Below are 1,013,894 nucleotides of genomic sequence, written 5' to 3'. Positions count from 1 at the left end.
TGCTTCTATATACGAGTTCTTAGCCTCCTGACAATAAGATACCCTTTAATTGAATAAAATCCCTTTTAATTATATAACTTACCCTTTACTATCTACTATATTAATTATTAGGTTAACTAAAAATATCTAATCTAACTAATAAGGAATTATACACTCTAATCGCTAAAGTAAATACTATTAGGTATTATATCCCTATTTACTTTATTTTTAAGACCGACTTAATAAAAGAGTTTATTAATAACAAACTTCCTAGTAATATACGCTTTGCAAAATTACCAATTAACTTTTCGAATATAGAGTTTACCTTCGATTAATTAAAGTACTTTAATCTATATAGCTTTAAAGTATTACCGACCTTTAAGAAGATAGAGTATAGCTTTATAAATTAATTCAGTTATAATTAGTATAAGTATAATACTAATAGTCGTTAATTAAAGGATTATACTACTAGTATTAACAAAAGACGGTTCCCTAATATAAACCCTATTAATACGGGACTATTGCATTACATATATAATTAGATCAATTGATTAAGTAGATAGCCTAGGCATAGTTATTACTATACCTATCCCTATCAGAGGCTCTAGCAGGCACGTACCTTGCGCAAGCCTATTAGGTCGTATAACTCTATATTAAGTAGGCCAGCGATAAGATAAGGAATTCCTATAAAGGGATTCCTTTTTAGGCTAGCCTTCGGCTCGGCCTTTCTTCTTACAACATCTTCTTCTTTTCTTCTTTTAATACTACACTTGCATTTATATTATAGTATTCTAAAAAACCCATATTACCCTATCAAGTGGTAGCTGCAACTAAACGTTCAATAACTATCGCGAGTAGTGTATTCGCATCCTCTAGTAAGTTCGCTAACTTCCTTTATTACGAAACTAACTAGTCCAATCGAACGATCTTCTATTATATAGGACGTCGATCCTACAATTATAACCCCCTAATTTTAACAATTTATTTTTCGCGAAATAGTAATTATAGTTACTTCTATATTATATTATTATATTTACATTAATTTATATCGAACGAATATATAAAAGCTTTTGCACTACCCCGATCCGAGCCTCTTAGGACTTCGATATAAAGGGTAACCCTACGATTTTGCTCGTTGTAAAATAGCTATCGCTCCCTTTTTCTTCCCCCTTTTAGAATTATTAATCATTTATTTAAAATACCCTTAGTAATAGCCTCCTATTTATCTCCCTTACTTTTACCCTAATCCTTTTACTTAAATATACTTATAATTGTAAGTAGACGAATTTACATTAACTTTTATCGCCTAGTAATTATTTACTATTATTATAGCCGGTAAAAACCCTCCTCCCCCCAACCCCGCGATTATACATTATTCGCCTTATAAAATTTTAATTCCCCCGACGTATAACGAAAATTATTTAAGTAGCTAATCTATTATTCTACGCCCTACTAATTTAATACGCGAAGCCCCGATTTGTAATATTATTTAAATTTATATAAATTAGTTAAAATTAAATAACGTTAGTAATACTATTAAATAAATCTAAATAAAGTTAAGTATTGTTAGTAGTATTATTTTTATAATTGTAAATATATTATCCCCCTCTAGAAAATCTTCGGTTATTAACCCTCTTAAGAACCTAGCGCTTTTTAAAGCTTCCCTTTAAAAGTATACCTCTCCTTATAATAATTGCAATACTACTACGCTCGGTTGTAACGATAATTCGGATAATATTAATTCTAATAAAAGTAATAACAGATTTAAATATATTAATAATAAAAAGATTTAGAAATATTTAAATTATATAGACGCTTTAATTAAGAGCGTAAATTCAAATATAAAATAATTTAAGGATTAAATATAAATTTAATTCGAGAAGAATACCGCCGCTATTTATAAGAGGGATAATTATATCAACTTTTTTAAATCTAATATAATAATTAATTATTATAAACTCTTAACCGCTATTATTAAATTTACTAAATTTAAGGGTAAGAAGAAGGTAATTAACCTACTCGGATATATCCCTAGCGCCTAGTCCGATAATTTTAATGTTACTATTATTTATTGCAGTTTAATTTTTAATTTTCCTAATTTAATTAAATTCGTTCATTATAATTATAATAATAGCGAAGGTTCTTCGTATTTTAAGCCTAATAATTATTATAAACCTTCTATCGAAGATTTTAACGAAGTAAATAAGGTAAATAGTACTACTTATACCGAAGTTCCGCTATATTTATATTAGAACCTAAAGGTTTGTAAAATTATTTTTATTAATAATATATTAATCCCTAGACTATATTTTTATTACTACCCTACTATTGCCTATAACGGTAATCTATTAATTCGTACGCGTAATTACATTCGTACCGCCTCCCTCTCCTATAAAAATTCTAATATTCGTCCCAACCTACATTTAACTAACCTATTCAATAATAATACTAAAGTTAATAAAAAGAATTTCTTTAAATTTATTAACGGTATTAAAGACTATAATTTTAGTTTTTATAACCTATTAAAGAAGTAAACCGAAATATATAAAAGGTACTTTTAATAAATATATAATTTCTATACAAAGTATATTTACTTAGCGGCTTACTCCAATCTTTCTCCTTTTAAAACTAGTAAAATTACTATAAATAAAATTATTAAAAATATTACTATTTATAATAAAATTAATAAAATTAAAAGTATTACCCTTATTTTTACTAACTCCGCTAGTAAGGTTGGAGGCGGAAGTCCCCCTATTCCCCCTATTAGTATTTATATTATAGCGGCTTTAGGTAATCCTAATAAGGATCCTAATAATAACAATAATAATAATAGTAATAACAATAGTTTCGATTTCGAGTACTTTAATATTTATACCCCTTATTGTACCCCCCTTCGCTATTATACTATTCTTACCTATATAAATAAGGAGGATAATAGCGATAATAGTAAGGTTAAATTTAAGTATAACAATATTAGTATTTTTAATTTATTTATAAATAACCCTAAAGATATAGGTATAATTAAGTCCGGTACGTAGACTATTTATACGAATACTATTATATTTATTAATTACTTTAATACTTTAATTAAAATTAATTCTAAATATTTAATTAAGAAGTAGTTAATCTATATATAGCTATTATTCTTGTAGGGTACTGCCTACCTTTAGTAGAATAACTAATTGACCCCTAATAAACATAAGAAGTTCCGTATTTCCCTAGCCTCCCTTATTACTACTTTAATAGAGAGGTTTATATTTAATTCAGCTACTATTATTCGTAAGTTTAATAAAGGAAAATTTACTTTATATAATATTTATAAGGATAAGAACATTACAATTATATATATTTTAAAGTAGTTCCGATTCGCTTAAATTATAAGTATATTATTTAGGAGTAGTAATAATTAGTATAGTATAATAGTATAGATTTAGAATAGTTTTAGTATTAATATTAAAATTATCCTTCTTACCCCCCCCTCCTTCGGTTATATTGAGAAGTACCTTCGCTAAATTAAGAAAATTAAGGCTATTCTCCTCGTAGTTGCTAGGAGTAAGTATAATAATTATAATTATAATAATTGCTATAATAATATTTATACTAATAATAGATAAAATTATAATTAAAATTGTAGCTACAATTATAATAGCAGTAATTGCAATAATAATTATACTCCTAACTGCAATTGTAGTTCTAACCGCAATTATAATTAGAATTGCAATTATAATTATAATTGGGATTATAATTATAACTATAATTGTAATTACAATTATAATAATAAAGATAAAAGTAAGGAGCGCGCTTACTATATTAAGGAAGAGGCTAGCGCTAAGGATTCTAATTTTATTAATTTTATTAGAAATGATTCTAAGGGATACGGCTCTAATAATTCGGTTTACTATATATATAATAGCGAATTAACCTATTTTAAGTGCCTAATAGGATTCGATTTAATAAAAATAAAGGTTAGCTACATCCCTACTTACAATATAAAAACTTATTACAATAATAAAATCCCTTCAATCTATTTCGACGATACTTTCTATTAATATAAGAAGTATACTACCACCTTCCCTTTTAGAAATTACCTTTTTATATATTTTAATACCTATAGTATAATTACCCTAATTAATTCAGTTTACTATACTAATTTAAACGTTACTCTACTAATCCATATTGCAGCCCTCTAAACCGACGAATTATTAAAGTAAAGACCCTTATTAGGATTTATTTACTTCTATATTATAGTAAGATCGTTCCTAGAAGTTAAGGAAATTAAGATTTATATAGATCTGGGAGCTAGAAAAACTATTATTAGCCGATTTTTTTTAGAAATATTAAACTATTCAATTTTAAGGAAGTACATAATAAGGGTAAAAGGAATTGGCGGTAAATTTACTAAATTAAATAAGTAGGCGATATTTATATTCTATCTTCTTAATAAAGATTTTAAAGACGAGGCCATTCTATTGAAGGTTATAATAGTTAGTTAGGTAATTAATAAATTAGAATTAAACTTCCTTTTAGTTAACTCTTTTTTCTACTTTAGGTAAATGTATATTAATTATTATAAAGTTGAAGTTTATTTCTTACGAAATAGTTTTAATATAGTGTTCGAAGTATTTAAATTACCTAACCGCTATTTAAAGAAGGTTATTACTAAAAAAAAAATTACTTTCTACTTTAGTGAAGAATATATAATATTTATTTATTATATTTCTTTACTTAAGGATAGGAGTTTTATATTTAATTCTTCCTACCCCGCTACGGTTAATATAGTCGTTAATATTCACTCACCCAAAGTCGCCTTAATTAAGAATATAATATACAAAACTATTACGGTACCTTGTAAATAGAAAATCGGTATAATTATTAAGTATATTACGGACGGCTATTTTTCGGCCTCTTAAATAAATATTTGCAAGACTGCCTTAATTACGCAAATTCTAAATATTTTAGAGTTAGACTAAAGTTTTACTATTATGTAGGTAACTAAGACCGTATACTAAACCTATTCTATATTAATTAATATAGATCTCAATATTAACCTTAATATCTTTACTCTTATAATTAAAGTTAATATAGCGATTAAACCCCGTATAACTATTCTATTAACCGATCCTTCGATTAATTAACCGACTAACCCCTCGATTGACCGACTACTATTTAATAAATAGTTTACCTTTAGTATTTATACGAATAATAAGGCGTTTGAAGTTATTATTGTAAAAGGTATTTATATATTCGTTGGGAGTAAATACGTCTTTCGATTCTTAATAAAGTTAGTATAACGTTTTCCCGAATTCTAGAAGGAGGGAGGGTTGGTAGATATACTTAGAAAGAATATAATAAAAGTTCCGTTGGTTAAAGGATAGTAGAATTATAAGGTTGCCGCCCGGATATACCCTATTAATTAGAAAGATTAGGTTATAATTAATAAGGTTTTTAATTCTCTTTATAAGTAGGGTAAAATGGATTGGGTAAAGTACGTTACACCGTTCGCTTACCCGGTTTTTATTATATAGCGGGAAATTAAGAATAGTCCTAAGGGTAGACCTATTATCGATTTTTGTATTTTAAATAATTTTATAATCCTAGATAATTACCTACTTCTTCTATAAGGGGAAATTATTATTTTTATACGCGGGAAGAGTATTATTACTATTATTAATATAATTTTATTTTTTTATTAGTTTAGCATTTGGTAGAAGTATTGAGACTGCTTTACCTTTATTACTTATAGGGGTTTGGAATAACCTACCATTACTTAAATAAGATTTAAAAATACCCTAACCTACGTCTAACGCTTTATAAATATATTGCTTTGTAAGTATTAAAATTATTATTACGCTTATATTAATAATATTATTATTACCTCTAATTTGGTTAATAATTATTTAAAGTATCTCAATGCAATTTTCTTATTATTTATATCGAAAAATATTGTTCTATCGCCGAAGAAGTCCTATTTCGGCTACCCGAGTATTAAATTCCTAGGATTCTATATTAATAGATTTAGACTATTAATTATTAATAAGTATATTAAAATATTTAAGAATTTAATCTTCCTTAATACTTTAAAGGTACTTAAATAATATATTGGTAGTACCGGCTTCCTACGGTATTTAATACCCTACTATACTTAATTTATTAAACCCTTATAAAATAGAAAGATTGCCCTATTAACTGAAGGTTATAAATTAGGTTGTATTAAAGTAGGAAAACTAATTAAGTGCGTTGCGTATTGTGCGAAGACTTCCTATAAGCCTACCTTAATTAAAAAAGTAGCTTTTAAGGCCCTTTAACGTACTATTTATAATAATAGTACTATTTTATATTACTTTAACCTAGACCGATTTGTATTTTTATAGGTTAATAGCTCGCTTAAGCGAAAGTTTGGAGTAATAGTTTTTTATTTAAAGGAAGGCTACGCTTAAAACGAAGGTACTATAATTCTATTCTTTTAAATACTCCCTATTATATTCCTCAATAAAGTCCTTATTAAAGTTGAAATTCAATATAGGCCGTTAGAATTGGAAGTCGCTTACTTCGTATAGGCTATAAAGAAACTTCGAATTTAATTCTACTTATATAATTTATTTATAATAATCCTTATTAACTATTCGGCTATAAAGGGTATTATATAGCAAATATCGTTGCGAATAATTTCGATGGATTACGCTAATTAGAGGTTAATTAACGCTTTAATCTATTTATTTAAATATAAACTATAAGTTTTCTATATCCCTAGTAAGTTTAATTTTATTCCGGACGTTCTAAATTAATTAAAAGTATTAAACAATAAGGTAGGCAATTTAGAGGGTATTCCAATCCTTAATAATATTTAGACGGAAGATAGGGCTTGCTTTTTCGATAATATATAATATACGTTCTTAGAGGTATAAATAGATCCTAAATTATACGAATTATATATAGTAATTTATATAATTAATAAGAAGTTCGTTAAGGTATTAGAATATTTAAAATAATTAGAATGTAAAAGGGTCTTTAAGGACGGAGATATTGTCTTTTCTAAGCCCGGCTACCTATTTTTTATAAGGGATAGTTTAATTTATAATTAGTAGGTAAACGGTATTAAGAATCTCTATATTCTTAACAAATTTATTAAAAATATACTAAAAGCTACTTACAACAATAAGTACTACTTTAGCTACAATTAAATAATATATAATTTATAAAGTCTTTCTTTTTTTAATAAAATTAATTAAGTTCGGAAATACTTCGAATATTACCCGGCTTACTAATTTAATTAGACCGACTATAATCCTTTTATTAAGGACTATTAACTAATTAAATTAGAAGAAACTCTCCCAATACGCATTATCTCTCTCAACTTTATTGTAGGGCTACCTAAAATATCCTTAATAAATACCCTATAGTAAATACCCAATTATAATACTTTTAATACTATAATACTTATTATTAATAAAATATCTAAACGATCCCTCTTAATTCCCAGATATAAAACGTATATAATTAAAGAATAGGGTATTATTATAATTAGAATATTCTTACTATACAATTAGGGATTTCCGATTAGTATTATCTTTAATTGCAATTACAAATTTACTTTTATATATTAGCGAGGGATATGGATAGCGATAGGTATTAAACTATTAATAATTACTATTTACTATCCTCCCAGTAATAGGGCTACTAAATATAAGAATTAGATTATTAAAATCGCTATTCGCTTTTATACTTTTTATTATAAATTAGGTTATAATTAGTTGCTAATTATTTTGTTACTATAATAGTATTTTAATAGTACTTTTATTAAAAATATTAAAACCTCTTTATATAAATATCTATTTAGATATAAATTATTAGGATTATTGAATGTCGTTATTAACTCTAACGCTAATATTTAGGCTTTCGAAATTAACCCTGCAATTAGAAATTATATCCGTTAAAAAGTATAATTCGCTATAGACTTTATAATTACTAATACTAAACTTCGCTATAATACTAGCTACCAGCAAATAGATTTCGAGATCGGTAATAAGGTATTCTTAAAACTTTATTACGGATACTATTTACCCAGCCGCCTATTATACAAAGTATCTTAATAACACTCTAACCCTTTTGAAATTACTTAGAAGGTCGGACGTTTAGCGTATAAGCTAACTCTACCCCCGAATATAAAAATTTATTTTGTAATTTCTATTATATATTTAATTCCTACTTTGAAGGGCGAGGACCCGTTTAATCGCTCTACTCCCCCTCTTAGGCTTATTGAGGACTCCTAGAGCAATTTGGACGACGACGAACGCCCTCGTTACGAAGTAAATAAAATCACTATTTATAAATAAGTTAATAGTAAGATTTTCTATTATATTAAATAGAAGGGGTATGGATATTATAATAACGAATAGTAAAATACGGAAGATTTGAAGAATGTGAAAAACATTGTAAACGATTATTAGAAGTATTATTATAATAAACGCCTATTTGGAGCATTATATTCGTATATCGATAGATAGCGCCGAATTCGCTTTGTAGATAAAAAGGATCGCCGGGCTATAGAGCCCCGGAGGAGGTCACCTAAATAGAAGAAATAAAGGTATTTCTATTAAGGATAATAGTATTTTCTTTATAGTACCGGGACCTAATACGGGACTATTACATCACATATATAATTAGATTAATTAATTAAGTAAATAGCCTAAGTATAGTCATTACTATACCTATCCCTATTAGAGGTTCTAGCAGGCACGTGCCTTGCGTAAGCCTGTCAGGTCGTATGACTCCACATTAAGTGGGCCAGCGATAAGATAAGGAATTCCTATAAAGGGATTCCTTTCTAGGCCAGCCTTCGGCTCGGCCTTTCTTCCTACAATATCTTCTTCTTTTCTTCTTTTAATACTACACTTGCATTTGCATCGTAGTATTCTGAAGAACCCGTATTACCCTATCACCTATATATTAATTATTTATAATTAATAGGTTTAATAGCTATTGCAATATAGTAGTTAAATAGTATATTAAAGCATTTGATATTTAAATCCTTACTTTACTATTATACTCTACCTATATTATATAGCTACTTAATGTAGGAGTCTTCTTCTTATTTAAATCCTATTACTAGAAAGCTCTTCGTGAATTTGTATAGTAAGGGGAATATAATTTCAACCGTACAACGTTTATTAGAGAATTTAATAAAATTATTATTAATAGTTTTATAATTTATAATATTATAAATAGATTTAAGGATACTAGTTTTTAGCTAATTAATAGATAAAGGGTGTTATTATAAATTAAAGCTAAGTAGTACTCTTTTAAATTTAACCCTACTTATCCCTCTATAATACCGTATAAGGACTACTTTAAGAAAGCTATTGAAGTTACTAACTATATTATTAACCGTTACTCTTATACGTTTAGCTCCCTAATACGGATCAATTACCCTTATATACTCTAAATTATTCGAGAGGCGATTCTTAATTATAATAAGATTTAAAAATATTACTAGTATAATTACGAAAGAGAAGCCAACTTTGATTGTCGAATAAGGAGGAAAATATATAAAATTTTTAATAGTAATTTATTTTTATTACTTTTAAAAGACGAATTTAATACTAAGGTAATAGAGAGAGCTTAATAAGAAATATAAAACGAAATAAAACGTTAAGAGTAAGCTATAAAGAGGATTAATAGCGTTATATAAAAATAATTTAAAAATTAATAGAGGAAGGATATAGAGGGTGGTAAGCTAAAGAAGGTTATATAGATTGTATAGTTTGAGAAATATAAGAAGGATAATTAATAGGAGTATATCCCCGTTTATAATAATAATATATTTAATATAAAGGAGAGTCTCCTTTATTAAGTCGATAAGGAGGGTAAACCATTAGTATACTAGTAAGCTTAGTATTATATAGAGTACCTTCTACTAATTATTTTTAATAATAAGGATATTGAGATTATTACTAGCCGCTAGCTAGCCGCTTAGTTAGTAATATAGCCCGCTACCCAACTAAAAACCTTCTTTTAAATCGTTAGAAATCTATATATATAAATACAATTCGAGGAGGAGATAGATAAAACTTTCATTAAAGATTTCTATAAGGATGATATTACTATAGTAATAGGAGAGAAAGTTAATAATAAGGAGGAGGAGGATAACAATAATAGGGATGAAGAGAATAGGGAGTTTTTACTTGGCGAGAGGAGGAGTGAATTAGCTAGTTAGTTAATTGGTTAATTAATTAAACCCCTAGTTATACTAGCTCCTAAGAAGAAGTTTGAATAGCGTATACCCCCTACTATTAATATAACTTTACTACTTAAATTTAGTCCCTCTTTAGTAGTTACCCCTATAATTCCCCTCCTCTTACGAGAATATAGATTTGAGGATACTATATAGGGAAGTATAATAAAGCTATTAATCGAAGGTATAGTCCAACTTAGAATAAGGTATTTAAGTAGGTAATGGCCGGGGTAAGTTTTGTTAAAGTAGGAGGAGGAAGTTTGAAGTATATATAAGTAAGGAGGGAGTTTAATTGGTTATATATATAATACTATAACGTATTCAAATAAATTAAATAAATTATTAGATTTCTCATTATATGTATACTCTTCCTATTTAGGTAGTCTACTAAGCTTCCTAACGACGTTGTATTAATAAATTTCAATATATAATATAGGTATTGAGTATGTAGATGGGTTACTTTGCTAGTAAATTTCTATGTGGAGTGTCCCATATTTAATTGCTGTCCCAAATTTTCCGCGCCCCCTCTTTAGAGGGTAAAAAGAGGGGGGAAAGGAAGCCTTGGCGCCCAGAACCCCCCAAGTACTATACACTTGTGTTCGCGTACTGTATGTAAAATACCTTGGCCGTACTGAGCTGCACCTGTGCTGTAACCGCGCAGTAGTACACTAGCGCAGGTAGGATGGATTGAGCAGGAACGCCAGGAACAGGAAACGTCAAAGTGGAATTGAGTCCCAGACAGCCTAGCGAAAAGCGGAGACTGCCCTGAGACTGCGGCTGGAAGGTGGCCCGCCCGACCCCAGGCAGCGCCGACTGGCATCCCCGGGTCGAGAACGCTTTGAAGCTGAACATTGAACTTCTAGAATGAATGGACATCTTTCCCTCCCCTTGACATCTAAATCCTCAACCAGGCGGACCTCGTCAGGACATCATCCCCGCAAACAGCCGCAAAACAGAACCACGGACCCTATCGTCGCAAGCATTGCTTTGACCTTGTCTTCGCCCATACCTTTTTATTCAGTTCCGTTCTCTTCAACAATCAAGACCCACGTTCAACAACCGGGACGTACAAGCCACCTTAGTTGCAGATAAATACAGAGAAGCAAAGAAAGAGCGCCGCGCTTCCCGTCCATCTGTCGTCCTACTCGCTCGTTACCTTACTTTATATTTGCCGGTCTACACCTCCGCTTCCCTGCGAATCCTGCGATTCCGATCACCACATCCAGCTGGTGCCCCCTGACTGCGCCCCTCGTTGCCCTGCTTGCCGCGATATCCAATTCATGGAGCCCAGCGCATATCTTCTTGACCTACGCCTCAACTAGCCTATGACCGACCGACCGATCGATCGACCGAGAAATCGAGGATTCCCACCGAGCCGTCGAGCAATTCACAAGACAATCCTACCATCAAGCCGATCCTTCGAGACATACGGCGGTTGTCGGGAGACTGTAGCATTACTACGTTTGACATCACTCCAGCTCGTGTGTCTTACCATTGCCACATAGCTGTCTGCTTCGTCCGACTTCGAGCGCGCAGATCTATGGCTGTGACGCTAGCTCAAGGTCCCTTGGTGCCCATATAATGCTGGCTTGCAAATCCTGACATTATATGTTCCAAGTGCTGTGGCACGTTGCGCTGAGCCTTAAAACTAGTGTTGCTTGCCTCGGAGGCTGCCCAGAAACAACACAAAAACTGTTGATCTGTCAAAATGAGCGATCATCCAGCACCTTCGCCCCGACGGGCCTCGGTATCCTCTCCTTCTCACCAGCAGTCCATTCCATTGCGCGATCTACGACCGGTTTCGGAGGAGCAAGAGGGCGGCGGTGGGAGGACTAGCGGAACCGATAATAACGTCCGCAACTCGGGAGCCGGACTTCAGATGCCCTCGCCTTTGGCTGCTCCCATGTCCGCCAACCTTCCCGGGCTCTCTACGTACTGGGAACATCCATATGCGCCCGGCCACGACCACCGAAGCGCCGCTGGTTCGCTCAACGACCACATGGCGCTTCAGTTCGCCTTGCCTCCGAATATTCCTGGCCATGGTCATGAACCGCTCCCTTCAGCCTCCTATATGCCTGCCGCAAGTGACCCCTACAGTGTGCCGCATCCCTATTACGAGGAGCGTACCGATACGGACTCTGTGGAGTCGGATAGAGTCCCTCTGAAGCCCGCAGCCCAGCCCATCGGTCGATTGGACGCGCCAGAAGGAGAGGCTGTACCAAGAGATAGTTTCCAGACCGTCTCTGATCTTGGCAGTGGCTCCTCGCGACCCCGCAACACCATGCTTGGTTTTGATCTGGAAAACAACTTTACCGCGGACCGTTACCGGAGTTATGGAGGTAGTCTGGTTCCTAGTGATGGACGCCGCTCTCGGTCGCTATCAACGAGTGGCGCTTTGTCAAGGGCAGGTTCCATTATGAGGGCCATGTCTCAGCGTGTTGTCATGATCAGTGGAGAGGGTGATTTGATTGACCAGCAAACGCAACGAGACCGCTCACGCTCGCCGAGCATGGATCGCCCGCGGACGGGCCACGCATCGGGCCCCATGCTGGTTGACACCTCCTATCCGTCACAAATGGAACAAAACCCCACGGAAAAGCGACCTGAATCGCATCATGTCTTTCCACAGCACCCGGCCTTCAGGCCCCGGTCACGCAATCCTAGGAACAATCCGCTCAAGGGCAAGTCGTTGGGGATATTTTCCCCTGACAATCCACTGCGCTTGTGGCTTTGCGATTTGTTGGTCAACCCATGGGCTGAGCCACTCATTCTCATCTTAATCGTTCTTCAAGCCGTCCTCCTAGCTGTTGAGGCTGCGCCAGATGTGCTGGCTGATGGAAACGGTCGGCCTGAGCGTTGGGGTAGCACCAGGATAGACTGGGCCATATTTGTCCTGTTTGTCATCTTTACTATCGAACTCATAGCGAGAATTATTGTGTCTGGCTTCATCATCAACGCCCCCGAATACGAAGAAGCCAAGAACAAACGGCGCTTCCGTGAAAGGCTGGCCGAACAGTATCGGGTTATATTCCGACCGCAGCGTCAGAGATCGGTTCGTCAAACCCGGCAAGAGCCCTTCGAGCCTGCTCCGTTCACGAGATCCTTTACCATGGCCCACAGTCAAATTCAAACGCTCGAGGATCAACAGCGACGTCACCTGGCTCGCCGCGCCTTTCTCCGCCATGGCTTTAATAGGTTAGACTTCGTAGCCGTTGTCTCCTTCTGGATATCCTTCGTATTAGGCGTCACTGGTCTTGAGAGCAAGCACCATATGTACGTCTTCCGCATGCTAAGCTGCTTGCGCATCATTCGATTACTCGCCCTTACAAAGGGAAATCTGATCATCTTACGAAGTCTGAAGAAGGCCGCGCCGTTGCTCGTCCGAGTTTCCTTCTTGATGGGTTTCTTCTGGCTTCTCTTTGCCATCATTGGCGTGCAGAGCTTTAAGTCAAGTCTGAGTCGTCAATGTCTTTGGATAGATCCCGATGATCCCACCAACTTCCAAGCAGCTTATACGCCGGATATGACCTTTTGTGGAGGGCATATTGACAACGTGACGGGTGAAACCATGCCCTGGGTTTATAGTCACGAAAAGGAATCCCTAATTGATTTGAAGAACGGAACTTCGCGTGCCAAGGGCTTCATCTGCCCGAGAGGTTCAATATGCATCCGGCAAGAAAACCCCTTCAATGGAACGGTCAATTTCGACGATATCGGCCATTCTTTGGAGCTCGTGTTTGTCATCATGAGCGCCAACACCTGGTCGGACTTGATGTATCACACTATCCGCTCAGATTTCCTCCCGTCGGCCCTCTTCTATGGTGCTGGCATTCTTATAATGTTGCTCTGGATGACCAACTTGTTGATTGCCGTCATCACGTCGTCGTTTCAGGTCATCCGAGAAGAGTCCAAGGCTAGCGCTTTTACTGCGGATGAACCTCCTGGCATGACTTCATCTCGAGTTGATGATACCATGCGTAGGCCGACATTGCTGCAAAGAATATATAACAGGACAAAACCTTTGTGGATCTTGATCATCGCTTTTGGACTTTTGGCACAGTCTCTCCGCAGCGCCAGGATGAAGTCAGACCGAGAGCGTTTCGTCAATATAGCAGAGCCTGTGGTCACTCTTCTGCTCGATGTCGAAATCATCATCCGCTTGGCTGCAGACATCCGAGGTTTTCACCGTAGGAAACGGAACCTTGTCGACTTGGGGCTTGCTGTAGCCACCTCAATCATCCTCGTCCCTCCTATACGGAATTCTGGCCAAGTTTACAATTGGCTTACCGCGTTCCAAATCCTGCGAGTTTACCGTTTAGTCATGGTTATTCCCATGACAAGGAAATTAATCCGGCTTGTGCTCGGAAACGTCACTGGTATCGGTAATCTAATGTCGTTTGTCTTCCTCATCACTTTTCTGATGGCCATCTTCGCAGCGCAATTATTCCGTGGCGAACTACCGAGAGAAGATGATGGTGGAGAGGAAATTAGAATCCCGTTCAACACCATTTATAATTCCTTCTTAGGGATGTATCAAGTTATGTCGACTGAGAACTGGACCGACATCCTCTACAGCGTCACTGCCAGCACTCACCACCTGCACACTGCTTGGATTGGCGCCATTTTTCTCGTCGGCTGGTTCATTCTCGCTTATTTTATCTTGATCAACATGTTCATTGCCGTCATCCAAGAAAATTTTGATGTTGGAGAGGATGTCAAGCGTCTTGAACAGGTTAAGGCATTCCTCCAGCGCAAGGAACTAGGACATTCTTCTTCGAGCAACCTGGCATTATCCAAAGTTTTCAATTTTGGCCGGTCAAGAAAACAGAGGGATCCGCTCGACTATGGCCCTGCTATGATGGAGATGCTTCTGAAAGAGGCCGTGGTACACGACTTCCTTGACGACGATATGGACCCTCTCCAGCAAAGCTCTCCCGATGGTCAGCCAACTTCCCATCTGGGTAGTAGTGCAGCCATGCAACATGACGGTGTCACTCCCGGGGTACTCTCCTCTTTTTGGGGAAAACTCGTGTCAGTGTTTACTAGCCGTGAACCCAACCCTTTCTATTCGAACGTCAATTTGCACGGGCTGGGTGAGAATCTCGATCCACGAACTATGGCCGCCCAGGCGATGAATGCCACGAGACGCCGCCAGAGGCAACAGAGAGAGTATTTGATGCGCCACCCCAACTACAACAATTCCCTGTTCATTTTCAAACCCAGAAATCCCATACGACGTCTTTGTCAAAGTCTGGTCGGCCCTGGTCGGGGAACTGAGCGCTTCGAGGGGGCGCAGCCCAATAAATATGCATGGTACACCTTCTCGACTCTGATTTATGCAGCCATCGTGATCATGGTGGTGCTTGCTTGCATTACTACACCCTTGTACCAAAAGGAATACTTCGAAAAGTATGGCGAGAATGCGTTTGACTGGTTCCGCTGGGTAGACACGGGGTTTGCCATTGTCTTCACCCTTGAAGCTCTCATCAAGGTTATAGCAGACGGCTTTCTTTGGACACCAAATGCATACTTCCGCAGCACCTGGGGTGTGATTGATGCCATTGTGCTCATAACTCTTTGGATCAACGTCATCACTCTATTTACCCGAAACGGAGCCGTGTCTAGAGCTGTGGGTGCCTTCAAAGCATTAAGGGCCCTGCGCCTGCTCAACATCAGCGAAAGTGCGATGGACACTTTCCACTCGCTCCTCATCGTGGGTGGGTGGAAGATCTTGAGCGCTGCTTTCGTTTCTATATCCCTCCTTATTCCCTTTGCTATTTATGGGGTCAACCTTTTCCACGGTAAACTGCTTGCATGCAACGACAGCTCGGAGGGAATAGTCAGCCTGGATGACTGCTTTGGTGAATGGAACAGCACCCCTTACAACAACAATTGGCCCGTTCTTGCTCCGAGATCAGTAGCGAACCCATACTTCAGCTTTGACGATTTTGGCTCGTCTCTCTTCATTCTTTTCCAGATTGTGAGCCAAGAGGGCTGGGTTGACGTGTCTTTTGCTCTTCAAGCCATTACCGGTAGGGGTTTGCAGCCGCAGTCGGGGGCTCCCTACAGCGGCCAAGGAAATGCGTTGTTCTTGGTCGTCTTCAACCTATTGGCGACAGTCTTTGTGTTGACGCTCTTTATCTCTGTGTTCATGAGGAACTATACTGAACAAACAGGTGTTGCTTTCCTGACTGCCGAGCAAAGATCCTGGCTCGAGCTGCGGAAGCTTCTCCGCCAAATCTCGCCGTCCAAAAGCTCATATGACGAGAGTAAGAACAAGTGGAAGATATGGTGCCATAAACGTGCCATTGAGAAGCGAGGGAAATGGTATATGGCCATCACCAGCGTTCTGGTCTTGCATCTTATACTCCTTCTCTCCGAGTTCTACAGCGAGCCAGATTGGTGGACAAACACCAGGGACGCTTTGTTCTTACTCTTCACACTCATCTACATCGCCAACATCGTGATTCGGATTGTGGGGCTTGGCTGGAGCCGCTTTCGCAAGAGTTCTTGGGACATGTTCTCCCTCATCACTGTTACTGGTGCATTCGCCACGACGATCCTTTTCATGACGAACACGAAGCTGGACACGTACATTCAATTACACAAGTTCTTTCTGGTGGCGATCGTCCTAATGCTCATTCCCCGCAATGATGCGCTTGATCAACTGTTCAAGACAGCTGCCGCCAGTCTGACAACTATCGGAAGCCTGTTGGCCACATGGCTCGTTTTCTTTCTGGTGTTTGCGATTGCACTTACACAGACATTTAGTCTCACCCGTTTCGGAAATAGCACTGATTACTATGTCAATCTCCGTACGGTGCCGAATGCCCTGATCCTACTCTTCCGGTTCAGTTGCGGAGAGGGCTGGAATCAGGTTATGGAAGACTTTGCTAAGATCAAACCGCCGCTTTGTGTGGAGAGCACCAATTTCTCTGACAGCGATTGCGGCAGCACCGCATGGGCGCGTGCTCTTTTCATCGCGTGGAACATCATCAGCATGTACATTTTTGTTAACTTGTTTGTTTCGCTGATTTACGAAAGTTTTTCGTACGTATACCAGCGGACAAGCGGACTTGCCATGGTGGATCGGGACGAGCTCCGGCGCTTCAAGGAAGCATGGCGCAGTGTTGACCCTTCAGGGACTGGATTTATCAGCAAGGAGGCTTTCCCGCGCCTCTTGGGTGAACTGTCGGGCGTGTTCGAGATGCGCATTTATGAAAGCCATGACTCGGTGCGCCAGATCCTCGAAGATGTTCGTGGTGAAGACACGTCAAGCATCAGACATGCCTCGATCATTAGTACCACGCAGTTTCAAACTAGCTTGGATCTCAAAAAGTTAAACGAACGGATATCACAAATTGATGTCGCTAAGGTGCGCGAACGCAGACGGCGGTTCAACATCTTCTTCGAGGAGGTGATGGTGTCTGCGGATCCAGAAAGAGGCATTTCCTTTACCACTGTTCTTATGATTCTGGCACATTATAAGATTATTAACGACAGCAAGAGCTTACGGTGCGTACTGAAACCCATAAGCCGAGCAAAGACGCAACTGATTGCTGACATTATTTCACAGTCTCGAGGAATTCCTTCGTCGCCGCTCACGTCTTCAACGCGTTGAGGAGGAAATACACCGTCGCGTCGTCCTCGGGTTCTTCGACATGATTTACTACTCTCGCAAGTTTCAGCGCCACATGGAGCTCAAGCGGTCTGCTCGGCTCACGGCGATTCCACAGCTGGGCGTACCTGAAATTTACGTGGATAACGATCATGAAAATCAAACAGACAATGAACAGCAAAACAAGGACAGCAACAGCAAAAACAGTGCGAGAGCTAGCGGAAGCGGCAGCAGTACTGCTGCTGGTACAAATTTTTTCGAATCCACACTCACGAATCCGTTCGGCTCTGGTTCCAGTACAGTCAATCCCGGCGGTGGCGCATCCTTTCTATCAGCAGACGATGCTCGCACAGCTCATCACCGCAGCTGGTCTGGGGCGAGCGCCGACCTTTCGTCGTTTGATACTTCATACGGCCATCCACTCGCCGGCCCTCGCATGAACAAGTCGTCCAACTCTGTGTCGCATCGCAACACGCATGCCTACAGCTTCGAATTGCACGATTCCTCAGGAATTGGAGGAGGAAACGCCCCTTCGCCCGGTGGCTGGGGCGGCGGGTCAGGGACGATGGATAGCATGGGCTTGGGTGGCGGGAGTGCTCTGGATGATAATAATGGCGGAAGAAGCCCCGGCGGCGAGGGTACCAAGCGCGGAAGCTCCGTCAGTCCCTCGAAACTCAGCTCGATGCTGGATGATTCCGTGTGGGTGGCCAGTATCAGGAGGAGCGCGACGATGAGACGGAGCCAGAATGATACGGATTGGGGAGGAGGGTCAAGAGCTTCCGGGGGAGGATACTCGGGGGCTTACTAAATCAATTGGAGATGCGAAGATGACGAGAACTTATGGCGAAATAATCTTGTACTATAATCATTTCATTTGTGCATACATATTGCGTTTTTGGTGTACAAGCTGAGGCGTCATGTTGGTGTTTCCGCATTCAGTGCAGCTGTGGTGGTTCTTCGCTTGGTCAATCCCACCAGATTCGCCACCGAACCGTGATGATTAAAGGACTGGATACAGAAGGATCATCCATTTATGTCTCTTTTGCCATTGACGACTTTGTCTCGTCTGCCTCTGTTTGTGATCTGGGCTTGGAGGAGACAAGGGAAAGCTCAATACGGAATATTCGACATGGATGGGGAGGGAGCTAGGGAGTCATTGGTAGTCAGATAAACAATGTCCAGTAATGCGAAGAATGGTCCTTGAGGCTACTTAAGCTGTCATGATGTTATGCAGTAATGCAGGCACACGAGGAGGTGGCTTAGGTTTTGCCTAGGAATCATGTCCGGCAGTGATGGTTACTATTCCACCGGCAACTCATCATATAGCGACAACCAACTGAGGGCAAAAGGGCGTTGATGGGTAACATTGACAGAGGCGAGGATAACCTCAAGGTTTGTGATGTTCCTTGTGAAACACATGCAACTAGGTGTCGCTTTTTCCAATACCCCTGAGACCGCTCCAACGTGCGCCCTCCCCCTGGATGTGTGGGGGATACTAACAACATCCAGTGCATTTCTCGCATCAATCTGTTAATGTATGTCATGTCATGTCTACACTAAGTGCCCCTTGGCGATTTGAATCCACCATCCCATCGAGCCTGTGCTGGTTTCAAAAGGGCCCGCTTAACCAGGGCAAAAAGCGAAGATTCGGAACTTGTTTCACCACTTGGATGGTCTGGCCAGACTCCCATTGCATGATGGCACCTGTCCTTTTCAAGGCTGTCCCCGTCCCCGTCCTTGTCCACGGTCTTCCCCATATCTGTGCATGGCTCCCCACAGGCACTGCATCGCAATAAGCAAGAGAGCTGGAAAAACCCCAATGATGATCAACGATTCGCAAACCTAAGAGAACCGATTGTCGGTATCATGGCCTAGGTTGGTAATTTGTGCTCTCGTAGTGAGTCGAGTCTGGGCTGTTGGCTTGGTTGACGGTTGGCGTCTCCTTGCATCACAATCACCTTCTTTTCCGGAACCGTTGGTCCTGTTTCATGAAATGGAATGCATGACCGATTTAACCTTTCCATTATCCCCTTGCGACTTACTTAGGTAGTCCCTCGAATGGACGACAGTCAGGCAGGGTAGTAGTGGTTTCCATTTTCCCTTGGCATTCCCGGACCCTTTCTCTCTTTCTGCCACTCATCTCTGTGCAATGTTTCAACGGGGGGAGCAATTGCACGTCGACGACACCGGACCACCCTCACCCCCCTTTGGGAGCGACTTCCCGGCTCCAGGTGACGGATCGAAAGTCTAGGTACCCTTGCACTTCCATCAAGACGGTCATCAATAGTGCTGATGTCTATTTTAAAGAGACGTTCGCCCACTTCTCTGCTCCAAGTCCGGCTTTTGCCCTTTTACTTCGTCAGCTCAAGCTCGCCGTCCAGTTCTCAACCTTCCCGTCTCCCGTACATTGACTGAAAAAAAAAGAACGAACCAAGAGCCGGCTTCTTGTTCATTCGAATCTGTCTCTGTCACATCACTCTCTTTTTATTATTATTTGGGTTTCAAATCTATCTGCGGCCCAGCCCAGTATAACAAGCCAGTCATTTTCAGCAGCAAGAAACCCAGCTTCATAAGACTTCCGAACACTTGAGAGAGACGATTTTGCTCAGTCTCATCATACCTATCGCTCGCTCTACACATCACCGTCCTTAGACGCTGCCACTCACCGTACCCACCGGGGTTACTCCACATTCTTTGACGACAACGACAGCAACAACCTGAACCAAAAGAAGAAAAAAGAAACATCCGCACATCTCAGCCAACCACTCAAAATGCACAACTCACGCTTCCACTCCCTTGCCGCTCGTCTCACCCCCCACGGTCTCCGTACCTCGTTACGAAGCCGCCGGTCCCGCTCATCGTCGTCCTCGTCCCGGACTAGCAGCTCAGACGGCGAGGTGGAAAGACTCGTATCGCCAACCAGCTCGACGGCCAGCCGCAGCACGCTCAACCGCGCCGGCAGCAACATGAGCTCTTTGTTCGGCATTCGATTGGTGCCTTCAGAACCCGAGGACGAGGAAGAAAAGGTCGGCCCCCAGGAGCTCACAAATGTCTTGGAGCCAAGACCGACGGACGATATGTACTTTTGCAGTCTGGAGGAGAAGATGCAGATGCCGTCCTTTTGAGAAGGGCGGTGAAGCAGGCATGCATCAACCTACTACTGGGACATAGGCGGCCAAGAAAGGAACGATGTGACGTTAATGGGAAAAGAAAGAAAGAAAGAACCCCGACCCTCGCGAGCTCTGGCAGACAGAAGGAAGGAAAACGAGGACATGTCAAATTGGGGGAGTAATGGGAATAAGGATGGGAAAGGAAAATAGGTATTGGGAACTTGACGTCGGCGGCTGATGTCCGACTGACTTGACAGGGATACTGACCCGGCGTTGAGGTTATATATTCTTGTCGTGGCTTTGTTTCGAGTCTCTCGCTGCAAATATTGAAAATGGCCTGGAATCAGCAGGCTTCTTTATTGTCGGAACTAGGGGCGTTTTATTTTTATTCCGAGCGGCGTCTTGTCTTTACGGACTTTGAACTCGTCTACTTTTTGTTTCTTTTTATTTGGTCCGTCTTGTGGTGACGATATTTTTGATGAGTTGATGTCGTTTGGTAGACTACGTATGATAGTCATGCTGTCAAATAATTCTGACAACTTACAATAACTTGTCTCGAATGAAAGTCGACACATAAAACACCCCCCAAAAAATGCCTCATTGCCATGCTGAGAACCTTTGTACTGCTTCTGCCAACTCACTACAGGGTGCTTGTTTTATGCTTGGGATGTCTCAGGCTGTTTCAGATATCTTGTCCTGACTCTTGATGAACAGAAGGAGTGGGATTGATAACCGGGATTGCGTTCCCGTGGGTCCGTCGACTGTGGGGCAGCGGGGCTGATCTACCGGTATGGGGCCCGATGTGGGTCTCGGATCGTAGTACCGATGTCCGGCTTGCTAGACCAATTCTTCGGTCCCGATCTCTGCTTCGTGCTCCGGTGTCTCTTGGCTTTGCCCGGGAAAGTACGGAGCAGCAAGAATTGGAAGGGTCGGTCTGTCTCCATTGCACGATCACGATGAGCCACATGATAGACATCCGCAGTCAATACGCACGCGGGTTTGCTGACTACTGGGGTGCTACTTTGCAAGCTAGCAATTTCCCCCAGATACATGTGGCCGTCTTGGATTCGCTACAGAGTTGCCCAGCCTTGGGGGGCCAGCGACGGGAAGGCGGTGACGCGAAAGGCCCGGCCCGTGATTACACCTCACAGTCCATCAAAGCTGTTCTTACAACTTTGCAACTTCCTGAGCGCCTTTGCCGCCTCTGTGTGGTCCGCCTCCCGCTTGTTGCTGGGGGTGCTTTCAAGAGTGGTCACTTTGTTTGGTAGTATGTCGGTCGGGCACCAAGCTCAACATGGTTCGTGTCATTCCACTTTTTGGTCCTTACTCGGACGTTTTACTCACCAGCGCAACATACCTACCTACCCACCCACACCCTCCTCGGCATCAGGTGAACCTGTGTTCCAGCATGTCAGCTTGTCCAGGCTAATAAGAGCGTCGTACACTGGTCCAGACGTTCCCATGTGGGGGCACGAGTGGTTACAGGTGCCCCCATGTCGCCTTGTTATTTAAAGAGAGACGCGTGTCAGCACGAAGCAAGCCGCATGCCCCATGGGATGTAGACATCATGTCCCGAAAGCTTCTGTGCAGCTTCACCTTCCGCCTCAAGCTCTTTTCCCGCCTGCCTTCCATTTGACTTCCGTCTTCCGTCGCACGGAGCTTGCTGGGAGACAGCTGCCACCAGTCGAACGTTTCGTCTGACGCTCCATGACGTCGGGTCGCCCGGCCTAACGAAAGAGCGAGTGATCGGGAACAACAAAGTCGACAGTTGCACTTGCACTTTTGTGGTCACCGCTTCATCCGGAAGCCTCCACTCTCACTCCCTCTCCATCATCCACCCACCAAGCCTCTCGGCTGAAGGAAGGAACATAGCTTCAAGTCCTGCACTTTAGAGCTCTGGTCCTCTACGCACAAGGAGCGCTGGTCGCACACCGGGCGTTGGTCACTTCTCTTAACGGCATAAACCTTACTGCATCACAAGGCAGCTGGAGACGTACGGTTACGCTAGGCACATAGCTGTGCTTGCTGAGCCACGCCTGCCGCCAGGAGCCTGGATTCGACGATGCGCAGAGCCAAACAGTCCCTCATTCAAATTAGGTACCTCTAGACAGTTACGCAACAAGCAAACACCAGAACGACAGCAGCTCCAAAGTAGAGGTGCCGGCACCTTTCAGCACGTCTCCAGCACCCTTTCAAGCCTTTGAGTAATGCAATATACCCCTTCTTGCAGCCAGCAGAATCAAGAATAACACCTCGGCGGACATCATTCGGTCACGTCGGCCCACCAACATCACCTTCTCAGCGGAACAAATTCACAAGATCCTTAGCTCAGTCTAGGATCGCATTCATCCATCTTCAAGCAAACATGGCGCTCCCTTTCACCACCTCCCAAGACCCCGATAGCATCAATGGCAGACTTAGGCGCCTCATGTCCCGGAAACGGGTCCGAAGCAAGAAGGAAGACAAGAGAAGGGCAGTAGAGTCGCCGGTACCAACTACCCCCATCGTGGCTCTCGCCAAAAGATATGATCCCTGCTCTTTCAGGACCCGACTCGCCGACGCAGGAATCGCTCCCGAGCTTGGTCAATTTATGGCCAACCATCTGGTAGCAACCACAACAACAACAACCCCCAAGGCATCCAATGGATGCGTGGCGGTTGAGCGATCCCTGGGAAGGCCCGACGAAGTGCCGCCCACACCCCTTCGCGCTACTCTGAGAGTCAGTTCGCGGACGCTACGGTCCCGCAAGCGAAGCCGACAAGAAGATGATGACGGCTACACACCGTCCGCGTCTACCAAGATCATCACGGTACCCAGCAGCATCTTGATAGTTCCCTCAGACGAAGATGGCAGCGACAGTTTGGCGCCAACACCCCTCTCCCCTGGCTTTGACTTGGTCGACATTGCCTTTTCGACCGTGGAAGAGTTCGAGGACACGGAAATGGTTTCTTGGAACGACCGGCGACGGGATAGCGGGCCCATCAACTTCGACGCCAACATGTCGACAATGCGCATGCCCTTTTCCTATCAGCACCCGCGAGGGACGAGGAGAAGTGTGGTAGACATGGTGGTGACCACCGACTCAGCAGGATTCGCGTCAGATGAGTGGTCTGTCATTGCAGACGCATCCATGATCCCAACCTTCGGACCCAGCGATGTCATGAAGCAACCGATTCATCAGGCCATCGTTAGGAGCTTTGTCTCTAGGTGTAGGGCAGCCAAGCGGAGAATGATGACTTCTCGACGGCACGTATCATGTCGACACAGCTCGACGGACATGACTGCTGGCCAGCGTGCCTCGGTTGGTGCGGTGCACTGATGATGGGAAGGGGGGTGTGGGGGTCCCTCAGGATGACGAAATGAGCTCTGGGATGGTGGCATGTGTGGATTGTAGAGATGCAAATGCTCCGGCGGCCGGTTGATGAAAAAAACCAGTTATAGGTCAAGATATTGGCCTCGAGGGAGATGTATCGCTTTTCTTTTTTCCTTCTTTCTTTCTTTTTTTTTTTTTCTTTTCTTTTCCAGGATAGAGAACTGCATATGGCATGAAGTATGTAGCAGGTAACACCGTGCTGCTATCGAGGAATTGTCTTGTCGACTCCACTGCCTTACAGCAAACGATGTCCAGAAAACTGACAATTGAATCGCTTCGTCATATCTGTACATTCTATGTCCATGTCATGAGCCCCATGCATTGGACTCACTTCGTACTTCCATAAAGTGTTTTAACAACATCACCAGTTGACCTTGTATAATCACCTTGTAACAGAGGTCACAATGGTCAGCGTCGGAACACAAGAAGGTCGAAATTGAGGCTACAGAGCCCCCCAGACACCAAGCCCGAAGGTGAACCTGGCACTGTTCAACCAGACGGAATTAAGGCCACAGATGCCATAGCCCAGGATCGTTCAGTTGGACATACTGTTAACAGCCCACGAAAGCTCGTCTATAGTATAATTGAGCCGGAGACTCGGCTCAAGCTCCGAATGACCAATTTTCAAACCAGGAATCTACAAAACCAAGAGGTCACAGATAACAACGTAGATAGCCAAGAGGTGGAACACCAAGAAGTCTTAGAGTAGGAAGTCAAAGACCGGGAGGTTGAAGATCAGGAAACTCAAAAGCCATGAAACTGAAAAGCCAAGCGCCTTGGAGAATGATACCAAGCCAACACGAAGAACCTGGCCGGAGCGTTAAGGAGGGCCGGTTGGATTTGGAGGGTTGGAGTCGAGTGTTCCTCAAAATAGTCCCCAAAACTCTGTACTTTAACCTGCCCAGTAGTCTTCAAGCAATAATAGAAGCATTTTCATTGCACTGGAATGAGACAATCTCCGAACCGGCCAGAATAGTTTCAGTTTAGAGCCTGCTTGGCTTTGGAATGCCACCCCCCCCCCCCCCCCCCCCCCCCCAACTGGTAAGGACACTCACAACTACAGCCTCGACTGGACATCTGGCCTTCTCCTCCGTTTGACTAATTACGAATACGCTAACATTATTGTTCAATCATCATCATCTGTCCTCGATAAAGTCTGGGGTATCGCTACTGTATACACTAGAACCTTGATCCATTCCATCCTGAGAACACCTCACATTCATCATCAATACAGCCACAAGGAAGAATCACATTTGCTCAGGCACTTGCTTCATGCATATGCTTCCCATTCCGTGTGCCTCGAACTGAAAATCAGTCCATTCAGATGAGGACTTTGTAATCCGTCAGAATGTATGTATGTACAGTAGTACTTTTCCCCAACCTTCCCACGACATGCGTTCATTGCCTCCCAGTGGATCACCGTTTTTGTTGTTTTCTCTTTCGCTAAAGCCGTTTCTTCATAACGACCACACAGTAACTGACATACATCTTCTCTCCTTGTATCATTCACACCATGCACCGAGCTTGATTGTGCGCAGAATCCGATATCTGGAGAGAGCAGCAGCAATAGAACAGTAATGATAAATTCCGTGCCGAACCGTGGGGGGGGGTAAACAATGAGAAACCGCAACCTAACCATACCTTTGAGGCCCTCTGCACGGAGGAACATGAAATAAAGAGATACCTCTACGCCTCTCTCCCTGATTTCCCTTGACACCTGGCGCCACCGCAAAGAAAAGTTTGAGCGTGTAAATAAGGAGCAGTGCAAAACAAAAACCTGCCATGCCGGAAAGATGAAGGAAAAACAAAAGCCAGCCCGTCGGCGCGGACCAGGTGATTAACCCTCGCCGTGTTTCCTAGAGCCGGTTCCCTGTGCATCAAGCAGGTAATAGGATGCTTTTTTTTTTGAGAGAGAGAATAGGAAAATTGGACGAACGCGGTCTCCATTGGGTTCAGAGACAAAAGGCATACCGTCATCTATAACTTCATGATATGTCGTCAAGCGCTAGCGAGATCCAACCGCATCGTAGCCTCTTTTGAGAACATTGTATGGGCCAGAACCCAAATGCTAGCCCGTGAACGCAGCTGCACCCAAACAAGCTTAAGGCAGCTGGTCAACGGGGCGGTCCTTGAGCTTGTCAAGTGGGATCTCGGCGTCAACAACGCCATAGAGAACAGCGTTCTTCTTGGCCCACTGCCGAGTAAGGATGGAGGCTGAGAAGATGTCAGAATAAGATTACGAGACAAGCAAGGCCGGTTGTTTGACATACCTTTGAGGAACTTCTTGCTGCCATACTTCTTGAAGAATGCTTCATGAATAACGGGACGGGCCAGATAGTCAACCATGAGATGGAATACAGGCTCGATCTCCTCCTCGGTATAGCCAGCATAGTAGGCGATAGTCTTGTCCTGTTATTATGAGTATTAGCCACAGGATGATATGGCGAGTATTATAAATCCATCTGTATAACTTACCCATTCTCCGCGGCCAAGGATCAATCGTGCCAAGTACATAGCAGCAGCAGCGACATGGCTGGGACGGTAAGGCATGAAGCGATGGTCCAGCAAGCTGATCTCCATCAGGTACTTGCCAAGGGTACGGGATTGAATATCGTAGTTGTCTGCCTTGGAGATGCGGCGGAGAAAGTTCATAGGGTTGGGGTAGCTAAGGTCGTAGTTGAGGGTCGATAGAATGAAACGCTCAGCACTGAGGATCTCAGCTTCAGTAAAGCCGTCATCTGCAACGTGGCGAAAGTTGGCAATATGGGGGGAGAGGACCTCCTCGTACTTGGAGGCAACAAACATTGCAGTGATACCCACGAGCTGAAGACGATCGAGCTGGACGACCTTTTCGCTCAAAAAACGATCGATGATGTTAACGGCAAGGAACAGCGTCTCGGGCAGCAGATGAAACCGAGTATGAACTTCAATGAGCCAGTCGATGAGAATGCCACGAGTCTTCCACTCGAGGTCGTCCTGGTGGCTCATGTACTGAGGGTTCGGCACTGATTTGCACTCGAGGTCGCGGAGGTACTCGAAAATTTCCGTCGCATACTCGGCAACCATAAGAGGATCCTCGAGGTCTTCAGTGTCAAGGTCCTTAACACCTGGCGGATACACTGACTGAACAGGGACGACATCGCGGACGACGGGAGCGGGGGGCTCGGCCATCGGCTTCACAGCCTTGGAGGGAGCATCGTTCTCCTTGGCCTCAGTCCTGGAAACCTTCTTCTTCTCGGGCTCTTCGACGTGGATCTTCTTGCGGGCCGGTTCATTTTCAACAGGTGCTGATTCCTTGATAGGGGCGAGCTTGGATGTGGACGGAGGAGGCTTGCGCTTGGCGGGAATGGTGCCAGCACCAGCACTGGGGCCGACCGTCTTGTTGGGCTCTTTGTTGGATAACGCACGGCGGGCAGTAGTCGCAGTACGGCTCGTAGCAGTTGTGGTCTTCTTCTGGATGCCACTCGGCTGGGCCGCCTTCGAAACTAGGCCGGGCTTCGCAATCGCTTTCTTCGTTCCCGCAACTTCAACCTTGGTGACATTGCTGACGTCGCCCAGTGCATTCCGCTTACCGACAGTGCGAGCGGCAGTGGCGGCGGTGGTTGTCGAAATCGTCGTCTTTTTGGTCTGCATGGTTTTCGCGGGCATGGACAATTCGTCGACATGGAGAGTGGCCGCCTTGGCCCTCGTCATACGTGTCGTGGTTGCTGTACTGTTCTCGTCATTTTCGTTCGCGAGTGAACGCGGGTTCCTCGTCCGCTGCAGGGTTGGGGTTGAGTTAGTACAAACATAGCATGGCTGTGGACAACCAATTGCATGATTGAACGACAATGCCAACTGTGCAGTAAAACTTACAAGATTCGGCATTCTCGCCTAAACCTATGCTGGCACAGAAATTGATGTGAAATGTGTCTACTGACGGGGAGGTCAGCTAGCTATTTGGATGTTTCGTTTTTGGCGAAGTTCGAGGTGGAGAGACTGGTTCTTATTGAAAGACCGATCCCTGTCACGGAGGGAGGGTTGACGCGAACGACGAGCGAACGACGAGGGAATTGTGAACACGGACAGTCAATGAGACTAGACGCACCGACTACAGAGCCCAAAGATGTCGGGAAGAATGAACACCGGCGGTCGGCAGTGATGTCGCTGTCGGCACGTTGTTGAAGCCGGAGATCAACCCTGGGTCCCGCAACAGAAGGTTGGCTGAGACCGTGAAGGATGTGCTGTTGTTGATCGGGAATGTTGCCCAATTGGTGACGACGGTCGGGGCAAAGCACGCAATGGCGACGTCCGGAAAGATTGACTGATCGAGGCCAAGGGTTGCCGTCGTGATGGCAAGGCCTTGCGAGTCCAGGTGATGCGGAGTGGGAATGCTAGTTGGCGGACGGGAAAGGGAGGTATGATGTTTACGAGGCAGAGAAGAATGGGAGTCTTGTTTTTGCGAGGTCTTGGTGGAGGTGCCAGTGCCAGTGCAGCCCAGTGGATGGGGCTGGAGTGCCAGTGGACGGAGCGGGCGTGTGGACACCCACCCAGGTACCGGATCGGACGTGCTGGGACTGGGGCAAAGTACCTCTAGTGCCCTTCGAGGTCACTAGTGCAGCGAGGCTTTGAAGCTTTGAAGTCCAAGACACCGGAAAGGGAACAAAATTACCACAACAAGTGATGACGCGCCGTGCAATATGGGCTTCTGTCAGACGCACGTCTTGCTGTTCCCTGCCTTGCTAAGTTGTCGAATGATGAGGATGCCGTTGTCGAATAAGCAAGTCGAAAAGGTTGTACTGCCGAAGAAATGCAGGCTTCAATGGCCGGAGTCGAAAGTTGCTGTTGTTGCTGTAGCTGAAAGTCGATTGTCGTGCGTCCAGGGAAATGGTTGTTAGTCGGATGGTGAGTGTCGAGTTGCAGAATCCGGAGTCGAGAAAGCGGCCAGGAAATTGTACTTGGGCCGGGCGCTGTTATGGAGCACTGCAAGCAGAAGGGACAAAGAAGGGTCGCACCTCAAACACGCAGTGAAGGAACTGAAGGCGGCAAGGCCACCACAGGCCACGTCCCTCCCTTGCTGTCATCCGCCCGCCGTCAGGGCAACACTGGCAACCGCAGGGCAATTCGGTCAAATCAGCTTCTGATTGGTTTAAACTGTCCAACAGGCTGCGCGTGTCCAGCAGCTGTCAACACTAAGGTACCTTACCTATCCTGGGTCAGACGCGACTGGAACCTTGGGCGGGCAGGAATGGAGCACGATGCACGCTCTTTCCCCGCGCCGCACTGCACCTTCACGCGGTGATGACTTGGTGCCTTCCTCCCGCGCCCGCGTTTTGGAGCGCTGTTTGCAGCACTTGTCCCCTGGAAAGAAACAAGGCTCTTCACCAAAGGGCAGTGGCTGCACCACACAAGCCACACTATTAGCAGCCACAATCGTCAGGGATCGCAAACCAATGCACGGCTGTGATTGGCGCATCAGCCGAGCAATTTTCCACAAGCAGTTATCGACGACAAGCCGGCGACGAGAACCTCGACGAGCAGCCTGCGAGGACGTCGCATTCCGGTTGCTGGAAATCGCAGCAACTGTCCCCTCCAGCACCCTCACCTCCCCAGAGCTCACCGCCAGGAGCTTGGGATATCCGACAGCGATCGAGCAGCCATGCTGCAGCCTCAATTCCGACCCCTCCTTGCGGGGACAGCTTCCTTTGCCCAAACCGTGCTGGGCCGCACCGTCGCCAGATGCTATGCCACCAAGGCCGCCACACAATCAGCAAGCAGCACCAGCACCAGCAACACCAGCAAAGATGCCAAAGCCAAGATCGTCACTCCCTACGTCCGGGACGCCGGCATGATGAGAACCTACAAGCCGCACACGCCCGGTATCCGTCACTTGAAGCGCCCGATCAACGACCACCTGTGGAAGGGCCGGCCGTATCTTCCTCTTACCTTTCCCAAGAAGGGTCAATCTAAGGGTGGCCGTAATCACAGTGGTCGCGTCACCGTCAGACATCGCGGTGGTGGTCACAAGCGAAGAATCCGCATGGTCGACTTTGAACGATGGATCCCCGGTCCGCACACAGTCCTGCGCATTGAGTACGATCCCGGTCGCAGCGCGCACATTGCGCTGGTGAAGGAAGAGGCCACAGGGAGGAAGAGCTATATTGTTGCGGCGGATGGTATGAGGGCTGGAGACGTTGTGCAGAGCTACCGGTCCGGTCTTCCCCAGGACCTGCTCGATTCTATGGGTGGTGTCGTTGATCCTGGTATTCTGGCTGCGAGGACATGCTGGAGAGGCAACTGCTTGCCTGTGTCCATGATTCCGGTTGGAACCCAGATCTATTGCGTTGGCTCCCGTCCGGATGGCAAGGCTGTTTTCTGCCGCAGTGCCGGAACATATGCAACCATTATTTCCAAAGAGGAGGAGACCCGTGAGGATGGTACAAAGGTTATGACGGGCAAGTTCGTCAACGTAAGACTGCAGAGCGGAGAAATCAGAAGGGTCAGCAAGGACGCTTGCGCCACCGTTGGTATTGCCAGCAACATTATGCATCACTACAGACAACTGGGCAAGGCCGGTAGAAGCCGTTGGCTCAACATTAGGCCTACTGTGAGAGGTTTGGCGATGAACGCAAGTGAGTAGACTCCCAGAACAATCCGTTTGTCAAGCGAGCAAAACCAACTAACGGCCTGGTAGATGACCATCCTCACGGTGGTGGTCGTGGTAAGTCGAAGGGTAATAGGCACCCTGTTTCTCCTTGGGGTACACCTGTAAGTCATGCCCCTTTATTTCCTTCCTTCCTCTGAACAGACGCCTTACCCTCTTTTTCTGTAGGCCAAAGGTGGTTACAAGACTCGCAGAAAGTCCAACGTCAACAAGTGGGTGGTTACCCCCCGGGTCCGCAACATGGGAGTCCGGAGGAACAAGAAGACTACATGAATAAAATAACCCACTGTGCTCAACTTGGGCTATATACCCACCATCTTGTACAATATGTAGTGAAACTTATTCATTTGCTCGCAGGCCGGCAGTTCGAGGGCTCAGTATATCACCGGAAGGATGCCATGTGTGGGTATTGGGCCCAATAACATCGTCTGTTGGAGATCTGCCGTGTTTGTCTTTGTTTTCCACTTTCAACTGAGCAACTCTACGGCGATGTGGTTCAGGGCCCGGCCAAGGCCGTGACTGTGCCTATAAATCGGCATACGACTTCAGGAATGTACCAAAGACTACACATGGGGTTTGTTAGACTCCGTTGTCATATACCGACCCCAACTTAACAAATTTTTTATTGATTTATTTACTTATAAAATTTGTTTAATTTTCCTAAAAAAATTAAAAAATTTTTTTTTCCCTTTTTTTTTTTTTTTTTTTTTTTTTTTTTTTTTTTTTTTTTTTTTTTTTTGCGTTGATTATAGACAACAGACTACAATGAAAGAAACTGAAGGCGTTTGGTCATTGGAGTCGGTCGAGTTGTCCAATCACATTTTGCGTTCATCTCTTCTGCAAGGAGCAGAATAACAATGCCGTCCCCCTTCGCCCTTTCAGATCTGCTACCGGTTCTGTGAACGCCATCCTGAAAAAAAAAAAAAAATAGGGGCGTAAATAGCCGCGTGGGTAGACCTGAGCGCAGCGAGATTTATATGCATTCCAGCGGTGGTATCTTTACAGTGGTTGACTGTGTAAGGGCATATCACGACAGCGTCTCGGTATGCGCCCGCAATTCGGCCATACATACAACGCCATGAAGGAACGAGGGTCGACAAAAGGCAAGCATAGTCTCATCTCCATAGAGGTATACCACAAGATCAACGGGGGTGATGAGTACACTATTTGAAGCGTCTCTTCGGTGGTTTGGGCAGAGTTTAAGGTTTACGCCATTCTTTTAGTGTACATACTATTTCACAACGTTTCGCTCGTTCAGGGCAGTCCCCTTTGTACTTCTGGAGATTGAATGGGATCGATGGAATCGGTAGTTGTACATTAACTAGTAAGGAAAACTGAGTGCGCCACCATGTCTGGTACCTCACGACCCCGACAGGTCGGCACAATAAATATATACCTAGGTACCTAGGGTACATCGTACTTCTCTGCGGTGCTTCTCACCCTACACTAAATGAGTTAAGATGCACTAACATGGAAAAGCTGGGGAGTAGGTAGGTACCTATGGTTGCCCCCATACATACCTCATCCATGTCGGGTAGCGTTAGAGGTACGCGGGACTGGGGTTCCACTTGGCTAGGGGCCACTGCCTAAACCACCCCCCTGAATGATCTAGATTTCCAGGTTGTTACAAGATCGTTGGTTTCGGTTGTAACCTCAACCGGCATGCCACCGAGGAAGCTGCCATTCTCTTGTTTCCCATCCGCTCTTGACCGAATAACTCGTTCACCCTCGATAATCTCGTTTTCACATTGGTTTTCTTCTCTTCGCTTCATTTAAACTTGGTTATAACTGTTCTCATTCTTTCTGAGCCGCCGTTACGGGACTCACTGCATCGCCGCTGGGAGTACTTATTGTCGACCTGTCAACTGACTTCAAGCAGATGGGAGGAGTGCGGACTGCGGGGACCAAGCAAAAATGTATGTAGTGTACCTAGTGCAGAAACAGGCATGGGGAATCTATGTTAGCGTTACACGTGCGGTCTTAGAAAGAGGCTTAGACGTCTTGGGTAGGAAATCGTGGACGCTGATCGCTGGGTGAAACTCATTTTCTGTCAGACCGACAGGTTCGATACAAGAATGAACTGTTCAACCTCTGCCGTGCTCTGCACACTCATTACATGCACGCGCCAGGTCTCCGGCTTCACGTACATACTGCGTACTCCCGTCACGACATCTTTGTGCTAGTCCGGCTAGGTTGTAGGCTAGGTACTAGTACTTAGTTTCCCCAAAATATCATCTCGGTTCCCAACCACTGCAGCCCATAGGTTTGTATTAGCCTGGTCACACCTCTTGTCGCTTCACCCTTACATTCAGCTGCGGCTTGCGCCTATTGAAACATCCTCCTATTACCTACCCACGCTACTCTTTCCGGCTGGCAAACGCGACCAGGCGGACTGCTAAACGGACTGGACGCAATCTGACCCAAACTTGCGCTTCCGATCTCTCATCTTGCCGTCCCTTTTTTGCTCGAGGTTCTCTCTCCCATCCGACCACCCCTCGGATTCTCCTTAGGTCCTCATGCCCGACGATTCAGAAGACCTCCTCATCCCTCCAGCACATGCTCGCTCGATTTCACCATCGCATACCGGCTATACACCACCAACTTCGACGACGCTGATGATGGACAATCTCAGGCACACCCGAGCTGGTGGGCTAAAGAGGAAGAGAGGAGGATGGGTGGTGGTAGTCTCGTATGTCTTTGACTGGGTCATTATTGCTGTTGCCGGAGTCATTGGCTATATTTTTGGGGCTAAAACCCCAAACAAGAGACCTTTCTCACTTTACGATCCCAATATCTCGTATGTGAAATCAAACAGTTTTTCCTGACAGTTTCTGCTTGATCCATTCAATGGATGTGATGCTAAGAGGTACAAACTCTCCAGATTCCCCTTTACAGTAAAGGAAACTGTGCCCGTCTGGCTGGCAACATGCATCAGCGTGATCGCCCCCATCTTCTTCATTGCCGTCATCTCGCTGATATTCGTCCCTGGCGCTACCGTACCTCGGGGCACGCCGAAGGCCTTGATTTGGAAGCGAAAGCTATGGGAACTGCATATCGGCTGGCTGGGGTTGGCTCTGTCGATAGCGTCAGCCTGGCTGATCACGAATGGCATGAAGAACCTTTACGGAAAGCCGCGACCGGATCTTCTTTCGAGATGCCAGCCCGATCTCGCCAATGTCGCCAAGTATATCGTTGGAGGTTATGCTAATACCAGCATGAATGGGCACCTGGTCAGCGCAAATATCTGCATGAATCCAGACAAGGCCAAGCTGGATGATGGGTTCAGGAGTTACCCCAGCGGTCACTCCAGCTCCGCAGCAGCTGGTGAGGACCGACCAGTTCCTACCTAAAGCAGACACTGCTTGGTAGTTGAGAACATGATTTACTGATTAACTGACATTCCACCAGGTCTCATCTATCTCTCACTTTTCATCGCCAGCAAGTTCGCCATCACAATTCCCTTCCTCGCCTCCGGCACGAATGTCGATGCCGCCTCTTTCTCCGCCTTTCCCTCGCGGACTCGCCACAACACCGCCATGTCCGCGATGGGTGGGCCCGAATCGTACGAGATGGCCCCGCGGGGCCCCGCAAGCTCGGGGGGCGGACGGACCTACACGGGCGGCAGCATCGGCGCGGCCGAGGAGAAGCGTCTTGCGCGACACACGCGCGCCGTGGCCGCCGTACGCCTTCAGGCTGCCGCGCCGCCGCTCTACCTGCTGCTGATCTGTATCATCCCGTGGTTCGCGTCCATCTTTATCGCCAGTTCGCGCTGGTTCGACTTCCGCCACCACGGCTTCGACATCCTGTTCGGCTACCTCATCGGCTTGATCTGTGCCTTCTTCTCGTTCCGCTACTACCATCTGCCCATTTCGCAAGGTGCTGGGTGGGCTTGGGGTCCGCGCAGTCGCGACAAGGCGTTCTGGGCAGGTGTCGGCAGTTACAGCTACTCAACTGATCACAACGTCGGCGAGTATTATCGCGCGGGAGACGAGGAGGAGGCGCTGAGTCCGGATTCTTTAGATCACGGCAGCAGCTATGGGCACCCCGTGGTACGGGCCAATGGCACCGGTTTGGAAAGCAATGTGGGACCGGACCAGCCCGGTGGGATCATCACGGGGAGGAAACCACCGTCGCTTGACGTTGATCAATGAGAACAGGTTGACACAGCTTACAGAGACGGGTAAATGACGATCAGATATGAAAGGCAAATTTCGACGCATTGTCGGATCAGAAGAGTCAAGGTGCATTTTCCGGAAGTAGGGACTTGGCCCGGATGGGTGGGCTTGATGACAAAAGCGATTATTTCTCTAAACGAGGAAATATGAGGAACAACAAATGGTTTTATGTCACCAACATGGGTTTTGGTACAGTCTCTCTTATGTTCAGGAGGCGTTTTGAGATAGGGAAATGAGGAACCTATCCATATGTACACATATCTACCTGGTAACTCTTCAAGGGAAGTTTGAGCACACTGGTCTTCGGCATTAATCAACGTGTTTATGCTGTGGTAACAGTTCATGTATTTGAAAGGTTCGTGTTGCCGCATGACACCGCTTGTGAATCTTTCCTCAGTAGACGCTTGGATATATGGTCTGGTCGTTTTGAATTTTCACGCTCCAAGAGACTGCCTTTCAAGCGTTAAGTTCAACTTCCCGTCGATTTGACGATTGGTTTTTAGGAGGCTTGAAACAGAGAAGGGTGCAGTTCAGCACAGACGAAGAGAAGCAAAGCCGGCAAGGTGAGAAGAAATCGTCTGGTAAGAACCGAAAAGACGTATAGCTAGACCAAAGAACATAAACACTCTATCAATGGCTCTCTCTCCCTTATTCGCATCGATCCCGACGTCCGCTGTGTAGAGGCTTATGGGGTGCGGGAATAGAAACAAAAAAACAAAGAGAAGAGAGGCACCTGTACTCATACTTTGTTACTCGATACTGTATGGTATATGCATTCCACCACCTCAAAAGTCAAAAGATCCCGTACCTCGCCTGTTCCATCCACTCATCGAACTCCACTTCAGCCTGCTCTTCATAGTCCTCCCCTAGCCTGAGACTCCGTCGCAGCCTTGCAGCAGCAGACATGAGAGGTGTCAACCAATGGTTCGGCTCGTTTGGCTCGTTTGGTAGCTCAGCTTCATCGTCAGCTTCGTCGGCGGCTCCAATCGTGGCTTCTGAATTCCAATACTCTTCATCCGCTTCTCCACCAGTAGCAGCAGGCCCTTTCTAATGAACGCCTTCACCGCCGGCAGCAACGCCTCCCGTTGCTGTACCTGCCGCCGCCGCCGCATGTTGCTGTTGGGCACCTTCAGCCTCATCCATAGCAGCCAGCTCCTCCTCTTCCTCCTCTTCCTCCTCCTCCTCCTCGTCATCATCGTCAAGCTCAGCCTCGTCCTCGGCGTCCTTGAACCCGCTCTCGACCTCGAGCTTCCTCAGCCGCCTACGCATCTCGTCCCGCTGGCTGTTCTGCCAGCGCACCAGAGCGGCAGCGGCGTGCACCTTGAAGCCGTAGCAGCGCGGAATGTAGCGCTCGACGCTCTTGGCGGGCACCAGGGTCGGGTATACCTGAAAGAAGATGTTGTGGAACGAGGTGCCGAAGTAGGCGCCGTCAATGGCGGCGTGGCGCGACGACTTGGGGTTGTAAATATCCTCGCAACGCGCGCAGTACAGCTTCACCGGCTTGGAGTTGGGCACGTCCGAGAGACCCATGGGCAGCAGAGGGTGCGAGGAACACATGACGCGCGGGCACTTGCCAAAGTCGGCTTTTTTGTACTTTTCGAACTGTTGGTGGGAAGTGCGTTAGTCACGGATGAAGACGAGGAGACGCTGGATGAAGATGGAATGCTGAGAGTTGATTACTGACCATTTTTTGAAGACCCCGCGTTGTGACAATGTATCGAGCATGGACAAGACCGTACAGGTGCCTAGCAGACTTCTCTATTGTTTCCCGCATGTCGTCATCGCAGTCGAGGTCGAAGACATCGGTGATGAGATCGAGAGCATATTGGTAGTACTGGACCTCAGTGTTGAGACCAGTTAGATTGAACCTATCAGTGATGTAGTCCTCGTCAATTTCGCAAAAGTACTCATTGCCTCGCGAGGAAATAAACTGCAGGCGGACGCGCAAATGTCAGCATGATTGGGGAACCTTTACTGTAGTAAACAATAACAACAATTGCAAGAGAAGCATACCCAGTCGCGCCAATAGCTGGCATAGTCGCTCTCAGACTCGCTCACAAAGTCATCCATGGCCGGCGACACCACGTCTATACTCGGCGCATAAAAGGAAGGGAGGAAGGTGGTGGTGGGAGGAAAGTGGGCGCGAACGACCGTCGGCTGGCGCTTCGCATCAACGAGGCCAAAATCCCGGGTGCCGGGGTCAAGTACGGCGTTTGAACCTTTTGTTGGGCCGAACTAATGCGCGCCGGGCCGTAGATGGGGAGTGGGAGGTCCGAGTCGGATGAGATTGAGCTGGCACAAGGCACAATGACGACAAGACGTTGGAGAGGATTGTGATGCTTTTTTGCGACGGTTTGATGGGAGTTCAGGTGGAAGAGGGTTCAAAGCCGTCCCTGGTGCAGGGCAACGGCAGGGCAGGCGAGGGGGTCTGGACTCTAGACCGGGAGCCAAACAGGCTGACAGTCCATGACAAGGGACTTTTTTTTTTGGTGGGGGGTTCATCGCCGTTGCAGTGGTCCCCGCAGGGCAGGTTGCAGTGCCCCCCCGCCCCTGGCTCATCGCAGTCTGTTTATCAGCAGTCCCGACCTACCCAGGGCACTACACAGAGGTAGGTTATCAGGTCTGCAAAATCGACCATCTGACTACCTAAGTACCTACCTAGGTAGGTAGGTAGGTAGCGGGCGGGTACCTTTCGTCGGCCTTCAGTCAGCCCAACGGCCCAGCGTATGACTTTAATTGTACGTTCACAGGTACTGGGGATGGAAGCATGTACTCTGTCATTAAGGTAGGTATTCTATTGGGCGTCATGACGTTCAGTGCTACAGTTTGTGCCTTATTTTTGAGCAGGTATATTGTTGGAGACGGAAAACCCAAAAAAAATATATATAAATAAATAAAAATGGGGGATAAGAACGCCAGTCGCCTGTGATTATAGCTGTTCTAGATTATCTTGAAACATCCCGGCTTCTATAACATCTGTGTTGCCCTACAGCATGTGTCTAGAGCTCAAGACCCCCGCTTCATCATAAAGTGACGTTCTGGTAGGATCGTGAGCGCCACGGCTATGGATATCCAACAATCCTACAACCAACTATCCGCTTTCCAATTTCCATCCACTTCATTAACCTTCGTACCGATTAGCACTGACAACGCTGCCGGCGTCGCTGATTGTGCGCCTGTCAGCATCCCAGTCACTACCTATGATCCCCTTGGTATTGGAAATCAATGAGCTGGTAGTGCTGGAAGCACCGTTAGCACCACCACCCTGAGGAACTCCAAGCATTGTGCCCAGCCCGCTGCCTACGCTGCCATGGCCATCCTCCAGCTCACTTTCCTGCTTCACTCGCATCTTGGCCAGCTCCATTGCTTCACGCAGCGTGTCCCCCGTTTCATCGAGCGCTGCTAAAAACCGCGCCAGCTCTTTGCATAGCTCCCAGTCGCCCTCGCGCATTGCTCTGCTTAAGAGACGCACACTCTGCTCGCTTGCTGTTGCGAGTTCGTCAAAGGTATGGAGGATGAGTAAGTAGCCGCCAGCAGTCTTGAGGCTCCCACGCTGCAAGCTCTCCTCAAACAGCTCCTGAGGTGGAGGGAGATAGGCGAACAGAGTACGCCAGGAACGCACTTCCGTCTTGCGGGTACACTGCACCACAATGTCCAAGTACTGCTTGAACGATGAGAGAAGTGACAGCACGCGTGGGAGGATGGCATGTTCTGGAGCAGGCGGAGGATGGGCATCCACCTCTTCGTCCAGGACATGGTGCAGAAGTATTTCCAGTCCATGCGCAAAGTACTCAAGGTGCTCATATTGCTGAGCTAACCGCAACGCCTCAATCGGTCTGTTATTACTAAGGTAGAACCGCAGTATATCGGGTAGAAAGAGGTGCGTCTGGGATTGTTAGCAGGAAATTCTTGTAACTGCCACGCATTCTGATCGAGGGGCTTACCCGTATCGAGAAACGGAAGAAGGAGAAGCTGACATCGCGGCGCTGGATAAGATCGGACTCCACGCCAAGTACTATGGCTTTGCTGAGAAGAGCGGATAGGGGATAAAAGTCGATAGGGATTGATGTCATGGGTGGAAGCTCTCTCGTGGCTTCTCCAGAGGTGGCCCTCAAAACTGGCTCGACATCCGTCCAGGTCTTGATTTCACTACCATCAAAGATCCATAGCGAATTACGTAAACTGTCGTCAGCCGCAGCCGTAAAGACCTGCTTTTCGGAAGGTGTCAGGACGCCGCCCACAAATGGCTGGTCCCTCATGCTAACGTAGAATTCGAGGTTGTTCGCAATAACGCGCATATCGTATTTGAGACCGCCTTCATTGTATGAGGGCCGAAGGAGGACCAGCTTGCCATCAACCAAGAACAAGACAGAAGCATGAGCCACGTCTTGGGATGGGTCTCCGTCTAAGAGCTGGCTCTCGGGCAAAATCCAGCTTAAACCTCGAACTCGTGCGGGTGATCGAATGATGCCATGGAAAGCTATGTGACCAACTTCCACCAGCCTAACGGTGCCACCAAATGGTGCAAATATGAAATGGTAAAGGAGGTTGTCGTAAGTATAAACGAGCAGCGAGTCTTCGCCAGAGGGAGTAACTAGGACAACGGGTGCCGACATCTCTTGGGTATGTAGCACGTTCGAGCTATCGAGGGATGCCTCCCGCGAGTAGAGACGGAGTTCGAAGCTTCTATTAGCCTCCACGGCAGCAACCAGGATGTTCTGGTACCAACACATGCCACCCTTTACCATAAATTGGTTCTCCGCGTCCCCATCCGCAAACGTCTTCCAGCGACTGCTGTTCACGCTATAGTGAGCCAAGCCTCTCCTGCCCGCAACTGCAACATATCGACCATCGCTGGAGATGGCAGTACACCTGATTGGCCAATGGTTCATAAGATAGCTGGCTGGTATTCTAGCTGTGTGCCACAGCCCAGGTTCGGCCGAGATCGAAGTAAGATCGGGAAGGTCATATCCCCTATAGACCATGACGCTGGAAGTGCTCTGAAGCACGGTCCTGAAGAGATTTGCAGAGTTGTAGCATCCGGTCACTGCGCTTCGTGCCATCTCTAGCAGCCATATCGATTCATGGGCTCGCCCGACAAGCAACAGTTCACAGCCACCTCCGATCCAGGCTGCATCCAGGACACCGGATATCCACTCTTCCCCGGTTGTGCTAGCAATGGTTTGATCGGCCCCAAAGCTGTTACTCAGTGGCTTGCCGTATACACTCCATGTTGCCCATCCCTTTTCGTAGCCAGCAAAAAGACAATAGCCATCGGGAGAGTAGCTAAGTGTTGTAAGTCTGCCACAAGTGTTATTTGAAGCTGGGAGGTTGTGGACGTGAGAAGCTGGAATGTTTCCAGAGTAATCTTTTGCAGAAAACACGCGAATGTTGCCATCTGCGCAGCCCACAGCAATGAGAGAGAAGACCGCGTTGACGATGCAACGTATGGCTTGTTCACCAGGTGTCTGCGGCGTATAAAAGCAATAGCCCTTGAAAAGCTTCTTTGGGTCGGGCGGCTGGTTGGTATCGGGTTCTAGTTGGCTGCCAGAGATGCGCTGGACAGCGTACGCTTTGCCGTCACTGGTCACCCATGTGGACAGGTTCATGCGCCTGTCGTGAGTCATCTCGCGAACCATGACCTTCTTGTCAACCCAGCCCATGCGGCTCAATAGCTCTGTGCTGGTCTGACTTCCGGAGCTGTCTGGGGTCCATCGGATGCATTGAACTGCCGCAGGTTTCCGCGTAGCCACCACCAACTCGTCGTCCAAAGCCAGAGCACTCTCAATGCCGGCGTCCACTTTGATAACCATGCGGAAACGAACGCTGACATCCCTAACTCCCGATCCCTCACCGGGGCCCCATAGTATTTGGTCGGGGGCTATGGCTCCCGGGCCGCCTGCGTGGGTTTGCCGCCGTTTCTGGACGTTGGTATGACTGGAAAAATGGGGTTTGTAGACTCGGGAGTCGGCATCGGTAGCCAGAGAGTAGGTGATCAGATAGCCCAGGCTTGTGCGCACGACAAATATGGCGGCGTCCGGACGCAGCATCAAGCTCGTGTTGGTACCGTAGGACTTGAGTGACGCCTCGGATCGAACAACAACAGCCAACACAACCGTTGGCTAACACATGAGTAAGCAGGGCGGAAATCCAAGGGGAGGGAGAAGGGAGTCATGCTGAGAGTCTACCTTTGTCTGCCAAATGGTCATTGATGTCGAGGTGATGACGGCGAACAAGTGGCCAGCTCTGGCAACTCGAAGAGCCAGTATTGGTTCCCTGGGCGGAGCATTGGAACGCGAGGGTTCTGGAGGAGGTGGAGATGGTGGTTCAGACTGCCCGTCATCGTAGTAGTCGTGCTCGACGGACTTGATGGCCGGTGTGAAAGGTGCTACCGGAGTGATCGGCGTAGGGGGGACACTCGAGGCATCGTGACCGTCGGCGGTGGGACCTGGGGACAGCAGAGAGGCCCTGGTAGGTCTTTGATCGGGGGCCGGTAACCCATCGTGAGAGTAAAGGTGAGGATAGGATGGCGGGCAGCTGGCGCTTGTCGCATATATCCGAGGAGTTCCAATAGGCCAGTACATGGCTTTCCGCAGCCGATGCCTTCACGGCGGCCTCATGCGCATCAACAGCCTCAATACTTGTTGTCGATCGTAGAGTCAAATCATGTCGAGCCTGGAGTGGCACTCTAGGCGGGACAGGGGGTAGTCGTGGGCTCCGAGTCCCGTAGTGGTGGTGATGGTGCCGAGTGAGGTCGTCGGGTGTTGATGGGGCCGTGTTCTGGTAGATGGATATTCAACCATGGACGTTGGGAGCAGACGGTAGGTGTCGAATTGGATGCCCGGGGAAGTACGTCTACGCTGTAGAGTACAGACTACATGCTGTAAACGGCGCCGGTTATGGGCGCCGCGCTAGTGTCTGTCAGTCGAAGGCCCCAGCGTCCGATCCAACTCCTTGCGAGCAGCCACCTCCACCTACACACCTGGCAGTAGGTCTCGGATGTACCTTGCGTTAGTGCACAGACGACAACCGCAATGCGATCCATTGAACGAACGACTTAGGTAACGACTGGACAAATAACAAAGCATCTCGAGCTCTTCCCCAAATCTATCTACCTTACCGGGTAGGCATGAAAGACCTTTCGATCCTCACTTTCTTCCCGCATTCCTCTCATTTTTTGACGCCCTTGTTCTCATCCTCAAGGCACCTTGACATCCCGTCTTCACGTTCCACTGACGACGGAATCATCATTCATCCAGCTACCCAATTGGACTTGAAATACGTTGACTTCAGCCTCACTGCGTACGGAGTTAGCTAACCATACGAACAGCCACCTCTACCACCTCACCCTTTTCACACGGTTTCCGAATCCCCAGGCTGAACTGACAGGTCGGCTTGGAAAGAACTTGTGAAGACGGCAGCATGGCTCCACTTCTACGCCCCAGATATAGCTTGCCCAAGGAGAAGTTTTCGGCGTACTTTGGACCCCTCAAGAGTCAGTCTTACAACGACACCACCTCCGGGCCTCGGGGGGGTGGTGGAAGCCATCACAGGTACCTCGCCCATCATTGCCAGAGCTTTTCCATGTCGCCATAATCCAAAACGGTCGTATATCGTTCCTCACTAACGGCGGTCACTTGCTAGCCTAAGCACAATAGCCTGGAACCCCTTGGGAACTCTTATTGCCACTGGTGCTGTTGACAAGACACTTCGTGTCTGGAATCCCGAGAAGCCCAATGTCAAATTTTCAACCGAACTCAAAGGTCATGCTTCTCCGATTGAAAAAGTCGCCTTCAACCCTGTCAAGGATGCTGAACTCTGCAGCGTCAGTAGCGATGGCGCTGTCAAGATCTGGGACGTAAGGACAAAGGCATGTGTCAACGAGGTCAAGGTTTCTGGACACGCCACGTCCCTGGCCTGGGCACCCGATGGATCGTCCTTACTCGTTGGTAGCAAGGTAGGTGTTCTGCAAGTTCCAAATTCTAGAATCCACAGGCTGACCGTCGCTAAGAATGGTGATTTGTTCCACATTCTGCCCTCCCAGTCTTCCATCATTTCGACCCACCATCAACCGGTCGGCACAAATCAGATGGCTTTCTGTTGGAGTGGTGACAAGGTGTTTCTGCCCACCAACGAAGGAAGGATACGCATTTTGTCCTACCCCGACTTTGAACCTGTCCTGCATGTGAACTACGCCGTCCCCGAGGGCGAATCGACTGAATTCACCCTCAAAGGCCATACAGCGTCTTGCCTAACGGCTGAGCTCTCTCCCACGGGCAAATACCTGGCAACGGGAGGCGCCGATTCCATCATTTCCTTGTTTGACACCAAAGACTGGATTTGCCAGCGGACAGTAACCCGCATGGTTGGGCCGGTCAAAAGCATAAGTACCTCACCCCGTTTGCTCACCGGAGTCGTTTCGTTACTAAACACATCACCAGGTTTCACATTTGATGGTAGTTATGTGGTCGGTGGCTGTGAAGAAGGTACGTCATCTACTCTTTGGTCATGCACTTGTGATGGAGAATGCTAACTCGCTCGATAGGTGGTAGCTTGGAAGTTACTCATACCGAGACAGGCGAGCATGTCCACACCTTCAAGACAGCTGGTACTTGTGAAGCAGTGGCATGGGCACCTACCAGATACTGCCTTGCTTACAGTGATCTAGGCGTACTCCGCATCATCGGCGTGGACACGGATAGAAAGTGAGCAGACTGTAGAGAGAGTGATGCTCAGAAAGTTTTCCGCTGCTCAACAGTAGAATGAGCGTGCTATGGCACTGTGCAACAGCAAAAGGTCAAAGGTGGTCGTATTGGCAGCATACAGCTGATGGACTATGCCATACCCCACGTATGCAACGAGAAGGGTCAATAGGTGCCCCTTGATGGATCCAGCCGGTCTCGGCTGAGTTAAACTAAAGCAGGCTTTGTTGGGAGGCATACCGCAATAGGCAATCACAACGAGGTCCTTCCTACCAAGCGGGGGCTATGATAGAAAACCACCGGACCGCCAAATCTCATCGATGGAAGAGTCAAGGCAGTTCCGTCAGTAGGAACCAGGGAGATATGCACATGGGGTTTATGTTCACACCTAGCAAGGCAAGGGAGAACAAAGACAGATACCCAAACTACGCCGTGGTTACAGGCCCACTGGGCTTTGGTGAGTTTCGTGATTCAGATAGCTGAACAAACTTCGTTTCCCTGATTTGATTTTCTGTTTTCATCAGCGATCGTGATTCATTCCAGTGTCTTCAGAGAAGGCTGTGGGTAGCAGAAAGGGCAGGTCATAGCGGATCCAAGTCCCGACTTCGATATATACGTAGTACATAGTATATATTAGGTGGGGTGGGGGGGGGGGGAGTGGCATTCGACTAACTGGATTGGACAGAGCTACTGATAATCTAGCCACAACAGGGATGACCAGAAGGGGTACGCGGCTGCGCTAATATCAAGGGTCAGGTACACAATTCTCGAGATAGCTCCAGCGAAGCACGCCCTCAAGCTACCCGTGGAGATAGGGTGACTGTCTTACACGCGACGAGTGTCCCACATATACAGTATCTCCGAGTTTCGCAAGACTACTAAAGAAGTTGTTGGACAAATTCATTCTTCTAGCCTCTAATTTTCCAGTCCAAAAACATAGTTGTACCTCTAGTCATTAACAGTTGCAGAGCCTCAACGTTACACCTTTCGGGCCACTGTTCATATCTGTTAGGGACCAAATTCGGCTTCTGTGGTCAACCGGCCTAAATGAGCAGTGTCACTGACCAGCTGAGCCAATTCTATACTTTGTACGACACTCTGTGAGAACAACGCTGACCGGCATGAAGACCACAGACTACCTCACTTTGTTGTAGTAGCTAAAAGTGCATCCAGCTTGACATGGCTTCGAGGACTGGTGTTAACGTATTGCCAAGCTTCTGGGTCCCGTTCCCTAACAGTCATCCACGTTTTAGTATGTAGACAGGGTAGCAGTTGAGGTACTACCCATTCACATCAGCTAGAGCGTTCCAGAGGTCCAGCAAATAAGGTATTCTATACAAGCAAACGGAAGTACCCAGATTAATACCACTCACTATCTAGCTCTACATTGGGCCATGATGTGCCTGGGTCTACTCTAGGTGGCCGAGGTGGCCTAGGAGGCTCGGGAGGTTACGCGCCCTTATAGTCAACGGCTGCGACCAATTATCAACTCGAACGACAGGACGTTTGGTTTATGGGTGAGGTCAGTGGGGAAACTTCCTTTCTCTGTTAAACCAGCATTCACAAGCCATTCGACAAGCGTATCAACCCGGACACACAACAGGTAGCCTCAAAGTAGCTACTCAAGGTAGGTACCTAAGCTTATCGTTCTCCAGACCCCCTAAACCCTACCTTTTCAACCCACATCAGCCGTTCACCTGCCAACCTATATCTTCGTTTGCTTACTTTCCCATAGCTCCACACCTTCCCATTCAGATGAAGGGTCATCGAGTGTGACCGAAACTTCTATGCCTCAGAAGCTGGCTAAAGGACAGAAGCAACAGTGTCAATCGTTTGAATCTTTTTGAACCTTTGCCTTGTCGAATCAATCTTGACTCCATTCTCCTCATTGCGTATTCGTTTAGCTGCCTAGATTGGAGCAGGTGCACTTGCTGTACATCTTCAACAGTCAGCAACGGGTTACCCTTACCCGCTTGACAGAACGTTGAGAAACTCGTTGCTCCTCCGACGACTCAAGTCCTGTTCGCCTCATAGCAAAACAGTTTGGACATGGCGCCCTCCTCCGCCAACCCTCCGGATACGATGATGGTCTCGGAGACCCAAAACAACAAGCCCACTAACGCCGAAGAGACTGCAGGGGGTGCGACTGCTGGGGTGAACTCGAGTACCCCAAAGCAAAAACGACTGGCATGCGAGATATGTCGAAGGAGGAAACTCAAGTGCGATGGCACCAAGCCAAGTTGCAGCACTTGCTCGCGTCTCGGCCATGTATGCGCCTACGATGAGAGGAGAAAGAAGAGTGGTCCCAAGAAGGGTCATCTCAAGGCCTTGGCGGAACGATTAAGTGCGCTGTTTTACAAACTGTGTCCGGTCCCCTGGCTTCGGTGATGAAAGCAGTTTGCTGACACTCCTCTTTTTGCTCGCAGAGCAAGTTGAGACTTTGCTGAAGACGCAGGAAGCACCGAGACTGAGTGCAGACGGTAACCCAATAGCACCGAATATCGTCTTTGGTAGTGGACTCAGCCAACCAAGTCAACATGCTGCTGCCGCGGCCGCCAACTTCAACGTTCCGGGCCCTTCCCGTGGAATGGCAACAGAGGGGAGCATGGATCAGTGGCAGTTCCAAGGCGATCCGAGCAGCACAGGATTGGATGACTTCAACTTGGGCAACAACTTGGGACTAGGCATGAGTAGTATTGGCGGCGACTTTACCTGGGAAATGATAGGCCTGGGACTGGAGGAGCCATTACCGCCCCAGGAGACCATCGACGAGCTGCAAGTCCATTCCACCATGTTCACAAGGAGTAAGTGACTTGTTAACTTGTTACGTTTACTAACGAACCTAATTGTAGGCACCAAGTATACTTTGACAAAATACACCCTTCCCTCCCAATGATACACCGCGCCCGCTACTTCCATGCGATGAATCTGTAAGACAGCTTACCCAATGTCCTCTCTGGCTAATCATCATGGGCGTTCAAAAGCTTCAATCTGTTTCTCTGCAATGTATAAGTCTACGTAGGCATGAGTTTGCTGACATTTGTATATGACAGAGCCCCAAATCAGCGGCCACCGGTGTGTCTACGCTATGCTATGTGGACACTGGCCTGCTCGGTGTCAGACCGGTTCCTCGATTTGAAAGAGCTGTTCTATCAGAGGGCCAGGAGGTATCTGGAGTTGGATACCATCAAAGGCTTTGGAGAACACATGATAACGGTGTCACATTGCCAGACCTATGTGCTCCTGGCATCCTACGAGTTCAAATGGATGTATTTTCCGCGAGCATGGATGAGTATAGGCTCGGCCGTACGCTTATGCCAGATGTAGGTCAAGTCCCTACAGAAGCCCTCACTTCAAGCTGTATCACGTACTCACACTTTTTTAGGATGGGCCTCTATCGAGTTGATGGTGGTGACTTGGAGGTAAAACAGTGCTTACCGCCCCCACGAGATTGGACAGAAAAGGAAGAGCGCCGACGAACCTTTTGGATGGCCTTCTGTCAGGACCGTTACGCCAGCATCGGGACGGGTTGGCCGATGATCATTGATGAGAAAGACATTCTCACCGACCTTCCTGCCTCCGACGAGGCCTACGACTTGAGTCACCCCCAGGAGACCCAAAGCCTGAATGATGTGACGCTCCATACGGGTCCTAGTAAGTTGTCGTCTTTTGGCGGTGTCATCCTTCTTGCGTACCTCTTTGGCAGAAACCTTATCCACCTCCACCGGCCGACTGAGGACGACCGAGATGACGACCTCAATGGCGAATTTTGGAAGAGGCATAGACAGATGGATAACATCCTTCTCAATGTTTCGCTTTGTATACCATCTGCCCTCAAGCTGCCACAGGGTCTGGCCAATCCAAACGTCGTCTTCACAAATATGTGCATTCACACGTCGACTATATGCTTGCACCAGGCAGCGATATTCAAAGCAGACACGAACAACTTACCTGCCAGCGTTAGTACTGAGTGTAAGATGCGATGTATTACCTCGGCTCACGAGATTGCAAGTATCATGAGGATGGCCTCTCACCTTGACTTGGATAGGGTAAGTTACATCCTGTGGGAGCATCACCAACGGGTTGACTGACTTGATGAACAGCTGAATCCAAATATGTCGTTCTGTCTCTATGTTGCAGCAAGAGTATTTGTGCAGTTCCTCAAAAGCCGTCCAGACGATGGCCAGGTAGCCGACTCTCTTCGGTTCCTACTGTCAGCCATGAACGCACTGAAGCGGAAGAATCCTCTTACTGAATCCTTCGTAGTACAGCTTGATGTAGACCTTGAAGCTCTTGGTGCCAAGGTTCCCAAGCTCAAAAACGCCTTCTCAAGAAGTAACGATGGTGTAAGTCTCGTGCTTCTCTTCTCTACATGTCCTCAGGCAGTCAATACTAAGTAACGAAACCCGTAACTTCAGCACACATCACGAGCCCACATGAAACCTGGGACCGGACTCGGAGCATCCACACAACATGGGAACATGTACCACCAGGAATGCCAGTTCCTCCGAACCGTCGAAGACGACGGCAACCCCGTCAACGCCCCCAACCTAGTCAAGCCCGTTGATTTCGACGATCCTCTTGTTCAGCTCCCTGGCTCGAGCAGGAACACCGCACCAGACTGGTCATCATCAGTCGAGCAGCGAAGTCCCATTCTATCCGCCGGCGGGCAACACGGCGGCGACTCTGCCAGGACCGACGGTTTAGCCTTTGACACGTTTATTCATGGCAGGATGTCGAACAACATCTCGCTCCCTCCGAATTATCAGACTCGCCCTCATCACGATCCCGACGCCGGGGGAAATAGCGACGGCGTCCCGCTGTCCACTCCTTCACCAAACTCTAACCAGCCCACGCCCAATTCTGGCACATCATCTTCGAACCATCACCACCATCTGTGTCACCAAATGCATCAGCATCAGCATCAACATCCACACCATCATCCTCATCCTCAGCCTCACCCCCACGCTCATCACCAGCAAGAACATGGACAAGGGCAAGTACAAGGACTAGCACCCACCAACGATGGCCGACATATGAGCGGATCCGGCGGATCTTCATCTTCCATGTCCTTTGACAATCGCAATAAGAATCACAGCACCAGCCCCATAACCCCCGGCTCCTCTACAAATCCTACCATAACCACGGCTGCCACAGCTCTTGCAACTACTGCCACCGCCACCACTACTACTAGCACTGCTCTGGACATCAATCCAAGCCCTGCCGCAGCCGTCGGTTTTTTTCTCGATCCAACTGCCTTTGGTATGCCGGGCGTTGAGATAGCTCCGGAAAATACGACTAATTCGGGGTTAGCGAGGACGGCGTCCGACCCTCACGCCACCACCATTGTTGGCAACCCCAATAATGGCAACAACCTCGGGATGGGTTCCGGCGTCGGGATGGGCATGAATATCGGCGTCGGCAGGGATGGTGGCGGTGGTGGCATGACGCCGGATAGTGTGCTGCGATCGCTCATGGCAATGGGGAACATGGAAGGTATGGACGGCATGGAGGGGTGTGGAATGGATTTGGGGTGGGGTAACGGCGGTACCAGTCACGAACTGGACAGTCATGGGAATAGGCATGGTGATGGTGGGAGTTTTTAGCCCGGTACTTACCTATTTACTTTGGTAGGTAGAGGTAGTTGGAATTGTTTGATGGAGGCTGGCGTGACGGGACGTCGGGACGGGAAGGAGGAAGGGGAAGGGAAACGGGCAAGTGGGGAAACGGGAAACTAAGGGGTTGAAGCACTCACTGGAGAGGAGAGGACGGAAGGTCCGTCATTTTTCGGAGAAGGGGTTGGAGTATAATCTGAAGCAGGTACCAAGGCAGACTCTTCAGGCAGTAACTACTGACTCGAATGTTGCCTGCAGCAGGTCTTGTTAAAACCCCACGGAGGTGACAATGGTTGTTGGCGATTTCATTTCTGTTGGTATTTCATGCATTCCCTTTTCGACTTATCTTTGTGTTATTTCATCAATTAGATTAAGCTGTTGAGAGCAACTCCATCATGGTGTCCAAGCAGCGGTCGGTTACGGGTCTTGATTCGGTGTGTTTCACCTCATGTTATATTAGTAGTAAGTCTTCTTCCTATAACCGTGTATGCATACGAGCACCACTTCTCTTACTGGTTAGTTTGTAAGTGAGTTTAGACAAGAACAAAAGAAAAACGGTTACCGACGACTGACTGACTAGATCAAAGGCATAACCTCTCCACTTCAAACCAACAAGGAACAAAGATAAATAAATGAATAAAGATAGATAAATAAGAATCAGGGGAAAACGACAGCAATTGGTCTTATATAGAAGTGGTGAACCATTTGAAGCCTCAATCGTGACACGTACTACTTTCCGCAGAATGGAGTGTCCCCAGGTAAAGGTACCACATAGGTAGGACGGCCACTAGCTAGTGTAAAGGCCCCTTATATGGTCATCAGGGGCTGGGGACTTGGCTCAACGTTGAACGAAGAAGTAGGTGGAATGACACGTCTGTGGCAAGTAGGAAAAACATGAATAGTCCGATAGCTGGCCAGGCGCAAGTCGCTAGGATTCAGAGTTCGAGTGGTCTACTTGGGAAATAGGTGGTGATGGATCGTATGTACCTACATATTGCATGGGTTGCGATTCACAACTACCTGGGGCATGGAAATGCTCGTATCGCATTATATATTATTCAGGAGGGAGGATGGCGGTAAAGATATCTGCTCACTCCTAACTGTCACTCATACATAGTATTTCGATTCGGTATGTGCGCTTCTGCCAATCCTGCAAAGTGATTTTGTCATTCTCGCTATCTGTCATGCTCCCGCTCCGAAAGACGAAGTTATAAGTGTAGCAGGATATGAAGTCAAGGCGTCGGTAGCTTCACAGGCCAGCAACAGAAGGGGTGGAAGGTAATGATAGGTGGGGCACAAATCTAAACTTCGTGGCATCTTTTCCCATCCCTAAACCCACGGTCACCTTTCTATATCCAAAAGAAAAGAAGAAGAAGAAAAGATGTTACAAAAAAGACCAAAAAAAAAAAAAAAAAAAAAAAAAAAACAGAAAATCACAAGAACTTCAGTCAGATGCGAAGATCTGACCAGGACTGCCGCGAGGACTGCCGCGAGCCGGAATGAGAGCTACTAAATGAAGAATAGCTTCCACCATACCTAGCTTGCTTCGCCGCTTTAACCTGTCTCTCAAAGTTTCGCGACAACCTTTGCTCCCACTTGATGCGCGCCTTACGCTCGTCGCAATCCGCCGAATCCTCTGGGTACATCTCGTGGACCTGTAAAAACTTCTTGATACTCTTCTCGGCCTTGACGCACATCTTATCGAGCTTCTCAGCTACCTGTTCGCTCACCAATTCTGGCGTTCTGTGTACGGAGGACTCTCGGCTTGATTGACTGCCGCCCCAGCTGCATTCAAAGACGAACTCGATCTTGTTGAGGGTGCCATCGTCGTTGGGATCATTCCAGACAATAATCCTGTCGCCGTTGTATAGTCGCATCCAATTCTTGCAGCTGCTCTGTCGATCAACGGGATCATTCGAAGGTAAGGGTCGGCCGTTGACATAAATTCCGTCGGCGGCCTTGGTGGCGATGTAAAAGTAGAAGTCCTTGTTATCACCCCAGTATTGAAGCCAGGGCACAGAACGGATTGAGGGGTCAAAATTATTTTCCCTCCAGACCATGATCTTCAACGCGCATTCTGGTATCCTATTTTCAGGCTTGTCGGGATAACCTTCGTTGTTCTCATAGCGTTGGGTGTTCTCGGGTGAACTGCCCCAGGTGACTATCGACGTGCTGAGTCTAATCGAAATGCCAGGTAGTATGGACTCGTCTGACGACCGTAAGTAGGCCCACGCTGCAATTTCCTTGGTTCTTCGTTTAAGTGTCCCTGTCTCGACCCCGCTCTCCTTTGCCAAAGTCCACAGAAGGGGTAGATCTGTCTTGATCTTGCTCATGGGCGGAAAATATTTCTCCGCCAGAGCCCATAATGGGCTTTTGCCTGGTGCAAACTTTTCGTTTGACTTATCTCTTTTATTTCTGTCCTCAGCCGCTAAACGGAAGGCGTTCCATTGTGCCACTGTCATCTCAGGATAGTTTAGATGACTGCTAGATGGGTCCAGGCTGTCCCAGTACGCTGACTTGATCTGTGGTTCCGGATTAGGTGATGTGACCTTTTCTGAATAGGTCTTGATCGGGGGCACCTGGATGAGTAACTCGTCTTCGTTCTCGATGGGTGCTATCTCCCGGTTCAGAATATCACCGACCCTGTTAGATCGGCGCTTCTTAGAAACAGGCTCATTGTCAGTCGACGACCTTGGATTGGTGTTTATTGCAAAGGAAGATTTCCGTTTGCTCCTCATCGAGTCAGCTCCAACCGATGGTGTAACAAAGCCACGGCAGGACTGCATCTCGAGTTGGCCCATTATGCTCGCAGCACCCTCCAGGCTTTGTAAATTACCCTTGGGAGGCACGTCGACTGACGCGTTCGGGTCAGACGAAGCAGAATAATCCTGTGAATCACCCAGAAGTATCTGTGGCCACTGCCCGGCTAGAACATCTTGACCAAGAATGTCTCCCTCCTCCTCAGAATTATCTTGACTATCTGGAATCTCAGCTTTGGACCTGAACAGCCTGGAAGTTCCTCCGCTTTTTGGCGTGGCGGGCAGATTTATGCGTTCTGCAATCACATCCCCCTGGCTTCCCAGCGCCGATTGGCCAACCTCACCAAACAAATGCTTGGTCTGAGTGGCCGGCCTGAAGGCGTAGTTCTCTTTATCCTCCTCCGAGCCACTGACATGCTCTGCGTCATTGATATGCTCTTTTGGTAGCAAATTGTCATCACTCGCAACGGTGACATCTCCTTCCTCCTCTCGTACCGGTGTCGCTGCCGGTCTGTCTGTTAAACTCAGCTGGGACGCTTCGGCTTCCAGCAGTTCGTCTACTCCGCCATTTTGTGAGCAAGACGGTGCGACATTTGGAGAATAGTGGGGAGTGCGGATCCATTCATGGCTCAGCAACATCTTTGCCGTTGGTCGATGTTCGGGTCTTCGACTGAGCATTTGCTTCAAGAAATCGCGGCACTCGAGTGAAACAGGGGGATCCGCCTTGATGAGCTGGTCGAAGTCGGGAAAAGTTGTCATAATCTGGTGCAGGAACTCAGTATGACCGACACCATTTCGGGCAGGGAACGGTGGCTGGGTGGTCAAGGCGAAGTACAGAACACCGCCCAAGGACCAGATATCGACGTTGTGATCGTATCTCTGGCTCCGGCGAGGTTGACGCGGGTAACTGCGACGCGTCTTTCGCTCGCAAAGTTCATCGTACTCTTCGAACTCTGCATAAACTTCGGGCGCACAGTAGAGCAAGGTACCGCAGAACGTCCTAAGAAATGTTGCATCGTGATCGATCATTTTAGAAAGCCCAAAATCTGAGAGCTTGACAACTAGCGGGAACCGGGATTGAATGAGGATGTTGTCGGGCTTAACATCGCGGTGAGTAATGTTCATATCATGCAGATACGCAAGGGCGTCCACCAACTGCCTCGCTATCGTCTTGGTATCTGGTTCGGAAAAGGGACCGTTTGTGCCGATATACTTTCCCAAATCACCGTCACCGACACCGACAAACTCCATGATTATGTAAAGGTGTTTATCATCAGGATCCAGGTGCTCCTTGAACTGAACGATGTTCGGCTGTAGGTAACACGTTAGCCGTGTTGAGTCGGGTTGATGCAAGTAATGTATCAACTCTGGCCTTTGGATGATATAGTGACTTACATGTGATACTCGTTGCATGATCTTCATCTCATTCTCGACCTTTAGGTCAAGCACTCCATTTTTCATGAACCTCCGTTTTTCGAGCTCTTTGGCCGCATACGGACGTCCATTCATTTTGTCGGTAACCATATACACCGTAGCGAAGGCGCCCTGCCCGATTTTGCCTTTGAAGTTGTACTTATCAGACCCCTTCCAAGTACTCACGCCGTTAGATCCAAGCATGGGTAATGGTGACAGCTGACGCGTGGCAATCACAGGAGCGCGGGCTGCGAACTCCTGCGGAGAGTCTCTGAAAAGATCAACCTGTATTGTGAAGTGTCAGTGGATGCATGTTAACATGGACGTGGACATTGTCTTACCCGCCCCCCTGGTCCAGGCACGATCGTCTTGTTTACATCCACCTCCGTTCGTTGCAACAAGTATTTGATTAGGTTTTCTCGATAGGCCTCGGCGTGCCTACCATGACGGTTTGGAACCCTAACCAGGAAGACAATGTCGTTCTTGCGCTTTTCCTCTTCATTCGTCGCTCGCTGGCTATTGAGAATCCTTATCACCGATCCGCTCCCTAGTGTCCACATTTTGGGTTTTGGGTTCGCCTGAGGTTCGGGTGGTGGGTTATCCTGATGTCTTTTTCTTCCTGAGTGTAACCATTGCCCGTTTACTAATGTGCCGATCAACGACAGATCTTCGATCATCAAGCTACCATGCTCGTTGAAGTAAATCTTGAATTGCTTCCTGCTGATGGTTGTCTCTTCCTGGCCGACCATGACATCACATTCGTGATTTCGACCAAAAACGAAGCCATCGCGAGGGTTTTTGAGCTCGGACGAAAATCGAAAGGCGAGGTGATGTTCCGAAGGGTCTGTAGGCGCAAGATTGAACGTGTACTCATCGTCGTTGCCAAAGTCCATATGGATTCGGCTTGTATCATTCCGCCCCATGACGAATGCGGGGGCGACATCGACCATCCTTCTCACCACCTTCCTTGCACCCTCGGTGTACGGGATAAGGATGCATATGATATCAGCTAGGTCCTGGTCAGAAAAGCCGGTGTGTTGCTCCCCAAGCCGGCGAGGGTCGAGCATCTCTTGAGTAGCTGCCATAACGAGTCCCAATGGTTAGATCAAGGTTATACAGCATCAAACATGCTAGAGGGAACATGGGAACGAGCCTACCTTGGGTAGCCTCTAGCTCGGAGTCTGATATGTCACTCATGATGGCAGCTTTCGGGAAGCATCCAAAACCTGTCCAGGGCCAATGTTTCGGCACACTTGAGCGTGGTGGGCAACCCAGCTGGTTACCAACAAATCGGCAACGGCCGCGAGACGTTGGTGATCTCTGAACAGGGGGAAGCTCAATGGCGGGCTTGTATTGGGAAGACGACTGCCGCTATCGCGAAGGCATATATTCGGTACAGCGTGAAGGTGGTGTGGTTGTTGTTTTTTCTTTTCTTTTCTATTTTTCGTCTGATTGTGAGGAGTGTACGTGGTTGGAAAGCTCGTGACAAGTCGTGTGGGGCAGAGGTAGAGTGAAGTTTCCGATGAAGAAGCTGTGCAGAGCACACGACGAGAACACTGGGAGGGGTCGCGAAAGCCGTGGTGCGTAAGAAATGCGAAGGATTCGGGGGTCGAGGGAGCTCGAAGTGTCTGGGAACGGGACGAGGAGTGGGCGTAAGTTTCGGTTCTCCCGATGTGCTTTCGCTGCGGAACCGTCGAGGGCGTCGGGTGGTGCGGCAGTAACGCGGACAGCTTCCACGGTCAACGGCGATAACAATGGCTTGGCCAAACGGCTTTCTGACTGGGCGCGTCTAGGAGAAGAAAAGAGATTGTGAGGAAAAGCAGAGGGGACCCCGTCGCGACGACGACGGTTGCTGGGTGGGCATGGAAGCATAGAGGTACTAGAGCAGGCGGCAATACAGAGATTGTACTAGATGTGGTGCAATATTGACTAGCGCAAACGTGAAAGTGTACACCTAGGTACCTAACAACTGGAATCCATGCGTCGTGCAGTGCAGGCAATCACAAATGCGGTGCACTGCGGTGCAAGGGAAAAGAACATGCCTACGTACATACGTAACAAAACGCGTTAACCATGAAAAGCGTACGGACGGCTCGTAGCGGACGGGGAGATGTACCTACCTACTAAGAGTACATACCTAGGTACCTACACTTACTTACAAGTACTAGCGTACCTACACGGTACGTAGTTATGCTGTGCTTGTGGAGTTCGTCACGGGCGGGTCCACTTCAGACTGCAGTGGACGGCGGGGGGGGGGGGGGGGGGAAACGCGGGACGGGATACATACTGGACTGGACCTCTGAACGACTCGAATCGGGGTGGTCCTACCGGGGGGTTCACCCCACGCTCCGGCCCGCGGCGAACAAACACTTTCAACCTCCTCGTGTAAAAGGTTCTGTTTCGCCCAATTCGCCCAGGGCAAAGATCACAAAGATGCACGCATCCGAATCTGACAGACACACCAGCTCAAGAAACAAACGGAAACCCTTGTGAGCCTACCATCTCTACTCTGAGGATGAAGCCGCTGCTACAACGCCCGCATTGACTTGATTAGGTCTGCTGCGAGGTTTTGATTGTACATAAACACACAGTGACAATCGTCTGCTTGGCCTGCCACCACCACCAAGAGGGCGAGAAGCTGGGGGCGAGAAGGGGGGGGGAGAAGGGGGGGGGAGAAAGGTCGGGGAAGAGAGCAAGAGGGGCACGCAGCAGGCATCGAGAAATGGAACCTTGAGGAAAAAGAATGGAGCGGATCTGCTAAGGGGGCTGGGGGAGTCTTGAAACCTTTCAAAAAGGACTCGATACAGTCGCCTTTTTTTTCTTTTTCTTTTTTTTCTGTCTTTCCCACGGTAGCGAGAAACCGCAAAAGTCGTTTGCAATGATCGCGTGAGAACCGTCTTCGCGGCACCGGGGGAAGGGGGAGGGGTTCCAGACTAGAGTATTTCACCTGTCTCACTTTATGCCTGCTGACCACTACTGTTAGGACCCGATAAACCCAGACCTAGTTTTTGACCAGTCTCCGAATGCCTTCTTCTATGTAAGCCCTCCAACAAGAAGCACCGAAACACACGGCCACCCATTGCTTCCTTTGATATCACTTACTACTGGATAATGACTCCGTCATCTACATCTGATTGCGCTTTTTGAGGCGATTTGCTCCCCAATGGTGATCAGTCAGTGAAGAGGGTACGTAGTCGGCAGAGAACAAAACACCATATCGAGACTAGCACAAAGGTCGCCATCATCCCTTGCTTAACTGCACGCTTGGCCTCTGCTTCTCATGGCAGGCCCGGTTATACGCGACTACACCGCCCTTGGCTTTCTCAAAGAGAAACGGCCCTTTGGTTCCTGGAGTCGTGGTCGTTTCGGCTGCGGGTTTAGAAATAGCCCATAAGAAAAAGGGCGTGGAGGCACTGCCATCAGTCCTGTGGCGATGGCTCGGCTTGTCACTCGTGACGGGTTCTGGGTTTCTTCATCCACCTTACGCCAATTTTCAGAGGAACAACATCAACGGCCTGCCTCCCTGTCAATATACTACTCATAGCCGTTGGGCTCGCCATGGGAGAAGACAAATCCTGCAAGTGCAGAATTTCATCCCAACAGTCCTTGGACATCGACGAGCGAAAACGTGGGTTTGTCTGCGCCACGTCAATGGTAGGGAGTTTAACCCTAGAAAGCCTCTTGCTAATGAATCAAGGGATGAAGAACCGTTTGCAGTACTGCATCCACTGCTGCTCAGAGAGCTTAGTATGTCGAATGAGTGAAACCGCATCATTTATGGAACAAGCGGCCTCCGCACAAGCTCTTCACTGTGAGTATTGATGCTGTGTTAATACACCATACTAGTCTTCATCTTACTGTGAGAACACAGCCGCTCTCTCTCCATTTCACTTACTGTGTGTGCCGCTTGCCTAGCTTTCCATGTTCAGCTCACACGTGATTGACCGACGCCTAAAAGATACTATAAGCTTTGAGGTAGCTCGTCTCGAGCAAGTGGCCTGATTCGAGTTTTGTAGACTCGAATTCAGTAAGGCTTTGTGTGTCATCATACCTGCTCTCCAAATTAGGTTCTTACAAGCCTTTCATGTGCTGGGCAATCCCAGGTTTGACCCGTAGTGGCACTGCTGATGGATACGGCTCTTATCAAGCCTTTGACGTCGACGAAAGGCAGAAGCTGCATGAGTAGGTAACTTCCAGGCTCATGTTGCACAATACACACAACATCTTCTAACTTCGGTACCTACCTATAGCCTCTAGAGTGCTACCTCATTCTGAATCGGCTTGATGGACGGGTATGCATATTACAGGCAAAGATGTTAGTTTCATCCGCTTTGAGTGCACGTGTGTGAAGAGTGAGCAAGTACCTCTGTAAACCATGTGCGGATCACCCGTTCCTCTAGTAGGTGAATGTACCGACTTGTTGTGTCATCGAACCATTCGCAATGGATTCGACCAAAGTGTTTTTGGCTCATAATTGACTAGGTGTTCGGAATCAGACTTTGGCCAGTTTGCAATCCAAACGGCGTGAGTGTCATCGTGATGAATGAAGCTTGCCATGACTGGCCACTTGCTGGCTATGGACTGTGACAGCAACCACACCCAGATCAAGAAGTAATCTAGAAATGTTTGTGTAGCATGCATTAGCCTTGTCTCTGGATATCACCCATGGAAATAGCACTGATAAGTTCGTCGAGCTTCAAGTTATAGATGACTTACGTACTTGGGTTCGTGAGAGTCCTACGTATGTGTACATATAGTGCCATAGTACTACTGGTAGGAGCGTCAGCTTGGTAGCACTCTCACTGAAACCCATCTAACCTTCCCTTAAACACAACAAAGACACCGCCCTGAAAGCCCAAGTATGAACCGAACAACATCAAAAATATCGACATCGGTCTACTCGCGTCGGGGCCACGCTTTATCATCGAACAAAACACATTGAATTGATGTGAGGACCACTTAGTTGATGTTGACGGGTTACTAAGGCTAGAACGACGTCTCCTTATCAAAGCAAAAGCTTCTCTGCGTACACATAGGTTCTGTTCACGCCTGCGAAACCAGACAGTTGACTGCTGAATCTCACTGCCGAGTTATAGCCACACTGTCGAGCTGTGTAGCACTGTTATAGAATCGTATTCATGTCTTATACACATGACTTTGTCGTTATGGAGATGGTAGTGTTGCGACCTACCTTGATAAACCCTAACATGCGTTGACTACCACCTGTCTCATCGAAGCCTCGTATTCTCTCTAGTGTCCGTTGGCCACATTACATACCTACGAAACGGAAACCTCCAGGAACTCCAACCCGCGTAATGATAGATGTTGAGAGGGTTACACAGCCACACTCAAGTCTCTCGGGCTATTTCAATTATGGTGAGTCAAGAAGACGTCTAGACGGTGTGCTTCGAAGCGCCATGCGCCTCAAACACAAAAGTTTGCTTGTCAGTTTTTGGCCTCGCAACCGTCCGTGGATGTCTGATTGTGTCTTTCAGACCCTGACGTTCAACTCTGGCCTTCGACCATTCTCTATCTTGAAGATACGGCCAAATAGTCAATACACTATACCAGTGAGTCAGCCAGAAAGATCCGTAATCAGATTCTGTAGCTGTGGTCCGTGAATTCTTGTTAAAGAGCTCCATTGTCCGGGAACAGCACATATGTGGCCTGCAGGACGGCGCACTTGGCAATATCAGCAGACTTGAGGCTCCCGCCAAAATCTAGATGGGGTAAAGCCAACATATTGGATTCCGATGTGCAACCTATCCACGTGTATCGCATTCGATCTCTTGGGCTTCGTTGAGAGAACGGTAGGTAGTTATATTATCCAGATGAAAAAGGGCTTACCTTGTGAAGGATCTCCAGACTTTGGATCGAACCGTACAAAGAAAGACACATGCAATTGCTGCAAAGTGCCTGCATGATTGCGTGCTTGAGCGCATGTCACTCGGGCCTTGGAAGTTTACCGAGAAGGAAGGTTTGGCTAGAGGCTTGGAAGTCTGTCCATGAGATTTTGGGTGCCTTTGTCGTTGTCTGTGGTGTAGAGGTAGAGGTAGGCAGGTCCTTGCTCCGTTCATTCTTGCCTGGCCAGACCTCTTCGGTACATTCCGATTTGTGAGTGACACAGCCAGGCACTAGACTACTGCGTAACGTATAGTCCAAGAAGGTAGCATCCTTTTTACACCAGCCAAGCAACCCTGACTATCCTTTTGATCACGAACTGTTCTCCGTGACCCTCGGTTTCCTTTTTTCCCCCGGTTTTTTGTTCTTTCCTCTTTCAAAAAAGAGATCTAAGAGCCTTATCTTTACTGTACCGCAGTAAAATCAGCAGGACGAAGGTCGAGGACGAAGAGTGTCACTGTCTGTTATCAACTCTGATCACCTAGGTAGACACCAACCGAACTCAAGCATTCCCTGCAAGGCAGGTACGTACCCCGCTGCGAGAGAGCTGGCCAGACTTGGCTGGTCCTTATCCACTTCGCATCGCCAAGCTGCCATGTGACGACGACGAACATCATCCACCAGATCCCAGAGAACGAATTTGAGGCATTGCTTGCTGACCGTCGGTGGTTGAATCGAGCCATACAAGGACGCAGTGGGAGGAGACTGGCCACTCCGAGGCAAGAACCAACTCTATGCTGACTTGAGCTGATCGAAGCGCCGAACGTTTCGGAGTCAAAGCCGAGCAAGCAGCGCGTCAACACGAATCTTAACACCCGGACGGTCGGGTCCTGCAGTACTCGAGCGTGGTCAATCGATACGCAATCAAGCTGTCAAAGTAGCCGCCGGCGAGCTTTACACCCTGCACACGAGCCAGGGTTCTCCATATCAGTGCTCCCAAACTCGGAGAAGGGCCTGTGAGGCCGAAGCAGACCAGACGGGGGCACAGAAAAAGACACCGTTGACGGAAGACCTCCCGCTCTCGTTGCTGACAGGCACCCAAGTCTAGGTGTCACAAAGGTCAGGGCGACAGGACGGACTAGGTAAACGGGAGTGCCACAGCTGGTGGTAGAGTGCATACCAAGCACAAGACAAGTACCCAGAGTGCGCGGCGTACGCAATTAGAGCAAGCACCATCTCCATCCGACGCTCCCGCATCCCCACTCGCCAACATTACCTACCAATGGAGTTATAGTGCAAGCAGAACAAACAATAACCAAGAACACCGAGCCTCCTCCTCCATCCCCAAGCATTGAATCCCTCCGTATATTGGACCCTTGGCGCACCACGCCTCTCTTTTGTGATTTTTGGTCTTTTTTATTTTTTGTTCTCTCGATACGCTGCTCACAAAGCATCCATCCATACAACTTTCAGCAAGCTGGGCCGCCAAAACAACCCAAGAGACCCCGTTCCGCCTCTGCTCCTCCAACTTCCGTCTCAGGTTGTCAACGTTTCTCCTCTCGTTGCGTTTTTGTGGCCGCGCGTCCTTCCCGATCACCCCGAGATCACCATCTGCTCAGCTGGCCAGCGTATTCCCGACTTTCAATTACCACATCATTTTGCTCGCCGAATCGGCTTGACGACGACCCCGGGATATTCTTATTTTATTCTTTCCATAATCTTTTTTTCTATTTTCTTCTTTTTTGGAATAAAACTCCATATTGCACTCTTACTCTTTGGAGGCCCGTGTTGCACGAGCATCGCAATCGGAAGTTTTTAAAATTATACGACGGAGCAACCACACCAAGCTTTGAAGTTGTCTTAGGTACTAGCTTCCTCCCGAGGCCACAAGATGGGCCGAAATCGAGGTGTGTACATACGTTCCCCAAATTGTCCTGATTCAGCACCACCCAACAGCAGCCCCTCAGCTGCTGTCCCTTCATCTGCTGCGGCCTCCACCACCACCATCACCACCACAACACCACCTCGAGGGCAATGAATGATACCCGTCACCCGCTCGCTAGAGGTACCTCTGCGCAGCTCCCGGACCTCCTGTTGTCCATCTAGCCCATCCCATTCCTTATCCTCCCACTCTTACCACCACCTACAACTACCTAGCTCCTTCGGCCTCCGGCACCACTGTTCGTGTCGTTCTTAGCGGTCTCACACGCTCCATCAAATGTCTCGTCGTTAGCCCCCTACCACTTGCACCTACGGTGGAAGAGAAGCGGGAGTACACGAGTGCATGTGTCCACGTTGGCCCAGCGCCAATCTAGAACCCGGTCACCCGCAACAAGAGTGCTGGGCGGGCATCTGGCTTAGACTTGGCTACAGTTCTTTTCCCTCTTCGCCCTACCTATCACCCGAGCTCGCTGGATCGCCGCTGTGACTCCGTACATCCCACGGCGTTTGCGTCAGGGCTGATTTCCGCTCCCCAGCCATTGCTTCGACTGTACATGGGTGTCCGGATGCGCAAATCTCGTACGTTATTAATACTGACTACTGGCACGTCATACAAAGTCTTCTCGTTTATATCCCAATTCTCGGCACTCCACAGGGATTCAAAGACCCCGACGCCTGCGCCGTCACCCCCTAACGATCTTCGTGTCCGTGACGACTCTGACCCCAAACCATATTCCCCGACCGTTTCCCTTCCAACTCCCGCTCCATCACCACCTCAACTTCGAGACTCCCGCGAGCCCTCACCCGACAGACCGTCGCCTATCTTTGATAAAGTACCAGAGCCCGCCGTCGCCAGCTCTACCACGCCTGTTAACGATCCATTCGCACAAAGTGTTACGGGGAAACGACGGAGCAATTCACGACCCTTGTCTATGGCATTGTCCTCGCAGCAGCCCCTCATGGAAAGCAACGAGGAAATCATTCCCGAGCTCCAGCCCATCTTTGCTTTACTCAGCAGTCATGCGAACAAGTTGTATCAGGAAGGATATTTCCTGAAGTTGGATGACCAGGATATAAGTGCGTTTGCTCTACCTTCGCTCCATACTCTGTATAATTCCAGCTAACCCCGATCAGAGGGGAGACCAAATCCGGACCGAACATGGACAGAGTGCTTTGCCCAATTGGTGGGCACAGTTCTGTCTCTTTGGGATGCTGCCGAGCTTGATGCCGCCGGAGAAGACGGTGAAGTCCTCCCCAAGTTCATCAACCTCACAGACGCTTCCATCAAAATGGTACGTGGTAATTTTGCTGATGCGTCCTGGCCTTACTTTCATCTTAACTAAGTATGTAGATTGAATCGCTTCCGACAAGATCAAGCGACGAACAGCCCCTCCAGAACATTCTCAGCATCAGCACTGCTGGGAGGAACCGATACCTGCTGCATTTCAACTCGCATCATTCTTTAATCCAATGGACGTCCGGCATACGGTTGGCCATCTTTGAGCAATCCACCCTCCAGGAGGCTTATACGGGGGCCCTGATAGCTGGAAAGGGGAAATCCCTAAACAACATCGGCGTCATCATGGAACGAGCGAGAACACCTGTCCAAGAATGGGTGCGGGTCAGATTTGGAGCCGGTGTCCCTTGGCGACGCTGCTGGTGTGTCATTGAGCCTCCGAGCGAGAAAGAAGTTCAAAAGGCCCAGAAGGAGTTTAAGAAGCGCTCCCCTTATGATCGCTCTCACGGTCCAGTACTGAAGGGCCAAATCAAGTTCTACGACTCGAAAAAGGACGCAGAGAAGAAGAAGAAGCACTCGAAGCCCATTGCATCTATCACCGACGCCTACGCAGCGTATGCCATTTACCCGCAGGCAAAGGCGTTGATCGATGGATCGGCACTCGTCAAGATCGAGGGAAGCATCACCATCCACTCGGAACCGCCATCGTCGACAGAGGGCTTCGTCTTCATCATGCCTGAGGTCCACCCCGCCGTCTCCGGTTTCGAGATGTTACTCCGATTTTTGTTTCCCACGTGGGATACTTTTGCACTATACGGCCGCCCTGGCCGCCTAGTTGCTAGCGTGCTAGACCCACGTTCTCTGATGTTTGCCATGCCCAAGCACAAACGATATGGGTATTTGGAACTTCTCGATGTCAGCGGTCTCATTCTGACTGACGGGAGCTCGGCGTGGACCGAGCAGCAGTGGAAGAAGAAAATGAAGGAACTGACAGGGCAACGTATGAATGCCGTCGAAGATGCACCTACGAGTCACAGTCGAAGCGCGAGTCGCAGTAGCAAGCGCTTAAGCTTTGGCCAGAATCCAGCGTCCTCTTCTAAGCCACGTGTAGGTTTTTCGGAGGAGGCCGGTCCCGTTAGATCATCTCGGTCTCTCTCGCTGTCCAGGCCCTCCCAGAGAACGGACTCGGCGCCGCCGGATCCCAATCGGGAGCCCGTACCATCGACAATGGCCGGGCATCCTCGTCATTCCCGCAACATCTCTGATACACAACTTGCTCATGCCGCATCGGCTCATGAATTGGATGGTCCCGGAGCCCCGCAGCCCAGTATGCGAGGCCCTGAGCGCGCCAGAACCTTTGCTAGTGATTTGGCATCTACTCCCGAAAGAGTCAGCTCAGAGGATGAGAGTGCCGTGAGGAGCCAATTGACCAACGACCTCCAGGAGATCCAACGGATGCAGGCACCAGAGCCGGTTAACGCGCCACCGGCCTTTTCGCATGGTGCAGGCTCTCGACCGCAACAAAAGCCGTACCATTCACCCGAGATGCGCAGAGCACACAATCGTTTGTCAAACACCACGTTATCGCAGATAGCCACAGCAGGCGGGTTGCCTTCGGATGCGGTCCCAAACGAATTTGACAGATACCCTGAACAAGGCAGAGGCCAATCACAAGGGCAACCAGCGGTACAGCCACAAGCCAGCGTCAAACCAATGAGGATGAATGCTAATTTTATTGGAACTCGTGAAGCTCTAACATCACCTTCGCCGACGAACAACGGCCCCTCCGGTCCCTCCCCAGGGCTTACATCGCCGCACATGAAATCGCCTCAAAACCCCTCGACGGCTTCGCTTACCCATTCTCCCGATAATCCAGCCAGCGGCCGCGGCACTCCCCTAATGACGAGTTACCCGGGATCAACAACTGAGGGCCGACGTACCCCACCTCTTAGCCAAGGATCGCCGCGATCCAATATGCCAGGAAGATCCCCACCGGTAACCAGGAAACCTCTTCCTCCAGGATCGCCAGCCTTCCGTCGCTTATCTGAAGACTCTGTCTCGTCACTGCCCGTTCGGTCGGGGTGCAGTTCCGGAGGCCTTCACCAGCAAGTCGAAGACGCCAATCTGTGGTTAACTATGCTTGAACGAAAAAATAGCGTGCAAAGTTTTTCGGACAGCCGTTCCATTGACGCTGCATCTACAGCGAGCCCGGACTACGCAAGCACCCACAGATCCACGGACACACAGGAATCAGCAGACCGAGAACGACCACGTGCTGGAATTCTGAAAGTCGTTGGTGATACCTCCGTTTCCCCACATGACGCAAACGGCAGCAGCAGTGGGAAGACTGACCTTGGGATTAACATCAATTTTGGACCAACTTTCAACTATTCGGCCATGAAAAGTTCTTCCGCCAAGCCCACTGAATCCAACGCACAACCAAGCCGGTTCTTTCCTCCCAACACCGGCAGAAAGTCACCGGGACCAGGCACTTCGTATTCTCACTTCCGACAAGACTTGGATGACACTATCCGTCGAACTGTTCCCTGGCAGCCTGGCTCTGGTGTGAAGGCTACTGCAGCTCACAATGCTGTTTCTCCCGAACAGTTTGTACAACAACGCGCGGCTGCTCCTCCCATTCCCGTATTCGTACATCAACGCAGCCCGTCGTCCCAAACAATCACCGACCTGAGAGCAACAGCCCCTTCCTCGCCCCTAAAACGACCCGGCGTCCACGGCGGTGCGCATTCAAGACACAATTCTGCCGAACTACTCTCGTCAGGGCGCCCTGTAAGCCGTGGCCTGGTAGCCGTTCTGTCGAGTGCTGAGGTCTCGTCTCATCTATCTGCTCGTGAGCAAGAATATGTTGCTCGGGCCACTGGAACCCCATTGATTGCGATGGCTAGCAATAAAAGTGAGCCCCAACCCAAAAGCGGCCTCGTAGGTGCGATACAACAAAGGGAAAGAGAAAGAGCGCACATGAGGCAAGGAGTAAGTGGTCAAGCTGTTGCGCACGCCATTGACCAGAGACAACGAGAGCAAAACCAACAAGCACAACGGGTAGCGCAGCAGGCTCCATTTGCCCAACAGCAGGCACATCGGTTTTCTGGGCATTTGAGCAACGGTGCCGCTTCAGTGTACAAATTCGGTACGAGTGGCTTGGATAACGTGTACAGGGTTCATACGGGGCGTAGTCAGCCTCTACAGCCTGACAACGGCTACGAATCCCGACAGGCTAGACCTCGCTCCGAGCTCCTGGCGCAGCGCAGCTCATATGCCCTCGGTGACCCCACTGCCGCAGGACACGGAGGAGGCAGCGCTGTCGGGGTAGGTCCTCCCATGGATAGTCCACATGGTTCGTACCCTCTTCAGTCTCCTTCAAGCTACAATGTTGGTGGTCAGAATGGCCAGGCTCAGTTTGCGTTCTTCGGTCGACATTGAATGGTCAGCATGTGCCAGGTGTAGTGCCCGACAGGCCGATAACACCAGGTTACCTACAATATTATGGTTAAGCATTTTAGGCTTGGAGGACAGTTGAGGTTTTGGGCGAGACGATATGTGGGTTAGAATTAAACGGAGGCGAGTACTTGTTCGAACTTGCAATATTTCTTTTTTCTTTTTTTTTTTTTTAGTACATTGTTTGGCGTAAGGTTTTTTGGAATGGCTACTACTCATATGGGCGTGGGGTTTGGGGGTTAGTAATAGATGACCTGGGAATTGTACAAGTCACCTGGTTTATTAGCAGGTTGGGAAATCCTCGGCTGTTGGTATCATTGTCAGATTTGCATAAGTCATGGCGTGTTGGTTAGGATGGGTTTGAAAACCTTGCTACAGTTGTGTCGAATACTAATAATTTGTTCTTGTTATCTGTCATACGCTTGTCTGTTCCCACTGGCTCTGGAGAGTTTTGGGTTATATCATCAGGAAGCCTTGGAGCAGCCTTGGAGCATTGCAAGGTACACGTCTTTGGATAGTCTTAGGTCATCTTGCAGGGGGTGATCAGGGAACCCAATCTTTGACCTTTGGATCCCATAAGACGCGTCCGTCATCCGGGAATTGGAACTACTTAGCCTATTTGAAATTTAGTCGGGAAAAGTCGTGAATATGCCTTTGGTCTAATGTCGATCAAAGCGAGTCAGGTCAGGTTAACAGGCGTTCCTAATCCCAACGTTAAATAAATGGTCATTCCATCTCGTATAACGGCTGCACTTATAAAACATCATCACACACGAGATGCCGACCCTGATTAAACTGTTTCAAGGCATGCTTCAATGATGATGGATAGTATTTATATATCGGACGATATTGCACGACAACATTTTAGCTTATATTGCCCGAGTTCCAACCTTGCTGAGCATAGGTAATCATTGCACCAGGTAACGTTAACAGTGGGGTCTCCCGTCAGAAACGAGGGGATCTGCTTGAACTACAGACCTACATGCTACGCGGTACACGGCGACGGGTCACGTACCGTACAGATTTGGACTATGGTTACGCACCATAGAACACCTGGAAGGATTCCCGATGTTCCGGTGAATAATCCCGTTCGGTGGTATTATTAGCATGGCGAGAATCTTACATACCTCTACATAGTAAGCTTTTGGCTACATGTGCTCGCGCAGTAGCGCAGAAGCCCCAGGTGAGGGAGGCTTCATGTACGATAAGATAAGGACCCTTGTACGGGCTGTTGCAGTACCACCTCTAGGTAACGGAAGGGAATGCAGAGTCCTGCCTGCCGAGCCTGTAATCGTCCCTCCAGGCGCCCCAAAAGGGCAAGAAATCTGGGAACCACCAGTGCTCACCAACCTGAAGTTTCCATGCCTTCTGGCTCAGCCGCTCTTTCCCTTGTCTTTCGACTTATCAGCTGCTCTTCATCGGTTCCTTGACAGTGAGAGAATCAACACCGTGCGCACTTTGCTTGGAACCCTCATTCTTTTTCCTCTTTCTTCACACCCCTCCTCCTCGGGGCCTCTTCCTCTCTCCTCGGATGCTGCTCCTCAGCATCACCATAAATCAGTTCGACCGCGCGCCACTGGGATGAGGAGACTACCTCCCCGACTGCTGGCCTCGATACCACACGCAAGCCCGTCGGGCGCTGTGCCCCTCTTACTCTCGTCTTCTGTCGCAAACCACACACTTCAAAACCTAAGGGCGGGACCACGATTACGAGTCGTTGCGCAATGGCAATGCCACCCTCAATGGCAACAACAGCGTGCCGGCTTCTTGACAGGGCCGGCATCGTGTCATCCCGCCGACAACGACACAAGCCGCGCCAGTCCCTCTCCCACGATTGCCCGTGAAGCCTCTACTTCGCCCACGCCAACGCTTCCTGGCCTCGAAGAAGCTGGTCATGATGAACAGTCACCTGCTGGACTCCACGAGGACGGAATCACCGAGGAAGAGCTTCCTAAGCTTCCCTTCCGCTTCGACACGGGTATTGGTCTATACGCAAAGCGCCCGCCTCGCCCTTTCCCACCACCATTCCTCTCGCCACCCTCCGGTTCTTTCAGCGACCCTCTCAGTACGCATGATCGCAGTCGAGATCGCCGTGCGGCTTATGTCAACGGGAAGTTGATACGAGGTTACACCAACGGCGACGATGCTGTATTTGCCAGCAAATACTTTGTTTGCGCAAACGACGGCGTGGGCGCATGGAGTACACGACCCCGAGGGCATGCTGGGTGAGTTCTATTCCTCAAATCATGCCCTTTTCCTCTTGTCAAACTTTTTCTTTCGGCCCTTCTCCGTTACAGTGCTGGGAATTCTCTTACGTCACTTGCCGTCCCGGTCGCTCGGGGATGGGAGAGTCACTTACAGATTGCTAACCGACATCTTGCGCATGCAGCCTCTGGTCCCGACTAATATTGCACTTTTGGGCCAGCGCAGTGTTCGAGGACGCCGTACGACAAGGCGACACTTACCGCCCCGACCCGATCGCATATCTGCAACAAGCGTACGAACAAACAATGGAAGCGACGGCATCACCGAACGACTGGCAAGGCACGACGACAGTTGCGGGCGCACAGCTACATTACCGTCGCAAGCTGGGAGAACCTGGTCAGGACGTTGCTGAGTCTGACAAGGGTTCCGCAAGTGGAGGTGCCACGAACCTGACAGATGGGGATCGGCCACCTTATCAGAGCACCGATAGCGCTGGCCATGCTAAAGTACAGGGCGAGACCGAGAAGCTGGACAACAGCGGAAGGAGCGATGTGGAGCCGCTGCTTTACGTCACCAACCTTGGCGACTCGCAGGTGATGGTTGTGCGGCCGTCGACACGCGAAATCGTGTACAAGTCGACTGAGCAGTGGCATTGGTTCGATTGCCCGCGTCAACTGGGCACCAACAGTCCCGACACACCCCGTACAATCGCAGTGGTGGACGAGGTACCAATACAGGAGGGAGATGTTGTACTAGCCATGTCGGATGGTGTTATTGACAACCTTTGGTCGCATGAGATCTCGGAGAAGGTCTGTGAGTGCATAGAAAAATGGCGGGCGGGCGAAGTAAAAGTGAGCAAGGGCGTTCTACGGGGGACCGTGCTGGACAATGATGCTGGCATGATGGGATTCGTGGCGGAGGAACTGATGGAAGCCGCAAAAGCCATCGCTTTGGATCCGTACGCGGAGAGTCCATTCATGGAACATGCTATTGAAGAAGGTCTTGCCAGTGAAGGCGGTAAGTCTCACCTCCTTCCCAACTCTACTCACTCGGCAGACATAACTGACATGGAATACGCGACAGGCAAGCCAGACGATATCAGCGTCGTTGCAGCCATTTGCAAAAGGAACGACTGATGATCATTACTGTTTGCACATTTCTAGTTGCTTTTCTTCGCTGTCGAAGTAGAATTATAGATATGGGTTTCTTTTGTTGGGTTCTTTGGAGCGGCGGGACAAAAGGGGAATGGTAAGGAATGGCTGTTTTACCGGAGACGCATGGAGTTTCCAGACAGTCCCAGGTTTACTTAGTTACCTTTGAGCGGCTTCTCTTGGGTTGTATGTTCATCATGTTGCAATCTTTACATACACATTGGTGTTCTGAGGATACATCTCCGGGTGTTGAGTCTCCAAGCGAGAAACCTCATGGTGGGCGGAGTGGAGGAAGGCAAGCGACATCGAGGATGGGTTAGGAGCTTTATGAAGGCGGCGTCCGGTGTGGGTTAACATGGGCACTTAAACTTTATTAGCCGCATTATAGTTCCAGTTCCTGCTTTTCTGGGGATGGTGGTATTACACAGACTCCAAAGGAGAAACATTTGGTCCTTTTGTGTTCATCTACCACATTTACAACGGTTAGTTGATCATAAACGGCACAATCCATCCCGGATCCAAGGTCTCTGTAACTTTAGCGCAACCCAACGATCCATCGTGCTTCCGGTGACGGGAACGGGGTGTGGTGTTTCGCACGTGGGATACCAGATCAGTGCGGCTGACAATAGATCAACCCCCAGAGGTTTGTTAGCGCGAAACTTGCAACGGGCATGAACCAAAACTCGACTCCGTTTACAGTAGGTAATAGTAGGTAGCGCCCACCGGGCATATCCATCATTCCATCTGGCCTTCAGCCCACGTAGGGGTACTGTCAACTCAGGTTTGGGGCTGCAGCTAGGTTGGAGCAGGTTGAGGTTGTGGGGCTTTTCGATGCTTTTCCACAATGGGGGCCGCACTAGGTATGCTCGGACCAGCTAAATCTTTCTGAATACCCTGGGCCAATTGCCTGCCTGGAAATTTTTCGAGGAAGTCGGTTTAAAAGTCTATGAGCTTGCAGTGAAGGGCAGATTGGACCAGACACAGACAACTGGACCGATCTTTCGTGCCCTTCTGTAAAGAAGGTTTCAAGGTTCGACACGAACGAGCTTGGCATCCTTTTTTGTTGTTTCCTGTGGGATTCTGACAATTTTTAGGTCTCCCCTTGTCGCCTCTTGGTTTTGCTTTCCACATCAAACCGAACCGACAGACGAGGGTGGGCCTTCATCGAGGAAAAGCATCCTATCTCACCTCACTACCATCATAACATCTTACTTTTTCTTTTCTCTCTCTCTCTTTCAGTCTCCCTATAAGTCGATTCGGCTGATCATCCTTCTCGGCGACAACCACACTCTCACCGTCCAATCCAAAATACCTAACCCGACCACAATCACGCCAACAGTCTCACAATGGGCAAGAGCAGGAAGGCCTACAAGAAGCTGATGCGCTCGTTCGAGCAGCTCGGCTTCCGCCAGCCCTACCAGCTGCTCCTGACCAGCGACATCGTGCTCGACACGGTCAAGCTCGACATCATGAACTTGTTCCAGAAGACGCTCAACACCAAGGACATCAAGCCCATGATCACCCAATGCTGCATCCGCGCCCTCTACGCAAAGAACAAGCCCGGCCCCGACCGGGACCCGAACGTCCCAGCCGCCATCGAGCGCGCCAAGACCTTCGAGAGGAGACGCTGCGGCCATCTGATGGACCAGGACCCCCTTACTGAGCGCGAGTGCATGCTCTCAGTCGTGGACCCCAAGGGCAAAGGGCAGAATAAATTTCGTTATGTGGTGGCGACCAATGACGAGTGGTTGGTAAGTAATTGTGCTTAGTGGAACAGGATGTTCTTGGTGGAACGGAGCTCTTTGATGGGTAAACAGGGCGTTTGCTAATTTGCTTTGGTTCAACAGCGGCACAGGTTGAGGTCGGTGGTGTCTACGCCACTGATGTATTGCCGCAGGAGTGTCATGATCCTCGAGCCCATGTCCGAGGCATCACAGCAAATCAGAGACAGGGAGGAACGTCAAAAGTAAGCATCAATCACCAGTCAACCAACCATCAAACATTCGTTCGCGAATCCCCCCCTCGGCAATACTAACGCACTTCCACAGGTTCAAGGATGGTATTATCAGAAGGTCGCTGAAGAGAAAGAGAGAAGATGGCGACGAAAAAGAAGACTCCGAAGGCGATTCTGACAGCGAAGGCGAGGGTGGCCAGGGTCAGGAAGTCAACAAGGAGAAATCAACAGATGCAGCTGGTTCCGCGGAACAGGAACAGAAGGAGAAGAAAAAGAAAAAGAAGAACTATGGTCCCAAACAGCCAAATCCCCTGGCGATGAAGAAAGCCAAGAAGGAAGACGACAAGAAGAAGAAATCGCCCTCAGATCCACAAAGGCCGAAGAAACCCTCGGAGACGACTACGGATTCGACAGCTGAGGGCAAGGCCAAGCGGAAGCGTCGTAGGAAAACCGCCGGCGGCGCCGCGGAGGGTGGGGGTGGTGCCGGGGAGCAGTCAGCGGAGACGACAGTGGCTGGGGTCAAGGAGGAGTGAAACAAGGGTTCAATGAACTGTTGACAAAACGGTTTACATAGAGTCCATGATCTCACGGTTTATGGCTGGAGGTGACTCAGCTACGACAAAGACCCTTGGAATTGACTCCCGTCAACCCGAGCACCACCATCATTACCTACTCATACGATACTAGCATGCAGATATCTATCTATTGACGCACAGGCTTGTCTTGTTCACTACCGTTCGGATTACGGATTGCCGATCATACAACCGTTGAACAAGGACGGGAGATCTGACATTGCCCATAGCGGGCCAGAAACAGGAAGAGGGATGGCGGAGACGGAGAGCTTCCTGTTGGTAAGGATGTGTGACATAAATGTCGCCAAGATAGGTGAATGGTGAGAAACCTCAGGTCCAAGGGTTGAGAGGGTCTACCTATGATATATGGATCGTCATGTCTACATACATACGTGTATCTCGAAGGCGCTCTTCTCAGGTAGGGCTGGATCGAATAGAATATTCCTACTAATGTTCACAAGGTCAATGCAGGCTGGTTCTGGGCTGTTACACTAGCTGTGAACGCAAGGGTCGATTTTTAACCCTGCTGGCGCTCGCTTTGTATACCAGAGGAGGTCAAGCTCTGCTTGCTATACCTACCAGATTGTGGGCGTACATTAACACTGAGACAAAAAAAAAAAAAAAAAAAAAAAAAAATCCAAGGTAGTGAATGAGGATGCGGTAGCCAGAAGTGGACCGTATCTTTTCCTCGTAAACAAGCGATGATTTCCGTAATCCCACGAACCTGATCCTGCAAACCGACCATACTGAGATCTTTCAGGCTGTTATGGTACGTCCACCAACCTCGAAGTACTGACTCGCTCGCATCGAGCACTGCAAGTATGGTGGGAGGACCACTGACTAACTTTGTCACTTTCCCCTTCTCATAGGCAAACAATGTTGTCGACTAAATTGCAGTTGTCCTCGGAGTTCGAACACGGCGAATGGTTGCTCGTAAGAATATCACGGCCAGTAACTTGGTAGGTACCATACACCTGGGGAATACTCTTATCATGCATCCAAGCGTCTTTGTTATGTCTTTGAACCTGACTTCAAGGCAGTTCCTGAACGCAAGAATCCCTCACGGAATCTGGCCGATGCCCTCTAAATTATGGTATCACAGTTCTGTAACAGCCTTTCCTAGCCAAAGCGAGCTGCATTGGACTGTCCATCTTCGCTTTATTTTTGCGACCACTTCGCCCGGCTATCGTCTCTGCAGGACCGGAACGATGGATGGACGACAGTCCGGATTGAACTTTCCCCTGAGAGCCGTAAGGAAGCCCTGATTGCGAGAAGCTGGTCATTTCAACATTACGTAAATCCGATGGATGCTTCTACATCTCGGTATATCTCGTCCGAGGTTGGCGTTCGTGTTCTCGGGTTGAATGGACACACCCATCGACGACGCGTATTAACTGCTTGGGGAAACATTTCAACGCCCCCCCTGCCCCGCCGCACTGACTTGAACCTGAGACAGGGGTATACGCAGTACACTAGAGGTACACTACGTACCTCCTCCAAGCGGAAGTGACAGGCCAAAATGTCAATGTGTTGTTGCGCCCAGTTGCTGCTCATTCCGTCCTTCAAAACCCGGTCTCAACTTTCCCCTCCCATCTTCCGACATATTGAGCCCGTCAAAGGCTGCTCCCAATTCCATCCGACTTTCGTCTTTGGACCCCACCCAAAGTGACAGCCTAACAAGCGCCGAATCCATCACAGTAACCGAGTACGTTCAAGACACACGCCATGCCGGGACTCGGTGCAGGCCCGGCTGGCGACGACCACCAACAAGCCTCGGCAACCGGGGTCAACAAGCAAGAACAAAAGAATACCGTAGCCGTATCACAACCCGGTAGCATCCAAGAGCCGCCGGAGCTCGACGACTTCGGCTTGCCCATCCGGAAGTACCATGCCCCTACGATTGCCACGACAACAACAACAACAACAACAACAACAACAACCACAACAACACCACAACCACACGCGATCCCGAAAGCGACGGCCTCAGTCAAGGATGCGACGTCCACAGACGACGACGCCCAAGATGCCGGGAAGACGACGGCGACAGAACGAAATATGACATTAAGCAGCAACCACGATGACCAGAAATCCGACAAGCCCGGTCCGGGCCGCGAGAACAGAAACAGCGATGCGCAGGCGCCGCAACTCTCTTCAGGTGCTCGACACGAACATTGTAAACAACAAGGCGAATCCTCGACAGCCCTACCGGCGTCCCGGAATCCGAGTATATCCACTCCGAAAGCTCTGGAGATGCCGTCCGAGCCTCCGTCAAAAAAGGCCAAGTCACCAGGCACCCAAGAACATACAGTCACGTCGGAGACAAAGCCGGTAGCAGTGAAGGAGCCCCCCAAGTACCAAGATATGGCCATAGCCGAAGTCAAGAAAGATCAAGAGCTTTCTCCGGGCCATAAGCGCGAAAATAGCACTGCCGCCATGGGAGGCGCCGGAGCTCTTGGCGTAGCCGGCACGTCTGGCTTTTCCCATCAACAGCTGACACTGAGCCAGCCCTCGGAGGAGAAGAAGAAAGACGAGGATGACGAATGGCAGGAAATGCCGGCATATGCGCCGTATGACATTTATGATGACGACAACAAGCTGATCGCTCGAGAACACGACGAGTCAGAGGAAGAGAAGGTCCAGTACGCGGGACTAGGTGGCGCAGGCAAGGGATATACTAGGGTCCTCCTCGACGACGACGCCGAGTCCCAGACTAGCATGGATGAGAACACCCAGTACCTCTTCAAAGACCCGGGAGGAGGCACAGGCGTGGCAGAGGAGGACGATGTACAGCGCGATGCCGTCAGTCAACTGCAAGCCACCAAGGAGTTACTCACAGAGGGCCAAAGGATTGCCTATGTCGGCTTGACGAGGCTGGAACTGTCGGTCATGGTGAGGGAGGTTGACAATCTTCAGCAGGGGAGGAGCAAGCCACAGAAGGAAGTCACATTCGCCGCCGAAAGCATGAAGATGTGGAGTCAGAAGATGATGATGCGCTTGTACTCGCACATGGACATCAGCCCGGCCGAGCAGATCATGATCGAGCAGCTTGCTGCGCATGGCGTCATGCCCCAAGACCTGACTCCGGTGCTAATGGCAAACGCGAGGGTCAGGAACCCCATGGCAGACGAAGCGAACAAAAGAGATTCGACGTCGTCTGCTTCGAAATCTTCACGTCCCAACTCGACACCCCCATCCCCAGACTCGGAGTCACCTGCCGAACCTCCGCCGCCGTACTCAATCGATGACAAGTCAGAACTGGACGAGGCGGTCAGGATGCCCTCGCAGATGCCGACCTCGCAAAAGATCGACATCGATCTGAGGTGGACGGTACTCTGCGACTTGTTCCTCGTCCTCGTTGCGGATTCTATCTACGACGCCAGGTCAAGAACCCTACTCGAGAGAGTCGCCAAGGATCTTGAGATTCCCTGGGTTGACATCTGCCGGTTTGAGAAGAAAGTGACAGATGCCCTGGAGATGCAGCAGGCCGTTGAGAAGGAGAATTGGAACGAGGAAGAGCACAAAGAGAACCGGCGCAAGATGGCCCTCAAGAAACGTTACATCATGATGGGCCTAGCAACTGTTGGCGGCGGCTTGGTTATCGGCTTGTCTGCCGGCCTGCTTGCTCCGGTGATTGGTGCCGGCCTGGCTGCAGGCTTCACAACGATTGGTGTTGGCGGTACAACCGGCTTTTTAGCTGGCGCCGGAGGTGCTGCCATTATCACATCCTCGGCCGCGGCATCTGGTAGCATCATTGGTGTCCGTGCGGCCAACAGGCGAACGGGCGCCGTAAAGACATTCGAGTATAGACCGCTACACAACAATAAGAGGGTAAATTTAATCGTAACAGTGTCTGGGTGGATGACAGGCAAGGTGGATGACGTCCGGTTGCCTTTCAGTACAGTGGATCCATTGATGGGTGATATCTACTCGGTCCTATGGGAGCCGGAAATGCTGACCAGTATGGGAGATACCATTAACATTTTGGCCACAGAGGTAAGCGCTCAATTCTACGCAGTCGAGTTATGAAGGAGGCATGTAATATTAACTTATCTCCAGGCCCTCACGCAAGGTCTTCAACAGCTCCTAGGCAGTACCATCCTGATGAGCTTAATGTCTGCTATCCAGCTACCGGTTGTGCTTACCAAGCTCTCATATCTCATCGACAACCCCTGGGCTGTCTCTCTCGACCGTGCCACTGCAGCTGGTCTCATTCTCGCAGATTCGCTTATTGACCGTAACCTGGGAACCCGCCCCGTCACCCTTGTGGGATATTCCCTGGGTAGTCGCGTGATCTATTCCTGCCTCCAGGAACTCGCCAGGAAGGGCGCTTTTGGCCTCGTCCAGAACGTCTATCTGTTTGGCAGTCCCATCGTTGTGAAGACGGATGAATATCTCCGCGCGTGCGCCGTGGTTTCTGGGCGCTTTGTCAACGGATACAACCGCAATGACTGGATCTTGGGATACCTTTTCCGCTTGACCAACGGCGGTATCAGGCGCATTGGGGGTCTTGCCCCCATCGAGGGGATTGCCGGGATAGAAAACTTTGACGTCACCGAGTTTGTGGTGGGTCACATGGATTACCGTACGGCGATGCCACGGCTCCTTCGTGAATGCGGTTGGATGGTCGAGAACGACGAGTTTGACGAAATCGAGGAGCCAGATCCAGAGAATCATCAGGAAAGACAACGCGAACTCATTAATGAAATCGAAGAGGCAAGAAAGGAGCTCGAAAGAGAGGGGAGGGAAAGGTCGGGGAGCAAGAGCGGTGGTGCATTCAGTTTCTTCAAGAAGAAGAAGCCAAAGAGGCAGGAATGGGAAGTTTACGAAGACTCGGCCAAAGCGGGTGGCGGCGCCTCCGGGAGCGGTGGGAAGACGGAGGACAAGGACGGTAATAATCATGGCGTACTCTTCGATGTCGACGCCATCCGCGCCGAGCTGGCCAAGGAAGCCAAAGAACAACAAAAGAAGAGGGTTGTCTCACAGAACGGTAGCGGGGGCATTAATGAGGATGTCCTCCAGGTCAAAGAAATCAAGAGTACGCTGCCGCCCATGCAGCTGAAGGTGCCGCCTCCTCTCGGCCCGCCAGCGCCTGTAATAAAAGGCTCGCGAGACCACCTGAGAGAGACTAGGAGCGCCAGCCTCGGAGCAGTTCCTCCCTATCGCGGATTCTCGAGCGTCGAGTACAACCACAGGCACCAGTCCACCGTTTCGTTATCGAACGATCGCAAAGAGGAGAACGTCTGGAACTCACCACCACTACCACAATCAACAACAAGCTCCTCTCATCGATACGATTACAGTGCCAGCCATGCAAAGAGTGGATTTGGAGCGGATGATTATGGCTACAGTGGTGGTGGTCGCCAGCACGACGATGACGGTGAGATTCAAATGACGTTTGACACGGCGTTTGAAGCGTCTCCTCCTCCTCCTCCTCCTCCTCTTTCCAAGCCAAGTACTTCTTCATACGGAAAGTTGAGCTCATCGGGCTACGGGACTTCTTCCACCTCCGCCTCAACCCCGGCGAGACCGGACATCAAGTCGGTGCAGACGGTACCGGTTCTTCCGGCAGCTAATAACCCGTGGGCTGACTTTGATGATGACGACGACTTTGGAAAGGAGAAGGAGATTTCGATGACGTTCGCTTAGAGACAAAGACAAGGACAGCGCTTCAGACCCAGACAGGAAAAGCACAATATCCACGCACAGTACGTATCATTAGCCCTGCTTTACACAGGCAAGGGGGATAGAAGAAGAGGAAAAAGCAAGAAGTCACAGGCACAAGCGAGCAGCTTGCAGAAATAGAGAAAGTATTAAAAAAGTAATAATGGTGGAGGGAATTCTTTGGTAACTATGGTGTCAATGGGGTTGTTGCTAAAATGTGCGATGATGAGCGAAGGGTTTGCGGATGGTTGGACGGGTGAATTATTTCAGCTTGGATCACATTGGGTGCGGTGTGGTGTTGTGGATAGTATATGAAGCATATTGATATTTGTTTGTATCTTTCTTTTCTTTTGGTATAGCAAGGTAGAATCAACTAACTGGTCATGAAGAACTGTTCAAGCTACCCCTGTATCGTTTTCACTTAGGTTTCCAGGAGCCTAGGTCTATTTTATTACGTCTAGACCAGGATGGCTGATATTTTCCCGTGACACAACCACCGGTCGAAAATCTTTCTTCCATAATGCTGTTATACCTTTCAATTCATCACAGAGTTGAACTTCAAGACATCTTCCAGGCCATCACCTCTCCAACATCTGAGACTGCCATCACCCCTCCTCCTCCTCTTCCTCCTCATCATCAAATCAGCCCCTTCTAACCTGAAACCCCGACTCCCCATCCACCAACTCTCTATCCTCCACATCGAGTTTGGAAACAAGCGCGTGCGTCGGTCCCTTCTTCAAGTCCTTTATGAGCTGGGCAACAGAGGTTTCGTCTCCTTGGGCTTCTCCTTCGACCTGAAAATTGGAACAAAATGAGAGGTGTTAGTCGGTCAGTGGGATATGATGGAGGGGGGGTTTCAAGCTTCGTGAGTGATCAGGGGTGACTTGATGATGGATCCAAGTAGAAGAAACTGTGGCAGTGTACAAGGGGAGATGTAACTGTAAATGTAAATGTAAATGTGAAAGTACTTTGATGTCTAGGTAGATTTCTGATGCAACTTGCCTTTTCGTCGGATCGGTTACGAACCCAGCCTGTTAGGTTGAGCTCTTGGGCTCGGTTGGCTGTGAACTTTCTTGTATGTATGTATATGTTAGTTTTCTTTATGACAAGATTACTTGTTTGGTCGAAAACGACAGATGAGTGATAAGTACATAGAGGAGGGAATATTAATGGGGAAATAAAGTTAGGTAATTGTCAAAAAAGATCATATGTGTGATTTAATTACACCGCACCTAAGAAGGGAAGAAAAGACCTGAGAAGAAATACAGCAATATATATATATATAGAGAGAGAGAGAGAGAGAGAGAGAGAGAGAGAAATACACCACTAGACGTAAAGGGAACTTGAGATCTGAATGGTAATTCTCTCATCACTTACCGGTAGAAAACACCTTCATCATACGCATCAAGTCAGGAACATCAACGAGATTCAAGTTGTCAAGCAGAGACTTTAAATCCCGAGCCTCAAACCAATTACTGTGGCTCGAGTGGCCGAGACGCATGGTAATCTGGGTGTCTTACCTTGAACCCTGCCATGGGCAAGAAAGTAAACCTTTTTATTTGAAAAGTCCAGAAAGTCAGCAAAAGCTCAGTAACAGACCGTCGTTCGCGATCATAAAGTTCGAGACTTCATTCATGTATACAAACAGCCGCCGCGAGCTTGGGACAAGTTCAGGAGTGGAGCTGAGCTAGTACAGTTGCCAGCCTTTCAATGCAATGTGAAAAGCCTATAAGTTGGTAACGGAGATGGAAGAAGACTTACTCTCCTAGTTCCCATTTGAAATGTTTCTGATATACCGATCTCTGATTTGTTTGCGTTGGTCGTCGCGCGTTGCTGGCTCTTCTTGCGTGTTCGCGCCTTAGAAACTCAGCATGCTCAGCTAGGGATGTGATGTCAGAGGGCCCCGTGTTCTGATAAGATAAGGAAAGGTGTACATATGGACATGTGTACATATGGACATGTGTACATAGTGGGGTAGCTCATGCCTTACGGCGGTTACGTAATTAGGTTGTAGGCCCGGTCTGGAAGCTATAGATAGCATCGTGTCTTGACAAGTGACGAACTCGATGGCTGTATATCTGGTAACAATACTCATCTAACACCGCAAGTATGAAGACTGGAGAGAGATCTCATGACATGGACAATTTCAGGCCATGTTAAATTGGGAGCGACCCGAAGGTTACGGTCAGTAACCGTCGTGATGGCCGTTCTCACTACCACCCCAACTTTATGTGGCTGGGTATGGTTCAGACGAACCACCATCGGTCATTGAACGCATCGTGAAACCATTCTTGCACTAATAGGAATGCGGTAGTCGTAGTAAACATAAAGCTATCATCCAATGCATCCATTTAATCAATCCCCGAAACATGCCCGTCCATCACTTGGTGTCAAAGCTGTACTGCAACCATCCACCAAGAGCACGCAGGCTCTCCCACCGGACATTTTCATCAGCTTCGCCCATTAACTCCATGATTCGTCTTTTGAGACCATATCTCTCCAGCTGGCTCCGCTTCTCGGGTACTTCGCGAACTAAGCAGCCGACGTCGTTGCATGCAATCGCCAGCACCGCCTTGTCGTTCTCCCAAGGTTTCTGCATGATTTCGGCCAGCTTGCGCACAATCTCGCCATTTTCGTAGTCCAGAATCTTGCGAGCATTTTCCGCCCAAAAGACAGAGCTGCGATGAGGAGGTGACCATCTGAGATGACCCGAGTTGACTTCGGCGACGTACTCGTCAAACGTCGTTTTGGTCTTGGTGTACTCTTCAACAAGCTCCCGCAGCTTGTCTCGGTCTTCAACTAGATCTGGATCCGTAAACTGCCGGCTCGAAAGGTTCTGCAGCAACTGGGGGAGGCGAGCCAGCACGGCGGTAGGGAGGAGAGAGTTCTGATTATTCGACAGCAAATTGTAAAGCGTTGCGATGACGAGTCGCGTCGTCTTTTCCTTTGGCGAAAGTCGGAGAAGGTGGGTATAGAGCAGCACAATGTCGTATTCACTGTGTTAGAGTTTGGGTTAGCTGTTGTCCACTCCTTCTTCTCAGACGGGTCTTCGTACTTGTTCAAATCATCACCGATATCCGCAGCCTCGAAACTCAACTGCCACAGGACAAGAAGCACATGGTAGAGGAGCTGTAGACCGACTCCGCCACCAACTGAGGCTTCGAAACCGCTCCTTGGGGGGGCGGTAGTCCCACTCCACAGATTTGCTGAGGCATCGCCGCCGGAAATACCAGCAGCAGCACGTAGAATGTCGATCAGCGGCCCGACCGTCTCGCTGCGTTGCTTCCAGAATTGCTGCCTGCAGACACGGCTGTAGAGAAGTTGCGAGTACTCTTGAACGCCAATATCCTGCAGTCCGGCATCCGAGTTCTTGGTTAGGGAACCAAGATAGCTAAATAGCATGGGCAATGCCTTCTCTGCGGTAGCTGTGGATTCATCTCTGGAGCCAGCCATGAGACGGACGAGAACTATAGAGGTCAGAAGAGGAATTGGGTCTTCGGTGTTGGTCGAATGCGCAAGAAGCGGCAGGATGTTCTTGTAGGGATTAGAATCTTCAGACTGGAAAAAAGCTTTCGATAGAGCGGGAACATCTGTGGCATGACACGTTAGATGAGGGTTGCCAACTCGTAATTCAGTGAACTCGATTAACGGGTATACATCGATATGCGATGTCACTGCCAAGGTGATTCTTCACAGTGGCAGCTGCTACGGGAAACGATGAAAGGAGGTGAACAAGTGGAAGGAGCATAGTAATGTACGAGCATCACAGGTAGCAGGAAACAAAGAGAACCAACCGTCTAGCAAGTCGCTGAGCAAGACGAGGAGGTACTGGCACACGTCTGGTCGCTTGGATGCCAATTCCAGTACGCTCCTCTGTCCATTATTGCCAGCAAAGAGTGTCTTGTATCCATCCAGGTTGGCCTCGATGACTTGTCTGCGCACATCCCGTTTAACTTTGTCGACAGCCCGGATCTTTGCTAGCTGCTCCTCCGTCAGAGTGCCTGCGCGGACGGCGCCATCCCACGGGATTGGCCGTTGACGGATATTGCTTTGCAGCGACGCAAGATAGGTTGGCGGATCAAGGGACATGGTGAACAGGTGTCGAAGCTGATGCGCTCAGTGGGAGAGCTCGAGGCAGCTTCTGTGTGTTTGAAGACTGTCGGTTCGGCGCGGGGTGTTGTTAGGTGATGGTGCGTAGTTAGGTGATGATGGAGCAGCTTCCTTGGCAAGGCGGGCGAGACCGTCGGCTGCCCGGTCTGAGGAGGTGTAAAGTGCACTGATGTTGGCAGGTATTCCAGGTCCAGCGGGCATGTAGTGTAAGGTGCCCGTTGGGAATACGCAGTGGACGCGTTGGCAGGGCAGCCGCAGCGGGCCCCTCCTTCCAGCGGGCAAGCTCGCTGGAAGATACCCTCGATGATGCACAACAAGGAGAGCTCCCTGTAGCTTTCCCCATCAGCCCCAGCTTTATGATTGTATGCAGTGTGTGTAGTTGCAACCTGAACCCGCTCTCTGGGCAGCTCGCAACGAAACTGGAAGCAATCACTTCCAGTCGTCCATCCCGGTCTTGCACCACGCTCTCGTCAGACTGAGCGGATGGTGACACCTCAGTTTCGAGTACATATCTTGTATATATATTGTGTATTGCTCGTCTGTTCGCTGTTCAACTTTCTCTTTCTCTGCTTCAACCATCCGGTACTCCTCAGCCGCCCGAACCTAATATAAGGCCGTGTTATCTACCATTCTTCATATGCGTACCTGTTAGCCAGCCTTACAAACGGTGATTAGCTATACCTGCCTCTATACAGCCAGGTGAAGATTGCTACCACGCATTCGATACACAGCTGTCAGCTTCATCTGGGCCAGCCATGAGGGAAGGAGGAAAGCTCCCATCATAAATGATGCCAAGACGCATGTCTTGGCACCAATGGCACCTGTGGTACCGCCTTAGGTAGCTGCCGGTTGATAATGCCATGTTTCTTTTTGCATATTTGACGCTTGGACGAATCAGCTTATGCCATATTCACACATAGCTCGATATGCTGCACATCGCCGCCCATGCTTCGAACAATGTCCCGTCAGTAAATCGAACAAGAGACGATGCTGAGAAGGTCCAGGGTACTTCCAGACAGCAGAATAAGCGGTACTGCTGAAACAGGCACAGGTTGGCAGGGCAAAGACGCCGTCGGTGATCGAGTGTGTGATGGGACCTTGGACTTCCGTGGAGTGGAATCGAACGTGTGCCAACAAGTCGAAACATGACCGCCGGAAAAAGACCGCGATTCCACCCATATGCACGAGGCAGAGGCCCTACAGCTTCCCATATCCACTTGCCATGCAAGAAGGATACTTGCGACATCTCAATGCGAACAAGACCCGATCAATCGGGACGACCGATGTTTTTTTTTTAGTTTGGTCTTTTTTGGACTTCATCCAGGTATGCCCTTGCGAACCCTTAAATGTCGAGGGCGGGAGCAGCGTCAGTGAGGGCATTCACTAGCGCTGATTGATGGATGGGCTTGAAAGTGAAAGAAAGAACTAAGGGATTGTGACGAATGGCAGTTGCGTTTCCAGGGAATTGGCCGTCGGTCCAAAAAAACCGAGGGGTTGGGTGCTACGGTGCTGAGAAGTGGAAGTCTAGGTCAGCCCTCTCAGCGCGGGATTGAGAGAGAGAATGTGTGTGCCTGGCTGGAGAGTGGTGCCGTCGACACTCTTTTTTTGCGAGGAGGTTGGGAAGCCAAAAACGATGGCACCGCACCTTTGCACCGACCCGGACCCTCCCTGGCCGCCCACAACTGCTTGGCCCTACACTTAGTGTACTTACCCGGCCACCTGCACCACCACCCTGACACCCTTCTCCGTCCGACCACTCCGAACAGGCCCTCCGTGAACCTTGCTTGACCAAGGCTAAGGTAGGTATTAAAATCTGCAGTGACAAAGGTTGCATCCTGCTGCATTCTCTCGTTTTCCCTCTTCCCTCTTTTTTCTTCCTTTTCCTTCTCCTAGTCGTCACTGGAGTCAGGAACTGATCTTCGAGTTTCGGTCTCAGTCAGTCTGTTGCCCGTCGCTGAACCCTTACCACCAAGCTACTACCTACTCAGTCGCGGCTCACTTAAGCTTACACTGATTTTAGGGCGCACCCCGCGCAACCCAGCAGGACAAGGCAACGAGAACGAAAGATCTGGCAATCAGTGGTATCGTTTGGTTCATCCAGGAGAGACGCGATAGGCCCGACGAGCAACAAATCAGTTGAGAAGCGCAAAACAACTTCGCTCGGATCAGAAGCAGCTCTGGAGTTACCGCATCCGACACAGGCACATTCTGAGATTTACACCAGACGACGGGACCTAGCGACCGCTGCACCGCTGTACCTGCACATTAGTATACTGCTGTAGCTCCACCCCGCTCACCGCCGTACCAACAGTCCTACACGCGATAGAAGCAGCCTTCGAAGCTAGCACGATCCGATCGGCAGGAACTTTGCACGGTCCACCCGCACCCAGCCCCGGCCCGGACCTTCCAAAGCGGGTCCCGGGCATACTTGCACCGACCGACAATCGGGAACGGCGCATCTCCACCGGCACTCTGATATTCTGCGGTTTTGGGAACTTGACACTACACAGCAATCTCACCATGGCATCCCAGAAATCGCCGATGAGTTGGCTCTCAGCTCTGTTGCTGGCCTGCGCGACGTTACCACAGTATGCGACTGCAGCTCCTTACCCGCAGCCAGAGCCACAGGCAAATGTTCAATGGGTGACCTCCATCTGGACCGACACGTTGACGCAAACCCACACTAGCATCTACAGCACCGTTGTTGCAGCTGTGCCCACGGGCGGTCCCGATTGCGTTCCCAACACCAGTCTTGGCGAGTCAGCATGCGGCAGCATCTGCTGTGCGGCATCGCAGAAGTGTCAATACGCCGGCCAGTGCATGGCGAAGGGTGCCAACGACCCCCCATTCTTGGGCAGCACCTTGGTCGGCCACACTTACACCACCCAATACAGTGCCCCTTACCGTCCTACCAGCGGCGCGACAGGAACCGCAGCCAGTGCTACAGCCAGCAGCACGGGCGGTGCGGGCGGTGGTGCGGGTGGTGGTACGGGCGGTGGTGCGGCCGGTGGTGAAGCCGGTGGCGGCACGGCTGATACCGGTCTGAGCGGAGGAGCGATCGCGGGTATCGTTATCGGCACACTCGCCGGTGTTGTTCTGCTTCTGTTGCTGTGCGCATGCTGCATCGTGCGCGGCCTGTGGCACGGTTTCCTGGCCATCTTCGGCATCGGAGCCGGCAACAAGAGGAGCAAGGAGACCGTCGTCGAGGAGGAGCGTTACGCTCGTCACAGCGGCCGGAGAGACTCTCACGGCTCTTGGTATGCTGGCGCCGGTGGCGGTCGTCCCAGCGGGGCCGCTGCGCGCAAGGAAAGCAGCGGAAAGGGCCTGATGGGCGCCGGAGCCGCTCTCGGTACGCTCTGGCTCTTGCTCGGAATGAAGAAGGATAAGAAGAAGGAGTCGTCGAGACGCAAGTCCAGGAGCGAGAACAGCAGCTATTACTATTCTGACTATACCTCCAGCGGAAGCCCTAGTAAGTTTTTCTAACCGACCGGCAAGCCGAATCATGAATGAGACGATTGCTCAGATGCTAATCTTGGAACCACAACAGGCTCGTTCAGTAGCGATAGACGAACTCGGCGCTCTGCACGCTCTGCCTCCGCTCACGGCGGTGCTGGTAGGACCAGAACAGCCAGCAGAGTGACCAGGACGACGACCCGCGTGTCGCGCGTTAGCTCCGTGCCTCCGCCTCCTCCTGGTCAACGCCGCATTTCGAGATCTCCCGGCCCTATGAGGGGATGAAGACCTCAGGTCCTAATGCTGAACTGATGCCTTGCAGCCGCATGCACTTCATCTGTCAGGGCAGGCATGCTGCGCTGCATGAGCCCCTATACAGATGACAAAGCGATAGCAAACAGCTATTTTGCGATTCCTCGTTTCTGTGTACATGTCTTTTCTGAGTTTTCCCCCCTCCCTGCGGATTCTCACTATATAACACCCATCCCAATCCACCCACACAGAGGCGCTGAGCACTTATGGGTTTCCTCTTTATCTTTTTAAGTTTCTCATGCACGCAACTATCTCCTCATGAATTTTTATTCTGTCACGGCGTTATAACCTCGAATTTAGGCGAGGTTGAGGAGGATTTTCCCAAGGGGTTTCACTTTCCAGGGCTCGTTCGTATATATGATGGCTTCAGCGACGCGGGATGATTGGTCCGGTGGATGATGTGGAGGATGAATATGGAGTTTAGCGAGCGAGTTCCTTTGAGCGAACAAAGGCTGATTCGAGAGCGAAATGGAGAAAGGGAAGAAGAGGAATGGGCGGTAGCAGTGGCAAGGATGATAACGATGACGATGAGGATCAGGATGCTGGATTCTGGACGGACATGTGTAATGAATGACCTGATTGATGTATGTACGTATGTATGTATCCATGTGATGCCAATGGCGAGTTGGCAAGAGCGGGAAGTCGCAAAGTTCCCAAAGTGAAGACACACTCATCAGAGCTACAAAATCGCCGTGTGACTAGCGAGAGAATGTGTTGCTTTGCTATTGATGCATGGATAGTATCAACGGCGCGTGAGAATTTGTTCAACCTTTTGAGAAGCGGGCTTAGTTCAAGGTTAGGTGCAACTACCCCTGAATCGTGCAGGAGTGGTCAATAACAAGTCATATGCTTATATGACATTTTCTCTCGGCGTAAATCCACACGATGGGCTCTCGATCAGAGTAAAGACTCGTTTTAGATTTGGTCTCTGGAGACTCTTCGACTCGCTCATCTACTGAGTTAGTCTGGGTATAATATGACCATCAGCCTAACAGACAGAATTATCCCTAACATCTTCTCTGGCGCTCTCGTGATGCCCATTTTCCCAGACATGTACGGTCGTCACACGCTCGATGCTCGGTTTGTGTTGTTTGGGTATTCTCTCGTTATGTTCTGCTGTTGCGTTTTCCTGGTCCAAAGAGAACACATGTGACATGCCCGTCTCTCCCCCCCCCAGTCACCCACTGGAAGAGGAGGACGCCTCCCAGGACATTGATGCTAGGTAGTTGGCGAGACCCCGAGAAAGGGGGGGTGATTCTTCAAAAGATTTGCCCATTTTGCCCGTAGCGAATTTTTTTCCCTTACGCTACAAAACATGCAAATGCCAAAGACCCTTGCCACTCCGGTGAGACCCATAAAGCACAAAGAAACCCATGCCGAGCTGCACGTTTACTGGTCCTCGACAATGTTGCCCTTCTCGGAGACGTAGATACCGTCAAGGAACTGCAAGCCGTATTAGCAAAACAAGCCATCGTTTGCTGGCTCTCCAACCAGCCCATAATAGTTCCCTGAGAGCATGGATTTTCGCAACGTACCTTACGGATATCCTTGTTGCGCACCCGGCAGATCTGCTGGATATCAGCAGCGGACTGGGAGACACCCTCGAGGGAGTTGCCAGAGAGGACAAGCTCATCCTTCTGGGCCTTGGAGATCTCGACATCGACACCGGGCTGCATAACGACGCGGCGGACGATCTTCTCGCCAATGAAGTTGCTGCACACACGCCTCTAGTCAGCATATCTGGTCCACCTCGGTGCATACGCCGCCTTGCATCCCGAATTATCCTAGAGCGGGACTCGTTTCCAAACGTACCGGATCTCGACCTCGAAGTTGCCAGTCTCGGCGTTCTTCTCAACGTTGACGTTGATGGGGAAATGGGCATAGACGTAGCGCATCTTGTACTTGAAGCCCTTGGTGACACCGATGATCAAGTTGTTGATGATGGTGCGGACGGTACGGAGAGCGGCAACGTTCTTGCGGTTGCCATGGTGAATCTCGAGACCGATGACGCCCTTCTTGATGACGGAGAAGTTGACGGCGATGTGGCTGAGGTCCTTAACGAGCTTGCCACGGGGGCCCTCGACGGTAACGATCCTGGACTTGATCGAGACCTTGACTGCAAACCGAAAGTGGCGTTAGTGATACGCATCTTATACGCGACAAGCCCAAACACAGCCGTTTCGATTTCCAAGCTCGGCCGGCCTGCAAAAAAGAACGACCATCCCCCGTATAGCAGCTATCCAGCCCAGATTCGTTGTCCCAATCAACCCATTTCCATGCCAATTCCTCTCTGCCTGGTGGTTGCCGTCGGTCGGTCGGTCGCTTTCGCCTGGCCAAGGCCGCACCTCGGCCGTCTTCTCTCGCTCGGGCCGTAGATATCGCAGAATAACGTCAATCAAGCGCAAACGTACCGTTCTCAGGGACCTCCAGGGTCTCCTCACTGTGGATGTAGCGCATTTTGGCGTCGGTCGGAGGGTGAGGAGATGAGGGTGGTCAATTCGTCGTCGAGGTGGACTGGAGGTTGCAAAACCCAAAGAAAAATGTCGATTTTGGGGCGCCCGGAATAATTCAACTTGTGTGTGCCGACCGCCCGCGCTGCCTGCCTTAGGGCAGAGGGGCTGGTGAATGCTATCATTGGCTCATCCCGCGACGGAACATGGCAAAGTGGAGTAAACCTGGTCCGTGCAGGGACTGGTCAGCCTCCCGGGTTTGGCTCCAGCCTCAACTTTCCACCTACACTGTCGGTCCTCACTGTGTTCGCGTGCATCTCGTCTAGCAACGCGTTTCTCAAGGGGTCGTCATGGTCAAGTTGTGCCATTCATCACCATGGGCCGGAAGCTAACAACGGGTTCATAAGGCTATTCGCAAGCTGCGCGTAGGGTCTTGGTATAATTGCTTTTTGGCCTCGTCTACTGGGCATGGACATACTATCATCGTTATTACATCACCAGGCAATTGGGAGCACGGACAAAGGTCCCATGAGTGTAGTTGTCCTTCATGGCTCAAGTTCACTGCGGTTCTTGAACCAGAGTTCTTATGCAACCCCCGGCCCCTGCTGATGGTTGATCGCCAAGGTGGGTTTAAAGCCAGCGGCCGACTGGTGCAAGCTTGCATAGCTCCAGTTGCCGGCCCAGAAGTTGCTCACTCGACGCCCAGCCGGCAATCACACCCCCACTTTAGCCCAGCTCGCTCAATGGGCAAACAGACACCGCCCCGGACAAGGAGGGGCCGACCAAGCTGTGCTGCGCGCTGACGACGACCTAGGGAAAGCTGGCGCCGCTTCGTCTGAACCACTGCATCAGTAACAGCCGAGCTACTTGCCAGATCTATACAATCGACATACCGACACTATACCGGACATCGCAAGTGAGCTTCAGTTTACCGTCAGCCTTTGTACGTGAGAAATTTAGTGAAAGGGAAAGAAAGAAAAATAAAAATAAAAACCGAGGGCTGAAGCTACAACATTCTCGTGCGAGTCCTGTTGCTAATTACTCGGATTGTCTCTATAGTTGCCTGTCCAACCCAGAAGCTACCCACCACTTGGTCCAACTTACAGGGCCATTGGCGTCGCGCCCATCCGCTTCCAGATCAAGACGTCCCCTTCCTATCCGCAACACCGCGCGCCAGAATCTACAACAACCCGATCATAATCAAGAACCATCGCAGCCTACCATGTCGTACTTCTTTGCAACGCCGGTCGATATCGACATAGTCCTCGACGATGCTGACGAGCGATCTATGGTGGATGTCAAGCTAGACAAGAACCGGCGCGAGAAGGCTCCGCTGTATATGGACGGCGAGTCGGTCAAGGGCGCCGTGACTGTGCGGCCCAAGGATGGCAAGAGGCTGGAGCACACGGGCATCAAGGTCCAGTTTATCGGCACAATAGAGATGTTCTTCGATCGCGGGAACCACTACGAGTTCCTGTCGCTAGTGCAGGAGCTCGCGGCCCCGGGCGAGCTGCAGCACCCCCAGACATTCGACTTCAACTTCAGGAACGTGGAGAAGCAATACGAGTCGTACAACGGCATCAATGTCAAGCTGCGCTACTTTGTGCGCGTTACCGTCTCGCGCCGCATGGCCGATGTCATCCGCGAGAAGGACATCTGGGTCTACAGCTACCGCATCCCGCCCGAGATGAACAGCAGTATCAAGATGGACGTCGGCATCGAGGACTGTCTGCACATAGAATTCGAGTACAGCAAGAGCAAGTACCACCTCAAGGATGTCATCGTGGGCCGCATCTACTTCTTGCTTGTACGGCTCAAGATTAAGCACATGGAGCTCAGCATCATTCGCCGTGAAACAACGGGTGTTGCCCCGAACCAGTACAATGAGAGCGAGACCTTGGTGCGGTTTGAGGTTGGTCCCCACCCATTGGCTCACCTGCTTATCAATGGCATCCGGTTTCCTCAACAGAGTGCTGACTTCTTGGCTGCATAGATCATGGACGGCTCACCATCAAGAGGAGAGACCATTCCCATCCGACTGTTCCTAGGCGGCTTCGATCTGACACCCACGTTCCGTGACGTCAACAAGAAGTTTTCCACAAGATACTACCTCAGTTTGGTTCTCATAGATGAAGGTACGTTTCAAACAGGATCAATTATCACGCCATCCCCCCCCCCCTCCCTTTTCCTCCTCCCCTTCCTGCGGCCCTCTTCATAGTTACTCAAAGCCATTTCATCAAACACAGATGCCCGTCGGTACTTTAAACAGTCAGAGATCATCCTCTACCGACAAGCCCCTGAAATCGCAGCTGCGGCGGCTGCTGCCCCACCCGGTCAAAACGCCCTACCAGCGCCGCCTCCCAACGATAACAGGCTTGCGGGGATACCTGCTGCTTGAGCAGCTGATCTCGATGAATCACCAAGTGAAAGTGGAGCAAGCGAGCGAAAGCAAGCTGTATGAATGTCCGGAGGATGGCTTAGATATACAGCCCATGATTATATCATAATGATTTTGAGACGAATGGGTGAAGAATGGATGGGTGGATGAATGGAACGAACAGACAAAGAATAATGAATTGGTATTAAGAGAAAAGCGAATGCGCGCCTGTAAAACGGTAGCGGTTTATCTGTTAGTTACTTGGTTGGAGGAAGGGCGGCTCTAGCGGGACTTGATAAAACTCCCATGTGTGAGAATGAGTCAAGTTTTCCCTAAATATTTCCCAACTCAGCATGGCATGGCGTTGGCTTTTTAAACGACAAGAATTTCTATCATAATTCCAGATGGAACGGCTGCGGCGGTGTCGCGATCGTTGTTTCCTCTCTTCTCTTCGTACGACTGGATCTCGCCCTTGAGTTGACGATAAGCGAATCAAGATTTAGAAAACACACTCAACGGCGACTTGTTGATCGAAACTATAGTGTACGTGCTGGCATATGCTAGGATCATTGTTATGCGAATAAGACACAACTTCAGGACAATCAAGCAGCCCAACATCAATCACCATACACTCACTCATTGTACCACAGAAAACCCGGTACTCCCACCAACGATCGAGACATAACAAAGGCTTCAAATTCGTAACCCCCTGTTCCTAATCCCGCAAGTAGACCGTTTCTGTCCTTTTTCTTTTTATCCATGATTTCTCATCCTAGCATCGCAACAGAAGCAAATTAGCAATCAGACAAGCCAAGACATGCAGACCAGCTCACTCGACCCATTAAAAAGCCACCCAACTACACTCACGACATGAGGATGTCCCCATCGTCACCACCAAATCCATCCGAAAATCCAAACTGGTTGTTCTGGATGGCCACGATCCTGTCAAGCTCCTGCTGGTACTGCTTCCGGATGTCGGCCAGCGTAAGCAGCCTCCTGCGCGGCGCGTCAGAGAACAATTCGGAGGCGGTGGAAAACTGCCTCAACTTCTCTGCAAGGACACGATCCTCCTCCTGCTGAGCTTCGGATGAAGAAGCAGCCGCTGCCGAAGCCCTGGTGGTCCTTCCTGCTGTCTTCTTCTTTAAGGGTTGCTGCTGCTGCTGTTGTTGTTGCTGTTGTTGGGCGGGGTCTTCAACGGTTTCGAGGCGCTCTAGAAGATCGTCGAGATGGTCTTCCAGGTTATCACCACCGCCCTTGCCGTTGAGCTTCACGTCTTGGTCTTCATCGTCTACGTCGGAGAGAATCTCCGTGAAGATGTACGCCTCCCCCTTTGCCTGAACACAACTCAGCGCGTTGATGAGCAACAGGTATTGTCTCGTCACCTGCGTATCCAGCGCGTCCTCCCCACTGACACCGACCTTGTCGCCTTCACCTATCTGTCTAAGCTTCTGCAGCCGGTCGAGCAGGGTGGAAGCGGCGCCGCGGTAGTCGTTATGGCTGATGCGCCAGGCGTACAAGATCTGGTGGTACGGCACGCCATTGAGTACGTCGCGGACTTGTCGGCATTTCTCGACCAGGATCTCGTCGACCGTGGCTTGCAGTCCGGAAAAGGGCAAATTGACCAGCTCAGTGTTCTGGCCGGCTTCGCACATCTTCTCGACGAGCTTGCGGAGGTATGACTTTTGCAGCACCTCATCGTCGACCATGGCGAGCAGAGTGGAATGCGCGACGTCGAACTGGGAGATGGCCGTGGAGGCGGTGAAGAGGCGGGAAAGCATTTCCGTCTTGACATCGTTGTGCTTGGTCCGCTGGCTGCTGGAGTTCTCGTCGTCCTGGTTGTCCTGGATGAACTGCAGAGCAAGCTTGGAGAACTCAACAACGTAGGAATAAGCCCTTTGTCGTTCGAAAAGGTTCACAACGTGAGCGTAGTAGTTGGGAAGTCCGCTGTAGAGCAGCTTCCACTCGGTATCGTCGAGAAGACCGGCGCTATGCCGTTGCACAGTCGTACGCTCTGTGCTTAGGCCAACTGATGCCTTCTTGAAGCACTGAGCGGCAGTGCTGTGCTCGTTGAGGGCAAGGAACACACGGCCCTGGATGTAAGTAGAAAACGGATCTTGCTGGGCAAATGGGTTGAGTTCCTTCGCGAGGTCTGGACGGCCCTGCTTCAGAAGCCAACATTGCATAACTCCATTGTCGAGCTCAGTGGAGCTAGTCGGAGCACAGATGTCAAGAACAACATCAGTGATGCTAGACAAAAGAGGTTTGCCATGGCTTTCTGGCAACCCCAAGAGGTTTCCAATGAGTCCTTCTAAGGCAGTGGTTGCATAAGTCTCCTCCTTGCCACGGGTGGCCACAGATGTTGCGGAGTTGGAGTGATCGGCCTTTGGCACAGGGATAGTAAGCTCTGTCTTAACCATCCACCTGAGATGCTCGAGCCGCTTAAGAGCATCAACAAGTTTGCGGTAGACTAGGCCGACGTCGAACCTCGCGTGTAGTGCACTCTTCTCGTCTTCGATCTCATCCTCCATGTGAACCAGAAGAATGAGCTGGCTGAAGAGTATCTTCCAGTGAAGCTCGATCGTCTCCTGCACTGTTCGGATGACCAGTTTCCGGCCAAATCCTGTGAACGGCGCTCGCACTTCCTGAGAGTTCCTATCACCTGCCGCTGTGATTAGCTCGAACAAATCTTCGTACAATCTAGGAGTAACCATTTGGAAGTTCTGCCCCAGGGTTTCCACCGCTTGAGCCACATCCTCTTCGGTGACTTGACGCCAGAACCCTGCCTTATCGTAGAACTGCTGCATGCGCTCGGCATCTGATAGCGATGACTCTTCGAATAGCTCTGCGCGTAAAGCCGCTCTGCTCAACTCCAACATGCTGTCCGAGAAAACGTCGACAAAGTTCAGGCCGGCCGAGACCAAGGCGGCAACGTCCTGATCCTTCTGGCTGGGGGTTTCGATGTTGTGATAGATTCGGTCAAGGTCGCTACAATGCCTGATAGCAGACAAGAGATCGGCACAGGCAACCCAGATCATGCCATCCACAGGATCAAGAACCAAGGATAGTGCTTCACCCCTTTGCTTATCCAACTCTAGTAGCAGCCGCCAAAACCGTGTCCACTGAGTCTCGCTCGTACCCCTGAACTGTTCATAGTCCGGCCCTCCAACCGAGCTTCGATCAAGTGTCGTGGTAGCTCCAAGGACGGAGCAAATTGACTCCGCGATGCTCTTGTTGGATTTCGAATTGCTCTCTTGGTACGTTCCAAGGCCCTTTTCGTACATGACCAGTGCTGTCTCGAGCGTCGACTTGGTAAACCTGCCCGGGAAGAAGACAAGGTCCAACCACTTTTCGGTTGAATCCACGGGATCACAAGGGCCCGAAGTCTGCGCAGATGCTGCCGAAGAATCGACATTCACCATTTTCCAACTATCATCAAAAGGACCGCTGGCGCTCCCTGGGCGTACCTGGAGCTTCTGAACCCGGTAGGTGATATTGTTCTTCCACAGTGTCCACAATTCAGGCCCCTCCGCTTGTTGCGCGACAGCAAAGTCGGCCAGGGTCCAGATATCCAAAGAAGACGGGCTAGCCGGGACCAGCTTCTGTTCCGGGAAGCAGTCGGCGACATGGATTGATCCTTGGGCGTTGGCCTTCACTTTCCAGAACTTGAACTCGCCTGACCCTATTGGAGAGTAGGTGACGACCAAACATTGGCCGGGGCCATTGTCTACGATGCGGATTAGGTTGGTTTGGGAGGGGTCGATAGTCCATCGGGCAATATCTTGGGGATCGCGCTTAGCGTTCAGGATGTCGCCCGTATACATGATCTGGCCCGTTCGCACATCCCACACCCGCATACGATGATCTAGGCAAATGGTGAACAAAAAGGCGGCGCCATCAATGCCCGCATTCGTAATGGCAGTCGACGTAGCTGCTGTTAGCTCCATGTTGGTGTTGCCATACCGCACCGTCGGGTCTCGCTTAAAAGGAACCAGCTTTTGTAAGCTTTGTCCCCATCCGGCAACGTTATAGATCGTCTCCTTCCACTGGGCGCCGTTTGCTGTAAGAGTTTGTCAGCAGGTTCTTCCGGCAACAACGCGGACGCAGCAGTGCTCACCGTTCGCTCTACTATGCCTGTCGAACCTGAGTATCCCCCCATCGTGCATTGTGACGATAAGCTGTTCGTGGTTCACAACCACGAGCCGGTGTGGTTGTTTGAAGCCAAACCCAGGCGGCGAGTACGACTTGCAAAGCTCACCCAGCCCGCCATCGGTTGCTGGCCTCTTCCTGAAGTGATCTGGGCGAAGAGTGATGGTGTGAAGCTGGTTGGACTGGTCCACGACATGGACGCAAAGGGCATCATGGGCCTCTGGGTCGGAAAAGCCAATGCAAGAGGTTCGTATCGGCGAGGGGAAGCGCAGGTTCAAGACCAAGGGCGCGTCGGTATCGTTGTGTTGTTGGTGGGGGTTTGGTTTGCAGACATCGGCCGCGCGGATGCTCAGGACGGTGTCATTCTCGAGGACCCGCCAATGGAAAGCACGGGGCGAGGCATGGTGCTTTCGGTAGTATACTGATGAGGCAGTGGCTATGTTACGGGTTCGGTAGGCCTTCTCGTCGTCGGCGGCGTTGATGGCACGCGCGCTTGCTGTTGTCGACCTGCTGAAGGAGCTCTGGTTGTGCGATCCGACGCGGATCTGGACAATCGACGACGACGTGGACGGCTCGAGGTTAAGGCGCGTCTCTTTGTAGAGAATCTCAAAATCCCGTGCGCTCATTTTGTTCCCATGGGTATCTTCCGGTGCGGTATAGGAAATGTTGAGAGTTTGCTGTCGCGCTTTTTGGAGATGCAAACGCGGTTGTTGCTTTTGGCTTCAGAATTTCTGGCCGCCCACTGCAGCAGAAGTTCAACTGTTCAAGTTCCCAAGCACAGCGCAACGCTGCAAGCGTCGGTAGCAGTTGCAGCGGGTCAGTCAATCGCTGGCGTGGTTGGTGGGGAAACTCGGTGCTAAGCCCAAGTATCCCGCGCTAGTGAGAGACTATGCGAATAGGACACACTGCAAGGTGGTACGTCACATCAAGAAGGAAGCAATAGCCTTTGAAATCCGCGATTTTATTAACAACGCTAGATGGATGATAGCCCTTAATCTGTAACTTCAAGTCACAGAGCGTACCTTTTGTCCTGACACATTCCCTCGAAGATTATGTGGTGCATGGCCTGTTGCATCACGAGTATGGACGACAGCAACTTGGATTTCAATGAAATTTCCTTCACGTTAACGAGAGCTTCAGCTTCGGTGGTGAGGTCTTTGGATGATCAAACCTGTGACACTTGCCCTCAGCATCGAGACGCTGCTTCTGCACAGGTCAAATGATCAGTTGGCGAGATGACTTTGACGGCTTCACTTCGTCGATTGTATTAGAAAAAAAAAACAGTGTACCGTAGTTATTGATAACTCTACCAACTCCCAAGTTTTACCAGTCATACCAGACAAGTGTGACGCCAGGCTGCCCTCCCATGCTAACAATAAAAACGCGCTATGCCCATCAAAAACACACATTATCCTTATACCGTCAAATCAGCAGCCCCTTGCGTCCCTAGATTGTTGTATGAATTTCGTGTTGATTTGCTGTCGCCATCCCCACTGCAAACTACTGATTCATCTTCTCCATATCCTTCGGGCTAGGATCACCAATGCCGTCCTCGTTGATGGCAAACAAGCAGTCGCTCTCTGGTAAACATGGGCTGTCGTAGATCTTTGCGATTCTGGTCTCTCCGCGACCCTTCTTCAGGCTGATGCGAGTAGTACTGGCGTGCGCAATGATGTTGCCACCAATTGGTTTTTTGGGGTCTGGATTAAACATGGCAGACGGACCACCATCAACCTGCGCCACGACCTGATTGGTGATCACCACCGCAATACCAAACTCGTCGGCAAGGCGCTGGAGTGTGCGCATAAACTTTGCGAGATGGGTTTGGCGGGAACTGAGTTCGCCACGACCCAAGAAGTCCGTTCTGTAGAGCGAGGTCGCGGAGTCGACAATCAACAGACTGAAGCGGGTCTCGCACATCATGGCTGCGGCCTGGTTCAAGAGCTGCAGCTGATGGTCCGAATTGTAGGCTCTTGCGTACGCAACGTTGTCAAGAACTTCTTCGCCTGAGAGACCGTATCGGTTGGCCACTGCTAGGAGACGCACAGGCCGGAAGGTACCTTCAGTGTCGATGTAGAGACATTTTCCCTCACCACCCCCCATGTCAAATGGGAGCTGGCATGTTACCGCAAGAGTATGGCAGATCTGCGACTTTCCTGTTCTGAACTCTCCAAAGATTTCGGTGACACTGCCGGTCTCGATACCACCAGCCAATAGTGTATCCAGATTTTTGGAGCCTGTCGTGATGGAAATCAGTTCGCTGCGGCGCTGGTGCATCTCCGTCGCAGTAGTAAAACCCATAGGCACAAGTTTAGAGGCTTGATGATAGTGTCAGTAATCATGCACTCCCAAAATGGAACCTCTAGGAATGTCAAATGCTGGCTACTGACCTTCTGCCAGGATTTTCCCTGCCTTTTGCTCCGAAATACCTTTGATCTGCTCCAGTACCCTCCGGGGGGTATAGGCAACAGATTCAACGGTGTTGAAGCCTCCATCAACAATCAGCTGAATGTCTCGCTTGGTAAGTCCGGCAACACCCTAGGCAAGTCAGTTGGTTGTTTGCAATCCGGATGGATCCATCAAAGAAAGTGATCCGTACCTCTAGAGCAGAAAGTGGTGTTGGGGCGCCTGGGTTTGGTATCCCGCTGTCGTCCTCCATGTTGGCAGACTCATCGTACTCCTCGTTGTTCGACATCGTGCTATTTGTTGTGCTCTTCGGTGCAACAATTTCGGGGTTTCTTTACGTTTAGTGATGGTATGTATGACCAGCAGCGAGCGAAAACGTCTTGGATATGGCCACAGAAAAGCAAGACAGAAAGGCGCAAGAAGAAAAAAAAGCGAGCGGGACTGGAGCCAAGGATACGCAAATGTTGACAGAGGCGAAAACAGCAGGCAAGAGCGCGACCCGCGTCCTACAAATTGGGGAAGTGCGACACGTTAACATGTGACCTGGATGACCAATCCAGCCCAGCATGCGGGATACTAATAAGGTACCTACTAGACACCATTGGCCCCGCCGGATGCCTAGATTCAGTGGAGCCCAGACGGGAATGACGGAGGCGACAGGATGGTTCCCCTGTGGGGTCCGCTACAACGAACCGAACGGTCACCCCTGGGGGTTTGTCACTTCATGCCAATTCCGTACACCACAAACACTATGGTACTCCCCGTCAACATTGTCACAGGCGTCTTCGTATTTACGGCGTACACCGATACAGAGATACAGTTTTCATGCTATTTTATTCCTACTGCCCTCTGTCCGAGAACACCCTATCCAAAGAGGAGACAACAACTCTTGCTCATTAGGTTCTCGACGCGGCCGCCTCTTCCGAGTTTTTGCCACCTCGGTTTCTAGGACCAAGTATCACAGTCATTTAACGACGTCTGCCGCCTGTGTCCCATTTGAACAAATCTCAGGGAACACCCACAAAAGAAAACCGCAAGAATGGCCCAACAATGCAACTTTTGGAGAGGCCGATGTATGCTCCTCACTCACTACCTCCATCCATACCCAGACACACGACTACCCTGGCTAATTACCTCACCATCTTCCCTCCCCCCCCTTGCGGACTGTTAAGATGCGTCATGGTTTATCCTGGGCTCTATACCCGGTGTTCCAAGCCTTCCCACAGGTAGGATGTCAAAACCCGTCATCGACTCTCCGAGCAGCAGATCTGTTGTTAGGTGTAAAATGCAAATTCCTAGGCCCCAAGGTCGGCTCAGGGGCAGTGATTATCATGGGCTTCGTATCCTCCTGCTGTGCTGCTGATATATCACCTGCAAGGAGGGAGTGCCAAAGGGATCACCGACGGCGACATCTCTTCTTTCAGCTCCTCTTGGCTCATACAGTCTTTCCCCTCCTTCGCCGCCGCTGGATGAGTTATAGGATCTTCCACTGTCGCTTCTCGGTAACCGCTGATGGGCAGAATCAGCGTAGGAGTCGCCTGATTTAGAATCAGTGATTTGCTGGTCTCGCCTGGTAGGACCACCAATGTGCCCATCCCGGGCCTCTTGTTGTCGTTGGGAGTTTCTGGTCGGCACATAGATGTCATGGACTGCTGGTCTTTGTGGCGGCTGTGCTCCTCCGTCTTGGCCTTCGAGTCTGCGGAGGGTATCTTCGTTCAAAGCATGGGGAACCCGCAAGCCGTGGCGACGAGGGTAATCATGCCTCTGGTCTCGTGGGATGGGTGGGGGGATTGCCCCTGATGAGGCACTCTCCAACGACTCGGAATCCGTCAGTCCTTGCAAGAGTGAGCCGTCGGGGGTGACAGGGCTTCTTGCCGTTGCCGTGACACCTGCCGCCCCCTTTATCTTCTCCCTCCTCTGCTGCTCCGCGCCCAGATACACCAGCGTCACCGCCGAGGTAGGTTTTGTTTCGGTGGGAGTCGCCGGTCTCGAAATCCAAATGCCGTCAACTTGGACGCCGCTCTGGATCGCCCGGACCCCAAAAGGAATGGTGCTGGCTGCTGCGCGCTTGGAAGAGGTAGGTTGGAGCCCCGTGCTGCGCATGTTATTGATCCGCGCCTTCTTTTCCTCGTCCAAGATCTCCTGTTTTCGTACGATGCGGTTCGTCCACCACAGCTTGACCAAACCGGCGCAGAAGACGGCTACTATCGCTACGGCAAGCGCCTTGGGATAATAGTATCAGCGAACTGCCATCTTCTATACGGGGATTCCGGGCAAAGATGAAGGGTTTAGTATTGGCGTCGTGACTTACAAAGGTCATCTGCTGCCATAGCTCCCATGACATGAATAAAGTTTCCTTGGCCATTTTTGTGTCTCGACTAACTTTCTGCGACGTCATTGAAGTTTGGAAGCTTCACTCAACCCCGTGTTATCTTAAGTCTTTAAAGATGAAAAGAGCTGTGATCTGATGAAGGCTGATACCAGCCTCCTGATCAACCAAAAAGACGAGCAAACGGTCGTTGCCACGTCAGTTGGGTGAATTTCAAAATTCGGTAGGGAAAACTGCCGTTTTTCGGGAGTGAACTTGACCGCACTTTGTTCGGTTTCGGGTGCTTGCAGTGCTGTCTTGAAGTTTCAGGCGAGTGTTGCCGCTCCAATGACCAAGCAAGACTGGAAGAATTCGCTATGGATAATAATTTGGTTTGGATAGAGAGATGAAACTTCCGGCCCGGTTTTTGGCTTTCAAAAGCCAAATGAATGGCTCGTAAAGTGTGGTCGAATTCTGTCGAGTGATCCACGTCCTCGCTCGCTCCCTGTGCGGATAGTAGATGGGACCAAAGATCGTCTTAGGGCTCTTCACCTTGGATTGTTCTGGCGCCTTAGAGATAATCAGCTGATAAAAGTGAAGTCTCCGAGATGGAATTCAGGACTCTTGTAAAAGAAGGGAGCGCTTTCCGTAGGAGGATGGGAACGGATGCCTTGTTATCCTCTCTGAATTTCTTAACTATCGGCAACTCCTTTTCCCTTTCCAAGAGTTCAGAACCAATCCGTCAAGAAAAGGAACCTGATCTCTCGGGATACACAGGGTGGAAGCCCAGCAATAGGGTTCTCGAAGAGCTAGTCGGGGCAAATACGAAGAGCGTGTAACGGGTGACGGCGCTTCAGTCCCAACATGACTTTCCTAAAGCCCCTGTTCGGGTCGGGTGCCTGCATTAGCAAGGCTGATGTTATCACCAACGCATGGCGTACAACGGGATCCAGGCTTAATGAAGCTTCAAGGGCTTGTCGTTAACGTGGTCGATGCGTGTCAGTAGGTCCCAAAGACCAAACATCTACCGGGTCGTACACTAGAAGTGTGGGCAGTCTCGTTACAGCAACCGCGAGTGATGTGGAGCGAACTTTATCGAGGCTTTTGACAAGTGGTAGGCAATGAAAGTGAGAAGTGGACTGAAGTAAAAAGTAAATGGAATGAGCAATGTTCTACCATTTTCAGTTTCCGTTCGGGACGAGCCCAGAGGCTTTTTGTACGAGCGTACACCCAGGGATAATAACAGCATGACACGCCAGGTCTGGAGGAATTGACCCTACCGACATTGAAGGCGAGCAAGTTAGGCTGAATAGTACTTTCAATTTATTATTATCGTTATTATCCTTGGGTTGGAATTACTAATAACATCATGAGATCTGTAGCGAGCAAACGATAGCCAGCGCTAAACCGCAGAGCTTGATCTCCAGCCATGATAGACCCCGGCATAGCTTGTGCAATGGAATCTTGCTCACATCTTAGCGTCGTAGGGCACGCTGAGCCTTGCAGACAATGGTGAAAAACTGTCCAGACCAAATGACTGAGCTGACGACGCAATTAGGGAATGGTTAGAGAGTGTTAAAGGGAGAAGAATAACAATAAGAGTATGGTGGTCTGGGCAGTATGTACGTGATCTTCGGACCCTGATCGACCGAAACGCAGGTCGATGGACACTGCAACCAGGGCAACAGGTCCTTGGGCTAGAACACATGATGAGCAATAGCAATCAACGAGTGAAAGTCTATACATCAGCTTTGGACTTGAACAAAGGGATCTTCAAGTCCGTGGTGTCAAGATTTGGCTGTATGCAGTAGTGAAGAGGTGGGATGGATGGGTGGATAACGCGGCACAGCTGATAGCTAAACTTGAAATTAACCAGAGAAACGACGAACAGAACACATGATGATACTCATGAAGCATTGTGCATTTACAAAGACGTCAAAGCTACTTGAAGTGGTAGAGGTAGTCTGACGGAACCTTGACCCAATTTCAGCGTGGTATTTTGCCTGGAATTCATCCATATTATGGTTAACTTTGTCTGCCTCAGATCCTCGCGTTGTGCTAGCCGGCAGATTGCTCCAAGAAACAGAGAATAGATGCCGCAGCATACCATTCCCGCGTGGTATTTATCCAGCGAGGTGGATAGAACATATGTAATTTGTGCAACGGTACGCCAAGGATATCTGCGACGAGAACACGGTCGAACACAAGTCTTGACGACTCAAAGTTGTTACTGTCGTTTTCATTATGTTTGCTGGTGTAGCGACACTGGGTGTTTCAGATAAGTAAAATCAGGCATTGCCAGTATCTTGTGTCTTCGGAAATATAGTGGGTGATAGAGATTTTGGTGGTGTTAAGGTCTTGACCTGGAATGGAACTAATAGGGAAAGAGAAAAGCCGCGAAAGTACAAACGGAAAGTTCAAGGGCAGAAACACGGTGAGTGAGGCAGTTACGGCAAAACGCAAGGACTCAACTACACTCCTTCCCTAGGCTGCTCTTCCCTTCCTCTTGGCTTGTAGGGCATCATAGAGATAGGGAAAGACATATCTTACGGAAGAGGCCATTAACAACGAAATGGGAACACCAAAGATGAAACCGTCAGCTCAAGATAGAGAACATACAACAGTGCTGCCCTTCCCTTCCACAACCAGGCACATGAGTCGAGCAGAGACAAAGGCGGAGAAAATGGTTCGGCGAACCAGGGATAGGCAAGGGGAAGGGAAGGGGAAGGGGAAAAGGATAATTACCCGCTTGAAGTGAGGATAGAACCCATGTTCTCCCGGACTACAAGTGGTATGAACCATTACGTACAGCTGCAACCTATTTGGGAGCCCATGATTTCCTCGGAAGGAAGGAGTGGGAGGTATAATATGTACGAGTTGACAATTGCAGTGAATATTCATGGGGGAGTGTGGTCGTCACGGTACTACTCCAGCTCGAAGTAGGTTGGTGGAGTGGTAATTCACCTATGTCTCAATCACACGGACTAGACTGGCGTTGTGAATGCAGCATCGTAGACGCTTCTTCTTTCATAGAAGTTTGAGATGCTCTTTCAAGAACATATCTACAGATGGGTCGGTCAACTCAGTCATTTACTGCTCTTGCACCAAAGACAAGAGGCGGTGGAACCATTGCAGCTTTCTCGATTCTTGAAACTGACTGACCAAGGGTCAGAAAGGAACGTTACCGTTCGTATTTTCGACGATAAAAGGGCTGCAGTTTACATATAAAGTGGCTGAGACGCACTGGTTTCTCATGTATATAGCTCAGGAAGCTGTTTGATTGAAAAATTGCGTTGGGCTACCAGGAACAACAATTAAAAAGAGATAATAGTATCTTGTACCATACATGTGGCATCAAAATGAAGGTGGAGAGCAATACCCAAACTAAACCAAGCTAACTGATATTCTTTCAGTAACCTACAAGGAAACAAAGAGGTCATCAAAAGCATGAAGCAGCAAATACATTCGGCCAGGTCCCCGAATGTACCACTGACAATCGTCTCCTCGATCTTAGAGACACAGAAGCCCTGATATACCGCATTTAGACCAACGGCAGTATTCATGCCAAAATAGCGTTCAAACTTGTCCTGTGCTACCGTAAAAAAAGCAACCCCCAAAGCGACCGAGTGCAACGAAATCCCACTAAGAAAAGCACGAATGAAAACAAAAGCATGACAAAGACGCGCCTTATAACTACCCCAGGAACTCCTAGAAAGTATCCCCCTTTTACTCCATGTGGTGAATGCGTGTGTGAGAAGCCTCGTGGTGATCCATATGTAAGGCTGTGCGGAACAGAACGTCCGTTGGGTATCCTGAGAGAAAGTATAGAAGTGAAGTCTGGGGAGCGTCTGGCGACGCGACCATTATATGTTGCGCTAAGAGGTCGATGATTACTTCTTCTCGAAGGATGGATGCTAAATCAAAACTCTTACCGTTTAGAAAATTTCCGGATGTTTTCGATCCAATTAGGCGTTGGCGTCGAACTCGAAATAAGCTTCCCCGCATGACGCCGAATTTGTACAATCCGGGAAAGGATTTGGAATGGGAAGGTGGCAATCGGGCCTGGTCGCCGACTGAGCGTCTAGATGTATTCACCTGATATCAAGTTGGAACGGCTTGAAACGCCCCCCTATCGTAGCGCAGTTCGGACACTTCCGACGGGCTCCTTGCTCAAGCATCAGAACATCGACACATGCCCGGCACAAGCCGCATATGCATTCGGTGCATGCATAAGATTCCCGAAGCAAAGAAACTTCCCGGCACGCAGCGCAGTAAATTTGCGTGTTCTGCGAAGAGTAGCTCGGAGATGAATCCGACAGTCCCCGTGATCCAATATGAAAGTTCTCTCCGCTTTCACCACTCTCGACCGATGGGAAGGCATCCGTAGCCTCAGGATTGTACGACGGCGGAGTGAGCGCCTGTTGCAGCGGCGATGCTTGATAACTCGTATAGTTGTAGTGCTGCTGGAGAGGGGGCAAAGATGATCGATGAATCGATACAGGTGAACGGGGAATCTGACTGGTCAGACGTGGATTGAATTTTGCAGGGCCTTGCGAACTCACTGGCGTCCTATCCTCGTCTATGTCTTCCGTTGCTGAAGTGGCTGCATCGATAAGATCCTCCCAGCGCTTTCCAAAATCAGCCGAAGGCTCGGCGGATGAGGCTTTCCTGTCGCTGCCTCCGGGCCGCAGAAGCTCATGCTGGCTATCATTTTGTAACCGACGAAGCCATTCAGATGTAGCACCTTTGGATCTCTTGCCTTGGTGGCCTCGTTTGGATATCGACTGCCTACGAGTGCGAGTGGGGCCTAATGTCCGATGCAGTGGCGGAAGAGTTGATGATCGGCCAGGGGGCGAGTTTGATAAGATGGAAGGTAAAATTTCTCTTGGTCTTCCCGAGTCATAACCGGAGTAGGGTGCGCTCGTCACGTCGGCGTTTGTGAGGTGTATTGGGGGCAACTCAATCGATGACCTTGGCCTTCTCTTCCCTTCGTGATCTGAATGCCAGTCCTGTGGTAAAACAAAAAAAACATCGCTTAGCAGAGCGAAAAGGACGTGGAAGAAGTCCCTGATACGAAGGACAAACCCGGATTATCCACTTACATTATCGGATTCCCAGCCTTGCTCCAGTTTGTGATTGTGTAGCTGCGCAAGGGCGGTTGCGGCAGGGAGCAGTGCAGCTCCTGTATACTGCTCCTCGCCATTTCGAGGTGTCCCTGGAGCACTCGAGCCGTCTCTATGATAAGCATGCGAAAGCCCCTTAGCCTGACCTGCATGTGCAGAAGGCCCTGGAGTTGACTGGTTTTGAGGTCGTTCGTTTGGCTGCGTCTTGATCATGAGCAAGAAGCTCTCCTCGGTGGCAGGGAGCTTGGAAATGTAGTGCTCTGGGTGCGCTCGACGGATGTGCTCCTGCATGGAGCGATATCTCTTCTCCTAGATGTGAGGATTACCATCAGCTGATCCTATCCATGACATGTCAGGTGCAACGATAACGACCGAAAGGGCTGTAAGTGACGGCTGATGTTTTGATTGACAGTGGTGTAGGCGGTGTAAGCTAGGATATGCTGAAAGTGAGCAACTTACACCTATGCAGCGCTTGCGACAACTTGAGCCATCTTGGTTGCGCAACGGACAGACAACCTCATTATTGGCGTCGGTGATCGAGAACGAGGAAGTGAGGGATGTCCTAGGCGGCATATTGAATACCGTGGTACCCCACCATACAATGTCGTCGAATGTGTTATGAAGGTCGGAGAGATGAGCGATAGCTGCTGATAAGGCTTATACGTATGTATCGCGGCGTATTGTATCGTATCGTAGTAATGCTACTCAATCGATGTTTTGAATCCGAAGTCTATGATGTGACTCTCTTTTGCAACTGTCGCCCACGAAATCGACGGTGTTCTTGGATGGAATTCTCTCAAGTACTGATTACGGCAGCAAAAGGATTCAAGCTATCAGTCGTTGCAGGTGTGTAACAAGAAGATGTTCGAGGAAAGGTAGGATACGGTGAGGTGTGGTGGTGGCGGTGGTAGTAAAGGGCCTTTAACAATGAAGGAATGAAACCAAAGCAGGGCAAGCGGGATCGACTCGAATGGATGGGCACGGGATGGGGTCTAGCAGCAACCGCCGTCCATATAACGAGAACAGAAACCCAGGTCCAGTATGGAAAAGGTATGGAAACGACTCAATCCTGACAGGCAGCGTGGATTGAAGGGATGGGGGGGTGTGCGAAAAAGGATCAGGAGGTAGGTATTTGGAGCTCCAGGTTTGATCAGGTAAGGGTATGCGTGTATGAGAGAGAGGTGGACGAGTCTGATATGGGAGCGAAAAGAGGCTTGAGAGGCCAACGGGGGCAACAAGGAAACAGCACTGAAGGGTACTTGTTAGGTTTGGCCGGAAGCAGCCTACACCCCATTCGCATCTACCTATCTTGGGGATACATTGGCTTGTCGCTACCGCAAAGCTGTCGACGGCAAGTATCTTGACTGATCGAGATGGGGTCTCAGACGGAGGAAACGGGGAGACGGGGCAACGAGAGAACAATGGAGCACTTGGGCGCTTTTCTATCAGGAAACGGTGCTGTATGTACTGTAGTTGCGGTACTTGGCCCCGTTCTCACCAAACGCTATACCGCCAGCTACCGACCTCACCGATACCCCGAATGCGATGCCCAGCTGGCAACTGAGAAAGACGGGGCAGCCAGAGGGCGCCTCGCTCCGTTGTCATTGTCCTACTGCCAAAGTGTGCCGGAGCAGGATCGCCCCCGATGGTTCGCCTTGCTACCGACAGCACCCCATCGAGTCCATCAAGTTCCAAGTGGAAGAGTCCTGATGTATTGTAATGCTCAGAATGCTGTAACGACAAGTGGGAGAGGGCCGGGATAGCGCCAGAGTCGAAGGGAAAAGGGACATGGGGTGTCAGCTTTGGCATGTCGTCAGGGACAACAGGGGCCAGGGGGGGAGGGGGAAACAGAAGAAAGCGTCAGTGGGCACTTGCTCGACTGGACGAGGGACAAAGGAGACCAATGACTTAGGCCAGACCTCGAGCTGGAGTGGGGCTTTCATGGGTGTTGCCTCGACCAGTTGGGGGACTTGAACGATCATGGCGAACCCTCCTGTTTGTGACTTCCAACCCACGTTGGCAAGGTAGGATGGGCATCCGGCGTTTCCTAGCGACTTGTAAGCTGCCTTGGTGCCACGGGTGCCTGGCTGAGCGCCCGAATGCTGTGTCAGGACTGGTTCGACAGTCCTTGATTTCCCAGCGGCCAGAATGTGCCAAAGGCTCGCGAGACAGTACATGGCAGGTAGATCCAAGCATCCCGACTTCAACCATGAGCCGATTAAGCGTGAGCTCGTTGCAGGAAACGATGCTACCGTACCTTGAGCTGCCTTCAAAGGGGTCTGCGCCGAGTCAGTGACTGTGGCTGTTTCCCACCCACACAGAGCTATCGAAGTAGTGGCTGATACCTCTAGCACCTGGCCGACCGGATGTCGCGAAGTGCCTTGGCCGCCATGAAAATAGATGGCCCCAGCGGTGGCTACGTATAGCGCGGATATGCGCTGAAAAGGTGATGCAGTGATGTCGCTGGAACTGAGTGAGGAATGGCCTGCCAGACGATAGCTGGGGCATGTCCCGAGTTGCTTGACTCGACTGAGCGTCGGATGGGCAAAGTCCCGGTCGAGGGAGGGGGGTATCTGGGGGTGTCTGTCAGAAGCATTGCCAGAAGGGGAATCGGTCAATCGGGAGGGACAGTTGACGATGATTGGGTGCCGGGTTCTGGAGAGTACCTAGTTGGAGCTGATGGAACCAGAGCTCTGGGGGTAGCTGGGAACTTGAGCTTCCCTTGCTCGTCAATGCTATCCCATTCCTTCCATGTCGACAACCTGAACAAATGCATTATTGACCCGGGGCTGAGATCAAGCAACACTCCTCAGAGCTTTGGGAAGACTCAGTGAAGTATGAAGACCTCAAGTATTGTCAGGGCCCATGATAAAGCACCTCTCGACTGATGTATTGGAACTTGGCTGATTTGAGTTCGATGGAACAATCGGATGTACGTACTACTTACACTCGGAGCAGGTGCAAGGTCGACAGATTTGACACACCATGTTCCAAGCTCGTCCCCTTGACAGAAAAAAAAAACCTTTTCGGGTACTATTCACATGGACGATCAGCGCAACTAGAGGTGCCAGCTTTTCTGTCACCGGCGAGCCAAGCAGCGAGATCTGAGAAGCTGCACGCACTTTGGCACCTTACACGGCTCTTACCTCAAGCTGGAGCAATTGAGGGGTGGATCCTTCCTCGACAGTGGGTTTGTGGGGTCAAGGGTTCCCGCGAACGATGTCATGGCAAAAGCGGCAGTTCCAATCCAGGCGAGTCCACTTTCTCCTCCGTCGTCCACTCAGCGATCCTCGTCCCTTGCAAACACAGAGATTACCACCTAGCGTCCCGCTCCCGAACTGACAGGAAGCTATCAGCGAGCCGTTTTTGCGATATGGCAGCTCAGTTTTCGCTTCAGGTTGGGAAGCAGTTGCTCTTCCGAAGTTGACAAAAATGATAGAACCAAAACTAGACACGTTTTTCTTTGTCTTTCTGGGTTTGAGTCCAGCTTTCTCCTCCTTCGGTTTGCCACGATCCGCTCGCTCGTCCTCCATTTCGACATCCCATTCTAGAATGTTTCGTTCTGCCGCCGAGGTGGAGTACCGTGATGGAAACCTAGGACATGGGCAGCAGCCAGAAAGAGGTTTGGAAGCACATCACCACAACCAGAGAAAGTTGCGTCTCTCAGATGAGACCTTCCACGGCACCAGCTGACCCAGGCTTTTCTTCATTTCCAGACAACCTCGTTTTCCAGACAAGTAGGCATCCCTAATGAACGCAGTGAAAAGTGCTGTGACGACCACCGATAGTTCCTCTTTCAGTCTGCATGAGGTGTGGTACTCCCATCTACATTTCGACATATCTAGGCCTAAAGGGCTCAACGTACAATGTCAAGCTTCAAGAGAGCCAACTTCGTGTGTGCCGTTGTGCCCTCTTATTTGCCTATCTACAGTGGGTACCTAATTTATACAGTTTCGTACTGTATGTGTCAGAGACACTACCTGATCACAGAAGGCTTATGACAAGCCAGTTCCAGGCACATGACTTGAGATCTATGACACACCCCGCTCCAGCATACCTCTCGCATGACGAGTACAGGACATATATCCCGGCTGTTACAACCTGTCACAACCTGACTCGAGTATAACAAAAGGCGCGCGGGTTCGCTACCTAGGCAATCCTGCTTCTAGACAACGAAAGGACATGTACCTTATGGTACAATTGTGTCTGTTCGCGTATCGTTTGAAGGGATGATACATATACGCGGCGGGACTTCCGAAACAATTTCATAAAATGACACGAAACTCGAACTTCAGAAGCTAAGATCAGCTACCTAGTGTACATTATCTGCCTGCCTACACGTGTACATAGTATCTGTCGTCGAACACTTCCCTTGGATCTTGGATATCGACAACCTCCAGTCTCGATCAAATACCTGGGGGCTTCTTCGCGCCAAGCTTTCTTCCCCTCAGACACTCTGATAATGTAGTGGGTAATAAACATCTAGGTAAGTTCTTTATTATAGGGGACATTAGAAGTCCTAATATAAACTATAGTAAATCACTAGGTAGGATAGTAGAATAAGATTGTTATACAGTATATTTCGAACGTTTATGAAAATTTGAATATTGAATTTAGACATAAAGAAAATTATTCTAAGAAACTTGACATAAGTACATCCTAACAAAATGAAATGCTGTGTAGGGGGGAACAAATGCTTGACGCCTACTACGTAGTACAATTCTCCAAGCACCTAGACTGCGCAGCTCTTTAGCGGTAGCACAGTAGCATTCATTGCTAGCTATTCAGATTTCCACGTCAAATGGAACCCGCTATCAACCCACCACAGCATGTACACTACAGCACGGCCATGTGCGTATGATAGTGCACTAATTAGTAAGGTGTAGGTACCTTACCTTAGACTACGGTTTGTCAATCTTGCCTGCCCGCCCGGCGGCCCCATATAACTTGCCGTTGCATTCCATCGTGCTTCGCGCAGCCCCGCTTGGTCGGATGACGCATTACAGCAAGCAGAGTAGCAATGCATGGAAGCATCTTCGATAAACTTTCTATCGCTTCAGGTTGCTCTTGATGTTCTTTTGACCGTGGGTATTCCTTTGCACATGTACCCTCTTTTCAAGAACTGCAACCTGCTATGGTAGTATGAGCCGTCAGGTCCTTCTAGTGTATCGCAGTAGTGTAAATGATGAGTTCGTTCATCTATCGCGTAGTGGGGAAAATATATCGTGTGCGGAGGAAAGCTTCTGGAAGTAATCCAATTTGACAGGTTAAAACCGAATATAGGTACTCATTCTAATGCGATATCACATCAAAGCTTAAACAATGACCACAAGCTCAACAGCAAGCAGAACAATTCGCCAGTCAAAAGACTTATATAAGTCCTGTCATCAAAAGCTTTGGCACTGGGCAGCGTAAGGGTAGAATGTATGCATATATCTCAGCTATACGTTATGAAGAATATGCCCCAGCCTACCCAAGACCTTGACAAAATTACCCTCTCAAAGCCTTCTACCTATGTGCATTTGTTGTCCCTCTGTGGCGGCTATCTCACCTCAATAAGCTCAGCCGACCTTCATGTCCGGTCCTTCGGTCGTGTTCAAGGCTAAAGAAGTGCGCTACTAGGCAGCTTCCATCTGCCCGTCTGCCTGTCGCTTTGTCTACTTTCATCACATCTCGTCTATTCGATTTTCACAGAAAAAGTTCTCTCGGCCTGCCAAAATAATATCAAAACCAAAAAAGATAAACTCCTGTATTTTTGTTAGACCTCGGTCCAAGTCGCAACGATAATGAAAAGGTGATGAGAGCTACTACCCTTGTACCCTTTACTGTCCATTCTCGGATCGGACTCGGATCGGTCTCGGGGCCATCCCATGTATGTAGCTAGCTAGTGTAGTGTAGTTGACGGCAGGTTCATTACACGGGTAACTTACCCGGTACGGTTTTGTACATTTCCGGCTTGGTGTTACTCTGAACTCATGTTAGTTGTTCTAGCTTTATTGTCGCTATATACGTACTCGTGGGCTGAAATCGATTCCTCGTATCACTGTCTAAAATGTCGTAGACAGCATACTGTGGAAGGGCGCTTACTGCATAGACTTGGAAGGAAGTTCGATGATGGACATTTTGTGAAATAATCCATGATAATTCCACTGGCATGAACCATGGGATAATGCGATCTTCATGCCAGCTATGAACATGTTGAGCGCCTTGTGCAAGTAAAGCTATATTGTAGGGTATCGTAATCCACAGACTTAGCTGCGCACCATTAGGCTGTGATCACGTCCTCTCCTGCTATGCCAAGTAATTCTGAACAGAGGACAATAAAGCGGCGCAACAACGACGCAAAGCGGTCGACATCTCGACTTCATCAACAACGGGGCTGATAAAACGCCGAAGACAACAATCGTAACGCAGAGGGTAATCATTATACAAGATGGCTTTACCAAATGCATTAGAGTAATCCAACCAATCAACCAGATCGCCCGTTCACTTCAACTGGCGCAGAATTTCCGTCAAGAAGTCCTCAAAGCTCAGCGTGATGTACCCATCGCGATCATCATCGTACTTCTTGAACACATCCGTCATGCGCTTCAGGCTGATGCAAGCCTGCACAAAGAGATCGAAGCTCATGACGCCGTCGCCGCGCTTGTCGTACGTGCGAAAGAGAAGCTCGACAAAGCGCGGGCTAAGCCGGTAGCGAAACGCCACCAGTGCGTTGTTGAACTCGTCCAAGCTGATGTTGCCAGACTTGTCCATGTCGAAACGATCGAACAGCGTCCGCCACGAGGCCAAGAAGGACCAGAGCCCGCAAAACTCCTCAAACCCGATGGTACCGCTGCGGTCGCTGTCGAACATGCGGATCATCATGCGGACGGTGTGCGGATCAAAGGCAGTCCAGTCCCCGTTGACGAGCGCCGCGGAGAGTTCTCGTTCGGAGAGCTGGCCGGTACCTGGAGAGAAAGGGACGCGGGGCGATTAGAATGCGAGTATGTACGGGAGGGGGAGGGGGGGATGCCAGCGGAGCACTCACCATCCTTATCGACGGCCCTGAATAGGGGAAGAAGAGTCGGGTCGGCGCCATCGCGGGTCGTCGGGCTCGGGGGCGGTCGCGAAGAGACCGGGGGGAGGTTATGATGAGCGGGCCGGCTGCCGGTCGCCGAGGGAGGCGGGCTCATGCCGTAGCGGTCTGGTGGTGGTCCTTGCTGCATTCTCGGCGATAGTCGGTGCGGGTCTGCTGAGCCGGAAGCGTAGTGGTTCTGAGTGTATGCGTTTTGATGATATGCGTTTTGATTATATGTGTTTTGACGCTGGGGATCGTACGAGTTCTGACGCTGTTCGAAGCCGGTGTTGCGATGTTCGACGGGGCGGGGAGGTGGTGGTTTCGTCTCGTAGCGCGCTGTGGTAGGAGCCTGCTGAGGCGGAGCCGGTGAAGTGCCTTGCTGTAAACCGGAGATGGGATATTAGCATGCGACCCAGCCAGGCGCCATCTCGTCGCGTTGAAGCTGGAGAGAATTAGGTTGCTCACTCGGGGTTCCGGCTCGGCGAATCTGGGGAGCAGAATGTCAGCAGGCGATCAGTTTACACGTTTACAGGCTAAGAAGGAGCTGTATGATTTGGCGACGGGTGCGGGGCTCTCCGTGCTTCTCCAGGGGATATGCAGTGTAGGGGGAGGTATACGCGGGATAGGTCGCAAGAAAGAGGGCATACACACCTGGGGAGCTCGTCCGGGTTGTAGGATCTGTTGTAGGCCATGGCTGTGTCAATTAAGAGCTTGCAAGTTGTTGCCTTCAATATCGCCGGTCGCCGTCGCAAACAAGGTCAGGATGAGTTGTCGGGCCAAGGCGGGGGAGTCGGGATGCGGAGATGGTGAAGGGAGGATTGACGGGACAGCAAAGGAGAGCGTCGAGGAGAGAGACACCAGCCGGTGAGGGTATCTATTGTAATGTAGGTTGGTAGCAGGGAAAAGAACTGGAAAGGAGTAAAGGAGTCGGTGATGGGTAGAGTAGGTCGCTGGATCAGACCCCGTTTCTAGGTTACAGAAAAGCAGTGAGATTAACTTATTTTCCTAGACACCTACCTACCTTATCCACGTATGAGGTATGGGGATGTACTGGGCAATCCGTAATTTAGGTAGTTACGTGCCCAATTGCCTCAGCCGCAACGCCAGACCGCAACCGCAATGTTGGTTCAGAGACTAGAGTGCTTCAACGGTTCAGGGTACAAAGTATCAGAATCCGAGAGGGAAGGAAGAGCGGAAGGATCTCGGATTCGTTCTGGAGGATCCGAGTCTGTCGGTCGGGAAAAGGCACGAGCTTCTAAGAGCTCAACTTTCCCCTTCTCAAATCCTCCAATTTAGTTCCATTCCACAATTCCACATGGGTCCGTTGACCCGTTCAACGTGGTCCAACGCTATCGTGCCTCATCGGGCTAGTTGAGGGTCCTCTGTGGAGTTTGCTCGTTGTGCGGTGTATTCCGTCCGTATTGTGTGTGATCCGCACTAGAATTCGTAACATCGAGGAGGCCAAGACGACTGGGCGTTGCTTGGAGCGTCTTGTCTTGGGTGTCGGTAGCAGTCTCGTCTGTCTGTATGGTGGCCAGATGTTCCTATAGGCATGATGCGGTGAAATGTTACTCTCAGTTGACTATGAGAATCGTATCGGAGCTGAATTTGCTATCGGGCATGAAGCTATGATGTTTCAAGGACATAAACTCTATTGTGGTTGTTCACGCATTGTAGTCTAAACGCTCTTTTTACCACCAGCCCAGCAGGGCGGTGCTACACCCGAACCGCGAGTTTTGGCCGGAAGATTGTTGTTTACAGGCGTCGAGGTGTTCGGAGCTGTGCAACTTCCGAACTCTACGTTTCGTGAAGCGGGTGCCTGCCCATCAAGACACAGAAATACCTCACTGAAGTGCTGGCGGTGGGAATGATATCAATGCATGCCGCGCGAGCCGGTGTTAATTGCGTAGGTATGGACAGTATCCTTCAAACACTACAGTAACGAGCCTAATTTATCGCTGGCTCCGCATGGGTGACATCTGAAGATGCGATATTCGAAAGTGCATAGAATTGTTAGTGACGGAGCTTCAAATGCATGCATTTGGGCGCGGAACACTGTAGCGGCTTTCATCTCGCTAACACACTCTGTGGGCTATCTGTCTAGAATGTCCTGAAACACTGCTATTCCCCTAACCCTCAGAATTCATTTTGTCTGGTCTGCGAAACACACAACTCCGAAGGTTCCCTTCACTTGTGGACTGGCTCTCCTACAAATACCTAACCATATGTTAACACCCAAGAGTTTGATAACGGAAACTTCTGAGGGCTGGGTATAGACTGTTCGTCTCGTTAACCCTTTTGTAAATCTAGCTTCCCTACCTTACAACTTGCTTCAAAGCGGAGAGCAAAGAAATGTCGGCCCAAAAACCTCCAAGCAAGCAAGATGAATTCTGGATATTTGGTTACGGGTAAACCGCCTCATTGACCATACCGCCTATACACTCCGGAAGTCTCATTCTAGTCACGGCAGCTAACCGACCCTTACAGAAGTTTGATCTGGAAGCCGCCGCCGCATTTTGGTACATACCTCTACACCTTTCCCCTTGTCGTTTCACAAGACGGAGGCGCTGTTCTGTTCGAACATGTCCGGTCCCCATCTCGAAACCCCCAACTTACATAGGTCTTATTCGTCGACCTCGGCGTTCTGATGGCGTCTAGATACAGACTGACCGAGTATCAAACATTGTCTAGATAGAAGAATCCCGGGCTGGGTCGAAGGCTACGTACGCCGGTTCTGGCAGGTATGTCCCGGCTGGAGTATTTCCACTTCATAGTTTCTCTCGGTGCCTATGAGTAACTTTCTCTTGTGTGTTCACACGTGCTTCGAATGCTAACTGCCCGTCTGTAGGCGAGGTAAATATTCTCATTAGTGCTCGGACAACTAGAATCTCTAATTGTATCCTTGAAAGTGCAATTCTCCCCTCTCTTCCCGCTCAAGTGATAAGACATATCCCGGAGCACTTACCCTACACAAACCTCGCCTTCAACCCTTTGATCTCCATCTCGTCACAAGCCCGTTTTTGATGTTCCAAAACCATTTCATCTGACCGCTGACCCTTCCTCTCTGTTCCCCCCGAGCAGTGAAGACCACCGTGGCACGCCCTCCGCACCCGGCCGCGTCGTCACCCTGATCGAGCGCTCCTACTGGGCCTCGCTCGCCGATCGCCACGACTCGGCGCCCGCCAAGGTCTGGGGCGTGGCCTACCGAATCAAGGCCGACCGCGTCGCCGAAGTCAAGGAGTACCTCGACATCCGGGAGATTAACGGGTACACGATTCACTGGACCCCGTTCCATCCAGCCTCCGACGTAGACCCTGCCTTGCTCCCTCCAGCGCAAAAGGGTCCCATCCAAACTCTGGTTTATATCGGTACGCCCGACAACGCCCAGTTTACGGGACCGCAGGACCCGCAGGAGCTTTCCGAACACATCTATCGGAGCAAAGGGCCGAGCGGTCTGAACCGCGATTATCTGTGGGGGTTAGAGAAGGCCTTAGATGAGCTAAGTCCTGAGAGCAGCGATGAGCATGTGAAGGACCTGTCAAACCGGGTGAGGGCGGTGGCCGCGCGGTATAAGAGTGAAGGGAAGGCCGACCCGACCGAGGAGACTGATGCCGCGACCGAGGTGATCGAGGTAAACGGAACAACAGGAGAGACACACGACGAGCACCACCACCAGTTCAGAAGAGCTGGCAGCGTAGATGAGCAGGAGGAAACCGAGAAAACATCATAGACGGAAAGAAGTCCGAAGAAGACCCCATGGGGAAGTCCGCAAACCTCCTATTTTCAAAGGACAACATGGGAGGATGCTTCCTCCTCCACCAACCACTCTAGCTTTTTCTCCAGCGCATATCCCCGTTGGCAAGTTTGGCTCTATTAGCCCGCAAATTGCTGTCTTTCGATACCTCGCTCATGCCCATGCCTTACGAGATCATTCAATCATATCGTCGTTACCAGCCACACACAATTTCCTATCCACCCGGTGATTCAGCCTCCATCTCCATCTCGTCCACTTGCTCTTGCGCTTCGTCCTCGCCGTCTATGGGAATCAGGATTACAAGCTCCCACGTTTGTCGGGAACGAAGAAGGGGTATTAATCAATGCCAAAGGAAAGTAAAATCGGACGGTATCGGCGGTTCGAGAAGTCGCTCAGCAGCTCTCTGATCCTGGAAAAAGACATGCTGTAGGGTATCGGTTTCTGTTCGTCGGGAGTGACGCACGAGGTGTTCTTCAATGTAACACAAGCTCTGATCGCTGACCTTTGGTCAAGTATCCGCAACGTTGCGTCATGTGCCGCCTGTTAATTCAGGTCGCCGCACTCTCCCATCAAGCTAGCACGAGGTTTGGCGCGAATCGCCGCTTAGTACTGACCCTGGGGAGGGTACTGCTGGCCCTGCTGGGAGGGGTCGGCAGGGTAGCCGCCATAGGGAGCTGCGTATCCTTTACCTCATCAGTATCAAATTCCCGTTTGGTTTTCTTAAGAGATCGAGGTGTCTTGCTTACCCTGCTGCTGACCACCGTTGTAGCCCTGCTGGGGGTTCTGGCCGTAGCTACGCTGACCGTAGGAGGACTGCTGGTAGCCGCCCTGGCCGCCGTACTGCTGGCCGCCGTAACCACCACCGCCGCCCTGGTAGCCGCCGCCCTGGTAGCCGCCGCCGCCTTGGTAGCCACCACCACCCTGGTAGCCACCGCCGCCCTGGTAACCGCCGCGACCACCATAGCCGCCACCGCCGCCGCCCTGACGGAAGCCGCCGCCACCGCCGCCGGCGGCACGGTCAGAGGCCTTGTCAACACGAACTCTGCGACCGTCAAATCTAGTTTAGAGTGTCAGCGCCCGCTCAATGTTGATCTTCCAACTCGGAGAACTTACTCCTGACCGTCCATGTTGGCAATGGCGTTCTCGGCATCAGCATCGTTGCCGTAGCGGACGAAGCCGAAGCCACGGCTGCGACCGGTGTCACGGTCCTTCACGACAACCTGATAAGAGCGAAAGAGGCAGATTAGCACTGGGGCATTCTTACTTATTGTGTCACTGGCAAGGGCTGACTTGCATGCCGAAGTCGGCAAGCAGGTCTTGTAGTCTGGACGTGGTGATAGAACTTACAGCTTCCTCAACAGCACCGAACTCCTCGAACTTGGCACGGAGCATGTTATCGTCCGTGTTCCACGAGAGGCCTCTGCGAATTGTTAGCTGTGAATGGGATGTGAATGATGTGCCATGAAGACGCGGCGCATGGTATACACACCCAACGAAGAGTTTAGCCATTTTTGCTGAGGTGATGTAGTATCAAGATTGGTCTGAAAGTCTGCGAAAATAGTTAGACGTCATAATCGTGCTGAATGCTTGTGACCAGCAGGGGGGCGCCAATGAGATGCACTCCGCGGTCAAGGCTTCTGCTGCCTCGAGCGCAGCTGCCGCACGACTTCATTTGAATGAAGCGCGGTTCCTGCTGAGGCAGTCGTGATCGCGACATGAAGCCACCAGCTGAGGTCAGGTCTTCGCGACTGATTTGAACAATAGCCCTTGACTTGTGCTCGTGACGATGATGCGATAGAAGTAAAGGTGGGAGTCGCGACTTACGAATGATCGATACAGGTATGCTTGAATGAGGCACAGATGGGTGAAGATGAGGATGTAGAAGTTTGAGAGAAAGTGCAGGATTGAGCGAGACTCGTGTTCACTTTGGAAACTGAAATAAGTAGGTGAAGAAAAAGAAAACCAACAACGCCCCGTAAACAGCGGGGCAAGGTAAATCTGCTGGTCGGTCAAGGCTGGTAGTATTGGAAGATTGCTTGGTAAGGGTGCGCTGGTTGGCGGGATATCCACATCGTCTTATATTGCAGGAGGAACCAAGCAGATCGAAGGAAGGTTCCCCAGCACACAGCCCGCAGGAATTTGCGTCACTCGTCTCTTTATTCAGACTAAAAAGTTCCCTATCTGAAGAGGCAGGATAACGTCACGTTGATCGCCTCTTCTTCGTCCCGTGTTTTGGGATGGCGAACATGCTTTCTCCGCCATTCCATCCCCACGAGCCCCAGATAGGCACCTGAAGCCCCGAGAGTCCCAAAAGGCGCCGGGTTCTTGACGCTAAAAGGACATGTTTCGGCCAGCATGGTTGAGGGTAGGCGACCATGGTAACCCGTTTAGGCGCCCAAACAACCATCAAACAGAGAAACGTCAACTTCAGCAATATGCTCGTGTTTTGGACTGGGGGGCTTGGGGGGGTTGGCTGCGCTGAATACGGCTACCTGCCGGCTTGCTCTGTTGAATCCAGATCCTAATCTTGCTGGGGTACGTAGAATAATTTTCGAAAGCCCTACATGCCCTTCTTCCCTTGTCTTGCAATCTCACCATTTTGCCCTCTCTGCCTCTTTTTTCTCCCTCTCGAGTTGATGGGATTCACCAATGTTGCAATCTGCATGGGTTCCTGTAGGAACAGCGCGTCCCTGGCAGCCTGTCGTGGGCACATTTCGTCATCTTTGGCCCCCGCCCTCCCCCTCGATTTTACAATGGGAATGGCGCCCTGCAAGCCTGTCTCGACGGTGTTTGATCCGAATCGGAATCCAACAATGATTAAAACATGTTTCCTATCGCTTTGGACTGGCCCCAACCGGCTCAGCTCCCTCCCAATATCCCTTGGTTTGTTTTCATCTCAATTCACGAAGCCATCTTGCCGACTGGCAATGACAGATGGCAACCTTTATGGCTATGGCTAGGTCATGCAGGTAGGTATCCACCCAACAAAATCGAGGGGCAAGCACAACCTCACCCCGTCACCAAGGCAGCCTGATTCTGCGGGCCGCGATCCACCAAAAGGGTGGGGAGATCTTATCGATAAAGATTGATGGTTCAACAAAGGGGCCCGGCCCTTGTTTAATCCCTGAACATCGCCAGGTTCCCCCGCTAAACCACATTCAGCCTCAGCACACAAAAGAGGGGTTTCGCAAATGGGACTTTGAACTGCTGCGGTACACGGCAATTCTGCTGCCCCGATTTCTTGTGATGCAACATGTAGGTATCGCAAAAAGGCCCCCGAGGTTGAGGCCGTGACCGCTCTTGAAGCTAAACAGTAACATCAGTTGTGACGAGGGGGTTCCGAGTCTTTCATCTGATGTAGATGAAGAGTGAGGTAAGCTGTTTTATGCCAGCTCTGGTAGGAAAAACAACGGTGAAGCTGGATGTAGATGGTGTGTTTAGGTAGCGTAGCAGATCGGGACTGCTGGTACGTACGTGGCATCGGATGAGATCTGGTAAACTGCACTCGTTTGAAGAGAAGATCAACAGGCCATGGCTGTGCCAACGAACACCCTCGAGGCGCTTGTTTTCTTACTAGTCATGAGATGGAAGATGGCCAGATCATTGCGGTTCGGTCGTCTACAAAACATGGAAGGAGAAAGGAGATGGTGTTTGAACGTAAGTGATTTCCTGAGGCTATTAGTGCGGTGACGAAGCAATGAATGCTTCAGTCTTTCCAATTGCCTAGTCTGACTCATCTCATCCACCGACTCGTTGCAGTTGTCATTGGCAGACAGGACATATGAAAAGGCAGAGAGCGGACGAACATGATCCCAACCTGCAACACAGACAGATAGGTAGACAGACAGACAGGCCTCGAACGAGCTGGTCATCTGGCTATGTCATGTATTCTCGACCTTGCGGGATCACAAGATGCGGTTGTGATCTTTCCGCGTCTCGATTGTGGCATCCTTTCCGGCTGGATCCGGGCGATATGCGAGGAGTTACAATGGCAAAGTGGTTTTTTTTTTTGGGTGAATTTTTGTTTTGATCGTGATTTATCCATTTTTCTGTTTTTTTCTATTCTGTTTTATGCCGCAGAGGAGGCTCGCTCCAAGCTGTTGATTCTCCGCGTCTGTCACCTTCAGGTCTTGAGGTTCTTCTGTTTGCCGATTTCCTGCAACCTCGCCTCAACGAACGTGGGTCCACAACTGTCGAGTTCCTCAAGTCAAGATACTGTACTACGGTACTATGTTAAATATGTGCTGATTTTGAGACAACTATGATGGTCCGCGGGTCCTCGTTTATTCCCTTTGTCCGTGGGATGTGGCCACACTGACGCTACGTATCATGAGGAACCTCGATGGCGCGGTGGGAAATAACATCAACGTCAACATCAACATCACCAACGGACCCGCCAGAGAGATCTGGAGGTGGAGGCCTGGAGCCAAAGCCAAGATTTCCTTCCCCGGGCTGTTGCTGGCTGTAAAACCCACTTCGGTCTTGTATCCTACTGGCTTATCTGATCCAAAACTGGGGTCCAACTGTCCTGCATGTGGATGGTTCGTCTCGTGGAGTCACAGATACCCTGCCGTCTCCACCAACAACGTCAACGCCGTTGAGGCGGCAAACATTGTACTGTGCGTATGATACTATCCAGATCTTGCACGCTTCGATAGCGTCGGCTTCCAGTCAAATCAGTCGACGAATCTTGTAAAGAGATTGTACCTGCAGGATGCGACTGTAGTGTACCAGGATTCACGAGGCGTGAAAAGGAACCTTGTCTGTGAACAAGTGACTGTGATTGGTTTCAGCTAGAGATGTGGACTGCGCATTACATATACTATTAAGTAGTGTTCGGGGAGGCTGGCTTCAGCAAAGCTGCCTTCCCTAACCCGGGCGACGAAAGGCTGGATCGTGGGTTCGGGTTGTGGCTCGTGTAGAAGTTGAGTACTGGGTTGCACCATAGCCGATAGGTAGGGAGCGACCTTTAATTGAAATTCGGTGTACTTAGTCCAGATGAAGGTGTAATTGCATAAGAACGGAGAAAAGGGAGTGATAGGCCTTTGGGTGTTTGAACTGAGGTATAGACTTGGAGGAGCTGCAAGTACATTAACGAAGTGGGAAGTAAGCTTTGGTACTAATGACATCAGATTCAACGTAATGTTTTCATTGAAGCCCAAAAATCCGTACAATAACAAATGGAATCAGTTAGTGTAAGCGGGACTCCGTATGGGGACTGCCCGCGAAAGCACCAAAACCCCTACCTAGAACTCTCACCGTCAACCAAAATGTAAGTATACAATAGGCATGTGACATCTCATTTTACAAATTGTCTAACACTCTAATCTCCATAAGTCATCGCCATCGCGATGATTCCAAGTTTACGGTACAAGGAGAATGCTCGGAGAGTTGGCTCGCAAGACGCGAATCATCGTTGGCCCACTTTTAGACGCGGATAAAGGTTCCTTCCTCCAGACCTGTACGCCATGGCCAGGCAAGCACCTTCTCAATCACTATTACCATCCAGTCAGGATGGCGTCTTGATCGGATAAACCTGCAACTTGGTGTTACAGTAACGACTGAAAGATACCCGTACGGGCTTCATTCGTCCCGCCAGTGTCACTGTCACGAAGAGTCGAACGTGAAGTAAAATACGACATCCACGTACAGACCGCTTGAAAATATCAAGAACAGGAAAGAACCATTTGGTGAGACTGGTCATAGTTACGTCGTGAGCAGTTCGGCTTCAGAGGGTACAGAGGGCATAGATCGGGCACGGTTCTGGATCGTGCTCGCCGCTTTTCTCTGGACTTCTACTTGGGGGATAGGTATGTACACTAACACAGGCTTTTCCAACTCTTCTGTTTACCAACTACAGTAGGATTACAGTCGCCATATTTCATCATCACTCGAGCCTACGGGCGTCTTCTCTAATTGTGGTCAATCTGTGACTTATGGATTCCCGTAAATACCATTATCGAAGCAAATATCCATACGAATCAGGTCATCCATCGGATCATGACCATCATCGACATGAACGAAGAAGCAATGAATACCATCACACATCTGCCAGATTGCGTACCCGGGAAGCTCGGCACAATCACCAAGGTGCGTTCGAGGTGCCCGCTAGCCAGCCTGAGAAGGCGGATTATGTCCACACATGGCTGCAGCGATCACAAGCGAATCGTGCCTGTTCCCCAGAGCCGGTTCCGGGGGACAGACCTCGAAAGGTCTCGCCGCGCGCGCACATGGTCAAGCAGACTAGTCAAAAGAAGAAGAGAGCACGGTCAGAATCGCCCGAGCTAGTACACCCAAGAGAGACCCATAGCCCAAATGCTCTTCGGTTTGAAAAGAAATCCCGACACAACACGAGGCTTGACAAATACGAATACAGGCCAGAGGTAGATCGTCACAAGAGACGGACCCAGACTACAGAACATCGCCGGGAGGACAGTCACGGGTCTTTGGAGGATGTTAAAAGACATACCCGAAGTAAATATCAACATGCGGTGGGTAACTGTCACTAACGTCATTAATAGCAATTTGCTAATGTAGTTCAAATTACAGCAACGAATGAACGAGCATGCCCAACGAACCGACCACGGTACTGCCCGTCGCCAGAGCTCCAAAGCCAGGGAGGTCGAAACTATATCAAGACGCCCTGATCATAGATCAAGAGCGGTGGAGCCAGGACGAAGAAGCCGAAGACAGCAGGCGGAAGCTAAGGAAATGAAAGAGCTGTCTGCATTCTTTACGGGGAGAGCTGACGGTGAAAAAGCGGAAGCTGAGAAAATACACTACCGACCTCATCGAGAACAACGATACGACACTGCTACTGCTAGACATCCGGCTTCAGATATCCGCCAGCAACGAACACATGATTCACCCAGCCCTTCGCTTCTTCCAAGTAGAAGCACTGGCTCTACCAGACAGCCTTCGCCTGCTTCTCTCCGGCCAGACTCTCTTTTCTCTTCGCGTGGTGATGATTCAATACTTGTCCTACCAAATCGTCCGAGTAGCAGATCAACTACATATTTCACATGGTCAACAAGTGACAGGGATCCGGCGCCAGTGTCCAACGTTTCCATTTCAGAGAAACCCCGGAAGAGCATTCAAAGTTCTGCTCGGAAGCTTGTCCTGCAGGAGCGGGAAATAAAGGGCCCACATGTGGTTTCGGAGGATTTCAAGATTAGACCAGCTTCGAGAGCAAAGCGTCATCCACGGAAATCGATAGTGTACCAGGATGCTCAAGTCCAGACATCGTTTGATGCAGATCGGAATCAAAATCGCCAATACCCAAAAAATTCTATACCCCAGTATCAAGATTCCGCAGTCATGACAGCAGACGAAAACAGTAACCTCAAACAACGTGTCTCCATGCTGCCTGCAGAAGCATTGCCAACTATGGACAAGAGAACTGTATATGAGCAGCCCTCATCCAATACAACAGCAACAACGCTACTAGATGTACCACCGCAGCCACAGTTCCAACCTCAACCACAAGCCTGGGTTACCTCTAATGCCAGGGATAGACTCTTTTCTCAGCCGTTTGTAGCAGCGCGTAACTTGTTTGCCCAAGAAGGCTGGCAAACATATCAGGAGCCTTCTCCTAAGCAAGCATCCGGTCGCTATACGAAACTCGTTCCGCCTGAAAGAGTTCGGGCTGTAATGCCTTCTCACCAACCAACCTCTTTGCGCCCTGCAGTTGATCAAATTTCAAGGTCTATTTCATGTCCTCCAGCTCAGCTTTTGTATGCTCATACGCAGGATCCGCCTCGTGAAAGTATGGAAGATTACATCCGCAGAATCGAGCAAGAAGCTCTGCAGAGTTCCACCAACAACGAAGAAATGGATGGATCACAGCCCCATGGTCCAGACCTGACTGAAGGTATAGGGCGGCAGCAGCTCGGCCATGGTTTATATCCCGAAGGCAATGATACATTTCTTCGGGACACTGCGTGGTACAATCAGCATCAACTTCCAACAGACACAGCACATATCCAGGTACAGGATCCCGAATATTTCGACCTAGAGCATTACGGGCAGGGCATAGGGGGTCAAGATACCCGGTTACCGAGACTGTGGGAAGATCCTCGCGAGTTCTGAGATGTGACCTGATCCAGCAGAGAAGCCATCACTCCGGCTTTTGATCTTTCCACTTTGCTTTAATGTTTTCGATATCCATTCCACATTTTGCGGCTTTGGCGACTACCGCCCGAGCCTTTCCAACCACAGGAGCATCAATCATCTTTCCGTCCAAGGTCCAAGCACCTCGACCAGCTGCAGAGGCCTGAGCATCGGCAACGAGGATACGAACGTACCACTCAACCTCGGCCTCTGCTGGAGCAAACATTCGCTGAGTCACTTCGACCTGACTGGGGTGGATACACTCTGTTTGAATGCCAAGTATTAGTGAAGAGCACAGTTCCCATAAGAAAGGCACCGTCGGTACAAGGAATGGAAATTCAGGAATAGGTAACTCACGCTTTCCGTTGAAGCCCATCTCCTTGCCGTTTTGACACTCCTCCTCTAGCTGCTTTACCCCCTCTGGACCCTTGTATGAGGTACAAACAAGGTCAATGGAGCTAGGGAGATCGAATGCTCTGGCAGCAGTTACAATAGCACTTCTGGCGTACAAAAACTCGGCCAAACCTGGCGTTCGCGTAATAGACAGGTCCAACGCAAAATCCTCAGCAGCAAAGATCAGACCACTCAGATACGGTGACGCAGCACATATCGAGCGCAAATCCATGACTGCTCGGGCCGATTCAATCAAGGCAAGTAGCTTGAGAGGGCTTGCCGTGGGGTTAGAAGAATGTCGCTGTGGTGCAGCATGGCGAATGACATCTGTAACGAAGGACAGATCACTAGCACTGTTGACCTTTGGGATGACAATGGCGTCAAGGTTTGGGGCGCTTGCGAGAGTGGTCAGATCATCAAGCGCATAGGGCGTCGAGACAGCATTGATGCGTACAGCAAGCTCTCCAATGGAGGCCGGCTTGTCCGAAAGTGAGGACAGGTGGTCGCGCAATTGTGTGCGAGCGGTCTGCTTGTTTGCTGGAGTCACCGAGTCCTCAAGGTCATAGGTGATATTATCACTAGCCAAGGAGAGTGACTTGGTCATGAACTTCTGAGAAGACGCAGGAACTGGGTCATGCTGAGTTAGCAACTATTGCAGCCATATGACAGGAGGGTTATATCTTGGATAGACCGCACCATATAGGAGCGCCCGACGGAGGACGGAAGAGGTAGCCATGATGTTCAGTTTCAAGTCAACAGGTGGGCTCTGCGGTATGTCTGGATGTTGACGGGATGGAAACTATCTGGGCTCACAAGTATGACCGACCCAGCCACTCATCCACTGCATACACTGCTAACAAAGGCCCGAGAGCATCCTAAACCACTCAGTGACTACTGTCTGTAAATCGGGAAGAGGGGAGAAAGTCAACAGAAGGATGTTGCTGAGCTCAATGGGGAATCGAATGGCATGTGACGTAGCACCAGCGCGGAGCTGTAGCTTCGGGCCGCTGTCGGCTGGGGCGCTATGTCCACTAGATTTTACTGTCCTCCGACCTCCGTTCTCTGGCTCAATATGCATGGTAACTTTGTCCCCGGAGAACCTCATTTTTAAGCAACAATAGGATAAGAAACCGGGAAGCACGGGGATTGCTTTGACGCAAAAAGACATTGAGTTCCATATCGAAGTAAAGCCTGGTTATTTCAGTTCGTAGGGAGGCTTTGTACGGAAGACCAGCATGGTGTTCATGCCCAAGGGGAAACGTGGTTGTAGGTAACGATAGTGCATTAACAGCAATGCTGAGTTGTGTGGGGAAAAGGTACCTCCCAGGTCCTGCCAATTACCTGCAAAAACTGGGTATTTCGATACCTTGAAGTCCTCCCCACCGGATATTCAGCCGTTAATACACCCTAGCTTGTGTTCGAGACGGTCTGTCAGCGCGGAGCTTAGGTGTTCTGACCTGCGCAGTTGCGCATCGTGCAAACGGCTTGGCTTCACCTCTCTCCAACTTCACGACGACACCATTGTGACAAAGTACCTTCGAACCCGGTAACAGGTCACCTTCTGATCCTGATGATGGAAGCAACACCGACGCCCGGCTCTTTGAGCTGGCGCTTGAGCTCGCATCCTATTACGCTCCTGACATTCCTCGCTTTTCGATCATGTAGGTGCTCGCAGTCCCTCTTCCTAGCTCCCTTTGTCAGTGTCTCGAGGATTGGATGTAGCCCATTACGGCCATGATGGGGAGGAGAATGCATTCCGGCAGGATGATGGGTAGAAGGTCACGAAGAGAAGACGGGGGAGGATGGAGCACCCGATACCTGCTACCAAGACACGCTTGCTAAAACCCGATCGCGAACTACAGCCAGTCTCCTTGTCTACCTTTTTGGCCTCTTATTTACCGACAACCTGTAAGGCGACCCCGTCAGCCCCCTTAAACCACACCATATCAGATGCTCGACTTGCCCACTTGCTCGTCTATACAGTCGCAAGCGAACGCGAACCCGAGAGTGTTCCCAGCCTTCCACAGCTTTCATCCATCAGAAGAAATCAAGGGATTAGATTGCTAACCACCCCCCCAACCGACCGGCAGTGTCATGATCTTCATCATAACCATCCTTCTCCTCGCCGGCGACTTTTACTACCTCAAGAACATTGCTGGCCGCCGACTCGTGGGCCTGCGTTGGTGGAACGAGGTCGATCCTAACTCGGGCGACTCGCACTGGGTGTTTGAAAGCAGCGAGCCGGGGACCAAGATCATCAACGCGACCGACAGCCGCTTCTTTTGGCTGGCAATCTATGCGCAGCCGCTGCTGTGGGTTGTGCTGGCTATTGTGGCCTTGTTCAGTTTGAAGTTTATTTGGTTGCCTCTTGTTGGTATGTGCCCCTTTCCCCTCTATCCATCGTACTAGCGCTTGCCAGTTCCCTTGGCTTGCTTGTTGTGCTGCGTGGTTTTTGGGTTGTCAAAAAAGGCATTATATGCTAATCGGAGGTTAATGGGCGTGTTGTATAGCTATTGCGTTGGTTCTTACCATCACCAACTCGCTTGCCTTCTCCAGGTGCGACAAGTTCAGCCAGGCTTCCAACATTGCTGGAACCGCGTTCAGCTCGGGCAACATCGCTGGTAACATTGCGAGCAACATGGTTGGCAGGTTCTTCTCGAGGTAGAGAGCAAGCAGGACGAGATTCCCCGAGGTCAGGGAAAAAGTTGTGGCTTTGGATTAGTATCCGAAGGGACTGTTCTCGTCAGATATCGATAGAGAATTCAGCCCCGAAGATACTTGATGGCCATCTTAGGATTCTCATGTTTTCATGATGTGCATTATGGGTCGGGCTCGAAATTGGTGACAGTATAAGGAACTTTTGCACGACAAATTGCCGATGGTTACCTTCTAGATTCATTGCCAGCAAAAATAGTATCTGAGCAAGACAAGATGTGTGAATTTCAGGGTCCGTTATATGGTGTCCGGCTCAAGTACTAGTAGTCCATGATTTTCTTGTTTCATGCGGATCCTTCGGACATGACATAGGCCATGGCTCTGAGACCACCATTCGGTACGTTCACTCCGTTTCCTCGATGCATTCACATTCTCTGAATCGCTCCATAACTGTTCGCAGAATAAAACAGAAAATGGAAATAGAGTTGCTGATCAAAGATTTTTCGATTTATAACCATCAGATATTGTAGCATCGCCCCTACTGATACGGACATACGTAACTTCCCAAAGATCAACAATGAAAAAGGAAATACTCATATCATCACCCTCTTCCTTAACTACTTTGCTCGGTTATCTTCACTTTCCAAAGCATTCGTCATAGGTGCCTGGAGCCCCTCTGCCCTCCCGCGTGCTGTTCAATGGCCACATCAAGCTGTCGCTCTTCCTCCTCCAACCTCCTGATTTCCTCCTCTGTCATGCCTTCCTCGACCAAATGAGCATACGGCGTTGACAAGCTCCTACCCTGTTGCTGCTGCTGGCTGATCAGACTACCCCGGTTGCTATCAGTGCCTGCTCCCCCATGTGTGAACGATGGTGCGCCGCCACCGCCGCTGTGCAGAGTGGTAGGCGACCCTCCTCCTTCTCCCCCTCCGGACTGATGATCAGAGTACATGGTAAAAGACCTTCCAGACTGATGATCGTGCGGTGTCTGCTGCTGCTGCTGCTGCTGCTGCTGCATCATGTGGTAGGACGGGGCGTTCGAAGCCGGGCTGTCTCCATCTCCTTCTAGTCTCCCATCTGCTCCGGGAAGAACCACCTGAGGGGGAACGCCAGAATCAATGTTAGGAACAACGACACTACCGCTATTCCTGTTGGCACCGGCGTCACCCATTCGCACGAGGTTGTCAGAGTAAGGCGAGTGAGGCGCGCTCGTCACGTCGTGGATGACGCCCGCGTTGGCTTCCTTCTCGGCTATGAGCTCGTCACCGCCGTTCCGACCGCCGCCGCTGGCGAAGCCCCCGTAAGGCCCACCGCGACTGGTGCCGTCTCGAAGGGCGTTTTGCTTGTGGCGCCGCCGGAGGCAGAAAAAGACGATGCCGCTGATGAGAGCGAGGCCGAGGAGGCCGCAGGCTATGGCGATTCCAACGATGGCGCCAATGGAGATACCTTTCTTGCTCTTGAGGTTGGAAGGCTCTCCGGTGCCGCTGCTGACTAGGCCGCCGCCGTTGGTCGGGGTGGCCAAGGTTGCCCCTGGAGTGGGAGAAGGTGATTCGGTTGGCTTTCCGACTCCAGCTGACTGGCCGCCCCCATCGGAGTCGTCCCTGATCGGATGTTCTTCCGGAAAGACCGGGTCAGGGTTGTTGAGCAAAGGATTTAAACCATAACCCTCAAGTATGGTATGGTCTGGCGCAATGTTCCCGATTGTTGTGAAGAGCCGGCTGTAGCTCCTGCCCGTTTTGCCGCCGTTCTTCCAGACAACATCAAAGTACAGCAGCTTCAGCGGGGCTGGCTGGGCTGGCTGGGCTGAGGTATTGTTGAGGTTGAGGATAGTCCAGATATTGTCAATTGTCACCGAGCCTCCTGTAGCATTTGTCTCAACTGTTGGCTCGTTGCCTTCAGTTAGCACGAACGTTCCAGTCATCACGTCACGCCACGGCGAAGAGAGGTTAGGCTTTTAGACAATTTGTGATGCACTTCCTGTTGACTTACCGGTGAGGTTGATGGGATACGACGTAGATGTTGGCAAGGTGATGATATCGCCCTGAGGCGCCATACCTAAGGTTAGATCTGGCCAGCTCCCAATTTTCTGCGAGGTTTTTGCAAGGCTTTGAAGCGAGGCAGGCTCGACTATCGTAGTGTTGCTGTAAAGGTTGACGGTGTTGACAGTGGTACCGCTCGTGTTTGTGATATTCCATCTGAACGTAGTCGCCTCCCAGATTACGGCCGGCTTGCCTGGTATTTCTTTTGTCCCCTGGGTAAATCCGTCACTGTCGCTGAACATAACGATGTCCGTATGAGAATTAAGTGAGGCTGCGCAACCTGCCAATGGCAGACCGGCTAGCAGCCAGCTCCTTTGCGTGGCTATTCGCATGATGAATCGACTCCCGCTTTCCTAGGCCTCCCCCTGTATCCGGCCGTCGACTTCCGAAATGTGTCGTGTAGATTCTCACTTCCTCAAGCAAAATGCCTTGTAGTTCTAGATATACGCATCTCCTCTTATAATCGGCTTCGTTTTCGTTGGTGCCGGTTCGAATCCAGAGCAGATGTGCTGACACCGGTAAGGGACCAGCTGCTAAGAGTGTGCCAGATGAACAAAGGTGTGAGAAAATGGACAACCCAAATGGAACCGGGCACGATGAAATGCGAAGCGTGTGTAGGTAAGACGGCCAGGGTCTGTGGAGTAACAGAGCGAACGAGGCTCGGGAGTAAGCACCAATACCAACTCGGGATAGGAGCAACTATCCGTATGGAAGATTGGATGGATTAGACGCACAATACCCCCATCCGCAGACAGATGAAGGGTGGGACAGGCAGAGGGCGAGGAGTAAAGAAAAGGATCAGATAGGATGGGAGAGCGGGAACTCCTAAGCAAAAAGAAACACCAGGCCAGGCCACAAACGGGCGGGGGGGCCAAGGTCGGGGTGAGCTGGGTTGTTGCTTATGTAGAGCCTGTTGGTGCAGTGGCTTGGGTTGTATGTCAAGCACACTCTGACGCTCGCAAGGGAAGGGGGAAAGGAGAAAACAGAATGGTACAAAAAGGGTAGGATGGAAGGCCGCTCAGCTGAATCAATGGGACCAACAAGTGTCAGATCGGTTCACCCAAGGCCAGTCTGTTCTAGATACGAAAAGATTTCCAGAGATAATATTTCATGGGTACCATCTCCTCTGTCTTGTCTTCTCTTCCTCGGTCACTTTAAACCAGCGAGCTACCCATTCAGCTCGCTCTTATCTCCTTGTGCCACTTGCCTTCCATGTTTGTTTTAGCCTGCTTGTGAGAGGAGGACTCGATTCCCGGTACACTGCATCAGAACTCTTTGCGATGAGTGCCATACGTGTACCACCAGATAGACGATGACCTTTGGCCTTGCCAGGATGCCTTTTCCCCCCCCTTTCTTCATTCGCTCCTTTCTTTACCGTGTGGGCGCAGCAACAATCAGATTACCCCAGCAAGCATGTATGTTTTCTGAATTTTAATTTGAAATATATATATAAAATTTTTTTTCCCTTTTGGGCACTCTTTCGTGTCTTTCTCTACACTATCTTATCAAATAAACCAAAAAAAAAAATTTAAAAATAAAAAAAAATTGCAGAGTGTCACTTATATATCCATAACCAAGAAACGCTGTTTCCTGTGATCTACAACATCCCCTCCCCGTGACTTAGCTTGATTGGGAATTCACTGCGACTTAAGCCTTGGTGGGCTGAATATTGTTTATGTATACTCAAGGGGGGAGAAATGCATTGTAAGGTACTGTGTCAACGGTCTACGTGAACGGTTCTTAGTTTTAAGAAGATAGCCGACCCTTACATGTCCTGTCTGACAGAACCACCTCAAAAGTAATCTCGCACAAACGCCTGCTACCCTCTCGCTTCGTGGCAGCCGACACAGCAGAGAGGGGGGAAGAGGAACAGGCAAACTTTATCTGTGTCGTGTCTCCCCCGTGCATATCCACCCATAGAAAGCCAAAAAGAAGTCAAAAGAGTACTAACAACACCACCCACATTCCTCAATCAGGGGTCCAGTCCGTCCCCGCCTATCCAGCGCATCAACAGACAACGGACAATGGTCACCCAACACCCGATTTAGTATCCTTTCCCGCCGTTCAATTCGGCTGTGCCCCTCCATTCGCAAAGCGGGAACTCGCAAGTTGCAACCTTAACCTTAACCGCCACAGTAGACGCAGCAGCAGGACTGGCGCCAAGAGCGAAAGCGATTCGCTGTCCGATTCCATTCGACGGCATGTTCATGTTCTGGTGCCACAGCCGGAGCACCCAATAGACTATAAGACTGCGTGTCTGCATCTTAAAACTTATTACACTACTTTACTTTCTACAGCAGACGGACAGATTGACAAACTAATGTATATCATAACATTCGTGCTACTGTCAGATACCCAGGGAGAAAGAACACGAGGGCAGAGCAGAAGTGAAAAGACCAGTTTTGAGCTTCGTCAACCTACACCTCGAGCCTACTCAGCACTTCCACAAGCAGCACAGATGGACACGCCGTACACTAGACCAGGCAGACCGGAACACAGCTCTGAAGAACAACCACAATTTACACTGTGGTGAGACGGGTGCGTGACAGCTTTTGAAGCCAGTGCAAGATGAATGGTGTGAAGCACCGTGAAAGCGGCTTGTTGTAAGCACTACCAACTCCTGCAACTGTGCCAAAGGTGCGGCTGACTGGTCGTCGGTTGGATTTTGTGTTTGGGTGTAGAGGTGGAGTTTGATTTGCTGTTTCCCGTTCATTTCATTCCATGGACTGTGTGAGTGTGGTGCACCTTCACCACTTGTCATTATTCCTATAGATGACTAAGTAATACCCTTGATTTGATTTTTTAGCTTCAATAAACCAACACGTGGAATGCGTGAAATTCGTGGCCGAGATACTGCCGCTCCCTTCTCTGGAAAGAGGGGGAGAAAAAAAGAAAAGAAAAAGAAAAAAGAAAAAAGATCCCAGTCGCCGAGCTGGTAATTGTGTTACAGAAGAGACGTGACTGGATCATTGTCCAGCCAAAAGTCCATCAGGTCGCCGCCGCCGTCTTGCTACACATCATGTCAATCTATTGTAATGTGCAGTCATCGAGTAAGTCAACTCCTGCAGAACGATAACTGAGATGCCGCGAGTGTGAAACCATCAAAAAGAGCTATTCAACCGAACCTCCAAGCGCTGGGCGCTGGTGCTGACGTTGCTTGCTTATAATCGCTGCCGATGCTTTTCACGATCGACAAAGCATACCTGAAGGACCCTAAAGTTACAAATACACAGAGTGCCATAGCACGCTCTTTCTCGGCAGTGCTCTCCAGCTATCAATCCTATTCAAGCCTCTTGTTTCTCAGGTAATGAATGGTGAATAGATAATTTCATCACCTCTCAAACTCGTTGAGGACATTCGCGATACCACTCGTGAAGGAAATGATCAGCGCCTTTTCTGCTGCTCCTGCTCCCTGAGTAACTTCTCCCGCATAGCCGCTCTGGCATTGCGGCTACCGCCCAGCTTGGGACCCCTGAGGATCTCGGCGTCCTGGTTCCTGGCCGAAGGCCTGGCGGTGGCGTTCACAGCCGGTCTCCTGCGCCGGTGTCGCTGCGACATGGCGTCCATGAAGTCGCGTCGGAACTCTTCGGCAATGCGGTCGTCGGCGGCCATCTCGTCGTCCTCTAGGCCCGCGGCGTACTCGGGCTGGTCGGAGGGCACGTCGTAAACGTCCACTAGAGCACACACCATCATGGTTAGCATTTTTGAATAAAAAAAATATAAGTGAGAAAAGTTTGGTTGACAAATAGCACAGGAAGGGTATAAAGTAAAACTCACATCTGTTCTCCCGTAAGAACTCCTCCACTTGCTGATCCCGCTTCAGGGCGTCGCTATCTCTGCGATTCCTCGACCGCCACGGCTTCCCGTCAGGGCCAAGGCGCACCTTCTTGCGACGCCCATCCGCGTCCTCTTCCTCCTCCAGGATCTGGCCTTCGAGTCGGCGTCTCGCGCGCTCCGTCTCCGCAATGTTGCGAGCGCGCGCTTCCTCGCCCAGATCAATCTCCATAAGCTTGCCATGGAGAGCTCGCTGAGACTCGACCTTTCCGCCGCCCACGCTCAGCGTCGGATCGGCCTGGAGGAGATTCGTCATACCACTCGTTGTTGTTGTCGCCATCGCATTACTGCTGCCGTTCTGTCCTCCTCCTTCTTGCTGTGCCCGGTGTTCTGCGGCGAGCCGCTTTCGTCTAGCCAGCTCGGATTCTATGTATTCCTCCCTTGCTTGATCAGCCGCTGCCTTTAGAAAACAAACCTAGTTCCCCCAACCCACCCAAGCCTCATAATGGTAGTACTCACATGTGCCTGTTGACCAGCTCGCCGACCATACCGGTCTGCGGCGCAAAGCGCTTGGCTACTCCGCCGAGAATAGCAGCTTCCTGCACTTGGCCTCCTCCGCTTCCGCCTCCGACGCCGTCGTGCAGGACTATTGCTTGCTCAGCATTCTGCACTGTCGGGCTGAACTCGTCACCAGCTCGGAAGGCGACGCCGCCTAGTCTGTGTTTCTTCGCGTTTCGCAGCCGTAGCACCTCCGCGACAGAGAGACCGCCTTCGCCTTTGTCATTTCCACCATCGCGTTTTCCTGCTGTCGTTGCTGTCGCTGTCGCTACTGTCGCAGAAACTGCTGGCTCGGTTGTTGAAGCTGCAGCCTGGCCTGTTGGCGTCGCATCGTTGCCAATATTGATAGTCGTCGCTGATTCTGTCTGTGCTGTTGGCTCTATGCTCGTTTCCTCGGCTCGCTGACGGAAGGCTCTCTTCTTTTTGCCAGCACGAAAGAAAACTGGAGGTGCAACGGCGGCGGCAGGTTCTGGTGTTGGCACGGTGGTCAATTCGGATGTAGGCGCTGAGGCGTCCATGGTGCTATCGCTAATGTTTCGTGGTTCCGCTGTCATTTGCAAGGGCGAGGCGCGAAGGCCGATCTGAATGAAGGTTTGCACAACGTCGTGTTGTTGGATGGAGATAGAAGAACTTCCTGGTCAATTCCAATTGAAAGTGGCGAGGGTGCTGTATGTAGTATAGTGTACACAGTACGCAGTGAACGTCAAGGCGGGGCTAGACATATAACCCTAACCCCTCACAAAAGCGCGCATCCACATGCAACTTTCTTTTCAACAACTGCGATACTCTACTCCAGAGTCGAATGATACGTCGAACTGTTGACCTCAACTCTTCACAAACCATAACAAACTATCATTAAAGTCTCTAGGCTGAGAACTCTCAACCCCATCGGTCGAGATATAGAATACGTAGCAGAAATAGTGTACTATGCATAGACCAATAGTCAAGAAACGTGGCCACTAACGGGCACCACCACGAGATCGGCATGCATGAACGGGTCCCGTGCAGACACTGATGACGCAAATCCTGTTATTTCGGGCCCGGACCCGCCCTCCGGCGTCCTGTGGCCCTCTTCCGCTCCGGAGGCTTTGGAAGCTTACATGGCCGTCACCGGACTGGCTACATATGGCTATCTGGCTAGTAGCTGTGAAACAGTTGTCGCTCAACCGACTCAGACCAGGACTTTTGTTATGCATAAGAGTTTACTATTAAAACATCTGAAGTACAATATGACGCAAAGAGCAGTAGATAACGGTCTGTGAATTAGAGTGCAGTATATGCGTGTGTATCTCCCGTGCTTTCGATTCCACACGTTACACCCATACATAGTATAGTGTGACATTGGTTCGGTAACCAAGATAACAAAAATTTGGAAAGAAGAAGAAAAAACAAAGAAAGAATAGAACATTCCCCACGCCTCAAGATCAACTGTATGGCGCACGAGCAAAGAGGTATCAAACATCAAACCAAACTGAACCACCGAACCGCCAACCCATCCCCCAACATAATGTAAACCAAAGGAAAAAAAATACAACAACAAAAAAAAAAGAAAAGAAAAAAGAGAAAGGAATAATAGCATAACATAGCATCTTCCCTTCCATGGCCATTTCGCCGTTTTCCATGCATACATCCATCGTCGCCTTCAGAAGCCCTCGTGGGTAACGGTTGTTGACAGAGTAACAACAAGTTTGATGAACAATCCCTCGTATTTCAGGCTCAAGGGACACTGTTCAAAGGTATATGAGGCTGATCCGAGACCCGACCCAGGCAATAGCTGGGGACGTCCATCGTTGTTCGACGCCTCTTTTCTGGTTCAGGTCGACCTCGTGATAACACCCCAGAATCGTACATGTCCAGTGGAAGGCTGCCCTATACCAAGTAGCTTGGACAGTCGTAAAATCGCAAGCTGAAATCGATCGACGTGCTTCAATAAGCACATCAAATCCACGCACTAGCCGGGGTCGCAGCCGGAGGACAAGGCTCAACAGGCTCGACGCCGTAGAAAGTAACAAAGAATCCCCGAATCTCCTTTAGGTAATCCTCGGCGATGAACTTGCACAGTCCCGTGGCCGCCATCTCCTGTTCCTCCGCAGCGGACTCGTTCAGCTTCTCCTTCACACCGTACTCCTCAGCGATCTCCGTTACCTGGGCCAATTCCTGCCCGAAGGGGTGGTGAGAATGCGAGAACTCTGTCCTGTGACTGCGGGCTGGTGACTCGGTTTCGTGTCTTTGCCTCGGCGGAGAAGCAGGGGAAGCTGTAGCAGAGGGAATCGAGTGGCTGACCGAGGGAGGGACCGAGACTTGCGGCCTCTTCTTTTGGTAGGACGAAGGAGACGAGGGGGTGCTGACTGATGATACAGAGGTGCTCCTTGACCGCGGTTGAGAAAAATTGAAGCTGGCCTTTGTCGAAATGGTGCGTTGCGATTGTGCTGAGCTACGTCCGGCGACTGACTGTTCACGTACTCGAGAATCGTAGGACTTCTTGGTGTGGGAAGGCGCGCGCGTGGGAACGAGAGGAGCCTCAGCCAGCGGTGACGGCTGGTGAGTGGTAACGGGAGATGTCGTCAACTTGTCGGCAGTGAAGTAGCAGGAAAGGTGGTTCGGCTCTAGAGACAGGCCCCGATCGGGGGCCTCGTCGATATCGGGGCTGGTGGGGGGAGATGAAGTGCGAGTATGCGCGCTGTCGGACAAGTCATCGTCGGATTTCAGGAATGACGATTTGGTTGAAGTGGCAGACTGGGGGTGAAGATCCGGCGCATTGTATGCCAACACGTTGGTGGTGTGTACGAGCTTGACAGGGGCCGAAATCTTGTGGCGCAAGGAAGTCATCGACACTTTCTGGAGGTTGCTCCGTGGCTGGATCGGGTGGTCGGGCTCCGACGACTGCGAAAACTGCCTGATCCGCCGGGTCGTGAATGCCCGTGAGAGGGACGAAGACATGTCGAATACTGGTTGAAATTGCAGACGTGAAAACGTAAGAGGTGGTGCTGAGATGCGGGTGAATATCGAGTCCTTCTTTCACGGAATCTCTGCAGTAGCAAGTTCCCGAGGGGAGGGTGAGATATTGGGTGATGTATCTCGGACGTTGGAGAGGTCTTCGTGGAAAACGGAAGGCAAGGTCAAACCAAATAAAGATTAAGTTGTTAACACTGAAGGAAGAAGAACTCCAGTGTAGCTTATCCGACAGGTGGTGGGCGAAAGGTGTGACGTTTGCCTCTCTGGGGTGTCGGTCTCTGTTCAAGCTCAGATGACTGCCTGGAACCGCGTGAAGGGTACCGGTGATCGAAAAGTGAAGCCGGATACAACGATGCCTGATCGAGAGTGCAGAAATAGGTGAAAATGAGACGGAAGGTTCCAAATCTGGTGTCCGCGACCTCTGATATGATGTCAAGCAATCACAAGGAAGATCGGGATTTGCGAAAGAAATGCAAACACGGAATCAATCCGGGAGAACGGGTCGTTGTATGTGTGTGATGCAAAATGCTGCTAGGTAGAGTGTATTGTTCTGTACAGCCTGGGGTGCGTCGTGGATCCAGTCCTTTATCGTCTTTGTGGATATGTTTGGAAACTCGAGTTCTTTATGCGTCCAACTCGTCCCTTTTCGATGTACTGTTGTAAGCAAGGAGTGTCTTCCTCCCTAGACAGGCTGCTGTTGCTGTTGCTGTTGGAAAAGAAGGACTGGAGTGATGGTGCATAACCAAATGAGGGAAATGAATGTGGTGGGATGAAATCCGCTTCTCGAGTCCAGACAGGGGCACCTGATCTAAGATGAGGCTCTCACTCTCGAAGGATATCCCGTCAACGAAGGAGCGTGATGGGGACACAAGTTCAAAGGAAGGAAGTTGCGTGGAGAGAAGAGGAAGCGGAAGGGGAAGGGGAAGGGGAGGAAAGCAAGGAGCGGACAGACGTCTTTCCAAGCGGATTGCAACCAGAACTGGCGAGACGGGGAGAAAGGCCAGGAAAAGAACAAACTGCGGGGGCCAGACGCCGTCGAGTGTAACGTCAAGTTACCTGGACCTGGCCCCCAGAGAAGATGAGTTGGTAGTTTGTGGAAGTATCGCCTACTCGGGTATGAGCCGTTCACGAGCACGGTTGACCATGTCACTTTTACACAAGATACACATGGCGTTCCTGCATGATGATACCTCCACACTGCGTACACCACTGGCGGATGCGTTACCACGACGGGCGTCGCAGTGATCGGCCATTTTGGACGATTCGTTCGTCTCTCTTTTTCTTTTCCAAGATGCAGTCTCGATATGTACCGGCGAAAAGGCACATCCAGCGACATGGAAGGTGTCCATCCAGGAACCATGCCCGTGCCTGCTTCGGTGGGTCAACAAACTTTATTTACGGTTTCTTGTTGGCCGTCTGGTCATTGCTCCCTGTAACCCACCAATGGGAAAACGGAAGGTCGCTTCAGCTACTACCAGTAGTAGTACCTGGTACCTGTGCCACCTCCAAAGTGCCGCCGACGAACAACCCCCTCCCCCCCTTTTTTTTCTTTTTCTTCTTCCCAACTCATATTTTGATTGGTGGACGAAAGATGCGAATATCGACGATAACAACTGCTCGAGCAAATCAAAAACAATCAATCTGATTTACAGGTGATGAAGACTCACGTTGACGGACTATCTGAATTTGACAGCTCCGTTGCAGCAACCGCGTGCTCGTCGGAGGGTTGTATGAGGCCGCTGTCGCTTCTCGCGGTTACATACGCCATCCCGACCGAGCCTACTAGTGTAGACCCTTCACCATCAAGGTATCTGTCCGTCATCCTCCATCTCCATCAGACCAAGCTAGCCCCCGCCCAGAAAGGGACCATACCCTAGATCGAAATTTTAATCTGACCCTAGCGTCGTTATGCATTTGCTGGGAGAGGTTGTCATGATTGCGTATTGATGTCTGGAATCACTTCAGGTCTGATGGATTTCGTGTTCATGCAATGCACTGCCGCATGTTTCAAACACTCGTGCCGTATCCATATGAAAGATGCGATTCCATTCATCACCACTCATCCGCCGGCCGTTCTCCCCAGAACAGAAAACGGAAAAATCCTCACCACACCCCGCGGACATTGCGGATGATCCACCAAGGACCCCAGGTCCATGCAACGCCCCACGCGCCTCTGTCCAGTCAGCAATGCCGTTGACGAGTTCAGTGGAAACATTTGAGCCACGCCAATGTTCCTTGCATCTGAAACGACGCTATGATTGCTGGACATGGGTCTTGGATTGGTTTGGTGTTGAACTCTTGTTTCTGAACGGCCCGTTTCGCCAGTTTCGGGGTTTGTCTTTCGAGCTGCAAATCCTGAACATATGAGTTTACTTTTCCATGAGTAGTGCTTGGGATACAGAGGGCATTTGATGACGATGACCTCGAACGTGGGTTTAGAAAGCACCCTAATCGTACAAGAATTCGCTATCTACCTAGGTAGGTACCTCAGGTACTTGACAACGAACTAAGAAAGTCCATGGCAGCGTGGTCGAGCAGTGCCCTGCCCCTGTGGTGCGCAGCCCAGAGCTCTAGCAAGCACGGGCATGCCGTGTAGGCAATCCAACGGGCATGACGGCCGGGGATGAGGAGACGAAAGTTACCAAACCTAAGGTACCTTTAGGTAGAGGGGAGGTAGGTACGGTAGCGGAACAGCCTGCCAGTTCAGAAGTCCCCGCTGCGGGCTGAAGGTGTCCGCCAGTATGTAACAAGTGCTCGGCGGAGCACTCCTCTGAAGTCGCTTAGTGGCGTCTTTGCCCTACGCAAGTGGATCTACTCTAGGTACCCAGAGGTAGAGATCAGGTAGTGCAAGCCTTTTCTCCCTTCGGTTCCGTCCCCGCCTTTTACGCGACGTGCTCTCGGCCTCTAGGTAGGTATTTCTGTAATCTTTTTTTTCTCGTGCGGTCTTTGTTTTGCTTCGGTAATGTGTTGCTTGATAGTGTTTTTTTTTTTTTTTTTTTTTTTTTTTTTTTTTTTTTTTTTTTTTTTTTTTTTTTTTCCTGTACAAAATCGGACGAGAGACATGGGATAGCTGTGTATATAGCATCATCCACGGCGCAATGCAAGATGCCTCCCGGTTTTGTGTCACATACCGCACACTCAGCTCAGCTTGCGCCCAGCTGAAGTGAGTTCTGACTTGTGCTACCTCCTTCAGTCTCGAAAAAGCGAGAGCACAAAAGTGCCAAACAGCTCTTCATGTCGAGCCATAACATGTATTTGAAGAGCTGTTACCGGAAACAGTAAAACATCGTGACATCATACGTGCTTGCGAATCTGCTAGGAGCTGGAAGGAATGGAATATTGTGCTTCGACGGCGAGGAGGACCAACACGGAACAAGTGCCGCTACCGACTCGGTGATCCTGGCTGGTCGAACCAATTAAATCCAACGGTGAGACCAACTGCTGCGGGTTGCTGGAAGTTGGTCAAGTAGCATTAGCTATCTCGGGTTACCCGTTTACAATTTGTGGGAGAAATGCCGACTGACTCGGGTTGGCACGGTTGGGGGCGGAATAGAAATTCAATGTTGGCGGCCTTCTTGCTGAGGTGGTTATGGTTTGTTGGGACACGAACTCCCAACGGGTCTCCATGATCGAAGGAAATCTCGAGCACATGACGGGCGTTGTTCTGCGAAATCGTATCCCCCGAGAAGGGTGGAACAATGCCCGGTGCATGAGATTGAGGAACTCAGCTTCCAGCAGGTTGTTAAGAATAACATGCTGTTTGCAGCCAATATCGAGTTGTTCAACAGCTCCCTCCTGTACCTCACTAGGCCATTACAGATTTTTGAAGTCACACATGGCCGACATATGAGTAGCTCCGCGCACAATCATGATCCTAGGAAAATTGAGCTTCAAACCTTCTTGTATATAGTAACCAGTACGCCGCCAAGATCCAATAACCGCTAAAAAAAAAAAGAAAGTCAACAGACAGTGAGAAAGCAGCTGATAATTTGAGACATGTATCCTTTTCATATCCCGTTGAATCATTTTTTCCCCGACCTAAGCTACACACATCCCGCGCTTACTCATCATCTTCATCCATTGAGTCCTGGTCAGATCCGGACTCGTCCTCGTCATCATCATCATCCTCGCCGTCCTCACTGCTGCTGTCCTCAACGTCATTGACCGCGACAAGCTTATCCTCAACATCCTCATCAGTGGCCTTGGTAGGCACCTTTTGAGCGAAGAACTTGCGGACGCCAGCGTTGGTAGAGGTATCCCAAACGGAAACGGTTCCCTTGCTGCCCGCAACCGCAAGTCTGAAGGCAACCTCTGGATCAGGACCAAATGTTGTCGAGAAGACCTTGCCGACGTCAAAGTCGCGGGACACCACGAGTGAGGGACCCTCGGCAGTGATGTTCCACAATTTGACGGTCTTGTCAGTAGATCCCGTGGCCATGTATCCGGGAATGACGGGGTTGAGATCGAAAGAAGACACCGACTCGTCGTGCGCCTGGAGCTTCCAGACGGACTTACTGATCGCAGGATCCTTGGTAGTGTTCCGGGCATCAAAGTAATGGATGATGCCGTTCTCGGTCGAGACGTAGAAGAAGTTGGGGTCGTGAGGATCCCATCTGACGTTCTCGACATCGCTCTCCACGCCCACACGCATGGGCTGCTCATTGGGCGCGCGCATATCGGCGATGGCAACGGTGCGATCGTAAGAACCGGACAACAGCACTGTCGACTCAACCGCGTGCCAGGCTAGCGAGCACACCTTGTCGGTATGGTAGCTATACGACTTGGCGCACTTGGTGGTGTGAAGATCCCACAGCTTGACCGTCTTGTCGGCAGAGGCGGACGCTAGCAAGTTGCGGTGCTTCCTGTTGGCGGCGAGGGCCAAGACAGCATCGACGTGGTACTCGTCGTTGGCCTTCTTGGACTTCTTCTTCTTCTTCTTCTTTTTCTCGTCCTCGGGATTGCCGCCCTGTCCCAGAATAGCGTTGGGGTACATGCAATCCACCGTGTCGAGGTCCCAAATCTCAATATCAGGGTCGAACGTGCCGATGGCGACAAAGTTACCAATAGAGTCCTTGTCGACGCCCGGCTTGCTGACGGGGATATCGAGCCATTCGAGGCATAGTGGTATCGCGGGAAGCATAATGTCGTGGTGGACGTAAAGGTTGTCGGCGGCATCTTCGTAAACATAGACCTCGAGATGTGCAAGTTCGTCTTCGATCTTGGCGGCCAGCAAAAGGTTGTCGGTGGCCAGAATTTGGAGATCTTCGCGGTCCTCATCGTCGTCTTCCTCCTCCTTCAGCGTGATATACGGATCCTCCTGGTTTGACTCGTAATAGGCGAGCGACTTCACGTTGCCGAACATGCCCATTTGTTGCGCCTCACCCACGTTGTCATCATCGTCGTCGTAGTGTTCCAGGTCGTACTCCTTGAGGTCGTCATCAATCTCAATCCTACGAGGGATCAGTTAGCAATGGTAGTTCCAATGTCGAAACTGTCAGCCGGAACATACTCATCGCGCGTATCAACCTTCATGGCCGTGTCGTCGTCCTCCTTGTCGGAAACGTTGCCATTGGCCTCCTTCTCCTTGGCCTCATCCAAGTCGTCCTGGGCATCATCGAGCTGGAGCTTGGCCAAAGCAGCAATGCGCTCGAACTCCTTCTCGTCGAAGGTGTACTTGGTAGGGAAAGGCGCCGCAAAGCCTCGCGGCACCCAGGCGGTGGTCGTGATCATGGACATTGTCGCAACGTAATGGCGATGTATCGATCACGGGTTGCGGGAGAAAGCCGGCAATATTCTGCCGGATAAAAAAGAAGGGAAGGTTGTAAGGAGTAAAAGAAAAAGACAAAAAGGTGCTGCTGGCCACACGTCGAACTCTCCAGGTGCTGTGTGAGTGTTGCGACGGAACGGCAGTACAGGACGGAACAGCGTAAGTTACGGGCAAATTTTGGTTACGCGACCTGACCGATTTTGCCAGTGGAAAATGGACTTTTTAGTGGGGACGCATGGCGGGGCTTATCTTATCGTAGAGACAGCGTCCACCGTTGCATCATTGGACGGGACCTCAATGGCCAGTCGCTACCTAGGCATGTACCTTGGCATGTACCTCCTCCTCTGAGCTCCTTTAATTAGCCCACTGCAGTGTACGGTTCACAGTCGCAGTTAGTGTCCATGCCAGGTGCTGCAGTGCTGTCTGGTCGCTGTCTCGACCCTCGTCACTCCGTCCTGGGGAAGTTAAATTTCCATTGTCAACAAACCATTGCCAACCAAGTCTTTCACGCGACTCTGGTCTGGCTAACTCAAGTTCCCACGCACATAGCTATCCTTCAACCAAAATGGGTCGCGACGATAATGAAGACCGGTCCTTCAAACGAAGAAAGATCGATTTCAACCCACTTCGCTCCGATGACCGCTTCTCAGATCTCCCGTCGCGCACGCCACACAAGGGCCCCAGAGGTGCCAATGGCAACAATGGGTCCTTCAACTCCCGAGCTTCAACTCCACGAGTCGGATCCAGGTATAGTGGCGGGGAGACACCTCGGCAGAAAGAGTTTGACGGCCCCGAACCCGGCGTAAACGACGACGACGCAACCAATGCCCTCGATCGGGACTGGTACGGCGGTGACGATGACCTTGGCGGCCACACGTTTGGCGATGACAGCCACAATCCCTTCGGCGATGAGGGCGCATGGGCAGCCCAGGAGAGGGAGGCGGCCCTGGCGGAGAAGAAAATTGGGCAGATGGCGCGCGGTATGAGCGTCCGGCAGATTCAGAAACAAAAGGATGCCGACGCCTGGGAGACAAACCGGATGCTCACCTCAGGCGTGGCGCAAAGGAGAGACTTGGGACAGGACTTTGAGGATGACCAGGAAGGCACCAGAGTGCATCTTCTAGTGCACGACTTACGACCTCCTTTTCTGGATGGACGAACCATCTTCACAAAGCAGTTGGATCCGGTCCCCGCTGTGCGAGATTCTCAAAGCGATATGGCTATCTTCGCTCGAAAAGGAAGCAAGGTGGTCAGGGAAAGGAGGACACAACGGGAGCGCCAAAGACAGGCGCAGGAGGCTACCAAGGTGGCAGGAACTGCACTAGGCAACCTGATGGGAGTCAAGGAGGAAGATACCGACAGCGCCTTGCCTATCGCTGTGGAGGAGGAGGCCGGCAAAAGCAAAAACATGAACAAGTTCAGTGAACACATGAAGGAGAACGAGGGTGCCAGCAATTTCAGCCAAAGCAAGTCCCTCAAGGAACAACGCGAATTTCTTCCTGCCTTTGCTGTACGGGAGGACCTGCTGCGTGTGATCCGTGACAATCAGGTTGTCATTGTGATTGGAGAAACAGGCTCTGGTAAGACGACACAGCTCACCCAGTTTCTCTACGAGGACGGCTACGGCAAGACGGGCATGATCGGTTGCACCCAGCCCAGGAGAGTCGCGGCCATGAGTGTAGCGAAGCGTGTTGCTGAGGAGATGGAGGTGAAACTTGGCAGCACGGTAGGCTACGCCATCCGCTTCGAGGATTGCACGAGCAAGGATACGGTCATCAAGTACATGACGGATGGTGTTCTTCTACGAGAATCGCTGAATGAACCAGACCTGGACCGCTACTCATGCGTTATCATGGACGAAGCTCACGAAAGAGCCCTCAACACTGATGTCTTGATGGGCTTGTTTAAGAAAATCCTTCAAAGACGCCGCGACTTGAAGCTGATTGTCACGTCTGCGACGATGAATGCAAAGCGGTTTTCAGACTTCTATGGTGGTGCACCCGAGTTTACCATTCCCGGAAGAACCTTCCCTGTCGACATCATGTTCCATCGGTCACCTGTCGAAGATTACGTGGACCAGGCTGTGCAGCAAGTTCTGGCGATTCACGTAGGAAAACCAGCAGGCGATATCCTCGTTTTCATGACCGGCCAGGAAGATATTGAGGTGACCTGCGAACTCATCCGCGAGCGGCTCGATGCCCTCAACGACCCACCGAAACTCAGTATCCTTCCCATCTACAGTCAGATGCCCGCAGACTTGCAGGCCAAGATTTTCGACAGGGCTGCTCCGGGTGTCCGAAAGGTCATCGTGGCCACGAATATCGCGGAAACCAGTTTGACGGTGGATGGTATCATGTACGTGGTTGATGCAGGCTATTCAAAGCTCAAGGTATACAATCCACGAATGGGTATGGATACCCTTCAAATTACGCCTATTTCGCAAGCAAACGCCATGCAGCGCGCTGGTCGTGCGGGTCGCACTGGGCCTGGCCAAGCATATCATCTCTTCACCGAGAAGGCCTTCAAAGAGGAGATGTACATGCAAACCATTCCGGAGATTCAGAGAACGAATCTTAGCAATACCGTTCTACTCCTCAAGTCACTCGGTGTTAAAGACCTCCTTGATTTCGACTTTATGGATCCACCACCTCAGGATACCATCAGTACATCTCTCTTCGATTTGTGGGCGTTGGGAGCACTGGACAACCTAGGTGAGCTCACCGACTTGGGGCGGAAGATGAATGCGTTCCCGATGGACCCACCCCTTGCAAAACTGCTCATCACCTCGGAGGAGTATGGGTGCAGCGAGGAAATGGTCACCATCGTTTCGATGCTTTCCGTTCCCAACGTATTCTACCGGCCCAAAGAACGACAAGAGGAGTCAGATGCGGCTCGCGAGAAGTTCTTTGTACCAGAATCAGACCACTTGACCTATCTGCACGTTTACACACAATGGAAGGCCAACGGGTATAACGACGGTTGGTGCGTGCGACACTTTTTGCATTCCAAGTCTCTCCGTCGTGCCAAGGAAGTCCGCGAGCAGCTCCTGGACATCATGAAGATGCAGAATATGAAGATGACGAGTTGTGGCACCGACTGGGATGTTATTCGCAAGTGCATTTGCTCTGGCTACTATCACCAGGCAGCAAAGGTCAAGGGCATTGGGGAGTATATCAACTTGAGGACCAGTGTCACCGTCCAATTGCATCCGACAAGTGCGCTTTATGGACTGGGCTTCTTGCCAGACTACGTGGTGTACCACGAGCTGATCCTCACAAGTAAAGAGTACATGTCGACGGTGACCTCGGTAGACCCCCACTGGTTGGCGGATCTCGGTGGTGTATTTTATTCGGTCAAGGAGAAAGGATATTCGGCGCGGGAGAAGAGGATCACAGAGACGGAGTTCAACAGGAGAATGGAGATTGAGGCGCGGATGGCAGCGGACAAGAAGCGGCAAGAGGATCAGCTGCACGAAGAAGAGCTTCAGCTTGAGAAGAAGGCGGCCCCGTCCAAGGACAAGAAGGTGGTTAAAGCGGGTGCCGTGGTGAAGCCAGTCAGGAAACGTGCTGGAAGGGGATTCTAGACGAACATTTTGGATATTGAAGCCCTCAAGTTCAAGCTCGAGTCATTCCCGGGAGCAGCACGTAATGAATAGGTAAAATAAACAGGGCGTGCCCCAGGAAAAGGGCCCAACCCGCATGAGTAAACAAATGGGAACCCCATAGCAACGATAGCCGGGCTGTTAGCAAAGTGGGGAATGGGAATGTTCGGGTATCTGACCCCTGGTCTCGGCCAGGATCGGCAGTGATGACAGATGATAATGCAATTCAATGACTGAACTTTATATGACTCTACTTACTTTCCCTTCTTTATATCGCAACTTTTTTTCCTTCCTGGAGATTGTGTTACGCTCCGGTGTTTTCTCTGCGTTCATTACATAGTAGCTTGGTTGTGTACAACCCCCCCCAAGATCCAAATTCTGACGTCGCCAGATAAACGACGACAGCAGTGGAGGGAACAACAGCACTGCCAACAAGAACATCAGTCTTAAGCAAGGCACCAACCAATTCATTAAAGATGCAGAGCTTGAAGTCGGCGTCGGTGACTAACGCCGTCCGAAGCGCTCCCCGCATCTCCCAGCGTTCAGTATCGCGCACGACCCGCCCTCTCAGCACCCTCAACAGCTCCGCCATCACCACCACCCTTCGTCCCCAAACCAGTCGCACCGTCTCCCGCAACCCAGCCATTGGGCTTAGCACGACCCTCCTCACGTCCAGGACGCAGCACGCCCGCCATGGCTCCTCGTCCGCCTCGTCGTCTGAGGCCCTCCAGAAGACTCCCCTCTACGACCTCCACCTCGCCCACGGCGCCCAGATGGTTCCCTTCGGCGGCTTCCACATGCCGGTGCAGTACAAGGGTCTTTCAGTAAGTGCTTCGCACGCCTTCACGCGCGAACACTCGTCCATCTTCGACGTCAGCCACATGGTGCAGCGCATCTTCTCCGGCTCAGGAGCCCGCGAGTTTCTCGAGCGCGTCACGCCCTCCGACTTGGCCTCGCTGGGCGTCCACCGCAGCACCCTGTCGGTGCTGCTCAAGGCCGACGGGTCCGGCGGCATTGTGGACGACACTATCCTTACCAAGCTGGCCGAGGACAAATTCTACGTCGTCACCAACGCTGGCTGCCGTGAGAAGGATAATGAGTACTTTGACCAGGAGCTCGCCAAGGCCAAAGCATCCGGGCTGGAAGTGAACCAGGAGCAGCTGGATGGCTGGGGACTGGTGGCCTTGCAAGGACCCGAGGCTGAGGCGGTGCTGGCTGATGCGCTCGACGGCAACACCGATCTGAAGCAGCTCTACTTTGGCCAGTCGGTGTACGGCAAGGTGAAGCTTGATGGTGGTAAAACCAGCGCGCCCTTGTTGATCAGCCGCGGCGGCTACACGGGCGAGGACGGGTTCGAGATTTCCATCCCGCCATCCGAGACCGTCGAGGTCACAGAGAAGCTACTCCAGGTAGGCGGTGTCGAGAAGGTCCAGCTCGCCGGTCTCGGCGCGCGCGACTCCCTCCGCCTGGAAGCGGGCATGTGCCTGTACGGGCACGACCTGGACGAGACGGTGTCTCCCGTCGAGGCCGCTTTGAGCTGGATCATTCCCCCGAACCGCCGCAAGGCGGATGCCGGGTACTACGGAGCCGAGACCATCAACTCGCAGCTGACTCCCAAGAGCAAAGGAGGAAACGGCGTCGTCCGCCGTCGCGTCGGCTTTATTGTGACTGGTGCCCCCGCCAGAGAAGGCGCGGAGATCGTGGCCAAGGGGGACCCGACTACGAAGCTTGGTAGGATCACGAGCGGGTGTCCGAGCCCCAGTCTAGGGAAGAACATTGCGATGGGGTATATCAAGGATGGCCAGCACAAGAGCGGGACGGAGGTGGAGGTGCTGGTGAGAGGAAAGCCCAGGCCGGCGGTGGTAACCAAGATGCCGTTTGTGCCTAGCAAGTACTACAAGTCTGCTTAGAGCACTTGAAGGAGGATAGTATACAAGGCTTTACCCACGGGAGGGCAAGGGGGTGAAAGCTACAATTTGACTAACTACATACGAGAGTGGGACAAAGGAGAGTCATTTCATTCAACAACTATGAATTTCTGCGACAAGGTAACAAGGGGTATCATAGGATCACGAATGGCGTCAAACCGGGCACGGCGATGTTATATATTGTTTTCAACAACTGGGCACAACAGAACAGCTGATGGGCGTATGGTAGCTACTGCTGTTTTGCCAACGATCAGTCTTGGCGTAGATAAGTGGAATATTGGTCTCGTCAACCCAATGCCGCTCTTGTGTGATAACTTCTCACAGATATGTTAGCGGACGTCCTGTCTGTCTGATTACTATAATTATGTTCAATGCGCCAACTCGAGCTACTAGCCGACTGTTGAGATGAGGTATCTAATCTATACTAAACAAAAACAACTCCGTAAGTGAGGCCAATGTTGAATGCTCGCCCATATTCCCATGCAGAGCCTCCCGTGGTGAAGAAGTACATCAAAGAAAGAAATTTGATATAGAACCGAAAGAATACATGCATCATATATAGGTCATGTAATCAACCCGACTCCTGACACGCCATGCCCATCGACGCTATTTTCCTCTTTGTGTGTGTGTGTGTGTGTGCGCGCTCGAACAAACGTAGTGAGATCTTTTTTTTGGTTTATGTTCTTCCAACCCGATGCGCTCACTGTTCCTGAGCCCACCTCTTCTCCCTCAACGGGATCTCCTTTCCAGCGCGCTGGCGATCACCCGAGATCTCATCTCGCCAGGCCCAGTACTCGCCCAGTCTTGTTTCTGCATAGGAGGCGTAGTCAAAGTCGATCTGGGAGATGGTCGCCTGAATCAGCGCCCAGATGCCCCAGTAGAATCCAGGCAGGCCCCGGAAGACGTCCACCTCGTTTAGTAGGCGATCGACCTCAGCTGCTTCATTATAATCGGCCGTGGTTCCGTTCTTCTTGCCTTGGTAAGCATAGTAGGCGCGGATGTACGCGGTGATGAACTCGCGACGCTGGACGCGCGTGGGAAGGACGCTGAAGTCGCAGTCGAAGCCACCCCATTCGGCAAAGTGGTTGGCAATATCAAAGGCGGCTGGTGAGGGGGTCGCGTATTCATAATCGATGAAGGTCACGTCGATGGTCGTGTCTTTGGCGGTGACGCCGTTGCTGTCGTCGGCGGGTGTCTGCTGGGGTTTGGGAAGGACGATGACGTTGCCGCTGAGGAGATCGCAGTGTGCAAACACGAGCTGTTGTGTGAGGTGATCAGCAAAATTATCCCCCGTCATGCCGAAAACGCGGGAAACAGATAGAAGGCAGTACTCACCCCATTGGTACCCAAGCCTGGCCGCTGGCTCAGCTCGGCAACAGTCCTGGTAAGCTCCTTCTGCAACTGGGCCTGACGCTCTCTTTGCGCTTCCGTATCTGTTGGCAGGGCAAAAATCCACTTCTGCATGACCGTCCAGACGTTCGGCGGGGGCTTTCCAGGCGCGACACTGTCAATGATTTGCTGAAACTCGGCATCACCAAGGGCTTCAGACGGTACAATGAAGTCGGTGTTCTTGGAGTTTCTGCGGCTGTGTCCCGTGCGAGCAGTGATGCAAGGTACCACGGCGTGCCACTGGGCAAGCCTCTTGGCCACGGCCTTGTAGATGACGGGCTTGCGCAGATCCTCGGGGTGGGTCATGGAGCCCTGAACGAAGCGGTACATCATGCCGTTCTCGAAGCGGGCGAGCAGTTCGGGAGCGAGGCCGTATCGCATGAGCAGCTCGTGGTTCTGGGTTTCGCGGTGGCGGTCGATGATCAAGTCGGTGCCGTTGCCGTAGGCGCGGAGCAAGATGGCCTCCTTGTCCACCTCATCCTTGGAAAGGCCGGCCTTTTTGTTGACTGCTTTGAGGAGTGTGTTGGTGATACCATCGGTGAAGCGCACGAACTCGACCTTGGAATCGGCGCTCTCCCAGGCGGGGCGGATGGCGAGAACGAGACGGCGGGCGGTGGCTTCGGAGTCCTCGCTCGAGTAAGCGAAAGGGATGTAGCGAATGTGAGGCTCAACGGGCCCGTTGCCGTTCAAGTGGCCGTTGGACTGGCCGTTGGACTGGCCGTTGGCGGTTTGGGTGCCGTTCTCTGTTCCGACAGCCATGGTGGGCGGTAGGAATCGCAAGGCCGACTCGGTTTCTTTGCTAGGGACTGTAGTATACGTGTGCCCTGTGGGGGAGGGGAGATGACGGCAGAGCTTCGTGATGGAATTCGCGATTTTGCTCAATGGGCAAGTCTGCTCATGAGTTATGTTTTTTTTTCTCTTTTACTTTGGATTATGTAGCACTGCAGTGCAAGACATTGACAGACGTTATGCGCGGAGAGGTATGCAGAAGCAAGTGAAGTTGGATGTCGAGGAAAGGAGACCACGGACATTAAAAAAAGGGGGGGTGGGAGGAGGGGGTTCAGTTGTTTACAGTACAGTATCTGTCTTCGCACCTATGGTACTGTATCTCACTCTCTAGGCCGATTCAGCACAGCCAAGATGAAGGATGCGCGGCCTGCAGATGGGACAAGGAGGAATCTGAAGAGGCATAAGCTTCGTCAATGGCGTTGGATGATGGCGCGGTGAGGCCAGTTGGATAGACGCAACCCAAGTGGAAACAGAAGCCGATTGGTAAAGACGATGATCAAGTCGTCCCGCTGCGCCTTTCTCACACGATCACTTGCCCTTTGGTAGGTACCTCATCAACGAAAGTCGCCATCCCCACTGACAAACACATGCTTCTCTTTTTGCGCCTGGGGTCGCTTGCCGCCCCAATTAGGTAAGTAGTGTACACTACGACGGCCCAACCTTGCCAACCACGCCGACCCAACGCCAAAACCCCCGTGGTCCCTTGTGTGCCTGGTGGTCCCTTGGCCTCTTGTCTTGTTCTTTCCAAGGTCGCCCCTGACTGGACGAGTCTGGATCGAGTAACCGTGTTTGGCTAGTCCTGTCAAAGGTCCCCTACGTAAGGGTACGTACCTACCTACCTTCTTTCAATGTCCCGCCTTGTTTCTCCGTCGCCAGCCTGCGCCGCGCTGTCCACCCAACTGCACGGGCGTGACGGGGATTGCTCAGCACGTGAAATCGTCGCGAACGATTCAACGAAAAAAAGTGGAATGCGGTTGGCCAACTGAAGCCCAACAACAACCACCGCCACCCTGTACTCTAGCGTAGACCCCATCACCACGCATCACCGCAAGTCGAATCTTTCGAGGTTTCAACCCTGATTGCATCCGTCTCGAATTGCCGTTTGCGCCCCTCGCCTCATTTGCAGGTTTGGTACCAATAACCGTTTCGCCTTTCCGTCTGACGTCGTCGCTTTTGGCCGCCATTCCACTGATCTGGCCCCCCTTCCCCCGCCTTCCCCCACTCCCCTTCACTCGAGTCACCTTGCCCACCATTTCGGTCCAGTCAAGAGTCGAAAAAGTCGGAGCCTGAGCTGGGGTAGCCACTGTATTCAGCCGTCATTACCAAACAGGTGCGATTACGGTCAGCTGTAACACGCTGTTTGTGTTATGGTTTCGCAACTCACCCGCACCCGGCAGTAAGAGACATTCCAGATACCGTTCAGCAGCCATGGTATGAGAAAGACAAAACAAAAGATATCAACTAGCCCTGAGTTGGACAGCAGCAAGGCACGATATATACATGAGCATGTCAGGTTGATGTAGCTTCGGATGGACAGATAATTGCACGAGGTGTTCAGCTGCGTGCGTTCAGTGCTATAGGCTGTAATCAAGTAGAAATCACCGGGCCAGCACTGCCAAAAATCCAAAGGACAACGAGAGAAGAAACAGCCTCCTCAAACCTTTCAAAATGGCATACCCCGTCTTGCCTAGCCCAGACAACTTCCTCGCTGTTGCTCTCGTCATCAACCGTTCTCGGGACGGCCCGCGATTTGTCTTCCACTATCCCCCCCATGTCTTGCCACCGCAGGCTACAGCAGCCGCAAGAGATGGCGACGATCTGGACGATCTGGACGAGGAAGACGAGGCCCTTCTGCATCGAGTCACCCATGCCGTTGGCCTCGATGCCAGCTCTTCATCCCCGTTGAAGGAGTCCGAGCTGTCGCAGTGGAACCACGACGACCATCTCATCACCGAGAGCGGCACACAGATTGTTCCTTGGGAGCACGTTGCTGGCTTCCCGACCAAGGATCTGGAAAACATTCTGACTCCGGCCAGGGCCTATCACAAACGCTTGTTCCAGGTTTCCCTGGATTCTCTCTACTGCGTTTCATATCCCATCTATGTGCCCGAGAACGGGGTCTGGCGGAAGAAGAGCAAGAAGCAGCAAAAGCACCGGGATCACGATGACACCGCCCCTGCAGACACAGATGGTCCCGCCAGGACCAGTGATAAAGGCCCCTCGGATGTAGACCAGCTTGCTGCCAAACCCGCCGAAGAGGCCGAAGACAAGAAAAGCTCCATGACCATGTTCAACCTTGTCTTCATCTTGAACCCCCGAAGGCATGAGGTTGCCGACCTTGTCGACATACTCTACACGCATATCATCAAGAAAGTCAACAAGGCATACAAATACTGCCAGCAGAGGGGTGATTTCATCTGGAAGGAATCTAAGAAGATTCTAGCCTTGAAGGACAAGGGCCGGGAAGACAGTGAGTGTATCCATCAACTCCATCGCTGCGGGCTCCTGCTAATGTGCCTGTTTGTGAACCAGAGAGGAAGATGAGTCAGCTGTGGGAGGAAATCCTATCAAACTCTTCACTGGCAGCGTCTATGCAGGACATATACGACGCCATATCACGAAACAGAATCGCTGCCATTCAGCTGGAGACCATTGAGGGTGTGGTCACTCACTCCGTGCAGATTCCTGTACCATTCCATGTGCCCGACCTGCCACAGGACGGCCAAGCGGAGGAGCAGCTTGGCCTGTGGTTGACGACGGCAAACTCACTGCAAGCCGACGAGAACGTAGAGGAGCCCGAATATCTGGACAAGACCTTTGCGCTCCTCCTGATGGCAGAAGAGAAGAAAGTTATCAACGAATTATTGGGCCCCGAATCCGACCCTACTACGCAGGCCATGATCGAGTTTGTACGCAGATGCAAGCCCAATCTCTCCTTCCACCAGGTGCAACAACAGGCAAGTAGTATCCTTTCGCCTGCCCAGGTGAGGAGGTTCGCCGAACACTTCATATTCTGGCGACGAGCCATCGCCATACCGCCTTTGCACGGCCGCGATATGTACATCGTGAGTCCTAACTGCGATCTGCGCAGACTTCCTCAAGCAGCTGCGCAGTGGGCGAGACAGTTCCCACTTTCACCACCGTTGCCCAATTTCCTGGCCGAGCTGGGCGTTGCCCCACGGCCGTATAAACTGCACTGTCCGAGTAAGGCTCACCGGCCTCTTTATATGGCTATGCTGGCGTGGTTGATGCGCGGCGGTTGGGTTACCCAGCTCTGCACCTTTGCGTACGTTGTGGTCTGGCCGGAGATCATATACGAAGTTGAATATGAACTAGAGGCAGAAGAGATTGCGCACGAGAAGGCGAAAGCACAGAATAGGGGCCGGGAGGACCAAGACCACAAACACGACGATATGCTGTCTCCAACAACGGCGGCGGACAACAGTGGTGACATTGGAGGACCCGGCAACAACGTGTTGGCAGCGGCACTCAGCGAGGGTCCCTTGGCCGGCTTCGCCGGATCTGGATTCCTTTCACTCGCAGCCGAGTCGACATCGGCCTCAGATCTGGATTCCTCGGCAGCAACTCTTCGTGACCTGTCCAATTCACAGTCACCAACCCTTTCCCGCGCCCAACCAGCTTCTACCCCCATCAGCGAGTTCCTCCCCACCCTAACTTCGCCCATGTCAACCACTTCCCTCTCCACCCTCATCCTTGGAACCAGCGACTACATGACCAACTCTCACAAAGACAACTACAATAACAATGGCTCCTCCTCTCCCACAGCTTCCTACGCCTCCGCCAACACTCTCAACATGCTCAACCCACCCCGCCCTACCCTCCAACTCACCCGCACCATATCCGAAGATACCAACGCCTCAGCCGGTACTTCCTCCACGCACCATCAGCCCACCCCCGCCGAACAGGCCGCAGAAAAAGCCCGACTGGAGCGCATAGCCGACAAAGCGGCGCGCGAGCTCGCGGAGCGGGCTATGGCGCACGCGCGAAAGGCTGTGCCGCAGGCGACGAGACACCCGAGCGTAAATCATGCTAAACACCTGCTAGGCATGAGCCCGCATATTATACTGGATGCGAAGAAGGCGACAGGGAAGGAGAGTTTGTACTTGAGTGCTATTGAAAGAAGGTTGAGGGGGCGGGGCGGGGAGGTGGCTACGACGACGGCGGCGACTGTTGCTGCTGCTGGTGCATCTGAGGCCGGCACGGGTAGTGACGCTGCAGCCACGGACGGTGCTGGTGTGGAAGCATCGGGGACGGGGTCGGAGGATGCTGCTGCTGCTGGAGCTGGTAACGGCAACAACAACAACAACAACAACAAAAACAGCAGCAGTGCCAATGCTTCCTCAAACACCGCTACAAGCAATGATGCCACAAACATCGCATCCTCCTCCGCGACCGGTACCCACACCACCGGCGCCAGCGCGAAAACAGCCGGCGGAACCGGAACGTCAGGAGGAGGGCGTACTGTCTCCGGATCAGCCAGCGCTCAACGAGGGACTAAGGACTGGGACGAGCGGGTGGCTAACACGTGGCCTCAGTTCTGGAAGTACTTCAATGGGCGGTCGGCGCTGGAGCGGATTGCTTTGCAAGAGGATATGAAGCGGAAGGAGGCGTGGTCGTTATTGACGGCTATGAGCGAGTATTTGTTGTGTACCAGACATTGGTGAAGCGGTCGATGGGCAAGGGGCTGTGTATATACATAGAGGTAGTATTTCCATTGTCATGCCGGTAAACACAATAGTTGACTGCGGGTACTAATATTGGACAATCAAAGTACTTCGGGGGAGAAGGCTTTTCGCTATTGGCCCATGGCCTACATTGTCGTTAATCACGATGGACAGTCGGCGCGCCAGTGAACCTTCCCTCACCTGTCACCTAGTGAAATCGCTCAACAATCGAAGTCACGGGGCAACCGTGGAGGTTCTTGCCTTCCACTTATTAGACAGTGGCGTTCCTTTCTTGAGTTTGGTGTCTCCAGGAAGGAACAGCCACAGCCCATCCGAATACAGACAAAAAAGGACAGCTTCCCTTGGTCGATACACTAGGTGCCTCTAGCCGGAGGGCTGACACGAGTTAGTCCATGAATGCGCCGCCCAACAGCCCTGAATACCTATGGCCTACACGGGTTTGTCGGATTGAGGGCACATTGATCGATATCATAGGGAGTCACCAAGCTTGGGTACGAGTATGGTGTGGTGCAAGTAATCGATCGAATAGAGCGGTGATTGTCATGCTTCTTAGATAGAATCGACGAGAAACAAAGCCAACTCCTCCTTCATGCTACCCCGATGGAATCCTCCAAAGCGCCTGAGGTATAATCGTCATGAGCAGGAGAAACCCACGTAATACGCCATAGTGACCGGCACCATAAAACAAAACAAGGACAGATGTAACACCGAAGAAACCGAGCCAGCAGAGTTACGCTAAGAATGATACTTCCAAAACAAGAAGAAAAGAAAAAAAACAAAAAACACCATCCCTCTGCACTATCACGCAAGCGCCGTACCGAGGAAGTAAGCCGTCATGCCTTCCGTGTACACATGATGCTCGGTCAGAAAACAAGATCGACAGCTAAAAAAGAAAGAATAGAAAGGAAACCCGAAACAGAATAAAAAAAAACAAGACCCAGTCTGTACGCCCATGTGCCAAATCACATTTGTGCTCAATCCCTGAACGACCAGTGAAATGCTAAGTACCTAGACCCCGTTCCCAATGTGCCGCTGCGATGAAAATGCAGATCAGGGATATGAAAGCCTGTCAAGTGATGATCATGGCCGAGATAATAGATGATATGTCCATAGGGTTCCAAGCGATGGTTAAGAGATGAGAAAGCCCCCCGGCCCTGCGTTCGTAAAAAAAGAAAAGAGAAGATAAACTATAATCCACACTAGCATCGCGATCCACCAAATCCGATTCCTACGATCATTGAGTCAAGTCCATTCCATACTCGTCCTCCTCTTTGAACTCCATGTCAGCGCCGTCATCCTCATATTCAAGGAAGTCGCCGGCATCGAGGCCATCGTTGAACTTCCCGTCGGCGCCACCATGGGCAGGACTGGTGGAGAGGTGTTCGCCATTGACACCGTTGGTGTTCAAGGGCTCACCCTTGTAGTCCGTATGATGGGGAACGCGAAGGCCAGTGCCAGCCGTGCGAGAGTACGAGAAACCCCGGGTCTTCCCGCTACCGTCCTCTCCTCTGGCAATGGCCTCCATAAGCTCTGTCTGCATCCGCTTCTCATCATCGGTGATCTCAAAGGGTACCGTACCCCCGCGCTCCAACAAGGCATTGATGAGCTCTTCTTGTTGTTGAATCTTGAGGTAGGCCATCCACATAAGATCTCGAGTCCAGCTCACCGCACCATTCAAAATGTCGCCCTTGTTGGGACCCTTATCCTTCTCCTCAATCGGCAGGCCTGTCGTAATGTTTCCAGCCGTGCTGCCAGCCGCTCGTCTGGCTCCAGGTCCAGCTAGGGCTGATGTGGCTTGGGAAGGACTTGAAATGCCCGCAAGCGTGGGTGAAAGGGGCGTTCCGTTTTGAATTGCCTTGCGAATTTTTTCATCCTCTAGACGATGGGCAGGGACAAGCTTGCTAAGATCTTGAATGCGCTCGTTGATATTATCACGTCTCCGTCTTTCAACGAGGTTATGTGACTCGCGCCTCCTCTTCCTCTTTGCTTCTTGTGTCGACACAGAGGAGGTCGCGGTGCCAAGCTTGGCGGGCATGGATGTGCCGCCCTTCAACAGAATGTCATTGATCTGAGCATGGGGGCCATGAAGGCCTGCCTGAAGAGGTGATGAGAAACCAGACCCAGGAAACGAGGAGAGACTCTGTGGGGTTTGCATCCATTGCGCGGAATGGGACTTCTCATGGTGGGGGCCTGATGTTCTGATAGGCTGAGGGCCAAATGATCCCGAGTTCACCGACAGTCCGGCCATGTCTATCGCCTTGGGGGTAAGAGGGCTTCGTGTGGTGGACGACTTGCGCTGCATGGTTTGCGGTATCCTGGTATGTGCCTTTGCGCTCAAGAAATTTGGGTCAGTCCCGTCACTGTTTATGTCGGTATTCGCTAATGGTGACCCAGCGTATGACATGGGCGACTGAAGCGATGTTCCAAAGGATTGAGGGTGCTGCATTTGCCGAAAATGCGAAAAGTTATGGACAAATGGCGATGCTATCGGGTCGCCGTCGGGAGTGCTCGAATAGCCGTTTGTATGAGCTTGGTTGATGGGCAGGCTTTGATGGTAAGAATCCGGAAAGTTCATGCCAACATCGTTCATTCCGCCAAAGTCTTGCCCATGACCCTGCATTCCGACATGAGGGTCACTGGGACTGTTCAAACCATCGAGAAGTTCATCGTCTCCAAACAAAGCTGAGCCGCTAGAAAACCCATTCGACGAGTTGTTGGTGTGGTTGAGGTAGTTGTTTTGGAAGGAGCCATGAAAATTGGCCCCCATGGCCAGGTCGTTCGGGTCAATGCCTCCTCCACTGTGCCCGCCCATTGGGAATCCGTGTTGTGCCATGTTGTTGGGAATCGTATTGGTGGATCCTTCGGTGTCTGCTTGCGTGTCCTTGTTCTTCCAAAGCCAACGATGTGGCGCCTAGACGAGTTTATTGAATAAGGAGGGCCCTAGAGTGCCACCAAGCGTCAGCAAAAGAAATCCCAGCCTCGTACCAAGTGATGTGGGTATGTATGGGGGGGCTTACCCTCGCAAACAGCCAGCCATAAAATGGAAGTATAAAGCAATCGAACAACAGCGAGGTCGAGTATGACTCGGTGCCGCGGTTGGAGTGGTGGGTTTGCTTGGAGCGATGCGGGAAGATGTCAGGAGAGAGCAAACTGCAAGGCTGACGTGTCGCTGAGTCGCGGTGGTCTGAGGACAAGATATTCGGTGGGAACTGGGGATCAATGGCATCCAATTCCTTCGCAAGCACTTGCAAGGTTTGCGCAGGAACTCAGGACCGTGTCGTCGAGGGATGTCGAAGTCGGCGGTTGGTGAACGGTTTAATGTGGGCAATTGTGGTGAATGTCGGGTTGGGGTGTGTAGCCGCCTAACTGCCCTTGGCAATGTTCGGGGACGTTTGTAACGAGTGCCCGTGAAGGCAAGGGAGCCAAGTCGCCGGAGAGGACAACAAAGGCAATGCACTGCAATGAAAGAAGAAGAAAGGGGCAAGCGATTGCCCAAACCGCAGCCTTCTTTTTTTTTTATGTCGGATCTTGCCTACGCTTCAGTCGCCGAATAGGAACGGAGAGCGAAAGCGACAAGGGGTGTGAAGTGGTTGCAGGTTGCAGTGGTTGCAGTGGTTCGCGGTTGAGATCCAAGGCTTCAGTTCAATCGGCCTTTTCTGTTGGGCAATGACTGGGATGAGTCAGCAGAACGTCCCGTTTGAATGCACTGCACCGCACCAAGCAGGACAGCGGTAGGTTGCTACCTCGTTGTGGATGTTTTGAAGCAGGTGCGAGGCATCACAGCAGACAGCGGGCAGGGAGAGGCGAGGTGCAGGGAGCAGAATGAGGTGGGAGAGGAAGGAGTCAACTTTGCCAGGTTGTTGTGCGATGTGCGGAGAAAGCGCCGCTGACTCTGAGAGGGAAACTTTTGGGGTGGAAGGTGGAGACTAACAGAAAGGCGGTAAAGCGGAGGCACTGGATGTCCTAGTGAATTACAGATTGTGTGATGGCGACCGGCCTATATATGGTACGTACAGCCACAAGGAAGGAATGTACTCGTATCGGTATCGTAATCCGTCCTCTGCCGTGGTATTGGTTTTGCACCACCCTAGCACTCCAAGAGCCCCGGGAGGCAATAAGTGCTGACGCGCCGTGTAAGACCCAAGAGAAGGGTGGGGGGGTAGAGGGGCTGAAGTATTTAGAATTCGCAACCAGACGAGAAGGTTTGCGCGTTGAGATTTCCCTCGGTTCGGGAGGCGTTGTAAAAATGACTTGTTGTCTGTGCACACAGTGCTAGGTGGAAGGCGTTAGAACTTGAGAGCCAACTGAGTAAAAGGTCAAGCGCATCGGCCTCGAAATAGAAGCCCTGTTCTCTTCGAGCACCCGACAATATGTATGCGCTCCGAGCGGTAACTTGGCTGGCTGGCTGGCTGCGGGCTGTATGAGCGGAATGCAGCGCGGAAGCGGCGGCTGGGAGGCAGGCTGAGTTGTACGTGCTATTGCGTGAGTCAACTTCCGACGATCAGAGAAGTGCCCAAGAATAATGTTTGCCTCGCTGTTGGGAGAAAGCGAGTCAAGATGCCTATACAGTCTGGAGATCGTGGTGTTATAGCAAGAGGTGAAAACCGTCCCACCTCGAGCGCACTGCAAGATGATGTCTTAAGCAGAAAGAGAGAGGCGGGGTACGGAGTGGGGAGGAGTAGGCGATGGGGACCTAACGGAGGAGAAAGATCTGAGATGTGATGAGAACGGGGAAAATACCAGAGCTAATTTGCAGTACCTGGTATGCACAGGAAAAGATGGTCGTTGCCTGCGTTTCGCCAAAGGGTGCCAAACTGTGCTATGCCAGTGTTATTGAGGTGAGAGAGTGCGGTGGTAACTCTTCCGGATGTGTAAGAGATGCCGGCGTGTCGCCGATGAATAACTAGCACGCAGCCGATGCGCTGGGGTTTGTGCTTGACTATCTCGTTTCGTCTTTCCGACCGTCTTGTTCTTGTGAATGCGCTGTAATGAGGAATTCTCAAAGTGTGCGCCGTAACTGATCCATCAACCGTCAACCTCTAAGCAATCATGCCTTGGGGTACTTGCTTGGATCCGGATGCTGCCATCCCCAGACTCGGACTTACACTACCGATCCAAAGTGGGGCCTGGTCAAGCTGATCCCCGCGGGTCCCTAATCTCCTTTCACAGTCTGGACACCGTCCGCTGTCGGCTGCTGTCGACCGCTACCTCACCGCAGGTGACGGTCGCTAACGGTTTTCTCGTTGATTAATGAACCTTCAGGACCATTTGGCGTTGAGCTCAACAAGGCTGACCCCCAAGATGATGATGATGGATGTAAGTCTCTGTAAGCTGACTGCTCAGCCCAGGTCCGATCACTGATTGGGGCAATCCACGGAACCTTGTATAAGCGAGATAGCCTGCTGGCTTTTGAGTTGAACCTGGGGTGAGTTGCGTGGCCTTGTGTCCTGTCTTTGCGATTCCAGTTTGTCCTACTTCTTAGATTTTTCAGATCCGCAATGGTCTTTGAGACACCACGTCCTTTTTGTCCCGCATGTAAACTGGCCAAATGGATGCCGGTCCCGGTTGGCTAATTGCCCGATGTCTGATGTCTCTGGTTTCTTGTAGTTGTGGAAGGCGTACAGTGAAGCACTGATGTTTGCCTGGCTGAATCTGAACGAGGCTCGTGCAACTTGAGATATGGGAGAATGAAGGTGGCGTTTGAAGTAACTGGACAGTGACAAGGTGAGCGCTGCCTGGTGGTTAGAGATTGATGTTCAGAGTTTATGCAACTTCGCAACAAAAGGTCAAGAATCACAGAGGAAGAATAGTTCGGGTTTCAGTGAAGTTTTACAAAAGCCCATGATAGCCAAGCGGCTCATCAGTATCTTATATACTGATACTTACCGAGGAAAGGGTAAAGATGTGTATACGAGGCCACCCACACATTCCACTACTGATGACTTATCAACAATGTCTTCTGATCTTATCGGTCAGAAAGGGTGGGCAGGAATCATGGCAGGAATCAATATGCAATCGCTACAACACTGCTTGATACCCTTGCGGATTTCCTTCGACATCTTTCGGGCTGATGATTTAGCTGATCGGGAACATCGGAGGAGATGTGAAATTTTTGTAAAAAGGTATGATGGGCGAGGAGCATCCTGGAATCATGGAGGGCACCTGTCTATCAGCGTGACTCGGCGGGTGAGACACCAAGGCACACCAATCCGAAAACGTTGATCATGGCAACCTCACACCCAGTTCAGGGCCCATGCTCACACAGTCCAAATCAACCCTACTCCAGACCTTCCTTAGTGGTGCGGACTGCTTTATCCGATCTGAGTTATCTACGCAGCAGTCTGGGTTGTAGTCACGCTTGATAGAGACACAAAGACTCCCTAGTGCATAATGCTGCGCTTAGAGCTACCATATACGAACGTACTTGAAAGCTCTGGCAATATGCATGCCGATAAATCTTCAACATGCCATGCACGACGCCTCTCTGTCGAAGAGACTTCGGCCGTAACCATTCACTCATCCAACAAGATGCCCTCCATCAGGCGAACAACAGCCGGCACGATGATTCCGAGGCAGAAAGGGCCACTCACCGAGAAGTTGGGGGTTTGACCGGCATCCAGCACTGCAGTTGAGGAGCCGGCCGATGTAGGACTCTCAGACAACAGCAAGAGGAAGGATGTTGGCAGATCCTAGCCATCGCCATCTACATCCCCATCGCCGTCTTATCGCGCCAAGTGTCATCTAAGACGTTGAGCCCTCGTCGCTATCGGGATTAGAGCCTGCCCTGTCTGATTCTCCAGTTTCAATAGTAAGACCCCGCGCTACGCAAGCGAGGCGTGTTGGTGAAGCTGCACATACGTACTGTGGTCCTCAGAGGCCCATGGACCCCGCACCATCGCTGACGTTGAAGGACAAGACCGTCAAGGAGACGCCCCATGCTATTCATACTATGATTTCCATGCTTCCTTCCCTTTGCCGTTTATCGAGTACGGTTGATTGCCGCAAAGCACATTGGAAGTCATTCCTCGCCGCGTCGTCTGTTGAGGGTTGTCTCTCTGGAGCTACATAGTAGTAGTTGTGCAACATTCGACAATGGTTGCCCCTCAGCTGTAGGACTGTTTCCCCTCATGGCGGAGGACTGACAGCCCCTCTAGACGAATGGGTTCAGGTTTGGAGAGGATGCCAGAGGGCGCCCGGCGTGAGGTGAGTGGATGCCTTCCCACGTCGCTTTGGATGCCACCCTGCGAGCTGGGTCCGTGATCACCTTGTGGACCAAGGATGGTATAGACTGGCCAATCAGATGACAGACGGCAAAGCCTGTGGTTGCGTCCGATCAGGCCGTTGCATGCGCATTCAGTCCCACCTCACTGCCGCCGCTAGCTGGCCGAGCTGGCCACTCAGTGCAGTGTAGTGTAAGGTGGCTAGAGCCAGGAAGCTTCAGTCATTCAACTCCGAGCAGCCCATGAACCTCACTCGGTTGTTGTGTGCAGGGCAGGGCAGCAACCTGTCACCACCAGTGCGACACGCCCCAACACGCGCATCTGAGCTGCGTACCCCATCCATCACCCTAACGCGATCAACCTATGTACTAGTCCGGTAGGTATCTACCTAGGTTCTATCATTTGCACCTTCACATAACCACGCACACTAGTCGGCCACCCAGCTATTCAAGATACCCGAGTTGCCGATATCGTGTGCCAGACATCCCTACGTAACGACACTGTTGAGCACGCACACCGCGTCGGAAGGCGGCGACAAACACGGAACTCTCCCCAGACGACCCCCAAGCGTTAGGTTCCAACAATTGGAAGACAGGGGCTTGAACTAGATCGCCAAAACCTGCTAATTTTGCAGCCGATAGCCTCCCGAGCTTGTCGCGTACTTGACTGCCGTATCATCTGAACACCAAACGTGGGTCTTATTCCTGTCGACCTCTGGCCGTCTGGTGGTCGCATGATTGCCTCTTCCCTGATATCAAACATTCAAGACTAATTCTCCCTCTTCGGATACAGTCTGTGGTCGCTTCTGCCGTCAGTCGCCCTACCCGCTGCGAGCGTATCTCACCTTACCGCACCACCCACTCCGGCACCGCTACCCAATAACACCGCTTGCTCGACCATCTACACACCCCTTTTCCATCCGATCTATCACAAGTCAGCTCCGGCCTTGTTTGTCCGTAATCGTCCTCCTAGAGACGGTCACTGGACACTCCATCTTTACATAGTTCCAAAGTACTGGCCAATTTGTGGTCCTGAAGGAAACGAGACCGGAACTCTCCCATTTCACCAAGGCTCCACCCCCACGGTCTCATACTCCCGACACCCGACCCTAGACATCCCCGTCGCTCCATCATGGCTTCGGCGTCTTTCCGAGACTCGCTGAGCTCTCTAGGGTGGTCCCGCCGAGAAGCGGACATTCCTGTCAACACGTCCCAACAGCGCGGCCTACTATCATCCATCAAGTCTCTCAACCCCTTCGGCAATGGTGGCTATGTTCAACTACCAACGACTGAAGGCCCCGGTGCTGCTCTTCCAGCCCCTACCCGTCGAGAAGAGGAAGAAGGCTGGTTTGTTTGTGAGTCAACTCCCATTGTGCTTGCTTCAGTTGCTCGTCTTTCCATGTTGCCTGCTGTGCTTTGCAGCATTTTCCCTTCGTACCCCTGCAGAGGAGATTCGCGGTGCAGGACATGTGCCGCTTTCGCGTTTCCGTGTCTCAGTCACCGGGTTGCTGAGCATGTAGATGGTGGGGGGAGGGGAGGGTATAGCGGTTTCATCCTACTTTCTATTCACGTCCACTTTGGAGATCATGGACGCTACAGCACGGCTAATGAGTACTCTACAGTGAGCCGGTGGGACCGCATGCTGATTTTCGCTGCTTGCAATCTGGGCGCGCTGGCCTGCTTCGTCCTGGCCTTCGCCTTGTTCCCAGTGTTGTCACTAAAGCCGCGCAAGCTCGTAATCCTGTGAGCGCCTCCTTGTTATTCACAACCTTCCCCCTTCCCTCCACCACCAAGTTGCTTTCCCAAGCCCAGCCCTTACTCCCCATCTCGGGAATCCCGCCCCCCAAATCCCCCATTTCTTGACTTGACTCACCATTATGCACTGGAACCTGTCGTTATATTTGTTTCGATGGTGCATATGCACAACATTCGCATGACAGTCTAGCCATGTTGGCGGCCCGATGACTCTACGAGGCCGATCATCCGGCGCTTGGATGACTTGTCGGTATCATCGACATTCTAAGGGGCAGATCGGATAGTCAACCATGGATGTCTTGCTAACGCATGCGGTCCCTGACCCATAGGTGGACACTCGGCTCGATACTCTTCATCACGTCCTTTGCGGCTATGATGGGACCTTGGGCGTACTTGAAGCACCTGACCTCTGGTACAAGGTTGCCTTTTACATCGGCATACTTTGGCTCCTTGATTCTGACCATGTACTTTGCTCTTAGCGTGAGTTCGTTCTAGCCCTTGTCTGGCGTATCATAGTTGACTAACATGATAGGAAAAAGCTACACAGCACCATCCTCACCCTCCTCTCCGCCCTCGTCCAGATGGCGGCTCTGATCTGGTACCTAGTCAGCTACTTCCCTATGGGGGCGGATGGTCTTCGCGTTGCGACGTCCTTCGGGGCCCGCAGAGCCGCCGCCTGGATGTCTGGGTGAATAAATGGATGATTTCAGATGGGTGTACGCTTGTGGTAGGCGGCTTGGCAGTGCGCTTGTCTGCTGCAGGGCATCTTTGACACGTTCGTGCTCCGACAATGCGTCTTTCGGATTGCGTGTATACTTGAAGCAGGCTTTGTCAAGTATGGGTTATGGATAGTGCCGTAAATAATACAAGTCAATCTTATCAGAAAGACTCGCGGTTGTTATTCACAATACCATGACTTGTTTCAACGCCACTGCAGTACGTATACTTTCAACAAGCCTACCTCTTCCGCCTCCGCCTCTCCCTCTTCCCAGACCAGTTCATGCATTCCGTCACAGGTCATCACCTCGAGTCACTTGACAATCCATGCTCTCGAGTCCGTTGGAGTTGCTCAGCATGGTGACGGACGGCTTAAGGGCAAGGCAACCCGAATCCAAGTGGAACGTACTTTACTTACGCTGGCGATCTCTCGTCATGGGAACTGTGCTTGCTGGCACCGAACGAACCAAACCAACCGAGTGGGAACCTCGAGCAGAACTTGATGAGCCATATCCCATCTGACTGGAAGCTATCTTCACATCCACACCCACACACTCACAGTCATTGGCACCACAACCGCAAGACAAACCTGTGGAGGCTGGAGCGAACTTGGTTAACACGATCTACGACGCAGCGGATGGCTATCCCATGCCTATTAGGTGCATGTCCATCACCGAACCAAGTTCACCGCCCTCGCCCAGACGTGGAAACTTCATCAAGGATGGACGATGATTTGACAAGGACTTGTATCACGCCTGCTGCTACTGCTGCCAATATCTTGCAGCCGCCATAGAGAGAGATATCCCGTGCCATATCTGTCTCATTGTCTCCAGTCACTTCCCCTTCCATGATGCCCACATCACCCTGCTGTCAGTTGTCATAGCCAAGGCACGATTTGCATGCAGGCAGGGGGAAAACAAGGTGAGAAGAGCCATTCTATTCGTCTGCACTATCTATCATTCTACCAAGCCAAATCCCACCGCACAACGCCCAAGTTCCCCGACTCCCAGACACCCATCCATCATCCAATCCTTCCAAAATGACATTCTTCCCAGCCCCCCTCCCCCGCCCACCAAGTCTCACGATGCGTCGTCTATTTGGCCCTAGGCAGCAAAGCTACCTAGGTTTCCAGGTAGTGCCACGTGGAGGCATAGACGTCCGACTTCACTACCCTTTTTACCCCACACTTGTGATTGGGAGGGAAAAATGAGCGCGACTTCGCGACTCATAACCCAGCTAGGTTAGTACGCCAAAACTCCAAACGCCCCCAACTCCGTCTCCTATCTATTAAGTCTACATGTTCTTTTTTTTTTTTTTTTTTTTTTTTTTTTTTTTGTTTTTTTTTTTTCCAGAATATCAATGTACTTGCCTGGTCGTCTTGTCGATCGCTTGATCGTGCTTCCCGGCTTCGCGCCTCACGGTGTAAGTCCTCCGCCCCGCCCCCCAACTCCTCCGATGCGGTCCGATCGTGCTTCCCGGCTTCGCGCCTCACAGTGTAAGTCCTCCACCCCGCCCCCCAACTCCTCCGATGCGGTCCGTCGTGTGAATCTGTTGTCGTCCACTGAGCTGAAAGACTGTTAGTAATTTGTTACAACCAGATTGGGGGTTTGGAAGAACTCACTCCTTGCGCCTCAGATAGTCGCCAGGTACTCTCCTCCGCACTCTTACCCCTTCATAGCGCACACAATCTGCACCCGGTGTGCGCGATCATGTTACACTCCCCGCAGAAGACTACACTAGTTGGCTAGTTTGTGTAGACCCGGCCCGAAATAGGGTCCCGGATAACTCTAGGGCCCCGAGGAGCCTTTCGAGCTTCTTCTTGACGACGCCAGTGGGCCTCCAAAGCGACCCGAGCCTGACGTTGCCTCTCCTCCTGAGCAAGACGATTCGCCGCGTACTCTCGCACACGCTCATCATTTGCCCTGCGCCATTGCTGACGCCTCTCTCTCTCCGAAAGCGTGGAGGTGTCCGAGTCCGAACCAGATCCGCGCCTTGCGACGCGCGCTTTCTGCTCCTTCTTGACAGCTGGAATTGGGCTGTCGAAGAAAGAGTGATCTGATAACCAGTCCGATTCGCCCGATGGATGGAACGATGAACAGACGGAAAAGTTGTCGAGATCGGGACCTTTAGAATCAGCAGGGCTCTAGGCCGCGTCATCGTCGGAACCGTAAAACGAGGGACTCGTGCTCTTGGTCTTGTTGGCGAGCGAGCTTTGCTGTCTCACAGGGGTGCGCGGGACAGCGACGAGAGAGGAAGTCGAGGACTTGGGAGTGTTGCCGTCGAAGGGTGACGCAACGGACTTCAGACCAGTGGCGAAGAACTCGGTGAGGTAGTCGAGACCAGAACCGAAGAACTCCAGCATGGCTGAGATGTTGGGATCGTCCGTTGTCGTCTGAGTGGACCAACTGCGATAGTTGGAACCACACCTCTGCTCTGGGAACGATGGAACCTCGGGGAACCAGTCGCTGATTTTGTACAGCAGAGATGCGGCGAGTCTGGCCAGCATACCGAACGGCGTGATTGTCGAAAGTGAGTGTGTGCCTGTGACGGCGTCGACAATGCTGATGATTGTACCGATGGTGTGGTGGTCCAGCCACATGACCGATGCCTTCCAAGCCGGCCACAAGGTGGCGTCGAGAAGCTGGAGGCAGCTGGCGGTCGATGTGAAGAGAAACCAAAGGATTCTCAAGAGGAAGGCTCCGATGGGAGACAACTCGTTCAAGCTTGTTTGTTGCATTTTGTTGATGGTGGTTGCTGAGTGATTGATGAGATGAAAAGCGTTGTTGCAGTTTGCAGAAAGTGAAGACAGAATGTTGTTGTTGATGTTGTTGAAAGCTTTGGTTGCGATCGTTGAAGAAGAGGAAAGAGGAGAAGAACGAGAGAGGGCCGGGACGGGCGGGAGATTTGCTTTAGTCCCAGGCTCAGCCCTACAAAAACAACAGCCGATTTGGGAAGGCGCGCCCTATTGGCTACTGATGGACACGTTTTGGGAAGGCGCGCCTTACTGGTGGACCTGGGCACTCTTTGTCCGGAGCGTGTCAGGGGGTGTTTCGAATCTGCCCGAGGGTCTGCGGGGGAGTACACAGGCAACTAAGCACCTGAAGAGAGAAGGAAATACAGGAGGTAAGGGACCCCTAGGGCAAGTTAGTTAGCGAGAGGTAGGCAAGAATAAAGCTTCAGCGGGGAAGTCTCAGGGCCTGAAATGATTAGAGGTATCGCTAGACGCAGGTAAGTGGTACCTGTAGCAGAGCTGTTCAACAACTTTTATAGAAGGTGGTCTGGGCCTTGCATCAGTGGAGATGGGGGTGCCCCTGGAGGGTCTTGAGGTTGCCTGAACGGTCGTATGAAGCCATCGCGGTCGCCAATGAATGAGGTTTGGGAGCGACCACCACGTTCATTGCTTTGGAGTTTTATCTGAGAATCTGCATTTATATGCCGTGAGGTTGAACTTGGCGATTGTATAATATGTCATTGGTCAGCCCTATTTGTGGATCCGCGCACCGGTGTCTCGGTTCCTGGTTCCTGCTTGCTGAAGTGGCGTCCAACCCTTGTCATGTACTTGTCCCCCCCCGGTCCTCCCACCCAAACATCCCATAAGGGATCATCGTTTCGCCATGAGCAGGCGCATGCAGGATATCCGACAAGCCTTTGATGGTTGATGGTAGAAGCATGCTGTGGCATTATACTACTCGTGGGTCAATACTTCCCTTGTGATTGGCATTGTCTACAGGCACAGACTATCTCCTTCTGCAGGGCAGTCAAGGGTGTTACCCGAGCTACGGCCGAAGACCCTGAATCTGCTTGCATGTGCAAAACGGCGGTGCACATGCAGATATTCCAAGGTACGTTTTCTTCAATGGAATGCTTTTACACCATTACGGCACCAGAGACACTGCCTCATGTGACCAGTCGCTTGACGTACAGGTAGTTTCCGAACAATTAGCCAACGCAGACCCACATCCCGCTCCGATGGACGACGACAAGTTCATCACGACGACAAGTCCATATTCAGTTCTCGGCGCGGCCAAGCCTTTCGAATGTTGATTCTCCCTCGAAGCAAAAGAAGCGTGCGTTTTCACTCTCAACCCCTGACGCTCGATGAGGGAATGTACCTCCATCAAATTATCTGACAACAACACTAGGCTACCCACTGGCTCTTTCGCCGATACAGCAGCTCCTCATCTTTAAGATCTTGAACAAGGAGGCTAAAGAAGGCCATGTAGACGATATAAAACAATTTTTCGTCAACCAGCTGTATGCCGCAGTCAGTTCTGTCCATACTCGAAAAAGCGACGCAAGAACACACCAAGAGACCATGGCCCAATAGAACCACGAGTCTCATCGAATCTCGACCTGTAAGGACAACAACCAGATGCCAAGGGACTCTATCTGATGAACAAAGAAAAAGCCAGCGTTGCGCCAAACAATCTTACTCGACTTACTGACAACTATTGATGCTGCCAGCACATATTCTACCATACTCTATATCATTTTCGCCCATTGTTGGTATACGCCCTTCCTCGACCCTATCCCAACTATCGCGACACGGCGCAGATGAGCGACCTAAAATCAAGCCAGAAGCGACCCCGACGGCCAAACCGATGAACGACTCCATAAACGCGCGTAGAACAAAGCTTTGCCATGATGTTTCGGGTTTGGTGTTTGTTCTATGCCTGGAAATATTTGTTACGACAGCCAATGATCACATACCGGAAACACCTATCAAACGTTTCGGGTATCCACGAGGACTTGTTCCAACAGCAATACTTCATTTCAAACTCGGAAAAACACACCGTACTGCCTGTTATTCCCCGGCGAGTGGTTGAAGATTTCCAAGGATGATCGCGGCCACTAGTTGAGGATGTCGCAGAATTGGGGGCGTTGGATCTACGATCATTTGCACCCTCCCCGCGAACCAAGTGCATTCGGGAAATGGTCAAATCCGAGCGCCAGTCTCAGTGCCCTCATGAGCTCACACATTTCAAGTTGTTCATATACTCCGTTGCAAGTTTTATGCCATCGACGTTCTCGTCAAGGTTGATGCGAACCATTGCGCCCAAGTAATTCCGTGCTCCGCTCACCACTTATCAAATTACCTTTACCTAGGACGCAGGTAGACGGACGTTGTTCCGCCGACATGCCCTCTTAGCGAATGACCGAACGATGATCTCCCCATCCAGTCAGTCTCCAATTCACCGGGTCCCACCGTTGCCGCCAATGGACGTTCCTTGGCTCCTTGGGTACACTATGTACACTACGCAGTCCATGACGAATCTGGCAGATCTGATCTACTGCGCAGTACACTATACTACATACTCCGACATCCCATCCAATCCGGTCCAACTAATTTAATCTGATCGCATTTTCCCAGTCCGCCCTCGTCCCTTCTGCTCCCCTTTCGGCCAATCGCTTCGCGTAGGTGCGGTGCACATGGCATCTTATCACATGCACATGTGCACATGCACACTGTTCCATGCTGACCCGACAATGATGTCTCGCTCTCCATGGTCCAAAGACTTGAGTTTGAAACAGACTTGGGGCGGTCAACAAGACGCGGCACCACGGCGCGGCGACAAGCAAACTGGAATCTACCTCTACACAATAGTGTAGCAAGGCGTTATGGCGGGACTGCTGTCCTGGCTGGCAGGGCGATGAAGAAGCGAGCTAAGCGGGGCGGGGCGGGTTCCATGCGGGGGCCGGGGTCGGGTCGCACATCCGTCATTGGATCCACGTGGAGTCCGGGGGAAGACGGGCATCCAGTCAGCGACTATGTATTTTACCTAAAGATCCAATGGCAGAGTTATGCGGCTTGCAAACAGGGCGGCAATGTGTCTTGGGTAAGGAATCAAATGTTCGAGTTACCTTTGTCATGGGGGGGGCGGACATCATCGACAAGTTTGCGAGCAACACACCCAGCAGGGCGCGCTCCGAAAGCGAATAGGAAAAGGACCGGGGGGCGGTCGGGGGCGGTCGGGAATTGGAGATTGTTATTGCTTCTGGTCGGGTTTTCCTCGCTTTTGTCCTCGCCGGCTCCACCCGCTCCGCTTTCCATGTTCGGCGCACCCGCACGTGTCACACCAAATACATATGTACGTAGAGAACTCCGTCTCGGGCGCTGAGATGGGCTGCTTGAAAATATGAAACTACAAGACTAGATTTTTTTTATTCTATCACCTCTTTTATAGCATGGGGCAACATCATTGTACGGACCACTCTGAACTCGTATCACGATACCAATCACTTTATGCTCAAATTGGGGGTAAATCCGTCTCAAAATGAGGTAACATTCACCGGTCCGTATGTTGTGCGTATTTACAGTTCCTAAAATAATATATAGCGACGTCGAGTGCCCGTAATGCTGATCTTTGGTCGGGAGTGGGCAATTGGGGAGGGGGCGGCGGCGGCGGCACGGAAAATAGAACCCTAACCCACCTCCCAATCTTGGAAGATCCGACATCCCGCTATGCTTCCGAGTTCCCACAGACCGCTTTACCACCGCATGGAAGCAAACCATAGCAGAGTTCCATATGGCATATCCAGGTCATATCATACATCAGAACTTCGGTGTTTTCTATATCAGTTGTCTGGTTTACCGTTTCAAGAAGTCCCGCGAGTCATCCAGCTGCTGTAGGTGTTTGATTTGTCCCCTAATCACATGCTGAAGATCTTGACATGTTCTTAGTCAGCCGCTTTACTTTAGTTTTGTCTGTTTGTATTTGTTTTCTGATGAACTTCGGATCCTCGGCCAGAAGGAGCCATGTCGCACCAAGCTCTTGAATGCTATCGACATGTCACAAGCGGAGGTATTGGGTACAAATCCCATGCTTACATGTGAGATGGACGGATGTTGACAGAATTGGCGGGCTTCACTCACCCACTTGGCGTTGGCATGGAGATTGTATATAGTGTACATGGCTTACCAAAGTATACTGTCGATTTGGAAGCACCATCCGTTCTAGGACTTTAGGGGCTATCAGGATATGTGAAGTGACCACCAGCTCTACTCGCTCTATCAGTTGACATTACCGCACCTAAACTGTCAGCCGAACACTCCCTTTTTCACTTCCAGCTGTCGGTACGTTGCGTTTGTGAAGGCGTTGATGCAAGGACAGTGGGTGCCACCCGCCCGGTTCAGCCATGTTTCCCTTCACAAAAGTCAAAGCCCTTCGGCGAGAATGGGGCTGAAACGAGCGGCTTTTGGTGCCCAAAACTTCGGCAGCCATTTGATTAGCAAAAGCGGCGGCCAGGGGACGGGAAGTCTTGCGTTTGCAACCGCCCGCGAGCGATTCGTGCACGTTTCTGCACCAAGTTCTAGAAACTGCGGTGACCGAAACCGCTACCTGCTCAAAGTAGACTCGCTAGTTCGCATAGCACATGGAAGTAGAGGGTCGGTCTTATGGGTTGTTGGACTCGGGTCTTGTTAGAAGTTGTTTGAGTGCTTAACTCGTCAGCCTCAAAAAGGTACTCATTTGTGTTATTGTATACATATACTGCGCGAGACAAGCGTCACCTATTCGGGGGTCCAACTGCGGCGATATGTCCATTGATGTGGCTCATCGGATCTCGACCAGCGTCAATGACTCGAAAAAGGAACCTGGGAGTTTGGAATAAAAGTTTGATCGAATGGAGGCGGAGAGACCTGGGCCCTTCACACTTTGTTCCATGCTACTGTAAGAACCTACCTAGATACCCCTCTACAGTGCGGCTGCCCGTGCTTGGGTGGCTCACATCGCTTCAATTGTTGCCGGTGGCTGATACTTACACGGGCCTGCATTAACCGTGGCAACCTGAACGCCTCCCCTCCAATTCCCCTCCGTCCCGTCCCTTCCCCTCCCCGCACAAACCCTCCCGTCCGTTATTTTGTACAGGGCAAGCACCGGGCAGGCATGAATCAGATTCTCCTCGTTCTTGTTCAGGCAACACACTCAGTAATCGAAAACCGCCTAATCAATTAGGATTCCCACGATAACGTGAGTGAATAGATTGGCACCTCAATCGCAGCATTCCTGCTTGTGGGTTAACGGTAGAGGTACGGATACGCGGCGGACCTTCCTTGTCCATCCCCACTACTGCGGCAGAACTTCACCCAGGAGCCGAAGAAAAATTTATTCCACACAAATCTGAGTTGCTGGATCCGATCCAATTTGGGAAGGACCACTGTCCCCTCCAATAACTTTTTTTTTCTTCCCTTTTGTTTTTTTTTCCCTTAACCAACCCTCCCCCCACCCGCGCAACCCAACCCCATTTCTTACCACTTTACCTACAGACTGCATCCCGAGGCTGCCATCTTTAGGGTTAAATCTCGACCTCTCTGTGGACCCAGCAACTTGTTATTGGACACCCACAGGACTCCAGGCATTTACTTACGCATTCGACGCCAGGCGTGCCATCATCTGCTCTCCTCCGCTCTCCTCCGCTCTGCTCCGCTCTCCTCAGCTCTCTCCCCCCTCCCGGTTGATTCGTTTGCATCCTTGGTCGTCATCGACAACAGCCTGCACCTTCGATTCAATCTTCTCGAGGCCCAGACAGCTCTGACACCTGGTGGACGCCCCGCAAGCGAGATCTTTCCCGACGGTGTACCCGTGCGCATCGGCAAGAATTTTTGCTGTCGAGTCACCAAACACCTTCTCCAAAGATCGTGCTCCTTGTTTCGGCAACGTCTACGTTCTCTCAGACTTCGACCGAGACAAAACCGTGCAACCGAGTCCAGCTGCAGCAACAGTCTGCCCCGCAGTACCCGACATCGAGTCGTCACTCAAGATCGTCAAAGGCCTTAGTGCCGTCAGCAGATTGTCAGAGAGGAGAGGTAATTCTCGCTCTTCTCCGGACATCCGATCATCACCGGCGGCCTTCGTGAGCAGTTTAGCCGAGGCGACCTAGACCTAGTCTGCACGACCGACCGAGCTTCTCCTCGATCAACCTATCGTCTTGCAACTTGCTTAACACCCGCACTACCCAAAACAAAATGTCGGGCACAACGTTTTCCTACGCACAAGCCGCGAAGGGCCAGGCTGCTACTCAGCCGAGCACCAAGGACGATGTGTCATCAGCCACTGCAGTACCGTCAGCGACCCCCAATGAGGCCGAGGTCACCGAGACCTCCGAAGCCGGCAAGACCACCCAACTCCCTGCCGAACAATCGAAGCAGAATGCCGAGTCCTTGTCCGTTATCGCGCCAGCAACGGAAGAGAGCAACAAGACAACTCGCGAGAATGAAGCGGCACCAGCACAGCCTCAGCAGCAGTCAGAGGACAAGATTTCCAGGTCCGTGAGCCGTACCTCCCGGTCGAATGAGAGCACAGACGGCAGGAAAGGCCGGAAGGGCAAGAAGGCTCGGGGCAGTGAGAAAGAGCCCCAGAATGAACAACAAGCTGAGGAGGAGAAGGAGAAGGTCAAGGAGGCACCCAAGGTTATTCTCTCTGAAGCCCCACTGCCCACAGTCAATATTTGGGCTCAAAGACAGGAAGCACAGGCCGCCAAGTTGAAGACTTCTCCTGCTCCTACCTCCGATGCTGTTTCCGCCGAGGCCAAGAACCAAGACAGCGAGAGCCAAAGCACATCCTTGAATGGCGCGAACGGAGACAAGCCTCACCGGAAGGCCACCGACCTCTCAAGAGCTGCCGATCAACATCAGCGCAGGAACGGCCCCCGGGGCGCGCGTGTGGACAAGGAGGAAAAGAATGCGGTGGCTTTGCCTCCAGTGGCCGATGCCGCCTCGTGGCCGGACCCGAAGTCCGCGGCCAGCGCTAGCACCGAGGCTCCCAAGGAAAAGGCTCAAGAAAAGACTACCGAGAAGGAACCTCAGGAGGATTCTGGATCTTCCAAGAAGAAGACGTGGGTTGCTGTTGACATTCAGCCTACCGTTGTTTTCAACACGCCGCTGCCACCGCGCGGTTCTAAGACCCGAGGCGGAGCTCGGGGTGGTCGTGAGCAAGGGTCTACAAGGCCACACAACACCAACGCCACCAATGCTTCAAATGTCACTTCCCAGAACGAGAGGGCGCCAACAACCGGCGGTCCTAACGGGCATAAGCGTGCCGGATCTCGCCCCCGTGAGACCAACATGCCTACGCGCGCGAACACCCAAGCTCACATTTCCAAGCGTACCTCTGTCGACGCAGCCCCCTCGAAGGATGCACGTAAACTGTCGGTTTCCGGGAACAACGAGCAAGCTCGCGACTCAGGAGCTGAGACATCCATTGTAAGTCGAAGTTGTCCCCATCCCGCTGTTTATCGCATATCGCAGTCCCGTTATGGTAGTCAGAACCTAATACCCCTTCAGAATGCAACCAAAAAGGGATCGTCCGTCAAGGAAGGACATAATGAGGCTGGAACAACCTCCGAGGCAGGACCATCGTTGTCTTCCCGCTCCCATGAGCGTCATCACAAGGGAACTGACTCCACTAAAGACGGAGCACACCACGGTGTAAACGGCCAGCAGTACTCTGGCCGCGAGGGTCGACCTGAGCGTGGTCGTGGTGGATATCGTGGTCGCGGCGGCCACAATGGCACCTCTGGCTCTCACCAGTCTGGCTATACCGGCAACGGTCAGTATGGCCACTCGTCTTACCAATCACGCCAGCACAACTCCCCGCCCCAGCATGCCGGTCAGTCCTCCGGCTCTTACAATCAGTCAACTAGGGGCAGAGGCAAGTGGACTGGCTCCAACCAAAATGCTGGCCGCAACGGATCCGCCCCTGCTTTTGCACCGAGGATGGCTCAACCCCACGAATACTCTGTGCCCCAGTACCCCGTGCCATATGTCTACTACCCGGCCTACGATCCCATGGTGCCGGTTATCAAGGCCCAGGTCGAGTACTATCTCTCGCTTGAGAACCTTTGCAAGGATACCTTCCTTCGTAGACACATGGATGGCTCCGGCTGGGTGTTTCTGGACGTGATCGCTAGCTTCAGGCGCATGCGCGAGCTCAGCAAGGATCGGGAGACCATTCGCTTCGCTTGCTCCCTTTCCGACAAGATCGAGTTTGTCATTGGCGAAGACGGTCAGGAAAGACTACGCAGCAAGGAATCATGGTCTAAGTTTGTGCTGCGGGAAGAAGACCGCCTCGAGCACCTCCGCCACAACGGACCGACGAACTATGCTCCTTACCAGAGCCCATTTCATCAGATGACCCCTTACGGTGCCCCAGTAATTCCCCAGAACTACCCTGTGGCAGCCACGTACGCCGGTTTCCCCGAGGACCAGATGTTCCAGGCCGGATACGTGAATCCCGCTCACTACGACCCTGCCTCCAATGGCTCTGCCGTTAATGGTTATTCGCAGTTGTCAGCAGGTGTTCCTGACTACGCGCCCCCGGTAGCTGAGCTCACACTCGAGAGCTTGACAAACCTTTCTGATACCGCCGTCGAACAGATGGTCGTCGTTCTTGCATATGACGACAGGGAAGGCCAGAGCTCTTCCCAAGCCACTGCCGTGGCCGGTTATGAGTCCAATGATTCAGGTCACGAGCAAAGTAACGGTGTCAATGGCGCCGCCGTTGAGAATGGCGCGAGTGTCGTGGTCTGGCTAGATCAATACAGCTCCGACTCTGCCAATGTTCGTATGGATCGCCAGCCTTACACCGCCATCCGTCAAGCGGCCCTCAACCAGCGTCAAAAGGCCACCGCTGGCGAGACTCCCAAAGAGATGCTGACTCTTTACAAGTTCTGGTCGAAGCTGCTACTCAAGAACTTTAATGACAAGGTGTACTCCGAGTTCCGTACTCTGGCGCTGGAGGATGCGTCAAAGGAGGCCCCAAACAAGCAGGGTCTTAAGTGTCTCCTCGATTACTACAACAACGCTCTGCTCAACAACGATATCACGAAGGTGTGGCCCCAAGACCGTGCCGCCCCCGAGCTTCTCCAACATCATTTCCAGGACGCACTGAGGGCTGATCGCGCTGGGTCTGCCTAAATTTGCTCCTGTTTGGAACAAGACCGATACGTTATGTGATCCCTTGTCACGTACGGGGCTGAGGGGTATTCTAAATCGTGGCGTCTCCCTGTGCTGAGAGAGTACGGCTCTCTACCAGTCTTCGTCTACCTTTGACCGCCGACAGAATCACCCATACATTGCCTACCATCTGCCTCTCACGAAGAAGATATTAGGCCTTTCCCGTTTCGACTATCTCCAATTGGTTCATCTTACAATCGAATGATACACTCGTCGCTACATACGTGTTTCGACATTGGGAATTGGCGTTTTGTTCGCTTTTTGTTTTGTTTCAAGTATCAACAGCGGAAGAGAGGGGTGGAACATTCTATACGGTAGAAGACACAAGACAAACAACATAAGAAGCGAGTTTCTGTCAACCGTTTTGGGGGTGCATCTTTGGAAGTCGCCTAATTGGCGATGAAGCGTCGACAAAGGAAAATGCTGCCACTGGTTCTTCCAGTCTCGCTGTCTACGCGATGCCAATATGACCTCTGAAGCAGGTTGGGTAGTCGGCTGTCTACACCCCTTCTCGGTCACGAAGAACCCTTCACATCTGTTTGACTGGGGTCCAGCTGGTGTTTCCTCGGGCGGATTCACTTCATGGGTCTGCATCACCAGCCTGGGAATAGGGTCCAAAAAGACGTTAGCGATACTTGCACGCGGGTACAACGAAAAAAAAAAAGGGGGGGAATGACGGGTTCTTTATTTTCTGCATTTCTTTTACTTGTTCAAGACGGGAAAAGTTTCGTTTCACGTCACATATCCCTGTACTGTGATCGACCGACGTTACTCTGCTAAATCGTTGTTGACATGCTTGAGCGAAGCAGACAATGATTTTCTTTTCGTTCTTGAACAATGGTGGTGCTGGAGAAGTTGGCATGGAATCACAGATGATACGACGAGAGAGTAAAATAGGGATATTGACATTTTTCATGCTGCATTTGGAGGGAACAAACGGCGATGGGTATCTTCAACTTGGACTCTCTGCTTACATTACTTTTTTTTTTTTCTGTTAGGGCGGTATGCTGAACATTGTATGATTAGAATTTTAAAGCCTACTCCAGGTATTTCCCTGAAGCAATATGAGAATGTATTTGTAAATTGTATTGTTTGATTGGTGTGATGTTCATGTTCAACACTCTCATAACTACGTACTGTATGAAGCATCGCCAATTCTTTTTTTTTTTTTTTCTTGCGCTATGTTCATATATGTGCTATCACAGTAATTACCGAGGCTTTATTATCGCTGTTCGGTCACTTGGGGCGACAATTGCTGGTGTGAAATTTCAGACTACGTCTACTTAGTTTTCTAACGTGCAGCGGAAAGTCTGTACTAAGTAAGTACAGTGCCGTAACCCTTGGTCTGAGCAATACGATCACCTGCAGCCGGGGTTAGGATAGTACTGTACAACTGCATGGAAAATATGGGGGTTGAAGAGCCGTGGTTCACCTGCAGTGCGCTTCGTGTAAAATCCCACGACGCCCATCTCCCGCTCCTATCTGTGCTTGTCAACCTTGCTGGCGGATTCCGTACTTTTGGCTGTTGTTGCTCACTCAGGAATCTCCCACTCCAGCCCACGGGCAATCCACGTCATGGCACAAAGCATTCCCCTGGTTGCCGATTTTCCAGGAGCTAGGTACCTTGAACGTGATCACATGTCACAAAATTATCTACGCTAGCCATGCATTGTCTTTCCTCGACCGAACAACACGACCACGACTACGTGCACTACATACTTATCTCCTTCCATGTAGTGTGCGTTCGACCGTCAGCTCGTTCAGTGTATTATCGACAGCGCATTCTCAATCAACCGAAACATCCCCGTCGAGGCGCGGCTAGAAGAGTCTACGGGGGAAAAAAAAATTAAAGAAAAAAAAATACAAAGTTTGGCTTGTGGAAGACAGCAGCATCGTCGATATCGAAACCACACTCCGACAACTATCATGGTTACAGTGGATGATAGACCCCGATTGACGGAGGAGGAAAAGAAGCAGAATCATATTCAATCTGGTACGTTTGACATTCGGAAGGAGAGCAACTTGGGAATCCTGAACAAGCCAAAACTCCATACAAACAATCAAACTCCATACCCCCCCTTTACTACCGCAGGCCATATCACATCCCATCTCTTCACAACATTCTCGGAATATGGCTTGGCTTTCATATCTTCATTGGCGGAAAAGTCTCAGCAGTAGACTGACAAGATCAACAAAACAGAGCACAAGCGACGAACGCAAATCCGCAACGGCCTTGAAGCCGTCAGCAAGATAGTCCCCGGCTGCGAAAACCTGCAACGGTCCGAAGGCGTTCTGCTCCACAAGTTGGTTGAATTCATGGCGGTCCACATGGAGGAGAGACAGAAGATGATTGAGGAGCTGGAGAGCTTGGGGGAGGAAGTTGATCCTCAGATGAAAGTGTGAGTTGCTTCTCTTTGTTTCTGCGGGGGGGCAGAGTCCTTTTTTCGGTGCCCTAGTATGATTATTTGATTATTCGCCCCGAGAAGAAGAAATCCAAGCTGACTAAAATCTCTTCTTTGGTGATGTGACTAGGTGCCTGAGAAACTTGGATGACTATCATAAGAACAGGAGTAAACCAGAGGAAGGGGCAATGTCTGCTTCGGGGTCGCCAACGAAGGAACCGGGAGAGCAGCCGGGGGAACAGAGGGAGGGGGATGATTCGCATGCGGGATATTGAGTGATAACGGAGAGGGATTCAGAGGGAGGGGGAATGGATTCGGATGACCCGATAGGTTGATGGTATCAGGAGGAAGTGGTTATGTTGTCGGCGCGATGCTGCCCGTAACCGGGTGGAATTTTGGTGATAAAAGCATTCAGTATATACCCGTTTTTTGTTTTCTTTTTTTTTTTTTTTTTTTTTTTTTTTGGTTACATATGACATGAGACTCTCAGCAATCGTCACGGAGAGGATACTCTTAATACGATGGTTGACTTCTCGCGCCGGTCCTGGGCTGATGTCGAATCTTGGAGAAATGCGGTGCCATGGGAAGATGACTTTCTTACGAGCCAACTTCCATAAGCAACCATCACGAGCTTTGCGCTTTCCTCTGATAAGGCGCCTATCAATTCTCATGGAGCAATGAACCTCCAAGACGCTCTTGCCGCACCTCCAAAACGCTTTTCCCTCTTTTAAGACGGGAGGCATGACCTCGCGGCGGCCAGGACCGTGTGTGGAAGGGCGCTGCTGGCGGGCGGTAACTGCCAGTCCCACATGCTGTGGAATTCACTAACAAACACTAACATATGCAAGTGTCGGTGGGGCATTACATCATCTCATCGGGTTCCATCCATATGTAGGTGGCCCTGACGGACAAAGCGAGGAACCGCGACACCAGCAAAACGAACCACAGCTTATTCCGTCTAGAAAGATGACTCGATTAAGCGTGAAGCTTTTCTGAGATGCATTAAGTTCAGTCTCTTTAATTGCCAACTTTTTGGCAGTTTTTTTAGTGAAGAACAATCAATTGCTGCCTAATGATTCCAGCGTGTGCCTTTTACATACCTTGGCTTGATCACAGGGGAAGAGACACTGCGCCACCCCACCAACCACTCGGGCCATCGAGGTACTTGATACTACTTGTACTATGCTACTGCGTAGTAGCGTACTGCGTCATTGCCTTCAAACTTGTCCCTCCTCGTTGCCTCGCCCCGCTCATCCAGAGAGTTAGTTGCTAGCTGCCTTTTGCTTGGTCTTGGCAGTTCGAGACAGGGTCGGGGCGTTTCGAGGGAAAACATCAGTCCAACAATCGTACGGCAGTTAAACTGCAGCTGCTGTCAAGGTCTTCCTCAGATGGCGCGCACGACTATCCCGCCGAGACGATGGTTCGGAGTCGGTTTTGAGCGCAACTTGCGACGGCCGGGTCGGGTAGCTTTGGAGTTTGGAATGGCGTAGGCCCACCCAAAGACGATATCAAGCTTCGGCATCATAGGACAAAATTCCGAACGCGATCGTCGTCGTGTTGGGAATATGAGCGGACCGCCCGAGCGAATGCAAGCAAAGATTCATTCGGTCTTCTCATCGGCCCTGAGATGCCTCATCCAACAAAACGGGCATGTCATGTCGGCCTTGACTGTTCCTCCCCTGGTCATCAGTGGGGCCTGCCATATGCTCAGCCGCCCATCCGCAGTCTTCTCTCGTGCTCTTTTCGCCAACCACAAGGCGAGGACCGTCCACTCTGGACCCTGATGACGATAGGGCCTGGTCCCGCCGTGCAATTCAACTCGCCCACCTCGGTGCCCAGTCACACAAGCATGGCGCCCCCATACAGACAGGCTGTGGATCGCGCCCGAAGAGGGCTCGACTGTCTCGGTTGAGGTGGGGAGGCCGACATGTTCATCTCATGTCTCAACGGTTGCCCGAATTGCTTTGATCACCGTGTCTCATCTCAGTTGACGAGTCTGTTCGGCCTTCTCACTTCTTATACACATCAGTCTTGTTGTCGTATGTACGTTAACGCTTGAAGTCGGTCGTGTGATGCGAACAAAAGTAACTTGGGTACAGACGGGAGCCTCTCGATGGATAAATCCACACCATCAGCAGGTCATATTTCCAAGGAAGCTGGAGCGGAGCCAGCCCATCGTTGACTGCTACGTAAAGGTACACTACTCGGTACACCCACTTGTGCCATAGCACTTTGCCCAGGGCCCTACCAAGAATATGACCTGACGAGCCCGGCTTACCTGACGAGTAGGAGGATCTACATCATTCCCATATATTACTTGGCCCTACTATTTTCGCCCAGCTCGCAGTATCCCCGCCACTTTTCCCTCTTACTTCCTCTTCCCAACACTATCCCCGCTCTTCATCAATACTAGCAAACACCAACGTATCTGCGAATACAGCTCTGGAACGAGCAAGCGACAATACTTCTGATTACAAACACCGAATATTCCGACATGGCATCATACGACCGGTATAATCAACCGGCCCGGGAGCGCTCCCGCTCCACAAGACGCTACTACCGCGAGGAGCGCCGCGATGACAGAGACCCTCGGTACACCGGCGGCGCTGCTGACCAATACCTCAACCCGAACCATGACTTGATTCCACGCCCACGTGAGGACAGTGACCTTTCTGTCGAGGAGATCCGTCGTGATTTCCCGCCGCCCGGGTACTCTACTCGGGATATGCGCCGTGCCCGCTCTGCCGAGCCTGGCTACTATGACGACCACGATGATCCTCGGGCCCGCTCTGGCCGGGACTATGTCTACGACTACGACCGACGAGAGGAGAAGAAGAAGTCTCGTTTGGGCAACAAGGAGCAGCTCATCGCTGCGCTGGCCGGCGCCGCCATTGCCATAGGTGGAAAGGAGCTCTACGACCGCAAGGAAGCCAAAGAGCATGGTTCCGATGTCCATCGCAACGTTCTTGCCTCGGCCGCTATCGGTGCTGCTGGAGCTTTTGCGGGTTACCAAGGCGCAGATTTCTACACCAAGCACAAGGAGAAGAAGGCTCCGCTGGTCCTCAGAGGGCGTGACGGCAGACTTGTGTATCGCAACGATGACGACGTCAGTGCCAAGGATAACAAGGGCCACAAGAACTTCCTCGAGAGTGCCCTTGCCGCTGCTGGTATTGGCAGCACCTTGAAGGCCTTGGCGGGAGGCAGCAGCAGCAGAGATGACAGATCCGATACTAGAAGTGTCAGGAGTCGCCGCAGCAGCCGCTCAAGATCTCGTTCCCGCGGAGGCGATCCGGCCAAAAAGATCCAGAAGGCTGCCATGGCTTCCCTCATTGCCGGTGCTACCGAAGCCTTCCGTGTATCTAAGGAGCCGGGTGGTTGGAAGGGAGAAAAGGCCAAGCGCATCCTTACCGCCGCAGCGGGTGCTGCTACTGTTGATGCTGCCATGAAGGACGATAAGGCGGGTAGCAAGCTCGGTTTGGCCGAATCCGTCATCGGTGGCCTGCTTGGCAACCGTGTGCTGAACGGCTCCAAGAAGAACATTGAGGAGGATGAGAAGACCGGTCGCTCTCGGTCGCGGTCTCGTGCCCGCTCTCGGTCCAAGGGCCCCGGTGGCGGACTCGCCGCTATCGCGACTGCCGGTCTCGGCACCTACGCTGCAAACAAGCTCAACAGCCGATCCAGGTCCCGACGCCGGAGCACTGATTCATATGACAGCCGCGACGGCTCGCGCGATAGACGTCATCGCAGCCGTAGCCGCAGCGTCGTCGACTCGGCGCGCAAGGGCCTTGCCAAGCTAGGCATCGGAAACGGGCCAGACGACTATGAGCGCGACCGCCACGACCGCAGACATTACGATGACTATGCCGACTCTTCTCGAAGCGGGCGTCGACACCGAGACTACTCAGACGATGAGCGCTCCAGAAGCGGCCGCAGCCGTAGTCGCTCAAGGGGAGGAGGAACTGTGGCAAGGAGACGCGATGCTTCGCGTGGATCAGTCTCCTCATCCGACCTGGGAGATTCGGACGATGACAGGAAGAGAACCAAGAAAATGAGAGGTAAGCAAATGATTACTACAGGATTGGCAGCTGTGGCGACCATCCACGCTGCCCACAACATCTACCAAAGCGTGGAGAAGCACAGCGTACGTAAGAAGGCAGTGAGGGAAGGGGAATTGAGTCCGGAAGAAGCCAAGAAGCTCAAGCAGAGAGCCATGCTGCAAGATGCCGCATCGGTCGGCATCGCGGCCCTGGGCATCAAGGGCGCCATCTCGGAGATGAAGGAGGCTCGTGAGGTGACGCACGAGACGCATGAGTGGAAGAAGAAGAAAGAGGAAAGGCATCAGAGACGGCTCGAAAGACTGCGGGCAACGGCAAACCAGGCAAATGACTTTGACGGGGACGGCCGTGGCGACATTGTCGACTTCGGCAGACGCAGGGCTGACAACTGGTCTTCTTCAGCGCCGCCCAAGGCGACCCGCCTGGAGGATGGTCCCTATTATACTGATGGGAATCCATACGGTGCCATGCCTCGCAATCCATCTCCTCCATCGGGCAGCAGTCCTGGCAGGAGATGAGTTATGGGCAGGTTTGCCATTGCCCGCTTTATCGTCGTCTGTCACCCGTGCTCTCTAATTTGACCCGACATTCAATCTGCATTCTTGCATCCCCAATCCTACGCGGTGCCTCAAGAAACAACAAGAGAGCTGGTCACTACTGGGCGTTTGCTCAACTTGAGCTGAGCGAGGGAGCGTGTGCCTTGCTTGAGCTCATGCTGGTCTGACGAACACCTTGACCGTTAGAGCCCAGCCCCTCCTTCTGCTTGGTTGGACACATGCGCAAGGGGAAATCTTCCAAACTGCGATGCCTCATCGCTTATTACAGTTGCTGTTGCGCCTCCTGATATGCTTTGGTTACGATGAACATGACCTTTTTCTTCCTTTTTCATCACATACACGAAAAGTTATCAAATGCAGTTGTTTAACCAGTTGACTAATTGTTCTCCCGCTTTCTGCGCAAACAGATCACCGTCGCTAAACATAGTCTCCACTATCTGAACCGATTGAACCGAAAAAGACAGGAGGACCCCGAAATCCAGGGAAATGTGGCGATCCTTGGCAGGGGTTGCAAGCAGGTTTTTTTGCGTTGTACGACTGAACGGGCACGCATGTTGAACCTCGACAAACAGGAACTGTGAGGAATGACGCGCACTCAAACCACTGCAAGTCTGCAACAGCGAAATGATTGATGGGAAAACGGTTGTTGGTCGGTGCCGAAACGGCCGGTACCGGAACGGAAACGCGCCGCACGCTGGCTGTCTGAGCTGTTCTGGTTGGCTCGCAAGTCACACACATGGATGTTTGGATCTCACGAGACTTGGCGTGTGGTTGGTTGGCCTGGCTGCCAAAGGATACAACATGCGGTTATGTCGGCCCCTACATCCTTACACTTCCTATCTTTCGGCATCTATGCATAGCTTGTTCCTCCCTTGCCCACTCTCTGTACTCCTTACTCCAACTTTCTTACACCTTCTGCTGGGCGGCAGCTACAACGACATGTTTTCGCTCTCTTTCTACTTTTTTCTACCTATTCTTTCCTTTTCATGATGATGATGATAATGATGGTCAACAGGTTGGGTTTTATGAGGATGATGAAGAAACAGATCAATTCCGAGAGGTTGAGAGAATGACAATGATAAACAATGTATGCCTCTTTGCGAATTCTCACGATATATGTATAAAGAGAAGGCCGGTAGTCAGTTTCTTTCATGGAGATAAACGATACTTTTTGGACCCACGAATACAATGTGCTGGAAATCGACGTCAAGACCACCATGAGATTCGACGGCCGAGGAAGACCTGATATCCTCAGAGTATCCCAACATGTACAAAGCCGTATTTAATCGTACGGGATATGGAACAACCTACCAAGCAGTTGGTTAAAATATAATTCACACCTTTCATCAAAGTATGGGGTTTCTATCGTGGTTTGGGCTTTTTATGTGATCTTTAATACCGAGAACAACTCAAGAGGTATATATGTGTGGGAGTAAAGATCCGCACCATATCGGTTACTGTATTCGGGGGGAAAAGTTTATGGGCTTCTTGGTCTGCGGCCTAATATAACATTGCATCTCCTACACTAGCTGCTCCCTCCCTGAGCCGCTTCATCGACAGCAGCGCCACCAGCACCCCCCGCGGCCTGCTGTTTCCAAGCATTCGCCATGGCCAACAGACTCGACAAGTTCTTGGTCTGCTGATCATCAGCCGGGAAGATATAATCGACATATTCCTCCCAAGTATCATCCTCCAGCTTACGCTTCTTCTTGGTCTTCCTAGGCATTTGTTTCTGAATCTTTTCGATATCCTCCGCCGACCCATGCGTCTTCTCAAACGCCAACCACGCGTTGAGCAGCGACACACGCTCGGCCTTGAGCTCGCGCTCCTTCATGCTCTTGTGCGCCCTCTCAAAGATCTTGCGAGCACGTGCCTTGGCCTCTTCGCTAACAGGCTTCTCTTCCACCTCCTCCTCCGTTTCTTCCTCCTCCTCGGCCTCGTCGGGTATGTTGATCTCGAACTGGGCGTAACTGATCCAGACCTTGGGGTGATCGGCCTTCTCGAGCAGGCGCTCGTACAGGGCACGCGTCCGCTCGTACTCGCCCTCTTCTTCCTCGAAATCGATGTACGCCTTCCATACCACCTCGGGCATGTCCAGGATCGGCTGCGAGACAGCGAGCTCGAAGATGGCGCGGGTGCGCTCGAGATCGTCGAGACCACGTTCCAGCTCGGCCCACTTGATCCATGTTTGGCAGTTGGCCGGGTTGTACATGACATGCTTTTCGTAGAGGGTGCGGCAGCGCTCGAACTCGTAGAGCTTCTGCTCGAGGAGGATGTACTCCTTGAAGATCTTGTCTTTGGGGCACATGCCGATGGCGCGGCCGAGGGTTTTGCGGGCCGTCGTTAGTTGGCCCTGTCGGATCTCGAAGTGCGCCTTGGCAACCCACACTTTGGCAAAAGTGAACTTCTTGTGGGGGATCAGGTTCAGACAGGTGTCGTAGATCTGACGGGCTCGCCCGATATCCTTTGTTTCCCTCTCCTCCCATATCGCGTAAAAGAGGAAGAGGAAAATGTACCGCCTCCAGTGTCGCTTCTCTTGGGTTGGCGGTACTTGAGCAATGGCTCGCTCGTAGACTTCTCTGGTCCGATCGACATCTCCTCCGCTCTCCTCGAGTCGCGCAAAGTCAAACCAGACGTCGTAGTTCTTTGCGTTCTCCTTGACTTGCTCCTCGTACAATCTCCTCCTCTTTGTAAGAATGACGTCCTCCACACCCTCCTTGTCGCCAAACTGCTTTTCAAATGTGGTGTAGTGGGCATGTAGCGTCATCGACTTGGACCGAGGCAAGTTGTCGAGGCCAAACTTGTAGATGGCACGGGCCCGCTCATACTCACGCAGACGGGCCTCGTACCGGGCGAAGGCGATGAATATCCTCTCGTCAACGGCATCGTCGCCTAGCGTTTCGGCAATTGTCTGGATAGCTGTCTGGAAGACCTCGCGGACCGTGTCGCTGGTCCCGTATTCCTCTTCAAACTTGGCCCACTTGAGCCACGTCCTCGGTTCCGGATGGACGGCGGTAAAGGCCCTGAAGATCTCCCTTGCCCTGTCGAACTCGCCGTAACGTTTCTCTAGACGGATATAAGCACTCCACGCCTGCTCATCTGGCTGCCACTTCATCCACCGGTCGAAGACTTGTCTGGTACCCGGAATGTCGCCGAGCATCTCCATAACGTAGAGATACTGGTACCAGAGAGATGTGACTCTGGGCAGCCGCGTGACAGCGCGGTCCAACAGATTGCGTGCATGGTTGATGTTACGGTTCTTGATCTCTGCTTGAACGTATCGGATCCAGAGTTCTGTTGGACATATCGTTAGCGACTGATGTGCGCCACATTTAACAGCACATGGACACTTTGAGTTTAGACAAACATACGAGTATTGTTGGGATGTACATCCAGAGCGCGCTCGAACACAGAGCGAGCCCGCGCAAACTCCTTCTGTTCTAGCTCCCATTGAGCATACTGGAGCCAGTTCGATAGACGAACTCGGTTACGCCGCACGTAGTCCTCAAACTCCTTGCGCTTACGACCTTGGTATTCCTTGAGCTCCTCGAGGTCGGCAAAGCGCTGTGTCGGGGTCTGGAGGTTGACTTCCTGGCGGTCGACGGCCTCGCGCAGCAGCTGCTCGGCCGAGATCTGTACAGGCGCAGGGGCTTTATTCTTCACCCGTGGCGGGCCGCGCGATGACTCCATTGTGAAGATGGGCGTAAAAAGTGGCGATCTGCAGATGTTGGCGTGGTGTTGTAAGTTCGGTTTCTCAATGAGATTTTGGGGTCTGGACGCAACAGCAGCCAGCCACTGAACTCAGTTGAGGACGCGCTGCGATTGATGGACCGTGGCTCGATGCCCCTGCCTACTTACTGAACCTTGCTGCACAGTGGGTATGGACACTTTTCGCTCATCATGTCATTGTACATCTGATAGGTAGTACATGTCCGACCTCAGCGAGCAGGTTCGCCCATAAGACGACGCTGAGCCGCTGGAAGGCCGCTGTATTGGGTGTGGCTGCGAACTACGCCTACTTGACACTATCTACTCACTGCACTGGCAGCTATCGGCGACATACCAAGCCGCACTGTGTACGACCGGCAGGCAAAGCACTGGCGCAACGAGGTCAGTACAGTACGCTAGGCCGTGATGCAACGCCGCGGTCTCTTGCCTCCATTCTTCCCAAAACCAAAACAAGTCGACAACACATCGAACTCTTTTCCATTCTTTCTTCGGCACACGGCAGCTGTTGTACCTGTATCAGCGACTGTCCCGTTTACTCCTGAATCTAACCACCTTGAGACCCGAACAGTCGCCGAATATTCTGCCCAGGAAACAGGGTTTTGCCAACATGTCGTCTACTCTCGACGAGCTCCTCCAGGACTTTGAGGACTCTGGCTCCGAGGCCGGTGGCGAGGAGTATGGCGATGGTCTTCTAGGCGATGGCGTTGACACGACTGGAGGCTCCGGCGTGGACGACGCACATGTACCGATCAATGATGAGGATCAAGATGAAGGCATGGGCGACGAGGAGGGCGAGGACGAAGACGAAGCTATGGGTGGCGTCGGCGCCGACGACTCGAATGCTGTAGAAGATCCCGAGGAAGCAAAAGCCAAGGTTGAGAAGATGCATCTGGGAGGAGTGCGAGATGTTCGAACTGTTGCGACTCTTATGAAGTCATTGAAGCCAGTACTCGAGGTTAGTTCCCTTATACCCGTTTGCGGTGCTCCCTTTGAACATGGAAAAGCGTTTACATCTTATTTGAGCAATAGCCCTGACAGTCTGGATCGAACGTTGCAGAAAATCGCACACTATCAAGCACAACCCGCTCAGGCCAACGACGTCGGCCATGTCGAAGATCACCCGGAATACAACCTCTTGACCAACGCCAACAGACTGTCTACTCTGATAGACAGTGAGGTGGCCCTTGTCCACAAGTTTGTGAGGGATCACTTCTCCGCCAGATTTGCTGCACTCGAGTCGCTATTACCGAACCCAATCGAATACTGCAAGGTTGTTGCCATCTTGGGCAACTCCCCAATGGACTCGGAGAGCATGAAAGCGTTGCAGCTTTCCACCGATAACCCTCTGGGGTTAACCCTCAAGTCAGTTCTTGACGGACCAACCTTGATGATTGTCACGGTGGAAGCCACGGTTTCCAAGGGTCAATTTCTGGGCGAGAATGAGATCCAGCGCGTCACAGAAGCGTGCTTGATGGTGGTCGATCTTGATAAGGCTAAGAAGACCCTCACTGAGTACGTACAGTCTCGCATGAACATCTTTGCGCCAAACTTGACGGCTCTCATCGGTTCCCTCACAGCAGCACAGCTTCTTAACCAAGCCGGCGGCCTGACTGGCCTTTCCAAAACCCCGGCTTGCAACCTCCCGGCTTGGGGCTCTAAGAAACAGACAAGTTCTGCTCTTGCCACCAATGTCGGCATCAGACAGCAGGGCTTCATCTATCAGTCAGACATCATTCGTGGGATTCCAACCGACCTCAAGAAACAGGCTATGAAAATGTTTGCAAACAAGATTGTCATGTGCGCGCGCACCGACTGCTTTCACCAGTTCAGGGATGGGTCAGAAGGCGAACGACTGAAGGACGAATGTCTAGACCGCCTAGATAAGTTGCAGCAAAAGCCAAACAGCAAGGGCGCACGCGCTCTCCCGGCACCCGACGACAAGCCGAGTAGAAAGCGTGGTGGCCGACGCGCTCGTAAAGCCAAGGAGGCCACGGCCATGACGGAATTGCGCAAGGCTCAGAACCGTATGGCCTTTGGCAAAGAGGAGAAGGAAGTCGGTTATGGCACGGGCGACGCTACCGCTGGCATGGGCATGATCGGCCAGCGTGACGATGGACGTCTACGGGTCACGCAAATCGACCAGCGCACGCGTGCCAAGTTGAGTGCAAAGAGCAAGGGCTGGGGTGGCGCCAGCTCGCTCAATGGCGGCGCCGCATCATCTCTCAGAGGGCTTGCTGGCGGTGGCAGCGGCATTGGCAACATCAATCTGGCTGCCAGCAAGGGCTTGCGGACGTCAGGCGTTGGTACCACGGTGGGCAGCGCCACCGCCGGAACGGTATCGTCGTTGGCGTTTACGCCTATGCAAGGCTTAGAGCTCGTTGATCCAAAGGTGCAATACGAGCTTAGCAGGAAGCGCAAAGCAGACGAGGACCGCTGGTTTAAGGGCGGCACATTCACCCAAGTTGGCAACTCGGGTGGCGCCGGTGAATTCAAGAAGCCTGCATTGCCCCCCAGCAAGAGACAAGATACGGGAGCGACGAAGTGACACCTGTACATGGAGACGGTGGACGAGCCGGTCGATGAAAGCGTACGCCGGTGACCAAGCGTGGTCCCCTAACCTCAATCCCGTTGGGATGGCTCGGTGTGTCCCTGGTCAGTTGGATACTCTGAAGGGAGAAGTATCCGAGCTAATACCGGCTAAGCTAAAGTTTGCACAACTCATGTCATTCTAGATCATAATCATATCATGGACTCGGCAATTTTTTGAGGGTCATGCTGCTAGGGGGAAAAAACTCAGGGAAGTGATCACATTCCATTTGCGACAAAGGCTTTTCTCCTGTACTTTGGTTGATGTTATGTTGCTGTACATGCATCCTCTTATCGTGTTGATGTTCCACTGTTAACCTAAACCAATTCATAGGAGAGGGAATGAGTTTACCAGTCCCATGCACTACGACTGTTAGTGAACCTATAACGTAGGAATCCGTAGATCTTACGAAATCTCATGTGTGTTTCTAATCAGAACATCGATGATATCCTTCTGCTTCAGTTCGGCATACCGAGATCCTGAAGACAGACGGCTCGAATAATTTAGGTATACGGTTTGGTTTCCTTCGGCATGGCCATGTTTAAAGGGTGTGCGTACGTCTGACACTCACCGGGCATGCCTTTTGAAGACAAACAACATAGAAGACACGCAGAAGTACCGGCCCTTACACAAAGAACAGTTGGGCCGCTGCTTGTCCGTTCGTCTGTTGTCTTTAGCTGCAGGCCAAGTCCAGACCGGTTGTGTCACGACATACCTGTCTGCCAGTATGACCGTCAACAAGTAGAATGGCATCCTATCGTGTCATGTTGGTTTAGGACATCTTCTGAAGTAGTCAAGGTAGTCAAGGGTATCGTTGGCTTGTAATACATACCTGATCCCAACTTGGGGGTGGAGCTCCATCTAATCTCTTTTATCTCAAGTCCTGGAGAGAGAGAAAAAGAAAAGGCAAAAACAACACCAGACCAAGAAAAGACAAAAAGAAACGCAAAAGAAAAAGAAAAAAAAAAAAGAACAAAGGTGAAAGAAAGGAAAAGAAAAGGAAAAAGAAAAGAGATTGCAAAAAAAAAGCTACAGAAGAACGAGGAAACATAGAGAGAGAGAGAGAGAGAGAGAGTAAAGCACCAAATAGATTACCATACCGGGGCCCCGCACTGCCCCCCTTGTTTTCCACTTCTCACAGACGGGAAAGTTGTTCAACGAAAAAATGTTGATCACTTCCCCATTAGCCCTGAACAGAATTCGCGCAGAATCCGGTAGGCCTGTATGCTTGGCACTATGGTATTCTTGAAAAATTGCCATGTTCCACAAGAGCAACAGCGCAGAATACCATGGTCAGCTTGGGAATGTGCTTGGCTGGAGCTTGGGGTATCTAGTGTGTAGTGTAGTGTAGTGTAGATGGGATGTGTGTGCGTGTCTGTGTGTGTGTGTGTGTGTGTGTGTGTCCGCATTCCACAGTTCGCTGGTTCGCCGGTACATGGTATCACAGGACTAATATCCAAGGGTCAAGGGAAGAAAAGAAAGGGGTCAGAAGGGGTCAAGTGTTCAGTAGCATGGTGCCTTGTGCGGCCGATGATCTTTGCAGTGGTTGAGAGCGGGGACTGGCAGTTACATACTGAATTTTTTCGAGAACATCTCGATCTGATGGATCCCCTTTCTTTTTTTTTTGTCAAGGCAGGGCCTTTTTCGTTTCTTCTTGTTTTTTTTTTTTTTTTCTTTTTTCGCCTTTTCGCTTTGTTTCGGTGGGAGTCTAGAGGCAGGTGCACAATACACTAGTTGCAGCCGTCCTCCCCTGCTGTCTTCGCAAGCTGTCCAAGCCATCCCCATACGTAACTGGCTCTTTTTCTTGACTATCCGGTTCGCCTCTAGCAGACAAAGGTTCACTGCCCCTCCATCATCGAGATATGCATGGGGGGATGGAAAGCTAAGGGAGCGTCATCACACCTACCTCTTTCTGCCTGCCGTGGGAAATTCATTTTGTTCCTTGAGGTCCTCTGCATTCTTGAATGAACCTATTCTATGGCGATGCCATCCCGAGTTAAGTTCAGGTTGAGTCACATGAACATAAACTTACACCATGAAATATAGATGGATAGCTGCAAGCTCCATTTTCATGTTCAAAATATAAAATCGGAATGTTACTGCAGGTCCCTGGAAAGCCAAGTCGAGTAGGTATCCCGAGCCCCACGGCATTCTGTGCCATTGAATGCTTTTTTTTTCCCTCGATCACACCTCTTACAATCTTGACGAATGACAAGGGGCGTGAATGTGCTTATATAGCATTGGCTGGGTTAGGTTGCCGTCGTTATCGCGGCGGAAAGTCATCCACCTGGAAAGACCCTAGCGAGGGGTAGGAAGGGGTTGAATAGATTGCTCTTTCTTTGCTTTTTCTGCTCTTTTCCTGTTGCGGATGATCCCGTCATCCTTCCCACAAAAGGTATTGGATGAGCAACCGAGACATCTTTCTTCCACTCTCTGCTCTGTCAGCGAAAAGTTCGGCGGCTCGGCGAAGCGAGGAAGGGAAGCTACCTACTAGTGTAGTGTACACACCTCCTCCTCTGCAGGCATTCAAAAGGTTATAGCGCGGTGAATGGCAAAGTGACCATACCTTGGGTTCCCATAAATATTGTAGTGTAAGGTAGCTATACCACGCTAACCCTTTACATCCCGGCAGAGATGTGCTTGTACATTCATTGCATGTATGCACAGCACACAAGCTTACTGTATGGCCCGCCCAGGAGGAGAAGAAGAAGAAGAAGGAAAAGGAACAAAAAAGACCTGTCCGTTTCGCACAAGTAGTACTACTGCATAGGGAATATGGCTGGCACATGGTAATCTTACTTGACAAGCGATCTTTTGCTCGACCTACCTGTCTCTGCTTGACGGTAAGAGGAAGGCATCAAATTCCTGTTAGACCTCCTAGGTGGATAATTGTTGTATTGAAGGTACAGTAGAATTCCCCGAAACTGCATGTAATTCAGAAACTATGGGCGATGGCCAAGAGTTATACACCGACTAGATTATATGTTCAATAAATCGAGAGCTGGCTTGTGATGGGAGATAGCGATTCGTGACCGCGCACGTCTACGCATGCAGTTTGAGGCTATATTCCGGTGTATATGTATACACTATAGTATCTGGAGGATGCAAGTTACATACATATGCAGTTGCAGAGGTTTCTTCTGTAGCGAAGCGAGAGTTTTCGGTTCGGCAAGCACTATTTGCCAAGGACTTTTGAGTTGAGCGGCGTTATTGCGCTGGTCATCAGGATTCCCTTTGGATTTAATGCTGTGCGCCGCCAAGGGTGGGTGACGGGTGGGTGTTGACGACGACTGCCCAAGAAGCGTACACGGAAACATAATCTCCATCTCAGCGACTGCGTTCGGTGAAAGAAGAGGAAGGGCGCACCAATTCTGTTGAACTATGAAGCTGCAGTGGAAGGATTTGAGTTGAAAGCAGCATAAGTACCTCTAGGACGAGTACTTCTTCAACACTACTACTGACTAGGTGGCCTCACGTCTGTCTTTCGGAGGAATTTACGTTCACTCACTCAAACGCCCGGTTTTACCGATTGACGCTGATGGCATCATTGATATGCTGTAGCTTGAGACCAGATGGGGTTGCCGCCTTGGCTTTTGACCTTGGCTGCTTGGAAAGCGCTGTCATTCGATGGTGATCAAAGACTTCTTGTCTGTTTTGTTTCTGCATTAGACTGAGGTGAGAAACGCAACTCCGATATGATCCTCACCGTCGGATCAATAACAGTTGATTTCTACTAGTACCAGCTCCTGCAAGATCAGATTCCGCTTATCACGAGAAACACGATGAGGGAAGCACCGTTTGTTCTCGAGATTTCCATGCTCTCTGTCTTTTCCCATTACGGGTTTTGACAGATCGGCGGACCCGATATTCCAGGCTCGGCTGAAGAAGGACCACTCCCAGAGAAGGGCTGATCTGCTGAATTAGATCAGGGCCGAAGATCTGCTGCCGTTGATCATCCAGGGAAATCGTATCGTGACTATCAGTCAATTTCGCAGTGTTCCTCTTTAAAGCCATGATGGGCGCAACAAGGCGTGGCGGTTCGTCATCGCTTGTGCTACTTCAGGCTGAGCTCACTGGGCGCGGCTGCCTGAGCTGCCTTTCATCTCGAGGAGTTGATATCGGCCGGAGGCGTTGCTGGGCGATAGGAAAGGACCCTCAGGTAACATTGCGTCGATACCTTTGCTTTGATGATAATGATGAAGATGAATGTGTAAATGTATGTGTGTGCTGAGGCTGGTATTGTCCTTGTCTAGGAATGCAGCCTTGTTTTCATGCGAGCACGCATAGTGAACACTCGATATCAGGATTGTTCGGAGGATAGGATGGGAAGCTGATTGCACGGAGGTAACCGGCAAGCCAGTTCCGCCTGACACTTCCGGCTTCCCGTCTCCTTGAGTTCACAAAACCGGGAATCCGAACATTCCACTCCGTTTCCAGGGACCAACCGTGTAACGTTCAGATGAGATGTTCCCCGACATGTACCTCTCGAAATTTGGCGTAGGTCCCCAGTGTACTATGTAGTGCATACCTCTACCTTGGAATCGCGGAGTGCAGGGCACTTACAGCATATCACATCACCAGCGAGATTGCTGATGGTGGGCAGTTGAAGCAACTGAGAAGGCAGTCAGGCACCATCACTGTAGATACTTTACCAAGTAGTATGTATCATAGTAGGTGTAAGCAGTGTACGTAGAGGTAGAGGTGCTGACAGGTATCCGTTCGGCAATGGCTGGAATCCCTCTACCGGTGAAAATTTGACATTGTAGCGTCCTGCATGTTGAAGCCAATCGGCGGTTCCTATTTTCCTGCGGAATACGTTCTATGCTTGCAAGGACCTCGGAGGCTCCAGCCCTGATAGCGCTCACCAGCAGTGTAGACGGAATACTTAGCTGACATGCTACATCATCAAGTTCCTCCAAGTGTTCTGCGGGGCGCGCTAAAACGTCAAATTTTTCACCGTCGAAGGGATGGGTAAGGTGCAGCCGCCGGAGAGGCTGCTCCGGCGCCGTCCCTGGTTTCCATTGTCTAGGTACCTAGTGCCCACCCCTTGTAGGGCCCCTCATCAGGGCAACAGGGAAACAATCAGGCCCTACGGTTGCGAGCAAAACTTGAAGTTTTACCTCCCCTGTCAGGTACCACCTCCTGGACCCTGTCAGGTACCGGGCACGAACCGGTACGAGCATGGAAAGCTTCGCAGGGAGCTTTGTATGGCCACTCGAGTGCCAAAGATCGTCTGCGACGGGACCATCGGGTTTAACTTACCCACAACACCATAATACCTAGCTACATGTGTGTAATGGAACCCGGGGATCTTCCACAGCCGAGGGCAGTAGGGATGTACATTGTGCAGATATGCGTATACACCAAAGACACCCCCTACCTACAATCCATATCGTATATATCACATCAATGACTGACTATCAGGTGCTGCTCGTTTGCGTGCGTCGTTGAGTATACGGTTGTGATCTCACGATCTCCTCGCGGTATGAGCCCACTGGGCAGAAAGACCATTTGTACGCTAAGCTCCAAAGACGCACCAACGGCCAACGGTCGAACGGCAAGCACGATGTGCGCTGGTCGTCCGTGCTGTTAGGCTTCTACACTACTACTATATTGAGATCCGCATGAGGCATTCAGGGTCCTGTCGTCGTGTTGGCGTCAGGGTCTAGAGTTTTTGACAGCCGATGTCGACGGCTACATAGAGGTATGCGTATCAATACCTCGGTGATTCAAATGTGATGTAGGGTTAGCCGTGCTGTTCCAATCTATCGTTTTTTTTTTTTTCCCTTTCTCGTGGAAACAAATTGCCAATGTGCCTGATAGACGCCATTGATACACACAGTACGCGAGACTCGGATTTCAGATCAACATTTATTCGACAGCCACTTTGACAGGTTGTATACTATGTACGCACGGTAGATCTCGATATTCCAACAAAAGGCGCGTTTTTCATTCCGGATCGGGATGGCCTCGGATTCCTTGGTCCCTTCCACCTGTCTACCCGAGGCTGTTGGCCGAGCTGGCGCGGTAGGCTGGCATCAAAGGGTCGATCGGGATGAGGGTGTTGTGTCGGCCCGGTGCTATCGCCGTGATACCGCATCTACGTGGTCGACATGAAAGCAAAGTCTAGACCACCGACGGCACATAAAGCGATTCGACTGTTGTTCAAAAGGTACGGAATGCGAGCGTTCTTTGGGTCCCTTTGGCGTGTATACGGTTTCAAGTTTCCTTGGAACAAACTGGGGCATCGCACATGACGGAAATGACGAAAGGTTCTAGGAATCGGATCCAGGGTCTTCCATCGAAGTTTGACACGGTCGGCTGTCAGAGTGATTGAAGGATGAACGCTACCATTATGACGACAGATCGAGATTTTGGGCCTAGATCGAGACCTTTTGCATCGAGACCCTGATTGACCGGGTCCTGCCAAGCGTGCTAAGCGGGCCAAGTGGGCGAAATGCGGGAAGCCCCACTTGGCCTGCGAACCGTCGGGGGCCGTGGCAGTTGTGGCATGACATACTATGTAGATGTGAACAATAGTCCGGACACGATTAGACCAAATCAGACCCAGTGAGTGTCCGGACTTTTTTCTTTACATCACACCAGCACCTCTCTTTTTTTCAGTACAGGTCAAACCTTTTCACCTGAGCACCGCATGCAGTCATTCCCGACACTTGGTTGGATCTGGCTATTGGGGGCAGGCACATACGACACACAATCGGCACCACAGGGTAGTTACTATCACGCAAGCACTCTCACTAAAGTAATAACAAGGAACCTCGGAGGAAAGAGGAGGAGCTCAGAGGAAACACCACCGCTGTCACCGAGAAGTTACGGGACAACACACTGAATTCGAAAGTAGTAGGTGGTTCAAATACATCAAACAGCTGGAGACGGCACCGAAATTTTTATATACAAGGTTTTCCTAGAATGATAAACCACCTCATCCATTCAGGCCCCTCGGCTCTAGCACAAGTCCGTGTCCTGCATAGTATGTATCGCGTGTATGTAGGTTATGCTTGTGCTTGTGCCCGGGCTTTTCGGGGTTGCGATCCCTTGAACCCTTCCCCTCGCCTAAAAACGGGAGCCAAAGAGACGTGGCGGCTGTAGTGGAAGGCGCCGTGAAAGGGAGGGTCACGAAGGGAGGAAAAAAAAAAAAGGACTGTACTGAAGTGACTCGATTGCATTCCCGTAAGGCAGCCCCTGTCTGTAGTATACTTGCACAGTACAAAGGATTAGTCCTCTCACCCTCATCATGATCGCTATATCGCGTCGCTTCCGTGTAATTGGGACCTTTCTTTAATAGACAGGCGGAGAATTGGACCCCTGACACAACCCCTCACGTACGGCCGGAGCTTTTGTCCCTAAACTTTGGTGTTATTGCCTGGCTATATCAGTTTTTGGTAACGGGCCATTATGAACTGATATCCCGCTTTCATCGGTCGAGTTTGAGTGTAAATATGGCTAAAATTTGTACTTGAGATCCTTTTCCACGTCTGCCTATCTTGATCTATTTAGTCAGAAAAACAAGATGTCGGAGCACCTTCATGTAATTAGCTATTGGACTAAACTTCTCCCTAGTGCTACAAAGTAGAGCGGTATCAAGATAGGTCCATGTTGTTTTCGAGACTAGTCAAAGCACTAGTAGATACGACCGTTTCTTACCAGGACTTGGGGATTTCAAATGCGGAGAATATGTACAGTGGGTGGGGACAAATATTTTGATGCGCGTGGACAGGGAAGGAACGACAGGCGACGGCGGACTGTGCTTTTGATCTTTGCACTCAGAAGAGGGGAAATGAAGACAGCACAACAATGGGTAAGTATGTACTCACTATGTGGCCGCTACAATGATGACGTCTACCACCCAAATGTTCAGCCTTCCGCGGAGCGTTTTCAGCCGCGCGTATAATGTCTGTACAAACTGATGGAGCTATAGCCAGCCTAGTTATACCACTTCCTGCCGGAGCACAACTCCTCTTCAGATACTTCTAAGCGTAACGTTAACTGCAGTGCATCTTCAACTCAAGGAAGCCGGATGGTCCGAGGAGTTGGATCGAATGATAGACCCTTGGCCGTTCGTAAGGGATGTAAGTGTACCGCCGTTCATGACTCCCTGTCTATAGCCGTTGCGCCCGATTGTTGTTAATGTCTCGTGGATAGTCTTGTCTCTCGTTCCTGGTTTCTACACGCTATGAATCAATGACAACAAATTCCTCCTTTAGAAGATCCGCGGCGGCCGTAATTTGACTGCTTGTACATAACGAGCTATTAAAGTTGGTCTGCACATCAGCCAAGGTCCCTTGAGGTGTGGGTAGCTTGTCGCAGGCGGCTACACGTGTAAATACAAATGTATCGCCAGCTCGCTGCTTGAGTAAGATTCGGAAAATATTCTACCCAATTCTTCGATAGTTGTGTGTATATCAGCGTAGGCATACTGTGCTCTGTGGACTACAGTACAGGTACCGTGCCGATTTCGAAGCTATCGTGTGGACAGGCCATACTATACAGATTGCCAAGAACCTAAGGGCAATTCGCTCACTGTGTGCGGAGACGTTGCTGAGGCTCCGATGGCGTCCATTTCGGACAGGAACCAACGCATCTCTATTCTTTTCCACATGAGGCGCAGGGTTCAGGAACCTCGATCGGTAACTTTCCGATTATTGGCTTGTCTATCGGCATTGCATTCAGAATTCGTCCCTCAACTGGGGTAGCTCTGGGCCGCCCATGGCGATTTCTGGTACGACGAAGACCGACAGCCAGGAATTGATGAGAAGCTAAAGAAGTGGACGAGCAGATGGGCCAGTCGCGGTCCCTATTGCCCCGTAGCGTCGTCTCTGCTGTCTCGTGCCATGTTGGCTCTTGGTGGATTGGAATATCGAGATTATCGACAATTTTTGCACAACCGTGACAACCAACGCCGCGCCATCCCGGGGCTGTCAGTGCCACGTTACCAAATCGCTCGATCTCAAGCATCCATGAGTCCATCCGTCTTCCAAGCTTTTGCTTTGCTGTGCTCCTCGTGATTTTCCCCTTGTGCCTATCTGTCTCAGCACCAACAGCCACTTTTCCATCCCTTTTGTTGTGCATCATGGCGATTTTCCCTGCCGATGGCCAACAACAAGGGATCACGAGTCAAGATTCCAAGGATACTGCCTCCAAACTCAGGGGTAAACGGGTTCAGAAGCTTGATGCGGCTATGTAGGTCTGGTATGTAGGTCCTGGGCAGGCCAGTGACTTTACTCTATGAGGTCTTGCGAGACACAGACAGGCACACCAGCGGGAACTTATGGCTGGCAGCTCCGAACCCTGGGTTTGACTGCGTTTTATCCTGCCTCTATCCGTCTGCCATTGTGCATATTCACCTACTTGTGAGATTTCTGAATCTGAGGGCAGGTAACCAAACATCTTGTTTTCCGAGCCACGGAACCCTGCATTGATAACATGTGTGGCCTGCCCCCTCCAGTATCAGGGGTCTTGGGAGTGCTGTGCAGGAGCTTGATAGCCACGCCGAGGTAGCAGATTAAGCTTCCCAATCCCACTATCACCAGAAGGTGTCAGCATGGAAAAGACGGAAATTGCCGATGTCGTTAGGATACCGCATTGTTAAGCGTGTCCGCTTCTGGCCAGTTATGAGTAACAAAGCTGGGGTCCTTGCGCTGCCGCCGCTGACGTCATCCTATTTTTTTGTTCTCTTTCTCAAATATTGGCCTTTTTGCGCGAGCTGTACACTGGTCGGTTGTTGCCGTGGGATGGTGAGCAGAGGGAACGGAGCGCGACACGCTAGCTGCATGTCTCTCTCTGAGCCCCAAGTCGTCTTTGACAGCCAGCAAGGTCTGGGATACCCTTGGCGAATTCGATAGGGGCTCTAAACTATCAAGGAGGTGACTTGTAGTGGGAATGTGTACCAGAAGGCCCGGGCCCGGTAGGAGCTGCACTATGCTCAATGGGAATTCCCTCCGAAATTCCAAGCTGCCGCCGCCTAGTTTGGCTTGGAAGCTATCCCTGTACGGAGGAAGCATCTATTGGCACCCAAACAAGGTGTTTGTTGAGGAGATGCTGACTCGGTTTGGAAATGTCCATGATGATCGCCCACCACTCTGTTAGCCATGGCCGTCTAGGCTGTGCCATATCAGCTGCGATGTTGAAGGGATTGGAAAGATTGGGAAGAAGGGGGTGGAAGGATAGCTGGAAGAGAGGATCCAGATTTCAGCAAAGATAGATATCGATTCACATCTCTGGTTTCCTGGCGATACCCAGAACCGCAAGCCAGCAGCCAATCAATCGGCATCCTGGGGCGGATTCATACTACCTTCCCCGGGCCCCGGGCCCCGGGCCTCCGTGCGTGCGTGTGTCTGCTGCCAGCCCGTTGTCTCCTTGTACACTAGCAGACTGCATAGCACTGGATGCTACAGGCGGGTGGCCTTGCGTGGTCTCGATGTACCTGATCTGCTCCTCCCCTAGACGCTCCCCACGATGATGTGCAAATCAAGGAAGCCACACCCATCCGTGTCTCCGGCGCTGATCCAGCTAGCAATGTAGTTTACAAAGTACCGGTGCTAGTGCAGAAAATGGTATTTTCCTTACTAGCGGAGCTGTTGCAACTTACCCAAATAGAGGTAGTTTTCTTTTTTTTTTATTCTTTTTTTTTTTTTTTTCGAAATATCCTTTTCAACTGTTCCCATAAAAAAAAAAAATGATCCCTTTGATCCCTTTGATCACATCCTCAACAAGCATCCAACCCCAAGTTCCGTATATCCCATCCACATCAGACGGCCTCTTCAACACCAACCCAAGGACCCTTAAAAGTGGGCGGAACACACGTACCATCTGGGATATAATACCTGGCCTGTATCCATATGGCGCTGCCATGGGAAAGTAGACGAAGACAACGCCCACAGGGCCCTCGCTCCTAAACGATTGTCGCACCGGAGAGGGCAAACGGTCGGTCGTGGGGAAGATGTAGCAAGAATTTCGTCATCGTTCCCAGTTCGTATATCCTGGGGCAACCCATAATTTTGCAGCTAGCTGAATTGGTCTCTAGGGCGACGCATGCCGCCGGGATGTCAGCCAAGCAGGGGTTGAGAGGAGTGTATGAGTAGGCGTGAGCGGGGTGTGCAGGCCTAAGTTTTTGCAAAGGTTGGCTGTTGTCAAAAACGGGAATATAAGCGTAATGATTATGTTACGGCAACTGTGACAGAACATCAATTAGCCTGCGGGAAGACCCTCTCTTGTAGGGTACTTACTTGGAGTCGACATGATCCTTTGCACAACAGAGACACCGTTCCTTTTTCTCTGCATATTTTCAAACGCGGCCTGAGTGTGATGTCTGAATTCGCACAAAGGCCTGCAAAACCGCGCTGCTGCGTGCCATTTGAACATGCTTCCCGTACTACAACCAGTTTGGACTTTTGCCGTATGTTTGCAGTCCCTTCGTGTCGGGGAGTCATGCAACGGATACACTCCGGATTTAACTTACTAGCGTTGGTGTTTTTTTTTTGTTTTGTTTTTTTTCCGTCCAGGTCATCGCTCGTGTCGCAAGCCAAGGTGCTGCTGGGAAAGTGAGTGGAGAGACAAGAAGACGATGCCGGTGATGGTCGATGCGACTAACGATGGGCGCGGCGATGCGATGCCTGGACGGGGCGATGGCCGGACAGTGCCAGCATTATTCCATAAACTGTAAGCTGGCGGGATACGCCCTTATACTGTGCTGCCCTCAGCACTGCGCAGCGCTGGAGGGAGACGGGAGGTACGTACCTGAACGGAGTACCTACGGGAATACCTGACAGATTACGGTCTCAGGAACACACTGGAAGGTACCGTAGGGAGTAGCTGCCCGGTTCGCAGGGATCTTCACGCCTGGCGGCTGCTCAACCTGCAGCCCCTCGCTGCGCTCGCTGGCCGTCCGCAACAATGGCACAATCTAGGAAACACACCCCTGCGCGATGGACGCCAAGTGGGTTCCCAGGATGCAAGACGGATTGAGAATGGGGTTTGAGCGCGCCCGGTCACTTTCCCATGTCGGATGTCCGCCAGCCCGCCTGAGCGACGCACCAGCGACCGACCGAGAGCTCATCGTGCCTCCCTTTATTAACACCGGCTGTCCCGTGCCTTCCGTGCCCTCCTTCACTTCATAAAAAAGGGTTCATTATCCAGCCTATCCTCCTCTTCGTTCCTGTCTTCATCTTCCGCTCGCTACTCCATCCAAGAAGCATTCATCCTCACCGTCCGTCTCATCCGTCCACAGGACCGCCGACTTCTTCGCCCACCCATCTTAGGAGTATACATACAGTTACCACATCCAGTCAACTACAAACGACAAAGACAGACACAGATATCGGTCCTACCTTTACCGACCCATTGCATTCACCACACATTACCCTGGACAGAATCGGTGGTTAGAGCTTTGAGCTTTTTTTCCCCCGACATTCGGCAACCGACAGCGAAAAGTTTTCAGCGCGGGCCATTTTACCTAAGCGTCTAGCTACATTGCACCGCCTTTCCTGAGAGCCTCACGGAAGCAAACCAACGACGGCCCAAACTTGCTTCGGAAGTTGTGTGCTGCGCCTGTTCTCAGCCAGAGTAACTTTTTCTCATCAGCTTGTAACTTTTTGGTCTTCTGCAATCCATTCGGTTCTTTTCCGCCGACGTCGATCCTCCGCCTTCCGCCGAGTCCACAATTATTGGACCGTCTCCGCCCCATCTTTATCCGTCATCCGGCCTTGCTTTGCGCGCTACCGCTACTACCATCATGTTCGCCAGGGACGCCAATGGACACACTGTCCAGCTCCTCAACGACGATGAGCCTCAAAAAGCTCCCCAGGTCCAGTATCAGCCCATGCCTTACCGCGCGCCATCCAGCTTTGGACAACCCTACCACCCCGCCTTGACCAGGAGTATCTCGTCGTCACCAAACACTCCAGAGCTGCTTCGATCCGACTCCTATGACTCCCAAATGAGCAACGAGCCCATCTCTCCCATGACTCCCATCTACGACTATAGCCGGGGTTACCCTATCGATACTCGGCCGTACGAGGACTACTCCGACGCTCACAGCTACATTGGTGCGAAGAGGCCGCGCACCATGAGCGACAGCAGGTCCATGTCTTATGAGGATGACGCTGCCAGCCCGGCAGCCACTGAAAGGGCCGGCAAGCGCTATCCGTGCAGGTATCGGGACAGCCATGGTTGTGAAAAGACCTTCACCACATCCGGCCATGCTTCGAGGCATTCCAAGATTCACACTGCCGAAAAGGCTGTCCCCTGTTCGTTTCAAGGCTGCACCAAAAAGTTCACACGGGCCGACAACATGAAGCAGCATCTGGAAACACACTACAAGGACAAGTCGCGCTCATCTACCCGGCCATCTCTAGCTGGAGAGCGCAAGCCTTCTTCCTCAGGAAAGTCCTCTCGATCCAAGTCAACAACATCAGTAACAACCGTCGCCGCTGCCGCTAGCCCGGCCACACTACCACTCACACCTGGGGTTGGGAGTGCCTGGGACATGCGTGGACTTAACCTTCCTCTTCTGAGCCCTTCGGTCGCTGTGCCAACGCCGAGTAGTGGGCTAGACGCTCTGGCTATGGCAGTCGCCTGCCAAGAAGGGTCTTCTTAGTCAATTCTACATTTTAATATGACCCTTCTTTTTCCTTTTTAAATCTGCGTCGGTACTTCTCGGAGGATCGAGCATCTGTGTCTCGCCACTGCCAGCTGACAGGCGTGTTTGCTGTCAGACATGACGTATCCGCCGCGCTTTCGCTTTTACGACGCGGCTTCTCACATTTCCGTTGTCTTGGATCCTATAGGGAATGGTACAAAGCAACCCTCACTCTATTCTCTTGTGTTGCGAAGCATGCAATATCTTACTGGGGTCGGTACTTGTCAAAAAGGCCTTTTTTGCCTGGGATTATACACTTACAATTTAGAGGTCAAGTACACGCATGGTGGAGACCTTTTTTTATTTTCTTTATTTTCTGTTTCTTGCATTCAATTATCAACATGAACTGGGATCAGGCAACATGGAAGAGGGCAAGGGGTATATTTGCTTAGGGTACGGCGCAATTAGGGGTGAAGTTGTTTCTTCTCGTCATCTATCCGACAACAGGCTGATCAGGATGGTGGCCGTATGGAATGAGTGGCTTGGCGTTCTACTGTCCATGTGTATCAATTTTAGGGTTTGCAACTGGCATCGATATCCTCTTCTTGGTTACACAATACACAAAGCGTCTTATATAGCTAAAAGACCAATAACAAGCTTGACAAATTGACCATACATACAGTACTTTTCCTATGTTGACGCTAGACTCTTCCCCTGTGACCAACACATAATGTTACTACGTCTATGGGCATAACTAGCACGGGCTATCTGTCTTCCAGGAAAACCGTTCCAGGGCAAGTACGCAAAATGTTTATCAAGAGGTCGGTCATAATTCATCATTAAAATGCTAGGTGCAGGATAGCTACTTTTCCATCCTTCCAACCTTCTAGCGTATAAGGCGAGGACCGTGCATCAACATGTAGATGTGTCGTCGTTTTTCATCTGTTACTCGTTAAAGGTCCTGCACCTACATCTGCACACTGTTACAGGCAGACATACTTAGCGGTAGATACTTACTCCTGGCTGGAGCTGGCACCTCAACGTGCTTTGCAAGGAAATAGACGCATGTATGCAGGCCTAACTAAGCGTTTCGTTTCATCTGAACCCTATTTTCCAAAATGGATCTTGAGCAACTTTGGTCAATGCATGTGCTTTATTACTTTTTCAACATGCTGGACCTCCCAAAGGCGTCCATGTCCAACAAACTGAACTTGCCTGCTCTCATTCCAACTGAGTCTCCGTTTCCTCTCTCAACTCGGGCTTCTTTTTGCTTAAATCGATGTTTTTTTTCTTTCCCCTCTATCGAAAACTACCATCCACCCCCACGCACTGCACCACCTCATCGCCAAAATTCCCCATCCTCGGCACATGCCCTCGCCATCTCAAACTGCTCGTCAGTCTTGCAAACCAATACCCTATGCTCTCTCCCATCTTTACCCCCCTTCTTTGAGTTTGGAGGAGCAATTTCGATAACATCATGACTATCATCCAACTCCTCTTTGACCCTCGTCTCATTCGCCTCCTTATCCACGGGTCCAAACCCAAGACAGCTGACCTGCTCAATGACCGCTGCCCGCAGCCGATCGCTCTTCTCACCGATGCCGCCGGCGAATACGAGCGCGTCGACTTGTCCTTGGAGCGAGACGTAGTATGAGCCAATGTAGGCGCAGATACGTTCGACGAAAATATCGAATGCTAGACGCATTTTGGCAACTTCTTCCGGAGATAGATGGGAGGTGGTGTCTGAAGAGGAGGGGTCCAAAGCGGCGGTGATGGTGCCAAAGTTGGTGGTGCCCGTCAGAGCTTTCCAACCGGATTGCTTGTTGAGGATCTCTTCGGCGCGGGAGATGTGGAGATCTTTCGTGGAGGCCGGGGAGAGCTTGCCTACGTCGCTGGCGTAATGGAAGACAAGACTGGACGAGGCGTGGGAAAAGACGGATTAGTTTGGGGAAAGAAAGGGATTGGGGAAGATGAGATCTCTGGGGGGGCAGGGGAAAAAACAAGACAAAGTGGAAACTAACCTAGGATCGACACTCCCGCTTCTCGTGGCACCAGGAAGTCCAGCTAGGGGAGTTAATCCCATGCTGTTATCAAGGCTCTTTCCGCCCTTGATGGCGCACGCACTCGCTCCGGATCCGAGATGGAGAGCGATGATGTTGACATCCTCGACCTTCTTACCCAAAAACTCGGCGGTGGCACGGGTGATGAAGGCGTAGCTGATGCCGTGGAAGCCATACTTCCTCAGATGGTTGTTCCGCGCGATGTCCTGGTTGATGGGGTACGTCCGGATGTGCTCGGGGATGGTGTGGTGAAATTGGCTGTCGAAGCAGGCGATGTTAAAGGTCGTCTTGGGCATGTCGCTCATGCAGCGGTGGACGATGACGAGGCTAGTGGAGTTGTGCAGCGGCGCCAGGTCGTTTAGCTTCTCGAGGTTGTGATAGGTTTCGTCCGAGATCAGCTTGGGCCGCACAAAGTCTCCGCCGTGAACGATGCGGTGGCAGATGTAGGCGATGTCCTCCTTGCTGCTGATCTCGGGGACGCCATTGTCGTCGATCAAGGCCTTGACGAGGATATCGAAGGCATCGGCTTGGGTGGACACCTTTTGATCTTTGACTTCCTCGTCGTTGATTACTTTCTCGCCATGCCGTGTATATCGAAGGGTGGGAGGTGGTGCGGTCAGGCCGCTTATTTGGGCTTCGGCAAGCTGGATGGGCGCTTGGCCGAAGAGAGCGCTGTAGGCTGAGATCTTGACGGAGGAGGACCCAGCATTGACTGAAAGGACAATCTTCTTCATCTTGGCTGATGTACTCTGGAGGCTGTTTAGCATCGGACGGTGAATATCTTCGACATCCTTCATGGTGGGCTACGATGGGGAAGCAGAGGTTAGTGCTTCTTCTAGTTCCTCGGTTATTGATGAGGTCGGCGTCCTGGGTTCGTGGTATCGCCAGGGCAGAGGAGCATGTGAGGATGGTGAGACGGGTTCACCAGTGAGCGAGAATGGCGTCTTATTTCAGCCTTTATTCGAGCGCTGAACACATATCTCTAGCAGCCCCTCTTCCTTGCGTGTTGGACCACGACGACATGTCATAGTGCTTGGTTCGGCTCGTCTAGATAGAGGAAGGATTGACGGCCCGCTAGTGTATAAACATTGTACACTACACCGACGTCCCCGGCCCAACAAGTCATAATGTTTGGCATCTCCTGCTTCTTCCATGATTGGATGAAGTGGCATGAAGGACCGACAGATCGCTCTTGAGCTCCTATGCTGTAGTGTACACTACACTACTGTTAAGCGGTGGGTACGAGCCAGTGTCGGTTGTGGTGGGGTAATAAAGTGGTCTGATAGCTGACAGTATTCGAGTTGCATGACGTCGACGGCCTCATGGCCGAGCTTTTCTGGTAAGCGGGAGTTTTGGAGCGCATGCGGAGAAAGTGGGGGATCCCATGCTGTTCCCCGCACCAAAATTCTGGTTGACATCATTCAAATCAGGGGTTGGTGCTTTTGTTAGTGCAGCCCTACCCGCCTAGGCGGTTCGTCTCAAATGCTTCATTTCGGTTTAGCTCCACCAACTCCTACCACATGAGATGTTTATTTACCCTTTGAAAACTGATTATCATATTGCTGGGCGGTTTCCGTGATAATAGCTTTGCTTAGAATGCTCATAGAGAATCTTGAGCAACGGCGTTAATTAGTAAAGTATTGACAGATTAGGCCTGGACTATCAACATCTCCTATTGCATAGCTACTGACTATCTGTAAGTGAAAACCAGGATCACATATGTTACTGATCATTTGGATTTAGAAAAAGTTTCAGAAATAGCTGTTGCCTGAAGAATCCCTTGACTCTTGTGCAGTGAAGGTCCAAGTTTGAATTGCATACTCTCGTTTGGCGAGTTGGCACGCTGTTACCGACAGTCATAGAAGCAAAACCCTAACCCTGACAGAGAGATATGACAGCCACTCCATTGCCGATGTGCTATCAAAACCTTGCTGCCAAGTGCGGACAAGCCGCCGCACAGCATTTCAGCCAGGCAAACCCCGTGCAAGCACGTCCTACTGAATGTCCGTCCGGGGATAAGCAATTCAATGTCCGTCGTTCACTTCGTTGCTTAACGCTGTTAGGTATCACTCTCACGGCTGCTACAACCATCGCGCTCCTAGGCAACACCTCATGTCGCAATCGGCATGTCTATTGAACGTGATCAATCCCTTGCGTAGGTGGTTGTTCCATCATGACGGGCAAGCGGTTTACCGAGGACCAGAGAGTCCTTCTTGAAAGGATGCTCACTCTCAGGGACAAACTGTCCAACCACGACATCGCCTTTATTCTGGGCTTTGATGAGCGTACCATCCGTCGAAGGAGGTATGAGTTCGAAGCCAATGGCAGGATCGCACCACCACCAGATGTCAGTAAAAATGCAGAGAAATTAAAGGCTGAGAACCTCGAGGTACGTACTGCGTAGTGTTGTATTTCGCGTTGCCGACTACCTTTATAGTAGGTAGGGGAGGCATGTCTTGGGAACCCGTCAAGCTAACATTCGCACCTCGCTGTCGAACAGAAACTTGTGGAGTGGCTCAAGTACAACGACGATGCCTTGATCGAAGACATGCAAAAGTTTCTCAAAGAGGCCTGTGATTGCAACGTCAGCAGGGCCACCATCAGCAGACAACTGAAGAAAGTTACCAAAGAAGACAGGCAACTGGGTCGCGTCAAGCGTCTAAAGGCTCGGGAAAAGAGGGCAGCTGAGGGCCGTGACTTTGACTTCACTGCTCCTTCGCGAAGTGCGACTGCCAGCGTGGATAGAGATAGTGTCGTCGGTGAAACAACACAATCACAACAGCAAGATCAGCAACAACAACAGCAGCAGCAAGAACTGGGGCATCAGCAACAACACAAACAGCTACGGAAACTACCGCCAGGGCAGAAGGAGCTACCGCAAGTACCACAGCAACAGGGACGGCAACAACAACAACAACAACAACAACAACAACAACAACAACAACAACAACAACAACAACAACAACAACAACAACAACAACAACAACAACAACAACAACAACAACAACAACAACAACAACAACAACAACAACAACAACAACAACAACAACAACAACAACAGGCACAGGCACAGGCACCACCAGAAGCTCGGTTCGAACCATTCCAACCTTCAGGTTTGGACTTTCCAACTCCCGAGCAAGCCCTTCTCTCCCTATCTCGGACCCAGCCACAAGGCCCACCACTACCACTTGCAGAAAGTAGTAGGGCAGCAGCACAAAAGTAAACAAGAACACCTGGATGTCTAGGGAGATTTCACCGCCTCTTTGTATCTTGCTTGTTTACGGACTGAAATAGGGATGGGGTTGCGCGGCAATATCGAGGACGTTGACACAGGAGTAGTTCCATGGATGGATACATGATGAATGCACGTTGTCGGTTTTTTTTTTTATTTTTTTTTTTTATTTTTAATTTTCTTTTTCTTCCCACACCTTAATGTAGAAGCTGCTACATGGCTTGGGTCAGTATACCAACCGACCTCTAGCGAATGAAAACTCTATGGATGGCGTAGGTGTGGGAGGGTTGTGGTTTTCACTTATTCACATTCGAGGTTAGGCTTTGAGCTCATTTTTGCTTTGGTTTGTTTTTGTCTTTTTTCTTTGGGGGGTTTTGGTCGGTATACTAGCCGACCTCTAGCATAAGAGCTACCTTGAGAGCTATGCGGTATTAATGTTCTCCCAGCACTTTTGGGTGTACACTTTGTTCAACCAGCAACATTCGACTCATGGGCACTTCTGGGTAGTGTGTTCTACGGTTAAAAGGGTTATTGTAGGGTTTGGGTAAAGCCAAAACCTTAAACAGTAATCCGTATACGTAGAAACAGCAGATCGTCTGGGAACTCTCCAAGGATGCTGTAGTGTTGTGCTGTTATTTTTCTGCGGTATGAAAACACATATGAAGAGAGATGTAGTAAGGGAAACTCTTCAATTGGGATAGCAAAACATCAGATATGGCCAACACGCCGCGTGACAAAACATATTGAGAACCCTGCCTTCTCTTTCCTGTTAGCATTGCGAGTAGGTGATTTGTGCACAGCGCCAATGTATAAAACAATAGCTGTCACCTCGTGAACCACAGATTTGATCCGTGATACATTGTCTGTCTATAGGCTTTTCTCTGTTTCCCAAGTTTGTGTCCGCCGTCCTCGCTCTCTCCCGCTGTGCTAGCATCGATCAACGAGAGCCTGGCAAACAAAATGAGCTCATTGCTCTAAAATCCATTTCACCTTGTCCTAAGAGCAATGTTTGAAAAGCGAATAGATAAAGCTCTGTGTACCGGAGGCTTAAATCCCCTGCAAATTTTTGACCCAACCTGGGTTCTCTTGACTTCCTCCCTTTTTCTTTTTACTTATTCACTCTGCTATTCCGCTTGCTCGTCTTATGGTTCCATTTGTACATGCTCATTTACGAATCTTAGCAAAAGAATGCGCAAGGGAAAGGATGGCTACCGTGACCAGCGTTAAAATGGCACTACCACCAAAGCCTGCCTGTTCTCTTTGTGAAGTAGGGGTCGTGTATTCTGTATTAATGTGGAAACTAGAAAAGAGAGGGTCAGTACATACTGGTTGTTCTACTCCGACGATCGCGCTACGATTTGTTCGACGCTTTGGGTTTCGTTCTTCCACAAGTAGCATTGCGTGTCACGTACAGCCATACTGTAGGCTTTGCTATGGACCGGGTGTCAACTGATTGGTTGTGATGCTTGGGTATTTGTTTATGCCGGACTCAAGAGGTGTATAGCGGTTGCCACTCGCTAGTTTCCCACGTTTTCGAGGTAAAGCCTTTTAATGACAAGTGTCATTCTGCCATTCTCTTCTGGGTCTATCAGTGAGGGATGTTCCAAGGGCTATCCGATGTAGTGGTACTTTGCCATGTACAAGACTCAATAGTTCCGTGCCTATTACATCGGGTTTGCTGAACCCTGAGCCCCCTCGGTGTGTGTCTTATCATGAACAGAATGAACTTGATGCCACTGATGTGAGTCTGCCTTGTTCTTCCTGCCAGCCCGGGAGAAAAGGTTTCCACACCTGCGCTAATATCATAATGAATCTGCCTTATAAGAGCAGGAAGAAGTTCGGATGAATGTGCCTTCATGTCGTCTCGCCAGGCCAAGAACAGCAAGGAGAATGTATGAAGCTTTGCACTGTAAGCATAATGTCTTACCGCTCGGTACAACAACCAAGTGTGCTTGTTATGACCGTTCAGCATAACAGGTATATGTAGCAAAGGGGCTAGAGAAACCGATGAAAAATAGGCATGGGTACATGATTAGAGTGAAACTAAACATTATAGTAGCCACATGGCTACGGTCTTAAGAAGAGGGAGAATGCGGAAGATCAGTGAATATGATAGACAGTATACTCAGCCAGGAAGTAACGTGCAGGCAGTGGGTGAAGGAGTAATAAGGAAATGGTTAATAATCAGAACCTATAAATTCAACGCAGACGAGCCACTGTCTTCCTTTGTTCCGTTTCTGCGGGAATGACGCATGCGAAAAGCAACTTGACTCACCTCTTCACCAGCTGGAGATTCCGGCTCTGCAACCTCCGCTTTAGGCGCTCCTGGAGTGACGCCCTGCCACACACCGACCGTTTCGACTGACAAGGAGTCGCTGACATTGCGCACGTGGCCATGGGGAGGCGATCCGGGAATGACACTTGCTCTCTTAGACCGACGTTTCTCTAAGTACTCGTAGGCCGCCGGCTCCGTCATATTGTATGAGCCGGGAGGCCATGTGTTGTAGTTGTCTGTCGATCCATTCCGCGGTGTCAACTTGGAATCAGGCTCTGACCAGCTACTCATGGAGGCAAAGAAGGCATCGGCGCGCTTGCCCTCAGCTGTTTCGTAGAACATGTCGGAGAGCCCTTTGGGCTGGTTGTTGTCCACCTCTCCCCGCCCAGTCGGCCAATGGAATTGTCTAGGAGTAGTATGTTGAGGAGGGTAATTCGGGTAGTTCTCTTTGTTGCGGTAGGATGTGAAGTTATTGTCCGAGGGGTGCACAGTCTGATTGCTTGCTTGTGATTGCATTGATGGTTGACGCTGATACTCTGAATGATAACGCGCATTACCATCTTTCCAAGAGAACTGAGAAAGGTGATCGTGGAGCGGGCTTCCAGGGCATTTCTCATCCGAAAACACGGTTTGCTGCGTTATATGAACGTCCCCAGTGGGAACTGTGAGCAAAATCTCTGGCAAGCTGATTTCATGGGTGCCACGATGGTGCTTGGCTTGACGGTTGCAAATGTCCTCTTGGCCAAGGATCTCATGATAGTTCACATGGAGATTCTCGTGGAGCTGGCCCTCGTTAACTTGATCGTAGCTATAGGTGGCAGTAGACCTCTTGCGTTGAGGAGGAGGACTATCGTCAACTGGGATCTGCCATGACTGTGAATAGTAGACGTCTAAGCGACTAGAAGGATCGTGCTTTCCAGGTGCAGAATAAGCGACAGGCCTCAGGATTTGACCCTGAGATGAGCTTTCAGCTACGGGCCGTGACACCAAACTTTCGGTCATGGCATGAGACTTCGAAAGATGATGCTGATGACCTGGATCAGAGCTAACGACAGGTGCCGAAGCTTTCAGGTATTGCATTTCCTGAGCTTGCGTGTTGGAAGGCATGGGTTCGACCACAGCTGGGCCATCTCGAGGGCCATCGTCAGCTGGTCTGATGTCTTTGAGGCGATTCTGCTGGATTGTAAGTAAGATCCGCGTCGCTAGGGCATGACCAAGCTTACCAGGGAATTTCCGGCATGGTCCTTTTCATCACCACTTTCTCGCTTCTTGCTATTGTTGCTAGCGTCATCGTCCACTTTAGCTGGGGCATAAATGGCAAATTCACTCTTGTGAGGTAGCTTAGCCCACTTGCAGCATGGATGGCACAGCTGGTGACGAGGAGGGACCTCCGTTCCGGAGGGGTAATGCTCATGGAATTTATGGGACCTGATAGTGCCACACTGCGCGCACCAGTGGAATTTTTTGATGTCCGTGAGCGTCCTCTTATTACTATTGTTGGGCTTTAGGTCGAGTTCCATATCCCGGTCAAGGCGCCGATGACAGATGCGGCAAAGACTACGCTGTGGTTCCTCTCCGCGGCAATATCTATGCCTGAAATCGACATACCGCACGTCTCTGGGACGACTGCAGGCGAAGCAATGTCGAGTGTCGTGCTTGCAATCATAGACCTCGGGAAGAAGGCCATTCAAGGGACATGTGTTGGAACCGGTCTCGTTGTTGCCGTTGATGGCAACGTCTGGGATAGTTGCATACTCGCCATATGCGGTCTCCTTGCTCGTTGATACAGAATTCTTGGCTTGGGAGTCGGGTTGTTTGTTACCCTGATTGTTGGCCTGGTCGTCGATATGCTGACCAAGCTGCTCGTCAACGTGTTCATCGACCTGCCCGTTACCCTGCTCACCCGATCCCTCATTGACTTGCACACCATGCTGCTTGTCGCCATGCTCATCAACCTTCTCGTTCAACTGCGCGTGCGAATGCTCCTCGTTTACCGGATTTATGTACATGGATGCAATTTCAGTAGACTCTGGACGAGGGGACATGATGGGGTCCACGCGATTTGAAGTACTTTTCCGAGGGTTCAGGGTTGGCTTTATAGAAGCAGCGGCTGACGTAGTGATGAAGGAATCGCAGCCATGTTGTCGAGTTTTTGAGGTCCTAGAAGTTGCGCAAGATGGACTCCTTAAATCCGTACGAGAAGCTGCTATAGAGGTTGTATGTGATGGAATATTGGACACTGTGATAGAAGGAGTCCTAGAAGCTGCACAAGACGGTGCCCTAGAAGTTGCACGGGAAGGCGTTCTAAACGCATTGGGCAAGACTGCAGTAGAATCCCAATCTGAAGAGACAGTGGCAGCCGTGGATGAAGCATTTGTACGAAATGCGGAAGGGACTGCCATAGGAACCGATACCTCAGACGCTGTCGCCGTCCTGGATCTGGGCACAGATGCCGAAGGAAGTGCATGAGTTTTCATAGAGATTGATGAAGCCGACAATGAAAAAGCCGTAAGCCATTCAGGTGCTGCGGACTGAGACGACAGTGGAGGTGCATCGAAATCAGGGTTTGGAGTTGGGGACGGGGAGTGAGGTGACTTCGGATTATCCAAGCCCTTGTCTTGCTTTTGAGCCAGCATCTTCTGGTAGTGAGCCTCGAACTTGTCGTAGTTGGGTGTTGATAGCTTATCAACCAATCCACGGAGATGAGCATTCGACTTGACGAAGCGAACTTGACGGCCTGGCGCCTGTTTGGTAAACTGGCGTTGGTAAGAACGACTGTTGGATACTTTTTTTGTCTGGCATTGATTGCCATCCGAAACATTGGCATAATCTCTCCGGGGCTCATTCCTCGTTATGGCTGTTTTCGGTGCAAAAACTGACGCAGACTCGCGATTGAACCGATCGTCACTCTTTGATTTACCATAAGACTTCTTCTGGTGTGCAATCGATCTTTCTGAGCCGGAAGATTCAAGATTGGTATCTTCACGCATGGTCTTGCGTCTGTAACTCCCATCAATGCGTAGTGACTTTGATTTGGCAGCAGCCCTGGAAGAGGAAGTCATAGATCTGGTCCCTCGCTGAGTAGGAAGTTGGATAGTGGTCGGAGTACGAGGAACGGACTGGCTTCTGGTGGAAGGTTCAGAGAAGCCATTGCAACTGGCTTGGAAGAGGGCGTAGCGGCTATTGGACTCGACATCCGCGCTGCTTGTGTGACCATGTCGATCTGAAGAGGGATATTCCCAAGATTGGTCGTCCTCGTAATCCTAGGACTCGGACTCGTCATCTTGGAAAGTATCTGGATCCCGGGGCTCCAGGCTCTCTGGCCAAGCACCTGGATGATCTGACTTTGATCGCGTTCCCGCTCGCTGATGACGACGCTTGATCTCTGAGGTCTCTGAGGTGCTTTGCGAGTGACGACCGGTTGAAGACTGCCCTGCAAGACTGCTCGAGCGACTAGCCACAAGATTGTCAGGCTCCAATCGATCTTGCACTGTTAAATTTCGAAGTAGTCTAGCCACGCCCTTAACACTAAGCAACGTGTCCACAACGGACGCACGCTTCTTACGAGGCATGGTGGTGTCGCGAAGAAAAATCTCTGTGTCTGAGAGTGATTTTCTGGCTGGCAATATCGAATTGTGACGGTCAGCTTGCAATTTTTGCCAAGGGAGAGGGTTTTGAGTAACCAAGGATCAAAACGTTAAGTGAAGGGTAGAGGCGGGGCCTCCTGGCGGCAAATTCTGGCTATTTGACCGGCCGATGTTTTTCGAAGAAGAACGACAAAGGAGTATCGTGGGGGGCTTGAGGTAGTTTAAGGAGTCGTGAATGACCCGCGACACACAAACTGAGTGTCGATGCGGTCGTGCTTCGCGAGAGGAACAATTGAAGGTAAAAGTGCGGATGGCTTACCTTGTCGCGTATCAAGCGCGCCACCCGTCTGACCGTGGGCAGTGATCTCTGGATATAACGCCGTACGCGGTCGAGGCAATCCAAAGATATTGTTCTATCGCGAAGTTGAGCCTGCAAAAAGGTATACGCAAAGAAAAGTGTAAATGAAGGGAAGTAGTTGCAAAAACGAAAAGAAACAACCACAAATACCCGATCTTGAGGAACTAACACTTTACTAGTGAAAGAAAACGACCCGACAACTATTTGTTAGCAGAGTGGTGGAAGTGAATGGGAAAAAGGGGACGACGACGGAAGGTGCCCAGGATGTCGGAAACCGTGGAGATACTCCACCGCGTACCGAGTGTAATGGTAACGATATGAAATTTTTTGGACTGGTAATACAAAATGGTCTCGGGCAGCGGAGAAATTGAGGTGTCGAAGAGTGTAGGAGGGTTGCCAGAGACGGGCAACAGAGGCGCGGGGGTGGAAGGATGGTTTTGAAGGCTGAAGAGCAAAGAGTTAAGTTACGAGTTTGGGACCTGGCGGGGGTTAGACGCGACCGGAATCTCTTGACTCAAGCAGGACGCGTTAGTAGTTGGGACTCTCCGAAAGATGCAGGAGTGAGAATGGTCTAGAACCGCGAATAGAGGACCTGGTTCGGATGAAAACTTGCAGGATCCCTTTGGCCGGTCGCTACACGCGACAACAATGCGTGAAACTGTCAGTACCACTCCTGGAAAGTGGAAATGACTTCAGTTGCGTCCGACATCGTTACCGATACGGGCGGGACTTCCTATGAAACGTATTGATCTTCGTGTAACAAGTAGGGGATGAGATGACTGTTACTCACAATGCAGTCGAAAGGAACAATTCATATTCACCCCAACACAGACGCTAACTTATACAGTGCCAACCTCGCTTTTTCTGTTCACTCATCCGGTTTGAACCAGTAAATAACTTCAAATATCATCTATAGATCTGCTTATGCCCCGTCCATGCGACCATCTCAGTCTACACGCAGAACCCGAGGTCCCTTCTTCTTTATCACCTTTTTCTTCTTCTGGCCGCGCTCAAATGCAGAAGCAGAAGCATGGTCACGGCCTAGGTTATCGAGGTCCTTGACCTTGTAAATGCGGATAATCCAGTTTTCGCTCGTGAAGGCCTCCTCGATGGTGTTGAGAACCGGGCCTTCGTCGGGAAGGCGGACGCCACGGACGCGATCTTGAGCCTGTCCAGGGGGAAAGAGGTTGTTGTAGTTATAATACGACATCTTGTACCTGTGAAACAGTTAGTAATAGACGGGGCCGTGGAAGCAGGACTGCACTCACATCAAGCTGTTCTTCATGGTGTCGGTAGCCCCGGCATCGACACGATATTCACCGCGAGGCGTAAAGAACTCGCGCTCCTTGACCTCATCAGGCCAAATGCCCTCGGCAATACGAACCATCCAGAGGAACTTGTTAATATCGTCGCCGGAATATCCCAAAAGGCCACCGAAAACAATCAAGACATAGTCCACCTCGTGTTGGCGCATGATGGGATAGCTGACTTCCTCGCGGGAGGCCATGGCCTTGCCGACAGTCGCGATGTGTGTGTTGTTCCAGGTGTTGTTGTCGACAAGCGTGGGACGGTCGGCCATGCCACCAATCTGGTAGCCATAATCCCACCAAGACATGATCTTGGCGTCATACTTGGTGTTCTGGCGCAACCACTGATACGCCTCACGATAATCGTCAATGATGTGCTGGCTACCATCGGGCATCCTACTGGCCAAGACGACTGAAGGTGACGAATAAGCGTTTGAGGTGACCCATGTGCAGTGAGCAACAAACAGCAATAGGTAGGCGGTCATGAGACCAACAATGGTGACCTTGGAGAAGGTCGCATAGATGCCGATGTATGGCTTGTTCGACGCCCTAAGACCCGACTTCGATGCTTTCTTGGAGGTACCGTCGGTAGATTCCTCAGGAAGAAGCTCCTCCGGGGTGGGTGACTTGGCCTTGAGATACGTGTGAAGGATGGTGGAGAGCGCAATGGCCGCCGCAACGCAAACAACAGGGGTGAGCGTCAACATGAGACGAACCATGACACCGGCGAAGTAGCTGCCAAACAAGGCGTAAACAATGACGAAGACATGCTCATCAGCCAGCTTCTGGTAGCACAGATAGACGCCAGCGGGCAAGAGCCACACGAGCATGTTGAGGTCGAAGAAGAAGGCGGGCCATGCTGTAGGCTGATGCTCAGAGACCGAGGCGATGATGGGAATGTGAATCTTGGCGTATCCCGTGTCCCACAGGGAGTAGAATCGACCACTCCAGGGAGCAATGAAACCAGCACTGGTAGCAACGACAAGGCCGATGAGGCCGATACCAAAGATACTTCCAGCAAAGACCCACAAGAAGGTCTGGAATTGCCGGCTGGGAATCGCTGAACGAACGTAGTCGAGGAAAGCCAAAAGCTGAAGGAATCCAAAGATGCCTATCAAGTGTCAGTAAAACGACTCGAAAGAGGGGGGCTGGTCAAGTCAACGTACCCAAAGCAGGCATGTGCTCGCTAGTCTTGACAGGCAGAAAACCAACAAAGGGAATCTGCATGCTGGCCAATGTTCCCAATGCATACCAAGTGGTGTACGCAACATAAAGCCTAGTGCTGTAGCGACCCATGCAGATAAGAACAAATGCGTGGAGGGGGAGGAGACAGGTGATGAAGGCATAACCACCCCAGGAAGCAACCATGTAACCGTAGAAGAGGGCGCAAAGAGCTCCCCAAAGCATGGATCCGAGCTTGAGAGCCTTGATCCACAGGTAGAAGGTGAAGACCAGCAGAAAAATGGCAATGGCTTCGTTGTCGTAACTGCCAGCGACCGAACGGGAGATATAGCCAGGGGCAATACCCATGAAGATGGCGGCAAGGAGACCGGCGGACGAAGACGGGGTCATCTCGTTGGTGAGGAGGTAAGCGGCGTAGGCAGTAAGACCGGAAAAGGCCGGTGCAAGAAGAACGCAGACATTCCGGATGTCGACGGGAATCGAGAGAGCCCTCAGAGCGTGGTAAATGACACCGCTGGTGACCATGAGCCCGGGATAGAGAGTACCTCCAGTGACGCGGCCCAGGGGATGCCATGTCCGGTCATCGAACCAGTCCCAAAACTTGTAGAATCCATTTGCGACCAAGTATTTTGTCGCTCGGAAGTTGAACCAAGGATCGACTATACGGGAGTTAGTGATGCATTATCGTAAGGATTTCGGTGTTGTTGCGGTGCCTGTGGACGTAGTTCAAGTTGGCGCTGTGGATTGGGGAGGAAGCAAGCTTGTTAGCTCGGGAACTGACATTCATGGATGATAGATTCGAAACCTGGTTGCACGCAAGCGGTTAGCAGTCATAATTATAATTGAAAGTAAAATGTATTCAAACGATTAGCCTCTTGGACAATTGGGGCAAAGGATAGCTTTGCGGACGGTTTGGAGGGGTTCAATTTTGTGACATTGCTGCCCAGCTCGTCCGGAGCTTCACTCTGCCGCGCATGTTCCACGTCAAGGAAGCTGGGGACTGGGAGGCTTACGAATAACAGAAAACAGGCGGCTTGAGATAGCGGCACCGGCGACAAGCAAGAGGATAATCACTCGCAGCAATGTGCGGGTGCTATCCCCTTTGCCCGCGCTGGCGAGACGTTCTAGGGAATCGGCCGACATGATGGCCGTGGTCTGGTAGTTTGTGCGTCCTCGCGATGGTGCAGGTTGTTGGAGAGCTTCGCTGTCACTGACGGACTGGTGGAGGTCCAGCCAGAGTCCAATCCCCAATGCGCCCGCCACAAGAGGACAGTTGGAGCTTCCACCACCTCATCACAGACACAGAGCTGGTCCATGCTTGGCACGCATCACGCTAAAGACTCGCTAGCGCCGTTCCATTGCTATTCTGCCGGGCGGTCAGAGACAAATAATAGTCTGTTTGACTTGGACCACGCTGTCAGTGTTCGCAAATTGGTCAAAACCATGCATTAACAGAGCATATAAGGTGGCAGGATTGGTGTAATGCATTCTATATCGTCGATATTCTGTAGGACGGCTGTTGGTGCGCATTTGGCCATGGTGGGAGCGGCATTGTACGAATACACTGGAGACATAACGACAATTGACAGTGTCCATGAGTGTGGACTCAGGGGGGTGTCAACAAACAGGACTGAGATTGGCAGCGCAGAGCCGCAAAAGACGTGGACGTCGCTCAGATACGTGACCGCAGGAGGTACCTGTAGTGTGTACATACTACGCAGATGGCCGAAATACGTCACATTCTGCCAAGCACAGCAAAGGCGAGACGATCATCACTCCAGGACCAGGAGAATAGAGGGACATCATGAAGAACAGTCAAAGAGCCAAGGACAAATCCGTTCGCGACGCAGCCCTGGAAAGATTCCCATCCCAGACAACTGCGCTCTTTTCTAGGCAACTATGTGTACCTGGCTACACCAATCAGCCCCAGAAGAGCCGTTGTATCGCACAGAGGGACCCAAGCCATGAGCCCCCTTCCTGCAATCTTCGATCAGAACAACATCCGGCCGGGGGGTCGTCAAGTATCCAACGTGGGTATCATCATGAACGATCCGTCTGCGGTGGTGGCGATGGTGGTGGTTCAGCCCGTGGCATTCATTTCGGCAGCTATGGAGCTACCTAGCCGGATCAAGATTTTCGTTGACCTCGTTGATAGCACCCAAAAAACCCGTTCAAGCATGCTCCATTGATGATGCAGTGTGTCGAGTGCGAAATCCTTTTTCAAAACCGCGCTGCCTGTTTAAATACCCACAACCAACCCCTTAACCCCAGAAGAAGCACATTTAAGCGGCCTGGAGACACGCATGTTAGCATGGTCTTGGTTCTTCGTATTTGGATCGGCATTCGACACCATGTGCAATGGAGGGAACTTTGCGTCTCTCATCCATTGAGGCCGGCGCATTGTGTAATCGTACCTTGACGGCAAACTTGCGGAGGGGGAAGTGGGTGGTGCGCTTCTTGGTCTTCTCAAGAACGCGGGAAGCGTCCTCCTTGGAAAGACGGCGGCGGATAGCGCGGGTCTGCTTGGCGCGGAGATCGAGAGGGAGGTACTTCTTGTTCTTGTAGAAGAGACGAAGCTGAGCCCTCTGCTTGGCGTTGATGATGGTAAGGACACGAGCGATCGACTTGCGGAGGTCGTGGCTGTAAAAAGATGCGCCTGTCAGCCAACCCGTTCAATCCTCCCTGATATTCCCAAAGATTCGTCCAAGTTCCCATATCCCGTTTTCGAAGTGGCTCGTGGTGAATCGGCGGGTGCAAAATCGACGTACATCTTGTTGAGCTTGGTGCCGGAAGAGACGATCTTCTGGATGCGAAGCTGACCCAACTCAGTCTTCAGCTCACCGAGCTGCTTGGTGAGCTCGTCCTTGTTCTTGGACCAGAGAGCGCCGGCCTTGACCTTTCCAGAAGACTATAACGATTTGGAGTCAGCCAATGCACCGCATTTCCAAAAACTTCCGTCTGCCATCGGTTGGCGTCTGCGATATCGTCGCAAATGAGATCATCGGCGAAGTGCAGCAATTGCCAAACAAGACATCGATGAAATTGGCAGCATAACAGTGCCCCCCCAAGAGCCGTCGGACGTGAAGGGCCGTACGTACCATCTTGAATGTGATTGACGTCGAGCTTGAAGGACGTTGGGTGAGTAGGGCTTGACCACGACAAGTATCAGAGGATCGCGGTCTTCAGGCACTCGCTATCCAACAAAATCTGAGAGGTGTGGATGCGCAAAATCGCAGGGAGGGCGGAAAACCCTACCGTTTCCGAGGTGGCCCGTGCGTTGCCGCCTGCCAAAGGTGAACGGTCCCGCAAAATCCCAATGCGGTTAGCTTGGGGTTTGGGTCTTCGTAACATGCACACAACCGGGGCCACTCCAACATTTCTAAAATCTCGAGCAGCAGTCAGGAAGTTGACGACGATTCTGCACTAACCTCACCACCCAGCCAAAGTCCACACAATGTCGTCCGCGGCGGCTCCCCAGACGAAGACCTTTGGCAAGGCGACCCGGACGGTCCCTCACTCGTCCGAGAAGGCCCAGAAATGGTACCCTGCTGAGGATGAGGCCCAGCCTCGCAAGGTACGTGCATGCACAAGTTTTCCAAGCGACCGGCGACGTTTTTGGCGAAGTATCGCGAGATGCACTTGGTGGAATTGCGGCCGGTTTGGCGGTTATCGATTTGGCGCGGAAATGGGGACAACCAGGGCGCAAGTGGAGGGCGGCAGCACTTGCTGCGATTTTGGACTTTGGACCGCAAAGTGCATGTCGTGGAGGCGACGACAAGAGGCGGACATTCCCAAACTCTGCGAATACAACTGATTCTAACTACCATGTTCTCTACAGGTCCGCAAGACCATCCGCCCGTGGTCTCCCCGCAGCACCCTCGTCCCCGGCACCGTCCTGATCCTCCTCGCTGGCCGTTTCCGTGGCAAGCGCGTCGTCCTCCTCAAGGCTCTCGACCAGGGTGTTCTTCTCGTCACCGGCCCTTTCAAGATCAACGGTGTTCCCCTCCGTCGCGTCAACGCCCGCTACGTCATCGCCACTTCCCAGAAGGTCGATCTCGCTGGCATCGACGAGGCCAAGATCAACGAGATCGCTCAGCCCAAGTACTTCACCGCCGAGAAGTCCAAGGAGAAGGCTGGTGAGGAGGCTTTCTTCAAGCAGGGCGAGAAGCCCCAGGTACGACTTGGGAATTCCGAGCTGGAACACGGGGCGCACAATGCTGACATAGTGATGCAGAAGAAGGAGGTTTCCAGCAGCCGCGTTGCCGACCAGAAGGCCATCGACAAGGCCCTCATCGCCAACATCAAGAAGGTCGAGTTCCTCGCCAGCTACCTCGCCTCTTCTTTCACCCTCCGCAAGGGTGACAAGCCCCACGAGATGAAGTGGTAGATTGTGGGCATGGGTGCTAGGGGACTGCATGCGGGTGCGGTTCGCGGTATGGCTCGGTCAGTTGCATTTGGACGTTGACGGTTCTCGGGTCCATTACGGCGTCTGTTATGAGGGTTTACAGTCATCAGGATGGTAAAATACGGCTTTCGGTTTGCAGAGGATACGGGTCACGAGCGAAACTCGAGGCATTGGGGACGCCCCATGACAATGTACAGGGGGCTCGTGAAGGCACTCGACTCTCGCAGAGAGCCTGTTCCTCCTGGTATCGCACCAAACCATGCGATTAGGGATCCGTCCAAAGAGCGGAAGATCAATACCTACAGATGCTATTTACTGCGCCTACCGCATACTCGACCATTGATATCCTTCGTGCGTTCTATGTGCGAAACTGCGTCTCTCATTGCGTCGGTGTATGTCTGCGAATCACACGTATTCAGTGAACAGCTACGACGACTGTATGGTGAGTCTTTGCGATTTATCAGCACTTTACAAAGCCCGTGTAAACATGGCTTGGCCCTTCTGTCATATGTCTTTCAACAATAGCTGAGGTATCTTCGCTCGCATGTCTATATGTGTGCTGATTAATCGTGTCCGCCGCGTCCAACAACTTCAGTGTCATCAACCGTGATGGTTATGAACTCGCGCCAACGTTCACGGCCGCAGTTGATGTCTACCACTGTTCAGACGGGAGAACGGTACGGTCCGCAGATATCTCGCGTGATAGTAGTTGTATGAACCTTGATGTCATGCTTGGCCTAGACTCTTGAGATGTGCATCAGCTGCCAGTGCCGAGGCGCTGACACCTGGCATAAGGTGACATGGAATGTATCGTCGGGTCCCCTACGTGGTGAAGCCCTATCTTCAGCTCTGTCGTTCTGCAGCAGCTCAGCTGAAGAGTCGACCCAGGCCGCTACGGTACAGTGGACATGTAACTGTGGCGCCTGCCGATACGTAACTGAACTTCTTCCACTAACAAAGCCACATCTCTGCCGTGCAAGCATCAATCATCATCATCACGACCATTTACGTCTGATCTAGGATCCTCCACCGGTTGACCTGTCCTGATCAACCTTACCACTACTATTACAGACAATTTTATAAATTCAAACCACATCATATTCTCCTCCCGCCAAGAGTGCCGCCTTCAGGCAACTCGGACGAATCGCATCCGTTGAAATTCATCGATCTTGCCCCAATAGCTTAGGAGCAGCACTGCATCATGGCGGCGACAACATCCTCAACCCAGGGCTGGGCCCAGTTACGACAACAAGCCCGATCGCTCGAAACACAAGTACGACTGAACTGGTCATGGGCCTTGGGAAATGGGAAGGGCATGAGACTAACATTTTCTTACAGACCGAAATGCTCCTCCACACATACGCCCAGTTCTCGAACCAGACCAACATCCCACCGAAGCCGACAGAAGAGGAAAGGCATACGGAAACGAGACTACGGGAGCTATTGGACAAAGTAAGTTTTTAGAGGTCAAGTAAAACTGTTTACATAAATTCGAACACTGCTAATACATGGTCTTTTCAGCGCGAGTCCGTAATCTCCCACCTCACCCGCCTCCTAACCTCGGACCCCTCCCCCTCAGCGCTCAAGCAGAACAACCTCTCCCTTCTGCGCGACAAGCTCTCGGACCACCGGCGGGACCTCTCCCGATTGCGGTCGACGCTCGAGTCGGCCCGCACGCGTGCCAACCTGCTAGGCAGCGTGCGCGACGACATCTCGGCATACCGCGCCGCCAACCCTGAGCAAGGCGAGGCCGACTACATGCTGGACGAGCGAGGCAGGCTGGACCGCAGCCACGATGTGGCCGACAGCGTGCTGAGCCAGGCGTACGCGGTGCAGGACTCATTCGCGTCCCAGCGAGAGCGGCTGGCGCACATCAACCGGCGAATTACTCTTGCGGCGAGCCAGGTGCCCGGAATCAATACCCTGATCACGAGGATATCGGCGAGGAAGAGACGGGATGGCATTATTATGGGCTCATTCATTGCGTTCTGCTTCTTGATGTTCTGGTTCTTCTCCTGAGTGGCGGTGGTGAACGAAGTGGGAGAGCGCTTCACGAACATGAGAGAGCGGAGAAATTCTGCTCAAGGACGGTTATGCGGCTCACTTCTTGTTGAGCGCATGCTATGGATCTTTGGAAGCGCGACAGGATCGCATCTTCCAGGAACCCTTATCGTAAGCGGCTGTACATGACACACTACTTCAGTGTCGGGCTTTCGTACTTTGACGGGAAGCATGGCGGGGATTACGGCGTTCAGGGGCGTTGCGAGGCAAGTAAGTGTGAAAGTGATTTTACAAAATAATAATATAATTTACAAACCCAAGAAGAAGTCCACGGCATTCTTGCTGGTTAAACCATGGCTCGTGGACGCATCTGCTGTAGACCAGACCAGAACAGACCAGAATTTCCCCGTTCGTCCGTGGTATTTTGAAATGCGCCCATCTCAGCCCCCGATGAGCCGACTTGCTTGCTCGTAAGCTCAATTAGCTTCTTCCCTGTAGCAGGAATTCGATGCTCAGAAACCTTGAGCTTGGCGAGCCTTGCTTTTCTGTTCCAGCAAAAGCTCTGTGACACGTCAGCTGGGCAATGGAGACTTTGTCACCCATATCATCTCAATGCATCTTTACGCCTAGGCATTCCGGGTCGCCTATTGCGCCGCAACAGACCCTTCTGCCTTCAACTCAGGGACAGCCGCTGTCTTCCGCACATAGTTCTTCCCAACACCCTCCTTGGTCATCTCGTCCAAAATCCTCTGGACGCCCTTGATCAGGCCCTCCTTCTCATCTCCCTCCGCATCACCACTGCCCGCCCATCGAATTCGGCAGTTATGATCCACCAGATACGTGTAGCCAACCTTGCTGTTTAGCAAACCAATTGACTCCCGAATCTCGTCCGTAATCCCCTTTGTGACCAAGAAATACCTCTTCCAGTCGTCCTCATCCACCTTCTTGCGCAGCGAGCCCATAAACAGTCTGACCAACCACGCCTTCATGGCATCCTCTTCAATATTGATCTGCACCAATTGCGCGCGCCCGCCGCTCTGCTTCAGGACCGACTGCAGGACTGGGTTGGCTTCGGGAGAGACAAAGGTACGGATCTGGTTCTCGGCCCACATGCTGCTGAAGACGGTGACGACGGAGCAGTGGCCTTCTAGGAGAGGTGTGGTGTCGGCGACCTTGGCCGCATCGTCCTTGGCGAGTGTCCGGCCATGCAAGTTGGGAAAGTACAGGGAAAGGTCGGCTTTGAAGAGACGTGGCGGCGCGAGGAATGTCTTGCCCTTGTGAAATTGCATGTTGCGCCAGTCGCGGAAGTAGGGGCGGGAGATTTTGGATTTGCTAATGTTATAGCGCTAATTAGTCAAGAAGCTGGGAGGAGGATGAAGATACATGGCCAATGTCGGGATGGGTTCTCACAGCATCTCTCGCTTCTTCAGATGTTTCTCATAGTTGACAAAGTCATCCCTCTTCTGCTGGAGTGTGCGCGTGTCGATTCCTGTGTTCTCTCCGGGATTTGGGGGGTTGTGCATGCCAATGGGCCTTGACAAGTGGGTTGGCGTGAAGGTATCGAGCGCCTTGCCGTAGGCTCTGGGCGCATTGGCTAGAGGGCCGGATTCTCTGAGGGATTCGATGGGCGACACGGGAGCCGCCGAAGCGGCATCTTTCGAAGCAGCATCGGGGGCCGGAGCTGGTGTCGATGGTGGTGTCGACGGTTTGGTTGTCTGGGGTGATGGTGTCTTATTGGCAAGCCTCTGATATGACACACTGAACGACCTCCATTGGCATAGGAGGCAGGCGCCGGCTGTCGACCGAGCTCTTATTGTTGCGCGGCTGAGCATGGTGTGCGACGTGACGACGTATCGATTCGTGATGTTTCTGGCTCTCAAGGTTCTCGGGAGAAGCTCCTGTCACGGTCCTTCTGATGTCAGTCTGTCTAACCCGCGCGCCGTCCCTCGAAATTTCCACGCGCCAAGCAATCTACCCCACCTAGAGCATCAATTGACCCCATGCTCTGGACCAGGGCACACAGTTTGGGGTCAAGCCGAACGGCTTTCTGGGGCACAGGCCGAAACAGCGGGGGGGCAGGAACGCAACCAATGGGGTGCATTGTGCCTTGCCGTACTGTGCTGCATGTACTAGTGTAGATATGATAGTAGAAGTTGGGGTTCGGTTATCCGCGGGGATTATTCCCGACCAAGCCTTCAAGGTTCTCTCGGCCGAACGTCAGTTGAAGGCTGTAAGCCGTAGCAAGCCACCCCGCTGGATCGATTGAGGACGTTGATTGGGGTAAAGACACCCGTCGTATCCTTTCCTTTGCTAAAGTGTTAGACACAGAAAGCGGCAAGTCGCGGTAGAGTTATCGGAAAGTATTGGAGACATGTTTTTACTTTTTTCTGGTCGTGGGCCAGATGTGATCCCTCGAGCTGCGAGATCCCTTCCGGTCTCTTTTCGAAATAAACAAACTCTGCGCTTGGATCTTTCGTCTCAAACGACTTGTCTGCATCATGAAGAACATGTTCTTGCGGCAGAGTTCCCGCGCCGTTGGCCGGCACGAAGTGTCGCGTCTTAGTCGGAGGGGACTGAGCAGGGTTGCGCCGACTGCGACGTCCACCAGAACCCCATCTACGACTTCGTCGCCTACTCGCCCTCTTCCCGGAAACTCGAGGTCGTCTACTTTAGCTCAACAGTTACCCTCTACGAGAAGAGCGTTTCATGCCACGAGAGACCTCAAAGTCATTAAGCCGGTCCTCCTTGCCGATATTGGAGAGGGTACGTCCAGAGCCAGTGGTCCTCGGTCCATCTTCTCCATAGCTTCGCGCTAACGGCTTTTGCTAGGTATCGTCGAGTGCGAAGTCATCCAATGGTTCGTCGAACCTGGCGCCCGAGTCGAGGAGTTCTCGCAGCTGTGTGAAGTCCAGAGTGACAAGGCTTCTGTTGAAATTACCAGTCGCTTTGCCGGTGTAGTCAAAAAACTCTACTACGAAGCGGGCGAAATGGCCAAGGTGGGAAAGCCCTTTGTTGATATCGACATTGAGGCCGGTCCGGAGAGCAAGGAGGTGGAAGCTTGGACTCCGCCTGGACCTGTTTCGACCCTGGAAGGGCAGCAGGCAATCAAGGGGGAGGCTATCTCGACATCTACACCACAAGCTGTTGCCCCTGAACTTAAACAGTCATTTATCGAGGCACCGTGGGCACGACAAACGCCAACAACATCCTCGCACGCGCCAGTGACGAAGCAGACGGGCAAGCACGCGTCGTTGGCAACTCCAGCCGTTAGGCACTTGGCGAGGGAGCTGAGCGTAGACATCACTCAGATACCTGGGACAGGCAAGGATGGACGGGTGCTCAAGGAGGATGTCTACAAGTTTTTACAAGCTAGGGACTCTGCGCCAACACTCTACCCATCTGCTGCTACGCCAACCTCGCCAGGCGGGACCGCTGCTGCTGCTGCTGCTGCTGCTACCGCCGCGAGCGCGTTCTCCTCCCCAGACGCCACGATACCCGGCCCTCAAAAGGAAACTCCGGTGCCTCTCACAAGGACGCAGGAAATGATGTTCAAGTCCATGACGCGGTCACTAACCATCCCACATTTCCTCTATGCCGACGAAGTCGATTTCACCCCCCTGGTCGAGTTGCGCACGCGCCTCAACCGGGTCCTCTCCAAGTCTGGCCTTCCCGAGGGCCAGGTCAGCAAACTGTCTTATCTCCCCTTCATCATCAAGGCCGTTAGCATGGCTCTTTACAAGTACCCCGTCCTCAATGCTCGTGTCGAGCTCGATAGCAACAGCAATGGCAAGCCATCTCTCGTCATGCGCAGCCAGCACAACATTGGTGTCGCAATGGACACACCTTCCGGCTTGCTCGTGCCCGTCATCAAGAACGTCGGAAGCCTCAACATCCTGAGCATTGCCGCCGAGCTGGCCCGCTTACAGTCTCTAGCCGTGGCCGGCAAGCTGTCGCCCCAGGACATGTCTGGCGGTACGATCACCGTCAGCAACATTGGTAGCATCGGAGGCACGTACCTGTCCCCGGTGATAGTAGATCGGGAGGTGGCCATTCTCGGCATCGGTCGCATGCGTACTGTCCCGGCATTCTCGACGGTGCCAGGGGAGGAAGACAAGATTTTGCGAAGACAGATCTGCAACTTCAGTTGGAGTGCGGACCACCGCGTGATTGACGGGGCGACTATGGCTAGGGCGGCGGACGTGGTGAGGACGATTGTTGAGGAGCCTGATGTTATGGTTATGCACCTCAGGTGATGCTATTTGGCAGTCGGTTGGAGAAAATACACTAGTAGAGCTCGCAACCCAGCGTCTCCGGTTACTTTGTCTCTATTTGCTTTTATTATCCGAGTACCCCTTAGCGCTCAATACTATTCACTGCATATATTCTTTCATATAGACAAGTTTTGCTCATGACAATTGCAATTCAGGATTCAAATGCGGCGCGGCTCAGGTACTTTTGTGTTCGATTTCCGAGTCCAATCACAATGCGATCTTGTCCAAAAATGTGTCCAATCTGTCTCGCATACAGTGTTCGCAACTTCATCAGAAGCATATGATTGCGATGTGTGTTCTAATTTGGTCGATGCCTATTTGTGTCCGGCGCAATCACCTTCTCGCGCCCGCGCCCAAGTTTAAGCTAAACACACTCTCCATAACCTGGAGCAAGCGATCGCATGAGGAACTCTTGAACCGTTCCGTCAGCTCGAGTGTTAATTGGGATGTTTCATCCAGAACATTGCCCCTCATTGTACTTTGGTCTCCTTCTTGATTCTTACTTCTTCATCAGGACAGAGATGTGCGTGAAAGAAACCTGTATCCCCATCGGACTCCTCTTCTCCTCGTACTGTCACGCATGCCAAGGAAGCAGAAGAAAGAATAAGGAAAAATACTTTAAAAAGAAACAATGATAAATGGCCGCCCGCCGGATCAAGCAACCGACAAGCTGGAAGATATTACAGCAGACATACTAAGACGTACCAAGAGGTAACATTCTTGTAGTCGCGAAGTACCTCCTGGTACCTAGTGTAATCTAACCTGAAGAGTCACGTACAGAGCTTCAAATTGACAATACTTTTACGCTAAGTACATCCGCCATACCTACAAACGTGTATGTGTATAGTATATAGACGAGCCAAGCCGAAAGTCTTGGATGTAGAATATGTATCGCCTCTAGGTTGTTATCCTTCTTCTTCTTTTCTTTTCCTCTTTTTGTTTTCCCCTATACATACCACTTCTTAGGAAGGAACGAAGGAGGGGTAACTCGGTCATTGGCATCCTATTCGTTCCCAGCTCGTTGCTTGGTAATGACTTCCCATTCGGGACATGGTTACTGTTGAGCCAAGAAGAGATCGGCTAAGCTGTGCGACGCTTTTTGGCTACCTACGCACTCATTGCAGACTTGCCATCTAGTCAGCCTGGGCGGGAAGTTATGTCCACATCTGGATATAGACGGAGGGACGGAATGGGTTCGGGCGAGGGGTGGTCGTAGTGTGTAGTGATGGTGGGTAAGACAAATAATAACAAGAAAACATAAGGACGACATGAATGTATGGAAGGGGTCTGGGGGGTAGCATCATTAGGTCCTGTGTGATAGCAAGGAAACATGCGTGTTTTTTGCTTCTCTCTCCTTTTCAACAGTGACTTTGAAAGCTTTGGATGAGGCCATCATTGCGTGCGACTGGAGTTCATCGATGAGTTCAATATTCCCTCGGTTATACAATTCCGATAGCTTACACGGGGTCCGATCAAGGTACGGAATAGCCAAAAGGGGTGACTGATCTATCCTGAACCATCAAGGCGAAGGGAAAGGTATATCTTGCCGACAATGTGAAAATGAGAGAATTTCGTGCAACTCGACCCGCGCTCACATCTTACCCGCAAGTCCTCAAGATCGCTTCTCGTGTCACACAAGCCTCTCGACATCCGCTCTTCTCTTACGATGAGCGGTTGTAAATCGCCGGGCTCTTCTCTACGAGTGTTTGCCGCCTAGGTGTGAGCATCAGCAAATTGCCATTGATGAACGGTTCGATATCTTGCTCGTTGTCCGTTGCATCCGGACATCTGGGGCTATTTCAAATACCCCAATCCGAATTATCCAATCGCATACCCTTCTTACACTCGTTGACGGCTCGGCTGCCCATTCACTGTCTTGCGGCACAGTCACAAGACTTTCTGCATTTGATTTATATACATAGTAGGCAAGAGCGACGAAGGGCGAAACGAAAGGGAACCTCTTGGCGCCCAGATCAGTCATCACGAAACAGCAAAACAGGTAACCGAATGCTGCCCAAGTGAGGCTGTGCTAAACCATACTCACATGTTCCTGTCCAAAGGCTTTCCCTCAGCCTTTTATTCGCCTGGCTGGCGATCCCGCTGTTGGAAAAGAATGTCATCTTCGGACAACGAAAACGCCAGAAAAAGAGGCAAGAAGGACAGCATAGCCTGGACGGTTTTGCATAAGGCGGACGGATTTAAATACAAAGTTCAGACATTGGCAAGCAAAGCGGATCAGGGGACGAGAAAAACCAACAATAACTCACAGCTCATTCGATCAACTTACCTATCTCCCCGTTCCACGCTCTGTTTATGGGTGTATTACTCGACACACAGGGGCCTCGAGGGAGAGCGAGGACAAACATCGCACCACATCTTTTCACCCCTTTCAGATTTTTTTTTCCACCACCAAGATTTCACAAACGAACAAGCGTAGAAGAACACGAATAGCATGACCTTCCGGATATACACGCTTCCAAACTCCAAGAGAAGACACGGAAAGGAAAAGGAAACAAGACAAAACAAATGGCACCAATCGCGCTCTCCCCAAGGACGAGTCTCCCCACCTCTCATGACAGCTTCAACCTCCACCCCATCACCAAACGAGAAAAATTCCCAAAAGCCAACATAATAACCCTAGCTGTCCTTCTCACCTTCCTCCTCTCCATTTCCTTCTGCTTCGCCGTCTTTGTACCACGCTGGACACGCAAGAAGAAGCTTAAAGAGCACCAGCAGGCGGTACGGGAAATGTTGCAAGCTGAGGAGCGTGCTACTGGGCGCAGGGCACGAGGCTCTAGTAATGTTGGGGCTACTGCTGGAAGAGGTTTTGGGGCTGGCCAGAGACATGGCCAGGGCCACGGACAGGGACAAGGAGTAACAGAAGGGGGAACAGGAGGAGGAGGAGGAGGAGGGGGCGAAGCGATTCCCATGGACGACGTGGCGGTGCCGGATGGGAATGGCGGTTGGGTTGAGCCGCCACCGCCGTATGTGGTTGATCCTAAGCCTGCTTATCACCCATAATCATGGGACGGATGTGTGGGAGGTATAGTCACTGCGGTGCTTGGTCAACGGGCTAAGACCAAGGATGAAGCGTTTAGTATGGGTTGCCGGATTGTTCGTGGGAATGGCATGGGCTTCTAGTGCGATGACTGACACGGGAAATGAGGAAGAAATTAACGATCAGCTTCATGTAATATACCTTGTTCTGCATTGTCATGTTGTATCAATGTTCCAATCCCACACGCATCATCTCGGGTTTGCATTCATCCAAGGCTTAAACCGCATCCTGCTGCAATGTCGACTGCGAGTGACCGCTTTGGGACCCAGTAGCACAATGTATCGGCCATGAGGCAGCATCCTCGCTTTCTAGGTACCTATGTTCAAGTAGTTGCAGTGTGGTTGAAAACAAGGCTAGTTGATCTGAAATGGTAGAAAAATAGGGATGGAGAGTATAAGGATTCATCTTAACTGCCTGATAACAATAACTAGATACAATTCGTTGCGACGAACTCTACCATAGGGACGATGTGAGGTCATGATGTGGATGCGCATTAACACATGCACAGTATGCCCTCGCCAACAATCAGTCCCCAGCGTAGGACACAAGCAAGCCAGGGGTCTGATTTGAAGTTCCTTGTCAGAATGACTCTAAAATTGCTTTGTAATTTGACTTGCCCATATTCCACATTGAGTTAATTTGCCTTGAGATGATTTGCCTTGTGTGCAACGCTTGTCAGTCCTGGGAGCACGGGTCTTTCGTCTGCCTGTTGCATGCTTCTGCAAATGCGGAACTGTCAACTGTGGAACGATCAAGGCAACGGGCTCGCATGCGGACCGATGCATGAGAGAAGCAGTAGAGGGATCACTAGGAGACAAACAATAAATCCACCGTTCATGAACCAACATTTAAGTCTTTTTGTGCTTGTTTACCTCCTTGAACCAAGCCATACCCTTAACGGTACTTACTCCTCGCCATCGCTTCCCAAAGATACATGGGGAACACACCCGTCCCGAAAAATTGCTATTCCTCCATGATAACAATAGACCAATTGCTCCTGCTTGCTTGTTTGCAAAGCATCCCACACCAACGCCAACCGGGGAAAAAAAAAAATGCAGAGCTTTGGCGAATTGCCATGCTCTGCGTTGCTAGCAAAAGTAACCAAAATCCGCTTCCAGTACGCAGATCTCCCCTGCCCATATCCTTTGACCCCATCCGAAGCAAGTACGCCTGTTGAAAAGAAGAAAAAAGAAAAATCAACATCGAAACAAAAAAAACATGACCTGAAAACAAAACGCCCAAACAGCTTCCAACATGAAAAAGCAAACTCCCAAGATAATGCCATGCCACGGTGGGGCAAACAGGCCGCTCAGGAACCTCGAGGGCTTAGCGCCATATGCAGGTGTTGTGCATTGTGTCTCCTTTTCCCCCCATTCCTTGGACCCCCCGGTGCAGGTCATCGAAGCCGTCATTGCGATTGGTCCTTTTGGATTCCATCAATTGTATGAAGAACCTGGTTCAGGGCATCTGCCATAACCATGTCGGCAGGACGGCTCACGTCAATGCGGATCACGTCCGTCTCGGCAGGCGTTGGTGGCTCGAGAGCCTCAAACTGGCTGTGGACCATGTTGGCACCCATGTAATGGTTTTGGCGAGCAAGGACTCTTTGAAGGAGGATCTCCTCGGACGCATCGAGGTAGATAAAGTGAAGGTGAAGATTCGGGGTGAAATAGGGGGCCACTCTGATGACATCACGGTACTTGCGCTTCAGCGCAGAGCACGTCAAAACTACGCCGCTATTGCCCTGATCAAGAGCTCGAATTGATGCCTCGCGCAGAGCTGTGAGCCAATCCCAGCGGTCCGCATCGGTAAGGGGGATACCGGCGCTCATCTTTTCGATATTGGCTGGTGGGTGAAACTTTTTGACTTTGTTAGTTGGGATAACACCATAGAGGGAAGGGCATCATCACGTACCTCGTCACCTTCAATATAAGGCCAATGTAGAGATTCCGCTAGGTATCTTGCCACGGTACTCTTGCCGCATCCAGCAGGTCCGGTGACTAGCCAGATATGCTGCTCCTCGGGAGCGTGCCGTCCTGTTCCTGACACCGCATCATTGGATGACACTCCATTGGCAGACCCGTTGTTTCCGACTGTCTTGAATGGGGGTCGCGCTGACATGCCGGCGGTCGGTCCAGCGTTCTGCCCGTTCACAGAAATAGGGGTATTGTACGAAAGCATTTTGGTTGTATGTGTTGTTGGGGGTGGTGGCCGAGCGCAAGTGATTTGTTATTCGTAATAGTTGAATGGGATCGAATGGGGCGTCGAGTTGGGTATATAAACGCCGGTCAGTGATGGTGTATCGGCACAATGTCGATGCTTCAGGGTTGCAAGCCAACGTCTTTGGAGTTACAGCTTGAAGAGGAATAATGCCATGCTATGCGTTAGATATGACAACTGCAAAGAGCGAAGATCGAGAGATTTCAAGAGACAAAGAGTATCAGCCGGAATGGGGGACGGACAGATGCCGGTGCGTGTGCTTATATACATCTGAGTGCAGCGAGACACAAGAGTGTAAATCCCCTGTAGCCATCACCCTCCAAGGTATTCCACCCCGGCTCTATAAAACTGGCCAGGTGACGAGCTGGGCTGGGGTACACTGTATGTACACGATCTGACGCAAATCCTCAACTTCCGCTGGGTGACTAGGGAGGGAGGGCCCTCTGGCCTGGGACTGCAAGCGGACAAAGGACTCATCCCACACCCCTCCCCCAAAAAAACCCAACTCGCGGCTGCAGCAAGTGGAGTCCAACAAGGTACAAGGTCAAGGAAGGACGGTACAAGCGAGTACTTGGAGTACATGCTCCTGTTGTTGCTGGCTTCATCTAACTCGAGGGCCGCTTGGCAGGTTGGAAAGGCTCACTAAGAGAATCATCCTATTGGTTCTTTAGTTGACACTACTAGTGACTGCGCGAACTTGCTACCAAGCCATGGCGGCGACACTCCCCAAGAGTCTGGAAGGGTGTGAGTCTAGGGCACTTGTTCTGTAGCTGGAGGTCTCCAGCGACATGTAAGTGTACACTATAGTACCTCGCGTGCTCATCTGGAATTTTGGGCGCAGGCTCTGTTGGAAAAAAGCGTGGGGATAAAATTGGTGGATGTGGTGTGGGGAAGAATGCAAGATGGCCGACTTCTAGAAGCAACACAACATTTTTTCCGCTGCTTCTATTCTGGCCCATAGCAATTTTGCAGGCTGGGATACCGATGCCGGCGTCAAACATTCTTGCACTTAAACGTTTGATCTTGACGCTTTCCACACTTGATGCTTCGGATCATCTTGACGGTGCAAAACCCTTGTACGGGGCATTACAAATTTGTCTGTTGTCATCTCCCAGTGTGTAGAGATAGGTAGCTCTGGAGAAAGACGTGGTGGTTGCCTCTGCTCGTGAGGTGCCGACTGCGTGCCAACACTTCCCGAACTTTCGGAGCTTAAGTACAGTCAGTCCCAACTCTCTACTGTGTACACTATGGACATGGACATCGTGGGATTTTGGGAACGAAACCCGGGGCTTCGGCTGGCGGCTCCAGGGCAGCCAACCACTGGAGGACAGGCACGTTGGCAAACTGGGCATCAAGCAACCTGCCCGCCGCCCTGGAATCAGACATGGCTACCTGCCAAGCGTCAATCAGCGGGGTGATCCATGAAACAAGCCCCAAACACGCGGAATTTTGTCGAACTCGGCAATCCATGCTCCCTCCCGAGCGGGAATCGGAACCAAGCAAAATTCATGCCCTGGACGGGCCGGCATGGCGGAGCCTGGAGCTTGAGGACATGTTGGTCTCACGGTTTGATGCCCTATGCTTGCAGTGCGCCCGGAAAGGGGTTTTGGTGTTGTCGGTGTCCAGACTCCAGAATGCTCACGGCAGGACAGGATCGGACGTGCCGGAGTGCTGTCGGTGACGGGGCCCAGTGGTTTAGGAAGCTGATGAAGTGGATGGATCATGGCGAGAGGATGGGGGTGATCATCATCTGTCGTCGAAACGTTAGAGACCCGCAACGTCACAGGTAACCTCTTCGATCCCGCGGCCATGCCGTGCTATTTTCCCTAATATTCTTTTTTTTCCTTTTTTTCCCAATGTTTTGTAATGTTTCATTGATGCGGATTGATTGATGGTGCGTCGCATGAACCTCATCTGGAAGAGATTGCAGCCTTGTAACACGGGCAATAACCACCAGGGCATGAAAGGGTGGGCCAGCGGCACGAAGCAGAGCACAAAATCTTATGCAACGAATTCAAAGTGCAAAAAGCACGATCGGACCAGCTGACCAAGGGAAAGGGGGGGAGTGGGGGATGGAAGGAGGAGGTACCTTCTTACGCTACTATGGTTTGGAGCGAAGGTAAAAAAAACTCCCCTGCATCAAGTACTTTTCTGCACAGACAATATGCGTCTTGTACTTACCCCACCTCATCAAACTTACCCATCATATGTACATACCAACACGAAGTACTACGTACATACCCGCGCTGATGGATACGCTGCTGGCGTGGATGTCCAGTGCTTGCAGGACAACTGGGGTAGGCTTTGGAAAATCCCTCCACGTTGTTACCGTAGCGTGGGGGGCAGCATTTGCGAGCAGGGCGAGATTCGGTCGACGAAAGTTGGGGGTTCACGCATAAGCGAGAGCCGATGACATTGGCCAGTGGACTCTGTTTCACGGCCATTTGGAGATGGTGACACAGGGCAAAACGAATTGCCTGGCCTCAAGAAAAAGGGGGAAAACACCATGATGGTGTGCGTCAATGTTAAGAAGTCGAACGTCGTTGTCCACTTGAATTCATGGGGAAAAAGCTGCACACTTAACGTTGACCTTCGTGTGGTTTTCCAAAGAACATCATGTGTGGGAATGACCTATTGAAGGCGGGGACCTTGGGTTTTTTTTTTTTTTTTTTTTTTTTTTTTTTTTTTTTTTTTTTTTTTTTTTAAGGGGGGGGGGGGGGGGGGGGCATACTACATAGTAGGTGGCTTGTTGTGGCTCATATCTCGTAAACCGCCTTGGAGGCTTTCAGTTTTTTTCCCTTCTAAGGTCGGGGAACATGCCCAGAAATTCCGTCCCTTGCGCAAACATGGGATACGGGTACGTATGAACTGAAATGTATCAAACGAACCCGGCAGCTCCGGTTACATCATGGCTCGGCGGCGGACCAATCGTTTTCTCACTTACTTTTACCGACCTCTGGCTTCGTTCAGAGCTTCCTTTTTCTCTGTTTGCTGAGTTGCCTCTCCGACTTCACCGAACAAATGCCACTGCAGCACGAGAAAAAAGGAAAATCGAACCATCAAGGTCCATTCGGAATCACACTTCACCATCCATCAAACAACAATGCGCAGTCACCATGAACAGCGGTCAGTGGTTGGCAAACTGCAGCAGGAGAAACGGCTTCAACGATCCGTATCCCAGATACTATGAATATCCATTGATGCCATTTCTCTTCGCCCTCGTGACGTGACAATGATTTACCGCATCCCTGTCCATACTGCTTAATTTTGATGACGGCCCCAAAACAAGGCTGTGGAACTCGTCTGGTTTTCTCTCACTTTGGACTCCGCCTTCAGCTTCACCAAAGACCGGAAGGCACTCGGGGCCCGGTGCGCTTCCGTCCTTGTGTATCTTACCCCTGAGGGTCATTTCAAAAGTCTAACAACGCACCGCAAGGGTCTTGATCTGTCACCACAAGGGAACAGAAAAAAGTATCCTATATGCCCCTCAGATTTTAGCGCTGCTAACTTTGCTAGAGCGGATTTCCTTCAAACTCTACTCGGGATCATGATCCACTTGGGTTTCAGTGTACATGCAGTGTAGCCAAGAGTCGCGCCCGACTCCGAGCAGCTTCCCAAGATCCAGGCTGCTGCTAGTGAACAGCTAGTGAAAAGCAGGATGCCCGGAAGCTCATGTTAGTCTCCCCGACAGGAGCAAACAACGCCACGAGTGCTGGAGATGGCATCGAGCCAACAAGTCAGTATTTAACTGCGGCTGTCTCTTTTGTTGACAAGAATTTGTCCCCGCCTTGTTCGAGGTTTCGAATCTGGGCATACCAGATGCTCTCCGCATCGTATTGGTCGATGACTACTTTTGTGCCGCGGAGCTGGAAACCCGAAAGCGATTTCTCTCCCGGTCAATGTATGTAGTAGCATTGGCCAGACTGGGGTGCCGTGTTCGCTAGGTAGCAACTACGCTCATAGGTAGGCTTCCAGTTCTGTGTACCGATACTGATCAGTGCTTGAAGCATGCTGGCGATTTTGGAATCTCACTGTTGCGAGCCTCAAAAAAACCGCCGACAGTACCACGCTGCACAAGTAACACAAACACATGCCAAGATGAACGCAATGTTTTCCCAAGCAGTCATGCGGGGGACGAAGGATTGGCTGAAAATACCTTGGATTTTCACTCTCCACTCATGGTAGCATTTTGACCCTAGGAGTTAGTGCCCGAGATCTGGACATGTCTGAAGATGATGCGGTTGCTCAATGGTCACGCGGCTTTTTGGTCTGGAGCCGCTTGCTACACTGCGCCGTAGTGCAGGAGTGTGCAACGATAGAGGAGCACGTGGGGTTGTCAGTGTTACTCTCCAAGCAGTAGACTCACCTCCCTTGTTAGATTCACCCAACACAGGCTCAACTATGGCGTCGTTCGCGATATCGGATAGCCATGGACGTACAGCGTGCCCGCTATAGAGACTCAGCACTGATGCCTTGCTCACCACATTTATCTCAAGAGGCACAGTTGTATCCCGATGCTTGAAGACAGCAATTTCAGCCGCTTCAGATAGCAAGTTCTGAAATTTGCCGCGTAGCGAGTTTCGCGTAATTTGCCCTTTTCGATATCTCCTGCTTACCAGCCGGCTATATCATGATCTCCCAACTTTGGACGCCGCGGCGACTCGCGGACACTGGAAAAGACAGCTCACGCTTCTCAAGCGTACGAGGATGGTCGCGCTAAGGTTTTTGAGTTTGCAGCAGTCCAGCCGCGAGTTTAAAAGTTGAGCCCGGGGCCGGGCGCCGGGTGGGAACTGTTGTTTCTGCTGGTTCTTTCACCAGCATAAGACACGAGATCGGATGGTGATACCCCCTCTGCAGAGCTGAACACACACACCTAGCCTTCATCAAGATCGGACACTCTCGGTGGCTGATTGAGGCTCGACGGAAGCCTGTCCGGAAGAAATTGTTGGATTTTTTCCCCCTCAACAAGCACGACATTGAAGGCTTCCGCAGTTTCAGGCAAAGGCCAGCGACCCGTCCCGTTCCGGAATTCCGCTTGTAAGCTATAAGTAACACTTTGTACCTGACGTGGATATTTTGGTCTCGTCACGCCGCTGCCGAGAGGATAAGACTGCGTCTGAAGGCACAGAAGATCCTTCCTCTCCGAGACCCTCTTCGGTGATGCAAGAACGGTGATCGACGTTGAGGTTTTCCACTTGCTTCGAAACATCTGCCCATCTGCCCCTCCAGTCCCGCAGAATTTTCCTTGGGAGTCACGGAATGTTGCCGTGTTGTACTCACACGCTAAATTTTTTGTAGTGCAGTGTACAGCCTGCGTGGGGGTCATCGTTTCTTGAGGTTCTTTGGAGTCCCGCCCTTGCTGACGCTGTGGGACTTCAGGTTGCAACTGAAGCTCTATAAAATCCAATCCCAATCCAACATCAACTTGGCAAGAGGATGGGTCGTTGGCTTGTTGCCTCCGTCTAATTCGGAGCGCCGCGGACGGTCGCGGAGTGATCCGGCACGTCATGTCCCAGGTTGTGTCAGTTGTCAGCACATGCCCTGTGGCTGGTGAAGAAGTGAAAGTACAAGCACAGAAGAGGCTGGAACCTGATGTTCTCACTCGCTGCTTCAGCTCTCTTTACCCCGCTCTAACAAAGTCAGTCGGCTACTTTCACCAGTCGCACAGTGTGGGGAACAAACGGCCAGCCAGTTGGAAAGTCGGCTGGTAACGGTTCAGGCAAGTGCGCAGGGATGTTTATCGGGCGCTCTATCGAACGATAACGAAGAGAGGCTTGTTTGTAGACGGAAGGTGCGTAACACTGTTGGAGAAGCCGTGACTTGCATTGGCTCAACTGGAGAGATTGGGTTCGTCTCGTCTTATTTGCTTGGTTGCTTAGCTGGCCTCAAAGTCAGATGCGCTTCTCTCAACCCCTCAGATCTCAAAGTTTGAGATTATCGTCGATTTTGGCCCAGCCAGCCCGACGTGCATCTGCCTTTCCCAGGAATAGACTCACCACCACCGCTACAGGCTACGGTAACTCTATTCCTCAGCTGTGCCTGAATCGCAACTTCAGTCTCAGTGTCAGTCTCCGCAGTTCCCTCACTATGGACGCTCAAGAACTCTCGCAGTACCTGGCGGATGCCCCGCCTTCGGTCGTCAGGCTCGAGGTCGAGAAGCATTTTGACGCCCTGACAGACAAGCAGAAGCGCTATGCTCACTTTATCAGCAAGTAAGTGCAGGTAGCTCCAGTTGCACACTACATGCAGCTTTGATGTGGACTCCTGGGAGTTGGCGTGTTTACAAACCCCCTTTTTCTACCCTCTCGGATCCCTATACCCTCCACATCATCACCATCGTCACCCGCCGTGTCTCGCTAACACAAGTCTACCTGAACTTAGGGCTTCCTTTGCTGGTAACCGCATCGTGCTGCGCCAGGTCTCCCCCGAGTCTGAGTCCATCTATGATTTCATCATTGCTCTGCACAAGGCCTCTGGAGGCGACTGGAAGGCTCTGGCTGAGAAGGCCGGCGTTGATGAGGCCGGCTTGAACGCCTTCCTCCAGTATGCTGCACAATTCCTCGGCAACAGCGGAAACTATAAGAGCTTTGGTGACTCCAAGTTTATTCCCCGCTGCGATGAGAATGTCTTTGCTTCCCTGGCTTCCACTTCTCCCGAGGCCGAGAAGCATTACAAGGCCACCAACGGTGCTATCTTCTCGACTGACAAGCCCGGCCTTCTGCACCTTGGCTTTACGGATCAAGGTCACCTGACCACTTACTACCCCGACTCTCCTGATATCACCAAGGATGAGATCGATGCTGTTGCTAAGTGGATGCAGAAGGCCGGCTTGCTTCCTGAAAACACCAGGTTGCGCAAGACCAAGGACGGGATCTTTGAGCTTCTGATTGCTTCTGCCGTTACTTCCATCCCCAGCGAGGGTGGTGACATTGGCAAGGATTCCGAGTACAAGATCACCGAGGGCCCTCTTGAGGGTAAGACCGTCAAATTAGTTTATGGCGACTATGCGGCCGAGATGAAGGCTATTACCGAGTACACCAAGAAGGCAGCCGAGAACGCGGAGAACGAGACTCAACAAAAGATGCATACCGCTTATGCCAAGTCCTTCGAGGAAGGCTCTCTTGAAGCCTTCAAGGACTCCCAGAGATACTGGATCCGCGATCAAGGTCCCATGGTTGAGTGCAACATCGGCTTCATCGAGACCTACCGCGACCCGGCTGGTGTTCGTGGTGAGTGGGAGGGCTTCGCAGCAGTTGTTAACCAGGAAAGGACACGTGCTTTCGGAGAGCTGGTCAGGTCTGCACCTAGTTTGATCCCTCTGTTGCCGTGGTCCAAGGAGTTCGAGAAGGACAAGTTCCTCTCTCCTGATTTCACCTCTCTTGAGGTTTTGACCTTCTGCGGTATGTAACACAATGCGAAAAGGAGCGTAATGATGAATTGAAGCACTAAACAATCGGAACAGGGTCTGGTATCCCTGCTGGTATCAACATGTATGTGGTCACGGGAGATTTAAAGCCTCAGAGTGGTACTAACACCCTTGTAGCCCCAACTACGACGATATCAGGCAACAGGAAGGCTTCAAGAACGTCAGTTTGGGTAAGTTCTGGGTTTTACCTTAATCAGAAGAGCCGCGTTGTCTGACCAAATTCTAGGTAACGTCTTGAGCGCCAAGGCTCCTGATGAGAAGATTCCCTTCATTGCCGATAGTGATCTCGAGGTTTACAAGAAGTATCGTGATGCCGCCTTTGAGGTCCAGGTCGGACTTCATGAGCTTACTGGTATGGCAGTATCTGTCCCTTCACCGCTGAGGGTTTGACGACTGACAGAGAGTTAGGTCACGGCTGTGGAAAGCTTCTGCAGGAGACCTCTCCTGGAGAGTACAACTTCGACCACACTAACCCACCCATTAGCCCCGTGACCGGTAAGCCTGTGACGACCTGGTACAAGCCCGGTCAAACATGGGGTTCCGTATTCGGTGGCCTTGCTGGCGCTTACGAAGAATGCCGTGCTGAGCTTGTTGCGATGCACTTGAGCTGCGAATTCCAGGCTCTCAAGATTTTCGGCTTCGGTGACGGAACTGTTGATATGGATGGCGAGGCTGGTGATGTTCTATATGCATCCTACCTTAGCATGGCACGGGCTGGTCTCACTTCGGTCGAGTTCTGGGACCCCAAGAGCCAGAAGTGGGGACAGCCTCATTGCCAGGCTCGCTTTGCCATTCTCAAGTCTTTTCTTCAGGCAGAGGATGACTTCTGCAAGCTTGAGTATGAGAAGGAGGATCTATCCGACTTGAAGATCAAGCTTGATCGCTCCAAGATTCTAACCAGCGGTAGAAAGGGTAAGTCAGTTCCCGTTGGTGGTGAGATAAAGGACGTTATCGGCTAACTATTAGCGCAGCTGTGGGAGATTTCCTCCAGAAGATCCACATCTACAAGTCAACCGCTGATGTCGAAAATGGTACCAAGTTCTTCACCGATATGTCCGGTGTCGGCTTGGAATACTGGGGAACCAAGGTCCGCGATGTCGTCCTGAAGAACAAGCAGCCCAGAAAGGTGTTCGTCCAGGCCAACACTTATCTGGACGAGGCTACTGGCAAGGTTAGTCTCAAGCACTACGATGCCACGCCTGAGGGTATCATCCAGAGCTGGGCGGATAGGGAATAGCTGTATGGATTTGCGAATAAGGTCAAGGCTCTATTGTGATTGAGCAAATGCAATTGGAGCCATTCACGAGACATCCATCCATAAACAATGTAAGCTATCAGCCTTGCACGTCGATTGAAACAGGATTCGCAAACACATTAAGTCGTATTCTTTGACACGGCTCACTTGACAAGCCACGACATACAGCTGAAAGAACTTGAAATGCCGCCCTTCACGCTACCAAACCCCCCTTCTTTTCCCGCCCCTTCGCAACCCATTCCAGAAACAGTGTCACATCCTTGGCTATCTGTCCCGGTACCGCCATGGTCTGCACCCATCCAGGAAGCGAGCCTCGAGCGTCCGATGCCGTGGCCATGAGCCATTCAATCTGTGCCTGGTTGTCGTTCTCTGTTGTTGGTAACTTCCTGATTCGCTCGACACTGACATACGACCCCTTTATGGAATCTTTCCGAAACGGATCCTCTTCCTTGTTGCTGCTTTTTCCCTTGATGGGACTTGCCGCAGTAGTAGTAAAGTTCTCAACGTCTGATACCGGAATGCTGATGACCAGAATCTCGTCACAGTCTGCAGCAGCACCTCCAGCTTCCCGAGGGAGCAGCGAACAGGTGACTTGCAACACTGTAAACACCCGGTCCTTGAGTAATGGCTTAATCCCAATTTTGTGCCTCGCCTCCACCAATTTCATTGTAGGATTTCCGTACCTATCCCCGTGCTCATCTTCAAGTGTTAGACCAGCAACATCGTAGTCCTGCAACACTCTTGCCCCCACAATGCTCGGGGTAAACGCCTCCTCGCACTCGACGTGCTTGTCCTTGAAGCAAGTGACAAACTCGCCCCAGCTAGCTGACCCGTCGCCGGGGACATTTGAGTCTCGGTGCACGCTGCGCCGGCAGGCCCATGTCTCGGGATCATCCGTATTGCTGGTGGCAAGGCCGGCCGAGCGCTCGATGGCGCGCAGCTCGGGTGCGGAGAGGGTGCGTTCGTAGAGAGACACTACTGTGTTGCCATTGTCGTCTACCTTTGATGACTTTGTTTTCAAAGGTTTCCACTCGCTTCGCGCGGTGCCAGATTCGGTAGTAGGTTGATGAGGTCTGTTGGAAGGTTTAGGCGCCACGGAATCGATGAAGGGGACTGCCTCCCTCAAGAGGGCCGTCAGAAAAGGAATCAACTCGCGCGGTGAAGTGCCTGGGGGTGGGAGATGAGCGGCTGTTATGCCACGAAGGCGGAGGAAAGGGGCGCCTAGTTCTGCGGCGGTCACCATGACCAGGTCGGAGCCGGCTAAAGTACGTCCATCGAAACTGGGACTGATCAAGTTGGTGTGTGAATCCGGCTCTCGTGAGTTTCTGGCGTCCATTTCTTCAGATGGAACCAATACCTTGGACCGGTAGGCGGGGCCGCCGGTGAAGAAGGGGTAGGGCATGCCTGCGATCGACATTGTTGCTATCGATGAAGGTTCTTTATGAAATTTGTGAAGGTGGGTTGGGTGTGGTGATGGGTATAAGTTGGTATTAATTACAAGTTTCCCTTCCGGACGGAATGAGGGGTGGATCACGACTTATATATGCTTTGTTATTCCCCTAATCTTGGCACGGTTGCCCGTTTGGGTACTGCCGTTTCGTGGTTGGTACCGGAACGGGAAGCGAGAAGGTTCGGGGCCGTGCCGCATCGCCGTGGTGGCGGCCCAAGTCCGGGAATAAATCGGCACTCTTGCGCTCTTCTCCAACACAATCCTCTGCTCAGCCCGGGACACGTGCCGGGCTTGAACCCACAATAATGTCAGAGGCGTCTATCTGCGTGGCTGTTGCTTGATCACGGAACCGCTGATCATTAGCTGTTTCGAACAATTACTGTTTCCAAGCCACGCTTGCTGTGACAATGATCCTTCCTTCCAGGTTTAGTCGCAGCAAGCAAGCAGTGCCGATACTTAGGCAGCAGGATAAGTTCGAGTTCACGGTGTGAACCGCTTCGCTTGACTCGTCGACATGTATGGATATCGCATTGTGCGTACGTAAGAATGACGAGTGTCCAAAGAATATCTGAGTCTCCAGAGGTTATAGAGAGCCGACCTAACCGATCAAAAAAGGTTGATTGATTTCAATGATAACAATGAATTGCCACATGCGAATGCCAAAAGCTACCACATTGAGAATAGTCTCGATGAGTTGGTTTTTGATGATCAAAGAGCGAGTGAAAGTACCTTGCATTGAGGGTTCAGACACAGCCGACGACACGAAACAGATGCTCATCATTGGGGTTTCCAGACAAGTGGTTATTATGCCGTCACTCTTATATATCCTATACGAGCATGAACCATTGATGTTAGTAGGTAATCATTTTTTCGATAAGCGTTTGTACGTTATCTTGCTGGTCTACCCTAGAAGTGCCTATCTACTGTACTATCCACAGAGCTGGATATAGTGTACCTACCCCAGTTTCCCAGCATCTTCAAAACACAACTTTCCCATATTGATATCCCAGACATTCAATTTTGGATGTATTTCTTGACTCCACATTTCCATGCTCGTTTCGTTCACTCTTCCATCCTATCCACGTAACCCAGGCCCTTTCCTCTCCTCGCTTCCTATTCCCCGTCCCAAGCAGCTTCCTCCTCTTGATTTATTATAGCTACAGCCGTCCAAAAGTACGAGTCTCACCCCCATATTGACTACTTGTATATATATGTATAAACAGCAACAGCAGCCGCAACCACCTCCTCGGCCTCCTTCCCCTCGTTACTCGAGCATGTGTTGTCGGCTATCTTGCTGACCTCTCCATCATCGGAGCTGGTACTGCCGCAGTCGCCACAGCCTTTTGCCTTTGCGCATGTCAGTATTCTCGCCAGTGGAGGAGACCTCGGTGCAACAGTCGGAACATTCGAACTTGGGTTTTGGTTGACCACACATTTTGAGGAATTGTGTGGACTGCTGCAAATATTGGGTTGTCTGTTGTGAAGGTTGATGTTTCTCAATGGATGGGTTTACCTAAGTGTTGTTGCTGATGAATGCTGTCGATGATACTTCCGAAAATACCACACCACTTATCTCGGTCGATTTTATATATCTTTCGAAAATTGGAGGACGCCGGAAGCTGGTTACATCTGAGCACGATGGGCAACATGCTTAAGGTATCACGGCTGTCTAATCTGTCCACGTCAATTAAAACGGCGTCAAACTACCGAGGCTTTGTGCCCACCGTACTATCAAACAGGGCTATGAAGTCGTGATCTGGGTGGTATCTCTATGTGACTGTCAAGATCCATACAATCATGAAGAATTTGATCATGTAAAGAACTAGTATCCGAGTGTCAAGCACCACATCAAGAATAACACGTTTTCAGCAATATGTTTTCAAAGAGTTCGAAGACGATGCCACCGAAGAGAACAACAATCCTTGACAAATAGGGGAGAAACGATTGGTTGTTTTGGGGTATCTTTTCTCTCAACTTCTCCCACTCACTCACTGCCATCCCATTCCTCCTTTGTCACCGCGACACTACACCTTACGCCCTGCGCAAGGGTTGTAGTCAGCAGTGTACAAGGGACGCCACGTCCTCCTCCACTCCACTCGTTGCCTCTGTGCTCGTCGTAAGTTTTACCACCAGCCCAGCTAAATTTGATTTGAACCGAAGCAAAACCTCATGACAGCCTCCTAGATAATCCAGTGTTAAAAGCCCCTGAGTAGGGCAATGCCAAAAGAGCGAAGAGAAGGTGAAGAAGAAGAAAAAGAAGAAGAAAATAGAAAAAGAAAACAAAAAAAGGAAAAAAAAAAAGCAAACGAAACGGAACTTTTCCACGCCGCTTTGTAGTCCATTCGCCAATTGCGCCTTGCTCAAGTGAGCCGAAGAGTTTAGCACCTGTCAACCCACATCTGACCTGAGTACACCATGCAAAGGACAGGCCCGATTAGAATCACTAAAACGCCGGGAACACCGGAGCTCGAGAAGATGTGATCCTGCTTTCGTGGTCGCTTCTCAATGGCTCCCCTCATCACCAATCTCAGCAGACTCATCTCTGAATACTGTAGGATCTGCTGATCCTTCTTTCAATGGGAAATCAAAGTCAGCGGGCAGCGGAAGTTGGCTAGTGTAGATGTCTACCACTCGGCCATCGACGACATCCTTCTGGTGCGTCTTCATGTGACGACGGAGCTGATCCTGGCGGTGAAAGTTGCGACAGCAACCGCGCACATTGCAATTGAAACGACCCTTGACCTCGTGGGTACGCTTGTGCTTGGACAAGTTTGAAGATTCGCTGAACTTCTTGCCGCAGATGGGGCATTGGAGCGGCTTCTCGCCTGAATGGACGCGCATGTGCATTGCTGACAGAATGCCGGTCAGAATAATGGGTAGGCAAGATTGAGTGCTCCTGTGAATAAACTTACTGAGGGCACTAGGATATCTGAAGGTCTTGAAGCAGATGTTGCATTCCAGCGGCTTTTGATCAGAGTGGATGTACATGTGCTGAGTCAAAGCCTGCTTTGCCGAGAATCCTTTGTGGCAAATCTTGCAGACATGCGGTTTATCTGTACTCGTTAGAGATGATCGTAAACAGCGAGGCGCATAAGCACTTACGACCAATATGCGTTTGCATATGCCTCTCGATCTTGCTCCTCTGTGGGAAGCCATGCACGCCAGGGTGGCTTCGGGGACAGTCGTCCCAGGCGCAGAGAAACCCATAATTCCCCTTGGATGCATGCTTGATATGTACATTCGAAACGTGGTCAAATAGATCCCCCGCCTCTGTGAAAGTTTGGGCACAAAGCTTACCACTGTCCTCCCGCCATAGGCACTTGTGTTCGTCATTATCTCCATCCATGTTGTCACTGTAGCTGGTTTCCGACGTATCTGCGGATGAGCTGCGTGTATGGGAGGGTGATTGAGCCCGCGTCTTTGCCTCCGACACCGGTGTTAGCGGAGAAGGCGTGTTCATGGATGCTCCCGAATCAGATGTGTCGAGAGGAGTGGCTGGAGACGAGGATAAGGCTTCGGTTGCTGCCAATGTTCTGCTACTCCGCACACCTCCAGAGCCAGGGATCAAGTTAGGTAAAGCGAGCTGGCCGTTACTGTTGTTGCTTTTGCTGGGCTCGGTATTCGTGAAATATGGCCTATGTTGTGTGTTGAAGTGCCTGATATACGCCTCGGGATCACTCGCCTCAAACCCACATTGCTGCAAGGCTTGACCTGCCTCAAAATTGCTAGCCACAGAGCTGTACTGACCAAACTGGGCGGCGTTGAAAGACACAGGGATATGGCAGTTGGGATAATTCTGGGGATCGTCTAGCAGACAGGGCCGGGTGCAATTTGAGGACTCTCCATCTCCGTGAGCTGACAACAGATGACTCGTGATATTACCTAACGGGTTCGGAAGCCAGCTTGGCGACAGCAGAGATGTCTGCTGGGTATTTCGAGAAAGACTTTGATTCATGCCGTTTATGACTTGGTTCACTAAACCAGCGCGGACGAGTTAACACAGACAGACAAGAGGAAAACGGAAGATAATGGCGGCTTACTATTCTGGTTAAGACCATTGAGGCTATTTAAGTGATTGGGGTTGTTCATGCCATTCATGTTGTTAATGTTGCTCATGCCACCCATGCCGTTCATGTTACCCATGCTGCCGATGTCGTTCATATGGTTCATGTTACCCAAATTCGCCATACTGCCCATGCCACACATACTGTTCATGCCGCCCATGCTGCTAAAGTTGAAGCTCTGAGTGAGCATGTCAGACCCATGATTAATGGATAAGAGCGCGGCGGCGCCGTCGACAAGATCGGAGGGGAAAGCCATGGAACGTTCGGGGCAGCTTTGGTCCACGCAGACGTCCTCGCCGTTGGCACACGCAATGTTAGTGCATTTGCCAGTCATGGCACACTCGCTATCGCAGCAACTGTCCTCGGCATTAGACTGGCAATCCTCTCCGCACTCTTGCATTGATTGCTGGCTCTGATGACCCTGCCATTGAGACCAGGCACCGAATTGCTGCATGGGCATAAAATCGTTTGATGGTAGGTTGTGGGCGAATAGGTCGACATGAGGAGTATCAAGCAAAGCATCCTGGCCATTTACGTATCGCCGTGACCAGTGGCCGAGTGAATTGGCTGTAAGTCCACGGTGGTTCGGGAATTGAGAGCCACCCTGATAGAGGCCAAGGACTTCGCAGTGATCAACACATAGATCATCGTGGGATTCGTAGCCGACGGTGGTGTTTGTGGGTATGCGAGAGCCATCGTTTGCCGTTGAAGGAGATATCTGGTGTGTCGCATCGGAGGAGAGCGGTGTATGCCGTTGACGGGAAGAGTCCATCAAGTACTGAAAACGGAGGTCGAGAGAACCGTGATGGCCATGGTTGTGGCTCTGGGTCTGGCTCTGAGTCTGGTTGTGATTTGCAGGCCGGTGGCCGAAGTGGCCGTCCATGTCGCTCCGGCAATCGTAATGGTCAGGGCGCATAGCAGCGTGCTTCGGAATTTGGTAAAGTCAGGGGAGTCCGGGAAACGTCATCGATATCAGAATCAGAGAGAGTGCTGAAGAGACTGTCGCTCCGGGGGTATCTCGCACCAATGTTTGGTGTCTTTCCACCTCGTCGCCCAGAACAAGGAAAAAATGAAAAGAAAAAAAAACAGCAAGGCGACGTGATGGTGGTGTGAGACTGAAGGCAGTTGGAAAATCAAATACTGTACGGCAAGATAATCCGACCGTGTTGGTAGTAGCGAGGAGGGGACTGGCTAGCGGCTACCGTATGGGGTTCTAGTATGGAGACCTGAGAGACCTGAGAGACCTGAGAGATCTGAGTGAACGAGAGCGGCTCCGGTCCGGATGGGAGAAAGCTTGGTCAGCCCCGAATCTAAGCGGCGAGCACGGCGATCCGACGGAGAAAGAATGGGTTTTTGTGGACGAGCGCCGGAGAGAATTGAGCGGAAGCAGTGCCGGGCTCGCCAGTCTGGATTCTTGGGTCGAGTCAGACGGGTGACGGTGGTCTGAGTGTCGAGGGAGAACAGCTGGATGAGTGGAAGGTGGCAGTGGATCGAAATGTTATGGCAAGCTGCTCGTGGGTGAGAACCTTGATGGCCTTGGGTCTCTGGGCCCTGCTTCTGGCTGGGGCAACCGGCGAGGGGTGCGTGCGTCTTGACGTCCTCTGGTTTTTTTCTGGGGTCGACCTTAGGTAAGGTACCTAGGGTTCAGGTTTACCTAGGGTTCAGGTTTGGTGCGTAGGGCGGCAGTTGAGCTTGGACCGACGCGAACTGAGCATGAGGGCACCATCAAGGTACCTCTACCGTAGACTCGTAAGGTAGTGAGGGGGAGTCGAAATGCGAAATGGTGGAACAATATGGAAGGCGCGACCTGTGATGCTCAATTGCTCTGTCCAGGGCAGGTACGCTTTTTTTGCTGCATCAATTTTTTTTCTCGCGCTGGGAGCGGAGTTCGGCCCAGAAAAATGCTGTCACCGACGTGGGGCTCTCTTCTCGACCTTCCTCCGGCTACCAAAGTGCGCACCCTGCCCTTGCCTTTCGCACTCACCATCCTGCATCCTCGCTGACTGGCTGCTTCCATTTGCCAAGGCAGTGTTCGACAGCGAGGTCTCGCGGCTAGAGGCACCCAGGAACCGCACTGCAGAATATTCGGTTGGCAAACGGTTTCATCCTTCCAACCCATCTCTCTTGCGCGGATGATGTACTAACCAAAGGAGAGGAGACCAACATGGGATGTTTCTACGGGGCGGGCTGCTATGGTGCTCACAAGGGCAGTACCGCAGCCCTCGTCTCGAAGATGCACGTAAAAGACTACCGGGAGGGCAGCATGCAGTAGACTGTTATGATACGTAGTGTGGTGATGCCGAGTGTCTACATACAAACTCTTTTGCCCAATGGAAACCTGAACGGGTATCCGAAATCATCAAATCATCCCATGTCGGATTCAAATGCACGGCAGAATGCCTTCGCGGCTCAGCCCGTCATGCGAAACGTTGGTTAAAGTAGTGGAGGTGTTCCATACCTTCCCATTCAGACCTTCCACTTTGCAATGGGAAAGCGGGGGCCCACCAAGTGAAGTGGGGGAACCAATGTCTGTGCGCAAAAGGGCCCTTGAAAACCAACTCACAACGGATTGAATCTTGGCGGCCCTTTGCCCGTCAGGTCAACAAGATCGACTGTCACTTCGAGTATTCTACCGCTCAACTTAGTCTCGCTCGATTCGATTTTGTTCAGACGTATACAAGGCCGGGACTATCTGACTGTCAGATGCAAGATTCGACAGGGGCTTTGGCCAATCTGTTAGTGAGCTGATGCGGCCATCGCCAAGTTCCATACCTAATCACGGTCTGTCCCAGCATCGAAGTTCGAAACGTCCTTCTTTCACTTTCTTTACGGCGTAGTGAAATGATCGAGGGCCTACCATTACTATCTTATCATCACTATATCATCATCTCGGCCAAGCATGTGAGCCTTGCCATCACTTCTCTCTAGCTTCGTCAGCTCCTACATCAAATCGCTGCGGCATCGATAGCGATCACTGCCCCTACGACTTGACCTTTCATAGGCCAAATAGCCGGCTGCAGCTTAAGCTACAGCAACGGGTTGTTTTCTTACAAACTATAATTGTACAGCCCTCCATATCATCACTCAGGGACAGACCAACTTTGCTGAAATATAGCAACAGGTTGTCATGTTGCTCAAGGTACTGATCGGCCCTTGAGAGTTTCGATTGTGGCTGGCCAGGTTATTTGATCCCATTCTTGGCTCAGGGCCGTGTGACGCTCGGAATACTAAGGCAATAAATACTAAGACCACCAAGACCGCTATCGAAGAGCCAACCTCGACCGTCCGTTGCCCGCATTTCACACTTTCACTTCTATGATTCCCCTCGCGCCACGACTCTCAAAAGAATTACATTATCCATCCAGATACTTGAAATCTTCAACTGGACACAACTAGCAATTGCCCATAGTGAAAGCGGGGCGTGATCAGCTCCTCCGATTCCCGCAATTCCGCACCGCGAATCCTAAACGAACACCTGTCTAGTGCAATCTTGCGCTGAACTGAAGGGCATCACTATCATTAAGATCAAGATAAAGAAGAGATGGGAAGTTGTTTCAGCAAGGGATCCGGCTCCGGAAGTGGCAGCGGCGGGAACTTCCGAGGCGAAGGCCACGTTTTAGGTGGCGGCGGCAGTAACCCGGCGGCGGCGGTGGCGGCGCGTCCGGCACCGGCATCATCAACGAGCGGCGGTGGCGGTTACGGAACCGTCAACGCACCCGCTTCTTCTTCTGTTCCACCAAATGTGACAACGGGAAGGACAACCGGCGGTAGTGTGAGTGGCGGCAGGACTCTCGGGGGCGCATCCGAAGGACCGCGAGCAGGAGAAGCAGGAACAGAAGGCGGAAGCGATGACCCCAAGAGCAAAGCTGCGCAGGCTGCTATGGTACGTTCCGATTTCCGTCAAGTCCCCATCGATCCATCTTATTTCATTTCATCCTTCCTACCTAGTATCCCATCCCACCCTGTTTGGTTCGTCCGTGGTTCCTTGTCCGTTCATCTTCACTTTTCATTCTATATATAACAAGAGAAAAATCAATGTACAAGTACACCGCAAACGAGTCACGAGGAAGCTACAACTTACCCACTCACCACTTACCATTCAATAAACCTATGCACACATTGACAAACAAACAAACAAACAGGCTCGGTTTCAAAGAGATCAAGGGTCAGGTGCCGACCTCTCCAAGAAGCTGCGAGCGCAAAAGGGCATGACGCGCGATGCGCTTCTCAAAGAGGAGAGTGAGCGGGAAAGAGCGCGAAGGGCGGCTGATCAAGCGGCGGAGGCGAGGAGTTATAATTAAGGTGGTTCTTTGACGGTGCGCGACTGATTTTGCGGAAGGGATAGTTCAAGTTGATTGGGAGTTTGGATCGCTTTGAAAGTGGGTGGTGCTTATAGTGGTTGACGATGGCTCGTTTGGGTGTTGCCCCAAGCATGAACAGCACGCTTTTTTTTTCACTCTCATACGCAAATTGTGATTATTGTGAGTAGAACACTGGACGTATCAATCTATAATGCATCTATGAACAACTACCTGATCGTAGATATACTATATCGCCAACCACCACCTCTTCGCACGTGTGTACATGTCACCCTAATCAGGTAAAAACCCCGTCAAGTGAGAAGCTGACCTTTACACTTGAAACACCCACTATGGTCCCCAGACAATCATGTAATCGTATACCTACCGCTAGCAGGAGCACGGCTCTCAGCATCCGCCGCCGCCATCGTGCCCTCTCTAAGCAGACGAGTAAGCTCCGACAGCGCGTTGCCAACGACAACTTCGGTATCACCCTCAATGAGAATGTACAGCTTTGGTTCTTGACCCGGACCTGGCTCCTTTCCAGGAGCATAGTAGTTGCCCTTTGTGGTGATCGACGTTCCCGTGGCTTCGAGGATCTTGGCAACGTTGGTGCGGTTGGTGACAGCCCAACGAGCCTTCTGGGGGAAGTCGTTGATCTCGAGAGTTGCGTGGAACGCGCCCGCGTCGGGACCCTTGTTGTCAATGGGCTGGCCAGGCCGGAGCTGACCGGCCCGGGCGAGACGTGCGTTGATCTCGCTGATGGCGGACGCCGCCTTGTCGAGAGCCCCTCCGCTCTTGCCGCTGCTTGCGTGATGCCCGGCCTTGACGGCACCCGCAGGGATGGCGTGCTTGTCCTCGGTCTCCGCCTTGGAGGCATCGCGTGACACAATGGCAGATACAGCGGACTGGATGGCAACCTTGGTCTTGTCCTTCTTCTCGCCATCTTCTGCAGGAGCGTCTTCTTTGACATCGTCCTCTTCGCCTTCCGCCTTGTGGGTCTTGCGTTCACGCATGCGAGCGGCCTCACGGTCTTTATCGAGCTTCTCAAGGCCTTTGCCGCCAAACCCACTGGCATCCTTGGCTTTACCAGCCTTAACCTTCTCCTTCCATGCTTTGCGCATTTCATTCAGCCGGTCTGGAACGGGCTGGCCACTCTGCTCCAACGCTTTGGCAATGCCAGATGCGCAATTCTCCTGCTCTTCGGTTATAAAGGTGACTGCCGTACCCGTGTTACCAGCGCGTCCAGTACGCCCAGCGCGGTGGACGTAGTCTTCCAAGTGATTAGGGGCATCGTAGTTGATGACGAGCTTTAACTGCTTGACATCCAGGCCACGGGCCGCAATCGAGGTTGCAATGAGGATGGGGCACACACCCTTCTTGAAATCAGATATGGTCGAGTTTCGGTCCTCTTGGTCTTTACCTCCATGGATAGACATGCAACCGTAGCCGCGCCGTAAGAGTTCGCGTAATAGATCGTCAGCCTTTTCTTGCCTCTCCACAAAGATCAAGGAACGGACATCGTCGTCGTCCGCATAAAGCTCTCCAAGGAGTTCTAGCAGACGGTTGAACTTCTTACCCTCGTCCATGACCTCAACGATCTGTGTGATCTCGGGTGCTACGACACTGCGCCCACCCACAGTAATCTCGACAGGGTCGCGCAGGACCTTCTTGGTTAACGCGTCGATAATCCTGGGCATGGTTGCAGAAAAGAGGATGGTCTGGCGATCTGGGCGGACGTTGTTGAAGATTTTCATGACCTGGGGTTCAAAGCCCATGTCGAACATTCGATCAGCCTCGTCAAGGACTAGATAAGTAGCACGCTTGAGGTTTGTTACACGTCCTCCATTGGCCGCAAGAAGATCGATTAGACGACCTGGTGTGGCTACAATGATCTCAGCACCGCGCTTCAACTCGGCGATCTGGTCCTTGATGGCGTTTCCACCATAAGCAGCGACAACGCGAAGCTTCAGAGCCTTTGCAAACGGTTGCAAGTCCGAGTAAATTTGCGTACAGAGTTCTCTGGTCGGGGTCATGATAAGCGCAATGGCACCATCGTCGCCGGTAACGGGGTCTTGATCTTTGACATGGCGGAGCATCGGCAGGGCAAAAGCCATTGTCTTACCAGATCCCGTCTTTGCAACGCCAATCACGTCACGCCCTGACATGATGACAGGCAGAGCTTGCATCTGAATCGGCGTAGGCTTTTCAAACCCAAGGCTCTCAATGGTATCGAGAATAGGACGGGTGAGGCCGCACTGAGACCACTTCTGAACGGGCTTGGGGATGTTCTTCCCGGACACTTTGATGCCATCAAGCTCCAATCGCAACTCAGCCAGTTCTTCTTCGCTCATGTGACTTAACTCATACGGCTCAACCCAGAAGTTCTTCCGAATAGGATTCAGGTCGAGCTTGCTGTAGTCGATCGTGGGGATATCCTTCTTCTTCTTTTTGGAAGCCATGGCGAGAATGGAAGTGGGGTCGGTCCCATCTGCCTCATAGCCGTAGTCATCATCACTGAAGTAGGCCTCAGGCGGAATATTGCCGTTCTTCTTTTCGGTCAGCGTATCGGCTTTAGAGTGCGACTCCTCGCCAGAGGCTGTCTGCTCAAGTCCAGCCATGAAGGCATCGAGTGGGTCGACTTCGTCGTCTACATCCATCGCTGTCGGATTTTGCGCCACAGGCTCGGTTGCAACCTCGATATTAGAAGGGGCACTGTCGATTTCCATAGCCATGCTCTCTTTCTGAATTTGCTCCTCACGCCGCTCGCGCAGCAACCGTTGGGCTTCAGCGCGGTCCTCCTCGGTGCCGGCAAGGAGTACGTCGAAATCTTTCTCCGCGTCTTCCGCCACGTCGTCGTCCGCGTATGGGGTATCGTCAGCATTCTCGAGGGCCAGGTCAGGGAGTTTGACAAGCTTGCGCTTGATGATTTCTTCATCTCCCATGTCAATCTTCCGTTTAGCTGTCGTTTTAAGGGCATCGGCGGATTTGTTGAACCCGAAAGTACTGATAGGCCTCCCAGTTTGCAGTAAGCCTGCTTTGCCCGATGCGGCACCCTTCCCCTGGCCAGCTATACTCGCCGCCGCCGCCACCGGGGCACCTACTTTCACATCACCTAGCTTCACGTCGCCTAACCTTACCGGGGAACTGGCACGTGCTGGTTTAGCATTCCGCGCAATGGCTTTGGGATCAAACTTGCCGACATAGGGGGCAGGGCTTGCTGGGGACTCGGCGGCTGCCGGGCTCGCAGGCGCAGGACTGTTGGTACCACTGCCGACTACGGCGCCGCTGGCTCTCTGATCCATCTCCATGAAGAGTTTCCTAGTGAGCCCAGCGGTAACGTCTGCTTCCTTTGCCTCCTTGAGAGCGTGCTTTTGCTTCATCGCTTGCAGCTTTCGTAGTCGTTCAGCCTTTTTCTCCGCCTCTGTTTGCGGTTGGGTTGGTGTAGACTTAGCTGGCTACAGAATGCAGTTGCGTCAGTGAACGGTCCGGAAAAGGGGATACTTGTATGTAGGGTCCTCCAAAACGTACCTCGTTTTCTTTGGCTGTTGTGTTGCCTGGCTTCGGCTGGTCGCGTGCTCGAACGTCATCACGACGATGTGAGGATGATTCAGCAGTGCCTTCACGACGCACTCGGGCCCGATCACGCGAATCGTCTCGCCGAGGGCGGTACTCTCGGTCCGGATCCCGACTTCGGTCCCTACGCCGGTCTGGGGAACGAAGCCTGTCTAGGCCTCTATCGCGTGACCGACGGCGGTCACCATCACGACGTGAGCCGCGATAGTAGTCGTCATCTCGGCGGTCTATAGATCGATCCCTACGGCGATAAGAGTCGCGGTCCCTTCCATCTCGTCCGCGGTCGCGATCCCGGTCGCGATATCGGCGCTGCATGAATATCACACGTGTCAGCCATTGGGGTTCTCGGGAGCAGCACGACACCGGGAGTCGGGGAGACGGTCGACTTACGTCTATGGGGCTGCGAGAACGGCGGCGGTGGTCGACAGGGCCATCGCGACGGTCGCGGTCACGGCGGTCGTCGTCTTTTCGTTTTCTCGCAGAGAGACTTCCTGCAGGAGATGGTGAGCGCGAGTCCCTGAGCCGAGCCATACTGCTGGAAGTAACGTTGGCTCAGCAATGTCACTGATGGTGAGAGGTACTTCGAGTCGCGTGGTATGCACAGTTAGCGAGTCAGAGGGTCTTTGCGCACTCGGCTGCCCTCCGTCGTGTTCGATCCGGCCGATGGTATGAGCGTCAGTTCCAAGGTCGGAAAGGCGTTGTGCGGCGGTGCGGCCAGAAACTGTAAAGATGCGAGACGGGCTGTGGAGAAGGAAGCGAAGAGGCAACTAAGCGTTGGGTTCCGTCAAGGCGGAAGTTGAAAGTTTGTAGTTTGCAAGCCCAAGCCGGGAATGGGCTGCTGAGTGCAGTGGCCACCCCGGGGAAGGCCTTCTGCGGCTGCCTGGGCTTCGCTTGTGGTTCCACCTGCCAATGGAAGCGCCAAGCCCAGCGGGTGCTGCAACTCCCAAACTCCCAAGGGACCGTGCGCTTGCCCGCCTGTGTGGTATAAGAAATACATATACGCAACTGTAAATCACACGGGTATCTCTTCCAAGTAAAGGTACCTTGTCAGCATGTAAAGTTTCGCGCAGATACGAAGCCTACTTGCTGCCGAGTACATCTCATTTACTCTTCGACCTCCGTCTGTGTGTATCGTATAACTTATTAGTAGACTGAGCTTAAGCGGAGGTGTCTCTTCTTAAGGATGAAGCTCGCGCTGAGGTAGGGGTCTCCACTGGTGCCATGGAGGTCAAACCTGTGGAGCTTGATCTGGGTATTGGATGTGACGTATATTACCTGTAACTTTACTGTCTTGTCGTAGTATGTCTACGTTGACGAGGGCACGACCTTCAAGTACCTCAAGCCAGAGAAATACATATTTTGCGTGAACGAAGGTCAAAATACAGCTCCTGTCGAACAAAAACGGTCCGTACCTTATGACTAGTACCATTCCTCTTGAGACGGGGTTTTCCATTTCTGGAAGCCCACGAGATCGGACCACGCTTAGGGTAAGTAACTGAAGCAGCATCCGGTACCTGTCCCCTTGCGTACCGCTACACCTAGTACCCACTTAGGTAGTGTACACTACGCATACACTACGCATACACTACGCCTGCAAGTCTCGACATCCACAAGTGCCTGGGCACGAGCCCTCCCCTCCGCAGGTCTGCCGTGCGGGCTCCATCCTGCGTAAAACTGATCTTCCCCGACCCACTCCAGCTTCCCGCTTGGACAGGGCTCTCGGCTGTCACTATTGCTTCACTCTTCCCTTCCACTTCCAACTTGTGCAATTGGCCCCGCATCAAGACACGTTCCTGCTTGACCTGCGCCGCGACAGCTTCTCCCCTCTTCCCTCCCACCATTTCCCACCCCGACCTCACTGTCGCCGCCACAGTCCAAGATGTTCTCGCAGATTGCGCTCGCGACGGCTCGTCAGCTGCGCGCTGGCACCACGCTGGTCGTTCGTACTGCCGTGGCTGCGTCCACCAGCTCGACCACCCGCTCCGCTGCTCCCAGCTTCCTTCGCCGCAGCGGCGTCGTCTTTCAGCAGCGCGGTTATGCCCTAACTCGCGCCAAGAAAACCGCCGCCGAATCGGACGATACTGCTGCTACGGCCACCAAGACCAACAAGACTCGTCCCGCCGCCGCAAAGTCCAAGAAGTCGGCCGCTGAGGGCGCTACAGGAGCCGGCGCAAGGGCAAAGACGCCCAGAGCCAAGAAGGAGGCTGCGCCCAAGAAGCCCAAGGCGCCCAAGAAGAAGGCACCGCTGACGGACGAGCAGAAGAAGAAGCTCAGGATCAGACTGTTGAAGCAGCGGGCGCTGTTCAAAGAAGATCCCAAAACCCACCGAGTTCCTGCTTGGTCCGCGTACATCAGTGAGCACATGAAGGACGTCTTGAAAGAAGGCGATGATATCGCGACGCGGAGAGGGTACTTTAAAACGTTGGCTGCACAGTGGAAGGAGCTGTCGGACGCTGAAAAAGCCGTAAGTTTGCCCCATGGAGCTCCATCCCGTGATGTTCCTCTGCCGCCCTTCAGCTACTTCTCAAGTTTGTACCATACTTCGTCCTGTTCCTTTGCTGACTGCGATCTTTCTGTACACAGCGCTACCAAGCCAAGGCCGACAAGGCTCACCAGGATGGCGTGGCTACGCGGGCAGCGTGGGTACTCACCAAGACACCCATGGAGATCGAGGACGCCAATTATGCCCGTCATGCGCTGAAGCGCCTCGGTGTCACTTCGGTCGTCCATCCTATCCCCGATGACCGGCGCCCAAAGCGCCTAAGGAGTGCCTTTTTGTTCTTTTGCATGTCGCGCCAAAAGGACGCCCTCTATGCTGGCAAGCCCCTACCGGAAATAGCGAAGGCTTTGTCCGAGGAGTGGAAGTCCATGGACGATGCGGCAAAACAGGTAGGTCTTTTCAATCCTTCCTCGTCATCCATTTCCCTCTTGTCCATCGTAGTGCGACAGGTTCTTGCCCCGTTCGCAACGACGTTCTTGCCTGACTTGATCACCGTGTTAACAACCGTATGCTTCACCCAGCCTTACGTCGACAACGCTGCAGTCGATAAGGAGAGATACCTCAGTGAGAGAGCTGCTGCCGCCGCCGCTCATGCTGCCGCTTGAGTGTGGTTATCACGCCCCTCGACGCCCCTTTTCCGGTTCGGTTCATGTGAATTTATATGGGCTCCGAGCGACCTCCATGAGCTTCGTTCGTCACACAATTAGCCGGCTCGTTGCCGATGCTCCGTCGCACTCTGTTGTTCGAGTGGCACCGAAATGTATTTGTAAGGTTGTTGGGGAAGCGAGGCGAATCATCGGATAATCTTTATGGATCAATAAAGGAACGAATGTGGGTGTCCAACTAGGAACCCAAATAAAGAAGGGACCAGAAGTACACTGCATCGCAAAGCCTCAAGTTCATGTACACGAAGAGTAGTCATGGGCCAAATTCAAGTTTGGTTACCCCCCAATATCACTGATACCAGGGGCTGTAGGTTGTTAAACGCCCGCAACTCATCAGCTGAGCCCGCAACTCCCAGCTTCGGTCCACTTTGAACCAGGACCAGTTTCCCACGCCCATTCAAATCTGCCACAACAACCTAGAGCCCTACCTCGCACTCAACGTGCCCACCCCCGTGGCCATTACAGACCGCGACCTAGCTTCCATCCTAATGACCACCTCCCCGTCCCCATCCACCCATTCCGTCCCTGTATACAGCACCTCCCGCTTGCTAATTATGTACAAGACAAGGTATAGGTGACCAACCACCGCGCCCCAGCAATACAATCTCAAACGAGTGAACGCTTCATCCCGCGTGCACCAGACCCCCCAGCCCGCCGCCCCGCTACCCAGGTAGTCCGCTAGAAAAAGCCAGCACGACTCCTTGAGCTCGCGGCCCCATGACGTGCAGTCCACCAGCCAGTAGCCCCGCTCGTAAGGGCGCGTGGCGCGTGTCCGGAGTGAGGGCTGGAATCGTTTGGGGAGTTTCAGGTCGATGGCGAGCTTGGCGAGGACGGGGGTCATCAATGAGAGATCGTTTTCTGCTTCTCCTTCTCCTTTCTCCTTTGAAAAAGAAGATGAGAGATCGAATACGTGATCGGACGTTGGAGGGCAGGGCGAATGGAGCTCGAGGACCGACGAGAGGCGGGCGCTTCGTGAGGCGATCTGGTTGGATTTGATAGCGTCTTGTCGGGGGCCGATATCACTGGAAGAGCGGACGAGGGGCTTTCCGGAGCTTGAGATTGGGTTTGCGGAAGATGAGGGGACGGACAAAAACGTCAATGAAGCGGGCGTAGCTGATCGTGATGATGGTGCTGGTGCTGGCGCTGGCTCGGGACATGTGCGGCGACACTTGATTGGTGGCGGTTCGGATTCGGTACGGGATGACGATAGGCATTGCTTGGATAAGTCTTGTTTGCAAAGGATGGTGTCGGTGGCTGGAACTTGCTCTTGGACCGCAGGCTGTGATGATGCTATCGTGAAGTCGCTGTCTCGGGAGGAGGGAGACGGCCCATGCTGGACGGGTCGGCGGCGCTTGTTGTTGGCGTTTATCACTGGCGAGAGAGGTATAAACTTTCCTCGGGGATCTGCTGGTGTTTGGCGTCTGGGAGAATATTCTGTGATTGACATGCGCCTAGCGAGTTGACGACATGATAAATCCCTTTCTGATGGCGCAGCAACATGAGGTTTCTTGGCCCTATTGATCAGTGAACTGAGGGTCCTTTGAGTACCGCCTTCCGCCGCATGTTCCTGGCTATTCCCTTGTAAAGAAGAATCCGGTGGTAAGAGCGCTATGTGAGGCTCACCGCTAGCCACCTGTCGCCGCTGCGAGATATGGCTGATGGTGGGGAATGTCGAGTATCCCTCATGCTGACTCTGGATCCGGGCGGCTGTTGGTTGCTGTCCACTCGGGGCCCTCTCTATGACTGGCGACAGAAACTGACTGGAATCACCAGGATGTAGATAGTCCTCTAACAGCCTTGTCGGTGTGCAAAACTGAGACAAAGTCACATTATTGTCTGGCAGTGAATCTTGAACAACGCTTGCAGGAGGTTGCCATGAAACCTGTGAGTATTGGCTAGGCTCATCGTGCCTCATCCGCAAGCTGGGCGATGCTAAATTGTTCGCGGCATCGCGCCACGATAACACCGGTGTTTCGACAAATCCTGCTACTTCAGACGACCGAAGGATCTGATCCGGTTGCGTGGAGGGTCCTAGGGAGCCATTTCCAACGGGCTGAGGCTGCACGGCGGCCTGATGAACTACGACATTTGGTGATATTGTCTTGCTGAACACGGATGTGCGCGTGGTGGGTTCAAAGTTGTTATATGCATTGGCGAGTGCTCTATAGTTGGCATCGTCTTTCGATCTGCTAGGAGCTGTGATATGGACGAGGATTTCGGTCGCGGATTTTTTGTTCATCACACTGCGTCAGGGCACCAGTTTAAGCTGTGGTTGTCGAGTGCCATGGAATGGGCTGGGCTGCGTTGCAATCGAGATATAGAAGTTGGAAGTGTGCTGGATCATGGGTTTATGGGTAAGGGTGAGACGCTGGATGGAAGGCTGTTGCCTGACAGACAGTAAAGTGTTCCAGATTCTTACGAGGTGGAAGTGAAGAGAAACGCCGTTGTGGGAGGACAACGAAAGGGAGCAAATGCGCATTGTTGACTGGCTGCACGACGGGATCTGGCAACAAAAAAAAAATGGAAAACCGCGTGCCCGTCGCATTCAGTTGGGTACCTCTATGTGCAGGCGGGATCGATAGTACTAGGTTCCACCTTTATGGCAAGGTCTCACGATGTTGGAACTTGGAAGATGGGAGAGCACGGGTCCCTGTGCGCCTTCATCCACTCAGGTCCACTGCGAGCCGCACCCCGTCGACCTTGATGGACAACAGGGGTCCTTCATTTTGCCCTTCTGTAGGTTCCGCCCAAAATCCAGCCTCTTAAAAAGGGGTCACGATGTTTTCCACAGGCGTGTCGCCGTGTCGTACCTCACTGGCTGTCAAGAGCTAGGTACAGTAATTTCCCCTGAAAGTGCATGTAATCCGGGCCAGGGGTTTATATGCATCTAGAGGCACATATGCACTAGCAGGCACATGCCAAGTCTTTTTGCTCCCTTAGTATGAAAATTTCAGAGGTTCAGAGAGTGCTAGCTTGCCTATAAAGTCCTAAAAGGCCCTGAAAAAGGTGTTCCAAATAGTGCATATTACACCGAAATGGCCGGCCGTTTCACATACAGGGGCATTCAAGCACTTATGCGATTTCCCATACCAACTAATTGCGGCCGCCAATTTCTACGCATCTAGAGGGCTTTATGCATTATCAGGTGCATGCACTTTGAGGGGAAATTACTGTAAGTGGCGTGCTTGGAGCCGAGACGCGGAGCCAGAGACACAGTGGCATGTCCCTGATAGGTTGCAATTTGTAGCTCAAAATGGCATCCTTGTCCCCCGGCTTCGAAGATATCCTACCCATGATCCCACGTCCCTTGCTCTAGAACTAGACAGTTTCCCAATTGACCCTCCTTCAGTCCATCTTTCCTGCCTTTCTCCCAACGCTCCAATCCATTGCTCTTCCCTTGTCGATACCCCGCATACATCCCACGATGGCCTCAGAAAAGAAGCCGGAGCTTGGCTCCGTCATGGTGATTGGCGGCTGTGGCTTCCTCGGTCACCACGTTGTCCGCGTGCTCCTCCGCGACTACATCTGCTCCGTTTCCGTCATCGACCTACGCTGCACGCGGAACCGGCGACCCGAGTCGGATGGCGTCCAATACTTCGAGGCCGACATCACAGACCCCGCCAGGCTCGAAACCATCTTCAACCAGGTCAAGCCCCAGGTCGTCATCCACACCGCGTCGCCTGCCGCCCAGTCCAACGACAGCGTCTCTCATGCGCTGTTCAAGAAGGTCAACGTCGACGGCACCGCCGCCATCATCAAGGCGTGTCAGCAGACGGGCGTTACCGCCCTCGTCTACACCAGTTCCGCCAGTGTGATGAGTGATAACAAGTCCGACCTCATCAATGCGGACGAACGTTGGCCCGTCATCCGTGGAGCCCAGCAGAGCGAGTACTATTCGGAGACAAAGGTACCCTCCTACTTCCCCTCTCTCCCATATCCCCCAAGAGTGATGCATCCCAAAACTAACCTCCCCCTCCCTCCAGGCCGCCGCCGAAGAACTGGTCCTCCAGGCCAACCGTTCCGCTGCCGCCCCTTCCCTGCTCACCTGCTCCATCCGTCCCTCAGGCATCATGGGCGAAGGCGACACCATGACGCTGTACCACCTAATCAAACTGTACCAGAACGGCAAGACCTCGGTTCAAGTCGGCGACAACGATAACCTCTTCGACTTCACCTACGTCGAGAACGTAGCGCACGGTCACTTGTTGGCCGCCGTCGCCCTCCTCCAAACCTCCAAGCTCAAGATCGCCCCACTAGACCATGAGCGCGTCGATGGCGAGGCCTTCATCATTACCAACGACTCGCCCGTGTACTTTTGGGATTTCTGCCGGGCTGTGTGGAACGCTGCGGGATCTCCCCATGGGACTGAGCACGTGTGGGTTTTGCCGCGCGATGTTGGTATTGTGCTGGGCTTTTTGTCGGAAGTCTTCTTTGGGATCATTCGCAAGCCGCCGACGTTTAATAGGCAGCGCATCATTTATAGCTGCATGACGAGGTACTACGATATTTCCAAGGCTAAGAAGCGGTTGGGATATAAGCCGCTGGTGCCATTGGATGAGGCGGTGAAGAGGTCGGTTAAGTGGACGCTGGAGCAGCAGAAGGGGGAGAAGTTGCAATAGGTATAGCAGGCCTTGAATGTGGAAGGGATAAAGGGTGTGGTGGTGGTGGTGGTGAAAGAAGCAAACATCGACGGAAGGCATGATAACTGTATATGAAACATTGGACAAGCGCTGATGAGGCGAAATAAGTCGGGCCTTGCGTGCTGGAACGCGCCGTACTATCTGTCCCGCTGTATAATAATATCTAATGACGACATTTGGATGACGGACGACGAGGCATGCCTCTCTCAGACATGTTGGCCGGATGAAGGGGTGAGCTGGATATTGATCCACGGACAGATGCTAAACATGTCACGCGAAGCTACGAAACTCCTTCAACAAAGCCCAGACTGAACAGTATGATGCCGGTGCGTGTACGTAGTTTCTAGATTAGGTCTGTTACCGGTCCATAAGTGACTAACAGAAGCATTCCGATCTTGATCGCTCGCTAAACTTAATTCTCTTGCTAATCCCATACACCATGATACCCTAACGCCATGCTATCCCCTTCGTAGGCCACTTCAATTCCTTCATATGTCTTAGGAAATGTCAAGTTCAGCGCTTGGCTCCTTTCCTGCCTGTCGTCCTCTCGATCTTATCTCTTCCAGGCGTGTACGGCGCTGCAATACCAACCAATCTCTGCGATTGTTCATTTCGTCCTAGTGTTGGAAATTGTCCTTGTCCTTGCCCTTGCCCTTGTCCCTGTCCCAATGTCTCCCCTGGTGACTGCTGCGCTTCTGTTCCAGCCGTGGTCGCCATCGTTGTCGTTGGTGGCGTAGAGGTCCGGTCTGTTGTTGCCGTGGTATCTCCCATGGCATAACCACTTCCATTACCAACGCTAACAACGCCCCCTCCTGGTGCTGCTCCTGCTGCCGCCGCCGCTGTCCCTCTGAATTCATATACTCCCCCGACACTAAGAACCGCAGGTACCCCCAGCGTAGGCGCCGTCAATTGCTCGCGGTGCAGCTTATCAAGCGACTCGCCTACGATGGCGTACTGGGCCCAGTTGATGGGCGGACAGCGGACAACCGTTTGCGGCTTGGGAAGGGAGCGCCAGGTTTTGGAGAGGCCCTGTGGCGGTTTTGTTGTTGTTGTTGTTGTTGTTGTCTTGCTGACGCGGTCTTTCCTCTTTGGTACATTGCGTCTGCTGTTGTTGCTGTTACAATTATGGGTAGATGTGGGTGAGGTATTCCCAGCGCCGGCGCCGGCGCCGGACATGGATATATCGCCGTCTGGGTCGTGCGGTAATCCCGAACTCGATGGGACCGCTGCTCCATCATATTCGCCATCATCGCCATCATCTTCGCCATCAACACTGTCTCCTTCTGAGTTCATATCCTCATCCCCATCCTCATCCCCATCGTCATCCCCATCGTCATCCCCATCGTCATCCCCATCGTCATCATTGTCGTCATCGTTACTACTACCATCACCAGTAGGTCCAGGCCCATTAAGCAACGGATCACCATCCATCCCAATCCTCCCCGCCGCCAAGTCAGCAACGAACGCCCCTGGGTCCGAAAGTGCAGCAGCTTTGGCTCGGTTCAGCGCCTGTATGTCTGCCGTGGCTCGCTGGCGCTGCAGCTGCAAGATGGTGATGGCGCTCTTGAGCGCTAGCACGTCCGGGTTGTCGTCGAAGGCTATGGGTTGCGGTGGCGGCGGAGGAATGCCGACTTGGTCTACTTGTGAGTGCGTGAATGTGGGTCGCCCTCGGGCGAAGCTGGGGATGTTGTTGTTGTCATTGTTGTTATTACCATTATTGTTAGTGCTTGTGAAGGGTGGCGTCAGTGAGTGTGATGATGTTGATGCTGATGATGAAAAAGTTGTATGTTGTTGACGGTGACGATGGCGATGTGCTTGTTCATGAATTGGACCATCTCCATGGCCATCGGGACCGGACAACCGTGCCGATTCCTGAGTCGGGGTGATGGGGCTAACGGGCGGGCGGGTCGGTGAGGGCGCATTTTGTGGGGTCTCCGCATCAGGGGCTCCGACATCCCCGGCAGTGCCGCTCGAGCCGATCGGGCTGGTGGTCCCGGCGTCCGGGGAGACGCGGGTGGTTATTGTGAGGCCCGGCATGAAACCCATTGGACGAGTGCACGATTGCGCCCAGAAAGATATGTCTGTGTGTGAATCCGCCCCTTTTCTTATGCTAGAAGATCGGGAAAAAAAAAAGGGGGGGGGGGGGGGGGGGTGAGGGGCGGCGGGGGGCTCAACCGCAACAATCAATCAGTCTGGCGCGACTAGTGTAAATGAGTAGTAGCCTTGCCGGCTGCCAGGAACTTCAGTCCTTGCTGAGAACACCGGAATGGAAGTCGCCGGGTGTTGTGCAAGTTCTGTTCAGTTCCCTTGTTGTAATAACTATTATGAAGCGGTTGGCTCAAGTTGGATCATCCGTTCATCATTGCAGCAAAACAGGCAGCTGCACCCTTGTCGACGGGCGTTGTGATGTTTATAGGCGACAGTGGCCAATCCCTGCGCACGGAGCAGTGAAGTCGGGAGGTTTGTTGGAGAAGATGCTACAGTAAGTATGCTGCGTTGAGTCTATCTGATTATGTAATCTTCCATTTCGGGAAGGCTTCGCTTTTGCCCCGTAAGTATAGTCCCTACTATAGGTGACTCCGTCCAGGTCTTGGCGCGATGAGTTTGTTTTCCTCGGGGAACAATCTCCAGTTACTTACCTTATGATGAGTCCGACGACTCCTGTCTACCTATGTAGGTAACTACTATGTACGGTTCTGCCTATACTATCTGATCCAGCCGGTAGTCGACGGACAGTATCACCGCATGCAACGGGTGAACCGCACGAGACATTGTTGACCGTTGGCCTCCATTTACAATACACTACATGCAATGGAAGCTTCGCAGGCTGCAGCCGAGAGCTCGGTTGTACATTACACGATTTCCGTCCTGTAGCTCTTCTTCCCACTTTTTCTTCCTTTCGCCTTTTTCTTTTCTTTTTGTTTTTCCTTTTTGTAGCGGTGCCGCCTTGGGAGGGGGGCGCCTTTTGCTTTTTCGTTTACCCAGCCGCTAGGCCTCTTTCTGTTAAACTCAAGTCCGGTCTTCCACTGCATACCTCTACAAACTACGAACAGTCCAGGTCTGTCATGCATGGAATATCTGAGCGCGTACTAATCGGGCTGACAGCCGAGCCTTCATCCCTTAGCACCCGCACTTGCCTGTGGGTAGGGGGTATGTCTCTCTCTCCCTCTCTCAACTCGAAAGGCCAACGACCGACCATCCATACAACTGCAGGTAAGGGTCGTATTTGGTGCTTTATCCAACATCAACAGCAATTTGGACGGACGCCAAAATCGATATAGATGTTGGTGCCAGTTATTGATGTTCAAGTTCCATATCCCAAAGCCTTGTGTGATGCTGTTCCCGGTGGAGTGGCCAGACTTCCCGTCCAGTGCTGCACCAACAACGCCAACCTGGAATAGTTGCGAATCGGTGGCTTTTGTTTGGCTTGGGGGAATGCCAGTAACAAGGCACCTCGGCTGCATCCAGGTGGGCTTGCATTCATGTTATCACTGCCAAGCGGGATGGTAACTCTGGGATTTCTCCAAAAATTTTAATGCTGTAATTCGATCATGTTCCCTACTGGTTGCTTTTCACGATACTGTAGTGCGCGCAGCATTCGGAGAATCGGTGAAGGCGCTGTTCCACAAGTGCACTAGCTGGGAAACTGAACGCCCCGTTGATCACTGATACGCGCACATGGCTTCCACGTTAGCAATGGAACACGACCCTTCAGCTCCCGGCCCCGCGGTCCTTGCGCCGGTTGTGGTTATTGGCTCTCAGGAATCGTCGAGATAGTCATCTTAATTCGCACATGTGGTAAATGCCGTCACGACCATGCAGCAACGGCTTTGCTTTTGACTCGCTAACGCGCATGCTGTCTTGCGACATTCAAATATGCAGCTGAATTCTACACACTGCGTAGCACTACGTTACCGTACCTATCTTCTCTAGTCTACTCGGTAGCAGGGTACTTGGCCAGACCCGCTTCGGTCTTCTAGCCATCGGAATTTCTTCTAGACCATCGGCTGTCTTCTGCGGACAGAATCTGATCAAGCTTAATATTGTGCTTCAAGCACGTCCATTTCTGCTCCTATTCGTGTTTCCCGTCCAGCTCTTGTCGTGATTCAGTTGCGTGATAATTCCCAATAATTTATTTGCAGATATCGTGTCTTTCTTTCTTTTTCTCTATTCATTTTCTTTCTCTTGTTTTTATCTTTCATATTTTTTCCCCCCTCGTTGGGCGGCCCAAATTGTCTTCCGACCCGAACATTCTCGACGACATATCATCAGATCGAGACCAGAGATAAGCGTTTAAGCTCGCCAAGCCCAGACACCACTGTTTTGTAAGAAGGACTTGATTATTTCACCATAGGTCAGTTGATACCGCATGAGATTATACATGATTTGTCGCTCCTTACTGACCCACGTAAAAGGACGTTCAGACTTTCACACAGATTTCTTTCGCAGGCTGGCCATTCGACTTTCAGACAACGAACTTGGTAGCCGGAAAGGCAGCAGCGACGAGATTATACGATGTTCTCATGTCAATGATGGACCTCATTATCCTTCTCGGTCTCGGATACAGGCCGATTTCTTCACGCAATTCCCTGACGGGTCAAACTTTCCAGATATAGAAGCCAAGGTTTCTGATATAGGCTGCTCCGGTGTCCCGTCTTGTGAAACCGAACCTACTGTGTAGTTGTTGCGGTCTCGGTTCTAAGCTGAGGCTTGCCAGATTGTACCTGCCAGTTGGTGGCCGAGCGTGGCCTAATCTTTTCCTGGGCTGAACGGCCGCTTTATTGGACGTAGTTTCACACCGCTTGGAGAAAAGCTTCCGGAGTCGAAAGGCACCTACACAGGAACAGGACGTTTGTCAATGTACCAAAGACCGGATATATAAGCTACCACCATTTTGAAGCATCTTGGCAATTGAAAAAAGTGTTGGCAGGTGGGACACACACCCACGGATACTCCACGAAAACTTTCAAAAGATGCCCAAGACCGGCAGCAGCAGCAGCTTTCCAACACGAGACGACGACAGCATCATGGCCGTCCAAAGAACATCAACAAGCCGCAGCGGTAGTAGCTCTGTCTCCACCAAATCAAAAACAACAACCACCGCCAAACACTCCAAGGCTAGAGGAGGAGGCGGGAAATCCAGCGGCAAGTTCTTGGGCGGAATTTTCCGCAAAGTAGCCGACTGGGCCTCAACCAGCGAGCCCTCCATGCAAGCGCTCAGCCAATACAAGCAGGAAGCCTTCCAGCGGGCAGGTGTATCACCCAATGACTCCGAAGCTCACACGAAACTGCATGCGCCCATGGGCAAGATCCCCGAGGATGCGATAAGGCCGACCACGGGGCCGACGCCGGAGGAGGTACTGATGCGGAAGAAGACGGAAAGGAAGAAGAGGCAAATAGAGGAGGAACTACGGAGGGGGAGTATGGGTAGTAGTGGAAGAGGAGGGTCATCACCTGTTAGGTTGGGCTCAGTGTCGTCGTCGACTATGTCTGGAGGTCTGGGGTTTACAACCGGGACCGGAACTGCTTCGTCGACGGTTGGGTCGGGATCGAGTAGGAAGGGATCGGTTTTGGGAGGGAGTAGTGCTGTTCCGTGGGACACGAGCGGATGGTGAAGAGATGCTTTGGCTCGGCCATATTCGGGAAGACGGGTTTTGAAGATGCATATAAGCGGGACATGGTGAAGGTATGGCTTTGGTTTCACTACCTAATATTATCAGCTCACTTCGATCATCAACATGTCGGGGTCCTCCAGATGGCTTGGACATCCATGGAAATTGACTTCCATGCAGTCCAGTGATCTCGACTGGACACGCAGCTTGAAGTTGGTGGTTTCCTCCCGTGCCCCCCGAGCTTCCATCGCCGCTGTGCGACCACTGCGTCGTCACACTTATCAAAATCCTGAGCGATGAACCTTAGATAAGTATCCTTTTATAAGCGGGTACATCCCATATTCCGGTTGATACCCAGTATCTACTATGTAGACATCAAAACCTTTCATGAACCACCACAACGTACGCACCAGTAACACGGTCCTACTTACCATACGTACCTTTCCTGAAAATACGCCGATCGATCCTAGCAACACAGCGGGGCTCTGCCCCGCGTTTTTACACCACGCGACATGATAACCCATGATCCGATCTGAACAATCAGGTGCCCTCCCAGAGGGAGCTCAGAGGATTTCGAACAATGCGCAAGATGAGTAGGCACACACTGTTGTTTTGTGAAAGTTGGTCTAGGGGGACACACAAGCACCATTAACACCACCAACCGAGATTGACCAATCGGGTACGAGTGTGGGGTTGGTTCATGACGTAGGTGGTTTTGTTCACACCCAGCTTTTATCCCTTGTCGTCCGTCCACTTTGGAGAAAAAGATTTGATGGAATCAGGAGTTGTCCCAGGTCTCGTTCATATCTCTCTCTCTCCGGCTCTCGAACCCTGCAATAATCTCCGGAAACAAGCGGATTACATGTTATGCGGACGACGTTAGACTGACCCATTCATTGCATAAGACAGCAGTTGAGCCATAACCCGCTCAACCTCATGCAAGTGCTTGGTTGCTCATCCGTTTGCACACTCATTTTCACCGATGTCTTGTGTAGGTAGTATTTCGCGAGACGAGACACATCGAAACACCAGCAATTCTTAGCTCGATCATCGATACTATACCTGGCGGGTCCAAACCTGTCTACAAGCCTCCCTCTCCACACACTTTCCTCGCCGTCCTAGAGCAACGCAATCTTGGGTTGATACCAACCAAACACAATGAGCACCAAGAACTGGCCCCACAACGGCCACGGAGCCTCCGACCCCGGCCGGGACCGGGATGACCTCGCCGTTGGCCGGTCCTCCGTCGATACTCACCACCACGAACCCGACGAGCACACCCGCCTCCTCCCCAACCGGGTAGACAGCACCAGCATCTCCTACCTCTCACCCGACGACCCAGCTGTTTCCCCCTACAACCTCTGGACGGTTCGGCTCGTGCGCGCCATCACCGTCATCTTCACCTGCCTCACCTTCATCTGGTGGGTGCTGATGCTGGTTTCGGTCTTTGTGACTCCGCCCGGTTTGCACGCGCGCGGATCGCCCTTTTTTGCGTTTAGTTATACTACAATTGCCCTGATCACGCTGATCACCAGCTTGCTGTTCTTTGCGGTGCCGAGTCAACCCGCGAGAGTGGTGAGCATTGTTACGGCGGCGTTGTTGCTTGTGGATGTGGTCATGATGCTGGCGGTGGAGAAGACGAGGCATGAGGAGTTGTGGGTAGGCGTGGCGAGCGTGATATGGGCGACGTTGATGGCTGTTTGGGCGGTGGCGGCTGATCGGACTGTGCAGGTGAGATTCTTCTTTTCTTCTTCTTTGGCTCTCTTTCTCTCTCTTGAAAACGTCATGGAGAGAAAACCTTTGGTTGACAGAACGTACTGACACTCGGCTGAAATTGCCAGTGGGGCAAAACTGAGGAAGAAGAACGGCTCACGGGCCGCCCGGAGACGAGGCGTACACTGCTCGAATGGGTACAGGTGCTTTTGTCTAGCATCATGTTGACGCTCGTGTCGATTGTTGTGCTGCTTACGACTTGCACGCTCACACTCCGTGCTCTAGACGCGAGAGTAGCGCCGCCAGGAGAGCGGTACTGGGTCGACGAGGACAAGTATCAGATCCATCTGTTCTGTTCTGGTCCCAAGTTGGATGCTCATGGAAATAGGACGACTACTGTGCTCTTTGAGGGCGGCGAGGATGCGGTTGAGCGTGAGCTCTGGCAGTTTGCCGACAACGCGGTCAAAAACGGTTCCATCGCCAGATATTGCTTTGCTGATCGGCCGGGAATCGCCTGGGTATGTGAACCTGAACGTCCCCTCTTTTCTTCGGTCCATGGACTAACAAATCGGGACTTGATAGAGTGACGCAGCCCCTTCACCACTCTCGGCAAGCATGGCTTCTGATGTTTTGAGTCAAGCGTTATCGCGCGCAGGAGAGGAAGGACCGTATGTGGTACCCCATAAGCCCCTTCTTTTTTCCCCCCTCCACAGCAGCATTAACCATGTTCCTCGCAGTTGGGTGCTTGCCAGCGCTGGCATCGGTTCCCTGTACTCACGGGTCTTCAGCTCGCGGCACGGCCAAGAGGTGCGCGGGCTTCTCATGATCGATCCATTGCACGAAGACCTTCTCGGACGAGTCGGGGCTCCCGGCCGTGGCTTCCGCCTCTGGTTGCAAGGCGTCCTCTCCCCATGCGGTCTTGATCGCATCCCCGCCGCCATCCTCCGACACCGAAGCGCCAGGGACCGCATCTACGGCGGGTCTGCTTACCAGTCCGGAGGAGTGATCTTTGCGAAGCTGCAGGAGAGTCTGGTGGCCAACTCGCTCACCCGACGAGATGTGGTGTCCAGCAGAACCATCCAGTATAGGACCACACCCGTGGTGGTGGTGACGTCTGGGGTGCAGATGCGGAAGGACAGCGAGTGGGAGAGCAAGGTATGTCATGAAGCCCTATTGCCCAACGTGTTCTTCTTTCTGCTGTCCTGTCAGGAGGAAGCGTTTGCTGATGTCAACATTTACCATACACAGCAACGAGATCTAACCCACCTCACATCGAATTTGGAAAATTGGGACATTGTAGACCAGGCGCCTCATCAAGTCTGGCGGACTTTGGAGGGACGCGAGATGATTGAGAAGAGACTGAGGAGGTTGGTTGGCTTGTAACACGATACCGGACACCACTCACTCATGTCTTTTTTTTATGGAATATTGTTGTCGGTATAGCACCGCATTGTCTCATTTTCGGTTGAAGTTGGCTAGGTTCGGCAGCTTGGTTGGCGATAGGGGGGATCTTTTTAGGCTGTTTGATTTCAGGGTCGTTCCCAAAGTCTTGGCCGAACTCTTGGCACCATCGTTGAGCCTATTCAGTGGAGATTGTATGTGTACTTGGTGGGTCTGGACAAGATATTGGACACTTCAGTTTCTTTGTTTCCATCAACTACCTCTCGGGCTACTCTTGGTTTTTACGTTGAATTTAGGAACACGGAGCAATGCATGATGTGATTACTGGCGAGCCAGAAGTTTTGTGAGGACGTTGATATACGTAGGGGCCATGTATCATGTTTATTGCTGAGACCTTGATGAAGAGGGGTTCCATGTGGAAGGTGAACAGAAACCTCAAGGGGTTCATATTGCCCAATATTCTTTTTCCACTCTCGGGTCTCATGCCTGAGCAAGGTCTCCACTTGTCGTTGACATCCAAGACCCTCACTTCCCAGTCATCTCAGCCGCGCGCTGTCCATCATCTTCCTCACCTCGAACATGACAAAAATATCAAGCATGCAGAAAGATGATGCTGCGAAGCAGGCTGGCAGTACAACAGTCAGGGACCTCGAGATACGCCGAGCTTTGCTTGGAAGAGGTAGGCGCCTCTTCGATATATTGATAGGGGGGTGACCATGTTTAGAGCTTTTTGTCATGTTTTATTTTTCATTCTCGTTTTTCTTTGGATGTACATGAATGGATGTCATCCCCCGTGCCTGGGTAATGCTGTGTTACCTCCCATCATCCCATGTGGATGCTGCTGTATACGACTTCCCCTTCCCGCCCCTCGTTCCTGACGAGGTTTCCCAAACATCCAAGTGACAGGGCACACGTGTTATTTGCATGCAAACCGCGGCTGGCCCCCTTCCGTTCGCAGTACCTAGTCGGAGTAGTAGCTCGTGTCGGGCTGTTCCGTCCACAGGGCCACACGCACAGATCGAGGATTAACATCCCGTCTCTACACTACTAAATGCCTGTCTGCTCGCCCTCGACGCACCGTAAGAGGGATCTCCGCTGCCTGTTTTTGTGTCATCTTCTTATATCCTTCTCTGCAGGCGCCCGCCCTGGTAGTTGTCATTATTTTATTATTATTTTGATTCACGTTGCCGGGTAGCCCAGGCCTGATGTTAGACCAAAGGTACCTAGGTAGGTAGGTAGGAAAGTCGGATGGAAATGCTACCAGGCTGGTCCTATTCCACCTCGTTTTTAGAGGCAGGCCTGGAAATTGCACTCCGCCGTTGTGGCGGGGCCCGTAGATCGCTGTTGCTGGTGCTGTTGCTGTTGCTGCTCCGAAGTCATTGTTCCCGTCCGTTAGGTTCAAGTAGGTAGGTTGTTGCTGGAGGTACCTGACTAAAAGTGCAGGGACAGATCCGCTGGAATCTCGCCCTGAGGTGGTGGCCCAAACTTACAAGGAAATCCACAACCTCAATGCAGCAAAACACCCAGGGACACCTGCAGCCTACTTAGGTACCTAGAGGTGTATGTACTGTACCTACCTCCAGGTACCCGACGCACCGGGCCGCTGGCACCGACGGGACTGCGTGAGGTGGTCAGTAGAGGTACTAGTAGGTAGGTACCGTGACCTCTAGGTCTTGAGGTTTGGACTAACACCCGACCGCACTTCCACCGCGGACTACCTCTATGACCGCCCAAGTACAGGCGACACCACGCCCGACCGCAAGCCCAGGTTCCCTTCTCCAGTGCTACCAATCGACCGTCCTCCCCCCGGCCACCTCCACGCCCTTGTGGCCGCCGCCTCGCCAAACCCCGACCTTAGCGCCCCGACATCTCGATACACTTCGTGTACAAGCAGCAGCAGCAGCAGAGAGGCACTCAGTCGGGCGTCCCGTCTCGCCAGCCATCGCAATCCCGTCCCCCGTCCACCGTTACGTCCACTTGTCCACCGATACGGTCACCGTCCACCGCTTATACCACCGCCGCCGACTGATTGGCGCCGACTGCACTCAGCGCGCCGTGATCGTGATTCGAGTTCGACCAGCTCGACCCCATATATCCATCTTCACCCCGTGGCCGTCGACGCCCTTTTCCCGACCGACTGACGATTGCCCGATCCTTGCTTGCCCAGGCCTGACTGAACACACTGGGCCGGCGCCCGAGTTCATAATCAACGACCACGAACGCTTTCCAAGCCCCTGTCCGCTACACCGGCCCGGGTCATCAAACTACTATCCCCTTCTACCTCTCGACACCATTGAGTTCACGTCGACAACAACCATCCACGCCGTGTCTCCATCGAGGCGGCCAACACCAAAGCCCTTCATCCCTCCAGTCGCAACTAACCCCTAACTGTCGGGCTCGCCAGAACAGCGCGCTAGGCAGTTACGCGCACGACTATAGACCGACTGGCAAACCCTCGACTGCGGCTGTTGCGGTGTCGTTTTGCGACATCTGGCATTTAGTTTGCCGTATCCCTTTCGTCTCGACCAACTCGGCTTGAGCCCCCGCTTGATGTGGACGTACGCGCCTTTGTCTGCCAACCTACATCCATAATCCGCCGCGTTCGCGATCGCTGCTCGCCCCTCTTTGGAAAATACATTGAAACATTTTAAGAGCTTGGGGTTTCGAACTACATCAAGGGTCCAAGACCGACATCGAGATGGCCAGCTCAGACTACGGCGGCGGCCCCGTAGGCGACCGCGAATACACCCATGGACATCCCCAGGGGCACCCACAAGGTGAAGTTGCGCATCGGCGAGAGGACGAGCATCTTGATATCACACCAACGATATCACAAAACGGCGCCCCTACAAATGCCCACTTGACTCGCATTCCAGGATCGCCTGCGCTGAGCGCCGCCGATGCTACAGATCTCGAATCAAGACGCAGTGGGGAGAAGAACCGGTCGAAGCCAAAGGGGTCGAGGACAGCTAGCGGACAAGTGCGAGTGTGCAAGAAATGTGGTGAACCTTTGACGGGCCAGTTTGTTCGCGCACTCGATGGGACCTTTCATTTGGATTGCTTCAAGTGTCGCGTGAGTGCCTGTTTCAGCCGCCCGTTGTGGACTTTGTGGCTAACCAGCTCATGTGCAGGACTGCGGTCAAATTGTGGCTTCCAAGTTCTTCCCAGCCGACGACAACAACGGCGAGGGTCAGTATCCGCTCTGCGAGACGGATTACTTTCGCAGGTTAGGCCTGCTGTGTTACCAGTGTGGCGGTGCTCTTCGGGGCTCTTACATCACGGCCCTCGATCGCAAATACCACGTCGACCACTTTACCTGCTCGCTTTGCCCGACTGTCTTTGGCGCTCAGGATAGCTACTACGAGCATGATGGACATGTTTACTGCCATTACCACTATTCGACACAGTACGCCCAACGTTGCAGTGGCTGCCAGACTGCCATCCTCAAGCAGTTTGTCGAGATATTCCGAAACGGTCAAAATCAACACTGGCATCCGGAATGCTACATGATTCACAAGTTCTGGAACGTCAGGTTAAATCCCCCACAGAAAGCTCTCGGGCCGGTGCCAGATGACCCTGCTGGCCGTGAACTAGTTCGGGACGAAGAGGAACGCATGGAGGAGAAGGTCTACCGTATTTGGAGTGTGCTTTCGACTTTCGAAGAGTCGTCGGCGGCTTGCATATCCGATATGCTTCTCCACGTGAGCAATGGAGCATATGTCGACGGTGTCATGGTAGCTAAAAAGTTCATATGGCACGTTGATATATTGTTCCACTCAGCGGATAGGCTTGACGCTACCATGGAACGGCTAGATATGACAGGTGAGAAAATCCCCCAGGATGCTTGAGCGCATCCCCGAAACGCTGATGATGATGGTGGCTAATGAATTATAGGCCTAATGTATGGAAGAGAAGCCAAGCTTCTGTGCAAGAAGATCGTAGCATTCTTTTCGCTACTCTCTAAAACACAGGATAAGGGTGCCCGTAAGCTCGGTGTTACCCAAGAACTGTTAACACTCGTTACTGGTTTAGCCCATTACCTGAAGCTCCTTATTCGAATCTGCTTACAAGGGGCATTGCGGATCGAGAAGGAGCGCGACACCGCCGATGGTCTCGATGGGTTTCTGGATGAGCTCAATGATCTTGAGGCGCTAAAGACCGAAGATAACTCGACGACGACGCTGCAGCTAACGTCCGGCATGGCTCGCCTCTCGGCCTCGGACTCGGACTCGTGTACCCTCTGCAAAAAGCCCATTGAGGACGAGTGTGCAAAGAGCGGCGACAAGAGGTGGCATATCACGTGTGTCAACTGCTCACGTTGCCAGAAAGAACTCGGCCGGAGTCTACAAGATGCCCGACTCAACCTGTACGATTCCAAGATTTTTTGCAACAACTGCGAAACGTACAGCTCGGATAAGGCACCGCCCTTTGAACGCGTGTCCAAGCTGCAGCAGTATATGTTCCTGCTCCAGGTGGCATTGGCGAGGTTATTGGAGATCCTACGCATGCACGGCGCGCTTCCGTCCGCCGCTGAAGCAAGGGGTCACAATGGAATTGATGCAGGCGATGGCCGTCCGTTAATGGATGGTAGACAGAGAGGTTTCCCCGGGGGCGATCAGTCACTACATCATCGAGAATCGTCCTATGAGAGCGCTCTTAATGATGTCAAGAGGCTGAAGAGCACTCGCTTGGATAAGCACCTCTCCTCAAGCTTTAGGAAAGCCAGGACGTCCCGAATTATGGATGGACCCGAGAGTAGCAGTGCGCAGCCCGGGTCCGGGCCTGGTTCAGGCATCGATGGTGGACCAGCTAATGGCAGGAGAATGCGAATCGAGGAGGATATGGGACCCGGGGACGACCACGATATGATGCTGCCTAATCAGGATGCCCTCACCCTTGCGGACATTCCTCGGATTGTTGCTGCTGAGCAGGCACGAGAACAACGAACAGGTCCGCCTAGTAGGCATGAGCTGTTGCGTTCTCCGGCCACTGAGCCCTCATTTGGCGGTGCGTCATCAGGCAGTGGACACAAGCGAAGCTATTCCGACAGCAAGGGTGGGGACCCGCGTGCTGCTGGTGAACCATCGCCTCAGCGTGTTGGTAGGAGATACTTCTCCGAACTCTCTGCTTTGGAATATTTCATCATCCGACATCTTGCCGTCGTCACCATGGCTCCAATGGTGGAAGGTGAATTTACCCTGGTAGAACTGATCGGACTTATCGAAACACGGAAAACGCCCAACTTCTGGAAGAATATCGGTAAAGCCTTTCAAAAAGACGGACGAAAGAAGAAGGGTGTGTTCGGCGTACCCCTGGAAGCTATTATCGAACGGGATGGAGCTGAGTCCACAGACGGCGTGGGGCCCGGGACGCTTAGGATCCCGGCAGTCATTGACGACATCCTATCTCTCATGAGGCAAATGGACCTTTCGGTTGAAGGCGTCTTCAGAAAGAACGGCAATATCAAGAAGCTGGGTGAGCTTGTTGAGAAGATCGACAAGGAAGGGAACGTGGACCTCAGCGGTAACAACGTCGTTCAGGTGGCTGCCTTGCTAAAACGATACCTCCGAGAGCTGCCCGATCCGCTTATGACCCAGAAGCTTTACCGACTTTGGCTGGCAGCCGCGAAGATCTCGGACGAGGACAAGAAGAGGCAGTGTCTCCACCTGATATGCTGTCTGATGCCCAAGTGTCACCGCGATTCGATGGAGATACTGTTCTGTTTCCTTAAGTGGGCTGGATCGTTTCACCAGGTCGACGAAGAATCAGGCTCCAAGATGGACATCAAGAATTTGGCAACCGTCATTGCGCCAAACGTGTTGTTTGACAGAACTGCGACGTCCACGTTGGGTAGCGACCCAATGTATGCGATTGAGGCTGTCGAGGTTCTAATAGCAAATATTGAAGAGATGTGTTTGGTAAGTTTTGTCACTCTTTTCGTTCAGTTTATTGCAACATTTGACTAACACACATGTGCGTTCCAGGTTCCCGATGAATTAGTACAATACATCAGCGACCCCGCCTTCCTTGACGGAGAGCTCACCACTAAGGAAATTCTCAAACGGTACTCTGAACGGAATACTGGTGGTTTCGGCTCGCGACAGTACGCCGATGTTGTCGAGATCGTCGGCCGGCACGAGAACCCCAGCCGGCCACCGCCGCGAAGGGTTGAGTCCGACCCGACGTCATGGCAGCAGGAGACTAGCGTCCGGACGGTAACCGAGAACGCGGCGTACCTCGGCCCTGGCCCCACTAGTGGTGGTGGTGGTGGTGGGGGCGGTGGTGGTAGTGGAGGCAACAACGGAGGAGGAATGGTAGATCGGACGGGAGGCCCCGGAGGAGCCGTGTCACCACAAAAGCGTGGGGGACCTGGTGGAGGGATGGGACCACATCCACTCTCACAATCACATGGAGACGGTGGTGGTCCTGGTGGACCACAACAACAGCCTATTCCGTACGGTCCCGCACCTGAACACGTAGCCGCCGCTGCTCTCGCCGGCAGCGGTGGAGGAGGACCAGGTGTAGGAGGACAGGGTGGAAACGCGGTAGGAGTTGGAGGAGGGGATGGGGCCCCAGGCGGCGGCGGCGGTGACTATAATCGTAATGGGGGATCGACGACGAGTGGGCTGCATAATCACAATGGGCAGCAGCAACAGGGAGGAGGGCCGAGGAAGGAATGGCGGAATTCCGGCTGGGGCAGGCCAAACAATGGGGTGACTACTGGCACTGCATGAGCACTGCATGAGCTCCTACCTCACCTACCATATTGTTTTGGTTGTTTTTTTTCGGGAAATGGAAGAGGAGGAGGAGGAGAGGATTTTAGTAAAACCCCGCCGGCTGGCGGTGGGGAAGTGGTGATTGTTCCTCTCTCTCTTTTTTGTCGGGCATCGTTGTTTGATATCATTGGGTCCCTCTTGGCTTCCTTTCAGGGGAGTAGGAGGAGGAGCTTTACTACTCCTCCTTTTCTTCTTCATCGAGGTTTTTACTACTATTTTATCTACTTAACTATAGGCAGAGCGACCTTTCTGTTTGGCTTCTCGGTTTTCAATCAAAAACTTATATTCATGCTTCTCCCCGTATGAACCCTACCTACCTGATTCTTCTTCGGCTGATTCTTCTCGGTGTGAAGCAACGTCGTTTTTCTCTCGCTCACAGGTTTCCCCCCCTTCGGTTGAAGATTTAGTTGATATGAAGTGGGAACGGACAATCAAAGCATGGAAGAGATCTAAACGACCTATCTACCTGTAACAGACCAAATCTGTGAGCTACTCATACGCACCCTCTTCATACCATTCGGCCTGCCTCTGTTCGCTACGCTACAATTCGCTATTATTTTGGAATAAAAGTAACAGCTAGGCTCGTTGTCTTTCACGCTTTAACCACCAGCCAGACGCAATACCGAATACGTTTTTGCATGCGAAATCATCATGTGTAAAAATCGACCCTGTCTGTTAGACACCTTGTCCCGTCCTTTGAACCCTGGATATTTCCACACCCTTATTGGTTTACCAACGCCACAGAAAGTTCTTGAGAGAAAGCAGAACCCATGCTAGCCATGCAAAGATGCGCAGATAACTTCAAACACCCCTGGGACACTTCCAACGCTGCCGTCAACCGTTGTGTTAGAATTCCCTAATTATAATGTTAGCATTTGAAAAACTGTTTACTTTAGTCACCTTTAGTCACCAAAAATGGTATCTTACTCCATTGACTGTTGAACAGACCGGCGAAGACGCCGATTGTACATCTTTCGGTCATCGGCTGAGCCCCAGAACAACTTGAACGCCTCGGGGTTGACTAGAGTTCGCGGATCATAAGGGGGACTCTCCTCTTCAAGAGCATCAATGATGGCTTCGAGGTGCGTCCTGACATCCTCACGGCGGTTCTGCGGCGCAAAGTAGCAGGGTGTGCCGTCCGCGGCAATACGATGATGAAAGATCTTGGTTTCGAACCTTGCCCGAGGTTGCTCCTCGGGAAACCGTGCACTGAAGCAAAGCCTGATTCGGAACAGGCCACCGTCCAGGTTCGTCATGGGTTTACCGAAGTATGTCACTAGCCAGACGAAGGGATTGCCGTCTTCGAGTTCGATGCTGTGCGCCAGATCCCTGCGTTTGAAGTGCTCCACAACCTGCTCAAACTGCCTCTGCAGGTTGACGGCGACCGTAGTTTCCTGGGCCTTAGCTTGCAATCCTTCTGCGGCCCATCCCTCGGTCTCGGCGTCGAGGGCTGCCTTAATAACCTTGAGTCTCTTCTCCAGCTCCGTGTAATTAAACTTACCCTCCATGCCGTTGCCAAGGCTTTCAAAGGGCATTCTGACGAATGACTGGTTGTCCTTAACCTCTGACTTGCCCTTCTCGACGGCAGCCAAGTAGGAGTCGTAATACCAGAGAAATCGTCGCTTGCAAAGGTCTTTGAAAGGCTCGAATGGGACGCTAGATTCCTCGTCAAGAATATCCATGTCGCTCTCACCTGAGCCCAGTGAAGCGATCTCCCCGCTGACACTTGTTGGCGCAAATGTGCCATCGGGGTTGATGCCTAGGTACTCCTCCAGACGATGGACGACAGAGATGCGGATCGTCTCGTGGCGAATCTAGGCAGATATTAGCTTACACTTCGACATGGCGCAAAACCTCTAATCACCTTTTGTATGTAATCCTTCTGGTTCTTCTGGTCTTGAGCCTCCTTTGCATCTTCAAAACCCGGCTCATTTTCGTAGGGGTTCATGGACATTAAGCTTTGGATGGACAATAGAATGGACTCGAGGCCTTGGGCAGCAGACCACTGTTCTCCACGCTCCCCGCGCCATGTTCTGTGCCATGTTAGCCCCGAAACCTGATCGTGCGGATTTTTGTTGGAGGGACAGTGATTTTACCCCAATATCGATCTGATGTCGGGTTAGTATCGAAACAGTTTTAGTCGAGCCAGGTGACGCCAGACTTACAGGCAGACTTTGCCATTGGCGTAGATATTTGGGTTGAACCGGGTGCGACCGTCGTTCGTGGTTGTAGCTTGAACCTGAGGTGACCTCCTAGGATAATCCTTATTGAAGACGAAAGCAAACTATCGGACAGTCAGCGAGAATCAGATCCCTCTCAGACCACACATAATCACCAGTACCTCGAAGAAGCCGAACTCGTAGGGTGTCTCGTGCGGTCCGATGATCATTGCCTTGACATTGCGAACATCGACATCGCGGCAGGCGACAGCAAGAGCTACCACAGCGTGATGTCAGTCATTGGTAAAGTGGGCAGGAAACACGATGCACAGGCTTACACAGGTCAGAGTCCTTCTGAAGGTCGCTCAGCTCCTATCGTTAACAACAATCAACTTAGCATATGCCAGCCAGTATTGCGGCTCTTGCATAGTGGACATGATTCCTGGTGCCGGGACTGGGAATAATGCGATATGTTGACAAACGAACCTTGGTGATGCGAAATACAGATTGGTCCATGGTTTCTGACTTGGAGCTCACCAAGTCTTGGTGGAAGATGGAGGGTGGAATGGACCACTCGAAATCGCGAACGTCGACCCCACGGGCAAAGTAGTAGTAAACAGTAGGCAGTTTGGCGGGGACCGTGATTGGGCGACGTGAAGAAAAACACTGGCGGACAAGTCGTGCGAAGTGGTCGATGAAGGAATTACTCTGGAGATTAAATGGCCGGGTAGCTGCCGACAAGGTAGTAAGGCCAAGTCTTCGTTATGCGGATGTTTTGTTGGAGGAATGATGAGTGATGGCTTAAGTTGTATTTTCTGTTTCCCATTCAGGTAGCAGTCGGTGGTTGAGGTGAGAAGTAGCGAGCGAGACGACAACACCAAGCTGAGTTCAGGCAAGAAGAGGAAGTGGTAAGGTTGAGTGCGGGGCAGGGCAGAGTTCAAACGAAAGGAACTGAGTGAATAAATCCAAGGCAAGCAAGCGATTGGTGCACTCAGTAATGCACAACGTACTATGTAAACTTGCAAGGTAGAGGTAGGTACTGTTGTGTGTAATTACAACCTTTCCAGCGTTGGTCAAACTTGTATTTGCTTTTTTGTTTTTTGCTTCTCAAAGCAATCAATGACAGTCTATCTCTACTTCGAGGTGGCAACCAAAGAACGAAGGATGAAAGCGTCTCTGACTACTTGTACGTGCCGTGTATATTATACGCTGCCGAAGGTATCCTCGTGCGTGCGTAATCAGCATCGATCAATATCAACGAAAGCAACATGGAGGGTTCCGTTTCCATTCATTCTTTTATTCCACATACCAGTTCAGGTACTTTTTAGTGTGAAGCAGTGTCAATCAGTCACATCCCGACAACTTGGGGCACCTGGTGGTGGGCTGCTACATACCATTTTCAAGGGTAGCCGCCCCGCATTTGCAAGTGCAAGATGCAGGTGGGTTGCAGCAACGAAATGCCAGAAGTGGAATACCGTACGAGACTGGAGCTTACAGTGCGATGCCTTACCACACGACAGGGCATAAACATGGAAGACGGAAGCGGGCAGGGTGATTGATATACCTGTTTGAGCTTTCATATGTCCCAGCGTTGACGACATCGGAGGTCCATGATTCGAACCCCGCATCCATTGTCACTACGTTGTAAAATCAACATGTGTGGTAAAACGGAAATGTATGATTTTCGGGAGAATACAGAAGCAAGTTGGAAAGAGGGAGCCCTGGATCCCCGGCTGCCCGGCTCCCCGGTCCCGTCTCCGTGTCCAGGGCAGTCCGCCTTGTTGTTGGACGTGGAGAAGCTCCAGGCACCGACGGGACAAAACCCAACATTCGGAGCTCTACCCAGGTAGCGGACGGCCCCGGGTGGGAGGGGGCTAGGAGCTAGGGTCTTGCGAGATCCACTTTAATTGAAGCGGCTCCACAAAAGGAAACGCGCCAGACGCGGTCTCTCTTCCTGTGATCGCGTAAAGTGCTGCTTGGAGTTCTACTTTACTATCACCATTCTATTACGAGCTCCCCTCAACAATAGATTGTTGCGACACCTTGATTGACGACAGCGAGACGCTCACCCAGTACCCACGTTCTCTCTTTTCTTGACATTCAGGAAAACGTACCCTTCGCAACTTTGCTGGCCAAGATCTATTCCTATCATGGCAAGCTTTTTCGACATTAAGGCCAGGAAGGCGGCCGCTGCAAATGGCACTCCAAACCCGGAAAAACAGACAAAGGAAACTCCCAGGGCGCAACCATGGGTAGAGAAATAGTATGTCATGCAAGGGTGGTCAAGTTCAATGCCGGCAGTTCAACCAGCTAACCTCTGACGACTTCCTCGACAGCCGTCCAAAGACCCTCAGTGATGTCACAGCCCAAGATCACACCATTACCGTCCTCCAAAGAACATTACAGGCTTCCAACGTTTGTCAAACCTGCTTATTTCCCCTTCGTGTCTCTCTCAAGTCAAATTTGGACAGCCACTGACCTGTGTCGTCAACCCTCCAGCTCCCACACATGCTCTTCTACGGCCCTCCAGGAACGGGCAAGACCTCGACCATCCTTGCTCTCGCCAAGGAGCTCTACGGCCCCGAACTCATCAAGTCCCGCGTCCTAGAGCTCAACGCCTCCGATGAGCGTGGTATCTCCATCGTCCGCGAAAAGGTCAAAGACTTTGCTCGCATGCAGCTTACCAATCCCTCCGCGGCTTACAAGGCGCGCTACCCATGTCCGCCCTTCAAGCTTATCATCCTCGACGAGGCCGACAGCATGACGCAAGACGCCCAGAGCGCACTGCGCCGCACTATGGAGACGTATTCGAAGATCACCCGCTTCTGTCTTATATGTAACTACGTCACTCGCATTATCGATCCGTTGGCGAGTCGTTGCAGCAAGTTTCGGTTCAAGAGCCTCGACCAGGGGAACGCCAAGAAGAGGCTGGAGGAGATTGCTCAGCTCGAGGGTGTCGGGCTAGAAGAGGGAGCTGTCGATGCGCTGATCAAGTGCAGCGAGGGCGATTTGAGAAAGGCGATTACGTATTTGCAGAGTGCGGCAAGGCTAGTTGGTGCCGTGGCAGCCACAGCTAAAGACGGGGAGCAAAAAGAAACCGAAGGCGACGACGAGATGGAAGTGGACGCCAAATTGGTTACGGTCAAGGTCGTGGAGGATATCGCTGGTGTTATCCCGGACGATACCATTCAGAGGTTACTCGAAGCGATGCGGCCCCGCGCTGGGGTGGATACGTACCCTGCGGTTGCCAAGGTGGTCGAGGAAATGGTGGCGGATGGTTGGAGCGCTGGGCAGACCATGACGCAGCTCTACCAGGCGGTGGTTTTCGACGAGATGATCCCGGATGTGCAGAAGAACAAGATTGTTATGGTGTTCTCGGAGGTGGATAAGAGGCTGGTGGACGGCGCAGACGAACATCTGTCCGTACTCGACCTGGCGCTACGGATATCGGGTATCATGGCTGGGAGGTAACGGCCAAAGCTTAAAGAGTCTGAAAGGGTACGACAGAAGCAGATGGTTCAAAGATAGGCGACATATCACTGGGTTCGGAGTTTCGGTTTGGGCAACAGAAAATGGCAGGTCATTTACATCGCACTACAAGGTCATATTTTGGTGTTTCTAGTCCTAGACTTCTTTCTTGACAAATGCTTGACAATGGTCTTTTATCCCTGGCACCTCGCCCACCAGTTGTGTTCCGAGGTGTCTCCCGTCGCAACACACGATAGTTATGGCTGCCTCTACCCAGACTTCTCTAGTCCTACATGCACATCCACCATATTCCACATGCTCAAGCTCCCTCCCTCACGGTGACCAATTGTCTCCTTCCCCTTCCTGCCTCCCTCATCGTATCTCGTCCCAAGTCCCGATCCACCAGTTGCATTTGTGATTTTCAGCGATTTCTGCCCTTCGACAAGCCATATGTCAGATTCCTCGCCCACCTCATCATCATCGCCATCATTATCATCATCATTACCCTCCTCCTCTCCGCAAGCCGCTTTAACCGGCTGCTGTCGTTGCTGCTGCTGCTGCTGCTGCAACCCACGTCCCAACAACCGATCAGCCTCGCCTAGCATGCGAATTGCTCCCTCCAGCGCTATCTGCCCTTTCTCAATTTTCTCCACTACCACCTCAAAAGTTGCGATCTTGGCCGAGTCGGCAGCTGATACCCACGGGTTGACTAGACGCGATGACATCATGGCGTTGGGGTCATCGTCCTGTTTCTTCTTCTGCACTACTACTGCCGTGGCGTGGGCGGGTATCAACTGGCTTTCTTCCACCAGGTGATCCAGCACCTGGGCGTTTTCCCTCAGCTGCTTGGTGAGGAGGGTGGTTACGTGGGCCTTGTGAGCCATGAGGCCTTTATGTTCGTGAGAGAGGGTGAGGAGGCGGGTGAGGGTTGGGGTGAGAAGGTGGTCTATTATGGGAGCGGGTGTAGACGCCTCTGCTGCTGCCGCTGCTGCTACTGCTTGTGTTGAAGATCGCTCAGGAGATGCCGCTGAAGGAGAGGAGGAAAAGGCAGTGATGGCGGGGAAATCAAGGGACGGTAGGGAGCGAAGTTGGGTGGTGACCAGCTCTAGGAGAGCTTTTCGCATGGAGAGATACTCGGCGTATTTTTCTTTGATGCTGGTGAGTTGTTGCTTAAGGAGTTGGGTTTTGTGTGCGAGCTGTTGGTCCCGTTGGACTTGGAAGTCATCTTGTCCAGCCCTTTCTCCTCCTCCGTCTTTTTCCTCTCCGGATGCTTTCCCTAGCTCGGTCTCGACCCAGTTGATCAGCTCAGTACGAGTGGCATTTAATGCTTGAAGCTTTGCTTCTGGGTTGATTTCATCCGGCTGCACGGTGAAGGGGTGGGATTTCGCGTTCTCGAGGAGGGTCTCTTCCTGTTTAAGTGACAGTTTCGTTTGGAAGGTACGGTGTTCGAGTGTCTTTACAAGGTCCTCGAGCCGGACACTGCTAGATGCGGTGATGTTCTCCGACGTTTCCTCGAGCGCTAGAGAGTTGATAATCTCGGTTGGAACCTCAGGTAGCGGTCTGCAAACTCTGAAAAGTTTCTGGTGGTCTAGGAAATCCGGTGATGCCGCCGGCTTCTGCCTCAAGAGGTCAAGGTTTTTCTTGACCACTAACAGTTTCTCTTGCTTCTTTTGTATTTTGAGGTTGGTAAGATGGTTGAGAAGGTAGTTAGACTGTATTTCTGTTGGTTGAGGGACAGAAACCTCATGATGACTGCGCTTTTGTGAGAGTGTGTGGTATTCTTTGCGGGCTTTGATGTTCGCGCGCAATGCTTCGAGGAATTCCCTATACAGACCTCTAGTATCTTGTGAGTAGGAGGGTACTTCACTTGACTCGGTGAGAGACAACGGTTCTGTCAGCGTTGCTCCGTCTTTCAAGCCCGAACTGAGGTGAAGTGTCAAGATCCGTCTGATATGGGCGGCTTCCTCGCGAGGCCTGGTGTATGGTTGCAGCACCTTCTGAACAGCTTCTAGCGTTTCTCGAAAGGAATCCATCGTGTAGATAATTCCAACTTGACCTGTCTATCAGTATTGGCTTCTTTTCATATCAAGGCATAAAACAGCTTATTGGTCAAATTGTGAATGACTGTGATCATCGATGAGCTCAGCCCGATGTGAGCAGGACGGACATAAGAGAGCGTGGTATGAACCAGAGGTATCTCAGTTTCCAGCATTCAAATGATTGTTCAAATAGCTCGTGAAGTAATACGATTCGTCCCTCTTGGTGGTATGAAAAAGAGGTATCGTAGAAGTCGGAGCCCATGGATCAGACTTCTGCCACCTATCTCGAGTTGCTCGATGGGTTGAGATCGTGTTGATGATTGTGCCTACCACCTTTAGGATGTTTGTTAGTGCACCTTGACCAACCTCTACACACCCCACGGGGTCTCCGCCTATGCACTAACACCGCCCTGACAGCAAGGTCAAGCTCCAGCTGTTCAGTGTGTTTACGTGCTGTCCAGGCAGCCAATGAGAGTCGACGACGGCAGCATTGCATAAAAATTTCCAGCCGTCATGACTGGAGCCACACCTATCTCTGCACCGCTTGCCACCCCTACCAAGCCAAGTAAGTTCCTGCTGGCTGGCAAGAACCACGCCTCTGGCTCAACCTTTCCAAACTGAACGCCAAACTCCAACCTTCCTTTCGCGACAACCGCGACAGACTTCTGTCGGAAACCCATCATCTCTGTTTCCGCCCGACCCCAGATTCTTGATCTACCCATCGATGCGACCGGCGAAATACTACTTATCAGCCAGCAAAACCAACGCTTGGTTCGGGCCGGGCTCGGGCTAATTTATCGCCACTGCGTGCACGCAAGAACAAGCACATTTTATCCCCAAAGGCCGAGTTGAAGATATCACCAGATCGAGACTCTTCCATCCGCTACGACCTCTACTTCGATCTTGACGTATACCTCAAAACATTTCATAGATTTCTTTTTTTCTTCTCCGAGCTGGCAAGATGACGGACCACCACCGCGATGTGTCGCAATATAAATACTCGGCCATGTCCAACCTGGTTCTCCAGGCGGACCGTCGTTTCGTCACGAGGCGTACCGATGAGGCCACGGGAGACCCCGAGTCCCTAGCCGGGCGTCTGTCCATCAAAGATATGGGCTCCAGAGTCGCTCGCGACTCAGCACCAAAGCCCAAGAAGGCGGGCGCCATGCCCGACGTCGAGCGGGGCAGTCTAAGGGAAGGTGCTGATATCCTGCAACGAGAGAAGAAGAAGGGCAAACTCGAGTCCGCTACAAGAGGTGGAGGTATTCTTACTGGCGCCGACGCGCTTATCGAAGGTCTCCGCTACCGCCCTCGAACGCAGCCGACGCGCGATGCCTTCAACCTTATCCTCACCATTGTCGCCGAACACTTGGGCGACGTGCCCCATGAGGTCGTTCGCAGTGCTGCTGACGCGGTTCTCGAATATCTCAAGGATGACGACCTGAAGGATTTTGACAAGAAGAAGGAGGTTGATGATATTCTTGGAGTCTCGATGGGGCCCAAGCAGTTCAACGAGCTCATAAATCTCGGCAAAAAGATCACGGATTACGACGCTCAAGATGAAGACGAGGATGCGGGCGATGCTAGGCAAGAAGGCGACGACGAGATTGACGGTCGCCAGGGTGTTGCGGTCAACTTCGAGAACGATGAAGATGATGATGGCATGGTTGATGTTGTTCGGGACGAATCTTCCGATGAGGAGGATTTTGCGGAGGATGAAGAGCTGCCTGACAGCAACGAGGTGGTCGATGGTGAAGGAGGTCAGGAGGAGGTGGTCGAAGATATTCTGAACGGCGAGGCCATGGTCATCGATTCAGCACCGGAAGGGAAGAAAAGCGGGTCTGACGACAATTCCATACCCGCCAGAGATATCGATGCGTTCTGGTTACAACGCCAGATTGGCCGGCTATATCCCGACGCACATATCCAGCATGATAAGACAATGTCTGCGCTCAAGACTCTTTCCGGCGAGCCCGATGAGCCAGGTGGTGAAGAAAAGCAGCTCCGCGACATCGAAAACGACTTGATGGAGCTTTTTGATTACGAACACCACGAGCTTGTGCAAAAACTCATTGCTAACCGGGAGAAGGTCGTATGGCTTACTCGGCTGGCCAGAGCTGAGAATGAGGAGGAGAGAAATACGATCAAGCGGGAGATGGCTTCTGAGGGTCTGCGTTGGATTCTGGACGAGCTGGAAGGCAAGACCGACGGCGGCCAGAAGAAGATCAAGATGGACATCAAGATGGACATTGACTCGGGGGCCTTTGCTGATAAGGAAGGCCAAAAGCCTGAGCGTCCCGAGGGACAGCTAGTCGGAGGTCTGCAGCCACGCAAGTTAATAAACCTGGAGAACCTCATATTCGATCAGGGTAACCACCTTATGACCAATCCCAAAGTACGACTTCCCGAGGGCTCGACAAAGCGCACCTTCAAGGGCTATGAAGAAATCCATGTGCCCCCACCAAAGAAGCGCAACGACCCCAGCGACGCCCATGTCCCGATTTCTGAAATGCCTGAGTGGGCTCAGATACCTTTCAGCACGGCCAAATCGTTAAACAAGATTCAGTCAAAGTGCTATCCTACTGCCTTTGGTGATGATGGAAACATGCTTGTCTGTGCTCCGACGGGCTCTGGCAAGACCAACGTGGCGATGCTCACCATCCTTCGTGAGATCGGGAAGCATAGAAACGAAGCCGGCGAGATCGACCTGGACGCCTTCAAGATCGTCTATATCGCGCCCTTGAAAGCCCTTGTTCAAGAACAGGTCGGCAACTTCGGAAAGCGTCTCGAACCATTCGGTATCAGGGTGGCCGAACTCACTGGCGATCGGCAACTTACTAAGCAACAGATCTCGGAAACGCAGATTATCGTTACGACCCCCGAAAAATGGGATGTCATCACGAGAAAGGCTACTGATCTCTCCTACACCAACCTGGTCCGCCTGATTATTATTGACGAGATCCATCTCCTTCACGATGACCGTGGTCCTGTGCTTGAAAGCATTGTCGCCAGAACCATCCGCAAGACAGAGCAGACCGGTGAGCCTGTTCGCATTGTGGGCTTGTCTGCCACTCTGCCCAACTACCGCGACGTAGCGAGCTTCCTGCGTGTGGATACGAACACCGGGCTCTTCCACTTCGATGGTACCTTCCGCCCTTGCCCCCTCCGTCAAGAGTTTATCGGCGTCACGGACAGAAAGGCCATCAAGCAGTTAAAGACCATGAATGATATCACCTACCAAAAGGTCTTGGAGCACGTAGGACAGAATCGCAATCAGATGCTCATCTTTGTCCATTCCAGAAAGGAAACGGCAAAGACCGCCAGGTACATCAGGGACAAGGCTTTGGAAATGGACACCATCAACCAGATCTTGAAGCACGACGCCGGAACCCGTGAAGTCCTGAGCGAAGCCTCCAACTCTGTCAACAACACCGATCTGAAGGATATCTTGCCCTATGGCTTCGGTATCCATCATGCTGGTATGAGTCGTGCTGATCGTACCGACGTCGAAGATTTGTTTGCCAGTGGCCATATCCAGGTTCTTGTGTGCACAGCCACTCTTGCTTGGGGTGTCAACCTTCCAGCCCATACCGTCATCATCAAGGGCACGCAAGTGTACTCGCCTGAAAAAGGTAGCTGGGTTGAGCTCAGTCCTCAGGATGTGCTGCAGATGCTTGGTCGTGCCGGTCGTCCTCAGTTCGACACCTATGGTGAAGGTATCATCATCACCACCCAGGGAGAGATGCAGTACTACCTTTCGCTCCTTAACCAGCAGTTACCCATTGAAAGTCAATTTGCTAGCAAGTTGGTTGATAACCTCAATGCTGAAATCGTGCTGGGCAATGTCAGAAGCCGTGACGAAGGTGTAGAGTGGCTTGGCTATACCTACCTCTTTGTTCGTATGCTTCGCTCTCCTGGTCTTTACCAAGTTGGGGCAGAGTACGAGGATGATGAAGCTTTGGAGCAAAAACGTGTCGACCTAATACATTCCGCTGCTACTGTGCTGAAAAAGTCAAATCTAATCAAGTATGACGAGAAGACCGGAAAGCTTCAGTCCACTGAACTTGGCCGCATCGCCTCGCACTACTACATCAGCTATGGTTCGATGGATACCTACAACAAGTTGATTCAACCCTCTATCACCGATGTCGAACTCTTCCGAGTATTCGCTCAGAGCGCCGAATTCAAGTACATTCCTGTTCGGCAAGAAGAAAAGCTGGAATTGGCCAAGCTCCTGGCAAAGGTACCCATTCCGGTCAAGGAGAGCATTGAGGAGCCTACCGCAAAGATCAACGTGTTGTTACAGGCGTTCATCTCTCGTCTGAAGCTGGAGGGTCTCGCCCTCATGGCTGACATGGTCTACGTTACGCAATCTGCTGGTCGTATTCTTCGGGCTATCTTTGAAATCACGATGAAGAAGGGATGGGCATCAGTTGCTAAGCTGGCCCTGAACCTGTGCAAGATGGCCGAGAAGAGGATGTGGCCAACCATGTCGCCGCTGAGACAGTTCCCCAACTGTCCTGTTGAGATTATCAGGAAGGCTGAAAGGATCGACGTGCCCTTTTCCAGCTACTTCGATCTGGACCCTCCTCGGATGGGCGAGCTTCTCGGACTACCCAAGGCGGGCAAGACTGTTTGCAGCCTGGTGGCCAAGTTCCCCCGCGTCGAGGTCCAAGCCCAGGTGCAGCCCATGACAAGGTCGATGCTGCGCATTGAGCTTGCGATCACGCCAAACTTCGAATGGGATGCCGATATCCATGGGCTTTCCGAGAGCTTTTGGATTATCGTAGAAGATTGCGATGGGGAAGACATTCTTTTCCATGATCAGTTCATCCTGCGCAAGGACTATGCGGAGTCCGAGTCCAACGAACACATTGTTGAATTCACTGTACCCATTACTGAGCCCATGCCCCCCAACTATTTTATCTCCGTCATTTCCGACAGGTGGATGCATTCCGAGACACGTCTGCCCGTGTCGTTCAGGAAACTCATTCTCCCAGAGAGATTCCCTCCTCACACCGAACTGCTTGACCTGCAACCACTACCGGTCAATGCCTTGAAGGCCAAGGACTATTCCGCGCTGTATCCTGATTGGCAACAATTCAACAAGGTGCAAACACAGACTTTCAAGTCCCTGTACGAGACTGACAACAACGTCCTCATCTGCTCACCAACGGGCAGTGGCAAGACTGTTTGTGCCGAGTTTGCCTTGCTGCGCCACTGGGCTAAGAAGGAACACGGCCGGGCCGTCTACATTGCACCTTTCCAGGAACTCGTAGATCTGCGATTCCAGGACTGGCAGAAGCGGTTTGCTAACCTCCGCGGCGGCAAGGACATTGTGAAGCTTACAGGAGAGACGACCACTGACCTTAGGCTCCTGGAGCAAGGCGACCTCATCATGGCCACACCGCTGCAGTGGGATGTCCTGTCGCGGCAGTGGAAGAGGAGGAAGAACGTTCAGACGGTAGAGCTTTTCATCGCTGACGAGCTGCACTTACTTGGTGGCCAGATGGGCTACGTCTACGAGATCATCGTCTCGCGGATGCACTATATCAGGACCCAAACGGAGTTGCCACTAAGGATTGTCGGCCTCAGTGTGTCTCTTGCCAACGCTCGTGATGTTGGCGAATGGATCGACGCGAAAAAGCACGACATTTACAACTTCAGCCCGCATGTGCGACCTATTCCATTGGAATTGCACATTCAGTCATACTCCATCCCCCACTTTCCGTCCCTCATGCTGGCGATGGCAAAGCCTACTTATCTGGCCGTTACTCAGCTTTCTCCCGACCAATCTGCTCTCATCTTCGTGCCCAGTCGGAAGCAAACAAGAGCCACGGCACGAGATATCCTCACCGCCTGCTTGGCTGACGATGATGAAGATCGTTTCCTTCATGTAGACGTTGAGCAGATCCAAAAGCTCCTTGATCGCGTTCAAGAAGCGGCATTAGCTGAGGCCCTGAAGCACGGTGTTGGTTACTACCACGAAGCCCTGAGTCTCAATGACAAGCGCATCGTCAAGCATCTCTATAACAACGGCGCCATCCAGGTGCTGATCGCCTCTCGCGATGTGTGCTGGGAGCTTGATTGCACTGCTCATCTGGTAGTTGTTATGGGCACCCAGTATTTCGAGGGCAGGGAGCACCGCTATGTTGATTATCCCCTGAGCGAGGTTTTGCAAATGTTTGGCAAGGCCCTCCAGCAGAATAAGGCTGGGCGTGGTTGCGGTGTCTTGATGGTTCCTGCGGTCAAGCGGGAGTATTACAAGAAGTTCCTCAACGAAGCCCTCCCTGTCGAGTCTCATCTGCACAATTTCCTCCACGATGCCTTCGTGACAGAAATCAGCACCAAGATGATTGAGTCAGGTGAAGATGCCATCAACTGGGCTACTTTTACTTACTTCTACCGCCGCCTGCTCGCCAACCCAAGCTACTACAGTTTGACAGACCCTACGCACGACGGTCTCAGCCAGTATCTCTCCGACATGGTTGAGGCTACCTTGAAGGATCTGGCCGAGTCCAAGATCATCGACTTCGATGAGGATGACGGCACCGTTGCTCCTCAGAACGCCGCCATGATTGCTGCTTACTACAACATCTCGTACATTACGATGCAAACCTTCCTTCTTTCGCTGACGGCAAAGACAAAGCTGAAGGGTATCCTCGAGATCGTGACGTCGGCTACCGAGTTTGAAGCGATCCAGATCAGAAGACATGAAGAAGTCATTCTGCGTCGCATTTACGAGAGTGTCCCCGTCAAGATGGCCGAGCCTGTCTTTGATTCACCGCATTTCAAGGCCTTCGTTCTCTTGCAGGCCCACTTCTCCAGGATGAACCTCCCCATCGATCTCGCAAAGGATCAAGAGGTCATCCTCACCAAGGTGCTCAGCCTGCTGAGCGCTACTGTTGACATTCTCTCGTCGGATGGTCACCTCAACGCCATGAACGCCATGGAAATGTCCCAGATGGTGGTGCAAGCGATGTGGGATCGGGATAGCCCGCTCAAGCAGATTCCCAACTTCACGACGGAGGTCATCAAAACGGCCAACAAGTACGGTATCCGAGACATCTTCGACTTTATGGAGAAGATGAACCCCGAGGAGAACGCCGACTACGCCTCTCTGGTCAGGGACCTTGGTCTGTCTCAGGCCCAGCTCGCCCAGGCTGCCGAGTTCACCAACAACAAGTACCCCGACGTCTCGTTGGAGTTCGAGCTTGAAGACAAGGACAACATTCGGGCGAACGAGCCTGCATACCTCAAGATCAACATTGAGCGCGAGGTTGATGAGGACGAGGAGTTTGATCCTACGGTGCACGCTCCGTTTTACCCTGGCAAGAAGACGGAGAATTGGTGGTTGGTGGTTGGCGAGGAGAGCTCCAAGACTCTGCTGGCGATCAAGCGGGTCACCATTGGCAAGAAGCTCAACGTCAGGCTGGAGTTTACGGTGCCTACGCCTGGTCGCCACGACCTGAAGCTAATGTTGATGAGCGACAGCTATGTCGGTGTTGATCAGGATCCGGCGTTTTCGGTCATGGTGGAGGAGGGAATGGATGTTGATGAGAGCGACGAGGAGGAGGAAGAGGAGGAGTAGGAGGAGTAGGAGGAGGAGGTGGTGGTGGACAATTGATAGGGAATGGAGACTGATTAGGTGTTTATGTATGGTAATGCAAGGCAAGTACTGACAACCCATCTACCTGGCAATTGAGGCGGTACGGTATATGTGGATGTGTATGACACAGGGGAAAAAAAAACGCAGTAGTTCAACGAGAATGCATCATCTTCGGTTATCTAGCAACCCTCCTCACCCATCGGTTCGCGGATACATGTGCCGGGTGGTTTTGGCACGCCTAGTGGTGCTTAGGGTGTCAGCTTCAGGCCCAAGTCTGGAGTGGTGCGGGGTTTCACGACCGCTGCGTGAGAGTGTCGGGAGAGGCCTGTCTGGGAATGTTTGGGGCTGGGCTGGGATGGGGGTTCCGGGTTGTGGATGGATGGAAAGGGGAATGACGGATGACGATCTGGGGACAGCAGTTCAACTGTGGATTCATGGCTGGCTGGGTCAACCCGGATGGGCAGCAACTATAGGGCTCACTCAGTCAGGTCGCGGTGGACGATGGTTGTTGGCATCGAGTCGTGGGATCTTGATGGATATCTGGCCTGATGATGCATGAGGAGGTGGCGGGCGGAAACATGGGTTCTTGTATACGTCTATATCTCTCCTCTCCGTACGGAGGTAAGGGTGGTGGTGGTGATGACGGAGCGAGCAAAGGCAGAGTGTCATTCGCCCGGCCAGGTAGTGTAGAGCCGATGGATGGCGTTCATTGCCAATCCCTCCATACAGCGCCCAGCTCCGGTCGGCTCCTTGCTCCTCCCGCGGACAAGCCGCAAGACATCACTAGAGTTCCATAGAAGGCAGGCGACGCTCGGACCAAGTCTCGCTCACCTTCAAATAATTTCTCTCTTTCGCGAAGACAGAAGAAACAAGGACTTGTTAACTGCAAAGCTTCCCTTCGACTACTTTCCCTTTCCGCCCAGTAGTACGGATCCTCTCCATTGTCCAAGCTTCTGCGCATTGTGACCCGCCCCGTCCTCCCATCATCTGTCCACGGTTGCCGTTGCCCATCCATCATCATCACCATCATCATCATCAACCTGCAAATCGACAGCATCAGCGCTACCTCGACCTTGGGAAGCTTATCGCATCATCAACAAAAAGTCACGCGCGCGTTGACGTAGATAGCCACCAACGAGCCGACAAGCTTTCGGTAGCCTCGACCCGCCATCCATCCATCCAATTCTCCACGCGCAATCACGCGTCGTGTCCCTTTTCTGTCTTTTTTTATTTTTTATTTTTTTTCTTGTTTCTTTCCACCTCCCGATCGGAATCAGCATCTGATTGGAATCCGACTTCGACCATCGCGGCATCCATCACCCACGGTCCGTTGATACTAGCTCTAGCTCTCTGACATCACGTCGCCACCCGCTGCAACCCGGATTCGTACCATCACCCACTCCATCACATACCATGTCTGACGACTCCACGACCAACGCGCCGGCTGCTGCGGCCGCGTCGCCAACACCGGCTGCTGAGAAGGAGGTCGTGCCTGCACCTGCGACTACCCAAGCCGGCGAGGCAAAGAAGGAGGAACCTGCCGTTGCCAATGCCGCCGAGGAGAAGGCGGCCAGTGCTAGTGAGACTGCTGCGCCTGCGCCTAGCGAAGCGCCAGCCGAACAAGAGTCGGACAAGGCTGCCCGAGGTATCTAGAATCCACCACCATTCACCTGCCCGGCCACCCAGAAGGCAACCATTCACCACCCATCATCCGTCAACCATCTATCCGCCCACCCGCAATCATCCCTTCAGAGCATCTTAGCTAATTGTAACTTTCTCCTATCATTAGACACCGAGGACAAGCCCGTCGACAAGTCCGACGACAAGGTCACAGATAAGCCCGAACAAGACCAAACAGAAAAGTCCGACGTTGAAATGGCCGATGCTAGTGCCGCCCAGACTCCCGCTCCCGAGTCGGCAGCGCAAACTCAGCAGACCGACGATGCCAGTCCTGCTGCTTCCGCAGCCGCCACGTCCAAGAGCAAGTCTTCGAGCAGTCGTCGCAAGTCCGTCGGCGGTGGCTCTAAGCCCAGCAAGAAGGCTGGCAAGACGAAGCAGCTCCATCTCGATGCGCAGCCTGGCGACCACTACTACGTCAAGCTGAAGGGCTTCCCCCAATGGCCAGTTATCATCTGCGATGAGGACATGCTTCCCCAGTCGCTCATCAAGTCGCGGCCCGTCTCCGCCATGCGTCCTGATGGCACCTACCGCGAAGACTTTGCCGATGGCGGCAAGAGAGCACACGACCGTACTTATCCAGTCATGTATCTTCACACCAACGAATTGTAAGTTTTTGGACTAGCAGTTACGTCGCGAACCTGCTTGTGTGCTCGATCTAGCCGTCATTCCGGGTTCCTAGCTAACCAGACTGATCTTACTTCGAACGATAGCGGCTGGGTGGTCAACACAGAGCTCATCGAGCTCGATCCTGCAGCCATCAAGGATATGAAGATGGACAAGATGCGCAAGGACCTTGCAGCTGCGCACCACTTGGCTGCCGAGTCCCACCCCTTGTCTTTCTACAAGGAGGTTCTGCAGCGGTTCCAGGAGGAGCTGATTGAGCAGGAGAAGGCCAAGGCTGCCAAGGCTGCCGCCACTCCCAAGGGAAAGAAGTCCAAGACCGCTGTCAGCGAGGATGAGGACGTTGAGATGGCCGATGCGAGCGACGAGCAGCCCCAGACCGACAAGAAGAAGGCAAAGAAGAGAAAGGCAGAAGAGCCGGTAGAGGTGAGCCGCAGTTGCGTCTGGGCAAGAAGTGGCTAACATGCGCTAACTAATTTAATACGGGAACAGGAAACTCCTCAGCGGTCAGAGTCGGTCAAGAAGCCCAAGATAAAGTTGACAACTAATTCGACCGCCAAGACCGCCAACGGTGCCGCGGCCACCCCCAAGACTGCTAAGCCCGCAGCGGAAGCGAAGGCCTCGAAGGCTAAGCCGGCCAAGAAGACTAAGGAGACGGAGGAGAAGAAGGGCGAGAAGGAAGCCGCTACTCCCAAGGAGCAAGAATTGACGCCCGAGGAGAAACATACTCGCAAGGAGGTATGTTGATGCACGGGAAACTCGAGCTTAGAGAGTGCTAATTGCTGACTTGTCATGACTTCAACAGCGTGAGGTGTTGTTCCTCCGTCATAAGCTTCAAAAGGGCCTGCTCACCAGAGACCAGGAACCCAAGCCCGAAGAGATGAAGGTCATGTCTGAGTTCTTGACCAAGCTGGAAGCGTTCCCAGATCTTGAAGTCAGCATCATCAGGGCCACGAAGATCAACAAGGTGCTCAAGGCTATTCTTAAGCTCGAGAACATCCCCAAGGAAGAGGAGTTCAAGTTTAAGCCTCGCTCGCAAACACTGTTGGACAAATGGAACAAGCTCCTTGCCGGCGAAGCTGCCTCCGCGTCCGCCCCCTCAGCTGATAAGGAGGCTACCACTAATGGCGTCAACGGCAAGGCGAAGGAGGCCGAGAAGGAGGCCAAGGAGAACGGCAGCAAGACCAACGGCGCCAAGGGCAAGAACGAAGAGCCGGTCACATCTGACAAGGCTGAGGAGGCCCCCAAGGACAAGGATGGCGACTCCAAGATGGAGGAGGCCGATGCGAAGGCCGAGGAGAAGGCCGAGAAGAAGGACATGGAGGAGAAGACCGAGAAGAAGGATGCGGAGGAGAAGACTGAGAAGGCAGAGACCGAAGAGGTATGTTGCATCTGTCCCCAGACTGCACAAGTCACTTGACATGAAGACACAAACTAATGAAAGGCAATGCAGACAAAGCCTTCTGAGACGGCTGAGGCTGCTGCCTGAGGAGGGTACGGGCTCAGTACTCCCGAGCAGCCTGTACATCTTGGGTTGAGAGGGCAGCCGATTTCATGTCGCCAGTGCCGAACGAGCAAGCGAAAGTGTGTCCGGCCACCCTCCAATAGCGGTCGGTGCGATCGCTGTATACAAAACTCTCTCGAGTGTCTCCCGTGTTCCTGACGAATACGTAAAGGCCAGGAAACAGACAAGTTTTGTGTTTGTCTGCGTCCGAATTGACGATCAGGACTTGTGTGGAACTGTTTAATAGTCGCCGCTTTGAATATGCTATTAAGTGGAAGGCTCTAGGAAATACGGAAATCCTCAGAAGGCGAAATAGTGGCGCATTGATGTTCCTTTTCTTGGACTTAGATATGGAAGTGCCGAATGAGGATTTCGGTCACAGTTATGTGGAAGGGAGAGAGTCAGCGAAAGAAAGAAGATGTTTCTGTATAACTAGTTTGGTGGTGGTTTTGCATTTCCTTCCTCCCTTTTTGATTCCGTTTGGTGTCTATCTGTCCATCCGTTCGTCTTTTGGTCTCTCGCGCAACATATTCATATTCCACCATTGGTCATCAAATCACTATCTAAGGGTGTTATTGTTTTGCTGTTGTTCTTGTGGGGTTTGTTGGCTTTTACGAGATACATGCATGCCTTTTCCTAGGTATTCAGGCCGTACAGGATTCTTCCTCAGGGTTTCATCCGTCTTGTTGTTACAAGTATCTGGAAACACGAAGATCAGCGAAGGGGATTCCAAAGGGGGGAAGGAAAAGCCAAGTTATCTCAACGAGGTGGATTGGAAGAAGAGAACGCCGAAATAATGAGTATAAACAGGCACTACAACGATCATGATGATTTGGTTATTTTCATATATTTCCATCAGGGTCTTTCTTGGTCAATTGCCTACAGGAGAAGAAGAAAATTCAGGAGGAGGAGGAAGAGGAAGACGTCTCGATATGACAAACAAAGTTAGTCCTTTGTGCTTGTGGTCCTTTGCTTTCGGGTGTCTACTTTGGGACTGGCTCTGTATGCTTCGCTCCTTTACTAAAGCAGACAGATCTGGTGCTCAACGGCAAATTGGTTGGACCACTTAAGATGGGGGTGCGCTTCTTCGGTTGAAGGGTGATCCGGTGGAGAGGCTAGTTACCTATGATGACAAGACTTGCGAAGGTATAGCTGAGATTACATGTTTGATGAAATGAAATGTCCATAAGTACCAACTGAGTTGACGATAAGTGTCTGATGAGAGCACTCTTTGAGGCTGTTGCTGGAGTGAATGAGAATGATTCCGTTGTGATTTGATGACGGCAAGATCTCAACTACTCGCGTAACAAGTAGTCATCGTGATTCACTCGTTCATGGCTTTTTTTTTTTTTTTTTTTGGTTTTTTCCTGATCAAGCATGATATGAACAAGATGGGCGGACAGAGTTTAGGAAGGACGGCCCGGGGCGAATCGCTGGGATATCCACAGGGGCCATTAACGAGCTAATCCCTACAAAGTCGGAGTGTTAGTGGCGCATGAGGTGCTGTGGCTTACACCTTTAGCGCTGCTCCTCCAAAGCTCCAGCAGTGAGTGTCCTGAGATCATGGCCAGGGACGTGAATGGACGAGCTTGTTTGAGACGCGTTCCTTCAAAATATAGGTTGACGTCGCCGTTTCATGAGACAAACATCCCTGAACTTGATGTTGGATTAGTTCCCGTCTCTTTACGATTTCGTTAACGGCTACACAGGAGGATGTCGAGTACTTTCCATTAGCATCTAACTACCTGGAAGCCGTACGGGGATCGATAAGTGTCCAAACATTTCAACTCTTTTTACACATTGGATCCATTTACATTTCTTACACCTTGCGCTTCCCTGAAAAAATACCTGATTTCTGGTTAATCAGCCAAGGTAACCTCACCAATCAAAATGGCAGAGACACACGACGAAAACCCAACTCTCTCTGAGGAAGATGATCACCGGGTAAGTATGTTTACGTTTTATGTCCCCCTTGTTTCACAATTTGCCTCGAACGCGGTTCTTCATAGCAGCCCTACTTACTGAATCACACTCGTGAAAAACAGGCAGTCTACATCTTCAACCCAAGAGCAGGTCACCATACCTCCCTACCACAAGAGAAAACAGCTCGGCCAGTAAAAAAGCGGAGAGTCGGTAGTACACGAGCTTGGTCTGCCTCTGCCGCCGATCATGCGGGAGTAGCACCACATGCGGAGGAGGAGACGGAGACGACAACGACTGCTGCTGCTGCCTTTTCTCAATTGTTCGGGGGGAAGGAGAGTTTGGAAGCTGCGGGGTTGAGGAGGCAGGTGTTTGATACGGCATGGCCGGTTCTGGATGGACGAATCAAGGTAGGTTTTGATTTCGTTGTTTGTGTGATTTGTTGGGTCTCTACCTTGTCCCGAGGGGAGGGGATGAAGATGAGTGACTTGCCGATGAGTTTTCGATCTCCTGGGGGAGCTATAGGCTTAGACGGTGGCAGAAAAGGGGGAGTGACATTGCGCTTTGGATGTGTTGTTGTTGATGGACAAAAATCGCTAACTTGAGTTCTACGAGTGAAGAACGTACTAAGAGAGGCAAACCGAACGACCCTGGAGGATGTCAGCTCATTTATACGTGACGCTGAAGGTGATGCGTAAGTGGTGATGCCCCCTTCCCGATCTGATCTCATCAGTTGAAGGGAAACCGGCACTGACACAAGACAGAACAAGAGGAACCAGAATCCCAGCCGGCTTCATCATCACCGGCCCCAATATCGCCTCCCAAGACCTCCTGTTCGAACAACTTTCCGAGGCTCTCGGGAAAGCCACACAAGCCCGGTTTGTTCGTCTACGGGCGGCTGGGGCACCCAACCTCAAGGCGGCGCTCAAGAAGGTAATAAGAGACGCCACTGCGCAGGTGTCTCTTGACGGCGGCGATGGGGATGAAGACACCGAGGTCGCCTTAGGCCGGGATGGCAGGAAGTATCTCGACTATGACCTAGAGGGATTACACGCTTTTTTCGGCGTGCAGCAGGATTCGTCGCGGCGAGTTGTTGTGGCGTTTGAGGATAGCGAGGCATTTGAGAGCTCGTTGTTGACTGATCTGCTTGGTCTTTTCCAGTAAGTTGACCGTCAATTTTTTACTCCGTTCCTTGCTATTTTTCCCCACGAGGCGGCGTGGCTAAACAGGTCTGGGTAATACAGTTCATGGCAGGGGCGCATCCAGTTCTCCGTACTCTTTGGCATCGCTACCTCGGTGGAATTGTTCCAGGCGCGACTCCTCAAGTCTACTGCCCGACAATTGTTTGGTGCCAAGTTCGATGTCGTCCAGGCAGATTTGGTTCTTGATAATGTCTTCAAGAGCGCCATTGCTGGGACGCAGGCGACACTTCGCCTGGGGCCTACGTTACTGAGGAGTTTGCTCGATCGCCAGCGGGATCAGGTTGCTGGCATTCGGGTGTTCATCAGCTCTATCAAGGTAAGTCCGACTGAATTCTTCATCAGGACGTTTACCATGGCTGATATATATGGTATCATTCAGTACGCCTACATGTGTCACTTCTACGCGAATCCTTTGAGTGTTCTGCTTGCGGATGAAAAGTCCCTCACCCGTCAGCTTCTTCAACCTGAGCACATTCAGGCTGTGCGGACGCTTGACTCCTTCAAGGCACACGTCGAGGCCGCGGTGGACGCCAGACAGCTTAACCATGCGCAGTTACTTGTCGAAGATGATGGCTACCTCGTTCGCCAGATGGTTGAGCAGCGGCAGAAAAAGCAAGATTACCTGATGCAACTATTGCGTTCTCTACACCTCCTGACAAGCATGGATCTCGTTCCTGGCCGTTTCACCGATCTCTACGTGGCCGCTCTCGCAGGGGGGCTCGATCTAACGCCCACCATCGACGGCATAAAACGATTAGGAGCAGACGACGTCCCCGCCCTGATCAACCGCCTACTAACAGCCATTCGAACCGGCAGTCCCGACCTCGACCTGCCAGGCTGGGAGGACGAAGCCGAGGAGCTCATCAGTTCCCTCTGCGAGATCCGCGACGAGATCGAGGCATTAGCAGAGCAAGCCCAGGAAAAAGGCCAACAAGCCCTCAAGAGCAAATTCACCGCCCAAAGCAAAGTCCTCCGCACAACCGTCATCGCCCAAAAAGTCCAGCTCAGCCAGGACACGGCCAAACTAACGGACGAAGACAAGGCTTTCGGTAAGGCTATCGACGCTCTTGTGGACTTACTCACCCACCATATCTACAGCGATCCCGTCGACAGTTTATTCTTGCACGAAGCATGGGCGTATGACGCCGAGGCTCCGTACCGGGACGTCTTTGTTCCGCGGCCGGGAACGACCTTTGAGCGAGCGTTGACGAGGCCGCATGCGTATCTCGGGTGTGAGTGCTGCAGCAAAACCAACGGGACGCTGTCGGCCACGCTGCCGACGACGTGTGTTCTATATCGATTGTACCTCGAGACGGGGTCGTTGGTCAATGTGGCGGATCTATGGTCTGCGTACTACGCGCTTGTGGGCGAGGACTCGGAGGATGGTGGACTGGGCGAGAGAGAGGCGCTGGTGCAGTTCTATCACGGCTTGGCAGAGTTGAGGCTGATGGGCTTTGTCAAGAGCAGCAAGAAGAAAGCGGATCATGTTGCCAAGGTTAAGTGGTTGCTGTAATCGGCTCGGGATAGGTGTGTGTACTGTGTGTATGTGAGTGTGAGTGTGTGTGGCTGGGAAGCGGATGGAGGGAAAGAGGAGAAAGGGGAAGAACCGAGCCGAGAGCATCAGGGCAACTTTCCGTTCGCGTTCTTTGTTCGTTTCGAATGTCCCATCCTTGGATGTGGATGGAATGGGAAGCTATGTTTGGCATTTTGAGTGGCCACATGGGGAAAATGCATTGTTACTGTCATGGGCATTCATTCCATTCACATCGTTTTCGACAAGACCTCCATACAAGGCCGAACAATGTATTCGATTGGCATAATCCCGTTACCCTCTCGAATCCAGATAAAAGAGACAAAGCCCCCCCTAACAAAAGGGGGGGAAGACAAAGAAAAGACCATGACGGCATCCCAACGTTCGGTATAGCTGCCTACCTGTGCTGTTTCTGGAAATCGCCAGCGGCTTTTCTCTGCCACCAAAGACATAAAACACATGCTTTCGTGCGCAATGTCTACCATACAACAGTGACGGCGGTCATCTTCGCTAGGCTATTTGATCATTTCCGGTCTGCTTATTTGAATCGTGAACTGCTTCTGCTTCGTTTCGTTTCGTTGATGTATCCAAAAGGTCGTCGTCGGTTTATTTTTCAGCAGGTCATTCCCTAGCCCTTCCTTTTCAGGAACTTCCATTGTGGGAGGGTACGGAATAGTTTCAAAGAAATCATACAACTATTCATTCTACTCTGCCGCAACAACGGGTGCACGAACCGAACCGACAAAAGAAACGAGAAAAAAAAAGCCTTCACTTTACTTCAGTTATCATATGTTCCTCAATACCTACCAACCCATTTACTCATTACAAATTCCCTCGTCGGGTTTCTCGCAAACAGGTTCACTTATAATCGGATCACAGTCATACCCATCGCAAACAAGCGCTGACGTTGAGCAGACCAATTGATCACGAGCTGGTCATTCACCGGAAACTTGTCGTCTCGTTCATCCTCTTCAGGTCTTGCTTGTCACTGTATAAAAACCTTCGGGTTCCTCCCCTTGAACCACCGAGCAAGGGCTACCAAAGTAGGAACGGCGAGTCTGTGGGCAATCAGGCCAGGTTTGGTATTGCGATTCTCCCCTTATAGCCAGAAACGCGATCATTCTTCAGGGGAAAAAAAGAGACAGCAAGCACAATGTCCAACCATGGGCAACACCCAGGTCAACAACCCAACCCTCGGGGTCATCATCGCCGTCCGCCTCCCACACCATCAGGAGCAGCGTCACAGCCACCACATCCCCCTCGACCCCGTTCTCACCAATTACAAAACCCAGCAACCCTCACAACCCGCCGCTCCCTCCTCTCCCCAACCTTCGCCTCCAAACTCCGCCAACTCGCCCTCCCCCTCGCCCCCCTCGTGCAGCTAACCAGTGGCACCGTGCACCCCGAATTTCCCCAGACGTTGCTCAACTTCTGGCTTTTGACCGACGACCAGCTGGACCGACTAGCGAGCTTCTATCACCAGCGCACGCCATGCCAGTGGACGGCGCACTACCCTTGTCCGGTGTCATGGCCGGCAGGCATGGGGATCGAGGAGAAGAGGAGGAGGATTGGACGGTTTATCGGGCTGAGGGGCTGTGAGAGTCCGTTGCCGACGGGGACAAGTTTAGGTTTAGACGTGGACATGCGGCAGATGAGTACGGGGGGAAAGAAGGGGGATGTGCAGGTAGATGATGCCGCTATGGAAAACGAAGGAAATGGAATGTCGACGTACATATCAGCGCTGCTGAAGTCGACGATAGGGATGACGGACGAGGATATCGCAGAGACGGAGAGGAGGGTCAGGGGAGCACAGGATGAGTTGGATGAGATCAGGAGGAAGATGGGTTGGTATCTTTAGGTTGACAGTGATTGTTGCAATGGGTAGAGGTAGGGATAGCAAGACGGGCAAGATTTAAAGTTTCCGAAGAATTCGCTTGCAAAAGGTCTACCTAGATGGCCAGGCAGGTTAACTAGAGGTACTGAACGAGCGCTGGTGCTCGGCAACATCGGTACATACCTACAGCGTAGAACAGCGCCATATCCCAAATTCAAACTATCCAAGCTGAGGCCTGATTCGCTTTCATTCGTATATTGACCAATGTAGGTATTGAAGTCTACGTAAGAATCCCAAACCCAAGGGCGCTGTGGGCTGTACTATATCTCGACCAAGACCCGTAAACGACCTGAAGAGGCTCCCCCAAAAAAGTATACCCTTGAATATTTTGCTGCAGGTCCCAACCCATAAACGCCATGGAAGAATGCAATTGCTTGCCCAACACAACCCCACACTGCCCTGCCCTCCCATACCTCTCTTCTTATTGTACAGCCACCCCGGAGATCTCTATGCGAGATGCTCACGTCACTCTCATGCACCGCTCGCTAGGACGTGACCTCTAGTTCTTGCCCTTCTTGTTCGACGGCGATGAGGTGACTGAGCTGGTGTCCACAGGGGTACCAGTACCAGCCTCATCCCCTTCCAGTTCCTTCATGAACTCGCTTCTAACGGTGGCCCTGCGCTTCTCCCACCACTCCTTTTCTTGTGTTGCCTGAGCCTGGATCTCGTCAAGGCGCTCGCGCAGCACAGTGTTGGCAGCAATCTCGTTGGCGGTTTGGAAGATGCTCTGTCCCCAGTTGGGAGCGAGTGCGTTGGCCTGAAGAATCGGGCATTAGCATTTCTGGCATCCAATCATCCGCACGGGTAACCCTCTTCAAAGGAACACACACCTCCATAACAACATCACGAAGCTCTTCCTCCATTTCCTTCTCGGCACGCTGGAACCTTTGCCACAGATCATCGCCGATGCTTCCACGCTGCAAAAGAGAGCTGCAGGCGGCCTTGGCGGCGCGGATCTGGATAATACGGTGGATGTCTTCGACAGCGCGGCGCAGCAGAGCCGCCCGGAGCACACTTTCAGGAACTTTAGGTGCCTTTTCGGATCCGTTCTCGGGCTCCATGTGGAGGAGTGACAGGTAGACGTTGCGTTGGAGGTGAGGACCGAACCATGGTGCGAGGTTTGCGCTTTGCTCTGGAAGAATCAACATGGTTAGGCTTCTATCCAGAGAAGCATAGAAATTTCTGAGTAGGGGGTTGCATACGGGCTTTCCTCTTGCGGTAGATTGTGGAAAAGGTCATGAAGGTGCCCGTCAGGACAATCAGATAGGCGAAGGGGAGCACAAGCCCCCGCCAGTCGACGCTGAACATGTTTCGGGATGGAGTGTGTGTCAAATTGACGGACGAGAAATGATGTCTGTATTCTCTACTCTGGAAGAAAGCGAGCGACTAGAGTGAACCAAGAGGCGGTAGGTGGCGTGAGGATTGTCGTCGTGCAACTGAAGGTTGCCCGGTGATGGATGCGTTTGCCTTTTGCGGTTGTGTGAGTGATGGACACCGACGGCAATGTAATCGTGCTTCCCTTGGTTATCAAATGCAGTGCCCATGCCTGGAAAGAACACCTTGACAACTGCAACGGTGCAGCGCGGCAGGGGGAGCTTGACAATGGAATTTCGGCCCTTGGCGCGCGCTGGCTTCATCTGAGTGGCAGGGGCCCATGCCGCAAGTGGAAATCGATGCCTGCCGCGACAGCCCCTTTCTGTCACTCCCAAGTCTTTGAGGGGTGCGGGGCATTGCCGGGCCGGCATTGGGCTCTCTCTCTGACGTGGGACCGGGAGTTTCTTGGCTCTTCTGGAAACCCAGCAGGCATGCCTCGATTGCTCAGCACTTCCCAGCACGCCCCAGCACTCCCGCCGCCCAGGCACACGTATGACGAACGCCTGAAACTATCGTACAGCGTTGCGTGGAGCTCCCCGCCCTTCGATCAGGTCCCGTCTGCCGACCAACAATTCACCACCCGTATCCCGTCACCAGTTGTGCCTTTACCCCGAGTCCGAGGACCTGGCGTGACCTTGTAGATTTTGCGCAACAAGAAGCTTTATTCATAGATACCGCCCTACTTCCGACGCCTACGACACATTTTAAATTCAGATTCCGGATTATACTCGCCGAACGACAGGAACAGACCAGATCCGTCGGACCCTTTAACAGCCCAGACGTCACCTTTTTTTCAGCCCGCCCACGATGTTGTTGAGGGTACGCGGTCCCGATGGCATGCTCCGCCTGACATTGGAGAAAGATGACACCTTTGCGGATCTTGGCCGTCAACTCATTCCCAAGCTTCCCCCGACTGTTGACCCGAAAACAATTACATTCTCGAACCATCCGACCGGCAGCGACGCCAAGAATCTCAGCGAGGTCGCAAAGTTCAAGGTCGGCCAGACTGGGCTCAGGCAAGCTGACCCCTTGGAACTCTCGCGCTGATCTTGCGATTTATGTGCCAGACACTAACTAGCGACCTGAAAATAGCCATGGCGATCTTATTTTTGTCACCTACAAGCACAACGATGCGGCGACCGACGGCCCAGGCAACGGCGAAGCCACCAAATCCAGCGTGCTTTCATCCACGAACCGCCTCAACGGCAAACCGATCCTACCTGCAGAAGACTTGCCCATCGACCCGCCTCCGCTGACATCTCCGCATGAACATATCAAGAACCCGTGGGAAACGGTGAGGCAGTCGCCTCTGGACGATCGGCTAGACAAGCGTGACGGAAAGATCCCAAGGGGGCGCGATCATAAGATGTGTCGCCACGGGCCCAAGGGTATGTGCGATTACTGCATGCCCCTTGATCCGTTTAACGCAAAGTATCTCGAGGAAAAGAAAATCAAGTACATGTCAGTACACGCATACCTCCGCAAAATCAACTCTGCGACAAACAAGCCCGAGCTTGGGGCTTCGTTTATCCCCCCGCTTGTCGAACCCTATTACAGAGTCAAGCGGGACTGTCCATCCGGCCATCCTCAATGGCCCGAAGGTATCTGCACAAAATGCCAGCCCAGCGCCATCACTCTCCAGCCCCAGCCATTCAGAATGGTGGACCACGTCGAGTTCGCGACGCCCCAGATCATCGACAAGTTCCTCAATCCCTGGCGTATGACGGGATGTCAACGGCTTGGTATCCTCTACGGCAAATATCTCGAATACGATGTTGTTCCGCTTGGCGTCAAGGCTGTCGTGGAAGCCATCTACGAACCACCGCAGGTTGACGAGATCGACGGTGTTACTCTCAACGCGTGGGAAAACGAGAAGGATGTCAACGAAGTAGCAAGACTATGCGGACTGGAGCCTGTGGGTGTGATCTGGACGGATCTCCTGGACGCTGGCAAGGGTGACGGAAGTGCCATCTGCAAGAGACACAGCGATTCCTACTTCCTCGCGGCTCAGGAGATCTGCTTTGCGGCGAGGCTCCAGGCACAGCACCCAAAGCCTACCAAGTGGAGCGATACAGGCCGGTTCGGCTCCAACTTTGTCACTTGCGTCATCTCTGGCAATGAGCAGGGCGAGATTTCGATCTCGGCCTATCAGATGTCGAACGATGCGGTCGAGATGGTCAGGGCAGACATCATCGAACCTTCCACGGACCCCGGTCAAATGTTGGTGCGCGAAGAGGAGGAGGACGATGGCTCAGTCAGCAGGACGCGATACATCCCCGAGGTGTTCTATCGCAAGATCAACGAGTACGGAGCAAATGTCCAAGAGAATGCAAAGCCCGCATTTCCCGTCGAGTATCTCTTCGTCACCTTGACCCATGGTTTCCCTGAAAGTCCCCGGCCGGTATTCACGAATGACGGCTTCCCTATCGCCAATCGCGAATTTGTCGGAGAAGCCCAGGAAGCCTCATCAGTAGCAAAGATTCTTAAGGTGAACCAAAAGTCCGACCAATTCGACGTTAGCAACTTCCACTTGCTCTGCTTTATCCGGCAGATGAGCGTGCTGTCCAAGGTCAGCTCACCGTATTTCCACTTGGGTCCGACAGAATACTGACTCTTTCTCGTAGGATGAGGAGGCACTCCTTTGCCGCGTAGCAACACAACATGACCTTGCCGACGCCTTCCAACTCCGGGCGACAGAGGGGTGGAGGACCCTGCACATGATCTTGGAATCCACTGGTGAGAGACTTCCCAAGCGCCCCAGAACTGAGGATGCTAGTTTTCCCTCGGTTGACAGATCCTACCTCAGCCACCACCCATTGATGCAAAGGAATCACAACTCGACGGATGAACCACTTGCTAAGCGTTTTGCTGCTGTCAGGCTGAACGAACAACGCCCGCCACCGCCTCCACCTCCCGAATAGGATTCGATGGACGTGGACTGAGGATACGCATGGCTTAATAATGTCACCATCAACTCTGATCACAAGGCACGGAGCTGAGGGATCAGGTCCTTCAACAAAAGGCAACACAGGGTTTGGAGCTTCATCTGCGGCGAAACTTTCATTCTGGACCGACCTCGGCGAAACACATTGAGAACATACAATGGACGCATTGGCGTTGACTTTTGCTGCTTTGATGGAAAATAGACATGAACTGGGCATCAAATAAGACGAAAGGGGTTGAGTAATGGAAAAGATATCCTAGTCTAACAGTGCTGAAGATACTGCTCATGTCGCATTGTGGCTCATGAACATAGTTTCTGTATCAATATGTCATCTACAATTGAGGCGCCAGTGGTTTAGTGGTAAAATCCATCGTTGCCATCGATGGGCCCCGCGTTCGATTCGCGGCTGGCGCATATTGTTTTTCTTTTGCACCCATTGCCAACAGCGCGAGGAGAGTCTTCTCTATTTTTCATTCCTTTTTGGCTCTTTTTTTCCTTCCTCCTCTCTCACGTTTTCCTCGCTTTTTTTTGTTTCTTACTCCTCACACTTTCTGCATCCACTCATCAGTCTTTTTTCTGGTATTTTTTCCAGTCTTTTTTCCAGTCTTTTTTCCACTCTTTTCTCGCTAATTCTTCATCCTTCTTCAAATCAAGCGCTCTGTGCTCGGAAGGTTATCTGAAAGGGTTACATATCGTAATGTTAAATCACAATATAATTTTCACAATGCCTGCCTAGTGTCAAGCGTTGTCTTGTTCAGGAAAAAAATACAATAACGTACTAAGCCACCAAAGGAACACTATGACACCCGTCGGAGTTGCTCCAACCGATCCCCCAAGGCCCCCCAAAATCGACATCTATCACTTTCTTCCTCCCCGACCTCCTCCATCCTCGTATCTCCCAGTTCCACCAGCAGCCTCTTCGCCCTCCCCCTCCTACCTCTGTCCTTCATCTCACCGCCCTCACTTCCATCCGCATCTCCACTTTCATCCAAAGAAGAAGAATCCCAACCCCATGTCGCCCACTCGGGGCTCCCCCTCTCTCGCAATATATTCGGATCCAACGTTCTCACAAAACTGATCCAGTACGCCATGAACATGGGAACAATCGGTGCGTTATACGTCTTGTAGCTGCTTCCCTCCCCGGCCCCGAACCCGCTGATGTTGTCCGGCCCAAAAATGGCGGCCGCGTCGAAGAGGTGGGGCACGCCGACGCCGGCGGCCTGGAGGGTAAAGTCGCGTACGTTGAAACGGTAGGCGAATGCTTTCCTTCTTTGGGTTTGGTTGCTTGGGGGTGGTGGTGATGAGGAGGAGGGAGAGGGAGAGGGGGAGGCGGAAACGAAAGCGTCGAGAAAGTTATTAGAGGGACAGATGAATGTGGCTTCGCCGTAGGCAAGACTGGTGGTTGGATACCAGGGGTTACGGTTCGGCAAGGGAGGCAATTGGGGGTAGAGCGAGAGGATACGGCGCATGTCGGAGGGGGTAAGATGGGGATAGTTGGTGGTGAAGAAGTTGGTGAGGTCGGAGGGGGTGAGGGAGTCGTAGGCGAAAACTGACCCTTCTGTTTTTTTGTGGAGAGAGGGGGGCGCCCGCGATTAGTGAGGTGATATCAAGAACAGGAATGGGAATGGGATGGGAATGGAAAGAAGGATGATTGGAGGTTAGGATTATATGTCCTTGAATGGAATAGGAGCACATACCATCCGTGTTGGTACCAAAAAGAATCGGTACATTCAAGAGACGGCCTCTTCGAATAAGCCGGTAAGGGAGATCCTGCAAGAAGTCACCGTCCACGCACGGAGTCCAGTAGAAGATAGGCAAGAGTGGTCCGTCATGGCCCGGGAAATGTTGGGCGTGATTAGCTGCTTGCAAAGAGGTGACGTTCCGACTCCGTAAACAATTGAGCTGCTCCTCCGAATTTACAGTCGAACAGCCAACCTGCTGCGCTAATCGGTCGAACTGGTATTCGAGCTCTTTTACATACGGCTGGGCTGGGAAGAAAAGTGACTCGGACATGGCACCTACGAAAAGGTTGTCGTTATGGCCACCGTATGCCAACAGATGCATCACTACGGAGCCTGCTCCTGCTGATGCACCGTGGATGACTACATGGTCGGGGTCTCCTCCAAACTGTCGACGTGTGAGGTCAGTCTAGACTGCGGGTGATAATTGTCTGGGGCCAGATATGGAACGACATACCGCGGAGATATGTTTCTTCACCCAAGTCAACAGCATCCGCTGGTCGAGCAAGCCGACATTTAAATCACCGTCATCTTTCACCCGCTGGCTGGCGAGGAACCCCCACATCCCAACCCGATAGTTGAAGTCCAACATGACGATGTTGTGGCCGGACTTCTGGACGACCTCGCTTCCGTTCCAATTAGCATTAGTGAGGGCATTGTAACCTTCAAGAGAGTTAGCAATGTGTATCACCAGTCAAAATCTCGATCAGATCGACTTACCTCCTCCCCCAATAAACACCCAAACAGGCAACTTTGACTTTTCCGTGATATTCGCTGGAGCCCACACGTTCACAAAAAGACAATCCTCACTCTGACCAGGAAACGGTGCACTAACACCGGCTCTGAGACATATTGGCCCGAACTGGTCAGCCCTCTCGACGGTGTTAGTCCTCCTTGGCTTAACTGGTGCTCGCCAGCGTAAGTCTCCAAGCGGAGGAGCGGCATAACGCATCCCTAGGAAAGCGTTGACGCCGTTAGAGAGAGAGATGCCCTCGTAGCTGGTATAGGTGAGGTTGACCATTGGCGGTGTAAGTCCGTTGAATTTCTGTAAGATAGATGTGGTTAGTTGGCGTTAAAACTACCTACCAAATGGCGAAGTAGCTTGTAACCTGGAAGATGACGCTTGCTTACCTTTCCCTCTCGAAGAGCAATGGAAGTGAGTAAAACACTAACAATGATCAATGAAGCCAGAATTGTGGACAGAATCAAAGCGATGGTTTGCCTTCGCGGACGATGAAGCCATGCTGCTTTCGTGGACACCTTGGAGGTTGGCTCACTTGATGTGTTGCAGCTTGACTGTGTGTTACCGAGTAACGGAGCTCGTTCATTGATATTTTCCTCTTGAGATCCGGACATCTTACACAAGTATCACGCTCTAGCTTCTGTTGCCTGAATAAATGCGAGTCATAAGAATGCGTTGCTTCATGGGACATGTTAAGAGATGGGTGGTGTTTATTAAAGAAAGTGGAATGGGCGGGGTATCAGGAAGTTCATAAGCCGTCAACTAGAACAAACAGCGAATCATCTGTACATAGCAGAGGGGCTCAGTCAATTGGGCATTGAAAGCCGATGCTTACGATGCTAACGTAAATCAACGTACGGTCCAGAAATGTTCCATGGTATTTTGATGGAGACTGGCGTGCTTGGAATTGTGTGATGCAAGGTCCAAGATTGGATGGTGCAAAGCGTGCTCCAAGGCGAGACAACAGAGACAAAATATTAAGTTTTTTTCTGGGTAGCGGCAATCAAATGGAACCTGCACCAAACATCACAATCAATATTACGGCACACATCTACCTTTGCATCCAAAATTACAAAGAAACGTCGCAATAACCCTTCAATAACAAAACCGCACCACTATCAGACCCAAAAACAGAGTTCGCCAACCACCCAAAATGACATCAACAACCAAAGACCCCTCCACCAGCGGCGCCAGCCCCGACTCCGACTCCGAGGACGATTACATGAAAATGACTTTCGCCGATGAACCCTCCACAACAACCTCCAGCAAAAGTGGAAAGCCCATTGAAACCTCTCTCCAGCGCCGCCTCCGCCTCCAGCGCGAAGGTGAGATACGCGGCCGTGTCAAGTCCAAAGCCGAGCTCGCAGCCGAAGAGGAAGCTCGTCGAGAAGCCGCACTGTCAACCTCTCTGTTTAGCAAATTCGTTCCTTCGCCATCAACGGCACCCTCCTTTACTTCCCCTTCGTCAGCAACAGTACCGCCACCACCACCACCACCCACAGCAGCAAAAAGCAAAGGTCTAGCGATGATGGCCAAAATGGGTTTCGTCCCCGGCAATGCTCTAGGTGCTGGTGCCACGGAGGGTCGGACGGAACCCATCAAAATCAGCATCAAAGATGGGCGCGAGGGCATCGGGCTGGAGAGCGACCGGAAACGCAAGATGAGGGAGGCTGCCGAGGCGGCCGGGGAAATGGCCAAGAAAGCCAGGGTGGATGAAGAAGGGTATCGCGAGCGTCTGAGGAGGGAGAGGGAGGAGGCGAGGCTGGAGAGACAGGTACTTGCTGCGCAGAAGGTGGCGGAGGGGATGGATGAGGATCATGAGAATGAGGCGAGAGGTGGTGGTGGTGAAAAGGGCAGTGGTGAGGGGGAAGTGCAGAAAAGTGAGGAACGGGATGATACCGACGGCGGCAATTCTCAATCAAGGAGGAGGAGGACTCGTACCGACTCTTGCCGGCCTCTTCGCTCTATTCCTGTTGTCTACCGCGGTCTCATCCGCTCGCGCGAAGAGGCCAGGCGCGAGGCTATGATGCGGCATGACCTGGAGCAGAGTAGCACTCTGTCGTCCACGCGACTACCTACGTATGTCGATGACGAGCTTGATATGGACGACAAACATGCTCTGGGTAAGGATACTACTACCGTCCACAGGCCATGGAACACATATGTAATGGCGGAGGATCTCGATGAAGAGGATCCGGAGCTGGATGAGTTCAACACTCTCAGCCCTGACGAGCGGTTACGGCGCTTGGTGCAATACATGCGCAACAAGCATCACTATTGCTTCTGGTGTAAGGCGAACTATGATGATGCTGAGATGGATGGATGCCCTGGATTGACAGAGGAGGAGCATGATTAAAGAGATTGCACACGTGGTTTGATCCTATCTTGCAATGCAAATCAAGCCAGTTGAGGATCCATGTCTCTTTCCTATTCAAAACACGCACCACAATACATTGATGAAATATTTCCAACAAAGGTGATGATGAAGAATGTAGGTATGTGCTTTGAAGAGAGAAAAGGATAGGAAAAAAATGGCTACTACGAATGGGGTACTATTCATCGCACGTCTTGGTTCGGGTACCATAGAAGATTGAATGATTAGATGGGATGAAAATTTCGTCCTGTATACTACATATCAACAACATCAAACAGCAAAGCAAGAAGAAAAGATCCTAAGCAAATGAACAAGAAATAACACCAGTTCCTTCCCGCTTATAGAGACATCCACATGGAGATCCAAGACCCTTTCACAACCAAACGCCCTTTTTATGAGTTGTTGAAAATGACTTTTGATACCCCCTATGCGTGATTTTTCTTTTTTGCACGCTTTTCCAAAAGGTAGAAAGAAAAACAATCAAACATGATGGTATCATGTCATCTACAGAGGCTTGCCGCCAATGAACTCGGACCACCTGCGGACCTCAGAGGGGATACCCTCGGGGCGGGGCAACTTCTCGGCCATGCACTGAGCGAAAAGCATAGCGGTCTAGGGGAAGAAGGAAACGTTAGTTTTCGGTCACCGTGGATGGAAAGGTCAGTGGTGAAGCTTACCTGGGGCTCCATGAAGAGAGGAACACCGAAGTCGACGGCGTTGCGACGCATAACGTAGTCGACATCAAAGACGGTCTTGCCACGGGCCTGGGCAAGGTTGAAGACACCACGGATGTTGTTCTTGGCGAAGACCTCACGAAGGGCACGCTTGTCATTGGTAGGGAAGGCAATGACCTCGACATCGATCTTGGTCTTGGCAGAGGACTCGAGGAACTGCTTGACCTCGTTATCGGCGGCGTAGAGCTTGTAGCCGAGAGGGCTGAGGTAGTCGACAATGGTGGTCAACCAGCTCTTGCTGAGGTCACCACCGAAAAGAAGACCCTCGCCGGGCTCGGGAACGCGGAAGTTCATGGCGGACTGGAGAGAGGCCCAGTAGGCATCGACGAGATCCTTGCCGAAGCAGGCCATCTCACCGGTAGAGGCCATCTCGACGCCGAGGAAGGGGTCGGCACCAGCAAGACGGGTCCAGGAGAACTGGGGAACCTTGGTGGCGAGGTAGTCACGCTTGACAGCCATGAGATCAGTGGGCTCAGGGACGTTCTTACCAACAAGGGCCTTGGTAGCAGCGTCGATGAAGTTGACGCCAAGGACCTTGGAGACGAAGGGGAACGAACGAGAGGCACGGAGGTTGCACTCGATGACCTTGAGAGCCGGAAGGCCACCCTCGGGATCCTCAGCCTTGATGATCTGCATGTTGAAGGGACCAGTGATCCTCCAGGCCTTGGCGACCTTCTGGGCGATCTCCTTGACGCGGTCCATGGTGGTCTGGTCAAGGTTGGCGGGAGGGAGGACGAGGGTGGCATCACCCGAGTGAACACCAGCCTGCTCGACGTGCTCAGAGACGGCGTGGAGGATAAGGTTACCCTCAGAGGCAACACCATCAACATCGATCTCTTGGGCGCCCTCAATGAACTTGGTGATAACAACGGGGTGCTCGGGAGAGACGTTGGCAGCAGCCTCAAGCTTATCCTTGAGATCCTCCTTGCTGCGGATGACGGTCATGGCAGCACCGGAGAGGACGTACGAGGGACGGACAAGGACGGGGTAACCAACCTCCTCAGCAAACTTCTCAGCCTCCTCGACGGAGGTGAGCTCCTTCCAGGCGGGCTGATCAACGCCAATGCTGTCGAGGATCTCAGAGAACTTTTGTCTGTCCTCGGCACGGTCGATATCGCGGGGATCAGTGCCGAGAACGCGGGCCTTTCCAGTTTCCTGGAGACGGAGGGCAATGTTCTGAGGAAGCTGACCACCGACAGAGACGACAACACCAGAGGCGCTCTCGAGCTCGTAGATATCCATGACACGCTCGTAGCTAAGCTCCTCGAAGTAAAGCTTATCAGCGGTATCGAAATCGGTCGAGTAGGTCTCGGGGTTGTAGTTAATCATGACAGTCTTCTCGCCCATAGCCCTCAGGGCCTGAGTGGCGCTGACAGCGCACCAATCGAACTCGACCGAGGAACCGATACGGTAGACACCGCTGCCGAGAATGACAGTACCCTTGTCCTCGAAGGTGACGTCGTGGGAAGAGGCGTTGTAAGTGGTGTAGAGGTAGTTGGTGTCGGCAGGGAACTCGGCGGCCAGAGTATCAATCTTCTTAACCCAGGGCCTAATACCGAACCCCTTTCTGGCAGCGCGGACAAGATCCTCGGTGCTGTTGACGGCCATGGCGATCTGCTTATCGGAGAAACCGAGCTTCTTGGCCTTGAGGATGTGCTCCTTCTTGAGGGCCTCGAGGCTGCCAAGCTGTTGCATCTCCTTCTGGCAGTCGACGATGTTCTGGAGCTTGTAGAGGAACCACTTGTCGATCTTGGAGAGCTCGTGGACCCTGTCAACGGAGTAGTTCTCATGGAGCATGGCCTGACCGACAGCCAACCAACGGCGGTCAGTAGGGTTCTGGAGCTCGAAATCGAGATCCTCGAACTTGTCACCCTGGAAACCGACGAAGCGGGGGTCAACCTGGCGGATAGCCTTCTGGAAAGACTCCTCGAAGGTACGGCCGATAGCCATAACTTCACCAACTGACTTCATGGCAGAGCCGATATCGCGCTTAACGTGCTGGAACTTGGACAGATCCCACCTGGGAATCTTGGTAACGATGTAGTCAAGAGAAGGCTCGAAGTTGGCGGTGGTGGTCTTGGTGACAGCGTTGGGGAGCTCGGGAAGGCTGTGGCCGAGACCGATCTTGGCGGCAGTGTAAGCCAGGGGGTAGCCGGTAGCCTTGGAGGCGAGGGCAGACGAGCGGGAGAGACGGGCGTTGACCTCAATGACACGGTAGTCCAAGCCATCGGGCTGAAGAGCGTACTGGACGTTGCATTCACCAACGACGCCCAAGTGACGGACGATCTTGATGGCAGCGGAACGGAGCATGTGATACTCCTCGTCGCTGAGGGTCTGGGAAGGAGCAACAACGATAGAGTCACCAGTGTGGATACCGAGAGGGTCGAAGTTCTCCATATTGCACACAGTAATGCAGTTGTTGTTGGCATCACGAACGACCTCGTACTCAACTTCCTTCCAGCCCTTGAGAGACTTCTCGACCAAGATCTGGGGGGAGAGGGTGAGGGAGCGAGCAGCCATGTTGCGGAGCTCCTCCTCGTTGTTGGCGAAACCGGAACCGAGACCACCAAGGGCGTAGGCAGCGCGGACGATGATAGGGTAGCCAATCTTGTTGGCAGCGTCGAGGGCCTCGTCGACGGTGTTCACAGCGAAGGACTTGGCAATGGGGATGTTGATCTCCTCAAGGGCCTTGGCGAAGAGATCTCTGTCCTCAGAAAGCTCCAGTGTCCTGACACTGGTACCGAGAACCTTGACACCGTACTTCTCGAAGAGGCCAAGCTTCTGCATCTGGACACCCAAGTTGAGAGCGGTCTGACCACCGAAGGACAGGAAGATACCATCGGGCTTCTCCCTCTGGATGACATACTCGACATACTCGGGGGTGACGGGGAGGTAGTAGACCTCATCGGCGAGGGAATGGTTGGTCTGGATGGTAGCGATGTTGGGGTTGATCAACACGGAAGCAACGCCGGCCTCCTTAAGGGCCTTGAGCGCCTGAGAACCTGGATGGGTAGAGTAGAGTCAGCACTGCTGTTTGTTTGTTTATTTGTTTGTTTGTTTTGTGTCTGGTTTCACTGAGTCGACAAGACATTAGACGTACCGGAGTAGTCAAACTCGCCGGCCTGGCCAATGGCAAGACCACCGGAGCCGATGACAAGCACCTTCTTGACGTCGACATGGTCGCGGGGCTTGACAACGCCGCTCTGGATATAAGCCTTCGCGTCGGGGGCGGGCTGGCTGGCAGCAGCCGCGGCAGCGGAGGCAGAGAGCCACCTCTTCTGGGAGGACAGCCTCTGGGCGGCGTTGGCCTGTGTCTGGAAGATGGAGGTATTCTGGGCGCCGGAGGTGAGAGCCCTCAATTGGGACGCCTGGACGGGAACCCGCCGACCATGGCGGAGGAGAGCAGGAGCTCGGCCAGCCTTGTGCACGGTCGACAGCATTATGTCCAATGGAGGGAGGTGTTTGTGGAAGAAAATTAAAGAAAGACCAAGAAAGGCCTCGTGAGGGTCTCGGGGGGCCGATGTCTTGTATATCAACAAACAAGTCCTGACAACGACGTAGCTGTTGACCCCGGATCCTGACCAGTTGACTCAATCTCGAGTCTCCCGTCCGTGTTTTCGGAATTTCGCGCTTTTAATTTCAGTGGAGAAGAAACTGGAGAAGTTGGACGGAAAGAGGGACAAGAGAGACAAATAATTCCCAAAACCGGCCGCTGTGGGGAGCGCCGATAAGAGATGTGCGGGGCCGGCGGCAGGGTGGGTTCCAGATTTGTTGGTGGGCGGCTGTGACTCTTTTGCTCTTTCACCAAACAGAACAATCGACGATGAGGCCCTGAATGGAGTCGCTCTTCTGCGCATCCGCCACCCTTTGCCGGGGGCAATGGCGGGCACTGGCGGGTTGGGAACAAGTGACGACGGATTGTTGGAAAATTTTCAAGATAGGCCGCGGGCCAGCTTGGGTAGCTTCCGACAACGGAAGCGGACCCGGAATCCTCTGCGGTCGAGAAGTGCGGGACCTGACTGGCATATGTACATGGATCTGCGATGCTCGCATGGGCAGTCATCGCATCTTGCCAGATCCCCCTCCCATTCTTATCCGATTTTAAGCTCACCTACTGGCGATCCTAGATCAGTGTCTTGTGGCAGACTTGAGACTTTCTCGTTACCTAGCCACTTTGCCTGCCAAAATAACAACATGTCGGGCGCGGTCTATCTAACAACATCACTACTATTCCCCAGGCTCTATGTGTCATCTGAAGTCGGTTGAGCGTTTGTCCGATGTTCGCTCATGCACGCCATGGCCCCAAAACAGGCACAAGCTCCCGGGACGGCACTGGAGACGGCTAGTACCGAGTCAATGGTTAGTAGGTACCCACGACCTCCAACCTCCGAGTTTGGTTTGTCTTTTGGACGCCCAAACCCCGCCAAATTTTTGACTACTATGTACCTTGGCGGTGAAACTGGCTGAATTGGCCGTAACTGACATGTTATTGGCCAATTGCCCTTCGAGCTGCGACTTTTTGGCGGGGAGAGGAAATTCACGCGTTTCATGATTGGCTGAGTCATCGCGGCCCCAGTCTATTCGGCGATAGTTGACGCCTCGATGCCGGTCTTGTTGGTGATCTTCAAAATCAATCTCTCGCTTTTGACGTGTCCATGCGGCTGAGTCAATTCGAAGCGCCTCGCCGATGCTGACCTCTTGACATTTTCTCCTCGGCCAGCTCCCGAAAGAGCTCAAATCCGCCTGCTCCCGAAAGAGCTCAGATCCTTCGCTGTATTCCCAATGCCAGTAAAGCCGCCTGCGACTTTGACTCATGGACCGGGTTTCGACGGCTGTAGCACTGGAACCTTACTACACTAATATCAGCTCTGCTAGCTCACAAGTCAAATTACTCACCCCATCCTATGATCTCACAGTACTTCGGGGGCCTATGGTGTACTACTAGTATTCCAGAATCCGCAAGCTTATTCCTTCTTCACTCACGCCGTGAATGAACATGGGGGATGGGCGCACATGGAGTTTGGAAGTGTGGTTCCTGGCAGACCCTTGAGCTTCCACTTGTGTAAGTCGAGACCTCTCATTGGAAGAACACTATGTACTGTCCATCCTGAGCTGTGACTCAGATACAAAACTGGACATCGACTGCGAATGTCCATCTCCAAACCAAATTTCACATTCCCCTTTCTGGAGACACCCATGATGTCAAGTCTGTCACCCCAAGCGCCCAGGCCGGGGCTCTGATGGAGCGGGGGTAACCCCCACTCAGGTTCACGGTTGCACCATGGGAGTCCAGGCCCGTCCTCCTCCGCCCGCGGCTTCCGGGCTCAAGTGCGTGGATTCCGGCGAACGAAAGCCACGGCACCGGCCCAAGCCCGGCCGACAGCGGGGACCGGAACTCAGCCAGCTGGTCGGTCTTGGCATGCCAATGAGCACAGGCCGCTGCGTGCATCCCCTCCAACCCTCCCCTTCGCTGTTGTGGTCCCTTCATTTGTTGTGACGCTGAGTCGCTGACAGCTGAGGCAGGGGCACCTCAGTGGCAGGCTACAGCACCACGCACATCCTTGGCGACCTTGATGACAGCTGCCCATCGAAGTGAAATGCATCGCGCATTCTCCATCTCGTTGCCGCCTTCGTGATCATCACATTTGCTTTCTACTACTCGATGAACATTCTGTTTGCCGGCCCCCCTTGACGTCAATCAATCATAGACCCAGATATGTGAGGCTCAAACAGCCGCTGAAAGCTTTTATTACCCACAGCTCTTGAATGCGCCAACGATCACCCTTCCTCTCAAACCACGGCGAGCTATGAACGATGATTCCGAGCCGAGCTTCGCGGCCCGGCAGCAGGAGCAGGAGCAGCAGCAGCAGCAGCAGCAGCAGCAGCAGCAGCACATCCCGCCACACAATGCAAACGAGGATGGCAGCCGGCGCAATGACAACCACGAGCGGTCCACGGAGCTGAACGGCAGCGCTCATGATGATAATGATGATGATGATGACCAGACGTCACGGGAGGAGAAGCGCAAATTGGGCCTGAAGAAGAAGCTACAGTTCATGAGCCACCTGCAGAGAAATCTCGACATGATCTACTTTGCCTATCTCTGCACATTATACTATATGGAGTACGATAGCAGCCACTTCCTTTAGATCCTTTGCATAACATAGCCAATGACTAACGAATGACCTCAATGTCTCTTCGCATCACAGATGTTCCTTTCTCCGTCTATTCGTACGCATCATTCCACACTTCATGTTCATTACCCCGAAAGAGGGTCCCGTCCTTCTACCGGCCGAACGTCCCCATGTCTTTGCCATCCTCGGACCGAATTTGATATGCATCCTTGCACACATCATCTCTGCACCACCAGTCGCCGGCGAAGCGACGCGCGGGTATCTACACGGGGGCGTGATAGTCGACTTCGTTGGGCAGAAGCCACCAACGACGAGGCTAGGTCCTTTGTTCTTCGATGCGGTGATACTGGCTATCCAGTGCTTGATGTTGGCTATCCATACGGAGCGGGAGAAGCTGCGCAAGGTTGTGAATCCCTCCTTACAACCTCTCTGGGCTGGTCCCGGTCAGGTTGGACAGCAGACGGGGGCATCAGGTAGCGACGGCGTGCGCCAGCCGGAGACTTCCCAGACTTTGGATGCGGAAGAACGGGGCGTGAATAGGGAAGATGAGATGGCTCTAGGCGATGGAGAAGGGACCGAAACAGACCGCCTGGTGGCAGAAAGCCGTGGCGGTCAGGGGCAGGATGATGAACAGCGGCTGGGGTCCAACTATTCTCCAGCATCTGCCGGCATAGACTTGTTTGACGTGATGAGGTCAGGCAATGCCAGTGTGGGTAGCTTTCATCCGGTACACGCCATACGTACGGTAGGGAATGACTACCAGACGGCTGCGGCTTACACGGTCCAAAGCATTGGTTTCCATGCGGCCGCCGTTGCTGGCAACCGGGGAGTTAGAGGAATTGCTGGGATTACGAATAGAGCGGCCAGACGGGGGATATGATGGAAAAGCATTTGTACACACTAATACTTAGTGCCGAGACCCACGAAAGCGAATTTGATACAGCAAAAGTATGACCTAACAGAGCTTGAACATGCAACAAAAAAGAAAGCATCCGGTTTATAATTCTTTACGCTACCTTCCTTCCCACATTACCAACGCCCGTACCCTTGACCGAGACTACTAGATCAGTCGTCTCACCGTCATCGTCGACATCCCTTATGCCCCAGCTGGCCGCTCCGAATTTCTTCAAGTCTCGTGCTAGCCCTATTGTCTCCTCCCTAGCCAATACTTCCCTGCCTAACCTGAGGCGACCCACATCCTCCGATCCCATTGCCATCAGTGTAAGCAAGGTCGGTGCCGATACGTTACTGACGCAACCTCCCTGTGCGATAACCTCCAGCAGCTGGTACGCGCACCTTGCGCCTATATCCTCGGGCACGACACCACCCTCGGGCGGCGCTACCACATCAGCCGAGTAAAGCACGCCGTCCGCGCTCGACTCCGCCACCAAGCTGAGGCCAAAACCGATACCGATCTTCTTCTTGGCACCACTCTTGTCGCCGACCAGCGGCGCCGGGTCGTACTGCGCGGCCACGTGCACGTCCGAGACCAGCTGGTTGAGCACGCCGCGCGCCGCCGTGATCATGCGGTTGTTGTGGCTGGCCGACACGCCCGTGCAATACGCCACGCCGCGAATCCGCCGTATCCTGCCGGGGCGCCGATTCAGATGCAGTGTCTTGGGCAGGCGAACCTGACTGGCGAAGCGAAGCTCGACCACGCCGCCACCGCCACGGCCGCCGGGGCCGGAACAAGAGCGCGAGAGCACGCGCAGCTCGATGCGCGCTGGCGGGATGCCGAACATTCCATACAACGGGAGCACGGCCGTGCGAAAGGAGTCAACCGAAATGTCGCCGGTCAGGTGGGTGGCCGAGGTGATGACGCCGGGGCCAGTGAAGCGGACGTTCATGTGGGCTTTGGAGAAGGGCGCGAGTAGGGCAAGCGGGAGGAGGAAGTAGGTGATGCCGCGCGTGTTGTTGGCGGGCAGGGTGTGCTCGACTACGTCGCCAACGGCGCCGGCGTTGACGCCCGCGACCGTGCCGGTGATCAAACCGGGCTGGTATGTAATGGTGGTGCCCGAATACGAGACATCGATGACGGAGCCGTTGGTGATGGCCTCGATAAGGCGCAGGAAGGAGACTTCGTGGGGCGCAAGACCTGGATGTGTGGCCGAGCTGCTGCGGATCTTGGAAATGTGCACTGGGCGGCCGGTAAGGGTCGAGAGAACGATCCGGTGCGTGAAGGCGCGGTGCCCCGTAAAGCGAATGAAGTCGGTTTTCTCGCCCGACATGGTGGCGGTTGTCAGGTCGTTGGTTTCACGCTGTCCTGGGCTCAGTCGTGTGAAAGTGTAATTTCCTAGTCTTTTGAATTCTTCGTAGGCGATCGCGCCCCAACTCGTCGGGCAGTGGTCGTCGGTGATGGATGAATGGGTATGTCGCGGTTTTAATGGCGAATGATTCTGAATTGGAAAGCTCCTTTGCGAGCGCTGCAGGTCTCCCCGTTCCAATTCGCTTTTCTCCAGAATTTTTGGAGGATCCCGCTGTTTCTGCCGGGCGGTGAAATGGTACCTAAGACTTATTCGACAGGAGCTGCGCGTCGATAAGGAACTGCAGGGGCGTGATAAGAAAAAGTCACAGCGGCAGCAAGCGCATGGTGGGGCGATGATGGCCGCTGTTCCTTCCAGGACGTGCTGCTGTAGGACAAAGTGTTGCCGGCTTCTCGCCATCACGAAAAGTTGACGAACACACCTTCAAGTTCCAGTTCACCACAATCCTTCTACCTCCGCAGTTCTACCTGGCTTCCACATCTCCAACTCTTTCATTGCTCCTCATGATTTTCTTCATTCTTTACAGCACACTGCCATAGCCCACCCGACACACGAAACAACCACCGATGCCTCCCCGAGCATTTGCGCTTGAATTGAGTCGAACAAGCAGCTATGTTTGCCAGTCATGCATCGCTAGCATAGGACGAGCCCGCCCAAATCCACAGCCATGGCTGACGAGAAACGCTTCGAGTGCGGCCCGCGCCGCTCGCAGACAACGTGCGCCAACGACGACTAAGCAGCTGGAGGAAGAGCAAGCACAGAGGTTCCAAGAAGCCCTCCTACGGGAGGCGCAGAAGGGAGAACCCACCGACACCGACGAAGGTCCAACCGAACCCCTTGCGGTCAACTACTTCAACGAAGAGACCGAAGGGCAATACCGACAGCTGCGCGACGGTGCCGAGTTTGGCGCCGTTAGTGGCGGCATCGATAGCGAGATTTCCGAGGCCATTAACGACTTGGAGCAGAAAATGGTCCAGACAATACAAATGCTCGATAGCCTGGAGAAGGTCGGGGGTTCCGAACAGGACAAGGCTGAGGAGCTACGAAAACAGTTCAAAAAGATTCTCAGGGAGAAATACAAGGGCAAGACGGGTCCAGAAGGCGAGTCATACGGCGTACTGCGCATTCCAGGCTTCAGCGGAGTGCGGCAGCGAGCCGTAGCCAACTTGAACTCCTTCCTTGCGCGCGACAGCGTCGTCAAGGGCGGCGTCCCCAAGCCGAAAGACCTGTTCGACTGCTGGAAGTACTACTCTGCAGCACGCAGTTCATTAGCCACCCAATGGACCAACGTGCCGCGCGAGGTGTGGGATTTTCTGTGGATGATTTTGTCACACGAAGGGGAAGGCGTAGAAAATCCGAACCGGATGCATCACATCTACGTTTTGGCGAAGGACATGCAAGCTGCGGGGGTGGTGCTGAGAGACTCGCAACAGCTTCTTGCGATTGAGGCCATGTTTCTCGAAGGCTGGCAAGAGGAGGCTATCGAAGCGTGGAAGAAAGCCGTGGTCACCATCGGCTCCAAACCAGAAACATTCAAAGGGTACTATGAGCTGGGAGTACGCATGTGCAGTCTCCACGGAGATACCGACCGCGCGATGAGAGCTGCGGATACTCTTCTCAAGTCCTCAGAATCGCCTAACCCGCGCATCATGATACCCATCGTCCGGGCTTTGGCAGCAAAGGAGGAAAACGTCGAGGAAGCGTGGGAAGTGTACAGGGATATGCGAGCGCTTCTCGGAGACACCATGCAGATCGAGGACTACGATGAAGTTATCGCTTGCTTTTTGGCGGTAAATCACATCGAACATGCGCTGCAGGCCTTTGTCGACATGATGTTCTCGGGTCCCATGGATATTCGCGGCAAGACCAGACTACCGACCATCGTCGGCAACCACTTCTTCCTCGGCAAATGGCTGAAGAGGCTAATAGGAGCAGGAGACCTCGACGGAGCCTACAAAGTGGTTACGTTCCTACAAAAAAAGGGAGTTGCCGCCTCGCCCATCCAGCTCAACGGCCTGGTAGGCGCTTGGCTCAGGACAGAAACTGCTGATAACGTAGAGAAGGCTGACCAGTTGGCTTGGGCCATGATCAAAGCCCGTCTGGACTTCGTCGACCTGCGTCGGAGAGCCGCCGCGATGGACCGGCCAATTCGGCTCGTACCCCGTGACGGAGAACCAACATCGGATGATTACATTTGCACCACAAGAGCTACAGTCGAAACATTTTCTCTTCTTGCCGAGAATTACAGCGCTCGTGGCCTGCACGATGAGCTCGAGGAACTGTGGACAGCGTTCGAGCTGGCAGAACTTGGCCCCAACAGCTTCATGATAAACCAGATCATCAAGTCGTATACCGAGAGCAAGGGGCCGCAAGAGGCCATCGATTTCTACGAGCAAATGACCAAGAAACGGCACGTGCGTCCTGATGCACACACCTTCATCGCTCTTTACAATACTCTTTCAGTGAACCGCGTGGTGAGGCGAGACAACAAATTGACGGCAGATGACGCCGTCATTGGCCGGCAGTTCTTTCAGGACCTGGTCAAGATGGATTGGAAATTCGACTCGGTTGACGAGTATACGTACCTCCCCCGTACCGTTCTCTTCTCCATGCTCAAGGCCAAGGATCATGCCGGCATGATTGTCGCTGCCCGAACCATGAAGGAGCTGTTCAGCTACTCGCCGCCCGAGCAGCTGCTCATCGAGCTGGCGGCGGGAACCGCTACTCTTCGGGTACAGAGCAAGCGCAACATGGACCGCATCATGGAAGCCAGCAGACTGATAGAAAGCTTGATCCGAAAACACACGCAAGTTTTCGCCGACCTTGGAGGCGACCCTGCCAAGATGACGACGCAGGAGAAGGACAACCAGCTTTGTGCCGTCTTTGAAGAGCTGGTCTTGGTCAAGGCGCATGCTCAAAACGCGGAGAGGAGTGCGGTGAATAATATCCTTGCCCAAGCCGCTGAAGAGATGGGCGTATTTGATATTGTGTTTACGAGGGATCCGGCGGTGATTCGGAGGTACAGGAAGGTGATGAAAAATAAGGATGTTGAAGATGATGTCGACTGAAGATGGTCACTTGTACAATACAATGTAACACAAGCAAAATGTAAAACCCCCGAAAGCACTCATCGCTTCATTGGATACCCTCAGTATCATTGAACATATGGCGGCCACCGGCTATCTGATGTGCTCAGCACGAGGATGGCATAGAACTGATGTCACCCAGTTGCGAGTTTGTCCCTTGTTCTAATCATTGTCAATCTTGGATATATCACAAATACTGAACACTCGGTTGTGATAGTCAATGATTCGTGACCTGTAAGTAGTTATCACCTGTTGAGTATGGAAATGGTCACTGAATGGAAGTAGAGATCTGAAGTGATTGACGAGTTGTCACCTTCATGTGTCTATATCTTGATATCACCTCTGTGCCCTTTTCTCACTTTTCTATCTTCCAGCTTGACCCTAATCATCTATGGCTGAACAAGATAAGTTGTATATTGGATTGAGCATTCGCTTCGAGGATTGAATACTCTCAGCCGAATCAACCACACTCTTTGTGTGTCTTGAGGTGAAAAAAGTCTTTCCACTCTCTAGCTATTCTTTTCTGAAAGGACTTGATCAACTCACTCTTCATGTCGCGTTTCCCCCCTTCACCTTCCTATATAACGGCTCTATAGAACACATGTAACCACACAACCCATATATTGCACTGACTCGTAAAGCCTAGGCAAATTCAATTCTGATACAGGCAATATCGACTCTCAGAGTGTATGCTCCAGACTGTCAGCCACTAGAGTCTTTCTGATTGCCACACCTATCTCTCGAGACCACCATACTCCCCCTCAAAGAAGTCAATACAACATCAAGGGCCACAATGTAGTACATATGTGGCTCTAATTTGCATAGAGCCCTCATGGATGGATCTCGCTATCTACCTAGTCACCACTCACTCATGCTCTCAATGCTCCGTGTTCATCTTGTCCTGTTTTGCCTGTACCGCCTTGTCCACACAGCAAATTACCCAGTCTATCACGGGACCACATCTCTGCAGGGTATACACTACCCTACACTACACTACACTCCCTCTCGGATATCCGTCCACCGCCCAGTTCACCGTTGAGTTCTCTCGGGGAGAAGCTAGGCCGTCTCAAAAAGTCAGGCGGCCAGGCCACAACAATCACGTGGCCAAGCTTTCCGAACGTTCCATTTCATCTTCCTCGGGGTCCATCCATCCATCCATCCATCCATCCAGGTCTCACCGTGGGATTTTTTTTCTTCTTTTCTTTTTTTTTCTTTTTCTTTTCGCCCGAGTCGACACCGTAGGTCAAGCGAGAAATTTTGGCCCTGGTCGCGTGGAACATCTAGCCCCAGGGTATGCTACCCAGACACTAAATACTACCATAGGAAACCAGGGCGCGCGCGCGCGCGCCCACCGCCCATCGCCCACTTGTTGACCCAGGTCCCCGGGAACTCCGAAAACTCCGCTTTGAACCCTCAAAAGATGCGTAGTGTTGTAGTATGTATCTAACTTGTTGTGGTGACTGGTGGTGCTCGGGACTTCCTCTCCAAGGTTAGGCAAGGCCGCGGTTCCGCGGTTCCATCTGTATGTACTGTACCGATTCTTTGGGTAGGAGTCCAGGCAAGTCTCTTCTTTGGTGAAATGATGATTGGCGGCGGGATGGGGTAAAAATGGATTACGGAGGGTTCCTGGACAGGGCATAACACACATAACATGACATGAAAATAGGCATAACATAACATGGAATAGCATAAGGCAACAGAACAGAATATGGGTCGGGATGAGGAGAAAGGGAGAAACAAGAGTGGGGGGGCGAGGGTATGAAGCATGTGATATGAAGGATGAAGAACAATTGAGAAAGCATTTCCTTCGAGTTGAAGCATGGAGAAACATTGCCGGGCTTAGGTAGGTCGTCGGACTTAATCTTTTGTGATTATTGTTACCGGCGTCGTCGTCGTCGTCGTCGTCATCATCATCGCTCATCGTTCTCACCGTCGATATCATCCCATCTTCAGCAAGACCAGGTACATCAAATGTTACGCCGCTTTGAAAGTTTCGAACGAGCAAGGCCGAAGTAGTACATATAGAACACCGCATCACAAACCCCATCTACCATCATCTGGTTGGTAGGGAATAGTACCCAGGAACGCGAGAAGTGGGGAGTAGAGGTATGGCAATCTTCCACGACTCCACGAGACCAAACGACGACGATGGACGATACGGTGCTTATACTGCGTAGTCTGGATCCGGTAACGTTCGTACGGCCTGCCTGCCTGCCGGGGCAGAGAGATAGGCCTACATCACACAGTGATCTGGGTATGTACTTGCAGGGCAAATTCTGCTCACCGCGATTCCAAATTTTTTGTATGCATGCATGTATGGATGCATGGGCCGGTCGGCTGTATGCAAGCACCAGTCGACGACGACAACGTCGGTGGGTGGGTGTCGCTATGGCTAGGGGCTCACTTTATGCTACGCTAGAAAAGGCCGTTTCGTTTCCGGGTGTCGTCGATTCGTTCCATTCGTTCTCGAGTCGGTGTCGGGGGACTCGGGGCTCGGGCGGTGGGTGTTGTTCATCCGCAGACCAAGAATGAATGGCTGGCAAGGAGCTAGGGTCCGGGAGGCCCGCCTGGCGGCCGGCCGGGGTCCGAGCGGGTTGGTTCACTTCGGGATCCACTTTGAATCTGACGAAGTTCGGCGGCGCGGCGGCGCCTATGTGGATTATTAGCTGCCCGCTAAAAGGTCGCTAACATAGCGGTGGGTAGGCCGCTTAACCTATTCACGGCTAGCTTTCAGTTGTTAGGTGATGGGGGACAGGCGCCAGGCACACACAGACTTTGGGGCTCTGGGAGCCTGAGGAAGAAAAAAAGAAAGAGAGAAAAAAAAAAAAAACGAAAGATGGAATCGAAGGAATGGTGGCCGGCGGGCCAGCTGGCACGGTAGTAACGTTGCACTTCCCCGGGCGCCCGGGCTTCCTTCCGCCGGATAGAAATGGGGTCCCGACCGGATGAGCTCCATGTGTCCCCCCGTTGGGTCGTGATGTTGGCTGGGCTCGCGAGCGAGCAAGCGAGTGAAGGATCCACTCTCACCACTCTAATGCTCTCTCACAGTGGGATTGTACTGTGCAGTGAGGTAAGTAGGGTGAGCTGTTAATGCATTGATGGTGTGTTGTCGCTGCAGTAGCAAAGTTGTAGGTTGAAGTGACCTGCCGAGTATGGTTTGGTTATCATTGATGGTAAAACAAACAACGACTGGCAAATGCCTCTCACTGCCTGAGGGAAGTGGGTTGAAGTTTGTTGTCGAACGGTTGGTTTCTTGAAAATGTTGCCGCCAGCAGTGCCGCAGATGCAGAAAGACGAGTTGTCCAAACGATACTACATACCACACTGCTATTTGGGGGGCAATGGATCCGATGTCTGATCTAGTATGGTTCAAACACATGTAACGCATTGTCAGCATGCTGTTTGGAGGCGTGGGGTGTAGTTGCCGCGAGTCTCTACGTCCTCATGATGTTGGGAGTTGTCGTCAGCTGCGGAGAGGCACGTCGTTAAGTAGAGTGATACATTGATGTTGTTGAATTGGGATCGTCACTCAGCAACCATTGGAAACCCGGAACTAGCTCTCATCTCCAACAGCTTCCTGTTCAAAGCACAGGGTCAAAGTGATAACTGGTAGTTTGGCGCTTTGACAGAAACTTGACCTACACAGAACCAAGGCTCATGGCCTGGCTCGGACAAAGAGAAGCCAGAGGGTTATGTTTGGCAAACACCAATTCCAAATTGACAAATCTACTTCCCCGCTTTTTGTTGACGTATTTGCCTCCAGTTTATCCTCTTTGCCAACCTGTCTCGACAATATCTATTGGATGGTCAGCGATAATTCTTGTGTAAAGCGCCCTTGCCGCAGAAATGTTAGGCATATTTTCTTCTGTGCCTTATGATTTCCCCTTTTTTTTGCTTCTTTCATCTGATCAGTCCTATTCCATTGGTCTCGTATGTCAACCATGTATTTTTTTCGGTCTCGAGAAGTCAAAACGAAGTCCGGTGTCTAATGCTGAAATGCATAAAGATGGCACACGAAGCAACTTGAAAAGTAATGCTCGCAAAAAACAAAAGGCACATATCGCGAACCATGATTGGGTGAAAAGGCTAGGCACTTTACATTACGGACTACCTACGAATGTTGTTTTTCAGTTGCAAAAGTATCTTACAACTACATTGGAAAGAAAAAAAAAATTGAACAAGAAATAGAATAAAAAAACGGTAGATTCGAAATTAGGTCGAACAGCTACAACTCATCTGCGTCTTGTCGTAATTACCCGATAGAGTGTCCAAGTACGTGGAAAGAGAAGTGCTTCTCTTCTGTGCTGTATGCAATGTACCTACGTGGACCCGCTTTCTGTCCACCATACATACACCGCAGAACAACGACACGAAGGCGCCACAGATATGCACAATTGATCTTGGTTTTTTTTTTTTTTGCCGACAAACAATCATGTCTAGCATGGATACACAATATCCGAAGATTGGGAGGGTGTCATCCCAAGAAGTCGACGTTTGCTCGCTGCATTTTGCTGCTGCTGGACCGCAAGTTCATATAAAACGCTTCTTCTATTTTTTAGATGAACTATTCCATCAGTACCATCTACAACATCATCCCGCTTTGTGACCCGCATTATCCCATGCATATATACATTAAATGCATGCAAGAAGACATGACCGGCACGCACAGCTACCCGAATCTCGTCCCGCTTTTTTTCTTTTCTCTTTGACGTCTTGTCTTTCTCGAGGGTGGTAACCACAAGGTCAAACACAGGAGGGAGGGGTGGGAAGGAAGGTAGGTGACATTGATAGTAAGTCACACAAAGCAAGATGGAGAGATGGAAAAAGATGTCACCGGCTGGAGGTTGAGGCTCCGTCGTGAGAGAGAGGCTTGACGTTGGGGTACGACCATCTACACACAGAAACGATGGGACAACCAATCACAATTCACTGTATATCTGGAGGTACACTTCATCCGGATGGAGGGACCTGCAAGGGCAAAGAAAGGGAAAATAGACGTACCTATTCATGGGCAGTCGCATTACGATATGACTTATCTGTCATCTTTATTGTGCGTCTTCAGTTTTGGGTGTACACAGCGCGACAATTGAGAGTATGTGTTTCCTGTAGTATTTCCTCAAATTGAATGGCTGGGGAGTAGCGATACGTACGCAGTTGTACCAAAAAGGCAGGGAATAAAGACACAAAAGAAGGATAATAAAAGAGAGAGAGAGAGAGAGAGAGAGAGAGAAATCACCATTTGCACCGTCGCAGTTGTCACGCTTCAAAGGCGGTCAACGATCACTATTAACGCAGGTACGGGCACCAAACAGGCAGGTAGGCACCGAGGCACGGTAAAAAGCAACCAGTCTCCGTCCCCCGTCCCTGTGATGCGGCGAGCAGCAAATGCAGGCACCGTAGGATACGCATGCATGCTAGAACGGACTTGTCACCTGCATGAACATCGCAAACCTTTTGGTTTGTGTTTTTGTGAGTCCCTTGCGAATTGTGTCGGAACGCCAGAAGACAGGGTTGGTTACAGACACGTAGAGAGGGCGTTCAGTGGTTACTGGACTTTGCGTGCGAGGTGAAAGTGTTATGGACAACCAAACAAATGAAGAGACACAAGAGATGAAAAAAAAAGAGGCTACAAAAAATTGAAGAATGGAAACCAATTGCCCGTTTCCATTGGATCACTGTTGCTGAGGGTGATCGGTCGGCCCCAAAGTTCGAAGCAATTAACAAGTGGTTACATAGGTATGGGAAGCAACGGATTGAGAATGGGACGTCATCGCCACTGGTCTTTTCTCTCGATTTACGACCTTCATTCACTTGAATGGAAATGTCGAACGCAATAGTAGCCGAACAAGTCGCCGAATGATTCGCTGCTATATCGTCATTTTCATTTAATCCTTCTGGGAATGGCCACCGTACCATCGCTGTATGGTGCGCGGCGTCCATCTATCTCTACGTAGTGGTATAGTCCCGTCCGCAAATGCCTTCATTCACAGAATGGATATTCTTGTCGCTCTTCTCGTCCATTCGTTCCTCTGTTTTTCCTTCTCCCATCGTGTTTCTCGGCTCCCACTTGGTGTTCCTTAGCAGTCTCACCTCAGCTGCTCCCACCCAAACTCCGTCGCAGGGCATCGTCGAGAACGCCAGTCCTAAGAATGGAAACATGGAAAATGGAATATTCTTTTCCAAGTTCCATTCCCCCCCCCACCGACGAGGACCGAGTGCACCATTACTATGTACGGCGTAGCGGCGTAGCGGACCATTTCCCAAAAACCCAAAACTTCGGAGGGTCAACCCGATTCCGGTAGCGAAGCCCGTGAGCGGAACACGACGCAAGCTGTTACGTTTTCCGCTTCGTTTTCTTCTCAGGAATCCTGGAGAATGGAGGGTTAGTGGGGTGCCTGCTGCCTGCTGCTTGTTTTGCTCTATGCGTGCCAAGTTCTTCCAGAAGGGCGAGAGAATGACTTGCGACGCTGAGGAGCCCTGCCCAGCTGTTTGCCTTCTGAGTTTTGGCGAGAACTGCTGCTGTGCACTAGCCATAAACTACCCATGTTAGAATCCACTGTGAACCTTCCTGGGGCAGGTTTTCGTATCCACGGCAGCAGAGTTGTAATTCATTTCCCGCGATATTGGAAGCGAATCCGACCTGGTTAGCGGTCTCCGTTCCCAAAAAGTGTTGCTGTGTGGAGATGATGGATATGCCGAAACCGTCAAGTATTGTAGTGCACGAGTAGAGCCCATTGCGTATGTACGCGTATGTATCGGAAGCAAAAGAATCATTGATCAACCCACAACTACATCAGTTCCCCGGGCCGGGGGAAAATGATGCGAAGGACGGACCTGATACGCTTCGGTTGAGAAACTTGCGACTGTCGTTGTGTCCTGGACCGATAATCGTCTCAGGTTCCTTCCGTCCCTTTGCTTCGCTCCAGCTGCCGTGTGTGCGCCAAGCTTGGAGGATGACGAACATTGCGTAACCGATCAACGTATACGTGAAACGGAACAGAAACAACAATGACGAGAAGATATGTTGCTGTTGCGTGGAGCAAAAAAAATATCCCGAGATAAGCAAGATTTTGGCTCTCAATGACCCAATCTTGCACAGCAACCCATGCACGTGATGGTCGTTCTACTGTAAAAGTGCAGGTATAAAGTTGGACCCAGCGTATGTAAGGTACGGCGTCCTGTATGATTGATGCTGGCGGGATGATCCCAGTTAAGAGATGGTCAGTACTTACCTGATTACGTATTGTAGAGTACCATCCGTTCGTCTGAATATCAACCAACCCCACGCTCCAATCGCCTTGTTGCACCTATCTCATGTTCTTCTTTGCAGTTATCAATTGCGCCTTTTCCCCATCCGATTGCCGATTCTACATCGAGTCAATGCTGGAACTCAGTTTATCCAGTGGTTCCTTAGCGGCCTCGATAGCATACCCAATTGGTCGGTGTGCATTCTCTCACCACTTAGGTTTTGCCTCTTCGACCGTCATGTTATCAGCGAGTCCTCGAGAGTTGGATCACCGGAAAACGTGGATGGATTCGGCGACCCCCAAGGGTCAGTTGATTTCGGAAGATATGAAGTGCCTGGACCCTTGAAACCTTCCAGAAGACCCATCGTCAGGGCCCGGGGAAAAGTCTGCACGATGCCTATTGGTCCAGGGAGACAAGCGTTCCTGCGCTAGTGGAAACATTCGCGATAAAATCTGGGACACGCACGATGCAACAGCGCCCGAGGGAAACCGTGGATGGTTTACCGTTAACCGAGTGTATTATGACGATTAAAATTGCAACGACAACTGGGGCATCATCCAATTCCTCCATTATCATGTACCCAGCACTTATCATGATCCTGATATAACATTGATCGGTCGATGGCCGAGGCGAGAAGCCCGCAGAAATGGTCTACGGTCGACTGCCGTGAGGACAGTATCGGAACCCCTGCCCTTAGCTTCGAGTTCTGATTGCTCAATTGCTTGGACCGGGTGGGTCTATACCTCGTGCAGTTCGTGCAGAATGGAAGTTAGACTGTGTAATGCACGGTAACAGGTTGCGTGATATCTTCCCCGCCCATCATGCGATCAAACTGGAGATACCAGAGCGGATGGACAACGGGTTATTCTCTTACCTGCTCGCCAGGCCGGCAACTGCTGGCAAAGTCTGTTTCGTGGAGCATTGCTCCATGTTGACCGCTTCACAGACAGACCGCCGGGTCACCGTGAATTGGAAACCGTCGACCATCGAACTTGGCGGCCGGTCTACATGTGCGGACCGCAGCGAGGAACGGACCACATGTGGAGGCTGTTCGGGCCGTATCCCGGACCGCTCACTCCATCTTTGCCATGCTTCAGTCTTGAAGCGATACTGGGCGAACCTCGAAGCCCGGGCGCTCATGAACAGTCATGGACTGGATATTTCAGCATTCACAGCGAGGCACGTGATTCAATTTGGTCTCCATGGAGTACCTTTGAATGATGAGCGGCTCACATGTTCTGCTTACACCTTCCATTCTCGCCCCGGTCACCCGACATTACAGACTGGCCCCGGGGTCTTCCACCTTCCAATCCGCGGCCCGTTGGTAACGGTCCGGGGCAGGCTTGTCCATGGACACCGGTTGCCGCGAGGGTCCGCCAAGTACACCGTAGGTTTATAGGGCTTGCTTATGCTTGCCTACCTATACCGGCAGTCGAGCAGCTGTAGCCTGTACTTTGGTAATCGCTGCCGTCCCACATGCAAATGAGTTGAACAGACTTTGAAATGAGGATGGCGGTGGACCTGGAACCCGTAATCGGCCATGGCGATGTAGATCCGAATAGCCTCTGGAGGGCAAAAGCCCGAGCCATCACAAGAATGCATTCTATCTTGCGATCGCGTGCTGTGCCTCCAAGCTGCAGTGGGCTTGGGCGAGACAGTTCGCCTCCTATGTGATTCAAGACGTCAATAATGTTTGAGGTGATTTGGGAGCCTCACTTCCAGGCTGGCGTGTGAATCTCAATGTCCAACTGGTGAGCCTACTAGTTCAGCTAGATCAGGCAGCTTGTACAGTCCGTGTCAACGGTGGCAAAACAAAGCTGATGATCCGATTCGATACGGTCATAGTTTTAGACAAGGTTGGTTATGTCTATGTGTCTTTGAGCGGAGAATTGTTTGACAGGTATTCTCGGCGCAGTGTACCTACAATACCAGTGCAGGCAAGGTCGGTATAATGATTTGACTGCAAGTATGCTGTTTGGTTGCGTGGCTAGCCTGCAAAAAACTTCTTGTTACTCGTCGAGAGCAGTCATGAGAGATGAGACAAAGTGGCCTCGAATGTCATGCCTTCTCCGTCACTGTGGGCCAATAGCCGAGTTTCGCAACGCGATTGAGAATAGTGAGAGAGTACTGTAGCATCGCTTTGAATGATGGAGGGTGCAAATGATGGGAACAGCCTATCCGGACGGTGAAAGACGGCAAACCAACCTACCTTGTCTCAAGTTTGTGTGAAAATCCTGCCTCTGTTGTACCTACAGGTTAGTGCGTCGGTTCTTTGCAGTAGCGCATGTGCAGATGCAGACCGCCTGCAAGGTACAGAAACTGCGGGTGATAACAAACATCACAACCTCGACTTTCCATCCAGACCACAATACACTACAACTGAAGGCAGAATCGTATCCACGTGCCTTGGCTCGACTCTGCCAGCTTTACGACTAGGAGCAACTTTTAGTTGATAGGATGGTCTCCCCGAAGTAAAGCTCATGATGGAGCAGGTCGTATGGAAAGAGAAATTTCGGTGACCGGTGTCTACGACGCAATGCACAAAGCACAGCGAGTCGGGATAATGCGATCATACCGTTCCATGCATTGAAGGTAGTGAAGGCTGGGAGATTAATCCGGGGTAAAGTGATGGAGTCCGGCCGATGCTACCGAGTATGTCGAAGAAATCTGTTTCGGGTCCGAGCGAGACCGTGGACAGCGATCCCGACTGTGAAAGGAAGGCAAGCAAATGATTTCTAGAAAGCGGAATTCTGGCCGGGAGCACTTCCGCCAACTGCTTCACCTCTTGATTGACAGCCTCTGGGTGTGAGCGGGGACCAAAAAGCCAGCCGTCAGCGGCCAGGCTCCCAAGGCCCCCAGGCAAGCAGATTCCTATCTAGGTTAGCATTCATCTACTGTGCAGTAAGCGGTCAAGGCGGTGTGAAGATGGAACCTGGCTCAAGCGGGAGACTAGGTAGGTTGACGCTTGGGGCCTCGAGGGTACACTACACTGATGAAGCGATTGGACCCTTGAGTTGAAGTTTTTGTGTAGTTGTGGATGTGATGATGGCGATGCTGTCTCTATCCACTGGTGCTTGCTCGAGTGTGGCATTTGAGATGCTTGGAAGACTCGGAAGGCTTGAAGGGCTTGTAAATAGAAGCCTCATGGTTTGCCAGTTAGGCTGTGGGCAAACCTCGGGGAATGTTTGGCATGATTGCCATTTTAATTGTCACAGATTTGCAGTTTGACGTCTTCGAGAATTGAGATGCTGCTCGGACAGATGGCCAGCAAGGTGCGCACGTGTTTGCAGTGCTTCGAGCGCCGAGTGTCTGAGTTGTTTCTCTCGCTAGATTTGCATGTTGATCGATTCCACTTGCAGAGCACGCGCGGGGTTGTCAGGGAAATGAGCCTCTCTCTCTCAGCTTCGTCCGCCTAGCACATTCGCCGGCGATGGAGGAAGTTGCGATTCACAAACCCTGCCGCCTGTAAAGATCCATGCAAGTCCGCAGTGCAGTGTATGGTAGAGGTAGTGTACGAAAATCAGTACGAAGGCAGGAGCTGCCCGTCAAACCCGTGTTCGCATCAGAACTGAAATCTTGGGCAGCCTTGATTGTGTAAGAATCAGTGTCGGCACTGCTGAGTGGTCGACATGTGCAATCTCAAGTCCAGGCTCGGATTCCGATTTGACGGCGCCCGTCGAGTTTGCCACTGCGACTGCCCAGTAGAGTTGATGGCGTTGTTGTCCAATGTGATAGGGAAACTGCCCGACGCCATCACCACCAAAAAAAATCAAAAATCAAAGACACAAGATGCGGAGGGCCGGCTACGTACCGCGCGGCGCTCACCTCTTTCTATCACAATCACTGGTCTCAATGGTGACGGCGCGTCTTGACTGGCAGCAGCAAATAACATTACACTATCGACCAAGTGATGATGCATCGGAGGGGCAAGTCTGGCAAGCTAGTCGTGACGGCCCCATCGTCCGTGCCACTGCTGTAAGCCTGTGCGGCCAATACCCTCGAGATTCCGTAGTCGACGGTCACTACTAGCTGAGCTGCCTGAGCCTCTAGTACACTACTTCGTCGGTGCTTGTGTGGCCATCTCTGTCTCCATCATCGATCCATTGTTGGGTTACAGCGTACCTGCGTGAGGTCTCCGACCGTTTCATGTGTTTTCTATCGCTGAAACCACTTGGGAACGGCGGCCGCGGGGACAGTCTTTGGCTGCCAATCGCACACCTGGCGTTGAGACGTGCATTATCACTTCCTCGCACGGGCATCAGGGCCGTTGTGGTTGCCGCATGAGGCGATTTTGAAAAAGTTCGATTGAACCTCAAAAGTGCAGTAACAAGTACATAAACTTGCTTATTGAGTTTGCTATTTGAGCGAGTGATGACAGCGGGGATAGCTGATGCGTTGCCGGACGCCAGACCCTCGAATAACACAGACCGGGCAGATACGGGGACGGAACCGGTCGCAGCGGTGGGTCCATTTTGCGGGATCCACACATCATAATTCAAGCACGCCGACCCGATTTGCTTTGAAGCGAAGGAAGTCAAATGAACGGGAGATCCGACGGCGGAGCAGCACCATTCTCTCTTTTGTGCACCTGTCACTTTGCCATTTTTTTTATGTTTATTTTTTCTTCTTATTTTCAAAGTCATCGCGTAGAGGTATCATTTTCTTTTGAAAGATCTGTCAGAGGCAGCCATTTTAGCGCAGCTGCTCAATGACAATGCACCAAACAAAACACAGGCTTGGGTTTCAGCTACTGCGTATCAAAAAGTCGTAGAGTATATGCTAGGGCATGGTGCACTACATACACCATAGCTTCATTGGCCTAATCAACCCAATCAACCTCAATGATCCCAAATCACCCCACCTTGTCCACACCATCCGACATACGGCGATACCACCGCACCTCTCTGTCGTCGTTGCTACTTCCTTGCTGGCCCGCCTTTTGCCCGTGCTCATCATTTCGCTGAAGCAGTGGCGGCGACAGGTGGGAGTTGTCTCGCGGCCCTGGTGCTAGCAGCAGTATTTGCCTGGCTCCCCGGCTCTGGCCTTGGATCCGGATGGGCCCATCAACCTAGGTAGCAACCCATTTCCCTTCTCGCCCATTTTTACTCCAGAGCTCTGTTACCGACAATACGCTACAACTCATGTATGACTTCGGCCGGGACCATTCAGGCTCAAATCTCGGTAATCTACACAGTACAGGCAATCTTCCCAAGCCCTTGGGCCTTCTGGACAGAAGCGGTAGACGGCGACAACTTGTTCGTCGTAGGATGAGCAGGAGCCCGTTGCGTGAGCGTCGAGTGTGCTTCTCTTTGGGCTTGACCGCAGAATCAAGAGTAGCCTTGACCTACAGCTCTGCAGCTCTCTGCTACCACACAGTAATTCCTAGCTGCTCCACCATAGCTTCACCTCTGCAGGCCTCGTCAGGCTCATTGTCCAGACTGTGAAGCTGCTGGGGCCCCAGGGCTTGTCTCGACATCCCCATGTTACCGGAATACTCCCGTCTGCCGCTGGTCCGAACCCTATTTGATCTGCTTGGAGGTACTTTGCTAACCTATGATGCTCTGTAGAGGTGTCCGTGCCCAATCCCAGCTCAGTCTGGACCAATGCTCGGCCAGACAGCCAGACGCACAATCACCGTAATAAACACAGTGCGCCCGCTCACAGCTCGCTGAGGATCGGACGAACTTGGGTGGGTGCTCATCTGAAATTCCCCATTTCCAGTCGCTCGGACGAGGACGGGAACCCGGGCCTGTGGAACTGGAGCGACACAGTCGTCGTAAACATCGGAGCCATGATGCCAACCACGACGAGAAAAGAACGCACGCATTGGATGGGAGCCGAGCCTCTCAACGGGCTCTATGGCCTCCGTGACTTCTCGTTGCTCAAGCTTGGTCCTCACTCCGAGACACCCAGAGCAAGGACACAGCGAACCAGGCCCTCAGCACCCGGACAGGAGGTGAGATGACCGGCCCAGGTGGTGTGGTAGTGGTCCGGAGTGTGCGAGAACTACTGCGAGCTGCTGGCTTTCACTGGGGCCGTTCATGTCCTCGGCGGCACTAGAGAGCACTTGGGCTTGCAAGATCGCTGCTCACGGTCCACGGGGAAGCTTGCGTCGAGGTACCCGTGCTGCGGTTCGCTCTGTGGTACCTTCATTCAGGCTGCTGGGATGGTGCTGCTGCTGCTGCTGCTCGCTCGAGTCCAGAATTAGAATAGTACCAGAATTGGACTGGCGGCTGTGCCTTTCCTCCAGACAAGCCAGAGCCCACCCACACCCACCCATCTTCTCATGTTGCCGTCCACCGTCCACCCCCCCCCAAAACATGAGGACATGGGTCGGGTGGACACGGTGGGTTCCTGAACTTCCCAGTCTGTACAGTTCAAGGTACAACCTGTCACCTTCAAGCGAGGTCCAGTATGCATTTCGACTAGTGTATAGTATACGTACATGGCTCTGGTACGCACAGAACACATGTACACCTCTCAGCCAAAGAACGCATAGACCGTACCCGGACAGTACATCCCGGGTGGTATGCTGGGCCCTGGTTGTTGTCCTGGGGCGCGGTGTCGACCATCCCGGCTTGCCCAGTCTCACCAGTCGAAGCCGGTTCCTGTCCAGCGCCGTTGCATCGTCTTTTGTCCGCTGATCTCGGTGGGACTTACTTATCCTCCCAGGGTCCCCGTCTCCACGCTTCCTCTTTCCACTCTTGAGATCGGCATATCTTGTTCTTGGACGTGTGGTGTATTTATTCCTTTACTTACCGGTCTCTGCCCTCTTTTTGGATCTCGAGGTTTTGGATAACACTCCTTCGTTTCCATTTGATATTTACATCACCACTTGGTCTCAGTCAACCAGTTCACCATTGGCACCAGCTCGACGACAATTCAAGCTCTCGATCCGGTTTATGTACAACGACTTATTAATCTAGACTGCCAGCCTATCTTTTCCCCCGGAGGCAACCAGTCAACACCATCATTAGCCCTTCACGGCACGAAGCAATAGTAACAACACGACGCGACATCTATATACATATATATATACACACACATATATACAACACTTAATATATAAACCCCCCCGACGTCAGAGGCATCTATCGATTGCCACAGTTACAAAAGCTACTACCTCTTACCTGGTTGGTACCAACGTTCGACATGCATCGACTTGGGAGGAATAAGCAGCTAATAGCAGGATAGCACTATATAATACGATCAAGATGGAAGACATCATGGCTCAGCCCTTCATCTTCTATGAATCAGACGCCAGCCCCGAGAGGCAGCAACGGCAGCACATCTTCAACCCTTTTCCCTACCAGATGAACATGCTCCCCGTTGTGCCGCCGGTGCCGTCGACGCCCATCTACTCCAGACGCAACTCGGGCTGCCTCCAGTCACCCATGCAGCACAAGCCGTTCCTCAACCTCGACAGCATTACCAGCATGCCTGTCCCTCAGGTGCTCACGCCCATGGCCTCTCCTCAGCCCATTTCCCACGCCAGACCCGCCATCAAGCTGCAAACCGAGATGGGCGACTACTGCGGCATGCCGCCAAGCCCTCCGCTGACGCGTTCCAACAGCGCTGCCAGCAGCCCGCGCAGCTGCGACTTGCTCCAGACTCCGTGCAACCCCATGGTGTCGGGAATGGACGGCCTCGAGGTCAAGCCTGCTGGTCACGAAATGAAGCCTTATTCTCCTCCTCTTACACCTGGTATGTATTTGTCTCTTTTTCATTGCGTTTCTGTTTGCGTGTGCAGTGCAGCATCCTTGGCAAGAAAGGGAAGCGAGCTGGGAAGTTGCAAGCAAGCAGAGCTTCGGTGGGTCGGAGTGGAAGCGGTGACGGGATGGATTTGTTGGCTGGCTGCAACTAATGTTTCAAGATGGAAGCGGGATGTGGAGGCTGCTGCAGCAAGGAAATCGCGGGCGGACGCCCGACTCTGATTGCCCGCGCACTGCTGGTCCGAGCATTTCTGGGCGCTGAGCTGACCAGGAACCCCAATTTTTAGTGTACCTTCCCGACCAGGCCCGCATCCAGGTGCCCATGCTCCCCTCCAATGACCTGAGCCTCAACACGCCAACCCCCACCGCCAGCGGCCTTCTTACTCCCACTCCCACCTACACCACGCTGCTCTCGCCTGCCGCGTCGCCGCTCGTGCAGCCGGCCTCCATCTTCCCGGTCCCCGTCGACGGCGTCTGCGATCCGCGCGAGCTGACCGTGGGCACTGTCAATTCCACCCTTGCTCCCGAGTACTTCCCCACCATTTACTCCCCCGACGAGGAGGACCGCGACTACTTCTCCCAAGGCATTGCCCCGCAGAGACTCGCCACCCCCTTCGACTACTCGTTCAACCCCCAGCTCACTGCTGGCCTTCCTGTCTTTGACATCCTTTCCGTCCTGACCGACATCGACTCGGAGGACGAGTCTCCCTTCACCAGCGGCTCTTGCTCTCTGGTTGAGAGCTCCCCCAGCGTCAGCAGCCGCTCGCGCTCCAGCTCCGGCGCTGCTTCGCTCGACCAGTCCAGCCTTTTCTGCGACGAACTCGAGGACATGCACGACGTTGAGTCGGTTGAGGACGACTGCTGCTCCGATAGCGAGGCCCGCCCCAGCAAGAGGGCAAGGCACGCACGCAAGTCCACCATGGACGTCGCTGCCGACAACCAGACCGCCAGCACCGAGAAGCAGGCCCCGGCCAGCGAACACACCCAGCAGGCAGCCAGCGCCGAGGCTGAGAGCAACAACACCGAGTCCAACGCGACCACCGAATCCTCGGTCGAGGCTGGCGAGCAGGCGTCGACGCCGCTTCCGGTGCCTACCAACCGCCGCGGCCGCAAGCAGTCCTTGACCGAAGATCCTTCCAAGACCTTCAAGTGTGACATTTGCAACCGTCGTTTCCGCCGCCAGGAGCACCTCAAGCGTCACCACCGGTCTTTGCACACTCAGGACAAGCCTTTCGAGTGCGGCGAGTGCGGCAAGAAGTTTTCTCGTTCCGACAATCTGTCTCAGCATGCCCGTACCCATGGCTCTGGCTCGCTTGTCATGGACTTGATCAACGACCCCGAACTGATGGGCATGCACCACCCCGGTTTCATCCATCATCCGATGATGGGTCCAGCCCTCACCAGCGAGGACTGCCACACTTTTGGCAAGGTCCTCTTCCAGGTTGCTTCCGAGGTTCCAGGCAGCGGCAGTGACTCATCGGACGATAGTGACTCCAACAAGAAGAAGCGGAGGAGAGGCGAGTGAATAGCCTTCACTGCGCTAATCTAAACCCGCTTGTTCACTTCTTCGCACACTCTTCCCCATTAACGACGGTTTTCGCAGTGGAACGGAGCCGGCGTTATTGATGTTAGACATGAACCATTACGAGATTCATTGGCCGAAATACCCCCACCATCGGCGCTTTCAAGGGTCAAAAGAATTTGAAAGAGAGAGAGAGAGAGAAAGAGAAAGAATACCCCCTCGATGTTTGTTACGAACGATGGATGCGCAATATCGGACGCCCATTCACCATGCCTTTCGAAAAGGTTGGAATATAAAAGGGCGTTATAGGTATTGCAAGATTCCCCCGGGTTTTGAGTTTTGATCGATTGGAGGAGGACAGCAGTCCTCTGTCTTAGACGCACACAGCTAGTTGCTTTGGAGTTTACACATACTCCTTATTAGTTTTGTTACACTTTGATGTTTCCGGACTTTTTAATCGTTCGGTGGACGAAGCAGCTGGCTCAGCCGTCCACCGCGCATGCTTCCTTCATACTTTTTTTCTTCTTCTTCTCAACAAAAGGCTGTTGTTTCCTCCTCCACATCATACTCATGGTATCCTCGGTTTGCAGGATAGGACTGTATCGTCGTTAGCTTAGCATCACAAAGACTCGGGCCAGTTGGTCAGGAGAAAAGAATAAAGGCATCTAGAAATGCACATTCAAATAAGTCTTGCTTCTTTTGCCTCTTCTGGTGAATTCTCAAATATTGGTCAATTCAGCTCGTAGATGCGCTCAGCGTGACTTGACAGCCAAGTTACCTACCCTCAGTTAGTGGTATACTTACGATATTCTCTAAATGCACCAAATTAGTGATATGATCAAGTACCACTCTACCGCAGTGCGGCCTGAGTGGGGTCCCCACTGTAGTTGCAGTGCGTGAAGTTTTGATAGTTGACCAGACGATAAACACCATCTCGACGAATATTTTCACGTTGACAATTGATCCATCCAAGCATAAGGAGGCTTTACTAGTTACCCGTCTCGGCGGCTCGTGCTGGACCCACGTTACCATCAAAAGTCACACATCCCAGGATCCTGGGCTGTCGTCACCTCAGTAGCAGGACGGCTGACCGAAATCACCATTAGCTGCTTGTGTCCAATACTCGACGGAAAGAGCACAAGAACCAGGGAAACACATGCACAGTCAGGTCTAGCATCAAGTCAGCGCATGATGACTACCCCCGCGGCTCCTCCTCCAGCTCAAGGAGGACGGCTGAACGTCATCGCCCTCATCTCCGGCGGCAAAGACAGCTTCTTTTCACTCCTCCACTGCCTTGCTCACGGTCATCGAGTGGTAGCTCTAGCAAATCTACACCCACCAGAAACAAATGAACATGAAGGATCAAAGCAAGAAGAAGAAGAAGAAGGAGGAGGAGGAGGAGAAGAAGAAGATTTAAACAGCTTCATGTATCAAACCGTCGGCCACCAAGTGATCCCCTTGTACGCCGAGGCCACGGGCATTCCGCTGTACCGCCAGCCCATTCTCGGGGGGGCCACGCAGGGGAAGGATTATTCGCATTTTTCAACGGCGGTTGCTGTCCAAGGTGAAGGAGACAACAATGCGAAAGCGAAACACGTGAAAGACGACGACGACGAAACAGAATCCATGATCCCCCTCCTCCTCGCCATCAAGCGCGCCCACCCCGAAGCCAACGCCATCTGCGCTGGCGCCATCCTCAGCACCTACCAGCGCACGCGCGTCGAGTCGGTAGCCGTCCGCTTGGGCCTGACGCCTTTGGCCTTTCTGTGGAAGTTCCCTATCCTGCCCGTCCCACAACATTTGGCTGGTGGAGACGTTGCAACCACGGACGCGCAACTTCTAGATGATATGGCCGCCGCGGGCATGGAAGCGCGCATCATCAAAGTAGCCAGTGGCGGACTGGACGACTCCTTCCTCTGGACCAACGTCGCGGATCGATTGGGAAAGGAGAGAGTCGCGAGGAGTATGCGGCGGTTCGGGACGGCGTCGGAGAAGGGCGCAGTGATTGGGGAGGGAGGGGAGTTCGAGACGTTGGTGTTGGATGGGCCACGACAGCTATTTCGGAAGAGGATTATGGTGGAGGAGAAGGATAGGAGGGTTGTTAGAGAGGGAGGAGGGTGTGCTTGGTTGAGTTTTAGAAGTGCAAAGTTGGAGGATAAAGAAGTCACCGTGGCGGCTTCTGATGAGGAGAAGAGTGATACTGGAAAAATCAGGATCCCAGATTTGTTGGATGCTAGGTTTGTGGGCGTGTTGGAGGGTTTGAACACGAGTGCTTCCGCTGGCGAGGAGGAAGCTCGAAAGCTTCTGGCTCTGCTTAACATGGAACCTCAACACAGCTTGTCGAAGCAAGAAGGGACATTTCAGCTTGGACTGCCTCAGAGTCTCAACGACAGAAAACTACAACAATGGTGCTTCTTCGGCAATGCTTTTTCCTCCGCTGGTAGCAGCAACACGGTCGAGACAGAAACATCATTGCTCGTTTCTCGAATTCGCCAACGACTCCGGCAATCCAACCTCCCTCCATCCGCGATTCTCACCTCCACGATTCTCCTCCGTCACATGGCCGACTTCCCTACCGTCAACTCCATCTACGGTGCCCTCTTCGATTCACCCAACCCTCCTTCACGAGTCTGTGTTGCTTGCGGTGACTCCCTATCCGCCCTCACTAACAGCAATGGCAGCATCAGCATCGCCATCTACCTCACCGTGCACACCGGCTTCACCAACAAATCCAAAACCGACCAGCGCCGACAAGGTCTTCACGTGCAATCCCGCTCATACTGGGCTCCCGCCAACATTGGACCATATAGCCAAGCCATTTCAATTCCGCTGGCCAGTCTATCATCTTCTTCAAAACCCTCAAACTCAACTGGCGGCAACCATGACGACGGTAACGGTGGTCCACGACTAGTTACCATCGCGGGTCAAATCCCCCTTGTACCCGCCACCATGGCCCTGCCTCCTGCGGAACCAGAGCAACAGCGACAGGCACTTAACACCCAACTCGCCCTCTCACTCCAACACCTCTGGCGCATCGGCCTCGAAGTTGGCGTGCAATGGTGGACTAGCGCCGTGGCTTATTTCCCCGCGGCCACCACCACCACCACCACCGACTCCTCCTTTTCGATGCCCATGAGCGAAAAGGCCAGACTGGCTTACAAGACGTGGCAATCTGCCCATCAGTGGTCTTCCAAGGTTGCATCAGACGAGGAGGACTCTGACGCTAACTCAGACCCTGACGAGGACGACGGCCCCGACCTCTGGGACAGAAAATTCAATCCCCGGTATATGTCCTTTGCTGTCACCTCCACAGAAGAGTCCTCCTCCTCGGAACCAAAGCTACCGGATTGGAGTGTCCTCTCCAAGAATAACAACAGCAAGGACGAAAAGAAGAAGAGGAGGACAATCCCACCCTTCTTTGCTGCACAAGTCGCCGAGCTCCCTCGCTCCGCGGGCGTCGAGTGGCACGCGCATCTGGGCGTCGCCAAGGCTGGGTCAAAGAGTGTGACGGTTTTGGAGAGCTTTGCGGCAAATATAAACAGCGATGACGGGACTGGTGAAGAGAGAGTGGTGGAGGTCCATCAGACTGTTGTCCGTTCTCCTCCCTCCACGTCTGAGCAAGACGACGATGATGACGATTTGGACGATATGGACAATGATGATGATGATGATGATGACAAGGGAGTCAAAATTGAAGCATCAGGCCGACAACCCGCTCTCCTGCAGACTATTGTGGTGGAAAGGTACATGGGTGGGAGTTCACCCCCCTCATCATCTTTGTCTTCGTCTTCATCTTCGTTTGCCACAGTCGATGAGCTCGCGAGGTTGTCTACACGTCGGTTGATCAACCAGGGACACGGAGAGCCCGACAAGGAAAGGGGTGGCCCATCTGTCATGGTGCGTTATGTGGATGTCAGCCTTTCCGCCGCCGCCGCCCTTGGTGGTGGTGGTGGTGGTGGTGGAGGTGTGTCCGTAGCTGTGGTGCCGTGCGCGTCGCTTTGGGATGCTTATGGGGAAAGACTGGCTTCTGTGACGATTTACCAAAGTGTCTTTGAATGAATGAGTGGTATGAAAGGAGGGTACGACTTCTGGAGTCTGAGGGTGGGTACATTTAACTGCACTTGCCCCGGGGACTTGAACCAGAAAGAAGACATGGAAATAACACATCATCATGTCAATGTTGATACTTACATCTTGTCAAACGAACACCTACTCTGATCCAATTCACTCAATACAACCCTGCATCCTTTTCTCCCCCAGCCCCATCCCAACACATTATTCAAAGTCTTCCCAAACCAGCAACTCTGACGTCTGAGGAAAGAGGTCAAAGGAGCAGAGATACTTGTCCTTCGACTATGTACCGATAACACCAGCGCCACAGCGTAAGAAGGTGAATGAAATGAAGGCAGTTTCATAATCTACATGTTCGCATCGCATCGCATCACGTCATATCCATGCAGGAGTATTCAGCCAACCACCACAACTTGACCACGGCAGTCATCCGTCCACGCTTCCCTGTCATGTGTCATGAATGTCTAAGCCACCCATACATCTTCCCATCTCTTTGACTAACCCAAATCACCACCGTATCGTTTTCCACACCAAGAAACCTCCTTCACGCCCGGAACAATTCACACCTCAAACCTCCTCATCACTCTCCTCCCCCAACAACTCTCCCTCGTCCTCATCCACGATGGTATAATCGCCTCTCCCCCTTGCAAAGCTATCCCTGGTCCTGAACGTCCTCGACGCGCCGCCACCGTCCAGCCGGCTCCAGCCACCTCTCCCGCCGCCACCGCCTCCGATACCCCATCTCTCCGCCGTACTCTTGGCTGTCCTCCACAGGGCTCCCAAAACAAGCGGCATAGCGCCCGCCAGCGCCACCACCGCACTGAGAGCGATGACGGGGTACTTGACCCAGGGCCTATCGGCATCGAAGAACTCCATGGTGGACGCCCCTTGCTCGCCGAGACGGATTTGGCCAAACTTTCCATCCCAGTGGCGGTAGACCCACCATCCGATGGCGGAGGCGGCAGCCACGGGGAGGACGACGGCGAAGAAGATGGCAATACCCGAGACGCGGTGTTTGCGCTCAAAGTCGTCCTCGTGGCCCGGGCACGGGTGGACGGCCGCCGCCTTCTCGAAGTCCAGGCCGCCTTGGCAAGTGGTGAGCGGGATACGGCGGAAGCCGGTGGGCTCGTAGTACTCGATCTCGTCGGGATGTTCTTTGCACCAGAGCTTGTGGTCCTTGGGCTTGAGGCCGCTGACGAGGGAGCATTGGCCGTGCTTGTCGAGTTCATAGTTAAAGTCGCTGTAAAATTGTCCGCGTTAGCAATCTGAAGGGGTTCGAGAAGGGGAACAAGCAAGAGCGAGAATACTAACCATTCAAAGTCCGACCTGGTGCAGGTGCAGTTTTGCTTGCTGTACAGCGGATCCAACCTGAAATCGTTGAAACACTTCAAGCCAGGCTTTTTGCGCAGATACTGCGAAACATGTCCAAACAAACATCCATCAGGCTGGAGGGGGTGTTTCGGGGAAAAGATCTGGTAGTCGGACTTGCTGAGGTTCTCTGGATCATACTTGCACACATGGTCGGTGAATTTGGTGAAGTCAATCTTGGTGGTGAACAGACCGTCGCTGTTCTCACCCCAGATCAAGAAATTTTGCGAGTTACCAGAGCGCGTTGTAGTCAGATCCCAGATATCAACCTTCTCCTTGGAGAAAGTGTGCTTCTTCCAAGTAGCACCCTGGTCAAGCGAGTACTCGAGCGTGTCCGTCTTCTGTCCCCTGATAGGAACGAGGACGATGATAGAGCCCTGATCACCCAAGGCCCAATTCCATCTGCCCTTCTTGACCCGCTTCCAGGTGATACCGGCATCTGTAGTCATGAAAGTGTCGGCATCCTTGATCGATCCGAGGGAGTCGCCCACGTTACCCCATCCAAACATGACGCCCACGGCACCCTCGGATGAGTACGTCTTACCACGATCCCTGCGCTGGGTGTAACCCTGAATATGAAGTGCGCATTTCTCAGTACCGCTGGACGAGCACGGGAACTTGCCAAATTCGTCCTTTCTAGGAGTAGGAAGGTACGCCCACTGGGCGCCGTCGTTATGCGTAATCTTGGTCTGAAGTTTCTTGGGCGCGCTGCTCTTCGCATCTGGATTGACGACCACGTTGACGAGAGCAACACCTTCCAAACCAACCATCTTCTCAAAATCGACGTAGAAGTACTGGTCGCAGTTGACGTTCTTCACGCTGACAACGTACGATGTACCGTTGGAGTTGCTCTTCAGGATTGTACCAAGACTCTTATCACCCTCCATCCTGGTCGCCACAAAGAGATTGACGGCATGGGTTGAGCTGTCCAAGACAGTATATGCGTGCTGGTGAGGGACTTCAAACCCAAAGGGGAATTTCGCTTCGGAGTAGAGACTGCCGTCAAGAGAAGCGTACGCCCGCAGCGTCTTCTTTTCCGTATCTTCCGTCGCAACGACGATGAACTCTGCCATGGTGGCGAATTCTTTGGCCTCCTTCAGGCGTACTCTCTCATCCTGGTTAAACCAGTCGTTGGATGAGACAAGCTGCAGGGCGCTGTCGTTGTCACCTTCCTTCTCGTGCTTGAGGCAAAGAATCTGCTCCAAAGCGCGGTTCGCGTATTTGCGCCCGTAAGCCTCCGCTCCCGTAAATTCACACCGGTAGACATCGCGGGCAAGGGTTTCCCAACGTTCTCCGTCTTTGGTGCCGTATGCAACCCGATAGCAGTCGTTCTTGCTTTCGCACTTCTTCCCTAGCCAGATGAGCCAGTTCGGCTTGTCAGGATGGAAGATAAGCGGGAAGATGCCGTTGGCGGCAGCCTCAAAGTCAGCGGGTTGCGGCACCTCGAAAGTGCGGAAGCGTTTACCACGATCAGGCGTGTAGATCAGCTTCTTGCCTTCGGTAAGGAAGAAGACCCAATCCTTGACAGTAGGATGGGGAACAATGCTGATAACCTCATCGTCCTTGAAGAAATCTACCTTGTCCCATTTCTTGCCGTGATCTGTGGTCCTCCAGATAGGACCAACCTTTGGCCCTGAATCATCAACTGTGCGGTTCATCCCTCTCATGATGATGGTCTCGCTGGAATCGCTACTAGACTCGCCTCTTTCGAGGTAGTGCTTCTCCCAATGGGTCCAGTGGCCGAATTTGCCCTTGGTGTCGACCTGCTGGAGCTCACCCGTAGCCTCATCTGGTGGGGCACCGATGCCATCACCACACGATCGCTCGACATCCTTATACTTATCCTTTGTCTCCTTAGTATCCTTGCAGGTATTGCCGGGAATCTTGCGGTACCCCGAGGTGCCCAGGAATTTACCATTCCTATCACCCTCCTTGCAAGCGCCCTCTGGGATGGGAATGGGTCCTCTAGACACACAAATGCCCTTGTCGTTTCGCTCAAAGTTGTAATCGCACTCGTAATCCTGGTCTGTGCAATCACAGTCTTTGGTCTCCACCTCCGCAAGCTTGAACTCTTTCTTGAGGAAGCACTTGGCATCTTTCTTGCGACGGGGATAGGTCTGAGTGTGTCCCATGATGCAAGTAGGCTCTCCGTCCTTGTCAACTCGGGCATGCCACTCCTCCATATCGCTTTCCTTGCAGGTAGCTTCGTGAAGGCCCTCAAAGTCGATATGAATTACGTGCCATGCGCCTTTAGCCTTGCCAATAAGCACGAACTGAAGGCCAGTCGAATCAGGGGTGGTTGTGAGGATCCAAGGCTGTATCTTCAGATCGTCGGGTAGCTTCTCATCAACCCAGTTCTCTCCATGGTCAAGTGAGTAGCTGATTTCTGAGATGTCTTCCTCCTTTGAATCGCGAACAGCCACAAGAATAGATCCTTGATCTCCGAATTCGTACTTGTGTGGCCCCTTCAGTGCCTTCTTCCAAGTCTTGCCGGCATCATCGGAGACATAGAGATTGGCATCCTCCCAGTAGTCCCCGAGGTAATCACCAGTGTTGCCATTGGCCATGACCAGACCGGGTGCCGGGCTTGAAAAGACACGACCGACGTTGTTAAGTTCGGTGACCGAGTGAAGATGAATTCTCTTGCCGTCCGCGGTAACCTTGTCGAAAGTTCGACCATCATCGAAGGTAATCTCTGACACGAGTTTCTTTTTGGTGCTAGGCTTCTCGTCCACCTCCTTGCCGTTATCCACTTTATTAACCAGGAAGATGCCCTGAATGCCGGCAATCTTCTCGAAATCGACGTGGCCAAACATGTTGAGGTTGGTATACTCGAGATTCTCGCTGAAATACGTGCCATCGTAGTTACTGGTAAACATGATACCCATCGGTGCCGATTTTGAGCCGGTCATGACGTTCAGCTGGATGCTGTAATTTGTGCTTTCCAGGACAGTATAGGCTTCTTGAACAATCTTGTGATCGTGATCATCATGCGCGTTGGGGAACATGGCCCGCTGCCACTTCTTGGTATCGGTGGAGATAAAGAGCGCCATCTCGTCGGTGTTGGCGGATGTCGTAGCCACCATGAAGTACCGCTTCACAGCAGCGACATTGACGACACCACGTACGGGCTTATCACCAGCTAGGTTTGGCTCGAACTCTTGAATATTCCCCTCCTTATCAGCCTTGAAAAAGTCGTCCGAGATGACCAGGCGCCGGTCCTCTGAGAAGATCGAATCGACGCCCATGATGATGCAAAGGATGCGATCCTTGTCAAGGTCCGAGTCGCCAGTCGTGAATACGGGAGAAGACTTTGCCCACCAGCAGCCAAGGGTATCAGGACGGAGAGGTTTGGCAGGGGTTTCGAAGTCATCGATTGTGTAAAGAGACACTTCCTCGCAGAGGAAGCCGAGGCAGTGTAGACCGTTGAAGATAATGCGGTCGGGATCCGTAGCATGGAAGTGCAGGATATCGAACCGCTCTGTGTCCCATGCAGCATCGACTTCGAACGTCTTCCACGTCTTGCCTTGGTCCGTAGTGCGGTAATGTTTTCTTCCATCAGTGATTGCGAAAGCCCGCTTCGAATCGAAGTCGTGCATATATAGCCGAGCGACCTTGCCGTCTGGGATGTCCTTGACCACGGACCATGTTGCGCCTGCGTCATCGGAGCGCCAGAGGTTGGACTTGTGAGTGTCATGAAACAGAATAGTATCGGACCCTTCAAAGTAGTTGAGATTGTTGGGCTGAGTATCCAGCTTGGTTGTCTTGAAGGTTGGGTGGTCCTTGGCTAGGAGGGGTGCTGCCCAAAGGGCAGACGCCAGCAAGGCCGCCGCCTGTAGAGCTCCCCTGACCCTCATGATTCGGGGCTTCTAGGTCCGGCAAACATGAAGCGAGAACTCGATGACTGCGTTCGGGGAAGCGTCGCCAGGTGTTCTATTTTGCGTTGCGGTTCGACAAATTAAGCGGACGGTTGGGTGGGTAGCTGGCGATGTTGTCGTCGAGATATCTGTTGCGCGCGGAAAGTCAACATTCAAGCTAGCTACTTAAGGTGGGTCAGAGAGGGGCATCGCCGTGACGCTGTCAGGCAGTCGGGGGCTGTGTCACCTACGGATAGCACAACGGCGATCGGTACGCAGCAGTGGGATGCAAAGTTAGGTATACGAAGCTCTACTGGTAGTAGTTGATTGCGAAAACCTGGTTCTGCATATGACAAGAAGACGGATGGGACGAGAATGTGGTCCTGACTAGTGTGAAGCAACTCGTCTGTGCTGTCCTGTTGCCTGTCTCGCCTGTGCCGCAAGCTGAGACGCCTGCTTGTCAGTTGGGGGAGCGGCTCGCCACAAGTTCGGATAGCAGTCGGGGGAGGGTCGGGCCCCATCACGCCCGGTTCGCGCCACTTCCCTTTGGCCTCCGCGTCAGCCTTTCATCCGTTGGTTCCATGTTGCAGATCGCGCAACGGAGCGCTTGTCCAGCCTGGAATTCCACTGCGATCAAAGCCTTCAGTACACAACGGAAGCAAGAAGTGGAAGGGAAGCTCCAACGGCCCGCACAGCGCTTCCAGGCCCAGCGAGCATTGAGACGGATCCTGTCTTTTGGGCGCTCCGACCTAGATGTACACCCTACTCCAGGCATCCGGAATACCACCACCACCACCACGACCACCACCACCATACCTCTATCTCTCAGCCAAAAACACGAGAATCGAATCCAGTAAACAGCCAACCGCCAAATATGTACAACTCCATCACAGTTTTCATGCTTTGTCTTCCCTACCATTCGATTCGTTCCTCCATAGTTCTCGCACGGTTACACAACCACAATGGTGAAGCATAGATATACAACAAAGACTTCATCGAGAGCCAACTCTGGAAAGGGGAGGGAGGGGAAAAAAAAAAAAAAAAAAAAAAAAAAAAAAAAAAAAAAAAAAAAAAAAAAAAAAAAAAAAAAAAAAAAAAAAAAAAAAAAAAAGGAAAAAAAAAATATTGACCAAGATGTGAGAAATCGCAATCAAAATCAGAAATTCATTGCTTTGCCTCCCTCAGGTACACTACATCATACGCTGCATGGAGCTGAGCCGGGTGGGCCGTCAGAAGCTTCTGGTCTTCTAACTACGTACCCAAGTCTCATGTCTCCATCCATCCAAAATGCCCAACCAGCAAGTAGCAAATATACACATCTAAGATTATGAAGAACTGTCACCCAAATTCGGCGAGACTCTCTATAGCCCTACCCTCTTTCTAGATTGTCAAGGCTGGCCGGGCCCAAAAACGAATAAAAACCTCCCCAAAGTGATGATATAAAAGGACCCCGGTCACTCTGCTGCCTAGGCTGGCACAGAACGACGAGGTAAAGAAATCCAGCATATACATATATATGTAAACCACCCAAACCCATTTCACGTCTCATCACATCTTCATACTGACCACATTTAATCGCCACGGGGCTTAAGGACAACGGTAGCTGTGCCACCCTCGCTGAGGCCAACCTATCCAACCTGTTAGTAATTTGCGGTATCATAAGGGGCAAAGACTTTGCAAAACATACCGTGCAGCCATTGCTGCCAGAGTATTTGCCGTTCTTGAGCCAGCACTCGCCAGAAATATCACCCTGGATCTCCATGTCGAAGTTGAGGATGGCGTTGGTAGTGGGGGCGTTGGGGAAGATGGAGATATAAGTAACGCCATCGTCACTCTTGCCAACACCAACGTTGACAGGCGCCCAGTTACCGGCGCAGTCGGGGCAGGACTTGGAATTCCAGGTGCAAGCATCGTCGACAGGAATGCCCATGTTGTTGACATAGTACTGAGCGGTGGTGGACTGGCCCTTCCACTTGTAGTAGGAAGAAGACACAGGGTTGGTGAGAGGGTACTGGCCGCCGGGGTTGGTCTCGAGAGGAATGACCATGGCCTCGTTGCCGGGATAGTCGGTACGGCAGATGGCAGCGCTCTTGGGGAGCATGTTCTTGACATAAACACCGCCGGCACCCTGCTCGCAAAGGGTAGGGTGGCTCGCACGCGTGAGCTCAAGGAAGCCGTCGTTGTTGCAGTAGAGACCACCGATAGATTGACCAGTGGCACCTTGGGAGTCCTCAGGCCACTGAGTCTTCTGGTAGCCCGGAGGGCAGGCATACGAGCACAGCATGCCCGGCTGGCATGGGCCGCTGATTGGCTGCTCGTAGTTGTTGATGGCCACGCCCTTCATGAGCTTGCCAACCTTGGCAAGAGTGGTCCATCCAGACAAGTTGAGCCAGTCAACGCCGAGGGCGCCGTAATCGCTGGGGAAATGATCGCATCTGATCTTACCGCTGGGGAACTCGCTGTCAAGTCCACCGCCAGAGAGGTTCTCAGAAGCCGCCGACGAGGTGGCAGCGGGGGGCTCGCTGGAGGTCGAGCTGGGAATGGGGCTCGAGGAGGTGGTCGGGATGCTCGAAGTGGTGGACGATGAGGTAGACGTGGACGTAGACGTAGACGTGGACATCGAGCTAGTCAGCTCGAGAAACAGGGCACCGCCAGGGATGCTAGCCTTCGAGGTCGAGACAACGGGCGGGGGGGCGACGAACGAAGGCTTGGATGAGCCAAGGACGACATAATCACCCTCCTTGATGCCCTTCTCCGCCTCATTGGCATCGACCTTCTTGCCGTCTAGGACATACTCGACGACAGTGGGGCCCTGAACGACCTCAGTGACCACGACAGTACCATCGGCGCGCTTATCAATACCGGCGTGAGCGTGCTTCTTGGCGTGGTGGTGACCGTGGTGGTTGTGAGGCTGGGCGACGACACCGGAAACGGCGGCCGCGAGGGCGAGTCCAATAACTCCCTTCATTTTCGCTGTTTTTGAAGCGGAATGATGTTGTCGAGGACAGGGTTTCTGGTGTTTGTGTAACGGCTTTTATTTACAGGAAAGTGAATGCTTGCTAATCATCGACCGTCCCTGTCAGTCTTTGTTTTCCAACTTAGATACTGCCCAGGCTGGCGCTGAACCCTTCGTGGATCTCTTTGAGGCGAAACAAAAAAAAAATAAAGGCTGATCTCGATAAAAGATCACCATTGTCTGAGATCATCCACAAGGCACACCTGGTCCCATCCGCGCCGTAGTGTGGATTGAGGTTGAACATTTTGCAGAGCTACTCACCTGCTGGTCTGGACGGGCGTCTGTACTAGACAACAGCCTGATCCCAATTTCTAAAAGAGTGACACCGCTGTTGTTCCAAAAGAATGTGGTAGAGAATCGAGGACTCTCTGTTGGATGGAAATCCTGATCGCGAAAAAAAAAAGCGAAAGGGCGCCGATGATGTGGAGGTGGAAACAACCAAGTTGAAGGAACCGTCCAAGGGAGTGAAAGAAACGGAGCAAGAGAAAGTGGAGGAGGCGAGCTCAAGTAGTGGATGTACACTACTAGCGACTGTTGTGACCCCCTTGGACTGCAGACCTAGAACCCTGCACTGCACTGCACTACACTACACTTACTAACGAGCGTGGTACATACACACAGTACGAAGGCGTGCGAAGCGAGCGGTGGGCAGGAAGGTGGGCTGCACTGCAGTGGAACGGGGCAAGACTCTTTCTGGCAAAGGGCTCCAAGGGGCCCCATCCGCCGGGCGGAAAAGCAACGTGACTCGAGCGAAATGAAGAGACCGTGACAGGGCACCCTTAGACGCTTCCTGCCAGAGACATGCAGTGTCTGGGGAACCACAACCAGGGCCCTCGCCGATTCGCCGTCTGGGTGGTCTGGCTGGCTTCCGTCGTCTGCCAGCTCGGCCACCTGCCCTGGACCCGACGCGCCCGCCATTTTCCCGCCGGACCGCAGGACAACCACTGGAGATCCTTTCTTCCTTGACGAATTGCGCTTCTAGGGAACCAAGAGAAGTATCGATGCCACGAGAGGAAAGTGGCAGCTACCCAGCACAACAATGTCACATTGTCTTTGTGTGTGCGCGCGCACGTGTGTGTATGTGTGTGTGTGTGTGTGTGTTTGTCTGTCTGTCTGTCAACCAGAGCGGCTGCGGTACACTGCAAGGCACAGGAACCAGGAACCTCAGGAACGCACGTGCAGGCATTGGATTTGGCGAGAGAGAATTCAGGAACCGCTCGCTGTGATTGGCAAAAGCTGTTGAGTGCCAGGGTCTTTGCGCAGCATCAGCAGGGGAGGAGATGAGCAGAGGCCACCCTCTCATGGACGACGGGGGGATGGAGGAAACTGGAGATTGGCCAAGATTGGCCAGAGGCTTCTATTTTTCCATAACACTACGATGAGTAAGAGGACGCCATCCATCAGCAATTTTCCACCGCTTCGATGTTTGTTTTATTTATTGCGCTGTGCCACTGCCCCTGCGGCCGCGCAAGCACGATGATGACGTGGACATACCCCGGCTATATAGTGAGTCCTTCTAACGCCACCCTTCGATGCAAGAGAAGGAAGGGCATACGGCAAAGTTTAGGTAGCTACGTATGTAACTCTGCTTCGTATAAAAGTCAGGGCTTCCCGGCTCTCCCCAGTTGCACCCAGACAATGGAACCAAGGCCTTGCCGACCTGTCTCCCCGTCACTTGGAAGTGCCGAGAATTGTGTTTCTGTCCTCCCCGGCCGGCAGCGGCAGTCGCAGCACAGTCCACACAGAGAATCATTCTCTGGACTGTTGTCCGATGGCATTGTCCGTTTCATGCTTTGACTCTATGGAAAAGGCGGCTCCGGAGATTGTGCTAATCATTGCTACCCTCGGCCTTCTCCCATATGCTCTAAATAGGCGGGCAACTATCCCCAGGAGTGACCGGATGGGCAGCGCGGTTTGGCCTGATCCCGTTTATCGTCAATTGAATCCCTGCTGAATTAGTGTAGTCTCGCAGGTTTCTGTTCCTGACTAACCTGCTATGGTTTAGGGTGCATTAGCAAGCTGGCTTCGCCTTAGTGGGCACTGGGCAGGATGGGAAGGGTGGGTCGATTTACGATCCAGCAACAACCTCGTCAGGTTGTGTTTTCGCTTCCCTTTTCTTAGAACATTTTGCTGATAGTAGACGGTGCTACTGTACGAGTTCCAAGACTTCTGGTGAGAAATCTTTGGCCACTTGTTGTTGCAGACCTGTCGAAGTGAGGTAGTTGTCTGAAAAGGAGAGATGACAGCGGTCAGTGCGGTTGTGAACAGACCCTGCGGTTCAGCTGCATGAGAATACAGCTCGGATGACAGGTACATTGCGAGCAGGAAATTTAACGACGTGACATCGGACGAATCCAGGCACGATCACCATAAGCTCGGTATGTGTGTTCCTGTTGTTTCTTTATCTTGTCTCATGTCGAAACATCGATTTTTTGCTTGACGACGACGCTGTTCTGCTGGACACTGCGTTGCTTTTTTCCTTCTCTGTTATGAAAGGCTGCTCTTTCATGCGTTGCCTCAAGCGTTTCCCTGTCCTTAAATCGCACGGGCCAACATATCCCGGCGTATACTATGTTTAGGTATCTTTCGATGGATGGCTATCAAGCTTTTGGCTGGACGCTCAACACCCGACCAGAGCAAAGTCAAAAATGTGCCGTTATCTTATCGCCCTCTTATAAACCCTGCGGTCCATCTCTCGCTCCAGCTTTGGGTTGATTAAACCCCTAATCTCGGCTGAACGCCTGTCCATGTGAGCGGTCTTTTTGGACTGTTATAGCAACCGTTGGAATACATCCGGATGCCACGAACATTCCACTGCATCACGCCGACCTGGTACCCAGTGGAAATTGAGAGGCTGCACCAAGTCTCAACAGATCGCGATACTGGAACGCTGAATACGATGGCCCAGGTGATAGCCCAACAAACCAATCTCCAGGTCGTCAGGAATGCTAGAAGTGGCCCGAGCCCCGAACGATCGATCGAAGAACAAGTGTCGTGCTAGCAGGGGAGATGAGGAGCTGTCTGTTCCCACTATCATCAGCACAGAATATGTCATTGATGGATCGATGTCTGTTTGGCATTTGCATGAACGATGACAAGATCGTTGCTCGTCGAAGCGATGAAGATACGAGAGTGATCGGCCTTGTGAAGATAACCAGACCCCAGGTTATGATCGGATACATCCCGCATTGTTGTCCGATACAAGAACTACCCGGACCGAGTCTGGCCAGTCTTATGTTTGCCGATCATCATCTCTGAGCACTCGATATTGGGGCCGGGGGCCAGATTATCAGAACGCAGAAGAGCTACCAACACTGAAGAAACTTGATCCTTACTGATCCACTCATTATTGCTGATCAGTTGAGTGCATTTGGAATTTGTCAGTGAACTTCATTCGTCGGGGGCACAAGTGAATAGCTAGAGCTCCAGAGTCACAGGCATGGAAGAAAAGACGCTATTGCTTCCGCTTCCTCAGATCCACATGCTGTCTTCAAGCTGACAGTTGTGTTGACTGAAAAGCACTCACCCTCCCTCTGTATTTGTATTAACCGTCCGCATGAGCAGGCATTCTTGACATTCTTTAAGGCAGTCCGAACATTAAACCGTCCATTGAGTGTCCAACGGCGCAGAAGAGTAGCGAAAGTGGGCAGGTAAACGTTCGCGGGGCGTTGACTCCAAGACACTATCAGGAGTTGCAGATGGTAGGTCTACCATTGTATCAAACTCGATTTGATGTGGTTAGGCCATGCCTAACGTCCACCTTTTGGATGGCAGAGAGACGACTGCTTCGTATGACAGTTACAATCAGTAGAAAGAGTGAAGCGGCTCTTTATCGAGCCGACGTCTACTGTGTAGCTGACCGCCGAACATCTGGCTTATGTCGCACAGCGAGCAGTTAGTGAAAAAGTGATCTGTGGCATTGGTGACGGCACCACTCACGGATATCTGAAGAAAGAATTCAAGTAAGAACATCGCTCAAAGTCGGTCTTGAGACAGGCAGCCTGGTTGTGTTCAATATCGTTCAGACGGTGGAGGCATACTCCAAGCTACACAATTCCAATTCAAGTAATAAGATTACGTTACCCGGATGCCTGCGCCACTTGATCTCGCGATACTTCTTAGTGGCGCCTCGGCGGCGTGGGTGGAATGTGGTGGTGTTCAGCCGAGGATTCGAACACGAAGCAACACAGCCACCGTTCAGCCGTAACCGATAAATGATCTTGACCTCTCCCGCTTGCAGCTTCGAGCTACGGTTGGCGATTCAGAAAGGAGGCATGCATAGACCTGCCATTTGAGCTTGTTGTCAGCCGTGGACGCTTGCCCGAAACACCGTCGCAAAGGACTGACGTCCAGTCTGTCGGCGTTCAATGACTGCTCATCCAATGGGCCCACTTGAGCAGCTGGAGCGCCGAGTAGCTAAGAGCTTGGAGAAATTAGATAGCTGTGTCTAATGAAGCGCAATGCCAGTAAAGAGATATATCTAATCAGTAATGTGCTGGATGAAGCCATGTTCGAGTAAATGAGATGGCTAGTTTTTATCTGAGACCAATTGGCTGGATGATCGGTGGTGGAAGAGCTGAGCAACGATTGAGAAGGGGGGGGGGGGCGGCGGGTGAGATCACGGTGGTGTGCACATGCAGCCAAACACACACCACACCAAGGCTACAGAAGACAGCTGGAAAAGCATGGCGGGCAGCTGTCAGTCAAGCCTTATTGGACAGAAAGCAGTCTTGGAACTACGGCCATTTATTGCCTCTTGGCGGTCGGCTGTCAGCCCGTGCACCTCCACACAACCCAGCCCATTTTTTTCCCTTCCTCCCCGCGGTCCCCCGGCACAGCCTTTCCTCTCAACCGCTGGCATGAGGCTCACCACTTTGGAAGCACCCCCAGCTCTGGATTCCACCTCCACCTCTCCCTAAATACAGCGTGCTCTTGCCATCAATACGTTCGATCTTTGAGCTTCAGTCGATTGCTAGCTGTAGCCATTGCATCCTCTGTCTAGATCACCATCCCACCCATTGACGTGGCCCATCATCTGCCGGTTCCAGTCGGTGCTTTTAACGAACCGCCACTGACTACTTATTCACGACTCCTCCAAAGGCCGCGCCGCGAGTCTCCAACTTAGAGAGCTCTCGCCACGCTCTCCAGCCACACATCAAAGCCTCCAACACATCATCACTTGGTGATGCTGCCTGGACGACGGTGAGCCTAAAGCGTGATAGCAGTGCATCCATATATTTATTTGGACCACCTAAACCTTCGATTGGGCGGCTTCAAGCGACGTCGTCTAGAGTTTCGGGTGACCTTATGGCTTCGGAAAAAGGGCATCTCGCGGCGACCGAGACACCTCTCGCGACACCCGCTACTTCGCAGCTCGCGGCAGCCTCGTCCGCCCCAGAAGCACCGCCGACAGCCACATCCGACGCCGCCTTCGCTCTTGCCGCCGAGATTTCCCGGGCCAAGTCGCTCAAGAGGTCTCGTGAGGAGACTCCGCCATCGCCGGATTCGGTAGAATCATCTTCTCCTGGCGACCTGTCCCCTTCCAAAATCGCCCGCTTGGTCGGCTTTGCCAGGTCGCCTCCGCCCTCCCTAAATGGTACCGCCGATCATGATGAGGAGAGACGCCGACGAGATGAGGAGCACCATGTTGAATCCGTGGCAGCATCCGAAAACCTGACCCATAGCCCTCTGGCCGACCTCATGTCCGGAGCGCCGTCGGGTTTGGCTCGACCAGCCGACGCGCCAAGCGTGCCGCCATTGTCGAGTCTGGATGCTGCCGCTGATGCTGCTGCTAGGGCACTGAGTGCCGTTACTATCCCAGCGCCAACCGCGGTTACCAATGAACTCAAAGGTGTCAACCAGCCAAGCGCACCGAGCGCCCCCAATCTTGCCAACGCGTCAGGCGAGGTAGTCAATAGTCCTGTGCCCATGGACGTCGACTCCCGGGAGGATCAGCGGCTTTATGCGCCACAGCCTGATGCGCAAATGGAACCTCAAGATAAACCTCCATCATCACTGTCCTATCCCGGAGTCCTTCCGCACGGCACTCCTATGTCAGCACCGGCCCCTCCTTCTCGAGGAATGAGTATGCCCATACCGAATGCTCAGGGTGCGGATGTGACGCCTCGGTCACCAGGCTCAAAGAAGCACAAGTGCCCCTACTGCTCCACCGAGTTTACTAGACACCACAACCTCAAAAGCCATCTGCTCACTCATAGCCAAGAAAAGCCCTATGTTTGCTCCACGTGCCAGATGAGGTTTCGAAGATTACACGATCTTAAGCGGCACAGCAAACTCCACACGGGCGAGAAGCCGCACATATGTCCAAAGTGCGATAGGAAGTTTGCTCGTGGGGATGCGTTGGCGAGACACAGTAAAGGAGCTGGCGGTTGTGCCGGTCGCAGGCCTAGCATGGGAAATTTCGGAGACGAGGATTACGATAGTGTGAACCCGACCGGAGCAGATGATTCAGGGCTGTCGAATGTTATGTATGAGGTTGCTGCTGAGGGTGAACTCGCTGCAGCGGAGGAGGAGCGCCGTCGGCTAAGTTTGCCGGCCATCAAAGCCCAACATGTACCCGGCCAAACAGCTCCCGATGGTTATGCTGCTCACTCGAGCACTTATCCCCCCGCAGGTCCCCGACCTGGCGGTCTATATCCTCCAAACGTTGATCGCGGGTCTACTGGTCCGCCTACTTCTCCAAGCGTGCCAAACAACCACACTCCTCACACCAGCATATCATCTATACCCCTTAGCTCGGGTGGCACGACCATGTATTCGCAGACTGGGATGACGGAGAGTCCCAAACCTCTGAGTCCGGGGACAGCTCAGCCCACCGCGCTTAGTCACGATGCTCTCACGCGTCAACGAGCAGCACCTCAGCAGCCCCATTTCAGACCAGCGGAACAAGCTCCAGCTTCTGGGTTATCACTGCCATCTCACGGTATGTCACCAGCGGCCGAACAAGCCTGGCTTTCCCAATACCCTCCTGCTGACCGAGACCCGTCCCAAGGCAACACTAGTGCGCCTGCTTCTCCGGCAACCCAACAAACGGCCGCTCGTGGACGGAACCGCGCTTCGGGCGGACCTCCTGGACCTAATAGGCCCGGCATGGTCGACGGCAACAACCTTTTCGCCGCTGGTGAGCAGGGTGTATGGTCGTACGTGCAGCACATGGAGGACAAGTTCAAACACTTGCAGTCTATGGTGGAGGCAACAAGCCAAACCAATACCGAGCTGACAGCTAAGCTCAACTCACACGAGCAACATATCTCTGTTTTGAACCAAAACAGTGCCGAGCTAGTGGCCAAGATCAACACATATGAGCAACATATCTCTTCTTTGAACCAGACTCTAACAAATTTGACGGCCAAGTGTACCAATCATGAACAGCACATTTCTGTCCTGACTGCCGAGGTCACGGCGCTCCGGCAACAGCAGCAGCATCAACATCAGCAGCAACACCAACTCCACCATCAACCAGAACATCATCACGAGGAAAATCAAGAAGCCAATCTTCAAGAGCACCTACCTCAGCATCAGCAAGAGCATCAGCAGGGCCATCAGCAGCAACACCAATCTGAACACCAACCCGAGCACCAGCCTGAGCCCCAGTCAGAGCACCAGCCAGGACACCAGCCAGAGCATCAGCAACAACATCATCAGCCAGAGCACCAGCAACAACACGTCCCTACGGAGACGCAAGAACCCCCGCCTGCAGCACAGCAATAGGAACGCGAACTCGCTCCGGAGGTCGCTGCTTGGGCGAGTGAGGCATGGATTCAGCACATGATTGGCGTCACCGGAAAGTGACAATCCATTCATTTCTATATGGACACGGACAAAGACAACATGGAGGATATGCGAGTGGGGAATAAGTCGAGTGTCCGGTCGGACCTGTCAGTTTTCGACTCCGGCAATATGCTTAGCCGAAAGGCGGGACTCGTATCTTTTCTAGGTTGGAGGTTAGGTGGCCGGCATGGCGTTTTGATAGGCTTCACGTAGTTCACGCGGCGTCTGGTCCGGAGTCTAGAATCAGTTCGCAAGTGTTGCTTTTGCTTTTCGGCTTTGGCTGTTTCATCCTAGTAGATGGTGGTGTCACTGGCACACGCCTGGCTTCGATAATCCTTACATGGCGGGAGGATAGCTCCTAGAGGGCAATCAACAGACAACATAAGCGCGGTTTGATGGTCATAGCCCACGTTGAGTTCATGCCGAGGTGAGGCATGATGCAGTTGAGGCTATCCGTCTGTCCGCCAAATAAGCGTGTTATGCTTTGCTTCTGCTAATAAGTTTTTATGATCTGCAAACGAGGTTTATGGTATTGGGCTTTAGGCAAGGACCACTGTTAGTGAATAAATTTGGGACAACACAGATGGGGCAGCGAAACGCAAAAGTGTCGGGAGGAAGAGTAAACAAGTATCTATCGTATGAATGCTGCCTGATCTCAACGTGCATCTTACTGTTCAACCGCATTGCATGGTGATGGAAGGCATGTATGTATACACGTGTACGGTAATGTCTACTATAAGGCCACTGCGCCTAGTCGGGGTTGAGGTGCAAGATGCTGTCGCTGAGACAGATGGGTCATGGTCTTGTCTTTTCTGAGGCTCTGGCCTAAATCGATGGCTTTGATAGATCCAGTAAAATTATAGCCGTCATCTTCATCATGATGTTCTGTCTCAAGGCGTGAAAACTTCCTTTGCGCATCATAACGATGAGGAGAGGGGTCCCGGCCATGAGCCTGTAGCACAATATGATCTGAAAACTCTAAACGCGGCCGAAGAAAGCTTGCTCGCTGTTAGTCTGCTCTGGGGTGGTGCTTGGAAGTTGTGCAGCCTCCGGGCCATTCCCGAAGGGAACGAGCAGGCAGGACGGGAGCTTTCGGGACCTCGGTCCCTGCCGAGATCACTCCACCCGAGAGCGTCATAGACATCTGACAAGTATACTACTAACAGCAAAGCACAGAATAGATGAGATGATATGTTAGCTCTATGCGCGAAAGCTACATGCTGGCAGGGACTCCACAGCGTCACGAACATCAACCCCTCGCTGCTGCCAGACATCAAGCCATCCATTGCATGCATGCCCTACACATTTTGTCAAACCACCAGGCATCTCATCGCTCGAGCACCTCGGCTGGTCCCATCTACAGAGACTGATGGAATGTGAACATTGCTTTGACAAATCCCAAGTCAGAAAAGGTATGTACGTTGCTCATTGTACACTTGTCAATTCTTTCTCGCAGGCTCCCTCTCATTCATCCATGCCCGCTTTTAATCGAGATGTGAGAATACCGATTCATAGCTCCTTCCAACTTTCCTCGTCAAACTACGTAGTAGCTTCCTCGGTCATCGATCCCTAGCTGCTTCCTACTCCCGTTTCATGGATCATGGCTGCTAGACCAGGAGAACCCCTCGCCGCACTCACTCGCTGCTTCTCTGTCGTCAAGTCCCTGCCCTGTCACCTGCCCGTTCCTCTGCCTGCCCAATGCTGCCCTGGGCTTGCTGCATGCTTGAGGTCCCATGTTGACTGTAGTGTAGAATGAGCAAGGAAGGCGCGTCAATACTTCTCGCCATACGTTACTAAGCGTGACAGCGTCCGCAGTCGTCAACTCAAGAACATCTGACCACCACGCTGCACCGTACCTTCTTGTAGGCACCTTTCAGCTACGGCCACCGAGGAGTCTGACCACGCCTCAAAACCCGTCTGGTACATCCTCACTCAGTCAAGGACCGCCTCTTGATTTTATTTTCTACCGAGGTGAGCAATCAACTACTGGGACTCCCATCACACATCTTGCCATGGCAGACGCCTCTGGACCCCTTCCTCCGCGGAGCGGTTCCCTGTCCAGAAAGAAGTCCGGCAAGAAAAACAAAAAGAACAACCAGAAAGCGGCTCACAGTGAGATACCGGTGCTAAAAGGGGTCGATAAACACGCAGCTCAGACCTCAGCCTCTGCTGATCAGGCCTCCGGCACCCCGGCGAATCAGAAGGAGAAACAGCTACACACCAAGACTTCTGTAAGTGACTTCAATTGTCGGTTTTCACCACGCACATACTAATATCCGTCAGATACCCGACCTGAAACCTTCAACAACTAGTGTTGATTCTACCGCCACTGCCAGCGCCAGCGCATCGTTGGGATCATTGAACACTAAAGCCTCCCACGAAAAGCCGGCCAAGATGTCAAACAAGGACAAGAGAGCGGTGACGGATGAGTCCGCCGATTTTTCGATCTCAGACCCAGCAACTACCAATCCGGCTACGCCTTCCTCCACCCAAGTCGATGGGGTCCTCGAGACGGACACTCCGCGGACAGAAGTTTCGCAAACGGCAGGAACGGCGCCGAGTACCGGTATTGATTATGCTGATGCTCTCAAGGATGCCTTGAAGGAGAGTGGAACGAAGGAGGGAACAGAGGAAAGAGTTGAAGATCTCCCGCAGGAGGGTGCCCGCGAGGAACCAGCCGAGAAGGCTGCCAAGAAGACCGTACTCCCAATTCATGACAACACAGCTCGAGAGGAGCCCAGCAATGCGGACCACGATGTCAGACGAGAGAAACAAGCCTTGTACGACGAATACCCTTCATTGTATTTTGAGGGCAGCGACAATGAGCTGGCACAAATGGAGCGGGATAGAGCCAACGCATACCAGGCTGCCGGCATCAGATTTGCGCCATTTAACATACCTTTACAGCGAAGACTCCAGACCCTGGCGGTTCTGCTACACTCGCTGATTATTGCCACTACCGTATCCTTCTTTTTCTTCCTGTGCGCCATCCCTTTACTCTGGCCATTGGTTATCCCATATCTTCTTCATATGCTGCTTAGCAAAGCAGCATCCGATGGAAAGTTGCGCTTCCGCTCAGAAAGATTCCGGCACTCCCGAATCTGGCACTTCTTTGCAGACTACTTCCCGGCTAAGCTGCACAAGACGCACGATCTTCCCGCCGATAGGAAGTACATCTTTGGTTATCACCCCCACGGCATCATCTCACATGGCGCTTACGCCGCTTTTGCCACCGAAGCCCTCGGTTTCTCTGAGAAATTCCCCGGAATTACCAACAGCCTGCTTACCCTGGACAGTAACTTCCGCATTCCGATTTACCGCGACTATATCCTTAGCATGGGCCTCCGCTCCGTTTCGAAGGAGTCAATCACCAATATCCTCAGCCGCGGCGGTACTGACGGTCACGGCGCGGGCCGTGCTGTTACCATTGTTATTGGTGGTGCTCGAGAATCACTGGAGGCTCAACCTGGTACACTCCGTCTCGTGCTCGGCGAGCGCAAGGGCTTCGTCAAGGTGGCCATGCGCACTGGCGCTGACATCGTCCCCGTGCTCGCATTTGGCGAGAACGATCTCTACGATCAGGTCAGTCCCAAGAGCCATCCGTACTTGCATAGGCTCCAGATGTTTGTGCTCCGAACCCTCAAGTTCACTCTGCCGTTTTTGCATGGAAGAGGCATTTTCAACTACGATGTGGGCCTGATGCCATACCGCCGGCCGTTGAACATTGTTGTCGGCAAGCCGATCCGGGTTACAAAGAGGGCCGAGAGCGACCTGGAGACAAGCGAGATTGACCAGCTACACGGCCTTTATGTAAAGGAGCTGGAAAAGATGTGGGAGCGCTACAAGGACGGGTTTGCCCCAGAACGGATTGAGGAAATGCAGATACTGAAATAGGATATCAGAGTGGACAACGGACAGGTGGAGGCGAGGGAGGAAAGAAAGAGAGGATGGTCAATACCATGTGGATTCCACATTCATTAAAGAGGCAGATTATCTGGGGTAGTCATGAAATGGGTGGCCAGGACAGTTTTGCTATGGACTATGACAAGGGGCGGATATATCTTTATCGCTATGCGGAGATGAAGCTATAATTAAGTTCAAATTACAAAATGGAGTAGTCGTCTATAAATACACGCTGCTTGTTCGGTTCATGGTTGTTAAGCCTGCGCTTTCATCTGTCTCCGATCGAAACCTTGTTCTTCGTCATCTCTCAAAATTATTGTAAACTTGACAATGGCGCATTCACCTTATTTTTGACACGAGAATCAACCAGAGAGCTGAGTCACTCTCTCACGATGATAAGACACTGTGCGATCTAGTCATGTCACTCATGAAGGGAAGAAAAAAAAATAAAAAAATAAAAAAATTGAAAACCAATTTTGAAATAAAACTACTTTTGAATGCAAAAACAGCTGGAATGTGCAAACAGCAAGCAACAAGTCTCAAGTCTTCCCCAGATGTCGGTCTATACGTTCCTGTCGGGTCGCCTGACACATCGGACTGGGGTCTCGGAGAACCGAGGGGTTGGAGAACTCGGAAAGGAGAGATGAAAGAAATGTGCTAGACGGCTTATTGATAATCAAACATGGGGATGAAAAAGTTTACATTGGTTTGGCTTCGAGTAGCTCCATTCGTCCTTATTTGATGATTGAACACGATCCAGGTCGAAGGCCGAGACTAAGGGGAAGAACAGGAAATGCTGGGACGTAGGGTGATTGTATGATGATGATGATGATGATGATGACGTGATGGGGTTTCGTTGTGTCGAGAACGGGGGGAGGAGGAGGAGGAGGAAGAGGAAGAGGAGGAGGAGGAGGAGGAGGAGGAGGAAGAGGAGACTCGGAACCCGGAGGGAGGTTAAAACGAAGATGAGGCAAGACAAGGTAAAGTGTTGGGAAATACCGTACCGTACCTCTATGCATCTCTTTGTACGTAAAAAAAAAAAAAAAAAAAAAAAAAAAAAGACATCGGGATAGAAGAGGCATCTTTCAGCTTCTTGGTATCGCATCTGGAGAAGATGATGGGTTGAGGCTGCGGAGATGTGGAGAGGAAGATCAAACTGTTCTTGATGTTGTGATGTCTCTCTCTGTCTTTTTCTTCTGTGACTAGGTATCTGGGTCTTGTTATTCCTAAAAGGTAAATAGCCTAGATCAACGGCAATCATCCGTCATTTTTCTACCTGCTTTTCAAATGACCTCCATTTCACGGGTCAACGAGTGGTGACAGAGTACTTAGTAGTACATACACCACACTTCGACATTGTACTTATGTATCCAAGAATGGTACCGTGGCTGTAAAGCCCAAGTCTCGATGGAAACGAGGATAAGAAAATAACATGGTGGTCTTAGTGAATGACGACAACAGTAAGGAAAAGCCTTCGTTGGGTACTGTTTCTGTTTCTGTTTCTGTTAATGTGTTACTTCGCTCCGTATCCCACTGCAGTGTTTTCTTCTCAAGTGGAAATTACCTACTACCTATGAGGAAGGAACGATCAGGACCAGTTGTCTGTCAGCGAGGTCAAAAGGTAGGTAGGTACCTAGGTACCTCTACATATTGCGAGGTAACAACAATACAAAACTGAAGTCTTGGAAGATACTTACCGTCACTGTATAATGTCCTCCGTCGTCCAGCTCGTCCTCTCCCTTGCACAAACTACGTACCAAGAGGACATTCTCGCTAGCTACCAGTCATGTTATCAGCTCTGACATAACTCAGAAGCAGTTCTTGTGAGAAGACTATCTTATCTGGAGTGCGCAAATGCAGGGTCAATCGAGAAAGATCGAATGCATGAAAGATCGTCAAAATGATTCGGAAAGAAAGATAAGAATGCGCAAATGCAATACAACACACCCACAACCAGACAACCAAGCTTGACACTTCGGTGTCTCCGTACACAATGAAGTAGTGCTTAATACTACGTCGATATTATCGTGATTGCCTCTCGTTACCTAGGTTACTAACTCTCAGATTGAACGGTTCGAACCGTTGGAAACGGCCCGTCTTGTATCTAAACTCGTAAACTGGTAACCAAACGAATGAATCATAAAGTTGGAAGTCGTGTCCCACTCACCTCCTCTTTACTCTCGTATATGTATTACTGTACCGCCTATGGAGGATTGCTCGATACATATGTAGTCTAGCAATACAACGGTGCATTACTTATGGATGGTACGCACTGACGTTGGCTCGGTTATTTAGGTATTGTTCGTTTCGCTTCCATCTCGTCTCAACCCGTGTGTCTATATATGCGTTTTGACTTCCCGTCCTATGTTTCGCCCCGCCGTGCATCCGTCCCGTGTTTATTCTAGAATGTCTCGAACGCCTTAATTTCCTTTCCACTTTCCCGCCTGTCCGACTTCCGTCCCTCCTGTCGCAGTTCGGGAAAAAGAAGGTTCGGTTAGAGCACATTTTAGGAACCACAATGCATTTCTTCACAGTGGGAAGGACAATGAGAACCTATTCTTGGGTTTGCTGGTTTCAAACTTGGTGATCGTTGTTGTCGCCTGCTAGAATACTGTAGCTTTTGATTGATGGGACCAAGTGATGATCCAGGCACGCGAAGGGTGGACGCGTCGTGTAAAATTAGTACCATGCAAGAGAAAAAGGAACAAAAAAAAAAAAAAAAAAAGAAAAAAAAGCAAAACACCGAAAACTCCTCGCCAGCCATTGAAATGCTCAATGATACAAAGCCAAATGTCCTCTTGAACGCCTCGCAGTACTATGGCAACTGATGCATTTCAAAAAAATAAAAAAAGAGATAGGAATAGAAACAGTAATAGAAAATAAGAACAAAGAGGGGTTGGTTTGCTGCTAGGTGGTTCTACCCTTTCCGTCAATCTCTCCTCAAGAACGTTTTGATCTGTACCTAAGAAAGTTTCGTGACGAGATAATTTGTGTTGCTTGTCCTCCTCTTACGTCCGTCGAACCCGCTTCCAGATTCGCTTCATGACCCCCCTCTCCGAGGTGATGCTTGCCTGGTTCTCCAAGCTTTCATTGAGTATTGGCTCCCCGTAAAACATGCTCTTGTTTTCAAATCCGCCCAAAGACATCGACTTGCGGGTATTCCGGTACAAGGGCTTCCCTTGCTGCCATCCGTAGATCTCGTTCTCGTGCGCCCGCAAATCGGGACGTGTCAGAGTCATGCGCAGTGTCATTTCGCGGGAGTTTGCGGGCACCTGAGCATACCCCCCAGCTCCCTCCGAAAACATGCCATATCCGTCTCTCAGAAATGTTGGATCACTCGAAGTAGCACGTTGAGGGTGGGATCTGGTCTCGAATGCTTGGGGTGTTTTGGGCGACTCGGGATCCGCAAGTGATGGCTGATCGCTGTTGAGAGAGACATGCTCGTCGTCGTCATCAGCCAAAAATGTACCCATGGCCCACGTATCTTCTTCTTTTGGCGTCGACTGAATCTTCTTGCGGGCAGGGCCGAGGGGCATTTCCATGAACTCGGTATGGACCATAGACCCTGCGCCAAGCGCGTCCGTAGAGGGGAAGCCAAACTCGATAGCCTCATCGAATTTCTGAGGAGAGGCAAGATAAACGCGCAACTTCAATCGAGCCTCAGGATCTTGATAGTGAGCTGCAGATGGGTCAAATATTGAATCCTGGGGGCTGTGCTTTGGTGTGATGAGCGACAGAGTGCGCGACTTCCGGTGTGTGCGTCCATCCGAGTTAGCGACACTACCTGCCGAGGTAGGCGCTGACGACCCAGTTGCTAGGGCATTGTGGCTTCCTGGTCTGCTGGTGAGGGTAGGCGTGGATGGCATGCCGAATGGAAGCTTGGATACAGACATTTGCCTGCGGAAAGATGGTCGTTGTTGTTTTGGTGATGGAAGGCCGTCCCTCAAATTGGCATGGTAATCGTCCAGGAAAAGACGCAAGTCCAGATCGTCTTCTTCGTCGAGCCATCGGAAGCTTTCATAAAACGACTGAGGTAGCTCTTCACTGATGGGTTGCTCAGAACGGTTCTTGACGCCTTCTCGAGCCTCCAAAGTGTTTTGCTGAGACATATGCGACGGCATGAGGCCCTCCCTCTTCACGTTTGGGTGGCCATTGTTCCTCCTGTTCATCTTGTATATAGCCTCGTCTGCTGCGTCCAGAATGACGCTAGCACGGAGACGCCTTGCAAGAGCAAGCTGCTCTTCGCGGGTTAACTCTTGTTGGCGCATGTTGTCGACAGATGCCTCTGGTATTTCGAGAACAGGAGATGGCAGGCTCGATTCCCCTCCTAATGGTCCCCGCCCGTCACGACTGACGATTTGCTCCGAGCGACTTTGCTGTTTGTGGCCCTTTTGGCGTTTGTAGTTGGATATCTCGTCGTAGTGTCGTGTGATGCCGTCGATGAGGTAAGACTCCCGAGCAAAGCGCAACCTTTCGAGGGTTGAGAAGTACTGTAAGATTTTTGTTTTAGCGAGGACTTCAAGAAGGAAAGCGGTTCCAAAGAATAGAATCATAAGATACGTTGATCAAGCCATCTAATATAACGTGTAGGGGTCACCAGCATATGACGGGCAGTTTGGGAGCTTGAGCGGGAGGGACATAACGAAGCCAGTGAGGTGGCATGGATAAGGGCAAGGGGTCCCTGAGCAGCTTTGACTGGCAGGCGTTGGACCCGCATGCAGGAGAGTCAAATGAAGCTGCAAGTGCGCGGAAGTGACTTGAAATAGGATCCCTGTCCAGGTGCAAGACGTCCGTGTTCACTGAACGATACGAGACGCTGCACCACCTTCTCTGCCGAAAATTGCTCGATCCCAACAAGTGGTTTGAGGTTAGGTTGCCAAAGAGCCTATCCTATGGAACTCGACACGTGCGTTGTTCGCTTCAGCAAGCCGGAGAAACAATGAACAGGTATGCGCCTGGGAAAATACCGTCGTCCATCGAAAGCAGTCTTGTTGGCCAAATCAAAGCCAACCGAGATTTGCCCTTGTTGACAGGCACTCGCTCGTCAGCCAATGTGACATGAGAAGCCTCAAGAAGCAGAACCTCAGGCGCCTGAGTGCTTTCTGAGGCGCGAGAAGCGCTCAGCGAAGAGCTGGGCCATGTCATCTAGGTCTGGTGATATCAACCATTGGCGGAGGACGTTCATTTCATCTGTCTGCCAATTCTACCAGCCTCTTGAGGTAGCTCCAATTCCTTCAACGCTTCGAGGCGAGAGCTCCTCACCTTTTCAGGGGCGCCGTCCCGCCATGTTCCCCAATTAAGGAGCGGCTGTGATGCTCTGACGGTGGTGCGCACCGGTGGGTGTCATCGCCGGACAGAAGCAAAGGCGAGGGGGACTTCCAATTGGACATGACTTGTGTGACATATGCGGGATCTAGCACTTGCTGCAGGAACCAACAGCGAGCGGGAGGGGGCAGGCGAGAGAGGGGTGATGCCCAGAGAGGGTAAGAGAGAAAAAACAAAAAAAAAAAAAGAAGGCAATCGAACATGGGAGACACCTTGGCTCAAACACCATGAACATCAAGTCTCCGTGCCGGCATCAGATATAGAGTTTTGGGATTCTCCAGAAATTTCGGGTACACACCTTGCGCTGTATTGCCAATGGCAGAGCCTCAAACTCTTCCCGGGTCATCTGTGGAACCGCATTGGCCTGACTTTGTCGTGTCCCAATGCTGCTAGATCTGGAATGGGTAAATCGCTTGTGTGTCGTCGGCTTGGTGTCTGCGAAACCATGTCCTGCATCCTCGAGCGGCTGCTGCGACTTGCCGTTATGTTCCATGTGCTGATGATGATGTAGTTTTGTCCACAGAGAGAAGAAGGGACTGGGAAGTCGGGCCATCTGCTCGCTGTGAGCCGAATGCGGCCGGCGTGGCCACTGTTGAGCGATGGTTTTGGCAGCATAGTTAGACCGGCCAGAGGGCGCGGCCCCATCAGCCGAAGCCACATCTGTAGGGTCAGGCATTATGGGACCGTGTTGGATGCTCGAGAAGGTGCTTCTGAAATTATCGAAATAATGGTGAAATGCGCAAGGTTCGGAAGCGAGACTTTTTGTCGAAGCTGGGGGAGAAAGGTAGAATGAGCGGTAGACAGGACTCCTTGGAAGATTGACGTCGACGTGAAATGGACCGAAGTTGTCTAAGCCCAGGTCGGGCTGATGATGGCGCTCGCTGTTGCCGCTATGGAAATATGGACAGTCGTCGAGGAAAGTGCCAATGTTGTTGTTTTGGTCGTGCGTTATGTTTGTTGAGAAAAACCTGAAGGGAAGGTGGAAAGCAAAATCTCGCGGGCTCCTGTTGTCTATCGACAGAGGTGTCTGGGGAACGTACGTCCATGGTTCAACAAGGGGTTCATTGTCTAGCTGATCTAGGCGCTGGCGAGCATGGTGATCTGGCAGAGTCGGTGTCGCTGCCCCAGCGAACGGGGTTGGTGGACAGCTAGAACACCATGCCGGACACCCTCCCGGACCAGCTTCTGGCTCCAAAGGAGACAGGGGCATGGACAAGCTGCGGTCGGCCGACATGTCATCGAGGTCCAGCAGGGCGTCAAGGGCACCAATGCCATTCGCAGGCACGTGTGGCACATTTTGCTGGCTCTCCGGCACCACGAAGGCGGCCGCGGAACTAGCGCCTTGAGACTCCCGCCCAACTGCGAGGCTGCCCATCTCGCTACCGCGCTACCACTCAGCCGACTCGGTCACGTCGCGAGCGCAGCAACCACCGCCAATTGAGCCTGGACAGCGGAGGACCAAGGCGGTGATTTAGTGTGATGGGGATCTTGACGGCGGCACCTGATGAGACGTTGGACTGTTCCCCAACTCTTCTCTCCACGTCCCGTTGTTGTTCCTACAGGGTCCAGGTCCCTATTTCCCGACCTTTTTACACTAAGTAGCTCTCCCACAGCTGGGCTCTCCCGGCTCTCTCTTGGCTATTCTGTTCCCAGTTTTAAGATCAAGGTGGGGCTGCCAGGCCAAGTGGAAGCGAAACCGCAAACGGCAATCTCAGAATAGAAGACAAGCAGGAACCTCGAGATGAAGTGGCCGTTGCTAAATTTCTGGGTCGGCCGATGTGACTGTCGGCTTGTCCCCGGATCAGATGGCGCACGTGGACTCCGCACTCCGCGGGAACTGAATCAAAAGAATAAAAAAAGGTACGAAGACAGACACCCTCCAGCGAGTCCACGTACGGGGTAATGAGGGATCAGCCCAATTTGCGATGGTTCCGCTGATGTTTCAGTTCTGTCTGTTCAAGGAGAGACGTTGTCGCCGTTGATCGTTGGAGATAGCGGCGAGGATGACAGTTGATGTTTTCTGTTCGCAAGGGATAATCGGTGCCTCAACAGGAGGGGTTCGCTTCCAGTGCTGGAATTGACCGCTGAGCTGGTGCTTCAGTTGTGACAGATGCAGGTGAAGCCCCCCTCTGACGCCGCAGTGGATGTCGGATAGAGGTAGCGAATTGGATCGATGTGATGCGGGCGTCGTGCAGTGGCAGGCAGATCCCGTCGTTTGCTTGTGGAGGACTGGCAATAGGGTAGTGGGGAAATGGAGATCGCTTCAGGCTTTTGCTCGTTATTTGTTAATGAAGCAATATCGCACATGGCATTTACCACCCAGGAACCACCACGGTACCGAGACCGCAATCATGTGATGAATGTGATAAGAGGCAATTGCCGTCGATGATCGTTTCCTTCTTCAAGCGTCTTCTCGATATTGATCTGGAGTCAGGTTCTTGTCGAGGTCCCGGCCGACCGCTTAGCTCGGTTGCAACAGACTTTTGATGGATGAGAGCCCACTGCGGGAGTGGGTCTAGGATGATATAGAAGGAGAATGAAAAGATAGGTAGGTAGAGGTAGTCTATGGGAAAAAAAGAAAGAACGCTTTGAATTTATTCTGCGATGATAGATGAACTGACTCGTCCTGAATTCACCCTTTCTCTTTTGTCTGTACGTCTCCTCGTTTCCAAACTCCCCTCGTGTTTGAAACCAATGGGGGCCTGGGTTGTAGTGAGCTAAGGGGGTCTCTAAGGGGTCCTCACTACGTAAACACTGAACGGAGATTCGGGGTCTGTTATGGGAACCATGTAACAAACAGAGATGGATAATTATTAGCGTGTTTGGGAAAGAGCTCATTGACGACTCGATGTTGGGTTTACTTCGAGGAAGGAACGTAGGTTGGGCTAGATAGTAGGTAGGTACCAGGTGGCGTAAGTTGCGTGCAGGTGGGCTGCGCACCTGCTTGCTGTATCAAGTGCTGGCTGTATGTATGTCGGTAGCCGAGCAATCAAGGAAGGATTCGAGACAATTGAGATGATTGGTTGAAAGGGACTGGAGAGAACGTGGACAATCCAACGCAGATACTTATCGTCTTCGACCGGTGACCTTCGAATTTTGCTCCTTCATGGAAGCTGCAAGACAGACTACCTACCTATGCCAGGTGCTCTGGACTCGATAGTACGCCTGACATCCGGCCGGCATGAATCAACACAAGGGCGACGCCCCAAAGTTTGTCCCTGAAACATGCTACTTCTTCCACTTCAATTGACCTACGACAGAGGCCAACGGACAAACACGGTCAAACAACGCTCACTACAAGACGCAGACACTGTAGCCTCTGCTACTATCCCTTCCCCAGCGGCTCCTCGCGATTCCAGAAACCAGTAATTTGGGTCCGTCCCGTCCCTCCGTCTCGCGGCTAGGAGAAGTTTGACGAGTTGGCACCGTCGCTGCCGACTTGACATCCCACTCCGTTCCCGTTCGGTGGTTCCCGCAATTGGGTCTTACATTTTGCTCTAGTGTGCCATCTCGAGTGCCGCTGACAGATCGGGGGCTGCAAAATACGGGTTCAGCAAACCGGACGGGCAAACCCAGGCTTTCCGGGCTCTGACATCTTTATCTCAGACAGGTCGCTTGGAGGTGCTGCAGTTGTTGCGACTTCCCTTCCCCTGGCTTTCTTCTCGCCATTTCCGTTGGGTGGTGCACAGATCAGGGTCCCTAGCAACCGCCGTGAAGCGAGCCCTCGAGGAGCCAGGGGAGCCAATGAGGCCGATTCGGGAACACGCAACAACTCAACACCCAGAACAAATGAAGGGGTAGTACGGAACCACAGAGCCAAAGACGAACCCGTGGGGTTCGATAAGGGACGGAGGATAGGCAGTGAGGCCAAAAGGGCAAGGCTCGACAACCGCATCGTCGGATTATTCGGCCCAGTGTAATCGAACCATTTGAGCAGGATGGCCTATCAGACCAGTGGCGCCGGGTGCTTGGGTCTGGCGACTTTAGACTGAGATGTATCTGGCATGCTCCTTCCAGCTTCCAGCGTTACGGCATCTCTTTGGTGTTCGAATGGCTATCGCTGTTGCGTCGTCTCCAGAGATCCGGTACACCGTTTTCGAAAACCAAAGCACATGTCGGATACACTGGCTTGCCCATATCCCGGGCCTCTGCAGACTCGGCTGGCGGCCACAATTGTAGACGAAGCGTGTGAAAGCATCCCCTTGAACAGAGTAGCGAACTTCGGCTTCAGGGGCGCACCAATGCATCGTCCGGAATGTAGATCAAGCAACAACGCTCCTGCTTTGGTCGTACTACAACCGGTTCAGTCAACATCACCACCCCATGCAATTGAGGGTCCCTGTTGACAATCTATTTGTTTTATAGCTTCGTTCTCGACTTCGGAAGCACACAGATTAGCTCTCACGTTCCTCGGAAACCGAATCAACGCTTGCTCAACAGAGTTGCACATTGTCAGCGTCGCCAACAAAGTCGGTTTGTTCATACTTGCTTCAAGTCACTGGCTGTCTGGCCAGTCTGTCCGCCCAGCAAATTGGAAGTTATGCGAGCGGATGATTTTTCAAACGCCGGTTCCCGCATAGGCTTACCAGCCCGCCCAAGCTATCCCTCGAACAGGTTTTGTTACACCATTGTTTACTGGGATGATCGAAACCAGCAAGCATTACGAATAACAAAATTCTCGATAAGATACTTTGTCTCATCCGTCTTAAGGCAAGAGACGACACAGCAACAGAGCGGTTGGATGTGATATAATGCTTTTGCAATGTCAGCTCCATATCAAAGAGTTCTCCTCCAACGGACCAGACATGAATATCAGCGTATGTCGCTGCTTTTGCAGCTCCTGCCAAGGCAATCTTGAGGAACAACTGCCCACTGGAGTGGTCCACGTATAAAGACAGCTTTGAATCAGAACGCCGAGGCACAATCATCTTCTTGTTTGCTATTCGGCAGGGATATCAAATCTCCACTGACTAGCAGTGGGCAGCCTGACGAGTATTGCCGATGAATACAAACATTGGGCTGCACTATCGTCGAGCAACCATGAATCAGACCAGCTTGAATAGACTTGCCGGCCGAAAGCCGATGGTCATCGATCACAATCGATCTACCTACCCCGAGATACCGAGGGAGGTATTCACGAAAAGAAGAAAACGCTTACTGGCATGACTTACAGAAAGAACAGCCATCATGCAAGCATCTGTAAGGTGCATTTTATTCCAGTCCCAGAAGCAATGGGCCACAGTTTGATGATGGGGGTCAAGGCAAAGAAAGCTCAAGCCGAACTGGAACGCCACGCGGCATTGGACTAACGGGTCGTTGAGTTTCAAATGACAAGAAGTTCACCTTGCCAGGACACAACTCAGGTCCGTGAGCATCATTCACAGTGTACGCTGCTACTTCGCCCGCATGGACACTTGTTGAATTACAAAGTCGATTCTACGTGCAGTTAACTACCTATGTGTGATGATATCTGAAAACGCACAATATCATCCAGCCACCGCCTAAACTGATGAATTCCTCCCTTGGCTTAATGAGGCTTCGATACAAAAAGATACCATTCATCACCTTGTCACCTAGTCTCATCGAACTACAACGGCCAGCTTACCTGCAGGTTGGACTTCCAACTTGCAAGATCAGGCAACCTATCTACGCCAGCAATAAACTTTCGGAACCGTGGTAGTTGGAGCTAGATTCCGATACCTGACGCCATATACCCCTTGGAGTATGGCCAGTCACCGTCCGTTATATTGAGGATTTGTATACCCCTCGCGAGGCTTCCGGGAGCATGTCAACCGGGTCATAGTACTCATAGACCTTGTCGGCTTTGTCCCGACCCGTGACGGCGGGGGCCACAAAGGTTGACACGCCCGTGTCACGGTCGTAGCTCTGATAGGAGCATGCAAGCCGCTTCCCCCCTCCACCAGGAAGGTCGACAACAAAAGAGGGAGTCATGAAACCTGCAATTGACCCGCGGATCTTGGCCTCTAGGTCCAGAATGGTTTGCAAGGGTGTGCGAAGGTGCTCCACCCTCTCAACCAAATCACACTGGTAAACGTAGTACTGACTTTGACGTTAGAAGCTAGCACTCACGAAATGTTGATTGCAGGGGTGACTTACAGGTGTAATATTGTTGTCGGCTAGCTGGCGGATGAGGGTTGACATGGTCTCGTAATCATCGTTGACGCCGCGAAGCAAGACGGTCTGATTACGAACCATGACACCATTCTCAAAGAGCTTCTGGGAAGCATCCGAGCTAATCCACGAGATCTCATTAGGGCTGTTGAAGTGAGTGTGCAACGCCATCGACTTTCCGGCCTTCTTGGCTTTGTTGGAGATATCAATGAGGGCATTCACCCAGCCATCGGACTCATCCAGAATTCGAGTCGGAGCTACAGCTAATCCCTTGGAAGCAAAGCGGAACCGCTTGATGTTGGGTAGGCTAATCAAGCGCTCGCCGATGAGAGTCAGCTGCTCCGGCTGGAGGTAGTATGAGTCACCGCCAGACACTACAATATCCTGGAGTTCCGGTCGGCTCTCAATGTAGGCAAAAGCCTCCTCCCAACGTCTGCGGGTCGGCTTCAGGGATGCCTTCGTTACGGTATTTGTATCGGCTCCAACCGCGTAAGAGCGGGTGCAAAACATGCAATATGTGGGACAAACCGAAGTCGCTGTCCAAATTCACCATCAGAATGGGCGTTATTGGCGGGGGCGGCACGACGCAAGGGAAAACCTACGCAGAAACAGTGCTTTGTCTGTGTACCGATGTACTAGACCCTTGACGGGCGAGTCGGCAGTCTCGTGGAGCGAGTCAAGTGTGAGCTTCGGATGGTCGGGAAGCATGATCGACTTCATTGGCAAGAACTGCCGGGCGATGGGGTCATGGCGAGGATCTAGCCAGTTGATGCGGCTCAGGATGTATGGTCTGCCATACGCATGGTTAGCTTGATACGAAGAAGAGATTCGTGATAAGCAAGGGCTACACTAGTGCTCACGTCATTCGGATTGCCATCGTTGCAGCAGCCACACCATCGAGGACGTCTTTGATGAATTCGTCACGGGACTGCATCTGCATGCCGAGCTTGTCCACAGGCACCTCTTCTGGGACGACAGTTTGCAAGAACTTGAAGAGCTTGACTGTGCCCTGTACGGTATTGGCGACCTGCCAAATCATGGAGGTTAGCAGGACGATATCCCAAACCGATGAATGCAACGAAGAATCGTGGGTAGCTAGCACTTGTAGCTGGGGACAGGGCATATCATATCTCACTTACACTCCAGCGATACGACAGGAAGTCCTTGGCTGTCACATCTGCCCAATAAGGCACTTTGCGCCAAAACTCATCGCGGCCACTCTGAAGCTCAAAAGAGACAGTATTTGCGAGAACGTTCTCGAGTTTGGCGGCACCGGGGGAATCATACGGCGGGGTGCCGATCGGTCCGACAACAGACGGCTCGCTCTGGACGTTGGGGTTGCCGATGAAGGCCGGGAGAGAACAGCCATCCGTGTCGATGCCTTTGCTGACATCGGCTACCTGGGCTTGCAGACGTAGAGAGGAACCGGTCCTTCGCGATGAGACGGGGTTGGGTTGAAATACTGGGCCACGAATGGCCCGGTTGGGTCGAATGGCTCTGGAAAGCATTGTGTATTGGATTATGATTGGCAAAGCGAGGAGGTGAGGGTTGCGTTGAACTCGTTTGGTTGAAAACACCAAGCAGAAATGGCCCCCGTGCTGAAGAACCGATACTCGAAAGTTGAAATTGGATTGCTGGAGGCGGTGGACACTCCGCTTTTATGTTCGAGGAACAATGAAGAAGATGACTACGAGGTACATGGTGACTGCTCCTGGATCTTCGGATTTCTAAGTTGCCTTCGAAATTCTTCCTCGAACTTGATGAAGTGAATGGGCAGGGGTGCGAAGGTTGATGATCACGTACTTCCATTCACTCTCGATCAGCCACTTCCAGTTCTGTAATCTACCACCAACAAAGCCCTGTCACCTTGCGGCAAAGTCAGGTTTGAGATCAGGAGATTGGAATTCGTCTCACTCCCAGGCTGTACTGAAAATTTCCTGGCTCAAGGTTATGAATCACGAGGGAGACCGGTCACCAATCTCTTGACGCTCTAAGTCGAGACTATTCACGTGTGTCCCTAGACCCACCACCCAGTCAGCTACGTGTAGAGGCGTCTGGCGGTATCAAGGATTCATTCTGGTGTCTTTCCAGGGTCTGAGCCACGAAGAGGTTATCAACTCCGTGCGAGAGGTGGGGAGGCCAAAATCTTCTTGCTTCTGCAACAAAGATCAAGAATCTGCGTTTTATCCTTGACTAATCCTCGAACGCGCCCGAAGTGCCGGTAACCAGTCACTCGCTTACATTTGATGTTTGCCGATTTTCCGGGGGGTGCTTTGTACCCTGACGGGGAAATTCAGCCAAGTTTTCATACAGTCAAACATGGTGGCTTGATACAGACATGAAGTACTCTAAGAATTCCATAAGATCACCATCATCGCCATCATGTCCTATCATCTCGGGGTCTTGGTCAGAACGCAATCAATCTTACTGGAATAGCACGGAGGACTGTCAAAAACCGCCGACGAAACTCAATATTGAGGGCCAGATTGGTATGTTGACTCAGGTAAACTTCATCTTCGTTTCTTCCGACTTTCCTTTCTTCCAAGCGTTAGCTTGGGCGAAACCCAGGCAATGGCTGCTCTTACCTCTATTCTATGTCTCCCGACTGCCCCTTGTTCAGCAAGTGTTCTCGGAAAGCAAATACTGACCGGCCAAGCGACTCTCGTCCTTGAGTGCACGGCCTGTAAAGATTTCAGAAGACAACACTCGACAATACCGCACAAACGACACGGCATCATCTCGACATCAGCAGACGAGGCCTTCAGTAAAGAGTCTTTGTACTCCTACAGCAATGTTGGGCTTCAACTGGTCCTCTCAGAAGGGTGCAACCTCGAAGGTTGATGCCCGATATGACTTCAATTCAGAGTGAGTAAGACTTTGGCGTTGTCTTCGTCGAGGTCCCACATTTGTGAAAGGGAAAGGTCTGGTTGAAATGTGATATCTGACCACATCCTCGGCAACTCGATTCAGACTACCTACCCCGGACATCTTGGCTCCCCGTGGCGCAGTACCAACGATCGCGAACCAAGAACCGGGTCCCTGGATCCCGAGCACTCAAGACGGAAGCACCCATGCAAGCAGTCAAGCGAACGAGGAAAAGACCGTCGCCAACCTCGACCATGGCTGGAGACCCTGGCTCGTCGTGATCGGGTGTTTTTGCCTGATTGTTCCCTCCTACGGGCTACTCAGCAGCATCGGGCTCTTTCAGACCGAATGGGAGCAACATCAGCTTCGCGAATACTCAAAGAGCGACATTTCATGGATCATCTCTGTCTTTGGTTTTCTCGACTGCTTCTTTGCCGCACCATGCGGGATCCTCTTCGATCGCTTTGGGCCGCGTTCACTCTTACTGGTAGGCAGTACGATCTACGTTGCTTCCTTCGTTGGCTTGGCTTTCTCAACCACTTATGGTCAGTTCATGGCCTGCTTTGTAGTGGCGGGCATATCATGCGGTATGTACTCTTCTTCTTCAATCTTGGGGGTCTGACCACCTGCTGCTTCACAATGCCCGCTAACGCCCTCCCACTCGACAGCTGCCCCCACGACGGTAGGGTTCACTGTGGTCAGCCAGTGGTTCAAGATACGAGAAGGTCTTGCCACAGGGTGTGTCACAGTTGGCTCTGCGGTTGGAGGAATCTTTTTCTCCCTTGTTCTCCAAGAGCTCTTCAATAGATATGAGTGGAGGACGGGCGTTCTCATTCTTGCCGGCATCATAATGGCCTTCATGACCATTGGGAATTTTCTTGTTGAGCGGAACGAGTCACAGCCAACAGGCGCAGAGACTGAAGACAGTTGGGACTTTACGGCGATCAGGGATATGATTATATCCCCGAAATTCTGGCTAGTTAGCTTCAGCATCTTTGGTAGGTCCCCCAGTCTATTACTTAGTACACTAGACACCCCAACCAAGGTCAGCTTGGCGTGTCTCTCTTTCTCTTAACCGAGAATCATACCATAACTAACGAAACAACCATCATTGCTGTGCAGCATATGAAATGGTTTTGTTCAGCCAGTGGGGATCGATTCCCTCATACGCCGTGTCTACTAACTTTGGCGACAAACAGTTCTACCTCATGACGACTTACAACATGTAAGTGCTGCATTCCGATTGGTCGAAGTCTCCCTTGCCGCTAATATCATGGAAAAGTACTGTGGCTAACCTGAGAACGGCTGCTTGACCCAAACCAAACAGCGGTGCTATTGTGGGAAGAACGCTACCTTCATGGCTGTCCGATCGAAAGCTGGGCCCAGTGAACACTATCATAATCATGAACGTCTTCACGTTGCTCGTGGTTCTGGTCGTTTGGTTGCCCTTTGGGGCAATGGCAGTTTCAGCCTTGTTTGTCGTCACTGTGCTGATGGGAGTTGGCACTGGAAGCTTTGTGCCTCTTGGCGGTAAGTCCAGTGCATACATTCTCTGCGATGCATAGTACTTTTTTGTTATTTTATGGTGGTAGCTTACAGACACTCATCTTTTTCTCTTTGACAGTGCAATGCGTTAGTGGTCTTTGTACCTCCAGAACAATCGGCACCTGGCTCGGTTTCGTATACACCTTTTCCAGCTTTGCAACACTACTGGGAAACCCCGCCACAGAAGCGATACTCTCGCGACAAGGGCCCAAGGCCCTCATGGCCTTCCTTGCAGGAACCTTGGTCTTTGGACTTGCCTGCATGGTTAGCCTGAGATTCGTAATGCACGGAGGCAAATGGATCTTGGTACGGAAGATCTGAAAACGGAAATCTGTAATATCTGAGATGTGATGTATCAAAAAGATCTTTCTTTCCTTCTTTGTGTGTACCTTGCTTGGGAGAGGAGGGAAAACGAAGGAAACAAGAGTTATCTAGGCGGCCATTGTGATTCAGCTTGGCAGGCAGATTAGATGCCGTGTATTATGTGTAGGTGTACTGCTGACGCCCGCATGGCCAGGGACCGTTATTTTGCCCATAATTTTGTTCGAGTTTGGTTGAAGGTCACGTTTGTATATAGGCTAGAAGTTGTACTAGGGCTGGCTGGACGACGGGGCTTTGATCTCAAAGAGCTTTCCCGTTTTCGTCAAAGTTTGGAGCGATAAGGGGGAGAGTGTGACACCTGACTCTGACCTTTCTATCATATTGGTGCTCAGTACTCGAGAATCGGTCAGTGATCACTCACCACCAGCCACCAGCCACCAGCTCCTAGTCAGGCTGACAAGTCACCTCGACGAGGTTGAGGGCATCACGTCGGGATATAGTTGAATAGAATTGTAAGGGCTATATGACAGTGATAAGCGCACTGTATCGGCACTTGGGAGAGTACTAGTAACCCAACATCGAATCCTTGTCAATGCCGCCTATTCCGAGATCCTGGTTGGCGGATCGGCAGGCTCAGTGAGGTTGGTTCGTAGTATTTGGCTTCTCCGGCTTGCCTTAGAGCTTTGTGCTTTTGTGCTTGTGCTTGGTGTGAACTCCAGAGAGAGTTGAAGTGAATGCGGTGTGATAGTGTTCCCCCCTTTCCGGTCTGGACGGACCGTGACCGCGAAGGCGGTTCGTTCAACTCACTCAAGTCGGGGGATCTTGTACAATAAAAGGTAAGTGATCTCCCAAGGACTTACATGGCGAACAGTGCAATCCTGTAGTATATGCCGCTGTGTTTTAGGATCTAGAGAGTCTCGGGCATCACGTACAGTGAATCTGATGTATCACTTCCACGTGCTTGTGCTAATCTTTGCTTCTTGATCTCGAAATGCCCGACATTTTTTGGAGTTGTCACGAGGATCGTGACTTTTATTCTTGATCTTGAGCTTGTGCTTGATCTTGAGCTTAATATGGTAACTAGGATTCTCTGCTCGGCGATTGCCTTTACTTTTTCATCTTGTTGTTCTATGTCGTCATGTTCCCCTTTCCCTGGTTATGATTTATCGATGATACCCCTGATCATGACCCTGGCTATGAGGAGTGCTAGGTTTCCGATTTGATTCGATCGATACTGATGCAGTAGACCGGAAACATCGCCGGCGCCGCAATGCTCTCCCCAGCGTAAAACTTTGCACGTTCGAGCCCGGATCGATCCCAAGAAGTATCCAGGTGGTAATAGATAAATGGCAGGAAAAACCGACGTCGATTGAAATACCATTTCGGCTCCGGAATAACTCCACACCGGTAAGACAGTTACATGGACGAAGAATCCAACAGTACCTCTATGGAATAGCGGAAGCCGGGTGAAGAGGTTGAAAAGCAACGGAAACGAAAGAAATGAAATGGAAACTGAAACCGGAAGCCGAAGACCATCGGAATGGGTTTGACGACATCGTGCCTTGGTTGGCGGGATTGACAATGGCTGTGCCTCCCCTTACAAGCTGCTGCGGGTTTGCTCGATACATGTCCCCTCCAGCTCGCTTTGCGGTCAGGCGAGTGTGATATACTGTCCATTTATAGGTGGTGTCCCGTTTTCTTCTGTTTTCAGCCCTTCATCTTCTTCGCAGCCTAAATGGGGGTTTTATCGACCCTCTATCCTCCATGTAATGCGAACCCCCACACCCGCATGGGTATTCGAGGGGGAAAGGGAAGACCAAGTCGTCGATGGCAATGCAGATGGAAAAGCACGGCAAATCGCGAGTGCTAGGGTGAGTGGGAAAGCGCCATCCTCTCGGAGAAATCGATGGCGAATTGCTACTCTACGCCGGGGTTTTGAGGCTATTCCCGTTGGGGACGCAGGATCTAGGCTGGGTAAGACGTACTGACACTGTACCACTGACTGTCCTGGATGATGTGATTACACCGAAACAAGGAGTTGAGGGTATAGGGTGTAGGTGCATGCCCAGATATATGCAAATATCACACCGGGCAGTGTTCAAGATCCCCTAGACCACTGGTCAAAAAAAATATCAGTGACGAACATACCTACTTTGTGTGCTAAAAGTTTGTCTTGAGCACGGCAGTCGACTCTCAATTCCCTTCCACCTCTCAGCATGATCTACAGCCTCCTTTCGGGTCCTGACAGCAATGACAGCTTAAAAGGCGCCAAAGAGACATTGCCGGCACGGAATCCTCCAAAGTTTTTCAACAACACAAAAAGAGATGGTAGCACAACGTCGATGGCTTTCCTATTGTATTACAATCATAGCAAGTGCAGCAATGTTTAAAGATACCTCTATGATAGAGGGAACATGAGATGAAATAGAGCGGCACGGAAGCCTCTCCGCGTCGGTGGAATGGGATTATAGCTGAACCTCCAGCGGCATAGGTAGCAGATTCAACCCCAAATGGATATGATGACAACTTGGTACAAGTCCAGATATCCTCCTCCAACTTTGGCCTTCTTTCTTTGGTGTTTGATGCCCACACCCCGATTCAACTTCTCGCCTCCGCTTTACTTCATTCTGGGGATTTCTTCACACCGATCTGGCCCCCACTGTTACCCCCTTCTGCTCTAGTTCGCCCGACGTATTTCGGCCATACTATTCTTCCACAAAGTCAAGAGATATCGTAGCCTCACGATGGACAGGTCACCGGCCAAACGTTTACTGCATAGTATCAACTCGACGACTTAGTGGATGAACCTCCCCCCTTGTCGTTTTATTCTTTTCCCCACGTCTTCACTGCTGCGTAACCCCCGCGCTTCGTTGAAGATTATGGAACCATTGAGATATGGTGCTTCAAGGTCCTTGTAAATGTTGCGGGAGGATCGTAGATGGGCACGCACCAAGTTGTCAGCTTGAAATGGGAGGTTTCCCCCCACGGCAACTGAGCCATCACAACATCCCACCTCGTTGGGTACCATCACATGGTATAATAGCCCGAGACTGAATGCTTCCTAGTCAAGACGTTCAGGAGATAGACCGGGGAGTCGAGTTTATGAGCCAAGCGAGTGCTGCGGTGTCTCTTATACTGTCTTTGCTCATGGTAACTGAGCACCTTAGCTGAACAAGGATTATTCCCTCTAAGTACAATCGCGCGAGATGCCCTCTGTGGTATCGCAGACAGTCGTTTTTTGTTGGTCAGTCTAAGCCAAGCACCCGAGAACCTTGAGGCATTGTACCCGCAAAACTCTGAAGACATCATCATGTGCCCATGTATTAAGAGCGACATGTCCTCCATGTCGCAGATACGTCGATAATGTCAGTTACCCAAATACCAGTAATCACGCTCAAACACAGAAAGCATGCTGCAAATACCTCAAAAAGAAAAAACCGTCAATAGACTCCAGGCGCCGCTTGTGGCCCCAATAATGCCTCAAAACGCCACAGACAAAGGTTTTACGCACCCCAAGCAAATCATGACAAAAATACCAACCCCGTTGAGTCTCATTCGGACGAGACATCTCCTTGAAAGCCCTTGAGCGTGTTACCGCCGCACTCCCGCGTGCAATACAACAAGGGGCTCGATCATATTGCCGCCCACGCGCTGCTAAGGGGCAAACATGATCCTTCATAAACCGCCACAGAGATCCTGAAACGGCCCTCGATACGGATGGCTTTCAGCATTGCCCAGAAGACTTGCTTCTTGACCGGGCCAGAGGCTTCATCAGCCGACCAGAACTGTTGATGTAAACCCAGGGTATACTCTAACTCGTGGCTTCACTAGGATTCTGTTGAGCGAGTACCTCGTAGTAGTTGAGCGAGTCCAAACCCTTCGTTTGGGAATGACCTTCTTGCATCTTGCAAGTCCCTTATGCTTGCAGACACCTGGAAAGGAAGAAACTGGTTAATAACAAACAGCACAACCACGCCGCTAAGACGTGGAAACTCACCCAAGGAAATCTCCGTTGATGCTGCCAATGGCATACATCTCACCCAATTCCGTTCTTAAGCCACCAATCTTGACGCGCACGTGCGTACCGGGCTCAATGACCATATCAGCGTTATTGGTAAACTGAGGAGGCGTCGCGTTGGGGTCGAAGTGGATTTCTTCGGGCATCAGCTATAGTTCTCTTGTCAGCGATCGAAGTTCGAGGGCATCGTATGTGCGTATCCAAAAAGACCGTAGGCGTCATCGTACGTGAGATGAAACGAAGATGGAGAGCGGGCCAGCTTGGCAGAAGAAGCCGTGAGGATTGATGGAAAAGACAATAGCATCCACCTGTAGGGACTCCTCGTTAGACCATCCGAACGGAGAGAACACCACCGAGAATCTTCGCTGTAACGAACCACTTCGCCTTTGAACGGCCTCCAAACCACAGCACGGTACTTCACAGTGAACTCGGCCAGGCCGTTTCCGGGGAGGATGCGGCCCTCGCTAACGTCGAACGCATCCATGATGGCAATGATGTAGTAATCACCGGCACACGTCCCTTCCACGTCCTTGACCAATTTGGTCGTGACAAGTTCGTGCATGTTCCTGCCGAAATAGGATGGATGCAGGGTAACCCGCCGCTCGAGGTTATGGAGGAAAAACATTGTGGCGGGTTAGTACTGTGGGATCGGGGTGTCGTCGGCTGAAAGTGGGCGTCGATAAGACGATGCCCTGGAGAGGTTATGCGCCTCGGGATGCCTTCGCGCGGCTGTCGTGTCGAGGGGTGCGACGGCGGCGGCAGTGCTGTCGAGACTTGGGCAATTGAAGTCGCGTGTCGGGACGAAAATGACAGTGAGGGCGAGATGCGAAAATCGACAGCAAGAATGTTGGTGTAGGGATCGTGTCGAAGGTGATACTTGGTTTTGTGGGGAGACGTCGTGACGGGAGAGCAAGGCTGACGGAATACACTAGATATCGACTATGATGGAACAAAAGCTTGGAGGTTCTGGAAGTGGTAGCCTCCAACACAGAGACCGCCGCAGACGCGGTTTCGGGACTTTGCCTTGCGAGCTTGGCCTGTCACTCGTCCCTTGACGTTTAGCACATGGCTCGTGCACAATCTGCAAGGAACAGCACTGACCACACGGAAGCGGTCTTGGCGCTGCCGGGATTCGGTGTTGTCCACAACTTCAACACCAAATATCCCAATTCCATCATATCATTCAACCAGACCAGGCATAAGATGCTCGTTGTAAGGCTTGTGAAATAATCTGCTGTACTATCATGTAGCGGGTTTTTCTTAAGGGAGTGTGTCTTCTACCAGCCCCCAGCGTTCCTTAGTCGTTCATGTAGCTGTAAGCTCGAGTAAAGGTACCATGGCTCATGCCGTTTCAACATGTGACAAAGACAGACTGTCGAATGATGTCTAAGAAGGAAGATTCGAATGGCCACAGCAAAGACAGTATGGTGGTTCGAGAAGCCAAAAGATGAGAACGCTCATAAACAAGACTTGAAACGGGTAACTCACGATTGATCACCTTTCTTACACCACAGCTGTTGGCCTTCCACTTTAGGTTGTGACGTTAACGTTCGTTGACCGAGAGGTAACCGCGTCGGTAGGAGCACCGACAGAGGCGGGGCACGTTCGGGTCCTGTCAGCATGCGTTTGATAGCGCTGTGGCCGTCGAGTTGGAGGGTTTGCGGGGGTGGGCCGGCCGGGAGCCTTAACAGGTTCCCTTGTTCCTGTTGATGGCGACTCCACAACCGAGGCATCCACACGTAGCTTTTAGCCCTCTGAGAATATGAAGATGGATATGCGGAGTGGAACACCAGACAGACTCCCACATCACCAGATCCCGCCGCTCTCTGGTCTTCATTAGCTGCACGCTCTGCTTTTCGAACACTACCAATTCCACCTGTTGCTCGTTTATACACATGTGGCAGTGATTCATTTCCTCTCTTCACTGGTCGCCCTCGACGCAACTCGACTTGTCATCTACTGTCGCTCTCCTGTCTCGGGTCTCACGGAACTGAGCGAGATCTCGCCATCCATTCACACCCTGAACCTCAAGGCTGTCTACAGCACCAACCTAATCATACCGGGCAAATCCGAAGCATCACTTTCACCATGTCCCTCAACCTAGAAAAGCAACTCACCTTTGTAAGCTTTGTTGCCTGAGTTTACCAAGCTCTAACCTACATGCTCCAAGTCGGCCTGCTCGGGCACCCTTGCTTGTTTCGTCCACTTCACCTCGCTCGAAATTCACGAACTGGAGCCTTTTGCTAACTTGTCCTCTCCCTGCTTGCAGTATGGTGCTTACCACTCTAATCACGTTAATGTAGTCATCCACATGATTTGTGTGCCTTTAATCCTCTTCTCAGCCTTTGAAATTGTATGAATTCTTGAACCACTTTCCCTCGTCCCTAGCGACATGTTCTCACACGCCTCATGCTTCCAAACTAGGCCTCCAATTATGGACCATTCTTCACACTCCCCTCCTGGCTTCAGGTACCGTACCTAGAGCCAAACCTGGGCACCTTTGCGGCTCTGACATGGGGCGGACTATACGTTCTCCTCGAGCCGGTCGCCGGCACCGCATTGGCGCTCATCTGCCTCGGTGCTTGCGCCTTCACCAACTATCTTCGCATTGCCGACCCAGTCTTGACCACCAAGGTTGCCATTGTCGTTCACATTGTGAGCTGGCTGGCGCAGTTCCTCGGCCACGGCAAATTTGAGGGCCGTGCCCCTGCCCTCCTGGACAACCTCTTCCAAGCCATCTTCCTCGCTCCGCTGTTTGTCTGGCTTGAACTCTTGTTCATGCTGGGCTACCGCCCGGAGCTCAAGACGCGCGTGGATAAGGCGGTGGCGGTCGAGATTGCCAAATTCCGGGAGAGCAGGAACGCGAAGAAGGCGCAGTAAGGGAAATTCGGCATCCTTTACCGTCCAGCTGCCAGATTAGGAGAGAACCCCGAGGTGACGAGTTGGATTTATGTCAGGGGCGGGTTCAGGGGTAGAGATGTCATGCAACGATGTCAACGACAGGCATGAGCAGCTGTGACTCGACTCTGAGGTTAATGATATCGTGGACGATGTTTGAGCGGGATTTGAACTGGCCCGCGTCTTTATCACGGTCTTGTAGCGCAAGACTTGCTTGTCAAACACGCGGTTCAATGATTGAGATGTGGAATCGCTGCTGAGGTTGTTAGCGTCTGATCCCAAACGGGAGTTTTGATAGTCTATGGACTCACTTTTACTGTACATTAGAGAATAATAATAAATGGCCAGAAGGATCACTGAACTTGACAAGCTGATATCGGCTGTCTAACCGATTGAGATTCTAGAGACCTATAACACGTCAAATTAAGGTCAATTAGAGCAGAAAGTCCCCCACGTCGAAGTCATTCATGAGAAGCAGAAGATGAACGGGAGTTATGACGAAGTACTCATGGTAGACGGTCACTAGAGATGGTGGTCATTGATTTTCAACCAAGAGACCAATGCGGCTGCTTTGTATCATTACTGCTTTGCCAGGCTGCGGTTCATGCAATGTGAGGGAGGACTGCCAAGTGCCTCCCGTCCACCCCAAAGAGCGTACAACCTAGATCGAATAAGGAAAATCATCGGAATTACATTCCGTCACAAGCCACCTCGAAGAGCTGAGCGAGGAAGGCCACAATTAGATTCAAAGGTTCTCCCACAACTGCAATGCTCCCGTTAGAGGTGTACACGTAGTATCCAAGCCCCACCTGGAGTGAAGTGTTGCCTTCATTGTCAGTTGGGCTTCAAACGCTGTTGCCGCCATCTCGGGCAGCCTGGTGAGAGATGACAAGAAGAGGGTGCAGTGAGAACAACCCAAACGGTGACCCAAGCCCCCACACTCCGTTGCCTGGTCAGTTGATAAGATAAAGCCCCCCCGCCTCCACGGAATCGCTAACATCGCCGTCGCTCCACTGGTTCTTTTTCACTTCGCACCACAACTACCCCACCACGTTTCCCTTCCAAAACAACACAACAGATACCGCAATCGCAAATCGCATTTCACATCTTCGCTTGCTTCCTCACCAGAATTTTATATAAGACCTCCTTGCTTCGCGCGACTACCCACCAATCTCTACAGGCCACGGCTAGATCATCGTCAAACACTATGGATCCGTTCAACCTCCCCATCGAATGGGCTCTCCAGCTTCTTACTGGTAAGTCTTGCGCCAACCTGTCGCACTCCCCGAACTTCCCCAGTCTTCACCAGCATGCCAGCCCAAAAAGAATGCAAAAGAGCCCAAAGCGCCACGTTGCGATTCACACTTTGACGTGGACATCTTTTGCTTTTACCTCATCATAAAACCCGTCACCTTCCTCCCTCTTTCTGTGATGCATCCCGTCCGCTAACCTACCATCCTCTTCTTCTTCTTCTCATCATAGGCGTCCTCCCAGACCCCTACCTCTCCCTCGCCCGTCAGCACCTCCTCTCGCCCGACTCCGCCATCCAATCTCTCAAGCGGCACATAATGTCAACAATCGAAGCCTTCATCTCCACTCTCATCCCGATCATGCAGCCGCTTGTCGAGCGGCTAACGGCATACATCTACGCCTCCCCCGACGTGGTCATTCTCGCCGGCGTGCTGTTGCTGCTGGTCATGGTGCTGCAGGTTCTGAGCTGGATGCGACGGGTGCTCATGTTTTTCACCAGGCTTGCGTTCACGCTGGTGTTCTGGGCGGGCATGGCGGCGGTCGCAAGCTGGGTGTACAGGCGCGGAGTGGAGCAGAGCGCGAGGGATGCGACGTTCTGGCTGGGCAGGGCGAGCGGGTATGGACTGGGCATTTGGAATTTCTTCATGACCGAGTGGCAGAGGTATGAGGCGCAGGATAAGGCGAGGGGTCATGCTAAGTATGATCGCGCTTAAACGAGAAGCAGCGGGAGATATGTTGTTGGATAGCAAGGAAGAGGCAAGGGTGGATAAGGGGAGGGCGTCAGGGTGAAGCGGAAAGGGCAGGCAGCGATGGAAGATCAAGATGATGGTGGAGATATCTTGGATGATGACTATGAAGAAGACGATCACTCTTGAAAAGGAGAGATGGAGAATCGATGCCTCGCGGAGGAGAGTACGAGGTGGATTTTTTTTTTTTGGCTTTACGGACGAAATCACGATGATACGACGATAAAAGTTGGAGGGTGGCTGGCTGTTGGAATACCGCATATCCCATGGCGTTACGGCGTTTCCTGTCAGGCAATGTTCGAGATCTGCGACCTTGGAGGTGCGAAGGACCGAGGACGTGAATGTTACAGGCGGTGACCTTGCGTTAGGAATACTGTTTTAAGGGCTTTGGTAGTCAAGTGGGAAAAGAACATATAGATCATTATTGCTTTGCTTCCGTACCCCATCCCATTCTTTTTCGGTGAGCCAAACTTGTATCTTCTTCCCCGACGCCGTCGCTATGCAGAATCCCTATACATTTTGCCCATATGGTAATGACGAGTCCATTTGTAATTCAGTCAAAATCTGGAGACCCCTTCATTCTCAAGCTTCGAATCATTCCTCTTCCAACTATTCCTCAGCCTCGTCAAACTCTTCGTCCTTCAGCTCCCGTGGTTCTTGTGCTTCGTGGTATTGTATGCAGTCATCAATGTAGCTCAGAATTGCCCCAACACTGTCCTCGTCGGTGGAATCCAGCTTGAGGTAGCTGACCATGCTGAAGGTTTCAAGCAGTTGCGCGACAGCCGTGTTGAGGCGCTTGAACGTCGCGCCAGACAGCATGGCGTTCTTATCCTGGGGATCGGCGTACTGGTCATCCGAGATGTCCTCGCCCGCCTTCCTCCTGGCAAGGTCCGCTGGATCGTCAAGCAACAACGAGGTATCCGGAGTTATAAACTTCTTGAGGTCCTTCTTCCTTACTTGGTTCTTGACCAGATCCATCTTGCTGAGAATGTTGATATGCGGGACTTCCAGCATGATCATGGCGCTCATGGCGCTCAGGGAACCTGCAAAGTATTTGGCACGATCGACGACAAAGGTAGCTTCCAGCAGGTATGCAGCGCACAAACGAATGTCCAGGGCGCCGGGTGTTGTGAGGAACTTGACAAGGGTAGGAAGGATTGGAATATGCGTGTAAAGCTCGATCTGACCCGGCATATCAAAGATAATGAGGTACTCCTCGGTCAGCGAGTCCAGCGCCTCGGTCAGGAAGTCGAGGTTCTCCATGAGGAACTCGAAGCAGTAGATCAGGCCGCCGTTGGGGCCGAGCTTCATCTCGTCCATCACATCTTCTAGAGATATCAGGTCCTTGATGTCGAGATCGGGCGTGTGTTCGAATGATTCGGCGGCGGGATCGAGGTTCACGTAGAAAGCAGAGCGCCGGTTAAGTTGAAGATGTGTGATGAGCGATGCACAAAAGGTGGACTGGCACACCGAGCCGTTAGAGAACCAGTGGAAAGCGCAGATGGGGAATTGCCGTTAACTAGAGCCTAGCCTACCTTTCCCGCCCCCGCGGGGCCCATCACCATCACACCGTACTTGCTCATGGCCGCGATGATGCACCGACGTCTAGGATGTGCGTATATATGAACGGTGGAGAGGAGTTGCTTGTCAACTCTGAGCTGCAGCCCAACTGGACGGATGCGCGACGGTGATACGGCGGGGTGATCTGGCGAAAGGATTGGATACCTGGATCTTGGTGTGTGGACGAAGCTTTGTGGGATTGTCGTTGATGTCTATTCGGGCTCGGAACGGATGCTGTGTGCTGTACAGGTGTGACAAGGAAAATCCCGTCAATGCGAAATGATGCGACTGGTGACGAAAAGGTTGCCTCGATACCCGGACTCGATCGCCAAACTTTCTACTGCCTGATAAGTACGGATACTGCCCTGATAGCGTTGCCGCTGCTGCAGGCACGATTGCCACGAGACATGCCTGCCGGTGTAAGCGCGCCTTGATAATTTTTTTGCGGCATCTACTATGTAGAGGTACACAATTGTACCTAGGTGCCCCACTGGGGTCACATCATGTCAACGAATGGCGTCAAATGCGGTGTGCTTCCATGAGAGCGATGCGCGAGCAGAGCTGGCAGGGCAAACAAAGGTACCCAAAAGGCACCACCCTTCCACTTGTTGCACGACCAGAGGGCTGCGATTGCGCAATTTCTCCTTCTCTCAAAAAGCGGGTCCAAGGTCACATCCAGACTTTTGACAGGTTATGTACACTACACCATTACCCGGCCGGGGCACGCTACAAAATATGTGGTGTCGGCCGAACCGTCGGCCGCTGGGCGGTTGCGTGCCGTTGCAGATGTTGAAGAACTTCAGATGAGATTGAGTTCCTGCACTCCAACAGAAAGAACGATCTCGAGGTTATCTTTATCCAGACGGCTGGATCATGTTCACGATATCGGACGTCTACCTATAGAGTGCACTTGGGTTCACCACTCAGCCTGATATGCCAGAGTCTAAGATCAATGATCCATTCGTTCTGCCCGCTCTCCTGCTGCCACTTGATCATGGCCAGCCGGAGACGCTAGACGCCTACACGTGAAAGCGTAAAATGGAGATGGTCCGTTCTTCTTGCCGTGATCCCCGCGCATTATTCGCCATCGTAGGGGAGCCCCGCCCAGCTCGTGCATCTTTCTTCCCTAGTAGCCCTGGCAGAATTTGTTATTTTGTACACCAATTCGGAATTGAAAGTTTCTCGTTACCCCGCCATCCCGTCTCTGGCGCCCGAAACCCGGCCTCCTTTCCATCAGGGTCCGCGACTGGATGCAAAATTCCTCAAATACTCCCACACCCACCTCCCCCGTTTTCTTTCACATAAACTCCGCTCCTTCCAAGCCCTCAATCTCTTTCCTCCTCTTCTTAACTTCATTCCCTCTTGTAGGTTCTGCTTCCTCTGTCTTTTGCTTCGTCGCAACCAGAAGGTGAGTCACTTCCAGTCAGGACGAACCCCAACAATCCCAACCAAAGAGCCCTCTCCCCACGTGTCGAACCCGTGTCCTCCAAAAAGAAAAAGTTTTGAGGCGTCATTCTGCATCCTGGACAAGGCAATCGCAGCTCCATTGTGCAGGCTCCTTGGTCCAAACACCATCTCTCTGGCTTCAACGAGCAAAGTGTCTTGCGATTGGAGTCTTCACCACTTCTTTTCTCTCTCTCTGCCATCCCGAACTTCCTATACCGTACATCGCCTTGCGCCCGGGTGATTAGTTGGTCAACCGTGTCCTCTTGCACTTTCAAGCCTCACATCCACCCAATTGTCTCTTCAACCCCTTTCTCTTCGAGTCATACTCATTCAGTGCTTGGCCTTTTGTACGCGCACATTGCTAACTCATCCCAGAAACCACATCAGACACAATGGCCACCAACGGTGTTAACGGTGCGAAGCACTACAACGAGGGAACCTTCCTCTTCACCGTAAGTCTGCGCCGACACTCTGTATATGCCCATGGCCGAACCATTCGCTGATCCGACCTGTACAGTCCGAGTCCGTCGGTGAGGGTCACCCCGACAAGATCGCCGATCAGGTTTCCGATGCCATTCTCGATGCCTGCTTGGCCGAGGACCCTCTCTCCAAGGTCGCTTGCGAGACCGCCACCAAGACTGGTATGATCATGGTCTTCGGTGAGATCACCACCAAGGCCAAGCTCGACTACCAGAAGGTTGTCCGCAACGCCATCAAGGACATCGGCTACGATGACTCCTCTAAGGGCTTCGACTACAAGACCTGCAACCTCCTCGTTGCCATTGAGGAGCAGTCTCCCGATATCGCTCAGGGTCTTCACCTTGACGACCGTCTCGAGAACCTCGGTGCCGGTGACCAGGGTATCATGTTCGGCTATGCCACCGACGAGACCCCCGAGCTCTTCCCTTTGACTCTCCTTTTCGCCCACAAGCTCAACGCCGCCATGTCCGCTGCCCGCCGTGACGGCTCCCTCCCCTGGCTCCGCCCCGACACCAAGACTCAGGTCACTATCGAGTACAAGCACGACAACGGTGCCGTCGTTCCCCTCCGCGTCGACACCGTCGTCGTCTCCGCTCAGCACGCTCCCGAGATCACCACTGAGGAGCTCCGCAAGGAGATCCTTGAGAAGATCATCAAGACCACCATCCCCGCCAAGTATCTCGATGAGAAGACCGTCTACCACGTAAGTACAAAACCGGTCAATTTAACATACTTTGGCGGTATCACTGACACGTTAATTCCTACTACAGATCCAGCCTTCCGGTCTCTTCGTCATCGGTGGTCCCCAGGGTGATGCCGGTCTTACTGGCCGTAAGATCATCGTCGACACCTACGGTGGCTGGGGTGCCCACGGTGGTGGCGCCTTCTCCGGCAAGGACTTCTCCAAGGTTGATCGTTCCGCTGCCTACGTCGGCCGCTGGATCGCCAAGTCTCTCGTTGCCGCTGGTCTTGCCCGCCGTGCCCTCGTTCAGCTCTCCTACGCTATCGGTGTCGCTGAGCCCCTCTCCATCTACGTCGATACCTACGGCACCTCTGACAAGACCTCTGAGGAGCTCGTCCAGATCATCCGCAACAACTTCGATCTCCGCCCCGGTGTCATTGTCAAGGAGCTCGATCTTGCCAAGCCCATCTACCTCCAGACCGCCAAGAACGGCCACTTTGGTACCAACCAGTCCTTCAGCTGGGAGAAGCCCAAGGCTCTCAAGTTCTAAATTGGGACAAATATTCTCGCAGGTGGCACGGTCGCCCTTGCTGATATAGTCTCGTGAATTTGTTGGCTATCTTTTTTAGATTCTTTTTATTTTGGCATTTACAATGGGCGTACGGTTGGGTTTAGACATATCCAACGTGTTTCATGTGGTCTTGTTTGCCTCGGGAGTTTATGAATACAAACATCTTTCATAAAGAGGGGGTCAGACCGGTGGGTGGTAGGTGTCTTTCAACAAAGACTTGCATGAGCCAGGAAGGCCCAATTCATGACGTTTTGCGATACCCGAAGGGTGACGAACATTTGAGGAATACAGCATCGGCGTTCAGGGGAAAACAAAAGAACTTCAACATCTTTTCGTTTCCTATCCTATATCCTTAGACGCCGGTAATTGGCCATTGGCTCGGCAGTGGAGGAGACAGAGAGGTCTCTGTAGGACAGGCAAAGAAAAAGAAAATGTATGGAGCTCTATGGGGTTTGATCATGAAGGAGGATGATGCCTTCAAATTTTGAGGCGTCTAGCGTCTGAAGCGTTACTGGGCGTTAATGAATGAAGACCCATTTGAGGACAAACAATACTTCACTGCATCCATCTCGTTACTTGAGCCTCGCCTTGTATTGACTTCCAGCGTCATCTGACAACTTGTCACCTACGAATCCTTCGGACACAAAGAGAATAATGGCGTCGACAACAAAAGATTGTGCCACGGGTTCGTTAGTATTGTCTTGCCCTCAGTGGGTGGATTGGGTTTGACTCGCGGATCGATTTGTGGCAACCTTGTTAGCATTGAGTTAATTTACCATTGTTGAGTCTCGAGCAGTGATATACCTGAGTATCCGTATTGAGTCCATGACACTGCTCGCAGTGGCCGGGAGCAAAATGGAAATAAGTTGAAATTCTGGAAATAGGCATGAAAACTTCCTTTGGCCGATCCTTTTTTTTAGCGGGTAGGCAGGGCCGAACCGATCTTCCTGTTGTTCTTCTTTGGGAGTTTGCTCGGTCAGCTCAATCGTGGCCGGAGTGGCTCGAGAGTTGGAGTGAGCCAAAGGGCGTGAACCCCTGATCCATGGCTTCAACGGACCCATCCAGTGCTGTTGTGCATCGCCCGCAATCGCATAAGACAGGACAAAAGAGTGTTGTCTATTTCATGGCATTGTGAGCGATCATCATCTGGAGGGTTTGGGCAGGGCATGCATGCTTTGCTGTGTAATCGGGGACCACCGCTCTGATCCATGCCGGGTCCAGTGCTTGTTCAAGTTCGGAGACTTTTCTCCCCTGGGGCCTGGAGACGGCCTAAAAGGGCAAAAGTCCCTTTCTCTGGGCATGGACAGAATACCATGGTACTGATTGTCGGCTCTGACTTGCATCTTCTACCATGTCTGTTCGCACCGATTTTTTGTCTTCTCGTAGTCACGAAGCGTGTCTCGGGTGTCTTTCATGGCGGCCCTTTTGCGTACTTGCATACAGGACGCTAATGGAAGCCCGACCCTTCGGGGCCTAGGCGCAGACAGACGGCAGAACGGGATCGTGCCGAAGCGTTGTCTTGCAAGAGATACTTAGGTAGCGAATTGGGTGCCGAGTCGTTAGTGATGGTGTTGTCGAGGGTGTTCATCTGTGAACTCCTTGTATATGGTCTGACTCCACTTCAATCAACTTGACCTACGTACAAGCACGAGTCAGCGCCCACGGCATTCCAATGGCATGGATGATGTTATCGTTTGGCCTGCATACGAAGAGAGAGGATCGCCGGCTGGTATCGATGTGGAAGTACTGCTTGATGTTGTGCAACTCGACATCGCGGTCAAGGGGACGGACCCGGTGGACGAAAGACGTGGCAATGATCGATCGAGAAAGAGGAATCTGGGCCTGGCTTCATAGAAGTGCCCCTGGCTTGAGCCAGCAAGTGATTTCCTTCTAGGTCTTTACTGACTGCAGCTCAACTGGCAATTGTATCAAGTTATTGGCCATAGTGCATAGGGCAGTGGTTCTACACGACTCGCTCGCTCTTCTTTGCCTTCCTTTTCCTTCTCCTCCCTAGGTACCCAACTATCCCATTGATGGTGACGATTGGATCCCATCGATGGTGACGATTGGGTGACGGGTGGTGCACCAATATGGCCGTATCCCACGGTTGCTTTCTTCTGGTTGGTCGGTTCATACCGACGAGTGCTAAGGCGTGAAATTCTTCCCCGAGTGCCCCCCTCCCCTCTATAAATTATTAGCCCCACGGAGGATGTCACGGCGCCCACGGCCAATGTGCTGGGCATTCAGGTACTCGATGAATCCGACTGGATTGACTTTGTGGCCGGGGTTGTTGGAGGGGGGCCGCCCACGTTTTCTTCAGACCCCCCCGGTCTCTCCGTCGAATAAATCCCTGTACCAGCCCCTATCCTTGCCATTTCGAGAGTGTCGAAAGTCAAAGAGTGGTTCCCGCCGGCAATGCAATCTCCCATGAGAGAGAGCCCAAAGGAAGTGCGGTCCAGAAGGGAGAAGAGAGGCTAACCATTTTGTGCTGGCTAGGGGAGGTGCCGTGTCGAGTTTCTTTCATGTGGATGTGAAGAGAGGACTTTGCAAAGTCCAAATTCTTCCTATCGATTTGCTCAAGCTGCAAACGTTCAGTTGTTGCCTTTTTTTTTTTTTGTCGAGCGCGAAAAGACCTATCCGGGCTGGTGGTACTTGCAAAGTCCGGGCATCCGCTCCGTTGTTGTCCTTCTCCTTGATCCAATTTACCTTCCTACGCGCGACTCTTTCTCGAACAACGATCTCACTCACGCAGTCGTCGCAGGATGGCTCACTTTTGACGGACGCCCAATGTCGACTTCGAACACCGAATCACCGAATCACCGATTGATCCATTCCCTCAGTCATCGTGGCGTGCCTTGCCGGTTGACGTTGATATCGAATGCCTATTTGGGTAAACTGAAGACGAGAGTCAACTGAGGAGCTGGGAATTTCCCTTTGTCTTGTACGCCTTGAGACGTACCTACCTACCTAGGTAGGTACCTTTACAGATCTCTTCGACACACTCGGCGACGCCTCTCCGCTTCCCCCCTGCCCTTTACCGCGTGGGCAAACACAACAAATCACCAAATCGACCAAAGAAAAGGGAAGAACGGGTCTGTTTTTCGCCAAACAAACAGACCTACCCATACTTACCTCCCGTCTACCTCTAGTGCGCCTGCGTTGCGTTGCGCCTGCACCGCACCCGGCTTTCCCGCACAACACACGCGAGCAGCCACAACACACGGGAAGCTCCGGAGAGACCAAAAAGTGACAAAACCGAAAAGAAGCGTTTGAGACGTGATTAAGTCAACAAACAGTCCGGGGGAATAATCGATTGCTTGCGAGATTCCAGAGTGACGTGGGCGTGCCCCGTGCATGCGCCGTTCTTGTGGAGGTGGATCTTGACATTTTCGACGGCCCAGAACCTAGGTAGTGGAGGTGCTGCCATTGGACCCAGGCTATTAGGTGTTGCTTGCAGTAGCAGCGCCCTAAACGCACAGCACCTGCAGCATCGAATCTCCGACGGGACCAGCTAGCTGTACGCCATGGCCGCTATAACAGCTCGATCGGCCGCCATGGAAACGGCGAACCTTCACACCCCCGGTCGTGGGCTTCAGCAACAACAACAACAACAACAACGACCACAGCCACAGTCTCAGACCTCTCCTTCATCGTCTGTTCCGGCGTCACCCACTCTCTCGAACCCGGACATGATATTGCCCGACGACCCGTACTACGGCCACGGCAACTCCCCCGACTCCGAGATAGACGCCCGCATTCGGTCCAAGTTTATGATGTGGAGGAGCGCCCAGGCTGCTGTGACGGCCACTTCGGACTTACACAAGATGTTTGCCGTCAACTCGGCGCAAATGGGATACAACCAGCAAAACGCATATGGATCCTCAGCACCATTGACGTCGACCACGCCCATAATATATGGGAATGGCACCATCCTCTCGGATATCGGGGAAGTGACCGAGGTGGAGAGCACTCCAGGGCGGCCCTCGCCAACCCGCCACAGAGGCCCGGCTACGCATAGGAGGAACGACAGTATCGATGCTGTGCTGCGGTCAGCTTCACCCGTAACGGGCCAGTCAGGATTGGCCAGGAGACTGAAGCCCAGTTTGACCGCGCAAAAAGAGAGGAGAATGAGCACCGAGAGCACCAGCACAATCACAACCATAACCATGGAGGACCGGCCAGCTTTCCTTGCCGACATCAACATTGATGATGCGGCTAGTGTAGATGATAGTGTTTTTCAGGGTGATGACGAGGAAAGCATGGCTTCCTCGTATGTTGAGGGAACGATACCCCGAGATCGGAATCTTCTGGGAGTTGTGGGTGGTGAAAACGGTGACAGGTTGTCTACTTACTCGACGACTGCCTTGAGCCGAAGAGCAGAGCAGATTCTGGCCAATGCGAAGAAGAGATTAACCGTACGTCACTGTGTGTAACTTTGTCCCATATATTGCACGATCGAACTAACTTTCTCCCTAATAGACTATGGAGGGTAACCTGAGTCGCGCACGGAGCTCGCTTCACTATACTGCTCCCTCCCTTTCATCCGATGGCACACCCTCACCCCCTCAGCGAACGGCATCTGCCAACAGCCGGAACGGCGGGTACCGCTCATCGTCGGCCAACTACTCTGGTCATACGCGAATGACTAGCGATATCGCGATGCGGAATGGGTTGCCATATCGGATATCCGTCCAGAGGTCGCACAGTGCCATGGGTTCTCACGGAGGAAATCCCAGGCAGTCTATAACGGCATCGAAAAGCGCAGAGGCCATTCGAGGAGGGTGGGAAGACGATGCCCACCGTCAGACGTACAACATATTGACAGGTAAAACCTTGAGGCCGGATGGCACCGCCCCGGATGACGACGAGAGTCCCATTCATTCCTATCATGGGACATCTTACGGTAGCGACCATAGCAGCGGAAGCTCGAGGGATATACTCTCTACACCTGCTCCCACGAGTCAAATGCGAGATATCAAGGACCAGATGAAAGATCTAAAGGGTAAAATATCTAGTCTACGGGAACAGGCCCGGGTCGATAGCATTAAGCGACGGAGCGTACAAAGCCTTAGGACGCCTAGCCCTTTTACTCATGCTCAAGTCGATCAGTGGTTCACAGAGACGCCTTCAGCTAGGAACTCTGAAATCTTTACGCCTGAATCTCTGCAAAGGAGCCCATGGAATGGCGAACAGGACTCGAGTCTCGACGGAGAGCACCCAGGGAGCTATGGACATCTGCGAGGAAATTTGGATAGTGAAGACGATTCGTACGAGGAGGGCGATGTTTCAGGGAGCTTCGAGTCAGCCATTGACCATTTCCCCGAGCCGGCCTCGGCAACTGCGGGCATGCACATGTCTCAGGAAGAGGACAGCTTTGATGCATTCACCGAAAACGGGGACGAGGAATTTGAGGATGCGCAAGAGCTCGACGACGATCAGATGAGCGTTGGTGGCGAATCGCTCTATCACGATACGGTTCAGCACCAAATCTCGCATGAAGACCGCGAGGATGCATTCGACTACGAGCATTTCTTCCTACACAGCGCCATGGGCGCTCTAAGCCAACAACACATGGACAGGCGAGGGAGTGAAACCAGTTACACGTCGGAAGATTCGGTCGAAACCACCCGCGGCCCAATCACCGACGAAAACGCGCGCATGAACAGCGGTGGTAGTGATAGTAGGAGCATCAACTTCCACAGTCGAAGCAGGCGGGGCAGTGTCAACTCAATCTCGACAATTGAAACTTTCCGGACAGCACAGGAAGGGCGCCCCAGGAGATACTATGAAGCCGACGATTCTATTAGCGAGGAGGTATATGATGAGTATCCCTACGAGGACGAGTACACCCCGGATTTTGAGAGTGCCGGTAAACGAAAGAGCGCCTCCTTCAGCGCTGGAAGCGGCTACACCAGAGTCGACAGCCGTGCCCATGGCTCAAGAATATCCAACATCAAAACCTCCAGTACCGGCACGATCCGCAGTAACCGCGAATCGTTCCAGTCCGTTTACGAAGGAGGTGGTGGTCCAGACACTCGGCAGTACCCCGACCCTAACAACAACAACCGCAACAGCAGTCTCTCCGTGCGCCGGTGTCCGATTTCCCCTGTCGCCAGCACGCATAACCTCGAACACCGACCATCTGTATCCTCCATCGGCTCGGCCGGGACAAATCGCAGTTTTCCCCTGGTGCCTAATAAGCAGCGCAACAGAGGGAATACCGCCAGCACAGTCGTGCCGGCTGTTAGCATCGCCGTTTCGACACCGGAATCTGTTTACTTGACGCCAGATCAGGAGCTCAGGAGTATTTCGAGCGTGCTCCTGAGCGAGACGGCGAGTGTGTGCGAACAGCAACAGGAAACGGAGAATCAGCGAGCGGATTCGAGGTTGACGAGCAACAGTCTTGACAACCCAGCGGCTCTGCAGGCTCTTTTGCGCGAGGATAAGTACCTTGTCGAGAGACTAGTGGCCAGTCTGGGTAGGTGCGTTTTGGGATTGACGGAGAATGGAAGGGCAAGTGCAGAGAGTAGGATGTATAGGCGGAGAATTGATATGGCGAGGAAGATTTTGGAGGGGCTTGAAGGGGGTGCGGATGGGCAGCAGTGAATGGACTGGCGTTGAAACCCTTTATTTGTGGTTGGTTTATAATATTTTTTGGCCTTTCAACTGCTTTCTGCTGGAAAGCTGTTTCTGTTTATGTGCCCTTGGTTTTCATGGTTTCATGGGGAACGGTGTTGGCGGCGGCGCAAGCAACAAACGACCGGGCACGGAAAAAAAAAAATCACAATCCCACAGCGATATTTATACCACTTTATCGATATTGGTCACATCTTTGACGGTTTATTAATACCTAATGAGTTTCGATCGAGGAGATGGATTGGTTGTTAAGGGTTGGTTCGATGAATGCCAATAGATGGAAAGTGAGAGGTATTGTAAGCGGGGAGAACTGAAATATCCAGAAGGAAGCCTCGGCTGGCCGGTGGAGCGAGGGTCGGAAAAAGGTGTTCTGTGAAGCTCAACGAGTGCCTTTGAGGGGTGGCGGTTCCATGTTTTTTTTTTTTTTTTTTTTTTTTTTTTTTTTTTTTTTTTTTTTTTTTTTTTTTTTCCCCTCCTCCTTGTCTTCTTACCGTTGTCTGTATTAACTTTTTGGGTGGAGCTACCAGGCTATCTACATGTATCATCCCTTTTCGTTTCATGTACATTTTTCCGATACCCAATTTTTTTTTTTTTTTAGGAACAATTTACACCTATACATTCCACGTATCGTTCATAATGTCTCTCACCGACCTCTGTTATAGTTGACATACAAACACGAGGACCTGTTTGTGAGGCTACGTTGCATGACAGTTTTCTTATTCCTACATGTGAGAAAGAGGAGCGGAGGGGCCAAATTGGACTAAGGAGTGCCGGTCAGGCCTGGTCAGGAGACGATTCTAGCTGAGTCCTAGCACGAGTTTAAATTAAAGGCATGACGAGACCTGTGGGAGGACCAGAGGGCAATAAGTACGTAGGCTTCAAGCCAGAGAGAAATGCAGAGCCAAGCATAATGAGATGTGTATCGATCGGAAGTCACTTGATTAGTTGCATCACACAGACAGTCCAAAGTCTCCTGGCAACCTGACCTAACACATGAAAACGAATGGGGGTAAAAGCAAGACAGACAAAACCCAACGAAACTGGGACTAACGGTGCATCACACACACCACACTGCAGCCGCTGGCTGCTGGACTCTGGCCTGCTTCATCGTTTCGCGTCTACGCAGCATGTATGTATGTTTTAGTCAGAGGATGAGACATGAGATTCGGTTCACGCACGCACGCACGCACGCACGCACGCACGCACGCACGCACGGGTGTAAGTATAGACGCCCGTTGGGTCTTGATGTTGTTGCTGAGTGAGGAATGAGGAGCGAGGAGTGAAATTTGTCTGGCTTCTTGGCGACTTGCCTCTGTGCCCGGCAACCTGATATCAAGACAAGGGAGGGAACTCAGGAGAGTGGGGGTGTGAAAACTGAAGAAAGATGGTTCGTGAAGACTCGGGGATGAGTCAAAGCAAGTTTAAGAAGAGTTGGTTCTTCTTGTTTGTTCGAGCACTTCTACCTACGTAGGTTCAGTTGATAGTTTGGCAGGTTGATCGCTGAGTGAGTGAAGCATGTACGTAAGTCCTAAGTCGGTAGGTATGTCCCTAGAACAGTCCTTTCAAGCGAATGAGGTGTGAAGGGCTGGAAAGAAGAGATGTTACTCCGAAGAAGAGAGAACTTCAGATATCTATGTAGGTGACCTTAAAAGGCAATGGACCAGGGAGGTTAAGGTGCCAAATTGGAAGAATTCGAAAACGCATCCTTCCATGCGAGGATGGGTAGGTAGTGTCGTTGTGGTGTATCGATGTTTGGCTGTGCGACGACTACTTACGACAACGCCAGCGGTAGGTAGCGAGCAGAGCGTCAATACCTTTAGGCTGAACCTTAAAAAGCTTCATGCACTGCCGTATATACTTGCCTGCGCTTTCTTCCCATTTAATCACACAACTTTAAAGTAAAGTAAAATAAAATAGAAATATCGATCCACACACATTTAAGTATTGTGCTCACCATGACCGAATTAGGAGAGACTGAGTGAGAAATGGAAGGAAAGAGGAAAAGAGAAAGGAAGAGAAGACGAGGCGAACAAGGGAAGAGGTGCAACGTTGCCTGGCCTAGGTTCCAGACGTAAACATCATAAAGGTTTGCGTGGGCAAACAAAACACTAAAAGGGTAGATCGGTAGAAAAAGGGGTTTCTGGTGGATTTGAAAGGTTTCAAGTCATCATGTTCTATAATGTATGTTCTGGTTCTGGCGGCTCTAGCAGCATGTTTCTTCTGTTGTGAAATGGTTCTATAGAATCAACCTCTTCATCGTAGAGGTGGAAGTTTGCTCTGAACTCTTCGATGTTGTACCAATAGAGTTTTTTTTTTTTTTTTTTTTTTTTTTTTTTTTTTTTTTTTTTTTTTTTTTTTCGTTTGTCAGACGCAAACCGCGACCCTGGTAGATCTATGTTGTCGTGCTCTCAGTGTCCTACATCTGAAACTGGGGAGCGCAATCGAGATGAGCATGTTTCTGATGGCTGATGTACGCGCATAGATAGAGGTAGATGCGTGTATGAAGCTAGCCAGGCTGGAAGTGCCGTGGTAGTACAGTCGAGCGAGCGTCCAACAGGAGGTCTTACTTTGCTATAGCTAGTTTCTCTGACAAATGAGGTATCCATCCTTGCTTGAGAGCTGAGTTAAGTTGAGGTGGGTTGAGTGAGCCGGAACCGTCGTGTTTGCCCCCCCCCCCCCTTTGAACCTCCGCTGGCCGCTCTCCACCCTCGTCATCCCGCAGTCCCGCTCAACGGCTTCTTCGCCAGGCTTGCTCTTTGCATATCATACGCACAAATCCTGCAGTTACCCGCCTTGGCCCGTTTCTTGACGCTGCAAGACATGCAGACCTTGGGTCGCACGCTTACAGCAAGTCAGGGGGATTGTCAGCCACCGACCCGACCAGATCAGTCCATGTCCGTCTTGCCCCCCTCAAAAGGTTGAGTGAGTGAGAGAGTGAGAGGAATCCGGAGATCAAAACCTTGCCGGGGCTCTCCCTGAGGCGAATGTATCCAATACGAGCCCAATCAGTCGCCCGTTACCCTACACACTTTATCGCAGCTAGTCCTGCCTGGTGAGTACAGTCCGCACCTCACGATCGAGACATGCATCAAGGTCGTATACATTGACCCGCATTACTCGCTTTGGTATCATATTTTGCCTCAATAGTCCTTTCTCAGCCTGCTGTACAACATGGGCGCCCGTTTCCCTATTTGCACGGAAAAGAGACAAGTGTCTCGCTTATCCCTCATCTGTCTGTTGGCTGCTATTCCAGATTTCAGTCCGTTGCCGGCTGGTCGTCCTACTTGGTGTGAGTTGAGCATGTAGCACTTGGAAACAGTCCTCATGTTACAGTGACTCGGGCGCCTGGAGGAGAAGAGGAGAAGAGGAGTGGAGGGAAACACCAAGTGAAGGGTCTCTAGGTGTCGTTCCGTCAAGTGGCGACTCGGGTTGTGTCAAAGACTGGGTTGGGTTGCGTTGTGCTGGCAGCGGACGGGTGGTGATAGGAAGCGTAATTCGATGTCAGAGCTTGACTGAATCCTGGGAAAGAGCGACGTGACTAGGTGAACTGCCCTATACAATGGGATAGTCCATCTGCGGACCAAGGCCTAGAAGTATATTTGAATGGGTAAGTAGGTAGAGGTAGGACTCTATATGGATGGAAAGTGCGGTCGACTTTTTCATATTTTCCTCCACCTCGGAAAGGGCAAACAATCAGGAAAATTCGACTGAGCCAGAGCGGTAATCTCTACGGTTTGCATCCACATCGGGCAAAGTCAATAAGGAAAGTTGCATCTAAGAGAAACGGAAAAAGGAGAGGTTTCCCCAGCCCGTCTATACATGTGCCGTCATACATTGCACGACACCCGTCATCGGCCGGGTATCTGTTTTGTGACGACTTTGAGGTCCGCCATTTCTGGCTTGGAGAGAGCCAGTCCAGTCACTCAGTCAGTCAGCCTAGGGTGAGAGCGAAGCGAAGACAACAGTTGGGAGCACCGGCCGGCTTTTTTCGTTTCTCGTTTTCTTCTTCTGTAATGTAACTCCTCTTCGTGATTTGTCAAACTTTCCTCGAATGAGTTCTCTTCAAACACAGGCAGATTCGGCAAAGCGACGACGGCAAAAGTGGAAGACGGAGAAAGTGAAGTGGCTCAAATCTCAACACCACACCAAATCATCATCTTAGTCTTTACTACCTTGAACCAAGTCCATCATACACCCAGGTATGTCTCAGACCCTTTTCCGTTCTTACACTGCTTGTTGGCTTTGCACTGGTGATGCCTGTCGACATGAGGCGCAAGAGAACGATGGTAATATTGCATGTCAAAGATGACTCAGTACAATAACTAGGAGCCTTCTGTGGTGTCCGACTGCTCATATTTGACTTACCGCTTGGGCTGGAGTATTCATGGTAGATGTTAGAACAGCTGGAAGAGCTGAGTTTTTACACGGAGATGCTAACTCGGAGTTTCCACACAGTCGGTCGTTTCGGGCTGCTCCTGCTATCTTGCTCCTTCCACGATTTTACTCTAAGCATATCAAACTTGCCTTGTCCAGGAAGACATCATACACGCGCATCATACACACAACATAGACGCGAACTTTGCCTCATCTCGAGGGAAGAGGAAAAAAAACCCCGGAAAAAGAATTCCGAAAATTCGCAAGTGCTTGACGTTCATCCAAGCAGTCTTTCTACTTGATATCATCTGTGGCTCGCGGGATGACTGACTGTTATCCCTGCTCTTCACCCAGCCAACGAACATCATCACCCGGAAATTCAGAACGACCCGGAAGAGGAGTATACCGAACCTGCTGTTTCGTTAACTCTCGTTGCAGAGATAATCTCGGACAATCATCTCTTTGGTCCTTCTACATTTTTCAGCATGACTCTTCCATCATATCGCCATGACAGCAACGAGAATAATGACGTCCATTCCCTTTCAGACATCACCGAGGAGATTCACAGGACTGATCGAACCGTCTCCAACAAGAGTAAACAACAACACCAACAAATACAAGAGGAACATTCGGAAACAGTTCAACACGGTTCAAGGTCACCAGTTCGCCGAGTTCTTCTTACATTCACGTTAGCACCAACCTTTGTTCACATTGTATTTAAACTTTGCTAACTTTACTTCACCCACAGCATATGCGCCGGTCTAATGTTTTCGTGCCTGGATACCTCCATCGTTTCGACTGCCTTGGTTTCCATATCGCTGGATTTGGGGGATGCTCAAGACGCTCCTTGGACCATTCTAGGATACCTTCTAACATACATGAGTGAGTAACACTTCATGGTTACGTCGAGCATAAGTCTGTGCTATTGCGACGCTTGTCAACAACGGGGCGCATACTGTTATGAAAGCCTTGCTGATTTTGATCACGCGAAAACAATAGGCTTTGCCGTCGGTTTCTCCAAAGTGAGCGACATCTACGGTCGACGAAACCTTCTCGCCATAGCATGGGTTTTCTTTGCGGGATTCTCAGTCTGGTGTGCCCTTGCCGGGTCAATGAAACAACTGTACGCTAGATTATCATTCGGTTCGTCCAAGTTGGTTCAACACTAACACAGCCTATTTACCATATAGGATCGCAGCGCGCGCACTTCAGGGGATTGGCGGCTCGGGTCTTTATAGCTTGGCACAGGTTTGTCTCCTTGAACAAGGGCCCAGTAAGCCCGAGATGGTAGGCGCACTGGTCGGCATCACTCTTTCCATCTCATACGTCCTGGGCCCGTTACTGGGTGGTGGGATCTCGGCTGGTTGGACCTGGAGAGGTATCTTCTGGATCAAGTTGGTTCCCCCTTCCATCTCGAGCTAATGGTGGTTATCGCTTGTCTAACTAGGTTTTGTCACAGTGTCCCTTGCGGCGCGCTCGCCCTCATAGGTATTTACTCACTCTGGCCGGACGACTGTCGACGGCAATACGACGGATGGACGGGCATCCGCAAAATCGACTTTGTTGGCAACTTTCTCCTGATTCTGGCTTCGATCCTGCTGGTGTTTGGCATACAGGAAGCTGGCTCGTACGTGTGGAAGTGGTCCAGCCCGGTTATCATCTGGTCTTTGGTGATAGCTGGGCTGAGCTGGATTCTTTTGGGGGTCTGGGAAACCTATCTGTTCTACGGGCGGAATCATCAAATCCAGCCGATATTCCCCGTGCGGCTGGCGACAGGCCGCGTTTATCTGTCAACGATCATGTATGTCTCGGCCCACGCCCCGCTTCTGATTCATCAAGAAAACACTCTCGTCGTACGCAACTTGCACTGACTAGAATTTGCAGAGTCACATTCCTCACGGGTCTGGTCTATATATCCCTGGTCATCAAAATCCCCGAGCGATTCCAAGTCATCTACGGCGACAGCGCGCTTCGAGCCGGCATCCATCTCCTCCCGATGTTGGGGTCGTGTGCTTTCGGATCTACTCTAGCCGGAAGCATCTCCAAGAAACGGAACCTCACAAGTCATACACTTACATCCGGAAATTCTCTCCAGGTGATTGGGTTGGGTCTTGTATATCGGTTTTCAAACACGACCGAGCGAGGTGATATCCGATATATACTGGGGTTCACGGCCATATACGGGTTCGGTGTCGGCTTGTGCTTCGCCGCCTGTACAATGATCGCGGCTATCGAAGCTCGCCATGGAGATCTAGCAGCTGCACAAGGCGCCGTTGCGCAGGTGCGAGTACTTGGCGGCTCGCTAGGTCTGAGCATCTGCACCATCATATTCAACGATATATTACAAACATCTCTAGGCCCTGCCACGGAGGCTGGTAGATTTCCTGCAACCGTTCTAGACCAGCTTCATAGAAGCCCGCTGGCCGTGTTTATGCTTCCGCCCGAACAGCAAGTTTTGGTCAAGAAAGTGTACTCGGACGCGTTCAGATATCAGATGCTCCTCATGATGGCAGTGGTAGCAGTGGCCGTTCTGGCTAGCCTAGGAACATATAGGTCAAAACCGCCGGCCGTTGTTGACTCGATGATTCACCACAAGGCGTTGGCGACACGACCTAGCGATACAGAGTTGGAAAGCGCGAGTAGTGTTCGCTCGCTGGTTCGTGGGGTTAGCTGAGAGATCGGTCTGTCTGTACGGTCTGCCCGGTTTTATTGTTTCTTCATTGCTTCTGTTCTGTGGCTCTACTACCCAGATTTTGATGCCTGGAGCATCATCGGTGAGGATTTCAGTGAGCAATGTTCTTCACTACAATTAGCATGCGTTCTACACTCCATACAGTTACTAGATGGGATATTACTGGATCTTCGCTCAAGTATGTTGCCGCAATAATTCCTAGGCGTTTTCACGGTTTTCATCAATCCCGGGGCGTGTTTTCTAGGGGTGTTGGTTGCCCAGTGTGTTTGCTTCATTCCTTATGTGTGAGGGCCCAGTTGTCATTGAAAGTGTAAAATATCCAGGTAGTGAGGAGGCCATGTACCACCGGAACAAATAACCGAACTGGAGGTAGAAGAAGCCCATCTTGGGTGGTGCTCAGGTGAAACTGACGAAAGCGGGTAATCCAGGCTTCACTATTTGACTCCTTGCTCTCTTAATGTGACATTGATGGAAGCGAAGCACGTATTCTCTCCTATAGGATGGCCGAATGGTTCATACCAGGATGGGTATTACAGTATTCGATGCGGCCGTTACTGGTAACTAACATAGGACCGGATCAGAACCATGAGGGGGCGTTGAGACATTTCCTGACTGACGTTGAAAAAAACGGTGGTGTAACACAGCCACTAATATGAATTATCATCAAGGATGTCATGTAGATATGACCGGCTGATTATTTTGGTGGAGCAAGCTAGCCATGTCCAAAGACAGCTGAATACTCTTGTCGGCTCGTTATAGAGTGCTTGCCTATCCTGGCTGGCAAGCGATGTTGAGTAAACAATATGCCAGGGACAGGTCTTTGATGTCCATTCTCCATTCGAAGATTGAAAGACCTCCTGTAATCAAAGTGACTGATTTGTGTTTCGAGAGTATAAGGCTGGGACAAATGGGATTGAAGTGAACGTACTTTTCCAGCCACATGCTCCTGGTTTCTTCTCATATTGGCGAATAAATAGGCAGTACCAGGAAAGAAACAAGCCGGGGTAGTGGAATCTTACAGTTCTGATTTAATGGATTCAGGTAAAATCATAATGTTAAAGCAACACCCTCAATGTCAGGGAAGACACTGCGTGGTTTCTGTATGTACTGAACAGCCATCGAGACGAGTGAATTTAAGAATGGAAGAAGCATCCATTTATTAACTTTGCATTAACAACGGAATTTGAAGAACGAGAAGGCACTTAACCATTTCGTGGAATGGGTCACGTAGAAGTAGCTTAGCGATGCCGGTGTCAGGAAAGTTCACTTGAAGACCATACTGAACGTGGAGCTCTAGAGGTACTTTACTGGACTTGGGCTGCTATCAAACAAGCTCATCCCAACCTTCAAAAAGTTGGTGGTGTTCCTTTCTAATATTCAAGAACCCATCCTTGAAGTGTTTCGTCCGCGAACGCTATATCTGTGTCGGAAGCAAATTGTCAACGTCCCCTTTGTCGTCATCATTCTCGGACTTTTGAGAAGTATATCGATTCTTTCCTCACTTCTCTATAGCGGTATATCCTAGTCGGAATGAAACTATCTACTATCATTTTGAATAGAGGTACTGAGGATATCATTTAGCTGTGTTTTTCCAGACAATATATTTGCTACCTACCGACCTTTAGGTTGCCTAAGGGGTTTTTACTGCCTAAACGGATTTACTTTGTAAGAGTAATCACAAAAAGGTAAGAAGATATTCTGATTCTAAACTTACCTACTCTCACAGTGCTTGCTTAGCAACGATTGCTGAGATGTCAAGCCGGTATCGCACGTGATGACGATTTTGGATCACACTTGGTAGTTCCTGCGACCTTGGAAAGGTCAGAAGTAGATAGATACTTACCTATATAGCCACTCTTTCGAGGCTCGGTAGTCAACGGTAACCCAGCAGCTGGTGAACGCACCGTGGTGTAGTGGTAGCACACGCTTCATTTCAAGGTTTATTATGCAGCGAGTGACTGCTTTCTGAGACAGGCTGACGCCTTCGATGATCACTGCTGCAGCGTGGTGGTTTGTTCCAGTGTTTGGCCAATGAACTCTTCATGACGGCTCGAATTACCTGACGAAGTCGCATTAAATCGAGGAGTGTCTTCGACCTGCTCTGTTGATGACTGTTCATTATCTTTCTATCTTACCTATATGAACCTCCTCGAGAATTCCACAAGAGCCATGATGGCCATAGCCTGGCCATACGGCATACAAGTAATCGGGATATCCTTATAATGCTGTAAATCCCTCCCCATGCCCGTCCCAAACGAGGTACCTAGTAGCTCCCCCTTGTCGCTAATATTGTCTAGAACCCCCATTAGCGCGCGCACCGCCATTTCCTCGTACTTCTTGCCGACGATGTATTTCTTTCTCAGCGCCTTCATGATCCCAAACGCGAACCCGGCTGTGGCGCTCGTCTCGAGATACGACCCTTCGCTCTCCGGCACATCCAGTAGCGTCCGCCACAGCCCAGACTCGGCTTGGAGAGACTTGAGTGCTTCACACTGCGCCTCAAGTGTGCTCCGCAGTATGGCCCCGATAGGGTCCTGCGGCCCGAGGTCCAGCAGCTCGATGAACTCGGGGATGAAGATGGTCAGCCAGCTGTTTCCGCGGGCCCAGCGGGCGTTGGCAAAGTTGTGCCCGCCACCCTTGTCGTTGAACTCCCAACCGTGGAAGAACAGGCCGGACTTGGCATCAAACAAATACTGGATGTGCAAGAGGGACTGGCGCTTGGCCTCCTCGACGTAATGAGGGCGGTCGAGCACCAGCCCAATCTTGGCCAGCGGCATCACCGTCATCATGAGCGTGTCGTCCCACAGCTGCTGGTCATTGGCTTCTACGTAGGTAATGTGCTGCATGCCGCCATACTTGGTGCGCTCGAGGTCGTGGTAGGCCCACTCGGCCCAACTGTCGAGCCACGGCAGGTAGGTATGGTTGCCGGTACGCTCGTAAACGTAGGCCAGCGTGAGGAACACGGCCATGGTGTTGATGTTCTTGGTGGTGCCACCGGCGACGAACCGGTCGGCGAACCAGTCTTCGATGATTTGCAGGCATTCAGGGTCGCCCTTGAGCTCGTAGTATTGCCAGATGCCGTAGAGACCGATGCCGTGTGTCCATTCCCAGTCGTTCCACCCCTTCGTGTCGATTACGCGGCCATCGTCGAGAGTCAATAGGAACTTGCCTGTCTCATCTTTAATGTTGACCAGGGCGTCGATTAACAATCTGATGTTGGAGTCAATGTCCGCAGACTTAATTCCGTCGAGCTCTGCTGGCATCTTGGCCGGATTTGAAGTATGTGGTCCCTATACCGGCTGATATGTGCTGATGACGTCGTGTCAGTGTTTTGCTTGAATAGGGGACTGTGGACTGCTGGTGGTCAGGAGGATATTTGGGCTTCCAGATCAACTGGCATATTCTTGGAGCAAATCAACCAAAAAAGCCCAATGTTACGCGAGCGGCCCGTTCGCATTTTTGCCCAAGATCCTTCCTGCTTGGTGGATAATCTCCATAGCGATGATGTCTTGCCATCGGATATCATGGCAGAGAGTTGCACTGAGAGGGTTGGGGAGCTCGGTGGAAATCACCCCGAGATCACCACAGATTGGCAGGGGCTTCAAGACATGCGGGGAAGTCTGGAGGTAATCGGCTGGCCGTTTGCGGGGAAAGGCACTGGAGTGTGCTATCCGGGGCACATTGGGCTGACAGTCGGTGGAAGGCTCCTTTTCTTACCGTTGGCAGAAATATCTCGTGTTTTTTCCCTTTTTTTTTTTTTTTTTTTTTTTTTTTTTGGTGTGTGTGTTGGGGAGGTGATACCTATTATGGTCGACACACTTTCGTCAGAAGTCGAGGGCGGCAAGGCAAGTTGGTGAAGTGAGGAACGGTTAGACCTCAGGGACTTCCCTGATATGCATCCTAAAGGGCGTCTTGGGGAACAAGTTGTGAAACTCATACAGGCCGTTGAATTACAAAGAGCCCCAATATTCAAGGGGATAACCGTTGTTAGAGCAACATTGTGGCAGTAAGACCGCTACTACTTTCCTCCATCCATCCTTACCTGGGCGATGGCGAGACGGCCGCCCTTGGGGGCTGAAAACGACCCAGCCAACTTCCAAGTAGAACCCTGCTGGGTGTAGGTTGAACCCATCTGACTGGTGAGTATTGTAACAAACTGTCCAGTTAAAAAAGAAAGTTGGCAATAAACAGGAGTAACGATGATCACGAACACCAGGGATCGTATGGCTGATTTCTGTTAGCCTGCAGTTGGGACAGGCTTCCCCATGGGGTAGTGTAGAAGCCAGATTGACAAGAATGATAGGAGAACCCCAGATTCTGTCTCTCCACGATGTTGCCGCCACTTTATCCTCAATCTCTCCACCTTTATACATCTTCATCTCTATCTTGACCTCTTCTGAAGGCCCAGAGTCATCTTCTTCTCCAGACATCAAATATCCACAGTTAAACATGTCGAAGCATGACGATCCAAACATGGTCAGCCCATACAGAGACATGCAGCAAGTCGGCGACAAGCACGACCTGGGAGAGGTTGAAAGAACTCTCTCTTCAGATCTGGATAAGGGGGACCAGCCAAGATACGACAAAGTCGACAAGGAGTTGGCCCAATATGTCGCCGATGAAGCCTTCGAGATATCGGAAACGGAAAATGCTCGCCTGCGCAAGTTGATCGACAAACGAGTGCTCGTCATCATGATCACAACCTACTTCATCCAAGCCATCGACAAGGGGACCTTGAGTTTCTCCTCCATCATGGGCATCAGAGAAGACACTGGTCTTCATGATCAGCAAGTATGTGATATAGCTTTCTTGTTCTTGAAGCCCCGTAGCTTGTCCTGTGATTGTTGCCACTAACAACTTGTCACTCCTCCAGTACGCCTGGCTAACCACATGCATCTACATCACCATCCTCATCGTCGAGTATCCCCAGAACTACATCATCGCCCGTGTACCTATCGCCAAGTATCTCAGCTTCATGATCATAGCCTGGGGTGTCGTTCTCGCTTGCACCGCCCTCTGCAAGGACTTCACCGGCCTGGTGGTCGTCCGGACGCTGCTCGGTCTTTTCGAATCCGCCTGCCAGCCGGCCTTTGTCATTCTGTCCTCGATCTGGTACAAGCGAGAGGAGCAAGCGTCCCGGGTGACCTACTGGTACATGATGAACGGCGCCCAGCAAATTTTTGGCGGTCTCCTGGCCTACTGCTTCTCACTGATCAAGAACGGCCCCCTCAAGTCCTGGCAATGGCTGTTCCTTTCTTACGGAATTGTCTCGGTCTTGTACGGCCTGTTTGTCGGCTGGTGGATGCCCGATTCACCCATGCGTGCGAAGTGCTTTCTCGAGGAGGACAAGCGGCTGATGGTCGAACGTGTGCGGGCCAACCAGACGGGCGTCCAGAACCGCAAGTTTAAGAAGGCGCAGGTCTATGAAGCCTTGAAGGACCCGCAGGTCTGGGGGTATGCCCTCGTCCAGCTGTGTACCACGCTCCCGACCAGCGGCCTCGGTAGCTTCCAGGGTATCATCATCAGCAGCTTTGGGTTTTCTCTGCTGGAGACTCAGTTGCTGGCCATGGTGCTGGGCTTCTATATCATCATCGTGTTGCTGGGCTCCGTGTGGATCGTCAAAAAGACGAAGCAGAACTTGCTGACAATGTTAGGCTTTTGCATTCCGTCCTTTATCGGCACCATCTGCCTCATGACAGTGCCGACGGACACCAAGACGCAGAAGATTGGGCTGGTCATCTGCTACTATATCACCCTGTCCTTCTGGTCGGCTCAGACATTGGCTTTGTCCATGCTCTCACGGAACGTGGGCGGCCAGACCAAGAAGGCTGTGGCTGTTGCCTTGAACTTCATCATTTGGGCAGCCGGAAATGCCATCGGTCAGTTTTTTTCTCCTCTCCTAATGTGGTGACGGTCCTTTGCTGACTGTGATGCGTATCGGCTAGGGCCCCAAGTTTTCTTGGACTCCGACAAGCCACGGTACTTCATTGCTTTTTCAACGCACCTGGGCTGTTACAGCCTGCTCGTCGTCGTCATCGTCGGTCTGCGATTCTATCTCAAGCACCAAAACAAGAAGCGGGATGAGCTCGCTGCCACCGGTGTGCAAGAGGCTGCTGACGGAAGGATGATTCATGCGTTTGAGGATCTGACGGACAAGGAGAATGCCAATTTCCGCTATGTGTATTGATGGAAGAGATGTCGCCGCTCGCTGGGTCGGGGCATGTTTGCTCTCTTTTGGTACTTGAAACCTTGTGCTATTGATTTTGTCAGTAGCGATTGAATCATTTGCGTTTTTCCCACTCTTTGGGCGTTAGGACCTCATCGTTTCGCTCCTGCTGGTGTCCATGATCGTCGTGCAAGTCGGAGGATGGGCCCTTTTTGCAGGACTTTTCGTGGTCGATTATGTTTTTGTTTTTGTCAAAGGAGCATATAGGACGCGAGCCTCGGTTGCCGTTACGGTAGAATGGCCCCTCCCACGCAATCTTTCCGCCGATTTTGATTTCCGTACTTCTTGTTGAAATGTAACCGTCGTTCGTAGTCCGCGCATCTGAACTCTGTTTTCTGTTTCCACTTCGGACGTTGTACTAGACTCGTATGCTGGCACGTGTAATTAACTGTTAGTGTATTCCAGCTTCAACACAACAATATGATCAAGAATTGGGGGGACGACCTTGACCCCTCCCATGCACGGCCCGCTTGTATCTTGCAGGCAACCGGTTTCTGCGTGATTGCATAACACAACTCATGGGGATAAAACAAAGAGAATTACGAGCACTGTACTGGCATCTCCCACGCTGAGGCTACATGGGATGGACTATATGTAATTATCAAACAACCCCCGTGGGTACGGACTCGTCTTGCTGTGTTGGTTAGACCAGTCTGATCAGCAAGCAAACTCGATATCATCGAGTTCTTTACTTCATTTGTATGTTTTCCAGCATCCAAGCACGCCAGGTACATATTGAACTTACTTCCACTTTCAAGAGGGCCTCTTCCCCTTCACCCAACGTCAAACGCCCAGGTGACTGTTGCTGAAGTCTCAGTCTGATTGGTCCCTTCAACATCTCATCTTCGATATGGCTTCACTTTCGCCCCCGATCCCGCTGGACATGGCCGCCACCGGGTCCCTCGGGCCCGTTCCCACTCCCACCCACGGCCAGCCAGGAGCCGGCTCGTTCACTATAGCCTGTTCCGCACATATCAAGGCCACGCCTCCCACATGTCTTGAAGTTCTTCTGAAGGCGTCAGAGTACCCAACATGGAATCGCTACTGCCGGAAATGCATCATAGACGCTCAGCCGGACGGAAACCAGCCCAAGAACAGAAATGACAAAAAGTCCAAGTCCAAGACAGATAAGAACAAGTCAAACCCCAAGTCTGGTAAGCCAGGGGAGCCGGTAGGCATACCCGTGGCCGTGGCCGTGGCTGAGTCTTCTTCGGTTACTGCTTGTATTGCTGGCACTGCTCCCCGCACGCTCTCCCCTGCCAACCCTCACTCCTCAGAGGTATCTTCCGCTTCCTCTGTCCACCAAGCTCTTCCCAACCTGGTTGGCCCAGGGTTCCTCCGCCTAGGCACCAAATTCACTTTCCATGTTCATATGGACCCTCTGTCAGAGGACAGCAGCGCCCGTAACACCGCGCTCGAAGTCAGTCGTCTGGAGAGGATTGACGAGGTTGTCAAGGCGGATGTCTCGTCTGTTTTGGGGTCGGCTGCTTCATTGCCTAGTGATGGTGGTAGTGGGATTGACAGTGGGGCGAAGACTGGGGTTACTCAGGATAATGGTCGTGACGGTGGTGGTGATGGTGGTGATGCTAGTGGTGCTGAAAGTCAAAACAATGACCCTCACCCTGATGATGATGATGCTGCTGCTCCTCCTCCTCCAGCTGTTGAAAATATCGAAGACGATGGCACTTCGGTTACGACTGCCAAAGTGGATGGTGGCAAACCTAGCGACCCTCAAGAAAAAGACGAAGGGAAGGTGGCAGCATCTTTATCTTTATCCCCATCCAAAATCAACAACAAGCTCCAGCTCCGCCGCACCGGCTTCCGCATAGCCTGGAAGACTCGCCCCACAGCCTTCATGCCAAACTGGATGCTCCGATGCGAGCGCGTGCAGGAGTTTGTTGAAATTCATCCTCCCCTTGGAACGCTTGACGAGCCAGAGACGGCGTATCAGTGCTGGGAGACGTTTTACGGAGTGTTGGCGCCTGTGGTGAAGGCGGCAGCGGGCAGTCAGATCGTGAGGGGTTTTGATGTGTGGATGGAGGGGTTGAAGAAGAGGGCCGAGGGGATTGAGGGTAGGGGGGAGCGAAAGGAGAAGGATGAGTTAAAGACTTAGTGGAGGGATACGTATCTTGATTGATGTTATGCTACTTTAGAACGTGAGGCTGATTGTATTGAATCGTTAGCAAGTCTCGGAGGAAAAAAAAAAAAAAAAAAAAAAAAAAAAAAAAAAAAAAACGGAACAACAGTACGTGGGCAGGACAAGCCTATCTATCCTCTTTTGAATTTCTCTCTCGCTCGGCGATATCTTTTTTCTCCCTTCCTCCACGGCCGTTTCTTTTCAGTTGATTTCTCACCTTTTCTGTTACTATGACCGCACTTTTTTCCCATCTTCAAGCAGTTCAACACATCCCAACTCCTTCAATTGCTAATGCCATGGTCTTTAAGGGCTCCATCATCCACAGACATATCCTCCCCGACTATTCACTCATTAGGACCTTCCTTCTCCTTCTTCTCCTCCGCTTGCTCCTCCTCCTTCCCATCCCTTTGATCTTCCCCGTTCTGATTCTCCACCTCCACATCCTTCTGTTTCCCACTCTTTCTCTTTTTCTTCTTCGCTTTTCCCGAGCCAGCCCCAAGTCCCTCTTCAGAATTCCCCAAAGCCTCCCCCCTTTGAAACACGAACAGCGCCTCATCCTTCCCCGCAAAACTCGGCAACGGGCATTGCACCACCTTCCTCCACCCTTCCTCTTTCCACTCGCGCTCCATATATTCATCCATAGTCACCCCCTTGAACCCCGTATACCCGTTCCCATTTTGCGTACCCACCACCGCCAGGGTATCTCCCTTATAAGCCTTCATCAACTGCCTCGTAAACCCTCCCTCCTTCCCGCCCGCCGCGCTACTGTCACCCCCCACAATCGGATACACCAGCAGCAAAACCATATCTTGTCCTCCCTTGCTTGGGCAAGAAGTGGAAGAAGAAGAAGAAGAAGGGGAAGGAGAGGAAAGCCAACGGACGCCGTCAGCGATGATGGTGTCGTCTATCCACATTACTCGCCATTCCGACTGGTTGTTGTCTACCGCATAGACCTTTTGTTGCGATTGGGAGGAGGTGGGGCCAAGAGAGAGATATTGACGGAGCATAAAAGTCCAGTAGCCGTTGCCCGAGCCCATGTCGATTATGGAGCGACCGCGGGCAAAGAGTTTGAGGAGGGAAAGGGATTCGTGCGAGGGGACGGCACAGCCGAAGTGGTGCATGAAGATGGGCAGGATGTGGTGGGACATGCGGGGGTTGGTGAGGATGATTTTGTTGGTGGTGTCGTTTGAGTCGTCTTTTTTTGCTTCATCGGTGGTGTTACTGGCAGGGGGAGATGTAGAAGCTGATGATGAGATGGGTACTGGCCCGCACCATTCCAAGTTCCGACAGGACCAGGCCCAGAAATCAAAGTAGGGATTACTTGGCAATGGAGTCTTGCTGTCCTTTTTGGTTTTGGGAATTATGAGTTGGTTGCCGAGGGGGTGCCAGTCAGATGCAATGTAGCGCTTGGAGAGCAGATAGGTGGCGGAGCGTAGGCGGATCGATGAGCGTTTGGCGTTGGACTGGAACGCGGTGAGGGCCGAGGCTGTGGCTGTGGAGGGAAGGAAGATGGAGATGTAAGATTCTATGTCTGCTTGGGGTGGAGGAGGAAGCTGGAGAGTTGAGGTGGGTGCATGTTAGCATGATAGACAAACATATTCCCGGCAGAGATGAGACTTGTTGAGTGAGCCCGGTGCCGTTATGGATGGAAGAGCTGGAGTAAACAAGAAAAAAGGGGCTTCCCCCATGGGAAACCAGCCTCAGCATCAGCAACTGGTACATACCAAATCACCCCCCTCCAATCTATACCATCCATGCATCCCCTTGGCCCCGCCAACATCAACGGCCCTCTGGACCTGTGACAGCTTCACGCTGGCAATCGCATGGTACACGTACTCATCGGCTTCAGGGGCGTTGACGTCGTCGGATAGGTGGAACCACGTTCGGATGGCTGTCGCGAAGTCATTGGTTTCGGCCAGCCGCTGTAGTACCTGGTTATGTGTCTGCTCGTCTTTGACTGCCTCGCTGGGAACGAATGTGAGGCTGCCTAGGCAGTACATGGTCACTCGGTTCCCGGTTGAGGTTGTCACTGTCATGACCATCTTGGGCAACGGCAACGTGTATCTTTGTGACACTGTAGTGTAGGCTGTTTGTGTGCTTTCTGGGCGACACTTGGGAGTATCGGCATGAGTGAGTGGGTATAGTGATGGTGTAGTGTACTGTATTTCAATTTCTGAACGTGGAAGACTGCACTTTACGGAGACATCAACTCGGGAGGAACGACTACGAGGAGTTTCCCCACATCATAACAGTCTCTACCTATGCTCAATCGACGATGGCCATGATGTGCATCTGACGGGTTCCCATCGATTGTTCCCGTCCTGGCATGTCATGCTCGGATCATGGCATGACATGGTAGCGCCGGCTACTGCCTTGGTTATTGGTTGATGTCTTGGCCAATATGCATGCCGATGTTGCCGGGGGCAGCGGGGGTTCAAGACGACCGGGGGTCCGGGCACGCGGCTGGCACTCTTGATACCTCCAGTCTCACAACGATACATATCACGCAAAGCCTCAAGGCGTCCGCTAAAGTATTGGGCGGTTCATCACTGTCCACTGGTGAAGCTGGAGAGATGAAGCCCTTTCGTATTATCACTATTTATGCGGGCTTGATTTTCGAACAACCTGCAACAACCTACGGCATCACTTGCGTACAGGCAACTGGAGCCTTCCGTATGCTGGACATCTCGTTTTCTACCTGGCAGTAAACTGCGCTCCCTTCAACCGGGATATAAGTCATAAATAATTACGTCCCTTGTGCTCCATAGTAGTCATGTCTATTCATACAAAGCTGCTAGTTCTTGCTGTAATGCATCCAGCCTTGCTTTGGCCCACGAAGTCTCTGCCGGGAAGATGGCGACTAGGGAGTAATTTGACTCGACGGCTTCTCGCCTCGCCCTATGGCCGCGATGGTTACCGTCTGTTTCTGACCACAACTGGGGTCAGTGCAGTAAGGAAGCTTGAGCTTCTCTAGCGCGCCGCCGCTTTCTCCTTACTGCTCTTCTTTGACGACTTTGCTCCGGGTTGGATTCTTGCCATCATTTCCTCCTTGGTAATCAGATGGTCAATTCTTTCCAGGTGGCCTAGCAAGCTCTTCATGTTGAAGCTCCACTCGTTGAGGATATCGTCCGCATCCCGCGGCTTAGCAAAGCTCACGATGCGCGCCGGGCGGTCGATCTTGGCATAGACCGTTTTGGACGTCACGAGCTCGCTGATATACTTCTCCGTCTCGTCCTCGGTCAAATCCAACAGCTGGGTAAGGCGATCCACACGAATGCGCGTGTAATACTTGGCCACCACACGCACATTATGCTCGATGACGCGCTTGCGCAGGTCTTGCCAGCGCTGGAAAGCCTTGTCGTCGGCTGACTGGTTGGGCTCCGAGTCGAAGATCTCGGTGCTGCAGAGGTGTGGGCCAAAGATTTTGGAAACCTCGGGCCAGCGCATGAGCTCGTGGACGGTAAACAGCTTCAACAACTCGGCATCCTGAGGGACCTGTGCGATTCGTGGGTCCTTGTGGATTCTGTGAAGGAGATCGTGTTGCTCGTTGTCGTGAGGGGCAAGGATGATGAAGTAGATGATTCTTTGCAGGACCTGTCAACCCATGTTAGTCTAAGAAGATCGCCATGTGGTGTGTCTGAGAAGCTTACGGCCTGCAACTTGGCGGGGTCCTCCTCTACTGCCTCGGTATCCAGCACTTGACGGTAGTACTTGCAGACGTCGAGGTATCTTGAGTCGTGCTTGGCCAAAATGATCTGTTGTTCGTAGTATCGCAACTTGAGGTCGGTGACATCATCTTCCTTCTCCTCGGAAACCTCCTCACCCCTGGCCTTCTTGGCCTCCCTGTCCTTCTGTTCCTTGTCGAGCTGCTCTTGCGTTTTCTTGGGCCTGCGCGCAAGGTACTTGGTGCTAATCTTTCTGCTGAGAATGCCCGCCTGTGTCCAGTCCTTGCTCTCTATGCAAAGCGCCACCTGAGCCAGAATGAATTCCGTCTTTTCCCTCCTGTCCATGGAGCCAAATGTCTCAACCTGAAGCTCGCACAGGATATCGGTCGCAGCCTTGAGATCGCCCTGCTCTTTCTTGATGTCGGAGAGAATCTTGGTGACGCGTGCGCGCTCAACCTCGAGAAAGATCTTGCCCTCGGTAACGGTGCGCAACGTCTCGATGACGGAGAGCTTGGTCTCCAGGTTCGGGGTTTCTGGGAGGAAGTCGATGACGGTCTGTACCATCTTGGTGATGGCTTGTTTGAGCTGGCCATGTTTCTTGGAGAGAACAAGGGTCTGGTCGTTGAGCAAGCTCCAGTCGCCTGCATTCTTGCAGATGGTAACGATAGCGACCAGGATGCGGGATGTCGATGCGAGGTCGGAAGCCTGTCGTCGGCGAGTGGTCAGCGTGAAGGAGCGGGGGACAAGGTAGGTGGTCCAGCGTGCTTACCTGGCGCGTCTGCTTTTCGAGGACAGAAAGCTTCTCGATAGCCGCTTGAATGTCTGTCTACAAGGGTGTTTCATTATTAGTATACGGTCTGCAGACGGTGGCAACCATGGGAGTTTTGCGATTACCTTGGCCAACTGCTCGGCCTCGGGCAGCAGCTTGTCGACTTCCTTGGAGAAGTCCTTCTCCGGCTTGAACGCAGGCTCCGCCATGATGTGCAGTATTGAGGATGTGTGGATAGGCGCTGTCAGACTATTTCAGGTATCGTGGGCTGGGCGGCGACTACACTGCGTTCGCGATGGGTTCGTGTTGTTGATGTTGTGATGATTGAGGGGCAGTTCGTTTGTTAGGTTGTAGGTTGTTTGGAGACTGAGGTGCTCTTGGAGGTACCTTGAGTGTCGTCAGTCCAGCGATTGGCGTAGTGAGGTGCTGTGGTTAGGTCGTCACGGTAGCTGCCCTGCTGCTGGAGTGGGACCTGTCACTGCTAGCAACCCAAGCACACTCACTGCAGCGGTACGTACTTGGGGGTTGGAGGGCGGCCTGGTGTGGGTCCTTTTCTCCCCCCCTCTTCATTAAAGAGGGGGTAAAGTAATTGTGGGACAGCGTTTTATTATGGGACAAGGCCGATGGGTACCATATAGATTTGCTTATTAACGCCCTGTAAAATCGCTTATTTGCATCGTAAAATCGGTAATAGCGTTGCAACAAAACCGTACCCTAATTCGTACAATTTTATTGCGTAAATCTATGAAAAATAAGCAGTCTATATATATCTATAGATTAATAGTAAAATTGTTAATTTACCGTATAATACCCGTAAATTTCGATTAGTACTTTAAGGAGTTGGACGAAGCGTCCGCTAGCTACTGTGGCGCCCGTATATATCTTAAAGCTTATTGGCGCTTTAAAACCCTTAGAAATAGGGTAACGAAGCTATTAATTGTTAAGGATATTACTGCTATTACTAGTAAATCCCGTATATTGATCTTTTATTATATTAAATCGCTACGCGAATTCCAAAAGCCTGCCGTCTCGTCGCACCCAATAGGAAAACCCTATATACTAATAAAAGCTGAGGAAAGTACTATTATATTGTACGTAATATTCTACTTTCAAGGACGGTTCCTAGCGTTATACTAAATAGTTATTATAGCGGCAAATCGATTACGCTTATTATAGGGTACACCGGAGACCTACAATACAATATAATTAGCTAGCTTCCTCAAAGACTATCTAGAGTTCAAAACTACTATTTACTGTATAGTTAATATTAAAAGAAGGTTTTAGGAATTAAATAAGGAGTCTATTAACGAGTAGTTTAACGAGTACGAGGTTATTATTAAGAAGTACGAAGTTGAAAGAGGCGATATTTAGAACTATAATGAGATAGGGGTAAAATTCGGTTGCGTAGCGGGTGGGCGAGTAAGGGTAATTGTATTAAAGGAGCTAGTAAAGTAAAAGCTAGAGATTAACGATATTATTAATTGCGAATCTACTACGCTTATAGTAGGAGTAAGTGTAATGGGGTACGTAGTATTAACGTACTTAATATTTAAGACCGACCTAATAGAAGATTTCCTTATTAATAATTTAAATAAGGGGGTTAGATTTATTAAATTGCCGATTAGCTTCTCAAATGTAAAATTTACCTTCGATTAATTAAAGTACTTTAACTATTATTCTTTTTACTTATTATTGACTTTTATATAGTTAAAGGAGGAGGACGGTTATAAATTGGGAGAAGAAGGGTTCTCTTTTACTAAGTAGTTTAAGTGTAATTAATATAGTTATAACGCTTTTAGTTAGAAAATCCTAAATTTAGTATATAGAGTAGGGTTAAGGAAATTATATAAGCTAATCTACTGTATCCTAATTATTAATAGGTTTAGTAGTTACTATAATATAGATATTAAAAAATATACTAATACTTTTAATATTATTTTAATAGGCTTACTTCCCTATTTAATGTATATAATACAATTGTTTAACGTTAGAATATTCTCTTTATTTAAATTCTATTACTAGAAGGTCTTAAGGTAATTCGTATAATGAAATAAATATAGCTTTATTCGTACTACCTTCATTAAAAAATTAAAAGTAAATTAGATTTAAATTACTACTATCCGCCCTTACGATTTCGCTAATTAATTAACTATATTACCTCCGGTCTTTTAGGGTATCCTCGATAGTAATATAATTATATATAATATCTTTAACGGTTTCTTTAATACTAGGATATAGCTAATTAACCGGATTCAAATCTTATTTCAAATTTAAATAAAGCAACCGAAATAATCTAACCCCGCGCTACCCTTAATATTTCCCAATAAAAACCGCTTTATTAAAATAATAAAAGTTATTACCTATATTAAAGATAAATACTATTATACTTTCAATTCTCCTACCCGTCAACGTTATCCCACCGCTAAGACTGTTATTTATGAGGGACCGTTAATGTACAATACTATTTAAGAATGTAACTAATAAGATAAGGAGAAGGCCGCTAACTTAAACTGTAAAATAAGGAAACGGGTATATAAAGTTCTATAAGAGGGCGAATCTCTCTCCCTCTCCAAAGGAGAATTCAATTAGAGAGTTATAAAGTGGGTATAGAAAGAGTAAGTTATTAATATAAGGAGGTAAATACTAGCTGTTAAATTAGAGAATAAGAAGATTTAAAAGTAATTATACGAGTTATAAATTAATAATTCTATTAATAGTAAGGGTAAAGTTACGTAGAAGGTTTATTTTAATAATTAAAAGAAGGAGTAATTAAAAGAAGGGTATATATTGCTTTATAAGGAGGATATACTTAATATACTAAACGAGGAGGAGGAGGGGGGGGGACTATATATGCGTAATATATACGGTATATTAGTGCTAGAGTCTTATAAAAAAGTATAGGGTAATCTATTTAATTTATTATTTAATAACTCTATTGAGCTTATTTTAAATAATAATCCCTCTACTACTCGCCCGCCAAAGCTCCCCTCCTCCCCCCTATACCCTCGCCCCCTAATTACTAAAACGGTTTTTTAAGTTATTACTCGTTTTAATATATAAATAATTAATAAAATATTTGAAGACGAAAGTACCCTTCTTAATAATAATAATAAGGTTACCCTTAAGGAAGTTTATAATAGGGATAATGATAACGAAGAGGATAAGGATAAGGAAGAGGATTTACTAGTACTCCCTCCCCCAATTAACCGCCGTCTTTTTAACCCGCCCGCTACGCCCAAACCTCCCGCACGAGCTAGACCATCAACACCAACTACCTTAACCTTAATACTAATTCCCACCCTTTTATTTACTTTATTACAACTAAGAGCTCTAAAATCAATACTATACTAGGGGGTTATAAGGTTCGTTAAGGGTACTATAAAACCCCGTATATAAGTACGAAAGGAGGCTACACGTATAAGGAGTACGCTAATAAAGCGGGAGGCGGTTGTGTAGGAGGTTATACCCGCACTAGCGACTATACTAGCGACTATATTAGTAACTACACCAGTGCCAGAAAATAATAAAAAAGACTAAAACCCAGTCCTTTATTTACTTACTACCCAACTGGGCAATATACTGGGCTCTTAAAGACGTTGCATTAATGTGTAATGTGGTGATTTACTATAGCGATGGGTTACTTTACTAGTAGATTACTATGTGGCTTGTCCCATAATAAAAGTTTGTCCCATTATTTTTTCCCCCCCTCTTTTATGAGAGGGGGTTGACAAAAGGTCCCACTTCGCCCAGCCCCCAAGTAAAGGTAGGACGGGAACAAGGCTCAAGCTCCACGTCAGTTTGCTCTGCCTGTCGGGTGGAGCGCTGCTTCAGTCCAGCGAGTGAAAGTGGCGAACGTGAAGGGGAGCTGGGGCTGGAGTGAGGCTGAAGCTAGGCAAGACCCCCGGCCGCTTTCCGAGTGGGCTATGGAGGCTACCCTGTGGCTTGACTCTACCTTACTTAGTCTAGTAGGTACTCTGGTTTTCCAAGATGACCATCATAGAACAACGACCCCCGTTTCCTCCAACAACAATTTGCCCGAACCGCATGTTTATCCAATCCAACTCGTTATTCAAGTCGCCATGCCATTTTCGAGAAACCCAGGGTTGGTGTGCGGATCAAGAACCTGGACCTGGACCTGGGCATGGACCCTTTCTGTGAGATCCTGCTCTTACGAATCACAGTACAGCAATGCTGCAATCTTTGTACCCCAAAACCTCTTCATCATCAAATCGAGACCGGTCCGTGATGTATACGGAGTTGAGCCGCTATAAGGAGATATAATCTGCTAGGGTATCGAGTCCCCCAAACCTCATGACCTCCGTGACACGTTTGGATGGCATCTTTGGCATTGCCAGAGATCAGAACAGGAATCGGGTTGGTTAGATGGATGCGTGTGGTGGCGGCGGGCGCTCCTCCGAGACCTCTCGGGACTGCGAATGCGATTGAGATGGGTTCGTGACTGGACCATACCATGACCTCTTATCCTTTCATCCTATCGTTCTCTCGTTCTCTTTTTGCGAAGCGGAATAGCCCAACTCTGTGATCTGCTCAGGGCGACGCCAAGTGCTAACTCGCTTCCAGAGCAGTTCTGCTATCCACGGTCACGTCGTAGTCTAAGCAACCGAACATGCAATCCTTGAACTGGGTGTCTCTATTTTAGCTCATTTGTGTTTCTCCTCCTTCCGTTTCGGTGGCTTTTCTGTAGTGCGCTGTGGCTTGTCCGGGTCACTTCATCCGCCTACCGCACGACACCATCATATTGCAAGCCGAATCTATACGACAGTGAATTAAATCGGGATGGTACCGTATTGGTGGTTCATGGGCACCTTAATAAGACGGGGAAACAGACGACGACGAGTCTAGGAGAATGAGAACCAGGGGGGGGGGGGGGTGTTGACGAGTTGAAGAACGAAATGATTTCCAAACCCCCCACATCCTGGCCACGCTATACGTCAGGGATCGATCGCATTATCTTCATTTTCTACCCTCCCTTGACAGCGTGGTACTGTGTATTCTGTACCTGGCTGCCAAGCGCGCTGGTGCAGAACGCAAGGGGGTCCAGACTGAGGTACCTACATACTTATCCAGGACTGTTAAGTCGTCAGAGGTTCACCAGCATTGGAACTTCCATAACACTCATCTTGTTTGCCCTTTTGGTTCTTGTCGCCAACTTCACCCCCTTCACATATTACTTCAGAGTACAAGCATTCGGTAGCTGCTTGCCTTTGCCCCGACGATCACGCGGACGACAAGCTCTTCGGCAGTTGACCATCCTCTAATTCGAGTCCATCCTCATTAGCACAGACGACTCACTCACTTGGGCGATACTTTGTAGGTTAAGCTCATACAGTTTTATCCGCGACGAATTCCTCGATTGCCAGCTTTACTACCGGCTTTGATTGCTCTCCGGACAGCAAATAAGTGCTCATATCCCCGTTAACATACTGGGTCACATACCTACTTGGGCTTCCCTTGTTGTGGAACGTACGCCGACTACTGGCCACCAACCGTACGAACCTGGATCTCGGTCTGAACGGTCCGTCATCCTGTCGCAATAGTCACGATTTTCTTCCCGTTTCCAGAATACAAGCCACAAGCTGCTTATCCTTCGCCTCACCTTTACCACGCTTTACAAATCGCATCCCAGAACTTCGGTCTTGAGTCTGTTTCACAGTGTGGTGGTCTCTCATGCCCTGAGAGATTCTCTCTTCCTCCTTACCAGTCTCCCTGGCGATTGACTGCTCGTATAACCGGGTTTAGGCGTGCCAAGGTACAGAATCACTACACAGTACGCCAAACATATCTTCGGACCCCTTCACCAACGGATTTGCTGTGCATGCTGCTGGCCGTTGGTGGGACACTGGCTCTTCTGTCCTCACGGCGATACACAAGTCTCGGCTGAGCAATCAACGCTCCCGTTCAGTCCGCGTGTTACTCAAGACCACATAGCCCGCACTTGAGACCTACAGACATAACGGGCGTGAGGAGTTGGTGCTGCTGCTGCTGCTGTCCCCGTGTCTGCTTCTGCTTCTACTAGGGTCAAAGCGATATAACGTGCTGCAACCTCATTTGGCCCAAAAGGTAGCCTGTTGCTGTCTTGGGCTTATCCCCGTCCTGCAGTCCCAAACCCACCAGTCAGTCCCCTTGGCCGCCCTGGAAACGAGAGAGGAAAGAACTTTTCCAGGTTCGCGTCTGCTGCGTTTTCGGCGTCCAGGATGGAGCGCATACAGGGTGACCCGGCTGTGTCCGGTGTCTCGAACCCCGACAAGAACAGAACGTACGAGTGTAGCTCATCTGCCAGCGACGATGGCACCTTGGCCCAGCCAAGTTCCCAATCGATTTCGTCACAAGTCGACAAAGGCTCGACGAAAGCCCAGCAGGTGGTGGTGGTGGTGGACGAGTCCCCCGATTACACGGTTGCGCAAGCAGACACAGCAGTCATCCTCACCTCCAGTGAAACCGCACCAAAATCTGTTCGAGCTGACGATGCTCCAATAACGACCCATGACCCTGACCTGGAGGAGAGTACCGACTCCGTCATATCTCGTGCAGACACGGTCTTTTCCAAATCGACGACAAACTCCCCTTCACTTTACGGCGCATCCCCGCTTCCGTCGGGTGAACCCAGCTCGCCAGGCGAGAGGTCGATGCGGCTGCTGCTATCATCACCGTCACCATACCACACGGCACTGGAAGCGACGAAACGGGGGCGAGAAGAGGCGGGCGAAGAAGAAGAAGAAGATGATGATGACGGGGAGTTCGACGCTGAGCAAGAAGAAAGGGCAGCTGTAGAGCAAGCGGCCGAGGACGGGAATATCACCATCGACCATGACGAGATGGCTTCAGACGCGGGTTACGAATCTGACGCCAACACAACATGTTCGACGTCGCTAGCTGAGAGTATACGCGACTATGTTTATGAGAATGGGAGGCGCTATCACAGGTTCCGTGAGGGACGATACAACTTTCCCAATGATGATGTTGAGTACGTCAAATCTTTCTGATATTATGCGGAGGCGGCGAGTGTTTTTAAAGACATCATCATGTGGGGGATACTCCGATGATTACCTGAATACGGTTCAGCTAACGCAGAGCGAACAGGCAACAACGAGAAGACATGAAACATGCCATGGTGAAGATGTTGTGCGGAAGGCTGTATTACGCGCCCATCGGGAGCCATCCCCAAGAAATCTTGGACATTGGAACTGGGACGGGACTTTGGTGCATTGAGAGTAAGTTCTGCCCTTTTTCGAGCTTCGAGTTTCAGGCACCCCCTCTATGATCAAAGAAAAGGCTGACACACGTATCATCATCCCACAGTGGGTGACATTTTCGAGAGCGCGAATATCCTCGGCGTAGATCTAAGTCCAATACAACCGGAGTGGGTGCCGCCTAATGTGCGGTTTATGGTCGATGATATTGAGTAAGTTACCTCAATTCTTAGGTATTATATTATCACAAAGAGGGTAGTCACTTACCAATGTCACAGAAGCCCGTAAGTTGACGAAGGCATATTCGGGAGAGATGATGACGATCAATGATTTCGAACTAACATAAACCTCAAGATGGCTACACCCTCGTAACTACTTTGACTATGTCCACACTCGCCACACCGTAATGGGCATCAAGGACTGGCCTCGTCTGATGAGGCGAACAGTGGAGTACGTTTCTTTCTTTCTTTCTCTTTTATCCCCTACCTGTGTCTACTTACCCCTTCATCCAGCCCGCTAACCGAGACCCATCTCTTTCAACTGTAGACACCTCCGACCAGGCGGCTGGTTCGAAATGCAAGAAGTTGTTCACTTCCCCGTCTCCATGACCGGCCCCATGCCCGCCGACCACCCCCTGGCTCAATACTGGGCTGTAGTCCGCGATGGTCTCGCTGCCCTAGGTGTCGACTTCCATGCTGCGGCCGGCGGCAACCTAGCACAAATGATGCGCGAGGCTGGGTTCGTGAATGTCACGGAGCGCATTCTACAGATCCCTATCGGAACCTGGCCCAAGAATAAAGTGCTGAAAACGGTGGGGCTGTACTGGCGCACGATTTTGCTGGATGGCATCCAGGCTATTGCACTGGGACCCCTTACGAGGGGATTGAGATGGAGCAGAGAACAGGTCGAGATGTTTTTGATTCAGGTTCGGAGGGCGTATCATGATAACTCGGCGTTGTTGTACATGCCGTTGCATATTGTATATGGGCAAAAGCCCGTGGCGGGGAGTTACTGAGTGAACGGGCTGTGGTTTTCCGGGATGGGATGGGATGGAACTTATGTATGAATGGATGAACGAACGGATGGATGGACCAGGCGGGTAAATGGGGGTGAAAAAAGGGTTTTTTTTTTTTTTTTTTTTTTTTTTTTTTTTTTTTTTTTTTTTTTTTTTTTGGATACGTTCGACGGTTGGGCGGATGGATCAGTGGTTCATTGATGATTGCATTGCAAATAGGCGGACGGCCGGATGGAGGTTTACACAAGAATGGCTTTTGTTTTTGTCGGGTGATGATCTCTTTCCCCGTTATCATCTTGTGCCTCTCTCCTACGTATAAGATACCACTGACGACGTTTTCTGGTCAGAATTCTATTTGCGCATTTCCTTCACCCTCAAGGTCCAACTATCTTTTGTATGTGGTTACTTGTGATCAGAATGCATGAGGAAACAGATCGAAACACAGAGGAGAGTATAGAGAAAAAAAAAAAAGGAATTGTGGACAAAATGTCCCGGTCCAAACGAATGGAAGCCAGAGAAGCTCAAGACACAAGTACCGCACTCTCGTCCCTTCTTGTCTTTTCTTCATCTACTCGCTTTTCACAGTCGCAGTTCACTCTCTACATGACCTACTAGTGTACACTACAGATACACCGGTCGTCATCGCCTTCGAAACCCCTCATCCACACCAAAAGCCAGACTGCTGTTGAACTCATTGGAGCCCCTGCAGAGGGTATTATCGCTTGACCATTGCTTAGGTTCCCCGAGCATCGCTATCGCTCCCCTTCTGACCCTTCAGATACAAATCCCAACTCGGAGTTGAAACCACCGCATTGAACTTTCCTAGGTATCATGCCCTACGTACTTCCGAGGAGTGGTGTGGTATGGTGTTGTCGCTGGTGTGCCCCTGGTGCCGAGTGGTCAAAGTGATGGCAGGTGGTGTAGATTCAACATCACCACTGTACTCTGTCCCTTTCTTGCTCAAAACTACCTAACATCAACGTCCAATTCAATGACATATCCTTCTTACATATAAGTGGAAGCCGCAAGCGAACTTGCAGGGGGGGGGGGGGATATCCACATTGAACCTCGAATTCTCATGCAACGGTTCGGCAAAAAAAAGAAAAGGGGGTTAAGTTGTCTCCACCAATGCACCGAACGCGATCGCAAAATGCAAGTTTCGTTGTTTCTTCGGCTCCAGTCATTCGCTTCCCCACAGCAGCAGTACTAGTAGCGTTCGTTAGGACTAGCTTCTCACTGGTCCGACGGCTTGTTTCTGTTTTTCCTGGACCCCCCCCCCCCCCCCCCCCCCCCCCTTCTCCTCTCTCTCTCTTACTTCTCCTCCTTCCCCTCTCCTGGATCTTTTCTGACCATCGCTTCACCTAACTTTGGTCAAGGTCGCCCATCATCGCCAACCCTGTTGACGACATGTGGACTAGATCTAGAAGCTAGAGGACGCCCAAATTCAGCCATCAGCACGGCCCTTACCGCAGTCATCACATCACTACATCGCATTTTTTTCTTCATGTTGGGGTGTACTTGGAAGCCGAACGTCATATGCAGTTCGTGTTCTTCCATTTCTATGACTTCGGTCGCCCATGCGTATCCCACCGTTACCGTTGGAAACTCCGGTGGACGCCGGGATAGCCCAGAACGAACGTTTTCCATATCAATATGTATCTTGATGGGTACATGCCTGCATATACTGTGCACGCTACGTGTATGTACACTAATGGATAGTTCATTGACGACGTTCTTCTAGAGTTATGTAGTTGGCTCGGATATAGCGTAGTTGATATTCGAGAAGTCCACAAGAAGGAAACTGGAGATCGGATGCCAGAACGAAGATGAAGTGGGTAGAGTGAACAAGAATGAAAATATTGTAGTACGTTGTCCCCTTGTTAAGCCTAGCCTCACTAGCGACCGATGTCTCCTCCTTTAACACGTGGCACCCGCCCACCCACTCGGCCCCTTGGTGGCTTGTTCCGAGCGAGTGGAACATGCGTTCGATGCTTCTTGCTTGCTGCAACAGCAGAATTGCTCTTCTATATGGACAAGTGATTTGCCGAAGAGTTTATTCCGATTTCCCTGGCTTGTGTTTCCATGTGATTTAAGGTATAGGGACAATTAACATTATCGAGCAAAGATGGGGTTGACAGCATGGTTTGGATTCCGATGCCCCAAGGGGGGGGGGGGGGCTTTGGACTGGACCGAGGACTTTTCATCATTTCGTTAGGGTGGCCGGTTTCCAACCAGTCAACGGCCCCCTTTCTTAGCAGCCTACAAGTACATCTTACATAGTAGGGCTTGTACACTTGTAGATACCTCAACCTCCCGCCGCCTTGCTAGCATTCACCAGTGCTGTAGCTGGAGAGCTTAGCTACCAGGCCACGTCAACAAGTCTAACTAGTGTCTGCGGGGAGGCCCCACGAAATGAAAATATGTAGGTTTGAACCGTCAAAGGGATCTTGTCTTCGGTGATCTGTAGTATAGTCCGTAGTCCATAGCTAGCATGTCGACATCAATCAGCCGAAACTTTCCCTGTTCGCGCATGGATTTCGTGAACAAGACCGAGAGGAAGCACACTACGGGTTCCGATAATTGATACCCTCTCCATGGTACTGGGCCGGAAACAGGTAACAAGAAACGGGAACAACAGAGGGAAGAATCATCCATCCCACTTTGTGTCATGTCTTCGTTCCTCTTGTTGTGTTCTTTGTGATACTGAAACCGAGTACGTACCTCTAGGTAGGTACTTTGGTGTGGTGTGGTGTGGTGTGGTGTGCTGTGTTTGTCCAATGCGGGCTTCTGGGGTAGGGGGATGGTGACGAAGAACTCGTTATGGCTCACCAGTGTTGGTTGTTCAGTGCTTACCGAATTGACTTGGCGTGAGCAACCGCAAATATTCATTGACCAGTCGTTTCAAAGATGCCGGAAAGCTGCTTTGAAATGCCGTGCTGACGGCTTTCAGGCAGAACGGATGGCTGAGACATGGCTTGATGGCGGTTTCGACTGCCGTGACATGAATCATTTGCGGCATTGGTGTTGTTGAGGGGGGGGGGGCTCTCGCCTGCCAACGTCCATAATGTTCACTGCAGGACCCTCACAGGCGTGTCTGCTCCTTGTTGAGGGCATCCCACTGGTGTGGTCACACAAGGCGGCCGCCAACTCAATTCAGATGCCGAACAATCGGTTCCCCTCGTGTTCCGTCAGGGCAAACTAGAAGTATTCTTAGGTCGAACGGTACCTTGGTTGGTAGACAATGATCCTAAAAGAGGTGACCACCACCTTCTGACTTTTAAGAGTCGGTGTGTCGTCGGTCATTGCCCCAGGTCTGACCTGCCAGAATGAAGATGATTTAAGTTAACACCGCTTGACTGTCATGTGAACGACATCAAAGAAGGCAAGGGGAAGGAAGAAGGCAGATGTGGTTGTGCGCAGCATCCCGCTTGGCGGCCCTGGAAGTATTTTCCATAGTACATAGAGGTACCTAGGTACATATGGGTGAGAAAGTGGACTGCCAATTTCGAGGACTGTGGGGCTTATCAGAACTCAATGACCAATAAGACGTCTCGGTTCTCGCATCCATCTCCGACCATTCTACCTCTTCTGTTTTCTCAGTCTCTGACCTTGCAGCAATTCCTGGGGAGGGAAAGGCGTTCGCATCAATGTACGTTGGACTTGCTCGCCTTGGCACCCTTTGCACCGTTCAACACACTTTTGTTGTCCTCCCCCAAAATCCGACCTGAGAGAGGGCAACTAACACGACATATCGTCCAGTTAGTGTAGTTGCCTTGTTGGTCGTCATCGGCCTGGTTCCGACATCAGGGCACTCATCTCCCAGCTCCAAAATCCCAACCAATGTCCGCATCTCCCAGACGCCAGGTCCCAGGCCCAGGGCCCCCAAGAACCGCAGGAACCAATTCCAGAGGCCAGCGAGGTTCACTCCCCACGTTTCTGCCACGGGCCGCCAGTGTCCACCGGGCACCTCTGAATTTGAGGCTCCTCACAGGCTGTACAACCCAGGTCGTACTAGCGTGTGCCCAACACCTTGGGACTGGGAGGGCGCTGTTCCGACGGTTTGGATAGGTAGCCCGTGGCTGTTAACTTCTCCCATGGACACTTGGCTCGGAGAAACACCGACGCGATCCTTCTTGACCTTGGCTTCCCTCTCGGCTATGTTTCCAGACGTCGTAATACGAGTTCCTGGACGAGATACAACGTCACCTCGGCCCGCGGCATTGGCAGCCAGCATCTGCGTATATCTATAGTACCCCTTCTAACACCCCGGAGCCCGGTCCTATGGGTAGGAGTGTGGACGGACATGGAGATGGATTGGCCAGGACATGGCGAATACAAGACAAAATAATGGATCTGATGGAGCCGCCCGCTTGCATGCGCTCCCCCGTTGGTAATAAGCCAAAGGCATGGTTTGCTCTCACATGGTGGGCATGGCCTTCTTGTGTCGTGCACGACCGCCATCCTTCGATCGATGCAGCTTTGCAATCTTTGGGAATTCTGGGTCCTCCATAGGCCATAAGACCATGTTCCGACAACCTCCTCCTCCATTGACAACGAAAGGGGCATGGACTGCTCACTCCTCCGGATTTCCCCCGGAGCGACTCCCCTCCTCTCCGCCAACTAGCATCTAGCCATGTAGAAGCCCGTCTCTATAGCCTGGGTCTGCCCTGTCTATTGCCGTCTGATCCCATTCGCCTTTGTCTTCGTCGCAATAACAACTGGAGCTTGCCCTGTCGTGCGACTTGTACCCGCAGTCTCGCCGGCAAACTTCACTGGTTCTTCTTCTCTTCCCTCCCGGATACGCATATTGAGATCGGATCAACACCGACAGCGTGGGACCAGCCCAGTTATTACTCCACGTTTCCCTCTCCTCCATTCCTTCGACCAACACCACACCAACCGAACACGTCCCCAACGTCCCGGGACAGATACCAGCAGTGCGGTTTGACAGACAAGTCATACGGCCGTGCGACCGGCCCGGAAGGCAATCAGCTTCCCAACGAGACGGAGCCAGTGACCTCGGTGTAACCCAAACCAGTCCAAACTGTTACTCGACGTCGATATCCTGGTCAAGCCCGAACCCAGGCAGAATCCGACAGACAGGCGACAGCCATCAGACATACAGCCAGCAGTGCTAACGGTACATACCACTGCTGCATTGAGGTTACTGCACCTTCAACGACGGACCGCAAACAACGTCCTTCCCTCTAAAGGGAGTTGATGAAGAATAATAGTTCTTGATGTTGGCTCTTACTTACAGGTATTATACCTCCCCGTTCTTACTCTTGGTTGCGCTGTTTTACCCAATACTGTGTTGCATTCTATACCACCAGCCGACAGCCCCTGGTTGTTTTGTATCATCCCCTACTTGAGCCAGGCAACATCTGGATCTCAAATCCATGCATATTGGGAACACACCAGGCATGCCTCTTTATACGTATGGCCTTAACCGTGCGTGCTTCTTGTTATGTACGGCTTGCGGGAACTATTCAATAGCATGATGTGGTTCACCCATTCCGTTTCAATCTACTACGGACGTGTGGCTTCAATGAGCCTCTCTTTCATCCCTATTTGTCTAGTTGAGGGAAGTGAATGGCTGACCTCATGTTTCCAGGCACTTCACTTGCCAAGGTTCAAATTTGGTCCCAGGGTCATTGTACCAGCAAAACCTTCGCCTTGTTTATACTTATATTCACTTATTGTGGTTGGAGCACAACGTGTGCCACTTTGACCTTTCGACGACTTCAAATCTGAAGCAGCACTACATACATCGAAAAGCCAAATCGAACTGTCAACATGGGAAAATTCAAGATTAGCTCTTGGCTGAACCGCAGCCCATCACCCATATCCGACGAGGATGGAAAGAAGCAAAACCGCTCGTCATTTTCGGCCCTGTCTTCATCACTGACCTCCAAGCTCAAGGAGCCTCAGTCTAGCACCACTGGAATCCATACCCCTCCTCCCGATGAACCGGAGCGACAGCCATCAACCTCGCGGATGATTGCGTTGGCGCAAAAGATTGCAAAGGAAACAGAAAAGTTGGAGACGTACATGAAGGATAACAACCTCCCGATGCCAAGTTTTGACGTTGATGCGCCCGCCGATTTCCCGAAACTGCCCGCCGAGATTTCGAGAAGCAGGCAGGAAATCATTTTCGCTACGAGAGAACTGGGCTTGCTTGCACATGGACCTCGCGAGTCGCTGAGATGGGGTGTTTGGGAGGTGCGTTGGCGAGAATTGTTCTCAAGGTTCTTGATTTTTCGGTAACAGAGGTTGAACTGACATGCTCTATAGTTCCTTGACGTTCTTGCCTTGCAAGTGATCACTCATTATGATATTGGTGAGTCTATGGTTAACCGCACTGTTTTGCCCTTCTTGCAAATCGCTAACAGTTTTCAGCCAAACTGTTCCCCCCAGCCGAGACCATCACCCTCTCGGAGCTTCAATCCAAGACATCATTGGACCCCATCAACCTGGCCCGCATCCTCCGCCTCGCCATGACTAAGGGCATCTTCCGTGAGCCGGTCCCGGGCATCATTGCCCACACGGCCGCCTCCCGCGTGCTTGCTGAGGACAGCGACCTGCATGCCTGGGTTGCCTTCAACGGAGAGGACATCTTCCCGGCCGCAGCCCACGTGCTTGAGGCGCTCAAGACCCACCCAGAAGCCACCTCACTCACCCGCGCCGGCTTCCAATTCGCCTTTGGTACGGTCGATAAGGAGCCCATGTTCGTTACCTTTGGCAAGGACCCGGCGCGCGCGCGGCGTATGGGCAAGGCCATGGTCAGCCTTACTGGCGGCGAAGGCTACGAGGTCTCGTATCTGCTCGATGTCGAGGGTGGTGGCTACGACTTTAGCGAGATCGACGCTAAGGGGGGCATGTTTGTGGACGTGGGTGGCTCGCATGGTTTTGTGGACGTGGACTTGGCCAAGAAGTATAGGAACATGAAGTTTGTGGTACAGGATACGGCCAAGACGGTCGAGAGCGCGCCCAAACCGATTTGTGAGGACGAGCAGGTTGCTGGCAGGATTGAACTGATGCCTCATGATTTCTTCCAGGAGCAGCCTACCAAGGATGCTGATGGTGAGTACCATGTCTTTCCTTGTCGCCGAGTTTCGCTTACCAACCAATACTTATAGTCTACTTCTTCCGCTGGATCATGCACAACTACTCTACCCCCTATGCCATCAAACTCCTGAAGAACTTGATCCCCGCCCTCAAGCCCGGCGCCCGCGTCATCATTAACGACCATTGCCTTCTCGAGCCCGGTCAGGAAAATCCCTGGGACGAGACCGTCATGCGTCGTATGGACTTGGTCATGCTAGCGTTGCTCAACGCGCAGGAGCGCACCGAGGCCGAGTTCAGGGAACTGTTCAAGGCTGCTAGTGATGGGTTTGTTTTCAAGGTATGTCCAGTCATCAGCACCACATTCCGCATGAGTAATGCTTTCTGGGTTTACCTCTGAATACTTGATGGCTAACAATATGTTGCAATAGGGCGTCACAAGACCTAAGGGATGCCGAATGAGTATCATCGAGGCTGTTTGGCGACCTGACTTGGTTGATTACGGTGCTTCTGCTACTCCTGCTGATGCTGATGCTGCTGCTGGTGCTACTGGTGCCACCACCGCCGCCGATGTCGAAGCTCCTACAACAAATGCCCTTGAGAAATTGGAGCTGGAGGATCAGGAGGCTAAGTGAACAGCCAACTATTAGCCATTTCGGCTTGTAGAAAAAAAGCCGGTCGAGAGTGAGTGACTGAACTTCTCTAGCCAGTTTGAGTGCCCTTCTTCACTCATCCTTATCAGTTCATTGGCAACTTGCTGCATTGAACTTTCAGGCTTTCAGCTTCTTTTCTTTTCGTTCTTACCATAATTTGGAGTATACCCTCTGGAGAAAGAGCAGAGAAGTTTAATTTTCCCAACGGATACTTCAGAGACGAGAGGAGAATGAGTGAAGAACAGAAGCAGATGCAGAAAAGGAAAGCGGCGGAGGAGCAAAGCGGTGGGTCATATCATCAATATTCATCCCACCTACCTCATCCGCTCAGAAATATCATAGATTAAACATACCCTTAGGTACCTCGCAGGCCTTAGCTAGTAATCTGAATTCACTAATGGTATTAATGATGATACAAAGTATAACTCAAATACACACGGTAGACGGGAAGAGATCTTGAGGCAGCCGATATGAACCATGTACAGGAGAATATCTATGGTCGAAACATCGCCGTCATGATGTTGCAGAAAATGAGTCTTGCAACATGTATTATTCGATTGTCATTCTTGTTCTTTTAATAAGTTTTTCATATTCGTTTAACCCTTTTCTTTTTTTTCTTTTTTTTTTTTTATTTTTTTTTTTTTATTTTTTTTCATCTTGATTTTTTCTTCTTAGAGGGGAGGTTGGTTCCAACTGACATCAATGGCATTCTATTTCCACCCGCATCAAGATCTACTTGCAGAAGATCTGTGATGTTTCGCGATAGGTCGCGTTGATCCTGCCATTTTATTTCTCTTTCATTGTGTTTCACAATTCGGCTTGTCTTTCCTCGGGCCGGCTGGCATCAACGGATGAGCCGCACCTTCCCCTTCAACGGCACGTCCCCCCCTCCCCCCTCCCCCTCTCTTTTCACTGTACATCGGGAGCGCAACTTCCGTAATAAGTCGAACTTTTCGTTCGCTTTAATTCTTTTGTCTGGATTAACGGCCAACAACCACTACAACAGCGAATAACCGACAAAGGCGAACAGAACACCCGGGGAGACAGCGCCAGCGCCAGCGCCAGCGCCAGTAGGCCAGCGGGCCGTGCCGACTTCACTTGGGCCGCATTCAAACAAGTAAAACAATGAGGAGGACTGGAGGATGAGAACGGAGCAAGCATAAAGAGGGAGGTGCGGTCTTGCCCGTCCGTACGCCACACGCAAAATCACATTTGCACACAGGAAGGAAGGAAAGTGAGTGAGGAGGGGGGACGGACGGGAACAGCCCAGAACAAAAAGAGTGAGTACTTGCTACCTCTAGGCAGGTAGGTACGTACCGGCTGAGACGAGAAAGTGACGACATGTCAACAAGTGAAGTGAAGGTGAGTACAAAGACACCGACTTTACTGTACTGTATTGTACTGTAACGACTATCATACTTGCTCGGCCAACTCGGCCAATTCAGCCAGCAGTTGGCATCAACTACTTAGTATGTCTCTTCAAACAGCGCTTTCAAGCTTCTTCGTCAGAATAAGTATGGATGGGATGGGTCTAAATGGCTAACGTGGGTCTAGTGTTCGTTACTATACCTCTACCTACCTTTCTGATCCACAATAAACCTCTCAGGAGATTGCATCTATCACTCCGAGTTATTGCAATATAGTAGAACAACAACAAAGACGACGATGTATAGCAGCTACAAGTTTAAGGGAATATCTATCCATATATATCATCAATCATTCTACTATCACCCAATGACTTGCTTGGTTGGCTCACTAGTCGAAAGCCATCCGACAGAGAGGGAATGGTAATGTAAGCATGTTCTGGGAGATACATTCATAATTTTCATTCTCAACGACACCAAACCAGACGGGCAACAATACAAACAGATAGACTATTTGCCCTAGTGCCTCTCTCCTTCCTCTATTCTTCTAAAGCGAAGAATAAGACAAGTCAAGACGAGACAGGACAAACACCACTACTCGGCCGATTGACCAGCAGTTGACCGTCCTTCTCTTTTCTAGCAAGAGAGCGAGAACCACCAGGTCTGTCGTGACAAGAAGCATATGCCGACCTTTTCAAAATCTGAAATTCTTATCATCGAATCAATTCTTTGCTTTACATCAATTTTTATAATTTTGTGTTTTTGTCATATACATATAAGTGTGTCAAGTTATTGAACAATCAGTCGAGATCGATCGTATCATCGATCGATTAACTGATTTCATCCATCCATACATCAGTTCCATTTCCTTACCCATTTCCATACCCATTCCAGTCCTTCCCTCTCTTTGCTCTTCTTAATCATCATGAAACATTGTTTGTGTATATCTTGTCTTTGGGAGTGGTGCTTTTTTTGTGGTAGTTTTATGTTGAAGAAATTTCATGTTTATGAGGTGCGGTGAGATGCGATGCGATGCGAGCGAGTCTGAGGGTGGCGGTGCTTAAGATTCCTCCTCCTTCTTGTCGCCGTATCGCATGCGCTCATTCCACTTGCGCTTTCCAACGCGGGTCTCGTAGTGCGGCGCAGCCGTCTTGACGTCTTGCATCATGCCTTCGATGGCAGTTCGGGTCTTGTTTCGGTAGCAGTCCACTGTGTTTTAGGTAGCAATGATTAGCAATCTTTTTGCGTAGATGGGAAGGAAAGCGGAGGAAGTGATAAAAGGAAAGGGAAAAACCCACAAGCACGCTGCAGGAACACCGTCCTTCCAGCGAATACTCTGCTCTGGAGCCAGGCCATGCGATAGCCCAAGTCATTGAGTCGCACCTCTTTTCCACGGAACGCTTTCCTCATTCGGGGGATGGCGATCTCGCCCTCCTGGCTTTCGCCCATCGGGACCTTGACCATGACTCTGCCGCTCCGCTTGGTACCCCTTGCTGCGCCCCGACCCTCCGTATCGGTAGTACCGTCATCCTCCACGTCACTCAGGTCATCGGTAAAGAACTTGCTGCCAGTGGCACTAGGAGGTGGGCTTTGCATCTCACGAGGGAAGTACGAGCGAGGGTAAACGCTAGCGCCCTTGCGGAAACTGTCGGGAATCTCGCGCGTGTCGACTCCATCAAGAGTAACTCTCACGCGGAGACGGCTGTGCCTGTCGCTGTCCTCAACCAGGATAAACTTGCGCTTCTTTGCTTCGGGGATATCAGGGAAGAGATCCTCGGGCTCGTCATCACGGGCGGTGCCGCGGCCGGGGGTCGTCGTGCGACGAGCGGTAACAGGACCGGTGCCGCTGGCATGTGGAGAGCCACTGAGGGTGTCATGAATCGAAGGCATTGCGGACGAACCGTATGGCGCACCGTTGGGATATGAGCCGTGGTTGGAGAAAACCTGGGCTGGTCTTTCGTCAGAGCTACCCTGGGAGGGAGCCTGATGATGATGGTGGTGGTGGTGCTGTTGGTCGTCACCGTACTCCCCATCGCCTAAAAAAAGCAAAGAAATACGAGTTAGCATGTTGATCCCAGTGGTGGATAGGCCAGACCCGACGGCATGGACCAGTTAGCCTTGCAACTTGAGAGTGCGATTGAGTGTGATGCTGTTTCAAACCAAAAGCCTGCGCGGCAACGTCAACTCGCAAATCTCTAACAACCCCCATGCAATGCGCGGTAAAGACAAAGTAACAGCAATTTCGGGGCTTTCCAGCCGCTCGGGAATGCCCCCCTGCTTCGCAGAGGGCCAAGTACATGTGTGGGTGATGATGGCGTTGGTTAATATGTGACAAGCGATGCTGATGGGTATGCAATTGCAAGGTAAATGCAATGCAAAACGTTTGCCAGAAGCCAGACGACTGAACGACGACCGAAAACCAGCAACACAAACTAAACAACAGCAAACGCGCAACTATCGTAATGTACAGATCTTTGTTTATACCAGAGATCTCCAGTATCGCCCATGCAGAGCTCGTCAACTTGCGTTGGCAAGCCGGTATATATCAAATCTGAAAGAAAAAGACAAAAACAAAATATCCCAAAACCCATAACATAAACCAAACAAGGCAGGCGCAGTTTTAAACAATCGGTTTGAAATGAGGTATCACACTGAATCGCAACAACTCGCGCATTAGGCCATCTGGTGAAACATACCGACTTCGTCTCCTCCTCCCTGAGCATTTCCGTTATCGTGGGCATGGTGATGGTGCATCGACGTACCCATATTATTAATTCCAGGCTTGTTGATAGCGGCAGCGCCGCTGGAGCCCATTGCCGCCGGTGTCGAGATGCCAGCAGGGCCGGTGGGACCGGCCATGTGGGCAGGATGGGGCGTTGCTGAACCGGCCTTGTTGCGGTGGTTCATCTTGGCCATTCGCCGCACGCGGCGGGATCTGAGTCGCGGATCTTGGTTACTGTTGCGCCAGCTGTCCACCGCCCTTTGAATGAGCCCTCTCTTGCCTCTAAGGGGCGGGTTCAGCTGGGCCAACGCCCAACCGACGGTGTTGCACTCGGTCTCGTACTGCAGACGGTTGCCACGGTACTGCTCCTTGGGGCAGCACGCGCGAGGATAAACGCAGTTCTCGGTCTTGAACTCGGGAGACAGCTCATCCTGATTAACCGATTCCACGTCGCAACGGATTGTGTATTCCATCTTGACCCTGTCGCGAGAGTACTCGAAAGCAATCCACTGAACACCGTTTTGATCCTGTCTAACGACGAGTGGTGTTGTCGCGGGAATCGGACCGGGAGCCGCGTTAGGGTTCACGCCAGATGCCGATCCAGTGGGCGTCGTGCCGTTCTGAGGAGTAGTCGACGGGGCGCCGCCAGCGAGCGGTACGGGGGCATTGTTTCTCTGCATCTGATGGTTCATGCCGTGCTGGGTCTCAATCTTGCCCTGGCGAGGGCTGACTGTTGCCATTCCTGCCTGAGCATTCAGTGTCGCCTGGTGGCTTGTCTGGTGCTGCGGCGCGGTGTGAGACATCATCATGCTGGGCTGAGAGGCTATGGACTGGTGAGACTGCTGGGCGTGTTGCGCATATGGCGAGGGCGCGGTTTGCGCCGGCATCGACGAGTACTGCGGGTGCTGAGGAGCGCCATAGTACATAGACTGCTGGTGTAGCTGCGAAGGGGCTTGCCCGTAGATACTCCTTTGCTGATCATGCCCCGAAGGCGACGCGACCGATGCTGGCGAGTTCGATTGAGGGGTATGATAAGAGGTCATAGGCGGGTAGGGAGGCCTTATCGACGTGGCCATCATGTCTCCGGTATCTGCACGATCGCGTAAGCATCGTGAAAAAGATGAGGGGGGGCCAGGACTAGGACGGCGAAGAAACTCACCTGCGGATGTATATCCGCTTGTCGCGCCAGGGGTGCTGTAGGGACTGGGATGCGGGTAGTAAGGCAGATGATCCTGAGTGTTGTTGGCCTGAGGCGGCTGCTGATAGACAGAGTGGCCCGAGGAATAGGCACTCTGGTGTTGAGGCGGTTGCTGAGGTGCCGGGTTGTGATGCTGCTGGTGCACAATGCTCGAGGGTCTCGAGTGTTGTAGATGGGGAGGAACAGGACCCTGCTGCTGGTGATGGGGGTGATGCTGCATAGAGGAGACAACCATTAGATTTCAGAGTACAAGGTCATATGTTGAAAAAAACAACCATGTGTTCCGGAGCACGGTGAACGCGTCTTGGATATTTTTTTTTCTTTGCGAGGACCAGAAGAACATGCAAGGACTGGGGATGTTGATGTTTTTCAGGGGCCCCGTCAGAAAAAAAAAAAAAAAAAAAAAAAGCGACGACGAGGATCAACGGGTGAGGCGGGCAGGCGGGCTAGCCTCGGGAATTTGGTGTGGGATTTGTAGTTAGGACAAGGCCCTCCTTCCATACGGCATGCGAACCGAACGCTTTCTGGCTGGAGAGAGAAGGGGGAGGGGGGGCGACTGGGACTGTCTGGGACCATCTCTGCGACCGTGACGGGGGCATTGTACTGGCACCGCAACTGGCAGTGAACTTGCAGCCCACAGCTCCCAGGATCAACGCGACCACGAGTGGAGCGACGAGGTATCGGAATCAACACCCGAAGTTTCGAGATTCCCACTGGGTTTCTCTCAGTCGCAGCGTCGTATTGCGCACACCCAGGAACACTACCCCGGGCTGACCGACGGACAGGAGCGCAGAAGCCAGAGTAAACACTAACCCTAACTGTTGTGACGGAGATCGGAAAAAGGAAAGGTGAGCGTGTTTGTCTGCTGGGGCGGGCAAGGGTGCGCCAAATGGTTTTGCTCTGCGAACTCACACCGCTGCCTGGCGATGTGAGAGGGAAATTACGAAAAATGCTGGCGACTGTGGGGATCCAGGATGATGGATCAGGATCGATGTCGAGAAGAGGCAGGTGGGCCCCGGCCTGAGGTGAAGACCGGAGCAAAAGGAATGAACGAGTACAGTTTGCGGGAAATGATGGACAGACCCTGTCTAATTCTGCGCTTGTAAAAAAAAAAAAAAAAAAAAAAAAAAAAAAAAAAAAAAAAACGTGCAGACGGTGGGTGCATTGCAGGCCAAGAGAAGTGTCAGATGTACCGAAGCGTTTCGTCCGTTTTGTAACGGCGGCGTCTAGGATACAGCACGGTGCGTTTAGCAGGCCTTATTTCTGCTACTTCGATCCGCCACACTTGCAAGGCCAGGCTGGTGCTTGTCTCCGCGCGTCTGGTATATCCACACGAACGAAGCGTAAAAACCGCCCCAGAGACTTCCCCTTGCTGTCATTCTTCAGCAAACTAGGCCATTGACGGTCCCGGACGAGACACAAGCGCACCAGTCCATATTACCCAGTGCCAGAGGCCGTCCGATGAGAAGAAGGAGACATCGGCAAGGTGTGTATGGATCATGGATGTGGTTAGACAGCGCATGGTCTGAAAACGTGAACAAGGGGCGAGTGCTTTTTAGATGAAGTGACCAATGATAGCGAGGATACACGAGACTCCAGAGGCCGAGTAGCACCACTCTTTGCCCAACAAAGTATCGGTGACCGGAGCTAGCCACTCTCTGCCACTGAAGGCAAACCCCTAGCGGCCTTCTGGCAGTCCGACGATGTTGATGGTTTCGATGGATGCGACTTGACTCTGGGGCCCGTGTGGTAAACGAATTTGGTGACACTGGCGCCTTCTCACTGGAGTTCCTGACTGGAGTTCCTCACTGGAGGTCTCTGGCGTGTCCCTCGACGCTGCTTCCATCGTTTTTCGGTTGCATGGGCAAGGATGGGCGGTGTGCATGTGGGTCCCGTATCCCACGCGCGGATCCCTGCCCTGACTGGCCATTTGGAGAATCCATGCACCTTTCGATTCTCCCCAGTCACCATCAGAAGGCCCTTGCCTGATAAATCGGCCTGGATGGCTTCGAGAACATTACTGTGTAGAAAGCCACTAGCTACAAAAGGAACGGCGGAATCGGTGTCGCCTCGGAGCGAAAGCCCATGTTTGGCAGCGAAATACCAATGTGAACCAAGCTCTGGACAACAGCCGCTCCATCTGCTCCCCCGCCGCACAGCATACAGAGCACGCTTGTGTTTGTAGCCGCACGCGGAAAGAATACTCTTAACGATGCGCGGTAAATACCGACAGTGACTAGGGTGCACGAGTCGCAACTCTGGCTCTTGGTGCCTCTATCGCGCTCAGTCGGTCGCCGTTACTCATCACGCCCCTGTCAGATTTTTCGGTGGACCTTTGGGGGGGGGGGAGGGAGGGAAACGACGAAAAGACCCAGACGTCGCGCGTCGACTCGTCAACGGTTGGCTAGCTTGCTCCTCTCCGGCCCCACCCTTCAGAGACTTTAGTGAGAAAGTTAGAGCGCCGGGACCACTCGGTCGCGTATCGCCTCTAGGCTCCACCGGCCAAGATCTCAACTGACTCTGAACAGACTCATTCATGGCCAAGCGCTATCGCTCGTGACAGTCGCTATGGCGAGACCGTCGCACGAGGCTTCTCGAGCGTGTGTGAGAACTGACTAATACGTAGGCGTTTGAAGTGAATGCGATGGGCGCAGTCTGCGTCTTGGGAGGCGGATCGCTAGACCTTCTTTTTTCTCAATTCGTGAAATGGTAGTGACCACGTGCCCTGCAAGAAAGCCAGTTTTGATATGATAGGCAGCCGCAATGTCGTCAGAGATGACACTACGTAGGCAGTGAACAGCCATTGTGCGCTTGAGATTCCCAGCCACCACACTGTCGTTATAGGGGAAGCAAATGAAGACCTCGATCTCGAGCAAACTGCAATACCGCGTTTGCGACTCTGCACACTGGCCGGTACCCCCACCGGGAAAGCTGCACCACTCAGCTAGCAGCAAATCCGCTGTGAGCGCCCGGCAAATGTGCGTGGTGCGAAATCGCATGCGTTGCTTGGCGGGCAAGGCGCAGAGAGGCGGACAGCCGACGAAAACCAGCAAAATGATCGCGAATTGCCCAAGGACATTTGCGTTATTTCTGCAGTTCTCCGATAGCGCCCAGCTCGGTGTCTATGGTTTGCGTACTGCTTCCACCATCGGCTCAGGACCTCCTGCGGTGCGACTCGCTAGCTTCTGTTCCACCGCCGTGCGCGTCCAAATCACCTCTGCCAGGTCACGCTTTGTGATGGGAAGTTATGGGAGTGCAAACATGAGGCCTGAGATGCACGAGGGGGTTGATGATAGCGCACTGCGCGCCGACATCGACGCACAGCCCTTGTTGCATACTTCCCGACGCCCTGGCTGGGTGAAACAGGTCACCCCTGCAATTCCCAGAAGCCCTGCCCAGCAGTCGATGGCACCCGCACCTAGCAGGCTTTCGACAGGCACCCGATTTTTCTGGAACATCTGTGATCCTGGGATACCTGACTTGGGCCAGGACCCCTGTCCAAATGCGGCAACTTTGCAACGGTGTAGGTAACAAGGAATAAAACAATAAGGGGTGTGTTCAAGTCAGACGTTGATGTTTCGATGTCGACGTCTATCACGACAATGGCGGTCCTTGCGCACATATCCGACATGAGTATACTGCCCGTGTAGCACGAAGCCCCTACCGCGGACACGTTGGGTGTAAAGACCGCCGCAAAACAGCGTCACTAGACGCCCGACACTGGTCATGAAATACGACATCTTCCCAGACGCGCCACGTTGTAAGAGGCCTGGTGGATAGTGTAATGTTTGTAATGGGAAATGTGTGAAGACGAAACAGAGTGCGACTTACCGAATCGTGGCCGGGCTCTTCCTTATACTGGCCCGGGGCCTGACGATGAGCCATTGACAATCCCATGGATAATTATTTCCCTTTGCGTAAAGGGCAACGGTGAATGTGTCTATAAAGGAAAACAGTTAGTAAGGGGCAGAACAAACATATGGCCCTACCGGTTTTCGGAAACCATCCTGGACGCTGTGCTCTCCGTGGACAGATGTATATCCTTGCCAACGGATGTGTAGAGGCGGGAACGTTGAGCGACCGGCCTGGTGACAGCTGAACCATGTGCGGTAGTGGATTCACTGAGTACTCACAATGCTTTGTCTTGCCTTCGGTAGCTGAAGGGATCTTGGTGGTAGATGCTAGGAGGACGCGACGGCGAACGGATACCTCCAAGGTAATGTGAGGCAGCCTGGGCAGTTCTCTAGTTGTTTCTTTGCCGTGAACCTAGCTCAGCGGGATGCACGGATGGTAATACTTGTTGACTAGGAGGCAGGAGACGGATCTTACACTGGCGTGAAGATTAGCAAAGCTGGGGAAAGGAAGACGTTAGCAAACAGTCTGTTGAATGTGCTTTGAAGAGCGGGTTTCTCGACTATTAAAAATAGTAATGAAGTGGCAGCGGCCTTGGAAATCAGACCGAAATTTCTAAGCTCAATGCATTGTCCGAGGGCGGCACTAGACTGGAACGTTGCCGAAATTGAAACGGCTTTGCCTTGGGATTGCGCAGCCCCTTGCCAGAAAACGGTACGGCAATCTAGGGACCACCGCAAAGCCGGTGGAGAAGCTTGGAGGAGAAAAAAAAAGAGAGAGAGAGAGACACACACACACACATACCAATGTCGTAAATCGAGTTTTTTTTTTTTCCGATTTTTGGGTTGAAGAAAAACAAATGCTCAAAGTAAATGCTCTGTGACCATTCAGGTCAGTGTCTGTTTTGCTTCGATTTAGTCGAAAGTAGTACAGTAGTCAATTCATGCTGCGACTTGGGAAACCAACTCAGGGGCAATCTGCCAGGGCCAGTGTGGTGGACAGCCCCTGCTGCAGCCACGTGCGAGGGCAGAAGGGTTATCATGCAGGTGGAACTGAAGCTTCAACTTTGTTACATACATGTACGTTCGTACCTTACCTTTCAACGAAACTTTGGAGGCAGCCGGGGTCTGTAGTCGGCTGTGACGCGCTGCACACGCTTATGTTAGTCTCTGCAGATACGTCACCTCTCGATGTCAACGCCGGAAGCGCTTTGTATTAGATTGCAGAGAATTGGAGCTGTGTCGGCTCCTTGGCCGAATATCAAATTGGTTGGAGCCGCTGTGGGTTTGACTGACCTTCACTAAATCGGAGCGTGGAATCCCTGACCCTGGATGAAATGTTAGATAAGTTCAGTGATGTGCTTGGCTTTCTATATGCGGTGCATTGTTCGAGATCGAAGTATTTGGACCTCTGCAATTGAGGGGATCGAATGGGGATTCGACGGAGACCGTAGGTTTGAAGGGACAGGTGTGTTGTACTAGCATGTACCTGGATGAATGTCGAAAAAGATGACATACCAGTCCCCAGGTAAATAGCCCGGGGCAAAAATCGGATGAAGAGGTCGTCTCAAGTGGATATTGTGGTATGGTGCGAAGTGGTGCGTCCAATTCGGGGCGGACCGCGATCAATGGTGATGTTGTACTATGTATAAAGCTGTTATTGTATGAATGGTTTGTAGACCTGTCACCGCGTGCACCAGGTTGCCGTCGAAAGCACGTTCGGATGGAGGTCGTTCGTGGGCGGAGCAAGGATGATCGCGGAGGTGGCAGGGCTGGTAGCTCTGTGAGTTACACGGCAGTTAGAAATCAGTATGATGAACAAGACGTGTTGATAAGCACCACTAGGACCCCCGTGAACCCAAAGTTAGGCTCTAAGGTATAAGAAAATATCACGAATATCTCTACATGAAAGAGCAAGGCATGGTTTGGGAGTTACCCAGATGTAGACAGCGAGGTTGTAGCCAAGCTAGGTACCTGGTGTTGGGTCTTCAAGGGCTATCGACGGGGAGCTTGCGGAACGGCATGGCAGGCGGGCCGGGATTAGGGTAGGGGACAAGCATCATGCCGCCGAGCCTGGAGAAACGCCACGGGAAAGGTGTCTAAAAGCACAGCCAGGTTCCAGATCGTGCCTGGACGACAAGTGAAGGCAGGAGTGCGCAATTGGAGCGTGGGGATGGTGGGATAGTGTCAAACGCCCAGGCGCATATAGGGTTTGGATAAGAAACAACTGGCGATACCCGACACAGCCAGCAAGAGGTACAGCAGCGGGGATATGCCATCGCAAGTTTGCCGCAACTGACTTCACGTACCTGAAGATTGTTCCTGAAAATGCCAGTTGAAGCTACAGGTAGAAATTCGAGCAATCGCTGGTGCGGGGTAGAAGCACTGCGCTGGCTAAAGTATCTCCTTTGACTTTGACTAGCGGGAGTCTGGAAGTCTGAAAGCTTGGAAAGCTGTTTGAAAAAGACGGAAGGGCAAGGGGGGTGCAGTGGTTCAATAGAATGGATGCGCGCACAATCTCGATAGTCGTGGAGGTAGACGCGAGTTTTTTTTTCTTTTTTTTCTAGCTTTGCAGCTTAGATTTGGTGCGAGGAAGAATACGTCTAACAAAAAGATGAAGCTCGAGGTACGTGTTCAGAGAAGACGGACCGAGGAATCAACAAATGGGCTTCCTCAGACATCGCCGGCCAGCCCAACTGCGCCAGTAATCCAAATTTGCAAGGGGCACCCGCACCTGCAGCCTAGCACTCCTTCCCTCAGGGGTGTGTGTCTGTGGGGAAGTAAAGACACGCTGCTAGACGCGAACACGTGAACGGGGTGACAATCGATGTCCTCAGATGGAAGCCTTTCATCGCTTCTTCTAAGCTTGGTTTTGACGGCTACTCGCTTCAAGACTGAAAATACAGGTACGCGCACGTTTGGATAGAAGCAATGAGCCCGTACGTCGGGCAGATTGCTCCGAGAAAACACGCGATGCTGTGTCCACCTGAGACGGATGAAAGCTCAAATACCGAAGCGGTAGGAGGTACGTAGGCCGAGAGTGACACTCGCCGAGAGCAAAGTTATCATAGTAGCAGCGCTCCAGATTTTGTATTTATTGGACATGAGGGCACGGGTGAAAGAACCTATGTGGTTGCCTTCACAAGAGCAGGGGTACAAAGTCCGTGATCGTCGGACAAAGCTGCACAGCGACTTTTTTCGATGGTATAGAGCAACACAAAACCCGAAATGAAACCAATCCACATCAAACATTTTAGCAACAAGTTCTCATAAGCACGCGCGCGCAATGAGACAGGAACACTGTCACTAACAGCCGGAAGGGACTACTTAGTTCTAGATGCAAACGGGATCCTCTGCAATGTTGCGTCTAAGCAGGGCAAATGCTGACAAGGATGCATTGGACAGTGATATTGTAGAAGCCGAGTCTGACTGTAATCATGGCCGGTATTTTCCAACATCGCGTAATCTTGCAGAAGGCGCTTTAAGTTCAGGATGCTCTTGGGGGGCATTTCTAAAAGATAGGCTTCCGAGACAAAGTCCGGGGGCAAGGATATACCTACCTGTTTGCGACCGTTGGGCGGCCTGCATTAGGCTTGAGAAAAGACAGCCAGTGGAGGAACACCGACCCGCACATAGGGACCCTGAGCTTCATGGTACAGCAACCCTACGATGGAAGCTTCTGAAGCTTCTTCGAAGCCTGGGGTGAGTACCCTAAAGAGGGTGCTTGTCAGGGAATTGTTGCGGCAAGGCGATGGAATGTTGACTGGCTCGCAAGGGAACACCCCCCGTGCCCGTACTGGACCATGCATGAATCCTCTTTACCCTGGTTCTCGAGACGTCCGGAAAAAGGTGTAATGGAAGAAAGGGGTGAAGAAGGACAAATTACATTGAAGAGAGGTGCCGGTAAGCTGTTGTCTGCCAGGCACACCAGCAGGGTGGTTGGACAGACAGACAACTGGGATTGAGCATGGTTTCAAGAAAGCAGCCAAAGCAGCGGGTGACAGGGCAACCATTCAAGCGAACGCATGGAGACAAGACATGGAGGACACCCATGAAAGCCATCCATGGACGCCAGCGTGGGACTGGGATGGGGGATGAATGATGGGAAAGGCGTGTTTGAATCCCAGCTTCCCCCGTGAACCCTGCTCTGGCATCTCCGTCTGGAACACAACGAGGCATGCCAAGGCGAACCCAACAAAAAAAGAAAGAACAAATAAAAAGAAAAGAAAAAAGATAAAGCAAAAAAAGGTCGAGGAAACTCGAAATGATGCGTTTCGTTCCTTGAACTGTTAATGTGGCTGACAACGAATTATTGGATGGTATTTTGGAGGAAACATCTGGTTGTGCAAAGGCCCAAGAGGATAGATTCCCAATTCAACTGTACGGCTGTATCTTTCAGTAGCGTTTTTGATCCCATATAAGGACATACCATGTTCCGTACGTCGTCCGTTTTGCTGCCACTTACACAGTAAGCTCCGATGGTCTGCTGGCGGAGGAGTAAATTAGCTTCCACTTTGGATTTTATGTCAATACCCCCATCTCCCATCTAGGCCTTCTGATGGTAATGGCGGTCAAGAAACATACCTACATGTTGCTCGCCCGTTGTCCTATCGCTTGGCTTGATTTGCTTTGCATAGGACGGGTGACCCGTCGTTCGACTGCTATTTCTCGCCAGTTGTACGTGCCGAGGGAGGAGTGGAAGAGCTCTGCACTTTGTGGTTTTACTATGCCACACAGGGTAATTTCTTGGTGTCTTCAGTGGTCGTTCGGATGCAACGTGATGCGTCCTTGGTGCCGGGGCTGGTAGCAACGCATCCGTCACCGCTCATACTCGGCAAGTGCAATTGAGGTGTCGGTTTCAATTTCCTACGTTATGAGACGTGCGTAGCAGGTACGTATCTCCTCCGTTTGGGCACACAGTCATCTTTGGGCCAATTGGTGATCAAGCACCCAGCGTCTGACACCGTACGTGATGGATTTGTCATTGAGACGACAAGTTCCAAACCAATTGGATGTAGTCGACACATTTCCCCATACGATCACATGCTCTACCGTCGGAGTATTGCACAAGCTGGCATTGCACGACTCATAAGGTCCGAAGAATACGAGAATGAGCGCGTAGTGTACACCCATACACTAGCGGTACTTAGGTTCTGGAGTCGTCGGCAAGAAAGGAGTAAAAAAGATTGAGACTGGGCAACAAGTCTTGAGAATTGATACAAACAACAGATGACAGCAACCTAGGTCCGCGCTGGGAAAGTCTCGGAGAGCCTATACGTGCATGAAGCGCATAGTTTCGGTAAGATACGTGATAAACTTTGTTCCGGTACGCTTAGCTGTCGGCTACCTATCCGTACATTACAGTGCTTGGCATGCCGTTCAACATACACTAGTAGGTCACCTGGAGGTGTTCTACTTGCCGGCAAGCATCTCGCGCTGACCACAACCGTTTTCCCCAAGGGAATTCCCCCTGATGGGATTGCTCGCTCTTCTTTCTCTGCTTCACCCATCGTCAAAGGCAGCTCGGAAAGCCCTGGCCATGGATTCGTCCTCAATACATAGCGTCACTACGACGCGACGATAATCTATTCTATCTTGCTTTTCCGGATTTCCATCAATGAGGCCAAGGCATATCCGGCGCTCATTTCCCCAATCTAGCGGAAGGCTTCCGTTCGCTCGAACACTTGGGGCACACGAGCACAAACATATCCTCGCGCTAGACCCTCTTGACGAGGCACCTCAAGGTACCCTGATACGCCGAGCACCCTAACCGAGACCCCACCCCCTCCCCCCACCCAATTTGCCGTCACCACAGTCATCGGCACTCTCGATTCGGTCCTGGTCTTGCATCCACCCACCTTTGATGGTGTGTGTGGAGACCTGTGCTCCGTGACGAGATACTCGGCGTCCGTATTCCGCATTCTCGGTACTCCTCCGCGCTGTTGCATGTACAATGCAGTCGCGAGGTACCTAACGGCCGTTCTACACTACTTCAAAGTCAGGAAGAGATGCGAGCATGTGGCAGAAGCGCAACTTTTCTCTTCTCTCCGTCTCTCGCAAGACGCTACACGGACAGGACCGCTTGGGTGGGCTGGGAGTTGTCATTTTTCTCTTGCCTCAGGAAGCGGATAAGCAAGGTGATAGATCGCCTCAGGGTGCGGAATAGTCCCATCACTGCGTCCCACCGGTACTCGCTACACTCGGTGCCGGGTAACGCTGACATCTTTTCCGGCCTATTTGGACAGGTCCCCAGAAATGAAATGGCGACACAGTACACTAGTGCCCCCAAGATGCTCTACGAGGTACTCGACTCGGCGGAAATACCAGGGCTCCGTGTGCCGTTCCATGAGCTGTTGGTCTTGAACATCGAGTGTACGGAGGCGCCTCGTGGAGCATCCCAATGTCTTCCGCCGCCGATATACAGACTGCTTTCTGCTACGGTACCTAGATGTCTTCTTGCATGGCAGACGGATATCTGCTAGATCCCGCAACAGTTCCATGTCCTTGACGGCTTGACCCCAACCCAGCCAGTCCAGCCGACTCAGGTAGACCAGGCAAGGACCCAGAGCCCAGCTAGCCTTCCCGCCATCCTTGCTGCAATATCCCTTGTTTCCCCTCCAAGAGCTTACTGCCTCAGGGGTTTGAACTTGTTGATGGGGCGGCTCTCAGTGGACAACTCCCCAGACAATTCTTGAATGGCGGTTTGAAGGTAACGGTACCCGAGAGCCTGGTCAAGAGATCTCTACCCCATGGAAATACCCTGATAGGAACCAACCCCCAGTAGCAAGACAAGAGGGAAACAAGGCAGAGACCAACTTGACACCATACGCCATTTGCATGTGAATAGGAGCACCGAGTGGCATATTGTCAGCTCTTCTCTTCTTGGACATATATCACTCAAGAGGAGGAGAAATTCTTTCAGCCACATTCTCGAAGGATGCAGTGCTGTGTTTCGCAGCAACACTCGAGGTTCACCGCATCGCGTATTGACCATCCGTACAATTTCACAGCGTAGTATTGAGTCGTCAGCACATGCATAAGAGGAAACGGCTTTGCATTGGTCGTCCAATCAGGCGATTTGCCCGAGAAACTTGGGAACGTCGCGACTTTCGCAGTCGAGCGAGGTGTGTGGTAGGCTCTCAACACCCACGGTCTAGGGACAAAATGAGGCCATTATGTTATCACGTAGCCATCCGATCCGAAGTGGTTGCCAGTCAGGCGACGGTTTGGCCCCCTTTTGGCTGCATTCCGCACAGGATAGATCAATCACGGGTGGGTACGAGAACACTTTTCCGCCGACGCACTCCATCGCCGAGAAATCGAAACCCATTGAGGTGCTTTGACCTCATCTCCGGAAGGCTCCTCCATGTCTGGTTACGTATCGATACTTCATCACGAGCGAACGAGCAGTTCGGATAAGCAAACCCTTCAAGGCAGATCAAAGCAGTCAGTATCTTGGACGAGATATCGATCTGGTGGAGGCTCTCGGTTGCTAGGCACATGAAGTGTAACTGGGTTTGCCATCCTGAATGGCTCGTTCTCAGCCCACGTATCCCACCACTCCTACGTACCACCGCTAGGTGATGATCCTTTTCGAAAAAAAATAAAAGAAAAAAATATGTTCACTCGAGTAGGCAGCTGGCAATATACAGTACCTACCTTACTATGGTTGTGTTTCAGCTGCTTATTGATACCACAGAGGCGTAAACTGCCTAGTCGAAATGTTATGCAGTTGAACTAAGGATATCTCGGATGTTCCGGCGGTATACTACCAAAATTGGCGGCCATCAGTGACTTTTGCACATACCAAAGCCCTACTATGAACATGTCAACACCCTAGTAGCGCGTTTCCTCTTCGAGATGGGACTCGGGATATCGTCCGGTCTAATGATGGTCTTTCCCACATCTGTCCCTCACTCCGGACTGGCAACCGATATAGTAAGGTGTCCGATGACAAGAAAAACCGACCTGGCCGGAGAAACGGCCAGCGTTCTGCCACAGGCGCCGCTCGCGAGATACCAAACGTTGCATAGCGTCTTGGAGATAACAATAGTTTATGTTGTTCAGCAAAAGATGAGCCTTTGTAGCCCTCCGATCGCCCACTCGTATCATTGAAGTTCACTCCTGACCGGATGTCTCCATCTTCGACAATCGGCGATAACACGGAGGCGACCGTCGAACTTCATGCTAGTGGCCAAGAAGACCACGGAACCGCGCGACTACATAGTAGACGACGCTTCGGTTGAACGACCCAAAAACAACATGACATTCGTTTCACACAGTTTTGGCCGAAGTTACCTCTCCCCGAGACCAGTGATCCTGCAACAATAGCTTGGTCTGCGTTGGTCTGCTTTTGACCGACAGTTTGAACGGCGCGGTTGGCTAGGCGGTCGGTTTCGCTGATGACACCTTTTCCTCCGTTGTAATCGACTTTCGTTAAGTTCGTCGGCGATTGGACCTCGAACAGGAGTTCACCGAACAAGCTGCCGTGTAGAGCACTACAACATCGTTACGTACACTATGCTCAATCTCAATCCAACGGGCAGGAAGCAGCTAAAAATTTTCGAGACAAGAGAAAACTGGTAGTAGGTGGGATGAAGATGTCAGAAAGAACTTGTCTAATTCTTGAATATCTTCAATCTCTTTCTTGGACTGTGGTTCAAATAAACAGAACAAGCACCCTTGTCTTTCCAGGCCATCTCCCCCAACCTGGCGGGCGGATAGGGAGACAAGGACAAGGAAGTCTTTTTTTATGTCGCCCTGGCAGCCCTGGGGCCGCCACTGCTGTGGTGGTGGTGTTGATCGTGTTGGTGGTGCATTATCTCTTCAGGGGATTATGGAGGTGGGTGGCCTGGAGAGCCTGGGTGGGTGGATGGATGGGATGGATGGTGGTGCCAGGAGGCAGGCACGATGCTACCTACCATAAACGTTCGCTGGCCAAGTCCCCCCACCCTCCCTGCTTGCCTGCCTGCCTGCTCTGAAGCGTTCCTTCCCCCCTTTTACTTTCCTCGATCTCTCGGCGTAAATTACATACATACATACATACATACCTCTCCCTACGTCCACGTACCGCCGGGCTTGGGTATCCTGAGCCACGGTAGGTGGGTGGCTGGATGATTTGGAGGATAAGAGAGAGAAACGAAAGTGTGGTGTGAATGGCTGCTGGCTTTCAAATCGACGTACCTACGTATCTCCCTCCCACAGTCTCCCACTCTCTGTATGGACAACGTGACAAATGAACTGCCTCTCTCGATACTCTCGAAAGGAAAGCACATCAACGACCGACATGCGCACGTATCATCAACACACCACAGTGTGACCCAAGACACATCTTTGCTCGTGAGACACACTCCCACAAACCTCATGTCGTGAAGCCCCAGAAGGAACATGGGTTTGTGGATTCCACGCGCGTCATCCATCCCATGTTCTTTCTGCAAAAGCACTCTCGCGCAGGCGGGATGAATATAGGGGCGAATTAGTAGAAGACGCGGAAAATGAGGACACAAAAAAACCGATTGCTAGTATATAGGACACACGACTCGGACAAGTGGCTGTTGAGAGAGGCTAAATTTATCACGTAGCAAACCACTCAAGTTCACCGCCCATGAATGCCAATATATGTGTAGCGACATTAGGGCGAACATGTGTAATTTCTGTATTGTAGTGTGGTTTTACTTCGACCGGCATATTTTGACGATGACGGTGGTCACTCTTCATAATGCCTTTCCCCATTATGTCATTTTAGATCTACAACTACCCAGAGTTACCCTACATTGGGGAAACGGGCAGATGGGAAAGGTTCATCATGAACGGCTGGCCACTCAGTCCAGTTTGTATTTGTACCCTCAGGCTCGTCATTTCTGTTGTGAGAGCCGAAGGCCTCCGTTAATTGTATAGTGTCTGTCATCTCTGACAAGTCCATCGGGAGTAAAATTCGCGTGGCTTGTTGGTCAGTTCTACAAGGGAATCGACAAGTGACAGTGCGTGCCCGAGGCTGGTAAGGGAATATTGGACGCATGGGCAAAGAGATGATAAAGAGCTTCACAATCTAAGGCCAATGTCTTGTACTTCATTCCATTCTACTTTCTTTCAGTTTTCATTATTATTCTTTCCTTCTTTCTTGCGAGAACGTTCTTCAAGTTGGCTCTGGCGCCTCTTATTGACATGCTTATCTATTGACTGTTGACATTCACACGGTTCCTTATGGGAAGAGGTAGGTAACGGCATCTCGCCGCCGTCATTAAAGCAAGCGTTCGTCGGTGTGTCCATCAAAGACAAACAGGCATCCTGACACCAGGCACACTCACTGATACATATATGTAGAGGTAAATTACTACATTACATACGGGCGTATGCTGTGGTTGTCTCTGATGCTGAATTGGTACACCTGCTCCTGCGCCGAGGTCGAAAGGCAATGCGCAATAAACCCACAGCATCGAATCATGTACCAAAAGCGTATGAAGTAATAATGAGGAAACAGCTAGACGATACACATTTGGAAGCGGTAACTTATGGAACAAGATTAGGCAGGGATGCGCAGTATTCTTGAAAACGTAGGCAAACAGTTACAGGTAGATTAATTTCATTCTCATCTAACATCGGTGACTGAAAACGGCCAGATCCTTTCTGTCCCGTTGGGAATTGACTTCCCTGCGCCGGCTTAGATCGAAAGAGAGAGAAGACAGAAGTGAAAGAAATAGAACATATTTGGATCAATGCCGTTGTAATGAAAAGAAATACCCTTTGGGAAGAATCAATATGGGTATTACCCTTAGCCTAGGAGTAGCTCAGGCGTGGCCAAAAGATCAAAACTAGGAGGAACCTTTGGGCAGTGGTGTAAGCGAAAGAGCCGAACATTCAGTTCCCCTTTACATAGAGGTACCATACGCTCTCCTCAAAAGACAAGACGTGCGTGATACCGCACCAAACCACGCTCCTTGAATCGCATCAGTGGTCTCGTGATTCCAATCAAAGAATGTCAGCCTTATCCTTTCTCTCTCTCTCTCTCTCTCTCTCTCCCGTCTCTATAAAGGTATATACCTTATCTATGGTAATAGATTGCCTCCTAGGCGTGATTACTTGCGTTAGGTACGCAACTTCACGGGCCAAGCAGTTCATGAGGTAAGTTTGATCCAGGTAGTCTTCCTACCTACCTACGTTCCTTCCTTCCAAGTCTACCTAGTTAAGCAAGAGCTAGGAACCGCAGCTCGCCGAAGCGCATCACGCCGAGGAAACATTTTCTCATCGGGAAGCCGACGGCGGAAACATGCATGATGCTAATATAGATAAGTGACGGGGGAAGGGTTGGCGACAGTCCATATGTAGCAAACATTGTTCACTCACAGAGGCCATCTGAGTACATACTACCCACCCTTTTGTTTCTCCATTGATGGCCACCAGGTCAAAGGGTGGTTGGGGTTAGGATTGACGTCGTCTGGAGATGAGACGGTCACATGCTGTTGTTACCTAGGTATGGCATACCGTTGGCACAAATTTCGAGACGTTGCCATAGACCATGGAGAATCAAAACTGATGACAAGTAATTGAAAGAACAATAATACAAGGGTATAAAGATACAAGGAAGACAGGCAGGTAGGCTACAGAAAGAACCCCCCAGGATCCCATGATCGTATTGAAAGAAGGCACAGGAGAGACAAAAGCAGAGACAGAAACAACGGCCGGCGTGCCCTCAAGGATCTGGTCGACTTAGTCTCACCGCGACCATCCACCGTCCATCTCGACACATTATTCAGGCCGGGTCGAGGTACATGTAGGCGAGCGTCTATCCGTCACCTTGTCTCAGTCAATGTAGGTCGCAGACAGACGTACGTAGAGCCCACACGGAATGAGCCCGATGGAGAAGTGTAAGCGCTTCTATGTGACTAATCTATGCACAGAGGAGGCACATAGGATGTGCCTTAGAGGTGATCATGAAGTGTCCCATCCACTACCTACCCTGGATCTCTAATATGAGACAGACATTGTCTAGCATAAGTGAGTACCTCTAGGTACCTCTAAGCATGGGATAAAGGGACCGCGTTGACAGAATAGAGTAGGTAACATCACAGTAGGGAGGGAGTAAGTGCACACCATGACTGTGTTGATTATGTGGTGGTGGAATGAATCAACAATCAGTGGACGTTGACAGAGGACGTTCAGTTTCATTTTTTTTTCTAGCATCCTCTGCGAAAGTAGGAGACAGATGGGAGTCAATAGTGTTGTCGCGCAGACAAAGATACGTTTGAAGGGCTTGATTCATCTCCTTGGCCATGTTCCTTATCACATGACCACATATTCATATTACCAAACGGAATGTTGCCATTGCCTACCTCAACCTGAAAAGCATACCTCTACAAGGACGAGCAATGATCAGCTGGCGGTCAGTTGAGTTGTTCAAAAGCTCGTCTTGCTATGGCTTATTAGTAGGAATTCGAAATAACCAAGCAGGGATGGTATACAAGACTGCCCATTATGACCTATAAGTCCATTAAGACCAAGTTAGATAGAAGGCAGAGCATGAAATACTTAATACACTAGTGACGTCGGTGGCTTGCCTTGTTGAACTAGGTGATATATCTGATCGGCATGGTTTTGGGCCGGGAGTGAGCTCATTGTTGTCGTTGTTGTTGGTCCTTTTGTTGGTCCTTTTAGCCGCTACGTTAGGGAACTAATAGTCTTGAGATGGTCTAGTACATTCTCCTTTGAAAGGGAATGGATAACGGCACTTGAGAGTTGTGAAAGTTATGATGGTTTATGGTTCGAGTAAAGTCCATGTGCACTCAGCTTGAAAGGCAAAGCACAGCATGTTTGGGACATTTCAACAGGAGAGTTACTTGGGTGGGTAAGAGAAGAGCTGGTTTCGAAATTGAAATGATGATAGCTTGTTGAAGAACAGTAGGTGGTTACGATATTTGACAGTGATAAGTGTGCTTGAGAACGTCATGATTAAGAAAGAATGCGAAGTTGATATCGCTCCACGGTAAAAATTGCCTAAATTTCTCGAACACCTTGATATAGTTAGCGAAATATCTACAGCCGAGTCATAAACCTATTTGGGTAGATCGATTGTAAGGTTATATTAAGGGGAGTGGCTTTATCCATTTCAACCCGATTATGTCAAATTCATGCTGGGCTGTGCTTATACCATAGCTGGAGATAATACTAGCTGTCCCTGCTGGAAAGACCCTGCAGAAGAAAAAAAAAAGACTAAGGAAAGATCCGAAAAGAGAAGAGAAGAGACAAGTGGAAGGAATACTGAAAAGAGAATTGAAGAGGAGACTGACGAGATTAGGACCGGGTCGGTCCTCGGTCAGCGACCAAAAAAGATCAAGGCGAGTAATGTAGACCAGCAGCTATAGGCATGTATCGATTCTTCGGGATGCCCCAGAGCACTTGCTAGGTGTATTTGGTTCTCAGAGGAACTATTATTCAAGACTGACGTCCTGGATACCAGTAAACATAGGTACTAGACGAAGTGCTCCAAGAAGTCGAGGTGTAGTGATGCTGGCAGTCCGACTTGGAGTACTGTGGAGGGATGCCATGATACCTATCTCCTTCATGACGCGCATACCGTTATAGATATCACCTCGAAAGCTTTCAAATGGTCTTGACTTCTAGGTAAGTAACAAAGGAAGAGATGAAGGAAAGCTGAAGCAAAATTTCTTCGAACTGAAACAGTAGTATAAAAGGCCAAAGCCTTCGGAAATGCGTAGCCATGTCACATCTGTTGCGCCTGTTCAAAGAATGAACCAGATTGACTGGGTATCCTGACGTTGCTCAACACGAAGTGAAATGCTCTTGTCCATTGGTCCCTGATTCCAACTAGGTAGGAGAAGCCGGTTTACAGCTCGTCAAAGGCTCTGAGCTTATCAGCCGAGTCCGGAGACATCCACACTGATGAGGATTCCCCATTAAGCGCTTCTGTTACCGCCGTTTCTGAACCTCCAGGCATATTCATTTCTTTTTCGCCGTCTCTTTTCCCTAGTTGTTGTTGTTGTTGCCCACCAGTATCCTTCAGCCCTAGCCCCTGCCCAAGCAGCTCTCCAGCACCGCCCAGAGTCGCAATCTTAAGCGTGTTTAGAGAGTCATTCGCGAGCTTGTTAGCCGCCATCACCGCCCCTTCCACCGTAGCCACTGTAGCCGCAGAACTCTCCGGCGCAAACTGCGACCCAACAAAGATCAACAGCACGAGGAAGATGACGCCTGACGTCAGCACCCAGAATGCCTTGAGTCGTCTGCGTGTGCGCTCCTGCCACTCGCGGTCAGCGCGCTCCCAGCTCTCGATACGCTCGCGTACCAGGTCCACCCGATCGCTTAGGGACTTGATACGGTCACGGCCAGCGTATACGCGGTCCTGCAGTTGCTCGATGCGCTTCTGGTGATCCTCGAACTGACCAAAGGCGTCAAGCTGCAAGCTGACGTCGGTGACGAGCTCGTTGGCTTCCGTGGTGAAATGTGAGGTCATGTCTTGGGAGGCGACGGCTACCTCCTTGAGCGCGAGGATGGTGTTCTGGAGGACGCAGAGCTTCTCGAGAACGGAGTAGTATGTGTCGTCGAGCTGGCGGGTCGTATTGTTTGAGAATTGTTCGAGATCCTCGAGAGACTTTTTCAGGCCCCTGCACAAGTTGGATTCATCGTCAGCTTGCAAACCCATGCAAGAAATGTCGAGAGGTTGAGGGGCCAAGCAGAGGGACTGGGATGTCTTCAACAAACCTTTCCCGCGCGATAGCCCTTTGGCGCTCCTTTGCGATTTCATCTTCATTTAGCAGAACCCTACCTCCTGATAGATTACTCGCAAGTGCCGCGGTGGCTACCGAAGGGACGCTGTCATCGGCGGATGGGCTCGCATTGAGAATGCTGGCTCTTCTGCTCGCATTGGGAGTCAGGTTGTTCGGCGTCGACATGCCGAAGCCTTCGAAAGAGAAGCGGCCTCGACCGGTGGACTGCAATGTCGGGTTCGCACTCTGTACGTCGATGTTTAATCCATCGCGCTCCTTCCCCTTTTCGCGCTCCCTTTCTCGGCCCCTGGATTTGTCCTTGTCCTTGTGCTTTTCTTTGTCTTTCTCTTTCTCCTTCCCGAGGCGGTCGCGGTTTGATCGATGACGATGCAGATGGAGCGAAGACGGCAATTCGGTGATGGAGCGAGTGATTTGGTGTCGCTGACGATGTGGAGAGTGGGATCCTCCTTTGAGCCCTTCGACTCCATTCGGGGCGTTCGGAAACATGACGGCACTCGAGCGGCTTTCCTTTTCTTTATCGCGCTTTATCTGGTGATTCCGAGACATACCAAAGTGTAATGATGCGTAATAACGCCAGATTAGAGTACCTCTACGGGTAGGCAAAAAGTGGAGGTGTAAGCCAGGATGTACCTAAAGTCGACGGGGCCACTGACGTTGCGACGACTCACAGAGGTGCATCGCGGCGGGGACGCGGCGCAGGGGACCAATGGCACTCACTGCCCGGTGACGGGAAGCCGGCTGCCTTAACGATCCTTTCGCGGAACCTATCCAACCTGTGCAGGGGTTGCTTCACTGGACATGTGAACTGAAGCAAAATAACCACAACCAAAGTTTGTCACGAGAAGAGAATCACCTGGAAGATGGGTTTCAAGTGGCTGCAAAGCCACCAAGAATGGTAATGGTAAGCTTTTTGTTATGTTCCGTGTAAGAATTGCTTGGGGTATCAGAATATTGCTGTGGTCCCTTATCACCCGCAGTACCTAGTCATTGATGTACGCCTTTCTTTTTGGCGTTGTTTTTCCGGGTTGTTTCTCATCCATCCGCCCTGTCCGCTGAGTTCTTCCTGACAAACCACGGCCTTCCGTGGCTGCTGCGAACTTCCAACTCCAATTATGCCATGCCATTATAGACACTCATTCAAAATAAAGTAACGCCGCTACCATCATATTTGCCGAGGAAGACGCCGCGCTGCGAAGGGGGTTTGGCTTTCGTCTTTCGGGCATTGGTAGAACGGCGAGGCCGGTGATTCGGTTCGGTACCCATCGTTGGACGGAAAGGAGTGAGACGTGGTGTTCCGCATGTCCTGAGTGCCGTTCACAGCCTCCTCGTTCAAGAGTTGATAAGCTTGTTGCGCTTCTCCTTGCGCTTGAGCCTCTCCACCCTCTTCTTGTGCATCTTCTCGGCCATCTTCTCGTAACGTTCCTTCTCCTCCTTCTTTGCCCGCTTCTCCTTGAGGGCTTCGATGCGTCTCTGTGTGGAAATGATGGATCAGCCCCTGGCATCTTGTCTCCCGGATTCGTATTTGCACCAACCTTGCGCTCAGCCTCCTTCTCATCCTTAAGCTCCTTCTCCTTAGCCTTGACAGCCGCAAGCAACTGCCTCTCCTTTGCGCGTTTCTCATACGATGTCAACCCGGAGCCGGGACGGAAGGCCTTTTTGGGGGCGTGCCATTGCTTTCCTGTAGGATAATGGCAATTAGTACTTCATTCGACCTAGGATGGCAGAACGTAACGGACAAAGACTTACCATTGACCCTCATGCCAAGGGGCTTGGAAACCGCCTTGGTCTCCACCTGAGACGTTGTTTGTGTTGTTGTGGTAGTAGAGGACATTGTTGCGAATCGTTAAAGTCGACCAGCAATCCGTGCATTAGCTGGGTTTGATGCAGAGCGTTGTGACGGCGATGCCAGACGCAGAACTACCAAAGGCGGTCAGTGAATGCGGTCGCACTCGAGCAGAAAAATTTGGACGGCAGAATTGGTTATCGGGCCTGTCGTTGCAACGTTATCGCTGAGCGGGTCGTAGTATGGAGAACAGGCGTTAAAACTGCGGGGCGGACCCTCGTCACCCTTGCTTCCGGCATCGATGTGCCTGGTCTCATGTTGATGGTGACTGACGTTGGATCCCAGGGTCTGCCCCGCAGTGATAAGATAAAGTGACTCAGTCGACTGTTTGACGCTGTGGGAGACACTAATAAAAAGCCTCGAGTTGCCGCCCGATATCGCCTTTGTCTTTCTTACAAGATCAAGTTCAGGAACTGTAACTGTCGAGAGTAGCCATCCTCCGCAAGCACCAATCCGCCAAAATGTCTGAGTCCAAGGGCCGCGTCTGTCTGTAAGTAACACCCAGAGCAGTGTTGAATAACGTCTGGTGATTCCACTTGTGGCACAGGCTATTCTGGAGCTTTGACGCCTGACTGACAGTCCCTCCCGTTCATAGCGCCTATTCCGGAGGTACGATCCTGGAGCTATACAACACAAGAGATCCGCCTGCCACGAATGCAATTGCTCACCAATTGATCACCGTATACAGGTCTTGATACTTCCGTGAGTCCTCCTGAAGCTTCCCTCTGATCTTATAGAGCGCATTGACTGACATCTGTGACTGCAGACCATCCTCTGCTGGTTGATTGAGCAGGTAGAGAAAACCAACCAACCCCCGCGCTCCCCTCCCGAGCTGTAATATTAACCCGAGTGACTCGACAGGGCTACACCGTCGTCTGCTTCCTCGCCAATGTCGGCCAGGAGGAGAACTGGGATGAGGTCCGCGCCAAGGCCAAGAAGCTCGGTGCTGAGGAGATGGTGATCCTCGACCTCCAGCAGGAGTTCGTTGACCAGATCGTCTTCCGTGCCATCCAGTGCAATGCCATCTATGAGGACCGCTACCTCCTCGGCACCTCCCTCGCCCGCCCCATCATTGCCCGTGCCCAGGTCCGCGTTGCCGAGCAATACAACTGCGAGTTCGTCTCCCACGGCTGCACTGGCAAGGGCAACGACCAGGTCCGCTTCGAGCTTGCCTTCAAGTATGCTGATTCCCTCCTCTTGAGCCTCATCCGACGCACAAACACTGACGTGACACCAGGGCCTGCAACCCCGAGATCAAGGTCATTGCTCCCTGGAGACTTCCCGAGTTCTGTGCTCGCTTCCAGGGTCGTCAGGATCTCCTGAAGTACGCCGCCGACAAGAACATCCCCGTCTCCTCGACCCCCAAGGCCCCTTGGTCCATGGATGACAACCTTGTCCACTGCAGCTACGAGGCTGGCATTCTTGAGGACCCCAACCACACTCCCCCCAAGGAGCTCTGGACCCGCACTGTTGACCCCCAGGACGCCCCCAACACTCCCCAGGAGTTCACCATCGTCTTTGAGAAGGGTATCCCCGTCAAGGTCATTGTCGATGGCAAGGAGACCACTGGCTCTGTTGAGCTCTTCAAGCTCCTCAACAAGATTGGTCACGACCACGGTGTTGGCCGTGTCGATATCGTTGAGAACCGCTTCATCGGTCTCAAGTCCCGTGGCTGCTACGATACTCCCGGCCTCACCATTGCTCGCCTTGCCCATCTTGATCTTGGTTCGTGTTCCTCGTGTCTGACCTGGTCTGGGTGAATTGACTGCTAATATGGGTTCTACAGAGGGTCTTGTTATGGACTCTAGGGTCCGTGAGCTCCGTGATCAGTTCGTCACCATCTCCTGGTCTCGTCAGCTGTACAACGGCATGTACTTCAGCCCTGAGCGCGAGTTGTAAGTTGTTTCCTACCCCAAACTGAAAACAGATGAGCAATCACCAACCGTCATTCCCCTACAGCGTCGAGAACTCCATCATCTTCTCCCAGCAGAATGTTACTGGTGAGGTCCGCATGATGGCCTACAAGGGTAACGCCTACGTCCTCGGCCGCAAGTCCGATGCCAGCAACCTCTACTCCGAGGCCGATGCCTCCATGGACTCCCTCGAGGGCTTCTCCCCCATGGACACCACCGGTTTCATTGAGATTAACGCCATCCGTCTCAAGAAGTACGGTCTTCAGAAGATTAAGGACGGCAAGCCCCTCACCCAGTCTTGAATGTCGACACGCAAATCGAATACAAAGATCATAATCGGTGAAAAAGGACGATTGGAGGTTTCTTTGCGCACGTCGCCCCGGGCAGATGGCCAGCCTCACTCGACACATAAAGCTAGCCATGTCCAATCCGCTTCTGGAATATGAAGCAATGATAGAAGGAATAGGCGCTTGAGAGTGGAGGATTGCCTTGGGGCATAAAAATATATGGTACATATAGAGAGACGGCTCAAAATGAACACACCTCATCCCTGCTGCATTTCTTAACCGAATTCAAGTCCATTTTTCACCTGCTAATAGCTACATAAACCCTATCAAGCGTAATGTCCAATATCAAACTCCGTTGCTTGCGACACATGAGGAAGAACGATGTCCACAACATGGCGAAGGATCTGATCTGACCTTGAAAGCTGTACAGTCTCCATAGAATGGGCGATACTTTCACCCGACGATAGTCTCACCCAAGCAATGAGGCCTCCACCACATTATCCGCACCCTCCCGTGTAGTGTAAGCGAAGCACTGAAGATCGATCGGAGCATCGATAATAACTCTCCGCTTTTTGACCCTATTCCATTTTAAGACTTTCTTGTTGTGCCAAGGGCAAGTCAACCGCCATGCCCACATCTCATCTCCGCGCCCTGCCCTGCGAAGAAGGGCGTTTAAGTTTCGGCGGACAGGGCTGAAATAGGCAAAGAGAGGAGCAAGGATCAAGCGAGTGGACCCAACATCCCAACAACCAAACAGAAAACCGAATGAATCTTGAATGAGCCAACCAGTATCTCATCTTCCCTGGTGATTGGGAGATTAAGCAAGATTGGGAATGTCGTCATTGTCAGCCTTGAGATTTGGAGCATCCGATAGGAGGAAGAGAGATGGCCTAACTACATACTGTGAGGAGGTGGGAGGGAGCTGAATGACCGTAAAATCCGGGGAAATGTTTCATGGTTTCAGATCAGAACCAAGAGATGGCAAGGATCAAAAGTCCCGTTTCGCCCTGGATGGAAGCGTTCGAATTGGGGTTTACATAGTAGCCGGAGCGGGATGAGGATCACCTTTCCTGGGTGTGTCTTTTATGCACATTTTATGAAAGCCAAACAAGCCCTGACACCAGCTATACCCAGGGTATATATGTAAGGAGTTTGGCACAGCCGCAATCGACATGCTCGCTCCGAGGACGTCCTTTACGCTTGATGAAACGACGTCGATTATTTCGTGTTTGCACTGTTCAGGGGCAAGCCGGCTTGGTCGGCTTTTCATCGCTGTTGGAGTTGCAGTGGTTGACGATTATCTGCCAGATACAGATACGACATCTTCTACTTGCACAATACTACTCGTCAGGATTAGAATCGTCCCTTGCGCATGGGCTCAGAGATATATTTTTAGTCTCGAAGAAACACACGGAAGTACCCATCCTCCCATCACCGTCGATTTGAGAAGAGGTTGAATTCTTTTTTTCTTTTTTTTTTTTCCCTATAATGAGTCGCTATATCGTACTGGGAAGTTGGTTGGTTTGCGTCCTCTTCTTCCCTGGCCTCCTCACTATCGCGCCAATTTCCGCGTATAAAACAGGACAAACGACGGACGCCTTCGAGGCCCCCACTTTTGTTGTTTTGATTTCTTTTGCAACCTTGATCAGGGCTACTCCTTGTCCTGGAGAGAGGCACGGCATACACTAGTTTCGATCGACGAATCCTCGAAAACGAGAAGACGCAGCTCTCACAAACCTCGTATGGATACGCACGATGAGGCCATGTGCATTTAGTAGCGTAGAGATGCTACCAATGTGCAATCTTTTGGTTACGACCGCCACTGCCGAAGCAGAACCGAGCGACGATGCGTGGGATGCGAGATTCGGGTATCAGTGCGGGATCGCGTAGAGTTTCCTTCCATGGAAAGCTAGATGACCTTTATACACGACGTAGGGCTTTGTTTGGTTCGTGTTCGTGTATGTAGTGTACTTAGTGTACTGACCCAACCCATGGATTGACACCCACTGTTAAACCTGATGATACGAATATTGAAGGGACATAGTGATATTGAGGGAGGGAAAGCATGGTTAAAGTCTTTTGAAACATAACTTTTGTTATCGCGGGTTGATCTTGTTTGGGACTGCGAACCAGGGAACAAGGATCAGGAAGGGCTCCCATGCTTTTCTTTGTTCTCCCTCCTTCCTGCTGCTCAAAAGCCTGGGATGTTCTACGCCTGGAGAGTTACATAGTAGACCACTACCAAGGCATCTGGAGAACCAAACTCCAGACGAACTATCCAGATTGATCAACATTACAGGAACTGCACCACACCGAATGCTGGGTTCTACGAGCCCTACTGGCTGTATCCTGCGAGTTGTGAACCAGTCGCTGCCCTCCCTCCCTCGATACAGTGCTTTCGCCTCCGCGTTTGTCCATCCTCTCTTTTACACTCCTCGGTTCGCTTAAGGCAGCGTCGTAATGCAAGCACATCACAGTTTCTCCCGCATGCCCGTGGGGGGAACACAGGTCGATGATTATGAGCCGGTCGGGCCGTGTTTTGAAACCTGGGATCGGGAGGGACCTAGACTTCTTCTCCCAGCCAAACTCTTTGTACTTTTCCCGCATCGTCTGCATTCCTTCTAGTGCGCATATCACACGTGTACCAAGGGGTGAAAAGGACCCTTGATTTCTTCTCTTTTGCTCAAACTTGCTTGGAACGCCTCAACATGAATGGTCTTTGGCTGGTGAGTGGGACGCAAAAAGCATTTTCTTTCCTTTCTCCCTCTGAAGCCTTTGGAGTGTTGTGGAGACCATCGTTCACCCCTTTCCGGTTCTCAACTTATGTTGTTGATGATGCCTTTAACGAATCGATCAGGCGTCCCGTCTATGCGATTGCAGTGCCAAGGCAATCTGGTTGGTGTCTAACACGAAATCTCTCTCAGCCCGTGCAATTGACTAAAGTGCCGGATATTAGTACTTGCGTAACAGCCGTTGGCAGACGTGTGCTGTAATGGTAAAGTGGCAGGTGGTGTGAAAAAAGGTACGGCCACTCGCTAAGTCTGGTTTGGTATCTCTTTCGCCGATCAAATTTATCCTTTTAGCGCCGACAGGGGTTTATCCAATAGGACATGCAGTTCAGTAACAATTTCCATATCAGCTACCTTTCTCTACCTCACTTCCTGTGCGATAAGACCCTTTTGCCAGTACCTCAGGAGTAGTCGCCTGATTTTTATGGGGCGCGCTAAAAGGATAAATTTGATCGGCCAAAGAGATAAGCGTGTCCGGGCTTGTTTTCACACCACCCTCGGGATCCTGTCCACTGCGGTGTTGTGTGTACATAGTAGGTGGTGGCGGTACATAGTACGCCCGAAAGGGCCGAGGCGAAGGATACACACTCTGTATCGTGGTCCCTCTTTCAATCCTATGTCGAACTCTGCCCGAGTAGGGGTTCCTGGATCGATGGATGAATGACTGGCTTGGAGACGACGATGGCGAGATCGAGCGAGATGGGCCCGCTGGTTTAGTTCATGACAAGAGGAGCAAAAGACAAATGGGACCCCCGCGCGCGCAGAAAGGCACGGCGGACGAAGATCGATCCGTGACCCATCAAATCAATCAGCCGATGTTGCCTTCCTGCAGTAGTGTACAAGTATGGGGTAGCATCAGCGTTGCTATGCTCTACAATACCTCTAGTACACACTATACACTACGCAGTACATACATAGTACGTGTATGTATGAAGTACCTATGTACGCGCGCTAGCGGCTTTTATCAATTATCGAGCAGCGAGACTGTCCACTCAGACCACTGAACCATCATAGTCGTTTACTGCACAGACTGGGCGCTTCACGACAGAATGATCACGACGCCGCCAGGAATGCTTGCCCTTATCTCGAAATGAAAACAAAAAACGTGGAGAACCTTGCCTCTCACGCCTCTAATAAGAGAGTCTGGAGAGTCTGGACCACCGTCGTAAGCCTAACAAAGGGAGGGGAAAAGCCGTTCCACGCAACACGATGTCACTTTTTCCACTAGTGTACCTTTACGGTATTGTCTTCCCCTCTCACTCAGAGAACCCGTTGGCTGGTTTCAGTCGCTTCCCCTGCTCACCCTACGGTAGTGCCTTGCGTCTCGTCACTCATTGGCTTCAGGGTCTCTGTAGCGTCATGCACAGTTGTCCGTGCACTTTGCGTTAAACATGAAAGTGTGGTGGGCGCTTCGAGCTCAGAGTGGTCGGTGGATTGTTGACGAGAAACACAATGCGGGTGTGTTTAGCGCCAGTGCTTGCATGGCAAGGGAATGATGGCATGGTACAATACGCCGGGTAGGGCCCGGACCTGGCAAGATGCCCTGCCGACCTGTGCCTCCCTGTGCCTGTGCCTGTCGGGTGCCTGTGCCTGTGGGTGCTGGGGGAGAGGCCAGGCCCCAAAATCTCCCGCCCTACGCTAGGTACTACTCGGCTTGAGGCAAGCTTTTAGTTCGGTATGTCACCCAAGACCTCCCGTCAGGCCCGGGGGCATCCGACTTTCCGTACTCTTTTTCTTACTATTTATTTTAACCAAAAAAGAGCTTTTATATGATTAACACAAATATTCCTGTCATCTCTTCTCGCGACTCAGCTGGCCCAAAAGGAGGCTTTTTGGATGGAATAGTGCGTCCTGGGTTGTAGCGCACGTTTGGCCAAGGGCCGGGACTTGTCTTGAGGAGAAAAGAGCAAGGTGTGTAGAGGTACACTTCCGTAAAAAAAAAGGGGATTGTAGGGCAAGTTATTGGGACTTCGATAGCACCTACCCCGGGCTGCTGCTTGGTGCTGCAAGATTCAGGGACTCGATCTCGTCAACCCGATAGCAGCACTTCAACCATCAACCTTCATTTATATATGACAAATTCCCACTGAATGGAGGGAGACGGCTTTGAGTGTCCTTCGACACGAGATTAATAGCGTGTATATGGATGGAACTGGATTGAAGTCAAAAGTCAGCAGCCCCGACAGGTCTCTGTATTTCTACATTTTACGTTTCTCAAGGTTTATGATATCGCTAGAAGTTTTTCTCTAATAATGGATTTATGACCCCAATTGGTAGGTAGGTATATAGTGGCGCTCCGATATAACTTCACTTCTGCAGATATGCGTTTGGGTATGCAATGCATGGTACATATACGTGTGTGTGTGCGGTGTATCTGTGTGGTGTATGGGACTTGGTTTCCTTTTCTTGCCTCCTCGAGACAAGCGAACGAAGAATCGATAACGGAACCAGATACACACACACACGTTCCACATGATAGAGGTATACACTACGCCGCTGCCACACCTTAAAGACCAACGACCAATATGTGGCTTGCGAGGAGGAGCAGGTATGATCGCTGAGATTAGCAAACAGAACTAAGAATCTTAACACCGCGGTCAAAAGTAGACAAGAAGCCAACCGGCCGGCTTTTTTTCTTTAAGCTTTTTTTTTCTCTTCTTCTTTTTCTTTTTTCGTGCAGAAAACCTGCAATAAGCCCCGGATCAGTACAAAATACTGCTAGCGAGGAGACCACACGAGACTTTTCCCAGTCTGGCACACCCATATGCATGTTTTGAAGTATCACCTCCCTTTTCTCACCGCCCTGAAATTCCCGGTCCTGTACCCCGTAACCCCATACATACCCCATACTTTTCTCCAGTATCGGGGATGCTGGCTCGCTGGGTAAAGTCAATCGGCATATAGTGTTCAACTTCGATGTCAGAAGAATGAATCTCGTCATGCCGTGAACACCGCCAAGCATCAGCCGGATACTGTCTTCAGCAGACGACGGGGAGGGGGATAATCCTCCACACACTTCGATTTACCAGGTGCTACGACTTGGTACGTCCCGAGGTTTTATACCCTTTGAATGCTTCATCGGCGCAATTCCAGTCTCAGCGGGTAGGTAGCAAAAAGACAGGGCAAGCCAGAGAAAGCCAAGGGGTGAAAGAACTTGAACATCCGCGCCATCCCAGGGACATGCGCAACAACGATGTAACCTCATCGCTGTAGGGATGGTAGGGTTGAAGTTGAGATGAACAGCATCAACGAGGGCCGTTTTAATTGATAAAGGGATACCTAACACGCAGGGCAAGAGAGGCGTGGGCTGGCGCGTGCCTGGTAAGTGCCAGGATATCTTTCGTATTCTATTGTACATAAATACTACCTGCTGTATGCATGTACAAACCCCGTTTACTTGGCAGGCTGGCGATTTTCGGTGTACACTACTGGACCGACCATGGACGATTTGCCTGCCACGGGCAGTGGTGGGTTTACGGAGAGGAATAGCGAAATGAACGTGGAACCGTGGCCGAAAAAAACAAGATGGATTCTATCAATGTAGTGCAGAGGAAGTGGACAAGGGGGATGCTGATGAGATTTAGGATGTTATATTTCCCCACGCTACCTGCGGTGCTACTTGCATTGGAGGAAACCTTGGGTACCGTTCGTGTGAAGCGACGTATACGGGACGCAAACATGGGTGGAAGCTCAACATGAGTTTTGGACCGGGTTCTCGGCTATGCGATGGTAGTGTACGCAGTAGGTATCTCTCTGCTGACAGTGGGAAGGCGTTCGCCCAGGACGCTGTGCAACTGGCAGCCAAACTCTCAAAAAGCCTGGAGAACCTTGTTGCTCGCCATCACTTTGAAGTTCCTCTCCCAAATTAGCAGGCAACATGAGGGCGATATGGAGTCTGACGTCTGCAGAATCCTCGAATTTGGAATATAAAATGCCGTTGTGCCATGGCTTGCTGCTTGCTGCTTGCTACTTGCTGCTTGCTGCTTGGTCTTGGTCTTGGCCTTGGTGTCGGTCTTGGGCACCGGGACGGAATTCAATGCCGGAGCAGAACCTTATGAGGAAGTTGATATGATGAAATCCGTCAACTACCTATTCTGTTACTCCCGTGACCATGTCGGACCTGCTCCTAACCTTATTTCCCTGCTGCTCTGGATACAGGTTCGTGATTATAGACCACATGACATGCGTGTGAGATGCTGTCGTGCTGCCGTGCCTTTCAGATGCTCCAACGCAACGCATTCACGGACTCCTGCTATGCGTGCGCTGGTGTACAATGTCTGTTGCATCTTGTTTCTCAGAAAAGGCGGTGGAGGATGTGCCTCCCAATGTCAATTTCCCCTTTCCGCGTCTTGATCTCTGGCGATATGGATGTTCCCTTCTCGTCTTTGATGCGGGTCCCAGCTCCCAGCTCCCGTCCGTACTCCGTACCAGCATCAACGACCGCGCATAGAGAGACTCCTCCTACTCAAACGTTGTCCACCGTAGCATATCTGTACACGCCACTCTGAACGAGGCTGGACTACACTAACTACCTACTCCAGGCAGGAGGAGTGTGTAGAGGTAGACAATGTAAGCTCGCAAGGGTCATGCTACCTTACCGTACCTGGGAAGTGATGATGTTTGCGATGCGGCAATCTCTTTAGCTGGGAGAGCTGGCATTGGAGATTCGACCTTCAAACAGTCGATCGCTCATCACTCGAATTTCGTCTTCAGTTCTTCTCATTCTCCTTCTAGAAAGATGGAAACCAGCGCACCCGCCCATCTTTCCATAATCCAAAGACGTCCCCCGTTTGCGGATACCGATGGGCGTCGTAGCGCGGGCCTGACTGGCTGCTAGCCTGCTGCAAACCCACTTGGCAACCCACCGCGAATCCCATTACCCCTGGTTTATGCTGGTTTTGGTAAGTTGTGCAGGAGTGGATGCGCAGTGGACAAGACACACTGGCAAACTGGCACCGCATTGGCACGCCATGGCCAGGGGAGGAACCCACACCCGAGCCACAACTGCACTCGGGCTCCATTGCAGCACAGTGCGGCTGCCGTCCACACCTTCCAGTTCCCTTGTCTTCCAAGTTCATAGTTCTGGGGAGTTGCAGGCGCACTGGAGTGACGGCACCCACGCTGGAGGACACGCTGAGCAACCAACAGCGGCCAGGACCTGGAGGCGCAGATGCGCGCCTCCCGTTGGCTGATGTGCCTTTGGAGGCTCCACTTTGTGGTTTTTCTGTTCCAGGTTGTGTTCGTTCCGCTCACCCTGCCGTCCATAGACCGGCCGCTCCCACTGCATCTTCACCTTTCCATTTCCTCACTCTTTCAACCTCACCATTCATTCTCCCTCTTCACCATTTCACCGTCGTCACTTGTCGTCGACACCACACCCTTCCTCTTGGTTCAATTTCAGCGGCAGATCTTGACCGATTTGCGCTGGCTTGACCGTCCACTCCTTTAACCAAAACTTTCAAGTTGTCGTCGCCAGTGTCACTTCTGCTTCGCAACGAAACACTCTAATTCTTTGTTGCCCTGCCTTCAGTTTTTTCTTCTAGTCCTTGGTTGCTCGTCCGTCTCTGATCTGACTTGACCATTGGTACGTTTCCGCCTTATGCGATTCAGTCTGCGTCATGACGGCTTTCATGACTTCTCTATGAATCGCATTTTATTTGTCCAGCGGTCAATTGTCCAATCCGCAGTCATCTCTAGGCATATGGCAATCAGCTGTATTACACCTCCCTTGTCGCTGACATTGCCGACTCTCTAGTCTCAGATCCGCAATCCATCGCCTTGTAATCCTTTAATCGTCACGACCTTCCCGACATCACCACCCCTCTCGCCATCGCCAACCGCTATTGCGTCGACGTGCTAGCGAATCCCGTTCCATCCGGCAATTAATGTCGCTTACCTTCAACTAAGTGTCGTTGTTTGTGGTGCCGCGGTGCGGCTTGGGAAAAAAAACGACATGGCGGCCATGATGGGTCCCGAAGTGATGGTTGGATCGACCATCAATCCTTTTGATCATTCAGCTACCGCTTCCGACATGACCAACAAGACTCCTCGATCTTCCATTCCGCTGCCTAATCCACCCTTTGTCTTTCCTGCCAAACCGACTTCTTCGGCGCCCTCATCGTACACCCGCGCTACTGGAAGACGGCCACACTCCGCTATCGAGCCACAGCTTCCGAGCTTCTCTCTTGGTGCTGACACCGAGAAGCCCGTATCCAGATCACCTGCGCTTCCGGCCCTCCCCGCCTTTTCATTCAACCCAGGCAACCCCTTACCTCCAGCAGCGCTCACCGAGAGCTCGTTTCTCAGCCCTACTCTTCCTCCATCGGCTCCTTCTTCGCCAATGGCAATTCCAATCCGGCCCGGTGGTCATGGTCATCGAAGGGGAGGCAGCGAATTTGTTGGAGGCAGCATCCGTGGCGGAGATTCAATCACGGTCAACTTGGGTTCTAGTCCGACCAAGTCAGAAAATGGCTTGGCTTCCCCCTTGCTGCAACCAAAGAAGCCTGCTGGTCGCAGGGGTCATGCTCACCGGAGATCTGCCGCAATTTCAAGCCACGACTTGTCTTCTATCATTATCCCTCCTACCGCCAGAGAAGTCAAGAAGGACAGTCCCCCGGCTAACCTAGCGCCTGTTGATCCTCCCAAGGAACTCTCACTGGTCAGTGATGAGAAATCGCAGCCTGAGACGACAACAACAACCATGGCTGTTTCCGAGGTTCCGGAATCAGTTGCCCCAGAGGTATCGACACCACCCGCCCAGGAGCCGGTAGCACTCACGGAAGCCCAGGAATCCCCGAAGCCAGCCGTCCGTACAAGGGTTGGTTTCTCTGATACTCTCGAATACATTCCGAGACCTGTTTCACTTGTTTCTAGCGACACCTCCAGCACGGTTACCGCTCGTCCTGGCCATTCCGTTTCGGGTAGTATTTCGTCCGTCATCTCCATCACAAACGTGGAGCTGGGCTTGAACACCATGGCATTTAATTCGTCGCCCGAGCTCAATGACCGACCAAGTACTGCTGGAGCCGTTCTTGAACGGACCGAGACAGGCCAGGAGCAGGCCCAGGAGATAGTTTCACCGAGACGCCGTGGTTCCATTCCCCTTCTAGGTTCGATTTCGCCGCCTTCAGCATATACGTCGGCGACTCCCAGCCCTATCAAGTCCTCCAAAAAGTGGTCTTTCTTCGGCAAGGATAGCTCCTCAGCTTCATCTCCTACTAGGCCTTCGGAATCGCCCAAGCTGTCGACATCAGTAAAGGCCACTCCGCAGCGCTTTCCCGGTCATTCGCCCCAGGGATTTCCTGAAGAGCTGGCGGAGATGAAGCCACTCACGAAGAAGAGAAGCAAGAAAAAGAAGAAGGTCAAGACGTGGGCCGGGTCCATTTTGTCTCGGAAGCAAAGCAAAAAATCGCGACACGGCAAGGGATTGAAGCGAACCCCTACGTCTACTTCTCGGCGTTCCTATAGTGTGAATGAATCAGCTGTTGACGTGCTCTTTGAACCGGAGGCAGTTATGCCTACAGTTCTGGTGACGGAATCAATCGACCCCACTGCGAAGGACTGGGATTCATACAAGCCTGCATCCCTTCCTGACGAAGAGACGTCATATCAAATGATTGATTTGGACGCAGCATTGGGACCGTTCAATACGCCCCTCCCTCGCAACCCAGAGTGGGAGGCGGCCCAGAGAGCGGGAGGTACTGTAAAAAAACAATTGCACAGCGCTGCGGGTTTGAGGGGCTTTACTGGCCCTGGAATGCATTATCACAGACGGGCTGAGAGTGCACCCGAATTGGTACCTTTCGAAGGTGGTCGTTTCGGCTTCCCTCGGTTCGGGAGCAGCTCGACCATGGCTGATGTCTTTGAGGAGGACGAAGAGGAAGACGAGGATGAGTCGCCCAAATCTACTGGACAGTCAACCCCTGTTATGGAGACGTCCCTGGCCGATACTTTTGAGGAGTCGAAAGCTTCTGCGAAGGATAAGGATGTCGCGAAGTCCACTGCTGATGAACAACGGGAAACGGCAACCGAATCTGTTGCTGTACCTCCAGGAGTAGAAACCGACGAGGATGGCAACGCCTCCGTGAAGTCTTCAATCCATACAGGGTCTCTGGGCAGGCGGTCTCAGGATGCGTTTCGACATGAGACATCCGTCACTGATTCTCCCCGTCCTAGCTTCAGCGGATACCAGAATGAGCTACAGGCTAGACATAGCTTCTCGGGTTCTGCGACTCCTTCGCCCAGGCAGACCTTCCGTCCCAAGGACCTTGCTGTAGTTGACTGCAGTCCGTTGACCTTGCCTGCTGCTGTGTCATGCGCACCAGTCAGTCCTCACTCGATGACCCCGTCATCAGCCTTCCCGTCTCCCAGGTCTCCCTTATCCTACGACGCCCATCGCATTTCGACGGCACCTTCATCCATCACTGAGGACAATTTCCAGTCACTGCTTATGGGCGAACCCGGACCAGAGGTACGGATCTCGGTGGATGATGTCCCATCATTGACCAGCGGCGACTCGTCAATGACTCGTGAGAGCTTCTTTGCGCAAAACCCTCAGGCTAGGCAGCTATCCTCCAACACGCTGCCTAGGCCTGCCTCGTTCAGTGCCTCTGCCTTTGGTCGAAGGCGATCGAGTCTTGCTAGCCTTAGCCGTCTTGTTAGCAGCTCGCATGGTGAGCGCAGCAAGCTCTCGATGGAGGTTACGGCGACTGATGACGGATCAGAGAAGAAGGTCAAACCCAGCAAGACCAAGCGGCTCGGCCGGTTTGTACAGTTCTGGAAATCAAAGGAAAATTGCGAGGCTTAACGATATTTTTCAGACGAAACTAGCTAGGAGCATGGGTGTCAAGGCTCTTCTGTTTTAATGTGGCGCTAAGTACGGAATTTTGGGGATCTAGATGAGATTTATTGGAGGGCTTTTCGACTTGACGGATAGGGCGTTTTTCTTTTTGACGATAGCACGAAGGACAAGATAACACGAGACGAAGGGGAGCAGCAATAGCAATCTCGGTCACACCAGAAATTTGTCTAGGGGACGAGATGTTGATTTCTCGAGGAATGATGTGGTTAAGGGACATATGATTCAAAGGTGGACGATGACAAATCTTTTTGTGATTCTATGGACATATCATTGCAAATGTCTACGATCGACTTAGGGTGGAAGGTTTTGATCAGGTGAGCTTCAAACGCAACACGATTATTAGGCAATTCAAACCATGATACCATGCGCTTAAAACGTTGCTATTGTTTATGTCGGTGCCTTTCTGTCTGTGTGGTCTTGTCCATTCCATTGGGGTAATATGGATTGCCGTCCCAGAAAACGAATAACGGCACTTCAGCCTCGGCTTCAGCGACACAAAGGGTTCTTGAGTTTCAGCGCGCCGTAGTGACGCCGCCAAACGGGTTTCAACCACTAGGGATCCGCATCTACGGAGCCACGTAGCGGTAGATGCAGCCGCCGGAAACGCCGATGCGCAGCTGGCCCGTCAGGGGTACCCCGATCAACCGCACTGCGGTGGCAGCAGCAGCAGCAGCAGCACCTCTGTGGGCACAGCACTTTGGACACCTTGACATCAACAAACAATACCTGAGCCCTACACGACCGACGATACGCTCTTTTACGAGATCCAGCTACACTGAGTGGTATTGATCACGGTTCGCCCACCCGTTACAGATCGATCATCGAGGACCGTGCACCAAGAGTCGCTTTACACACGGACAGAGCTATACCGATTTAGCGACGACACCACAGTCGGCAACTGCGGTGCGAGAACCATCCACTTCACGGACACGATTTCCAAACGAGGATACGCAAGTCTATTCCCCAAAGGGCTCCCTCGTTTCTCGTCGACCTGCTCTCAGTTTCAAACGCGGGTTTACCTCTGTGGATCATTTATACTTTCATAGCGTACTACCGAGTACCGAACGACCGACCACTAGCACTGGCGCTGGCGCAACTGAAGACTCGACCTTACGGATAGCATTGACGAAGCTTGACTAATCTCGTTCGTTCGTGTCTGTCTTGCTCTTGGATAAACGAGTCGGAATCACATCAAGGCACCATCGGGCAGCTCCGTTGGAAACGCTGAACAAGGAAGAATAATTATCCCTACCAAATTGAGAGGACACTCAACTATCATACAAAGCGCTACAGAACAAACAAACCGGAGTATACGTTACATACACCACAGACAAGGATACACGCATACACAGACGTACACATATATATAAACAATGTCTAACCGCAGCGCAGCCAAGCGCCTAATCAAAGAGCTCACGACCTGGAGCAACATCGAGTCCAAAGAAGAGAAGGGCGTCGAGCGGTTAGGTCCCATCAACGACGATGAGTTGTTGATTTGGGAGGCCGTGATTAACGGGAAGGGGGTAGGTGGTGGTTATGATGGTATGTCTCTTATCTTTGGTTTTTTTTCCCCTCCCTCCCTCTTATCCATCCCCCTTTCCCTTTTCATGTTTACCTCGCCCCTTCTCCCAAAAGAGCCTCCATTGTTAACGATAACACACACAAATCTCCAGAAGGCCGCTGGCTCCTCCACATAACCCTCCCACCGACCTACCCCCTCCACCCACCAACCATCAAATTCATCACCCCCATCGTGCACGCCAACGTAGCCCTTACCACGGGGGAGATCTGTCTGGACTTGCTCAAAGAAGCATGGACGCCCGCTTACAGCGTTTTGGAGTGCGTGAGAGCCATCAGGCTGTTGTTGAGCTGTCCAGGCATTGACAGTCCGCTTAATGTGGATGTCGCGGCGCTTATAAGGCAAGGGGATCATGTGGCGGCGAGAGGGCTGGTGGAGTTGTGGGTTGAGGAAGAGAGGTATGAGGGGTCTTGAAAGAGTTGGGCAGAGGGCAGGGATAGAGGTGTAGAATGTACGGGATGGATGGAGGGGAGAATGTAAAGAAAGGGTATAGGGGGGGGGGGGGGGGGCTGGATTGGATAGCCGTGGGATGGGAAATAGACCATTGGATTTATTTTGGCTAGTAGCTCAAGCGGGCTGTGGAAGCCTCTTACATACGAAGAGCGCTTATGAGTATGTCATGTGGCTCTGCTCCCTCCAGGCAACAGATGATATTTCATGTTTCCAGACCTTATGTTGCTGTTGTAGCGAATCTTCCAACATGCCAGCCAACGCCTGTGGGCTTGGTATAGATCATTCCTGAGATATACGCTTAGATATCAGGGGCAAGTGGTATTGGTACTCGCCACAGCCACGTTGCTGCCATGTATGAACTTGTAGAGATGCACAACAACTGGACACTTGTGCAGTGACTGGTCATGGTTCCTTACTATGTATATACAAAAGAAAGAGACATCGCTCCAAATCATCGGAGATGGTCTATGCTTACTGTATTAGAAAATGGCTACGGTTGTTAGTCACAAAAGAACAGAACAGAGCGATATACCAACCTGTACTTGATGCCAGCAAGGAACCTAACCGCAACCCCTTACTTTTCATTATGCTATTAGTTTAGGAAAGATGAACTTCAAAAGTCCCCTATGTTTCCTCGCCCATAGTCTAGTATATATCGTCAGAAGTCGTCGCTGTACCCTATGTCTTTGGAAACTTGACCAGATAAGGTTTGTTATAAGATTCCTTGCCCCGGTCGCTCAGAGCTTTTGGAGTTAGCAAAGAGCTCTTCTCTCGACAACGAGCAGACAACCTTGATCATCACACAAGGTTGCGTCTGGCACATCACACATCAGACGTGTATTTGAACCGCGCCCTCCAGCTGTGCACTTTTCGCTTCCCACATTCCTTCCCATAACCCAGAACTCATCAAAAAATTTACAAGAACTTAGAAGAACGCCACAGTTGCTGGGCCTAGCAACTCTGGATGCTGTGAAATTGAACATCTCCAAGGCAGAAAATTCCACTGTTACTAGCCAGACTCTTGCCTATGGCCTTAGGCAGCTCGAGGACGAATGAGGAATAGGACAAAGGTTGAGTAGTCATCTCTGAAGGCCCAGACACTACGCTGTCATCGTCAAAGAGAGACTGTTATTGCGTCCAGTGGCGGCTTAGGATACGCGGTGTAAAACTCGATACCGGCAAATGTTTCACTCGTTGTAGTGATAAACCTAATGTTTCAGTGTTAGTCCGACGTATCCCACCTTGACATGGCGCACAGCACACACAAGACGCACCTTGTAATTGGGCAAACCAGTTGCTTGCCAGCCCAGTCTTTTGGCCATTTTGGCAAAGCCCTCCGTCTCGATCAAGTGGTAAAAGGGGAACGCGGGGAACATGGCTCCGTCACGGTGCACCTCGGCCTTCACCAGCAACGCCGTACCTCCTACACCATCCAAAGGCACTTCGGTGTGTATATCCGCACCCGCCTCATACATGTAAGCCATCAGGGCCCGGTAGGTTGCCATGTCGGCGTAACCTTCGAGGAGAATGTCGTCCTTGCCCATCTTAGAAGCCAGCTCTTGCGCGGTCGGGCTGTCCTGCCAGTTGTTGAAGTCATAGGGCCGCTCGTCCATGGCCTTCTTTTCCGCGTTGTAAAACCGCTGGAAGCAGTTGGGCACCGTGAGCGGCTTGCTATGGCTGGCAAGATCCTGTATGAGAGTAGGAGGTGTCTCGATGATGTCGGCGTCCAACCACAACACCCACGATGTGTCGGGCCCGAGAGTCGTAAAGAGGAGCGAGTTGCGGGCTTTGGCCATGGCAGCCCGGCGTGCCTTCTGATTTGCCATCTTGTGGCGCTCGCTCTCATCCTGGGACGGGATGGGCGGGTCAAAGTCTTGTCGTAGGATGATGATGCTCTTAAACCTCTCCTTCTCGAGTCCATGCTTCTGGATCTTTGCGATCTGCTTCTGGAGCTCAATGGTGGCCGCGTTACCCTCCTTGGTCTTGGGTAGAATAAAGCCCAGTGTGATTAGCTCGTGGGGATACGAGAGCTTCAACAGGTTATCCCAGTACTCCTGGTAGAAGCGGGCCATGGGCGTAAGGACAAGGACGTTCTCGCGGTTGCCAACGGGGTCGTTTGTAATGGTGACATTGTTGAGGTTGTAGCGTGTTACTGGTGGAGGACCTGCTTTGCCGCCGACAGCGCTTGACTTGCGGAATGGTGATGTCGGCGGAGAGAGAGGATGCAACGCGGCTGTGGCCTTGCGAGCGGCAGAGAAGTCGGGAGCTGAGGGGGATACTAGAAGGTAGAGGATGACGATTACGAGGACGATGCCAACAGCGATCGTTCCCGGGCTCGTCCTCTTAAGACGAACCGGCCCCAATGGACGCGCCATGGGATGTTGGAGGATCTATCAAAGAGAAGTAATCATATAGTCGTCTGGGTTCGAAGGCGCGCGCGTTCCCGTCGTCCGTGGTTGGCTTCTTGTGTATGGCCGTGGTCTCTTTCGGTTGTGGGGATAAAAGACAATGCTATAGCACTGTTTGTAGCGCTCTTGCTCCTAGCTTCCTACGCGATAATGGGAGCTACGCGTATATATTCGTCGGCCAAATGAAGGTTGTCGAAGCCGGTGTCGGTGTTGTCCTGGACACTTTTTTAGTCGGCCACTCAATCGAGTCGGGGTCGAGGGGCGGCCAGGGGCATTGGCAACTCGAGCGGGATGGGGGAATTTAGGGGACGAGGAAAAATTGGGCTTCTGGAAAGAAGACAAGGCGCAAACCGCAAATGCAGTGGCCAGAAATGGGGAAAGGGGGTTCAGTGCAGCGCCGTGCCAGAACCGGGAAACCCCAATGGCTGCTGACATGGGTCAATGTAATCTGAAACGGTACAGGCAATTCCTGTCCGCTGGCTTTGGTCGCTCCAGCAGCATTTTGGACAGCTTCGGGTCTCAGTCGCGACTGGCAATCGTGGCAAGGCAACTGGCGACACTCTTGGTCGTGCGCAACTGTGGAAAGGAAAGTGAGAACCGAAGTGGCAGCAACGACGTCGATCCCGTACGAAGCACTCCACCAGCCTGCAACTGGACTTCTCCAACTCCAAGCCGGGGGCTTTCGTTAGGTAGGTTGCTAGGCGAAGCGGAGGGACAGGCAGCGATTGGAGACCCTCTAGACTACCTCTAGGTAGGTATGTAGGTACATCTAGTCCTTAGGTGGAGGCTACAGGGCGACCTGGGAACGCCATCTGCCGTCAAAGTTGCCCTGGAGGCGCAGAAGGGACGGGATGGAGAGGGGGAGGGTGGGGGATGCCGGCCAGCAGCTGTCCTGGGTGACGGCACCTCAGCGGCATCGGCAGCCCACGTCAGAGCAACTGTAGCCTTGCACCAGTGCCTCTAGCTCCAGGTGCCGAGCTCACATTGCGGATTGCCTCTATCGTACCTCGAAGCAGCAACATCATCAACCACGAAATCCGAGCTTCATCGAGCCGACTGTTTCTACTCTGACCTGACATCCCCTTGCCGGCTTCGATTTCCCACCTAGCCACACACGCTTTCCACAACCGACACCAGCGCGCGCATCAACCATGCCGATATCACCCATTATTACGTTCAAGGCGGGCATTTGCGACGTAGATGTTCGTACCACCCTTCCTCCCAGCTTCCCCCGCCCACCATGACATCCACTTTTCTCGGCCACTTTGTCGCCTGTCCTCGCCGACTAGTCTGGTTATTCCAACGAAACTAACATTCATATCCACAGCAAACGTCGAAGCCGTACAAGGTCACGCCCCAAGCCAGGCCCGGCTACATCTACCTTTACTCCGACGATGGTATGTGGACCATGAACTCCAGCTAGTGCTGTGGGAGCCGACTCCTTTCCGTGACACGAGCTGACCATTTCATGTTGCAGATTTCATCCATTTCTGCTGGCGCCCTAGAGATGCCCCTGCGGACGAGCCCGAGCTCGACCTCGTCATGATCCCCGAGGACGGACACTTCCTTCCCTACGACACCAAGTCTCCTGCCCAGGCCTCCGCCAAGACCAACGGCCGTATCTTCTCGCTCAAGTTCTCTTCCTCATCACAGCGCCATATTTTCTGGCTGCAATCGAAGCCTCAGAGTCCTAACGGCGACCCGTCTTTCCTGAGCCCAAGAGATCTGAAGATTGGAGAGATCGTGGACAAGCTTCTGCAGGGCTACGAGGTGGATGTGAACAGGGAGCTTGCTTCACTCAGCAGCGGCGGTGGTAACAACCGCCGAGACGATGATGACGACGAGACAATGGAAGACGTCGAGGGCCACGGAGACCCCAATGCCCACCACGAGGGCGGTACTGGCGGCGCTGGTCCCGACGCCACTGGTGGTGATGTCAGGAGGGAGGGCGAGGACGCCAGAGAAGGAGGAGCAGATGGAGCAAGAGCGTAGGTGCTGTTTTCCCGTCACATGAGTTTTGGGAGTTTGGGTTGCTTTGGCGCGCACATCATTTGATCTACTTCAACCAAACATGAGCAAGCTATGGCGCAGAGGGCAACAAGAACGGTGCAACTGTATTGTTACTTGCTAGATGGAGGCACTAAAATTTGACATGCACATGGCGTCCCTCTGCTTTCCGCAAAATTGCGTCTCCGATGCCATTACATGTGCTAATATAGTTCTCGTTGACAGGGCAAATGCTACGAATGCCGAGGCGGATGCGGCTGCCGTTGTAAGGAACTTCCTCGAGTCCCTGAAAGGCACCCAAGGGCGTGCCGGAGGCCAAGCCCAAGCCCAAGGCAAATCCTACCCTTTACTCAACGATCTTCTTGAATCCTCAGTTACGATTCCGATGCTTGATTCCGCCACCGACGAATATGTCGACAACCTTTTGAACTATCTACCCCCAACCGTCATTGTCATGTCTCAGCAAGGTGCCAGCGGTACTGATGCCATCGAGGTTGAGCCTAGTGCCGCGTCTGTTGAGGCCGCTCGGCAGGCTATGAGCCAGGATCAGAAGCGCGCGCTTCTGAAGAAGGTTCTCCGGAGCCCTCAGTTTACCCAGAGCCTTGCCAGTCTGACAATCGCTCTTCGGGATGGAGGACTCCCCAACATTTCTGCTGCGTTGGGAATCCAAGTGGAAAATGGTGGTATGGTCAGGGGCGGTATGGTGCCTCTAGGTGGCGGAGATGCTGTCGAGGCCTTTGTGGAAGGAGTGAAAAAGACAGTCCAGAAGAAGTAAAGGACTTCAGATCTTGATAGAGCCTTCGAGATGAGGACACGACATACAGGAGATTCGATTGATATTGAGGATCAATAGGCCCTGAAAAGCTGTAGGAAGGCTTGCGTCCGAAGCTTGATCAAAAATGGAGGTCTGTACCACCGATTTTGACCGCACTAACAAGCACTAGTAATGCCCAAACCTGGAGGGTTGAAAGTCAATCGGACGTAAAGAAAAAGTCTCCCGAAGTATTCACGCCGGTTTATCCTCCTATACTTCTTCCCGTGCTATTGCAAATAATAAGGGCGTGCTTGTTGACGTATAGTGGCCAAGTCATAGTGGCCCTAGCGACTGTCACGGAGTCCCAAAGCCGCGTGAAGTAACGTACCCACGACTACCATGTAAAAGGGCCCCACAGCAGGTTCCCCGTCACCAAGGGATGGAACCTCCAACGGGTGTTCGAAGACAGGGCTGCATTTTCCGCCTTCAACGTCATCTGGAATTACCCAATTCGCGCCTTCAACAACCGAACGCAGCCATTAGAGCTCTAAACAACACACAGGCTTCCATCTGGCGCATCCTCAAGCAAGCAAAATGGAACAACAAGAAGGACAACAAGCCGAGTACTGGACATTTCCGACCGACCCCGGAGAGTTTGACAAAGACGAGCGCATCTCCTTCTCTAAGCTCGACAACAAATACATCGCGGTCCAAGACGATGGCACCGAATACGAGTTCGACGAGGGTCTCAAGCGCTGGCTTCCCATCATCGACGAAGCCTTAATCGAAGAACACCAGAGGGCATACATAACATCACTCGGAGACGACGATACAGAGACAGGCCAATTGGGCAAAGGACAAGGCAAGAAGAGAAAGAACGACGACCGAGAGGTAAGCTGCGCTCGAATGCGCACCTGTCAACGTTCGCTACTGCCACCATCTTCAACACTCACTCATCCTTCTTTGAAAATATTGATCCAATCATTCCCTTTTCGTCCCATTTTGAAACTTTCGAAACAACCGTGAAAGGGAGAGAGCGAGAGAGAGGAAGGGACATCGCTGTCCCCTAGGAGTACATGAACATGAATGATTCATATGTGTGGTGTTCCTTGTGATGTGGGTGTGAGGACGGACAGGACGTGAGAAGAAAAAAAACAATCCCGGGGAAGACACTAACCAGACGTTTTCTTTCTTTCCCTCGTTGCGCGCACGCCTACAGGACTCCGCTAGCAGTAACCACAACATGAACGCCCGTCCATCGAAGAACCGGAAGCGTGAGAAAGCGCCACGGGAGCCCAAGCAGAACACAGCCGTCTACGTGACTGGTCTTCCGCTCGATGCGACGGCTGACGAGGTCGCCGAGCTCTTCTCGCGTAAATGCGGCGTCATTGCCGAGGAGATCGACAGCGGCCGCCCGCGCATCAAGATGTACACGGACGCCAACGGAAACTTCAAAGGGGACGCCTTGATCGTCTTCTTCAAGCCGCAGTCGGTCGAGATGGCCATTATGCTCCTGGATGACACCGACTTCCGCTTTGAGCCTGCTCCGGATGGCAGCAGAATGCGCGTCCAGGCGGCGGATATGAGCTACAAAAAGACCAAATACGACGCAGCAGCAGGCGCGGAGAACGGCGGTGGTGACAAGGCAGGCAATGGTGGCGCAGAGGGAGAAGGCTCGTCCTCTTCGACCCCCTACAACAACATCACCAACCCCAACCCCGTTTCCAGCGACGGTGGCGGTAACGGTCATAACCAACGCAGCCAACAAGACAAAGCCAAAATCATCAAAAAGACCCAAAAGCTCTCCGCCAAGCTCGCCGACTGGGACGACGACGAGCCCTCCCCTTCTGCCCGCCTTCTGGGGCCCGCGATCAAGGAAGCAAAGGGAGGCAAGTGGGACAAGGTCGTGATCCTGCGACACATGTTCACGCTGGAGGAGCTCAACGAGGACCCGGCTGCTCTGCTGGAGATCAAGGACGACATCCGGGAGGAATGTGCCAAGCTGGGGCCCGTGACTAACGTGGTGCTGTTTGATGAGGAAGAGGAAGGGATTGTGAGCGTCAAGTTCGCGACAGTGGAGGCGGCAGAGGCGTGCGTGCATTTGATGCATGGACGGGCATTTGATGGAAGGATTGTTGAGGCTTTCTTTGCTACTGGCAAGGAGCGGTTCAGGAAGAGCAAGAATAAGGATGCGGGTGAGGAGGACGGTGGTGATGATTGAATGAAATGATCAGCGCACGACTGGATTAGGGGATCTGAATTGGGTGTGACTAGAAACTTCTGGTTTATTGATGCTCTGTGCTACGAAAGGAAAGTCTTTTCTTCTTTTTTTCCTTCGCTTGCATCTGGATTCGTTCGCTCACTACGCGACATCATTACCGTTGATCACAGTTTCCAGTTGAGAGCTACACATGTGGCATTGTCGTGGGCAATATGAGAGACTGGTTTTCTAGTGCATATACAACATATGTAAACTAATTCGAGCTATCTTTATAACCAGCTTTGACATAACTGATATTCGCAGACTTATGTGATGACCTATGTTACATATTACACAGTTGCTTGTTTGTTCCCATGCCCATGTGCCCCCTGCATCAAAAGCATTACTCAACCAGCCATAGTCAGCGTATAACTCGTGAAGACACTCATCCGTTCGCTCGTCAATTTCAACCCTATCCTCAACAGCTCCATCGCCACATCCGGTTGCTCCTTTTGCAGCTTCTCCCATCCTTCCCGGTCCATCATCCACAGCACACAGTCGCGCTCGACCACACACGTCGCCGTTCTCGTCGTCTCCGAGAAGAACGGCAATTCTCCGCACGTCGTTCCGGCCACGATGCTTTCACAAAGCCGTCCCTGTGGCAGATCGTATTCGGCTCTGAGCATACCTTGCTCGAGCAGATAAAATCCTTCTGCCTGCTCCCCGCGCCGGAAGATGACAGTTCCCGCAGGATATTGGAGTCTTTTGAAGTAACCCACGGCACGAAACCAGAAATCCTCGTTTTTGTTGCTGACGTCCTGAAAAATCTGGAGCATCAGCCGCAGCGGCTCCTTAAAGCTTTGCCATCTTGTTGACCCTCGTTGCTGCTCAGCTTGCTGGTTGAGTGCATGACGAGCTGCTACCTGGAGGTGGCTGCGACGGGGAGAAGATCCCAGGGAGTCGAACTGAGGCTGTATGGATGATTGGGTAGAGGGCACTTGCAAGCTGCTGGAAGGTACAGAAGCTGCTGTCCGCGGAAGACGACCTGCTTCTTGACTGGCATACAGTGTCTTGAGAAGCTCGTTCTCACAGTATTCCAAGGCCGAGTTCAGCTCAGGGAGGAGCTTGACGTCAATCCCATCTTCACCGAGACCGGCTGCTCTTAGGTGACGACCCAGTTCTTGTTCAGTGTCAACACCGCTGATAATCAGCTCGATACCCTTGTGATTGAGCAGGCGGCTGATAGTGTTGAACACCTCTCCGGCGGAATAATCGACGCCGTTGACCAGCCACAGATCGATGATGAGGAACCGAATTGGGCGATGGTTGAACTCTTCATCGGAAATCATAGCCCTGATTTTTTCCTCCACGCTCACGATAGTTCCAAAGAAGAGATAACCGGCAAGCTTGATGATGTTGACTTGCTTCCCAGCGTCTCTAAGGTAATGTTGTTGCGTCGGATTTCTTCTTACCGTCGACCCCACCACCTCTCCAGAGTAGATTGCCCTCACAGCTGAAATTCTGGATGTTTGGATAATAAGAGCGGCAAATGCGCAAAGAATACCAACTCCGATACCAATGACGAAGTCATATGTGCCCATGACCACGACAATGACAAGCACGGTCATGTATTCAAGCCACTTCAACTTTTTCCTTGGTTGCCAAACAGCCTCAATAAGCAGTTCGAAGCCTAGGTCGAAGATAAGCACTCCAACCATCATGACCGGTATGAAGCCAATCAGGGAAGGACCGATCATCATTACGAGAAAAGTGAGAACTGCAAGCATAATACCCGCCAGTCGAGTGTTACCCCCTGAGCGCATGAAAAAGACGCTGTTGGCATAAACCAGGTAGTTCTGGATGCTTCCAAAACAGCCTGACAGGAAGTTTGAGTAGCCATGTAGCTTGAGCTCATGATCGAGGTCTGCATGATCTTCGCCGATGTTCTGTGCCAAAGCTGGAACGTTGATAGGCACATGTAAGATACCAAAGAAGGTCAGGGCAAACATTGCGGGGATACATTGGATAATGGCACTCCAATCGACTTTCTGAAACTCTGTGGAAAATGTTAGCAATGTTTTTATATCTCCCACGGAGCAGGTGGGATGCTTACTGTACAGAGTATAAAAATACCACCATGGCTCACCGGGCGGAGGCCCCTCAAACACCCAGCCATGTTTTTGCAGAGTGTCTTGATCAGGGCCGCCCAAAATGAGCAATACCAAGTAGAACAAGGCAGGTATGGTGAGGATATAGAGAGGAAGGAAATACTTGGACGTGATCTTCGTTTGGCCGTAGAACAAAATAATCGCCAAACCGAGAGGTACCGTCCATAGTGGGATAGTGTCTGGCTGAATAAGTCGCTTCAGGGTGTCGAGATCGTAATTTAGACTGCCATCCATGCGAGCCGTCACCTCGAAGCCCGTGGCGATCAAGAACCAACCGACACCACCGATACAGCCAATCAGGATATGACGCGGGATGAAACCCACGAGATAGCCAAACTTGAATTTGCCCATAAGGTAGAAAACGGTGCCCGTGAGCATCGAGCTTAGCGCATAAGATGTGATGGTCGTTGCGATGACTGCTTCTGGGTCATCTTCGCCGACAATTTCGGTAATGGTGCCAGCCATACTGTGGAAGAAGGGCACAACCTCGATCTTTGATGCTGTTAGTATAAATGGACGGTCAGAGAGATTAGACACAAGGCTACTCACCAACTCGGAGCCAACACCACCTTTAAACACGCTCCCAAGGGAGAATGTCAACTGCGATATGATTGTGCTGATGTAGAAGATCGAGATACCGGCGGACCCCAAGCTCGAAAAAATTGGATTTGCCAAAGGGAAAAGAATCATGCCGTACGAAAGCGCGTCAAGGATGTTCAACAGGAGTCCCACAATGACGGCTGGTAAACATTTGACAGGTGTAACGATAACGTTCTTCCAGAGAGCGTGGCGGTCCCAGCGCTTTGGGGTTGCTGCCACCTTGGTAATACTGGCAATGTGATCCCATCTATCCCTTGCGGAAGCGGCAAGCCTTGTCGTCCATCGCCGTTTCGGACTCTTTTGATCTTCGATATCAGCATCGTGGCCGGAGCCGTTGACCATACCATAGTCATGCTGGGCCTCGCGTGATGTGGTCCGAAGCAACGGTGCGTGCTCGTCTGAAGTATCGGCTGCCTCTGCTTCCCGCTCGGTTGGTTGGACCAGTTCCGGGTGTTTCCATGACCCTCTCCTGCTGCCCTCGCCATTCTCCCATGAATTATCTTCTTCGTAGCCCTCATCGCTACGTGAAGCCGGCATATATATCGTACTCGGTGGCGATCTTTTCAACATTGTGGTGAGCATAGATGGTCCCTCGGCTGTTGATTCGACATCGGTTTCTGGCGATAGGGGCTCAGATATGTTTACGTTGAGGGCGTCCTGGTGCCTACCATCACCCTCTTCGGCATCTTCAGTGCCAGTGGCCTGAGCTATGTGGCCGAGAACTGTTTGTTGCGAGATGGAGGATCGTCTTCGATCAAGGAACGCTGGGCTTTGTCGGTCTTTTGGGTCGGAGAGAAAATAGTTCGCTAGCTCGGCGGTATCCTGGCGAACGGATTGTGCGTATTGGTAACTGTCTAGAGGAGCTGTGAAGAGATGATCAAGCACAAGTCAGTGGCATATCAACCAAGAAGGATAGTTATCAGTTGGGAGAGGGGGAGGGAGTTATAGTCATACCTAGATTTTCACGGACCGAGCCATGAATGAAGGACCTCAAAGGCTCTCGGTGCGCAACTGAATTCACTGAAGTTGAATATAGCTGATGGGTCTCATTGCTGGTAGGATCCTGGCAGGGCCGAGTTGGGATGGTTTTAGAGGGACTCGAAGACTCTATTTCCTCCTGGGCCGAAGCATACTGCGAAACGGAGGAAGACCGTCTGGGAGATCTCCTCCATGAGGAGAAGCCAGCAGCTGGAGACGACATGAAAGGTCGCAAAGAGACGCAACTGCCTACAGGCTGCTATCGGTATAGGTATGCGTTGGGTCGGTGCCAGATAAGTAGGTATGCCAGGTTTGCCAGAGCAGCAAGGGCAGTCGCGTATCCGCCGGGTCGTTTCGAGAATTTCGGGGTGACAAGTGGGAGAGGTGCAATATGCCGTCACTGACTGTACGCTGGGGAGTTGACGAGCACCGAGCAACCTAATGCCTTGCTTGCCAGCTGAAATGTTATGCAGACTAGACAGGATTATAGTATGATGCGGAAGCGAGTAAAGAAGCACGTCAGTGCAGAAAAGCAAAGTCCTGTGGCTGGAGAGCGGAAGGACAAGAAGGAAGGTAAGAAAAAGAATTCAAGATATGTAGAAAAAAAGCAGCACCTGATGTAACCATGTAGATGTCCGCGAAGAAAAGAAAACGTGACAAATATCCTCAGATAATTTGGGGGAAAAGAGGAATGATGAAAAAGAAAAATAACGACAGGCCGAGCTATCGTAGAAGGTCCGTCCTCGGCTGGAGGCGATTCGAGGAGTACAGGCCGGTGGTGAGAAGCAAAATTCTATGGAGCAATCTTGTCGACAGCAACATACAAGAAGCACCGACCGCGCCATGCTGCATCCGGCCGGAACTCTTTGGCCCCGCCTGCAAAGACTTCGTCGGGCGGGATATCTGATGACTAGTATGTACATAAGCTTCGACGGTTCGGGGTTTCCATGTTGTCCCGTCGTGCGTCGTAGCGTCTATCGTACCTAGCGCCGGAGGAAGACTGAACAAGAACTGATATGGTCTCAATTGATCAGTTGAAAGCCAATGATACTACCTAGCAGTTGCTGGATGGCCTGGACCTGTTGTTTTAGCTGGCCATGGTGGGGTTGAGGCCGTGGAAGGGAAAGGCGTCATCTGCATGATGTAATCCTTGTTCCACCAAGCAGCCTTCCCAGTGCGAATTGGTTTCTCTTTTTTGAAATTGAACACTGCACCCCAGTAACTATCATTCAGCTCCACGTGTGACAGACTGACAGCGAGCACACGGCAATAACGGTCAAAAGTTTACATAACCCTATGACTGTTCTTATCGCCTTCTTCAGATGGGCCCTATTAGCTGTAGTTTGACAAATCAAGGACTAGTCAGTACCTCTTCTCTTTACTCGGGTTGATTCTCAGTATCTGCCATCAACGAAACAATATACTGAAAAAAGGATGTTATCAGCCGCCACAAACACAGTGTTGCCATGCCAGAAAACTTGGCCACTGGTTGGTGAAAAAATTTGAAGGGCCTTGTGAAACCCCTTGCTGGCTGTCACTCCAGCCTCGACGTTCGGCCGTCGTCCACCGCGGCAATTCCGTGTGGGTTCCTGAATCAATGGTCTGGCCGTCAAAGTAACCTTTCCCTCATCCTTCCCGCAACTTACAAACTGTGCTACCGTCTGGTTGTGGGCTCATGGTCCCTTGTCGATGCAAGCACTTCTCAAACCTTCATCAATGGTCCAGCCATTGAGAAAAAGTAGATGGTAACTCCTTGCCCCACAGAGACTCAAAATATTTGGTTGAAGTCACCTTTGGCCGTCGTCGTAGTACAAGGACTGGTCAGCTCTGTGTGTGCGGCGCAACCCTTTTGAGTCGGTCCTTTGCGCTCCCTCCAACATCTAGCTGCTGATCAATGACCATTGCATATGGCTTCTGGTCGAAGCCATTGAGTCCGTCACTCCCTCTCCGGTACTGTTCGGAAGGCGCCACGCCGTCAATGGTCAGGAAAGAGCGAGGGGTCTGTCAACCTGTCGGCAACCGCTGCCGATAGCAGTTTTCCATTGCTGGTCTGCAGCAACAAGCTCCGGTCTCAAATCATCGATGCCAGGTCGATATTGTTCAACCCAGCTTTTGCAAATATCCCTGCACAATCAGACGCTCCACATCTCCTTGCCGGACATAGAATTGACTGTTCTTTGTCAGGTTGATCGCCCTTTAGACATGCGTTAGTTAGCGTGGAACCAAAGCCATCATCTATTCCTCCATCTGTAGCGTAGCTTACCCATATTCGGTTTGGATCTCGCCCGCATCCTTCAACACTCGGACGTCGATAAAAAGGTCTCGTGGGGGTTCGAGACTGCCTGTGAGATCGATATCCGTCCATTGGCCTTTGTAGAGGGCCAACAAATCTCCAAACTGTCGAAAATAATCCTCTTCCTGGGGACTAAGACTGCTGGTGGTCCCGCCCCCTTCATTGCCCTCCGTCACGCCCTTGGGCCCTCCTGTCGTCTGGCCGGCAAGGTCGAGGATATCGGCTCCATTCCACACCAGCTCCTCGAGCTTGTCTGTTCGGATTCGGTGATAGGCGAGCAGACAGCGCTTGTTCCTTCGCATTGAAAGGTGGTTGACCAGCAGCGTGCACGCGGTGGCCTGTTCGGCGGAAGGATCAAATGACCCCTGGAAAGGTTCAAGTAAACTGGCGACGTCTTTGTCAAGATCCCGGATTTCTCGGGCCACTGCACGGACAAGCTCGGTCTGATAAGGTGGAAGATGGCTCAAGTTCTGTGTCCTCTTGGCATGCTGGACCTGGTGATGGTGTGAGTGTTCGTATCCAGGGAGGATGCAGTGAGCTTGCACAAACCAGTTTGTTACCCAAGTCACCGTACATGGGCATGTTTTCGACGTGGCTTAAGTGCCTCTTTGGACAGTTCGAAGCTGAAAGGTGTGATAGTGGAATTGACTATGTGTCTATTTTCTGACGCGTCTCACGTCGCGTCGTTTTCTCGAACAGCCAGGCGGGTGAAGTTCGAGGTTCCGTCTGGATGTGAAACCGTTCTATGGCCACTAGCATATCAAGCGTTGTTAGGCAGATAGGCGCTACAAGATGGTCTAAGCACTGCACTTGAACGCGGGGTGGGCATCAAAAGTCCTCGGACAGCCCTAACCCGAAGCAGAATACGCAGTAGAGGTACGTGTATCCGAACATTTTCTTCGTCCCATTCCCTCTCAACCAGCTGCATACGGCGTGTCCCAAGGCATACGTGCAGTCAGGGCATTCACTAACGTCGGCGACAAGAATAGGGATATTCATAAAGCAAGACGTACAGAGGTAGTTGAAGGGTGATGCTTCTTCTCATGGGCAAAGGCCGCAGTACAGGCCACCGTACCTTTGAAACGAACGTCTCATTTCCTGAAGCCGATACCAGTTCAGAGATACATGTGAAGAATCGGAGTGCCTTCGCACATGGTGCACACATTCTACATGCCCCTACGTCCAAAAGTTACTAGCATTAAGCCCTTGAACAGTTAAGAAATATTCAATAAACTATTGCTAAGCAAACACGATATAATCTATCAACTGTTGAAACCAGCAACCTTCTCGGACCACCTTGATACTCCCACCCGCCCATAACGCACCGGACAATCGGTAATGGTGACGAGGAAAGACTACACTAGGCTCCGTAGGGTTGCCAAATTCCAACTTCAGATGGGCTGCTCCATTGGACAAGCACTCGGCATGCGCAAAGATACAACAACTACGATTCATGAGTTAGCTCAAGAGCTGCGAAAAAGAAGCAATATTCCAAGTTGAATGAGATGCCAAAAGGGTCAGAGTCGCATAAATGCTGGTTTCGTCGTCATCTGCAGAGGTCTTAAGTCTGCTTGGTAACACGGACCAATTCGATCATCACGGGATGGGCGTGGGAGTACCGGTAACGGAGGAGTAGGGAAGGAGAATATCAAACAAGGTGCTAGAACTTACACTAATGACAGACACCGACGCGGCGTACTTCTGGCATTGCCAGCTTTTAGCAATTTGGAGCCATTCTCTCTGATGTCTCCCACAATGGCGCTGTTCAAACGCGGCGGTTGCACACGAAGAACCAAAACGGGGAGAATTTCACACAGCGAAAAATTTCCTGGCCATTAAATACAGACAGTGCACAGACCAGGCACAGGAACCCACCGAACTGACCGAAGACTCCATCGTGAAGACGGGACCTACATGGAAGCTCCGATAAGATAAGGAGCTAAGTACTGCCCTGTATGTAGGTAGGTACCTAAGCTCTCCCCCAGCTTCACGGCGTCAGTGCCACTGGAAGTTGCGAGAGCTTTCGACCTCCATCCATGTCAACGGTCAGTGGCACTACGTCAGGCCATATAAACCAGAGACATACCCTTCGTTTCAAAGTACTCTATAATGATTCAAGTTGGATTTTAGACTAGTCGTTCCCCTGAAATAAAACACGTACTCAAGTCTCAAAATGCAAACAAGGCGCCAATTGCTATCAACTGCCACTCGGCGCATCAGTGAGGCGTCGAGGGCCTCTCTCTCGCGAACCACCCGCCAGTTTCCCCGGGCACCGGCGCTGGGCGTAACCGTACCGGCACTCAATGCCACTCATCTAGCCAGCTCTCTTCGTCTTCTTCCCACAATAGCGACTCGATCGTATGCCAACGGCAGACCACGCCCCCCAGGCGGTACCCATCGCATGAACCTCGGGGGTGAGGACGAGAAACCAGCATTGGAACAATACGGTATCGACTTAACAGCAAAAGCACGAGAGGGAAAGCTCGATCCGGTCATCGGCAGAGCGGCGGAAATCCAGAGAACCATCCAAATCCTGTCACGGAGAACGAAGAACAACCCGGTGCTCATTGGATGCGCCGGTGTCGGCAAGACAGCCATTCTTGAAGGCCTTGCGCTGGAGATTGTGAAGGGCGCGGTGCCTGAAAGTATCAAGAACAGGAGAGTCATCAGTCTCGATCTCGGATCTCTTATTGCAGGAGCCAAGTTTAGGGGTGATTTTGAGGAGCGGCTGAAGAAGGTCCTGGGCGAAGTGCAAGAAGCCAACGGAGAGGTTATCCTGTTCATCGATGAGCTCCATACTCTCCTTGGCCTCGGAAAGGCCGAAGGCTCCATTGATGCGTCGAACCTCTTGAAGCCAGCTCTTTCTAGAGGTGAGCTTCAGTGCTGTGGTGCAACCACCATGACTGAATACCGTCAGATCGAGAAGGATGTTGCTCTCGCTCGCCGGTTCCAGCCCATCATCGTCAGCGAGCCGACAGTGGAGGATACCATTAGTATTCTGCGCGGTATCAAGGAGAAGTATGAAGTTCACCATGGCGTCCGTATCACTGACGGAGCACTGGTTGCTGCCGCTACCTATTCCAACCGTTACATCACCGACCGTTTCCTTCCCGATAAGGCCATCGACTTGATGGACGAAGCCGCCAGCTCGCTTCGCCTACAGCAAGAAAGCAAGCCCGACGATATCCAGCGCTTGGACCAGAAGATCATGACCATTCAGATTGAGCTGGAAAGTTTACGAAAGGAGAAGGACGTTGCCAGCGTCGAGCGCCGCGAGAAGCTCGAGGCTGACCTGAAGAAGTATCAAGATGAAGTCGCCGTACTGACGGAAAGGTGGCTGAAGGAAAAGGCCGAAATCGACAGCATCAAGCAAACCCAGGCAGAGCTCGACAGAGCCCGCATTGAGTTGGAGCAAGCACAGCGAACCGGAAACTTTGCCAGGGCCTCGGAATTGAGATTTGGCGTCATTCCAAACCTGGAAAAGAAGCTACCCAAGGACGGCGAAAGACCTACCCGTGATCTCTCTCTCATCCATGACTCGGTCACCGCTGACGACATTGCCAACGTCGTCTCCAGGATCACTGGCATTCCCATCTCCAAGTTGTCCAGCGGCCACACGGAGAGACTGATTCACATGGAAGACATCCTCCGCGAGTCTGTCCGCGGTCAAGACGAGGCCCTGAAGGCGGTTGCCGACGCAGTGCGAATGCAAAGAGCCGGCTTGAGCGGCGAGAACCGCCCACTGGCCTCCTTTTTCTTCCTCGGACCCACCGGCGTCGGCAAGACAGAGCTGTGCAAGAAGCTCGCAGGCTTCCTCTTCTCGACCGAGACCGCCGTTGTTCGCTTTGACATGAGCGAGTTCCAAGAAAAGCACACCATCTCGCGCCTGATCGGTGCTCCCTCCGGCTACGTCGGCTACGAAGACGCCGGCCAGCTGACCGAGGCCGTCCGCCGCAAGCCCTACGCCGTCATCCTTCTCGACGAGTTCGAAAAGGCGCACAGAGACATCTCGGCCCTGCTCCTTCAGGTCCTCGATGAGGGCTACCTGACCGACGCCCAGGGCCACAAGGTTGACTTCAAGAACACCATCATCGTGCTCACCTCCAACCTCGGTGCCGACATCCTGGTTGGAGCCAACCCCATGGTCCCCTACAAGGAGACGGAAGACGGTGACATCCACCCAGACGTCAAGCAGGCCGTCATGGACGTCGTCGCATCCCAGTACCCGCCCGAGTTCCTTAACCGCATCGACTCCTTTATCATCTTCAAGCGTCTCGCTATGGAGGCGCTCAGGGACATTGTTGACATCCGCCTGAAGGAGCTCCAGGAGCGACTCAACGATCGCCGCATCACCCTCGACGTTCCCGAAGAGGTCCGCCAGTGGCTGGCTGAGAGGGGATATGATCCCAAGTTTGGCGCGAGGCCGCTCAACAGGCTCATCACCACCGAGATTGGAAATGGGCTTGCGGATAAGATCATTCGTGGACAGATCAAGTCGGGCGATAAGGCGGTGGTGGAAATCAAGGAGGACAGGAGCGGACTGAATGTCTACGCGGAGCAGCAGGAGCAGCCTCCGGCTGCCGAGGAGGCTGAGGCTGAGGCTTAGACTGCTCTTGAGGCATGAAGTGGCCCGCTGCTGCTAATCTGATCCCAGGTTGATGGCGAGCAGTTGTATCTTTATTGTATCTCTCATTTGTTACTGGTTCTCCTCTTATGTTACATTGCATAGTTTATGGTTCGGGAAACAGGACGTTGAAAGGCATTGGAAGTGTAGTTTATATGATGTAAATTTGATATCCGCATGTAGTTCTTGCATGTCTACACATGAATAACACATATCGTAGAATGGCATTCATGATGGTACTTCTGGGATGTGTACGACCAGTTGGTGTGATTTGTGATTTGTGTGGTGTCTAAATTCAAACGATTCTATCTCTACCGATACCGGCGACGTTGTTGGGTGAGACCTTGGTGGTGAGTCATGCCTACTTGAGGTTAGCCACAGCTCGTCGGTCGCAGCAGGGCGCTAAGGAACACATGTTTACAATATAGACTTGTTGTTTTCAAGGTCACAGAAGAGCATCAACATTGGCATCTATCCACAGCGACATGATATTACCAACGCTGCGTTAAAGGCTATGGATGCATCCAGAGACATATTTAAACCTTTGGCTGATGCTCCTACGTCTTGGTGTCCTCGTCAGTTAAGCTGGTAAATTATTTAAGCTTCAGGGAAAAACACTAAAAAGTGTGGCACCAACATGATTCGAACCCTCTACCTCCCTTACCCTGGCGTACGGAATGGTCTTGTAATCCAGCTCTATCTTTTATTGCTTTTGGGTACCTTGACGGACATGGCAGGAGAAAAAGCGGTACCGGTCAGCATCAGCAAAAATTTACCAAAAAAATTGGTAGCGTCTCTTTGAGTAGCGTGTCATCCTTAGTGCAGGGGCCATGCTAATCTTCTCTGTATCGTTTCAACTGTTGGTTTTATTAGCATCACATCATACCGCTTGACCACGAAACCGAAGGGCAAACTTACATTGACCAAATTGCCCCGAAGGGCGAAAGTGCAAGCAGAACCTGGCCACTATAAACCCCGTTTCAGAGCCCTCTAGGTGTTACGCACTGCAAACTGCACACGCTACAGCGCGCTCCAGACACCTGCAGCTGGCGATCGGCGCCGGTGCACCTGCCATGCGTCCACTGGGCAATTGATCGTCGGGCGCACAAACCACAGCCGAGGGAAAAATGCAAAAATAAAAAATGCTGGAAAACAACCAGATGCAAAACGCACGAGCCTTGTTCTCGAGATGCGCAGGAGAAACGGCCGGCTGGAAGCACACCTGACACAACGTTCGTGCAAGACAACAACAACAAAAGAGGAAACAAGGCAAAAGACGGTTCACCGGAATTGAGAAGGGAATCAATCGGGAGAAGTGGAAACAAAAATTCTTGTACAGATAGTGCGGCAATTTGCACTCCTGTGATAACCAACTGTACCCGAATAAGTAGAGGTACTAGGGCCTCCCTAGGTAGGCAGACTGCGGGGCTAGCGCCCGAACCCGGCGCATCCATTGAAGGGACCCACTCGGGGGGGGAAACCGACCTTCTCGCCCACTTACACGCAGTAGCAGCCATTCGACCCCGCCAAGGGTTCTTAGCACGAAGAATTATTTCCGACCCCTCCATGATGTGATCGACTTACTATCGAGCCTGTATGTACACTACTTGCAACGACGGGTCGCGATCGCAAGTCCCACTCTGCCCTCTCCACCATCTTCACTTGTGACTGTACTCGGGCGAGGTGCTGTCGACTTGAAATTCCAAAGGCCCTGCCACTTTTTAAGCTCTCTCTCCCCTCTTTCCCTTGTCGTTTTGCAACACCAGCAGTAGCAACGATCACGCTGTTCTACCTCAGACAAGCCTTCCGCCTTTCCCGACCACCAATTCCCCCTGCCGTCACCTCGGTCGCAAGAAAGTGGTTCGCAATGGCTGCCAACCAGAGAATCGCCATTGTGTCGGTCTACGACAAGACCGGTCTTCTCGACCTGGCCAAGGGCCTCGTCCAGCACAATGTCCGCATCCTCGCCTCTGGCGGTACCGCCAAGATGATCAGGGAGTCTGGCTTCCCTGTCGAGTAAGGATTCCTCTTCTCCAACTCGTTTGTCTTTGGTGATGTGATTTGGAGGCATTGGCGACAGCGCGCTGACGGCTCTTTTTTCCCTACGTATTAGGGATATCTCGGCCATCACCAAGGCCCCCGAGATGCTGGGTGGTCGCGTCAAGACCCTTCACCCTGCTGTCCACGCCGGTATCCTCGCCCGCGAGCTCGCTTCGGACGAGAAGGACCTCGCTGAGCAGAACATTGAGAAGGTTGACTATGTCATCTGCAACCTCTACCCCTTCAAGGATACCGTGGCCAAGATCAACGTCACCGTCCCCGAGGCCGTTGAGGAAATCGATATTGGCGGTGTTACTCTTATCCGCGCCGCCGCCAAGAACCACGCTCGTGTTACCATCCTGAGCGACCCCAACGACTACGCCGAGTTCCTCAAGGAGCTCGAGTCTGGCGAGATCAAGGACTCCAGCCGTCAACTCTATGCCCTCAAGGCCTTCGAGCACACCGCCGACTACGATGCTGCCATCTCCGATTTCTTCCGCAAGCAGTACGCTGGCCATGGCCTCCAGCACCTTCCCCTCCGCTACGGTGCCAACCCTCACCAGAAGCCTGCTGCTGCCTACGTTAAGGAGGGCAAGCTTCCCTTCACCGTTGTCAATGGTGCCCCCGGCTACATCAACCTTCTCGATGCTTTCAACGCCTGGCCCCTTGTCAAGGAGCTCAAGAAGGCTCTCGGGAAGCCCGCCGCTGCCAGCTTCAAGCACGTCTCTCCCGCCGGTGCTGCCATTGGCCTTGAGTTGACCGCCGATGAGCGCAAGGTCTACATGGTCGATGATATCCCGGGTATCGAGACCTCTGGCCTTGCCCAGGCCTACGCGCGCGCCCGCGGTGCTGATCGCATGAGCAGCTTCGGCGACATGATTGCTCTCAGCGACGTTGTCGATGTTCCTACCGCTACCATCATTAGCAAGGAGGTTTCGGATGGTGTCATCGCGCCCGGCTTCGAGCCCGCCGCCGCTGAGATCCTCAAGAAGAAGAAGGGTGGCCGTTACCTCATGCTCCAGGTTGACCCTGAGTTTGAGCCCAGCAAGAGCGAGACTCGCACTGTCTTTGGTATCACCCTCGCCCAGGGCCGCAACGACGTCGAGATCTCCCCTGAGACCTTCTCTAACATCATCACCCCCAAGGATGGCACTCTCCCCGAGAACGCGCAGCGCGATCTCACCATCGCCACCATTGCCGCCAAGTACACCCAGAGCAACTCAGTCTGCTACGCTGCTAGAGGCCAGGTAGTCGGTTTGGGTGCCGGTCAGCAGTCCAGAATCCACTGCACCCGCCTTGCTGGCGACAAGACTGACAACTGGTGGTTGCGCTTCAACCCCCGCGTCATTGGCATCAAGTGGAAGAAGGGTGCCAAGCGCCCCGACAAGAGCAATGCCATCGACCTTCTCGTCAGTGGTCAGCTCCCTAAGGATGGTCCTGAGCGCGAGTCGTTCGAGGCTCTCTTCGAGGAGGTGCCCGCTGCCTTCACCGAGCAGGAGAAGAACGAATGGCTGTCCAAGCTCACTGATGTCTGCATCTCTTCTGACGCTTTCGTAAGTTCACCCCCTCCTGTTAGCTGCCAGTCGCTACCATTATTAACACAACTGTATTAGTTCCCCTTCGTTGACAATGTCTATCGCGCCGCGCGCTCCGGCGTCAAGTACATTGCCGCCCCCAGTGGCAGCCAGAACGACAGCCCTGTCTTCGAGACCGCCGAGAAGCTTGGCATTACCTTCGTCGAGCAGAACACTCGTCTGTTCCATCACTAAAGTCGCCAAACTTTTCCAAACCTAAAACCCTCGAAACACTTCGTAACAGAAGATGGATGGTTATGATTGATACCCTTCTCGCATAAATCAACTTTGCGATTTTTTCCTTGAGTTTACAAAAAAATGGCGAAATGTACTTATGACGACCACTACCATGAGAGAGTGGTTGTTTACGGGATGGTATACAGGACTGGATGGAACGGCTGGCTATGTTTGCTCTTTTTAAATGGGGATCCTGGGGGAACACAAAAGTTCAACACTTTTTCTTTGTTTGATGAAGCACTTTCTCCCTGAAGCCAAAGTCGTTGATGAAGTGATGATGATGATGATGATGATGATGGCTTGACTCGCAGAAAGCGCCTATCAAATTACCTCATGACACGGAGAGCTTGTTTCTTTCATGATGACGAATGAAAGAACAACAAAGAAATAAAAAAAAGTTTTATAATCCTTCACTCAAACTATTCAATACTTGATGATCCTTGGGATCTGATAATAAGCCCAAGTTCGTGAAACCGAATGAGATGAAGAGGGCGAACAGCAAGCAGTACAGTACGCAACAACGGCCGACGAAGTCCAAGACATACATACGTAGGCATAGCATACTTGTACTAGAACTACTGATTGAATCAGAAGCTGGTCTGTCGTCCTCGTCATCATCGGCATATAGAAACCAACATTTGACTTCCGGGGAGCAGGATTTTTTCCTCAAATTGTTTCCATGGCGCTAGATTTGTTCGCTGAGCTCCTTCAACGGATGATACAGTATCGTAAGATGTCGGAGGCAAATTTGAGTGGGAAATGGGAAAAGAGGATTGGCGCGACGGGAGAAGAGAGAGCCGATGGAGAATTTCTAGCGAAGAGAACGAGGGGGGAGGGGGGTTGCGGGTAGTGTTTTGCTTGGAAGGACGAAGAAGTGGAGGGAGTTGAGTGGGTTGAAGTTTGAGTGGGTGTGAGGAGATGAGGGAGCAATAAGTGGTGTTTTGGACGGAGGGGAAGTGTGGGAGAGGGAGTGAAGTTGGTTTGAAGGAGAGGTGCTGCTACATATCACGATGATCACATGCTCAACAAGTAGAAACAGTATCATATTCTCTGTCCTGATCATCCAACATAGCATCACCAGGGGCAGCTACATCCCTTCTTCCGCCACTCTCCCTAATCATTACCCCTTCTCTCACTCGGGCTTGATAGGTCGTGCGGTGGAGGAGGACGGTTATCTGCAGGTACATTCAACACCCAATCCCCTCGCCCTTTAATCTCCGTGTTCCTAGAAGTGGTGTTCCCAGTGATTTTCTCCTTCTTCATAGAGGAAGTATTCGCTACCATCTTCCGCGCCTCCTGGTTCTGCAGTTCAATACTCGGTGTCTGCGTTTTGCCAGAGGTAAACATTTCCGAAAACCTCCCCCACAGCCCCTTCGGCTCCTTCATCGAGAATTCCTCCACCCATTCCCGAGGAAACCAACTTCTTTTCCTTCCAGATCCACCCCGGTTTCCTTCCATGTGCCAGGAGGTGGAAGCGGAAGGTGTAGATTGTGTAGGTGGAAGAAGAGAGGCGGAAGGGGCCGGACCCGGACGTGAAACCACACGGAGATGCACGATAGGATCATCCCCTTCTACCAAATCCGCCAAGTGACAAAGTTCCTTTGAGGACTCAATCAGTTGAACGTGTTTTTTGTAGACTGGCCTTATGTCTTGTAGGGTAGGAAGCAAAAAGCGGTGTTCGAAGAGGGAAGCGCAGAGTAATCGTTTGATTCGTTTTTCGTGCCATTGCAGGCGGTCTGAGGAGGTACATTGGCAGACTAACTTGCCATGCTCATTGGGGGTGAACTGGCCATTGTTACAGCCACAGTCTCGGTTGAGGAGCTCGATGCCTTCGGGCATGGAGACGAGGAAATCTATGAAACGCGGATGGATGGGAACAATGGCGCGGTTGGCGAAGGGGATGAGGTCGGCGTAGTCGTTTTGCTCGTATTTGGTCTGGCCATTCCCTGACTTTAAGCTTTTGGGAGGCAAGACTTGGTGTTGAGGTTCCATATCCTGCAGCACGACGAAGGGGTATAGGTCCTTGTTGAGTTTGTTGGCTGTTAATTGGCAATTCTGCCAGAGACGGTCAACTGTTTCTGTTGAGGGGTAGAGAGGCAGTTTGTTTCCCTCAACCAGAACAACTTCAAGGAGGGACAGGGGCCGATTTTTCAAACGGACCGAGGTGAAACGATAGGAGTGGTTGTGGGCGAGGATAAGGTTGAGATAGTATGAGATGTCGCGAGAGTCGTTGAGTTGGTTGACCCAACAGATTTGAGAAAGCATGGAGCTGTAGAGCCTGAATGATCTTGGTAGATGGACGTCAGCATCAGTTCTGTCCCGGACCAGAAGGGCATCGCGTTCGTGAAGTTTTCCGAGCTCCAAATCTTGATTGTAGCACAAATCCTTTTTGCTGTCATGGCATGGAAAACAGGAGGACCAACAAGACGGCACTTGTTCTCCATCTTCGTCAAACTTGGTCTGAGAATGACGATCCAAAGCGTCTTGTAACACTTGGTAACACCCGTTGGCTTCCTTCACAATGTCTTCCACCGTCTCTTCCATTATCTTCTGACGCCATCTCGGGGTCTTCGTGCTGTAACCTTTCTCCAACATGCCGAGCCTGTGGCGGCAGATAAGTTTCATGTCATTGCCGTTGATGTCCTGGACACGAAGCATCGGGGCTTCCACGCCAACTGTCATGACTGACCCAGATTTGATGACTTTGCGAGGAAGATGGAAGTCGTGGAAGTCTTTTTCCGGTCTGCTCGCTACGATGATTTTGATCGAATTCGTTACGGGGATGGCAGCTGTGATACCCCCGGCTTGTTCTCTGTCTTTGATTTTGTGCCAAGGTTGGATGTTGCGAACTTTCTCAATGAACTTCGTGAAGTGGAAATAGTCCGCGTTGTTATCCTCCCAGGTCTGCGTTCTGAAACCTGATGGTCCATCCAAAAATATGTAAACCGGTCTGAACGAATCCAACCCGGTCAACGCCGCAATGAAGTATTCCTCTAACCACTTGGTTGACCAATGCGAGTTTTCCGTGGGAATGAAGTTGTCCTTCCATGCCTCTCGAGGGATGTAGCTGGGTAGAGGAACATCCACATCGCTCATGCCCAGTAGTTTGTACCACCTTTGCATGAAGATACTATCAAGCACCAATGGCTCTTGCTCGAAGAGTTGGAGAAGCAGATCGTTGAGCATGTACCGATGGGTGTTGTAGAACGGATCTTGTCGGTCTTGGTAAAAGTAGAAGAGTATAATTGGGTCCCGATCTCCTGTATTTCCGATGGGCTTGGGAATAGAACGGTTGCGAAGAACCGTATCAACGATCAGCCTCATCAAAACGCTTTTACCAACACCAGGATGACCGGAAATCCAGAAAAGATTTTTCTGGGCCGTGGCGTTTTCTGTGGTGTTCTCCGGAATCGCTTGAAGCCAGTTTATGAAGACCCTACGTCCATCCTCCGGTTCAGTGCTTCCGTCATTGTCAGTTGCCAGTATCCATCGAAGCGCACCGCTCTTCATACTGGGCTTCCGAATGCGATGATACCGGCCGCCTCGCTTGGGGCTGAGTTTCAAGCTGTTCAAAATATGAGATCGAAGAACGCCAATTGGAGGCCGGTACACATAACTTTCCCTAAAATCCCAAAATTTGTCATTGTATCTGGGACGGGACATCCGGGTATGAGGTAACAGTCCATCTGGTAACTCGGGCCAGAGGCCGAGGATTTTGTTCGGCTCACGTCTTAGTCCAGCTTCACCATCATCGCGAAGAGCGACTACCAGGTTACACACGTTTTGTTCGATATCCTCATGAGGCAGGTAACCAGAGGTAAAGTGGCTGCAGTTGCAAAGAAAAGCGGCTTCTTGTTCGGAACTGTACGGTGGCGTAGTGTATTAGCATGACATCCATCCGTTCATATCGTAAGCATGAATACGTACCATATTGTTCGGAGAAAGCTGGGCTCCAGGATCACTTCAAGTATTCTATGCAATTGCTGCAGTTTTGGCTTCGTCTCTTGTCTAAGTGCCGAGGAAAGGGAACCCAGAGTCAGTGTCTTGCAGCGTGGAAAGAAGATTGGTGTTGCCTTACGAATCCGGGTTCCTGGTTCTTACCAAAGACTATATGCTGTGTTAGACGTCTCGTTATAGCTATCGCTTGTCTCATGATAAGAGGGGTGCGGTTCACCATCCAGTACTTACCTCGTACGTATCCCGTAGTACCATCGAGTATGCAAGTATTTTGCTATGCAACACTTGTATTGAAGCTACTTTTGGCGTTGCCTCGTACACCTTTCGTAGATGGCAGAGAAGGACATACTCACACATTGTATCAAAGAAGTCGTGGTATTTGGCTGCCGTTTGATCCTGGGACACTAGGTATGGCTGGAGTTCATCGAACATCTGGACGGTATAGGCTACCTTGGTAATCAACTGAAGGGCTGCAAATGCGTCCATTCTTACGGATTCGCCAGACTCGGGACGGACATTCATATGGAAATCCGTCCAGTCACCCATAGCATGGCCGGTACGATATGGGGAATGATAGCCTGCCATCTCCGTTGGTTCGGGTGAATTTTCCACTGGCGCGATGATACTGGCTTGGGCAGACATCGTGGTAGGAGGCAAGGCCTTGCCAGACTGGGAAATGTTCGTTCGTCAGAGGAATGAATTCGAGCGTGGGCTTCTGCTTCTGTTCTTGTGGATGTCCGAGTCAATCTGCTGAGTATATACGCATGGAAAGGAACTGGCCTGCCTTCCTGTCCCTGGTTTCCATGAGTGGAACGGGACACCAACCCGGGCGGCTATCCCACAATGATCACGCTCACATTTGTTCTGTGTGAGGCGCGAGTCTTTGTCGAGAAAGGTGAACCAACACCAACCAAGACCGACATGGATGAACCAACATGACTGAATGACCATCCTTCAAAATCGAGCATCTGGTGAAAGAAAACCAGGGAATCGTTTCCTGCGTGCCTTCTGTTATCTTTCGCTACATGTCTGCGCTGCCTGTAAAAGCGTTACGATCGATCTTGCCAGTTCCAAGTGCCGGAGGTCATTCCTTCCCCTTATGTCCATGGCGCACACTAAGTGAAAAGTCTGAGCAACCTCGCAGTCCCGTCGATCACTGCGGCACTTGTTTTATGTGGATTGAAGTGACGAACTTACTCGAAGAAATGATAGAAAGACGACGGAGTGATGCAAGCCTCCAGTCACACACACTCTCGGAAAAAGTACAGTATCCAACCCTAACCCGGCTGACAATTAGCTGAACATATGCGGTTGATGCTGCGAATTCATGATGAGCCCACATTTTACAGACAAGGATACCGCTTGCACAAACAATTGCCAAGATCTGGTGATGGCTTCAACATCATCCGCTTCATCATGTAGCTTATGGAAGATTGCACAACCACACTGCCATTCTTTTCAAGTGCTGACGGCAACACTTGTCTATTTTGAGGTTCTGTAAGGAGGGGAACCGCAGTTTGAGGTCATTATGGATGACTCACCATGCACCATCTTCTCGTTTTCACTAGAAGATGTGTGAGAAGGGGCAGAAAAAAAAAAAGAAAAAAAAAAGGTGGTTGGGCAGGCACTTATCTGAACAAAGAAAGCTCCTTTCGCCTAGGTGCCAGCTACCTCTACTACTGGATGCGGGACACTGCCGTGCCTGGTGGCGATGTTGGTGGTCGGTTGGCATCGGTACAACAACCACACATGCCGTCAAGCTACCCCCCTGAATCAACTCACTCGCATGCATTTGCCGTTGCAAAGACTTCAGCTGCCAACAAACTTTCACTCTTTCTTTCTCAGTGCACAAACAATATTGCACAGCCGGAATTTGGATGCCAGTCTACCCAACAGAACAGTTGTCAAGTGGAAACGCCAACTCAGAACATACATGTTTTCACTGGGACCTCGACAAGAAACTGAAGCTGTTTCGAAATCGCAAAGAACCTAAAAGGAGTACAAAGACCAGAAAGACCGATCCGCTGCGAGGTAAAACCTCGTTCGAACCCCATATCTCATCATCCCATGTTAGACTCCAGTCTTCATATCAAACCCACCTTCCCTAATCCATGCTAAACCTAATGTATCTGGGGAAGTAGCTTCTCAACTTATTTCACTACAGGTTCCATGGGTTCCTTACCCGAAATATTTGGTTGCCTTAGCATCGGGAGGCCGACTCAAGATTTACCTGCCAGTTTCCATGATAGGTACATTTATTATGTAATGATGCCGAAGACTGGAACAACGTGACTACCAAATGGTTTGACTCGATACCTTCAACGACACTCCTATGTATGGCCTACAAACAGTTCTTGGCATACTCTTCTTCTGCCCTTTGTTCCATCTTCCACTTGTTCATGTGTATCTTATCGATTCTTCGAGGTCTGATCTCGGGATATTCTTGTTCCGACGAAATCAACGCCGAGACTGTAATGCCCATGCCAGGCCGCTAAGGAGAAAACGCGTCCCCTGAAATCTTGCAGACAGATGACAACTTCTGATGTTTTGAGAAACACGACCCAAGGGAAACAAACTCAAGAGAGTTCCTAGACAAAATTGATGACATCCATTATCATCTCATGTTAGACGCATATCAAACACAACCCCCCTGGTCCATGCTGAAGCTGGAGTAATCTGGGACAACACCTTCTTATTTTATGCCATGATCCATGAATTTCTGACCCGAAATAGGGCTGTCCTGGCATTCAGAGGCCGGGCTTGCTTTCCCAATCCGATGTTGTAGGCAACGATCCTGAAAATAAGCACAATGGGGACCTGGTGTTAGTTGGTCCGGGGTTTGAAGGACACTCGCCTAGAATGGTATGCAGCACGTGTGTTGCATTGAGCTCGTGACCAATTCTTTGTTTTTGTTTGCTGTTGTTGGTCCAGTCGGGTGTAGTTTGAAGTATAATCTGGATAGTGATGCTCCAACGAAAAGTTGGAGGAAAAGCAAGACGTCGACGCTACCGTAGATGCCCGCGCGGTCAAGAAACCATCCCATGTCGAGACAGACCGATAATTCCTAACATCATAAGCTGTTCTTGTCCACTCAACAAGCGCATACGACTATCGATGGTAGAAAGCTTGTGATCCCGTCCGCTCTCTCATAGTTGTCTCGTATCGTTTGCCTGGTACCTAGTGCTGCGTCGGTTCTCTGCGAATGAATTTCGATAACATTGAGAAGGGGAAGCAACTTTACCCTGACAATGGATCACAAGGATCATTGCGGTTATATTCGTTTCGACGTACACTTGGTACATAGGTATTTGACCGAGTTACCGGCTACATACCGCCGGGTTTGGATGCCGGCAATTAGCTTCCAAGACGTTGATGACACTTGGTGTAGTAGAGTTTCATCCAACCTCGCTACACTAGAGTGTGTTACTATAATCTTTACCCCTGGGAGTTGCAACCGCCCCTTGTGCTAAACCCTACTTGTCATGCGCCAAGCCAATTGTGTGCCGGATTTGCAGACCCATACTTGAACTATGAACTGCTAATTACAATAGTAATGGCCCGATTTTTGCATTAACAGGGGCCAAGCTTTGGTGGGCGCGACCACTTATCCCCCCGTATCGGGGCTCAGCGACCCACTTCCCCTCGGTCCGTCCACAGTCCTTCAGTAGCCCTAAACTCTTACATACTTTGGGTCTATGCTGGATCCCTCTTTTACAAACAACACCCTACTTATTACAAGAAAACTCGCTGCCTGAATTGAATTGCATGAACAGGGGTAAAGTCTAGAGTTCCCTTAACCCGAGAGATTGGAACTAATTCTCGGTAGCTAGGTATGTAAACGAATGCCCATTGGCGTTGTACTAATGAATCTTATCTCTCGAGGCGTGCAACTTGATGCGCCCCACACACTCCCAGTAGTACCTAGACTAGGTACTTGACAGTTTGGATGTCAGCTAGGGAAAAACTACGATGGCACTGGTAGACGCTACTAGGGCTGGAGCATTGTAGTGTAGATACGTACCTTCCCGTCGTGCTTCAGCTGTGTCCTGCACGTAAGGCGGACCAGGGGCACCTTGTGGTCTCTTCATTCCTGCCGCGCTAAAATCACTTTAGCTTCAGTTGTGTCAGTAGCTCCAGGGTTCTGACTAGCTAACGGCGTGTATCTAGCCTCGCACTGACTACACGGGTACAGTATCAACCGTTGAAAGTGCAAACAATCAATATAGGCCGTTAGACTCTGCACTTTGTGGGTGTTGGGTATTCGGCACGCAGACTGTGTAAACGGCTTCCCAGAAAATGGAACTTCAAAGCCCCGGTAGCCGGGCAGCCGGGCAGCCGGGTATAAATATCATGCCACCAAAACTAGACCCCTGCGCAAGTGCAAATCCGGGCCAAAGTCTGTGGGGGTCAGTGTTGCGTGACAGTGGGCTCGCTCGCTGTCTGTCGGCATTAAGCAAGGAAGAACTCCAAGATTTCTTCCACCCCGGCACGGGCCCTCCGCTTCCGCGGTCACGACTTTGGACCTGACCCTTGCCAGGAACAGCGCAAGTTCTTCCACACTTTTTCATACCAGTCAGCCGGTAGCCCATCATCATCATTCTCAAGCCAAGTCAGGAACAGCGAGATCGACTATACAGTACACATCAGAGAGGCACAGTAGCGAAGCCCACTAGCGCGAGAGTATTCAAAGGAACCTTATCGGATTTTCACTACCGGTTCAGGCATTGAAATTTCACCTCCTCGAGCATAAACAGCCAAGACCGACCGGAGAAGACTCTCCTGGGTTGTCATTGCCTAGTAGAAACACAAAGGTGCAGCACCGTAGGTCCCAGCTCTCTCGCGTCGGGTATTATCCGTACGAATGTAACCAAGGGAATGCTAGCGAAGGCCGAAGCCTTGTGGTGTAGTGTAAATAGTCCCCCAGCGGGCGAAGTGGCACTAGTTTTTTCCCTCCCCTCCCCCTCCTCCTGATCGTCGAGTTTTCTACACACGCGTAATTTCTCCTAGAGGTAATTTCCGATTGGCAAAAAACTATACCTCAACTAGTACTAACCTAGCTCCTTCAAGTATGTTTTGCTTGCCCAAGTAAGTCGATGGTTCAAACATTAAGATCGCGGCTGTCTGGCACACTCTAATCTTGGCATTGCGACCTCCATACAGATTCAGGGGTGGATAGGCAGAGTGTAGACAGAAGTAAAGTTTACAAAGAGGCTGGTATCCGTCCATTGCATGCCTGGAGTCTTTGGCAATGTGTGTCAGCAAAGGTCCAGACCGCGAAAACAGATACACCTCGATACTCGCCCAACACTCTTGTTTTGTCTCAACGCCTCAGACCCGTCTACCGTGAGAATCGGGAGAATTACACGCCGCACTCAATATGGTGCTCTATGAGGACCGCGGACCGAACGTAGCCGCGGCTGTCATCACGATGGTGAGTCGTCCAACATCTTCTTCCATTTCCACGGCGCTTCTATCAAGTTGTCGCTTCGTATCACCGGGCTGACTTTGTCTCTTAGTAAGTCAGAAACAGGGTGTCTCTTATTCCCGCACTATCTATCTTCTAGATGATACCTACCAGACCCTCCCCTTCCTCGCGTTGGACGCCCATATCATCCAGCGTCACTTTTACCCCAATATCTACCTACCATCCGTCTCCGGCAACATCTGTTCTAGAAGCATGCCACAGTTGGGAATTCTCAGCATGCTTACTTTGGTTTTTCTTTAATCAGATGTGTTCTCGGCTACATCACCTACGTTCTCCGAGTCTACACCCGATTACGATATGCAGCATGGGGTATAGAGGACTGGTGCATGACCGCGGCACTACCTTGCTTTACCGTGCTTTCGATAGGTTGTATTGCTTGCGGCTTCACAGGTATTGGCGCCACAAATGCAACCCTGGCACTGCCGGAAAACCAAAAGTACCATGAGATAGGACTATTCGTGAGTGAACCCCCCTACCTCTAACAGCACCGTTCCCGACTTGGAAGAAGGATAGACGGCTGACTACGTGATGTGGGAGAGTAGTGGTTCTTCATGTTTGAAGTTTTTTACTGCGTCAACATCATTCCTGTCAAGCTGTCCATTAGTCTGGCGCTCATTCGAATCGCCGAGGTTCGTCTCATATAATCCGAAACATCTCGGCTGCTCGTCGAGATACTAACGAGGTGGTCTGAACAGAACCGAAAAGGCTTTATTTACGTGCAATACGGTGTCATGACTATGTTCACCATTATGAACATGATTGCGGGTCAGTAGTACTTCTCGGCCACTATACTCGACGTCGTGGGATTTTTTTTTTGGCTGACAACGCGATACTCGTTCCACCACAGGCTTCTACATCATCTTCCAATGCAATCCAGTCAGCGCGGCCTGGGATACAGATGCCATACAAGATGGGGCGAAGTGTAACCCCGCGGAGTACTTGGCGGACATTTACTGTAAGTCGCGTGCAGAAAAGACAAGAGATATCGATTTCCTACCTATATATACTTACCACGGATGCGTTCACCAGATGCCACAACTGCGGTCAATATCTTTACAGACTGGGTCACTGCTTTCATGCCTATCCCGCTGCTCTGGAACGTTCAGCTGAACCGAAACACCAAGATTTCTGTTATTTGCGTGCTGGGCCTGGGCTTCTTTGCCTCCATATCGGCCTGTGTCCGGCTCAAATATACCGTCAACCTCACAGCCCAAGAGAACTACCTCTGTACGTCCAGTTGAAGTGGATACTTGACTGCAGGACCATACTAACAGCCGATTGATTATAACAGATGCACTTGCTGATATTGTGATTTGGGGTTATGCCGAAAGTATGGTTTGACCGATGATTCCGTCAGTCTTTTTCTGCTGTAATGCTAACTTTTCATTTCTTCCACCAGACGGCATGGGACTGATTGTAGGCTGCTTGATGACACTGCGCCCACTCCTTCGCGAGGTGTTGAGGTTGGGCGGCGACACTTCCCATAAACAGAGCAATGGCACAAGCGGTGCCGGCTATGGTTTCGGCACCAAGGGCACGCAGCGCCGCACCCAAAATGAGCCCGATGACGACTACGAGCAGCCTAGCGATAGTAGGGGGCATGCGTCCTCCTCAAACGGCTACGGAAACGGCATAATCTTGACAGAGATCTCCGCGGGAGAACGCCAAGATGACGACTACTCCAGCTTCGAGACCGAGAGTCAAAAGAAGATATTGATTACGGATGACGAGGCACCTGGGGGCATCATGGTAACTCGACATGTCAAGCTATCCCGCAATGATTAGGATGGAATGGGCATGGAGGACGGGAGGCTGTATTATTTGGAAGATTTGTGATTTGTTTGGGACTATTGGAAGGCACAGCGTTAATAGAGATATCTTAGGTTCTACATGAGTGAAAAATACCACTCCTTTTTCTTCTCTTCAGACTTGATTCAACGAAAGAAGAGTTTGACCTCGTTAAACCGCTTTATCATTTGGTACTTGTGGTTGCGACTAGTCGAACAGGGGCTTGTATCACTACCAACCGATTGATGGCTCCTGTTGCCGGTGTGGCTGTGCCATTCTTGACGGCACTCGTCGCCAGCCAAGTAGAAAACACCAAGTATCAGTGTCACTATCCCCAAAGCAACTTGAAAGCATCTCCTGTCGGCGGGGAGGGGAAGGATGAGATTGTTACTGCATCATAGGTACCATTGCTACGCTATGCAGGTACCGTGCGGGTTAACGATTGTTGCATGGGCATGGTGGGGTCTCAGCTGGTAGCGTGGAGTTATTAAGTTGACGGGGATTTAAAAGCACCATTTTTTTCCTCAAGATTGGGGAGGTCATTCTGAGCTTGGAATGGCAGCATTGAGAATATTAAGGGAGGGACGCAAGTGATGCATCTGGAAGGGACTTGACGAGCTAATTTTTTTTTTTTTTTCTCTTCCCAAGGACCGAACATTGCACTAATGCGCGTTGTTCATAGTGTAGCATCGAGGACAGGCCCATCCGGGATCTCTTTGCCAGGGAAATGGTCCGTCATACATGACGATTGAGGGCAGCCCAACATTTCCAATGTAATGCTCATGTCGAATATAGCATCGGAAATGATGGCAGCTCATTCGGTCCAAGTAAATCAAAATGAGGATAGAGGGCGCATATGGAAGCTGATGTCCGTGGAGACCGGTTTGGCGAAAAGGAAATAGATTACGTGCAGCCTGTAGCAACTGAAGTGTAGATCTTTTCTGGTCTGAGATGTGTAGCTCGCGTGGCATTCTACGGCTGGAACGGTCGGACGGGAAGCTGACGTTCTCTTTCTCTCTCTCTCTTTCTTTTTTTCCTTCTTTTCTTTTCCTTCAGGTCAATTATCAACGATGCAGGGATGGAAGTACGTCTGTCTCTTTTCCGGGGAAGTCATCATCCCTTGCTTGAAGTCCATTGGAAGGAAGGTTTTAGATCTCACCTACTTACATCGACGCTGCATCCCGTCTGCAACTTCAGGGGAAGAGAGGCCGGCAACGAAACTGAGATTGACAAGCGGGAAATAGTAAACAGCGACATGGTCGGTTGGGCCGATGGGAGAAATAAGAACGGAAGTTGCGTCCTGGTAATTTAGTGGGAAAACCTTCCATCGTTTATGTCGTATCGCGGCGAGGCTACTGGTGTAGAGGTACTGGGGCAACACCCACATCCCGTCACATCATTGCAGGGCAGCGATACTTCTTTCTGCAATCTGCAAGCCCACGGCACGTACCTGCGTCAATGAAGGGCGCACGGCCTTCTTTCATTGGGATTGGTCCCGGGGAGCAGTGAGAAGGATTCGGGGAACTAAGTATTTTGCACCAAAGTACACTACTAGTGTACAAAGTAGTTCCGCCTGGAAGCGCCTAGTAACTTGAAGTATACTTCCACTTACTATGGAGGAGGCTGTCTCGTTGTGGTCGACTTTCGTCACTCCAGCTTCGAATTACTCGAATGCGCCTTGAACCTTCAAGTTGGGGCTTTTGTCTCGAGGCACTGTCATAACCCACCGGTACTAATGAACCTGACCTCTTTTCCCGGGTTTAATTGCGCCTCGAATCAGCCATGATCCTCAGCCGTGTCTCGAGTGTGCGATTCGAGAATGGTTGTAGCAGGCTTCATTCAATTGTGATGTGTCGGAGGAACAGCGGCCAGCCATGTGATAACAGCACCCCAACCAAAACCTGATTGATTGATGTGGCCCCAGCAGGCCCACGCAAGGAAACCACGCCGTAGCTCGTAGGAGATGGATGTGCTTCCGATGCCCACTCAGCAGGCCGTGGATCGGATCCCATAGGGGACCTGATAGGTCAGATGGGCCTCACAGCAAACAATTCTGAAGTGATCTGCATGTGCGAAAGGGCAATCGCAGTAGGTCGACACGAAAAAAGGCCGAGGAAAGGTCGAGATCGATGGGGCTGTGATGAGGTGGTGATGGGAGGGTTAATATCAAGCGGAGAAGATGCCGTTAGCGTTCAGGGCCTGGGTATGAGTGCGGATGCGAAATATGTGCTGCTACCCCACGACACTACAACCTTGTCTTGTCACGGCCTCACGAGATGCGCTGGGCATCACGGTGTAACGACTCTCATTATTGCTCGAGGTGCCATGATGTCTGCCGGCGTCCCACCACCCATCGCCCGAAATCATTGTACACTAGAAAAGGAAAGAAATAAAATCTGCAAACGCCCGTCGTTGACCAGTGAACACACGGGGGCAAAGGTAGTCGTCGTGTAAGGGAACCCCACGTGCTAAAGATCCCTTGTCTGGTCGTGGAGCCTTGCTAGCATGCCCCTGGGAGACGTGAATGGGCCGGGCCCAAAGCAGTCCTCCCCAATCGGCTCAGCTTCATTAATCCCAAAGTCGAATTAGTTGGGATGGAATTGCAGGAGACAGGAGTCCGGTGATGGTTCCCATCGTCAAATTGCATGTTCGCAAACAATGGCAATAATTCTCCTTCTTGGACAGAGCCCGAGAGCGTACAATGGAACACAGAGCCGGAATCTACAAGCCAGCACTCTGGGACTGTGTGCCATGAGAGGAAGGTGGTTACCTAGGTAGGTTGCAGATGGAGACAGAAAAAAGAAACGGCGACGAACAACCCTAGGTCTCAGTTGTCACCTTCTGAGGGTTAAACTCACCTGCTCATCTTTCTTCAGAGCCCTGGGTGCCCTGTCTTGGTTTCTACTCATCTCGAGCTGCCCGTCCAGGTTTCTCCTCTTCCCCACGAACTCGGGGTCTTGCTTGTCGTCGTGCCCTTCCTTTGCTTTCTCTCATTATCCTCCAGTTTCAACCTGAACCCTGGGCCAGGCAATGAATGAGACCCTGACGCTAACGCACCCAATACTGAAAACCCCTGAGTGCAGAGCGACGATTGGACAATCATTGTTTTCGTCGCTGTCCTACCAGACGCCTTCATTAAGCTTTCCCGTGCTTGCATCCACCTGCATCCTCTGGTATTCTCTAGATTGACGGCATCTGATTGGAGGCTCTCGATCTCCGCCGCTGGGGAAAGTATTGCGTCCCAGTCACAATCACAGCGACCTCGCAAGATTGTAGTACATACAGTACACCAACTACACCCGGCCTCAGCCTTTACCTGGACTTACCGCCCCGCGCTTCGTTTTCACGCATAGTAGGGAACGGGACTGCATACGTCGTGTGTGCCACAGGGCAATTAAGCCAGGCCTTGAGGTTCCCGCTTGGTTGAAAGTCCAAAGGGTCTGGGCATGAACTTCGCTTAGAGTAGGGCACCCGACAGCCGACACTTTCCCGTCTTTTAGTCAGTCTTTCTGCTCACTTCGACCTCTTGCATACTCAACCTCACGAGAACGTTCGCTGTTTTTCATGCTTGTCGTCCATCATCAACAACAGTCGCCAACCTCCATTGAATCCAAAAAAAGGTCGACCATACACACCGTGCTCCCCTGCTACGTCGGTACTTCCCGCATCCTGGACACTTAGAACACCAACAAACCAACCACTGCCCAGACACTTCAGCGCCGTCCGATCTTTTTGCGCTGTCCCCCGGGCCCTCCACACCTTCACAACTGCACTCCACGGTCTTCCATACTAGCATCATCCGTTTGGCGACACTCACCGACCACGAAAAGCAATCGACGACAACCCAGACTGCGGGACGCAACCGATTCGTTTCCTTGCGAAGCACGATTCACTTCGACGACCACGAAGCCACTCAATCCGTGTTATTTCAAGCCGTATCAGCCCACGTTTCTCGCCGTCCCCGTCCTCTGTCTTGGAATAGGCAGTCTTGCGAAATATTAGTCGGCACATCTTCCGCCGCCGTTCGGTCGACCACGTTGCCACACCTCCTTTTCGTGGCGGCCGCAGAACTCTGAAAGAAACTGTCGCAGATCATCGGCGCCATTTCTGCGCTATCCTACGATCCTTCGACCCGCCCCTTCCTTCGTAAGTAACCAGACACATTTTACCGCCTGCACATGTCTCGGTCGGGGTTGCCAAGTGGGATGAACAAGCCCGTGCGGTGTGCCTGAGCTTCCTTGAGAGTCGACGTACTACCTGATACCTTCAACTGCGGTTAGGTGACTCCACAGCGTACACCACTGGCATGTTTGTTTCGTTTCGATTCCCGCCTTCCGCAATGTCTAAACACCGGGGCTCCAAGTTCTTTCAAAAGCCCCAGCTGCATGGCACTAACAATGTGTTCCTGTGTCTAGGCTCAAGTCCGGTCCATATCCTATGAATTTCTGCTTGGATGCCACCGAGCACCGTTTCATAATAACAAAGTCCGACCCAACGCTTCGGTCCACGGCACAACCAGTGCCGGTGTAGACGTATCACGTACCTGGCCCAGTGCTGTGTACTCGAGTCTTCAGCTCGGCTAAGCTGGTGGTACACGTAACTAGAACCCACTTGATGGACATCGTCAAGCTTGCGGTCGATTTGCGGCGATAAAACCAACCAGACAACGAGAGCCCCATCGCTAAAAGTGGCTTGTGCAGGATTTGCAACTCACCCCTGCTGAATATATTCACACCTCACAATGTCTAGCACAGTACCAAAGCCGGCCCGGCTATCAAGCGGGCCACCCAACTCCGCTGGCCCTGCGCTTTCTATGGGCAAGACGCGGAGATCCATAGGCGGACTATCCGTTTCAACCAACACTGCGATGCCATCAACACCCAAATCTGGTGTTCTTCGAACCCCATCAAGCGCTTCCAATTTCCGCAACTCTACAGCATCACCAGCAACTGGCGGAGGCCTTCCCCAGCCGCGCGCCGTTTCTTCCATCAACGCTTCATCCAAAACGCTGAGGAAATCCGTTAGCATAAACTCGTTTCCGCAACCACCACGCGGCGAAGGCCGACTTACCAGCTTACCGCCTAGTCCGCTCTCTGCCGTTGCCTCGTCGCGAAAATCAAAGACACCGACAACACCGACCTACCAATTCTCCGGTAGCACGGGGAGCCTCGTCAACGGGAGCGGTGACGGCCGGACGGCTGCCCGGTCTAGAAACTCGGATGGCTTGATCAGCATCGCATCACCACCCCAGAGCCGCAGTTCATCCGCACAAGATTCATACTCGACCTCAGCCACGCAATACGAAGACATGGAGGCAACGCAATCTCGACCAGATACCTCTGCAGGGAGCAAAAGTAAGCGCGAATCAAAGACCGAAACAAAAGGCAATGTCGTCGTGAGCGTAAGAGTACGGCCAGATGCTTCCGGGAATGAGCACACCACAGACGGGGAGTGGATGGTGGACGGGAGGAGGTCGCTCATTTCGTACAACGGCAAGGAGGGAGGCGACTATTATTATGGTGAGTGCGCCGGGAATTAGTACGCAGAAAACAGAGGCTGATTATAAAGCAGATAATGTTTTTACGACCCACGACGACAATTCAAAAGTCTACGACCACAGTGCCAAGCGCTTGGTCAGACGAGTTATGGAGGGATATCACGGCACAGTCTTTGCATACGGTATGACGGGTACAGGAAAGACATTTTCGATGCAGGGCACCGCCTCTTCGCCAGGTGTGATACCGTTGGCTATAACCGACATCTTCTCATACATTCGCGAAACGCCGTCGAGAGAGTTCCTGCTCCGGGTCAGCTACCTGGAGATCTACAACGAGAGGATCCACGATTTACTGAGTATGGCAACGGGGGGCAACGGTCCTGGCGCCCCGGCACAAGAGGAGATCAAGCTGCGTGAAGACAGCAAGCGGGGTGTTTATGCGACGCCTCTCAAGGAAGAAATCGTCCAGAGTCCGACGCAGCTCCTGCGTGTGATTGCACGAGGTGATCAAGCTCGCCGGGTCGCAAGTACGCAGTTCAACGCCAGGAGTTCACGCAGTCACGCAGTCGTTCAGATTGTGGTGGAGAGTAGGGAGCGTGTGCCCGCGGGAGATAGCTCGGGGGGGAGCAAGCGACAGGGTCTGCTGCCAGGTGGCGTGCGAGTTTCGACCTTGAGCTTGATCGATTTGGCGGGGTCAGAAAAGGCGGCTGACACAAAGGAGAGACGTCAAGAGGGTTCACACATCAACAAGAGTTTGTTGACCCTTGGAACGGTCATCGCCAAGCTTTCCGAGAACAAGGACAAGGACGACAAACATTTACCTTACCGCGACAGCAAACTGACACGATTATTGCAAGGTGCGCTGTCAGGAAACTCGCTTGTGAGCATTCTTTGCACTATTCAGTGCGGCGCTGGCGGAAGTACCGCAGGAAGCACTCACATCAACGAGACACTTAACACACTGAAATTTGCGTCTCGAGCGAAAAATAGCATTGTCAGCCGCGCCAAACGTGCTGACGAAGCTCTCGGAGCCGGAGGTGATGGCAATGCTAGGGTCTTGCTGGAACGCTATCGGATGGAGATCGCTGAACTGCGAAAGGAATTAGAAAAGCAGGCAAAGGCCAACAGTCAAAAGGAAGCAGACGAGGAGATGGAGCGTGATGCGAAGGAAGAACTGGCACGAGAGCTGGAAATGGAGCAACGCCACGAAGAACAAATGCTGGAAATGCAGCTGGCTCGAACCGCCTTGAAGGAGAGGATCGACCATTTGAACCGGCTCATTCTCAGCTCAAAGTCGATAGGAGTCAACGCTAACGGATCCCTCAGCTCCTATTCGCTCAACACATTCAACAACCGGTTCTCTGTAGGGTCGGTGAGATCCGTCATGACTGCCTCTAACGCAGGCAGGCCATTCTTGGAGAGGTCTACATCTATGGCATCATCTTCCTCAACGATTGGCCGGAGATCTTTCGAAAAGCGGTCGTCTAGTACCGGGCCAGAAGCACCTCTAACGGAGGCCGAAGACGAGGACAGCATAGGGGAATTTGGAGATGGGACAGCCTCGCTTGCGGCTCAGAATCGCGCGTTGCAGGCAGATCTGGCGGACAAGAACCGGTATATCCAAACACTGGAAAAGCGACTTCTTCAGGCTCGCCGCGCAAGCTCATCGCGCACCTCGCTCGGGATTACCCCAGGGAATAAGATCTTGGTGGGAGAGGACCATAGCGTTTCGACCTTGCTTAGGGAAAAGGATGCAGAGATTATTGAGCTTCGGGCCCGGTTAGAGGACAAGGACAGAATGTTGGCGGCATTGCGGAGCGCGGCGAGATCAAGGGACAACGCGGACCGCGTCGAGTCGAGGACTAGCAATCGCAACTCGCGGGTCTTTTCCGATGATGGCAACTACAGCCTTGCCAACACCCCCGGCCTCACCACGCTCAGCAGCCCAACCGGTTCCACGCCGACGTTGAGTAGTCAGGTGTCGCTCATGAACAGCATCAAGACACGGACAAAGAGTGTGGATGAGATGAGCAAGATGCTGGACGACATGATCCAGGATCGCGTCGAATCTGGTCAGCTCATCCGTGGGAATAGGGGAAGCATTAGGGTCGCGCCCACGCCCGCTCCCACGATGCCGCCGCCGCCGCCACCAGGCCCGATTCACGGTGAACACAGAGAGCCGATCCGGCTTTCACAGCGAACGCCATCGAGGACACCATCCCCGCCGACCCAGATGAACGAACCGCCTATCAAACTGCAGTTGCTATCGAAGCTTAGGACGTCGTATGTTGCCGAGTCTCAAGGGCCAGTCATCATGGAGGTGTAGATGACAAGGGCTCACTTCCATTCGCGGGCATGATGTCCTTGTGTTGTTTCTGTTTCAACCCGCGTCTCGTGTGTGTGGATGCGATTGATTTGCGCCAAATGATGATCTTATACCCGAGTTGTTATTTTTTTTTCTTTTTCTTTTTTTTTTCGTACCTGTTCCTGCTGTCATTTGCTTATTATATTTAAGCTCCCTCTTGAATGAACCCCCCCTCTTGGGATTGGAGTTTTCTGGTTATGAAGAGATGAACAAGTTGCTTGGTTGGTTGTTTGGTTGTCAATCGAATAGGTGTTGGTTTATTGCTGCCGAAGCCGGAAGAAAGGCGCTGTATCATATCCGTTCTTCTATTTTCTCCTACGTCCTTCACATGTATGTGTAGGATGTATCTGTATCTCTTTTTCTTGCTTTTTCTTTACTCTCTTTGATCGTCAAGCTCAGATCACGGTGGGGAGAGGGAAGAGGAGATTTTTTGTTATGACCAAGACAAGCGGAATCTGGAATGGGTTTTAGACGATGAATAGGATGGAAGGAAGAGAGGGTAAAATCATACATAACAGCATCATGGCTCTAAAAATGCTATACAGTTGATCCAGGCGCAAGCAGGAGGGAGACTTCGGAGACCGGGAATGGGACAACAGGAAAGGAAGAGGGAAGATAAGATACCGATATGATTACAACCAAAACGTACAAGCGGGTTATAAACGCGGTATATCGTCATTTATGACGGATCTAGTGTAAATGGTTTCTCGGTCCATCCAGATTACTTACTTAGGTTTCGCTGCTAACATAACTTTGTGGAACTTTCAATATGAAGAAAGTGGCCAAACTGCAATCATGACGTCGGTTAAAGCTCGCTTATATTCTGACCATAACAGATTACCGTTTTTTTCTCATCCGATACCGTTTCTCTCAAGCTGCTCGTATCACACTATTTGATAGTTTCCAAGGAACCCTACGACTCGCATTAAATCATTTAGAAGATTGATCAGACCCAAATTGATGTACCCGGCGCTATACAGTATGTCTAATCGAGTGAGTTTGAATGAAAGCATATCGAGTGAGAGATAGCCATATCAGATAGACTGCCTGGGTGATATGAGGTTCTTCCCGGTAGATAATAGCCAAGATGCTATTCTGGGACCAGCATGAATAGGATGTAAGCATAGAAGTAACTGTTCCCAGGTACAGCTATTACCAGAATTCATCAGAATTGGTAAATACTCTAATAGAAATTGGGATGCTAAACTCGGGAACCGGGGCGCAATATCTTAAGGGCCGAAGATGTAGCATAAAACGCGATTGGTTCCTGACACGTAAGCGACCGACGGGAATCTTCAATCACGGGTTGCTTACACTTCCTCACTCGAATATATTCACCTTTGGCGCACCTTCAGTGGTCGGTGATACTTGGCAAGTATCTACCCATATATACGACGTGTGAAGTGTTAGTAGTGTATCAATCCCAAACTCCCGACGTGTTCCACAACCGCGTCCACTGCATAAGACGAGGTGAGGCAAGGGCGAAGCCGGGTGAAGCAACGAAAGGTCGGTAGGAAGGATGACTTGCATACGGCACTTGAGCTTGCGGTGCATACACACTACATGCACCATTCAATCCCACAATCCAGTCAATTTCTCTTACGCATTCTCACAAGTCGAAGCGATGGATAGGATTACAGAATATGATACATGCCTGTATTTTCTCGGGTACACTACTGCATGTTGCAGGTTACATGTAGTATGTACCTATGTACGTTGGTTTACGTGCTGTTGCTGTACACTACTTGATACACACAGAAAGTGCCGAATCGCTTTGGTATGGCCGAACAGTTTGCTTCATGGTTTTATTATTATTATTGGCGCCGTCTGGGCCCGAGGGTATGGGACTCTCGTACAATAGATGGTGGTGAGTACCAAGAGGCCGACAAGTGGTCTACCGATGTCCGTTTTTGGTGGCATCATTCCTACTACGTTGCTCATGTCAGATGCAAATGAGATTCGGAGTCGAGATTGAGGACGGGCCGTACCCGCGCATCCGCAAAATCAAAGTCAATTTCATCCTATAAATCCTTCGAAGAGATTCGGGATGGATGACGACGACTCGAAAACGAAGACCCAGCGAGGTTACACATCACAGGGAGAAGAGAAAAAAAAAAAAAAAAAAAACGACGGAAAGTCGTGTGTCGCTGTGCCTGCTCGACATGTGCCGTGTCCTCTTCTTTTCGCAAACCCTGATTGGTCTTTCCACACGTTTCAGATTCGACAGGGGGGTCAAGAAATGGAGATCGTCGTCCCGGAAATCCACAATTGTTTGGATTCTCTTTTCCAAAAGTCCTCCTCATTTTCGCATTCTCCGATGTCGGTTGGATGGGCACGCTCAGACATTGTTTAATGTTACAATCACCTAACCAACCCCAGCAATAACGCGGTATGTATAAGAAAGAGCCCAAGGGCATCCGCAGCGGTGGAAGAGGAGCCGGGTGAGATGAGGAAAGCAGGTATGTATCAAAACTTGTGAAGCTTGTGATGGTGCCGCGGGTAAATGCCAATGTCGATTGGATGATACCTTGTTGAATGGCAACGCCAACGAAGCCGTGTCTGCGTCAGATCACTACGGGCCGTTTACTGGACGACGATTTGTGCGGTCCGACGAAACAAATGCGGAAGGTGCCTTTGTTCGGATTTGGCCGTTTGTCATTACATACCTATGGCCCCGTCGCAGTCGGTCGGTCGGCTATGGTTGAGAAAGACTACATATGTACTAGTTAGTATACATACTCTAGTACCAAACGGACGGACATGGTGAGTGGTGATCCAAGTGGACAAGTGGACAACGGACGGTGCCCCTGGTGATCATTTTCCCTCGTTGCATGTCGGGCATGTCCGCCCCTCGGGTCTCTTTTCTTAGCCTCCTCCATCACATGTCCCATGCCCCCCCTCCCCATATTGACTAATGTACACTATAGTGCACAGCAAAGAGAAATCAGATGGACTCTCAATTGCATGCGCAAATGTGTTTGATGATTACCTCTTATCATTTGCTCTGGTCGCCGACCACTTGTTCCAAGTCATTGAAGGCAGAATACGCATCCAACGCAAGTTGATGTGATCCAAAGCCACGTCGGGGCATTTGCCTCCCGGTACACTAGTCCCGTCCGCGTCTGTGTTTGCGGCGGCGGCGGCGGGCATCATGGTTAGGTGGTGGTTTTGCTTTCCAGCTTCCGCTCTTGTCGAGCGCCCGTTTGCGCGTTTCAACACTGGCGGATGGTGTCACAGCGGTTTCCTTTTCGAGCCCGGCCAATCCTCCCCCGCCCCATCTCATCTCATCCACAGTCCGTCGCATTTGTGCATCGTGGAACAGAAACTCATTCACACGGCAATGGCTCGGTATATAGTAGCCCCCATGTAGCAGTGGCTAGCTCACCATTCATAGGTATTATCTATCGTCGCCTTGCTCGACATAGCCCGGATATGGTGTGTCTCTTTGTACCCCCCCTCACGTCATCCTCACCACCTGCCGCCGCCTTCGATCCCATCCATCCCTTCAACCCTTGGAGTCTCGCTTGACTTTGGAGGGGCCGCGTTTTTCTGGAAAGATCTGCTCAGATGGTTTCCGCCCTTCCAAGTCTCCAACGGCTTTCAAACGACTTCGACGCTTCGCCTACTGCAGATCTACACATCGAAAAGGGCCCCTCATCTCCAAGCAACCCCCTTCTCATCCCGGTCCATGGTGATCCTTCGGTTGTGACGCTGTCGACTGCCCAAGGCCCTTGCAGACTGTCTGGGGACGATCGCCGTCTGTCCTGTCCTCTCTGGCCAATCCGCTCTACCCGGCTTTCCAGAATATCCACGGCCGAATCCACCAAGCGGTCACCCTTCCTCACCTTATCACCACACTGCCCCAACCCGTCATCCCGCGAGTCTGCGCGAGGGAAGGTGTTCTGGGGCAGAACGCTTGGGATTTGTTTACACGGTTGATCTTCGCTTTGGGAAAGCCTGGGAATCTCCCTTTGGCATCCATATCCTCCCTGTTTCGCTTCTTCCACCGCTCATCCTATTCTACTGTCACCTTCCTCAAACCCCCCCCTCCCCTCCTTTTTCTCTAAACCTCGAACCTGGATCCCGTGGATCCCCATACTGCTTCTTCCGCCGCCGCTCCTCGAAGGAGACACGCAACATCCCTCAACTAATTATCAAGCGGGCCTGTCAAAGTCAACATTGCTCGCTAACCCCTAGATTGGGATTTGCACATGTGCTACCTCGCTACCCAGTTGTCATCAAGCATGTCGACTTTCTACCGAGAAGCTTAATCTTGCTCGCCGCCCTCGACTCTATTGTCGCTGGACAGCCAAACATCTGGGCGCACCTTTCCCCTTCCCGAAAAGAGCAACACAACGGTTGCCGGCTTCCAGATTGCCCTGGTATTCTTCGTCCATCCGGCTACGGTCGTCTCGCCTCGACGTACACGGGAATTTGGTACCTGACCAATAGAACAACTCTGAGGGTTAGATCCGTATACACTCCTTCTGGACACAGCAACAAGCCACCAACATTTACTTCCCAACGGACCCTCTGCTTGTGTAGCCATCGGTTCTCACACGGTTTATACCAAAATGCCACCCACTCTCGACTTGAGTAGGACGAGACACGCCAAAATGATCATTTCTCCGCCCCGAATCAACCTGCGGAGGGCAGCCTCTTACCACCACGACAAGGGACCCGTCTCTGCGACATCTTCCCGTTTCAACTTCGACCACCTCATGTTCTCTCCTCCTCCGTCACCAGGTCTACCGTCGCTCTCACCCCCGCTGCGCAAACCGTCCAAAGGATTCGCCGGATTCGTCCGGCCCAGGAGGGTTGTCCGTTACATCCTTTACATATGCGGACTTGTTTTGATTTTCTACGCGCTCAAGTGGTTATACACACACAGCCCGGTGCTCCCCTTCCTTTCTCGGCCGTATGACCACTCTCTAGTGTCACGAGCCGACCTACCAGATCACCCAGCGCCCATTTTATTGACCGATTCGCGGGGCCGGATAAGCTGGACAGTTTCGATACCCCAGGGCTCGGAGTTTCCTCTTACCGCCGAGGACTTTACGAACGTTTGTGAAAAGTGTCGGGAAACGGCGGAACAGGTGCAGCAACTGAGATCACAGAAGAGCAGCATACCACAAGCATATCTCGGGTTTCTTTCCCATACGTCGGGCTCTCACTTTATCGACGTCAAGGAGGCCCAGCAGGCTGGGTACCTTCCTGCGCCCGCGTCCGCGGACAAAGCGCAAGACGCGGTGAAGACTCTTGTGGGGGAAACCGTAGAAGGGACGATACCGAAGCCTGTGTGCGAGAAAAGCTTGACCTTTGTCCTCGAGTCAGACGATGCTGGTCTGGGAAAGACTTTAATGATGCTCTGGACAGCGTACGGGTTGGCCCAAAATGAGGGCCGCGCCTTTTTCATCGACGACAGCCGCTGGGCCTACGGCAAGTACATGGACATCTTCCAGGCACCTCCTCGCGAGGACTGCGGACCGCCTCCCAGACACGAGATGCTTCCCTGCCCACTTGAAGCTCGCCATCTAGTCGTTTCCACCTGGACAGCCATTGACCTTTTCGGTGAGCTGCTTGTCGGAGGCTCCTCTGACGACCCGCTAGAGCGACTAAAACCGTCCGCGCAAAAGAAGATGTTCAACCTCGCCCGCCTCGGCCACGATGCGCTATTCCGTCTCAACAAAGACGACAATGTTTATGTCGACAACCGCGTCCGCGATCTCATGGCCAGGCGGATCGTGCCCAAGACGAAAGGCAAGCAAAACGGTCTGGCCATCGGTATCCACGTCCGCCGCGGCGACCGCCACCCCTTTGAGTACCAGTACCGTTCTTCTTACATGCCTGTCAACATCTACGCCGAAACCGCGCGCGAGATTTTGGAGGACAAGTTCAATCACACCGGCCCGCACGGGGCCGAAGATGCCGTCGCCAAGTCCCACAGCCTCATGATTCTTGCCTCTGATGACCCTATGATCTACCAAGCCACCGAGCTCAAGGGCGCAACACTGGCGCAGGAGCGTATCAAGCTCGCCGCCAAGCAGGAGATGAAGCAGCCCGAACTCGACAGGAACGTGATGCACAAGTTCCACGATGAAGCGTTTGGCTGGGAGGGCGGGTTTTTCTCGGCCATGTTCTGGAACTTGGGCCAGTCCAGCTCGAACGCAGATGTGGAAGCTCACAAGAAAAGTCCATCGGCTGATGCGATCCGGCTTAGGAGCCTGGTGGGCCGCGCGTACATGATGGACCTGGCTGTGCTGGCGGACGCGAGCGATGTGGTGATTTGCACAGTTAGTGCTGTGGGGTGCAGGTTGCTGGCGGTCATGATGGGCTGGGAGAGTGCGATGGAGAAGGGCAATTGGGTTAATATTGATGGGGGGTATGGGTGGAGGGGGGTTTCTTCGTGATGCGGTGCTGTTATTGCGAGGCCAACGATGGATGGACTCACATCAGATATCAGGGGACTTTTCTTTCGAAAGAAATGACCAAGAACGAGACAACGGGTGATGTATGAACCATAAGCAAGGAACGCCACAGCTTCCGAAGCATCAACATCAACAATCACAACCACAACCACAACCAACAACAACCACAACAACAAACTTGCCAGTCATAGCGCTTATTCTTTGCAGCTTTTCGCATTTTGGACGGCGTTCAACCAGGAGTTACACTTTCATTTTCGGGGTAACAAAAAAGGGGAAGGGGGGAGCATTGATCATTCCGGGATTCTTGGGATAGGGCACTCATGATACCACATAACACGCATTCACTCAAGCTTTTCTCTATTCCTTCGTATGGGTTTTCTTCTTTCGATGTCAGATAGAACATGTCCCGGCTTCCTGTCAGAATCAGCATTGATTTTTTTTTTTTTTTTTTTTTTTTTTTTTTTTTTTTTTTCTGTTTTCTTGCATGTCTGAACCAAGCAAGTCAATGCATTTGGTTGGTTTTGTGTAGAGTGACAAAGGGCTCGGTTGGAAACCTGCCTCATAGTATTGGAAGATACCAAGCCACCTGATTCAGACAACAAATAAATATATTTACTCTATACATACATATTCGAACCGGCAGCAACAGATTTTCGATCATGAGTCTATCAAACCATGGATTCGAATACGTTTGCGTAATCGTTTGATGACGCCATTGCACTACCTCACTATAACAATAGCGAACTCCACGTGTTTCTTTGGTTCCTTTTTTAATATATTTTCATAGGCTAGAAAGATAGTGGTGGTCAGCAAAGGCGAGGGACGACGCAAGATGACTTGCTTGGGCGGGATTGAGACGAGAGCGGGAGTAGCCGCTGTGGCAAAGCACAACCTCGAATGCCAAGAGATGGCTCCGTTGAACTCCAGCTTGACCCCTTTTTTAGTATTTGACCAAGTTTCTTTCAACAAAGCACGGAATGTTAGATACTTTTGCTTGCGAGTTGGGAATTGGTGAGATGTTTGAAAGGGGTGAAGTATGTAGATAGCGGCCATTCAAGTAGTATGCATATTATCATATCTGTTCATCGCTGCCCTGCATCTGCAGTCAGGCATTCATATGTATTCCTTCGTACTCGCCGCGTTCTGAAGACGTTAGGATTTCCATTCAAGCATGACATTACCCTGTCTGCATCCCATTTCCTTTGCAAGACCAAAACAGCATGGCTGAAGAGCTCCAATCGTCTCTTTCCATGGTGGAAACCGTCAGATGCGATTTCCCCCATGGCATGATCTTGGGCTGAGGTTGCCAGTGCGGCAAGGATAGGTTAGTTTGGATGATCTGGAGAGGGTACGTACCGTCCAACCAAAAATCCGAATACGAATGCGTTGCCCCTGCTCTTATGATTGGCTGGGAGACATCAGACTGCCCAACTCCTATTCGCCCGGAGGGAAAGCTGCTCCCGAAAGGTGAGGTGGTCCCTGAGCTTCACCAAGCTGGTGAAAGTGTGCTGCTGTCACCCCAGTTTTACACTACCACTGCACTGCCCTTGGTCCCTAGCTAGGTGGGTAGACCTCCCCTCCCCTATCAGCCTATCGCTAGGATAGGTCGTAGCCAGAGAGGGAAAGGCTACGATAACCGCCAACCATCGACCGACTTTATAAAATCAAGTCGCGTCGCCCATCTTCTCCCCTTTTACCCCCCCTCCTCAGGCTACATTCATTTTCTTGCTTGTTTGCTGCCGGCGTCCACGACTTTGGCTTCGTTCCCCTCCACGCCTTCTCCCCGCCTCCTTCTCCAACCATGGGCATCCTGCAAGTCGTTGCGGGACCGCTGTCCCAGCAGTTTTCCCAGCTGGGGACGGTGTCGCAAATTGGTGTCGCGATCGCCTCCTTTTTGTTTGTTGCCGTCGTCCTCAACGTCCTCCAGCAGTTCCTCTTCAAAAAGCCTAATGAGCCGCCTCTCGTCTTCCACTGGTTTCCTCTCATCGGCAGCACCATTACGTATGGTATGGACCCGCCGCGTTTCTTCAAGGAGAACAGGGAAAAGGTAAATCCTCCAACCGCCTCCTGTTGGGCTACGCGCGAACTTGGCTTGCTAACGATCTCGGCGCTCGAACAGTACGGCGATTGCTTCACCTTCATCCTCCTCGGAAAGAAGACTACTGTCTACGTCGGCCCCAAGGGCAATGACTTTATCTTGAACGGCAAAATTCGCGATGTCAACGCCGAAGAGATTTACACCGTCCTTACTACCCCTGTTTTCGGCAAGGACGTCGTCTACGATTGCCCCAACTCCAAGCTTATGGAGCAGAAGAAGGTTAGCAGAGGCAACAACATATGGAGGTGGTAAAGAGTGTGCTAACATACGGTTTTCACAAGTTCATGAAAATTGCGCTCACCACCGAAGCTTTCCGCCAATATGTCCCCATCATCTCCGATGAGGTTACCAGCTACCTCAAGAGAACCGCCGACTTCAAGGGAAAATCCGGCATCGTCGATATTCCCCCCAAGATGGCGCAGATCACCATCTTCACCGCCTCGCACGCTCTTCAGGGCAAGGAGATTCGCGACAAGTTCGACGAGACGCTTGCCGACCTATACCACGACCTCGACATGGGTTTCTCTCCCATCAACTTCATGCTTCACTGGGCCCCTCTTCCCTGGAACAACCGTCGCGACTACGCCCAGCGTACCGTTGCTAAGATCTACATGGACACCATCAAGGAGCGTCGCGCTCGCGGCGAGACTGGCGCCCAGGACATTATGTGGCACCTGATGAACTCGACCTACAAGGGCGACGTCCCCGTTCCCGACCACGAGATCGCCCACATGATGATCGCCCTCCTCATGGCCGGCCAGCATTCTTCGTCCTCCACCAGCTCGTGGATCATGCTCCGCCTCGCCTCCCGCCCCGACATCATGGAGGATCTCTACAACGAACAAGTCAAGAACCTCGGCGCCGACCTCCCCCCACTCACCTACGAGGACCTCGCCAAGCTGCCCCTGCACGCCGCCATTGTCAAGGAAACCCTCCGCCTCCACGCCCCTATCCATTCCATCATGCGCGCCGTCAAGACGCCCATGCCCGTCCCCGGTACCAAGTACGTTATTCCGACCGATCACGTCCTCCTCGCCGCCCCTGGTGTCTCCGCCACGGACGAGTCCTACTTCCCCCAGCCCGACCTTTGGGAGCCCCACCGCTGGGAGAAGGACTCGCCCCTCGCGCCCACAATTGTTCGCAACGTCCCTAGCGAGGAGGACGATGAGAAAATCGATTACGGCTACGGTCTCGTCAGCAAGGGCGCCAACTCCCCTTATCTGCCCTTCGGCGCCGGTCGTCACCGCTGCATTGGCGAGCAGTTCGCCAATGTGCAGCTGCAGACTATCCTTGCTATTATTGTTCGTAACTTCAAATTCAGGAACGTGGATGGTAGCGATAAGGTTATTGGTACCGACTACGCTTCGCTTTTCTCGAGGCCCCTTGAGCCGGCGAAGATTTACTGGGAGAGGAGGGAGGGTTGCCAGTTGTAAAGACACTGATGTGGTGGTGAGGAAGGGTGTGGATGCTTAGATGGGCGTTCTTTGGTTTTAGTTGTTATAATTATGGAACTGGGTCTACGGCATATAATGACGTGATTGATCAATCATGAAAAAGAGTGTTCTTGGAGACAGGATAGAATAGAGCTCGATGGACCTTATGGGAGGAGTGTCCCGAGGAAGACTCAGGGGAAAGAAAAGGAAGTTGCATTATAACTAATACCTAATACCAACGAACGAACACGGTGGCCTCACTGTCGAAGAACAGTACATCCATTCTTGATTGTTCTATGCACGTGTTGGTTGTTGTTGTTGGAGGTGTGGTTGTAGTAGCCAAAAGAAGATCTGCGAAAGTCTGAAAGGACAACATCACCAGTTCGCGTTGGTGAGTCAAATAATCCGAGTCGAGTCCGACAACCACCAAACGTGTCCTGCACCGAAATGAGTGAACAGTTGAAGGAAATGAAGGAGCAATATGCATTTCCTCTTCGGTGACTCGTTATGCTGTTCTCGATCATGACACAACTTTGCCTGACCGAATGGCTATGGGTACGTAGTTCATTCACTCGCCGCGGGTTGTCCATGGGGGCTATTAAGATCTAGGCATTTCCCAAAAAAAAAAAAAAAAAAAAAAAAAAGGGGGGGGGGGGGAGGGGGGAGGGGGGCTTGACGTAGTTATAAATCCTAAGCGAATCAACAGCCATAACTTCTAGGGAGTTGAAGGGGGTTTGCTACGAGAAGAGCTTATGTAGTGAGGAATTTGCTGGTTTACTCGGTCCCAGCCAACTGGTGGAAAATAGAAGGCCGGATCGAAGCGATATGGAAGTATAAGATAGAGGATGCTTGAACGCAGCCAAGACGGTTCCGAGGATTGCTGATGCCCACAGCACACAGCTCATGAGGCCGGCGAGGAGGTGATGGTTGTTAGAGATGCTCGGAGGATGGTGGAGGTATGGCTGGAAGATCACTGCACTGCACTGAAACGTGGAGATTAATTCTGCTGGAGACTTTGTGAAGGACAAGGAACTATTGAGTGGTGTTGTGCTACCTTATTTTTGGACATCATTGACTGGGGTTTTGTTGACGAACTTCCTCCACGTCCTCTGGGAGGAGGGGGATGGGAATGAAGTGAGGAGTCATGAGGAACACGAACCACGGGGAAGTCTAGTTTGCCTAGGAATCACAAGATTGGAAAGCATATAGAGATAATTTCTCAAAGGTCAATCTATATCTGTATCGTTGCAGATTGTCCAGCAAAGACGACGATACTATACGACAAAGCCATGCATGCCCTCTGCCCATTCTGCTTTCAAGACGACGACGACGACGACGACGAAGAGAAGACCCCCGTATAATAGATAACTCAGTTTAGCGAAAAACGCCATGCTGTGCAACAATTGTTGTCTGTGAATGTTCTGATTTCATATCATCATCGTAACAGAAATCAAACAATACAAGCCGCCCAATGTTGCTTCAAAGAAAGTCCCAAAGTTCCCTCTTTTTGTATTTCCGCCAAAAAGTAAAAACACCAGTGCTAATGCAAGATTTGAGTAGGTAGAGTAGAGTAGAGATGTTGATGTGTGTGTAGTAGTAAAAAGGTAAGGTATGTTAGGTTAAATCAGGTGGTGCGCGCCGGTGAGTTCCAATAGCCGTGGTGATAACAAACGACGTTTGCCAACACCCGTGACACGGCTTTCTATTTTTCCCTCTTTCGCTTGATTTCTGGGTATCCAATTTTGATTTTGTCTTCACCTTCGCTCCCCCACCGTACCATGTGCGATATGGCCGGTATAAAGAGAAGAAGGTGGAGAAGACAGATCTCGCATGAGAACTAGAGAGGGAACTAGCGCTCTCTTGTTCATGACAAACTGATTGTTGACGCAGCGCGCTTAAGCGGAGGCGGAAGCCTTCTCCTGCTGCTGCTTCTCCTGGGCCTTCTTGTGGGCGAGTCTCTTCTCTTCGGCAGCGACCATATCTGAAACACAAATTAGTCAACGGATCTATACAAGCTTGAAACAAGCACACGGGGCCAGTAAAATAACAAAGAAAGAAAAAAAAAAAAAAAGAGACATACCCTGCCAAAGGTTTTGACCCTCATAGTCCTCCTTCTTGACCTTCTTCTCGATCAAGTGCTGATGGGTAGGGTCGTTGGGATCAACGACCATGACGGTCTCCCACCTGCCCTTGCCGCTCTTGGCGTCGGCAGTCTCGAAGGCGGCCGTGGCGATGAGGACGGCGAGCGTCAGGCCCTGGGCGTAAACACGGGCCTGGACGAGCTTCTGACTGGCGCTGAGATACTTGTTACGGTTGACAATGGCCATGGCGGCGCCCATGGCGGCGATCCAGGACGCAAAAACAATGCTGTAGCGGTTCTCGCGGCCCCATTCCATGAAGCGCTGGGTCGAGGTCACGTTGGCCAGGCGCTCCTGCTCGTGCTTCTTCTTGCCGGCCTCGATATAGTTCAGCATAGGGTCCTTGGCGCGCTGGAAGGTGACGCTGTATTGCTCGGCCAGGATGATGGCGCCGAAGGTACCCGCCGAGGTAACAAGGAAGGCGCGGAAGGGGAGCGAGAGCTGGCGGACGAATTGATAGCGCTTCATGCCCAACATGACACCGCCGAGACCGACGATGAGACCGCCGGTACCACCGATCAAACCGCCCTTGACGACCTCGCGGTAGTGGGCCGCCTCCTCTTCCTTGCTGATGACCTTCATGGTTGCTGTTGGTGTCGGGTTACCTTTGGTAGTGGTGGTGGTACTGTCGTCTTCGTCGTCGTTGGGGATGAGGAAGATGGAAGTATGGGGGTTATGAATTGCGTGCGGAGGCTGTTAGAGGAGCGACGTCGTGGTTGTTCGTCTGAAGCTGAGTTTTTGAGACAAAAGATTGGGGACGGTGGCGTGAAGAAGCTAACGTAGGAACAAAACTCGCAGTGAGATTCGGATGGGATGATGTCGATTAGGCGTGCACGGAAGCGGATACGTGCGGCAGGTGTAAGATGATGTGGGGCCGCTTTGACTTGGGAGCGAATGACGCACCACTAACAAGCTGACAACGGGAATCGGACAAAGTTGGTAGACAAACTGAAAAGCCGCAATTGAGGAGCAACACCGAGAATATGGATGACGCTTATATACCGCACCCAATTGTGACCATTTCTTATAGATGCTGCGATTAGGTGACTTATGCTTTTTGCACAGAGACGCCCCTTTCAGTGCTTACCAACTTTCTCTCTCTCCATCTTCCGATTTTTCCCTCTCGGAAGATTCCGCTACCAACGGGATGCTCTCAACCTCACGCCATAGCGGATGAGCGCGACCCGGCGCTTGCTAGAGTGCGCGCGCAGCGAACGGAGCAGACTGATGATGTAATGGAAATACCGAACGGTATGTGGTACGAAAAAAGCCGCTGCGTACACTAGCCGCCGCTGCCCTACGCAACAATGGGAAACCCCCGACTTCCGAAGAAGACGACGCACAATGTGACAACGGGCAGCCGGGCACCGCCGCACAGTCCGCACCATCTGCCAAAGAGGACCCCTGAAAACTTCGTTTGAGTGCCAAGCGCTGCCAGATGTAGTGTATGTGTACATAGTACGGGTATCCCCGCCCGTTTCAGACACATAGTCCCCGGGATAAAGCCGAGTGCCACCATCACGAACGCTTTGCCAATGCCGAACTTCGCTATTGTCATCCGTTTCTCCTTTTGTCCATTTCGTTGATAGAACCACATATGCCGCATCTTCGTTACCGTCATACAAACCAGATAAGCCAGAAGAAACTCCTAGACATGGTCCTACGCAAACACTTTTTTCATACACACATTCCCGTTGCCTTGTAGTTACAAATATCGCCGTTTTACTGAACGGGATGACCCTGACACGGGAGCTGGATGACTGGGCTGACACGCTCTGATCCACCTCGCAAATTTCGGACGGCGAACAAGTATTCTCGGCCCGCAAGATGTCTTCGGCGATTTGACTGATTGTCGGCTCCCCCGTCCAGTCGGAGCGGATCCTCGTCGCCAAGTTTCGTAAACAACGCCGTGTGGTACACAATGCGCGCGCAATGTACTGGCGGTATTGTAAACCGTTCTGCCGGCGACCGGGGCCCGTTTAACTTCGGGTATCGGCCATGACCGGCAGTCGGCCAGGGCACATTCGTACACGTTGACTTTTTGTGTTGATGATGTGGTGGGAAAATATATATAACTGCTCGCTTCCTATCCTCCGTCGAGCGAGTCATTAATTCTACCTGGAGACTCATTCAGCGAAAGTTGCGTGGGTTGTGCGTGTGTGTGAGTGTGTTTGAAGCCATGGGTTTCACGGTTCGTGTGGTGTAACCGTGCCGTATTGTGATCATGTTCAAGACCCATAAACCATTCCAAAGTTCGGATGGCGATATGTTTACAACAAGTAAGGTACGTGCTCCTGCACATATACTCTATCAATATCTGTTATACTATACAGTAGGAACGGTCAAGGTTGACAAGTTTTTGCATCATGGACTTGAATATATCGTTGCTGCTGCCTTCCTTTAACAGTCTCCTTCTTTTCCACTTCTTGTAGAAGTTGAGAAGGCCAGAGACAGTATTATCCACATGGTCACTGAACACTTACTTGTCAGCACAAGAACTGCAGTGTTGCAAAAGCCGCCAGAAAACAGCTAGTAAACTCAACGCGACAACCCTCAGAATGTAGGGCTCAAGATAGGGCTCAAGGCTCTGTCCCGATGTAGTCTGTAATGTAAAGGCGACAATGTAACAACCGCGAGGAAGAAGTCTGGATATTTCCCCCCCTTACCGCGGTCACTACTCACCTCCCTTTGTTTGTCTTTGGCTCCTTCCCCTCTCCCAAATCCCACTCGCATGGTCACTCGCCATCAGGCTTCGAACCCCTTCCCCTATCCTCTATGACCATAGGTATCTTGACCACGACCAGAGCAGACGAGAAGCAGTGGAGTGAATCCCCAACTGTGTTCGAAGGCGCAGCGAACTGGGAACGGTGTTTACATTGTAGCAGCGGTGGCCCGTTCGGTGAAAAGCCGCTTGTACTGCGGTAGCTGCTGGCTCATTGCGAGAGGACAAGGTGCTTGTGAGGGGTTTCTGAGGCATGCTTGAGTCTACTATGTATGTAGTGTAGAGCCTAGAACTAGAGGACGAATGCAGTTTCGATGAGTCGTGTGCGTGCGCCCTCCATCCTTGTGAATAAAACGCTGGAGGCGTAGGTACTACCATGTGTGCCATGTTATAGGTTTAGCAGCAAAGTCTGCACATGCAAAATGCCTGTAGCGACACGAGCCAAAGTCAGGTTGAAGTTCATGCACGTGTTTGTCTGCAAAGGGTGTGCCTGGAGTCCATTTTGTGCTTCCTCTCGTTCTGTGTCAAGACGTTGGATTACTTAACAGAAAATGAATATCACAAGTACTAATCGATCGTTGGTGGTGTGCTCACGGTATTACGCCAAGTATGTGCCTCATCACGGCGCCGAAATGTTGAGTATGTATTCCCGTCGTGAGAGCGTACCGTTCCCGTCTTGGGTTGTTCTGAATTTGGGGCGTCAGATGTGTGGGACGACACCATCAGGGAGCGCGAACCGTATCCGATGGACCCGCAGAAGAAGATGGTCACATTGGAAACAGCGGGAGAGATGCGACGTAGCGGCCTGGGTCGAGTTTCGGGAGCTTGTCGAGTGGGCTTGTTCCAAACAGATGCGAGTGAGTTGACAAGAGGGGTGAACACCCACCTGGGCACACATCTCCATCTTCCGATCTGGATTTCAGACGGATGGAACCTCGAAGTGTTCTAGAAGACGTCGAAGAGGGGCACAGGAAAGGTTGACGCTCAGGCCATGACAATGGCCATATGTACATAGGTACACCTCGTAGTCTCATACTCTACCCCTCGAGCCTCTCGCCTATCGTACCGGGAATGATCTCATGCAACAAACAACGCCATCCATGGGATGATTGGAAGGTCCCCACCACGTCCACGATATTGGTATTTAACGGACGATTAGACCTCTGAACTTACAACAATCTTGAGCGGGTTGGTTCTGGAGAGGGAATTGGCACTCGCTTTGCTTCGCTGTCGAATTCGTTATCTTGATAAAAAAAAAAAAAAAGTAGTATATGTTAAGTGGTTGCGCCTGATGAAAGACACGAGAACCATGTGTCGATGTTGCAATGTCATGTCTCGGCAGGCAGAAAGCACCGTTCGATGTCGCCATGCATCTCAAACAGTGTCTGCTTCTCGGCCGCTCGAAGCGATCGCCGCACACAGTGTGAACCTTGAGGTTTCCATACTCGGGCATTCTGGATGGGGCAGCCTCTCACTTCAGGCCAGTGGGTTCATATTCTTTTGCGGTCCGTTTTCCAGCTCTTGTGTCCTCGGATCACAAACCGACCGAAGACCTTCGTTGACCGTGACGAGCCGGCTTCTCCCACAAAGGCCTTGCGACCGGACTGGGAGAGGAGATGCCCTAGAAAGATCTAAAAAGCTATGTTATGCCTGCTTTGGGCGTGGTCCGTCTTGTCTGAGTTGTCTTCGGTTTAGGGGGTCTGCCAACCTTTTCGAGAAGGCAACTAACTGTTCAGATCTACCGGACTCTTACTGGAGAGGCTCTGGATAGTTCTCTTTGGTGCCATTGCAGTATGAGTGGGGTGAAGGAGCAGTGAATGAGGGCTAAGACAAAACGTACTGATAAGCAAATGTCGACACCAAAAATGTATGACCTGTGCATTTGTGATATGTCTTCTGCCAGATTGAGTGACGAACTTGATCGCTAACTTTTAGTAAGATGTAGTTGGTTGAGAACTGCAGCGTGGGGTCAGTGTCGTGCATATCGGCATTGTCTGCGTTTTCTGGTTGGACCATGGCTGCTGCGTAAGTTGAACATCCTGACAAGGGAAGTGACATGATCAACGTTTCTGAGGCCGTACACAGTAGACTGGCAGTAGAGCGAGGAATAAGAAATGACGATATCTAGAGATGGATGCTGTACATAGTAGGCAGAATGGCGATATTAAACCTTGAGCAGAACCTAGCCCGATCTACCTCCAGAAGATCTCGCTCGGGCCGGGTTACTTGTTTAACCCTAAGGACTGTTGATGAGATCCTGTACTTCATCGGAAGTGGTCGGCGACTTGACGTACCGTCCTGCTCTGTTCACCCAGCCAGGCCTGCTAACCATTGCTTATCCATCCGCGACATGAGATCACTTCATGGAGGTGGTGATGGATCGTACCTCCTCTGCACATTCTGAGGCTAGTCCAAAGTGACAAGGAGGGTGCAAGGCACCAGTTCACCAGGAAATCATCATCCCCTTGAACATCAAGATCTCTTGGGAGAGTTGACCGGAGCGTTTGACCGAAGATACTGGTTTCCTCGGCAATCCATATACCCCTTTCAGTCTGCTCAGAATGGGAATGCCATTTGCATACACATAAAGCGTTCCACTTGATGATACCCTCTTACAGAACTGGCCCTAGAACAGCCAAGCAACACACCGGATGAATGTTACGCTGGGACCCACTGACAAGGACCTGGAGGGCGAGGTATAGCGGAAATGTTGGAAAGCCCACATTAACACAAATGGGGCGAATAACTCGCCCATGGTCTAGAGCATCATGAACTCCACCGTGCTGTCTGGCTCAGTTGCAGAGACAGACGAGCGTGTGTTTCTGCTATGCTTCGGGAACTGAGACAATGTGTCAAGTAAGGTAGGCGAGTCGGGACCGGATGGCCTAGGCCGTTCGTAGACTGAACTACGCAGGAAATCCAAAATGGCAAGTGTAAGAGATGAGCCGCAGACTTAACCAAAAGGTGGTCGACCATATTTGCCGCTCCATAAGCCGGCTATACAGATTGGAAATTATGGCAGGCCATGCTTGTAGTTCTTCAGGTTGAGAGGTATCCATTGTTAACCGGTCGCCGGTTTCTAGAATTTCGTCCCCAGGAGGAGCACGAGGTTAAACACCGTTCTCTAGGTTTTTGCATTGGAGGGACGGCCCGGGGGATATTGCTTGGTCGGACGACGATGTTCATTGGTGAAGCGGAGGTGTGGAATGGAAGAAGCGTTTCAAGGAAACCTGTTATCTGCACATCATATTCCATTTGGCAGTGATACACTTCGGCTGAAACGGGACATTCAGGGGAATCAACAAAGGGTGCCTCCACGTAGCTCTAGACAGGAAAGGGTATTCCAGCCCTGGGCTGACACAGGTACGCGGTAGCTGGCGTGTCTGGAAGTCGGGCAAGTCGTCAGCTATGCTAGAAGTACTGATGGCAGCAGCCGCGGGTGCCTGGGGATGGTCTCGTAGCCTCAACAGCTAGGTAGAGATATATAACCTTTGATGTGTGAAGAGCCTCAAGCCGTCAATACGAAGCCTGGTCTAGCCTCGTCCTTGTCACCTTCATGGTGAATAATTGGAGCTGTCTTTGAAGCTCACTATCCTCGTCACAGACGGGTACCAATTGACAACCGACTCCCGGGACAGAAAGAGGCGTTAGAGTCGGACAGATCTTGACAATTGGGACTGCGCACGTTTTAGCACGTACATATATGGTGAATGCTGGATGTTATGGCAGCACTTTGTGCATAGCTGGGCCACTTTTTGATTGTCCGCCACCATTTGCTTCCGGTTTGCAGAGAGGCTTGCTCGGCGCTGGGATGATTAGTACGGGATCGGGTTGAGATGGTTAGATAGATACCTCTAGGTAATTACGATGGAAAAGGAAAGCAGACAGACGGGCGCTCAACATTAGGTCATGGAATACTGACCAACTCTCTGAAGCGCCATTGTTGAACACTAGTGTATACATAGTATACGTCGGCAATGGAAGTATGCGGTATACAGTAGAGGCATCTGGTGCGGCAGACTGTGCAGCGGTTTTAGTGTAAGGTCCTACTGTGGACCCCGATCCACAGGTTGCTGTGTCTCAATCTGGAATCCCTACTATCCATGTGAAAGCACGCTGATTCGGTGCGCTACTATAGCGTAATGGCCGGCACCCCCAGACATCGAGAAAAGCGGGCTTCGAGGACAATTGGATCCTCGATTCGTTTACGTATACTTGCTTGTACCGAAGAGACTGTCGAGACTATGTACCGGAAGAAGTATGTAACCTTACGTCTTGATGTTGTAAGCCCCAGACATGGTGGCAACCAGAGCAGGTACCGCATCTCGTTTGCTTGCCTTGCGCGCACCCGCCTTGCCGTCATGAGGTGGACAACCTAAGGAGACAGGCAAATATGAGGCACATCATATGCCGTGTTAGGTTCGGGGAGAAGGAGAGGTGGTTTCGGGGCAGGAGCGATCAGATACCTTCCCCTTCCTGCTACCCGCTTGTTGTTTGTGGTTGGAAGGTGTCGTGAAGGACTCAGGTTATCGGACTGGAACGCACTTATTTGATGGCTGCTTCTTCCCCATACCTTGCAGGATATCTGTGCGTATCTTAACCTCGATATACGACGACCTTTACAACCGGTTACTGGAAACCAATTGACTTTATATCAAAAACACCAGCACGGCATCTGCTACATGGGGCTTACATGAAAGCGACGGTACGTGCTCTTATAACAACAAGCTGTTTAGCTGTGCGACCCCTCTCCCCTCCTCGCTGCCTGCTTTCGACCACATCTACTACTACGGCACTCGTCAGACGAAAACCACTACGGTACTTACCGATGTACAACTATTCTTGTCGACTATAGTTTTATTCTTTTTCTTTCTTTTTTGTGTCGGGAGTTGGGCTCTTGGATAATACGTTGTAGCAAAGATTTCTGTGTCGTGCTACTTCTGTAGGTTGTCCTATCGTGTTAAACCGAGGGGAAGCTGCCCGAGGTGAAGAGTGCGGCGGCCGACTTGTGATGCGCATCAGAGTCATTGTTCCGTCGCCCCAGTACCTCCCATTTCTTGAAATCGATACCCAATACGGACTCAACGATATACGCTCTACTCTCACGCGAAACCCAATCGTCCTCTGCCTACCGGTATACTAACTATTCAACTAAATAGTAAGAAGAAAAACAAGAAAAAAACTGGGGGCTTTGTTTCCATCCCTGAGAGCGACGGTCATATCATTCGAACTATTTCGGACCGCGAATCCACCACCACATTCCGCTCAGCGTCGATTCCCCAACTCGGTGGTGTAGGAGTGCAGGAACGCCGCGACGCAAGTCGGCCTGATTTGTTCGCAAGTGGTCAACGCCATTGACCGAGACGTACGACACGGTCACAACGAACCAGCAACGAGGGAGTTGGAAACTTTGGCGCATCCTCGACGAGCCACTTAGTAGCCCGAGGTTGTGTAGTGTAGCATCACGCACATCCTCCGCCCCCCAGGCTACCTACCCACAGGGCACCGCACCCCTGGAACGTCAGTTGTGTTACCGTGTTGGCCTTCCAAGCGGAACGGCGACCGCTGCAACGGGCGGGGCAACCTCGCTTGTCAGATCCCACCACACCACTGCACCTTCGAGGTCCGTCCTGGTCAAGGGTCAGGTTCAACGTTGGAAAAAGAGCCCCAAGATCCCTTCACCGTCCATGGGTGAAGAATCACCATTCGCTCGACCACCTTCCGGCTTCTCTAATACCTTTTCCCACCACCACTTCAACCCGGTTCTCTCTTCTGGTTTTCGCTTGTTTCTCGGGACAACTCGCATGCGAGTGTCGACTTTTCCTTCATTGATTGGCAGCATCACTTTGCCATCCTTCTTTCACTAATAATCATCACACGGTACAAGGCACGGCTTCACGCACCCCTGCTATTACGCCGTAACCAGGTTGCGGCCTAGTCTAGCGCACCCAGTACTCTCACTGTACGACGCCATCCCTACCGCCCACTCACCCCCCTCGACATCCGAGGCCCAGCACTGTTATCCACATTCGGTCGCTGCTAGTGCCTCCAGCCATGAAGCGCTCCCTGAAGTGGTTTAGTTCCAAAACCACCTCCAGCCCCAGTAACAGTCCCGAGCCTGCGGGGCCCTCCGTTGGGGCCGGTGGAAATAATAGTTATCGCGCATCGCCTTCCTCTGTTTCCGCAGCGTTCAGGAACCCATCGCCTTCCGACTCAACAACCGATTCACCCTCTTCCCTTCTTCACCCATCCTCGCCGTCGCCGTCCCCGACACCCCAACCGCTGACCCCCCGTGACTCCGTCTTTCCTCGATCCGATCTTTCGCCACTCACTGCCTCGAAACCCATTGACATTGCGGTCTCCCATCATCGGTCCACTGCATCCATCTCACCGGCTGACCGCAATCCCATCACTTTCCCAACCCACGATCTCGACGATCTCGATATCAACTGGGACCAAGGCCCTTGCCTCGCCGACCTTGGTTTCGACCCTGACGTCGACATGACTGCCGGTCAACATTTCGACTCGGCCTTGAGCCGCAGTCGACAGGAATCCTTCCTAGGCACTGGCGCAAAACCCATCTCCATGGCAAACCCTAATCGCGACCACGTCAACCGCATCCGTCGCGAAAGTATGGCTGGCAGTCTCAGAGCAGGCAGCCTTATGGCGGGGAGTCTTATGGGTAACGGTATGAGCTGGGGCGGCATTTCTGTTGGAAGCTTTATTCGCGAAGAGTAAGTTGTTGCCGCTGTTCCCTGCACTTGGGGGTGCTTGTTTGTGTCCTTGGCGTTAGTCGGGAGCAGAGTTCTTGGGTATCCTGGAGCTGGATCGCCGCCGAGGACTGTCCGTCGGTTGTTAACACCGAAGCTGACCTGTTGATGTTGTTAGTATGATGATGACAGGCACTTCACCCTATTTAACGCACCAGTCTCCCTCGTTCCATTCTTCGTCGTATATTCCCAAACTCGAGGCCAACTTCATGCGCGATTTCACCTGCTGCGACAGGACGTGGCCGACTCTCCATGATCTCCTTCAACATTACGAGGAGAACCACCACGCCACCGCAGCACCCAACACCTCCAACCAGAATCTCAATACCTTTGGCACCAATCAAGGGAACGCACGCGGGACCGCCAGTCGTGCCACTCCAACTCCTGCAGCGAGTAGAGCTCAGCCAGGAGCCCAGGCGATGAATGGATATCAAGGTCAGCGTCATTTGAGTGTTGCTGGCGCAGGAATGGGCCTTGGCGGTATCGGACAGATGATGCGACAGCAACAAGTAGCTCCAGCTGTGTCAAAAATGTCCTCCATGTCACACATGAACGATGATATGGATACTGTCGGAGAGATGGAGCTTGACGAGACCGTGGGACCTATGGAGATGGACGATAATCAGCGGACAATCCAGCAGACTCGGCAATTGTTTGGGCAGCAGCAGCGTTCTCAACTACACCTGAACAGCTCTGGGCTTCCGCACCAGGCTTTGCGCACTTCTCAACCCCCAACTCCTGCTGCTGTCAGCTTTGGTTTCCAGAACAACCCGACCGTTTCGTCAGTCAACACGCCAACCCTGACAACACAAGGAGGCCTACCTCAGCGGGGACAGTTTGGTCAGGAAGATGACAATGGTGATGACATGTCCGGAATGCCTATGAAGATGAACATCGGCGGTGTGAATCTGAACGGCGGCCAGCTCGGAGGACTGGCGGGAAACTTGGCTTTCGGGGCTTTGGGAACGATTGATGATCCTGCAAAGAGGCTGTATAGCCCTGGTGGTACGACCCAGATGACGAGCCAGCAACGAGCGTTCGATGCCCAAATGCAGATGCAGCAGCAGTTGCAGCAGCACCTGGCGTCGATGAATCTCGATTTGAATCAGCTTGCTCCTGGTACAGACCCTGCTCTGCTTCTGCAGCAGATGACTGCGCTCATGATGCCGCCGACAGAAGAACACAAGCCTTTCCGCTGTCCCGTCATTGGATGCGAGAAGGCATACAAGAACCAGAATGGTCTGAAGTAAGTTTTTACCCCGACGTGTTTCTCCTTTGAAGTGCGATTTGTTTGCCCTTTGCAGAAATTTTCTTTGGTCGGCCACCAACGCCAATTAACCCCATACTTTTCCCAACTGCATTCCTTCCCCAAGTCCCACTAACAATCGAACCAGGTACCACAAGACCCATGGACATTCGACCCAGCAATTGCATGAGAACGGCGACGGCACCTTCTCGATCGTCAATCCAGAAACGAGCACGCCTTACCCTGGTACCCTGGGTATGGAGAAGGAGAAGCCCTTCAAATGCGACGTTTGCGGAAAGCGCTACAAGAACTTGAATGGTCTCAAATACGTAAGTCGATATTTACCTTCAGGTCATTGTCACATACACAGTGATGCTTACACAGTTTCAATGATAGCACAAGCAACATTCCCCCATGTGCGACCCTGAAATGAGAGCCCAGCACCAGAATTTGATCTCGACCATGATGTCCAACCCAGCTGCGCTCATCGCTTTCCAGCAAAACCTGCCCAACATCAACGAAGACGTCATGTTGTAGGACGAAGGCGCATTTGATAAGCAGTTGGACATGGCCAAGATCGACAAACGACCTTGCGTTGTCCCGGGTCGCAGTCCACGTGAAGCTTAATATACCCAGCGTCCTCGGCTTGACGTTGTGGGGACACACGGCATCCGATCCAAGCCTTGGAAAGGTCTGATGGCGGAGCCCTGTGTCCGATTCCCGATAAACTGCCGTTTACTGTTGCGGCCGCCATACAAGTCACGCATCGGTTAGCAAAAAACGCCTCTCATCTCCGGTTTTCATGTTTGACTTCACTGTTATGTTTTGGAGGGTCAGAAAAGTTCCATCTTGGGTTTACACTACACCTTTCAGTAGCAGCATTTTGCGTGGCGTTTTTCTTGTTCTTTTTCCTTTTCGTTTCTTGTTTGTTTCCAATATTTGTCACGGTACACGAGAGGAGAGGAGTGTACAGAAAAAAAGAGTCAAGTGGTTTTCTATAGGCTTTGTATGGCTTTAGTGCAGGGTAGTACGTATGGGGAAAAAAGGGATGTCTGGGAAAATGAGAAAAGTCTTAAAAGCTAGAGGGGAATGGCAGCGAATGTCTGTATTCTTGGTCTCGGATCTGGAGGGAAAATGTATCAAGTTGAAGAAGGCGAAGAATCTCTCAAAGAAGGGGGGGTTTTGCCGGCATATCCCCCTTATACCCAGGAGAGACGAAACGAAGACGGGCGAAGGAACGAGAGAAAGACCATTATAGAGGTAGGATTTCACACACTGGTTCTCAGGTAGCGTTAGCATCTTACCCGTTAGCCGCTTTGATTTATTCATTAGAGATACCATTACTGGGAAAGACCTATTTTAGGTGCTAAAGGATGCGAGCGGGATGGGATGGATCATGATACCCCCCCTGTGTCCAGGAAGGTCGCTTGCTTGCTTTACCTTGTTGGGGAAGAGCCAAGTCGATGGAGCGTAACGCTACCAAGTAGAATCATCTCTGAATCTTCGGTCTCAAATTCTCAATTGGGAAGTCTAAGTGGGAGTACGGCAGTCTGCACTTCTTTTTTACTTCTGCTACCTATTCGGTCTATCTCATATCATTATCGATGTCGGTCGTGTTCCACGCTTCTAGAGAAAGAAGAGCTGTCTTTTCTTCGGGTAACTACTAGACTTAACCCGTCTTCAGCGGCAGAGCGGAAGTGGCAGTGTTCTACAGTAGATGGTTAGATATCGATAGACAAAGTTGAGTGAGCCAAACAGTGTGGGACAAGCTATTCTTTTCATGGAACATCGTAATGGCTGTTCTATCAAGAATTTCCTATTGAAAGCGACAGCTTGCCTGTGTGTCTGATGTGTACCTATGAAAAGTTGAATATGTTGCTTTACAATTAACAGTCCGCCTGCTAGTTGCAGAACGGGTATCGCTTTGATCGATTGTTGTCTGTGTTCGAGAAAAGGAGAAGAATAACAGGTCAAGTGGTGGCATATCATTCATACGTTTAAAATCGGTGTCTCAAAGGAATGAGAAATCAAATAGCCTTCATCAATGGCGGATGGCCATGCTGATGGCCTGCCTATAAACTTCCTTGCCTCCCTTTCTGACACAGGTTAAAATCGCATTCGATTTTGACATAAGAGAACCCCGTTAGAAGCAGAAGAAGGATGTACTGTAAGCACCTGGTTAGCCTTCAAATGCTTTTACTTATAGGTTGTAAAACTGCAATGCGCTAACAAACGAAGCCACACCCTTCCAAACCCCTTTAATGCCAAGCACCAAGTCTAAACCTCAATCGTAAAATGGCTAATCTGCGAATAATAAGCATGGACAGCCAGCTCGAGGAGCCACACGTCACCAAAGACCTCGGCACCATCAAACCCGCCAATGACCAGCAGGCGACTATCATAGAGTACCGCGCCGTGATATCCCCTGCCGCTGGGTGGTAGGCCGTAGACCCGCCTCTTGTCCCACGACATGGTTACAAGGTTTAGGAGGAGGACCTCATTGGAGTACTCGTTTCCGTCGTGGCCGCCAATGACGAAGAGATACGAGCCGACGATGGTCGCCGTGTGCGACAGCCGACGATACGTAATGGGGATCTGGACGGCCTTCCACACGTGCGTGTCGACGTCGTAGACCCATACGTCATTGAAGCATTCACCGCCGTCGGAGCCACCGTAGATGATCAGCTTGGAGCCCACCATGTTGGCGGTGTGATAGCCGCGTGCCTTAGGCCGGATATCGCCGCCGCTAGTGGTCGTTCCTGATACTCGTACCTCCGAGCCCTTCCCACCGCCGCTTCCGGCCCCGTTTCCTCCTGATGAGGAAGATGACTGGTCGTCTGGCCCTGGTGACCCCTCCGATATTAGTTTCCACGACATTTTGTTGATGTCGCTCACATCAAGCCGCCATATGTCGTTGAGCGCGCGGACACCGTCGCCTCCACCAAATACGTAGATGCCGTTCTTGTAGAGACAGGCTGTGTGTGCCCGCCGTTTTGAGGGGAAGTCCTTCCCGAAAATGAGGGGCTTAGACCACCGGAAGTTGACCGTATCCAGCACGTAAACGTCGTTGTAGTAACTCGGTCCGTCGCCACCGCCGAAGACAATCAGCTTCTTGCCCACGGCGGTGCACGTCATGGCGCGCAGCGGCACTGGAATGTCGCCCACCACCTGGGGAGCTGACCAGTAGAAGGCGTCGGCGTCCAGCACATACAGCGAGTTGAAGCACGTCCGTGAGTCGCACCCGCCGAAGACGTAGACGTTGGACCCAATGAGCGTTGTGGTATGCGCACGCAGCGCCGTATGTGATGCCCCTGAGATAGGCGCCTTGCTCCAGTACATGCCGGATGATGGCGCCGGGGGCACGTCCGGGGCGGTTCGGGGATCTACCAGCGGCGGGAACGGAGCGTGGTGTATCATTTGGGCACCGGGTCGAGCGCCGCGCGTGCCGCTCGCACGAGCAACAGCCGAGGAGGTACCAGGACGGCCACTCGCGATGGCGGATGTGGACCGCATGCCGGCCGGACGCCTGGATGAGGCCTCCCTACCGCTGCCGGCAGACGAGTCCTTGCGTTCTCTTGTAGCCGCAGTGCCTATGGCTATCGTGGAAGAATGTGTGCTATCTCGGTTGTCGGGTAGGGTAGTGCTCGGCTGCCTGTAGCTTGTCGAAGAGGGCGTCGGCGTAGCTGCTTTGTGCGGAGGGGCGGCGTGCGGATAGATGGGCTGGGAGACAGTCAAGGACGAAGCTGCGTTCGCTGCTGCATTTACAGCGGTTGAAAGCGAGCGCTGGCGAATAGACAGTTCTGAGGCCTTGGATACCTCGGAGGGTCTGCGCTGACGGTCTTGGATTTGTGTCCGGGTCGATAGCTGGCCGGGAGTGTGTGCCTGGGAGCGGGGGACAGGAGGGGCTCGAGCGTGAAGCTCCTCATCATCAAAGGCGGGCCCCCTGCCCTCGGTGGGAGTAGTGTTGGTGGGTGCGATCTTGCGGGAAGGCAGCACATTAGCGGTGTTCAATGGCGGCTGCGGTATGGGCGGAGGCGGCCTATCCCGCCCTGCTCCTGCTCCTGCTGTTCTGGCCTGGTCAGCCATCGTGGATTTATATGCGCATGTCGCGGCGCAACAATTGAGCTAGTTCTCGGCGGATGAGGAGACCGGACGAAACCGCGATGTCGTGTGTTCGGTGTCCCCTATGTCCGTGTCGGTAGCGTGTCGGTAGCGTTGGCCAATGCTCTGCGGCACAAGCTCAATTCGTCGATAAGGCGAGTGAGATCGGGGCGTAGCTGGCGATCAGGTACCGGGAGCGAAGGGACTTTTGGTTGTAACGGTAGACGGGGAGAAAAGACGGGAAGTTGATGTTAGGTTGGTTGACAAGAGACAGCCAAGCAGGGCAGTGAGGAGGTGGTTCGGGGGTTGTTACTGTGATGCCCGTTTGCCCGTTGGAGACGGGGCTCAACCATACCGCGATTGGGCGGCCATGGAAGACCTCAGCCCTTCACACTGAAACTACTGTGGCCCCTTGCATAAAACTGGTCACCGTGGGCGGGCGGGGTGCCATTGACGGGCATTGGTTCGGGTAGTTCAGTGCCATGCAGTTTCCCATTATCCAGCTCTGCCGGATTCATAGGTACCTACCCAGGGGCAGCTACCTCTACCCACTTGCCGACGGGACGGGAGTTTCCCTTCTGATTCAAGACCAAGTCCCAAGGCATGCCGAAGAAAGTTGCCTGAATGCGATCTCTGGTACCAGATCACTCATTTGCTTGTGCGTACTATGCTGTAAACCCTCGATCTAGATTGTGACTACCTATCTAACGGAGACCCGGACTTTGGATGCATGGTTGGTATTTACTACACTACGGTACTGATACATAGCCATCTAGCACCACAGCGGCCCGTGTCCAGTGTGGAGTGCCGGCCGATTGAGAGATCCTACCTACGCAGTATGTAACTTGGAGTCCGGGCGAGATCTTGATCAATATTGTCGCTCGGCACAGGCACGGTACCTCTACTGGTGATAGGCCGCATTGGAGATGATGCCTGGTCTGTGGGGTTACACACTGAACGGGACTTTGTGGACTCTCCAATATTGGGACTGTCCAGATCTGGAAGCTTCATTCAGCCCTATCAGACTAGCAACATGCTGCACAGATTGCAACAGCTTACTGCGGTCGTTCAAACTTGATTCGACGGGCAAGCAGTAGGCCGACCATTGTCCAAACTCCGTCCCACGAGGTATCGATTGAACCTAAACCAACCGAATTGCAAGCTGTGATTGGAGCCAATTCTACACTATGAAAAAGTGGAAGCAGAGCAAATCTTCGACACTAAAAGCACCGAATGGGTCGCTAACCCCGCTGCGGACCCCCCCAGGGCAAATTCCAGGCTGCAGCGGCACGAGTGGGTACCTGCCTGTCACGGTTTCCCGAGAACGGGCCCGGGGGGTGCAACTGAGATGCAAATTTCACGTCCCGGCCGGCAATCCAGTTATGAAGTCTCACCCGATCCGGCACTCAAACTGACGACTTGCGCCGAACTGGGGTCTGAGTTTACACTTCCATTCTCAGCCTCACAATGGAATCCCAAGAAACTGCAAAGCGCCCCATCGAGCCTAACGGTGCTGTTGCGGCCCAAGACGCCGAGCCAGCGACGAAGCGCGTTAAGCTGGACGATGCCCCCGTCCCCCAGATACAAGAAGAGCCCTCGCAACCTCAGCCTCAGCCTCAACCTCAACCTCAAACTGAAGATGAGAAGCCAACGGAACAACGGCAAGATGACAGGGACAAGCGAAGGGGCATTGCTCCCATCAAGAAAGAGTAAGTGGCTACTTCTCTATTCCCTGTTCATAATCTCATCTTTTCATACGAGCTTACTTGTCTTAGGTATCTCGTTGTGCCCCCAAGCCAGGTCGCCAAAACTGCCGAGGTAGTTGATGATGATGCTGCCGAGGGAAGGACTGCTCCTGGTGCTGAGGGGGCTGCCGGAAAGGACGGAAAGAAGAAGAGGCCAAAGGGTCAGAACAAGGAGCGTGAATTCGGTATCTTTGCCGATGCTCAGCGCCTGTGCAACTCTGTTGCGTGGACGCCCGAGTTTTCCCCACGGCACTGTAAGCACGGTGAACGCTGCAACGCTCTTCACGACATCCGCAAGTACCTGAAGGAGGGCCGCCGCCCTGACCTCAACGTCTTTGGAGGCAAATGCCCGGTTTGGGAGACCCATGGCAAGTGTTCATCCGGTTGGCGCTGCCTTTTCGTCGAAAGTCACATGAAGGAGATTGAGCACGAGGATGGCCGGAAGGAGTTGGTTCTCACCGAGGACCCTACTAAAATAAAGCCCGAGGCCGCCCCTTTAGTCCCGCCTGAGGAGGAATCGATGGATGCCAGGGCCGGCGTGTATAACGTTGTCGCCCCGGCTGTCAAGCTCGCCCTATCGCGAAAAAAGATCCAGCACGAAAAGTCCGACCAGTACCTGAAATGGATGGCCAAGGACTCCGAGCTTGCCCGCATTCACTACCACAAACAGAAAGACGACGACGACGTGGCTAAGGACTATGCGGCCCAATACGTCGAGCCCCCCCTTAAGCCCTCAGAAAAGCGAAGGATCTACTTTGGGCGCGAGACCCCCGTGCTCGCCCCTTTGACCACCCAAGGCAACCTGCCTTTCCGCCGTCTCTGCGTTGAGCTGGGCGCCGAAATCACCTACTCGGAAATGGCCCTGGGCCTCCCTCTTCTTCAAGGTCAAAAGGCCGACTGGACCTTGATGCGCGCCCACGAGAGCGAAATCACTCCTCCGCGCTACACCCCGACCGGCATCGTCGACCCAGCGTACGACAACTCCAAGGATCTCAAGTTTGGCGTCCAAATCACCGCCCACGCCCCCTGGATCGCCATTAAGTCGGCTGAGACCCTCGCCCGCTACCTCCCCCACCTCCGCGTCATCGACCTCAACTGCGGCTGCCCCATCGACATGGTCTACAAGTCCGGTGCCGGCTCCGCCCTCCTCGACGCTCCGTCCAAGCTCGAGCGCATGATCCGCGGCATGAACACCGTCTCAGGCGAGGTGCCCGTGACCGCCAAGATCCGCATGGGCGTCCGCGACAACCACCTGACGGCCCAAAAATTAGTCGAACGCCTCGCGCTCGGCGCCCCAGACATCCGCGCTGTCTCCGGTGCCCCGGGTTGTGCGGCCGTCACGCTGCACGGCCGTACGCGCCAGCAGCGGTACACTAAGGCGGCGGACTGGAGCTACATCGCCGAATGCGCGGCGCTGGTCAAGTCGTTCAACGAGAAGGCCGATTCGCTTCAGGACACGATCCGAGAGGCCGACGAGCGCAGCTTGCCCAACGGCGGACGCATGTACTTTGTCGGCAACGGCGACTGCTACTCGCACGTGGACTACTTTAACCATGTGGACAACGCCAAGGTGGACTCGGTCATGGTCGGCCGCGGCGCTATTATCAAGCCGTGGATCTTTGAGGAGATCAGCGCGGGCCAGTACTTGGATAAGTCGGCCACGGAGCGGCTGGCGTATGTGGAGAAGTTTGCAAAGTACGGTATGGAGGCGTGGGGATCTGATGAGCTGGGCTTGAACTACACCCGCCGCTTCTTGCTGGAGTTCTTGAGCTTCTTCCATCGTTATGTGCCGATTGGCTTGCTCGAGTACTTGCCCCCTGCCATGAACGATCGGCCGCCGGCGTACAAGGGCCGGAACGAGCTGGAGACGTTGTTGGCTAGTAAGAATTATTTGGATTGGATTAAGATCAGGTGAGTGTCTCGCTTCTCTCTTGCTCTCTGCTTCGATGGTTGGAGATTATGTTTCCCGGGATTTACTGACAGTGTCTGAAATAAATCAGTGAAATGTTCCTCGGCCCCGCTCCCCCCAACTTTAAGTTCCAGCCCAAGCACAAGTCCAACGCGTATGAGAACATTGAGGCCGAAGGTTAAATCAAGGATATCACCACCGCTTAATCAGAAAAAGTGCACGGTAAGAAAGAAGGCCTTTCGGGAAAAGAAAATTCATGCTGGATCACGAGCAACGTTGGTGATATGGAAAGAACGAGGAAAAAACAATCTTTTTCTTTTTTGGGAAAAAGACTCAAAAAGAAGACCTCACGTACACAATGAACCACGCCCGTATTGGAACATAAATTAGGGCAATGAATAAATGTATAGAAACCTTTGGACTTGAGAGAAAGACTTTAAGCTCTTGTTGTACACCTAAGACACACGAATGGCGACATCATCACAACGGTTCGTTGCGATAGACACTGGGTCTCTTCTTATGTCCATACACGAAGCGAGTTGTACGTTTATACAGCTTGATCTGTAAAGGGATGGCCAACTCTACGGGGAGGTGTTTCGTACTTTGGACATCATGGTCATTGAATGCTCACTTCCAAAGAAAACTTTACCTGTGCAAGCCGAACATTGAAAATAGGGGCAACTGTGTTAGCACATGCTACCACAGTCAGTCAGATCATTCTGGCTTCATCATCCGATTCGGATGGACGTCATGTATGAAAATCCGTGCCTATGCCATCTATTGTAAATTAGTTTCTTGTTTGTTCTTCATCGTTCCCATCTTGCCGTGCATTTCTCTGAGTTAGAAACGCCGCGGGCAGCATGAGGTCTGGCTCGGCGATTACCAAAAAGAAAAAAGTGAGCTGCTTACTCCTCTGTCGAATGAACCATGAAAACACATAATTTGTGGAAGCCAAAGTAATCAGTGACAAAAAGAATTAAAAAAAATTAAAAGAAATCAAAAAGGAAGGCGAACAATCCAAATGTGATTACATTGTAGACGCACGTGTTGCGTGGTTAGGAATCAATATATGAATACCTTCACCGTGTTGATCGATATACAATTATACCGGGCTACCTCCATTTGCTACACTGGTATATTTACAGGGAGGCAATGTACAATAATAACTTGCTAGCAGTTGCGCCTGTAGAAGTGGTTAAAAATGTTTCCAATTCTGGTGAGTATTACTTAGTTTCGACTGATTTTGGTTGCGTCAAGTCATGATTTCACGTGTTGTAGCAGCAATCGCATCGTTGAAGATGCGAGACACGATGAATAAGTGATTATTAACTATTAATCTCATGCCTCTACTAAATACTGTGTATCATACATCTCTGATTAAAGACCGTTCTATGAAAAGTAATGTTCACGTATTTGCCGATTCTTTCCATTTTTTTCTTTCTCTTCGTACGAAACAAAATTAGCTAGAAGAAAAGAAAGAAAAAAGAGAAGGAGACGATAACGAAAGAAGACGTACATACGATACGGTTAGGATATATCCGAAAACAAAATATTCGCTACAAGGTATACGACTGAACAACCGACTCAAGCAGACAAACACCCCTTTGTCTGTGTAGGCTAATTAGCCACGCTTCGTTCCATCCCTGTGCCATCGGTGTGGTCACCGCCTCACATCGCCTATCACTTCCCTTCATCCCCCCTTTCGATTTCACACCTCGTGCGTCCATGTCTTTCAGCGTTCGCCGCTTCCGCTTACTCCATGCATCCATTCATCCATTTACCATGGCCGTCCTCTGTGTCTATATCTCCCTTTTGGCTCGCTCGGGTATTGACTTATGGTGAAAAGACGTTTACCCACGCAATAATCGTGTCATGCAGGTGTATAAAGATGTGAGAGTGTTTGTCATTCTCTTAATAATGATAATGCCGTAACTGACCGTTGTGGGCATGCATGCTTGTTTGGTGACGTCTTACACCCTTCCGACGAGTTCGAAAACTTCCGGAAATGCTCCGACTGATTATCTCACCGCGCTCTCGTGTGCCTCTACGTAGCTGCTTGGTGATTTTTTCCTGGTAGGAAAGTGTGGTCATTTCCACCAGGCTGGGCGAATCCGAATCAAGGAGAATCCGATTTTGATTTGATTTGCTATTGTGTCTGATTGTTGTGTTGGAGAGGAAAGCCGATTAGATGGCCATTGGGTGTTGGGCCACTCCCAGGAGGCCGGCGCTTTGCACATGGTAGATCCAGAGCTCGCACGATCAGGCGTGTATTAAGAGAATGAGACCGAGTGTCGAAGCCGAGAAGAGCGTGGCATGAACCGCGACGTCTCGATGTGCATTTTGCTGAGATCATTCCGCCTGCGTTCCTTGCCTCCCTAAGAAAAGAACTGCGACTTCTGGAAACTCTCGACGCTAATATCGCTAGCCTTGGCCGCCGGTAGGGCCGGAACCAGCACTTTCTTATCCGCGTCGCTGAGGATGCTGCTCAGCGAGTTGGCCCTCGTGTCGCCGTCAATGCTGATGGATGGGGCCCCAGCAATAGCTGCAACAGGCTGACCTGGCTTCTTAAGTACCTCGAGGAAGGTGGCCGGTAGATAGCCAATTCTTCCGTCGCGGGCGCGACACTTCCACCACTCGCTAGGCTGGCCGAGAGGATCGCTCTTGCTGAGAACGGCAACCAGATCACCCTTGTGAACTTCAAGGTCTACGCCCGGGACGATCTCGCCATTCCCCTGCGTGGCGGGCGAGAAGTCGTACAGGACGCGGCAGAACTCAAGCTTGGTCGGGTCGATGGTTTGTTGTTGCGCGACAACGAGCTGGCGCTTCTTTTCCTCTTCCTCAGCGTTGGAGGCCAGCGACTTGATCACCCTGCTCATCACGTAGGGCAGACCGAAGGCAGCGAGAACGAAGAAGATGAGGGGCTTTCGGCTGGGCTTGGGCATGGCACCGGCGGCACCACCGGCAGCCGCTGCAGCACCGCCCTTCCCGCGTCCATCAAACATGGCAAAAGAGGCTGGATTGAGGCTGGAGACATCGGCTGGTAGAGGCTTGCCGGTGATCTTGGCGAACACTGTCCTAATCCAGCGCATAATAGTGAAGATGCCCAGAATGGAGCCTAGGGTTTGGCGAAGATTGCCAAACTGCTCTGCGACAGCAACCATGGCTGAGCTGATGTTAGTATATCAGTTGCGCCTGACTGGAGGTGGGCATGTAGGATGATATAACCTACCAAAGAAACTCGAGTGTGTCGCCATATAAGTGCTCTCAAGCATTTGTGCAAAACCTCCGAATGCGCCGACAATGCCTTCCAGCATCTGGAATGTGGCCATCGTACTCATGTTGAAGCGGTTGGTCAAACTTTCCGGGTTGTTGGGATCGCCCGGCATGCCACCCATACCTCCTCCATACATGCCGCCGCCGCCGTACATGCCACCGCCGTACATCGACCCGCCGTAACCGCCGTACATTGAACTGCCGTATCCGCCCATACCCCCATACCTGGAATAGGGGCTGGAATAGGGCGACGAGTATGCTGAGCCGTATGAAGAGCCGTATGTTGTGCCGTACGAGCCTACGCCGACCCCGTATGGTGATGTACCCATCGCGCCCATTGGTCTGCTGTAGTTGGCGGCATTTTGGTTGACGGAGGCGGTCAGACTGGCAGGTCTCGCGGGGATGGCCGGGGTTGAGCCTGATGTTGTTGTTGTCGTGTTTGACTCTGGTGATGGCGTCGCGGCCGAAGAGGCTGCTGGTGCGGGCGCTGTGTCATTGCGGATTCAATGTCAGTGCCCTGCTTGTCGGGCGCACATGGAATGGTGAACGGGAAAAAAAACATACCCGATGCGCCAGACGTCGCGCCTTGTCTTTCCCACGGTTTCGGGGGGGATGCCATGGCGATTGTGTGTGGATTATCTGATCCTCCGCCGTTGATGGCCGGTGGTAGTGCTCGAGGAATGACTTCGATGGACCGGTAAAGGGAGAAGACGAAAACAAGGGGGGTTTACTGGTGGCCGCCTAGTTAGGGATGGTCCAGTCGTCAGTCTTAAGCGATGGGACAGAATGCGTGCGATGCGACAAGCGTCAGGACCGCTGCACTTTGCTGCTGGGAGCTGGCTGAGCGCCTGGGCTGGCAAAGAGTTGCCGCAGTGGCGAGGGCGCTGGGCTTAGCTGAGGATCCCGGTTTGGCGGCTTCCTCGCGTAAATTCGTTCAGGGAAGGGGAGCGCGAGAGAGTGTGTGCGAGTAGATCAGGGCCAATAAGTAGAGTCAGCGGGCGTGGCATCAGAGGATAATTTATCGTAGTCTTATTCTCGACTTCTTTTTGGGCCCTTCGGGTATAAAAATGTCGACTTTTCCTAGACCACTATGGGGAGGGGATCGAGCATTGACAGGAGGGGACGATGTCGTAGCAGCGGAAAGGTGGAGAACGTCAGTCCGGGAGCGACCACTCCTGTTGCTTTTATCGCTTTCGGACGGCTTGTGAACCTCGGCAACATTTTAGCGGGTAACACTGCCTGCATGGACACTTTATGTATGGTAGGTAGGTACCGACCCAGCATGGTCAGCTGCATGCTGGGCATCGTGCTCGTCTTTTACGACTCTGCAGTCTGCACTCCACGAACATCAGCATGATGTAAGCTGTGATAAAGGAAAACGTGGATGTACGCAGTATAATTGTTCCTTAACATGGTGGATTGAGAAATGCTTGCACGTCAACGTATTAAGCTCGCCAACTTCCAAGTTCAGGGGGTGCGGTATATCGATGATTCTGGCAGGTTGCAACCAAGGTCGGTTGTTTTGTAATTGCTCGATGCTGTTCTCTTTCAAGACCTAATCAACAAGCCAACCTCAAATTCAGATCAGTGCGTATGAATGTCCGAATAATAGTTCGGATTGCCAATATGGACACTACTAGCCGTAGGACAGAAAGGAGAAACGACCAGTCTTACATGCACGCTAACAATGAATACCCATCAATTACGCCAACGCCTTTGCAATGCCTCTGTGGAATAGTAAGCATCTTTCCCCGATCCCATTGGGTTTCCTGAATGCCTCCTTACTAAAGGATGGCCGAGAAGCTCATCGCACGAAAAGCCAAGTCTGCCCAACCTATCCTATCCATCACATCGGTCATACCTCAACCCAAAGTCCTGACTAGGGACCTAACACATCTAGCGGGCCTGCGACCCCTTCAGTGCCGATTCCCGTCGTGCTAAAGGCCCGCCCTTTTGTCCAACTAGCCACTCTTTCCAGTCCGTGCTTGTGTATGGAACAAATCTAATGACGAGGAGAATAACGACGAGGTGAAAAGACATCCTCTGCCGTGACAGAAAGCGGAACCTAGCTGTTCATGACATCTCCATGCCCTCGTCTTCATCAAGCTCGCTTTCAAGCACTTGCGTATGGTTGCTACTAATGCTCCCTTTACGCCGTGACGAGCCAGACCCTCCGTCGTGGTAACGACCATCGATCCCCACCATCAAATCAAGCTCGTCACCGCCAACCACACGGCCTTCCATATCAACTTCCTGCGAGAGCTCCACCAGAGCCGCCCGAGGAAGCCTCTGGAAACCGAGCGTGCGTACAACCCTGCCCCAGTGCGTCATACAGAAGGTGGCAGCCCGTTTCCGCAGCCACTCTTCATTCGCCATGCCGGCGCAGTACCAGATGATACATGCGTGATCCACGTCAAGCTCCTTCGCCAATCTATTTACGCAAAGGAGGCGAAGATGTGGAATGTTATAGATATTGGACATGACAAGAAGGCCGGCCACGTCTGACAGGTCGGCCGTGATGCTCTCGTCCTCTTCAGATCCCGGGTCGATACGGTCCGTATATAGATAGTATAAGAATGCCTTGACAACACTGTAGGGCTCAGGGATATGCATCTTCTTCGTGTGAAATTCGGCCATTTGGCTCGACCATAGGCGTGCAAAGTGTGGCCAGCGCGCCTGAAGAATCAGTCGATGAACGTGAATTGGCGGAGACGTGGGCGCATCCGGCGACAGCCAGGTCTGATCACCGTCCATCGAGTCGGAAGTGTGAACGAGCGCAGAGCCTATGATCTCGTCCTCATCGTATTCGCGAGAAAGAGCTGTGACGATGAAATCCGTGCCACTTCCGGTCTCGGGAGGCTGGTCGAAGAGTTTGGCGAGATCACATCCTAGCCCTTTGGACGGCTGTTCGATATGACGCGCTCGAGAAGATGGCCGTGTGAAGTCCGCGCGTGGTTCAGGGGCAAAATTGTTTCCCAAGAACCCGTACCGGCGCAGATCAATTTCCATGATATCGGACAAGTACTCCTCGAGGCCAGTACCTCCATGATCCAGTACATTCGGCTCCGTGGGACACCCAAGTAGCCAGGCCTTGGTGCCGTCTTCGTTCATGGTGCAATAGTGCCAGCGATATCCAGGCTTGAATATCTCCCGGCCGTCGGCCAACTTCTGCCATCGGAGAGACCCCAGATCGAGAGCAGACAATGAGCATTCCTTGGACGAGATTGTCGCCGCTGGTGTAACAAAGTCCAGAAGGGTACCTGACGAGTAGACATGGAAATGAATACCCTGTCCCTGCGATGGCACGTTCGGACCGTTGACAAACTTGAGAGCCGAAACAGCACCGGGTGCAGGAGGAGCGTAGGTCTTGAGATGGAACGACGGAGGGTTGACTTGCGCAGTCCTCGAGTTTGCGGCATACCCAGACGACCCAACAATCGGGGATTGTGCTGCAGGGTAGGAGGGCCTTGGCGAAATGGCGCTTCGAGCCATACCGGAGCGGTCCATCGAGCCAATCTGTGGGGGTGAATCGAATGCCGGACTTCCCTTGAGATCTAGCCACCAGATGTCGCTAACCTTGTCCATCTCCTCGCTGAGACCCCCGAATACCCATACCCTTTCACCCCATATATATGCTGAATGATCGAACCGGCCCACAAAACGCCAGGATCTTGACCAAGTGAACGTCTTCAAGTCCAAGTAGCAGATGTCGTCGAGAACGTAGTTGTCGTGACCCGTAATCCCGCCAATGATAAAAAGCTTGTCTTGGTGTAGAACGGCCGCATGTCGCGCGCGACCTTTGGGAATTGGTCCTGTCACTTGTGGCTGGGTCCAGTGTGCGGTTTTGAGATCGAAGATTATGAGGTCGGATAAATAGGTTCTGTGTTCGTTTTCGCCACCAAACACCAAGAGTTTGTCTCCCTTATACAGGGTCGCAGTATGGCCTACCGAAGAGATAAGTCAACTAGGTTCGAGTAGAGGAGAAGCAGAAAGAAATAAAAGACATTATGGGACTAAGTAACACTAACCCATTCGAACACCGGGAATGTCGCCATAGTTGTCAACCAGGCTCCATTGATGACTGACCAGGTCCAGTCTTAGCACATGATTGTAGACCTCGTCTGTGTATTGATCGAAACCGCCGAAAGCGTAGATTTGGTTGTTGCCGCAGTAGGTGACGGATGCGTTGACAAGACAGGCAGGACGCTGTCCGAGAGTCCGTGTTACTTTGGGACGGTACCCATCACCACGGTTTTTGAAGGGAGAGTTTGGCATAATGTAGGTATTGGTAGAAGAGGCAGCCGAGGCTGGTGTGAGAGTTGAAGTCGTCATGGACGAGGAGGGGATCGAAGGTTGTCCAGCGCCGGACATGACTGGGGTTGGTCCTCCAAAGATGGAGGGAGAGTGTCCTGCGGGCGTCGAAGGGTGCGCCATAGCTGCGGATTCCTTGGCACCTGTCGGCCTGTTGCCTGTCTTGGAGGTTGATTATCTGACGGATGCTTTCGTGGACTGTCGCGCTTTTCAAGCATGGAGCATGAAGCGTGAAGCGTTTGATTATCGCAGTTGACCTAATCCCACATGCTAAGTATGGCGCCCAAAAGTTGGCTTGGTCGTTTCGTCCTTGGTACAGTCGAAAGGTCGAGAAACGGCGACACAGGTCTCGTGACTAATGGCAGGGTAATACCTATTCGTTAAAGATGAATATGAATCGCAGGCAGGCGAGGTTGTGTGGTGTTCATTCAGTTCAATCGATCCATGCTGACCGGCTCGTGCTTGTCGTCGACGACAGGATCATGCGCAGGGCAGCGCAACGCGGCAATCAGGAAACGGAACTGAACTCCACTGTGGTCCTTCTGGAGGACGGGACGACCTGGAGCGAGCGGGCCTGGCACGAGCAGTGGATACCAAAATGTACCGGGCCTGGGGGGGGGAACGACGTTTTGAATGGATCCACCTTGATGGGGTGAATTGGTTCAAAGGGAAGTGGACCTGGAGATGCCTGCGGCGGGTCGTGAAGTGGAATCTTGCCAAGAATGGCTGCGGCGGAGGGCCTTGCGGAGCGTGTGCTGCTACCGCCTCTTGTCCAAGCGTTGGGTGGCAGCCCGCCAGCTGCCACTCGTTACCATGGCAACCACGTTGTGCAGACAAAACAGGTCGTCCTTTTGAAAGTAAACTAATATTCGGCCCGCCTTCTCCTTCCAATCCATCACAACCACAATTCCACGCTGCAAGAAAACCACTTCTGCGCCTCTTGGCCCGTCTTTGATTGCTCTCCTCAAGCCTCTGCTTCTTTCTTGCAACTATTCGCATAAAGCAATCATACCTTCAAGACAAAACTTTGCAGCGCGCCATATCCTTGAACGCAGACTTCCTCAAGTCCATTAGATCAGCTTGCTGTTGCAGTCAATTGATCGACCCGCCGACTTTGAGACGTATCTCGTCCAAGGAACCCTCCGACTTAGCCGATCATCCGCAATCAGAACGTACTAACCTTCCAGGAGCCATTAACTTGAGTCTCTTGGAGCTCTTTCGGTTAATCGGAACTCCTCGACACCTTCAACCCCCCTAAACGGTAAGCACCACCACCTTGTGGAAATATACCTATATGTGTTGCTTAGTGTGCTAACTATGGCTTGTTGATATAGTGGTACATACCTACTGTTTTATGGTCACAGTAACAAACATGGCTACTCCATCAGTCACGACACCTAAGAAGTCCCATACGGGTCTTTTCTCGAGTCGCACCGCGGGCGGCCGTGTGCCCTTGACCCCCTCTCCTCATCATAATGCGAACGTCAACTCTTCGCCTTTTAACAAGGACAAGACGAGCAACGATGGCCAGCGAGCACCTGCCAAGACGGTCTACCCTGGTAACATTAGCTCGCAGCTTGCACGAGCGGCCTCAACCAAGACCAACTGGGACTCGCCCAAGTCCAATATCGCTCGCGGAGCGTCGACTCCCAAGAAAGCTCTCGAGCTTGGCGTATCCGAGTTCACGCTCACCGGCACTGGCGCTCAGGCGCAAGAACAAACTCAGACAGCACCTACCCCGAAACCGAAGAAGACTAAGATCAAGGCAAAGCCGATCAAGACGACCATTGCTCTTAATGCCGATCGCTTCATCCCCAACCGAGGCTCAAGCTCGGCTATTGCCAATGGTGGTTCGGGAAAGCTCAACATGCGGGATCAGAAGCGGCCAAAGTCCAGGAACGGCGAATCGTCCAACTCGACAGTCCTCGCCACTCCTGCAGACGATGCTACTGAGCAGCTTGAATTCGATTCCCTGCTCCTCGATGACGATGAGGCCGAGACATACGCCCGGCCATCTCCCAACACCGTCGCGTATCAAGACTCATTGGCTAATGCCTGCGGAATGAACGTCAACACTCGAATTTTGCAGTTTAAACCAGCTCCTCCCGAGTCCTCCAAACCCATCGATCTCCGCCAGCAATACAATCGCCCTTTGAAGGCCGCCAACTCGTCCGCACAATTCCGACGCCGCGTCGCTACAGCTCCTGAGCGTGTCCTTGATGCTCCTGGTTTGATTGACGACTACTACCTTAACCTCTTGGACTGGAGCTCGGGAAACCAGGTCGCCATTGGCCTGGAACGGAACGTCTATGTCTGGTCGGCCGATGAGGGGTCTGTCAACTGCCTGCTGGAAACTTCTCCTGATACGTACGTGAGCAGCGTCAAGTGGTCAGGTGATGGAGCATACGTGGGCGTGGGACTCGGCACCGGTGAGGTCCAGATCTGGGATGTTGCCGAAGGCATCAAGATTCGCAGCATGTTTGGTCATGACAGTCGAGTTGGTGTTATGGGCTGGAGCAAGCATCTTCTATCGACAGGTGCACGAAGCGGTTTGGTGTTCAACCATGATGTCCGTATCGCCGAGCACAAGGTGGCTGAACTGGTTTCGCATACATCGGAGGTTTGCGGCCTCGAGTGGCGGTCTGATGGCGCCCAGCTTGCTACCGGCGGAAACGACAATCTTGTATCGATTTGGGATGCCCGGTCCCTTGCTGTTCCAAAGTTCACCAAGACCAACCATAAAGCTGCCGTCAAGGCTCTCGCCTGGTGCCCCTGGAACATCAATCTGTTGGCCACTGGTGGAGGTGCCTACGATCGTCACATCCATTTCTGGAACACCACTTCCGGTGCACGCGTCAACAGCATCGACACGGGCTCCCAGGTTACCAGTCTCCGATGGAGCCCTCGCTATCGCGAAATTGTGAGCTCCAGCGGTTACCCCGATAATTCGCTCAGCATCTGGAGTTACCCTACTCTGGTCCGCAATGTTGAGATTCCTGCTCATGAGAGCCGAGTCCTCCACAGCTGTCTTAGTCCCGATGGACAAATGCTCGCCACAGCTGGTAAGTGAAGTCTGTGTGAAAATAGCTGATTTGAAGCTCATACTGACCGGGATTACTAGCCGCCGACGAAAGTTTGAAGTTCTGGAAGATCTTTGAGAAGAAGGCCGGCTCTGGTGCTGGTATCAGCGGCGCTGGCACATCTTCGAAGGCGACCATGGCGAAGCAGATGACAATCCGCTAAGCGCTTTTACTGTTTATATAACGACGTCAACTTTGGGTTGGCAGCGGTTGCTTTGTTTTCTCGGGTTACTTGGTCGTTTCAGCACGGCGTTTTGGAGGGTTTGACAGCTTTGGTTCCTAGCCCGGCCTGCACGAGGCCATTGGGTGAAGCGGGCACATACATGGAAGGATTTTGGCTGGATCACGAAGTTATGATGACAAGAGAATTTGTATCAAAAGTTACATACTCCATCTGTACCTGATCATGTCAGATCGGTATTGTACGGTAATTGTTCAGAACCTTGCTACTATGAACTGTTCAAGTTTGTATGGCATAGGAATATGTAGTATCACTAGAGTCGAAAAAAAAAAAGGTACATCACCAGCGGGACCTCATGAGCAATGAATGGATTGTATCGGACTGTTGGCTGAATTGCGGCTTCACTGCCGTTGTTTACACGAGCCAACAGTGTAAACGATTTGCGCAGGTGAAGAGATTTGATCCCATATCAAACTGTGCGATGAAGCGATTCACCAGGTGCTCTGTGCCTAACAACCCAGGGGGGCATGTTGTTCGCTTCTAGGTACGTCTATCCCGTCCTCGGGCCGTTATGACGGAGTGGGATTGCAGGGCTGCAGGGTTGCAGGGCTGAACTGTTGCAGGGCGCAAGCTTTCAGCGTACAGGGCAGTCAGTCACTGCGGGCGCGTTGCCGTCAGACCGGCAGTGGCAGTAGCCGCGGCTCCGGCTGTTCAGGTTGGCGGCCGGCTGACTAAGCAGGGGGGTGGCCAGGGAAACTTCAAAGCGGGAATGGCAGGACAGTCTAAACTTACCCATTTCACCACACCTACTGAAGCGCCATCCGCTCGTGAATCAAGACAGCACATCCGCGCTGTTGCAACACTGCCGAGCACTTCTGGATATTGCGCCTTACCAACTAGTAATACAATTCACTACGAAAGAGTTCCTAGAGTGCAGTCTGACGGCGACTCAGAAAGCGTGAGAAGGTGGAAGAAGAACAAGTACCGAGCGCAGGTTTCAAGGACGAGAACCTCTCCAAAAGGCGGCGACTTCTCGCATCGTTGGATCCGCACAACCCACGAGTCCCCGACCACCTCACACTCACTCACGCCAACTCCACACACAACATAACATCTTGGCAGATCTCTCTCGTCACACACGCGACCTTTGGGATTCCAACAAAAACATCGCCAACTGTCTTTTTTGAGTCCGCGCTGAGAGACGACGGCGTAGAAGGAGAGAACAGCAGCAAGCAGGGCCTTCGGTTTGCTGACATAAACGCGTCCCCGTCATCGTGTGGAAGAATAAGACAAGCATCATAGTATCAACTGGAGGCTCTTGTGTCCCCGTCAGTCGAGCAGCCGCAACCGCCAGCCCACGCAAACAGGCAATTAGCTCTTGTCCATCCCCTCGCCTCAGGAAGGCATCGTCAACAGCAGGCACGCAAGCCTCACCCAATCAGCCAGCACTCAATACGCACATCCGTCCATCACCTCCGCTCTAATCAGTCAGTCACCATGTCCAACGCGGCTGTCGGTACCGTTTACGAGCACATCATCAACGAGGTGATCAACGCTGTGCGCGTCGACTTCGAAGAGAATGGTGTCGACGATAGTGTTCTGGAAGAACTAAAAAAGGTGAACCTTTTTTGACTTTCCCCGTCCTTCCCTCATCTGCGTCGCATCTTTCCTTCCCACAATGTCGATTCCCGGTGTTTTGTCTTGTCGTTTTTTTATGCCCTATGCTATTCTGCAGCCATTTCGATGAGCGAGCAAGCTCCAGCGTCAGTGCTACACTCGTTGTGTCGACGACAAGTGTCGGTTTCTCGACTCTGCGGCGACCTTGGCCTCCGCAGCGCAAAGAGAGGGTGAAGGAGCAGGCAGTATTCGGGGGCGGGCGACCCAGGGCCTTTTGGATCTCTTTTTAAGTTCCCAGTCAGGCTTCCCCTCTCCCATGACATCGCTTCCGATTGGACCATCCAAGTGCAGCAGCACGTGCCGCTTGCTGGTGGCCAGCGCTGCCAGACAGCCCGAAGCCGCCCGAGCGCATGAATATGAACTTTTTTTCTACAGCATCCATAGTGTTTGGCCTTCTGTATCCCCAAAAGCACGAGCACCCTATTCCATGACGCAGCACAAACTAGCACTGCCTTTTCCTTGCTGATAACATGTAACTAACGTGTCTTGATAGGGATGGCAACACAAGCTGTCCCAGCTCAACATTGCTCAGTTTCCTTGGGACCCCAAGCCTGAAGCACCACCGCCGGCGCAGGCTACGCAGAACACTTCTTCTGCCGTTAATGCGCAGGCGGCTGCTACCCAGCAACCAACGGCCAACTACACTCAGTCGACCCTGAGTCCACAAACGGCCGCTCAGTCCCCGTCTCTTCCTGGCGGCCAGCCCAACGGTAATGGCGTCGCTATCAAGAGTGAACCAGGCATGGCGAATGAGCCTACTATCAAGCAAGAACCGGGTACTATGCAGCCCATGATGCACCCCGCCTACCCTGGAAACAACGCTGCTCGTGGTGGTATGGCTGCCCAGCGGGCTGCCCAAGCCATCGCAAATCGGTACGGATCGCAGGCCCAGGCTTCCATCAACGCTATTCACCAGCAAACTCAACAGCCTCAGATTCCCGGACAGGCACCACCACCACCACTCCAACAACAACAACAACAACAACAACAACAACAACAGCAGCAGCAGCAGCAGCAGCAGCAGCAGCAGCAGTTTAGCCCACAGCAGCAGTATCAGCAGACTGTTGCCGCTCAGCTGCAGCAGCGCATACCACAGCAGCCTGGGCAGCCTGGACAGCCGCAGCCTCCCAACCAGCAGAACGGTCTCGGTGGAGCACAGGTAGATGGCTCCAGCGACGGATTTGACGGTGTCATGATGCGTCGCGATGCGGATGGCAATCCGGTCGAGATGGGTCGCGTCGAGATCGACAACCTGCTTCACGCCCAGCTCCTAGAAAGAGCCAAACAGAGGGAAGGAGGCGGCCTGATGCTTCCATTGAAGGAAGCCACCAAGCAGAGGAGTAACGCCACCAAGAGTCGCCGTGCCGCCGCCGCCGGTGGTCCGAATCAGCTTGATGGAAATGATGAGGACGATGACGAGTTTGACGAAGATGCCATCAACTCGGATCTTGATGACCCTGAGGATGAAAGGGATGACGATGACGAAGAGGATGAGGCTAGTGGCTGGATCATGCTCTGCTTGTATGACAAGGTGCAGCGTGTCAAGAATAAGTGGTAAGCATCTCTTTCATGAAAGTGTGATACGAGTCGAGGAAGCAGCTACTAACAATTTCCATAGGAAGTGCACCCTCAAGGATGGCGTCTTGACTGTCAACGGCAAGGAATATGTTTTCCATAAGGCCAATGGGGAATATGAGTGGTAAAAGATGCCCATGTTGCCCTCTCAGACGGGGACATGGGTCTTCCTGATTAGATACCAGCTGCGTAGCCGTTCATGGGCTTGAATTCGTGATTGACAGCAAGTTTTTCTCAGGCCATACATACCCTCTTAACCCATGCCGGTATGATGATAATACTAGGGGGGTGGCATCTGGCAAGAAATAACCCTCCTATTTCTCTTTAGTTGCCTCTATAAAGGCAAGCTTTACTTGACGCGACGTGGAATTAGACTAGCTATCATCACATATGGGTACACCATGGTCTGAATGGGGAAAAGTTGGCATCGTTAGTACATGGCTGAGGGGATAGAAGGGACAGGAAAAAGGCGCCCAGGAGGAAGGACATCATAATTTTGTGATGAGCAGGGAAGCAGTGGGAAAGGAAGGTACAAAGAGTTTTGGAGGGAATAAAGTCAGATGGGTATTTCTAGAGATTGGCGAGGTATGGTCTACAAATACCTAGGTGCGAATTTCGGACAGCTTTAGAGATCATATCAAAATTTCGTCAGGCCCCTGTGCCGACACCGCTGCGTGTATGATTTTGCACAATTTGTTCTCATTGTGGCATGCGATCTACGGCATTGACTCCTCCCCAAAGGGGACGGTAGTCCATCATCAGTACTTGACTCACGAGCTTGACTTTCAGGCGTCGGACTTGGTCAAGTCAAGATCCAATCGCATCAACTTACATTATGGCTACGACTTGTAGCTGCAGGTTACATCTTGTACTCGAGACACGCAGTGAAAGTGCCACGACAGTTGTATTGCCCTTGTCCCGTCTCTCGATACATTGCCACCTGTAACGCTCAAAATCGAAACATTTACACAAGTCTGAGGTCGACCGTCCATCCCAGTCCGAGTTGAGAACTCCGAGGTTTTGGGCGGTTTTGTTCTAGTTTTGGGAGGAGCTGTAAAAGTCAGGATTATGACATAAGAAGGCTTGATGGGCGTTGATTGACAGACCATCTCTCTAACCAAGATTGAGAAACGGTCGAATGAATTCATAACACTATGCTATAGCTGGTACTTTTCGAGTGTCGGAAGAAAGATGGCTAGAAGTTAGGTACAGCAGCCTACATAAAAATACTGACAGCTGGTGAAAGCTGCCAACCACCTGTCAGACAACTCGAGAATACCGGGGCACCTAGGATTGTGTAGAACACTCGAGCTCTCCCTCGCAAAACTCCATGTGGTCTTAAACAACTTCGAAACCACCAGTCGGCGACGATAACAAACCCAAATTCGCACGCGCTACCCAAGAAATCAGCCAAGTTGGAATTTCGACGACGAATAGTAGTCGAACTACCCCGAGTTGAACTTTTCAAATCAAGTCAAGAAAATAAACCCGAAAAGATGGCACCCACCGTTCTCCCTGCCTCTGGCAACCCGCTGTAAGTCCCAGCTATTGTTGTGATCGTTAGCACCTGCGCTGTATCAAGTACCTATGTACTTCCCGTCTCTCCTTCGTCTAGTTGAATTCGTCAACAAGTTTCCGTGTTATCAGCCTCCGAGAACATGTTTCATATTTCACAACACCTACTTTATGCCGTTTTCAACGAATGTTGTTTGGTTTTCAGATGAACTTGTCATCCATGAACGGATTTACCCCCATTTCCGAGCCGCATCCATCCCTTATGCTTGAACTCCAAAGCAGCTCATTTCCACACCTTGTTTCCATCACCACTGCACCAACAACCCCAGAGTTTACATTACACTTCTACACCTCCACTCGACCACCTTCCTCGATCTCTACAATCATCACGCACCATCAGAAGTCTTGTCATACCAGAAATTTAGCAATCCATTTCCTGTAAACTAACTCAACAACATAAATAGAGTCTTCTTCGACATCACCCTCGGGGGTGAGCCCCTCGGCCGCATCACCTTCGAGCTCTTCAAGGACGTAGTCCCCAGGACGGCCGAGAACTTCCGGCAGTTCTGCACGGGCGAGAGCAAGAACAACCTCGGTCGGCCGCAGGGGTATAAGGGGAGCAAGTTCCATCGGATTGTATGTCTCCTCATTCATTCTGTTCTTTCCTCTTCATGTTGTGTCTGTCGTCGTGTGAAAGATGGAGAACAAAAAATGGGCTGGTGGTGAAGGTTAACGGAAAGGAAAAAAAAACAGATCCCCAACTTCATGTGCCAAGGCGGTGACTTTCTCAACGGCGATGGCACCGGCTCAACTTGCATCTACGGCACCAAGAGCTTTGCGGACGAGAATTTCTTGCTGAAGCATGATACGCCTGGGTTGCTTTCTATGGCTGTGAGTAGTCTTTTCCTCCCTTCTTTCCATTCACTCCATTTTCCCCACACACGTTCCTCTCTTTCTCTCCTTCCACGCTTACCCTTCTCTGTCTTCCTCCCTCTACATACCATCTACCTACCTCATCGCATATCCACCCAGGGTAAAGAGAGAGACTGACTGAAAGGAACGGAAAGAACGCCGGCCCAAACACGAACGGCTCGCAATTCTTCATCACTACGGTCCCAACCCCCTTCCTGGACGGCAAGCACGTCGTTTTTGGTAAAGTTGTCGATGGAATGGATGTCGTCAAGAAGATGGAGAACACCAAGACTGGATATCGCGGTAAGGACGTGCCGAACCTGGATGTGGTGATTGCTCAGTGTGGTGAGATGTAAAAAGGGGGGTTGGGGATTTGGAAACAGGTGATTGGATGGGCTGATGGTATGGGCGGTGATTGTTCCTTGGCGATCACAAAAGCACCGTTTGGGATGAAGATGGTAGGGCCGGAATACGGAGATAGACAATGATATCAATACCCAGGGATTATCATATCAGATAGTATATTACTCGTGGACTTAGCTTGTCAATTTTCAAATCCCATAACCAGATCATCATCATCATCATCATCTCATACATCATAACACCTAACCCAAGCCAGAACACATGAACAGCGTCCAAGTAAAATCATACAGGCAGGAAAACATTTGATATTCGAAGTCTACAGCGAGCGAGACGCATAGCTACACAGTAGTATGAAGCCCATGAAAAATACAGGAAGAAGAAAGTATACGAGTAACATACTTACCCATCAGGAAGGCGAGTGACTCTATCCTGCTTTTTTGGTTCAAAGAGAACGGCGGGAATGGAAAGCGAGATAAAAATTTGGTATGCGGTATCTTAAAATAACAAGAAGAAGAAGAGAAGTAATGTGATTTGACCTCAAAAACAGAGAAAAACAAAACGAAGAAAAGATCCCGAACCCGCAAGATCCTTTATCCTCTCCCTCGACTTCCTAACTTTTACAACTCCTGTCCTATCATCATCACCATTATCACCATGATCCAATGCAAAGTTCATTCCTCCCCTTACATGGCAGCTTGATCCCACCAAATGCTCGGCTCAACTTATGCCTAAGCGAGGTTGCCCTCTTTTTCAGATCTCTCTTTTCTCTTGTTTCGTCAAATCCGGCCGACCAGCCATGCAACAATGCCATGCTTCATGAATATCCCGTCTCAACCAAAACGCCAGAATGTTTTATCCTCATTAAAATTGGAATGTGAAGGAGTGCGTGGACTAGTACTAATGAAGCACTGGTTTTCTTTCCTGAATTTGAATGGTATCCTGCGCGAACAATGCCCTTGTTCAAAACTGTAATCAAAGGGCAGAAGGACACGAAAGATTGGCTTGTTGCCCACAATGGGCCGCGTTTTTTCCGCTAACGTTACGAACAGTGGCCATTGTCGTGATGTAACAACGGACTTCAATTCCTGCTAACAAAGCCCCATTGGCCTCTTTCGCGACGGAACTTGGCAACGCTCGTGGTTTGGTTGTATGCGGTCTCGTAGATGGTCGCAGTCATAATAGCAGTCTGGGTGGTCTCGGTTACGTAGACGGTAGATGCGGGTATGGTGATGGTCTGCGTAACCTTCACAAACTTGGTATTTCCGGCGACGGGAATCTGGCCGCTTTTTTCAGTCGGGATGTTGGTGCTAGCCAGTGCGGACGCACTGGATTGATGAGATACAGTGGCTGGTATCGAAGTAGGGGCCGAGTTTGATGCTTCAGATGCCGATGAAACAGGCGTAGATGATGCTGACGGAGTGGGAACGGTCGAAGAGGAGGCGCTTAGAAATACTCCGCCGGCGAGTGGGCTTCCAGATTGGGTTGCAGAAGGAGCATTAAGGTTACCTCCTACAGCCATGCTCTTTTGTCGGGCCATGTTTCTAGCCTGAATATCGTTGGAAATGGGAATCGGTACTACCTCTACCCCAATCAAACCAGCCATTGGGATGTCAGCTTCGTTATAGTCAACGCCAGCTTTCGCGGCCTTCCCTTTCTGGGGGACTTTGACCATGAAAAGATTCGCCATCTGTGATCGGATAGCAGCTTTGCTGGAGTCCGTTTCCACAAACTGCACGTCACTCTCGCCCCCTTTCTTGCATCCAAGACCCTTAACTTCACCAAGGCTTTCGTCGCACGGGTTGACAATCTCGATATCGACAACTCCGGTATAAATTTCGGGAACTGACACTATAGGGTCTTTGTACTCCTCGATGAAGGTATAAGGAGAGACGGCGACGCCCCGCTTGTGCGTTTGTGGCCAGTCCCAGACCCAGATGATTGTGTACACTTGTCCAATTTTGAGGTCGGCCGGGAGCTTGATGTCCGACTGACACATGAGGCGATCTCCCATTGTGGGCGGAATCTTGTAATTGGCCCGGCGGAAAGCTTTGATGCCTGCGGGGTCGCCAGATGATTTGTCGACAGGCTCACGACATTGACCGTCGTCAAAGTGCCTGGTAGCCAAGAGCCTTCCCTTCTTATCGCCGCCGGTGCCATCAGCCGTCCATTTGAGGTGAACATCAGCGAAGCGGACATCGGCTAGGTCGTTGTTGGTCGTACCATATAGGTAGATGGTGCCCCGATTTACAGGTGAGTTCCTCTTGATATTGGGTGCTTCTGCGAGCGAAACGTGGCCGTTCTCATTGTATTGGATAGCTACCCAATCTCCTGGGGCAGCCTTTGGCATTGCATAGTCGACATTGTAGCTTTGATCAGTGAGGACTGCCCTGTCTGGGAAATAAAGGAGAGCAGAATCGAGTTTGTCAAGAAGCATGTACTGATTGTCCCCAGGTTTGTAAGCCCTCGAGTAACCCAGTGGTCCGACCAAGGTGCCGTTTGGCGCGATGCGCCTCACTTGTTCGGGCCAGGAATGTCCTGCTGAAAGTTGGGCCATGGCAAAAAGAGCGGCAACCAGAAGGCCCCGAGTGTCTTTCAGTGAAAATGTCTTCATGACGTGCTGTCTCCAGAGACAAGGCCTGAATGTTGCTGTAGAATTTGTTGTTTATCGAAAAGAGTGAGAGGCAGGAAGGAAATCGGCTTCAGAAAGCGAGTGCTGCAACACTATCGGCGTTGAAAGAAGAAGAGAATCGAGGTGTAAATTGGTTCAACGTCCAGCGTATAATATGACCAGCATGGGTACAAGAATGGAGAACGAGCGGGGTGACTCCTATTGTATTTGGTGTGTGCTTCTTCAACAGGCCATTGTGACGGGTTCCTGAAGTTGTGGGGAAATCGAAGGGACTTTTATCGACGAAACACAATAAAGAAGGAGGCAGGTGCGCCGGGTCGATAATGAAATTGTCCACCGGCCCAGGCGCGTGACGGGTGGGTCAAAGAAAAGTCGGAATGAGCGTCAAGCAAAGGCGGCGGCTGCAGAATCTGCTCGAGTCGAGTCGAGAAAACTATCGAGACGGTAGTGACCAAGGCCTGGTGTTGTTCACTTGCTGCCGTCGTCAACGGAAGATGATTCTTGTTGTTGGAACCGTAGTTTTCGAAGTTGGAACCAGCCTTCTTGTTGATCCAGCTCACGAGGCCAATGCAGGGCGGGTTGAAGACTAAGGACTAAGAACCGAAATGATGAGGAGTGCGAACGATGATCAGACGGATTGCGAGAGCCGAGGTGACTGTGAATAAGAAAAGAGTATCACGCAAACCTGGGTAACGGTGGTGGATGCGTGATGCTCGTCCTTGGGACGTTGTATTGGACGGCACGGGAGAGTAGAAAAAGAATCTAGCAGCATCTAGATGCCACCAGCAGAGCACACACCAAAATTCGGTAGCACGGCGGGATGCGCAACACTTGAAACCTCGGGGACCCGAAATGAGAAGGAGCCTGTGTAGGCGCGGGGAGTGCGTCACGAGAGAATGGTGTAAAGACGGACGGATGCAGTACCAGGCCAACCCGTGGAAAGCACCCTTCCCGTCTTTCCTCTTCACAAATGATCTTGTTGCGCGCGGCATACCTCCACTACCTACCTACCTAGTCATACTACGTATTGCCCTGATTGTCCATACCATCAAGCCAGCCATTGCCCATTACTCACTGGCGGCTGGCACATTGAAACGAAACTGAAAGGACGGAGCCTACAAGCCACCGACTGGCCCCTGGGGCTGGACTTGCTCACTGGATCATGGTGGCCGATGGATGCGACGTGGCTCACAGACAAGAAAGAGATGAATGGATGGAAATTAGATCAAAGTGGTGCAACTGCCCAAGCTGTTACAAGTTCGTTGGAGCCCATCTGCCATGTCGTTGCTTCCCGATCATCGTCGACGAACCGTTTGGTGTGGAGATGCGCTAGGCTGTTCTGAAAATGCAGGCACGCTGTCGGTTTGGTTGGTCGTCGCTTGTCCACCATGGCCGACAGCCGCAGAGCCAAGATTTAGTGGGGCGGCGTCAAGCGTGACATCAAGGGTCGGGTCCGGGTTGGAGCCCATACGCCCCACCTTGTCCATCCTCGTCATCATTGATCCTCGGCCACGTCCGCGTGGCTTGCTCCAGTCCAAATCTTTTTTTCCTGTCTCGCTCCAGGGACAACTCCAAGTCCTTACACCCAGCAAGATGCAAGAAGACAAACGACGACTTGCCGTAGGTTCCTGACAGCCCGAGCCTAGCCTGATTATTTTGTTCTCTATGATTCTCCGGCGGCTGTCCCCCAGAGCTCTTCCAGAACTTGTTGACTCGCAGCGAACGTGACCATGGAAACTCCGCTTTGTTTCAAGGCCGAAGGAGATCAATGCGCTTCCCTTCGGAGCACCTCGTTGGTTGAAATAGCCGCCTAGCCGCCCGCGCTTCCAGGTATTTGATATCGAGAGGTATACGTATCAAACCCTTTCTTCTAAAGAAAAGGAAATCATTCTTTGTCTCACGTTGATGGGGATGGCGTTTTCAAGATACGCCAAATTCCCATTCGCGAGCGAAACACGAAGATCCGACCGAATACATCATGGTGTAAACTAAGCGCTGCATGGGGGTCCGATCTCATCGTCAAACCCCCTTGCTCTTTTATGCGCCGCATGAATCTACAACCGCCGCGTCGATCATCGGAATAACACAACGAAGAATCCCATGTGCTAAAAGGTAGCAGAGGTAGTAGTGTTCTACACACAAACACACACCTTGCCCTCTACCTATCCTCTGTGATATATTTATCACCCCTCGTTCGCCTCCCACTCAATGCCAAGTTCTCGTCATCCCCCATGTTCTTTTATATCAGAAACCGGACGAACTGTCACGCTACGCAGCCCTATCCGCCGTCTGCCCACGTGTCCCTGGAAGGGACATTTGTTTCAGCCTTCGCTTTGTGCACTTTTGTCGAGCCGGTGGGCAATTGCTCACCAAGTGTTTGAGAAGGGCCCCAGCTTTTTTTCCGAGAAAGGGAAAACTAGACATCAGGGCCAGGATACGAGGCGCTTCTCAGCTAAATTGTTATTGTTCTCCCTCGGATTTCGTGGCCAGTGACACACCCATAGTCATATCAACAATGGCACATCCTAGAAGACCACAAAAATCTACTGTGAAGGCTTCACGGACGGCTAGTACACCGCGCCCCGCCAAACGGTCATATCCGGACGCCGGTTGTGGTGACTGGTAAGCTTTGGATGTGTGTTTATTTCGTTTCATGTCCCCCCACAACCCCTCTAGATTATTTCCCAGTACAAATCCAGACGTACATTAGCGAATAATGGATAAGGTCCGTCCCGTGTGAGTGTTTGTTTGTTTGTCCCCTCCTTTCACCCACATCCCGGACTCTGACGGTTGAGACATCCCTGGCGAGTGACAAGGGTCATTTGACAACCATTTGCGGAGTGATGTAGATCACCTTACCACAACGATTCTGGCGAGTTGTGCGAAAGAATTGTTCGGACACACTTGCGTACTGAAACATAGCCGAGAGTGTTCGGTTCTTTTTTTCTTATCTACTTTTCTTTCTTTTTTCTTTTTCTCATTTTCCGCATGGCTCGGTGTTCAGAGGGTGGTTGATTGGAAGAAAGGAAGAAGACTGAGACAAAAACCCAGAAGGGTGACTCAAATACCTCGCCAACACTTAGAACGCCATTGCACTTTCCAGCATCTCCTTTTCTGCCATCAATCTGATGAGCCAACTTGAAGATTGTCATGATGAATTACAATGATTTCTCCCAGCCATTGCTCAGCCTGGTTTTCATCTATGTTCACTCTTTGAATTACACAAACTGGAACGTGAAACCCAATTTTAAAGCCCGTACTCTTCACTAATCAAGCAAAACCCATGGAAACAGAGCCGTCGTTTGATAATTAGATGATAACAATGCACAAGTGCTTTGTCTTATTGTGTGCAAATAATCTTGGCCCTATAGCGATGCCCCCATCATATCCTCCGTCTCCTATTTTATCGTCCACAGACCTACTACTGTAAAGATACCACACACACACACACACACATACAAATGGAGAATTGGGAGAGAAAAAAGAAAGGTAATATAAGCGAGTTGAGATGCGCCCTTTGATCATGCGTCATGTCAACAGCAAACCCAAAAAAGGAACCCGCATAACCTCGAAACGCCCACTGCCAAGTGGCTTGAAAATGGCGGAAATTTCCATCCGCCCAGCTTGATCACTCATCTGATCCAGTCATCGAGTCATTAGAAGAGTTCCACGCAACTCCGGTCCGTCCATGATTATGACTTGCGTTCCCAGTGCGTTCCGCACTCACACTAAACACCACAGCCCGCGCCAATGATATGAGGAAATATCATGCGACTAGTCCTCCTCATAGTTTTCGTCATCACTATCATCGCTCTCATCCCCTGATTCCTCATCATCATCCCCTAGACCTACGGCTGATCGAGGACGCTTAACTCCTCGCGTGAGTGACTGAGCTTGATGGTGGTAGTCATCTCCCATTTGCATCTCTTCCACCAACGCTGCCCCCTGTAATTCGTTCGCGCTGGCCACAATCTCGTCCCACTCTTGCGAGAGGTGGTGGCCTTCTTTGGGAGAGTTTGAGGTTAGAGATCGATGCTGGTGCTGATGCTGACTAGGATGTGAGTGGTATTGATCTTGAAAACGCGCATAATGATGTTGGTGGTGGTGGTGGTGCTGCTGCTGTTGATGATGCTGAGATTGGGAATGCTCCTGGTGATGTTCTTGCTGTTCATCAACAGTCACAGGCCAGTGAACCTCCGCACCGGTCGACGTGGCGGGTGTCCAGAGACCATGGTCATCAACCAGCCCCCCGGCAGTGCCATTGCCCTGCCATTGCTGATGCTGCTGCTGTTGTTGATGAGGATGCTGATGAGATGCTTGGTGTAATTGATGGTTATAACGTCCATCGACCGACCCCGCTCTTGAGACGGGGTTGCTAGGTGGATGTGAAGCAACAACAGAAGTCTGAGGATGTAGATGCTGAGACGTCAACGATGACGTCCTTGTTCCCCATTGCTGAGCACCATCACCAACCGCAGCGTGAGTACTAGCAGCGGCGTATCCCGCTGGTGTCGCTGACCAGGTTGATTCGAACCCACTGGTAGCAGACCAAGTGGACGGTGCAGTGGTGGAAGGACCATAGATGTTAGATGTAGCGGTCAAAAACGGATCCGTCACAGCAGCCAGATCACTCAATGAAGGTTGTGGGGGGTTGTGTGCATGAAGAAGATGATGATGAGTGGTATGGGAAAGACCAGTATGAGGGGCTGGATGTTGATGGCCGTAATGCTGCTTCTGACTCCCACCACCCGGTCCACCCGCGGCATCAAAGTTGTGAGTAAATGAGTTACTCATTGTTGCGCTAGGCGGAGGTGTCTCCAAGCCCGAGTGGGCACTGGCACCACCGTAATTCCCCAATCTTTGCCCTTCATGTCCACCCCCGCCTCCTCCTCCCCTCATGCTATGCTCAAGCATCATCTGGAACTGGGCATCGTAGTCTGTTGCTGCTGCTGCTGCTGCTGCCGCAGCCGCAGAACTAAAATGCGTAGCCCCAGATCCCACAGAGGAGAAGGAGCTTCGGAGATCAGTACCACCGCCCCATGCGGTAGATGTTGCGGCGGTCGAGACCGCAGCCGAGGTGTATACGTCGCCCATTCCGGCAGCGGTGTTCAGGTGCTGCTGGTAGCTGGATACTGGTGACACGATCAGGTCGCCGGCGCGACCCCCAATTCCGGGCGTGGTTCCCATTGATGTGGAGATGGGCGATGGGACGAAGGTCTCTGTTGCACCTATGCCGTGGGAGGGCCCGGGATAATGGGGGTTGATACTCAGTGAAGTCCTACCGGCGGCGGTTGTTGTGTGACGCTTTGGCCCAATAACTTGTCCGGCAGCAGCGGCTTCGGAACTGCTAAGCAGTGCCTTTTGCTGGTGGTAGGGGCTTGTTGGGTCGAGGACGGTCAGGAAGCGCCAGCTGGTCTTGCCGCTTTGTGCGGTGAGGACCCTACCGGCGCTGTCGAGGCTGTGGATAGTCTCGAATGTCCAAAGGATCACGGCACAGCGGGTCCATTGTGGCTGGTGGCTTGCGGTGCCGGTAAGGCCAACATCCTGCTGCTCGAGAGGAGACTCGGGTGGGCAGGACCAGATCTCTTGGAGCATGGCGATCTGGGGAACTAGTTCCATCTGTGTTGGTTGGCCTCCGTCGCCGCTGACGCTAGATCGGGTGCTACTGGTGCTCTCGGTGTCGTCATTGTCTTCAGAATCTTGAGGTTCTCTCTTCAAAGGAGCGGCCGCTGCCCTTCTCTTGTTGGCCCCTCGCCGCACTCCTGTGAACGGGTGAGCGGGATACTCAGCGCAGTTGGTGAGAGTACGCGCCCATGCGTCAGCTGGGAACGGTACCATGACCCAGTCCCGACGTCGGCGCGCCGAGATGCAATTACATTGATGGTCGTACCCGTCGCAACCGGGGAGGTGCTGGTATTGGATGGCGATCTCGGCACTTGTCTCATAGTATGTTTGCGGCGGCGACTTTTCGCTCATGAAGCTCAACTCGGCCGGGCGGACAAGCTTCGTCTCTACCTTCCACCGGTGGCTGAGTAACTGTGGTTGCTCGATGTTGATCTCAATCCACGAGTTGAAGTCCGATTGGTTGGGAAAACCTCGCTTTTCCTTCAGCTCCAAGGCGACGTTCATGTGCAAATAGTCGCAGCGACTATCGGCGGCGACGATGGCCTCAAGTCGCTCATGGAGTTTGGGAAACGAGGTCTCCCACCCCCTGCTGACTTCTCTGACAGTGCTGGACTCTACTTGGCGAATTTCCTTCGTAAACTCGTGTAAAAGCGAGCCTTTGAAGATCTGCTGTTCTTCCTTGGCCCATTTCTCCTTTTCGAGGTTGCGTTCAAGGTGAGGGTATTCGCTCTTGTCTAGCCTGTCGCCCGTGGTGGGAAGGTATCCGGAGCCGTCACCCTGGACATTGACGTTGGGGTGTGACACGAAGATCCAACATCGTTTGGGCCGGATGGCAATCTGGTCATTCAGTGCAAGGATGTGGGCAAAGTACTCGTAATTGGGCCGCTCATCGGGAAGACGACCTTCTGCCAAGGCAATCAGCACTGGGTTTTTCTTGAAAGACTCGATTTCCTTGAGCTTCGTCGCCGACAAGGGCTGCTTTTTAGCCACCTTGCGTGGTCTGCTCTTCTCCTCTTTCTCATCGTGTCGAGGGAAGAAGAAGTGAACTATGCGCAGGGAGGGCGGGCAAGGGGGGCCCGTTGGTTAGCTTGTGTGCGCGCCACAGGATATACAGAATCTGCACGACAGGAAAGCAAGCACAGGGGGGGAAGCCTGACGGGGCCGGAAAAAGAAATGTTTGCTTGGTCAACTAAATGTAGCGTGCAATGGGGCTAAACAAAGTGAAAGGCTTCAACGAATTCATACTTACAGCATCGATGATTCAGAAGTAAGTTCTTCAAAACTTGGATGTGGCTCGACACCTGTTTTCGCGTTCTCTTCATCTTCGGGTCCGGTTCGGTTCCGGGCGGCAAGCTGGCACGATACGCTATCCAGAGATACTCAGTAACTAACATGTTCCGACCCCAGAGCTTCGAACGCATCGTGTACTTTCTCTTTCCCATTTGCTGAGGGATAAGCAACATAGCTGGATAAGTACCAGTATCAGCCACCTGGTCTGTACAATACAAGGTTCTTCACAAGATCCTCACCGTCAAGAAACGCATCCTCAAGGACGTCTGGCCATTTCTGGTCCGACTTTTCCTCCTTGCTCTTACTTGCTTGCTTCTTCCTGTAACTGAGGAACTGAGGTGACAAGTAGATTGGGTTGATGGCATGTTCCCTTCTCCGAAGCTGCATCTGATGCCTTTGCTGTAACCCTAGGAATTCGGGGGTGCCATAGGCGGAACTGGCAGACTGAGTCGGGACAACGGGTGGACTAGGAATGGAGAGCTGATGATGTGCAAACGTCGACCTTACCAGAGCACCGAGTTGTTGCTGTTGCTGCTGCTGCTGTTGTCGGCGTTGCTGTTCTTCATGCTGTTGTTGGAAATGATGATACTGAGCATTGCCAGTGGACTCGCGCAGAGGCGGTCTTGGTGCGGAGAGGACATGGCGATGATCCAGGATAAAGTCCGACGAAGGAGGGTAACACTGCGATGCAAGAGTCGTGGGTCTGACTGGCAACTCCATATTTTAAGGACTGGTACAAAAACCACTGGAAAGTGAACGCTCTGGTACTCCCACGGCGGGCTGAAATAAAGAGGAAGAATGCCCGGAAGGAATGACTTGTCGTCAGACGCAAGCCAAAGAGGATATAAAATATGCTCGTACGAAGGGGGGTTAAGCCGTTGAGGCATGGAGGGGAGTGGTCAATATCTTATAAAGGGCCGTCGCCCTTCCCTCGATAACGATCACCAATCCCAGGCAAGCCGTCCTTGGGATGTTTCTTGCAACATGCTGCTCGAGGGCGACTGTCGCCCTGGGTGTTGTCAAACAACTGTTATTAGGTCAGCTGCTTGTTGTTACTTGGACAGGACCAACTGGCACGCAAGGGAACCGTACCAGTTGACAAGGGGAAATCTGCAGCACCAGTCAGTCGGTGCCGGCCATCGAACCATAAGCAGAAAATAGGAGGACTTGGACCAAGCAGCCCTCACTCAGGCATGCGGCAAAATTACTTTGCACAGTACGGATGTGAGCACGGGAGAGAGTGTGCGTGAAAGGGAAATGGATGCAATAAAGGTGGTTGTCCCAAAAAGGCAGACATGGTTGACAAGGGTGCCGAGCACCTCCTTCACAAGGGAACCGAGACATGATTGCCGCAACCCCGTCCCAAAATCTGAGACCTAGGGAAAAGATTCAATTCTTCATGTGCTTCATACTTCATCTTCATCGTTATCTCCAATGGTGACCTTCGCCCGCCCTGTCCCTGTAAGTTGCTGCAGGGCGACCTTATTAACCTGGGCACGAGTCTTCTTCTCCATCGCAGCGATCTGGTCCTCCGGGTCGATATCCTCCGCCTGCGCGAAATCAATAACAAGACGGCGTCCGAGAATATGAGTATCTTTGAGAGAATTAAACGCGTTGAGCGCTTCCTTGGCTGTGGAAAATTCCGCAAAAGCAAAACCGCGCGATGATTGGTTGAACTTCTTAGGAATGCGAAGCGCAACCAACTTGCCATAGGCGCTGAACAGAGTTCGCACTTCCTTCTTCGTGACTTCGAAAGGCAAGTTCTTGACGACGAGCTTGGTGCCTTGGTTCGCCGCCTTCTTGGCCATATCTTCCCGCCTCCGTTCCTCAGCGGCATCGAGACCTCTGTGTGACGCCTTGACGCTAATTTTGTGGGCATCAAGAACCTGGCCGTCCATGACTTTGAGCGCAGCCTGTGCCTGGTCCTTGGTTCGGAAAGCCACGAAACCAAAGCCCATGCTGAGCACTTGGCCTGGCTTCTTGGGGTCTGTTTTCGTCTTGACCTTCGCCTGGACAAACCCGTCCAAGTGTTTGAAGGCGTCGGTCAGGCCCTGAGAAGTGGTGGAGAAGTTGAGATTGCGAACAAACAATGAAGAAGTCTCTAATTGTTCCTCAGCATCGTCTCGTTCCAGCAAATCAGCCACAGACGGCTTCTGCACACCGGCAGGACGAGCATCAGTGGGTACAGCCACATTATCGGTAAAGAGACCCTTCGGTCCCTTCTCGAGGAACAAGACGGAATCCTTGAAACGGGAATATGCCTTCCTGGCAAAAGCTGTCCTGCACTGGACAGGCTGTGCGAATTGGACGATGGCAATGGTGCCGCTGGGTGGCATGAGGACTCTGAGAACTGTACCATGCTCTTCGAAAAGAGTCCGCAACTCCTCAATTGTGGTGTTCTTGATGTTCTTAACGAGGATGGTGGTGTCACCCCGCTGTTGTGTCTTGAAGGCCTCAATATTCACACCGTTGGCGGCGAAGTATTGTTTTGCTTCTTGGATGACCGTGGTCTCAGCAACAGCCTGCTTGACAGCAGCTGACGCGTCCGTAGGATCCAGAAGCTCAGCCTTTGACACGCCTAGACGTTCTGCCATTGCCGTGTTCACAGCATCTTGGCTCATGAAGAGGGAGTTCCAGTTGAAGGTGCTAGAAGCAGCCTCAGCCTTCTTCCTCAACAGCTGTTGCTTCTTCAAAGGCAGCTTCGAGAGAGCGAATTCGTCCAGCTTGTTCTCCCTCTTGGCAGCGGCGGGCAGGATGTGGACGATTCGACCTTGAAAGACAGTACCGTCTGTCTGGAATGCAGCAAGTGCAGACGCCGGCTTTTCGTAGCGAATCATAGCAAAGCCCTTGCTATGCCCCTTGCTATCTAGTGGGACATGCACCTGACGTAGAGTCAGCAGGAATTCAAATTGACTATGATCCAAAACAGTTTGATAACGATCGACCCTATGATCAGAAACTCGAAGCATCTACTAAAATACCGAGCCCAAATTCACATCATTTGCGTTTGGCATAAGATGTCCCTATCAGGGGTTCATCATAAAGAGGGCGAAAGGAAAGAGGAAAGGAAATGTTGCAGCGTACCTCTACCAAAATGCCAAATTTGGCAAAATGCTCTCTGACATCATCCTCGGTGACGGTGTAACTGAGGTTCCTTAAGAAAAGCCGTGATGTCTTTTCAATCAGGCTTATAGCCGACTCGGGGTCATGCGTCGAGGTCGCTGCCATTTCTCTGGAGTCCTCGGCAGGATGTTCCTCTGGCTTTGCCGACGCCGTGTTCTCAACGGACGTGGATGGCACAGAAACAGCTGCAGAACCAGACGCAGCCGGACGAAGAGCGAAAGCGGCATCCTCTGGGTCGACCAAGTCAAGAAGACGGTTTGTCCTCGAGCGAAGCCAGTCATCATCAGTAGCATCGAGAGACACTGGTGGGGCTGACTCAGACGGTTCAGCGCTTGCTGCAAGAGGGGCGTCGACCATCTCCTGATCGGCAGTGTGTGACTGATTATGAGTACGAGAGGGGATATCCTCGTATTCATCATCACTTTCACCATCCTCCAAGCCGGCAGGCACAGCTGGTGCCAGGACTTCGTCGACGGTGGTGGGAAGGCCCTCGGCATTGCGCATCTTCTTGGATGGGTGAGCCCCCATGACATCGAGGTACTCCTGGAGTTTCGGATCGGCCTCGTCCAAAACATCCAGTTTCCTCTTCGGGGCATCTGGGGCGGCCTCCACTTTAGGTACCGCGGCGGCAGTTACCTTGGTGTTGGGAGGCAAAACCTTGGGCGCATTCTTGGGGTCGGCATCTTTCGAAGAACCCTTTGAAGGTGATTTGTGCTGGGGTTTTGAGTCCGCAATCTGACGGTTGCTGTTAGCATCAGGTTTGGTATTGGCCAGTAGCGTAAGACAGGCTGGAGCATACCGGTTTTGCTATGTCGACTGAAATCCTGGACATGCGGATGAAGGAACGGTTGAAGTATTTGACCGCCCGGGCGGCATCTTCCGCTGACTTGTAGCCGACGAAGCCAATATGGCGGGCTGGGATAAGTTTAACATCGGTAACTTGGCGACCCTCAGCCGAGAAATGCTTGCGAAACTCGGCTTCGGTGATGGTAGGCGGCAGGTTCTTCACAAAAATTCTCGATGATGACTCCATTGCTGCAGCCTCTGTCTATACAAGACAGTTGATGGACCGGAGGCTTGCCGCAAGATCATTCCGTCGAGGGTACCGCGGGACTGCAGATTTGTGGTAATTGGGGGAATGGAAATCGACACCAAATTTTTTTTCCACGGTCATCCATAATAAAAATTTCCCGGTCCCCACTGAAGCCGCCCGGGCGCTCTTATCTTATCTGTCAGGTGGCCCGGGCGGACCCATTCGCTAGTGTAGTGTACATCCACTGTCGGGTATTCCATCGCAGTGGATGCACGGCGCCAGCCCAGTGACACGGTGACATGCCTGGCCCTAGGGTGCACCAGTAGAGGTATGTACCACCCATGGACTCCAGCTGCAGCTTGACAAGCGCCCGTCGCCTGGCGTAATCTTGTTGGGCGCCCGGCTGCCCTCAGTTAGAACACTTTGTGGATGTTATGCCTTGCATCATGTCGTTGCTCATGTTGTAGCGCCGAAGGGCGGGAGAAAATGTGCCTGAGCGGTATCGTCCTTCTAGCGGTAGGTAGGCGATGAAGGGCCCGTTGGTGAGAGCTTGTGCCCTATGCCGCATGAGCTTCGAGCCCACTACACGTATGGAAGTGAAGTGGAAGCTTCTACACAATACGCACTTCCTGACCTCCAACTTACAAGCACATAACGCACGCTACACCTCAGTCCGTCTGCCATACATAGTTTGAGATCATGCTGGCTTTCTCCACCGCCAAACAAGCAAATGTTCTGCATCCATCATACTGTGTATGACATCCAATCGAGGTTAAAGGGTAGGGATGAATAGGACCCAGCACGCTGCATCTCCTGTCTCCAAGTCTTTAGTCGCATAATGATGATTCGCTCGATGTCCACCCTAGCGAGTTTCTAGCCAGGCACCTCACTTGACGAACCGGGGCGTCACACCCAGCTGACTGCAACATGGAAGGAAAGAACTAACTGCCAAATCTTGTAGCCCGGTACAGGTAGGTACAACGCAAGGTACCTCTGCGTACTTCCCGTCAGGGCGCCTTGCCGCCCTGCCCCTGCCGCCTTTTCTGACCGCCCACACCTATCTCTACCTACCTACGCTTTGAGTCCATCCCAAGCACAACTCCGTCCGACACGAGAAACATCCAGTCCCTTCATCCAACGAAGTACCCGACCAACCACCTGCTCTCTCTGTTGACGGATCGTCTATCGCCTCCGTACCATTTCACAAACCCGGCGCCGGCCTGTACCTTTACGATCCATCTGCAAACCCCACCACAAGGAAGAAACGAAGCCAGAGGTAGGCATCCCGCACCACCGTTTTCGGGCACCAGTGTCTCTTTGCCGCCAACATCACACAGGCTTGTTTGCACCTATCCTACCGCATGTTGTCAGACCCCTAGTTGGGCATGGGCAGGTAAACAACAGGGATCACATGGTGTTACCCCCTTTCCCGTCTTCTGATATATACCAACCCAGTCCACAATCACCTCTCTACCGGACTGTAACTTGAGCCTCAATTAAGCCATCTTGTGGTTAATCCTTGACACTGCAGATTATCTCGGCTCCCTTCGAATAACAAACCCCACCGCATCTACGAACCTCCTAACGGTTATCTCCGTACTACCCCTACATCATCGCAACCATGGGCGGCGACGAGCTCAAGGAGAGCGTTTCCCCTGCTCCCAGGGAGAAGTTGGAAGGTGAGCTACCCATGATACGGGCCCTTCAACGGGACTGTGCTATCCGCACCTGAAACGAGGACATGAGCTGACGAGATGTTTGTGCTGGACAGCCCAGATCAAGAGTGCCGATATGGTAAATCGCAACCCTTGACGAACGATCACGTATGACGAACGGTGCCAGTCAAGATGCTGACGCAGGCGTACTTCTGATCAGACCGAAGATATGCAGCAAGAGGCCGTTGAAGTTGGTATGTGCCCTGGAGAACGACAATGGAGCAACTTCAAGCACAACCGAACCTGACGAGACAATTTCTAGCCCAGGAGGCCATGGCCAAGTTCACCGTTGAGAAGGATATTGCACAACACATCAAGAAGACGGTAGGACCGTATCCATCTAGCGCCACTACAAACGGACTAGGGTTCGGCTCAATCCTTGTGATGGGATTGCCTGGCTAACGGAGAGCGTATGACAGTTTGATGAGCGCAAGGGCCCAACATGGCATTGCATTGTAGGCCGTAACTTCGGCAGCTTCGTCACTCACGGTATGCAAGGCCTTTCCTTCTTCACAGTCCAGTCCCTATCTTTATTCTCCCTCTCAGCTCAGCCCTCCACGGTCCAAGATGTCTGGGGTTCGCATCTGCGCCTGAAGTCGCAAACTGCAAACGCGCAACCACCACCATGATTGTCGTCAAATTCGGCAGCTGGGTTCCAGCAAAATGATACATGTTTTGGACGTGTTCAGCTGACTTATACCTCTTTGCCCTTACCGCAGAGACCAAGCACTTCATCTACTTCTATCTCGGCCACTGCGCCATTCTTCTCTTCAAAACCCAGTAGGGGCGCGACCTCTTCCGCCGTTTTGTTTCCAGGTTGTAGAAGAAGAAAGAAGGCAGAAAGAAAGCAGCACCAGCAGCAGCAGCGTCGTCATCAGCATCTTCAATATTGCTTCATCGCTGGCCCAACGGCGGCCTGGTTTCAACCACGGTTCATGAGATCTTCGCCGTCATCTCTATCTTGTGCTGCGATTTTTTCTTCGTTTTGGCTTTTCTGAGAGCGACAGGAAATGCAACGGCGGGCGCCCCTTTGACTTAGTAGGCCATCACAGGACTAAAGGGGCGTTGACTGTCATGTCCGAAGGGGAGATTCATCACAAAAGTGGGCCATATCGATACATATCACATACAGCATTACTATACCATATCTTAGTACCATACCATGTTTACGAATAATCAAGATATCTTCATGATCATCGGGCTTAGACCACAAGGAGGGTGATATGAGCCGGGAGGGGGAAGAAAGTCGAAAAGAGAATAGAGGAATGGATGGGGTTCACAAAGAGAACTTTGCGAGTGTCTGCATCTAGAGAATCGATCCTTGACCAAAGCCTGCTAACTGAAACCGTTTGATCATGCAAGAAGACAAGGAAAGACAGTATAAGACGATCAAGTTGAAGCTTCCGGCTTGGTGTCAAGCATCTGGTCGAACTTTGTTGACGCATGGTAGGAAATTTTCTTGGTGAACTTCCCAGTCGCCATTGCCCACCTTTGTAGTATACCACTGAAGGTGCCATCGACTATCCACACAGGCGTCTAGCGTAGTGCTTGATGCGATCAAAGAAGAGAAGAGTGTGTGATGTCTGTTCAGATCTCTCGAGTTCCAACACTTTCTTTCACACCTGAACCTGACCCGAGTGAGTCAAACGGACGCGGCATTATCCCGCTCATGGTCTTTGAAAAAATATATCTCCTTATTCTTTAGATGATATGTCTCGCTTTGTGAACGGTGCAACATCCTTTTTTTTTTTTTTTTTTTTTAAAGAAGGCCAACAAGAGCTCTAAATTTTCCCTGTTCAACCCCTGGCCGAAGAAGCGAACTCATAAACAAACAAACCAGTGTCATATTGCATGATTTCTGGCCTTCACTTGGCAGTGGTCTTAGCAACATCCTCCTCCATGTGCTACTATCCTATCCGTCACGATCGTAGACATATAGGCATGCAGTGCTCGCACACAGAACACAGACCGCAGTATAGGCGCCAGACACACATTCACGTGCAAACACTACAGACAGTAAACCGCTGAAGTCTCTCAACTTTCTTTTCTTTGATTTTGCTATGCTATGACGGATTCCTCAAACGGTCGACGACACATCTGTCCGTCACCGTCCTACTAATCAATATCAAATACAATGAACGCCGATCGCCAACAAGCTGTTTTGGTTTATCAAAGTGTCCTTGCAATATGGGCAGAACTGCGGCAACGCAGTACATATCTGTCCCGTCTGTATTGGTACCTTCCATAGGTAGCTAAGCTTGCCATCATGTCTCGCGCTCAAACCATCATGCCATCTGTCAAATCAAAGATGAGCAAAGACGATTCTCATGACTCTCTGTCGCGCTTTCCCTGCCTGCTTATCAGCATAAAGGGACCTAATATAATCAAACGCCCAATTGCCCCATCCCCATCTTAAACTCTCATGTCAGTTCCCGATCTTATGCTCGTCAAGTGCGATGATCCATTGCAATCGCAAGAATAAAAAGACTCCAGAAGACAAAAGCCGCAGAATTCAGGACTGGGAAATGTAGTACATACATCCATCCTTCCCTCCTCAAATTGTTATCCAGGTCTACATCTACCAGAAATAGCGCCTGAGTGTCGCCCAGTAGACATTTTCTAGACCAAAGAGCACGGCAAGATAAAAAAAAAAGAAAAGGTAAAAAAAAAGAGACAGCGAGTTAAAACGAAAGCCAAACCCTGAAAAGCCAAACCCTGAAAAGCCAAACCTGCTAGGCCCAACCATTGGGTATTTTTAAATGCCTGCGCCATGCCTTTGATGCTTCGTAAACTGAAGAGTAGAAAGACGGCCTTTGAATCCTGCTTCCAATTTTCCGGCAACTACCAGAAAGACGGTATGTAGGCCATGACCCGGAAACAGGATAGAGAAAGAAGAGAAAAATGAAAGGCTCAAAAAAAGAAAGAAAAAATAAAAGAAGAGTTGCCATCATAATATACCCGTTTGAATTGCTGTTCCATAAGTCATGTGGACCCCCTGCCACTTCTTGCGAACCCTGTGAATAGGCTCCTGGGGTGAAACCAAACGCCAAAGTGTTGTCTTCCATACCTTGAAAACTCCTCTAATGTGCAGACCTCTTGGCAATATTATGTGGAGTCGACCCATCCTCCTTTGTAGATTGTTCGTCTTGTTCCTCTCCCAAGTTCTTCCTCGCCTCTTTCTGTCGTGTTTTCCACGGGGCTCCTAGTCATTCTCCAACGTGACAGCGCTGTAGATTTCCTTCTTCTCGATCTGAAGTCGAGCGTGCATTCGCATAAGACTCTCCACCTTCTCTGATGAAGGGTCTTCCGCACTACTGACCTCACGGTGCAATGCTTCGTACCGGGTATATGCGCGTTTGAACTTTTCGGCCCTGCTGAGGATATCTGGGTCGAGGCGTGGGCGCTTGGAGCCGATATTGCCGGATGCATAATCGGACGGCGCAGGACGTTTCTTGCTTCTAGATCCAACGTCTCCATTGACACTGCCGGCATTGCTGCTTGCGCTACTAACAATAACCTCACGGTCACGCTCGCGCTCGCGCTCCCGTTTCTGAGGCCTCGATACGATGGCCCGGCGAACTTCCTCGTTATCCGACGCGTTGGTAAGCGGCGATGAGGCCAATGGCGAAGATTTCTGGGGACTGGCAAACTTGCCCTTTGCAAACGTGCTGCCAGATTTAGTCGTAGCGTCAGGTCTTGCTTTGGGCTTTGGCACTGGCTTGACACGCTGGCTAAGCGGAGTTCCGGAGCTGGAACTTTCGTCGTCCTCTGGATCCCGCGGGCGTTTCGACACCATCGGCTTGGTGGTTTTGGGAATGGGTTGAGCCCGAATTGTATCTCTGGTCTCCTCCACCTTCTTCTTCCCAACAGCTCTGATCGGAGCGGCCTTTGGCTTCTGTTTAGTCTTTGGGCTTGGGGCCTCGATTGATTTTGCTGCTGTCTTGTATTTCTCCACGGGAGGACCAGACTTCTTAGTACCAGGTGCAGGCGCAGAAACACCTTGAGTCCTTCCTAAGCTCTTCGAAAGAGGCACTTCGTCTTCGTCCGAATCGGAATCCGTGATGATCTCCTTGGAAAGAATGCGCCCCCCCTTAGCGGCAGGACCCTTTGACCCTGTGACCTTTGTAGAAGCCACCTTCGGTGAGGCCATCCTAGGCGATGCCACCTTTGAAGCTGTTGCCTTGGCAGCACTCGGCCTGCCCGGCTTTTTGGCATTTGCGATTGCTGTGGCAAGACGCTTGGCCTGCGCAACCGAAGCCGACACTTTCTTCTTGGTCACGCCTGTCTGAGAGTTGGACCGCGACATCGGCTCTCCCTTCTCCGTCTCTGCACCGCTAGGACTGGCAGTTCCTGTGATTCGGTTTGGGGTCGGAACGGTTTGACTGTTCTTGGCGATGGTGGCATGAAGCTTGCTCAGGCAGATACCCTTTCCGCGTTCTCCCTTGGGAAGCAACTTCTGCCACAGCGGATCCGAAACACCCAACCGCATGCGATCATACTGTTTGATGGCGTTGTCGATCGCTTTTTGGCGGTCTTCGTCCGTGGCGTAGGCATACTCAAAGACATCCAGCTCTTTCCAATACATTTTCTTAAGAACCCATTTTTGCTCATCCGAGTCAAAGTCAGCCACCTTGTTGAGAATTGGGTGGAATTCTTGCTCATCTCCGTCGTATCTCTCAAGAAGTTCCTCGAATGTTAGGTTTTGGGCAGCAAGCTCGTGGATGATGGGGAATTTCTGTTGCTTCAATCGGTCACCAGGGCCGTTACTGGTAGGACCCAGGGAAGGTGAACCAAGCCCACTCAACGCAGGACTGACAGAAATCGACCGAGACGTGCCATTGGTCTGTGATCCCAGGAGTCTTGCCTTGCCGGGGTTGATTTTGGCACCCTTTTTGGAAGGCAGTCCCTCGACGATCAAAGCGCTAGAGACCATGTTAGTCACAGGCTCACGAGTGGTTCACCTTGGGAACACGTACGAGTTCTCTCGCTTATCTGCTTCAACCTTGGCGAAGGAATTCTTTAGGTTTTCGACTGCCCCTTCGATACCGTTGGAAGGTTTGGTGGTTTGAGCCGCCTTGCGAGCCTTGGCTCTTTTGTAGTAGTCAAAGATCGACATGACTGGTCCCAAGACTCGTTGACCTCTTGTTGGTTTGTTTGGGTTGGTGTAGAACAACTCGTAGTCCACTGGTTCTGTTAAAAGCTCGGGCTGGAGAGGTACTTCCTGATCTTCAATGAAGATTGCCTGGCGTGAAACGGTTAACGGTGAGTAAGGAATGAGGATAGGTGGGGAGGAGAGCCGGCAGAAGAGGCGCGGGGTAGGACGGCAACACAACAATAGACTGAACAGCTATTGAGTATTGAACATGTTTTGGGTTTGGGGTAGAGACCGAGGCGCTCTTGAGTGGCAGGTACAATAGCAATAGACCATGCATTTGTTCCTGAATAATCTGAGGGCAAGGTGACGAGAGGCTCAACAAACTTACCGGATCGTCACTCAGTGACAACTGAAGCTTGCCCCCATTCTGTGCGCTCTCAATCATCTGCGCAACGAGTTCAGCGGACAAGGGCACCGCAAATGCGTGCGGCGATCGCCGAGCTGCTGCTTCGGTCGGGCCTTCAAGGAGAAGGCCATTGTCGGGTATTGCCAACGACATCTTGGATAGATTCACTCGAGCACAAAATGCGCGTCCACCACAATCCCTCCTCTTGTCTTTCGTCTTTCCTGTTACAGGCTCTCTCCTCCTTCGCTACTCCTATGTGTATGACCCGATACTAGATACGGCGGGGTTCCCGCACCGGAGCGGTGGCTTGAGGTCTTGTGCGGAAAGTGACAATTGTCCAGCACCAAAACTTGTGACGGATTTATGAGGATCGCCGAGTGTCGTATGGTACGGTATAGTGGTATACTCAATGAGCGGATGGGCAGGGTGTTGGGTTTCGCTTCATCGTCCTCGCGTGGACTCGTTGGGCTTGGGACCAGGGGGTCGATCGTCGTCGGATGTGGTAAGTTGCGACTTGAACAAGCACTCGGGTGTTAGACTTGATTTTTTTGTTTTTTTTTTAGAAGAGCCGATAGGCGAGAGCAAGGGAAGATTCAACGTCAACGGCCCGGGAAGTTGCAAGGAAGAGAAGGCAGACGGTGAGGGTGCCGTGCTCTCGGATGAAAAGGGCGGCGTGAGGGGGAATGACAACAGCGAACCTTCAAGGCTAACACAAGCGAGAACGGGGCGGAAGCCGTAACCGAAGTCGAATTACCTAGTGACAAGGCGCACACAAGAGAGGCAGAGGCGAGGCACCCAAGAGTGACAGCAACTGGCCCTGGACGACAACATCAGCCGACGACAGGCAGGCGAGCGAAAGGAGGACGATTTGACTAAAGCACGGCGTAACGTGGAAGAGAACCCGGCCGACGAGAACGTGAACCTGGCAGAGGGAGGGCGGAGGTCAAGGACGGGAGACAGGTTGGGAGTGGAAGCGAAGTGGTGAGAGTGGAGAATCGAAGTGGTTGCAGGAGGATAGGTACCCACCCTGTTCACAGAAGGGTAGGTACCTCTTACCTAGTGTGGAATACTCACAGCCGGGTTACACTTTTGGTGTACAGATGCTAAGAGGTGCCCTGGTCCTACTGGGGCGTCCGGGGAGAACGGGGTGCACGGGGTATGTACCTCGATGGATCTCCTGCTATGATCGAAAGTGTACATGGAACGGGCGGATGGGAACGAAACGAAGTGGAAGTAACTCAAAAGGCAGGAATCACGCTAGCCTAGGTGGGTGGGCTCACAACGACCGGACAGTGTAAAGTAGGCATTTTCCCTCACTCCATCGGCAGAGGTGCAATGTGGGCAGTGGTACTTTCCCTTGGGCTGGCAGGCAGGAAATACCTAGCCTGGAGGTAACCGCAGCGCTTGCGACATACCTACCTTCTACACTACAACGGACCACCTCATCCGCCCTTTGTTGTCGGCCAGTCGTGATCAGGGCCGCCGCTCTCACAACCCTTTATTTCACCCTAAACTTGTGCCTCTTGAGATTGAGTATGGTTTGGTTCTTTTTGCTGCAGCAACCTGGGATTGCTGCCAATCTGCTGTTAATGGCGCAAAGGCAAATGACGCAACACAAGGCTTGATGTGACTGGCGCAAACCAGAGGACAGGCAAAAGCAGCAGTAGTGTATAGTTCTAGAGGTGGAATTGGTCCCGGTACAATTGAGCGACCCCTACGTGCCTCTAGTGATGTGGTCTGAGGTAAGGCGGTATCGCCAGGTACACGGTGGGCCGCCCCGTTCAATCCTCACTGCACTGTCCAGCCACGAGCCACCTCAGCTCAGGGCACCGCCGGGCAGCACACCCACGGAGCCACGCAACAATAGAGCTGGCGATGCGCGAGGTGGGCCACAGCACTTCTTCCCTCCTGTCTGACGCTTCCACTCTTGCTGCGCAAAGTCCTCTCCAAGTTAAGGCTTCAAGCCATTCACAAAGAGACGGGAGAGAATCACTCACCACTCTTGGCCAAGCGCCATCTCGTGTCTGACAGGGGCCAGGGGTTGCGGGTGAGCAGCAACTTGCATGCGCCAGAGCAGCTCAAAGCCCGGCATCATGCCCGCATTTGCGAATCGACACAGAAAAGAACAAAAAGGAACAGCCGTGCTCTTCATGTCAAACTCACGACTGGCGCTGTTCTCTTTCGTCGACTTTTGGTTTCTTTGCTATGAGTAGTATTGGCTATATATGCATGGTAGGTAGCGGAGCACTAAGGCCGGCATATACCGGGCCTGTCGTGAAGGATACGACGATACCAAGGAACGGACAATGGTTGCAAGAAGTACACTACGTGCGTACCCTTTGGGTCTTGCGCCATCCCAATTGACGGATCTTTCCTCGACGTGGGCTTGCAGGGCGAACGACCGGAACTTGTGTTCTACACCAGTTTGGACTTGCGAATGCTACCCAACCGTCGTCCACGCTCACGTTCGATGGATGTCCTGATCAGCTCTTCCGTTGTGCGGGACGGGGGTACGGCTATCGCTTCTTCCGCCGATCCTTTTGCATGTTAACGCAACACTCACACGTTGATTTTGGCTTTGGAATCCCCCCTAAGGACCATCGACGATGATCAAGTCAACAGCAGCTCCGAGTCTTAAGGTGGCCAGCGAGAATTACCAAGTCATACAGACGCCGGTATTTTTTGCCTTTCTGAAGCACGAAGCAGCTGCTTCGCTTCCTGTTATGCCGGTTCTACATGCCCTTGCCCACCTCACTCCGCACATTTCTCAGGCAAGCGTCCAGTGGTCTGGGCTGACTGTCGACCTTTGAGCCTAGAGCACCATCCATATGGGTCTCGCGGTGATGCATATCAATTTTGCCTCTTTGCTCCAACACAAGCTGCAAACACAATGGAAAACATCGATGGTGGATAAAGGTATCAGGTCCTACTTAAAACACCTACAACGTACTGCAACAGCCATTTAAAACTGTGTAAGTTGCTCGTGGCTCTGGCCTTGCCCGGCCGCCAAGTTTCATCGCGGCTCTGTACCTACCTACCTATTTTGGCTCGCCAAGTTCCAGAGGGCCCACTGCAGCCAACTACCTAAGGGAACTGTTGAGGCCTCTGAATCACGGCGCTTTCAAACTTGCGTGGAAATTGGCAAAACCTTTTCGCAATTCTGTCACCACGAGAATGGCGAGCAGTCTATTTTAACTACGCTCCAAAGAATCTAATGCCATATCAACCCAGCATCTTTCAGTTATGATATCCTCTTCCTCATACTTGATTCTTCATGCTGACGACGAGCACAAGTTCGCATCTCACTAGATAGGTAGTGGGGTATCTCTACACTACTAGTGTACCATAGTAGATAGTAGTAGGCTCACAGCAAGGAGCTTCTCTTCACTAGGCCCGGAACCCCAGCCGATCCCGCTTTCGGGGCAATCCGCTCCAAGCGATGAAAATCATCCGCCCATTCACACACACACAATACCCGCCGACCAGTGACATAGTGCTGTGTCGCGGCACCGATCCCTCGAAACCCAGATCCCATTGATCTGATACAATGCTCTGAGAGATGACCCTCGAGAAGCAATTTGGGAACGACGATGAGAACTCTTTCACTTCAAGTTGAATATTCAGCCGTGTATACTATTTGAGAGGAATTGGGATGGCCGCCGCGAGGCTCGCAAGTGCCCAGGACAGAGAGTGGTTGGCGGCGTTCTGTTGCGGCGAGACTCGTGGTTCAGGGCTGCAGACATGAGGCAGCAGCCGGCATCTTAACGCAAGATAACCGACTGGTAAGTGAATCGTGGGCGTTCTCAAATCCGGAGGGTTTTGTCAGCAAGCCTTTTCGCTGCAATCGCACAATAGGCGTTTTTTTCTTCTTCTTTCGCTTTGGTGGTTGGGTGGAGGGATCGGCTTTTTCAAGGCCTGAATATCAATCAAACCGTGATGTTATTCTCCGCGTTTGAAAATCTACGGGGGATTTAAAATTAACCTGTCATTGATGCGCTAATTTGTCTATCCTGCTCATGCGGCTATGCCATAGTCTCAGTCTCTTTTCATACAAATCCAAAGAAACATACATGGCCAGCGGAAAATTACGTCAGTTCGCGTTTGTGAAAATGTCCACCTTGAACCTACCTCTACACAGTAAGCAATACTCCATATCGCTGCTGCCCTGACGAGTTCCTGGCTTCATTTGTCAAACCGCGCAGTCCTTTCATAACAACCAATGCCAGGCTCGCCTAATCGGTAGAGGTCAACTAGGTAATCGAAAGTTGAAACAAATCTCAAACAGATTCACAAATCGCTATCCCAAGTTCCGAGTCGTTCGCGCGAGAAGTGATGCCCAGACAAGCGTGCGCCGTAGCTATTTCTACTTACCTGTGTCTCAACTTCAACGCAAGCGACCTCCCTGCCAATTCAAGGAACGCAGAACCACGCAGTTCTAGCTACACCGCATACCTAACCGCGACCCAACCACCATAAGAGCCCACGAGTTGGTGTTCCCCCAGGTCCCTAGTCAATCATTCAGAAATCCCGCGACACCCAAAGGGCCAAGGGCTAAGGACAAGTCGACGAATAGTGTGCCCCGTGTGCCGTGTGCCGTGTGCCGTGTGCCCGGAAAAGTACAGCGCAGCAGGATAATATAACACGCCTCTACCTACCTCACGTAGGTATACAGTAGGCAACCCCTTTGGTTAAAAACAGGGGAGCCGAGAGGGCAGTAGGCTCCTGGCTCACTGGGTCGCACAAGGCACAACTCTTCCAAGTGCCAGACAGGAGGAGGCGGTTGAAACTGAATCGAGATATATTACTCAGGTTAAAGACTACTTGGCTCGTCGGTAGTGGTCGTGGCGGCTGACGTTAAGGACCGGCGTTTGGGAAGACCCTAACCTTTGGGACTTGACTTCAAGAGGAGAAATATCTGGTAGACATGGAGGGTGATCACCCCCTTCCATCCCTACAGCGATGATGGTATGGTCCGAGTATCTGGCGTAGTATACATACGCTTTACCCAGATGTACAACACGCCAGTGCCGCAACCTCGAGTTGTGCTTGGGTAGTGAGCTTCACAAAGGGAAGGCGTTTTACCCGGTTCGTCGCCTATTTCGCGCTGTGGAATCGTACCTGTGGCTTGCTATTTCATAGTAGATAGGTAGGCAAGACGGCGAGCGGAAGGGCTGACTGGTAAGGCGAAAAAACAATCGTCTATACTAGTTTGTTCTGCAACGTAATTTCTGCGCAGCAGAAACGACAACCCTACTTTGGGTATCAAAACAAATCGTAAGTTGAGTGGGCATATACAGGCATGTTAACCCTCCAGATTGCAGTGAACCGATTCTCTGCGTGTCTTGCCATCCTAGGATGAACCAGAATTTTGAAGAGCAATGATTGAGGGATTCGCTTGTAGTATACAACACTACAGCATTGCCTTTTTCATACCACTTTCCTTTGCCAAAGCCAACTCATGTCATTTGTTTACCTACATGCACCAATCACAGAGGCGTGATCACCGTGTGATCGTCTTGACAATGTAGACCAGGATGTTATGTAGAGGTATTGCTTGGTACGCCATTGGGCTTCTAGGATCATTTTTGACTTCTCCAACGGCACATCACCGCAGTTGCGTGCTGATTCATCGCCATTGCCGGCTTGCCCCTGTCGTGTCACTAGGTAGGTACTTGGCACTGGGTGGTATAAGGGTTTTAGCTTGCATAACACACTTTCACACACTGCATCATCTCACGTTCATATCTTCAAGATGTAACCTAGGCGTGGTGTCAGCGTTCACCACATCAAGTGCTTGTAAGAAGAACGAGTATCAAAGGGTAGACGATCACGGAGTTGCTTGAGTTGCAACAATGCGTGTCATTCTTCCAGCAAAAAGTGATATTCATTTACATGCGGTACCTTTTCCTTCGCTGTATAGATGTTTTCCGGAATTTCCCTGTTTCGGACAAAAGCCTGGCTTGGTCGTTGCAATGAGGTCTTACGCCCCCACGAATTGTGTGTCCCACCGTCTCACACTTCTCATGGCTATAACTGATAGCTTCCGTGTGGCAAAGCTGTTTGGCATCTCAAAGGGAAATGTGCTGCCTGTTCTTTGGGAGACAACTGCTTCGGTTGGAAGGGCTAAGAAATAATAGGCAGGAATCATAGTATGCGTACGCCGTAGCGCATATCCCATTTGACTGTCAAGCCTATTCTTGTCAGACTCGTCAGGCGTGAATATTGCTTTTACTGTAACCTGACTTCAAGGTCGTATCTAGTGAGTGCTTGCACACACTTCCTTGACAAGCTGATGCGTTCGCGTAGTACACATTATATAATAGAAACAAGATTATGTAGGCAGGTGACAACCCAGAGCAAAGCAGAGCGGAACGTGTTAAGAGAACCTGTTCGATTGAAGAAACGAACATCGTACTACATGTTACGGCTCAACCGTTCTGGCAAACTACGTTGTCATTCATGGTTCGGTTGTTGTTCCCGGTGTGTTTACTCTCTTGAAACCGATTAAACCGCTTCTACTTCCGGGACATGTTCCCAACCCGCGCGTGGTCTTAATGAGAACCATGCCATGTGCTCTTCACAATTGCGGTCATCAAGTGGATATACCTAGAGGTAAGGCACCGATCAGTTTCTCGCTTAGGTAGTTCCTGGGTTGTTGTCGTCAATGGCGCAACACTTGTTCCCGTTCCTAATCCCAAGCGGATCGCCGTGGTTAATTCACCCCTGCTTCCCCGCGATTTCCCCTTGTCTAGCTTGGAGTTTAGCGCCCATCTTGACGGGGGTGAATTGTAAGAATTGTCTTGGAAACATAACCCAGCGCCAGATCGTAGGAGAAGCTTAGGGGAAGCAAAGATGGCTAGATGTGATCATAAGATACGATGTAGATTCCTGACTCGACCTTTCTTAGGATGTAGGTCGACTGTCCTTACCGTCAGTCTCCCTACTGGAAATGCGGCATGGGAGGGGGTGGGTAGGTGGGTAGCATTACATACCCCTCTAGCATGCGTGTCTTACCACGTACGCTCTACATTTTCCTACTTATGTATTGTGTACCTTGCATACGTATGTCTCGTGCATTCTTTTCCGGAGTCGAAGTCGGCTTCGTTAGTCATTTGACCGATGAGATACTCTGGCATTTCTTCATCTTGGTTTCCTCACGATGATTGTGAAGCTCATAGCTTGACCGACCAAATTTCATTCCCTTCATGGTGCATCGTAAATATGCTTCGTAGAGGTGATGGAGGGCATCAGACAGAAGTTCTTCGACTTTTCAATACATGTGATCAAATTGGAAGTCAGTTTACATAGTTGACGGAAGGGGAGCACGAGTGAAGTTGGAGTATTGAACCGGGGACCTGGACTTTCTGCGGGGAGAAGACATTCACCGATCTGCGGCCGCCAAGCCAAAGGTGGACCAGTGTCGGCTCCACTTTGATCTTTGGTGAGATCGGGCTCGGGCGATGGCGGGGGGTACCCAACCACCACTCGATCTGGCCATTGTCTCCACCTTCTTCTGTCGTTCTCTTCCTCCGTCTTCTTCGCAGTTGAACGGCTCGTTGAACCTTGCATGTGGATGAAGTTGGCAGAACTCAATGTCATTATTGGCGATCACGCAGGTCATTTGTAACTGAGGCTCAACCCCACCATGACCGTCGAAAAGTAGGGGAATACAGATAGTCGGGCAGGTTCTCTCGATCTAAAGCTACCAGTGTCTGGGTTAGAGACCCCAGCCGGCTAACGATTCCGTCGCATGGCTGGCTGAATGAGATTTCAAATTCATTCCATGGTGAGGTGTGACGAGCAACAGACCAACTACGCACTGGAGAAGGCGCCGTTACGGTTGCACATTCCTCTGCAATACCTTTCCTCCTCTCCCCGTGACTCGGCCAAGACAGGCAAGGTTATGCCTCGCTTAGCTCGGTGCGTTGTCTCTTGTTCACCTGGCCGGAGCTTCCGATAGTGAAACGGGACAAAACAGGTGTTGATGGGAAAGAACTGAAACAGCCCTGTATTGTTCTCAAAGCACAACAGTGTCAGTGGGTATGGCGGCCGAATGATCTTGTCTGTTCGAGTTTGTAGCGTGCTGATGATTTCCCGCGAAGAAATATCACTATTGGAAATACTTTAAGTTGCGCGGATATCCAGAAACTTGAGCCTGTTCTTCCTTGCAGCTTCACTTCAGCGGTGTTGTGTGCATAGGAGACAGGCCATGGGGTACGAAGTTCACGTTGTGATGGTGACGGATTTCTGACGGGAGGAAGTATAGTGCGAGTGTGTGAATAATATTGGCGAGAGGATGCTACGATCTGGTCTTGGGCGTGATTGAAGATGGGGAAAGAAGATATTAAGACTGGGTTTGGAAAGAGGGGGTATGGACTGTGTTACCCTGGTTCTACTACGTACATGGAATATAAGCAGCGTTGGCTTGTTCGGGTGATGAACAACGGTCTATTTCGAGATCAGATTGTTCAATGGTTTGCCAAGCGGTCAGGTAGTTGTTTGTCATCATTATCATGGGGACATCTATATGGATCGGGCAAATCCATGTCATCTCGTTTATTGCGATGCTGTCTTTCCTTGTGTGCTTGCATGTTGAAAGTGATATTGTTTGAGTCTATAAGCAGTCTAACTAAGATATCTAGTATCTATATGCTTATTAGGTCTTGTTCTAAGCTTTATAACCGATGAAAAACCACCCACAGCGGTGTCAGCTTTCTCAATCCGCGCCGCTCTCTCAACTATAGCATGCAGCCGATGGTTACCAAGAAGGCTTCTCTCGCCGATAAACTCCCCACCAAAACCCAACACGATCAGTCTCATCCGTCTCTCCCTCGCCCCAATCGTCCTCACCAGAAGCGATAGCATCCTCGACCAACGTCAGGGGACTGCTTGCTTGTTCCAGTTTGCAACGGAGAGACTTGGTCAAGCCCTTCGTGGTCTCATCTCTCTGGGGCACCATGACCAGTAATCTGGCGTCACTCTCAAGGGAGAGCTGTGTATTGATGGCGGAGGAGAGGAGTTCCGGGTGATGGTCATCGTAGAGGGGATCCGCTACAATGATGAGCTGTTGGACAAAGTCAGTTACGGCTTTCTTAGACTGACAACACATTGCTGTCATATTCATAAATGAACGTCAAACTGACCTTGTAGCGGTTTGACACCCTAAAGCGCGGATGAGTTTCCCCCGCATAGTCATCGCTACCCCAGGTCAACGCAGCCGCCTCAACTCTTCCCCCGCGCGCTTCCACTGTTTCCCGGTTGAGCTCAGCATTGTGCGAGAGGTTGGGGATGATATCGGGTAGGTCGGTCAGGGTCACGTCGGCCTTCCAGAGACAGGCGGCCGCTATACCCAGAAGGCCGGTGCCAGACCCGAGCTCCAGTACGTCGAGAGGCTCCTCTCCTAGAAAGAGGTGCGCCAAGGGACCAGCCGCAAACTGCGGGAGAAGCTGGGCGAGAACGTACGATGATCCCCAGGTTTTGAGGCCGAGGGAATCGCCAGTCAGGGGAGGCTCGCGAATGGCTAGGTCGAAGTCGCTGCCGCATTCAGATGACACGTTCTTCCCATCCCGGAAGGGCCATCGGCGTATGATTTCGCCCATTGCTACAGATGCGGAAAACCCCATAAATCATCAATACTACCGTTCATTCACACCATCCAATCGTTTGATGAGACCTTTCATATCCAGCCCCTCTGGGACGACCCAAAGTCCCCTCTCCCTCTACGAACTCTTTGCACATACCTGTCCGACCACACCTTTCCGACAACCGCCTACTAGCCTCCTCCCAGATGTCCTCCCGCTGTTCGTCGCTGTCAAGCCATGGCAAGCCGCTCTTGATAATGGATGAGAGGAACGAGATGATCTCTTGCCGGTTGAAGGCCACCTCGGCCATGCTAGCCGCTTGCGCCTTAAGGATTTCTTCCCGAGACTCCTTGAGCCCCCAGATTCGAGGCTCTTGACGGAGACGCTGAAGGACATCGAGGAGCGTGGCGTAGACTGGCTTCTGCCAGAGATGAGGGAGCTCCTCGGGTGTTGGGGATACCGTCATCTTCAAGTTGTTGATTCGTTCGGCCCGGGAAGGAAAGGCCAAGAGAGGGCAGGGCGGTAGGTACTGGAGTGTAGGAGGTGGCAAAAGCGAGAGTGAGATAGGATAGAGACACGGCGAAGAAGGAAGCGAAGTTGATGAAAGTGAAGAAGCAAGAAAGAGACAAGAGATGATGGTTAAGAACGACGGACGATGATGTGAACAAACTGTTTGGGTTATATCTTCAGGTTATCAAACATACGCCTAGGTACCCCTACCCAAAAAGTGTCTCACCATGTCAGCCTCATTTTTTTTTTTTTTTTTTTTTTTTTTTTTCACTCGCCTTTCCGCATTCTGGCGCGGCCAACTTGGGGGCTTCGGGAACGTAAGAGGTTATCACAAAAACCGGGGGACGGTCTGGCCGGTCCCTGTCACCCTGTGAACGTTGTTCCCTCCAAGGGCAACATGCCGCGGAACCTGTGAGAACGACGGGTGAGGCCGTGATAGGACCGGGGTCGCAGGCGGTGGCCCCCACACCCATGATGTTTCGCTTTTCTTGAGGAACCCGTCGTTACTGGTGTCTCTTTGTTCTGGGTCCTCTTCTTGTCCCTGTTTCTCAATTGAACGACGCGAGTGGGACTAGGTTAGTTCAGACAAGGATTCTTAGATCGGTGGAGACAGTCCCGCCAAGTGCTTGACGCAGGACTCCATGGATGGCAAGGGTCACCCATCTGCCATCAACTCGATAGGTTATCAGTGCGCCGAGCCCCAGGCGGCAGCAGCTGCCCGCTTCCTCAGCATCCGCAATTCTGGGTGGACCTTTGGGACAAAGCGTACATCTCATTGGACGAGCCCTCAACGGCACAGAGCCTCAATTCTTTTTCTCTTATAACCCCAAACAATTTTCTGGGACTGTTCCACTTTCCTCTCTTTTTCCCTTTTTTCCTCTCCTCGTGAAGCCTCGTCCTCTTCAACGCTGCGTTTCTATGCTACGAACGGAGAGACTCGCGCAAGCGTGTCTTTCACACCTTTTCCTTCGGGAAAACACTTTCTACCAGGCATATGAGAAATTCGGAGAAATCGCTTCACTTTCAGCCTACAATCATCAGGTCCACCTGGTGTTTGGCTCTGCCGGCAACGGTCTGCGCGTGATCCTCGCGTCTGTAATTGGCATCAGAAAAGCAGGGCGCTGAGCTCCTCTGGTCGCTTGCGATCGGGGATAGTTTCAGCGTTTCCTCTGGGAGGGCCATTACGAAGCTTGTGAATGAAATCACTTGAGTGCAATACGCAGCGTGCATGCCCGTTACTCCCCTTTCGAGAGGAGGATGGACTGCACAATTCGATTCCGATTACTCTGTTGAGGACGAGGTTTCACCACCCCTTTCATTGCAAACTTGGGCTGCGAGCTCGGGATGCGAGGAAGAACGAGTTTGTTACTTGTCGCCCTTCTCTCACGTTGAAGCGATATACACCTTCGTCATCTACCCATAGCGCCCTTCAACCAACGACGAAGGGAATCATGCACAACACCTCGGCATCGACCTGGGTAATACAAGGTCCACTCAAGTTTGCTTCACGAGCTCCGTCGATGGCTTCGTCAACAAAACCACATTGCTGACCCCCCGTTCTGCTTCCATTCACAACCATCGCCCCACTCGGAAACTGTCATCCGGAACTCCGTCATGACTTTTGTCTCCCGTAGGTCGTGCTTTCCGGTTGAGAAGCGCCTGTTCGGGTGTCGATGCTGCTTGTCAACCAGCTGTCCTCTGGCTCTTCGAGCTCTCATGACGGTAGTAGTTCGCAAGCCTGACGCCAGTCAGTCGCCCGTCTGTTGCTCTTTCGATCATCTGAACCATATCCCATGTCCTCGTAGTCGATACGCGACCTTTTGAGCTGTGCGGACTTAAATCCTGCGTTTTATAGTGTCAAGTCGCTGTGGGCTCACCAGCGGAACAGAGGCCCGCGTTATCGTCGTAGCAAAACGCGGTCCATGCCGAAGCGGACGTAAACTTATGCCATTCGTATCTATATTCTGTGTGACGGACAGGAGATGTGCTTGAGGTTGCAAAACGGGTCCAAAGCCACCGATCATCCTACCTTCCTTTCCTCCTCATCGGTAACAGATGGAGGATGCCTGAAGTGACCTGTGTGATCAACATATAAAGCCGACATGGTGTTTATCGTATCTTTCTACCTGAATTCGGCAGCGTATCGGTCCACTATCGTTGTCATGGCCTTTCATGCATGTCGTGGTGTGCCGTGCGGATCTCAGATTGCATGTCATCTTTAACTACGACGATACATACATCTGACACTCGCTTCATATGAAAGGAGCAGACGTTGAACTTCACTTGTACTTCCCCCCGTCGGTTCTCTTTAACATCCATGAACATCAATTCTTCTTTAATCTCCAAATGCGTGACATTTCAACAATACGGACGCACAGGCAATGAGTAAACCAACATTATTGACGTGGAACTGAGCATATGGCGGCGAACAATGTTTCATCAAAATCAAGATACAAGCGAAACATCATTGGCCAGCTTTGGTGATATTGTTTGAGGCCACAAGATCCAAGATCACGCCCCCATGCACCCGCCCTTTGTTCCACCTGCTCCCCCAACAAGTCAAGGGGGTATGGGTATATAGCGTCCGAATCATTCCGGTTATAAATCAAGGCTACAGTTTCACAAAGGAACCACCACCAAGCGCCTAACACCAGGATTTCCAGAGTCAAGGTAGTAAACAGTGACAGACATGTTCAAAATTAAGGATTTCTTTCCAAGAGAAAAAGTACAGAATGGTAGTTCATCCTCGATATGAAAACCGTCTTTGTTCGCTAAATGGCCAATCGAGGTATGTTGGATGCTCACATAGTTGATGTCAAAGGTCATATTGTTGTGTTGTAGATAGGTCTACGAAGGAGGTAGCTTGCTTCTAAGTAGACGATAAATCCATCTATTCTGCCCGTTATGTGGGCTGTTGATGTGAGCCAGAGGTGGTTTTATGTTGAGAAGTGGGCTAGTGCCTTGACACGTTTGACCATGGCCGTGATCCTTGATGCCAACACGGCAAAGGGACGAGTTGGTTGCTGAAATCGTAGGTTGGGTATTGTCTGCATCCCGCCTGCTTGTAATTGAAGTGGTTAACATCTGCAAAGGCCTCTAAGACCACCCAACTGTGCTCGATATTGAGGCAAATATGCGAGAAGGTCGAAGTGTATCGGCCCGGATCTACCGCATCGTGCCCAGGTTCTTCAGTTCCAGTAACTACTTAAAGCAGCTTTCAAACCGTAACAGACGCATTCTTTCTGCTGTCAGCATCCTCAATCTGGAAGCCAAACACAAGCCTAAAGAGATCTTTCAAGAACCCGTATTGTCCAGATCTCATCGTCATCCAGTTGACGCTCTTCGCAATTTCGATGGCGCTGATGCGCTTCCCTCGAGGCGGAAGACTAGCGGAGGATCGGAATGCGGAATCGGTCAGCACCAGATTCTTGTAGTTTTGCAATAACGTGGCATGCATCGGTAACGAGCCGAAAGATCCCATAGGCAAGCTTTTGACAAATGTTTGCAAGGCCGCAGAACCGCCTTTACCGTCCACTGCCGCAGTTTCCCGACTGAAACCGATGTTCATGGCAGCTTTGACTATCAGAACTTTGATGCGGGTGATGTTCATGTCGTCAATGGTAGCAGTAGCAGTAGTGGCGGTGCTAGAAGTGTGTTGACTACTCTGACTATAACCCGAAAGATTCGAGGCACTGCTGGACCAGCGCCCCCCACGCGAGTCGCTGCGGTCGTTCGATGGTCCGAGTACCATGATGTTAGGCATCTGGGGGCTGGCATCTGGCGAGACTGGCGTGTCTTCAAACTCGGTGACTGGGGTTTCGGGTATAATTGCCTTTTGCCGTGGTCGATCTGTAAGGTCGCTGAGGCTCCGGAGGCTTTCACGTTTCGAGCGGATTGAGGCGCGGCTGCCGGCATTAGATCGGGAATCGGACTGGTGGTTGGATGAGAGGTTTTGTAGCCCATAGCTTCCAGGGGAGAAGAAGTTGATGTGGCTCGGTCGGGGTGTTCCTCGATCAGGTCGGATCTGCGTCCAACCCTCCCGGAAGATATCGCACAACTCCCAGCACGCCTGGACTGCGGATCCTAAAAGCTCTGCATCAGGGGCTTTACCGTCACGACGGTTTTGCCGAAGGCTAAACAACATCTCCGCCAACGCCCAGCAAGCTCGAAGAAGCAGGTCCGTCTCTTCGGGGGAATCGTTTCGTTGCTTCATGAGTCGGTGACATAATGTAATGTAAAAGTCCAAGGTCCGCTCCCTAAACGCCTCGGGAAGGCTTCGAGTGTCTTGAGCGCTATACAAACTGTGTAACGTGTTAGCAACTGTAATGAGCATGATAAGACAAGATTTCCTTACTGGTTATTTAACTCAAAGCTTACTCTTAATATTGAGTCAGCCACCTCGTCTTGCTTTTGTCGCACATCGAACAATGACTGGCAAAAGTCGCGGCAAAGATCTAGGTTAGTCCGGGCAATGTTGTGAGACTCGGGATAATCATTTCTGCTCTGATAAAGTCTTTTGCAGAGTTTCCAACAGCTCTTCCACGCTTTTTCATGAGCGTCCGGGGTACCAGAGCTGTTGAATACACGTTCGCGGTGGATGGAACTGAGGTTCGCAAGAGTATTGCAAAGTGTCCAGCACTCTTCTAGAGCTGCTGAAAGGGCCTGGATCTCCGTCTGTTCGCTCGGTGTGGTTTCGGCAGTGAGGAAATCATCGGCATCTTCGTATCGCTCATCCCCTTCGTGGCTTTCTGGTATGACTGCAAATAATCAGCCGGGTGCTTCTGAGCAAGTGACATGTGTATACTCACGTTCTAAGCTACTCGCTGTGCTAGATCTTAATCTGGAGGTCTCGTTTGCAAAGACATCTTCCAACTTCTGAGCCTGGGGTGTCGGTGCATCCAAGCCAAATGCTACCGGCTTCACGTTCGTGTTGACCATCGGGAGGGAGCGAGTCGGGGGGGATTGTGCCTAGGTTTTGATTAGCAATATTTCCATTACTAAAGCAGGCATTATGCATACCGCCGAGGCTTCGCTGGCCGGAGGACTAATAGTGCTACTTTCCGCGCTGGCAGCGCTGATAGATTTCGAGAGGCTTGATCTGGAGTAATTATCGCTGGATTTCTGTTCCCGGTTCGAGTCAACATTACATTCGGTCCATGTTAACGTGTGCATGGAAACGTACCCAGTTCTCGAAGCTTGGTGGCGCATGTATCACAGAGACAACCTCATCACCCGTGGGTTTCCGTATGTGGTCCGGTAGATTCGTCCGCAACATCATAAGCTTCTTTCGTCAGCATCGGAGATTGAGCTCAATGTCACGCCAGGAGGCTGGACTAACCGACTGATGACCATGCTGCCCTTGCCCTTGCCCAGCATGTTCTTCTGCCTCGTCGTCTTCGATCTCCGTGGTCTCGGTACCATTTGATGTCACCGGAGATGGGCCAACAATGTCGCTAGTTGGACTTAGGAGTAGATGTGCCGAGTTGGGTCTGATATAGGAAGTAGGGCGTAGTGACTGAGAATCGGAGGCCGAGGAGGAGCTGAAGTTGAAAGAGTCGGTTAGTATGACAGGGCTGGAAATCGATAGAGAGGGAGTCGTACGCCATATACTGAGAAGGCAGCGGGGAATCTGGACCCGCCGAGAGTGACATCTCTGTGTATGGGGAGTAGATGGATTGAAAACTTCCAGTCGATGATCTCAAGGGTGCCTCAAGAGCCATTGCTGGGGATGGTTGCAATGGCTAATCCGCACCGCAAGCCAGAGGAGCCCTCAACACAAGGTTCGCGCTGGCCTTCCAGGAACGTCCAACGGGAGCTATTAGAGGAGTCGTTAGGCCTGTGTGAGCTCGAGCCGTCGTTGACAACACACTCGGTGCGGCCAAAAATCTCGTGAGGATAGACCACACTGTGCAGCTGCGTCCTAAGCGGTGATACAGGATATGCTGTCGCCGTCTATTGGCTGTTGCTATCAGCTCGATGGAATGCGCGGCGGTTCGAGCTGCTCGTGGACAAGAAGGAAGCTCAGCACTTGAAGCTAAAGGTCAAGCTGATATATGTTGTGTGCAAGTTGGTGATGGATATTGATCCCTTGAGGCAATCTGGAGGCAGGCGTACTTGAAGCGAACAACAGTTTTCAAGCTCTTTCAACCTTGTGTGGCTCAGGAATGGGTCCAAGAACAATCCAGCCACGGGCCGACCAGAAGATGCGACCTTGGAGGCTTGTTTGCAAGTCGGGTACCGGCGATGCTGGCACCGAAGATGGAGGCTCGGTTCGATCTGTTTTTGGAAATAGGTACTCTTTGGGTCTTTCAAGGCGGCCGAGGTGCTGTGCTAGGTTTGCGACTCGCGGATCGCAATCTAAGTTCCAACTGAAGGACTGGGCGACGATGGGCGAAGACGGTGCTTCTGGAAAAGGAAGAAACAACGAAACAAACCACAGAGATGAAACGAATGGTAGAAACAAAGAGCCGACAGAATGGTTGCCAGAGGAAAAAAAAAAACTAAAATCTACGTAATGATAGATCAAGCCGACCCAGTTCTTTCTCTTCCACTCAGCGCCGAGTCTTGCTGGGTTGTCGTTCAGGTGGGAGAGTAATGGGACGGGCAGCCAGTGAGAAGACTGGACGGAATGGAATAGGTACTCGGCTACTGTACGATCTGGCCGGGGCTTTGGTGCACTTTTGAGGGTTTGTGAAGGGAGGAACGCCGCCTGCGCTTAAGACCAGAAGCTGGATTCGCTGTAACCTCACGGGCAGCCAAGCGGAGAGAGCCGGCAGCCCAAAGAGGTGAAGAGATGGAGGTTCAGGCTGCTGGCAGCGGGAAGAGTCCCCGCCAGTGGGAGGTTCGGTGCGGGCTTCCACCCTTCCAGGGCAGCGTCCACTCGACTCCGCCTATCGCTCACGACGTTCCCATGTGTTGCTGCCCTTGTCCCTGCCCGTTGCAGTTGGAGTCCCTGCTCGTCCCTGCTTGCGGGAAGGAGCCACTTCGACTTATAAAGCTCCATTCTGCAAGTCGCAACCGCCAGGCTATGGCACTATCGGGCACTAACACAGTGAATTAAAGTGGATGAGATTTAAAACAACTTGAACCCTACGGCTTAGGAGATGAAGAAGAGGGTGACTCTAGGTACGCAGGTAAATGTCAATGAGATACACATGACTAGAAGTACCTAACTCCCGTCAGTGTGAAGTTTGTCGAATCGTGATGCCAGGGATCTCATCGCAAAGGACGTATCTAACATGGGACAGTTCATCTTGAGGTTAGGTATTACCGCTAAGGCGACCAGACAACAAGCTATCGCCTTCAAGTTCAGTTTGGTAAGAATGGAAGTAGGCACTGCAAGTACCTACGTACCTACTCTACCTTACTGTACCTCTATGCAGTAACTTTGAAGCACCTAATAAAGAGGATGGCATGAACCTGCAAAAGTGACAGTTGCTGCCGCACCGACCTTCATCAACGGGACTCCGTCACAAAGGTTCCAGGGACACTGCGTGGTCCTTTCTATGCTGGAAAAGAGTCTCTTTCGGGTGGTGGTGATGAATGTTGCTCAACCACAACCAAATGTGGCAGAGTCGCAGTGTTCTTTTGCCCATGGAACCGACAGCCTGCATGTGGTGGTGACAGGCTCCGGCGCTTAAGCATGCAGTGAGGGAAGTTGAGCTCGCTTTGGTGGCCACTCAGCATCCAACGCCCAAAAGCCCCACTTCACGTTCGAGGGGCAGACTCTGGGCCAATCAGATCGCCCAAAGTGCTCTCTTCGGGGGCACATCAATCGGCATCAGAACTGAAGTGTGTGTCTTCGCCGGGTTCCCAACCTGCTGGTCGCTGTTCCATGATCTGGTGTCTCCTTGGGAATCTGTATGGCCAATGGCGAGGTGGTACAAGATCTGCCTTGAGACCAACCTTCCTCTCTCTGCCTCTGTAGTATCAACCGTATGGTAGTCTGAACTGGCTCAGGTATGACAGAACGATCCCAACTTGTGTTGAGAACGAGACAGCCCGTGCCTACGTACTTACTATCAGCAAATTTCATTTAGTTACCAAAACCGAGAGACAGTGGCGTGTTCGTTACGACTAGCGCGGGACTTCAACATGTACTTTACTTACAAAACTCAACCACCATTCCACCAAATTTGATACAAGAAGCTGGTATCAACCAGATACATTTTGGACGCTTTATACATTTGTGTTCAAATTTTAATTTCGATCTGGTTGTCCCGTTCTTCTCTGTGCATCTTTGCAGACTCCTGTCGCGAGAACCGCGCGAACAAACCAGCATTGAACTGTGCTTATGTAGACGCAAAGAGCCGCATCTGGCACAGTGTTTCTGGCATCCCCCGATCTGTACCGTTTGCAGCATACCTACCGCGGATAACGCCTACATGTTTTCTTTGAACTACTTTCCCTGAAGGACCCGAAAAGGCCGGCACACGACCGTAACAATACAGTGCAGTTAACGGTTTGCATCTCAAGGCTGAAAGCACTATTGAGACCTCGTTCATGACCAAGATGTGCCACACTGTACTGACGACTGAACTTGTCGAGGGGTTTCTTGGCTTGAGGCTTTCCCTAAATCATCGGCCTCTTGGGGCGTTCCGCGGGGAGAAGGGTGACCACTCCTGGTCCAATCAGCACCTGTGTTATTGTACGATGCATCGAAAGAATGAATCCTCCAGAACATGACCTAGACCGTTGTTATAGGGCAAGGATTTGAGTACCGGAAGTTCAAACGCCCATCTGGCTGGCCAAAAGGTCGCTATAGTGGCGGAGAGTTATGGGATCTTTTGGTATCAACTGCACCCTTCTTACCTAGGCAGCACCGCTCGAACGGTTTCCAATTCCGGCGTGGCATAGGCAAAGTGAGAATGAGCCCGGGTTTTTGCAACCAGCATCCCAGGGCTGTTTTCATGTTGGGCTCGGCGGTTAGAGGAAACTGATATTGGTGGTAATGTTCCTTGCTCATGGTTCTCATGGTTCGAAACGAAACTGGCTCGCCGGCTAGGTTCTTGCCCTTGAACCATACACTCGGGTCCAGATAACGTGCAAACGGTTGCGGGAAAAGTTGTTGAACAGGGAGCAATTCTTGAGGGGCCGGTTCGGGCTTTTGGAAGAGAGAGTTCATCACCCTGTGATGGATCCGCAAATTAGCTGCTTGGCGGTCGGTGTGACCCAACCCAACCCTTTTTACCAGGGGAACCCATGGCTCATCGAAGCGCCAAGATCTCCACTATCAGAGAGGGTGTTCATCGATTCCTGGTAGACCTTGCGCGATCACCCCGGATTTCACAAGCAGACAACTCTCCACTTGCACTCCGGACTGCGTTTGTGAGACTTCAAAAAAAAAATGTCTTATGGTTCCGCGCGGAAAGCTCAACCCCCAGAAATCGTGATGAATTCGGAGAGACGCTTGAGAGATGGTGAGTGCAAGCATTAGATGTGCCGAAGTCTCCCATCTTGATCAGTGAAGGAATAATGCTTTGCTTTTCCAAAGGTAACTGGATCTTACCTGCACCTACATCAAGACGAGGAAGAAGCCACTACGCCAATTTAACTTGCCCAACGTTTGGGGGCGCCGGTTGATATTGAACACTTGCTGGGATGGATTCGAGACCCAACGACACTGATCCGGCGGTGATCAGCTAAAAGATATGGAAGACTGGATGGGGAGACGAACCAAAGGAGACTAGAGATATTGAAGCAAAGTGGCTACTACACAGATATGGTAAGATCACTTGAGTATGAACTTCATTCTTTCCTACACCGTCTTGGAAATGAGAACTTACGTGCCATCACTTGTACGGACATGAATGGTTGAGGGAACAGGTAAGTCGTAGACTGACCGGCGATGCAAGTCTACGGCTGGTGGGAGGGTAGGTCCATATCGGTAAAGACAACGTTCAAGTTTGTGACAATCCGAAAGCTCATTTTTCGGAAGTATATTTGCTACCGATGAGCAACGCAAAAGCATCTCTGACCGAGTGGCGTCCAAACCGGGCCTAGGAACAGGGCCAACGCTCACTTCGCTGCCACATACATACAGTTCGAGTCACTGGACACGGGCATGGGTGAACCAATTATCAGGAATTCGGATGTGGAAGCTACACAGATGAATAATTCTTCATAAAGAGAGAGTTGACCGGGCGCTGAATTTGAAATACTTTTGAAAGATATGACGTTCAGCATACTCATCTGAGCGAATAGCGTAGGCTACCCCAGTCTGTACCCATGTTATAAACTGAGACGTGTGATTTAGAAGGCCGTGCTACCTTTTGCGAATGTCTCTTGTTCACCAGCGCCATCATCCCTTGCACTGGCTTGATGCCCCCACAAATTGTAAGGACCATCCAATCCGAGCGTCGCTTCGTATTCGATCGGTCCAGCCCAGCCGAAGCGGTAGACTTTTCCACCATTCCCAAAAGACATCCGAACCCGAGGAGTTGGAAACCACGCAGGCGAGCATGACGGCTTGTAAGTCGCCAATGTAGATAACCAGATGTGGTTGGTTATGACACATCTAGCCACACGGAGCAAGTACCACGTTCCGGCTAAAGACAATGGCTCTCCGTGGTACCACAACCTCTCAACTGTAGTTGCAAACCGAAAAGGTAGCCTGTTGTGTCTGGCCATGTTGCTCCGGTAGACCTAACCGCCAACAGAACTTACACCAGAAACAGTTGTCCCAAATGCACCTTGACGCCACAGGTTCTAACCCAAAGAAAAGCACAACCAAATCAAGCTCTTGCTTTCGGCCTCCTGGATGCGAGACCAGGGCCGCTTCTATACCCTGCCCGGTACAGTTGTCTTAATACTCCCAAACGCCTAATGATCATGCAGTTTTCTCTTCCCGGACGATAGAGTGGTCGGCTTTCCCGAATAGTTGATGATGAATTCTTCGACCGCTCGGGCATATTACATCCCCTGTTCCTCATTGCGTGTCTGCATCTCGATCTTCTTGACGTTGCGACCATCGGGAGTATACCTAGAGCGTAGTCAGCCACCAAGGTCCAGCGCGGCGAGTCCACAAGAACGTACTTGAGAAGCTTCTCGATGAGGTCGACGTGGGTCATGACCATGCGACGGCAGCAGTAGCGCTTGAGGCCGAGCTGATCCAGAGCATCACTAATCATCGTCTGTCAGTTGTTGTTATTTGTAAATCGAAAGTCGTTTGTAGATGTCGCATACCCATCGGTGATCTCCTCGCCATCGATCAGCTGCAGGTATCTCTCCCAGAGATCACCCACCACCTATGTGCCAAAGTCAGTAACCTTGTTAACGGGTAAATGGCGGAGGAAGCGGGGCGCGTCGCGTCGCGTACCTTGCCGCACGAAAAGCATCGGATTGGAATGATCATTTTTGTTAGCGAGTCGAAAGCCTACAAAAAAGTGTTTGGCGGGATGGCGATGTTCGCGGCAGATGAGCGACCGGCTTCTGGCAAGATGGTGGTGCAAGATTGGTCGTAGTGACGGTGCAAGTTTCAGCATGAACTTTGAAGGGCGAGGCGGCAACTTTACCTGTGAGGTCGGAAGGCCCCAGCAAATTTGACTTTCTAGGGTCTGATTGGTCACTTCAGCCTTATCACCGATAAGAAAGCTGCCCCACATTAACTTTTCGAAGGGTACTCCGCCAAAATTTCTTCTGCTGGGAGGATGAGGCGGACATGAAGCTCGGTACGACAAATCGTGTGTTCCTTGCCAGACTTGCATCGTCATATACTCAAAGGACAAGATGGTGGAGCTACGCACTCCTCGCAAGACCTCGAAGGCGCCCAAGATGGATGCGAATGGTGAAACTGCCTCGCTCAAGAAGAGAAAGAGAGAGCCCAAGGAAGAGACGACCGCTTCGCAAAAAAGGCAACGATCGAAACCAAAGACCCAGCCTGCTGCCGCCAATGGCAATGTTGACGATACTACCGACTCCCAAGAAAGCACCCTTTTCGAGAACAAAGACTTGCAAACGACCAATGGCGATTTGGAACTTACGGATGCTTCGAATACCTTGACGACGCGCAACACATCGGCATGGAAGGTATCGAATCCTATGGGCGGCCGCATGCTCGACATCGATCCCATATTTTCCTTGGATGAACGGTTCGTTTGAGACCAGTCCCCCAGGCAGGGGCTCTACTAATGCGACTTAGATACCTCCTTATCACCTACAACACATCAATTCAAGTCTATTCCACCGAGGATTCCCTGCTCGTCAGGAGGATCTCCCTTCCCATCACCAAGCTCGACAGCGGCGCCGAACTTTCTTCTCCCCACATCGTTGCGTCTGCGCTATCCGCCAGCGCACCCGAATTCCTCTGGGTTGCATGCTCAGATGGCCGCATCTGGCACCTTAACTGGGCGACAGGTGAAGGCGCCGAAACACCCTTCACGATTGACGTCAAGAAAGTCCTCGACATGACCGTCGAATCGGTTGATATCCGCGACAAGCAAGAAGATGTCCTGTTTATTCTCCAGAAGTTGACCAAGTCCTCGGCGCAAATCGTGGCCTACGACCTCAAGGCCCTCCGTAAGAAGACCGGCAAGCTTATCCACACATACGACGAGAACCCGCAATTGCTTCGTTCCGCTGCTGGTGGCAGACTCATTGTTGCTGCCGCGAAGGAGACGCTACACATCGGCACTTTGAAGTCCAAGGGAAAGACCGTCAAGGCGGTTGATGACCTCGAATACGCGTTCCACTCTTTCGGCGTGCCGGATTTGGTTACTTGCCTCGACATTCGCCCGACTCTCCAAACAACTAAGAAGGGTGGCACAGAAATCCAGTTCGTTGATCTCGTCATCGGTTGCGCTCGCGGTGCCATCTACGTTTATGGTGACCTTCTCTCGAAACTACCCGGCAGCGCGACCAAGGGGGGTCCTATTCAGCCCCGCAAGCTACATTGGCACCGCAGGGCCGTCCACAGCGTCAAGTGGTCTGAAGATGGTAAGAACTGGTGAACTGTCTCTGGGAGACGACAAAGTGCTGACAATTTGACAGGTAACTATCTGATATCCGGCGGTGCCGAAACCGTACTCGTTTTGTGGCAGTTGGATACCGGCAAGAGGGAGTTCTTGCCTCACCTTTCAGCAACTATTGAAAACATCGTCGTTTCCCCCAAGGGATCATCCTACGCTCTCCACCTCGACGACAATTCTGCCATGGTGCTCTCGACCGCTGAGATGAAGCCCACGACCTACGTTTCCGGCATTCAGTCTTTGGTTCTCAGCGACAAGCCATCGAAGGAGTCTCTGGTGCGCCGTGTCTGGAGATCTGTCGACGAAATCTCAACACCCTTGATCACTACCAGTAACCCTACCAACCCTTCACAAATATTCCTCTGCGTCGGCAATGGGCAGCAGGCCAGCTCGACAGGAAATGCACCGTCCACACCACTTATCCAAGTTTTCGACGTCTCCTCGTTTCAGGGCGTTAGCAAGCATCCCATTGCGCGCACCAACCCTACCGATACCAACATGACAAGCCAGGGTGCGCCAATCATTGAGCCCAGAGTCACCAAGATGGCCTTTTCCCACGATGGGAAATGGCTTGCGTCGGTAGATGAGTGGCAGCCACCTGAGAGAGACCTTGAGCCTCTCTTGACTGGCTCAAAGACCACATGCGAAGTTTCGCGGGAAAGACGGGAGATCTACCTCAAATTCTGGGAGATTGAAGCGGAGGATAACTCGTTGCAGCTCGTTTCGCGCATCAACGAGGCACACTTTACAACAGAGTCCGAGGCCATCCTGGATGTCGCTAGCGACCCCATTTCATCTCGATTTGCTTCTCTTGGCACTGACGGTGTAGTACGTTTCTGGAGCCCCAAGCTGCGCAGGAAAGATGGTTTGGCGTCAACCGGTCCCGAAGGCCAACAGCTTCGAACATGGTCTTGCTCTCGGGCTGTTGAGCTCCCTGCTTATGGGCAACTGGAAGAGGCGGTAGAAGTTTCTCCCAAGACCCCTCGCAGCGGTGCCCTTGCCTTCTCTGAAGACGGCTCTGTGCTCTTTGCTGCCTACGGCCCTTCATCCGGAGCTGTTGTTGTAGTTATCGATACGGCGACCGGCGCTATTCGTGACACCATCCCCGATTTGTCTAGGGGTGATATCCGGGGTGTCGAGGCCGTTTCTTCGTCTTTGATCATCCTTTCGCAGGATCTCACGGTCTACGACATCGTGTCAGATGAAGTGCAGTACAGCTTCGCCCTGAAGGAGACTTCAGAGGCTGCCAAGCAGATGACCCATTTGGCGGTCAACCGGGAGTCCCGATCCTTTGCTGTTGCTGCCCCTATCCCCAACTCTAGCCAGGAGAAGTTGAAGAAGGGCGCAAAGTCAGAGCTTGTTGTCTTCTCGGTCGATGAGGAAGTGCCTCAACTGATTCAGACGTTCCCTCAGGTCATCACTGCGGTCCTCCCTGCTACCAACTCGGCTGGCTTCGTCGCAGTTGACTCTGCTGCCCAGATCTGGTCCATTACTGAAAGCGGAGAGCAGGCGCAAATGCTTCAGCCTCTGGCGGATCTCAACATGGAGGAAAGTGCCAGTGCCGTAGCCCCAGCAGATCATGCGGTTGAGGACGGCGAGGCAAGCGACGAGGAGATGCAGGACGCGGACGCGGATGTTGAGATGGAGGATGATGACTACGATGTCCATCAGGCTGTCGTCGCTCCCCAGAAGCTGGCCGAGATTTTCAACGCTGCGCCCGCATTCGCTATGGCCCCCATTGAGGATATCTTCAACCAGGTCGCCTCATTATTCTCCACGAGGCCTTCTACAATCTAAACTTGGGACGGGTCTATTGCTAGATCTCGCATCTCGAGTCGGCCCGTCTCACGTGTGAAGATCATGAGAGAACCGCACAAGTCGGTCCAGTTGCGTAAAAGAGGCAAAACCGATAGTTCGCAGGGTCTACAGAGTTTGATGGATAATTTCGATTCATCGCTTCGCCTGCGCACCTGCTCATCGTGCCTTGGAAAGCTCAAGGCCGGGGGCACCAGGAGTCATAACGTCCTGGAGTTCGACCTTTGCGGCGTTGGACATGACCGAACCAGGGAGGGGGGCCAGAACACTGGTAGCCACACAAGAAACAGTGCCGAGCCGCCCCGTCACTTAAGTGGCAGCAAGGAAAAGGGTTTCTTTTGTCCTCAACAATGACGATGACGACGGCGACGATATGGAATGCCGCAATTCTCGGCAGGTTTACGCGTGTAAGCCCGGGGACCCTTATCCTGGGGCAACCGCCCCGCATTAGTCTAGGTGGCTGCTGCGGGGCTTACGGTACGCTCCGATGGCGACCGATTACGCCATTCTTGGACGACTCCGATAATAGCATTGGGAACCTTAGGATATCAGGTCATATAGCTTAGAACTGGAGCTGTAACTGCAATTGCTTTGTGTAATATGAAGAGCTAGATGTTTTATGTTGTTGGAAACTGTAACTTGATCAATTATATCCCTCTATCCTGCTATTTCACGTCAATTCGCCCAAACAGCGTTCACCAGTCTTCTAAAACTTTGAAACTCCAACTGCATTCTATCCCGACTTTGTGAGGGGAAGGACATCCGATGATCTTCCAGCCGCTTTGACTATCCCCATAGCATTTCGTGTCAAGGCACGTAGACTTGAGACGAGTTGGTCATCTGGCCTGCCTCCGACTTTCGCAATTTCAACCTTAAGCAACTTATAACGCCCCTCACCATGTCTTTCACATCTATTCCAGTTCTTGACTTGTCTTTGGCCAAGGACCCGGCTACCAAGCTGGCTTTCCTAGCAGACCTTAGGCACGCTCTTATGGAAGTGGGCTTCTTATATCTTCAAAATGTCGGTATTTCACAGGAGGTGTTTGACCAAGTCATTCGGGAAGGGAAGGGCTTCTTTGACATCCCGAAAGAGGAAAAGTGAGTTTTGTCCGCCATTGCTCGACGTGAAATCCAAAATCACATACAAAGCAGCCATGAAGCCAAACTGAACGCTTTGGTTAAAAATCAAAAATCAGACTAAAAATCGAAATGAAAAACGCACCCTCCTTCCTCGGCTACTCCCGTCTCTCCGCCGAGATCACCGCCGGCGCCATCGACCACCGCGAACAGATCGACCTTTCCACCGAGCACCCCGTACCCGAGCCCGGTGCGCCATTGCACTACAATCTGCTAGCACCTAACCAGTGGCCGCCGCCCAATGTGCTGCCTAGCTTCCGCCAGGTGTTTACCGATTACATGAAGAAGATGGGCGAGATCTCCGTCTACTTCACCAGCCTGATCGCCGAGGCGATCGAGCTACCCGCCAACGCATTCGACAAGTACTTTGATAAAGACCAGCAGCACAAGCTGAAGATTGTCAAGTACCCGGATGTTGGTACGTTGGGCAAAGAAGGCAAGGAGGGAAATCAGGGCGTGGGGCCGCATAAGGATAGTAGTATGTCTTCCCCCTTTCCCATTTCTTCTTACCAAACAGACAAACTCACCCCTTTCTCCTCAAGTGCTATCGAGCTATCTCCTCCAAGCCTCCCATCACCGCGGCCTGCAAGTCCAAAACATGTTTGGCCAATGGATCGACTGCCCGCCCATCCCCGGTACCTTGGTCGTCGCAATCGGGCAAGGTCTCGAAGCCCTAACGCAGGGCGTCTGCGTGAGCACCACTCACCGGGTACTCTCGCCGGCCGCCGGCGAAGGCGCCCGCTTTTCCATTCCCTTTTTCCAGGGTGTGAGGGGCGATACCACCTTTGACGATTTGGAAAAGGTTGGCGTCGGACAGGTGCCCGAGCACGTCAAGGAGCAGCGCAGAAGGGTGCTCAAGGCTAGTGGTGGCCAGAGGCTGGATGATGTCGAGTTTACGTTTAGAAGTGGAGGGGTGGCGACCACGTTGGGTGAGGCCACGCTGAGGAATCGAGTGAAAAGTCATCCGGATGTGGGAGAGAGGTGGTATCCAGAAATCTTGAGGAGTCTTAGGGAGGAGCAGAGTAGGGCGGCGGCTGGGAGTAGGAATTCGACTGTAGGAGGAGGCGCGGCAATGGTACCGGAGGGGAAGACTGTTGAGGCGCATTAGTTTCTTTCGGGCCCGGGTATCTAGGATGGGAGGTTCGGGGGCAGGGCGGCGGGCGATTATTCCCAGCGTCTTTACCGTTTGCCAGGCGTGAAGAGAGCCTCGGGAAGATTATGTCTATGTGGCCCAGCTGCGTGTATCATGATTGATCTCTCGAAGTCGGCCGGATCAAATCGGGGGTATGTTTCCTCTTCTATTTATTAATGTCAAATCCATTATGATACGCCTTATCCCACCCGCTTTGATGCATCGCCATTTGTGTAAATCACTCCCGTCAGGTGCTGCTTAGCACGTTCTTCTTGGTTCCCGTCCAGTTTTTCTTTGTGTCATTGTTGATGCTCCGTTACTCTGTATCCAAACTCCCAGACATCAGATATCGGATCGTCACAGATCGTTCGTTCGACGGAACATAAATAATGCGCATTTATTTCTTGGGCTGCTCGACGAAGCCGGGGAAACAGTCCGCCAGCGTCTTGTTGTGCTTGTTCTGAGCGTGCTCATCAAGACTGCGAAGAAAGGATCGAGGTCAGTTTGGGTATACGGTAGACATGATCGGTAGGTTATCTCGAATAGTGACTAAATGCCCGGGGAAACGGAGCTGGTCGAGGAGTTCGGGGGTTTTGCTTACGCCTTCGCGCGCGATGTCGACAAGAAGGTGGCCCTGCAGGTCTGGCAGATGATGTTCATGGCAGCAGCGTTCTGCAAAAGTTGTGTTAGTCTACTGAGCATCCGCTTTCCGGGTTCGACGCAGGACGACGACGTCTCGTCCGTAGAGAGAAGAATACGACGTACAGTCTTAAGCTGCGACTTGGGACCAGCAGCAGCGTTCTTAGCGTTACGCTCGCGCTTTTGCGCAGCCTTGGCTCCCTATTAGGTGAGAAAATACTGTGTTAGTAAATGTTCAGAAAGGTGGTGATCGTCGCGGATCGTAAAGTTCGAAGTAAACACGGTATGTATGTAACGTACGTTACCGCCACCCATTTTGTCTATGGTTTTCTGGTTGGTAGGGAATGATCAGGTTGGTGTAGGTGGTAAAGCGAGGTTGAAGAGCGAAAGAAAAAGAAAAAGAAAGGGAAAAAGGCGGAGCTGGAAAGTGCAACGAAGGTTAGCAAATATTCCCAGCCTGGAACATCGTCGGAATTTATCATGTGCCTCATCCCATCAAAGTGGCGCGGGAAAAATACACATTTCGCGGCCTCGTAAGAGATCTTTCACCTCATTACGAAACAGTCAATAAGTTCAATGTAACAGTTGGTCCACCGCCTGCATCTTTTAGATACGTCGGGTATATTACAGCGTATTTCAGCTGTCACAAGCGGTACTAGCCCCAGCCTCCCGTGGGCAACAACGACAGAGGCAGGTAGAAGCAACGCACTGACCAAGGGCCAGACGGTTCGATTTTCTGAAGAGATCACCGCTTCCGGTCTCGAGCCCGCTACCTATCACATCCTACATACATTACCCCGTTGTTCCGCTGTCTTGTTACAATTTTGAATGGCTATCGATATCTCCATATTCAAGTCGGGTGGGGGGAACAGGTCACTCAATCACTCACTCAGTCCTCTCCACTCTCTTCGCTTGTGGCCTGAAAGGTAGGAAGCACGGGAGTGATGTACAGCAGGTGGCCGTTAAGTGAAAGTCTTGGCAGCACCATTGACGGATGATGCTCCCTTAAATTGACCGCTTGGTACTTATAGGTTAATTCACCTCTGCTTTCTTGGATGGGATCCAACTGAACGTTCTTCAGGTATTCGGCCTCAACAGCCCATCTGCGTGTCCGAGCCTTCAAAGGCATAGCTTTTGACCACCCGGGATTGCACCTTACTTTCAGGGCCGCCTCCCGCTGCATGAATTGATCGATCTCTGCCCGGGGACGCCTCCGACGGAACCAACTGTCAATTTCTGTAAGTGACTTCATCAACTCACTTGACTCGGTGGAGGGTTTTGAGCATAAGGCTGCACCCAACTTCTTAGTGGGACTCGCCGCGACGGCCTTTCCAGGAATCAGACCCTTGATCCACTCCTGATCGATCCCCAAAGTCCCAAACATCACATGTAGTGTACACTAGTCCGGACCGTCTATCCACCTTTTACAAAGACGGTTGAGTGCTGCAGTGTCACTTAGAACTACAGCTTATAACTCACTGTGACCCCCACCTTCTTCCGCGGCATCACAGCTTGGCCCGCAACGACGAAGAGCCGCAATGGCCAAACCAACTCCCCTATCTGCAGCCAAAATTTCCCTTGCTGCCTTTAATGAGGTGCTCGGAAGATATCCCGCCTGCATCCAAGCCATCTCGCAGGACAAGGGAGGTATGGTGGCTTCCCTCCAAATCTTCAACCCCCCCTGGCTATAATCCCCTATCTGACACCCTGCAAATAGCAAAACCAGGCCAGAAGACACTGGCAGAGTTGGATGAGTACCGCTATGGTGAAGCAGTCACAGCATTTGGTCCCGAAAAGGCAGACACCAAATTCCTTGGGGTCGATGAGGTCAAGACTTTGGTCGAATGGAAGCTGTACGTCCTCTTACACATTCTGATCCCTGCCACCTATTCAGACATTCCTGGAACTCTCAAGGGCGTCACCTATCGTCTTGCTTCACTAGTTTTGGGCGGAAGGAGAGCCACAGCCATTTTTAGCGGCTTGCAAACACCATCTCTAAAACTCACTTCAGATGCCCCCACTGGGCCGCTTGTGTGCAAGATTACCGAAAGAAGCACTTGCTTTCTGTCCCCCGATGTCACTTTGCTGCAAGCCGCTGACTTTTGGTCTAGGCGTCATGGCAAGTTCCGCCCAACTTTGATGAAACTGGTCTCGTCCAATGATCCCGATTTGGTCCAGACAACCGTACAAGATGCCGTCAAGCAGTATCGGGACAAGTCAGACATATCCGGCGCCCTGGGCATCCTGACCAAGCTAAAAGGTATCGGCCCGGCTACTGCGTCATTGCTCCTGGCAGTGCATGACCCAGACCATGTTATCTTTTTCGCCGATGAAGCCTACTACTGGCTCTGCGGAGACGGGAAAAAGGTGCCCCTCAGGTATAATGTCAAGGAATATAACTCCCTGTGCCAGAGATCTCAAGCGTTATCTCAACGGCTTGGAGTCAAAGCCATTGACATTGAGCGTGTAGCTTTCGTTCTCATGCGGCAAGAAAGTGGGAATGTAGCAGCCGCACGTGCTACCCTTGATCCAGAGCCATCGGTCAGCAGCGTCGCCAAGGTGACGCCCCCAAAGACCAAGAGGAAGACCGTTGATGACGATGCCAACGATCCAGAGCCGCCCGTGAGACGTTCGAAACGCACAAAACACAGTTTCGAGAGTGAAGCATAGGAAATAGGGGTCTCTGGGGTGTAGATAATGCGGGGACTTGAAGGCTAGGCCAGCTTTAACACCAATCTTGAACCGCATTACCACGGATCTCGGAACAGTCAGCAGTGCTTTTACAAGAGGGCTCGAAGTCGCATGGGTACAGGAAAGTTGTTCATCTTTCAGCCCTGCCTTTATGCGTTACTGCGACTAGATACCCGTGTAAGTGCGAGGTGTTGACCCCAAGATACCCGAACCTAGCCGAACCAAACTTTAGCTGCCAAATTGAAACACCATTGGGTGGATTCGACGTTCGGAATTCTTCTATTGGTAAACGCTAGTAACGTCTCACTAGATGAAAATGTTCGGCATTCACGGCCCGTAGCTGCGGATGGCTCCCTGCTGGGTCCCATGCTCTCAAGTCGGTTCGCGAAGCGACCGGATGTGGATAAGGTTTTTGATAAAAATACACTCTTGCTCCGGCCAGAGATACGGCTGATGGCGATATGTATCTTCTTGAACACACAATGGGGATGAGACGATCAGCACTTGGGGGGACAGATGAGTACGAGAAGTATAAAGTGCGGTCGAAGTGCGGTGTTTCATTCAGACCTCTTTGAGCATGTCTTCCCCGGTTTGTCTCATTTCTCTACATACCTACGAGTGTGGCACTTCTCTTTGTCTTTTATATGTCTTCCATTCATATGTTCCTTCTTTTCGTCGCTGATCATGGCTATGTCTTTTCAATCGTATCCCATCACTGCGAACACGGTAGCTCATGTCTACTGGGAGAAAGAGCACGAAATGCAGTCATTTTCATACCCTGATCCCGTTCCTCTGCCACCACGATTCACACTCCTGAAAGAGAGACTAGCTTCAGGCAATGAAGCAGCAATCACATCAGCATGGCAAAGGCTACTACGAAGGCTGGACGAAGAGATTAATTACATCTCCTCTATGGGGTCAAAGGTGGTTCCAACAATCAGCTTCTCCAACATCACAAATCCCCAACAATCCCAAGACTTCCTCGCCCAGCTACGAAGGTCAGGGGTGGCTATCATCCGAAATGTGGTTCCAAAGGAGACAGCCACCAGCTGGAGACAAGAAGCAAGCGAATACCTCAGCCAAAACTCAGGCATGCGAGCAGTGCCAACGAGAGACCCCCAACTTTACGAGCTCTACTGGAGTCCAGCCCAGATCAAAGCCAGGGCGCATCCCAATGTCATAGCCGCGCAGAAGTTCGCGATGAGAATATGGAAGTCTGAAGACCCCAACGCCATGGTCAGCACGAACTTTCCCATCACATACGCCGATCGTGTGCGGATACGAACGATTTCGACAACAACGTATGGCGGTAATGAAAACAGACTCAATCCTAGCGCCCATGTCGACAATGGCAGTGTCGAGAGATGGGAGCCGGATGGGTATGGACGGGCAGGGACGTATAAGGATATCTTCCATGGGCGTTGGGAGGATTATGAACCTTGGGAGGTATGTATCAAATCCACCCCTTTAACCTTGTCCCCAAAGACACTTTGGAACTTAAGCTAATATCCCCTTTTCCCAACTCAGAGCTCCTCCCGCGTCCAAGCAACAAGCGACCTCTACCAAGGCACCGGTTCCTGTTCCATCTTCCGCATGTTCCAAGGTCTTTTAACCATGAGCCCCACCTCCTCCGACTCGGACTTAGACTCAGACTCAGACTCACTGCAAGTCTGCCCCATGCCCCAACTGGCAACAGCTTACTTCCTGCTACGACCATTCTTCTCTCCGTCGCCCTCCGCGTCCCCAGTCTCTTCATCCTCAAATCTAGCCCACTCCGAGCAAGACCAACAGGTCCCTTTCTCTACGTCCTCCACCACCTTTGCTGGCGAAGAAGAACAAGAAGACTCGCCCTGGCTCTTCAATTACCCCCACAACTCCATCCTCCATGGCGCCCTCCCCAGCTATGCCCAAGACATCAACCCAACTTTGCACCCGCACCTCCAGCTGGACCGCAGTCTGGTCACCATCCCACGCTTAGAACCGGGCGATTACGTGCTTTGGCATCCGGATTTGATTCATGTTGTTGACGGGCCTTGGCAGAGGCAGAACCGGCACCACAAGCAAAAACTCAGCATGATCACAAGGAGCAAGAACCCCCCAGATCCAATCCCAAACACAAACTCAAACCCAAAAATCTCCCAAACATTGTCCCTTTACCTCCCCTGTTGCCCCCTGACCCAAACCAACGCGCTCTATCTCTCCCGCCAGCGCAAGGCCTTCCTCCTCGGAAGGCCCGGCCCCGACTTCGGCGGAGGTGGGCAAGCGCTCTTCCACCAGGGGCACACGAACTACGGCTCTTATGGGTACGGGTACGGCGGCGTGCAAAGTATGGTGAACGGACCTGGTCCGTATAGTCACTTGCGAGATGATAGTGGTACTAGTGGATGTGGAAGTGGGAGTGGTACAGGTGATGAGAGTAGTCACATGGGAAGAGCGGGCGTGCAGGATGTTAATGATGCCGGTGGTGATGATGGGTTGAGAGCCATGGGACTGTTGCCGTGGGATGAGGAGGAGGCGCACACGGAGGCGGAGAGGGAGGTATTGGCTATGGCTAATGGAATACTGTTTCCTGATTTGTTAGATTATGGGAGGACATGAGCAGCGTAACCTGTGGAGGTGCTGGAAGTGGCTATTGTGGAAACAGATATGTATGACTTTGTAATACAAGGTAGGTGGATATAGATCAGTGCTGACACATATTAGACTTGAAATGGACAGGAGATGGTTGTACCAACACAAAATCAAGCAAAAAGAACCTCGTTCTGTTCCATTCTCAGTCTTCTACCAATTCGACATCCGGGGTATGAAAGTAGCGGTTTCCGAAGTCCATTCTCACGGTATACTTAACAAGCTATCAAACTCCTTGTAGACGCACAACCTGCTCGATGGCGAACAACCGAGCATCCCTTTTGAATCTCCGCCACGGTATGTATGACCATACACCCAACTCCTGTTAGAACGATGGTAGTTATCATTGTCCCTCTACCTCCCTTCCCTCTTCCATGATCCATCTTTCGAGGTCCACACTGCGTCAGGCGACAAAGTCTCGACGTTGTGCTCATGATGTTCTGTGTTATTACGAAAGAGCAAAAGTTCGTTTAGGTTCCGAGGAAAGCGTGGTCCCCGTTTACTTCATCTTCTTAGGCACATCATCCTGCTGGGTGCGGCCGTACTTCTCAGCGAGCTCGTCGTACTCGCGGTGAAGAGAGGCTGATTGCTTCTTGAGGGTCTCGATGTCCTGGTCGCGGAGCTGGATCTCGCGCTTGAGACGGGAGATCTCACCAGGATCGCCGGCCATGGCGAGCTTCTCGGACTGCTTGGTGTCCTTGTCGGTACCCTCAAACTTCTTGAGCTTCTCCTCGAGACGGAGGACCTCGAGGATCATAATGTAGGTGCGGTTAAGGATCAAGGAGAGGAAGAGGGTGAAGCCGCAAAGGTACATGTTGCGCTGGGAGTAGAACTTGCGAGCCTGGACTTCGAGACGCTCGTGACCCATGATGGCAGCACTGTTGATTTTGGTCAGTTGTCTGTTGCATACAAGGGAAGAAAACAACAAGTGTACGTACGCGTTGCCCTTGGAGGCATCTGTGGCAGCGGCAAGCTCGACTTGCACACGGTAGACTCTGTTCACGCTGTCGATAAACAGGATGAGGATGAATATGAACGTGATCTTCAGACCATATTGTAGCTTGGCTATGATTGGATTTTCCGAGATAAAGGTGAACAGCCTCCGGCGAATGGTGAAGGGTAGAGGAACTATAAGCAGCATGAAGATGGACATCTCTGCTACTAGGAGCATGAAGACCTGCAAAGCAATCGCGTTAGCCAGTTCTGTCCATGAACATCGTCGCATCGTCCTCTCTATCTAACGACGTGACGTGATGCGGGTGGCCACGGCGAAGGACACAGTAAACACATACCAAACTGTAGTAAAGCGTCATCTTGACGGTTGTGATGGGGAATCGCGAGTTCTCGTGTTCGGATCAGTGTCTTGGTATAATGACTGAATGTAGTATTGCGACCGAGTGCGCGACTGTCGTCTTGTGAATTGATGTTGGGTTGATGTTGGCGATGGTGCCGGAGCTTGGCGGAAAAATAATGGTTCAGGTGTGAAGGAGGCAGGAAGAAATACCAACAGGTCACAGCAAAGAGATGAGGTAGTCCGCTGCCAATCTGAAGCTTCCTTGGCTTGGGCAGTCGTGTGCTCGCAAGCCTCAGGTTGCTGTGGGCAGTGCCCGCAGTGGGTAGGTAGGTCGGCGGGACAGGTGTGACGTGTTTGGTCGACTGGCAGTGCCTGGCAGGTGGGCTGTCGCTGTACTGCTACTGCTGCTGGTTTTTGAGGAGTTTCGTCAGGGAAGCTGGTGAAGGGCCGGAATGCCAGGATCTGTAATTCATCAACGTCATTAATTGTGGCTTGAACGCTAATCCCGATCGTATCTTCAGCCACTTGCTGATCGGGAGCTCCAGCTTCGTTAAACGTGGCTAGAGCGAGATAAAGTTTAGCTCAGCTCAGCGGAATCGGTTCAGTTCAAGTTGACAGCTCCTGACATGTGCTTCCGCTGGCGCACAGACCCAGTGCCAATTACCAGGCAGACTGGAGAGTTTGAAAGCGCGGGAGCAGCCGAAAATGTGCGAAGTAAACCCTAACCCTCTTCTACGAGCGAGACTGAACTTCCGCCTCTATTGATGTGACATTGGTTTATTTGATATGATTCAATTCATTTGGTTTCTTGATTTTTGTTGTACTCTGTTTTAGTTGCTTGGTACTCTTGAATCCCACAGTGGACAGTTTGGTTCGTTACGAGTTGGCCAAAGTTCACCCCTGGCATGATCAGTCAAAGGGGGTTTCTCGACTGTTCGCTTCTCTCAGCTGTTATTTGAGAAAGAAAGAAAGGGGGAAGGTTTATTCACGAGAAACATGATTGTCTCTCAAATGCCGGTGGTGTACGCAGTAGTCTTCACAGTGCTGAAAGTCGATAAACAAAGCAAGATTGAGGATGGACAAAATACTCTCGAGATAAAGTGCGTGCAGAGGGAGTGCCCTAGGAGCCACTCCAATTCCCCAAACCCATTTTAAACCCCAGCTGCGGCTCAAGCCAGCGTGTTTCATGTCAAGACCACTGCACATCGTCACCTCCAAAATAATATAGGCCGGCGTCTTCTCCATAAATTTTATCCCGTCATCTGGGGACTGGGGCCCGACCTTTTGACGATCCCGTTCGACCTTCCTCTTCCTTTGGAGGTAACGGAGGGACCTGCCAGAACAGTGACGGCGACCCCGATCATGAAGAGATGCTGATTTGCAATTCATTTGAGATCCATCGAGATGCTGCTCGATTTCGACTGCATGAAGACAGTATGTTCTCTCCTTTCTATCCTCTCCATCGCTTCCTGCGCCGATCTCCTCTGTCCATATCGACACTGAGCAGCACATCCCGCGCCGCATCTCCGTCTTTGCCGAATGAGGCACCAGTACGTGGAATGCGGTGTGCGCATGTACGCATCAGTATCAGGATTACAACCCCCGAGAACGAAGAGTACCGAGAACATGGGGGACCAGTCGACACGTATAACCGATAGGCCACAGCCAACGCCGCTGGCTCGGATAACTATGCCAGTCATCCATACCGAACTCTTCACGAAAAAAAAATCCTATTTACGCCTCAAAAAGCAGGTCGAGGCCAGTTGTCCAAATTCGGTTATGATCCGTCGTGCGGCCCGCTAGAGTGAACCAACATGCATCCCTCCACCCATGCAGCACCCTGAACCCCAAAATCCCCTCTACACCTCCTTATCTCTCAGGTGAAGAAAAAAGCATGTCTCCATTCCCGAACAAGGCACCTCGATGGAGCGTGGATTAGCGGAATACTTTATTAGCGTGGTAGCGCCACCTTACAAACTTCAAACATTTCCAGATTCGCGAAGCAATGGGATGTTTTGTACGGGAAATAGAGTTATCGCCACTTTGCAGTTCGCTGCGCTAACCTTTCAAATGCCGACAGAGGTGTAGGTGCCTGTACATAATGTGGTGTATGCAAGCCAGGGAACAGCAAGTGCTGAGGTACCCGCTGTAGATGCTGGGCTTCTGGGCGATCTTCATCAATTGAATTACCATTGTGTGGAAAATGGTCCACCGTGGAAGTCCACATTCAAACCAGCCCTCATTTTTTTTTCTTCCATGTTCTCTCCCGAGGCCACCCCGGCCGGGATCCTAGCACCCACGGGGCCACGGGGGCTTGGGACTTGGTGTATATATCGCGCCGACCACCTCGCCGGTATGCATGACCCCTTCAAGAGAAATCTTAAGGAGCTTTTTCGAAGTCTGGCTAGAAATCTGTTCCCATCATTCTCTTGTTTAATCCGCTTTCCCTCACGCCACAAGCGAGCCATCTCTCGTTCCCGCTCGGCATCCACATCCAACGACAACAACTACCAGCAATAGTTGGTCCGCGATAGTAGGAGTCAACCGTGCTATTTTCGGCGAACCGACCGGTTTATATATACATCATACCTGTCTTGTCACTCTCGTGAAGCATCCTTCAGTCACTCGCTGTCCTCAGTCTCAAAATGAAGTTCCAACTCATCGTCGCCCTCTCACTCATTGCCACGGCTTCAGCAAGACCTATTGTCTGCCCAGATGTACGTCTCCTTGCTCCAAAAAAACTGTCCACTTACATACACATATGCTGACTCTATTGATTAGGCCAAGCGCGATGCTATCCTCAGAGGTGACCTACCAAAGGAGGCATGCTGTAGCTATGGTCGGTGCCTCGGGGATGTCGTGATTGCCTCGTCATGAAAGGAGTGTGTTAAGAGCAATCTCCAGTAACCGCAAGCATGGCTGTTCAAAACATCATCTCAACCATCTCCATTCCCAACGGAACAGATCCTCTTGGGGCCTTCCATTTTTCGTCCTTGTGCTATCCAGCACCGTCATGGCATCCAACGACTTTTCGGCGATTCCTTTCCTGGCAAACGGTCCCACCTGCACTCGTATCTCGGATCGGCAACCCCTGAGACACGGGATGACCCCGGGATGGATGGGAAAATCCGACGAACACGACCCACGGAGACGGTTCTCACCGACTGACCGACAACATTTCACATCATATCTAATCAACAACCTCGGAGCCAAATACTTTCACACTCTGCATACCATCATTTTACATACGCGCTTTCACCGATCCACGTTTTTACGCACATACCATACCCGTTTTACGATTACCACGTCACCGACGATTACCCGATGAGACGCTGGATGGGATGGCAGTGAACGGCAATTGATCTGTTTATCCCGAAGTCAACCAAAAGTTCATCCGTTCACACATTTATCGACATTATAGAGGGAGAGGGGAGCGAGGAGGATGGGAGTAAAACGACTCGCCATGAGAGCTGGTGTTGTCCTGCCTAATCATTGCATGGCTCGGCACATTTGTATGTCTTCTACGAAGCATTAGAGGGAGTTTTTGGAGTCTATCTATGAATTAATATCTTGTTGCTTGCTTTTCCACCACAAGCGTTCGCATTCTTCGTGACTGCAGCCGGTCACACCCATGTACATGAAATTATCAGCTTGGATATGGGTTATACACATACAGTCCGATGCTGGTTTCTTTGTTAGCTTGGTACACGAGGTACTCCTGGTAGTGTACACTAGACGAAACCTATCCCGAATAGTCCCAAAGCTCACGAGACTGAGTACAGGTCATAAAGGCATTGACAGGGATTGAGTTAGTATATTGAATATCAAAAATGGCGTTTCCAAGGTAAGATCACGCAATCGTTGGATATCCAAATGCCTAGGAAAGTTGACCCAAAGTCTTGAGTCAACAAGCAAACCAGTATTGGAATGTACACCGTTATGGGATGTCCATAGCTCATAGCAATGATTCATGGTATTGTCATACTGGAGAAGGTAGATTATGCTTGTAATTGAGCATGATTTTACTACGATCATCATCATCAAATCATCCTTCCGTCCACCCTTACATCTTTTCGAAGCTATTCTTCCAAAGATTGTCGGCATATAGTACCAGACGGTCGTGGGCTGTCCGGTGGTGATATCACCTCTCTATACTAATCTCAGTTCACACCAGGCCTTTCACCCGGCTCATCAATTGTCCATGGACGGCGGGAACTCTGGGACAGTGATCATATCAACCGCCCGTCCATCCCGCTTCCAGACCTTCCCATCCTTCATCACAAACCCCACCTTCCTCAGCGCCTTTTCATCCTCTCTAGGATCCGCATCCAGCGCGATAATATCCGCCCTACACCCCTTCTCCCACCAGCCAAACCGATACCCTGTCAACTCCCCTCCACAGGCCTCCCACCCGCCCACCGTTGCCATCTCCAACACCTCCTCAATGGGAATTCCCGCTTTAACAAATAGTTCCAACTCCCTTGCGTTCAGCCCATGATCAATCACCCCCGTATCCCCGCCCGTCGCCACCCTCACCCCGACCTTGACAGCTTTTCTAACAGCAGCCAAACAATCCTCCATAAACTGCGGCGCGGCACTCTCCACCGTCGCCAGCGTCGGCACCCAGATCGTCCCTTGACGTTTCATCTCCTCTAGGGTCTCATCTAGCAGCCCGTTCGAGTCTTCAAACATGTGCTCCACCGTCGTCACACCTGCCCTCGCCGCCATCAGCGCAGCTTTAGTCTCGCCTGCGTGCGCGGCTACGGGAAGTTCCGCTAGTTTCGCTTCGCGCACAATGGCGTCCATCTCGTCCTGTCCAAATAGCGGTACGGCAGGGTTACGCCTGCGTGGGTCATCGGGCGGGAAGAGAATGGGTTGGTTGGAAGTATTGCTAGTCCCGGGACCGGGGAAACGCATGACTTTGCGGCGGTAGTCGGCGTAGAATTTGATAATGTCTGCGCCATCGCCTACTCTACGCCGGACGCCAGCACGTACGCCGTCGACGCCATCGCACGGATCTGAAGCACGGGGCACGATCAAGCCGCCAGATCCTGAAAGGGATTTGTTCTCGCGTCGAATCTCGTAAGAGCCGTTGGATGCTAAAGCGTCGGTTGCCACAAACATGCGGGGACCGGGGACTAGCCCGCGGTTGATGCAATCACGGAGCTGCGCGTCGGCGTTGCCGAGGGCTTCGGTGCCGAGGTCCCGGTATGTGGTGAATCCTGCGAGTAAGGCGGCGCGGACGTGAGAGGTGGCGCGGATAATGCGTTCAAGAGCAGAAGCATCGCGCATCTGTTCTATGGAAGGGCGGTCGCTGGTAGCCGTAGGCGCCCCGTAGGCGTAGGAGTCAGTAATGTGCGGAACTTTGAACGTAACGTCAAGATATAGGATCAGGGGATCAGAAGACAAAACAAGAGGGCGCGTGTTCTTACGTATAGGAATGTAAAAACACATGGGTGTGACTGTCCACCAACCCCGGCAAAACGCACTTGCCGGCGCCTCTTAGGTCGATGTCTCCGGCATAGATTTGAAGCCGAAGGTCATCTTCATTATCACGTTCGTAGACATTAGTTATGGAGCCGGTGTCCCGATCAACTTCTATCGAGATGTTCTTCCTGAAGGCCTTTTTCTTGGGGTCGAAGAGGAGGGAGGAGTGCACCGTGAAGGTTTTGGACGGTGGCACTACGCGAAGGGTCATCCCGAAGGTAGGGGAAAGTGAGCTTGGCTTGTAGAAGCTGAGGGAGGTTGCGGCGAGTGAAGATGACCAAAGTGCTCTTTAACCTAGAGGGCGGTGGTATGGTTAGCAGGATGAGTGTATATCTCTGGTCAAGTAAAAAGAGGGGTTATTTTGTGCATAATGGTCGTAATCACTGTGACGTTTCCCCACCTTTGCTCCTTGGAATTGTGAAAATCAGTCCATATGAAGTTGTCTTCGAGAGACGTTGCCATACAATTCAAGGTAATGGGAAATCTTAGTGGAGATTGTGGGCAAAAAGCAAAACACAGAAAGTGCACATGCCTTTGTTTGTTCACCCAAGATCCAGCAAAAGTACGTCGATTGATACTACTAGTAGGTACGCGATAATCTGCTCCTTGCGTATGAAACTGAAGTCACCTTGACGGCTACGACGGGGACCTTGATGGTTCCATACCTCGTGCCGGTAGGCAGGCCTGCCGCGTGGGAGTACTTCTACTTACGGACGTGTCGATCTTGCTAAAAGACAAGCAAGCAAAGTTGTTGTAGGGTTTATCTTTCGAACTAACGTTTCATAGTTGCTTGCTTGAAGGCAAGCTCTCGATTCCTGTGTAACCCCAGGATGTGAAACCCGCTGGATGCTAACATTAGCTGCTTAACACTTTGCATGACGCGGAAAAGTTGAGAATAACACGACAATATGCATAAACACGAAGAGATATACGCTCCTTGAACGACTACGCAGCCCTTGCCGTTCAGACAACATAAAATCCCTAACGATTACTAGCCCCGTGTTTCAAAAAGGCAACGCGAAAAATGCCACCTTGAATCGTGAAAGGTGTTGTTCATTTAACAAAACGCTGTTCGTTGTATTACCTGCCGCAATACCTATCCCAATGCTGGCGATGCCCCTAATGATAACAATGCCTAGTTGTTGCTCGTGTCCTACCCAAAACAAAACAAACAATTGTCAATTTCCCTCGTCTTGATCTACCATTTTTGCCCTGGCAAGCTCGCGCCCTTCTTCTTTAGGATCTCCTCTTCTTCTGCCTGGATCTCTGCATCGATCTTGGCACCTCGGGATGGCTCGTTGCCGTGATCCTTTGCCTGTCCACGATTAAGAAAATTAGCCTGCCTGTTTCCCACGGTCATTGGATAGAACTACACCTACGGGGAGTGTTGGGTCCTTCTTGTGCAACTGTGTCTCTCTGCTGTCCTGATGCGAGTCGTCGGCGGCCTCTGCTGCGGCCAGACGGTTCTTGATTGACCTCTCGTCCTTGGAGTCCATGTTGCTGTGGGCATGAGCCTGGCCCTCGTTGTAGCGGTCGGGGGTCTCGATCTCGGACTGCTTCGGGTTGCGCTGGTCTCCGGCCTCGTAGACCTGGGCGTTTCCGACGTTGGAGTTCATGTTGCTAGATGTTCTGCTGCTGGGGTGTTGCTGAAACTGTATGTTTGGTGGGAATCTGAATCCTGGAGTATTGCACATAAACAGATGCTTGTAGTACTGATGTTTGATGATGCTGTGAACGCTCTTGTTCAAGATGAATGCGGAATAAGACAAAGACAACCTGAACTGCGGCTACTTGCTTCTACTTATATCCCCCAAACCTCCCAAGACAACAAGAGGGAAGGACGCCTGCTTGTTTGGTCTGGTCATTGGGGTCCACTAACTGTACGTCATGCCAGGACCACTCGGCGTCCACAGTTCAACATTGAACGGGGCTGTCTGTCCATCACGTAAAGCTCAGTGGAGGGCAGTTGCCCGGATGTATGGATTTTATGATGGATCGCAGTTATGGTATAGTACGTAATGATGCGACGCCTCGCTGCAGTGGACAGGCGGACAACATCGGGCTCATCGGGTCGTCTTGCGCCACTGGTGCTTCCTTTGCGTGTTTTGGCTTTGGTTCAGTCATTTACGTCATTGATCGACAGGGCGCTATGATTGCGGGGAAGCCAAAGCGCGCTAAAGTGTTTGCAGTATTGCATCTTTTTGCCCGACAAACTCGGATAGATCGATCTTACACTACTGCGCATAGATAGATAAACAAGATGAATCCAGGAACTAGACTGGAACCATTACAGAGTCACGCCGTGTGTACCTGTACGGTCACAACACAGCGTTTGTGCGCAGCAGAAGGCGGAAGAGATAGAGTTGTTGGTACCGTCAGCACCTTGATCGTAATGCTGGGATAGGTACGTGGAGGAAGGGGCGCCAAGGCGCTTCATCGGCAGGCGGGCCTGCGGGAAATCCCACTTGGTGGGTGGGGAATGGAAACTTGGAGGGCAGGTCTGTTTAAAAGCCATTGTCCAGAGAGTTCAGAAAACCTAACCTCTGAACTGTCCAGGTCAATAAGTCGAGACGAAGCGAAGGACACGGCCGGGAGGAAAGATTACCGGGGTATGTACCCGTGTCATACCCCCATCTTCCCTTTTCTGCTGTGTACAGGTCTGAGGTGCAGAGCAGTCGAGGTGAAACTTGACTCGGAACTTGAGCCTTGAAACAAACGGGAGCGTGAATCTGGTCATGACATTGATACCTAGGTACAGTTGGTAGTTCCGTACCTGTAGTCTCTGAACAGAGAAGCTTACAGATGCAATCTGCTGTTCCTGTGATTCGATGATGTTTCGAACCCTCTTGAGATGAAAAGGCACAGACACTCCGACGGCACAGACCCAACGTACTAGTGTACAACAGCTGGCTAGGTTGTTGGCAAACAATGGATGGAGGCATGCTGTAACCTATGAAAGATACCTTTATGTACACTACACTTCTGGCGGCACACAACTCGTTAGCGTGGCACCACCATCTTACATTATTGATGTTATCAGAGCTGGGCAACACCGTCACCTTCTGTACGGAAATCGAAGTTATCGCCACTATTGCAATTCACCGCGCTAACTTATGAAGTGCCAGCAAAGACGTACTATGCAGTACACCTCAGTACTCAGTACTAGTCTGAGCTCCACATTGCATCCCGATTGGGCAATCCGAGTTGAGGCTCAACGCCGATGGCGTGGCCCAAGCTCCCGTCCGAGGGCAGCGAGAAAGCCTGCCTGCCGGGGCAACGCAGGTTCCCATTCGTGGACGTCACCCAGACGATTGCACGGAAGACCTCACATTAACAACACACTAATCATCAAGATCATCAACAACAGCCACTCAGTCAAGTCCAAGATATCTTTCACTTTTCCACCCGGAATTGTTCAATATTCACATCCATAATGTTCAAGTTTGTAAGTGACCCGACGTACAGCTGCGGAAAAGCTACATTTCAGCAAGACAAAACATTGACCCGGCAAATGTAGCTCCAGCCCAAGGTGCTTGACACCATCACCCTATTCCACAAGGCGAGCAATCCTGCCTCCATCAGGATTGCCACTCTCCTCAAGCAAGCCGCAGGCTCAGGTGCTGCTGTTTCCGACAATGCGCCCGCCAAGAAGTCTGACTTTGAGCTCAACATCACTGAGGAGGCACCCACCACCGAACAGCTCAGAACCATGTTGGACTATGTGGGCAAGACGGGCATTTCATCCATCATCAGCAATGCCCAAAATGAGACAGAAGCCCTGAAGAAGTTCAAGGAGAACGGTGATAACCTCAATAGGCCCATTGTCCGTCTCCCCCCTCCGCCTTGAGCACATACCTAGACAGCTTACTGACCAGATTACCTGTCACTGCAGGTGGTTGACTGGAACAACGGCAAGGTCTTCACTGGCGACAACGAGTCTGCCATTCTCAAGTTGTTGGAGGATCTCCCCAAGAAAAACTAATGCTGATGCGCATTGTCCCCATTTTTCTTTTCCTTTTTCCAATTTCTGTTCTTGTCAAGAAGATACTCCTCTCCTCCCCGTCTGTTATGTAACTGGCATTGTTGTCTGTGCTCCTCTCACCGAAGCACCTTTACTTTATAGATACCAAGTGGTTGAATGAAGCAAGAAGAAGTCTTTCCAAATAACCGGGCAAGCCTGTCAATGGATGATCGCCTCTTTTCTTGCTTATGACATAGTGTGCGTTATTGGGCTAGAATTGTCATGAGCAAAGATCGAATGAAGGGATATCAGCACTGATATCAATGCATCCACACATTGGACATCTGCACAATGCCATGTCCGCATCCATCAATAACAAGAAGAAGGAGACGGAGATGGCTAAGCAATATGGCACTAGTCTAGAGGGGCTTGCGGGAAAGGGTTTTAACCAAACTTTTATGCTATCGTCCTGCACAGGTTCGGTGCGTTCTTCCCCGTCTCCATGCGTGGTAAATCCGGGAGCGATAGTGTCGGGCATGGAAAAACTGGCGGTAGCAATTTCGACGAATACGTTTGCTGGTAGAGTATTCGGGCAGAAGCTCGGCCTCGCCCCATTTTCCGGTCAACAACACTTCACCTCGAAAACAATCTCCCATTCACTCATGCAGAGCCCGGGCAGTCCTCGAACATAAAACCCCAGCGCTGACCATTCCCGCCCACACTTTTTCTTCCTCCCAGAACAACTCTCCACGGTCCCCTGTTCTGTCGGAACACCATCAATATAGGACAGCAAGTCTTTCTATCGTCGCAGCAACTGACCGACAAAGATACTTTCGGTCAACTCGTTGCAAGCAGCCTTCTTCGCGAAGCGCATACCAAGCTTTGACAAACCGTCACCCCGCCAACGCTGAGCTTGATCAAGCTCCTTCCAGCAACTTTTGCTCGTCAGCAAAGGCCCTTGCAAATCTGATTGATCTGAAAACAAGGTTATTTGCCACCAGGTTCACTTATCTGTCACAGCAGAATCTGGCCTAGGTCGCCAAAAAGCCAAGTTTGCGGTATATCACCCTCCGGCTTACCCCTCTTCAACAAAATGGCTCGACACGCTACCCGCCAAGGTGTCCTTGTACTCACCTCCGACAAGATGCCAGCCCCGACCCCAATAACCGAGAAGCCAAAGGTCAGCTTGTACACATACTTACCGTCCGGGTCGAAGTGCGCCTTTTCGCTTCATGCAGGCAAGCCTGCTTTGAAACATGAGTTGCCCGCTCGCGACACACCACGCAATTGGTCTCCTCAGAAGATCCAGGAAGTTGCAGCAGAGATTCGCAGTCTTCAGCCTGATGATGTTGAAGACATGACTAATCCCTGTTACTGGGAGGACCTTCACCAGTACTTCCACCCGATCGATCTGTGGTACAAAGGCGCTTCTAACCTCCTTGAGGTGGTCTTCCGACTCCTCAAGGAGAATCAAATCTGCATGTGGGTCGAAAGCTGGCTCACCTGGGAACAAAATCGCTACAGGCTGAATTGTTGGGATACTACCAAGGATATTATGTCGGTGTTCGGTCCTTCTGACTGGGATAACATCTACGCCCACGGTGTTACCTTCCCGAAAGATTGCGTTGTCTTCTTCTGTGACCAGCTGGAATACTGGTTTCACTACTATCGCAACCCAGACATTATGGCTGTGACCTCCCCAAGCACTATGGCCACCATCCCTCCAGAGGATACACTTCCGCTTAACTGTCAAGGTAAGTTCACACATCACTACTACCCCTTGGCCTTCCTCCTTCGATATTTTAGTACGAGATAGAGCTTTCCAACTAACTTCTCATAGGCGCTCCCGTAGTATTATATCCCTTCGCACGCGCCGCGTCAGCAGCAATCCAAGCCACGGCCCCTGACTTTATCCCTTCGATTAGACGAAGTTCGGGCTTTTGCGACAAACCTGCTGCCAGCGAGGTCGAAATTCCAACCAAGAGCGAGCACGTCCAAAAGGCGAACAAGATACAGCACAAAGCGTCAAAGTCAGGCCCAATCCCAAAGTCTGAACTCAGCAAACTCCAAGTCGAGACGGGAATCGCAGGTCCATCTCGTCTTCCTAACAAAATTCCGCAGCAAATGCCAGCATTACCCAAATCCTCTACTACTATTACTAAGGTGCCCCTTACTGGAATCGTTTTCCCAAGCAAATCTCAGCTTGGAAACGCCAGCCCGCAGACTCAAACTCGTGACCGTATCACTTCTGGCCGTTTTCCTAATCAGCCCGCCTCGGTACCCCAAGCACAAGGCCAACAGAAGAAAAAACGAACCGAGCAGAAGCCCCAAAATGGATGGTCTCACTCGCGGAATGATCCCATACATGGCCCAATCAGGCAGCATCACAAACAAGTTCAGGATAGCAGCAACACCAGCGCTCAGAAACCAGTGGCCAACTCTATTCCTCAATGTCCTAACCTTGGGAAGATGGGTTTTCAGGCCGTCTGGGAACCCTGTGAGTGCAATCCTTGCAGCAGGAAGAATCGTAGTGTTCGTGCTTTCCTTGACCAAAAGACAGTTTCCACGCGGAGCAAACTGAAAGCCGTTGAGGATTATCTCCGTCGATTCGGGAGTATTCAGGGCTCCAGAGCATCATGGCCACATGACAGTAAGACTGTTGCATATGTTACGTGAGTATCTGCATACTTGAAACACACGGAAACGGTTAGATACTTACGCTGACTCGCGATTTAGTTTTCGGAAGGAAGAAGATGCGGTGAAGGCCGTGAAGGTTGGCAATGGTGCCCAAATTGAAGATGACACCGGCTTTTTCCGTTTACAGCTCGAGCACCCTTGGGTCACCAAACACTGGCGGTGTCAACCTCAGCAACGCGAGGCTCAAATTGGACTACCACCAACCATGGAAACTGCACAGCTCCATGAGCGCACACCTTCTGTCACTTCTAGCCAGAAGGCTGGCTATAATGGCAGTGGCGGTTCAGCCAATTTGCGCAATGCCAGAACTTCGAGGCATCCATTCATCGCGGAGACTGATCCCTTCGTCGGAGGAAACCCGACCATTTTTTCGAGTATGCTGGCATCTTCAAATCATCCCCATCATCCGCATCACCCCCCTCATCTTCAGCACCCCCAGCAACTCCAATGCCTTGCTCCTTCGCCCTACAGGATGCCTGCTCCAGGCAATCCTGCTCAGCCCGTTCCTTTCCACCCTGCTCATATGCCTTGCACCAGTCCTAGCCACGTCGTCCCTACATATCCCCCACCGCCTCCTTTTGGCAGCGGTTTACCAACAGTGCCACCGGTAGTGCCACAGGCACCCTTTCCAGGGCTGCCTAGGACTCATTTGTGGCCACAAGGCTTAGGGGTCCCGGCTGTTCATCATCAGCCTAGGATGCCGATGGTCTATACCCCTTGGCCCGAGCAACCCCCGCATGGACCTTATCCTGGTGGCCCCCATCAGCACGGACATATGCCCATTCATGTTGGACAGCGGATGGGACCGTCGGCAGGACCACGGGCGGAGCAAATGGCCAATCAGTCATCAAATCAGACCGGACCTTCACACATTGAGCATCACCAAGGAAAATGTCCACATGCGCAGACTAAGCAACCTGCCGAAGTATGCTTACTGCAAGAGGAGGAGTTACCATCCTCAAGCACAAATTTCTCTAGCTCCCACAGAGTTCCGGTGAGACTGCCTTCGTCTCGTAGTACATCGGAGGAAATCCGGTTCGAGCAAGAGACAGCTTCCACTCCGCAGCAGGGCTCGAACGGTGAAGACCAACAGGCTGGAATATATCAGGAAGGTAGAGGACATCACGAGACCCACATCGTCGGCGATTAGGAGACGTCGATGAAGTTAGGGTCAGTTGAGCAACTTCAACCTCCCAACAATCGGAACTCGGGACAATCCGGAAACTTGGACGAGAAAACTGGAACAGTGATAAGGTACAAACCGACCGGTAGGCAAGTTTTGCCGTCTCAGTGGTTCGCCCAAGCACCAATGATCCAAGATAAGGCGTCTCAGAGAAACTCGGACCTGACAGATGGTGTCCCACCCATGTTAGAGCCCAAGGAAGCAGACAAGGAACAGAACTTGCCCGGAAACGGAAAAGGCAAGAAGAAGCCTATCAAAAAGAAGAAAAAGGAGAACGATGCACAACAAGCTGCAAAGAAGGAGTCACAGCTGGCGCCAGTTGTTGTTGCGGAAGACAAGTCCACGCAGGCCTCGCAAGATGAGTCTAAAAAGGTGACCAAGAAGAAGAAGAGGCCTGTGAAGAGAGGACCAAGTGCCACTGAGCAAGCTCACGAAATGTTCATTGCTCCTGTCGAGAGCGCGCGGGCTGGGAGCGCTCCCGTTGAGAATGCTAATACCCCCGAGACCACAATAGTCATCGATAAGAACGAGTCGGTTTCTGCTGCTATCATGGCGAAGCCGTATCGTGCTGATGCGGGTGGCTCTCTTCACGTTTTCCGACAGCGTTACAAGCCAGCCATCAGGGATGTTTTCAAACCGCACCAAGACGTAAAAGACATATCCGGGGCATCAATTGCAGACAACACTGTGCAAGGCACGACTTCAAGCAGCATTTCTCATGAAACCTCGTCAAAGCGCCAAGATGAGCCAACAGAGGAACAAATCAGGAAGAAAATCCACGGTAGCTTCAGCAATCTCGACGTGGGATTCAACCCCTGGCCACGTGCCCCTTCAGGGGAGGTTTGGAGTCCATCCAAACGACCTTTCTTGGCGGCTTCCACCTCAAACATGAAGCGCTCAATGACGCCCCAGCTGCCACAAGTCATAATAGAGCCAGCGGTGGATACGGTGACGGAACACGGCCTGCCCACTCCTACCAAGGTGGCATTCAAGGACACCGTCATGGAACTGGGTCTCAGAGATGAGATTGATGCACATCATAGAGGTACTAATTCGAAGAAGCCGTCGGGTTCGTCGTTTGTGTCGATGGCTGAGACCGAGTACACTACTGTTAGCAGGTGAGTACTTGGTTCTTGTGTTTACTTGTAGGAACAAGGAACACTGCTAACAATATTAATGTACCCATAGCTACCACAGTGCCCGGTCTACTTTTTCATCAAGAGAAAATACACCTCCTGGGACCACGCCTCCTGCATCGCCTTCAGCCTCGGTTGGTGAATGACAAGAATTGCAGTCATGTCATATTCGGCGGTTGGGCTAGCATGTTTTCGCAACTTGGTCCTGTTCTACTGAAAGTTTTCGTCTGCATCCTTTCATTTCTGATCTCCTCAGTTTCATTTTCTTTTCTTTCTTTTACGTATGTATCACATTTGCTTCTCCCTTACTTGAGCTTGGGCAATGGCATATCAGATCGGTGTCACTAGATGCAGGAAAGTTGGTCAATCTTCAACAACAACCACGACGTTTCCCCTCTCGGTAGTCACCACACCCAATGTCTCTTTGTCCATAACCAGCTTCTTAGCGGAGTTGTTCTCTTCATTTTCATAGCATACATAGTCAAGGTTCTCTACTCTACTTTACAGTACAGGACAATCTTAACATATAGTCTAGTAATAACCCAAATTCCATACCCAACAAAAGTGACCCCACGCATCACATTATACAGAAGTGATCATAACCTTAACGGCGAAACACCTTCACAACCTACGCAACCCAGATAGGCAGCCCTAAAAATGCTCATGCATAGTCTTGATTTTTGGAGTTGCGAAAAAAGTGGACTGCAACACAAAATCATAACAACGCATTAAACACGTGTATCTCTGAAATCCAAGGTCCAAGGCCCTAAATCCTCTGCTGGTCATCTTTGACGTGCTGAATGTACACATACTATGGGTTCAAACTGTCTGGGTTCACAAACAAGTAGGGACTCCTGACCACAACCTGGAAATGGTGACAAAACAAGGACGACTTTTTCTTCAAGCCTATGTGCTGATACAGAGTGAAGGGAAACCCCACTTCAACTAACCATATATCGTTATCGCAGTGATGCGGCGGTAGAGTGTCTTAGTAGCTTAGTTTCCTACTAACTTGGATGGGTTATTGATATAAAATATTGCTGATTATTAGAGAAACAAGAAATTACAAGAGCGTATAAAGGCCTTTATCTATCTTATTGGTTTTTGGAATACTCCTATTTATATTGTGGTATTGTGTCTTTAGTAGCGTGACGTGCAACGATAGTCTTAGTCGACTTTCCACCATGACAGTAACTAGACTAGCAACACTAAGTTGTTGAGTTCGTGGAACGCCGCGAAGAAATGAGAGTCCTTGAGAAGTCATCTCTGAGTATTTGTGGTTCCGATCTAACCATTGTAGTAGCAAAGACAGTCTACGAATATAAGTATGACTGTATCGATTTTCATGCAGTTCTTTCACGGCGCTCAAGATAACTAAGTTCAGCACAAATCAACTTAGATCACCTCAGATCAACGCAGATTGACTTAGATCAACCCCAATCAACTCAACCCAACGTAAATGGGGACTTCAAAGCATATTACAACTCAACTCAGGATAGTTTGCAAATTAGCTGTCATTTGTGTATAAAACCCGTCGCATAGGGCCCTTGAGACCAAAATCGTACCCGATTAATAACATTCCATGAGTCCACACTTCCTATCTTGACTAGCTGGCACAAAGAGCGGGAACAGCATGGCTATCGCACGTACCTCCAAATTCCACATCCGTGAAGCAGGTAACCCCAAGACCCACGTCATCGTCAACTAGCAGTCCAGATGTAGGTTGGTCTTAAAATACAGTGTCTAAAGTTTATGTTCGTTGTTTTTCAAATCAAGATCGATTTCTCGCAGCTGTTAACAGCTGCCATTTAGAGATTTTAGAGGTATCGACGCGTCTCAGGTACTGAGGGCGTGATCCGTTGGCAGTTTCTTTTTCCCTTTTACCGTACCAGCTGTCTCCGTCGGCTCGGCAATGGATCTAAACAGCCCAGCAACCTACCTGCAACAAACTTCATCTCGTCCATAGAGGTAGTAGTTCTGAAGATTGCCCGTTCACATGCGATAACCTTTTATCCTTCTGTTGGGAGGTATAAAATCACCAAAAGCAAAACCCTGGTAAGTACCCGATCGTATACAAGACAACAAATGGTACCTACCTGGCAATATAGTTGCTTCAAACACTAATATCAAACAGGAAAAATCATCCAGATGCCCAATATCGAATGCGACGAGGACAAGGCCGGCCCGTCCGTGCTACCCGTGTCATCGCCAGACATGGAACCAATAACTGAAACCTCCGAAGAAGACTTTCAAGCGCCCAAGAAGCGACACATTGAGGAGCAGAGAAGCGAGGCTGCCAACGTGTTTACACCTTACCTCTTCATGCCCGACGACAAGATGGAGGAGGGCAGGAGCAGGGACGACCCGCCCGCGCGGCTCGCGCCGCCACCCAACATGTTCACACCTTACGTCTTCCGTGACGAGTCCCTCGGCCAAGATAGCGATGCGAATGAGGACATCGATTACTGGAGGGACAGCCTCTCGCCGAAACAGCGTCTTCGCTTCGCTTTGAAGAAGTTATTGGATTGTGAGTCCAATCAGGCGCTGGCCATCATCTCCAAACACAAGGTACCTATCATAATATCTCAATGAAAAACGTACCAAGACATAATCTAATGCTTGTAACTCGCAGACCATCTTGCGCCCTCTCTGGCTAAAGCAGTACTGGGTCAAAGGTCAACTAGTCACCTCCAACCTCAAATGGGAGCGTCAAGAGCATTTTACTGGCATTGCTCACTATCTATTTACGCCGCAAGAAACTGGAGAAAAGACCTGTACCAAGTGTGAGACTGTAGACAACTATGGGCCGTTTGCGGAGTGTGTCGCTGGCGGTCGGGCGGTGCATGGGGGCGCTTGCTTCAGCTGCTACTACAAGGGTGAGGGGAAGAGTTGCTCCCTCCGTATCGGTACGTTGTTCTTCGTCTTCGTCTTTATCTTTTTTCCTCACTGCTTCTTGATGATCTTCAAGTCGACAAAGACGCCAGCCGAGGGTGGCCAACATTGCTATTACAGCTTTTCAGTGACGCATCAACTGATTCAAGTCATTACTAGCTCATGAACAGTCAGAGAAGAAAGCGCGGTATGGCCAAAGCGACGCACCGTTTTCAGCTGAAACTATTCGCAACACTAGCACGAGGGATTTAGAGAAGGCGTTGCGGTGGATTCAGAAGGAGTTGAGAATTCGCGAGGAGGATTAAACCAGTTGGAAGCATCAAGCGTATTCATCATATTTCAGATGTCTGTTGATGCAGTAGAAGACTTCAACTATGCTTTAAGTAGAGAAGAGAAACAATAATTTGTTTGGACGCGGATCATTATATCTTTTTCTAACGGCCGTAACGACACGAACAAGAGCATTAATACCGCCAAAAGAATAAAACAAAAAGAAAAATAAAGAATTTTAATCACAAAATGTATCGAACGATAGGACTGAACTAACACCCTCGGTGTGTACAAGGGGTGAAAAAAACAATGGATCATGCCCAATAACAGGATTGAACTGTTGACCTTCGCATGGACTTGATATCTCGGTGAAGATATTAGTACGACGCTCTAACCAGCTGAGCTAATCGGGCTTTCATATAGGTGGCTATTGACACAAAGGCTATTATTACATTGGTAGTTTGTACCTCATTGTGGTGTTGAGCGTGCACATAATTCATACATTATATTGTTAACTTGGTTGGAATTGGAGATCTTTGTAATTTCAGGTCATTGTAATTGCAATGGCTTTCTGGCCCAAAGTACGAACTAAGGAGATGCCTCGCCTTAAACCGTGCTTGATGATGTTATGGCAATATGATGTAATTTTATACGTCGACTTTCTGTTGAGAGAAAGAAGGAGGTGTCAAGCGTCGAAGATGACGATGAATTGCCCCGTACAATGGCAGAGGACTCCTGGAAAGGCAAGTGAACAGGAGCCATCATCAAATTCCAGTGTATGAGGAACCTCGGCATGAACCATCGGCCGGGTATGGGTGTGCATAGATTACTTCTTCTACATATTCTAGCTCCCAAAATACAACGCAATACGATGTTGCCTCCCAAAGGGAAATTGGCCGGCTAGGTACCACCCCCTGGATTCATTTGACCTTATATGATTACGGATTTTACATTACCAAGCATTCACCCTCCTGCTGCCTCGAATTTCTGTTGCGAGATATCTTCTCCCGGTTTCTCGGCCCGTTCTTTCCTGATCGCTTGAGCTCCTCTAGACGCTCGCGGGCTTTGGGGTGGTCTTGGGCTGTATCGATGCAGATAGTTGGTTAGTGAATGAACTTTTCTCAATGGATGCAAGGACGGGGTTAGGGTATGGAGAAAAAAAAAAGACTTACCAGCAGCCCGCCAGTACCACCTCTTCGCATCCTCAAGGTTGGCTGGCACACCGATACCCTCCTCCGTGAAGTAACCCATGGCAAACTCGGCCTTGGCCAGCCCAGCCATGGCAGCCTTTCTCGCCCACAGATACGCCTCGGTATCGTTTTGCTGCAACACACCCTCACTACCAGTAAAGTACCATCCTGAAAGCGCCAGCTCACTCTGGTGTTCCTCCTGGGTCGCCGCGCGGCTATACCACATGATAGATAACCGCGGGTCGATCGGGCAGCCGAACAGACCGTACTCATATGCAGCGCCCAGACGGAATTGGCTGAACTTATATCCCAGCTCGGCCGCCTGCTTGAACAGGCTGAAGGCGTATGCCTCGTCGCGGAGGATAACGTCGTCGGGCTCAGCGCTAGCGTACAGGAGTGCGAGCTCGTGGAGGGCGTGCGGGTTCTCGGTATCGGCGCGCTCGGCGGCCCGCTTGAGCCAGCTGATGGCCTCCCGCCTGTTCTTCGGCTGACCCAGCAGTCCCTTGAGCAGAATCATTCCAACCTTGTACATGGCGGGGGTGTCGCCCAGCGTCGCGGCGCGCTTATACCATTGGATAGCCTTGATGGGGTCCTTGCGGGTCCCGCCGCCCTCATCGTTGCCGATCTCGCAGCAGACGGCGGTGCGGTAGGCTGCTGCCGCGTGGCCGAGCTTCGCGGCGGACTGGTAGAGCGAGAAAGCATGTGCGTGATCGGGCTCAGAGCTGAACAGCCCACGGCCGATGCTGTCTGCCAAGAAGAACATGGCGTCTGGGTTGCTGGCCTTCTCAAGCTTGCGAAGAATCTTGTGAGCATCAACAAGGTAGCGATCCCGAGAACGAGCGCGAGCCTTGGGGTCAGGCAGATTTGGGACCAAGACGTCTGACGCTTCAACTAGTTTCTTAGCAAGCCGAAGAGCAGACTGTTGATCATTGGAATCGTTTTTGACAATGGCCCGCAGGTGCTCCAGTTCTTCCACAGTAACCTTGGGCTCGACTGGTTTCGTGGGAGGGGGCGGCGAACCAGGACCACCTTGCATCGGCTGAGGACCAGGTTGGTTGTTGAGAGGGGGAGGAGCAGGCATACTGTTCATAGCAGCCTGGTAGTTCCTGACTGGAGGGGGCCTGTCATTCAAATTGACCATAGAGCCGGGCATCTGACCTGGGCGGACTGGAGCAGGATGCAATGGCAAATTGTCCGAGTTATACGGTCCCTGAGGGGGCGCAGATTGCCCGGGTCTGTATGGTGCTGGGTGAGCAGTTATACCAGCTCCTGGTGGCAGTGGCCCTGGCTGACCATTAGGGGACGGCCTGTGAAGACTGTTCTGACTTTCAAGCGAACCACGCGGGCCCCCCGTTTGTTGTTGTTGCATCATGGGTATCGGGGGCATATCACCTGCCATTTCAAATACAGCCGTCTGCGAATTTCGCAGGTCAGGTTGAGACTTGGCCCGAGACATCTCCGGTAGGCGGCCAGGCCCACGTTGAGCTTGGTGCTGCATCTGATTAGGCTGCATGTGCTGGTCAAAAGAATCTTTATGCCTGTGAGGGGAAATGGCATCAAAGTTTGGGCCATCTGATTGAGCTGGGTACCCGCCGTTGCCAGTAGGCTCGTAATAGTCCTCGTAGTAATCATCGACAGGACCGGGTTGCTGCTGTTGCTGTTGACCTCCATAGGCTATGTCTTGTCGGTTCCCGTACCCTTGGTCGTAGTTGTTTTGTGGTAATGGAGGAACTCCATGGTCAGACGGGTAAACCCTCTGCGGTGGCGCCCGTGCACCTTGAGCCGTGTTTGGTCTCTGTATCGCGCGTCCAACAGGACCATTGTAAGGGACACTGTCGCTCTGGTGCATGAAATTCTGCGGCGGAGGCTGAAATCCCATATCATCTCTCGCAGGCATGGTCATACTCCGCCCAGGTGGACCAAAGCCACCATCCTGAAATACCCCAGGCTGGCCAAAGTCCGGGCCAGGAGGAGGGCCTCGCCGCTGATCTTGAATGTCCTGTTGAGGGCGGTATGGCTGGGGCGGTCCCATTTGCGGCCCTCCAGGTCCTGGTCCTCCATAGCCGTCTCTAGTATTAGGACGCATCGGCCCTCCATACCCGTCCCTGGTATCTGGGCGCATTGGTGCACGTTGCGGTCCAGTACCATTAGGCCCAGGAGGTCCTCTTGTTGGTGGCCTCTGAATCGAGAGATTCATCCCATCCATTTGTGCTGCAACATTGTCCACATCAGGCCTTCGCTGCGCTCCCGGAGGGCCCCGGAAATTACCACCACCAAAACCACGGTTTTCAGGACTCAGAGGGCCGGGACCGGGACCCGGACCGGGGCCATTCATGGGTGGCCGGCGGTTCGCTGGAAGATTGTCAGTGAAGTCATTTGGAAAGTCTATATGCAAGCATGAGACCCACCGCTGGGATCTGAAGCCACAGCTCGATCCGGAGGGCCTGGCCTCCCACCGGGGCCTTGGGGCGGATAACCCCGTCCTGGGCCCGGAGGGTAGCCGCCACCACGCGGCGGATAGGGAGCTGGAGGACCCCTGCCGTTGTCTGCAGGAGGACGCATCGGACCAGCGGGCCCGGCTCTGCCACCTTGCATGGGTGGTCCACCTCGGCCGGGGCCGGGACCGGGAGCAGCAGCTTCAGGAGGGGGTCCATTGCGGCCATTGGGTCCGGGAATAAAGTAGTCTTGCTGAGGGTAATCCTGCGCTGGCGGGCCTCTCTGGTAGTTTCTGTCATCATATTGTCCACCGTAACCTTGATCTTGTCCTCCATATCCCTGATCATAACCACCCCCATGGTCATTGTAGCCGCCGCCATAGCCATAGTCTTCCTGATATCGGTCGTAGTGCTGCTGAGGCGGCGGCGCAGTGTACTGCTGTTGTGGCATGCCAGGTCCAGCGGTGTATGCGCGCTGCGGCGGTCCTCTAGGTGGTGGTGCTTGACCGCCGTACTGGCGTCCTCCCGGCCCTCCTTCGTATCCTCCACTGTATGCCATCTTCCTATGCACTCAGGACCTGCCTTATGCGCCGCGTTCGGAAGCAGGATGACGGTGACGGTCTATGTCCGCATGCAGGTGCAGCACGTTCGCGTAAAGGGGGAAGCGATCGCGCCCGTTCAAACAAAGAAGCGAGCTGTACGTATAGTCGACTGTGTTCGGGAGTTCAGTATACTAAAAAATGGATCATAATATTTCCTTGTGTCGAATGGTACTGCGAAGTCGTTGGGCCGCGAGGGGCAACAAGGTTCGGGACCCGTTCCGGGTCAAGCTGTGCCGACGACAAAAGAAACGACCGTATGTTGAGCCAAAGTCGTCGGCGCCCGGGAGTGCCTGAGTTTCCAAGCCAAGTGAAGACCAGAAAAGGCGGGAATCGAAGAATTGGGGAAAAGGTTACGGTCGGTAGGAGGGACAGAAAAACAGGAAGGAGATCCCGTGAACACTGTGACGGCGATCAAATAAAGGAACGGAGCGAGTGGACCACCCGCTACCGTCCGCTGCGGTTGGGCCGGCTTAGCAGTGACAAAAGAGGAAGAAAAAATGGGTCGTCGTTAGTCGAATTTTATGTTGGGCACATGGATCTGATACACCGATTCATATCAAGGGAAATGTGAGGATAGCATGATGGCACGACAACTGTTAACGCGTGTTGTGAAAGGGAAGGAAGTTGCATTCCCGCCGGGCAACAATGTCGTACGTACACTTTGTACTCGATGGCAATTGAGGCCGCGAATGGAGCTCAAGGGAAACCTGGGCAGGTCTCCCTCCGACCAATGTCCGGGATAGAATCAGGCGTCTAACGGGCAGCACCCGACATTAACACCTTCTCTTCTGCAAACTCGCTTCTGTGACGCCTACAGGTACCCCGGGCCGCTTGTTAGCGAGGGGCAGCCGCTGATGGTCGTGCAGGACAGTTGCGACAAGGATGGCCGGGGCCCTTTGAGAGGCAGCCGGCCAGAGGGGTGCGTGCCTGGTGGAGTGCCAGATGCCTTCCAGTGGAGTTACATTGATGGATGGGATGCAGTCAGGGGACTCTCAGGGACTCTCAAGGGTCTGGGGAGGGGACGATGGGTCAGGGGTCCAATTACAGAATGGACACAACTTGGAGTGACTGGATGGTGAGCTGCGCAGCCAAACCCCCGCCGCGTATTGGTAGGACATAGGGCAGCACCGTCTCCCCTTGATGTATGATGATAAGTTTGGTTGGCATCTGTCTCAATGATCTGTTACATGTGTCTAGAGTAGACCTCTCGAGAAGTAGGTTTGACGGTACTGTAGAGGTAGATGTAGCTTTCATATTCAGTGCTCGGGTCTGGAGGGTAGTAGGACGGAAATAGTCTCTGATCCAGGACCTGTGTATGCCTAGGTATGTGACCTTGTGTACACTAAGTACCTAGCTAGCTCATCTGCAGTTCGAGTTCGTCTCCCAAACACCTGCAACTTGCCGGGCTGAAAGAAGATGAAACTCTTTAAGGCGCTTATATGTCAGCGAATTGTACATCCAAGAGTAATCTGGACTGGCAAGAACTTGATTTGACCCCTCTAGGATGGCTTCGGTCAAATCTGGTAATCTCTTGCCCGGAACTGACTCGCAATCCGAGCCGAGGAAGGTGTTGCAAGATGGGACCCGAGAAACACGTTCCCGCCCTTATGTTGCGGCTCTGCCGTAAAGATCACCCTTTTCGCCCTCACAGAGACAGGACAGGACAGCAAAAAGCCGAATGCAACTCTGCAGGAAACGGGCTGACATCAGGTTTGACGAATGATATGTACGCAGGCTTCCGTTCTCCTGGATGTACTACGTAGCAGACGTGCAAAAGGGGCACGGGTCACTCAGGGGTATCTCAAACATGGAACGAAGCAGCGGACAGAGAGCAGAACTTGCCAGTTGCCCGCTCTGCTGTTGCCACTTGTGGTTTCTGTTTTGCTCGTCGACGCTCAGGCCAAGTTTGGAAGAAGATGTCTTGCTTCTTTCACGAACGACTCCCATATAGATTTGTACCATTTCGTGGGACCAGAGTCTGGACCGTTGGAACAACGCAGAGAACCAGGCAAAAAGGGGACTAGGTTACCTACCTAGGTTTGTCTTCGTTGTATCTTCCACTCAGTAACAGGCGGACAAGCCGGGCAACTTGAACAGAACTAGTGTAATGGACGCCGAGGGAGACTCAAGGGCAACACACACGTGGCTTGGGCTGACACAGCCCCACGCCAGCTGCTACCAACTGCAAAGTTACAGCGCCCCTCTCTGGGGAAATTGGAGCTACCTAGAACAACTACCTACCATTTGTTATCCATGTCGCTCGTCGCATCGCTTGATTGAATAGTTCAAGGACAGCTCTCCAATACGAACAACGCCACAACCATTAAGCGGTCAATATCAAAGTAGGGACTATTTATATCCAGGTCTACTCAAGATGCTCATTGACTCGCAGGCTTCCCGCATATAATCGAGCACACTATCGGACAGCGTTTGCGCCAAGTCAACACGAAATCAAGCCATCGTGAACCTTGAAGGACCGATCTTACCCAAGACGAGGTCAACCATCATCTGCGACATCGAAAAAGGTCACTCCGGATGAACGAACCTTGAATCAGTGACGCTTCGAAGTAAAACACATTTTCTCGCGACTCCCACGTCATCATCACAGCTCGGTTATGCTCTGAAGTGCGGCGCATCTTACCTTGGAAGATGGGAGGAGGCATCATCGGCTTCATTCGAAGCATATACCAACTAGACACGCTCGACACACGATTCACAACACCTTCGTCCGTCCCATACAAACTTGCGGCCGAGGCGAAAAATGATCCACACGGAGCACAAGAGGGCGGCTTGAGCAAGGGAAAGAAAGCAGAGAGATCAAAATGGAGCACACCCGAGTTCTATCTATACTACTTGGTGTTCTTGGTTGCGATTCCTTACATGTTTTGGGTTCCTTTTGAAGTGTCCAGGGAATCCGACCCGAGGTACCCGAAGTTCCAACGCTATCTGTCAGACGGCTGGATGTTGGGTCGCAAGGTTGATGTATCGGACATCCAGCTACGAACGATTAGGGGAAAGATACCGCATATTTTTGGACTACTCGTTGTGCAGCCGCTTTTGCGCCGAGTTTGGAAGCTATTCAAGCCAACACGACTTGAGCCTGGTGCCTCTGAAACATCACCCAGAGCTGCCGAGGCACGACTAGAGCAGCGTATATCGTTTGATGCCTTCTTTGGTGCTATTCTCCTCACAGCCCTCCACGGAACTAGCGGGCTTAAAATCCTAGGTCTCTTGTGGTTGAATTACCAAATTGCAACTAGGCTCCCGAGAAAGGTTGTCCCATGGGCGACATGGATCTTCAACCTCTACATCTTGGTGACTATGAAAGTCTACGATGGTTACAGATTCAAGACGTTCGTGAACTTGATTCCCTTTGCGCCAGACAGCCTGCTTGAGCTTGCTTCTTGGATGGACAGCCAACAAGGACTCCTGAACCGGTGGCACATTCTCTTCAATATCACCATTCTCCGACTGATCAGCTTCAACCTCGATTATGCCTGGATGATGGACAGACAGGGCGGCAGCCCTATCGAGGTACGAAATCTTGGGCTTACATTCCAGTTTGCGCTCATGCTAACGCACCAAAGAAGAAGCAACTAGACCCTGCCAGCCTTTCCGAACGCGACCGTGTCGGCACTCCAGCGCCGAAGAGTAACTACTCCTTCCGCAACTACTTCGCTTACGCCATCTACGCCCCGTTGTACCTGGCCGGCCCGATCCTGACCTTCAACGACTACATCTCGCAGTGCCGATACCAGTCCGCCAGTATCGAACTTTCGCGCACCGTCAAGTACGGCATCCGGTGTCTGCTCGTACTCCTTGCCATGGAGTTCGTGCTGCACTTCAATTATGTCAACGCCATCTCCAACGCGCGGCCTGACTGGTCCTCGTACACGCCCGCCCAGATCGCCCTGCTCTCCTTCTTCAAGCTGCACATCATCTGGCTGAAGCTGCTGGTTCCCTGGCGCCTCTTCCGCTTCTGGGCCCTGGTGGACGGAATCGACCCACCCGAGAACATGCTGCGGTGCGTGAGCGACAACTACAGCACTCTGTCCTTTTGGCGCTCCTGGCACCGCTCCTTCTATCGATGGACGCTCCGCTACATCTACATCCCGTTAGGTGGGTCCAACTTCAGAACGCTTGTCAGCTCGGCATACTCGATTATCACGTACCTGGCCGTGTTCATGTTCGTGGCCATCTGGCACGACGTGGATTTCCAGCTGCTTGTGTGGAGCTGGCTTATTGTCGCGTTCTTCCTGCCCGAGATCGCCGCCGGTTATTTGTTCCCGCGCAAAAAGTGGGAGGGCAGGCCGACGGCTTACAGGATGCTGTGCTGCGTGGGCGCGGTCGGAAACGTGTTGATGATGATCAGCGCGAACGTGGTCGGCTTTGGCGGTGGGGTTGATGCTATGAAGGCTCTTTGGGAGGGCCTGTTTAGGGGGTTGTCTGGTATGTTGCTTCACTGCTTGCTTGCCTGACTGGACTGGTGCACTAACTTGCTTCGTCTAGGCATCTCCTTTCTCACGGGCTCATGCATTGCCCTGTTCGTTGGCATTCAGGTCATGTTTGAGATCAGGCAGTCGGAGTTGAGGAAGGGCATTAACTTGAAGTGCTGAGTGGCATGTGTGGGTATGCGGTCCATGATTGTTTTATTCCAGGTGAAAATGTCATTGTATGCAGTATACAACCACGAGTTCAACAGGATAGACGAGGATAGATGTACTTGGGAAGCAAATACAAGCGGAGTGTCAAGATGGTTTTTTCTTGGCTCCTGAAAAAGAATCCTTTGTATAAAGACATGCAAGTATATTGACGATGTTCTTTCGTTTGGAGGGGCTGTGTGCCGTAGAGGTAGACCTGACACTGCCAATGCTATGCCTGGGGTTGCTACTGTACGTAAGTAGGTAGTTTGCACTCTTGGGAAAGGGGTCTCGAGGACCTAGTCCAGGGTCCCCTGAGGAGGAGGCAGGTGATATCCCATTCCTATTTACAGCGCGGCAATAAGCCCTTTCGGGAAGCGGAACAAATTGGGTCAAAGCTGGTTGTAACCGCCCTAGGGAACACCGGTTTTTTTTCTGTTTTTTCTCTAAAAAAAAATTAAAAATTCGTTAGAGTTCCATTGCATTGCGGCTATGCGCACCAAGCTGTTATAGGATTTGTATGTACTCCAAATTGGCGCATATGACGGCGGTAATGAAGCAAACTTACAATGGAACATCCAAACCAATGCACGTAGTAGCAAATCCATCTTACATCATAACCCAATTTAACTGGTTTTTTATATGATTGAATGGATGAAAACGACTGCAAGATGAATGTGGAAATGAAAGTCTGGCCGAACAAACGTGGAATTGGCCGAGGAAGGGACAGCAACCGAGCTGCATACTTTTGCGAGGTTGGCTCCTTCCTTGTACTGCATAGGCGCCGGGAAATGTAGATCCCCAAAGCGGAAAAGAAAACGAAGGCAAAGCGGGCATCCCAAGAGGCTCGAGGGGGGGACTCGACCTGACCTCTCTGGCTGAAGGCAAAGTACGGAACTGCTGTTGGTTCTCTCATCTGAGTCCAACTGAACTAAAAGTAGATGTTCCGTGATATTTGCTAGTCGAAATCGACGGGGATACCTATGACAGTAACAGTGCAGTTGCTCACTCACATGTGGAAAAGAAGGTCGGAATGTCCAGTGTCTGACCTCCCAGGGGGCACGGTTGGCTTCCTACAGCTGCAGTGCATCCAGTTGCATGTGCCCTGGAGATACCGGACCAATCTCGACCGGACAGCGTCTCCCATTGCAGTCACCCAGCTCTAGGGGCAGGGACGACCCAGGGACCACGCCAGGAACCGGACGGGAATGCTCGATGGGGCCCGGCCAGATGCTCCATTTCGATAGACCTGGATTCCCTCCCCTGGGTACTAGGTACTGGCTTGCCCTCCGCTCTCATTCGACGCCGGCTCACCTGAGCTTCATTTTATTTTCCCCAGCTTTTCTGCTATCACTGTTTGCCGGTGTCTAGGCAAGGACATTTTCCAGGCGCCATGGGTCGTCAGCTCTCAGGTAGTGCTATGAAATTCCTCGCTTCGCTTGCGAACTCGACCTGTCTTTGTTCTCCTTTTCACCAACAACTCGCGGTTGAACTGTCCATGCCTGGACGCAACCTGTGAAGCGCTACTTCCTTTTGCCGCGTCCGTTACGCATTCCTTGAAAGTTCCAAACCACTTACATCGGATGACGACTTGACCGCCGTGCGTCTCACCCGCAACCACCAAACACGCCAACAACGCCATAAAGACCGACCATTACCCGGAAGGACCGTGATTTACACCTCTGCCGATCTGACCCCTCCGATTCCCACCCTGATAGTCCTGATAGTCCCGATAATCCAGCTCCCGCCGCCTTTTGCCGACAACTGGACAGCCCAGAGCCCACCGCCACGGCATTCCTTACCTTACGCTACCTACCTTACACGTAGTACAGCATCGCGGTTCGACATCAGGCACACGGTCCGGTTCGATATCGCGATTGACGGGAAGGCGTTCAAATCCGAACTTCAGGCTTGCCCAGTTTCCACTGCCGACCCGCCCTGTCCGTCTGACAGCTGCACCTGTCCCACTGAAGGAGGGTCCTCAGCTCGCTGAGATTGCGGGTACCTGCAGCACTGAGTGCATCTGCAGTGGGTGATTGCCAGCGCCGGCCCGGTGCACTGGCTTCGTTCGGCCTGGCAGATCCGTTCCCAAATTGGCCATTCCCTTCGACGGAACGTTCACCGTGCCACGCCATCGTCTACACCTCCACGCGTTCATCCCACACGCTGCCGTCGCTGTCGATCGCCGCCACAGAGAAGTCAAACGAACCCCGTCGCCTGCGAGGCCCATGGGAAGCTCGCAGTTCGGGCTCCTCATCGGTGCTATTTTGGATTGCCTATCTCAAGTTTGAACCCAGTGGTTTTATCCACACCACAAGTGCCTATCATGGGCCGATCGTCACTCCTCAGTCCGGATGGCCAGTTTCCCATCGTCCTGATTCCGGATAATGAAGGGACCGAGGACGCAGGGACAGCCACCAACTCGGACGCAGAACCAACCGAGTCGTACAGGCACAGAAAAAAGTTAAACTACGGGAACGAACGACAGCAGCGCCAGCAGCCGCAGCCACAAGCGCAACCGCGACCACCACCAGCGCCCCGTCATCCCATTCCGTTCATGCAAGAAGCCTTTGCAGAATCCCTATTCGAAGCCACCCAGGGCGGTGCGACCCCAAAACCCAAATTGCGTACCGGCGACGCCAAAACCCGTCGAGAGCAGTTGTTGGAGCAAGACAAGTCGGCCGAGCCCCCAGCGGCCCAATGGCGCTATCGTCCGGGGCAACAAACGCATGAGCTGCGTCGACTAATGTCACAAATCTCCTTCGGCGTTTATCTTTTGCTCAACGGGATGGCGAACAGTCAGATGTCGGTCGTGACAATTCTCCAAGGGCATATCGACGAGGTGGATGAGTTTCTGGAGACGGTCCTAGAGGATATTGGCTTAGCAACCGAAGATTTGAACGAGCGCATCATTCATCTAAGGTTGCCGATGGATAACATGGAGTTTTTCGAGCAGATGCTGGAGGATCGCAACTTTCGGCTTAGAATTATCGAAGGAAACGAGAAAATCGAGCATATCGTGGCCCGGACACAGGTCGCCCTTCAGCAAATCATGAATGATATTACCGAAGGGCTGGAGTCTACGAGGGATTTTACTATGTATCTGGCGGAACAGCAGCACGGTCGCTGGCGGAAAGAGCGCCCAGACGTAATCGACATATTTAATGCAATGAAGGGAAATACCGATGGGTGGTTTCAAGCGTTTATGGACTTGGAAGAGAAGGGCAATGCTCTAAATAGAGTAATTGTCCAGTTGATTGGCATCATTTCCGAGATGGAGCGGAGGGCGGGTGAAGTGAGCCGAAAGACACGAGTGAGTGTCCTCTATCTATAACAAGGATGCTGCATTCCATTCCAAATGCCTTTTGTTTTTGCTGACATCCTCCCAGTTCACCATCGAGCCTTTCACATCACCGCGTCATAGCCCCCATGCATCCGACGCATCCTCGGTTACAACACCCCCGACGTCTCCCATCGCCAAAACTCCAAATACACCCCCTCGCTTATCGTTGCGGCTCAGTTCGATCTTGGAGGGCAAGCAGTCGTCGCCAACCTCATACTTCGATCTAAAAATTACTCGTACATCTACGCATTCAACGTCAATGGGTGTCCCACCGACAGTCCAATCGAAGGATACCACAGAAGAGGAAGGCACAGTGGAGAATAGTTCAAATAGGTCTTCAACAGAATTGGAACTTCCAATACAGTCTCCGCCCCCGCCAGCCCGAAACTCTCACCGGATCTCTAAGCCCGCTCCTTCTCAATCTGCGCTATATCAGCTTGAGACAGCTGAGAACAGGGAAGAAATCAACGAGGAGGAGGAGGAGGAGAAGGAAGAAGGAGATGGGAAAAAAGAAAAGGATGGAGAAGAAAATGATGATAATGAAGAAGAAGACGAAGAAGAAGAAGAGCCGGTCTACCTCCTTCAACCCAAAACGTATACACCACAAACATCACCTCTTCCCTCTCCTCGCGTGTTCGACCGCCCGAAGCCGAAGGATGAACCGGTCAGCTACAAGCCGGAATTACCGGTGTCCATCGTTGGAAAGCTGAAGGAACAGACATTAGAGGCGAAGGCGTATAGCCAGGAACCGACATTGGAGGCAAAGGTCTATACTCGGAAACCGACATTGGAGGCAAAGGTGTATAGTCGGGAACCGACATTGGAGGCAAAAGTGTATACTCAGAAACCGACATTGGAGGCAAAGGTCTATACTCAGAAACCGACATTGGAGGCAAAGGTGTATAGTCGGGAACCGACATTGGAGGCAAAGGTCTACACTCAGGAACCGACATTGGATGCAAAGGTCTATACTCAGGAACCGACATTGGAGGCAAAGGTGTATAATCCACGTGCAGCACAACCCCAGCCTAGGCCACAACCTTCGAAGCCAACGTTGGCTCCGGCTGATACGAGAGATTCAAGACCATCTTCAAAGCAAAGCCACAGGACGATACCAGAGTCACCCCAATTGAGACCGCAACCTTCGAGGCCCAAATTGGCTCCAGTCGAGACAAGAGACTCCAGACCAACATCAAAGCAAAGCCACAGAATTTCGCCCGAATCATTGCCAGAGGTTGTAGTCCATCCTGGGCAAGAATCCTCATTCAGACGACGAGTTTCACAGAAGACGACACCGCCGGACTCGATACATATACCTCGACCCGACTCACCAGAATATCGAGACTCGTTGTTCCCAACGTCCAGAACGTACCAAACATCAGATTCTGCTTATGGATCGGACATGGAGCGACCACATGTCAACTCAATTGCATCATTCGATACAGTTGCCGACTTTCCGCCGCCGCCAGCACTCATGCATCCCGGATTTGTCTCATCACCTCACTCAGAGAGCGGAATGCAGTTTTGGCGCCCTGTTCAGGCGAGCCCGCACTCACCTTTGCAACAAAGACCGCACACTTCAGGAACCCAGTATAGCGCGCAGGGGCAACAATCGGCCTCATATCAGTCGCCATACCAGTCCCCACAACAACCACTCGGTCACCTTCACCAGGTGCCGCCACGGAACCTCCCTTCTGCTATGGGCATGAGCGTGAGGAGCAACATGACGACAGGAACGACAGCGAGCCAGGAGACCAACAGTGGAAAATCACTGAAGAAAAAGCGAAGCGCGTTTGGGTGGCTGAAGAAGGCGTTCGCGCTGGATGAAGAGGAGCGTGCCGCTTTTGAGGCGAGAAGACAGATGGAGACGAGGAATCTCTACTATGATGGTAGAAGTGCCCAATTCTTGGACGGGAAACGGATACAGGCTCCACTGCCTCGTCACCCTGGGCCATACCAGCATGGACCGTATCAGTCTCAACAGTTTCAGCAGTCTGGGCAGTTTCCTCCCGGACAGTTCTGAGATCTTGAGGGGAAAACGAAGGAAAGATAGGAAAAGAAAGGAAAAGACGGAAAGTGGCAGGCATGAGGCTGGCCATCCGGGGCTAAGGAACCCAAGTCCATATGTGATGAAAGCAACTTTGGTTACTTGTAAAGGTTGCTGGATTACTGTGACCTCATTGAGCGGCAAACGAGATGGGCATCTTCATACTTGTTGAAGTCGAAGGAAAAGGGGAAAGATACCAATTGCATGGCGCGGCGTGTTAGGCGATTCTTGCATTTACTTTTTGCCCATGTATAAGCTTGTGTTCTACTTAATTCTTGGTCGAACATGCAACTGATTTGTACCTGCACGTATCTACGGCAGCACTTGTTGATCGCAAGTTTGAACAGCCCATGGCGTTTTGGTTGGGTTATGGCTGCCAGTTTGCTTCATGACAACTGAGGCTCGAGCGAGCAATGGTAAAAGTTCGGGATACGATCGGCTACAGCTGTGGGGTGGCCCGGGATTTCACAGTTCTGTTTAGTCACTTTTGCAAAACGCGAATTTTCCGAGGAAACAAATAACATTATAGTTCCGAACGAACTTGATGAGTCCGCAAGCAGATGCTTACGACTGCAGTCCCAGGGAGCCGAACACTGATACTCTGAAGGGCAACAATGGTGACATTAGCATACATCCGCCGATCGGCGTTGGATTTAAAAGACAGTATCGTATGTCTTCATGAATTGCAAATGTACCCCCAACTGTCACGGACCCATCCTTATGGAATTCGAAAGAACAGGACTGCATACTATTCTTCACATGTTTCTTCCAGGGGATTTGCTACCAACCCTAACCCTTGCATGAGCCGTCCCGTTACATAAGCTCCCCAAAATTTTGACCTCATCCCGTCATCGTGAAACTTTTCTTCCCCTCCAATCCTCCGTTTGCCTCCATCAACGCCCTTCGTCCCACCCTCCAATCAACCACCATGGCAGTATCAAGAGATCATCTTGCCGATCTTGACCGGCATATGCAGCTGCTGGAGGGCAAGGTCAACCAGCTTCACGCATCTCTGACCCACTGGCAACAAACCTACTTCGAGTATGCAGCACTCAAAGAGGAGGTGGACGGCTTGCCCAAGGACCCGTCTCCCCACACCGAGCTTGCTCGCATCCGACGCGACTATGGCGGCACTATCATCACCAAGAAAGAAATCAACGAGATTTTTGGCGAAAACGATCTCAAGGAAGCTGATCAAATTTCCAGTGTCCTCGGTCGCCGTCTCGACTACGTCGAGAAGAACGTCGATACGCTGACGAAGCTTGTTGAAACGGAAGAGAATAAACTTGCCGCGGCAAAAGTTATTGCCAATCCTGATGGCGGCACAGATGAAGAGACCGGTCTTCCCATTACGGATATCATTGAGGAACTGGATGACGAAGACAATATCGTTCAGTACCGCCTGCAGAGCGGAGGTGAGGTCGGTAGGAGGGTCGAGGAAGCTCTCAAAAAGGCCGGCATCGAGAAGCTCCCGGAAACCCAGGCCGATCTTCCTCAGGCTCAGGCCAAATCCAACACCACACAAGAGAACCAACCACTCGAGCAACATCAACCTACTGCTACCTCTGCCGCTGCTGCATCCACTACCACGAGCGAATCCTCGAGCACGACTCCAACTTCAATTGCACCATCTACAAGCTCCGGAAAGAGTGTCACGTTTGCCGATGATACCAAGTTCGTCGACCAATTGCCGACTACAGCTGGCAAACTCACGCAGCTCATGCAAAAGGTCAAAGAACAGGATGCAATGGATATGTCGAAAGCTGTGATACCCAAGGACGAGTCCGAGGACGAAAGCCAGTTGCGCGCCGACATGCTCCAGTACATGCAGGAAGAAATCCATCCCATCGTGGCTGAACTCGAGATTGACGAAGGGTCCACCGAGGATGAGAATGCGGAGTGGGATGAATATGAGGACGAGCTAGAAGAGGATGACGATGATGAGGATGAGCTTGGACGCTCCAAGCATAGCGTGATCACCAGTGATTATATTCAGCGCATGCAGGAGCTTGAGAAGCGCCTGGGCTTCAAGTCTGCGTTCACTGTCGAGCGTCAGAAGCCCCAGCAACCGGAAGACGAAAATCGCAAGGATGCTGGTGGTGGCTACATCACTGTCGTCAGGGAACCTCGCTCAACGCCGGTATCGACATCGGCGCCAACACCAGCGCCGGAGAACACTCAGTCAGAGCCAACCGCCTCGTCTCTGAAGTCCAAGGGGAAGGCAAAGGAGAAGAAGGGTGTGCGGTTCGCCACAGAGCTGGACATTGCCCCTGAGGAGGAAATCCAGCCGGCTGTGCAGCCGAAGCCCGCTGCGCCAAAGGTGCCCTTAGTCAATCCTGTTGGGGATATTGTCGAACATGGAGCTGTGGCTAGCAACCCGACAACGCAAGAGCAGGAGCCGGAAGAGCCAGAGCCTCCCAAGCGTGTGTCACGGTTTAAGAAAGAACGTGCGTCAACCGGGAAAGTTGCTGCTCCGGCCGCGGCATCTCCACCTCCTGGCCCGCTCCAGCTACCTCAGCGTTTCCGCGAGTCTCATTCGGCCCCTCCTGCCGAGCCCACTCCTCCCGAGGATCAAATACTGGCCAATCAGGTTGTCGAGAGAAATGTCCTGTCTGCGCCGCAGGAGCCGGATGACATGGACGACGAGCTCCTGTACCGGGCGGCGGCGGTTGAATACAATCGGTTGCGGAATCGCATGATCCAGAAGGAGGGAGGCTTTATGAAGCCGGAGGAGGAACAACCCGTCGTCCCGCTGGACGAGGAAGAAGGCGGCCCGCCACGCATGAGCAGATTCAAGGCGGCTCGTTTGGCCAGACCATGATGGCCTGGTTGATCCGATACCCCTCATGTTCTGGTCCGTCCAAGAGGTTGTCGGCAGTGTTGATTTACAACAGGAACGAACTATATCAGCACCCTCGCTCGCCTTTTGGCATCATCTGTTCCTGACGGTTTCTTGTTCGCGATCAAAGGCACTACATTTTTGTCTATCTCCCTGATCAAATTATGCGATTGTGCGTTATGGACTAACATCTAGGACACTTCTCTTCTCGTTAACCCCAGACCCCAAGAGACATGGTCCATTCATTGCTCTTGAAAACTTGCACTTTGAACAACAAGCTTATTGATGCTCAGGCAAATTTCGGAACGCTTATTATTATTTATGGATTGCAGCTTTCAATCTGCGTTCTCGTTACTAGCGGTTCCAAAATTGAATCTGGATGGGCTCTCTGACGCCATGATCTCTACACCGTGGTCTCGGCGATTCGTTTCACCCATCACATCTCTTTTGCGCACTTTAGTGTGTCAACCGAGTTTCATAGGTTTGCATGCATGACAATAGATGGTTGATATGTTATCAGCTTATGTGTTTCGTTTTGGTTAGTCCGTGTATATTAATTATGTCGTGAGAAAATTCCCAGCTTTGAATGCTTCCGCATCCCGCGATCTATCCGACCACCACCAACAGCGGTCCCCGAAATACTACATTCGTTCATTCAAATCCATGAAGTGTAATCTCTAGGTCATCTACTGGAGCGTACGCAGTGATTTGTCATGGGTTCGGCTTTTCCAGGAATAATATAGTCCGTGTGCGGCTGGAACAGAACATCACCACAACAGTTCAGAGAAAGTGTCCAGCATCACTTCACCCTGTTTGATTCAATAAAAAATTAGAACGGTTGTTTTCAAGTCATTAATGCTTCGTTATCATGGTTATCACCTTTTACTTCTCTACTCCCCCAAATCCTTTCAGTATCTCCAATTGCCCTCCCCCTTTCCCCCTTTCGCTCACCTACTGAATTTTCGCATTACTAAAATCCATCTCCGGATGCTGCTCCTGGAACTTCTTCAAGATATCCATCTTCTTCTGCTCATCGCTCGTCGGCAACCCCATCTCCTTTTGTCTTTGGTCGTACATCATCTTCTCCACCATTGCCCGCGTCTCACCCTCGAGGTCCGACAGCTTGCTGTTCTCGGGGACGATCTTGCTCACGTCGATTTTCGGGGCGCTGGTGACTACGTGCGGCCACCACTCGAGCTTGTTGTGCTTTTCGAGATGGATCTCCAGGGCTTTTTGACCGGCGGGAGCGGGGGACAGCGTCCAAGTTGAATCGTCGAGGAGGATCGGGTGGGGGAGGTCGCCCTGGTTTTGTGGGAGGTGTCAGAATCGAGCTACTCGGCATGCGACATTGGGTGGTATGGTATAGGCGGCGTTGGAAAGTTGCAAGGGTTGTGATTTGTAGATATGTGGGCAAGTAGGTTGGTTACCTTGATGACGGGCTCTTGACCCTTAATACCAGCCGTAAGAGACTGCTTCTTTATCTCAACCACCATATCTTTGCCCTTTAGGTTACCAGGGACGAGGATGGTGATGTCGACGTCGCCAATCGTCTGAGTCCACTTGTAGGGGAGAGCCTCCTGCTCGGCTTGTTCCTTGGCGCGGGCAGCGGCCTCCTCGGCGGGGGTGAGCTCTGTTACGTCTGACATTGTTTGGTCAGTTGACTAGTGGGACCTGTTGATGGCGGATGGACTTTCTGGTCTTGGGAGCAAGAGGAGTTGAGCTCTAAAACGCACCTTTGTCAGCCATGTTGAAGGTGGTATTGTTGAATTCGGTGTAGATATTGGGCAACGACGGCAGCTTGGTGCAGTGGTGCAGTGGTGCAATGTGCGGTAATGTAAGTAGAAGACGATGGAACGCGCCTGAACGCGATGACCGAATTTCTGGAGGGGCAGGTAACCCGCATGGAACGGCTGCGGCCGCCCAATCCCAATCCTAGGAGCTGCCCGCGAGCGGCTGCTGTCACTGCCCTGGTAGCCCCTGCTCACCCCACGCTTGCCCGCGTCCAGTCCCCTGAGACAGAGCTGCCAGATGAGCGCGGCAGAGTGCCGTGCTGTGAATGATCTGGGAAGCCCCACCCTGCACCGCCAGGGTAGCGTCCATTGGAGCGCTGGCGCGGTTGGGGGCCAAGTGGAAACAAGGATTATTCAGCCCAAGCATAATAACTCTTATCAGTCCCTCTTTCACCACATCGTCAATCTCACTCGGGTTTCACCCAGACTTCCACTTGGTTGATTTTCATCACCTTCCCTATCCACCGTTGATACATGACTGCGTGACCCGGAATTTCTGCCTAGCCGAGCTGGCATTTTAGAACAACATTTCATCACCTAACAAGACGAGTACAAGTCCTCGTCGCCAAATCACGATCACCAAACAGATATAAAAGAAGATTTGGGCCGCGATCGCCACTCACTCACCGACACATCAAGAGACGTCCCGAGTTCTCAGATACGGACTACTGTCCCTTCGAAGGGAAACGCCCACTCCTCGCTATAATTCAGCATACATTTCTCTTGGCCATCATTTAACCTTTGGAAATCCCACTTCAGCACATCGATCCCCGTCTCCTCGAAGCGAAATTATCAAAACAACCCCCCCCCCCCCCCCCCCCCCCCCAAAAAAAAAAGAAACCACCCACCATGGCGCGCCCTCTCGACCCCCTCGGCTTCGAAGACGAAATGTGCCCCGTCTGCAAATCGCGCAAGTACCTCAACCCCGACATCGTCTTCGTCTTCAACCCCGAATGCTACCACTCCATGTGTCTCAACTGTGCCAACCGACTCTTCAACGACGGACCCAATCAATGTCCGCACGCCGGCTGCAACAAAACGCTCCGTCGCAAGGGCTTCCGCTCGGCTTTTTTCGGCGACTTGGCCGTCGAGCGCGAGGTCGACATCCGCCGTCGCGTGGCGGCGGTGTTCAACCAAGTCGAGGACGACTTTGAGACGCTCCAGGATTATAATAATTACTTGCAGATGGTGGAAGATTTGACGTTTGAACTTGTCAATGGGACGGATGAGAGGAGACGGCAGGCGGAGGCGCAATTGCAGGCATGGGAGGCGGAGCATAGGGCGGATATTGAACGGAATAAGAAGGCGGGGAGGGAGGCGGATGAGATTTCAAGAGTGAGGCTGGCAGCCGAAAGGGATGCTGTCAGGCAGAGGAGGATTGAGGCTATCAAGGAGGCGGAGGCGGAGAAAAGAGAGAGGGTGAGGAGTCGCGAAATGGAGCTGGATAACCTGGCCAAGGGAACCACTGCTATGACAGCGGAGCCGGCGACGAAGGTACAGCTAAAGAGGCGTGGGCAGGTGAATCGGGTTGCTGAAACAGCTTCCAACCCTGCCATCGCAACAACGGGAATGGGCACGGGCGCGTCGGAGGTTGAGCGTTTGTCCATCCGCGGCTTGAAGGAGAAGCCGAAGGCGCCGGCGCCACAGGGCCCGTACGACCCCTTTGGAGGCATGGACTTCGCGCCTAGTCGGTACAAGCTACATGGAGGCTTGAGTCACCCGCTTATGGAGAAGTACCGGTTGGACAGACAGCACGTTGCTGGTGGGTACAGCTTTGACGACTTTGCGGCGCGCGCCTTGTATGAAGCGTTTGCTGGGTTGGGTGTGTTTGTTGAGGATGAGAAGGAGGTCGGCAGTGGTATTGGGCTGTCACAAGAGACGAGCATGGCGGCGGGGATCGCCGCTGTGGTTGACGCGGATAAGATGGATTTGGACTGAGAGTGGTTCTGGACCGGTATGCCCCGGCCTTTTGGTTGGCGGTAATGGTGTTTTTGTTGCATAGCGACGGCGTTCACTCAGCGATTGAATATTTTTCTTTTTCCTCTCCGACGGATCTGGATTTAGGAACACACATGAGGCGGGACCAGCATCATATAGATCAACTTCAGACTCGGTGGTTTTAGAGGGCGCAAATATTCGGGTCTGCTGTGGATTTCTGGGTTCGAAATTCATTATGCGAATGGTCGCAGTCCAGCAGCCACATAAGACAGAACTTGGCGAACTGCAGTACATTCACTACTCTTTGCCACCCATCAAGCCATCTGTCTACTTGTAAGGAGTATCAAGGTCACTGAAGACCACGTTTTGTGTGAGGGATTGGGACGACGATGATGATGGAGAAAAGAAGAAGAAAAAGAAATTCAGACTAATAAGAGTGCGTCGATTGATCACAAAAATGCCCAAAAAAATATATAGATTAAGATTTACCAAACAAAAAGAGCCTCCAGGCTTCCCTACTGCAAAAATGTGTATGCCTCCCTTGCTGGCCATTCCTGGAGAGAGTGTTGGCAGCCAATCCTGAAAGTTTTGATGGTATGACCATTTATCATACCATACCTCTTTCACTCCTTTATCTCGAGATGCCCGGACCCCATTCCACCGTTTTTATGTAGCGTTCCATTCCAACTATTCTTCCCCCCTCCCCCTTGCGCTGCGCTGCTAAGCCTTGTATCTGGCCCTGCTCGTTAAGAAGCACTCGACGGCGGAAAAAAAAGCCTGATCTCTTCACAGTCAATCCTTGACTGCCTTATTGCCACCCATTTCGAAGGTACGAGCATCAAACCGCCCTGCTTACCCGAACATTGGCTGTCCTTTCGGTAGACTAAGGAGGGGCACCGTCAGAAGACTCGCGGCAACAATACCGAAAGATCAGGATTGCCGAATCGAATAACGAAGGCGGGTGAGAAAAAAGAGCTGAGCTCAAAAAATACAAAATAAAAGAAAATAAAACAAAAAGCAAAAGGAACGCCGCGCTAGATGCGTGACTTGCCGGTTCGTGTCATCCCGAACAAACCAGACAAGCCATAAGGAAGACAAGAGAATGACAGAAATGCGGGGCAGTGTGCCTGTCAACGACATACGCTTGGCCGTATAGCCCTTGAAATCCAAGATCAAGAGAGCTAAGCGTTACGCGGCTGTCAGAGGAGACATCCGCTCATCATTGCTGCCATGGCGTTTGCTGTGCTGGCCTCGGAAACACCGGGATTGTCTCGAGTTGGTCGAGCCCGCCCCCTATAGGCTGTTGGTTATGTTGCCACCCCATACCGGTAGCATGGTTCACAAACGCACCCTGACGGAAAGGATTTGTGCTGCCCGTTGGCATCGGAAGAAGTGGGCCACTAGCAGTAACCGGGCGCTGCTGCTGTTGTTGTTGGACCGACTGGGAAGCCGCGAAGCCCCTCGCGAAGGGGTTGGTTCCAGTCGGCTGTGGTTGTTGCGGTGGAGCCGACTGGAAAGGCGAGTTGGCTGGAGGAGAAGCGAAGGGCTGTGCCGCCTGAGGAGAAGCGCGAGCAAATGGGTTGGTAGACTGTGCAGTCACAGGACGCTGCATTTGCTGCTGTTGCTGTTGTTGTGGTTGTTGCTGCTGGAAAGGGGAGTTGTTCGCTGGCGAGAATGGAGATCCCGTTTGTTGTTGGTTCATCATCATAGATTGTCGGAAAGGGTTGGTGACTTGCTGTGGTGGCTGAAGACCGGAGAAGCCGGTGGTTGTGGCCGTCTGGAAATTGGCCATGGGATCCTGGGGACCAAGAGACAACGAGGTGGCCTGGAAGCCTTGTTGCTGGGGAGAAAAGCCACCATACCCAGCTCCCGTAAAAGACGGTTGCATCTGTTGCTGAGGAGCCTGCGGAACTTGACCATAAGTATCCATTGTTGGCTGCTGCTGTTGTTGTTGTTGTTGCTGCTGCTGCTGGAAAGCTTGTTGGAAGGCCGCCTGAGCCGCAAAATCGTTGGTTTGAAACGGCTGAGTGGGTTGAGGTTGGAAAGCGGCCTGTGCCCAAGGGTTCGCGCTCACTTGCATCTGTCCATGGGTTTGCTGAAGCTGTGGTTGTGCCTGGACAGCCATTTGCGTCTGGTTTTGCTCGATCGAGTCGAAGAAATCGATGAGGTTGGCATCCGCCGACTTGATAGGAATTGCCGGCCTGGATGACTCTTCTTTGGTGCTTGTGGTCCCTGAGGCAGTATTCTTCGTGGATGACTCTGCTTTGGGGAACTTTGATACTGAGGATGACCCCCCTTTCTTCTTCGCTTCCAGCTCGGCCAGATACTGCCTCCGGTGAATCTCGAAGTCGGGATCCTTCAGATAATCCTCCAGCTGCCGTCCCAAATTCACAGGTGCGTGCTTGAGCTTGGGAACCTCAACTCTAGTATGGTGTTCGTATTGCCGAGCGACACTGAGGTACTGTACCACGAAATCGGTTTGACGAGCAAAATTCCGGTAGATGTCCATAGCTCTCTCGGCATCAGGCTTTGACATTTCGAAAAAGTGGCCTAGAAATAGGTAAGCCTGGGGCCACAGCGCGTCTGGTCGAGATGGATAGATTCATACCGAGAATATTGATCATGGCCTGGTTCAGAGCTTGGAACAAGGCAAGAAGATCTAAAACCAGGAGCCTGAACACGGTAACCGTTATTTCGTTTTCTGGTTCGTTGTCCATGACCTGCCCATAGGTGTTAGCAACAAGCGTCAAAAACGTTCACCCGGAGAGCAACATACATCACACTTGAGCAACGCTGTGAGTTGCTTCTGAACAGACTCTGTCTCTCGTAGCAAGCCCTTTTCGACTGAGAGCTTCTCCAACCGGTTCTCCCTGCCTCGAACCCAGTCAATCTTTGTGTCACGATACGCTCGCACCCTTTCGGTAAGGTAATCATAGTAATGGCGGATGTTTCGGCCTTGTGTTTGAACTACGCGGCCGCTTGTTAGTTACTCCGCGTACAGAGCAAAGCAAGACGAAAGGACCCAATGGGCTCGGCATCACTCACCATCTGATATCATGCCCAGACCCAGCATACTCCGGTGCTTAGCAAGATATGCTAGGGTAACGTCTGGCGAACCCTCTCGGATCATAAGGTGTACAGTAATCAGACTCTTGAAGACAACGGTCCATGTTGAATCGCGCAACCGAGTTTGCAGTACCCTAAAGACCTCTCCAACTCCCGCCTCACCCGAATGTGTCGCGATAAGAATATGCTCGATGTACTTCGTCTTGGGAGGCGCGGCCTGATGTCATGATCGTTTATGAGCGTCAGCCGCTGAATCGCAAGGCTCTGAAATGGCAGTGTATGACGAGTGAGGCCAGGTAACGAACCTTAATTTTGGTCGCGCCCTTGACGGACTTTTCAAAGGAGCTCGCCATCTCTTCTAGCTAATCGCCACCAGCGGGCGACTTGCTCCCAGGTATTGAGAATGTGAACTTGTGATGATAACCTCGGCGCGCGAGTTCCAGCTTGTTTGTCGCTCGGTCGCTGTCGGGGATCGGAAGCGTATGGAGGGATTGAGTCGGAACGATTGTAAGAGCAATGATGTCGTGGGTAGGTTTGTAACGAGTGGCGGGCGGCCTGACAGTTGGTGCCGATGTTGTGTTGGGTTGGGGGTCGCGGTCGGGCAGCGTCTGACCTCAGAAGAGCTAGATGTAACTACTCGAAGTGTCTGATGTAATGACGGAGGTATTCGTTGGCTGGAGAAAGTCGATAGAGCGGGAGAGTGTAGAGTATAGATGCCTCGTCAATGCCGTGACCTTGGACGTCGGATGAACACGAGTAATCTATAAGGAACCGCCCTGTGCAGCACTTTTGACTGGGCCCCCGAAACAGGTACTAGCGTCCTGTAGGCGGTTCAATGTGTGAATGTGTAGGTAGGGGGGAGCCGAAGGGGGGCATCCATGGTAGGGGGAGCGGCAGCGGTAGGCCCGGGGGTAGGTACCTTACCTAGGGAGATTTTCAAGCCAAATGGAACCTATACAATTGCCTGGAGGTTCCTGTACAGGGGATAGCCCCAGGTGCATGGGGAACGGGAGCATGGAGATACGGGAGAAGCGCAGAAGGTAGTTGTACCCTGACGGGCAGATTCCCTGGCGGACACGCGCTAAAAGGCAATACAAGGGACATGAGCACCTCCAGTCGCCTCCGAGCACAGAAGTCCGAATGTGATCGACGACAAACATCGCCCGGATTCCTTGTTCCACCTCTCTGATGTCGGGCGCCGGTCTGAATGGATCCACGTTGAGAATCACGGCCGAAGTTGAAAGAGTGTTGCATCCAGAAAATGGTGTGCATGACCCAAGGGTCTGGGGTTACGATGGGGCTTATCCTCAAATTTCGACATGATGCGCTTGGGGAGATCGCAAATCACGCTATTGCCCATTTTATTTGGAGATTACTATATTCCACACTTTGTGCGGGTACAAAGCGCCCATTCCAAGACAACAATATTGTACGACATGACATCAGCGGTCTTGTCTTAAATCAGCCTCAGTGACCCCCAGCTTGCGGGGAGAAGGAAACCACCAGGCTGTCTGAGAAGGACCCCGCGTACCACCGGGTAACAGTCGGGCTCTCTTTCTTCATCTGCAGCAACGTGTTGCCTTTGAACCCAGACTCGTAACAGTGAGTAGCAGGGTATTGCAGATGCATTCAAGGGCGGAATCTAAGCCTAGAGAGACAGAAAGGCGTAGGGTCAAGAACCAGGGGCAAGCGAAGAGAATATGTACAAGAAAAAAAGAAAACAAGAACTCCTTCCTTCAGATAGAATCAGAGTGCCGTGTTGGCGTCCGATGAGTAACAAGGTCGGTGTGCCGAACGCTTATTTCAAAATTCCCACATTCCCTCACTATCGAACCACTTAAGCCCCGTGAGGGGAGAGTTCGAAGGGTCAGGAAGGAGGAAGCTTCATCAAATTAACACCTGGGCTTTCATCATTTTGTTTTGAATGGAAGGGTCATGAAGAAAAAAAGAGAAGAAATTTCTCAAAGGCCGGCGCGCGGCAGAGGGTTTTGTTCTGTGCGGGCGCGACTGTGGGCCCCACTCGAAATTTCGAAGCGCGCTCGGGCCAGCACTCTGCTGACCAACCGGGAGCAGCGAGTGGCCAGCTTTATGTGGGGCTGCCCAAGAGCTTGTATCGAAGCTCGGGCCAATCTTACCACTTCCAGCTCAACCCTCACTCGTCTCGTCCATACCTACTCAACCCTGGACCGGGGCTCACACCACCGACAACACCCTTCACGATGGAGCTCTCTCTGCCAGAAGCGGAAGACGGAAGGTTGACAGACGTTGACGACATCAGATTGCCATGGCTCAACCCCGTGTCTCTTTGAGACGGCTCTGTAGACTTATACCGTCCCAGAATTCGAGACTCTACACAAGCCGCATAAACCCTCACTGGCAGTCGCTGAAATGCCTGCCCCGGAACTCGCAACGCCTGCTTCACAATTCCCCAGCTCTTGCTTCACCATCCGGTGATAAAGTAAGCGGCCAAAAATTGCGCGAGGAATGGGCACAGTACAGTAGGTATTGCCGTGTATACTATGCTTTTTATACCTGAGCTTGGCTGATGCGGGCCAGGCCAATTTCCCAGTGCATCCAAGGCCGCTGACTTCGTCGAGGGCAACAAGGTCACCGTCCATGGCTTTCTCCTGCGACGAAGAGTCAAGAGCTCAAAACTGGTGTTTGCCGACATTCAGGTTGAAAATGGCCCATCGGTGCAGGTCACGTCCACATTCAAGGAGGATGGAAGCCCCGAGCAATTGGTCACGAAGGCCCTGAGAGCAGTCCCCTTGTATAGCCCCGTGAGCGTGACTGGAACCGTTGCCCGGCTCCATGGCAACCGTATCGATCTGAACCTTGACCGCATCCAGTCTCTTAATGCCTTTCCCAAAGACATCATAGTCTCCGAGGGCGTTCAATTTCCTGCCTCTGCCAGGCATCTTCAAATCCGCTTCTCAGACCCTCTTCGCTCACGTCTGCTGGCCCGTCCCCAGATCGGCTTCCAGCTCAGGAAAACACTCAATGACCTTGACTTCACCGAGGTGGAAACGCCTATTCTCTTCAAGTCTACTCCTGAGGGAGCAAGAGAGTTCTTGGTCCCGACAAGACGTCGCGGTCTGGCTTATGCTCTGCCCCAAAGTCCGCAGCAATACAAGCAGATCCTCATGTCGAGCGGAATCCGTGGTTATTATCAGTTTGCTCGCTGTTTCCGTGATGAGGACTTGAGAGCCGACCGCCAGCCAGAGTTTACTCAGGTATGTCATGTCGAGTATGCTCCCTATCATCTAGTCATACGCTAATACGCGACATAGCTTGATTTGGAAATGGGCTTCGCCACGGGCGAGGATGTCATGCGCACTGTCGAGACTCTTGTCACTCAGTTGCTTCCTGCTCTGAATGCCCAATTCAACGTCATCAGGCAAGGAGACGATATCTATCCTGTACCCAAGCGCGACTTGAACAACGGCGAATCGACCGAAAATGGTGACCATCAATGGCCTGAGCCTACCGCTCCTTTTCTTCGGCTCACGTACGACGAGGCCATGACGAGATTTGGTATCGACAAACCCGACCTACGGATCCCCTTCGAGGTATGCAAGGCGTCTCTAAAACTGAGACCGATTTGATCTAACCACTTATTCCAGCTACACCGTGTCGACCACGTCCTCCCCGCCCAGTTTGTTTCTATGATCACGCACACCGAGCAGCCTATAGTTGAAGCCTTCCGCATCCGTCCACAGTTTGACGGAGAAACGGTCACTCCCGGTACCATTGCTGAGTTCGTCGACAAACTCATGGACCAACTCCCCAAGCCTCTTGCCAACAATCCCGACGGAGCTCCCGCCGCCCTCATGTTCAACTCCAAGAAACCTCTCTGCGGTCTCTCATCACTTGGCTTTGAGGGCTTTGATGCGCTCACCAGCATGGAAGCCTTTTCCGACCTTGAAGACGGCGACGTGCTCGTCTTCCAGGCGCGCAAGAACGCCCCCTTCCAGGGTGAAGGCTCCACAGCCCTCGGCGTTGCCCGCACGCACTTCTACCGCTCCTTTGTTTCCGCTGGTCTCCTCCCGCAAAGCTTCGACCTCAAGTTCCTCTGGGTCGTCAACTTCCCCATGTTCACCCCCGACGATGGCATTGACCCCGGCCAGGGCGGCCAAGCCGGATTTAAAGCCACCCACCACCCCTTCACCGCGCCGCTCACCGAAGCCGACGTTGAGATGCTCGCCACCGATCCGCTTAAGGCGCGCGCCGACCACTACGACCTCGTCGTCAACGGCGTCGAGCTTGGCGGCGGCAGTCGCCGTATCCACCTGTCTTCCATGCAGGAGTACGTGATGCGCAACATCCTCAAGATGACGGATGCGGGTCTGGCCCAATTCTCTCACTTGCTCGAGGCGTTGCGGGCAGGATGTCCGCCGCATGCCGGGTTCGCGCTGGGCTTTGACAGGCTGGTTGCTATATTGACGCACACGGATTCTGTGAGGGATGTGATTGCTTTCCCCAAGAGCATGAAGGGTGAGGATCTGACGGTTAAGAGCCCGAGCAAGATGACGGCTCAGCAGTTGGAAACTTACCATTTGGCGATCGCTAAGAAGGAAGAGGTGAACAAGCAAGATGTTTGAGAGAAGAATGATGTGTGTTGAGAAGGGAAAGCAGCCTCCTGCGCTGTGTGCTTGGCCTCCGACCTAGGTCAACGGCTTTACAGACAATATGCTGCGCTGTACAATAAATGCAAGATCAAATGTTGGTGTGCTACCATGCAAACATGGCACAACGCAGCTTAATGGCCTGAGAGATGGTGTTTTGTAGGAGATCCTCGCAGGCTGTTCCACGCGTTCTATCTCAATCCCGGACGCTGAACATATTCTCAGACCACAACATTGCAAAACATCGTATGAGATTGAAACAGCACGATTTCGCTGTTCTAATCTCTCGGAGACGACCCGAGATAGACGTATGAAGAATGGGATAAAGACCGTGGACCGTCATGCCCACCAAGACTCACCTAAGTAATTGCCATTGCATTCATCTCAATTTTGTTCAAGGGTCTGGGTACGGTGAGTACTCTGATGAGTACGGCTGCACCTGACCCCAAACACGGAAAGACATCCGCAAGCCATGACCAACACGATCAACACTGAGAAAAGCTACAAGCAAGTTCAAAGACTTCGGAGCAAAAATCCACAGGCTCAAAAGAGTAGATCAGGTCCAAACACCACTTGAACGTCTGGAGAATCCCTGAAGTGTGAGAATGCCAATTTCTATACAACATCTACCCTATCACTATCATACAGAGTCATTCCCACAATCTTTCGTGTTTCCCCCGTGTCCCCTTGCCATCATTCAATTTCCAACACTAGCTCGCCTGCTCTATTTCCATTTGGGTTATAGATCTAAATGAACGTATCGAACCCGTGTATCTGTTGTTAAATTGAACAGGCATGCCAAAAGAAAGATCTGAACAAAAGCCTAGGTATAAAAGAGCGACAAAGCCAGAGACAACCCTATAAGGAGCCTGTTCGCGTGTACAACCCTTCGTTCCTCCAAGTCGAACTAATTTGACACAATAACTGGCCAATAACTAATACGTTGACATAGTCAAAACCGAGCAGCAAAGACCATGATCTCCCTCGGTTGTTGGTTACCGCCTGAACCAGTTCCGCAAGAGACCAAACAGAGCCAAGAGACTGTCAACCAGTCAATTGTACTTTTTAGTGTAGTCCGTCGAGAGAGGAAGAGAGAGAGAGAGAGAGAGAGAGGGAGCATTGATAAGTGCCCCCTTTTTCTTCCGGGTAGGGGTCGCCAAGCCGATTCGAAGATGAAAGAGCCCTGATGTCACTGCCCGCCCTCTCACACAGACCAAGGGAACATCAGCTTCTTAAAGCTGCGCAAACACCAACCCAGCCAACCCAACAGCCAGCGCAATCTTAGCATCAACTCTCTGTCCAGCAGCACCAGCCAGCTGCACGTCCGCAAATTCCTCACGCTCCTTACCGTCCGCGCTGTCGTCGGTGGCCGCAGGAGCAGCAGACAGGGCAGTAGACGTAACCCAGCCGCCATATCCACCATAGGCACCATAGCCACCATACTCGTACCCGGTTTCAGTAGCTACGCCTTCAGCATCCTCAGATTCCTCTTCGGGGTAGGGTTCCTCGCTTTCTTCCTCGCCACCAGCAGCGTCGGCGGTGGGAGTAGGCGAGGTGTCCTTGCCATCGGCACCGTCAGCACCGTCTTCCTCGGTATTTGCCTCATCCTCATCCTCATCCTCATCCTCACTATCGCTGTCGCTGTCGCTCTCTTCGCTAGCGTAATCCTGATCCTCAGCGGCGTCCTTAGACGGAGCGGCAGACTCGTAAGCAGCGGCGGACTCGCAATCATCGGCGGACTCGTAAGCATCGGCAGACTCAACGGCAGAATAAGCGGCGGAAGAATAAGTGACGCCAGAATAAGCGGCACCAGAAGACTCAGCAGCAGCGGTCTTTCCGGTGGGGGCGGCGTAGGAGTTGGCAGCCGAAGACTCGGCCTCATGGTCAGCGGAGGAAGGGGCGGCGGAGGACTCGGCGGCTTCGGCCTTGCCGGTGGAAGCAGCATGGGAACTAGCAGCGTTGACCTTGTCCGAAGCAGTTATGTCAGCAGCAGCGGAGCTACCCACCGAAGCGGCCTGGGCGTTAGAAGAAAAGGCAGCAGCCTCGGAAGAGAGCGCGGCAGCCTTGCCGGCTGCACTGGTGGAGGCAGCCTTGTTGCCCGAGTTAACTTTATCAGCATCGGCGCCCGCGGTGCTGGTCGCTCCACGCCTCTCGAGTTGATCGGCGGTTACTACTTCCTCGACCTCGACGACGGCTTTCTTGACCAGGTCGGTGTCGGAGTCGTCCTCACGGGTATGGAGGGAGCGGGGGACAGAGAAAGCAGACACCCTATCATTTCTACGTGTTAGTAAAGGGGCAAAGCACGGGAGAGAGTATAGGGTTGGTGTGAAGGACGTACACTCTCTTGAATAGACTGGCTTGCGCCAAGTCTCTTTCGCTCACAGCTACATCTTCGTTCGGGGTAGCAGAAGCTGAGACGTTGAAAGCCAGGGCCTGAAGGACGAAAGCCTTCGTCCAGGTGGATGAACGCATGGCTACTACGGTCTGATAGCAGATATACTGGAGTGACGGATGGTGATGGAAACGACTGGAAGCGTCGAAGTTGATGCCGCGAAACGAGGGAGGAATGTGTTCTCAATATAGAAGAAGCGAGTAAATTAGGGCTTGAAGCTGAAAAGATTCGGTGAGGAGATCTTTGAAAGTGGTATAATGTATCTACTCCTCTAGATGGCGAAGTAGATGTTTTCGAGTGTGGTGCTCATAGGAAAACAATCCGTCGTTGGAGGGGAATTGGATCTCCTTAAATATCCGAATCCTCACGCTGCTTACAAGTCCAGCTTCCATCTTCCCAAAAGTTCAAGCGTGAAAGCAGATACTCAGGCCCAATCGGGTCCAACAAACGAATTACAAGGTCTCGACATGCTGTTTGAAACTGTAAATCAGCACACCTGCCTCCTGCAGGTGCCTATAGGGAGGCGAGTGGCTCGGTTCTGCATGGCAGCTTCGGTTTTTGACTTGAGATTCAGAGACTCGGGGATTCATAGACCAAATACTGCCCCATTGTCAAAAGCGAATCCGTCAGGTCACATGCAGTGTTTCTGCAGTCCTCCCGTTTGAGGACAAGAAGAGATGAGGTGATGAACTAAAGCGTTCCTAGCAGATTTTCAACAGCGAGAGCACCACCACGATTGATAAAACACTCCCACCCAACTCCTTTCAGATATTCACAAGAACGAGAAACCCCAAATGAGCCATGGTTCACAACCTCAGTGGTGAGTGGGTGTTTAAGCGAACTGCAGATGAGTGAGATACAACTCACTCGCATGACAGTACATGGTCTTGGACTTGAACTCCAGCATCTCGGTTTATTTTTTCATCATCATTGCGATGATGCTGAGCCACACACAGTTGAATTCTCAAGCCACTTAGCTCGCCCAGTTTTCTTTCTAAATGTTCAAGCATGAAGCACGATAGTGGTCACGCGTACCTAGGCAACTTGGTTGCCACTCCTTCAATGGGGAGCGTGAACGCCGACGGTGGATGGTAGACGGACCTCTTCACCACCAAGACCTTCTACCCATCGCGGACTCGCAGAGACAGGATATGTCCAAGGTGTCAAGTCCAGATTTAAGGTGTTCGACAATGGTTTACATGTTCCTTGACGGTTTTCAAGAGCAAACGATTTACCTTTGAGCTCTTTCTATTTTTTATTTTATTTTTCTATTTATTTTCTTATTCGAAGAAATATCTCTAGGTACCTCTAGTCTTTTTAACATCTCTTCCCCCAACTGGAGGCTCTACATTGAATTTACCCTTCTCTCTATAGTCCCCCCCCCTCTTCTTCTTTTTCTTTGGCTCAGAAATGTCAGCTTAGTCACAATCAGTAAGGGTACCTAGAAGTACTGAAGTCGGTATCGGGTATCGAACATATGAGATGGCACTTTGCTTCAAAGGCTGGATTGCATACCAACCTAACCTACTTACCTCTACACTACAGATAGGGTACCTATGTAGAGGTAAGCTCCACGTTGACAAAGCATAGTACAGGAAGACATGCAGTTACATACATGCAAACAAGAGGGGGAAACCAGGCATACATTCAGTTCCGTCTGTACCTAGGTACCTACCTCTACCTCTACTGTCGGGTCCGCCTCAAAGTGACCCGACTACTAATATTCTGTGATTGCAAAAGCCATGTTACGTTGATGAGATCTTCGCGATGGTCGATGATTTGCGGAACGATGGGAGATGCAATAGAGGCAGGTACCTCTACACATAAATGGAAGATTCGAGAACTTGGAAACGCGGCATCTGAACATTCTGCATCAAGACGTCCAAATGTACCTACCTCTAGAGGTACCTCTACCCAACGCGATAACCCTCAGTACAGTACACTCATTTCATGAGCGAGGGACATTGGCGGTCATGCCCAAAGGGAAGGAGTCTAGTCCTATGAGATGCAGTGCAGTGGTCATGACAACTGAAGGATTCGCGGTAAGGAAAAAGCAGCAGTGGAAGAGGTGAAGAGGTGCAGTGGCCAACTTGTATCGCGCAGAACACCCAGAGAGGAAATAAGTAAACACGAGTGTCGGATTGGCCCCTTTATTCCACTGCACTCATCGACAAGTGCCCCTGGTCATGACACTCATCACAACGAAACCGAGGCTCACGCAAGGCAAGAACACAGGTACTCCAGAATCGATCGCACTGCACGCGGCAAACTGAAGTTTCCGAGTCGACATTCTCAGCTCGCTCTTTCCATCTCGCTCACTGCGCGCTTGACTTTCGGGTCCAATCGCGGTTGCTCCTTCCCCGGCTCGCTGACGATATGCGGCAGGAGGACAGAAAACGACGAGACTCGTAAGTACCTCCAAGTACCTCTAGAGGTCTCTGAAGTGATGGCCTGATTGCTTCTGTTAGTGATGGCATTTCTTGATTATGTGAAAATAAATCGCTCTACTACCCCTTCTAACAGCTGGGATTACTACCTAGGCAGGCTGGGTGTGAAACTTACACTAGGTAAGTACCGTACTCAACTCGGGCGAACCCGAGGGTTTCGTAACCGACTGCTGCAGCGCACCGCACTGCACTGCACTCCTGACTCAAGTTACCTACCTAGAGGTACCTAGTCGTGACGCCTCCTCAACAACCGACCTACTCGGACGGATCGATCTGGTCAGCCTTTTCCTGCGGTCTAGGTAGGTAGATTATGACACAGGATGTCCAGGTAACAACTTGAAGGTCGGTTTGCCAGATACGGTGACTTTGTCGGACGGACAGATAAAACAGTACCTAGGGTACCTACTAGTAGTTACACTGCGCTCATGCATCCTTTAATCATGATCCGGCGGGCATTAAATAACGTCATGCCGCCCCGACCCCCGATATCCCACTTCTTCCGCTGTTTATCATACAGTACCTACCTACCTTACTATTCCCAACCAAAAGCCAAGCTCGCTCGGTCGCTTATCAAAGCACGTCGAGCTTCAAGCGCCCGCAGACCGGCTGTCTGTGCTTGGCTGAACGTCGGATCCGCAACTAAACTACAAACATGCGGCCAAAAAGGATGCCGAAAGCAGCTGCATGGAGCAAATTGGGCGTGCTGAACTCGAGCCTGCCGCCGCCTCCCTGAACAGGAGACGAGCCCGAGTTTGAGGCCGAGTTCCACGACAGCGTCCAGTTGGATGCCCACGCCCCTTCCTTGAAGTTGTCCTGCAGCTCGGTTACCGAAAGGAACTTCCCCTCGGAGTCGTAGGACCAAGAAGCTGATCCGAGCAGATGACTATTAATAGCCACTCCCAGAGGTGCCTCGGCCACTCCCAGGATCGTGACGTTGGCCAGTGAGTTTCGGTCAAGGTACTTGCCCTGAGGTGTCACTCGAAATGAGTTCTTCTCAACCGTGAACTAGAAACAGCCAAACCCGGTTAGCACTTTCGACCTTGTCGCGAGAGGAGCGAGTGGCAATCGACCGACTGAACACTCACGGAAAAGAGAAGAAAAATAGAAAGAACGGAAGAAGACTCACATCAACCCACTTCACATTCTCACCCGGCTCCAAACTCTCACCATCATCCAGATACAACGTACCATTCGCCTTACCCGCACCATCAAGAGCAACGATGACACTCCACTCATTTTGTCTGCTCTCCGTCGTAGTCATGCCCGGCTCTTGCACTGGAATGACATGGCCACCCCGTAGAAAAACCGGAATGTGTCCCAGAGGTGCATCGATCGTTACATTCTCCCCAGGCTGAACACCCTCACTGGCGGCCTTGTATGTATACCAATCATACCAGATGGTCCCATCGCCAACTCCAGGAAACACGCCGTCCACTGTATTGGCCCCTTGAACAAGACATGGTGTCACCATCACCGCGCTGCCCAACATGAACTGGCGATCCGCATCCGCCAACCACGGCTCTTGCGGGAACTCCCACGAGAGTGCGCGCATGACCGTATCTCCAGACAGGCTGGCCTGGGCCATAAGTGTGTACATGTACGGGAGCAGGAGGTATCGAATCCTCATCGCCTTCTTGGACGCATCGATCACAGAGCTCCACACGTAGGGCTCCTGGCTGATGGCGCCACGGACGTTGTGGTTGCGGTAGAATGGGAAAAAGGCGCTGAGCTGCATCCATCGTGAGCACAGCTCGTGGTCCGTGTTGCCATTGAAGCCGCAGGTATCTACGCCGAACATGGGGAAACCGAAGATGGAGAAGGATAGGGCCTGGGGAATGCTAAAGTACAGAAACGCCCATAGGGAATAGTTATCACCACCCCAGTGACCGGCCCATTTGCCAGAACCCGCAAAGGTGCTGCGGCCGATGATAAAAGGACGCTTGCCCTCAAAGACTTTGAGAAGTGCCTGGTAGGTTGCGTGGAGGATCTGATGGCCGAACAAGTTGTGGAAGTCATAGTCGACTGTGCCGCCATGGTGGGTACCATTGGGGCTCAGGGCGTGAGTACCAATGTCGCCGTGGAAGTTGTTGATGACATATGGTGGATAGTTGATATTGCGCACTCCAGGAGTCGGTGTCGTCCTGAGGTAAGAAGTAGTGCTAGTGGTGCTGGCTGTAGTCGTGGGGTCTGGGTTCTGCGTTTTGTAAACCGACGTTGCAGAGGATGCCTCACTCGCGTTGGTTTTTTCAAAACCTTCGGGGTAATCGAGCACAAGAGCGCCTGGCTCACCGGGAAGACCCCATGGTGGATGAACCGGATTGAGCGTCAGGTTGCCCGTGCCACAGCTTCCGATGCAGAAAGAAGCAACCTCGCTCATGTCAATCCAGATGCCATCAAAAGCGACCTTCTTATAGTACCTAACAAACTCGTCCGTCCACCAGCCGACGGTACCTGTACCGTTGAGGGCGGCACCAATCCAGTCCGGAAACACGGTGTAGCCAGGCCACACTGCACCGATATAGAGCGAACCGTCTGGGTTCATGATGAAAGCATCAGCTTCGAGTCCACGGTGGTAAGGTTCGTAATCATCTTCTGGCTTGTCAGGATTTGGAACATAGATGGCCGAGTCGACAATCGGCACGTAGTGCTGGTGATTCTTGTGAAGCTCCTCGAGGAACCTGGCGCCTTCCTCGTAGCTGAACTGATCAGGGTCGTTTTCAAAGTCACGATAGCCCTTCATGTAATCAATGTCGGCTTAAAAAAGTCAGTAAAAGCATGGATGGGGAAGATTCTGATGCTGAAGGACTTGGGTTCACTCACTCCAGATTGTCTCCAACGGGATGCCAAACTTGCGGAAATTGTCAACGACATCCTTCACAACAGTCCAGTTCGAGTATCCCCAGCGACATTGGTGAAAGCCAAGAGTCCAATACTGCTGCATTGCAGGAAGACCAACGGTACTGAGCTGATAAGACTTGATGATATCCTGAGCAAAAGGTCCCTCAAAGAAGTACAAATCGATGCTTCCGCCGAGAGTCCTCCAGGTGATACCTTCGGGTCGAAGGAGCACTTCCTGTGCATGAGCATTTCGAAGGAAGACACCGTTTGTATACGAAACATATTTGGCATTCTTGTCTGCTGGGTCGGAAACGTAGCTTAATTTTCCAGACTCGTCCTTGGTGAAGTATCTGGTGTCGAGATAGATCGGGTGGTTGCCGTAGATGTTGGCATCGAGGTTGTCGCCCACATCCGCAGCGAACAGCGTGCCTGGAGATGGTGTTAGTCAGATGCAATCCACGATGCACATTCATGTTAAGTAAAGAGACTTACGTGTCAGATTGTTCCCCAGTCTAAAGCCATGCATAACTTCGCCGAGACCATACAGGTTGTAATTCTCGGGTAAAGAGGAGCCGAACTCGATGAACTGATCCTCATAAACAAGGACACGGCCCTCGGTCGTGAACAAGACATCTCCAGTCTCCTTACGCTTCACTGTGAAGGAGAAGGTGGGCTCATTCGACCACGAGATTTCCAGCTTGCTTCTAGCGGCATTCGCATCAGGCTCGGCCTCTGGTCGTGGCACGAGCACCTCAGGAAGTATGAACCAGGTTTCATTACCGGGGCCAGTATAGCGAGGTTGAATCTGGACATTGATCCGATTGTCCGCCTGAAACTCAATGGTAAGCTTCAGGTGCTCGATGTCGTTGCCATAGACATTGCAGGGAGGGCCAGCAAGGGTCAAGTCAGCCGTGAGTCCCTTCTCCGTCTTTTGTGCATTAGCAGCTGTATATCCTGGACAGACGCTTTGAACATTAACTGCTTGCGGGTCGAAAATGTTCGGTAAGACATTTGGTCCGATGTCAGCCGAAGCTGGGAAAGTGAACATAGGGGAATCCCCTGCCACCGTCCCGCTCAACACACCAGGTCCAGATGACGTTGCAACCACAGATACATGTTGAGCAGATGTCCATTGAGGGACAAGAGCCGCAAGAAGAAAGAAGGAAGCCGATGTGAAGACGGCCATGACGAGTAAACCCGGTTTGACGGTCCCCCCGACTTGTCGTATCCCACGTAGACCTTGGGATATGAAGAAGATGCCCAACAGGCAATATAAAAATATGGAAATACCCAGGTACGTCGATGCTCGTAGATTGTCGCCGAAGGAGCCCTCGAGCTGGTAAACTCCGTCAAAGTCGAGGAAGGATTTCGACACTAGTTGTGTGCCGGATTTTCCTGAGCTTGAGTCGTTCCGTCTACTCTTCGAGGCCGCGTAGACTGGGTTGACGAAGAGCAGCTGAGCGAGGAGGACTGCTGCTTGGAGAGGGTAATTAAGAGTCCAAAACTGGTAGAGTAGCTATCCCAACGTTGTTGGTCAACCCCTTGCTGCTCAGCCAAGCGAAAGAAACTGTGATGGTTGGAGCTGGAAAATGAACATACGAGGGAGCCAAATAAATACCTTTCATCATGCTATCTACGGATTCTCGGCTGGGATAGGAAAGCGGGACTTACCTTGAAAATGTCAAAATCTCTGTGTCTAAGGTAGCTTCCGGCGACAGGCACGGCAATAGGATTCAAGTTCGGATGTGCTTCGTGGGGTTGCTGCTGCACTTGCGCTTGCAACTGCGAGCCGTATATTTGTGTCATCCATGCCAATCCTGTTGTCGTAAAGGTAATCCTCTCCAATTGTGTTTGTCCAATCTTCCCCGGACGCATCATGGTCGGACCTGATCGACGTTGGTTCACGCAGATTTGCGGGCACCAATCAATAGCGGGAGTTCGTTAAAGCTAAACCAGCCTCCCGGAGCACCTGCCTTGGTCGGACCGAAACTTATATGCCGCCGCAGTTGGCAAGGTAACAACGTCTTGGGGAACCAGGCAATGAATATCCGGGGCGGTAGTTGTTGCCGAGGATGACCGCAGAGCGAAAGTATACAACGCCTTCACTGAGGTGTTGTCTGGTTGAGAACAAGTGCGGCCGACATGCCCGACGTTAAGATGTGAAGCTGAAATGGTCGCTGTCCGAACTGAGAAAGTGCTATTCGGGGCGGAGAAGTATGAGAGAAAAATGGAAGATGTCCGGTCGAAGGAGTTATGAGTCGAATGAATGGAAGATAATACAAGCTAGGATCAATCAATCCACTAAGTCGATGCGAGCCGTGAGGCGATACCAGTGAAAAGGAAATGACCACAAGATGCCCCAAATGACCTATTAAACACCTCACGGCTACGCAATAGCTTTCTCTGTACTACATGATATCCCAGGCATCACAGATTACGAAGTTCCAGATCTGGCTGTTTTTTCGTTCCCAACTTTGAGTCGAGTTCGGATGATCCAGATCAGACGAGCTGAACCCAGGCGGCATCAGCCAATTGACATCCCGGGGCAGATATGGATGGTATCAAACCTTCACAAACATAGAACCACTCTGTTGTCCCCTAGATGCTCAACCTTTGATGTTACATCGTCCTCCCTCAATAAATGTAGGTACCAGTAGTACTGATGTTAGTCGCTAGTCATTCGTGCCGTTTGCGTTTAGACGAAGACAATGCAGCGTGGCGGGTTCCTCCAGAGAAAATCGTGATTCCCTTCCCGCCAGCATCACTGCAAGGTTACTTGCATGTTCCGTTCGGGGTACCCTCAGAACTTCATCAAGCACATCCCGCTTGTCTGTGACACAGGCTGTCTATATTGCACAATGAGGTACATGTGCATAGATGTGTCACGTTTCCAGCAACATGATGCCACGTCGTTTGAGGGTCGTTGTTCGCTGTGATGGATATAAAAACCAGCTCGCGCCACGAAGAGCTCCATCGTCTTTGATTCCTTGACACAAAAACCTCATCAGGGCCCAGATAACTGCACCATGTACACTGCTCGACCTGCCCATAACCAACAATGGGCAGACAGACATTCTGTAAAGCATCCGATGGGTGTCATCCGAAGCCCATGTCCCAAGGATATGGCCTGCAAGGAACAAAGCGGGATCAAGAGCTACAGCGCCCCGAAGTAATGCCACCCAAAATCAAAAACAAATATTCAGAATGATGATCAAAGAGTTGATACCCAAAAGTTTTTTTTTCCCCAAATCCAAAAAAGCTCCAAACTCCAACACGCTAACTCCGTCGCTGATATCCAGAAAGCTCGAGGGAAATTGTAGCCCAAAAGCGACCGGCGATTTCCCCACCCATAAGCGTAAAATCAAAACAAAAAAAAAGTCAATAGCTGAGATCGATGTTGCCCAAGGATGCCACAAGTTTATCGTCTTGTGACGCCCCGGTGTTATTGCTCCCGCCCGTGTCGGTTTGAGACGTGCTGGAGTTGCTAGTGCGTGACTGCGATTGCTGTAGGTCAACTTGTAGTTGGTGTTGTTGTTGTTGGTGGTGTTGTTGTTGTTGCTGCTGCGGCTGCTGCGGCTGCTGCTGCAGCTGCTGCGTTGGCGGTATGCCGCCATCGGAGAAGCCAAGGTCTCGCATCTCCTGGAAACTCCAACTAGGTTCGAAGCGCCTGCTGTGCCACGCATGGTCAACTCTCTCGTACATCTCATCAATTTGTTCGAGACTGATCTTGCTAGTCTCGTAAACCATACACCATACAAAGCCGACCGCTACTATGCAAAACGCGCCCCATACGAAAAACACTTTAGAGCCGAGATCTATCGAGCTTTCGTCGCTCGCTGCACTGTTCGTTTGCATATACGGGGTGCCGTAGGCGATGCCAAAATTGAGGAACCAATTTGAAGCCGTAGTTATCGACATGGATTTGGCTCTAACCTTGAGCGGATAAATCTCGGAGGTGACGACCCATACAACTGGGCCCCATGATGCAGCAAAGAAGAAGATGTATATCGCAACAAAGGTAATGAGGACCTTGTTCTGTGCTGATAGGTTGTTGGAGCCGCTGGCCGTCGCGAAGGCAGCGATCAGCAGCTGACAGATGGCCATGCCTATGGCGCCCACCATCAAGAGCCGACGCCGGCCCCATGATTCGACTACGAACAATCCGGGTATGGTCGATGCTGTGTTGATGACTTGCATGATGAGAGAGATCTTGAAGGGGTTTCCAACGCCAGCGTTATTAAAAAAGGTGGTTCCATAGTACATGATAAAGTTCACGCCGGTAAGCTGTTGTAGCATCTGCAGACAGCAACCTGTAAACGTGCGACGGCCAAGGTGAGGTTCGCCAAAGAGAATGTCCTTGTAAGAGTCGGGACCCAGTGCCATCTCGTATTGATGGTTTGCTTCGATTTCGGCAAGCTCCTCGACCAAGGCAGGGTGAGTAATGTCCAGTCGACGCAGCCGACTGAGAGAAAGCGCAGCGGCGTTCTTGTCTCCACGTTTGATGAGGTAACGAGGAGTTTCGGGTAACACGGTCAAGCCCAGGGCCAAGACGCAGGCCCAGGTTAGCTGAAGTCCTATTGGTACCCGGTAGGCAGCAGCTGTCTTCAATTTGTATGTGAGGATGTTGACCACGGCAGCGGCAAGAAGCCCCATGGTGATGGAGAGTTGGTAGGTGCACACCAGTGTTCCTCGAATCCACTTGGGTGCCATCTCAGACTGATATAAGGGGACAAGCACTGAGACAATGCCGATACCAACACCGGCAACCGTCCTGATATTGTCCACGTTAGTTCAGGAATGCGCCAAGCAAAGCCTAGGGGTAAAAGTACACACCTTCCTGCCACCAACAGATCGATGTTATATGCACAAACCTGCAGGATGGCGCCTATTACGAAAATTCCGATGGCGCCAATAAGGGACCGGCGACGTCCATAGTGATCTCCGAGAGGCGCAGCGAGTAAGGCTCCGATGGCGGTTCCGGCGCTGAGCATGGCAACGATTAACGCACTCTCCTTTGGGTATATGCCAGGCTGTCCGTTGCCGTCGATGTAGCCGGTTGAAAAGTGGTCTTTGAACGATTTCATGGCAAGAATGCCGTTGATGGTTCTACAAGCCAGAGGTGCATAGTTAGCACTTTAGTTTGGTGTTATCTCGAGGGCCTGGTCGTCTGGTCTGCGACAACGCAGCATCAAGCCAGTATCCATCGCAGATGCCATTGCATGCCCCATGGCATATGCTATCCGTCGCATCGACGTGCTCGCCGCGCCCGAGTGCATTCAGAAGAGAGGCTTACCCAGTGTCATAGCCAAGGAGTAAGCCGCCTGTGGCGACAAACAGGCCGACCATAATCGCTGGGGCAGATGAGCCAGCGACATTGTCGGGCTTCTGCCAGCCCATGGCGAAGATCGCCATGGCGCAAAAGGTCGAGGGCAGTCAGGCCAGGGTTCAGTGTCGTTGCCGCTGGGTTTGTCGCGGACTGACGGTGGTGATGAGGTTGGACGGTTGTTGAACCATTTGTATGGGGATCGATGTCTTGGGTTCCCGTAGCGAAGCGACGGTAGTAGAGGAGGTGGTAGTGGCCGAGTCACTAGTGGCACTTGAGGCTGTCGAGGGCGGGAACCACAGAGCTCTGTGTAGGGTGTCGACTGTGGTTCTCGACTGGAGATCTTGACTGTAGGCTGTATGCTTGGGTAAAGTTGTGGTTTATTACTTCTGGCTATGGGATGACAGCGACAGTCCCCGTCCGACTGATATCCCGTCTGACAGAGAGCCGGGTCGCGAGGCCTGGCTGGTGTCTTCACTGTCCGTGTCCGCGTCTGGGTTTGCGCAACGAACTGGGCCAGAAAGGTAGCAAGACGACAGGACGCAGCAAAACTGAAGCCAGAGAGAAGAAAGGTAGGAGCGAGGATGGAGTCCTGGCAGCCAGTGTGGATGGCCCGGGGTGGATGATGGGTGGACGGGTGGGTGACTGGATCCAATGGAGGCTAGGCGGACTGGACGCTTCGAGATCACAGTTCCTCTCAGCACGGGAGGGGCGCGCTCTGATTGGCCAGTCTGTTCCGGCCTACCCCAGAGCCCAGACACCGACAAGCCCGTGCTCAGTTTGGCCTCCTTTAAGCCTGCAATTGCCTGGCCGCACGCCGCCTGCAGGCCTGGTAAATTCTGGGGCTGTGAAGTGGAAGTTGTCCATTTTGGAGGGGATATCCATGTTGCGCCGAAGAGAGTACCTCCATAGGTATGTATCCAGTGCCACGAGTGCCTCTTGCCATGGAACGACATCACTCAAGCCCATACCTACCTTACCTATGGGATGGATGCGATCCAGATGGGTTGCGATGGGATGAACAGGGCATCACGCACAGGAACCGCACCTACATCCGATACTATGTAAGCACCCAGGGCACCTTCCCCAGAGCCCCACCAAAATGCCTGCGCGTCTCCATCCACTCTTCTTGTCACTTTGCCTCGTCCATCCCGAAAGCCTTCTGAGGTTCTTTGACATCCCCAGACTAGTTCCCATTGAGATGCTACACTAGTGCCACATGCTCCGGCTGACCCCGGTGACCTGCAGGACTCTCGGCTATTCGCACGCCTCTCACTTCAGTTCGCGATGCCGCGACTAAAACAATTCGAAACATGTTCGATCATGACAGTCAAGTCCTTTTGCGACTCGATTCTTTGTCATAGTCCTCTTGGTTTGTACCAGACAGCTTCAAGCGCGGGAATAGCGCCATGCATGATCGATGCAAGCGACGTAGAAGTTTCAGCAGAAGTGGCAGACAATCATAAACCGAGCCCAGCGAGATAGATGCTTCTACACTATTGGAGCCTGGCTTGCATTGCAACGACAATTATACATGTTCTTGGTTTTCCAGATTTCTCATGAATGAGCAGACACTGTGCTGACCCAAAAGTATTTGTCAATCTCCGCAGCTGTCCTGTAACAGTACCATGAGACGCTCCCTGAGCTCGACAGCCCATGTTACTATTTGCTGGATGGCGCAGAGATTATTCGCTTGTTGGCGTTAGGTAACTGGGGCACACCTGTATCGTGAAGTGCTGGAAGGATCACATCAAGAAACGGCAAACCCGCTGTCCAATACCACGCCAGAGACGTGTCTGACACGCAAATAACCCAAAAATCTCCGTTACGGTATCTCCCGTAATTCGAACCATCAGACATTCGTCGTTGTATCGTGCCGTGGGGAAAGGCCCCAGGCCAAGTGCCCCTGGATTTGTCTCCAGCTTCTTAGTTTCATAGCATTGTGGGGAGCTAAAGAGGCATCATGGATGGTTTCGACGCTTCTCCATATCTACCCCATGAAAGAACACCATTCAGGGAAATCTACCTTGGACGCTTCTCATAGGCGAAGACTTGGTTACTCCGGAAAAGTCAGTTGTCATGAACAAACTCGCCAAGGTAGCGATGCCTACATTTGTACCCCGTGGCACTACTTCCAGGAAATCTTACTTGCCGCCTAGTGGTGCTTCTGAGCTGCAGAATGGCAACACTGGCGATTGAAATCGATGGCTAACAAGTGTTCCACTAGCGCATCTAGAAGACATTTCCGGAATGTTCGTAAGGAACTTTAACAGTATATGACTCCATGGCTTATCCATGTCTTGATGGCTTCAGCAAAGACACTCTTCTCCTCAAGTACGGAGGCGTCATATCCGAGTGTGAGGAGATCCAGGTATTCCACTAGTCATGTCAAGATATATTTCGGTGGACGGAGTGGCTGAGAATCGGACCATTCCCTCATATACCTACAATCCAACTTCCAGTCTTCGCTCCTTGCGCCTGGGAACTTCCCCGTAGCACAGCATGATCCTGCCTTACGAAGAGACAACGAACCAAGCAGCGTCATTCAACACTATATCCATCTCCAGACCGTGACAAGACATGTTAGCTCGATACCTATCTTAGACTAAAGACAACGTTTAAGAATCATGTTACCATGTCAAACCTGAGTTGGCGCCGTCAAGTGCACCTGGATTCCACTGCCCAAGCAGCATGCGAAGACGCATATTTTCATTCTACTAGCGCGCCCTGGCAGACGCCTTTGTTCTTCCGCCTCCCTTTAGGTGCCTATTTACTTCTTTTGATTTGTGGCTTGTAGGTCTCTTATTCATGTTGTACGAATCATCACTCCACATGTGTGAAGTATTTCTCTTCCCTCCACTACCCATCTCGCTGTGGTAACGAGACGCCGAACGTTCAGCGTGGACCAAGTCGCCTACTAGATAAATCAAAGAGCTACCAGTACACATAAGATATCCAAAAGCTCGACACAGAGACCCTTCAAGTAAATACAATGTGGAAAGCTAGAAATGAGTTCAATCTAGCAAAGTCGTACAACTTATCTCCCTCACTCCCAAGCCATACTACCGAGACAAACTATTGGCTGACCACAGAATAATCAAGTGTGACTTACGGGCCACGCGTGATTATTTACAGCTTATTACAAAATACTCAAGGGAAAAACGTTGTGTGTCGATTACTCATCCTTAGCCACGAGCGGCGTGAGTGGGAAGACAGTATGCTATATTTGGACATGGATGGAAAGCACGTATACTGTAGAGATATTTCACCAGATAGGTACGCACACTTGAGCGAGGTACATACTATAGCAAGAATTCCTGGACTCGCTTGCAAGCAAAAAAAAAATATGGAACACACCGTCACTGTTGTTATGGAGTTACTGGTTCCCTCTGGCTTGAGGTCTTCATTTTCATATGAGGAAGACCATAGGCAACTGGTAACTAATTAACCAACAACACCTTATCAAACTTCGCTTCAATATCTGGACTCTTCATCCATACACATCGCTGTCGTAGCAAATTCCTTCTCTAAGGATGCCTTTTGTTCCTCATTTCAATGATTTGACATCTCAACTCTAAACGATTGCCTTAGCTTAAGAAAACCAAAACCCTTCCATGTTCAGATATACAAACCACATAACCACCGATAATGAACCAGCTCCCTCTACCCAGTCGTTAGTTACACTTGTCATGCTTCACCCACTTCGTGATAACTCAGTGGAGGCAGCCTATAACAATGACACAAGGTTTTTGTACAAAGCTCTAGTCTTGTGTGTATCCGGACCCAAATTTGCTCACTGTTCTTCTACGATCGTTTCCAGTCTTCTGATTACAAGATCAGGCTGTACCTGGATCTCGGAACATTAGAAACGTCAATGTCTCAAGTCAAAGACATACCTCGTGGGTGGTGTCGGACTGAAAGGCTTTTCACAGAGCACCGGAAACGTAAAGTGCTTGCTACATCATATGGATTTTTAGCTAAATCAAAGCCAACGAAAGGCAAACTCTCTCCAATGCGGATGTTCCATGTATGTGTCAACATACTCCTCTGATCAAGATGCCAGAGGCTCTTTGTTTTGTCGAATACCTTATCGACTAGACAGCTAGGCCATATAGCGTTATTGTCAGTGTCTACGTACTGTCTAACCCATGAAGATTCCCCATACGCACCCCCGCCTTGCCGTTGCGGCACCGGTTCGCCAGTATCACACTATAAAAGAGACACGAGAGAGAACTAGAGGCACGTACCGAGCCTTGATCCGAGACAGGAACGAGCTGGGCTGATCTAGACCTTCCAGGGATATTCTCCACAATGTCTAAGAAGTAACCGCTCAGCGTGATCTTCAAGATAACCCAAGCCAGCCTACCGGCGGACTAAAAACCACAGAATTGAACGAACGTGTTGAGACTGAACTTCGTGTCTCTTTTATTCATCTCCCTTTCTGCTCCAAAGCAAATTCATGGCTATCATCATGACATTAGAATAAAAAGACTACCCATAAAAGTACAAACATGTGGCGCCAGCATGTATTCCAAACCGCTAGTGAAGATAAAGATGCAAATCCCTGGCAAATTGAGTTTTACACAACCGCCGAGACTAACCAAAACCCATTATTCCATTTCAACTCCGGTGTTGTTATTCCTTCTCGATACCTGTCCAAGTAGGGCTGATATAAGCATTTCTTGGACAGGCAACTTCGCGAAAATCAATTCAAACCTCGAGGGTAACCTTCTGACCCTTGACGCGGCCGATGACTTGCTCAGGGGCATACTTGGGAATGACCTCATCGTCATGGAGCATCTCGAACTCCTCGGTGGCGTCACGACCCATGAAGTTCAGAAGAGCTTGGACACCACCGGGGTGTTCCTCAAGCCAGTTGGTGAGGTCAAGGACGACACCCTTGACGACAACCCAAAGGTCCTCCTTCTTGTTATGCTTGGCAACCTCCTCCATGGTGTACTCCTTGTCGGGGATGGTGAAAGCCTTGGGATTTTCCTTTTTGGGGGCAGCGGCGGCAGTGTCCTTCTTAGGAGCCTCCGTGTTGGCAGTGGCCTGAGCACCGGACTCACCGCCCCACTGGACGGAAATCTTGCCAGGCTGCGAGGGGTCGATGTGGAGGGCAATCTGACCAAGACGGGCAGCGCCAGCGTTGCCCTTGAGAGCCTCCTGGAAGAGGTAGTTGCTGGCAGAGTCACCGGCGACACGGCCGTAAACAACGCAGCCAAGGAGGGAAGAACCACCGAGACGGTTGGCACCGTGAACACCACCAGCAAGCTCACCGCAGGCGTAGAGACCCTCGAAGGGCTTCTGCTCAGAGTTGAGAACCTGGGCCTTGTCGTTGATCTCGATACCACCCATGGTGAAGTGGAGGACAGGCTCCATGATGGAGACGTGGAAGTCGTCGTTGATATCGACGGGCAAGTTATGGAAGAACTTCTTGCCCCAAGGATCCTTCTGCTTACCCTCAGCGATGGCGTTGTAGGTCTGGAAGGTCTTCTGGAGGTGCTCAGGAGTGCAACCGATCTCCTTGGCGAGCTCTTGGCCAGTCATTTTCTTCATCAAACCACGACCGGAGTAGTGGCGGGTGTGGAAGTCAAGGGTCTTGGAAGCCTTGGAGTTGAGGACTAGGCGGACGGGGTACTTGCCCTTATCCTTCTCCTTGTGAATCATGCCGGAGACGTAGTCACGGTGGCCGAGCTCGTCGCAGAAGCGGTCACCATCGCCATTGAGGAGGATACCACCCTCACCACGAAGGGCCTCAGCGGCAAGGAACTTCCACTTTGAGTTGGGGTCCTTGGGGTCGACGAGACCCGTGGGGTGGACCTGAACCTTGTCCATGTCGATGCCATTACCGCCAATGGCCATGACCATCTTCTGGCCGTCACCAGTGGCGTGGGTGCCGTTGGTGGTGGCAAGGCCGTAGACATCGGGGCGGTGTTTCTTCAGGAGGGAGTCCTCAGTGAAATCGGCGGCGTACCCACCAGTGGCGAGGACGACAGGGCCATCGAGGGACTGGGTCTCGCCGTTGACCTCGTACTTGACACCGGTGACCTTGTTGCCCTCCTTGTTGAGGCTGGTAACGCGAGCCTTCTTGATGATCTGGACGCGCTCGGGCTCGGTCTCGGCAAGCTCCTCAAGGCGCTGCATGAGAGCATAGGTGATGGCCATACCGGGGAACTTGGCATCGTGCCCACGGTGAGTACGGGGCTGGGAGTGGCCGCTGGAGGCAGAGTTAGCCGTATTAGTCTTGACAGAGCATTCCGCATAAAGGGATTACCTACCCGAGACGGGAAACGAGAGTGAGGTCGAGCTTGAAGACATCCTGAAGCCACTCAACGGCGGCAGCGGACTTGTAGGTGAGGACCTTGATGAGGTCGGGCCTGGCCTTGTCACGGGCAGACTTAAGGGTATCATCGTAAAACTGCTTGACGGAGTCCTGGATGCCGAGCTCAACCTGTGTCCTGGTGAGGGCACCGTTGATGCCGGAAGTGGCCTTGGTCGAGTTGCCGCCGAAGAAACCCTGCTTGTCGAGGACAACGACGTTACCACCGGCGAGATAGATGGTGTGAGCAGCGCTCAGACCGGACACTGCATGATAAACAAATTGTCAACGAGATGTCCATGAACGACATGACACCGCCAGATGTCGAATGACGGATGTCGTGGCCCGCGCGCGGGGTAGGGCGCAGTGCTCAAGTGGGAATGTTAACTTACGGCCGCCGCCAACAACAATAACTCTAGGCGCCATTATGAATATGATGTGTACCTCACAGGAAGACAAACAAACCTGAAGTGAATGAGGATGAAAGAGGGAAAGAGGGATACAGGTCAAGGTAGGTAAAGGAGAAGAGGTTTGCAAGCGACAGGAACGCAGGCCTGGTTATTATCTGGTTCGTTGTGAGGGAGCGTCGGTCGACCTGGGACCTTCCGAGCCACGGACACTACTACTAAGCAGCGAATGGAACAACCGGGGCCGGGTTGTGTTGGTTGGTATTCCTAACACCCTTATTCGTGAGCCGAGGTCGAGCGTGGGTGGGCTCTCCACGAAACGACAGGGGTTAGTACTGGTATGTACTGGGAACAGTGCAAACACGGGCGACGTCCAGCGAGCAGCTGGCAGCGTGAGTGTCGCCCCATAACGGCATTATTGATCCTGTCACTCATGGAGATCCCATCTCCATCTTTTCTCCAACGTGAGGAGTTACCTAGGTACTACTCCTCTCCTCTTTCCAATCTACGTGAGCCAGACAATATCCGAAACAAGGTGAAAAGTTGTCAAAACATTTTCGCTCTGTTTCCCCACGGCACATTGAGATCCGTCGCCAGCTCAAGCGACACAGCGTCGATCGAGAACATTATTGAGACAAAGGAAGAACAAGAGATGACGGCTAACAGCACCATGACATCCAAGGGCCTTGTGTGCTTGTGTACTCTGGATCTCGCTGCCGGTTTCTAGCCGAGGACAAAGTGAGTGGACGTGGTGGACTGCGCGCAACTGGCCGCCCAGCAAATGTACCGAGGCTTGCTGACAAAGAGACCCCAAAGCGGACAACTACTGTAGGGAATAGGCAAATAACGGTAATAACTTCACGCAGCAAACCGGTACAGACCTCTCACCCACTGTGGGGTTCAAGATGCAAAACATGAGGCTCCAGGCAACTCTCACTCCTGTTGAGATGTATCGAGGCTCTTCACCCAAGTTATGTGAAATTGCTTTCGGAGAGAAGCTTCTTTTTTTCTTTGACTGAAATCTGCCCAAGCTGATGCGCACGATGCCACGATGTCCAGAATCCCCCCACTGGGTTTCCATTTCCACTCACCCACACATCTTGGCAAAATGCCAAGCTGCTAACTGTGTACATGGTACACTTTGTTCGCAACCCGCAGTGTGTAGAAATCGCCTTTGGTTACCTGGTTGATCCTCGCTCTCTCCCCATTCTCTCATTCCCCAATGGAACCGGCCTGATGCCCCCGCCCATGCCCGGGCTTTAAACCCCCAGGATTCCCCACAGAGTCACGAGCCGGCCAAGCGGCCCAAGCCAGATCATAGCTCCCCACCTCCCCCCAATCAACGAAGGCGGGCGGTTGCCGCTTCTCGTGTGTGTGACGGTTGGAGGTGCCCACTCTTTGAAGGCATGTGAAATTCGTCGCAACGTCGCAACCAAAACCCCAGCATTTTCGAGATTCCGCACCAATGAACCATTTGGAAAAGCTTGGTTGGCTCAATGCTTCGTCTCCAAACGGATAGCTGTACACTAGTGTACACTACCAAAAACGGGATCATCAGATGCGATCAAATGCGTCTCGCAACCTGTGCAGACATTGAACCGAACTCTGAGATCAGTCAGGGCAGCATCTCCGAGTCCCTGATACATGACCCTGGCTGCCATGCTCGGTTCAGCCATCGAGGCTTGTCAGATGATGAAACGTCCAATGTCTGGCTCCAGGTCGGGCAACATAGGGCCGGTGTCGTCCTGATGACTCTCTGTGCTTTCCCGTGGCATGTGATATTCTCCGGTTTCAAGACTAACAGTGTGATCGGTAAATCTATGCTCTGTTGACGATCCGGATGTTGGGTGCTGTTTATGAATGCCCAGCTATCACGAAACAAACTGTAGTCTGATGAGTGAGCATATGTTCTACCTGATACGTGTTGTATACAGCCTGCGCACCGCCCAATGTCAATGTTATAGCAAACTGTCCCGCCTACATGAGCCTTAAGAACCAGCTTCACGGTGGACCCAAAACATGTCAGGCGAAGCAATTTCTAACCGAGCCATACCAACGTGACCCAACACATTTCCAACACTTGTGGAATTGGTCATATTAGGATACTTGATCAACTTCGATTCAGAGTCCGCGGGCATCATGAAATGTGAAGTACACAATGGCAGCGCCGCAATCACTTACTAATGATTGACTGCTTCCCCGCCCCAGTTCGCACGTACGTCATCGTCGACATCCTATCCAATGGCTTGCTCGCTACTATTCGTTTCGCTTTCTGCCACAACGCGGGATGCGATACGTACGCCTAGTGTACATCTCTGTGCAGGTGATCGAACACCGTCGGATCGTACCATAGAGAAGAGACCTCAGCACTCAAGTTTTGATTAGTGTGATAGCTATGCGGTTCACTCCTTACCTCGTCCTTGCGCCAACTGCAGCAGTCGCCTTCGCTCAACTCTTTGATCCTCTGCATCGAACCGCTTCTGATATCCAGCAACAATCACAGTCGCAGTCGGTCAACCACGCGCAAATACCACTCGCAAAGCCTGCCGTAGGACTCGGCCCAGCCATGCCGCCTTCCGGAGCGCCCCAAGCAGATGGCCCCGCGAACGCAGGGGGTGGCAGCTCTGTCATGCTTTCGGATGTCATGGGTCGAGATAAGAGCATAAATCTTTTTGCAGGGTGAGTCGTATTCCTTTTATTTAAAAAAAAAAAAAATTATAAAGCGCTGACATTTCAAAATATGATAGATTCCTTAGGAGCATCGAGTCTCCATCGCAGCGTTTAGACGATCCGGCCAGGAATACGACTGTCCTCGCGCCCCTCAACTCGGCGATAGAAAACCTTCCACGGAAGCCATGGGAAGACCCAAGAGACTACAGCGCTTTGGGCGCAAATGCATATGAAGGCGAGGATGGACAGGGGAGAGCGCAGCGCAACCTGCGCAGGTTCGTCGAGGCTCATTTGATTCCAACCAGCCCATGGCCGGCGGGGGAGAAGATCAAGCCGGTGGGCGGTGATACGGAGGTCTGGTGGGAGGAGAAAGACGGTGTGAAACGTGTAAGAGGACATAAAAGAAACCATAGCACAGCCTCCTCGACCTCATATGGTTATACTGACACTATGGTCACCGCAGATCCAACCTGGAGACATCGAGGTTCTTAATGTAGGTAGCAGTGTCGTCAATGGCGAAGTGGTAAGTCCATTCGGTTCATCTTGCCCGGAGTTTGTTTGTCGCGGAAATACTGACCTTGAGACTGGGATCGGACAGTGGATCTTGAAAGGCGTTCGGAATGCCTCCTGAAAAGAGTTGACGACGGAGGTTAGGACGAGGGAAGCTTTCGGGTCTGAATCAGGGCATGGTACTGAACCGTGGAATACCATCAACGGGTGGGAAGTCTGATGATGAGATTGACTCGGTCACATAGCAAGCAATGAATATCTTGGTTTTCAGTGATAATATGGACAACAACTGAACAGGAGGACATCAGGTCTTACGGTAAAGCTCGCGATAACGAGTGGATGCTTGTGGATTTTAGTGTAATCCGGCTGTCTGAGAACTGATGCCTCTGCTGGTCACCCTAACGGTTATGGTAGGCGGTAGCTGTTGGCAAGTCTTCGAATAGGACCCACCGCATATGACAGGAATGATGACACCGCACGTTGACGGCGCTGAAATCGGCCCAAACGACGTCCATGCGGTAGAACACGAGCCTGAATAACAAACAGATTTATTTTTCTGAGGTTTCTGCGTGATGGACTTCGAGCTTGGTCAACCGTTTGGCCTCGTAAAGAGATATCCGATTCAAACAGCCAAATTCCGTCACCGGTTCTTGAAATGCGCGCCTTGTGTCATATTCGGGCTCCATCGGCGATAAAATAGATACGTAAGGGGTGAGTACGGACGATAAGAAGCCTTGGTGGGTCAGGAGTAGCAGAAGAGTGAATTTTCTGGGTTTTGATTTGCTGGAATTAGGCTTCGCGACATTTTGCCGCCTTATCGCTATCAGTTGGAAAGGCGGAAAGAGATCTGCGCCCCGGTTGCCGGTCTTGCGACACAACACTGCTTGCTACGTTTGATTTCCGACATCTACTTGGTCGCTAAAATCCTCTACTGAACCAAGCCCTGGTTGTCGACAGCCATACCAAAATCCAAGTTCAGTCGAGACCCTCTTGAGCATTCGAAATCCAGAGGACATTGTCCATCGATGGTCGCAGAGAGGTTCTATGACACCTGTCGCAGCTGTACGCGCCAAGCTCCTCCTCCCTTCTTCGTGTTCTTCCAGCCCAGCTTTTGCCCTGCCCTGCCTGGTCCCCTGACAGAGCTCCTAGGGCTCCCGCCTCGCCGAACTAGGTGAGGCCGATGTCAGGCAAGCAACGAAGCGCCTGCCGCAGCGCACTCCCGCTTCTAAGCCTTGCATCCTTTCACCACCTTTGACTTCATCACGCAACCAAACCTTGCTCCTCTCCAAACCCCCCACCAGCGCTCCGGTCACATTCAGCTCATTCCTGCATCACCCCTAACAAATACTTGCATCTCGCGTCGTTGGCATTGCGACTGACGCCGATCCCCCAGAGCCTTCGAACAGTCCAACCACGATGAACTCCCAGCCCCAGCCTCTGCATGGCGGTGGCCCCTTTGATCGCGATCGTGACCGCGAACTCGAGGAGCAAAGACATCGCGCCATTCAACAGGAAGAACTAGCACGACGAGAGAGGGACCGCGAACAGACCCGCGAACGCGAGCGAGAACGTGAGCGCGACGACGCCGAACGTCAGCACCGGGAACCCTATCAACCCGCCACCACCCCTCACCATAGCAGTGCTGGCTCGATCCCCATCCACCAACCGGTCGCCTCTAGAGTTGCAACTACCATTCACAGCCCCGGCGGCTTACTTGCCAATCACGGAGGCTCTGCTCCTTCCATGCCCATTGGCGCACCAACGGGACCTGCTCCCGCTTTCGGCCCGCAACTACAACATGAATCCGGTCGGCCTCCTCCACACGGCGGGCCGGGCGCTGCGCCGACAACCCAACATCAAATGTTCGCCCCAATGTCTCACGGCCCCGGCGGCCCAAATAATTCGTTAGGAGGGTCGGGCGGACCGACGTCTCTCTTTGGCGGTCCTCTCCAGCAGGAGAACGGTCGGGGGTTACAGCAGGACGGTGTGCGTGGCATGCAACAAATGCCCTTTGGCTCCAATATGGGCGCTGGCCACCCCATGCCTTCTGGCCCCAGTGGAATGCCCCAAGGTCAACAGCCGATTCTTAACGTACGTAAAATCATCTGGTTGGTCGGCAGGGTGCGAATTTCATCGCCAGTGAATGCTAACGGTATTCTCAACACAGGACGCTTTGAGCTATCTCGATCAGGTCAAGGTCCAGTTTCATGAGCAACCAGATGTATACAACAAGTTCTTGGACATCATGAAGGATTTCAAGAGCCAAACGTATGTTGGCCCTCCGTGTTCGACAGTCTCCTCTAGAAGCAGGCTAACCGGAAGCAGCATAAACACCCCTGGAGTTATCACAAGAGTTTCCGAGCTATTCGCGGGCCATCCAAACCTAATCCAGGGCTTCAATACATTCCTGCCACCCGGCTACCGCATCGAGTGCGGCTTGGAGAACAACCCGAACAGTATTCGCGTTACGACACCTCAAGGCTCCACCTCGTTCTCGATCGGTGGAAGCCGCGCGCCACAACTCGAACCTGCACAACCAACATCAGGTCCCGGTCAGGCCTTCCTAAGTGCACGACCAGGGAATTGGCCGCCATCTACTGTGCAGCACAGCATTGAGAGCCCCGAGGTGGCGTATAGCGTGCCTGCACAAAATGGCCCTGCTGGATTTTCTGGACCTAACCAGAATGCACCCTTCGAGAATACCAGTCCGGTTCAGCAGAGATCCGCCCCAGCCGGCCAGAACGGGGCTGCTGGCACCCATGCTGGGCCAGCGCCTAGAAATGCGCACACGCCCACACCAACGGTGGCCGGCCAGCCCAACTCAAACGGCAGCGTGGCTCATCAAGCAATCATTGAAAAACGGGGGCCAGTTGAGTTTAATCATGCAATTAGCTATGTTAACAAGATCAAAGTGAGTGCATTCCCGTTGGCCAGCAGCGACATAAGTGGGAGCGGTTTTCGTGGCAAGGATGGGGCTGGGAAGTACTTGTGGAGACTTGATCGTCTGAACTTGACATGGAACTTGAGTACGGACTCAAACTGACTCTTTTCAAGAACCGTTTCCAGGACAAACCCGAAATCTACAAGCAATTTCTCGAAATCCTGCAAACCTACCAGCGCGAACAAAAACCTATTCAAGACGTCTACTCGCAAGTGACCACTCTCTTCCACGCGGCGCCCGACCTGCTCGAAGATTTTAAGCAATTTCTTCCCGAATCGGCCGCGCAAACGCGACCGGCCGGCCAGCAGCGCCCGGAAGACAGCGCGGCGATGGCTGTCACGACGCCAACTCCTCAACCAGGCCTTCCTGTTCGTGATCAACAGCCTAAAATGCCACCGGTCGGCAACTTTGCGCCTCCGCCGAGCGCCAGCAAGGAGAGCAAGAAGCGTGCCCGTGTGGAGAAGGCCGTTCCCACTACCGCACCTCCTGCATCCGAGCAGCCGCCCGTCTCGAGTTTGCGGTCAACCATTCAGCCAGCGGCACCCACCAACAAGCGAGCCAAATTATCACACAAGCCCGTCGTCGGCGATGGCAACTTTATCGAACCTACTTTAACTCCTGTCATGCCGGAACCGCTTGGTCCGATCCCGCTTTCGACCTCCGGCCAAGATGATGTACAATTCTTCGAGAGGGTCAAGAAGCACATCGGCAACAGGACCGCGATGGGCGAGTTTATGAAACTCATCAACCTGTGGAATCTTGACCTGATCGAGAAGGACGTGTTGATCTACAAGGCAAATCACTTCATGGGTGGCAACCCCGAATTGCTGAATACCCTCAGGAACATGCTAAGGCACACCGGCACGGAAGAGGTAGTTGAGAACCGCCCTGAACCACCGCCAGGCAAGGTTTCTTTGAGCAACTGCCGCGGTTTCGGTCCTAGCTATCGCCTTCTCCCTAGACGGGTAAGTGCCTTTTCGTAACATAGCACTATTTCTTTTCTGGCGCGCTAACTATCATGGGATTACAGGAACGTCTCCGTCCTTGTAGCGGTCGCGACGAGCTGTGCAATTCGGTACTCAACGATGGTTGGGCCTCACATCCGACGTGGGCTTCGGAAGATTCGGGCTTCGTTGCGCATCGCAAGAACGGTTACGAAGAGGGACTCCATCGTATCGAAGAGGAGCGACATGACTACGACTTCTACATCGAAGCCAACCAAAAGTGCATCCAGCTCCTGGAGCCGATCGCCCAACAAATGCTTACGCTTACCCCCGCGGAGCGAGCACACTTCAAGATGCCTGCAGGTCTTGGTGGGCAGAGTACTTCGATCTACAAGCGAGTCTTGAAGAAGATCTACGGGCCAGAGAAGGGCTGTGAAGTCGCCAACGAAATGTTTAAGAACCCTTTCGCTGTTGTGCCCATCGTGATGGCTCGTCTCAAACAAAAAGATGAAGAGTGGAGGTTCACCCAGGTACGCATCACCATTCCCCTGACCTATGATTCGCTGTTACTATGTGTTTGCTAACCCAATAAATAGCGCGAATGGGAGAAAGTCTGGCAGAGCCAAACCGAAACGATGCATCTCAAGAGCCTGGACCACATGGGTATTCAGGTGAAGACGAATGACAAACGCAATCTTTCCGCAAAGCATCTGGTCGACGTTATCAAGACCAAGCATGAAGAACAACGCCGACTGCGAACGACTAAAACAAAGACACCTCGTTACCAATTCCTGTATGGGTTCCAAGATCAGGATCTTCTCCTTGACCTCCTCCGTTTCATGGTCATTTATGCGAATGTGGGTGGCCAGCACAACGCTCTGGAGAGGAGACGTATATTGGAGTTCTTTGAAACGTTCATCCCGGCATTCTTTGACCTTCCAGAAGAGAAGGTGCAAGAAAGACTTGCTGATATTGACCAAGATTCTGGAGAAGAGGATGAAGAAGACTCGGCGCCCGCTGAGCTCACCAATGGCAGGACGCGACGCGGTAAAAAATCCGACCTACTTCGCGGCGTCCTTGATCCGGGCCGTAATGGTAGTCGTAGCCGGGGCCAAAAGGAAGATAGCACAGCAACAGGAAGCAAGGAGACGACACCGGATGTCGGGTCTGCTAATGAGGAGGAGATGCCCGATGCGCCAGATGATCGGGCTGTCCCGGAGGTCTCGAATGACCGCTGGTTGCCCACGATTGGTCCCATCGTCTTAGAGAACACCAAGGATGGTAAGCCTGATGGACTTGTCGATGTCGATGGTGAACTGAAGGCGGATGCACCCTTTGTTCGTGCCTGGTACAACTTCTACTGCAACCAGAACATGTATGTGTTCTTCACTGTTTTCCAGACGCTGTACAAGCGCCTCGAGGAGGTCAAGGCCAGCAAAGACAGCGTCCTTGAGGAGATCCGCCGGGAGACTGCTGTTAAGCCCGCAAAGATCCTTGGCATGGTCAACCCAGGCCTGCACTACTTCGACGACAAGAACCCGGAGACATTCTGGCCTCGTACCGTCGAGCTGATTGAGGATTTCATCAACGGCGAGATTGACGAGAGCCGGTATCAAGACGTGCTCCGGCACTACTATCTTCGCAAGGGATGGACAATTTACACGATCCAAGATCTGCTCAAGACACTTTGTCGCATTGGTCTTGCCTGCAACAACCCAGACGCCAAGGGCGAGAAGACCAAGGAGCTCGTTAGGGCATACCTGGAGAGTCGTCAGCAGGAGACCACCAGCTTCCAGAACGAGATCAGCGCTCGTAAATTTGCGGAGAAGTGCATCAAAGATGCCGATATGTTCGTCATCAGCTGGGTAAGTATCTATTTTGAGAAAGTTGAATGTAACAAATACTAATCTGTCATCAGTATCCGGGCAAGAAGGAAGCTTCCGTGCGCTGGCTGAAAAAGGAAGACACCACCTTCTACATGGACGAGATGGAGCGCATCCAGCAATGGCAGTACTATATCTCTTCTTACATGCGTCAAGAGCCCACGGAAGGAGTAGATAAAAAGCAACTCCAGAGGGTATTCCTCTCCCGCAACCACGCCGCGGCGACAGAGGGTATCTCCGAAGATGATTATAAACCCAAGCCACTTGCATATGACGAGGGCCTGGTGATTAGGATTTGCCTCAATTCGTCCAAGATGGTGTTTGAAAAATTCACTTCGGAATGGTTCATCTACAACACCACCACCTTCGACTCGGAAGAGGACAAGGTTTTCCACGAGGAGAAGCAGGCGTTCCAGAGAGAGCTGCGCGATGAACGCCTCAAGGAGAAGTTTGTGACAAATAACTCCTGGATGAAGGGCCTGAGCCATGAGGAAGTCCAAGCAGCCAAGGACGAGTTTCAGAGGTGGAAAGAGGGAGGCATCGGTATGGTCGAGTCGCAGCAGCAGCCGCCCTTACAATAGCCACAAGCCCCACCGTAGTATTGTGGTCATGGGTGTCCTTGAGAACGAAGGAATAGGGTGAGTGACGGATGCTCATGTGACGGGCCTCAGCGTTTCATCTCCTTTCGGCAGCAGGAGTATGCTCTGGGATGCAGCGTTGGATGTTGGTTGAGATAATTTGGTGATGAAATTTATCAGGGAGTTGAGGGAAGCGGTACGATTTGCTTTAGTCGTGGCTTTTGTTTTATTTCCGTTCAGCCTAGGCGAAGGACCGTGTGGGTATCAACAGAACAGAACAAACCTAGGTTGGTTATGAAGTTTGAATCCAACTCGTTATTACAGAATGAGACATGGACAAGGAAGCATACTGAGAAGGGGGGAAAGAGCAAAGGAAGGGGTGGGTCTAGAGAGGACTAAGTGTAGTAAAAGGGACTCTCCGCGTAGGTACAGGCTTCTTATTACTAGAGGCTGTCCCTTGACGAGGGGTCAAACCCGCTATCAGCGAGAATATTCGATCATATTCTGTCAATCAAATATAGTTGTGTCTTTCACGTTAACGCTAGTTATCTCGGTATTTGTGCTGCAAAATACTGACTGTAAGGTCCCAACAGTCTAGTTTTGCGTAGTGTAGTACCCCTTTCGAGTGTGTGCGGGTAAGTATGAAAGCTCGGACCACATTGGTATTTCGGTGGTCATACTTGGCCGGCACATTACTTGTAACCACCACCACTCACTTCTTCCTTAGCTCACGCAAGCTCCAAACCAAACGTTTTTCCTCTTCTTCTTGCTTTCCAGTTTGGCGGCTTTAGGTTGGGATCACAGTACCAATTAGCCGCATGGAAGAGTCGTAGACTACTCGCCTCATCGTTTTCTTCTTCTTCTTCTTTGCCGGTCAACCTCCATCCCCCGTCATGCTTGTCCGGCGGCCGCCGCCCTTCGGCGCCACTCTCGGCATCGTGCCACGGTGCTTTTCACGTTCAGTGCCAGTCACGATGACGACAATACCACTTGTCAAGACAACACCCACCCAAAATGTTGTTGCAATTTATCATGGGGCGGGCCCGTCACAGTCACGATGGCAATTCCAGCTTTTTCGTCCTATGTCTAGTGGACCGCTACCTCAGGCTCAGAATACGCTAGCAATCGCAGAAGTCGCCCGGACTCGGGGTGGGAAGGGGAATTCTTGTTGGCGGATGATGCAGGTCGTTCATGTCAGATTGGCTTCAACTTCAACTCGGTCATCATCGGAGGTGGTGCAAGATAAAAATGGGGGGAAACAAGCGCAAGCGCGGGCTCAGGGTCAGGTTCAGGAGCAGGGTCAAACTCAGCCACGACCGGCTGCTGCGAATGGGGTCCCGCAGCTTAAGGCGCCGAATCTCGGTGAGATTTTCTCTGTGCTTTCTCACCCATTTGGACGGGGTGGGACAAAGTGGGCAGTGAAAGAGATGGAGATGTTGAAGCTAATAATGGGAGTTGGTTGATTTGCAGAATATCCCGAGCGTTTGCTTATCTACAATGCCGGCAAGGGGAGTAAGTATTGATGGTTCTTATTTCGTTGGATCTGTTTCTCAGGTGGGATCCGTGTGGCTCGAGGGATACAGCGGAGGTGCCATGGTCTTGGTTGAGAAGTCATGTCATCAGAGTTTACTTCAGATTACTCGGCCCCTTTTCCAGGTTACTCGAATTCATTGAACATGAATATCGGTGCTAATGTGATATACTCGTCCAAACAGAAATCATTTTCATCGCCCTCCTCAAACTCACGACGGTACTGATCTTCTCCGCCTTCGGCCTCTTCGTTGCTCCGGCTTACATTGTCAACGGGTCTCCACTCGCCGGCGTTGCTAGTTTGTTTCTCCCATCCATCCCTCCCATTCTTCACGAACAAACTTCTGACAACTTCCCAGTCTTCACCTGCGGTCTAACCCCCTTCCTCTTCCTCGCGCACTCCTCCCGCCCCTTTGTCGCTCAAATCCACCTTACCAAGCTGCCCCCATACGCTCGCCTATCCTCCGACGTCCTCCTCCGCTTCGCGCGCTCTCTGCCCCCACAGTCCGCTTCCCGTCTCGAATTTGTCACCATGTCACTGATCGGCAAGCCCCGCGTGAGCAGCGTAGCCATATCGGATATACGGCCTGTTCCTTCCTCCCAGAAGGGATTGTTCAAGAAGGTGAATTTCGTTCGGGTTGATCAAATCCCTGCTAGCTCTACAATAACAGAAGCAAAGGGCAAGAGCAGCAGCAAGCCATTGACGTCCGCGCAATGGAAAATCCAACAACTCCAACTCGAACGGCAACAACTGAAAGACGGAAAACAGCATGGATGGAGGCAAAAGATTCTCTCCTGGACTCGGTTCAAGACGGTCAAAGAGTTTTATGTTACTGATGTTCCCCAAAAGACGGCGGAGAAGAGAGGAGTGAAGGAGGCGAGGGTTTGGGAGGAGATTCGGGGTTTGATTGAGAAAAGAGCGATTAGGGAGGCGGAGAGAAGGAAGGGGGGTAGGTGAAGGGAGGATGAGAGCCGAGGAGGGAGTAGGGACTGGTGGAAGCGAGTGGCAGGGTGTAGTTGTGGGTGTATGAATAGTTGCCAATAGAGTAGTGATTTGGTCGGTGTGGCCAGATAATGATGCTTGTATCTGTGGAAGGTGATGTGTGAAAGGCTCATTGACATCATAGACTTGACATGTTTCTTCCCTCGGGAGTTTAGGCATGCGGTATTTCATAAATGATTGCACTGTTGGGTGTTCATGATGTATAGGGGTAGTATAGGTTACTTTTGTGGTAAGATCGATCGCTTACATGTTAACATTGTAACATTGGATTGACCGTGCTATTGAAACCACGATAGCCTTTCAGTGAAAACGTTTTCTCTATACTACAATCATCCTATAGAACTATTCCCATCCAATGCTTCATGTAGATCATGAATCGTCAGCCCAACACATAGCTATCCGTCCCAGCTAGCACATGGCACTTACATTTCTGACCACAACAATCAAGTCTCTCAATTCTGACAACACCACCTCACGGACCATTATTGACACCAAATCTGCAAGCCTCCTGATGAATATGTAACGCAACTTTCGTCTGACCGTGGTATAGAACTAATAATACAAATGCTGCAAAAGATATCCATAAAGAGACGAATGGTATCCATATTTTCGACCACCGGAGAATGGTGAATGTATAAGAGAGGAAAACAAAACCTCCACTGCTTGGTGATTAAGACCCTAGATCCCACCACCCCTACGGTCTCGTCTCCCGGGGACGGAGAATCAAAATACTTTCCTCCCCAGAAGATGCCTTGTTGATAGTTCCCTGCCGCGGTGTACCAGCCACCGTCGACTGAGTTTTCTTCTGCTCTTATTTTTCTTCTCCGATCAATAGATATACCTGATACAGATATCCCTTTTTGGCCCGTGCTGTCGAGAAGATATGACAAAATACCGAGAACAAGCCATTTCTGCTGATGCTTAGGTCAAAAGTCGTTATCATAACATCATTGAAACTCTGTCAGTGTAACACAAGCATATATGTCATGCAATGCCGTTTTGATTCGCCCGCAACCTGGTATATCATTAACCAGGAGACTATCAAATCCTGGCAGTCTCAATGTTCTCGTCCCGTGCAACAGTGGTCGAATTGTGTGGGTGCTGGAATTGGCGCAAGCATGTGTGTGACGCGCTACGCCGCGCGATGAATTGTCCAGCTGTTATCGGTTACGCTTGACTGGCATATGACCATCGTAATCGCCCCATGAACGCTTGAGGCCTCCCTCGTAGACACTAGCCACAGACTCTTGCCACATCGCAGGAGTGACGAAGGTCTGTACAGGGTTGGTTGGGTACTGCGGCATCTGCTGTGAAACGGGAGAAAGTTGAGCCTGGGCCGCCTGCAAGTCTTGGAGGCTAGTTTCCGAGGCGCCAGAAGAGGGAAGAGACAATGGACTGGCATGGTTGGTGAGCTGAGAAGGATGCTGAACCTGGGGGTTGCCAAACTGGGCATTCCATTGACTAGGATACCGGTTAGTATCGAAAGGACCACAAATGAATCTCTTCTCTTCCGAATCACTTACTCAAAAATGCGAGACGGGTTCCACGCGGGGGCGTCCGTGAGTGGCATTGTCTGCGCCATGGAAGATGCTTGTGTCCCGTGACCGGAAGACATCATTGCAAGTGACTGTAAATCATGGGAGTCACTCTTGCTGTCCATTGGACCAATCGAAATGGGCGGTGAAAGGGGATGAGTGGTGTAACTAACGTGAGAATGTTGCACATGCGTATCGAGCTGATGGTCGATGGAGCTAGTCCTCGACATATCGGATCGATACGACGGCCCTGGTGGGCTTGGATGCGAGGTTGACGATGGGCTTCCGTAGGGGAAGCTAGGCTTCAGAACAAACGGCTTCCTGATATCCTGGGAAAAGGCTTCCCGAACAGAATCGATCTGCCGCTGCATATCGGGCATTGGCCAAGCACCCATACATTTCTCTAATACCCGCATGTGGCGTGTGAAGTATTCTCGCGACTCCGCGTTGAGGGCCGGATCCGGTGATGTCAAAGCGACCTAAAGTCAGCGTTAGTAGGGTTGATCCAAGATTAGGTGAAAGCGGCTAAAACGGCGACGAAGACATACTAAATGCAATACGATACAAGCGAGGACCGCGTATAGCGTGAAGTTGATACCTCGCTGCATGCACTGTAACCCGGCAATGCCAAACTGGTTGATAATGCCTTCTTGTAACCTGCAGAGCATCTTGGCGGCTCGGTATGAGACCAGCATGTGCTGCTTCCATTGACCTCCAGTACCTGTCGGCGTCATGTGGGCCAGCTGAGGCCTGTAGAACAAAATGATGCTAAGGTGATAATACGAATGCATATTGCCGACAAACGAGGAGGGCAACCACGGAGGCGACCCATCAACAGGGAAATCAAGCTGAAGGTCATGTGGTAGGTCAGTTAACCATGCGTCCATGGCAGGCCTAATCTGAACGAATTCAGGGTCGATACCCCACTCCTTATTTCTCTTGAGGCGTGAATAAACTCTGCTCATCCGGCAGACGTTGCGGACAACCCTAGAAAAGTAAACAAAATTTCGGGATACATGATACTCCGACGTGTCGCCGTTGGGCAAGGGTCTCGGAACTTCAAAATTGACAGTCTCTTCTTCGACCGCAAGATCCGTTTTTCCTAGCAAAATATCAGTATCTCGTGTGGCAGGAAGAGAAATCCTTGACTCACCTTGAGGAGTACCAATCATGATCTCCACGATGAAGATAGTCTGCCAAATCCTGTCTCTCAGCTGACACTCTGCAGGACTTAAGCCACATGATCGACCGGCTTGGTGATCAGCATAGTGCTCGTCCAGCCCAAGGTCCTTAGCCATTGTAACACATTGGACAATACTCATCCAAGAGCGGTAGTAGTAGCCCTTCTTCGGTGCCTGTTCCCTCGCCTTGAGAAGGATCAATGATGCCTGAAGGGTGCTCAATCGAGGTACATCAAGAAACGAATCGGCATGTCCTTAAATCCAAAAGGAAAAAAGTTAGCTGGTGAGCAAATAGAGCAAGGACGGGACTCGTACGTGTTGCAAGATACAGCCACTGCTGGCCTTGCGCCGCATCATCAGCCAGACGATTAGCAATCGCAAAAATGGCCTCAAGGATAAGGGGCGAAATAGCCTCCCGGTTATTGTGCCACTGATGATAGAACTGATTCTTGTCCAGCACTGGAACATAAGGATGCGTGTGCGTAAAGTAGAGATCGAAGTAGTGGAGGCACAGATCTTCCGACGGCATCAAAGCGGGCGGTATGCGAATCTTGCCCGCCGTCAGAGGCGGCAGGTTCTTCGTAAACTGGTCCTCTTCGGTCTCTTCTACGGAGGGCTCTTCATCATCGGCCGATCGCATTTTGCTGTTTAAATACGGAGCTAGAACCATGTTAAACCTGAAAAGCTCTCGAACTCAATAGCAGCCACCTATTCTCACCTGTTCCTGCTTCGTTGACCTTGAGCGAACCCAGAAGGTCTGCCAAGTCCTGCTGCGCATATTCGGATTGAAAGTCCTCAGGTGAAGAAGGATGTTGAGAAATTTGAGGTAGCTGTGACACCTGGGGTACCTGGTGCATGGAGGGGGGCGTCGGAAAGGAATCCGGGGTCGCATATGCAGAGTGCACGGCAGCATACTGGAGGTTCTGGGGTACAGCTTGCGGCTGCGTGTACGGCACTGTATGGTACAGCGCTGCCGTGTCCTGGAAGGAGGTTTGAGGAGGATATATCGGCGTGGCTTTGGGAGCTTGAGCATGCGTAAGGAGCTGTTGGTGGTCGGTCAAAGCCAGTTGCTGCTGGTGATAACTCTCCGGAACAGGTGACGAGTCAAACTGGGCACGTGGGGGTTCGTAAACTTGGGGTTCGGCGGCTCCATCAAATCCATTTGGCCGAACGCAATGAAGCTTGAGGCGGATGCATGCCGAACAGGGCCAAGTGTTGGTGGTGGCGGCGTCGCACTTGATCTTCCTTCTTCGGCATCCTTCGCAGGCTCTCATAACTACATAAAACCGTCAGTCTCAAGGTCTTGTTTGGTGTCTTGATGCCTCCTCTGTGAGACAAAAAAAAGGGATTGTCCCAACGAGGAAACAACACGGTTGGACTATCGGGTGGGTGTATGTTCGCTTTCTTGCTTGCTTGAAATTGATTGATGCTGAGAAAAGTACATACCCTTCAACCGCTTGTGGCGATTGTGTTCGTCAACGAAGACATAGTCTAAGAATCAAACAGCAGACTGGTTAACCGAAGTTCTCTTATTTTCCTAAGTTATCCAGGAGACAAGACTGATAGGGGTCGCACTTTTCTGAGTTTCGCGTGGCGGTTGCTGGTAAGCAGGCGGCGCAAAGGTAAATGCACCCATCTGCGAAGTCTGCGGGAGCAGCCGGCGCACTGACGGGTCGTTCGACATGCTCAGAAGAAGCAGCGATATCGTCTGATGTCGAGTGTAGAGGTAAGATGGGATGACAGTTTCAGAGTCTGGTGCTGTTGGCGAATGGCGGGAAAATCAGCGCTTGCACATTGGCTTCTCGCTATCCTTGGTTCATGAGTCGGATCGGTGTAAAATCGTCCAAATGTCGCGGTTGGGTCCTAAAAACGGGTGTAGTGTATTCCTGGCGGTGCCGTTCGATGTGTTCGGGGAACAGAGGTGTATCCAAGATGTCGGCGCGCGAATTGAGTTCGAGGGTCTGATGTGGGCGGTGTTGAAACTGAAGTTGCTGGTCCGGCTCAATTGATGATGTAGTAGGCAGTGGAGGCCGGTGCCCGTGCTGGTAGGGAAGTGGCAGGTAGAGGTAGTTTTATTTGAACGTTGCGTTGGCCGGCTGATAGTAGCGCTGCTGGTGGAAGGTGTGTTCAAGTTGTACTAACCACCTCTGCACTATCTCTATCTAGAGGTACCTATGTAGCACTAGCAGGTGTGCTTCCTAAGTAGTACAGGTAGGTAGCGGTGATACCAAGAGTACCTAGCCTCAACTGTCGATGGCCAGGGGCAGGGACAAGCTGATCGCACACAGCAAGCGCGTATACAACTTTTCCACAGCGAGGCAGTATATGCCCCTGTCGCAGCTTGTCAGTGGTAACAGTGAAGGAACTGAGTGAAACAAGGGGGGATGGGAGGGGATTTTAGGGATCACGATGGATTGAGCTTTTACAGGAGGTTTAGGCGGTAGAGAAAGGTATATCCGTACACCACCGGGGAAGCCAGCCCAACTACCTATCACCTTTCCACTGGGTCGTCGTCTACGGATGGATGCGTTCTCCCGGTCCCAGCTCGTCCCTGATCTTTCACGGTGGATTGGTCCAGTGATTTGGGGTGGCCGTATGTAGTGGCGTGGCATACAGTGTGCACTTATGGCCCGCCAAGGTAAACATTGTGCAGCATAAAAACAGGGCCTGGCTGACGACGAGGGGGTTCACCCATGCTACAGACTACACTAATCCAAATGGAAGACTGGCTTCATCAGGATCAGCCATGCGGCCTGGACATGGATCCCCTAGCGCTCAATTGGACTCGCTTTGTTCGGGGGTTTAAATTGTGCTCTCCGCTGTTTGGACACCCATTTTACTATAATCTCTACCGAACACTTTATGCAACTGACTTTTTCTTGACACTTCGGAGGATCCTATCTCGAGCCATGAATGACGTGTGCCCAGTTTGCGTGTCTTGAGGTACTTTGTACAGATTGTGGCGGTTTCTTTCCATGGAAAGCAAAGAAGACACCGCAGTCGGTGAACACAGAACAAAGCCGTACGGAAGGACTCGCTGGATGTGTACATGTCAGATGCGCTGGGGTATATTACCAAGTTCCTTGCCCTTACATATACCTCGTGCTCGTTGTCTTGGGGGGGTTGCCATTACTAATACGCATGCGTACGAATATAGTAATTCGTGGTGGCACCTCGATGTTACTCTACGACATCGCACTACACGCCAGCCTAGGAACCTAGAACAAGTTGCTGCAGATGGGAAGATTGACCAAAAGAATGCATATCTAGCAGAAGTCTGGCGGCGGGACAAGGAACCCGCCCCAATGCCGCCGCCCCAAAGCACATGAAACATACGTGACAATGGCATTTAGCTGGTCCCGCAATGGAACCCTGATTCCACTGCTACCGATGGGAACCGACGGCAGCAGCTCCTCGACGGAATCAGCTCTTTTTACTGTGTTTCCGTGCAAGTGGAATGCCGCCGAATACATAGGTGCGCAGAGGTAGATATGGGGGACACCTGGGGACGGCACCTTGCGGATACTGTACAGCATCAACCGCCGTAGACCTCTTGCTATTCCAGAAGCCAGGTGAGCGAGGCAACCTGCCTTCGTATCCGGTGTTGCTATAGACGCAAATACTGCCATTCGCTGTTGGATAGGTCCTTCGCTGGTCCAGCTTACTATCGTACGGGGCAAAGAAATGACAGTGGCACATGGCCAACATAATCACAAAGTTCGTGCTCTGCTGTAAGGTATCCAGGTGCTTGATGACGACTTTCGGGGGATCCCTCTTGGTTCCCGTCGTTGCTGGCTCTCTAGCCCCAACTGACGGGATGTTGATGCTGATATCCACTGCAGATTTGACGGAGGCGGGCGGAACTTGAGGTGGGAGAGTGGATGTTGTGATGGCGGGGATGTGCGGGAGCGAGGAGAGTGGCCGCGTCCATATGGAAAGACGGACTCCAGGGGGCAGGTTCAAGGAACTGTGGTCCCGAGGTGGGGAAGAATTGGAAGACTGGGCCTCGAATCAGCATCTCTAGTGGTAATACATACCTAAGTACCTTCCTCTACCTACCCACTCACCCCTCTCCTGCCGCCATGGAATGTACCCGTAGCAGCCCTTTGGGTTGCATCCAATGGAGGTGAGCGTATCGACCATGGCTTCGAAAAACAGCAAAGTATTGTTTGTACTTGGTTCACGCTGGCTTCAAGATGAGTGTGCGAAAAGACGCTGTTTATAGGCACTTCTAGGCCTACAGCATGTCTTGGTGAGCAGAAGGGGATGTTTCTTTTAATCCTTTATTTATTTCAATCCATTTTTTTTTCTTCTTTTTGTTTTGGCACTGACCTCCGCAATTGACAAGGTAAATCTAGAAAGGCCTTTGAGCGAGTTCATGGTAACCGGCGAAGGCATTCCCTGACAACTCGACTACACTGAGCTCATGAGCGTTAGCGAGAGGAATCTCCATTACCACGGTCATGTGTCAAACAATCTTGGAGAAGCGTCTACCGGTGATTTTGCTTTTCTACAGTCAACTGCCCTGGCGGGATATTTCGCATGCCTGCCCATCCGGGCATGGGAGATCGATCGGGCAGAACGGGCAATCATCACAGCGGACCTTGGACCCTTTCCTACTTTTACTTAGTGCTTCTGCTTGAGTCCTGGGACCCTGTCTCACAGCGGGAATCGCACGATAACGCAAGAAGGCTAGCCGCGAACCCTCGGGAAAGACACTGCATGGATCCAGTCGAACATCTTGGCGTATCTGTTGAGAGCAGCTTGTTTTACGAGGCTGCTCTTAGCGTGGTGTCCCTTTCCCTCACTGCCCTGGCTGACAAAGCAAAGTCCACCGAACCAAATTAAGAAGGGAAGTGTCTATCGAAGTACCACGCCAACAATCAACACGAGGTTGAAGTGTACAAGCCAGGTCCGGCAGGCTGATGCCGGCCCATGATATGGCGGGATGAACTCCAAGTGGTCATTTCGCTGATAGTGACTGTCATATGTAGTTTGAGTCGAGTTGTCGTCAAGTGCAGTGCAAGTTCGCAACGACGCCACAGCAAGCAGCATTAACAAGGGTTAATCGGGCCATTTAAAAGGCTGTCACATTTCGACCGAAGGAGTGGGGTGGACAAGCCGCCCGAGAGGGAGGAAGGTGGGAGGAAGGTTACATACCGCTATGCAGAGGATGGCGGATGGTCTTTCCATCAATCCGTCCACCAACGTCGTGCGTGGAAGCCAAATTAGGTACCTTCCCTTCTGGGACCGTTACACAAGACTCTCGACAGCTGCGACTGGACTACCTCTAGCAAAGGCATCCGGAACCGATTTTCTCAACATATTCTCGAAGACGCCATTTGAAGATTGGCATGAACAGCCAGCCATCCATGCAGACCCTGTTGTAGAGGCACCGTTGACTCTCCGGTGCGGCAAAAGGAGACAGGAAGGCGAAATTAGGGCACAAAGGCAACTTTGACGCTGTCTGTGCAGTCTCTCCCCGCCGGCGATGCCAGCACAACCACGCTCGAGCCACGTACCTAAGTACCTAATCTAGTGTCTATCGCTGCCACGCACTGGCCAACCCGCGACCACTCTCACCACCAACTTGAAGATCGAATGTTCGACTCGCCGGCGGACTCAGGTAAGAATCAAGATGACGGCTCGAGGGTATGCAAGTCTCAACTCGCAATTCTACCCACATCCACGCTTGCGTACACTACTCTTCTGTTCTCACCAAGTGAATAGAACATCCATTCACCATGTTCATCTAAGTACTTCAACCCACCACCTCCACCTCGGGCGAGACGATTGTAATTGCGACCCGACATGGGTTGAGGCTTGGGGCACACCCGGTTGACGGCGACCTCCACAAGTCCCAATGCAAGAAATGACAGAAGAAATGTTCTTTCTTGAAAAAGCAAAGAGGAATCGCGGAGAGGGAGGGGGGGAGGCTTAAGAGAGGTGCTGTCGCAGGGCATGGCACACGCAAGGCACGCACGCACTACCTATAACGCTCATCCACTACACCCAGATATAAAGTCCTCATGGCCTTGGTATACTTGGCGACTAGGTACTCCGTCACACGCAACTACAACATGTACCCCAGGCTCGGGAATCCTGTAAGGCACAGGGCTGATACTGCGGCCACCATGGATTAAGGTTTGACATCACCGAGCCATATCCTAACTTTTCTCGGGTCCTTAATCCTATTCCAAGCCCTTTGTAGAAACATCTCCGAGAAGGGGACCTTGAGAGGCTGAAGCATTACAACCTTGGGGCCGCCGAAGGCTATCGGGCAGCCAAGGAGGATGCACCACATGACAACAGCTTGGGCGGGAGTCGCGGGAGCCAACGACGCCAAGGCACTGTCTCCTTCACCCGACCCTGACACTCTCTTTCCTCTGGGCTTTCACGCAGGGGTTATGGAAGCTTCCAACTTCTGTCCAGTGGTCTTACTAGCGTACAGGGAATCCCCCACGCCTTCCAATCTCGTTATGTAGGGGATATCGGTTGCATGAATATGAGGAATGATCAAATTCTCATGTTTGGGGTTCTTCCTTTCGGTTTTGTGAACAGGCGCGGCGGCGAAGTACTCGATAGCTAGAGGTATCAATACGTACACTAAAGAGCACCCCACGAGCACCCGCTTCTGCCGCTCAGAAGGCACCGCCTCGCGGATACAACCGTACGGATCTATATCAACGACATTATATTCATGGCCGTACCGCAACCGCCTCGTCTGCAATGAACTATGGGTAACATGACGCCACAACGTAAGCGAGATCCAAGTATTCGGAAACGCCGTGCGATAGAAAATGAAAACTTATACTGGGAGGGAGAACTACCTATCGGGACCTATCTACATAGTATGTCAAAAACGTACCTGTACAGCCACAGAAACTCACCTGTCATAACCTCCCGCGCGCTGGTCAGGAGAGGGTTTGATCAATGCTTTGCTCGGCACACATACGCAGTAGGTGTCTTGATCTGCTCGGTGATCTCCGATCTTCAATGCTTCCTTCGTCGCTTTCACGTTCGACAAGGCACAGGGCGACACACGTCCTCTCCGTGTAGGATGTCAGTAGGTTGACGAAGGCAAAGCTGCCGATAGGGGACGAAGAGGGCTGACCCGTTTTTATACAGCATTTCCCAGTTTTGTACATACAGAGTTTCTGGCATGTCGTTTGAAACTCATGAGCACCCCTTTGTTCTTGATCTCAGAAGACTGTGTGCCCCTCAGGGCCCGCCCTGGGCCTGGTGGGTCTGGCAGGACGGCATGCCCCGATAGCACCTGCGGTTAAAGAGGCACCGCAACCTGCAATGCGGGGAACGATACACAGACGAGACTGGAACGCTTGTCCACTCCCGTCGCTGAACGTCATCCACCAGTGCCGCCGTTTTGACTCCCGCGCACGGCAACGACCAACGTCAACTTGCCCGAACCCTTAGGTTAAGTCTAAATATTCGCCTAGCCTTGGCCGTCGACTGAGTGGCAACTTATGTAAACCGCAACAAAAAGTTCAATCACTTCGATCAGCCACCACATAGGGTTACCTCACCAGTCGTTTTTTGACACAACCTCTCAGCATGGCCAAATCGGATCTCGACAACGCTAATCCCACCGTCCTCAGTGTCTCACAACTGCCCAGCAGGAATCTAGCGAAGGGCCATGTGAGAAAGGGCCCGGATTCCAAATATGACCACATCTTGTTCCCAAAGCAGTGGTGGGCAGGAAGTTCCCTGAACACTGACCCATCGGTGTGGACATCAGACGAGGACGAAGACGACGACTTGACTTTGGCGACAGAGGAACCCATTGACGAGCAGGAAATCTATGGTGAGAACTACGACCCGTCGAGTTGCACGTGTATAGCAAGGCGCAGTCCATGTTCAACTGCCTGTCTCACTCATCTCTGTTCTATTTTTACAAGAAACCCACACCGGTGATCAGACAGCTGATGTCTTGTTTTAGACCTGCTATCAACGATATCGGACCCTGAACACCCCGTCACCCTGGGTCAAATCGCCGTCGTCAGACTTGACGATATCCATCTTAGCCCATCTCCCGCCGAGCGTCTAGATCCAAACACCCTGACCAATGTCGAGGTTGACCTTACGCCCACAGTGAACCACTGTTCTCTGGCGACTGTCATTGGTCTTGCCGTCCGTGTCCGACTCGAGAACGCTCTGCCTCCCAACTATCGCATCATCGTCCGCATGAAGGATGGCTCCCATGCCCAGGATGACCAGGTGAACAAGCAGCTGGGAGATAAGGAGAGGGTTGCCGCTGCTCTGGAGAATGACACCCTGAAGGGCATCATCGAGAAGATGCTGGAGACTTGCGTCTGAGTACAATCCAGACAAGGGAGCTTCAGAGATGTCCATTTCAGCGAATTATCATTCACCTTGCGATGGCTTTCCAGGCTTGACCCTACGCTGCGGTATTTCGTGAGATTATATCCGCAGGATTGCCTTATTGGTCAGTGGTGGCAACGTTATTCTATACTACGTACAGCCCCTCCTCGATATGGGGCACATGCGTGGCTATCCGGTGTGTGCGGGGGTTCGTAGAGGAATTGATATAACGATGCGAGACATTGGCAAATTCTGATACCTACCGCCGCCTTTATCGATGTTCAAATTTCCACTCAGGGCCCAGCACTCTGTTTCCCATGTCAGTCCAGAGAGAAAGGGCCAGCAGCCATCCCAAACCACGCATTGGGATCACAAGCTCCGAAAGTTAAAATACGAAAGGCACGATGTCACCTGATATTGCATCCCAATCTTGGATGGTGGTCATGGGCGATTTCTGCGGTGAAGCCCATGTCCCTAGCATTCTACCACGGGCTTAGGTCAATATCATCTACGGCTATCATATGATGATAGAAAAGACACCACACCTTACTTCTTTTTTGGTCCTCTTGCATAATTACAATCTTTACTCTTTGAGCGATTGTCACCAAGTGTCTACGTCCTCGCCGCCGAGTCCGGGGATCTTTGGACTGAACATTAACGACGTTGACATGGTAATTACCGAGCTGACCCATCCACCCAAATAAAACAGAATCAACAAAAGTTGAGAAGTAATTTTTGGGGGCGAATGATGATTTTGGATTCTGTGATAGGAGGATCGAAGGGGTTACTGTCGACACACCCGCCTACTTCCCCCGACACCAGGGTCTAGTGTACGACAGACGGCTCATCCAACCCATGACTTATGTAATCGAGTACAGTCTCAAGAATGCGGACGTTAAGAACCCCACTTTCTATTGATCGACGGAACCCATGTGCTTTATGAACTGATCTACATGATGTGGACATAGCCCGTTTTAAAGTTGACGAATTCAAGAGACTATAAAGTTGCAGCAATTTGCGTTCGGGTCATGTGGGTAGGGAAGTACCATGGAAAGAAGAGAGCCCTCCGATGCCTCTCACAACTCCAAAAGAGCGTGGGGAAGTCCAAGGCATCTTGATCCTACCTTCACAAAGACTCCGTCAACGACTGTGTTTTTGTACCAATACACCAAGCCCAACATCAAAGGTTCGACACCAACACACCCGACGGTTCAAAGGTGACTTTAAACGTCCTATTCCGAGGTTACTAGTAGAATGTAAACCTTTGCGATACAAAGAGGACTGAGTGTGATTACGTAACCAGCTCTTCCTGCCATCATGCATGACCTCCAGGGAGACTAGTGCCTTGAGCCACATGTCAGTGTAGTGTGAAGAGTCTAGTTTTACACAGTTCCTGCGAAATCCCTACCCACCATCGTAAACACTCATCTCCTTTCACTCCAACGCTTGCATACTTATGTGGGCTAAACTTCACTCCACCATTTCACTCATCTTCTTTACCCAATGGTCAGTAGGGGAACTAGTCGATGAACGGTTACTTCTATCCAGCCACATATGGTACTCTACGCGCAGGGGAAACAACACACGAATACTATCACCGCCTCCGTATGTCCACGAGCTAGTGGCCGTTGAGTCCTTTCCTTTTTAGTTGGTGATTGACACACTCTACAGCCATTCAGGAACACTTGAACGAAAACAGAAGGTCGTACCTTTGCTTCATTGCTCGCGTTCAAACAATTGCACCTATCAGTGAAAAGCACCAAAGTCACCACATCCAGTCCACACACACCGTATACTCGATACAGGCGAAGTGTGGTGTACATTACAGAACCAAGTGTATGAGTTTAATATCTGATCATGGATCCTCTATCGAGAGGTGTCTTGGTTGACCCCATCAGCATTACCATCTGAGCTTCCTCGCTCCCACCAAGCACCAACAAGCCTCCATCAAGTGCATCCTGTCAGCCTGTCAAGCCTGTTCGCTTCATTTCTAAGAGTTTCCCCATGTCTATCCATGTAGCACCCATGCCATGCCCAGGCCAGAATTGCCTTCAATCCTCCACATCTCCAACCTGGTGCTGATGCTACATGATTATCAAACGATCAGCAAAGGCTGCGCAAAATTGATGTATCTTACCGGACCAGGTCGGGTCGGAAAAGCGCGAACCACCCCCCATCTTCCTTTCCCCCTCCCTCACAAAGCCGCGGAAAACAAAAATTGACACCGAGTGGTTTCCTTTTCGCTGTCCACATTTTTGCAAGTTCAACCGAGGGAAGTCACGTTTGAGAGGGTTTGATACCGGAATAGTATCCGATCATCCGCTAACTAGCAGCTTCGTGGTTCAAGCAAAGGACAACTACAGTGTACCAAGATATTATTCCGGTCTTCCCCTGTACTCACGCCGTGGTATACATACATTACTCCATACCAAGCATGCTGGATGAAGAGAAGGGGAAATGAAAATGGAAAGAACCAACGATTAATAGTGGCTTTAATGCCGAGAAGAGCGGGATAAGTCATCGTTTGAGCTGCCATGCCACGGTACACCGGATATAAAGTGACCTCCACGTTTGTTCTGGGAACCGTACAACAAGCGGTAGTAGAAAAACGGCGGGTACTGCGCCTAATGCTTGGCCTTTACATACACTGCTTGCGTGCGGTACATAGGTATTCGATTGTACACTTCCATTGATCGTTGACTACGCTGGATTCGTACCTTGGCATCACATCTCCCGGTACGTCCCCCTGGAGCTTTGTCCACTGGTGTTTCGGCTTGAACTCGATTCCCTTCTCATGTTCAGTTGCAGAAGGCAAATGGAAAACGAACATAGAACAAAACAAAAGGGAACCGAGAACGCGCGGCAACAAGCAAAACTGATGTGGCCGAGGTTCCTTCTCAAGGAAGGAACTATTGACGAATCTATCCGGCTTCTCTTCCTTAACGTACACTGATAGTGTTTCAGTGTCGCACATATGCGGTCCCTATTACATTCAAGTTAGATCACCTCAACATCGTTTTCAAGAGTGACAAGGCTTTTCGTGACCATTTACCTTGACATTTGAATTGAACATCTATCTTTCTTTGCTTTTTCATTCCCGGCAAAAATTTTCTGAAATGGAATCACACGAACGCCCCCCTTCCACCAGGAATGCTTAGACCACCTCTACCCAGAAATTACATAAACGGCGTGAAAAAACTGACAAGCCACATTCGTCGCCTCACCCACCCAGTTTTCTCTAGGTGCTTCACGCCTCACCCAAGGTGCCGCTCTCTATCAAGCTCTGGTAAAACTCGGGCTCCAGAAACTTGGCCACGCTGACATCCTCGCTCAAGCCCTTGCGCCGCCTCGTCTTGAGCACGAAGTCTCTCGCCGTCGCCTGCGCGTTAGCCATTTGTAGAGGACGCAAGACGATCTCCTTGTCCAGCGGATCACCGGGAACAATGTTCCACCTGTCGAAAACTAGACTGACCATGGCCTGGCCGGGCGTGTTGATTCTCAGATCGGTCTCGAAGCCGAAACTGTCGATGACGGGCAGCAGGCCGTTGACGCGGTAGAGCGGGGTGCCGGCAATGGGGCCATCGGACAGGACGTGGCCGCGACGGCGGGCCAGGATGTTGTAGACCGTGCTGACGGCATCTTGAGGACCGGTCATGGAAACTGAATACATGGGCTCCATCAGACGAGGCGAGGCCATCAAGAAGGAACTGTAGCAGGCGCGGCGGGACGTGGGGATGATCTGACCACCGCCCCGGAAAATGGCCTCCTGGGCAAGCGACACGTCAATGAGTCGGAACTTGGTGTTGCGTATTGCTGGTTTCACAGACAGGTTAGCACCCATGAGACATGTGAGGGGGGAAAACGTGTATATCGTGGGAGAAGAGGCCCGGAAGCGTGACTGAGCAGTTCTCGTGAGCCGAACCCATTCAGCCAACGTTGGCCGAGGTGGTGTTCGCAAGGTGCCTCATCGTTGCAGTCTGCAACTTTTTGAGACTCCCCCGCTTGTGAACGCCCAGAACCCCCTTCTGACAAGGGCATCATGCACTGGCAAAAAAAGAGGGACCAGATCCTGTAGTGAAGGCTGCATTCATAGCCTGCTTTGGGGCCTCCCTCCCAGCTGCCACTTTAAGCAGGTCACTGGAGCCCCCATACTGCAGGTCTTTACTAATGGTGTCAAGCGCGGCCAAATCTGTAGCCGCTAGGAGATATGACTGCATAGGCACGCGGCGGCAGTCGAATGCAAGACGCTCAAAGAAGAGATAGAGATAACTTACGCTCTTCGCAAAGCGGGCCTTCCCGGACTGCCCAGTTGAAGCCCTGGCGAATAAAATCCTTAACAGTATTAAGTCGCTTCTTGTCAACCTGTTCATCGTGTTAGTAGCCCGGAAGTAAGAGACGGCCCGGTTTCGACGATCACCGCAAAAACCTGGGTAGAACGGCAACTGGTGTCCCGAGCATGGGAAAGGAACTCGCAACTGACCTCTGATGGTAAGGTGTCATCCTGCAAGATGTTGGGTCCCATCTCGTCTGGACCGAAAGCCCAGATACTCCTGGCTGCAAGGAGATCCCAGCCATACTTCTCCTCGAAAAATTTGGCGATCTTTCGTACAGGATCCCGAATCCTGACCGCTCCGGACTCAATGTCCTGCGCGATACCATCCTCCAATGGCTCCGCCACCATTGTAATGGTGTTCTTCTTATTGGGGGTAATGGCGTAGCATTTGGTTGCGGACATGTCCTGTACCGTCTCGCAGAATCGAACCACAGGATCCGATACCCTGATCTCCATATCGGCATATAGACGACGTAGGTCATGCAACACGCAGTCCATGTATAGCTCGCCAGTACCAACAATAATATGCTCTCCCGATTCCTCTACCTTGGTGGTAATGAGGGGGTAGCTCTTGTTGATTTTCCTGATGCCGTCAAGCATCTTGGGTAGTTCAGACGGATTGATGGGCTCGACAGCAACCTTAACGACGGACTGGGTGAAGTGCGAAATAGGTTTGAAGATGTAGGCGTCCTCATCATCCTCAAATTTCTTCTCCACAATAGTGGCAGTCTTCACGATCGAGTTGTCCACGCCGCCCAACAGAACCCAGTTACCAGCGGGCACGCCGTCGGTTGGGATGTTGTATCGTGTTTCGGCAATGAAGACATCGGATATCCTCCCCATGGCCATATCTTCTTCGTCGTCGATAGAATAACCCTCGCCAAGCACGCGGACCTCTGTGCCAGGGCGCGCAATACCGCTCATCACACGGCCAAACGAATAGAAGCTCTTCGCATCGGGAGCACTGAACAGCTTGGACACATACAACACAAGCGGGCCATTTTGGTCGCAGTTCAGCATAGACTCAGCAACCTTGCTGTCCAGAGGGCCTGTGTAGTACTGTTCGAGCTTTTGCTTTGCAGCCTCAGCCGGCGATGGGATATGCTGACAGACCATGTCTACGAACCCGGTAGATGGCCCAAAGAACTGCTCGCAAACCAATTTCAACAAGACCTTGGGGTCAGTCTTGTACTGCGATGGCTTGAGCTGAATGCCCAACTTTTTCAAGGTACCCTTCAGTTCTTCCGGACTTTCGCTAATCGTATGCGAGTACAACTTGTAAATCGGCTCCATGATGAAGTTGACAAAGGACCTCTTAGCTCCTTCTTCGATGGGTTTCCTTGTGAAACTTCGCTTTTGCGGGTTAAAGTAGATGTCTCCCCAGAGGCGCCTCGCAAACTCTTCCGAGTTGACACCACCATACGTGTCCGAGTACATCTTGGCGAATGACTGAAGAGTGAAACACCAGCCCATGGACGTGCAGGCAAACAGAACATTTCCTCTCTCTGGACTTAACCTCCTCTCCTCACCTCGGCCTGGAATTGTGTTCTCAATGACAGTGTTGACTTCTTCGATCACATGCTTAAGTTTGTAATAGGCATCGTTTGGCGGCAACTTGAGCTCGAGAATTAACCGGTCCATCTTGTTGACAATGAGGGTGAGTGGGATGTTCTCCAAAACGGCGTGCTTGATGATCTGTTCTGTGTTGACCTGAACCCCCTCCACGACATCGACCACCAAACAGACACCATCCACAAGCCTGAGCGAAGCCGCAACTTCGTCAACAAAGTCCACATGACCTGGCGTATCGATCATGTTGAAGAGATGTGATTTTCCTTTTGTTCCTTGGAGGACCAGGCTCATGGGCGAAGCCTTGATGGATAACCCACGTTCCCGCTCGAGGATGTGAATGTCTGTGTACCGCAGCTGCTCGTCGCGCTTCTTTCCCGTTCGCTTCTCAAGTTTGTCCGCAATGTCGTGCGTCTCTAACACCAACATATCCATGAATGCTGTCTTTCCGTGGTGTAGATGTCCAGCAAAAGCCACGTTACGGATTTGTTCGGGGAAGTTCATGAGATCGGCCATGAACGTGCGGTCAAAGTATACGGGAGGTAGGTCTGCTTCTTCGATGCTGAACTTTTTTTGCTCGACAGGGGCGATGATCGGCTGTGTTAACGGTTGCGCATCCTCCTCTTGAACCAAAATTTCGACGCCCTCGCCATAGACCTGTGCGGCTGTCGGGTAGTACTGCTTGTCTTCGTGGAGAACAACGGCGTTGGAGGGGCCTTCATCGTCAACTTCCATCATCTCCTGAGCCGGAGCTTCTGGGGCTTCCTCTGGGTAATCATCGTAAACGTAGTTTCCAGCGTCGACACCATGTTCAGACTCTTCCTCGGAGGCTTCAGCATCTCCGCTACGAATCAATGGTTAGCACCGCCGAAGGAGAGAGCATCATAAAGTAAGCAAGATTGGACATTAGCCTCAAAAAGACGATGGAGTCTTGACCAAAACACAGCCCAGACAGACCATCCTTCTGCAACGTGACGACGTCATGGAGATAGCATGATACGTACATGAAGTTTCCGAACTCGTCGTACAAATCGTCGTCCATCGTGTATCGTCGATGATAATTGAGCGTTACTCCAAAGCCGCTTTGTCTCGAAAAGGGTAGCTGTCGCGTTGTTGAGCAATGGGAGTTCAGAGATCTTGACTGGAACGTTTGCTGGATTTTCGTCGCTGTCTTTGCGCAAGGCTGATGTCAACCAGTGAACTCTCGCCGCGGCGCGCAGTGGACCAAGCTTCAACCGTGTAGCGCTAAACTTGGAGGTCCCTTGCAACTAATGAAAAAATGGCAGACTTCATTTAAATGGTAGAGACTAGTGTTTTAGCAATGTGGCGCTAGCTTCGGCATCGACCACAGGAAGTGGCTGGTGCGCAGATCTACTGCTCAACATTATCAGATCATCTGATAAAATCTTTGCTCGCAATGATGGCACCACGGGTCCACGGCAGACATGCAAGCAGATTCCCGCAGCGGACCACGTCAGAAACCATCCAGGCCATCGCGGTGCCCCTCAGGGTTCTAACACTCCATAAACCCCCACAACTGCCCCTTGCCCAAGCTGCCACATCCTAGTCTATAAAGACGGGTTCAAGAGGTATCATGGGAAGAGAGCCAGTTGCCGCCGGCATCGGACACCTCACACCACTTTGTCAAAGTCTGCGAGGGTCCATTTCTCTTATTCCTGAAGATCGGCACTTTTCCGGATAAAGACTGATAAGACCTCGCGTTGAAGGCGGTGAGAAGACCTGAGGTGACAGCTACAAGGTCCCCGTCGTCTCAACAATTTCCCCTATCCTGTCCCGCGTCCAAAAGACAATCCTGGTAGTCACGGGCTGAGCTTTATTAGAACAACGCTTCCCACATCTTCACTGTTCTTACCTGGCTTCACCCGCTTTCATTCCATAATCTTTAATTCCAAAACCCGTCTTTTTCCTCAACTCCAAGCTTCCAAACTAGCCATCATGTCTACCGGTCTTCCCTCCGTCTACATCGTTTCTGCCGCCAGAACCCCTGTGGGGTCCTTCCTTGGGTAAGCTACCCCGCCATGTCGGCTGACCTGGAGCTGTTGTCAGAACGATACAGGAGGGACGAAGCGTGAACTTCGCGTTGCTGATATCTCTGAACTTGTAGTCAGCTTTCCAGCCTCTCTGCTGTTCAGCTCGGTGCCCATGCCATCAAGTGTACGTCGGTTAGAACCGGTTTCGAGAGGAGTATTAGATGAAACGTGTCCTTAGCTAACCACTCCTGTTTCTAGCTGCCGTTGACCGCGTTCCCGAAATCAAGGCCGAGGATGTTGAGGAGGTCTTCTTTGGCAATGTCCTCTCTGCTGGGTACGTAGCCATAGATTCCTTTGTGCGCAGCGAACGCGCCGCCGCGACTCGACCCTGGAACAGCACAATACTAACCACATGTCTTTATCCTCAGTGTCGGTCAGGCTCCTGCCCGCCAGTGCGCCCTGAAGGCCGGTCTCTCGAACAAGGTGGTTGCCACCACCGTCAACAAGGTGTGCGCTTCCGGCATGAAGGCCATCATCCTTGGCGCCCAGACCATCATGACTGGCAATGCAGACATCGTTGTCGCTGGCGGCACCGAGAGCATGTCCAACGTCCCCCACTATATGCAGAACCTCCGCACTGGTGTCAAGTACGGCGACGGCGGCCTTGTCGACGGTATCCAGTCCGACGGTCTCCGTGATGCATATGGCAAGGAGCTCATGGGTGTTCAGGCCGAGCTCTGCGCCAAGGACCATGAACTGAGCCGTGAGGCCCAGGACGAGTATGCCATCAACTCGTACCAGAAGGCCCAGGCCGCCACCGAGGCTGGTCTGTTCAAGGAGATTGCACCTATCGAGGTCCCGGGTGGCCGCGGCAAGCCTGCCATCAAGATTGACCGCGATGAGGAGGTCAAGAACCTCAACATCGAGAAGCTCAAGTCCGCCCGTACCGTCTTCCAGGCCAAGGACGGTACCGTCACTGCTCCCAACGCCTCCCCCATCAACGATGGCGCCGCTGCCGTTGTTCTTGTCTCCGAGGCTAAGCTCAAGGAGCTTGGTATCAAGCCCATCGCCAAGATCCTTGGCTGGGGCGATGCTGCTCACGAGCCTGAGCGCTTCACAACTGCCCCGGCTCTTGCCATTCCCAAGGCCATCAAGCATGCCGGTATCAAGGAGGAGGACGTTGACTTCTACGAGATCAATGAGGCTTTCTCTGTTGTTGCCCTTGCCAACATGAAAATCCTTGGCCTCGAGCCCGAGAAGGTCAACGTCTATGGTGGCTCCGTTGCCATCGGCCACCCTCTTGGCTGCTCCGGTGCTCGTGTTGTCACTACCCTCACCTCCGTCTTGGCTGAGAAGAAGGCCAGGATTGGCTGCGCTGGTATCTGCAACGGTGGCGGTGGTGCTTCTGCCATCGTTATCGAAAACTTGCAGTAAGTGGTTGGCGCTTGTGTCTCGATCGTTCTATATACCCACATATCTTTCCACATGGCTCGCGGGGCGGAGTTTTGCAGAACGAAAAAGCATACATGCCTTGTGATTACCACATGAGGATAACATTCTAATAAAAAGTTTTGATGATTAATGATAGATCGACAACTAGCTTGCCTTTCGCTAAGTCAAGCCTTTAATAATACTAAAACCCAACCCATACACGGGAGATTGTTCTCGACGTAATTCAGACCATAGCTGTCATACAAAGAGTTGATATCATTCGAAACCATGACGGATTTGAATTCACTGCTTTGCGACTCATGAAGAGACACGAATTCGATTTTGGGATGGATGTGGTTCAAACCCCAATAAATTCATGGCTTAAGTGACTGCGCACTTGCTTATACACTGGGCCGCCACGCCTTGATGCAACTGTCCTCTCCGGCAGTAAATACTACTTGCTGCTCATCAACAAAGCAAAAGCTGCGAACAATCTCGGATCCATGTGCCCCCGGAAGACCTACCACAGTCTCACTATCCAGGCTCCATGAAGCACCATTCTTCGATAGATGGATCAACCGGAACAGTTCTTGACTATTCGTCCCCCCCATACGTGGTTAGCACATACTCAAAAGCTGGTTTTTCACCAAAAAGTGGCAAAGTTGTCCCAGGGAATAAACTCACTCCTGTGTTCCGGCACCAATTACCGCTCCAGCACCCGTCACCTTCGGGATAACGTTGCACAAATACTGGCAATCCACCACCTTGCGAATGTCGCCCAGGTCGAGCGTCGGCGAGCCCTTCTCAACCGTCTCGCCCATGTCGTACAGCGCGAACCGCTCGTCGTGCGACACGGCGTACACCTCGGTCTCGTTCAGGAAGCCGGCCCGGTGCACGGAGCCGTGGTTGAAGGCCGCGATGACCACTTCGTCCTCGTCCGTAATGCGCGTGTCGCACACGTTGACGAGTCCGTCGGTTGAGCCGGTGAGAAGGAGGTGAGGGTTGGTGGGGTGGAAGGAGAGCTCGGTTACGTCGTCGCTGTGGACTTCGTCGTAGTGGATTTTGGCGACGCGGGGGGAGCGGAGATCCCTTTTTTTTGGAAGTTAGTGAGATTTTGTCTGGTTGAAGGTGTCGAACAGCAGGTGAGCTGAGCTTGGGTACGTAAAGTCTTACCATAAAAGAATGGATGCTTGGTGGTTAGCCAGTTCCGTGCCGGCGCCTAATGTGTTTGTCTGTTCCGAGCAAGCAAGTGAGAGCAAACCGGGACCTTCGCCTGGCGTCCCTATTTGCAACACTGGGGTGTTGGCCGCATCGCTTCTCAGATCCCAGAGCGAAACCGTCCCGTTCTCGCCTGCTGTGGCAACGATCGAGTTTCCAACGCTGAATACCTCTGCGCAGCTGATGTTCCCATGGTTGGTCTGGACTTTCTTGAGAGGTCCCTGGTTGAGACGCAGAGGGTTGAAGATGGAGAGACTTTGGTCGGATCCAACGGCTGCTAGCCCAGCAGACACGGGGATGATGTCTGTGATGTAGGTTGGTTCGGAACCAGGATATTTGAACCCGTCGGTGCAAGAAAGGGCATACATTGTGACTGGTTTATTTTCGGGGGCTGAAAGATTTCGCTCTGGTACAATGGTTCGCAAAAGATTTGTGAGAGACTTCTCCGTTCAGTTGTAAGTCGATTTGAGCTGTACAAAGTTCTTAGTCTTGATGCTTCGGTCTTGAACGGTCCTAATGTCTACCTGTACTTGGTACTCACATCAGATAAAAAGAGTAATCCGACTTCCCAAACAGATTGTGCTATAATTCACTGGTCACAATTAGGGATTATTCGAAGATTTATTGCTGTTATCATGTTCTTTGAGTTCACAGTTGAACCTTGAAATGAAAACTACATACTTCTCTCCTTCAAAAGCGCACTTCGGATCGCAAGCCGCGGCAGCTGTCCGCCAGCTGACTGACCAATCACAAAAGCACCTCCAGGTACCTACGCTACAACTGACGGGACGCGGTTGTCGAGGTTTTGAGTTCTGCGGGCGCCCGGGGGTAGGAGTGCGGACCCCTGTCGAGCTCGCTCCAGAACGATTACAAAATGGGAAGTCCACGCTGGGTGTTCAAGTTCACTCTGGACAGCTGGTATTATGATAGCGTTGGTTCGCGGCTGCTGTGGACGCTACCACTACACAACAGTAAAGGTGTACTGTAGCTACTGGTAGTGACTACGCCACGATTTGTTGACGTGATTTACCTCGACATACGTCCCGTCTAAAAAGAGTGCTGATATTCAATCGACCTAACAAGCTCGAATACTTGCACCACATCTGCTCCTTTTTGGATCCCACTGCAACGGACAACCACGGACTGCAAACAACGTTATTGCTGACAATCTGTTGCTAATACATCACGAGTCTGATAATGGCATGACTCTTTCCTCTGGGTTTGCCTCTACTACTTTTCCAAAGTCGACAACCATGAGGCGCTTTCTTCTGTACATAATCCGTATGCTTGCGAACCCAGGCCACTCTGCTCTCCTGGAGCGCCAGACACTGACATCATCGTTCCCAGTGCTATTGCAGGTTGCTGTGTTCTCCCACGCGGACGTGCCAAACAACCAACAACATGTACTTTCCGGAGATGAATCCAATGGAGCAACAGGCAATACACTCCCCCCCGAGCTCCCTGCCGCACAGCATGTACAACCAGGTATGCGCACTCGAACAAAGACGGAAGCTCAGGGCTGGAAGGACAACTAACTGACAGATAAACAGGTGCTGCCCTTGTCAACGCCGCTCTGGTCGAATTGCGAAAGCTACACCAACCGTTGCATTATAAGATACGAAAAAACCCCGGCATTTTGAGAACCGTTCTACATCTTGCTTCCAAGGCATTACCGGCCATCCGACTTACTGCTCCATCGCCTGCTTCCTCCCACGATGCCGTCAGTGGCCCGCTCCTCCATGCGACCAGGCTCCTCGAAGAGTCCGCACAAAAGAACAATTCTGATGCGCTCTATATCCTGGGCGACATGAACTTCTACGGCAACTTCTCCCATCCCAGGAATCTCAAGACGGCCTTCGGTTACTACCAAAAGCTCGCTTTGCTCAATGGCAACAGTTCGGCAATGTACATGATGGGAGTGATGTATTCTACAGGAGTGGGAGGCGCCGTGGAGCCGGACCAGGCCAGAGCTCTGCTTTATTATACCTTTGCTGCCAACCAGGGCCATACAAGAGCCGAGATGGCTGTGGCGCATCGTCACTATGCAGGGATCGGAACCACGAAGAACTGCGAGACGGCGGTAAAATACTACAAAAGGGTCGCTGATAAAGCAATTGCGTGGTACCGGTCAGGACCCCCCGGTGGCATGAGCTGGATATCGGAATCTCACCGTATCGCCGACGAGCTTGGAGGTACATATGGTGTAGGAGCGAGTGTGTCTAGTTCGGGACAGAACGCACCTCACAAAAACCCCACCTCTGACGCACAGGCTTCTATCGAGGATATTCTCGAGTACCTTGATCTGATGTCTCAGAAGGGCGATGTCAAGGCGACTTTTAACCTGGGTCGTATCTTTTACGACGGGCAGAGAAACCTCCCGCGTGACTACGCCAAAGCTAGGGAATACTTTCTCAAGGTGGCCAGTAAAACCTGGAATAAAAAAGGACAGGTTTTCGAAAACAAGACGCCCAGTTTTCACACCATTAGTTGCAGAGCAGCTGGCTATATTGGACGCATGTATCTGCGAGGAGAGGGTGTTGAACAGAGCTTCAGGCTCGCTGAGTTCTGGTTTAGGCGCGGCAATGAGCAAGCAGACCAACAGTCTCGCCATGGACTCGGACTGATGTATCTGAACGGTTACGGCGTGGAACAAAACCTCGATCTGGCGCTCAAGTTCTTCAATGCGGCAGCCGAGACTGCGTATCCACCCTCACATGTGCAGCTCGCTGCGCTGTACCTTGATCAAGGTCAGTCCGATGAGGATATCTACGCAGCAAACCATCACCTGGACCTGGCGGCAAAGTACTACAATATGGAGGCATATTACTATATCGGAGAGATGACCTATTTCGGTCTTGGCCGCGAGAGACAATGCGAGGTCGCACTTAATTACTACAAAGCGGTCGCTGAGAAGGTAGAGCCGTTTGTCTCGTCGTGGGCTGAGGCTAATTTGGCCTACGAAGCGGGTGAGATTGAGTTGGCATTTCTCGAATACCTGCACGCGGCAGAGCAAGGATATGAAACCGCTCAGAACAATGTTGCGTACATACTCGACCCTCAAAAGTCCTATTTGACTATCCCGCAGTGGCTGTGTCCCAAGGCCCAGAAGCTGACACTCCTTCAAAACCCAACACTAGCACTCATCTACTGGACCCGGTCGTCAAGGCAGGGTAATATTGACGCTACTGTCAAGATGGGTGACTATTACCTTGGCGGGATAGGAACAGATGCGGATGTTGATAAGGCCGTTCAGTGCTATACTGCCGCTTCAGAACATTACCAGAGCGCGCAGGCGTTGTGGAACCTGGGCTGGATGCATGAAAATGGCATTGGCTTAACCCAAGACTATCATCTTGCCAAGCGGTATTACGACACTGCTCTGGAAACGAACGATGAGGCGTATCTCCCCGTCTCTCTCAGTTTGTTGAAGCTGCGAGCGAGAAGCGCCTGGAATACTTTCACCAACGGCCGGATCAACTCTATCCAAGACGAGCCAAGTGAGCATCACCCCCTGACCAAGGACATATCAAAGAAACCCAGCTAACAATCAGCAGCCGAGAAAAAAGAATGGTCGCTCAGTGAATGGATCAATAATTTCTTACAGGATGAGATGGGCTATTACGGAGATGACATGTATGATGGCTATGAGGATGCGATGCCTGGTGCCGATTCCGATTTGGGTGCCTTTGAGGAAGGGGACATCCTGGAGACGTTGGTGATCATGGGTCTCGCCGCCGCCCTTGTCTTCTTGGTACTGTACCGCCAACAGCGACAACAAGCAGCCCGGCGGCAGCAGGAAGATGAGGCTAGGCGCCAACCGCAAGAACAGCAAGGCCAAGGCGTAGGTAGAGCAGCTGGCGGAGCGTTTGCTAATGGACAACAGCAACAACAGGCAGGAAATGGGGGTTTTTTCCCCCAACCTGGCGCTCCAGGCTTTGGGCAATGGGCTGTTGGTGGCGTGGGCCACTGAGCAGCTGGTTGGCACGGCTTTGCAACTCTTTTTTTCCCACTGCATCTTTAGTCTTTACCATAAGCGGTATTCTTTGAGCTATTAATGAGCGATGGTGTACTTGGGTATTGAATACATACGCTGTATACTATAACAGACGTTGGAATGGTTATGGTTGAGAGTAGCCATACAAGCACCGTTCTTGAACTATTCTACAGGGTAGAAGCCGATGTTGCTGTTAGTGCGTCACCCACGTGCCCACTAACACGTCTTTCAGGCCAAGCACTTGTACTTGTATTCAACGCAGACATCTGCGGGCCAACCAAGCAAACGGATGATGCTGAATGGGAGTCGATCGACAGCAACAGAACCCGGCTCTCTTTCTTGGCCTGAATGGACTTTAATCATGGTTCAGTTGGGAGGATGCTTGCTTTGAATGATCGTGAGGACCCTCCTCTGCAGACCTTGATGCAGCTGCCCGGTATGGATACCTAACTACTACAGCAGGTACGACTCGCTAAAATGATCCCCAGTCTCCGTTCGCATTGCGGTAGTTCTTTCATCTCACAATCACATTTCAACCCATCGTGTTTTTCATCGGACTAGACCGCAACGTCACGTTGCACTTCAAAGAGCGCAGCAATGAACCGCACGCAATCTAATACTACTTTTTACCCCACGAAGACCAATTCCTTCACACTCCAACCGGCGCGCAACCCCTTATCCACCAACCTGCCTCTTACCTAAGACGATGTCATCTCGCACAACACCAGGGCCAGCAGCCAAGCGCCGCCGCGTCGAGCTGGCCAACGCTACACTGCGGAGGCCTTTTCGATCTCCCATGATCAATCGCACACCGCCTGGTGACAAGCCAACAGATTACACGGCGACGAAGCAGGGTAAAACGACAAAACTACGAGCGGCGGTGGGTAGCGGTGATGGCGTCGTCGATGCCAGGGCAGAAGGGGAGGAAGAAGACGACGACGACGACGACGACGAAGAAACAAGTTTCTCCTCGGTATCGACGCCAGCAGCGAGGAAAGCATCAAAGAACAGTCTCCACTATAGTGGTGCCAGCGCTGCTGGCCCCAGTACGAGTGCACGACGGAACGCGAAGCTACCCATTCTGGATTTGAGCAACAAGCAAGAGCAGGGGCAAGAGCCTCGAGCTACCAGTTCTGGTATCAATCAGAAGCGAAGTAGGATCGGGTCAGGAACTTCTTTTGTCTCCAGTACCACTTCTACGCGTCCTTCCGTTGATCTAAACCATCTCGCAAGGGGGGCAGTTGTTAGTGAGCTTGGTCCAGATGGCAGTGACGACATCTTAGCCGGACTGCAAAAGTCTCACAGGGAGACGAAGGTTCATTTGGTCACTATGCAAAATCAGTTGGATCTCATCAGGCAGGCGAAGCGTATCGAGATAGCGTCACGGACGGCTGCTGTCGAGGAGAGCAAGGAGCTACGACGGCAGGACGCAACAGTCATTGACGCGGAGTTGAAAGGGTTAGTAAAGAAATGGAAGCTCGCGAGCAGACAAGCAGCAGAGGAATTGTTTGAGCTTATCAAAGGGAGGGTGGCGGATATGGGCGGGGCCAAGGCGTGGAGGGAGACGAGGAGGAGGCAGAGGGAGGGGTTTCATTCTGCTTGGGACGATGAGGGGCAGAAAGGGAAGAAACGAAAGGGAAAAGGTGATATTGATGAGCGGGATATCGAAAACTCCGATGTCAGCGGCGATGAGGATGATGACAACCGGCGATTTTCGCAAGAAGCTGGAAACAATGACGATGGAAACGGAAGTGTGGAAGACAATTGCGAGGACTCGGTAAGGTTACTGTGGCAAAGGTGAGTGTCACTGACAGAAAAACAGGGGCTAACTTGACGCACGTGTTGCTGCTAGGGATTTACCATGCTCATGATGCTGCAAAGCCTCAATATTGAGCCTGACGTCTTGGGATACGATCCGAACGAAGACAAGTGGCTGGATTAGAGGCCTGGAACGCTTTGCCAAAGGGAAGAGAAAGAGAAGGCAAGAAAGAACAAGAGGGAACCCAGGAGCTGCCCTCTGGGCCCCCACAGCTCGGAACGATCACTTGACGGATCAGACCAACGGTTTCTCACCTGCCTCATCTCAGAAGGCCAAGTCGTCGCGAGGAATTAGTATTCCAAGACACCCAATGTGTCACGACTCCGAGATTATATCTCTCCATCCGACAATCAGGAGGCCGTAAGTGTGTCTCTGTACACCAGATATACAGGCCACTTTTCATGCGGGCGAGACCTGATTTATCGAGTAGGTACATGATCTTTGCAAGACATCCGATATTCGCGGCAGGCAATGCACACAAGGGCAGCGATCTAGGACATGTCTGAACCTTTGTCCCTTCAGCGGTCCTTGTAAGTATCCGTCACAGGCTTGAGCTTGGTGGTTAGTTGTCACGGGTTCCCAGTTCCTGTATGAACCCCGACGGCAACCTTACCCGTTTCCCCCGGATTGAATCAAGTTCGAGTTACCAGGCGCTCGCTTCTGTGGTGTTTCTTTTATTCCAGCCTTAGGGACTTGCCACGGCCAGCCTACGATACCCGGGACAGGAAAGGATGGCCTAACCGCTGCCGCCAGCCACTACCGGCGAAGGTAGTGACATGGCCTGTGTAACTCTTCAGGGGTTCCGGCTCGGCAAACAACTGAAACTCAGATAAGGGGTACGACCTCAGGTCTGATGAAACCTTTCTGCCGTACAAACCAACCGCCCGAGCACCACTGCCGTTTCGTAGCCTTTGCTACATTCGAACTGGGATCATGCCCGCTTGCACCTTTGCTGCAGTTTGTGGCTTGCAGACTCGCAGTCGACTTGCCCCGGATCCCCGGGTTGCCACAGTAGCGGCCGACTTGTATGCAAGCAAGTCAAGCAAGCGCGATCTGGGGATGGACCACGACCATGCACTGCAACGACAAGAGAAGCCCCTGGTTACAGATTTTATCCTTTCTCTTACATACATGACTGCCCCTTACGGTGACTCCCGACTGTGTCCTTTATTGCGGCTTATGAGGTACCAACTCTAGTCTACCCAGGGAAGGAATAGATAGACACAATTTGGTGGACTAGTGTCGGACGCCCAGGACACATGGTCGGCCTCCCTATCGTGAATCATGGAACCTTCCATTCAGACGTGTGCTGTGATTTGCGCTTACCCTGTCGATGACTGGGACAAGTGCTGTTTCACGACCGAGCACGTATCACAAGATTTTTGGGAGATGGAGTGAAGGAAAGCAGGCAGGTCTCTCTAGATCTGTCTTCTTGATGGAGTAATCTGCTCTCGGCCCCAAGTCTTGGCAATTCTGTGCCGTCTTCCTCTCCCTCCGTCTCTCGCCTAGGTTGTAGTCGCCGCCACTCACAGGAGGCACTACGTGTGTCTGGGTCCTCTACTTCTTCTGTCTCATCGCTCAGTGCACAAACCCGGCATTACACTCTTCCTTCTCTCCTGTCTTGCAAGACCGCTGCTACTACTACGAGAGATCCCATGCTGCTGGGCGGCAGGAGGAAGGTTCTAAAGAGTGTTGGTTCCTGATCACTTCCTCTTACCCTGTTCATTCGTTTTCACTTTCTGTCTCTGACTCTTGTTCTTATCACTAATTCCCCCTTCTAGCCCCATCATTTATCTTATCATATCCTTCCTCAGACTCCGCCGACATTCTTGACAGCCGGAGCTCACAGTTGGCTTGGTGTATCAGTGTCTCGATATATCCAACTAATAACTACACGTTGGAATTTCGGACTTGTCTACTTGGGCATTAGTGTTGCCTACATACCTCTGTTAGAGTGTTCCTGCTTGTCACACTCGTGTTCACATTCTGCTGGCTTGGAATAGACCATCATGGCGGCGTCTGAGTCGATAGTCAAACCGACTCTCTTATTATCGAGGATAGTCTCACGGGAGATAAGAGAATATAGCAACTGTACTCGGGGGGCAGATGGCTTCATCGACCCAAATAGTTGTTATGTCCCCTTTTGGTACACAAGAGTAAGTTGTGCCTCCTCGGTTCACTCGGTCACTCACTCCTCCAACATCCATGGCGACAAAGACAGGCTATCAGTAACATTCTGCCAGTTCCTTTGCTAATCCTATCATCATTGAACATCAGACGGGCGTCATCGTCAAATGGTCTCTTTTCCTCGGCCTAAGTACCTTCTTCGGGCTCTACCTCATACTAGGCTATCTCCACGCCAAAAGGCGGATAACGAAGGGTCAACCACCCATGGCGTATCACAGGGTTAGCAATCATTCTGTTATTCTCTTCTCTTCTCGTGTTTCCCACAGATCCTTACATCATTCTCCTTCCTCTACGCCCATCTTGTACCCTATTTAATCCATTCCATTCCGTCCGAAGACCACAGAGACTAACACAACCCAAAAAGTGGCTCGTCGCCCGCGACGATATCGCCCGCGTAGACCCTCGCTACGCTGATCCCCAAACAACCTTCCGGCCTTACGGCAACCCTGCTGTTCTTACCAGACCCGGCAGCCAACAACAACAGCCCTACGGAAACTACGGAATGTACCCAGTTCCCCCACCAGTCTATGACCCCGACGCTCCTCGTCCCCCGATGTACCCGGGACCTCCACCGACCATGGCCATGGCTATGGCGCAGCCGCCCGATGGAGCGACGAAGGTGGATCCTATGCAACAGGCGCCAGTACTACCGCCGGTGTCAACAACAGTGCCACCAACCTCTGGAACTGGCGGCGATGGCAACGAGCGATATGAAGCGCCGCCTGGACCACCACCGTCGATACAAGCACAGGCGCAGACACAGGCACCGGCGCCGATAAGGCAGCAGGGAACGGGTGGAACGAATCCTTTTCGTGATTGAGTGATTGGACAAACTTTTTTTTTTCTTGGGTAGGAAGGCTTCGTCGGTTTGGGGTTCGTTCGTAATCTTGGCATTCGAATCAACTGGGATGATTAGATGGTTGGTTGGATCGGCAGGTATAGCATTGTCTTACTTTCACATGTTTGATTTGCATTGATTGTGCCAGAATGAAGGAACAACCTTAAGGACCGTGGCGATCACTTGAGCTCAGCCGAGATAGCCAAAGTACTGATAAATGGTATTGATGAAGCTCAAAGTTAACTTACAAATCCAGGCAATGTCTCCCAATTTCGAGGCATCATCATGCGTGTTTGAACCTCATGCCTTTGAAGATAAAAAGCAAACGCCATAACGCCTCGCTGTTGTTTTGTTCCCCGTATATCCGTTTCGTGGGGACCTTTTTTACCATGCCCATCCCTTTGTGTGTACCAGATCCATTTTCAAACGCCAGACAAACCTGAACAAACTGCTATTGCGCTGCCCTGCTTTGATCTGATCGCACGTGGAAAGACCAGACTTCTGTACAGTCTAGTCTAGTCAAGCTCCATAGCATCATCATCAACCTCATCACCAGCAGCAGCACCAGTATCAAACTGCGGCAGTGACCCGGGATGAATAATCTGCACCGTATCCGTCAGTGTATTGTTGACCTGCTGCTGCCTTTGCTGCTGTTGCAGCTGTTGACTCTCCATCAGATGCTTCTCACGAATGCGGGCGCGCGCCTCCAAGATGGCTTTGCGCACGCTATCCTGCTCCTCAGGGACCGTAAGGGACGCTGGCACGCTGTAGAGCACCAGTTGTTTGTTCAGGATATCCGACTCCACAGACAGTGGCTGGGCATTGAGCACCTGGGCCGGGATGCGGTTCTGTCGCAGGTGACTCTCGATATCCGGGAGGAAAACCAGCTTGCTGCCGTCTTGTTCGGCCTCGCTCTCAGAGGAGAGCTCATCTTCGATGTTGTAGATGTACACTTTGTGCTTGGTGTTGTCGACTTGCATGAATTCGGTGTCATCTTGACCTACGGCGGCGGCGGTAGGGTATTGGTTGGTCTGAGACGATAAAGATGATGATGGCAATGTGGTGGGAGGTGTAGTAGTAGATGGGAATGAAGATGAGAAGGAGTTTTGCGCTTGTGGGTTCCCAACGGAGACGTATAACCTATGGCCGCCGTGTTCTGTGGTGGGTTGGGTCGTGTTAGTGACTGAGCGGTGGAACTGAAGACATTATGTCACTGATATGATAGGAGATAAGGGAAGAGAGGAGCGGTGGCGGTGGCGGAACATACCCAGATTCAACAGGCTCATGCGCTTGGAGAGGCGCTCGTGTTCAGGCTGTGAATCGGCTTTGCGCTTCCGCGCACATGGTGCTGGTTGAGGTGCAACATATTGTTGCCGAATGAATTGGTTGGAGCTGATGTTGTTGTTGTTGTTGTTGTTGTCGTTGTTGTGATAGTTGAGTTGTTGCTGTTGTTGCTGTTGCTGATGCTGGTTCATCATACTGTATCCATATCCAGGCATCTCCATGGTGCTGGCGGTGGTGGGCGTGGTGGGCGCAACCAGGTGTGGTAGTGGTCCAGATTGGAAATGGGTCAGCATCATTTTCTCCCCGCGGCCAATTTTCGCCTTCGAACCTCCTCTTTCTCCGTCTTTTAACCCTCCTCCAGACCGCAACTGACGTTTGAAACTTCCGTCTCTCTCCCCCGCACGACCGGTACCACAGATACCTAGCTGCAGGGTATTGGATACCCGTGATACCTTAGTGTAGAGGCTCCGGGTGACCTGGGTGATTTGCGCCAATCACCTTGCGTTGAGCTTCCTGATTGAGATTGGGTTGGCGAGAGATAGCAGCCGGTCCTAAGCGGTAGGTTCTAGATTGTCAGATCTGTTGCCGCGACAAAGGTGGTGTTTAATTTAGCTACTAGCGCTGCGACTAGGCTCTTGGGTTTCGCTGGCCGACTTTTGGTGGGAGACAGACGAAACTCGGTAAAGAATGAAGAGTCTTGTGACAAACAGGTTGGGATTGTCGTTGCGCTGGTTCTCTGCGTATGGGCCTGGAACCAGCGGGAGCAGGAGCTGCAGTGGCACGAGACTGCCCCCAGCCTTTAAGGGCTTGAGTCATTGCTCACGAACCTTCCACAAGTATCGCGGCAGGACTATTACTAGGCCGATCCCGCCCTCCTCGCTCGAGAATCTTCGAGCAGTCACCACGCCCTGCAAGTCCACGAAGCCGCTCACCACCTGCACCCCGACAACACCGACGGCCACCACGACCCGCACACGCACACGCACCACGCTCACTACGGCGAATTCCTCCACTTTCCCGGCCCTTGAGCGCGTTTCGACCGGATCCGCGTTTTCCTCCTCGCGGCTCTTTTCTTCTTCTTCGTCGTCGTCACTTGTTCAGTCTTCAACTCTGCCCGTCATGGCTTCTGATTCTCAGTGGACTGGTGTCCAGGTCCGCAAGACCTTTTTGGACTTTTTTGCAGAGCGGGGTCACAATGTCGGTATGCAAACATCCCTCCGCCACATGATTGCTGGCTACCCCTCATCCCCTCCCCTCCGCTGCCCTGTCCTGTCCGTCGCGGCGGGAGAAAAAAAAGAAAAGAGAAACCTGAGAGGGCATTCCCACATGCTTCACCTGCATGCGCCCGCCGCAACAATGGGCCAAGACACGCCGCGATGCTTTCATTGCCATCCCTAGACACTATCGTTCAACATGGTACCTTTGTTTGCAATGCGCTGACCATTTTCGCCTCCTGTGCGCAGTCCCCTCGTCGTCGGTCGTCCCTCACAATGACCCCACATTGCTATTCACAAATGCGGGCATGAATCAGTTCAAGCCCATCTTCCTGGGCACCATTGGCAAGACGGAGGATATGGCCCAGCTGAAGCGTGCGGTTGACACACAAAAGGTGATATCTCGTCGTCTGCTGCAATATGGTTGTTGACAAGCCTTTACTGACCCTTTGGAACAGTGCATTCGCGCGGGTGGCAAACACAATGTAAGTCCCGGCTCCCTCCTCCAACGCTTGGCCTACCAAGAGCAATTGCTAACATAACCCTAAACAGGATCTCGACGATGTCGGCAAGGACAGCTACCACCACGTACGTGCCGATGCGGTCTATATATAGCGAGCTCATGGCACTAACATATGTCGGCAGACTTTCTTTGAGATGTTGGGCAACTGGTCTTTTGGCGATTACTTTAAGAAGGAGGCCATTGCGTGGTCTTGGGAGCTTCTGACAAAGGTCTATGGGCTGGACCCTCAGAGACTTTATGTCACATACTTCGAGGGCAGCCCAGACCTTGGTCTCGAGCCGGATCTCGAGGCCAAGAACCTCTGGCTCGAGGTTGGTGTTCCCGAGGACCACATTATCCCCGGTAACATGAAGGACAACTTCTGGGAGATGGGTGACCAGGGCCCTTGTGGTCCTTGCAGCGAAATCCACTACGACAAGGTTGGAGGCGGCCGGAATGCCGCCCACCTCGTCAATATGGACGACCCCTTGGTGGTTGAAGTCTGGAACATTGTCTTCATCCAGTTCGACAGACAGGCCGACAAGTCTCTCAAGTCTCTCCCTGCGAAGCACATCGATACCGGTATGGGCTTCGAGAGACTGGTATCTGCCCTCCAGGACAAAACCTCCAACTACGCCACCGATATCTTCACTCCTCTTTTCACCAAGATCCAGGAAGTTACCGGTGCCAGGGAATACACCGACAAGTATGGCAAGGACGACGTCGATGGTATCGATACCGCCTACCGTGTTATTGCCGACCATATCCGTCTTCTTTCTTTCGCCATTGCCGACGGCGCTGCTCCCAACAACGTCGGACGCGGCTATGTCGTTCGCCGTGTCCTCCGCAGAGGTGTCCGCTATGCCAGGAAGTACTTCAACGCTGAGATTGGTACCTTCTTCTCCAAGATCCTCCCCGCCTTGGTGGAGCAGATGGGCGAGCAGTTCCCTGAGCTTGTGAAGAAGCAGACCGACATCAAGGAGATCCTTGACGAGGAGGAGGTTGCTTTCGCTGTCACCCTTGACCGAGGTGAGAAGCAGTTCGAGAAGTACGCTGCTCTTGCCATCAAGAGCGGTGAGAAGAAGCTTTCCGGTGCCGATGTCTGGAGACTTTACGACACATTCGGTTTCCCGGAGGATCTTACCAAGCTTATGGCTGAGGAGCGTGGCCTTACCATCGATGAGGCTGAGGTTAACGAGGCCCGCGAGAAGGCCAGAGAGGCTTCCAAGGCCGTCAAGGAGGCTGTCCAGGAATTCGCCAAGCTCAACGTTCACCAGATCGCTGAGCTCGAGACTGCTCTTAACATTCCCCGCCCCAACTCAGATGCCAAGTTCCTTAAGGGTGATACCAAGGGCAAGGTCCAGCTGATCTTCAACGGCAAGGAGTTCCTTAAGTCCAGCAAGGATCTTCCTGCCAAGACCCCACTTGGTCTCCTGCTCGACAACACCAACTTCTACGCCGAGTCCGGTGGTCAGGTCGCCGATACCGGCCGCATCATTATTGATGGCGTTGCCGAGTTCAAGGTCCTTGACGTTCAGGAGTATGGTGGTTACATTGTCCACAACGGTTTCCTCGAGTACGGTGAACTTACCGAGGGTGATGAGGTCGTTTGTGAATACGACGAGCTTCGCCGTCAGCCTATCCGCAACAACCACACTGGTACTCACATCCTGAACCACTCTCTGCGTGAGGTTCTTGGTGACGAGATCAACCAGAAGGGCTCGCTGGTCGACCAGGACAAGCTCCGTTTCGATTTCAGCCACAAGGCTGCTATTTCTCTGGAGGACATCAAAAAGATTGAGGATCTGTCCAACCACTACATTCGTCAGAACCTCAAGGCCTACTCCAAGGATGTCGATCTCGACCTTGCTCGCGAGATCGAGGGTGTCCGTGCCGTCTTCGGCGAGACCTACCCCAACCCCGTTCGCGTCGTCTCTATCGGCATGGAGGTTGACGAGCTGCTCAAGAACCCAAAGAACCCCGAGTGGCGCAAGATCAGCGTCGAGTTCTGCGGCGGTACTCACGTCGAAAACACCGGTCTGATTAAGGACCTGATCATTGTCGAGGAGAGCGGCATTGCCAAGGGCATCCGCCGTATCGTCGCCTACACCGGCGAGGGTGCCCACCAGGCCCAGCGCGAGGCTCAGGTCTTCAACGAGAAGCTCAACCATATCAATGCCCTCGCCTACGGCCCACAGAAGGCTGCCGAGATCAAGGCCGCCGCCGTCGAGCTTGACGGTCTCACCATCTCCGTCCTTACCAAGGAGGAGCTCCGCACCCGCTTTACGAAGATTCAGAAAGAGGTCGTCGACGAGCAGAAGAAGCGCCAGAAAGCTGAGAGCAAGACTGCCCTCGACACCGTCGCCAGCCACTTCCAGAAGGACGAAAACAAGGAGTCCAAGGTGTTCGTTGGCCACCTTCCCATCTCCGCTAACGCCAAGGCCATCTCGGACGTTATCACCTACTACAAGACTAAGGACAAGGAGAGGTCCGTCTACGTCTTTGCTGGTAGCAAGGACGACCAAGTTATGCATGGTGTTTATGTCGGCACTGTAAGTTCTCACTGATCGTCCCTCACTACATAAGATCATTCGACCTTAAACGATGCTAACCATCTCAACTCTCCAGGCCCTCTCTTCCAAGGGTGTTACCGCCGAGCAGTGGACATCGGCCGTCAGCGCCGTCATCGGAGGCAAGACTGGAGGCAAGGAGCCCAGTCGCCAAGGTGCCGGTGCCGAGCCCGAGAAACTCGAAGAGGCCGTCAAGAAGGCTGAGGAGTGGCTCTCTGAGAAGCTCAAAGATCTTAGCATCTGAGAAAAGAAAATAAAGAGCGATGTGTTGGAGTAGCATCAAGTGATATTGTCTTGTGTCGTCTCCCCGTTTCGTTGATATCCAGAAAAGAGTCCGTCCTTTCACTTGGCTCTATACATGACAACCAAGTTGTGTATTTCTTAGCAGTCTAGAATGGGTGTTGGAGCAAGCGATGACATGGATCGAAAAAAAAGATAAACAAATGAAAAATAAAAACCAAAGAATGTGAAAAGGACGTAGACAACGTCAGTTGTAAGTATAGGTCGGTCATCTTCCTCTTCATGACAGGGACTTGCGGGACACACACACACAGCACGTTAACAGGTGTCATAGTCTTATTTGGGCAAATAGGGAGCTACCTAAGCGGGATAAGAACGTGGGCAAAAGAATGCAAGTCTCCAACTTTACAGCTCTCAATTGAAATAAATCATACACAATCAATGTACAAGGGCCTGCTTTCCCACTTTTTTCATACATAGATGATAAGATGTCTTCGAAACCTGATCCATCTAGTTTTATACAGTATACATAACACTGGCATTTTTATACCATTTAAGCAGCGGGTTCTCGCCGCTTTGCGTCTCCGTCTCTTCCAGGTAGGCCCAGCTGCGCATGAACTCCTCGTGAGACATGACCCGGGACAGCTTGCCGGTGATGGCCTGGTAGACAAGTTCAGACACGCGGAAGTCTGTGGGGAACATAATATCGAAATAGCCTTGATGGACCTTTGGTGGACGAGACAGTGTTCTGGTTAGTATGGCACGAGAGGATAAACTGAAGACCATGAGACTCACCAAGGGTGTAGTAACTGGCACCGGCCGCCGTTGATACCTGGTCTGAACAATCGGCGCATTCACCCCCGGCACGGCATCAGGCAGCGAATGGAAGTCACTCGTCAGCAGCCGATGCGCAGGAAAATACTTGCTCAGCACATCGAAAAATTGCATCAGCCGCGTCGGAATGTACTCAGGCTCGCTCATCGTGCTGCGGAGCGGCCTGATGGAAGAAACCCACTTGCCCAGCTTCGTGGTCGGGTACGGCACCTTATACCGCCCGCCAGTGGCTGCGTCCCGCACCCGGAAGTAACGCGCGGCCACCGGATCCAGCACGGGGCTGTAGAACTCGAAGAAGTCATTGGATTCGCTGATCAGAACGACGGCCTGCATGGGCGTCTCAGTCGCCAGGTCGTAGCGGATGGCGTCGTGGGCAAAGTTGTCGAAGACCTCGAACGCCAGGAAGAAGCATGGGGACGGGACCGGTTGCGTCCAGTCGAAGATGGACTGGTTGATGATTTCCACCTTGTTGAGGTGGCCGCGGCCGGCGGCCGACCGCATCAGCGTCGAGTTCTGGACTTTGGCCAGCGAGTCGCTGATCTCAATAACCTTGTACTGCGTGCGCGCGTACACGTCCGGGTCCATGTCGCGGATGTAGTCGAGGATGTTGAGCATGAGCGTGCCGCGGCCGGCGCCCATTTCGTAGATGATCAGGTCGTGGTACGGGTAGGTCGTCAGTTTGTAGTTGGCCACAAGGTAGCGGGCAATGGCCTCGCCGTAGTAAGGGCGGAAGAGCTCCGTCGGCGTGTACCAGAGCTGTCGCGTGTCCGAGGGAGCGACCTCGTCGAGCTTGTCCTCGAAATCGACATAGCGCTGGGAAAGGACGTTCTGGAACTCGGTCTCGTCGCGGAGGTTGGGGAAGTCGAAGGGCTCGCCGGGGGTGAAGATGGTGACTTGCTTGGAGAAGTAGCCGTAGTTGGGATTGTAGAGGCTGTCTGCAGCATTGTGCAAAAGGAAAACAGAATGTCAATGTCTCGTGCTTGTCTTTCTTCTTCTCTTTTCTCTTCTTTTCTTTTTCATTCTTGGGCTTTGTGCTGTCGCAGCTAAGTAGGTGGATTTCTCAACCCCTCGGGTAATGCGCCATGTTTTTGTCTTGGACCGGCAACCAACCTTCGATAAAGTCCCTTAGGAGCATCTTGACCCGACGTGGTCTCTGTTTCCTGCCCCAAAGCTCGGCCGCAGTCACCATTGGCGCTCTCTTGTACTCCTCTGTCATGTCCTGATTCAGGATCTTTGTCCGCTGCTGCCATTGGCTTTCATCCCCCACGGGAGAGCTCGCGCCACGACGCTGGCTCGAGTATGGTCGTCGCTGCTGTCGTCTGTGGTATTGCTGTACTCGATGTCCATTATGGGCTGTCGCGGTCGCAAGATGGCGGAGATGCTTCTGTGATTGACATGCCGGATGATGGCGAAAAAGCTGTCTGAACAGCTGGTTGACGAGTTGCGAGTCCATACTGACCGGGTGAGTCCAGATTGTTGGTGGGCGAGAGAATGAAGCCCGGGCAGTATCCCGGAGGTTGCTGACGGTCTGTTCGTTTCGCCACCTGCTCCAACTGAACTCCCCGCGCCAGTGAGAAGGAAGGTCGAGGTACCGTATACCTGGTCGGTAAATGTGGTGGAGTGGAATCGTCAAGGGGACACGGGGCGACAGGTGGAGGTTGATGGGGGAGGGGGGATGGATCCTGGAGCTTTTGCGGGGTGGCCCGAGCTCACTTCCTCATTCGGTTCTAGAACTAGCTGACAGTTGCGCTCGGGACAGCGGTGGTGGCGGCCCAGGCCAGGGACACACGACATTGGAGGATGGCTCGGCTCTCGCTGTCCGTTGCCCCCAACGGCGCTTACCACCAGTGACCCGCAGCAACGGGGAAGTGCCGATTCACGACACTATCTGTGACAGGCCTCATGGCTTCCGATCTGACCGGCTTCAGCGGAGGCGAGGCCGGTCACCGGAGCCAAAGGTTCTTCCCTGCCTGCCGTGGGAGACGAGCGACTGAATCGATAACACTATGCTCTGAAGATCCATCGTTGCATGACATCAACAGCAACTTCACAGCAAAAAACCTCACAACTTTTGAGGACAACCCGACCACATCAGATAAGACAGACACCCTCTCACTTCATTTTTCGACATTTTCTGTTCTTGTGTATTTCGGCTTCTGTGCCTTTACATCTCAAAGAACTCAACAACCGAATTCTCTTTCCGTGCAACAGCGCCAACGGCGCAAATCTAACTATCGAGACACCATAACGAGACACCACCTACTATGAGATAATTCAGATTCCCTCCACACCAAACAACCGCCAAGACATGTCAATAAGCGACCATCCCCGTGTCTACGGCACGGTAGCTCTCACAGCCGCCTTCGCCGCGGGTATCCTCGTCACCCTTGGCTTCAAGGATTGCTACCCCGAACTCGAGAATCGGTACCAACGGCGGAGGAACCGCAACCTAAGCCGATCCAATGGCGATTATGGCGTCGTAGTACCCACCGCCAACCGGGTACACCGCGAGAGTCTCATCTTCGGTCCGGTGCGACTAGAAGACCACGAGGAAGTAACAAGCAATATCAACAGCAGTTTCGACTGGGTCGAGGGCATCGAGGGCTGCATCGGCAACACCCCCCTAGTCATGATCCGCAGCCTGTCCGAGGCAACAGGCTGTGTCATCCTCGCCAAAGCCGAGCTCCTCAATGGCGCCGGCGGCAGCCCGAAAGACCGAGTGGCACTCAACATGATCCAGGACGCCGAGGAGCGCGGGCTGCTTGTGCCCGGGCGCGGCGATACCATTTACGAAGGGACTGTGGGCAGTACGGGCATCTCGCTGGCGACGCTGGCGCGCGCAAAGGGGTACAAGTGCCACATTTGCATGCCGAACGACATGGCGATCGAGAAGTCGCAGCTGCTGCACCACCTGGGCGCGACGGTGGAGCGGGTCGACCCGGCGCCCATCACGTCTCCTGATCATTTTGTCAACCTAGCCCGCAGGCGGGCGCGCGAGCACGAGGCGGTGCACGCGGACGGCAGCGTCGGGTTTTTTGCTGACCAATTCGAGAGCACGGCTAACTACCAAGCACATGTCAAGACCACGGGACCGGAAATCTACCGCCAGACGGGCGGGCAACTGGACGCCTTTGTGGCTGGTGCCGGCACGGGCGGCACTATCGCCGGCGTGGCCAAGTACCTGAAGGAGGAAAAGAACCTATGGGAGACGCGCGTGGTGTTGGCGGATCCGCAGGGCAGCGGGCTGTTCAACAAGATCCGCCACGGCGTCATGTACTCGTCGACAGAGCGGGAAGGTACACGCCGGCGTCAGCAGGTGGACACGATGGTGGAGGGTATCGGCATCAACCGCATCACGGAGAACTTTGAGTCCGGGCGGGTGCTGATTGACGATGCCGTGCGAGTGACAGATGAGCAGGCCTGCCGGATGGCTCGGTGGTTGGTGGAGCACGACGGCATTTTCTGCGGCAGTAGCACGGCTGTTAACTGCGTGGCGGCGGTGGTGACAGCCATGAAACTACCAAGAGGCAGTCGGGTGGTGACGTTATTGTGCGACTCGGGCAATAGACATCTCAGCAAGTTCTGGAAGCATATTGGCGATATGGGGCTGGAAAACGATACCCAGGCGCAAGCGGAGGATCTTTTTGCGGAGTTGGGGCTAGAGGAATTGAAGAGGTAGGAATTGAGACGGACTGAACAACGTAAATATTGTGCCTGCTGAGTCAGGCTTGCTGAGTTCGCTGCTGTCATCAAACATGTGATATGTTCTAATTGTATCTCATCCGAGAGTCCAACAGGTCCACATAGAAACGTTTGTTGAGCCATATCGGCCATATGGCCTCTTAACGGTTATATTACTGCTAATGCGTGGTGTGAGGTCTAAGTAGGTCGTTGCCCGTCTCAATATCTACCTCTTTCCAAGTCATGAAGTAGCTAGTGATTCATCGCTCACCTCTTCGCTGGGGTATAAAAAATAATAAGAAAAGTTAGATGATCCATACTCCGATGTTTGAAGAAGTTCCCGAAGGTACAGCGTCTTCCGTCTTCGAGTAACTTTGTTTTCCATTTCCGCTCCTCCCCACCCCCTCCTCCTCTTTCATTGTGCTCTCTAGGTGGAGGGATATTCTTGAGACACCTCAATCTCATATTGCTGCCAAATGAGCTTCCAAACGCGAATGTGATCCAGTCATGAATTATCAGCCAACGAAGCGTGCAACAGGCGGATTTCCCCTTCAAAGTAACATATCGAGCCAGAAAAAAAGACGCACACTCTGCGGCCCAAGCCATACCAAAAGGAATGTGATGAAGGAGCTTGTTGTGCCCCGCCATTTAAGAGAACTAAACATGCAACTGTTAGCGATCAAATTGACTTCCGTCAAAGAAAGCGTGTGTATCAACCATACCTTCCAGCGGTTTCCGCAAACTGTGCACTCGCAGAAGGTCGTCATAGGCTCATCAGCCGACCGTGTTTGCGCCTGGCTGTACGACACCTTCCTCTGTCCGCACTTTCCGCACTTCAGAGCATCACTGATCGACTTCTCCGCCATGGGTACCTGGGCCTTCTTCATGTTCTCCTTCTCCAGCTCTTCATCCCTAGCGCGCTGTTCCTCCGAGGCCAACTCCTTGTCCGACAAGACGACAAGGCGTTCGACCGGCAGCTCGCCCGACATCACTCGTCGTCCCAACGCAGCGTTGTCCTTGCGCTTCAGGCTGGTAAAGAGGGTGCGACCCTTACTCCGGTACTCCTGGTTTTCGCCCTTGCAAGCTTTGAAGAGGGCATTCTCGACTTCGACAGCACGCTTGACGACTTCCTCAATCGACTCAGTTCTTCGGTAAGCGAGGCCGTTGTAGAGCACACCGATGGTGTTGTTGCGCGTCTGGCTCGAGGTTCGGTTGATGTCGACCTTGTCTGTCTTAAAATGGCGCTTCTCGACGTCACCAGTGTAGGGCTTGTTGTACGCGGATGATGCGGGCGCCGGGGATGCATTGGGTGCTGGGGAGCTGGCACCGGAGGCCGCGGCGGCCTGGCTCTTCTTCTTCGCCTCCTTCGCAGCTTCGACGAGCTTCCTCCACTTGTTGACGATCTCGCTGGCAATACGGGCAATGTCCTTGTTGGGATTGGCTCGCAGCTTTCCCACGGTCACACCTGCTTTCGTCGACTAGGACGGGCAAAGTTGTCAGAACTTATACCGCTCACATAGATCGCTCTGCGCTAATGGGAGGGCAGAGCAAGACTCACGCGAAGCTGTTCCTCGGTCGGCTTTGCATCTCTTTTCAATTCCTCCAAAAGTTTGATGACCGTCGCAGGGGGTTCACTGGTGACAGCCTTGGAGAGCGCCTTGATGCGCGCGGCGAGTTCTCGGTCATCCATGGTGTGAGTGGGAGATGACGTTAGGCTGGCCGTGTGTGACTATGCGCAAGCGATAGCGTTCGCGTCAGGTAATCGGCGGCTTCGATTGGGTATGCGAAAATCTCCCTCTACTACGAGGTCAGATAGATATCGAGCCAAGGCTTAGCAAGAACGAGTGAGCTTGTCCTGGACGATGTTGCGGATGAAGATGGTCGAGCGGGAAAAGCAATGACGAGCAGGTAGAAGAGTCGCAAAGTGAGCAGCGATCGTTGGAGAAATGTTAGTGGAGCTTCAAAGAAAGAGCCCCACTCTGCCGGTCTTCAGGTTCCACACCGAACAAAGTGAATGGACTAACAAAAGGGCTGACAGGCCGAGACCGTCAAATAGCAATCGCTCAACAGACGAAACAGGCAGTCCGAATCTAACCGTGCACCTGTGGTAACCGTGGTAACAAAAGACTTCCTTTCAATTCCACGAGAGTGAGATCTCTTGCCAAATATTTGACGGCTGCTGTTTGAATCCGAGAAAGGCAGCTGAAATGAGAGCAAGTAGCAAACAGAGGAGAGGTCTTTGGTCCCTAGATCTGCAAATATATGGCAAAGCGATGCTGCTTATCGCTAGGCAACATTATGTATTTACAAGCTCCAACTTGTCACAGGCTTGTGTGCACCTCGCGGCCGGCTGTTCGGGCTCCGGATCCGGTGCAACCCTCAACATACTGCCTGTCATTGTTGATGTAGTATCTATCAGACATTACAGTACTCATGGTATGCACTTGAAGGAGCTCGGCTGCATTTGTTTACTGTTCCCCTGAACGCACCACTTGCACATCGACTTGTCATTCTTGCCCCAACAACAGGAAACACCCTTCACAACAACAGTTACTATTAACTTCAGTCGTCCCTCACAAACCGTCACAGAATACGCTAACTCAGGTCGCAGGGTGACATAAATCCTTCCACACAGATTCTTGAGCTGACCTCCAGAATATTGCTTGGAATATTCGGCAATCATGCTGACCTACCCCCTACTTCTAATCCATATGGTGCTCCTCTTGAGCCTATTTACTCCTCCGAAATTCTGCAAATGAATCGCCCCAAGAATCCCATGCGCCTGGACCCGGATTTCTGATACACCTCCTTTTAGATTCGTGCGCTCGTACCTGGCCTCTGGTCGGAAAGTTCAGTGCTGCATGTGCCTGACTCCTCGTTGGTCTTTATGAGTTTCTTCACCGATCTGAATTCGATGAAGCACGCAATAAGAGTTGCGAGTATTCCTAGCGGAATGGGGATGATGAGCGCCGCCTGAATCGCCTTATTGTAAACCCGAATCATGGCGGGCAGTTGCTCCGCCGATATCAAGTCGCGGAACGCTGTCGCACCCGCCTCGATCACCTGCTTGATGTCGACTCCCGGGAGCAAGTTGGCGTCGGCTGCCTTGAGCAACTGATGCTGAAATACACTGTTTCCTACCGACACGAAGATAGCGCCTCCAAGCGACTGAGCAGCGGATACGGCCGCAGTTCCCAACGCCACGTCCTCCTCGCTAAGTACCGTCTGCACTGCTGTGAAGCATTGTTGAATCGACAGGCCAAAGCCAGCGCTCGTTAAAACTTCATAGCCTACCCACTGGGCTGTTCCTGTGCCGGGCTTCAACAGAGTCAGCAATCCGAGGCCAACAGTGCCAATAGCAGAGCCGATTACTGCTGGAGGGGTTGCGTAACCAGTTTTGGACACGATGCCTCCTGCAATCAGTGAAAAGACCGACTGGGTTACAAAGAACGGGACCATGTGCACGCCTGAGCGCATGGCAGTGTCATTTTTGACGGCCTGGAACCAGATCGGGAGGAAGAAGGTCATGTTGATCAAGATCGCGTATATCATGAAGGCCGTGCCGCATGATGCCGCCACCGTACGCTGCTCGATGATGCGAGGGGGGATCAATGCCGCATCCCCTTTAGCCCATTGCCAAACCATGAATATAATGGCGGTAATACCACAACCGGCTAAAAGCCAAATGATGAGTGGGTGGTTCCATGAAAAGCCTCGAGTCGTATGTTCAAGCGCCAGGAAGAGCATGATGAAAGCGCCCAGAATGAGGATATTGCCCACAATATCAAGGTCCTTAAATCTGTCAAAGAATGTTCCGGCGTTGCGATTGCTTTTTTGGGGGTTGAAGAACAGAATCAAGCAGATGATGGTTACACCACCAAGCGGCAAGTTGATATAGAAGCACCATCTCCACGTCTTTGAATAACATTAGAATATATGTTATGCAGGAGTGTAAGGAAGACTTACCACAAGGTCCGTAAAGACACCACCTAGGAGAGGTCCGACCGAGGCCCCGACACCGAACCTAGATATGGTCAACATATGAGGCCTTATTCAGAAACAAGGGCAGTCAGGGCTGGGACACTTACATCAAGCCAACCACGGACGTGAAGACAGGACGCTTCTGCAGCGGAACAGCCATCGTCACGATGATAAAGCTGCCGATTAGAATACCAGCACTGCCGAACCCCGCAATAGCCCGCCCAACAATCAGGGTCGCCGAGTTTGGTGCCAGTCCGCAGAGGAGGGAGCCAAGTTCGAATAAAATCATGGCAGTGAGATATGACCACTTGACCGAATACAGCATGAAGATGCGTCCAAAGACTGGCTGGAAAGCACACGATGTGAGCATGTATGCCGAGCCATACCAACCTATGTCTGATGTTGAATGAAATCGCTTCGTGATGTAGGGCGTGGCCTGTTCGAACAGTGTAAGTTCCGGGTCGTTCACTTCACTCATCAGTTCCGGGTCACCTACCGTAGATATAATAGTACGGTCAATCGATAAAAGTAGCATACCGAGCATAAGGCCCGCCATGAGTAAGACAAGACGCAAACCTGTGACATAGTCTATGGTTGGCTCTCTCTCGCCGTTTACGGGTGGGTTCTCATCGAGTGTCATGGGCTCAAATGTGCGCCGCGTGCTTCCCGCTGCTTGACGTTGCACATCCTCGGAGCCATGCTGGCTTGCAGAAGGTCTGGCCTTGATGATTTCCGTCATCGGATACCGTTGCTCTCCAACCGGCGTTACTTGGGGTCTGAGGCTGGAGTTCCGACGGCCAAGTGACGATGTCGAAGAATTCAGGCCCAGAACTTGGTCTCTAGATGATCCACCCAGGGGGTAGGGGTTTTCGTCGTCGCAAGTTGGTGTCATGGGGTCAAAGAACATTGACCGTGATGGTCGTTGAGAGTGGTGCTTCTGTGCGGTTCCTCCACGATTCTGGCGTTTTTGCCCGGTTAATAGCATGGTCCCCAAGGCTGGGTTGCTAGCTTCGACGTCAAAGGTGAATGAAGTTGAAAGAGAAAGAGGGTAGAAAGTGAGTTCGGAGGGGGAGGCTTTATTTTCTAACGCCTCCAAGGAATCATCATGGGTTTTCGGTCCATCCATGGCGGTTGGCGAGTTCGAGTTGATTCACATAGGGATCGGATGATGGGACGGTGAATAGTATTGATAATAGGAAAGACAGAAATGGAAATCATGAAGTAGGTAGCTTGAAACGCTTCTTCTGTCTCTGAGGGCTGTTAACAATAGATTCTGCGTTAAGGTTCCTTGTTTCGCTTGAGGTTGGTTGACAAGATTTTACCCGACGCAGCTTCCTCGAAGAAGTTTCTTTTGCTCAAAACTCACTCATGCCTCACAAATGAATGTACGGCGTACTTTCCCAAATTTGATACCGAGGGCACCTTGATGGATACCTAACCCATTTCGTATTAGACGGTTTCCGTGGATATGGTGTGATCCGATAATTTAACTCGTATGTGGAAGGCGCGCATTGAAGGGCTGTGATGAAGTGGGCAATCGGAACACTGGTCTTCGATCTACTGGATGCTATCACCATCACCTCACTCTAATGATTTGGAATTGTCACTCAGTGAGACTGAGTCACTCATTCCGACAAGCCCCTTCCGTATCACCCGCACAGCTACTAGATGGACGTCGAAGCACGCCAGCATTGGAGGCCTGAGCTGGGTGTGATTCGAGCCAACAATGTTCAGTTCTAAACTCCATCCACGCCAGCTCGTTGCTCACCGTAATGCCGGGATGGCCTGTGACACACTCAGGTAATAGGTTGAGAGGGACAAGTATGCCGGTTATCGTGCCGTTCTATCTACCAAGTGCCTGCCATGATTCGACACTGTTTCCCTTCTCATGGTGTAACTTGCGGTTGGTTACCCTTTACCCGTGTCGAAGGGGCCTCAAGCACATAGACATCTTTCAATTTTCCATCCGTAACTTGGCGGGACAAGGGGCTACTTAGTGGACAGTTGCTCAGGAGAGACACGTCTGGGGAGGTGTATTCTTCCATTAAGGCTCTACCAGTTGCCTTTTGGATTCGGAACATATGGTAAGGAGTAACCAGGCAACGCAGTAAGATGGAGAGGCTCTTAGCACTGCATGTTGCATGGACCTAGCACGGAGCATATCTACATGGCCGTTTGTAATATTCTTGGTTTTTTTTTTTCTCAGATGACTCCCCTCAGACGCCCATAGAATAGGTCAAGAGCATTTTGGGCGTATGCAACGAACGAATACTGAATCGACAATGTCGCGTAAGTTGCCAGTGGGCTTCATCGGATATTTGATGTCATATGTTAATATTACGTATCTACAGGTTTGTGTCTTGGCTCGAGGTCCTTTTTTGCCTTCCCCCATCTCATATCCGATAGACTCTATGTCCACTCATACCTCAAGCATTACATATTGCATTATCCAACGTTAGCGGTTTCATACCATATTTAGGGCATGATCCTGTCTTTCGGCGTGATTCGTGCCGCCTCTCATTACTCGTCGCCAATCATATCCGTTAATAGGCAGCGCTATCCAAAATTCCTCACAAAGAGGCGTGCAGCTGCCTTTGAGGGACTGCCTCAACATGAGAGGCTAGCTGTTCAGATAGGGATGAGCCCGCTCGAGGATCATCCATCGCCGCGGAATTTATCCAAGGTGTATGGTGAATACCTCTCAGACGTCCTCATGATAGCAAAACTGGGATCTGCCACACCAGTTGCCTCTTAACAATAGTTGCACCGTCCCGGGGAATCAGGGCCAAAGGTCAGCAGAATGACCAACGGCTTTTTTCCTCATCTGAAAGAAAATCAGCCAACCCTTTACCGGTTCCAACGGTCCTCCATGTCAGGGGTGTCCCTATAATCCCGGTCATCCACCTCAAACTCGTCACGCCCCATGAGTCTGATACCTTCATCCTTGTTCTTCTTCCCGAAAAGACCCTTCTTCTTGCTCTTACCAAGGAGGTTGTAGCCCTTTCCACGGCCCATGACGCTACCAACGCCAATACGTCTTAGCTTCCTGTTCATCAGGCAGGTACCGCATGACACGAGCAGGACGAAACCAACAATGGCGGGAATGCCAATGTACAGGGCTGCGCCATCAGGAAGCTCGTTCTTGTGCTCGTGAAAGCGGCGGGTACGGACAATGGTAACAGTGGGACCACGGACCCAGTGGACTCGGTGGTCGTTGTGGTTCTTGGCGCCGAAACCAATGGTGATGTTGAGCGCATGCTGCTTCTTGTACTGCTTAGGAGAGAAGAGATTCTTCTTCACATTCCACTCGTAGTAGCCCCAACCGGAGGACATGTAGTCGGTAGCAAAGGCTTGGTCAGTGCCCTTCTGGTCGTAGAAGGCGACGATCTTGATGGAGGTGTTGTGCCCGAAATATTCGGGGTCCCAGGTAACTTTGAGGCAGAGATTGTCAGCTTCGTTCTGCTAATTCGGGAGGTTAAAGACGAGGAAGGAAATCACGTACTGTGCTGGTCCGTGTTGATAGAAATGTTTTGCCCATGAGAAGGCTCGCAGAAAGGCGCATATGGACCATCTTTGTTATGACACTGCTCGAAGGCGCCGCTCCCGGTCTTCTCGAATGGTGGTAACTCATCGTCGATGATGATCTCGTCGTCGGATGTGGGGACTGGGGCAGCAGAGATCACGGTCGGCGTACCGTCGATGGTAGTGAGCACGGGGGTAACGGTAATGGGCCTGCCTCTATCGTTGACAGTGGTCCAAACTGCTGTGAGGGCAGTGATATCTGGCGCAACGGCAGTGGCGGTAGAGGAACCAGTGATGGAAGCCTCGGTACTCTCGAAAACGCCCGCCGGCATGGCCGAACTCGTGCCCAAGAGCATGAGCCATGTGGCGGCGGAGAGAGCGGGAATGGTCGCAAGCATTGTGCGGAAACGTGGGCCGTGGTCCGTATCAAGTCGTCGTTTTCCGCGATTGGATGTATGTGTGGCTGGGGGACCAGTCGACGATGGGATGGAAGAGAGATGGGAGAAAAGAAAGAAACCCGGGTCAGAGAGGTTGAACTGCGCCAATTGATCCGATCCGAGCGAGTCGGTGGAGCGCGATGTAGAAGCAGAGCTAAGAGCGGACACGCCAACGGGTGGATGACAAGGACCAACTGTTTCGGCTTCCGGGGAAGAGAATGTGATGGGGAGAATGCAGCCGGGCGGACAGTTAGCGGCCGGTTGTCCTTCCAATCATTGTAGACCTAAGCAGCGGAGAGCGGCAAGACTTGTCGGAGGTCACGGAGATACAATCTCAAGTTTCTGGCGGACGAGGTCAAGAGGGTCCCGTCCCGTCCGTCTCGGGGCCCTTCGTTCCCGTCAGGCGACGCGCAACGGGCAGCGTCATGGCAGGCGCTGTCCACCACTTCTAGCGCGAATTTGCGAAGCTCCAGTGGCATTGTTGAACCTGCATGTGCCGGGAGCCCGGGACAGCATCAGGTACTTGCCAGGCCGGCAACCCGGACCAAGCGGACGCAAACCCCTGCATGAACACATCTAACGGATCAATGCCAAGAATTCATCGACTTTTCCATCGACAGGGGGTCGCGAAGACAATCAAGGGGTACCAACAGGGGTAAAGTGTAAACACGACGAAAAGCCCCGAGGCTTTTCATGCCTACAACACCATCATTACACATTTGTTTTGGTACAAAATGCATTCGTTCAATCATCAAGATCAGTTTAAACTGTCACATCCTTCCGAGATTCCCAAATCACGGCCTTCAAGAAACAGTGTTTTTGGCAACGATGCCCCGCGCAAACTCTCCAAAGGTAATGTGCTGCTCCATGTCAACCTCATCGCCCAAGTTGGGCTGAGTGAACACCGCAAGCGTGTTGCGCGCAATCCTCCCGGCGCTCATCTCAGCCCGCGCACCCCGTACAAAGTGCGGCACCGCTTTGAACTTGCCGCCCGTGATACGCTCCAAAGCCTCGCCCGTCTGAAAGGCGATGCAATCACGGGGAATCTTGACCTGTACCGTCTGGCCCGTGCGGGACTTGATGTAGAGGCCTGCCTTCGGGTCTGGAGATGTAGGGAGCTCGCCCAGAGGGGGTAGCGAGCCATTTACCGATGGGTTGACAACTGGGGGCGTGGCCGCCTCGTCGACGAACATGGCGGAGGTCAAGCCGGTAAGACAACCGTGGTCAAGATGGGTGGCGCACCAGTCGTCCTCATCGCCCTCCTCCTCCTTGTTGCTCTCCTTGCTGGCATCCGTCGCGGTCGCCTCCTCGGGGAAGTAATGCAGGAGACGGGCCTTGGTGGTAGTCGAGGTCTTCACGACACCCTCTAGATAGCCCGCCGGATAGCCAGCAATCTGCTTCTCGGCGAATCGGTCGCAGGCACGCGCAACAAGGACGGCAACGTCGATAATCAAGCGACAGAGATCTTCAAAGGTAGGCTTGAATCCAGGCAGGGTGCTCTCCTGGGGCCACAGGTTGGGCGACAAGTATTCGGGGAAGTTATCGGGGTTGAACTCCTCCGTCGGCTTTGCGCAAGACAACGAAGGGTCAACATAAAAGGCGCAGTTGGCATAGTAGGAACCCTTCAGGTTGTCGACCTGGCCATTTTTCAAAGTCTCCTTGCCGAGCGACCAGCCAGTCAGATACTTGGCCTTTTCGTTTTCGAGCCGGTCAAGTTCGGACTTGGGAAGGTTTCCAAGGTACGAGGAGTAAGATAGCAATCGGTGGCGCAGCTCAGCGAATTCCGCGGGGACGTCCTTAACGACCAGGATGCCGAGTGAATCGGGACCAAACGCCTCCTCGAGTGCCTCTAAGGAGACAGTTCCTGTCAAGATGCCATGTCAGTAGGGTCATTTAAAATTCGTCAACCCTGATCTGTAGTCAGAGCGGCCGGCTTATAATCGAGGTAATACGCTCGAGTGTGACGGGTAATTTACCGTTCTTCAAATCATTCAAAGATACCGTAACCGCCTGTGCAATGGGCGCCATTTCTATAAGTGGTCGAAAGATAAACTGTTGAACAAATCGTTCAGATACTAAAGCGATCAAGGAAAGCCGTCACCGCCGAAGAGGATCACAGGTCTGACTTGTATTACCTCGTAAAATTTTCCGTTTCTAAACGACTTACGTATCGTCTGGATCTTATAAGATACTCAAGGAACCAACCAAGTCGATGGCCGACGCTAACCAGTTCCCGAGCCGCTCAGAGTCTGCCAAAGCCTTACGGACCTGCTCGACAAGGGAAGTGGGCCCGGCCGAGAGATGGGGCATGAGTGGGGGCCCGGCCGGCTCCAACGGGCATTTCCGGGCCTTCCACTGCCGCACCCCGAAGCGGGGTTTGCCCAGCAAGCATGATGGGGCAAGGACCGTTGAATTTCTTATCGATAAGACTTCGATCTTATCTACCTTTAGGTAGGTACCTAGGTATGTAGAGGTAGGTACCGCTATGGACTTGTCTTGTTTCCATCATCGTCGGTCGGATCGGTCACGTCAACACACGCGCTCGATTGAACCATAACTTTCGAAAGCAGACCGCAAAACAGCCACATACAGTCCGACGGAGCATCAAATATGGTGAAACCTCTCACCTTTAAGGGCGACAAAAAGGCCAAAAAGAGAAAACGCACAACAACCGACCAAAACGACGATGACGTTCCAGAACGGCAAAAGAAGCAATTCAAAGCATCAGCCACCAGTTCCGATATCACCACTACTGCCGCCACCGCTTCCAATGAAGAAATAGAAGGCGAGGAACACGACGACAGCTGGGTATCTGCCGACACGCCCTCCGACGTATCTGGTCCCATCATGTTCGTCCTCCCGACCGAGCCTCCGACTGCGCTCGCCTGCGACGTCACGGGCAAGGTGTTTACTTTGCCCATCGAGAATATTGTGGACGGCAACCCGGCGACGGCGGAACCGCACGATGTGAGGCAGGTGTGGGTGGCGAATAAGATTGTGGGAACAGAGAATCATAGGTTTAAAGGGCATCATGGGAAGTACGTTATGATCAAAGTTTCTTCTGAGAAGCCCCCTTCATTCTTCCCGGTTCCGACCAAAACTCGTCCTATCCGAATAATTACTAATCAGTTCTCCCTGTGATTTTACTAGGTACCTAAGCTGCGACAAAATTGGTCTCTTCACCGCTAACTCCGATGCCATCACCTCCCTCGAATCCTTCACCATAATCCCGACCTTCGACACACCTGGCACCTTCCAAATCCAAACTTTACGGGACACATTCTTAACAGTCCGCGCATCGAATTCATCAAAAGCTAACGCGGCACCTGAGGTGCGCGGCGATGCGACAGAGATCTCGTTCGATTCCACGCTGCGAATCCGGATGCAGGCGCGGTTCAAGCCGCGGATCAAGGCGTCGAAGGAGGAGAAGGCGCGGGAGAAGATTAGCCGGCGCGAGCTAGAGGAGGCCGTGGGGAGGAGATTGGAGGAGGACGAAGTGAAGAAATTGAAGAGGGCGAGGAGGGAGGGTAATTATCATGAGGTCATGTTAGATTTGAAAGTGAAGGGAAAACACGACAAGTATGGTTAAGGGAGCAGGCAGAGGTGAAGAGAGACGGGGCCTGCTGGCCACGCGCGTGCGGGGGGGGTTTTAAACCTACCTCTACGATGGTATGAGACTTTACACGATACCCAAGAAAATGTGACTTAGATCTCAATAGATGGAACTCATTGGTTGGACTTGAAGACTGCACTATGTATCTTCCAGTGATGATTCTATAACACGTTGGAAGCAGCGCAAGAGGGAAGGAGTGACATTGAAGTTGCACTATGTTTCGGCAAGAAGAGGGCTGGAAAGCAACAATAACTTGATACACCAAGTAGTCCTTGATCTAACGCGCCTTACACCATACAACGCCGTAAAACCACTTGACCGTAAACTTCCTTAGGCTCTATCCGATCAGGCCATCATAAAAATTGGAAAAACTATTTGGAGAAAAGATAGGAAAAATAGAAGATCAATAAAATGAAATGAAAAGAAAAACCCATGCCCAAGGGAATGAGAGCCAATAAAAAGTCAATCACGAACGCCGCTATACCATGCTAAGAGTATTATTTTGTTACAATAAGTATTCAGGAACAGAAAGTGAAGAAAGAGATGACGGGGTCGACCTAAGATTCGAGCCGCATCCGTTTAGCATCTTGATTGTTCCCAGTGTCATTCTCGGGCCCAGTACTTTTCGTCTCGGGGCTCTTCCTCTTCAGTGGAGTGGGATCGTCTCTCAAGAACGATGGCCCGGTTCCATTAACAGGTGTAGCAAAGTTCAATGGACTAGGAAGCGTGTTGCTCTCCGCGCTGATGCCATATCCCCATTCAGGATAGAATCTGCTGGGACTAGGCAGCAGATCGCCCAGAAATCGAGATGGGAGAGCAGAAACGGGAGTGTCAATGTTCATATTGTTGTTGTGCTGAATTGTTGATCGAGGGGCAAAGGGATTAGGTGGTCCTGTGGCACCCGCAGAAGGTAGATTGGAGGCCGATGGTGACGGTGGTGGAAGTACAGAGCCGGTCTTTAGCGGTTGTGGAGCGGAGTCCGTTGTGGTTGTAACACGAGGAGAACTTGCCGATCCAGCAGCGCTTCCGCTATCCGAGTCGTCCGGAATCTGCACCTTAAGCCGCGGTCGCAGTGGTCCACCTCCCACACGTAGGTGTTGGGGCCGGGATGGCGGAGGAAGCGTCGATTGTGAGATTACCGTCAATGAATTCGTTCTTTGAGCTGACCCCTGGCCATGTGCACTGGAGAGCTGGATAGATGGTGTAGAGGTATTAGGCTTAGATACGTTACCGCCATCGACAGACTGCGACCGATTGTTCGGCGACTCGGACTTGATTTCTGGACGGAACGCGGCAAAATGCTGTGACAGAATAGACTTGTTCTCTGGTTCGATTGGCGTAAAAACACTGCCCTGCCCAGGGTTCTTGACCGACGTATTCAGCGCGGGGATCAGCCGGCGTGGTCTCTCCATAGATTCTGGCTTTGGCGGTGCAGGAGGTTGAAGGTTTTGATTAGGCATAGACTGAGGTTGTTGCTGCTGGTGACGGTGCTGCTGCTGCTGCTGCTGAGGCGGTTGAGCTGGCTGTGGCGGAGGAGGCGACATATTTGCGCTCGGTAGCCGCTGCGGCTGCTGTGGAAGCTGGGCTTGGTGAACTTGAGGAGAGGCAGAATGGCGATGTACTTGTTGCTGCGGGATCTGCGGTTGGAGAAGTTCAGGCGGGGACGTAGAATGGCGATGTGCTGGATGTGGTGGTGGTTGAGACACAAAAGTCGGAGGAAGAGGCGATCTTCTCTGGTCCTCGAACTGTTGCATGGAATGAGCAGGTGGTTGAGACGGCTGGAAGGGATACTGGGGATGCAGCTGTGTGGGAAGACCGTGAGTAGGCGCCATGGAAGCAGGTGGTTGTGAGTTGTAGATGGGAGGCGATGGCACAAAGGCGCTCCTATTTTGAAGTTCCTGGGCGACTCCCGCAGGACGAACCGGCTGCCCGGGCCTCAGCCTTCGGATATCGTTGACAGATGGTGGCCGAGCGACGAAGGGCGGCTGGGGAGTATGGGCGCGGCTCATTTGATGTCCCGGCTGGGGCCCGAACGCGCCGTTTGGTACTGGGGGTGAGTCCGACAGACTTGTGTGCCGGAGAAAGGGGTATGAAACTGGCGGGTTTGGTTGGTACATCATATGTTGTTCCCCTTGCGAATTAGTCCCATTCTCGTCATCGTCGTCATCGTCGTCGGCGCCACCATTGAAATCGGAAGGGCCTTTGTGCTCATTAGGTCCTCCGTGCTGTACGGTGTATCATGGTAAGTACTTGATGTCGAAAAAAAACAATCTTCTTGGGGTCTGCTTACGTAGGTATATCGTTGTAATATATCGCGAATATTACTGGATGAATATTCGTACAGCTTTTTGTTGTTGCCAAAGATAATAACGGCAACGTCGACAGAGCACAGGACGGAAAGCTCATGGGCTTTCTTGAACAACCCCCCTTTGCGCTTCAAGAATGTTCTGTGTGTTCCGGAGCATCAGTACCAGCTACAATGGAGCATTTTCCACCGAGGTTGAACGCTTACACAGAGCGATTCCTGTCATCCTTAATGGCCTTGATTTCTATCTTCCTCCTGCCCATCTTGGCGAGGTGTATGTGCAGAGCACTGCGATCAGATCAATACAGGTGTGATTTTATCGGGGCCACGGAAGTGGAATTCTGTATCAGTTATCAACACGATGGATTCGACAAAACAGCAACGTGTGAGTGGTGAGACAACGCGTTGGGAAGTCGGGATGTCGTCGGATGTTTGTAGTTGACAGCGCCGAGTATGCGGTCCTCGGGTCGGAACGGGAGTGATTCGATCCGATGATGCTGTGGAGGCACGATTGGCATATATATGCGACTGGCACTATGTCGACGCTTGCAGTGAAAGAACAAGCAAAGGCCTATCGATGGCCAAGGACAACGAAATTGATGCAGAAGCTGGATGTGCTGCTAATGGAGGATTCGGGGAGGACGTCTGCTAGAAGAGTGAAGTCGTCAACACCACCGGCAAGGTCGCCAGCTCTTCGTCGGCAGCCGGTATCTGGATATAAAATATCTAGCAATGCAAAGGATGTTCGAAGACGTTGTAGTACTGCAGTACCTTGCGGCGCCGGTCGATGCAGATGAGGCTGGCTTGATGATGCTAATAATAGATCGTCTTCTTCACGTTCACACGCAAGTTGGGGGAAAGAGGACAGACGAGCGACGGGAGTGCGCGAAGGGGGGAGAGCCCAGGGCCTGGGGCACCGCTGCACTAGTACCTCCTAACACACAGTTCGGCTGGGGATGAACTGACGGACGGGCTACCCATTCAAGCCACTACCGTAGGTTGTGGAGGGGGGTGGAGGGTCCGGTCCCTTGGGTGCCCTGCCGTGGAGCGTGGGTGCCACGGTGCTTACCTATGTAGTGTACACTAGGTACTGTAGCAGCCGGAGCGAGGTGGATACCACACCACCCAAGGGACACCTACATCAACTGCGGGCAATCACAACGAAGGAAGTCGAGGGACACACGAGTCAGGTCTTGGCGGACAAGGCTCTCCTTCATCTCTCATCCCCGACAGGGTCCATTGCGTTGGTTTTCGTTCTTCTGCCCATCTGGCACGTCCTACTCTGGCCTGTATTTGCGCCGGAAGTTTGGACGAGAGGACGAACGTGAAAGCCCAAAACACCCCGCAACTGGTTGACACCCTTCCGTCAGCCAGCCGACGCCATCTCGCTTCACGCTTCAGGGACACTGTGAGGCTGTGACAAACATCCGATGCACAGTAAACAGAGTTTAGACTAGCCCGTCCCCGTGGAAAATCGAGCCGCATTTACCTAGGCTTGGATTTTCAGGACAACAAAGGACGCCTTTCGACTTGGTCAATTCCTGGGGAAGACACAAGAATGCAAGGTTTGGGTTGTAGTACGAAGATCGATTAAGAAGCCGATTGTTTCGTTGCGGATGAAACATAGAGCGTTTGTGAAAGCATTCCTTCGTTTTACCCCCCGAAACGCCCCTCACGTGCACAAAACTAAGCCTTTTAACCTCCCAGTAGAACGCCCCCTCGCAATGTCTGCTCGGAGTCGTTCCAAAAGATTGCGTGCGTCTTTCACTGTCGGTGTAACCAGGGTTCAATGACATGCAACGAGGGGGGATAGGGTACGACATATTTCGTTGCTTGATGAATTGACTAACCTCGAGCTAACCTCGCTCCGCAACATGGATGTCGATCAAAAGCCTGCACTAATTTGCCGGAACGATCTGATATCACCCATTCAACCATCCCGGCTCACCATTGATAATGAAACGAACGAATTGCTTTGCCAGCAGTGTTGATTTCAACAAGTATATGTCTCCTTTTGCCTTCTGCTAACCAATTCTCAGCGCGTTGTAGCACATGTGCGTTTGGCCATAGCTTGGTTGAGGTTGAAGTCGCTGTCACAGTGCGACGACTGACGATGCTACCCCTGGTCATCCAAATGCTTGGATCGGTTCGTCCCAGCTCTCTCCTCCCGCCTTCAGCCCGGTACGTACCCTCGTGGACGTCTCGGTATGCAAGAAAGGTACATACTACATACAGACAGCATGACGGCCCCGGCCTTCGGGATGTCTCGGACTTCACATATGCTGTACCTACGACGTCCTCCGGGTCATATTGAAGCTTTTATATCGACAGCTACGTAACACAGGACTTTTCGTTCTTGACAAGTAGTTGCTTCCATGTCTTTAGATGTCGGCTCAACGTTGAATGTGCTCTTCAGATTGATCAAAACGGAGGCCAATTCACGAAGAAGGCATTTACGTCTATCTACCCACGGATTTTGTAATGTCAAGGTTTTCAACTGCAAAGAGCCGAGGTCACAAGATACTCACCTTGAAACAAGGAGATAACAAAAGTTTCCAAGCCATAAGAGGCGCTGGTTACCACCGTTGTTGACGGATTTACTAATATCTGCAAGTTTTCATTCAGAAAGAAAGCTCGTCATATCTAAAACCACTACATCTTGGGCATGACTCCGAATACCTAAATAGAGACATAATGATTTAACCCCCCCACCCCTCCCACTGATGGAAAAAAAAAAAATTTGAAGGGGTTTTTTTGTTTCTTTTGGGTCTAGTGGCGGTGACTACCTCTCTGTGATTGTTCATACAGTAACACAGAGCTATTTCAAATCACGGATTTGATTGTGGTTCATGATATGTCCAAATCGTCTATTTCTTCCAAGGCATCAGGCTCTCTCGATTTAGGCGCTGTCATTTTCAGTTCATGAAGACAATGTATACCTGGTTGGAAGAGAGAAACTATTGCCAATACATGGAACCCGAGACACCAAGAGAGGACCTGCGCAGCGTTTTATCACAAGGTATCCAAAGTCCCAAAGAGATTGATAAGGGAAAGTTAGAATGGATGGTGACATTTATCATGGAAATCTGCTAAACCTTGGAGAAGGGGGGTAAAGACAAGTCGGCCTGGTCACAGCGACCAACTGGCAGAAGGCCAAGCCTATGGTCGTCAAGCTGCATTAGAACTTAGAGGTACCTTTCTCCGATGACGTCGCGGGATGGCTGTTGATGGTCCCCTTCCCCAGCGGACTTGGCTCCGTCGAAAGCTTTAAACGAGCTGGAATATCTGGAATCCGGAACCATGCGACAGCCGAGACAGTCGCGTTCATGAACACATTACTAAGGTCACAACTGCACTTTTGATTTACTTGAATGACATCCTTCTTTTGCCCATCCTCTCATATCCATCTTCTGGATGTTTCGAGAGTCTGGACTTCGACCAGCCCATGAGAGATTGCCACTACATAGACAAGCGACGACGAGCCAGTATACTAAGCGAGGTGTTGATTGATCGTCCACTCTCGGGTTGTCGGAGTCGGGACCATGTCATTGTGCAACGATGCAAGGAGACCGCAACGGTTCACGATGTGACGCATGCACATTGCTGCACAGCACTCCTCCCCCCCTTCGAAGTCACCAAACGACACGCCATCTTGTTCCTCTAATTGGCCAGTTGCCGTGGGTTGGAATTAGCCCACAGTCGAGCTACAAGCGCCCAAGTGGGCTAAAAGCTCTCATTGGGTAAGCTAAGAGTTAGCCCACTATCGGAATCTGACCGGGCTCCGCTAGAAATGATCTATTTTCTTAGTTATTTTTAGCACTTCGCACGGGCTGTATCAATCTTTGATACACTGCACCGTCAGCACCCATCTATTCCACACTCCGCAGTGTCACCTACAATGTCAATCCACCCCAACGAAGTTTCTTTTTGCTCACTTATTGCCCAATACAACACCTCCTTGTTCCGATGCCCGGCATTGGCGTTAAATGGCCCTGGATTTTGAGTTTTGTACCTTCCATATTTGTCTTCTACCAGGATCCAAATCATCTTCCCCAAATATTTCAGGAACGTCCATCTTTTCAATCTGCAAGAAGGAGGAACTGAATGTTACCTTTCTCCAAATCATCGGCGTCCTTGCCCATCATTATCCCGGTCCAAGCATGCCGCCCAGACTAAGATATGGCTAATTTGGGACCTCGAAATCCTCATCCTGCACATCAGCGTTCCATTTCGTTGATCTACAGCGTCGGTGCATGTACGCAGTATATCCCGTCCACACAACACCGTCTTGCGGCTCTGTCAGTCCACTCTAGCTTCCACTTTACCGGAACGGCGGCTATGTAAGGAACATGATCTTATCTTCATGGAAAGAAAGGAGCCGAGATGCACCTCGCCAAAGTTAGAATCAACGCAAAAGGACTTTCTAGACAATCAAATAATCCAACTGTTGTGCTGTGTTCAAGCCCCTAATTCCGGCATGATCTTCCTCGAGCCCTCCGGCGTCAACTGATTGTCCGGGTGGTAGAGGGACCACGAGTTTCCCATGCATATCACACAGTCGATTTCTAGGTCGGCGATCACCAGCTTGGTGTTAATCACACATTACGACCGTGTTGAAAATTAGGCAGGGTATCCCATAAGTATCTTATCCAAACAAACCACCACCAGGTTTGGCGTCTGTCCCCGCGCTTGGAAATCTGGACAATGACTTTACTGGCTACATCTAGAGGTACTTAACCCGTGATTTAACCAACAGGACCTATGTACACTACCCACGTCAAGTGCCCCTCGAAAAAGCAACCGGGGACAAGGGTAGCACATGGCAACCTGCAGTCAAGTTGCCTTTTACCGTCCAATGTAGCTGTTGCTCATTGGACACTACTCCTATGTTGATTGATACGAAGGTACACCATCTCCAGTTTCAATTGTTCTTCTTTCATATTGAAACTAGCATATGCCTGTTGGCAATTCGGTAACGAGGGAGCCGCTTGCATCATGTATGCATTAGATACCTCTCTAAGCACATCTACATGCCAGGAGCAATGAAGCTACCGTGCTATTTGCGAACTCACAGTACCGATGATGGAAAACATGCGAATCTCATATTGGCCAAGATTCGAAGTTTCACTAGATGCCGCGGATTGTACACACACGTCTTCAGGTAGTATCCCACATATATCTATATCTCGGTTGAAAAGAAAGTTCAGCAACGCCCAGACAACCATTAGTTAATGGAGGAAAGACCATAACAATAAGCTGATAGACAAAGCGAGTTTGAGAGACACACAAGTTCACCCACAATTACTCCAGACGCCGCTCTGTGCCACTGATGAAGCCTCAAGCCTCCCACAGTTCCGAGATCCCGTCCCTTTTGTTATGTGTGGGTGTCAAGCCTTGTGCACACACACCCACTGAGTGGTTAGGATAGACGCGGCGGTTGGTTCCACGCAAGAGGCATGGTGTAGTTCAACTGTGGCTTTTGTTTCGTCCTACCGCCTTCTATTATACCTCCGCGGGGCGTAGGGCGCAGTCAAGCCATGTATCGAAACAAGCCGTGTAGGCAGTCCTCTCAGTCAGTATTATTGGGTTCCCACGTGGGTTTGCGCCTCATGATAGTCGTTCGTCTAGAGAAGTGGGTCGTTCTCTAAGAGCTTCCATTGTGGCCCTCTTGTTTTGTGGCCAAATTTGCTTCTCTCATGGACCCCACGTTCCTGACCCCCCACAATTGTGTAACTATCACCCAGGCTGTACTTTCTTACATACCTACTTCTGTCTACGTCTATCTACGAGATGTGATTAGGTGCCCTATAATGTGAAATTAACCATGAAAACAATAGTAGGTACCTTTAGCTCAAGTGGTGCTGTGGATGGCTAGCTGATGCCGTGACGGAAGATAGTTGCAATTGTCAGCTGCAAGCAAAATGAGAATTTACAGCTGCCGTCAAGAATGAGCCTTGAACTCAATGCCTTGGAAACGCTGTCAACTATTCCTCCGTTATGGCTTCATTGTGTATACAGTGACTCTTACCTAACCGACCTTTACTTACAAATCCCAAGATAAATACCCAAAGGGCCCCTTCAAGGAGGAGAAAAAAAAAAGAGTTCACAATGTGTGATCCAATTCTGTGAGAGAATCCGTGATCCTTTTTATATCATTTCTAGTACGGTTTCAGGCTCCTCTTTTCATCCTTGTTTAATATCCTTCCATGCCCATGGCTTCAAACGCAAACTTGTTTGTCCCTGCTCGCACCCTCACGACAAGCCAACTTATTTCTGATGCTTGAAAATGATGCTACTGGGCCGCCTAAAGGCCTGTAAATAGTAGAAGACCCTCAGCCTGACTAACTAACCGAAGCAAGACTCTTGGAGGGTGATTACCGGCTCCTCGTCGTTCTGTCTGAAACACGGGACTGAAATTAAACGCATTCCTTAGACGAAACCGTGAAACCTAATATAATGGCGTTCGAGCCGGTCAACAAGGGACGAAAAGAACAATGGCGATATGATGTGAAATGTGAGATGTGATACCGTCGTATTTTCGCCAACCGTAAAACGCCAACCACCAAAAGCAAAAAGCGCCACTGCTCTTGTCCATTGTTATACAGGGCGGAACACCAACCACGCCAGGCAATATACTGCCCAATTTGCCTCGCCGTATACCTCGTCATGGCCAACCAAGTTATATGGGAACCAACCCGTATGAAAGAAGGCAGTCAATGTGACTTTTTTTTCCCGGCTAGCTCCAGGTTGAAACACCAGAACCAGCGATATCAATAACCACCACAACCTTACTAGCTAGGAGTCATGAAACTAGCAGCGACCGGCGCGTTCGGGTTGGGCGAGCCGACACCAGAGGCGCCATCGTCCTGAGTCTGGTCTTTGGTCATCGAACCGTTGAGCAACGGGCAGAGCCTAGAATGTCAGGGTTAAAAAGAGTGAAAACCGACGGAGCATAATGTGCGGACAACTTACTTTTTGTTTGTCTTGATATGGCCCTTGGCCCCACAATTTGCGCATCTGCGAGTGGTTCCAGTGGCTTTCTCAATCGAGGGCTCTAACGACCCGTCGTCGTTATCGAGGGGTAGAGTTCCTCCACTCTTGAGGCGCTGTTGTAGTTGTTTCTGTCTCTCGCGCTTCATTGTTCTCATTTTATTCTTCATGAGACGATCATGTTCCTTCTCGAGCCTAAAGAGCAATGTCAGTGTGCGGCCCTTTCTTTCAAGTACAATGCGTAGAGGGTGACCAACAGCTCGAGAATAACGGCGTCCCGCTCTTGGTCGCCGGTCATCTTAACATTGTAGATACTGCGAATAAAGTCAGTCATTGGTTCTTCTTCAAGTGCTTATGGGAGGGAACCTACTCAATCTCGGACTTTTGCTCTTGGCGACGCCTCTTGACGTACTGAGCAATGACAGCAGGGTCCCTTACGACCTCTGTCACAGTCCGTGTTTGGCCATTTTCATCCCTCACCTCTCTTGTGATCACGAGCTTCTTCCGGTTAATAGCACTGGTGGCGCTCTGGCTAATCTGACTAAAACCGTCCTGGACCACAGGGGTTTGCGCGAATTGGCTGCCCTGTACGTTGAAACGCTCGTCTTCATCCTCTTGCCCAAGCACATCTTCATCATCGTGCTCTTGGGAATCCAAGAGACTCTCCCGCTGGCGGTTCCAGATATCGGTAAGAGCCTCGGTGTAGAGTGTGTCCTGGTTCTTGACGTTGTACATGTGCCCACCGTTCGCTTTGCGCTGCCTCTCTATGGCATCTGCTGATGTGGCCATTGGTCCTTGGAGCTGCTCAAGATAGCCGCCTTTCATGGACGTCCTCAGGAAACTGATGCCCAGTCCCTTGCCCGTCGGGTCGCCGGCGCCATGAACTGCAAGCATAGCCTTGCCATGACTGGCGTCAAGAAATGCCTTGGTAGTCTTCCAAGGCGCCATCTTGTTGGCAAGAGCATCTGGAGAGAGCTCATCGTTCACATCAACCCCAATGTCATCGTCCTTGAGGGAATCGGTAGCATCATAACCACCCTTCTCGATCTCGTGCAAGCCCACTTGCATGGCGTCCAATAGGCAGACCTCTTCCGGCCTAACAAGAGATCGAATGGCCGGTTCGGCCATTAGCTCTTCGCCTTCGGGCAGCGCCCAATCTTTTGTTTCCTTTCTAAAGCGCAGGAACTCCTTCAACTTTTGACGATTCTGAGACTCGTTGGACTCAGCTACATGCTTAGTAATATCATGGAGGGTAACATGCTCGCTCTTGCGAAGTAGGCGATACGAGACCATCTTGAGACGATTCTTGGCAATGTTTGTAACACGTCTGGAATGGGGCCCTGGGACTTCCATGGAGGGCAGGGTTTGGCCGACAACGTAAAGATGATCGATATTTCTGATGTACCAAGTTGAGCCTTTTTGGCCGGTACTGCTACGACCAATCAGGAAGTCTGTATTCCTCGGGTTATGCTTGAAAATAGGGGCGCGGAACATGTGGTTGTGAAGAGTAGGCACGACCTCGCCAGGGTGGACGTGACCGAAGATGGCGAAGGGTGAGCGATCTTCTGGCATCAATATACAAGTCTCGCCAAGCTCACGCTTCTCAGGTCTGCTATCAGCGCCTTTAGCTCGACGGAAGTAATTAATGATTTTCTGTCCCATGCCAAAGTTGGAGAGAACGGTGGGAATTTCCTCGCAGTACTCGAAAAGGATAGCGGTCGAGTTGTCGTTGAGGGAGAGGTCATGAGTACTCTTAAATACCTCGCTGACGCGTTTACCCTTGAGAGTCTTGCGCTTGATAATGGCAGGCTTGTCGAACCTGATGAGATACTGCAGATCCTTCTTAGGGTGGAGCTGAGGCCGGTGATAACTATGAGGGTCACTGGCCGCGAGCTTGACGCGGTAGTAAGGCCAAGACAGTCTCTGCGCAGGCAAACTGTGCTCGACAGGGATAGTAGCCAACGTGGCCCGAACCCTATTCTGGCTGTTCTCCTTCAACGCGTCGTAAGCAGCGTCAGAGGAGAAATTGAACCGCTGTATAAGGTCCCGCCCAGCTTTCCCATTCGCCAAGCGGACCGTTTTATGTTGGGTCTTTCGCCGCTTAGATGACCGCTCAGATTCGACGTCGTCTATCAGCAAATAAGGGTCGTTCATGTCAAGGATGACACGCTTGCCCAATTTCGAAGTGACCTGCTCGAATTCGTCCAAATTTGGAGCCGTGAAGTGAGCAATAGGAGGAAGACCTTTAGGAATTTCGATCTTTCTCCGCTTTTGAGCAGGCTCATCGAGGAACATGGCATCCCAGTCCGCCTCTTCATCAGGCTCATCCTTAATGAGCATGTTGTCAGGTTTCGGCTGCGGTCCCGGCTCGATGGCAGCCGCAAGACTGTCGCCCAAGAAAATCATCTGTTCCCAGTCCTGACATATCGTAGCTATGTCCTGGAGGGTATATCCACCTATCCTCTCCGAATCCGTTTCGTCGTCCAAGCTGAATACTTCCAGATCGGTTTGTTCCAAAGGCTCTGGCTCTTCGAGACAGAACAGACCTCTCGCTTCCGCTTCCTTAATCCTCTGCCAAACGGAGCCAGTGGCAGGGCCCGGAATCCGGAACTGCTTTTCCTGATCGGCATCCAACTCCAGACTGAGTTTTGATGGTATCAAGGGCTTGGGAGCTTTGGGGGGCTTTTTTGAGATCCATGTGGCATTCTTGGGCTTCAATAGTTCGTTCCAATGCAGGATGGCGTTTTCCTCAAAACCGGGGAATAGTTGCTTGACGGCGTCGATGAAGTTTTCCGCTGGCGGAGGAATGTCGGGATCTTGATTTGTCGCATGCGGCTCTTCGTCATTGTCGAAGTTGAGGTTCCGGAGGTCTTCAAGGGACTCCCCGGCGGCAGCATCCGGACGTTTTTTGGCATCAACATCGTCATGGACGTCGAGCGGCGGGGGAGAGGATCTCAGGCCATCGTGAGCTGTGTCCATGGGCGATGAGGGGTCGCCACCAAAGAGGTCGTCGTCATCATTAGTGCCGGCGTCGTCGATGAGGCTTGGCAGCTCGCCACTGGTGCCGGAAGTGCTCGGTTCGTCGTTGGGTAGCTCGTCCTCGTCGCTCAAGTCGATGTCCTCAAAGTCGATGGCATCGTCTGCCTTGCCTCGTTGATCGATCTCGCCTCCCGACTGGAGGTTCCCCAGCATTTCAGTCAGACCATCGTTACCACCCGGGCCGAAGCTGTTGTTGATCTGGCGAATGGCTTCCTCATCGCGGGCCTCCTGCTCCTTCCATCCTTCCTCATTGAGGGCGTTGAAATCAAAGTCGTCGTTGTCTGCGGGCATCTTGCCGGGCGGAGAGGCGATGCCGCCTCAACGCTGTGTGTTGTCGTCTGTCGCGCAGTCGTCCGCCCGTCTCTCTCTTGCTCCCTCCAACGGTTGCGCGGCCGGTTAAGCTGTCAGATCATGATCCTGGAGCGGAGAAATCGTCGAGAATGCCCGCGGCGGGGGAGCAAAGTGAACCAAGCGCGCGTTCGGTGTTGGTGGGGTGTTGGCAACGCCGCATGCAATTTTGGGTCGTGGTTGTGGCAGAGTCGAAATGGCCGTCGGGTGAGTCGAGGGTGAGGTTGACGTTGAGGTTGCAACGGTACCTAGCGGAAGTTGCAAAAGTGTTGAACCTCCCACAAGCAAGGAAGCACACTGCCACTGCGCGGAGTGCAAGCGTGCTTGAATGCGAACAACGAATCGGCCTGTCGGGGCCACTGCACGGCTACTCTAGGTACCTCTAAGTGGGTCCGTTGACCGGGCCCGGGTCTGGCAGCCGTGTGACAGCCTACCTAGGTACCTACCTATTCTAGATACCTAGCGAGCAGCCCCAGGGCAGTGACTGGGGGACGCTAAGTGCAGTGAATGGCTCGCGCACACTGTCCCTGGTCTTGAAGCATAATACCTAGGTAGCGTTGAACCTGGAACTTGCTTTGGGAATCTGGTAAGGAACCTGGAATAGGTAGGTAGGTACAGGTAGAGGTAGAGGTAGGTAGCCCAGGTACCTAATACCTAAACTGTACAACCTGGAAACTCGGGGCGTTGATTTTCAACTTCCTAGGAAATCAGGCATAACCTGTAAGCATGCTGCCCGATTATGTGCATTTTATGTCCACAAAATTAATTGGAGGAGACTTCCATGTTGCCACCCCGAAGCACGGTAAATTCGATTCTTCAATGTCCTGCCTTAAAACACCTATCTTTTCAAGGGCGCTGGAGCGTGGAGACATTCAAAATCACCGTCTTGCATAGAATTTTTGGTGGGCATGAATGTTGCAGTATGCTTACAGCTTAGGCCTGATTTCCCAGAAAGTTGAAAACCAACGCCCCGAGTCTATACGGTATGCGACCTCACCTACAACTTACAAGTACCATCCAGGTAAAGTAAAGAATATGGAGGAAGAACTAAAGCTTCCCCGCCTTGTGTGACAACCAAATCAACGGCAGGTACAGAAGGAATAGGACCCCGTTGGAGGCGAAGAGACATGAATCGAGAGCGAAATCAAATACTGATTAATTGATCTCTTACAACAGTAGAGTGACGCGCAACTTAAGTCCCGTCTCCCTCTCTGTTCGGGCCAAATGGCCACAATGTCACCCGCAACGTGGGGGGCAGAACACACCTGAACTGATGCGAGATGTCATTTCCAGTCTCTCTGGATTCTCATTTCTCTGCAACCACACTCGCACGCCCATACCAGTGCTCAGCCCGTTTTTGGCATGACAGTTCGGATGTTATACCCTGCGAACTGGCAGGGCCATGAAGTTCAGCAACAGTACACTCACTACCAATGGTGTTTTTGACGTACAGTGGGAAACTGTGTTAAAGCCACGGCCGAAGCCATGGTTACGTACTAGGCTGTCGGTAAAGCCAAAGCTACATTTACCTACTAGAGGTACTATTCCTCTTTCTTGAGATGACTGGATTAGGTGGTTTAAAGAATGTAACAAATCAGCCGATATTGTGGGCCACAGTCATACTGCGTCTACCATAGCAGCTTCGTCATCGCCTTTTGCACCGTTTTCTTTACCTCGCACACCAAGTGAAGTTTCGAGGGCAAAAATACCACACTGCTCACCATGGCAAACCCCGTAATGGAAGAGTTGAAGCAAAAGCAAGATGCTCTAAGGGCGAGGTTCGTCGGCAAGCAGCTGTCCGAGGTCCCTACGCCCAGCGTCGTCCTTGACCTTAAACAGGTCATGGTGAACTGTGAGCGCATGCTCGAAGCAGCCGAAAACCTTGGCCTGCAATGGAGAGCTCATATCAAGACCCACAAGGTACAACAATGGATCATGACCCATTAAAACGACAAAACAAAACTGTCACTGACAACTGTAAACAACATATAGACAACAGAGCTCACCCGCCTCCAAGTCGGAAACCACCTCACCATTCCCGTCCTGCTAATCGTCTCAACCATCCTTGAAGCCGAAAATATCACTCCCCTCCTCAAAGAGTACCAATCCAAAGACCGCCATGTCAACGTTCTCTTATCCTTCCCGCTCTTCGCATCCGCCGTCCCCCGTCTCGCCGCCGTTTCTTCCCAGCTCGGCCCCGATGGCTTATCCGTTATGATCGATCACGTCGATCAGCTCCCCTACGTCAAGGCCATCCACACTTCCTCAGGACACCCTCCCCGCGTGTTCATCAAAATCGACGTCAACTACGGCCGCGCCGGCGTCAAGACCGACTCTCCCGAGTACCCATCTCTAGTCGACGTCCTCCTGGCTGCTGAGCGGGAAGGATGGTTGGTGCTGCATGGCTTGTATACACATGCCGGGCAGAGCTACGGGGCTCGCAAGCTCGGAGATGCTATGCATGTTCTTCACGCTGAATTCATTCACGCCCATAATGCTGCCATGAAGATTCGCGAAAAGAGTCCGGACCATGCTCCTCTGGTGTTATCGGTAGGTGCGACGCCAACGGCGACGACGATCCAGAGCCCTTGGTTTACGGGGGAGTGCGATGTGCCCACGGCAAACTCGCAGGGAAGCATGAGACCATTTGAGGAGGAGCTTAAAGAGTTGTGGGGCGGTTGGCAGAAGGAGGGATATGTGCTTGAAATTCATGCTGGTGTTTAGTGAGTTGGTCCTTTTCACCCTGGTGCTGGCTGACTTTTTTCTTCTATGTACATGTGGCCTCATTGTGCTAACACGGATCTTTCAGCCCGACCCTCGATCTCCAACAGGTCGCAACTCACGCACGACACATCGGTCTTCTTTCTGAAGAAGATATCGGCATCAGCGTAGTTGCCGAGGTCGCCTCCGGTATGTAAAACTCTCTCCATGGATCCCGTAACATTGCAGGAGAGCTAATTTCCCCTGTCAAAAACAACAGTCTACCCGACCCGCGGTCAAAACTCAAAGCCTGAAGCCCTCATCAATGCCGGCTCTCTGGCCCTTGGCCGCGAGCCCGTGGGCCTAGACAAGATAACGAGCAACAACGAGGAGACTGCCAAGCCGTACACTGGCTGGGGCGCCCTGATGCCCTGGGGCGTTCTAGCAGGAACGGAAAAAAAGGACAGGAGCGGCAAGATTCTCGGCGAGAGGTTTCCTAATGACTTTAGGGGCTGGCAGGTCGGCAAGATCAGCCAGGAGCACGGTATTTTGACTTGGGTAGGGGATGAAGGGAAGAAGGCGCCCGAACTTAAGGTGGGTGATAGGGTAAGGGTGTGGCCCAACCATGCTTGCATCATGGGGGCGGGGTTCGAGTACTATCTGATTGTTGACTCGAATTGCCGGGGGCAGGAGGATAAGGTTCGCGATGTTTGGTGTAGATGGAATGGGTGGTAATTATTTACGAACGGGGTAAAGATCAAAGGGCTTCCGAAGCGAGGATAGAGAGGTCAAAATCACCCAACTTCAACAAATTAATTTCTGATTTTGATCCATGCATACAAAGATGAAATATCACTTTCCTAGGATTGTTACGTTACTGTGCACTAAGGCGAGTTTGTGTCTCCTGAAAGTCACTGGAATATAGCTGTTGCATGTAAACAAAAATGGGGTTGGCGTGGCAACCGCTATGGGCCGTCGTTTCCCCCTCCAGCTTTGGTGTATCCGCGCTGTTGTCCAGGGCACCTACAGTTAGCTTCTGCTGTGAACGAACTGTTCCATCAGGGGCAACTTCCGAGCACCGGCGCGTTCACCATACTTCCTTGCAACCTACCTACAACCACCACACCTGAACTCCAAGGTGATGACCACATCCAACACCATACATCACATCTCCAGTTATCGTTGCGCCAGGTCTTGAACAATTCACAGAGCCTCCGCTCTGAATCATAACCCAGCAAACGAATGTCACGAGAATGCCCATAATATCGGAGGAAGAAGAGGAGGATGGCACGATGCTGTCCCACCCTTCAGAAGAAGACAACCACGATGATGGCTCGATATCCGGAGACGAGGATTCTTACGACGAGGATGACATCTCGGACGACGACGGCGACGACGAGCACCTCGCGCCCCCACCGCCCGTCTCGCAACATACCTTCGCCCCTCCCTTCTACGGTCGCCCACCGACCCCTCTCCCACCCTCCCCCTCTTTAACCTCCCTGCTGCGCCCCTCGCGTCCCACTACCCCGGACGCCTCCGACGACGAGACAGTAGCCAACGGCGGCGGTGGGGGTCCAGAGGGCAGCAACGAGCCCCTCCCGCGCGCCAGCCCCCGCGTACCCACGTACGAGTACTACGGCTTCGTCCTCTACCTCTTCAGCAGCCTGTCGTTTTTGATCTACCTACTGTGGGCCTACCTGCCTTCACCGTTCCTGCATGCGTTGGGCATCTACTACTACCCCAACCGGTGGTGGTCGCTGGCCATTCCGAGTTTCCTGACAATGACGCTGGTGTACATCTACGTGGCGCTGGCGGCTTACAATACCGAGTACCTCACACTGCCGTTGGGATCGATTGAGACGATTGTGGATGAGGCGGCGCAGGTGGCGGTGGTGGATGGGAAGGGCCAAATCATTAGGCATGATAAGAAATGTGGCATCAAGGAGGAGAAGAGACAGTATGGGCATGGCTATGGACATGGGAGGCATGGGTCGACGGATAGGGAGGTGCTCTTACCTGGGGGAGGATTGAATTGGAGGGAGGTCTGGAATGAAGGGACGGATGCGGTGATGGATGTGCCACTGGCGGGAGTTTGTGAGGTTTTGTATGGAGAGGGGAGGGAGAAAGGGGTGGAGAGTGAGGAGGATGAGGAGGACTATGAAGGAAAGGGGATGTTGCATAGTCCTGGGAATGGACTGGATGGCTCGAGAGTTGGTCGATGGAGTTAACACAGGTTATGAAGGTCCTGAGACAGGATAGACACCTGATCTCTGCTGTATTGTTGTTTTGTCCATTGTGAAATATGATACCCATTTGTTCTTTTTGGGGGTGGCATAATGCTCTGGGTGAATCCGTTGTCGGTATCGTATACAGCTGAGAGTTCTACTTCCCATGGATGTCGTAACTTTGACTTCTAGGACTTCTAGCGAGTTCGTGGGCTCTGGATCAGCAACGACAGGCCAGCGACAATCTTTGAGGAGTTTAACCAAAGCTAACTGCTCATGTGCGTCTTACTTCTCTTCAAGCTTAAAAGACCTATCAACAAGTTAACAGAGCTCTTGACAGGTTCGTTGGATTGCTATTTCCATTTTCTGTCCCTGATGCCCTATTACCGTAGAGGTACGTACCGCGCCCCACTTTTATGTAGCTGGAGGAGAGCCTGTCCGGCCTTTTACTGGTATTCACGCGCGCGCGCCCCTCGTCTTTGAAGCTCCGTTGTCAAATTCCATTTGATTTCCAGTTCATCGAACTTCAACGGAACGCGACGGGACCGAGCTATTAGACGCGCAGCGCTGTTTGGAGATCCCCGCTCACACCACTTCTTGCCCTCCGATAATACACCTCAGCGATTTTCCATTATACAGCGTCGGTGCCTAACATGTCCCACCAACAACCTCTCTCGTCGTCGGTCCAGCCGACTGACATCTATGGCGGAGGTAAGCCTAGTCCAAACGCCTCTGACCAGCGACATTGCCCAAGCTTCAAGGCTTGCAATTGACGGCTGATTATTTCCTTAGATGAGGTATCCGCGCTTGTTCTCGATCCGGGCTACTGCAACACTCGCGCCGGCTATGCTGGCGAGGAAATGCCCAAGCAAGTTCTCCCTTCTTTTTACGGCCACATCAATGGGCGTGACGTATTCGGCGACGAGTATATCGTGCCAAAACCGGGCTTCGAAGTGCGCAACTACATGAACCGCGACAGCGTTGTCGAAGATTGGGATGCTGCCACCAGGATGTGGGAACATGTTCTCGTCAAGCGTTTGCAGCCCGAGCGATCAACACCTCCCAGCAAAAAGGGTATCAACATTAGTGACGATGGCGATGTGCCCATGGAAGACGATGGAAACAACAACGAGGATGCTACGGACGCGCTGGAGAAGCCACTGGCCGAGAACCCTCTTCTTATGACCGAAGCGCCGTGGAACTCGCCCAAGGCGCGCGAGAAGGCCATCGAAATCAGCATGGAGACTTGGGGCGTGCCCGCATTCTGGCTTAGCAAGACACCTGTGCTCGCAGCATTTGCGGCCGGAAAGGCCACGGCTCTGGTAATAGACGTGGGCGGTGCCAACACGAGTGTCACGGCCATCCACGACGGCATGGTCCTCAAGCGATCGATTCAAAGGTCTCCGGTGGGCGGTGTTTGGCTGAGCAGCCAGATCTGCAAGATGTGGGACGGTAGTGAGCCCAAGGTCGACGTTGTGCCGCGGTTCATGGTCGAGAGTAAGAAGCCCGTGGAGGCCGGTGCGCCTGCCGAAGCCAACCTGCGAAAGTTTAACTTCGACATCCACCCGTCCTTCCGCGCTTACGAGGAAGAGCGTGTTCTCACCGAGTTCAAGGAGTCTGTTGTCGAGGTGTGGCGTGGTCCCCAGCGGTTCACGACCCCCGGAAACGAAGATGCTGTCCGTACACAACCCGGCCGGGTCTTCGAGATGCCCGACGGCAGCAATCAGATGTGGCGTGAGCAGCGCTTCAAGGTGTCGGAGGGCATGTGGGACGAGACGGCTGCCTATAACAGCACTGACGAGGAAGGACGTGTTACTAAGGCTCAGACGATCCCGGCTCTCATCAAGGCGGCCCTCGAGGGTGTTGATGTTGATCTCCGCCCCAACATCCTCGGCAACGTTGTTGTCACGGGTAGTACAAGCTTGTTGAACGGTTTCAACGACCGTCTCAACCACGAGCTCGCGCAAATGTACCCCGGTGTGAAGATCAAGATCCATGCGGCGGGTTTGACGACCGAGAGACGCTTCGGTGCTTGGATCGGAGGAAGCATTCTCGCCAGTCTCGGAACCTTCCACCAAATGTGGATTTCGCGAAAGGAATATGATGAGAACGGCGCGGGCATTGTCGAGAAGCGCTGCAAGTAGGATTTCACTTTGTCAATTGCAGAAAAAGAAAGTTGTCGAGGCATGAAGTGGAAAACCCTCCCACGCCGCGCTATGGAAATGGCGGGAGGCTACAAAACATCGGATTCCAAGTCAGGCCACAATGGTTGATGCCTAAAGTGCTCACACATTCATGGAGTTTGTGTGGGGTGGAGTGTGGTGGTCATATAAGATGGGCATGATATTTTCTACGTCGCTAATTATCAGGCAGGTGTATGTTATGGTCGCACGATATGGCGCGGAGGCGTTCCGGAGAAATGGATTTTCAATGCTTTCAGCTTATGAAAGATACACGCCAACCATTGCCTGTATTGCCAGTTTTGACTTTAATCACGGCTAGATCCCAGAGCTTCAACTGTCTCCAAGTAGTTCATTCACCGTAAAGCTTCTACGTACAAAGTGTAATTTCTTCTAGACAATCCATAATCCTCTCATCAGTCCTACCTGTCAATGGGGCAGCTATACTCTCTCTTCGTTCCAAAACTAGCTCCTTTGGAAACCGCGCCCCCATGTTTCATCTCAAGAGCGTCCAGGCATGCTTGATGGTAGATGTGTCTGCAGGCCAGCACAACCAGAGGGCTAAGCTTCTGTTCCCGGTTTGCCACTATTGGCCCTTGCACGCCTTCATGTCCAGAAGTGTTTGCTTGCTGGTTCGGGTCGTTCATTGACTCCCCTTGCTGCTTCAATTGCGGGCTCACAGCCTTTCCCTTGCCCTTCCCCTTTCCATCTCCATTTGCATTTCCATTATACTTCTCCCCACCCTGGGGCCCGTCCGTTGCCGGCCACGCATGATCCTTGCCCTTCCCCCGTTCAGTAGTAGCACTCGCCGCCTTGTTTTTGCTCATGGTGAGTTGCTTCCTCGCCTGGCGTTGACTCTCCTCAGCAGCCTGGCGATCTTCCCACGCTTCGTAGACATTACCCGCCACACCAGGACCCCAAACTCGCCGGCCGCAGGCCTCGCAGGTGGAGCCTTTAGGACGCCAACCTCGCTGGCGGAGTTGGACGGCTTGGCTTACACTCACAAAAAGACTGCGTTCCAAAAGCCGGTTTGAGAGGCTAAGGATGGATTCTTCGTATGCGTATGCGGCGAAGATACTGGAGAGAACTGAACGGAGATCTGCAAGGTTAGGCGACGACGCCGCGGCGCGAGTGAGGAACGCACGAAGAATACGGAGGAAGGATAGATTGGCGTTTATTGCTGGAGGTTGTATATCACCCGTGTCTGCTGCAGATCGAGAGGTACGGGTTGATGTGGATGAGAGGAGGGCTGTAAAGGTGTCTTGCACGAGCGATCGTGCCAAGGTGACAAGCTTTTCTGTCTCTAATGACATATGGAATGGTTCACTGTTGGGGTTAGAATCGCCGTTCATAAGCTGTGCTTGTGCTGAATCATCTGGGGGTGGTAGCTGCAAGGCTGAAGTAGCCCGCTTGGTGATCTGTACACAGCTCTCAACCAAGCTGAGCCAGAGTTGCTCGTCGGGCGAAAGCTCGTCTTCAGAATTTGATTTGTGTCGTTGACGTGTATTACCACTCTCTCGAGCGGCTTTGGTTTGTTCCTGACACAGCCAAACGCCCACACGAGTGTAGTTTTGCAAAGCTTGCATAAGTTCCTCCGTACTTTCTTGGGAATTGAGATCTCCTTGCGACTGAGAGGCGGTTCCGGTCAATAGACCGTATAAGGCTGATTCAAGAGTTTCCAAGTGTCTCGTCAGTCGCGCCATGGCCTCCTTCACTTGCCCTTCTTTCGCCATCAGTATGACGGCAGCGTCGATTACACCCGTCTCTTCCATCGTAGGCAGTAGCTTCTCTAACCTCAAGTTCGTAGCTTGGACTTTGTTTACGTATTCCGGTACATGTGATGGTTCAAACTGGCACATGAGCTGCAGATACTGCTCCACAAGATCTTGTTGAGGCGGACGGACGTTCATCACCTCCTTACTTGGCTCCAGTATCATCTTCAGATAAGTATACCGAAGGTGCGGCTGCTCAGAAACGGAATCCAGGACGTGACTGTGCAACTCTGGAGCGTAGGTCCCTATTGCTTGCGCCGCTCTAACAGAGTCAATCTGGACTAGTTTACCGGCGTGATCCTTGATGACCTGATGTACGTCCTGTATCTGGCGACGGGTAAGACCTGAGTGCGGTCGGAGACAGAGTTCGATGCAGTCAAAGATAGCTTCCCGCTCATTCGGATCTTCGAAGTAGGTCAGAGTCAATTTCCCATACTGTTTGTCTGCTTTGTATATACGCTTCAGTATCCGATAAAATCCAGCCTCCTTGAACCGCGGTATCAAGTCGGGTAGATCTGGCGGATGATAAACTGAAAGTAGATATTCGGCGCTTAGTTGGGCATCCTCGGCAAGGTCATCCCCTGGATATCGACACAGCTCGACCAGGACCTTGGTAAGTGTCGATCCCGTGAAAAGAAGGTATTGCGGGTACTTGGGAAGGTTTCTGGCAATAAACATATCGAGATAGATAGTGTCTTCCTTGGCAAAGTCTGCCGAGCTCATTATCTCCATTAAGATGGAGGTAATGTACTGTCTGTCTACCGTCAGACCAAATATTTCTTCCTCTGAAAGATCACGACTTGGGCCACCAGCAAGCTGCTTTTCAGGTGAATCGTTCAAGAAGGAGTCTTCAAAGGCCTCGTTGAGCACGCTCAGGAAGCTGGGTGCGTCAAAGTTGAGAATCATCCTCAAGTAGGGGAAGGATGGCTCTTGAGACTGTTCTGGTTGCGTAAGCAGCCTCTTGCTACTGCCCTTAGGCCAGCAGATACTTTTGCCCGAAAAGAGAAACCAGTAAATCTCCGCTTTAGCCTTTTGAGCTACAACATCAGGAATTGTGTCCCCAGTAGGATAGGTCTTCCCGGTCAGGATAAACGACAGATATGGGAAGATCTTCAGTGCATTCGTTTCTCTAGTTTCGTTCTCCAACACGCTTGTTGTACCATCTGCATGCCCGTTCTGCATCAAAGGTACCAATAAGGCCAGCAAGTCAATGAATGGGGTGAGATAGTCGTTTAAGGCTTGGTTCCACACGTAAATTAATGCATCATAGAGGCCATGCTTTTTGCAAAGCGTCGTGACTTGATCGAGATCTAGGGTTGAGGTGTCCATGTGGCAGATGATGTCTTCGAGCCTGGTTTCGAGCCCGTTGCTGACGAAGTGAGCGACCAAAGCTTTCACAACTGCGGGCGGGATGGCCGTAATCGATCCATCGATGATGTACGGTTCAAGGGTTTCCAAAAAGACTCCTTCCAGACCGGCTTCTTCATACCATTCGTACATCTCGTCGAAGAGGAAGTCGGTTTTCCCGGCGTTGTGAGAAGCTATGAAGCATGTTTCAGCCAGTTCCCGAAGGTGCTTATCGTCTCCTGCTTCTCGGCGTTTTGTTCTCTGCCCAAATGCATATTTGAGAGATGCGCTCATGATCTCCACGAGTTTATCGATGACCATGGAATGTCTCAAGGCCGTATCCTCCGGTAAGCCAACAGTCAGCTTGTTGGCGTCGCCCGTGTAGTAAGATGTCGCAAGTCGAATAGCACCAACATAGTCACCGCTTTCCATCAATGCGAACAGCCGATCTGCCCAATTAGATAGGGCGCCTAACGAAACATCGGTAAACCCAAGTAGAAAAAGCCGGCCTTTGTAAGCTTTGAAGCTCATATAGAAGGCATCAGCAACGACACCGTGCATGGTAGGATCTTCATCGTCAAGCTGCTCGACCAGAGCGTGAAGTTGCTTGGAGAAAAGATCAGCATGGTAGATGTGCTTGTGGATAAGGTCGAATGCTTCAGTCATGCGCATGGTTCGATCCTCCAGCACAATGAGCCTCTGAGTGATGGTGAGGACTGTCAACACAGACCGGCTCAGCCATTGTACAGCAACTATTGGCTCTTCGCATTTCCACCGGTTTCGGGGTCTGAATCTGAGGGTTGGCGGTTTATCCTTGTTTTCTGCAGGCTCCTCTTCCACCTCAAGGACCGTAAGGACATTTGACCAGCAGTAGACGAGCTTGACCTTGGACACAATGCTGCCAGTAAGAGGATCTGGCACCTTCAATCTCACTGCAGGGAACCAAGCTAAACATCCCGTCATGGCGCTGTGTGCAGTTATTTCCTTTGGACGCGCAGATTTATGTTGTGTTTGAGCAACAGGCGTAGTGGAGACGATGACTAGCAAGTATGGGGTGAGCATGGCTGTCAAGCCCATAGAGTCTGTGGCCATCTCAACGTTTCCTAGAGGCAGAGATTGGAAGGCAAGCACGGTACTGGGCTTGAGTGTCTTCCCAACAGGCGGAGGAGCGTCTGGATACCGGCCGAGAATTCGAGTGGTTTTGACAGTCCTGCCAAGTGATCCGGTACCCCGTGTGGCAAGGTGAGAGAAGGCCATCCCTCGGTCATCAGCAGATACCAGGGCTGTATGTCGGGTCCCCAGAAAGCCCAAGTGTGTTATCGCAGCATTGGGGACATGTCCGTCCGTCGATCTCTGCTGAAGCTGGGGTAGATGTGGAATACTGAGGAACGGTCGTGAAGGACGAGTGGTATCCCATGTAAAGATATTTCCATTGGCATGTCCGCCTGCAATTGTCGTGTGGTCTGCAGAAATTGCTAGAGATATCACGGCACCTGATTCAACAGCTGGGGGGCTGGTCAACAACAGCATCAAGCAAGGTCCATTCAGGGGGAAAGCGCAAACCTTTTGTTCCCGGCCCAATGATCATCTTCAAATTTTGGTTGAAATCGAACACTAGGATGACTCCTTTTGACGTTCCCAGAACAATCGAGGCAGACACGGCCAGGCATGTTGGAGAGCCAAAGTTCCTTTTCCCAGATTCGGAGAATGCTAGGCCATCCAACTTCAGTAACTTTGTCCAGCGCACAACTTCCCAGGGAGGGGAGCTTGATTCGGTTTCGCTGGAGTCGAGTAGTAGATTGCTTGTAACGGATAGCGTCCTGCTATGGCCCGCCAGGAATGCGGGCGAGGAAGGCCGTGGGGAGAGGGTACCAGGCGAGCCAAAGGAGGAGAACCTCCTATCAAAGGGTCTGAAGGAGGGTGTTGGGCCTCTTAACCCGGGACGGAGTGCCAAAGACGGTAGAATGTTGCTGCTACCCGGAGACGAAACGACGGAACCCTGTATGCGCCATCATTAGTCGGACACCTCAAACACCAGAACAGTCATCACGAACTTGTGCGGAGGGAGAGTCTCCAGAAAGCGTAGGAAAGGACTCAAGAGGGCTTGCGGCTGAGCGCAGTACTCCATCTACAGAACCGTCCTCTGAGGTTGTCACATCGTGTTCGGCCTCGACCAGCTCGCGGTAACGGTTCGCTATGGCACTCGGCGCAATCGGAGTAAGTGCGATGGGGGATGCCGCTGTTGGCTGCTCTCCCACTTCCTCCCCATCTACACCCGTAAAGGTGGCCTGGTCGTCCTCGTTTTGTTGTCGGGAGATTTCGTCGCTGCTCAAGCTTTGGGCGTCGGCTGGACCAAGATCGGGTTCGTCGGCCATTATGTCGTCCACTGACCCCTCCTCATCCCGCCGCGGTGTGTTCACGCTCATCGGGGATAACCAAGGCAGCGCATGTTTTCAGTACAGTCGGTGTGTTCGCCCAAAAGGTGTGCGACCTCTGCCCTCGTGGTAATCTTGAGCGTAGTGTTTCCAAGTCTGCCCAACGGTGGCGCTCTCGTTGTAGTTATAGGTAATAGCTCCCGTCTTCTAACTTGATGGATGATGGATCTAGGCACCCAGGTAGTGAACGACGCCGGGGGGAGGGAATGATGAACGGCGAATCGGAGATACAGAGGCTTTGTGGTGATTGACAACTCCAAACCAACTACACAACCCAGAGTTTGTCGGATTTCTGCGCATTCGTTTGTCGATGAGGTGACTCCAAGGCGCAAGACGGGAAATCGACGGGAGCTTCCTTCACCTCAGCTGCTGGACCGAGTCACTGCAAGGAAGTGGAAGCTTCAGGTACCTAGCTCGGTTCTGGGCTCCATGACCACTCACTCACTGTCAGGCCTGCCATGTGCTAACGTCAACAGTGAGGTTTGGCGCCCGATAAAACCCCCGCAAGCTACCTGGAGGTAGAGGTACTTACAGTTACCAGGGGGCGCTCAGGGGCAGTGTGTGCGCAGTTATCGATAAGACCTTATCACCTCAGGGACAGGCTTGCATCATAAGGGAACAACAGTAGCGACAATTTGATCTGTGTTTCCTTCCATCCTCGCCTTCATAACTTAACGGCCACCGACATCTTCTATTTTAACATCTACAATTTTAACGCTTGTGTCTGAAACTGTCAACTAGAACTCTACTGTACCACATAATCTACATCGCCACCGCGAGGCATGGCATCCATCGGCCCCCAACTCCCTCCCCATCTTCAAAAGCGCAAACACGACTCCAAAGACGAAGAGTCAGCCTCTCCTCCGACCAAGATATCGCGACCAGACAGCAACCCAGACGAACTCCCACTTGATGATGACGACTCCGACAATGACTTTGGGCCCAGCGCACCCAATCCCAATCGCTCATATTCTCCATCTAGCATTGGCCCATCTGCTGCACCACCGCGACCATCAATAGGCCCTTCCCGACCACCCAGTCCATCGGAGGAAGACGAAAATAGTGTTGCAAAGCCCACCACGCAGCCGATCGGTCCCTCTCTTCCACGACCATCACCCACAACGAGGAACATCGATGAAATCCCCCTCGAAGATTCAGACGATGATGATATTGGTCCTGCCGTAGGATCATCAACAGGCCCAACCGCACCTCCCGCCTCCGCCGCTTCTACTGCTCCCAAGCGTATCTACGGCCCTGCCTTTCCACCCGCCGACCTCTCTGAGCGTCCAACCACGGATCCCAATGCCGACTCAGACTCCAACTCAGACTCGGATTCAGACGATGGCTACGGCCCCGCCCTCCCCGGCTCACGACCAGCCGCCAGCTCAAAGAATAGCCACGGCAGTGGTCCCCACTACCCTTCCTTCGCCCAGCAACAAGATCGAGCCGAAGAACTCCAAACCCCCAAGCGCGACGACTGGATGATCGCACCGCCCACCAGTAGTAGCTACCGTGCCCCAGACCCGACAAAGCTCAAGTCGCGCAAGTTCGCTAGCGGGCGCTCTGCCGCCACGGAAAAATCAAGCGGAGTAAGCAACATATGGACGGAGACGCCTGAAGAAAAAATCAAGCGGTTGGCAGCGGCGGTGTTGGGTCGGGAAGACCCGTCATCTACTGCAGCTTCTTCCTATTCCTCCTCAAAAACCGCCTCCGTCTCAAACACTGTCGGGCCAAAAAACCTGGACGAAGAAAGAGTCCGTTCCTATACTGAACAAACGCGGGGACGGAGTCTAGTGGAGGAACACCAAGCTGCCATTGCGGCGGGAAAGAAGAAACTGACCTCGAGTTCTTCTGCGCCTAGCAGACCGGCGAATAAGTATGGGAAGCAGGACGTTGATGATGAAGATGACCCGAGCAAGCGGGCGTTTGATCGCGAGAAGGATATGGCGGTTGGAGGCAGGATTAGCCATACGCAGAGGAAGGATCTGTTGAATCGCGCGGCGAATTTTGGGGATCGGTTTCAATCTGGGAAATATCTATGAGCAACCCGGACAGTAAGGGCTGTTTTGGGACTTTGCTAGGTTATTTGGTGTCCTCTCAGTGCCAACGCGCTTCCCATGGTGTGACGTGCCTCTGGATGAGTTCGAGAAAGAAAACGCCCAGAATGAGGCGCGAACTTTCTGTACATTCTTAAACGTATCACGAATAACGAAATCCGTGACAACACAGAAAGCTTCGGGTTGACTCGGAATGATTCATTGCATGTTCACTCCACTCTAGCCGGCTGAATCTGGCTCCAGTCACTCGTCCCTATTTCTCCAAAATGACCAGGTGCGCATGTCCATGAAAGGTGCCGTAGTCAATTTATAATCAAAATGTCCGCTCAACAATGAGGTGAGGTCTCCAATATCATCCAATGTACAAAATAAACCAAGATTCCATCCCAATAAACTCCATGCTATCCCATCCCTTCCCATCAATAACAACCAAAGCCACACACGCCCATCGTGGAGCACCACATTCCGGCCAACCGACCTTATATGCACCGAGACCAATACACACTGCTATACATCTTGTGCACTGACCTGCTCGCTTTGCCAAATTTGCAAGCCATGATTGTCCTACGAAAAGATCGTAGGTAACATCCTGCTCGAACCGGCAGTGTCGTTCATCGTGCGTCGTCCTTTCAATTTCGTCCCATATGCGTGAATCCAACCCGATCGCTGGTTGCTGCTGGAGAGCAGAGGTGCTCCTCGCAGCAACGCCACTCCATCTTTCGGCTGATACTACCAATGGACATCGGTAACGGATAATGTAAGACTCGAGATGCGGCAGGTGAAACAGACGGATATCGGTGTAGAAATCAGCTTCGCACAGAGCGGCGTAGTCACCAGTCTTTCAAATTCGTATCGCCGGACTTAACTCGCCCCAGGTCGGACTCCCGCTTCAAGATTAGAAGGCGTCATAGTTGGGTTGGAATTTGCGTCCGCGATTTGCCCCCCGTTGCTGCGACGAAAGTGGGGGAATGCAGCCCTAAGATTTGCAAACACACTCCCACCCTCGGCACGATCCGAAGAAGCTTGGGGTGAAGAGCCAGGTTGACTAGAAGCACCGTTGTTGTCCCGTCTTCGCTCGCCATGACGCCGCCGAGACCCTCGTTGATCATTGCTGGACACCACATACACCGTCCTTGCTGGACGACCCAGGCCGAACAAAGCACGTCTCGGTCTGTTTGGCAGGTTCATACGATTGGATCGTGGGTCGTTGGATAAAGTGACATGAATCACGCCAGGCTGGCCATCGACTGGTTCGCCGGCTGCGCGTGGCTTAGGAGTGTAGTAATCGGCCTTGCACAACGGACAGCATGCTCGCCTGCTCGTCAACCATGGGTCAAGGCATGCCGCGTGGAAAGCATGTCCACAAGTCAACCCACGCACGTCGTCGTCGTCTTCCAAGGTGTCAATGCAAATAGCACAGGTATCACCAGAGGTGCCCTCGCACTCCGGCGGCAATGCGGCGTCAATCGGATCCTCCTCCTCTTCGCCCTCGTCGTGCGAAACCCGTGCTTCCTTCGGTGGCGTCGTTGCTTCTGAGACAGCATGGGTCAAAGGCACAGTGCTGGAGGTGCTCTCCTTGGCTTCATGTTGTGGAGTCTTCGGGTCCCGATCAGCACGTTCGACTTGGCTTGTCGTTGGCCGGCCCTCGGTCGACATACGCTCCTTGTTGGGCAACTCTCGAGAGATAGCGTCCGCGTCATGAATACTATTCGGTCGGCTGGGCGCTGAAACGCCACCGCTGGTGGGTAAACCATCCCGCGCTCGGCTTGCGACCCAAGTTTTGTACTTGAGCATGGGGAATTTCTCGTTGACTTCGTCTATTGTCATTAGTTTCTTCTCACGACGGCGTCGGTGCGGCCGAGGCATGGCCTCCAGGTTAATCTGGTCGCCCTCCTCCGCTAGGCGCATTTGACGAGTTCGGGCATTGTATCGAAAGCAGTACTTGACGCCCACAATGATCCTGCAGCCCGGGTTAGCTGCCCATTTGACAGTACATGGCGAGGCACACAAAAAACCCACCAGAGGTTGGTAAAAACAACACCGAAGCCCAATGCTACAAAAAACAAGAGCGGCGACGACCCTCCTTTCTCATCCTTTGAATCGGTATCCCCGGATGCGGAATTGGAAGTGGCGGATGGAGGAGTGACAGTAGGCGATATTGATGTTAATGAAGCGGTTATCACAGATGAGCTGCCGCTTGTCGAAATTGCCGAGGCCGTCGCCGACGCTACTGTTGAGGTAAGTATCGAAGTACCAGTTTCGGCGACCTGCCTCGCCACGGCGCGCGCCCCTTCCAATATGGCTGGATTAACAAAAACAACCATTTTGCCGACTGTCGACAGATGAGATGCCGATGAGATTCGAGTGGCGACGGGGTACGAATTACTGGCGCAGGGTGTCCATTAGGTAGAGATTGAGTAGCGCACGCAGCCTTCACCAGTCCGTGGAGAAACCTGCTGTGTCCTTAGGTTACCAGAGCTCAGAGAGCAAGGAATGGTTCGCCGAGGACAAGAAGAAGGATGAGCGAGGTCGTGGGCAAAATGCGCAAAAGCCTTTCGGAAGGCTTGGGGAAGATGCTGACGAAGGGCTACCAAAAGCAACGTAAGCGGGTAGGACGCCCGAGGCGAGTGCTGATGTATGAATGGTTGATGGAAGCCGGAGGTTAGAAGCGTGATAAGCCCGGAAGGTGGAGAAGAGGGACCTGCTGAGCGGCAAAACGATGCGAACTTGCAGAGGGAAGGTGCAGGTGCAGCGGCGGCGACTCGAGACTGCAGCACCTATGAGCGAGAAAGGTAACTGAAGTGAAAGTGTGCAGTGAGAATGGAAAGTGGTAAATTGTTAAGGCTCTGCAGCGCACGGTCAGTCGCCAGGCCACCACAAGCGCTAAAGGGAGAAGTGTTGGTCGTGGGTGATTGTCGAAACGGGGAATTCCCGAGATTGTTGCGCACTGCTGGTGCCAGCATGGAGCAGAATGGGGAAAAGGATACGAAGTGGAATGGAGGATGGGAAAGCGCTACCTACCTCTGCGTGTACCTCAGCTGTATGCCAGGTGGTTGTGCACTATTCAAATTGGGTCTTAGGGGTTTGCAAGAGATTTGCGAGAACTGTGTGGTGTAAAAGCATGGAACTAGGTGCTTTCAGTGAGACTGAAGACGGGAACGAAACTTGCATGTCGAATCCTGGTTTCATTATTCATCCATTTGACTCGATCTACACAATTGCCCGGCTGCCCGGTTACGTTGAACGCATCGATCCTCTTGTCCTCGATCCACGGTGTCAATGACAAGACGAGTCCACGCATCCTACAGTGAAAGTCTGCCCCTTCACAATCGCTTTTGCTCATCATGTGCATGGCAAGCGTAGTAAGTCAAAGCAAAGCCACAGTGACGGGGCTGGGGGACACTGGGGGATTGGGACATGCCTCCACTTGCTTTTTCCCCTTGGTCACAAAAGGGTCGCTCGACACTACGAGGGAGGGGTGGGTCGAATTGTCGAAGGTCTTCACCCCGGAAGAGACGGACGGGATTGGCGGAGCCTCTGGAAAAGGAAAACAGGGCAAGAGGGCAGCAACGAAGTCGACAGGGATGGCCGCTCATCTGTGCTTTATAACTTCCATTCGGATGACTTGACCAGCCGAAGCGACTGAGGCATGCAATGATGTTGCAAGGGTACGGGATGACGCACTGCCGCCTTGTCTCTTAACATGCTGCATTCAGTCTTCACCGTCCACGTGGAAGGGCGGGCTATATGTACACATCGTTGCTCTGTCGAGAGTTCCGCTTGCAGACGTCCACGCTATGCCCGGTGCTGGCCATGTATATGCACCCTGGTGCAGAGTTGCAGACGTGCTTAAATTCTGGGGTACTTTGCAGTCCACCCCCGCCTACCCCAACATCTTGGCACCCTGCGTCTCTCTTTGTTCGGATATCTTTTTCATCATTTCTATATCATCCCGTCCGGGCATCTCAAGGATAGTTGTGCGGACAGATTGTGGTTGGGCTTGTAGCATCATCCCAGAATACTACCATCTATTTCCCCCTGAAGGAACCTTCCATGTTCCGTTACGAAACATGAGGTTTCTGGTTTCGTCAGGGTGTCGCATGTCAAACTTGGTTCAGAGACCTTCCAGACCTCTTTGGCTGAACGGTCGTCTTTCATCATGCACCAGGGGGGCCCAAGTGCACCTAAATGCCAACTTGACGGAAAGAAAGTTGGCGAGCTCATCCAGCTACAACATAGGTACCCACGCAGGGCACGCTCTCCGCGGCTTTGCAATCTAGAGGTAGTGCTGGTCTGTTTGTTAGCTTGGTACCTCGGTACTCCTAGGTGCACTGGCTGGATGAGATCTCTTTCGAATTGTCTCAACCCTCTCAAGGACTATATAAGTGGCTGAACAGAGGTCCGAAAGGCCTCAACAAGATCCAATACGGTGTAAATCTGTATTTATCTTGGAAAAAGCATATTCACAGCATGACAACGCCCTAGGGAAGCTGACCTGAGGTCTCGAGCTAACAATCATCAAACCAGTACGTATTGGACTGCACCATGAGGGTCAAAAAGCATAGACTAGCCAGTAGACGATACTTCAACCTGATCAATTTCCTCTCTGAACCTCACAATTACACGGGCCTCGCACGGCGGCATGACAAGCGCGGGGATACCCATCAGACCTTCTGGTTCTTGCGACTAGGCGACGTGAAATCTAAACCTGAAACATCCCCGTCGTTGGAGATGTTCAATGATCTTTGGGATGCACATCACTTTCGGCTATCTCCGCAGAGGTAAAATAGGGTTGTCCTGGTCTTCCATTTGAATGAAGATGTGGGAAAGGCTAAATACCGACAAGATGCTCAGCACCAAAAAAATAGTTCCATCACGTTTAAAGTTACGCCGAGCGCCTGTTCAATGTGGCACCGGTCTTTTTCTCTGCTGCAACCTCTTTCACAACCAACGATCTTATTCATCAATTTTGCTCGGTACAAAAAGCGCCATCCTTGAGTGAAGAACAGCGTCTTCTTGAACGATTCAGTCAAATGATAATCCCATGAATACAACACTCAACCGCTCCATTCCCTTCTCCCATATAACAAACAGTAGGCAGAAATCGAATACAAAGCTTGCCTTTTTCCCCATCTTTCTGCGAAACGTAACGGGTGTGTGAGACTCTGGCTTTCAGACTCCATAGCATGCCTGTGTCTGAACGTTACAGTCCACGGTTGCTTGGGATCTTCATGACAGAAACCTTTGCCGTGAGAATACTTCCGTGAGGTATCGAACTCTGATATTCCCCTGAAGGATTCAGATACGGACTCGTCAGATTTTGGAGAGAAGCCAGCACGTTCATGTTTTCGCACGTGCTCCGATTGTGGAAACGGTCGTGGACATGTCCAAGATAACCAACGCATCGATCGGATCACCATCCCTAATTCATCTCAATCTCCATATCGTCAACCTCGCTCTCAAAGCCTAAGGGTTGCTCAGTAGAAAATAGGCCAAGACTAGCCCAGTATTTCGACCTTCCTATCCCGTCTTTTCGCGGTCTTTCTGGGCGAGTTGGGCAATAGCTCAGCCTCCTTTGGCCACTCCACGACGCGCGTAACAACCACCAAACCTCTTGGCTGCATCTTAGCATTGGTCGTGAGCAGACCATGCGGACAACCTGACCACAGTGATGTTAACGTGGGACTCTAGATTTTGGTAACGAGGATAAAGAAGAGACAAAGGATAGGAGACATTGTGACAAGGTTAGGAGGAGCCAAATTGAAAAAAAAAATATCTTTTTTGATCCGACCCAGGCTCGATCTGGGGACCTTCAGTGTGTTAGACTGACGTGATAACCAACTACACCATCGGACCAATTGATGCTAAGCGTTGTAAGGTTAGTAACTATAGTCTCAGCAAGAGAGAGTTCTCTTTGGTGGTCCGAATTTCGGACTTTCTGCAATCGTTGAGCATCAGAGGTTGAAGAACTGCAGGTCATAAATAATCACATTTTGCCTACTACCATGAGACACATTCTTTTGATGGTACCGTGAGTGGGTGGCGGAAGATCATGAGGCATAGAAAACAGAATGCGCCAGGAACCAGAAGCACAGCCTCTTCTATGGTCAGCATCACCGAGTCCAAGCAAGGATTTCGGCGCGAAAGTGAGGCATCGGCTATAACAAGAATACATTAGGGCGGATAGGTCTGTTCCTCAAGGTCCCAAAAGTCGAATATTTCATTTTTCGGAAGTTGTGTGTACAGCGCACAATGACGTGCTTCACCACACCCTGAGCCTGATCTGTCGTCTGGTCGCCGACCGCTCGGAGCATTCACTTCTCCAAGGTCAAGTAGACTTTGACCTCCACTTCATTTGACCAGCCAGCCTCGAGGCCCATCTCTTTCCATGCAGATTCTATGTCAATGTCGAGGACATGGCTATCCATCCTGTTGACAGTGACCGTATGAGGCGGGATGGGCTGGCCCTGAATTGTGACCATAAATTCGTCTTGGATGGATAACTCCGGAAGGTGGGATATGTAGATGCCTAAACACGGTAAATCGTCAGTCACGCTTTCATCAAGTCGTTCCGAAATTTCTCACCTAGTACACCCAAGGCCTTCAGCCTGGTGCTTATGAACAACCGCCCGTTCTCGAGCAGATCGGAGCTGTGGTTCAACATAGCAGCGCATCCGGTCATCTTTCCCACCAGCCCCAGGCTAGCCACGTATACACGACCTCTGCTCTCGGTTTCGTGGAGTGACAAGGGAAAGACGGAAAGAATGTCGTAGCCGCCATTGTCGAGAGATGCCGTCAACAGAGAGGCAGAGGAGGTCGTCTGAACTGGCACGGTCACCTTTCCACTCTGATGAGAGCGTACCACGTACCACATCGATGGCAGGACGCCCGAAAATCGGGCAAGAGGGATTAGTTCTGTGAGCGGACGGCCGGATACGTTGAAGATGCCCATGATCGGAGTGCCCGTGACCGCCCTGCCGTTGTAAGCGCTTATTTTGAGCAGAGACAGATCATCGTAGTTGACATATTGGTCAAGGCTACGACCAAGCACGCTGGGACGGAAAATGACTGTCCTGCCTCTTGGCGTCACACCGGTCATCTGCTTGATCAAATCGAGGTCGTACTGGCCGGGAACATCTGTAATGTAAATGGGACCGCCGCTCACACAACGTGCGGCGGCGTGAAAGCCGGCATATGCGCCAGTAGTTTGGAACATGTCCCAGTCTGGGAGGATGTTCAGATGTTGGGTAAGTAAGCTGTTGTGAGCATTTGCCCAGACATGCCAGGGGTGAGAAGATGGGACGTCGGGGAAGAAGTCATCCGAGTTCCTGCAAAGCATCGTGGGCCGTCCGCGGGGAAGTTGTGTATGAAAGATGATCTGAGGAGACATGGACATGCAAGATATGGCTCTCCCGCTAAAGTACCGAAGAGATGCGAGCAGCCAGTTGTCTAGGTACGGTTGGATGAGTTCGCGTCGGACCTTTGGCGATACCCAAGTGTCGACCATGAACTGCGCATCGGTCTTGACTCCTGCCACACCACTCTCGGAGAGAAAACGATAGAAATCATCGTAGAACTTGTGGATATCCTCCTTCGCGATGACTGTCATCTTACCGCCAAGGGGAATGTTCTTACGTGAGCTATCTTCGCCTCGCACAACCTCGATTGTCCTGTAGCGTTTGGCAAGATTACCATCGGGTGCTATGCCTGCCCAATACCCTAGAAGGGCATGCCACACAGCAACGTGCTCGATATTCTTGTGCTTGGATCGTATTTCGGAGACCAGTCCTGTGAGACCATTTGGAAAGGCTTTAGGTTCAGCCTCGAAATCATTCCAACCTTGCTGCCATTGATCTCCATGGTAATCAATATCTTGCCAATTGTCATCGATGATCAGGTTGCTGATGTTGATGTTGTTATCGGCCAGAGCATCTACTGCCCTTATAACCTTTTCCGCCGTCAACCTTTGGCCAAGGGCATTCCACGTACCTACGTACTCATGTTAGACTGCATCATGGGCATATTGACTACTGTCACACTCACAATAGCCCAATCCATCATACCAGTTCTCGTACCAGTTAGCCTCGACATTGTCACTAAGCTTCTCCAGCTTCGTAGAAGACTCTCCAGCTCTGTCAGCCGTGCTGACGAGGCCGCGAGCGTGGTACATAACAGCAGCATTGGCACTCTCAAAGTTGTCGCCAACCGCTACTAAAACAGTACCGCTACCGGCTTTCGCGCTATCGTTTCGAATCTGGCCATCAAGGTTAGTTGATGATGGTTGTATACTTGTCTTGTGATTATAGGCCTACATGGATGGTCACCCGTCCAAACTCGTCGTTGCGAAACAGCGTCATGCCATCGACGGCATTGTTGATACCGGCGAAACCCAAAAGGACCAAGTGTTTGCCCTTGCTGGAGAGAAACGAACAAAGTAGTGCGTCTTTATCTAGTTCAACAGTCGATCTTCCCTGTCTTGGAGCGAGCCAAGGAGACCAGTCTCTGACCAAAGCGAACCACCTGTTGCCGCTCTGATCAGCACCTGGACAAGATTGTGAACACCGGCTATCGCAGGAGGCCCGAAATCCTTACCTCAGAAACCCTCCCCAAGGAATGCCGAGCGGAACATGGCTGAAAGTCGAGTTATCGTCGTCTTTAGCCCCGTCCACGGGAACCTCAATGGTCCAGAGTCGAGTCCCGGGACATTGGCTTAGATGAGAACTCCATTTAAGAGATGGGTTCAAGCCGTGGATCAGATCTGGCAAGTCCTCATCATCGCTGCCTTCTGGCGCTCCAACATCCACCACAATGTAGCCATCACCTAGACCCTGTTCGTTGCGGACCCATCTCCAATCATGGTCAGGCCCCTGGCGGAACTTGATGGTGAAGTTCAACATTGACTGCACGGTTAAATTGACAGTAAAGTGCAGGCGCATTAGCTGATCCGCAGGGTCGTGCAGGGTCGACGGGAAGTCACTCTGCCCACTTGGGGCGAAGGGAGTTTCGACCCAGCTTGCCTTGCGACCATTGTAGCTACCAGTGGAATGCCAGAGCGCGAGCTGCCACGAGCCAGGAGCAAGGGTTTTGGGGACCTCTAACACAGCGTGAAAAGTCACACTGGTATCCTTTAATTGGGTGATCTGCTCCAGAGGCGGGTAGGTTACGACGAAAGGGGACATTTCCAGGACGAGATCTGTTGGTGAATGAGCGATATGCTCGATGTCGGTCGTGGCAGCGGGATCGAGAGGATATCAAGAGTGGCATACACTATGACGAAGCCGGAGGACTGAGAGATGTAACACAATAATTGTATTGAAGGTAGGGGGCAATTCATGCAGGGTGGTTATGATGTCAAACAATGATATGTCTGTCAAGAGGTGTGTTGTTCCTGTTCAGCCTCCCTGGATGAATAAGACTCAGGAAGGGAAGAAGCCAGGTGACATTGCCAGCACAGAGTAAGAATAGGTAGGTGTAGCAGGCGTGGGCTCGTTGTGAGAAGTCGGATTGAATAGACCATAGGAGTCAGCTAGGGCTAGTTGCAGCTATCCGATCGATGCCACTAACTCCCAAGGACACGTGTAGTGCCGTAGGCTACTACGTACGGTACGAACCTCGGGAGGAATATTCCCAACTGTAAGTGATATATACGAGAGGTGGATGAGGAAGCTCTTCCTCGGAATCGCTGAAAGATCGGGATGTTTGCGGACTATTCCAATCTAGGGAGTAGCAGTACATAGCTTGAGTCGAGCATGAATCATCTCCTTGGTAGTGATACGAGCAGTTACAGTGAGCTCGATTGTAGACGACCGATATGAGATGCGAAGAGGGGATCGATTTTGTAGACCTGATGAGTACTGTATGTAGTGCCACCAGATGGTCGATCTCTGAACGGAAAAACGAAGGAATTGGTAGATAGACAGCCCTACCGGACACAGTCGAGGTATCTCTGTGCCTAGTTGATGAAATGCAACCTCAAACTCCCCTCAAATAGACTTGGCAATGACATGGGAGGTCGATGTGACGGGAAGAAATGGGCCGGACAGGTGAGCTGCCTCTCGCCTGTGGTGAGCTACGGGAGCTGGGGGCATGGAGCACGGAGCTGTTTGCTGGCTGAAACCCTTGATGAATGTTTCGCTTGTTGTGGGAGAGGGGAAGCTTCCTGACGCCCAGCTCCGTCGCTGACCCCTAACCCTCGTTCCGACTGGGGCTAGCACAGGCTTTTGTGTTCCCCACTGGCTAAAGATCGGTCCTGGCCAATCGAATGGCTGAATTTCCAAGCCAAGTACCCGGCTTCGCGCAAGTGCACGGACCCGTTCTTGTTGCCGGGCCTTCCCGAGCTGGCCTTGGAAGTGAGGCAAAATTAACGACTTTTTTGATGTGAGCAGCTAGTAGAGGTCCTCACTGTAGCATCCTTTCCTTCAAACCGCTCATTCCACCCCCCTTCAAATCACCGACCTCCATGGCTTCCCGGAGACTAGCTCTCAACCTGGCGCAGGGCGTGAAGGCCCGCGCTGGGGGTGTTATCAACCCTTTCCGCAGAGGTCTTGCTACTCCTCACAGCGGCACCGGCATCAAGACCCAGACCACCACCCTCAAGAATGGCTTGACCGTGAGGACGCCCGCCCTCCCCTCCCCCGGCTTCCGAGCCCGCCCCCGAGCCCGCCTCCGGCCCGACTGTCTCCCTCCCCGACTGCTGCTCCGGACCCCAAGCCACCTCCAGACTTGTCCTAACGTCAATTGCTATCACAGGTTGCTTCCCAGTACTCTCCCTACGCCCAGACCTCCACGGTTGGCATGTGGATCGATGCCGGTTCCAGGGCCGAGACCGACGAGACCAATGGCACCGCCCACTTCCTCGAGCACCTTGCCTTCAAGGTACGCCCCCGAATTCACGAGTCACGAGTCCTCTCCCCGGGCTGTGGTTAGCTTTGATATGGCGCGTTGGGTTGTTGGATCGGTAGATTGTATGAGAGGGCATCTGGTTAATTCGACGACGACACGCAGGGAACGACGAAGCGCACTCAGCAACAGTTGGAGCTCGAGATTGAGAACATGGGCGCTCACCTCAACGCCTACACCTCGGTTCGTCTGATCTTGTCGTCCGGCGCATCCGCCGCCCGCTAACCCGCGAGCACAGCGCGAGAACACTGTCTACTTTGCCAAGGCTCTCAACGAGGACGTCCCCAAGTGCGTCGACATTCTCCAGGACATTCTTCAGAACTCCAAGCTTGAGGAGTCCGCCATCGAGCGCGAGCGCGACGTTATTCTTCGCGAGTCGGAGGAGGTTGAGAAGCAGCTCGAGGAGGTCGTCTTCGACCACCTCCACGCTACCGCCTACCAGCACCAGCCCCTCGGCCGCACCATCCTCGGTCCCCGTGAGAACATCCGTGACATCACCCGTACCGAGCTCGTGAACTACATCAAGAACAACTACACCGCCGACCGCATGGTTCTCGTTGGCGCCGGTGGCGTCCCCCACGAGCAGCTCGTCGAGATGGCCGACAAGTACTTCTCCAAGCTCCCTGCTACCGCCCCTGTTAGCAGCGCTTCCATCCTCTCCAAGAAGAAGCCCGACTTCATCGGCTCTGATATCCGTATCCGCGACGATACCATCCCCACCGCCAACATTGCTATTGCCGTTGAGGGTGTCAGCTGGTCCGACGACGACTACTTCACTGGCCTCGTTACTCAGGCCATCGTTGGCAACTACGACAAGGCTCTTGGCAATGCTCCCCACCAGGGCAGCAAGCTCAGCGGCTTTGTTCACAAGCACGACCTCGCTACCAGCTTCATGAGCTTCTCTACCAGCTATAGCGACACTGGGTAAGAACGCCCCTGTTTGGTTTCGCACCTTTTTTTTATTCATCTCTTATCATCATTTTTCTCTTTCTGACGTACAACTACTGACATGGCAAACTATAGTCTCTGGGGTATCTACCTTGTCACTGACAAGCTCGACCGCGTTGACGACCTTGTCCACTTCTCCCTCCGCGAGTGGACCCGTCTCTGCTCCAACGTCAGCGAGGCTGAGGTTGAGCGCGCGAAGGCTCAGCTCAAGGCCTCCATCCTCCTCTCCCTTGACGGCACCACCGCCGTTGCTGAGGATATTGGTCGCCAGATCGTCACCACCGGCCGCCGCATGAGCCCCGCCGAGATTGAGCGCATCATTGATGCCGTCTCCGCCAAGGACGTTATGGATTTCGCCAACAAGAAGATTTGGGATCAGGACATTGCTATCAGCGCGGTCGGCAGCATCGAGGGCCTGTTCGACTATGCCCGTATCAGGGGTGATATGAGCAGGAACGCTTTTTAAGCGATAGGGAGCAAGAAGGGGGCCGGGTTCTGTATTATAATCGGTGTTACATTCCAGCCCAAAATCTGTACTCTAGGGTCGTAGGCTAGACATAGAGCAATCAATTTCCATGCGTACAAGTTTCACGGTACAGGTTCGGTCGGTTGTCAGGGTCATCCAATGGTTACTATGGTATGTTGCAGGGCGGGAAAAGCGAGGGAGGTAGAGGCCGTGATTGCCACCTCGACTACGGATTTCTGGCATGGTTTGCGAATCTTTGACGACATTGTGCTTCACGTGCTTACTCCAGGCGAGAGGATAAGCAGGACAAGAACATGATTAAACGATGAGAGACTTGCCACGATGCTGGAGTTGGACGAGACCGCATCCAGGGCTTTTCGCAACACGTTCATCTACAGCCGAAATCTGTGATGGTGGTATCCAAAGGGTTACCATGAGCCGATTTCTGAATCGCAGTCTGGAACACACAGCAAGGTGTCGGTTGTGTTGACAAGAAAGTATACAGACTATGAAAAAGGCACCTTGTAACATGAAGATTACACATGCTGTAATGCCTGCTTTGCTTGGAATCTCTACGCGGGCTGGGCTTCGGCAGGTGGCACAGACCAACCGGAGCCGGGAGCTGGGGTCACGGTACCTCTACGGACCTGAGATGAGACAGTTGTGACAGGGCAGTGGATGTCGGGGTACGTACTCTGCTTCGCTACATACCTGTAGGTAGTCAATGCCCGGCCTTATCGTGTTGGTGGCGATCGATTTTAGCGCAGGTGGGTGCAGTGCGCACGGGGCAACAAAGCCTTTCAGCCAAACGGCAGTCGAACTTTTGGCACTTTAACGTGACGTCCAGTGCAAACTCGGGCCGGTGACCATCCTAAGCACCGCCCTTGTTCTGTCGCGCCTTGTCTTGATCTGACCTCCCCGTCTGACCCTTTCCTATTTGCAGATCCCTCCCCCGAACACATTCCCCCCCGGTTGTTCGGTTGCTGCACCCTCTCTTCGACCCGCGGTCTGCGAAGCGAACTTGCGCCGGTCGGAGGCGGCATATATCCATCAGCTGCGATTCAGTACTCTTACACCTCAACATCGAATCCTCCGTCTCTATCGCGGTCATGATTCCCCAATCCGTTCGACGGGTTGTGGCTGCCGCGCCGCAGTCGCCCGTTGTCTCCTCTCTGGCAGCCTCGTCCGCCCCTCGCGCCGGCGCCTCCTATATACTCTCGTCCTATCAGCCCAATGCCCTGCAAAAGCGACGATACTCTTCCTCCAAGCCGTCCAGCCCCGATGACGGTTCCTCCCGGGCCTTCGCTGCCCGCGCCTCTGTGCCCGCCGCCGGCACCTCCAAGACTCCTGGAGAGAAGCGCAAGCGCAAGGCGAAGGAGCCGGTCATGCCGCCACTCCCCAGCGTGCCCAGCACCAGGCATATCAAGGACGAGGGTTTGTTTATCCGCGCCTTTTGTTGCACAGGCTTAGAGTCAAGTCGCTAACAAGACGTTTTAGCGCTCGCCCTTTCAACGTTCTTCGCCCTCCACAGGCCGATTTCAGTCACTCAACTTCTTCCCAAGACCGTGACCGAGGAGTCATTCGCCGAGATCTTCAACCACCGCAAGGGACACAAGGCGACCGATGTCCTTTCGACCTTGTCGCAGGCCGTACACGATCTTGAGTCGCCCATGTCTGGGCTTAGGCTCTCCGATAACGATGTCGAAGACGGCTCTACCAAGATCAGCCTGAAGCACCCCGACGGCACCGAGTCCGATGTCTACTTTCAGCTAAACTCCATGTCCGGCCACTTCCTTCCCTTCAACCCTCCTCCGCCGCCGGAGCCCATCGCTGAGGTTGACGAGGCCGCTGCGGAGGCCGAAGCCTCTGCTGCTATCGCCGAGGAGATTGCCGCCACCGCCGAGCAGGAGCCGGAAACGCGCGTGTACAAGGCGGTTGTCACGATTGAGGAGACAAGGGATACCAACGGCCAGTACAAGATCATGGCGCACAGCCCACAACTCGTCGAGGACGATGCTGTGCAGCCGCGCAGCTTCCTGGAGCGCCTCGCCCTGCGCCAGATTCGCTATGAGGAAGCTCGCCAGCAGCAGGGGATCATGCATGCTATCAGCGTGCGCAGGCAAAAGAAGCTGAAGATCAAGAAGAAGAAGTACAAGAAGCTCATGCGCAGGACAAGAAACGAGCGTCGCAAGCAGGATAGACTCTAAACCACGCAAGGGTTAATCCGGGCGGTAGATGCTTATTTTCTTTTTCTATACCTCACCTGCAATGTACAATATCTGCTCCATATACACACGCTCACGCTGACTAACCACCAGGTGCCTCGTTATCCAGTGATCAGTGTGCACTGTTTGAAAGCTTCATGACTACACTTGCTTAGAATCTTAACGGGGATGTTTTGTTGGTTGGCTTCAGTTTCTTCGGTGCCAGCATATTTGCACTTTAAAGAAGATAAAAGAGGCAAGCTCTGTTGGTTAAGTTGTAGGTATCAGTCGTAAGTAGTAGAAGAGGTCAATATCCTGTCAAAATACGCTTTATAGACTCCGTGTAACAGCTTTGATATATGTGTTGCGTCCACTGATTGATTGAGCGCAGGGCTTTTTATCACCCAGTCAGTTGCTCTTCAGGCACCATACGTTCTCGCTTGTCATAGGTCACCTCTCAAACGACGTATTCTGAATTCTTGTTGGGTAGGAAAGACTTTCATGCATCCGTCCATTAGTTCTAAGATGCCAAATGCCCCGGTGTAACCCATTCTGTATTCCTGATCATTGACTCATAACTCAGCTTACCATCATCCCCTTTCCCTCACAGAATTCCAGCCCCTCAAGCAACACTCTTCCTCAGATACTCCAACCACTGCTCCAGGGTCCAGCTAGAACTAACCTCCCCTGCGACCACCCCATCGAAAATAACCGTCGGACTCACATGCACGCCCACCAATCTCGCCATCTTGATCACTGTCTTCAAATCATTCGTCACCGCATTACCCACATTTAAACTTCCATCATCTCCCTTCTCTGTCGGGATAGCCAACAGCTCATACAACTCCTTCTCATCAACCCCCGCGCTTTGGGAAGCTAACTTCGCCAACCGCTTATACGTCTCATTCCGCGTCTCATTCACCAGTGAAACGTCGAAATAAGCCTTCTGGTCTTTGAACAGGGCCGCGCTGAAGTCCCAGAATTTGGTGGGGGCTAGACGTTGTACAGCGAGCCCGGCTTCGTGGGTTAGGGTGGAGGAAGGGTGCCAGGGTTGGATTTGGTGGCGAAAGATGAATTGGACTTTTGAGCCGAGGTCGGCGTGCTCGGAGCGGAGAGAGGGGAGGAGGGTGGTGTAAAGGGTGTTGTAGATTTCTGTCGTTTAGGGTGGTGAATCGTGTTATTCATGTGATTGCTTTTTTGGAAAAGCATGTATGGATGGATGGATGGATGGATGGATGGTTTGGGTTGAGGAATGTGACTTACTAGCTGAGAAGGGACAAACGTAATCGAGAAAGATCTCGACGGTATGGAGTGGCTGAGTAGGAAAAGAGCTAGCACCAGCTCCCTCGGTGGGGATGAAACGGTGGCCAGCGAACTTTGGAGGAAGAGCCATCGTGGAACTGGTAAAGGTGAAGCTTGGGTTGTGGGATAGCGTAAAGGGTGGAGGAATCAATAAATCACTACAAGTGGTCAAATGGGAGTCTGAACAATGATGGTGTTGAAGTTGTGTGGAAGTTCTGAGAAGTGGACGACTTGTCTTTTTAAGATGAACATTTAGACGCATACGAGGAGACAATGATATGCAGCCGAATGAATTTGGAATTGTGTGGTACCTGTGGAATTGGTCAAGAACCAACGAGCAATGGTCGACGTTGCCGCTGCGATGATGCCATCGACTGGGGACTTGCTGTGAAACGCCTTCATGGCGGGAGAGGAGTCGTGAGCGGGGCATGGGTAGAGTAAGCAATGCAGTTAGGGGTAGCTACCTCTTATCTCTACATGTGTTGATGGCTACAGCTCATGGTCAACTTCAACAAGGGGCACTATTGCACCACGCAACCTTACAAATCACAATGCCCCGTCTCTACACTACTCCCCTCTCACTGCCCTGACGTTTCATAAAATTCCAAATCTTGGGAGTTTCCCGTTCCCTTTCCAAACAACCAATACTTGAGGGTGGTGGGTAGTTTCACAACGAGGACAGCGGACCGAAGAGCACATCAATATTATTTATAAGCCCAGTCTGACCCCATAACATCCAATACGGAAGTTCCACGCCACACTGAGCACACATCACAGACTACCATACCCGAGGGAACTGATCACAAAATGGATTTTCAAGAGGTTGAGAAATTGAATTCGTGTTCGCCCCGTGCCCGTGCAAGTGCAACAATCAACCGGAGTAGAAGAGCCAATTTCGTCAACGTTTGTACCCTTACTCAGGTCCTGTAAAAGTGGTGATATGGAACTAACTGCCCTTGCCCGCCTGATGTCATGTTGTCAGTGTCAGATTGTCGCACTCGATATAAAGTACCTACACCTTCGATATGTATCTTCACACACAAGCTAGAGAGTCATAAGGGTCTTCTTGACGGTCTAGATCTTTCATGATGATCGCAAGCGATTTCTAGACAGAGTCCAAGGGAACGTCATCACTTGTCATATGTCCATCGTCACAGGCGGGGATAGCGTCGCTGGTACATCGTCCGGCATACGGCAGAATGGTATACTTCAACATTAACCCCGTGAAGATTGGGGGTTGAATGGAGATTGAAAGTGTGGCGTTCTGGATCCTTTGCTATGTACTGTGTGCACTCGTCTGGGCTAGAAGCGCTCCTGCCGGTTGCTTTGTACTTGTGCGTTAGGAAAAACTTTTAATCCGAAAACTGCTGGTCCGACTTCATTCTGATAATGTTAGATTTACCTTGCTCAGTAGCTCATTTAGGATGCTTGAATTGCCATAAATGTCTCGTAAACACCAGGTAGAGAGGTATGATGAAGTCGAGTTGACATGTGAAGAGATGGCCAGGTTTCTTGTGCTACCTAAACCGTTCAGGGTACAAATACAACCACACAATATGCGGGCATGGCAGAGTGAAATGATCTTGATTTGAGCACACGGGTATCGGAACTTGTATATTCTTCTTCGTAACGAGATCGCATGTGGTGATATCCTAGGCGAGAGCATTCAAAACCTCTCCAATAGAGGGATAACTATGAGGAGAGAGGAGCTACTAAGCTTTTTTTAATGCAACAGCCGTTCGCATGTCCTCCCAAACCTAAGAATGCCACGAACATGCATACAGAACTCCAGAAACAAGTACAAATGACAAACGAATATCACAATTTTTCCTTAATCACATAGAAGACGGCAGGTGGGAATGAAAATCGACGGGCAACAAACGCCATACTGAGGTTATGCCCAAGTCCTCAACAGTTTATTATCAGTGACACCGGCCGTCATGATCCGATTGGATCGTTACCAACCCTGAGGTCGGCTATTGAACGCATGCTCGGTTCACCCCAGCCGCCCATCGCGTTCACTGACCGAGTTTACTTCCTGCTCCTCCTTTGCTTCTTCGGGGGAGGTGCTGGCGCAGCCTCGGCTTCTGACTCAGACTCTTCGAGTTCGCTGGCTCCTTCGATGTCGAGGTCGGATCCTTCCTCGTCATCTTCGACGTCAGAGCCCTCCTCCTCGCCATCCTCTTCCTCATCGCTCGACGCGTCCAGGGGTATCATATCTTCAGCAGTGCTCTTCTCCTCACCCTTCTCCTCAGCAGCCTCTTCGACCTCAGAGTCGCTGTCACTGTCGAACCCGGCAAAGTTCTCAGGGTCTTCCTCCTTGGCATCCTCTCCTGCTGAAGCGGGAGTGGTAGCAGGCGCGCTGTCGTCCTCGTCACGTTTCCGCTTCTTGGACATTTCACCGTAGCGTCCTTCGCGACCCTCCATGGTATCAGTCTCACCCTCCTCCTTTTCGGGGGCAGGCGTGAACCAAGGAATCTTGCCTCGCATGAAGTCATTGAGAACCATCTTCGCAACGCCATCAACGTCAGGCTCACCACCCTTGAGAAGTCTGCCGCCCTTCCTAGCAAGCATCTCAAGGAAATGAATATGGTCCTTCCAGCCCTTGAGCTCATATGTCCTCTCCATGTGGTGAGGTTTGACCTTGTTCAATACCGCAGGGATGTATTGCTCCGGGTTATCGACGTTTTCCACACGTACAACACCACGGAGCAGGAGATCCTGTGGCGTATCGTTCTGGTTGGGAGGAACAATGCCAGGGCAGTCGATGAGGTAGATCCTCCTCATCAAGGTGACGTACTGCCAGACCTTGGTCTCTCCGGGAATAGGGGCGACCTTAGCAACGGGCTTCCCACGAAGGGCATTGATGATACTCGACTTGCCGACGTTGGGGTAGCCAACAAGACCGACGCTGATCTGTTTCCTGTCCTTGTGCAGGATACTGAACTGTCTGAGAAGATCGATCAAAGAACCACGACCGAAGGGGTTCTTGATGCTAGATCTCATAGCACATGTAGGATGATCCTTCTGCAGAACGCGAATCCACGCGGCCTATTGTTTTCAGTTAGTCCTCAACTCGTTACTGAATATAACATATATGTATAATGTGAAGAAATGTGTGAATCATAACTAAGAAGACCACCATGGTAGAGTCTGCTCAAAGGCAGGGTGGAATTCAACTCAAACGAAACACGTCCGGTATCCCGTGAAGTCCTCCAAAACGGAGTCCATCAAATCCCCAATCCCAAGACGGGACCAGAGAGGTTGGGAGGTGGATATTAATCTCCCAGCGATGTAACAGACCAATCCCAATGAAGCGCAACTGAATGCGGGAAAGATCCTGACAAAATCCCTGGGAACCTCAGGATTTGCGCGAGGCAAGTCAAGAGATTCAAGCAGAAGGAGTGAAAGCAAATAATGGTCTACACTTACAGCAGTCTTGGAAGGAACAAGATCGATCTTGTTCAGCACGAAAATAAGATGCTTGTGAGGAGCCTCAGTGGCAAGGTATTTCTCAACGTGACGACACCTGGTTCCCAGAGGATCTCTGGCATCGATAACGTGCAGGATGACATCTGACGAATCAATGACCTTGTCTATGTGATGGTTAGCAACCCGAAGTCACAAGTCCCCAAACACAGAAGGACTTACACAGTTCGTTCCAAATACGCTTCGACTGGCCCTTTGTGAAGATAGCCTCCTTGGCCGTCGCGACACTGAAATCCTCCTCTTGAACATCGTCATCGGCAAGACCACCGCCATATCCAGAAGCACCACTTAGAAGCTTGATCTCCTCGAGTCTGGCCTGGTATGTATCCATGCTCTTCTCGCTGTGTTCTGTCAAGTCACCGATCGTGTTGAAGCTGAGTTTTGGCCTCTTCCTTTGGGCCTTGGGGCCAAAGGTCTGTGAAAACGGCTCGCTCTCAATCGTCATCTTGGCTTGGTGCTTCTTCAACGCATCCTTGGGTCCATCTCTGATCAAGCTCATGGGGAGCTTGTTGCTTTTCAACAGCACCGCTACAAGACAAGGTGCGTTAGTCTTGGTCGGCCGGACAAGTGACGGAAGAGTTGAACGTACAGTAAGGATCCTTGTCCTTCTCGGCAATCGCCTCCCGGAAAGATGTCAACGTATCTTGCGAAATGACTCTGGTGTTGTTGAACCATCTCCGGTTCGGCTCGATGACGGCTGTGGGAACATCTCTGCTCTGATACGACGCGGCCTTGACGACCTTGCCCTCCTTGTTGCGAATGGCCTTTCCCTCCTTCAGCACGTTCAAGGCCTTGATCTTCTTTGCGCTCCGGTAGAAGTTCTCGCCCTTGACCTTTGGATCACCCGTCACCTTGCCCTGTCGCTGAATGCGAGACTTTTCCTTCTTTCCTGTTCCCATTTTGGCAGATATCACTCAATGCCAGATTACCGAGTAGGTTGGTGGGTAGAGGATGCAGATGTGGAAGAATTTCGTTCTCGCCTGCGAGAGCGGCTGGGGGTATCCGTAGATCGGGGGGTTTGAGATTGACTTGAAAGAAGAAGCACACGAAAATAGGGAAGAATGGGTAAAAGGCTAGAAACGAGGCTATGGGGTATCAGATATCGGCAGAGGGTGTTGCGTGAGAATCGAGAGGATGAATGGACTGGGGAAGAAGAAAAGAAGAGAGGGAAGCGAGGAAGGAATGAGAAGGAGGAAATGCAACTCTGCGACTGGTCCCGGCGAAAGTTTTGTCAGTTTTTTTTTTGGGCGGGGTGTGGAGGCCGCGCAAAGGTCCCCATGCACAAAAAGTTTAGCGGTGTACGACGGCAGAACGCCCGCGACCAGCAAAGCTAGTAGCACCAAGAGCACTCTAGCGCCGTTCTGGCCTCCCCGAGCTTTCAGAATTTCGACGGAGTTGAAAGCCCCCTCGTACCGCGGCGTGTCCCACGATCCCGAGCCGAACCTACCTACCTAGGAGAGCGAGAGGCCGCTGCACCCGCCTGGTCCGTTCCCTCCGTCGCACGAAACCTCCGCATAGCACGGCCCGGCCAGAAGTCTCCCAACTCCGACCCCATCCCGCTCACCCCGTCTTCAGCCAACCCTCCACCTCAAAAATGGCGCCAACTCTTGCCAGGCCGTCGCTCAGCGGCGTGCAATTTATCCTTTCTTCCCCGACCACAACATGCGCTGCCACCAGCGTAGTAACACGCGCCATCGCCGCCCGATCTTTCAGCACCACCCGATCGGCTAGAGACTCGGTCTCCATCCCCCCCGATTCGCCCAACTACATCAAGGTCCCCGAGCCGCCGCAGTCTTCCGAGGTTAGGCACCCTTTCGTCAAGGGCCACCTCCCGATCCCCCGCTCCATTTTCCCAAAGAAGGGCGTCCCGGAGAAGGTCCAATCCGGCTATGTCAATCGTATCGCTCCCAAGTCCGCCGCCGAGCTGGCTGGTCTGCCGCCCAAGTCGAAACAAGAGTCGTGGCGTCGCAAGATGGCCGAGGCCCGGCGCCAGTCACTCGAGGCCGGTCTGCAGGGACTCTGGCAGCGCAAGGTGAAGCGCGACCAGAAGCAGGCGAAGGAGAGCAAGGCGCGCTACTTGGCGAACAAGCGGGCGGCCCAGGCGCCGGAGCGTCTGGACGAGGTGTTCACGCGCGCGACGATTCGCGAGAGCACGGCCAAGAACACATTCGTACCCCTGGACCCAGAGGCTTTCGTCAAGGCCGAGGAGGCGCGTATTAAACATGCAGAGAAGGAGGCGATGAAGAGCGAGGCGCGCCGGGACGCCGTCGTCCAGCTGTACGTGGCGTCCAAGAACTTCATCGTGGACGAGAAGGAGCTGGAGGAGCACGTCAACAAACACTTCACCGAGAAGATCCACAACGCCGGTCTCTGGGAAAGCGGCCGCAGCATTTGGGATTCGCAGAAGAACCCCATTAGCATGAGGGAGTTGCGAAACGAGTTCAGCGGTTTCAACGACAGAGTTACTGCCACCACTTCAGCCGCCGTAAAGACGACAGTTAGGCAGAAGAACGTGGCCGAGGAGTTGACTGGCGGCAAGTTGTAGTTGGGATGCAAAAACTCTACTATATCTCCTACGTCCTTCTCTGCCCTATCAAAGTTGTACAATTAGTCAAAGGTTTGCTGCGTTGTCGTAATGATTTATACGATTAGTGAATCGAGCAACCTTGTACATTATGGGGGTGTTGTGTACAAATAAAATCAGATCGGCCAAGGACACCCAGCCACCACAACACTCATATTGAACTTACAACGCTGTATTTCATTCCGATACCCTATCTCTCTGAGACGGTCGTTCTCAGAACACGCTTTACTTGTTGCCTAAATAGTACAATGATGCCCATGACCCTATACGCCGGTGTCAACCAATATTTCCAAGAAACCATTTCATCATGTCCATCCTCAAGAAAGCTTCGCGCACAAAGAAAGAAGAAAAAAAAGGGACAGTGAGACATCGATCTAACAGAGTCAACCCGTCATTCACGCTGGTCTAATAACAGTTGCTACATCTTCCAGCTCATATTAACCGGCAACTGTGGTCTAATGTGGTCTTTTAGCGTTTGGTTACCTCTTCTCAACAAGAAGGATATGCATGGCACCATAAGCAAGGATGATGAAGGTCATGCCAAAGAGGCCTAGGTTCATGATATCCCTCCACATTGCTGAGTTGTCGAAACCGAAAGTGGTCAAGATGGTGGCGCCGGGAACCGTGATATCGAGACCGTACTTGTGGTCAACAAGAGTGAGCTGAGTAACCTCGTTGACAATCAGTGCCTCGAAGCCGTAATGGAAGATGGAGAGCCACTGAAGCCAGAGTGCCGCAGCCGGAATGGCGTTGTGGTTGAGCAATAGACCCGCGAAGAGAAGACTGAAGAGCATAACCAAGCTGCCAATCAGGTTGGCTACACCTCCATCCTTACAAAGGATGCCGATGAACAGGCAGATAGCGGCGGCGGCCAGGTTGAAGAGGACCAAGACCAGGATAAAGACGAAAAACCGCTGGTAGTCAGCGACGAGACCAGTCATCGGGTAGATGATTGCGCCAAGCAGGATGGGTGGAATGATCCTCAGGGGAACAATGTCGAACAGGACTTTGGCGGCGAAATAGGTGATAGGTGAATAATAGCCATTCGCTCTCTCGCGTACAAACAGCAGTCTCTCTTGAGAGAACACACCCAAGCTTGTGAGAGTGCTGAAACCGAACAAGGCGAGGACGAAGAAGAAGAGGCCAAGCCTGTTCTGGAAGCCTGCAATGTCCAAGGTCAAGCCGTAAAACAAGTAGCCGGCAAAGACAGCCAAGAGAATTGCAATCGCGTAATGAGTCAACATCAACATCGGGTTTCGGTACAGGTTCTTCCAAGTCCGCTGAGACAGAATAACGAACTGTCGGAACAAGCCCACACGAGCATAGCCTTTGCCCATTGTACCCGTGTAGATGTTACCATCTGCAACATAACCGTTGGAATTTTGACCATTGCTGTTTACCGCAGCTGCGATTGCCTGGTGAATTTCTTCATGAGTACTGGCAGCAATGTCGGAATGGATATATGACTCAATCAGGACGTCAAGATCGGTGCCAGTAGCAGCAAGAGGAGGGAGATCGTGGAGGTCATCGTTTGTGCTCCGCAAAGGAGTAACGGGTGGCTGCTTTTGCAATTTGTAGCCCCCAATCTCGTCTCCAGCATCCGAGGAGGCAGCAGTATCGACGGCTTGCTTGCGCCTGGTGTAGAGCTCCCGCTCCTGTCTACGTCTGACTGAGTCACGACGCTTGTTCCTAGGGCGGGAAGAGGATGATTCAACTAAGCTGTCATCACCGATGCTAACTCCAGACACGCTGGCGATTGACTTGACAGCTCTAGTACTGCTTGGTCCCACACTAACCCCATCCACTGACAGCGTACCATCATCGTAAGAAGAAGTTGATCCGGCGTGCATGGTCAAATCAACCAGATAATCGGCGATGTTGAATCCAGGCGGGCAAGTGTAGCCAATTTGGTCGAAATACTCTTGGCATTGGTGCAGCGGTCCAGAATACACGGTCTTGCCTTGTGCCAACAAAATAAGCCGGTCGAACAGCGCGACAATATTGGATCTTGGTTGATGGATGGTGAAAATGACGGTTCTCTTGTAAGTCTTCGCCAGAGTAACGAGGCATTCGACAACATTGTAAGCATTGTAAGCGTCAAGACCACTGGTGGGCTCATCGAGGAACAGAATCGAAGGACTGGTGACTAGCTCGCATGCGATGCCAACTCTGCGCTTTTCTCCACCAGAAATGCCACGTCCTTTGCCTTCTTCCGAACCAATAAGGGAGTCCCGGATATGGTAGATGCCTAACTGCTTCTCGACCTCAATCACTCTTTGTTCCTTTGCGGCGCGTGTCATGTCTTTCGGTAGGCGAAGAAGGGCGCTGTTGAGAATGGTTTCGTGTACGGTCAAGGTTGGCAGCATGGTGTCCTCCTGATCAACAAAGCCGACGGCGTTCTTGTACTCCGGATCGCTAACCTTTTCACCATTAATGTAGAAATCTCCTGACACCTGGCCGCGTTTATTCTTCCGGGCAAGGATATCCAAGAATGTGGTCTTTCCTGCCCCTGAAGCTCCCATGATAGCAGTGACCTCGCCCGGATGAGCCATGCCTTGAATTCCAGACAGAATCTCCTTTCCGTTCAAATTATAGACAACGTTCTCAAAATAGAGAGAAGCGGGCTTGTGGTCGGTCATAAGCTTGATGGCCTCATCGTCCGAGTCATCGAGGTGAATCGGGCCATAGTTGAACTTTCTTCGGGAAAGGTACCAGGTACCCAGAATAACGGCAACCAGGAAAAGCCCACAGGCGGCAATGACACCCGCGATAAGTGGCGTGTTGATCTTGGGAACGGTAGGCGTGTATCCAGGTACTTCGGTGTGATAGAGACACTCGCCAGCGCTGCAGGTGAGAAGGATGCTCTGGTCACCGAATACATCGTTGATGAGATTGTTCATCTCAGGCTCCTTAAAGGCACACTTCTTTTCTTCGCCGGTGGTCTGGGTGCATTCGAAGCTCGCAGGGCCCTTGATCTGCTCGGACAGAAAATCGCCAATGTCAACGGAGCCATGTTCGCCGCATAGCATTCGATCCGGAATACACTCGCATTGAATCTTTTCGCATTTGTATGAGGTCGTGTTCTTTCCGTTGTCGAAGTCAAAGTTGGCAGTCGAATCGCATTCTCTCAAGTGGCACATGAAGGATTCGCGTTCCTCGACCCAGACTGAAAACATGTTAGTTGACGGGCATGTTTTGGGCCCAGAGGTAAGAGAACCAACTTACACTGGAAGTCGCATTCGCCGGTTTCTTTCTTACAGGTAAACGTAACCTGAGGAACTTTGGTTCCGAGAAGGTTCCGAATAGCCTTGTTTGTAACGTCACAGATCTGGTAGTTTTGCTTGACGACCTCGCCGCCAGTATAGCAGACGCCACCATCCCCGGTTTCGGTAAAGGCGTTGCAGACATTATCGTTCGTGCAGACATTGCAATTGATGCCTGTCCACCCATCGTCACATTCACAAGATTTGCCCTTGCGGGCCAGTCGATCGGGGCCTCGAGCAAGTGAGCCGCAGACTGTAGAAGCCATAACAAAGTTAAGCATCACATCCGGATGAGAACACGGTCATGATCATTGGGTTTTACGTACGTGGTTCTAAGCAGTTGTCGCCGCCAAAGCCATCGGGACAGATACACTTGCCACTGTACTCGCTACATGATGCAAATTGACCACACGAGTACATGGGAAGGTTGCAGTTGAAGCTAACCGGAGAGTATCATCAGCATCACCTAGACAGATACTTAAACGAGCAAGAAAAAGGAGCGTACCATGGAGGGCAGTCTTTGGGTCGATCGGCCATCAGTTCCATTTGCGCTCGCAACATATCGATGGATGTGTAGTTCTGGTAGGCTGACGCAACGCATGATAGTGATAGCGCAGCGAGCGCCAGCGCGCGGGGTATCCCGAACGCCATGATCGTAGGATACAGCCCAGGCCTCGAGTGACGGCACTGTTGATGGCCTCGCGTAAAAAGGTAAAGTTGTTGTCGTTACTTAACTGAACTCGGGAAGAAGTCGGTGTCGGGTCGTTGAAGAAACACTCCAACCAGGCGCGGTGGGCGTGCGTGCTTCGAGGTGGTAGATGATAGGTGGTGACCCCGTGAGCTTGTGAATGTAAGTAGAGTACCTATCGGTGGTGGCGCGCCAGGCTAATGCGCGTGGCTATCCCAAGTCCCCAACGTGGGCCAACCTAAGCCTCCGAACAAACTCAGATGACTCGACCTAATCCCTACGGCTCAAGCACCCGATAATTCGCGTGTTGACTGGCTGTGCGACTACTAGGCAACAACGCGATGCCGATTACTGCGCCTTGTTGACTTATAAGTAGCTGTTTAAAGTCCGGAAATCAAAGTCATAGAAAGGTCGTGATGAGGAATATGAAACTGGACGGGAGCAAACAACAGAAGACGGGAGCCAAATTCCACAGTGGTGGCCGGAAAGAGAGTGTAGGTACTCTGCGTACCTAACCTGGAACATCGCCGTGACTTGATGGATGCAGCAGGTAAGCCAAGTTGGCGCGGCCCGTGTGCGCGGGTTAGTACACACTGAGTGCAGCAATGACGAAGGCTATCCACAGAGTGGGGCTGTGACTTTCCTTGGTCCACTAGCGAGACAACGTAGCGATTTTCCATGGAATTCATTGGTTCTTCTCGGTACAGGCTGAGACATGGTGGAAGTGCGGGTTCACATCTTCCCCAGCTCAATTTGTGGAGATACTGTCCCCCGCTCACTGCCATTGGTTACATCTTTCACGACTCCAAGTTTATCGCGGATCATGCGGGGACTCCCAATTGTTGGAGATGCAGACGACGGTACCTGAGTGCCAAAGCGTTGGGAATGTGAGAGTCGAAACACCAAGGACAAGTCCACGCTCTTGTGGGTGCTTCCATGTTGAGCAACGCTATCTTGGCTTTAGATTCACTGCTTCCCTAGGTTATCATGGAAGCGAAACTATGAGCTTGATGCTACCAGGTCTGTGGAGCTTGATGTCAACACCGAACTATCGAAAAAGGGCGCGCCCTTCATGTCAAAGGCTCGAGATGGACTCCATAACTTGGTCTTATATAAACCGTCATCTGTATACACGGATTTGAGTGACCAAGTATAATTGAATAAACACGCCAACTAGCCACAGTATACTTTCCACACAGATCACTTGCCCAGTGACAGTCGCTCCGCCAAAATGGTCAAAATCACCCCATTCGAAGTCGAACAATGGATGGACCGCTATGAGACCACGCCCGGTGTCATCAACATAGCTGAGACTTGTTGCGCCTCCATTTCTATCGACGACCTCATCTCCCTCAATACCGACAAGTCCGCTTGTTCACCCCTACAACTCTCCAAGAAGCTGACATACGGCGACATCCTCGGCTCCGAGATCCTTCGACAGCGGGTGGCCTCGCTGCTCAACCGGGACCTCAACCATCACTCTCCGGGCTTGGAACCGCTGAACGCGGAAAATGTGATCATTACACAGGGCGCCATCGCTGCTAATTTCCTAACCTTTTATACGCTGGTTGGACCGGGTGATCATGTCATCTCTGTGTATCCTACTTATCAACAACTGTACTCTGTTCCAGAGAGCTTGGGGGCTGAGGTTTCGCTGTGGAAGTTGAAGGCTGAGAATGGCTATGTTCCTGATGTTGATGAGCTCGAAGGATTGGTGAAGGCTAATACCAAGGTTTGTTAAGTCTATTTATACTTGGATTCCTTGCCCTTGTCCTTTCCCTTCTGCCTCCTTAACCAAAACTTTGCCGAGAACAGAAACTGACAAAACAAAAGCTCCTCGTCCTAAACAACCCCAACAACCCGACAGGTGCTACCATCCCAACTCCAACCCTTCAATCCATCCTCGACTTTTGTTCTGCCCGTAACATCACTATCCTTTCGGACGAAGTTTACTCTCCCCTCTTTCACTCTCTTCCCGCATCATCCTCCTCCGCCACCACCTCAACAGCGCCTCCATCCATCCTGTCGTTGTCCCCTTCCGGAACAGCAAAGACCTGCGTAACCCTCTCTACAGGCTCCACCTCCAAGGCACTCGCCCTCGCCGGTCTCCGCCTCGGCTGGATCGTCTCCCGCTCTCCCTCCCTCCTCCGCGCCATCGCTTCTGCCCGCGATTACACCGCCATCAGCGTCTCGCAGCTAGATGACCAGGTAGCCAGCTACGCGCTCAGTCCTTCGGTGCTGCCGGCGCTTCTGGAGAGAAATTTGGATCTGGCTAGGACGAATCTGGCGTTGCTTACCGAGTTCGTGGAGGGAAAGTATAGCAAGGTTTGCTCGTGGGTTAGGCCGACGGCGGGGACGACGGCTTTGGTGCAATTTCGGAATCTGAGCAAGGGCGGAGTACCGGTTGATGATGCTACTTTTGTGTTGGATGTCTTGGACAAGACGCATGTCCTGTTTATGCCTGGGAGTCCTTGCTTTGGGCTTGGGACGGAGTTCAAAGGGTATGTTAGGATAGGCTATGCTTGCGAGACGGAGGTGTTGAAAAGGGGTTTGGAACTGATGGGTCAATATGTAGAGGAACACCTGCTTTGACGAAGGGTGGCTTACAGGCTAGCGAAATTGATGTTCCTAGAAGCCAGTCAATGAACTCATCTTGGGAGCGTACCGAAACATGGAAATTTGACACCAGGGGATTGCTATAGTCTGACATCTTACCTGGTTTGACCCCATCCTGGGAAACTACATGATCCGAACACCACTAGCATACTCAGTAAATACAAACCGCCATACACAGGCCATACTTATCACATTGCAAGTTGGGATCAAAGTTGGACAGTCAACTGTATTAATAGTATAGGATTCTCTATCTCTGTGGCGAACGTAGACGTCCGAACGATCAAAGAGAGCCGAGCACTGGTAAACGACACCCGAGCCTGGCTATCCGAAGAGCTTTCCAAGAGGAAGGAGCAAATTATTCAGTTTTTCCCTCATCATCTCCGGTTCACGCAGGAAGAGGCTCGGTAGTTCTGAAGTTCTCTGGGTGCAGGATACCGTGCATATTTCCTTGCTTGATCCGTTGCATCGTCAGGGCAGCGATCAAAGCAGCACCAACACCGCTTCCGTCCTCGGCGGCGAGAATCTCAATCGGATCATCTTCCTTGGGGTCCGCCTTCTCAGGCCAGTCCAGGATCTCACGGAGTGCTTGCGCGCCACGAGCCTTGAAGTTGGGATACTTGTTGAAAACGGATCCATCAGCACCAACGTGGCACTGCTTATATCCTTTCTTCTTGCTGATGGCAGCAACGCCGCAGGCGGAGAGGCGAGCGGCGCGGGTACCGATTAGCTCGGCGGTGCGACGAATCAGCTCCAATTCGGGGCCGGTGGGTGTAAGCCCCAGCTTGGTCTGAAACAGCTCAAAGGTTTCGGAAAGGTTCTCGAACGGATCCCTGCAAGTGTTCGTTAGTTGCCAGTCTCTAAGTCTTGCAGAGAGGTTATACTCACTCTTCAATGAGGGAAAGGAAGGACGAGTCAAGACTATAAGCTTTCCGAAGCTTGGCGATATCCTGGCCAGGGAAGATCTTGATCTCCTGGTTGTCATGGAGGTCAACCAAAACCAGGCGGAAGATTTCACCCAGATACAACCCTGCGACCATCTTCTCGAAGGACTGCTGACCGGGACGCGGCGAATCCTTGTCAATAATGACATCGTAAGGAGTACGAGGCAAGACCTTATGCTCGTTGTCAAAAGCTCCCCATTCGCAGTTGATGGCCATTGGCATATCCGGTGGGAGATTCATATGAGCGAGCTTGGGAATCGAGCCACAGTTCTCCATGTACGCAGCATTGCAACCTGTGCCAAAAATGCATCCAATTCTCATCTTAGGATCAGTGTATGCCGAGGCAATCAGGGTGCCTGTAGTGTCGTTGATCAACGCCGTCAGCTTGATAGGCACTCCCTAGAGACAAAAATAACATTAGCAGCTGATCAGAGAGAGCTGAAGAACACAACCTACCCGGCGCTGGAGGGCAGCCTCAAACATGGGGACAACATTATGGCCCTCTACGCCAGCGATATCGAAGCCCTTCGTCCAGCGTTGCAGAATGCCCTCGTCGATATAGTTCTGTGTCGCCGGATAGGAGAAAGTAAAACCGAGTGGAAGCGCATCGAGCTTGGTTGGGTCTCCGTGGTGCGTTTCAATGAATTGCATGAGGCAGTCGGCAATGTACTCCCACAGCTCCTCGGCGTCGCCCGTCTTGAGCTCCTCGGGCATGCGGTACTTGGACTGGATGATGTCGAATTCGGACTTTGTTTCGGTCAAAGTGACTTGGCAGACACGTAGGTTTGTACCACCCATGTCCAAAGCCAGATAAGTACCGGTTTCGTTGCCGTCGGGGAAGGACATAACCCAGGTAGGGTTCATGGGCTACAGTAATCCTCTCGTCAGCGAGGTTCGTTTTTGTATCTGTGTTGCTCGGTGGATGCTAAAACGCACAATGCTCCCTCCCTGGACGCTAAGGCCTGTGCACAAAAGAAGCAGTCAGCATCTCTTCTAGCTATGGACATGTAGTATCTTTGCAGTTCGTGGAGTAATCACCTTTCTCGAGCTCATGGACGAAGTGGTTGGTAACTTCCTTGAGCTTGGCGCCATCGACGGTAAAGAGGCGCTCGAGGTGCTCGATCTCATTGCGGAGATCCTTAGGAAGGTTATCGAGAGTCCCTGACGCCATAGTTAGTTGTAAGATTGGGAACTATCGTGGTAAACTTCTTGCCCTCTGTGCTGGAAGTGGTCCGACTGTGGCAGTGGGCGTGGTGGTGATAGGAGCGAAGTTTGCTGAGAGGAGGGGGGTGCTCATGGTGGACTAGGCTTCTTGGCGACGACGTTCCGGCAGGCGGAGGCGCCATAGCTGCATCAGAAGCCACAGGCAGCAAGTTCTATTGACTAGAAATCCGCAAGGCACCGAAACTTGCCGTTCGGGAACCAACAAACTCGGGGAAAATTGGGGCGTCTGATGTTGTTTGCCCCTGTAGTAGATGGAAAAGCAGCGAATGATGGGTATAGCACTTGAAGTGGCTTAGGGTCTCAATAGGTGACGTCGGCGATGTCACTCTGGGTGTTGGGTACTGGTGATGTAGGACAAGAGCTAAATAGGTCGGAAGCTTTGGGAGCTGATTATCCAGGAAGACGGGGTTTAGGGTTTCATCCAAGGAACAAGATCCAATGTCAAGGATTTACTCCCTCGACGTAACTTCCGCTGCTTCCACTTCAGTTTGATCCGCTCTTTCCCAGTTGAAATAACGAAACGTTGGCTCAAACTCTGTGGTCCAGTTGGCCGCATCTGTCTGACCTTTGATGCAGCCACGCAAGCTGACAGGCTCGAGGCACGCTCGTTACGCAGACCAAGTTATGAAGGAAAGAAGGGGTAAGCTGACCCATCAGGTAGAGCTGTCATCAGAAACGAAGGAAGCTACCCCTCCATGTCTGAAGGGCTGCCCATCATTTTCCGCTTTTGCTATGCCGGTCAAGGCCAAGCAAATACTGGCAAGCGCAATGTGTATATCTAGGTAAGGTAGGCTGGGGTTGGGGAAGGCACCATGCGGGATAATACCTCCACGGGAATGGGAATGACACGAAATCATGGACGGAGATAAAGGATGAGATGGGAAGAGATGGGGAAAACCCGGGAGAGGGTCATGAAGGTTTCTCAGCGGGATATTCGAAAGCTTGTCGTTACAAAGTAGCACCGCTGCTTCAGCAGAGGGCACCGACGCCACTTGGGCTCTCGTTCGTGGTGAAGTTTCTCATGATCTGCCCATGCCGCTCTCAATCTCAATTCCAATGAGAGTCGGGGTGACGTGAAATGGCTGGGACAGACGCGACGACTTGTGCAAATCCTGCCGTACGAAGCTCATCGTCTCACTCCCTCGGCATCCGATGATCTAGGTGAAACGAACAGGCGCGGGAGATGGAGTAGGCGCCTAATCAGATCGAACGGCTTGAACAACAGACCGGAAGGCGTTTTTCAGGATCAGGCTGAAAAGGAACAGTTTAATGTACGTACCGGTGCCCTTTCTGGGAAAGGGAGGCTTGGGTCCAAGTCCAACCATTATGGGCCAGAAGACAGAGTAGACTTAATCTTGACAGCTCTGGGTTATATACTGAGGTTGCTGACGTCCACTGAAGCTCACAAGTCGGAAGAAGAAAACAACTATGTAATGTTGGTGCTCAGGAACACGTCAACGGTCTGTGCCTTATATATACAACAACAGCTGGGTGCAAACGTATCATCTGATTATGTGCAAACTGTGGAGGAGCAGTCGGCCAGATAGGTCGAAATGGAGAAATGAGAGCCGAGAATTATAGGTAATTATCATCGGGCTCACAGATACCTAGGACGTAGGGTATCGCCAAGCAAAGTGGAAGCTGTCAAGCTGAAGCTAGATTGCATTTCAGGGTATGTTGAAGTGGAAACCAGCGTGAAAACCCTCCCAAATCATGACTTCGTCGACTTAGGATCCTGGACGGTACCTACGTAGGGGTAGCTTCACGATCCACAGCCAGAGGTGCAGTAGTGGTTGTGCTGTGGGGGCAGTTAGGTTCGTAGGTAGGTTTCTGTTAGGTTTTCCCCTCCCCTTTCTCTGAAGTTGGGTAGGTCACTGATCCAAAGCTCAAATCGGTTGTTGGGCGAGGTACTTGGGGTGCTGCTCATAGTGATGAATCAACTGAGCAGAAAGGTTGAGATTTCCAAGAGATTTCCTGACAACGGAAGTTGGAGAGATTGGGCCGTTGCAAGCTCCCAAGTTGCCCCTGTGCACACGCGCTTGCCCCTCATATAACTAGGGTACTGCTGACATGGGGGTTGCGCAGTGGTGACTGGTGACAAGGGGAAGCTCCCGTCCCCCGCAGGCAGCTTGGGCAGAAACTCAAGTGGAAAGGCAACTCAAATACCGTCACTGAAATGAGCTGACCAGCCAAACATGTTTAGTTAGAGGTAACCACCCAACATTGAGCACATGAAGGCGCTCTGGGAACGTTTCATGAAAAGCAAATCATAACAACTCGAAGTTCGGGCATGAATGTAAAATGTTGTAAACAGCTCTAGAGAGGTGTGGTCATACCCGGCGAGACATCCGGGCCCCTATCTTCAGGGTCGATCGGTTCTATGCAGACGGAAACGCCCGCCAAAAGCTGATACATAAGGTACTCATCAGGTGCCACTACCCGCTGGTCAGACGATCAATTTAATCGGTACAGTAGACCTAACTAAGTACTGGGATGAACCCCATGAACCGGCCCGATCTCCATGTAGAACATCTCACATTTCCCGTCTCATGAACCCTCAACTCACAAGTACATAAAAGTCGGAATCACGGCGCCATCAACCTCCGAAGTCCAGAAACCCCGGCCGCCGGCCGGAGCCCGGCTCGAGCCCGGCACCCAAGGCTGGTGGCCCGAGCTCTACTTGCCAAGGTGTGGATATCTCTTACGGACGAACAGGGGTCCACCGTAACAGCAACGTAAGCACCTTGGAGAAGTGCTGGACAGCTGGCGGGACACGGCCGATTAGTATCGAGAGGCCACGGTGATGCTTGTCGGTACACTCTGTGAGGGCCAGTTTCTCGTGTAATTGACTGCAGCACCAGCTAGGTCCCTTTCCCAAGTTTAGTCCATCACATCTTCAATTGGACTATTGGACGGTTCATGAACGCGTCCCGCCCCTTTCCTTCAAGATGAAGACATCGGCCGTCTTCTCTGCCGTCCTTTCGTTGCTTTCCCTAGCTTCAAGAGGTTCGGCGCATGGACACCATCACCACCACAAGCACAGCGATAGCGGCACCTCGAGCGCCTCCGCCCCGGCAACATTTACGCCGCCCCAAGTCTTCAAGAATGTCAATCTCGTCCACATCGTGTCACTGGAGAAGAACTACGTCAAGGAATCCATCAATGTCGTAATAGAAAACATCGACAAGGAGGCGCAGTCCGATTACATTCTGCCTTTTGCAAACGAGCAGTTGTCGCGTCTGGGTGGTTTGGAGGTTAGAGATCGCAAGAATGCCGAATCCGGTCCATTCGTTGTTGAGCCGGTAGAATTCGAGTCGTTCGGGTCAGTGATTTTTGTCCGTCTGTCACACAAGTTCCCATCTAACCTCTCTTGAATAGTCCCAACCAGTACGTTCGGATCGGATTGCCCACACCTCTCGCGCCCGGCGCGCAGCAGACATTGGGCATCACCTACTACCTTCTGGACGCCTACAAGCCTCTTCCCGCCTCGATCAAGCAGGAGGAGCAACAGTTTCTCTCGTACTCCTTCTCGGCCTACTGCCCCTCGGTATACACTACATCCAAGCAGAAGACCGAAGTCAAATTCGCATCGACCAACATCCCCGACTACACCAAGCTTCCCGGCAGTGGAGACGTCAAGGAGTTCCCCCAGAAACAAGGATCCAAGCTCGTTTATGGTCCCTTTGATGAGAAGCCGGCCGGTGCGCTTGAGCCTGTTCAGGTTCGCTTTGAGTTCAACAAGCCCGTGATTCACATTTCTCGTCTCGAGCGCGACATTGAGGTCAGTCACTGGGGCGGAAATGTGGCGTTTGAGGAGCGCTACGATCTCGAGCACCGGGGTGCCAACCTCTCGTCCCTCTTCAACCGGGTTAAGTGGCAGCAGTCACAATACTATAACCCTGCCACTCATGCGCTCAAGGAGATGAAATTCCCTTTGCGCGTTGGCAGCGCCGACCCCTACTACACCGATGTTATTGGCAACGTTTCCACGTCCCGCTTCCGTAGCAACAAGAGGGAGGCCTTGCTTGAAATCAAGCCTAGATACCCCTTGTTTGGAGGCTGGAAGTACCCGTTCACCATTGGCTGGAACTCGGATGCGAAGAATTTCCTGCGCAATACGGCGACCGGAGGCTTCGTTCTTAATGTTCCTTTCCTTGAGGGTCCCAAGCAGCCCGAGGGTGTCGAGTATGAGCAGGTTGTGGTCCGTCTGATCCTGCCTGAGGGAGCCGAGTACGTTATTACTACCCCAGAACTGCCCTAACGTGTTATTGACACTGCTTCACACAGAAACGTAAAATGGACCACCGCAATTCCCAAGTCCTCGATCTCCGAAGCGGGTGTGCAGATTCACAAGACCTATTTGGATACCATCGGCCGCACAGCTCTCGTCATCAAGGGGCGCAACTTGGTCGATGACTTCAGAGACCGTGATCTCACCGTTACCTATGACTATCCCATGTCCGCTGTTCTGCGCAAGCCTCTGGTTGTGTTTAGCAGCTCGATGGCTGTCTTCGTCAGCCTTTGGCTTCTCAGTCTTATCAATCTCAAGTTCACAACCAGGAAATAATTTAGGAGCAGGCGGAGTGGTTTGTTAGGCATATGGGTTGAGTGAAATTTCCTATATAAGTGTATCATCGTCATACTTCCAGCGGCCAGATATCTTGAAAGAGCAAGAGAAAAGATATTCCATGCGAGAAGAGGAATTTTCTGGCTGTGATAATTGACTGTGCAACTTGTTGAACTCAACCGTTCGGCGGTTGAGAAAGGCTTCCGCCTTTTGAGGTGAATAGAGAAGCCGGATGCTCGGTACGGAAAGCAGCCGTTTGCACAAGACAACGCCTAGCCTAGAAACTCAGGCCCCCGAGATCAACATGTATCTTAATTCGAGCAACGAAGCAGTGTTTTGAAAGAACATGTAAGTATGGTCCTCTCCAAAGTATCTTACTTACAATATTGGGCATACCTCAATTTTCACACCCTCTGATAGCAGCAAAGGGTCTTATCTGAAACAAGACGACCAGCATCAGGACTGCGCATGGTTGGTTTATTCTTGCCACTGCTCGAATAAAACATCTTGGAGAACTCAACAAGGGGGAGAGCAGTGGTGAGGTGGGGTTTGATCCCCAAAGCGGATGGGAGTTGGAGTCTTATGCTATGACGTCACACAAATTCTTTATACAGACTTAAAGCACCGAAGTCATGACGACAGTAACAACACCACGTCCTTATTCGGCTGGCACGAGACCAGGAAACAGGTCTACTGAGAGCGTGGACGGCGGAGTTAGGCTTCAGCTGAACGAAGGCAGGTGACAGACTGCATAGGATCAAGAACGGAGTACCGTGTCACTCCAGTTCCTTTTCCTAGTCGATGCCTCCGATTCATAGCCGACCAACTTTACGATCAACTAGGATCTACGGAGTATCAGATACCTTGATTTATATCACCTTATTTCAGCCCTTTTACGCCCAGTGACGTCGAGCCCGAGATTACCGAGAGAGTGGCACGCATCGCCCGTCGATCAACTTCATACCTTCGTGCCTCTTACGCAGGAACCGTAAACCAGGATACTGCTTTCGAAACAAACTCAATCTACGATAAATGATTCTGAACTTTCTCTAACCTCACTGCTACCTACTTTCTTTGATTCGATCATCAACATACTCTAAGGCAGCGCCTTCCGGAGAAGAACTCACAACAGAAAGAACGATCGAAGTCCTAACCAAAACAAGAGCCGAACACTCGTATTACTTGTCATCAGCAAAACATCAGACACCATGTGAGTTAGCCCACATGTAATCCATCAACCTATCGATGTAAACCTTTGTAGCCTCCAAGGAACATATCACCATGTCCCGCAAGAGCATCGATAGCAGTCGCTCTCCAAGCCTGTGGTATCTCTGTTCTTCAACATATCGCTCTGCCCAAACAACCACTAACGCTCTTACTCTCAGGAACCGAGCACTCTCCATCCGCTCCAACAACCGGAGCAGCGGCGGCGGCTCCTCCACCAACTTCTCCTCTCACCACCACGGTTCCCGCCGGGGCTTCAGCCTCTCCTCTCTCCGGGGAACCATCCAACCGGAACTCTCCAAGAAGCTCTACCGTCTAATCAAGTCCGAGAACAACCTGATCTCAGCACACGAGACGGCTGCCAAGGAGCGCCTCTCGATCGCCCAACAACTCTCAGAGTGGGGCGAGCAGACTTCCGACGAAGGGATCAGCGACATCAGCGACAAAGTAGGCGTGATCCTGTCGGAACTGGGCGAGCAGGAGGACAACTACGCGCACGCACTGGACGAGAGCCGCGGCACGCTGAAAACGATCCGTAACACGGAGAAGAGCGTGCAGCCGAGCCGGGACGGCAAGAACAAGATCGCGGACGAGATTGCGAAGCTGAAGTCCAAGGAGCCTGAGAGCACAAGGCTAGTGGTGCTGGAGCAGGAGCTGGTCAGAGCCGAGGCGGAGAACTTGGTTGCGGAAGCGCAATTGACGAATATTGTATGTCCATCCATTATCCCTACCCGATCATCTACTTCTCTCTCCCTTTTTCTTTCTTTCTTCTTTTCTTTTTTTTCTTTTTTTTTCATTTTTCTATTTGTTTTTATTTTATTTTATTTTTTTTCAACAAAATCAGTTCCCAAAAGCGCTTCTTTCCCATCTTATACAACCCTATGTTCAAATGGCTAACAAAAACTGATAGACCCGTCAAAAACTCAAAGAAGCCTACTCAGCCGAATTCCTCGCCACCATCGAGCGCGCCGAGAAGCAAATCATTCTGGCCCGGCACGGCCTGCGTCTGCTCAACCTGCTCGACGACACCCCCATCGTTCCCGGCGACTCGCAGATCCCGTATACGCAAGGTCACCAAGCCAGACAAATCCTCAATAATGCCGAAGACGATCTGCGCGACTGGCGACCTACGACGACGGCGGCGGCTTTGGATGAGGATGCCAAGTATGTTACTAGCAACTCGCCCACTTCTCCGACGACGGTCCAGCAGCACGCCCAGCAGCCCCAGCCTTCGCAGCCGAGAAACGCTGCTTCTGTCACTGATCAACAATTGAATGAGAAGGAAGTGGATGGTGCGAGTTTGACGGGGACTGAGACGAATACGACTGGTAATGAGAGTGCAGTAGGGGCAAACCAAGAGGTGCAGACAACTGCTGTTTAATTTGGCGTGTTTGCATGCTTTGACTTATCCATTTCAGCTTTGCTATGGTACCGATGTCGTCTTTTGTTTATTTAGTGTTCGAGGAACTGATACCTATTTTGACTTTGTAAGAAGCAGCATGTTTTAAGTCTTGACCAATATCGAGAAGATTCCAAGCAGTATTTACAGTCAAGCGAACACCGTGGTATTATACTGAAAAAGATGCAAAATTTCCATGCGACAGAGCTCATGACAACTTGTAGCATACCGTAACTAGAACCCCAATCATTTGAAGATATCATCAAAGTCCTTTTGGCACCATCCAACTCCGATCCTCTCGATCCTCAACTCTAAATAGTAGCCGTAATCCTCCTTATGCTCTTTCTTGCACCCTCACCCGTCACCATAACAGCGCCCTCCATCTCCAGAGCCCTCATAACCTCCGCAAACTCAGCCGGCTCAACCTGCACACCCGCCCCCTCGCCCAACCGTCTCGCCACCTCCGAGTACCTAACTACCTGTCCGCCGCTGGTCATCTCATCCAGCAGGCGGATAACCGCATCCTTCATGTCGGCCTTGCGCTGGCGCTCCGCCGCGCTCGTGCCCTCTGTCAACAAGCTCATGTCGATGCGGCCCTGGCTGTCGGTGGCGGCGGTCTTGAGCGCCGACTTGATGAGGCGCACGGCCTCGCGGACGTCGTCGCGCGTGACGGTTTGAGATAAACGCATCTTTGCGTGCGCCTCGGCTAAGCGAATCATGGACTCGAGCTGACGTGTGGTGGCCGTAATGCGCTTCTCGGCGGCGCGCACGTCTTGGCCCAGCTTGCGCATCTCGACGTAGGCATCGACGAGCTCGCGACCGGCTTCGGGCGTGAGGGCCGGGTGGATGTGCGAGCGGGCGTAGGAGATGTAGGAGGTTAGAAACTCGACGGGCTGTTTTTTTGAGGGGGAGTTGGTTAGTTTGGGGTTCATCTTCGTGTGGATTGACAGACGGGGAAAAACTCACAAGGACGTCGTTGGCCTGCTGGGCACTCTCGGGCTTGTCTTCGAGATACATGGAGAGCAAATGGCGGGCCAGACGCTGATCATTCTTCTCATCAACACGATCGAGGATGAGGTAGACCAGATCGAAACGGGATAGAAGGGTTGGCGGGAGGTCAATATTTTGCGGCACTGATAGATCAGGGTTGTATCTACTACCAATGGGGTTGGCAGACGCCAGGATTGATGTTCGGGCATTGAGAGTGGTGATGATGCCGGCCTTGGCGACGGACACGGTCTGTTGTTCCATGACTTCGTGAAGAACGGAGCGGGTCGATTCGTTCATCTTGTCGAACTCGTCGATACAACAGACACCGCCGTCGGATAAGACGAGAGCACCGGACTCTAGAACGAGTTGGCGGGACTCGGGATCGCGGGTAACATAGGCGGTAAGACCTACGGCAGAAGAACCTTTACCACTCGTGTACACACCTCTTGGGGCGATTCTGTGAACATAGGAGAGAAGCTGGGACTTGGAAGTGGATGGGTCACCACAGAGGAGAACGTTGATGTCTCCACGGTATTTGGGGCTTCCACCCTTCTCAAAGGTCTTGTTCGTGCCTCCGAACAGTTGAAGAAGAATACCCTTCTTCACATCATCCATCTCGTAAATTGATGGAGCCAAAGAACGTGAAAGGAGATCGTAGATATCCGGTCGAGCGGCAGTTTCCTTGATCCTCTCTTCCTCATCAGGAGAGACCTTTCGGACTTCGTCCATGCTCTGGCCATTAGCATGGGCTTCCTCCTCCTCGGCAAGGTCGAGGGTCGAGGGATCAGAACCCATCCTCTTGCGGTCGACCTTTTGTACATGGACAACATCAACATATGTCTTGTGCACGCTCTTGACCGTCCTCATGCGCGGGTTGACACGAACGGGGGTGACTTTAAAGATACCAGTGAGCTCAACTCTGTCACCGGCCTTGCAAAAGTCCACAAGCTCGTTATAGACGCAAACGGATACCGAGTGGGGTGTCTGACCAGCAGGCACGTTATCCGGAGTTTCTTGCAGCTTGATGACTTGCTTGTCTTCGAAAGCACATCTGTTGTGGATGATCTGCATTGAGTTCTTGGAGGCGCAGCGAGCCCGAGGACACTCTGTAGGCTCACGAATCTTGCCACGATCTAACTGAACGGTTATAGAATGACCACAAACACTGCACTTGAAAAATGCATCCTTCATGTCGGGGATGACCGGCGTGGTTCTGATGACAAGACCCTTGATGGACACAAGCTTGTCCATGTCAGATGGGTTGAGGTCACGGAGGTTGGTGATCTTGTCAAGACCCCACGGGCGAACCACATACGCCATCTGGCTGACTTGGTCCTCAATTGTGGGCGCCGCTGTTTGGGCAGGCCGCGGGGTGGGCGGTTCCTCGCTCCTTTCAGAGCTTGGGAAGTTCGGCTCCGAGCTTTGTGAGGCACCTGGAGCGGTCCTAGAGTTTTGGGATGCTCTTTGGCTGGCCATTTCCTTTTGCGCCAACTCCATCATACAGTCATGTACGCATTGATCCATGACCGGGATGATTTCGGTAGGATAGTGTTGGGCCTGATGCCATAACTTCAAGGTGCGCGGGTAGGACTTGAGGTCGCGGAGATCCAGATACAGCTTGTTGGTACCAAGCAGCAGCATATTCTCCAGTGCCTCCCAATATGGCTTCGAATCCGCATCCGGATGGCCAATAGTCTCGGCCTCGTCCGCGCCATCTGCCCACATCCGGTATTTCCTGGTGAAGTTCCTGAGAAAGTCCTTGAACGCGGAGAACGAATCGTCAAGAGAAATTGTTGTACCCCAAACAAGACCTTGGCTTTGTCCACCAAGGGCATCTGCCTCAGAGGTATTGGGGTTATTGGTGACAAACGAGTTGGCATCGGAGCCAGGGGCATCGCGGATCACACGACCGGCGTCGTCGAGGATGATTCGGCGGGGAATCTGGGCGGGAGTACGAAGAGGGTCCCCGTTGATGTCGCCTCGACGGGATCGACCGGCAACGGACCTTTGCGAGCTGACGAAGAGCTGACTGCTTTCGCTACGAAGATCGGACTGTTGAGTAAGCTGACGGCCCGGGCTAGAACTGGAGGCATAGCGGATGGGAGAGGAGTCTGCGGAGTGTGGTCAGCATTCAGTGTAGTCCTTTTTTTTTTTTTTTTGGTTGACAGCCATACCCCCAATTAACTGGCTCCGTCCGTTTGCGCGAGGAGTTCGGTCAGCATCGCTCTGGGTCTCTGTCTGCTGGCGCAAAGGCGAGCTCGGCGCATTGCCTTGGTGGGCAGTGCTCTGGGTATTGCTCATCTGCCTCAAGGGAGAAGATACCGGGGCGGCGCCATTGGCAGGCGAGGAGGGCTCGTAGAATAAGGGACTAGAGGCAAGCTGTGATGCGCGTGTCTGGCGAGGAGTTGCGCTCGAAGGACCAGCCTGCGAGCTGCGAGTAGTGCGGGGAGTAGCTGATTGGGAGCTTCTCGTTGTTCTGCGCTTTGCTGGGGAAGACATGTTTACTACTCTGTCCTCGGTGGTTTTGTTGAGATAATACAAAGTATGGAAACTAAACCAACAAGAAGGGACAGAAGACGGGCAGGTTGGGATGGAGACGCTGGAGTGTTGTTGTGGCGGCTCCCGATCCCTCTGTAATTGCGAGGTGGTTGGCAGGTCGGCAGCGTGTTCAGGACGGGCAAGGTGGATCACGTTCCTATCGAAAAAAAAGACAGTCGCGACACACGCGTCTCTGATAAAAGCACTTTACACGGCCGTTCGTGTCTGCGGGGGCTTACTCGCGTTGACCCATTAAAACCCCTGTCATACCCAAATGAGACGGACGAGGCCACTGCAGTGCTGCTCTTGAGTGCGAACTGTCAGGTACGTAAGGTACGTACCGCGCCGTGGGGCCTCGCTTGGAGTGTTCGCTCTGGATTCAAGCCACATCACAGGGACCGCTTCACCCCACAATACCCACGCTCACCACGGTAACCAACGATACCGCCTGCCCCTGGTCATTGTGAGCACTACCTACCTACGCAGCACCTCTGGAGTTCAAGCTAACCACTATATACCTACCCACTTGCGCCCATTGAAGTCGAGTTGCCCCTCGTCGCCGACCTTCTCCAACCGATACCAGTCTCGAGACAGCAATTGATCAAGAAACAAGAACCCCCAGATAACCAGTCAAGATGTCGCCAGGAATGTCGCTGTATAGCGTCAACGCTATAGGTACACTAGGCACCACGCTGCTCCTGGGTCCTGGCTTATACGCGCCACGTCGAGCAATGTTGACAATTGCGTTCCAACAGTAATCCTCTCCAGCGATGACGGTTCGCGGATATTCTCAAAATACTACACTCCTCCTCACGCTGCCGCTGGCGCACCAGGAACAGGAGTGGCCGCCGGACTCGGTACGCAATAGACGCTCCTTTTACCCCTTATTCGGTGTCGCATGTTCCCGTAAGGCTGACCAGCCCGAACCTTGTGCACAACAGCTTCCTCGAGCGCTTCCCAGAACCCCTATCCCGACAAGACTTCTCAAACCCGTTTCGAGAAGGGCCTCCTTCAGAAGACAGCTAAGCAGACGGGCGATATCCTCCTCTACGACAACAAGGTGGTGCTTTACAAGATGGAGTCGGACGTTGCTATCTACGTCGTTGGTAGCGCGGACGAGAACGAAGTTCTGCTCTACAACGTACTTTTGGCGCTTAGGGACAGCTTGCATATGCTCTTCAAGTGAGTATTTATGGCGAACGTGAAGGTGCCGGTCATGGGACATGATTTGGCTAACCACGGACTTTCTACTCAGGCAATCGATCGACAAGCGCACGATAGTCGAAAACTACGATCTGGTATCCCTCGCTATCGACGAAATCGTGGATGACGGCGTTGTTCTCGAGACCGATCCCACCATCATCATTCAACGATGCAGCAAGGCGCCGCCTGCCGATGTCAACCTCAGCCGCCTCGACCCCTTCACCGAGCAGGGTGTCAACAACTTGGCACAACTAGGCAAGGCTAAGCTTACTGACTGGCTTCGTCAGGGTCTCTAAGGGCATGTGCGGGTGGGTAATGACAAGGGAAGGAGTGTGGCGGATGGGAGCAACCAAGGTAAAGTTGGCGCATTGGTTCGTAAAAAGGTATCAGGCCCTTTTGTTTGGCGAGCCTTTTTATGGCAGAGTAATGAGCCAAAGGCGAAGCAAAAAGACACGAAAAGCCAACAAGTGATGGGTTAGCAGAAAACAGGAGTTATAGTCTTTTCCCTTGCGATCTATAGGGTTTGACCCCGTCTATATTCTAATGTCGGAAGCGGCTTTCCTCAGCCTGTTCATGACCGCCGCCGCGATATCGTCTCCATCACTCACACCCTCTACGAATATTACATCCGCGCCGCGCCTGTCCAGCTCTCGGAGGGCAGCGAAAAGGCCATGTGCCACCCCCTTGACATCGTTGCCCAGATCAATCTCCAGAAGCCTTGCCAACACCGTGGTGCCGTCCTCATCCAGCCATTGCCCTTCCCTGACAGCGAACCCAGTCTCGGCCACGTCCCCGCTGTCCTTCGCAGCAACATCATCAAGCCCCTGACTCCTCAACCCCCCGGCAACAGGCCATCTCCCCGTCCTAATAACCGCAACACTCTTCACGTTTCCCTTGCCCTCCTCCTCCCCAGCCGCTTCAACCGCCTCCCTCACATCCGCCTTCGGTACCTCCCTCCTCCCTCCCTCCGCCTCATACAACACCACCCTCGCCTTCGGGCTATAATGCTTATACTTCATCCCCGGCGCTCTCGGCGCCGTCTTTCCTCCGACCTCTGCCTGATCCTTATACGCCTTCTCCACGCCTTCCCACCCCTTACACTCCCTAATCTCCTCCAAGCTGACCCCGCCCGGCCTCAGCACCACAGGCGGCGAGCAAAGCCCGTCGACGACCGTGCTTTCCACCCCTACGCTGCATGATCCTCCATCCAAGATCAGTGCGATGCGACCCCGTAGATCGTCTAACACGTGTTGTGCGGCGGTGGGGCTGGGTTTAGTGCTGGCGTTCGCAGAGGGCGCGGCGAGGGGGGCGTTGGCGAGTTTGATCAGCGAGCGAGCCAGCGCCGAGGCGGGCATTCGGCACCCGAATGTGGGTAGGCCGGCGGTTACTTCCGGAGCGAGGAGGGAGGGGGAGGGGTTGGGTAGCAGGATGGTGAGGGGGCCGGGCCAGAAGCGGGTTATGAGGGGGTGATAGATGGCTGGGATGGGGTCTTCTTCGTCTCCTGCTGAGGAGAAGGAGGGAGAGATGAATGACCGTAACATGCTCAAATCGCAAACGTGCACGATCAAAGGATTATCGCTTGGTCGACCTTTGGCGGCATAGATTCCCTTGACGGCAGCGCTGCGGGTGGCATCGGCGCCTAGGCCGTAGACGGTTTCCGTGGGGAAGGCGACAGGAATGTCGGTGGTGCGGAGGTGGTGGGCTGCTTCGCGGATGGGAGACAGTATATTCTCATTTTCTGATGTAGTTGGGACCTCCCATGTGTTGAGATTGCTAGTTTTCGTTTTGCTTCCATCTTTGTGTTCTGCTGACTCCTCCTTCCAGTGGCCGAGCACTTGGATGTTGCTGTCGTCCACCTTCACTTTGAGAATCCGGGTTTCCATTGTCGTCGAAGTTGTCATAGCGGGTGCCATCAATGGCACTGCCGTAGATTTTGGTCTAGTTATGTCTGTGGTTATAGTGTGGTGGTGTCGATTGAGGATTGGGGTGAGTTGTGGGAGGTGCAAGCGTTTGAATCGGGTAGTGAGAGTTAGAATATTGGCGCAAATAGTTCCCTTCATTCAGGGGATTCGACGATTTCGAGAGATGGATTGAAAACCCAGAGTCTGTCGATTATCTTGGCGATTTTAGGCAACGGATATCTTGTGAGGCATCGGTTGTGTTAGACAACAAGTCTCGAACTTGGTGGTGGTGGTCAAGCTCAGGGTTTGGCTCCCTTTGAGTCACTGTGGAGAAATTTTTCTCTTTTATCCGTCTCAACTTGAACCCAAAACCAGTTTACGCCCTATTCTAGGCTGCTCATCTTACAATCACCACCACAACAAAACTTAACTACAACACATGTTGAGCATGGACGGCCTCTTCAATCTTGCTGAACTATGGATAGTAATTCATCTACCAACACATATTGTGATTCGTGAATTGTTTGTATGATACCGCTTATCTATACCTGACCCTAGATCCATGCTACACCATATACCCCTGGACCTCAGTAAGCACACCAAATACACACATTAAACAATTACTTCAGTGTGGTTCTGAGACAAATAACATCCCGTTACAAGACCCTACCTCCCTCAGACACTCGTGTCCACCTCACTTCCCCTCCTCCCCTGCCTGACCGGAAGCGTATTCACATGCGCATTCGCAAACCCCAAGTGCTCCGAGAAGCTAGCCAACAATCTCATCACATCATCCCTCACCTCCTCTCGATTCGCCATGCCCTGCATCACCCTGACTCTCGGCGGCTCCGGAACATGAGGCATGTGCATCATATCTGTCGAACCCTGGCTATTGCTGTGGCCATGACCATGACCATGATATTGACCATGACCATGACCATGATGCACCTGGTGACCATGATGCCCGCCACCATGGCTGCCCGTGCCATTATTCCCGTTCATGCTCCCGCCCATGCCGTACCCTCGAGGCGGATGGTGCGAATCCGGGTCCGGCCGCATGCCGCTTGGCCGCCGGCGACTACGGTTGCGCCCTTCGCCACTCATCGCCATCGGATCCATGCTGCCGCCCAGGTATTCCGACTCGGCGTACTCGCCAGCTGAATAACCCCCCACGTCGTCGTCGGTGGCGTAGCTGTAGCTGTCCGCGCGGGAGTGGGCGCGGCTGCTGGTCCTGCTGCCGATGCTTCCGCCGCCGATGCTACCGCCACCGATGCTACCGTTCCCTATGCTGCCTCCACCGTTGACGGATGAAGCATAGTCGGGCGTACCACGACCGTTGGTCCCAATGAAATGCTCCTCTGACGGCGCCTGAGCGACCCGGGCGTAGTCGCTGTCGTCTGACACGTAGATGGACGGTTCGCGGACTGATGATGATCGTACGACAGGCAGCGGCTGGTAAAGTGAAGCGTGCCGTTCGAGGTCGAACGGGTTTGCGCCGCCTATCTCTGAACCACTGACAGAAGCAGCGTCCGAGTTGGCTGTGGATGGCCGCGTATACTCCCGATTGGTGAAATCGTTTGTTGGCATAGGTAAGCTTTCATCGAGATCGATCAAGCTCCCTACCGAAACGCGGTTGTCGACCGGAGGCTTGGGCGGCATGGAATCGTAGCCCGTCGATTGGAAGCCTAGCGGGTCTGTAGGGTGGTGTATGAGGGGTGGTCGAACAAAGTTGTCATTGTGGCTGTCGTTGGAGCGCTCTTCATTCCACGGGAAGCGCGACATCTCCGGATGAGCAGAAGCCGGCGGAGCAGCCATTGACGGAAACTTCCAGTCCTGCGTACGGCGGTTGATGTTCATGGGCATATCTGCCGGGTCGCTGAGGGGCGGTTTGCTAAAGTCTGGGTTCGGGTTGAAAGCTGCGTAGTCTATCGAACCACGGGGTCCGGCTTTGATGGTCTCCATGTCCACAAACTGAGACAAGTCGTTTCCATCAAAAGACGCATCCAAGTCTATGAGCGACTCTCGTAGTGCCGCCTGTGAGCTCGGTTCATATTGTCGAAGGTTGAGATCCGAGTCTTTTGGTGGCTCCGGTGCTGATGCTGCCTCTGATGTGGACGTTGGACCCAGACCGTAATAGGCACGCGAGTTCTCATTGTAGCCGGAGATCGTATTAGGATCAAACAGCTTTTCCAAAGGTGCCTTGAGAGCTAGTAATTTAGGAGGAGGCGGCCGCCTCCTTCCTTTAGGCTTGGGGCGCCGGGTCTGCTCTTCATCGAAGTCGAAGTCGACATTATGCCCATAAACATCATACACGGCTTGAGCATCGCTGTCCATGGCCATCCGGTCAAAGTCGACCGTTGTGCTAAAGTTCCACTCGTCATTGGAGAGAGCAGTCGAGGCATAATCGGATGGGCCTTGAGCACCAACGGGCGCAAACAGCGATTTTCGAATACCTCCCTGTGCCTCCCAAACCTTATAACCCCGAACAAGGTTGGAAAGTGATGCTGTTGGGTATTCAGAGCTCGTGTTGAATATGTAAGGGTGCCGCTGGACTTGCTCAATCGTCGGTCGTTTTGCAGGGTCTTCGACCAGACAGAAAGCCACCAAGTCCTTGAGGTTGTCTGAGTACTGGTCTCCTTCTAGACGAGGCGCATGGGACTTGATATAATTGCCAAGCTGAGGGATGTTGAACCCCGACATGACATTGGGAGGAAGTCCGGATGCAATCTCGTATACCATAGATCCAAACGCCCATATATCAACTGGTGTGCTGTAAGACGGTGTAGGTTCAAAGAGTTCTGGTGCCATCCAATGAGGCGTCCCAATAAAAGTCGACCTTTTGTCGAATTTGGTCTCCACGATACCAGCCACACCAAAGTCACAGAGCTGTACGGCGCCCGTCTCCGTCACAAGTACGTTGGCGCACTTGATGTCACGGTGGATGATTCCTTCTTTGTGTACCCAGAATATGGCCTCTGCGACTTCTCGTAGGATGGGAATGATCCACTTCTCCTGCAAGCCCCCGGGTGCGGTAGGCTTCATCAGAGTAGCCACGCTTCCGCCAGCACAGTACTCGGTGATCAGCCACATGGACTGTCCAACGGGCAGTACATCGAGAATGAGATTGATGTTCTTTGCGCCGCTGTTACTGAGTAACTTGAGGGCACTGGTCTCCTTCATAAACTCGCTATACGTGTCTGCCAGCCTAGGATTCTCCCTGTCGCTCTCCTCGATGTCAATAATCTTGACAGCCACAACAGCATTGGACTTGTTATCCGTCGCTTTGTATACGCGGCCAAAGCTGCCTTTGCCGATGAGCTCCTCTAGCTGATATGGGGGTGCTTCTTTTCCTGATTTATTGCATTCTTCTGCAACAACTGTCTGCATCTTCTTGGCATCCTCAATGGCCTTTTTCTTTGTAGTGGTCAGGAAATCTGACCCGTATACCGATAGGGTCGCCATGTTTGCTGACTGCCCCCGCAAGGACCCGAGGAGACTGTTGGTAGTATAGTACTGGTGATTGTGTGAAGCCTCAGTGTTCCTCTCGTGACCCTACCAGCGAGCCGGTCTAGATATGGGACAGGCTTCTAGCCCCAGGCGGTGTGACGGCAACGTAAGTGTGTCAATCAAAACGACACCTCAGCTGTGCAGCGTTACTCTGGTGCTTTCTGGGCGCGCGGTGAGATCAATGTGCTAATGAGTCCTAGGCCTCAAGTGAGTTTCAAAATGCACTTCGCAGATGCTAGATAAGTTAGTCCCATAGGAGCCTCAAGATTTCCAAGATAGTGACCATGTAAAAAGGGCAACGATAGAAAGCTATGAGGACAATGACTGAGGGAAGCCCGATCGGATGGTCTATGGGAAATGTCAGTGTTCCTGAACTCCTCAACTATGAGGTTGACGGATGTTTTAATGTATGTATACAGCAATGAGTCTAGAGATGGAGGTAGGGGTACAACTCCAATGTCCAAGAGTGACACCCTTGACAGAACGGTTGAAAGAAAAGGGCAAGCCTCGACCTTGCCAAGGATGAGAAATCATGTTATCGATCCGATATAGAAAGAGAGCAGGTGTACTCACATTAAAATTGGTACTAGGAGTATCGCGGTATGCGTGGTATGTCCGGTCCCTCCTACCGATGAGATCTCCCGTTGTTGACGACGGACGATGAGATTGTGAAGAAAAGCGAGCGACTTGTGTGAGGTTCGGAACTTGCCCGAGTCAGGGTCACCCAAGTCCGCGTTAGGTACTCGGCTCCTTGCACTGCCAGGGGCAAAGTCGCCCAGAGGTGTAAACTTGGCAACAGGAAAGTCACACCGAAGCACAACGCTCAGGATCCTTTACAGGACCGAACAAACGAGCCAGTTCCAACTCTCATGCAACAGAAAAACAAAAAAGTATTTTTGGCCTCAAACACGATGGCTGGATCATCGGTGGAGCACAGATCGATGGATAAAGGACAGCGGCTCCTTGTTGTCAGTGCGCGTCCACACCGCTGGCTGACAATGTGCCCGTCCTGACTGTTGGTTGTTGACTTGTTGTGGTTTCCACCAGCAATCTGAGGACTTGACAGCGGATAGAAATCAGGGGACAGAGCCGAAACTCACGACGGGATGTGCTAAAACAGGGAGCCCCAAAAGGGATTCCGTCGTAAGCGAGATCAGCCAATGAGAGCCCCATAACGCATATCACCACGTGGATGCCGCTCCACTTGTGGAGGATGTTCGAGTTCCTTTGCGCGGGAGCTCAGCGGTCCCAGGTCTTAGATCCAGCCCTGTAGCGGGCCTTTACCGATGTGTAGGTATGTAAGGTGGTAAAACATGGACGTCAACCATCAACAAAAGCACCTCTCTTCATTTAGTTCACGGTCTCCCGTCCTGTCATTTTGATAGGAATATCTTCACGATTTCAAGAGCTGGATCTACGGTGCCTCGCCTGAACCCTCCAATCTCTTCACCATCTTCCCATGAATTCCCTCCCAAGCATTTTCACATTGACCTTTGGCAATTCCAATCAACAACCTCGAACAGCTGATCTCTACATTTTCCACAATCGCCAACCCCCCATCTGGCCCCTCTTTGATCTCCCACACGGTCTCCATGACCATTGAGAGAGGGCTTCTGATTCGGACAAAGAGGCCAGTGTCCAGCTTCGCAAACTCATACGTGCTGACAACGTTGCTGTCCCACAACCCGGCGGGCAGCGTGTGTATAACATCGGTGACCTTGTAGGACTTTGTCTCGCCTAGCATTCGCGGCTGCACAGCGCTTGGAACGGCTGGCGGCGCACTGGGGGTGAGAGGTTCGCATTTGGCGAGATGAGGGTCGCACGAGAGAAGGAACTCGTGGTCTTGTAAGAGTTCTATCGCCTGCTCCCGGGTAATCTTCGGTGGGAGGGGAGACTTGTGTACGAGTTGCGCTTTGGTGGAGAGGACTACAGCGGCCTCTCTGTTAGTGCTGTGCGTACTTGTAGGATTTGCTGAATTGCTACGAACATGACATGTTTGTGATCTTCTTGATCGACGTTCATAAGAGTGGATCCTTGCCGTAAATGTACGAACAGTTTGAATGAGACTCGTGGTAAAGTGTGCGATGGTGAAAAGCAGATAGCGGTATGGTTGACATTCCCAGAGTTATGCTGTTTCTTCTCCTAAGTCTTAACCTCACATGGCGAAGTGGTCGTAAAAAAACAAACCCAACCTGGGCAGTCCACTAGGGTGCGCTTTAGCTGAAAGGCCGTTACCAAATTGTGATAGCGACTGCAACTATCTCGAAACACATCGGTTTGATGGTCTGGTCGTTGTCAAATCCTAAACAGCTCGACTGAAAGACCAGACCTGAAACAATGCTGTGAAGCGCCGGATCGAGGAGAACACAACAGGGGCAGCTCCATTGGATAAGCGCCCAAAGTCCTTCCAGGTTTACAGTCCCCGAACGTTCGGTCCTCGATGTGCTCATGTGCATAACAACCTGAGGACACTGTGAGTAGAGGTGGGAACACAACAATTATTTGTAGATGTTCCTTGGTTATGGCCCGAGGAATGTTCGATTACCTAGGTTATGGGATAAGGTACAACTCTAAAGACTTTGTTAGAGCACAGACCTAGAAGACAGTGTATGTGCTAACCACGGAACCATAAGTAGCAGAGTCTATTAGCAGTTAGGTACATGGGGTTAGGGTTCTCTCCCAATGCAGAAAGGAGCTTGGGCCAATCGGTCGCCCAACCTAATTAATGCGATGATGTCGTCGCATGGGAATTCGGATTGGCGCGACTTTCTCCATGAACCCTGAAGGCCAATCCAAAATAATAATAATCAGGTCATAATCCCGGGATTCCAGCACCATCACAAGTGCTGTAGCTACTATGGAAGCAGTAGCAAGGAGAAAAGCAGCTGCCTATGTCTGCTTGAGTTGTACCCGGCAATTCCAACGACACATTCGACGACAATACCACAACGCCGCCCCACGACCTGATATCTACGATGTCGTGTGTGTTGGTGGAGGACCGGCAGGTCTGAGTCTCTTGACTGCCCTGCGTAAGTCGCCAATTTGTGTCCCAGCCTCACACTTGGTCAGTTGCTTACCCTCAGGTTTGCAGGCGCCAACCCTGTCACCTCCCACCTCCGTGTTGCCCTAGTCGAAGCCCAGGATCTATCCAAAGTCAAGTCATGGAAGCTACCGCCAAGCAAGTACTCGAACCGATGCAGCTCCCTCACGCCCACATCCGCTTTCTATCTCGACCAGATTGGTGCCTGGGAACATCTCGATCAAACCAGAGTCCAACCGTACCACGAAATGCAAGTCTGGGATGGCGTTACGGATGCCCGGATCGAATTTGACTGGGCACCCGGTTCGGCCCTGGTAGAAGGAACCACCATCGCTTACATGAACGAAAACCTCAACCTCACATCCGGTCTACTGAAGCGACTGGAGCAACTGGGTGGTGTATCGGTATTCGAGGGTGCTAAAGTTGAGAACATCACCTTTGGCGAGGAGACGGAGGACCTGGATCTTAGGCAATGGCCTGTCGTACACATTTCTGGAGGCAAGCAGCTTACTGCCCGCCTTTTGGTTGGAGCCGACGGAGCAAACAGCCCAGTCCGTGCCTTCGCGGGTATCGATGCGAAGGGTTGGGATTACAACAGACACGGCGTGGTGGCCACGCTAGAGATGGAGGGCGAGGGTTGGGGCGGAGAGCACACCAAGATTGCCTACCAGAGGTTCCTTCCCACCGGTCCTGTGGCTATGCTGCCCATGCCTGGAAAGTATTCGACACTTGTCTGGTCCACAACCCCGGAGAATGCCTCAATACTCAAGAGCCTCTCGCCCAAGGATTTTGTGGCTATGGTCAACGCAGCATTCCGTCTTAGTCCAGTGGATCTGGCCTTCATGCACACACAAGGGGCGAACCAAGACTATGAGTATTCGTGGAGGTTACAACACACATCCTTCAACCCGCGGGCAATCCCGCAGACCGTAGTTGGAGTTCAGGAAGGCACGATTGCCTCTTTCCCATTAAAAATGCGCCACGCTGATACCTATATTGGAGAGCGTGTCGCTTTGGTAGGCGATGCCGCTCACACCATTCATCCACTGGCAGGCCAGGGCTTGAACCAGGGCCAGGGCGATGTGCAGAGCTTGGCCAAGACGATCGAGCACGCCGTCACCCATGGACAGGATATTGGAAGTATCATGTCACTCGAGTCGTACGTATCGGAACGATACACAGCAAACCATGTGCTTCTTGGGGTCGTTGATAAGCTCCATAAGCTCTATTCTGCCGAAAGCGGCCCGTTAGTGCCCTTGAGGTCACTGGGCTTGAACGCAGTCAATGCTCTTGGGCCGTTGAAGAGCTTCTTCATGAAGCAGGCTGCAGGAAGCGGCACCAAGCTCTTCTGAGCTCCGCCCCTCCATTTCCAAACAGGATGGGCAGCTTTCGAAGTAGTGTATATGTATTTGTACCAACTTGAGCCATGTGTCATGTATCACCACACCCCGTGCAAGTTTGCTTCTAGGGAGCAGCTGAACCAACTTACCGCGAGATCATTGGTAACGCGGAGCCTCAAGACCCCTCAATAACGCTACGAGACGGGATTTGTTCGATGTTTGAATTGTGACTCCCGTCTATACAAACACTCCCAATGGACCTAGACAATCTCTTGAACCACATCAGATCACAAAATGCCCCTTACGCGATCTCCTGACAATTCAGTCCCATATCCTTCGACTCACACCGAGGCAGCTGAGCCAGGCTTCAGCGATTGGTATACTCTACCTGTAAACCTACATCGACTGCCTTCATGGCCGGGCCCTCCGGCTCATTGGACTTACGTTTGCTTTGTCCCTTTTGCGGCTCCAACCTGTGCAGTCCACTCTTTCGTCTTTCTTGCGCCGGCGTAAGTAGTTTCCACCGACTAGTACTGGCCTGTTCGTCCGCAATCACAACGTTCTGCCAAAGGAAGTGTATCAATTTGCCGTATCTTATGAACCGGACACGGGCAAGGCGCTCGACCTTGCGTGCCTGGAGCGACCGAGCCTTATTTCGCGAGCCAGGCAACAGCTTGGGACACCATTCTCACTGAGCGCAGCTATCTGTACGAGCCACGCTCTGTTTACATATCCAGCCAGCCATCTATTCATAGTATCTCTAGGCAGACCTCTCCACTCGATGAGACTATCCGCTTTCACAGGGTCAACATAAAACCTGCCCCAAATCTACAGTCGCGAATCCGACAAATCGTCTATAAGTGACACGAACCCGGGGCCTCATCGCAGTCCTAGATCGAGCATATTGCGGAACTGGTCATCTGCGAAGAAATTAGCTGGTCGATTGTTGGCTGGCATCCTCAACAACTTGCACTTGGCTTACCATTGCCGGTACCAGAACTCAATCAAATCTTCCATCTGCAGTGGGTGCGCTATAAAACACTGCGTCGTCAGCCACGTTCTCATCTGTTTGTCGAACGATGAGGATAGGCCCGCTCAAATATCGGAGTATACAAATTCATTGAAAACCACCCGGAGAGGACTTCGGTACTCAAGCAGGCAAGCGGATTTCGACAACTGCTCATCTTGAAAGGCTTCTCTTCGTCGGAGCCATTGAGTCCGCTCAATTCCGTCGCCTTAGGATTGACGACAAAGTTACAACAACCTCGCAGGACGCTTCAGAGGGTGACCGAAGCCGTGGTCAGGGCCAGTTGGCAGTTTTATTCATACAACGGTCCTGAACTTCAATGCAGTCTTCGTCGATATCTCTACGTATCAATACCGCTCAATCAACCATAGCTCTGGTTCACTTTCAACTGCGGCTTAGCCAGGCCCAGTTGACACGAGATTTCCGTGCAAGCAGCTCAAGTCAACAGAGGGATGTGTATCCAAGAGTACATTGCCTACCAGTGTGGGCACCGAACACCGGGTGTCGTTCGCCCGTGCCCCCTGACCACCGCAGGACACAACTTCCCCATCTGCACCATCCGGCCGTCAAAGCAACACCTGGCACAAACCATGTGCGGCCCTTGCGAAAGACTCCTACACTCACGATGGGTACTTATTCGGGAGTGGGAGCATCGCTGGCTCCATGAGCGTGGAGTTTGCGGCTGTGATGTGGTCTTCCCCGGCCTTCTGACCCGACCTCGCGTGATTGGCAACGTCCTAGGTCCAGAGGAAGACTTCACTGAAGGGGCCCGAGACGACACAATCGGACATTGTGGATCTGCTCCCACTCCCTATGATCCAACGGAGGTAGAGGAGGCACTACAACAAGGCAATACAGGAACAGGAACTTACCACATTCCGCCCATATTCACCGAGACCGCTACCGGCGATCAGCAGCGTGTTGCCATCCGCTTGCCCAGCTTGTACGCGGCCGAGTGGCTAGCTGATCACCGCGCTCTCCACGACAGCGGAAGATGCCAGTGTCCGGTCCGTTTTACGCCCTTTCAGCCTGACGTGGGAGAATATGACATGATCACCGGGGAACGGGAGTATCTCCAGGAATACCGCCAGACTGAGAGCCGCAATAGGGCCATAAACAAGGGTGAGGAGGAAATTACTTTACGGATGGCCCAGATCAATGATACGTTTGGAACTTTTGATCCTGCTGCTGCTGCGTCATCACCCCCGGCCAAACCGAAACCTCCTCTTGTATCTAATTTACCTCCGACCGGCCCTCGTCATACCAGAGCTCGCTCGCATCACCGCCAGAGCCACTGCCTTCATCATCAGCAGGAGCATTTTCATCAAGGACAGGGACATCACCACAGCCAGCCAAGGCATGCCACTTCGGTGACTTTGGCGAACACCTCCGTGCCTTTCCCCCAGGGGCGGTCTTGTGATCCGGCAGCACAGCACCAGCAGCGACCGGAGCTTTTCGGCCTGGCAGATCAGCCAGGGCAGCTCTCTATCCGTTCGTCGTCCCACGCCGTCGCCTCGGTCTACGGCAACCATGAACAACACGTTTACGGACCACACACCTTCGTACCAATGGGCATTGTTTTCCCCGATCATTGTGACCACGAGCCCGAGACTCAGGATGGACCGCAACAGCTTCAGCAACATTGTCAGGAACTTCATTCCCTAACCAGTCGTTCCTCTCCGCCACCGTGTCTTCCATTCCCATTTCCATACTGCGGTCTGCCCGTCGGCTCCGGACCAGAGGGCAGTGAAGTACACATGCCTAATTGGGAGGATTGTCAGTTGAGAAGATGCAAGTCGAGCTTCCAATCTGAATCTGAACCTGGACCTGGACCTGAACCTCGTTCTAGAGCTGGGGTGGTTTCGAGCGAGGTTCAAGCTGAGACTAATAAGGTTGGGACCGATACTGAAACCAATAACGGAAACGGAAACGGAACCGGCATCGCGAATGATGCTGAAGGTGGTTGTGGGGCTCAAGTTGATCACGCCGAGCAATACCAGCAACACCGTACAAGTTTGGGAAGAGGACACCAGCGGAGCTCATCGTACTCCTGAGCGGGATTAAGGATTCCTCATCTTGAGTCCTTGGACTGGTGAGTCGCCATCCCATCGCTTCCATGACTTGTTTCGAAGATGTGAATTCCCTGGGACTTTTATGAGAGTGGCCCAATTGTGAAGCTAACAATACAGAGGACAGCGAACCACGAAAACAACAAATTCTCAGCGCGCAGTATGACGGCGGGATGGAGATTATCAAAGTCGACAGAGAGCGAGTGTTCGCTCCGCGACAATGTTCGACGGCAGCCAGTCCAGTGGCGGCTGAGAAGTTATTGTAACAACAAGCAGTCGTCGCGTTGCCTTTTTCATATCTCGTCTCACAGCACCACACAACCATGCACATCAAGGACTGGCACAACTAACACCAACACCACAGAAAATGTTGAAGAAGAAGGACGTGGATGATGTGTTGCACACAACTCAACGACGAAAGACCAAAGCATGGCATCCCTTCACTTCAGTCTCTCTTTTAAAGACCCGATGACTGAATTGGCTATTCTTCTTCTGTTGCTGGTCTAGTCTGCATCTATCTATGTTTCCTGTTCCGTTTTTGCCAGGGGATAAGAGAAGAAGTCAAAACGTCCCACCTTTATCAGCAAAACCCAAAGTACTGTTTCTCCTTTAGGCGTTCTTTAAAGGTAAAACATCGCGCGCGGCCTGCTTATCCGCTCATTTCAATATCTGCAGTTGCTGTGCTTCATTCATCAAAAAAAAAATATCCCATGCGTTGCGTTCCATGTCACAAAGTTTGCAGCCGGAGAGCTTCAACATTACCGATCGACCTCACCTGGAAGTAGGAATAAAAGGGTTAGCTACCAAACCACTTGGAATTTTAAAGAAGAGAGTTTCACACAATGAGAATCAAACTTACCAAACACCAAATCCATTGTGCCGATAACGGCCACGGCATCAGCCAACATGTGGCCCCTCGACAAGTGGTCAAAGCCACCCAGATGAGCAAAGCCGGGAGCGCGGATGTGCACACGATACGGCCTCTCGGAACCATCACTGACGACATAGACGCCCATTTCGCCCTTGGGGGCCTCGATGGCCGAGTAGGTGTCACCGGGCGGGACGGCATAGCCCTTGGTGTACAGCAAGAAGTGGTGGATGAGGGCCTCCATGTTCTCCTTCATGGCGGAGCGGGGCGGCGGGGAGATCTTGTAGTCTTCGACACGGACGGGACCAGCGGGCATCTTGTTAAGGCACTGGTGGATGATACGGAGTGACTGACGGAACTCCTCCATGCGGCACAGGTACCGGTCGTAGCAGTCGCCGTTGATGCCAACGGGAACGTCAAACTCGACTTGGTCGTATGCGTCGTACGGCTGACTCTTACGGATGTCCCATGGCACGCCGGAACCGCGGAGCATGACGCCCGTGAAGGACAGGTTCAGGGCGTCGGCGGCAGAGACTACACCGATGCCGCGCAGACGGTCTATCCAGATACGGTTGTCCGTAAGCATCTCCTCGGTTTCGTCGATGCGGTCGCCGAACTGCGTGGCCCACATGTAAATGTCATCGAGCAGGCCGAGAGGGATATCTTGGTGGACACCTCCGGGGCGGACGTAGGCAGCATGGAGACGGGCACCAGAGACTCGCTCGTAGAATTCCTAAGGTTTTTCACATATTAGATTGAGCTGCTGGGGTTGGGTGCGTGCTGCATTGGTATTCCCAGGTCCTTTCGCGTAGAGTTTCGCGCATTGGTTTTTAATATACCCATCTGATAGAGACCGCCGATATTTAACGAAAAATACGAATCAACACTCACCATCAATTTCTCTCTTTCCTCAAAGCCCCACAAGAAAGGCGTGAGAGCGCCGACGTCCATGGCGTGCGACAAAACAGACATGAGATGGTTGAGAATACGGGTAATCTCAGCGAACATTGTACGAATCCACTTGGCACGCTCGGGGATCTCAACGTTGAGCAGCTTCTCAACGGCCAGAGCAAAACATTGCTCGTTGGTCATCATGGAGACGTAGTCAAGACGGTCAAAGTAAGGGAGCGCCTGAAGGTAGGTCCTGTACTCGCAGAGCTTCTCGGTGCCGCGATGCAGCAGGCCGACGTGGGGGTCGGCACGAACAATCTCTTCACCCTTTAGCTCGAGAATCAGGCGCAACACACCGTGAGCGGCCGGATGCTGAGGACCGAAGTTGACCGTGTAGTGCCGCACCTTGCGGGCCAGGATATGATCCTGGGGAGGCACTCTCGGGGCACCGTCTGCCTTCAAAGCCTCCAAGCCATACAGATCGTTGTTGGGCGCAAAGTCGTCGCCGGTAGGGACCAGACGGGTTCCTTGGCCCTCGTAGCTGGGCTCGGCATACCGTCTGAGAGCGGAGGCAGAAAAGGCGCGAGTCGAGTTGAGGTTGTGAGCGATGGTGGTGCTCTGGCGCATACAATGGCGCTTGGCATTGCGCCCAGCGAGTCGGAACAACGTCGTCGCCATTGTTGTTTGTGGGACTGCCGCTTGCTTTGGGTCGCTCAGAAGGTCAGGGAACGGAGATGGATAGATTCGCAGGATTGACAGCGACGGAGGACAAAGGGGAGGAGGTTCGCCGCTGGATGTGGCCTCTTCTCCGGCGGTTCAATGGCTCGCAGTGAGCTTGCGATTTCTAGTGATAGCAGTAATAAGGTGGTGGTGGAGATGCTTCAGTTGACGTCCAGTCGACTTTCCCTGACCACGGCCGCAGCAACGCCCCAGCTTCGAACTCCTCAAATCGTTGCCGTCAGTTGGTCAGTGAATTTCAACCCAATCAAAGGCCATCAGTTGAGCAGTCAGAGACCAAGCTTCTTCTGGTACAACGTTCCCCCCACGGCGGGCAAGCTCCCGTCTCGACTGTTGCCGGCCAAGGCGTTTATCCGGCAGCCGTGCCGCCAAGCGGTCCCATGGAGGGCAGCCGCGCTATATGCCATCTGATTGGCTGGTTGTAGAAGCCTCGGTCCTTCGCCAGGCAGTCTCGAGGCAGTGTAAGTCGGAATTTGGGCATTTTAGGGAGAGGTTTTCGCAGAAAGGAAGAGGAGGATGGAAGAGCATGTCCACACTTATAACAATGACCACAGAGATTCCAAGATGTGCTGGAGTTAAGAGTGGAGTTAGTCAACATGTCACTTACTCGCGACAAACCTCGATGTGGACATGGAATATGAAGCCCCGATGTCTTTCCCTCGCCGAAGCTACAAAATTGTGGATTTGGAATTGATACTCCCGACATGCAAGTATATCTAGGTAGTTGAAGTATCTCCCATCATACCTGCGCAGCCCTTTGCAAGTGAAGATCTAGCGTTCTCTCTTCGCCTCAGGTTTCGTCGATGGTCGAAGTCGACGGTAACCTGACAGAGGTTATGGCCCGCCATGTACCCTGTTGGCCTTGTCCCAGTCATTGCGGTCCTGTCCACAATTGTCTCCGCCGAGGCCCATGAGCATCAAGTTGAGCCAGGCAGTCCCTGAACCTCTCCGCCACTGCCTGCAGCACGATAAGATCTCAGCCAACCAATCAACCGCATTCCCGCGAAGGCGGTCAAAAAGTTCCCGTTCGTGGGAAAAATTCTGCCGCTCCATCGCCCGTCGCACAGCGCAGAGCTCTCTTTCCCAAGATTTTGCCCGGCGTGCCGACCTGCGTGTGAAAGCGAGAGGGTAACCCCGCCAACCTAGAGCATTATTTACACATATCGTCGCAATGGGATCCTCAAAGAAGCAGACCGCCGTGCCCGTCAGGACAAAGGTCCCGAGCCCAGAAGAGGTTGAGAAGCGTAACGTACGTCAATCACTGGCTTGCCGCCCATCATCATCAGTCGAGGCTGCGCAGCGCATGCAACGCGGAAACTGATGGCATTTTTCTTCTGCAGACTGTCCATATCAACGCCGAAACTGTCACCAATGTCACATCCACCGACTTTCCCGGCTTCTACCCCGGCGAGGATCATTCCTGGGATATCGAAAAGTTCCGCGAAAGTGTCCGCGTAGTGTTCCACCAGAACGACCCTTATGAGGCTCAATTCTCGCTCATTGGCGTCGACGCCTCTATCGCCAATGCCTTCCGCCGTATCATGATTGCCGACATCCCCACGCTGGCCATTGAGGACATTTTCATGTGGAACAACACCTCCGTGATCCAGGACGAAGTTCTTGGCCACCGCCTGGGCCTGATCCCGTTCACCGGCGGCAAGGAAGGCCTCCATAACTTCCTCAAGTGGTACAAGAAGGGCGAGACCCCGTGCGACTACAACACGGTCGAGCTCGAGCTCAAGGTCAAGTGCGAGAACAACGAGAGCGCGCCGGCAGACAGCAAGGACCCCAAGGAGCTCTACCACAACGCCCATGTTTACGCTAAGGACATCAAGTTCGTGCCCAAGGGCCGGCAAGCCAAGTACTTCTCGGGCGAGAACGCCATCCGGCCCACGAACCCTGACATCCTCGTCGCCAAGATGCGGCCGGGACAGGAGATCGATCTGACGATGCACATGCACAAGGGCGTCGGGTCCGATCACGCCAAGTTCTCCCCCGTCGCCACGGCCTCGTACCGCCTCATGCCGACCATCACCATTCTCGAGCCGATCCTAGGCCGCGACGCCGAGAAATTCCAGAAGTGCTTCCCCGAGGGCGTCATCGGGCTGGAAAAGGTCACCAAGGAGGAGGCGAAGAAGAAGGGCAGCGGATACGAGGGCCATGAGGGCGAGCTCAAGGCCGTGGTCCTGGACGCCATGCGTGACACCGTCAGCAGAGAGTGCTTGCGCCATGACGAGTTCAAGGACAAGGTCAAGCTGGGCCGAAGGAGGGATCACTTCATTTACCTGGTGGAGAGCACGGGGCAGTGGGAAAGCGACGCCATCTTCCTCGAATCGATTGCCCACCTCAAGGAGAAGGCGAAGAGGTTCGAGAAGCAGGTGGTGAACATGGTACAGTAAACATTGTACCAGGGGTAGGAGGATTCAAAATAGCACGAAGAAGAGGTGAGGTTATTTCTATGTACGGTGGTTGAGACAGAATTTGAGCGATCATGATGTGGAATCACACAGGGAAAGAGGAAAAATCACACGGATTAGGTCGTGAGGATACCCATCTCTCTTGTAACCATATAAAAGAACATTGGAACGGCGTCATGGAGGCTAGGGATTGGTGGCCAGCTTTAGTTTAATGGTTTCTGCTTGTTAATTATCATAGACATGTCGGTGCACATGAGTCATGAACCACACTGTCTTGCATAAACACAGTACCCCTCATTTGACATGATGTCTTTTGGTTACGTACTGCGTAGCATATTGTTGAAGCACATTGTTAATCATATCTTGTATTCACATCTAATTAATTGCAAAGGAAGTTAACTCATCGCTATAGCCATCTTGCGGGTCATTCCCCGCTGCTTGTTGTGCAACGCTCCCGCTCGTAGGTAATTTACAAATCTAGTCCCTAAATAGCATGAACAAAGTCCAGGCAAACCAGGCCAGGCCATCATGACACGTTCATGTCTGGGGACCATCATGCAAACTTGAGGCTGAAGTTGAACACCACGCCTACAAACGCTGGATCAGTAACGGCGAGCTCAGTACCTTCCGTCAGCCCAAGCTGCTCAAGTGTCTTCTCCAAGTTTGGCCGCGTCTGCTCCTCCAAGTTCGGGGGCAACTGCATGTACAGCGTCTTGCCCTCAGCCCGCACCGACGGCTTCTTCAGTTGCGCCTCAGGAAGGGTAGCAAACGACTCTATGAGCTCTTCGAGTGTCCACTTGGGGTTGACCTTGAGCACCCTTGCCGTCATGCCGCACACGGGGCAGTCCTCCTTTTGCTCGTGCTTAAACGTATACGTGTAAATGCTGTCGTTGCCGGAATACATCATATAATTAGGCTCGCCTTCGCCGGGGGTGCCCAAAAAGGGTGCACAGCTGGATGCGATCTTGAGTGCCTCGTTGCAGCAGGCCGCGGCGATGACCGAGTTCGTGGCCGCGATGGCCGGGATGATGTTCTTCACCACGCCTTGCGTCAGAGAGTACGTGACGCCCGATATGTTGAATTCCTTTGCCCGCTCGAGGGCTTTCTGGTAGAGCCAGGTGATGTGCTCCGGGTCGTCCTTGTCGAGCTGCGGGAACGGCTTCTCCTTGTCCCAAGCGATGACGTGCGCCCATTCGATGCAGTGCTCCGGCTGGCGGGGGATGCTGGCGAGAGTGCAAAGAGGAACGGCGGCTCGGGGAGCGTGCATGTCTAGCTGGCACTCGATACAAGAGCCCATGGTCGGTAGAATAACGCGGGCTTGGCCCTTGAAGCCCTCGGTGCCGCCGTCGATGAGAGGTTTCATGCTATCAGGGTTTTCACAACTCGCCATGTTGACCAGGGTGGCGTTGATCCATCGGCGTGCCTCGATGCTGTCCAGTCCGCAGACTACAATCTGGAACTGCTGGTAGAAGTCTTCATCGAAGTCCTGTATCTTGCAGTTATATGGCGTGATCTTGACGCCTTTGACTCTTCTCTCAACGAACTTGGCAGCTACTTCGGCTTTGAATTTCCCTACGTCCGCGTGACGGAAGAGAAACTGGCGGTTAAGGTTGGAGATGTCGATCGTATCTAGACTTCCAGGTCAGCTATCATTGACATGTCGATATATCTATAGAGGACAACCGACCCATGTCGATGACGGAAATGTCCTTGAACCCGGAAAGGGCGAGGTTCTTGAGGATCTCACAACCCAGTCCTCCAGCTCCGCTACCTTGCCGTCAGTTCTCATAACCATGACCCGTCAAATCATTAAGCTGAGACTAACATGACTCTGGAAAAGTTATCAGCTTCTGCTTGAATAATTTGATATACGCATACACTTGATGTACTGCCAATTAAAAGGATAACTTACAAGATCTTGATTTTGTTCATGTTCTCTACTACCGTTGAGCCATCAAACTCTTCCGGATCCACGAATGCGCCTGGCCGTGTTCGGACATTGTTGAGATACTTCCTATGGTAAAGGTGGCGTGTTAGCTGTTGGGACTCATGCCCTGAAGATATGAAATCCAGGGGGTGTTCTTGGGTCGCGATCGAGAGCGCGTAACACCTACCATCTTTTGGCTTCGGAGTCTGGGAGTACTTCTGGACTTGACATGACTAGTTTATGGCTACAAGAGGAGACTTCGCTGGTGAGATAATTAAGGGGGAGGCCGGCGGGTAGGATGAGAAATGCTAGTGATAATATTTGCTGATTAGTCGCGGCTCACAAATTGTTGCAGGTTGAATGTACAATCCGAGGGGTGAGTTGACGGGACAACAAACAAACGGAACTGGAGGAGGGAAGCTTCCATAGTTCCACTTGCGGGCGGGCCCGGACTTCAGGTTCGGAGATGGTGAGTGGATAGCTCCTGCCGCCCCGTTAAAGGAGACCCTGTAGGTTACCAACAGCGGCAACGGAGAGTGCCCGAAAGTGCAGTTCAGGGCCGCTACAGGGAAGGGACGACTGCCTGCACAACGGATCAGTTAGCACTTAGCAGCAACACCGACGCTACGTATCATCCCCTGTTGCTTTCCGTTTGACGCAGATAACTACGTACACTCAGTGAAATGTCGTCGATACGAAACGGAATTTCCACTTTCCTTCCAATTCGTTCCGTCCTCTTTCGATCGGTCAAACGATAGGTAACGTTCCGGGGTGTGAATTTCACTTCAAGCCCAGCCTGTGTATTTCAAAGTCCTCATCACCAACTGACATCATTACAGATATCTGAGATGAACGGCCTCTTGACGCCCATCAGCACCTCCCGCCTGAGTGCGAGCCCCAACGAACCTCTGCTCCAGGAAGTTGGCCTCAGAAAGGAAACAGTAAAGCCGAACCAATCTCCTGGTCAGAGGCCCTTGAACTCGCCCGAGGAAGCCCTCGAAGTTTTACGACATGAACCTAACTACGACCAGCTCGTCGCTACTTTGCGATTCCTCAGCCATGAGGATTTAGCCGGGTCCACATTCAGCATCAAGGAACCAAGTCCTATGACCGCAAAGCTAGTTCAGGTGCTGGTGTCAGAAATCGTCCCGAACTATTGGACTCTGCTAAACGAAGACTCCCATGAAACCAAGTCTTCGGCCTTGGGGCTCTTGCTAGCTTGTCTTCGCAGTCTGACAGGGGTCAATGCCATTATTGTGCGTCTGAGGGCATGGTTACAGGAAGCAAAATCCGGCGATGGCAAGTCCAAGCGACCGGACATCGCAATCAATCTGGCAGTCCTTCTCAACCTGGTATGCCTGTTACTAAAAGGCAATGATTCCATACGTGGCATTTGGAAGTCAGCTACAAGAACGCTGAACGGGAACCTCAACACCAGAATGCTCTCGCAGGAGATGCTTTCGACCTTTGGCAGTGGTCGGATCATTGCACTGACCGCAGAGGCTATTGAACATGCAAAGGGGCACAAGGCAGAAATCGACGTTAACAACATCTGGCTAGCAAATGGGCCAGAATATACCAAGTGGTTAAGCCAAAATATCGTCAAGTGGCAACTAACCTCGCCAACATCAGATGAGACGAAGCTTTGTTCCGAGTTGTTTCTGAAGGCTCTACGACTAGGGCACTCGGGTAAGACATTCGCGAATAGCTCTGGCTTCTCAAACTATGACTGACTTGGAGGCAGATACGGCCATGAAATGTGTCCTTACCAGGTTGCTAATTGCTCAAGGGGCTGACAATGAGCGCTTTGGGCTCCTGCTGGGCCATGTTCCTCGAAGCGAGCAGCGTAAAGTTCTCTTTTCGGTGCTGAAGACCTTCGCCGAGGACTATCTTAATCGGTTAGGCACGAGTGATACCGAAGGCAGCAATAAAATGATATCCGCAGTGGCTGGTGCAATCAGCGCAATTACAATGAATGATCCGGAGAGAATAGCCTACCTCGTTGAGTGGTTAACAGGTTCGTCTGGCGCTGGACTTGGCGACTCTATTGGTATCCGACGAGCGGTGGTGGCAGTCGTCTCTCAGGATAGAGACTCAATCGTCAGTGTGCTTGAGAAAAGTATTGCCCAGATTGGAGATCAGCTATACATCAAGCACTCTCCGATAGTGCAACAAGAAGGTTGGCTTTAGCTTGAAAATGGTGTGTTCTTCCTCTTCTTGAGCGTAACTAACGGTTTCAAAGTGCATGCGCAGGTGCTGCTCCTGAGCGCTGGATACGTCCACAAGGTCTCGCCCTTGAAACTCACACTTCTGATGAGATCAAGCCCATGGCTAAATGCCATCTCCAACAGGCTATCGTCATCAAATCAGAGGGCTCGTTTCCTGGGTATGGTTATTGGCGAAGGGCTTTCCAGTCTCGTTGATAAGGGTGATAAACGCCTGAACTTCCAAGTCGAAGAAATGGAGGTGCCAGATGGAAAGTGGTACAAGAGTCTTGTCGAGATACAGGACACACCTGGCTCATGGGATCCGCTACTCAATCCTCAAGAGCTCACACAAAAAAGGACGAGCTCCAAGACACCTTCCCACAAGCCAGCACCATCACAGCCTCGGGCCCAAGGTTTTATTATCGAAGAACTGAGCGATGAGAGCCTTAGCGAGCAGGATGATGTTGTTGGGTACAGAAAGCCCGACTCAGATGCCGAAGACTCGGATGACGATCCAGAATTGGTCAGGAGGGACAAGGCAAAGGCACCGGTTTACATTAGAGATCTCATCAGGTATCTCCGCGACACCGATGATTATGATCGCCAGAAGCTTGCACTCGTTACCGCCCCAACGCTCATTCGACGAAAGGCGAATTATGGCACAGAGGTTACTGATCACGCCGAGGAACTCGCATCTTTACTCGTCGGTCTCCAGGATAAGTTTGAGATGGACAAATTTGACGACTTGCGACTGCAAGCAATGATTGCTATCGTCGTTACGCAGCCCCAGCTCATGGGCCCGTGGTTCGCGAAGACCTTCTTTGACGGTGACTACTCGGTGTCTCAGCGATCTTTGATCCTCACCGTCTTGGGTCTCAGTGCCCATGAACTTGCCGGGTTCGAAACATCCGAGTACGCAGCAGCTGCATCTTTCCCTTCTAAAAGCCTCCCAGAGAAGATAGAGAGGCTATTCATCAGCCAAGGCCCTTCAAATGCCTACCAAAGCTCCTCCTCATCATTGAAGCCTCTGCCTCACAACGCGCTCGAAAGCGTAGCAACGTCCATCACGTCGAGCTTCCTTGCGCCCCTTTCAGCAGCCGCTGCCGACTCAGCCACCGGGCCCGATGTGCTGAAGCTCTCTACCTTCAAGTCCCGTCTTCCCGATTATGACGACAGCAATAACGCAGCAACATCAGAAGAACAACACATCAGTAACCCCAAAATCAAAATCAAGTCCCGCACCAAGCCGCGCATCCGCGCCATTCCCAACACCACTGCTCAAATCATCTCCACGTCCTTTTTCGACCCTCTCACGGCCCGCTTCCAAGCAGCGCTACATTCTCCAGTGTCCCGGATCCGCGGCATCATGTTCCAGCCGTTCCTACTAGCCCTCTATCTCAAGACCCTCGCCCTCCTGCTCCACGCCGCGGGGCCGAGTACTCTCGCTCTTCCACAGATGACAGGAGAGCTGTGGCGGCTGCTGCTAAGCACGAGCGTGCGCGCGCAAGCTGTGGGAGACGTCGGCATCACACAGGCGGTCTTGTTTGGCTTGTTGACACTGCTGGATGTGAATGAGGACCGGATGAGGGATGTTTGTCAGGAGTTGGGGAGGGAGGTGGTGGAGACGGAGGGATGGGTTGCGGGTGTGTTTGAAGGGCTGAGAGGTGGTGATGAGGGCAGGGAGGAGGAGAGGACGAAGATGTTGGCTGCGGGAGTTCTGGTGAGGTTGAGGGAAGGGGTGGAGAAGTATAGATTGATGATGGTTGGGGATTTGATTGGGTTGTGAAGGACGGGCTTTTTGTTTCTTGGGCGGCTTGAGAAGCTTAAGAAAAGGGCGGAGATGATGGAGGATTCGAGAGGTGTGGTGGTCTAGGTGGATATAAGACTGTCCTAAAAGAGAAATTGAAGGGCTGTGTTGTTTGTTACCCCTATGGATTTCCTACGACCCTGCCGTCGAAGCCTTCATAACCTCGATCGATCAACTCTACCGGAGTGTTATCCTGCAATCAAGGTAAAATAAATAGATGAAAGAAATTCAGCTGCTCTGGCGACGGGAGGATCGATGCTTCCGTAACAAGATGAGCAGCAGTGAATATGCGCAAAAAGATTGTAACTCTATGAAAGGAAGGGCTGAGCCAGGATTCAAACTGAAAACTTCACCTCATCCGGACCTTGGGCCACTTAGCAAGATGCAATCAAGCAGGACCGCCATCTCACATTACTCGACCACTGAGCCGGGGGCACTGTCTGAAAGCATTCAACCAGTACATAACAAACTGTCTTATCTCACGTAAAACACTTCCTTACGGGTGACGATTGGGGTGATCATGTGACTTATGGATCTACTGACGCCAGCCGGCTTGGCGTATTGGGGCACGTAAGTACCCATGCAGCGCTAAAATGGCCCGGTAGCACCGGACGGTCGGCTGTGGAAGGTTTCAAAGCAACATTGACAAATCAATTGGTACGTACCGTTCATCGAAATATTTTGAGGGACGTCGGTTGTTGTTGAAATCCTGCACAACAACAGCTCACTCCTTGTTCTTTTGCTTGTGTCCATTCAACTTAACATATCATTCACCATGGCCTCCCAAAGCTTTTCCCTTACCGCCCTTCGTAAGTACCTTTGCATAACCAACAGACTGTTTCGGCATAAAGCGCTCTCGCTGCTCGCGGTGACTAACCATCAATGCGCTTATTTACTACAGCTTCCGCTGCCGCTCCGGCGCAAATTGCGACCCCTTCCAGTGATGCTCCCGCGAAGCCCAAGGTGCGCCTCCGACCCCCGATGAACCAGCCAGTTCACCGAAAGCTGTACGCAAACGACATTACTGAGAAACAAAAACTAAACAAAAACAAACCATGAAAAAACAGCCCTGCTGCGTGTGCAAAGAAGAGAAGGCCAAGCGCGATGATTGCATGCTTTTCTCCAAGTCCGATGACCCCCAGAAGGACTGCGTGTCGACGATAGACCAGTACCGCGCTTGCATGGCTGGTTTCGGCTTCAAGGTCTAAATATAACCTTCGTTGCCATCGAGTTGAGCTAGCGACCAGCAGCAACAGCAGTAATGACCGACAACATGATGAGTCTATAACACAATATCCATGTATAATACTACTACAACCACACCCGTGCTGCGGCAGCACCCCCCAAGCGGCGTTTTCATGCATCTCAAATCTTACTACGGCATACATGTGTACAACTACGACATAGAAAAGGAGGAGAGAGAGGGACAGCTTCGAATATGGATTGCCGGAGCTTATACGGCCCTTGCTACGTTCCTACTTTTCTTCACACGCCGCCGGGACATCGATCTTGTGGCAATCTCCATGGCCTTTAACTCAGCGCGGTGGTGTACGAACTATCTTGTCTTGCTGATTTTAACAGTCCTCATTCTGTTCTACTTGTTCTCTTTTCTCAATCCAGAGCATACGAGATTACGACCCGAGGCCACTGTGCCCGTCAAATGCGACCACCCAACACACAGTGACGAATTCATTGTCACCATCATCGAGTTCAGCACAAAGCGTTAGCAGCCTCCCACTCCTCCCTCATACCAATCTTCACCATCAGCAGCCGCCGATTTTGATGAAGCTTCCTTCGAGACCATGAATCCCTGCGCACCCTCAGGCAGCAGCTACTGGCCCGACAACCTGTCCACCTCAGAAGTAGCAGCAGCACCAGCACCATCCTCCGCAGGCTTCTCAGGCTTGGCACGGGGTAACATAACAGCCAAGTCTTTTCGACGACCCTCGTACAAGGCGCAGAGCTGGATACTGTGGTTGCTCATGATGCGCTGCACATCGGCCAGCTTCTTGGCAATGGCGGTCTGCTTTTGATCGCTGGCTTCTACTGCTTCCTTGAGTCTTAACAGACGGGAGATGTGCATGGCTGAACTGCAAGTACCATGGATAAACTACAATTAGAACAACAGTGGAAGGGCGAAATATTCTTTTAGAGAACGCGCCATTGGGACAAAGTGAGCGGTCTACCGGTTCAACTTACTGGAGATCATGGTACTTGGAAACTGACTTCCTTACGCGGTCTTGGATGGACGTGAGCGCGCCTTGATAGGCTGAGAGCAAGGCCTTGCGTTTCTTATCGCGCTCTTCTCTCGCCTGAAATTAAAAGAAATCAAGAAGTGAACTAAATGAATGCTTCGCTCACAGGAACCGTATTTTTGCTCGTTGTTGTTGATTGATGTTCATACCTTTTTGAGACGTGCTCTAGCCGCGCTGGCTTCCTGAAGTCGCAAATTGTATGCTTGGTAGTCGTCGTCGGAACCAGAATCGTCAAGTACGGTGTTAGTCGACTTTCGTTGCCTGGACTTGGCGGTGCTCGCCGAGGGTGCCATGTTTGCTCCAGGGTGTTTCCCTTGAACGTAGTCTTTTAAACAGTTCTAGTATTGGGCCAAAGACTGAATCATAATTGACAACTTGAGAAGGAGAAGTGTCAGATGAACAGAAGGAAGTTCGTCCAAATCTCACGATCGATTGATGTCCCCGGAAGTCGGCAGGCAAGTGTTTTCTCCACAATTATATCTGGAAGGAGCAAGTGACAGGCACCTCCCCTGCAGCAATGAACCGTAGTTCCTGAACTGTGTGGAATTTTCGGGCGGTGAAAGCTGGCAGATCTTTGATGGGATCGCAAGGCCCCCGCCAAAAAATTGAATGCCGTAGCACAGACAGGGCGCCCCGATTTCCGAAAGTTCAGTTGTACACCAAGCCCATTGACCTTTGACGACTCAGCACACAAGCTGAGAGCCTCGTCAACGACGTCGAGCAATCATGGGCCTCGCCGCTGCCAAGAAGTGAGCGCATATCTTGAGTGGCTGTGCTCCCTTTGTTGACTGCGTGCTAATCACGAAACTTCAATAGCAAGCGCAAACTGGGAACCGACCCCAACAACACGAAATGGTCCCGTAACGAAACCACTTTTGGCCAAAAAATCCTCCGCGCCCAAGGTTGGCAGCCCGGCGAGTTTCTGGGCGCCAAAGATGCTGCGCATGCCGTACATCACACGGAAGCCAGCTCGTCACACATCAAGGTCACGCTCAAGGACGACAACCTCGGTCTCGGCGCGAAACGAAACAATGGCGACGAGTGCACCGGCCTCTTTGATTTTCAACATCTCCTCGGGCGACTGAACGGCAAGAGCGAGGATGTTCTGGAAGCCGAAAAACAGAAGCGCGAGAATCACATCCGCAACCACTATCTGGAACAAAAGATTGGAACGATCCGCTTTGTCAGAGGCGGCTGGTTGGTTGGTGACGTGGTCAAGGAAAAAGTGACGGAAGAGGACGGCGTACCACAGAGCGATACTGTCGACCAACAAGTGGAGACAGTTCCCTCTCAGGACACCAAGGACGCCGAGCCCACAAAACGCAAATCCAAGAAGAGGAAGGCGGACAGCGACGAGGAAGACGAGAAGGAAGAAAAGAAGGACAAGAAAGTGAAGAAGCGGAAGACCGACACCGAAGCCGAAACAGACAGCGAGTCCTCCAGGTCAAAGAAGAAGGAGAAGAAGGACAAAAAAGAGAAGAAAGACCAGAAAGAAAAGAAGGACAAGAAGGACAAGAGGAAGCTGAAAGACGCGAAACAGTCTGAAGAGAGCTCTTCAGATGACCTAGAGTCGTCTGCTACGGAGACCAAGAAGTCGAAAAAGGACAAGAAGAAAGAGAAGAAAGAGAAGAAAGACAAGAAGAAGGATAAGAAAGAGAAGAAGCGCAAGGAAAAGGAGCTATCAGACTCTGCCACAGAAAGTGAAGACAGCAAATCGAAAGCTCAGAAGAGGACGAAAGACGGTGCTGAAATAGAGACGAGCACACCAGGTGGAAGCGGCACTTCCACGCCTACTGTTACATCTTCAACCCGATTCTTGGCTAGGCAAAGGTTCATTGCGCAGAAAAAGATGGCTTTCACGGACAGCGCTGCTCTCAACCAGGTCAGTATATCAACTCTGGTGAAATTCCCCGTTCTTTGAATGTCATCACTAACTAGGCCTATGTTCGCAGATTTTCATGATCAAGTCATAGAAAAGAATTGATGTGGTCGGTTGGGAAGCCTTCTTATGCTGCGTATTAGTTTCTTTTGTTCCACACCTCATCATCGATTTAGCGTTGCTTTTGACCCCAATTCTTCACACACATCATAGCAGCTTGTCTTGTCTAATGCAATTGAGTTGAAGATACCATTGTCATGACTCGACCAGAACCGCCAGTTCCTTCGCCCGTCATCCTGAACCGTGATCCCTCTGCGCAATATATGTTGATATATATCGCGGCTCCTTGACACGTGACTACGGTGCCGTTCACCGCACTTCCATTCTCGAAGTACCTCGGCTGTCGTGGCATTCGAGTTGAGACCGAACTGCTCGTCGACGCCCGGCAGGATGCTTGGGGATACGAAGGCGGGTCGATTGTGCCCATAACATCAGACCAAATGATGAATCTACTTCCTGGTATGATACTTGCGCGATCTTCTCTACGCCCATGTTCTATTATTCTTGGCAATCAGAGATTTGAAAAATTTCCTCATGTTAGATCAGATATGTCTGGTGCCTCTAGCGTTCCAGAGGCCCAGGCGAAGCGATGCTCAACGATCAAGAAAGATATCCAAAATAAAAACGCAGAAGAATGGTAGCACCTGCTCGCTGCGGCTCCATTGCGCCGGTTGATCAGTACTTCGGGCTTCGAACGCGAACTGGTTGCAGACAGTGACACTCACTGTCTGTCGCCTCGCGTCAGGAACCTCGTCTCTTTCGTGCGGAGGAAGTTTGTTCGCGACAACGAAATCCAACGACAGGACATCCACCATACCTCTCCGCTTTCTTCGCAAAACCTAAATTTTACAGTAAGGACGATCACCTTTTTTCTTTTTGCCCATGGAATTCGAAGCCATGATTTGCAGTTGGTTGTTGGTTTTAAGGAACTAAAAAGTACATCCGCCTTTGACGACCACTTTCCAGTTGGCACCCCTCGCCCTTCACTCACCCTTCACTCACCCCATATTCAACCATCTTCGATATCGCAGCGCCCAGCTGACTACTTCTTTCCCCGCACATTCTTCGCTATCCTTAGCACCAACCACCTTTGGCTGCATATTCACATTTCCCGCTGGGCAACATCTGGTGGCTACCTCGAAATCAACTCTGATTTTAGCCCATCGTCCGCAGGTCATCGTCATCGGTGATGGAAAAGAGAACCCAATCAGCACGGCTTCAGCCGCTATCATATGCAGGCGCTCTCCGGGGGGACCAAGGCGCACGCAAAGAGGTCAAGCCGACGCCCCCTCCGACTCCGACTCCGTTCCTGAAGGCCGCAACCCCTCTCAAACCTTCGGTCACATCTGTTCCTTCGAAGCCAACTGTGCAGCAACCCCCACCAGCAGTGCCTATTTTCAAGCAGCCAGAGCAAGCAAAGGTCTCTCTGCATACGAATTCTATAAACGCCTCGTCACGAGAGTCTTACCCGCAGCTTTCACAGTCCGTGGCTAAAGTCAAACTGGCTCCAATATCTTACGCCCAAGCTGTAACTGGTGAAAGGATATCCACTTTGGTGGTTAGGGGGAAGGAAAAGCAAGGACCGCAGGCGGATTTGCAGAAGGCGGGAGGGGAGATGACTGTACATCAAGAGCTTGAAAAAGGTTCCCAAAAAATTCCTCAGAAGAGCGCGCCGATGGGTGGGCAAAAGAATCCTCAGAAGAGCCCGGAAAAGAATACCCAGAAGACTCAAAAGAAAAGTCCGAAGAAGAAAAAGAAGAAAGGAAATCCTCCTCCAGAAACGAAAGCGGCAACGTCAGATTCGACTATCAAGGCACAGCACACTCCTCACCACCAAAAGGCGTCCAAGGAAAGTCAGGAACCGGAGAAGAAGAGTGTTTCTACAATCGAGCGATGTTCGATAGCGCCTCAAGGTGGCGGACACAGCAAGGAAAGCACACGCAGCCAGAATGCATGCGGAGATGCAGCTGTTGGTGGACAAAACCAAGGAAAAAAATTCCACGTCGAATCGCCCCGTGGACGAAGCTCAGTCAAAGTATTACCATGCATACGGAATGCTCCAACCAAGCCGAAGGCCGCAGCTTGGGGTGCCCAAAACTGGCGCTCTCCTACTACTATAAGACCAAGACAACGGAGCACAACTTTCCCTAGTTTCGAAAACTCTTCCCATTCTCTTCACAACCAGTCTCCCACACTCGCCGCTTGCTATCAGTTTGGCCAGTCGCCGTCGACCAGCTTTGCAACAGGTTTTACTAAACACCCTCAATACAATCATCACGGACATATTCTTCATAATCTTTCCAAAAGCTCCTTGCCAACAATGGGTAATCCTTATGGGTACGGGCGTCGTTGCCGCGCTCTTGACGCCGAGCAATGGACCAAAGCAGCAGCAACCCCCAATCGATCCTCCAATTTTCTCGGATCAGCAGATTTCGCCATCCACTGCGATGAACCAGGCGAAGAGGGATTGTGGCCGGAAGCCATCAACCAACAGCGGCGAATCGCTGAATACATCAAGCAGCACGACCGAAAGGAGATCAAGTAAGTCTCCCATGCCCCGTGGCTGCGTATTTTCCGAAATTTGGGTAACTAACCCCGACTGATAAAGCTTGTGGGAGGGGCCCCGTGATTGGGATGTCAGGATTGATTGCGGACATAGGCCATTCCTTGCTCATCGCCAAATGCTCGCCCGAGACCAAAGCACTTTGAAAGAACTGGCTACAGTACTGCCTGTAAGTATCTTGTGTTATCTCTACGTGTGAAATACTAACAAGCTCTTCAGGACGGCTCCAAATCCCACTACATATGCACTTACACGACCCCGGAGCGGATGGCCAATGTATTGGCCTTCATCTATGACAAGGGTAAGTTCAGTCCCTTCTCCATCACCAATAAAACTAATACAAACCCCACTTGCAGGCACCATGGATGGAGAACGATTCAAGCCCTCCGAAGACAACACCCTCGACGGGGGCATCATCCTAAACAACACTATGGCCTACCTCGCCGGCGTCGAAACCGACTTCCCCTTGCTGCGCGACGTTGCCCTATCCAACCTCCAAAAGGCCATCCAAGGCATCAGGCGCTTCTTCGACGACGCCGACGGATACATCCAAGACTACGCGAATAAAGCACGTGAAGACGGCACATCTTTCCAGGAATGGGACTGCCTTGTCTCATTCGTAACCGATGACGAGCTAGCGAACTTTTATCGTCCATTCCGCATCGCCATGCAGACCCTCTACGATTTTCACGTGTACACGCAGACCAAGTTCTGCGCGGACGAGATGCTGCCGCTGCGGTCCGCGATGTGGGGGCTGATGAAGGATGTCTACCATGTACGTCTAGTGTTTAGCAAGGCGTTTAGAAATCATGAAGCGCCGCAGTGGGAGGAGAGTGGGCTGCTACAGTTTGGGAGGGAGGAGGATGCGTTTTTTGTGGGGGTGTGAAGCGGAGTTTGTGATCGGGTTGTGGTTACGAGGAGCACCAGGTCTTCTGGAGAGGGCGGAAGTTTACCATATCGATTTGCTTTACTGAAGTGGACTCACTAGAGGTTTACAGGGTTGGTTGGAGAAAGGAGTTTGGCATTTCATTGGAGGTGCATTGGATGATCTTTGTCAAGGTCAAACGGCGTTAAAGTAGGATTCAGCGAAAGGGTGGAAATCATGAGATGGTAGGGACAGCGAAGATATTGTGACGCAAGTCAAATGGCTATGTATTGTCTAAAAATTGTTTGGTGAAAGGACTGGACTTGGCAACCCGTTTTGCGTCTTGTGACACCCTACAAACAAATTTTTTACGTTCTTCCTACATATGCCAGTGAATACGATGACTCGTTTGGTGAAAATCTTTGCTAGTGTTCTTTTCAGCATTTACAAGTTCTCTTTAACGCCGAGTACGACAGTTGAAACTGTAAATTTCCCGCAAGTTCCTTCCAAACCAGAGGGAAAAACTGAGCGGGATAACATGATCGAACAGGACTCCAAATGCATTCAAGAAAAATGCGACTCATATACACTGCCGGTATCCTTACTTTGTTGATACTCACATCATCTATGGTAAGTCCTCTACTGCATTGATGGAGACTGTCCTCCCTAAGGGGCGCCCTTTGCACTTGACACATTGTATCACCAGCCATATTGGATGCAGATAATATCATAGTTTTAAATACAAAAGACTTTTCTCTGTCATGAGATATTCAATGTGTCAAACGAAATGGTAATGTTATCGAAATTGCTAGGTATCATAACTGTAGCGGCTCCATTTGCTTTTTTTTTTCCCTGGAGGAGTAGAAGCTTGATGATACTAGAGAGAATCTTGCACTGGTACCAGGTGAGACCTGTCCAGGCAGTCTCACTCTTCGTTCTTATAGCTCTTGTGATTTGTAGCGCTATGTTTTCAACGGACACTACGCACCTTAGGTATGCAACTTCGCCCATGTGGGTAGTCAAGTTCTAGTTTCCAAGAGCAAACCTAAGTATCTCTTCTTCGTCTTTCCTGCTACTCATGAAGAGGCATCACTTCCCCAGCTTTCGTTCGAGATTACAGAGAAAGAAGCATCTGGTTGACTTGGGATTCCATTCATTCTTTATTATGTGTTTTCATGTTTCTGACTCCCCAACATCAGAGTGAAGAAGATCTAAACGTAAATTGCAGGAAGTAGGTAGCCTCATCAGCACTGTCATTATAACAGTTCGTTTTGACTCGAACAAAGTCAGGTAGTGTTATCCAATCACGCATAAAACCCATCTTCCTACCACTGAGACGCTAGCGTACCACAGAATCGGAAGGGCAAAAATAAGAGTATTTTCTCAAACGCCCATCACACAAAGTATAATCAAGTTCAGGGTATTTCTGAAGCAAGTTCATGGCCCTTTGCATCTTCATGTCACCTGGAGGGTGATGTTGCAAGAAGAAGACCTTCTCATAACTTGGCCACTCCCTTTTCCCAAAGACTTCTTTATAATGAAGACTGACTAAGCACTGAACAGAAAGAACAATGCTCCAATTGTGGCACAAGCAACGTTATGTACCCATCTATCTCTATACATACCCAGATTCAGCATCACTATCTCACAATGTACCAGACAGTCCCGGAAGCAGGTTGTTGTAATGTTGTTGTGCCTAGTTGAATACTGGGGTCTACCCAGGTTGCTACTTACGGTTGAGTTTGAATTTCGAATTAGATATGGGTAGGTACAGGATGGATGAATGACTAGAGAGCATGTAGCTTATGTGGAAGAGATTTTTTTTCTCATGAGAAAAGAAACTCACGATTGTTAAGGAGTAAAGTGAGAAATGTCTGAAAGAATGCTAGGAGAATGTATCAACAGTTACAGATCTCTGATTTCCTAATTTTCAGTTCTATCTTTTAAGTGTCCTTCTGCTATTATTCCCTCCTATCTGATCTTAACCTTGGACGATTTTCCCCTAAGTAAGACAAACCGTGTAGACATCCACAATTCATTCCTATAGCTTGATTAACGAACACATGTACTTGATGCCATCCAAGTCTGTTTGGAAGGGGCACTTGGCAAGCCTCATGGGACTGCAGCGGGATATATCGAGGACGAAGTTTTCCGCCTATCTCTTGTTGCTTTTCATTTCAGTTTTATTGATTGTGGACCTGATATTGGAACTTACTCGCCAGAGCGGTCTAAACATCGGCCCATTTAAGACCCAGACAGGCGAGAAAAGGTGGTTTCTCGAACGAGCCAAGCGGGAAGTTGGAGAGACTACTACGCTAACAGCGGTCATTCTGCTCACAGTCGTGCATCTACCCGGGCCGGATTGAGACTAGAGGCAGCGTTGGGTAACCACCACAGGGATATGCTGAGGTTGTGCCTTGTGATAATGCATGTGAAAAGGTGAACGAATCTGAGAAACAATGTAAAGCCAGGGGCAGGATGAAGGAAAATAGGGATGAATATGACGGAACCATGTTCAGTAAGACAGCTTGCCGCAATAAGAAACAAGGTGTGTAAGAGCTTTCTCCTATTTGGTCAACGTGCCAGGGGTTGACTCGCTCGTCGCCACTTTTTGACACTAGGCTTCTACACTACGCTGTTACTTTTTTTGTTTTGTTTTGTTGATTCACATTGGGCTTATTTTGCACATGGCTCGTCGTCCTCACCAACCGGGGAATGTGATATGGACATGCGCAATTCAGTGTCATTGCCACTGGAGATACTTAGATGAATCATGACATACGAGGAATTCTGCCCGAGAACATTACGGTGGCCGATAATTCGCCACATTAAACTCGCAATCTGTGTGCCAGAGAGAGCTTGGGTAGGCCAGGGTTTCTGGACTCCATCGCCGGGGTTACACCAAACGAAATTCGTAACTTGGAGAGGAACTGAATGGCAGGCATGGGTGTCAAGGCCAGAAACTGAGCGAACGCGGGTCTAGGTATAGTGGTGTGCTGCATACATACAATCGAGGCTAGGTTGCCACAACGAACGAGTGAAGGTGGAACACAGCTTGTGATGGTTGCTAAAAATTTATTAGAGCATGGCCGCCTCGCCAATCTGTCTTTTATTGCAGATGTGATGGGCGGATGTTCATGGGAGCGGAGGGTTACCTAGTAAGCGAGGTCGGCCAGATCTCTCAGATCCCTTTGATGACCTTGACCTCCCGTTTGAGGGGCCAATTGGCTGGTTGAAAGGGGGTATCATGCAGGATGTCTACCGGCGTACAATGTCGATGTGGATCTTTAGGGAAACCTCTGTCAAGATGATTGGATTGGCGGCATGGAATTGGCACACTGCATAAGAGGTCCCTTCCGTGTAACGCTGGTACAGCAAGAAGACCAAAGCCGGCTCACTTGGCAGGATGTTGGGGGACCCCGTCAGTGTAGAATTCCAGGCCGGATTGAGAAGCTTGAGTGGAAGCTGGCGAAGGAGGATGCAAAGACCACACCATCATGAGAACGAAGAAGCAGCCACCAGGCGGAGCGGATCTCCGTCATAAGATGGAACCCCAGTGTCCATACTGACAGTCCAAGATGATTAAAATGATTAGTATTTCAGGGATGTGTGGTATTGGTGGTTGAGAAGAAGAAGAGTACGTCTAGTGTACAGAAATCCCAGCGATCTGCAGTTGGGTTGTTATGGTGTAGTGTACGGGCGCAGCTTCCAGATAGACCTCTGACAATTTCCCTTGAACGGAATGGCCAAACGGAAGCCGCATACAAGTATGGACAGGAACACAGGTTCGACGGAGTATGTAGACCCTGCTTAGGGAGGAAGAGCACCAGCGCGGTTCCCTCCCCCAAGCTGATTGATATCCGATGATGGCGGATGAACCGTCCATCGGAGAGCACTGCAGGAGGACGCCCAACTTGACATGGCTTCCATGCCAATCCGTACTTGCCTCACAGAACATTCCAGGTGAAACACCTGTGACAGAGCTGCTTGGCAGGAGGCGAATTCTCAAGACAGGAAGCCACGGTCCATGGTTACGATAACCCATGGCAGATCAGTTCAACTTGGTGTGGTTCAGTGACGGCAGTTCCAGCCATTCAAATTCGCGCCTTTTTACCCCGCAAACGTCTCGACATGGGGTGTAGCAATAGCCGGGGGCCGTGACGTCGACCGGCAACGACCCACTTGGCTCACTTTAGTGCAAGTTTAAATGCTAGCGTCGGACGCTGAGCCCCCGCAGTCTCCAATGGTCCGCTAGCACAAACTAGGAAAGGACCCTCAGTCGAGAACGAGACACATGCATCTTTGATTGGATAACGAAATGCAGGTGCTTCTCCACTGTAACAGCGTCGAGCCGATTCATTGAGGCCGGGCATCCTTTGGGGCCTCGCGTGCTTCTGCCTCTCCTGTCACTCCGATAGTGAACAAACAGACTGATCATGGCTGGAAAGCTCAGACAGAACTGATCGGCAGCCGTGCACTAACATTATTCTATTACAGTAGCACCGGCTACTACAATAACACGGCTAGAGCTCACAGTGATACTGGCCCGATGAGCGCCGATTGGCTTTCAGACGCACAATCATCCCCATATTCGGTCAATAGCTCACGGCCATGCTCAGCTTGACGGTACGGAACCTTCCCGTCTGATTTAAGGTGTGATGCGCCCCTTGAGGGTACATACCTACCCACTAGCTTGGCCGTAGGGGTTCTTGGGGGCTTTGTCTCCCCTCTCTAATAGACCAAGGAAAGTGTACATTAGGTATCCCCGCTCCTCTTGCCTCCAGTTTTCCTCGTGGCACCTCATCCCCAGTTCCTCAATCATCATCTGTTTTCTCTTAAGCTCCAAGTACCGATACCTTTCAGAGTCACTCGTAACAAAGAGAAGCACGAAGGTGCAACCTGAAGCGGACATTTGCCCACCATTCTGTCTTCTGCTTAACGGGGAACAAAGGAGTTAGCGAGACAAGGTAGAGCCCGGCCGACTACTTGGTCCCGGATAGCTTACTCTAGTCAACCGAGACGGGAGATACATATTGCGAGTGTCGATCGTTTTTGCTGTTTGGCCATCAGTCAATTCCATTGCACGGCATTACCCAGTCGTTCCTTGCCTCAGGTGCAGATAGAGTGCGCAATCTGGAGCAATCCGATAACATCACATCATTCCTGCCGTCTATAACCTCCCCTCGCACACCCTCAGTCGTCATCTCGGCCCCGCCCGACTTGACGTTTACCCCCTAACGGCTGCGTTTCACCTCTACAACACCGACTGCATCGGGTCGCACGCAACTCGAACCACTGCCACTTGCAAACATACGAGCTCGTCTTTCACGAAAACAACTACCACACCACCCTTCACTCACCTTCGAAACCGTTACCGCATCTCCACGAACTGTTCCAATACGACCATCAACAAAGCTTGGACCAGAACAGACCCTTCCCAGAACCTACATATTCCCCCTTCACCTCGCCGCCACCTGTCCGCCTCTTTCATCATGTCTTCCGATAACAGCAATTCGAATCAGACCAACAACGATATGGCGCGCCAACAGAGACGGGGTTCCGTGACTGCTTCATCTGCCGCTTTGGCCAGCCTCTTCCGAAGCAACTCCATCACACAGGGCCAGCCACCTAACTTCCCCGGAACATCTGCCGCCATCAACGAGCAACGTCGGAGACTCTCCATCACCACCCTCGGCCTGTCCGGAACATCGCCGTCGGCTTCCTTTATGCGTCGTGCCAGCCTTTCCACCAACAACTCGGAACTAGCTGAAGAGAATGCCATTGATGAAGATGATTCTGCCCGCACCGCTCCAGCCGTCCCCTTCGGCCGCCGCATGAGTCTAGGTGCCCGAGGTCCTTGGGGTGGTGTAAGCCCTGGGACAAATGGTAGGCCGTCCCCACCAACCCGCAATGATAGCACTTCCCTTCGTGGCCCTCCTCCTACTCCACCGCCTGTCTCGTCCCCGGGCACTGGTAACTACATATGGGGAAAGACGCCTTCCCAAGCAAACATTGCTAGTCCACTTAAGACCCCTTCTGATGTGTTATCTCCTCGTTCAGAGCAAGGTTTCAACTGGTCCGAGCAGCTTCGATCTCGTGCTGAGAGTACCGTTTCTGGTCAACGGCACTCAATCTCCTTTACCTCGGGCCTCAGTGGCTCGCCTCCTGGCGCCGGCTTTAGGCGCCCATCTCCGCCAGTCTCGACCCCTCAACATGACCGGGCCAAATCTGTCTCCGAAATGCCGGCGCCTCCCGCCCAGGCGCCGAAAGCACGACCTGTCCCACAAAAGCCCGATCCCTTCCAGGAGCGCATTCTGAAGGGCGACTTTTACATGGACTGAGCGCGGTCCATCAATCACTGGCTTGACGCTGTTTTCTTTTACATTGGTTTTTACAACATGACATAACTGCTTTTTCTTTCTGGGACTGGAGCATCAGTTTGCTCCGCCCTCATGCACCGGAGTTTAGGGAAGGGCTAGGTTCTCTTGTCGGGGCAGGCCTTGAAGAAAACAAAACCGGACATAAACTATGGCAAAGGTTCATTTTCAAGAGGGGAACTGACCTCAAGAACTTACTATTGCATCGTTGTTTTTCTGATTCGTTTACCGGCAAAGGTACATACGCCGGTCTTTCTAAGGCGAAGCAGGCGAGCGATCCGAGATGAGGAAACGACCACTCTATCCAATTTCATCAGGTTGAGACGAACTTGCTTTTTTTCTCTTTCATGTTTCGTATGAATCGGGTATCGGTTTTTATGGTATCGGTTGCTTCACAAGGCTGGCATATTTGAGGACGATACACCCAGATTGGGAGGAATGGCAGGAACATTCAAGCATATGGGCAATGGTTATGGGAAGGCTGAGTGGTTACGGTAATCATCGAATAGATTGCCCAATACAATACATATTGTCCAATACTTTCCGGCTCCTGCCGTAACACACTGAATCATTCGCATATCAAAACCTTGTTATGACCCAAGGCCCTCAGAAGACAATCACATGCCTCTGCCTATCCCCGTCCTCGTTCATAGGCTTCCACCAGCTGGCACCGACGCTGCGAAATCGCATCGCAACAGTAGGCATGCAGACGCACGGCATGGAAATACATACACCTACGGCCACGTGCTGTGAATTTTCAAGGGCACCTCGGCAGTAGAGAGTAAGTGAATGCAAGCGTAGCTGTCTAGTAGGTACGAGCCAGAGTGCTTCATCATTGCATCCACCTACCTCGAAGTATTTGCCACTCTACGTCTAGTCTCCACTCTTCTCCCTTTCCAGCGACCAACCTTGGTTCAAACACTCAACTCTTTGCAGCCGATTTGCTGTATGTAAACAGTCCTTTTGATGTCTCTCCCTACAATGAGAGCTTCAATCTCCATCCCGCCACTAGAAATATTCCGCGATTCCCCGGCAGGGAAGACTCTCTCCGCACATGGAGCATAAAGGATGAACGGAACGGCTCGAGTGAAATGCAAATAAAAGAGGTTGTTAACGTTCGGGCCGGGCGGTCGTGTATACAGTACTTGGCCAATGTATCTTTTCATTCTCTCTCCTTTTTTTTTTTTTTTTTTTTTTATTTTTTTTATTCTTTTTTTGCATATTTTTCTTTTCCTTCTTCTTTGTTGTCTTATGGGTGTCTGCTGGTCTGTTCGCCTGGATGTAAGGCGTTTCGAGCCTAGTTAAATAGACCAGCTGCTTCTGTTTCTGTGAGTGCGTATGCGTCTGAGTACCGATGTTGCGGGTTTCGAGGTGAGTTTGTTCTTTATGGTATGATATTGAGTTTGGCTACGTTGTTGTCATTGCTGTATGTTGTTCTCGATTTGGGTACAGTAATCGATATGATAAGTAGTAGTAGTAGGTTATGGTTTCTGATTTCACAAAGGACGTATTTTGCTTCGTCAGATTCGACGGTATGTTTGTGATTCTATGAGATACCCCCCCTTCGCTCCCGTAGATTCACGTGCGTGGAGATCTATCTGGTTTCGCAGATGATGATATATGATGGATCCTCGCCATGCAAGCTAGCCACCGTCTAGTCCAGTAAGCCATATCGTGAGTGTTATCAGAGCAGTCAAGTGGCTTCCAAGTCTGAGCCTTTTCTCCTCCATACGAGCAAGAAGGGTACACTGCGTACATCTCAAGCACATGAAAAAAGAGAGTGGGGGATGGGACCGCGTTGAATTAACACATGGTGATCTTCTATCCTCCCCACAGCTGTAATCATAACCATGAGCCACTTTCCACCTCTTCTTTCTTGTGTCATCATAATCCGTGTCATTCATCGAAAATTCCTAAAAAAAACATTTCAACCTATTATTCATTAACCATTACTCATGCCATGTGTACATGCTTGATATTGTTTATCCAACTGATTTCAATCTTCGACACAGAGATACGTTCGGGGAAACAGTGCTTGCTTGGCTTCTGTTGGGAACACCACGGCTTGTTTTCAAGTCAAACAAGTCCAGCAATGTCACCACGGTTTCGTTCCATCGGTGATACCCCATATTGGATTCATCCCCCCAGCATGATGCCCACCATGTCCGCCATGAACAGCATGCTGTTGCTGCTGCTGCTGCCCATGTCCTCCCCCTCCGCCACTACTACCACCTCCTGATCCCCCTTGGTTCCCATTCTGCTGCTGCTGTCCCGCCCCATACCAGCCTTGCCCGTAATCATACGCCGATCTCGCTCCCCCTAACCCAGCAGCAGTACCTTGACCTCCAAATCCAGCCCCTAGACCGCCGTCGAAGCCCCCGCCTCCACCCAAGTCCATGCCCACTCCCATACCCAAGCCCATACCCAGCGCCATCATGTTAAAGTCATCGCCCGCCAGCCCGCCGAGCGTCAAGTCCATGGCCTGCTCGAACCCATCGCCAAAATTGGCGGGTTCAAATTCGGGGATGAACGCTTGGCTGAGCCAGGGGAGGGGGTCAAGAGGCCCTGTTGAGGGCTGCTGCTGGTTCATATCTGGAAGGGGTGCGGAGGAATTGGCGTTCGACAAACATGGTGGCTGTTGGGCAGGCTGCGGCTGTGATCGGAGATTCCAATCCACAGCAGCCCCGCTGGATGCTGCGCTGATTGGGGCGGAGAGGATAATGTTTGCGTTGTTGGGCATGTGGGCGGTGTGTTGGCTAGATGATGGACCTGCTGATGTGGTGGGTTTTCCAGGAGGAGGAGGACCGGAACTGGGGGTCGGGACGGACGATGATTCGTGTGTCGCGACCTCGGAGAGGAGATGAAGTGGCGTGTCTGCTGTGGTTGGATAATCAGATGCATTCGGTTGCTGTTGCTGTTGCTGTTGTTGCTTGTATATCTGATTTGATCGTAGCGACCCAGCAGCGGGAGTGAGGTCCTTGTCGGCAGCATCGTCTTTTCGTGATATTTGATTGCTAGCAAATGGAGGCGTACTAGACGACTCTGTCTGCATGGAACCCATTGCTGAGCCCGCTCCGGAAGGACCGGCCTCAGCACGGGAGATGCTTGAACCTTTTGGCCAGGCAGGCTGCTTCTGCGCTTGAAACCACTGTCTAAGCATCCCGAGAACAAAGAAGAATTTGGCAGCTGGCCTATTCTTGTCATCCGCCATGGTGGCTTTGAACTTCTCTAGAAGCTTCTCGATCCATTTCTCCACCTCCACGTCCTCTTTTCTCATCACCTTTCCGAGCTCGGTCTTGGGTGAAATCACAGACAAATAGATTCTGATCAAGATTACCACGGCGTAGGCGATGCGTACAAAGCTGAAGGCAGGCAGACAGCGTATGCTATGGACCTCCATGGTGAGAAACACATCGAAGATGTGCTTGATCGCCTCCAGAGTTGCGCTCAGCGCTTTGACGTGGGCAGGCGTCAAGTTACCGTCTAGCCAAGCCGTTTGACCATCAATTAACGTGGCGGACCCTTTGCCGTCATCGGGGCTCTCGTTTTGCCAGACGATCTCGTGCATGTACAAATCAAGGACGTAGAAGCTCAACATGAGCGACGGCTGGCGCATTTCGTCTGGGAGTGACTTCTGGTACTCATTCAGCTTGTGCTCAAAGTAGCTGAGTAGATGCTGTGTTCTCAGAATCGTGATGCTGGAGCCTGAATTATGATCATCAAAGAAATTGATGCCAACTTCTTCTGCTAGTCTATGCGTCCAAATTAAATGACAGAGATACTTGTCCGTTGGTGCTGCTTCAGGCGATGTCTCCAGTATTTTAACACTTTCTTCCATGAACCAGGACCATCGGATGAGGTTCGGTCGGTGAAGTGCCATGGAAGTATTCGTGGCGAGAAAATAACACGTCAACCACGCCCGTCTGGACTCGATTGACGTGGGATCCGGAGGAGGTGGTCTGTACATGATTTTGTCACGTAAGGTGGAGGGCATGCCATTCCTTAGTCCGCCCCTTGGCTGCCTTTTCCTTCCAAGGCCGAGATCGATGGCCATGACGGCGGCGATGTGAAGTAACTGGTAGAACTTGAGCTCCTCAAAGCGTTCGGGCGGCCAGTACCATATGGTAGCCACCTGGATTGCCTGGACGAGCTCAAGACTTTTGGTTCCTGTCACCATGACCTCCTCCGCAAAGCGTTTCATTAATTCATTCGTGAGAATCTTCTGCACTGAGGGTATTTCCCCGGCGGCAGCAGCCATAATCGCGTGGAACAGGATCGGTTGTGTTCTCCTGAGCTTATCTACCGTCATGTCGGTGGAGAAAACGACGCCTGGTAGATGCGGAACCATGTGCTCATTGTAACGCTCGAAGAACGCAGCTGCCTGAGCCATGCTGATTATGTTTCGGTCTATAATATCAGGGTGTCTTATTGGCGGTCGTGGTACCGAGAAATCATCTCGCGGATCCTGACTAGCTCGCTCCCTATCATCAGTATGCTTCCTTTTCTGCCCCCCAGGGGCCATATTCGGCGTTGTGTAAGGGTTGTTATCGCGATCCATTTCGTCATAGGCAGTCCAGGCTCGTGACGGTGTCGGTTGGCGTCCCGACGTAGGCTGTTCTCTTGGTGTGATAGGCCAATCCCGTGTTGCGGAAAGCGGTTGACCTAACACCCCCCTTCCAGATCCATTCTCATTGGGGTCATAAGAAGTCGCTGTTGTATACCTGGGCACCGCTTGCGCATCGGGCCCAGTAGTTGCTGAGGAGGCAGATGGAGATACCATGGACAGGGGATTCGTGCCACCGCGCACGTTTTGTAAGGTCGCTGTCAGAGCATCGATTTTCTTCTCTAGCTCCGCCACCCGATTGTCTGCCTTTTTCTGACGCTTGCGCGAGGGTTCCGTCACGATACAAGGTCGCTTTGCTTTGGCGCATCGTTTGCAGTCCCCGTTCGGATTTGCGGGGTCTGGCTCACATCGAACCTTGAGGCTACGGCAACTCTCGCAAGCCCGAGGCTTTTTGGGTTCCCCGTTGGGATCTCTGCCTCCGCCATCAGCACTGGGTGATGGGACATTAGCAGGCGTATCATTGGCTGTGGCAGTGCCAGCGGCAGCGGAAGAGTTGGGACTGTAGCCGACGGACGAGGTGGGCGATTGCGGCGGGAAAGAAGAGAAGGGCAGAGGGTTATGAGCAGTCGCTTGCGATGGTGCGGATCCTTTCAAGCCTGGTTGCCTGTGCGGTGTCTGTAACTGCGGTCGGATATTATGAGGTTGTGCCGACGAGTGCGACTGCGACTGATACTGGAACTGAGACTGCACCGGGGAGTTCGTCTGACTTCCAGTACCAGATTGAAGTTGGGAGCTGTGGTCTGGTTGACCGGATGGCACGTGGGCCTGTGAGTTGGAATGATATTGTGAATGTAGCTGTTGTTCATTTTGGTGGTTGCGGGGACTTGGTGCATTAATACCACGGCCACCCTTGGTATTACCCGACGCGTTCTGGACGGCCGCGTCTATCGACGATGTCGTCATTGAAGCTTTATTTGGAACAGTCGGTGTCGGAGCTGCATGAGCCGCGTGGTTGCCAGAACTGCGAAGCTTGGGATCGATATCCATGGTTGTGATGGCCTAACGGCATCTGATGAATTGACGTCGGTGATGACGGGCCTTCTTCGTCCGATCTGCCGATGACGCTGTTGGCTGTCCAGGTGGAAAAGTCGGAGAATCGGCAAGTTTTATCTGACACTAAGCGCGCTAGGTTGCATGTCTGCTCACGTGGTCTGTGCTTTTGTCCCTGATCGGGTGTTACATATTACGATTTCCGTATGGGTCTGGATCAGCCAGTCGAGACCTAAAACTCACGAGAGCGAGGTTCGTCACACAGGCTTTCCAGTTTCTTTGAGCATGAACATCACTGCACCAGTTATCAGCTTTGCGCCTGCCGAAACTCTCCAAATATTTTCCTTTGAAGACAATGCTTGTCATTAACTCGTCAAGAACACGACTTCTTACCATCCCTACATATTATTCAAGCAGATAAATGTTCTCTCTCACTGTAGCCATATTTCCAAGTAGCGTAAATGGCGTGCTAATATGATACATAACGTCTTGAGGGTTGTGATTTGCGATCAAAGCTGAACAGACGGTCTAATGCTTGACAACAGCCGCCATCTAGTCTAGGTGACCCCGATTGGGACGGGAAAAAGATAGTAGAAGAGGAAGAAAAGAAGCTAATGGATATTGGAATGCAGTGGTATCTTATGTTGGTCGCGAAAAAAAAAAAAAAACATGGAGATGAAGAATAATGGCACAAAAATGCTGTACAACATGTGTTGTAACATCTCAAAGAGGATCTGATAGAGATATCCAAGAAAAGGCGCCAAAACAAGTGATCCTCAGCGCCGACAGTTTCCGTCAAGATGTTCGATAGAAGAAGTACAGATTGAAGTGGTTAGAACCGATTATCGTCCCTCATATGGCCTCTTATTCCCGAAGGGTGAAGGTTGGGCATGCTGCTCTTGCGTCGGTCCTTCATCGAATACTGCTCATACGAAGGGGCAGACGGATGGAAGTCGTGAGATCTTTCGAAACCTGTACTAGGCCTCAATCCTGATTGCGCAGAGTATAACGCAATGTCGTCATAGGCGGGCCTTTGAAGAGGAGGTGTGGGAGTACCTCGCGAGTGCATTTGCGCAGCGTTCATCTGAGCCATGTGTTGCATGCTCATAGAAAGTGGTGGCGTTGGTGTGTTGCGGCTCACTTGGCCCTCAATCACAGGCTTCATAGGCCGTTGCCCATATGGCGAGCCACTATGAGTTGACGATCGAGTGTCCGATGGATGCGATCCAGTGCGTTCGTGAGTGCTGCCGTGGACGCTATCAGAGTCCGTTGTGGGAAGCTCATATTCGCCGGGGTCAATGCCAAAAATCGCTTCGTAATTCTGGAGGAAAAGTGCGAAAACAGGAGCTGGAATGTTGAGTGTAGGCGAGAACACAATGGCAACGTTGCGTACGGTCATTTTGTTCGAGTCTGCATGATTGATGATCTTGACCAGGAAAGCAATCAGGTACCTGAGAAGGGTACCATTGGCTTGTGGGAGTCGTTCTACGAGCACCGAAAGAGCTGCGATCCTCTGGGCTTGATCTGGGAGCTTTTCAGTAACGGACTGGAACTCGGGATGAAGATCCCGTGTCAGTATGGTCGTGGGCAATTCGCGTAGATAAGCCTTGAGCAAGGATGCAACAGCATGGATATCGTGATACTGCCCATCGTCAACCAGGTTGATGTCGCCCTCGTTGTTGAACCGTTCTTTCAGCTGCTTGATGACAACGTTGGAACCGCTCAACCTAAAGATACCCTCTTCGTTGATGGCATCCTTTGCATCCAAGTACTGGATACAGCGATAGACAACAGCCGGCAACGGGACCCTAACGTCGGCTGGTGCATTGTACCTAACTGCTTCAGCCAAGGGCGCACCAAACACAGGTCTGACTGGACCGTGGCTGTTGATCCCGGCACCCGCATGACCATTTTCACCGGGAAGCGTATGGTGTGAATCGACAGACTTTCCGGCCTTCTCTTTGCTTTCGCCCCAACCAAAAATACTTCTCCGCGGTCTCGGGGCCTTTTCCACAACGGGCGGTACTGAGGGTGGTGCGGTGGGAACGATGCCTAGCTTGGTGCCCCAAGCCTCGGAGTTTGAAATGACCTGGGGATCGCGAGGTGCTGAAATTGTAAAGCCAGCTTGAGATGGCGCGGCGTGTCCCTGAGCAGCAGCCGGCTGATATGATGAGACGCCTTGTGGCAAGTCACGTTGCTTTGTGGTATCGTAACTCCTGCCCAGAGCCTCAGCATGTTGCTTCTTCTTATTATGACCGCCATTGGTCCGTTCCGAGGTATTAGAATCATGCCTGTCGTGGGTTTGGTTTTTTTTCGAGCGTTCATCCTTTTCATCATCGGTGTAGTCGATCCAGCGCAACAATGCTGATACCCACTCATCCCTTTCCCTGTCACTCTCAGCACACAACACATGTGTAGTGACGCTAGTTGGGTCTTTCTTCTTGGGTTCTTTGATCACGAAAGCATGGCGGTACTGATTGTCGGGGTTTTCCATCCCAGGTCCACGGGCAGGAGGATCTTCAGCGCCATGATGACCTTGTTTGCCAACCTGCGTCATGATTTGTGCCTTCTGTAGCTTGATAGTCCCCAGATGGGCGCCACCTGGTGTCTCATAATACTTGAGATGGGGGCTATCTAGGATGAAGTACCTGGCCTTCCAGCCGCCAAAGTTCTTGCCGCGCTTCGTGAGATAACCCTTGCGGAAAGGTCTTCCGCCAGGGCCTGTCAATACTGCTTCTGGATTTTCATAGCCAGTCGAAGATCCAGTCTCGTCGGCATTTGGCGGTAAAGTATGCGTGGACAGATACTTGCACAGTTCCAGCGCCGTAGAGTGATCGAGAGGAGTATTTAACAGCTCTTCCAGGTACTGATCAAGAGCAATCCGACGGGCGTCCAGCTTTGCAGGAGCATGTCCACTAAACAAAGACCTGTCCGGAGTTTTCGCAGTGAACGTGGGACACAGCTTAAGCCTCGAGTCGAGCTTTGCCAAGGAAGCAGAGTCCTTTTCGACCCTCCATAGCTCACCACCGTCGGCTCTAGAGAACACAGCCAGGGTAAAAACCGGGTCTTCTTCGAGCTGTGTCATGGATAATAAGCTAGCCCTGGAGGGCTTCATGCGAGAAGACGCAACCTTGATATCGATGGATGGAAGAGCGTTTGGTGGAAGCAAAAGGTCAGGGTATTCCTCCGTTATGAAGCCCCTATATATCCTAGTCCTTTCTGTCGGGCTCTCGTAAGTGCTTTTGGTGGGGCTGGAGGTGGAAGACATGCTGTCTGTTTCCTTGACCATATGCATGGGTCGAGGAGAAGGTAGTGGCATCGCCGGCGGAGCAGAGATGTGCAGAGGCGTGTTTGGAGGCAGAGGAATTGGCGCTCGCGGTGGTCGTGGAGACAACGGTGCTCCCATAAAGTTCATGCCCCTAGGCGAGAGTGATGGTGAGCTAACTCCCATCGGCATCGGGCGTGGGCTAGAGGGAAGGCCAGGGCTCAAAAGCGGCATTGCATAGGATGCATCCCGCTGACTGGATCCATTGAGAACCCCGACGAGTGACGAGACAGTCTCCTGAGGAGGGGGACTCATCTTCACCTCGAGAAATCGGGGGTTGGATGGCATTTCGGCCGGAGGCGGCGGCGGCACTTCCTCGTTTGCGGCCCTACTGGCACTTTTTTTGCTCTTTTTCGAGAGGCTTCGTAATTCTGCTTCTTTCCTGGCCATAATTTCACGATCGCGTTCATCCTCCTCTCGTGTTCTTCGACGGCCTCTTCGTTCTTCAAGACTATGTTGATCGGCCTTGGGGTCGTCTTCATACTCAGATTCGCTGTCTGCCTCGGGTTGTGGTACCCTTTTGCTGTGGAGGGCACTATCCTTAAGCTGAAGAGGCGCGGGTGGTGGTTTACGCAAAGGTGGTGATGTTGGAGGGGGTAGCTGGCCCAGTACAGGAAGCTCGATACGCTTGGACAAGGGCGGCTCTGTAGGCGTCGCAGGTAGCGGCATCCGGGGAGGCTTGCTCGGCAAACTTCTTGACGGTGGTAGGTTCGGGTTGATATGAAGCCCGGCAGCTTGCTCCTCGGCCTCGCCCGCTTGCCTCCTGGCCTTCTCGCGTTCCCATTCTAACGCGTCATGATCGTAATGATCTACCGCGTGTTCGCTCGGTCTTGGCATCGTATGAGAAGGGTCCAGCATCTCACCCACGGCGGACGGGGAACCGTGAGAAGGTAGTTGGCCAGCAGGAGGAGTTACAGGGTAAGGTGCCACTGACATATCAACGGATGATTGCCTCAAGTTGGTTGAGCCTTGGCCGGGCGAATCTGGGACTTCCAGCACCTGCTCCTGGGTTGAGAAGTCGGAGGCGGTTGAGGTCCTGTTTAGTTCTTGAGCTTTGGCATTTGCTACCGCCGGTACTGACGGTCCGTCTGGATCGCTCAGGAGCTCCTTTAGTTTCTTCCTGTATTTTTCCTTGTCTTTCAGAGCCCGTTCGAGGTCCTTATTAAGGCCCAAGATCATGGCTCTCTGCTTGTCAACTAGTCGCCACAGTTGCGCGTTCTGCTGCGATTGGGACTGCTTCTCTTTCAGCAAGTATTGGATGACGGCCTCTGGACTTCCGGCGGTCTTGATTAAGTTGGCAATCTCTGTCGTCCCCGTGTTGTTTTCTTGGGACGCTTTTGTGGTTGTATTCGAGCTCGATGATATTGCTGATATCGCTGAGTCCATGGAGGAGTTTCGCGGGGTACTCCTGACAAGGTCAGCCCGCACTGCCGATGGACCTGCCATGGCAGAAGCTTGGTCGGAAGAGGAGCCTGGGGAAGGCTGCTGAATCAGTCCCGTGATCGAGTTATTGCGAACATTCGAGGATTTCGGGCTGAACGACGATTCTGGTCTGAAATATAACATGCGTAAGTTAGCATGGTGTTTGGGGCTCGTTGTTGCCTTCAGGAGCCTGCGGCGAAAGACAGCACGCATAAGTTGGGGTCTACACACCCTGGCCTTGTTTCCTCTGGAGTATCTCTGCCCGAAGATTCGCTATCGAAGAAGGCAGTCGGCGAGGGGTGATCGGGAGCAGTCGTGGTTACTATCCGTGGAATCGCGGCCGCTGCGAAAGGGTTGTAGAACGTCGGCGGGAAGTCGGATTGCGTTGGGCCGGGACTCGTCGGGGGAGAGGCAGCAATACTTCGTTGCAACGGGCTTGGAACAGGTTTCTGTGGGAACCTGATGTGACAGATCGATTGGGTCAGTATCGTGGACACGGCAGCAGTAACTTTTCTAACAGTAACACAGCAGTGAAGACAGTAGAACAAGCTGGGGGGAGGCAGGTCGGCTGGCGGCGGTTTGTCCGGTGTCGGTTGTGCGCCGCTGGAGAGTCGAGGATTGCTCTTGTGATCGTCCGTCTGAATTTCAGCCTCTTGCGAATTACCCTTCCTGCCCGTCTCCAGTATCCATCCAATGCCCCAAGTCTTCAAGCGGCACGGGTCCCGACAGCACAACCACCCAGTGTTGAAGTCCGATCCAATGGGCAACACCAACAAACCCACGCCCGCCCGAAAACAATCTCAACTCCACACTCACTTGGGGAAATTGGAGGCGCAAAACGAGAAATGACCTGAAGCAAAGCCAAACGCAGAAACAGGATGACATACATACCTCGTCGATGAGGGTGTTATTGGCAGCGCACTTTTGGGTGATGGTGGTACGGTGGTAAAAGCTCTCCCGTCATAATGTTGGTTTGACGGGCCAGCATCGGCCGGGTGAGCAAGCTGCGACATGCCCGTGGTCCGTAATGCGACAAAAGCGCCCCTGGAGAGGGGGGATGGAACCTAGGTACCACAACCCGGCACAGACTGAGAATGAGGAGGACAGCGCCTGGAGTCCGGGACTTGGCGGCCAATTAAGGGCGTCCGGGTGTGAGAAAGGTAACCTGTGAAGGGACCTGCGGAAGGGGTCAGAGAGCTTAGTAACGCAGGATAACTCGCCAAAGTTTCGAAGTGCCTCGGAGACCCTGATTAACGTCGCATATATTAATTCGCCGTGGTGGTCTTTCACGGGTGGTTCAAGATTAAGTGTTGACCTCTTATTGCGATGCGGAGCAAAGTGAAATATACACCCGTGTGTATGAAGGGAATCGACAGCGTAAATGGCGCTGTTGGATATGCCTGCTTAAGTTGGATGCAGATGGGCCTGTTTGGCTGCGTTGGACCGTGATGAAAGAGCAGGCTGTTTGAGGCCGCGACAACCGAGATACGCCTTTCCACGGAATCCTTTGTGTATCGCGGAACGTAGAATGCTGAGTGAGGGTCTCTGTGTGCTTGTTTCGAACCTACCCTACAGTGTAGGTATGAGTCGCGACATTTGGGGGGTCAGAGCCGAAACGGGACGAGAAGCGGGAGTGGTGAGAGGATGAAGAATGAAAGATGGAAAGTGTCAAATGATGGATCCAGACACCGGAACAAGCAGCGGGTAGACCCAGCCGGTTGGGATGGCTCGGATGATACTGAACAATGGGATGGGATAGAATAAGATGGGAAGTTGGCAAGAGTGCCCGCCAGACAGATTGGGAGATGCCAGGGACCAGTTCGAGTTTTTTTTTTTTTTTTTTTTTTTTTTTTTTTTCTTCCAGCTGCTTGCTCTTCCCCCTCTCCAGTACCATACATCTTTGGCCTTTGCTTCACTTCCCCTCTCAGTCGTCCAATGGGCACTCCTGCTGAGTCGTCTCTTTGTCAATGTCCAATCCTTTGTTCGAGGTAACAACCCCCCTAATCCCTGAGATTTGAGAGATCGCAATCGACTGACTGATACTCTGGCGCTATGTCCTCCGGGATCCGGACAGCGGCCAACTTTGGGCCAAGTTTAATTCCCCCGTCGTGCTCGTCGACAAAGCCTGTCCCCGCGAACTGCCCCGTGAATGTAACTGTATTGGATCCGCAACGTCCGCGCCAGTCCGCATCCATCCACATGTGCCGCCCGCGTTGTTCAATCAAACCAGGAAGGGCTGGTCAAGGACAGCAGGTGCTCATGACACTGGCTGGGGTCGCTACACTTTTGGTATCCTTTCGTGCATGAGGCAGCGCCAGGGCTCCAAGGATTCTCGCTAACACGATCCATCGTAGCCCCGGTGTCAGAGCTCTTTGCAGTCGAGGTATGACAGGGTGAATGAGATGCTCGGAGTTAACAGGATACTCGCTCGGCAGTGGTGGCTACCATCCCACCATCCCTCATGAAATTAACTGCAAGGATTAGGGTCACAGCTCAAGGGCCCATGCCGCCATGGCAATCGACGCCACTGACCTGTTGGAGGTTAGGAATTTGCTTTGGTGATTTCACCCGACTGCGAACGGCAGCATCTCATTTCACGCTCAACAACACGATTTGCGGAACTTCTTCTCATGCTGGTAAGTATTTGTGCTCGTTTCCAACGAATTCCTTTTGGATATACAGCGGAAGGCCTCAGATGTGGAATACAAGCAGCTCGCGACGCAAAGACTGGAGTGATGCTAAAAGCATCTGTGTCATCCCAACGCCACCGTCCCGCGGCCCCGCCTCCAGCCGCACCGGGATCGATGCAAACTCCAGTGTCTGCATGCACGAACTTGACATTAGTGTACTGCAGGAACACAGGACAGGTGTATTTCTAGCACGCGCAAATACGCCCACGCTACCATTATGGATGGCTCTTACAGTAACTTTTCATCAAGTCCTTCTGGGCATGCATGCACTGCGGCTTCACACAGTCTCGGTCGCCATATCTGCCTGAGACGGGAATACCTCAAGCTCAGACGAAACAGGCGCCTTGGTCGAGACAGACGGATCCTCACTCCCGCTCCGGTTCCATCTGTTTCTGGATGCCTTCGGCCCTAAAATCAGTATCGGCGACTAGTGTACACTAAGATGAACTACCCAGTCCCCCTCCCCCCTCCTCCCAAAGGCCAATCCTCCTTACCAGCATACCAAGAGCCCCTGGACCTGACGTGAGGGGCACTCATCTTCTTCGCGGGGCAGCCTGTTGACGAGGCATTGTCCACCTCGTCAGCAGATCTTCCCCCAAGACAGTATGTATTCTCCGACCATATGGCTCCGCCACTGTCAACAGCAAACATTATGAAGTCGCTTAAGCGACGGGAATATCAAGATTGAAGCGCGACAATGACTCCCGACCGTTTCGTCCCACCTTCTTTAGCTCATTCCTTTAGGACAACGGTTGGTACCGTGGGATAGACTGGCTGCTACCTGCGAGTCTTCTTCTACCGGCCATTTGCATGATACTTCCAACGCAGCTCCCATGTCCTTTGGTCATGAGCTGACCACGTGCGCAATATTATCAGATTTTGCTTCACTTTACATATCGAGCATAAATATCCAAGAGCGATATATACACGCGGTAACCAGCTCTAACCCTTGTGTCCAAACCAGCAAAAGGGCACGTTCTCCTACCGGTGCTGGCCTTTAAAGCTCAGGTACCTCGGTAGCTAATCAGAACATCCATGTCAATCTCCCAGTCGTGGTTCGGCGCAAGAACGAACGCCAAACAAGAGACATTGTGAAGACAGGGCAATGAGAGGTGAAGGCTGTTTTGGGCCTTTTGATAGGCCTGATAGAGGCAGCCGTTAGAAATTCGCGGCTGCTGGAGGCAAAATCTCCTTTCTTTCTCATCAAAGAGACTTGCCGAGGTCAGAATTTGTGGTGACTGATGGCAGAGTTCGACACAGATAGACAGTCATCGATCGGGAAACTAAAAAGCAAGTCAACCACGCTGCAGGCAGAATTCCCTCTTCCACATGTTACGACTCTGCGCCAGGATTTGCAGACTATCACCCCTTTTTTGCACATACACTGCGTGGTATCAGTATATGATAAAAGATAGGCCGTACTGCGACTCAGTGTACCATTTGGGACCCACGTTCTCTGGCGCAGACGCCGGTGGCTTCGTGAGCTTGGTCGTCCATAACCAAATGGGACCAATGTAACCCCCAAATAGGTGGGCCATACTTTATCATTCAGGAACCGAATGGGACCCCTTTCAGCAAGTTGGAGATACGGACCTCTCGTGTCTACACTACGCAAGGAATATTGATATCTGCATGCAAGTCATCTACCTACACTGCCAAACCTCCCGTTCCATTGTCCCTTTCTTTCCGCCCGCAGAGAAACGACCTTTTCTCGCCCGCCCATTGGCTGGAAGTCGTTTCGTAACAGGCCAGAAGCCCCTGAAACTCCCTCAAACTGTTCGGACTAGATCAAAACAAAACAAAACAAAAAAGCGCCCTGGAAACCTGGAACGGCAGGCTGAAAAAAGGAAAGTCAATCACGCACTGTACCGCGCGGTCCGGGAAGTGGAGAGAAAGGTCAGTATCTTAGAAAGAAAGGAAGAAGGAAGTAAAAAGGATCTGTTTCTGGTGTTCAACTGCGACACGAGGGAGAGTGGGGGGCGGCTGTGAGGAAGGGTCCCGTGGTTTTCCTTTTTGGTGTCTCTCTTTTGCAAAACAAAACACCCCATCGTGCGGAAAGAGAAACAACACACAATGCCAAACAGTATGAATACGAGGAGATTCGAGGATCAGGGTCTTCCGTACGGTGGTCCAACCAACCCTCCCGAAACAAATGGATGGTTCCCAAATTAAAGGTTGCTAAGTGCGAGGCACGTGCGTTTAATATCCGGTTTCCGGTCTCCGGTCTTTGGTCTTTTGAACAAGGAATAACAGGCAATTGATGTTTTCCTGATTGGAGAAGAGACGAAAAACACTGCTGACTGCAAGATCCTAAATCTGATGCGTATCTCATCTTTGAATATATATACGTGCGTGGCCATGGTGTGAAGAGATTCAGGTATACAACGGTGTTGTTAAGGGAATCTGCTGTGAATACCTACCACATTTTTTGCCTCATAACCAACTCTCTTTCAAATTGGTGTTGGTCAAATCCGAGCGCAAAAAGGGGGCATCGACCTGTGTCAAGGAAGTCAGGGAGAATGAGAAGGAATGTAAAAAGATAGAAGGAAATAAAAAAGAAAGGAAAAAGAAAGAAGGAAAAAGAAAGGAAAAAAGCTTGGTTCTGATAATTGGTAACCACTCACAGAACATGCGCTTTGGCGCTAGACTAGATATAGAAGTTGACTATCTAATCACCATAATGAAATAATAAAGACAATACAAGTCCGCTGAACCGCGATTTGACCACCATCTTTTCATCCCCCCAAGTCCCGACGAAATAAGATGATGTAGCCTAGGTATAAGCAAAGCATGTGTGGTGTATTGCATGTGGGTGTTTAGAGAATGAACCCAGGGATCCTTTAGGAGCTAAGCAGTGAGTAAGTATATGATCACGGAGCTCAGTATGACCAGGCCATTTCCTTGTCACAGCAGGTAAATTGAGGGCTGACGCACCAAAAGATCTGACGAAAGTAGGAAGAGCTAAGATACACGTGAGGGGATAGGAAGGTGTTCTTTTATGTGTGACAACCGAGAAGGGATAAAAGACTCCTTATAAACTAACTGTACAGAAGGAACTGTCAGGTGTTGGCATGTTGACGTACCGACACTTCAACTTCCAGCATATGGAGAATATCATGGTCATATATATCGTGATCGTCAACATCATCATCGTAGCTACACTGCCTAGATATCGCTGCACAACATAAATTCATCAAACCATCGTGAAAGTGGCGCCCTCGCTAATTCATTTCTCCAATCACCTCAATCCAAAGGTAGAGGTAGCAAACTCCGAGCTCCAAGCACCATCCCAAACAAAGAAGCAACAGAACGAAAGAGTGCAAAGGGCGGCAAGAACGCCATTGAATAGCCCCGCACCATCAGCGGTAGTACGACCCTCTCTCCCAGCTCCTATCCCTGTCCCTGTCCCTGTCGAACGTCGCCTTCCTCCTCTCCTCAATCGTAATATTAATCCTATCCATCTCCCTTTCTAAGCTCGTCGTCGACGGACTCCTATGTCTGACTGCCGACTTCGACCTCGCTGAGTATATGTCCCTGCCCTGCTCCCACGGGTAAGGCAGTCTTGGTGGCGGCGGGCTCCTCATCCTTCTCGGAGGTAGTGATTCAGAGTGCCTCTTCGGCTGCTTGGGGCCCTCTACGTACCGATACGTCTCCAGCTCCTCCTTCACCGGCACTGGCACTGGGACGGGCACGCGCACGGGAACGGGTACGGGAACCCGCACCTCTCGCTCGATGACGACGTCGCGTTCTCGGCTGCGGCTGCGGCTGCGTTCGGCGTGCCGCGATTTAGACCTTTTTTTCTTTTTCTTTTTCTTCTCTTCGACGTCGACGGCGATGACGTCTATGATGTCGACGTGCTGCTTGTCGTTGTGAACCGGTGCCCTTGGCGGAGGAGGTGTGTTTGTGTGAGTGTATGTGTGTCCAACGTCTATTTCTGTCTCCCGTCGGGTATGTTCATGGACATGATGTTTGAGGTTGTGATGTTCGCGGTTGTGATCTTCATGATTGTGGTGAGGATGGGCGGGCATCGGAGCGTAGACTGGAGGGGCGTGATGAGGTGGTGTCGGGTGAGTTGGAACATGTGCGACTGGTTGATGAGGGTCTGGGCAAAACATCGGCGGTGATGGCGGCGGTGCGGGCTCGAACACATGCACTGGGGGCGAATGAGCCGGTTTAGCCGGTTTCTCGATCACTGCCGCTTGCTGCTCAGATGTAGGAACGATCGTGGTGATTTTCCTCCGGACGATCGTGGAGCCATTGACAGGAGGCTCTAGATAGAGACGTTTTCTGTGACGGTGTACTTTATCGGCGTACACTGGCAAATGTGTTGGTGTCAATGTTTTTGTGATAGACAAGGTAGTTGAAACGAACGTACTGGTGACGGATCTGTCGGCTTAATGTTGGATACCTCGACAAGTTTGAGATGGTCCTTCGCCGTAGTCCACTGGTCTCTGGAATTGATAAGAGAGGGCCGTGTTCGTATACTAGTAGTGTTGTGCGTGGAGAGCAAGCTCAAGAAAAAGGAAACGAGAAGGGCCCGGGATAATAACACGGTTCATGCTCCATGGTGAGGGTGAGTCTAGCCCTGCCGGAGGTCCTCGAATAATCCATCGGGTTCTCGACTGCACGCTACCTGCAACCTACGCGTTTTGCGAATCGGGTGAGACATTTCAACTGGATGTTGATGGTGGGATGGCTTGGAGAGGGGAACTATGACGTCGACAGGGACAGTGTCGCCGGCTACACTACCTCCTCTATGTTCGATTGGGCGCTTGATTCATACTGCCCAATGCCACTGCACTGCAAGACGGACCCCTGTGACGTGATCGCCCGAAGAATCTGCACAGTCAGTATGCCCCAGACCTCACTGCAACCGAAGCTATCGCTAAAAGATTTACCATACCGAATTCATGATCTCGACGCTAGTTTGGCTATTCATGTGATTTTCTGGGCGTTGAGTGTACTACGTCGGTCCTTAAGGCTCCGGATGCGATTGGCTGATTAGCGTGGGAATAGATCAACTTGAATGAGACTTTCGCTACACTACGATAATATTGAAGTGTTGAGAAACCAGGAGCTTTCACAACAGTTGTATAAATGTGCTCACAACCTGATTTATTTCCATATGTCCAAAGGGGACTTCAAGAACTACAATACTTCACGCTTTCCTTCCTTGCCTTCTGATCCGTGATTGCCCTTGGTTGGATTTGAAGCCACATGATGTCTTTATTCAGTATGAGCCTCTGCACCAGCTATCGTGACTCCGGTCAAGCCTCCAACATTTAACAAGCCATCCTCATCCAGATCCCGTCTTCTCTCTCTTTGCCTCCTCAACTCATCAGGATCCGGCATATACCTGCTGATAACGGTGTATCCCAACGCCAGCAGCACCATCAAGACCCAGATAGCATAACCCCACAGCCACTGCGTACGAGTGCTGATAGCGAAGAGACTAGCGAACAATGCCGGTGAAAAGGATCGCACGCCACTGACCAACGATAGAGCCAATGCGTTCAGCGTCCCGAGAGTCACGGGGCTGGGCGAGACATCATTTAGGGCGAGCTGGATAGCTGTGAAGGACATGCTAACGCCGCATCCGAGACATAACAGAGCCGGCATAATGAACCAAAAGATGGTCTCACCCGTCGAGCCACCGTTTCGCAAGAGGAGGCTGAAGAAGGGGCATATGGCAAAGAAGAACGGATACGCGATTGCGCACACTCGCAGGACGCCATTGGTGCCAATGCGGTGCTGTAGGGGAGGAAAGACGAGCAGGATCCAAATCGCCTGTGCCAGGCCGTTGAGACCCATCAGGAGTGAGATCTGCAAAGGCGTGAATCCAAGGCCGCCGAGGTCAATGCGTGTGAACCAAAAGACGGGCACGATCGCGGTAAACGAAAACGCGAGCAACATGATATGGCCATAAGTGTAGAGAACAATGGGTACACCTGGCGACTTCAGAAGATCCCAAGTAGTCATGGGCGCAGGTTTGGCCGGCGCACCAGACTCGGCATCGCGGCCGCCGCCAAATATATTGCTCTCGAGTGTCTCCTCAGCAAGGAAAGCAGTAACCAATACCGCAGTAACGCCGATGCCACCCACGGCAAAACTAGGCAATGCATAAGGATAGTCTTTGAAGAACTGTATGTTTCCAAAGAGCCCCGGGTACTGTTCGGCAGGATCCGCCAACGCGCCCCCTATGAGCGGACCAAAAAGAATCCCCAGGTTTCCGGTAAAGGCAAACCAACTGAATGCGCGTGCCTGTGTTTTGGTGGTGCTGTGCTCCGAAATCATGGTCCGAATGGTCACAATAGTCCCCGCAAAGACACCCGCCAGACAACGAAACAAGATCATCTGCGAAATGGTCTTGGCCATGCCAAACATGGCTGTTGCAAGAGTGACACCCATCAGAGAGATCACCAGCACCGGCTTCCTCCCAAACCGATCCGCGGCCTTTCCCCACAAGATCATAACGGCCATCTGCGTTAAGGAGAACAAAGACTCTATCAGGCCGCTATAGAAACCGACGTCGGCGTCTGCCAGGTTGCCGTTCTCTTGCGCCATCTTGTTGATGTACGGGAAGATAGAGAAGAAGGCCACGGGCTCGATCCATCGTGCGTAGCATAAAACAACAATTTGAGCCACGGGGAGAGGCTTATCGTCTGGGTCGACTTCGCTGCTACTCGATGGCTCGCTTATAAGCGTAGTAACCTCAGAAATTTCGGAGTCGGCGGTTGGGGCGATGTCTCCGGCAGCTAGCAACGGCGTGCTCTCGCTCGCTTGCTCTACCGATAGTCTTCGAGTTCTGGGTGGTCTGTTCAGGCTACCACAACTGCCAGAACCCCGCGCGGGCGCGTTGGGAGGCATCTTGAGGGGAATCGTAAGTAATCCGGGTAGGATATCCGAAATGTAAAAGCGAGATGGACTGCCAGTGTCTTGGCCCTGAGGAAAACACACGAACGTGGTCCCTCTCAGTCCTCAAGATCGAGGGAAATAACTGCAGATGACCGATAAAGAGAAAAGACGATAGGCAGAGAAAACCGCGATTGAAAGCATTATGGTAATGACTGACGACACTTGACAAGAAACAGTCGCGATACAATGAACCGACTTTAAGCAGCACCAGTCGAGGTGTGAACAATACTAAGCCCAAGTCTCGAGCTGTCAAGGTACCTTTGACAGTTGCCACCAACTGTCATAACGCCCAGCTTTTGTTTACAAAACATGATTTCATTGGTCCTTCGAAAGGGGACCTGGGTCTTTGGGGCTACATATGTAGAACCTCGAACTTCAGGGTTCGGGGTTAAGCGGGGCTTGGGTTTTGTGTGAACATGAGCCCAGAGGGCATGTTGTCGCCGACAGTTTGTTGCCCCATCATTTATATTTCTGCACCCTGGAAACTGGTCGTCCTCCGTGCATTGTATAATGTATAAGTTAATACTTGCCCGTAGACGCCGTACAACATTGTTATGTTAAAATGCAAGAATCGATAGAGGTTTGGACCATGATGCAAACATTCGCCCGATTCGGAAGGTTCCACGCAAGCAACCAACCTGCACCACTTTCTCATCACTCACTGGGCATTGACGGTCTCGCTTTTAGGTATCTAGACCTTTGGGATCTTCGGGGGCGTTGAAGTGGACATACGCATTGTTTCTGGTCATTTGGGGTTTATCAGCGAAAGTTCAGAGTAGGCAGGGTCGTTGGTGCAGCGAAGTGCATCCATTCACTAGTAAGAAGTTTCAACAGACAACACCTCACTTGATATCCAGCGCTGTTATTACGACAAGTATCATAGTCACCGCCACAGAGTCCAGTTGAGTCTTTTTGCCTCTGCAAACTTGCTTCCAGGCTCTCGGTCTTCTCTCGCGTATCTGCTGCTTCCAGTCAATATTGTCCAGTGTCATCATCCGGTGTCAAATACCCCACGGAACTGTCTCGAGTTAAACAAGTAGAGATTATAACATATTTTATCGGCAGAGATGCCCAAAAGAAGTAACCGCAATCCCCTGGTATCTCGAAGGATAAACATAGGTTTCTCTGTGGGGGTGTTCAACTTTAGTTCATCAGCTAGGTGAAGATGGAGAGGGGAAGTAGTCACGCATCTGCTTTCGGTGAGCTCGGTGATCTTCAGGTGAGCCAACAAAGTACCTAACAAAAAACTTGATCTGTACGTATGGCTAGATACGTTTGAACGATCAATCAGCAAAGCTTCAGTTCCTGAATAATAAAGATAGGTGTTGGAGGCTGGAAAAGCGACAACGAAAAAGGCTTGATTGGAGTTGTCTAACGGAAGAGGGAAAACGGAAACCAGGGCAGCCTAAATACCTGGAAGGGAGTGCCAGTGAATGGGCAAGGCCAGTGAAGGCGGCCCAGGGCACGGACTTCCAACAATAGGTGAAAGGAATGATGACAATAACAACATAAAGAAGAAACAAGTCGGTGCAAAACGATAGACAGGTGACCAGCCGCTTGGAATTAGCTGTCTTGCAGCGTACATCTCCCATTTTATGCACAACCATTTCTCACTTGAATAGAGCCTGTGTCAAGTTCGTCTAAACATGTTCCCCATTCTCTATTTTTGGTATGGTAAATGGAAACCCAAGTCTGAAATACACCCTCGTTGACAAAACCAGCAAACGCTGTAACTCACGAGATCTCGTAATTTCAACATTTCAACGGCCCTCACCCCCCTCATCTCCCTTGCCCTCTTCCACGTTATCCAATACAACAGTCACAACAATAACAACAGTCACACATACCCACCCCTTGTATACCTCCAAAGCAAACTCGCCCCCTTGATAGCTGGCACTCGAATTCTAGTAGCATGCTTTCCTGTCCTTCCTTCCAATCCTGCACGCCACGGCTCCCTTTCCCTTTCCCACTGCCTCTCCCACTCCCATTCCGCCTCCCTACTAGCACGGCCGCTCCAGCTATTCTTCTCTGCGGCTTTGGTGGTGGTGGTCGTCGTCCCTTTCCCAGTTTTTTTCCTCCGTCCGCTAGCGTTACTTTCTTTTCCACCTTTGGCGGAATGTTTTTCACCTCCATCCGCTACCTTAGCAGCTTCTGCTGCAGCCAAGCAGGCAAGTCTATGTCTCTCCATAACCTCTAAACTCTGCCTAACCGCCTTTTGGAACCGTCGTCGGAATCGTCGCCAATCGTCGTTGGTCGGCCAGGGATCGGACCACTCGCCTCCACTTCCGCCTCCCCTATCTCCTCCTCCTCCTCCTGCTCTTCCTCCTCCTACTCTGTTGACACCCCCCCTTACATCTTCGTCGTCGTCGTTGTCGTCGCCGTGATCGTTGTTTGTCCACCCTGAGTTGCCGTTGCTGTTGCTGCTCCCGCCGTTGCCGCCTTCACTAAAGTTATAGTAATCGAAATTCTCCCCATCACCATCATCCTCTTTGTCTATGACAAGCGGGTAATAAAGCAGCTCGTTAAGGTGCGGGCGTCGAGGGGCGTGGTTGATGTTCGCTTCGATGTCGAATTTGAAGCGGTAGGCTTGGTGGACTAGTTGGGGCCGTTGTGGTTGGGACGGGAGAGGCTGTTGGTGTTGCTGTTGCTGTTGTTGTTGGAGGAGTAAAGGGAAGGGGGGGAGCGGTAGTGGCAAGTGGGAATCCTGCGGAGAGAATAAAGGATACGGTGGCGGTAGCGACGGGAGAGACGGGAATAATAACGGTGATGAGTATGGTAGTTTATAACGGTTCCCGGGGGTTGCGATGGTGTTCTTATTGCTGCTGCTGCTGCTGCTGCTGCTATTGCTGACGGTGGAATAAAAATGGAGACCATTGCTGGCTGGTTCTGCGAGCGTCGGGATAGGATTGCTTGATGATGACCTGGAAGGCAGAATAACGCTGCTACTAACGCTACTGATGGGAGATGGAAATCCAGTGGCGCTGGGCCCGCTCGTGAAGAGAGGTTGCAGAGTGGTCGAAACGGAATGTTGGAGCGGATAGTTCGGGATAGAGGTCAAGGTGCCGGGAAATCGGAAGTCAAACTCAAATTGGAACTCCTGGTGAACGATGAAAATGAGAACCTTGAGCTGTGGAAACTTCGCCAGGTTGGTAAGCAACTTTCCCATATTGGTCTTGGATACCTTCCAGCTCAGCACTGGATGGCAAATCCCCGTGTAGATGCCATAGGATGTTCCGAGCGCGAGGCGGTTGATGTTGTCTCGAAGAAACGAAATTTGACTCATGAAATGGAGAGTGCGGTGAAGCCGCTTGATAAGCAGGTACGGCTCAAGAAGGAGAATGTCTCGAGACAGGTCGATATATTTGGTTGTCCTCCCCAATGTTAGAGGCTTGTAGTTGTGAAGAACAAAAGATCGACTCTCATGACACACGGCTGCTAAGGCTGGCGGAGGTTCTGGATGGATGTTGGCAAACATCAAACCTTCATGGGGAGGGGTCTTTCGCTTCGAGTTTGGTGCGTCCAAAATCTCATAAACCCGTGGTTCTGGCAAAGAGAACTCCCATATAATGTTTCGCAGCTCGGCCGGTAGCCGCTGGAAGTTGGTGAACTTATCCATCGAGTTGGCTGGGTAGCACTGATAGATGCCGTGATGATCATAGTGCATTGTGAATGTTGTTTACCCGTATCGTGCTGATATGTCGGTGCCGATTTGCCACAGCCTTGAAAGATGAACAGAATCCACAGGATTCGTCGTAATGCATTCGTCCTTGCGAAATGGTGATAGTGTTGCCGCTCCTCCTAGACAGATATCGCTTGGTCACGGCCCCTACGATTTTCCACCGCAGGTATTTGAAGTGACACTCGAGATGAACGAGTAACTCCAGAAGCGGACGAGTTTTATAAGCCGTTTCGATGTGTTCCGATCATGTCTGTACCACCACTTATTAACTGGCGGACGAACTGGCCACGACAACGTGGCCGTAGGTAGCGAGGGGACTTCACCACAATAAGATGTCAAAGACGTGGAACTCTTATACCTCCTGGTCAATGACTAGTCCTAAGAATAACGAATCAAGAAGGTCACAAGGCGTAACCAAGGGCTTTGCATCACGTCATCTAATCTTGATATGGTTAAGTGGCTTGAAGGAAACAGAAAGTCGATACAAGTGTCAAGATGCGTTGAAGGATCAGATACATGTGATCGAGGTCGGGGCTTGCCCGATACCTGCGCGCTTCAGCTCCGTCACTGGACAGGGCATTTTCAGGGACGAACCGACCGTTAGTCTTGGGACAATTTAAAGCTGACCAGGCGTACCAGGTAATATGTAAGTCAACACCCAAATGCGCGAACGGTTTAGGAAATTGTCAGGAACAAGGAAGAGCTAGGACTTGCCCAACGCCAGGAGACCTGGCTATGCGAGTTGCTCTACACGGCAAAGGCGTGCCCTTGACAGGAGCAAGCACACTAGGATGGAGAGGCGAGACGTTCCGCAAGGAGGACGCTCCACAACTAGACTAGCTGTGGACTACCTGGAACAGGCACCAAGATGATGGATGGTGATTCAAGCGGTTGCTGCTTGGCACTGTCAAGGTTTGTCATGTTCATGTCATACCTTGAATCAGAGCGGGAACCACAATATCCATCTCTTTGGCCATTGGGATCGAAAACTGTTGCCGTTTGGACGGATCCCAATGACCTAGAAACGGCATAAAATGGTTACCCGGACTGGAGGGGTCCTTTGACAGCGTGGTGGCAGACAGGTGATTGCGAACTTGCCTGTAAGGGTAAGTCGATTCGGAAGAAGTACTGGGTTGGTTGGTAGGTAGTGAACAAGCAGACGGATGATACATGACTAGGGACTGGTATGAGCTATTCTTAGCGTATAGGAACCACCTCTTATACCTGTAGCGTTTCGATTCATTACCGTCCAATACATACTGGTTTGTTTGTTAGCTCGAGACCCCCGAGCCAGCTCCCCAAGGACTTATCATATCTGGTTAGTCCGTTTCATTTCATGACCAAGGCGTGAACTAGCGTTTGAATATGGTATTTGTGAAACTTGAAAATGCCATCTTGGATTGTGTTGTTGGCTGTACCTGACCTTTGATTTTATCCTGGTAAGCTTTGGGACAAAGCGGTTTGGATTTCGTCCAATAGACTTGGAATACCAAGCCAGCAAACAAACCAGTGTTAGATTGTAGTATCCAGGCTTACCGATCTTGGGGCCATGGCAACGTGCCGTCGAAACAGAGTTGCAGTTTACGCGATAGTGTTGGAACCGAGGGGTAGGGTCAAGCGGCTGGACCGGATGCCTGCGTAGTGTATCGACGAGACGACGTAGGTAGAGGGAAGCGGGGGTTTACCTCAAGTTGGCTGCTAGAGCTTGTAGCTCAGTAGTCTAGCAACTGACTTTTACCTTGTCATTGCGCAGGTTTCGGATGACTTCAAAGTAGACATCCATACTGAACTTTCTGAAAAAAAAAAGCAAGTTACAGAACCTAGCCGAAAAGATGCCAGCTGGCACAGTTGTTAGTGCTGATTTCGGACTGGGGTATCTGATTGAGTAAAAACCGACGAGGCGTAGGAACTAGTTGCGGCGGATATGCCATTGTGTATTCGAAATATCGTATAGCATGCGTCAATTCCGATATGAACGCCTCTTTTTCTCTGCGCTGTAGGCAATATCCAATACTGTGTGGACATTATTATGGTTGGTAGGACATCCGAAGGGGAACACCAGGATCCATGGGTCAGCTCGTAGCTGGCTTGAGTTCCGCGATGACAAAGTCTGTCAGACTCGAGACTTTTGTTGGAAGACCGCACACCCCACGCACACGAGTCGATGGGGAAGACGACGATCAGTCATTACGGTTATACGGTGGTCAAACGCTGGCACGCCCATGGATCCTCGTATGCTTGTCTCGCATAAATTTTGCTCATATAAACCGGAAACTTGGAGGCTCGGGCGTGGGCGACGATATGTGTTAGCCGAGAGACGATGTTATGCTGGGCCGAACAAACACATCGTCCACACAAGTTAGGCTGGAATGGTTGAGCGCAATCATGCCATTCTCTACGGAGAAAAGCCCCATATGAAGAGTTTTAAAGACACTAGGCGAGGAGAAGGGTAATGGAAACCGAGATAATGTGGCCCGTCGTTTTGCGTTGTAACATACTACAATCCCATATGGGAGCAATCGAGATTTCAGTTTCTGCTTGGTCAGGCTTGCCTGGCTGTGAAGAACCAAGGACTCGAGGTCGAGGAAGGGTCACACAAGACAGAAACCATCACCAGGAAACCGATTCCCGCCAGCATCCTGCAGCAACCGAAGCTTCAGTGTTGAAAGTAGGTACCTCTAGGTAGTGTGGTTGGAAGCGGCGCTGGCAGCGTGTAGTCGATTCGTGCTCAGAGTCTGGAACCGTGGAACGGCGTCAAGCGGGATTCTACACCTCTGCCAGGATAACACTACACTAGAAAGTCCCGTCGACTTGGACTGGTGACATTGGCTGACCGCAAAACGCTACGACGTCGGCGCTACCATTGTCATGACAGAAAAAGTGACTGGCCAAATGCTTTGCCAGCTGCCAATACCTCGGGGCTCGACGACATGCTGAGCCCACCTCAAAACTCGAAATTGTGGGCCTGTCGGGGTGACTAAGCTGTTTCGGATACTCCACTAAATTTTCTCAATATAATGACCTCGAGCCGAAATTCCCTTTCCTCCTCTCTTTCTCTTTTTTTTTCCTTCGTGCGGCGGTCACGACTCATTCAAAACATTACCCGTGTTGCTTCGTTTTCATCTCCTTTCGGAGATTCCGTGAAAACGTCGCGTCAGTCGTGGCCTAGATAAATCATATTGCAGGCCGATTTCCTCGTCAGTCAGTCCATCGAGAACCAACCCCTTAGGGCTGGATGGTGATGAAGAGATCGGACATTTTATCTGGGGCTACTTTCTTTGACTGTTGTGCGTAACTGGTTTGGAGGTTGCTTTGGTGACTGCGAGCATTGTCTTGAGACCAGCCCTGCGACTGGACTAGTATCACCGTATTGATTATTCGTCATAAGGGCTACAATCGCAGGATGTAGTCAACGCGACTGTGTAAAATTACACATATCCTTCACCTACGTGATGTTTGAATACCCGTCCATTCAGTCATGGTGCTGTGCGTACAAGGACTAGTTACAAGACTGTGCCTCTAGCATCTTGATAATGTACGGATCTCTCAAGAACGCACTCCTACTTTGGATATGGGAATTGGTTGGTTTGCAATGCGCACCTTCGCTCTCTATGGCACCATCAAAACGCCTGCTGCCTGATATTAGTGGTATCTGAATGCTCAATGCCTGAAGCTCGACACCAACACTCCTCTTCCTCTTCTACTCGCCCGGGAGATCACCGATCTTCTCCAGTTTGCCCATATCCCTAGTTGCTCCTGACTCTCCAATGAGCCTCAGCCTATCAATCCTGACCTTGTCGCTATCCCCGTCTCCATTGGCAACAAACAGAACCAAGCTGTTAATGTTCTGGAACCGGACGTAACGCAGAGGAACGCTAGCAGTTCCTTCCTTGTTCCAGTCACTCTCTGACAGCTCGATATCTTGCGTGGCTTGAAGATCTTCTGCTTCGTCAAACCCGAGATTGTGTGGCTTGTTAACAAAAAGCTTGATCGTTTTCGGCCTCGTGGGCAATTCGTCGTCGTCGTCATCAGTGGGAGGCAAGGAGGTAATCTGGTTAGGTCATGTCAGTTGCGTTGTCCGTCGTCTAGTCGAACCTGTTGCGGGACCAACCTGAAGAGTATGCAATTTGAGCATAGACTGAAAGGGCATGAAAAGCAGCAGTTGGTCGTCGGTGTCACTTTCTACCCAATCCTTCGCGGTTCCTTTGCCACCAGACAGGGCACTTGGCTTTTCGGTCGAAAAAAGCACTCGGACGCCACCGGTCTCTGTGTCGACATTCAAAAGCTCAGACCGGTTAAGCTCAACCTGATCGGTAACATCCACGTACCCGCGGGGAAGTGCGGCACCCTTCCAGCTGCTGGAGCTCCCGCTTGCCTGTTCAGTCTTCGCCGAATCAACTGCGCGTTTGAGTTTCTCAACCAGTTGCGCTAGCCTCCTAGGATTGTCACCAGCAACCTTGTCGATTTCCTTGCCGTTCTGGAAGAGCATAGTCGTCGGGACGGTCGTGATGCTGTAGGCATTCTTAATCGCCTTCAACTCGTCCACGTTGACCTTTGCGAGCTCTAAGACCGTGCCGCGTCCTTCGATGCCTTGGGAGTGGTGTTCGAGAATGTGGATCGCTTCCAGCGAGGCCGTGTTAGAAGGCGAGTAAACTGGAGAAAACTATGTTAACAAGCTGTTCTTGACGAACCGCGTACCGCCAGGGAGAGATGGGTGCGTAAAAGAAACGCGAATGCATGGCGAAAAGGCGCCTCCACGCTTCCGTATCCAGACGTTGAAAGTGATGACATGGTGAGCAGCGGCGAAGTTGTATATCACCAGGGCATGCGATTCATGGGGATCGCTTTCTCGAAGGACTGGCGTAGGAGTAGAACTCACATTGTGCCACAACGATTTTCGTGGCATCCAGTAGAGAACTCCATTCTGCTGGGCTCTTAACTTCAACTGCAGGCGACACCATACTGATCAATACTCTGGAAAATGGCGAAAGGGTAGAATGGTGGGGGGTTGGTGATCGCAGGGTTGCAAGTTGCAAGAATTATTGAGAGTGGAAGCCAAGCGATGACAACACAGAAGTGGAAGCTTTCGGACAAGTTCGAAGCCTAAGGTCCATTGCCCCGCGCTTTCATCCTACCCCTGCAAGGCAGGACCTGTTGCAGTGGGTGATGGAGTCATACATGGTCAACTCGTACCTACGCAACTATGCATGTGCTGTCGGCTCTGTATACCTATGTATTTATCAACGTTACATAACACCTATTGCGGCAGTATGATGCTAGGAAATCACGAAACGATGGAACTTTCTGCAAGCTGGAGGCCGTGAGTGCAAGTGGAAAAAAACTCCGTCGGCGATATAAAGCGTCACGGCGGGTAGGTAGAGGTAGCCCAGGTACTAGGTACCTCTCTACCTCTACGGTTTGTACCCGTGCCACGTGTGGCTTGTCAGGTACCAACTACCCCACCGTTTGCAGCAAGGGAAGTTCAGTTCGTTGACATCGCTCATCATAGGCGAGCTCAGCTGTAAGTTGGTTCTTCCGATTTTGTCTTTTCGAGAGTTTGCGATACAGCAGATAAAACGCCGTGATCTCACACACTGCCTTGACCTTCACAGTTCATTATCAAGCTCTGATCGTCTTACTTTCAGCCGAATAACAATTACCTATCAAACCCTGAGTCCAAGACGGACTTACTGTGTATTTTTTCAAGTCTCACAATAACAACAGCAACAACAACCTCCTCCTCCACGATAAAGTCGATGGCTTGCTTCTCCAAAAGGTCGTCCCTGGCTCCCCCGCTTCGTTGTGACCACTAATCCCCACTCGCCAATTTCTATCCAATATTAGGCAATCATTCTGCCAGGGCTGTTGTTGCCATGGGTGCCGAGCCCGAGATTCCAAATGTGACAAGGGTCACAATTTCAGGGGTAGACGGTCCTGCGGTTCAAGTCCAGTCTCAAGTCCTGGCATCCAGTCGCAGACCTCAACGAGCCCCCAGCCTCATGAATTTTCAGCGGTGAGAGACGACTGTGAGAACGGTTGAATCAAGTTCGCCGCTGGAGATAGGGCTACCTACTTTGGCTTGTCGGACTGTTGTTTGGGCTGGTCCTAGGCATGACAGGTTTCGAGAACCAATCCCCTCTCCAATCTCGCCGTGTTTCATTACCCTATCCTACCGTTCACTTATACATCCCAAGATCGAGTCTTAAAGTGTGGTGACAGCGACTTCCAGACGTGCCACGGCAGCAATTCAAGAAGCAGATACATATGTCTGTGTTAGCTGTCAATCACCGTGCAGATTTGCGCTCCTGAAAGGGGGAACTCAGCTCCCAACAATTGTGCCCTACCTTCCCTAGACGCGTCAAGCCGCTCCTGTTGGTCGGAGAGGGTCCGATCCTCCTCCACTTCCAGTAACCTAAACGACCCGGACCTGCGTGGAAGCAATCCTACCTTTTTCTCGAACCATCAAATCCTTTGCCAGCAACCGGGTTGAAGAAGACCAAACGCAACCAACGCTTTCGTATTCATAATTTGACATCAAAGGGAAGTGCAATACTGTCCGCTCAAGAAAAGTCGTTCCACATATACATACATCTAAGCAAACCCAACCCAAACCGCCAACATGGGTCTCCTCGGGGAGGGTTTCATGTTCTCCAGTCGTTCATCAAAGTCGAAAAGGCCAAAGCCTTCGCATCGGTCCTCATCCTCCAGGCAAAGTAAGGAACCAATCGAACCCAAGGAACGAGACCGGGAGCTCAAGACACGAGAGAGAGAACGAGAACGGGAATCCAGGGAACGAGAGCGGGAACTAGAACGTCAACAAGAACGGGAGAGGGATCGTGAACGGGAGCGGGAGCGGCCACCACCACCACCACCAAAGGCCCCCTTTCCTCCTCCAGATGCCAGTGACAGCAGCGGGAAAAGACGCAGGCAGGAAATGTACAGCAGGGAGAGTTATAGAGCGGATGAAAGGGCAGCAGTATCGAGAGGAGGACCTGACGGGAGGGAAGGAGCAGAAGGAGGAGCAGGAGGCCTAGTCGGCTTCTTAGCCTCTCTCCTCCTCGGCGACGACGACGACCTTGACGGTATGGGCTACGGAAGCGACTCCGACTCTGACAACCCGCGGCGCTCACTTCCCAAGACTCCCAAGTCCCGTGGCGGGCATGGGCATGTCGATTCAGACATGTACGGCGACGATGCACCTCCACGCGACTACTTTTCCCTTTCTCGAAGGACCAGCAGCCGACTGATTGACCCTCTCGGCGGCGGCGGCGGTGGTGGTACCCCGCGCAGCAGTCACGGTGGCAGACCGGAAAAGCCTCCCAAACGGCCATCGTTCTTTAAATCATTTTCCTCATCAGGCAGGCGAAGTTCTTTTTTTGCCAAATTTCGTACGTTCTACCTTCTCTCATCCCCCCACCCCACTTTCTTCCTTTTGCCCAGTATCAGTCCCTAACCCTCACCCTCTCTAGGCCGATCATCCTCCTCCTCCTCTTCCTTCTACAAACGCTCTCCCCGCCCTCGCCTCATCAAAAAGCTCCTGAAGAAACTCAAGCGTCTCCTCCGCGACCTGGCCTACTACGCCCAGCGACACCCGATGAAAGTCTTTATGCTTGCCATCATGCCACTCATCACCGGCGGCGCCCTGACGGGTTTACTCGCTAAACTGGGCATCCGCCTCCCCAAGATCGTGGACAGACTGCTGGCGCTAGCGGCCAAGTACTCTGCTGGCGACTCGCTGGGTGCCGTAGGGGAAGTGGCGAGGTTGGCGAGGGATGGGATTGGTCTTGGTGGTGGTTACGGCGGCGCCGGTGGTAGTAGTAGGAGTGGCGGTGGCGCGGGGACGGCAGCGGCAATGATGGGGGATGCATTAGCAAGAGGGTTTAACACGACGCAAGTTGAAAGAGGTCGCAGAGGAGATGGGTCGGTGTGGGAGAAGAGGACGATGGAGAGAGATGGGGTGTTCAATGGGTCTGGAGGACCGGGGTTGAGTTGGCAGGAAGGGTTGAGGAGTGTTTTAAAAATGTTATCGGAATAGGATGGAGGAAGGCTGACTGACAGACAAGGACAAGGGTGGACATGTCTAAATATTTGGGTGCTTTTGGCGTTCCACGAGCCGGGCGGACACGATTTCCGGGGGGATATGTTGTATGTGATACATGAGGTACGAGACATGGATGGTTTGCGGCATCTATACCTACTTTCTTGCTTGGAACTTGGTTTGTGGTGGTCCTCGGCGGTTATCAGCTGGTTACAGAGCAATATTGAGTCCTCTGCACCATATTACCGACAAATCTGATCGAAAAGAAGCATCACAAATTTTCACGAGCGATGGAAGAAATTGATTTGATGGGGAAATAAATATTAAGAACCATAAACTACCATATCTCTCAACGTAATACACACACAAGACATGTAGCCAGTCAGTCTCCTGTTTCTTTTTCTTTTTCTTTTGCCCTGCCAAAGTGCAACCGATTTCAAAAGCAGAGGTCCCAAGTAAACAAGTAGCCATTTTAGCCACGACTTCTGCGCTTGGAAGAGCTTGATGACTTGGAAGAACTACCAGTCAACATCTCCTTCCGCTTGACAATTGAAGGTGGGTCACCAGACGTCCTCCTCGATGAAGAGGAAATATCGTGTAGGGATTGCTCATCTGCAACTCGCGCACGCTCCGATCGGTCATAGTGGTTGGTGCTCCTCCCGGCGGAACTGCTGATCCGTGATGAATGCCGGTGCCTGTCTTCCTCTCCCGCCGAATAGTCGCCCGGGCTCAGATCGCTGGTAGTCCGGTGTCTGTCTGATGTTGTCCGACTCCTGTGGTCGCCTGTGTACGTGGGACGAGTGGTACCGCCGGGATGCAAGTACTGGAAGGGATCGACTCCGCTCCCGGTAGAAGCTTGCCGCGAGATATCGTGGTGGGGAGAACTGCCTGATGCTCCAGGAGAGATATCGCCGTAGGGAGGAGAATCGCGAGAACGCCGAATGGGACCGGGTTGGTCTTTGACATATGAATAATGAAAAGGCGAAGAACTCTGTTCCCTTTCAGCGGTAGTTGACGACCCGCTGGGAAGACGTGATGGAGGAACCGGTGACTGTTCCCGCGGGGTTCGCGAAGGCTCCCCACGAGAATTGCGCCGAGGCACCTCTATTTGGCCAAAAGCACCTAGCGGTACCGCGATCCGCTTTTCCTTTTTCCTACGCTCTTCGCCGTTCTGACGTCGTTGATACCGTTCGAGAGCTGCCAGTTCGTCCTTTGTCAGCTTGACGTCGGCCTTGCCCTTTGCTTGAGCCCGGCGAATCCGTGCCAGGGCAGACTCGAGATGGACATTGTCTTCCTCGTCGCTCGCCGAGTCCTCCGAATCATCGTCTGTTGTGTCCGCCCCATAGGTATGTTTTCCTCGTAACCTCGCACTACCACCGCCTTTATTGCCCATGTCAACACCCGTAAACCGAAGGGGATCACTGGCAAATCTATTACCCAAAGATTTCGAAACCAACCCTGACCCAACGCCTTGTGTAGTATGAGGGCTGCCGTCCTCGCTGTCCAGTTCTTCCACCACACGCCCAGAACCCCACCAACCCTCATCATCACTCCCGTTGCGCGCCCGCTCGCGCCTCGATGGTCTTCCCCATTGGGGCGCAGATTTGGGAGCTCGCGGCCGACCATTTAGACCGCCTCCCCGGAAAAAGCCTCGTCGATGGGCTTGTCCATAAGCGAAGCATGGCCAATGATGACCAAGCCGCTGGCGCCAATCAACCACATGACAGTGAGGAAGGGCGAAGAGAAAAGACCGATCGGGATCGCAACGACGTACAGTCCCGTGTACAGCTGCGAAGTGGTGAAGCGGTGCTGGCCGATCTCAAGATCACGGCCGTCGAGCTTGCCAATGAACCACATGCCGGCAACGACGAAGACGATGTCAAAGAGCAGCCAGGGGTTAGTGAGCAAGGCGTAGATGCAGAGCATCACGAACACGACAGCATAGTTGCTGGAGAAGTGGCCCAGGTTATAGTTGACGCGGGACTGCATCTCGGCGAAGTTTTCGGGCTTGGAGAGGCGCTTGATATCGAAGAACTCCGAGAGAGGGCGCAGGTTCGAGAAGCGGTTGGCAATCGAGCCTGAACGGAAGTTTTGGAAACGCTCGCCCATGTTGAGGCGAGACGTCAGGACATCTATGGGGATCTGAATTCGCGACATTGTGACTGTGTGTAGAGTGGGTTGAATTGCACTAAGTGCGTAGCTGAGGTTGTAGGGAGTCGCACGGCGTTTCGAGTGCCAAAGTTGGTGTTGCGTGAGGCAAGAATGGGTTTGAGGACAGGAGACGCGTGTTCAAGTTGCGGTGGGCTGCAATTATGAGATCTGGCAAGAGCACGGTGGTCAGACTCGAGGGCGAATCAAAATAAAACGCTGGTGGGCGCAGCCACTAAGGTAGGCAGAAAGAAGGGAATGGCATTGGGCTAGCATGTGCAATGCTGTGAAGGTACCCGCCTCTAGACATAGTAGGTAGGTACGTTAAGGTACCAAACGATAAGGGGCAGGCTGCAGAGAGGTCGGGTCCCTTTTTTTAATTGCGGTTACGCGAGCCTGGCGGGGCGATGCCGCGATGGGAATGGGACAAAGGGGGGTTTTTGAGGAAGATGGTTTCCTTACAACTAACGTACCTCTTCACCATGGGAAATGGGGGAAAGACGGTGGTCGTCAGGCTCTGCAAGCATGGATGGAAGTCCAAGTTCACGATAGACGTTCGTTTGATGTTTGAAGGGCGAGGAACAGCAGAAGGTAGGTATACAGTCTTGAACAGTATCCCCGCGGGCGGTGTTCGTTATGAACGAAAGTCAGGGTCCGAGAATGGTGATGTTCCAGAATAGCCCCAGGGGTAGTGGGTTCCCCTAACGCTAGCTGCCCTGACTCCGGTGCCCCAGTATGGTGGCGCTCCTTGCCCTGTGAACAGCCCCTGGGTCTGTGCTGCAGGCGGGTTGACCTGAGCGTGGTGCCCGAAGTGGCCGTGTCCGAGCCCTCCGCCGGTCAGACAAGTGGGGCTGAACGGTCCGGTGTCTTCCGGTGTCGAGTGTCGGAATTCCGTCTGCTTGCCCCTTTACCCGAGCAACGTCCTCGGAGGGTGGGTGGATGATCGATGGGATGAGGAATTCAGGAAAAGTTTACACTGAACGATCTGAGGGAGCTGTCAGGCTTTTAAAAGCGACGACTATGCACAACCGATAGAGGGTTATCTCGCTTTCCAACAAGGAAATGGGATTGGGTCTTTCGGTCCGCCAGAGTGAAAAGCCATCCAAGCCCAGGCACCCATGGATCGCCCATTGGGTGCTGATCATGTTGTTATGGCGACGGCGGGGTTGAAGGCTACCCCTACTAGAGGTAAGTATTCTACAGTCTTGGATTCGCTGGATATGGTGTACAAGTGTGAAAATGACTGCATGCTGCGTGTAGACTGTACTTTTCCGTTCGGTCCCGTCCTGGTTCGTCCTCTAGAGGAGGAATAAAAGTTGCAATATCTAACAAACAGGATTCCTTTTCGTATCGTACTAAGAGCGAGTCATCCTTACATCGAAGGAATACCCAACAAAACCCAATAATTACCCGTATCGAAACCAATATGCCAAAGCTACCTACTAGACTAGGTACTTGCGGCTTCCTCATGTTGTGCACCAAACAAGACGACATGGATGGCAAGAGGGTCTCTGCACTCCAGACAAGGAACATAATCCACAGGCCATTTTCCACCTTGGGATGGACATTATCCCAAATCACTGTATATGTCGCTCAGAGCCCGGTAATCTCTGGTCGCCTGTTTGACGGCCTGCCTCAGCGATCCGGTTTGTTGTTGTGAGCCTAGGTATCCACCGAAGGCTGGTCATACGGACGACCAACTCATAGGAGATATCTCATCTCGGGCTGCCCTAGGATGGCTTCGAAGAAGCTTTCCGTTGATCGTCACCGCTTCTCACGAGGAACATCTACAATTTCAACCGAAACTCGTTGTTGCAGTTATATCCGAAACACCAAAGTTGCAGGAGACCGCCCCCTGTGAGCCTCCTCGTACACCAAAGAGACGAAGACGTGACAGACCTTGGTGTCGGATGCGGGATCTGTCACGTCAGGAAGGTTAACATGATCGACTATTTCACGGACTCGGTCTCCAAAAAGAAGTTGTAGTTGTCAGTAAAAGACAGACAAGTTAGCTGGCAGGTCAGGGACTCCGTCGCCCAAACATGTCTTGCGTGACATGGAGGTTCAAATAACATCATCTTCCTGAAAGCCTAAAAATACTTAACGGTCTTTCATCTGCTCGTACCTTCCTCCGTTTTGTCCGGAGTTGCACTTGGCAAGTTCTGTCAATGGCATCAAGTTGATGCGGCTTATGACGTTGTCCCGTCCCTCGAGTTGTCATTAGGGAGGATGTCGACCACTATATCAATAGATAATTCCCAAGAGACCTACCAGTTCATTTCTGACATCCCATGTGAACATCTCGCCAACCTGCTACACTCGTTCTGAACCGCATCCGTTTTTCACCTTGCTACCTGTATCACCTCGCAACGGCTTGGTGCTCTCTCAAACAGCACACTTGGCCCGCCATCGAGAAACCTTTCTACCAATAATTGATTCCCAGAAACAATGTACATCCGACTCCTATATCTCCTTCTCCTGGGCGTCGCTAGTATCACCACACATGCAAGCCCTACCCCTGCTGTTCTCGACGACGGTCATGACCTGAACCAAGTCCCGGCCTTCAACGTCACCAACTTTGAGGCATCAGCCATGGTCCTCAGTAACCGAAACTTGTAAGTGCTTTCACTTCACCCACCTTCCTTGCATAGAGTCTCTCTATCTCCCCTTCTATGTATCTTCCAGAAGAACAACAACCCACTAACATCCCAATCCACCTCACCCTAGCTACAAATTCAACGTTACCTTTTATAATGAAGCCGTCCCCGTGCACTGCGAAGCAATGGGCACGACCATTAACCACCAGTTAACCAGCATCCCGCAGACGTGGTGTCCAACAGATCCAGGTGATGTTGGCAGCGGGTACGGTGGAAACGGGACCGGAACTAATTGCCAGCAGAGCAACAACACAACCACGGGACCAGGTGTCTCCTTCAAATGGACTGAGCAGCCGGACGGCAGTGCAGCATTGTTGATTGTACGCCGCATAAACGATCGGGTGGCGGACACGGCCGTGTACAAAGTCACTCCGGATTGCATACCGATGATGGGGGATGATATCTTTCGGCATCAGGTGTATGAGGGGCCGGAGAACTTTTCGGTGCCGGCTTATAGGTCTTCTGAGTTGGGTTAACCCCGTGGTGGTTTCATGGGGAATAGGTGCTGAGTGCTTGAAGTGGGCATGTGCGCAACTTGCTTGGGTTGAATGTTCATCATCGTTGGCTAAATTGTTGTCCAAGGGTATCGAATTGTGGATTTGGGACCTCCTAACTTGTCATTCCATTCATTGAGGGGGAGAGGTAGGAAGATCATGGAAATGCTTTACCTAGATACGATGCCCAACCGATATTTTCCCAACTTGATGCTTTCACGGCACCCTGATATAACGTAGGTATCATCCCGTACAACCACGTACTACAGAGACACACACCCATTTGCACTATCCTCGATAAAAATCCCCCCATAGATCTGTCCTTCATCGATGTCACTCTCCTGATACCCCGAATTTACCACATCATCAGTGCCAGTAGGCTTCTTGAGAATGCCAATTTGATATTGGCCTTCTCCCGCATTATTGTTCGGCACAGCCTGAGTAACACTACGCAAAGGTTCATGGCCTTTGGAATAGTAGAGACGTAGCGTGCTGTTATCTTTTTGGTCAGTCAATGAAATCAAGGACGAAGAACTGGGGAGAGCAACATGCTTCTTGTTGAAATCCAGAGTAATAGCAAAATTCTGCCACTCCTTCTGCTCAATAGGCGTTGACCAGATCAACTTGTTCTCTCGGCTCATGATCTTGAAGGTGTTCTTGGCTAGGCTGCCTTCCTGGCCGATGATGGTGCCGGTTACAAAGTTGAACTGGTTGGCGGACCAGTCGGAGGTTTCGTGCCAGACGTTCTATCACACGGACCAGTCAGTAACAAGAATTGACGACCAAGGGAAGCATGGAGCAGAAAACAAAGAAAAAGAGAAAGGAGGAAGGGAGAGAAGGAAACGAAAGAAAGAACCAAAGCTTACAAGATACTCATGTGTTAAATTCAACCCTCTTGCTTCATCCTGCCTGACACTAAAATGTAGTGTCTTCACTCCTCTGGACGCAGGGCTGCCGATGTTTTTGCTAGATTTTCCATTTCAATATCAGCAACCATCTTCCCAAACCCCAACCAACCTCTATACCACCCTGCTCCCCATAAATCTTGCCAATCATCACCACCAGGTCATTGGGGTGTACTCACTCCCCATTGAAAATCAACCCAGCCCTCCGAAACCCATACTGTGTCTTGAACACACTCGCATCGGCAATAGTCACCTCCAGAGGTTTATGGCTGCAACCATCAAAACGGCTCCCCTTGTCCCCCTCAGGGAATTGAATGATCTGGCTCCATTTGAGACTGGATCCCTTGACACTGTCCGGGTTGAAGAGAGAGGTGGCGGAGCTGTCGAAGTCCATTAGCTGTGTATGGATCTTGATGCGGCCGTCGAGGATCACAGGGCATTTGATTAACGCGGCGTGGGGTTGGGGAACGGCGAGGGCGGTAGTTGCTAAGGTGGATAGAAGGGTGAGGATGGTTGGGGTGAGCATCTTGTCCGAAAGGTCGATGGACAGTGGGAAGACAGGAGTATCGACGTCTTCGTAACCTAGGAACGATGGTATTTGTGACGGTTAGAGGGAAAGCTTGTTATATCTCTCACATTCCTCTGCTGCTACGTACTCAACCCCGGGACATAACTCCCCGGCTGATTTGAGCGGAGGGCATCATCAACCGCACACACATAGGTGATCCCCTTCGGCCGGGATCGCATTCCTGGAGCTTGAGGTTGAGATGAAAATGCAACGATACCACAAGGGAACCACGTCCCAAATATCCGGATGGGGTTTGTGGGGAAATACTACCTACTTTCTCACCGTCTTCCACCTACATTCTTATTTTGGGAAATCCGGGAACGTACCCAGCCACCAACCTATCATCCATTCGTCCTTACGCTTGGAAGCATCGCTTGCAAACTCGGTCGTTCATCACTGAAGTGTTTGGATTCTTGTTGGCGGAAGCGGAGAACCAGCTGGACGAATGGATGGGTTGGACCGAACTGGCAGGATGACACCTCGTAATACAAATCATGTGTGGCCCGGTAAACAGCATGTGACTCTCAAGGGAGCTAAAGAACTACATCATATGTAGGGTATATATATATGCATATTATGGTGTATCTTTTTTTCTTTTTTTCGGCTGTCCCTAAAAGTGGATGCAAAAACAAAACAGGAAGAAAAAAAACCAATCACCTGCTTGACAGCCAACCAAGCCGAAACGCCTACTTTGTCCACCCAAACGCCAGAAGCATGGAGCAACTCTGTACCTTGACCAGATACTGTTTATCATGGTCAAGCAGTGGGAAGAGCACGCCGCTTCATGCCGTTAGGCTGCGCGTTGGCGATTTTCAACCATTCGCCGTTAAAAGCATTGACCAGCCAGTTAGTCAGTTCTGTGTAGATTTCAGTCAGCGATTCTGGTCGACTCGGCCATAACAACACATTGAAGTACTCACTATCAAACACGATCCGGTTAGCATTATGGAAATAAATGCCATGATCACTATCCGGAAAAACCTGAACATCATAGTTCTCAACGCTCCGCTGATCGAGCGCGTCCAAGAGCGTCAAAGAGTTCTGCATGTGAACGTTATCGTCGGCCACGCCGTGCATCAAGAGAAAGCGTACGTTCTGCGAAAGGGCAGTAACGTTGGTGACGGCGGCTGATTCGTAGCCCTCGGGATTCGTCTGGGGGGTGCGCATGTACCGCTCCGTGTAGATGCTGTCGTAGAAGCGCCAGTCGGTGACGGGGGCGACGGCCATGCCGTACTTGAAGGTCTGTCCCGCATCCTGCTCGAGGGTCTTGAGCGTCATGTAGCCGCCGTAGCTCCAGCCCCATATAGCAAGACGGTCTTCGTCTATGTAATCCTTCTGAGCCCAGTGCTTCGCGGCAGCGATTTGATCGTGAGATTCCCAGGTACCGAGGTTGCCCCGGATAATGACACGGTTCTTACGGCCGATGAAGCCTGTTCCACGCCCGTCAACCGTAACGCAGATATAACCGAGACCAGCAGCCACAAACGATTGGAAGTCAACAGCAAAGGTTTTCTTGACGGTCTGGGAGACAGGACCGCTGTACTGCTGGAACAGCACGGGATACTTCTTGTTCTTGTCAAAATGTGGCGGACGTCTCTCGATGTAGTTAAGTTCTACGCCGTCAACGTTGATGGTGCCATAGATATTGATAGGAAGTTCGTGCTTCTTGGCGGCTTCGGCGAGATCTTTGTTCTCCTCCACGACGTGCTCGTACTTGTCGGGGTTGCTAGGGGTGCTGATGACCTTTTGCCAGGGGATGTTTGGGCCCTGGTAGGACACCAAGGCGTATCCGGCACCGGTCGAGAATGAGATGGCGTAGTAACCCTCCTTGGAAGTGTCCGTCACCGGTGTCATATCTTCTCCGGTCAGCTTGACCTGGTAGACATGACGCTGGATCGAGGATTCTTTCGTAGAAACAAAGTAGACCAGGTTCCTTTGCAGGTCAACGGCAGATGGCGCATCGACAACTTCGTAGTCCCCAGAGGTGAGCATGATGGGGTTTGGATTGTCCAACGGCGTGAAGTATGCTAGATGATCACCATTGTTGTGAATGATAGTGTCCACATAGCCATCATCAGGACGACCGTTGGCAGGATCGGCCGGGATGAACTTGGTCTTGTGGGAGATCTCAAACCAGCCACCGTCGATGTCGTTGACATCAACGGTTCTGACTGCCTTTCCGGTGCGCGATCCCACGTCAACCAGCACGACGCGCATCACATCACTCACTCTGTTCGTCTCCTTGATCAAGACCTGCTTTCCGGCCCAGATGACCTCGGTGATAAGGCGATCGTCGTCGGCAAAACGGCCTGATATATCAACAGAGAAGACATCGCCACGTTTGACATCATAGAACTTGAGGTCGACAATGGGGTTGTGTGCACCGGCCTTTGGATACTTGATTTGTCTGACCTCGGGGTAGTTCTCCTCTCCCGGTTTGGGCTCCTCACCACTGGGCCTAGACACAAAGTACTGGATGGGATACTCGGGGACGCCTGTTTCGTTGGTCCGCAAAAAGGCAACATAATTGCCGTCCTCGGACCACCAGGTCGCAACACCACTTGCCAACACCTCTTCCTCGTAGACCCAGTCGGGGACACCGTTGAAAACGTCTGCACTGCCGTCCCTGGTGATTTGCACAATCTTATCGCTGTCGAGTTTGCGAAGAAACATGTTGTTATCCCGGGTGTAGACAATGGCATCACTGGTGGGGCTCCATGACGCCAGCTGGAGACGAGCATCGGCATCGTAGGGAACCAGAGGCTCAGCTTGCTGAGTCTCAACGTCAAAGATCCAGTAGACAGCGTAGTATGAGTGGCGCCAATTGTTCTGAACGTCGGTCGCAAGCAAGACTTTCTTCAAGTCCCGGCTTGGAACGGTGACAGTAGGCCAGTATGTTTTGTTGGCAAATTCAAACAATTTGTCTTTGATCAGGGTCTTGCTTTTGGAGGCTTCAACGGAGGAAGGGTTCTGAGCTCGCACATCTTCGACCACAAGGTAGTCTTTATTTGCGCCCTCCTTCTCTAGAAGAAGGCCATCTTCTCCGTTTACACCAGCGATCCAGCTGATGGAATGGCTCTTGGCACGCCATTCATTGTTTAAGACTTGGTCTAGGGTGACCTTCTTTCCACTGCCGTGCGTGACTGTTGCTTGGGGGTCATGCGCGAAGGAGGAGGATGGCTTGTAGGCCTTGGACGAGACGAAGAAGATCAGGCCGATGACCCAAGTGGCGACCAGCGCTCCCGACACTATGAATAGCCATCTCCTCAAACTGCGATCCATACGCTGACCGTCGGCGGATGAGCGCTGGTTTGAACGGGAAGAGGGGCTCGCATTACCCAAGAAGGGCCCAGTCTCGAGATCGTCATTATTTAGTTCGTCCTTGAGTGAATCATTGTCGTCGCCATCGGTGCCGCGAGCCGGAAACTCCTTGGTATCGAGACGCTCTTGTATGCGATCGAAGACGATACTCGTCGTGGATACGGTAGAGTCGGTTTCTTGCGACATGCTTCTTCGGTGCTGGCTGGGGCTATGGTCTCTGAAGCGATCAAGGCCAGACCGTAGCGTATTATCGTCCGAGTACGTGGATGGCATACTGAGGACGGGCGAGGAGCGATTGCGCCCAGATAATCTAGTTGTTTTTGTACCCGATTGCACCTCGATGTGGCTGTTTGGCGGGATCAAGGGAACCCGTTCACCAGAAAAAGAGAGGTGCTACTACTCAATAGCAGCAGAGACTGCGCGACCGGCGTGCAGGATGTTGTATTCTTTGTAGGACAGATTGAACCCTAGGGGCAAAACATGACCGATTCGGTCGCTATTCAGATACTGTTTGGGACAAGGACGAGGTGGTCCCTTTGACGGAGATGGAGTTGTTGAAGGGCCTCGACTTCGGCCATCTGCGACACCGAGACCGTGACAACGTAGGGCGCCACGCGACAGCCAACACAGGGGGGTCCTGGTCTGCCCAGTACAGATACAAGTACACTACAAGTACCTGGCAGACTGCTGCTTTAACCCTAACCCTTATTTTGGGGATAGAGGCGAATTGGCTTCAACGGAACGAAGCGTTGAACAAACACAAGCCGCCTTCCTCCCTTGAAACCTCTGTTCCTGAAGAGGTTGGATTGATCACTCGGTACCGGTTAATCTACAAACAACCTCCAAGTAATCAGAATCACAAACGTGAGCATGAATCGGGAGAGGTGAGAAATCTACCAGAGTGTCTGTCGGCCTTCCAAGCAGTTTCTCCCAGGCTCTGCGTTGTCTCAAAATGCGCGTGGGAGTTATCGCTCAGATATCCAGAAACCCAAGTTGACACGGAACCTCACTACGACCCGAAAGATTGGTTCAGGCAATTGCTTGCTATAGTAAGCACCTGTTGCTGGCATCTAATACTTAGCTCATAGCTTCGGATAGCAGTCACCGACAGACAGCATTTGAAGCTCCTTGTTTAGTTAGTCTGGTCTGGTTGGTTTCGTTCAGACGTGGGGGCGGAGTCCGAGGGAAAGAGGTTTGGTGATATCTTGGAACGGCCCGGGACTGGGTACAAGTCATTATGTGGAGATGCCACAGAAGCGCCTTGACAAGTTCAAACGTTGGCAGTCAGCAGCCAGCAGCCAGTCAAAATGAGATGGCGTCGGTTGAATGGTGAGGGGAGGTAGGAATGTAGCCAGCTGGCAGACACCATTCATTTGCGATACGATGCGAAGTGCTGCTCAAACTGTAATTCTCCGGATAATGAATGGAGCTCCCTTGACAAGATGAAAGACCGGATATTGCGTTCCTGGGTGATGTTATCTTGAAGTACATAGTGATGGCGCACAAAACCTGGGGAAGACGTTGGGAATCCTATTCGACCTAAAATAACAATCGGGTGTGCAGCCCGTGCACCACTCCAGCACCTCAGCTGAAGCTACAATGAGCTACCAGCGTGAAACCCGAGAGCTGGCCTGAAACTGAAGTGAGGTGCCAAATTGCCAAACGCCAAACCGGGGGCGGCCAGAGCTTCTGGTAGGTTGCGACATTTCTCCGGGATTACCCGGGCGACGGATTACATTATTGGGCAGATGGGCAGACTTCTGGCCGCCAGAGCTTGACACCTGAAGGATGCAGCCCGCCGCCGGACGGGAGCAAGGCGCTCAGAGCTGGAGACCTGAGAGACCTTTGCTGAGGTCGGGGCAGAGGAGCAGGATGGAAACGGTAGGTAGGCTGCTGTCATCACGGAGCTCCGGGGCCGGCTGCAGTCAGAATGGGGAACTGGACATGGAATGCAGCAATCAATGCCTTCGATCTTTCGGCTCGGAACCAAGGCTCGAGGCGGGGAGGGGAGATTGATGGCGGGTGAAGGTGGGTGAAATGCGGATGCGCTGCCTTTTTGTAGTAACCTCAGAAACCTCTCGATTTTGGAGGCGTGGTTGGTGGAGTTGCTCGGGATTCTGGTAGAGAGCAAAATTCTCAGCCGATTGCTGATTGGTGTCGCCCAAGCTTTGCCCCACCTTTTCCCTTTGAACCAAGGCCACTCGACAATTTTCCTCACGCCGGGCTCTCCAAACCTCCATCAACCTCCCGCTACATCTCCCCTCCACGCAATTGCAATTGTGTTGCGATTGCATTCCTTCTGCTCGTCACGAACAGACACCTCCACAACATGTTCCGGAACGCCCTCCGTCAGAGCACTCGCGCCGTCGGCGCCTTCTCTGCCACTGGCAGAGTCGCCGCGGTAGGTTAACTCCGCACACCCGATCCACCTTCAACATCACCGGCCGCCTCTTCTATTCAACCTCATCGGGTCCCGGAGCGCTTGGAGCTTTGTCATCATGGCGCATGGCCTTGAGGATGTCGATGGGCTTGTTGGGGGAGCTGTCCATGTGTCGTGAAGCATGCCTCTCGGAGTTCGGCTAGGGCTAACTCGACAGCAGCGAAATGCCGCACCTGTAGTTTCCGCCGTCCAGGCCCGCACCTACGCCGACGCCAAGGCCACTCCCACCGAGGTCTCTTCCATCCTCGAGCAGAGAATCCGCGGTGTCCAGGAGGAGTCCAACCTCGCTGAGACCGGTCGCGTCCTCTCCGTCGGGTACGTTTTTCTGGGTTATGGTTACGGTTCTTGGCAAAGAGGGGGAACGGCAGAGAGCATCAGGGTCAACGCGGTATCACGAAAGAAGCTTAGCAAGCATATCACGACACGACGACAACAAGAGGAGTAACAAGAACAACAACAACAACGAGAACGACTACCACGACTACGATCCCGACCGTACCCACCACGAGATGCGTCGAAGCTGGATGTTCGCGACAATGATGATGCTGCTGCTGCCGGTGTTGCTCCTGTGGTTAGCGAGACCATGACGTGAATTTGTGGATGCTGACGTGTCGTCTCGTATAGTGATGGTATCGCCCGTGTTCACGGCATGGCCAACGTTCAGGCTGAGGAGCTTGTCGAGTATGTTCCAGTCCCTAACCTAACGGATGCTCCTTCGCCCCAAATCTGACCCTTTATCCCCAGGTTCGCCTCCGGCGTCAAGGGTATGTGCATGAACCTCGAGGCCGGCCAGGTCGGTGTTGTGCTTTTCGGTTCCGATCGTCTTGTCAAGGAGGGCGAGACTGTCAAGCGTACCGGTGAAATTGTCGATGTCCCCGTCGGCCCCGAGCTTCTCGGCCGTGTCATCGATGCCCTCGGTAACCCCATCGATGGCAAGGGCCCCATCAACTGCAAGGAGAAGCGTCGTGCCCAGCTCAAGGCCCCCGGCATTCTTCCCCGTCAGTCCGTCAACCAGCCCGTCCAGACCGGTCTCAAGTCCGTCGACGCCATGGTTCCCATTGGTCGTGGTCAGCGTGAGTTGATCATTGGTGATCGTCAGACCGGCAAGACTGCCGTGGCTCTCGATGCCATTCTCAACCAGAAGCGCTGGAACAGCGGTTCCGACGAGGACAAGAAGCTTTACTGCGTCTACGTTGCCGTCGGTCAGAAGCGTTCCACCGTCGCTCAGCTCGTCAAGACCCTTGAGGAGAACGACGCCATGAAGTACTCCATCGTCGTCGCTGCCACCGCCTCCGAGGCCGCTCCTCTCCAGTACCTCGCTCCTTTCACTGGTGTAAGTGGCTGCCGGATCTTGTCCCCTCCAATTATCAGCAGACCCCTTCAGTTGCCGCTCGAACACCTCCAGATTTTCGTTTGACGCCTTGTCTATATATGGGAGGATGTCTTCCAAATAACTGGAAACCCCTTCCATTCATCATCATACCCTTCCCAGATATATGCACGACCCCTTCAACACTTTTGCACCTCCCTGTTGAATTTCTCCACCGATCTCTCAAACACCATCAGACCCCATCACACCTCTTCTCGGATTCCTGCCCCCCGGCCCGTTCGAAACCAATCAGACCAGACTGGCTAACCAGAAGCTTCTAAACACAGGCGTGTGTCGGTGAATACTTCAGAGACAACGGCAAGCACTCCCTTGTCATCTTTGACGATCTTACCAAGCAGGCCGTTGCCTACCGTCAGATGTCCCTTCTTCTCCGTCGTCCCCCCGGTCGTGAGGCTTACCCCGGTGATGTCTTCTACCTCCACTCTCGTCTTCTCGAGCGTGCCGCCAAGATGAACAAGACCCACGGCGGTGGTTCCATGACTGCCCTTCCCGTCATTGAGACCCAGGGTGGTGATGTGTCCGCTTACATTCCCACCAACGTCATTTCCATCACTGATGGTCAGATCTTCTTGGAGTCTGAGCTCTTCTACAAGGGTGTCCGTCCCGCCATCAACGTCGGTCTTTCCGTCTCTCGTGTCGGCTCCGCTGCCCAGCTCAAGGCCATGAAGCAAGTCGCTGGTTCGCTCAAGCTCTTCTTGGCCCAGTACCGTGAGGTCGCTGCCTTCGCCCAGTTCGGTTCCGATCTTGATGCTGCTACCAAGCAGACCCTCAACCGTGGTGAGCGTGTAAGTGCAAACAGGCTGAACTCCCCATGTCTTGGTGCAGAGCTGACGAGTCTATCTACAGTTGACCGAGCTCCTCAAGCAGAAGCAGTACTCCCCTATGGCCGTCAACGAGATGGTTCCCCTTATCTTCGCCGGTGTCAACGGTTTCCTCGACTCCGTCCCCGTTGCCAAGATCCTCCAGTGGGAGGCTGACTTCCTCGCCCACCTCAAGACCAACGAGCCTGAGATCATGGCCACCATCGACAAGGAGGGTGCCATTAGCAAGGACCTCGAGGCTAAGCTCCGTGATGTTATCCAGACCTTCACCAAGAGCTTCCTCGGTTAAATGCATATAAATTGAATTAATTCCCGTGGTTCTTGAGAACGAGCAGTGGGTTCGTTATCTTTACCCGCGCAGTTCCGTGTTTCTAGAGGAAGGTGTTCCGTCTCCGTCGGGTGCTGGACTGAGAAATGGACGCGTGAGAAGGAGAGATTCTCTAGCCGAACCTACTGTAAATTAGAGCAAGTCTCAATCAAGCACTCTATTCCCTTTGTCAGGCACTGAAAATACGAGGTTATGAATTCTATAATCAATGGAAAGGCTTGTGCAAAGGTTCACGTCGTGCATTTTTTAAAGCTTTTTGGCAGTGGATGTTCTAATTCGTTTTGACTAGCGAGATAATTGCAGGATTTACTTTCAGCTGCCTTCCAAATCAACGAGCCACACTATTTAAAGAACCAATTCAGTAGTCAACAATCAGCTAAGCTGAATTTGCGGATCACAGTACATACAGTATGTGCGATCGATGTGGTTGTTTTGGACTGAGTGAGCCGAAAGACTGGTGACAAGCCGCGGCAGTTGGGATGATGAGGCTTGGTGGGGTAGCTTTAGTGACATCATGAGCGACAGCTCCAACAGGGCAGCTACCAGCCACACCCAAAGAGCATGGGGTTTTCGCTTTTCATTGATCAGCTACCGAGTTATCAGACTTCTTTGAATTCAGTTAGAACTCCAATAACCCGCTTCATTTGCTGGCAAGCTTATCATTTCCCTCTCTATACCTTTCAACTCCCAATCGCTCATCAATCGTGTTGAACTCCAAAGTCGTTGTGTCGGAGCTTAGAACACCAATGTAAGTGGAAGGCATCACCCCGCGTCATCCCACGCGCTCCAATTCCCATCCCATCTTTCAAAGATCTGGGCTGTTCTTGGATCCGAGCACCTGGTTTTGGAACGTAAATATTCTGGACCAGTGAAGACTATACTCTGTTGGACAGATCTGTGTTAAACTGACAACATCACTGTTCTAGCCACTATTAACCACCTCTTTTACGACATGTCCTCCGAGTCATCAACCGGCCCAGAAATGTCGGCGACAACCAAGCAGATGCTAGCCCGTGTGCGGCAAATGGTGCCGCCCATGCTGGAGAAATTCCATAAAGGTTTGTCTTACCAAGTTCAGTTCTGACGAAGATGGGCTTGTTTGCTCCGCCACTGTTGCTCTGGGCTTGCGGGGAAGCTATTCCCAACCATCGTGCGGCTTGGGGGGGATAGGAGAATCTCTTTGGTAATAGTAGCTGGAAGATGGACTAGAGATAGGTAGCTAACTTGACATTCCCCGATCATAGGACAACTCGGTCGTGTAGCTGTTATCGGTGGTAGTGAGGACTACACAGGTGCTCCCTACTTTTCCGCCATGGCGAGTGCGAGACTGGGTGCTGATCTTGTAAGTTCAACCACCCAACTCCCACATCTACATCGCCAGTACCGAGACTGACTAACATGGACCGACAGTCCCACGTAATCTGCACTCCCAACGCCGCTCAAGTCATCAAAACCTACTCGCCCAACCTCATGGTCCACCCACTCATGCGCTCCTCCCCGCCGGCCCTCAGCTCCTCGGACTCCGGCAGCTCGCCCTCGCGCACAAAGTCCGCTCCTGACACCGACCCTTCCCAGATAGCCGCCCAGATCATTCCCATGCTCGACAGGCTACACGTCCTCGTTATCGGTCCTGGTCTTGGCCGCGACCCTCTCATGCAAGAGACTTGCGCCAAGGTGATCACCGCGGCGCGCGAGAAGGGAATTCCCATGGTTCTCGACGCCGACGCCCTCTTGCTGGTGACCAAGGACCCGTCTCTCATCAAGGGGTACGACAACGCCGTCTTGACGCCCAACGTGGTCGAATTCGGACGACTGACCAAGGCGCTCGGCGTGGACGAAGAGGTGGAAAAGGCTGAGGAGACGGCGGGCGAGACGGCCAAGGTGGAGGCGCTGGCTAAGGCGCTCGGCGGCGTCATGGTTGTGCAGAAGGGAGCCAAGGACTACCTGAGCGACGGCAAGGTGACGCTTACGGTAGACTTGAAGGGTGGTCTGAAGAGGAGTGGTGGACAGGGAGATACGTTGACGGGAAGTATTGCCACGTTTTTGGGCTGGCGAAGGGCGTATCTTGAAGATCTCTGGGATCATGGTCATAAGCTCAACAAGGAGGAGTTGATTGGTTTGGCTGTCTTTGGTGGAAGCGCCATCACGAGGGTGAGTCATATTGTTTGTTATTTTTCGTTTATGGTTCGGAGACTTTTGCGCCTCATATCTCCCAGCATCGACCATACCTAGTTATACTCGGGCAGATGCTGACATCTATCTCTAGGAATGCTCTCGTCTGGCATTTGCCAAGAAGGGCCGCAGTCTTCAAGCAAGCGATCTAACAGACGAAGTACACACAGCATTTTTGAACCTGTTTGGCGAGGTTGACGCGAAGCTCTAGATGGCTTTACGTTCCACTTAATCCTAAGCGAAGATATCCAGGACGATAAGACTTTCAAGCTGCTATGAGATAATGAAAGCTACATAGAAATCACAAATTTAAAGCTACCCAGATGGTGGTAACCGCGGCTCATCATCAATGCCTGAAGCGAGTGACTACCCCTGAATACGGCCTGGCTTCCTATTGCATGGTGGCTTGTACATGGCTGAACGAGCCTCTGTCACCCGCGCTTATGTATAAGAGTCAATATTGTAAGTCATTGGTGGTTATGGCCGGACTGTTAAAAGAAAAGAAAAAAAAAAAAGAAAAGACAAAAAAGAAAAGAAAGGCCAAATAATTGTCAAGATCCCGTAAACTCGGGAAATAGGAATCAGGGAGTCAATTCTTGCCTCCCTCCTTGGAGCTACATCTGAAATATTCCGAGTGCCGCGGTAGATCGAATCGATGGCCAAGCACAACTGCCCCGGCTGTCGTTCTGGCTTCTTATTTTTCGGCTTTCGTATTTGGCCTTTATCCATGACCCATGGATTGGGTATTCTGTTGAATCTATCTCCATCTTGTCGCAGATAACGAAGTCACATAGCGAGGTGGAAACAGCAGAACTACAGCTTGTGGGTGTGGGGGTTAGGGGGCAACGGATATCATCAGCACCATGACTGGCATCACATCCAGTTCCTGCATTGTGTGTTACACCCGTCTCTACCGTGATCCAGCGACCGTCACCTCCCGCCTCCCGTCCCTCCCCCCCTCGTCGCCTCCGCCTCAAGAAAAAGAGGCCTGCTTAGGGATACCTACATGCCTATTGCGTACCATGGCTATTCCCAAGATCGAGTATGAAGGTGCAGGAACCAAAAGGTGCAGCCAGCCTCAAGAGTAACCTTACCTTGCCTACCTATCGGACCTATCCGCCCCCCGTAAAGATGGCAAGATCGCGGGAGCGAAGAACAGGCAAAAAGCGGGTTAAGCGCTAGGTGCCTGCGGGTTTTGCTGCGGGTATCCAGATCCTATATCCCACTGCTGTGGCTCGGCCGGGAAGAGGCTGTCCCCCAACGCTGTCACTCCGTCTGCCAACCTACCTAACTTCCTGTGATCGTCGCGATGGGCTTTCGGCTTGGAACTGTCTCCTCTGTCATCGACCTCAGAGTATGCTCCACGGCAGTGAAGAACTCGGGTAGGAAGTCGAGTGGGTGAGGAAAGAGTGGTCAAGCGACCATTCAGTTTCGAGTGAAGGGGTCGGCAATGGCTTGGAAGGGGGAAAAAATAATTTGAGACAAATTTTACGAATAATTTTTTTTTCTTTTTGTTTGATAAAAGAGTCTTAACTGTCCGACCCGAACGAAGCCTCCACCCACTGTCCGCTCTGTATGAACTGGACTAGAAAACGATGAGAAACACGACTAACATGCTTGGTCTTGGGTGACGACACTGGAGACAAAGAACAGGAGAGGATGTCTTGCAGGACGATCGTTCGGAAAAGGAGGCTGATTGCATTAGCCAGTACTTAAACTTTGTATGGTAGACACTAAATGTAATATATGCAGGTATGCAGGTTTCTCGAGACCCTGAAGGGTCCATTGTGACTCGGCTTGCACCTACATGATATGACAGTGAGATCCCGGGAATCGAGGAATCTTTTCCCGGCTCCAATGATTGCAAAGTTTGAAGTTTCGGAGGCCGATCTCGAGTCAACAAGGTTACCAGGGACTCCAGGGTTCTGTCTCCCCGGATGTACACACTCCTATTGTAGGTAGGCAACTGGAGTGGTTTGCTTGCTGTGCAATGCAAATGCTTCAACACCAATGTTGTAACTACCTACCTGCGAGCGAGAAGGTACCGCAAAGCAAAGCATAGTTCACATAGGCAAGGTGGGACTGCGTTCTGAATCCTGTCCTGCTTACAAGTAAGGTAATGTCATCCAGCATCGGCTCCTACATGCCACATATGCACATACATCCCGCCTCTGTTACATGACTCGAAAGTAGGTAGATTGTGCTGTCGTACCGTACCGGCCGGTTCCCGACACGTAGACACCTACCACTATCCGATGAGGCTTACCTAGACATGGCGGCGTTCTGGGTTTAGGCGTATGGTATCATACTACATACTCTCCTCGACCAGACAAACCTTGGCTAGAATATCGGTCTTGACCGAGTTCATCTATTGTGCTGGGGCATGCTTACATATTCCGTTGATGTAAAAGCATGAAAACCGAGACACACGCCGCTCGAACGCCTCCTCGTGACAGAGTTTCCTTAGATCTGTCTGTCTAGGACAGTACTGTAAAGCGTCGCCAGCTTCTAAAAGGGGGGGGAATATTCTAGAGGTAATTGAGTGTCTTGCTGCCCCTGGGATATGAAGCCGACAAAGATGATAGCAAAGCTACTCGGTGAAAGCAGGCATCCTCAGACAGACAATCGAGTTTCTAACGAGATGTGGTCGTAAATTACACGGTTTGTATTCGCCTCTCACATTTCAAGGTCCCGAAACAGAGCTTGGCGTCGCTCGTTCGGTGTGTGCAGCCATTAGATGGATGAACTGCATCCAGGCCGCATTTGTTTGGCGGGAAGGGGTGAGTTCTTTCCACCCACACTGGCAGGAACAAACGCATAACGGTCGTGTCACGAGGAGCCGTGGGGTTGAATTCAACCCATGCTGGGTTTGGTTTGACACCGTGACCTACTAGTGTTCCTCGTCCTGGTGTCAAGCGAAAAGGGCCCCGGCCTGTATCCATGGTTACACACCGGGTTACACGACTACCTCTACAGAAATGAGCGAAGGGGCTATGGCCGAGACCTGAATGATCGGTGTTCCAGGTTGGTCTTGAGTTGAGAGGAGTCTGGCTGAGAACCCGGAAGCTGGGGGGAAGACACTCAGGAAAGTCCTGTTCGTTTGAGACTGGAGAATATCAAGTCGGGTGTGTGCACTTGGGAGCTAGGCGTTGGTGTATGATGCAATCCTGTATCTCAACTTGTCAAAATGCATGACCTGGGGAGGCAAAACCGAAGTTCCATGTCATTCCGTCCCTTGCTCCCTGTTAAGTAGCTGGAATACATCAGATATACAGTATGCTCACAATGTGGGAGAGCGAAACTGACTGATCGGAGCGGCCAGGTGGGTGGGTTATCCAACAAGCTCTCGTTGAGCTGTCACATCGGAAAGCGTGGACGATAAGTTCAAGGATGAAAGGAAGGAAGGAGGAGGGTGGGGGGATGGGCCAAACGGAAAAGCCAAGGAACAACGCCAAACCTTGGGACTTATTTGTAGTGTACTGGGAGGGTATTGAGAGTGAGGCTCGAATTTTGACATCCTAACATTGCTTTTGATAAATAGTTTTCCGATTGATGCACAGTCAATCCTTAGCCCGCCTGCAGATGATATCCTAAAGGCGAATAGGAATTTCCGGTTCACTGGGACGCGGACTGGGATGTGAAAATTTTCATACTGCATGGAGAGACGAGAGTTACAGTATTTGGATGAACGGGGGGAGTAAAGGGTCCTTCCTGCTCGGCGTCGAGGCTTGCATTGATCTGTGAGTCGCCGTAATGTCTCGATATCCATTCGAGTCCTTGCCGATCGTAACGACGAACGAACATAGGTATCTACAATCTCGTACTTGGTGACCCTCTCTCCGAGGTCATTGTTGTGTAAAGAACCAGAAACCGCCAGTAGGTAGAGGCATACGAAAAGGCCAAAAGACTTCATCGGATGAGGTGACGCGCGTGCATCGACGGACGATCCCAGGGCATGACTGCGTGGCTTCCTTTCCTCGTTGACAGGACTCAAGTGAAAATGTCGAACGTTCCTGTCTGCCAGGTCTGTCAACTGCAAGTGACCCAACTGGCCCCCATCTGTTATTGCATTGGCTGTGGCCCCCGGGCAAGTGGAGTCGCTAATCAGGGCGACGGGCACTGCCTGCCAGGGCCGCGGATCAAGGGTGAATGCGGGGTTTGGCGCCGTCATTGCGCGGGGGAGTTCAATTCCCTTGTTAGTAGCGAGAGGCGAGGTATCAGGTAGCTGTTCACTACATCTGCCGCAGTACACTACGTACGCAGCAAGTATCTCACTGCGAGTTTCAAGGCATGGAATTCGTGCAAGCTCTCCGAAAAGTTTATCGTCGGAAACCAAACGGCTTTTACGTGCAGTAAGCTACCATCCAGTCAGAAGCGCATGCCACTTCAAGCTCTAGAGATGCACTAGTTTTCCCTATGGGGCCGCTTCCCTCGACCTGCGAGTCTGGGAGGGAGCACGGGGGACCCGTTCTACTCCCACCCTGACCTAATTCAATGCTCTCGAGATGAACCTCGAGGGGGGCAGCTTGCAGAGGAGGCAAGCAATCCATTCGCTCGGCTCTCATGTCAGCCTCTCAGCTTTCCCTTCCAGCTGCTAGCTAGCTAAAGCACGCCAAGGTTCTCAAATGACATGGGCTCTCATCCCTGTTCAGCGCTACCAACACAGCATTGTCGTCCAGGTCCCCTTGTTACGCCATATACAGTGTATGTATGTACCTGGGTTTGTGGCCCGTGCACCTAGCCTTGGGAGGTTGCTCTGGACGTGAAATTTAACCTCACCTCACTCCAGTCATTGACCTCGCACAGCCGAACCGACCAACACTCGAGTTAAACGGTCTCCATTTGCACCCGGACACTGCTCAATGTTCTAGTGTACTGGCACAGGCTTGTGGGTCAGATCGAGTCGCGATATCCGACTGATCTCTGACGAGCTGCGGATTCGAGCAGTAAAGTTACCATGCGCCCAAATATTGAACCCCAACAAGTTGCCAGGGACCAGATGCGCAGACACGAAACCCTGAAGCTTCCGATTTCAGTCCTCTCCGCTGAAACCTTATGTCAACGATAAGTATAAAAACCCGCAATAAGAGCTTTTATGACTTATCTCGAGGATAAGAGGGAGCCACTGGTAGGGAGAGCAGGTGCAGGGATACTAGGCTTTTCCATAATCAACTTAGCATTCATCCTGTCGCCGTTGGAGAGCTCGGTCCTAACATGGGACAAAGTTTTGCTCTATGCAAGTTTGGCTTTCTGAACAAGCCGGGTCTAGCCTGATGCTACACTTAGTTACGTACATCTACGTACAGACGAGCAAGTGGACGGTATGGATTACACTCCCGTCGTCGTTTACCCCCATAACCCAGATCACGAATTTCGCGGTTCTCCCTTATTTTTTTTTCTTCTTCTTCTCCTTTGACCCCTCTTTGCGCCGTTTCCACGCAGTCCCAGAAAACCAACAGGCGAGCCTGGCTCTGCCTAACCGAACGCCTCTTGGGATCTCATCGTCTTGGCACCGTGATGTTCTGATATTAGCTCCCATTCTACTGGAATAAGCAACGATGGCTGCGGGAGTAAACAAGGTGGGAGGTCACAATGGAGAGCGTTCCGTTTGGCTGACTCGAGTCCCAGTGGGCTCAATCAATGGGCAAGGCTTTCTTTTTCGAACACGAACGGGTTTTCAATCTTACTAAGAACAAATGCACGAGATGTTGTGGTGTGCTTGATTCGTCTCTCCCGGTTCCTAGCTGGTATGGCCTTCTGACGGGAATTATGACACTATCACCTCGCTCCTTCCTTTACTTTTTTCTCGTTCTCTTTCTTTGTTTTACAGTGTGAATGGGTAACTTCTTTCCATCTCAAAGTAGTAATGTGGGATGTGATGTTGAGTCGCACTTTCCCTTGGTATATCCCTTGCCGAGTATTTGAACCCTTCCCCCTCCTCTTCACTTGGCCATACTTTCTTCCTCAATTGGGCTAACCCATTCACTTAGTTTGTTTGCAAAAACGGGATACCTTTTGAACCTGATACCCACTGGTAGTTTTCTTTTTCTCCATTGTGGCTCTGAGTCAACCCCTTAGTTATATCACCTCGCCTCCCCTTCCACCCGGCCTGATTTTCCTGCTCGAGATTTCAGCATCATCTGGGGAACACAACAAGTCTAAGACCAACCTGACTTCCTTTCCAGTCTGTCTCAACTGCCAGGCAACACAATTACCTTCCACCTCTAGGAGGACAACAAACAAAACCGCCGCTGCTTTCCTCTTTCTGTGGTGTAATCGAAACACCACACTTCCAAGTCGTTGTACGATCACCGTCATACCAAACCGGAATGACCATCCACACCAAATCCGCAACACCGTACTACCAGGACTCAACCACCAGGCCTCCGTCCTAGTGACATCTCATCCGCGCCTCATTTGCCGTTTACAAAAATCTCAAACCCGCAATATACCCTCCAGTCCCGCACAAAACCCACCCCTCCTTGCAAAGTCTCCATGTCTTTCCGTGGAAAGTTTTATTCACTACTCCAAACCTAGACCCCGAACATCTCAGACCTTCTCTTAGCTAGCTTGAGAGAAGCTAACCCAATACAACCTCTTCCTTGCCGGTGCGCAACTTTGCCTACCCCGGAGCGATCCTCAAATCGACCGCTATCACCTAGCCATATCATCAACCACTACAACCGGTTCAATGTCGATGGGGATGGACCGCCTCGAGAAGAGGCTGGACCGGTTGGAGAGATTTTTCCACAGAAAGAGGAAGCTGTCGCCGCGCAAGTCGGGCGCTATCGAAAGTGGACCTTTCACATCGCTGTCGCACTCGGCTTCAGCTCCAACTATCCAAAAATTTCCAACGCCATCTTTCATCAGACCGACCTCAACTCGCATGCTGGCTAGGGAGGAGGTAACATTGGCGCGCCAAAGTGCCCGACGCACAAAGAGCCTCCCCGAATCTCCAAGCGATCCCTATAGTCCGTCCTTCTCGAACTCCGAGCATGGACTCAGAACAGGATTTACCCCCAGGCGGCGCAATCAGGGCCCTTCAGTACCTCAGCGGTCTTCTTCCCTAGTCAGCAGACAAATGGACGCCTCTCTAGCCGAACTTCTCGAGTTCAGTTTTTCCGGTCGCTCTACAAGGAGTCACGATGAGCTATCTGCTTTATCTATGCGCCGCTCGAGGTCCGGTCACAAGTCACCTTCACGCTCGACTTCCATATCGATTTCTCCGCGAGCGCAGCCAGGCAGGAAACGCCATCCCAGCCTACACATCCACACACATCTGCAGACGCCTTTGTCCTTAGCGCAGCAACATAAATCTTGTGATTCAATGCTTTCCCTGTCACCGACATCTCTCTCGCATGGGCAACTTACTCCGGCTGCCTCTCCAAGACTGATCCCGCTCCCTGCTCCAGAACCCAACGAGCTGCATGAAATTACCTTGTCGCCGTCGAGAAGCCCTCCAAGTCGGACTGCGACACTTGTCTGCAAAAAGCCCGTCTCGGAGTTGAAGACTCCGGTCAGCGGCCTTAGCACAGAAAGATCTGCCCCTTCCATCAGGATCAACACCATTCTCCGGGAACCAAGCTTCAATGACTTCTTGGCCCTTAGCGATGATGATATCGCTGATGATCTTGCCAACGAGCAATCGCTGTCGCAGACAAGTTACATAACGTCTTCGGGGTCATCAAGCTACGATCTGCCGCTGAATCGTTTCGCTTCAATTTCCTCTCCGCACATGGTGAGCGATCACCCCCTGTTGACACTTTCTCCTCCTCTGGCCAGCAAGCCTGCTACTACAGCAGCCTTTGAAGCTGCTCGGATTGCGTCAAAATATCACTTTGACCTTGTGTATGTGGTCAACCTGTGGCCCAGTCGGAATGGCTCTATTCAGTCTACCGGTTTCTCAAAGAGGTCATCCATGTCATCGCTTTCGACCTCCACAACCCTTCTCAACTCTCCTTCGTCCCCTAGCGCATCGTTTTCCGCCATATCGACAGAAGAAAACCTCGGACTGCTGTTTCCGCTACCCTCTGAATATCGACCTATGACTGGTCGTTTGTTGGCCGCGTACGGGCTACATTCTCTCATGAGCCCGTTCCGTATCTCAGCACCGGTCCACCGCAAGATCCTCGAATCTGATCACTGGTTGGAATATCGCAGCGACGATGCGGCTAAGAATGAATTCGCTGAAGGTTATAGCTGTTCGTTCTACACTGGTTGTACTTATCCAGGTCCTTTCAGCGTGCTTGGCGAGAAGGCAGGCAGGCATGGTGGCGTCAAGAACCACGGAATTGTATTTGCGGCATATCGCCTGCCGCAGAATGCCGCTACCATAAGCGGAAGTAGCGTGGAGGAGCTGAAGGAGCTCCGCAAGGATGCCGAAGCGCTGGTGAATCTGGCACTCGATACCTATACGGATCACAAAGAGAAACGGGGAGACGGGACGTGGAGGTGTACCCTGGATGACGATAAGATCGTGCCAGTGGTCAGTCGACAGTTGCTCGTGCGTTAAGACCCGAGAATTTCCTATCACCATTTGTCCTCGAACAGAGAGGGTCACATGTTTTCAAGGTTATCCAACAAACAAAAGAGAATCAAAAATACTGCCTGGTCTTACAATTGAGGTCCTGTGGGGATATCGACAAGGCTGTCGAAACTCCCATCGTTTCTGTTCATCTACGCAACATCATTTTCCCTGGTCGGCAATTTACTAGGGCATGAGGTTAGGAAAACTCAAAAGGCGCAAGGGCGCGGGCATGTATGTATGAATTAATGAAAAGACGATGTGCGATACCCAATCAAAATAATGACAAATACATAGTTAATCTGAAGTGTTCTAGACGTTGCTTTTTCACCTTTTTGTCCTTGGACTTCAAGGTCACAATTATTGCCCAGATGCGCATCATAATGAAGCAAAAGATTCTTCTCGACCCGGATGAACTTTTGTTGTCCACATCTATAGGAACATAAAGGCTCTGTTAGTTGGTTGGTATTCCTAAGCCCCAAGTATATTGAACAATGCAAAAACAGACGGATAAATCATTACAACCCTTCCCTTTTACTTCCTGGCCACCTTCTTCTTCTTGTCGCCAGCCTTCTTCGGCGTGGCGGCACCGGCGGTGGCCTTGGGCTTCTCCTCGACCTTCTTGGTGGGTTTGACCGCCTCCTTCTTAGCCTTGGCATCAACCGTCTTAGTCTGCTCCTCAACAACCCCAAGCTTCTCAATCTTCTCAGTCACCTCAGCAGCCTCCTCCTTAGCACCCTCCTTGGACGACTCCTCAGTCTTCTTCTCCCCCTTCTTACCAACAGGCTTCTTAAGAGCCCTAGGATCCAAACCTCTCCTGCGCATAGCGTTGCGCTTAGCGCGCTCCATGTACTCCTTGTCCTCACCATCATCAAAACCGCCAAAGTCATCCTGGGCTTCGCACTCGGCACCAATGGGCGTCTTGTCGACAACTTCTTGGGCTTCCTGGGAAGCTTGGCCGTCCAGAGGCTTGTTGGACTTGTCGACGCCGTTGGCGCGGACAGCAGTGGCGGGCGTGGGGCCGAGTTTCTGGAACTTGGCGACGAAGAAACCGTCGACTGGAGGGTTGTGTTAGTGATGAAGGAGGGGAGGGAGGGAAAGGGGGTATAAGGAGGCGAAACGTACCGTTGTAAAGATGGGGGTAGTATCTGCGGGTGAGCTTGAGGCTGGGGTGGAATGATTTGCCCATGAAGCTGGTGAAGCCTTCCTTGCCGAAAGCCAAGCCAGTCTCGACGAGCTTGACGTTGGGACGGCGGCTGAGCGCATAGGCAACGACTTGCTCACTGTTTGTAATCTTGGGTTAGCGTCTTCTGAAAGTACAGTTAAGAACGATATGGAAAACGCACTTTTCCTCAACGGCAACGGAACACGTCGAATAGACAACGTAACCACCAGTCTTGCTGGCATGGTCAACCGAGTCGATGGCAGCCAGGAGAAGCTGCTTTTGGAGATGGGGGAGCTGCAGGAAGTCCTTCTCGTCTCTGTTGGTCTTAACAGAGGGATCCTTGGCAATGACACCAGTGCCCGAGCATGGGGCATCGAGCAAGACTCTGTCAAAGCCACCCATGACCCTGGGGAACTCACGCGCATCGTAGTTGCATACGATAACGTTTCTTGCGCCCAGTCTGTGAATGTTGCCGATCAAACCTTTGGCACGCTGCTTGCTGGGATCGTTCGCAAAGATCACACCGGTGTTCTTCATCAACGCCGCCATATGGGTGGTCTTGCCACCGGGGGCAGAGGCCATATCGAGAACACGCTCACCCTCCTGGGGGCAGAGAGCCATCACGGGCAGGAACGAAGACGCGGCCTGGAGGATGTAGTGACCAGCCAGATACTCAGGCGTGGCACCGAGGGGAACGCTTTATGCCCCAGTTGTTAGCCATTTGCATGAATCGCGTCGTTGTAGTCCTGATTTAGAATATACGTACTTCGAGTCAAAGACTTGCAGACCGACCTTGGACCACTTGCCTACAGGCTCGAGTGTGACACCGCGGTTGATGAGTGCTTGGGCAAGATCGCGGCGATGTGTTCGGAGGGTGTTTGTACGGATAACGACGGGGCGGGCACTCTCGTTGGCTTCGAAAAAGGCGAACGCCTCTCTGGGAGGGAACAGGTTGCTACAAACAGTCAGACAGTTTCCCCACTGGTGGTATCGCCGCAGACAGGCATGCGACAGGTTGTAAAACATACAAAAGCTTTTCAGCGAGGTACTCGTTGTAACCGTAGTCTGGCAAAACCTGAAGTTAACATTTGTGCATTTCACGAGAAGTATTGCGCAAGGAACATCGGGTCCTTACAGGCACAGATATCCTTGATGAGTTGGCTGGTGTACTCGGCGCGACTCTTGCCCTCTTCCGCCGAATTCGAAAAGTCGTCCAGGATACGGATGGCGTCTGTTATCCTCGTTCTCAACATCTGGAGATCGGGTGCCAGCAAAGTTTTGGTCTTAGTCTGAAGTTGGTCGTCGTCATCACCGAGGTCATCACCACCAGCGATGTTGGTCTGGAGCGCCTCGTCGCGCAATTCGGCCTCGTTCTCCTCTGCTTCCTTCTCTCTTTGCATATCCAATTTCCTCGAAAGACCCTCGATGTTGGCGGCTGTGAGCTTCTCCTCTCTATCCTCTTCGTCATCCTCATCGTCAGAGAAGACGAATGCCTCCTTCTTGGTAGCACCGTCCTGGTCGGAATCGTAAACCGAGTCGTCGTCAGTGCCGAGGAAATCGTCTCCTAGCTTTTGAACGTCCATCTCATCGCCGTCGATATCAAGGCCCTCCAGGTCGGACGCGCCAAACTCGTCGTCCATCTCCTCGTCATGATCGGGCGAAGGCTGCTTTGCCTTCTTAGGCTTCTTGGACTCCTTGGACCTGTGGGCGGGCTTTGTGCCAGTCTTCTTCACCTCCTTGACCTCTTTCTTGGCGCCCTTGACTGCGACAGTGTTGGAGCCGGATGTCTTGGGCTGCTTCTTGACAATCTTCTGCTTCTTGGATCTTCTAGTGTCGACTTCGGTCGTGGTTTCGTCAAAGGGAATGCCCTTCTTGCGCTTGAGGTTGGCGAAGTGCTCCTCCGAGAGGGGCTCAGGAGGGCCCTGTTTCTGCATGCGACGTCCGACACCCATTTTGATGGTATTGCTGGTCGTCTGGTGGTGATTGGGATGTTGTTGGGGTTGGTTTGAACACTGATAGCCCACCATCGACAGGCGCTTGTGGATATTTCTCCGGGTCGATTTTCTTTTCTGAAAAAGCTTATCGATAGCAATGCCAAGTCTCTTTCCTCAAATCGGGTTCCACCTCACTGCGGTCCCAAAAGGTGAGCCATTGGTCAGTGCCCCACATTAGTCAAGCTGGGCCAAGTTCGGAATCCCTGTAGCAACAGCTGACGCTACCCCTGGAGCTGGGCTGTTCTGGAGTAGGGAACAGCTGCCCCTGGAGCCCGGCATGAACGGCGCCCCCGGAGGCAGGCGGCCTGGAGGTATAAGGTACCTAGAGGTAGGAAATGGAAGGACCGTCTGACGGACCTCGCAGGAGAGGCGATCAATGCGGGCAAAGGAAAGTAGAAGGATGACGGGATGAGGGCGGGCAACCTGGACCGGGCGGACAGCTTGAAGCGAAGGGGGCAGGCAGGCCTCCCGGGCAGGCGCCTGCCGCCTGGTCTAGGCGCACCCGACGCAGGGGGAAGCACTGAATGGAGCCGGCGCCGGTGGGCGGTGGACGCCCCGGCCGCGAGGTCCCGTGTTAACACATCACTCAAAAGCAGGCAGGTAACCTGAGAGGTACTAGAGGTACCTTCCGTCTGCGCTGAACAGTTGCGGCATGTACAAACACACTGGACAGCTGGAGAGGCATCTCACCTCAGCACCTTCCATCTTTCCTGCTGTATCTTTCATCTCTCACGGTACTAACTTCCCGTAACAAACGACGTCTCCTCTTGCTGCTTTGCATCCTTCAACAACCGCGATTCTTCTCTATTCTTTCTGCTGGAGCATTGAAGTGAGGTGACATCGAGGTACCTGCTCGCCTTTACTTTACGTATCTGTAACTGAGCGGCAAATCGCGACTCACCTCTCACCCACAGTTTGGCGGCGGGTTTTACTGCGTACCTGCCTTCTGGACCTTGCGTTAATCCTTCCACCTCCAACCTCCTACCTACCTCTACCTACCTGATTCATCCGTCCTCTTTCCCCCTCCCCATTTCTCGGGAGCTCGGTCATTTTCCCCCCAAAGTACAACCAACCACCACCACCACCGCCTCCTTTCACGTCGCCGCCATTCCATTCAGTCCACGGAGCTTCACGAGCCTCCATTTCCCCAATCTTTCTACTTCCCAGCGGATTCACCTTCCAGCCGCTTTTGATAAGTTGGCTGCTAATCTTCGTCACTCTGCGCGCAGCTTAGCGCAACACCACCGCCCATCATGGCTCAGGCCCTACCCATCAAATTCCAGGAGCTGCTGCAACTCAGCGCCCTCGGCATCAACCAGACTGCCATCACTTTCAATACCTGTGTACGTTGTCCTCACCTTGCTCTGACTCTGCTAGTGACAGTTGTCGCGCCTCCTCTGGCACCCCTGCTGACGTGAACCCCCCGCTCCCAGACTCTAGAATCGGACAACTGGGTGTGTATTCGCGACAAGAAGGACGAGGCAGCGTCCCCTGAAGTCATCATCGTCGATCTCAAGAACGGCAATAATGTTATCCGACGTCCCATCAAGGCCGACAGTGCCATAATGCACTGGACGCGCCAAGTAATTGCCCTCAAGGCCCAGGCGCGCACACTCCAGATTTTCGACCTCGAAAACAAGGCCAAGCTCAAGTCGACAAACATGAGCGAGGATGTCTTGTTCTGGAAGTGGGTTAGCGAGACCACGCTTGGCTTGATCACAGATGGCTCTGTTTACCATTGGGATGTCTTCGACCCGAACCAGCCCGCTCCGGTCAAGGTCTTCGATCGTAATGCTAATCTCCAGGGCAACCAAATAATTAATTATCGGACCAGCGCCGACGGAAAGTGGATGGTTGTTGTCGGTATCTCACAACAGCAGGGCCGCGTTGTTGGCGCCATGCAGCTCTATTCCAAAGACCGCGGTATCAGCCAGGCTATTGAGGGTCATGCCGCTGCTTTTGGCACCCTCCGACTAGAGGGCGCCCCGGAGGACACCAAGGTGTTTACCTTTGCGGTCCGCACCGCCGTCGGCGCGAAGCTCCACATTGTCGAGGTCGACCATCCCGAAACAAACCCCGTCTTCCCCAAGAAGGCCGTGGACGTCTTCTTCCCTCCCGAGGCCAGCAATGACTTCCCCGTCGCCCTCCAGGTTTCGCAAAAGTACGGCATCATCTACCTTATCACCAAGTACGGTTTCATCCACCTCTACGACCTCGAGACTGCCACATGTATCTTCATGAACCGCATCTCAAGCGATACTATCTTCACTGCTTGCGGTGACAAGGATTCGACCGGCGTCATTGGCATCAACCGCAAGGGACAGGTTCTCTTCGTCAGCGCCGATGAGAACACAATCGTTCCTTACGTCCTTGAGGCACACGGCAATGAGCTCGCTATCAAGTTGGCTTCTCGTGCAGGGCTCCCAGGCGCCGATAACCTCTACCAGCAACGCTTCGAGCAACTCTTCAGCAATGGCAACTACCAAGAGGCCGCCAAGGTGGCTGCCAACTCTCCTCGAGGTTTCCTTCGCACTCCTCAGACCATCGAGCGCTTCAAGCGTCTTCCACAGCAGCCTGGACAGATGTCGCATATCTTGCAGTACTTTGGTATGCTTCTAGACAAGGGTTCGCTGAACGAGCATGAGACCATTGAGCTTGCCCAACCCGTTCTCGCTCAGAACCGCAAACAGCTATTGCAGAAGTGGCTCAGCGAGAACAAGCTCGAGTGCTCTGAGAGACTTGGTGACATGGTCCGGCCCCACGACATTAACATGGCGCTTGCCATCTATTTGAAGGCCAACGCTCCTCACAAGGTTGTTGCTGGGTTTGCCGAGACTGGCCAGTTTGAGAAGATTCTGCCCTACTGCGGTCAAGCCAACTACCAGCCTGACTTTATTCAGCTTCTCCACCACATTGTCCGTGTCAATGCTGAGAAGGGTGCCGAGTTTGCCACGACGCTTGCCAATCACGAAGGCGGCCCGCTGGTCGACTTCGAGAAGGTGGTTGACATCTTCCAGTCTCAAGGAATGATCCAGCAAGCAACTGCTTTCCTTCTTGACGCTCTGAAGGATAACAAGCCCGAGCATGCCCACCTTCAGACTCGTCTATTGGAGATGAACCTCGTCAACGCCCCCCAGGTTGCTGACGCCATTCTTGGCAACGACATGTTCTCCCACTTTGACAAGGCGCACATTGCGAACCTCTGCGAGCAAGCAGGTCTTTTGCAGAAGGCCCTGGAGCTCTATGAGGATCCTGCGTCCATCAAGCGGGTTATTGTCAACATCCCTGGAATGCCTAACTACAACCCCGAGTGGTTGATTGAGTATTTCAAGGCGCTGTCTGTTGAGCAATCGCTTGACTGCCTGGACGCCATGATGAAGCACAATATTCGCCAGAATCTCCAGACTGTCGTTCAAGTCGCAACCAAGTATGCGGAGCTCCTCGGCGCGCAGCAATTGATTGATCTCTTTGAGAAGTACAAGACTGCTGAAGGTCTTTACTACTTCCTTGCCAGTGTCGTCAATGTCACCGAGGACCCCGAAGTCGTATTCAAGTACATTGAGGCTGCCACCAAGATGGGACAAATTCGCGAGGTTGAGCGTATCTGCCGCGACAACAGCGTTTACAACCCCGAGAAGGTGAAGAACTTCCTCAAGGAGGCCAAGCTCAGCGAGATGCTTCCTTTGATGGTTGTCTGCGATCGCTTCAACTTTGTTCATGACCTGGTTCTCTACCTGTACCAGCACCAGCAGTTCAAGTCCATTGAGATTTACGTGCAGCAGGTCAACCCGAGCAGGACTCCTGGTGTCATCGGAGGACTGCTCGATGTGGACTGTGATGAAAGCATCATCAGGAATCTCCTAAGCACGGTCAACCCCGCATCTATCCCTATCGATGAGCTGGTGCAGGAGGTTGAGACTCGTAACCGCCTTAAGCTACTCCTGCCCTTCCTGGAGGCTACCCTCGCTGCCGGTAACCAGCAGCAGGCTGTTTACAACGCTCTCGCCAAGATATACATTGACTCCAACAACAACCCAGAGAAGTTCCTCAAGGAGAACGATCAGTATGATACCCTCACTGTTGGAAAGTACTGCGAGAAGCGTGATCCCAACTTGGCCTATATTGCCTATCGCAAGGGCCAGAATGATCTCGAACTCGTGAACATCACCAACGAGAACCAGATGTACAAGGCTCAGGCGAGGTATCTTTTGGAGCGCGCTGATAGGGAACTTTGGATGTTTGTGCTCAGCGAGAACAACGTTCACCGCCGTTCTGTCGTAGACCAAGTCATCTCGACGGCCGTTCCTGAGTCGACTGATCCCGCCAAGGTTTCCGAGGCTGTTACGTGCTTCCTGAACGCCGACTTGCCTGGCGAGCTTATTGAGCTGCTGGAGAAGATTGTCCTGGAGCCGTCGCCTTTCAGCGACAACCAGAACCTGCAGAACTTGCTTATCTTCACTGCCGCCAAGGCTGACAAGGCCCGTGTGATGGACTACATTCACAAGCTCGACAACTTCGCCGCCGACGAGATTGCTAATGTTTGTATTGAGGTTGGCCTGCACGAGGAAGCCTTTGAGGTCTACAAGAAGATTGACAACAAGGAGGCCGCTGTCAATGTTCTTGTTGAGCACGTCGTTAGCATTGACCGTGCTCAAGCATACGCCGAGGAGGTTGATATTCCTCAGGTTTGGAGCAAAGTTGCCAAGGCTCAGCTTGATGGTCTCCGCGTCAGCGATTCCATTGAATCTTACATCAAGGCCGAGGATCCGAAGAACTACGAGGAAGTGATCGAGGTTGCCGTTGCTGCTGGAAAGAACGAAGAGCTCATCAAGTACCTCCGTATGGCCCGCAAGACCCTTCGGGAGCCTGTCATTGACACTGCTCTTGCTTTCTGCTACGCCCGCCTCGATCAACTTCCTGAGCTTGAAGAGTTCCTGCGTGCTACCAATGTTGCCAATGTTGAGGAGTCTGGTGACAAGGCGTACGCCGAGGGCTTCTTTGAGGCGGCCAAAATCTTCTACACCAGCATTTCCAACTGGGCTAAGCTGGCCACTACTCTTGTCCACCTGTCCGACTACCAGGCGGCTGTGGACTGCGCCCGCAAGGCCAACAACATCAAGGTGTGGAAGGAGGTCCACGAGGCCTGCGTCAACAAGAAGGAGTTCCGTCTTGCTCAGATTTGCGGTCTCAACCTTATTGTTGATGCTGAGCAACTCCAGGCTCTTGTCAAGCAGTACGAGACAAACGGCTACTTTGATGAGCTCATCAGCTTGCTCGAGCAGGGTCTTGGATTGGAGCGCGCCCACATGGGAATGTTCACCGAGTTGGGTATTGCGCTGTCTAAATACCACCCCGAGCGCCTTATGGAGCACCTCAAACTCTTTTGGAGCAGAATGAACCTCCCCAAGATGATCCGTGCTTGCGAGGAAGCCAACTTGTGGCCTGAGCTGGTCTTCTGCTACTACCACTACGATGAGTTTGACAATGCTGCTCTCGCCGTTATGGAGCGCCCTGAGAACTCTTGGGAGCACCAGCAGTTCAAGGAGATCACCGTCAAGGTGGCCAACCTTGAAATCTACTACAAGGCCATCAATTTCTACCTGGAGCAACATCCCTCGTTGCTCACCGATCTTCTCCAGGTTTTGACCCCGCGCATCGATGTCAACCGTGTTGTCCGCATGTTCCAGAAGTCCGATAACCTGCCCCTGATCAAGCCTTTCCTCCTTAGCGTCCAATCTCAGAACAAGCGGACCGTTAACGACGCCATCAATGATCTTCTCATTGAGGAGGAGGACTACAAGACTCTGCGCGACTCTGTGAACAACTACGACAACTACGACGCCGTGGACCTTGCCGGTCGTCTGGAGAAGCACGACCTTGTCTTCTTCCGCCAAATTGCTGCCAGCATCTACCGCAAGAACAAGCGCTGGGAGAAGTCCATCAACCTTTCCAAGCAGGATAAGCTCTGGAAGGATGCTATTGAGACGGCCGCCATCTCCGGCAAGACGGAAGTTGTCGAGGAGCTTCTGCGCTACGTAAGTTATTTTTCTTGTCTTCAAGCTCATCAAGTCACGTTGGCTTCCTTTACTGACATTTGTCTCTGTAGTTCGTTGACATTGGCAACCGCGAATGCTACGTTGGTATGCTTTATGCCTGCTATGACCTCATCAGGCCCGACCTTGTCCTGGAGCTTTCTTGGCGCAATGGTCTCAATGATTTTACCATGCCTTATATGATCAACATGCTCTGCCAGCAGACCAAGGAGCTCGCTTCTCTGAAGGCCGACAACGAGGCTCGCAAGGCTAAGGAGCAGGAGAAGGAGAAGGTCGAGGACAACACGCCCATTCTTGGCAACCGGCTTATGATCACTGCCGGCCCCGGCCAGGCATCCCCAGCTCCTTACGGACAAACCAACGGTTTTGTGCCGCAGCCTACCGGTTTTGGCTTCTAGAGGGCTACCCTGGTAGTTTCTCCATGCATCCATGATCCTGGACGGATCGCATCCGGTTTCTTCATGTTACACAGTGAAGACCATCAGGATTCTGGAGTTTCAGGTACCCCTTAACTGGATCCTGTTGATGCTGTTCCGCTTGGCTGTCTCATGGTGGACGACAATCTTGCTGATATGCCACGATTTCAATGACCTGGAGAATAAAACAACCCATACAGATGAGAGATGTAAATGGCTTTTTGCGAATGTCTGTGGGATGAAAAAGGGAAACGAAAGGGAAAGACGGATGGCAGGGTTTATTGCTTTTCATGTTGGCCAGATCATTAGAGGCTCATGGTCTGTTATAAATTTCATGTATGATATCTTATTTCATAATCAGAGCTCTTCGACTTGATTGACTTCTGATTACTACGTGTCATGGTCCAAACGTGCCACTTTACATGGTTCGTATCAGGTACCCTCTGTTACTTGACTTCAGGGAGAGATTCCAACGTGCTCCGGAGTTTTACAAAGCTAGAAAACATGCCCCTTTACCTAGCATCACGCAGCAGCTGTGCTTGGTGTAGTAACCATACGGAGATAGTATTGGAGACAACCCCCATCACTGGCATTATCGTCCACAAGACTCCCCTACGGTCGGAGCAGCATTACAAATGCCAAGCGGTTGCAACAATGATGTGGTATCCGTACATACTCCATCCCAATGGTAATGATCATGCAGTCCTTGGTGCTTAGGTGGCCCGTCTGCTTCGTTCTTTGAGCAATGATAGCCAGCGACGGTTGATAACCATCATGTAGAGCCAGCCGTTAGTACCTTCAACCAAGGGCAATTAGAAATTTCCAAATAACTCGATGGCGCCAAAGGACATGCCGTATCTATGCCACAGAGTCTGCACATGTCAAATATATATATATATATCGTGAGCAAAACAGCCATAGCCGAAAAGTGATGAAGCGCCACGCGCCGATGATGGGTGGCTGGCTGTTCAAGTTGTCACTGGGATAGAACTGATCTACTCGAGAGGCCAAAGGACGAGATATCCTTGTTTCACATAGGTTCATGAAGGTAGGGTAAGCCGGCATGATGCCGGTCGGTCTCTGAGGCCGCAGCTCGACTGTAGATTCAGATCAAGCTAAATTGACGAAGTCGCCAATAAGAGGTATCATGGTGCATCTACAAATCCTGGATTTGGTGTTTTTTTTCCCCCGAAACCAATACCAGAATAACGCCCACCCGGAGAAAGCCCAGAAACTGCCGCCGAGCCCCAAACTCCCTCTGGTCCTCAAGAAGCGGTAACTTCAGATCCTCCACCATGTCGCCAAACTATAACACCCGATCCTTTTCAGGAAGTAATGGGGCAATTTAGCGGACGATGGCATCGAAGCGAGACTTGAACCACTTGACGGTGTCGTCGCGGGTGATGCGGTGGGTGGCACCGACTCTGCTCTTGGCGCGGCGGCGGCGGGAGACACGCTCACCGGGGCGGGTCATGCAGCAGTAGAAGTCCATGCCGTAGATACCGATACCGGGGTCGTACTTGATGCCGAGATCGATGTGCTCGGAGATACCGAAGCCGAAGTTGCCGGTCTCGGAGAAGTTGCGCTTGCGAAGCTCGTACTCCTTGACCTTGAGGCCACGCTCGAGAATCTCCTCAGCCTTGGGGCCACGGACGGTGACGTGGACGGAGATCTTTTCGTTACGGCGGATACCGAAGGTACGGACGGTGTAACGGGCCTTGCCTGGTTGATGGGGGAAGACGTGTTAGGGCCATCATTTCTGCGTGTAGATTTCGATTTCTCCGTTTCTAGAATAGTCGTCACGTCGGCAAGAAGAGGTCAAAACTTACTGTAGACGGGGGTTTGACCGGACAGCTGCTCAAGCACCTTGGCGGCACGGGTAAGTCTGTCACCAGACTCGCCAACGCAGATGTTGAGGACGAGCTTCTGGATGCGGAGCTCCCGCATGGGGTTCTGGGCCTTCTGTTCGGTAGACTTTTACATGATGACCGTCAGTAAGTGATTCGAGATACCACGGAATTGATAGCTATCGCGTACCATGGTGCCGGTTTTGTGTCGAAATCCGCCGTAAAGGAAACTTGACCGTCGCGATGCTCGGGAGATTTCCGTGGCGGTTGACGATTTTTGTTCAGTAATTTTGAGATTGTGGGCACCAGGGATGTGGGATCCATCCCCACCTGTCCGCCACTTGGCGAGCGGCAGGCAAATCGCAAGAGGACAGTGAAGGCGCGCAAGCCTGGAACTGGAAAAGTCTTGGCACACATCGTTACGCTGGATGGCTCGTGCGAGCCTGTCTGGTGGAGCGGGCGAGAGGTGCTGTGAAACGGGACGCCTGTGTTAAGTTCTCAGCCTCGCGCCTTGCAAAACCGAAATCGACCTGATTTCATCATCCAACCACACGCGACTCTGAAGCCTCCCCGCGAAGAGCTGTTGAGAACGCGACGACGAAGTTCAAGCAACTTTGTCGAGAAACCAAACGGTTAATTTTTGTACCATTTGAACAGCTACTCTGTAGCAAACAGTCGCAAAGATGGCGTCGACCAACAAGCAAGGCAAGATGGTAAGTCATCGCTCCCCAATCCGTGCTGCCGCTTGACGTATCAATGTTGACGCCAGACGACTGACAAGGTGCGATATCATAGGCCGGTTACGTACGTACTTCACGCTCTTGGTTACTATCGATCTCGAATGACAAGGATGGTACGAAGAACTGACGGTTTTCATGCCAACAGATCAACTACCGGATGCGTGTCACTCTTAACGATGGCCGCCAGATGACTGGACAAATGCTTGCTTTCGACAAGGTACGACCTGACAATTGTATCATTCAATCTTGCCGAGTTTGCTGACATTTTGGCAGCACATGAACCTCGTCCTGGCCGATGCTGAAGAGTTCCGTCGCATTAAGCGGAGACAAAACAAGCCTGCCGCCCCTGGCTCGTCTGCCCCCGCCGTCCAGACCGTCGAACAGGAGGAGAAGCGCACATTGGGTCTTACAATCATCCGTGGTGCCCATATTGTCTCGCTCTCGGTCGAATCGCCTCCCCCCGCGGACCCGAGCGCTCGTCTCGGAAAATCGACTGGTGGAGGACTTGCTTCAACGCTCCAGGCTGGTCCTGGTGTTGCTCGACCTGCTGGACGTGGTGCTGCCGCTCCTATCTCGCTCGCCGGTCCCGCCGCTGGTGTTGGCGGCGCTGCGCCTCCCCCGCCGTTCCCTGGGTTCCCCGGTGCTGCACCCCCCGGTTTCCCCGGCCGTGGTGGCCGTAAGTTATCCCCTGTGGACTTCATCGGTGTCTCAGTCGCTAACGCTTATTTTAGCTCCTCCTCCCGGCTTCCCTGTATTCCCTCCCGCAGCTGGCTTCCCCGGTGCCCCTGGTTTCCCGCCCTCGTTCCCGCCCCCAGGCGCTGGTGGCCCAGCTGGCTTCAACCCGCCTCCCCGCAGATAAGGAGGTTGACTGCTCGATTTTACCGTTAATTTACCGATCCAATCTGATGGTGTATTGTGTCTGAGACATGCTAGAACTCCCCTGCATGAAGCGGGCTCGGATGAAAGCAAATGAAGCTCTGCCATGGTTCAAGAGGTGTGAATTTTACGCTGGCGTTTAGGGGGTTCACTGAAAACATTTGTTTAGAGCGGGATAAGTACCTGCGTTTTGCAAGCATGAATCAGGGATATAGCATTGCAAAAACATGGCAAACATCACTACAAATAATGAAAACCATAGCACCATTTCAGAACCACAGTTTTGCTGCCTGCCCCTGTTAAGCAGGTACGTATCTCCGATTCATGAGGCTGCCCCACTCCATAACAGTGCTGAGCTGAGCATCTGGCAGCCTCACCCATTCAGCTGTCCTGAAGGTGAACGGGTCCGTGCTGAGAGCGGACGGAACCCCAACTTTGCAACATTTCGCTGTGTTCGCGGGCCATCCAATCTCTCTATCAGTGACGCAAATCCGGTATACAATCCGTTCAAAACAGTCAAAATGGCCGCCTTTGTGAAAGCGATCAATGCGAAGATCAGGTCTCATCCCGTTCTGAACTATGTCTGCTCAACGCGTAAGTCTCCTTATCCCAGTTTACCCCAGCCAGCTGAGCGACCCGCTTGGTCTCGAGTCGTGAATCCAGACACCCCCGGGTGGGCCAATCCCCGATAACACTGGGGCATCCTCACGACCCAAGCCATAGGCATTATGGTGAATGATGTTTACGGGTAGAACATCACCAAAGACACGATTCTACCGGGGCATGTTTAAAGACCGTAGCGCTGCATAGGCTGCCGCAGCATGATGCTTGTTGGGACAACCCGGTGGAAATGGGACATACCTTGCAACTTGACGTCGGACACGCTGCTGATATACCAATGTGCTCGCAGACTTCTGGGGCCCTGCCTCTAATTTTGGTATCCCCATCGCGGCTGTGATGGATACACAGAAGAGTCCTGAACTGTGTGTACCCCTTGTTCATCAACCAACCTCAACTTATCTGCCTTCTATGTTCTTCACTCCCATCTGTTGTGAGCTTTCTGTCTCAGTCCTCCTAACCTACAGCCTTTCCTTTTGATAAGCCCCCTGGGATATTCATTCACGTCTCACTCTCTCGCCCACTCACCACAACAATGAACGAATCCAACAGACCCCTCTCTTTCTAACCTTTGAAATAGGATCTCCGGCAAAATGACCTTTGCCCTCTGCATCTACTCAGCCACCTTCATGCGCTACTCGCTCGCCGTGCAACCCAAGAACTACCTCCTGTTCCTGTGCCACGCCGTCAACGAGACGGCCCAGTTGACGCAGGGTTATCGCTACCTGAAATACAACTATTGGGGCGGCAAGGAGAAGGAGGGCCTCGTGAAGGCAGTGGATGCGGGTAAGGACAAGGCGAAGGAGCTGGAGGCCAAGGCTGAGACTAAGGTTAAGGAGGTTGTTGGGAAGTAAGGAGAGATAGAGAGCGTGAGTGGTAAGGAAGAAGCATGGTGCCTGTCTAGTACTTGACCGAGATGGATGGACCGTGACCGACAGGTAGTCAGTCGATATTGGTATGGACTGGGTGTGATCCGACCATGAAGAGTCAAAAGAGGGCTTCAAGAAATGTTGTCACCGTCGAGGGTGTGTGAAGGCCACCATGGAGATAACCTGGAAGTTGTGCTGTACCTTGCATTTGCAAAGAAGCACGGGGTCGAGTGTCAGATCTATCATGAAATCAGCAAGATACTATCATGTGAGACGGCGATCAATGGGCTGAGGAGCAATGGATACATACGGAAATAGGTAACTTTAGGCACTTCTTTCTCCACGCGATCATCTATCGACCAATTACTTTCGGTCTCTTGTCGCTTCAAGGTGGAGAGCACTAGCGGAAAACATGAGGGACAGCTTTGGACTCCACGATGTAGTGCCGTTGGACTTTGGTGTTGTCTGTTGCGATCTTGTCGACGACTGGATCTGGCAGTCATGAGACTTATCTGATAGTCATGTTAAGGAGCGGTGTGATGTGTAAACTGATGTTTACGGTCTTGATCTGAAGTGCTGATGAATATCCCGAGATACAAGTAGACACGAAGCCGCGTACGTCGACGAACGTCATTCGTGGGTTTCAGATACCGACCTCAGGGACGAACGTACTCGCGAATCCACGGAAATACCTAGCTAGCTACAATGACAGTGGGAGACGGGGGGCTCGACATTGTAGAGGAAATACAGATACCTTTTTCGGCATGGTTAATCCTTCTGTGCGAAATGAAGTTAAAAAAGCTAACAGCCGCCATAAGGAAAAGCAACCCATGTCTACCTATAAACGATCGGATCTCGTCCCGGTATGTAACCGAGGAAGAAGCGAAGTGGTGAAACCCGCTCCGGCCCCGCCCGACCACATGTGCACAACCGAAGTCCCCGCGCCATCCCGTTCCCGCCCTCCCTCCCCTCCATTCGTTTCGTTCGACACGCGGAGAAAAAAAAAGGGCTAAGAACGGGTTCATCGGTTTTATCACATGAGTACAGTGTAGTAGGTATATAACATAATCCACCTTCCTCAGCTGGTTAAAACCTGGGGGCTTCTTTTTTAATTGATCTTTTATTTGTTTCTGTTTAGTGTAAAACCAACAGGGCAAGGTAAAACGACGAACAGGGTAAGGCAAGACAAGAAAAGGCGTATGATCTGCAGGGCTGATAGGAGGAGCCCCCTATGCAGTTTTGACACTTCGTTTCAGTGATCAGCTTGGCTACAACTCTTTAGACAAGCGGGCTTGGAATTGACGTCGGTGTGTGTGAGATAGACTGTCCCAGGAGGAACAGTTTCGGCTGTGTGACGGCTAAGGTCTTGAAACCAAGATTATGTGATTAGTTGGATAGAACAGTAGCGGTGATGCAAGAAGCTCGAGGAGTCTAAGAACGACATATGATACATGAGGCTCGTTTGCTGGTGATGCGTTGGAGATTTGTGTTTCAGAGGCTTAGTGTACCTCTATTGTACCATGATTTTCCAGGGCATGTCTCTCAATATGTTATGGCTCTCAGTTGGAGAGGATAGGCAGGGCCAATCTAGGCAGAGCACACGTCTGAGAATCAGAGTTTCGACTACGGAACACCGGAAAATGAACGCGAAACATGAAGATATGATCACATAGTGATGAGAAGCAAAGGAAGCTTGGCATTGGTATTGATGGTCTGCGGTACAGTATTGCCGTCGGCCGGGGCGTTAAGAAATATCCACTACGACAATGAACGTCCAAGAGTCGAAAACGAAAATAGCTAGTGTCGTTGCTCATTAACCGTGTCGTGCCTGTCTAGCCTATAGTAAGACTTCCTTTTCCCCAAATGCAACCCTTGAGAGATTATCAACACCCGAAACGTCTGTAAGAACAAAAATATGCCGTGCTTATCCTCGGTTGTTGATGCGAGAACATGAGGAGATCGGTTGCGAGATCTATCAGATGATCTTTTGGGTCAATGGTGTGTTTCGCTTTTGACTCGGATTTCGCGCTCCTGTCGAAAGGTGATGAACTGGTTGTTGCAAGGGTGAAAGACGCCCCAGAGTTCGAGACTTCGAACCAAAAAGTCCCGTCGCCAGTTGTTATGACTCAAAAAAGGTGATGACAGACCCAGAAAGACAAATGCAGGGCAGGGCGGTAGTTATAGTATAGTTATGGGTACCAAACCATATCAGAGCCCTGGATCATCCAGTCTCCGGTGTCGCACCGCCGCCGGTTGCAACTGTTAAAGCCAAAGTTGCAAGGAAACGTGCCCACGGATCTCACAGTGACAGTAGGCATGCAGGAGATAGTGTACACCCGCAAGGTTCTTGGTTACCAACCCGCAGGATCCTGCTGTGCGAATAGCCTCAGAACTCACCTCCAGAGATACGCAGACTGTAAGCCGGATGTGAAAATAAACCTCAATGCAAACTCCACATGGGGTCTCCAAAATCGAAAGTGGGGCTGTAAAGCAGGAGGGGATGGCTAAAGTGGTGGATCCATCCATAGAGGTCCAGTAGCGTACAAGGCAGCAGCTAGAAAGACACGAAGTACCGATACACTCAGGAAATCATGTTTTTTGGGGCAGTTGTTCGCGCTGACGATGCACGTGCTGTGAAGCCGTGTCGTCTGTCTTCGCGATACCGAATCTGGAACCGCCCGGACCAATGACAAGCCCCGGATGACCCATTCAGGTCATTTCGATCCATCCCCGCTGCCGGCCCCGGACCAGCACGGGCCCCGAAAAGCCCCCCACTTCCCTTGGTGGCCGGCCCCGGGCCGCCGGCTTTTTCATCACCCACATCGAAGTACTTTTTGATTGATGAAGGGTGAGCCTTCCCAGCACGCTATGAACCTGTCTGACTACTCATCGTTGTCTGGCTACACAAAGAGGCAACATGAGCCAGTAGGAGGAGTTTGACAACAGGTGCGACGGATGGCATTCTCCCAATGCGAGGCTCCCTTTCGGCGCCGGGCCCTCTTTGGTTGACATCATGGATGTCAGGCACCGCAAGGTTAGTTACCAAACGTCAATGTTTTGTCAAAAATGTCACAGTGGTTCTGTATTTCGTCAATGGTGATGTTTCACGATCCTCATCCGCGGGCGTGACTGCAGCATGCATGCCTCTTCGCGGCTCAGTTTCAGAGCTTTGCATATTGTAGTGTACATAGTACGTAGTGTACAAACTATCCCATCTTGACCTTTTGTGTGTAATGACATGCCGTTGCAAAGCGCTATTACAAAGAGATAAGTGAGTTTTCTATGTCATAAGCTTGAGTCACCAGACGGGGTCTTGGCTTGCGGAATTTTCTTGATTAAGACGCTTGGAAGCGGCAGACTCAAGAAAGTAGCGGGTGGGCTGAGGATCTGGAGGTCTCACCTGGGAGGGGTAGAGGTACATGTACGCCACCCAAGAACTCCTGTCTACGCAGTACGTATAGCCCCCTGGCCACCGCAGATGATCTTTTAGCAAGTGGAAGCGATGCATGGCATCGATCCGTCAAAAGCCATGATAAGTAACGACCCCACAAAGCGACGATGAATCGCAAGATGGGACTGGCAGGTTGACTTACAACGGGGATCCTTGTTCGAGCTGGTTACTGTCAGGACCAGAATCGTCTTCTTCTCCTTGGCGTGAGTTTTGTCCCATTTTTTAGGTCCCGCTCCGGTAGACGAGCTTCATGGATGGTCGAGTCTGACTCTTTCTGCCACTTTTTCCATGTCGCTAGACAGAAATCCGCTCATAAGCCGCGTCTTCGTCCTGGCCTCTCCCTCTTCTGAAGTCTTTCCTCCATCAATTTTTGCCCTCTTTGCTTTATTTTTCTGTTCGGCCAAGCAGTGTGCCCCTCTCGTAGTTCCTGGACCGCCCCCTGCCCTTCTGTGTAGTGTATATCACCAAACGTACTATGTAGACTTCGCTTTCGAGTGGCCCCCCGGTTAGTGTAGTGCATACAGTAGTACTGTGTAGTCTGAGCAGCAAGGTACCCATCCACCATCTAGATCTAACCGGGGCTCTGTGAGCTTGTCTTGGCTGTATTTACGAAACTAGCGTTTTATCCATGTAAAGGTGTACAATGTGCTCGGTACAGCCAATCCAACCTAGTCTGTCTCGTCGCTGTTTGGGTGCAGCACGTCGCGCCGTAACCCTGCCCGATAACCCCACCACCAGGACAGACCCCTCGTCATTGTCTCGAGACTCAAGTAGCCCGCTCCCCCTCCAAACTCGCTACCTCACCAGCTTTTCTCTTTTCAACAACCACGACCTTGCGTCAATTGAGTCAAGATGGCCTCCGACAAGCCTGCCGACCAGTATGCGGAGGTGTTCGAGGAGGGCGATGTCCCCAAGGAGGCCCAGACCGTCCACCGCATCCGGGCCAACTCGACTATTATGCAGCTGAACAAGATTCTGGGTTAGTCGCATTCGCATTCCGTAGAGACGGGACGTGCTTGGTGTGCGGTTGCCGGCTGCTTGCAAGAGTGTCGCGATCGACTGAACCTCTGCGCGCAGAAGTTTATGAGGATGTATTGAGCAAGTCACTAACGTCGGTTCTTCATGCGAAACAGTTGCCAACCGTGGTGAAATTCGTAAGTAGTGACCTGCCCCATCACGTTTTCCCCGAGCGATGCGCTAACAGTAATATTCAGCCATTCGTGTATGTCCAACCGCCATGACCACTACAACATGAGATGAAAAACGTACTTACTTTTGATACCACCATACAGATCTTCAGAACTGTGAGTTACCAGTATTCTCGCCGTGCATGTCTTCGTGGTGGGCATGGCTGACCTTGAAACTTGCGCAGGCTCACGAGTTGTCTCTTCACACCATTGCCATCTTCAGGTAAGCGCTTCTTCCAATCCATATACCAAATTCCGTTTCGTCCGAACACCGTCTAACATTTTATTAGTTATGAGGACCGCCTCTCCATGCACAGACAGAGTATGCGCGATTTCACCTCCTTCCAATCTCTCCTCGCCGAGTTAGCCTGGGCCAAGGCCAACGCCAGCGCCCTGGCTGGCGAGCGATACAGTCACAGTTGCAGTTACTGATGCTAGGAACGTAGAGGCCGATGAGGCGTACGTCATTGGCAAGCGTGGACAATACACCCCCGTTGGTGCTTATCTCGCCTCCGACGAGATCGTTAAGATTGCCGTCGAACACGGCGCCCAGATGATCCATCCCGGTAGGATAGAACCGTTCACCTGAAGGCCTTGATGTCGCTTTTACTGATCCTCCCATAGGTTATGGTTTCCTCTCTGAGAACGCTGATTTCGCTCGCAAGGTTGAGAAGGCCGGTCTTATCGTGAGTTGCCCAGACCACGCCTAGCTAGAGCGCGGGGTTCATGTGATTCGCCCAATGAGGAGTGCATGAGCACTAACCTGTTCTCTTTAGTTTATCGGCCCTTCGCCCGAAGTGATCGACGCTCTTGGTGACAAGGTCTCTGCTCGCAAGCTTGCCATTGCCGCCGGTGTCCCCGTCGTCCCTGGTACTGAGGGTGCTGTCGACACCTTCGAGGCCGTCAAGGACTTCACCGACAAGTACGGTTTCCCTATCATCATCAAGGCTGCCTATGGCGGAGGTGGTCGTGGTATGCGTGTCGTCCGCGAGGAGGCTTCCCTGAGGGAGTCCTTCGAGCGCGCCACCTCTGAGGCCAAGAGTGCCTTTGGCAACGGCACCGTTTTCGTCGAGCGCTTCCTCGACAAGCCCAAGCACATCGAGGTCCAGCTTCTTGGTGACAACCACGGCAACATTGTCCACCTGTACGAGCGTGACTGCTCCGTCCAGCGCCGCCACCAGAAGGTCGTCGAGATTGCCCCCGCTAAGGACCTTCCCACCGAGACTCGCGATGCTATCTTGGCCGATGCCGTCAAGCTCGCCAAGTCGGTCAACTACCGCAATGCCGGTACCGCTGAGTTCCTTGTCGACCAGCAGAACCGCTACTACTTCATTGAGATCAACCCCCGTATCCAGGTCGAGCACACCATTACTGAGGAGATCACCGGGATCGACATTGTCGCCGCCCAGATCCAGATCGCCGCTGGTGCTACTCTTGAGCAGCTTGGTCTCACCCAAGACCGCATCACTACCCGTGGTTTCGCGATCCAGTGCCGTATCACCACTGAGGATCCCGCCAAGAACTTCCAGCCCGATACTGGCAAGATTGAAGTCTACCGCAGCGCTGGTGGTAACGGTGTCCGTCTCGACGGCGGTAACGGCTTTGCTGGTGCCGTCATTACTCGTAAGTGATTTCCCCTTTCCCCATTCATGCCTCAAAGACCTTTCCCAAAAACCCCAAGACCCCAAATGCATCGCTTGATGAGTTTTCAACTCTCCATGGGACATTCCTGTTATCTCTCGACGCATACTTGCATCAATCAGATGCATCGCGATACCAGAGGAATGGCATCAACTGCTCTCCTCAGGCCTTTTGACATCAGCTCGAGGCTTTTTTGCAACAAGAAACTGCATGCAAATTTGAGAAGAATACCTCAATTTCCGGCGGCCTGTTGCTTCACATTGAAGCATTTGTTTCGTGGTAAACAAATGGCAGGTGCTTGGACCCACTAGTGTGGGGCTGGTCCAAAAGACCCACAAATTATTAGGGGGGTGGACCGTGCGTCATGTGCAGCCTCAACTCATCAACATATATTCACCCTCGCCGTCGTCAACTCAAATCATCACATCTATCAATCACCACCCTTATCCGTCACTACCAATCATCAATCACGACCCCTCTCAAGATGATGTCACTAACATTAAGGAATCACAGCGTTCTACGACAGGTAAGTCGTTACGCAATCCTTAGCGGATCCCGACCTCCATGACCACCGTCTATCTGTCGATACTTGTACTAACCTTCCTTCAATCACAAGTATGTTAGTAAAGGTGAGCTGTAGAGGTTCCACCTATGAAATTGCTAGAAGAAAGGTACTGCGTGCCCTGATCGAATTCCGTATTCGCGGCGTCAAGACCAACATTCCATTTTTGGCTTCTCTCCTCACACACCCGACCTTCATCGAGGGCAACTGCTGGACTACCTTCATCGATGATACGCCCTCGCTCTTCGATCTCGTTGGGAGCCAGAACCGTGCTCAGAAGCTCCTTGCTTATCTGGGCGATGTCGCCGTCAACGGCAGTAGCATCAAGGGTCAGATTGGTGAGCCCAAGTTCAAGGGTGATATCATCATTCCCGAGCTCCACGATGCTTCTGGCAAGAAAATCGATGTTAGTCAGCCTTGCACCAAGGGCTGGCGCCAGATCATCCTCGAGCAGGGCCCCAAGGCCTTCGCCAAGGCTGTCCGCAACTACAAGGGCTGCCTTCTCATGGACACCACCTGGCGTGATGCCCACCAGTCTCTCCTCGCCACCCGTGTGCGTACCGTCGATCTGTTGAACATCGCCAAGGAGACCAGCCATGCTCTCCACAACCTCTACTCCTTGGAGTGCTGGGGTGGCGCCACCTTCGATGTCGCCATGCGTTTCCTCTATGAGGATCCTTGGGACAGACTCCGCAAGATGCGCAAGCTTGTGCCCAACATTCCCTTCCAGATGCTCCTCCGTGGCGCTAACGGTGTTGCCTACGCTTCCCTGCCCGACAACGCCATTGAGCACTTCGTCGAGCATGCCAAGAAGAACGGTGTCGATATCTTCCGTGTCTTCGATGCCCTCAACGACATCCACCAGCTCGAGGTTGGTATTAAGGCTGTCCAGAAGGCAGGCGGTGTGTGCGAGGGTACCGTTTGCTACAGCGGTGACATGCTTAACCCCAAAAAGAAGTACAACCTTGAGTACTACCTTAAGCTCGTTGACGAGCTTGTCGCTCTCGACATCGATGTCCTTGGCATCAAGGATATGGCTGGTGTTCTCAAGCCCCACGCTGCTACCCTCCTCATTGGCAGCATCCGCGAGAAGTACCCCGACCTCCCCATCCACGTCCACACTCACGACTCCGCGGGTACTGGTGTCGCCTCCATGGTTGCTTGTGCCATGGCTGGTGCTGATGCCGTGGATGCTGCCACTGACAGCTTATCTGGCATGACCTCTCAGCCCAGCATCAACGCCATCATTGCTTCGCTTGATGGCACTGACAAGGACACTGGTCTCGACGTCCACCATGTCCGTGCTCTTGACACCTACTGGTCTCAGCTCCGTCTCCTCTACTCGCCCTTCGAGGCTCATCTCACTGGCCCCGACCCCGAGGTTTACGAGCACGAGATTCCTGGCGGTCAGCTCACCAACATGATGTTCCAGGCTTCTCAGCTTGGCCTCGGCTCTCAGTGGCTTGAGACTAAGAAGGCCTACGAGGAGGCCAACGACCTTCTCGGTGACATTGTCAAGGTCACTCCTACCTCCAAGGTCGTTGGTGACTTGGCTCAATTCATGGTTTCCAACAAGCTGTCCAAGGATGATGTCTTGGCCCGCGCTGGCGAGCTCGACTTCCCCGGCTCCGTTCTTGAGTTCCTCGAGGGTATGATGGGTCAGCCCTACGGCGGTTTCCCTGAGCCTTTCCGTACCAAGGCACTCCGTGGCCGTCGCAAGCTCGACGCTCGCCCCGGTCTCTTCCTCGAGCCCGTCGACTTCGCCAAGGTCCGCAAGGAGCTCGCTCGTAAGTTCGGCAGCGTCACCGAGTGCGATGTTGCCAGCTACGTCATGTACCCTAAGGTCTTTGAGGACTATAAGAAGTTCGTGGCCAAGTTCGGTGATCTCTCCGTCCTTCCCACCAAGTACTTCCTGTCCAGGCCCGAGATCGGCGAGGAATTCCACGTCGAGCTCGAGAAGGGCAAGGTCCTCATTCTCAAGCTCCTTGCTGTCGGTCCTCTCTCTGAGAACACCGGCCAGCGTGAGGTGTTCTACGAGATGAACGGTGAGGTCCGCCAGGTTACCGTCGACGACAAGAAGGCGTCGGTCGAGAACGTGAGCAGGCCCAAGGCCGATCCTACCGATTCCAGCCAGGTCGGCGCCCCCATGGCCGGTGTTCTCGTTGAGCTCCGCGTCCACGACGGTACTGAGGTCAAGAAGGGCGACCCCATCGCCGTTCTCAGCGCGATGAAGATGGTACGTTGTCCACTACACCCCTTTACGCAGATGACTCAATACTAATTCGTATCCTATAGGAAATGGTCATCTCCGCTCCTCACAACGGTGTTGTCTCTTCCCTTGCCGTCCGCGAGGGTGACTCCGTCGATGGCTCTGACCTCGTCTGCCGTATCGTCAAGCCCGGCGACAAATGAGCAACTAGATGATCGAATGACAGGCTGTCATTCCATCGTCAAAGACTCGAGGAAATAGAGGCAGTTCGAGTGTCACGCAACAGAGCTACCGACCAAATTGTGTTTATGCTTCCACGACGAGACGAACATTTTCAAAAAGAAAGAGAAACGGCGCGTCGTTGTTCGGAGTCCGGCCGGGTTTTTGTTACTTGGGAATGATTATATGGCATATGGATTTTGATATGAAGAGCTGGATGGAGGAATGGATGACATGAATATCAATACCTCCAAACACGATTTGGGCACATCGAGGGACGCCGGGCCGGGCTCTTCAGAAGCCCAAGCAGCGTGCAGAGAGTGGAGCTTGTAGCACTCGATACCTCATGTATGCATGAAGCAAAATAGTGATTTCATTTCATTACATGGTTAACTCAAGTATCCTCCCCAAGCCATACAGCTCGCAAACCGTGATTGCAAATATTTTGAGTTTGTGGTAACATGACTCTGACTGGCTTTTGCCTTGGAACTGCGAATAATTGCCTGCGGAGTATGATGAACATTTAAGTGTAGCACCCAACTGTTCCACCTGGGTCAATGGATTACTATCGATATCGGTTGCTACTCTCGACGCTAAGATCTGGATTACATTGACCAGACGGGTGGAAAATGGGTGAAGAGAGAAGAGAGAAAACGACGGATCGTGGGAGCGATAGGGTTTTCTTAATCAGATCTAAGCGTCGAGAGTAGCAACCGATATCGATAGTAATCCATTGACCCAGGTTGAACTAGAAGGGTGCTACACTTGATTGTTCATCATACTCCCCGTGAACATGCCATTTGTCACCACGACTGACATCATGACATACTAGGTTGTTCAGACAATTTGGGAGCTATAGCAGTGAAGCCTGCCCAATGGATCGTCGAGGTTAGAAGTATTGATGCATCTAACGAAACAAAATGCTTGCAGCATTACAATGTTTATAACAAGGAAGTGTGAAGCAGTGAACATTGAGTGCGCTGATGAAGGAAGACACTGGCTTTCTGGATCGGCCAGCCTCCATTCTCTCCCCACCTGGCATCCTGTTTGGCAGGTCAGGCTGTTGTCCTCAGCCAGGTTCGGTCATCGCCAAGCGAGTTGAATGATTGCACTTTGACCGTTGCAGGTCCCAAAGGTACATTATATTCCCGTTGATACTTCGTTTCAGAACCCTACATAGAAAGAGAGAGAAAAAAAGGTTTCAAAGCGTCGATACTGAGTTCATACTGGAAGTATCAATGAACAATGTCTTAGTCGAGCAACATTGCCTGGATCAGAACGACATTTTCCAAGCCTCAACATCAAGCAGGTCAACAACCAGAAGTTGTGCCACTTTGAATTCCTTTCATGAACGGAATGGATCTGATGTGGGATCCCGAAGAAAGGCACAAAACCCCTTCTGAAGACTTATCGCAACCGTCTTCAACCCATATGCTCCGTAACATCACATGCACACGCGAGTAGACATTCGGTCTCTTCGATTGTGTACGAGCTTGCAGTACGCCGCTACTTGGTACGTATGACACGGAACACTCGTTCACAAATGTAAACGTTCATATCAAATTACAAAGCACATCGATGTAGGTATGTACGCCCAATCATTGCGACCCTTTCCATGGAGCCACGAAGGGCAAGGAAAGCACCGCACCCAAGATTGTTCGCTGGTATCTGTTCTCCATTCTGTTCGAAATCGATGAATTGGTCCTGGGTCAGCTCCGAACGAATCCGGGGACCTCGCATCCAAGTTGCATTCCGAGAATGTGATATAATGCGTTGTAAAAATTGGAGAAAAAAGGAAGAAAAAGTCCAAAAGCGAAAAAGTTTTCGGCTACTTTTATGGACGGCCAGGCGGGCAGGGGACGTGCACGCAGCAGACCAGTTGGCTGTGGCTTACCAGCGCAAGTCGAGGTGGGGTTCAATTCTGGCGGGACGATTCTCACTGCCCGTCAGGTCCATACTGCACCAGCCACAAGAACGAGCACCGGGCGTAATGCGGATCCGCCTTTCAGCAAGAATGCCAAGAACGCGGCCAAAGCCGGCACAGGTGGGGCCGGCTATGGAGATTGGACGCATGGATCCTCGTCAATGTCACTGCCCCTTCCGAATGCCGGGCAAGATCCCGATCATCTGGAAGTGTGACTGACGTGGTGACTTACGTTCTGCAACGACATCATTTCTTCAATCTCCGAAAAGCTCCAACACTTCCTGTATCCCAGTTTCGACAACACAGTTACCCTCGCTTCTGCAGAACATCCACCAGACCGAACCGCTCCTTACCTATTATCAAAGTACACGCAAAACGAACCAAAGACAAACCACCAAAGACAATGAACACTGCGCAATCCCTCCCACGATTTCTACTCCCACGGCTGAGTTGGCAGGGTCCTCTCTCGCCAAACGTACCCAGAACTGTTCCGTCCATCCTCCTGCAAGCCCACGATCAGCAACCACGAATATGGCAACCCCTCTGCTCTTCAAGGTCCTTTCACTCGAGCCAGCCGACTGATCGTGCCCAATGTACCGCACCGAGCAACAAGCCGCGGTCGCTTAACATAATCGTCCGCAACCCAAGTCTAAGACGCTCATTCCATGCTTCCGCGGCACGAAGGCGCGACCACCACTTCGACACACTCAAGTTTGTCCAGCGCCTACAAGAAGATGGGTTCACAGAAGAGCAATCAGTGGCCATGATGAAAGTCCTGAACGACGTGATCGAAGAAAGGTGAAGCTCACATTATTCATTAGCCACCCCTTTTCTTCTTCGACACCCCTTATTGTCCCGCTCCGTAAACTTACCACTCCTCTTCTCTCTAAGCAGCATACAAAACCTCACCCGAACCATGGTCCTCCGCGAAGACGCCGCCAAAGCGACCTACACGCAAAAAGTCGACTTCGCCAAGCTGCGCAGCGAGCTACTCTCGGCCGACAGCACCGAGTCGAACACCACCCGGGCCGCCCACGAACGGCTGACCAACGACATTGCCAAGCTCAACAGTCGGCTACGCGACGAGATCGGTCGTACCCAGGCTAGCGTCCGGCTCGACCTGAATCTGGAGAAGGGCCGCATCCGCGAGGAGGCCGTGTCGCAGGAGCTCAAGATCAAGGAGACGGAGACCAAAATCGAGCAGGAGGTGGCAGCGTTGAGGCAGCAGTTGGAACAGGTCAAGTTCCAGACGCTGCAGTGGCTTATGGGTGTTTGCACCGGTTTTGCTGCGTTGTTGCTTGGTGCTTGGCGTCTATTGATGTGAGGTATCACCGGGAAGACCGGGAGGGTGGGTTTGTTATGTTTGCTTGAGGTTGGAGTCTTTTTTCTGCCTAGGAAAGAGTTGTCGTGATACCCATGGTATAACTACTGAGCGCTATGCTTGTTTGTCGTTTGTGCCTATGAAAGAACCAAGGAATCGCTTTCACAAGCACCACGTTGAAGTCCGGCCCTATCTGTTGCTCTACGTTTGAGTGGTATCGTTTGCACTAAGGGATGAAACTGGTGGTCATGGTTCCTTTGGTTAGCTCCACAAGAACGGCCGCGGACAAGTGTCGATGGTACCCATGTGCTTCTTGCTGCGCATGCCATGGACATCACAAATCAGTGAAGTTTTCTTCATTTCAAGCGTTTACTGCATGTACCGTACTTACCCTTCCTCTGACGCTTTAATGTTGTAAGTCTAAAACGTCGGTATGTCTCAGAAGTAGCACTCGGCCCAGCGGAAGGGCTTGGGTATTCGAGTCCCGCATCACGTACTTAATAGGGGTATCACAGTCTATGTAAGCTCAATTGGAGACGGAGAGGTGTCGTGTTCAGTCTACATGCGATCAAAGCTGAGACCAATCTTAGTGGCTGCGGCTACGAGATGATCCTCAAGCTATTAAAGGAAAGGTTGAAATCACAAAGTCGTGGAATGGAACGCTTTTACAGTCTCTCAAGACAACCAAGTGCTTTCAAATATCCCCAATCTACTTCGGCTATCTGTCTCCATGGATCCCTTCGATTTGTACCAACAAGGCCACACCTAAGTAACCCACACCACGACGTACACCAAGTGCTAACCCTCACACTTCATCTTGATACTCTTACACCTCGCACAGGGTGTCAGCCCAGTCCCAGTCCCACGATTACCACCATTTCCATTTCTCTTCTCATCAGCACCACCATTACCCGTCCCGCCACCATCAGCGTGACCGCTACCGTTGCTCAAGACAGTACAAGGCAAGAACTCATCACCCCTCTGAGGCCTCGCGAAACGTCCTATACCAGTACGCGTACATGTACCAATCAGGTCCCCTCTGACATTCCCAGCAGCAGCAGCAGCAGCTACCTCATCCAGCTGTCTCTGTCTGCGAGCGCACGAGTGACACGGGCCGGGAAGGCGGGGGACGCCCGTCGCTTGGATTTGGCGGGCGCGGGAGACTTCGTAGGCTGTGCCGTATTTCTTTCGTTTCTTGGGGAAGTTTGTTGTTGTTTTTGGGGTTGGAGTTGTTGGAGTTGCGATTTTGAAGTGGTATTGGGGTAGAGATTGGTGGGGTTGTATGGAGGGAGACTGTGAACCTGAAGGAGGTGATTGTGGTTCTGTTTGCGATTGATCTTGATGCCGAGGGCTCGGAGGGGTAGGGGCTGTAAGTATGAGTGTTGGCTTGCTGGATGATGTTGGTGCTTCTGGGTTGGTAACGGTTGGCTGGGGTAGGAGTGTTGTACGTGCTGTATGCTGCGTCTTTTGAAGGGTGTTGCTCGTGCGAGTGGAGGAGAGTATTGCTTCAGTTTCGAAGTGTTGTGGTTGAGAACCATTCGCGAGACACTTCCTCTTCTTGACCGCTGGCCGCTGCGAATAGAGATCGTCAACGTTGGAAATATCTGCTTGAGGAGTCATGTTATGACATGACCGAGATAGAGTTGGAGGAGGCGACAAGACGCGGGTACTCTCCGCATGATGGTGGTGGGCAGTGTTGATTTGACCAGTAGCAGGGTCCTCACGGGAGCAGGACAGCGTCCGATATGTAGACCTCTTATTAGGGACTTGCGAAGTTGGAAGCACCACAACTCTTCCATGGATACCGACTATCTGTTTTGTACACGGAAGCTCTTTTGTGGTGGTAATAACCCGATGTTCCTCAGCTCCCAAAGCTATTCGTTTCCTATAGTCGGCGGCCTGGACTGGTGATGAAAACTGGCAAGGGCTTGAGGTTTGTGTGCGCAGCATCAACAGGCCTACTACAGCATCGATTTCTGCCGTCGACAGATGAACGCTCATATCGGTCAGAGCCTCTATAACCCTGAGACTAATGTGTTGCTCATGGTTGTTCGACGGCGTGATCTGTGAGGATATGTCTGGTGGTCTAGACTGCTGAAAAGGTCTTCTCGCACGGGATAACCACATCGCGTCACCCAGAGACTCGGGGCACAATCTATGCGAATCTTCATTTGTCACTTTTCGAAGTTTTCTTCTTCCTGGTAAGAGAGAGTTCTGGGTCCCAGAGGCTCTTACGGGCAAGAAGAAGCAGAAGAAGGAAGCGGTGATTGCGTCCACACTTTGACAATGGAGCAGGCAAGACCTTGGATAAACAGAAGAAGACTAACTCCTCGTCGCCACGGGAATATTCTCTTTCTCTGACATGATGAGAGTCGAGAAGGTTCAACAGTAGTACTTCAGCATTTGATGGGGCGTCAAATTCCTGTGAAGCGCTTTGTAAGGTCGTGAGGCTTTATATACCTATCTTGGTGGTGTCTGATTCCATTACCCCAGGTGGGTGTTGTCAACAATCGCTAACAAACCCTGGACAGATATTCATGAGCCCAAAACAAGCGGCATGTTTTCCAAGCACATCAACCTAGTGATCTTCAAGATTGTTCCTGAAGAATGCCCGCAAATTGACATATGATGACGGCTTTCCTCGTCTGCAGGCATACTGCTCGTTGCCCATGTTGAAGATGCTAAGAGATGTAGAAAAAGTTCTTCAAAATGCACTACAGTGACTTCTCTAGTCAATCAATTGGGCTTCCTGAAGTTTCGAAACTTGTTTTACGCTTACAACTGCCTCTGTTGCTTGGGAAACGTTCAGTGTTCATGTCATCATCTTGGGTGGTCCTGAACCTTGGATTAGCCTTTATAGGCTGCGTCTTTTTGACATTCACTTAACCAATAGCAAACGTGGTACACACGGTTGTATAGTGTAGCGGTTATCACTCCGGATTCTGATTCTCCTCAGGACATTCCGGCAACCCCGGTTCGATTCCGGGTACGACCTCATTTTTTTCCTTTCCTCTACCGTCGTAAATCTGTTGCCTCCGTATTTCTCCCGCATTGCAGCCCATTTTTATTATTTTTTGAGCCGTTTCAAGATTACGATCAGATGTGCTGCTTACTAGTTGTTTCGGGAATTGTCCTGTTACGGCACCATGGACCGGAACAGTTCATCAAGGGCTCAGCTTGGCCGCCAAGATAGTCCACGACATGTGTAATACATACGGAAACTGACATATAGATGTTCAACAATTATACAAATTGTCACGAACATGACCTTGTCATATGCAGATGGATTGTTTGAGTAGTTAGTTTTGGTATTGCAATACAAAATGCCTCGTTCTATGGATATCTAATTGTTTGAAGACAAGGGTGCAGTAAACAAGAAAGAAAAATGCAACAACCCACGTACAAGAGATGACCATTCCTTATCATCATCCAACATCCCCCATCACACATACATTATTGATTATTCTAGAAAATGAACCGAAAGGGGGGATATCCATCGCAAAAGGTTTAAACGGTATCATAAGCCGAAACCTTGCACGAAACCATCACCACCATGCGCCAGGCTTGCTTTGTTTTGTGCACAGGTATCTGTCGTTCAAGCGATTAGAGGGGCTTCTCCGCAACAATCCAGTAACTTGTCGAAATGAGACGCATCCTGTCCATCTTCACAAACGCCTGCCCATCCAGGCATAACCTGTTGATCAATGTCTTGAAGTGCTGGGGTAGGACCTTGATCTTCACCAAGCCCAGAATGATCTGGCGCATGGTGCGGAAGTAGATGTCAACCCGATCAATCAGAGGTGCCTGCAAGCCGTCGATGCTCGCGTTCTCGGATTTCGTGACGACGAAGCCAGCATCCTCGAGGGCCTTCTCGAAGCTCTTGGGCGTTGGCGTGCCAACGGCGCCGATTAGGGGCTTTACGCGCCTCATGAGCGCAAGGTGTTCCGGGTTGCTGGGGTCGTAGCCTGGCAGGCTAACCCAGTCGAGGAGCGAGACCTTGGCGCCCGGCTTGAGAACGCGGTAGACTTCACGGAAGAGCGTTGGGAGATCCTTGCACAATGACAGTGCTTGGATCTGGTAGAAGCAGTCAAAGGAGTTGTCGGCGAAGGGTAGTGGTAGCGTGTTCATGTCTTGTTGTACAAAAGTGTTCTTGAATCCCTTCAGGTTGTTGAACTCTTGTGCCTGGGCGACCTGGTTAGGGTCGATGTTGAGACCGGTAACTGTAGCGCCGGTCATGCTGGCCATATGAGCAGCCACGCGCCCTCGGCCACATCCCAAGTCGAGAACCTTGTCGCCGGCCTTCATGCCAATGGCATGCGCGACGGCCTTCTCATAAAGCAGCTGATTCTCGATGACGGAAGCCCGCTTGTCCATGTGGGGAGGAATGTACATCTTCTCGACATCGCCCATGGCGCAGAGGTGGTTGATGATTCCGTAGTAAGCCTTCAAGCACTCGCCGACCTTGGCCTGGTAGTCAGGACCAAGTTCCTTGACCATGGCATCTTCGTCGGCCCAGTCAAGGTTGTAGATGACATACGAGTGCATGTAGTCATCTACCTGTTTTGGTGTTAGGTGGTGAATATACTTGAAGGCTGACCGGAAGGTCTTGAAGCGGTTTGTGGTGGATTGCCGGTCGGCGTCGTCAAGCCCCAGCGCATCTTGCTTTCGTGTAGATGGTGGCGCATTCACGGAGAGCTTTTGCTTCTCTTCGGCTATCCTGTCGATGCCGTCGGAGCTATCCGATACCCGGTTTTGAAGTGGAACGGACATGGTGAAGAATGTGCAGATTTCTGGGGCGCGGGGGAGGCAGTGCTTGAGCCCCAGATGCGGAGATATGGGCGGAGAGGTTTAAGTTTTGTGGATGGGGGGGTGGTAGAGCCCTTCGCAAGTGAAAGATGGATGAGAGGACGACAACTGATGTAGAAGCCGGAAATAAGCACAGCACAACGGGCCACAGAGCTGCCTTATTGTGAAATATTTGGTTGGCTAGGTAAAAGTTGAGTGAGAGGAGAATGAACTGAAGGAGTAAACGCAAAATTAGTGGATAGACAGGTAAATATCGATTATGATATCAAAAGCCATGCATGGAGATGAACGGGAATTCCAGGTACCCTCGATCTATGGCACTATCACTTGCACGGGAAGAGCGGAGCTCAAACTGTGGAAAAGAAAAGAAAAACTTTAACATGCAAGGATTGGGACTGGACAATGATCGGAGCATACTGTCAACAGACTGGATCCCGAAAGGTCCGGGAGGTCCGGGAGCGCCGGATGAGTTCGGTCGGAAGTCGGGTCCAAAAAGTCGTCACCTGAGGATGAGTTCGCCGCGTCGCGACTGACTTTGAAACGGTAGTGTATGATATCTGGGCGCTTAAAGGGGACCATGAAGCCGTCATCATGAAAAGTTCGGGGCTTCAAAAGAAGCAGGAAGAACTGTGCTTGGGGATAACCGTTCGGTGAATTAGTCATCTCCACTGTTGGGTAAGACGCATGCATCAGTCATCCCACCTTCCGGTTTGCTGTTGCAGCCGTTGCACTAATGGATGCTTCCCGTCTTGTACAGATGACAGTGACAAAGTTGATGGGAATACTACCAACGACATCAAGTTGTTTGCGTATTACCGCAGATGCCGCCTTGATCGACGACTATGGGGCAACGGGCAGGAACGGAGGGAGAGAGGAGGGTTCATTTCCCTGTGTTCCGCTCTCATAGGCATCATATCCCCATCATAGCCATCATGGACTGGTGTTGGTAATCTGCCATGTCCAAAAAAGCGCGGAACCTCGGTTCAAACTTTGTAAGCGGCCGAAATGTGTACCTTTGGCTCGTCTCGTGGGAAATTTAGCGCCGGATGTTCGTTGATAAGTGCGTCTTTTCTGGGCGACTTTTTCAATTGGAGTCCCCTCCTCAACCGCTTCAAATAAAAAGATGGGCGATATCGGTGCTGTTTGAGCCGTCGGTCAATATGTCACCAAATGCCGTTGTGAGAGAAGGACAGGGTCCTGAGCGCCGGGATCCCATCTTCGGACAAAACTAGCTCGGAGGTAACTCTGACAAGATTTTCTCTGATGCCGGGATGACCTCGCGGTGGGACTTTCGACGAATAGAATCTAACAAGCCGCAACCCTGAGAGTTGAGCAGGGTGTATTTTACCTCATCTCCCCATCGCTGTTGGCACGACACATCAACCTGATATCATGTCGGCTTTGCATAGTACGATTGGTACGTGAGGCATATGGCCGGAGAGCTCGGTCGTTGGGTCCCGTTCGGATCGGCGCCTGACACGTTCAAACCATCAAGACAATGCCGGGTGTGCTACCGAGTGTTCGTCAAGGGGGTTCTGACGCTGTGGTGCCGGGCATCTTTGCTGAGATTTTGAGCCGATCAGGCGAGGCCAGCGGTTGCGGGCGAACCCGAATGGTCATCGCGGGCGCGTTGAAAAACCCGAGTGAAGTGAAAGGCCGGAATCCGGTCGTTGGTCCATTATACACATCAGTCCTGGTAAGTTCGTTAGCTTGGTACCTACAGACAGGGGTTTTAAGCAGGGGAGATGGGGAATGTTACAGCCCGCTGTAAGTACCCTGTTATTACCCTATAATTATACCGCTTATAGAGGGTGCGCTGGGTAATTCTAGTTGATTTAGTTAGAATTCGAGGGTTTGTATGTGGGTGGTTGAATGCCTCCTATCAACCGATTCTCACTTTGAATTGAACCAATCAGAGCTCGTAGATAGACCTATCCCGCCTTGCAGCCCCCCCTGTTACCCCCTTGTGAGAAGATGTGGGGCGTGTATGGCGCTAACAAACTTTTAAGGACTGATGTGTAAATGCCGTTGAAAAGCTTTGGGGTCCCGGGCCGCTTAGTTGGGATGACGCACTGTCTGCAGCCCGCTTCCATGTTGCAGATTTTAGTGTACGTACTGTGTACCTTACTAGTTCAGGGTCCGACCACTGAGCCAGCCAGCCCTATCAGGCCGGGCAGTATAATCAGCGTTGCTAGATACGGAGCGCTCCTCGCAGCTTCTGAAGACTGATAACTGACCTGGTGCTGGTTTGCCGTAGAAATTGTTAGTACGTGAGTGCTCTGGATCCACCTGTACAGTGTAAAGGAAATCCACGGCACTTTCACAATGGAAACTTTGCATGGCGCCTCGGAGCTGCCCGAAGTCCTCTCGAGACCTGATGGGAATACTGTACCGGTAAACCGAATACCATATGCTTGGTGAGTTGCCAGACGTGCAGAACCCGACCAACCGCATTTTATAATGATCTGCGAACACTCCAGTCCTATGAATCACATTGATCGATCTGGGCTGCTGGCCCAAATTTCACTTCCGCAACACCACCATCGACAGGACTGCAACCCATCACAACTCGCAGTATCAATACCGAAGACTTTACCAGCGGAGCATCTGCTATACTTCGCTGCAATTGCGAACGAAACATGTTCAACTGAAACATAACCCATCACGAATTTCCCGGGTAAATTAACCACAGAAAGAGCACCAGTTGTTCGTGGAAAACCCCCAAGTTGAACTGAACAGTAACTCACGTCTCGAGAGTGAGCGGATAGACTTGAACACGTGGGGAAAGCTTCTGATAAGATTGAAGAAGCCATGCATTTCGCATGAAAAGAGTTGGTTACTTATGTCAGCTACTTTTGATGGCCAGGCAAGCCAGGTTTACCAGGCTCTTCGCAAACAGTGCTTCTTGCTCTGGATAAAAAAAAGTGTTGATCTTGGGAACATGCAAGAAAGAGGAAGAAAGCAGCGCATTCCTGATATTAGACGATCAGATGCCACGATCAATAAGAAGAAAACCGTTTAGGCGCTGGAAACTGGCGCTTCTGTTGTTTTTTTGTCCTTTGTTGTGCCACCTTCGTTCAACATCACACCGGCGTCTCCTGCATGAACCACGAGGACACTCCGATACGACTCATTTCTCTGTCTGAAACAATAGTTTCTTGATGTTCCTCTGTTGTTTCCTCGAGGTACTGGATCCCACTCCAAAGAAAAGCTGGCGCCAGAGGTTCAGCTTGCCCAAGCCTGGGGCCAGGCGCAATTAGTCCTTTGAGCAATCAACCACGCTTTCCCAAAATGGGTTTGAATAGAACTTCAATAAACACTTTGTTGCGGACCCCTAAATTTGCCGCGAGTCTACCACACCGCATGCACCAAACAATCACCATGCCTCTCCTTCACGTTCCCTGCCTTATTCTGGAAGGACGCTATTTCTCACGTGGCATCAACGCAAAACGCCTCTTACATCCTCATCTTCACCTCGCCCTTGCTTTGTCTTCCGTACAACTAACCTGCTTTAGACGTTTGGCTTCTCCCCGAGTCCCGTATCCCCGGCTGCATGAAGCATCTTCAACTGGGCTAGTTCCGTCAGGCCATCATTGGGCGAAGCACCGAGTCTGATCTGAACGTCTTCGTCCGAACCTCGATCGCCTTGAAGCTCTTCAACGTTTCCGACACCTCGGGACCGAACTTTCATCCCTTCGAGTTTTTAGTCGTGGCAACCCTTCCCATGCTCTGGGAGAAGGTGGCTCTATCGTTGGGCTCAATGAAGCCTTCCTCTGAATAGAGATCTGAATAAGCCATTGACGAATCCCCTCCGTCGACCTCCACCAAAGCAAACCCTTGACCTCAATAACCACACCATCACTGATGATCCTTTCACCACCTTTGCCTAGTTCTGGACCGGCCTGTTGTCTTCTTTGAACGAGCTCCCTCCCTCGCGGCCACCGCCTCCTTGGACGATCCTTGTCGCTGACCAGGTTAACCTCCGGTTCTATAGAGATTGCGTTTGAATAAACATGTCTGCGCAGACGACTTAAGCAGCCGTGATATTCTGTATATAAAAGATGGTGTTGACCACCTCAGAACACACTTCTTTTTTTCTCCATCACCTTTGACATTGCCAATCAACCCTCAGAGGTCTTCATTCTCTCAATCAACAGGGTCCTTTCGTTGACACTTTTTACATTCTTCATCCAAGCCGTTTTGTTCAAGATGAAGTTCACTCTCCCTCTTGTCATCTTCGCCGCCGTGGCCTCCGCCACCCCGGTCGCCCAGCCAAATGCCGAGGCCGAAGCCCAGTGGTGCCGGATCCATGGCCAGTCCTGCTGGAAGGTCAAGCGTGTTGCCGATGCCTTCGCCAACGCCATCCAGGGCATGGGTGGTCTCCCTCCCCGCGATGAGTCCGGCCACCAGCCCGCCCAGGTCGCCAAGCGCCAGGTCGACGAGCTTGCCGGCATCATCGCCCTCACTCAGGAGGACGTTAACGCCTACTACGACTCGCTCAGCCTCCAAGAGAAGTTCGCTCCCTCCACCGAGGAGGAGAAGAAGACCGAGAAGGTCGCCAAGCGTGAGGCCGAGGCCGAGGCACAATGGTGCCGCATCCACGGCCAATCGTGCTGGAAGAAGCGTGAGGCCGAAGCCCAGTGGTGCCGGATCCACGGCCAGTCGTGCTGGAAGCGTGACGCCCTCCCCGAGGCCGAGCCCCAGTGGTGCCGCATCCACGGCCAGTCCTGCTGGAAGAAGCGTGACGCCGCTCCCGAGGCTGCTCCCGAAGCTGAGGCCAACCCGCAATGGTGCCGCATCCACGGCCAGTCCTGCTGGAAGGCCAAGCGCGCCGCCGAGGCCGTCATGACCGCCATCCAGTCCGCCGAGGCCGAGTCCGCCCTTCTTCTCCGTGACACCACCTTCAGCCCCGTCGACCGCGTCGGCAAGCGTGATCCCCAGGTGTGCAACATGAGGCTCCACCCCAAAAAGGTTTGCTGGAAGCGTGATGCCTCCCCTGAGGCCGCTTGCAACGCTCCCGACGGCTCCTGCACCAAGGCTACCCGTGACTTGCACGCCATGTACAACGTGGCTCGTGCCATCCTCACTGCTCACTCCGATGAGAACTAGGTTAGTAACAGCTTCCCTCTCTCGAGATGCCCCGAGCAGCCCAAATGCTAACTTTCATCACTTCGGCAGATGTTTCCCCGAAATCTTCTTCCCTAGGAGAGGGTACGACAAAGCAAACCAAAAGGGGGCAGAGAAAAGGCTTGGATATATCACTTTTGCTCCCTCTTTACACACTTCACTTCTTTCTGGAAAAAAAAAAGTACAACACATCTACATACACCACAGAAGCTTTTTGGGTTCACACTCAACACAAAGGGATTGGATAGGTCAATACTTGTGCAATCCTGTTTTTATCAATTATTCTTCAAGTGGGATGGGAAGGGGGGTATTGGAGCATGCCTGTACTTAGCTAGTTCTGAACCTCTCCCGCTCACCCGGACACTGAATTCAAGGATGAGGCTGCTTGCCGATCGAAGGCAGCCTCGAATACTTTCCTTGATATGCTTTCTTCATGCTCACTTGCTTCCCGTGACATGTTATCTGCCCATATGGTCTGGAAATTTGCTGATCATCGGTTCGTGATCTTGTGAAATGTGTTTATAGCTGGTTTGACGCATGGTTGTCCAGGTCCAATAATATAATAGATGGAGTGTTGATGACTTATTTCCTAAACGCCAAAAGTCAGACATCGGGTGAATGGTTTGTGAACCATCCTTCGCCCCTGAGACTTGGAGGCCTATTCGCTATCGGGATCCGTTGAAGTACTTAAAAATACGGGGGAGTATCCACGGTTTCTTTGTATCGTGGGGTAAGAACCGAGAGAACAACAATATCATGTCTTGGTGTCTGATGTTCATAAGCCGTCCGTGCCATCCAGATCATGTTCCCAGCCGCTGCCTAGCGCGAGGGCTTTGCCGAACCTTTCCCAGTTTTATACTTCTATACATATGATACAATTAGTATGACTCTCGACATCAGGTATGCCAACGTCAACAGACTGGCCTGCAATGCCTGTCCATATGATATCCGTTGCCTTCTCTCTTTTCTCTACCCTTATTGCCCTTGCTGGACTTGGTAAATCCGTCAGCGACTCCCAAAAGCCAGAACACCCAAAGAGTCACACCCGCTCGTCACGGCCCCTTCTTTCTCCAGCCAAGGCATTTCCAGTGATGGCCACTCCCCCTTTTATCCATCCAACATTCAATTGCTCTCATCCCCATCCTTCTTCCCCTCTCCAGGCCTCACATTCTTGAAAGTTGACCCCGGCGGACTATTATCCACCTCCTTCTTCGGCCTCTCCGGCGCCGGCTCCGGCTCCGGCTCCCTCATGGTACTTGTCCCATCCTCCCAAAACTCCACATCCCCATCCTCGCCCAGAGTCCCCCTCTTGACCATCATCCCTTTTTCTTTCAACAAATCCTCGACCGTCACTTTCCGATCTCCGAAGAGCTTGAGGTGGTCGCTGATGACGTGTCGGTTACGGCAGTTCGGGCACGAGATCAACACGGACCCGTGGTGGTAACCCTGTTTGGAGACCTTGTGCTTGGATCGGTGATCGCAGGGGATGCAGGTGAAAGTGAGCTCGTACTGGGGGACTTGGGACGTGTCACGCTTGGGTTGTGCGGGTTGTTGTTGGTCGGAGGGAGGGGATTGAGGTTCGGGGGAGGATGAGGGCTGGCTTCGAGGACGAGGGATGGTGTGTTTTTGTCGGATTGGTGTGTAGTTGATATCTCCTCGTTGTTGTGTTTGCTGTTGCGGTGACAGTGGTACTGGCCGCTGGCACTGAGAGCTGTAGGAGTGAACGAAGTAGTTGAGGAAGCGCGACGTTGTGGTTGTGGTTTTCAACGATTGCGCCGGCGCCGAGCCGAGTCGGGTAATGCAGGACAGTGTTGATGCCGCTGCTCGTTTGGAGGCCATGGCTGGAGGTATTAGATGGGAATGTTGGGTCGGTATGGGATCCCGTTTGGGAATTGGTTGAATCACGGCCAAAAATTATGATATTCTGCGCAAAAAAAAAGATATTATGCGATAGATTCGGATAGAATCCGGTCGTTTCGTCATTGCGCCGTAGAAGTCCAGCAGCATCGCGACCCGCCCGCCCGCATAGGTAGGTACCCTGTCGCAATGTTTCTTATCGATAACGATCCCTGCGGAATATCCAATCCACTTGCCTCTACTTCCCTTGCAGTGCGCCTCTCCACCTGTAACAGTTCGCATCTTTCCGGCGATGCTGTCGATGATGAATTCCAGTAAAGTGGCAAGGCCAAGTACTCTCTATCTGGTGTTCATCTTGAGCTGCCCTCGACACTCACCCAGATTAACGGAGTTTCTGTTGAGTCTGTAAACAACACTGGGTGCCCGGCGTTGGAGCTGGTACGTAACGTGTAATAATACTTACAACACACTACTACTATGATACTGCTTCGATCTCTTAAGCTCTGTTGAAAGTACCTAGTACCTGGAGATCCACACCTATCTACCGCGTGCCTGAACTTCCCGTTTGTCAAATACCGTTTAGGTACCCTTCCATTACTAAACTTCATCCTCGACCACGTCTCTCACGTTTGCCACTTCTGGCAATTAACATGCCTCGGGTTTTCACTTTCTCTTGACTTCTCCATTTGGTCTTTTTTTTTCAGCCCCGGGGGTTCATATACTTTACGATTCGCGGACCACCAAACGTTTTCTTTCTTCGGTCTGGGGATCGTGTACATCTGCTGCGAATCGCAGAACCCATTCCAACCCTTTGAGAGCTCGTCCCGCGCGCCCTGGCCCAGCTCGACCTGACAACTTCCTTTGTGACTCTCCATCAATAACGACTCATTGGCCACAATCACCATAGCCCTTTAGCTATTACGCGTCTTCTATTCAGACCTTTTCTTCACGCACACACCGTCGATACCCCTACTGGTTACCGACTGCGGTCGCTTGACACTATAGCTACTATTGGAGGGGTCACACCTGCAGGACTTCCACTTCACCCTTCACAAAAACCCTTGCGGTTTAGGAACGGAGCACAAACGTCGCAATCATGGCATCGAGAACCAACAAGATCAGGCCCATAAGGAAGGTGTGTGTATTGGGTTTACTTACGCGGCTTGGGCGTTTTTCACCATGCAGTTAAACTAATGATATGTTAGCCGATAACGAATCGAGACCAGAGCGAGTTCGAGCCATGCTGGGCCCTTTTGCGCGACGCCATGACCGATATTCACCTACAGAACGCCGGCCGTCTGTCCTTCGAACAACTATACCGAGCTTCATACAAGATTGTGCTTCGGAAGAAGGGCGCCCTACTCTACGAGAGGGTTAGAGACTTTGAGCAGGAGTGGTTCCGAGATCACATCATGCCGAACATCGCCGCCCTGATCACCAAGAACCTGATCAACATATCGCTGCTTCAGCACCCGGGGTCGAGTTCACATGAGCGCAGGGAGATGGGCGAAAAGTTCCTGCGCGGAATACGAGACTCATGGACGGATCACAATAGGTCTATGAACATGATTGCGGATGTGCTCATGTATCTCGACCGTGTCTATACCCTAGAGACGAAGCAGCCCTCTCTGTTTGCCGTTACAATTGGTCTCTTCCGGAACAATGTCCTCCGGAGCCACATTGGCGCCGCCGCAGAAGACATCGAGCAAGACTTTGTCGTCTTTGACATTCTCTGCGCCGTCATATTGGACCTGATCAACATGGAGCGCGACGGCGATATCATCAACCGAAACCTAGTGCGCAAAATAACTGCGATGCTTGAGAGCTTATACGAGACAGATGACGAGATCGAAAACCATCGGCTTTACCTAACCCTTTTCGAACCTCGGTATCTCGAGGCAAGCACCGAGTTTTACCGTAAAGAGTGTGAGAAGCTGGTCCAGGAAGCAAATTGCAGCACGTGGCTCCGCCATGCCCAACGGCGACTAAACGAGGAGCGCGAGCGATGTGGTACTACCCTATCAATTATGACGACCGACAAAATCGCGAGTGTTGTGGAGAAGGAGCTCATCGAGGCAAAGCTCGATGTCTTTCTGGCCATGGAGGGGAGCGGCCTGAAGCCCATGATCGACAATGATCGCTTGGACGACCTTTCGATCCTGTACCAACTCATATCCAGAGTGGACAGTACGAAATCGGCGCTAAAGGTTATTCTACAACGTAGAGTGCGGGAGCTTGGACTGGAGATTGAGAAGGCGCTCAAGAACACAGACTTTTCCGTCGCTGGTGCAGCTGCTGGGGATGGTGAGGATGCTGGCGAAGCGGCAGAGAAGGCCAAACCCCAGACCTTGAATCCGGCTCAGCAGCAAACCGCTGCCGCTATCAAGTGGGTGGACGACGTATTGCAGCTTAAGGACAAGTTCGACAGAATATTGTCCGATTGCTTCTGCGATGATCTCCTGCTACAGTCCGCTATCACACGAAGCTTCTCCGACTTCATCAACTCTTTCAATCGCAGTTCTGAATATGTTTCTCTATTCATTGATGACAACCTCAAACGCGGCATCAAGACCAAGACGGAAGCCGAAGTAGACGCTGTCTTGGATAAAGCCATCGTTCTTCTCAGATATCTTACAGATCGAGACATGTTCGAAAGGTATTACCAGAAACATCTGGCCAAGCGGCTACTGCATGGGAAGTCTGAAATCCATACCGAGAAGGAGATGGTATCCCGTATGAAGTCAGAAATGGGCAATCATTTCACATCCAAGTTTGAAGGCATGTTCAAGGACATGGAGTTGTCCAAGGACCTAACCGACAACTACCGTGACCATATCGCCAGTTTAGGTGATGCCGACTATAAGATGGTTGACCTCAACATCAACGTCCTGACCACCAACAACTGGCCACCCGAGGTAATGGGTGGTGGTACGTCGAAGGGAGAAGGGGCGAAACTGGATTGCTTCTATCCACCCGAAATCAAGCGGCTCCAGGAGAGCTTTTACAAGTACTACCTGAAGGACAGGAGCGGCCGTGTTCTTACATGGGTTAGCTCGGCGGGCAATGCGGACATCAAGTGTGTGTTCCCCAAGGTTCCGGGCAAGGAGACTGGACCTTTGAGCAAGGAAAGGCGGTATGAGCTAAACGTCTCGACGTATGGCATGATTGTGCTTATGCTGTTCAACGATCTCGTGGACGGCGAAAGTTTGAGCTTCGACGAGATCCAAGCCAAGACGAACATTCCGGCACCAGAGCTCATGCGGACACTGGCTTCACTTTCGAGTGTTCCCAAGTGCAGGGTACTGCTAAAGGAACCGGCCACAAAGAACGTCAAAAATACCGACAAGTTCTCTTACAACGCACAGTTTGTGAGTAAGGCTATCAGGATCAAAGCTCCCGTTATAAGCAGCATTTCCAAGGTCGAGGGAGACGAGGAGCGAAAGGAGACGGAAAGGAAGAATGATCAGACGCGCGCTCATGTTATCGATGCGGCGGTTGTCAGAATTATGAAGTCAGTCATTTTGCCCGTTGCCCTATTCCGAGTCGGTTAACATGTATCTTGTCCCGAAGCTAACGTTTTACTTTAACAGGCAACGCAAGTTACTGGCCCACACCAAGCTCGTAAACGAGGTGATCTCGCAACTCATGGGCCGCTTCAAGCCCGACGTACCGCTAATCAAGAAACGGATCGAGGACCTCCTGGCGAGAGAGTACCTGGAGCGGGTTGAAGGTGACTCGTCAACGTACCGATACTTGGCTTAGTCCACTGCATCGCATTACACATAGTGGTAGTATATGTCGCACTAACCATAACACTATCCCGACTGGATAGTCGTTTACATACAATACATACAACAATTCATGATTGGGAGGTCCGGCGAAACCCATGCTTTAAATAGAATCTTGATGACGTCAGTCCTCTAGTGGCCGTACGAGTAAGCAACGTGCCCTACTTCTTTACCCCTTTCTACCATGCAAAAATCCTGTAAATATATATATACATGTGTGTGTGCCCAGACATCATTACGGCTGAGCTATTCTTGGAAGGTCCTTGGGTGATCCGTCTCCCAACCCTATCAGAAGAAAGCTCCCTGTACAAACATCGGATGGGGGATATTCAGAAATGAGACACACATATTCGCGACATTGCATCTTTGGGCTGGGTCCGATGGCGCTGGACATGTATTTTTTCTAAGTTGCGCATCAGCGGCTTTGTCATTCCTTCAGGAGTTGCGTTGAGTCGAGTTGAGTTGAGTTGTCTTTTGTTATTGCATATAGGCTTAAAAGTCATCCATCGCATCGGTCTTTCGCCACGGGCCGTAATTGGAAAAAGTTGGGGGAATGAATAGAAAGTTTGAAATCTACAACGAGAAACAGTCCACATGTGGTGCCTACTCTCCTTTCTTTGCCTTTAGAGTGTTCAAATATTAATCAAGAGTAGGAACTAGCAAGCAAGGGTTTATTGGCACTTCTATGATACCGCCGGTGCTTTTTGCGCCATCATCAAATACTGATAGTATCACTTCCCATCATTTCACCTATCAACCTCTCAACACCACCCAGAGGTATTTAGCTCTACTCTTGCATCGCCGCAGCATTAGCACTGGCACTAGCATGGCTCTGGCACCAGTTAAGCCAATCCGAGAAGAAGGCCGGTTGGATCTTGACATCGCCCTTGAACCACTTCAGCTGCGAATCCGCATACAGCTCAAACACCTCTTCCGTCTTCTCCCTCGCTACCAACACCGACGCGATCGCCAAGCTCGCCGTTGACGCCGCCTTGGCAAACGCGTGCGACCCGTCTTTGGGCGCCTCCGAGTGCACCTCCTGCAACTTCGCCACCAGCTCCTCGACCTGCTCGTCGCTAATTTCAGTGGCAAAGCTGCTCTTGGCCTTCTTGAGCGCCTTGGAGAATTGATTGATCATCTCGCACGCTTTATTGGCGAGTGGTTTGGTGGTGGTCGTGCGAATTAGCTCCAGCAGGGGGAGCAAAACCTCAAAAGCGAGTGGGTTCGCGATGGCTGCTTCCTTCTTGACAAAGATGGCAAGCAGGTCGAGGACGCGGTGCTTGAAGTTGATCACCGTTTCCTTGGCGTCCTTCTTCTCCTTCTTCTTGTTGGTATTGGCTGCCTTGGCCCGGTGCTTGAAGATCTCGGCTAGCTTGGCGTCGACTTCCATCATTTCGCTGTCGGACATGTCGGACTCGTCACCAGAGTCCGCAGCGTCGGCGTCCTTATCGAGGCGGTGGCTGCCGAGAGCTTCGGCTAAGGCGGTGTCCAAGGCGTCGAGGGCTTCTTGGTTTTCGTTTTCAGGTTCCGAGGTGTTGTCGTTGTCCATATCGTCGTCGTTGTCAGGATCGGAATCGTTATCGCTGGGTTCGTCGTCGGAGCCGGCTTCTTCGAGGTTGACGATTTCCACATCGGAATCGAGTTCTTCCGCGTCGTCGTCGCTTCCGTGATCGTGGTCGAGCTCGTCGTCCGAGCCTTCGGCGTTGGCCATGTCCTCGTCTTCGGTGCTGAAAAGCGCTTGCTGGCCCTTGGCGCTCTCTTCGGCTGTCAGGGGGTCAGTCAGAAGCTTGAGGGCTTCAGACGACATGAGGTTTGTGAAGGCCTCGAAAACCTGCTGCGATACCTGCCGCATGAGCGAAGACGGGCGAGCAACCATGGCGAGAAGGATTTCCACCAGGAACTCGGCGATACCCTCGCCGCCTTGAATGTCCTCGCCGGCAAGCTTGTCGTAGCACTCTTCGAGCTCCTCGAGAAGGTTCATGACGTCGGGGTCTTCATTGTAGAATTGCAGGATAGCGACGGCATACAACAGGGCGAGAGCCTGGCGGGGAGCTTTGGTATCCTTGGTGTCCTTGGCGGGGTCGAGCAGGTCTTTGAGCCGCTCGTAGGCTTCGAGAACAGCTCCGCCGATCTCGTCCTCGGGGTCCAGGTCGACCTTGATGGAGAGGATGGCGCCGCAGAGGTGGCCGAAGTCTTCGGGCCTCTTCACGAGCTTGGCGAAGGCAGAGGTGGTCTTGGTGCGGAGCGCCTCTCTGATGCTTGCTGGGACTGACTGGTTCGAGTAAGCCAATTCCGTGAGGACCTCGATCGCCGAGCCAGGAACGGAGACGCTTGAGGTGTTCTCCTCGTCGGATGGGACGCTAGAGAGTCTGAAAAGGTAGCTGCTCAGTGACTGGTAGTACTTGGTCTCATCAAGACCGCTTTTGGAGAAGTCCTTGAGCTGCAGAGTCTTGAGTACCTTCTTGATGCTTTCGGGGGTGGTATGTTGCAGGATTTTGTCGACGGTCTTGGTGTTAGTCCGTTGATCAAAGTTGTACACGCCATTGTGGCTAAGAAGCTGGCGAAGAATTGTCGGCAGAAGGGAGGGATCGCGGTCAACGATAGCTTCGATTCCCTTAAGCGCTTTGATTGCCGCGCGGTGAAGATACCTGTCTTCCTTGGCAGCTTGATTCATGAGACAAGTCATGAGGTTCTGGCTAAATACGGACTCGACGATGAAGGTCTGGCTGGCTGCGCCTTCGAGCATCCGCTGGAAGATCATGAACCCAGAGAATTTTTGGCTGTCCGACGAGGTTTTGGAGAAGAATCCCTCTGATGAAACTTGTTAGCTCACGATCCACTCAATGATGGGCAGTGATACATACCATCAACGACCCGCTTCCAAAACTGCTTGAACTGCTCAGCGGCATCAAACTTATCCTTCTCACCAAGCTTCAGGAAATGGGCAAGAATCAAATTCCACACAAAGTGCAACTGAGCAGTCCAGTTGCCTTGCTTCTGTTTCTTGTTTCCCGCTTGATCGTTGGACGTATCTCTACCACTGTCCTTCAGGACAGTAGGAAGAGAGGTGAGGGACCCAGCCTCAAGAGGGCTTCGCCACGGCTGTTTGGGCATTTTCATGTCTGGGAAGCGATCGAGAGCGGCAATCCAGATACCAACACCTTCAGGCGTCTTGGCCACCCCTTCATCGGCGAGTCTCTGCAGCGTTTCCTCCGCAAGTTCGACCTCCATCTGGGAGATGGCCTGCACAATAATCCAGCCGCATTGAGACTTGAGCCACGACTTCTTCTGAGAAAGTTTGAGGACCAGGTCCAAAACAGCCTGCCACCTCGACTTATCGGAGAAGAGAATGCCGGCACGAACAAAGCATTCAATGCCAAACAACTGACCGAAATAGTGATCTCTCTCCTCCTGACCATTGCCACTGCCTCCAGCATCGGTTTTCTCAACCAGAATACCCAGAACCTTGTCGAATGTGAGCCCTGTGTACCTGGACCCAGCAAGGTATTTTTCTCCAAACAGCTGACCCAGAATCTCAGTCAGAACCAGACTGAAGCCCAGACGGGATGCGTTCCTCCCACTGGCGAGACCGCGGAAAAGGCGGCCGGCAAGGTGGCGGAAAAGGACGGGCTCCTCGACGCCATTGCCTTCCAAAAGACCAGCAATTATGATACTGGCAGCCTCAATGCGTTCACTTTGGTCTTCGCTGCCGAGCTTCTCATACAGTGCAAGCTCTCTCTTGCGCTCCTCAACGGTGGGGTGCTCGGTGAAGGGCGCCGGCTTGTCCTGGACTTTTGATGATGCCTTAGTTTTTGTCGAACCATTTGTCACTGGCGTATCTTTCTTTGATCTTTTCTGAGAAGGGAGACTGTCATTGGCAGCCTCCTTTGGCGTGCGTTTCCTTTTGTTGGCCATTTTGTCTGCCGTCGGTGTTGTTTTGAAATTCGATGACAACTTCCTGCCCGGGTTCAGGTTGTCAGTGGATGCGATGCCAGTACGAACAGCTGCCGGCCATTAGAGGTATCGCCGTCTCCTGGAAAATTTTAGTGGAGCCGCTGCTGTTCTGCCTGCCTCTACCGCTTTACCGACGGGATGATTATTTCTCTTAATTGCATAGAACGATGACAGCATCATGCAATGTTCGCCAAACCATCCACATCCTACTAAAGAACAATTTGCTGGGGCTGCTTGTCTTTGTCTTGATGATCACATCCACTCTACCAATACGTGTGCATATTCGACTGGATGAGGAGGCCCATTTATTCCTAATAACGTTTTACAGAATTTGCGAAGTACTGCGTCAATCGATCTCAACATGGTTTATTTCAAGTGACCTGAATACACTGTGGACCGTCATCATGTGACACCGCGTTACCCCGCGCGTCGCCGGGGCAATGTTTGTTTACATCCGCTCGCCACACAACGCGACATCAGTCTTGCTGCTCGTTGCTAGGTTGTAACAACGAAGAGATAGTGAATGACGGCCAACGAAAACCTGGGTGAGACATTGATCGGAAAGCGTCAGATACAATTGAGGAGCCAACAACATAAACAAAACAAAAGGGAGCGATCGTATGCCGAAGTGCAAGAACGGTTATGGGGTCTCGCCGGGAGGCAACCGTGGTTCACCACCAAAATGGCTTTCCGACACAGCCATTCACAGGCTCCATCACTTGAACCGAGTCTGTGAATAGTAGAGTTTGGTTTTGGTTTATCTGCGAAATCATGTCCCATGGCTCAAATTCTTGTAACGAGCTCGATGTTTCCACTGGATTTCCAACATCACAACATGGTAGAACCAGTCAGGCTGTTCCAGGGCATCATTGATGGGTACTAGGAGAAGGCGCAGACCGAGAACTTCTTCGTCAAATAGTCGATGAACAGGTTCTTGGTGTTCAAAAGTTTTGACATTGTTTCCGAGTTCCGATCCCTTGCCTATTCCTTTCAAAGGTCACACTTCTGTCATCCCTCCCGGGCTGCCGTGTGCGTAAATGACCCTGAGTGAATCAAGAAGTATGGACCATGCAAGTAGAAAAAATAATGAGGACAGGTCAAAGTGTCAGCGGAATTGTGACATTTTACAGGTTAGACAAAGATGAGAGGTGATAGTGAATACTTGGTACTACTGCGTGGTAAGGCAGAGTTCATGTACCTCGGCGCAAAGACGCACCGAATGCAAGTCTTCAGCGAGCGCTTATGTACCTCTCTACTGCGTGGGTAGGCCCGGGGATGTGCCGCGGAGTTGACGCCCGATCCCGCGCAATAGAAGCAACTCGTGTAAACGGAAAGAATGAAATGATGCACTGCAATAATAAGCCCGCATAATGATACTGACGAAAACAAAGAAGGAGGGATGAGATGAAAGACAGAAGTCACTAGTGCCAAGTGGAAAGCTCCCGCTCTGGGCAATGTGCAGCAGACGGGACCGTACGACGGGAATTAAAGTGACACATGCCAGGGGTCTCCGAAAGCGCCCGAGCGCAGCGCTCGCTCCAGGTACTACCCACATAGAACTTCCTAGGTTGCTGGGTAACAGCCCAGTCCAGTTACCACCGGTTACAAACAACCTAACCGGGTAATAACATGTTGTAAACCTTTCGCTAAGATGCTGTAAACTCTCCTCTAACATGTCGAGGATAGCGCCGATTGCTCCTGCCTACCCACGATAGCGTCAACTCCAGTACCGCCTCGGCCTGGTGTCGTTCTCGTTGTTGGGCTTCCGTAGGTGCAACGCCGTTGCAACCCTCCATCCTCGTTGCCCCTTCCGCCAACCAGTTGAAGGCAGGACCTTGAACGTCGCCGAGTGCTCCTCCAATTTTCGGGGACCACTGAACAGGGGCAGCTAGCTCACTGAACAGCGCAGACATCCGATTTTGTCAACTTCCTACCAACCACTTGAGCGAGGTCCAAGTTTACTTGCGAGTTCTCGTCCAGCTTCTGGATGGATGTTTACAGCAGCTCCCCTCTTCGCTTTCACTCAACATTGGACCGTGACACATGCGTGCACACAACACCTACGTGCTCCTCCTTCTTACAACAACGAATGCACGTTCTGCTCTTCGACCTTTATTCTAGCTTTTCAACATAGCCAGCCCAGTTCACCCTATGCGGTCGCCCATTCGCAGTCCTCAAAAAGACTCCATCCCGTCACCCACCAGGCTGTCCGTGTGCAGCTGAGCGCTTGTGCCGAACCTCGTTCACCCCGCCCCCAGGCCGCAGGCCATCACTGCCCGTCTACCCACAATACAACGGAACCCACTGTCTACCTAAAAGAACACCTCAGGTGGCGGCCAAAAGAAGTTCTGCCGTGCGCAAAGGTTTGCACAGCTGCATACCGCCCGTGGCATTGAACAACTAGACGGAACCGACCATACTTTTAGTTTTCGAACAAGGAAAAACGGAGATTGTTTGATCCCGGCGACCACAGAGCTTCTAAAACTGGTCCGAGTTCCCTGCCTGCACTTTCGGGAAGGCATTGTTGGCTGACGGATATGGACTAGGCTTTGATCGACATCGATGTCGGCGCGTCCAGTTTACACCACTAGTTAGCTTAAGGTCTTTCTGTCATCTTGCTCGGCGACAATCTTCAAGTCCCAAGTCCAGTCCAGTCCCCTTGGTCTTCCGTGCGCGCCAACTCGAGCGGACCTTTCTCTCGGTGTCCAGGTCCATAGCATCGCGACGGTGAACCCGACAATAGCAGCTCTCGACGACAGTGACGACGATTCCACGAACGCGAATCAGCCAGCCACAGCATCGATTGGCGACCCTTTTTCGAGTGCTGCGCAAGCTTCAGTCGTATCTCCAAGAATTGGCTTTTGTTCAGTATTCAGACGGAACCCGGCCCATCGACAGACCAATTGGAACACCGATCTATGCCGAACGCCAATCCGTAGGAAAGTCGAAACTGGTTGGAGAGTTGTCACGATAATATGGAGGCTTCATCGCCCCTGGCCGCGATTCGGCCTGCTCCGCCGTCCTTCAGCCAGCCAGAAGTGCTTGGACCGCGCAATGGCAACTTGGCGCCACCAACAGGTCTCTTCAACTTCAAGCGATCCAATGCGGACTTGTTCAACACCAAACATGCAGGAAGGTCTTCGCCTAAGGGTTCGCTGGTCGCCGGGTCGTCAGAAAACTTCAAGCTCAATGAAGCAGGGTTAGCCTTTTCACTTAGAAGTCGAACAACGGATAGCATTGTCGACAGTGTTGACCAAATGGAACTTTGCAGTAGCCCGTTACCTCCGACACCACGGCGTGCGCTGTTCACCTCAACAGGTATTGAAAACGCGGTTGAAGGTCGTGGTGAGTAATCAATGGAGCGAGCAATCTGCTACATAGCTTATTTAAAGCTCGGACGCTGACAGATCTGTAGGGTATGCAACCACGCCGCCGCCTCCTGCATCTTCGTCACCTGCAGTTAACAGGTTGGACATGTCTCCGGTACCGATCAAGGCACCTTTCCTGTCACGTCTCGCCGCTAGTCCTTCTCCGGCTGCAGTGGATTCTGGCGATGAAGACACACTACCAGACTCACCTGCTGCTGTGCGGCAGCTGTCTCAAGAATCCAAGGGAATCGGTGCCGAGTAAGTTCATGCTTGACTTTTGATCAGCAAATCTTCCTGAACTCTACCCTCGTCCTTTGGTCTGTGCAGAAGCTAATCATCTCCTCTTCTCTTTGCCAGGCGAAGGAGACTTGGCTTGTCTCGTCCACCTCTGGCCCGGGCCAAAGGTTATAGCACGAGTAGTATACCCGGGCGCTCCAACGGTTCGGGGTCGGGGCTGCCGCCCTTCCGCTTCGGTGCCCGGAACCTCAAGGTACCCATCTCCCCTTCGGTGTCGTTGTCATTGAGCGAATGTTTCGAGGAATCACCCCCGCAGGAGCGCCGGACACCTGTCTTGCCGGGTAGTCCATGCTCTAATGCAGCGGCAGCGCGCTGCAAGACTCATTTTGGCAGCGGCAGCAGCATTAACAGCGTTCGCAAACGTTCTCCCACCAACAATGCCCGCACACCTTCGAACCCCTTTGCCCGGCAAAGGAAAACATTCCGCCGCTCGCTGTCCATGTTTGAGAGTCCGGGCGACATTGTCAAGCCTAAGGAGCGCACATCTCTTCCATCTAGTCTCAAGTCTGTCGTGGATGTCAACGAACCTCAGGAGCCTTTATTGCCACATTTTTTCCCTTCAGGCGAGAACGATTCTATCCCACGCATCAGCCGAGACACATTGCTCGAAGTGCTTGACGGCAAGTATGGTAGTCAGTACTCGCACAGGATGATTATTGACTGCCGCTTCGAGTACGAGTATGAAGGTGGCCACATTGACGGGGCCATCAATTACAATGACAAGGAGCTTTTGGCGAGACATCTGTTCGAGACCCCTATGGAAGGGCGCACGCTCTTGATTTTTCATTGCGAATATTCAGCCCATCGCGCGCCCATCATGGCCCGCCACATACGATCCGAAGACCGCACTATCAACGCCGAATTTTATCCTAAACTCACGTACCCCGATGTTTACATCTTGGACGGAGGCTATAGCGGATTCTTCCAGAATCACCGGGAACGTTGCTGCCCTCAAGCGTATATCGAGATGAATGACGCCGAACATGTCAACACGTGCGAGCGAGAAATGGGCCGTCTACGCCAGACCCGTAAGGGCTTTAGTAGGGCCCAGACCTACGCATTCGGGCAGCGTGAACGCAAGTCCGACAAATTCGAGGCTGTTTCGCCAACCGCGCCGGGCCGCAAGGTTTCTCGGGATGATGAGGAGGACATGATAGGAGCATCGCCCATTCTCGGCAATGACCGAAGCCATTCTAGGCGCATGGCTACTTTCTGAAGCCGAGAAATGGCATGTCCAGGCATGAACAGAGCACCACCGTTGATATCGGCTGTGATTTGCCACAATGGAGAGCGTCTGACCTCGCGCTCGGGACCCTGGGGCCTGGATAATACTTGATCGTGGGCTGTTGCGATCAAGATGTACAAATGGTGTACTTGAACATATGGCCAACAAAGTTGCCCACTAACGACATACCCCTACGAAAATATCTGCTTTCGGCTGTTATGTTTCTCTTGGGAGTTTCTTCTTTATACTTTCTTCCTATACCCCAAGACTTTCAGCACCGCAGCCTCTGTGGCAACGTATAGAGCTAGACCTGTCGCTCGATGGTGATCATCGATACTCCCCTGCTCTGCATCGGTTAGAGTAGTATCTCACGCTGAGCGTTCAAGATTCCTTCTATATCATAACCCGTACGGGAAATACCACAGCGAAAGCAAATCAAGCAAAACAACATATTGTCCGTCCTTGATGTTGACTGTACCAGTGCTTTGGCCAGACTCGAAACTCGATGAAGACCCATGGGTGGTCGAATCAATCATATAATGTCACAACTAGGGCGTATTGTGACTTGCCCAACAAGGAGCCGTGAACGGGAAAGTTACGGAGGGATGTACGCATCGATGGGAACAAAGGCTAGGCGAGTCTAAGAGTATAGCGGGGTGGTCATACTTCGATGTGAGGTAATAATGTAAGTCAGAGTAGTAGAATGGGTGTGAGAGCTTGAAGGTTGTTCAATGGGAGCATCTACTGGTATGCAGTGCCTCTCGGTGCAGTCATAATAAATTAGGGCTAAAGGTGTGACACGCTGTGTAAGACGTAAGTGACAACACACGCAGCTTCCTTCTTTGGCATTGCTAGATATTTTTCACTTCCTTACTGGTGCTATAGATTTCGCATCTTTCGAAAAAATGAGTGTGATGCTGAAGGATCAGAGACGAGTTACATGAGATGGAAGTATAGTTCCCAGAGATCGGGGTGGGTGGAGTTGAGACGGGGCAGAGCGCGGGACGGACCCGACAATGTGGATCTTCATCGGTGCGGAGCGGACTTGTTCAACTCGTGGGGCCCCACTTGTCCCGAGGCCGGATGGGGAGGTACCCGACCTACCTAGCGGAACTTTGTCGGTTCGGGCTCCGATGAACTCCTAACACTTTGGGACTAAAAAAAAGGTGAGGATGTCCCAGAATTAGCTTATGTCGCAATCCTAGGCTTTTTTGCTGGCGTTACGAAGAATGAAGGACGAATCCGCGCTTCGTGGAGGTCTGATGTCAAAAAACATCGTTCTATCGGGGCGCCAAGATAGTACTCCACGATAAGAGAGTTCCCATTCTTGCAAAACATCAATGGCCGTTCCTGTGTTCAACTAGACCTTGCATCATCCTCAAAATACGTACCGCATCCCCAGCTTAATTGGTCGACACGCCTCAGTTTGATCTGGTACCTATCGACACTTTCGCCCTTTTTCTACTTTCTTTTTTTCCTGTTTGACACTGCGGCCGGCCTTCTCTTCATCCTTTCATCCAACTTGAAGATTTTCATTAGCTCTCTCGATTTGAGATGAACATCGTCCCTTCCAACCAGCACTTCATATAAAATCATCTTTCACCACATCTGTGGTTTTCTCTCCCTCATCATCGGTCCTCAACTTTACAACATGGCCGCTAAAATGTCAGTACGAAGCCAATTGCACTTTAACAACATCACCCATACTGACCGAATCAGCTTCGTTTTCGGTAGCATCAACGGTCAGCTCCAGTCTGCGTTCAGCAAACTATCGACGTTGCACGCCAAGAATGTTTTCAGCTTCGCAATTGTCACGGGTAATTTATTTGGTGAAGGCCAAGATGATGATCAGCTCACTGCCCTTCTAGCCGGCGAAATTCAGATTCCGTGCCCGACCTACTTCACTGTCGGGACAGTCCCACTACCCGCACAAGTCATTGAGCGCATCGAAAAGGATGAGGAGATCGCACCAAATCTTCATTACCTAGGCAAGCGGAGCGTTACCAAGACCTCGGAAGGTGTTCGGATTGTTACTCTGGGTGGATTGCTCGATCCTGCCGTCGTCGCGGGTCAGTCCAAGGAACAGTATCTGCCCTTCCACACCGAAGGTGACATCAAGTCTTTGCGCGGCGCCAACAATGGCGACATTCTCCTCACCACAGTGTGGCCATCCGATGTATGGAAGAACAGCGCGAAAGCACGAGAGCAGAACCTTACCACGGATGCCATTTCTTCCAGCCAGGCAATCGCCGACCTTTGTGCCCATCTCAAGCCCCGCTATCATTTCACCATGTCTCCGGACAACTTCGCATTTGAGCGCGAGCCATTTTTTCCCGAATCAAGAGGAGAGGAGGATAAGGACAAGGGACTGGACGTGACACGGTTTATTTCACTCGCTCCATGGGCCAACACGGCCAAGGCGAAGTCGATGTACGCTTTCACGCTTAACAGAGAAACGGTCGTGTCGCCTCCCGTAGGAAGCACCCTCACGCCCTTTTATAAGCCAGCTGCCGCTGCACAGAAACGTACAGCTGACGAAGCCGGCTTTTCGCGCTTCGCAAACGGAAATCACGAGGGCGACCGCAGGCGTCGCAAGCACCAGCGACGCGAACGCTCTCCTCCACCCGGACCGGAAAGGTGTTTCTTTTGCTTGTCGAACCCTAATCTGCCCACGCACATGATCTGCAGCATCGGCGAGGAGGCATATCTTGCAACTGCCAAGGGGCCCCTACCTTCCGCTGATACATTCAAGTCGCAGGGTCTTGACTTCCCAGGTCATCTCATCATTACGCCCACTCCGCACATCCCTTCTTTGAACGTCGCGGCTCTCGCCGACAGCGGCGAAGATGTCAAGAAAACTTACAAGGAGATGACGCGCTTCCGTGAGTCGCTGCAGGGCATGGTTTCGAAGCAGTCCAAGGGAAAGCTCGGTGCCGTTACCTGGGAGATCAACCGCGCGAGGAATATTCATGTCCACTGGCAATTCATGCCTGTGCCTGTGGAGATGGTTCGCAAGGGGTTGGTGGAGGCCGGTTTTCAGATCTTGGCGAAGGATACTAATATAGGAAAGTTTATTTCGAAGGAATTTGAGACGGCCGATGAGGTTCCTGGCGACTATCTCCGTGTTTGGATCTGGGCAGAGGAGGAGGGCGACGCGGAAAAGGGTGGCGCGGAGGGCGGCCAGGTTATCTCCAAGACCCTGCTGCTGCAGATTGATGAGAATGTTCGCTTTGACCTTCAGTTCCCCCGCAAGGTCATGGCGAAGCTGCTCGGTGAGGAAGGCAGGGTTATTTGGCAGGATGTTGGTCAGTCGGTGGAGGAGGAGTCGAAGGATGTTGCGGCGTTCAGAGCGGCTTTCAAGGAATGGGATTTTACGCTCTAACTGGGACCCAGACGTGAGGAATGGTACAGGTGGGGATCTGATGGGTTGCCGCGGCCTTGAGGCTTGTGGCAGATATGGAGTGGATCAATGGGATCGATCTTTGTTGTCAATCTCATTGGTAGTTGTTGACATTTCTCACCAACAATTTGACCTGGAGTTCCAAGGACATATTTCTCCACAGGAAGGCCCTGACGTTTCTGGATGTCTTCGTTCATTGGCTTGAAAAAGCATATATAGAGCACATGATACGCTTGTATTAAAGGAGAAAACTATGAGTTCTTCGTATTGGGAGCTCTGCAAAGAGGGCCGGAGCGTAAACATATCTCTTAAAGACATATTTGCTGGATATGCATTTAGTAGTAGATTGATACTGCGTATACGTATGAGCATCCTTCCACTTGCCGCCCGCCCCCGCAAGACACAACGCTCCGCTCTTCCCTTATCAGTCAGCTTATCGTAAGATAGTTCCACCCTGGCAGCACCCTGGCCAAAAAATTTCCAGGCGGGTTGCTGTGCCGGTCTGTCACAGTGTCACTGTCTGTTCTGTTTCGCCTTTGCCATTTTGCTCGCCGCGTGCGAAGCAACTCCAAACTTCGAACCCACGGTCCGCCTCCTCGACCAGCGACAATACCGCAGGACCGTTGCCCACGATGCCGTCCACCACGTCAGGACGTATCGTCAAATCCCAGAGGGGGGTGAAAAAGACCCCCCATCAAAAGAACCACCGATGGGAGTCTTTCAGCACCAAGATCTCCAAACTCCATTCGCTCGACCCGCTGCGCAAAGTCCGCCGTCACGATCTCGAAGCCGAAGACCTCGATGCCACCACATCCTACCTGCGCAACGGTCTCGACAAATGGTCTGAACTCAACATCTCGCGCGCCTACGTTCACTTCCGGAGACAGGTCACGTCGTTGACCGACTCCCTGGCCCAGATCCTCTACCATGAGGACAAGATTATGGACCTCTTGGTCGAACACACAGAGAAGCACAACAAGGAAACCCTCGAACCATTGTTGGACCTCATCACCGCCTTCGCCCACGACTTGGGCGTGCGCTTCGAGAAGCACTACCCACGAGCTCTGCGCCTGATTGTTGATCTAGCCAGCAAGGTGCACGACGTGGAGGTCATCGAGTGGACATTCGCTGCGCTGGCCTTCCTTTTTAAATACCTTTCGAGACTCTTAGTTCCCGATCTGCGCCCAACATATGACACAGTTGCTCCCCTGATGGGCAAGGCCAGACAGCCCGGCCATATCGCCAGATTCGCCGCCGAGGCCATGAGCTTCCTGATCAAGAAGGCCGCCGCCCCAAGCCATAAGCAGACGGCGCTACCCTTGATTGTGCAGCACGTACGGGGCGATCTCTACAGTATGCATGGGACGAAGCAATTTGGTCTTTACAGTCAGGGAATCATGGTCATGTTCGCGGAGGCCATCAAGGGCGCTGGAAACTCGCTACACTCAACAGGACCTGACGTTATGGCAGCTTTGGCGAAGGCTGTACCCGACGAGGAGCTCGATCTTACATCGGAGAAACCGACGATCTGGACTGACGTCTGCTGCGGCGTGCTTACTTCGACCATTCATCACTCGACACCTGAGACGTTTGTACCAGTTGAAACAAGGATTTTTGAGGATGCGGCGGCCACACAACGACCAATCCTCTTTGTTCAGCTCCTCGGCTTTGCTGCCGGTGTTCGCCAGGGAATACGGATCAACGATTGGGCGCTCCTAGTTAAGACTTTGGGTCAACTACTCACGTCCCTATCGACCTATAAGGACAATGCGGAGTTCATGAACTCGCCGCGGCTATGGCAACGCGTAATGGTGAATGCGGCTATCATTTGGGCACAGGCACCTATCGATGCCCTCCTTCCCTCGTTGTCGAGCTTTAACAGCGCCATGACCAAAGAGCCTCTTATGAGGTGGTATATCCCATTTTGCTCTTACTTGGCCGACCTAAATCCCGATCGCTTCCGGGGACTTTTCCAGAAGGATTTCCAAAAGTAAGTTTTTTTTTCTTCTCACCCTCCTCCATTAGACATGGCAATATCTAACATCCTACAGATTTATTGTAGCACATTGGTCCGACGCTGCCAATGAAGATTTGCTTTGTGTTCTAATACCGCATATGATCGAGACGGGTGGTCTTCCTAGCCCTCATGCGAAGGAGAGTTTCCCTCTGCCACAATCATGGCAGGACCAGATTGTGAGCAAGTTTGTCCGACTTGAAGATACCCCTTTCCCCGAGAGCGGTGGCTTTGGCAAGGACCGCGAAACCTGGAAGGAAAAGTGTCTGCCAATGTACTCTGGTCTCCTGCGCGTGTTGGAGTCCACTTCGGTACACCCCTCCACGAATGCTCGGATAGCAGAAGTCTTGCTTAAGAAGCTCAAACTCGCTCTCCGGCCGTCTTCATCCCTCCCGACGGACGAGGCCAACTTCATCGTCAGTGATGGGTTCCGTGCCTACCTGAGAATGTGTGCGGCTGCGGGGTCTGTCGATCTCAGCCTTGCTCCGTTGCTCAGAGCCGCTGCGCCGAGATTCTGTCGTCTGCCGAAGTTCCTTGAGGCTTTGCTGGACTATGAGCAGGAACTGAACCGAAAGTCTCAGAGCTCGCCGGAAGCTAATAACGGCCGGGGCAACAGCCCGCAAGAGGAGGATCCTTTGGTGAAGTCTCTCATCAAGAACCTTGCTTCTACATCACACCATCTTCGCCTTGTTTCTTTGCGGATTCTCGACGTCCTGGAGACGACCCCTGATTCGAACGCAGCTTTGTCGACAATGATCCAAGTAGAAGAGCTTCCCTTGAATATGCAAAGCGTCCGCGCTATCGCTGTGCATCTACGAAAACTCGGTCAAATCTATCATCACATCGAGGAGAGCTCATGGCTGGTCCAAGCTATCCCGTCCTTCCTTTTTGGCCTTACAACGATACAACTTTCGCCCGTCTGGGATGATGCAGTGGAAGCCATGAAGAAAATTTCGGAAACCAAGCATGGTGAGGAGATTGTTGCCGAGCTGGCCTTTGAGTGGCTTGAGGTGCCGTCCCCTCGTTGGACAGGCCCCTTTGAGCCCCCTACCGATAATCACCGCAAAGCCATGACGGATTTCGAGTGTACTGGCCTCATGAGACTGCAGGAGGTTGCAGACGACACGGGCAAGGTGGTCAGCGAGTTGTCGCAAAAGCTGCTCAGCACTTTCGAAGAGGGACAAAAGGCGGTGGAACTTCGCTCGGATCGCGCACGCAGCAAAGCTCTCAAGGTGTTCACTGCTCTTCCTAGTTCTGCTGAAAAGCGCTCGAGGAAGATCGTCCCGTACCTTCTGTCCTTCACAGAAGAAGGCCAGACTCCGGCTGCCGAGGAGAACGAGGATCAGCCCTTTTCCGAGGAAGACGGAAGCTGGTCGCTGCAAGACAGGAAGGCCCTTGTGGGTGTCTTCTCACACTTCGGCAACCCCAAGGTGCTTTGGCAAAGCCAAAGGGTTTACAATGCGCTTCTGAAGCTGCTGGCCAATGGTGATATCGAGCTTCAGAAAATGGCGCTCAAGGCAATTCTGGCGTGGAAGAGCGATGCCATCAAGCCGTATCAGGAACATCTAGAGTATCTTCTTGACGAAGCGCGCTTCAAGAACGAACTCACTGTTCTTTTCCAGGGTGACAACAAGATCCGCCCTGAGCATCGCGCTGAACTGATGCCAGTTCTCCTTCGCTTGTTGTATGGCCGAACCATCTCCAAGAAGGGCGCGGTAAGCGGACGTCACGGCCTCCATAACACGCGTTTGGCCGTTATTAGACAGCTGGATGTGGTGGATATGGGCAAGTTCTTGGATATCGCCCTTGGCGAGCTCCGCAGTATCCGTATCCTGGATGGCGATGTTGTCCGGGAAAGCACCTTTGCCGAAGAGCTCATTCCAGTGCGCAAGCAGGTCGGTCTGCTGAACATGGTCGAGGCGATCATCAATGAACTCGGAACCGCTGTTGTTTCGTATATGGACCCGCTTGTCAATGCTGTCCTGTTCTGTTTGATTACAGCGTGCAGAAACCTGGGAGCCGCCTCTGAGGATCCCGAGGAGGCGGAGCCGGTACAGAATGCTTCATTGTACAAGGTGGTGCGGACCACTGGTCTCAAGTGTCTTTGCAAACTGTTCCAGAACGCGCAGACCTTTGACTGGACACCGTATGAGAATGTGATCGTGAAGGAAGCCGTCAGCCCTCGCATTGAAAAGCTCCCAGCCGAGACTACTCAGGGTGTTTCTGGTGTGTGGAGGCTTCTGTCGACCTGGGCTGTTCTGCCTAAGGCGGCTTTGTTCCTTAACATCGACAAGCGCATCCTTCCCAAGGTCATTGAGAGTCTTGGTATTGAGAAGGGCAAGGATGAGGTCAAGGTCCATGCGCTAGAGATTCTCAAGAGCCTTATTGGTCTGGCACAAGCTCCTGCGGCCGTAACCGAATACAATGAGCTCATTAAGGATGAGCTTTTAATGCCGAATATCAATCTTATGCTCAAGGAGATCGGCGGTCTTCTCCGTGATCAGACTGACATTGGAAAGGATCTCCTCGGCACTGCCGTCGATACTGTTGTTCACCTTGCGCCAATTGTTGATAGCTCCTCCGCCAGTGTTCAGGATATGGTGGACATTGCTACCTACTTGCTCAACCAGCCAGCACGTCGCGTCAGCCCCAAGGTCAAGGGATCCATCCTGCTGATCCTCAAACAGTTCCTCGTTCTGGAAGATATTCAGACAAATGGGGAGCTGAAGAAGAGAGTCTACAGCACCCTCGCTGGGCTCTTTGGATACTTCAAGGATAGACAGAACAGACAGACGCTTGCCGACGTCTTACTTGTGTTTGCCTCCATGGAGCCGTGGGCTCAGGAGGTGGCAGATATCTGCCGTGACTTGAACTCGTACAATGTGAAGAGACTCGACGAGCCGGACTACAATACCCGACTCACTGCCTTCAACCGCATCTCTGGCGAACGCGAGACCCCCTTCACGATCGACGAGTGGATGCCGTTGCTGCATAACCTCTTGTTCTATATCAACCAGGACGAGGAGTTTGGTGTGCTGTCCACCAACGCTGCTGACGGACTGTGCAAGTTCATCAGGGCGGCTGAGGCAGCCTGGGCAGGACCTCAACAAGATGCGTATACTAGCATTATGTCCGATATCATCCTGCCTGCCATTTATGCTGGGTCTAGAGAAGCCTCGGAGACTGTCCGTCGTGAGGTGGTGCGTGTCTTTGGATACTTGGTCGCTCATCTCCCATCCTGGGACCAGGTGTCTGACTTGACTTTACTGGTCCCTGCATCTGATGAGGCAGACAAGGCGTTCTTCTTCCATATCATGAGTCCTGCCATCGCTAGACAGCTGCAGGCTTTGCGTCTGTTGGAAGCGGCCAATGAGAAGAGCGAGTTCCGGTCGAAGCACATCAGCCAGTTCTTCATTCCGCTTCTTGAACACTTCATCTTCGGTCAGACGGAAGGAGGTGATGATCACGGGCTTAGCGCGCAGACCATCACCGCCATTGCTGGGTTGACTGCCTCATTGGACTGGCAGCAATACCGCACTATTCTGCGTCGTTTCGTCTCATATATTGAGTCAAAGCCTGAATGGCAGAAGCGGGTGATCCGCCTCCTTGAGAAGGAGATCGATGTGTTGCGCGCCGCTAACACGCAAAGGCCTAATGCCGATGCCATGGAGATTGATGGTGTTGAGGCTCCCAAGCTTCGCAGACTTGCCAAGACCATTCCTGATCAGGAGAAGCTTAGCGCTGAGATTGTGAACAACTTCCTGCCTATTCCTATCAAGCACCTCCATGAAAAGGATGAAACCACGGTCAGCACCAGAGTTCCGGTCGGTGTGATCATTGCTAAGCTTGCCACCCTTCTTCCCGAGCCGCTGCTCAATGAGAAGCTGCCTGGTGTGCTTACCGATATCTGCCATATCCTCAGGAGCAAGGCGTGGGATGCTCGTGAGATGGCTCGCGATACTCTTTCCAAGATTGCGGTCATTCTGGGCCCCGAAAGGTTTGAGTTCATCCTCAAGGAGCTGCGCGGCGCTCTTAGCAGGGGTCCCCAGCTGCACGTCTTGTCTTATACCCTTCATTCCATGCTGTTGGCTGTCATCCCCACTTTCAAGCAAGGCGATCTCGACTACTGCCTCTCTGCCATCATGGCAATCATCATGGATGATATTTTTGGTGCTACGGGTCAAGAGAAGGATGCTGAGGATTATGTCAGCAAAATGAAGGAGGTGAAGAGCAGCAAGAGTCAAGACTCCATGGAGCTGATTGCCAAGACGGCGTCTATCACACGCCTCAGCGACCTTACCATGCCCTTGCAGGCGCTGTTGCTCGAGAAGCTTGATCTTAGGACAGCTCGCAAGATAGACGAGCTTCTTACCCGCATCACCAAGGGCCTCCTGGAGAACCCGGCGGCTGCCTCTCAAGAGATCCTTGTGTTCTGCTATGAAGTCATGCAGGAGGTGTACAAGGCTCAGAAGCCAGAGGATGCGCCCAAGATGGATCCTCGCCTGAAGAGATACATCGTCCAGAAGGCCGCCAAGAGGGCTGATGGAGGAATTACCGCCAAGTATACGTTTAAGCTCATCAAATTCGCCATCGACATCCTTCGTGCTGTCCTCAAGAAGCACGATAACCTCCGCACAGCCAACAACATTACCGGATTCATGCCTCTGCTCGGTGATGCTGTCTTGTCGATTGAGGAAGAAGTCAAGGTTGCGGCCTTCAGGCTGCTCACCGTCATCGCCAAGGTTCCCTTCAAGAATGGCGAATCCACTGCCCTCTACAAGGTGGCTATCAAGGAAGGCATCAAGTCCATGTCCCTGTCTCCCTCAACCGCGTCTGAGCTTGCGCAGGCAGCGTTGAAGCTCATCTCTGTCGTCCTCAGAGACAGGCGTGAGATTCCCATCAAGGAGGCCGCCCTCGATATGCTGCTCAGCAAGTTGAAGGATGACTTGACTGAGCCTCTCTACCGCCATGTCACCTTCAACTTCCTTCGCTCAGTGCTTGATCGTAAGATGGAGACGGCCTCAGTCTATGACACTCTCGACCACGTCGGTACTATCATGATCACCAACGACGACAAGGACACTCGGGATCTGGCTCGCGGTGCTTTCTTCCAGTTCCTCCGCGAATATCCCCAGAAGAGGAACAGATGGGAAAAGCAGCTCAAGTTCATTGTGGCCAACCTTAAGTACGAGCGTGAGGGTGGCCGCTTGTCAGTCATGGAGGTTATCAATCTCTTGCTCAAGAAGACGTCTGACGACTTCGTCCAGGAGGTGGCAGCGACATGCTTCATCCCCCTTGTGTTCGTCCTGGCCAATGATGACAGCGAGAAGTGCAGACTCGCTGCCGCAGAGCTGATCAAGGAAACCTTCCGCGTGGCAGATAAGGAGCGTCTTACCAAGTTCATGACTCTGATGCGCAACTGGGCCGAGCAAAACGAGAACATGGCAGTGCTCAAGCTTGCAATTCAGGCATTCGGACTCTACTTTGAGGGTCGCGAACCCACCTCCAAGGACAAGAAGGACGTCAACCTTGTTGTCGACAAGATTACCAAGGTTCTCGGCGATGAGGAGACCGTTCAGTCCAACTGGGAGCTTGTCGACACCAGTCTTACCACGGTCCAGACTCTAGTCGCCAAGCATCCCCAGAAGGTCTTGTCGCCTGCCTCTGACGTCTTGTGGACCGAGGTCCGCGACACTCTTGCTCACGAGAACCCCACCGTGAAGCTCACCGCGACCAGGCTTCTCAGCATGTACCTCGCGGACTTTGCCCAGAACGCCGGCCAGCAAGCCCAACCGCCTCTCCACGGTTCTCACGGGCGCGAGCTAAGCAAGGAAGAAATCAGCGATCTCGTCCGCTTGGCACTCAGCACCTTTAACGTGCCCGAGGTTGACGAGCCGCTGGCTCATGAGGTTGTCCAGATCTTGCTCTTCCTAGGCAGCTACCTAGATGCCAAGAATACCGACGACGGGGCTGGTGCCGACGAGAAGGAAGACGAGTTGGAAGACGAGGCCGAAGACGAAGAAAACGGCATCCGCAAGAAGCACAAGAAGCCAGTTGACATGGGCTACCTCTTTTACAAGCTCGCCTCCATCATTCGTAAAGAACGCGCCGCCCGGCCCGAGATGCTCGTCTCCAAGCTCTCCGCCATGGACCTGCTCGAATCCTTCTGCTCGAAATCCGAGCCCTCCACTTTGCTCGGTTCCATCAAAACCATCATCCGCCCGCTTCGCAACCTGACCGACCCGTCCATCCCTGGCCCATTTTCCTTGAACGACGTATTCAAGACCCGCTACGAGTTGCTCAAGACGAAGGCCTTGTCGGTCCTGGATGTGCTGCAAAGAAAGCTGGGAAGCTCAGAGTATACTAGAGCGTTGTTAGCTGTGAATGAGGATATTCGCAAGAGGAGATCTGCTAGATCTAGTAAGAGGAAGATCGAGGCGATTACGGCGCCGGAAAAGTATGGGATGGAGAAGAGGAAGAAGTTTGAGAAGAAGAAGGAGAAGAGGAAGGAAAAGGGGCGGGAGGCAAGGGATGCTAGGCACGCTTTTCATGCTAGTTAGAGAGGGGGGGAGGTGATGGAGGTGTTATAGGAGGAGGAGGAGGAGAATCAAAAGAAATGGAATACCCGGTGGTCAGGTAATTTATGTTGTTTGTTGCTGGGTTAAGGTTGGGAAAAGGTAGAATATCATATAATGGGAGTTTTTAAGCATTTTCTGGTTGCTTATGGAAACAACTTTTTCCAGTTGAACTTGCCTCGCAACATAAGACCACATGCTTCACTAGGTGATTTCCACACACGTAAGATACTTGATAAATCACCAAGACAAACCGTAGTGCATCGCATGCCATGATTTAGGCCGAATCCCAGATGGCAGTTACGGAGCTCTTATCACTTGTCAAGAAATCAAATCGCAGTCGTGCCTCATGGTTTAGAATTACATGCTAAGCATCATCACTTCCGCCTCGTTCATTCGTCCATCAATAGCCCAGAGGTTAGGCCTTCCCTTACTCCTCCATCTTGTCCCCGCCCTCTTTCGTTTCCTCTTCCTCCTCGATGTCCTTCGCAGTCATGCGCTCCGCATACTTCTCCGCCTCCTTCCGCAAAGCCTCGGGCACCTCTTGGTGACGGCCCTTCGTGGGACCGTCCGCCCCGCTGATCCAGGTCATCTCGAGCTCGAACTCCTTGTCCTTGTTGTCGTCGTGGGCAACGTAGATGATGCGCGCTGCCTCCTTGACGGCCTGCTCCAGCGTCAGACTCGACTCGCCGTCGCTACTGAGGTCCAGCTTCTCGAGCTCCGCCTTGGCCGCTTGCCTGCCCTTGCCCGTCGCGGCGCCGTAGTATCCCCAGTAGAGGCCCGAGGGCTCCACCATGTACAGGAACGGACCACCGTGCTTCTTGCCCTCCACCTTGCCGCCGGCGCCGACGCTGGGGCCGCTGCCGACCTCGCCTTCCACGGGCGTATCGAGTTCGCTGTCGTAGCCGCCGATGATGGCCGTGATGCCGAAAGGTCGCACAGATTGGTAGAGCGTGTAGGCTTGCATGTAACCGCCCATGCGGCCGGCTAGGTCTTTTGTCGAGATGGGCGTCTTGTAGTTGTCGCGCCAGCCGCGCGCCTCGTCGCGGGCGCGGTCCACGAAGTGCCTACCGTCGGGGATCATGCCGGAGTATACCTATCAAAGACGGATTCGCAGTTTGTGGTTAGTAATCGTCGAGCTAGATCAAAAGGTAGTGAAGGTCGGGGTATGGTTCGTTCATGCGATGGCGGAGGAGGGTGGTGAACCTGGCTCCAGCTGCCCCGCAGACGGTCGGAGCTCGTGGATGAAACCTGCCCAAACAAATAGAAAAAGAAATAAATCTACGTATACGTACAATGCCCAAATGCCTGTCGACTGTCGCAATGCGCTTGTTGGCGCCTTGCTTGAGCAGCTTGGATGTGATAACCTTCTCCGCCGCCAACACGATGCCGTCCTTGCAGCGGATGCCGATCGAGGTGCTGCCATTCTCAACTGCCTTCATGGCATATTCGACTTGAAAGTTGCGACCATCGGGGGAGAAAATGGAGTTGGCAAGATCGTAGCCTGTTCCTATGGAAGTCTGTTTGTTGTCGAAGGTAACTCTGTCAGTTTCGTTTCAGGGTCGAGAACCATGGCTTCTTGCGCCCGGCTGTGGTTTGATCGTTTCGGAGATGGATGCCCGCTAACGAGGGACTGCCGGGGCTTGTCAAGACGTACCATTATGCCTTAGATGGGAAGGTGTTGATGTGCGATGCCGGTATTTGTTTGGATCTCCGGTTTCAATAGGATGGAGAGGTTCTCGTTGCGCTAGCTCGGGCTCAAGGTGGGTAGCTCAAGAAATGGGTCGTCGGGATCGCTTTGTTTGAAGAGGTGATGGTGGTGTTGCTGGTAGCTGCTGCTGCTAATTGCTTCAGTTCAAGGTGAGCTCCATCAGGCAACCTGGGAGCTGCGTAGCACAATTGCCCCGTAGCACCTCCCTCCTGCTCCACTGCCGTGCGGGACAGAAGCTTGGTCGTCCTGAGGCTGATTTGATGTGGCGTTTGCAACGCGTCAGCCATGGAACAGCCAGCCTCGCACCTTTCCAGCCACATCCATTTCATCACTGGCCCCGCCCACAAGTATAATCTCCAGGAACACCCGACCCCACAGGCCGTCCCAGGAAAGCGGAAACGCCTCCTTTTTTGATGTAAACAAACCGTTGTATCACCAGCATGTAACGCTTTTACATTCCCACGTAAACCACGAAATGGAATGCGAAGCCCGCACAAAAATCAGGAGGACAGGTACCAGCTAGTAGGGTTGACGGAGCATTAGTCTACCATCAAATCTGCCCACGACGAGAAAAAGGTTGAAATGTTATCTCAGAAATTCTCTAAGCCCAGTCTTCCTAGGTCGAATTCACCGACCTGTGCCGGGCTGGGTAGAAGCGCACCACTTCTTTAACCAGAATATTTAATATTACCTGAAGCAAAAAGTTGTCCGATTCAATAGAAGTAAAAGACCACCAGTAAATCCATGACCTCTACTTTCCTCAAACCAACGCACACAGCGATCTATCGTAGTCAGCTGACAAACTGAGCTCTCTAGCAAAGACATAGTTGTACATTCCCAATCAAAATAACGCCATACATATGCCAAATGGCCTCCTCCATTCCTCCCGAACATACATAACACATAGCATGACTCCTAGCTCAAAGCATCTCCTGATCATCCCTGTACGCCATAAATAGTCCGTACTGGTTTGCCATGGCAACTTGTTGCCTCCAGTCAACCCCCGCGTTAGCATAAACAGGATCGGAATGCGCGGGGTTAAACGTCGGGCCACCGGTGGCAATGGCGAGGGGGCGGCAGGCATCCTTGGTACGTTCCACGGATTCAGCAAATGCTCGACGAGCGGAGTCTTCATACTCACGGCGAGCCATATCCTCATAACCTGAAGCCATGTAGGGCTCCATTTCATGATGTGAGTCCGCCGCGATCCAACGACCGTCGCCTGCCTGAATCGGAGTCAGGGGAGTTCCATCGAGGCTCATGGTCACTTCTTGTTCAGCCGCCTGCTGCTGTTGCTGTTGCTCCCATCGGTTCTTGGCCAGGATCTCTTCCTGGCTCACGCTAGTCATACTCCAGTCTAGTGTAGGATTATCGCTACGGCTTGTAGGAGGACAATTGCGCCAAAGGTCAATCAGCCTGTAGCGCTGCGGATCGTCCACTGACTTGAAAAGCTGGAGCTGGGCACGGGACAAGCACGCTGTGTTCACATGGTGCTTTGTGAGGACAGCTTCAACCTCAGATAGTGCAGGCGGCTCTGAAGTCCTTCTGGGTGCAGGCTGTGCTGGTGGGGTGTCCTGGGTACGAACATGGGCTGAGTGGTTGTAGTGTGCCGAGATGTAGACAATCTTCGGTTCTTGATTCAGGACCTGGACTTGTGCGAGTTGCTGAACAGGCTCTAGGGACAAGTTCCGGGAAAACAGAGCGGAAAGTTCGTCTTGTGAATGCATATTGATGTGATTCTAGGAGGAATGTGAACCGTCTCGATTGTTGTTGTTCTGTAATGTCATAAAAGATTGTTAGCATGTGAGACAAGAAAAATTTGTAAGTTGTGACCAAAAGGTTGTGGCAGGAACAGCTTCGTTGTACATTACCTGATACCCGGGTTGTTCTTTTCTTGTAGTCTTGACAATGCCTGTTGTTGGTTGGTTACACGGCCCTTCCTGCTGCGCAAGTTGGGCTAAGTAGATGTGGTATATCGAGCTAGCTGGCTGAGAAGCAAGACAGGAATTGGCAGCAAGGACGAAGAGCTTGTACCACGGCTTTGAAAACGAATGTATTCTAGTACAACTCGTTTGTATTATGGTGTCAACTATTTAAAGAAAAGTGAACAGTTCTCGGCCGACTCTTGAGATTACGAGTGACGGTGACTCGAGGGTGGAGTTTCAAGCGGTGTAGATACGATTTCCTTCCGCGGTAGGGAGAGCGAACGAAGATCAAAGTGTTCGTGGTCTGGGATAAGCAACCAGGAATGGCAACGTGACTCGTCTAGTGCTTTGCCGCAGTTTCTCGGTCGTCAAACTTTGTGAAGTTTCGTAAGACTGATGCTTCCCGACTGGCTACCGTGATGTGTGTAGTTTTGAGGTGAAGAGAGATAGGGGAGCAAGATGAGGAAACAAAACTACAGATCATACGAGGGTGGGCGTGGGGAAGTTAAGACTTCTTATTTGGGCAGGCAACCTGAAGATATCCTCGTGATGATGTGAACGAAAGTGCACGCACATTTGCGGGCAAGATCAATGAGTGTTGGGAATGGAGGGGCAGGGCAGGCACACCTGGGTTTGGGACGGGGGGGGAGGCGGGGGGGATGATTGCAAACTAGCGGTATTTGGGCGGCAGATACACCCCGTCAGGGACGCTAGGCTCATGATGCGGCACCATCAAAAAAAGGCCCGGTGTTCGAACAGACAAACATTGACCGTTCAAGAAAGCCGATCATGCTTCGACGAATGCTCGCCATGGTGTAAACTGTGTGATACCAACACCGGGCCGCAAACAGCCTCGAGGGTCGAGGCCCCCCTAAAAGTGACCAGATGCAGGCCCTGGACGCCGGTGGTTGCATGAATATTGCGCATCAGGCAGCAAAAAACAGTTTCCAGCATTTTTCTGAGACAATTGAGCGCAGACGGGTTTCGAAAACGTGAACTTCGGTGCAGTGTTTGGCGGTTGGGTTGGGCAGTCACACAGTCAGGCTGTTTTAGCGTCATCACTGCAATCATGCGTCCATCATGATCTGAATGAATGATATGAAACAGCGGCTATCAATCGAGCCTTTCCGCCCAATCACCAAAGGGGAAGTGACGCATATGATAAATCGGGATGATAGACTACTTCCCTCTGGTCGGGGGTAGAGCAATCATACTCGACAGCACTCATATTGTCTTTCGTATGCCGTACGGAGCATTAAATACGTCGTGAAGTCCGTGGGAATAAATAAGAGCTCAGAAATAAAGTATTATCGACGAAAGAGAACAATCAAATGTTGGAAAGGGTAAAGTGATAACATGAGAAGGGTCCAGAACGTGTCGCGCTGGAGACCAAGATCCTCGCCGAGGAGATGGCCCACAGGCGGGCGAGGCGGGGTCAAGGCCGGCCGGGCTCCATCGGGGTAGCAATCGTCGGTTGCAGGGATAGGCTTGACGATTAGCCACGTGCAAGGCTGTCAAAAGCTTCTAATTGGGTAGCTGTGGTCAAACAAGCCACATTTACCCGCCACGGATGACGTTGGTTCAGTTGGTCTTGACACTGGGACGAGGACCCCAGGGACCATCTTCACAGTTCATAGCGGGAGCAGGTCGGTCATCCCTCCCGTTTTCACGTTCAGATCGATTGACCACTGCCCGCCATCCATCTCTGGACGAATAAACAGCCATCGCAAGTGAGGCAGCCAATTGAACAGCTGACCCGTCAGGTTTGAGTCAGTGTTGGAGAGTTTGCCCCGGGAAGAGGTTCCCTCACATGGCTCAGCCGTGTTAAGTAGTTGGCTACCTTATCCACTTCACTTTTACAGTTGATTTGATCTATCTTATCGGACATTCTCCTCGAAAGTCTACAGTTCCTTTCATTTATCCTATACACTTTCTTCGACTTTGACTGTGTTTCATTCATACTTCTAGACTTACAAGCAGCTATTGGCCCGAGCCACCCAGACTCCATTACGATGCCTTCAACTCGCCCTCCAAATTACTGTTAGTAAAAGAGACATCAGCTTCCTTGTCCTAGCACTCGCGCGGCAAGGCGGAGAGCTCACATGGCTTCCGACAGATGCGATCCTAGGACTTTCTTCAACCGCCTCGACAAATCAAATCCGCGATGCCTACAAACGGTATGACAGCAGCTTTCCTGCACACGACTACAGATCACCCAAATGACCACCATCAACTAACAAGGTCCTGGCAATGGCGACAGCGCCGCCCTCAAGACGCACCCAGACCGCGTAGCAGCCGATGCGCCCGACCGCGCCGAGCGCACCCGTAAGTTCCAGCTAGTCAACGACGCCTACTACACCCTCTCCGACCCTATTCGGCGCCGGGAATATGACGAGCAGCGCAAGATCTTCGGCGTCGGTGCCGACTACGTTCCACCATCATCAGCGTCCTCATCCTGGGGCGGCAGTGCAGCCTCGGGGGGAAGCGGTGGAATGCCAGGCGGCTTCGATAATACCTCCGATCCCTTTGCCGAAGCGGACGCCGGTGCGGGCGGCACCGGCACCAGCCCCGCCGGCCAAGCGTTCTCCTGGGCATGGAACTTTTTCACCAAGCAGAACCAGAGCAACAACGACAATGGCCGCGCGCAGCAGGACCGTGAGCAAACGCAAAACGAGCAGTTCGCCGATGTCTTCGAGGAGATGCTGCGCGAGGAAGGCATGGCGGAGCCTGACGGCACCAACCGACCAACGAACAAGTTCTGGAGCTTGCTAGGCGGAATCAGCGGTGCCGCGCTGGGCTTCATCGTCGCGAACGTGCCTGGTCTGTTGGCTGGCGTGGTTGCCGGGAACAGATTGGGTGCTATTAGAGACGCAAAGGGGAAGAGTGTCTATGCTGTATTTCAGGTAAGTGCCCTGATTGTGGACTTCTTAAAACATGATGAAGATTCGGAAGAAGACAGCGGTCTCGATTACAAATGACAACCTGTTGATGATCGGACATTAATCGGTTTTACCTCTTTTCTTCTTGTTCCAGGAACTCCCTCAAGACGACAAGGCGAGGCTTCTTACCCAGTTGGCGGCCAAGGTGTTTAGCCATACAGTGGGAATCTGAACAGTATCTTCGATCTAGCTGGGCGTACCGGTTGTTGTTTCTCTTTGGGGTAAATATATACACAGGGTTCATGATTGGGAATGGCTAGGTTTGTACTTTGGAGTTCTGGTTAGGCTTAAGGGTAAGTTGATGACTTAGTACACATATTCAATATTGGGTTTAAGGTCGAGAAAGGAAAACAGATCGTAATACCAGATAACCCAAATGAGGGAACGAGGGCGCTCTTCAACTATACCTGAATTCTACGTAAATGGCTCCACTTTGCTAGGCTATCCGAACCTTGACGGGTAGAATTTGCATCCCACCAACCTCCCATGCTTTCACAATGATGCAAAAAATATCACGAAGGTGTCGACGTGCGTGCAAAGTACAAATGCCAAACTGCGAAGATAAAGTGATTGGGAAAAAAGAAGTTTTGATGCTCGAAGCACCTTTTGATTTCCGATCCACCCAGGGGTCGAACCTGGAACCTCCTGATTCGTAGTCAGACGCTCTGCCATTGAGCCAGCGGACCTTCTGATGTTGTTGAGACTGTTCACAGGTTGTCATGACTATAAACGCACTAGAAGAAAGCTGCATGAAAGTGAACAAATTGCTGCAAATTGAGGCCATCAACTTGTCATTTAAGACAGCTTGTCAACTATATATGCCATCCCTAATACGATAGTCATCTTCATAACCAAAATCACGAGTCCAACCACAACCTTCTTTTATTCTTTCCATCAGGGATCAACCACCCATTTCCTTTGACGCCCAGGACGTCGTAACCGTGGTGTTCACCTCTTCTTATTCTTACGCTTTCCAGCCTTGTTACCACCCTGCTGCTTCTGGCTACCCGTAGACTTGCCCTGTCCCAGCTCGTCTATGCTCTTCTCCAGCAGCTCAAAGTCATCGGCAGAATCGGTCGTGCTCGGAGTGGCCTTACCAGGCTCCGAATCGTCATCATGGTCGGAGCCGCCGGCGACCTCCTCGTACTCTCCTTCGGCAAAGCCTTCTCCGTCGGCGTTGCTGCGCTTCTTGGAGAACAGACGGCCGATGGTAAGGTTGTAGACGAAAAGGGGGAGACGGACGATGGCGGTGTCGGAGACAGTTGGGCGGTGGAGTTCGTTGGGCTGTTTTGCGGTGGTTAGGTTGCTTGTAACTGGTTGCCTTTCTTGAAGAAATGATAGAAAACTTACGTCAAGCAAATACTCGGCCGTGTTACCCTCCTCGTCCTCTTGCTCAAGGTAAACATCACCCAGCGAATCCACGACAAGCACTTTACCGTTCTCAGCAACGACCCTCTTCTTGGCGCCCGTCGGTCCGCTACCCTGGGCAGCAGGCTGGGGTGTGGCCGAGCCCGAGGCGGAAGCGGAAGCAGAAACGGCGGCGGCTTGCTGGCCGCGGCGACCACGGCGGCTGGTGGTCTTCTGGCTGCTGTCCTTGTCCTTCTCCTTCTTGGCGTCGCGCTCCTGCATCCTGCGCATCTTACGGTTCATGGGGATGAGGTTTCCGTCTTCATCTTCCATCATCTGCGGTGGGGGTGGCGGGGGAGGAGGAGCGGCAACCGGGGCAGGGGCGGCGTCGACGCCAGGGATGTTAAGGTTCTCCCCCCAAGCGGCATGGCGGGCAAATTTGATGTAACGCTCGACGAACTCGCGCTGGCGCTTCCAGCTCATGTACAGAGCCAGGTAGTGGGCTGCGCCGCCGGCGAAGAGGAAGACGCCTGTGATGGCGGTGCCCAGGCCGGGGCGGTAACGGTTGTAGTAGTACTCGGTGCCCTTCCACGTGGGGAAGCCGTTGCTGAGGAAATGGTCGTAGCGGTCGCGCATAGGGCCGCGGAGGATGTTTGTGACGATGGACAGGCGGGCCTGGCGCTCCGAGGCGCGCTTGACGGCCGCCTTAATCTCGGCGGTCGTGGGAGGCTTGATCACCTGCGGAATTGGCTTGCCGCCGGTCTGCTGCTGCTGCTTGGCTTTCTCTTTCTGCGCCTTTACCCGTTCAGCTTGAAGCTGCTGCTTGACCTTGTCCGGGTGCAGCTGACGGGACTTCTTCTTGTAGGCCTTGTTGATGTCATCGAGACTGGCGGACTTGCTGACGCCGAGGAACTCGTAGAAGGTAACGTCGGGGCCCTCATGGGCAATGAGCTCGTCGCGGACTCGGAAGATTTCGCGGTCTGTGTCGTACAAGACTATGTTAGAATGTGGAGGCCTCTTCTCTGCATCTTCATGTATGGCCCTCCGCCGTCATCGCCTATCCCAGCTTGTGTCGTGCAGGGATCGCCAGCACATTTGCTGGCCCAGGGAAGCTTTGAGACTGTTGGGAGAGTGGGTGACTTGCCTTCCTTGGACCACGCTGCCGTGAGCGGTGTCAATAAGGCCAAAAGGCCGAGGGATAGCGCGGAGAATCTCATGATTGCATTATTTTCTGGCGTTGAACAGTGGCGCTCCTGTCGTGCTCAGGCAAAAGGAGGTTGTAAAAGTGCCAGCAGCTTGTTCCAAAACTTTCAGGGGACACCTTTTCCACGATTGGGTCAATGTAACCACTGGGTCGCATTGGCTTGGCGGGGTTGTAAGCAGAAGGCCAGCTGGCATCCAGCAGCTGCTTTGTCTGCCGTGTAAACTACAAGGACAAAGATGTGAAGGGTTAGGGTTTGAAGTGGTTAGCGAAAACGAAGCAAAGTGTTTGAACCATGACTTCACTCCCTTGACACTCGGCTGTGAAAGCTTCACTTCAAAACTTTTATCTCTCTTTTGAGTGCTAATGGCTAGGAAGCCTTCTGCTCAGGCTATATGTACCATATCGGTCTCTGTCTGGGTTACCCTTTGTGTTCAAAAGTCATAACCAGTCGCTGAGATGCTCGTCAACCCTTGTCCTCAGTCAACCCACGAGGTCCCGGGACGGCAAGAGTTGGGTTTTCGACCATACCTCTCAAAGTCCTGAACAAAGTTTCGGCGAAAGGTTGACTTCAACTTTCTAATCCGTCTGGTGTATTTGCGTTCATGGCCATTGTCATTTAGCGTTCTTGGGTTGACACCCCACTCCGTAAGCCATTCGATGCTTTCAAGGCTCTTAACTCTCTTGACTTGACTTCCTGCCTGCATTCTGTTGAATTTGAGTATTGAGATTGATATGTCTGAGTGGAGACTTACCTAGTGAAGCAGCATCTTCCGTTTGGTGCCCAAGGTAGCCCAAAGTAAACGGCATGATGAGCTTCTGGGAAAATGACCTCGAGATCCTTGAGATTCCCCCCCCCCCCCCCCCCCCAAAAAAAAAAAAAACGTATATCCAAATACAGCGAGGGCCGTGGTGTCACTACGTACTGTCTTCGATTGAGTTTCCAGCCTGAGTATGCTGAGTAGACTTGAAACTCCCATGCTTTGATCATTAACCAAGCTGGAAGCATCAGATGAAATCGAAATTCTAGGTATGTATCACATATCAGTTTTCACTGGCGACCAAGCCTCTCCTGATTGAAATTATTTGTGACTTACCTCGAAATTTCAAATGAGACATGGTCTAATCTCTGAACTTAAGTAGTCGTACCCCAGAAGACCGAAAAAAGGTTCAGGGACAAAAATATATATTTTTTTCGTGGTCCCAATCAGGACTTAGGCGCATCATGTAATACTGGGCTCAATCGCTGTTACTACGTGACTAGGAACACGTTTCATGCACGCTATCTTGGTAATACTGTTGTAACTTTGACTTGGAGAGTTATTTGGGATATTTTCCAGCGGGCTCGACTTATAGTTTTTTGTTCTAATAGTGCAATCTAATAGTGCAATAATTTCGCTCCCCTGGCGCTGGATAGCCTCTCAACAGGCCGTTCTCTTCCCCGCTAAGCCATCGTACTCGCGAAGATCTACTTACTCCTCACCATTGCAGATGTTTATATTGCACATGACGATATCAACACCTCGCCATCGCCCAAACAACTTCTTCCTTCTGCCAATCTACCCTGCCCTGTCTCTACTTTCCAGTCATCTTCAACCAACCGTTCGAAATTACCTTGAAACCTTTCTTCCAGTCATCATTCGCCCTAAAAATTAAGCCCTCCTTAACCCCACCATATTCTCCTGGACCAAGCTTATCAGCATACGCCAAGATTTCCTCCACGCTCTTCCCATACTTAGTAACAGGACCATACCCGAGCACAGGCACATGAGCGATGTCGAGCGTCTTGCAAAGCAGCTCGACGCTCTTGGTCGCGAGGTAATCACGGGCATCCATGTCCCAGATGCCGAAGACCACGAATTCGTGTTTCCCTTCGGGATACTGCATCGTGTTTCCCTGGATGTGAGAACCGACCAGCTCGCCTTGGATGGCAATGTTACGGTAGGGAATCTTGTGGATCTTGTCGAGAATGCCGCTCGTTTTGGCGGTTTCCCAGTAGATGTTCTTGCCGTCGTCGAAGAACTCGTGCTTGCGGTTGCAGACGCCAACCCGGCCGCGAGGAGTTTGCATGGTGGGAGGGATGGGGATACTGCCGGCGGTGGGTTTTAGGGCGGGAAAATAAGCGAGGAGATCTGGCGATTGGTTGGAGACCTTGTAGACGTGCATGGTGACGCCGTCGAGTTTCTCCGTGACTTGATAGATCCTATTTTTGGCTGCATGTGTGTTGAAGACGTTGTTGCCGATGTCTTGAATCCGGTAATTGCCTGGCCTCTGGATGAGCGGCGACAACTCGCCGATGATGCCCGTAACCGGCCGCACGTGAGTCGGGTATTCCCACTTCTTGATGCCTAGGCTGTCTGCGAAGGAATAGGACAGAAGCTCTCTCGTGGCTTCGTCCTTGCCGATTTTTTGGATGCGATTTTGATGATGCAATACAATCTCAGGAAAATCCGCAAGGGAAAAGATCATACCCTGCGAGTAGGTGCCGGACACTTCGCGTGACCTGACGCGGAGCCCTATCTCTCCATTGAAAACATCGTCCATGCTGGACCAGAGCTCCCAATACCGATCAATGCGAGGAATGAACGAATCGATTTCCATGAAGACAACCAGATCGCCAATCTGGATAATGCATCAAGCGACAAAATTAGTTCACCGCTTATCTGATGATCAAGCTGTTATTTTGCATAAAGAAGCTTGCGAATACTACTCACCTTGAAGCGATTCATCTGGGAGGTGAAGCCAACCACGGTCCAATTGTCAACCGTGACAGCAGTGCAGTGTCCCTCAATCTTCTTCTTCGCCACAACTCTGCGCACACCCACGAGCTTGCGCTTGTAAGGCTGGATTGGTTGCACCACGTTGGATGAGATGGCTGGGGTTGAGTTCTCCATAATGTCGAGTAGTGTTCGCGGGGTAATACTTCTTGAGAGATACGTGGAGGACGAAAAATCTGACAAAAAGTGTGAAGAAGGAGAAGGGAAGGAAATCCTTCTGTGACCGTGCCCTCAATTTTTTTGAGTTCTTTTCTTCAAAAACCCGGCAACCATTTGAGTCAAGTACCTGCGTTAGAGGTAAGAGTGCCTAGTGGCTGGCCCAGTCGCAGGTTCCCCAAGTTTGGGAAGATTGTGGATTGATCCTTCGACAACGGATGCCCAAGTTTGAAACTAAGATAATGAACCTAATCGGGATGAAACAGACGCTCGCGCTAATGGCAGCGTTTGTGGGTGAGCTACATTCCAAAGCCAGTTTAGCAGCGCGTCTGCTTGTTCTTCCATGGGTAGATGTAGTTATCTCTCGAATCGTCTCGACAGTGCAATGCCACTGCACTGGCTCACCGCCGTGTTCAAGTTTTTGCCCAGTCACTGGATTTCTGACCATTTAACACTTGGTGGTAACTTCCATTATTCTATCTCTACTCGGGTCGATTCTAGCCATGTAACTCGATCAACAGCCTGTCGAAATGGCCGCTACAATAACCTCCGCGAAGAACTCTCCCATATACAATCCCTATACCGTGCTCTTCATTCGAGAGTTGACCACACTTCCAAACAAATCGGCTCGGCTCAACCCCACAAGAACTCTGGCGTTGCCCAGTTATTGAATGGTAATTCGGCCGTAATGATCCATATAGGGCCTCTCGCCCGCGAAGCAAATGTACCTATTCAATCAATATGTTAGTGGCTGCCTCGCTTTACTCGGAGTGACGGTGTTTCAAGAAAACGTGTGCTTACCCCTTCCGCCCGTCATCGGTACGGTCAAACCCTCCAGGCCAGATCTCCTCCATGTCCTGGCGATGCTTGGTCATTGGCTTTTTCTCCTTTATCCGCAACTTTTCGAAGAAAACATAAGCGCCATAGAAAACGGAAGAGGTCGCGCCCGCTCTGGCTCCCTTCATGCCACGGAAGCGGGACAGCTGCGAGGTGTGAATATTGGCCGGTCGGTTAATGCCATGAAACTGCGCATGAATATCGCGGCAGAACTGCGCCATGGTAACGCCAGGCTTTTTCAGGTACGCATCAATTTTCCTCCGGATCTCATCACAGGTGTCGTAAACAGGCACATCATCAGTTTCCTCGCCCTCGAGATAGACGTCACTTATATCGACTCCCGCGCCGTTACTGGCACCAGCCGCCTGAGCGGAGGAGCTTCCAGCCGCGGAACCGGCCGCGGAATCTGTCTTTTGCTTCTTGGTGGCGGATGTCTTGTTGGGGATCTTGTAACCGACTGCCTCGAGCTTCTTGAAGTACTCCCACGCGGCAGGGTAGGAGCTGTAGCCTTGACCTTTGTACGCGCCGTGCTCACGGAGAAAGCCACTGAGAGACTTGACACTCACGCCGAGCTCTCCGGCCAAAGCCGTCTTGGTGATGATGCCTGCATCAAGAGCGCGGTTAATTTTACGGCGCACTTGATCACAGTTGTCGGTGAGAGGTCCTTCAATGATGACGTCCTCAAGTTCATCGGCTGTCGGCAGGGGCCGCGGAGCCGGCGGAGTCGCGGGTGCCTTGCGCTTCCGGTTGTTGGGAGCAGGTTGGCTTGGAGTGACAGCTGGATGTAAAGCAGCTTTGTCGGTAGGAGAGGAGCCGGTGCCAGTGGGAACGTTCTCCTTGTTCGCAGCGGTTAACGTATTGAGGCCATTGCCAAGGTAAGCTGACGACAGGGCATTGTTTCTTGCTGCTTCGGGAGCATCCCGAAGAACACCCAGGCGACTCTGTGGATGGTTAGTTAGACAAGGAGGGCTCCATTCGGAAAGTTTGGCCCTGTTGTAAGGGACAAACGACGCATTCGCATCGCAAGTGTTCGCCTGAGGTCACAGAAGACCACCAGGGAAGACACCTCTATGCTCTACTTACATTGGACATAGTTTCGCTGTTGCAACAAGAATAATTGTGACTGGTTGAGGCTCGTCGGAAACAATGTTGAAAGCGGTCTTGAACCCGCTGGATGAGGTGTGGGATTAGGAAATATGAGGAAACCGCGTCAAAGGTAGTCGTACCAAGCTTTCAAGTAAATGTCGCTAGCCCACCGAATGAAGCTGAGTTAGAAGGTTCAAGGTTTGTTTGAGACACGTGAATGGTGTGTACAGGAGTTTGGAGTAGGTAAGGGTAGGTGAAGACCCCAAAAGTCCTGCGCGGGGGGGACGTCGGCAGTCAATGTCAACAAAGGTTGAAGTGGGTCTTTACGTCAGTTCTTAACCTGGACATGCAGAAACAGTGGGGCACCTGCACGAGAAACCACACGAAAGCACGTGAAGGGCAGCTGTCCATTGTACTGAACCCTGCTTTCAGTTATCACGTTAGCGTGAAATACATGCAGAGCGGTGGTGGAATATGACGCGCACTATCTGTGTGTTGGTACACGAGCCAGCCCCGGACAGAAAAGGATAATCAAACTAGCAGCTCAACCTAGTCGCTCTGTTAGTGCAAGTCTTCAAGCGCTCGATGTCCCGACTTCCGAGTTCAGTCTCGGCCACTGCACGATAACATCAGCATAAGACCGGAACCTGTATCACCAAGTACGCAGCGTTTCTCATCATTTTCTTTCCCAAGCTTCCAGGTAGGAGCCCTCTAGAGTGGGTCTCGATTATATCCGGCTGGTTAGCGCGGCAGAGGTACCCAGCTGGCTGCAGGTCTTCGCTTCATTCAGCTGCTTCTCATCGATGGTGGGTGACCTCGGGGCCCGGGGGATGCATTTCCGAACGGTTGATGCAGCGGTCGAACGTTCCATGGCGATTGCTCCTGGGGCCCAGACTCATACTTGACACCAAATCACCGCCGGTTGTCACGGACGTACTAAACCCAAGCCGTCAGGCCACATATCTCGAGCGGAAACCGCGGATGAACGCCCTGAACGCTGCCCTCCCTCACATCACAAACTGGGGTCGTGCAAACCATTGGACGAATGAGGTCAATTTTACCTGGTTGGGCCACTGCCCTAGAAAAAGCTGAATCTTCAACTGGCTCTCTGGGTAGTGACTATCTGAGGTTCAGGGTTCAGTCTTCGCGATCCGGTTCATCAGCAATGCTGTCACCATGGAAGTACTATCTACCGAGACATTCCCATGTACGGCCCGGTTACATTCATCTCTAGCGGTTGTCAGGGCGCTCTCCATGAGAGTTATGAAAGCCAGTACGGTGTTTAAGTCCAGATAAGTGTCTCGATAACTTGAGATTACCAGGAACCACCCGTAATGCGCCGTATCGATGATACTGTTCCTTGCCGGATCATGTATATCGCCGTCCAGGTATCAACAATATGTCGGCTTGTTTCCCCAAATAGCTAGACGGGAAGTCCGCCATTCATATAGTCTCGCCAGATGAGCCGTCTATTTCTGCTTGATAGGTACTCAAACGTTGATCAAGCGGGCCAACGTCATGGCACTCCGTCAACTTCACTGAGCGAGCGATGCGATAAGACATGGCAGCTCTCTTCATCACACACTTTTTTTTTCTTTTCTTGACTTCTTTTTTTTTTTTTTTTTTTTTTTTTTTTTTTTTTTTTTTTTTTTCACCAGTCTCGGATCACGTTCACAATGAACTCCCACATCCAACCAGTCAGCCCCTTGTCTACCCACATTGGCCAAGATATGCTTCAGCACATGTAGTCCCCTTAGCTTTTAAGCCATTGACCTCCAAGGCAAGGTCTTTGTTACACTTTTTTTTTTCTTTTGCAGGGGACTCCCTTCAGAACTCTTCAAACATTCCATCACGCCAGGTATACGGTTCCATATATACCTCTTAACCACGTTCATCCATCTTGATCTCATTTACACTCAGATGTTTCAGTCTTGATACTTGAGTAAGAATCCACACTTCAGAATGGCAAGTTCATTCCGCTCCTCCACCACCCCTAAACCCTACACGGATTACACGTTAACCATCCTGACACAGCCCACTCCCGTCACACTCTCCGATGGCCTCTCAACCATAATCATCACTGCCATCTCCAATCTTGAAACCGTCAAACGAACCCGCCATAGTATCAGCGGCGCAAACGAACCACTAGACTCCATCTCCGTCCAAGCCGACAGCCTCATCCGCTCGCTTTTGCTAATTAAGGATATCTACTCCCTCCAAACCTTACGAGTAGGCGAACAGATCTACCAGATCATGGATCTCGCCTCCCGTCTCGGCGCGTCGATGCTAGTAATTGCCGCAGACAGCAGCCGCCGGACCACAACTCCTCCTGAAGGGCAAGGGATCACGCCAGATGACTACGTCTATGGACACTTGCAGACTATGAAGGGTCAACTGCAGGAGGCAAGAGATAAGCTGTTTGACCTGGTTAGGTCGGTGCTGGTAGGAGTTTCTGGGAATTCTAAAGATGGGTTTTGGGTTATTGAGGAGGATTTAGTGGGGGTGGATGAAAAGGTTGAGGGGGCTATGGGCTTTCACTTGAGGTTGTTTGCACGGTTACAGGGAAGGATAGGGAAGGGTGGAGGTGAGTCATTGATCTTTTTTTCCTTTCGAAACTCTATCATGTCAACTCCCTATCATGTTTACTAACCGATTTGCTCCAATCTTGAGTAGAAGATGCTGTCATTGAACTGGACGACGCGGATATTGAACATCTCGGGTTGCCCCGAGTATCGGGAGATTTGTAAGATGCCAGTCCACCATTGTGCCTTTCATGAAACTGGCTGACAGTGAATCAAGGGTCGAACGATGGCGCGCCACTGTGGGGGTTGAGACCGGTATCACTCGGGAGAGTTAGCAATAATCAACCCGACGCATAATGGAAGGCCTGCTTAGTCTTTTTTTTTTTTTTTTTTTTTTTTTTTTTTTTTTTTTTTTTTTTTTTTTAAAAAAAAAAAATAGGCGGCGGGTGTTGGAACTATCACGGTGTGGCTATCTGGCTATGTACGTTTTATTTATTTCATACTCTATTGACATTTGGATACCCTGCAGTCCACCACCGTGTGGATGGGTGGCAGTCTGCTTTATATCGCAACAACAGCAAATATCCTAAGCACACGTACTGTTTAACTGTGATTAACTTACTCAGACTTACTTACCACTTCCCATTGCATCAATCCTTTGATTTGTCTTTGCTCCTCTTACTTCTTCGTCATCCATAACCTTTCGTAAACCCTCCAAAAGCATCCCATTCAGCCCAGCTGAAAACAAATATTGGATTGTCTCAGGTCCAAGATTTATCCGAGCCCCTATCAAGATCAAGATCGTGATCAAAGCCAGATTCTCGGCACTCACAACTGCCGAGAGCCTTATACTGCCTGTGCCCCTTGTCTCATCAAGCATCCGACACCCGATCGACTCGTTCCTTTTCATTCCACGCCTTCGGTCCGAACGGGCGGCTGAAGTAAACAGTGCGAATACTTGGCTTTGTCAAGGTCGAAAAAAGGGGGGAATGGTTTAACTTGCTGTGTTTGCAGTTCTACGATTCTTATCGTCCTCATCATCTATTGACGTATGGTCGCGGGCCTTCCAAAATTGTGCGGACTTCAAGACCTTCCCTAAGTAAGCAACTACATAGCTAGCTGTTGGCCAAACCATCTACCTCACATACACTATTTATCCTCCTGTGTTTTGACTCGACATCAAGTGTACCAGTCTGTGGCCGGAGAAGAAATAGAGAAATCTTCTGCTGGCCCCAATTTGGAAGGTCCTGTGCGAGATTCTATGGTAGACGTAAAGATACGCGCTCTGATCCGATCGTCACACAAGGATTGTAATGCCGTGTCTCAGTTACCCACTGCCCCTGGGAAGGCAACAACTAATTCTGCATGAACTGGTGGTTGTGTTGTGCGACGTAACCTGAGGGCTGAGGCCGAGGCTGAGAGTGGCTGCGGAGGTTGTTGATTCACTGAATGATAGTTGGGGGGTGTGTTTTGTGCTAGGCTATAGATAGGACACTATGGTCGCAACTGCCTGTGTTTGTCAGCCACTCCATAATTGCGACTTAAACGGATCCATTGTTTTTCTATAGAAATTATCTCAGGTGCCTACACATCTTGTGTCTTGCGACTAAATGTTTTTACGCAATGCTTTTGTCTCCTGGTATTTTTCTCTACCCACTCGCGTATCATCTCCAATTCGTCATTGTAAATAATCGTACAAAACTGCCTATCGTATTGTAACGTTACATCCTAAGAATAAAAGAAAAAAGAAAGAGGGTCTAATGAATAATTCGCTGTGATGATTGTAGTTAGGTGGTAGAATCTATATAGATCAAAGAAATCGAGAGGTGTTGTGGAGTAATGTCACCCCATCAAACGTCTAAACTCAAAAATGCAAAGCCGGCCATAACATCGTATAATCCCCAGACAAATCTCTCAGCCTCTGCTGAGAGTCACTCGTATCCGGCCTCTTTGCGCCGTTACCGTTCGTCCTCCCCCCTTGCTCCTTTGCTTCAGTAGATGCTATCCTTTTCAACGGCAGCACCCCCCCTCTTGATATCCCTCCTCCCATCGCCGTATCATCAATACCGTGTCTATCCTTCTTATGTTTCTTCAAATTATCCAGTCGACTAAACGTCTTTGTGCAGCCAGGAACGTGGCAAGAGAGGCGCAGCCCTTTGTGCGTGTTTTTGTGTTTACGCAGATAACCTTTGAGATTTCCGCGGACGCCGCGTGGTTTCCATTGGCATTCGTCACAGATGAGGTCATTTTCGTTGCTACCGCTACCTAAATTCTGACCTTGGCTAAGGTCTTGTTGTGTGCTGTTGTTGGGTCGGCAGTAGTGGATGGCGATACCGGTGGTACGGTGTGCATGCGAGTGCTGGCGCTGGCGCTGGTCTTGTTCTAGGTGTTCGAACTGGTGTTCGGAATGGTGTTCAAAATACGAGGATATCTTTGCTTTGCTGGCACCTGGGGTTGTATGATTCCCATCTGTCGTTGATGGTTGTTGTCCGATTTCGCCACGTGTTCTTGTCCCTGTCAGTGGGTTTCCTGGCTGCATGGTCTCGACTAAGTCGAGACTTGGTGATCGAGTCATGCCCTGATGTGTTCCTGGTCCTGGTTCATAGTAGTGTTGATGAATTTGTGGCTCATCAACATCTCTGGTCCTTACCAGAGTACCCAAGGTCGGTATGTCCTTTCCACTGTTTCTAGATATTTCCAAGGCCGGTGGCATTTGAACATGGAGACTACTGCATGTTCCAGATAAGTCGGGTGTTGATTCTTGGATGCCGCCTGTCAATTTTAGACTCCACCATGAGTAGTCATCCACTTGCAAAGCAGGAGACATACTTGTTTGAGACATTGGGACGCTGTTAGTGATTACCAAGTCGTCCAAAGACATGGCCGCCGGCGGTGGAAGGCCATCGAGTTGTAATGCCCCGGTCGGTATTGGTAGTTGTGATGTGAAGGGGTACGGCTGGGATGTAATGATGTTGCCGTTTCTCTGAATCGGCGGCGTAGGGGATTGGTAGTGTGAGACACTCGGAGGGAACAAGGTGGTGCGGGAAGTGTTTGTGGACGCTCTCTGCGATGGTTCGACCTCAGTTGTGGACGAAGCCGCGATCGACGACACGATAGACTGCAAGTCCGACATCTCCTCCGCATTGAACCCTTGCCGGAAAAGTTCTGAGTTGACATCCACCATATCAGTCGTAGTCGGTAGCTTATGAAGAGAAAAGGAATCCCCTGGGGCAGTATGGCCCAAGTATGGCATCGTAGAATGTGGCCCGGGGCATCCAATCATGGCGATACCTTGAACTACCGATTCCACAGAAGCAGCCGTATGTGTCCTCGCATGAAGCGTTAAGCCAGGCTGATACGTTGCGATTTTCGATAATGTGTTTGCCCTGTAATTATTGTCGCGTTTACGAGGTGTGAAAGTGTCCCTCATCTTGGAACCCAAACTTCGCTTCCGCTCAACGTTGACCTCCTGAAGAACTATGGGGGCAATGGTCCCATCTGTGACCACTTTTTCTTCATGTCTGGCCGGAGGGATCGAGGTCCCAGTCAGCCACCTTGTCCTGAAATGCGCTTGTAGGACTGGGTAGACTTACGGGCATAAACTACGGTGGTTGCCCGGCATGAAGGCCTGTGAAAGAGTGACATATGAAGCGTTGTCTCGCTTGATGGGCCGAATAAAGTCCTCCATCATGACTAAGTTGGTGCTGAAGAGTCGACATGGAGCTGGTATGGGACGTGGCTGGGTTGATTCATATGTGCCACGGTGCATCGGCAAGAGCCCTACCAGACTGGGCAGAGAGTAGGACAAGGAGAAAAGCCTCCTAGAGGAGGTTGTGGGTTGGGGCACCTTGGTTAGGTATGTATCTTGTCGTAATATGAGCCGGGTATCAGAGGTGACATTGGGAACGGGACGCAGGGCGATGCTTGGCCAACTGCTACCCCAGGAAAGTTAGATGGGCTTGCCCGACAGAAACATCCTGGCATGGTTCCCGGGGTGGATGACCTTTCCCCACGGTTCCCGCTGTCCCCGATGCATGCCTATTTGGACGAATCCACGATAATTGTGTCGTAGCCTGTCGAGTTGGCGATGGGCAAACCAGGTGAACCAGGCACACAGCAAGCCAACTGAGGGCAAGGGCATGTCTGGAGGCAGGCCTGGAGATGTCAGGCAGGTAGCATACTGTTGGACGAGTAAGAAGAAGGAAAGCGGCTGACGTCAATTCATCTATATTGGGGACGCAATCTAAAAGCTCTTTACCCGACTGGGACTGGCCGGCTGAAACTGCATTTTTGCAGCCTTCAAGCCTGAAGGTGGGTTGCGGACAGAGGAGTGACCTGTTGACGGTTGGCGTTGTTCTCGATGGCTGCAACAAAGTGAGCAATTGATTCTCGCGACCAGCAACGGAAGGTTGATCCGCGCCTTGCATGGTCAAAGCTATCCATGGTGGTTCTTGAGGAGAAGATTGATTTGGAAATTATGGGATACATTCGTTGCTAATGCAGGAAATAATAGATCGATGGTTGCTTGTGGAGGATTGACAACGTCTGGGAATGTTCTGGGAGAAGTTGGAGGGTCCGATAGTTGGGTTTTGAACAACGGAAACTAAAGGGGGGGAGGCTCGAGCCAGGTACATAAGGTAATGGACATAAGGAGAGAGAATTGATTGTTACATACTGGACAAACTGAATGCATCTATCTTGCACACATATCAAGACGGCAAGTAAATACAGACCTTCTGCCGTATTGCTTACAGATACCCTGGGCCCTAGACTTCCCCACGGTAACAACGCATCCCGTCAGGGCGGGCAGTCCCCCGAACCTCCGTAGTCGCTTCAACTTTTCCTCTTCCACTTCTTTTGACAACGAATTTCTTCCCGACTTCAACATCACGGACAACGTAGAAATGAAGGCGACCAACCACTCTTTCTTTTACGCCTTGGTAAACGGCTCCTTTACAGACTGGAGTCACTGATTCACTTTGTGCGGCATTGCCAAAGAAAGCAAATGTCGACATCAGAGTCTGCCCACGAGGGTGTTGCTACTTTGCGGTATCATCGCCTCCTGACGCCCCTACCAAAATTGACACCATGGAGAACCTCTTATGCCATTGCCTGCTCTACCTACCTAGCCTATCTGTCTGTCGACTCATTGTTGCACGTTGCATCTGACCCCTCACAATTCATCCCGCTTGTCGGAAGAGGAAACATCCACGAGCAAGTGCAGCATAGGCTAAAACCAGGACGCTCCTTCTTCTGCACGTCATGCTGGATGACACGACCAGGTTAAATTCCATCGTGTTTCTCTCGTGTCTTGACATCCATTCAACCCCCAGTCGAAGCTGCATGCTCTCTGGTTGTTCTACTTTCCTTCTTTTGACCTCGGTGCCGACCTCCGTCTCGAGAGATAGCTTGATTTTCTTCGCTCTCGTCTCCTCACAGTCACCTTCGGGATTTCGGGTTCGTCCCTCTATCCAGATTCTTCTGAATGTCTATCTGCTGGTGTCCCATCAATTAAGACATGCAGAGACTTACTCATACTCGACATGAAAACTCAAGAGTTGTCTTGGGCTTGATATGGGAGATACTGCGCCCATCACTTCTTCTATGTGATTACTGACAAGTGCACGGCGAACCACTCCGATATGCTCGTTCATGGGCATATGGGCAACGGTAGTATAAACCTGCCCAGGTAAGCGAGTGAAGGGAGCACGAACTCGGGCAGTCAGGACGTGAGACGTGCAGAGACAAGTGTGGGATTTGTTATGTCTATATTAATATGATCTCGTTTGAGATCAGCCATCGACGCTATGGAAGACCATCAGAACCGAAATCTGCTTGAACGTGTTGTTGTCCTGCATCCGGTCCGGTGCAACACCACCATCACTGAGGCAGTTCTATTTCCGGTGACACACGGCCTGCAGATTTCCACAAGATACCAACAGAATGTTATCAGATTTCGAATCAACCTGCAACCTTTCTAATGCTTCTACAGCGTCTGGGGTGGGCTCACTGTCTGTCTCAAACCACGCCATTGTATTGAGTGAATATTGTCCAAGTAGCTTACTCTCATTTACTGAGATCATCTAGAAGAACAGCAACTGGGAACTATTTCGAACCCAAAACCCTCGTCCAGCTTGCCAAGTATCTTGAACCACTGTCTCCGAGCTCCAAAGAGTCCCTTCAGTGTCTCTTTGGATTGAACCAAACAAGAATCTCATGACATCCTTTGGCCACCGAACTTCCAATAGCCGCAAGGATCTTCCACAACTGCTTAGGCAAGAACACTGCATACCTAAACAGTTCCTCCATAATCCACCAAAGGATTTTACCCACGAACCCGAGCATGTGGACAAGCGCTTTATACGAAGCCTTTCCAAATGCTCCCATCCCAGAGAATACCGCCCGAGGTAGGTCGACAAAAAGGGCGCCCAGCGCTACCAGAATCCCGTTACCGACATCCTTGAGGGTGATGTTCCGGAAGAAGCTCAACACCGCCATACCAGCCGTGTGCATAGCCGAGACCAACTTCATAAACATGAACCCCGTCGCCAAACCGACCTTCCGCAAACTCTCCCATATCCACAGACACATCACCTTCATGGCCCTCAATATCCCCCTGATGATCCACCACATCCGCTTGGCCAACGCCTTCGCAAATCTCGCCATCCCCTTTGGGGCATGCTTCAAGGCCTTCGCCGCCCGTCCAGCAGCCTGTACTGCCCTTTTAGTTCTTTCTGGCATCTTTTTCATCTGCTTCTTGCACCACGGCCCAAACTGATGCTTATTCTTCCACAACCACTTCGCCAATCTCACGCTAGGTAAAACCACCAAGTGCTTCGGCAAGCTCCACAGAATCGCCTTGGGAATGTCCCATACACAATATACACAGAAGGTCACGATGGCCTGGCCGGCCTTCTTGATCCGTCGAGTAGCTACTGCGTGGTGCGTCTTCCACCGCCGAAACTCGCCGCCCCTGCGCGAGGGAAGCAGGTCAACAATCTCTCTGTGTCCGTTGTCGGCCGCCAGGCGCAGGGCGAGCTGGCCGTCACCTGCTATGAGAGCGTCATTGGCGTGGAAATCCCTGAAGAGTAATTTTGCCAAGGCAAGGTTGCCGGCTGCTGAGGCGGCCATGAGTGGCGTCCGCGCATCCGCAGGCGGTTTGTTGTCCACTTTCTCCTTTTTACGCTTGGATGATGATGAGGACGAGCTCCGCTTGAAAGGAGTGCCAAAGGCGTTGACATCTGCACCGAGATTCAAGAGAGCGCACACCATGGCGCCGTCACCGGCTTCCACGGCCGCGAGGAGTGGGGTTAGGCCATACTCGTTAGGCACGTCGGGGGAGACGAAGCCGCCAGTGATGAGTTTGGTTACCAGGTCGGTCTTCTTGGAGGTGATTGCATCGAAGAAGATGCGGATTAGCCTACATTGCAGATCGCGCCGTTCTTTTTGTATGTATGGTGAGTTGGGGTCGTCCAGGTTGAAAGGGGACGACTTGGATGAGGCGGCGGAATTGACAGCGGGAGGGAGGGGGGTGGGATATTGACTGAGTGGTAGGTGGAGGTCAATGTTCATGTTGAGATCAACTGTCAATTGGGTGCTGTTCCCGTTGATGAAGTCCATGAAACGATCATCATCGATTCTGGAGTAATTTGGCGCGGGCGCGTCGGCGCCTTCTAACCCGGACATGATGTCTGATATTTGAGCGAGATATGAGGAGGGTTGAATCGGGGATTGTTCGATCTAGAGCTTTTATGCAGTTTTATTGTCGCTGTCTGCTCGATCGGCGAAGCAAAAGAGAAATTTATTCTTGGTTCTTCTGCGCGGCTGTTGGTTATATATCCCACAATCTACGGGTCGAAAGAATTGAAAGGGTATCACAAAAACGGCTGGTTGCTCAGTTCCGATAAGGTATTTCTGACGTGTCATGATGACGGCGTCAATAAAATAACGAGAGGGTGAAGAGATGCCTAGGGTAGTGGTCCGGAGGGATGAACTCGAGTCGCACAGCCGCAATGCCCATCAAGCCAGCAACCAATCTGCCTCGTCATCCTTGTCCAATTACAATCCGGATACTACCTATTCAAGTCAAACTACGGGTTGGTTTCACGACAGAATGTTTCAAAGTTCAAAGGCGCCTTGCAAGGCTAATGAGAGAGAAGGGTGCACCGACATATTTCGCACCGCAGGTTTCCGACCGAGAACATAAAAGACCGAGAAAACCATGCATAGACACTCGCACACAAACAGATCAAATCGAGTCCGTATCTCACATGATCCCTCCCATCCATTGAGCCTTTCCCAAATACCTCAACAGCTCACTATAGAATTTCCCACTTCATCCACAGAGGTGCCCTCGGCCAGATTAGCTCACAACAAGACAGCAACACAGCCCACAACACCAGCCCTCTCGGCGACCTGTCCCGTTCGAGATGTAACGAAGATGCAGCGTCCTTATAGCGAAAATTATAGCTCCACAAACGAATGAGTGAGAGACCTCAGAATAGAAAAACAAATACCATGACAACGGGACCATAGTGTTCATGCCAAGAAAGGGGAAAGAAAAAATGTCAAGTGCGATTTGTGTGGGTCAGATGTTCGTCAGGACACGAAAACTGTTGATTCTACCTAGAGGTACTCTGGGGTGGCATCATACCGTTGAACACCGGAGACTTTATAGCTTCGAAGCAGCAGTAGCCCCCCTCCTCTTCTTCTGATAAACCTGAATCTCCACCCCCTCGGTGTCCTCCCCACCACTCTTCAAGATCCTCCTCAAGATTTTCCCACTAGGGCTTTTGGGGATCTGCTTCACAAACACCACGCCTCCCATAAGCCACTTGTACTTGGTTGTCCTCTTTTCCACCAAAACCCTGAGTTCATGCGCCAGTTTTTCTAGCTCCGTCTTATTCTCCAGCGCCTCCGGCTTGTGCGGAACCACATATGCTCTCGGCCACTCCGTCGCCTCCGACTCGTCATACACGCCCACCACGCCCGCATCCGCCACCGACGGGCTGCTGCACAACACGGCCTCCAGCTCCGCCGGCGCAACCTGGTATGCGCGCACCTTGATCAGCTCCTTCAGCCGGTCCGTGATCCGCAGCCTCCCCTGCGCACTGATGGTGCCCACGTCGCCCGTGCGGAACCACCCATCAACCGTCAGCGCCTCCCTCGTGACCGACATATCCGGCTCCTGACCCTTAGGGGTCCTGAACATGCCCACGGGCAGATACGCGCTAAGTAGCGTCGGCGACCGTATCAAAATCTCCCCTTCCTGTCCTATCCTCGCCGCCTTGGTTTTCCCGTCCACTAGCCCCGGAGCGGGCACATCCATATCAGCAATCATGACCTCGACGCCCCAATGCGGCACGCCCGTCTCGCCCGCCTGCTCCACCATCTCCTTCTCGCTCGTGCCGCGCTGCAGCGAGGTGCTGCACGTCTCGCTCAGTCCGTAACCGAGCCTGACTCTGAACCCGCACCGCTTGTACACCTCCACGACCACCTCGTGTCCGAGGGGAGCGCCGCCCGTGACGGCTGCCACGATGGAGCTGAAGCCGTTCTTACCTGTCTTCGGGTCGCGCTTGGCGTATTTTTCGACTACAGGAGCCTTGGCCAACATCACGGCAATGGGCGGCGCCATGTGCAGGTACGTGATCTTCCTCTTCGGGATGGCGGCGAGCATGCCATCGAGACTGAAGGACGGCATCACGTACACGGTGCTGCCTGTCATGATGGCGAGCAAAACGATGTTACAGAGACCGAAGACATGGTAGAAGGGTACGTAGCCGAGCCAACGCTGCTGCCGGACCTTTGCAAGAGAGTGGTAGTCGGCTGCGTCGTGCCACATGTGCGCGCCGGAGAAGTTGAGCGCGTGGTGAGAGAGGAGGACGCCCTTGGATCGGCCGGAGGTGCCGGAGGACCAGAGAATGACGGCTGTGCGAGCGGGGGAGGCGGAAGAGGGAAGGAAGGAGGAGGGGACCACTGTTGCTCGGGAAGAGCGCAGAAGGACCTTCCAGTCCTGGGTTTTGTTCGTCTTCTTACTGCTGCTGCTGCTGCCGCTGCCGACAGAGGTAGGCGGTGACGATGACGATACAGAAGGGTAGTGGTCCTTGGCTGCGTCAAAGATGAAGATGGGCACGGCGTCAAAGAAGGCTCGGTCTCGCGGCTCCTGCTTCTCCAGTGCCTCGCGCATGGCGCCGAGACAGGCTTTCGCCGTGATGATGGCTCGCGGCCGAGAGTTTTGGAGGATCCAAGCGATTTCATCGCTCGTAAGGGCGGGTGAAACCAGCGTTGCGGTGAGTCCGGCGGCCAGCGTTCCCAGCAGCACGGGCGCAAAAGCAAGTGAGTTGGGAAGCTGGATGAGGACGACTGGGGGGATCTCGGGCCCTTGCGGGCAGGTCGGTGTTGGTGGGAGTTTGATGATATCGCTAGGGTTGAGACCCAGACTCAGCAGACCGGCGGCGAGGGCAAGGGCATCGCTTCTCATTTGGCCATAGGTGAGTTTGCGGTCTTGTTTAGGGTGATGTGTCAACTTTGAAGTCTACCGAGTGCAAGGTTCCAGACGTTAAGAAGATGCTAACCTGAAGCATTATCCACAAAGATTGGCCTCTCATCCTCGATCTTGTCCAACACTTGAGCTTGAGGGGTGTAGTCGTTCGCAGACAAAAAGGGCTGACTGAAACACCAGTTAAAGGTATTGTTGAGGGGTACATGGCCAGGCGGTGCTCCAGAGTAAGCTTCCCTCGTGCTCGTCAAGGTCGATGGTGGTGTTGTTGTTGACATGTTGTGGAGGATCTGTCCCAGAGTCCAGCCTTGTGAGCCAAGTCAAAGTGACTGTTGGTGATGATGATGGTAATGTTGATGATGATTAGATGGGAGATTGGAGACGTCCTTTCCTCGACCTCAGGTTAGAACCCGTTCCCAGATATCTGATACCTGGCTTGACTTCCATGGTCCTATCATATTTCTTGGCCGAGGCAGTGGGGTTGGATGGGACGGGCGGGAGGTTGGAGCGGGACACTGGATCTGGATCCAACTGCCCCTTGAACCTCTGAAGGCATTCGACGGAGCGGCACAAGTACATCGTAGAAGCGGGAGAGTGTCGGTGATGGGAGCGGCTAGAGTCGACCGGGGATAAAAGCTACCCCGGAAACCCACTTCCCCCACCTCTCCGAGAACCCTCCACGCCCGCTCGGACCGAATGCCCACTTCCCATCCGGCTCCACCTCCACTCAATTCCCCAAATTCCGGGGAGGGGGGGGCCAAGGCCCGCGAGCCCGCCAAGGCAGGGGAAGCGCCAAGATGAAGGCACGCTGATTGTTTCAAGTGCGGGACACTCGGCAGTTGTTGGTGAGAACAATTGGGGTAACGATTTCCTTTGATGGCTATAATAGTTCGGCGGAAGACGCTCCGATAATTCCGTGACAAAACCTTCAATGGGCTTCTGCCAATCCTCGGCTTCGGCCTACAGGATGTACAATTCCGTGTCATCTCATTTGCTGGCCTAGACGGGGCAAAAGCACGGTGGATCTCGGTGGATCAAGCTGTCAAAAGAGTTCAGTTCCTGGGCGTAACCAGGGGTATGCCGGTTCAATGCTATTCCGATATCAACATCATCATCATCATCGACGATAACAACAGACGACTTCCTGAACTTTCCTTTCTTTATGAAAACAAAAAGAAAAGAAAAAGAAACCGTTTACTTGGCAAGAAGAACGATACGACCAGGATATCCAGAGCGAGCAAGGAATGCGTAGGTACATAGCTTGAAGTCTACCGACCTAACGCATGTCAAGCGACCTGCAGCCCATGCTTGCGCTACAGTGAACGGCAGCAGGCATTAGCGGACTTGTCAACAAAGCAAACACCCAGTCATCAACAAAGCCAGAAAAAGACGAGGACAACATCGAACAACAAGCGGACGAAAACGAAGCCTCTACTCCCTTTTTATACACTCGGCCTGGCATTCACAGAATCCCTCGTCTTCCTCACCACGACTCACCGGGTTTGATTACCTTCCCCACCCGGCTCCCCACCGAACCCAGTTCGCCCGTTCCGGTCCTGGGTCCTTCCATTCATTATCAAGAAGACCAAAAAGGGGGGCTCCCTTCATCACGGGTACGGTAACCATTCTCACTTCGACAACGTACCTAAACTGAGCTCCTACCGGAGGTACCTCCTACGCAGATGCAGGTAGGTACATGGGCTAACTATCATATCGTCTCATTTCAGTTCGATGGCCGCTTCATAAGCGCATCCAACCGTCGAACGCCAAACACTGAGCCAAGCTGTCCGCTGTTCACCATCCATCTTCCATGAGCGCTAGCGGTGCAAAGAAACATAGTTGAGGGATGCGGGTGACTGGGCAGGGAAGGTTGGGAAAGTAAGAATGTAAGGGAACAGGTACCCGAGCATCATAGTCGATCCCATCTAGAACCAGGCCTCTAGCTTGGTTCGCGACATGGTTCAACACGTCAAGCTGTTGTTCTTCCAAGCGAGCCCTTCAGAGGAAAAAAAGATGGAGATTATGAACGGCAACTTTGACTGGGTTGGAATAAAGAATCATCCCAGCTCCCAGGTGGGCAATGACCGATAAGGTCCACGCGCTTTCCACGCTTGAACTGTTGATCAATGTTCGGTTATCAACAACGGTCATGTACTACCACGCTACATGCACTGGTTCACGAAATATGTTAGAGACGAGCAGGGACAAGGGGACTTGGTAAATGAGACTGTGTTGGCTCCAGGTTAGTCTTGGGACCTTTTTTTCGGTCAAAGGACGCTAAAAGACTAGACCCAACTGGCTGGCTGTTCCACCCAACAATTGCTCTTCGTACGCACCTAGACCTAGGCTGGGGAGACACTGTGATAGAAGCGGCGTCTCCTCCGTCTTGTCTCATTTGCCCTGTCTACAAGACAACCCTAGTACTCAATGAGACCTGGACTGTACTGTACTGTACCGAGAGGCTGAGTCGTCGGCTAGCCGTGTTGAGGCCAGAATGTTTGGGAAATCGGTTGGTACTCCAGTCAGTTGGTCAGTCGGTAAGTCGGTGTTCGGACATTTTCGGATACATTTTGCGACTCGTCCTTGGTACGATTCAATTTTTGAACCTTTGGTTTCTCGGATTTAGAACGGGTCCTGTAAATGCCCGTGAAGTCTCAGACATATGCATGTAATGGAACCCGACTGTTTGGGCGACTGGGCGCAAATGATCATGAGTAAACGAAGCTAGATGGTCAATTACGGTGAGGATTTGTGGTCTTGACATTCGTTGTATGGGAAAGAAAGATGAAGTTTCAGCACACGTCCATCAGTATACTGAAAATGTCAGGACGAACGGTCAACATGTATGCCTAGACCTTAAAGGATCTGAACCCCATTTGGGGGTTAAAAATGCTGGTATTCAAAAACACACTCATATAACCCACTATCAATGATAAGAATTCCGCGCCTGCTTGCCTCAAAATATTTGAAATGGGATGCAGCCTGCAACCCACGTGCAATGCTTTCGAAAATCGACCAAACAGAAGAAATCAGATAACCAGCCCAAAGCGGAGCTGCACAAGAGCTCATAAATAACAGACACAAAGACCAAAATCAGACAAAAACTGGAAAAAAATGAAAAGGGGTATTATGACGATAACAGATGGCCGTCCCTGAAGAACAAAAGAAAAAGAACAAGAAAAAGAGTTTTTCCTCCCAGAACCAAGAACAGAATATTCGCAAAACTGCGAAGTACTACGACGAGTTTGCCGCCGCCGCGCTGAGCCCCAATCCAAGCGAAAATGAAGTGCTGAAAGCATTTTTGATTCCTCCCAGAAACATGAATGATATCGAATCAGTAACAAAAAGCCGCCCCAGTAGTTTTTGAGCAAGTGTGTCGACGTCGAAGTCGACAATGCCGGTGAATTAAAATGAATGACCCCTGGCTAACCGTGTGGTTATGATTGTTGTCTTTTGAAGAGTTGTTGTAAGAGAAGAGCCGGGGAGAGTTTGTGAAGATTGGTTGGTCATAAAGTCATTCCCTTTGTGAAGGTGATCGTGGTGTCGTCGTTGTTTCGGCGGTTGTTGTTTAATACACCTGGCTCTTGTCGCGTCGAATCATATGTTCCCATGGGACTGCTCCCCTTTGCCTGCTTTTACACTCCCCACAATCGACATCTCTAGAGAAAAGGCTGTTAGTGTTTGGGTGTCGTAGTTATGATCCTTTGGAAGGACAACTCACTTCTGCTCAAAGTGAGCTACGTTCGGTTTACACCTCTTGTGGGTGATAGTGTACTCACGACACCAGTGGGACGCTATCCAGCGCATGTGCCGGCAGGCATATTCTCTCTGGCCATGTCATGTTGTGTTAGGTTATTGTTATGAGTCGGCAGATGAACAGAGGATGTGACTTACTTGAATGTAGTCGCACATAATTCCTAATAGAACCCTAAGCGTGTGCAGAATCTGACAGGATAAGATGTGGCTGGACTGGATTCGACTGGACTGGCACTTTTTGGTTGTTGGAACCTTGGAAACTTCGAACCGTTCCTGAGACGGGGCGGATCGACTCGTTTATGCAGTTGATATGATGTTCATGTGACTGAAGCTATCAAAATAAACGGGTGAAAAAAATGAAGCGGGAACAATACCCGTTCTTGTACTTGGCGGTCTCCATCATATCCACAATCCAGTTATTGTCTCTCTCCACAACAAACTTCATCAGCCCTACTTCAGAACGCATGAGCATGGTTGTAGTCGAAGTTGCGAACACGATGTGGTGTCAAAGTGGACACTGGGCTTGCCAGTCAGGCCAGGCCCGGGCATTTTTGCGAAGTTAGGAAGGGTAAGAAAAAGAAACGCAAATGGTTCATGACAAAAGAAAAACTGCTGTCACGATCCATGACAAAAAGCTATAGTTCCAGAGATCGGGAAAAGGAACTTCGGATCAGGTCTTTGCTTGTCAGGTCTTCCCCAAAGAAAGACAGTGCTTACTCTCACACTGTAAGAGGATTAGGTGGGAGGGTACGTAGGTACAAGGGTGTAACGCCTGGAGGACTGAGCAGCTATTTACTTCAAGATCGCTTAGGTACCTTGGTGTATTTCCAGGGCGCCAACTGGCTTGGCTTCGACCTCAACCCAATCACGAACCCTAGCACACATCCTCTGTTGTGTGTCAACCAGTCAGACAAGCACCACCCGAAAAACGACGAGAATGAAAGCGAAGAAGACCATCTCCGGACCGAGAGCAACAAATATGATATAACTGATAGAAGGCATGGCTCTGATGCACAAGAATACTCATTGTTGCGCTTATCAAAGCCAACGAAAATACGTACACCGATCATGTTGTCTGGGAAAGAAAAGAAAAGGGGGGGAGTGGTGGGGGGTTGCAACCAAAGTGTAAGTTGTAAAACGTTGTAGATGTGTACCTACCTAGCGAGGGCTTAGATTCAGGCTGTTCGGACTTTCCTACCTGATGTGGTTGAAGGCGTTCTTCCCTTGCTCACAAGCGCTGCCATAGCACCTCTAACAATGCGTTGCAGCTGTGTTGGACACTCGCCAATGTTCACTGCCTATATGACTCGCAAATAATGTCACTGTGGATTTCGTCGCTGGTAACGTCTCGGTAACAAATGGGATGTAACAGCCCCGTTACCACCAACTGAGCCAGATTCCTTGATTTGCACGG

The 1,013,894-nt window shown here is 51.6% G+C and overlaps 282 protein-coding genes and 9 non-coding genes across 327 annotated transcripts; 149 read left to right on the top strand and 142 right to left on the bottom strand.

The window, feature by feature from the left end:
• Window positions 1–11,342: 11,342 nt before the first annotated feature.
• On the top strand, window positions 11,343–18,798 carry smco-1 (semicolonial-1). Its single transcript, XM_958639.3, has 2 exons — window positions 11,343–17,725; window positions 17,787–18,798. Exons 1-2 carry the CDS (start codon window positions 11,919–11,921, stop codon window positions 18,634–18,636), a joined length of 6,657 nt encoding a protein of 2,218 aa, XP_963732.3. The 5' UTR covers window positions 11,343–11,918; the 3' UTR covers window positions 18,637–18,798.
• Window positions 18,799–19,637: 839 nt separating this feature from the next.
• On the top strand, window positions 19,638–21,526 carry NCU02761 (hypothetical protein). The gene is made up of 2 exons (XM_958638.3): window positions 19,638–20,079; window positions 20,136–21,526. Exon 2 carries the CDS (start codon window positions 20,600–20,602, stop codon window positions 20,951–20,953), a length of 354 nt encoding a protein of 117 aa, XP_963731.1. The 5' UTR covers window positions 19,638–20,079; window positions 20,136–20,599; the 3' UTR covers window positions 20,954–21,526.
• Window positions 21,527–22,135: 609 nt separating this feature from the next.
• On the top strand, window positions 22,136–24,599 carry NCU02759 (hypothetical protein). The gene has a single exon (XM_958636.3). It carries the CDS (start codon window positions 23,304–23,306, stop codon window positions 24,255–24,257), a length of 954 nt encoding a protein of 317 aa, XP_963729.1. The 5' UTR covers window positions 22,136–23,303; the 3' UTR covers window positions 24,258–24,599.
• Window positions 24,600–25,567: 968 nt separating this feature from the next.
• On the bottom strand, window positions 25,568–26,451 carry NCU16375 (hypothetical protein). Its single transcript, XM_011395066.1, has one exon. It carries the CDS (start codon window positions 25,978–25,980, stop codon window positions 25,582–25,584), a length of 399 nt encoding a protein of 132 aa, XP_011393368.1. The 5' UTR covers window positions 25,981–26,451; the 3' UTR covers window positions 25,568–25,581.
• Window positions 26,225–28,546, bottom strand: NCU02758 (G2/mitotic-specific cyclin-B). Its single transcript, XM_958758.2, has 4 exons — window positions 28,167–28,546; window positions 26,787–28,070; window positions 26,582–26,720; window positions 26,225–26,525 (listed from the first exon to the last, which is right to left on the bottom strand). Exons 1-4 carry the CDS (start codon window positions 28,176–28,178, stop codon window positions 26,413–26,415), a joined length of 1,548 nt encoding a protein of 515 aa, XP_963851.1. The 5' UTR covers window positions 28,179–28,546; the 3' UTR covers window positions 26,225–26,412.
• A 1,019-nt stretch (window positions 28,547–29,565) lies between these two features.
• Window positions 29,566–31,596, top strand: NCU02757 (mitochondrial 54S ribosomal protein RML2). The gene is made up of 3 exons (XM_958757.3): window positions 29,566–30,922; window positions 30,985–31,058; window positions 31,123–31,596. Exons 1-3 carry the CDS (start codon window positions 29,950–29,952, stop codon window positions 31,225–31,227), a joined length of 1,152 nt encoding a protein of 383 aa, XP_963850.2. The 5' UTR covers window positions 29,566–29,949; the 3' UTR covers window positions 31,228–31,596.
• Window positions 31,597–32,996: 1,400 nt separating this feature from the next.
• Window positions 32,997–35,574, top strand: NCU02755 (PAP2 domain-containing protein). The gene is made up of 3 exons (XM_958755.3): window positions 32,997–33,751; window positions 33,836–34,278; window positions 34,363–35,574. Exons 1-3 carry the CDS (start codon window positions 33,471–33,473, stop codon window positions 35,103–35,105), a joined length of 1,467 nt encoding a protein of 488 aa, XP_963848.2. The 5' UTR covers window positions 32,997–33,470; the 3' UTR covers window positions 35,106–35,574.
• Window positions 35,436–37,573, bottom strand: ckb-2 (casein kinase II subunit beta-2). The gene is made up of 3 exons (XM_001728354.2): window positions 37,143–37,573; window positions 36,814–37,059; window positions 35,436–36,731 (listed from the first exon to the last, which is right to left on the bottom strand). Exons 1-3 carry the CDS (start codon window positions 37,197–37,199, stop codon window positions 36,177–36,179), a joined length of 858 nt encoding a protein of 285 aa, XP_001728406.1. The 5' UTR covers window positions 37,200–37,573; the 3' UTR covers window positions 35,436–36,176.
• A 391-nt stretch (window positions 37,574–37,964) lies between these two features.
• On the bottom strand, window positions 37,965–41,965 carry NCU11228 (DUF1339 domain-containing protein). The gene is made up of 3 exons (XM_001728355.2): window positions 41,318–41,965; window positions 39,074–41,251; window positions 37,965–39,015 (listed from the first exon to the last, which is right to left on the bottom strand). Exons 1-3 carry the CDS (start codon window positions 41,711–41,713, stop codon window positions 38,251–38,253), a joined length of 3,339 nt encoding a protein of 1,112 aa, XP_001728407.2. The 5' UTR covers window positions 41,714–41,965; the 3' UTR covers window positions 37,965–38,250.
• Window positions 41,966–42,111: 146 nt separating this feature from the next.
• Window positions 42,112–44,424, top strand: NCU02753 (WD repeat-containing protein). Its single transcript, XM_958753.3, has 5 exons — window positions 42,112–42,682; window positions 42,774–43,086; window positions 43,141–43,516; window positions 43,571–43,615; window positions 43,675–44,424. Exons 1-5 carry the CDS (start codon window positions 42,552–42,554, stop codon window positions 43,836–43,838), a joined length of 1,029 nt encoding a protein of 342 aa, XP_963846.3. The 5' UTR covers window positions 42,112–42,551; the 3' UTR covers window positions 43,839–44,424.
• Window positions 44,425–45,400: 976 nt separating this feature from the next.
• Window positions 45,401–50,107, top strand: NCU02752. Of its 2 annotated transcripts, XM_011394721.1 has the most exons (8): window positions 45,401–45,458; window positions 45,567–46,606; window positions 46,684–46,761; window positions 46,885–47,154; window positions 47,217–47,880; window positions 47,935–48,177; window positions 48,250–49,908; window positions 50,027–50,107. In XM_011394721.1, exons 2-7 carry the CDS (start codon window positions 46,419–46,421, stop codon window positions 49,435–49,437), a joined length of 2,631 nt encoding a protein of 876 aa, XP_011393023.1. In that variant the 5' UTR covers window positions 45,401–45,458; window positions 45,567–46,418; the 3' UTR covers window positions 49,438–49,908; window positions 50,027–50,107. The 2 variants fall into 2 exon arrangements, with proteins under 2 accessions (XP_011393023.1, XP_011393024.1); XM_011394722.1 differs by lacking the exon at window positions 45,401–45,458 and having other exon boundaries at window positions 45,477–46,606.
• Window positions 50,108–50,854: 747 nt separating this feature from the next.
• Window positions 50,855–55,520, bottom strand: mus-59 (mutagen sensitive-59). Its single transcript, XM_958751.2, has 4 exons — window positions 54,776–55,520; window positions 53,960–54,696; window positions 53,601–53,903; window positions 50,855–53,516 (listed from the first exon to the last, which is right to left on the bottom strand). Exons 1-4 carry the CDS (start codon window positions 54,813–54,815, stop codon window positions 50,895–50,897), a joined length of 3,702 nt encoding a protein of 1,233 aa, XP_963844.2. The 5' UTR covers window positions 54,816–55,520; the 3' UTR covers window positions 50,855–50,894.
• A 5,288-nt stretch (window positions 55,521–60,808) lies between these two features.
• On the top strand, window positions 60,809–66,642 carry NCU02750 (PH domain-containing protein). Its single transcript, XM_960042.2, has 4 exons — window positions 60,809–61,366; window positions 62,019–62,477; window positions 62,535–62,692; window positions 62,752–66,642. The coding sequence occupies exons 1-4, from the start codon at window positions 61,351–61,353 to the stop codon at window positions 66,076–66,078; spliced, it is 3,960 nt and encodes a 1,319-aa protein (XP_965135.2). The 5' UTR covers window positions 60,809–61,350; the 3' UTR covers window positions 66,079–66,642.
• A 761-nt stretch (window positions 66,643–67,403) lies between these two features.
• NCU02749 (hypothetical protein) lies at window positions 67,404–69,990 on the top strand. Its single transcript, XM_960041.2, has 3 exons — window positions 67,404–68,318; window positions 68,483–69,315; window positions 69,382–69,990. The coding sequence occupies exons 1-3, from the start codon at window positions 67,675–67,677 to the stop codon at window positions 69,432–69,434; spliced, it is 1,530 nt and encodes a 509-aa protein (XP_965134.2). The 5' UTR covers window positions 67,404–67,674; the 3' UTR covers window positions 69,435–69,990.
• Window positions 69,991–70,367: 377 nt separating this feature from the next.
• On the top strand, window positions 70,368–72,457 carry NCU02748. Of its 2 annotated transcripts, XM_011394720.1 has the most exons (4): window positions 70,368–70,479; window positions 70,544–71,200; window positions 71,297–71,415; window positions 71,498–72,457. In XM_011394720.1, exons 2-4 carry the CDS (start codon window positions 70,796–70,798, stop codon window positions 71,934–71,936), a joined length of 963 nt encoding a protein of 320 aa, XP_011393022.1. In that variant the 5' UTR covers window positions 70,368–70,479; window positions 70,544–70,795; the 3' UTR covers window positions 71,937–72,457. The 2 variants fall into 2 exon arrangements, with proteins under 2 accessions (XP_011393022.1, XP_011393021.1); XM_011394719.1 differs by having other exon boundaries at window positions 70,406–71,200; window positions 71,498–72,420.
• A 1,086-nt stretch (window positions 72,458–73,543) lies between these two features.
• On the top strand, window positions 73,544–78,037 carry NCU02747 (DUF726 domain-containing protein). Its single transcript, XM_960039.3, has 2 exons — window positions 73,544–75,968; window positions 76,032–78,037. The coding sequence occupies exons 1-2, from the start codon at window positions 73,701–73,703 to the stop codon at window positions 77,619–77,621; spliced, it is 3,858 nt and encodes a 1,285-aa protein (XP_965132.3). The 5' UTR covers window positions 73,544–73,700; the 3' UTR covers window positions 77,622–78,037.
• Window positions 78,028–79,531, bottom strand: NCU16374 (hypothetical protein). The gene is made up of 5 exons (XM_011395065.1): window positions 79,398–79,531; window positions 79,157–79,187; window positions 79,014–79,026; window positions 78,639–78,708; window positions 78,028–78,430 (listed from the first exon to the last, which is right to left on the bottom strand). Exons 1-5 carry the CDS (start codon window positions 79,410–79,412, stop codon window positions 78,278–78,280), a joined length of 282 nt encoding a protein of 93 aa, XP_011393367.1. The 5' UTR covers window positions 79,413–79,531; the 3' UTR covers window positions 78,028–78,277.
• Window positions 79,532–79,707: 176 nt separating this feature from the next.
• Window positions 79,708–82,094, bottom strand: vma-13 (vacuolar membrane ATPase-13). The gene is made up of 3 exons (XM_960038.3): window positions 81,431–82,094; window positions 80,692–81,226; window positions 79,708–80,632 (listed from the first exon to the last, which is right to left on the bottom strand). The coding sequence occupies exons 1-3, from the start codon at window positions 81,723–81,725 to the stop codon at window positions 80,017–80,019; spliced, it is 1,446 nt and encodes a 481-aa protein (XP_965131.1). The 5' UTR covers window positions 81,726–82,094; the 3' UTR covers window positions 79,708–80,016.
• Window positions 82,095–83,106: 1,012 nt separating this feature from the next.
• Window positions 83,107–86,311, top strand: NCU02745. 3 transcript variants are annotated; one of them, XM_011394716.1, is made up of 3 exons: window positions 83,107–83,545; window positions 83,767–85,215; window positions 85,294–86,311. In XM_011394716.1, exons 2-3 carry the CDS (start codon window positions 84,267–84,269, stop codon window positions 85,482–85,484), a joined length of 1,140 nt encoding a protein of 379 aa, XP_011393018.1. In that variant the 5' UTR covers window positions 83,107–83,545; window positions 83,767–84,266; the 3' UTR covers window positions 85,485–86,311. The 3 variants fall into 3 exon arrangements, with proteins under 3 accessions (XP_011393018.1, XP_011393019.1, XP_011393020.1); XM_011394718.1 differs by having other exon boundaries at window positions 83,363–83,685; XM_011394717.1 differs by having other exon boundaries at window positions 83,107–85,215.
• NCU02744 (60S ribosomal protein L9) lies at window positions 86,072–88,121 on the bottom strand. Its single transcript, XM_960036.3, has 4 exons — window positions 87,923–88,121; window positions 87,324–87,627; window positions 87,047–87,224; window positions 86,072–86,954 (listed from the first exon to the last, which is right to left on the bottom strand). Exons 1-4 carry the CDS (start codon window positions 87,966–87,968, stop codon window positions 86,901–86,903), a joined length of 582 nt encoding a protein of 193 aa, XP_965129.1. The 5' UTR covers window positions 87,969–88,121; the 3' UTR covers window positions 86,072–86,900.
• A 181-nt stretch (window positions 88,122–88,302) lies between these two features.
• NCU02743 (vacuolar protein sorting protein 26) lies at window positions 88,303–90,858 on the top strand. Its single transcript, XM_960035.3, has 5 exons — window positions 88,303–88,585; window positions 88,776–88,904; window positions 89,021–89,873; window positions 89,955–90,096; window positions 90,208–90,858. The coding sequence occupies exons 3-5, from the start codon at window positions 89,184–89,186 to the stop codon at window positions 90,357–90,359; spliced, it is 984 nt and encodes a 327-aa protein (XP_965128.3). The 5' UTR covers window positions 88,303–88,585; window positions 88,776–88,904; window positions 89,021–89,183; the 3' UTR covers window positions 90,360–90,858.
• NCU02742 (hypothetical protein) lies at window positions 90,748–95,235 on the bottom strand. The gene is made up of 2 exons (XM_960034.2): window positions 94,453–95,235; window positions 90,748–94,395 (listed from the first exon to the last, which is right to left on the bottom strand). The coding sequence occupies exons 1-2, from the start codon at window positions 95,108–95,110 to the stop codon at window positions 91,202–91,204; spliced, it is 3,852 nt and encodes a 1,283-aa protein (XP_965127.1). The 5' UTR covers window positions 95,111–95,235; the 3' UTR covers window positions 90,748–91,201.
• A 478-nt stretch (window positions 95,236–95,713) lies between these two features.
• mei-3 (meiotic-3) lies at window positions 95,714–97,397 on the bottom strand. Its single transcript, XM_960033.2, has 3 exons — window positions 97,084–97,397; window positions 96,875–97,022; window positions 95,714–96,802 (listed from the first exon to the last, which is right to left on the bottom strand). The coding sequence occupies exons 1-3, from the start codon at window positions 97,177–97,179 to the stop codon at window positions 95,985–95,987; spliced, it is 1,062 nt and encodes a 353-aa protein (XP_965126.1). The 5' UTR covers window positions 97,180–97,397; the 3' UTR covers window positions 95,714–95,984.
• Window positions 97,398–98,219: 822 nt separating this feature from the next.
• On the bottom strand, window positions 98,220–99,255 carry NCU02740 (hypothetical protein; the record flags this gene model as incomplete). Its single annotated transcript, XM_960032.1, has 2 exons — window positions 98,220–99,113; window positions 99,202–99,255. The coding sequence occupies 2 exons, from the start codon at window positions 99,253–99,255 to the stop codon at window positions 98,220–98,222; spliced, it is 948 nt and encodes a 315-aa protein (XP_965125.1).
• A 3,193-nt stretch (window positions 99,256–102,448) lies between these two features.
• NCU02739 (transcription factor RfeD) lies at window positions 102,449–105,561 on the bottom strand. The gene is made up of 4 exons (XM_960031.3): window positions 104,781–105,561; window positions 104,301–104,630; window positions 103,761–104,207; window positions 102,449–103,712 (listed from the first exon to the last, which is right to left on the bottom strand). The coding sequence occupies exons 1-4, from the start codon at window positions 104,892–104,894 to the stop codon at window positions 103,290–103,292; spliced, it is 1,314 nt and encodes a 437-aa protein (XP_965124.3). The 5' UTR covers window positions 104,895–105,561; the 3' UTR covers window positions 102,449–103,289.
• Window positions 105,562–110,397: 4,836 nt separating this feature from the next.
• Window positions 110,398–112,811, bottom strand: pef-1 (peflin-1). Of its 2 annotated transcripts, XM_011394714.1 has the most exons (5): window positions 112,403–112,593; window positions 112,033–112,059; window positions 111,847–111,868; window positions 111,352–111,760; window positions 110,441–111,271 (listed from the first exon to the last, which is right to left on the bottom strand). In XM_011394714.1, exons 4-5 carry the CDS (start codon window positions 111,527–111,529, stop codon window positions 110,808–110,810), a joined length of 642 nt encoding a protein of 213 aa, XP_011393016.1. In that variant the 5' UTR covers window positions 111,530–111,760; window positions 111,847–111,868; window positions 112,033–112,059; window positions 112,403–112,593; the 3' UTR covers window positions 110,441–110,807. The 2 variants fall into 2 exon arrangements, with proteins under 2 accessions (XP_011393017.1, XP_011393016.1); XM_011394715.1 differs by having other exon boundaries at window positions 110,398–111,271; window positions 112,033–112,811.
• A 664-nt stretch (window positions 112,812–113,475) lies between these two features.
• NCU02737 (cation transporter ChaC) lies at window positions 113,476–115,713 on the top strand. The gene is made up of 5 exons (XM_960029.2): window positions 113,476–113,789; window positions 113,869–113,900; window positions 114,073–114,122; window positions 114,230–114,234; window positions 114,463–115,713. The coding sequence occupies exons 1-5, from the start codon at window positions 113,734–113,736 to the stop codon at window positions 115,109–115,111; spliced, it is 792 nt and encodes a 263-aa protein (XP_965122.2). The 5' UTR covers window positions 113,476–113,733; the 3' UTR covers window positions 115,112–115,713.
• On the bottom strand, window positions 114,925–117,279 carry NCU02736. Of its 2 annotated transcripts, none has more exons than XM_011394712.1 (6): window positions 116,960–117,279; window positions 116,625–116,684; window positions 116,483–116,555; window positions 116,249–116,355; window positions 115,882–116,192; window positions 114,925–115,809 (listed from the first exon to the last, which is right to left on the bottom strand). In XM_011394712.1, exons 2-6 carry the CDS (start codon window positions 116,642–116,644, stop codon window positions 115,739–115,741), a joined length of 582 nt encoding a protein of 193 aa, XP_011393014.1. In that variant the 5' UTR covers window positions 116,645–116,684; window positions 116,960–117,279; the 3' UTR covers window positions 114,925–115,738. The 2 variants fall into 2 exon arrangements, with proteins under 2 accessions (XP_011393014.1, XP_011393015.1); XM_011394713.1 differs by having other exon boundaries at window positions 115,082–115,818; window positions 116,960–117,134.
• A 3,036-nt stretch (window positions 117,280–120,315) lies between these two features.
• Window positions 120,316–122,310, top strand: NCU02735 (hypothetical protein; the record flags this gene model as incomplete). The annotated part of the gene is made up of 6 exons (XM_960027.3): window positions 120,316–120,407; window positions 120,788–120,945; window positions 121,101–121,225; window positions 121,512–121,577; window positions 121,685–122,113; window positions 122,176–122,310. The coding sequence occupies 6 exons, from the start codon at window positions 120,316–120,318 to the stop codon at window positions 122,308–122,310; spliced, it is 1,005 nt and encodes a 334-aa protein (XP_965120.3).
• On the bottom strand, window positions 121,889–124,571 carry NCU02734 (citrate lyase beta subunit). The gene is made up of 3 exons (XM_960026.3): window positions 124,334–124,571; window positions 123,602–124,264; window positions 121,889–123,508 (listed from the first exon to the last, which is right to left on the bottom strand). Exons 1-3 carry the CDS (start codon window positions 124,371–124,373, stop codon window positions 123,252–123,254), a joined length of 960 nt encoding a protein of 319 aa, XP_965119.1. The 5' UTR covers window positions 124,374–124,571; the 3' UTR covers window positions 121,889–123,251.
• Window positions 124,572–125,046: 475 nt separating this feature from the next.
• Window positions 125,047–126,599, top strand: NCU02733. Of its 2 annotated transcripts, XM_011394711.1 has the most exons (4): window positions 125,047–125,298; window positions 125,500–125,545; window positions 125,728–126,011; window positions 126,148–126,599. In XM_011394711.1, the coding sequence occupies exons 1-4, from the start codon at window positions 125,208–125,210 to the stop codon at window positions 126,300–126,302; spliced, it is 576 nt and encodes a 191-aa protein (XP_011393013.1). In that variant the 5' UTR covers window positions 125,047–125,207; the 3' UTR covers window positions 126,303–126,599. The 2 variants fall into 2 exon arrangements, with proteins under 2 accessions (XP_011393013.1, XP_011393012.1); XM_011394710.1 differs by having other exon boundaries at window positions 125,054–125,298; window positions 125,500–126,011; window positions 126,148–126,591.
• Window positions 126,600–126,623: 24 nt separating this feature from the next.
• NCU02732 (hypothetical protein) lies at window positions 126,624–129,403 on the bottom strand. The gene is made up of 2 exons (XM_960024.3): window positions 128,282–129,403; window positions 126,624–128,170 (listed from the first exon to the last, which is right to left on the bottom strand). Exons 1-2 carry the CDS (start codon window positions 128,661–128,663, stop codon window positions 126,948–126,950), a joined length of 1,605 nt encoding a protein of 534 aa, XP_965117.2. The 5' UTR covers window positions 128,664–129,403; the 3' UTR covers window positions 126,624–126,947.
• A 2,022-nt stretch (window positions 129,404–131,425) lies between these two features.
• NCU02731 (hypothetical protein) lies at window positions 131,426–133,181 on the bottom strand (the record flags this gene model as incomplete). Its single annotated transcript, XM_960023.2, has 3 exons — window positions 131,426–132,005; window positions 132,109–132,545; window positions 132,625–133,181. The coding sequence occupies 3 exons, from the start codon at window positions 133,179–133,181 to the stop codon at window positions 131,716–131,718; spliced, it is 1,284 nt and encodes a 427-aa protein (XP_965116.2). The 3' UTR covers window positions 131,426–131,715.
• Window positions 133,182–133,782: 601 nt separating this feature from the next.
• NCU02730 (hypothetical protein) lies at window positions 133,783–136,692 on the bottom strand. The gene has a single exon (XM_960022.3). The coding sequence runs from the start codon at window positions 135,601–135,603 to the stop codon at window positions 134,602–134,604; it is 1,002 nt and encodes a 333-aa protein (XP_965115.3). The 5' UTR covers window positions 135,604–136,692; the 3' UTR covers window positions 133,783–134,601.
• Window positions 136,693–139,506: 2,814 nt separating this feature from the next.
• Window positions 139,507–141,545, bottom strand: NCU02729 (transducin family protein). The gene is made up of 2 exons (XM_960021.2): window positions 141,128–141,545; window positions 139,507–141,068 (listed from the first exon to the last, which is right to left on the bottom strand). Exons 1-2 carry the CDS (start codon window positions 141,352–141,354, stop codon window positions 139,679–139,681), a joined length of 1,617 nt encoding a protein of 538 aa, XP_965114.1. The 5' UTR covers window positions 141,355–141,545; the 3' UTR covers window positions 139,507–139,678.
• A 350-nt stretch (window positions 141,546–141,895) lies between these two features.
• NCU02728 (pre-mRNA splicing factor ATP-dependent RNA helicase prp16) lies at window positions 141,896–144,968 on the top strand (the record flags this gene model as incomplete). The annotated part of the gene is made up of 1 exon (XM_960020.2): window positions 141,896–144,968. The coding sequence occupies exon 1, from the start codon at window positions 141,951–141,953 to the stop codon at window positions 144,966–144,968; it is 3,018 nt and encodes a 1,005-aa protein (XP_965113.1). The 5' UTR covers window positions 141,896–141,950.
• Window positions 144,969–145,348: 380 nt separating this feature from the next.
• On the top strand, window positions 145,349–147,207 carry NCU02727 (glycine cleavage system T protein). The gene has a single exon (XM_960019.2). It carries the CDS (start codon window positions 145,463–145,465, stop codon window positions 146,894–146,896), a length of 1,434 nt encoding a protein of 477 aa, XP_965112.2. The 5' UTR covers window positions 145,349–145,462; the 3' UTR covers window positions 146,897–147,207.
• NCU02726 (ethanolamine kinase) lies at window positions 145,627–149,359 on the bottom strand. Its single transcript, XM_960018.2, has 2 exons — window positions 148,250–149,359; window positions 145,627–148,172 (listed from the first exon to the last, which is right to left on the bottom strand). The coding sequence occupies exons 1-2, from the start codon at window positions 149,060–149,062 to the stop codon at window positions 147,615–147,617; spliced, it is 1,371 nt and encodes a 456-aa protein (XP_965111.1). The 5' UTR covers window positions 149,063–149,359; the 3' UTR covers window positions 145,627–147,614.
• Window positions 149,360–150,074: 715 nt separating this feature from the next.
• Window positions 150,075–153,974, top strand: NCU02725 (hypothetical protein). Its single transcript, XM_960017.2, has 2 exons — window positions 150,075–151,562; window positions 151,625–153,974. Exons 1-2 carry the CDS (start codon window positions 150,761–150,763, stop codon window positions 153,775–153,777), a joined length of 2,955 nt encoding a protein of 984 aa, XP_965110.1. The 5' UTR covers window positions 150,075–150,760; the 3' UTR covers window positions 153,778–153,974.
• Window positions 153,975–154,232: 258 nt separating this feature from the next.
• On the bottom strand, window positions 154,233–158,020 carry NCU02724. Of its 2 annotated transcripts, XM_011394709.1 has the most exons (3): window positions 157,730–158,020; window positions 156,816–157,468; window positions 154,233–156,738 (listed from the first exon to the last, which is right to left on the bottom strand). In XM_011394709.1, the coding sequence occupies exon 3, from the start codon at window positions 156,629–156,631 to the stop codon at window positions 155,033–155,035; it is 1,599 nt and encodes a 532-aa protein (XP_011393011.1). In that variant the 5' UTR covers window positions 156,632–156,738; window positions 156,816–157,468; window positions 157,730–158,020; the 3' UTR covers window positions 154,233–155,032. The 2 variants fall into 2 exon arrangements, with proteins under 2 accessions (XP_011393011.1, XP_011393010.1); XM_011394708.1 differs by having other exon boundaries at window positions 156,816–157,747.
• Window positions 158,021–160,182: 2,162 nt separating this feature from the next.
• Window positions 160,183–160,896, bottom strand: NCU14018. The gene is made up of 2 exons (XR_897767.1): window positions 160,657–160,896; window positions 160,183–160,586 (listed from the first exon to the last, which is right to left on the bottom strand). It is a non-coding gene; the product is annotated as a ncrg73 (non-coding RNA).
• A 322-nt stretch (window positions 160,897–161,218) lies between these two features.
• On the top strand, window positions 161,219–164,467 carry NCU02723 (SFT2 domain-containing protein). Its single transcript, XM_960015.3, has 5 exons — window positions 161,219–161,709; window positions 161,811–162,372; window positions 162,640–162,760; window positions 163,102–163,252; window positions 163,312–164,467. Exons 2-5 carry the CDS (start codon window positions 162,150–162,152, stop codon window positions 163,462–163,464), a joined length of 648 nt encoding a protein of 215 aa, XP_965108.2. The 5' UTR covers window positions 161,219–161,709; window positions 161,811–162,149; the 3' UTR covers window positions 163,465–164,467.
• A 334-nt stretch (window positions 164,468–164,801) lies between these two features.
• On the bottom strand, window positions 164,802–166,327 carry NCU02722 (hypothetical protein). Its single transcript, XM_960014.2, has 2 exons — window positions 165,111–166,327; window positions 164,802–165,055 (listed from the first exon to the last, which is right to left on the bottom strand). The coding sequence occupies exon 1, from the start codon at window positions 166,224–166,226 to the stop codon at window positions 165,633–165,635; it is 594 nt and encodes a 197-aa protein (XP_965107.1). The 5' UTR covers window positions 166,227–166,327; the 3' UTR covers window positions 164,802–165,055; window positions 165,111–165,632.
• A 627-nt stretch (window positions 166,328–166,954) lies between these two features.
• On the top strand, window positions 166,955–168,094 carry NCU02721 (hypothetical protein; the record flags this gene model as incomplete). Its single annotated transcript, XM_960013.3, has 4 exons — window positions 166,955–167,044; window positions 167,220–167,331; window positions 167,632–167,753; window positions 167,954–168,094. 4 exons carry the CDS (start codon window positions 166,955–166,957, stop codon window positions 168,092–168,094), a joined length of 465 nt encoding a protein of 154 aa, XP_965106.1.
• A 3,586-nt stretch (window positions 168,095–171,680) lies between these two features.
• NCU02720 (hypothetical protein) lies at window positions 171,681–176,528 on the top strand. Its single transcript, XM_960012.2, has 2 exons — window positions 171,681–173,690; window positions 173,772–176,528. The coding sequence occupies exons 1-2, from the start codon at window positions 172,455–172,457 to the stop codon at window positions 175,401–175,403; spliced, it is 2,868 nt and encodes a 955-aa protein (XP_965105.2). The 5' UTR covers window positions 171,681–172,454; the 3' UTR covers window positions 175,404–176,528.
• A 376-nt stretch (window positions 176,529–176,904) lies between these two features.
• On the top strand, window positions 176,905–178,275 carry NCU02719 (hypothetical protein). The gene is made up of 3 exons (XM_960011.2): window positions 176,905–177,435; window positions 177,643–177,841; window positions 177,975–178,275. Exons 1-3 carry the CDS (start codon window positions 177,369–177,371, stop codon window positions 178,117–178,119), a joined length of 411 nt encoding a protein of 136 aa, XP_965104.1. The 5' UTR covers window positions 176,905–177,368; the 3' UTR covers window positions 178,120–178,275.
• A 932-nt stretch (window positions 178,276–179,207) lies between these two features.
• Window positions 179,208–183,802, top strand: NCU02718. Of its 3 annotated transcripts, XM_011394707.1 has the most exons (4): window positions 179,827–179,887; window positions 179,944–180,039; window positions 180,134–181,899; window positions 182,864–183,587. In XM_011394707.1, the coding sequence occupies exons 3-4, from the start codon at window positions 180,339–180,341 to the stop codon at window positions 182,875–182,877; spliced, it is 1,575 nt and encodes a 524-aa protein (XP_011393009.1). In that variant the 5' UTR covers window positions 179,827–179,887; window positions 179,944–180,039; window positions 180,134–180,338; the 3' UTR covers window positions 182,878–183,587. The 3 variants fall into 3 exon arrangements, with proteins under 3 accessions (XP_011393007.1, XP_011393009.1, XP_011393008.1); XM_011394705.1 differs by having other exon boundaries at window positions 179,208–179,887; window positions 179,944–181,899; window positions 182,864–183,802; XM_011394706.1 differs by having other exon boundaries at window positions 180,134–182,885.
• On the bottom strand, window positions 183,778–186,245 carry NCU02717 (pre-mRNA-splicing factor clf-1). The gene is made up of 2 exons (XM_960009.2): window positions 185,828–186,245; window positions 183,778–185,750 (listed from the first exon to the last, which is right to left on the bottom strand). Exons 1-2 carry the CDS (start codon window positions 186,144–186,146, stop codon window positions 183,982–183,984), a joined length of 2,088 nt encoding a protein of 695 aa, XP_965102.1. The 5' UTR covers window positions 186,147–186,245; the 3' UTR covers window positions 183,778–183,981.
• A 378-nt stretch (window positions 186,246–186,623) lies between these two features.
• Window positions 186,624–189,189, top strand: NCU02716 (pre-mRNA splicing factor). Its single transcript, XM_960008.2, has 2 exons — window positions 186,624–187,140; window positions 187,243–189,189. Exons 1-2 carry the CDS (start codon window positions 186,793–186,795, stop codon window positions 188,728–188,730), a joined length of 1,836 nt encoding a protein of 611 aa, XP_965101.1. The 5' UTR covers window positions 186,624–186,792; the 3' UTR covers window positions 188,731–189,189.
• Window positions 189,190–200,772: 11,583 nt separating this feature from the next.
• On the top strand, window positions 200,773–203,045 carry csp-1 (conidial separation-1). The gene has a single exon (XM_960393.2). It carries the CDS (start codon window positions 201,524–201,526, stop codon window positions 202,385–202,387), a length of 864 nt encoding a protein of 287 aa, XP_965486.1. The 5' UTR covers window positions 200,773–201,523; the 3' UTR covers window positions 202,388–203,045.
• Window positions 203,046–203,371: 326 nt separating this feature from the next.
• On the bottom strand, window positions 203,372–205,627 carry NCU02712 (acetate kinase). Its single transcript, XM_960392.3, has 2 exons — window positions 204,391–205,627; window positions 203,372–204,282 (listed from the first exon to the last, which is right to left on the bottom strand). Exons 1-2 carry the CDS (start codon window positions 205,224–205,226, stop codon window positions 203,709–203,711), a joined length of 1,410 nt encoding a protein of 469 aa, XP_965485.3. The 5' UTR covers window positions 205,227–205,627; the 3' UTR covers window positions 203,372–203,708.
• Window positions 205,628–206,409: 782 nt separating this feature from the next.
• NCU02711 (hypothetical protein) lies at window positions 206,410–207,660 on the top strand. Its single transcript, XM_960391.2, has 2 exons — window positions 206,410–206,818; window positions 206,930–207,660. Exons 1-2 carry the CDS (start codon window positions 206,603–206,605, stop codon window positions 207,650–207,652), a joined length of 939 nt encoding a protein of 312 aa, XP_965484.1. The 5' UTR covers window positions 206,410–206,602; the 3' UTR covers window positions 207,653–207,660.
• A 2,192-nt stretch (window positions 207,661–209,852) lies between these two features.
• NCU02710 (hypothetical protein) lies at window positions 209,853–211,981 on the bottom strand (the record flags this gene model as incomplete). Its single annotated transcript, XM_960390.1, has 3 exons — window positions 209,853–211,109; window positions 211,160–211,427; window positions 211,545–211,981. 3 exons carry the CDS (start codon window positions 211,979–211,981, stop codon window positions 209,853–209,855), a joined length of 1,962 nt encoding a protein of 653 aa, XP_965483.1.
• A 2,638-nt stretch (window positions 211,982–214,619) lies between these two features.
• ti (tiny) lies at window positions 214,620–217,803 on the bottom strand. The gene is made up of 5 exons (XM_001728356.2): window positions 217,384–217,803; window positions 217,152–217,175; window positions 216,355–217,029; window positions 215,150–216,299; window positions 214,620–215,098 (listed from the first exon to the last, which is right to left on the bottom strand). The coding sequence occupies exons 1-5, from the start codon at window positions 217,511–217,513 to the stop codon at window positions 214,828–214,830; spliced, it is 2,250 nt and encodes a 749-aa protein (XP_001728408.1). The 5' UTR covers window positions 217,514–217,803; the 3' UTR covers window positions 214,620–214,827.
• A 176-nt stretch (window positions 217,804–217,979) lies between these two features.
• Window positions 217,980–219,605, bottom strand: NCU10498 (60S ribosomal protein L35). The gene is made up of 4 exons (XM_001728357.2): window positions 219,469–219,605; window positions 219,139–219,278; window positions 218,785–219,010; window positions 217,980–218,661 (listed from the first exon to the last, which is right to left on the bottom strand). The coding sequence occupies exons 1-4, from the start codon at window positions 219,469–219,471 to the stop codon at window positions 218,653–218,655; spliced, it is 378 nt and encodes a 125-aa protein (XP_001728409.1). The 5' UTR covers window positions 219,472–219,605; the 3' UTR covers window positions 217,980–218,652.
• A 103-nt stretch (window positions 219,606–219,708) lies between these two features.
• NCU02707 (60S ribosomal protein L6) lies at window positions 219,709–221,541 on the top strand. Its single transcript, XM_960387.3, has 3 exons — window positions 219,709–219,944; window positions 220,209–220,544; window positions 220,605–221,541. Exons 1-3 carry the CDS (start codon window positions 219,825–219,827, stop codon window positions 220,755–220,757), a joined length of 609 nt encoding a protein of 202 aa, XP_965480.2. The 5' UTR covers window positions 219,709–219,824; the 3' UTR covers window positions 220,758–221,541.
• A 116-nt stretch (window positions 221,542–221,657) lies between these two features.
• On the top strand, window positions 221,658–223,182 carry NCU02706 (protein transporter GOS1). The gene is made up of 3 exons (XM_960386.2): window positions 221,658–222,048; window positions 222,114–222,227; window positions 222,297–223,182. Exons 1-3 carry the CDS (start codon window positions 221,977–221,979, stop codon window positions 222,792–222,794), a joined length of 684 nt encoding a protein of 227 aa, XP_965479.1. The 5' UTR covers window positions 221,658–221,976; the 3' UTR covers window positions 222,795–223,182.
• NCU02705 (F1F0 ATP synthase assembly protein Atp10) lies at window positions 223,013–224,704 on the bottom strand. The gene is made up of 2 exons (XM_960385.3): window positions 224,187–224,704; window positions 223,013–224,108 (listed from the first exon to the last, which is right to left on the bottom strand). Exons 1-2 carry the CDS (start codon window positions 224,606–224,608, stop codon window positions 223,421–223,423), a joined length of 1,110 nt encoding a protein of 369 aa, XP_965478.1. The 5' UTR covers window positions 224,609–224,704; the 3' UTR covers window positions 223,013–223,420.
• Window positions 224,705–224,987: 283 nt separating this feature from the next.
• Window positions 224,988–227,207, top strand: NCU02704 (branched-chain alpha-keto acid dehydrogenase E2 component). The gene is made up of 2 exons (XM_960384.2): window positions 224,988–225,539; window positions 225,606–227,207. The coding sequence occupies exons 1-2, from the start codon at window positions 225,275–225,277 to the stop codon at window positions 227,027–227,029; spliced, it is 1,689 nt and encodes a 562-aa protein (XP_965477.1). The 5' UTR covers window positions 224,988–225,274; the 3' UTR covers window positions 227,030–227,207.
• A 1,904-nt stretch (window positions 227,208–229,111) lies between these two features.
• NCU02703 (hypothetical protein) lies at window positions 229,112–230,330 on the top strand. Its single transcript, XM_960383.2, has one exon. It carries the CDS (start codon window positions 229,574–229,576, stop codon window positions 230,066–230,068), a length of 495 nt encoding a protein of 164 aa, XP_965476.1. The 5' UTR covers window positions 229,112–229,573; the 3' UTR covers window positions 230,069–230,330.
• Window positions 230,331–230,691: 361 nt separating this feature from the next.
• On the bottom strand, window positions 230,692–232,678 carry NCU02702 (glucokinase). Its single transcript, XM_960382.2, has 2 exons — window positions 232,020–232,678; window positions 230,692–231,963 (listed from the first exon to the last, which is right to left on the bottom strand). Exons 1-2 carry the CDS (start codon window positions 232,284–232,286, stop codon window positions 231,514–231,516), a joined length of 717 nt encoding a protein of 238 aa, XP_965475.1. The 5' UTR covers window positions 232,287–232,678; the 3' UTR covers window positions 230,692–231,513.
• Window positions 232,679–237,986: 5,308 nt separating this feature from the next.
• Window positions 237,987–241,203, top strand: NCU02701 (dipeptidyl peptidase). The gene is made up of 7 exons (XM_960381.3): window positions 237,987–238,537; window positions 238,707–239,725; window positions 239,788–239,815; window positions 239,869–239,921; window positions 239,978–240,103; window positions 240,160–240,663; window positions 240,723–241,203. The coding sequence occupies exons 1-7, from the start codon at window positions 238,221–238,223 to the stop codon at window positions 240,986–240,988; spliced, it is 2,313 nt and encodes a 770-aa protein (XP_965474.3). The 5' UTR covers window positions 237,987–238,220; the 3' UTR covers window positions 240,989–241,203.
• Window positions 241,114–242,512, bottom strand: NCU02700 (hypothetical protein). The gene has a single exon (XM_960380.2). It carries the CDS (start codon window positions 242,421–242,423, stop codon window positions 241,200–241,202), a length of 1,224 nt encoding a protein of 407 aa, XP_965473.1. The 5' UTR covers window positions 242,424–242,512; the 3' UTR covers window positions 241,114–241,199.
• Window positions 242,513–244,119: 1,607 nt separating this feature from the next.
• Window positions 244,120–248,118, bottom strand: NCU02699 (zinc finger protein). The gene is made up of 4 exons (XM_960379.3): window positions 246,497–248,118; window positions 245,559–246,263; window positions 245,369–245,509; window positions 244,120–245,305 (listed from the first exon to the last, which is right to left on the bottom strand). Exons 1-4 carry the CDS (start codon window positions 247,434–247,436, stop codon window positions 244,959–244,961), a joined length of 2,133 nt encoding a protein of 710 aa, XP_965472.3. The 5' UTR covers window positions 247,437–248,118; the 3' UTR covers window positions 244,120–244,958.
• Window positions 248,119–248,427: 309 nt separating this feature from the next.
• NCU02698 (hypothetical protein) lies at window positions 248,428–248,986 on the bottom strand (the record flags this gene model as incomplete). The annotated part of the gene is made up of 3 exons (XM_960378.1): window positions 248,428–248,594; window positions 248,666–248,793; window positions 248,979–248,986. 3 exons carry the CDS (start codon window positions 248,984–248,986, stop codon window positions 248,428–248,430), a joined length of 303 nt encoding a protein of 100 aa, XP_965471.1.
• Window positions 248,987–249,105: 119 nt separating this feature from the next.
• On the top strand, window positions 249,106–251,050 carry NCU02697. 2 transcript variants are annotated; one of them, XM_011394703.1, is made up of 3 exons: window positions 249,106–249,255; window positions 249,313–250,403; window positions 250,663–251,050. In XM_011394703.1, the coding sequence occupies exons 2-3, from the start codon at window positions 250,062–250,064 to the stop codon at window positions 250,819–250,821; spliced, it is 501 nt and encodes a 166-aa protein (XP_011393005.1). In that variant the 5' UTR covers window positions 249,106–249,255; window positions 249,313–250,061; the 3' UTR covers window positions 250,822–251,050. The 2 variants fall into 2 exon arrangements, with proteins under 2 accessions (XP_011393005.1, XP_011393006.1); XM_011394704.1 differs by having other exon boundaries at window positions 249,106–250,403.
• On the bottom strand, window positions 251,004–255,223 carry NCU02696 (pre-mRNA-processing ATP-dependent RNA helicase prp-5). Its single transcript, XM_960376.2, has 3 exons — window positions 254,785–255,223; window positions 254,350–254,703; window positions 251,004–254,276 (listed from the first exon to the last, which is right to left on the bottom strand). The coding sequence occupies exons 1-3, from the start codon at window positions 254,923–254,925 to the stop codon at window positions 251,187–251,189; spliced, it is 3,585 nt and encodes a 1,194-aa protein (XP_965469.1). The 5' UTR covers window positions 254,926–255,223; the 3' UTR covers window positions 251,004–251,186.
• A 628-nt stretch (window positions 255,224–255,851) lies between these two features.
• Window positions 255,852–259,953, top strand: NCU02695 (hypothetical protein). Its single transcript, XM_960375.3, has 3 exons — window positions 255,852–256,858; window positions 256,978–257,283; window positions 257,416–259,953. The coding sequence occupies exons 1-3, from the start codon at window positions 256,274–256,276 to the stop codon at window positions 257,497–257,499; spliced, it is 975 nt and encodes a 324-aa protein (XP_965468.1). The 5' UTR covers window positions 255,852–256,273; the 3' UTR covers window positions 257,500–259,953.
• On the bottom strand, window positions 257,647–260,089 carry NCU02694 (hypothetical protein). The gene has a single exon (XM_960374.2). The coding sequence runs from the start codon at window positions 259,796–259,798 to the stop codon at window positions 257,984–257,986; it is 1,815 nt and encodes a 604-aa protein (XP_965467.2). The 5' UTR covers window positions 259,799–260,089; the 3' UTR covers window positions 257,647–257,983.
• Window positions 260,090–260,783: 694 nt separating this feature from the next.
• On the top strand, window positions 260,784–262,606 carry NCU02693 (C-3 sterol dehydrogenase/C-4 decarboxylase). Its single transcript, XM_960373.3, has 2 exons — window positions 260,784–261,466; window positions 261,543–262,606. Exons 1-2 carry the CDS (start codon window positions 260,984–260,986, stop codon window positions 262,176–262,178), a joined length of 1,119 nt encoding a protein of 372 aa, XP_965466.1. The 5' UTR covers window positions 260,784–260,983; the 3' UTR covers window positions 262,179–262,606.
• On the bottom strand, window positions 262,524–264,306 carry NCU02692 (hypothetical protein). The gene has a single exon (XM_960372.2). It carries the CDS (start codon window positions 264,243–264,245, stop codon window positions 262,713–262,715), a length of 1,533 nt encoding a protein of 510 aa, XP_965465.1. The 5' UTR covers window positions 264,246–264,306; the 3' UTR covers window positions 262,524–262,712.
• A 2,016-nt stretch (window positions 264,307–266,322) lies between these two features.
• On the top strand, window positions 266,323–268,063 carry NCU02691. Of its 2 annotated transcripts, none has more exons than XM_011394702.1 (2): window positions 266,323–266,553; window positions 266,624–268,063. In XM_011394702.1, exon 2 carries the CDS (start codon window positions 267,173–267,175, stop codon window positions 267,812–267,814), a length of 642 nt encoding a protein of 213 aa, XP_011393004.1. In that variant the 5' UTR covers window positions 266,323–266,553; window positions 266,624–267,172; the 3' UTR covers window positions 267,815–268,063. The 2 variants fall into 2 exon arrangements, with proteins under 2 accessions (XP_011393004.1, XP_011393003.1); XM_011394701.1 differs by having other exon boundaries at window positions 266,446–266,553; window positions 266,615–268,063.
• Window positions 268,064–268,565: 502 nt separating this feature from the next.
• Window positions 268,566–271,578, top strand: NCU02690 (mitochondrial integral membrane protein). Its single transcript, XM_960370.2, has 5 exons — window positions 268,566–269,542; window positions 269,653–270,042; window positions 270,107–270,192; window positions 270,262–270,679; window positions 270,773–271,578. Exons 1-5 carry the CDS (start codon window positions 268,970–268,972, stop codon window positions 270,905–270,907), a joined length of 1,602 nt encoding a protein of 533 aa, XP_965463.2. The 5' UTR covers window positions 268,566–268,969; the 3' UTR covers window positions 270,908–271,578.
• Window positions 271,579–272,652: 1,074 nt separating this feature from the next.
• amyc (amycelial) lies at window positions 272,653–278,003 on the top strand. The gene is made up of 4 exons (XM_960369.3): window positions 272,653–273,998; window positions 274,057–274,747; window positions 274,820–276,843; window positions 276,910–278,003. The coding sequence occupies exons 1-4, from the start codon at window positions 273,624–273,626 to the stop codon at window positions 277,657–277,659; spliced, it is 3,840 nt and encodes a 1,279-aa protein (XP_965462.3). The 5' UTR covers window positions 272,653–273,623; the 3' UTR covers window positions 277,660–278,003.
• A 41-nt stretch (window positions 278,004–278,044) lies between these two features.
• Window positions 278,045–280,776, bottom strand: NCU02688. Of its 2 annotated transcripts, XM_011394700.1 has the most exons (8): window positions 280,347–280,776; window positions 280,199–280,232; window positions 280,043–280,137; window positions 279,867–279,985; window positions 279,798–279,809; window positions 279,566–279,734; window positions 278,629–279,515; window positions 278,045–278,557 (listed from the first exon to the last, which is right to left on the bottom strand). In XM_011394700.1, the coding sequence occupies exons 1-8, from the start codon at window positions 280,374–280,376 to the stop codon at window positions 278,548–278,550; spliced, it is 1,356 nt and encodes a 451-aa protein (XP_011393002.1). In that variant the 5' UTR covers window positions 280,377–280,776; the 3' UTR covers window positions 278,045–278,547. The 2 variants fall into 2 exon arrangements, with proteins under 2 accessions (XP_011393002.1, XP_011393001.1); XM_011394699.1 differs by having other exon boundaries at window positions 278,045–279,515; window positions 280,347–280,714.
• A 1,059-nt stretch (window positions 280,777–281,835) lies between these two features.
• On the top strand, window positions 281,836–283,532 carry NCU02687 (activator 1 41 kDa subunit). The gene is made up of 3 exons (XM_960367.2): window positions 281,836–282,123; window positions 282,197–282,275; window positions 282,360–283,532. The coding sequence occupies exons 1-3, from the start codon at window positions 282,011–282,013 to the stop codon at window positions 283,329–283,331; spliced, it is 1,164 nt and encodes a 387-aa protein (XP_965460.1). The 5' UTR covers window positions 281,836–282,010; the 3' UTR covers window positions 283,332–283,532.
• Window positions 283,435–285,361, bottom strand: NCU02686 (hypothetical protein; the record flags this gene model as incomplete). The annotated part of the gene is made up of 3 exons (XM_960366.2): window positions 283,435–284,737; window positions 284,789–285,048; window positions 285,163–285,361. 3 exons carry the CDS (start codon window positions 285,359–285,361, stop codon window positions 283,598–283,600), a joined length of 1,599 nt encoding a protein of 532 aa, XP_965459.1. The 3' UTR covers window positions 283,435–283,597.
• An 853-nt stretch (window positions 285,362–286,214) lies between these two features.
• NCU02685 (pre-mRNA splicing helicase) lies at window positions 286,215–293,703 on the top strand. The gene has a single exon (XM_960365.2). The coding sequence runs from the start codon at window positions 286,329–286,331 to the stop codon at window positions 292,956–292,958; it is 6,630 nt and encodes a 2,209-aa protein (XP_965458.1). The 5' UTR covers window positions 286,215–286,328; the 3' UTR covers window positions 292,959–293,703.
• Window positions 293,704–293,967: 264 nt separating this feature from the next.
• Window positions 293,968–297,622, top strand: crf4-3 (chromatin remodelling factor 4-3). The gene is made up of 6 exons (XM_960364.2): window positions 293,968–294,621; window positions 294,766–295,261; window positions 295,367–295,703; window positions 295,770–296,015; window positions 296,083–296,658; window positions 296,731–297,622. Exons 1-6 carry the CDS (start codon window positions 294,390–294,392, stop codon window positions 296,764–296,766), a joined length of 1,923 nt encoding a protein of 640 aa, XP_965457.1. The 5' UTR covers window positions 293,968–294,389; the 3' UTR covers window positions 296,767–297,622.
• Window positions 297,623–298,368: 746 nt separating this feature from the next.
• Window positions 298,369–302,048, top strand: NCU02683 (hypothetical protein). Its single transcript, XM_960363.3, has 6 exons — window positions 298,369–298,725; window positions 298,827–299,111; window positions 299,322–299,395; window positions 299,466–299,861; window positions 299,946–300,219; window positions 300,283–302,048. The coding sequence occupies exons 1-6, from the start codon at window positions 298,672–298,674 to the stop codon at window positions 301,414–301,416; spliced, it is 2,217 nt and encodes a 738-aa protein (XP_965456.1). The 5' UTR covers window positions 298,369–298,671; the 3' UTR covers window positions 301,417–302,048.
• Window positions 302,049–302,159: 111 nt separating this feature from the next.
• Window positions 302,160–303,292, top strand: NCU02682 (hypothetical protein; the record flags this gene model as incomplete). The annotated part of the gene is made up of 1 exon (XM_960362.3): window positions 302,160–303,292. The coding sequence occupies exon 1, from the start codon at window positions 302,588–302,590 to the stop codon at window positions 303,290–303,292; it is 705 nt and encodes a 234-aa protein (XP_965455.1). The 5' UTR covers window positions 302,160–302,587.
• Window positions 303,293–303,498: 206 nt separating this feature from the next.
• NCU02681 (translocation protein) lies at window positions 303,499–304,914 on the bottom strand. The gene is made up of 3 exons (XM_960361.3): window positions 304,531–304,914; window positions 304,159–304,460; window positions 303,499–304,085 (listed from the first exon to the last, which is right to left on the bottom strand). The coding sequence occupies exons 1-3, from the start codon at window positions 304,634–304,636 to the stop codon at window positions 303,828–303,830; spliced, it is 666 nt and encodes a 221-aa protein (XP_965454.1). The 5' UTR covers window positions 304,637–304,914; the 3' UTR covers window positions 303,499–303,827.
• Window positions 304,915–305,165: 251 nt separating this feature from the next.
• On the top strand, window positions 305,166–308,088 carry NCU02680. 2 transcript variants are annotated; one of them, XM_011394697.1, is made up of 4 exons: window positions 305,166–305,718; window positions 305,795–307,271; window positions 307,327–307,438; window positions 307,581–308,088. In XM_011394697.1, exons 1-4 carry the CDS (start codon window positions 305,510–305,512, stop codon window positions 307,583–307,585), a joined length of 1,803 nt encoding a protein of 600 aa, XP_011392999.1. In that variant the 5' UTR covers window positions 305,166–305,509; the 3' UTR covers window positions 307,586–308,088. The 2 variants fall into 2 exon arrangements, with proteins under 2 accessions (XP_011392999.1, XP_011393000.1); XM_011394698.1 differs by having other exon boundaries at window positions 307,509–308,088.
• On the top strand, window positions 307,990–308,060 carry NCU15027. The gene has a single exon. It is a non-coding gene; the product is annotated as a tRNA-Gly (tRNA).
• Window positions 308,089–308,358: 270 nt separating the features above from the next.
• NCU02679 (carboxylesterase) lies at window positions 308,359–310,921 on the bottom strand. The gene is made up of 5 exons (XM_960359.2): window positions 310,517–310,921; window positions 310,106–310,430; window positions 309,843–310,048; window positions 309,344–309,773; window positions 308,359–309,204 (listed from the first exon to the last, which is right to left on the bottom strand). The coding sequence occupies exons 1-5, from the start codon at window positions 310,739–310,741 to the stop codon at window positions 308,444–308,446; spliced, it is 1,947 nt and encodes a 648-aa protein (XP_965452.2). The 5' UTR covers window positions 310,742–310,921; the 3' UTR covers window positions 308,359–308,443.
• Window positions 310,922–311,124: 203 nt separating this feature from the next.
• Window positions 311,125–312,825, top strand: NCU02678 (hypothetical protein). Its single transcript, XM_960358.2, has one exon. It carries the CDS (start codon window positions 311,281–311,283, stop codon window positions 312,481–312,483), a length of 1,203 nt encoding a protein of 400 aa, XP_965451.2. The 5' UTR covers window positions 311,125–311,280; the 3' UTR covers window positions 312,484–312,825.
• On the bottom strand, window positions 311,725–317,278 carry arg-3 (arginine-3). Its single transcript, XM_960357.3, has 3 exons — window positions 316,336–317,278; window positions 313,179–316,237; window positions 311,725–313,113 (listed from the first exon to the last, which is right to left on the bottom strand). Exons 1-3 carry the CDS (start codon window positions 316,673–316,675, stop codon window positions 313,006–313,008), a joined length of 3,507 nt encoding a protein of 1,168 aa, XP_965450.1. The 5' UTR covers window positions 316,676–317,278; the 3' UTR covers window positions 311,725–313,005.
• A 605-nt stretch (window positions 317,279–317,883) lies between these two features.
• Window positions 317,884–321,781, top strand: NCU02676 (hypothetical protein). The gene is made up of 3 exons (XM_960356.2): window positions 317,884–318,297; window positions 318,759–319,359; window positions 319,445–321,781. The coding sequence occupies exons 2-3, from the start codon at window positions 319,043–319,045 to the stop codon at window positions 320,247–320,249; spliced, it is 1,122 nt and encodes a 373-aa protein (XP_965449.2). The 5' UTR covers window positions 317,884–318,297; window positions 318,759–319,042; the 3' UTR covers window positions 320,250–321,781.
• On the bottom strand, window positions 320,282–321,797 carry NCU02675 (RNA-3'-phosphate cyclase). Its single transcript, XM_960355.2, has one exon. It carries the CDS (start codon window positions 321,595–321,597, stop codon window positions 320,377–320,379), a length of 1,221 nt encoding a protein of 406 aa, XP_965448.1. The 5' UTR covers window positions 321,598–321,797; the 3' UTR covers window positions 320,282–320,376.
• Window positions 321,798–322,004: 207 nt separating this feature from the next.
• Window positions 322,005–324,775, top strand: NCU02674 (hypothetical protein). The gene has a single exon (XM_960354.2). The coding sequence runs from the start codon at window positions 322,200–322,202 to the stop codon at window positions 324,699–324,701; it is 2,502 nt and encodes an 833-aa protein (XP_965447.1). The 5' UTR covers window positions 322,005–322,199; the 3' UTR covers window positions 324,702–324,775.
• A 5,783-nt stretch (window positions 324,776–330,558) lies between these two features.
• Window positions 330,559–331,743, bottom strand: NCU16372 (hypothetical protein). The gene has a single exon (XM_011395064.1). It carries the CDS (start codon window positions 331,251–331,253, stop codon window positions 330,666–330,668), a length of 588 nt encoding a protein of 195 aa, XP_011393366.1. The 5' UTR covers window positions 331,254–331,743; the 3' UTR covers window positions 330,559–330,665.
• An 870-nt stretch (window positions 331,744–332,613) lies between these two features.
• Window positions 332,614–333,366, top strand: NCU02673 (hypothetical protein; the record flags this gene model as incomplete). The annotated part of the gene is made up of 2 exons (XM_960353.1): window positions 332,614–332,633; window positions 332,763–333,366. 2 exons carry the CDS (start codon window positions 332,614–332,616, stop codon window positions 333,364–333,366), a joined length of 624 nt encoding a protein of 207 aa, XP_965446.1.
• A 2,492-nt stretch (window positions 333,367–335,858) lies between these two features.
• NCU02672 (hypothetical protein) lies at window positions 335,859–336,438 on the bottom strand (the record flags this gene model as incomplete). Its single annotated transcript, XM_960352.2, has 3 exons — window positions 335,859–336,021; window positions 336,090–336,185; window positions 336,302–336,438. 3 exons carry the CDS (start codon window positions 336,436–336,438, stop codon window positions 335,859–335,861), a joined length of 396 nt encoding a protein of 131 aa, XP_965445.2.
• A 674-nt stretch (window positions 336,439–337,112) lies between these two features.
• NCU14017 lies at window positions 337,113–337,913 on the top strand. The gene is made up of 2 exons (XR_897801.1): window positions 337,113–337,477; window positions 337,535–337,913. It is a non-coding gene; the product is annotated as a ncrg112 (non-coding RNA).
• A 681-nt stretch (window positions 337,914–338,594) lies between these two features.
• msn-1 (MSN1-like) lies at window positions 338,595–341,894 on the top strand. The gene is made up of 3 exons (XM_960351.2): window positions 338,595–339,100; window positions 339,162–339,671; window positions 339,967–341,894. Exons 2-3 carry the CDS (start codon window positions 339,182–339,184, stop codon window positions 341,202–341,204), a joined length of 1,728 nt encoding a protein of 575 aa, XP_965444.2. The 5' UTR covers window positions 338,595–339,100; window positions 339,162–339,181; the 3' UTR covers window positions 341,205–341,894.
• A 242-nt stretch (window positions 341,895–342,136) lies between these two features.
• NCU02670 (ATP binding L-PSP endoribonuclease) lies at window positions 342,137–345,638 on the top strand. The gene has a single exon (XM_960350.3). It carries the CDS (start codon window positions 342,390–342,392, stop codon window positions 345,258–345,260), a length of 2,871 nt encoding a protein of 956 aa, XP_965443.3. The 5' UTR covers window positions 342,137–342,389; the 3' UTR covers window positions 345,261–345,638.
• Window positions 345,355–350,995, bottom strand: NCU02669 (signal sequence binding protein). The gene is made up of 3 exons (XM_960349.3): window positions 350,749–350,995; window positions 346,584–350,646; window positions 345,355–346,512 (listed from the first exon to the last, which is right to left on the bottom strand). Exons 2-3 carry the CDS (start codon window positions 350,495–350,497, stop codon window positions 345,840–345,842), a joined length of 4,587 nt encoding a protein of 1,528 aa, XP_965442.1. The 5' UTR covers window positions 350,498–350,646; window positions 350,749–350,995; the 3' UTR covers window positions 345,355–345,839.
• A 646-nt stretch (window positions 350,996–351,641) lies between these two features.
• NCU02668 (cell wall synthesis protein-Penicillium chrysogenum) lies at window positions 351,642–354,316 on the bottom strand. The gene is made up of 3 exons (XM_011394696.1): window positions 353,775–354,316; window positions 352,185–353,556; window positions 351,642–352,125 (listed from the first exon to the last, which is right to left on the bottom strand). Exons 2-3 carry the CDS (start codon window positions 353,463–353,465, stop codon window positions 352,069–352,071), a joined length of 1,338 nt encoding a protein of 445 aa, XP_011392998.1. The 5' UTR covers window positions 353,466–353,556; window positions 353,775–354,316; the 3' UTR covers window positions 351,642–352,068.
• Window positions 354,317–357,785: 3,469 nt separating this feature from the next.
• Window positions 357,786–358,513, top strand: NCU16371 (hypothetical protein). The gene has a single exon (XM_011395063.1). It carries the CDS (start codon window positions 358,038–358,040, stop codon window positions 358,374–358,376), a length of 339 nt encoding a protein of 112 aa, XP_011393365.1. The 5' UTR covers window positions 357,786–358,037; the 3' UTR covers window positions 358,377–358,513.
• Window positions 358,390–361,690, top strand: NCU02666 (NSDC). The gene is made up of 2 exons (XM_960346.3): window positions 358,390–360,456; window positions 360,526–361,690. Exons 1-2 carry the CDS (start codon window positions 358,821–358,823, stop codon window positions 361,242–361,244), a joined length of 2,355 nt encoding a protein of 784 aa, XP_965439.3. The 5' UTR covers window positions 358,390–358,820; the 3' UTR covers window positions 361,245–361,690.
• Window positions 361,691–362,625: 935 nt separating this feature from the next.
• Window positions 362,626–365,491, top strand: NCU02665 (diacylglycerol O-acyltransferase). The gene is made up of 3 exons (XM_960345.3): window positions 362,626–363,275; window positions 363,456–363,535; window positions 363,588–365,491. The coding sequence occupies exon 3, from the start codon at window positions 363,699–363,701 to the stop codon at window positions 365,196–365,198; it is 1,500 nt and encodes a 499-aa protein (XP_965438.3). The 5' UTR covers window positions 362,626–363,275; window positions 363,456–363,535; window positions 363,588–363,698; the 3' UTR covers window positions 365,199–365,491.
• A 2,724-nt stretch (window positions 365,492–368,215) lies between these two features.
• NCU02664 (hypothetical protein) lies at window positions 368,216–371,907 on the bottom strand (the record flags this gene model as incomplete). Its single annotated transcript, XM_011394695.1, has 2 exons — window positions 368,216–369,697; window positions 370,831–371,907. The coding sequence occupies 2 exons, from the start codon at window positions 371,905–371,907 to the stop codon at window positions 368,216–368,218; spliced, it is 2,559 nt and encodes an 852-aa protein (XP_011392997.1).
• Window positions 371,908–375,618: 3,711 nt separating this feature from the next.
• On the bottom strand, window positions 375,619–378,257 carry NCU02663 (L-lysine 2,3-aminomutase). The gene is made up of 5 exons (XM_960343.2): window positions 377,804–378,257; window positions 377,525–377,691; window positions 377,267–377,454; window positions 376,650–377,200; window positions 375,619–376,592 (listed from the first exon to the last, which is right to left on the bottom strand). The coding sequence occupies exons 1-5, from the start codon at window positions 378,170–378,172 to the stop codon at window positions 376,275–376,277; spliced, it is 1,593 nt and encodes a 530-aa protein (XP_965436.2). The 5' UTR covers window positions 378,173–378,257; the 3' UTR covers window positions 375,619–376,274.
• Window positions 378,258–378,899: 642 nt separating this feature from the next.
• On the top strand, window positions 378,900–381,719 carry NCU16370 (hypothetical protein). The gene is made up of 7 exons (XM_011395062.1): window positions 378,900–379,153; window positions 379,321–379,529; window positions 379,635–380,116; window positions 380,198–380,527; window positions 380,652–380,754; window positions 380,857–381,059; window positions 381,154–381,719. The coding sequence occupies exons 2-7, from the start codon at window positions 379,456–379,458 to the stop codon at window positions 381,393–381,395; spliced, it is 1,434 nt and encodes a 477-aa protein (XP_011393364.1). The 5' UTR covers window positions 378,900–379,153; window positions 379,321–379,455; the 3' UTR covers window positions 381,396–381,719.
• Window positions 381,720–384,466: 2,747 nt separating this feature from the next.
• Window positions 384,467–386,611, bottom strand: NCU02661 (DNA-directed RNA polymerase II polypeptide). Its single transcript, XM_960341.3, has 4 exons — window positions 385,790–386,611; window positions 385,641–385,721; window positions 385,393–385,562; window positions 384,467–385,327 (listed from the first exon to the last, which is right to left on the bottom strand). The coding sequence occupies exons 1-4, from the start codon at window positions 386,036–386,038 to the stop codon at window positions 385,312–385,314; spliced, it is 516 nt and encodes a 171-aa protein (XP_965434.3). The 5' UTR covers window positions 386,039–386,611; the 3' UTR covers window positions 384,467–385,311.
• A 536-nt stretch (window positions 386,612–387,147) lies between these two features.
• NCU02660 (DUF962 domain-containing protein) lies at window positions 387,148–388,680 on the top strand. Its single transcript, XM_960340.3, has 3 exons — window positions 387,148–387,534; window positions 387,683–387,766; window positions 387,838–388,680. Exons 1-3 carry the CDS (start codon window positions 387,502–387,504, stop codon window positions 388,291–388,293), a joined length of 573 nt encoding a protein of 190 aa, XP_965433.3. The 5' UTR covers window positions 387,148–387,501; the 3' UTR covers window positions 388,294–388,680.
• Window positions 388,681–389,009: 329 nt separating this feature from the next.
• On the top strand, window positions 389,010–390,748 carry NCU02659 (hypothetical protein). The gene is made up of 2 exons (XM_960339.3): window positions 389,010–389,567; window positions 389,794–390,748. Exons 1-2 carry the CDS (start codon window positions 389,519–389,521, stop codon window positions 390,273–390,275), a joined length of 531 nt encoding a protein of 176 aa, XP_965432.3. The 5' UTR covers window positions 389,010–389,518; the 3' UTR covers window positions 390,276–390,748.
• Window positions 390,659–392,215, bottom strand: NCU02658 (ATP binding protein). The gene is made up of 2 exons (XM_960338.3): window positions 391,844–392,215; window positions 390,659–391,769 (listed from the first exon to the last, which is right to left on the bottom strand). The coding sequence occupies exons 1-2, from the start codon at window positions 391,889–391,891 to the stop codon at window positions 390,918–390,920; spliced, it is 900 nt and encodes a 299-aa protein (XP_965431.2). The 5' UTR covers window positions 391,892–392,215; the 3' UTR covers window positions 390,659–390,917.
• Window positions 392,216–393,027: 812 nt separating this feature from the next.
• On the top strand, window positions 393,028–396,419 carry eth-1 (ethionine resistant-1). Of its 2 annotated transcripts, none has more exons than XM_011394694.1 (4): window positions 393,028–393,276; window positions 393,690–393,766; window positions 393,832–394,497; window positions 394,565–396,419. In XM_011394694.1, exons 2-4 carry the CDS (start codon window positions 393,707–393,709, stop codon window positions 395,024–395,026), a joined length of 1,188 nt encoding a protein of 395 aa, XP_011392996.1. In that variant the 5' UTR covers window positions 393,028–393,276; window positions 393,690–393,706; the 3' UTR covers window positions 395,027–396,419. The 2 variants fall into 2 exon arrangements, with proteins under 2 accessions (XP_011392996.1, XP_011392995.1); XM_011394693.1 differs by lacking the exon at window positions 393,028–393,276 and adding an exon at window positions 393,394–393,608 and having other exon boundaries at window positions 394,565–395,953.
• A 1,144-nt stretch (window positions 396,420–397,563) lies between these two features.
• On the top strand, window positions 397,564–401,814 carry NCU02656 (hypothetical protein). The gene is made up of 2 exons (XM_960336.2): window positions 397,564–399,462; window positions 399,527–401,814. Exons 1-2 carry the CDS (start codon window positions 398,572–398,574, stop codon window positions 401,651–401,653), a joined length of 3,018 nt encoding a protein of 1,005 aa, XP_965429.1. The 5' UTR covers window positions 397,564–398,571; the 3' UTR covers window positions 401,654–401,814.
• Window positions 401,815–406,542: 4,728 nt separating this feature from the next.
• NCU02655 (hypothetical protein) lies at window positions 406,543–409,190 on the top strand (the record flags this gene model as incomplete). Its single annotated transcript, XM_960335.2, has 5 exons — window positions 406,543–406,651; window positions 407,057–407,150; window positions 407,248–407,451; window positions 407,517–407,684; window positions 407,942–409,190. 5 exons carry the CDS (start codon window positions 406,543–406,545, stop codon window positions 408,729–408,731), a joined length of 1,365 nt encoding a protein of 454 aa, XP_965428.2. The 3' UTR covers window positions 408,732–409,190.
• Window positions 409,191–410,884: 1,694 nt separating this feature from the next.
• NCU02654 (glycosyl hydrolase family 88) lies at window positions 410,885–412,311 on the bottom strand (the record flags this gene model as incomplete). The annotated part of the gene is made up of 1 exon (XM_960334.2): window positions 410,885–412,311. The coding sequence occupies exon 1, from the start codon at window positions 412,010–412,012 to the stop codon at window positions 410,885–410,887; it is 1,128 nt and encodes a 375-aa protein (XP_965427.1). The 5' UTR covers window positions 412,013–412,311.
• An 887-nt stretch (window positions 412,312–413,198) lies between these two features.
• NCU02653 (allantoate permease) lies at window positions 413,199–414,952 on the top strand (the record flags this gene model as incomplete). Its single annotated transcript, XM_960333.2, has 3 exons — window positions 413,199–413,540; window positions 413,623–414,628; window positions 414,695–414,952. 3 exons carry the CDS (start codon window positions 413,199–413,201, stop codon window positions 414,934–414,936), a joined length of 1,590 nt encoding a protein of 529 aa, XP_965426.1. The 3' UTR covers window positions 414,937–414,952.
• A 499-nt stretch (window positions 414,953–415,451) lies between these two features.
• On the top strand, window positions 415,452–417,088 carry NCU02652 (hypothetical protein; the record flags this gene model as incomplete). Its single annotated transcript, XM_960332.3, has 2 exons — window positions 415,452–415,674; window positions 415,734–417,088. Exon 2 carries the CDS (start codon window positions 415,826–415,828, stop codon window positions 417,086–417,088), a length of 1,263 nt encoding a protein of 420 aa, XP_965425.2. The 5' UTR covers window positions 415,452–415,674; window positions 415,734–415,825.
• Window positions 417,089–417,210: 122 nt separating this feature from the next.
• Window positions 417,211–419,450, bottom strand: NCU02651 (hypothetical protein). Its single transcript, XM_960331.3, has 2 exons — window positions 418,837–419,450; window positions 417,211–418,665 (listed from the first exon to the last, which is right to left on the bottom strand). Exons 1-2 carry the CDS (start codon window positions 419,152–419,154, stop codon window positions 417,457–417,459), a joined length of 1,527 nt encoding a protein of 508 aa, XP_965424.3. The 5' UTR covers window positions 419,155–419,450; the 3' UTR covers window positions 417,211–417,456.
• Window positions 419,451–419,636: 186 nt separating this feature from the next.
• Window positions 419,637–421,993, bottom strand: rpn-5 (regulatory particle, non-ATPase-like-5). Its single transcript, XM_960330.2, has 4 exons — window positions 421,672–421,993; window positions 421,547–421,603; window positions 420,763–421,482; window positions 419,637–420,706 (listed from the first exon to the last, which is right to left on the bottom strand). The coding sequence occupies exons 1-4, from the start codon at window positions 421,753–421,755 to the stop codon at window positions 420,083–420,085; spliced, it is 1,485 nt and encodes a 494-aa protein (XP_965423.1). The 5' UTR covers window positions 421,756–421,993; the 3' UTR covers window positions 419,637–420,082.
• Window positions 421,994–427,761: 5,768 nt separating this feature from the next.
• Window positions 427,762–429,776, top strand: NCU02648 (methyltransferase; the record flags this gene model as incomplete). Its single annotated transcript, XM_960328.3, has 5 exons — window positions 427,762–428,531; window positions 428,648–428,778; window positions 428,867–428,969; window positions 429,112–429,207; window positions 429,304–429,776. The coding sequence occupies 5 exons, from the start codon at window positions 427,762–427,764 to the stop codon at window positions 429,770–429,772; spliced, it is 1,569 nt and encodes a 522-aa protein (XP_965421.2). The 3' UTR covers window positions 429,773–429,776.
• Window positions 429,777–433,383: 3,607 nt separating this feature from the next.
• NCU10075 (hypothetical protein) lies at window positions 433,384–437,898 on the top strand. The gene is made up of 6 exons (XM_952774.2): window positions 433,384–435,032; window positions 435,387–435,994; window positions 436,067–436,112; window positions 436,172–436,855; window positions 436,912–437,177; window positions 437,269–437,898. Exons 2-6 carry the CDS (start codon window positions 435,569–435,571, stop codon window positions 437,470–437,472), a joined length of 1,626 nt encoding a protein of 541 aa, XP_957867.2. The 5' UTR covers window positions 433,384–435,032; window positions 435,387–435,568; the 3' UTR covers window positions 437,473–437,898.
• On the bottom strand, window positions 433,758–434,297 carry NCU10076 (hypothetical protein; the record flags this gene model as incomplete). Its single annotated transcript, XM_952775.3, has 2 exons — window positions 433,758–434,016; window positions 434,194–434,297. 2 exons carry the CDS (start codon window positions 434,295–434,297, stop codon window positions 433,758–433,760), a joined length of 363 nt encoding a protein of 120 aa, XP_957868.3.
• Window positions 437,899–439,570: 1,672 nt separating the features above from the next.
• On the bottom strand, window positions 439,571–443,531 carry NCU02644. Of its 2 annotated transcripts, XM_011394692.1 has the most exons (4): window positions 442,736–443,177; window positions 441,617–442,666; window positions 440,153–440,890; window positions 439,586–440,063 (listed from the first exon to the last, which is right to left on the bottom strand). In XM_011394692.1, exons 1-4 carry the CDS (start codon window positions 443,007–443,009, stop codon window positions 439,915–439,917), a joined length of 2,211 nt encoding a protein of 736 aa, XP_011392994.1. In that variant the 5' UTR covers window positions 443,010–443,177; the 3' UTR covers window positions 439,586–439,914. The 2 variants fall into 2 exon arrangements, with proteins under 2 accessions (XP_011392993.1, XP_011392994.1); XM_011394691.1 differs by having other exon boundaries at window positions 439,571–440,063; window positions 440,153–442,666; window positions 442,736–443,531.
• A 2,278-nt stretch (window positions 443,532–445,809) lies between these two features.
• Window positions 445,810–446,873, top strand: NCU02643 (hypothetical protein; the record flags this gene model as incomplete). Its single annotated transcript, XM_958887.2, has 3 exons — window positions 445,810–446,297; window positions 446,523–446,534; window positions 446,731–446,873. The coding sequence occupies exons 1-3, from the start codon at window positions 445,829–445,831 to the stop codon at window positions 446,871–446,873; spliced, it is 624 nt and encodes a 207-aa protein (XP_963980.1). The 5' UTR covers window positions 445,810–445,828.
• Window positions 446,874–447,459: 586 nt separating this feature from the next.
• Window positions 447,460–449,221, bottom strand: NCU14016. Its single transcript, XR_897800.1, has 5 exons — window positions 448,935–449,221; window positions 448,144–448,406; window positions 447,922–447,953; window positions 447,718–447,773; window positions 447,460–447,525 (listed from the first exon to the last, which is right to left on the bottom strand). It is a non-coding gene; the product is annotated as a ncrg72 (non-coding RNA).
• Window positions 449,222–459,687: 10,466 nt separating this feature from the next.
• NCU02641 (hypothetical protein) lies at window positions 459,688–461,923 on the bottom strand. The gene is made up of 2 exons (XM_958885.2): window positions 461,338–461,923; window positions 459,688–461,240 (listed from the first exon to the last, which is right to left on the bottom strand). Exons 1-2 carry the CDS (start codon window positions 461,907–461,909, stop codon window positions 460,466–460,468), a joined length of 1,347 nt encoding a protein of 448 aa, XP_963978.2. The 5' UTR covers window positions 461,910–461,923; the 3' UTR covers window positions 459,688–460,465.
• Window positions 461,924–462,257: 334 nt separating this feature from the next.
• On the bottom strand, window positions 462,258–463,228 carry NCU02640 (hypothetical protein). The gene is made up of 3 exons (XM_958884.2): window positions 463,110–463,228; window positions 462,896–463,041; window positions 462,258–462,833 (listed from the first exon to the last, which is right to left on the bottom strand). Exons 1-3 carry the CDS (start codon window positions 463,192–463,194, stop codon window positions 462,693–462,695), a joined length of 372 nt encoding a protein of 123 aa, XP_963977.1. The 5' UTR covers window positions 463,195–463,228; the 3' UTR covers window positions 462,258–462,692.
• Window positions 463,229–463,442: 214 nt separating this feature from the next.
• arg-1 (arginine-1) lies at window positions 463,443–466,020 on the top strand. 2 transcript variants are annotated; one of them, XM_011394690.1, is made up of 8 exons: window positions 463,443–463,696; window positions 463,802–463,815; window positions 463,895–463,908; window positions 463,973–463,999; window positions 464,068–464,384; window positions 464,444–464,931; window positions 464,993–465,101; window positions 465,166–466,020. In XM_011394690.1, exons 1-8 carry the CDS (start codon window positions 463,668–463,670, stop codon window positions 465,419–465,421), a joined length of 1,254 nt encoding a protein of 417 aa, XP_011392992.1. In that variant the 5' UTR covers window positions 463,443–463,667; the 3' UTR covers window positions 465,422–466,020. The 2 variants fall into 2 exon arrangements, with proteins under 2 accessions (XP_011392992.1, XP_011392991.1); XM_011394689.1 differs by having other exon boundaries at window positions 463,628–463,696; window positions 464,993–465,897.
• NCU14015 lies at window positions 465,662–466,479 on the top strand. Its single transcript, XR_897799.1, has 2 exons — window positions 465,662–466,239; window positions 466,309–466,479. It is a non-coding gene; the product is annotated as a ncrg164 (non-coding RNA).
• Window positions 466,480–470,820: 4,341 nt separating this feature from the next.
• NCU02638 (hypothetical protein) lies at window positions 470,821–472,162 on the bottom strand. Its single transcript, XM_011394688.1, has one exon. The coding sequence runs from the start codon at window positions 471,551–471,553 to the stop codon at window positions 471,218–471,220; it is 336 nt and encodes a 111-aa protein (XP_011392990.1). The 5' UTR covers window positions 471,554–472,162; the 3' UTR covers window positions 470,821–471,217.
• A 1,300-nt stretch (window positions 472,163–473,462) lies between these two features.
• Window positions 473,463–477,431, top strand: NCU02637 (hypothetical protein). The gene is made up of 2 exons (XM_958881.3): window positions 473,463–473,779; window positions 473,951–477,431. The coding sequence occupies exon 2, from the start codon at window positions 474,149–474,151 to the stop codon at window positions 476,999–477,001; it is 2,853 nt and encodes a 950-aa protein (XP_963974.3). The 5' UTR covers window positions 473,463–473,779; window positions 473,951–474,148; the 3' UTR covers window positions 477,002–477,431.
• Window positions 477,432–477,709: 278 nt separating this feature from the next.
• pex4 (peroxin 4) lies at window positions 477,710–479,486 on the top strand. The gene is made up of 2 exons (XM_958880.2): window positions 477,710–478,597; window positions 478,729–479,486. The coding sequence occupies exons 1-2, from the start codon at window positions 478,429–478,431 to the stop codon at window positions 479,046–479,048; spliced, it is 489 nt and encodes a 162-aa protein (XP_963973.1). The 5' UTR covers window positions 477,710–478,428; the 3' UTR covers window positions 479,049–479,486.
• A 129-nt stretch (window positions 479,487–479,615) lies between these two features.
• On the bottom strand, window positions 479,616–482,060 carry NCU02635 (mannan polymerase complexes MNN9 subunit). Its single transcript, XM_958967.2, has 2 exons — window positions 480,362–482,060; window positions 479,616–480,295 (listed from the first exon to the last, which is right to left on the bottom strand). The coding sequence occupies exons 1-2, from the start codon at window positions 481,460–481,462 to the stop codon at window positions 480,275–480,277; spliced, it is 1,122 nt and encodes a 373-aa protein (XP_964060.1). The 5' UTR covers window positions 481,463–482,060; the 3' UTR covers window positions 479,616–480,274.
• Window positions 482,061–482,488: 428 nt separating this feature from the next.
• NCU02634 lies at window positions 482,489–484,529 on the top strand. 2 transcript variants are annotated; one of them, XM_011394687.1, is made up of 4 exons: window positions 482,489–482,697; window positions 482,823–482,892; window positions 482,973–483,483; window positions 483,728–484,529. In XM_011394687.1, exons 1-4 carry the CDS (start codon window positions 482,647–482,649, stop codon window positions 484,275–484,277), a joined length of 1,182 nt encoding a protein of 393 aa, XP_011392989.1. In that variant the 5' UTR covers window positions 482,489–482,646; the 3' UTR covers window positions 484,278–484,529. The 2 variants fall into 2 exon arrangements, with proteins under 2 accessions (XP_011392989.1, XP_011392988.1); XM_011394686.1 differs by lacking the exon at window positions 483,728–484,529 and having other exon boundaries at window positions 482,491–482,697; window positions 482,973–483,675.
• A 226-nt stretch (window positions 484,530–484,755) lies between these two features.
• Window positions 484,756–486,769, top strand: NCU02633 (nuclear mRNA splicing factor-associated protein). Its single transcript, XM_958965.2, has 2 exons — window positions 484,756–485,147; window positions 485,476–486,769. The coding sequence occupies exons 1-2, from the start codon at window positions 484,851–484,853 to the stop codon at window positions 486,475–486,477; spliced, it is 1,299 nt and encodes a 432-aa protein (XP_964058.1). The 5' UTR covers window positions 484,756–484,850; the 3' UTR covers window positions 486,478–486,769.
• Window positions 486,683–491,234, bottom strand: NCU02632 (sulfate transporter). Its single transcript, XM_958964.2, has 4 exons — window positions 490,179–491,234; window positions 489,174–490,087; window positions 488,570–489,116; window positions 486,683–488,512 (listed from the first exon to the last, which is right to left on the bottom strand). The coding sequence occupies exons 1-4, from the start codon at window positions 490,423–490,425 to the stop codon at window positions 486,864–486,866; spliced, it is 3,357 nt and encodes a 1,118-aa protein (XP_964057.1). The 5' UTR covers window positions 490,426–491,234; the 3' UTR covers window positions 486,683–486,863.
• A 194-nt stretch (window positions 491,235–491,428) lies between these two features.
• Window positions 491,429–493,258, bottom strand: NCU02631 (DNA replication complex GINS protein psf-1). The gene is made up of 3 exons (XM_958963.2): window positions 493,045–493,258; window positions 492,466–492,989; window positions 491,429–492,396 (listed from the first exon to the last, which is right to left on the bottom strand). The coding sequence occupies exons 1-3, from the start codon at window positions 493,075–493,077 to the stop codon at window positions 492,303–492,305; spliced, it is 651 nt and encodes a 216-aa protein (XP_964056.1). The 5' UTR covers window positions 493,078–493,258; the 3' UTR covers window positions 491,429–492,302.
• A 1,236-nt stretch (window positions 493,259–494,494) lies between these two features.
• On the top strand, window positions 494,495–497,365 carry hsp78 (heat shock protein 78). The gene has a single exon (XM_958962.3). The coding sequence runs from the start codon at window positions 494,669–494,671 to the stop codon at window positions 497,099–497,101; it is 2,433 nt and encodes an 810-aa protein (XP_964055.1). The 5' UTR covers window positions 494,495–494,668; the 3' UTR covers window positions 497,102–497,365.
• A 1,264-nt stretch (window positions 497,366–498,629) lies between these two features.
• ad-5 (adenine-5) lies at window positions 498,630–501,426 on the top strand. Its single transcript, XM_958961.3, has 3 exons — window positions 498,630–499,135; window positions 499,233–500,712; window positions 500,773–501,426. Exons 1-3 carry the CDS (start codon window positions 498,987–498,989, stop codon window positions 500,926–500,928), a joined length of 1,785 nt encoding a protein of 594 aa, XP_964054.1. The 5' UTR covers window positions 498,630–498,986; the 3' UTR covers window positions 500,929–501,426.
• A 482-nt stretch (window positions 501,427–501,908) lies between these two features.
• On the bottom strand, window positions 501,909–506,514 carry NCU02628 (hypothetical protein). The gene is made up of 6 exons (XM_958960.2): window positions 506,469–506,514; window positions 506,268–506,409; window positions 505,159–506,204; window positions 505,049–505,077; window positions 504,898–504,978; window positions 501,909–504,832 (listed from the first exon to the last, which is right to left on the bottom strand). The coding sequence occupies exons 3-6, from the start codon at window positions 505,567–505,569 to the stop codon at window positions 502,084–502,086; spliced, it is 3,270 nt and encodes a 1,089-aa protein (XP_964053.2). The 5' UTR covers window positions 505,570–506,204; window positions 506,268–506,409; window positions 506,469–506,514; the 3' UTR covers window positions 501,909–502,083.
• Window positions 506,515–509,913: 3,399 nt separating this feature from the next.
• Window positions 509,914–512,340, top strand: NCU02627. 2 transcript variants are annotated; one of them, XM_011394684.1, is made up of 9 exons: window positions 509,914–510,012; window positions 510,088–510,358; window positions 510,448–510,870; window positions 510,955–511,041; window positions 511,108–511,177; window positions 511,260–511,367; window positions 511,442–511,639; window positions 511,704–511,742; window positions 511,812–512,340. In XM_011394684.1, the coding sequence occupies exons 3-9, from the start codon at window positions 510,739–510,741 to the stop codon at window positions 512,195–512,197; spliced, it is 1,020 nt and encodes a 339-aa protein (XP_011392986.1). In that variant the 5' UTR covers window positions 509,914–510,012; window positions 510,088–510,358; window positions 510,448–510,738; the 3' UTR covers window positions 512,198–512,340. The 2 variants fall into 2 exon arrangements, with proteins under 2 accessions (XP_011392986.1, XP_011392987.1); XM_011394685.1 differs by having other exon boundaries at window positions 510,444–510,870.
• Window positions 512,341–515,539: 3,199 nt separating this feature from the next.
• NCU02626 (kinesin) lies at window positions 515,540–520,905 on the top strand. The gene is made up of 3 exons (XM_958958.2): window positions 515,540–516,346; window positions 516,616–517,719; window positions 517,772–520,905. Exons 2-3 carry the CDS (start codon window positions 516,942–516,944, stop codon window positions 520,021–520,023), a joined length of 3,030 nt encoding a protein of 1,009 aa, XP_964051.2. The 5' UTR covers window positions 515,540–516,346; window positions 516,616–516,941; the 3' UTR covers window positions 520,024–520,905.
• Window positions 520,906–523,042: 2,137 nt separating this feature from the next.
• Window positions 523,043–526,924, top strand: NCU02625 (hypothetical protein). Its single transcript, XM_958957.2, has one exon. The coding sequence runs from the start codon at window positions 524,637–524,639 to the stop codon at window positions 526,470–526,472; it is 1,836 nt and encodes a 611-aa protein (XP_964050.1). The 5' UTR covers window positions 523,043–524,636; the 3' UTR covers window positions 526,473–526,924.
• Window positions 526,925–528,023: 1,099 nt separating this feature from the next.
• Window positions 528,024–530,642, top strand: NCU02624 (cytochrome P450 51). The gene is made up of 3 exons (XM_958956.3): window positions 528,024–528,537; window positions 528,610–528,807; window positions 528,870–530,642. The coding sequence occupies exons 1-3, from the start codon at window positions 528,292–528,294 to the stop codon at window positions 530,019–530,021; spliced, it is 1,596 nt and encodes a 531-aa protein (XP_964049.2). The 5' UTR covers window positions 528,024–528,291; the 3' UTR covers window positions 530,022–530,642.
• Window positions 530,643–530,950: 308 nt separating this feature from the next.
• Window positions 530,951–533,254, bottom strand: NCU02623 (mitochondrial hypoxia responsive domain-containing protein). Its single transcript, XM_959933.3, has 2 exons — window positions 532,102–533,254; window positions 530,951–532,002 (listed from the first exon to the last, which is right to left on the bottom strand). The coding sequence occupies exons 1-2, from the start codon at window positions 532,739–532,741 to the stop codon at window positions 531,917–531,919; spliced, it is 726 nt and encodes a 241-aa protein (XP_965026.1). The 5' UTR covers window positions 532,742–533,254; the 3' UTR covers window positions 530,951–531,916.
• A 1,776-nt stretch (window positions 533,255–535,030) lies between these two features.
• Window positions 535,031–536,668, bottom strand: NCU02622 (hypothetical protein; the record flags this gene model as incomplete). The annotated part of the gene is made up of 5 exons (XM_959932.1): window positions 535,031–535,144; window positions 535,548–535,826; window positions 536,055–536,076; window positions 536,424–536,502; window positions 536,635–536,668. The coding sequence occupies 5 exons, from the start codon at window positions 536,666–536,668 to the stop codon at window positions 535,031–535,033; spliced, it is 528 nt and encodes a 175-aa protein (XP_965025.1).
• Window positions 536,669–540,779: 4,111 nt separating this feature from the next.
• Window positions 540,780–544,659, top strand: NCU02621 (C2H2 transcription factor). The gene is made up of 4 exons (XM_959931.2): window positions 540,780–541,615; window positions 541,770–542,897; window positions 543,046–543,226; window positions 543,294–544,659. The coding sequence occupies exons 1-4, from the start codon at window positions 540,936–540,938 to the stop codon at window positions 543,432–543,434; spliced, it is 2,130 nt and encodes a 709-aa protein (XP_965024.1). The 5' UTR covers window positions 540,780–540,935; the 3' UTR covers window positions 543,435–544,659.
• pod-4 (polarity defective-4) lies at window positions 544,659–547,310 on the bottom strand. The gene has a single exon (XM_959930.2). It carries the CDS (start codon window positions 546,981–546,983, stop codon window positions 545,175–545,177), a length of 1,809 nt encoding a protein of 602 aa, XP_965023.1. The 5' UTR covers window positions 546,984–547,310; the 3' UTR covers window positions 544,659–545,174.
• Window positions 547,311–548,341: 1,031 nt separating this feature from the next.
• Window positions 548,342–551,139, top strand: NCU02619 (tRNA-dihydrouridine synthase 3). Its single transcript, XM_959929.2, has 3 exons — window positions 548,342–548,707; window positions 548,774–550,654; window positions 550,744–551,139. The coding sequence occupies exons 1-3, from the start codon at window positions 548,466–548,468 to the stop codon at window positions 550,832–550,834; spliced, it is 2,214 nt and encodes a 737-aa protein (XP_965022.1). The 5' UTR covers window positions 548,342–548,465; the 3' UTR covers window positions 550,835–551,139.
• An 821-nt stretch (window positions 551,140–551,960) lies between these two features.
• pex13 (peroxin 13) lies at window positions 551,961–555,065 on the bottom strand. The gene is made up of 3 exons (XM_959928.3): window positions 554,490–555,065; window positions 553,882–554,412; window positions 551,961–553,815 (listed from the first exon to the last, which is right to left on the bottom strand). The coding sequence occupies exons 1-3, from the start codon at window positions 554,542–554,544 to the stop codon at window positions 553,028–553,030; spliced, it is 1,374 nt and encodes a 457-aa protein (XP_965021.3). The 5' UTR covers window positions 554,545–555,065; the 3' UTR covers window positions 551,961–553,027.
• Window positions 555,066–555,298: 233 nt separating this feature from the next.
• NCU02617 (kelch repeat-containing protein) lies at window positions 555,299–558,898 on the bottom strand. Its single transcript, XM_959927.2, has 2 exons — window positions 557,954–558,898; window positions 555,299–557,869 (listed from the first exon to the last, which is right to left on the bottom strand). The coding sequence occupies exons 1-2, from the start codon at window positions 558,357–558,359 to the stop codon at window positions 555,999–556,001; spliced, it is 2,277 nt and encodes a 758-aa protein (XP_965020.2). The 5' UTR covers window positions 558,360–558,898; the 3' UTR covers window positions 555,299–555,998.
• Window positions 558,899–559,117: 219 nt separating this feature from the next.
• NCU02616 (WD-repeat containing protein slp1) lies at window positions 559,118–561,848 on the top strand. The gene is made up of 3 exons (XM_959926.3): window positions 559,118–559,497; window positions 559,571–561,298; window positions 561,358–561,848. The coding sequence occupies exons 2-3, from the start codon at window positions 559,591–559,593 to the stop codon at window positions 561,477–561,479; spliced, it is 1,830 nt and encodes a 609-aa protein (XP_965019.2). The 5' UTR covers window positions 559,118–559,497; window positions 559,571–559,590; the 3' UTR covers window positions 561,480–561,848.
• A 453-nt stretch (window positions 561,849–562,301) lies between these two features.
• Window positions 562,302–565,426, top strand: NCU02615 (hypothetical protein). Its single transcript, XM_959925.2, has 3 exons — window positions 562,302–563,114; window positions 563,668–564,728; window positions 564,793–565,426. The coding sequence occupies exons 1-3, from the start codon at window positions 562,995–562,997 to the stop codon at window positions 564,875–564,877; spliced, it is 1,266 nt and encodes a 421-aa protein (XP_965018.1). The 5' UTR covers window positions 562,302–562,994; the 3' UTR covers window positions 564,878–565,426.
• A 642-nt stretch (window positions 565,427–566,068) lies between these two features.
• NCU02614 (peptidyl-prolyl cis-trans isomerase H) lies at window positions 566,069–567,779 on the top strand. Its single transcript, XM_959924.2, has 4 exons — window positions 566,069–566,283; window positions 566,729–566,900; window positions 567,018–567,155; window positions 567,332–567,779. The coding sequence occupies exons 1-4, from the start codon at window positions 566,246–566,248 to the stop codon at window positions 567,530–567,532; spliced, it is 549 nt and encodes a 182-aa protein (XP_965017.1). The 5' UTR covers window positions 566,069–566,245; the 3' UTR covers window positions 567,533–567,779.
• Window positions 567,780–567,830: 51 nt separating this feature from the next.
• NCU02613 (hypothetical protein) lies at window positions 567,831–571,066 on the bottom strand. Its single transcript, XM_959923.2, has one exon. The coding sequence runs from the start codon at window positions 570,148–570,150 to the stop codon at window positions 568,618–568,620; it is 1,533 nt and encodes a 510-aa protein (XP_965016.1). The 5' UTR covers window positions 570,151–571,066; the 3' UTR covers window positions 567,831–568,617.
• Window positions 571,067–573,517: 2,451 nt separating this feature from the next.
• NCU02612 (hypothetical protein) lies at window positions 573,518–577,907 on the bottom strand. Its single transcript, XM_959922.2, has 3 exons — window positions 577,323–577,907; window positions 577,043–577,258; window positions 573,518–576,839 (listed from the first exon to the last, which is right to left on the bottom strand). The coding sequence occupies exons 1-3, from the start codon at window positions 577,801–577,803 to the stop codon at window positions 573,943–573,945; spliced, it is 3,594 nt and encodes a 1,197-aa protein (XP_965015.2). The 5' UTR covers window positions 577,804–577,907; the 3' UTR covers window positions 573,518–573,942.
• A 424-nt stretch (window positions 577,908–578,331) lies between these two features.
• On the bottom strand, window positions 578,332–581,374 carry NCU02611 (multiple RNA-binding domain-containing protein 1). The gene is made up of 3 exons (XM_959921.2): window positions 581,006–581,374; window positions 580,168–580,941; window positions 578,332–579,965 (listed from the first exon to the last, which is right to left on the bottom strand). The coding sequence occupies exons 1-3, from the start codon at window positions 581,237–581,239 to the stop codon at window positions 578,490–578,492; spliced, it is 2,484 nt and encodes an 827-aa protein (XP_965014.1). The 5' UTR covers window positions 581,240–581,374; the 3' UTR covers window positions 578,332–578,489.
• A 764-nt stretch (window positions 581,375–582,138) lies between these two features.
• On the top strand, window positions 582,139–584,511 carry NCU02610. Of its 2 annotated transcripts, none has more exons than XM_011394683.1 (7): window positions 582,139–582,515; window positions 582,771–582,918; window positions 583,011–583,033; window positions 583,115–583,148; window positions 583,217–583,278; window positions 583,374–583,443; window positions 583,674–584,511. In XM_011394683.1, exons 2-7 carry the CDS (start codon window positions 582,861–582,863, stop codon window positions 583,736–583,738), a joined length of 312 nt encoding a protein of 103 aa, XP_011392985.1. In that variant the 5' UTR covers window positions 582,139–582,515; window positions 582,771–582,860; the 3' UTR covers window positions 583,739–584,511. The 2 variants fall into 2 exon arrangements, with proteins under 2 accessions (XP_011392985.1, XP_011392984.1); XM_011394682.1 differs by lacking the exon at window positions 582,139–582,515 and adding an exon at window positions 582,526–582,653.
• A 473-nt stretch (window positions 584,512–584,984) lies between these two features.
• NCU02609 lies at window positions 584,985–589,474 on the bottom strand. Of its 2 annotated transcripts, XM_011394680.1 has the most exons (4): window positions 589,154–589,474; window positions 588,438–588,968; window positions 587,931–588,196; window positions 584,985–587,876 (listed from the first exon to the last, which is right to left on the bottom strand). In XM_011394680.1, exons 2-4 carry the CDS (start codon window positions 588,606–588,608, stop codon window positions 586,157–586,159), a joined length of 2,157 nt encoding a protein of 718 aa, XP_011392982.1. In that variant the 5' UTR covers window positions 588,609–588,968; window positions 589,154–589,474; the 3' UTR covers window positions 584,985–586,156. The 2 variants fall into 2 exon arrangements, with proteins under 2 accessions (XP_011392982.1, XP_011392983.1); XM_011394681.1 differs by having other exon boundaries at window positions 588,438–589,474.
• Window positions 589,475–597,046: 7,572 nt separating this feature from the next.
• On the bottom strand, window positions 597,047–598,604 carry NCU02608 (hypothetical protein). The gene is made up of 2 exons (XM_959918.2): window positions 597,599–598,604; window positions 597,047–597,519 (listed from the first exon to the last, which is right to left on the bottom strand). Exons 1-2 carry the CDS (start codon window positions 598,076–598,078, stop codon window positions 597,214–597,216), a joined length of 786 nt encoding a protein of 261 aa, XP_965011.2. The 5' UTR covers window positions 598,079–598,604; the 3' UTR covers window positions 597,047–597,213.
• Window positions 598,605–598,874: 270 nt separating this feature from the next.
• Window positions 598,875–599,728, bottom strand: NCU02607 (hypothetical protein; the record flags this gene model as incomplete). The annotated part of the gene is made up of 2 exons (XM_959917.1): window positions 598,875–599,117; window positions 599,579–599,728. 2 exons carry the CDS (start codon window positions 599,726–599,728, stop codon window positions 598,875–598,877), a joined length of 393 nt encoding a protein of 130 aa, XP_965010.1.
• A 1,125-nt stretch (window positions 599,729–600,853) lies between these two features.
• NCU02606 lies at window positions 600,854–605,224 on the bottom strand. Of its 2 annotated transcripts, XM_011394678.1 has the most exons (8): window positions 604,661–605,224; window positions 604,148–604,544; window positions 603,885–604,086; window positions 603,729–603,827; window positions 603,566–603,667; window positions 603,355–603,514; window positions 602,901–603,303; window positions 600,886–602,847 (listed from the first exon to the last, which is right to left on the bottom strand). In XM_011394678.1, exons 2-8 carry the CDS (start codon window positions 604,264–604,266, stop codon window positions 601,764–601,766), a joined length of 2,169 nt encoding a protein of 722 aa, XP_011392980.1. In that variant the 5' UTR covers window positions 604,267–604,544; window positions 604,661–605,224; the 3' UTR covers window positions 600,886–601,763. The 2 variants fall into 2 exon arrangements, with proteins under 2 accessions (XP_011392981.1, XP_011392980.1); XM_011394679.1 differs by having other exon boundaries at window positions 600,854–602,847; window positions 604,148–605,224.
• A 3,424-nt stretch (window positions 605,225–608,648) lies between these two features.
• NCU02605 (DNA-directed RNA polymerase I/II/III subunit 10) lies at window positions 608,649–609,996 on the bottom strand. The gene is made up of 4 exons (XM_959915.2): window positions 609,864–609,996; window positions 609,731–609,792; window positions 609,581–609,667; window positions 608,649–609,527 (listed from the first exon to the last, which is right to left on the bottom strand). Exons 1-4 carry the CDS (start codon window positions 609,897–609,899, stop codon window positions 609,458–609,460), a joined length of 255 nt encoding a protein of 84 aa, XP_965008.1. The 5' UTR covers window positions 609,900–609,996; the 3' UTR covers window positions 608,649–609,457.
• A 211-nt stretch (window positions 609,997–610,207) lies between these two features.
• NCU02604 (hypothetical protein) lies at window positions 610,208–613,985 on the top strand. Its single transcript, XM_959914.2, has 3 exons — window positions 610,208–610,635; window positions 610,686–611,479; window positions 611,534–613,985. Exons 1-3 carry the CDS (start codon window positions 610,274–610,276, stop codon window positions 613,306–613,308), a joined length of 2,931 nt encoding a protein of 976 aa, XP_965007.1. The 5' UTR covers window positions 610,208–610,273; the 3' UTR covers window positions 613,309–613,985.
• A 239-nt stretch (window positions 613,986–614,224) lies between these two features.
• On the top strand, window positions 614,225–615,931 carry NCU02603 (oxidoreductase; the record flags this gene model as incomplete). Its single annotated transcript, XM_959913.3, has 3 exons — window positions 614,225–614,424; window positions 614,523–614,941; window positions 615,006–615,931. 3 exons carry the CDS (start codon window positions 614,225–614,227, stop codon window positions 615,569–615,571), a joined length of 1,185 nt encoding a protein of 394 aa, XP_965006.3. The 3' UTR covers window positions 615,572–615,931.
• On the bottom strand, window positions 615,728–616,689 carry NCU02602 (hypothetical protein). The gene is made up of 4 exons (XM_959912.3): window positions 616,535–616,689; window positions 616,361–616,435; window positions 616,197–616,267; window positions 615,728–616,074 (listed from the first exon to the last, which is right to left on the bottom strand). Exons 1-4 carry the CDS (start codon window positions 616,547–616,549, stop codon window positions 615,993–615,995), a joined length of 243 nt encoding a protein of 80 aa, XP_965005.1. The 5' UTR covers window positions 616,550–616,689; the 3' UTR covers window positions 615,728–615,992.
• Window positions 616,690–617,032: 343 nt separating this feature from the next.
• Window positions 617,033–619,232, top strand: NCU02601. Of its 2 annotated transcripts, XM_011394677.1 has the most exons (4): window positions 617,033–617,265; window positions 617,316–617,881; window positions 617,952–618,087; window positions 618,346–619,232. In XM_011394677.1, the coding sequence occupies exons 2-4, from the start codon at window positions 617,773–617,775 to the stop codon at window positions 618,902–618,904; spliced, it is 804 nt and encodes a 267-aa protein (XP_011392979.1). In that variant the 5' UTR covers window positions 617,033–617,265; window positions 617,316–617,772; the 3' UTR covers window positions 618,905–619,232. The 2 variants fall into 2 exon arrangements, with proteins under 2 accessions (XP_011392979.1, XP_011392978.1); XM_011394676.1 differs by lacking the exon at window positions 617,033–617,265 and having other exon boundaries at window positions 617,295–617,881.
• Window positions 619,233–619,245: 13 nt separating this feature from the next.
• NCU02600 (DUF1479 domain-containing protein) lies at window positions 619,246–621,523 on the top strand (the record flags this gene model as incomplete). The annotated part of the gene is made up of 2 exons (XM_959910.2): window positions 619,246–620,371; window positions 620,453–621,523. The coding sequence occupies exons 1-2, from the start codon at window positions 619,442–619,444 to the stop codon at window positions 621,521–621,523; spliced, it is 2,001 nt and encodes a 666-aa protein (XP_965003.2). The 5' UTR covers window positions 619,246–619,441.
• NCU02599 (BAP31 domain-containing protein) lies at window positions 621,475–623,276 on the bottom strand. The gene is made up of 3 exons (XM_959909.2): window positions 622,846–623,276; window positions 622,492–622,730; window positions 621,475–622,431 (listed from the first exon to the last, which is right to left on the bottom strand). The coding sequence occupies exons 1-3, from the start codon at window positions 622,864–622,866 to the stop codon at window positions 622,053–622,055; spliced, it is 639 nt and encodes a 212-aa protein (XP_965002.1). The 5' UTR covers window positions 622,867–623,276; the 3' UTR covers window positions 621,475–622,052.
• Window positions 623,277–625,259: 1,983 nt separating this feature from the next.
• Window positions 625,260–626,434, top strand: NCU02598 (hypothetical protein). Its single transcript, XM_959908.2, has 2 exons — window positions 625,260–625,564; window positions 625,629–626,434. The coding sequence occupies exons 1-2, from the start codon at window positions 625,493–625,495 to the stop codon at window positions 625,722–625,724; spliced, it is 168 nt and encodes a 55-aa protein (XP_965001.1). The 5' UTR covers window positions 625,260–625,492; the 3' UTR covers window positions 625,725–626,434.
• A 367-nt stretch (window positions 626,435–626,801) lies between these two features.
• Window positions 626,802–628,662, bottom strand: NCU02597 (hypothetical protein). The gene is made up of 2 exons (XM_959907.2): window positions 628,280–628,662; window positions 626,802–628,161 (listed from the first exon to the last, which is right to left on the bottom strand). Exons 1-2 carry the CDS (start codon window positions 628,543–628,545, stop codon window positions 627,039–627,041), a joined length of 1,389 nt encoding a protein of 462 aa, XP_965000.2. The 5' UTR covers window positions 628,546–628,662; the 3' UTR covers window positions 626,802–627,038.
• Window positions 628,663–629,218: 556 nt separating this feature from the next.
• NCU02596 (hypothetical protein) lies at window positions 629,219–630,434 on the bottom strand. The gene is made up of 2 exons (XM_959906.2): window positions 629,714–630,434; window positions 629,219–629,649 (listed from the first exon to the last, which is right to left on the bottom strand). Exons 1-2 carry the CDS (start codon window positions 630,026–630,028, stop codon window positions 629,533–629,535), a joined length of 432 nt encoding a protein of 143 aa, XP_964999.2. The 5' UTR covers window positions 630,029–630,434; the 3' UTR covers window positions 629,219–629,532.
• Window positions 630,435–631,640: 1,206 nt separating this feature from the next.
• Window positions 631,641–632,858, top strand: NCU02595 (hypothetical protein). Its single transcript, XM_959905.2, has 3 exons — window positions 631,641–631,779; window positions 631,852–632,157; window positions 632,227–632,858. The coding sequence occupies exons 1-3, from the start codon at window positions 631,768–631,770 to the stop codon at window positions 632,314–632,316; spliced, it is 408 nt and encodes a 135-aa protein (XP_964998.1). The 5' UTR covers window positions 631,641–631,767; the 3' UTR covers window positions 632,317–632,858.
• Window positions 632,859–633,388: 530 nt separating this feature from the next.
• NCU02594 (hypothetical protein) lies at window positions 633,389–637,869 on the top strand (the record flags this gene model as incomplete). Its single annotated transcript, XM_959904.2, has 6 exons — window positions 633,389–633,475; window positions 633,596–634,049; window positions 634,136–634,967; window positions 635,032–636,104; window positions 636,240–637,293; window positions 637,364–637,869. 6 exons carry the CDS (start codon window positions 633,389–633,391, stop codon window positions 637,455–637,457), a joined length of 3,594 nt encoding a protein of 1,197 aa, XP_964997.2. The 3' UTR covers window positions 637,458–637,869.
• Window positions 637,870–639,459: 1,590 nt separating this feature from the next.
• Window positions 639,460–640,621, top strand: NCU02593 (hypothetical protein; the record flags this gene model as incomplete). Its single annotated transcript, XM_959903.2, has 3 exons — window positions 639,460–639,879; window positions 639,944–640,217; window positions 640,363–640,621. The coding sequence occupies 3 exons, from the start codon at window positions 639,460–639,462 to the stop codon at window positions 640,506–640,508; spliced, it is 840 nt and encodes a 279-aa protein (XP_964996.2). The 3' UTR covers window positions 640,509–640,621.
• Window positions 640,622–640,790: 169 nt separating this feature from the next.
• Window positions 640,791–640,886, bottom strand: NCU15026. The gene has a single exon. It is a non-coding gene; the product is annotated as a tRNA-Ile (tRNA).
• Window positions 640,887–641,092: 206 nt separating this feature from the next.
• On the bottom strand, window positions 641,093–645,422 carry NCU02592 (chitin synthase activator). The gene is made up of 3 exons (XM_959902.2): window positions 644,072–645,422; window positions 641,646–644,015; window positions 641,093–641,554 (listed from the first exon to the last, which is right to left on the bottom strand). Exons 1-3 carry the CDS (start codon window positions 644,655–644,657, stop codon window positions 641,421–641,423), a joined length of 3,090 nt encoding a protein of 1,029 aa, XP_964995.1. The 5' UTR covers window positions 644,658–645,422; the 3' UTR covers window positions 641,093–641,420.
• Window positions 645,423–646,950: 1,528 nt separating this feature from the next.
• NCU02591 lies at window positions 646,951–649,731 on the top strand. 2 transcript variants are annotated; one of them, XM_011394674.1, is made up of 4 exons: window positions 646,951–647,042; window positions 647,093–648,234; window positions 648,291–649,149; window positions 649,210–649,731. In XM_011394674.1, the coding sequence occupies exons 2-4, from the start codon at window positions 647,350–647,352 to the stop codon at window positions 649,314–649,316; spliced, it is 1,851 nt and encodes a 616-aa protein (XP_011392976.1). In that variant the 5' UTR covers window positions 646,951–647,042; window positions 647,093–647,349; the 3' UTR covers window positions 649,317–649,731. The 2 variants fall into 2 exon arrangements, with proteins under 2 accessions (XP_011392976.1, XP_011392977.1); XM_011394675.1 differs by having other exon boundaries at window positions 647,018–647,042; window positions 648,288–649,149; window positions 649,210–649,474.
• Window positions 649,732–650,735: 1,004 nt separating this feature from the next.
• NCU02590 (hypothetical protein) lies at window positions 650,736–654,911 on the top strand. Its single transcript, XM_959900.2, has 5 exons — window positions 650,736–652,653; window positions 652,730–653,581; window positions 653,615–653,682; window positions 653,760–653,917; window positions 654,066–654,911. Exons 1-5 carry the CDS (start codon window positions 651,667–651,669, stop codon window positions 654,704–654,706), a joined length of 2,706 nt encoding a protein of 901 aa, XP_964993.2. The 5' UTR covers window positions 650,736–651,666; the 3' UTR covers window positions 654,707–654,911.
• A 683-nt stretch (window positions 654,912–655,594) lies between these two features.
• NCU02589 (hypothetical protein) lies at window positions 655,595–658,172 on the top strand. Its single transcript, XM_959899.2, has one exon. It carries the CDS (start codon window positions 655,659–655,661, stop codon window positions 657,549–657,551), a length of 1,893 nt encoding a protein of 630 aa, XP_964992.1. The 5' UTR covers window positions 655,595–655,658; the 3' UTR covers window positions 657,552–658,172.
• Window positions 658,102–659,462, bottom strand: NCU02588 (nuclear movement protein nudC). 3 transcript variants are annotated; one of them, XM_011394672.1, is made up of 4 exons: window positions 659,303–659,462; window positions 658,997–659,208; window positions 658,449–658,871; window positions 658,102–658,378 (listed from the first exon to the last, which is right to left on the bottom strand). In XM_011394672.1, exons 1-3 carry the CDS (start codon window positions 659,313–659,315, stop codon window positions 658,521–658,523), a joined length of 576 nt encoding a protein of 191 aa, XP_011392974.1. In that variant the 5' UTR covers window positions 659,316–659,462; the 3' UTR covers window positions 658,102–658,378; window positions 658,449–658,520. The 3 variants fall into 3 exon arrangements, with proteins under 3 accessions (XP_011392974.1, XP_011392973.1, XP_011392975.1); XM_011394671.1 differs by having other exon boundaries at window positions 658,362–658,871; XM_011394673.1 differs by lacking the exon at window positions 659,303–659,462 and having other exon boundaries at window positions 658,362–658,871; window positions 658,997–659,290.
• A 746-nt stretch (window positions 659,463–660,208) lies between these two features.
• Window positions 660,209–661,819, top strand: NCU02587 (RNA polymerase II transcription factor B subunit 3; the record flags this gene model as incomplete). Its single annotated transcript, XM_960625.2, has 1 exon — window positions 660,209–661,819. One exon carries the CDS (start codon window positions 660,209–660,211, stop codon window positions 661,295–661,297), a length of 1,089 nt encoding a protein of 362 aa, XP_965718.1. The 3' UTR covers window positions 661,298–661,819.
• On the bottom strand, window positions 661,737–665,368 carry NCU02586 (ENTH domain-containing protein). The gene is made up of 5 exons (XM_960624.2): window positions 664,669–665,368; window positions 664,343–664,580; window positions 664,074–664,264; window positions 663,906–664,017; window positions 661,737–663,847 (listed from the first exon to the last, which is right to left on the bottom strand). The coding sequence occupies exons 1-5, from the start codon at window positions 664,714–664,716 to the stop codon at window positions 662,517–662,519; spliced, it is 1,920 nt and encodes a 639-aa protein (XP_965717.1). The 5' UTR covers window positions 664,717–665,368; the 3' UTR covers window positions 661,737–662,516.
• Window positions 665,369–666,533: 1,165 nt separating this feature from the next.
• Window positions 666,534–669,951, top strand: NCU02585 (aspartyl-tRNA synthetase). Its single transcript, XM_960623.3, has 4 exons — window positions 666,534–666,861; window positions 666,920–667,596; window positions 667,654–667,932; window positions 667,987–669,951. The coding sequence occupies exons 1-4, from the start codon at window positions 666,648–666,650 to the stop codon at window positions 668,962–668,964; spliced, it is 2,148 nt and encodes a 715-aa protein (XP_965716.3). The 5' UTR covers window positions 666,534–666,647; the 3' UTR covers window positions 668,965–669,951.
• On the bottom strand, window positions 669,583–671,675 carry NCU02584 (hypothetical protein). The gene is made up of 2 exons (XM_960622.2): window positions 671,327–671,675; window positions 669,583–671,256 (listed from the first exon to the last, which is right to left on the bottom strand). The coding sequence occupies exons 1-2, from the start codon at window positions 671,458–671,460 to the stop codon at window positions 670,221–670,223; spliced, it is 1,170 nt and encodes a 389-aa protein (XP_965715.2). The 5' UTR covers window positions 671,461–671,675; the 3' UTR covers window positions 669,583–670,220.
• A 2,213-nt stretch (window positions 671,676–673,888) lies between these two features.
• On the bottom strand, window positions 673,889–678,561 carry gla-2 (glucoamylase-2). 2 transcript variants are annotated; one of them, XM_011394669.1, is made up of 5 exons: window positions 678,284–678,561; window positions 677,158–678,181; window positions 676,648–677,094; window positions 674,954–676,581; window positions 673,889–674,832 (listed from the first exon to the last, which is right to left on the bottom strand). In XM_011394669.1, the coding sequence occupies exons 2-5, from the start codon at window positions 677,849–677,851 to the stop codon at window positions 674,467–674,469; spliced, it is 3,135 nt and encodes a 1,044-aa protein (XP_011392971.1). In that variant the 5' UTR covers window positions 677,852–678,181; window positions 678,284–678,561; the 3' UTR covers window positions 673,889–674,466. The 2 variants fall into 2 exon arrangements, with proteins under 2 accessions (XP_011392971.1, XP_011392972.1); XM_011394670.1 differs by having other exon boundaries at window positions 678,337–678,561.
• A 444-nt stretch (window positions 678,562–679,005) lies between these two features.
• On the bottom strand, window positions 679,006–682,603 carry sor-4 (sorbose-resistant-4). Its single transcript, XM_960620.2, has 3 exons — window positions 681,959–682,603; window positions 681,499–681,771; window positions 679,006–681,436 (listed from the first exon to the last, which is right to left on the bottom strand). The coding sequence occupies exons 1-3, from the start codon at window positions 682,075–682,077 to the stop codon at window positions 680,044–680,046; spliced, it is 1,785 nt and encodes a 594-aa protein (XP_965713.1). The 5' UTR covers window positions 682,078–682,603; the 3' UTR covers window positions 679,006–680,043.
• Window positions 682,604–686,376: 3,773 nt separating this feature from the next.
• NCU02580 (fumarate reductase Osm1) lies at window positions 686,377–688,969 on the bottom strand. Its single transcript, XM_960618.3, has 3 exons — window positions 688,703–688,969; window positions 688,270–688,576; window positions 686,377–688,208 (listed from the first exon to the last, which is right to left on the bottom strand). The coding sequence occupies exons 1-3, from the start codon at window positions 688,734–688,736 to the stop codon at window positions 686,699–686,701; spliced, it is 1,851 nt and encodes a 616-aa protein (XP_965711.1). The 5' UTR covers window positions 688,737–688,969; the 3' UTR covers window positions 686,377–686,698.
• Window positions 688,970–690,861: 1,892 nt separating this feature from the next.
• On the top strand, window positions 690,862–692,386 carry NCU02579 (FAS1 domain-containing protein). Its single transcript, XM_960617.2, has 4 exons — window positions 690,862–691,396; window positions 691,465–691,774; window positions 691,851–691,910; window positions 691,986–692,386. The coding sequence occupies exons 1-4, from the start codon at window positions 691,113–691,115 to the stop codon at window positions 692,016–692,018; spliced, it is 687 nt and encodes a 228-aa protein (XP_965710.2). The 5' UTR covers window positions 690,862–691,112; the 3' UTR covers window positions 692,019–692,386.
• A 402-nt stretch (window positions 692,387–692,788) lies between these two features.
• Window positions 692,789–698,788, top strand: NCU02578. Of its 2 annotated transcripts, XM_011394667.1 has the most exons (8): window positions 692,818–692,959; window positions 693,291–693,988; window positions 694,065–694,165; window positions 694,223–694,808; window positions 694,952–695,803; window positions 695,869–696,312; window positions 696,379–697,647; window positions 697,701–698,779. In XM_011394667.1, exons 2-8 carry the CDS (start codon window positions 693,314–693,316, stop codon window positions 698,244–698,246), a joined length of 4,473 nt encoding a protein of 1,490 aa, XP_011392969.1. In that variant the 5' UTR covers window positions 692,818–692,959; window positions 693,291–693,313; the 3' UTR covers window positions 698,247–698,779. The 2 variants fall into 2 exon arrangements, with proteins under 2 accessions (XP_011392970.1, XP_011392969.1); XM_011394668.1 differs by having other exon boundaries at window positions 692,789–693,988; window positions 697,701–698,788.
• A 176-nt stretch (window positions 698,789–698,964) lies between these two features.
• On the top strand, window positions 698,965–701,028 carry NCU02577 (hypothetical protein). The gene is made up of 4 exons (XM_960615.3): window positions 698,965–699,605; window positions 699,714–699,755; window positions 699,959–700,072; window positions 700,133–701,028. Exons 1-4 carry the CDS (start codon window positions 699,137–699,139, stop codon window positions 700,729–700,731), a joined length of 1,224 nt encoding a protein of 407 aa, XP_965708.3. The 5' UTR covers window positions 698,965–699,136; the 3' UTR covers window positions 700,732–701,028.
• A 51-nt stretch (window positions 701,029–701,079) lies between these two features.
• Window positions 701,080–705,931, bottom strand: NCU02576 (the record flags this gene model as incomplete). Of its 2 annotated transcripts, XM_011394665.1 has the most annotated exons (9): window positions 701,080–702,237; window positions 702,300–702,403; window positions 702,485–702,790; window positions 702,860–703,413; window positions 703,465–703,746; window positions 703,808–704,152; window positions 704,211–704,768; window positions 704,939–704,983; window positions 705,068–705,931. In XM_011394665.1, 9 exons carry the CDS (start codon window positions 705,174–705,176, stop codon window positions 701,937–701,939), a joined length of 2,604 nt encoding a protein of 867 aa, XP_011392967.1. The 2 variants fall into 2 exon arrangements, with proteins under 2 accessions (XP_011392967.1, XP_011392968.1); XM_011394666.1 differs by having other exon boundaries at window positions 701,937–702,237; window positions 702,300–702,790; window positions 705,068–705,176.
• Window positions 705,932–706,677: 746 nt separating this feature from the next.
• Window positions 706,678–707,635, bottom strand: NCU02575 (hypothetical protein; the record flags this gene model as incomplete). The annotated part of the gene is made up of 4 exons (XM_960613.1): window positions 706,678–706,702; window positions 706,829–706,928; window positions 707,158–707,491; window positions 707,552–707,635. 4 exons carry the CDS (start codon window positions 707,633–707,635, stop codon window positions 706,678–706,680), a joined length of 543 nt encoding a protein of 180 aa, XP_965706.1.
• Window positions 707,636–709,631: 1,996 nt separating this feature from the next.
• On the bottom strand, window positions 709,632–710,389 carry NCU02574 (hypothetical protein; the record flags this gene model as incomplete). The annotated part of the gene is made up of 3 exons (XM_960612.1): window positions 709,632–709,878; window positions 710,098–710,170; window positions 710,383–710,389. 3 exons carry the CDS (start codon window positions 710,387–710,389, stop codon window positions 709,632–709,634), a joined length of 327 nt encoding a protein of 108 aa, XP_965705.1.
• NCU02573 lies at window positions 710,224–712,912 on the top strand. Of its 2 annotated transcripts, XM_011394664.1 has the most exons (4): window positions 710,224–710,250; window positions 710,345–710,554; window positions 710,621–711,314; window positions 711,450–712,912. In XM_011394664.1, the coding sequence occupies exons 3-4, from the start codon at window positions 711,065–711,067 to the stop codon at window positions 711,824–711,826; spliced, it is 627 nt and encodes a 208-aa protein (XP_011392966.1). In that variant the 5' UTR covers window positions 710,224–710,250; window positions 710,345–710,554; window positions 710,621–711,064; the 3' UTR covers window positions 711,827–712,912. The 2 variants fall into 2 exon arrangements, with proteins under 2 accessions (XP_011392966.1, XP_011392965.1); XM_011394663.1 differs by lacking the exon at window positions 710,224–710,250 and having other exon boundaries at window positions 710,254–710,450.
• A 1,575-nt stretch (window positions 712,913–714,487) lies between these two features.
• Window positions 714,488–718,985, bottom strand: NCU02572 (U5 small nuclear ribonucleoprotein component). Its single transcript, XM_960610.3, has 5 exons — window positions 718,739–718,985; window positions 716,313–718,578; window positions 716,107–716,194; window positions 714,885–715,645; window positions 714,488–714,815 (listed from the first exon to the last, which is right to left on the bottom strand). The coding sequence occupies exons 1-4, from the start codon at window positions 718,774–718,776 to the stop codon at window positions 715,080–715,082; spliced, it is 2,958 nt and encodes a 985-aa protein (XP_965703.3). The 5' UTR covers window positions 718,777–718,985; the 3' UTR covers window positions 714,488–714,815; window positions 714,885–715,079.
• Window positions 718,986–719,166: 181 nt separating this feature from the next.
• NCU02571 (acetyl-CoA acetyltransferase) lies at window positions 719,167–722,088 on the top strand. Its single transcript, XM_960609.3, has 4 exons — window positions 719,167–719,758; window positions 719,860–719,909; window positions 719,984–720,059; window positions 720,154–722,088. Exons 1-4 carry the CDS (start codon window positions 719,691–719,693, stop codon window positions 721,157–721,159), a joined length of 1,200 nt encoding a protein of 399 aa, XP_965702.2. The 5' UTR covers window positions 719,167–719,690; the 3' UTR covers window positions 721,160–722,088.
• On the bottom strand, window positions 721,461–723,027 carry NCU02570 (WD domain-containing protein). The gene is made up of 4 exons (XM_960608.3): window positions 722,916–723,027; window positions 722,330–722,844; window positions 721,841–722,245; window positions 721,461–721,750 (listed from the first exon to the last, which is right to left on the bottom strand). Exons 2-4 carry the CDS (start codon window positions 722,740–722,742, stop codon window positions 721,558–721,560), a joined length of 1,011 nt encoding a protein of 336 aa, XP_965701.2. The 5' UTR covers window positions 722,743–722,844; window positions 722,916–723,027; the 3' UTR covers window positions 721,461–721,557.
• A 278-nt stretch (window positions 723,028–723,305) lies between these two features.
• NCU10789 (ubiquitin-protein ligase Sel1/Ubx2) lies at window positions 723,306–726,684 on the top strand. Its single transcript, XM_960607.3, has 4 exons — window positions 723,306–723,655; window positions 723,722–723,859; window positions 723,925–725,871; window positions 725,929–726,684. The coding sequence occupies exons 1-4, from the start codon at window positions 723,577–723,579 to the stop codon at window positions 726,342–726,344; spliced, it is 2,580 nt and encodes an 859-aa protein (XP_965700.3). The 5' UTR covers window positions 723,306–723,576; the 3' UTR covers window positions 726,345–726,684.
• A 331-nt stretch (window positions 726,685–727,015) lies between these two features.
• NCU10788 lies at window positions 727,016–729,781 on the top strand (the record flags this gene model as incomplete). Of its 2 annotated transcripts, XM_011395009.1 has the most annotated exons (3): window positions 727,075–728,145; window positions 728,221–728,547; window positions 728,618–729,779. In XM_011395009.1, 2 exons carry the CDS (start codon window positions 727,075–727,077, stop codon window positions 728,308–728,310), a joined length of 1,161 nt encoding a protein of 386 aa, XP_011393311.1. In that variant the 3' UTR covers window positions 728,311–728,547; window positions 728,618–729,779. The 2 variants fall into 2 exon arrangements, with proteins under 2 accessions (XP_011393312.1, XP_011393311.1); XM_011395010.1 differs by having other exon boundaries at window positions 727,016–728,145; window positions 728,221–729,781.
• A 45-nt stretch (window positions 729,782–729,826) lies between these two features.
• NCU02568 (hypothetical protein) lies at window positions 729,827–731,490 on the top strand. The gene is made up of 3 exons (XM_960606.2): window positions 729,827–730,343; window positions 730,465–730,593; window positions 730,739–731,490. Exons 1-3 carry the CDS (start codon window positions 730,197–730,199, stop codon window positions 731,192–731,194), a joined length of 732 nt encoding a protein of 243 aa, XP_965699.2. The 5' UTR covers window positions 729,827–730,196; the 3' UTR covers window positions 731,195–731,490.
• NCU02567 (hypothetical protein) lies at window positions 731,387–733,282 on the bottom strand. The gene is made up of 2 exons (XM_960605.3): window positions 732,480–733,282; window positions 731,387–732,368 (listed from the first exon to the last, which is right to left on the bottom strand). Exons 1-2 carry the CDS (start codon window positions 732,790–732,792, stop codon window positions 731,728–731,730), a joined length of 954 nt encoding a protein of 317 aa, XP_965698.2. The 5' UTR covers window positions 732,793–733,282; the 3' UTR covers window positions 731,387–731,727.
• Window positions 732,631–737,526, top strand: NCU02566 (alanyl-tRNA synthetase). The gene is made up of 6 exons (XM_960604.3): window positions 732,631–733,697; window positions 733,960–734,105; window positions 734,169–734,195; window positions 734,263–734,298; window positions 734,356–736,764; window positions 736,841–737,526. The coding sequence occupies exons 1-6, from the start codon at window positions 733,184–733,186 to the stop codon at window positions 737,024–737,026; spliced, it is 3,318 nt and encodes a 1,105-aa protein (XP_965697.3). The 5' UTR covers window positions 732,631–733,183; the 3' UTR covers window positions 737,027–737,526.
• NCU02565 (hypothetical protein) lies at window positions 737,402–739,516 on the bottom strand. Its single transcript, XM_960603.2, has 3 exons — window positions 738,967–739,516; window positions 737,818–738,791; window positions 737,402–737,748 (listed from the first exon to the last, which is right to left on the bottom strand). The coding sequence occupies exons 1-3, from the start codon at window positions 739,307–739,309 to the stop codon at window positions 737,539–737,541; spliced, it is 1,527 nt and encodes a 508-aa protein (XP_965696.2). The 5' UTR covers window positions 739,310–739,516; the 3' UTR covers window positions 737,402–737,538.
• A 193-nt stretch (window positions 739,517–739,709) lies between these two features.
• On the top strand, window positions 739,710–741,803 carry cys-12 (cysteine-12). Its single transcript, XM_960602.2, has one exon. The coding sequence runs from the start codon at window positions 740,165–740,167 to the stop codon at window positions 741,533–741,535; it is 1,371 nt and encodes a 456-aa protein (XP_965695.1). The 5' UTR covers window positions 739,710–740,164; the 3' UTR covers window positions 741,536–741,803.
• On the bottom strand, window positions 741,656–743,467 carry NCU02563 (transcription elongation factor S-II). Its single transcript, XM_960601.2, has 3 exons — window positions 743,096–743,467; window positions 742,260–743,015; window positions 741,656–742,194 (listed from the first exon to the last, which is right to left on the bottom strand). The coding sequence occupies exons 1-3, from the start codon at window positions 743,225–743,227 to the stop codon at window positions 742,186–742,188; spliced, it is 897 nt and encodes a 298-aa protein (XP_965694.1). The 5' UTR covers window positions 743,228–743,467; the 3' UTR covers window positions 741,656–742,185.
• Window positions 743,468–744,348: 881 nt separating this feature from the next.
• On the bottom strand, window positions 744,349–745,888 carry NCU02562 (hypothetical protein; the record flags this gene model as incomplete). The annotated part of the gene is made up of 3 exons (XM_960600.3): window positions 744,349–745,452; window positions 745,504–745,561; window positions 745,626–745,888. The coding sequence occupies 3 exons, from the start codon at window positions 745,886–745,888 to the stop codon at window positions 744,349–744,351; spliced, it is 1,425 nt and encodes a 474-aa protein (XP_965693.3).
• Window positions 745,889–747,802: 1,914 nt separating this feature from the next.
• On the bottom strand, window positions 747,803–749,945 carry NCU02561 (hypothetical protein). Its single transcript, XM_960599.2, has 2 exons — window positions 749,021–749,945; window positions 747,803–748,949 (listed from the first exon to the last, which is right to left on the bottom strand). Exons 1-2 carry the CDS (start codon window positions 749,436–749,438, stop codon window positions 748,366–748,368), a joined length of 1,002 nt encoding a protein of 333 aa, XP_965692.1. The 5' UTR covers window positions 749,439–749,945; the 3' UTR covers window positions 747,803–748,365.
• Window positions 749,946–750,072: 127 nt separating this feature from the next.
• On the bottom strand, window positions 750,073–751,781 carry NCU02560 (hypothetical protein). Its single transcript, XM_960598.3, has 2 exons — window positions 751,454–751,781; window positions 750,073–751,341 (listed from the first exon to the last, which is right to left on the bottom strand). Exons 1-2 carry the CDS (start codon window positions 751,503–751,505, stop codon window positions 750,281–750,283), a joined length of 1,113 nt encoding a protein of 370 aa, XP_965691.2. The 5' UTR covers window positions 751,506–751,781; the 3' UTR covers window positions 750,073–750,280.
• A 186-nt stretch (window positions 751,782–751,967) lies between these two features.
• Window positions 751,968–753,215, top strand: NCU02559 (hypothetical protein). Its single transcript, XM_960597.2, has 2 exons — window positions 751,968–752,515; window positions 752,628–753,215. The coding sequence occupies exons 1-2, from the start codon at window positions 752,088–752,090 to the stop codon at window positions 753,064–753,066; spliced, it is 867 nt and encodes a 288-aa protein (XP_965690.2). The 5' UTR covers window positions 751,968–752,087; the 3' UTR covers window positions 753,067–753,215.
• A 63-nt stretch (window positions 753,216–753,278) lies between these two features.
• Window positions 753,279–756,317, bottom strand: NCU02558 (MADS-box MEF2 type transcription factor). The gene is made up of 3 exons (XM_960596.3): window positions 755,603–756,317; window positions 755,381–755,537; window positions 753,279–755,315 (listed from the first exon to the last, which is right to left on the bottom strand). Exons 1-3 carry the CDS (start codon window positions 755,656–755,658, stop codon window positions 753,648–753,650), a joined length of 1,881 nt encoding a protein of 626 aa, XP_965689.3. The 5' UTR covers window positions 755,659–756,317; the 3' UTR covers window positions 753,279–753,647.
• Window positions 756,318–761,507: 5,190 nt separating this feature from the next.
• On the bottom strand, window positions 761,508–766,092 carry hat-2 (histone acetyl transferase-2). The gene is made up of 4 exons (XM_960594.2): window positions 762,756–766,092; window positions 762,643–762,699; window positions 762,368–762,580; window positions 761,508–762,307 (listed from the first exon to the last, which is right to left on the bottom strand). Exons 1-4 carry the CDS (start codon window positions 765,713–765,715, stop codon window positions 762,187–762,189), a joined length of 3,351 nt encoding a protein of 1,116 aa, XP_965687.2. The 5' UTR covers window positions 765,716–766,092; the 3' UTR covers window positions 761,508–762,186.
• A 1,259-nt stretch (window positions 766,093–767,351) lies between these two features.
• Window positions 767,352–769,344, top strand: NCU16368 (hypothetical protein). Its single transcript, XM_011395061.1, has 4 exons — window positions 767,352–767,692; window positions 767,765–768,495; window positions 768,582–768,682; window positions 768,753–769,344. Exons 1-4 carry the CDS (start codon window positions 767,495–767,497, stop codon window positions 769,205–769,207), a joined length of 1,485 nt encoding a protein of 494 aa, XP_011393363.1. The 5' UTR covers window positions 767,352–767,494; the 3' UTR covers window positions 769,208–769,344.
• A 186-nt stretch (window positions 769,345–769,530) lies between these two features.
• Window positions 769,531–770,863, top strand: NCU16367 (hypothetical protein). The gene has a single exon (XM_011395060.1). It carries the CDS (start codon window positions 769,726–769,728, stop codon window positions 770,698–770,700), a length of 975 nt encoding a protein of 324 aa, XP_011393362.1. The 5' UTR covers window positions 769,531–769,725; the 3' UTR covers window positions 770,701–770,863.
• A 318-nt stretch (window positions 770,864–771,181) lies between these two features.
• On the top strand, window positions 771,182–775,295 carry arp-4 (actin-related protein-4). Its single transcript, XM_960593.3, has 2 exons — window positions 771,182–771,408; window positions 771,490–775,295. Exons 1-2 carry the CDS (start codon window positions 771,351–771,353, stop codon window positions 772,839–772,841), a joined length of 1,410 nt encoding a protein of 469 aa, XP_965686.2. The 5' UTR covers window positions 771,182–771,350; the 3' UTR covers window positions 772,842–775,295.
• On the bottom strand, window positions 773,151–778,873 carry NCU02554 (golgi complex component). Its single transcript, XM_960592.2, has 3 exons — window positions 778,051–778,873; window positions 777,560–777,995; window positions 773,151–777,501 (listed from the first exon to the last, which is right to left on the bottom strand). Exons 1-3 carry the CDS (start codon window positions 778,420–778,422, stop codon window positions 773,300–773,302), a joined length of 5,010 nt encoding a protein of 1,669 aa, XP_965685.2. The 5' UTR covers window positions 778,423–778,873; the 3' UTR covers window positions 773,151–773,299.
• A 200-nt stretch (window positions 778,874–779,073) lies between these two features.
• On the top strand, window positions 779,074–780,740 carry NCU02553 (hypothetical protein). Its single transcript, XM_960591.3, has one exon. The coding sequence runs from the start codon at window positions 779,214–779,216 to the stop codon at window positions 780,471–780,473; it is 1,260 nt and encodes a 419-aa protein (XP_965684.1). The 5' UTR covers window positions 779,074–779,213; the 3' UTR covers window positions 780,474–780,740.
• NCU02552 (RING-8 protein) lies at window positions 780,666–783,620 on the bottom strand. Its single transcript, XM_960590.2, has 3 exons — window positions 783,510–783,620; window positions 782,508–783,334; window positions 780,666–782,448 (listed from the first exon to the last, which is right to left on the bottom strand). Exons 2-3 carry the CDS (start codon window positions 782,810–782,812, stop codon window positions 781,350–781,352), a joined length of 1,404 nt encoding a protein of 467 aa, XP_965683.2. The 5' UTR covers window positions 782,813–783,334; window positions 783,510–783,620; the 3' UTR covers window positions 780,666–781,349.
• A 348-nt stretch (window positions 783,621–783,968) lies between these two features.
• Window positions 783,969–784,990, top strand: NCU16366 (hypothetical protein). Its single transcript, XM_011395059.1, has one exon. The coding sequence runs from the start codon at window positions 784,286–784,288 to the stop codon at window positions 784,766–784,768; it is 483 nt and encodes a 160-aa protein (XP_011393361.1). The 5' UTR covers window positions 783,969–784,285; the 3' UTR covers window positions 784,769–784,990.
• A 1,280-nt stretch (window positions 784,991–786,270) lies between these two features.
• On the bottom strand, window positions 786,271–786,344 carry NCU15025. Its single transcript has one exon. It is a non-coding gene; the product is annotated as a tRNA-Val (tRNA).
• Window positions 786,345–786,460: 116 nt separating this feature from the next.
• On the bottom strand, window positions 786,461–790,563 carry NCU02550 (alpha-galactosidase). Its single transcript, XM_960588.2, has 5 exons — window positions 789,081–790,563; window positions 788,801–789,008; window positions 788,532–788,742; window positions 787,074–788,477; window positions 786,461–787,017 (listed from the first exon to the last, which is right to left on the bottom strand). Exons 1-5 carry the CDS (start codon window positions 789,665–789,667, stop codon window positions 786,803–786,805), a joined length of 2,625 nt encoding a protein of 874 aa, XP_965681.2. The 5' UTR covers window positions 789,668–790,563; the 3' UTR covers window positions 786,461–786,802.
• A 284-nt stretch (window positions 790,564–790,847) lies between these two features.
• Window positions 790,848–793,154, top strand: pep (processing enhancing protein). Its single transcript, XM_960587.3, has 5 exons — window positions 790,848–791,097; window positions 791,238–791,363; window positions 791,493–791,570; window positions 791,626–792,311; window positions 792,411–793,154. Exons 1-5 carry the CDS (start codon window positions 790,948–790,950, stop codon window positions 792,799–792,801), a joined length of 1,431 nt encoding a protein of 476 aa, XP_965680.1. The 5' UTR covers window positions 790,848–790,947; the 3' UTR covers window positions 792,802–793,154.
• A 442-nt stretch (window positions 793,155–793,596) lies between these two features.
• NCU02548 (hypothetical protein) lies at window positions 793,597–795,370 on the top strand. Its single transcript, XM_960586.3, has 2 exons — window positions 793,597–794,235; window positions 794,299–795,370. The coding sequence occupies exons 1-2, from the start codon at window positions 793,911–793,913 to the stop codon at window positions 795,006–795,008; spliced, it is 1,035 nt and encodes a 344-aa protein (XP_965679.1). The 5' UTR covers window positions 793,597–793,910; the 3' UTR covers window positions 795,009–795,370.
• Window positions 795,242–796,727, bottom strand: NCU02547. 2 transcript variants are annotated; one of them, XM_011394662.1, is made up of 2 exons: window positions 796,269–796,727; window positions 795,242–796,157 (listed from the first exon to the last, which is right to left on the bottom strand). In XM_011394662.1, exons 1-2 carry the CDS (start codon window positions 796,567–796,569, stop codon window positions 795,628–795,630), a joined length of 831 nt encoding a protein of 276 aa, XP_011392964.1. In that variant the 5' UTR covers window positions 796,570–796,727; the 3' UTR covers window positions 795,242–795,627. The 2 variants fall into 2 exon arrangements, with proteins under 2 accessions (XP_011392964.1, XP_011392963.1); XM_011394661.1 differs by having other exon boundaries at window positions 795,242–796,638.
• A 1,152-nt stretch (window positions 796,728–797,879) lies between these two features.
• NCU02546 (nucleolar GTP-binding protein 2) lies at window positions 797,880–801,027 on the bottom strand. Its single transcript, XM_960584.2, has 4 exons — window positions 800,386–801,027; window positions 799,959–800,324; window positions 799,740–799,903; window positions 797,880–799,358 (listed from the first exon to the last, which is right to left on the bottom strand). Exons 1-4 carry the CDS (start codon window positions 800,693–800,695, stop codon window positions 798,339–798,341), a joined length of 1,860 nt encoding a protein of 619 aa, XP_965677.1. The 5' UTR covers window positions 800,696–801,027; the 3' UTR covers window positions 797,880–798,338.
• Window positions 801,028–801,173: 146 nt separating this feature from the next.
• NCU02545 (hypothetical protein) lies at window positions 801,174–802,692 on the top strand. Its single transcript, XM_960583.3, has one exon. It carries the CDS (start codon window positions 801,391–801,393, stop codon window positions 802,339–802,341), a length of 951 nt encoding a protein of 316 aa, XP_965676.1. The 5' UTR covers window positions 801,174–801,390; the 3' UTR covers window positions 802,342–802,692.
• Window positions 801,203–806,863, bottom strand: NCU02544 (ABC transporter). Its single transcript, XM_960582.2, has 4 exons — window positions 806,149–806,863; window positions 805,970–806,082; window positions 805,606–805,896; window positions 801,203–805,546 (listed from the first exon to the last, which is right to left on the bottom strand). Exons 1-4 carry the CDS (start codon window positions 806,292–806,294, stop codon window positions 802,860–802,862), a joined length of 3,237 nt encoding a protein of 1,078 aa, XP_965675.1. The 5' UTR covers window positions 806,295–806,863; the 3' UTR covers window positions 801,203–802,859.
• Window positions 806,864–807,499: 636 nt separating this feature from the next.
• On the top strand, window positions 807,500–809,125 carry NCU02543 (aspartate aminotransferase). The gene is made up of 2 exons (XM_960581.2): window positions 807,500–808,063; window positions 808,165–809,125. The coding sequence occupies exons 1-2, from the start codon at window positions 807,563–807,565 to the stop codon at window positions 808,921–808,923; spliced, it is 1,260 nt and encodes a 419-aa protein (XP_965674.2). The 5' UTR covers window positions 807,500–807,562; the 3' UTR covers window positions 808,924–809,125.
• A 30-nt stretch (window positions 809,126–809,155) lies between these two features.
• emp-1 (embden-meyerhof pathway-1) lies at window positions 809,156–813,032 on the bottom strand. Of its 2 annotated transcripts, XM_011394660.1 has the most exons (6): window positions 812,392–813,032; window positions 810,927–811,049; window positions 810,825–810,850; window positions 810,345–810,755; window positions 809,833–810,287; window positions 809,156–809,777 (listed from the first exon to the last, which is right to left on the bottom strand). In XM_011394660.1, exons 1-6 carry the CDS (start codon window positions 812,435–812,437, stop codon window positions 809,333–809,335), a joined length of 1,506 nt encoding a protein of 501 aa, XP_011392962.1. In that variant the 5' UTR covers window positions 812,438–813,032; the 3' UTR covers window positions 809,156–809,332. The 2 variants fall into 2 exon arrangements, with proteins under 2 accessions (XP_011392962.1, XP_011392961.1); XM_011394659.1 differs by having other exon boundaries at window positions 809,160–809,777; window positions 810,927–812,413.
• Window positions 813,033–813,669: 637 nt separating this feature from the next.
• NCU02541 (oligosaccharyltransferase alpha subunit) lies at window positions 813,670–816,072 on the top strand. The gene is made up of 3 exons (XM_960579.2): window positions 813,670–814,434; window positions 814,491–815,342; window positions 815,400–816,072. Exons 1-3 carry the CDS (start codon window positions 814,061–814,063, stop codon window positions 815,677–815,679), a joined length of 1,506 nt encoding a protein of 501 aa, XP_965672.1. The 5' UTR covers window positions 813,670–814,060; the 3' UTR covers window positions 815,680–816,072.
• A 270-nt stretch (window positions 816,073–816,342) lies between these two features.
• Window positions 816,343–818,445, top strand: NCU02540 (meiotic expression up-regulated protein 14). The gene is made up of 3 exons (XM_960578.3): window positions 816,343–816,889; window positions 817,065–817,611; window positions 817,814–818,445. Coding segments are annotated over exons 1-3 (1,020 nt in total). The 5' UTR covers window positions 816,343–816,887; the 3' UTR covers window positions 818,285–818,445.
• Window positions 818,327–822,001, bottom strand: NCU02539 (cell division control protein 54). The gene is made up of 3 exons (XM_960577.2): window positions 821,467–822,001; window positions 819,269–821,403; window positions 818,327–819,195 (listed from the first exon to the last, which is right to left on the bottom strand). The coding sequence occupies exons 1-3, from the start codon at window positions 821,789–821,791 to the stop codon at window positions 818,614–818,616; spliced, it is 3,042 nt and encodes a 1,013-aa protein (XP_965670.1). The 5' UTR covers window positions 821,792–822,001; the 3' UTR covers window positions 818,327–818,613.
• Window positions 822,002–822,292: 291 nt separating this feature from the next.
• On the top strand, window positions 822,293–825,177 carry NCU02538 (coatomer zeta subunit). Its single transcript, XM_960576.3, has 4 exons — window positions 822,293–822,505; window positions 822,586–822,687; window positions 822,772–823,012; window positions 823,086–825,177. The coding sequence occupies exons 1-4, from the start codon at window positions 822,466–822,468 to the stop codon at window positions 823,327–823,329; spliced, it is 627 nt and encodes a 208-aa protein (XP_965669.1). The 5' UTR covers window positions 822,293–822,465; the 3' UTR covers window positions 823,330–825,177.
• NCU11234 (translation initiation protein Sua5) lies at window positions 823,505–825,261 on the bottom strand. Its single transcript, XM_001728364.2, has one exon. It carries the CDS (start codon window positions 825,091–825,093, stop codon window positions 823,567–823,569), a length of 1,527 nt encoding a protein of 508 aa, XP_001728416.2. The 5' UTR covers window positions 825,094–825,261; the 3' UTR covers window positions 823,505–823,566.
• Window positions 825,262–825,388: 127 nt separating this feature from the next.
• pod-6 (polarity-defective 6) lies at window positions 825,389–829,497 on the bottom strand. Of its 3 annotated transcripts, none has more exons than XM_011395015.1 (2): window positions 829,015–829,497; window positions 825,389–828,789 (listed from the first exon to the last, which is right to left on the bottom strand). In XM_011395015.1, the coding sequence occupies exon 2, from the start codon at window positions 828,394–828,396 to the stop codon at window positions 825,610–825,612; it is 2,787 nt and encodes a 928-aa protein (XP_011393317.1). In that variant the 5' UTR covers window positions 828,397–828,789; window positions 829,015–829,497; the 3' UTR covers window positions 825,389–825,609. The 3 variants fall into 3 exon arrangements, with proteins under 3 accessions (XP_011393317.1, XP_011393316.1, XP_011393318.1); XM_011395014.1 differs by having other exon boundaries at window positions 825,389–828,676; XM_011395016.1 differs by having other exon boundaries at window positions 825,389–828,665.
• Window positions 829,498–829,785: 288 nt separating this feature from the next.
• Window positions 829,786–830,770, bottom strand: NCU16364 (hypothetical protein). Its single transcript, XM_011395058.1, has 2 exons — window positions 830,429–830,770; window positions 829,786–830,367 (listed from the first exon to the last, which is right to left on the bottom strand). Exons 1-2 carry the CDS (start codon window positions 830,433–830,435, stop codon window positions 829,856–829,858), a joined length of 519 nt encoding a protein of 172 aa, XP_011393360.1. The 5' UTR covers window positions 830,436–830,770; the 3' UTR covers window positions 829,786–829,855.
• A 431-nt stretch (window positions 830,771–831,201) lies between these two features.
• On the top strand, window positions 831,202–833,241 carry NCU02536 (ubiquinone biosynthesis monooxygenase COQ6). Its single transcript, XM_960574.2, has 2 exons — window positions 831,202–831,470; window positions 831,533–833,241. The coding sequence occupies exons 1-2, from the start codon at window positions 831,299–831,301 to the stop codon at window positions 832,831–832,833; spliced, it is 1,473 nt and encodes a 490-aa protein (XP_965667.1). The 5' UTR covers window positions 831,202–831,298; the 3' UTR covers window positions 832,834–833,241.
• Window positions 833,242–834,300: 1,059 nt separating this feature from the next.
• Window positions 834,301–835,902, top strand: NCU02535 (hypothetical protein; the record flags this gene model as incomplete). The annotated part of the gene is made up of 1 exon (XM_960573.1): window positions 834,301–835,902. One exon carries the CDS (start codon window positions 834,301–834,303, stop codon window positions 835,900–835,902), a length of 1,602 nt encoding a protein of 533 aa, XP_965666.1.
• A 424-nt stretch (window positions 835,903–836,326) lies between these two features.
• On the bottom strand, window positions 836,327–838,696 carry nuo49 (NADH:ubiquinone oxidoreductase 49). The gene is made up of 3 exons (XM_960572.3): window positions 837,677–838,696; window positions 836,777–837,518; window positions 836,327–836,692 (listed from the first exon to the last, which is right to left on the bottom strand). Exons 1-3 carry the CDS (start codon window positions 838,352–838,354, stop codon window positions 836,676–836,678), a joined length of 1,437 nt encoding a protein of 478 aa, XP_965665.2. The 5' UTR covers window positions 838,355–838,696; the 3' UTR covers window positions 836,327–836,675.
• Window positions 838,697–839,476: 780 nt separating this feature from the next.
• Window positions 839,477–841,173, top strand: NCU02533 (DNA-directed RNA polymerase I and III polypeptide). The gene is made up of 2 exons (XM_960571.2): window positions 839,477–839,663; window positions 839,755–841,173. Exons 1-2 carry the CDS (start codon window positions 839,586–839,588, stop codon window positions 840,811–840,813), a joined length of 1,137 nt encoding a protein of 378 aa, XP_965664.1. The 5' UTR covers window positions 839,477–839,585; the 3' UTR covers window positions 840,814–841,173.
• A 3-nt stretch (window positions 841,174–841,176) lies between these two features.
• Window positions 841,177–843,190, bottom strand: NCU02532. Of its 2 annotated transcripts, XM_011394658.1 has the most exons (5): window positions 842,946–843,190; window positions 842,744–842,845; window positions 842,657–842,662; window positions 842,519–842,598; window positions 841,177–842,460 (listed from the first exon to the last, which is right to left on the bottom strand). In XM_011394658.1, exons 1-5 carry the CDS (start codon window positions 842,987–842,989, stop codon window positions 841,385–841,387), a joined length of 1,308 nt encoding a protein of 435 aa, XP_011392960.1. In that variant the 5' UTR covers window positions 842,990–843,190; the 3' UTR covers window positions 841,177–841,384. The 2 variants fall into 2 exon arrangements, with proteins under 2 accessions (XP_011392960.1, XP_011392959.1); XM_011394657.1 differs by having other exon boundaries at window positions 842,519–842,662.
• Window positions 843,191–843,426: 236 nt separating this feature from the next.
• NCU02531 (hypothetical protein) lies at window positions 843,427–847,065 on the top strand. The gene is made up of 5 exons (XM_960569.2): window positions 843,427–843,516; window positions 843,598–843,721; window positions 843,790–844,447; window positions 844,503–844,937; window positions 845,001–847,065. The coding sequence occupies exons 3-5, from the start codon at window positions 843,865–843,867 to the stop codon at window positions 846,749–846,751; spliced, it is 2,769 nt and encodes a 922-aa protein (XP_965662.2). The 5' UTR covers window positions 843,427–843,516; window positions 843,598–843,721; window positions 843,790–843,864; the 3' UTR covers window positions 846,752–847,065.
• A 434-nt stretch (window positions 847,066–847,499) lies between these two features.
• NCU02530 (cytochrome c oxidase copper chaperone Cox17) lies at window positions 847,500–848,438 on the top strand. The gene is made up of 3 exons (XM_960568.2): window positions 847,500–847,581; window positions 847,674–847,735; window positions 847,840–848,438. The coding sequence occupies exons 1-3, from the start codon at window positions 847,548–847,550 to the stop codon at window positions 847,978–847,980; spliced, it is 237 nt and encodes a 78-aa protein (XP_965661.1). The 5' UTR covers window positions 847,500–847,547; the 3' UTR covers window positions 847,981–848,438.
• On the bottom strand, window positions 848,284–849,421 carry NCU02529 (hypothetical protein). Its single transcript, XM_960567.2, has 3 exons — window positions 849,177–849,421; window positions 848,972–849,084; window positions 848,284–848,862 (listed from the first exon to the last, which is right to left on the bottom strand). The coding sequence occupies exons 1-3, from the start codon at window positions 849,318–849,320 to the stop codon at window positions 848,604–848,606; spliced, it is 516 nt and encodes a 171-aa protein (XP_965660.1). The 5' UTR covers window positions 849,321–849,421; the 3' UTR covers window positions 848,284–848,603.
• Window positions 849,422–849,639: 218 nt separating this feature from the next.
• NCU02528 (hypothetical protein) lies at window positions 849,640–851,449 on the top strand. The gene is made up of 3 exons (XM_960566.2): window positions 849,640–849,776; window positions 849,844–850,909; window positions 850,980–851,449. The coding sequence occupies exons 1-3, from the start codon at window positions 849,754–849,756 to the stop codon at window positions 850,998–851,000; spliced, it is 1,110 nt and encodes a 369-aa protein (XP_965659.1). The 5' UTR covers window positions 849,640–849,753; the 3' UTR covers window positions 851,001–851,449.
• Window positions 851,450–851,514: 65 nt separating this feature from the next.
• On the top strand, window positions 851,515–854,441 carry NCU02527 (hypothetical protein; the record flags this gene model as incomplete). The annotated part of the gene is made up of 5 exons (XM_960565.2): window positions 851,515–851,603; window positions 852,140–853,507; window positions 853,575–853,698; window positions 853,749–853,830; window positions 853,886–854,441. 5 exons carry the CDS (start codon window positions 851,515–851,517, stop codon window positions 854,413–854,415), a joined length of 2,193 nt encoding a protein of 730 aa, XP_965658.1. The 3' UTR covers window positions 854,416–854,441.
• A 1,852-nt stretch (window positions 854,442–856,293) lies between these two features.
• Window positions 856,294–856,866, bottom strand: NCU16363 (hypothetical protein). Its single transcript, XM_011395057.1, has 2 exons — window positions 856,610–856,866; window positions 856,294–856,562 (listed from the first exon to the last, which is right to left on the bottom strand). Exons 1-2 carry the CDS (start codon window positions 856,721–856,723, stop codon window positions 856,356–856,358), a joined length of 321 nt encoding a protein of 106 aa, XP_011393359.1. The 5' UTR covers window positions 856,724–856,866; the 3' UTR covers window positions 856,294–856,355.
• Window positions 856,867–859,106: 2,240 nt separating this feature from the next.
• On the top strand, window positions 859,107–861,347 carry NCU02526 (hypothetical protein). The gene is made up of 2 exons (XM_960564.2): window positions 859,107–860,280; window positions 860,455–861,347. The coding sequence occupies exons 1-2, from the start codon at window positions 859,887–859,889 to the stop codon at window positions 860,733–860,735; spliced, it is 675 nt and encodes a 224-aa protein (XP_965657.2). The 5' UTR covers window positions 859,107–859,886; the 3' UTR covers window positions 860,736–861,347.
• Window positions 861,348–862,692: 1,345 nt separating this feature from the next.
• NCU02525 (hypothetical protein) lies at window positions 862,693–866,475 on the bottom strand. The gene has a single exon (XM_960563.2). The coding sequence runs from the start codon at window positions 866,380–866,382 to the stop codon at window positions 862,867–862,869; it is 3,516 nt and encodes a 1,171-aa protein (XP_965656.1). The 5' UTR covers window positions 866,383–866,475; the 3' UTR covers window positions 862,693–862,866.
• Window positions 866,476–866,701: 226 nt separating this feature from the next.
• NCU02524 (rho GAP domain-containing protein) lies at window positions 866,702–873,166 on the bottom strand. The gene is made up of 3 exons (XM_960562.2): window positions 872,024–873,166; window positions 871,364–871,591; window positions 866,702–871,262 (listed from the first exon to the last, which is right to left on the bottom strand). Exons 1-3 carry the CDS (start codon window positions 872,143–872,145, stop codon window positions 867,218–867,220), a joined length of 4,395 nt encoding a protein of 1,464 aa, XP_965655.1. The 5' UTR covers window positions 872,146–873,166; the 3' UTR covers window positions 866,702–867,217.
• Window positions 873,167–876,808: 3,642 nt separating this feature from the next.
• NCU02523 (hypothetical protein) lies at window positions 876,809–878,513 on the bottom strand. Its single transcript, XM_960561.2, has 2 exons — window positions 878,198–878,513; window positions 876,809–878,137 (listed from the first exon to the last, which is right to left on the bottom strand). Coding segments are annotated over exons 1-2 (957 nt in total). The 5' UTR covers window positions 878,199–878,513; the 3' UTR covers window positions 876,809–877,181.
• Window positions 878,514–878,826: 313 nt separating this feature from the next.
• NCU02522 (hypothetical protein) lies at window positions 878,827–880,918 on the bottom strand. The gene has a single exon (XM_960560.2). It carries the CDS (start codon window positions 880,687–880,689, stop codon window positions 879,049–879,051), a length of 1,641 nt encoding a protein of 546 aa, XP_965653.1. The 5' UTR covers window positions 880,690–880,918; the 3' UTR covers window positions 878,827–879,048.
• A 1,579-nt stretch (window positions 880,919–882,497) lies between these two features.
• On the bottom strand, window positions 882,498–884,734 carry NCU02521 (hypothetical protein; the record flags this gene model as incomplete). The annotated part of the gene is made up of 3 exons (XM_960559.2): window positions 883,008–884,734; window positions 882,585–882,627; window positions 882,498–882,530 (listed from the first exon to the last, which is right to left on the bottom strand). The coding sequence occupies exons 1-3, from the start codon at window positions 884,399–884,401 to the stop codon at window positions 882,498–882,500; spliced, it is 1,470 nt and encodes a 489-aa protein (XP_965652.1). The 5' UTR covers window positions 884,402–884,734.
• A 3,038-nt stretch (window positions 884,735–887,772) lies between these two features.
• On the bottom strand, window positions 887,773–889,510 carry NCU02520 (thioredoxin). Its single transcript, XM_960558.3, has 3 exons — window positions 889,296–889,510; window positions 888,528–889,069; window positions 887,773–888,467 (listed from the first exon to the last, which is right to left on the bottom strand). Exons 1-3 carry the CDS (start codon window positions 889,375–889,377, stop codon window positions 888,117–888,119), a joined length of 975 nt encoding a protein of 324 aa, XP_965651.2. The 5' UTR covers window positions 889,378–889,510; the 3' UTR covers window positions 887,773–888,116.
• A 666-nt stretch (window positions 889,511–890,176) lies between these two features.
• Window positions 890,177–892,835, top strand: NCU02519 (hypothetical protein). Its single transcript, XM_960557.2, has 2 exons — window positions 890,177–891,804; window positions 891,886–892,835. The coding sequence occupies exons 1-2, from the start codon at window positions 891,036–891,038 to the stop codon at window positions 892,449–892,451; spliced, it is 1,335 nt and encodes a 444-aa protein (XP_965650.1). The 5' UTR covers window positions 890,177–891,035; the 3' UTR covers window positions 892,452–892,835.
• Window positions 892,836–892,926: 91 nt separating this feature from the next.
• NCU11236 (hypothetical protein) lies at window positions 892,927–893,847 on the bottom strand (the record flags this gene model as incomplete). Its single annotated transcript, XM_001728366.2, has 1 exon — window positions 892,927–893,847. The coding sequence occupies one exon, from the start codon at window positions 893,845–893,847 to the stop codon at window positions 892,927–892,929; it is 921 nt and encodes a 306-aa protein (XP_001728418.2).
• Window positions 893,848–894,080: 233 nt separating this feature from the next.
• On the bottom strand, window positions 894,081–894,611 carry NCU11237 (prenylated Rab acceptor 1; the record flags this gene model as incomplete). Its single annotated transcript, XM_001728367.1, has 1 exon — window positions 894,081–894,611. The coding sequence occupies one exon, from the start codon at window positions 894,609–894,611 to the stop codon at window positions 894,081–894,083; it is 531 nt and encodes a 176-aa protein (XP_001728419.1).
• A 473-nt stretch (window positions 894,612–895,084) lies between these two features.
• Window positions 895,085–895,545, top strand: NCU02517 (hypothetical protein; the record flags this gene model as incomplete). The annotated part of the gene is made up of 2 exons (XM_960555.1): window positions 895,085–895,193; window positions 895,337–895,545. 2 exons carry the CDS (start codon window positions 895,085–895,087, stop codon window positions 895,543–895,545), a joined length of 318 nt encoding a protein of 105 aa, XP_965648.1.
• A 1,360-nt stretch (window positions 895,546–896,905) lies between these two features.
• Window positions 896,906–897,893, top strand: NCU16362 (hypothetical protein). Its single transcript, XM_011395056.1, has 2 exons — window positions 896,906–897,217; window positions 897,330–897,893. The coding sequence occupies exons 1-2, from the start codon at window positions 897,051–897,053 to the stop codon at window positions 897,733–897,735; spliced, it is 573 nt and encodes a 190-aa protein (XP_011393358.1). The 5' UTR covers window positions 896,906–897,050; the 3' UTR covers window positions 897,736–897,893.
• A 123-nt stretch (window positions 897,894–898,016) lies between these two features.
• On the bottom strand, window positions 898,017–899,405 carry NCU02516 (hypothetical protein; the record flags this gene model as incomplete). Its single annotated transcript, XM_960554.2, has 4 exons — window positions 898,017–898,499; window positions 898,620–898,719; window positions 898,838–899,240; window positions 899,315–899,405. The coding sequence occupies 4 exons, from the start codon at window positions 899,403–899,405 to the stop codon at window positions 898,017–898,019; spliced, it is 1,077 nt and encodes a 358-aa protein (XP_965647.2).
• A 321-nt stretch (window positions 899,406–899,726) lies between these two features.
• On the bottom strand, window positions 899,727–903,104 carry NCU02515 (dipeptidyl aminopeptidase). Its single transcript, XM_960553.2, has 2 exons — window positions 900,147–903,104; window positions 899,727–900,083 (listed from the first exon to the last, which is right to left on the bottom strand). The coding sequence occupies exons 1-2, from the start codon at window positions 902,818–902,820 to the stop codon at window positions 899,983–899,985; spliced, it is 2,775 nt and encodes a 924-aa protein (XP_965646.2). The 5' UTR covers window positions 902,821–903,104; the 3' UTR covers window positions 899,727–899,982.
• NCU16361 (hypothetical protein) lies at window positions 903,093–904,429 on the top strand (the record flags this gene model as incomplete). The annotated part of the gene is made up of 4 exons (XM_011395055.1): window positions 903,093–903,431; window positions 903,636–903,682; window positions 904,159–904,239; window positions 904,342–904,429. 4 exons carry the CDS (start codon window positions 903,093–903,095, stop codon window positions 904,397–904,399), a joined length of 525 nt encoding a protein of 174 aa, XP_011393357.1. The 3' UTR covers window positions 904,400–904,429.
• A 98-nt stretch (window positions 904,430–904,527) lies between these two features.
• atp-1 (ATPase-1) lies at window positions 904,528–907,931 on the top strand. The gene is made up of 6 exons (XM_960552.3): window positions 904,528–904,948; window positions 905,148–905,302; window positions 905,612–905,668; window positions 905,732–906,320; window positions 906,644–907,162; window positions 907,224–907,931. The coding sequence occupies exons 1-6, from the start codon at window positions 904,877–904,879 to the stop codon at window positions 907,485–907,487; spliced, it is 1,656 nt and encodes a 551-aa protein (XP_965645.1). The 5' UTR covers window positions 904,528–904,876; the 3' UTR covers window positions 907,488–907,931.
• Window positions 907,932–908,089: 158 nt separating this feature from the next.
• On the top strand, window positions 908,090–910,037 carry NCU02513 (YjeF domain-containing protein). The gene is made up of 5 exons (XM_960551.3): window positions 908,090–908,274; window positions 908,453–908,584; window positions 908,771–908,868; window positions 908,937–909,677; window positions 909,793–910,037. Exons 2-5 carry the CDS (start codon window positions 908,479–908,481, stop codon window positions 909,907–909,909), a joined length of 1,062 nt encoding a protein of 353 aa, XP_965644.1. The 5' UTR covers window positions 908,090–908,274; window positions 908,453–908,478; the 3' UTR covers window positions 909,910–910,037.
• A 5,559-nt stretch (window positions 910,038–915,596) lies between these two features.
• Window positions 915,597–918,525, top strand: NCU02512 (hypothetical protein). Its single transcript, XM_960550.3, has one exon. The coding sequence runs from the start codon at window positions 916,390–916,392 to the stop codon at window positions 918,208–918,210; it is 1,821 nt and encodes a 606-aa protein (XP_965643.3). The 5' UTR covers window positions 915,597–916,389; the 3' UTR covers window positions 918,211–918,525.
• Window positions 918,526–918,587: 62 nt separating this feature from the next.
• NCU02511 (S-adenosylmethionine-dependent methyltransferase superfamily domain-containing protein) lies at window positions 918,588–921,828 on the bottom strand. The gene is made up of 6 exons (XM_960549.2): window positions 920,523–921,828; window positions 920,416–920,452; window positions 920,154–920,342; window positions 919,569–920,084; window positions 919,348–919,505; window positions 918,588–919,280 (listed from the first exon to the last, which is right to left on the bottom strand). Exons 1-6 carry the CDS (start codon window positions 921,412–921,414, stop codon window positions 918,757–918,759), a joined length of 2,316 nt encoding a protein of 771 aa, XP_965642.2. The 5' UTR covers window positions 921,415–921,828; the 3' UTR covers window positions 918,588–918,756.
• Window positions 921,829–922,034: 206 nt separating this feature from the next.
• On the top strand, window positions 922,035–928,386 carry NCU02510 (clathrin heavy chain). Its single transcript, XM_960548.2, has 3 exons — window positions 922,035–922,724; window positions 922,815–927,416; window positions 927,488–928,386. Exons 1-3 carry the CDS (start codon window positions 922,635–922,637, stop codon window positions 927,830–927,832), a joined length of 5,037 nt encoding a protein of 1,678 aa, XP_965641.1. The 5' UTR covers window positions 922,035–922,634; the 3' UTR covers window positions 927,833–928,386.
• NCU02509 (60S ribosomal protein L11) lies at window positions 928,354–929,990 on the bottom strand. The gene is made up of 3 exons (XM_960547.3): window positions 929,888–929,990; window positions 929,680–929,824; window positions 928,354–929,572 (listed from the first exon to the last, which is right to left on the bottom strand). Exons 1-3 carry the CDS (start codon window positions 929,888–929,890, stop codon window positions 929,196–929,198), a joined length of 525 nt encoding a protein of 174 aa, XP_965640.2. The 5' UTR covers window positions 929,891–929,990; the 3' UTR covers window positions 928,354–929,195.
• A 259-nt stretch (window positions 929,991–930,249) lies between these two features.
• On the top strand, window positions 930,250–931,576 carry NCU02508 (hypothetical protein). The gene is made up of 5 exons (XM_960546.2): window positions 930,250–930,410; window positions 930,493–930,501; window positions 930,583–930,654; window positions 930,711–931,113; window positions 931,169–931,576. The coding sequence occupies exons 1-5, from the start codon at window positions 930,381–930,383 to the stop codon at window positions 931,294–931,296; spliced, it is 642 nt and encodes a 213-aa protein (XP_965639.1). The 5' UTR covers window positions 930,250–930,380; the 3' UTR covers window positions 931,297–931,576.
• A 203-nt stretch (window positions 931,577–931,779) lies between these two features.
• On the top strand, window positions 931,780–933,345 carry NCU02507 (hypothetical protein). Its single transcript, XM_960545.2, has 3 exons — window positions 931,780–931,907; window positions 932,224–932,296; window positions 932,512–933,345. The coding sequence occupies exons 1-3, from the start codon at window positions 931,835–931,837 to the stop codon at window positions 932,783–932,785; spliced, it is 420 nt and encodes a 139-aa protein (XP_965638.1). The 5' UTR covers window positions 931,780–931,834; the 3' UTR covers window positions 932,786–933,345.
• A 3,579-nt stretch (window positions 933,346–936,924) lies between these two features.
• On the top strand, window positions 936,925–942,502 carry suc (succinate). The gene is made up of 12 exons (XM_960543.3): window positions 936,925–937,230; window positions 937,385–937,405; window positions 937,466–937,473; window positions 937,544–937,555; window positions 937,624–937,661; window positions 937,729–937,760; window positions 937,885–938,004; window positions 938,063–938,124; window positions 938,215–939,061; window positions 939,593–939,605; window positions 939,696–941,877; window positions 941,937–942,502. The coding sequence occupies exons 1-12, from the start codon at window positions 937,104–937,106 to the stop codon at window positions 942,051–942,053; spliced, it is 3,579 nt and encodes a 1,192-aa protein (XP_965636.2). The 5' UTR covers window positions 936,925–937,103; the 3' UTR covers window positions 942,054–942,502.
• Window positions 942,503–944,156: 1,654 nt separating this feature from the next.
• NCU02504 (DUF1640 domain-containing protein) lies at window positions 944,157–945,744 on the top strand. The gene is made up of 2 exons (XM_960005.2): window positions 944,157–944,791; window positions 944,888–945,744. Exons 1-2 carry the CDS (start codon window positions 944,397–944,399, stop codon window positions 945,315–945,317), a joined length of 825 nt encoding a protein of 274 aa, XP_965098.2. The 5' UTR covers window positions 944,157–944,396; the 3' UTR covers window positions 945,318–945,744.
• Window positions 945,745–946,112: 368 nt separating this feature from the next.
• Window positions 946,113–946,934, bottom strand: NCU02503 (hypothetical protein; the record flags this gene model as incomplete). Its single annotated transcript, XM_960004.1, has 1 exon — window positions 946,113–946,934. One exon carries the CDS (start codon window positions 946,932–946,934, stop codon window positions 946,113–946,115), a length of 822 nt encoding a protein of 273 aa, XP_965097.1.
• A 1,289-nt stretch (window positions 946,935–948,223) lies between these two features.
• NCU15024 lies at window positions 948,224–948,309 on the top strand. The gene has a single exon. It is a non-coding gene; the product is annotated as a tRNA-Gln (tRNA).
• A 276-nt stretch (window positions 948,310–948,585) lies between these two features.
• NCU02502 (S-adenosyl-methionine-sterol-C) lies at window positions 948,586–951,149 on the bottom strand. The gene is made up of 2 exons (XM_960003.2): window positions 950,823–951,149; window positions 948,586–950,747 (listed from the first exon to the last, which is right to left on the bottom strand). Exon 2 carries the CDS (start codon window positions 950,082–950,084, stop codon window positions 948,918–948,920), a length of 1,167 nt encoding a protein of 388 aa, XP_965096.1. The 5' UTR covers window positions 950,085–950,747; window positions 950,823–951,149; the 3' UTR covers window positions 948,586–948,917.
• A 469-nt stretch (window positions 951,150–951,618) lies between these two features.
• Window positions 951,619–952,771, top strand: NCU02501 (hypothetical protein; the record flags this gene model as incomplete). The annotated part of the gene is made up of 5 exons (XM_960002.1): window positions 951,619–951,768; window positions 951,844–951,887; window positions 952,157–952,228; window positions 952,418–952,537; window positions 952,696–952,771. 5 exons carry the CDS (start codon window positions 951,619–951,621, stop codon window positions 952,769–952,771), a joined length of 462 nt encoding a protein of 153 aa, XP_965095.1.
• A 744-nt stretch (window positions 952,772–953,515) lies between these two features.
• Window positions 953,516–955,681, top strand: ccg-4 (clock-controlled gene-4). Its single transcript, XM_960001.3, has 2 exons — window positions 953,516–955,229; window positions 955,299–955,681. Exon 1 carries the CDS (start codon window positions 954,330–954,332, stop codon window positions 955,227–955,229), a length of 900 nt encoding a protein of 299 aa, XP_965094.1. The 5' UTR covers window positions 953,516–954,329; the 3' UTR covers window positions 955,299–955,681.
• Window positions 955,682–955,923: 242 nt separating this feature from the next.
• Window positions 955,924–957,228, bottom strand: NCU02499 (DNL zinc finger domain-containing protein). The gene has a single exon (XM_960000.2). It carries the CDS (start codon window positions 957,084–957,086, stop codon window positions 956,370–956,372), a length of 717 nt encoding a protein of 238 aa, XP_965093.1. The 5' UTR covers window positions 957,087–957,228; the 3' UTR covers window positions 955,924–956,369.
• Window positions 957,229–957,694: 466 nt separating this feature from the next.
• NCU02498 (Cullin-3) lies at window positions 957,695–961,481 on the top strand. The gene is made up of 3 exons (XM_959999.3): window positions 957,695–958,239; window positions 958,310–960,615; window positions 960,695–961,481. Exons 1-3 carry the CDS (start codon window positions 958,201–958,203, stop codon window positions 960,864–960,866), a joined length of 2,517 nt encoding a protein of 838 aa, XP_965092.3. The 5' UTR covers window positions 957,695–958,200; the 3' UTR covers window positions 960,867–961,481.
• Window positions 961,413–964,871, bottom strand: NCU02497 (hypothetical protein). The gene is made up of 2 exons (XM_959998.2): window positions 963,757–964,871; window positions 961,413–963,703 (listed from the first exon to the last, which is right to left on the bottom strand). The coding sequence occupies exons 1-2, from the start codon at window positions 964,805–964,807 to the stop codon at window positions 961,680–961,682; spliced, it is 3,075 nt and encodes a 1,024-aa protein (XP_965091.1). The 5' UTR covers window positions 964,808–964,871; the 3' UTR covers window positions 961,413–961,679.
• A 1,858-nt stretch (window positions 964,872–966,729) lies between these two features.
• On the top strand, window positions 966,730–970,564 carry NCU02496 (M-phase inducer phosphatase 3). The gene is made up of 5 exons (XM_959997.2): window positions 966,730–967,333; window positions 967,393–968,045; window positions 968,118–968,191; window positions 968,262–968,472; window positions 968,572–970,564. The coding sequence occupies exons 2-5, from the start codon at window positions 967,822–967,824 to the stop codon at window positions 969,725–969,727; spliced, it is 1,665 nt and encodes a 554-aa protein (XP_965090.2). The 5' UTR covers window positions 966,730–967,333; window positions 967,393–967,821; the 3' UTR covers window positions 969,728–970,564.
• Window positions 970,565–971,112: 548 nt separating this feature from the next.
• On the top strand, window positions 971,113–973,401 carry NCU02495 (CwfJ domain-containing protein). The gene is made up of 2 exons (XM_959996.3): window positions 971,113–971,401; window positions 971,456–973,401. The coding sequence occupies exons 1-2, from the start codon at window positions 971,388–971,390 to the stop codon at window positions 973,116–973,118; spliced, it is 1,677 nt and encodes a 558-aa protein (XP_965089.3). The 5' UTR covers window positions 971,113–971,387; the 3' UTR covers window positions 973,119–973,401.
• Window positions 973,402–973,673: 272 nt separating this feature from the next.
• Window positions 973,674–981,873, top strand: NCU02494 (hypothetical protein). Its single transcript, XM_959995.3, has 2 exons — window positions 973,674–975,126; window positions 975,188–981,873. Exons 1-2 carry the CDS (start codon window positions 973,769–973,771, stop codon window positions 981,708–981,710), a joined length of 7,881 nt encoding a protein of 2,626 aa, XP_965088.2. The 5' UTR covers window positions 973,674–973,768; the 3' UTR covers window positions 981,711–981,873.
• Window positions 981,874–983,643, bottom strand: NCU02493 (proteasome component C1). The gene is made up of 3 exons (XM_959994.3): window positions 983,383–983,643; window positions 983,021–983,245; window positions 981,874–982,821 (listed from the first exon to the last, which is right to left on the bottom strand). Exons 1-3 carry the CDS (start codon window positions 983,383–983,385, stop codon window positions 982,156–982,158), a joined length of 894 nt encoding a protein of 297 aa, XP_965087.1. The 5' UTR covers window positions 983,386–983,643; the 3' UTR covers window positions 981,874–982,155.
• Window positions 983,644–984,019: 376 nt separating this feature from the next.
• On the bottom strand, window positions 984,020–985,984 carry NCU02492 (hypothetical protein). Its single transcript, XM_959993.2, has 2 exons — window positions 985,308–985,984; window positions 984,020–985,211 (listed from the first exon to the last, which is right to left on the bottom strand). Exon 2 carries the CDS (start codon window positions 985,161–985,163, stop codon window positions 984,357–984,359), a length of 807 nt encoding a protein of 268 aa, XP_965086.1. The 5' UTR covers window positions 985,164–985,211; window positions 985,308–985,984; the 3' UTR covers window positions 984,020–984,356.
• Window positions 985,985–986,983: 999 nt separating this feature from the next.
• Window positions 986,984–988,770, top strand: NCU02491 (DNAJ domain-containing protein). Its single transcript, XM_959992.3, has 4 exons — window positions 986,984–987,401; window positions 987,478–987,538; window positions 987,622–988,264; window positions 988,395–988,770. Exons 1-4 carry the CDS (start codon window positions 987,374–987,376, stop codon window positions 988,470–988,472), a joined length of 810 nt encoding a protein of 269 aa, XP_965085.3. The 5' UTR covers window positions 986,984–987,373; the 3' UTR covers window positions 988,473–988,770.
• Window positions 988,771–988,870: 100 nt separating this feature from the next.
• Window positions 988,871–990,994, bottom strand: NCU02490 (DnaJ domain-containing protein). The gene is made up of 3 exons (XM_959991.3): window positions 990,792–990,994; window positions 989,651–990,627; window positions 988,871–989,584 (listed from the first exon to the last, which is right to left on the bottom strand). The coding sequence occupies exons 1-3, from the start codon at window positions 990,862–990,864 to the stop codon at window positions 989,249–989,251; spliced, it is 1,386 nt and encodes a 461-aa protein (XP_965084.3). The 5' UTR covers window positions 990,865–990,994; the 3' UTR covers window positions 988,871–989,248.
• Window positions 988,915–988,986, bottom strand: NCU15023. Its single transcript has one exon. It is a non-coding gene; the product is annotated as a tRNA-Arg (tRNA).
• Window positions 990,995–992,423: 1,429 nt separating the features above from the next.
• Window positions 992,424–993,742, bottom strand: NCU10932 (hypothetical protein; the record flags this gene model as incomplete). The annotated part of the gene is made up of 2 exons (XM_011395013.1): window positions 992,424–993,470; window positions 993,563–993,742. 2 exons carry the CDS (start codon window positions 993,740–993,742, stop codon window positions 992,424–992,426), a joined length of 1,227 nt encoding a protein of 408 aa, XP_011393315.1.
• A 486-nt stretch (window positions 993,743–994,228) lies between these two features.
• Window positions 994,229–996,001, bottom strand: NCU10933 (hypothetical protein). The gene is made up of 3 exons (XM_959990.3): window positions 995,702–996,001; window positions 994,583–995,559; window positions 994,229–994,509 (listed from the first exon to the last, which is right to left on the bottom strand). The coding sequence occupies exons 1-3, from the start codon at window positions 995,708–995,710 to the stop codon at window positions 994,446–994,448; spliced, it is 1,050 nt and encodes a 349-aa protein (XP_965083.2). The 5' UTR covers window positions 995,711–996,001; the 3' UTR covers window positions 994,229–994,445.
• A 1,665-nt stretch (window positions 996,002–997,666) lies between these two features.
• Window positions 997,667–998,601, top strand: NCU02488 (hypothetical protein; the record flags this gene model as incomplete). Its single annotated transcript, XM_959989.2, has 3 exons — window positions 997,667–998,131; window positions 998,267–998,288; window positions 998,504–998,601. The coding sequence occupies 3 exons, from the start codon at window positions 997,667–997,669 to the stop codon at window positions 998,581–998,583; spliced, it is 567 nt and encodes a 188-aa protein (XP_965082.1). The 3' UTR covers window positions 998,584–998,601.
• A 1,381-nt stretch (window positions 998,602–999,982) lies between these two features.
• NCU02487 (hypothetical protein) lies at window positions 999,983–1,002,245 on the bottom strand. The gene is made up of 2 exons (XM_959988.2): window positions 1,001,820–1,002,245; window positions 999,983–1,001,747 (listed from the first exon to the last, which is right to left on the bottom strand). Exons 1-2 carry the CDS (start codon window positions 1,001,993–1,001,995, stop codon window positions 1,000,091–1,000,093), a joined length of 1,833 nt encoding a protein of 610 aa, XP_965081.2. The 5' UTR covers window positions 1,001,996–1,002,245; the 3' UTR covers window positions 999,983–1,000,090.
• A 1,773-nt stretch (window positions 1,002,246–1,004,018) lies between these two features.
• NCU02486 (hypothetical protein) lies at window positions 1,004,019–1,005,912 on the bottom strand (the record flags this gene model as incomplete). The annotated part of the gene is made up of 2 exons (XM_959987.1): window positions 1,004,019–1,004,120; window positions 1,004,560–1,005,912. The coding sequence occupies 2 exons, from the start codon at window positions 1,005,910–1,005,912 to the stop codon at window positions 1,004,019–1,004,021; spliced, it is 1,455 nt and encodes a 484-aa protein (XP_965080.1).
• An 887-nt stretch (window positions 1,005,913–1,006,799) lies between these two features.
• NCU02485 (hypothetical protein) lies at window positions 1,006,800–1,009,497 on the bottom strand. Its single transcript, XM_959986.3, has 2 exons — window positions 1,008,801–1,009,497; window positions 1,006,800–1,008,729 (listed from the first exon to the last, which is right to left on the bottom strand). The coding sequence occupies exons 1-2, from the start codon at window positions 1,009,000–1,009,002 to the stop codon at window positions 1,006,898–1,006,900; spliced, it is 2,034 nt and encodes a 677-aa protein (XP_965079.3). The 5' UTR covers window positions 1,009,003–1,009,497; the 3' UTR covers window positions 1,006,800–1,006,897.
• Between the last annotated feature and the right edge of the window lie 4,397 nt (window positions 1,009,498–1,013,894).

Source organism: Neurospora crassa, linkage group I (assembly GCF_000182925.2).
Source record: "Neurospora crassa OR74A linkage group I, whole genome shotgun sequence".
NCBI classification, from domain to species: Eukaryota; Fungi; Ascomycota; class Sordariomycetes; order Sordariales; family Sordariaceae; genus Neurospora; species Neurospora crassa.
The sequence above is the reverse complement of the archived record's forward strand: the minus strand, read 5'-3'. Positions and strand labels throughout refer to the sequence as shown.

Coding starts and splice junctions, on each gene's coding strand:
- smco-1 (XM_958639.3), top strand. CDS start 11,919: ATGAGCGATCATCCAGCACCTTCGCCCCGACGGGCCTCGGTATCCTCT. Junction 17,726..17,786: donor AACGACAGCAAGAGCTTACG/GTGCGTACTGAA, acceptor ATTATTTCACAG/TCTCGAGGAATTCCTTCGTC.
- NCU02761 (XM_958638.3), top strand. CDS start 20,600: ATGCACAACTCACGCTTCCACTCCCTTGCCGCTCGTCTCACCCCCCAC.
- NCU02759 (XM_958636.3), top strand. CDS start 23,304: ATGGCGCTCCCTTTCACCACCTCCCAAGACCCCGATAGCATCAATGGC.
- NCU16375 (XM_011395066.1), bottom strand. CDS start 25,980: ATGTTCCTCCGTGCAGAGGGCCTCAAAGGTATGGTTAGGTTGCGGTTT.
- NCU02758 (XM_958758.2), bottom strand. Junction 26,721..26,786: donor TCCTTGGCCGCGGAGAATGG/GTAAGTTATACA, acceptor TCATAATAACAG/GACAAGACTATCGCCTACTA. Junction 26,526..26,581: donor CAGCAAGAAGTTCCTCAAAG/GTATGTCAAACA, acceptor ACATCTTCTCAG/CCTCCATCCTTACTCGGCAG.
- NCU02757 (XM_958757.3), top strand. CDS start 29,950: ATGCTGCAGCCTCAATTCCGACCCCTCCTTGCGGGGACAGCTTCCTTT. Junction 30,923..30,984: donor AGGTTTGGCGATGAACGCAA/GTGAGTAGACTC, acceptor ACGGCCTGGTAG/ATGACCATCCTCACGGTGGT. Junction 31,059..31,122: donor TTTCTCCTTGGGGTACACCT/GTAAGTCATGCC, acceptor CTTTTTCTGTAG/GCCAAAGGTGGTTACAAGAC.
- NCU02755 (XM_958755.3), top strand. CDS start 33,471: ATGCCCGACGATTCAGAAGACCTCCTCATCCCTCCAGCACATGCTCGC. Junction 33,752..33,835: donor CTTTACGATCCCAATATCTC/GTATGTGAAATC, acceptor CAAACTCTCCAG/ATTCCCCTTTACAGTAAAGG. Junction 34,279..34,362: donor CTCCAGCTCCGCAGCAGCTG/GTGAGGACCGAC, acceptor ACATTCCACCAG/GTCTCATCTATCTCTCACTT.
- ckb-2 (XM_001728354.2), bottom strand. CDS start 37,199: ATGGATGACTTTGTGAGCGAGTCTGAGAGCGACTATGCCAGCTATTGG. Junction 37,060..37,142: donor CCAGCTATTGGCGCGACTGG/GTATGCTTCTCT, acceptor GTCCGCCTGCAG/TTTATTTCCTCGCGAGGCAA. Junction 36,732..36,813: donor CGCGGGGTCTTCAAAAAATG/GTCAGTAATCAA, acceptor TCCCACCAACAG/TTCGAAAAGTACAAAAAAGC.
- NCU11228 (XM_001728355.2), bottom strand. CDS start 41,713: ATGTACTGGCCTATTGGAACTCCTCGGATATATGCGACAAGCGCCAGC. Junction 41,252..41,317: donor TGACCATTTGGCAGACAAAG/GTAGACTCTCAG, acceptor CTCATGTGTTAG/CCAACGGTTGTGTTGGCTGT. Junction 39,016..39,073: donor TCTTCCGTTTCTCGATACGG/GTAAGCCCCTCG, acceptor TAACAATCCCAG/ACGCACCTCTTTCTACCCGA.
- NCU02753 (XM_958753.3), top strand. CDS start 42,552: ATGGCTCCACTTCTACGCCCCAGATATAGCTTGCCCAAGGAGAAGTTT. Junction 43,087..43,140: donor CCTTACTCGTTGGTAGCAAG/GTAGGTGTTCTG, acceptor ACCGTCGCTAAG/AATGGTGATTTGTTCCACAT. Junction 43,517..43,570: donor TGGGCCGGTCAAAAGCATAA/GTACCTCACCCC, acceptor ACACATCACCAG/GTTTCACATTTGATGGTAGT.
- NCU02752 (XM_011394721.1), top strand. CDS start 46,419: ATGGCAACAGAGGGGAGCATGGATCAGTGGCAGTTCCAAGGCGATCCG. Junction 46,607..46,683: donor CAGGAGACCATCGACGAGCT/GCAAGTCCATTC, acceptor ACCTAATTGTAG/GCACCAAGTATACTTTGACA. Junction 47,881..47,934: donor CTCACCTTGACTTGGATAGG/GTAAGTTACATC, acceptor CTTGATGAACAG/CTGAATCCAAATATGTCGTT.
- mus-59 (XM_958751.2), bottom strand. CDS start 54,815: ATGAGTGACATATCAGACTCCGAGCTAGAGGCTACCCAAG. Junction 54,697..54,775: donor CGAGCTAGAGGCTACCCAAG/GTAGGCTCGTTC, acceptor TCGTTATGGCAG/CTACTCAAGAGATGCTCGAC. Junction 53,517..53,600: donor TCATGCAACGAGTATCACAT/GTAAGTCACTAT, acceptor TGTTACCTACAG/CCGAACATCGTTCAGTTCAA.
- NCU02750 (XM_960042.2), top strand. Junction 62,478..62,534: donor GTTGGATGACCAGGATATAA/GTGCGTTTGCTC, acceptor AACCCCGATCAG/AGGGGAGACCAAATCCGGAC. Junction 62,693..62,751: donor CAGACGCTTCCATCAAAATG/GTACGTGGTAAT, acceptor CTAAGTATGTAG/ATTGAATCGCTTCCGACAAG.
- NCU02749 (XM_960041.2), top strand. CDS start 67,675: ATGAGGAGACTACCTCCCCGACTGCTGGCCTCGATACCACACGCAAGC. Junction 68,319..68,482: donor CGACCCCGAGGGCATGCTGG/GTGAGTTCTATT, acceptor TTGCGCATGCAG/CCTCTGGTCCCGACTAATAT. Junction 69,316..69,381: donor AGGTCTTGCCAGTGAAGGCG/GTAAGTCTCACC, acceptor AATACGCGACAG/GCAAGCCAGACGATATCAGC.
- NCU02748 (XM_011394720.1), top strand. CDS start 70,796: ATGGGCAAGAGCAGGAAGGCCTACAAGAAGCTGATGCGCTCGTTCGAG. Junction 71,201..71,296: donor CGACCAATGACGAGTGGTTG/GTAAGTAATTGT, acceptor TTGGTTCAACAG/CGGCACAGGTTGAGGTCGGT. Junction 71,416..71,497: donor GACAGGGAGGAACGTCAAAA/GTAAGCATCAAT, acceptor GCACTTCCACAG/GTTCAAGGATGGTATTATCA.
- NCU02747 (XM_960039.3), top strand. CDS start 73,701: ATGCCGGGACTCGGTGCAGGCCCGGCTGGCGACGACCACCAACAAGCC. Junction 75,969..76,031: donor TTAACATTTTGGCCACAGAG/GTAAGCGCTCAA, acceptor ACTTATCTCCAG/GCCCTCACGCAAGGTCTTCA.
- NCU16374 (XM_011395065.1), bottom strand. Junction 78,431..78,638: donor GTAACCGATCCGACGAAAAG/GCAAGTTGCATC, acceptor TCCAATTTTCAG/GTCGAAGGAGAAGCCCAAGG.
- vma-13 (XM_960038.3), bottom strand. CDS start 81,725: ATGTCCCTTGATCCGCCAACCTATCTTGCGTCGCTGCAAAGCAATATC. Junction 81,227..81,430: donor GCTCAGCGACTTGCTAGACG/GTTGGTTCTCTT, acceptor GTCATGCCACAG/ATGTTCCCGCTCTATCGAAA. Junction 80,633..80,691: donor ATCGGTGATGATTTGAACAA/GTACGAAGACCC, acceptor ACTCTAACACAG/TGAATACGACATTGTGCTGC.
- NCU02745 (XM_011394716.1), top strand. CDS start 84,267: ATGGCATCCCAGAAATCGCCGATGAGTTGGCTCTCAGCTCTGTTGCTG. Junction 85,216..85,293: donor TACCTCCAGCGGAAGCCCTA/GTAAGTTTTTCT, acceptor GAACCACAACAG/GCTCGTTCAGTAGCGATAGA.
- NCU02744 (XM_960036.3), bottom strand. CDS start 87,968: ATGCGCTACATCCACAGTGAGGAGACCCTGGAGGTCCCTGAGAACG. Junction 87,225..87,323: donor AACTTCGAGGTCGAGATCCG/GTACGTTTGGAA, acceptor GCGTGTGTGCAG/CAACTTCATTGGCGAGAAGA. Junction 86,955..87,046: donor GCAACAAGGATATCCGTAAG/GTACGTTGCGAA, acceptor TACGGCTTGCAG/TTCCTTGACGGTATCTACGT.
- NCU02743 (XM_960035.3), top strand. CDS start 89,184: ATGTCGTACTTCTTTGCAACGCCGGTCGATATCGACATAGTCCTCGAC. Junction 89,874..89,954: donor AGACCTTGGTGCGGTTTGAG/GTTGGTCCCCAC, acceptor TTGGCTGCATAG/ATCATGGACGGCTCACCATC. Junction 90,097..90,207: donor TTTGGTTCTCATAGATGAAG/GTACGTTTCAAA, acceptor CATCAAACACAG/ATGCCCGTCGGTACTTTAAA.
- NCU02742 (XM_960034.2), bottom strand. CDS start 95,110: ATGAGCGCACGGGATTTTGAGATTCTCTACAAAGAGACGCGCCTTAAC. Junction 94,396..94,452: donor CAGGCATAGTAGAGCGAACG/GTGAGCACTGCT, acceptor AAACTCTTACAG/CAAACGGCGCCCAGTGGAAG.
- mei-3 (XM_960033.2), bottom strand. CDS start 97,179: ATGTCGAACAACGAGGAGTACGATGAGTCTGCCAACATGGAGGACGAC. Junction 97,023..97,083: donor CACCACTTTCTGCTCTAGAG/GTACGGATCACT, acceptor TGACTTGCCTAG/GGTGTTGCCGGACTTACCAA. Junction 96,803..96,874: donor AGGGAAAATCCTGGCAGAAG/GTCAGTAGCCAG, acceptor ACTATCATCAAG/CCTCTAAACTTGTGCCTATG.
- NCU02739 (XM_960031.3), bottom strand. CDS start 104,894: ATGCCGCCTAGGACATCCCTCACTTCCTCGTTCTCGATCACCGACGCC. Junction 104,631..104,780: donor GTCGCAAGCGCTGCATAGGT/GTAAGTTGCTCA, acceptor CCTCACATCTAG/GAGAAGAGATATCGCTCCAT. Junction 104,208..104,300: donor AAGGCTGGGAATCCGATAAT/GTAAGTGGATAA, acceptor GTTTTACCACAG/GACTGGCATTCAGATCACGA.
- pef-1 (XM_011394715.1), bottom strand. CDS start 112,073: ATGGCCTACAACAGATCCTACAACCCGGACGAGCTCCCCAG. Junction 111,869..112,032: donor AACCCGGACGAGCTCCCCAG/GTGTGTATGCCC, acceptor TCTGCTCCCCAG/ATTCGCCGAGCCGGAACCCC. Junction 111,272..111,351: donor CAGGGCCGTCGATAAGGATG/GTGAGTGCTCCG, acceptor CTTTCTCTCCAG/GTACCGGCCAGCTCTCCGAA.
- NCU02737 (XM_960029.2), top strand. CDS start 113,734: ATGTCGGCCCAAAAACCTCCAAGCAAGCAAGATGAATTCTGGATATTT. Junction 113,790..113,868: donor TTCTGGATATTTGGTTACGG/GTAAACCGCCTC, acceptor CGACCCTTACAG/AAGTTTGATCTGGAAGCCGC. Junction 113,901..114,072: donor GAAGCCGCCGCCGCATTTTG/GTACATACCTCT, acceptor AACATTGTCTAG/ATAGAAGAATCCCGGGCTGG.
- NCU02736 (XM_011394713.1), bottom strand. CDS start 116,644: ATGGCTAAACTCTTCGTTGG. Junction 116,356..116,482: donor TCGGTGCTGTTGAGGAAGCT/GTAAGTTCTATC, acceptor CGCTCTTATCAG/GTTGTCGTGAAGGACCGTGA. Junction 116,193..116,248: donor GCCAACATGGACGGTCAGGA/GTAAGTTCTCCG, acceptor ACTCTAAACTAG/ATTTGACGGTCGCAGAGTTC.
- NCU02734 (XM_960026.3), bottom strand. CDS start 124,373: ATGGCTACCTCTTCCGTCCTCCGTCGGGCGCTCCTATATG. Junction 124,265..124,333: donor CCGTCGGGCGCTCCTATATG/GTGCGGTCTATC, acceptor AGCATGACCCAG/TTCCTGCGTCTTCTCAGAAG. Junction 123,509..123,601: donor GATGGGCTTCAACGGAAAGC/GTGAGTTACCTA, acceptor GCATTCAAACAG/AGTGTATCCACCCCAGTCAG.
- NCU02733 (XM_011394711.1), top strand. CDS start 125,208: ATGATGGAAGCAACACCGACGCCCGGCTCTTTGAGCTGGCGCTTGAGC. Junction 125,546..125,727: donor CTCTTATTTACCGACAACCT/GTAAGGCGACCC, acceptor ACCGACCGGCAG/TGTCATGATCTTCATCATAA. Junction 126,012..126,147: donor TATTTGGTTGCCTCTTGTTG/GTATGTGCCCCT, acceptor CGTGTTGTATAG/CTATTGCGTTGGTTCTTACC.
- NCU02732 (XM_960024.3), bottom strand. CDS start 128,663: ATGCGAATAGCCACGCAAAGGAGCTGGCTGCTAGCCGGTCTGCCATTG. Junction 128,171..128,281: donor GTATCCCATCAACCTCACCG/GTAAGTCAACAG, acceptor ACGAGCCAACAG/TTGAGACAAATGCTACAGGA.
- NCU02730 (XM_960022.3), bottom strand. CDS start 135,603: ATGTCTTCGTCCCTCTCACGGGCATTCACGACCCGGCGGATCAGGCAG.
- NCU02729 (XM_960021.2), bottom strand. CDS start 141,354: ATGTCCATGATCACGACCACCGCCTGGGTGCCGCGAGGCTTTGCGGCG. Junction 141,069..141,127: donor AAGGTTGATACGCGCGATGA/GTATGTTCCGGC, acceptor GATCCCTCGTAG/GATTGAGATTGATGACGACC.
- NCU02727 (XM_960019.2), top strand. CDS start 145,463: ATGCAGAGCTTGAAGTCGGCGTCGGTGACTAACGCCGTCCGAAGCGCT.
- NCU02726 (XM_960018.2), bottom strand. CDS start 149,062: ATGGCTGTCGGAACAGAGAACGGCACCCAAACCGCCAACGGCCAGTCC. Junction 148,173..148,249: donor CAGGCTTGGGTACCAATGGG/GTGAGTACTGCC, acceptor CTCACACAACAG/CTCGTGTTTGCACACTGCGA.
- NCU02725 (XM_960017.2), top strand. CDS start 150,761: ATGGCATACCCCGTCTTGCCTAGCCCAGACAACTTCCTCGCTGTTGCT. Junction 151,563..151,624: donor GGACAAGGGCCGGGAAGACA/GTGAGTGTATCC, acceptor TTTGTGAACCAG/AGAGGAAGATGAGTCAGCTG.
- NCU02724 (XM_011394709.1), bottom strand. CDS start 156,631: ATGGCACAACACGGATTCCCAATGGGCGGGCACAGTGGAGGAGGCATT.
- NCU02723 (XM_960015.3), top strand. CDS start 162,150: ATGGCTTCGGCGTCTTTCCGAGACTCGCTGAGCTCTCTAGGGTGGTCC. Junction 162,373..162,639: donor GGAAGAAGGCTGGTTTGTTT/GTGAGTCAACTC, acceptor AGTACTCTACAG/TGAGCCGGTGGGACCGCATG. Junction 163,253..163,311: donor CCATGTACTTTGCTCTTAGC/GTGAGTTCGTTC, acceptor GATAGGAAAAAG/CTACACAGCACCATCCTCAC.
- NCU02722 (XM_960014.2), bottom strand. CDS start 166,226: ATGCAACAAACAAGCTTGAACGAGTTGTCTCCCATCGGAGCCTTCCTC.
- NCU02720 (XM_960012.2), top strand. CDS start 172,455: ATGTCGGGCACAACGTTTTCCTACGCACAAGCCGCGAAGGGCCAGGCT. Junction 173,691..173,771: donor CAGGAGCTGAGACATCCATT/GTAAGTCGAAGT, acceptor ATACCCCTTCAG/AATGCAACCAAAAAGGGATC.
- NCU02719 (XM_960011.2), top strand. CDS start 177,369: ATGGTTACAGTGGATGATAGACCCCGATTGACGGAGGAGGAAAAGAAG. Junction 177,436..177,642: donor GCAGAATCATATTCAATCTG/GTACGTTTGACA, acceptor TCAACAAAACAG/AGCACAAGCGACGAACGCAA. Junction 177,842..177,974: donor GTTGATCCTCAGATGAAAGT/GTGAGTTGCTTC, acceptor TGATGTGACTAG/GTGCCTGAGAAACTTGGATG.
- NCU02718 (XM_011394706.1), top strand. CDS start 180,339: ATGGCATCATACGACCGGTATAATCAACCGGCCCGGGAGCGCTCCCGC.
- NCU02717 (XM_960009.2), bottom strand. CDS start 186,146: ATGGAGTCATCGCGCGGCCCGCCACGGGTGAAGAATAAAGCCCCTGCG. Junction 185,751..185,827: donor TGTACATCCCAACAATACTC/GTATGTTTGTCT, acceptor TATGTCCAACAG/AACTCTGGATCCGATACGTT.
- NCU02716 (XM_960008.2), top strand. CDS start 186,793: ATGTCGTCTACTCTCGACGAGCTCCTCCAGGACTTTGAGGACTCTGGC. Junction 187,141..187,242: donor CATTGAAGCCAGTACTCGAG/GTTAGTTCCCTT, acceptor CGAACGTTGCAG/AAAATCGCACACTATCAAGC.
- csp-1 (XM_960393.2), top strand. CDS start 201,524: ATGTTCGCCAGGGACGCCAATGGACACACTGTCCAGCTCCTCAACGAC.
- NCU02712 (XM_960392.3), bottom strand. CDS start 205,226: ATGAAGGATGTCGAAGATATTCACCGTCCGATGCTAAACAGCCTCCAG. Junction 204,283..204,390: donor AGCGGGAGTGTCGATCCTAG/GTTAGTTTCCAC, acceptor CGCCTCGTCCAG/TCTTGTCTTCCATTACGCCA.
- NCU02711 (XM_960391.2), top strand. CDS start 206,603: ATGACGGGCAAGCGGTTTACCGAGGACCAGAGAGTCCTTCTTGAAAGG. Junction 206,819..206,929: donor TAAAGGCTGAGAACCTCGAG/GTACGTACTGCG, acceptor GCTGTCGAACAG/AAACTTGTGGAGTGGCTCAA.
- ti (XM_001728356.2), bottom strand. CDS start 217,513: ATGTCGGCCGATTCCCTAGAACGTCTCGCCAGCGCGGGCAAAGGGGAT. Junction 217,030..217,151: donor CGAATCTATCATCCATGAAT/GTCAGTTCCCGA, acceptor ACTCCCGTATAG/TCGATCCTTGGTTCAACTTC. Junction 215,099..215,149: donor ACCATGAAGAACAGCTTGAT/GTGAGTGCAGTC, acceptor ACTGTTTCACAG/GTACAAGATGTCGTATTATA.
- NCU10498 (XM_001728357.2), bottom strand. Junction 219,011..219,138: donor GGCACCAAGCTCAACAAGAT/GTACGTCGATTT, acceptor ATCTTTTTACAG/CCACGACCTCCGCAAGTCGA.
- NCU02707 (XM_960387.3), top strand. CDS start 219,825: ATGTCGTCCGCGGCGGCTCCCCAGACGAAGACCTTTGGCAAGGCGACC. Junction 219,945..220,208: donor ATGAGGCCCAGCCTCGCAAG/GTACGTGCATGC, acceptor TGTTCTCTACAG/GTCCGCAAGACCATCCGCCC. Junction 220,545..220,604: donor AGCAGGGCGAGAAGCCCCAG/GTACGACTTGGG, acceptor ATAGTGATGCAG/AAGAAGGAGGTTTCCAGCAG.
- NCU02706 (XM_960386.2), top strand. CDS start 221,977: ATGGCGGCGACAACATCCTCAACCCAGGGCTGGGCCCAGTTACGACAA. Junction 222,049..222,113: donor CCCGATCGCTCGAAACACAA/GTACGACTGAAC, acceptor ATTTTCTTACAG/ACCGAAATGCTCCTCCACAC. Junction 222,228..222,296: donor TACGGGAGCTATTGGACAAA/GTAAGTTTTTAG, acceptor TGGTCTTTTCAG/CGCGAGTCCGTAATCTCCCA.
- NCU02705 (XM_960385.3), bottom strand. CDS start 224,608: ATGCTCAGCCGCGCAACAATAAGAGCTCGGTCGACAGCCGGCGCCTGC. Junction 224,109..224,186: donor CTGAAGAAGCGAGAGATGCT/GTGAGAACCCAT, acceptor CTATAACATTAG/CAAATCCAAAATCTCCCGCC.
- NCU02704 (XM_960384.2), top strand. CDS start 225,275: ATGAAGAACATGTTCTTGCGGCAGAGTTCCCGCGCCGTTGGCCGGCAC. Junction 225,540..225,605: donor CCTTGCCGATATTGGAGAGG/GTACGTCCAGAG, acceptor GGCTTTTGCTAG/GTATCGTCGAGTGCGAAGTC.
- NCU02703 (XM_960383.2), top strand. CDS start 229,574: ATGGCACCAATCGCGCTCTCCCCAAGGACGAGTCTCCCCACCTCTCAT.
- NCU02702 (XM_960382.2), bottom strand. CDS start 232,286: ATGCTTTCGTACAATACCCCTATTTCTGTGAACGGGCAGAACGCTGGA. Junction 231,964..232,019: donor CTTATATTGAAGGTGACGAG/GTACGTGATGAT, acceptor AAAGTCAAAAAG/TTTCACCCACCAGCCAATAT.
- NCU02701 (XM_960381.3), top strand. CDS start 238,221: ATGCGCTTCTCTCAACCCCTCAGATCTCAAAGTTTGAGATTATCGTCG. Junction 239,816..239,868: donor ATCCCTGCTGGTATCAACAT/GTATGTGGTCAC, acceptor ACACCCTTGTAG/CCCCAACTACGACGATATCA. Junction 239,922..239,977: donor CTTCAAGAACGTCAGTTTGG/GTAAGTTCTGGG, acceptor ACCAAATTCTAG/GTAACGTCTTGAGCGCCAAG.
- NCU02700 (XM_960380.2), bottom strand. CDS start 242,423: ATGTCGATCGCAGGCATGCCCTACCCCTTCTTCACCGGCGGCCCCGCC.
- NCU02699 (XM_960379.3), bottom strand. CDS start 247,436: ATGCGCCCTGACCATTACGATTGCCGGAGCGACATGGACGGCCACTTC. Junction 245,510..245,558: donor TATGCAAACGCATATTGGTC/GTAAGTGCTTAT, acceptor TAACGAGTACAG/ATAAACCGCATGTCTGCAAG. Junction 245,306..245,368: donor CAGATATCCTAGTGCCCTCA/GTAAGTTTATTC, acceptor GCATTCTGTCAG/CAATGCACATGCGCGTCCAT.
- NCU02697 (XM_011394703.1), top strand. CDS start 250,062: ATGGGAAGTTGTTTCAGCAAGGGATCCGGCTCCGGAAGTGGCAGCGGC. Junction 250,404..250,662: donor AAGCTGCGCAGGCTGCTATG/GTACGTTCCGAT, acceptor ACAAACAAACAG/GCTCGGTTTCAAAGAGATCA.
- NCU02696 (XM_960376.2), bottom strand. CDS start 254,925: ATGGCTCGGCTCAGGGACTCGCGCTCACCATCTCCTGCAGGAAGTCTC. Junction 254,704..254,784: donor GTTCTCGCAGCCCCATAGAC/GTAAGTCGACCG, acceptor ATATTCATGCAG/CGCCGATATCGCGACCGGGA. Junction 254,277..254,349: donor CAACAGCCAAAGAAAACGAG/GTACGTTTTGGA, acceptor TGCATTCTGTAG/CCAGCTAAGTCTACACCAAC.
- NCU02695 (XM_960375.3), top strand. CDS start 256,274: ATGTTCTCGCAGATTGCGCTCGCGACGGCTCGTCAGCTGCGCGCTGGC. Junction 256,859..256,977: donor TGTCGGACGCTGAAAAAGCC/GTAAGTTTGCCC, acceptor TTCTGTACACAG/CGCTACCAAGCCAAGGCCGA. Junction 257,284..257,415: donor TGGACGATGCGGCAAAACAG/GTAGGTCTTTTC, acceptor TGCTTCACCCAG/CCTTACGTCGACAACGCTGC.
- NCU02694 (XM_960374.2), bottom strand. CDS start 259,798: ATGAACAAAAAATCCGCGACCGAAATCCTCGTCCATATCACAGCTCCT.
- NCU02693 (XM_960373.3), top strand. CDS start 260,984: ATGGCCTCAGAAAAGAAGCCGGAGCTTGGCTCCGTCATGGTGATTGGC. Junction 261,467..261,542: donor AGTACTATTCGGAGACAAAG/GTACCCTCCTAC, acceptor CCCTCCCTCCAG/GCCGCCGCCGAAGAACTGGT.
- NCU02692 (XM_960372.2), bottom strand. CDS start 264,245: ATGGGTTTCATGCCGGGCCTCACAATAACCACCCGCGTCTCCCCGGAC.
- NCU02691 (XM_011394702.1), top strand. CDS start 267,173: ATGCCCAAGACCGGCAGCAGCAGCAGCTTTCCAACACGAGACGACGAC.
- NCU02690 (XM_960370.2), top strand. CDS start 268,970: ATGAGCACCAAGAACTGGCCCCACAACGGCCACGGAGCCTCCGACCCC. Junction 270,043..270,106: donor ATCGGCCGGGAATCGCCTGG/GTATGTGAACCT, acceptor GGGACTTGATAG/AGTGACGCAGCCCCTTCACC. Junction 270,193..270,261: donor CGCGCAGGAGAGGAAGGACC/GTATGTGGTACC, acceptor TGTTCCTCGCAG/TTGGGTGCTTGCCAGCGCTG.
- amyc (XM_960369.3), top strand. CDS start 273,624: ATGGCCAGCTCAGACTACGGCGGCGGCCCCGTAGGCGACCGCGAATAC. Junction 273,999..274,056: donor TGGATTGCTTCAAGTGTCGC/GTGAGTGCCTGT, acceptor GCTCATGTGCAG/GACTGCGGTCAAATTGTGGC. Junction 276,844..276,909: donor ATATTGAAGAGATGTGTTTG/GTAAGTTTTGTC, acceptor TGTGCGTTCCAG/GTTCCCGATGAATTAGTACA.
- NCU02688 (XM_011394700.1), bottom strand. CDS start 280,376: ATGGACCAATCTGTATTTCGCATCACCAAG. Junction 280,233..280,346: donor CTGTATTTCGCATCACCAAG/GTTCGTTTGTCA, acceptor TGTTAACGATAG/GAGCTGAGCGACCTTCAGAA. Junction 279,516..279,565: donor AGAAGGATTACATACAAAAG/GTGATTAGAGGT, acceptor ATATCTGCCTAG/ATTCGCCACGAGACGATCCG.
- NCU02687 (XM_960367.2), top strand. CDS start 282,011: ATGGCAAGCTTTTTCGACATTAAGGCCAGGAAGGCGGCCGCTGCAAAT. Junction 282,124..282,196: donor CAACCATGGGTAGAGAAATA/GTATGTCATGCA, acceptor CTTCCTCGACAG/CCGTCCAAAGACCCTCAGTG. Junction 282,276..282,359: donor GAACATTACAGGCTTCCAAC/GTTTGTCAAACC, acceptor TCAACCCTCCAG/CTCCCACACATGCTCTTCTA.
- NCU02685 (XM_960365.2), top strand. CDS start 286,329: ATGACGGACCACCACCGCGATGTGTCGCAATATAAATACTCGGCCATG.
- crf4-3 (XM_960364.2), top strand. CDS start 294,390: ATGTCTGACGACTCCACGACCAACGCGCCGGCTGCTGCGGCCGCGTCG. Junction 295,262..295,366: donor TATCTTCACACCAACGAATT/GTAAGTTTTTGG, acceptor TTCGAACGATAG/CGGCTGGGTGGTCAACACAG. Junction 296,016..296,082: donor AGAAACATACTCGCAAGGAG/GTATGTTGATGC, acceptor TGACTTCAACAG/CGTGAGGTGTTGTTCCTCCG.
- NCU02683 (XM_960363.3), top strand. CDS start 298,672: ATGGCAGAGACACACGACGAAAACCCAACTCTCTCTGAGGAAGATGAT. Junction 299,112..299,321: donor TTCTGGATGGACGAATCAAG/GTAGGTTTTGAT, acceptor CTACGAGTGAAG/AACGTACTAAGAGAGGCAAA. Junction 300,220..300,282: donor TGTTCATCAGCTCTATCAAG/GTAAGTCCGACT, acceptor GGTATCATTCAG/TACGCCTACATGTGTCACTT.
- NCU02681 (XM_960361.3), bottom strand. CDS start 304,636: ATGTTCAGCGTCGACTGGCGGGGGCTTGTGCTCCCCTTCGCCTATCTG. Junction 304,461..304,530: donor CTACCGCAAGAGGAAAGCCC/GTATGCAACCCC, acceptor TGATTCTTCCAG/AGCAAAGCGCAAACCTCGCA. Junction 304,086..304,158: donor TTCGTGATGTTGTTATGGAG/GTGTGTGTTCCT, acceptor CCGATTCTTCAG/GCCAACGCACTCGCTCCCAA.
- NCU02680 (XM_011394698.1), top strand. CDS start 305,510: ATGTTGTTGAGGGTACGCGGTCCCGATGGCATGCTCCGCCTGACATTG. Junction 305,719..305,794: donor GTCGGCCAGACTGGGCTCAG/GCAAGCTGACCC, acceptor ACCTGAAAATAG/CCATGGCGATCTTATTTTTG. Junction 307,272..307,326: donor AGATGAGCGTGCTGTCCAAG/GTCAGCTCACCG, acceptor TCTTTCTCGTAG/GATGAGGAGGCACTCCTTTG.
- NCU02679 (XM_960359.2), bottom strand. CDS start 310,741: ATGTCCGGATCTCAAGAGGAAAATATCAATGAACGAGCTCCGTTACTC. Junction 310,049..310,105: donor GGTGTTTATTGGGGGAGGAG/GTAAGTCGATCT, acceptor ACTCTCTTGAAG/GTTACAATGCCCTCACTAAT. Junction 309,774..309,842: donor TGAAGAAACATATCTCCGCG/GTATGTCGTTCC, acceptor ACACGTCGACAG/TTTGGAGGAGACCCCGACCA.
- NCU02678 (XM_960358.2), top strand. CDS start 311,281: ATGACATCAACAACCAAAGACCCCTCCACCAGCGGCGCCAGCCCCGAC.
- arg-3 (XM_960357.3), bottom strand. CDS start 316,675: ATGCTGTCGACCGTGCACAAGGCTGGCCGAGCTCCTGCTCTCCTCCGC. Junction 316,238..316,335: donor CGGCGAGTTTGACTACTCCG/GTACGTCTAATG, acceptor CTACCCATCCAG/GTTCTCAGGCGCTCAAGGCC. Junction 313,114..313,178: donor CTCTCTTCATGGAGCCCCAG/GTAAGCTTCACC, acceptor TTCTTCCCCTAG/ACCGCTATGCTTTTCGCTCA.
- NCU02676 (XM_960356.2), top strand. CDS start 319,043: ATGAACGATGATTCCGAGCCGAGCTTCGCGGCCCGGCAGCAGGAGCAG. Junction 319,360..319,444: donor TGCACATTATACTATATGGA/GTACGATAGCAG, acceptor TTCGCATCACAG/ATGTTCCTTTCTCCGTCTAT.
- NCU02675 (XM_960355.2), bottom strand. CDS start 321,597: ATGTCGGGCGAGAAAACCGACTTCATTCGCTTTACGGGGCACCGCGCC.
- NCU02674 (XM_960354.2), top strand. CDS start 322,200: ATGCCTCCCCGAGCATTTGCGCTTGAATTGAGTCGAACAAGCAGCTAT.
- NCU16372 (XM_011395064.1), bottom strand. CDS start 331,253: ATGGCTAGTGCACAGCAGCAGTTCTCGCCAAAACTCAGAAGGCAAACA.
- msn-1 (XM_960351.2), top strand. CDS start 339,182: ATGGAAGACATCATGGCTCAGCCCTTCATCTTCTATGAATCAGACGCC. Junction 339,672..339,966: donor TTCTCCTCCTCTTACACCTG/GTATGTATTTGT, acceptor CCCAATTTTTAG/TGTACCTTCCCGACCAGGCC.
- NCU02670 (XM_960350.3), top strand. CDS start 342,390: ATGATGACTACCCCCGCGGCTCCTCCTCCAGCTCAAGGAGGACGGCTG.
- NCU02669 (XM_960349.3), bottom strand. CDS start 350,497: ATGAGGGTCAGGGGAGCTCTACAGGCGGCGGCCTTGCTGGCGTCTGCC. Junction 346,513..346,583: donor ACCAGGTCGGACTTTGAATG/GTTAGTATTCTC, acceptor ACAATTTTACAG/CGACTTTAACTATGAACTCG.
- NCU02668 (XM_011394696.1), bottom strand. CDS start 353,465: ATGAAGGGAGTTATTGGACTCGCCCTCGCGGCCGCCGTTTCCGGTGTC. Junction 352,126..352,184: donor CTGGCAGCAATGGCTGCACG/GTATGTTTTGCA, acceptor CAGGTTGGATAG/GTTGGCCTCAGCGAGGGTGG.
- NCU16371 (XM_011395063.1), top strand. CDS start 358,038: ATGGCTAGTTTTTATCTGAGACCAATTGGCTGGATGATCGGTGGTGGA.
- NCU02666 (XM_960346.3), top strand. CDS start 358,821: ATGGCTTCGGAAAAAGGGCATCTCGCGGCGACCGAGACACCTCTCGCG. Junction 360,457..360,525: donor GTTATCACTGCCATCTCACG/GTATGTCACCAG, acceptor ACCCGTCCCAAG/GCAACACTAGTGCGCCTGCT.
- NCU02665 (XM_960345.3), top strand. CDS start 363,699: ATGTCAAACAAGGACAAGAGAGCGGTGACGGATGAGTCCGCCGATTTT.
- NCU02663 (XM_960343.2), bottom strand. CDS start 378,172: ATGCTTTCCAGAGCCATTCGACCCAACCGGGCCATTCGTGGCCCAGTA. Junction 377,201..377,266: donor AGACAAAGCACTGTTTCTGC/GTAGGTTTTCCC, acceptor GAATTTGGACAG/CGACTTCGGTTTGTCCCACA. Junction 376,593..376,649: donor CCGACAACAATATTACACCT/GTAAGTCACCCC, acceptor CGTCAAAGTCAG/TACTACGTTTACCAGTGTGA.
- NCU16370 (XM_011395062.1), top strand. CDS start 379,456: ATGTTGGGCTTCAACTGGTCCTCTCAGAAGGGTGCAACCTCGAAGGTT. Junction 380,117..380,197: donor AGTGGCGGGCATATCATGCG/GTATGTACTCTT, acceptor CCCACTCGACAG/CTGCCCCCACGACGGTAGGG. Junction 381,060..381,153: donor AAGCTTTGTGCCTCTTGGCG/GTAAGTCCAGTG, acceptor TCTCTTTGACAG/TGCAATGCGTTAGTGGTCTT.
- NCU02661 (XM_960341.3), bottom strand. CDS start 386,038: ATGTTTTTCCTCCATAACCTCGAGCGGCGGGTTACCCTGCATCCATCC. Junction 385,722..385,789: donor GGCCGTTCAAAGGCGAAGTG/GTTCGTTACAGC, acceptor GAGTCCCTACAG/GTGGATGCTATTGTCTTTTC. Junction 385,563..385,640: donor CCATCTTCGTTTCATCTCAC/GTACGATGACGC, acceptor AGAGAACTATAG/CTGATGCCCGAAGAAATCCA.
- NCU02660 (XM_960340.3), top strand. CDS start 387,502: ATGTCCCTCAACCTAGAAAAGCAACTCACCTTT. Junction 387,535..387,682: donor TAGAAAAGCAACTCACCTTT/GTAAGCTTTGTT, acceptor CCCTGCTTGCAG/TATGGTGCTTACCACTCTAA. Junction 387,767..387,837: donor TCTTCTCAGCCTTTGAAATT/GTATGAATTCTT, acceptor CTTCCAAACTAG/GCCTCCAATTATGGACCATT.
- NCU02659 (XM_960339.3), top strand. CDS start 389,519: ATGGATCCGTTCAACCTCCCCATCGAATGGGCTCTCCAGCTTCTTACT. Junction 389,568..389,793: donor GGCTCTCCAGCTTCTTACTG/GTAAGTCTTGCG, acceptor TTCTCATCATAG/GCGTCCTCCCAGACCCCTAC.
- NCU02658 (XM_960338.3), bottom strand. CDS start 391,891: ATGAGCAAGTACGGTGTGATGGTGATGGGCCCCGCGGGGGCGGGAAAG. Junction 391,770..391,843: donor GCCCCGCGGGGGCGGGAAAG/GTAGGCTAGGCT, acceptor TCGGTGTGCCAG/TCCACCTTTTGTGCATCGCT.
- eth-1 (XM_011394694.1), top strand. CDS start 393,707: ATGGCCACCAACGGTGTTAACGGTGCGAAGCACTACAACGAGGGAACC. Junction 393,767..393,831: donor AGGGAACCTTCCTCTTCACC/GTAAGTCTGCGC, acceptor CGACCTGTACAG/TCCGAGTCCGTCGGTGAGGG. Junction 394,498..394,564: donor ATGAGAAGACCGTCTACCAC/GTAAGTACAAAA, acceptor TTCCTACTACAG/ATCCAGCCTTCCGGTCTCTT.
- NCU02656 (XM_960336.2), top strand. CDS start 398,572: ATGGCCGCTATAACAGCTCGATCGGCCGCCATGGAAACGGCGAACCTT. Junction 399,463..399,526: donor ATGCGAAGAAGAGATTAACC/GTACGTCACTGT, acceptor TCTCCCTAATAG/ACTATGGAGGGTAACCTGAG.
- NCU02651 (XM_960331.3), bottom strand. CDS start 419,154: ATGGTCATGACAGTGACAACCTCAACCGGGAACCGAGTGACCATGTAC. Junction 418,666..418,836: donor GATTGGAGGGGGGTGATTTG/GTATGTACCAGT, acceptor TCAACTCTCCAG/CTTCCTCCTCCACCCCAAGC.
- rpn-5 (XM_960330.2), bottom strand. CDS start 421,755: ATGGCGGAGCCTGCGTTCAAGCCGGAGAAGGACTTCTCCAAGGAAGTC. Junction 421,604..421,671: donor AGGCCGAGCAGTTGGCCAAG/GTAATCGCAAAA, acceptor ACACCCTTGTAG/ACAGACATTCAAGCGGCTAT. Junction 421,483..421,546: donor TCGAAAAGCAGACGCGCCAG/GTAAGCACGCTG, acceptor CGCCGACGACAG/GCTTCCGACCTCGCATCGAC.
- NCU10075 (XM_952774.2), top strand. CDS start 435,569: ATGGGAAAATTCAAGATTAGCTCTTGGCTGAACCGCAGCCCATCACCC. Junction 436,113..436,171: donor GATCACTCATTATGATATTG/GTGAGTCTATGG, acceptor AACAGTTTTCAG/CCAAACTGTTCCCCCCAGCC. Junction 437,178..437,268: donor GTGATGGGTTTGTTTTCAAG/GTATGTCCAGTC, acceptor ATGTTGCAATAG/GGCGTCACAAGACCTAAGGG.
- NCU02644 (XM_011394692.1), bottom strand. CDS start 443,009: ATGGTTGTCTCCTCTATGCAGCATCACCCCCATCACCAGCAGCAGGGT. Junction 440,891..441,616: donor GCCTGGAATTAATAATATGG/GTACGTCGATGC, acceptor TGCTTTTTTTAG/GCGATGGGGAGTACGGTGAC. Junction 440,064..440,152: donor GGTGTTCCTGCAGCGTGCTT/GTGGGTTTTTCC, acceptor CCTAAAACACAG/TGGACTGCTACCGAAACAAG.
- NCU02641 (XM_958885.2), bottom strand. CDS start 461,909: ATGTCTCGGAATCACCAGATAAAGCGCGATAAAGAAAAGGAAAGCCGC. Junction 461,241..461,337: donor AGGGCTATCGCGCGGGAAAG/GTTTGTTGAAGA, acceptor CAACTTGTGCAG/GGGCCTGAAAAAGTCTCTCG.
- NCU02640 (XM_958884.2), bottom strand. CDS start 463,194: ATGTCCTCTACTACCACAACAACACAAACAACGTCTCAGGTGGAGACC. Junction 463,042..463,109: donor CCTTGGCATGAGGGTCAATG/GTAAGTCTTTGT, acceptor ATTATCCTACAG/GAAAGCAATGGCACGCCCCC. Junction 462,834..462,895: donor AGAAGGAGGCTGAGCGCAAG/GTTGGTGCAAAT, acceptor ATTTCCACACAG/AGACGCATCGAAGCCCTCAA.
- arg-1 (XM_011394690.1), top strand. CDS start 463,668: ATGTCTGAGTCCAAGGGCCGCGTCTGTCT. Junction 464,000..464,067: donor TCTGCTGGTTGATTGAGCAG/GTAGAGAAAACC, acceptor GTGACTCGACAG/GGCTACACCGTCGTCTGCTT. Junction 464,932..464,992: donor CCTTGCCCATCTTGATCTTG/GTTCGTGTTCCT, acceptor TGGGTTCTACAG/AGGGTCTTGTTATGGACTCT.
- NCU02638 (XM_011394688.1), bottom strand. CDS start 471,553: ATGTACAATAGAATACGAAAGATATCCTGGCACTTACCAGGCACGCGC.
- NCU02637 (XM_958881.3), top strand. CDS start 474,149: ATGGCGGCCATGATGGGTCCCGAAGTGATGGTTGGATCGACCATCAAT.
- pex4 (XM_958880.2), top strand. CDS start 478,429: ATGTCTAACCGCAGCGCAGCCAAGCGCCTAATCAAAGAGCTCACGACC. Junction 478,598..478,728: donor GGTAGGTGGTGGTTATGATG/GTATGTCTCTTA, acceptor ACAAATCTCCAG/AAGGCCGCTGGCTCCTCCAC.
- NCU02635 (XM_958967.2), bottom strand. CDS start 481,462: ATGGCGCGTCCATTGGGGCCGGTTCGTCTTAAGAGGACGAGCCCGGGA. Junction 480,296..480,361: donor CTGGTTTGCCCAATTACAAG/GTGCGTCTTGTG, acceptor CTGAAACATTAG/GTTTATCACTACAACGAGTG.
- NCU02634 (XM_011394687.1), top strand. CDS start 482,647: ATGCCGATATCACCCATTATTACGTTCAAGGCGGGCATTTGCGACGTA. Junction 482,698..482,822: donor CGGGCATTTGCGACGTAGAT/GTTCGTACCACC, acceptor TCATATCCACAG/CAAACGTCGAAGCCGTACAA. Junction 482,893..482,972: donor CTACCTTTACTCCGACGATG/GTATGTGGACCA, acceptor TTCATGTTGCAG/ATTTCATCCATTTCTGCTGG.
- NCU02633 (XM_958965.2), top strand. CDS start 484,851: ATGGAACAACAAGAAGGACAACAAGCCGAGTACTGGACATTTCCGACC. Junction 485,148..485,475: donor GAAAGAACGACGACCGAGAG/GTAAGCTGCGCT, acceptor GCACGCCTACAG/GACTCCGCTAGCAGTAACCA.
- NCU02632 (XM_958964.2), bottom strand. CDS start 490,425: ATGTCGTCTCCAGCTGCTGGCTTCTCCTCATGGAGGAGATCTCCCAGA. Junction 490,088..490,178: donor CTCGGTCCGTGAAAATCTAG/GTATGACTATAA, acceptor ATCTCTTCACAG/CTCCTCTAGACAGTTACCAA. Junction 489,117..489,173: donor GTGGTGTTGGCTCCGAGTTG/GTGAGTAGCCTT, acceptor ACAGCATCAAAG/ATCGAGGTTGTGCCCTTCTT.
- NCU02631 (XM_958963.2), bottom strand. CDS start 493,077: ATGCCCATGTACGGTGACTTGGGTAACAAACTG. Junction 492,990..493,044: donor GTGACTTGGGTAACAAACTG/GTTTGTGCAAGC, acceptor CACCATCACCAG/GTCCAGCATGCCAAGAGGAC. Junction 492,397..492,465: donor GAGATCCAAACCGAATATGG/GTAAGCTACGCT, acceptor GCATGTCTAAAG/GGCGATCAACCTGACAAAGA.
- hsp78 (XM_958962.3), top strand. CDS start 494,669: ATGCAAACAAGGCGCCAATTGCTATCAACTGCCACTCGGCGCATCAGT.
- ad-5 (XM_958961.3), top strand. CDS start 498,987: ATGGCTGCCAACCAGAGAATCGCCATTGTGTCGGTCTACGACAAGACC. Junction 499,136..499,232: donor GAGTCTGGCTTCCCTGTCGA/GTAAGGATTCCT, acceptor CCTACGTATTAG/GGATATCTCGGCCATCACCA. Junction 500,713..500,772: donor GCATCTCTTCTGACGCTTTC/GTAAGTTCACCC, acceptor CAACTGTATTAG/TTCCCCTTCGTTGACAATGT.
- NCU02628 (XM_958960.2), bottom strand. CDS start 505,569: ATGTCTGCCCAAGCCAGTATCATCGCGCCAGTGGAAAATTCACCCGAA. Junction 505,078..505,158: donor TACTACGGGATACGTACGAG/GTAAGTACTGGA, acceptor CACAGCATATAG/TCTTTGGTAAGAACCAGGAA. Junction 504,979..505,048: donor AGAACCAGGAACCCGGATTC/GTAAGGCAACAC, acceptor CTCGGCACTTAG/ACAAGAGACGAAGCCAAAAC.
- NCU02627 (XM_011394684.1), top strand. CDS start 510,739: ATGACCGCGGCACTACCTTGCTTTACCGTGCTTTCGATAGGTTGTATT. Junction 511,042..511,107: donor CGCTCATTCGAATCGCCGAG/GTTCGTCTCATA, acceptor TGGTCTGAACAG/AACCGAAAAGGCTTTATTTA. Junction 511,743..511,811: donor GATTTGGGGTTATGCCGAAA/GTATGGTTTGAC, acceptor TTCTTCCACCAG/ACGGCATGGGACTGATTGTA.
- NCU02626 (XM_958958.2), top strand. CDS start 516,942: ATGTCTAGCACAGTACCAAAGCCGGCCCGGCTATCAAGCGGGCCACCC. Junction 517,720..517,771: donor GGGAGGCGACTATTATTATG/GTGAGTGCGCCG, acceptor ATTATAAAGCAG/ATAATGTTTTTACGACCCAC.
- NCU02625 (XM_958957.2), top strand. CDS start 524,637: ATGCCACCCACTCTCGACTTGAGTAGGACGAGACACGCCAAAATGATC.
- NCU02624 (XM_958956.3), top strand. CDS start 528,292: ATGGGCATCCTGCAAGTCGTTGCGGGACCGCTGTCCCAGCAGTTTTCC. Junction 528,538..528,609: donor TCAAGGAGAACAGGGAAAAG/GTAAATCCTCCA, acceptor GCGCTCGAACAG/TACGGCGATTGCTTCACCTT. Junction 528,808..528,869: donor AGCTTATGGAGCAGAAGAAG/GTTAGCAGAGGC, acceptor GGTTTTCACAAG/TTCATGAAAATTGCGCTCAC.
- NCU02623 (XM_959933.3), bottom strand. CDS start 532,741: ATGAAGGTCATCAGCAAGGAAGAGGAGGCGGCCCACTACCGCGAGGTC. Junction 532,003..532,101: donor GGGTCAAAACCTTTGGCAGG/GTATGTCTCTTT, acceptor TTTGTGTTTCAG/ATATGGTCGCTGCCGAAGAG.
- NCU02621 (XM_959931.2), top strand. CDS start 540,936: ATGAAGCGCTCCCTGAAGTGGTTTAGTTCCAAAACCACCTCCAGCCCC. Junction 541,616..541,769: donor GGAAGCTTTATTCGCGAAGA/GTAAGTTGTTGC, acceptor TGATGTTGTTAG/TATGATGATGACAGGCACTT. Junction 543,227..543,293: donor ACTTGAATGGTCTCAAATAC/GTAAGTCGATAT, acceptor TTTCAATGATAG/CACAAGCAACATTCCCCCAT.
- pod-4 (XM_959930.2), bottom strand. CDS start 546,983: ATGGCTGACCAGGCCAGAACAGCAGGAGCAGGAGCAGGGCGGGATAGG.
- NCU02619 (XM_959929.2), top strand. CDS start 548,466: ATGGAATCCCAAGAAACTGCAAAGCGCCCCATCGAGCCTAACGGTGCT. Junction 548,708..548,773: donor ATTGCTCCCATCAAGAAAGA/GTAAGTGGCTAC, acceptor TACTTGTCTTAG/GTATCTCGTTGTGCCCCCAA. Junction 550,655..550,743: donor TTGGATTGGATTAAGATCAG/GTGAGTGTCTCG, acceptor GAAATAAATCAG/TGAAATGTTCCTCGGCCCCG.
- pex13 (XM_959928.3), bottom strand. CDS start 554,544: ATGGCATCCCCCCCGAAACCGTGGGAAAGACAAGGCGCGACGTCTGGC. Junction 554,413..554,489: donor CGCGACGTCTGGCGCATCGG/GTATGTTTTTTT, acceptor GCAATGACACAG/CGCCCGCACCAGCAGCCTCT. Junction 553,816..553,881: donor GACACACTCGAGTTTCTTTG/GTAGGTTATATC, acceptor ACATCAGCTCAG/CCATGGTTGCTGTCGCAGAG.
- NCU02617 (XM_959927.2), bottom strand. CDS start 558,359: ATGGCGCACCCTTCGACGCCCGCAGGACACTCTCCCTCCATCTTTGGA. Junction 557,870..557,953: donor CATTCCCGGTGTTCGAATGG/GTTAGTGTTACT, acceptor TCTCTTCGGTAG/GCCATACTGCGACCCTGTAT.
- NCU02616 (XM_959926.3), top strand. CDS start 559,591: ATGGTCACAGTAACAAACATGGCTACTCCATCAGTCACGACACCTAAG. Junction 561,299..561,357: donor ACAAATGCTCGCCACAGCTG/GTAAGTGAAGTC, acceptor CGGGATTACTAG/CCGCCGACGAAAGTTTGAAG.
- NCU02615 (XM_959925.2), top strand. CDS start 562,995: ATGTCCAACGCGGCTGTCGGTACCGTTTACGAGCACATCATCAACGAG. Junction 563,115..563,667: donor TTCTGGAAGAACTAAAAAAG/GTGAACCTTTTT, acceptor GTGTCTTGATAG/GGATGGCAACACAAGCTGTC. Junction 564,729..564,792: donor CAGCGTGTCAAGAATAAGTG/GTAAGCATCTCT, acceptor CAATTTCCATAG/GAAGTGCACCCTCAAGGATG.
- NCU02614 (XM_959924.2), top strand. CDS start 566,246: ATGGCACCCACCGTTCTCCCTGCCTCTGGCAACCCGCT. Junction 566,284..566,728: donor CCTGCCTCTGGCAACCCGCT/GTAAGTCCCAGC, acceptor CAACATAAATAG/AGTCTTCTTCGACATCACCC. Junction 567,156..567,331: donor CTGGGTTGCTTTCTATGGCT/GTGAGTAGTCTT, acceptor AGGAACGGAAAG/AACGCCGGCCCAAACACGAA.
- NCU02613 (XM_959923.2), bottom strand. CDS start 570,150: ATGAAGACATTTTCACTGAAAGACACTCGGGGCCTTCTGGTTGCCGCT.
- NCU02612 (XM_959922.2), bottom strand. CDS start 577,803: ATGGAGTTGCCAGTCAGACCCACGACTCTTGCATCGCAGTGTTACCCT. Junction 577,259..577,322: donor TGAGGATGCGTTTCTTGACG/GTGAGGATCTTG, acceptor GTACTTATCCAG/CTATGTTGCTTATCCCTCAG. Junction 576,840..577,042: donor ACTTCTGAATCATCGATGCT/GTAAGTATGAAT, acceptor CCCTGCGCATAG/TTCACTTCTTCTTCCCTCGA.
- NCU02611 (XM_959921.2), bottom strand. CDS start 581,239: ATGGAGTCATCATCGAGAATTTTTGTGAAGAACCTGCCGCCTACCATC. Junction 580,942..581,005: donor CAGTCGACATAGCAAAACCG/GTATGCTCCAGC, acceptor AGCAACCGTCAG/ATTGCGGACTCAAAACCCCA. Junction 579,966..580,167: donor AATTTGGCATTTTGGTAGAG/GTACGCTGCAAC, acceptor ACTCTACGTCAG/GTGCATGTCCCACTAGATAG.
- NCU02610 (XM_011394683.1), top strand. CDS start 582,861: ATGGGCGGCGACGAGCTCAAGGAGAGCGTTTCCCCTGCTCCCAGGGAG. Junction 583,034..583,114: donor AGATCAAGAGTGCCGATATG/GTAAATCGCAAC, acceptor ACTTCTGATCAG/ACCGAAGATATGCAGCAAGA. Junction 583,444..583,673: donor CGGCAGCTTCGTCACTCACG/GTATGCAAGGCC, acceptor CCCTTACCGCAG/AGACCAAGCACTTCATCTAC.
- NCU02609 (XM_011394681.1), bottom strand. CDS start 588,608: ATGTCGTTGGCAATACCCGACAATGGCCTTCTCCTTGAAGGCCCGACC. Junction 588,197..588,437: donor TGTCACTGAGTGACGATCCG/GTAAGTTTGTTG, acceptor GTTTCACGCCAG/GCAATCTTCATTGAAGATCA. Junction 587,877..587,930: donor GCAGATAAGCGAGAGAACTC/GTACGTGTTCCC, acceptor CATGGTCTCTAG/CGCTTTGATCGTCGAGGGAC.
- NCU02608 (XM_959918.2), bottom strand. CDS start 598,078: ATGGGGTTTTCCGCATCTGTAGCAATGGGCGAAATCATACGCCGATGG. Junction 597,520..597,598: donor GGGTGTCAAACCGCTACAAG/GTCAGTTTGACG, acceptor TTTGTCCAACAG/CTCATCATTGTAGCGGATCC.
- NCU02606 (XM_011394679.1), bottom strand. CDS start 604,266: ATGGCTCTTGAGGCACCCTTGAGATCATCGACTGGAAGTTTTCAATCC. Junction 604,087..604,147: donor CTGCCTTCTCAGTATATGGC/GTACGACTCCCT, acceptor TTTCAACTTCAG/CTCCTCCTCGGCCTCCGATT. Junction 602,848..602,900: donor AGCTTTGAGTTAAATAACCA/GTAAGGAAATCT, acceptor CACGTTACACAG/TTTGTATAGCGCTCAAGACA.
- NCU02605 (XM_959915.2), bottom strand. CDS start 609,899: ATGATCATTCCAATCCGATGCTTTTCGTGCGGCAAG. Junction 609,793..609,863: donor GATGCTTTTCGTGCGGCAAG/GTACGCGACGCG, acceptor TTTGGCACATAG/GTGGTGGGTGATCTCTGGGA. Junction 609,528..609,580: donor CTCATCGAGAAGCTTCTCAA/GTACGTTCTTGT, acceptor ACTACGCTCTAG/GTATACTCCCGATGGTCGCA.
- NCU02604 (XM_959914.2), top strand. CDS start 610,274: ATGGTGGAGCTACGCACTCCTCGCAAGACCTCGAAGGCGCCCAAGATG. Junction 610,636..610,685: donor ATATTTTCCTTGGATGAACG/GTTCGTTTGAGA, acceptor AATGCGACTTAG/ATACCTCCTTATCACCTACA. Junction 611,480..611,533: donor CGTCAAGTGGTCTGAAGATG/GTAAGAACTGGT, acceptor ACAATTTGACAG/GTAACTATCTGATATCCGGC.
- NCU02602 (XM_959912.3), bottom strand. Junction 616,268..616,360: donor CCAAGTCGCAGCTTAAGACT/GTACGTCGTATT, acceptor CAACTTTTGCAG/AACGCTGCTGCCATGAACAT. Junction 616,075..616,196: donor TCGACATCGCGCGCGAAGGC/GTAAGCAAAACC, acceptor CTTTCTTCGCAG/TCTTGATGAGCACGCTCAGA.
- NCU02601 (XM_011394677.1), top strand. CDS start 617,773: ATGGCCAAACCAACTCCCCTATCTGCAGCCAAAATTTCCCTTGCTGCC. Junction 617,882..617,951: donor CATCTCGCAGGACAAGGGAG/GTATGGTGGCTT, acceptor CCCTGCAAATAG/CAAAACCAGGCCAGAAGACA. Junction 618,088..618,345: donor ACTTTGGTCGAATGGAAGCT/GTACGTCCTCTT, acceptor CTTTTGGTCTAG/GCGTCATGGCAAGTTCCGCC.
- NCU02599 (XM_959909.2), bottom strand. CDS start 622,866: ATGACGCTTTACTACAGTTTG. Junction 622,731..622,845: donor TGACGCTTTACTACAGTTTG/GTATGTGTTTAC, acceptor ATTGCTTTGCAG/GTCTTCATGCTCCTAGTAGC. Junction 622,432..622,491: donor GATGCCTCCAAGGGCAACGC/GTACGTACACTT, acceptor CAAAATCAACAG/TGCTGCCATCATGGGTCACG.
- NCU02598 (XM_959908.2), top strand. CDS start 625,493: ATGAAGTTCCAACTCATCGTCGCCCTCTCACTCATTGCCACGGCTTCA. Junction 625,565..625,628: donor GACCTATTGTCTGCCCAGAT/GTACGTCTCCTT, acceptor TCTATTGATTAG/GCCAAGCGCGATGCTATCCT.
- NCU02597 (XM_959907.2), bottom strand. CDS start 628,545: ATGACCCTTCGCGTAGTGCCACCGTCCAAAACCTTCACGGTGCACTCC. Junction 628,162..628,279: donor GTGTTTTTACATTCCTATAC/GTAAGAACACGC, acceptor TACGGCTACCAG/CGACCGCCCTTCCATAGAAC.
- NCU02596 (XM_959906.2), bottom strand. CDS start 630,028: ATGTGCAATACTCCAGGATTCAGATTCCCACCAAACATACAGTTTCAG. Junction 629,650..629,713: donor AGAAGGACCCAACACTCCCC/GTAGGTGTAGTT, acceptor AATCGTGGACAG/GCAAAGGATCACGGCAACGA.
- NCU02595 (XM_959905.2), top strand. Junction 632,158..632,226: donor ATAACCTCAATAGGCCCATT/GTCCGTCTCCCC, acceptor CTGTCACTGCAG/GTGGTTGACTGGAACAACGG.
- NCU02592 (XM_959902.2), bottom strand. CDS start 644,657: ATGGCATACAGTGGAGGATACGAAGGAGGGCCGGGAGGACGCCAGTAC. Junction 644,016..644,071: donor TGTGGCTTCAGATCCCAGCG/GTGGGTCTCATG, acceptor ACAATCTTCCAG/CGAACCGCCGGCCACCCATG. Junction 641,555..641,645: donor GTGGTACTGGCGGGCTGCTG/GTAAGTCTTTTT, acceptor GCATCGATACAG/CCCAAGACCACCCCAAAGCC.
- NCU02591 (XM_011394675.1), top strand. CDS start 647,350: ATGGGAGGAGGCATCATCGGCTTCATTCGAAGCATATACCAACTAGAC. Junction 648,235..648,287: donor AGGGCGGCAGCCCTATCGAG/GTACGAAATCTT, acceptor AACGCACCAAAG/AAGAAGCAACTAGACCCTGC. Junction 649,150..649,209: donor CCTGTTTAGGGGGTTGTCTG/GTATGTTGCTTC, acceptor TGCTTCGTCTAG/GCATCTCCTTTCTCACGGGC.
- NCU02590 (XM_959900.2), top strand. CDS start 651,667: ATGGGCCGATCGTCACTCCTCAGTCCGGATGGCCAGTTTCCCATCGTC. Junction 652,654..652,729: donor AAGTGAGCCGAAAGACACGA/GTGAGTGTCCTC, acceptor ACATCCTCCCAG/TTCACCATCGAGCCTTTCAC. Junction 653,918..654,065: donor CGCCCGAATCATTGCCAGAG/GTTGTAGTCCAT, acceptor ACCAAACATCAG/ATTCTGCTTATGGATCGGAC.
- NCU02589 (XM_959899.2), top strand. CDS start 655,659: ATGGCAGTATCAAGAGATCATCTTGCCGATCTTGACCGGCATATGCAG.
- NCU02588 (XM_011394672.1), bottom strand. Junction 658,872..658,996: donor GTCAAGAGCCCGTCATCAAG/GTAACCAACCTA, acceptor CCACAAAACCAG/GGCGACCTCCCCCACCCGAT.
- NCU02586 (XM_960624.2), bottom strand. CDS start 664,716: ATGGCGAGCTCCTTTGAAAAGTCCGTCAAGGGCGCGACCAAAATTAAG. Junction 664,265..664,342: donor TCTGGGCATGATATCAGATG/GTGAGTGATGCC, acceptor GCGGCCGCGTAG/TTCAAACACAAGGCCGAAAC. Junction 664,018..664,073: donor CAGCGTTGCTCAAGTGTGAT/GTATGTTGCTCT, acceptor ACCTATGGGCAG/GTCATGGACAACGAACCAGA.
- NCU02585 (XM_960623.3), top strand. CDS start 666,648: ATGGCTCAACCCCGTGTCTCTTTGAGACGGCTCTGTAGACTTATACCG. Junction 666,862..666,919: donor CGAGGAATGGGCACAGTACA/GTAGGTATTGCC, acceptor GATGCGGGCCAG/GCCAATTTCCCAGTGCATCC. Junction 667,933..667,986: donor ACCTACGGATCCCCTTCGAG/GTATGCAAGGCG, acceptor CACTTATTCCAG/CTACACCGTGTCGACCACGT.
- NCU02584 (XM_960622.2), bottom strand. CDS start 671,460: ATGCGTTCATCCACCTGGACGAAGGCTTTCGTCCTTCAGGCCCTGGCT. Junction 671,257..671,326: donor GCCAGTCTATTCAAGAGAGT/GTACGTCCTTCA, acceptor TAGAAATGATAG/GGTGTCTGCTTTCTCTGTCC.
- gla-2 (XM_011394670.1), bottom strand. CDS start 678,543: ATGATGCGTCCGGGGAAGATTGGACAAACACAATTGGAGAGGATTACC. Junction 676,582..676,647: donor CCCGTTGGAGACAATCTGGA/GTGAGTGAACCC, acceptor GACTTTTTTAAG/CCGACATTGATTACATGAAG. Junction 674,833..674,953: donor AGAATGTGAAGTGGGTTGAT/GTGAGTCTTCTT, acceptor GGCTGTTTCTAG/TTCACGGTTGAGAAGAACTC.
- sor-4 (XM_960620.2), bottom strand. CDS start 682,077: ATGGCGATCTTCGCCATGGGCTGGCAGAAGCCCGACAATGTCGCTGGC. Junction 681,772..681,958: donor CTCCTTGGCTATGACACTGG/GTAAGCCTCTCT, acceptor TCTGGCTTGTAG/AACCATCAACGGCATTCTTG. Junction 681,437..681,498: donor GATCTGTTGGTGGCAGGAAG/GTGTGTACTTTT, acceptor GGACAATATCAG/GACGGTTGCCGGTGTTGGTA.
- NCU02580 (XM_960618.3), bottom strand. CDS start 688,736: ATGGCGCCTAGAGTTATTGTTGTTGGCGGCGGCC. Junction 688,577..688,702: donor TATTGTTGTTGGCGGCGGCC/GTAAGTTAACAT, acceptor TTTATCATGCAG/TGTCCGGTCTGAGCGCTGCT. Junction 688,209..688,269: donor ACTCTCGTTTCCCGTCTCGG/GTAGGTAATCCC, acceptor CTCTGCCTCCAG/CGGCCACTCCCAGCCCCGTA.
- NCU02579 (XM_960617.2), top strand. CDS start 691,113: ATGCGGTTCACTCCTTACCTCGTCCTTGCGCCAACTGCAGCAGTCGCC. Junction 691,397..691,464: donor AGCATAAATCTTTTTGCAGG/GTGAGTCGTATT, acceptor AAAATATGATAG/ATTCCTTAGGAGCATCGAGT. Junction 691,911..691,985: donor GTGTCGTCAATGGCGAAGTG/GTAAGTCCATTC, acceptor GGGATCGGACAG/TGGATCTTGAAAGGCGTTCG.
- NCU02578 (XM_011394668.1), top strand. CDS start 693,314: ATGAACTCCCAGCCCCAGCCTCTGCATGGCGGTGGCCCCTTTGATCGC. Junction 694,809..694,951: donor GCTATGTTAACAAGATCAAA/GTGAGTGCATTC, acceptor ACTCTTTTCAAG/AACCGTTTCCAGGACAAACC. Junction 696,313..696,378: donor AAGAGTGGAGGTTCACCCAG/GTACGCATCACC, acceptor CCCAATAAATAG/CGCGAATGGGAGAAAGTCTG.
- NCU02577 (XM_960615.3), top strand. CDS start 699,137: ATGCTTGTCCGGCGGCCGCCGCCCTTCGGCGCCACTCTCGGCATCGTG. Junction 699,606..699,713: donor GCTTAAGGCGCCGAATCTCG/GTGAGATTTTCT, acceptor GTTGATTTGCAG/AATATCCCGAGCGTTTGCTT. Junction 699,756..699,958: donor CTACAATGCCGGCAAGGGGA/GTAAGTATTGAT, acceptor TCGTCCAAACAG/AAATCATTTTCATCGCCCTC.
- NCU02573 (XM_011394664.1), top strand. CDS start 711,065: ATGGCCAAATCGGATCTCGACAACGCTAATCCCACCGTCCTCAGTGTC. Junction 711,315..711,449: donor TGACGAGCAGGAAATCTATG/GTGAGAACTACG, acceptor GTCTTGTTTTAG/ACCTGCTATCAACGATATCG.
- NCU02572 (XM_960610.3), bottom strand. CDS start 718,776: ATGGACGACGATTTGTACGACGAGTTCGGAAACTTCAT. Junction 716,195..716,312: donor ATGACACCTTACCATCAGAG/GTCAGTTGCGAG, acceptor CACGATGAACAG/GTTGACAAGAAGCGACTTAA. Junction 715,646..716,106: donor AGGCCCGCTTTGCGAAGAGC/GTAAGTTATCTC, acceptor CTGTGAAACCAG/CAATACGCAACACCAAGTTC.
- NCU02571 (XM_960609.3), top strand. CDS start 719,691: ATGTCTACCGGTCTTCCCTCCGTCTACATCGTTTCTGCCGCCAGAACC. Junction 719,759..719,859: donor CCTGTGGGGTCCTTCCTTGG/GTAAGCTACCCC, acceptor CTGAACTTGTAG/TCAGCTTTCCAGCCTCTCTG. Junction 719,910..719,983: donor CGGTGCCCATGCCATCAAGT/GTACGTCGGTTA, acceptor TCCTGTTTCTAG/CTGCCGTTGACCGCGTTCCC.
- NCU02570 (XM_960608.3), bottom strand. CDS start 722,742: ATGTATGCCCTTTCTTGCACCGACGGGTTCAAATATCCTGGTTCCGAA. Junction 722,246..722,329: donor CAAGCATCCATTCTTTTATG/GTAAGACTTTAC, acceptor TCCAAAAAAAAG/GGATCTCCGCTCCCCCCGCG. Junction 721,751..721,840: donor ATTGGTGCCGGAACACAGGA/GTGAGTTTATTC, acceptor GGGGACGAATAG/TCAAGAACTGTTCCGGTTGA.
- NCU10789 (XM_960607.3), top strand. CDS start 723,577: ATGACTCTTTCCTCTGGGTTTGCCTCTACTACTTTTCCAAAGTCGACA. Junction 723,860..723,924: donor CGCACAGCATGTACAACCAG/GTATGCGCACTC, acceptor ACAGATAAACAG/GTGCTGCCCTTGTCAACGCC. Junction 725,872..725,928: donor CTCTATCCAAGACGAGCCAA/GTGAGCATCACC, acceptor AACAATCAGCAG/CCGAGAAAAAAGAATGGTCG.
- NCU02568 (XM_960606.2), top strand. CDS start 730,197: ATGGCGGCGTCTGAGTCGATAGTCAAACCGACTCTCTTATTATCGAGG. Junction 730,344..730,464: donor TCCCCTTTTGGTACACAAGA/GTAAGTTGTGCC, acceptor ATTGAACATCAG/ACGGGCGTCATCGTCAAATG. Junction 730,594..730,738: donor CACCCATGGCGTATCACAGG/GTTAGCAATCAT, acceptor CAACCCAAAAAG/TGGCTCGTCGCCCGCGACGA.
- NCU02567 (XM_960605.3), bottom strand. CDS start 732,792: ATGATGCTGACCCATTTCCAATCTGGACCACTACCACACCTGGTTGCG. Junction 732,369..732,479: donor CATGAGCCTGTTGAATCTGG/GTATGTTCCGCC, acceptor AACCCACCACAG/AACACGGCGGCCATAGGTTA.
- NCU02566 (XM_960604.3), top strand. CDS start 733,184: ATGAAGAGTCTTGTGACAAACAGGTTGGGATTGTCGTTGCGCTGGTTC. Junction 733,698..733,959: donor AGAGCGGGGTCACAATGTCG/GTATGCAAACAT, acceptor TCCTGTGCGCAG/TCCCCTCGTCGTCGGTCGTC. Junction 734,299..734,355: donor GCAAGGACAGCTACCACCAC/GTACGTGCCGAT, acceptor ATATGTCGGCAG/ACTTTCTTTGAGATGTTGGG.
- NCU02565 (XM_960603.2), bottom strand. CDS start 739,309: ATGGACTCGCAACTCGTCAACCAGCTGTTCAGACAGCTTTTTCGCCAT. Junction 738,792..738,966: donor CCTAAGGGACTTTATCGAAG/GTTGGTTGCCGG, acceptor ACAATGCTGCAG/ACAGCCTCTACAATCCCAAC. Junction 737,749..737,817: donor TGCCAGTTACTACACCCTTG/GTGAGTCTCATG, acceptor CGTCCACCAAAG/GTCCATCAAGGCTATTTCGA.
- cys-12 (XM_960602.2), top strand. CDS start 740,165: ATGTCAATAAGCGACCATCCCCGTGTCTACGGCACGGTAGCTCTCACA.
- NCU02563 (XM_960601.2), bottom strand. CDS start 743,227: ATGGATGACCGAGAACTCGCCGCGCGCATCAAGGCGCTCTCCAAGGCT. Junction 743,016..743,095: donor CGACCGAGGAACAGCTTCGC/GTGAGTCTTGCT, acceptor TGCCCGTCCTAG/TCGACGAAAGCAGGTGTGAC.
- NCU02561 (XM_960599.2), bottom strand. CDS start 749,438: ATGCTTGCGACCATTCCCGCTCTCTCCGCCGCCACATGGCTCATGCTC. Junction 748,950..749,020: donor TATCAACACGGACCAGCACA/GTACGTGATTTC, acceptor TCTGCCTCAAAG/TTACCTGGGACCCCGAATAT.
- NCU02560 (XM_960598.3), bottom strand. CDS start 751,505: ATGGCGCCCATTGCACAGGCGGTTACGGTATCTTTGAATGATTTGAAG. Junction 751,342..751,453: donor TTTGAATGATTTGAAGAACG/GTAAATTACCCG, acceptor GCATCTTGACAG/GAACTGTCTCCTTAGAGGCA.
- NCU02559 (XM_960597.2), top strand. CDS start 752,088: ATGGTGAAACCTCTCACCTTTAAGGGCGACAAAAAGGCCAAAAAGAGA. Junction 752,516..752,627: donor TTTAAAGGGCATCATGGGAA/GTACGTTATGAT, acceptor TGATTTTACTAG/GTACCTAAGCTGCGACAAAA.
- NCU02558 (XM_960596.3), bottom strand. CDS start 755,658: ATGGGCAGGAGGAAGATAGAAATCAAGGCCATTAAGGATGACAGGAAT. Junction 755,538..755,602: donor GATGACAGGAATCGCTCTGT/GTAAGCGTTCAA, acceptor CGGAACACACAG/AACATTCTTGAAGCGCAAAG. Junction 755,316..755,380: donor TATTACAACGATATACCTAC/GTAAGCAGACCC, acceptor TACACCGTACAG/CACGGAGGACCTAATGAGCA.
- hat-2 (XM_960594.2), bottom strand. CDS start 765,715: ATGCCCGCAGACAACGACGACTTTGATTTCAACGCCCTCAATGAGGAA. Junction 762,700..762,755: donor GAGCAAAAGTCCGAGATTGA/GTAGGTTCCCTC, acceptor CTTTATTCGCAG/TATCTACAATGTTAAGATGA. Junction 762,581..762,642: donor GACGCCGTTATTCTCGAGCT/GTTGGTCACCCT, acceptor ATTGCTCTTTAG/GCTCGAGAAGGAACATGATC.
- NCU16368 (XM_011395061.1), top strand. CDS start 767,495: ATGGCAAACCCCGTAATGGAAGAGTTGAAGCAAAAGCAAGATGCTCTA. Junction 767,693..767,764: donor CTCATATCAAGACCCACAAG/GTACAACAATGG, acceptor AACAACATATAG/ACAACAGAGCTCACCCGCCT. Junction 768,496..768,581: donor GAAATTCATGCTGGTGTTTA/GTGAGTTGGTCC, acceptor CGGATCTTTCAG/CCCGACCCTCGATCTCCAAC.
- NCU16367 (XM_011395060.1), top strand. CDS start 769,726: ATGCCCATAATATCGGAGGAAGAAGAGGAGGATGGCACGATGCTGTCC.
- arp-4 (XM_960593.3), top strand. CDS start 771,351: ATGTCCCACCAACAACCTCTCTCGTCGTCGGTCCAGCCGACTGACATC. Junction 771,409..771,489: donor GACTGACATCTATGGCGGAG/GTAAGCCTAGTC, acceptor TTATTTCCTTAG/ATGAGGTATCCGCGCTTGTT.
- NCU02554 (XM_960592.2), bottom strand. CDS start 778,422: ATGAGCGTGAACACACCGCGGCGGGATGAGGAGGGGTCAGTGGACGAC. Junction 777,996..778,050: donor GAGACTCTCCCTCCGCACAA/GTTCGTGATGAC, acceptor TGGCGCATACAG/GGTTCCGTCGTTTCGTCTCC. Junction 777,502..777,559: donor CATTGGGCCGGGAACAAAAG/GTTTGCGCTTTC, acceptor CCAGCCCCCCAG/CTGTTGAATCAGGTGCCGTG.
- NCU02553 (XM_960591.3), top strand. CDS start 779,214: ATGGCATCCATCGGCCCCCAACTCCCTCCCCATCTTCAAAAGCGCAAA.
- NCU02552 (XM_960590.2), bottom strand. CDS start 782,812: ATGGTTGTTTTTGTTAATCCAGCCATATTGGAAGGGGCGCGCGCCGTG. Junction 782,449..782,507: donor GTTGTTTTTACCAACCTCTG/GTGGGTTTTTTG, acceptor CCCGGGCTGCAG/GATCATTGTGGGCGTCAAGT.
- NCU16366 (XM_011395059.1), top strand. CDS start 784,286: ATGCCCGGTGCTGGCCATGTATATGCACCCTGGTGCAGAGTTGCAGAC.
- NCU02550 (XM_960588.2), bottom strand. CDS start 789,667: ATGTCCCCTTTCGTCGTAACCTACCCGCCTCTGGAGCAGATCACCCAA. Junction 788,743..788,800: donor TTGGACGGGTGACCATCCAT/GTAGGCCTATAA, acceptor CTTGATGGCCAG/ATTCGAAACGATAGCGCGAA. Junction 788,478..788,531: donor GTATGATGGATTGGGCTATT/GTGAGTGTGACA, acceptor ATGAGTACGTAG/GTACGTGGAATGCCCTTGGC.
- pep (XM_960587.3), top strand. CDS start 790,948: ATGGCTTCCCGGAGACTAGCTCTCAACCTGGCGCAGGGCGTGAAGGCC. Junction 791,571..791,625: donor ACCTCAACGCCTACACCTCG/GTTCGTCTGATC, acceptor CCGCGAGCACAG/CGCGAGAACACTGTCTACTT. Junction 792,312..792,410: donor ACCAGCTATAGCGACACTGG/GTAAGAACGCCC, acceptor GGCAAACTATAG/TCTCTGGGGTATCTACCTTG.
- NCU02548 (XM_960586.3), top strand. CDS start 793,911: ATGATTCCCCAATCCGTTCGACGGGTTGTGGCTGCCGCGCCGCAGTCG. Junction 794,236..794,298: donor CAGGCATATCAAGGACGAGG/GTTTGTTTATCC, acceptor AAGACGTTTTAG/CGCTCGCCCTTTCAACGTTC.
- NCU02547 (XM_011394662.1), bottom strand. CDS start 796,569: ATGCGTCTAAATGTTCATCTTAAAAAGACAAGTCGTCCACTTCTCAGA. Junction 796,158..796,268: donor CGTTTGTCCCTTCTCAGCTA/GTAAGTCACATT, acceptor CCTAAACGACAG/AAATCTACAACACCCTTTAC.
- NCU02546 (XM_960584.2), bottom strand. CDS start 800,695: ATGGGAACAGGAAAGAAGGAAAAGTCTCGCATTCAGCGACAGGGCAAG. Junction 799,904..799,958: donor GCGTATTTGGAACGAACTGT/GTAAGTCCTTCT, acceptor ACCATCACATAG/ACAAGGTCATTGATTCGTCA. Junction 799,359..799,739: donor TTGTTCCTTCCAAGACTGCT/GTAAGTGTAGAC, acceptor TGAAAACAATAG/GCCGCGTGGATTCGCGTTCT.
- NCU02545 (XM_960583.3), top strand. CDS start 801,391: ATGGCGCCAACTCTTGCCAGGCCGTCGCTCAGCGGCGTGCAATTTATC.
- NCU02544 (XM_960582.2), bottom strand. CDS start 806,294: ATGGCGTTCGGGATACCCCGCGCGCTGGCGCTCGCTGCGCTATCACTA. Junction 805,897..805,969: donor CGACAACTGCTTAGAACCAC/GTACGTAAAACC, acceptor TGGCTTCTACAG/TCTGCGGCTCACTTGCTCGA. Junction 805,547..805,605: donor CGGCGAATGCGACTTCCAGT/GTAAGTTGGTTC, acceptor ACATGTTTTCAG/TCTGGGTCGAGGAACGCGAA.
- NCU02543 (XM_960581.2), top strand. CDS start 807,563: ATGGTCAAAATCACCCCATTCGAAGTCGAACAATGGATGGACCGCTAT. Junction 808,064..808,164: donor TGGTGAAGGCTAATACCAAG/GTTTGTTAAGTC, acceptor ACAAAACAAAAG/CTCCTCGTCCTAAACAACCC.
- emp-1 (XM_011394660.1), bottom strand. CDS start 812,437: ATGGTTGGACTTGGACCCAAGCCTCCCTTTCCCAGAAAGGGCACCG. Junction 810,288..810,344: donor AGGCTGCCCTCCAGCGCCGG/GTAGGTTGTGTT, acceptor TTTTGTCTCTAG/GGAGTGCCTATCAAGCTGAC. Junction 809,778..809,832: donor TTCCTTTCCCTCATTGAAGA/GTGAGTATAACC, acceptor GAACACTTGCAG/GGATCCGTTCGAGAACCTTT.
- NCU02541 (XM_960579.2), top strand. CDS start 814,061: ATGAAGACATCGGCCGTCTTCTCTGCCGTCCTTTCGTTGCTTTCCCTA. Junction 814,435..814,490: donor GTAGAATTCGAGTCGTTCGG/GTCAGTGATTTT, acceptor TCTCTTGAATAG/TCCCAACCAGTACGTTCGGA. Junction 815,343..815,399: donor ATCCTGCCTGAGGGAGCCGA/GTACGTTATTAC, acceptor TGCTTCACACAG/AAACGTAAAATGGACCACCG.
- NCU02540 (XM_960578.3), top strand. Junction 817,612..817,813: donor AAGCGCAATTGACGAATATT/GTATGTCCATCC, acceptor AAAAACTGATAG/ACCCGTCAAAAACTCAAAGA.
- NCU02539 (XM_960577.2), bottom strand. CDS start 821,791: ATGTCTTCCCCAGCAAAGCGCAGAACAACGAGAAGCTCCCAATCAGCT. Junction 821,404..821,466: donor ACGGAGCCAGTTAATTGGGG/GTATGGCTGTCA, acceptor CACACTCCGCAG/ACTCCTCTCCCATCCGCTAT. Junction 819,196..819,268: donor AGCAGGCCAACGACGTCCTT/GTGAGTTTTTCC, acceptor TCAAAAAAACAG/CCCGTCGAGTTTCTAACCTC.
- NCU02538 (XM_960576.3), top strand. CDS start 822,466: ATGTCGCCAGGAATGTCGCTGTATAGCGTCAACGCTATAG. Junction 822,688..822,771: donor AGGAGTGGCCGCCGGACTCG/GTACGCAATAGA, acceptor TGTGCACAACAG/CTTCCTCGAGCGCTTCCCAG. Junction 823,013..823,085: donor AGCTTGCATATGCTCTTCAA/GTGAGTATTTAT, acceptor CTTTCTACTCAG/GCAATCGATCGACAAGCGCA.
- NCU11234 (XM_001728364.2), bottom strand. CDS start 825,093: ATGAAGGGAACTATTTGCGCCAATATTCTAACTCTCACTACCCGATTC.
- pod-6 (XM_011395015.1), bottom strand. CDS start 828,396: ATGGCGACCCTATCGGTATACGGGTCAGATTTCCTGACCACTACAAAG.
- NCU02536 (XM_960574.2), top strand. CDS start 831,299: ATGGAAGCAGTAGCAAGGAGAAAAGCAGCTGCCTATGTCTGCTTGAGT. Junction 831,471..831,532: donor GAGTCTCTTGACTGCCCTGC/GTAAGTCGCCAA, acceptor TCAGGTTTGCAG/GCGCCAACCCTGTCACCTCC.
- nuo49 (XM_960572.3), bottom strand. CDS start 838,354: ATGGCGACGACGTTGTTCCGACTCGCTGGGCGCAATGCCAAGCGCCAT. Junction 837,519..837,676: donor AGGAAAGAGAGAAATTGATG/GTGAGTGTTGAT, acceptor GAAAAACCTTAG/GAATTCTACGAGCGAGTCTC.
- NCU02533 (XM_960571.2), top strand. CDS start 839,586: ATGGGATCCTCAAAGAAGCAGACCGCCGTGCCCGTCAGGACAAAGGTC. Junction 839,664..839,754: donor AAGAGGTTGAGAAGCGTAAC/GTACGTCAATCA, acceptor TTTCTTCTGCAG/ACTGTCCATATCAACGCCGA.
- NCU02532 (XM_011394658.1), bottom strand. CDS start 842,989: ATGTCAAGTCCAGAAGTACTCCCAGACTCCGAAGCCAAAAGATG. Junction 842,846..842,945: donor GACTCCGAAGCCAAAAGATG/GTAGGTGTTACG, acceptor CCTTTACCATAG/GAAGTATCTCAACAATGTCC. Junction 842,461..842,518: donor CATTTCCGTCATCGACATGG/GTCGGTTGTCCT, acceptor CTGGAAGTCTAG/ATACGATCGACATCTCCAAC.
- NCU02531 (XM_960569.2), top strand. CDS start 843,865: ATGACCGCAAAGCTAGTTCAGGTGCTGGTGTCAGAAATCGTCCCGAAC. Junction 844,448..844,502: donor TCTACGACTAGGGCACTCGG/GTAAGACATTCG, acceptor ACTTGGAGGCAG/ATACGGCCATGAAATGTGTC. Junction 844,938..845,000: donor TCCGATAGTGCAACAAGAAG/GTTGGCTTTAGC, acceptor ACGGTTTCAAAG/TGCATGCGCAGGTGCTGCTC.
- NCU02530 (XM_960568.2), top strand. CDS start 847,548: ATGGCCTCCCAAAGCTTTTCCCTTACCGCCCTTC. Junction 847,582..847,673: donor CTTTTCCCTTACCGCCCTTC/GTAAGTACCTTT, acceptor TATTTACTACAG/CTTCCGCTGCCGCTCCGGCG. Junction 847,736..847,839: donor ATGCTCCCGCGAAGCCCAAG/GTGCGCCTCCGA, acceptor ATGAAAAAACAG/CCCTGCTGCGTGTGCAAAGA.
- NCU02529 (XM_960567.2), bottom strand. CDS start 849,320: ATGGCACCCTCGGCGAGCACCGCCAAGTCCAGGCAACGAAAGTCGACT. Junction 849,085..849,176: donor CTAGAGCACGTCTCAAAAAG/GTATGAACATCA, acceptor TTTTAATTTCAG/GCGAGAGAAGAGCGCGATAA. Junction 848,863..848,971: donor TCCAAGTACCATGATCTCCA/GTAAGTTGAACC, acceptor TGGTACTTGCAG/TTCAGCCATGCACATCTCCC.
- NCU02528 (XM_960566.2), top strand. CDS start 849,754: ATGGGCCTCGCCGCTGCCAAGAA. Junction 849,777..849,843: donor GGCCTCGCCGCTGCCAAGAA/GTGAGCGCATAT, acceptor AAACTTCAATAG/CAAGCGCAAACTGGGAACCG. Junction 850,910..850,979: donor ACAGCGCTGCTCTCAACCAG/GTCAGTATATCA, acceptor CTATGTTCGCAG/ATTTTCATGATCAAGTCATA.
- NCU16363 (XM_011395057.1), bottom strand. CDS start 856,723: ATGACCGCTGTTAGCGTAGTAGTCTCTCCAACTTCCCGCTTGGCTCGT. Junction 856,563..856,609: donor TGTTTAGACCGCTCTGGCGA/GTAAGTTCCAAT, acceptor TGAAATGAAAAG/CAACAAGAGATAGGCGGAAA.
- NCU02526 (XM_960564.2), top strand. CDS start 859,887: ATGTCTTCCGATAACAGCAATTCGAATCAGACCAACAACGATATGGCG. Junction 860,281..860,454: donor TGTAAGCCCTGGGACAAATG/GTAGGCCGTCCC, acceptor CTCCTCGTTCAG/AGCAAGGTTTCAACTGGTCC.
- NCU02525 (XM_960563.2), bottom strand. CDS start 866,382: ATGGATATCGATCCCAAGCTTCGCAGTTCTGGCAACCACGCGGCTCAT.
- NCU02524 (XM_960562.2), bottom strand. CDS start 872,145: ATGTCGCAGCTTGCTCACCCGGCCGATGCTGGCCCGTCAAACCAACAT. Junction 871,592..872,023: donor ATAACACCCTCATCGACGAG/GTATGTATGTCA, acceptor CTGTCACATCAG/GTTCCCACAGAAACCTGTTC. Junction 871,263..871,363: donor CCAGAGGAAACAAGGCCAGG/GTGTGTAGACCC, acceptor GTTATATTTCAG/ACCAGAATCGTCGTTCAGCC.
- NCU02522 (XM_960560.2), bottom strand. CDS start 880,689: ATGCCTCCCAACGCGCCCGCGCGGGGTTCTGGCAGTTGTGGTAGCCTG.
- NCU02520 (XM_960558.3), bottom strand. CDS start 889,377: ATGGTGTCGCCTGCAGTTGAAGTTAAGAGCCCAGCAGAATGGAGTTCT. Junction 889,070..889,295: donor GAAAATCGTTGTGGCACAAT/GTGAGTTCTACT, acceptor AGTTTTCTCCAG/TTTACTCGCCTTCTAACACG. Junction 888,468..888,527: donor TCAAATTGCATACTCTTCAG/GTTGGTCCCGCA, acceptor TGACCTAACCAG/ATTACCTCCTTGCCTCCCAC.
- NCU02519 (XM_960557.2), top strand. CDS start 891,036: ATGGGTCTCCTCGGGGAGGGTTTCATGTTCTCCAGTCGTTCATCAAAG. Junction 891,805..891,885: donor TTCTTTTTTTGCCAAATTTC/GTACGTTCTACC, acceptor CACCCTCTCTAG/GCCGATCATCCTCCTCCTCC.
- NCU16362 (XM_011395056.1), top strand. CDS start 897,051: ATGTACATCCGACTCCTATATCTCCTTCTCCTGGGCGTCGCTAGTATC. Junction 897,218..897,329: donor GTCCTCAGTAACCGAAACTT/GTAAGTGCTTTC, acceptor ACCTCACCCTAG/CTACAAATTCAACGTTACCT.
- NCU02515 (XM_960553.2), bottom strand. CDS start 902,820: ATGCCATCCACGTACTCGGACGATAATACGCTACGGTCTGGCCTTGAT. Junction 900,084..900,146: donor TAACCGGATCGTGTTTGATA/GTGAGTACTTCA, acceptor AAATCTACACAG/AACTGACTAACTGGCTGGTC.
- atp-1 (XM_960552.3), top strand. CDS start 904,877: ATGTTCCGGAACGCCCTCCGTCAGAGCACTCGCGCCGTCGGCGCCTTC. Junction 905,303..905,611: donor GGTCGCGTCCTCTCCGTCGG/GTACGTTTTTCT, acceptor CGTCTCGTATAG/TGATGGTATCGCCCGTGTTC. Junction 906,321..906,643: donor ACCTCGCTCCTTTCACTGGT/GTAAGTGGCTGC, acceptor TTCTAAACACAG/GCGTGTGTCGGTGAATACTT.
- NCU02513 (XM_960551.3), top strand. CDS start 908,479: ATGTCCTCCGAGTCATCAACCGGCCCAGAAATGTCGGCGACAACCAAG. Junction 908,585..908,770: donor GCTGGAGAAATTCCATAAAG/GTTTGTCTTACC, acceptor CCCCGATCATAG/GACAACTCGGTCGTGTAGCT. Junction 909,678..909,792: donor GTGGAAGCGCCATCACGAGG/GTGAGTCATATT, acceptor ATCTATCTCTAG/GAATGCTCTCGTCTGGCATT.
- NCU02512 (XM_960550.3), top strand. CDS start 916,390: ATGTCGATGGGGATGGACCGCCTCGAGAAGAGGCTGGACCGGTTGGAG.
- NCU02511 (XM_960549.2), bottom strand. CDS start 921,414: ATGGTGGGCTATCAGTGTTCAAACCAACCCCAACAACATCCCAATCAC. Junction 920,343..920,415: donor TACCTCGCTGAAAAGCTTTT/GTATGTTTTACA, acceptor GACTGTTTGTAG/CAACCTGTTCCCTCCCAGAG. Junction 919,506..919,568: donor TCCGTTGCCGTTGAGGAAAA/GTGCGTTTTCCA, acceptor GATTACAAACAG/TGAGCAAGTCGTTGCCTATG.
- NCU02510 (XM_960548.2), top strand. CDS start 922,635: ATGGCTCAGGCCCTACCCATCAAATTCCAGGAGCTGCTGCAACTCAGC. Junction 922,725..922,814: donor CCATCACTTTCAATACCTGT/GTACGTTGTCCT, acceptor CCCCGCTCCCAG/ACTCTAGAATCGGACAACTG. Junction 927,417..927,487: donor TCGAGGAGCTTCTGCGCTAC/GTAAGTTATTTT, acceptor TTGTCTCTGTAG/TTCGTTGACATTGGCAACCG.
- NCU02509 (XM_960547.3), bottom strand. Junction 929,573..929,679: donor CGGTCAAACCCCCGTCTACA/GTAAGTTTTGAC, acceptor CCCATCAACCAG/GCAAGGCCCGTTACACCGTC.
- NCU02508 (XM_960546.2), top strand. CDS start 930,381: ATGGCGTCGACCAACAAGCAAGGCAAGATG. Junction 930,655..930,710: donor AAATGCTTGCTTTCGACAAG/GTACGACCTGAC, acceptor ACATTTTGGCAG/CACATGAACCTCGTCCTGGC. Junction 931,114..931,168: donor TTTCCCCGGCCGTGGTGGCC/GTAAGTTATCCC, acceptor CGCTTATTTTAG/CTCCTCCTCCCGGCTTCCCT.
- NCU02507 (XM_960545.2), top strand. CDS start 931,835: ATGGCCGCCTTTGTGAAAGCGATCAATGCGAAGATCAGGTCTCATCCC. Junction 931,908..932,223: donor GAACTATGTCTGCTCAACGC/GTAAGTCTCCTT, acceptor ATGTGCTCGCAG/ACTTCTGGGGCCCTGCCTCT. Junction 932,297..932,511: donor ACACAGAAGAGTCCTGAACT/GTGTGTACCCCT, acceptor CCTTTGAAATAG/GATCTCCGGCAAAATGACCT.
- suc (XM_960543.3), top strand. CDS start 937,104: ATGGCCTCCGACAAGCCTGCCGACCAGTATGCGGAGGTGTTCGAGGAG. Junction 937,662..937,728: donor CACACCATTGCCATCTTCAG/GTAAGCGCTTCT, acceptor ACATTTTATTAG/TTATGAGGACCGCCTCTCCA. Junction 937,761..937,884: donor CCTCTCCATGCACAGACAGA/GTATGCGCGATT, acceptor CTAGGAACGTAG/AGGCCGATGAGGCGTACGTC.
- NCU02504 (XM_960005.2), top strand. CDS start 944,397: ATGAACACTGCGCAATCCCTCCCACGATTTCTACTCCCACGGCTGAGT. Junction 944,792..944,887: donor AACGACGTGATCGAAGAAAG/GTGAAGCTCACA, acceptor CTCTCTAAGCAG/CATACAAAACCTCACCCGAA.
- NCU02502 (XM_960003.2), bottom strand. CDS start 950,084: ATGTCCGTTCCACTTCAAAACCGGGTATCGGATAGCTCCGACGGCATC.
- ccg-4 (XM_960001.3), top strand. CDS start 954,330: ATGAAGTTCACTCTCCCTCTTGTCATCTTCGCCGCCGTGGCCTCCGCC.
- NCU02499 (XM_960000.2), bottom strand. CDS start 957,086: ATGGCCTCCAAACGAGCAGCGGCATCAACACTGTCCTGCATTACCCGA.
- NCU02498 (XM_959999.3), top strand. CDS start 958,201: ATGGCATCGAGAACCAACAAGATCAGGCCCATAAGGAAG. Junction 958,240..958,309: donor AGATCAGGCCCATAAGGAAG/GTGTGTGTATTG, acceptor ATGATATGTTAG/CCGATAACGAATCGAGACCA. Junction 960,616..960,694: donor GCGGTTGTCAGAATTATGAA/GTCAGTCATTTT, acceptor TTACTTTAACAG/GCAACGCAAGTTACTGGCCC.
- NCU02497 (XM_959998.2), bottom strand. CDS start 964,807: ATGGCCAACAAAAGGAAACGCACGCCAAAGGAGGCTGCCAATGACAGT. Junction 963,704..963,756: donor TTGGAAGCGGGTCGTTGATG/GTATGTATCACT, acceptor AAGTTTCATCAG/AGGGATTCTTCTCCAAAACC.
- NCU02496 (XM_959997.2), top strand. CDS start 967,822: ATGGAGGCTTCATCGCCCCTGGCCGCGATTCGGCCTGCTCCGCCGTCC. Junction 968,046..968,117: donor TTCAAGCTCAATGAAGCAGG/GTTAGCCTTTTC, acceptor GGAACTTTGCAG/TAGCCCGTTACCTCCGACAC. Junction 968,192..968,261: donor AAACGCGGTTGAAGGTCGTG/GTGAGTAATCAA, acceptor ACAGATCTGTAG/GGTATGCAACCACGCCGCCG.
- NCU02494 (XM_959995.3), top strand. CDS start 973,769: ATGCCGTCCACCACGTCAGGACGTATCGTCAAATCCCAGAGGGGGGTG. Junction 975,127..975,187: donor TTCCAGAAGGATTTCCAAAA/GTAAGTTTTTTT, acceptor AACATCCTACAG/ATTTATTGTAGCACATTGGT.
- NCU02493 (XM_959994.3), bottom strand. Junction 982,822..983,020: donor TCGACAGGCATTTGGGCATT/GTACGTATACGT, acceptor CGTCTTTGATAG/GTATACTCCGGCATGATCCC.
- NCU02492 (XM_959993.2), bottom strand. CDS start 985,163: ATGCATTCACAAGACGAACTTTCCGCTCTGTTTTCCCGGAACTTGTCC.
- NCU02491 (XM_959992.3), top strand. CDS start 987,374: ATGCCTTCAACTCGCCCTCCAAATTACT. Junction 987,402..987,477: donor AACTCGCCCTCCAAATTACT/GTTAGTAAAAGA, acceptor GGCTTCCGACAG/ATGCGATCCTAGGACTTTCT. Junction 988,265..988,394: donor GTGTCTATGCTGTATTTCAG/GTAAGTGCCCTG, acceptor TTCTTGTTCCAG/GAACTCCCTCAAGACGACAA.
- NCU02490 (XM_959991.3), bottom strand. CDS start 990,864: ATGAGATTCTCCGCGCTATCCCTCGGCCTTTTGGCCTTATTGACACCG. Junction 990,628..990,791: donor GGCAGCGTGGTCCAAGGAAG/GCAAGTCACCCA, acceptor TGTACGACACAG/ACCGCGAAATCTTCCGAGTC. Junction 989,585..989,650: donor CGGCCGAGTATTTGCTTGAC/GTAAGTTTTCTA, acceptor ACCGCAAAACAG/CCCAACGAACTCCACCGCCC.
- NCU10933 (XM_959990.3), bottom strand. Junction 994,510..994,582: donor ACCGATGACGGGCGGAAGGG/GTAAGCACACGT, acceptor TTGATTGAATAG/GTACATTTGCTTCGCGGGCG.
- NCU02487 (XM_959988.2), bottom strand. CDS start 1,001,995: ATGCACCGTGGCACATATGAATCAACCCAGCCACGTCCCATACCAGCT. Junction 1,001,748..1,001,819: donor AACCACCGTAGTTTATGCCC/GTAAGTCTACCC, acceptor CCCTCCGGCCAG/ACATGAAGAAAAAGTGGTCA.
- NCU02485 (XM_959986.3), bottom strand. CDS start 1,009,002: ATGTCAACAACAACACCACCATCGACCTTGACGAGCACGAGGGAAGCT. Junction 1,008,730..1,008,800: donor CTTTGTGGATAATGCTTCAG/GTTAGCATCTTC, acceptor ACCCTAAACAAG/ACCGCAAACTCACCTATGGC.